Source organism: Phyllobates terribilis, unplaced genomic scaffold (genome assembly GCF_046119375.1).
Source record: "Phyllobates terribilis strain yellow unplaced genomic scaffold, ASM4611937v1 Scaffold_10__3_contigs__length_209671492, whole genome shotgun sequence".
NCBI classification, from domain to species: Eukaryota; Metazoa; Chordata; class Amphibia; order Anura; family Dendrobatidae; genus Phyllobates; species Phyllobates terribilis.
The window spans coordinates 58,274,609-59,428,041 of NW_027362770.1; the positions used below are offsets into that span (position 1 = coordinate 58,274,609).

The 1,153,433-nt window shown below is 44.9% G+C and overlaps 1 pseudogene; it reads right to left on the reverse strand.

Moving 5' to 3' along the window:
- Positions 1-375,673: 375,673 nt before the first annotated feature.
- Positions 375,674-376,571, reverse strand: LOC141164027 (uncharacterized; annotated as a pseudogene).
- Between the last annotated feature and the right edge of the window lie 776,862 nt (positions 376,572-1,153,433).

Below are 1,153,433 nucleotides of genomic sequence, written 5' to 3' on the forward strand. Positions count from 1 at the left end.
CAGCCCTAACCCTAGCGCAACCATAACCCTAGCACAACCCTATCCCTAGCATAAGGTAAATAAACAAAAAAGCAGCCTCACCATGTCCTATTTATATGACTCAGTCCATCTTACTATGTTCTGGGTCTCAAACCAGTAGCCGTGACTTACGGCTTCACATAAGAAAATTATTTTGGTGAGTCCCAAAAATAATTAAAATCCTCAATTTATTACAAAACAATTTAAAAGATCATACAGGTTGGGAATACATTTCAATGCGTTTCTGGCAAAAAGCCATCTCAGTGAATATGGGCTTTTTGCCAGAAATGCGTTGAGATGTATTCCCAACCTGTATGATCTTTTAAATTGATTTGAAATAAATTGAGGATTTTTAATTATTTTTGGGACTCACCAAAATTATTTTCCTATCCCTAGCATAACCCTAACATTACCACAACCCTAACCCTAGCATAACCCTAACCCTAGCACAACCCTAACCCTAACCCCAGCACAACCCTACCCCTAGAGTTTATTTTTTACGCCATTCCTCATGCAGCATAAGTGATTAGACAACTTTATTCTTTAGGTCGGTGCGATTACAGCGTTACCAGATTCATATCGGATTTTTATGATTGACAGCTGTCACACACTAAAAACGCTTATTTTTTTGCAAAGACTAGTTTTTGCATCACCATATTTTGAGAGCTATAATACTTCCATATTTCGGCCAACAGAGTCATGTGATGGTTTGTTTTTGCTGGACAAGTTGACATTTTTATTGGTACCATTTTCGGGTACATGACATTTTTTGCTAACTTTCTATTCCGATATTTGGGAGTCAGAATAAACAAAAACCAACAATTTCGGAATTGTTTTTTTTTTTTTTCTTATGCCGTTCTGCGTGTGGAAAAATTGATAAGGCAGCTTTATTCTTCGGGTCAGTACGTTTACAGTGGTACCACATTTATATTGTTTTTTATGTTTTGCCGCTTTTACACAATAAAAACTATTTTGTAGGAAAAATACTTTTTTTGTATCGCTTTATTCTGAGGGCTATAACTTTTTTATTTTTAGACTGATGGAGCTGTATGGTGACTTGTTTTTGTTGGACAAGGTGACATTTTCAGCATTACCATGTTTTTTTTACATTCCTCTTTTTGATCGCATTTTAATCCATTTTTTGTTTAGCGGTATGATGATAAAACATCATTTTTAGTTTTTTTTTTTTTGTTTTTTTTTTACCATGCTCACTAAAGGGGTTAACTAGTGGGATAGTTTCATAGGTCAGGTCGTTCCGGACTCGGCAATGCCAAATATGTGTACTTTTATTTTTTATTTTTTTCATAATAATATTTATTTATGAGTACAGTATATTTTTATTTTTTGGGGGTTATTTTTTTCATTTTTTTTTTATATTTTTACAATTTTTTTTTCACTTTCTGATACTTTTTTTCACTCTTACACTTTATCCCACTATGGTACTTTCAGCATCTCTATGCTATACAGTCTTTCAGTGCTGCACAGGTCGAAGTTACTTTGATCGCGCACTGCACATGATCAAAGCAACTTCCTGCTGTCTGGTGTCCCGGATGTCATCATGATGACATCGGGTCACCATGACAATTTCCGGGACCCCGCACAGACATCGCGGGAAGCCAGAGAGGAGGTAAGTAAGCGGCATGCTGTGATCTATTTCTATCCCAGAATTTTGGGGGTTAATATGCCGGGAGCAGTGCGGTACCACTCCTTGCACATAGTACCGGATGTCAGCTGTGACAATCAGCTGACACCTGGCGGCAATCGTGCCAGCACAGCCTCTGAGCGCAATCGACAGGGCATATTAATACTTGTCTGGCTCAATAGGCCCAGGGCACAGATACGTATTAATACTCCCCATGTCAGAAAGGGGTTAATTAAGGAAGTAATGACTTATTTTTTTTTACATAACAATCACATTTTATGGGCAGTTACATTCTTAGAATGTTGAATTATCTTGACAACCACACTCCAAAGAAAGCTATGAGAACTTGGGTAAAAAGCACATTAATAAGAGATTGGGAAACAGCAGTCCTACACCTATACAGTACAGCCAAAGAAAAAGCATTAGAAAGCAGCATGGGGCACCAAAAGACAAAGGGTGCCTCTACCACCACAGCTGATAGAGTCAGCCACACAGCTAGGCATTTGAGATCTGTTCTCCATTTACTTCTGCCACATGTCATCTGAGTACAAAGGCTAACTGAAAGAACTTGTTCTTATGAATTATCTTCCTTAGTCCATGGTGTGGTGTGAGTTAGGGACTGTGGGGCTGAATAGCTAGAGGTGTTATTGGCGGAATTGAAAGTCCAATATGTAAAAGATTAGCGTTTGGCAGTGGAGGGGTTTGACTGTACAGAACACTGACTCAAACTGACTATATCATTCAAATGTTTGGACACACATGTTTCTTGTTAGAATTTGCATATTGTGGATTCCGACTGAAGGCAGCAAAACCATGTCAGATCATATATGGAAACAAGTAGTGAGACATGAAAGTTATTAAATCTGGAAAATTACTAGAACCTTAAAAGTATCCTCAAATGCAGTCATAAAAACCATCAGTCACTATGATGAAATTGGCTCTTATGGGACCACCTAAGAAAAAGAAAACCAAGAATAAATTCTTCAGTATAAGATAAGTTCAACAAAGTTACATCTTCAGAAAATGCAAGTTAACAGCACCTCAGATTAAAGCCTTCAGAAATTATGAACAAACATCATGTAGCAGACACATCTGAACATCAACTGTCTAGAGGAGACTTTGTGAGGCAGGTCTTTATGAATAGCAAAGAAGAAACCATTATTGAAGACCGCAAGCAAGGAAAGACTTGTTTAGACCAAGCAACAAAAGGACTGGATTTTAAAGTGGACTTTAGATCAGTGGAAATCTGCACTGTGGTCGGATGAGTCAAAATTTAGGATATTTGTTAAAAACAGCCATGATACAATAAAAGATGAGCTGTTGGTTTCTACAATTTTGGTGTTCACTGTGTAATCTGGAGGAGGAAGTGTGATGGTGTGGTCTTGCTTTATTATTGACTTTTCATGATTTATTCCAAATTCAAGGAATAATTATTCAACATGGTTACCACAGCATTCTGTAACAACATGCCATCCTATCTAGTTTTCACTTAATGAGACCATCATTTGTGTTACAACATGACAATGACCCAAAACACACCTTCAGGAAATGTAAAGGGTATGTGACTAAGAAGGAGAGGAATGAAGAGTTGCATAAGATTAAATGGCATCCACAATCACCCAACCATCCATCGAAATGAGATAGTTTAGGATGAATTGGACCTCAGAGTGAAGGCAAAGTAGCCAACAAATGCTCTACACATCTGGAAATGCTTTTAAGACTAGTAAAAATTAGAAATGAGTGAACCATTTGAAAGTCAAATTTCATGAATTTTCCCAAGAGTTATAGAGAGAAAATCCCTACAAAGAAAATAGTCTTCAGCAGCATGTGAAATGGCGCCAAACATTGTATTTTGGCAAATTCTCACAAATCGAATCATAAGATGTAGCTGCGAATTTCAGGCAATTAGACTCAAAGTTTATCCTCTGTGGATCTATATGTTCATCTCTTGGAAAGTCATTTCATGTGACTATCTGATAATGCTATAAAACCCTAAAATTCCATGCATCATTTTTTATAGCGTTTGTAATAGTTTCTCCCCCAGCTCCATTAAAACTTTTGATGTGAAAGCTTCAAGGCATTATAAGGAAGACTGCACCTCGATGTGTAAAATTAATTGATTCAATTATCTCTAGAAAAGAATAAAAATATTTGATTTTATCATTTTTTCAATGAGAAAAATGATCCAATATCCATGTCTATGAATGGTGAAAGTATAAAAATTATCTGAAACTTTAGGATCAGTAGATCATTTAAAGGTTAAATTAAGGTGTTTTCAATCAATGGGATGACAATCAGGTGTGAGTCAGCAAACTATTTTATTTAAAGTCAGGGATAGATCAAAGTCTGATCTTCACAATATCATGCCATAAACAAAGTAGGTTTCTGAGGACCTTATTAAAAAGTGAAGGATGCTCAAAAGGCTGGAGAAGGTTAGAAAACTAAATCTAAAGACCTTAAACTCCAATAATGCACAGTCAGAGATTGTGTCCAACTGGAAGATATTCAAGACCTTTATCATACTCTTCAGGAATGGTTGATCAATAAAATTGCTCCAAGAGTAAAGTGTATTATAGTTCGGAATGTTTGATACGTAAGGTAACCATTAAGCAGTTTAAGACCTTTATCTCATTAGGTAATGTTAATGTACACGAGTCCACCATGCAGAGGACACTGAAGAACCAAGGAGTGAATGGTAGAATTGCAAGGAGAAAGCCACTGCTCTCCAAAAAGAACATTGCTGCCCTTTCACACTTTTCTAAAATTCACCTGGACAATTAAGAAGGCTACAGGAACAATGTTTTTGTGGACAGATGAGACCAAAAGCTTTAAATGAGAAATTTTATGATAGGAGAAAGAAAAACTGCATTAAAGCTCATGGCAGTGGTAGTGTCATGGTTTTGGCCTGTTTTACTGTACAGTCCTACTCCTCATTAACGGCACCCATGAAGTTTAAGTACATAATGTGGAAAATCTCCTGAAAAAATGAATCAAGTGAAACAGTTTTTTTGTATAGAGCCCTTGTGTTAAACACAAAAGAGCAAATGATAAATGACAATTTAAGTCAGAAAACAATGGGACGGAACATAGAAAAACATAAAGCTTGCTGTTACACTGGTATTGGCACCCTTTACATTAATTTAGTATGGAAACACATTTTGACTCGTCTGTAGTGTTGAGCGATACCTTCCGATATCGGGAAATATCGGATCGGATTGGATCGGACCGATACCGAAAAAGTATCGGATATCGCCGATTCCGATACCGGAAACCAATGAAAGTCAATGGGACAGAAATATCGGAATGAAAATAAACCCTTTCTTTCCTTATAGGTTAATTCTACATGAAGGAAAACAACTAAGAATAATGTAGAATGTATTGGGGGAGGTGGGGGAGACAATAAAGGCATAGAGGTTTAGGCCAATCAAATGGAATAGCAGGAATTAATATTTTTTTTAAGACGTTCTGAGTTACGGAAATATTGACTATGTTAAGTATTTTTATATTTTGTCAGATATTTATGTTTCACTACTTCCATGCTCTTCACCTTCTTTTTTACTTCTCCCACACTTTCTCCTTCATCATCATCAGCATCTTTTTCATCCACTTCTTCTTCACCTTCATCTTCTTCTTCTTCACTTTCTTCGTATTATTCTTTTTTTTTTTATTATTCTTCATATTCTACTTCTTCATCTTCTTCATATTCTTCTTCTTCATCATATTCTTATTTGTGGCAGGCATTCCTGTAGTTGTTATCTATAAAAGGTTGGACATTACCCCTTTCGTTCTGCCCGTCACAAAAGATTTACAACAGGATTTGTCCGCGTTCAGTTTGGCCTGCAGCAGCAGGTCTTTTCCAGGGGCACCACGAGGAGGAACGGACTCACCCCCATACACTGCTTAGTCATCTTCTGCTTATAATTTAGATATTATCTTTTGCTCTGATTTTTAGTCTTATGCTTAATGTTCTTCCGGTTTTTGTTCAGCAGCTTCTTGTATTTCTGCTTCTTGGTTTTCTGTCTCTTGTTCTTCTGTATCTTGGTGCTTGTCTTCTCTTCTTTGTCCTCTTGGTCAACTTCTTCAGGGTCATCTTCTTGGTCTTCTTCGGGGTGGTCTTCAGGGTCGTCGTCTTCGGGGGTCCTCGTCTTCGGGGTCCTCGTCTTCTTCGGGGTGGTCTTCAGGGTCCTCGTCTTCTTCGGGGTGGTCTTCAGGGTCCTCGTCTTCATGGTCGTCATCTTCGGGGTCCTCATCTTCTTCGGGTTGGTCTTCAGAGTCGTCGTCTTCAGGGTCCTCGTCAGGGAGATCCAGAGTGATTACCAAAAACCATTTCAAAAAGCTTGAACTTGGAAATGTAGCAGAAGGTACAAGAAGGCTGAGGAACTACCGAGGACCAGCTGACGGTACTGGAACCCGGATGGGTAGCAGAAGGCAGAAGAGCCAATGGAACTACCGAGGACCAGCTGATGGTACTGGAACTCGGTTACTAAGCAGGAGGTACCTGTGCCAGAAAGCACTACCATGGAAAAGCAGACGTTGGTGGAACTTGGATACCGAGAAGGAGGCACCTAATCCAAAGGCACTGCCGAGAACCAGCTGACTGTACTAGAACCCGGATGGGTAGCAGAAGGTACAAGAGCCAATGGAACTACCGAGGACCAGCTGATGATACTGGAACTCGGTTACTTAGCAGGAGGTACCTGTGCCAGAAAGCACTACCAAGGACCAGCAGACGTTGGTGGAACTTGGATACCGAGAAGGAGGCACCTAATCCAAAGGCACTGCCAAGAACCAGATGATGGTACTGGAACCCGGATGGGTAGCAGAAGGTACCGATGTTAAAAAAAGTTTCAAGGCCGCGAGCCGGCCGCAGTTACCAAAACCCACAGTCCTACAGGGGGTGCTTGTGCTATTGGCACTATGGAACCAGCATTCATTGCCAGATCCCGCAGCCCACATAGGAGTCACCTAAACTGCAGGCACCATAGAGTCGGCTAACCCGACCGCAACACGACAGGACAACGCATTGGAGGCAAAGTGACGTTGACACTACCCGGAAACAGCTGGCGTGCTGTAACCAGGCTGGGCAGGAGGGAGTACCCGTGCCAAAGACACTGCCGAGAACCAGGTGACGGTACTGGAACCCGGATGGGTAGTAGAAGGTACAAGAGCAAATGGAACTACCGAGGACCAGCTGACGGTACTGGAACCCGGATGGGTAGCAGAAGGTACCCTTGAAAAAAAAAGTTTCAAGGCCGTGAGCCGGCCGCAGTTACCAAAACCCACAGTCATACAGGGGGTGCTTGTCCTATTGGCACTATGGAGCCAGCCTTCATTGCCAGATCCCGCAGCCCACATAGGAGTCACCTAAACTGCAGGCACCATAGAGTCGGCTAACCCGACCGCAACACGACAGGACAACGCATTGGAGGCAAAGTGACGATGACACTGCCCGGAAACAGCTGGCGTGCTGGAACCAGGCTGGGCAGGAGGGAGTACCCGTGCCAAAGACACTGCCGAGAACCAGCTGACGGTACTGGAACCCGGATGGGTAGTAGAAGGTACAAGAGCAAATGGAACTACCGAGGACCAGCTGATGGTACTGGAACCCGGATGGGTAGCAGAAGGTACAAGAGCCAATGGAACTGCCGAAGACCAGCTGACGGTACTGGAACTCGGTTACTAAGCAGGAGGAACCTGTGGCAGAAAGCACTACCAAGGACCAGCAGACGTTGGTGGAACTTGGATACCGAGAAAGAGGCACCTAATCCAAAGGCACTGCCGAGAACCAGATGACGGTACTGGAACCTGGATGGGTAGCAGAAGGTACCCATGTAAAAAAAAGTTTCAAGGCCGCGAGCCGGCTGCAGTTTCCAAAACCCACAGTCCTACAGGGGGTGCTTGTCCTATTGGCACTATGGAGCCAGCCTACATTGCCAGATCCCGCAGCCCACATAGGAGTCACCTTAACTGCAGGCACCATAGAGTCGGCTAACCCGACCGCAACACGACAGGACAACGCATTGGAGGCAAAGTGACGTTGACACTGCCCGGAAACAGCTGGCGTGCTGGAACCAGGCTGGGCAGGAGGGAGTACCCGTGCCAAAGACACTGCCGAGAACCAGCTGATGTTACTGGAACCCGGATGGGTAGTAGAAGGTACAAGAGCAAATGGAACTACCGAGGACCAGCTGACGGTACTGGAACCCGGATGGGTAGCAGAATGTACAAGAGCCAATGGAACTGCCGAAGACCAGCTGACGGTACTGGAACTCGGTTACTAAGCAGGAGGTACCTGTGCCAGAAAGCACTACCATGGACCAGCAGACGTTGGTGGAACTTGGATACCGAGAAGGAGGCACCTAATCCAAAGGCACTGCCGAGAACCAGCTGACGGTACAGGAACCCGGATGGGTAGTAGAAGGTATAAGAGCAAATGGAACTACCGAGAAAAAGCTGACGGTACTGGAACCCGGATGGGTAGCAGAAGGTACCCATGTAAATAAAAGTTTCAAGGTCGTGAGCCGGATGCAGTTACCAAAACCCACAGTCCTACAGGGGGTGCTTGTCCTATTGGCACTATGGAACCAGCCTTCATTGCCAGATCCCGCAGCCCACATAGGAGTCACCTAAACTGTAGGCTCCATAGAGTCGGCTAACCCGACCGCAACACGACAGGACAACGCATTGGAGGCAAAGTGACCTTGACACTACCCGGAAACAGCTGGCGTGCTGGAACCAGGCTGGGCAGGAGGGAGTACCCGTGCCAAAGACACTGCCGAGAACCAGCTGACGGTACTGGAACCCGGATGGGTAGCAGAAGGTACAAGAGCCAATGGAACTGCCGAAGACCAGCTGACGGTACTGGAACTCGGTTACTAAGCAGGAGGAACCTGTGGCAGAAAGCACTACCAAGGACCAGCAGACGTTGGTGGAACTTGGATACCGAGAAAGAGGCACCTAATCCAAAGGCACTGCCGAGAACCAGATGACGGTACTGGAACCCGGATGGGTAGCAGAAGGTACCCATGTAAAAAAAAGTTTCAAGGCCGCGAGCCGGCTGCAGTTTCCAAAACCCACAGTCCTACAGGGGGTGCTTGTCCTATTGGCACTATGGAGCCAGCCTACATTGCCAGATCCCGCAGCCCACATAGGAGTCACCTTAACTGCAGGCACCATAGAGTCGGCTAACCCGACCGCAACACGACAGGACAACGCATTGGAGGCAAAGTGACGTTGACACTGCCCGGAAACAGCTGGCGTGCTGGAACCAGGCTGGGCAGGAGGGAGTACCCGTGCCAAAGACACTGCCGAGAACCAGCTGACGTTACTGGAACCCGGATGGGTAGTAGAAGGTACAAGAGCAAATGGAACTACCGAGGACCAGCTGACGGTGCTGGAACCCGGATGGGTAGCAGAATGTACAAGAGCCAATGGAACTGCCGAAGACCAGCTGACGGTACTGGAACTCGGTTACTAAGCAGGAGGTACCTGTGCCAGAAAGCACTACCATGGACCAGCAGACGTTGGTGGAACTTGGATACCGAGAAGGAGGCACCTAATCCAAAGGCACTGCCGAGAACCAGCTGACGGTACAGGAACCCGGATGGGTAGTAGAAGGTATAAGAGCAAATGGAACTACCGAGAAAAAGCTGACGGTACTGGAACCCGGATGGGTAGCAGAAGGTACCCATGTAAATAAAAGTTTCAAGGTCGCGAGCCGGATGCAGTTACCAAAACCCACAGTCCTACAGGGGGTGCTTGTCCTATTGGCACTATGGAACCAGCCTTCATTGCCAGATCCCGCAGCCCACATAGGAGTCACCTAAACTGTAGGCTCCATAGAGTCGGCTAACCCGACCGCAACACGACAGGACAACGCATTGGAGGCAAAGTGACCTTGACACTACCCGGAAACAGCTGGCGTGCTGGAACCAGGCTGGGCAGGAGGGAGTACCCGTGCCAAAGACACTGCCGAGAACCAGCTGACGGTACTGGAACCCGGATGGGTAGTAGAAGGTACAAGAGGAAATGGAACTACCGAGGACCAGCTGACGGTACTGGAACCCGGATGGGTAGCAGAAGGTACCCATGTAAAAAAAAGTTTCAAGGCCGCGAGCCGGCCGCAGTTACCAAAACCCACAGTCCTACAGGGGGTGCTTGTCCTATTGGCACTATGGAACCAGCCTTCATTGCCAGATCCCGCAGCCCACATAGGAGTCACCTAAACTGCAGGCACCATAGAGTCGGCTAACCCGACCGCAACACGACAGGACAACGCATTGGAGGCAAAGTGACGTTGACACTACCCGGAAACAGCTGGCGTGCTGGAACCAGGCTCGGTAGGAGGGAGTACCCGTGCCAAAGACACTGCCGAGAACCAGCTGACGGTACTGGAACCCGGATGGGTAGCAGAAGGTACAAGAGCCATTGGAACTGCCGAAGACCAGCTGACGGTACTGGAACTCGGTTACTAAGCAGGAGGTACCTGTGCCAGAAAGCACTACCAAGGACCAGCAGACGTGGGTGGAACATGGATATCGGGAAGGAGGCACCTAATCCAAAGGCACTGCTGAGAACCAGCTGACGGTACTGGAACTCGGATGGGTAGTAGAAGGTATAAGAGCAAATGGAACTACCGAGAACCAGCTGACAGTACTGGAACCAGGATGGGTAGCAGAAGGTACCCATGTAAAAAAAAAGTTTCAAGGCCGCGAGCCAGCCGCAGTTACCAAAACCCACAGTCCTACAGGGGGTGCTTGTCCTATTGGCACTATGGAACCAGCCTTCATTGCCAGATCCCGCAGCCTACGTAGGAGTCACCTAAACTGCAGGCACAATTGAGTTGGCTAGCCTGACCGCAACACGACAGGACAACGCATTGGAGGCAAAGTGACGTTGACACTACCCGGAAACAGCTGGCGTGCTGGAATCAGGCTGGGCAGGAGGGAGTACCCGTGCCAAAGGCACTGCTAGGAAACAGTTGGCGGTGCTGGAATGCAGGGTAAATACTAAAAACAGAGTGGAGCCAGAGGCGTAATTGGAGCAACTTTAAAATCTGTAGTAGTGTGAATGTGGACAGAGCAGGAGAATTTGCAGAACACACAGCTGGGGAACAGCTGATGTTACTGAACCCCAATAACACTGGAGCAAGCGTTGACTGTGCAGACGGCACTTCTGAGCAGCAACTAGCGGTATTGGAGCCCAGGGTAAATACTAAAAACAGAGGAACCAGAGGTGTAAATGGAGCAAGTTTTAAATCAGTAGTACAGTGGATGTGGACAAAGCAGGAGAATTTGCCGGACACACAGCTGGGGAACAGCTGACGTTACTGAACCCCAATAACACTGGAGTAAGCGTTGACTGTGCAGGCGGCACTTCTGAGCAGCAAGTAGCGGTATTGGAGCCCATGTTAAATACTAAAAACAGAGGAACCAGAGGTGTAAATGGAGCAAGTTTTAAATCAGTAGTACAGTGGATGTGGACAAAGCAGGAGAATTTGCCGGACACACAGCTGGGGAACAGCTGATGTTACTGAACCCCAATAACACTGGAGCAAGCGTTGACTGTGCAGACGGCACTTCTGAGCAGCAACTAGCGGTATTGGAGCCCAGGGTAAATACTAAAACAGAGGAACCAGAGGTGTAACTGGAGCAAGTTTTAAATCAGAAGTACAGTGGATGTGGACAAAGCAGGAGAATTTGCCGGACACACAGCTGGGGAACAGCTGACGTTACTGAACCCCAATAACACTGGAGCAAGCGTTGACTGTGCAAACGGCACTTCTGAGCAGCAACTAGCGGTATTGGAGCCCAGGGTAAATACTAAAACAGAGGAACCAGAGGTGTAACTGGAGCAAGTTTTAAATCAGAAGTACAGTGGATGTGGACAAAGCAGGAGAATTTGCTGGACACACTGCTGGGGAACAGCTGACGTTACTGAACCCCAATAACACTGGAGCAAGCGTTGACTGTGCAGACTGCACTTCTGAGCAGCAACTAGCGGTATTGGAGCCCAGGGTAAATACTAAAAACAGAGGAACCAGAGGTGTAATTGGAGCAAGTTTTAAATCAGTAGTACAGTGGATGTGGACAAAGCAGGAGAATTTGCCGGACACACAGCTGGGGAACAGCTGACGTTACTGTACCCCAATAACACTGGAGCAAGCGTTGAATGTGCAGACGGAACTTCTGAGCAGCAACTAGCGGTATTGGAGCCCGGGGTAAATACTAAAAACAGAGGAACCAGAGGTGTAATTGGATCAAGTTTTAAATCAGTAGTACAGTGGATGTGGACAAAGCAGGAGAATTTGCCGGACACACAGCTGGGGAACAGCTGACGTTACTGAACCCCAATAACACTGGAGCAAGCGTTGACTGTGCAGATGGCACTTCTGAGCAGCAACTAGCGGTATTGGAGCCCAGGGTAAATACTAAAAACAGAGGAACCAGAGGTGTAATTGGAGCAAGTTTTAAATCCGTAGTAGAGTGGATGTGGACAAAGCAGGAGAATTTGCCGGACACAAAGCTGGGGAACAGCTGACGTTACTGAACCCCAATAACACTGGAGCAAGCCTTGACTGTGCAAACGGCACTTCTGAGCAGCAACTAGCGGTATTGGAGCCCAGGGTAAATACTAAAAACAGAGGAGCCAGAGGTGTATTTGGAGGAGTTTTTAAATCCGTAGTAGAGTGGATGTGGACAAAGCAGGAGAATTTGCTGGACACACAGCTGGGGAACAGCTGACGTTACTGAACCCCAATAACACTGGAGCAAGCGTTGACTGTGCAGACGGCACATCTGAGCAGCAACTAGCGCTATTGGAGCCCATGGTAAATACTAAAAACAGAGGAACCAGAGGTGTATTTGGAGAAAGTTTTAAATCAGTAGTACAGTGGATGTGGACAAAGCAGGAGAATTTGATGGACATACAGCTGGGGAACAGCTGATTTTACTGAACCCTAATAACACGGCATCAAGTGTTGACTGTGCAGACAGCACTTCCGAGCGCCAACTGGCGGTGTTGGAGCTCAGGGATAATACTGAAAACAGAGGAGCCAGAGGTGTAATAAGAGCAACTTTTAAATCTGTAGTAGTGATAATGTGGACAGAGCAGGAGAAATTGCTGTCCGCACAGCAGGGGAACAGCTGACGTTACTGAACCCCAAAAACACGGCAGCGAGTGTTGACTGTGCAGACGGCACTTCCGAGCGCCAACTGGCGGTGTTGGAGCTCAGGGATAATACTGAAAACAGAGGAGCCAAAGGTGTAATTGGAGCAACTTTAAAATCTGTAGTAGTGAGAATGTGGACAGAGCAGGAGAAATTGCCGTCCGCACAGCAGGGGAACAGCTGACGTTACTGAACCCCAATAACACGGCAGCAAGTGTTGACTGTGCAGACGGCACTTCCGAGCGCCAACTGGCGGTGTTGGAGCTCAGGGATAATACTGAAAACAGAGGAGCCAGAGGTGTAATTGGAGCAACTTTAAAATCTGTAGTAGTGAGAATGTGGACTGAGCAGGAGAAATTGCCGTCCGCACAACAGGGGAACAGCTGACGTTACTGAACCCCAATAACACGGCAGCAAGTGTTGACTGTGCAGATGGCACTTCCGAGCGCCAACTGGCGGTGTTGGAACTCAGGGATAATACTGAAAACAGAGGAGCCAGAGGTGTAATTGGAGCAACTGTAAAATCTGTAGTAGTGAGAAAGTGGACAGAGCAGGAGAAATTGCCGACCGCGCAGCAGGGGAACAGCTGATGTTACTGAACCCCAATAACACGGCAGCAAGTGTTGACTGTGCAGACGGAACTTCCAAGCACCAACTGGCGGTGTTGGAGCTCAGGGATAATACTGAAAACAGAGGAGCCAGAGGTGTAATTGGAGCAACTTTAAAATCTGTAGTAGTGAGAATGTGGACAGAGCAGGAGAAATTTCCGTCTGCACAGCAGGGGAACAGCTGACGTTACTGAACCCCAATAACACGGCAGCAAGTGTTGACTGTGCAGACGGCACTTCCGAGCGCCAACTGGCAGTGTTGGAGCTCAGGGATAATACTGAAAACAGAGGAGCCAGAGGTGTAATTGGAGCAACTTTAAAATCTGTAGTAGTGAGAATGTGGACAGAGCAGGAGAAATTGCCGTCCGCACAGCAGGGGAACAGCTGACGTTACTGAGCCCCAATAACACGGCATTAAGTGTTGACTTTGCAGACGGCACTTCCGAGCGCCAACTGGCGGTGTTGGAGCTCAGGGATAATACTGAAAACAGAGGAGCCAGACGTGTAATTGGATCAACTTTAAAATCTGTAGTAGTGAGAATGTGTACAGAGCAGGAGAAATTGCCGTCCGCACAGCAGGGGAACAGCTGACGTTACTGAACCCCAATAACACGGCAGCAAGTGTTGACTGTGCAGACGGCACTTCCGAGCGCCAACTGGCAGTGTTGGAGCTCAGGGATAATACTGAAAACAGAGGAGCCAGAGGTGTAATTGGAGCAACTTTAAAATCTGTAGTAGTGAGAATGTGTACAGAGCAGGAGAAATTGCCGTCCGCGCACCAGGAGAACAGCTGACGTTACTGAACCCCAATAACACTGGAGCAAGCGTTGACTGTGCAAACGGCACTTCTGAGCAGCAACTAGCGGTATTGGAGCCCAGGGTAAATACTAAAACAGAGGAACCAGAGGTGTAACTGGAGCAAGTTTTAAATCAGAAGTACAGTGGATGTGGACAAAGCAGGAGAATTTGCTGGACACACTGCTGGGGAACAGCTGACGTTACTGAACCCCAATAACACTGGAGCAAGCGTTGACTGTGCAGACTGCACTTCTGAGCAGCAACTAGCGGTATTGGAGCCCAGGGTAAATACTAAAAACAGAGGAACCAGAGGTGTAATTGGAGCAAGTTTTAAATCAGTAGTACAGTGGATGTGGACAAAGCAGGAGAATTTGCCGGACACACAGCTGGGGAACAGCTGACGTTACTGTACCCCAATAACACTGGAGCAAGCGTTGACTGTGCAGATGGCACTTCTGAGCAGCAACTAGCGGTATTGGAGCCCAGGGTAAATACTAAAAACAGAGGAACCAGAGGTGTAATTGGAGCAAGTTTTAAATCCGTAGTAGAGTGGATGTGGACAAAGCAGGAGAATTTGCCGGACACAAAGCTGGGGAACAGCTGACGTTACTGAACCCCAATAACACTGGAGCAAGCGTTGACTGTGCAAACGGCACTTCTGAGCAGCAACTAGCGGTATTGGAGCCCAGGGTAAATACTAAAAACAGAGGAGCCAGAGGTGTATTTGGAGGAGTTTTTAAATCCGTAGTAGAGTGGATGTGGACAAAGCAGGAGAATTTGCTGGACACACAGCTGGGGAACAGCTGACGTTACTGAACCCCAATAACACTGGAGCAAGCGTTGACTGTGCAGACGGCACATCTGAGCAGCAACTAGCGCTATTGGAGCCCATGGTAAATACTAAAAACAGAGGAACCAGAGGTGTATTTGGAGAAAGTTTTAAATCAGTAGTACAGTGGATGTGGACAAAGCAGGAGAATTTGATGGACATACAGCTGGGGAACAGCTGATTTTACTGAACCCTAATAACACGGCATCAAGTGTTGACTGTGCAGACAGCACTTCCGAGCGCCAACTGGCGGTGTTGGAGCTCAGGGATAATACTGAAAACAGAGGAGCCAGAGATGTAATAAGAGCAACTTTTAAATCTGTAGTAGTGATAATGTGGACAGAGCAGGAGAAATTGCTGTCCGCACAGCAGGGGAACAGCTGACGTTACTGAACCCCAAAAACACGGCAGCGAGTGTTGACTGTGCAGACGGCACTTCCGAGCGCCAACTGGCGGTGTTGGAGCTCAGGGATAATACTGAAAACAGAGGAGCCAAAGGTGTAATTGGAGCAACTTTAAAATCTGTAGTAGTGAGAATGTGGACAGAGCAGGAGAAATTGCCGTCCGCACAGCAGGGGAACAGCTGACGTTACTGAACCCCAATAACACGGCAGCAAGTGTTGACTGTGCAGACGGCACTTCCGAGCGCCAACTGGCGGTGTTGGAGCTCAGGGATAATACTGAAAACAGAGGAGCCAGAGGTGTAATTGGAGCAACTTTAAAATCTGTAGTAGTGAGAATGTGGACTGAGCAGGAGAAATTGCCGTCCGCACAACAGGGGAACAGCTGACGTTACTGAACCCCAATAACACGGCAGCAAGTGTTGACTGTGCAGATGGCACTTCCGAGCGCCAACTGGCGGTGTTGGAACTCAGGGATAATACTGAAAACAGAGGAGCCAGAGGTGTAATTGGAGCAACTGTAAAATCTGTAGTAGTGAGAAAGTGGACAGAGCAGGAGAAATTGCCGACCGCGCAGCAGGGGAACAGCTGATGTTACTGAACCCCAATAACACGGCAGCAAGTGTTGACTGTGCAGACGGAACTTCCAAGCACCAACTGGCGGTGTTGGAGCTCAGGGATAATACTGAAAACAGAGGAGCCAGAGGTGTAATTGGAGCAACTTTAAAATCTGTAGTAGTGAGAATGTGGACAGAGCAGGAGAAATTTCCGTCTGCACAGCAGGGGAACAGCTGACGTTACTGAACCCCAATAACACGGCAGCAAGTGTTGACTGTGCAGACGGCACTTCCGAGCGCCAACTGGCAGTGTTGGAGCTCAGGGATAATACTGAAAACAGAGGAGCCAGAGGTGTAATTGGAGCAACTTTAAAATCTGTAGTAGTGAGAATGTGGACAGAGCAGGAGAAATTGCCGTCCGCACAGCAGGGGAACAGCTGACGTTACTGAGCCCCAATAACACGGCATTAAGTGTTGACTTTGCAGACGGCACTTCCGAGCGCCAACTGGCGGTGTTGGAGCTCAGGGATAATACTGAAAACAGAGGAGCCAGACGTGTAATTGGATCAACTTTAAAATCTGTAGTAGTGAGAATGTGTACAGAGCAGGAGAAATTGCCGTCCGCACAGCAGGGGAACAGCTGACGTTACTGAACCCCAATAACACGGCAGCAAGTGTTGACTGTGCAGACGGCACTTCCGAGCGCCAACTGACGGTGTTGGAGCTCAGGGATAATACTGAAAACAGAGGAGCCAGAGGTGTAATTGGAGCAACTTTAAAATCTGTAGTAGTGAGAATGTGTACAGAGCAGGAGAAATTGCCGTCCGCGCACCAGGAGAACAGCTGACGTTACTGAACCCCAATAACACTGGAGCAAGCGTTGACTGTGCAAACGGCACTTCTGAGCAGCAACTAGCGGTATTGGAGCCCAGGGTAAATACTAAAACAGAGGAACCAGAGGTGTAACTGGAGCAAGTTTTAAATCAGAAGTACAGTGGATGTGGACAAAGCAGGAGAATTTGCTGGACACACTGCTGGGGAACAGCTGACGTTACTGAACCCCAATAACACTGGAGCAAGCGTTGACTGTGCAGACTGCACTTCTGAGCAGCAACTAGCGGTATTGGAGCCCAGGGTAAATACTAAAAACAGAGGAACCAGAGGTGTAATTGGAGCAAGTTTTAAATCAGTAGTACAGTGGATGTGGACAAAGCAGGAGAATTTGCCGGACACACAGCTGGGGAACAGCTGACGTTACTGTACCCCAATAACACTGGAGCAAGCGTTGACTGTGCAGACGGAACTTCTGAGCAGCAACTAGCGGTATTGGAGCCCGGGGTAAATACTAAAAACAGAGGAACCAGAGGTGTAATTGGATCAAGTTTTAAATCAGTAGTACAGTGGATGTGGACAAAGCAGGAGAATTTGCCGGACACACAGCTGGGGAACAGCTGACGTTACTGAACCCCAATAACACTGGAGCAAGCGTTGACTGTGCAGATGGCACTTCTGAGCAGCAACTAGCGGTATTGGAGCCCAGGGTAAATACTAAAAACAGAGGAACCAGAGGTGTAATTGGAGCAAGTTTTAAATCCGTAGTAGAGTGGATGTGGACAAAGCAGGAGAATTTGCCGGACACAAAGCTGGGGAACAGCTGACGTTACTGAACCCCAATAACACTGGAGCAAGCGTTGACTGTGCAAACGGCACTTCTGAGCAGCAACTAGCGGTATTGGAGCCCAGGGTAAATACTAAAAACAGAGGAGCCAGAGGTGTATTTGGAGGAGTTTTTAAATCCGTAGTAGAGTGGATGTGGACAAAGCAGGAGAATTTGCTGGACACACAGCTGGGGAACAGCTGACGTTACTGAACCCCAATAACACTGGAGCAAGCGTTGACTGTGCAGACGGCACATCTGAGCAGCAACTAGCGCTATTGGAGCCCATGGTAAATACTAAAAACAGAGGAACCAGAGGTGTATTTGGAGAAAGTTTTAAATCAGTAGTACAGTGGATGTGGACAAAGCAGGAGAATTTGATGGACATACAGCTGGGGAACAGCTGATTTTACTGAACCCTAATAACACGGCATCAAGTGTTGACTGTGCAGACAGCACTTCCGAGCGCCAACTGGCGGTGTTGGAGCTCAGGGATAATACTGAAAACAGAGGAGCCAGAGGTGTAATAAGAGCAACTTTTAAATCTGTAGTAGTGATAATGTGGACAGAGCAGGAGAAATTGCTGTCAGCACAGCAGGGGAACAGCTGACGTTACTGAACCCCAAAAACACGGCAGCGAGTGTTGACTGTGCAGACGGCACTTCCGAGCGCCAACTGGCGGTGTTGGAGCTCAGGGATAATACTGAAAACAGAGGAGCCAAAGGTGTAATTGGAGCAACTTTAAAATCTGTAGTAGTGAGAATGTGGACAGAGCAGGAGAAATTGCCGTCCGCACAGCAGGGGAACAGCTGACGTTACTGAACCCCAATAACACGGCAGCAAGTGTTGACTGTGCAGACGGCACTTCCGAGCGCCAACTGGCGGTGTTGGAGCTCAGGGATAATACTGAAAACAGAGGAGCCAGAGGTGTAATTGGAGCAACTTTAAAATCTGTAGTAGTGAGAATGTGGACTGAGCAGGAGAAATTGCCGTCCGCACAACAGGGGAACAGCTGACGTTACTGAACCCCAATAACACGGCAGCAAGTGTTGACTGTGCAGACGGAACTTCCAAGCACCAACTGGCGGTGTTGGAGCTCAGGGATAATACTGAAAACAGAGGAGCCAGAGGTGTAATTGGAGCAACTTTAAAATCTGTAGTAGTGAGAATGTGGACAGAGCAGGAGAAATTGCCGTCCGCACAGCAGGGGAACAGCTGACGTTACTGAGCCCCAATAACACGGCATTAAGTGTTGACTTTGCAGACGGCACTTCCGAGCGCCAACTGGCGGTGTTGGAGCTCAGGGATAATACTGAAAACAGAGGAGCCAGACGTGTAATTGGATCAACTTTAAAATCTGTAGTAGTGAGAATGTGTACAGAGCAGGAGAAATTGCCGTCCGCACAGCAGGGGAACAGCTGACGTTACTGAACCCCAATAACACGGCAGCAAGTGTTGACTGTGCAGACGGCACTTCCGAGCGCCAACTGACGGTGTTGGAGCTCAGGGATAATACTGAAAACAGAGGAGCCAGAGGTGTAATTGGAGCAACTTTAAAATCTGTAGTAGTGAGAATGTGTACAGAGCAGGAGAAATTGCCGTCCGCGCACCAGGAGAACAGCTGACGTTACTGAACCCCAATAACACTGGAGCAAGCGTTGACTGTGCAAACGGCACTTCTGAGCAGCAACTAGCGGTATTGGAGCCCAGGGTAAATACTAAAACAGAGGAACCAGAGGTGTAACTGGAGCAAGTTTTAATTCAGAAGTACAGTGGATGTGGACAAAGCAGGAGAATTTGCTGGACACACTGCTGGGGAACAGCTGACGTTACTGAACCCCAATAACACTGGAGCAAGCGTTGACTGTGCAGACTGCAGTTCTGAGCAGCAACTAGCGGTATTGGAGCCCAGGGTAAATACTAAAAACAGAGGAACCAGAGGTGTAATTGGAGCAAGTTTTAAATCAGTAGTACAGTGGATGTGGACAAAGCAGGAGAATTTGCCGGACACACAGCTGGGGAACAGCTGACGTTACTGTACCCCAATAACACTGGAGCAAGCGTTGACTTTGCAGACGGAACTTCTGAGCAGCAACTAGCGGTATTGGAGCCCGGGGTAAATACTAAAAACAGAGGAACCAGAGGTGTAATTGGATCAAGTTTTAAATCAGTAGTACAGTGGATGTGGACAAAGCAGGAGAATTTGCCGGACACACAGCTGGGGAACAGCTGACGTTACTGAACCCCAATAACACTGGAGCAAGCGTTGACTGTGCAGATGGCACTTCTGAGCAGCAACTAGCGGTATTGGAGCCCAGGGTAAATACTAAAAACAGAGGAACCAGAGGTGTAATTGGAGCAAGCTTTAAATCCGTAGTAGAGTGGATGTGGACAAAGCAGGAGAATTTGCCGGACACAAAGCTGGGGAACAGCTGACGTTACTGAACCCCAATAACACTGGAGCAAGCGTTGACTGTGCAAACGGCACTTCAGAGCAGCAACTAGCGGTATTGGAGCCCAGGGTAAATACTAAAAACAGAGGAGCCAGAGGTGTATTTGGAGGAGTTTTTAAATCCGTAGTAGAGTGGATGTGGACAAAGCAGGAGAATTTGCTGGACACACAGCTGGGGAACAGCTGACGTTACTGAACCCCAATAACACTGGAGCAAGCGTTGACTGTGCAGACGGCACATCTGAGCAGCAACTAGCGCTATTGGAGCCCATGGTAAATACTAAAAACAGAGGAACCAGAGGTGTATTTGGAGAAAGTTTTAAATCAGTAGTACAGTGGATGTGGACAAAGCAGGAGAATTTGATGGACATACAGCTGGGGAACAGCTGATTTTACTGAACCCTAATAACACGGCATCAAGTGTTGACTGTGCAGACAGCACTTCCGAGCGCCAACTGGCGGTGTTGGAGCTCAGGGATAATACTGAAAACAGAGGAGCCAGAGGTGTAATAAGAGCAACTTTTAAATCTGTAGTAGTGATAATGTGGACAGAGCAGGAGAAATTGCTGTCCGCACAGCAGGGGAACAGCTGACGTTACTGAACCCCAAAAACACGGCAGCGAGTGTTGACTGTGCAGACGGCACTTCCGAGCGCCAACTGGCGGTGTTGGAGCTCAGGGATAATACTGAAAACAGAGGAGCCAAAGGTGTAATTGGAGCAACTTTAAAATCTGTAGTAGTGAGAATGTGGACAGAGCAGGAGAAATTGCCGTCCGCACAGCAGGGGAACAGCTGACGTTACTGAACCAAAATAACACGGCAGCAAGTGTTGACTGTGCAGACGGCACTTCCGAGCGCCAACTGGCGGTGTTGGAGCTCAGGGATAATACTGAAAACAGAGGAGCCAGAGGTGTAATTGGAGCAACTTTAAAATCTGTAGTAGTGAGAATGTGGACTGAGCAGGAGAAATTGCCGTCCGCACAACAGGGGAACAGCTGACGTTACTGAACCCCAATAACACGGCAGCAAGTGTTGACTGTGCAGATGGCACTTCCGAGCGCCAACTGGCGGTGTTGGAACTCAGGGATAATACTGAAAACAGAGGAGCCAGAGGTGTAATTGGAGCAACTGTAAAATCTGTAGTAGTGAGAAAGTGGACAGAGCAGGAGAAATTGCGGACCGCGCAGCAGGGGAACAGCTGATGTTACTGAACCCCAATAACACGGCAGCAAGTGTTGACTGTGCAGACGGAACTTCCAAGCACCAACTGGCGGTGTTGGAGCTCAGGGATAATACTGAAAACAGAGGAGCTAGAGGTGTAATTGGAGCAACTTTAAAATCTGTAGTAGTGAGAATGTGGACAGAGCAGGAGAAATTTCCGTCTGCACAGCAGGGGAACAGCTGACGTTACTGAACCCCAATAACACGGCAGCAAGTGTTGACTGTGCAGACGGCACTTCCGAGCGCCAACTGGCAGTGTTGGAGCTCAGGGATAATACTGAAAACAGAGGAGCCAGAGGTGTAATTGGAGCAACTTTAAAATCTGTAGTAGTGAGAATGTGGACAGAGCAGGAGAAATTGCCGTCCGCACAGCAGGGGAACAGCTGACGTTACTGAGCCCCAATAACACGGCATTAAGTGTTGACTTTGCAGACGGCACTTCCGAGCGCCAACTGGCGGTGTTGGAGCTCAGGGATAATACTGAAAACAGAGGAGCCAGACGTGTAATTGGATCAACTTTAAAATCTGTAGTAGTGAGAATGTGTACAGAGCAGGAGAAATTGCCGTCCGCACAGCAGGGGAACAGCTGACGTTACTGAACCCCAATAACACGGCAGCAAGTGTTGACTGTGCAGACGGCACTTCCGAGCGCCAACTGACGGTGTTGGAGCTCAGGGATAATACTGAAAACAGAGGAGCCAGAGGTGTAATTGGAGCAACTTTAAAATCTGTAGTAGTGAGAATGTGGACAGAGCAGGAGAAATTGCCGTCCGCACAGCAGGGGAACAGCTGACGTTACTGAACCCCAATAACACGGCAGCAAGTGTTGACTGTGCAGACGGCACTTCCGAGCACCATTTGGCGGTGTTGGAGCTCAGGGATAATACTGAAAACAGAGGAGCCAGAGGTGTAATTGGAGCAACTGTAGAATCTGTAGTATTGAGAATGTGGACAGAGCAGGAGAAATTGCCGTCCGCGCACCAGGAGAACAGCTGACGTTACTGAACCCCAATAACACTGGAGCAAGCGTTGACTGTGCAAACGGCACTTCTGAGCAGCAACTAGCGGTATTGGAGCCCAGGGTAAATACTAAAACAGAGGAACCAGAGGTGTAATTGGAGCAAGTTTTAAATCAGTGGTACAGTGGATGTGGACAAAGCAGGAGAATTTGCCGGACACATAGCTGGGGAACAGCTGACATTACTGAACCCCAATAACACTGGAGCAAGCGTTGACTGTGCAGACGGCACTTCTGAGCAGCAACTAGCGGTATTGGAGCCCAGGGTAAATACTAAAAACAGAGGAGCCAGAGGTGTATTTGGAGGAGTTTTTAAATCCGTAGTAGAGTGGATGTGGACAAAGCAGGAGAATTTGCTGGACACACAGCTGGGGAACAGCTGACGTTACTGAACCCCAATAACACTGGAGCAAGCGTTGACTGTGCAGACGGCACATCTGAGCAGCAACTAGCGCTATTGGAGCCCATGGTAAATACTAAAAACAGAGGAACCAGAGGTGTATTTGGAGAAAGTTTTAAATCAGTAGTACAGTGGATGTGGAAAAAGCAGGAGAATTTGATGGATATACAGCTGGGGAACAGCTGATTTTACTGAACCCTAATAACACGGTATCAAGTGTTGACTGTGCAGACAGCACTTCCGAGCGCCAACTGGCGGTGTTGGAGCTCAGGGATAATACTGAAAACAGAGGAGCCAGAGGTGTAATAAGAGCAACTTTTAAATCTGTAGTAGTGATAATGTGGACAGAGCAGGAGAAATTGCCGTCCGCACAGCAGGGGAACAGCTGACGTTACTGAACCCCAAAAACACGGCAGCGAGTGTTGACTGTGCAGACGGCACTTCCGAGCGCCAACTGGCGGTGTTGGAGCTCAGGGATAATACTGAAAACAGAGGAGAAAAGGTGTAATTGGAGCAACTTTAAAATCTGTAGTAGTGAGAATGTGGACAGAGCAGGAGAAATTGCCGTCCGCACAGCAGGGGAACAGCTGACGTTACTGAACCCCAATAACACGGCAGCAAGTGTTGACTGTGCAGACGGCACTTCCGAGCGCCAACTGGCGGTGTTGGAGCTCAGGGATAATACTGAAAACAGAGGAGCCAGAGGTGTAATTGGAGCAAGTTTAAAATCTGTAGTAGTGAGAATGTGGACTGAGCAGGAGAAATTGCCGTCCGCACAACAGGGGAATAGCTGACGTTACTGAACCCCAATAACACGGCAGCAAGTGTTGACTGTGCAGATGGCACTTCCGAGCGCCAACTGGCAGTGTTGGAGCTCAGGGATAATACTGAAAACAGAGGAGCCAGAGGTGTAATTGGAGCAACTGTAAAATCTGTAGTAGTGAGAAAGTGGACAGAGCAGGAGAAATTGCCGTCCGCGCAGCAGGGGAACAGCTGATGTTACTGAACCCCAATAACACGGCAGCAAGTGTTGACTGTGCAGACGGCACTTCCAAGCACCAACTGGCGGTGTTGGAGCTCAGGGATAATACTGAAAACAGAGGAGCCAGAGGTGTAATTGGAGCAACTTTAAAATCTGTAGTAGTGAGAATGTGGACAGAGCAGGAGAAATATCCGTCTGCACAGCAGGGGAACAGCTGACGTTACTGAACCCCAATAACACGGCAGCAAGTGTTGACTGTGCAGACGGCACTTCCGAGCGCCAACTGGCAGTGTTGGAGCTCAGGGATAATACTGAAAACAGAGGAGCCAGAGGTGTAATTGGAGCAACTTTAAAATCTGTAGTAGTGAGAATGTGGACAGAGCAGGAGAAATTGCCGTCCGCACAGCAGGGGAACAGCTGACGTTACTGAGCCCCAATAACACGGCATTAAGTGTTGACTTTGCAGACGGCACTTCCGAGCGCCAACTGGCGGTGTTGGAGCTCAGGGATAATACTGAAAACAGAGGAGCCAGACGTGTAATTGGATCAACTTTAAAATCTGTAGTAGTGAGAATGTGTACAGAGCAGGAGAAATTGCCGTCCGCACAGCAGGGGAACAGCTGACGTTACTGAACCCCAATAACACGGCAGCAAGTGTTGACTGTGCAGACGGCACTTCCGAGCGCCAACTGACGGTGTTGGAGCTCAGGGATAATACTGAAAACAGAGGAGCCAGAGGTGTAATTGGAGCAACTTTAAAATCTGTAGTAGTGAGAATGTGGACAGAGCAGGAGAAATTGCCGTCCGCACAGCAGGGGAACAGCTGACGTTACTGAACCCCAATAACACGGCAGCAAGTGTTGACTGTGCAGACGGCACTTCCGAGCACCATTTGGCGGTGTTGGAGCTCAGGGATAATACTGAAAACAGAGGAGCCAGACGTGTAATTGGAGCAACTTTAAAATCTGTAGTAGTGAGAATGTGGACAGAGCAGGAGAAATTGCCGTCCGCACAACAGGGGAACAGCTGACGTTACTGAACCCCAATAACACGGCAGCAAGTGTTGACTGTGCAGACGGCACTTCCGAGCGCCAACAGGCGGTGTTGGAGCTCAGGGATAATACTGAAAACAGAGGAGCCAGAGGTGTAATTGGAGCAACTGTAAAATCTGTAGTAGTGAGAATGTGGACAGAGCAGGAGAAATTGCCGTCCGCGCACCAGGAGAACAGCTGATGTTACTGAACCCCAATAACACGGCAGCAAGTGTTGACAGTGCAGACGGCACTTCCGAGCGCCAACAGGCGGTGTTGGAGCTCATGGATATTACTGAAAACAGAGGAGCCAGAGGTGTAATTGGAGCAACTGTAAAATCTGTAGTAGTGAGAATGTGGACAGAGCAGGAGAAATTGCCATCCGCGCAGCAGGGGAACAGCTGATGTTACTGAACCCCAATAACACGGCAGCAAGTGTTGACTGTGCAGACGGCACTTCCAAGCACCAACTGGCGGTGTTGGAGCTCAGGGATAATACTGAAAACAGAGGAGCCAGAGGTGTAATTGGAGCAACTGTAAAATCTGTAGTAGTGAGAATGTGGACAGAGCAGGAGAAATTTCCGTCCGCACAGCAGGGAAACAGCTGACGTTACTGAACCCCAATAACACGGCAGCAAGTGTTGACTGTGCAGACGGCACTTCTGAGCGCCAACTGGCAGTGTTGGAGCTCAGGGATAATACTGAAAACAGAGGAGCCAGAGGTGTAATTGGAGCAACTTTAAAATCTGTAGTAGTGAGAATGTGGACAGAGCAGGAGAAATTGCCGTCCGCACAGCAGGGGAACAGCTGACGTTACTGAACCCCAATAACACAGCAGCAAGTGTTGACTGTGCAGACGGCACTTCCGAGCGCCAACTGGCGGTGTTGGAGCTCAGGGATAATACTGAAAACAGAGGAGCCAAAGGTTTAATTGGAGCAACTTTAAAATCTGTAGTAGTGAGAATGTGGACAGAGCAGGAGAAATTGCCGTCCGCACAGCAGGGGAACAGCTGACGTTACTGAACCCCAATAACACGGCAGCAAGTGTTGACTGTGCAGACGGCACTTCCGAGCGCCAACTGGCGGTGTTGGAGCTCAGGGATAATACTGAAAACAGAGGAGCCAGAGGTGTAATTGGAGAAACTTTAAAATCTGTAGTAGTGAGAATGTGGACTGAGCAGGAGAAATTGCCGTCCGCACAACAGGGGAACAGCTGACGTTACTGAACCCCAATAACACGGCAGCAAGTGTTGACTGTGCAGATGGCACTTCCGAGCGCCAACTGGCGGTGTTGGAGCTCAGGGATAATACTGAAAACAGAGGAGCCAGAGGTGTAATTGGAGCAACTGTAAAATCTGTAGTAGTGAGAAAGTGGACAGAGCAGGAGAAATTGCCATCCGCGCAGCAGGGGAACAGCTGATGTTACTGAACCCCAATAACACGGCAGCAAGTGTTGACTGTGCAGACGGCACTTCCAATCACCAACTGGCGGTGTTGGAGCTCAGGGATAATACTGAAAACAGAGGAGCCAGAGGTATAATTGGAGCAACTTTAAAATCTGTAGTAGTGAGAATGTGGACAGAGCAGGAGAAATTGCCGTCCGCACAGCAGGGGAACAGCTGACGTTACTGAACCCCAATAACACGGCAGCAAGTGTTGACTGTGCAGACGGCACTTCCGAGCACCATTTGGCGGTGTTGGAGCTCAGGGATAATACTGAAAACAGAGGAGCCAGACGTGTAATTGGAGCAACTTTAAAATCTGTAGTAGTGAGAATGTGGACAGAGCAGGAGAAATTGCCGTCCGCACAACAGGGGAACAGCTGACGTTACTGAACCCCAATAACACGGCAGCAAGTGTTGACTGTGCAGACGGCACTTCCGAGCGCCAACAGGCGGTGTTGGAGCTCAGGGATAATACTGAAAACAGAGGAGCCAGAGGTGTAATTGGAGCAACTGTAAAATCTGTAGTAGTGAGAATGTGGACAGAGCAGGAGAAATTGCCGTCCGCGCACCAGGAGAACAGCTGATGTTACTGAACCCCAATAACACGGCAGCAAGTGTTGACAGTGCAGACGGCACTTCCGAGCGCCAACAGGCGGTGTTGGAGCTCATGGATATTACTGAAAACAGAGGAGCCAGAGGTGTAATTGGAGCAACTGTAAAATCTGTAGTAGTGAGAATGTGGACAGAGCAGGAGAAATTGCCATCCGCGCAGCAGGGGAACAGCTGATGTTACTGAACCCCAATAACACGGCAGCAAGTGTTGACTGTGCAGACGGCACTTCCAAGCACCAACTGGCGGTGTTGGAGCTCAGGGATAATACTGAAAACAGAGGAGCCAGAGGTGTAATTGGAGCAACTGTAAAATCTGTAGTAGTGAGAATGTGGACAGAGCAGGAGAAATTTCCGTCCGCACAGCAGGGAAACAGCTGACGTTACTGAACCCCAATAACACGGCAGCAAGTGTTGACTGTGCAGACGGCACTTCTGAGCGCCAACTGGCAGTGTTGGAGCTCAGGGATAATACTGAAAACAGAGGAGCCAGAGGTGTAATTGGAGCAACTTTAAAATCTGTAGTAGTGAGAATGTGGACAGAGCAGGAGAAATTGCCGTCCGCACAGCAGGGGAACAGCTGACGTTACTGAACCCCAATAACACAGCAGCAAGTGTTGACTGTGCAGACGGCACTTCCGAGCGCCAACTGGCGGTGTTGGAGCTCAGGGATAATACTGAAAACAGAGGAGCCAAAGGTTTAATTGGAGCAACTTTAAAATCTGTAGTAGTGAGAATGTGGACAGAGCAGGAGAAATTGCCGTCCGCACAGCAGGGGAACAGCTGACGTTACTGAACCCCAATAACACGGCAGCAAGTGTTGACTGTGCAGACGGCACTTCCGAGCGCCAACTGGCGGTGTTGGAGCTCAGGGATAATACTGAAAACAGAGGAGCCAGAGGTGTAATTGGAGAAACTTTAAAATCTGTAGTAGTGAGAATGTGGACTGAGCAGGAGAAATTGCCGTCCGCACAACAGGGGAACAGCTGACGTTACTGAACCCCAATAACACGGCAGCAAGTGTTGACTGTGCAGATGGCACTTCCGAGCGCCAACTGGCGGTGTTGGAGCTCAGGGATAATACTGAAAACAGAGGAGCCAGAGGTGTAATTGGAGCAACTGTAAAATCTGTAGTAGTGAGAAAGTGGACAGAGCAGGAGAAATTGCCATCCGCGCAGCAGGGGAACAGCTGATGTTACTGAACCCCAATAACACGGCAGCAAGTGTTGACTGTGCAGACGGCACTTCCAATCACCAACTGGCGGTGTTGGAGCTCAGGGATAATACTGAAAACAGAGGAGCCAGAGGTATAATTGGAGCAACTTTAAAATCTGTAGTAGTGAGAATGTGGACAGAGCAGGAGAAATTTCCGTCTGCACAGCAGGGGAACAGCAGACGTTACTGAACACCAATAACACGGCAGCAAGTGTTGACTGTGCAGACGGCACTTCCGAGCGCCCACTGGCAGTGTTGGAGCTCAGGGATAATACTGAAAACAGAGGAGCCAGAGGTGTAATTGGAGCAACTTTAAAATCTGTAGTAGTGAGAATGTGGACAGAGCAGGAGAAATTGCCGTCCGCACAGCAGGGGAACAGCTGACGTTACTGAACCCCAATAACACGGCAGCAAGTGTTGACTGTGCAGACGGCACTTCCGAGCGCCAACTGGCGGTGTTGGAGCTCAGGGATAATACTGAAAACAGAGGAGCCAGACGTGTAATTGGATCAACTTTAAAATCTGTAGTAGTGAGAATGTGTACAGAGCAGGAGAAATTGCCGTCCGCACAGCAGGGGAACAGCTGACGTTACTGAACCCCAATAACACGGCAGCAAGTGTTGACTGTGCAGACGGCACTTCCGAGCGCCAACTGGCGGTGTTGGAGCTCAGGGATAATACTGAAAACAGAGGAGCCAGAGGTGTAATTGGAGCAACTCTAAAATCTGTAGTAGTGAGAATGTGGACAGAGCAGGAGAAATTGCCGTCCGCACAGCAGGGGAACAGCTGACGTTACTGAACCCCAATAACACGGCAGCAAGTGTTGACTGTGCAGACGGCACTTCCGAGCACCATTTGGCGGTGTTGGAGCTCAGGGATAATACTGAAAACAGAGGAGCCAGACGTGTAATTGGAGCAACTTTAAAATCTGTAGTAGTGAGAATGTGGACAGAGCAGGAGAAATTGCCGTCCGCACAACAGGGGAACAGCTGACGTTACTGAACCCCAATAACACGGCAGCAAGTGTTGACTGTGCAGACGGCACTTCCGAGCGCCAACAGGCGGTGTTGGAGCTCAGGGATAATACTGAAAACAGAGGAGCCAGAGGTGTAATTGGAGCAACTGTAAAATCTGTAGTAGTGAGAATGTGGACAGAGAAGGAGAAATTGCCGTCCGCGCACCAGGAGAACAGCTGATGTTACTGAACCCCAATAACACGGCAGCAAGTGTTGACTGTGCAGACGGCACTTCCGAGCGCCAACAGGCGGTGTTGGAGCTCATGGATAATACTGAAAACAGAGGAGCCAGAGATGTAATTGGAGCAACTGTAAAATCTGTAGTAGTGAGAATGTGGACAGAGCAGGAGAAATTGCCGTCCGCGCAGCAGGGGAACAGCTGATGTTACTGAACCCCAATAACATGGCAACAAGTGTTGACTGTGCAGACGGCACTTCCAAGCACCAACTGGCGGTGTTGGAGCTCAGGGATAATACTGAAAACAGAGGAGCCAGAGGTGTAATTGGAGCAACTGTAAAATCTGTAGTAGTGAGAATGTGGACAGAGCAGGAGAAATTTCCGTCCGCACAGCAGGGGAACAGCTGACGTTACTGAACCCCAATAACACGGCAGCAAGTGTTGACTGTGCAGACGGCACTTCTGAGCGCCAACTGGCAGTGTTGGAGCTCAGGGATAATACTGAAAACAGAGGAGCCAGAGGTGTAATTGGAGCAACTTTAAAATCTGTAGTAGTGAGAATGTGGACAGAGCAGGAGAAATTGCCGTCCGCACAGCAGGGGAACAGCTGACGTTACTGAGCCCCAATAGCACGGCATTAAGTGTTGACTTTGCAGACGGCACTTCCGAGCGCCAACTAGCGGTGTTGGAGCTCAGTGATAATACTGAAAACAGAGGAGCCAGAGGTGTAAATGGAGCAACTATAAAATCTGTAGTAGTGAGAATGTGGACAGAGCAGTAGAAATTGCCGTCCGCGCAGCAGGGGAACAGGTGATGTTACTGAACCCCAATAACACGGCAGCAAGTGTTGACTGTGCAGACGGCACTTCCAAGCACCAACTGGCGGTGTTGGAGCTCAGGGATAATACTGAAAACAGAGGAGCCAGAGGTGTAATTGGAGCAACTTTAAAATCTGTAGTAGTGAGAATGTGGACAAAGCAGGAGAAATTGCCGTCCGCACAGCAGGGGAACAGCTGACGTTACTGAACCCCAATAACACGGCAGCAAGTGTTGACTGTGCAGACGGCACTTCCGAGCGCCAACTGGCGGTGTTGGAGCTCAGGGATAATACTGAAAACAGAGGAGCCAGAGGTGTAATTGGAGCAACTTTAAAATCTGTAGTAGTGAGAATGTGGACAGAGCAGGAGAAATTGCCGTCCGCACAGCAGGGGAACAGCTGACGTTACTGAACCCCAATAACACAGCAGCAAGTGTTGACTGTGCAGACGGCACTTCCGAGCACCATTTGGCGGTGTTGGAGCTCAGGGATAATACTGAAAACAGAGGAGCCAGACGTGTAATTGGAGCAACTTTAAAATCTGTAGTAGTGAGAATGTGGACAGAGCAGGAGAAATTGCCGTCCGCACAACAGGGGAACAGCTGACGTTACTGAACCCCAATAACACGGCAGCAAGTGTTAACTGTGCAGACGGCACTTCCGAGCGCCAACAGGCGGTGTTGGAGCTCAGGGATAATACTGAAAACAGAGGAGCCAGAGGTGTAATTGGAGCAACTGTAAAATCTGTAGTAGTGAGAATGTGGACAGAGCAGGAGAAATTGCCGTCCGCGCACCAGGAGAACAGCTGATGTTACTGAACCCCAATAACACGGCAGCAAGTGTTGACTGTGCAGACGGCACTTCCGAGCGCCAACAGGCGGTGTTGGAGCTCATGGATAATACTGAAAACAGAGGAGCCAGAGGTGTAATTGGAGCAACTGTAAAATCTGTAGTAGTGAGAATGTGGACAGAGCAGGAGAAATTGCCGTCCGCGCAGCAGGGGAACAGCTGATGTTACTGAACCCCAATAACACGGCAGCAAGTGTTGACTGTGCAGACGGCACTTCCAATCACCAACTGGCGGTGTTGGAGCTCAGGGATAATACTGAAAACAGAGGAGCCAGAGGTGTAATTGGAGCAACTTTAAAATCTGTAGTAGTGAGAATGTGGACAGAGCAGGAGAAATTTCCGTCTGCACAGCAGGGGAACAGCAGACGTTACTGAACCCCAATAACACGGCAGCAAGTGTTGACTGTGCAGACGGCACTTCCGAGCGCCCACTGGCAGTGTTGGAGCTCAGGGATAATACTGAAAACAGAGGAGCCAGAGGTGTAATTGGAGCAACTTTAAAATCTGTAGTAGTGAGAATGTGGACAGAGCAGGAGAAATTGCCGTCCGCACAGCAGGGGAACAGCTGACGTTACTGAACCCCAATAACACGGCAGCAAGTGTTGACTGTGCAGACGGCACTTCCGAGCGCCAACTGGCGGTGTTGGAGCTCAGGGATAATACTGAAAACAGAGGAGCCAGAGGTGTAATTGGAGCAACTGTAAAATCTGTAGTAGTGAGAATGTGGACAGAGCAGGAGAAATTGCCGTCCGCGCACCAGGAGAACAGCTGATGTTACTGAACCCCAATAACACGGCAGCAAGTGTTGACTGTGCAGACGGCACTTCCGAGCGCCAACAGGCGGTGTTGGAGCTCATGGATATTACTGAAAACAGAGGAGCCAGAGGTGTAATTGGAGCAACTGTAAAATCTGTAGTAGTGAGAATGTGGACAGAGCAGGAGAAATTGCCGTCCGCGCAGCAGGGGAACAGCTGATGTTACTGAACCCCAATAACACGGCAACAAGTGTTGACTGTGCAGACGGCACTTCCAAGCACCAACTGGCGGTGTTGGAGCTCAGGGATAATACTGAAAACAGAGGAGCCAGAGGTGTAATTGGAGCAACTGTAAAATCTGTAGTAGTGAGAATGTGGACAGAGCAGGAGAAATTTCCGTCCGCACAGCAGGGGAACAGCTGACGTTACTGAACCCCAATAACACGGCAGCAAGTGTTGACTGTGCAGACGGCACTTCTGAGCGCCAACTGGCAGTGTTGGAGCTCAGGGATAATACTGAAAACAGAGGAGCCAGAGGTGTAATTGGAGCAACTTTAAAATCTGTAGTAGTGAGAATGTGGACAGAGCAGGAGAAATTGCCGTCCGCACAGCAGGGGAACAGCTGACGTTACTGAGCCCCAATAGCACGGCATTAAGTGTTAACTTTGCAGACGGCACTTCCGAGCGCCAACTGGCGGTGTTGGAGCTCAGGGATAATACTGAAAACAGAGGAGCCAGAGGTGTAAATGGAGCAACTATAAAATCTGTAGTAGTGAGAATGTGGACAGAGCAGTAGAAATTGCCGTCCGCGCAGCAGGGGAACAGGTGATGTTACTGAACCCCAATAACACGGCAGCAAGTGTTGACTGTGCAGACGGCACTTCCAAGCACCAACTGGCGGTGTTGGAGCTCAGGGATAATACTGAAAACAGAGGAGCCAGAGGTGTAATTGGAGCAACTTTAAAATCTGTAGTAGTGAGAATGTGGACAAAGCAGGAGAAATTGCCGTCCGCACAGCAGGGGAACAGCTGACGTTACTGAACCCCAATAACACGGCAGCAAGTGTTGACTGTGCAGACGGCACTTCCGAGCGCCAACTGGCGGTGTTGGAGCTCAGGGATAATACTGAAAACAGAGGAGCCAGAGGTGTAATTGGAGCAACTTTAAAATCTGTAGTAGTGAGAATGTGGACAGAGCAGGAGAAATTTCCGTCCGCACAGCAGGGGAACAGCTGACGTTACTGAACCCCAATAACACGGCAGCAAGTGTTGACTGTGCAGACGGCACTTCCGAGCGCCAACTGGCGGTGTTGGAGCTCAGGGATTACAGTTCAGGTGGTAGAAACATGAACACAACAGGAGACCTGGATACTGTTGCCAACCAATTATTTATTCTGGAAGAGGACTGGCAAATTCATGAGAGATCCAGGCCTTGTTCATTTTGAGAAAAGTAAGCCGGTCAACGTTATCGGAGGATAGTCGCATGCGACGGTCTGTTAGTTCACCACCTGCGGCACTAAAGACGCGTTCCGATAATACACTAGCAGCAGGGCAAGCTAGCACCTCCAATGCATACTGACTAAGCTCTGGCCATGTATCCAGCTTACAGACCCAAAACTTGAAGGGAGAAGAGCCGTCTGGGAGTACACTAAGAGGGCAAGACATGTAGTCTGTCACCATCTGACAGAAACGTTGCCTCCTGCTGACTGGAGCTGTCTGTGACGGTGTAGACATTTGTGGCGGCGGGGACACAAAACTTTGCCACATTTCGGCCATACTGGTCTTGCCTTGTGCTGAGGCGCTGCTTCTGCTCCCTCTTGGTGCAGAGCTTCCTCCACTGCCTCGACGCACTGAGCTGCTTTGTAAAGCACTAGCAGCACTGCTCTCGGTAGGAATAGAGAACATCATGGAATGCACCAGTGCGTTTTGGTACTCCCGCATTTTATGCTCCCGGTTCAACGGTGTTATGAGGCTTTGTAAGTTGTCCCAGTAGCGAGGATCTAGGAGGGTGGACACCCAATAATCAGCCGTGTTGAGAATGTGGGTGATGCGGCGGTCGTTTCTCCGGCACTGCAGCATGAAATCAACCATGTGCTGCAGACTGCCAACTGGCCAAGAAACGCTGTCTCCTGATTGAGGCGTGATCTCTGCCTGCTCTGCATCACCCCACCCTCGCTCTAGATACTGACTACTAGAGCATTGTGTACCTCCCTCCTCTGGACAGATGTCTTCCTCATCCATTGACTCCTCCTCATCCTCCTCACAAAGTGTCCCCTGCCTAGGCCTTTGTGAGGAACCACGTTGCGCAGACTGTAGAGAAGCAGATGGCATTTGTGACTCCTCATCCTCCACCTCTTCCAAAACCTCGTCCCTTAGTGCTTGCAGTGTTTTTTCAAGCAGGCAGATAAGGGGGATAGTGATGCTGACTAGTGCATCATCTGCACTCGCCATCCGCGTGGAATAATCGAAGGCACGCAAAACGTGGCAAATGTCCTTCATAGAGGCCCACTCAGTGGTGGTGAAGTGTGAACGGCGCGCACTGCGACTTGTTTGCGCCTGCTGCAGCTGGTACTCCATTACTGCTGCCTGCTGCTCACACAACCTCTCCAACATATGTAACGTTGAATTCCACCTGGTGGGTAGGTCACATATGATGCGATGTTCCGGAAGACGTAATCGGCGCTGCAGAGCTGCAATGCGTGATCTTGTGTTGCTGGAACGCCGCAAGTGAGCGCACTCTATGCGGACCTTGTGAAGCAGTGCATCAAGATCAGGATAGTCCCTCAAAAAACTCTGCACGACCAAGTTGAGCACATGTGCCAGACATGGGATGTGAGTGAGGTTGCCTAGGCCCAGAGCTGCCACCAGATTTCGGCCATTGTCACACACTACCATGCCTGGCTGGAGATTGGCTGTCACAAACCACAAGTCGCTCTGCTGCTTGATGGCATTCTAGAGCTCCTGTGCTGTGTGGCTTCGATTCCCCAAAGAAATTAATTTTAATACAGCCTGTTGACGTTTGGCCACGGCTGTGCTCATATCGGTCATCATAACAGGTAACCGTTCACGGGTCGATGTGGAGGTAGACCGTGACGGCTCCTGCAGCGCTGATTCAGAGGAACTGGAGTATGAGGAGAAGTCAATGTGTACAGACTGGATTCCTGCAATCCTTAGAGTTGGCAGAACACGTACAGCGCCACTCTCAAGATCTGTACCCGGCTCCACAACATTTACCCAATGGGCAGTGAGGGAAAGGTATCGACCCTGTCCATGCTTACTGGTCCACGCATCGGTGGTCAGTTGGACCTTGCTACTGACGGCGTTTTGTAGCGCATGTTTAATTTTTCCCTCCACATGATGATGCAGGGCAGGGACGGCTTGCCTGCTGAAATAAAAGCGGCTGGGCACGTTGTATTGTGGGAATGCAAGTGCCATAAAGTTACGGAATGTGTCAGTCTCCACCAGCCTGAATGATAGCATTTCAAGGGCCAGTAGTTTAGCAATGCCAGCATTCAAAGCTAGAGATGAGCGTTGTTCTACTCGAACTGTTCGCCAATCTCAAATCCGAGCTGTTTTGGGCGGTGTTCGAGCCGTTCGGCGAACACGAACAATTTGAGAAAAATTCGGCTGTTCGAGGTTATGTTCGATAACTGTTCGTGCACCAAAATCATAACTGGATTTTTTCTCAGTAATGATGAAAATTAATGTTAATACGCAGTTTGAGTGTACAGCGGGGCGGGGGGAGGGGCAGGGGATGGATCTCTGCAGGAACAATGAAGATCTCCATTTTTTTTTTCTCTTTCCCGCATTTACAGTGGGGAGGTGCAATCTGTCAGCCTATCAGCAGCGCACACACGGAGCGAAGTGCTTTTTTTCACACAAGCAAGGGCATGTGTCATTGGCAGTGTATGTCACATGTCCTTGCCCTATAAGACCAAGCCATTTTCCCCGTCGCCACCATTTTCTCACTGCTGCAGCTGCGTGTTAGACGGCACCGCTGTTGCTGTGTGCGCTATGCCTTGTTAATTTCAAGCCAATTTTCGCACAAATCTACAGATAGTTTGGGAGTAGGGAATAGTTGTGATTGCAGTCCTTTTAAGGACTAGGTTACAGCATTTCCTACGACTTTTATCAGGCAGGTCTGTGCTCTTAAATAGATAGATTGTGGGAGTAAAGACTAATTGTAATTGGAGTCCTTTTCAGGACTAGGTTACATCAGTTCCTATCAGTTTTTGCCAGGCAGGTCTGTGCCAGTGCTGTGCAAGTTTTTTTCACAGCATTTGGCTGAATCTAGCAAAGCTAATCCTTTTTGGCCTATTGCAGAGTGTGTTAGTCAGTGGAGTAGCCTATCTGTGTTGCAAGATATACCACCTGTGTATAGAATACCAATTTTTTTACTGCACCTAGTGAAGTAAAATCTTTTGGGCATAGCATCATTCTATTAGTCCATCTATACTGACCTCCATCAGGTTGCAAATTGAATATAATTTTTTTCTGCATCTAGCTCTGAAAAAATATTGGGCTTCTAGCTGTGTGTGGGACTTGTTGTATTAGTCCATCTATACTGACCTCCATCAGGTTGCAAACTGAATATATTTTTTTCTGCATCTACCTCTGAAAAAATATTGGGCTTCTAGCTGTGTGTGGGACTTGTTCTATTAATCCATCTATACAGACCTCCATCAGGTTGCAAACTGAATATATTTTTTTCTGCATCTACCTCTGAAAAAATATTGGGCTTCTAGCTGTGTGTGGGACTTGTTGTATTAGTCCATCTATACTGACCTCCATCAGGTTGCAAACTGAATATATTTTTTTCTGCATCTACCTCTGAAAAAATATTGGGCTTCTAGCTGTGTGTGGGACTTGTTCTATTAATCCATCTATACAGACCTCCATCAGGTTGCAAACTGGTTATATTTTTTTCTGCATCTACCTCTGAAAAAATATGTGGCCTTCTAGCAGTGTGTGGGACTTTTTCTATTAGTCCATCTATACTGACCTCCATCAGGTTGCAAACTGAATATATTTTTTTCTGCATCTACCTCTGAAAAAATATTGGGCTTCTAGCTGTGTGTGGGACTTGTTCTATTAATCCATCTATACAGACCTCCATCAGGTTGCAAACTGGATATATTTTTTTCTGCATCTACCTCTGAAAAAATATGTGGCCTTCTAGCAGTGTGTGGGACTTTTTCTATTAGTCCATCTATACTGACCTCCATCAGGTTGCAAACTGAATATATTTTTTTTCTGCATCTACCTCTGAAAAAATATTTGGCCTTCTAGCAGTGTGTGGGACTTGTTCTATTAGTCCACCTATACTGACCTCCATCAGGTTGCAAATTCAAAATAATTTTTTGTCTGCATCTAGCACTGAAAAAATATTTGGCCTTCTAGCAGTTTGTGGGACTTTCTCTATTAGTCCATCTATACTGACCTCCATCAGGTTGCAAACTGAATATATTTTTTTTCTGCATCTACCTCTGAAAAAATATTTGGCCTTCTATCAGTGTGTGGGACATTCTCTATTAGTCCATCTATACTGACATCCATCAGGTTGCAAATTAAAAATAATTTTTATCTGCATCTACAGTACCTCTGAAAAAATATTTGGGCTTCTAGCTGTGTGTGGGACTTGTTCTATTAGTCCATCTATACTGACCTCCATCAGGTTGGAAATTGAATATAATTTTTATCTGCATCTAGCTCTGAAAAAATATTTGGCCTTCTAGCAGTGTGTGGGACTTTCTCTATTAGTCCATCTATACTGACCTCCATCAGGTTGCAAATTGAATATAATTTTTATCTGCATCTAGCTCTGAAAAAATATTTGGCCTTCTAGCAGTGTGTGGGACTTTCTCTATTAGTCCATCTATACTGACCTCCATCAGGTTGCAAATTAAAAATAATTTTTATCTGCATCTACCTCTGAATAAATATTTGGGCTTCTAGCTGAGTGTGGGACTTGTTCTATTACTCCATCTATACTGACCTCCATCAGGTTGCAAACTGAATATATTTTTTTCTGCATCTACCTCTGAAAAAATATTGGGCTTCTAGCTGTGTGTGGGACTTGTTGTATTAGTCCATCTATACTGACCTCCATCAGGTTGCAAATTAAAAATAATTTTTATCTGCATCTACAGTACCTCTGAAAAAATATTTGGGCTTCTAGCTGTGTGTGGGACTTGTTCTATTAGTCCATCTATACTGACCTCCATCAGGTTGCAAATTGAATATAATTTTTATCTGCATCTAGCTCTGAAAAAATATTTGGCCTTCAAGCAGTGTGTGGGACTTTCTCTATTAGTCCATCTATACTGACCTCCATCAGGTTGCAAATTAAAAATAATTTTTATCTGCATCTACCTCTGAAAAAATATTTGGGCTTCTAGCTGTGTGTGGGACTTGTTCTATTAATCCATCTATACAGACCTCCATCAGGTTGCAAACTAAATATAATTTTTTTCTGCATCTAGCTCTGAAAAAATATTTGGCCTTCTAGCAGTGTGTGGGACTTGTTCCATTAGTCCACCTATACTGACCTCCATCAGGTTGCAAATACAAAATATTTTTTTGTCTGCATCTAGCTCTGAAAAAATATTTGGCCTTCTAGCAGTGTGTGGGACTTTCTCTATTAGTCCATCTATACTGACCTCCATCAGGTTGCAAACTGAATATATTTTTTTTCTGCATCTACCTCTGAAAAATATTGGGCTTGTAGCTGTGTGTGGGACTTGTTCTATTAATCCATCTATACAGACCTCCATCAGGTTGCAAACTGAATAAAAAAAATTTCTGCATCTACCTCTGAAAAAATATTTGGGCTTCTAGCTGTGTGTGGGACTTGTTCTATTAGTCCATCTATACTGACCTCCATCAGGTTGCAAATTGAATATAATTTTTTTCTGCATCTAACCCAGCCAATAGTTTTGGCCTAATACCACAGTTTGGCCACTCAGCTCTGCTCGGTTCCCATCCATTGTTTTTTTGTGCAAACAACTCCAGAGTTGTGAATTAGTTAACCACCAAAATGAGTGGAAAAAGGCCTGCTGCTGGTGCAAAGGGGAATAGGCGTGTTGGGAAGGGGAAAAAAGGTTGTGTCCGTGGGGTAGGTGTTAAAGCAACAGTAACATCTGCAGAAGAAAGACCATCTTCCAGCCAAACTAAAATGTCTACTTCTTTTAGCGGACAATGTGATAAGATCCCTTTCTTACGGCCACGCCAATCGCTACAAATTCCAGGCGAGGCACAAAAACAGCAGGTGCTTCAACGGATATCAAGTGCTCCTTTAAGTGGGCTCTCCTCCACATCAACTTCAACATCACAAATACTCCAGTCCTCAAAGGTGTCACCCCAATCGCACTTGCTTCCTCACAGCTCCCAAATCTCCAGCTGCCCGTCTGAGTATGAGGTAGAACAGATGGTTGAGTCTGCAGAGCTGTTTACTCATACTATAGCCTGGGAATCAGAGGTCGACTTCAGCGCTTCTGTGAATCCAGACGAGGAAATGATCTGCACTGATGCCCAGAATCTTTATGAGTCGGATCCAGGACCAGACGCAGAAGGTTCTGACCATAATGTAGACTCTCATTCCCAAACTGTAACTCCTGTTGGTGGAGACAATGAGGAAGACGATGATAAGACTCAAATACCTGATTGGAGCGACAACTTTAGTTTTTTGTCAGGGCAGGAACAGGTTGGCTCTGAGGACGACGGGTGTGATAACGCACAGGGTGATGATGATGAGGTTGGAGATCCCACTTACTGTCAACCCACAGTCAGCCAAGAGATGAGGTCAGCAGAGGAGGTGGAGGAAGATGCTAGTGACGACGAGGTCAGGTTGCGCCTTCCTGGACAGAGACGTAGTACTGGAAGCACGTCAACAACTGCATCCTCAAACACAACTCTGCCTCTCACCACAAGTCGTGGTGGCTCTTCAGGTCGCATGGGTGCTAAGCCTTGCATAGCCTGGGCATTTTTTCAGATCGATAAAGATGACCCAACTCGTGTTATCTGTAACATTTGTCAGCAAAAGCTAAGTAGAGGCCAAAAAATACATAGTTTGAGTACTTCATGCATGAACCGGCACATGGACATGAAGCATAAGTTGCAGTGGGAAGCTCAGTGTGCTACAATGCGGCCTAGCCAGCCGGGCCAATCACCGTCTGCCATATCTTGTGCATCCGCGGCCTCTTCATCCTCTGTGACTGGGGGGACAGCAGTCACACCTGTTTTGGGGCGCAGACCTGCCACCTCTTTACCCGCAACAGCCAGCGTGATTGGCAGGTCATCATTTTCTTTGGAGGTGGTAACACCAGCTGGTGTTGAGCGCTGTCCGACATCGATAGCACCACCTTTGGATCAAGGCAACCTAACATGTCCGCCTGCATCTTCCTCACAGACCGGCAGTTTGCCGGGGACACCCTTATCAACCCCGTCTAAGCACAATAGCCAGCCCTCGGTCCCTCAGATGTGGACAAGTAAAAGACCATTTCCTCCTAGCCATGAGAAAGCTAAGAGGTTGAATTTCACCATCTGCAAGCTCTTGGCTACAGAAATGCTGCCTTTCCGCCTGGTGGACACAGAGGATTTTCGAGACCTTATGTCCGTCGCAGTTCCCCAGTACCAGATGCCCAGTCGGCACTACTTCTCAAAGAAAGGTGTGCCTGCGCTCCACCAGCATGTCGCACACAACATCACCGCTTCTTTGAGAAACTCTGTGTGTGACAGGGTGCATTTCACCACAGACACTTGGACGAGTAGGCATGGACAGGGGCGTTACATGTCGCTGACTGGGCACTGGGTAACTATGGTGACAGCAGGACAAGGGGCTGCTGTCCAAGTCTTGCCGTCCCCACGAGTTGTGCGTCAATCCTCTTTATGTCAAAGTTCCTCCACTGCTTCTGCCTCCTCAACCTCCTCTCGGTCTTCCACCTGCACCCAAATCCTGTCTGGTCATGCCACAAGCTTTCTAACTGCGCAGAAGGGATCCTGCACACCTTCTTACTATGCTGGCAGTAGGGCTCAACGTCATCAGGTGGTTTTTACATTGAAATGTCTGGGAAATGTGAGTCACACAGCTGAGGAGTTGTGGTCAGCTCTGGAGAACCAATTTCATGAATGGTTGTCTCCACTGGACCTGAAACCAGGGAAGGCCGTGTGCGACAATGCTGCAAACCTGGGTGCGGCCCTTCGCCGGGGCAATGTCACACACGTGCCTTGTATGGCTCACGTGTTGAACCTGGTTGTCCAGCAATTTTTAGCCCACTATCCCAGACTAGATGGCCTTCTGCAGAGGGCACGGTCGCTGTGTGCTCACTTCCGCCGTTTGCATCCCGCAGCTCAGCGACTTACATCTCTACAGAAGTCATTGGGCCTGCCACTTCACCGGCTAAAATGCGATGTGCCTACCCGGTGGAATTCAACTCTGCACATGTTGCAGCGACAGTGGCAGCACCGACAAGCCCTGGTGCAATACGTTCTGACGTATAGCCTGGGCCAACGAGATCCAGAGGTGGGGCAAATCACGCTGGAGGAGTGGTCTCAGATCAGGGACCTATGCACCCTTCTGCACAGTTTTGAAATGGCGACGAAGATGTTTAGTGCTGACGATGCCATTATCAGCATGACTATTCTGGTGATTTACATGATGGAGCACATGTTAAACAGAATTCGGAGTCAGGTGGTGGCACAAGAGGAGGTGGAGGAAGTAGAGGAGGAGGAGTTGTATGCGGAAGGGCTAACATCTGCAAGGTCCAGACGGTCGGCAGCACCAAGGCGGCAGGCATGTGAGGGTGGGGGAGATGGTTTTACCAGGGCGCATGGTAGCAGCCAAACTAGTGAGGAAGGTGCATGAGCCCAGGAAGAAGTGGAGGACGAACTGATGGAAGACTCATCAGATGAGGGAGACCTTGATCACATTTCTGTTGTGCGAGGTTGGGGGGAGAGGACAGAGGAAGGAAGCATGATTGTTACCTCGCCACCAACACAACAGGGACTTGGTGCTCCTGGATGCGCAACACACATGAGTGCCTTCTTGCTGCACTACCTGCAACATAACCCTCGAATTGTGAGAATTAGAAATAATCCTGACTACTGGGTTGCCACACTGTTAGATCCCCGGTACAAAAGTAAATTTGCAGAAATTATTCCTGCCATAGAAAGGGATGCACACATGCAGGAGTATCAGCAGAGACTGTTGCAGAATCTTACATGTGCTTTTCCACAAAATACTAGTGGTGCACGTAGTGAATCTCACAGTTCCAACTTGCCAACCGTGGGACCGTCAAGTGTTCAGCACTCAAACCGTAACAGAACCACAGTATCTGCTGGTAACATCAATTTTGCGGAATCATTTCACCACTTTTTTAGCCCATCCTTTGCAAGGCCACAGGAGACAAGAAGTCTGACACATAGTCAACGCCTAGAGACGATGGTACAGGAGTATCTCCAAGTAAACATTGAAGCCATGACTGTGTCACTGGACCCTTGCTCTTTTTGGGCTTCAAATCTGGATAAATGGCCGGAGCTAGCCACTTACGCCTTGGAGATCTTGTCATGCCCTGCAGCCAGCGTTCTGTCTGAACGTGTGTTCAGCGCTGCTGGTGGTGTGCTGACAGATAAGCGCACACGGCTCTCCACTGATAATGTAGACAGACTCACGTTCATAAAAATGAACAAATCATGGATCCGAAACGACTTTTCTACCCCTGTGTCATCCTGGGGAGAGTAAAAGCTTGATGATTGGTTAAAATCACCCTACCAACCGTTTTAAGCTTTCAAATTACTAATCATGTTTATCTGTATCTTGGCTGGAAAATAATTTGGGCTTTGTAGCAGTGTGCAGCACTGATTCTATTAGGCCATCTATAATAAGCTCCACCAGATTTAAAATTACTAATCATGTTTATCTGTATCTTGACTGGAAAATAATTTGGGCTTTGTAGCAGTGTGCAGCACTGATCCTATTAGGCCATCTATACTAAAGCTTCACCAGATTTAAAATTAATAATAATTTTTAGCTGCATCTAGCCCGGAAAATAATTTTGGGGCTCCGAGATGCGCAAGACACATAAGTGCCTTCTTGCTGCACTACCTGCAGCATGACCCTCATATTGTCAGAATTCGAAGTAATCATGACTCCTGGGTTGCCACACTCTTAGATCCCCCAAACTTTTCGATCAACCTTTTCATTTTAATAAAGACCAAAAAAATGGTCATTTTTGAAATTATATGCATTAGCAGGTTGTTAGAAACTGAAATCAAACAGTTTTCAACTCAAAACTTTATTCTAGGTGATGTTACATTTTCACATAGGACCCCTTGTTCGAAAGGAGCTTCTGAACTCTCTCGTCCATTGAATTTGTCAGGTTTTGGATGGTTTCTGCTTCAATTGTTTTGCATGAGGACAGAATACCCTCCCAGAGCTGTTGCTTAGATGTGAACTGCCTCCCGCCATCATAGACACTCCTTTTAATGATGCTCCAAAGGTTCTGAATGGGGTAGAGGTCTTGGGAGCATGGGGGTCACACCATAAGTTTGTCCCCTTTTATGCCCATATCAGCCAGAGATGCAGATGTTTTATGTGCAGCATGAGATGGTGCATTATCATGCAAAAAAATGATTTTGCTGTGAAATACACGGTTCTTCTTCTTGAACCATGGCAGGAAGTGCTGTTTGAGAAAATCCACATACATTATGGAGTTCATCTTTAGCGCCTTCAGGGATCCTAAAGGGGCCGACAATCTCTCTCCCCATGATTCCAGCCCAAAACATTACTCCACCTCCTCCTTGTTGGCGCTGTAGCCGTGTTTGCGTGGGGTGTCCATCAACCAGCCATCCTCCACTCCATCCATCTGGACCATCGAGCGCTGCACGGCACTCATTCGTTAACAAAACAGTTTTGAAATCAGTCTTCATGTAATGTTTGGCCCACTGGAGCCGTTTCTGCTTGTGTGAAGTGGATAGAGGAGGTCGACAGGATGGCGTATGCACAGCTGCAAACCTCTGAAGGACCCTGCATCTTGTTGTTCGGGGGACGTTGGAGGCACCAGCAGCTTCAAAAACTTGTCTGCTGCTATGACAAGGCTTTTTTGCAGCTGCTCTTTCAACCTGACGTAATTGCCTGTAGGAAAGAGTCCTCAATTTGCCCTTATCATCACGCACACGTGTGTACTGTGAATCAGCTACATACTTCTTGATTGCCAAGACACTTCATCCTGATCATCGCACAATGTTGATTGTAGTCATGCCTTGACCTAAACACTCCACAATTTGTTGCTTCTCAGCAGCCGACACATCCTTTTTCTTTCCCATTTTGGCAGAAAATGTAGGCTGCTTAATAATGTGAGACAGCCTTCTTAAGTAGTCTTGCCTTTCATTGGACACACCTGCCAAACTAATTAGCACAGGTGTCTGCAATTGCTTACAGTGATATAAAGAGCCCTGACACACATCACCATCAATGAGTTTAACTGACAAACAAACAAATTCTTCCCTTATCACTCCTAAACACTTTTTGCATAATAATTTGGAACACAGTGTACATGTGCTTTTCCACAAAACACCAGTGTTTCACGTAGTGAATCTTACAGTTCTAACTTGCCAACTGTGGTCTGTATGGAGTTGTTCAATAAAGGGCCCAAAATTAAGATAACATAGATGGGAGAGGTCTCTATGAATAGGAATTCCTAAGTATTTGATACCCTGTGAGGGCCAGGCAAAGGGAAAGTTGGACTGGATGGAATCCTATATGGATTTGGGGAGGGAGACATCGAGGGCCTCAGACTTCGCTGCATTGATTTTAAAATTTGACCATGTAACAAAGTGATCTATTTCAGCCATAACAGCATGGATAGATATATGTGATTGAGTGATATATACTAGGACATCATCAGCAAATAGAGAGCACTTGTACTCGGTGCCTCCCACCTCAATCCACCTAATATTGGGGTTATGGCGAATTGATGAGAGCAGGTGCTCCGTCACTAGGATGTATAAGAGAGGGGACAGAGAACATCCCTGCCTTGTCCCATTGGTGATTGTGAAAGGTGATGAAAATGTTCTGACGCGCCCCCTGGGCCTTGGGACACCCGGAGCCGGACCCTTTTTGGTGGATGCTGGTGGTTGTAGTCTCCCTGGCGGCGACCCGGTTCCGTGGCTCAGGGCGGTCAAACCAGTGGCGGAACTATTTATGTGGTTTTGATGTTTAAATGTCCGACTACGCCACCCGTGGATTGCGGTCAGAGTGAACCGCCGCTCCAGGGCAGACCGCTGAGGCTGGTGTTGTGGGTGCAGCAGAGCGTAGCATAACTCCCCACGGGAGGAGTATAGCCTCAGGGCAGTGTATGCGGAGGATGGGGGTGATGGTGCAGGGCAGCAGCAGTAACGACACGGAGTCAGTGATGCAGTCCAGGGCCTTTACTCACAGTTCTTATTATCCAGACCACGTCTGCAGGTAACGGCTGACCACGTCATACTGTGCTCACCAGGTGAGGGGCTCAGACAACTCCCAGATAACTTTGGAGCGCTTCACAGGACCCCCTTTGTGTGTCCTTTGTCTGGCCTTTCTTACCAACCCTTCTGTCCGGCTGCCTCTGGCCTCCTCATGGTAAACTTGGCGCCAGTTTCCCTGACCCTATGTGGTGCCTTCCTAGCAGGTGTAGCGAGGGGCTGCGCCACATAAAATGTCACAGCCTCCTGTTTCTAGCTGAGGGTCGTTTCCTGCCTCCACTAGTTTCGGGGACCGGTCTCCCCCTTTGGCCTGACCCCTCCACGCAGGTGGATTCGGGCGTGCGGTGGCGACTCGCCCGTCCGCACCCCTGGGATCCCTTCATTCCTCGTTCCTGGAGCCTTCTCCGCTCCTCTTCCTTCCTTCTCCCTCTTCCAGGCCTGGGCCTCTGTTACTAGGCCCGCCTCCGTAGCAGAGCTCATGCAGAGCCCCTGCTCCCTGCCACTTCTGCTCAGACTTCTCTGCACTGAACTAAGATGGTGCCCACCTTTTATACTCCCTTCTCAATGCACCCAGGAACTGCTTCCTCCCTGCTCCTGCACTACAGGGTTCCCCTTCCTCAGTGTTCCCTCCCCCCACTCCAGCCAGGGACAGGGACTGTCGTGTCCATCTCAGGGGCATATTGGTCGCCCTGCCCCACGGCAATGTGGTGTAATGCATGCAGGTGTCGGGTCCTGATCCACACTACATCCTTACCTGAGAGTGAGATATCACACCTCTGGGTGAGGTGCAATACCTCTGTAGCAACCGAGCCCTCAGGGTGCTACAGTTCCATTTATCTTCAGCCTAGGTGACGTATTGCGATACAGGGCCGTGATTTTGTCTATAAAAGGGTCCCCTAGACCCCTACCTCAAGCTTTTTAAGAGAATCATATATGGCGTGCCAGGAGACTCTATGGAATGCTTTCTCAGCATCCAACGAGAGTATCTAATTACAAATTTTTAACTGCATCTAGCCCAGGACATAATTTGTGCCTAGTAGCAGTGTCTGCTAGTCAGCGGATTATCCCGGCTGTTAAGCAAGCTACACCTCCTGTAGTTTGGACACTTAATTTTTTCAAAGGAAATGCTTCGGGACCACGGGATACTCAGTGAAGAGCATCAGGAGGCACCCCAAGGCATAGGGGCTTGGACTGGCAGTAGGATGCCTTGCGGTGGACAGCCGAGCTCGATCCTTATAAAAGCTTTTTAACTACAGCAGCTTTAGTGGACGCTACTGGAGCTGGAATTACGCGGCTGCTGGGATGAGACTTGCCCTCCAATAGATCCTTGTAAATGGATTTAAAGTGTATTCATTCAAATTAGAGAGACAATTTAAATTAAAAAGCTTAGAGCTGCCTCCACCACAGGGGGGCTCGCTCGACCCACCAGCGGACAGGCACCAGTATTGGGAGAGGGGGGCTGGCCGTCAGGGTTCACCGCGGCTCTGGCACAAACCCGGCGACGCGGAGGTGGCACGGGCAGGAGCGGACTGAACGTGTCGGCTTCTCACTTTTTGGATTTTAAAAGGGCATGACATGCCTATATCTGTGTCTCCCCCTCCTTTTACTCCTCCACCTCTTTTCTTTTCGCATGACTATATGTACTTGTCACTTTTCCATGTGTTAGTTGTGTCTTCTGAGCAGTTTGTCAGCTTTTGGACATCTTTGAAGGTGTTTTCTATGTGTTTCTATGTGTTTTTGTTTGCCTGCCATTGGTTTTAACGATGTTAGAAGGTGTTCGACGAACAGTTCGACGAACAGTTCGGCGAACACACGGGTGTTCGACGAACCGAACCGAACTCGAACACTACGGGGGTGGCTCAACACTATTCAGAGCCTGGGCTCGTGGGTGGTTTGCCGAGTATGGGCGCCTTTTCTCCCATGCCTGTGCTAACGATGGCTGTAGACTGGCCTGGTAGTGTGAGGATGACTGGGAAAGTGGTGCTGTGGGTGGAATTACACTGTGTCTCTGTACAACAGTGCCAGAGATTCTTCCATGGCGATCCTGTGAGGAAGCCGAACCAGCTGTGTGTGAGCTGGAGGAAGAGGCTACAACACAAGCTGAAGAGGTGGTAGGTGGCGCTGTAGGTTGGCCGAGGTCTTCAGTGTGTTTTTGTAACTCCACCACATGCTTGGTCCGCACATGTTTCCACATATTTGTGGTATTGAGGTTGCTGACACATTTCCCTCTTTTCACCTTCTGATTACACAGCTTGCATTTGACAAAGCAAATATCATCTGCAACTGTGTCAAAAAAGGACCAGGCACTGCAAGTCTTGGGAGCGCCCGCTTTGAATTTTGGAAGAGCCATGCTCCTAATGGGTGCCGAAGTGGAGGCTACAGGCAACAAAGTCTGCCCCCTCCCTCTCCCTCGTTTTTGGGCTGTTCGGGGAAACTCTTTCTCAGAGCTGCTCCCACCATCTTCCTGTCCCTCACGCCATGATGGGTCAAGGACCTCATCATCTACACCACCCTCTTCAAACAACTGCTTCTCCTGGGTAGTCTCGACAGCACAGTACGCACCAGAAAGTGACACCTGAGTCTCATCATCAGATGCGTACTGAGGTGTGCTGCTGACCATAGCCACTGGCTCACCCGCCTCTTCAGATTCAGAGAGACAAAACGGTTGCGCATCACTGCATACTACCTCTTCTTCAAATTCTCGAATTCTGCTTGGCTGGCCCCCTCTTTCCAAGCCAAGAGATTCAGAGAACAGAAGTAGAGATGGCTCCTGTCCAGGGCTCTCTGACTGCCTGGGCAATTTGGCAGGTGGTGAAGAGACAGATGGGTGCTCTTCAGTGCTCAGGACCTGAGAGGATCTGGAACTAATTGAAGTCAATGCGTTAGCTGGCATCCATCCGACAACGGCTTCAATTTGGTCCTCCCGCAGCAGTGGGGTACGGCTAGCTCCTACAAAGCTGCGCATAAAGGACTGTTCCCTGGTAAAACTGGGGGAAGCTGAGTCACTGGTGACCGCAGCAGGCACAGAATCCTCACGTCCTCTCCCTGCAGAAACTCCACGCCCACGCCCACGACCACATGCCTTACTCCCTGCCTTCTTCATCTTGGTAGACTGATAAAGATAGGCAGAAAAGTACTAAGGGCTTAGTGTGCTTATTCCTGAACAGCTGCTAACAGGTATAAGAAACACTAATTTTATAAAGTGTGGACTAGACTTTAATATGAGCTAATGTGGCCTACACAACTGTAAAGTGGAGTGTTTGGTGAACTTTATTTAGGTTTTTCTTGTCACAAAAAGACACTGGATGTGCCTAAAGATGTAATACCGATAGTATCACAAACTTTTTGTAGCTATTACAATGTAGGAAGGTAACCTACAATGCAATAGATGAGGCTACAAAAAATAGGCTAATACTAATCTGGCTGGGGCTGCAGGGCCCAATGCTGCAGAAAGGCTTCTCTAACTACTCCTATATAGTGTGTTTGGAACCAATTTAGCTGAATATGGATGGAACCACCACACTAATAGGAGAAATCAGGAAAAATTATGAATTGGCAAAAAAGGACAATGTATGAGGCAGTGACACACACTGAGTGCACTACAACCAGACGTGGCTGAAGCACACACTACAAAGTGAGCTGCACTCACACACACAGACCATGCAGAAAGCGGTGAACAGCACAGAGAACTTTGCACTAGCGCTGCAAGGCACAGCGATTTATAAAGTAGCTTGGGTAAACCATGATAGACCAAAAAGGTAGCTAAAACTGTCCCTCAGAACAACAGCGTCCTATCCCTAACTGAATTCACAGCAGAGTGAGCTCAAAATGGCGGCGGCGGCTTTTATAGTGCATCATGACATAATTTCAGCAGCCAATCACAGCCATGCCATTAGTTAAGATGCCTACATGCCTAACAGGATGTGCCCACACTTCTTAGGATCCTCAATGGCTGAATAAAATGAAAATGGCTCATTGCATTATGGGAACTTCCGATTCCGGTATACGATATTGCAAAAGTATCGGAATTCCGATACCGCGAATATCGGCCGATACCCGATATTTCAGTATCGGAATGCTCAACACTACTCGTCTGTGGTAAATCACAAAAGAGATTCACCTGTAGTTACTTGTTGGTGCCCATGTGAAAGGAATTAGCCAATGAATGATGACTTCAGTGTTTTAAAAAGCCACATGGTAGGCCCTGTTCCTTTGTCACGATTGTGAAGACAAAGGAGCTGACTGAGGACATCAGAACTGCTATTATTAGCAAACACAAGACTTCCAAATGGTATAAGGCCATCTCCAAAGACCTTGGTATCCCAGTTTCAACAGTGCGCAATGTTATTAAGAAGCAATGTTATTTGCTAAGCATGGGACTATCAAGAACCTCCCTGCATGTGGGGCAGAGAAGAAAATTGATAAAAGATGTAATGAAAGGTTGGTGTGAATGGTGAAAAACTCACCATGTCAAACATCCAAAGACCTGAAGACCAACCTGGAACAGTCTGGGATCATGGATAGTGATGAGCGAATTTGTTTGAAATCCGATCTTACAACTTAAATTCGACACGAATATGGCACATTCGGTTTCGTGATTGGTAATGCGAGCAAAATTTCTTAAATTTGGGAAAATCGGCAACGTTCGGCGAATAAATGCGGGAACATAATTGCAGGGCAACTACAGCATTTTTAACAGCTTGGCTAGCATAGTGCCTGTTTATGATGAGCGGGGGGACGTGTTAGATGAGTGGAGGGGCTGGGGAAAGCTCAGAACAGGTCAGATCAGTGGCACGCTTGTAATCTTTTTTTTCCTGTAGGCTATAACTTTGAGTCAGCACAGCGCGGCTAGCCAATAAGGGTGCAGAAAGCATCCACACTGTCCAGACACAAGGGCTTCTTCCATTGGCTGCTGAAATCACATGTCCTCTCTATATAAAGAGCAGATATGTTCCCTCAACACCATTTTGTGCATTTCTCTGCTGCCAGACAGTCCTGCTCACTGTGCCCCTATGCACTGAGACATTTTAGCTAGATAGATGGGCGCTTGTGTGGAAGTCAGATAGCGTAGATAAGTCTTGTGCTGTGTACCTGTGAAATCGATGTTGCAGCACATTTTTTTTCTTGTGTAATTACTGAGATTCTGACAGAAAGAGCAGGGCCCATGCCATAGAATTGTGTTGCGCACCGGTTGTATTGTGCTCCATGCACAAGTATGCCTTAAATCAATTTTTTCACATGCTAATGTGATAAACCAAGCAAGCAAGCCCTTGCAGCCCATCTTTTGATATTGTGAGGTTGAAATTCAGCTGTATGCAGTCTCTGCAGCACTTCTCAGTGCAGAGCACACAGACCTTTTTTTTTTTCCATTGCTAATGTGATAGTGCATGCTATAGCAGCCCACTTTGTCATTTTTGGTGGGTGAAATTCAGCTGTAAAAAAATATATTTTTTCTCTTGCTAGCAAAAGTCCACCAAAGATTGTTTTACTTCGCCAATATGATACACTCCGCTAAAAGTCAACTACTATTTTAGTGGCGTTGAAATTCAGCTGTTTTCAGAGTAAAAAAATATATATATTTTCTCTTGATAAGCAGAGCCCAAAAAATATTTTTTTGTGTGGCAAACGTGATACTCTCTCCTATAAGTCAGCTACTACGTTAGTGGCGGTAAACTTCAGCTGTTTTCAGAGTAAAAAAATTGATTTTTTTCTCTTCCTAGGCAGAGTCCAAAAAAAAAGTTTTTGTGTGGCAAATGTGATACACTCTGCTATAAGTCAGCTACTATGTTAGTGGCGGTAAACTTCAGCTGTTTTCAGAGTAAAAAAATTGATTTTTTTTTCTCTCACTAGCCAGAGTCCACAAAAGATTTTTTGGTGTGGCAAACAAGATACTCTCTGCTAAAAGCCACCTACTATTTTAGTGGCATTGAAGTTCGGCTGTTTTCAGAGTAAAAAAAATATTTTTCTGTTGCTAGGCAGAGTCCAAAAAATCTTTTTTTCTGTCGCAAGCGTGTTACACTCTGCTATAAGTCACCTAGTCCTTTAGTGGCGGTGAAATTCAGGAGTATGCAGAGCTTATGCAGCATAAAAAAATCTAGTTTTTGCTGTTCCTAACGTGATGCAGCAGGCTAGATCTGAATTTGAAATAGTTTGGAGAATATCTTGTATGTTAAACAGGCCTCATCCACACTAAAAAAATATTTTGCTCCGTTTCTAAAATTATACAGCAGGGACATTTCAGTTTGAAATCGTTTGGAGAATATTTCGTATGTTATACAGGCCTCATCCACACTAAAAAATACTTTGTTTGGCTTCTAACATTATACAGCAGGGACATTTCAGTTTCAAATAGTTTGGAAAATATTTTGTATGTTATACATGCCTCAGCCGCACTAAAAAAATTCTTTCTTCTGTTAGTAAGCCATATCTTACCTAGTCATTTAGTGCTGCTGAAGTTCAGGTGTGTGCAGAGCTGTTGCAGAGGAAAAAATCGAGGAGGTTACCTTCCGCCTTACGGTGCAGTCGCAGAGTGATGCAAGCACGAGGAGCACTGCATCCTTTGTGACAACTGTGGCCAGCAGCGGCCGCAGGTCTGCAGCTTGCAGGGGAGGCAAGTGTCGCCTAGCCTCGGACCTTTTTGTCAACACAAAGGATGAACCAACTAATGTTATCTGCAAACCTTGCAATAAAAAACTCAGTAGAGGGAAAAACTGCAATAATTTGACTACTACATGCATGAACGTTCACATGCGCAAACAACATGCGTTACGCTGGGAATCTCACCGTGCTGAAATGTGGACCAGCGGATCTGAACAACCATCAGCTGCCCCAACAACCGCATCCACTACTTCTTCCTCCTTCTCTGTTACCATCCCAAGTATTGTCATGCCGGTCTCCCACAGCAGAACCTCCGGTTCTCTACCCGCTCCAGTCAGGCTGAGAGAGAGCCCGTCAGCTGTAACAGAAGCGTACATACCTGCTATGTTTGTTTCTCCGAGCACACCACATCTTTCTCAAATTGCCGTCCGCACAGCAGGGGAACAGCTGACGTTACTGAACCCCAATGACACGGCAGCAAGTGTTGACTGTGCAGACGGCACTTCCAAGCACCAACTGGCGGTGTTGGAGCTCAGGGATAATACTGAAAACAGAGGAGCCAGAGGTGTAATTGGAGCAACTTTAAAATCTGTAGTAGTGAGAATTTGGACAGAGCAGGATAAATTTCCGTCCGCACAGCAGGGGAACAGCTGTCGTTACTGAACCCCAATAACACGGCAGCAAGTGTTGACTGTGCAGACGGCACTTCCGAGCGCCAACTGGCGGTGTTGGAGCTCAGGGATAATACTGAAAACAGAGGAGCCAGAGGTGTAATTGGAGCAACTTTAAAATCTGTAGTAGTGAGAATGTGGACAGAGCAGGAGAAATTGCCGTCCGCACAGCAGGGGAACAGCTGACGTTACTGAACCCCAATAACACGACAGCAAGTGTTGACTGTGCAGACGGCACTTCCGAGCGCCAACTGGTGGTGTTGGAGCTCAGGGATAATACTGAAAACAGAGGAGCCAGAGGTGTAATTGGAGCAACTTTAAAATCTGTAGTAGTGAGAATGTGGACAGAGCAGGAGAAATTGCCGTCCGCACAGCAGGGGAACAGCTGACGTTACTGAACCCCAATAACACGGCAGCAAGTGTTGACTGTGCAGACGGCACTTCCGAGCGCCAACTGGCGGTGTTGGAGCTCAGGGATAATACTGAAAACAGAGGAGCCAGAGGTGTAATTGGAGCAACTTTAAAATCTGTAGTAGTGAGAATGTGGACAGAGCAGGAGAAATTGCCGTCCGCACAGCAGGGGAACAGCTGACGTTACTGAACCCCAATAACACGGCAGCAAGTGTTGACTGTGCAGACGGCACTTCCGAGCGCCAACTGGCGGTGTTGGAGATCAGGGATAATACTGAAAACAGAGAAGCCAGAGGTGTAATTGGAGCAACTTTAAAATCTGTAGTAGTGAGAATGTGGACAGAGCAGGAGAAATTGCCGTCCGCACAGCAGGGAACAGCTGACGTTACTGAACCCCAATAACACGGCAGCAAGTGTTGACTGTGCAGACGGCACTTCCGAGCGCCAACTGGCGGTGTTGGAGCTCAGGGATAATACTGAAAACAGAGGAGCCAGAGGTGTAATTGGAGCAACTTTAAAATCTGTAGTAGTGAGAATGTGGACAGAGCAGGAGAAATTGCCGTCCGCACAGCAGGGGAACAGCTGACGTTACTGAACCCCAATAACACGGCAGCAAGTGTTGACTGTGCAGACGGCACTTCCGAGCGCCAACTGGCGGTGTTGGAGCTCAGGGATAATACTGAAAACAGAGGCGCCAGAGGTGTAATTGGAGCAACTTTAAAATCTGTAGTAGTGAGAATGTGGACAGAGCAGGAGAAATTTCCATCCGCACAGCAGGGGAACAGCTGACGTTACTGAACCCCAATAACACGGCAGCAAGTGTTGACTTTGCAGACGGCACTTCCGAGCGCCAACTGGCGGTGTTGGAGCTCAGGGATTACAGTTCAGGTGGTAGAAACATGAACACAACAGGAGACCTGGATACTGTTGCCAACCAATTATTTATTCTGGAAGAGGACTGGCAAATTCATGAGAGATCCAGGCCTTGTTCATTTTGAGAAAAGTAAGCCAGTCAACATTATCGGAGGATAGTCGCATGCGACGGTCTGTTAGTACACCACCTGCGGCACTAAAGACGCGTTCCGATAATACACTAGCAGCAGGGCAAGCTAGCACCTCCAATGCATACTGACTAAGCTCTGGCCATGTATCCAGCTTACAGACCCAAAACTTGAAGGGAGAAGAGCCGTCTGGGAGTACACTAAGAGGGCAAGACATGTAGTCTGTCACCATCTGACGGAAACGTTGCCTCCTGCTGACTGGAGCCGTCTGTGATGGTGTAGACATTTGTGGCGGCGGGGACACAAAACTTTGCCACATTTCGGCCATACTGGTCTTGCCTTGTGCTGAGGCGCTGCTTCTGCTCCCTCTTGGTGCAGAGCTTCCTCCACTGCCTCGACGCACTGAGCTGCTTTGTAAAGCACTAGCAGCACTGCTCTCGGTAGGAATGGAGAACATGATGGAATGCACCAGTGCGTCTTGGTACTCCCGCATTTTATGCTCCCGGTTCAACGGTGTTATGAGGCTTTGTAAGTTGTCCCGGTAGCGAGGATCTAGGAGGGTGGACACCCAATAATCAGCCGTGTTGAGAATGTGGGCGATGCGGCGGTCGTTTCTCAGGCACTGCAGCATGAAATCAACCATGTGCTGCAGACTGCCAACTGGCCAAGAAACGCTGTCTCCTGCTTGAGGCGTGATCTCTGCCTGCTCTGCATCACCCCACCCTCGCTCTAGATACTGACTACTAGAGCATTGTGTACCTCCCTCCTCTGGACAGATGTCTTCCTCATCCATTGACTCCTCCTCATCCTCCTCACAAAGTGTCCCCTGCATAGGCCTTTGTGAGGAACCACGTTGCGCAGACTGTAGAGAAGCAGATGTCATTTGTGACTCCTCCACCTCTTCCAAAACCTCATCCCTTAGTGCTTGCAGTGTTTTTTCATGCAGGCAGATAAGGGGGATAGTCATGCTGACTAGTGCATCATCTGCACTCGCCATCCGCGTGGAATAATCGAAGGCACGCAAAACGTGGCAAATGTCCTTCATAGAGGCCCACTCAGTGGTGGTGAAGTGTGAACGGCGCGCACTGCGACTTGTTTGCGCCTGCTGCAGCTGGTACTCCATTACTGCTGCCTGCTGCTCACACAACCTCTCCAACATATGTAACGTTGAATTCCACCTGGTGGGTAGGTCACATATGATGCGATGTTCCGGAAGACGTAATCGGCGCTGCAGAGCTGCAATGCGTGATCTTGCATTGCTGGAATGCCGCAAGTGAGTGCACTCTATGCGGACCTTGTGAAGCAGTGCATCAAGATCAGGATAGTCCCTCAAAAAACTCTGCACGACCAAGTTGAGCACATGTGCCAGACATGGGATGTGAGTGAGGTTGCCTAGGCCCAGAGCTGCCACCAGATTTCGGCCATTGTCACACACTACCATGCCTGGCTGGAGATTCGCTGGCACAAACCACACGTCGCTCTGCTGCTTGATGGCATTCCAGAGCTCCTGCGCTGTGTGGCTTCGATTCCCCAAAGAAATTAATTTTAATACGGCCTGTTGACGTTTGGCCACAGCTGTGCTCATATCGGTCATCATAACAGGTAACCGTTCACGGGTCGATGTGGAGGTAGACCGTGACGGCTCCTGCAGCGCTGATTCAGAGGAACTGGAGTATGAGGAGAAGTCAATGTGTACAGACTGGATTCCTGCAATCCTTGGAGTTGGCAGAACACGTACAGCGCCACTCTCAAGATCTGTACCCGGCTCCACAACATTTACCCAATGGGCAGTGAGGGAAAGGTATCGACCCTGTCCATGCTTACTGGTCCACGCATCGGTGGTCAGGTGGACCTTGCTACTGACGGCGTTTTGTAGCGCATGTTTAATTTTTCCCTCCACATGATGTTGCAGGGCAGGGACGGCTTGCCTGCTGAAATAAAAGCGGCTGGGCACGTTGTATTGTGGGACTGCAAGTGCCATAAAGTTACGGAATGTGTCAGTCTCCACCAGCCTGAATGATAGCATTTCAAGGGCCAGTAGTTTAGCAATGCCAGCATTCAGAGCCTGTGCTCGGGGGTGGTTTGCCGAGTATGGGCACCTTTTCTTCCATGCCTGTGCTAACGATGGCTGTAGACTGGCCTGGCAGTGTGAGGATGACTGGGAAAGTGGTGCTGTGGGTGGAATTACACTGTGTCTCTGTACAACAGTGCCAGAGATTCTTCCATGGTGATCCTGTGAGGAAGCCGAACCAGCTGTGTGTGAGCTGGAGGAAGAGGCTACAACACAAGCTGAAGAGGAGGTAGGTGGCTCTGTAGGTTGGCCGAGGTCTTCAGTGTGTTTTTGTAACTCCACCACGTGCTTGGTCCGCACATGTTTCCACATATTTGTGGCATTGAGGTTGCTGACACTTTTCCCTCTTTTCACCTTCTGATTACACAGCTTGCATTTGACAAAGCAAATATCATCTGCAACTGTGTCAAAAAAGGACCAGGCACTGCAAGTCTTGGGAGCGCCCGCTTTGGATTTTGGAAGAGCCATGCTCCTAATGGGTGCCGAAGTGGAGGCTACAGGCAACCAAGTCTGCCCCCTCCCTCTCCCTCCTTTTTGGGCTGTTCGGGGAATCTCTTTCTCAGAGCTGCTCCCACCACCTTCCTGTCCCTCACGCCATGATGGGTCAAGGACCTCATCATCTACACCACACACTTCAAACAACTGCTTCTCCTGGGTAGTCTCGACAGCACAGTACGCACCAGAAAGTGGCACCTGAGTCTCATCATCAGATGCATACTGAGGTGTGCTGCTGACCATAGGCACTGGCCCACCCGCCTCTTCAGATTCAGAGAGACAAAACGGTTGCGCATCACTGCATACTACCTCTTCTTCAAATTCTCGAATTCTGCTTGGCTGGCCCCCTCTTTCCAAGCCAAGAGATTCAGAGAACAGAAGTAGAGATGGCTCCTGTCCAGGGCTCTCTGACTGCCTGGGCAATTTGGCAGGTGGTGAAGAGACAGATGGGTGCTCTTCAGTGCTCAGGACCTGAGAGGATCTGGAACTAATTGATGTCGATGCATTAGCTGGCATCCATCCGACAACGGCTTCAATTTGGTCCTCCCGCAGCAGTGGGGTACGGCTAGCTCCTACAAAGCTGCGCATAAAGGACTGTTCCCTGGTAAAACTGGGGGAAGCTGAGTCACTGGTGCCTGCAGCAGGCACAGAATCCCCACGTCCTCTCCCTGCAGGCACAGAATCCTCACGTCCTCTCCCTGCAGAAACTCCACGCCCACGCCCACGACCACATGCCTTACTCCCTGCCTTCTTCATCTTGGTAGACTGATAAAGATAGGCAGAAAAGTACTAAGGGCTTAGTGTGCTTATTCCTGAACAGCTGCTAACAGGTATAAGAAACACTAATTTTATAAAGTGTGGACTAGACTTTAATATGAGCTAATGTGGCCTGCACAACTGTAAAGTGGAGTGTTTGGTGAACTTTATTTAGGTTTTTTTTGTCACAAAAAGACACTGGATGTGCCTAAAGATGTAATACCGATAGTATCACAAACTTTTTGTAGCTATTACAATGTAGGAAGGTAACCTACAATGCAATAGATGAGGCTACAAAAAATAGGCTAATACTAATCTGGCTGGGGCTGCAGGGCCCAATGCTGCAGAAAGGCTTCTCTAACTACTCCTATATAGTATGTTTGGAACCAATTTAGCTGAATACGGATGGAACCACCACAATAATAGGAGAAATCAGGAAAAATTATGAATTGGCAAAAAAGGACAATGTATGAGGCAGTGACACACACTGAGTGCACTACAACCAGATGTGGCTGAAGCACACACTACAGGGTGAGCTGCACTCACACACACAGACCTTGCAGACAGCGGTGAAGATTACAGATGCAGAGCACTGTGCACTAGCGCTGCAAGACCAAAAATTTCTCTATCTACTCCTATATAGTGTGTTTGGAACCAATTTAGCTGAATACGGATGGAACCACCACACTAATAGGAGATATCAGGAAAAATTATGAATTGGCAAAAAAGGACAATTTATGAGGCAGTGACACACACTGAGTGCACTACAACAAGATGTGGCAGAAGTACACACTACAGGGTGAGCTGCACTCACACACACAGACCTTGCAGACAGTGGTAAACAGTACAGATGCAGAGCACTGTGCACTAGCGCTGCAAGACCAAAAAAATTTCTCTATCTACTCCTATATAGTGTGTTTGGAACCAATTTAGCTGAATACGGATGGAACCACCACACTGATAGGAGATATCAGGAAAAATTATGAATTGGCAAAAAAGGACAATGTATGAGGCAGTGACACACACTGAGTGCACTACAACCAGACGTGGCTGAAGCACACACTACAGGGTGAGCTGCACTCACACACACAGACCATGCAGAAAGCGGTGAACAGCACAGAGAACTTTGCACTAGCGCTGCAAGGCACAGCGATTTATAAAGTAGCTTGGGTAAACCAGAATAGACCAAACAGGTAGCTAAAACTGTCCCTCAGAACAACAGCGTCCTATCCCTAACTGAATTCACAGCAGAGTGAGCTCAAAATGGCGGCGGCGGCTTTTATAGTGCATCATGACATAATTTCAGCAGCCAATCACAGCCATGCCATTAGTTAAGATGCCTACATGCCTAACAGGATGTGCCCACACTTCTTAGGATCCTCAATGGCTGAATAAAATGAAAATGGCTCATTGCATTATGGGAACTTCCGATTCCGGTATACGATATTGCAAAAGTATCGGAATTAAGTATCGGAATTCCGATACCGCGAATATCGGCCAATACCCGATATTTCAGTATCGGAATGCTCAACACTACTCGTCTGTGGTAAATCACAAAAGAGATTCACCTGTAGTTACTTGTTGGTGCCCATGTGAAAGGAATTAGCCAATGAATGATGACTTCAGTGTTTTAAAAAGCCACATGGTAGGCCCTGTTCCTTTGTCACGATTGTGAAGACAAAGGAGCTGACTGAGGACATCAGAACTGCTATTATTAGCAAACACAAGACTTCCAAATGGTATAAGGCCATCTCCAAAGACCTTGGTATCCCAGTTTCAACAGTGCGCAATGTTATTAAGAAGCAATGTTATTTGCTAAGCATGGGACTATCAAGAACCTCCCTGCATGTGGGGCAGAGAAGAAAATTGATAAAAGATGTAATGAAAGGTTGGTGTGAATGGTGAAAAACTCACCATGTCAAACATCCAAAGACCTGAAGACCAACCTGGAACAGTCTGGGATCATGGATAGTGTTGAGCGAATTTGTTTGAAATCCGATCTTACAACTTAAATTCGTCGCGAATATGGCACATTCGGTTTCGTGATTGGTAATGCGAGCAAAATTTCTTAAATTTGGGAAAATCGGCAACGTTCGGCGAATAAATGCGGGAACATAATTGCAGGGCAACTACAGCATTTTTAAAAGCTTGGCTAGCATAGTGCCTGTTTATGATGAGCGGGGGGACGTTTTAGATGAGTGGAGGGGCTGGGGAAAGCTCAGAACAGGTCAGATCAGTGGCACGCTTGTAATCTTTTTTTTCCTGAAGGCTATAACTTTGAGTCAGCACAGCGCGGCTAGCCAATAAGGGTGCAGAAAGCATCCACACTGTCCAGACACAAGGGCTTCTTCCATTGGCTACTGAAATCACATGTCCTCTCTATATAAAGAGCAGATATGTTCCCTCAACACCATTTTGTGCATTTCTCTGCTGCCAGACAGTCCTGCTCACTGTGCCCCTATGCACTGAGACATTTTATCTAGATAGATGGGCGCTTGTGTGGAAGTCAGATAGCGTAGATAAGTCCTGTGCTGTGTACCTGTGAAATCGATGTTGCAGCACATTTTTTTTCTTGTGTAATTACTGAGATTCTGACAGAAAGAGCAGGGCCCATGCCATAGAATTGTGTTGCGCACCGGTTGTATTGTGCTCCATGCACAAGTATGCCTTAAATCAATTTTTTCACATGCTAATGTGATAAACCAAGCAAGCAGGCCCTTGCAGCCCATCTTTTGATTTTGTGAGGTTGAAATTCAGCTGTATGCAGACTCTGCAGCGCTTCTCAGTGAAGAGCACACAGACCTTTTTTTTTCCATTGCTAATGTGATAGTGCATGCTATAGCAGCCCACTTTGTCATTTTTGGTGGGTGAAATTCAGCTGTAAAAAAATATATTTTTTCTCTTGCTAGCAAAAGTCCACCAAAGATTGTTTTACTGCGCAAATATGATACACTCCGCTAAAAGTCAACTACTATTTTAGTGGCGTTGAAATTCAGCTGTTTTCAGAGTAAAAAAAAATATATATTTTCTCTTGATAAGCAGAGCCCAAAAAATTATTTTTTGTGTGGCAAACGTGATACACTCTCCTATAAGTCAGCTACTACGTTAGTGGCGGTAAACCTCAGCTGTTTTCAGAGTAAAAAAATTGATTTTTTTCTCTTGCTAGGCAGAGTCCAAAAAAAAAATTTTTGTGTGGCAAATGTGATACACTCTGCTATAAGTCAGCTACTATGTTAGTGGCGGTGAACTTCAGCTGTTTTCAGAGTAAAAAAATTGATTTTTTTTTCTCTCACTAGCCAGAGTCCACAAAAGATTTTTTGGTGTGGCAAACATGATACTCTCTGCTAAAAGCCACCTACTATTTTAGTGGCATTGAAGTTCGGCTGTTTTCAGAGTAAAAAAAATATTTTTCTGTTGCTAGGCAGAGTCCAAAAAATCTTTTTTTCTGTCGCAAGCGTGTTACACTCTGCTATAAGTCACCTAGTCCTTTAGTGGCGGTGAAATTCAGGAGTATGCAGAGCTTATGCAGCATAAAAAAATCTAGTTTTTGCTGTTCCTAACGTGATGCAGCAGGCTAGATCTGAATTTGAAATAGTTTGGAGAATATCTTGTATGTTAAACAGGCCTCATCCACACTAAAAAAATATTTTGCTCCGTTTCTAAAATTATACAGCAGGGACATTTCAGTTTGAAATCGTTTGGAGAATATTTCGTATGTTATACAGGCCTCATCCACACTAAAAAATACTTTGTTTGGCTTCTAACGTTATACAGCAGGGACATTTCAGTTTCAAATAGTTTGGAAAATATTTTGTATGTTATACATGCCTCAGCCGCACTAAAAAAATTCTTTTGTTCTGTTAGTAACATTATACAGCAAGCCATATCTTACCTAGTCATTTAGTGCTGCTGAAATTCAGGTGTGTGCAGAGCTGTTGCAGAGGAAAAAATCGAGGAGGTTACCTTCCGCCTTACGGTGCAGTCACAGAGTGATGCAAGCACGAGGAGCACTGCATCCTTTGTGACAACTGTGGCCAGCAGCGGCCGCAGGTCTGCAGCTTGCAGGGGAGGCAAGTGTCGCCTAGCCTCGGACCTTTTTGTCAACACAAAGGATGAACCAACTAATGTTATCTGCAAACCTTGCAATAAAAAACTCAGTAGAGGGAAAAACTGCAATAATTTGACTACTACATGCATGAACGTTCACATGCGCAAACAACATGCGTTACGCTGGGAATCTCACTGCGCTGAAATGTGGACCAGCGGATCTGAACAACCATCAGCTGCCCCAACAACCGCATCCACTACTTCTTCCTCCTTCTCTGTTACCATCCCAAGTATTGTCATGCCGGTCTCCCACAGCAGAACCTCCGGTTCTCTACCCGCTCCAGTCAGGCTGAGAGAGAGCCCGTCAGCTGTAACAGAAGCGTACATACCTGCTATGTTTGTTTCTCCGAGCACACCACATCTTTCTCAATCAACCGTAACATCTCCGCCTTCACCTCACCATTGGTCCAGCAGTTTGTCCGTTTCAACATACTCCGCCCTTTCTTTGCACTGCAGTCAGCCCTAGGTCCCGCAGATGTGGTCACGTAAAAGATTATTTCCTCCTACACAAGAAAAAGCTAAGAGGTTGAACTCCACCATGTCCAATCTGTTGGCCACGGAAATGGTGGTGTTAGGCCCTAATTTTTTTAAATGTAAACACATCTGATTGTGTTTCCATCAGCTGGGTTGGCTGTAATGGAAAAGGTGTCGGTCCCCATTATAATACTTATACTCAATTTAAATTAATTGTTTGATGCAGATATTGTTCACACAGGAGAACACATGATAAAATAGAAATTGATTTTCTTTCTACCGTGGTATATAAAGCAGGCCACATCTCAGCTTAAAATTCTTTTGAGCAGATAATTTTCTCCACACAGGGGTACACAGACATGATAAACTCTAAATTGATATATAAAGCAGACTACATCTCCACTTAAAATTGTTTGGGGCATATACAGTATTCTTCTCCACACAGGAGTACACAGACATAATAAACTCAAAATTGGTATATAAAGCAGGCTATATCTCCGCTTATAATTTTTTGGGGCAGATATTCTTCTCCACACAGGGGTACACAGAACTGCTAAACTAAAAAATGGTATATAAAGAAGGCTACATCTCCGCTTAAAATTTTTTGGATCAGATAATCTTCTCCACACAAGAGTACCCAGACATGATAAACTCAAAATTGGTGTATAAACCAGGCTACATCTCCACTTAAAATTGTTTGGGGCAGATATTCTTGTCTATACGGGGGGAAAAAAAAGATAGGTCTTAGCAGCTTCCTGACGCTCTACTGTACTGTGCAGTAAGGGCTAAAAGAGGAGGAGGGTGTCTCTGAGGGCGAGGAATAAAATAACACATTGGATGATGATAATGTTGTACATCCAACTTGTGCTGAACCCAGAGACACGAAGCTGAGGAGCTCATCTGAGGAGGTGAAGGTGGAGGAAGATGAGGAGGTTTCGTTGCATCGTATGGTGCAGACACGGAGTGATGGAAGAACGAGGAGCACTGCATCCTTACCCAAAACCGTGGCAGTGACCAGCAGCAGTCGCAGGTCTGCAGCTTGCAGGGGCGGAAAGGATTGCCTTGCCCGGGCCTTTTTTGAGACTTTTCTGCAAACTTTGCGATAAAAAACTCAGTAGAGGGAAAAACTGCAATAATTTGACTAGTACAAGCAAGAACCTTCACATGCGCAATCAACATGCATTACTCTGGCAATCTCACTGCGATAAAATGTGGACCGCAAAAATGATCAGCTGCCTCATCAACCACATCTGCTGCTTCTTCCTCCTCCTCTGTTACCGTCCCAAGAATTGTCATGCAGGTCTCCCACCACAGAACTTCCTGTTCTCTACTCGCTCCAGTCTGGTCGAGTGAGAGCCCATCATCTGTAATGGAAGCAGACATACAATACAGATGAAAAGTTTTGGCACACCTTCTCATTTAAAGATTTTTCAGTATTTTCATGACTTTGAAAATTGTACATTCACACTGAAGGCATCAAAACTATGAATTAACACATGTGGAATTATATACTTAACAAAAAGTTGTGAAACAACTGAAAATATGCTTTACACACTCTTGGCATTCTCTTGATGAGTTTCAAGAGGTAGTCACCGGAAATGGTTTTCACTTCACAGGTGTGCCCTGTCAGGTTTAATAAGTGGGATTTCTTGCCTTTTAAATGGGGTTGGGACCATCAGTTGTGTTGTGCAAAAGTCAGGTGGATACACAGCTGATAGTCCTACTGAATAGACTGTTAGAATTTGTATTACGTCAAGAAAAAGCAGCTAAGTAAATAAAAACGAGTGCCCATCATTACTTTAAGAAATTAAGGTCAGTCAGTGCGAAAAATTGGGAAAACTTTGAAAGTGTCCCCAAGTACAGTTGCAAAAACCATCAAGGGCTACAAAGAAACTGGCTCACATGAGGACCGCCAAAGGAAAAGAAGACCAAGAGTCACCTCTGCTTCTGAGGATATGTTTATCCGAGTCACCAGCCTCAGAAATCGCAGGTTACCAGCAGCTCAGATTAGAGACCAGGTCAATGCCACACAGAGTTTTGGCAGCAGACACATCTCTTCAACAACTGTTAAGAGGAGACTTTGTGCAGCAGGCCTTCATGGTAAAATAGCTGCTAGGAAACCACTGCTAAGGACAGGCAACAAACAGAAGAGACTTGTTTGGCTAAAGAACACAAGGAATGGACATTAGACCAGTGGAAATCTGTGCTTTGGTCTGATGAGTCCAAATTTGACATCTTTGGTACCAACCACCGTGTCTCTGTGCGACGCAGAAAAGGTGAACGGATGGACTCTACATGCCTGGTTCCCACCGTGAAGCATGGAGGAGGAGGTATGATGGTGTGTGGGTGCTTTGCTGATGACACTGTTGGGGATTTATACAAAATTGAAGGCATACTGAACAAGCATGGCTACCACAGCATCTTGCAGCGGCATGCTATTCCATCTGGTTTGCGTTTAGTTGGACCATCATTTATTTTTCAACAGGACAATGATCCCAAACACACCTCCAGGCTGTGTAAGGGCTATTTGACCAAGAAGGAGAGTGATGGGGTGCTACGCCAAATGACCTGGTCTCCACAGTCACCATACCTGAACCCAATCGAGATGGTTTGGGGTGAGCTGGACCGCAGAGTGAAGGCAAAAGGGCCAACAAGTGCTAAGCATCTCTGGGAACTACTTCAAGATTGTTGGAAGACCATTTCCGGTGACTACCTCTTGAAGCTCATCAAGAGAATGCCAAGAGTGCACAAAACAGTCATAAAGGAAAAGGTGGCTACTTTGAAGAATCTGGAATAAAAAACACATTTTCAGTTGTTTCACACTTTTTTGTTAAGTATATAATTCCACATGTGTTAATTCATAGTTTTGATGCCTTCAGTGTGAATGTACAATTTTCATAGTCATGAAAATACAGAAAAATCTTTAAATGAGAAGGTGTGTCCAAACTTTTGGTCTGTACTGTGTATACTGTATATTTTGTATGCCATTTATTGCACATGGTTATTCTGTGCAGCATATGTAGAGTCTGTATCATTTACATACATTTTAGACCTTCTGCGCTTTGTTAATGCTGTATGCAATACAACTTATTATGAGACACATATTCACTTGGCCTTGTCACAATTGGCCCGTGAGGGTTTTGTCTGTCTGATTTTCCCATATTTTAACTTCGGTATCCATTTACTTACCTTGTTGATCGTGTCCTGAATTTGGCCCTCAGTAAAAATGGCCACCGCTAGTTGCGCATGCTTGGTGTATTGCTGCTCTGTCTGTGTCATGTAAGGCATCCACACGGCGGTAGTGCTGGGTTTTGATGTAATGGGGACACTTTTTCCCACCCACACTATCGCTGGGATATGGCCGGACATGACTCGGTGGACAAGTACAGTACAGACCAAAAGTTTGGACACACCTTCTCATATAAAGATTTTTCAGTATTTTCTTGACTATGAAAATTGTACATTCACACTGAAGGCATCAAAACTATGAATTAACACATGTGGAATTATATATTTAACAAAAAGTGTGAAACAACTCAAAATATGTCTTATATTCTAGGTTCTTCAAAGTAGCCACCTTTTGCTTTGATGACTTTGATGATTGCTTTGCACACTCTTGGCATTCTCTTGATGAGCTTCAAGAGGTAGCCGCTGCAAATGGTCTTCCAACAATTTTGAAGGAGTTCCCAGAGATGCTTAGCACTTGTTGGCCCTTTGGCCTTCACTCTGCGGTCCAGCTCACCCTAAACCGTCTCGATTGGGTTCAGGTCTGGTGACTGTGGAGGCCAGGTCATATGGCGTAGCACCCCATCACTCTCCTTCTTGGTCAAATAGCCCTTACACAGCCTGGAGGTGTGTTTGGGGTCATCGTTCTGTTGAAAAATAAATGATGGTCCAATTAAACGCAAACCGGATGGAATAGCATGCCGCTGTAAGATGCTGTGGTAGCCATGCTGGTTCAGTATGCCTTCAATTTTGAATAAATCCCCAACAGTGTCACCAGCAAAGCACCCCCACACCATCACACCTCCTCCTCCATGCTTCATGTTGGGAACCAGGCATGTAGAGTCCATCCGTTCACCTTTTCTGCATCGCTCAAAGACACGGTGGCTGGAACCAAAGATCTCAAATTTGGACTCATCAGACCAAAGCACAGAATTCCACTGGTCTAATGTCCATTCCTTGTGTTCTTTAGCCCAAACAAGTCTCTTCTGCTTGTTGCCTGTCCTTAGCAGTGGTTTCCTAGCAGCTATTTTACCATGAAGGCCTGCTGCACAAAGTCTCCTCTTAACAGTTGTTGAAGAGATGTGTCTGCTGCTAGAACTCTGTGTGGCATTGACCTGGTCTCTAATCTGAGCTGCTCTTAACCTGCGATTTCTGAGGCTGGTGACTCGGATAAACTTATCCTCAGAAGCAGAGGTGACTCTTGGTCTTACTTTCCTGGGCGGTCCTCATGTGAGCCAGTTTCTTTGTAGTGCTTGATGGTTTTTGCAACTGCTCTTGGGGACACTTTCAAAGTTTTCCCAATTTTTCAGACTGACTGACCTTCATTTCTTAAAGTTATGATGGCCTCTCGTTTTCTTTACTTAGCGACTTTTTTCTTGCTATAATACAAATTCTAACAGTCTATTCAGGAGGACTATCAGCTGTGTATCCACCAGACTTCTGCACAACCCAACTGATAGTTCCAACCCATTTATAAGGCAAGAAATCCCACTTATTAAACCTGACAGGGCACACCTGTGAAGTGAAAACCATTTCCGGTGACTACCTCTTGAAGCTCATCAAGAGAATGCCAAGAGTGTGCAAAGCAGTCATCAAAGCAAAAGGTGGCTACTTTGAAGAACCTAGAATATAAGACATATTTTCAGTTGTTTCACACTTTTTTGTTACGTATATAATTCCACATGTATTAATTCATAGTTATGATGCCTTCAGTGTGAATGTACAATTTTCATAGTTATGAAAATTCAGAAAAATCTTTATATGAGAGGGTGTGTCCAAACTTTTGGTCTGTACTGTACATGCACACATGCACCTCAATGATGGCGAATATCCAGAACACCTGTGAGCTGTACATTTAAAGATACCTTTCCACACACATCACCACAACGACCCTCGAGGAAGGTCACGCGAAACGCACGTTGGGGCTTGATTGAAACACCAGTTCTGACAGCAATGGGTGAGTCATGATCCACCTTCATGCAGTATCACTTTCCTTCTTTAGGCGGTGTCAGTATATTGCTGGATACCACTGGAGATTGTAGGACTCCATCCATGCTGAATAGGGAGTTCTTATTATGTGATGCTAGGTTAAGAACGCATTTACGTTTTTTCATTGTGCTTGTAGTCCATGTAATTTATTTATTCTCTGAGTGGACTTATTGTCACTTCCTTCCATGCTCCCTATTGAGGATTTAATTGGTTGCCCTCCTGTTTTGTGAAGTGTTCACCTATGACCCACTATTTTATTGTCTATTTTCTATTTAGGAGTGTTTGTCTGACCTCCTTTTTATATTTTATAACCAATAAAATAGTTTTTTTATCTTGAATCATGATAATGTTGCTATGACTCTCTATGGGGCTTTAGTTTCTTCATTTTCTTTGTAGGTTGTAGATCTCACTTGGTGTGAACCCAGAGGCATACAGCTGATTAGCTCAACCGAGGCGGTGGAGGAGAAGGAAGATGAGGAGGAAGACGAGGAAGTTACGTTGTGGCTTCCCACACAGACACAGAGTTATGCAACCAGGACAAGCACTGCATCCTCAGCCCCAAATCTGGCAGTGGCCAGAAGCATTTGCGGGTCTTAAGTTGCCCAGCCTGGGTCTTTTTTGAGACCTCAAAAAATGACACAACTCACGTTATCTTTAAACTTTCTTAATAACGACAGTAAAAAGAAATGCAATAATTTGACTGCTGCATGCATGAACTGGCACATGCGCGATCAACATGCATTACTCTGGAAATCTCACTGTGCTAAAATGCAGACCAGCGGGCCTCACCAACCACTGGCCATCCCACCAACTGCATCTTCTGCTTCTTCCTCCTCCACCGCCGTGACAAGTGTTCTCACACAGGTCTGTGACCGCAGAACCTAAACTTGTTTACCTGCTAAAGTCGGGGGAGTGAGAGCCCGTCAGCTGTTACGGAAGTGGACATGCCTGCTGTTTTTGACTGATCTCAGACACCGAGCACACCCTATCTTTCTCAATCCACTGTAACATCTTTTTCTGCACCTTTCTCACAGTCCAGTAGCTTGTCGGGTTCACCCTACTCCACCCTCTCTTAGCACAGCTGCCAGCCCTCAATCCTGCAGTTGTGGTTGCATAAGAGATTGTTTCCTCCTAAACATGACAAAGCAAAGAGCTTGAACGTCACCATCTCCAATCTGTTGGACACGGCAATGCTGCCTTTCTGCCTGGTGGATGCAGACTGTTTCCGAAATCTGATGGCCATGGCAGTCCCCCAGTACCAGTGCCCACTTTCCATTACTTCTCTAAGAAAGCTGTTCCTGCACTACACCAGCATGTTGCAGTCAACATCACCTGTTCCTTGTAAAAATCTATGTCTGACAGGGTGCATTTCACCACTTATACCTGGACAAGCAAGCATGACCAGAGGCCTCACATCTCGCTGACTGTGTACAGGGTGACTCTGGTGGCTGTGGGGGCAGGCAGGGAATGGGCTGCTCCCCAAGTCTTGGAACCCCCAAGGCTTGCAGGGAGCTTGGGAATGGAGAACTAAACCACTACCCACCAGAAGATGGAGAACTAAACTACTAGACAACAAGGTTTTGAGAACTAACCTGATAAAAAGCTAGAGTTGGGGAATGAAACAAATATACATCAGAAGAGGGAGAACTAAGCTAATAGACAACAGGGGTTGAAAAACTAAACTACTAAACAGCTAGGGTTGGAGTACTAAACTGCTACACACCAGGGGATGGAGAACTAAACCACTAGACACCAAGATGTCACTAGACAGCAAGTCTCGGAATCCCCAGGGCTGCGGGACAAACTTCTGGATTTAACACTTCTTCCAGTGCTTCTGCCACCTCCACCTCCTCTAGGACCTCCACCTGCACCCTCAACCTCTGCCTTAATGAGACACACATTCCAATAGTGCAGATAGAATCCCTTCACCTCCGTACTGCGCAGCTAGCGCTTACTGCAATCAGGCAGTGTTTTAAATAATACGCCTTGGATATCACAGTCAAACCAATCAAGAGTTGTGGCCAGCTATCCATGATGAGTTTGAGCAATGGCTGTCTCCACTGAACCTGGAGCAAGGGAAGGCCAGGTGCAATAACAGTGCAAACCTGGTGGTGGCCCTACACTATGGCAACCTCACACACGTGCCTTGCATGGCTCGCATCCTCAACCTGATGGTACTGCAATTTCTCCGCCACTATCACGGTCTAGATGCACTGCTGAAGAAACCACAGTCTCTGTGTACTCACTTAAAACTATAAAAACACAGCAGGATCTTTAGTATAAAAATCAGACTCGCCAATGTAACCTCTTAATCTTTATGTCACGACTCTGTTGTCGGGTATCCTGGGGCCAGGGGCTCCTTCCCTGTCCCTAATGCTAAGGGCGCCCTAGCTGGCCCTGTTCCTCGGATTACTTCTGAAGGTGAAGACTCCAGGGCCTCATACCTTGTCTGAGCTCCTCAATCCGCCGTCAGTTTGTTCCCTTCCCCCACCCAGAGAAGAGGGGAGTAGTAGTGTATGGCAGTACACCAAGCAGACTAACAAGGTAATACAAACAGAGCAAAAGGAATATACCAATGATACAAATATATGCACACAAACAACAGATGTTAACATGGGGGAGTGGAGGATGGGGAAAAACCAAATAGGAGAAGAAAAAGATTACACATATCCTAAACCACACAACAGTCTTAGTATTAATCTTCCAAACTCTTTCTCAAACAACTCTCCTCCATACTCCTAGCACCATGCAGCCTAAGCTAGCTCTAGCAATGATAGCCTGCCAAAGCCCAGTATATATAAGAGCAGCGAGTAGCTAACACTGGACAGCTGAGAGCCTAAATGAAGGAAAGCTTCCAGGAGCTCATAACTGAGTAGATTAATCCCTGCACTGCTAAAAGAAACTTGCATCAATTAACATGAAGGTGAAGACTTCCGGTTCCCGCCCTGGCCACAGCAGTGGTGTAGGAGAGCAGCTCCCCCAAACCCTGCCAATACAGCGACTATTTCAGAGCCGTCAAGTGTGCCCGAGGTCCAGAATACTCACCGGAGCGGAGGGGAAAGTACACGGCATGGAGACGTATTTGCTGTGGAGTGAGTAGACCGGAGACGGCCCCGGGCACCGTGAAGATGAATTGCTCCCCCAGGAGAGTGTCATGGTGTGGCGGCGAGGACTCCCCACCTCCCTAGGAAAGATGCTGGAGAATAGAGAGGAACAAGGCAGGAAGGGAGAGAGACAGACAGCGAGCAAAAGTGACAGAGAGGAGATAAAGGGGAACCCCTGGACACAGCACGGGAGACATGCACAGCAGCAGGAGGCAGCCTTGCAGAGGGCACCATGGAAGATTATGAGGGAGATACCAACGTGGCTTTCGGTGCAGAGTGGGGGGAGGAGCAGGCCCCTCATGCAGAATCTGCCTGGCTGGGAGAATGCAGCCAGAACACTTCTGATTAAGCCATGGCAGCCTGGGCAGAAGGAGGTACAGAGCATAGAATGGCCACCACTGAGCCCAGAGGGAAACACAGGGGCATTAGCCACAAAGTCAACATTGTGAACAAGCCCCATGAGTGCATCATAGACTATGACAGAATGGCCAGTGAAGTCGCAGCACGTATTTCACAGGACATTAAGCAGACTATAACCTCAGCAATACAGGCCTCACTGTCCAAGATGGAGGCAAGGCTTGAGACGCAGGACAATAGGCTGTGAGAGGCCGAACAGCGAATAGCAGATTCGGAGGATGTGATAATGTCTATGTCAAACCAAATAAGGACACTGACCAAACTAACAGACACACTCAGAACCAAGATGGTTGACCTGGAAAACGGCTTCAGGGGGAGCAATTTGAGAATTGTGGGCCTCCCAAAAACAATACCGGTGTGGCAGTTATATAACATCTTCGAGGTTGAGCTACCCCAGCCGCTAGGTATCAAACACAATTGTTGGGTAGAGAGAGCACACCGCGTAGGCCTTCTGAGAGATCAGGATGGAATGAGGGACAATATTAACCCCAATAAGAGACAATTGCCACCTCCAAGATCCAGACAGGTCATTGCCAAGTACCTGGATAACAAACATAAGAAAGAGATTCTAAAAGCATTCAGGGAAAGGCGCCGCCTGCTACAAATCAATGGGCACAAGCTTCTGGTCTTTGGAGACTACTCGGTGGAGGTGACAAAGAAAAGAAAGGCCTCCAGCAGGGTCTGCACGGCTCTGTATCACAAAAATATATCTTTTCAACTTCTATACCCTGCTACACTGAAGATGAAGGGGCCAGATTGCACCTTCAAGTTCTATAAGGATCACACAGAAGCAGAAAAACTGTATCTATGGGAGAGAGAGAAAGTCATGGAGACACGGAGAAGAGGGAATGACGCCAGTTCGCGAGAGATAAGGAATAGATCGCAGGCTGAGAGATAAGCAGACGGAGGCAGATCTGGGGAACAACGTTTTTACTCAGAGAGGGGAATTTTCATAGGATACTGAAGGAATGGTGGGTGGAATATGCAAAAACAAACAGAGAGCATGAATTAAATGTCCAACTGTACTGGGAGACAGCTAAAGCGGTTTTGAGGGGACGCCTAGTCGGATATGCGACCATGTTCAACAAAAAAAACAACTGAGCAATATACTAAGACCAGCAGACTTCTGAGGGAAGCGTACTCAGCATTTTTGGCGGATCACTCCACCCTGGCAAGAGAGAGATGGATAACAGCAAAAAAAGAGTTTGAGCTTTGGGCGGAGAGAAAAGAACAAATTACACGAGCACAACAAGAGGTAGATTTAAATAGGTTCGGTTGCAAGGCAGGGAAGATGCTAGCTAATCTCGCAAGGGACGTAGACCCTTGACATCAATTCCTAGCCTGAATAAGAGAACAGGAGGCACCACCTCAGATCCTGGGGAGATAAGTAATATTCTGGGAGATTACTATAGAAAACTGTATGATGCAAAGCAAGAAGAGGGGGGAGGAGGGGAGGAATGATTAAAGAAGGCACACATGCAAAGTTTTACAGAGCAGGAATTAGAGCTCTTGAATGCGGAGATCTCGGTGGAGGAGGTTAGAATAGTGATAGGTAATGGCAAGGCTCCGGGACCTGACAAATTTGGAGGAGAATTTTATAAGGCCCTAGGAGAACAAGTATCGCCAGTGCTGATGGCTTGGTTCAACGCAATAATGGGAGGAGAGGTGATATCACAGTATGCCAATATAGCCTGCATCAAGCTACGGCCAAAAAATGTTAAAGACTTGGGAGATCCCTCCAATTACCGACCAATCTCGCTTATTATCCAAGACCTGTAAATGTTGTCTAAGATCATGGCTGACCGGTTAGCAGTGGTTTTGCCTAGAATAATTGCGCCTCACGAAGTAGGTTTGTTGAAGGGGCGGTCCGCCGTATCGAATATTAGGAAGGCCATGTTGATTATGGATACGGTGAGAGGAGGGCAGGTAGGGGGCCTTCCAGCCATGGTCACACTAGATGCTGAAAAATCATTTGATAACACACGGTGGCCGTGGCTGGACCAGTTCCTGGAGGGGATAGGATTGAGAGGTGCAATGCGTACCTTCATTCGGGTTCTCTACTCCAACCTCCAGACAAGAATATCCACTCCAGAGTTCCTGTCGACCATTTTTCCTTTGAAGAAGGGGACACGTCAGGGATGCCGGCTGTCGCCTCTATTATTCAACCTGGCTATCGAACCACTTTCGAGAGTCTTAAATGGTGGGGCAGCTTTGAGGGTATACTGATAGGGGGTAGGGTGATAAAGTCAGCACTGTTTGCCGACGACATTATCTTATTCATGAAGGACCCAAGAAAGGATTTAGGGTGTACGCTAACTTTAATGGAGAAATTTGGAGATTGTGCAGACTTTAAAATTAATAAAAAGAAATGCCAAATTCTGTTACTTAGCGATGAAAGGAAAAGGGAGCAGCGAGCTGACATGTGTGGGATCCCGGTGCTGAAACCATCCATTAAGTATCTATGGGTTCAACTGGGTCACACTGTGGATACAGTATATAACTTAAACTATTCGCCCCTAATCTCCAAAATGGAGAAGCAGTTGCAGTGCTGGAGTTGTCTGCCACTACTCTTGTTGGCAAGAAATCATATAATTAAAACGATGTGCTTTCCGAGATTGCTGAAGCAGTTTCTCAGGTCCTCCATCTTGGTTCTGAGTGTATCTGTTAGTTTGGTCAGTGCCCTTAATGTCTATGTCAAACCAAATATGGATTGCTATATCCCATACAGACGATTCCTTTACTGCTTAAACGTGGAGATATTCATAGATTGCATAAAGCGTTCACATCTTTCTTGAGGAGGGGAAAGAAAATTAGGATTAGCTTGAACACTCTAATGCAGGCACGTGAGCGGGGAGGACTAAACACTCCTAATGTTAGAGCATACAACTTAGTTTGCCTCACCAGACACGCAATAGATTGGCTTAGGGGGTCGGAGAGACATTGGGACACCAAATTAGAGGGCGAGTTTTGCAGTCCCTGGGCCCTGGTTTCATTGTTGCATTCCCCTATATCGTGTATTAGCCCGAAATTTCGAAATTCCATGGTGTGCCATGACACGCTGGTAACTTGGAAAGCGGTCCGGAAAAAGATGGGTCTTTTGTGGAAAGTGTCCAAATACCTAGAACCCAGGGCGCATCTGATTTTCAAGATGGGGAGGGAAAATAAACGCTTCAAGGAATGGAAGGAGAAAGGGGTGGAACGGATGAAAGATGTCATGAATTTGACGGAAAAGAGATGGATGACAGAGAGAGAAGTGGTGGAACGATTTAATCTTAGTCCCTTTCAAAGTATACAATACTCACAGCTTAAAGGATTGATTATGAAAGAACTGTGTGCAATTGAGCAGGAGCTGTGTAAAAATATTATAGACAAATTGCTGGAGTGTGATCTGTATACCCTGAATGTGTCAAGAATTTACGGCGCATTGAGAGAAACGATATCCCCGACAGGCGAGCAGACAATTTTCAAGGGTTGGGTGAAGCAGCTAAATGACCCAGACATAGCCGAAAAGATTCTACAAGACAGGACAATAATAAAAAAAACCTAATTAATGAGACTTGGAGAGATACCCAATTTATGATTATTCATAGGGCTATCTATGGGTTCAACGTCCCGATTCAAGGAAAGGGTGGGGGGCAACGGAGGAACTGCCCTAAATGCCAAGAAGACTGCACTGACTTGTTTCACAGGTTATGGAAATGTAAAATAATCCAAATCTTTTGAAAGAGTGTCAGAAGCCTTGTCAAGGGCATCTGGGGGGGGCATTGGGCATTGGAGCCATACTCCACAATTTCCACCTCAGGAATTTTATTTGGTATACTGGCTGCCTAAAAATTAGTTTCTCACAAAGGAGCTGAAGACACTGAGTGGCAGTAGGTGCAAGTTTCTACAGCATGACCTGTTTTTTAGTGTCATGCTAGGTATGGGGAGAACCCAGTGTATAATGACAGAAACAGAGGAGGGAGTCCTACAACTAGGGAAAGGGAGAGTGGAGACCCCTAAGCAGATATAACAACACCCTGACTCATGTATTGACCCTATATAGGTTCCACACCTATCGCCGAGCAGGATACCTTAGCCCTAGCTGACCTTAGATCTAGGCCCTAGGTAGGGAGAGGAAGGGGTGAGCACTAGTGAGCCCCACTACAAACAAAAGTACAAACCAGGGAAACATACAAGGGAATAAACTTTGCTTTAAGATGACACAGGGGAGAACGTGGCTACAATCCACAAAGGAACTCCAAGGAAATTCTAGCCGACTACTAGAATTCCAGGCCTGAATAGTGAGGAAACTCTATCACCAGCAACTCTCTGGAGAAACTGAGTGTATTTAAGTATCCAGCAATGGTGTGGTAATTAGCAGCAGAAGGACAGTATAACAGCTGGGTCATAAAAGTGTAATCCCCAAGCAAGGTGAAGCTCACTGCTGGGTACTAGAGACAGAGGGATAATGAAAGGATGAGGAAGATGTTTGCAAGACCAAAGGCAGCGACCTTCTACATCTGGATCTGTCGGTCTGTCAAACCTGACACACTCGTGACAGTTAGATATCAGAGGGAGAACAGAATTGGGCTTTTACAAGGTGCCAGATTGCATTTTAAGTAGTATAGATTGCTGGAGCCAGTCCACAGTAAAAAGCAGCCATAGAGTGTAAAGGAACCTTCACTCAGACTTTTCTTAGACAGGGCGGCTTCTCAGTAAGAGTTGTATTTCACCACACTCATATTCTTTAGCTCGGTGAAAGGACTGGCATAGAGGGAAACCGTATCAACTCCGGCCGTCACTTCACCCATGAAGTCCTCTAATGTAGCTTGTTCCATAAGCAATGGCAGCCCATTCAACATCAGCTCACACCTCTCGGTGCTGCTTCAACAAACAAAGATATTTACAACTTGAATTTCATGACTACAGAGTTGGGCAATGGTCTGATCTGCAATACATTTTAATAAATAACGTGCATAAGCAAAGCCACAGTTTAGGTCACAGAAGGTCATCATTAAGCGAAACTCATACAGCTTTCCCACAGAGTGAAAGAGGGGTATCAGGACTTCCAAGACAGCTAAGACTTCCCTGTCCTCACCAAGAGGACAACTGTCCATGTTCTCCTCCTCATCCTCCACCTCCTCATTATCATCCAATTTGTGTTGAGGCGAGATGAGGCTGGGCTGTATAATTCCGTGCTCCGCCTGCAATGCCTCCTCTTTAATTGTGAGCAGCGTACATTTTAGTAGACAGAGAAGCGGGATGATGATTCTACTTATGGCGTCATCGCCTCTCACCATTTTGGTGGGGTCCTCAAAGTTTTGGAGCATGGCACAGATGTTAGACATCCATACCCACTCATGAGCTCTTATGTGCGGAGGCTGTCTTGAATTCCAATGGGCGTATTGAAGCTGGTACTCAACAACTGCCCTCTGCTGCTCACAAATCCTTCTCAACATCTGTATTGTTGATTTCCAACGTGTGGTGACATTGCCACCAGATGGTGAACTGAAAGCTGCAAACGCTGCTGAAGCACTGCCAGGCTGGTGGAAGTTGTAGCTGACCTTCTGAAATGGGCACCCACGTGGCATACTTTCACAAGCAGATCTGGGTAGGTTTTGAGAAACCGCTGAACCATTAAGTTGAGCACATTTAGCTCTTGCTCATCACTAATGTATTTCCCTGTATGGAGGAGAATATCAACATCAAAGAATTAAAATATTAAATGTTGCTTGCTTTATAAACCACCGTAGTAAGAAAACCAATTTTGATTTTATCACGGGTACTCCTGTGTGGAGAACAATATCTGCACCAAAAATAAAAAAATGAAATGTAGCCTACTTTACATACCATGGTAGTAAGGAAATCAATTTCGATTTTATCATGTGTACCTATGTGTGGAAAACAATATCTGCACCAAAGAATTAAAAGATAAGATGTAGCATGCATAATATTCCACGGTAGTAAGAAAACCAATTTTGATTTTATCATGTGTATCCTTGTGTGGAGAACAATATCTGCACCAAAGAATTTAAAGATGAAATGTAGCGTGCTTTATATACCACGACAGTAAGAAAACCAATCTTGATTTTATCATGTGCACCCCTGTGTGGAGAACAAAATCTGCACCAAAGAATTTAAAGCTGAGATGCAGCCTGCTTTAAACCACAGTAGTAAGAAAACCAATTTTGATTTTATCATGTGTACCCCTGTGTGGAGAACAATATCTGCAAAAAAGAATTAATTTCACTAGAGTATAACTATTAGAATGGGGACCGACACCTCTTCCACTACAGCCAACCCAGGAGACCCAACCAGGGGTGTTTACATTTCCAAAAATTAATGCTAACATCTACAGCAGCAGCAACAGCAGGCACAGAAGCCACACTAAAGATATCATAGACAGCAAGTACGCGAGATCAGTGCAGCACTCTTAAAACTACAGCATTGTCTAGTCTGTGCAGACTGTGATTGTGGTGCAACAGTCCTTGGAGATCCATGACTTGTTCATCTTGATGAAAGTTAGTCGGTCTACACTTTCAGAGGACAGCTGGATGCATTTATTCATCAGAACACCACCAGCAGTGCTGAAGACACGTTCTGAGAGAACTCTTGCTGCCAGGCATGATAAAACCTCCAAAGCGTGACAGGCAAGCTTAGGCCACTCATCCATTTTTGAAGACCAAAATGTCAAAGGGTCCAAACCCTCCCTGATGGTATAGATATTGAGTTCTAGTTACTCCTGCGCCATTCTCTCCAGTCTTTCTCCATGTGTCAGACTTGTACTTTGTTGTGCTGGTGCATGAACTGGTCTAAAAAATGTGTGAAAGGTCTCACAGAAATTGCTTCTGCCACTTACGCTGCTGCTTCTAATATTTTGGCATTGAGGAATTGACGTGCCGGAAGTTGGAAGTGTAGAGCTGCAATGAACACTGTGTGCCTCACTGCTGTATTGGAGAAAACCTTTCTTAAGATTGTGTAAAAGCGTGTTTCGATACTCCAGCCTTCGGGGGTCACTTTTCGGGGCGGGAAGCATCTGGCAAAATTTTCTTTTTATAATGTAGATCTAACAGAGTGGCAACCCAGTAGTCAGCAATATTTCAAATCATAACTATACGGGGATCATGTTGCAGATAATGCAGCAAGAAGGCACTCATATGTTGAGCTCTTCCATGAGGTCCAAGCCCATGCCCTGTTGGTGGCTGAGTAAAATTCATGCTTGTTTCCTCTGTCCCCTTCCGCCAACCATGAATAACAGAGAGGGGATGATTATCCCTTTCAACTCCTGACAGCTCGCCCTTCCTTTCTTCTTCCTCCATTTGTTCGTCGGCTCTTGCACCTTCACTAACAGTTTGTCTAGTATCACCAGCCCCCCTCGATTGAAGTAATACAATCTCCCTTGGCACCCTGAGATGTCCCTTTCTGTATCAGTTTAATAAGAGAAGAAAGTATTTTTTAGTGTGGGTGAGACCTGTATAACATAGAAGATATGCTCCAAACTATTTCAAACTGACATCTCCCCTACTATATCACATTAGTAACAAAGAAAGTATTTTTTTTTACTGTGGATAAGGCCTACATACAATAGAATATATGCTCCAAGAAATTTAAAAATCAGATGTAGCCTCCTGTATCACATAAGTCACAGAAAAAAATAGATTTTTTCTACTGTGCATGAGCTCTGCATACTGCTGAATTTCACCACCACAAAATGACAAGGTGACATATGGTGTATTGTATCACGTTTGTCACAGAAAAAAAAATATTTTTTTACTCTTGTTAGCACCGGAAAAAAAGATTTTTTTACTCTGCACACAGCTGAATTTCAACACTACAAAATGACAAGGTAACTTGTTGTGTATTGTATCACTTTTGTCACAGAAAAAAATATATTTTTTTACTCTTGTTATAAACTGAAAAAAATATTTTTTTTTACTTGGTACAAAGCTGAATTTCACACCCACAAAATGACAAGGTGGGCTGCTATGGCTTGCTGTATCACGTTAGCAACTGAAACTAGATTTTTGTAGGTGTACTCCTGCATGGAGCACAATAAAAGCAGTGTACAATAGACTTCTATGAAATGTGCCCTGCTGTCTTTGAGTGGGCCTCAGTAATGGCACAAGAAAAAAAAATCAGCTGGAAGGTCGATTTCACTGCCACACAGGACACTAGATACCTAAACTATCTGACTTAGAAGCAACCACCTAGATAAGAATCTAAAATCTTTAATGAGGAGCAGCGTCAGCAGCAGCCTCAGTGACTTGTTCTAATGACATGTTCTAATGACAAAATGGCGCTAAAACATCATGTCGGCTCTTTATATAGAGAGGGACGTGATTTCAGCAGCCAATGGCACAAGTCCTTGCGTCTGGACATTATGGATGTTTCCTGAGCGCTGATTGGCTAGCTGCATTTTGCACACAGAAAATAAAAAAAAAAGATGACAAGCACGCCGTTGCTCTGAGCTCCTCTGAGGTCTCCCCAAGCCACTCCCCTCATCAAACACCACAATCATCCTAGCCAAATTCATAGAAATAAGAATAAATGCTTGTGTTTCCGATCACGAATCCGAATGTGCCATATTTGTGCCGAATTTGAAATTGGCAATCGTTTTTCAAACATATTTGCTCATCGCTACTGTTGAGGGGATTCTCAAACCTCCTCACAAACCAAAGGGGAGGACATGAAAGGAAAGTGTGAGGAGAAATGTGAGAGACCAAGTTGAGAAACTAAGACACATTCAAAAAATGGGGAGGGGTGAAGGTTTTTATCGAGTCCCAAAAATAAAGGAACAAGAAAGTCATCCAAAGAACCTAACAGTGGTAAAAGGAAAATGTGCTGGGAGGGAAAGCAAACCAACTTACAGCAAGAATGCAACTGGAGCTTACACAGCAAGGTAAATCTCTAAGGCCCCCTTTTACACATGTGCAGAAAAACACGCCCATGTGGGAAATTCCATTTTGACCATCCATGTGTTTTTTTTTTAACATCCATGTGAACATTTTTTCAATTCATGTGTCATCTATTTACTATCCATGTGTATGTGTGGGTCATCCATTTGCCGTCCGTGTGACTCGTACCAGAATATGATGCATTCATAAAATTACAAATTTTTAAGTGTTAAAGATGTGCAATTATAATAGATGGATACCTTGTAGTGCTTTTTATTAAGCCAAATAAATATATAATTAAGTGAAAACAACTATGTGGGGTTCCCGCTATTTTTTTAAACCAGCAAAGGTAAAGCAGACATCTGTAAGCTGGTGTTATTAGGCTGGGAAGGTCCCTCGTTATTGGGCCCTTCCCAGCATAAAAATATAAGCCCATGGATGCCCCAGAAGAAGACCATCACATGAGATGCTCCAAATCTGGCGCTTCACCTTGGCTCTTCCCAAATGAACTGGTGCTTTGACAATCAGAGTAATGTTTTTTGTGCGGACCCCACATCATTTTTCATTTAATTATTCATTTGGCTTAATAGAAAGCACTACAAGCTATCTATCTATTCTTGCACATCACTTAAAAATCAGTAATTTCTTGAATGCATTATATTCTGGTACGTGTCACATTGATGTCACACGGATGTCATATGGATTTTACCTCACTTACTGTATCCTCACCCATCCCTTGTACCAGTCGCTGACTTGTTTTTGCTCAAATTATTGTACTTGTTGTTTGCTTGTTTGCATTCTTAGTGCTCTTTAAAGAGCCAATGAACATGCAGGGCTTGTCTGCCACTCACTGTGATGTTGTAGCCATCTTAATTGTGGCATTACAGTTATTGGTTGGCCGCATAGCGTCATCAGTAGTGTTGAGCGATACCTTCCGATATCGGGAAATATCGGATCGGATTCGATCGGACCGATAACCAAAAAGTATCGGATATCGCCGATTCCGATACCGGAAACCAATGCAAGTCAATGGGACACAAATATTGGAATAAAAATAAACCCTTTCTTTCCTTGTAGGTTAATTCTACATGAAGGAAAACAACTAAGAATAATGTAGAATGACATGAAAAGCCGGCAATTCATCAGCGGCATACACCGGTACCCGACAATTTAGAACAGAAAGAATAGAACATCACACATAGATTAGATAGATAGAAACATGTCAGTCACATATATATGAAGTACAGTGACAGTGTTGCTTACTGTACATGTCATTTAGTGTAAAGGATTTATTAAAAAAAATAACAGTGTTTTCATGCACCGTCTCTTTAAAAAAGCCGGCCGGCAATTCAGCAGCGGTACCCGAAAATTTAGAATAGAAAGAATAGAGAATCACACATAGATTAGATACATAGAAACATGTCAGTCACATATATAATAAGTACAGTGACAGTGTTGATTACTGTACTTGTCATTTAGTGTTAAAATAAAGGATTTATTTAAAAAAAAATTTGCGTGGGGTTCCCAGTAATTTTAGGCTCTAGCGGAGGTTAAGCAGACAGCTGGGGCAGAAGTTTGAAGCCTGGGAAGGGGGTAATACCCACGGGGGTTCCCAGGCTACTAATATCAGCCTCCAGCTGAATACCTAGCCTTTACTAGCTATTAAAATGGGGGACCCCCAAAAAAATGACGTGGGGTCCCCCCTATTTTAATAGCTAGTAAAGGCTAGGAAGACAGCTGGGGGCTGATATTAATAGCCAAGGAAGGGTGCCATGAATATTGGCCCCCTCCAAGGCTAGAAACACCAGCCTTCAGGCACCCCAGAAATTCCGCATCCATAGGATGCGCCAATTCTGGCACTTAGCCTTGCTCTTCCTACTGCCCTGTAGCGGTGGCAGTGGGGTAATAGGGTTGGGGTTGATGTCAGCTTATAATGCCAGCTGACATCAAGCCCAGGTTAGTAATGGAGAGGCGTCTATAAGACACCCCCATTACTAACCCCATAGTCAAAGTTAAAAAAAAACACAAACACCCAGAATAAAGTCCATTAATTGAAATAAAGACACAATTCTTTATTGTTCTACATTAAACCATAATTACCATCATGCCCATTCCAGCTGAAGCCAACGATCTCGTGCAATAAAAGTAAAATAATAAAGCAACTTTATCCTTACATTTCCAAGGTTCCCACGACGGCTCCAGCTCTGCTGCATTCACATGACAGGCTGGATCGCAGCCGAAAGCTGCCATCCAGCTTGCCATGCCGCAGACACTGAGAAGCGCAGGCATGCTTGCGCTCCTCAGTGTCTCACTGTGACGGCATCCAGATGAGCCGAGTTCATGTCCAATGAACCCAGCTCACCTCATGCACGTCACTGACAGTGTGGGAAAATTCTCCTGCACTCAGCGCTTGAGCAGGAGAATTCTCCCACGCTGTCAGTGACGTGCATGAGGTGAGCTCATGTCCAGTGAACTCAGCTCACCTCATGCACGTCACTGACAGCGTGAGAAAATTCTCCTGCGCTCAGCGCTTGAGCAGTAGAATTTTCCCTTGCTGTCAGTGACATGCATGAGGTGAGCTCATGTCCAATGAACTCAGCTCACCTCATGCACGTCACTGACAGCGTGGGGAAATTCTCCTGTGCTCAGCGTTTGAGCAGGCGAAGTTTCCCACGTTGTCAGTGACGTGCATGAGGTGAGCTGAGTTCATTGGACATGACCTCGGCTCATCTTTACGCTGTCACAGCGAGACACTGAGGAGCGCAAGCATGCCTGCACCTCTCAGTCTCTGCGGCATGGCAAGCTGGATGGCAGCGTTCTGTTGCGATCCAGCCTGTCATGTCAATGTAGCAGAGCTGAAGCTGTCGTGGGAACAATGGAAAGGTAAGAATGATGTTGCTATATTATTTTACTTTTATTGCAGAAGACATTGGCTTCAGCTGGAATGGGCGTGATGGTAAGTATAGTTTAATTTTGAACATTAAAAGATTGCGTGTTTATTTCAATTAAAGGACTTTATTCTGGGTGTTTGTGTTTTTTTTTTTTTACTTTGACTATGGGGTTAGTAATGGGGGCGTCTTATAGACTCCTCTCCATTACTAACCTGGGCTTGATGTCTGCTGGCTTTATAAGCTGACATCAACCCCAGCCCTATTACCCCACTGCCACCGCTACAGGGCAGTGGGAAGAGCGAGGCTAAGTGCCAGAATTGGCGCATCCTATGGATGCGCCATTTCTGGGGCGGCTGACGGCTGGTGTTTCTAGCCTGGGAGGGGGCCAATATTCATGGCACCCTTCCTGGGCTATTAATATCAGCCCCCAGCTGTCTTCCTATCCTTTGCTAGCTATTAAAATAGGGGGGACCCCACGTCATTTTTTGGGGGGGTCCCCCATTTTAATAGCTGGTAAAGGCTAGGTATTCAGCTGGGGGCTGATATTAGTAGCCTGGGGAGCTCCGTGGGTATTACCCCCTTCCCAGGCTTCAAACATCTGCCCCAGCCGTCTGCTTAACCTCGTCTAGAGACGAATAGTATTAGTAAATTATAGGCCTGCTATTTAAAACCGTGGTTCTCTGTCAGACATAACACCTATATGAGTGTTCCAAAATCAGACATTTCTTCCATTTTCATTCTGTTGCAGTATGGCGGTCAAGCTATTCACACTAGGTGTCAGGGAAGAATAGTATTAGAAAATTACAGGCGTGCTATTTAAAATTGTGGTTCTGTGCCAGACCTATCACATATAACTTCGTTCAAAAATCAGCAATTTTTCGTTAACTTGGAAAAAATTGTCCTCCATTAAAATGGGCAAGGTACGTGGCAAGGGACGGAAAAGTGGACGTGATGATGATTGTGCATGCACAGTCCGAGGCCGAGGACGTGGCCTTGGGCAAGCTGAAATTGTGCCACAACAAACACCCACATCTTGTCGCTCGACCTTCCTGTCCCAATTAATAAGGGGCCGCAGAACACCACTATTGAATACAGAGCAGTGTGAAAAGGTTATTGGTTGGATAGCAGATAATGCTTCCAGTCACTTAGCCACCACCACCACCACCACCCTGTCTTCCACACAGTTAAGTCTCAGTAGCCATGAGTCTGGACAGCATATTCCTCACCCTGATCCTTCTTCCTTCCACCAAGCCGAGTGCCGGGTGACAACTGATTCCACACTTGGACACTCCGAAGAGCTGTTCACTTTTCCATTTATATATTGGGGCCTCTCGCCCGGCCAGCTTCAAGCAAGTCAAGAGGAATATGCATGTAGCAATGCCCAATTAGTGGAGCAGCCACGATAACACAAAGGTGACGGTGGGAAAGTACAATTACTGTCGCAAGAGGTGGATGATGATGATGATGAGACACAATTGCAAGAAAGTCAGGAGGAGGACCAGGGTGAGGAAGTGGAAGACGAGGTGGTAGATGATATAGAAACTGACCCATCCTGTCAGGGGGACATACAGAGCGAGGACAGCAGCACAGAGGGGGAGGGAGACGTAGCACCAGAACAGGCAGGGAGAAGCAGTGTGGTGGCCGCAGACACAAGGCGGGAAAGTGATCCTCGTAATGCCAACACGACGGAAGTTGCCAGTACAACTGCTAGGTCTTCCCGAGTTTGGTTATTTTTTAAAGACTCTGCAGATAACCCCAAAAAGGCCATTTTCTCCACCTTCCAGGTCAGCATCAGCAGGGGTAGCAAAACTAGCATCCTGACCACCACCAGCATGATCAGGCACATAGCATCAAAGCACCCGACTAGGTGGGCAGAATGCCAGGGTCCAAAAACCATGTCTGCAGATGACACCACTGCTTGATCCACTGTTGTGAGTGCACAACAATTCCCTGTCCATGGCGAATGCGAAGATGCCTCCCACCCTGCACCTGTCATTGCAGACTCGCAACTACCACCATCAACAACCACGTCCACGTCCTTGTCCCAGCGCAGCATTCAGTTGTCCCTATCCCAGTCCTTGGAATGCAAGCAAATATATGCAGCTAACGTCCCACTGCCAAAGTACTAAACTTACCCATTTCGTGAATGCTTGCGCTCAAAATGTTGCCTATGGAGACAGAAGTTTTCCGCAACCTGATGCTGGCGGCCGTCCCTTGGTACTCAGTCCCCAGTGGCCACTATTTCTCCTGATGTGCCGTCCCTGCATTACACAAGCATGTGTCCCACAATATTAGCCGTGCCCTCAACAACACAGTTACTGGGAAGGTCCACCTAACCACAAACACGTGGCAAGTGCTTGATGGCAGGGATGGTACATCGCTGACAGCACACTGGGTTAATATAGTGCAAGTCAAGACCCAGTTAGACCTTGTAACGGAGCATGTCCTGCCGACTCCGAGGATTGCAGGCCTTGGGTCAATCAGGGTTGCCCCCACATTCTACAGCTCCTGCACCTCCCCCTCCTCCACTTCAGCCTCCATCTCCAAAATGATCACATCATTCGGAAGCTGGAAGCACTGCATCACTGCCTCGGCCAAGCAGCAATAGGCTGTGCTGAAGATAATATGTTTAGGTGACAGACCGCACACTGCTGAAGAATTGTTGACAGTAGTGATGGGCAAGCACTAAAATACTTGGGTATTCGTTGCTCGAGTCAAGCAAATTGGAATGCTCGACCCGAGCAATGATCCCAATGTAAGTCTATGGGAAACTCAAGTATTTTTACGGCGGCACCCCAAAGGTCTGCAGGGGGCTTAAAAATTGCCAAAATCGAACAGTGCTCATGTGACATGGGAACAGCATGGGGAAGACCCCTGGAAGCATCTCTGCCTCCCAGGTCTCGGCCTTAGACTGTGGCCATCAGATGTGATCTTACATTACTCCTAGTGTTGAGCCACCCCCGTAGTGTTCGAGTTCGGTTCGGTTCGTTGAACACCCGTATGTTCGCCGAACTGTTCGTCGAACTGTTCGTCGAACACCATCGAACACCCTTTAAAACCAATGGCAGGAAACAAAAACACATAGAAACACATAGAAAACACCTTCAAAGGTGTCCAAAAGCTGACAAACTGCTCAGAAGACACAACTAACACATGGAAAAGTGACAAGTACATATAGTCATGCGAAAAGAAAAGAGGTGGAGGAGTAAAAGGAGGGGGAGACACAGATATAGGCATGGCATGCCCTTCTATAACCAAAAAAGTGCGAAGCCGACATGGCCAGTCCGTTCCTGCCCGTGCGACCTCCGTGTCGTCGGGCTTGTACCAGAGCCGCGGTGGACCCTGACGGTCAGCCCCCCTCTCCCAATACTGGTGCCTGTCCGCTGGTGGGTCGAGCGAGCCCCCCTGCGGTGGAGGCAGGTCTAATCTTTTTAATTTAAATTGTCTCTCTAATTTGAATGAGTACACTTTAAATCCTTTTACAAGGATCTATTGGAGGGCAAGTCTCATACCAGCAGCCGCAGTAATTCCAGCTCCAGTAGAGTCCACTAAAGCTGCTGCAGTTAAAAAGCTTTTATAAGGATCGAGCTTGGTGGTCCACCGCAAGGCGTCCTACCGCCAGTCCCAGCCCTGTGCCTTTGGGTGTCTCCCCGATGCTCTTCACTGAGTGTCCCGGGGGACCGAACCATTTCCTTTGAAAAAATTAAGTGTCCAAACTACAGGTGGTGTAGCTTGCTTAACAGCTGGGATAATCTGCTGACTAGCAGACACTGCTACTAGGCACAAAGTATTTCCTGGGCTAGATGCAGTTAAAAATTTGTAATTAGATAATCTCATTGGATGCTGAGAAAGCATTCCATAGAGTCTCCTGGCACGCCATATATTATTCTCTTAAATTGCTTGGGGTAGGGGTCTAGGGGACCCTTTTATAGCCAAAATCATGGCCCTGTATCGCAACACGTCACCTAGGCTGAAGATAAATGGAACATTTTCATCACCTTTCATAATCACCAATGGGACAAGGCAGGGATGTCCTCTGTCCCCTTTCTTATACATCCTAGTGACGGAGCACCTGCTCTCATGAGTTCGCCATAACCCCAATATTAGGTGGATTGAGGTGGGAGGCACTGAGTACAAGTGCTCTGCATTTGCTGATGATGTCCTAGTATATATCACTCAATCACATATATCCATCCCTGCTGTTATGGCTTAAATAGATCACTTTGTTACATGGTCAAATTTTATAATCAATGCAGTGAAGTCTGAGGCTCTTGATGTCTCCCTCCCCAAATCCATACAGGATTCCATCCAGTCCATCTATCCCTTTGCCTGGCCCTCACAGGGTATCAAATACTTAGGAATTCGTATTCATAGAGATGTCTCCCGTCTATGTTATCTTAATTTTGGTCCCTTCATTGAACAACTCCATACAGACCACAGTTGGCAAATTAGAACTGTAAGATTCACTATGTGAACCACTGGTGTTTTGTGGAAAAGCACATGTACACTGTGTTCCAAATTATTATGCAAAAAGTGTTTAGGAGTGATAAGGTAAGAATTTTTTGGTTTGTCAATTAAACTCATTGATGGTGATGTGTGTCAGGGCTCTTTATATCACTGTAAGCAAATGCAGACACCTGTGCTAATTAGTTTGGCCGGTGTGTCCAATGAAAGGCAAGACTACTTAAGAAGGCTGTCCCACATTATTAAGCAGCCTACATTTTATGCCAAAATGGGAAAGAAAAAGGATATGTCGGCTGCTGAGAAGCAACTAATTGTGGAGTGTTTAGGTCAAGGCATGACTACAATCAACATTGCCAAGACACTTCATCCTGGTCATCGCACAATCAAGAAGTATAAAGCTGATTCACAGTACACACGAATGCGTGCTGATAAGGGAAAATTGAGGACTCTTTCCTACAGGCAATTACGTCAGGTTAAAAGAGCAGCGGCAAAAAAGCCTTGTCATAGCAGCAGATAAGTTTATGAAGCTGCTGGTGCCTCCAACGTCCCCCGAACAACAGGATGCAGGGTCCTTTAGAGGTTTGCAGCTGTGCGTAAGCCATCCTGTCGACCTCCTCTATCCACTGCACACAAGCAGAAATGGCTCCAATGGGCCAAACAATACATGAAAACTGACTTCAAAACTGTTTTGTTTACCGACGAGTGCCGTGCAACGCTCGATGGTCCAGATGGATGGAGCGGAGGATGGCTGGTTGATGGACACCCCATGCAGACACGGATACGGCGCCAACAAGGAGGAGGTGGAGTAATGTTTTGGGCTGGAATCATGGGGAGAGAGATTGTCGGCCCCTTTAGGATCCCTGAAGGGGTAAAGATGAACTCCTTAATGTTTGTGGAGTTTCTCAAACAGCACTTCCTGACATGGTTCAAGAAGAAGAACTGTGTATTCCGCAGCAAAATAATTTTCATGCATGATAATGCACCGTCTCATGCTGCACATAACACATCTGCATCTCTGGCTGACATGGGCATAAAAGGGGACAAACTTATGGTGTGACCCCCATGCTCCCCTTACCTCAACACCATTGAGAACCTCTGTAGCATCATCAAAAGGAGTATCTATGATGGCGGGAGGCAGTTCACATCTAAGCAACAGCTCTGGGAGGGTATTCTGTCCTCATGCAATACAATTGAAGCAGAAACCATCCAAAACCTGACAAATTCAATGGACGAGAGAGTTCAGTAGCTCCTTTCGAACAAGGGGTCCTATGTGCAAATGTAACATCACCTAGAATAAAGTTTTGAGTTAAAAACTGTTTGATTTCAGTTTGTAATAACCTGCTAATGCTTATAATTTCAAAAATGACCATTTTTTGTTCTTTATTAAAATGAAAAGGTTGTTTGAAGAGTGTGGGGGATCTAAGAGTGTGGCAACCCCGTAGTCAGGATTATTTCGAATTCTGAAAATCTGAGGGTCATGTTGCAGGTAGTGCAGCAAGAAGGCACTCATGTGTCTTGCGCATCTAGGAGCCCCAAAATTATTTTCCGGGCTAGATGCAGCTAAAAATTATTATTAATTTGAAAGTTGGTGGAGCTTAGTATAGATGGCCTAATAGAATCAGTACTGCACACTGCTACAAGGCCCAAATTATTTTCCAGCCAAGATACAGATAAACATGATTAGCAATTTTAAATCGGGTGGAGTTTAGTATAGATGGCCTAATAGAATCAGTACTTCACACTGCTACAAGGCACAAATTATTTTCCAGCCAAAATACAGATAAACATGATTAGTAATTTGAAAGCTTAAAACTGTTGGTGATGTGATTTTAACAAATCATCAAGCTTTTACTCTCCCCAGGATGACACAGGGGTAGAAAAGTCGTTTCAGATCCATGATTTGTTCATCTTTATGAACGTGAGTCAATCTACATTATCAGTGGAGAGCCGCATGCACTTATCTGTCAGCACACCACCAGCAGCGCTGAACACACGTCCAGACAGAACGCTGGCTGCGGGGCATGACAAGATCTCCAAGGCGTAAGTGGCGAGCTCTGGCCATTTATCCAGATTCTCAGCCCAAAAAGAGCAAGGGTCCAGTGACACAGTCATGGCTTCAATGTTTACTTGGAGATACTCCTGTACCATCATCTCTAGGCTTTGACTATGTGTCAGACTTCTTGTCTCCTTTGGCATTGCAAAGGATGGGCTAAAAAAGTGGTGAAATGATTCCGCAAAATTGATGTTACCAGCAGATACTGTGTTTCTGTTAGGTTTTGAATGCTGAACACTCGACGGTCCCACGGTTGGCAAGTTCGAACTGTGAGATTCACTACATGCACCACTAGTGTTTTGGGGAAAAGCACATGTAAGATTCTGCAACAGTCTCTGATGATACTCCTGCATGCGTGCATCTCTTTCTATGGCAGGAAAAATTTCTGCAAATTTACTTTTGTATCGGGTATCTAACAGTGTGGCAAACAGTAGTCAGGATTATTTCTAATTCTCACAATTCAAGGGTCATGTTGCAGATAGTGCAGCAAGCAGGCACTCATGTGTCTTGCGCATCCAGGAGCACCAAGTCCCTGTTGTGTTGGTGGCGAGGTAACAATCATGCTTCCTTCCTCTACCCTCTCCCCCCAACCTCGTACAACAGAAATGTGATCAAAGTCTCCCTCATCTGATGAGTCTTCCATCAGTTTGTCCTCCTCTTCTTCCTGGGCTCCTGGACCTTCCTCACTAGTTTGGCTGCTACCATGCTCCCTGGTAAAACAATCTCCCCCACCCTCACTTGCCTGCCGCCTTGGTGCTGCCGACTGTCTGGACCTTGCAGATGTTAGCCCTTCCGCATACAACTCCTCCTCCTCTACTTCCTCCACCTCCTCTTGTGCAACCACCTGACTCCGAATTCTGTTTAAGATGTGCTCCAGCATGTAAATCACCGGAATAGTCATGCTGATAATGGCAGCATCAGTAGAGATGAGCGGTGTTTGACTCGAATTGTTCGCCAATCTCAAATTCGAGCTGTTTTGGGCGGTGTTCGAGCCGTTCGGCGAACACGAATGATTTGAAAAAAATCATAGCTGGATTTTTTCTCAGTAATGCTGAAAATTAATGTTAATACGCCGTGTGAGTGTACAGCGGGGCGGGGGGAGGGGCAGGGGATGTATCTCTGCAGAAATAATGAAGATCTCCATTTTTTTTTCTCTTTCCCGCATTTACAGTGGGGAGGTGCAATCTGTCAGCCTATCAGCAGCGCACACAATGAGCGAACTGCTTTTTTTCACACAAGCAAGGGCATGTGTCATTGGCAGTGTATGCCACATGTCCTTGCCCTATAAGACCCAGCCATTTTCCCCGTCGCCACCATTTTCTCACTGCTGCAGCTGCGTGTTAGACGGCACCGCTGTTGCTGTGTGCGCTATACTTTGCTAATTTCAAGCCAATTTTCGCACAAATGTACAGATAGCTTGGGAGTAGGGAATAGTTGTGATTGCAGTCCTTTTAAGGACTAGGTTACATCATTTCCTACGACTTTTATCAGGCAGGTCTGGGCTCTTAAATAGATAGGTTGGGAGTAAAGACTAATTGTAATTGCAGTCCTTTTCTGGGCTAGGTTACATCAGTTCTTATCACTTTTATCAGGCAGGTCTGTGCTCTTAAATAGATAGGTTGGGAGTAAAGACTTATTGTAATTGCAGTCCTTTTAAGGGCTAGGTTACATCAGTTCCTATCACTTTTTGCCAGGCAGGTCTGTGCCAGTGCTGTGCAAGTTTTTTTAACAGCATTTCCCTAAATCTAGCAAAGCAAATCCTTTTGTTCCTCTTGCAGTGTGTGTTAGTCAGTGGAGTAGCCTATCTGTGTTGCAAGCTACACCACATGTGTATAGAATACAATTTTTTTTACTTCACCTAGTGAAGTAAAACCTTTTGGGCATAGCATCATTCTATTAGTCCATCTATACTAACCTCCACCAGGTTGCAAATTCAAAATAATTTTTATCTGCATCTAGCTCTGAAAAAATATTTTGGCTTGTAGCAGTGTGTGGGACTTGTTCTATTAGTCCATCTATACTAACCTCCACCAGGTTGCAAATTCAAAATAATTTTTATCTGCATCTAGCTCTGAAAAAATATTTCGGCTTGTAGCAGTGTGTGGGACTTGTTCTATTAGTCCATCTATACTAACCTCCACCAGGTTGCAAATTCAATAAAAAAAATTTCTGCATCTAGCTCTGAAAAAATATTTCGGCTTGTAGCAGTGTGTGGGACTTGTTCTATTAGTCCATCTATACTAACCTACATCAGGTTGAAAATTCAAATTAATTTTTATCTGCATCTAGCTCTGAAAGAATATTTTGGCTTGTAGCAATGTGTGGGACTTGTTCTATTAGTCCATCTATGCTAACCTCCACCAGGTTGAAAATTCAAATTAATTTTTATCTGCATCTAGCTCTGAAAAAATATTTCGGCTTGTAGCAGTGTGTGGGACTTGTTCTATTAGTCCATCTATACTAACCTCCACCAGGTTGCAAATTCAATAAAAAAAATTTCTGCATCTAGCTCTGAAAAAATATTTCGGCTTGTAGCAGTGTGTGGGACTTGTTCTATTAGTCCATCTATACTAACCTACATCAGGTTGAAAATTCAAATTAATTTTTATCTGCATCTAGCTCTGAAAGAATATTTTGGCTTGTAGCAATGTGTGGGACTTGTTCTATTAGTCCATCTATGCTAACCTCCACCAGGTTGAAAATTCAAATTAATTTTTATCTGCATCTAGCTCTGAAAAAATATTTCGGCTTGTAGCAGTGTGTGGGACTTTTTCTATTAGTCCGTCTATAATAACCTCCACCAGGTTGCAAATTCAAAATAATTTTTATCTGCATCTAGCTCTGAAAAAATATTTCGGCTTGTTGCAGTGTGTGGGACTTGTTCTATTTGTCCATCTATACTAACCTCCACCAGGTTGCAAATTCAAAATATTTTTTTTCTGCATCTAGCTCTGAAAAAATATTTCAGCTTCTAGCAGTATGTGGGACTTGTTCTATTAGTCCATCTATACTAACCTCCACCACGTTGCAAATTCAATATAATTTTTTTCTGCATCTAGCTCTGAAAAAATATTTCAGCTTGTAGCAGTGTGTGGGACTTGTTCTATTAGTCCATCTATACTAACCTCCACCAAGTTGCAAATTCAAAATATTTTTTATCTGCATCTAGCTCTGAAAAAATATTTTGGCTTGTAGCAGTCTGTGGTACTTGTTCTATTAGTCCATCTATACTAACCTCCACCAGGTTGCAAATTCAAAATAATTTTTATCTGCATCTAGCTCTGAAAAAATATTTCGGCTTGTAGCAGTGTGTTGGACTTGTTCTAGTAGTCCATCCATACTAACCTCCACCCGGTTGCAAATTCAAAATAATTTTTATTTGCAGTTACCCCAGCCAATACTTTTGGGCTAATACCACAGTTTGGCCACTCAGATCTGCTCGGTTCCCATCCATTGTTTTTTGTGCAAACAACTCTAGAGTTGTGAATTAGTCAACCACCAATATGAGTGGAAAAGGCCTGCAGCTGATGGAAAGTGGAATAGGCGTGTTGGGAAGGGAAAAAAAGGTTGTGTCCGTGGGGTAGGTGTTAAAGCAACAGTAACATCTGCAGAATAAAGACCATCTTCCATCCAACTAATATGTCTACTTCTTTTAGCGGACAATGTGATAAGATCCCTTTCTTACGGCCACGCCAATCGCTACAAATTCCAGATGAGGCACAAAAACAGCAGGTGCTTCAACGGATATCAAGTGCTCCTTTAAGTGGGCTCTCCTCCACATCAACTTCAACATCACAAATACTCCAGTCCTCAAAGGTGTCACCCCAATCGCACTTGCTTCCTCACAGCTTCCAAATCTCCAGCTGCCCGTCTGAGTATGGGGTAGAACAGATGGTTGAGTCTGCAGAGATGTTTACTCATACTATAGCCTGGGAATCAGAGGAGCTTCTGTGAATCCAGACGAGGAAATGATCTGCACTGATGCCCAGAATCTTTATGAGTCGGATCCAGGACCAGACGCAGAAGGTTCTGACCATAATGTAGACCCTCGTTCCCAAACTGTAACTCCTGTTGGTGGAGACAATGAGGAAGACGATGATGAGACTCAAATACCTGATTGGAGCGACAACTTGAGTTTTTTGTCAGGGCAGGAAGAGGTTGGCTCTGAGGACGATGGGTGTGATAACACACAGGGTGATGATGACGAGGTTGGAGATCCCACTTACTGTCAACCCACAGTCAGTCAGTCGATGAGGTCAGCAGAGGAGGTGGAGGAGGATGCTAGTGACGACGAGGTCAGGTTGTGCCTTCCTGGACAGAGACGTAGTACTGGAAGCACGTCAACAACTGCATCCTCAAACACAACTCTGCCTCTGACCACAAGTCCTGGTGGCTCTTCAGGTCGCATGGGTGCTAAGCCTTGCATAGCCTGGGCATTTTTTAAGATCGATAAGGATGACCCAACTTGTGTTATCTGTAACATTTGTCAGCAAAAGCTAAGTAGAGGCCAAAAAATACATAGTTTGAGTACTTCATGCATGAACCGGCACATGGAAATGAAGCATAAGTTGCAGTGGGAAGCTCACTTTGCTACAATGCAGCCTAGCCGGCCGGACCAACCACCGTCTGCCACATCTTGTGCATCCGCGGCCTCTTCATCCTCTGTGACTGGGGGGACAGCAGTCACACCTGTTTTGGGACGCAGACCTGCCACCTCTTTACCCGCAACAGCCAGCATGATTGGCAGGTCATCATTTTCTTTGGAGTTGGAAACACCAGCTGGTGTTCAGCGCTGTCCGACATCGATAGCACCACCTTTGGATCAAGGCAACCTAACATGTCCGCCTGCATCCTCCTCACAGACTGGCAGTTTGCCGGGGACACCCTTCTCAACCCCGTCTAAGCACAACAGCCAGCCCTCAGTCCCTCAGTTGTGGACAAGTAAAAGACCATTTCCTCCTAGCCATGAGAAAGTTAAGAGGTTGAATTTCACCATCTGCAAGCTCTTGGCTACAGAAATGCTACCTTTGCGCCTGGTGGACACAGAGGATTTTCGAGACCTTATGTTCATCTCAGTGCCCAGTACCAGATGCCCAGTTGGCACTACTTCTCAAAGAAAGGTGTGCCTGCGCTCCACCAGCATGTCGCACACAACATCACCGCTTTTTTGAGAAACTCTGTGTGTGACAGGGTGCATTTCACCACAGACACTTGGACAAGTAGGCATGGACAGGGGTGTTACATGTCGCTGACTGGGCACTGGGTAACTATGTTGACAGCAGGACAAGGGGCTGCTGTCCAAGTATTGCCGTCCCCACGAGTTGTGCGTCAATCCTCTTTATCTCGAAGTTCCTCCACTGCTTCTGCCTCCTCAACCTCCTCTCGGTCCTCCACCTGCACCCAAAGCCTGTCTGGCCAAGCCACAAGCTTTCTAACTGCGCAGAAGGGATCCTGCACACCTCCTTACTATGCTGGCAGCTGGGCTCACTGTCATCTGGCAGTTTTTACTTTGAAATGTCTGCCAAATGTGAGTCACACAGCTGAGGAGTTGTGGTCAGCTCTGGAGAACCAGTTTCATGAATGGTTGTCTCCACTGGACCTGAAACCAGGGAAGACCTTGTGCGACAATGCTGCAAACCTGGGTGCTGCCCTTCGCCAGGGCAATGTCACACACGTGCCTTGTATGGCTCACGTGTTAACCTGGTTGTCCAGCAATTTTTAGCCCACTATCCCGGACTAGATGGCCTTCTGCAGAGGGCATGGTCGCTGTGTGCTCACTTCCGCCATTCGTATCCCGCTGCTCAGCGACTTACATCTCTACAGAAGTCGTTGGGCCTGCCTCTTCACCGGCTAAAATGCGATGTGCCTACCTGGTGGAATTCAACTCTGCACATGTTGCAGCGACTGTGGCAGCACCGACAAGCCCTGGTGCAATACGTTCTGACTTATAGCCTGGGCCAACGAGATCCAGAGGTAGGGCAAATCACGCTGGATGAGTGGACTCAGATCAGGGACCTATGCACCCTTCTGCACAGTTTTGAAATGACGACGAAGATGTTTAGTGCTGACGATGCCATTATCAGCATGACTATTCCGGTGATTTACATGCTGGAGCACATGTTAAACAGAATTCGGAGTCAGGTGGTCGCACAAGAGGAGGTGGAGGAAGTAGAGGAGGAGGAGTTGTATGCGGAAGGGCTAACATCTGCAAGGTCCAGGCGGTCGGCAGCATCAAGGCGGCAGCCATGTGAGGTGGGGGAGATGGTTTTACCAGGGCACGTGTTAGGAGCCAAACTAGTGAGGAAGGTCCAGGAGCCCAGGAAGAAGTGGAGGACGAACAGATGGAAGACTGATCAGATGAGGGAGACCTTGATCACATTTCTGTTGTGCGAGGTTGGGGGGAGAGGGCAGAGGAAGTAAGCATGATTGTTATCTCGCCACCAACACAACAGGGACTTGGTGCTCCTGGATGCGTAAAACACATGAGTGCCTTCTTGCTGCACTACCTGCAACATGACCCTCGAATTGTGAGAATTAGAAATAATCCTGACTACTGGGTTGCCACACTGTTGGATCCCCAGTACAAAAGTAAATTTGCAGAAATTATTCCTGCCATAGAGAGAGATGCACGCATGCAGGAGTATCAGCAGAGACTGTTGCAGAATCTTACATTTGCTTTTCCACAAAACACTAGTGGTGCACGTAGTGAATCTCACAGTTCCAGCTTGCCAACTGTGGGACCGTCAAGTGTTCAGCGCTCAAAACGTAACAGAAACACAGTATCTGCTGGTAACATCAATTTTGCGGAATCATTTCACCACTTTTTTAGCCCATTCTTTGCAATGCCACAGGAGACAAGAAGTCTGACACATAGTCAACGCCTAGAGACTATGGTACAGGAGTATCTCCAAGTAAACATTGAAGCCATGACTGTGTCACTGGACCCTTGCTCTATTTGGGCTTCCAATCTGTATAAATGGCCGGAGCTCACCATTTACGCCTTGGAGATCTTGTCATGCCCCGAAGCCAGCTTTCTGTCTGAACGTGTGTTCAGCGCTGCTGGTGATGCGCTGACAGATAAGCGCATGCTGCTCTCCACTGATAATGTAGACAGACTCACATTCATAAAGATGAACAAATCATGTATCCGAAATGACTTTTCTACCCCTGTGTCATCCTGGGGAGAGTAAAAGCTTGATGATTTGTTAATGTCACCTCACCAACCATTTTAAGCTTTCAAATTACTAATCATGTTTATCTGTATCTTGGCTGGAAAATAATTTGGGCCTTGTAGCAGTGTGCAGTACGGATTCTATTAGGCCATCTATACTAAACTCCACCAGATTTAAAATTACTAACCATGTTTATCTGTATCTTGGCTGGAAAATAATTTGGTCCTTGTAGCAGTTTGCAGTACTGATTTTATTAGGCCATCTATACTAAACTCCACCAGATTTAAAATTACCAATCATGTTTATCTGTATCTTGGCTGGAAAATAATTTGGGCCTTGTAGCAGTTTGCAGTACTGATTCTATTAGGCCATCTATACAAAACTCCACCAGATTTAAAATTACTAATCATGTTTATCTGTATCTTGGCTGGAAAATAATTTGGGCCTTGTACCAGTTTGCAGTACTGATTCTATTAGGCCATCTATACTAAGTTCCACCAGCTTTCAAATTAATAATAATTTTTAGCTGCATCTAGCCCGGGAAAATAATTTTGGGGCTCCTAGATGCGCAAGACACATGAGTGCCTTCTTGCTGCACTACCTGCAACAAGACCCTCAGATTGTCAGAATTCGAAATAATCCTAACTACTGGGTTGCTACACTCTTAGATCCCCCACACTCTTCGATCAACCTTTTCATTTTAATAAAGAACAAAACAATGGTAATTTTTGAAATTCTAAGCTTTAGCAGGTTATTACAAACTGAAATCAAACAGTTTTCAACTCAAAATTTTATTCTATGTGATGTTACATTTGCACATAGGACCCCTTGTTCGAAAGGAGCTTCTGAACTCTCTCGTCCATTGAATTTGTCAGGTTTCGGAAGGTTTCTGCTTCAATTGTATTGCATGAGGACAGAATACCCTCGCAGAGCTGTTGCTTAGATGTGAACTGCCTCCCGCCATCATAGACACTCCTTTTGATGATGCTCCAGAGGTTCTCAATGGGGTTGAGGTAAGGGGAGCATGGGGGTCACACCATAAGTTTGTCCCCTTTTATGCCCATATCAGCCAGAGATGCAGATGTGTTATGTGCAGCATGAGACGGTGCATTATCATGCATGAAAATGATCTTGCTGCGGAATACACGGTTCTTCTTCTTGAACCATGGCAGGAAGTGCTGTTTGAGAAACTCCACATACATTATGGAGTTCATCTTTACCACTTCAGGGATCCTAAAGGGGCCGACAATCTCTCTCCCCATGATTCCAGCCCAAAACATTACTCCACCTCCTCCTTGTTGGCGCCGTAGCCGTGTTTGCATGGGGTGTCCATCAACCAGCCATCCTCCACTCCATCCATCTGGACCATCGAGCGTTGCACGGCACTCATCCGTGAATAAAACAGTTTTGAAGTCAGTCTTCATGTATTGTTTGGCCCACTGGAGCCGTTTCTGCTTGTGTACAGTGGATAGAGAAGGTCGACAGGATGGATTACGCACAGCTGCAAACCTCTCAAGGACCCCGTATCTTGTTGATCGGGGGACATTGGAGGCACCAGCAGCTTCAAAAACTTGTCTGCTGCTATGACAAAGCTTTTTTGCCGCTGCTCTTTTAACCTGACGTAATTGCCTCTAGGAAAGTGTCCTCAATTTTCCCCTATCAACATGCACACGTGTGTACTGTGAATCAGCCACATACTTCTTGATTGTGCGATGATCAGGATGAAGTGTCTTGGCAATGTTGATTGTAGTCATGCCTTGACCTAAACACTCCACAATTTGTTGCTTCTCAGCAGCTGACACATCCTTTTTATTTCCCATTTTGTCAGAAAATGTAGGCTGCTTAATAATGTGGAACAGCCTTCATAATTAGTCTTGCCTTTCATTGAACACACCTGCTAAACTAATTAGCACAGGTTTCTGCAATTGCTTACAGTGATATAAGGAGCCCTGACACACATCTCCAACAATGAGTTTAACTGACAAAACAAAAAAATTCTTACCTTATCACTCCTAAACACTTTTTGCATAATAATTTGGAACACAGTGTACATTTGCTTTTCCACAAAACACCAGTCGTTCACATAGTGAATCTTACAGTTCTAACGTGCCAACCGTGGTCTGTATGGAGTTGTTCAAAAAAGGGCCCAAAATTAAGATAACATAGACGTGAGAGGTCTCTATGAATACGAATTCCTAAGTATTTGATACCCTGTGAGGGCCAGGGAAAGGGAAAGTTGGACTGGATGGAATCCTATATGGATTTGGGGAGGGAGACATCGAGGGCCTCAGACTTCGCCGCATTGATTTTAAAATTTGACCATGTAACAAAGTGATCTATTTCAGCCATAACAGTAGGGATGGATATATGTGATTGAGTGATACATACTAGGACATCATCAGCAAATGCAGAGCACTTGTACTCGGTGCCTCCCACCTCAATCCACCTAATATTGGGGTTATGGCGAATTGATGAGAGCAGGTGCTCCGTCGCTTGGATGTATAAGAGAGGGGACAGAGGACATCCCTACCTTGTCCCTTTGGTGATTATGAAAGGTGATGAAAATGTTCCATTTATCTTCAGGCTAGGTGACGTATTGCGATACAGGGCCATGATTTTGGCTATAAAAGGGTCCCCTAGACCCCTACCCCAAGCTTTTTAAGAGAATAATATATGGCGTGCCAGGAGACTCTATGAAATGCTTTCTCAACATCCAACGAGAGTATCTAATTACAAATTTTTAACTGCATCTAGCCCAGGAAATACTTTGTGCCTAGTAGCAGTGTCTGCTAGTCAGCGGATTATACCAGCTGTCAAGCAAGCTAGACCACCTGCAGTCTGGACACTTAATTTTTTCAAAGGAAATGCTTCAGGCCCCCGGGACACTCAGTGAAGAGCATCGGGGAGGCACCCCAAGGCACAGGGGCTGGGACTGGCGGTAGGAAGCCTTGCGGTGGACCGCCAAGCTCGATCCTTATAAAAGCTTTTTAACTGCAGCAGCTTTAGTGGACGCTACTGGAGCTGGAATTACCGTGGCTGCTGGCATGAGACTTGCCCTTCAATAGATCCTTGTAAAAGGATTGAAAGTGTACTCATTCAATTTAGAGAGACAATTTAAATTAAAAAGATTAGACCTGCCTCCACTGCAGGGGGTCTCGCTCGACCCACCAGCTGACAGGCACCAGTATTGGGAGAGGGGGGCTGGCCGTCAGGGTCCACCGCGTCTCTGGCACAAAACCGGCGACACGGAGGTCGCACGGGCAGGAACGGACTGGCCGTGTCAGCTTCGCACTTTTTTTGTTTTAGAAGGGCAAGACATGCCTATATCTGTGTCTCCCCCTCCTTTTACTCCTCCAACTCTTTTCTTTTCGCATGACTATATGTACTTGTCACTTTTCCATGTGTTAGTTGCGTCTTCTGAGCAGTTTGTCAGGTTTTGGACATCTTTGAAGGTGTTTTCTATGTGTTTCTATGTGTTTTAGTTTGCCTGCCAGTGGTTTTAATGATGTTCAAAGTTGTTCGACGAACAGTTCGACGAACAGTTCGGCAAACATACGGGTGTTCGACGAAATGAACCGAACTCGAACACTACGGGGGTGGCTCAACACTAATCGTCAGCACAAAACATCTTCGTCGCCATTTCAAAACTGTGCAGAAGGGTGCATAGGTCCCTGATCTGAGACCACGCCTCCAGCGTGATTTGCCCCACCTCTGGTCTCGTTGGCCCAGGCTTTACGTCAGAACGTATTGCACCAGGGCTTGTTGGTGCTTCCACAGTCGCTGCAACATGTGCAGAGTTGAATTCCACCGGGTATTCACATCGCATTTTAGCCGGTGAAGTGGCAGGCCCAACAACTTCTGTAGAGATGTAAGTCGCTGAGCAGTGGGATGCGAACGGCGGAAGTGAGAACACAGTGACCGTGCCCTCTGCAGAAGGCCATCTAGTCCGGGATAGTGGGCTAAAAATTGCTGGACAACCAGGTCCAACACGTGAGCCACACAAGGCACGTGTGTGACAATGCCCCGGCGAAGGGCCGCACCCAGGTTTGCAGCATTGTCGCACGCGGCCTTCCCTGGTTTCCGGTCCAGTGGAGACAACCATTCATGGAAATGGTTCTCCAGAGCTGACCACAACTCCTCAGCTGTGTGACTCACATTTCCCAGACATTTCAAAGTAAAAACTGCCTGATGACGTTGAGCCCTGCTGCCAGCATAGTACGGAGGTGTGCAGGATCCCTTAGAAAGCGTGTGGCATGACCAGACAGGATTTGGGTGCAGGTGGAGGACTGCGAGGAGGTTCAGGAGGCAGAAGCAGTGGAGGAACTTCGAGATAAAGAGGATTGACGCACAACTCGTGGGGACGGCAAGACTTGGACAGCAGCCCCTTGTCCTGCTGTCACCATAGCTACCCAGTGACCAGTTAGCTACATGTAACGCCCCTGTCCATGCCTACTCGTCCAAGTGTCTGTGGTGAAATGCACCCTGTCACACACAGAGTTTCTCAAAGAAGATATGATGATGTTGTGTGCGACATGCTGGTGGAGCGCAGGCACACCTTTCTTTTAGAAGTAGTGCCGAATGGGCATCGGGAACTGGGGCACTGCGACGGACATAAGGTCTCCAAAATCCTCTGTGTCCACCAGGCGGAAAGGCAGCATTTCTGTAGCCAAGAGCTTGCAGATGGTGAAATTCAACCTCTTAGCTTTCTCATGGCTAGGAGGAAATGGTGTTTTACTTGTCCAAATCTGAGGGACCGAGGGCTGGCTGTTGTGCTTAGATGGGGTTGAGAAGGGTGTCCCCGGCAAACTGCCGGTCTGTGAGGAAGATGCTGGCGGACATGTAAGGTTGCCTTGATCCAAAGGTGGTGCTATCGATGTCAGACAGCGCTGAACACCAGCTGGTGTTTCCACCTCCAAAGAAAATGATGACCTGCCAATCACGCTGGCTGTTGCGGGTAAAGAGGTGGCAGGTCTGCGTCTGAAAACAGGTGTGACTGCTGTCCCCCCCAGTCACAGAGGATGAAGAGGCCGCGGATGCACAAGATGTGGCAGACGGTGGTTGGCCCGGCCGGCTAGGCCGCATTGTAGCACAGTGAGCTTCCCACTTATGCTTCATATCCATGTGCCGGTTCATGCATGAAGTACTCAAACTATGTATTTTTTGGCCTCTACTTAGCTTTTGCTGACAAATGTTACAGATAACATGAGTTGGGTCATCCTTATCGATCTGAAAAATGCCCAGGCTATGCAAGGCTTAGCACCCATGCGACCTGAAGAGCCTCCACGACTTGTGGTCAGAGGCAGAGTTGTGTTTGAGGATGCAGTTGTTGACGTGCTTCCAGTACTACGTCTCTGTCCAGGAAGGCGCAACCTGACCTCGTCGTCATTAGTATCCTCCTCCAACTCCTTTGCTGACCTCATAGACTGGCTGACTGTGGGTTGACAGTAAGTGGGATCTCCAACCTCGTCATCATCACCCTGTGTGTTATCACACCCGTCGTCCTCAGAGCCAACCTCTTCCTGCCCTGACAAAAAACTCAAGTTGTCGCTCCAATCAGGTATTTGAGTCTCATCATCGTCTTCCTCATTGTCTCCACCAGTTACAGTTTGGAAACGAGGGTCTACACTATGGTCAGAACCTTCTGCGTCTGGTCCTGAATCTGACTCATAAAGATTCTGGGCATCAGTGCAGATCATTTCCTCATCTGGATTCACAGAAGCTCTGGAGTCGTCCTCTGATTCCCAGGCTATAGTATGAGTAAACAGCTCTGCAGACTCAACCATCTGTTCTACTCCATACTCAGACAGGCAGCTGGAGACTTGGGAGCTGTGAGGAAGCAAGTGCGATTGGGGTGACACCTCGGAGGAATGGAGTATTTGTGATGTTGAAGTTGAGGTGAAGTAGAGCCCACTTAAAGGAGCACTTGATATCCATTGAAGCACCTGCTGTTTTTGTGCCTCATCTTGAATTTGTAGCGATTGGCGTGGCAGTAAGAAAGGGATCTTATCACATTGTCCGCTAAAAGAAGCAGACATCTTAGTTTGGCTGGAAGATGGTCTATCTTCGGCAGATGTTACTGTTGCTTTAACACCTACACCACGGACACAATCTATTTTTCCCTTCCCAACACGCCTATTCCCCTTTACACCATCAGCAGGCCTTTATCCACTCAGTTTGGTGGTTAACTAATTGACAACTCTGGAGTTGTTTGCACAAATAACAATGGATGGGAACCGAGCAGAGCTGAGTGGCCAAACTGTGGTATTAGCCCAAAAGAATTGGTTTGGTTAGATGCAGAAAAAAATTATTTTGAATTTGCAACCTGGTGGAGGTTATTATAGATGGACTAATAGAACAAGTTCCACACACTGCTACAAGCCGAAAAAAAATTTGAGAGCTAGATGCAGAAAAAAATTATATTGAATTTGCCACCTGGCTGAGGTTAGTATAGATGGACTAAAAGAACAGGTCTCACACACTGCTACAAGCCAAAATATTTTTTCAGAGCTAGATGCAGATAAAAATTATATTGAATTTGCAACCTGGTGGAGGTTAGTATAGATGGACTAATAGAACAAGTCCCATACACTGCTACAAGCTGAAATATTTTTTCAGAGCTACATGCAGATAAAAATTATATTGAATTTGAAACCTTGTGGAGGTTAGTATAGATGGACTAATAGAACAAGTCACACAATGCTACAAACCGAAATATTTTTTCAGAGCTAGATGCAGAAAAAAATTATATTGAATTTGCAACATGGTGGAGGTTAGTATAGGTGGACTAATAGAACAAGTCCCACACACTGCTACAAGCCGAAATATTTTTTCAGAGCTAGATGCAGAAATTTTTTTTATTGAATTTGCAACCTGGTGGAGGTTAGTATAGATGGACTAATAGAACAAGTCCCACACACTGCTACAGGCTGAAATATTTTTTCAGAGCTAAATTTAGAAAAAAATTATATTGAATTTCCAACCTGGTGGAGGTTCGTATAGATGGACTAATAGAACAAGTACCACACACTGCTACAAGCTGAAATATTTTTTCAGTGCTAGATGCAGAAAAAAATTATATTGAATTTGCAACCTGGTGGAGGTTAGTATAGATGGACTAATAAAACAAGTCCCACACACTGCTACAAGCCAAAATATTTTTTCAGAGCTGGATGCAGATAAAAATTATATTGAATTTGCAACCTGGTGGAGGTTAGTATAGATGGACTAATAGAACAAGTCCCACACACTGCTACTAGCCGAAATATTTTTTCAGAGCTAGATGCAGAAATTTTTTTTATTGAATTTGCAACCTGGTGGAGGTTTGTATAGGTGGAATAATAGAACAAGTCTCACACACTGCTACAAGCCGAAATTTTTTTTCAGAGCTAGATGCAGATAAAAATTATATTGAATTTGCAACCTGGTGGAGGTTAGTATAGATGGAGTAATAGAACAAGTCCCATACACTGCTACAAGCTGAAATATTTTTTCAGAGCTAGATGCATATAAAAATTATATTGAATTTGCAACCTGGTGGAGGTTAGTACAGATGGACTAATAGAACAAGTCCCACACACTGCAACAAGCCGAAATATTTTTTCATAGCTAGGTGCAGAAAAAAATTATATTGAATTTGCAACCTGGTGGAGGTTAGTATAGATGGACTAATAGAACAAGTCCCACACACTGCTGCAAGCCGAAATATTTTTTCAGAGCTAGATGCAGATAAAAATTATATTGAATTTGCAACCTGGTGGCGGTTAGTATAGATTGACTTATAGAACAAGTCCCACACACTGCTACAAGCTGAAATATTTTTTCCGAGCTAAATGTAGAAAAAAATTATATTGAATTTGCAACCTAGTGGAGGTTCGTATAGATGGACTAATAGAACAAGTTCCACACACTGCTACAAGCCGAAATATTTTTTCAGAGCTAGATGCAGAAAAAAATTATATTGAATTTGCAACTTGGTGGAGGTTAGTATAGATGGACTAATAGAACAAGTCCCACACACTGCTACAAGCCGAAATATTTTTTCAGTGCTAGATGCAGACAAAAATTATATTGAATTTGCAACCTGCTGGAGGTTAGCATAGATGGGCTAATAGAATGATGCTATGCCGAAAAGGTTTTACTTCACTAGGTGAAGTAAAAAAAATTGTATTCTATACACAGGTGGTGTAGCTTGCAACACACATAGGCTACTCCACTGACAAACACACACTGCAAGAGGCCAAAAAGAATTTGCTTTGCTAGATTTAGCCAAATGCTGTGAAAAAAAATTGCACAGCACTAGCACAGACCTGCCTAGCAAAAAGTGATAGGAACTGATGTAACCTAGCCCTCAAAAGGACTGCAATTTCAATTAGTCTTTACTTCCAACCTATCTATTTAAGTGCACAGACCTGCCTGATAAAAGTGATAGGAACTGATGTAACCTAGCCCTGAAAAGGACTGCAATTACAATTAGTCTTTACTCCCAACCTATCTATTTAAGAGCACAGACCTGTCTGATAAAAGTCGTAGGAAATGATGTAACCTAGAACTCAAAAGGACTGCAATCACAACTATTCCCTACTCCCAAGCTATCTGTAGATTTGTGCGAAAATTGGCTTGAAATAACAAATGGTGGCGATGGGGAAAATGGCTGGGTCTTATAGGGCAAGGACATGTGACATATACTGCCAATGACACATGCCCTTGCTTTTGTGAGAAAAAGCAGTTCGCACCGTGTGTGCGCTGCTGATAGGCTGACAGATTGCACCTCCCCACTGTAAATGCGGGAAAGAGAAAAAAAAATGGAGATCTTCATTATTTCTGCAGAGATCCATCCCCTGCCCCTCCCCCCGCCCCGCTGTACACTCAAACTGCATATTAACAATAATTTTCAGCATTACTGAGAAAAAATCCAGTTATGATTTTGGTGCATGAACAGTTATCGAACATAACCTCGAACAGCCGAATTTTTTTTCAAATTGTTCGCGCTCACCGAACGGCTCGAACACCGCCCAAAACAGCTCGAATTTGAGATTGGCGAACAGTTCTAGTCGAACACCACTCATCTCTAATTACAACAGTAATAATACAGACAGTTTGTGCAATGTGACAAATATCAAACTCCATTTAAAATGGGAAATGTGTGGCAATAGACGGGGAAGTGAATGTTATGGTGATAGTGCATGCAGAGGCCGAGTCTGTGGGCAATATGAAACTGTGCCTGCTTAGGAAGCACAACAAACACTTACATCATGTTGAACTACCTTCCTGTCCCAATTTCTAGGGGGCCGTGGAACACCACCATTGAAGCCAGAGCAGTGAGAAAACGTTGTTGGTTGGATAGCAGATGATGCTTCCAGTCAGTTTGCCACCACAACCACCCTGTCTTCCACATGGTCCAGTCTCAGTAGCTGTGAGTCTGGACCACATTATTATTATTACTTTAGCGCCATTTATTCCATGGCGCTTTACATGTGAAAAAGGGGTATACATCGCAAAAACAATAATCTTGAACAAAAATGTGACAGCGACTGCTACAGGAGAGGACCCTGCCCACAAGGGCTCACAGTCTACAAGGGGGTTGGGTGAGGATACAGTAGGTGATCTGGTCGTGCAGCGGTATTGTGGAGAGAGGTTTCCTGCAGGTTTTATGCTTGTTGGAAGAGGTGGATCTTCAGGTGCCTTTTGAAGGTTTCAACAGTAGGCGAAAGTCAGAAATGTTGGAGTAGAGAGTTCCAGAAGAGGGGGGATACACGGGAGAAATCTTGTATGCGAATGTGGGAAGAGGAGATAAGAGGGGAGTAGAGAAGGAGATCTTGTGAGGATCGGAGGTTGCATGGAGGTAAGTACTGGGAGACTGGGTCACAAATGTGTGGAGGAGACAGATTGTGGATGGCTTTGCATGCCAAGGTTAGGGTTATGAACTGGAGTCAATGGGGAGCCAGTGAAGGAATTGACAGAAAGGAAATGCCAGGGAATAGAGAGGAGACAGGAGGATTAGTCAGGAAACGGAGTTTAGGATAAATTGGATGGGTGCAAGAGTGTTAGAAGGGAGGCTACAGAGCAGGAGGTTGCAGTAGTCGAGGCAGGAGAAGATGAGGACGTGCACTACTGTTTTTGTAGATTCGTGGTTGAGGAATGTGCAGATCCGGGATATTTTTTTTATTTGGAATCGGCATATTCCTCACCCTGATCCTCTTTCCTCCCACCATTTCAAGTGCTCTAAGATGACTGATCCCACACTTGGAAACTCCATAAAGCTGTTTTGTTCATCTTTCCATTTAAAGATTCTGGCATCTCGCTCGATCCGCTTAGAAGTGGAAAGAGCTTGGATATGTGGTTTGAAAGAGAGATTAGAGTCCAGGGTTACCCAAAGAGCTGTTCACTTTTCCATTTATAGATTTGGACTTCTCGCCCAGCCTGCTTCAAGCAGGGCAACAGAAGATTTCATGTAGTGAAGCCCAAATATTTCAGCAGCCATGGTCAAAGGTGACAGCGAGAATTTGCAATTACTGTCTCAAGAGGTGGATGATGATGAGACACAATGGACAGAAAGTCAGGAGGAGGACCAGGGAGCGGAAGTGTAAGACAAGGTGGTGAACGATGAAGTCGATGAGCTGAAAGCCAGGGTCCAGAAAAAGTGTCTGCGGGTGACACCACTGCCTCTTCCCCTGTTGTTCATGCACACCAAGCCTCCGTCCATGATGCAGGTGAAAATATTTCCCAAAAAAACCCCAAAATTAAAAAAACCCTCTAAAATCATTGTTTATTATTAAATATATTGAAATATGAAAAAACACACACATAAATGAATGCCAGTACAGGGGAGTGACTGAACTAGATGGTCCCTGATACGGCCCTGTCAATGCCTCTGCCTGACACGGGAGTTAGCACCCTAATAAATAGTCAAGAGTGGTGCCCCCGCTCTGCATTGGCGGACTCTGTTGGTCCCTATTTTCCCCTATAGAATTCTGTGGACCCAAGCAGTAATAGAGTGATGGTGTCACGTACTAATGGGGTAGTCAATTCTCAAAGTAAAGTAAAGAGACGAATCAATAAAAATTGTGGCCTAAAATTTGTCCTTCCACTGACCCTACCTGACAGTGGAGTGAAACCCCACTGCATACTGGTACCCCCGCACAGCGTCTACTGAGCCTTTCAATCCCTACCCAGACCTTGCAGTGTTTGAGAATGACAATAATCAAGGGGACAGAACAAAGGGCGAAAATGATACCCTATACTGCCTGTGTGTAACACCAAACTTGTAAGATATACAAGACAACATCCTTTTATATAGACTAGAAAAGGATGTACTTAACGTACTGGTTTCTCCAGAAAACTCCCGATGTATTTCCCCCCTTTTTCTCCAATTCGGGGTTCATCAGGGGCTAGATGTGGGAGAGATGGGCACATTAATCTGTACCCCAATAGTTGTCACGGGGGCTGGAGGTGCCTCAATGTACACCTCAGTGGCCGCCACAGATCCCAGTGGAATGCATGCTTCCCACCCTGCATCTGTCGATGCTCTCTTGCAGCCATCACCATCAGCAACCATGTCCACGTCCTGTCCCAGCGCAGAATTCAGTTGTCCCTACCCCTTTCCTTGGAATGCAAGCACAAATACACAGCCAACCACCCACAGGCCACACTATTAAACTGCCACATTTATCGACTGCTTGCACTAGAAATTTAGCCTTTTAGGCTCATGGAATTGGCCAGCGTGACGGTGTAATCTTTCATTGCACTAGCAATAGTAGTGAACATTAACAAGAAGAAATTTAAGGGTCAGCAGCCATCAAAATGTAGCTATCGGCCCTAGCATTGTGCTCCCAAAAATCTTCCCTGGGGCCAAAAAAAAGGCCTAAGATGCCCCAACCATGATCTAAATGAACAGCAAGTGTCTTAGACTTGTCCAGGGACTGTGGCAAGGAGCTGTAGAAAAGCATATCTTTAATCTGATCCGAAAGTCCCTGGCAGATCTGACTCCGAAGACCAGGATTGTTCCAGGAGATCTCCACTACCCAGTGTCTACACTCTGAGCAGTAGTCTTCAGCTTTACGGCCTCCCTGAACCAACTTACGGCTCTTGGATATAGCCACGGTGATTTTTTCAGGGTCTTCATAAATTAGGTCAAGAGCAGAGAAAAATGTCTCTACAGAGGAAAACACAGAGGAATCCTCAATCAAAGAAAATACCCAAGACTGTGGCTCTCCACGAAGTAAAGACAAAAAAATGCTTACTTGTTGACTCTCAGATCCAGTGGATATAGGACATAGGCGAAAGTAAAATTTACATGAGGCAGAAGAAACGGAAAACTTACTTCTGCCCCCGTCAAAGCAATCTGACAAATTTATCTGGGTCTCAACCATGATGCTCTGCAGGCCTAAGTCCTTTGTAACAGCAGGAAGTGGAAATTAAACAGCAGCACAGCCGGTAAGGTGCTCCAGTAGGGTCCAACGCCAGTAGATATATGAAGTAAAACTGGGCACTCAGAACGGAAGAATTTCATCAGTTTTAATAGCAGCTTAGGCACAACAAATTGTATATGTTTCTGTCAAAACAGACCTTCCTCAGTATGTGCTGTGATTCAAAATAACAAACACTACAGATATAAGATCAAATACAAATAATAAAAAAACAGAAAACAAAAAACATATGCCAAAAGTCTATGTTATAGAGGGAAAATAACGCTCTCAAATCTGTCAGCATTAGGAAACTCAAATAGAAAAGGTAGAGGCTGGACCTACCAGACTGCGTGAGGGGGATATATGCAGGCAGTGAGGACAGACTCTATGTCTGGATTGACTCTGTGGAGACAAAACACCAGACCTAAGAAACCAGTAAGGCACGATGTGCAGAAGCAGGCACCAAGATATAGACAGAGGGAAGCTATCCTGTGATGAGATTGAAGGGCTGAAGGCAACAGACGTGGTATCCACTCCTCATCGTGTTGGCTGCCATGTTAGGAGTGGTGCGGAGGTGTAAACTATAAAGCCTAGAGGCGGGACCAACATGGCGTCAAAGGCAAATCATAGCACAGGCTGGGCTGGCTGTATCCAATCTGTGGCCGGACGGTGAAGGAGGAAGTGCCCCTGTATCTGTGCTGTCACAGGAAGGGACGTTGAAGGAGGCGGCGTCCAGCAGAATTCCCGGACGCGTGATGTCATGAGAAACCACTCTATCTGACATACAGAGTGGCAGTGTGGGGCATATCGAGGGTGGTGTGAGCAGTGCCTGTATCGAGCTACGGTTCCAGATTATCGAACACGTGCGTCCTCTCAGACGGGGGGGCGATTGGGTGAGCATGCTGAAAAAGCAAGAAGCATTGTAGATTCAAGAACTGCAGACCCTTACCCCTAAGGGTCAAAACAGGGATTAGGATTTATTATACTTTTTATAGTGCGGTAATGTAATAATGATGAGACACAGGCGAAGATTGAGCTGTTTATTTTACTGTCCTTACATATATCCATATAGGATTAATATGCCTTTTTTACCCTGTGGACACACTCCTCGTCACCCTATCTGGACTGTGGCCAACACCACCACAGGAAGCTGGTTCCCTTTGCTCCACTCTCCTCCTGGCCCTGGAACACAAGCACTGGCATTTCCTATCCCCTGTGGACTGCAGGCACTGCCCACACCTTCCTGGATACAGGCACTGCCCACACCGCCCTGGATACGCCCATACTGCCTCTATGTATGCCAGATAGAGCAGGTTCACGAGATGTCACTTCCTGTGATGTCACACGTCCTGGACTTTCACTCTGCGCTGCCTCCTTCAACTTCCCTTCCTGTGACAACACAGATAAAGGGGCACTTCCTCCCTCACCCTACGGCCACAGATTCGATACGGCCAGCCGGTCCCAGCCTGTGCTATGATTGGCCTTTGACGCCATGTTGGTCAAAGGAATACTCCTTGAACATTTTTGTTCAGATCCACATCCGGCAAACATATCTTTGTCATTCCTGTATGCTCAGTTACGAGATACTCTAATTTTAAGGCAATCAAATATCTTTTTTGAATAGTAGGTAAAAGATATGAAAAGTCTGGAATTGTATCTGTAGATCAGCAATAAATGAGAGATGGTATGAGTTTAAACTGACCCATAAAGCAATCTGTGGTTTTCATATTCCTCCTAACCACCTTAATGCACCAGACACATTGATGGCATCTCCTAAATGCAATCAACCTAAAACTGATTTGATCCAAGGGATTTGGAGTTGCTCTGACACAAAGGCAATTTTGGACAAAAATGACCAACTGATTCAAAATCAGTGGGCTGTTATTATTACGGTAGAACCTCAGCCAATGCTATTTTATTATCTGACTAATCTAACTATGGCATCAGATGTTATACACATTTAATTTTAACTGCTTAAAGATGTCTTTCTGGATAAATGGTAGAATTTAAGTATCCTTGCTATAGCTGACATTAGTTTTACAATGAAATTCTACCTCTTTATGGTCAGGCTAGACAGTGATCTCAGAAAAGAAACTCAGACAAAAGTATTTTTTAAGAGATGGAGTCCTTTTATTTAATAATTTGTGGGTGATACGGGAATTTGATAACTCATAATTAGTGTTGAGCGATACCTTCCGATATCGGGAAATATCGGATCGGATTGGATCGGACCGATACCGAAAAAGTATCGGATATCGCCGATTCCGATACCGGAAACCAATGCAAGTCAATGGGACAGAAATATCAGAATGAAAATAAACCCTTTCTTTCCTTGTAGGTTAATTCTACATGAAGGAAAACAACTAAGAATAATGTAGAATGTATTGGGGGAGATGGGGGAGACAATAAAAGCATAGAGGTTTAGCCCAATCAAATGGAATAGCAGGAATTAATATATTTTTTTAAGACGTTCTGAGTTACGGAAATATTGACTATGTTAAGTATTTTTATATTTTGTCAGATATTTATGTTTCACTACTTCCATGCTCTTCACCTTCTTTTTTACTTCTCCCACACTTTCTCCTTCATCATCCTCAGCATCTTTTTCATCCACTTCTTCTTCACCTTCTTCATCTTCTTCTTTTTCACCTTCTTCGTATTATTCTTTTTTTTTACATTCTTCATATTCTACTTCTTCATCTTCTTCTTCTTCATCATATTCTTATTTGTGGCAGGCATTCCTGTAGTTATCTATAAAAGGTTGGACATTACACCTTTCGTTCTGCCCATCACAAAAGATTTACAACAGGATTTGTCCGCGTTCAGTTTGGCCTGCAGCAGCAGGTCTTTTCCAGGGGCACCACGAGGAGGAACGGACTCACCCCCATACACTGCTTAGTCATCTTCTGCTTATAATTTAGATATTATCTTTTGCTCTGATTTTTAGTCTTATGCTTAATGTTCTTCCGCTTTTTGTTCTGCAGCTTCTTGTATTTCTGCTTCTTGGTTTCCTGTCTCTTGTTCTTCTGTATCTTGGTGCTTGTCTTCTCTTCTTTGTCCTCTTGGTCAGCTTCTTCAGGGTCATCTTCTTGGTCTTCTTCGGGGTGGTCTTCAGGGTCGTCGTCTTCGGGGGTCCTCGTCTTCGGGGTCCTCGTCTTCTTCGGGTTGGTCTTCTGGGTCCTCGTCTTCGGGGTCCTCGTCTTCTTCGGGGTGGCCTTCAGGGTACTCGTCTTCTTCGGGGTGGTCTTCAGGGTCCTCATCTTCTTCGGGGTGGTCTTCAGGGTCCTCGTCTTCAGGGTCCTCATCAGGGAGATCTAGAGTGATTACCAAGAACCATTTCAAAAAGCTTGAACTTGCAAATGTAGCAGAAGGTACAAGAAAGCTGAGGAACTACCGAGGACCAGCTGACGGTACTGGAACCCGGATGGGTAGCAGAAGGTACAGGAGCCAATGGAACTGCCGAAGACCAGCTGACGGTACTGGAACTCGGTTACTAAGCAGGAGGTACCTGTGCCAGAAAGCACTACCAAGGACCAGCAGACGTTGGTGGAACTTGGATACCGAGAAGAAGGCACCTAATCCAAAGGCACTGCCGAGAACCAGCTGACGGTACTGGAATCCGGATGGGTAGCAGAAGGTACCCATGTAAAAAAAAGCTCAAGGCCGCGAGCCGGCCGCAGTTACCAAAACCCACAGTCCTACAGGGGGTGCTTGTCCTATTGGCACTATGGAACCAGCCTTCATTGCCAGATCCCGCAGCCCACATAGGAGTCACCTAAACTGCAGGCACCATAGAGTCGGATAACCCGACCGCAACACGACAGGACAACGCATTGGAGGCAAAGTGACGTTGACACTACCCGGAAACAGCTGGCGTGCTTGAACCAGGCTGGGCAGGAGGGAGTACCCGTGCCAAAGTTACTGCCGAGAACCAGCTGACGGTAATAGAACCCGGATGGGTAGTAGAAGGTACAAGAGCAAATGGAACTACCGAGGACCAGCTAACGGTACTGGAACCCGGAAGGGTAGCAGAAGGTACAAGAGCCAATGGAACTGCCGAAGACCAGCTGACGGTACTGGAACTCGGTTACTAAGCAGGAGGTACCTGTGCCAGAAAGCACTACCAAGGACCAGCAGACGTTGGTGGAACTTGGATACCGAGAAGGAGGCACCCTAATTCAAAGGCACTGCCGAGAACCAGCTGACGGTACTGGAACCCGCATGGGTAGCAGAAGGTACCCATGTAAAAAAAGTTCAAGGCCGCGAGCCGGCCGCAGTTACCAAAACCCACAGTCCTACAGGGGGTGCTTGTCCTATTGGCACTATGGAACCAGCCTTCATTGCCAGATCCCGCAGCCCACATAGGAATCACCTAAACTGCAGGCACCATAGAGTCGGCTAACCCGACCGCAACACGACAGGACAATGCATTGGAGGCAAAGTGACGTTGACACTACCCGGAAACTGCTGGCGTACTGGAACCAGGCTGGGCAGGAGGGAGTACCCGTGCCAAAGTCACTGCCGAGAACCAGCTGACGGTACTGGAACCCGGATGGGTAGTAGAAGGTACAAGAGCAAATGGAACTACCGAGGACCAGCTGACGGTACTGGAACCCGGATGGGTAGCAGAAGGTACAAGAGCCAATGGAACTGCCGAAGACCAGCTGACGGTACTGGAACTCGGTTACTAAGCAGGAGGTACCTGTGCCAGAAAGCACTACCAAGGACCAGCAGACGTTGGTGGAACTTGGATACCGAGAAGGAGGCACCTAATCCAAAGGCACTGCCGAGAACCAGCTGACGGTACTGGAACCCGGATGGGTAGCAGAAGGCACCCATGTAAAAAAAAGTTCAAGGCCGCGAGCCGGCCACAGTTACCAAAACCCACAGTACTACAGGGGGTGCTTGTCCTATTGGCACTATGGAACCAGCCTTCATTGCCAGATCCCGCAGCCCACATAGGAGTCACCTAAACTGCAGGCACCATAGAGTCGGCTAACCCGACGGCAACACGACAGGACAACGCATTGGAGGCAAAGTGACATTGACACTACCCGGAAACAGCTGGCGTGCTGGAACCAGGCTGGGCAGGAGGGAGTACCCGTGCCAAAGTCACTGCCGAGAACCAGTTGACGGTACTGGAACCCGGATGGGTAGTAGAAGGTACAAGAGCAAATGGAACTACCGAGAACCAGCTGGCGGTGCTGGAACCCAGGGTAAATACTAAAAACAGAGTGGAGCCAGAGGTGTAATTGAGCAAGTTTTAAATCCGTAGTACAGTGGATGTGGACAAAGCAGGAGAATTTGCCGGACACACAGCTGGGGATCAGCTGACGTTACTGAACCCCAATAACACTGGAGCAAGCGTTGACTGTGCAGACGGCACTTCTGAGCAGCAACTAGCGGTATTGGAGCCCAGGGTAAATACTAAAAACAGAGGAGCCAGAGGTGTATTTGGAAGAGGTTTTAAATCCGTAGTACAGTGGATGTGAACAAAGCAGGAGAATTTGCCGGACACACAGCTGGGGATCAGCTGACGTTACTGAACCCCAATAACACTGGAGCAAGCATTGACTGTGCAGATGGCACTTCTGAGCAGCAACTAGCGGTATTGGAGCCCAGGGTAAATATTAAAAACAGAGGAGCCAGAGGTGTATTTGGAGGAGGTTTTAAATCCGTAGTACAGTGGATGTGGACAAAGCAGGAGAATTTGCCGGACACACAGCTGGGGATCAGCTGACGTTACTGAACCCCAATAACACGGCAGCAAGTGTTGACTGTGCAGACGGCACTTCCGAGCGCCAACTGGCGGTGTTGGAGCTCAGGGATAATACTGAAAACAGAGGAGCCAGAGGTGTAATTGGAGCAACTTTAAAATCTGTAGTAGTGAGAATGTGGACAGAGCAGGAGAAATTGCCGTCCGCACAGCAGGGGAACAGCTGACGTTACTGAACCCCAATAACACGGCAGCAAGTGTTGACTGTGCAGACGGCACTTGCGAGCGCCAACTGGCGGTGTTGGAGCTCAGGGATAATACTGAAAACAGAGGAGCCAGAGGTGTAATTGGAGCAACTTTAAAATCTTTAGTAGTGAGAATGTGGACAGAGCAGGAGAAATTGCCGTCCGCACAGCAGGGGAACAGCTGACGTTACTGAACCCCAATAACACGGCAGCAAGTGTTGACTGTGCAGACGGCACTTCCGAGCGCCAACTGGCGGTGTTGGAGCTCAGGGATAATACTGAAAACAGAGGAGCCAGAGGTGTAATTGGAGCAACTTTAAAATCTGTAGTAGTGAGAATGTGGACAGAGCAGGAGAAATTGCCGTCCGCACAGCAGGGGAACAGCTGACGTTACTGAACCCCAATACCACGGCAGAAAGTGTTGACTGTGCAGACGGCACTTCCGAGCGCCAACTGGTGGTGTTGGAGCTGAGGGATAATCCTGAAAACAGAGGAGCCAGAGGTGTAATTGGAGCAACTTTAAAATCTGTAGTAGTGACAATGTGGACAGAGCAGGAGAAATTGCCGTCCGCACAGCAGGGGAACAGCTGACGTTACTGAACCCCAATAACACGGCAGCAAGTGTTGACTGTGCAGACGGCACTTGCGAGCGCCAACTGGCGGTGTTGGAGCTCAGGGATAATACTGAAAACATAGGAGCCAGAGGTGTAATTGGAGCAACTTTAAAATCTGTAGTAGTGAGAATGTGGACAGAGTAGGAGAAATTGCCGTCTGCACAGCAGGGGAACAGCTGACGTTACTGAACCCCAATAACATGGCAGCAAGTGTTGACTGTGCAGACGGCACTTCCAAGCGCCAACTGGCAGTGTTGGAGCTCAGGGATAATATTGAAAACAGAGGAGCCAGAGGTGTAATTGGAGCAACTTTAAAATCTGTAGTAGTGAGAATGTGGACAGAGCAGGAGAAATTGCCGTCCGCACAGCAGGGGAACAGCTGACGTTACTGAACCCCAATAACATGGCAGCAAGTGCTGACTGTGCAGACGGCACTTCCAAGCGCCAACTGGCGGTGTTGGAGCTCAGGGATAATACTGAAAACAGAGGAGCCAGAGGTGTAATTGGAGCAACTTTAAAATCTGTAGTAGTGAGAATGTGGACAGAGTAGGAGAAATTGCCGTCTGCACAGCAGGGGAACAGCTGACGTTACTGAACCCCAATAACATGGCAGCAAGTGTTGACTGTGCAGACGGCACTTCCAAGCGCCAACTGGCAGTGTTGGAGCTCAGGGATAATATTGAAAACAGAGGAGCCAGAGGTGTAATTGGAGCAACTTTAAAATCTGTAGTAGTGAGAATGTGGACAGAGCAGGAGAAATTGCCGTCCGCACAGCAGGGGAACAGCTGACGTTACTGAACCCCAATAACATGGCAGCAAGTGCTGACTGTGCAGACGGCACTTCCAAGCGCCAACTGGCGGTGTTGGAGCTCAGGGATAATACTGAAAACAGAGGAGCCAGAGGTGTAATTGGAGCAACTTTAAAATCTGTAGTAGTGAGAATGTGGACAGAGCAGGAGAAATTGCCGTCCGCACAGCAGGGGAACAGCTGACGTTACTGAACCCCAATAACATGGCAGCAAGTGTTGACTGTGCAGACGGCACTTCCGAGCGCCAACTGGCGGTGTTGGAGCTCAGGGATAATACTGAAAACAGAGGAGCCAGAGGTGTAATTGGAGCAACTTTAAAATCTTTAGTAGTGAGAATGTGGACAGAGCAGGAGAAATTGCCGTCCGCACAGCAGGGGAACAGCTGACGTTACTGAACCCCAATAACATGGCAGCAAGTGTTGACTGTGCAGACGGCACTTCCGAGCGCCAACTGGCGGTGTTGGAGCTCAGGGATAATACTGAAAACAGAGGAGCCAGAGGTGTAATTGGAGCAACTTTAAAATCTGTAGTAGTGAGAATGTGGACAGAGCAGGAGAAATTGCCGTCCGCACAGCAGGGGAACAGCTGACGTTACTGAACCCCAATAACACGGCAGCAAGTGTTGACTGTGCAGACGGCACTTCCAAGCGCCAACTGGCGGTGTTGGAGCTCAGGGAATACAGTTCAGGTGGTAGAAACATGAACACAACAGGAGACCTGGATACTGTTGCCAACCAATTATTTATTCTGGAAGAGGACTGGCAAATTCATGAGAGATCCAGGCCTTGTTCATTTTGAGAAAAGTAAGCCGGTCAACGTTATCGGAGGATAGTCGCATGCGACGGTCTGTTAGTACACCACCTGCGCCACTAAAGACGCGTTCCGATAATACACTAGCAGCAGGGCAAGCTAGCACCTCCAATGCATACTGACTAAGCTCTGGCCATGTATCCAGCTTACAGACCCAAAACTTGAAGGGAGAAGAGCCGTCTGGGAGTACACTAAGAGGGCAAGACATGTAGTCTGTCACCATCTGACGGAAACGTTGCCTCCTGCTGACTGGAGCCGTCTGTGATGGTGTAGACATTTGTGGCGGCGGGGACACAAAACTTTGCCACATTTCGGCCATACTGGTCTTGCCTTGTGCTGAGGCGCTGCTTCTGCTCCCTTTTTGTGCAGAGCTTCCTCCACTGCCTCGACGCACTGAGCTGCTTTGTAAAGCACTAGCAGCACTGCTCTCGGTTGGAATGGAGAACATGATGGAATGCACCAGTGCGTCTTGGTACTCCCGCATTTTACGCTCCCGGTTCAACGGTGTTATGAGGCATTGTAAGTTGTCCCGGTAGCGAGGATCTAGGAGGGTGGACACCCAATAATCAGCCGTGTTGAGAATGTGGGCGATGCGGCGGTCGTTTCTCAGGCACTGCAGCATGAAATCAACCATGTGCTGCAGACTGCCAACTGGCCAAGAAACGCTGTCCCCTGCTTGAGGCGTGATCTCTGCCTGCTCTGCATCACCCCACCCTCGCTCTAGATACTGACTACTAGAGCATTGTGTACCTCCCTCCTCTGGACAGATGTCTTCCTCATCCATTGACTCCTCCTCATCCTCCTCACAAAGTGTCCCCTGCATAGGCCTTTGTGAGGAACCACGTTGCGCAGACTGTAGAGAAGCAGATGGCATTTGTGACTCCTCATCCTCCACCTCTTCCAAAACCTCGTCCCTTAGTGCTTGCAGTGTTTTTTCAAGCAGGCAGATAAGGGGGATAGTCATGCTGACTAGTGCATCATCTGCACTCGCCATCCGCGTGGAATAATCGAAGGCACGCAAAACGTGGCAAATGTCCTTCATAGAGGCCCACTCAGTGGTGGTGAAGTGTGAACGGCGCGCACTGCGACTTGTTTGCGCCTGCTGCAGCTGGTACTCCATTACTGCTGCCTGCTGTTCACACAACCTCTCCAACATATGTAACGTTGAATTCCACCTGGTGGGTAGGTCACATATGATGCGATGTTCCGGAAGACGTAATCGGCGCTGCAGAGCTGCAATGCGTGATCTTGCATTGCTGGAACGCCGCAAGTGAGCGCACTCTATGCGGACCTTGTGAAGCAGTGCATCAAGATCCGGATAGTCCCTCAAAAAACTCTGCACGACCAAGTTGAGCACATGTGCCAGACATGGGATGTGAGTGAGGTTGCCTAGGCCCAGAGCTGCCACCAGATTTCGGCCATTGTCACACACTACCATGCCTGGCTGGAGATTCGCTGGCACAAACCACAGGTCGCTCTGCTGCTTGATGGCATTCCAGAGCTCCTGCGCTGTGTGGCTTCGATTCCCCAAAGAAATTAATTTTAATACGGCCTGTTGACGTTTGGCCACGGCTGTGCTCATATTGGTCACCATAACAGGTAACCATTCACGGGTCGATGTGGAGGTAGACCGTGACGGCTCCTGCAGCGCTGATTCAGAGGAACTGGAGTATGAGGAGGAGTCAATGTGTACAGACTGGATTCCTGCAATCCTTGGAGTTGGCAGAACACGTACAGCGCCACTCTCAAGATCTGTACCCGGCTCCACAACATTTACCCAATGGGCAGTGAGGGAAAGGTATCGTCCCTGTCCATGCTAACTGGTCCACGCATCGGTGGTCAGGTGGACCTTGCTACTGACGGCGTTTTGTAGCGCATGTTTAATTTTTCCCTCCACATGATGTTGCAGGGCAGGGACGGCTTGCCTGCTGAAATAAAATCGGCTGGGCACGTTGTATTGTGGGACTGCCAATTAGTGTTGAGCCACCCCCGTAGTGTTCGAGTTCGGTTCGGTTCGTCGAACACCCGTGTGTTCGCCGAACTGTTCGTCGAACTGTTCGTCGAACACCTTCGAACACCGTTAAAACCAATGGCAGGCAAACAAAAACACATAGAAACACATAGAAAACACCTTCAAAGGTGTCCAAAAGCTGACAAACTGCTCAGAAGACATAACTAACACATGGAAAAGTGACAAGTACATATAGTCATGCGAAAATAAAAGAGGTGGAGGAGTAAAAGGAGGGGGAGACACAGATATAGGCATGTCATGCCCTTCTAAAATCCAAAAAGTGAGAAGCCGACACGGCCAGTCCGCTCCTGCCCGTGCCACCTCCGTGTCGCCGGGTTTGTGCCAGAGCCGCGGTGAACCCTGACGGCCAGCCCCCCTCTCCCAATACTGGTGCCTGTCCGCTGGTGGATCGAGCGAGCCCCCCTGTGGTGGAGGCAGCTCTAAGCTTTTTAATTTAAATTGTCTCTCTAATTTGAATGAATACACTTTAAATCCATTTACAAGGATCTATTGGAGGGCAAGTCTCATGCCAGCAGCCGCGGTAATTCCAGCTCCAGTAGCGTCCACTAAAGCTGCTGCAGTTAAAAAGCTTTTATAAGGATCGAGCTCGGCTGTCCACCGCAAGGCATCCTACTGCCAGTCCCAGCCCCTATGCCTTGGGGTGCCTCCTGATGCTCTTCACTAATTATCCCATGGTCCCGAAGCATTTCCTTTGAAAAAATTAAGTGTCTAAACTACAGGTGGTGCAGCTTGCTTAACAGCCGGGATAATCCGCTCACTAGCAGACACTGCTACTAGGCACAAAGTATTTCCTGGGCTAGATGCAGTTAAAAATTTGTAATTAGATACTCTCGTTGGATGCTGAGAAAGCATTCCATAGAGTCTCCTGGCACGCCATATATGATTCTCTTAAAAAGCTTGGGGTAGGGTTCTAGGGGACCCTTTTATAGCCAAAATCACGGCCCTGTATCGCAATACGTCACCTAGGCTGAAGATAAATGGAACTGTAGCACCCTGAGGGCTCGGTTGCTACAGACGTATTGCACCTCACCCAGAGGTGTGATATCTCACTCTCAGGTAAGGATGGAGTGTGGATCAGGACCCGACACCTGCATGCATTACACCACATTGCCGTGGGGCAGGGCGACCAATATGCCCCTGAGATGGGCACGACAGTCCCTGTCCCTGGCTGGAGTGGGGGGAGGGAACACTGAGGAAAGGGGAACCCTGTAGTGCAGGAGCAGGGAGGAAGCAGTTCCTGGGTGCATTGAGAAGGGAGTATAAAAGGTGGGCACCATCTTAGTTCAGTGCAGAGAAGTCTGAGCAGAAGTGGCAGGGAGCAGGGGCTCTGCATGAGCTCTGCTCCGGAGGCGGGCCTAGTAACAGAGGCCCAGGCCTGGAAGAGGGAGAAGGAAGGAAGAGGAGCGGAGAAGGCTCCAGGAACGAGGAATGAAGGGATCCCAGGGGTGCGGACGGGCGAGTCGCCATCGCACGCCCGAATCCACCTGCGTGGAGGGGTCAGGCCAAAGGGGGAGACCGGTCCCCGAACTAGTGGAGGCAGGAAACGACCCTCAGCTAGAAACCGGAGGCTCTGACATTTTATGTGGCGCAGCCCCTCGCTACACCCGCTAGGAAGGCACCACATAGGGTCAGGGAAACTGGCGCCAAGTTTACCAAGAGGATGCCCGAGGCAGCCGGACAGAAGTGTTGGTAAGAAAGGCCAGACAAAGGACACACAAAGGGGGTCCTGTGAAGTGCTCCAAAGTTATCTGGGAGTTGTCTGAGCCCCTCACCTGGTGAGCACAGTACGACATGGGCAGCCGTTACCTGCAGACGTGGTCTGGATAATAAGAACTGTGAGTAAAGGCCCTGAACTGCATCACTGACTCCGTGTCGTTACTGCTGCTGCCCTGCACGATCACCCCCATCCTCCGCATACACTGCCCTGAGGCTATACTCCTACCGTGGGGAGTTATGCTACGCTCTGCTGCACCCACAACACCAGCCTCAGTGGTCTGCCCTGTAGCGGCGGTTCACTCTGACCGCAATCCACGGGTGGCGTAGTCGGACATTTAAACATGAAAACCACATAAATAGTTCCGCCACTGGTTTGACCGCCCTGAGCCACGGAACCGGGTCGCCGCCACGAAGACTACAACCACCAGCATCCACCAAAAAGGGTCCGGCTCCGGGTGTCCCAAGGCCCAGGGGGTGCGTCAGAACATTTTCATCACCTTTCACAATCACCAATGGGACAAGGCAGTGATGTTCTCTGTCCCCTCTCTTATACATCCTAGTGACGGAGCACCTGCTCTCATCAATTCGCCATAACCCCAATATTAGGTGGATTGAGGTGGGAGGCACCGAGTACAAGTGCTCTCTATTTGCTGATGATGTCCTATTATATATCACTCAATCACATATATCCATCCATGCTGTTATGGCTGAAATAGATCACTTTGTTACATGGTAAAATTTTAAAATCAATGCAGCGAAGTCTGAGGCCCTCGATGTCTCCCTCCCCAAATCCATATAGGATTCCATCCAGTCCAACTTTCCCTTTGCCTGGCCCTCACAGGGTATCAAATACTTAGGAATTCCTATTCATAGAGACCTCTCCCATCTATGTTATCTTAATTTTGGGCCCTTTATTGAACAACTCCATACAGACCACGGTTGGCAAGTTAGAACTGTAAGATTCACTACGTGAACCACTGGTTTTTTGTGGAAAAGCACATGTACACTGCGTTCCAAATTATTATACAAAAAGTGTTTAGGAGTGATAAGGGAAGAATTTGTTTGTTTGTCAGTTAAACTCATTGATGGTGATGTGTGTCAGGGCTCTTTATATCACTGTAAGCAATTGCAGACACCTGTGCTAATTAGTTTGGCAGGTGTGTCCAATGAAAGGCAAGACTACTTAAGAAGGCTCTCTCACATTATTAAGCAGCCTACATTTTCTGCCAAAATGGGAAAGAAAAAGGATGTGTCGGCTGCTGAGAAGCAACAAATTGTGGAGTGTTTAGGTCAAGGCATGACTACAATCAACATTGTGCGATGATCAGGATGAAGTGTCTTGGCAATCAAGAAGTATGTAGCTGATTCACAGTACACACGTGTGCGTGCTGATAAGGGCAAATTGAGGACTCTTTCCTACAGGCAATTACGTCAGGTTGAAAGAGCAGCGGCAAAAAAGCCTTGTCATAGCAGCAGACAAGTTTTTGAAGCTGCTTGTGCCTCCAACGTCCCCCGAACAACAAGATGCAGGGTCCTTCAGAAGTTTGCAGCTGTGCATGCGCCATCCTGTCGACCTCCTCTATCCACTTCACACAAGCAGAAACGGCTCCAGTGGGCCAAACTTTACATGAAGACTGATTTCAAAACTGTTTTGTTCACGGATGAGTGCCGTGCAGCGCTCGATGGTCCAAATGGATGGAGTGGAGGATGGCTGGTTGATGGACACCCACGCAAACACGGCTACAGCGCCAACAAGGAGGAGGTGGAGTAATGTTTTGGGCTGGAATCATGGGGAGAGAGATTGTCGGCCCCTTTAGGATCCCTGAAGGCGCTAAAGATGAACTCCATAATGTATGTGGATTTTCTCAAACAGCACTTCCTGCCATGGTTCAAGAAGAAGAACCGTGTATTTCACAGCAAGATCATTTTTCTGCATGATAATGCACCATCTCATGCTGCACATAAAACATCTGCATCTCTGGCTGATATGGGCATAAAAGGGGACAAACTTATGGTGTGACCCCCATGCTCCCCTGACCTCTACCCCATTCAGAACCTTTGGAGCATCATTAAAAGGAGTGTCTATGATGGCGGGAGGCAGTTCACATCTAAGCAACAGCTCTGGGAGGGTATTCTGTCCTCATGCAAAACAATTGAAGCAGAAACCATCCAAAACCTGACAAATTCAATGGACGAGAGAGTTCAGAAGCTCCTTTCGAACAAGGGGTCCTATGTGAAAATGTAACATCACCTAGAATAAAGTTTTGAGTTGAAAACTGTTTGATTTCAGTTTCTAACAACCTGCTAATGCTTATAATTTCAAAAATGACCATTTTTTTGGTCTTTATTAAAATGAAAAGGTTGATCGAAAAGTTTGGGGGATCTAAGAGTGTGGCAACCCAGTAGTCATGATTACTTCGAATTCTGACAATATGAGGGTCATGCTGCAGGTAGTGCAGCAAGAAGGCACTTATGTGCCTTGCGCATCTCGGAGCCCCAAAATTATTTTCCGGGCTAGATGCAGCTAAAAATTATTTTTAATTTTAAATCTGGTGAAGCTTTAGTATAGATGGCCTAATAGAATCAGTGCTGCACACTGCTACAAAGCCCAAATTATTTTCCAGTCAAGATACAGATAAACATGATTAGTAATTCGAAAGCTTAAAACGGTTGGTAGGGTGATTTTAACCAATCATCAAGCTTTTACTCTCCCCAGGATGACACAGGGGTAGAAAAGTCGTTTCGGATCCATGATTTGTTCATCTTTATGAACGTGAGTCTGTCTACATTATCAGTGGAGAGCCGCGTGCGCTTATCTGTCAGCACACCACCAGCAGCGCTGAACACACGTTCAGACAGAACGCTGGCTGCGGGGCATGACAAGATCTCCAAGGCGTAAGTGGCTAGCTCCGGCCATTTATCCAGATTGGAAGCCCAAAAAGAGCAAGGGTCCAGTGACACAGTCGTGGCTTCAATGTTTACTTGGAGATACTCCTGTACCATCGTCTCTAGGCGTTGACTATGTGTCAGACTTCTTGTCTCCTGTGGCCTTGCAAAGGATGGGCTAAAAAAGTGGTGAAATGATTCCGCAAAATTGATGTTACCAGCAGATATTGTGGTTCTGTTACGGTTTGAGTGCTGAACACTTGACGGTCCCACGGTTGGCAAGTTGGAACTGTGAGATTCACTACGTGCACCACTGGTATTTTGTGGAAAAGCACATGTAAGATTCTGCAACAGTCTCTGCTGATACTCCTGCATGCGTGCATCCCTTTCTATGGCAGGAATAATTTCTGCAAATTTACTTTTGTACCGGGGATCTAACAGTGTGGCAACCCAGTAGTCAGGATTATTTCTAATTCTCACAATTTGAGGGTCATGTTGCAGGTAGTGCAGCAAGAAGGCACTCATGTGTGTTGCGCATCCAGGAGCACCAAGTCCCTGTTGTGTTGGCGGCGAGGTAACAATCATGCTTCCTTCCTCTGTCCTCTCCCCCCAACCTCGCACAACAGAAATGTGATCAAGGTCTCCCTCATCTGATGAGTCTTCCATCAGTTCGTCCTCCACTTCTTCCTGGGCTCCTGCACCTTCCTCACTAGTTTGGCTGCTACCATGCGCCCTGGTAAAACCATCTCCCCCACCCTCACATGCCTGCCGCCTTGGTGCTGCCGACCGTCTGGACCTTGCAGATGTTAGCACTTCCGCATACAACTCCTCCTCCTCTACTTCCTCCACCTCCTCTTGTGCCACCACCTGACTCCGAATTCTGTTTAACATGTGCTCCAGCATGTAAATCACCGGAATAGTCATGCTGATAATGGCATCGTCAGCACTAAACATCTTCGTCGCCATTTCAAAACTGTGCAGAAGGGTGCATAGCTCCCTGATCTGAGACCACTCCTCCAGCGTGATTTACCCCACCTCTGAATCTCGTTGGCCCAGGCTATACGTCAGAACGTATTGCACCAGGGCTTGTCGGTGCTGCCACAGTCGCTGCAACATGTGCAGAGTTGAATTCCACCGGGTAGGCACATCGCATTTTAGCCGGTGAAGTGGCAGGCCCAACGACTTCTGTAGAGATGTAAGTTGCTGAGCTGCGGGATGCGAACGGCGGAAGTGAGCACACAGCGACCGTGCCCTCTGCAGAAGGCCATCTAGTCTGGGATAGTGGGCTAAAAATTGCTGGACAACCAGGTTCAACACGTGAGCCATACAAGGCACGTGTGTGACATTGCCCCGGCGAAGGGCCGCACCCAGGTTTGCAGCATTGTCGCACACGGCCTTCCCTGGTTTCAGGTCCAGTGGAGACAACCATTCATGAAATTGGTTCTCCAGAGCTGACCACAACTCCTCAGCTGTGTGACTCACATTTCCCAGACATTTCAATGTAAAAACCGCCTGATGACGTTGAGCCCTACTGCCAGCATAGTAAGGAGGTGTGCAGGATCCCTTCTGCACAGTTAGAAAGCTTGTGGCATGACCAGACAGGCTTTGGGTGCAGGTGGAAGACCGAGAGGAGGTTGAGGAGGCAGAAGCAGTGGAGGAACTTTGACATAAAGAGGATTGACGCGTGGGGACGGCAAGACTTGGACAGCAGCCCCTTGTCCTGCTGTCACCATAGTTACCCAGTGCCCAGTCAGCGACATGTAACGCCCCTGTCCATGCCTACTCGTCCAAGTGTCTGTGGTGAAATGCACCCTGTCACACACAGAGTTTCTCAAAGAAGCGGTGATGTTGTGTGCGACATGCTGGTGGAGCGCAGGCACACCTTTCTTTGAGAAGTAGTGCCGACTGGGCATCTGGTACTGGGGCACTGCGACGAACATAAGGTCTCGAAAATCCTCTGTGTCCACCAGGCGGAAAGGCAGCATTTCTGTAGCCAAGAGCTTGCAGATGGTGAAATTCAACCTCTTAGCTTTCTCATGGCTAGGAGGAAATGGTCTTTTACTTGTCCACATCTGAGGGACCGAGGGCTGGCTATTGTGCTTAGACGGGGTTGATAAGGGTGTCCCCGGCAAACTGCCGGTCTGTGAGGAAGATGCAGGCGGACATGTTAGGTTGCCTTGATCCAAAGGTGGTGCTATCGATGTCGGACAGCGCTCAACACCAGCTGGTGTTACCATCTCCAAAGAAAATGATGACCTGCCAATCACGCTGGCTGTTGCGGGTAAAGAGGTGGCAGGTCTGCGCCCCAAAACAGGTGTGACTGCTGTCCCCCCAGTCACAGAGGATGAAGAGGCCGCGGATGCACAAGATATGGCAGACGGTGATTGGCCCGGCCGGCTAGGCCGCATTGTAGCACACTGAGCTTCCCACTGCAACTTATGCTTCATGTCCATGTGCCGGTTCATGCATGAAGTACTCAAACTATGTATTTTTTGGCCTCTACTTAGCTTTTGCTGACAAATGTTACAGATAACACGAGTTGGGTCATCTTTATCGATCTGAAAAAATGCCCAGGCTATGCAAGGCTTAGCACCCATGCGACCTGAAGAGCCACCACGACTTGTGGTGAGAGGCAGAGTTGTGTTTGAGGATGCAGTTGTTGACGTGCTTCCAGTACTACGTCTCTGTCCAGGAAGGCGCAACCTGACCTCGTCGTCACTAGCATCTTCCTCCACCTCCTCTGCTGACCTCATCTCTTGGCTGACTGTGGGTTGACAGTAAGTGGGATCTCCGACCTCATCATCATCACCCTGTGCGTTATCACACCCGTCGTCCTCAGAGCCAACCTGTTCCTGCCCTGACAAAAAACTAAAGTTGTCGCTCCAATCAGGTATTTGAGTCTTATCATCGTCTTCCTCATTGTCTCCACCAACAGGAGTTACAGTTTGGGAATGAGGGTCTACATTATGGTCAGAACCTTCTGCGTCTGGTCCTGGATCCGACTCATAAAGATTCTGGGCATCAGTGCAGATCATTTCCTCGTCTGGATTCACAGAAGCGCTGGAGTCGACCTCTGATTCCCAGGCTATAGTATGAGTAAACAGCTCTGCAGACTCAACCATCTGTTCTACCTCATACTCAGACGGGCAGCTGGAGATTTGGGAGCTGTGAGGAAGCAAGTGCGATTTGGGTGACACCTTTGAGGACTGGAGTATTTGTGATGTTGAAGTTGATGTGGAGGAGAGCCCACTTAAAGGAGCACTTGATATCTGTTGAAGCACCTGCTGTTTTTGTGCCTCATCTGGAATTTGTAGCGATTGGCGTGGCCGTAAGAAAGGGATCTTATCACATTGTCCGCTAAAAGAAGAAGACATTTTAGTTTGGCTGGAAGATGGTCTTTCTTCTGCAGATGTTATTGTTGCTTTAACACCTACCCCACGGACACAACCTTTTTTCCCCTTCCCAACACGCCTATTCCCCTTTCCACCAGCAGCAGGCCTTTTACCACTCATTTTGGTGGTTAACTAATTCACAACTCTGGAGTTGTTTGCACAAAAAAACAATGGATGGTAACCGAGCAGAGCTGAGTGGCCAAACTGTGGTATTAGGCCAAAACTATTGGCTGGGTTAGATGCAGAAAAAAATTATTTTGAATTTGCAACCTGATGGAGGTCAGTATAGATGGACTAATACAAATAGTCCCACACACAGCTAGAAGCCCAAATATTTTTTCAGAGGTACTGTAGATGCAGATAAAAATTAGTTTTAATTTGCAACCTGATGGAGGTCAGTATAGATGGACTAATAGAGAAAGTCCGACACACTACTAGAAGGCCAAATATTTTTTCAGAGGTAGATGCAGAAAAAAATATATTCAGTTTGCAACCTGATGGAGGTCAGTATAGATGGACTAATACAAATAGTCCCACACACAGCTAGAAGCCCAAATATTTTTTCAGAGGTACTGTAGATGCAGATAAAAATTATTTTTAATTTGCAACCAGATGAAGGTCAGTATAGATGGACTAATAGACCAAGTCCCACACACTGCTAGAAGCCCAAATATTTTTTCAGAGCTAGATGCAGAAAAAAATTATTTTTAATTTGCAACCTGATGGAGGTCAGTATAGATGGACTAATAGACCAAGTCCCACACACCGCTAGAAGCCCAACTATTTTTTCAGAGCTAGATGCAGAAAAAATTATATTCAATTTGCAACCTGCTGGAGGTCAGTATAGAAGGACTAATAGAACAAGTCCCACACACTGCTAGAAGCCCAAATATTTTTTCAGAGCTAAATGAAGAAAAAAATTATTTTTAATTTGCAACCTGGTGGAGGTCAGTATAGATGGACTAATAGACCAAGTTCCACACACCGCTAGAAGCCCAAATATTTTTTCAGAGCTAGATGCAGAAAAAAATTATTTTTAATTTGCAACCTGATGGAGGTCAGTATAGATGGACTAATAGACCAAGTCCCACACACTGCTAGAAGCCCAAATATTTTTTCAGAGCTAGATGCAGAAAAAAATTATTTTTAATTTGCAACCTGATGGAGGTCAGTATAGATGGACTAATAGACCAAGTCCCACACACCGCTAGAAGCCCAACTATTTTTTCAGAGCTAGATGCAGAAAAAAATTATATTCAATTTGCAACCTGCTGGAGGTCAGTATACAAGGACTAATAGAACAAGTCCCACACACTGCTAGAAGCCCAAATATTTTTTCAGAGCTAAATGAAGAAAAAAATTATTTTTAATTTGCAACCTGATGGAGGTCAGTATAGATGGACTAATAGACCAAGTCCCACACACTGCTAGAAGCCCAAATATTTTTTCAGAGCTAGATGCAGAAAAAAATTATATTCAGTTTGCAACCTGATGGAGGTCAGTATAGATGGACTAATAGAATGATGCTATGCCCAAAAGATTTTACTTCACTAGGTGCAGTAAAAAAATTGGTATTCTATACACAGGTGTTATATCTTGCAACACAGATAGGCTACTCCACTGACTAACACACTCTGCAATAGGCCAAAAAGGATTAGCTTTGCTAGATTCAGCCAAATGCTGTGAAAAAAACTTGCACAGAACTGGCACAGACCTGCCTGGCAAAAACTGATAGGAACTCATGTAACCTAGTCCTGAAAAGGACTCCAATTACAATTAGTCTTTACTCCCACAACCTATCTATTTAAAAGCACAGACCTCCCTGATAAAAGTCGTAGGAAATGCTGTAACCTAGTCCTTAAAAGGACTGCAATCACAACTATTCCCTACTCCCAAGCTATCTGTATATTTGTGCGAAAATTGGCTTGAAATTAACAAGGTATAGCGCACACAGCAACAGCGGTGCCGTCTAACACGCAGCTGCAGCAGTGAGAAAATGGTGGCGACGGGGAAAATGGCTTGGTCTTATAGGGCAAGGACATGTGACATACACTGCCAATGACACATGCCCTTGCTTGTGTGAAAAAAAGCACTTCGCTCCGTGTGTGCGCTGCTGATAGGCTGACAGATTGCACCTCCCCACTGCAAATGCGGGAAAGAGAAAAAAAAATGGAGATCTTCATTGTTCCTGCAGAGATCCATCCCCTGCCCCTCCCCCCAACCCGCTGTACACTCAAACTGCGTATTAACATTAATTTTCATCATTACTGAGAAAAAATCCAGTTATGATTTTGGTGCACGAACAGTTATCGAACATAACCTCGAACAGCCGAATTTTTCTCAAATTGTTCGTGTTCGCCGAACGGCTCGAACACCGCCCAAAACAGCTCGAATTTGAGATTGGCGAACAGTTCGAGTAGAACAACGCTCATCTCTACTGCCAATGCCATAAAGTTACGGAATGTGTCCGTCTCCACCAGCCTGAATGATAGCATTTCAAGGGCTAGTAGTTTAGCAATGCCAGCATTCAGAGCCTGTGCTCGGGGGTGGTTTCCCGAGTTTGGGCGCCTTTTCTCCCATGCCTGTGCTAACGATGGCTGTAGACTGGCCTGGGAGTGTGAGGATGACTGGGAAAGTGGTGCTGTGGGTGGAATTACACTGTGTCTCTGTACAACAGTGCCAGAGATTCTTCCATGGCGATCCTGTGAGGAAGCCGAACCAGCTGTGTGTGAGCTGGAGGAAGAGGCTACAACACGAGCTGAAGAGGTGGTAGGTAACGCTGTAGGTTGGCCTAGGTCTTCAGTGTGTTTTTGTAACTCCACCACGTGCTTGGTCCGCACATGTTTCCACATATTTGTGGTATTGAGGTTGCTGACACTTTTCCCTCTTTTCACCTTCTGATTACACAGCTTGCATTTGACAAAGCAAATGTCATCTGCAACTGTGTCAAAAAAGGACCAGGCATTGCAAGTCTTGGGAGCGCCCGCTTTGGATTTTGGAAGAGCCATGCTCCTAATGGGTGCCGAAGTGGAGGCTACAGGCAAACAAGTCTGCCCCCTCACTCTCCCTCCTTTTTGGGCTGTTCGGGGAATCTCTTCCTCAGAGCTGCTCCCACCACCTTCCTGTCCCTCACGCCATGATGGGTCAAGGACCTCATCATCTACACCACACACTTCAAACAACTGCTTCTCCTGGGTAGTCTCGACAGCACAGTACGCACCAGAAAGTGGCACCTGAGTCTCATCATCAGATGCGTACTGAGGTGTGCTGCTTACCAGAGGCACTGGCCCACCCGCCTCTTCAGATTCAGAGAGCCAAAACGGTTGCGCATCACTGCATATTACCTCTTCTTCAAATTCTCGAATTCTGCTTGGCTGGCCCCCTCTTTCCAAGCCAAGAGATTCAGAGAACAGAAGTAGAGATGGCTCCTGTCCAGGGCTCTCTGACTGCCTGGGCAATTTGGCAGGTGGTGAAGAGACAGATGGGTGCTCTTCAGTGCTCAGGACCTGAGAGGATCTGGAACTAATTGAAGTCGATGCGTTAGCTGCCATCCATCCGACAATGGCTTCAATTTGGTCCTCGCGCAGCAGTGGGGTACGGCTAGCTCCTACAAAGCTGCGCATAAAGGACTGTTCCCTGGTAAAACTGGGGGATGCTGAGTCACTGGTGCCCGCAGCAGGCACAGAATCCCCACGTCCTCTCCCTGCAGGCACAGAATCCTCACGTCCTCTCCCTGCAGATACTCCACGCCCACGCCCAAGACCACATGCCTTACTCCCTGCCTTATTCATCTTGGTAGACTGATAAAGATAGGCAGAAAACTACTAAGGGCTTAGTGTGCTTATTCCTGAACAGCTGTTAACAGGTATAAGAAACACTAATTTTATAAAGTGTGGACTAGACTTTAATATGAGCTAATGTGGCCTACACAACTGTAAAGTGGAGTGTTTGGTGAACTTTATTTAGGTTTTTTTTGTCACAAAAAGACACTGGATGTGCCTAAAGATGTAATAACGATAGTATCACAAACTTTTTGTAGCTATTACAATGTAGGAAGGTAACCTACAATGCAATAGATGAGGCTGCAAAAAATAGGCTAATACTAATCTGGCTGGGGCTGCAGGGCCCAATGCTGCAGAAAGGCTCCTCTAACTACTCCTATATAGTGTGTTTGGAACCAATTTAGCTGAATACGGATGGAACCACCACACTAATAGGAGATATCAGGAAAAATTATGAATTGGCAAAAAAGGACAATGTATGAGGCAGTGACACACACTGAGTGCACTACAACCAGACGTGTTTGAATCACACACTACAGGTTGAGCTGCACTCACACACCAGACCTTGCAGACAGCGGTGAACAGTACAGATGCAGAGCACTGTGCACTAGCGCTGCAAGACCAAAAAAATTTCTCTATCTACTCCTATATAGTGTGTTTGGAACCAATTTAGCTGAATATGGATGGAACCACCACACTAATAGGAGAGATCAGGAAAAATTATGAATTGGCAAAAAAGGACAATGTATGAGGCAGTGACACACACTGAGTGCACTACAACCAGACGTGGTTGAAGCACACACTACAGGGTGAGCTGCACTCACACACAGAGACCTTGCAGAAAGCGGTGAACAGCACAGAGAACTGTGCACTAGCACTGCAAGGCACAACGATTTATAAAGTAGCTTGGGTAAAGCAGAATAGACCAAATAGGTAGCTAAAACTGTCCCTCAGAACAACAGCATCCTATCCCTAACTGAATTCACAGCAGAGTGAGCTCAAAATGGCGGCGGCGGCTTTTATAGTGCATCATGACATCATTTCAGCAGCCAATCACAGTCATGCCATTAGTTAAGATGCCTACATGCCTAACAGGATGTGCCCACACTTCTTAGGATCCTCATTGGCTGAATAAAATGAAAATGGCTCATTGCATTATGGGAACTTCCGATTCCGGTATACGATATTGCAAAAGTATCGGAATTAAGTATCGGAATTCCGATACCGCGAATATCGGCCGATACCCGATATTTCAGTATTGGAATGCTCAACACTACTCATAATACCTTTTCAGTGTACAGAATGATATGCCAAGGAAAATCTAGTTGGGTCCCTGGGTAGGCTTTGGATTCTGGATTAGACATTAATTAATTATCCTTTTATTATATATCTGCCATTAATCAATCTATATAACAAAATAATCATGGGCTCTTTGGGAAGCAAAAAATATTTTACATACTGCCAGACCTTACAACAGACCTGGAGGAGCTGTTTGTCTGCTCCTTTCAACAACTTTTTACTTTTTCTGTTCTGAAAACATACATCATACATAGGTTATAGTAGAATATGCTCAGATTTATTCAGAAAGTCTTGTTTAGAAGTTGTGGATATTCTAAGCTGATGCATTCAAGTAAAATGTACTTGGAAAGCTCATATAGACTAATCCAAAGTGACTTACAGTTGTAATTACTGCAAAAAGAGGCTCTACAAAGCACTGAGTTTAGAGGGGTAAATAGTTATGCACACTGAAGTTTTCAGTTATTTTGTCCTATTTGTTGTCTGCTTCAAAATAAAAAGAAAACCAAGTATTTACAGTTGTAGGCATGTTTTTTACATGAACTGATGCAAGCACTCAAAAAAATAGTGAAATTACAGGTTGAGGTAGCAAAAGGCAAAAAATGCCAAATGGGGTGAATACTTTTGTAAGCCACTGTAGATAGATAGTATTTACATATAGCGCTTAGCATAAATGAAAACACACCCTTGGAAAAATAATATTTTATTCAATACCCCACATCAGAAAAAAAATCAAAATTTTGGCAAAACTGAGTTTTATTTGTTCATTTTATTAACGCTTAAAATTAAAATGATATTAATAATGACTTTCTTAACAAAATCTTCAGTTTTACTCTTACCACATAAAACTACTACATCTAGTACTTTGTATTGACCAATATGATTTTTATGGACAGCTTTTGAGGGGTCGTTCTTCGTGTAGCTCGAGAGAACAGTGATGGGTACACCATTTTCCCCATCCTATGCCAACCTGTTCCTGGGGTTTTGGGAGAAGGACCTCTTCCTGTCGGATTGGATGTCTTCGATGGACCGTGTCCTCTTTTGGGCGCGGTACATCGACAACATCTTTATGATCTGGCATGGTACCCCTGATTCTTTGGTTTCTTTTATGACCGAACTCAAAAACAATGATTTTAATATGTGTGACACATCATGCCGAACCATTGAGTTTTTGAATGTTAGTATTAGAGATGAGCGTTGTTCTACTCGAACTGTTCGCCAATCTCAAATTCGAGCTGTTTTGGGCGGTGTTCGAGCCGTTCGGCGAACACGAACAATTTGAGAAAAATTCGGCTGTTCGAGGTTATGTTCGATAACTGTTCGTGCACCAAAATCATAACTGGATTTTTTCTCAGTAATGATGAAAATTAATGTTAATACGCAGTTTGAGTGTACAGCGGGGTGGGGGGAGGGGCAGGGGATGGATCTCTGCAGGAACAATGAAGATCTCCATTTTTTTTTCTCTTTCCCGCATTTACAGTGGGGAGGTGCAATCTGTCAGCCTATCAGCAGCGCACACACGGAGCGAAGTGCTTTTTTTCACACAAGCAAGGGCATGTGTCATTGGCAGTGTATGTCACATGTCCTTGCCCTATAAGACCAAGCCATTTTCCCCGTTGCCACCATTTTCTCACTGCTGCAGCTGCGTGTTAGACAGCACCGCTGTTGCTGTGTGCGCTATACCTTGTTAATTTCAAGCCAATTTTCGCACAAATATACAGATAGCTTGGGAGTAGGGAATAGTTGTGATTGCAGTCCTTTTAAGGACTAGGTTACAGCATTTCCTACGACTTTTATCAGGGAGGTCTGTGCTCTTAAATAGATAGGTTGTGGGAGTAAAGACTAATTGTAATTGGAGTCCTTTTCAGGACTAGGTTACATGAGTTCCTATCAGTTTTTGCCAGGCAGGTCTGTGCCAGTGCTGTGCAAGTTTTTTTCACAGCATTTGGCTGAATCTAGCAAAGCTAATCCTTTTTGGCCTATTGCAGAGTGTGTTAGTCAGTGGAGTAGCCTATCTGTGTTGCAAGATATACCACCTGTGTATAGAATACCAATTTTTTTACTGCACCTAGTGAAGTAAAATCTTTTGGGCATAGCATCATTCTATTAGTCCATCTATACTGACCTCCATCAGGTTGCAAATTAAAACTAATTTTTATCTGCATCTACAGTACCTCTGAAAAAATATTTGGGCTTCTAGCAGAGTGTGGGACTTGTTCTATTAGTCCATCTATACTGACCTTCATCAGGTTGCAAACTGAATATATTTTTTTCTGCATCTACCTCTGAAAAAATATTGGGCTTCTAGCTGTGTGTGGGTCTTGTTCTATTAATCCATCTATACTGACCTCCATCAGGTTGCAAACTGAATATAATTTTTTTCTGCATCTAGCTCTGAAAAAATATTTGGCCTTCTAGTAGTGTGTCGGACTTTCTCTATTAGTCCATCTATACTGACGTCCATCAGCTTGCAAATTAAAAATAATTTTTATCTGCATCTACAGTACCTCTGAAAAAATATTTGGGCTTCTAGCTGTGTGCGGGACTTGTTGTATTAGTCCATCTATACTGACCTCCATTAGGTTGCAAACTGAATATATTTTTTTCTTCATCTACCTCTGAAAAAATATTTGGCCTTCTAGTAGTGTGTCGGACTTTCTCTATTAGTCCATGTATACTGACCTCCATCAGGTTGCAAACTGAATATATTTTTTTCTGCATCTACCTCTGAAAAAATATTGGGCTTCTAGCTGTGTGTGGGTCTTGTTCTATTAATCCATCTATACTGACCTCCATCAGGTTGCAAACTGAATATATTTTTTTCTGCATCTACCTCTGAAAAAATATTTGGCCTTCTAGTAGTGTGTCGGACTTTCTCTATTAGTCCATCTATACTGACCTCCATCAGGTTGCAAATTAAAACTAATTTTTATCTGCATCTACAGTACCTCTGAAAAAATATTTGGGCTTCTAGCAGTGTGTGGGACTTGTTCTATTAGTCCATCTATACTGACCTCCATCAGGTTGCAAACTGAATATAGTTTTTTCTGCATCTACCTCTGAAAAAATATTGGGCTTCTAGCTGTGTGTGGGTCTTGTTCTATTAATCCATCTATACTGACCTCCATCAGGTTGCAAACTGAATATATTTTTTTCTGCATCTACCTCTGAAAAAATATTGGGCTTCTAGCTGTGTGTGGGTCTTCTTCTATTAATCCATCTATACTGACCTTCATCAGGTTGCAAACTGAATATATTTTTTTCTGCATCTACCTCTGAAAAAATATTTGGCCTTCTAGTAGTGTGTCGGACTTTCTCTATTAGTCCATCTATACTGACCTCCATCAGGTTGCAAACTGAATATATTTTTTTCTGCATCTACCTCTGAAAAAATATTGGGCTTCTAGCTGTGTGTGGGTCTTGTTCTATTAATCCATCTATACTGACCTCCATCAGGTTGCAAACTGAATATATTTTTTTCTGCATCTACCTCTGAAAAAATATTTGGCCTTCTAGTAGTGTGTCGGACTTTCTCTATTAGTCCATCTATACTGACCTCCATCAGGTTGCAAATTAAAACTAATTTTTATCTGCATCTACAGTACCTCTGAAAAAATATTTGGGCTTCTAGCAGTGTGTGGGACTTGTTCTATTAGTCCATCTATACTGACCTCCATCAGGTTGCAAACTGAATATATTTTTTTCTGCATCTACCTCTGAAAAAATATTTGGCCTTCTAGTAGTGTGTCGGACTTTCTCTATTAGTCCATCTATACTGACCTCCATCAGGTTGCAAACTGAATATAATTTTTTTCTGCATCTAGCTCTGAAAAAATATTTGGCCTTCTAGTAGTGTGTCGGACCTTCTCTATTAGTCCATCTATACTGACCTCCATCAGGTTGCAAATTAAAAATAATTTTTATCTGCATCTACAGTACCTCTGAAAAAATATTTGGGCTTCTAGCAGTGTGTGGGACTTGTTCTATTAGTCCATCTATACTGACCTCCATCAGGTTGCAAACTGAATATAGTTATTTCTGCATCTACCTCTGAAAAAATATTGGGCTTCTAGCTGTGTGTGGGTCTTGTTCTATTAATCCATCTATACTGACCTCCATCAGGTTGCAAACTGAATATATTTTTTTCTGCATCTACCTCTGAAAAAATATTTGGCCTTCTAGTAGTGTGTCGGACTTTCTCTATTAGTCCATCTATACTGACCTCAATCAGGTTGCAAACTGAATATAATTTTTTTCTGCATCTAGCTCTGAAAAAATATTTGGCCTTCTAGTAGTGTGTCGGACTTTCTCTATTAGTCCATCTATACTGACCTCCATCAGGTTGCAAATAAAACTAATTTTTATCTGCATCTACAGTACCTCTGAAAAAATATTTGGGCTTCTAGCTGTGTGTGGGACTTGTTGTATTAGTCCATCTATACTGACCTCCATCAGGTTGCAAATTCAAAATAATTTTTTTCTGCATCTAACCCAGCCAATAGTTTTGGCCTAATACCACAGTTTGGCCACTCAGCTCTGCTCGGTTACCATCCATTGTTTTTTTGTGCAAACAACTCCAGAGTTGTGAATTAGTTAACCACCAAAATGAGTGGGAAAAGGCCTGCTGCTGGTGGAAAGGGGAATAGGCGTGTTGGGAAGGGGAAAAAAGGTTGTGTCCGTGGGGTAGGTGTTAAAGCAACAGTAACATCTGCAGAAGAAAGACCATCTTTCAGCCAAACTAAAATGTCTACTTCTTTTAGCGGACAATGTGATAAGATCCCTTTCTTACGGCCACGCCAATCGCTACAAATTCCAGATGAGGCACAAAAACAGCAGGTGCTTCAACGGATATCAAGTGCTCCTTTAAGTGGGCTCTCCTCCACATCAACTTCAACATCACAAATACTCCAGTCCTCAAAGGTGTCACCCAAATCGCACTTGCTTCCTCACAGCTCCCAAATCTCCAGCTGCCCGTCTGAGTATGAGGTAGAACAGATGGTTGAGTCTGCAGAGCTGTTTACTCATACTATAGCCTGGGAATCAGAGGTCGACTCCAGCGCTTCTGTGAATCCAGACGAGGAAATGATCTGCACTGATGCCCAGAATCTTTATGAGTCGGATCCAGGACCAGACGCAGAAGGTTCTGACCATAATGTAGACCCTCATTCCCAAACTGTAACTCCTGTTGGTGGAGACAATGAGGAAGACGATGATAAGACTCAAATACCTGATTGGAGCGACAACTTTAGTTTTTTGTCAGGGCAGGAACAGGTTGGCTCTGAGGACGACGGGTGTGATAACGCACAGGGTGATGATGATGAGGTCGGAGATCCCACTTACTGTCAACCCACAGTCAGCCAAGAGATGAGGTCAGCAGAGGAGGTGGAGGAAGATGCTAGTGACGACGAGGTCAGGTTGCGCCTTCCTGGACAGAGACGTAGTACTGGAAGCACGTCAACAACTGCATCCTCAAACACAACTCTGCCTCTCACCACAAGTCGTGGTGGCTCTTCAGGTCGCATGGGTGCTAAGCCTTGCATAGCCTGGGCATTTTTTCAGATCGATAAAGATGACCCAACTCGTGTTATCTGTAACATTTGTCAGCAAAAGCTAAGTAGAGGCCAAAAAATACATAGTTTGAGTACTTCATGCATGAACCGTCACATGGACATGAAGCATAAGTTGCAGTGGGAAGCTCAGTGTGCTACAATGCGGCCTAGCCGGCCGGGCCAACCACCGTCTGCCATATCTTGTGCATCCGCGGCCTCTTCATCCTCTGTGACTGGGGGGACAGCAGTCACACCTGTTTTGGGGCACAGACCTGCCACCTCTTTACCCGCAACAGCCAGCGTGATTGGCAGGTCATCATTTTCTTTGGAGGTGGTAACACCAGCTGGTGTTGAGCACTGTCCGACATCGATAGCACCACCTTTGGATCAAGGCAACCTAACATGTCCGCCTGCATCTTCCTCACAGACCGGCAGTTTGCCGGGGACACCCTTATCAACCCCGTCTAAGCACAATAGCCAGCCCTCGGTCCCTCAGATGTGGACAAGTAAAAGACCATTTCCTCCTAGCCATGAGAAAGCTAAGAGGTTGAATTTCACCATCTGCAAGCTCTTGGCTACAGAAATGCTGCCTTTCCGCCTGGTGGACACAGAGGATTTTCGAGACCTTATGTCCGTCGCAGTGCCCCAGTACCAGATGCCCAGTCGGCACTACTTCTCAAAGAAAGGTGTGCCTGCGCTCCACCGGCATGTCGCACACAACATCACCGCTTCTTTGAGAAACTCTGTGTGTGACAGGGTGCATTTCACCACAGACACTTGGACGAGTAGGCATGGACAGGGGCGTTACATGTCGCTGACTGGGCACTGGGTAACTATGGTGACAGCAGGACAAGGGGCTGCTGTCCAAGTCTTGCCGTCCCCACGAGTTGTGCGTCAATCCTCTTTATGTCAAAGTTCCTCCACTGCTTCTGCCTCCTCAACCTCCTCTCGGTCTTCCACCTGCACCCAAAGCCTGTCTGGTCATGCCACAAGCTTTCTAACTGCGCAGAAGGGATCCTGCACACCTCCTTACTATGCTGGCAGTAGGGCTCAACGTCATCAGGCGGTTTTTACATTGAAATGTCTGGGAAATGTGAGTCACACAGCTGAGGAGTTGTGGTCAGCTCTGGAGAACCAATTTCATGAATGGTTGTCTCCACTGGACCTGAAACCAGGGAAGGCCGTGTGCAACAATGCTGCAAACCTGGGTGCGGCCCTTCGCCGGGGCAATGTCACACACGTGCCTTGTATGGCTCACGTGTTGAACCTGGTTGTCCAGCAATTTTTAGCCCACTATCCCAGACTAGATGGCCTTCTGCAGAGGGCACGGTCGCTGTGTGCTCACTTCCGCCGTTCGCATCCCGCAGCTCAGCGACTTACATCTCTACAGAAGTCGTTGGTCCTGCCACTTCACCGGCTAAAATGCGATGTGCCTACCCGGTGGAATTCAACTCTGCACATGTTGAAGCGACTGTGGCAGCACCGACAAGCCCTGGTGCAATACGTTCTGACGTATAGCCTGGGCCAACGAGATTCAGAGGTGGGGCAAATCACGCTGGAGGAGTGGTCTCAGATCAGGGACCTATGCACCCTTCTGCACAGTTTTGAAATGGCGACGAAGATGTTTAGTGCTGACGATGCCATTATCAGCATGACTATTCCGGTGATTTACATGCTGGAGCACATGTTAAACAGAATTCGGAGTCAGGTGGTGGCACAAGAGGAGGTGGAGGAAGTAGAGGAGGAGGAGTTGTATGCGGAAGGGCTAACATCTGAAAGGTCCAGACGGTCGGCAGCACCAAGGCGGCAGGCATGTGAGGGTGGGGGAGATGGTTTTACCAGGGTGCATGGTAGCAGCCAAACTAGTGAGGAAGGTGCAGGAGCCCAGGAAGAAGTGGAGGACGAACTGATGGAAGACTCATCAGATGAGGGAGACCTTGATCACATTTCTGTTGTGCGAGGTTGGGGGGAGAGGACAGAGGAAGGAAGCATGATTGTTACCTCGCCACCAACACAACAGGGACTTGGTGCTCCTGGATGCGCAACACACATGAGTGCCTTCTTGCTGCACTACCTGCAACATGACCCTCGAATTGTGAGAATTAGAAATAATCCTGACTACTGGGTTGCCACACTGTTAGATCCCCGGTACAAAAGTAAATTTGCAGAAATTATTCCTGCCATAGAAAGGGATGCACGCATGCAGGAGTATCAGCAGAGACTGTTGCAGAATCTTACATGTGCTTTTCCACAAAATACCAGTGGTGCACGTAGTGAATCTCACAGTTCCAACTTGCCAACCGTGGGACCGTCAAGTGTTCAGCACTCAAACCGTAACAGAACCACAGTATCTGCTGGTAACATCAATTTTGCGGAATCATTTCACCACTTTTTTAGCCCATCCTTTGCAAGGCCACAGGAGACAAGAAGTCTGACACATAGTCAACGCCTAGAGACGATGGTACAGGAGTATCTCCAAGTAAACATTGAAGCCACGACTGTGTCACTGGACCCTTGCTCTTTTTGGGCTTCCAATCTGGATAAATGGCCGGAGCTAGCCACTTACGCCTTGGAGATCTTGTCATGCCCCGCAGCCAGCGTTCTGTCTGAACGTGTGTTCAGCGCTGCTGGTGGTGTGCTGACAGATAAGCGCACGCGGCTCTCCACTGATAATGTAGACAGACTCACGTTCATAAAGATGAACAAATCATGGATCCGAAACGACTTTTCTACCCCTGTGTCATCCTGGGGAGAGTAAAAGCTTGATGTTTGGTAAAATCACCCTACCAACCGTTTTAAGCTTTCAAATTACTAATCATGTTTATCTGTATCTTGACTGGAAAATAATTTGGGCTTTGTAGCAGTGTGCAGCACTGATCCTATTAGGCCATCTATACTAAAGCTTCACCAGATTTAAAATTAAAAATAATTTTTAGCTGCATCTAGCCCAGAAAATAATTTTGGGGCTCCGAGATGCGCAAGACACATAAGTGCCTTCTTGCTGCACTACCTGCAGCATGACCCTCATATTGTCAGAATTCGAAGTAATCATGACTACTGGGTTGCCACACTCTTAGATCCCCCAAACTTTTCGATCAACCTTTTCATTTTAATAAAGACCAAAAAATGGTCATTTTTGAAATTATAAGCATTAGCAAGTTGTTAGAAACTGAAATCAAACAGTTTTCAACTCAAAACTTTATTCTAGGTGATGTTACATTTTCACATAGGACCCCTTGTTCGAAAGGAGCTTCTGAACTCTCTCGTCCATTGAATTTGTCAGGTTTTGGATGGTTTCTGCTTCAATTGTTTTGCATGAGGACAGAATACCCTCCCAGAGCTGTTGCTTAGATGTGAACTGCCTCCCGCCATCATAGACACTCCTTTTAATGATGCTCCAAAGGTTCTGAATGGGGTAGAGGTCAGGGGAGCATGGGGGTCACACCATAAGTTTGTCCCCTTTTATGCCCATATCAGCCAGAGATGCAGATGTTTTATGTGCAGCATGAGATGGTACATTATCATGCAGAAAAATGATCTTGCTGTGAAATACACGGTTCTTCTTCTTGAACCATGGCAGGAAGTGCTGTTTGAGAAAATCCACATACATTATGGAGTTCATCTTTAGCGCCTTCAGGGATCCTAAAGGGGCCGACAATCTCTCTCCCCATGATTCCAGCCCAAAACATTACTCCACCTCCTCCTTGTTGGCGCTGTAGCCGTGTTTGCGTGGGGTGTCCATCAACCAGCCATCCTCCACTCCATCCATCTGGACCATCGAGCGCTGCAAAACTGTTTTGAAATCAGTCTTCATGTAATGTTTGGCCCACTGGAGCCGTTTCTGCTTGTGTGAAGTGGATAGAGGAGGTCGACAGGATGGCATATGCACAGCTGCAAACCTCTGAAGGACCCTGCATCTTGTTGTTCGGGGGACGTTGGAGGCACAAGCAGCTTCAAAAACTTGTCTGCTGCTATGACAAGGCTTTTTTGCCGCTGCTCTTTCAACCTGACGTAATTGCCTGTAGGAAAGAGTCCTCAATTTGCCCTTATCAGCACGCACACGTGTGTACTGTGAATCAGCTACATACTTCTTGATTGCCAAGACACTTCATCCTGATCATCGCACAATGTTGATTGTAGTCATGCCTTGACCTAAACACTCCACAATTTGTTGCTTCTCAGCAGCCGACACATCTTTTTTCTTTCCCATTTTGGCAGAAAATGTAGGCTGCTTAATAATGTGAGAGAGCCTTCTTAAGTAGTCTTGCCTTTCATTGGACACACCTGCCAAACTAATTAGCACAGGTGTCTGCAATTGCTTACAGTGATATAAAGAGCCCTGACACACATCACCATCAATGAGTTTAACTGACAAACAAACAAATTCTTCCCTTATCACTCCTAAACACTTTTTGCATAATAATTTGGAAAGCGGTGTACATGTGCTTTTCTACAAAACACCAGCGGTTCACGTAGTGAATCTTACAGTTCTAACTTGCCAACCGTGGTCTGTATGGAGTTGTTCAATAAAGGGCCCAAAATTAAGATAACATAGATGGGAGAGGTCTCTATGAATAGGAATTCCTAAGTATTTGATACCCTGTGAGGGACAGGCAAAGGGAAAGTTGGACTGGATGGAATCCTATATGGATTTGGGGAGGGAGACATCGAGGGCCTCAGACTTCGCTGCATTGATTTTAAAATTTGACCATGTAACAAAGTGATCTATTTCAGCCATAACAGCAGGGATGGATATATGTGATTGAGTGATATATACTAGGACATCATCAGCAAATAGAGAGCACTTGTACTCGGTGCCTCCCACCTCAATCCACCTAATATTGGGGTTATGGCGAATTGATGAGAGCAGGTGCTCCGTCACTAGGATGTATAAGAGAGGGGACAGAGGACATCCCTGCCTTGTCCCATTGGTGATTGTGAAAGGTGATGAAAATGTTCTGACGCACCCCCTGGGCCTTGGGACACCCGGAGCCGGACCCTTTTTGGTGGATGCTGGTGGTTGTAGTCTTCGTGGCGGCGACCCGGTTCCGTGGCTCAGGGCGGTCAAACCAGTGGCGGAACTATTTATGTGGTTTTGATGTTTAAATGTCCGACTACGCCACCCGTGGATTGCGGTCAGAGTGAACCGCCGCTACAGGGCAGACCGCTGAGGCTGGTGTTGGAGTATAGCCTCAGGGCAGTGTATGCGGAGGATTGGGGTGATGGTGCAGGGCAGCAGCAGTAACGACACGGAGTCAGTGATGCAGTCCAGGGCCTTTACTCACAGTTCTTATTATCCAGACCACGTCTGCAGGTAACGGCTGCCCACGTCGTACTGTGCTCACCAGGTGAGGGGCTCAGACAACTCCCAGATAACTTTGGAGCACTTCACAGGACCCCCTTTGTGTGTCCTTTGTCTGGCCTTTCTTACCAACACTTCTGTCCGGCTGCCTCGGGCCTCCTCTTGGTAAACTTGGCGCCAGTTTCCCTGACCCTATGTGGTGCCTTCCTAGCGGGTGTAGCGAGGGGCTGCGTCACATAAAATGTCAGAGCCTCCGGTTTCTATCTGAGGGTCGTTTCCTGCCTCCACTAGTTCGGGGACCGGTCTCCCCCTTTGGCCTGACCCCTCCACGCAGGTAGATTCGGGCGTGCGGTGGCGACTCGCCCGTCCGCACCCCTGGGATCCCTTCATTCCTCGTTCCTGGAGCCTTCTCCGCTCCTCTTCCTTCCTTCTCCCTCTTCCAGGCCTGGGCCTCTGTTACTAGGCCTGCCTCCGGAGCAGAGCTCATGCAGAGCCCCTGCTCCCTGCCACTTCTGCTCAGACTTCTCTGCACTGAACTAAGATGGTGCCCACCTTTTATACTCCCTTCTCAATGCACCCAGGAACTGCTTCCTCCCTGCTCCTGCACTACAGGGTTCCCCTTCCTCAGTGTTCCCTCCCCCCACTCCAGCCAGGGACAGGGACTGTCGTGCCCATCTCAGGGGCATATTGGTCGCCCTGCCCCACGGCAATGTGGTGTAATGCATGCAGGTGTCGGGTCCTGATCCACACTCCATCCTTACCTGAGAGTGAGATATCACACCTCTGGGTGAGGTGCAATACGTCTGTAGCAACCGAGCCCTCAGGGTGCTACAGTTCCATTTATCTTCAGCCTAGGTGACGTATTGCGATACAGGGCCGTGATTTTGGCTATAAAAGGGTCCCCTAGACGCCTACCCCAAGCTTTTTAAGAGAATCATATGTGGCGTGCCAGGAGACTCTATGGAATGCTTTCTCAGCATCCAACGAGAGTATCTAATTACAAATTTTTAACTGCATCTAGCCCATGAAATACTTTGTGCCTAGTAGCAGTGTCTGCTAGTCAGCGGATTATCCCGGCTGTTAAGCAAGCTACACCACCTGCAGTTTAGACACTTAATTTTTTCAAAGGAAATGCTTCGGGACCATGGGATACTCAGTGAAGAGCATCAGGAGGCACCCCAAGGCATAGGGGCTGGGACTGGCAGTAGGATGCCTTGCGGTGGACAGTCGAGCTCGATCCTTATAAAAGCTTTTTAACTGCAGCAGCTTTAGTGGACGCTACTGGAGCTGGAATTACGTGGCTGCTGGCATGAGACTTGCCCTCCAATAGATCCTTGTAAATGGATTTAAAGTGTATTCATTCAAATTAGAGAGACAATTTAAATTAAAAAGCTTAGAGCTGCCTCCACCACAGGGGGGCTCGCTCGACCCACCAGCGGACAGGCACCAGTATTGGGAGAGGGGGGCTGGCCATCAGGGTTCACCGCGGCTCTGGCACAAACCCGGCGACACGGAGGTGGCACGGGCAGGAGCGGACTGGCCGTGTCGGCTTCTCACTTTTTGGATTTTAGAAGGGCATGACATGCCTATATCTGTGTCTCCCCCTCCTTTTACTCCTCCACCTCTTTTATTTTCGCATGACTATATGTACTTGTCACTTTTCCATGTGTTAGTTGTGTCTTCTGAGCAGTTTGTCAGCTTTTGGACACCTTTGAAGGTGTTTTCTATGTGTTTCTATGTGTTTTTGTTTGCCTGCCATTGGTTTTAACGGTGTTCGAAGGTGTTCGACGAACAGTTCGACGAACAGTTCGGCGAACACACGGGTGTTCGACGAACCGAACCGAACTCGAACACTACGGGGGTGGCTCAACACTAGTTAGTATAATACGAGATGAGACAAATTTATTGCAGAGTACGATTCACCGCAAACCCTCTGCAGTGAATTAGTTACTGCATGCATCGTCAGCACATCCGACACATATGATTAATGCTATTCCCGTGGGCCAATACCTGAGACGGAAACTAATTTTATGACACAAGCAAAAGACCTTAAGGCTAGATTTAGGGAAAAAGGGTACAGCCATTGCTCTATTAAAAAAGCTTTTCATGGAGCCAAATATACCAGTTGCCACGAGTCCTTATACACCGTTAAACTAGCCAAAGATACGAATACATTACATTTCATTGCAGAATTTCACTCTCAAGTGACTGTGATGCAAGATTGTCTAAACAAATCTTTGCCCATATTGAGGGCTGACCCCATATTGGCAAAATATTTGCCAGAGAGACAGCAAATTACATTCAGGAGAGCTAAAAATCTTCGAGATCAACTCATTAGCAGCCATAACCATCCGGATACTCCTCCCAGTTTTTTGGATAGATCACCTCCTGCTAATGGATGTACACCATGTTGCAGATGGGTGGCATGCCCCAACGTGGAGCATGCTAATTCTTTTACAGATTCTCATGATTCTAGGACATATCATATTACCAAATCAATAACCTGTACCTCAAAAGCTGTAGTGTACTATGTCACATGTCCTTGTCCTAAAATTTATATAGTGCTCATTACAAGACAATTCAAGGTACGAATACGAGAACATGTTCTAGGTATCAAAGCGGCTGCAAATGAAACTGACATCACTGTGTTAAAAACTATTCCCGAGGATTTTAGAATACACCACAGCTGTGATCCATCCTTGTTGAAGGTACGGGGCATTGATAAAATCATCAGTAACATTAGGGGAGGAAGAGTCAGCCAACTATTGGCACAAAAAGAGAGTAGATGGATAAGGACATTAAAAACAATCCATCCACTAGGCTTGAATGAAAATATTAGCTATGCCCCATTTCTCTGATCGCCCATTTTCATTTGTCCTTTTATTCGCTTTTTTTTTTTTATGTTCGTGTTTTATGATATTTATTATTTATGTAATCTATTGCAGGATTGTTTGATTTTATTTTAACAGTCTCTCTTTTCATTTCTTCAGAGTCCTCTTATGTGATATTTTTCTCTTCTTCCATCAAGCATATTGAAGACTTATACATGACGATTGATTGTGTGTGTCATCGGTGATGACATCCTACTGTATTCTCAGATATGGCAACCGCTCTACCATTGGGGCCATCTATTTTATATCCGGAGGAGGCCCTAAATTCTTGAAGTTGTATATAAGTCATATCAGGATGCTTTCTTTGCGTCAGACTATGTCTCTCTGTATATTCTGAAGGAATTCTTTTACATACATTTATATACTCTGCTCATCAATGGAAATCAAATTTATTAACCAATGGAGGCCTGTATTTGGAGTCACTCCCAAAATTAAAGTGAATAATGTCCTTAAAACAAGTCAAAATGTGGCTCAGTATTGTGTGTGGCCTCCACGTGCCTGTATGACCTCCCTACAATCCTTGGGCATGCTATTGATGAGCTTGTGGATGGTCTCCTGTGGGATCTCCTCCAAGACCTGGTCTAAAGCATCCGCCAACTCTTGGACAGTCTGTGGTGCAACGTGACATTGGTGGATGGAGCAAGACATGATGTCCCAGATGTGTTCAATAGGATTCAGGCCTGGGGAACAAGCGGGCCAGTCCATAGCTTAAATGCCTTCATCTTGAAGGAACTGCTGACACACTCCAGCCACATGAGGTCTGGCGGTGTCCCATTTTTGTTCCAGTCCTTAGTTCTTTTAGGGACCCCTCCCCTTATGCTATAGGTCTTCGTTCAGACTAGCCGAGGACTAAGGCGGGTCTGTTCACTAGGAACAGGCAGCCCGATGCATCGTAGGGATTCATCTTAGTCTTTCTGCAGAGATAGTTTTCCCCTCTCTTTCCTTAGTACTTGTTGCAGATCATAGCAGTAAGTCCAGCCCAAAAAAACTAAAAGGAAAGAAATTCAGGGACCAGTATGGTTTCTGTCCAGGATTTGGCTCAACGCTTGCAGGGATTGTCTCTGGAGGTGGCCGAGCTCCAGCAACATGTGAGTAGCTGTTCTGGAGCGCATTTTGTGGAACCCAAGGTAGGACTGCCTGATGTTTTTTATGGTAAACAGCAAGATTTTTTTCCTTTAAAAATCTTTGTTTGTTATATTTTTGTTTGAGACAAAGGTCCTCTGGGAATGAATCACAGTGCATTGGTTTTATTATGTAACTTTTGTGCAATGTACCACAGGGGTGGGCCTTTTCTCTCCAACCTAATAATTCATGCTTATGGTCGGTAGAATAATTTTCTTCTGCTATGGGGCTATTTTATGATGATCCTGATCGAATCTCATCTGCTAAGGCAGAACTCAGGCATTTGAATCAGTGGTCAGGTGATGTTTATAATTATTGCACACACTTCAGAAGATGGGCTTCAGAAGTCAAATGGAATGATCCTGCTCTGAAATGTTTATTTCTTGCTGGTCTGAGTGAAGGGTTAAGGATTTGCTAATTGCATTCCCCGCACCTGAGACTCTGCAGGATGCCATGCTGTTCGTGTGGACAGGAGGCTGTGGTCCAGGCTGAATGAGGTAAAGACTCCTGTAATTTCAGGTCCTAGTCCCCAGAAAATCTGCTCAGACGGCGGAGAACCATTGGAGGTTGGGGCGATGTCACTCCGCTCTCAGGAAAGAGACCGGAGGTTCGCTGAGGGATTGAGTCTTTATTGTGGTAAAGCAGACCATTTTATTAAGTATTGTGAGCTTCGTTTAAGCAAAGAAAAAAAAAAGAGGTCAAGTACGCCGGTATTGCTTGTTTACGCTCTGCAGGAGTATTTATTTCTGGGAGTACTACTTTGCAGGAAGATTTGATTGAATTTCAGGTATTTGTGGATTGTGGTTCAACATTTAATGTGATTGATAAAGGGTTTTTTGAAAAACTTAAATTGAAATCCAAGCCTTTGTCATCACCTATTTCTGTGATTGCAATTTATAACACTCCCTTGAAATGTATTACTCACAAGGTGGCTGCATTTCTACTCACTATTAATGGAGTTCACCAAGAAATTTTTGACTTGGTTGTATTGGATAATTTACCCTCTCCGGTCATTCTAGGTTTGCCTTGGTTAAAACAGCACAATCCTTTACTGGACTGGTCTACTAATGTGATTAAGTCTTGGAGTCCGAAGTGCTATGATAAATGTTGTAATGGTCGCATTGCGGCTGTGGAAAAAGGGTAATTACCGGTACCTATTCAAGATTTTTGGACGTTTTTTTCGGAGGAATCGCAAGTTTTACCTCCTCATTATGATTGCGCCATTGAGTTTGTTCCGGGAGCTACTCTTCCCAAGAGTCGCTTGTTTAATCTGACTATCCCTGAAAGAAAGGTCTTGGAGTAATACATACAGACTATCCTGGCTGCTGGTCACATTAGCCCTTCGAAGTCGCCTGTGACAGTTGGATTTTTCTTTGATAAAAAAAAGGACGGGGGTTTACGTCCTTCTCTGGATTTTCATGAAATTAATAAGATTACCGAACGCAATTCCTACCCATTGCCGTTAATTCCTGACTTGTTTAACCAGTTAGTGGGGGCCAAGTGGTTCTCTAAAATTATGAGTTACGAGTGAAGGAGGGTGATGAATGGAAAACTTCTTTTAACACTCCGGTAGGTCATTTTGAGAATCTGGTAATGCCTTTTGGTCTTACCAATGCACCTGCATTTTTTCAGAACCTTATTAATGACATCATGAGACCTATGATTGGTAAAATGTGGTTGTGTATTTGGATGGCATTTTGATTTATTCACCAGATCTAGAGTCCCATTGGCAGAGTGTACATGAAGTTTTGCAGTTATTGAGTGATAATTCACTCTTTGCTAAGCTGGAGAAATGTGAGTTCGCTGTGCAGAAAATTAGTTTTTTGGACTACATTGTCTCCAGCGAGGGCTTTAAGAAGGACCCTGTGAAGGTTTGAAATCTATACAGAGATTTTTGGGTTTTGCCAATTATTACAGGAAATTCATTAAGAATTTTTCTGTAATTGTTAAGCCTCTAACCAATCTCACCAAGAAAGGTGCGAATACGGTCCAGTGGACTACTGAGGCCATTGAAGCGTTTAAGTATCTCAAAGAGAGGTTCAGTTCTGCCGCTATCCTTATGCAGCCTGATGAGACCAAGCGTTTTTGGTCGAGGTTGATGCTTCATCGGTGGGGGTTGGAGCAGTTTTGTCTCAGGAGAACAGGGATGGAGTAGATCCTTGTGCCTTCTTTTCGAAAAAAAATTCAGAAACCGAACTAAATTATGATGATGGAAATCGGGAGTTGCTGGCTATTAAACTCGTGTTTGAACATTGGCGTCATTTTTTGGAAGGCGATATATTTCCTATTCAGGTTTTCACAGATCATAAGAATTTGATCTATCTGGATGCTGCCAAGCGCTTGAATGCCCATCAAGCTAGGTGGGTACTTTTTTTTTCTCAGTTTCATTTTTCTGTTACCTATATCCCTGGTACTAAGAATGCTAAAGCCGATGCTTTATCTTGCAGCTTCTCTTCTACGGTCGGTGCCTAGGAGAAGGAGAGCATTTTTCAGAAAGGAGTTGTAGTGGCGGCATTGGACTCCGTTTTGGAGAAAAGGATTCTGAAAGCTCAAGATGATGCCCCATCTAACACTCCCCATGGGAGGTTGTTCGTGGCTAGAACCTTTAGTAGAGATTTGTTTGTGGAGTGTCATGAGTCTCGGCTGGCAGGTCATCCTGGAATTTCTGAGACTAAGAGACTTATCAGTCGCAGTTTTTGGTGGCCTGGATGGCAGAAAGAAGTCATCAAGTAGGTGCGTCAATGTACTGTGTGTGCTAGGTCAAAGGCTTCACATACTCCTGCTGCGGGGTTGCTTTGCCCTCTGGAGGTTCCTAGTGCGCCTTGGACACATCTCACAATGGATTTTATTTCTTATCTTCCTGTGTCTGAGGGTTTTACTGTCATCTGGGTGGTCGTGGACTGTTTTAGTAAGATGTGTCAATTGGTTCAATTCATTAAGTTGCCCTGCGCCAAAACACTCACTAAGGCGTTTGCTAAGGAGATTGTCAAGCTCCATGGCGTTCCCACAGATATTGGTTCTGATAGAGGACCTTAGTTTGTGGCTCGCTTTTGGCATGCTTTTTGTGACAGGGTGCGAGTCGATTTGTCATTTTCGTCTGGGTATCATCCTGAGTCTAATGGACAGACTGAAAGAAAGAACCAGGATGTAGAACAGTTTTTTGCATTGTTTTGTGGCAGACAATCAAGAGGTGTGGTCTGAGTTTCTGCCTCTCACGGAATTTTCTCTTAACAACCATACATCCTCTTCTGCTGGGTGTTCTCCATTTTTTTGTTGTACTGGGAGACATCCGTCTTTTGGTTCGTTCTCCAATTTGGGGTTGGCGGTGCCGGAGGAGGAGAATTTTTCCTTTGATTTGGAGAGAGTTTGGACTAAGGTACGTTGCAACCTTCAAGAGGCTAACAAGTAGTCCAAGAAACGTAAAGAGGTTTGGTTTACTATGGGTGACATGGTTTGGTTGTCCTCAAAGAACCTGCGGTTGAGGATTTCCTCTAAAAAACTGGGTTCTAAGTTTGTGGGTCCAGTTAAAGTGCTTCCGGTTGTTAACCCATCTGCTGTTAGGTTGGATGTCCCTACTTCCTTGAAGATTAATCCTGTGTTTCATGTTTTCTTGTCGAAACAGGCTGATGTATCAGATAGGGATGCCACTGTCACAGTTCCTCCTGTGGTGGAAGACGGCGAATATGAAATTTCTTGTATCTTGAATTCTAGATGGCATAGAGGGAGATTACAGTATCTTGTCTCCTGGAAAGGTTTCGGTCCCGAAGATAACTCCTGGGTAAGGACGGATGATGTCTCTGCTCCTCGGCTTGCTATAGCTTTCCACAAGAGGTTTCTGGATAGGCCTAGGCATGGAGGATCTGGAGGTTCCTCATAAAATAGGGGGAACAGTGAGAACCCTCCTGTTTGTTTTTTCCATCTTGTGTTTTGCGGTCACGTGACCATCTGCCTTTATATTCCAGCTCTGCCCTTTTGGCTGTGCTGGACTTCAGTGTTGTTCGACTGTTTCTCTAGCCAGGTGCTTCGGTGCCTATCTCTGTCAGTTCGCTTGGTCCTTCTGGGACCTCTAGCACCTTTTTTTCAGTTTCTCTTTTTGTGTTCTGCAACAACTTCTCTGTTAAGGAGGTGTCCCATTTTTGTTCTAGTTGACGCGCCCAGGGGATGGGGACAACTCGGCAACCGGGCCTTGTTGCCTGGTCTTGGGGATGTCGCGGTAGTCGGCTCCCGGGCCCGTACCCTGGGCTTCTATTTAAAAGGGTGGACAATTATATGAAAGTTCGTGACGCCACCTGTGGTGTCTGGTGAGGATCACCAGTGCTGTGGCAGCCCACTGAGGCCGGTGTTAAGGCAGCTTGGGTGGTATAGCTCCCCACAGGTGGAGCTAGGCCTCAGGGCAGCATGGATGAAGGGATGCAGGACAGGGGAAACCCAGCTGGGACTGAAGAAGGATAGGCAAACATACACAGTTCACTTTAGTACCTTTTACTGATGGAAGTCCAGACATATTCCGGAGCACTGTAGGGTGAAAGGTGCATATCAGGATTCTCCCCAGTGAGCGGGTATAGGGCCTCCTGTTTCTTGCCTTTGTGTAGTAAGTTTCTGACCTGCCTGTAGCTAGGCCTAACTTTGTCTCTGTCCTGCACCGGCTGACTTTGTGGTAGGGCCTTCTCTTGGAGCACATGCTTCCAGCTTGCGGGGCCTCCGTGACTCCTGGCTCTGGTACGTATCAGATCTTGGGTGCTCCTGGGACCTGAAGTCTTCCAGGGGTCTCCGGTTGTCTCTACAGTGGGATATACGACCCTGTAGATGCGGACCCAGTGTCCAGTATATGTTTTCTTTGGTGAGCTTGTATAGCTCCTCTGCCCCCAATGCTACTCGCTCCTCTAGCCTTCGGCCTCACTCGAGACCCTAACTAGGCTATACACACTAGTGGCAGCTTGCGGCGCTTCACCGCTCTTATGGCGTCGGCACGCCTTGGGCTCTAACTGAGCTCCCTGAGTCTAGTTTGCAGGAGCCTCGTGCTCCACTGCTGAACCATTAGCTGAGTTCTCTAGAATAGACTAACTGCCTAGCTCCACCTTCCCTATTTATCTCCATAACGGGCTCCCTCTGGTGGTCTGAGGTGGAAGGTGGAGGTGTGTGTATGCTGTGGGGGCCTCTTGTGGAGAAAACCTTCCATGCACCCCTCTAGGATCTGTGGCACTCATGTGCAGCAGGGGCGCCACATTCCCCCCTAGCAAAGCTCAGCACTCCCGGGCTGAAGTACATTTTGAAACAACAATATAGCATGAACAATAACAATATTCACTTTATGGGAGGCACATTCTTAAACGTTGCATATAACATTAATAAGTAATAAATAGATATATGTATTGGAATAAGCAACCTAGAAGTCCAAGTCTCTTCCGGAGAGGTTGCTCAATGGGGGCACTCCAAGGAGTGCAAATATTCACAAAGAAAAGTCTTTGGGCTGCACATAGTCCTCAGCCACAGAGTTCTTAGGCACCCATACGGGTAATGAAAAGTAAATTGGTAAAGTGTCCATATCACTTGAATTGTCTATTAATGTGGGCAAAAATATAAGTTAAATGCATATAAAAGGCAATGAATACATGGCAATATACAAGATAGTACAATAATATACAATACTATGCTGTATAATACCCCAGGGGTAACTATTTACACTGTCTGAAGTTTAACTATTTTACTCTCTGTATCTGACAGGGGGTTGACCTAGTGTACTACGTGTAGACCTATGTGGTACTGGGATGTGTGAGGCACTAGTATTTGCGCTACCTCCCATTCTGTCAGTTCTTAGTGTTGGGGAACTGCAGGGTTGCCTTAACCTCTCTACAGGACTGGCAAGTATACCATTGGCTGGGCCTTCTTGCCCTGCTCCAACCGGGGATCCTTCTTCCGGGGATTCTTCTTGAGCAGGCTCTTCTGAAGCACTTACAGGCTCTACTTGCTGTGGAGGGTCTTCTGGCTGTTGAAAGAAGTGGATCACAGGTATTATTACTGCTCCTCCTAGTGAAGGCCAATCTGCCGGGAAGTCTCCTAAGTCAGTATGGATTACTGCTTCTTTAGGTTCCCCCGGGATAATGAGAGGCACTTCTTCTTGGGGCTTTAGCCGGTCTGGACACAACTTCAAATGGTCTCTAGATACCGTTGCAGTCGTTATTCCTCCTTCTTTACTAATTAAGCAGGTTTTCTTATTATCAAATATTGAATTCAACACAGTGTAGGGTTCTCTTTCCCACTGGTCATCAAGTTTGTGGTTTCTTCTCTTCCTTTTTAACACTACTGCACCAGGTTTGAAGGGTTCTGCTGGGGCACCTCTGTTGTATTGAGCTTCCTGCTTGTCCCTCACCCGAGTGAGACTGTCTTCGACACAGGCTTGTACTCTTCTGTACTGCTCCTTTCTGGTCATGTCCCAGTCCTCAGTGGTCAAATCTGCTTCTGGTTCTACAACATCGAGCTCCAGGTCCATGGGCAACTTTCCTGGTCTTGCTCGCATGAGATATGCTGGAGTGCAATTGGTGGAACTTACAGGTATGTGATTGTACAGATCTACCAGGTCAGGTAGTAGGTCTGGCCACTGGTTCCTCTCCTCAAGTGGTAAGGTCTTCAGAAGGTCGATGATGATGTTATTCATCTTTTCACAGATACCGTTGGTTTGGGGGTGGTACGGTGTAGTCTGGATCTTTTTACACCCGTACAAATGGCAGAACTCCTTGAACAGTTTGGCTTCAAAAGCTGGGCCTTGATCCGTCAGCACCTGCTCAGGGTATCCATGGGGTCTGCAGAAATACGCTTGGAATATCTTTGCTGCTGTCTCTGCCGTCAGGTCTTTGATGAGGGCGACCACCAGGAAACGTGAGTAGTGATCCACCATGGTCAGGGCATAGAAATATCCTGACCTGCTGGGTGACAGCTTGACATGATCCAGGGCCACGATCTCCAAAGGTCGAGTTGTCTTGATGGGTTGCAGGGGTGCCTTCTGGCTGCTGTAGTCTTTTCTTCTAAGGCTACAGGGTCCACAGTTTCGGCACCACCTCTCAATGGAGCTGCCCATTCCTACCCAGTAGAATTGACACTTCAGCAGGGTCTCTAGCTTCTTCCAGCCAAAGTGCCCAGCCTGATCGTGGTAGGCCTCCAACACCATTTGGATGTCTGTCTTGGGGACCACTATCTGCCATACCATCTCATGGGTTTTAGGATTGACGTAATTCCGGCACAGCTTCTCACGGTAGATAAACAGCCGGCTTCTCTCATTCCACAGCTGCTTTGCTTGCAGAGACGCTTCATTCTCCAGGGAGGAACCTTCTTGGGTTATCAGCTCCTTGATACGGCTGACAACCGGGTCACTGTCCTGGGTCTCCTTCCAACTGTGGTGAGGCAAAGAGTTTAACGTCTTCCCACGCTGCCTCCTTGAGGCTCGTTGCTCGTGTATCATCCCATTCCGGTAAAAGGCAGGTAGCTAAATCTCTTCCAGGTCATCCACTTCTTCTTCTGTGTCTGACTGGTGAGGCATCCTGGACAGGGCATCGGCGTTGGCGTTCTTGCGGCTCACCCAGTATTTAACTGTGAATTGGTAGTTTGACAGCCGATCCATCCATCGCTGCTCCATGGCTCCTAGCTTGGCTGTTTCAAGATGGGTCAAGGGGTTATGGACAGTGTAGGCAGTTAACTTGCTGGAGGCAAGGTAGTCCTTGAGGTTCTTCGGCTCTGGACATTTCTGGATGGCAGTGACCTTCTCCGGGTCTGGTGCTACCCCTTCTGGACTGACAATATGCCCCAGGTACTGTACCTTTCTCTTGAGCAGGTGGCACTTTGAGGGCTTCAGCTTCATCCCATACCGGGATAGTGACTCAAATACCTCCGCCATGTGCTTCCAGTGATCCTAATTAGTGTTGAGCCACCCCCGTAGTGTTCGAGTTCGGTTCGGTTCGTCGAACACCCGTGTGTTCGCCGAACTGTTCGTCGAACTGTTCGTCGAACACCTTCGAACACCGTTAAAACCAATGGCAGACAAACAAAAACACAGAGAAACACATAGAAAACACCTTCAAAGGTGTCCAAAAGCTGACAAACTGCTCTGAAGACACAACTAACACATGGAAAAGTGACAAGTACATATAGTCATGCGAAAAGAAAAGAGGTGGAGGAGTAAAAGGAGGGGGAGACACAGATATTGGCATGTCATGCCCTTCTAAAATCCAAAAAGTGAGAAGCCGACACGTTCAGTCCGCTCCTGCCCGTGCCACCTCCGTGTCGCCGGGTTTGTGCCAGAGCCGCGGTGAACCCTGACGGCCAGCCCCCCTCTCCCAATACTGGTGCCTGTCCGCTGGTGGGTCGAGCGAGCCCCCCTGTGGTGGAGGCAGCTCTAAGCTTTTTAATTTAAATTGTCTCTCTAATTTGAATGAATACACTTTAAATCCATTTACAAGGATCTATTGGAGGGCAAGTCTCATGCCAGCAGCCGCGTAATTCCAGCTCCAGTAGCGTCCACTAAAGCTGCTGCAGTTAAAAAGCTTTTATAAGGATCGAGCTCGGCTGTCCACCGCAAGGCATCCTACTGCCAGTCCCAGCACCTATGCCTTGGGGTGCCTCCTGATGCTCTTTACTGAGTATCCCGTGGTCCCGAAGCATTTCCTTTGAAAAAATTAAGTGTCAAAACTACAGGTGGTGTAGCTTGCTTAACAGCCGGGATAATCCGCTGACTAGCAGACACTGCTACTAGGCACAAAGTATTTCCTGGGCTAGATGCAGTTAAAAATTTGTAATTAGATACTCTCGTTGGATGCTGAGAAAGTATTCCATAGAGTCTCCTGGCACGCCATATATGATTCTCTTAAAAAGCTTGGGGTAGGGGTCTAGGGGACCCTTTTATAGCCAAAATCACGGCCCTGTATCGCAATACGTCACCTAGGCTGAAGATAAATGGAACTGTATTACCCTGAAGGCTCGGTTGCTACAGAGGTATTGCACCTCACCCAGAGGTGTGATATCTCACTCTCAGGAAAAGATGGAGTGTGGATCAGGACCCGACACCTGCATGCATTATACCACATTGCCGTGGGGCAGGGCGACCAATATGCCCCTGAGATGGGCACGACAGTCCCTGTCCCTGGCTGGAGTGGGGGGAGGGAACACTGAGGAAGGGGAACCCTGTAGTGCAGGAGCAGGGAGGAAGCAGTTCCTGGGTGCATTGAGAAGGGAGTATAAAAGGTGGGCACTATCTTAGTTCAGTGCAGAGAAGTCTGAGCAGAAGTGGCAGGGAGCAGGGGCTCTGCATGAGCTCTGCTCCGGAGGCGGGCCTAGTAACAGAGGCCCAGGCCTGGAAGAGGGAGAAGCAAGGAAGAGGAGCGGAGAAGGCTCCAGGAACGAGGAATGAAGGGATCCCAGGGGTGCGGACGGGCGAGTCGCCACCGCACGCCCGAATCCACCTGCGTGGAGGGGTCAGGCCAAAGGGGGAGACCGGTCCCCGAAACTAGTGGAGGCAGGAAACGACCCTCAGCTAGAAACCGGAGGCTGTGACATTTTATGTGGCGCAGCCCCTTGCTACACCCGCTAGGAAGGCACCACATAGGGTCAGGGAAACTGGCGCCAAGTTTACCAAGAGGAGGCCCGAGGCAGCAGGACAGAAGGGTTGGTAAGAAAGGCCAGACAAAGGACACACAAAGGGGGTCCTGTGAAGCGCTCCAAAGTTATCTGGGAGTTGTCTGAGCCCCTTACCTGGTGAGCACAGTACGACGTGGGCACCCGTTACCTGCAGACGTGGTCTGGATAATAAGAACTGTGAGTAAAGGCCCTGGACTGCATCACTGACTCCGTGTTGTTACTGCTGCTGCCCTGCACCATCACCCCCATCCTCCGCATACACTGCCCTGAGGCTATACTCCTCCCGTGGGGAGTTATGCTGCGCTGTGCTGCACCCACAACACCAGCCTCAGCGGTCTGCCCTGGAGCGGCGGTTCACTCTGACCGCAATCCACGGGTGGCGTAGTCGGACATTTAAACATCAAAAACACATAAATAGTTCCGCCACTGGTTTGACCGCCCTGAGCCACGGAACCGGGTCGCCGCCACGGAGACTACAACCACCAGCATCCACCAAAAAGGGTCCGGCTCCGGGTGTCCCAAGGCCCAGGGGGCGCGTTAGAACATTTTCATCACCTTTCACAATCACCAATGGGACAAGGCAGGGATGTTCTCTGTCCCCTCTCTTATACATCCTAGTGACGGAGCACCTGCTCTCATCAATTCGCCATAACCCCAATATTAGGTGGATTGAGGTGGGAGGCACCGAGTACAAGTGCTCTCTATTTGCTGATGATGTCCTAGTATATATCACTCAATCACATATATCCATCCATGCTGTTATGGCTGAAATAGATCACTTTGTTACATGGTCAAATTTTAAAATCAATGCAGCCAAGTCTGAGTCCCTCGATGTCTCCCTCCCTAAATCCATATAGGATTCCATCCAGTCCAACTTTCCCTTTGCCTGGCCCTCACAGGGTATCAAATACTTAGGAATTCCTATTCATAGAGACCTCTCCCATCTATGTTATCTTAATTTTGGGCCCTTTATTGAACAACTCCATACAGACCACGGTTGGCAAGTTAGAACTGTAAGATTCACTACGTGAACCACTGGTGTTTTGTGGAAAAGCACATGTACACTGTGTTCCAAATTATTATGCAAAAAGTGTTTAGGAGTGATAAGGGAAGAATTTGTTTGTTTGTCAGTTAAACTCATTGATGGTGATGTGTGTCAGGGCTCTTTATATCACTGTAAGCAATTGCAGACACCTGTGCTAATTAGTTTGGCAGGTGTGTCCAATGAAAGGCAAGACTACTTAAGAAGGCTGTCTCACATTATTAAGCAGCCTACATTTTCTGCCAAAATGGGAAAGAAAAAGGATGTGTCGGCTGCTGAGAAGCAACAAATTGTGGAGTGTTTAGGTCAAGGCATGACTACAATCAACATTGTGCGATGATCAGGATGAAGTGTCTTGGCAATCAAGAAGTATGTAGCTGATTCACAGTACACACGTGTGCGTGTTGATAAGGGCAATTTGAGGACTCTTTCCTACAAGCAATTACGTCAGGTTAAAAGAGCAGCGGCAAAAAAGCCTTGTCATAGCAGCAGACAAGTTTTTGAAGCTGCTGGTGCCTCCAACGTCCCCCGAACAACAAGATGCAGGGTCCTTCAGAGGTTTGCAGCTGTGCATACGCCATCCTGTCGACCTCCTCTATCCACTTCACACAAGCAGAAACGGCTCCAGTGGGCCAAACATTACATGAAGACTGATTTCAAAACTGTTTTGTTCACGGATGAGTGCCGTGCAGCGCTCGATGGTCCAGATGGATGGAGTGGAGGATGGCTGGTTGATGGACACCCCACGTAAACACAGCTACAGCGCCAACAAGGAGGAGGTGGAGTAATGTTTTGGGCTGGAATCATGGGGAGAGAGATTGTCGGCCCCTTTAGGATCCCTGAAGGTGCTAAAGATGAACTCCATAATGTATGTGGATTTTCTCAAACAGCACTTCCTGCCATGGTTCAAGAAGAAGAACCGTGTATTTCACAGCAAGATCATTTTTTTGCATGATAATGCACCATCTCATGCTGCACATAAAACATCTGCATCTCTGGCTGATATGGGCATAAAAGGGGACAAACTTATGGTGTGACCCCCATGCTCCCCTGACCTCTACCCCATTCAGAACCTCTGGAGCATCATCAAAAGGAGTGTCTATGATGGCGGGAGGCAGTTCACATCTAATCAACAGCTCTGGGAGGGTATTCTGTCCTCATGCAAAACAATTGAAGCAGAAACCATCCAAAACCTGACAAATTCAATGGACGAGAGAGTTCAGAAGCTCCTTTCGAACAAGGGGTCCTATGTGAAAATGTAACATCACCTAGAATAAAGTTTTGAGTTGAAAACTGTTTGATTTCAGTTTCTAATAACCTGCTAATGCTTATAATTTCAAAAATGACCATTTTTTTGGTCTTTATTAAAATGAAAAGGTTGATCGAAAAGTTTGGCGGATCTAAGAGTGTGGCAACCCAGTAGTCATGATTACTTCGAATTCTGACAATATGAGGGTCATGTTGCAGGTAGTGCAGCAAGAAGGCACTTATGTGTCTTGCGCATCTCGGAGCCCCAAAATTATTTTCCGGGCTAGATGCAGCTAAAAATTATTATTAATTTTAAATCTGGTGGAGCTTAGTATAGATGGCCTAATAGGATCAGTGCTGCACACTGCTACAAAGCCCAAATTATTTTCCAGCCAAGATACAGATAAACATGATTAGTAATTTGAAAGCTTAAAACGGTTGGTAGGGTGATTTTAACCAATCATCCATCTTTTACTCTCCCCAGGATGACACAGGGGTAGAAAAGTCGTTTCGGATCCATGATTTGTTCATTTTTATGAACGTGAGTCTGTCTACATTATCAGTGGAGAGCCGCGTGCGCTTATCTGTCAGCACACCACCAGCAGCGCTGAACACACGTTCAGACAGAACGCTGGCTGCGGGGCATGACAAGATCTCCAAGGCGTAAGTGGCTAGCTCCGGCCATTTATCCAGATTGGAAGCCCAAAAAGAGCAAGGGTCCAGTGACACAGTCATGGCTTCAATGTTTACTTGGAGATACTCCTGTACCATCGTCTCTAGGCGTTGACTATGTGTCAGACTTCTTGTCTCCTGTGGCCTTGCAAAGGATGGGCTAAAAAAGTGGTGAAATGATTGCGCAAAATTGATGTTACCAGCAGATACTGTGGTTCTGTTATGGTTTGAGTGCTGAACACTTGACGGTCCCACGGTTGGAAAGTTGGAACTGTGAGATTCACTACGTGCACCACTGGTGTTTTGTGGAAAAGCACATGTAAGATTCTGCAACAGTCTCTGCTGATACTCCTGCATGCGTGCATCCCTTTCTATGGCAGGAATAATTTCTGCAAATTTACTTTTGTACCGGGGATCTAACAGTGTGGCAACCCAGTAGTCAGGATTATTTCTAATTCTCACAATTCGAGGGTCATGTTGCAGGTAGTGCAGCAAGAAGGCACTCATGTGTGTTGCACATCCAGGACCACCAAGTCCCTGTTGTGTTGGTGGCGAGGTAACAATCATGCTTCCTTCCTCTGTCCTCTCCCCCCAACCTCGCACAACAGAAATGTGATCAAGGTCTCCCTCATCTGATGAGTCTTCCATCAGTTCGTCCTCCACTTCTTCCTGGGCTCCTGCACCTTCCTCACTAGTTTGGCTGCTACCATGCGCCCTGGTAAAACCATCTCCCCCACCCTCACATGCCTGCCGCCTTGGTGCTGCCGACCGTCTGGACCTTGCAGATGTTAGCCCTTCCGCATACAACTCCTCCTCCTCTACTTCCTCCACCTCCTCTTGTGCCACCACCTGACTCCGAATTCTGTTTAACATGTGCTCCAGCATGTAAATCACCGGAATAGTCATGCTGATAATGGCATCGTCAGCACTAAACATCTTCGTCGCCATTTCAAAACTGTGCAGAAGGGTGCATAGGTCCCTGATCTGAGACCACTCCTCCAGCGTGATTTGCCCCACGTCTGGATCTCGTTGGCCCAGGCTATACGTCAGAACGTATTGCACCAGGGCTTGTCGGTGCTGCCACAGTCGCTGCAACATGTGCAGAGTTGAATTCCACCGGGTAGGCACATCGCATTTTAGCCGGTGAAGTGGCAGGCCCAACGACTTCTGTAGAGATGTAAGTAACTGAGCTGCGGGATGCGAACGGCGGAAGTGAGCACACAGCGACCGTGCCCTCTGCAGAATGCCATCTAGTCTGGGATAGTGGGCTAAAAATTGCTGGACAACCAGGTTCAACACGTGAGCCATACAAGGCACGTGTGTGACATTGTCCCGGCGAAGGGCCGCACCCAGGTTTGCAGCATTGTCGAACACGGCCTTCCCTGGTTTCAGGTCCAGTGGAGACAACCATTCATGAAATTGGTTCTCCAGAGCTGACCACAACTCCTCAGCTGTGTGACTCACATTTCCCAGACATTTCAAAGTAAAAACCGCCTGATGACGTTAAGCCCTACTGCCAGCATAGTAAGGAGGTGTGCAGGATCCCTTCTGCGCAGTTAGAAAGCTTGTGGCATGACCAGACAGGCTTTGGGTGCAGGTGGAAGACCGAGAGGAGGTTGAGGAGGCAGAAGCAGTGGAGGAACTTTGACATAAAGAGGATTGACGCACAACTCGTGGGGACGGCAAGACTTGGACAGCAGCCCCTTTGCCTTCTGTCACCATAGTTACCCAGTGCCCAGTCAGCGACATGTAACGCCCCTGTCCATGCCTACTCGTCCAAGTGTCTGTGGTGAAATGCACCCTGTCACACACAGAGTTTCTCAAAGAAGCGGTGATGTTGTGTGCGACATGCTGGTGGAGCGCAGGCACACCTTTCTTTGAGAAGTAGTGCAGACTGGGCATCTGGTACTGGGGCACTGCGACGGACATAAGGTCTCGAAAATCCTCTGTGTCCACCAGGTGGAAAGGCATCATTTCTGTAGCCAAGAGCTTGCAGATGGTGAAATTCAACCTCTTAGCTTTCTCATGGCTAGGAGGAAATGGTATTTTACTTGTCCACATCTGAGGGACCGAGGGCTGGCTATTGTGCTTAGACGGGGTTGATAAGGGTGTCCCCGGCAAACTGCCGGTCTGTGAGGAAGATGCAGGCGGACATGTTAGGTTGCCTTGATCCAAACTTGGTGCTATCGATGTCGGACAGCGCTCAACACCAGCTGGTGTTACCACCTCCAAAGAAAATGATGACCTGCCAATCACGCTGGCTGTTGCGGGTAAAGAGGTGGCAGGTCCGCGCCCCAAAACAGGTGTGACTGCTGTCCCCCCAGTCACAGAGGATGAAGAGGCCGCGGATGCACAAGATATGGCAGACGGAGGTTGGCCCGGCCGGCTAGGCCACATTGTAGCACACTGAGCTTCCCACTGCAACTTATGCTTCATGTCCATGTGCCGGTTCATGCATGAAGTACTCAAACTATGTATTTTTTGGCCTCTACTTAGCTTTTGCTGACAAATGTTACAGATAACACGAGTTGGGTCATCTTTATCGATCTGAAAAAATGCCCAGGCTATGCAAGGCTTAGCACCCATGCGACCTGAAGAGCCACCACGACTTGTGGTGAGAGGCAGAGTTGTGTTTGAGGATGCAGTTGTTGACGTGCTTCCAGTACTACGTCTCTGTCCAGGAAGGCGCAACCTGACCTCGTCGTCACTAGCATCTTCCTCCACCTCCTCTGCTGACCTCATCTCTTTTCTGACTGTGGGTTGACAGTAAGTGGGATCTCCAACCTCATCATCATCACCCTGTGCGTTATCACACCCGTCGTCCTCAGAGCCAACCTGTTCCTGCCCTGACAAAAAACTAAAGTTGTATTTGAGTCTCATCATCGTCTTCCTCATTGTCTCCACCAACAGGAGTTACAGTTTGGGAATGAGGGTCTACATTATGGTCAGAACCTTCTTCGTCTGGTCCTGGATCCGACTCATAAAGATTCTGGGCATCAGTGCAGATCATTTCCTCGTCTGGATTCACAGAAGCGCTGGAGTCGACCTCTGATTCCCAGGCTATAGTATGAGTAAACAGCTCTGCAGACTCAACCATCTGTTCTACCTCATACTCAGACGGGCAGCTGGAGATTTGGGAGCTGTGAGGAAGCAAGTGCGATTGGGGTGACACCTTTGAGGACTGGAGTATTCGTGATGTTGAAGTTGATGTGGAGGAGAGCCCACTTAAAGGAGCACTTGATATCCGTTGAAGCACCTGCTGTTTTTGTGCCTCATCTGGAATTTGTAGAGATTGGCGTGGCCGTAAGAAAGGGATCTTATCACATTGTCCGCTAAAAGAAGTAGACATTTTAGTTTGGCTGGAAGATGGTCTTTCTTCTGCAGATGTTACTGTTGCTTTAACACCTACCCCACGGACACAACCTTTTATTCCCCTTCCCAACATGCCTATTCCCCTTTCCACCAGCAGCAGGCCTTTTTCCACTCATTTTGGTGGTTAACTAATTCACAACTCTGGAGTTGTTTGCACAAAAAAACAATGGATGGGAACCGAGCAGAGCTGAGTGGCCAAACTGTGGTATTAGGCCAAAATTATTGGCTGGGTTAGATGCAGAGAAAAATTATATTCAATTTGCAACCTGATGGAGGTCAGTATAGATGGACTAATAGAACAAGTCCCACACACAGCTAGAAGCCCAAATATTTTTTCAGAGGTAGATGCAGAAAAAAAAATTTTCAGGTTGCAACCTGATGGAGGTCAGTATAGATGGACTAATAGAGAAAGTCCCACACACTGCTAGAAGGCCAAATATTTTTTCAGAGCTAGATGCAGACAAAAAATTATTTTGAATTTGCAACCTGATGGAGGTCAGTATAGGTGGACAAATAGAACAAGTCCCACACACTGCTAAAAGGCCAAATATTTTTTCAGAGCTAGATGCAGAAAAAAATTATATTCAGTTTGCAACCTGATGGAGGTCAGTATAGATGGACTAATAGAGAAAGTCCCACACACTGCTAGAAGGCCAAATATTTTTTCAGAGCTAGATGCAGAAAAAAATTATATTCAGTTAGCAACCTGATGGAGGTCAGTATAGATGGACTAATAGAGAAAGTCCCACACACTGCTAGAAGGCCAAATATTTTTTCAGAGCTAGATGCAGAAAAAAATTATATTCAGTTTGAAACCTGATGGAGGTCTGTATAGATTGATTAATAGAACAAGTCCCACACACAGCTAGAAGCCCAATATTTTTTCAGAGGTAGATGCAGAAAAAAATATATTCAGTTTGCAACCTGATGGAGGTCAGTATAGATGGACTAATACAACAAGTCCCACACACAGCTAGAAGCCCAATATTTTTTCAGAGCTAGATGCAGAAAAAAATTATATTCAATTTGAAACCTGATGGAGGTCAGTATAGATGGAGTAATAGAACAAGTCCCACACACAGCTAGAAGCCCAAATATTTTTTCAGAGGTAGATGCAGATAAAAATTATTTTTAATTTGCAACCTGATGGAGGTCAGTATAGATGGACTAATAGAGAAAGTCCCACACACTGCTAGAAGGCCAAATTTTTTTTCAGAGCTAGATGCAGAAAAAATTATATTCAGTTTGCAACCTGATGGAGGTCTGTATAGATGGATTAATAGAACAAGTCCCACACACAGCTAGAAGCCCAATATTTTTTCAGAGGTAGATGCAGAAAAAAATAAATTCAGTTTGCAACCTGATGGAGGTCAGTATAGATGGACTAATACAACAAGTCCCACACACAGCTAGAAGCCCAATATTTTTTCAGAGCTAGATGCAGAAAAAAATTATATTCAATTTGCAACCTGGTGGAGGTCAGTATAGATGGAGTAATAGAACAAGTCCCACACACAGCTAGAAGCCCAAATATTTTTTCAGAGCTAGATGCAGATAAAAATTATTTTTATTTTGCAACCTGATGGAGGTCAGTATAGATGGACTAATAGAGAAAGTCCCACACACTGCTAGAAGGCCAAATATTTTTTCAGAGCTAGATGCAGAAAAAAATTATATTCAGTTTGCAACCTGATGGAGGTCAGTATAGATGGACTAATAGAGAAAGTCCCACACACTGCTAGAAGGCCAAATATTTTTTCAGAGCTAAATGCAGAAAAAAATTATATTCAATTTGCAACCTGATGGAGGTCAGTATAGATGGACTGATAGAATGATGCTATGCCCAAAAGATTTTACTTCACTAGGTGCAGTAAAATAATTGGTATTCTATACACAGGTGTTATATCTTGCAACACAGATAGGCTACTCCACTGACTAACACACTCTGCAATAGGCCAAAAAGGATTAGCTTTGCTAGATTCAGCCAAATGCTGTGAAAAAAACTTGCACAGCACTGGCACAGACCTGCCTGGCAAAAACTGATAGGAACTCATGTAACCTAGTCCTGAAAAGGACTCCAATTACAATTAGTCTTTACTCCCACAACCTATATATTTAAGAGAACAGACCTGCCTGATAAAAGTCGTAGGAAATGCTGTAACCTAGTCCTTAAAAGGACTGCAATCACAACTATTCCCTACTCCCAAGCTATCTGTAGATTTGAGCGAAAATTGGCTTGAAATTAACAAGGTATAGCGCACACAGCAACAGCGGTGCCGTCTAACACGCAGCTGCAGCAGTGAGAAAATGGTGGCGACGGGGAAAATGGCTTGGTCTTATAGGGCAAGGACATGTGACATACACTGCCAATGACACATGCCCTTGCTTGTGTGAAAAAAAAGCACTTCGCTCCGTGTGTGCGCTGCTGATAGGCTGACAGATTGCACCTCCCCACTGTAAATGCGGGAAAGAGAAAAAAAAATGGAGATCTTCATTTTTCCTGCAGAGATCCATCCCCTGCCCCTCCCCCCACCCCGCTGTACACTCAAACTGCGTATTAACATTAATTTTCATCATTACTGAGAAAAAATCCAGTTATGATTTTGGTGCACGAACAGTTATCGAACATAACTTCGAACAGCCGAATTTTTCTCAAATCGTTCGTGTTCGCCGAACGGCTCAAACACCGCCCAAAACAGCTCGAATTTGAGATTGGCGAACAGTTCGAGTAGAACAACGCTCATCTCTAATCCTAATATGTCTTAGAGTACACTATCACGTCGTCAAGGTATAGTAACAGAGTCTCGAAGTTGCGGTGTCCCAGTCAGCACTCCATCAATCTCTGGAACATTCCGGGGGCATTGCAGAGTCCAAAAGGCATACTGTTGAACTTGCAGAGTCCCATCGTGGTGGTGAAGGCCGTCTTCTTCCGATCCTCCTCAGCCACAGCTACTTGCCAGTACTCACTAGTGAGGTCAATGGTGGAAAAGTAATTTGCAGACTTTAAGGCAGCCAGGGATTCCTCAATACGTGGTAAAGGGTATGCATCTTTATGTGTAATGCGATTTACTTGTCTGTAATCTACACACATTCTCATGCTTCCATCCTTTTTCCTGACTAGCCTTAGGGGAGCTGCCCACGGACTACAACTATCCCTTACTACCCCTGCCTTCTTCATGTCATGCAACATCTCCTTGGCTTTCGGGTAGTGTGCTGTTGGTATAGGCCTGTAACGTTCTTTGATGGGTGGATGATCACCTGTGGGGATGTGATGTTGTACCACCTTAACCCTCCCAAAGTCAAGTGGGTGCTTGCTGAATACTTCCTGAACCACCCGGTGTATACCCTGCTTTTGGTGGGCAGGAGTGGTGTCTGTCCCAACATGGAGCTGTTGACACCAATCCTCCACCTGGGTTGCCGGGTCATTATCCTCCACTTCGTCTGGTGAGGTTAAGGACTCCGCCATGTGAATGGAGTTGTTATTTACAGCATGTAACTTGGCAAGAGTGGCATAGCGTGGTAACCTGACCTCATCTTCCCCATAGCTGAGAAGGCGGACGGGCATCCTCCCTTTGCCTACATCCACTACCCCTCTGGCAGTTAAGAGTGTAGGTCTGTGCTCTGAGCTGAGGGGTTCTCCTGCTGCCTGGTAGCTCTGTCCTTTAAGACCTATTGCTGCTCTTCACCAGATAAGCAATTCACTCATTGGGGGGATCACAATGGGTATGGGGTCTGTTACCCGCACAATAACAATCTCACCACCGGATAGCTTTACTTGCTGCTGGTAAATCAGAGCTCGAATCTCCTTCTTGATAGCTCTTCTCTGCCCCGGTATGGCGGCGTTAGCGAGCTGCTGGAGCAAAAACACCACTTCCTCCAAACAGTTACCAACAATGTTAGTGCCTAGTACCATATTCAGTCCTGAGTCATCAGAGACAGTCTCTACTACAATGAGTCCTTGGTCTTTCAGCTCCATTCTCCCCACCTTTACCGTCACATCCTTAACCCCGACTAGGTTAAGAGGGAGGCCGTTAGAGACATATACTGAAAAATCCGGGTTCGGGGGTTGGAGACTGTCCATGGACCAGTATCTCTTGTAAAGGACATCAGGCATAATTGTTACCTGAGATCCAGTGTCCAGAAGGGCAGGTATTGCAATGCCGTCCAGAATTATGGACTGGAAAGGTCTTCCTCCCACGTACTTGCTGTGCCAGTCTGAGGGGCCTGCTGAGTCTATTCCTGGGTGTTGGCCCTCGGACCCAGGGTTTTCTCGTTTAAAGGACAGCTCTGGATGGTGTGACCTGACTTGTTGCTGCGGTGGCAGACAGGGTCCTTCGGTGGACGGCGTTGGTCGCTGATCCTCCCAGGGGGTGGCGTTGTCTTCTTTCTCCTTCTCATCCAGGGGACATCCTCAGGGCTGTCGGCTAGCAGGATCCTTCCTTCCTCCTCGGGCTCCGTCCGCAGCTGCAGGGCACTCAGTACAGTGGTCAGGGTTTTGCTCAACTGACGCACTTAAGAGCGCAGCCTATCCAGCTCACTAGGGGATGTTGCTAAAACCTTAGGCTCAGCAGCCACCGGGGAAAAGGTTAATGCTGCAGGTACTGGGGTGGCCCAACCCTGGTAACATTGGATAGCAGTTGTTTCAAGGGGCTGCAGTCCTTTTATAGCCATGTCCTTAAGGGTGTCATAGGTGGCATCTGGATTATCCAGGGACCAGTAACGCACAGTCCTGCTCTCCTCTTGGGACCTCAGTCCCCGGACAAACTGTTCCTTCAGCATTTTATTTTCATTATTGATGCTGGTTGGAATAACCTGTTTCAGAGCCCGCAGAGCCGCTTGTAAACGCCAGGCATAGTCCCGAACACTGTCCTCCGGTTGCTGAGAGCAGTTGTAGAACTTCATCCGGAGGTCTGTCTCAGCACGATTTTCAAAAACAGTCTGTAACTTTTTAAAGATTGTGGACACTGACTTCTGGTCTGCGGCTGACCAGGTTTCTACTTCTCGCTCCGCAGCACCAGTCAGTTGTCCTAATACAACAGCGGCTCTCTGCTTGCCAGTCATAGAGTACATGTCCAGTACACCGCATATTTTCCGTTTAAATCCAGACAGGGTATCTGATTTGCCGCTGGACTGGGGGAGCCACTTCGCTCCAGTGATGTAAGGTAGGGCCATGGGTATGACAGGGGTTACAGGCCCTGCTGGTGGAGCGGCTGCTTCCGCCTGCTTGGCGTAGGGCGCGGGTTGAGCATCAGGGTGGTTAACCGGTATTCCGGAGTTGTGCTGTTCCTCGGACATCATGTCGCCCCCCTAGCGAACTGTGGCCTACCTTCTTTTCTTCCGGTAGGTCGCAGCTCCGCAGGTGCCGGTCTTCTTCAGGACCTTGCGTCGCTTGAGTCCTACATCAGAGCGTTCAACGGCGCTCCTTCCAGGATCTGGTGCTTCCTGGTTTGACCTCGAGGCATGGGGCATGTCCGGGGCTTTGCACGCTTTGGCAGGTACGCCTCTCAGTTTCCCGCGGTTACGCCCTTCTTCCCGCTAGGCGGCCCAACAATGGCGGCTATCTTCGCCACAGTTAAACACACAGTTTCTGATTAAAGGCGCACAGTACCCAGTAGAACGGGTACAACACTCCTTCATTGCAGCGGGCACAGGATCCTGTTCGTGACGCCAGGAAAGAGATGACGCGCCAAGGGGATGGGGACCACTCGGCGCCCGGGCCTTGTTGCCTGGTCTTGGGGATGTCGCGGTAGTCGGCTCCCGGGCCCGTACATTGGGCCTCTCTTTAAAAGGGTGGACAATTATATGAAAGTTTGTGACGCCACCTGTGGTGTCTGGTGAGGATCACCAGCGCTGTGGCAGCCCACTGAGGCCAACGTTAAGTCAGCTTGGGAGGTATAGCTCCCCACAGGTGGATCTAGGCCTTAGGGCAGCGTGGATGAAGCGATGCAGGACAGGGGAAACCCAGCTTGGAATGAAGAAGGATAGGCAAACACACACAGTTCACTTCAGTACCTTTTACTGATGGAAGTCAAGGCACATTCCGGAGCACTGTAGGGTGAAGGGTGCATATCAGGATTCTCCCCAGTGAGCGGGTAAAGGGAATCCTGTTTCTTGCCTTTGTGTAGTAAGTTTCTGACCTGCCTGTAGCTTGGCCTAACTTTGTCTCTGTCCTGCACAGGCTGACTTTGTGGTAGGGACTTCTCTTGGAGCACACGCTCCCAGCTTGCGGGGCCTCCGTGACTCCTGGCTCTGGTACGTATCAGCTCTTGGGTGCTCCTGGGACCTGAAGTCTTCCAGGGGTCTCTGGTTGTCTCTACAGGGGGATATACGACCCTGTAGATGCTGACCCGGTGTCCGGTATATGTTTTCTGGGGTGAGCTTGTACAGCTCCTCTACCCCCAATGCTACTCACTCCTCTAGCCTAGGCTATACACACTAGCGGCAGCTTGCCGCGCTTCACCGCTCTTAAGGCGTCGGCCCGCCTGGGGCTCTAACTGAGCTCCCTGAGTCTAGTTTACAGGAGCCTCGTGCTCCACTGCTGAACCATTAGCTGAGTTCTCTACACTAGACTAACTGCCTAGCTCCACCTTCCCTATTTATCTCCCTAATGGGCTCCCTCTGGTTGGCTGAGGTGGAAGGTGGAGGTGTGTGTATTCTGTGGGGGACTCTTGTGGATAAAACCGTCCATGCACCCCTCTAGGATCTGTGGCACTCATGCGCAGCAGGGGCTCCACACAGTCCTTAGTTCTTTTAGGGACCCCTCCCCTTATGCTATAGGTGTTAGAACTCTCCAGTTAGGTTTTTTCTATTATGCTGGTCACATGACCGTTTTTGCCTATTTAATCCTGCTCTGCCCTTCTGGCCTTGCTGGACTTCATTGTAATTTCTACTCTTAAGCTAGCCAGGTGCTTTGTCACCTTTCTCAGTCAGTTTAGCTAGGTCTTTTGACCTCTATGTTCTATGTTGTTTGTTTGTCTTTTTACTGCTGCAATTTCTGCTAGGAGGTGTCCATCTTTCTCCCAGTCCCTAGTTCTTGCAGGGATCCCTCCCTCACATCTATATGTCTTCGTTCAGACTAGCTGAGGACTTTAGCGGGTCTGATCGCAGGATCAGGTTCCCCGTTACATCGTAGGGATCTAGCTTAGTTCTATTGTAGGGACAGATCTCCTGTCTTTCCTTAGTGCTTGTAGCAGATCATAACAGTAAGTCCAGCCTAAAAAATTTCTCTAAGGAAAGACCTCCAGTTTCCATCATGGTGTCGGTTCAGGATTTGGCTCAACGCCTGCAGGGACTGTCTCTGGAGGTGGCCGAGCTCCAACAACACGTGAGTAGCTGTTCTGGAGCGCATTTTGTGGAGCCAAAGGTACGATTGCCTGATTTTTTTTTTGGTGAACAACAAGATTTTTTTTCCTTTAAAAATGCTTGTTTATTGTATTTTCGTTTGAGACCCAGATCCTCTGGTGATGAATCACAGCGCATAGGGTTCATAATGTCACTTTTGCGCAAAGAACCTCAGGGATGGGCCTTTTCTCTCCAGCCTAGTGATCCGTGCTTTAGATCAATGGATAGTTTTTTTTCTGCTTTGGGGTTGTTGTATGATGATCCTGATCGTGTCTCATCAGCTGAGACGGAATTGAGACATTTGAGGTAGGGATCAGGTAATGTGGAAAATTATTGTACTCACTTCCGTCGGTGGTCTGCTCAGGTGGGGTGGAACGATTCAGCTCTGAAAAGTTTGTTTCTTGCTGGGCTAGGTGAAAGGGTTAAGGATCTGCTGATTGCTTATCCTACACCTGGAAACTTGCAGGAGGCAATGCAATTAGCTATACGGGTGTACAGGAGACTGCGTGCAAGGGTTAATGAGAGTAAATCCTCTGCCATGTCAGCTCCAAGTCTTGAGAGGGTCTGTACTGACACTGGAGAGACGATGGAGATTGGTGCGATGTCACCCCGCTCTCAGGAAAATGACCGCAGGTTTTCTGAAGGTTTGTGCTTTTATTGCGGCAAATCTGACCATTTCATTAAGAACTGTGTGCTTCGTATGAACAAAGAAAAAAAAAAGGTCAGTTTTGCCCGTATAGCCTGTTTAAACACTAAGGGTGTATTTCTTTCTGCTACTACCGCAGCTCAGGAAGAATTAATTGAATTTCGGGTATTTGTGGATTGTGGTTCAACTCTGAATGTGATTGATGGGAGATTCTTGGAAAAACTTAATTTAAAACCCAAACCTTTGTCATCCCCTATTGCCGTGGTTTCAGTCGATGGCTCTCCCTTGAAATGTGTTACTCACAAGGTTTATGAATTTCCCCTCACTATTAATGGTGATCACCAACAAAATTTGGATTTGGTGTTATTAAATAATTTGCCTTCTCCAGTAGTTTTGGGGTTGCCCTGGTTAAAATTGCACAATCCTGTACTGGATTGGTCTACCAATGAAATTAAGTCCTGGAGCCCTAAGTGCTATGACAAGTGTTGTAACGGGTGCATTGGTGCTGTGGATAAAGGGGAATTACCTGTACCTATTCAGGATTTTTGGAAAGTTTTTTCTGAGGAGGAGTCGCAAATTTTGCCTCCCCATAGAGACTACGATTGTACCATTGAATTTGTCCCTGGAGCGACTCTTCCTAAAAGTCGTTTATTTAATCTGACTATTCCTGAGAGAAAGGCTTTGGAGGAATACATACAGACGAGCTTGGCCACCGGTCATATCAGACCCTCTAAGTCACCTGTGGCTGTTGGATTTTTTTTTGTTAAAAAAAAGGACGGCGGTTTACATCCTTGTTTGGACTTTCGCGAGATTAATAAAATTACTGTGCGCAATCCCTACCCACTGCCATTGATTCATGATTTGTTTAACCAGTTAGTGGGGGCCAAGTGGTTCTCTAAAATTGATCTCCGGGGGGCATACAATTTGTTGCGCATGAAGGAGGGTGATGAATGGAAGACTGCTTTTAACACTCCTGTGGGTCATTTTGAGAATTTGGTTATGCCTTTTGGTCTTACCAATGCACCAGCATTTTTTCAGAATCTTATTAATGACATCCTTAGACCTTTGATCCTTTGATCGGCAAAAATGTGGTTGTGTATTTGGATGACGTTTTGATTTATTCGCCTGACCTGGAGTCTCATTGGCGGAGCGTACGTGAGGTATTGCAGTTATTGATTGACAATTCGCTTTTTGCTAAGCTGGAGAAATGTGAGTTCGCTGTACAGAGAATTAGTTTTTTGGGCTACATTATCTCCAGCGAGGGCTTTGAGATGGACCCGGTGAAAGTTCAAGCTGTGCTGGAATGGCCTAGGCCTATTGGTTTGAAATCGATACAGAGGTTTTTGGGTTTCGCCAATTATTACAGAAAATTCATTAAAAAATTTTCTATTATTGTTAAACCACTGACCGATCTCACCAGGAAAGGTTCTAATACGGTTCAGTGGACTACTGAGGCCATTGAAGCTTTTGTATTTCTAAAGGAGAGGTTCAGCTCTGCCCCCATCCTTATGCAGCCTGATGTGACTAAGCCATTTTAGGTTGAGGTTGATGCTTCTTATGTGGGGGTCGGTGCGGTGTTGTCTCATGAAAACAAGGATGGAGTACATCCCTGTGCCTTTTTTTCAAAAAAATTTTCTGAGACTGAACTTAATTACGATTTTGGTAATCGGGAATTGCTGGCTATTAAACTCGCATTTGAACACTGGCGTCATCTCTTGGAAGGTGCTGATTTTCCCATTCAGGTTTTCACTGATCATAAAAATCTGATCTATCTTGATGCTGCCAAGCGCTTGAATGCCCGTCAGGCTAGGTGGGCACTTTTTTTTTCACGGTTTAATTTTTCCGTTACTTACATCCCGGGTACCAAGAATGTTAAAGCTGATGCTTTGTCTTGCAGCTTTTCTCCCATGGTCGGTGCTGAGGAGGAAGAGAGCATTTTACATGAAGGTCTTGTGATTGCTGCATTGGACTCCGTTTTGGAAGATGAGATTCTTAAAGCACAGGAGAATGCCCCATCTAACACTCCCCATGGGAGGTTGTTTGTGCCTAAGACCTTTAGGAGAGATTTGTTTGTTGAGTGTCATGAGTCTCGGTTGGCAGGTCATCCTGGAATTTCTGAGACCAAGAGACTTGTGGGTCGCAGTTTTTTGTGGCCTGGATGGCAGAAGGAGGTCATTAAGTGGGTGCGTCAATGTACTGTGTGGGCTAGATCTAAGTCTTCACATACTTTTGCTGCGGGGTTGCTTTGCGCTCTGGAGGTTCCTAGTGCACCTTGGACACATCTGGCTATGGACTTTATTACTGACCTACCCCCCTCTGAGGGTTTCACGGTCATCTGGGTGGTCGTGGACCGTTTTAGAAAGATGTGTTACTTGGTTCCCTTCATCAAACTGCCCTGCGCTAAGACACTCGCTAAGGCCTTTGTCAAGGAGATAGTCAGACTCCATGGTGTTCCTACTGACATTGTTTCTGATAGGGGACCTTAGTTCGTGGCTCGTTTTTGGTGTGCCTTTTGTGACAGGTTGGGAGTTCATTTGTCATTTTCATCTGGATTTCATCCTGAGTCTAATGGCCAGACAGAAAGGAAGAACCAGGATGTTGAGCAGTTCTTGTGTTGTTTTGTGGCAGACAATCAAGAGGGGTGGTCTGAGTTTCTGCCGTTTGCTGAATTTGCTCTTAACAACCATACATCCTCTTCTGCTGGGTATTCGCCTTTTTTTTGTTGCTCTGGGAGACATCCGTCTTTTGGGTCATTCTCCAAATTGATATCGGCTGTGCCTGAGGAGGAGAGTTTTTCCGGTGATTTGGAAAGAGTTTGGACGGATGTGTGTGGTAATCTTCAGGAGGCTAACAAAAAATCTAAGAGGTACTTTGACAGGAAACGTCAAGAGGTTTTGTTTACGGTTGGTGACATGGTTTGGTTGTCCTCTAAGTATCTGCGGTTGAGGATTCCTTCTAAAAAATTGGGTCCCAAGTTTGTAGGGCCCTTTAAGGTGCTTCAGGTTGTTAACCAATCTGCTATTAGGTTGGAGGTTCCTACCTCCTGGAAGATTAATCCGGTGTTTCATGTTTCTCTATTGAAAAAAGCTTATGTATCAGATAGAGACGCCACTGCCACTGTTCCTCCGGTGGTGGAGGACGGGGAATATGAAATTTCCCGCATCCTTAATTCTAGACGGTATAGAGGGAGTTTGCAGTATCTCGTCGCTTGGAAGGGTTTCGGTCCGGAGGATAACTCATGGGTGAGGGCAGATGATGTTTCTGCTTCCAGACTTGTCAGAGCGTTTCACAAGAGGTTTCCTGATAAGCCTGGGCCTAGGGGATCCGGAGGATCCTCATAGAAGAGGGGGTACTGTTAGAACTCTCCTGTTAGGTTTTTTCTATTATGCTGGTCACATGACCATTTTTGCCTATTTAATCCTGCTCCGCCCTTCTGGCCTTGCTGGACTTCATTGTAATTTCTACTCTTTGTCACCTTTCTCAGTCAGTTTAGCTAGGTCTTTTGACCTCTATGTTCTATGTTGTTTGTTTGTCTTTTTATTGCTACAATTTCTGCTAGGAGGTGTCCATCTTTCTCCCAGTCCCTAGTTCTTGTAGGGATCCCTCCCTCACATCTATAGGTCTTCGTTCAGACTAGTTGAGGACTTTAGCGGGTCTGATCGCAGTATCAGGTTCCCCGTTACATCGCAGGGATCTAGCTTAGTTCTATTGTAGGGACAGATCTCCTGTCTTTCCTTAGTGCTTGTAGCAGATCATAACAATAGGTCTTCGTTCAGACTAGCCAAGGACTAAGGCGGGTCTGTTCGCTAGGAACAGAAGAAGCAGCCCACTACATCGTAGGGATTTATCCTAGTCTTACTGCAGGGATAGCTTTCCCCTCTCTTTCCTTAGTACTTGCTGCAGATCATAACACTACCTCTGGCGAGCACATGGAGGGCTGTGCCGCACTTCAAAGAAATTCCACCTCACACCATTACTGACCCACTGCCAAACCGGTCATGCTGAAGGATGTTGCAGATAGCAGATAGCTCTCCACGGCGTCTCCAGACTCTGTCACTTCTGTCACGTGTTCAGTGTGAACCTGCTTTCATCTGTTAAGAGCACAGGGCAGCAGTGGCGACTTTGCCAATTCTGGTGTACTGTGGCAAATGCCAAGCATCCTGCACGATGTTGGGCTGTGAGCACAACCCCCATCTGTGGACGTTGGGAGCTCATACCATCCTCATGGAGTCGGTTTCCAACCATTTGTGCAGATACATGCACATTTGTGGCCTGCTGAAGGTAATTTTCAGGGCTCTGGCAGTGATCCTCCGGTTTCTCCTTGCACAAAGGCAGAGGTAGCGGTCCTGCTGCTGGGTTGTTTCCCTCCTACGGCCCCCTCCACATCTCCTGGTGTACTGGCCTGTCTCCTGGTAGCGCCTCCAGCCTCAGGACCCTATGCTGACAGACACAGCAAACCTTCTTGCCACAGCTCGCTTTGATGTGCCAACCTGCATGAGCTGCACTACCCGAGCAACTTCTGTGGGTTGTAGAGTCCGTCTCATGCTACCACGAGTGTGAAATCACAACCAACATTCAAAAGTGACCAAAACATTAGCCAGAAAGCATTGGCACTGAGATGTGGTCTGTGGTCCCCACCTGCAGAACCACTCCTTTATTGAGTGGGTCTTGATAATTGCCAATAATTTCCATCTATTGTCTATTCCACTTGCACAACAGCATGTGAAATTGATTGTCAATCAGTGTTACTTCCTAAGTAAACAGTTTGTCATATGCATTTGCCTTGTCATATGCATTATCATTGTCACGATGTGTTCATTGGTTTATATAGAATATATGCATGTCTATTTATGTGCATATGTATGCTCTTTTCACTTTTTTATGTATCTTACATACATGTACTCATTTCACTGTTACACACACTGTTTTTTTTTATTTATATATCAATCACCCCTCTTTTTATATACCATTTCATTTGTGATTGCTATCAAACCAGGGGAGGAGTCCTGAGGAGATAATTTGCATATTCCCACTGCATTTTGGGGTAAGTGAAGAGTCTCCGCGAGCTCAAAGAACACTGGATTTTGGCTGTTGGAGCTGAAAAGAGGACATCGGTAAACCAGGGGAGGAGTCCTGAGGAGATAATTTGCATATTCCCACTGCATTTTGGAGTAAGTGGAGAGTCTCCGCGAGCTCAAAGAACACTGGATTTTGGCTGTTGGAGCTGAAAAGAGGACATCGGTAAACCAGGGGAGGAGTCCTGAGGAGATAATTTGCATATTCCCACTGCATTTTGGGGTAAGTGAAGAGTCTCCGCGAGCTCAAAGAACACTGGATTTTGGCTGTTGGAGCTGAAAAGAGGACATCGGTAAACCAGGGGAGGAGTCCTGAGGAGATAATTTGCATATTCCCACTGCATTTTGGGGTAAGTGGAGAGTCTCCGCGAGCTCAAAGAACACTGGATTTTGGCTGTTGGAGCTGAAAAGAGGACATCGGTAAACCAGGGGAGGAGTCCTGAGTAGTGTAGAGCCACCCCCGTAGTGTTCGAGTTCGGTTCGGTTCGTCGAACACCCGTGTGTTCGCCGAACTGTTCGTCGAACACCTTCGAACACCGTTAAAACCAATGGCAGGCAAACAAAAACACATAGAAACACATAGAAAACACCTTCAAAGGTGTCCAAAAGCTGACAAACTGCTCAGAAGACATAACTAACACATGGAAAAGTGACAAGTACATATAGTCATGCGAAAATAAAAGAGGTGGAGGAGTAAAAGGAGGGGGAGACACAGATATAGGCATGTCATGCCCTTCTAAAATCCAAAAAGTGAGAAGCCGACACGGCCAGTCCGCTCCTGCCCGTGCCACCTCCGTGTCGCCGGGTTTGTGCCAGAGCCGCGGTGAACCCTGACGGCCAGCCCCCCTCTCCCAATACTGGTGCCTGTCCGCTGGTGGGTTGAGCGAGCCCCCCTGTGGTGGAGGCAGCTCTAAGCTTTTTAATTTAAATTGTCTCTCTAATTTGAATGAATACACTTTAAATCCATTTACAAGGATCTATTGGAGGGCAAGTCTCATGCCAGCAGCCGCGGTAATTCCAGCTCCAGTAGCGTCCACTAAAGCTGCTGCAGTTAAAAAGATTTTATAAGGATCGAGCTCGGCTGTCCACCGCAAGGCATCCTACTGCCAGTCCCAGCCCCTATGCCTTGGGGTGCCTCCTGATGCTCTTCACTAAGTATCCCATGGTCCCGAAGCATTTCCTTTGAAAAAATTAAGTGTCTAAACTACAGGTGGTGCAGCTTGCTTAACAGCCGGGATAATCCGCTTACTAGCAGACACTGCTACTAGGCACAAAGTATTTCCTGGGCTAGATGCAGTTAAAAATTTGTAATTAGATACTCTCGTTGGATGCTGAGAAAGCATTCCATAGAGTCTCCTGGCACGCCATATATGATTCTCTTAAAAAGCTTGGGGTAGGGGTCTAGGGGACCCTTTTATAGCCAAAATCACGGCCCTATATCGCAATACGTCACCTAGGCTGAAGATAAATGGAACTGTAGCACCCTGAGGGCTCGGTTGCTAAAGACGTATTGCACCTCACCCAGAGGTGTGATATCTCACTCTCAGGTAAGGATGGAGTGTGGATCAGGACCCGACACCTGCATGCATTACACCACATTGCCGTGGGGCAGGGCGACCAATATGCCCCTGAGATGGGCACGACAGTCCCTGTCCCTGGCTGGAGTGGGGGGAGGGAACACTGAGGAAGGGGAACCCTGTAGTGCAGGAGCAGGGAGGAAGCAGTTCCTCGGTGCATTGAGAAGGGAGTATAAAAGGTGGGCACCATCTTAGTTCAGTGCAGAGAAGTCTGAGCAGAAGTGGCAGGGAGCAGGGGCTCTGCATGAGCTCTGCTCCGGAGGCGGGCCTAGTAACAGAGGCCCAGGCCTGGAAGAGGGAGAAGGAAGGAAGAGGAGCGGAGAAGGCTCCAGGAACGAGGAATGAAGGGATACCAGGGGTGCGGACGGGCGAGTCGCCACCGCACGCCCGAATCCACCTGCGTGGAGGGGTCAGGCCAAAGGGGGAGACCGGTCCCCGAACTAGTGGAGGCAGGAAACGACCCTCAGCTAGAAACCGGAGGCTCTGACATTTTATGTGGCGCAGCCCCTCGCTACACCCGCTAGGAAGGCACCACATAGGGTCAGGGAAACTGGCGCCAAGTTTACCAAGAGGAGGCCCGAGGCAGCCGGACAGAAGTGTTGGTAAGAAAGGCCAGACAAAGGACACACAAAGGGGGTCCTGTGAAGTGCTCCAAAGTTATCTGGGAGTTGTCTGAGCCCCTCACCTGGTGAGCACAGTACAACGTGGGCAGCCGTTACCTGCAGACGTGGTCTGGATAATAAGAACTGTGAGTAAAGGCCCTGAACTGCATCACTGACTCCGTGTCGTTACTGCTGCTGCCCTGCACCATCACCCCCATCCTCTGCATACACTGCCCTGAGGCTATACTCCTCCCGTGGGGAGTTATGCTACGCTCTGCTGCACCCACAACACCAGCCTCAGTGGTCTGCCCTGTAGCGGCGGTTCACTCTGACCGCAATCCACGGGTGGCGTAGTCGGACATTTAAACATGAAAACCACATAAATAGTTCCTCCACTGGTTTGACCGCCCTGAGCCACGGAACTGGGTCGCCGCCACGAAGACTACAACCACCAGCATCCACCAAAAAGGGTCCGGCTCCGGGTGTCCCAAGGCCCAGGGGGTGCGTCAGAACATTTTCATCACCTTTCACAATCACCAATGGGACAAGGCAGTGATGTCCTCTGTCCCCTCTCTTATACATCCTAGTGACGGAGCACCTGCTCTCATCAATTCGCCATAACCCCAATATTAGGTGGATTGAGGTGGGAGGCACCGAGTACAAGTGCTCTCTATTTGCTGATGATGTCCTAGTATATATCACTCAATCACATATATCCATCCATGCTGTTATGGCTGAAATAGATCACTTTGTTACATGGTAAAATTTTAAAATCAATGCTGCGAAGTCTGAGGCCCTCGATGTCTCCCTCCCCAAATCCATATAGGATTCCATCCAGTCCAACTTTCCCTTTGCCTGGCCCTCACAGGGTATCAAATACTTAGGAATTCCTATTCATAGAGACCTCTCCCATCTATGTTATCTTAATTTTGGGCCCTTTATTGAACAACTCCATACAGACCACGGTTGGCAAGTTAGAACTGTAAGATTCACTACGTGAACCACTAGTGTTTTGTGGAAAAGCACATGTACACTGCGTTCCAAATTATTATACAAAAAGTGTTTAGGAGTGATAAGGGAAGAATTTGTTTGTTTGTCAGTTAAACTCATTGATGGTGATGTGTGTCAGGGCTCTTTATATCACTGTAAGCAATTGCAGACACCTGTGCTAATTAGTTTGGCAGGTGTGTCCAATGAAAGGCAAGACTACTTAAGAAGGCTCTCTCACATTATTAAGCAGCCTACATTTTCTGCCAAAATGGGAAAGAAAAAGGATGTGTCGGCTGCTGAGAAGCAACAAATTGTGGAGTGTTTAGGTCAAGGCATGACTACAATCAACATTGTGCGATGATCAGGATGAAGTGTCCTGGCAATCAAGAAGTATGTAGCTGATTCACAGTACACACGTGTGCGTGCTGATAAGGGCAAATTGAGGACTCTTTCCTACAGGCAATTACGTCAGGTTGAAAGAGCAGCGGCAAAAAAGCCTTGTCATAGCAGCAGACAAGTTTTTGAAGCTGCTTGTGCCTCCAACGTCCCCCGAACAACAAGATGCAGGGTCCTTCAGAGGTTTGCAGCTGTGCATGCGCCATCCTGTCGACCTCCTCTATCCACTTCACACAAGCAGAAACGGCTCCAGTGGGCCAAACATTACATGAAGACTGATTTCAAAACTGTTTTGTTCACGGATGAGTGCCGTGCAGCACTCGATGGTCCAGATGGATGGAGTGGAGGATGGCTGGTTGATGGACACCCCACGCAAACACGGCTACAGCGCCAACAAGGAGGAGGTGGAGTAATGTTTTGGGCTGGAATCATGGGGAGAGAGATTGTCGGCCCCTTTAGGATCCCTGAAGGCGCTAAATATGAACTCCATAATGTATGTGGATTTTCTCAAACAGCACTTCCTGCCATGGTTCAAGAAGAAGAACCGTGTATTTCACAGCAAGATCATTTTTCTGCATGATAATGCACCATCTCATGCTGCACATAAAACATCTGCATCTCTGGCTGATATGGGCATAAAAGGGGACAAACTTATGGTGTGACCCCCATGCTCCCCTGACCTCTACCCCATTCAGAACCTTTGGAGCATCATTAAAAGGAGTGTCTATGATGGCGGGAGGCAGTTCACATCTAAGCAACAGCTCTGGGAGGGTATTCTGTCCTCATGCAAAACAATTGAAGCAGAAACCATCCAAAACCTGACAAATTCAATGGACAAGAGAGTTCAGAAGCTCCTTTCGAACAAGGGGTCCTATGTGAAAATGTAACATCACCTAGAATAAAGTTTTGAGTTGAAAACTGTTTGATTTCAGTTTCTAACAACCTGCTAAAGCTTATAATTTCAAAAATGACCATTTTTTTGGTCTTTATTAAAATGAAAAGGTTGATCGAAAAGTTTGGGGGATCTAAGAGTGTGGCAACTCAGTAGTCATGATTACTTCGAATTCTGACAATATGAGGGTCATGCTGCAGGTAGTGCAGCAAGAAGGCACTTATGTGCCTTGCGCATCTCGGAGCCCCAAAATTATTTTCTGGGCTAGATGCAGCTAAAAATTATTTTTAATTTTAAATCTGGTGAAGCTTTAGTATAGATGGCCTAATAGGATCAGTGCTGCACACTGCTACAAAGCCCAAATTATTTTCCAGTCAAGATACAGATAAACATGATTAGTAATTTGAAAGCTTAAAACGGTTGGTAGGGTGATTTTAACCAATCATCAAGCTTTTACTCTCCCCAGGATGACACAGGGGTAGAAAAGTCGTTTCGGATCCATGATTTGTTCATCTTTATGAACGTGAGTCTGTCTACATTATCAGTGGAGAGCCGCGTGCGCTTATCTGTCAGCACACCACCAGCAGCGCTGAACACACGTTCAGACAGAACGCTGGCTGCGGGGCATGACAAGATCTCCAAGGCGTAAGTGGCTAGCTCCGGCCATTTATCCAGATTGGAAGCCCAAAAAGAGCAAGGGTCCAGTGACACAGTCGTGGCTTCAATGTTTACTTGGAGATACTCCTGTACCATTGTCTCTAGGCGTTGACTATGTGTCAGACTTCTTGTCTCCTGTGGCCTTGCAAAGGATGGGCTAAAAAAGTGGTGAAATGATTCCGCAAAATTGATGTTACCAGTAGATACTGTGGTTCTGTTACGGTTTGAGTGCTGAACACTTGACGGTCCCACGGTTGGCAAGTTGGAACTGTGAGATTCACTACGTGCACCACTGGTATTTTGTGGAAAAGCACATGTAAGATTCTGCAACAGTCTCTGCTGATACTCCTGCATGCGTGCATCCCTTTCTATGGCAGGAATAATTTCTGCAAATTTACTTTTGTACCGGGGATCTAACAGTGTGGCAACCCAGTAGTCAGGATTATTTCTAATTCTCACAATTCGAGGGTCATGTTGCAGGTAGTGCAGCAAGAAGGCACTCATGTGTGTTGCGCATCCAGGAGCACCAAATCCCTGTTGTGTTGGTGGCGAGGTTACAATCATGCTTCCTTCCTCTGTCCTCTCCCCCCAACCTCGCACAACAGAAATGTGATCAAGGTCTCCCTCATCTGATGAGTCTTCCATCAGTTCGTCCTCCACTTCTTCCTGGGCTCCTGCACCTTCCTCACTAGTTTGGCTGCTACCATGCGCCCTGGTAAAACCATCTCCCCCACCCTCACATGCCTGCCGCCTTGGTGCTGCCGACCGTCTGGACCTTGCAGATGTTAGCCCTTCCGCATACAACTCCTCCTCCTCTACTTCCTCCACCTCCTCTTGTGCCACCACCTGACTCCGAATTCTGTTTAACATGTGCTCCAGCATGTAAATCACCGGAATAGTCATGCTGATAATGGCATCGTCAGCACTAAACATCTTCGTCGCCATTTCAAAACTGTGCAGAAGGGTGCATAGGTCCCTGATCTGAGACCACTCCTCCAGCGTGATTTGCCCCACCTCTGAATCTCGTTGGCCCAGGCTATACGTCAGAACGTATTGCACCAGGGCTTGTCGGTGCTGCCACAGTCGCTGCAACATGTGCAGAGTTGAATTCCACCGGGTAGGCACATCGCATTTTAGCCGGTGAAGTGGCAGGCCCAACGACTTCTGTATAGATGTAAGTCGCTGAGCTGCGGGATGCGAACGGCGGAAGTGAGCACACAGCGACTGTGCCCTCTGCAGAAGGCCATCTAGTCTGGGATAGTGGGCTAAAAATTGCTGGACAACCAGCTTCAACACGTGAGCCATACAAGGCACGTGTGTGACATTGCCCCGGCGAAGGGCCGCACCCAGGTTTGCAGCATTGTCGCACACGGCCTTCCCTGGTTTCAGGTCCAGTGGAGACAACCATTCATGAAATTGGTTCTCCAGAGCTGACCACAACTCCTCAGCTGTGTGACTCACATTTCCCAGACATTTCAATGTAAAAACCGCCTGATGACGTTGAGCCCTACTGCCAGCATAGTAAGGAGGTGTGCAGGATCCCTTCTGCGCAGTTAGAAAGCTTGTGGCATGACCAGACAGGCTTTGGGTGCAGGTGGAAGACCGAGAGGAGGTTGAGGAGGCAGAAGCAGTGGAGGAACTTTGACATAAAGAGGATTGACGCACAACTCGTGGGGACGGCAAGACTTGGACAGCAGCCCCTTGTCCTGCTGTCACCATAGTTACCCAGTGCCCAGTCAGCGACATGTAACGCCCCTGTCCATGCCTACTCGTCCAAGTGTCTGTGGTGAAATGCACCCTGTCACACACAGAGTTTCTCAAAGAAGCGGTGATGTTGTGTGCGACATGCTGGTGGAGCGCAGGCACACCTTTCTTTGAGAAGTAGTGCCGACTGGGCATCTGGTACTGGGGCACTGCGACGGACATAAGGTCTCGAAAATCCTCTGTGTCCACCAGGCGGAAAGGCAGCATTTCTGTAGCCAAGAGCTTGCAGATGGTGAAATTCAACCTCTTAGCTTTCTCATGGCTAGGAGGAAATGGTCTTTTACTTGTCCACATCTGAGGGACCGAGGGCTGGCTATTGTGCTTAGACGGGGTTGATAAGGGTGTCCCCGGCAAACTGCCGGTCTGTGAGGAAGATGCAGGCGGACATGTTAGGTTGCCTTGATCCAAAGGTGGTGCTATCGATGTCGGACAGCGCTCAACACCAGCTGGTGTTACCACCTCCAAAGAAAATGATGACCTGCCAATCACGCTGGCTGTTGCGGGTAAAGAGGTGGCAGGTCTGCGCCCCAAAACAGGTGTGACTGCTGTCCCCCCAGTCACAGAGGATGAAGAGGCCGCGGATGCACAAGATATGGCAGACGGTGATTGGCCCGGCCGGCTAGGCCGCATTGTAGCACACTGAGCTTCCCACTGCAACTTATGCTTCATGTCCATGTGCCGGTTCATGCATGAAGTACTCAAACTATGTATTTTTTGGCCTCTACTTAGCTTTTGCTGACAAATGTTACAGATAACACGAGTTGGGTCATCTTTATCGATCTGAAAAAATGCCCAGGCTATGCAAGGCTTAGCACCCATGCGACCTGAAGAGCCACCACGACTTGTGGTGAGAGGCAGAGTTGTGTTTGAGGATGCAGTTGTTGACGTGCTTCCAGTACTACGTCTCTGTCCAGGAAGGCGCAACCTGACCTCGTCGTCACTAGCATCTTCCTCCACCTCCTCTGCTGACCTCATCTCTTGGCTGACTGTGGGTTGACAGTAAGTGGGATCTCCGACCTCATCATCATCACCCTGTGCGTTATCACACCCGTCGTCCTCAGAGCCAACCTGTTCCTGCCCTGACAAAAAACTAAAGTTGTCGCTCCAATCAGGTATTTGAGTCTTATCATCGTCTTCCTCATTGTCTCCACCAACAGGAGTTACAGTTTGGGAATGAGGGTCTACATTATGGTCAGAACCTTCTGCGTCTGGTCCTGGATCCGACTCATAAAGATTCTGGGCATCAGTGCAGATCATTTCCTCGTCTGGATTCACAGAAGCGCTGGAGTCGACCTCTGATTCCCAGGCTATAGTATGAGTAAACAGCTCTGCAGACTCAACCATCTGTTCTACCTCACACTCAGACGGGCAGCTGGAGATTTGGGAGCTGTGAGGAAGCAAGTGCGATTTGGGTGACACCTTTGAGGACTGGAGTATTTGTGATGTTGAAGTTGATGTGGAGGAGAGCCCACTTAAAGGAGCACTTGATATCCGTTGAAGCACCTGCTGTTTTTGTGCCTCATCTGGAATTTGTAGCGATTGGCGTGGCCGTAAGAAAGGGATCTTATCACATTGTCCGCTAAAAGAAGTAGACATTTTAGTTTGGCTGGAAGATGGTCTTTCTTCTGCACCTACCCCGCGGACACAACCTTTTTTCCCCTTCCCAACACGCCTATTCCCCTTTCCACCAGCAGCAGGCCTTTTTCCACTCATTTTGGTGGTTAACTAATTCACAACTCTGGAGTTGTTTGCACAAAAAAACAATGGATGGTAACCGAGCAGAGCTGAGTGGCCAAATTGTGGTATTAGGCCAGAACTATTGGCTGGGTTAGATGCAGAAAAAAATTATTTTTAATTTGCAACCTGATGGAGGTCAGTATAGATGGACTAATAGACCAAGTCCCACACACCGCTAGAAGCCCAAATATTTTTTCAGAGCTAGATGCAGAAAATTTTTTTATTCAATTTGCAACCTGATGGAGGTAAGTATAGATGGACTAATAGACCAAGTCCCACACACTGCTAGAAGCCCAAATATTTTTTCAGAGCTAGATGCAGAAAAAAAATATTTTTAATTTGCAACCTGATGGAGGTCAGTATAGATGGACTAATAGACCAAGTCCCACACACTGCTAGAAGCCCAAATATTTTTTCAGAGCTAGATGCAGAAAAAAATTATTTTTAATTTGCAACCTGATGTAGGTCAGTATAGATGGACTAATAGACCAAGTCCCACACACTGCTAGAAGCCCAAATATTTTTTCAGAGCTAGATGCAGAAAAAAATTATTTTTAATTTGCAACCTGATGGAGGTCAGTATAGATGGACTAATAGACCAAGTCCCACACACCGCTAGAAGCCCAAATATTTTTTCAGAGCTAGATGCAGAAAAAAATTATTTTTAATTTGCAACCTGATGGAGGTCAGTATAGATGTAATAATAGACCAAGACCCACACACCGCTAGAAGCCCAAATATTTTTTCAGAGCTAGATGCAGAAAAAAATTATATTCAGTTTGCAACCTGATGGAGGTCAGTATAGATGGACTAATAGAATGATGCTATGCCCAAAAGATTTTACTTCACTAGGTGCAGTAAAAAAATCGGTATTCTATACACAGGTGTTATATCTTGCAACACAGATAGGCTACTCCACTGACTAACACACTCTGCAATAGGCCAAAAAGGATTAGCTTTGCTAGATTCAGCCAAATGCTGTGAAAAAAACTTGCACAGCACTGGCACAGACCTGCCTGGCAAAAACTCATAGGAACTCATGTAACCTAGTCCTGAAAAGGACTCCAATTACAATTAGTCTTTACTCCCACAACCTATCTATTTAAGAGCACAGACCTCCCTGATAAAAGTCGTAGGAAATGCTGTAACCTAGTCCTTAAAAGGACTGCAATCACAACTATTCCCTACTCCCAAGCTATCTGTATATTTGTGCGAAAATTGGCTTGAAATTAACAAGGTATAGCGCACACAGCAACAGCGGTGCCGTCTAACACGCAGCTGCAGCAGTGAGAAAATGGTGGCGACGGGGAAAATGGCTTGGTCTTATAGGGCAAGGACATGTGACATACACTGCCAATCACACATGCCCTTGCTTGTGTGAAAAAAAACACTTCGCTCCGTGTGTGCGCTGCTGATAGGCTGACAGATTGCACCTCCCCACTGCAAATGCGGGAAAGAGAAAAAACAATGGAGATCTTCATTGTTCCTGCAGAGATCCATCCCCTGCCCCTCCCCCCGCCCCGCTGTACACTCAAACTGCGTATTAACATTAATTTTCATCATTACTGAGAAAAAATCCAGTTATGATTTTGGTGCACGAACAGTTATCGAACATAACCTCGAACAGCCGAATTTTTCTCAAATTGTTCGTGTTCGCCGACCGGCTCGAACACCGCCCAAAACAGCTCGAATTTGAGATTGGCGAACAGTTCGAGTAGAACAACGCTCATCTCTAGTCCTGAGGAGATAATTTGCATATTCCCACTGCATTTTGGGGTAAGTGAAGAGTCTCCGCGAGCTCAAAGAACACTGGATTTTAGCTGTTGGAGCTGAAAAGAGGACATCGGTAAACCAGGGGAGGAGTCCTGAGGAGATAATTTGTATATTCCCACTGCATTTTGGGGTAAGTGAAGAGTCTCCGCGAGCTCAAAGAACACTGGATTTTGGCTGTTGGAGCTGAAAAGAGGACATCGGTAAACCAGGGGAGGAGTCCTGAGGAGATAATTTGCATATTCCCACTGCATTTTGGGGTAAGTGAAGAGTCTCCGCGAGCTCAAAGAACACTGGATTTTGCCTGTTGGAGCTGAAAAGAGGACATTGGTAAACCAGGGGAGGAGTCCTGAGGAGATAATTTGCATATTCCCACTGCATTTTGGGGTAAGTGAAGAGTCTCCGCGAGCTCAAAGAACACTGGATTTTGGCTGTTGGAGCTGCAAAGAGGACAGCGGTAAACCAGGGGAGGAGTCCTGAGGAGATAATTTGCATATTCCCACTGCATTTTGGGGTAAGTGAAGAGTCTCCGTGAGCTCAAAGAACACTGGATTTTGGCTGTTGGAGCTGAAAAGAGGACAGCGGTAAACCAGGGGAGGAGTCCTGAGGAGATAATTTGCATATTCCCACTGCATTTTGGGGTAAGTGAAGAGTCTCCGCGAGTTCAAAGAACACTGGATTTTGGCTGTTGGAGCTGAAAAGAGGACATCGGTAAACCAGGGGAGGAGTCCTGAGGAGATAATTTGCATATTCCCACTGCATTTTGGGGTAAGTGAAGAGTCTCCGCGAGCTCAAAGAACACTGGATTTTGGCTGTTGGAGCTGAAAAGAGGACATCGGTAAACCAGGGGAGGAGTCCTGAGGAGATAATTTGCATATTCCCACTGCATTTTGGGGTAAGTGAAGAGTCTCCGCGAGCTCAAAGAACACTGGATTTTGGCTGTTGGAGCTGAAAAGAGGACATCGGTAAACCAGGGGAGGAGTCCTGAGGAGATAATTTGCATATTCCCACTGCATTTTGGGGTAAGTGAAGAGTCTCCGCGAGCTCAAAGAACACTGGATTTTGGCTGTTGGAGCTGAAAAGAGGACAGCGGAAAACCAGGGGAGGAGTCCTGAGGAGATAATTTGCATATTCCCACTGCATTTTGGGGTAAGTGAAGAGTCTCCGCGAGCTCAAAGAACACTGGATTTTGGCTGTTGGAGCTGAAAAGAGGACATCGGTAAACCAGGGGAGTAGTCCTGAGGAGATAATTTGCATATTCCCACTGCATTTTGGGGTAAGTGAAGAGTCTCCGCGAGCTCAAAGAACACTGGATTTTGGCTGTTGGAGCTGAAAAGAGGACATCGGTAAACCAGGGGAGGAGTCCTGAGGAGATAATTTGCATATTCCCACTGCATTTTGGGGTAAGTGAAGAGTCTCCGCGAGCTCAAAGAACACTGGATTTTGGCTGTTGGAGCTGAAAAGAGGACATCGGTAAACCAGGGGAGTAGTCCTGAGGAGATAATTTGCATATTCCCACTGCATTTTGGGGTAAGTGAAGAGTCTCCGCGAGCTCAAAGAACACTGGATTTTGGCTGTTGGAGCTGAAAAGAGGACATTGGTAAACCAGGGGAGGAGTCGTGAGGAGATAATTTGCATATTCCCACTGCATTTTGGGGTAAGTGAAGAGTCTCCGCGAGCTCAAAGAACACTGGATTTTGGCTGTTGGAGCTGAAAAGAGGACATCGGTAAACCAGGGGAGGAGTCCTGAGGAGATAATTTGCATATTCCCACTGCATTTTGGGGTAAGTGAAGAGTCTCCGCGAGCTCAAAGAACACTGGATTTTGGCTGTTGGAGCTGAAAAGAGGACATCGGTAAACCGCGCGCCTACCGGCATGCGCATTTTGAAGCTTTTTTTTTAAGCTTTTTTCACTGTTTTCAGAACATTAACAATAAGAACATGGAAGAGTCCAGGAGCCATTTGGTGAGCTGCATATCCTGCTACATATTCACAGACTTGCCAGTGGAAAAGCCAAACTTCACATGCCAGAAATGCAAGCTTGTGTCCCTGTTGGAGGAAAAGTTGCGAAATCTAGAAGAGAGGTTAACTACCTTGAAAATCATTAAGGAAGGTGAAGAGTTCTTAGACAGAGCAGAATTATCTCTTCATGATTCAGAAAGAGAAGAAATTCAAACTGCACCTGACGAAACAGAGGAATGGAAGCATGTGACCCACAGAAGCAGGAGGATCGAGAGGCAGTCAGCACCCATACTGCTCAGGAACCAGTACCAGGCTTTCAAGCAGGAGAACCATGAAGAAATACAGCAAAATAAGACTTTGCCAGCAATGAATAACCTTGTAAGCCCTCAGAATCCTCCTGGATGGAGAAAGAAGAATGTTGTGAAGAAAAAACGGAGAGTGGTGGTCATGGGGGATTCCCTGTTAAGAGGAACAGAGGCCGCTATCTGCAGACCAGACATAACCTCAAGAGAAATGTGCTGTCTTCCAGGAGCAAAAATTAAAGATGTGTCTGACAGGATATCAAGACTCTTCAGACCTACAGATCACTACCCATTCCTGCTAATACATGTCGGGACAAATGACACCTCAAGAAAGGACCTGGAAACCATCTGCAGTGACTTTGAAGACTTAGGCAAGAAAGTGAAAGAATTGGGAGCGCAGGTGGTCTTCTCATCCATCCTCCCAGTGGATGGCCATGGAACAATGAGGTGGAATAAGATTCTACAGGTGAACAACTGGCTACGTCGATGGTGCCGTCAACAAGGATTTGGATATCTGGATCACGGAATGAATTACCTATACGATGGACTACTTGCTAGAGATGGGGTGCACCTTACGAAGACTGGAAAATATGTATTTGGAAGTCGCCTTGCTACACTCATCAGAAGAGCTTTAAACTAGAACAATGTGGGAAGGGAAGCAAAAGGCCAGAAAAAGCAATACAGCTGACAAATACTATTGAGATCTCTGCTACTGGAAGTGGAAAGGAAGAACAAAGACAAAACAATTTAAATAATAAAAATATGGGAGGAAGAGAAACCAATCACAAACTAAAATGTGTTTATACAAATGCACAAAGCATGAGCAACAAACAAGGAGAATTGGAACTACTAATGCAGGAAAAGGAATATGATGTCATTGGAATCACTGAAACTTGGTGGGACGATACACATGATTGGAATAAAAGGCTAAAAGGATACAACTTATTTGCAAGAAACAGACTTGATAACCGAGGAGGAGGTGTTGCATTGTATGTTAGAAAAGCGTATATCTGCACAGACATTGAAGCTTCAGAGACTGGGAGTTCTGTGGAAACTGTTTGGGTAAGAATACAAGGAGAGAACAACGGAAAGGACACCATTGTAGGCATTTACTACAGGCCACCTGGGCAAGCTGAAGATATGGATGAACTCTTTATGTATCAAATGACCAAGTTCTCCAAAAAATACGACGTAGTGGTCATGGGAGATTTCAACTATCCAAACATTTGTTGGGAATCTCTCTCAAGTAAAACTAACAGGTCAAGCAAATTCTTATCCTCTCTTGCTGACAATTTTATCTTCCAAAAGGTAGGGGAGAAAACAAGGGGATCTGCTACTTTGGATCTAATCCTTATAAACAGGGAGGAAATGGTTGAGGAGGTAAAGGTGGCTGGGACCCTAGGAGGCAGCGATCATGCTATTATAGAATTTTGGATAACTAGAGGAGGAAGACATGTGAAGACTCAAACTTCAAGGTTACATTTTAGAAAGGCAGATTTTAAGAGACTCAGAAAGAGAATAGGAGGGATCCAATGGCTGGATGTCCTTAAAGACAAAAATGTCCAGGAAGGATGGGAAATTTTTAAAAATGAGATTCTCAAAGCACAATCGTTAACAATCCCGAAAAGTAGGAAGAATGGGAAGCATTTAAGGAAACCAGGATGGATGAACACAGAACTTAAACACATGCTAAAAAGAAAGAAAGAAATGTTTATTAAATGGAAAGAGGGAGGCATATCTAAAGAAGATTATAATGCAGTCTGCAGATCCTGCAGGGCACGTATCAGGTTAGCTAAAGCTGACAATGAATTAAGGCTTGCAAGAGATGTCAAAAGCAATAAAAAGGGATTTTGGGGGTATGTCAAAAGTAAAAGAAAAGTCAAAGATGCTATAGGATTTTTACAGGATGAAAATGGAGAAATGGTAAGAGAGGATGTTGAGAAGGCCAAACTTTTTAATTCCTATTTTGCATCTGTTTTCTCTCAGAAAGAAAATGTAACATCAACTGATCTTCACTGTCCTTTTAAAGGAATAGAGGAATCCAAGTTATCTGTAAACAGAAAGATTGTGAGGGAATATTTAGCTAACATAAATGAGTTCAAGTCTCCAGGTCCAGATGAATTACACCCCAGAGTACTGAAGGAGATCGTAGAAGAAATTTTAGAACCACTCTCCATAATCTTTGAAAATTCTTGGAGAACAGGAGAAGTCACAGAAGACTGGAGAAGAGCAAATGTTGTTCCTATCTTCAAAAAGGGGAAGAAGGTGGACCCAGGGAACTATAGGCCGGTGAGTCTGACTTCTATACCAGGAAAGATCTTTGAACAAATTATTAAACAACATGTATGTAAGTACATGGATAAGAATGAAGTGATTAACCAGAGTCAGCATGGGTTTGTAACTAACAAGTCATGTCAGACTAACTTAATTTCCTTCTATGACAGAATCACTGACTGGGTGGATCAGGGAAATGCTGTAGATATAGTATATCTTGACTTCAGCAAAGCATTTGACAAAGTATCTCACACCATCCTTATTGAAAAAATGACCAAGTATGCAATGGACCAGGCAACTGTTAGGTGGATTCATAACTGGCTTAGTGATCGGACTCAAAGGGTGGTTGTACATGGCTTCACATCCAGCTGGATGAATGTCTCAAGTAGGGTACCACAGGGCTCCGTCCTGGGACCTGTATTGTTCAACATCTTTATCAATGATTTAGATGAAGGAATTGAGGGTAAACTGATTAAATTTGCTGATGACACAAAGCTAGGAGGGATAGCTAATACTAGAGAAGAGAGAGAGAGGATTCAAAAAGACCTAAATAAACTGGAGCAGTGGGCGGCAACCAACAGAATGGTTTTTAACAGGGAAAAATGCAAAGTACTACATCTGGGCAATAAAAATGAAAAAAGCATATACAGAATGGGAGGAATAGAGCTAAGCAACAGTACATGTGAAAAAGACTTAGGTATACTAATAGATCATAGACTGAACATGAGTCAACAGTGTGATGCAGCAGCAAAAAAGGCAAATACAATTCTGGGATGTATTAACAGAAGCATACAGTCTAGATCATGTGAAGTCATTATCGGTCTTTACTCCTCTTTGGTCAGACCTCATCTGGAATACTGTGTACAGTTTTGGGCACCACATTTTAAAAAAGACATAGACAAACTGGAGCAAGTTCAGAGAAGAGCGACCAGAATGGTGACTGGTCTGCAAACCATGTCCTATGAGGAACGGTTGCAGGATTTGGGAATGTTTAGCTTACAAAAAAGAAGACTGAGAGGAGACTTAATAGCTGTCTACAAATATGTCAAGGGCTGTCACATTGTAGAAGGATCATCTTTATTCTCATTTGCACAAGGAAAGACTAGAAGCAATGGGATGAAACTAAATGGGAGGAGACACAGATTAGATATTAGAAAAAACTTTTTGACAGTTAGGGTGATTAATGAGTGGAACAGGCTGCCACGAGAGGTGGTGAGTTCCCCTTCAATGGACGTCTTCAAACAGAGGCTGGACAGACATCTGTCTGAGATGATCTAGTGAATCCTGCTTTGAGCAGGGGGTTGGACCAGATGACCCAGGAGGTCCCTTCCAACTCTACCATTCTATGATTCTATGATTCTATGATCCCCCCTCTTCTTCTTTTTCTTTGCTTCTCTTTTTTTCTTCCTCTCTTCATTTAAACTTAATTTTATAATTACATTGATATCATATTACCATATTATTTCTTTATTATCAATGCTCCTTGTTCACACTGAACCGCACATGCTTGTTGGATGGGCGGTACAAACACATGGCTGCACTGTTCTCTGCGGTGTGCTCGCTGGCTGTATCTCTGTGCCCTGTGACACCAGATCACGTGATATCCCACATGCTCGCAGTTTCATGGGTCACATGACACGGTCATTGTGGATGCAGTTTGGTGACGGCGTTTATCATATGTCACGCCACGCTTCTCCCTCACTCATTGATGGAGAGGTTACACACCTCCACTCCTATTGGCTCTAAGACCTTTTTTAAACCCTGTCTTTTTTCAATGACGCCACCCACTTATGAAGGCAGCCATGCCAAAACGTGCGTCGGGGTGAGCGCCATTGAGAAGTGTGACAGCATGTGTAGTAGATGTAAGTACATGTCACGTAGTCTATATAATGAGGTATTAGTCATTTGCTTGAGGTTTCTTATGCCAGTGATTTGTCTAGATGTAATCTTTATGCGTTAGCGTGCAGCAGTGAGCATCAATAATAACTTTTCTCAGTATTTTAATGGCATTCAGACATCTATTGCGTCCATAGAACCTTCTACATATCTATACAGTATACCTCATGTTGATTTAAGTCATTGGCATTATTATGCATACTCTCAGGTATCACGACTAAATTATTTACAGTGGCAGTTTCGACACATATCTTAAGGCACTTGCACTTTAATAATCACTATATTTTTTTGATACATTAATCTGTGTAAATAATGGTATTTAAGATATCAATTGATATTTGACCAATTATGTTATTTTTTTGTCATTTACTATTGTATCACATACTCCTTTTTGGTGCCCCTCTATCATAATGTTTTAAACTTATCCCTGTATCTTTGATTCCCACCCATCCTTGTAATAATAAAAAATTGTAACTTTCATTAATTAATTGGACCTTGGCTCGAAGTGTGTTCCACTTGTTTTCTATTATTTGAATATTGAGCAGTATGTCAGTGAATTCATGATACAATCAAAGAATTAATACTCCCTGACACCCAAAAAAGGACACTGCCACCACCATGTTTCACTGTAGACATCATGCATTTCTCTTTATACTATTTACTTTTGCAATGCCATACAGTTTTGAAGCCATCAGTTTCCAAAACATATATCTTGGTCTTATCACTCCAGAGTATAACCTCTCAGTCTCCATATTTTTTATCTTGGGCCATGGCAAATTGTTGGTCGGCTTGTTTGTACATGGGCTTTATGTGTGGATTCCTTTGTGGACAGCACCCATGCATGCAATTCCGCTGTAGAGCTTGCCGCATTATGTCAGGGAAAACACTGCTGTTTTGGTTTATATTTTTTAGATAATTGAAGTAAACTTTCATGTTAATTTTCTTAAAGCCTTCTCATCAGAAGATGCTGTAATTTAGGAATGAGCTTCCACGATCTACCTGAACGTCTCTGTGAGATGACTGTAATTCCATTTTTTTATCACTTTTGCAGCAATAGTTTGACTGACAAGTAAAGCATTGCTGATTATCTTGTATCCTTCACATTTCTTGTGTAAAGAAATTATTTTTTTCCTCAAGTCTTGAGAGATTTCTCTTCCATGTGATGCCCTTTTGTAATCAGCTGTCTGTTTTATAACTGTTTAATAAATAATAAGATAGACTTGTGATTGAATTCTGTAGCTTGAATTTTAGCTTTGCTCCTAAGTCTTTTATTGGGTTGTACTGACTTTTGCAATAGGGTCTTAAATTAATTTGTTAGGTAAATTACTTTTATGGGTGTGCAAATAACAAATATTGTTTGCAATCAATGATCCATATTGATCAATGTCCCACATCTTAAAAGGAAACTAAAGGTTTTCTGATGACAAAATTTGTTGGAGTGTACTCATGTATGCTACGCACTTTATTTATATACTTCAGTGTACAATTGTCTTTCATACCTTGGAAAAAGATGCAAAAATTTCCTAAGATGCAGTATTTTTGTCTAGCCATTTTATCTTTCTCATGTAAGGCTATACTTTTCAAAGACAATATGGACTTGGTTATCAGTAAGAGTATAGAGACTAGAGACTGTTGATCTATTCAGCAAAAAAATATCCTTCTGTTTAATAAAATTATTTAAATATTTGTTTTTGCTTAATTTGCTAATGATTTTTAACAGTTTGAAGGAAGCTTGAATTCTGGCAAATTACCAAAAAAATCCCTTAACTCCTTCCAAACATGAAAAGCAGGTATATGAAGCAAGCTCAGAGACTGATACCCAGCAGATAATGTCTCTTTTTGTCCCAGACAAGATATACCTCTACCTCTAGCTACCCATAACTACTCTTGAGACTATTAGCCTGTTAAATGTCCAGTTAACCTCTGACATCAGCATTAACAGTATGATGGAATAAGGACACAAAAATCTATTCTGCGCCACCATATGACCACAGGGCACCTGCCATCACGGAGCTCCTTTGAAACCCAGCCTGTGTCTGGACTTCGAGGGAGTGTAGAGATTCATGCTCTCAGGTAGGCATTAGTCAGCATTCAAACAGGTACTGGATTCTTGTGTCAAAACAATGTGATGCTTATATCCTCAGGTTGCACAGCAACAAAAAACAAAAACCATAAACACAAGATCCTTAGCCTTTTCCAGGCGCTTACTAAACAAAATAGCCCCTGGCTACTCATACACGGCTGAGCTAGTCTGGGTTCAGTTAAATAAAAAGGCTATTGTCCATAGCAACCACTGATTCTTGCAGACGTGGTCTGCGCAGTCTCTTCTCGGAGAGATATTCTGGCTTGTCTCTCTCTACAACTCCAATGCAATCCATTCTGGTCAGCTTCCCTCAGCTGACTGACAAAGGTGAACACATAGCCTGGTTATATGTAGAGCTAGCAAGGTACACCTAATCAGTAGAGCTAGGATTTAACTGTAGCCTACCTTGATTTGCTACAGGAGACTTTTATTTACACTATATACAGCAATTCTGAAGTACAATTCCAGGTTCAAGTCCACTAAGGAAATTAGCAAATACAGTAAAAAGTAAACAAAATTCCCCATTTCCATAAAAGTTGGATGTATTCTCTCCTTCACACTCTCAAATTCTCATCCACCCCAGCACACTCCTACCTATCACACATTCAGAAATATACAAGCCATTAACCATCATAAAGTACAGACTCCCTACACTCTTCGCTGTCCCCAATCTCCTCCTTTTCCTGTCCTGATCTGGCTGTATTTCACTACAATGACACTCTCTGAAGCACCTTGGACCAAGTAGCACTCCTCACCCTCAGAACCGCCAAACACAGAGTAAAACAGCCCTGGCTCACACCGCCAACTCGATTTCTCCAGCGATGCTCTCGAAGTGCCGAACGCATATGGAGGAAAACTCGCACACCAGAAAATTTTATCCACTGTAAATTTATGTTAAGAACCTAATATGAAAAATGCCTCTTCAGAGAAAAAAGAGGACTGAGGTCTAAGGGGTAGCATTTCGCCTTATGGAGAGTGACACACCAGCTCTGGCACGTCAAGGTAAGGAGGCTTATTCGCCATGCAATGTAATATGCAAATTGCCTCTTCAGAGAAAAACAGCACTTGTACTCTAAAGTGCCACCTATTGGAAGTAGCAATCCTACAAGTCACAATCAACCCTTTAACGAGTCGTGCAATATGACTTAGGATAAAAGCCAAATCAGAATCTCAATTTTCAGACACGGTGTTTCGGGCTGTTGGCCCTCGTCAGTGCAAAGTATGAGAACTGATTTGGCTAGGTGAGAGGCTCGGGGCTGAACCTATAACTCTGCCCTTCACCTTGCCAAGCAGACCTACTTCTCCACCCTGATCTCCTGACTATCCAACAACTCCAAAAAACTCTTCAACACCTTTAACTCCCTCCTCAGTCCTAAAGTGCAGGCCCTTATCGCAGACATTCATGCTGAGAATCTGGCCTCCTACTTTAGAGAAAATAGAAAATATCTATCAGGAAATCAGCTCCCAACCACCAAGTGCCTTGACTACCATCCCTCCACACATCTCCTCTTGATCACTCACCACATTTGACCCAGTCACAGAAGAAGTCTTTAGACTCCTCTCTTCTTCTTATACTGCTACATGCACTACTGACCCCATTTCCTCACACCTACTCCAGTCTCTCTCCAGTCATCACTACTCACCTAACTAAAATCTTCAATCTCTCTCTCTCGCTTCTGGTATCTTCCCTTCCTCCTTCAAACACTCATCAATCAATTAATCAATCATCATATCAATCATTACTCCATTATTAAAAAAATGCTCTCTTGACCTATCCTGCACAAATAACTACAGACCAGCCTCCAATCTCACCTTCATCTCTAAAGTCTTGGAGCACCTTGTCTACTCTCGCATTACCCATTACCTCTCCACTCACTCTCTTCTATATCAATCACAGTCTGGCTTCTGCCCCCTACATTCTACAAAAACTGCACTCATTAAAGTGACCAATGACCTTCTGACAGGAAAATGTAATGGTGACTACTCTCTGCTTATTCTTCTTGATCTGTCTGCAGCTTTCGACACTGTTGACCACTATCTCCTACTCTCTATGCTCCACTCAATCAGCATAAAGAACACTGCTCTCTGCTTGTTCTCCTCTTATCTTTCTGACCACTCCTTCAGTGTATCGTCTTCTGGCTCCACTTATTCTCCTCTTCTTATCACTATTGGAGTCCCTCAGGGATCAGTCCTTGGCCGTCTTCTCTTCTCTCTCTAAACGGCCCCAATAGGACATAACATTAGAAAATTTGGCTTTCACTACCATCTTTATGCTGATGACACACAACTACACACTTCATCCCCTGACCTCACCCTCGCTGTATTACAGAACACCAGTGACTGTCTGTCAGCAGTTTCCAACATAATGTCAGCTATCTATCTGAAACTCAACCTTTCCAAAACTTAACTTCTTCTGCTCCCACTGTCTACTTACCTCCTTAAATCTGAAAGCTCCCTCTCCATGTGTGGCACCACAATAATGCCAAGCCAGCAGGCTCACTGTCTGGGTGTTATGTTTGACACCAATCTTTCCTTTATCTCCCACATACAAGAGCTTGATCGCTCTGGTCACTTGCACCTGAAGAACATCTCTAGAATCCGCCCCTTTCTCACCATGGAAACAACAAAAAACCCCACTGTTGCTCTGATCCACTCCCACATTGACTACTGTAGCTCTCTATTAATTGGCTTCTTGTCACTCGACTTTTAAAGTAGGATCCAATTTAAATTGCTTGTTCTCACCCACAAATCTCTCCACAGTGCGGAGCCCCTTACATCTCCTCCCTCATTTCTGTTTATCTGCCTACCCATTCTCTACACTCCTCAAGCAATCTTCAACTAACCTTTGCACTAATCCATACCTCCCACTTCCGGCTCCAAGACTTCTCCCAAGTTGCACCTACTCTTTGGAATGCTCTACCCCAAGAAATTAGGATGAACCACAAATGACAAATATTTAGGTGCTCCCTAAAAACACATCTTTTTAGGGCGGCCTATCACGTTCGCTAATCGAAGTCCCTTTATATAAAGCCCATCCACTAGCTCTCTGAACACAATTCTCCATCAAACTCCACTGCACCCAAAAACAATACAAATATTGGCTGGTGACTAGCTCATGCAGCCTTTATCTATCCCCCATTTCCTCAACATGGCTGGACCATCATTGTAAATAAGCACATGTACTTTGTGTCACCCCCAACTTATTGTAGATTGTAAGCTCTTATGAGAAGGGTCGTCATTATTGTTTCTTTAATTATTGTATTAACTGTACCTATTATTTATGACTGTTGTATATGAACCTCTGAATTATAAAGCGCTGTGGAATATGTTGGCACTATATAAATAAAGATTATTATTATTATAAAATTAAATAACTTGATTGGTACACCATAACAGACAAAAAATTAAAAATTCCAAAATTGTGGTATTTTGGACCCTGCAACACCACATTAAAATGACATATCTATCCAAAAATGGCACCAATAAAAACATAAGTTTACTCTAGGAAAATACATGGACAACAACCGAAAAATGAAAGCAATACATGTCTGACAATGTGGCAACACAACAAAAAAATATTTTCACAAATTGCCGATTTATTTTTCACCATTAAAATAACAAAAAAAAGACCAAGTTTGGTGTTGCCATATTCATAGTGATGAGAAGACTCATTATTCCAGGTCATTTTTACTACACAATATAGGCTGTATATTTTTGCAATTTCACTGCACTTCTTTTCCTGTTTTCCATTATAAGATGTGGCAAAATAAATGGTGTCATATAAAAGTATATTTGTCGTGCAGAAAAAAACCCCTATAAGCCCATGTGGACAGAAAAGTAAAAAAAAATATGTCCCTTAGAAGGGAAGGAAAAAAATGAAAATGCAGAAACAGAAATTGTTCATATTGAGAAAGGGGTTAAAAAGTCCTGACTTAGGTCCCCTTCACACATCTTGATTGTACCGGTACTAGAAAAAAAAATGAATGCAGAACCGAAATTACAGATTTTTAGTTTTTTTTTTTTTTTCTTTTTATTACTGAGTTAGAAATGGGGGCTGTCTGATAGACAACTCTCCATTACTAACACCAGGCCTTGATGTCAGCTGTGTTTTTTTGACAATTCACAGCTGACATCAATCCCAAGCCCCATATGTTATGTTCTGCAACTTAGAACTAAGGAATAGAAGGGAAAAGCTGTCCCTGCACTGAGACTCAGCTGTACCCTACGCTGGGGTGGGTGCCCTAATCCTTATGAATAGCCCCATCGAAACTCCTGCACTAAACTCAAATGAAGACCTGTAGTACAGGATTCCTAAAAGATCTAAGGATTGGGAGCAAAAGCAGGAGACCTCCTAACAGAAAAGTTAGTTGCAGAAACGAAAATGAAAGGAAGCAAAACTGGTGGAACAAGAAGTCCCAGGATAACAATAGTCCAAAGCAAGAAGAACTAAACAAGGCTACTTAGCCAGAGCATGAGCGTTACAACATTGATGTCCAGCAGGGAATGGGAGCCTGGTGCTGAGTAATAAAGAGTGCAGAGAACACATGACTAAGAAACCCAGCACCAGAGGAAAAGACTAGTAACCAGCAAATCACAGCAAGATGGCTGATAGTAAAACAACATAGATTCTAACACCATAACCGCAATTGCCACGGCACTAGAGCCAGAGCCAAGGCAAAGCACCAGAATTGGCACATCTAAGGTGATGCGCCACGTCTGGGGCAGCTGCGGACTGGTATTTTTAGGCTGAGGATGGGCTAATAACCATTGACCTTCCCAGCCTTATATTATTAGCTCACATCTGTCAGCTTTACCTTTGCTGGTTTCCAAAAATAGGATGGGGTACACCCCACGTCATTTTTTTCATATATTTATTTATTAGGTAAATCTATGTACAGTAAACTGCACACACAAGGCACTAATTATATATCTCACCGATATCTATCTATTTCTATTTTTGAAAATGTTTAACACCTAAATATCTGTAATTTTAATTTTAATTTGCATGCTACTCTGGTACGTCATATGGACAGCACACAGATCTCACACTTTATATCATCCATGTGCAAGTGTGCGGTACGTATTGTCTGGAAAAAAAGGAAATGTGGGTCACTTGGACACACAGTCTGTGTGAAAACATGGACATATGCGCAGCACCTAAACTTTTAATGGGTGTGCATGTGTACATGTCTCCGGTACATGTGAAAATGGACACCATACTTACCAGAAAAACAGACTTGTGAAGGGGGCCTTAGAATAGGGAAAAGATTTTCTTGTCTTTTTCCAACGCACAATTATTACTAGTCAATTTTTCTATTTTTCTTCATCTTTTTGCTGTAACCACACTTGTAAATAAATAGCTATTTTGCTTTTCTACCTGAGACTGAGATTATTTGCACATATTCATGTTAGTATACACTGGGGAAAATATGTATTTGATACCCTTCCGATTATGCAAGTTTTCCCACCTACAAAAAAATGGAGAGGTCTGTAATTTTTATTGTAGGTACAGTACAGACCAAAAGTTTGGACACACCTCATTTAAAGATTTTTCTGTATTTTCATGACTATGAAAATTGTACATTCACACTGAAGGCATCAAAACTATGAATTAACACATGTGGAATTATATAATTAACAAAGAAATGTGAATCAACTGAAAATACAGTATGTGTTATATTCTAGGTTCTTCAAAGTAGCCACCTTTTGCTTTGATGACTGCTTTGCACACTCTTGGCATTCTCTTGATGAGCTTCAAGAGGTAGTCACCAGAAATGATTTTCACTTCACAGGTGTGCCCTGTCAGGTTTAATAATTGGGATTTCTTGCCTTATAAATGGGGCTGGGACCATCAGTTGTGTTGTGCAGAAGTAAGGTGGATACACAGCTGATAGTCCTACTGAATAGACTGTTAGAATTTGTATTATGGCAAGAAAAAAGCAGCTAAGTAAAGAAAAACGAGTGGCCATCATTACTTTAAGAAATGAAGGTCAGTCAGTCCGAAAAATTGGGCAAACTTTGAAAGTGTCCCCAATTGCAGTTGCAAAAACCATCAAGCGCTACAAAGAAACTGGCTCACATGAGGACCCCCCCAGGAAAGGAAGACCAAGAGTCACCTCTGCTTCTGAGGATAAGTTTATCCGAGTCACCAGCCTCAGAAATTGCAGGTTAACAGCAGCTCAGATTAGATACCAGGTCAATGCCACACAGAGTTCTAGCAGCAGACACATCTCTACAACAGCTGTTAAGAGGAGACTTTGTGCAGCAAGCCTTCATGGTTAAATAGCTGCTAGGAAACCACTGCTAAGGACAGGCAACATGCAGAAGAGACTTGTTTGGGCTAAAGAACACAAGGAATGGACATTAGACCAGTGGAAATCTGTGCTTTGGTCTGATGAGTCCAAATTTGAGATCTTTGGTTCCAACCACCGTGTCTTTGTGCGAAGCAGAAAAGATGAACGGATGGACTCTACATGCCTTGTTCCCACCGTGAAGCATGGAGGAGGAGGTGTGATGGTGTGGGGGTGCTTTGTTGGTGACACTGTTGGGGATTTATTCAAAATGGAAGGCATACTGAACCAGCATTGCTACCACAGCATCTTGCAGCGGCATGCTATTCCATCTGGTTTGCGTTTAGTTGGACCATCATTTATTTTTCAACAGGACAATGACCCCAAACACACCTCCAGGCTGTGTAAGTGCTTTTTGACCAAGAAGGAGAGTGATGGGGTGCTACGCCAGATGACCTGGCCTCTACAGTCACCAGACCTGAACCCAATCGAGATGGTTTGGGGTGAACTGGACAGCAGGGTGAAGGCAAAAGGGCCAACAAGTGATAAGAATCTCTGGGAACTCCTTCAAGATTGTTGGAAGACATTTTCCGGTGACTACCTCTTGATGCTCATCAAGAGAATGCCAAGAGTGTGCAAAGTAGTCATCAAAGCAAAAGGTGGCTACTTTGAAGAATCTGGAATATAAAACATATTTTCAGTTGTTTCACAATTTTTTGTTAAGTATATAATCCCACATGTGTTAATTCATAGTTTTGATTCCTTCAGTGTGAATGTACAATTTTCATAGTCATGAAAATACAGAAAAATCTTTAAATGAGAAGGTGTGTCCAAACTTTTTGTCTGTACTGTTTTTATTAACCTGAGAGAGACAGAATCTAAAAATAAAAACCAGAAAATCACATTGGATGATTTTTAAATAGTTTTATTGCATGAAATAAGTATTTGATCACCTAACAACCAGCATGAATTCTGGTACTCATAGACCTATCAGTTTTTTCTTTAAGAAACCCTCTTACACTGTACTCATTAACTTTATTAATTGCACTGGTTAAAATTGTATAAAAGACACCTGTCCACACACTCATTCAATCAAACTCCAACCTCTTCACCGTGGCCAAGACCAAAGAGTTGTCTATGGACACCACGGTCAAAATTGTAGAACGGCACAAGGCTTTGGATGGACTACAGGACAATAGGCAAACAGATTGTTGAGAAGGCAACAGTTGTTGGGACAATTATTCGAAAATGGAAGAAACACAAGATGACTGTTAATATTCCTCAGTCTGAGGCTCCAAGCAAGATCTTGCCTCATGGATAAGGCTGATTCTGAGAAAGGTCAGGAATCAGCCCAGAACTACAAGAGAGGACCCGAAGAGAGCTGGAACCACAGTCTCAAACATTACTGTTAGTAACACACTACGCCATCATGGATTAAAATCCTGTAGGGAATGCAAGGTCCCCCTGCTCATGCCAGCATATGTCCAGGCCCATTTAAAGTTTGCCAATGACCATCTGGATGATCCATAGGAGGCATGGGAGAAGGTCATGTGGTCAGATGACACCAAAACAGAACTTTTTGGTATCAACTTCACTCGCCATGTTTGGAGGAAGAAGAAGGATGAGTACAATCCCAAAAACACCATCCCAACCATGAAGCATGGTGGGGGAAACATCATAATTTGGGGCTGCCTTTCTGCAAATGGGACAGGACGATTGCATCACATTAAAAGGAGGATGGATGGGGTCATGTATCACGAGATTTTGGCCAACAACCTCCTTCTCTCAGTAAGAGCATTGAAGATAGGTCTTGCTGGGTCTTCCAGCATGACAATGACTCAAAACACACAGCCAGGGCAACTAGAGAGTGGCTGTATAAGAAGCATTTCAAGGTTCTGGAGTGGCCTAGCCAGTCTCCAGACTTGAACCCAATAGAAAACCTTTGGAGGGAGCTGAAACTCAATGTTGCCAAGCAACAGCCCTGGAACCTAATAGATCTGGAGAAGATCTGTATGGATTAGTGGGCCAAAATCCATGCTGCCGTGTGTGAAAACTTGCTCAAGAACTACAGGAAACATCTGACCTCTGTAATTTCAAACAATGGTTTCTGTACCAAATATTAAGTGCTGTTTTTCCTATTGTATCACATAATTATTCCATGCAATAAAATGCAAATTAATTATGTAAAAATTACACAATGTGATTTTCTGTTATTTCTTTTCATATCCTGTCTCTCACGGTTGAATTGTACCTACGATAAAAATTACAGACTTTTCCTTTCTTTGTAGGTGGGAAAACTTGAAAAATCGGCATTGTATCAAATACTTATTTTCCCCACTCTTTGTATATATATATATATATATATATATATATATATATACATATATATATATATATATATATATATATATATATATATATATATACAGTCATGGCCAAAAGTATTGAGAATGAGACAAATAGTAATTTTTCCAAAGTTTACTGCTTCATTTTTTGTAATGGCAATTTGCATATACTCCTGAATGTCAAAGAGTGATCAGCTTAACAGCAATTACTGTACTTGCAAAGTCAATATTTGCCCAGAAAATTAACTTTAACCCCCAAAACACATTTCAACATCATTGCAGCCCTGCCTTAAAAGGAGCAGCTAACATCGTTTTAGTGATTGATCCATTAACACAGGTGTGGGTGTTGATGAGGACAGGGCTGGCGATCAATCAGTCATGATTAAGTAAGAATGACATCACTGGACACTTTAAAAGGAGGCTGGTTCTTGGTATCATTGTTTCTCTTCTGTTAACCATGGTTATCTCTAAAGAAACACGTGCAGCCATCATTGCACTGCACAAAAATGGCCTAACAGGGAAGAGTATCGCAGCTACAAAGATTGCACCTCAGTCAACAATCTATCGCATCATCAAGAACTTCAAGGAGAGAGCTTCCGTTGTTGTCAAAAAGGCTCCAGGGCGCCCAAGAAAGACCAGCAAGCGCCAGGACCGTATCTTAAAACTGTTTCAGCTGCGGGATCGGACTACCAGCAGTGCCGAGCTTGCTCAGGAATGGCAGCAGGCTGGTCTGAGTGCTTCTGCACGCACTGTGAGGCGGAGACTCTTTGAGCAAGGGCTGGTTTCAAGGAGGGCAGCAAAGAAGCCACTTCTCTCCAGAAAAAACATCAGGGACCGACTGATATTCTGCAAAAGGTACAGGGAGTGGACTGCTGAGGACTGGGGCAAAGTCATTTTCTCTGATGAATCCCCTTTTCGATTGTTTGGGACATCTGGAAAACAGCTTATTCGGAGAAGAAGAGGTGAGCGTTACCACCAGTCTTGTCTCATGCCAACTGTAAAGCATCCTGAAACCATTCATGTGTGGGGTTGCTTCTCAGCCAAGGGAATCGGCTCACTCACAGTCTTGCCTAAAAACACAGCAATGAATAAAGAATGGTACCAGAATGTCCTCCAAGAGCAACTTCTCCCAACCGTCCAAGAGAAGTTTGGCGCCCAAAAATGCCTTTTCCAGCATGATGGAGCACCTTGCCATAAAGCAAAGGTGATAACTAAATGGCTCATGGAACAAAACATAGAGATTTTGGGTCCATGGCCTGGAAACTCCCCAGATCTTAATCCCATTGAGAACTTGTGGTCAATCATCAAGAGACGGGTGGACAAACAAAAACCAACAAATTCTGGCAAAATGCAAGCATTGATTATGCAAGAATGGACTGCTATCAGTCAGGATTTGGTCCAAAAGTTGATTGAGAGCATGCCAGGGAGAATTACAGAGGTCTTGAAGAAGAAGGGGCAACACTGCAAATATTTACTTGCTGCATTAACTCATTCTAACTGTCAATATAACCTATTGGTACTCATAATATGATTGCAATTATATTTCTGAATGTGATATAAACATCAGACAAACACTAATAAAAACCAGAGGCCAGCAGATCATGTGAAAATATAATTTTGGTGTCATTCTCAAAACGTTTGGCCATGACTGTAGATATATATATATCTATATACATATATACAGAATATAGCAGTGTTCTCATAATGTCATAATCTAGGGTGACTTTTTGTGTGAATTCATAAAAAGTTAAAGCATATGTAACTCTTTTAGGATGCATCAGAATCATACAAATGGGATAAAAGTACCGTAAATTACTTTTCTGTGATTATTTTTTTTTATTGAAATTAAAAGTGATGCTAAGCATAAATGTGAAGATTTATCTAAATAGTGTAAAACATAATCCTGAGAGAATTATAGAAATTGTCAATTGCATTTATATTAGAGTCTTAAAAAAGAATTGTTTTTTCAACAAACTTTGCATTAATCAAAAGTACAAGAAAATGCACTCCTCAATGTTGAAATTGCAAAATCAAGAAGGAAAAATCATGGAATTATGGAAATCATAGGATCGATAAACATGTTAATAATATGCAAATGTTAAAAAAATAGAAACCTTTTTTTTAAAATATCTTGATTTATTCAGTATGGAGAATGAGCACAATGCACTATTAACCCCTTCACGCTATGTGCCGCACATGTAAGGTGCAAGTCGGAAGCAGCAGGTAATGGCTTTGTGTTAAATCCAGGACCTCCCTCTAATAATCGAGGGTGGAGTGGAGCTCCTTAAGCTACTGTTAACCTGTCAAACTCTTTATATATTTTCCCATTCCTATTAAGCATCACTCTTTCTTCTTTCCATTTAGCATTACTCGTTCTTCCTTTTTTGTCTTTTCTTTCTGACTTTCATTTCCATACAAAAATCAACATTTTTTATCTCTTTTCTTTTTCGACACCCATTTACTGTATTCTCCTTGTGGCTCAGACTGAGTGAGACCAGCCAATCTGCTATTTCAAAGACAGGGAAAGCACCTTCTAATGTTCTAATGTTAGTTCAAAGACCGGGAATCCCACATAGAGAGAGTTCATGTGGGGGGCTCTGCTTTCTCATGGAGTCCATTCATTCATTTTTTAAAATACGTGATGTAGATTTTAAATAATATTTAAAATTAACAAAATGTAGTGAATTAATAATCGCTGTTGAATTCCAGAGACACATATTTTTTCAGAGTAAATGTTTATCACTCACTCGCTCGTGTCACCTGTACCTTAAAACATCTCCAGAATCCGACCTTTTCTCACCGTTGAAACTGCAAAAATTCTTACTGTCGCTCTTATTCACTCTTGTCTGGACTACTGCAACTCTCTTCTGATCGGTCTCTTTCTAACCAAACTCTCTCCTCTCCAATCCATCCTGAATGTGTAATGTATGCAACACTCGAGTAGTAGGGCCAGGAGGCACTATTAGGCCCAGACGTAGGTGTCGAGCATTGGTATGACTTTTCTTGGGATGTCACGGTGCTCCTACCTGGTCCCTGGCACTCTAGAACCATCCACAGGGTACATATAGATTTTGTGGAGGTAGGTAGGAAGAAGGCAGACCAAACCTTGGTATAAACAGTTCAAATGGTTTACTGGATCACAGATTAAGGAATCACAGCTTCTCCAGCATTTAGTTGCAACACTGGCTTTCCATAAAGGTCCTGGCTGGATGGCAACGGGACTGACACCCTGTTATGGGAAAAGGTTTGGCCTTGCTGCAGTGGGCTCTAAAAAGATTGTCTGGCAACATACTTAATCCTAGAAGCCTTTGTACCCTGCGCCTCACCTCTAGTCGTGCTTGACTCTCTCCAATTACCTACTTCCAACTGTCAGTTCCCCCTGGTCACCATAGTGACCATACTATAGAGGATGTTGATCAGACATCTTCCTATACAGTCTTTGCTGACCCTTATACCGCCACCTGATGGTTTCCAGTGGTATTACCGAGCAATAATTTACATTTAATTTAATAGAATGACACCAGGCAATACATCAAAGCATAAATTATTCCACATACTCTTATGAATGCAGAAATGTTTGTAATGGCCCCTTTTGGGTCAATACAAATTCAGGAGCCATGATCGTAATTTTCTCAGGCCGCTTCACCCGCACCTGTACTCTGTGCCAGTCATTGCATTGGTTATGCATTCGTTAAAAAATACAATACAAACTCATCTCTTTCATCCACATAGCTCCCCACAGTTCTGCATCGTCTCATCCCTCATTTCTGTCTATCACCCTACATGTGCTCTCCATTCTGCAACTGATCTAAGACTAACATCCTCCTTATTCCAAACCTAACACCTCCGTCTCCAAGACTTCTCTCATGCTGCGCCAGTTTTCTGTAATGCACTACATCAAACAATCTGACTAATACCTTGCCCCCATGTTTTTAAGCAAGCATTAAAAACACATCTCTTTAGACAAGCCTATCACCTCAACTCAGTAACCTAACTTTCCCCTGTTCCCTCCTAAATGTTAATCTTAATTTGCTCCTGCCTATTCACCTGTCTCCACATCCTCCATGCACGCAATAGCTCACGGCAGCTGCACTTAGACAGATCCTGGGGTCCCATATACGAATATCTTTTATATCTCTTTGATCATACATTTTATGCTAAATAAATTTTCATTTTATTCAAATTACCTATGAAGAACAAATCTCTGGTGGATATTTTCCATATCAATATAATGATTGATCCCAAATGGTGATGTTTCGGTTCATAGAACCTTTTTCAAACTTGAAAAAGGTTCTATGAACCGAAATGTCACCATTTGGGCTCAAAAAGTCAATTTTTTTCAAAGAACTTTTTTTTTCTTAGAATGCTGCCTACTATTATATTATCTACATAAAATAAACAGATAAAAAGATGTCAATGACATATATAATTAGTGCAGTGCGTGTGTAGTTTGTTGTACATGTATTTTACCAATAAAATAATAAATTCATGAAAAAAATGCTGTGGGGTTCACCATAATTTTATTAACCAGCAGAGGAAAAACAAACAGCTGGGGGAAGATGTTTATAGCCTGGAAGGGGTAATACCCATGGGGCTTCCCAGGTTATTAATATAAGCTCACAGCTGTATACTTATCCTTTACTGGTTATTAAAATTGAGGATCCCAAGAAAAAAATCGGTGGGTTCCCCCTATTTTAAAAACCAGCAAAGGCTAGGCAGACAGCTGGGGGCTGATATTAATAGTCTAGGAGGGCCATGGTTATTGGCCCCCTCCCAGACTACAAACAGCAGCTTTCTTGTGCCCAATTCTGGTGCTTACCCTTTCGCTCTTCCCACTTGCCTTGTTGTACTGGAAAGTGCGCTAATAGTTGAGGGGTTGATGTTAGCTTTGTATTGGCAGCTGACATCAAGCCCAGGTTAATAATGGAGAGGCGTCAACAAGACACCCCCATTACTAACCCCATTATGAAATGGTGAAATAAAACACCAACAACCAGAATAAAATAATTTATTTGAAATAACCCCACAGACTCATTTAATAAATCTAAATTAAACTTAAAGCCATATACTTACCATAACGCTGATTCCATTTAAGCCCATGCCACCTGCAATAAAAATAAAATGAAAAAACAACATAATACTCACCAGTTTCCAATGTGAAGATAATCCTCCAGATGCCGTTGTCCCTGTAAAAGAGTTTAAAAAAATAAACAACTATATTCCTCACTAGTGTTGAGCCACCCCCGTAGTGTTCGAGTTCGGTTCGGTTCGTCGAACACCCGTGTGTTCGCCGAACAGTTCGTCGAACTGTTCGTCGAACACCTTCGAACACCGTTAAAACCAATGGCAGGCAAACAAAAACACATAGAAACACATAGAAAACACCTTCAAAGGTGTCCAAAAGCTGACAAACTGCTCAGAAGACACAACTAACACATGGAAAAGTGACAAGTACATATAGTCATGCGAAAAGAAAAGAGGTGGAGGAGTAAAAGGAGGGGGAGACACAGATATAGGCATGTCATGCCCTTCTAAAATCCAAAAAGTGAGAAGCCGAGACGGCCAGTCCGCTCCTGCCCGTGCCACCTCCGTGTCGCCGGGTTTGTGCCAGAGCCGCGGTGAACCCTGACGGCCAGCCCCCCTCTCCCAATACTGGTGCCTGTCCGCTGGTGGGTCGAGAGAGCCCCCCTGTGGTGGAGGCAGCTCTAAGCTTTTTAATTTAAATTGTCCCTCTAATTTGAATGAATACACTTTAAATCCATTTACAAGGATCTATTGGAGGGCAAGTCTCATGCCAGCAGCCGCGTAATTCCAGCTCCAGTAGCGTCCACTAAAGCTGCTGCAGTTAAAAAGCTTTTATAAGGATCGAGCTCGGCTGTCCACCGCAAGGCATCCTAGTGCCAGTCCCAGCCCCTATGCCTTGGGGTGCCTCCTGATGCTCTTCACTAAGTATCCCGTGGTCCCGAAGCATTTCCTTTGAAAAAATTAAGTGTCCAAACTACAGGTGGTGTAGCTTGCTTAACAGCCGGGATAATCCACTGACTAGCAGACACTGCTACTAGGCACAAAGTATTTCCTGGGCTAGATGCAGTTAAAAATTTGTAAGTAGATACTTTCGTTGGATGCTGAGAAAGCATTCCATAGAGTCTCCTGGCACGCCATATATGATTCTCTTAAAAAGCTTGGGGTAGGGGTCTAGGGGACCCTTTTATAGCCAAAATCACGGCCCTGTATCACAATACGTCACCTAGGCTGAAGATAAATGGAACTGTAGCACCGAGGGCTCGGTTGCTACAGACGTATTGCACCTCACCCAGAGGTGTGATATCTCACTCTCAGATAAGGATGGAGTGTGGATCAGGACCCGACACCTGCATGCATTACACCACATTGCCGTGGGGCAGGGCGACCAATATGCCCCTGAGATGGGCACGACAGTCCCTGTCCCTGGCTGGAGTGGGGGTAGGGAACACTGAGGAAGGGGAACCCTGCAGTGCAGGAGCAGGGAGGAAGCAGTTCCTGGGTGCATTGAGAATCGAGTATAAAAGGTGGGCACCATCTTAGTTCAGTGCAGAGAAGTCTGAGCAGAAGTGGCAGGGAGCAGGGGCTCTGCATGAGCTCTGCTCCGGAGGCGGGCCTAGTAACAGAGGCCCAGGCCTGCAAGAGGGAGAAGGAAGGAAGAGGAGCGGAGAAGGCTCCAGGAACGAGGAATGAAGGGATCCCAGGGGTGCGGACGGGCGAGTCGCCACCGCACGCCCGAATCCACCTGCGTGGAGGGGTCAGGCCAAAGGGGGAGACCGGTCCCCGAACTAGTGGAGGCAGGAAACGACCCTCAGCTAGAAACCGGAGGCTCTGACATTTTATGTGGCGCAGCCCCTTGCTCCACCCGCTAGGAAGGCACCACATAGGGTCAGGGAAACTGGCGCCAAGTTTACCAAGAGGAGGCCCGAGGCAGCCGGACAGAAGTGTTGGTAAGAAAGGCCAGACAAAGGACACACAAAGGGGGTCCTGTGAAGCGCTCCAAAGTTATCTGGGAGTTGTCTGAGCCCCTCACCTGGTGAGCACAGTACGACGTGGGCAGCCGTTACCTGCAGACGTGGTCTGGATAATAAGAACTGTGAGTAAAGGCCCTGAACTGCATCACTGACTCCGTGTCGTTACTGCTGCTGCCCTGCACCATCACCCCCATCCTCCGCATACACTGCCCTGAGGCTATACTCCTCCCGTGGGGAGTTATGCTGCGCTCTGCTGCACCCATAACACCAGCCTTAGCGGTCTGCCCTGTAGCGGCGGTTCACTCTGACCGCAATCCACGGGTGGCGTAGTCGGACATTTAAACATCAAAACCACATAAATAGTTCCGCCACTGGTTTGACCGCCCTGAGCCACGGAACCGGATCGCCGCCACGAAGCCTACAACCACCAGCATCCACCAAAAAGGGTCCGGCTCCGGGTGTCCCAAGGCCCAGGGGGTGCGTCAGAACATTTTCATCACCTTTCACAATCACCAATGGGACAAGGCAGGGATGTCCTCTGTCCCCTCTCTTATACATCCTAGTGACGGAGCACCTGCTCTCATCAATTCGCCATAACCCCAATATTAGGTGGATTGAGGTGGGAGGCACCGAGTACAAGTGCTCTCTATTTGCTGATGATGTCCTAGTATATATCACTCAATCACATATATCCATCCCTGCTGTTATGGCTGAAATAGATCACTTTGTTACATGGTAAAATTTTAAAATCAATGCAGCGAAGTCTGAGGCCCTCGATGTCTCCCTCCCTAAATCCATATAGGATTCCATCCAGTCCAACTTTCCCTTTGCCTGGCCCTCACAGGGTATCAAATACTTAGGAATTCCTATTCATAGAGACCTCTCCCATCTATGTTATCTTAATTTTGGGCCCTTTATTGAACAATTCCATACAGACCACGGTTGGCAAGTTAGAACTGTAAGATTCACTACGTGAACCACTGGTGTTTTGTGGAAAAGCACATGTACACCGCGTTCCAAATTATTATGCAAAAAGTGTTTAGGAGTGATAAGGGAAGAATTTGTTTGTTTGTCAGTTAAACTCATTGATGGTGATGTGTGTCAGGGCTCTTTATATCACTGTAAGCAATTGCAGACACCTGTGCTAATTAGTTTGGCAGGTGTGTCCAATAAAGGCAAGACTACTTAAGAAGGCTCTCTCACATTATTAAGCAGCCTACATTTTCTGCCAAAATGGGAAAGAAAAAGGATGTGTCGGCTGCTGAGAAGCAACAAATTGTGGAGTGTTTAGGTCAAGGCATGACTACAATCAACATTGTGCGATGATCAGGATGAAGTGTCTTGGCAATCAAGAAGTATGTAGCTGATTCACAGTACACACGTGTGCGTGCTGATAAGGGCAAATTGAGGACTCTTTCCTACAGGCAATTACGTCAGGTTGAAAGAGCAGCGGCAAAAAAGCCTTGTCATAGCAGCAGACAAGTTTTTGAAGCTGCTTGTGCCTCCAACGTCCCCCGAACAACAAGATGCAGGGTCCTTCAGATGTTTGCAGCTGTGCATACGCCATCCTGTCGACCTCCTCTATCCACTTCACACAAGCAGAAACGGCTCCAGTGGGCCAAACATTACATGAAGACTGATTTCAAAACTGTTTTGTTCACGGATGAGTGCCGTGCAGCGCTCGATGGTCCAGATGAATGGAGTGGAGGATGGCTGGTTGATGGACACCCCACGCAAACACGGCTACAGCGCCAACAAGGAGGAGGTGGAGTAATGTTTTGGGCTGGAATCATGGGGAGAGAGATTGTCGGCCCCTTTAGGATCCCTGAAGGCGCTAAAGATGAACTCCATAATGTATGTGGATTTTCTCAAACAGCACTTCCTGCCATGGTTCAAGAAGAAGAACCGTGTATTTCACAGCAAGATCATTTTTCTGCATGATAATGCACCATCTCATGCTGCACATAAAACATCTGCATCTCTGGCTGATATGGGCATAAAAGGGGACAAACTTATGGTGTGACCCCCATGCTCCCCTGACCTCTACCCCATTCAGAACCTTTGGAGCATCATTAAAAGGAGTGTCTATGATGGCGGGAGGCAGTTCACATCTAAGCAACAGCTCTGGGAGGGTATTCTGTCCTCATGCAAAACAATTGAAGCAGAAACCATCCAAAACCTGACAAATTCAATGGACGAGAGAGTTCAGAAGCTCCTTTCGAACAAGGGGTCCTATGTGAAAATGTAACATCACCTAGAATAAAGTTTTGAGTTGAAAACTGTTTGATTTCAGTTTCTAACAACCTGCTAATGCTTATAATTTCAAAAATGACCATTTTTTTGGTCTTTATTAAAATGAAAAGGTTGATCGAAAAGTTTGGGGGATCTAAGAGTGTGGCAACCCAGTAGTCATGATTACTTCGAATTCTGACAATATGAGGGTCATGCTGCAGGTAGTGCAGCAAGAAGGCACTTATGTGTCTTGCGCATCTCGGAGCCCCAAAATTATTTTCCGGGCTAGATGCAGCTAAAAATTATTTTTAATTTTAAATCTGGTGAAGCTTATTATAGATGGCCTAATAGGATCAGTGCTGCACACTGCTACAAAGCCCAAATTATTTTCCAGTCAAGATACAGATAAACATGATTAGTAATTTGAAAGCTTAAAACGGTTGGTAGGGTGATTTTAACCAATCATCAAGCTTTTACTCTCCCCAGGATGACACAGGGGTAGAAAAGTCGTTTCGGATCCATGATTTGTTCATCTTTATGAACGTGAGTCTGTCTACATTATCAGTGGAGAGCCGCGTGCGCTTATCTGTCAGCACACCACCAGCAGCGCTGAACACACGTTCAGACAGAACGCTGGCTGCGGGGCATGACAAGATCTCCAAGGCGTAAGTGGCTAGCTCCGGCCATTTATCCAGATTGGAAGCCCAAAAAGAGCAAGGGTCCAGTGACACAGTCGTGGCTTCAATGTTTACTTGGAGATACTCCTGTACCATCGTCTCTAGGCGTTGACTATGTGTCAGACTTCTTGTCTCCTGTGGCCTTGCAAAGGATGGGCTAAAAAAGTTGTGAAATGATTCCGCAAAATTGATGTTACCAGCAGATACTGTGGTTCTGTTACGGTTTGAGTGCTGAACACTTGACGGTCCCACGGTTGGCAAGTTGGAACTGTGAGATTCACTACGTGCACCACTGGTATTTTGTGGAAAAGCACATGTAAGATTCTGCAACAGTCTCTGCTGATACTCCTGCATGCGTGCATCCCTTTCTATGGCAGGAATAATTTCTGCAAATTTACTTTTGTACCGGGGATCTAACAGTGTGGCAACCCAGTAGTCAGGATTATTTCTAATTCTCACAATTCGAGGGTCATGTTGCAGGTAGTGCAGCAAGAAGGCACTCATGTGTGTTGCGCATCCAGGAGCACCAAGTCCCTGTTGTGTTGGTGGCGAGGTAACAATCATGCTTCCTTCCTCTGTCCTCTCCCCCCAACCTCGCACAACAGAAATGTGATCAAGGTCTCCCTCATCTGATGAGTCTTCCATCAGTTCGTCCTCCACTTCTTCCTGGGCTCCTGCACCTTCCTCACTAGTTTGGCTGCTACCATGCGCCCTGGTTAAACCATCTCCCCCACCCTCACATGCCTGCCGCCTTGGTGCTGCCGACCGTCTGGACCTTGCAGATGTTAGCCCTTCCGCATACAACTCCTCCTCCTCTACTTCCTCCACCTCCTCTTGTGCCACCACCTGACTCCGAATTCTGTTTAACATGTGCTCCAGCATGTAAATCACCGGAATAGTCATGCTGATAATGGCATCGTCAGCACTAAACATCTTCGTCGCCATTTCAAAACTGTGCAGAAGGGTGCATAGGTCCCTGATCTGAGACCACTCCTCCAGCGTGATTTGCCCCACCTCTGAATCTCGTTGGCCCAGGCTATACGTCAGAACGTATTGCACCAGGGCTTGTCGGTGCTGCCACAGTCGCTGCAACATGTGCAGAGTTGAATTCCACCGGGTAGGCACATCGCATTTTAGCCGGTGAAGTGGCAGGCCCAACGACTTCTGTAGAGATGTAAGTCGCTGAGCTGCGGGATGCGAACGGCGGAAGTGAGCACACAGCGACCGTGCCCTCTGCAGAAGGCCATCTAGTCTGGGATAGTGGGCTAAAAATTGCTGGACAACCAGGTTCAACACGTGAGCCATACAAGGCACGTGTGTGACATTGCCCCGGCGAAGGGCCGCACCCAGGTTTGCAGCATTGTCGCACACGGCCTTCCCTGGTTTCAGGTCCAGTGGAGACAACCATTCATGAAATTGGTTCTCCAGAGCTTACCACAACTCCTCAGCTGTGTGACTCACATTTCCCAGACATTTCAATGTAAAAACCGCCTGATGACGTTGAGCCCTACAGCCAGCATAGTAAGGAGGTGTGCAGGATCCCTTCTGCGCAGTTAGAAAGCTTGTGGCATGACCAGACAGGCTTTGGGTGCAGGTGGAAGACCGAGAGGAGGTTGAGGAGGCAGAAGCAGTGGAGGAAAAATGACATAAAGAGGATTGACGCACAACTCGTGGGGACGGCAAGACTTGGACAGCAGCCCCTTGTCCTGCTGTCACCATAGTTACCCAGTGCCCAGTCAGCGACATGTAACGCCCCTGTCCATGCCTACTCGTCCAAGTGTCTGTGGTGAAATGCACCCTGTCACACACAGAGTTTCTCAAAGAAGCGGTGATGTTGTGTGCGACATGCTGGTGGAGCGCAGGCACACCTTTCTTTGAGAAGTAGTGCCGACTGGGCATCTGGTACTGGGGCACTGCGACGGACATAAGGTCTCGAAAATCCTCTGTGTCCACCAGGCGGAAAGGCAGCATTTCTGTAGCCAAGAGCTTGCAGATGGTGAAATTCAACCTCTTAGCTTTCTCATGGCTAGGAGGAAATGGTCTTTTACTTGTCCACATCTGAGGGACCGAGGGCTGGCTATTGTGCTTAGACGGGGTTGATAAGGGTGTCCCCGGCAAACTGCCGGTCTGTGAGGAAGATGCAGGCGGACATGTTAGGTTGCCTTGATCCAAAGGTGGTGCTATCGATGTCGGACAGCGCTCAAGACCAGCTGGTGTTACCACCTCCAAAGAAAATGATGACCTGCCAATCACGCTGGCTGTTGCGGGTAAAGAGGTGGCAGGTCTGCGCCCCAAAACAGGTGTGACTGCTGTCCCCCCAGTCACAGAGGATGAAGAGGCCGCGGATGCACAAGATATGGCAGACGGTGGTTGGCCCGGCCAGCTAGACCGCATTGTAGCACACTGAGCTTCCCACTGCAACTTATGCTTCATGTCCATGTGCCGGTTCATGCATGAAGTACTCAAACTATGTATTTTTTGGCCTCTACTTAGCTTTTGCTGACAAATGTTACAGATAACACGAGTTGGGTCATCTTTATCGATCTGAAAACATGCCCAGGCTATGCAAGGCTTAGCACCCATGCGACCTGAAGAGCCACCACGACTTGTGGTGAGAGGCAGAGTTGTGTTTGAGGATGCAGTTGTTGACGTGCTTCCAGTACTACGTCTCTGTCCAGGAAGGCGCAACCTGACCTCGTCGTCACTATCATCTTCCTCCACCTCCTCTGCTGACCTCATCTCTTGGCTGACTGTGTGTTGACAGTAAGTGGGATCTCCGACCTCATCATCATCACCCTGTGCGTTATCACACCCGTCGTCCTCAGAGCCAACCTGTTCTTGCCCTGACAAAAAACTAAAGTTGTCGCTCCAATCAGGTATTTGAGTCTTATCATCGTCTTCCTCATTGTCTCCACCAACAGGAGTTACAGTTTGGGAATGAGGGTCTATATTATGGTCAGAACCTTCTGCGTCTGGTCCTGGATCCGACTCATAAAGATTCTGGGCATCAGTGCAGATCATTTCCTCGTCTGGATTCACAGAAGCGCTAGAGTCGACCTCTGATTCCCAGGCTATAGTATGAGTAAACAGCTCTGCAGACTCAACCATCTGTTCTACCTCATACTCAGACGGGCAGCTGGAGATTTGGGAGCTGTGAGGAAGCAAGTGCGATTTGGGTGACACCTTTGAGGACTGGAGTATTTGTGATGTTGAAGTTGATGTGGAGGAGAGCCCACTTAAAGGAGCACTTGATATCCGTTGAAGCACCTGCTGTTTTTGTGCCTCATCTGGAATTTGTAGCGATTGGCGTGGCCATAAGAAAGGGATCTTATCACATTGTCCGCTAAAAGAAGTAGACATTTTAGTTTGGCTGGAAGATGGTCTTTCTTCTGCACCTACCACACGGACACAACCTTTTTTCCCCTTCCCAACACGCCTATTCCCCTTTCCACCAGCAGCAGGCCTTTTTCCACTCATTTTGGTGGTTAACTAATTCACAACTCTGGAGTTGTTTGCACAAAAAAACAATGGATGGTAACCGAGCAGAGCTGAGTGGCCAAACTGTGGTATTAGGCCAAAACTATTGGCTGGGTTAGATGCAGAAAAAAATTATTTTTAATTTGCAACCTGATGGAGGTCAGTATAGATGGACTAATAGACCAAGTCCCACACACCGCTAGAAGCCCAAATATTTTTTCAGAGCTAGATGCAGAAATTTTTTTTATTCAATTTGCAACCTGATGGAGGTCAGTATAGATGGACTAATAGACCAAGTCCCACACAATGCTAGAAGCCCAAATATTTTTTCAGAGCTAGATGCAGAAAAAAATTATTTTTAATTTGCAACCTGATGGAGGTCAGTATAGATGGACTAATAGACCAAGTCCCACACACTGCTAGAAGCCCAAATATTTTTTCAGAGCTAGATGCAGAAAAAAATTATTTTTAATTTGCAACCTGATGGAGGTCAGTATAGATGGACTAATAGACCAAGTCCCACACACTGCTAGAAGCCCAAATATTTTTTCAGAGCTAGATGCAGAAAAAAATTATTTTTAATTTGCAACCTGATGGAGGTCAGTATAGATGGACTAATAGACCAAGTCCCACACACCGCTAGAAGCCCAAATATTTTTTCAGAGCTAGATGCAGAAAAAAATTATATTCAATTTGCAACCTGCTGGACGTCAGTATAGAAGGACTAATAGAACAAGTCCCACACACTGCTAGAAGCCCAAATATTTTTTCAGAGCTAAATGAAGAAAAAAATTATTTTTAATTTGCAACCTGATGGAGGTCAGTATAGATGGACTAATAGACCAAGTCCCACACACTGCTAGAAGCCCAAATATTTTTTCAGAGCTAGATGCAGAAAAAAATTATTTTTAATTTGCAACCTGATGGAGGTCAGTATAGATGGACTAATAGACCAAGTCCCACACACCGCTAGAAGCCCAAATATTTTTTCAGAGCTAGATGCAGAAATTTTTTTTATTCAATTTGCAACCTGATGGAGGTCAGTATAGATGGACTAATAGACCAAGTCCCACACACTGCTAGAAGCCCAAATATTTTTTCAGAGCTAGATGCAGAAAAAAATTATTTTTAATTTGCAACCTGATGGAGGTCAGTATAGATGGACTAATAGACCAAGTCCCACACACCGCTAGAAGCCCAAATATTTTTTCAGAGCTAGATGCAGAAAAAAATTATATTCAATTTGCAACCTGCTGGACGTCAGTATAGAAGGACTAATAGAACAAGTCCCACACACTGCTAGAAGCCCAAATATTTTTTCAGAGCTAAATGAAGAAAAAAATTATTTTTAATTTGCAACCTGATGGAGGTCAGTATAGATGGACTAATAGACCAAGTCCCACACACTGCTAGAAGCCCAAATATTTTTTCAGATCTAGATGCAGAAAAAAATTATTTTTAATTTGCAACCTGATGGAGGTCAGTATAGATGGACTAATAGACCAAGTCCCACACACCGCTAGAAGCCCAAATATTTTTTCAGAGCTAGATGCAGAAAATTTTTTTATTCAATTTGCAACCTGATGGAGGTCTGTATAGATGGACTAATAGACCAAGTCCCACACACTGCTAGAAGCCCAAATATTTTTTCAGAGCTAGATGCAGAAAAAAATTATTTTTAATTTGCAACCTGATGGAGGTCAGTATAGATGGACTAATAGACCAAGTCCCACACACTGCTAGAAGCCCAAATATTTTTTCAGAGCTAGATGCAGAAAAAAATTATTTTTAATTTGCAACCTGATGGAGGTCAGTATAGATGGACTAATAGAACAAGTCCCACACGCTGCTAGAAGCCCAAATATTTTTTCAGAGATAAATGAAGAAAAAAATTATTTTTAATTTGCAACCTGATGGAGGTCAGTATAGATGGACTAATAGACCAAGTCCCACACACTGCTAGAAGCCCAAATATTTTTTCAGAGCTAGATGCAGAAAAAAATTATTTTTAATTTGCAACCTGATGGAGGTCAGTATAGATGGACTAATAGACCAAGTCCCACACACTGCTAGAAGCCCAAATATTTTTTCATAGCTAGATGCAGAAAAAAATTATTTTTAATTTGCAACCTGATGGAGGTCAGTATAGATGGACTAATAGAACAAGTCCCACACGCTGCTAGAAGCCCAAATATTTTTTCAGAGATAAATGAAGAAAAAAAATATTTTTAATTTGCAACCTGATGGAGGTCAGTATAGATGGACTAATAGACCAAGTCCCACACACTGCTAGAAGCCCAAATATTTTTTCAGAGCTAGATGCAGAAAAAAATTATATTCAATTTGCAACCTGCTGGACGTCAGTATAGAAGGACTAATAGAACAAGTCCCACACACTGCTAGAAGCCCAAATATTTTTTCAGAGCTAAATGAAGAAAAAAATTATTTTTAATTTGCAACCTGATGGAGGTCAGTATAGATGGACTAATAGACCAAGTCCCACACACTGCTAGAAGCCCAAATATTTTTTCAGAGCTAGATGCAGAAAAAAATTATTTTTAATTTGCAACCTGATGGAGGTCAGTATAGATGGACTAATAGACCAAGTCCCACACACCGCTAGAAGCCCAAATATTTTTTCAGAGCTAGATGCAGAAATTTTTTTTATTCAATTTGCAACCTGATGGAGGTCAGTATAGATGGACTAATAGACCAAGTCCCACACACTGCTAGAAGCCCAAATATTTTTTCAGAGCTAGATGCAGAAAAAAATTATTTTTAATTTGCAACCTGATGGAGGTCAGTATAGATGGACTAATAGACCAAGTCCCACACACCGCTAGAAGCCCAAATATTTTTTCAGAGCTAGATGCAGAAAAAAATTATATTCAATTTGCAACCTGCTGGACGTCAGTATAGAAGGACTAATAGAACAAGTCCCACACACTGCTAGAAGCCCAAATATTTTTTCAGAGCTAAATGAAGAAAAAAATTATTTTTAATTTGCAACCTGATGGAGGTCAGTATAGATGGACTAATAGACCAAGTCCCACACACTGCTAGAAGCCCAAATATTTTTTCAGATCTAGATGCAGAAAAAAATTATTTTTAATTTGCAACCTGATGGAGGTCAGTATAGATGGACTAATAGACCAAGTCCCACACACCGCTAGAAGCCCAAATATTTTTTCAGAGCTAGATGCAGAAAATTTTTTTATTCAATTTGCAACCTGATGGAGGTCTGTATAGATGGACTAATAGACCAAGTCCCACACACTGCTAGAAGCCCAAATATTTTTTCAGAGCTAGATGCAGAAAAAAATTATTTTTAATTTGCAACCTGATGGAGGTCAGTATAGATGGACTAATAGACCAAGTCCCACACACTGCTAGAAGCCCAAATATTTTTTCAGAGCTAGATGCAGAAAAAAATTATTTTTAATTTGCAACCTGATGGAGGTCAGTATAGATGGACTAATAGAACAAGTCCCACACGCTGCTAGAAGCCCAAATATTTTTTCAGAGATAAATGAAGAAAAAAATTATTTTTAATTTGCAACCTGATGGAGGTCAGTATAGATGGACTAATAGACCAAGTCCCACACACTGCTAGAAGCCCAAATATTTTTTCAGAGCTAGATGCAGAAAAAAATTATTTTTAATTTGCAACCTGATGGAGGTCAGTATAGATGGACTAATAGACCAAGTCCCACACACTGCTAGAAGCCCAAATATTTTTTCATAGCTAGATGCAGAAAAAAATTATTTTTAATTTGCAACCTGATGGAGGTCAGTATAGATGGACTAATAGAACAAGTCCCACACGCTGCTAGAAGCCCAAATATTTTTTCAGAGATAAATGAAGAAAAAAAATATTTTTAATTTGCAACCTGATGGAGGTCAGTATAGATGGACTAATAGACCAAGTCCCACACACTGCTAGAAGCCCAAATATTTTTTCAGAGCTAGATGCAGAAAAAAATTATTTTTAATTTGCAACCTGATGGAGGTCAGTATAGATGGACTAATAGACCAAGTCCCACACACCGCTAGAAGCCCAAATATTTTTTCAGAGCTAGATGCAGAAAAAAATTATATTCAGTTTGCAACCTGATGGAGGTCAGTATAGATGGACTAATAGAATGATGCTATGCCCAAAAGATTTTACTTCACTAGGTGCAGTAAAAAAATTGGTATTCTATACACAGGTGGTATATCTTGCAACACAGATAGGCTACTCCACTGACTAACACACTCTGCAATAGGCCAAAAAGGATTAGCTTTGCTAGATTCAGCCAAATGCTGTGAAAAAAACTTGCACAGCACTGGCACAGACCTGCCTGGCAAAAACTGATAGGAACTGATGTAACCTAGTCCTGAAAAGGACTCCAATTACAATTAGTCTTTACTCCCACAATCTATCTATTTAAGAGCACAGACCTGCCTGATAAAAGTCGTAGGAAATGCTGTAACCTAGTCCTTAAAAGGACTGCAATCACAACTATTCCCTACTCCCAAGCTATCTGTATATTTGTGCGAAAATTGGCTTGAAATTAACAAGGTATAGCGCACACAGCAACAGCGGTGCCGTCTAACACGCAGCTGCAGCAGTGAGAAAATGGTGGCGACGGGGAAAATGGCTTGGTCTTATAGGGCAAGGACATGTGACATACACTGCCAATCACACATGCCCTTGCTTGTGTGAAAAAAAGCACTTCGCTCCGTGTGTGCGCTGCTGATAGGCTGACAGATTGCACCTCCCCACTGCAAATGCGGGAAAGAGAAAAAAAAATGGAGATCTTCATTGTTCCTGCAGAGATCCATCCCCTGCCCCTCCCCCCGCCCCGCTGTACACTCAAACTGCGTATTAACATTAATTTTCATCATTACTGAGAAAAAATCCAGTTATGATTTTGGTACACGAACAGTTATCGAACATAACCTCGAACAGCCGAATTTTTCTCAAATTGTTCGTGTTCGCCGACCGGCTCGAACACCGCCCAAAACAGCTCGAATTTGAGATTGGCGAACAGTTCGAGTAGAACAACGCTCATCTCTATTCCTCACCTCTCCGATGTGCTGATATTAATCCATTTGTTCTGTGGCGCATTCAGCTCTGCTACATCTGCTTGGCAGGCTAAACGATGGCATGATGCTAATGCTCAGCCTGTCAGGCAGCAGAGACATTGAGCTGTGGATGCTAGCACAGCTCAGTGCCTTGCGGTGCCGTCAATTGCATGAGCGGAGTTCATAACCGATGAACACTGTTCACCTCAATGACGTCACCATGAGTGCAGTAAGAACTTTCCCACAGTGCACGCAGTGACGTCATTGAGGTGAACGGAATTCCGCGTTCAGTCTGCCAATCAGATAGCAGAGCAGGACGTGCTGTGGGACAAATGGATTAATATCAGCACATTGAAAAGGTGAGGAATATGGTTGTTTAATTTTTTCAACTCTTACAGGGGACAAGGGTATCAGGAGGATTATATTCACGTCGGGGACAGGTGAGGATTATGTTTTTTTTTTATTTTATTTTAATTGCAGATGACATGGGCTTCAATGAAATGGGCATTCAGATGAGTATACTTGTTTTTTTATTTTTAAATAAAGGAGTCTGTGCAATTATTTAAAGTAAAGGACTTTTTTCTGAGTGTGTTTTTTCATTTACAATATGACTATGGGGTTAGTAATGGGGGCATCTTATAGATGCCTTTCCATTACTAATCCCTGGGCTTGATGTCAGCTGCCAATACAGAATTGATATCAACCCCACAACTATTTCCCCACTTGCCACCGCACCAGGGCAAGTGGGAAGAGTGGAGGCAAAGTGCCAGAATTGGTGCATTTTATGGATGCGCCATTTCTGGGGTGGCTGAAAGCTGATGTTTGACGTCTGGGAGGAGGCCAATATCCATGGCCCCTTTCTGGCTATTAATATCAATTCCCAGCTGTCTGCCTATCCTTTGCTGGTTGTTAAAATAAGGGGACCGCACGTCAATTTTTTGGGGGTCCCCCATTTTAATAACTAGTAAATGCTAAGTATACAGCTGTGAGCTGATATTAAACCCTTTACCCCCCGATGGTGGTTTACATGTTAATGACCAGGCCAATTTTTACAATTCTGACCACTGTCACTTTATGAGGTAAAAACTCTGGAATGCTTCAACAGATCCCACTGATTCTGAGGATTTTTAGTGACATATTGTACTTCATGATAGTGGCAACATTTCTTTGATATGACTTGCATTTATTTGTGAAAAAATCTTAAATTTGGCAAAAATGTTGATAATTTAGCAATTTTCATGATTTAATTTTTCATACCCTTAAACCAGAGAGATATGTCATACAAAATAGTTAATAAATAACATTTCCCACATGTCTACTTTATATCAGCAAAAATTTAGGAACCATTTTTTTTTTAATAGGAAGTTATAAGGGTTAAAAGTTGACCAGCGATTTCTCATTTTTCCAACAAAATTGACAAAACCATTTGTTTAGGGACCGCATCACATTTAAAGTGACTTTGAGGCGGCTTTATGACAGAAATACCCAAAAGTGACACCTTTATAAAAACTACACCCCTCAAGGAGCTCAAAATCACATTCAAGAAGTTTATCAACCCTTCAAGTGCTTCACAGGAGTTTTTGGAATGTGTAAGAAGAAAATTAACATTTAACTTTTTTTCACAAAAATGTTATTTTAGACCCAATTTTTTTTATATTTGCAAAGTTAACAGGAAAAAATGGACCCCAAAATTTGTTGTGCAATTTCTCCTGAGCACACCAATACCCCATATGTGAGGAAAAAACAATGTTTGGGCACATGGCAGGGTTCAGAAGGGAAGGAGCGCCATTTGACTTTTTGAATGCAAAATTTGATTGAATAATTTGCAGATGCCATGTTGCGTTTGGGGAGCTTCTGATGTGCCTAAACAGTGGAAATCCCCCACATTTGACACTATTTTAGAAACTAGACCCCTCAGGGAACTTATCTAGATGTGTGGTGAGCAACTTGAACCCCCAGGTGCTTCAGAGAAGCTTATAAAATTGAGATGTAAAAATAAAATTTTTACATTTTTCCCACAAAAATGTTTTTCAACCCCCAATTTTGCATTTTTATAAGGGTAACAGGAGAAATTGTATCATGCAATTTGTTGTGCAATTTCTCCTGAGTAAGCCAATATCCAATATGTGGGGGAAAACCACTGTTTGGGCACAGGACAGGGTTCAGAAGGGAAGGAGCGCCATTTAACTTTTTGAATGTAAAATTTGCTTAAATAATTAGTGGACGCCATGTCGCGTTTGGAGAGCCCCTGATGTCCCTAAACAATGGAAACTGCCCACAACTGATCCAATTTTGGAAACTAGACCCATCAAGGAACTTCTCTAGATTGTGGTGAGGACCCTAAACCCCCAGGTGCTTCACAAAAGTTTATAATGTAGAGCAGTGAAAATAAAAACAAATATTTTATTTCACAAAAATGATCTTTCAGCCCCAATTTTTTTATTTTCACAAGGGTAAGAGGAGAAAATGGACCCGAAAAACTGCTGTGAAATTTCTCCTGAGTATGCCGATGCCCCATATGTGGGGAAAATACACTGTTTGCATGCATGGAAGGGTTCAGAAGGAAAGGAGCACAGTGTGATATTTTGAACGCAAAATTGGCAGGAATCGAGAGAGGACGCCATGTCGCATTAGGAGAGCCCATGCTGCACATACACAGTGGAAATCCCCCACAAGTCATCCCATTTTGAAAACCAGACCCCTTAAATATTTTATCAAGTCTTGGGCGTAAGTGCTCTCTACTTGAGTTTGCATCGGGTACTCGGGTATGCACCATGTATTGCAGGTGCTCGATTGACATGCTCGAGTCCCCGCCCCACATGTTTCATGGTTGTTAGACACTCAAAAAAATCAGGCATCGGTCGTGCATGGCAGGCAATCCCTGCAAGGTCTTTTTGGCTGTAAAACAGCCGTGAAATATATGGGTCAGAGACTCAAGCATGTCACTCGAGCACCTGCGATACTTGGTGCATACCCGAGCACCCGATGCAAACTCAAGTAGCGAGCACTTGTGCTCAACACTAGTCACCACATCGTCATCATTTTTTTTCTTTACTTTTGAAAAAATCCTAACCCCAACACCACCCTGACCCTAACCTAGCACAACCCTAACCCTAGCACAACCATAGCACAACCCTAACCCTAGAGTTTATTTTTTACACCGTTCCTCATGCGGTATAGGTAATTAGATGACTTTATTCTTCGGGTAGGTGCGATTAAAGAAATACCAGATTCATATCGGGTTTTTATGCTTGGCAGCTGCCACACACTAAAAGACGCTTTTTTCTGCAGAGACTAGTTTTTGCAATAATTTTTCCATATTTTGGCTGACAGAGTCATGTAAGGGCTTGTATTTCGCTTGATGAGCTTTTATTGGTATCATTTTTGGGCAAATGACGTTTTTTGATCGCTTTCTATTACAAATTTTGGGAGGCAGAATAAACAAAAACCAACAATTCAGGAATTTTTTTTTTGTTTGTTTTTTATGCCGTTCCACGTGTGGTAAAATTGATAAGGCAGCTTTATTCTTCGGGTCAGTATGTTTACTGCGATACTACATTTATATATTTTTATGTTTTGGCGCTTTTACACAATAAGAACTATTTTATAGAAAAAAACATTTTTTTGTATCGCTTTATTCTGAGAGCTATATCTTTTTTATTTTTTGGCAGATGGAGCTGTATAGCAGCTTGTTTTCTGCAGGACAAGATGATGTTTTCAGCTGTATCATTTTTTTTTACATTTGTCTTTTTGATCACGTTTTATTTCTTTTTTTGTTTAGATACATGATGATAAAGCTTTGTTTTTGCTTCATTTTTTTGCTTATTTTTTACAGTGTTCACTAAAGGGGATTACTAGTAGGACAGTTTTATAGGTCAGGTCGTTCCGAACGTGGTAATACCAAATATGTGTACTTTTATGTTTATTTTTTCATAATTTAATTATGGAGTCAGTATATTTTTATTTTTTTGGATTATTTTTTCCTTTTTTTATATTTAAAAAAAAATGTTTCATTTTTTCACTTTCTGGCACTGTTTTTGACCTTTATACTTTGTTCCAGTATGGGACTTTGATTTTTTGTAGGCTGATCGCTTGCATGGCATAGAGATGCAGCAGTAGCATCTCTATGCTATGCAGACTGTTAGCCCTGCAGACAGAAGTTACTTTGATTGTTCAGTGCGCATGATCCAAGAAACTTCCTGATGCCTGGTGACCCGGATGTCGTTATGATGACATTGGGTCAATATGGCACTGATCAGGACTAGAGATGAGCTGTGTTCGAATCGAACTGTTCGCCAATTTCAAATTCGAGCTGTTTTGGGCGGTGTTCGAGCCGTTAGACGAACACGAACAATTTTAAAAAAATCCGTCTGTTCGAGGTTATGTTCGATAACTGTTCGTGCACCAAAATCGCAACTGGATTTTTTCACAGTAATGCTGATAATCAATGTTAATACACAGTTTGAGTGTACAGCGGGGCGGGGGGAGGGGCATGGGAAGTGCTTTTTTTCACACAAGCAAGGGCATGTGTCATTGGCTGTGTATGTCACATGTCCTTGCCCAATAAAACCCAGCCATTTTCCCTGTTGCCACCATTTTCTCACTGCTGCAGCTGAGAGTTAGACGGCACAGCTGCTGCTGTTAGCGCTATATTGTATAACTGAATTGCAAGCAAATTTTCTCTTAAATAGACAGAAAGGTTTAGGGAGTAGGGACTAGTTTATAATTGCAGCCCTTTTGAGGGCTAAATTACAGCTGTTCCTAGCACTTTTAGCAGACAGCTCTGTGCTCTTAAACAGACAGATAGGTTGGGAGTAGTAAATAGTTTTAATTCCAGCCCTTTTGAGGGCTAGGTTACATCAGTTCCTATCACTTTTTGCCAGGTTGGCCTGTTTTAGTGCTGTGCAAGTGTTTTTCACAGTCTTTGGCTAAATCTTGCTAAGCAAATCCTTTTGGGCCTCTTGCAGTGTGTTAGTCAGTGGAGTAGCGTATCTGTGTTGCAAGCTATACCACCTGTGTATGTAATACAAATTTTTTACTGCACCTAGCCAAGTAAAACCTTTTGGGCATAGTAGCAGTGTGTGGTACCCATTGTATTAGGCCATCTATACCAAGCTCCACCAGCTTTGAAATTAATAATAATTTTTAGCTGCATCTAGCCGGGAAAATAATTTTTGGCATAGTAGCAGTGTGTGGTACTCATTGTATTAGGCCATCTATACCACGCTCCACCAGCTTTGAAATTAATAATAATTTGAAGCTGCATCTTGTCTGTATAATAATTTTGGGCATAGTAGCAGTGTGTGGTACTCATTGTATTAGGCCATCTATACCAAGCTCCACCAGCTTTGAAATTAATAATAATTTTTAGCTGCATCTTGCCTGTAAAATAATTTTGGGCCTGTAGCAGTGTGTGGTTCTCATTCTATTAGGCTATCTATACTAAGCTCCACCAGCTTACAAATTACTAATTATTTTTAGCTGCATCTTGCCTGGAAAATAATTTTGGGCATAGTAGCACTGTGTGGTACTCATTATATTAGGCCATCTATACCAAGCTCCACAGCTTTGAAATTAATAATAATTTTTAGCTGCATCTAGCCCAGAAAATAATTTTGGGCATAGTAGCAATGTGTAGTACTCATTGTATTAGGCCATCTATACCAAGCTCCACCATCTTTGAAATTAATAATAATTTTTAGCTGCATCTAGCCCGGAAAATAATTTTTGGCATAGTAGCAGTGTGTGGTACTCATTGTATTAGGCCATCTATACCAAGCTCCACCAGCTTAGAAATTAATAATAATTTTTAGCTGCATATTGCCAGTAAAATAATTTTGGGCATATTAGCAGTGTGCGGTACTCATTCTATTAGGCCATCTATACTAAGCTCCACCAGCTTTGAAATTACTAATAATTTTTAGCTGCATCTTGCCTGGAATATAATTTTGGGCATAGTAGCAGTGTGTGGTACTCATTGTATTAGGCCATCTATACAAAGCTCCACCAGCTTTGAAATTAATAATAGTTTTTAGCTGCATCTAGCCCGGAAAATAATTTTGGGCTTAGCAGCAGTTTGTGGTACTCATTGTATTAGGCCATCTATACTAAGCTCCACCAGCTATGAAATTAATAATAATTTTTAGCTGCATCTAGCCGGAAAATAATTTTGGGCTTAGAAGCAGTGTGTGGTACTCATTGAATTAGGCCATCTATACCAAGCTCCATCAGCTTTGAAATTAATAATAATTTTTAGCTGCATCTTGCCTGTAAAATAATTTTGGGCATATTAGCAGTGTGTGGTACTCATTCTATTAGGCCATCTATACTAAGCTCCACCCGCTTTGAAATTAATAATAATTTTTAGCTGCATCTAGCCCAGAAAATAATTTTGGGCATAGTAGCAGTGCGTGGTACTCATTGTATTATGCCATCTATACCAAGCTCCACCTGCTTTGAAATTAAGAATAATTTTTTTCTGCATCTTGCCTGTAAAATAATTTTGGGCATATTAGCAGTGTGTGGTACTCATTTGATTAGGTCATCTATACTAAGCTCCACCCGCTTTTAAATTACTAATAATTTTTAGCTGCATCTTGCCTGGAAAATAATTTTGGGCCTGTAGCAGTGATTGGTACTCATTCTATTAGGCCATCTATACCAAGCTCCACCACCTGTGTATCTAATAAAATTGTTTTACTGCTTCTAACCCAGCAAATCCTTTTGGGCTAGTACCACAATTTGGCCACTCAGCTCTGCTCGGTTTCCATCCATCGTTTTTTGTGCAAACAGCTCCAGAGTTGTCAATTAGTTAACCACCAAAATGAGTTGCAAAAAGCCTGCTGCTGGTGGAAAGGGGAATAGGTGAGTTGAGAAGGGAAAAAAAGGTTGAGTCCATGGGGTAGGTGTTAAAGCAACAGTAGCATCTGCAGAAGAAAGACCATCTTCAAGCCAAACTAAGATGTCTACTTCTTTTAGTGGACAATGTGATGCGATCCCTTTCTTACGGCCACGCCAATCACTACAAATTCCAGATGAGGCACAAAAACAGCAGGTGCTTCAACGGATATCAAGTGCTCCTTTAAGTGGGCTCTCCTCCACCTCAACTTCAACATCACAAATACTCCAGTCCTCAGAGGTGTCACCCCAATCGCACTTGCTTCCTCACAGCTCCCAAGTCTCCAGCTGCCCGTCTGAGTATGGGGTAGAACAGATGGTTGAGTCTGCAGAAGCTGTTTACTCATACTATAGCCTGGGAATCAGAGGTCAGCTCCAGAGCTTCTGTGAATCCAGACGAGGAAATGATCTGCACTGATGCCCAGAATCTTTATGAGTCAGATCCAGGACCAGAGGAAGAAGGTTCTGAGCATAATGTAGACCCTCGTTCCCAAACTGTAACTCCTGTTGGTGGAGACAATGAGGAAGACGATGATGAGACTCAAATACCTGATTGGAGCGACAACTTGAGTTTTTTGTCAGGGCAGGAAGAGGTTGGCTCTGAGGACGACGGGTGTGAGAACACACAGGGTGATGATGACGATGTTGCAGATCCCACTTACTGTCAACCCACAGTCAGCCAGTCGATGAGGTCAGCAGAGGAGGTGGAGGAGGATGCTTGTGATGACGAGGTCAGGTTGCGCCTTCCTGGACAGGGACGTAGTACTGGAAGTGCGTCAACAACTGCATCCTCAAACACAACTCTAGCTCTGACCACAAGTCGTGGTGGCTCTTCAGGTCGCATGGGTGCTAAGCCTTGCATAGTATGGGCATTTTTTCAGATCGATAAGGTTGACCCAACTCATGTTATCTGTAACATTTGTCACCAAAAGCTAAGTAGAGGCCAAAAAATTCATAGTTTGAGTACTTCATGCATGAACCGTCACATGGATATGAAGCATAAGTTGCAGTGGGAAGCTAACTGTGATACAATGCGGCCTAGCCGGCCGGGCCAACCACCGTCTGCCACATCTTGTGCATACACGGCCTCTTCATCCCCTGTGACTGGGGGACAGCAGTCACACCGGTTTTGAGACGCAGACCTGCCACCTCTTTACCCGCAACAGCCAGTGTGATTGGCAGGTTATCATTTCATTTGGAAGTGTTAACACCAGCTGGTGTTGAGAGCTCTCCGACATCGAGAGCACCACCTTTGGATCAAGGCAACCTAACTTTTCTGCCTGCATCTTCCTCACAGACCGTCAGTTTGCCGGGGACACCCTACTCAACCCCTTCTAAGCACAACAGCCAGCCCTCGGTCCCACAGATGTGGACAAGTGAAAGACCATTTCCTCCTAGCCATGAGAAAGCTAAGAGGTTGAATTTCACCATCTGCAAGCTCTTGGCTACAGAAATGCTGCCTTTCCGCCTGGTGGACACAGAGGATTTTCGAGACCTTCTGTCCGTCGCAGTGCCCCAGTACCAGATGCCCAGTCGGCACTACTTCTCAAAGAGAGGTGTGCCTGCGCTCCACCAGCATGTCGCACACAACATCACCGCTTCTTTGAGAAACTCTGTGTGTGACAGGGTGCATTTCACCACAGACCCTTGGACGAGTAGGCATGGACAGGGGCGTTACATGTCGCTGACTGGGCACTGGGTAACTATGGTGACAGCAGGATAAGGGGCTGCTGTCCAAGTCTTGCCATCCCCACTAGTTGTGCGTCAATCCTCTTTATCTCAAAGTTCCTCCACTGCTTCTGCCTTCTCAACCTCCTCTCAGTCCTCCACCTGCACCCAAAGCCTGTCTGGTCATGCCACACGCTTTCTACCTGCGCAGAAGGGATCCTGCACACCTCCTTACCATGCAGGCAGCAGGGCTCAATGCCATCAGGCGGTTCTTACTTTGAAATGTCTGGGAAATGTGTGTCACACAGCTGAGGATTTGTGGTCAGCTCTGGAGAATCAGTTTCATGAATGGTTGCCTCCACTGGACCTGCAACCCGAGAAGGCGGTGTGGCAATGCTGCAGACCTGGGTGCGGCCCTTCGCCGGGGCAATTTCACACACGTGCCTTGTATGGCTCACGGGTTGAACCTGGTTGTCCAGCAATTTTTAGCCCACTATCCCGGACTAAATGTCCTTCTGCAGAGGACACGGTCGCTGTGTTCTCACTTCCGCCGTTCGCATCCGGCAGCTCAGCGACTTACATCTCTACAGAAGTCGTTGGGCCAGCCATTTCACCGGCTAAAATGCCATGTGCCAACACGGTGGAATTCAACTCTGCAGATGTTGCAGCGACTGTGGCAGCACCGACAAGCCCTGGTGCAATACGTTCTGACTTATAGCCTGGGCCAACGAGATCCAGAGGTGGGGCAAATCACACTGGAGGAGTGGTCTCATATCAGGGACCTATGCACCCTTCTGCACAGTTTTGAAATGGCGACGAAGATGTTTAGTGCTGACGCTGCCATTATAAGCATGACAATTCCGGTGATTTACATGCTGGAGCACATGTTAAACAGAATTCGGAGTCAGGTGGTGGGACAAGAGGAGGTGGAGGAAGTAGAGGAGGAGGAGTTGTATGCGGAAGCGCTAACATCTGCAAAGTCCAGACGGTCGGCAGCACCAAGGCGGCAGGCATGGGAGGGTGGGGGAGAGGGATTAAACAGGGCGCATGGTAGCAGCCAAACTAGTGAGGAAGGTGCAGGAGCCCTGGAAGAAGTGGAGGACGAACTGGCGATGGGCATGGAAGACTCATCAGATGAGGGAGACCTTGATCACATTTCTGTTAGGCGAGGTTGGGGGGAGAGGGCAGAGGAAGGAAGCATGATTCTTACCTCGCCACCAACACAACAGGGACTTGGTGCTCCAGGATGCGCAAGATACATGAGTGCCTTCTTGCTGCACTACCTGCAACATGACCCTCGAATTGTCAGAATTCAAAATAATCCTGACTACTGGGTAGCCACACTCTTAGATCCACTGTACAAAAGTAATTTTGCCGAAATAATACCTGCCATAGAAAGGGATTCACTCATGCAGAAGTATCAGCACAGACTGTTGCAGAATCTTACTTGTGCTTTTCCACAAAACACCAGTGGTGCACGTAGTGAATCTCACAGTTCTAACAGAAACACAGTATCTGCTGGTAGCAGCAATTTTGCGGAATTCTTTCACCACTTTTTTAGCCCATCCTTTGCAAGGCCACGGGAGACAAGAAGTCAGACACATAGTCAACGCCTAGAGACGATGGTACAGGAGTATTTCCAAGTGAGCATCGAAGCCATGACTGTGTCACTGGACCCTTTCTCTTTTTGGGCTTCCAATCTGGATAAATGGCCGGAGCTCTCCACTCACGCCTTGGAGATCTTGTCATGCCCGCATCCAGCGTTCTCTCTGAACGTGTGTTCAGCGCTGCTGGTGGTGTGCTGACAGATAAGCGTACGCGGCTGTCCACTGACAATGTAGACAGACTCATGTTCATAAAGATGAACAAATCATAGATCCGCAAGGTCTTTTCTACCCCTGTGTCATCCTGGGGAGAGTAAAAGCTTGAGGATTTGTTAAAATCACCTCACCAACCATTTTAAGCTTTCAAATTAATAATAATTTTTAGCTGCCTCTAGCCCGGAAATTAATTTTGGGCCTGTAGCAGTGTGTGGTACTCATTCTATTATGCCATCTATACTAAGCTCCACCAGCTTTCAAGTTACTAATAATCTTTAGCTGCATCTTGCCTGGAAAATAATTTTGGGCCTGTAGCAGTGTGTGGTACTCATTCTATAAGGCCATCTATACTAAGCTCCACCAGCTTTCAAATTAATAATAATTTTTAGCTGCATCTTGTCGGGAAAATAATTTTGGCCATAGTAGCAGTGTGTGGTACTCATTCTTTTAGGCCATCTATACTAAGCTCCACCTGCTTTCAAATTAATAATAATTTTTGTTCTATCTGAACGTGTGTTCAGCGCTGCTGGTGCTGTGCTTACAGATAAGCGCACCCGGCTGTCCACTGACAATGTAGACAGACTCACGTTCATAAAGATGAACAAATCATGGATCCACAAGGACTTTTCTACCCCTGTGTCATGCTGGGGAGAGTAAAAGCTTGAAGATTTGTTAAAAGCACCTCACCAACCGTTTTAAGCAACTCTGGGGCAATTGATGCCACTTAAGTGGTGTGTGTGCCCCAAATATTTTGAAAAAATGGAGACTCTTTTTGGAGTCCCCTTGCTGTGTTTTACGTGACGTTGGCATCGTCAATTACAGGTGGGTTGGGTCCCCCCCCCCCTTTTTAACCATAAGAAACTACATACACTATGGCTTGGGGTAACACAGATGGTTGAGTCTGAAGAGCTGTTTACTCAGAGGTCTGCTCCAAAGCTTCAGTGTCTGCTAGTCAGCGTAGTAACCCAGCTGCGAAGCAAGCTGCACTGCCTGTGTATCTAATAATAATTTTTAACTGCATCTAGCCTAGTCAGACTGTGGTGACCTCCAACAAAACCCAGACACTCAGCCCCCTACCGCCCCCCTTTCATTGACAATACAATCATGTAACTCTTACAACTGGATGGGTGAGGATCGGTCACAGCTTTATTAACTATTTATACTCATTACATTAGAAAGGCATTTTATTTCTAAAATAATTCAGCTTGTTGCAGCATGCCCTGTGTCTCCAGTCTCTACAACGGCAAGTTGGCCAATAAGTGTAACTCTCTAAAATGTCCTTTCTATTTCCAGGCCACGAAGGATCCTGCGTACTCGTATGCAGGACTCTGACCCCAATCCATCACTCGTAACGCTTGTTCCACTCCGTCCTGGAGTCCTGACAAGAATATGTCCAGTCCAATATCCATTAAGTGAACACAGTCGGGCCGTATGAGGCCTGCTTTATCTCCTTCCAGTTGTCCGCCTATGTCTCTTATATATTTTGGCATCCAAATATTTATTAGCCGCCTTGTCTGTTCGATGGCCGTGATGTCTCGGACACCTTGCCATACCGCGCTCGGCACAATCTCTGACTATTTTTGTGAAAAATTCTCTGAAGCGCTCAGTGTCTAGTTTCATTATTGCCATTAGTTATGCGCTCTTGTGATAACCTAGGTCGTTTCCCCCGACCTGTATAACTAAGATGACCGGACCTCTTGCCTCTCTCCTTACCTTGATTACCTCCATTAGTACCTGTGGCCATTGCAGGCCTCTAATACCTCTCCAGTTGAAATATTTATTATGAAACTCTAATTTCCTCCCGCCTGGGCGGACTTTCACCCTTTTTTCTGCCCAATATATATACGAGTGGCCTATCACCCATACTGTTGGCTTAGCGTCACCAGTAAAAGAAACAAACCACGTTAGGATAACAAGTCCGGTCTTATGTATCTCGCCAAACATGTGGATCGCCATCTCCCTATCCTCTGAACTTCCATTTGTGACAGTACAGCTCTTGCTGCTTCCGTGGCCGCACCTATGCGGAATGAGTGTGTCCCATAATCTTTGGGGTGGTTCCCTGCCGATGTTATGCATTTATTAAATATAGCTTGGAACTGGTATCTTGATAATGGCGCTCCATCAATGTGTGATAGGAAGAAATTGCTTTGTGATCTGATTATTATAAATGTTTTTACTATTGTTACCCGACTCAGCGTACCATTTGTGGGTTGTAGAAGTACCCAAGTGCCCCTGCCCGCTGGAACCGTTTTTGATTTGCGTATGCATAGACGTATTGCATTATTGGCTATGACTACGTCCTGGTGTAATAAGCCTCCACTGGTGTTAATTTTGGATTGAGGGACTAATTCGCTTATGCATAGCGCCCCGAAGAAGGCGATCGCAAATACAGTAGACAGTAGTGTTGCTTTAAATTGTGAGTATCATGTTAATGGTGTTAGGGATATGATGTGAGAAATCAGTTTTAGTGACACGGGACGGGACGTCTACACTCCTGACTTGGCTGACCCCTTTTCCACCCTTTTATGGATTGTCTGATGATGAATCTCTTTGTCACATGTCCCCAATTCAGTAGTTGGAAGTGAAATGCTACTCCGGTCAGCCACCGCTGCGCTGATGCCCCTGATATGCCCCTCATCATTAGTTGGTGGAGAAATTCTATGGTGACTTGTAATCTGGCTTGTTCACATTGGTCAACCCGTCTGCCTGCTACTATTGTCCACTGTTCCCATGCCTTACTGTATGCTTGCCACATCAACGGGGCAACTGACGCTCTGATTAATGGCATCAACTATTCTCCACTAGATCCCATAGGGAGGCTGGGCAACTGTTGCCCGATGGGTGGGCGTTGGGGAGGAGCTCTGTGAAAATCTGCCAATTGAATTGTGATAAAGCATTAGCAGCAGCGTTAGACCCCTCAGCATCGTGGCTAGCGCGGACCCATACATTGTGTTTTAGGCACAGGAATGCTAGCTGGCATAGTAGGCCTAGCATTGGGAGAGACGATGATGCCATATTATTAATGAAGTGCGCTAGGCTGGTGTTTTTTGTTATGAAGAGTATATTTTTGTTAGCCAGGCGCTCGCCCCATATTTCTATTGCTACCACTATTGGAAACAGTTCCAGGACTTTCTGTTTTTTTGTCAGCACTTGTTCTGCCCAATACCGAGGCCATAAGCTTGTGCACCATTGGTTATTTAGTATCGCTGCATATCCGCCTGATTCTGCCGCCCCGGTGAATAGTCTTAGTTGAATGTTGGACTGTTCTGCTGACATAAATAACGTGTGACCGTTGAATGATTATAAGAAGGTTTTCCACACCTCTAAGTCCGCCCGTAGCTGTCTGCTGATTCTGATTGTATGACTCGGTTTAGATGCCCCTTTTGTTGCGGGCGATAAATGAAGAGAAAAAACCCTTCCGACTGGCATCACCCGGCTCGCAATCACGAGGAGACCTAGTAATACTTGCATCTGCTGTAGTGTTACTTTCCATACTGCGCAAAAAAACTAGATCAGGTGTAATGTTTTGGTATTTTTTCCCAAGGGAGGCGGAACAACCTTGCTGTGGTGTCGATTTCGATGCCTAAGAAAGATTTTCTTTTAGTTGTGGGGCCTATGTTTTTGGTTGGGCATAATGGGACTCCGAACCGACGGGAGATGTTTGTGAATTTGTTGAGTAAGGGGCAGCAAAAGTGGATGACCAATCGCCACAAGGCAGAAAAAAAAAGGAAAAAATCAGCTCACCCACCTAGAAGACGAACATGAGGAACCAGGATGATCCAGCTGAACAAATCTTCTAAAATCCACTTTTTATTGGGTCATACAAAAAATATTTTAAAAGTCCACCTTGGAGAAGAACAGCAAACGCATTTCGAACTAAAGGTTCTTAATCATTACATAGCAAAAAAACAGCAAGGAAGTGGTATTTATATGTCATGTCCTACTATGCACCTGTTCAAGGCTGAGTTAATCAGAAATTTAAACACACATACCATGTTAAAATCGTATAGCATAGAAACAATGCATATAAATGTAAATAATCCAGAAGAAAAAGAAAAGAAGAAAAAAGGAACATATATATAATAATAATCTATAAATTATCATTCATAATGATACATCAAATCATGTCTGATTTTTAAACCCGCTGGTACACGTGTATTTAAAGTATAAATCCACCAACTTTCTCTTTTAAGGAGCTTTCTCCTATAATCATCCACCAAATCTCCACCAATCGCCACAGCCCACGGAGGGGACACCACAGTCAGTGAATCCTTCCTTATTCAGTATAGAGTCTACCAATACTTTGGGCGTATTAGCCCAGCTGCGAAGCAAGCTGCACCGCCTGTGTATCTAATAATAATTTTTAACTGCATCTAGCCTAGGCAGACTGTGGGGACCCCCAACCAAACCCAGACGCTCTGCATCAAACTCAGCCAATCATTTGACAGTATTGCTAGTAGCAGAGTCGCATGGGCTCTAAACCTTGCATTGCCTGTGCATTTTTTCAGATCGATAAGGATGACCCAACTCGTGTTATCTGTAACATTTGTCACTAAAAGCTAAGTAGAGGCCAAAAAATCCATAGTTTGAGTACTTCATGCATGAACCGTCACACGGATATGAAGCATAAGTTGCAGTGCGAAGCTCACTGTGCTACAATGCGGCCTAGCGGGCCGGGACAACCACCATCTGCCCCACCTGTGTCATTCTGGGGAGACTAAAAGCTTGAGGATTTTGGAAAATCACCTCACCAACCATTTTAAGCAAGTCTGGGATAATTGATGCCACTTTTTGGAAAAAATGGAGACTCTTTTTGGAGTCCCCTTGCTGTGTTTTACATGACGTTGCCATAGTCAATTCCAGGTGGGTCGGGTCTCTCCCCCCCTATTAACCGTAAGAAACTACATACACTATGGCTTGGGGTAACAGATGGTTGAGTCTGAAGAGCTGTTTACTCATACTATAGCCTGGGAATCAGAGGTCTGCTCCAAAGCTTCAGTGTCTGCTAGTCAGGGAGTAGCCACCGCCTGTAGATCTAATTACAATTTTTTTTTTCAAATTCAAGTTTTTTTTTATTTTTGTGTTGAAAATGTACAAGAAAATACAATATACATAGTAAAATGGGTAGTATAACTATAAATCTATGCATAACGACAGTACATTGGGGGGTACAGGGAGGGTTTTCCATCAATATCCAGATCAAGCATGTATTTTTCCATATGAAAGATAGAGAGAGAGGGAGCGGACCACGGCAGACCAGCAATCAATAGAGTGCGATTATGATCATTGTTGTGCCGACATCGCGGATAACTTTAGTTGGGGCTAGATGGTAGGCGTCAAGAGTTTTGCAAATCAATCCAATCCCTCCAAATCACACAGTATCTATCAACATCAGCCGGTGAGATGGCAATCAAATGCTCCGTCCTATAAGGAGGGAGACCTCCGACATCCATTCCTCCACAGTGGGTGGGTCTCTGCTTTTCCAGTGTCGTGGAATGACATTCTTAGCCGCCTGTATTAGGTAGCCTATTGATGACCTTTTATAGCTACGTTTACTTATTGGTAACATTGATAAAAGGAGGGCTTCTGGCGTATTAGGGATAGTCAAACCAGTTATTTTCTCAATCATGGGAACCACCTGTGCCCAAAATGCATTTATTATAGGGCATGCCCACCATATGTGTGACATTGTCCCTTCTCCCTCCCCACATCTCCAACATCTATCTGAGACCACTGGATACCATCTATGAAGGATTGCTGGTACCCGGTACCATCTAGAGATAATCTTGAAGGAGGTTTCCTGAGCTTTGGACCCTATTGAGGTTTTATGTGTTAGGAAGAAACATTTATCCCATTGTGAGTCAGAGAAGGACTTCCCCAGTTCCCTATTCCATGCACCGCAGAATCCTGGCCTATTGTCAGTTACCTGGGCAATGAGGAGATTATACAGTAGGGAGATGGAGTGTGTAGGGGGTGACAATGATAGGCTCAGTTTTTCAAAGTTTGTGAGATCTCTATGAAGATGTGTGCGCTTCTTCACAGTTGAATAGAAGTGTTGTAACTGGCTATATTCAAAATTAGACTTCGGGAAAGTGGCTCTTCCCTGTAACAAGTCATTGAGGGGGAGCAGCGAAGTATTGGAGATGACATGAGAAAATAATATCGGATGGGATTTATTTGAACCGAGAAATCTATTTGCAGATAGTCCTGGTGGGAAATCTGGATTATCTGAAATCAGGAGCAAGGGGCCCTGGGGGTCGATTGAGGATAAGCTTTTTTTGCGGATCTCAAAGCCAAAGCAGTGGCATAAGTACTATATGACATAAGGCCAAGAGAGGGGACAATTAAATGGGCGCACCATGGGAGAGTGGTAAGAGCTTTAGAACAAATGGATTGAGCTATTTTGACCCACAATTTCCCCTCCGAATGATGGAAGAAGTCCAGGATTCTAGCGTGTACTGCTGCCATGTAATACCTTCTACAATCCGGAAGGCTAAGGCCCCCCTTTTGTTTGTGTCTAATCAGAATGTCCCCACGAATGCATGGACGCCCACTTGCCCAGATAAATCAGCAAAAGCTACTGCGTAGTCTTTTCCAAAAATTTGAGGGAATTACTACAGGAATGGTTTGGAAGAGGTATAAGAGTTTACGTAGGACGTTCATTTTTACTATATTTAGTCAGCCGAACCAGGAAAAATCCTTCACCGGCCAAGAAGTAAGATCGCTATGGAGTTGATCAATAAAGGGCCCAAAATTAAGATAAAATAGACGGGAGAGGTCTCTATGAATACGAATTCCTAAGTATTTGATACCCTGTGAGGGCCAGGCAAAGGGAAAGTTGGACTGGATGGAATCCTGTATGGATTTGGGGAGGGAGACATCGAGGGCCTCAGACTTCGCAGCATTGATTTTAAAATTTGACCATGTACCAAAGTGATCTATTTCAGCCATAACAGCAGTGATTGATATATGTGGTTGAGTGATATATACTAGGACATCATCAGCAAATGCAGAGCACTTGTACTCGGTGCCTCCCACCTCAATCCCACTAATATTGAGGTAATCGTGAATTGATGAGAGCAGGTGCTCCATCAATGGGATGTATAAGAGAGGGGACAGAGGACATCCCTAGCTGATGGATTGTGATACAGGGCCATTATTTTGGCTATAAAAGGGTCGCCTACCCCAAGCTTTTTAAGAGAATAATATATGGCGTGCCAAGAAACTCTATGGAATGCTTTCTCAGCATCCAACGAGAGTATCTAATTACAAATTTTTAACTGCATCTAGCCCAAGCAATACTTTGGGCCTAGTAGCAGTGTCTGCTAGTCAGCGGATTAACCCAGCTGTTAAGCAAGCTACACCACCTGTAGCTTGGACACTTAATTTTTTCAAAGGAAATGGTTCGGGCCCCCGGGACACTCAGTGAAGAGCATCGGGGAGGCACCCCAAGGCACAGGGGCTGGAACTGGCGGTAGGACGCCTTGCGGTGGACCGCCAAGTTCACTCATTATAAAAGCTTTTTAACTGCAGCAGCTTTAGTGGACGCTACTTGAGCTGGAATTACTGCGGCTGCTGGCATGAGACTTGCCCTCCAATAGATCCTTGTAAAAGGATTTAAAGTGTACTCATTCAAATTAGAGAGACTCCAAACACAACCCAAACACACCTCCAGGCTGTGTAAGGGCTATTTCACCAAGAAGGAGAGTGATAGGGTGCTACGCCAGATGACCTGGCCTCCACAGTCACCAGACCTGAACCCAATCGAGATGGTTTGGGGTGAGCTGGACTGCAGAGTGAAGGCAAAAGGGCCAACAAGTGCTAAGCATCTCTGGGAACTCCTTCAAGATTGTTGGAAGACTACTTCCAGTGACTACCTCTTGAAGCTCATCAAGAGAATGCCAAGAGTGTGCAAAGCAGTCATCAAAGCAAAAGGTGGCTTCTTTGAAGAACCTAGAATATAAGACATATTTTCAGTTGTTTCACACTTTTTGTTAAGTATATAATTCCACATATGTTAATTCATAGTTTTGATGCCTTCAGTGTGAATGTACAATTTTCAAAGTCATGAAAATACAGAAAAATCTTTAAATGAGAAGGTGTGTCCAAACTTTTGGTCTGTACTATATATACACTGCTCAAAAAAATAAAGGGAACACTTAAACAACAAAATATAACTCCAAGTAAATCAAAGTTCTGTGAAAACTGTCCACTTAGGAAGCAACACTGATTGACTATCAATTTCACATGCTGTTGTGCAAATGGAATAGACAATAGATGGAAATTATTGGCAATTATCAAAACACCCTCAATAAAGCAGTGGTTCTGCAGGTGGGGACCACAGACCACATCTCAGTACCAATACTTTCTGGCTGATGTTTTGGTAACTTTTGAATGTTGGTTGTGCTTTCACACTCGTGGTAGAATGAGACGGACTCTACAACCCACAGAAGTTGCTCAGGAAGTACAGCTCATCCAGGATGGCACATCAATGCGAGCTGTGGCAAGAAGATTTGCTGTGCTGTCAGCGTAGGGTCCAGAGACTGGGGGAACCACCAGGAGACAGGCCAGTACACCACAAGACATAGAGGGGGGCCGTAGGCGGGCAACAACCCAGCAGCATAACTGCTACCTTTGCCTTAGAGCAAGGAGGAACAGAGGAGCACTGCCAGAGCCCTGCAAAATGACCTCCAGCAGGCCACAAATGTGTATGTGTATACACAAACAGTTAGAAACCGACTCCATGAGGGTGGTATGAGGGCCCAACGTCCACAGATGGGGGTTGTGCTCACAGCCCAACACCATGCAGGATGCTTGGCATTTGCCACAGAACACCAGGATTGGCAAATTCGCCACTGGTGCCCTGTGCTCTTCACAGATGAAAGCAGGTTCACACTGAACACATGTGACAGAGTCTGGAAACAACGTGGAGAGTGATCTTGTGCCTGCAACATCCTTGGCAGTGGGTCAATAATGATGTGGGGTTGCATTTCTTTGGAGGTCCGCACAGCCCTCCATGTGCTCGCCAGAAGTAGCCTGACTGCCATTAGGTACCGAGATGAGATCCTCAGACCCCTTGTATGACCATATGCTATTGTGGTTGGCCCTGGGTTCCTCCTAATTCAGGACAATGCCAGACCTCATGTGGCTGGAGTGTGTCAGCAGCTCCTGCAAGATGAAGGCATTGAAGCTATGGACTGGCCCGCCCGTTCCCCAGACTTGAATCCGATAGAGCACATCTGGGACATCATGTCTCGCTCCATCCACCAATGTCACATTGCACCACAGATAGTCCAGGAGTTGGCGGATACTTTAGTCCATGTCTGGGAGGAGATCCAACAGGAGACCATCCGCAACCTCATCAGGAGCATGCCCAGGCGTTGTAGGGAGGTCATACAGGCACATGGAGGCCACACACAATACTGAGCCTCATTTTGACTTGTTTTAAGGACATTACATCAAAGTTGGATCAGTCTGTAGTGTGTTTTTCCACTTTAATTTTAAGGGTGACTTCAAATCCAGGCCTCCATTGGTTAATAAATTTGATTTCCATTTATTATTTTTGTGTGATTTTGTTGTCAGCACATTCAACTTTTTACAGAACAAAGTATTCAATGAGAATATTTCATTCATTCAGATCTAGGATGTGTTATTTGAGTGTTCCCTTTATTTTTTTGAGCAGTGTATATAGTTAGTGAAGAATATTTCCTTGGAAAACTATGGGTAAATGACATAGAGAATTCCTCTATGTTAAAATTGCATTGTAATCAAATCGCAATCACATGAGAATCAGCTGTAAATTGGATACTAGTAGTGATGAGCGAGCATGCTCGCTACTGCTCGGTGCTCGCCCGAGCATCTCACTGCTCGAAATGCTCAGCGCTCGCCGAGTATTTCCGGGGTTGCTCAGCGGGAGCTCGGGTCCCCTCCCTGCATGTTTGGTACTCTTTAAAGTGTCAATCAACATGCAGGGATTGCCTGCCACACATTGTAATGCTGCAGTCATGTTGGTTGTGGCATTACAGTGATTGGCTAGCCGTACAGCGTTATCAGGTCTATATCAGACCTGGCGCAGCCATGCTCGTCACTCAGGAATCAGACAGTGTAAGGAGAGCTGCTGCTGAGCTATGGAGAGATTTTCTTGTTTCTAGTTAGTATACGTATGCCTGACTATATTAGAGACACAGATCCATCTCAACTAACAGTCCTTCTGAGGACTAATCCAGCTGTAGAGATATCAGTGCTAGGCAGACAGGCAGGGTATATAGCAGACTGAAGTGCACATAGCAAAAGGGTCCATTCCAGTTCTGTCTGCTGCAGCTCTAGACAGGAAGAGGAGGCGGAGGCTGCCGTGTGCTGTGTGTGCCATTTGGAGAGAGCTCCTGGGAAGGGAGGTAATTTTTCATCTGGGACTTTTTGTCTGCCCCCTTCACATGGAAGAAGGCTCATGGTGGGACTGGCCTCCGGGACTGGGCCCACGGCTCCCGGCCCCCGTCCAAGTCGGCAAGGGGTGGGAGGATTAACAACCCAGCTAGGACAACAAGATTAGGCCAGGGATCAGGCAAGGGATCCAGCATGAGGACCCGAAGGACTCCCAAGGCCATGGCCTTGATGACTCCTCACCCCGGAGGTAGGTCGAGTACGAGCAGGGGTGCTGCAGCGGTGCCCCTTTATTGGGGCACCAAGTTGACGAAGGAGTCAACCGTCAGCTACGGCTCCCGCATCCATGCGCACCTCTGCGAGTATGAGGACGCTTCAAGGAAGCTAAGATCCTTCTGAGGGGAGTGGAGGGTAGCTCAGGAGAGGTCCGACAGTGCCTCTAGCATTAAGAAGGCTGAGCTATCCGCCGTGGTCAGGAAGATCAAGAGAGCCATACAGGAACTTGAGAGCCGGCGATGTGACATCTTGGCCGGCAGCGGGCTCTTCCGAGAGAAGTTGGAAAATGATGACCGGTTAAGAGCCATGGCCAGTGGGGCTCTGGATGGAGGAGTCATGGAGCTCCAGTCAGGTAGTAGGGGATGAGGAGGAGGAGGAAGAGTAATGCGAGGAGGAGGTCGCGCCCTACCCACCGCCTGGTGGCCTGCTAAGAGATCTCCTGGCGTCGCACAGTGGGATAGCACCTGAGCAAATGGCTCTTCCGTCTGATTTTGGCCCTTCAGAGGACAGTGGGAGCGAGAGGGAGGATGAGGAGGGTGGTAGTAGTAGCAGTGAGGGGGGCTGCCTCGTCATGCAGCAGACCCGGCAGATCGAATCCCCGGCACGTTTCAACCAGCTAACGTTCAGGGATGAGATCTCCGAGGACGAGGCAACCGGGAGGGGGATGAAGAGGAAAAATAAGGCAAAAAAGAAGGCATAGAGAGAATCATCTGTAATGCATTAGTTTGTGTTTTTCCCCCTCTCTGGGGCCCCCCGGTCCCGTTGTGCAGCACCCGCTACCCACCCCGGCTCAGGCTATGTTGTGGGTCTGCAGCAAGGGAGTGGGGAGACAATAGGCCATGGCACGCAGAGCGCCGCCTCTGTTTGTGGTAATGGAGGCAGTGTGTCAGATGTGTCTGATATGGAGCATGGCGCGGAGGGCGGTTCGGCAGAGGGTGAGAACTGTGATGGTGCTCAGGCTAAGTACCCTGTGAGAGAAGGAGCTGGACTGGCACCTGATGTGCCTGCTGGCGTGCAGGGGGCGGTGAGCGTATCTTCCGCTGCCTCCTGCACTGCTAGCGGTGCACCAACAGCCAGGGCCGCATCTCCGGCGGCATGTGCTCGGGTGTCTGGGTCCCCCACTCATGTATCCGCTAAGACTGGATCACTATTGAGGACCCAGGCACCTGGTCAGGCACCTGGTAAGGTGAAGGTGTGGCGACTGCGGCTCCGGCAATGCCAGCTCATAAAAAGTCCGCGGCGAGGTCGGGGCCCCCCTACATAGGGACCCAGTAGTGGGTTAGCGCTGGGGGCTCTGCCGCCGATGGACACCGAAGGGGAGTTGCCTAACCTGGGGCCGGCAGCCGGAGTTGCTGCGGCCAAACTTTTCGTGGCCAAGGGTGTGACATTAGGGGGTGCTGTGCCCCAGGGAGCTGGTGCCGCTGCACCTGGGACTCCTGAGAGTAGACCCGGCTCCGGGTTAGCTTTGGGGGTCCTGGTGCGGGCCTCCCTGGCTTCCACGGCCCATGTGTGAGTGGCCTCAGAAGGCCTTACTGTGCTGCCGGGTGCGGGGGCATGGCTTCCCGGTTGGGCCCCCTCACGTGGGCACGGCTCCGGTCAGGGGACAGGGCTTAGCGCCGGCGGCGGCTGCCCAGTGTACAGCTGTCAGTATGAGTGCAGGGTCCACAGCTGCGGCTGATGGGGGTGCCTGCCTGTCGGGGGCCCCTCAGTCTGGGGGCTTACCTGGGGCAGGGGCTCTGGCAGTGCAGGCACCCAAAGGCAATTCAGCAGCAGGGCTGGTTGTAGTTGGGGGCGGAAGTGCTACTGGCTCCCTTCCTGCCTGTAGGACTGGAAGCTCTGTGAGTGATGTGAGTTCAGAGGCTGCACTGCTTAAACCTTGCAGCGTGGTCCTTAAAGGGCCAGCAGCACTCGGCTCATTTAACACCCCAGCAGGGAAGACACCAGCAGGTGGCAGTAATAGCAATAAAAGTGACGAAAACAATGTTGGAAATAAAACTGGAAATAAAAAAATGCACCTGGAAACAAAAAAACTGTGACCCCAGTGTGCATTGGAGTGGGAGCAGGGCGAGTGGGGTGATTGTTGACATGGATGTGGATGGTGTGGGTATGGATATGTCTGTGGTTGGGGATGCAAATGGTGGTGTGTCTGCGGCAGGGTGCATGAATGGAGTGTCTGATGGTAGCGGGGGGCATGGGGAGGTGGCTGGTCAATCTGCCCCCCTGGCTGCGAGTCCCCGGAGTTTTTTGGGGGTAGTAGCCAGGGCCTCAGAGTCTTCTCGGGGGATTTCCTCGCCTCTGGACCTCAGGAATGGTGACTTGTGATGCCGTTTCCTGGAGACCCTCAAGAAGGGAGAACGGATGATTGAGGTAGAGGGAAGAGAGGTGGACTTGGCCTTTTGGCTGGACAGACACGGCCAGGCTGTCTTCCAAGATAAAAAAGAGGGAGAAACAGTATGGTCCCTCCCGACAGCCGGGGAGGGGGTGGCAAGGAGGAATGTGGTCCATCTTCGGTGGAGGGGCAGTGAAGCGTGCCTGCCAAGAGCGAGGGTCATGGAGCTCCTACTGAAGATGGACTTCAGGGCGACTGACATCTTTGCCCTGATCCATCCTTTTGGTATCTCCATCTTCGACATCAGTTTTGTTCGGCCGGAGGGCTTAGAGCTCATCTGGTTGAAGTTTGAACTGGTGAAGGGGGAGCCCGGCTGACGAGACTTTGCCGTGAAGCCGGTGTCTCGCCAAAACGGCGTAAAGAGGGTGACCGTTCTTACAAATAACGAGTTGCTCTCTGGAGTTGATATCATGATGTGGCTTTCCCGCTATGAGGAAGTCACGGAGGTCCCAAAAAAGAACAGGGACGAGCTTGGCATTTGGTCAGGGGGCTGGACCTTCATGATGAAGTTGAAGGTTTTAGGTGATACTGTCACCCACATCCCCTCCTCAGCATTCCTGGGGAGGGACAGGATCCTGATCTTCTACCAGGGGCAACTAAAGGTCTGCAACAGGTGCGGTGATCCCTGCAACTTCAGCGCGGACTGCAAGGTGCAGAAATGTGCCTTGTGTGGCGGGGTAGGTCATCTTGCCGCGGCCTGTGGTGACATTAGGTGTCACCTGTGTGGTGATCTATGCTACCCATATAGCAGTTGCCCATTTTCCAACACCATCTATGGCAAGGCGGGTGAGAGCTGTGGGGGGGTTCCCAGCGGTGCATCCTCTGCTGGAACTGGAGATGGTGGCGGGATGGGAGCTGAGGGGTCAGTGAGGAAAAGTGAGGCTAGTACATCTGCCACCAGTGGCAACAGGTGAGGTGCTGTAGGGACAGGGGGCAGGATAAGCCTGAGGCAACTGGGGTGATGACTGTCCCCTCCCTGGAGGCAGAAACTGGAGCCTCTGAGGCCCTGGGGGAGAAGGCGGTGAGGGAGGAGATCAGGAGGATGGAGAGGGAGGAGGCTGCTTCCAATGACTTCTCCCAGTATGAAAGTCTGGATGAGGAGGTGGTGGAGCAGCCTAAAAAATGGGTGACAATAGTACCGGTAAGAGTCGGATGAAGTTTAACAGGGCAAAAAAATCTGCCCCCCCGGCCGCTAAGGTGCCTACGGAAGGGCTCACCGGCTCCCCTCAAATCCCCCTCTCTGACTGGTTCCCAGCCCTCGATGACTCGATGGCTGTGTTGGAGGTCGGGGGTGAGGGATCGGAGGTAACATCTGAAGTGCCTTCAGAGAGCGGCGGGGTCCGTCCTCTGTGGGACTCACATTTCTCTGGGGGGGACTGCCCTGGGGTCCAGAGGTGAGGAATCTAGTACTGGAAAGGAGGTGTCCGATGCTTTAAGCATGGGCATGGACACCTTTGTGTCGCTAAAGAGGAGTAGTGAGTCGGGCTTCTCCTCAGAAGGTGAGAGAAAATCGGAGGATATGGTTAAAAAGAAGGCCGTCTAACTCAATCACCCATGATGGCAGAACCTATCCCGTTGACTCTGGCGTTGATTAATGTCACCACCATAATGTCAGATGCGGCCAGATTTACAGCCTTTGATATTTTCACCCGAGTTGAGGCTGAAATTTTGTTTTTGCAGGAGACCAGACTAATGGACATGGGGGTCATTTACAAAGCAAAGAGGGAGTGGAGGTGTGGGCTCTCATACTGGTCTCTTGCGGCCGAGCTGTTTAGCCGGGTAGCGGTAATTTTTAAGGCCGCTTCGGTGGAATGCTGACGGGTGATTGACGTAGAAATGGGGAGGTGCTTGGTCCTTGACATCTTCATGAGGGGACAAGAGCTCCGGCTCATTAATATCTATGTCCCGCAGTCTAAGTGGGACCGTAAATGTCTCTTCCTGAAGATCAAGCCCTATCTTTTTACAAGCCAGCAGGTGGTCTTCGGTTGGGATTTTAATACTATAACTAGATCCCGTGATAGGGGAGGCCTCGGAAACCGGCTGGCTTATGATAGTAATACTCTTAATAGCATAGTAAGCGAAGCTCGCCTAGTGGATGTCCACATCCGGCACACCCCAGGTCACGGTAGTTTCACCTTTCATTTTTTAGGGGTAGCAGTAGGTCTAGGATAGATAGTTTTTTTTAAAGGAGGAAGCCGTCTCTTTTGCAGTGTCCGCTGTTGAGGTAGTGTTCTCCGACCACTGTTTCATTTTCTTTTCCTTGAATGTTACAGAGACTCCCCGGATGGGGAGAGGCCTATGGAGGCTGAATTCGTCCCTGTTGGAAGAAGCAGATGTAAGATAATCCTTTGAGGAATTTCTTCAGAGCCAGGTACCTTTCTTGGGTCTCTGTAGCAATAAGTCTGAGTGGTGGGAGATCTTCAAAAGAAGGGTTGCAAGGTTCTTCTGTCAGCTCTCGAGCCTCAGAGACCTGAACAGGTACCACCTGAATCAGGATCTGGGGAGGAAACGCGAACAGCTCGTCTCGACTGGAGGGGACCATGAGGAAATCTCCAGGGTGAAGACCTTGCTCAAGGGGGGCCAGTATGATAGCCACACATCCTTAGTTTTTGAGAGGGATTTTGGGAGGTACAGCTCGCCCAACCCTTACAGGAACTGCAGGATGTCAGTGAGTTGTAAGGTGGTAGCAGGATTGATCGAGAGTGCGGGGTCCCTGAACAGATCCCAATAAGGGATCCTGGAGGTGGTCCGATCCTTCAACTCGCACCTCTTGGGGAAAAGGGATCCTGATCGGGATGAGATGTCAGCTTTCCTGGCTGAAACCATCCCTGAGCCGGGGGATGACCCCTCTCTTCCTGTTTTTGCAGAAGCAATCAGGGAAGAGGAAGTGAGAAGCACTATTGATGGGGCATCCAAGTTTTACAAGACTTTTAGGGACTCTTTGGCCCCCCTCTTGACTGAGGTGTTTAATGAATGTCTCTCCTCGGACATTCTGACCAGTTCAATGAGGAAGTCAGCCCTGGTTATCCTGTCAAAGTTTAAAAATTCATCCCGTACTGAGAATTGGCATCCCATAGCGCTTCTCAATATGGACCGAAAGGTTCTGGCAAAGGTTCTATTTAATCGGTTGGTGAAATTTGCGCCCTGGCTCCTTTCGGGGACCCAGCACTGCTCTGTTCCAGGCCACAGTACATTTAGTGCTGTGCTCGGTGTCTGAGAGGCAGTGGAGTAGAGCAGGGCAGGTCACTGGAAGGGGTACTTGCTGTCCTTAAACCAGGCAAAGGTCTTTTACCGGGTTAACCATTAGTACCTCTGGTCCATCTTTCTGAGGTAAGGTCTGCCCGGGAGGTTTGTTGATTGTTTGAGAGTTTTATACAATGGGGCAAAGACTTTTCCACTTGTGAACAGTTGGGTCGGACACCCTTCTGAGGTGAAGTCTGGTGTCCGCCAGGGCTGTCCTCTGAGCCCACTGTTATACGTGTTCGCGATCGACCCCCTTCTAAGGAGGGTGTAGCATGGACCGTTGGTGGGAGTCGGGATGGACCGGGCGGAGCAAGCACCGAACTTGGGTCTGATTTTGGTTCAGGGTGGAGGGGGGAAGGGTTTTGGAGGAATGGACATCCTGCGGGATGCCAAAGGAAGGCAAAAGAGGACCTTTTTGTGTGGAAAAAAAGAAGAGTGATAGGCCACAATCTCTAATGGGACCTTGGTTTGATAAGGCCACAAACTTTTGTGGGATCTTGGGTGTTGGTTGTGGGTATAGCTTAGGAATAATAATAAAAACAAAATTCTGCTTGTATAGCCAGGTGGCCTAATTCTTCACTTTGGGCAATGGGCCAGATTTTAGTTTCCTTTGTTAGGGGGTTAGGTATGAATGTGTGGGCATGGATGTGTGCGGATGTTGGAAAGGGTTTTTTTCTGGAAAGGCATATTGAAAAGAGGTCTTCCCTTGCTGGGGGGGTTTTGGAAAAAAAAGGACATTTTTGTTTCGTTATCCATTATCTTGCATAAACTTGCTGGACTTTGAAAAACTTGGACTTCTTGGGGTTTTATGGGTTGTGTTTTACTGGGGATTAGTTTTCTTTGCATAATGTTTGTATTTATGGCTTGTTTTGTTTTTTATAATAATAAAGAGTTCCAGTTCTGTTTGCTGGTGCTTTTACAGATATCTGTAGAAATAGGCCCAGGTATCAGGGGCCAGGAATATTTTTTTCTTATCTTAACCCTCATTATTTGCTTAAAAAGCAATCCATAGAACACCGTTTATCTGCGCCATTTGCTTGTTTGCACTTGCAGAATACAGCCAGGGCCTTTCCATATTACAGTGCTGAAAATCCAGCTTTTTAAAACTGTGGTTTGTCCGTCACAAGGATCACATATATTTGCGCTGAAAATATTGTCATTTCTGGGCTCCACTGAAATTTTGTTGCAGTGTGTCAGTGAAGCTATTGACATCAGTTTGCAGTTAAAAATAGTTACTTACAGACCAACTATTTAAAACTGTAGTTTGTCCATCACACGGATCATAAATAATTGCGCTGAAAATATTGCGATTTTTGGCTTCCATTAAAATTTTGTTTCAGTGTGTCTGTGAACTGATTGACACGAGGTCGGCGCTGTTAAAAATAGTTACCTACAGGCCAGCTATTTAAAACTGTGGTTTGTCCGTCACACGGATCACATATAATTGCGCTGAAAATATTGCCATTTCTGGCCACCATTAAAATTTTGTTTCAGTGTGTCAGTGAAGTTATTGACACTGGTTTGCTGTTACAAAGAGTTACCTACAGGCCATCTATTTAAAATTGTGGTTTGTCCGTCACACGGATCACATATAATTTCCCTCAAAATTCAGCCACTTGTAGTGAGTGTGGAAAAAATTGTCCTCCATTTAAAATGGGCATTGCACAGGGCAAGGGATGGGGAACTGAACGTGATGGTGATGGTGCATGCAGAGGCCGAGACCGTGGGCAAGCTGAAATTGTGGCACAGCAAACACCCACATCTTCTCGCTTGACCTTCCTGTCCCAATTAATAGGGGACCGCAGAACACCACTATTGAACCCAGAGCAGTGTGAAAAGGTTATTGGTTGGATAGCAGAAAATTCTTCCAGTCACTTAGCCACCACCACCACCACCCTGTCTACCACACGGTCAAGTCTCAGTAGTCGTGAGTCTGGACCGCATATTCCTGACCCTGATCCTCCTTCCTCCCACCATACCGAGTGCCCAGAGACAACTGATCCCACACTTGGACACTCCAAAGAGCTGTTTACTTTTCCATTTATAAATTCGGGCCTCTCGCCTGGTCCACTTGAAGCAGGGCAAGAGGAGATTGTATGTAGCAATGCCCAAAAATTTGAGCAGTCACGGTCATACGAAGGCGACTGTGGGAAAGTGTCACAAAAGGAGGGCGATGATGAGACAAAATTGCCAGAAAGTCAGGAGGAGGACCAAAGTGCGGAAGTGGAAGACGAGGTGGTGGATGATATAGTATCTGACCCAACCTGGCAGGAGGACATGCAGAGCAAGGACAGCAGCACACAGGGGGGGAGGCAGAGCACCCCAACAGGCAGAAAGAAGCAGTGTGGTGGCCGCAGACAGAAGGCGGGCAACCGCTTCCCGTAACACCAACACAACGGAAGTTGCCAGTACAAATGTTAAGTCTTCCCGAGTCTGGCTGTTTTTTAAAGACTTTACCGATAAACCTGAAAAAGCCATTTGCATCACCTGCCAGGCCAGCAACAGCAGGGGTAGCAAATCTACCAGCCTGACCACCACCAGCAGAATGAAGCCCATGGCAGCAAAGCACATGACTTTGTAGGCAGAACCCCAGGTTCCAGGAACAGTGTTTGCGAGAGACACCACTGCTTCTTCCGCTGTAGTGCATGCAAGCTAATCCCCTGTCACTAATGCATGCGAAGATGCCTCCTGCCCTGCACCTGTTGTTGCACACTCTCAACTAGCACCATCAGCAAGCACATATTTGTCCCAGTGCAGCATTCAGTTGTCCATTCCCCAGTCCTTGGAACGCAAGCGCAAATACGCAGCCAACGCCCCACAGGCAACACTACTAAATTCCCACATTTCGCGGCTACTTGAGCTAAAAATTTTGCCTTTTAGGCTCACGGAGATGGAAGCTTTCCAAAACTTGATGGCGGCAGCCGTCCCTCGGTACTCAGTCCCCAGCCACCATTATTTCTCCCGGTGTGCCGTCCCTGCATTACACAAGCACGTGTCCCACAACATTAGCCGTGCCTTCAACAATGCAGTTACAGGGAAAGTCCACCTAACCATGGAAACATGGACAAGTGCTTGCGGGCAGGGATGGTACATCTCGCTGACTGTACACTGGGTTAACACAGTTTAAGCCGGGACCCAGTCGGACCTTGGGACCGAACATGCCCTTCCGACGCCGAGGATTGCAGGCTCTAGGTCAATCAGGGTTGCCCCCACAGTCTACAGCTCCTACACCTCATCCTCCTCAGTCTCCTCCTCCTCTTCAGCCTCCATCTTCAAAATGACCACATCAGTCACAAGTTGGAAGCACTGCAGCACTGCCACGGCCAAGCGGCAACAGGCTGTGCTGAAGCTAGTATGCTTAGGTGACAAATGCTGAAGAGTTGAGGACAGCTCTGAAAGAGCAGGCAGATCTGCGGCTGACATTGCTGAACCTACAGCCAGGCATGCTCATGTGTGACAATGGCTGGAACCTGGTGGCGGCTCTGAGGCAAGGCGAGCTCACACACGTACCATGCTTGGCCCATGTGCTCAACCTCGTGGTTCAGTGGTTTCTCAAATGATACCCGGAGCTCCACGATCTGCTTGTCAAAGTAAGCCGCCTGTGTGCCCATTTTAGAAAGTCAGCTACATCTTCCGCCGCCCTTGCTGTGCTTCTGGTGTGTGATGTCCCCACGCGTTGGAACGCTACACTGCATATGTTGGGAATAGTGTTGATCGAGCACTAAAATGCTCGGGTGCTCGAAGCTCAGGCCGAGCTCACCGTGATACTCGGGGGCTCGACCCGGGCAACGAGCCCAATGTTAGTCTATGGGAGACCCGAGCATTTTTGCGGCGGCACCCCCGGCAGTCTGTAGAAAGCCTAAAAAGTGCCCAAATCGATAGTGACAGTGCTCAAATGACATGGGGACAGCATGGGGATCGCCCCAGGAAGCATTTCTGACCCCCAGGTCACTGCTGTCACTGAAACTGTTTTCCTGTGAAATACAGTTAGGTCCATATATATTTGGACAGAGACAACATTTTTCTACTTTTGGTTCTAGACATTACCACAATGAATTTTAAACAAAACCATTCAGATGCAGTTGAAGTTCAGACTTTCAGCTTTCATTTGAGGGTATCCACATTAAAATTGGATGAAGGGTTTAAGAGTTTCAGCTCCTTAACATGTGCCACCCTGTTTTTAAAGGGAACAAAAGTAATTGGACAATTGACTCCAAGGCTATTTCATGGACAGGTGTGGGCAATCCCTTCGTTATGTCATTCTCAATTAAGCAGATAAAAGGCCTGGAGTTCATTTGAGGTGTGGTGCTTGCATTTGGAAGGTTTTGCTGCAAAGTAAACAAGCGGTCAAAGGAGCTCTCCATGCAGGTGAAACAAGCCATCCTTAACCTGCAAAAACAGAAAAAAAACATCCGAGAAATTGCTACAATATTAGGAGTGGCAAAATCTACAGTTTGGTACATCCTGAGAAATAAAGAATACACTGGTGAACTCATCATTGCAAAAATACCTAGGCGCCCACGGAAGACAACAGTGGTGGATGACTGCAGAATAATCTCCATGGTGAAGAGAAACCCCTTCACAACAGGCAACCAAGTGAACAACACTCTCCAGGAGGTAGGCGTATCAATATCCAAATCTACCATAAAGAGAAGACTGTATGAAAGTAAATACAGAGGGTTCAATGCACGGTGCAAGCCACTCATAAGCATCAAGAATAAAAAGGCTAGACTGGACTTTGCTAAAAAAACATCTAAGAAAGCCAGCACAGTACTGGAAGAACATTCTTTGGACAGATGAAACCAAGATCAACCTCTACCAGAATAATGGAAAGAGAAAAGTATGGCGAAGGCGTGGTACAGCTCATGATCCAAAGCATACCACATCATCTGTAAAACACGGTAGAGGCAGTGTCATGGCTTGGGCATGCATTGCTGTCAGTGGCACTGGGTCACTAGTGTTTATTGATGATGTGACACAAGACAGAAGCAGCCGAATGAAAACTGATGTTTTCAGAGCCATACTGTGTGCTCAGATCCAGCCAAATGCAGCCAAACTGATTGGTCGTCGTTTCATACTACAAATGGAGAATGACCCTAAACATAAAGCCAAAGCAACCCAGGAGTGTATTAAAGCAAAGAAGTGGAACATTCTTTAATGGCCATGTCAGTCACCTAATCTCAACCCAATTGAGCATGCATTTCAATTGTTAAAGACTAAACTTCAGACAGAAAGGCGCACAAACAAACAGCAACTGAAAACCACCACAGTGAAGGCCTGGCAGAGCATCTAAAAGGAGGAAACACAGCTTCTGGTGATGTCTTTGAGTTCAAGACTTCAGGCAGTCATTGCCAACAAAGGGTTTTCAATAGTGTTGAGCCACCCCCGTAGTGTTCGGGTTCGGTTCGGTTCGTCGAACACCGGGATGTTCGAGGAACTGTTCGTCGAACTGTTCGTCGAACACCTTAGAACACCGTCGAACACCGTTAAAACCAATGGCAGGCAAACAAAAACACATAGAAACACATAGAAAACACCTGCAAAGGTGTCCAAAAGCTGACAAACTGCTCAGAAGACACTCTCTTTAAAAAAGCCGGCCGGCAAATTCAGCAGCGGCATACACCGGTACCCGACAATTTAGACAAGAAGGAATAGAGCATCACACATAGATTAGATAGATAGAAACATGTCAGTCACATATATATGAAGTACAGTGACAGTGTTGCTTACTGTACTTGTCATTTAGTGTAAAGGATTTATTAAAAAAAATATTAGTGTTTTCATGCACCGTCTCTTTAAAAAAGCCGGCCGGCAATTCAGCATCTGTACCCGACAATTTAGAACAGAAAGAATAGAGCTTCACACATAGATTAGATAGATAGAAACATGTCAGTCACATATATAATAAGTACAGTGATAGTGTTGCTTACTGTACTTGTCATTTAGTGTAAAGGATTTATTTAAAAAAATAATAGTGTTTTCATGCACTGTCTCTTTAAAAAAGCCGGCCGGCAATTCAGCAGCGGTACCCGACAATTTAGAACAGAAAGATAGAGCATCACACATAGATTAGATAGATAGAAACATGTCAGTCACATATATATGAAGTACAGTGATAGTGTTGGTTACTGTACTTGTCATTTAGTATTAAAATAAAGGATTTATTATTAAAAAAATTGGCGTGGGGTTCCCCTTAATTTTAGGCTCTAGCGGAGGTTAAGCAGACGGCTGGGGCAGATGTTTGAAGCCTGGGAAGGGGGTAATACCCACGGAGCTTCCCAGGCTACTAATATCAGCCCCCAGCTGAATACCTAGCCTTTACTAGCTATTAAAATGGGGGACCCCCCCAAAAAAAATAACGTGGGGTCCCCCCTAATTTAATAGCTAGCAAAGGCTAGGCAGACAGCTGGGGGCTGATATTAATAGCCCAGGAAGGGAGCCATGAATATTGGCCCCCTCCCAGGCTAGAAACACCAGCCGTCAGCCGCCCCAGAAATGGCGCATTCATAGGATGCGCCAATTCTGGCACTTAGCCTCGCTCTTCCACGCTGCCCTGGTGCGGTGGCAGGGGGTAATAGGGTTGGGGTTGATGTCAGCTTATAATGCCAGCTGACATCAAGCCCAGGTTAGTAATGGAGAGGCGTCTATAAGACACCCCCATTACTAACCCCATAGTCAAAGTTAAAAAAAACACAAACACCCAGAATAAAGTCCTTTAATTGAAATAAAGACACAATCCTTTATTGTTCTAAATTAAACCATACTTACCATCACGCCCATTCCAGCTGAAGCCAACGATCTCCTGCAATAAAAGAAAAATAATAAAGCAACCTCATCCTTACCTTTCCATGGTTCCCACGACAGCTTCAGCTCTGCTACATCGAGATGACAGGCTGGACCGCAGCAGAACGCTGCCATCCAGCCTGTCATCCCGCAGACACTGAGAAGCGCAGGCTTGCTTGCGCTGCTCAGCGTCTCTCTGTGACGACATCCAGATGAGCCGAGTTCATGTCCAATGAACTCGGCTCACCTCATGCACGTCACTGACAGCGTGGGAAAATTCTCACGCTGAAGCGCTGATTGCAGGAGAATTTTCCCACGCTGTCAGTGACGTGCATGAGGTGAGCCGAGTTCATTGGACATGAACTCGGCTCATCTGGATGTCGTCACAGAGAGACGCTGAGCAGCGCAAGCAAGCCTGCGCTTCTCAGTGTCTGCGGGATGAGAGGCTGGATGGCAGCGTTCTGCTGCGGTCCAGCCTGTCATCTCGATGTAGCAGAGCTGAAGCTGTCGTGGGAACCATGGAAAGGTAGCTAGCTATTAAATTAGGGGGGACCCCACGTCATTTTTTTTGGGGTGTCCCCCATTTTAATAGCTAGTAAAGGCTATGTATTCAGCTGGGGGCTGATATTAGTAGCCTGGAAGCTCCGTGGGTATTACCCCCTTCCCAGGCTTCAAACATCTGCCCCAGCCGTCTGCTTAACCTCCGCTAGAGCCTAAAATTAAGGGGAACCCCACGCCAATTTTTTTAATAATAAATCCTTTATTTTAATACTAAATGACAAGTACAGTAACCAACACTATCACTGTACTTCATATATATGTGACTGACATGTTTCTATCTATCTAATCTATGTGTGAAGCTCTATTCTGTCTGTTATAAATTGTCGGGTACCGCTGCTGAATTGCTGGCCGGCTTTTTTAAAGAGACAGTGCATGAAAACACTATTATTTTTTTTGATAAATCCTTTACGCTAAATGACAAGTACAGTAAGCAACACTGTCACTGTACTTCGTATATATGTGGCTGACATGTTTCTATCTATCTAATCTATGTGTGAAGCTCTATTCTGTCTGTTATAAATTGTCGGGTACAGATGCTGAATTGCCGGCCGGCTTTTTTAAAGAGACGGTGCATGAAAACACTATTATTTTTTTTGATAAATCCTTTACGCTAAATGACAAGTACAGTAAGCAGCACTTTCACTGTACTTCGTATATATGTGGCTGACATGTTTATATCTATCTAATCTATGTGTGAAGCTCTATTCTTTCGGTTCTAAATTGTCGGGTACCGGTGTATGCCGCTGCTGAATTGCCGGCTTTTCATGTTTCACTGTTGGCACTGTTCCCATCGATTTGGGCAATCACTGTAATGCCACAACCACCATGGCTGTGGCATTACAGTGAGTGGCAGACAATCCCTGCATGATTGGTGCTCTAAATAGCTCCAGACATGCAGGACACGCTTTTGGTGCACGAACAGTTATCGAACATAACCTCGAACAGCCGAATTTTTTGCAAATCGTTCGGGTTCGTCGAACAACTCGAACACCGCCCAAAACAGCTCGAATTTGAGATTGGCGAACAGTTCTAGTCGAACACCGCTCATCTCTAGTTTTCAACCAAGTAGTAGAAATGAACATTTTATTTACAATTATTTAATCTGTCCTTAAAAACAGGGTGGCACATGTTAAGGAGATGAAACTCCTAAACCCAATTTTAATGTGGATACCCTCAAATGAAATCTGAAAGTCTGAACTTCAACTGCATCTGAATTGTTTTGTTTAAAATTCATTGTGGTAATGTCTAGAACCAAAATTAGAAAAATGTTGTCTCTGTCCAAATACATATGGACGTAACTGTATGTTAAGGAACATCCTTTCCAGGGTAAAGACTTGTATATAAGGTAAAATAAATAACCAAAAACAAAAATACACCTCCACACCTTGGGCTATGTTCACAAGTAGCATTTTTATGTGTTTTTGCACTTTTGTATTGCTTTCAGCCGTGACAAATGCATTCACCGGGAAATGTAATTTTAACATTTTACAACCTTATCTGGCCATGAGCTGTGTGACACATGCATACAGTGCTGAAAAGACATGGGAACAGCATGGGGAAGACCCCTGGAAGCATCTCTGACACCCAGGTCACTGCCTAAAAGTGTGCCCATCAGAAGTCATCCTTGCCGCATCAGAAGATGCAGACTTGCAACTATCCCCGTGCAAGTCCTTGTCCCAGGGCAGTGTTCAATTGTACCTCCCCCATTCCTTGCAATGCAAGCGCAAGTATGCAGCCTGCCACCCACCCACCCCCAGGCTGCAATATCATACTGCTTGCTTGCTTGCCCTTGAAATTGGGCCTTTTAGGCATGTTGAGGCATAATCTGGCAACAACGTCATGGCTGCGTCGGGGACCTGGTATCCATACTCAGTCCCCAGCCGCCCGGCGGCCGGGTGTCCTCGTTTGGTCCTCAGCCGCCAGGGGGTGGCCGGGTGTCCATACTCGGCCCCTATTTGTCCCGGTGCGCCTTATACACAAGCGCGCATACCAAAACATTACCTGTGCCCTCCCCAGTGCATTTAGTGGGAAGGACAGCCTAATCACAAACACGTGGACAAGTGAATATGGCCACGGATGGTCCATCTCATTGACGCCTTCTCACTGGGTTAATATTGTGGAAGCCGGGACACAGTTGGACACTGGGATGCAACACGTCCTCCAGACATAGAGGATTGCGGGTCCTCGGTCAATCAGGCTTCAACACAAAGTTCATAAGGTAGACAGTAGCAGGGATCGGCCTCCTACATAATGAGTAAATTATTTATGATCATGAGGCCATCCATCTCCTTAGCTTTCTGTTCCTTGGAATGCAAGCGCATGTATGTAGTAGCGGCAAGGCCTGAGGTGGTCAGCGATTTGGCGCATATCCTACCTCCTCCGAGGATTGCTGGATGTTTTCCTGCTACTATCCCAGTTCTATGACTCCCATTAAAACAAAGCTTCAGGTGATGAATGATGGATGAGGTGGAGGCAAAGGAGAAAGAGCAGGAGGAACAGGGACCATTCACATCAATATCAGGCCAGTCAACCACACATGTCATGTAGGATATGTTTCTGTAACAAAAGGAGCGGTTCGGCTACACAGTTATAGGGCATACAGTGAGTGTAATGCCTACCAAAAGTTTCGAGGCACTCAAATGCCCCTTGGAAGTAACATGGAGGTCAGAGGGCCTTAACTAAACCGTTTTTTCCATTTATAGCAACTGGGTCTCCTGTACACTGTTTGCATAAGCAGTGAATGGAAGGCTTTCCAAAAAATTATGAGGAACTGCAATGCCCCTTGAAACAGACGTGGATTACAACGTACTAAAAACCTTCTACTCATTATTGGGTAGTGGGTCTCCCTTAGTATTCGCCTATTCATTGAAAATTAAAAGCTGACTAAAATTAGGAGGAAATTCAATGCTCGCTGGAAAAGTCATGGAGGTTAGAGGTAATTAAAAACAACATTTCAATGCCCCTTGGAAGAGCTGTGGAGTTCAGAGTGGTTTAACAAGACGGTTTTAATGCCCCTTGGAAGAGACGTGGATGTCACAGTAGCATAACAAGACAGTTTTAAAGCCTCTTGGAAAAGACGTGGAGTTCAGAGTGGTTTAACAAGACGGTATTAATGCCCCTTGGAAGAGACGTGGAGGTCACAGTAGCTTAACAAGACGATTTTAATGCCCCTTGGAAGAGACGTGGAGTTCAGAGTGGTTTAACAAGACAGTTATAATGCCCCTTTAAAGAGACGTGGAGTTCAGAGTGGTTTAACAAGACGGTTTTAATGCCCCTTGGAAGAGACGTGGAGGTCACAGTAGCTTAAAAAGACGGTTTAAATATCCCTTGGAAGAGACGTGGAGTTCAGAGTGGTTTAACAAGACGGTTTTAATGCCCCTTGGCAGCAACGTGGAGGTCCCAGTGGAATAAAAAGACAATATCAATGCCCCTTTGAAGAGTGGTGGAGGTCCCAGTGGAATAAAAAGACAATATCAATGCCCCTTGGAAGAGTGGTGGAGGTTACAGTGGAATAAAAACACAATATCAATGACCCTTGGAAGAGACATGGAGGTCACAGCAGCTTAACAAGACGATTTTAATGCCCCCTACAAGAGCCATGCATTACACCATATTAAAAACATTATTTCCATTATTGGGGAGTCGGTCTCCCATAGTCTTTGCCTATGCCTTCCAAGCAAAAGCTGCCAAAAATTAGGTCAGAGGAACTTGTAATGCCCCTTACAGGAGCCATGCAGTACAGCATATTAAAAACATTATTCCCATTATTGGGGAGTGGATCTCCCATAGACTTTGCCTATGCCTTCCAAGCAAATCTGCCAAAAATTAGGACGGAGGAACTTGCAATGCCCCTTACAAGAGCCATGCAGTACAGCATATTAAAAACATTATTCCCATTATTGGGGAGTGGGTCACCCATAGTCTGTGCCTATGCCTTCCAAGCAAAAGCTGCCAAAAATTAGGACAGAGGAACTTGCAATGCTGGCAACACGGACCACGGTCACCCTGGTGGTATAGTGGTGGTGGAGGCTGAGGATAAGGAGAATAGCTAAAAACAGCCGAAATGAGGAAGCGTATCCCATGTGTGGGTGTGAAGCGGTGCATGGGAATACACCTCCCGAAATAACACAGTGGATTTGACTTTATGTTACTCTGCTGTCATTTGTTGGTGATGAGAAGTCTGGCGCAATCCAGCCCTTGTTCATTTTGATAAGGGTCAGCTTGTCAGCATTGTCAGATGACAGGCGAGTGCGCTTATCAGTTATAATTCCCCCAGCGGCACTAAAAACACACTCCAATAACACGCTAGCGACAGGGCAGGCCAGGACCTCCAAGGCGTACAGAGCGAGTTCATTCCAAGTGTCCAGCTTGGATACCTAATAATTACGGTCGGAAAGGTACTCCCTTACCATCTTTTGAAACTTTCTACTCCTTGTGAGAGTACCCCGCGCCTCAGGGCCTGTAAGCTGGGCGGGTGTCAGAAAACTGTCCCAGAATGTTGACAGTGATCCCCTGCCTCTGCTGGATTGGAGTTGCGTCTCTCTCGCCAGCACGCCTTGGTTGGGCAACGATCTGTGACCCCTTCCGCTAGCGTGTTCAGATGGGAATTTTTTTTAAGAGTTCTGCAGCAAGGGTCTTCTGGTACTGCCCCATTTTTGGAGACCTCTCCACCTCAGGAATAAGAGATTGAAAGTTCTCCTTGTAGCGGTGGTCTAAAAGTGTCACCAACCAGTAATGACTGTCACCCAACATTTTGACAATGCGAGGGTCACGGTTAAGGCAGCGTAACATAAAAGTCAGCCATGCGTGCCAGACTGGTAAAGGGAAAGACTTCCGTGTCCTCACCATGATGACGACTGACCATGCTTTCCTCCTCCTTTTCCTCCTCCTCCTCCTCCTCCCCCCTGTCCTCAGGCCACCCAATCTGAACTAATGGTATGACAGTTGTACAGGTACTACCGTCTACAGCGCATGATACCAGCTCCTGTTCTTCCTCCTCCTCCTCTCCCTCATTGTCCCCCAATGCACGTTGGGATGAGATGAGGCTGGGCTGTGTGTAATCACCCGCTACGGCTACTTGATCCATCTCATCAAACTCTGGCTACAATGCCTCCTCTTTAATTCTCTGCAGAGAGCGTTGCAAAAGACAGACAAGTGGGATGCTGACGCTAAGGATGGTGTCATCTCCATTCACCATCTTGGTGGTCTCCTCAAAGTTTGTCAGGATGGTACATATGTCAGACTTCCAGGTCCACTCCTGAGGTCTTATGTGTGGAGTCTAACCTGAATATCGACGGCCTTGTTGCAGCTGGTACTCCACAACTGCTCTCTTCTGCTCACAAATCCTTTCCAACAAGTGGAGAATAGAGTTCCAATGTGTGGGGACATCACACACCAGTCGGTGTGCCAGAAGCTGCAAACGCTGCTGCAACACAGCAAGAGCGGTGGAAGCTGTAGCCGACTTCAGAAAATGAGCTGACAGGCGGCATACTTTGACGAGCAGATCTGGCAACTCGGGGTACGATTTAAGAAACCGCTGAACCATGAGCTTAAGCACATGAGCCAGGCATGGCACGTGTGTGATCTCGCCTCGCCTCAGAGCAGCCACCAGGTTATGGCCATTGTCACACACAACCATGCCTGAATGTATGTTCAGCGGTCTCAGCCACAGATCTGCCTGCTCTTTCACAGCTGTCCACAACTCACAAGCAGTGTTAGGTTTATCACCTAAGCTTATGAGTTTCAGCACAGCCTGTTCCTTCTTGGCTGAGTCAGTACTGCAGTGCTTCCAGCTTGTTACTAATGTGATGATATTTGAGATGGAGGCTGAACATGAGGAGGAGGAGGAGGATGATGCGCAGGAGCTGTACACTGTGGGGGAAACTCTGACTGACATAGGGCCGCAATCCTCGGTGTGGGGAGGATGAATTCCATCCCAAAGTCCGACTGGGTCCCGGCTTCCACTATGTTTACCCAGTGTGCCGTCAGGGAGCTCTACCATCCCTGGCCACAAGCACTTGTCCACGTGTCCGTTGTCAGTTGGACTTTCCCAGTAACTGCGTTGTTGAGGGCACGGCAGATGTTTTGGGATGCATGCTTGTTTAGGGCGGTGATTGCACACCGGGCAAAATAGTGTTGGCTGGGTAATGAGTACTGAAGGTTGCGGAATGATTCCGTCTCCACCAGCCTAAAAGGCAGCATTTCCAATGCAAGCAGTCGTGAAATGTGCGAATTTAGGACTGTGGCCTGAGGGGCGTTGGCTGCGAATTTGTGCTTTCATTCAAAGGTCTGGGAAATGGACATGGACGTTGATGCTGTTTCTTGAGAAACTGCCATAACAAGTGAAGACTGAGAGGAGGGGGCATCTTTGCATGCAGTATGGACAGGGGATTGCCTTGCACGCGCATCAGGGGGTTCTCTTACACGAACAACAGCGGAAGAAGCAGTGGTGACTCCCTCTGACAATAGCCGTGGACCCTGGGGTTCGCCCCACAAAGTCGGGTGCTTTGCTGCCATGTGCCTGATCATGCTGGTGGTGGTCAGGCTGGTAGTTTTGTCACCCCTGCTGATGCTGGCTTGGCGGGTGGTACAAATGGCCTTTTTGGGGTTATCAGCAGAGTCTTTAAAAAAAATCCAGCTCTGGAAGACCTACCGGTTGTACTGGCAACGTCCCTCGTGTTGGTGTTACGGGGAACAGTTGCCCGCCTTCTGTGTGCGGCCACCACACTGCTTCTTCCTGCCTGTTGGGGTACTCTGCCTCCCTCCTCCTGTGTGCTGCTGGCTTCGCTCTGCGTGTCCTCCTGCCACGTTGGGTCAGTAACTAGATCATCCACCACCTCCTCCTCTTCCACTTCTGCACCACGGTCCTCCTCCTCACTTCGTGGCAATTGTGTCTCGTCATCGTCCAACTCTTGTGACAAATTGCTAGCGTCGCCTTCCTGTGGCCATGGCTGTTCAAATATTTGGGCATCGCTACATGGGATCTCCTCTTCCACCACTTCCAGCGGAGCAGGCAAGGGGCCTAAATATGCAAATGGACCTGTGAACAGCTCTTCAGAGTCTCCAACTGTGGGATCAGTTGCTGTCTGACGACACTCGGCATGGTGTGAGGAAGGAGCATCAGCGTAAGGAGGAGTATGCTGTCGAGACTCATGGCTACTAACACTTGACCGTGTGGAAGACAGACCAGAGGTGGTGGTGCCCAGGTGACTGGAAGTATTATCTGCTATCCAATTAATAACCTGTTCACACTGATCTGTTTACAATAGTGGTGCTGTTGTGTGCTTCCCTAGTAATTCGGTCAAGAAGTGGGAGCGAGAAGATGTGGCTGTTGGTAGTGGTACATTTTCACCTTGGCCACGGCCCCGTCCTCTACACGCACCATCACCAGAACGTCCAGTTCCACCTCCCTTGCCACGTGCCTTGCCCATTGTAAAGGAAGTAAAATAGCTTACACTCGCACTATCAATGGCAAAAGGGTAACAAAAAGGAGATTTGAACTGTGGAAGAGGAAAACCACAGTTCTAGTTCTCTGGCCTACACCCGAATCTTTTAAACAGATTTATTTGTGTCTGAACAGTCAGCGAGACACTCAAACTGGTTTTTTTTGTGCAAAAAGGTGGATTACACCCAGATTTGAACCGTGGAAGAGGAAAACCACCGTTCTTGTTCTCTGGCCTACACCAGAATCTTTTAAACAGATATATTTGTGTCTGAACAGTCAGCGAGACACTAAAACTGTTTTTTCATGCAAAAAGGTGGAATACACTCAGATTCTAACCGTGGAACACGAAAACCACAGTTCTAGTTCTGTGGCCTACACCAGAATCTTTTAAACAGATATATTTGAGTCTGAACAGTCAGCGAGACACTGAAACTGTTTTTTTTATGCAAAAAGGTGGATTATACCCAGATTTGAACCATGGAAGAGGAAAACCACAGTTCTAGTTCTCTGGCCTACACCAGAATCTTTTAAACAGATATATTTGTGTCTGAACAGTCAGCGAGACACTCAAACTGTTTTTTTTTATGGAAAAAAGGCAAAAAAGTGGATAATACAGAGATTTGAACCATGGAACTGCAAAACCACAGTTCAAGTTATCTGGCCTACACCAAACTCTTTTAAGCAGATATATTTGAGTCTGAACACTCACAGACACACTCATTTTTTTTTTTGGGGGGTGGAGAAATACCAAAAGGTTAATAAGATGGGTATTTGTACAGTCTGACTGAGGGAAAAAAAAAGAGGATTTAGATGAAAAAAAAGATTTTTCCTCGCCCCTGAGACCTGGGGCTAAGTCTAGCAATTTGAAAAGCAGCACACAGGACTGTAATGCAGTGTTTGTTGGTATAACCACTGCGTCTCCTATACAGCCTGCCTGCCTGCCTGATATCTGGGATGGATATTAGTCCTGAGAAGGACTGCTTGTTTGATTTTGCATGCTTTAGAGACCCTACACTACCTATTTTGCAATATAAATCTCCCCCTAGCTCAGCAGCACTCTCTCTACACCGTCTGATCCGGAGCGACTGTGTCCAAGATGGCGGCGCCCGGTTTTAAATACTCGAGGTGACGCTGTGCGGCCAGCCAATCACTGTAATGCCCACAACCAACATGGCTGCGGCATTACAGTGACAGGGGAACATTTATAAGATTATCTCAGCACAGAAATATTATTTTGTAACACATCTAATTGTGGAACTTATTTTTATTCCAAGATAGTAACATAACATAGTAACATTGTTTGTAAAGCCGAATAAAGACTTGCGTCCATCAAGTTCAACCTGTTAGTTCTGTAATTGCTAAAGTTGATCCAGAGGAGGGCAAAAACCCCAAATGATTTGGCCAATCTTCACCTGAGGAAAAATTCCCTCCCGACTCTGAAACCAGCAGTCAGAATAAATCCCTGTATCAACCTACTATTTTATTTTATTTTTAAGTATATGCTGAAATCTGCCTGGTATCTAGAAATGCATCCAGTCCCCGCTTGAACTGGTGTAGTGAATCCGACATTACCGTCTCCTCACTCAGTGAATTCCATATTCTCACTGCTCTTACCGTAAAGAACCCCTTCCTATGCTGGTGCTGAAACCTTTTCTCTTCTATTGATCTATTGATTAAAATGTACTTTGTTTGTTGGAAACCTCTTTAATGGAATTCCAAGAAATGTTTTACTAAGCTTTAATAATGTTTTCCTACACCCTGCTCCGTAGAGGATCCCAAACATGCGCAGGGTCCTACCAGGATAAGTCACCCAATTAATTTCCTTAAAAAAAAATCAGATTTACACTGAAAATGTGTTGAGAAGCATTTAAAGAATAGAGATAAGTATATCGTTCAGTGGAGGACCAAATTGTAATTGAATTTCGTGAAAGCTAATAGGGTCAGGTTAAGCAGTGTGGGCTTCTCACTTCTAATCATGCCATGCAGCAACTTGATCATATAGTGTAGCACAGCCAATCAAGGCGACTATCACAAACCATATACGACATAGGAGACAGCCAAAAATAGCATTTTATGCTTGTACTGTAAAGGGATAGGAGTACTCAGTGCACACAGGATAGAGTAAAAAATAGCCAGCTTCAATTGTGGTGTACTACTTCACTGCTTATGCATCAGACTAAAAATAGTAGTGTAACAAAATATTCCAATAACTTATTGTTTGTGGGCACATGGATCCGTCAGGACCTTTTGTGCACCACTGCAAACAAGCAACTCCAAAAACACATAGAAAAAACAGAAACCACGGAGTCTATCAAGATATATATAAAGATAAATATAACTTTATTGATTTATACATTTTATCAACACATATAAGTAAAGAAAGGGAGGGGGAAAAGACATGGACAGGAGGGATATGGAAATTAGCAGCAAGGGTGCAGACACTACCAGGGAAATATGTAAGCCTGCAATGGATTAACGGCAGGGGAAAGCTCAGGCTCAAGCTTCATATAAAGCTAGGCAACCTATCATAGCCTAATGGTCAATGACCGGTGTATTTAGCATTAATTGGCCATAGTGGGAATACAAAAATAGAGCCTAGAGTGGAAAACCGGATCAGCGCAAGTAACTCCAAACAATGTAAATGAATAGCAGCATTGCTTACCCTGACTAAGTGCGGCACCCCAGATATCCAGTAACTGATAACCACTTCCCGACGCCCGTTTCGCGTGGAATCTGTGTGGCTTTTTCAAGGGAAGGTAGGTGTAGTGTGTACAAGGACCTTGAAGTACCCAGGTGACCCAATGGCATTACACGTAAGACGCATGTGCACGGAGCGAGACGGACCCAGCACAAGCCACCCGGCGGTCACATCCCGGAGTGCACGGCTGTGAGCTGTGCAGTCACGGACGAAAATAACGCCGGGCACCGAGGCCAGGAACGCAATCATGCCGGGTGCATGTGCACAGAATACCAAGGCAGGCGAATATACAAAGGTAATGATAGATATGCCAATACAGTATAAACAGACAGAACAAATTCATAAGAGATAGCATGGATAAATATCCCTGGTAGTCTCTGCACCCTTGCTGCTAATTTCCATATCCCTCCAGTCCATGTCTTTCCCCCCCTTCCTTTCTTTACTTATATGTGTTGATAAAATATATGAATCAATAAAGTTATATTTATCTTTATATATATCTTGAAAGACTCTGTGGTTTCTGTTTATTCTAAAAATAGTAGTGATAGTCTCAGTCTGTAAATATAAATCCAAGACTCAAGTGAAATACAGTGAACTGTTGTAGCGTCTTACCATCACCACACAGTATATGATGAATACATCTGTGATAAAAAGCAGCAACAGCAACTTAATCAATTTACGACCATTGATATTCTTTTTCACGGCAGCCATTAGAGGGCCTTATTCATCAGCAACGCTTCTTCATAACGCTAAGGAGTAAGAGCGTAATGTCCTCCAGCAGGCAAAAACTGTTATGTTCTGCAACTTAGAACTAAGGAATAGGAGGGAAAAGCTGTCCCTGCACTGAGACTCAGCTTTACCCTACGCTGGGGTGGGTGCCCTATTCCTTATGAATAGCTCCACCGAAACTCCTGCACTGACACAAACGAAGACCTGTAGGAAGGGAAAAGGGGTCCCTAAAAGATCTAAGGACTGGGAGCAAAAATAGGAGACCTCCTAACAGAAAAGTTAGTTGCATCAGCAAAAATCAAAGGAAACAAAACTGGTGGAACTATAAGTCCCAGGATAACAATAGTCCAAAGCAAGAAGAACTAAACAAGGCTAATTAGCCAGAGCACGAGCGTTACAACACTGATGTCCAGCGGGGAATGAAAGTCAGGTGCTGAGTAAAAAAGGGTGCCGAGATCATGTGACCAAGAATCCCAGCACCAGAGGAAGAGACTAGAAGCCAGCAAACCACAACAAGATGGCCAATAGTAAAACAACATAGATTCTAACCTCCCCTTTTACGAGGATCCTCTGGATGCTCTAGGCCGAACCTTACCAGGAAATCTCCTGTGAAAAGCCTTAAATAGCCTTAAGGCCAAGACGTCCTCGGCCATCACCCAGGAGTTATCCTCGGGGACGAAACCTCTCCAGGACACAAGATACTGTAATCTTCCTCTATGCCACCTGGAATCCAAAATGCGAGAAATCTCAAAATCACCATCCTCATTAACAGGAGGAACAGTAGGCTTCGCCTGCTTATCAGGCGTGTCCACCTTCTTAAGTAACGACACATGAAACACAGAATTAATCATCCAGGACGAGGGAATGCCCAACCTCATCACTGCCGAGTTGACAATTTGAACCACTTTGAAAGGACCAACAAATTTAGGCCCCAGTTTTTTAGAAGGAATTTTGAAAGAGGACAACCAAACCATGTCCCCAACAGCAAACAAGGACTCCTTTCTTTTTTTGTCAAAATACCCTTTTGATCTCCTGTTAGCCTCTTTAAGGTTCAGACGTACACTGGTCCAAACCCTCTCCAAATCACCAGAAAAATTGTCCTTCTCCGGTACAGCAGCCCCAACTTGGGACAATGGACCAAAAGATGGATACCTGCCGGTACAACAAAAAAAAGGAGAACAACGAGTCAAGGAAGAAGTATGATTATTAAGGGCAAACTCAGCAAGTGGTAGAACTTCTGACTACATTTCCTGATTGTCTGCCACAAAACATCTCAAAAACTGCTCGACATCCTGGTTCTTCCTGTCAGTCTGTCCATTGGACTCTGGATGATACCCTGAGGAGAATGACAAATTAATTTTCAATCTGTCACAAAAAGCACTCTAAAAGCGAGCCACAAACTGTGTTCCTCTATCAGAAACAATGCCCGTGGGAACACCATGGAGCCTAACAATCTCCTTCACAAAAGCTTTAGCAAGAGTCTTGGCGCAAGGTAACTTGTTGAACGGAACCAGATGACACATTTTACTAAACCGGTCCACAACAACCCAGACGACAGAAAAACCCTCCAATAAAGGCAGATCGGTGATAGAATCCATGGCAAGGTGCGTCCATGGCGAACTTCCAAGGGGCATAGCAACCCCGCAGCCGGAGCGTGAGAGGCCTTCGACCTAGCGCACACAGAACAATGACGCACCTACTTGATGACTTCCCTTCACCACCCTGGCCACCAGAAACTCCGACCGATAGACTTCCTAGTTTCTGAAATTCCTGGTTGACCTGCCAACCGAGACTCATGACATTCAACAAACAACGCTCTCCTCAAGGCTCTAGGCACAAACAATTTACCCCTCGGAGTGTTAGTTGGTTCCGCACTCTGAGCTCCAAGGATGATATTCTCCAGCTTAAAATCCAAAGCCGCCACCACCACCCCTCTCTGCAAAATACACGCCTCCCTCTCAGCATTCACCGCTGGAGAGAAACTTCGAGACTAAGCGTCAGACTTAACATTCCTTGTTCCTGGGACAAAGGTTACGGAAAAATTGAACTGGGCAAAAGCAGTGCCCACCTAGACTGACGGGCATTCAAACGTTTAGCTGCGTCCAGATGAATCAAATTCTTATGATCAGTGAAAACCTGTAGAGGATGTCGAGCCCCCTCCAAAAATTGTCGCCAATGCTCGAACACGAGTTTAATAGCCAACAACTCACAATTCCCAACATCATAGTTAAGCTCTGCCTCGGAATTTTTTTTTTAAAAGAAAGCACATGGATGCACCCCATCCTCACCCTCATGGGACAGAACTGCCCCTACACCTATAGATGAGGCATCCATCTCAACCAAAAATGGCTTTGTCTCATCCATCTGGATAAGAACAGGAGTTGAGCTGAACCTCTCATTGAGATACTCAGAAGCTTCAATAGCCTCAGTGGACCATTGGACTGTATTAGCACCCTTCTTGATGAGATCAGTAATGGGTTTAGCGATAACAGAGAAATTCTTTATGAATTTCCTATAATAATTTGCAAACCCGAAAAGTCTCTGAATGGACTTCAAACCCTCAGGCCTCAGCCACTCCAGCACAGCCTAAACTTTCACAGTGTCCATCTCAAACCCATCACAAGAGACAAAGTAACCCAAAAAACTAATTTTCTGGAAAGCAAGCTGACACTTCTCCAATTTAGCGAAGAGTGTGTTATCTCTCAGAATCTGAAGAACTTCACGGACTCTCTGCCAATGAGACTCAAGATCAGATGAATAAATCAAAATGTCATCCAGATAAACAATAACACTCCTACTGATCAAGGGTCTCAGAATGTCATTGATGAAATTTTGAAAAAATGCAGGAGCGTTAGTGAGCCCAAATGGCATCACCAAATACTAGTGTTGAGCAAGCACTAAAATGCTTGGGTGCTTGAAGCTCGGGCCGAGCTCACCGTGATACTTGGGTGCTCGACCCGAGCAATGAGCCCAATGTTAGTCTATGGGTGACCCGAGCATTTTTGCGGCGGCACGCCCGGCAGTCTTTTAAAAGCCTAACAAGTGCCCAAAACGATAGTGATAGTGCTCAAATGACATGGGGACAGCATGCGGATCGCCCCAGGAAGCATTTCTGACCCCCAGGTCACTGCTGTCAACAACGTGGTCAGAGGTATTAAGCCACTTTTAAGGGCTCACAATAAAAATTTCAAAAACAAAACTGAAACTGCTTTCCTGTGAAATATGTTAAGGAAGTTCCTTTCCAGGATAAAACTTGTGTATAAGGTAAAATAAATAACCAAAAAGCGAGGTATCCATACTCAGTCTCCAGCCGCCAGGGGGCTGCCGGGTGTCCACACACAGTCCCCAGTCGCATGGGGGCGGCCGGGTGTCAATAAACGGTCCCCAGCCGCCCCTATTTATCCTGTAACCTTCCCACACACTTTTCTTAGCATGGCCTGCTTTATGGCAGCATTGGACGAGCCCACCAGAGAACCAGACTCCTCTGGTTGGCCCTGGCTTCTCCATCAGGGGAGTTTAGAGTGCCAAGGTGAAGAGCAAGATGATGGTGATAGAAGTTAGCATCTGCTTTGTTTTCTTGGAATGCAAGCGTAAGTGTGCAGCCTGCCACCCACCCACCCCCAGACAGCAATACAATACTGCTAGCTTGAACTTGAAATGGGGCCTTTTAGTTTGGAGAAGGCCAAAGCTGGGCACTACCTCATGGCTGCTTCGGCAGCGAGGTATCCATACTCAGTCCCCAGCTGCCCCTATTTGTCCCGGTGTGCCTTATACATAAGATTAAAAGCGCAAACCAAAACATTACCTGTGCCCTCTCCTGTGCATTTAGTGGGAAGGACAGCCTATTCCGCTGTAGTGTGAGCATGCCAAACCACTGTTCATGGTACATGCGAAGATGCCCCCCACCCTGCACCTGTCGTTGCAGGCTTGCAACTATCCCCGTTCAAGTCCTTGTCCCAGGGCAGTGTTCAATTGTACCTCTCCCATTCCTTGCAATGCAAGTGCAACTATGCAGCTTGCCACCCACCCACCCGCAGGCTGCAATACCATACTTCTTGCTTGCACTTGAAATTGGGCCTTTTAGGCATGTGGAGGCAGAATCTGGGCACCACATCATGGCTGTGTTGGCGGCCTGGTATCCATACTCAGTCCCCAGGTGCCCGGCGGCCGGGTGTCCACACTCGGTCCCCAGCCACCAGGGTGTGGCCAGGTGTCCAAACTCGGTCCCCAGCCGCCCCACGGCCGGGTATCCACACATGGTCCCCAGCCGCCTGGGGGCAGCCAGGTGTCCATAAATGGTCCCCAGCCGCCCCTATTTCTCCTGTCAACTGCCCCCCACACACTTTTCTTAGCCCGGCCTGCTTTAGGGCAGCATTGGACGAGCCCACCAGAGAACCAGACTCCTCCGGTCGGCCCTGGCTTCTCCATCAGGGGAGTTGAGAGTGCCAAGGTGAGGAGCATGATGATGATGATAGCAGTTAGCATCTGCTTTGTTTTCTTGGAATGCAAGCGCATGTATGTAGTAGCGGCTATGCCTGAGGTGGTCAACGTTTTGGCGCATATCCTACCTCCTCCGAGGATTGCTGGATGTTTTCCTGCTACTATCCCAGTTCTATGACTCCCGTTAAAACAAAGCTTCAGGTGATAAATGATGGATGAGGTCATGGCAAAGGAGAAAGAGCAGGAGGAACAGGGACCATTCACATCAATATCAGGCTAGTCAACCACATATGTCTTGTAGGATATGTTTCTGTAACAAAAGGAGCGGTTCGGCTACACAGTTATAGGGCATACATTGAGTGCAATGCCTACCAAAAATTTCGAGGTACTCCAATGCCCCTTGGAAATGACATGGAGGTCAGAGGGCTTAACTAACCCGTTTTTTCCATTTATAGCAACTGGGTCTCCTGTACACTGTTGGCCTAAGCAGTGAATGGAAGGCTTTCCAAAAATTATGAGGAACTGCAATGCCCCTTGAAACAGACGTGGATTACAGCATACTAAAAACCTTCTACCCATTATTGGGGAGTGGGTCTTCCTTAGTTTTCGCCTTTGCATTGAAAAGCAAAAGCTGACTAAAATTAGGAGGAAATGCAATGCCCGTTGGAAGAGTCGTGGAGGCTAGAGGTAATTAAAAACAACATTTAAATGCCACTTGTAAGAGCTGTGGAGTTCAGAGTGGCTTAAGAAGACCCTTTTAATGCCCCTTTGAAGAGACGTGGAGGTCACAGTAGCTTAACAAGACGGTTTTTATGCCCCTCGGAAGAGACATGGAGGTCGCAGTAGCTTAACAAGACGGTTTTAATGCCCCTTACAAGAGTCATACAGTACAGCATCTTAAAAACATTATTCCCATTATTGGGGAGTGGGTCTCCCATAGTCATTGCTTATGCCTTCCAAGCAAAAACTGCCAAAAATTAGGACGGAGGAACTTGCAATGCCCCTTACAAGAGTCATGCAGTACAGCATATTACAAACATTATTCCCATTATTGGGGAGTGGGTCTCCCATAGTCTTTGCTTATGCCTTCCAAGAAAAAGCTGCAAAAAATAAGGACAGAGGAACTTGCAATGCCCCTTACAAGAGCCATGCAGTACAGCATATTACAAACATTATTCCCATTATTGGGGAGTGGGTCTCCCATAGTCTTTGCTTATGCCTTCCAAGCAAAAGCTGCCAAAAATTAGGAGGAAATCCAATGGCCGTTCGAAGAGTCGTGGAGGTTAGAGTTAATTAAAAACAACATTTCAATGCCCCTTTGAAGAGCTGTGGAGTTCAGAGTGGTTTAACAAGACCCTTTTAATGCCCCTCAGAAGAGACGTGGAGGTCCCAGTAGCTTAACAAGACGGTTTTAATGCCCCTTGGAAAAGTGGTGGAGGTCACAGTAGCTTAACAAGACGGTTTTAATGCCCCTCGGAAGAGACGTGGAGGTCCCAGTAGCTTAACAAGACGGTTTTAATGCCCCTTGGAAAAGTGGTGGAGGTCCCAGTAGCTTAACAAGACGGTTTTAATGCCCCTCGGAAGAGACGTGGAGGTCCCAGTAGCTTAACAAGACGGTTTTAATGCCCCTCGGAAAAGTGGTGGAGGTCACAGTAGCTTAACAAGATGGTTTTAATGCCCCTCGGAAAAGTTTTGGAGGTCGCAGTAGCTTAACAAGACGGTTTGAATGCCCCTTGGAAAAGTGGTTGACCTCGCAGTAGCTTAACAAGACGGTTTGAATGCCCCTTGGAAGAGACGTGGAGGTCCCAGTAGCTTAACAAGACGGATTTAATGCCCCTCGAAAGAGACGTGGATGTCACAGTATCTAAACAAGAAGGTTTTAATGCCCCTCGGAAATGTGGTGGAGGTCGCAGTAGCTTACCAAGGCGGTTTTAATGCCCTTAGAATAGTGGTGGAGGTCGCAGTGGCTCAACGAGATTGTTTGAATGCCCCTTGGAAGAGACGTGGAGCTCCCAGTAGCTTATGAAGAGGGTTTTAATAAGAGATGAGCGTTGTTCTACTCGAACTGTTCGCCAATCTCAAATTCGAGCTGTTTTGGGCGGTGTTCGAGCCGTTCGGCGAACACGAACAATTTGAGAAAAATTCGGCTGTTCGAGGTTATGTTCGATAACTGTTCGTGCACCAAAATCATAACTGGATTTTTTCTCAGTAATGATGAAAATTAATGTTAATACGCAGTTTGAGTGTACAGCGGGGTGGGGAGAGGGGCAGGGGATGGATCTCTGCAGGAACAATGAAGATCTCCATTTTTTTTTCTCTTTCCCGCATTTACAGTGGGGAGGTGCAATCTGTCAGCCTATCAGCAGCGCACACACGGAGAGAAGTGCTTTTTTTCACACAAGCAAGGGCATGTGTCATTGGCAGTGTATGCCACATGTCCTTGCCCTATGAGACCAAGCCATTTTCCCCGTCGCCACCATTTTCTCACTGCTGCAGCTGCGTGTTAGACGGCACCGCTGTTGCTGTGTGCGCTATACCTTGTTAATTTCAAGCCAATTTTCGCACAAATATACAGATAGCTTGGGAGTAGGGAATAGTTGTGATTGCAGTCCTTTTAAGGACTAGGTTACAGCATTTCCTACGACTTTTATCAGGCAGGTCTGTGCTCTTAAATAGATAGGTTGTGGGAGTAAAGACTAATTGTAATTGGAGTCCTTTTCAGGACTAGGTTACATCAGTTCCTATCAGTTTTTGCCAGGCAGGTCTGTGCCAGTGCTGTGCAAGTTTTTTTCACAGCATTTGGCTGAATCTAGCAAAGCTAATCCTTTTTGGCCTATTGCAGAGTGTGTTAGTCAGTGGAGTAGCCTATCTGTGTTGCAAGATATACCACCTGTGTATAGAATACCAATTTTTTTACTGCACCTATTGAAGTAAAATCTTTTGGGCATAGCATCATTCTATTAGTCCATCTATACTGACCTCCATCAGGTTGCAAACTGAATATAATTTTTTTCTGCATCTAGCTCTGAAAAAATATTGGGCTTCTAGCTGTGTGTGGGTCTTGTTCTATTAATCCATCTATACTGACCTCCATCAGGTTGCAAACTGAATATAATTTTTTTCTGCATCTAGCTCTGAAAAAATATTGGGCTTCTAGCTGTGTGTGGGTCTTGTTCTAGTAATCCATCTATACTGACCTCCATCAGGTTGCAAACTGAATATAATTTTTTTCTGCATCTACCTCTGAAAAAATATTGGGCTTCTAGCTGTGTGTGGGTCTTGTTCTATTAATCCATCTATACTGACCTCCATCAGGTTGCAAACTGAATATAATTTTTTTCTGCATCTAGCTCTGAAAAAATATTTGGCCTTCTAGCAGTGTGTGGGACTTGTTCTATTAGTCCACCTATACTGACCTCCATCAGGTTGCAAACTGAATATATTTTTTTCTGCATCTACCTCTGAAAAAATATTGGGCTTCTTGCTGTGTGTGGGACTTGTTGTATTAGTCCATCTATACTGACCTCCATCAGGTTGCAAACTGAATATATTTTTTTCTGCATCTACCTCTGAAAAAATATTGGGCTTCTATCTGTGTGTGGGTCTTGTTCTATTAATCCATCTATACAGACCTCCATCAGGTTGCAAACTGAATATAATTTTTTTCTGCATCTAGCTCTGAAAAAATATTTGGCCTTCTAGTAGTGTGTGGGACTTTCTCTTTTAGTCCATCTATACTGACCTCCATCAGGTTGCAAACTGAATATATTTTTTTCTGCATCTACCTCTGAAAAAATATTGGGCTTCTAGCTGTGTGTGGGTCTTGTTCTATTAATCCATCTATACTGACCTCCATCAGGTTGCAAACTGAATATAATTTTTTTCTGCATCTAGCTCTGAAAAAATATTTGGCCTTCTAGTAGTGTGTCGGACTTTCTCTATTAGTCCATCTATACTGACCTCCATCAGGTTGAAAATTAAAAATAATTTTTATCTGCATCTACAGTACCTCTGAAAAAATATTTGGGCTTCTAGCTGTGTGTGGGACTTGTTGTATTAGTCCATCTATACTGACCTCCATCAGGTTGCAAACTGAATATATTTTTTTCTGCATCTACCTCTGAAAAAATATTGGGCTTCTAGCTGTGTGTGGGACTTGTTGTATTAGTCCATCTATACTGACCTCCATCAGGTTGCAAACTGAATATATTTTTTTCTGCATCTACCTCTGAAAAAATATTGGGCTTCTAGCTGTGTGTGGGTCTTGTTCTATTAATCCATCTATACAGACCTCCATCAGGTTGCAAACTGAATATAATTTTTTTCTGCATCTAGCTCTGAAAAAATATTTGGCCTTCTAGTAGTGTGTGGGACTTTCTCTGTTAGTCCATCTATACTGACCTCCATCAGGTTGCAAACTGAATATATTTTTTTCTGCATCTACCTCTGAAAAAATATTGGGTTTCTAGCTGTGTGTGGGTCTTGTTCTATTAATCCATCTATACTGACCTCCATCAGGTTGCAAACTGAATATAATTTTTTTCTGCATCTAGCTCTGAAAAAATATTTGGCCTTCTAGTAGTGTGTGGGACTTTCTCTGTTAGTCCATCTATACTGACCTCCATCAGGTTGCAAACTGAATATAATTTTTTTCTGCATCTACCTCTGAAAAAATATTGGGCTTCTAGCTGTGTGTGGGTCTTGTTCTATGAATCCATCTATACTGACCTCCATCAGGTTGCAAACTGAATATAATTTTTTTCTGCATCTAGCTCTGAAAAAATATTTGGCCTTCTAGTAGTGTGTCGGACTTTCTCTATTAGTCCATCTATACTGACCTCCATCAGGTTGCAAATTAAAAATAATTTTTATCTGCATCTACAGTACCTCTGAAAAAATATTTGGGCTTCTAGCTGTGTGTGGGACTTGTTGTATTAGTCCATCTATACTGACCTCCATCAGGTTGCAAACTGAATATATTTTTTTCTGCATCTACCTCTGAAAAAATATTGGGCTTCTAGCTGTGTGTTTGACTTGTTGTATTAGTCCATCTATACTGACCTCCATCAGGTTGCAAACTGAATATAATTTTTTTCTGCATCTAGCTCTGAAAAAATATTTGGCCTTCTAGTAGTGTGTGGGACTTTCTCTGTTAGTCCATCTATACTGACCTCCATCAGGTTGCAAACTGAATATATTTTTTTCTGCATCTACCTCTGAAAAAATATTGGGCTTCTAGCTGTGTGTGGGACTTGTTGTATTAGTCCATCTATACTGACCTCCATCAGGTTGCAAATTGAATATAATTTTTTTCTGCATCTAACCCAGCCAATAGTTTTGGCCTAATACCACAGTTTGGCCACTCAGCTCTGCTCGGTTACCATCCATTGTTTTTTTGTGCAAACAACTCCAGAGTTGTGAATTAGTTAACCACCAAAATGAGTGGAAAAAGGCCTGCTGCTGGTGGAAAGGGGAATAGGCGTGTTGGGAAGGGGAAAAAAGGTTGTGTCCGTGGGGTAGGTGCAGAAGAAAGACCATCTTCCAGCCAAACTAAAATGTCTTCTTCTTTTAGCGGACAATGTGATAAGATCCCTTTCTTACGGCCACGCCAATCGCTACAAATTCCAGATGAGGCACAAAAACAGCAGGTGCTTCAACGGATATCAAGTGCTCCTTTAAGTGGGCTCTCCTCCACATCAACTTCAACATCACAAATACTCCAGTCCTCAAAGGTGTCACCCAAATCGCACTTGCTTCCTCACAGCTCCCAAATCTCCAGCTGCCCGTCTGAGTATGAGGTAGAACAGATGGTTGAGTCTGCAGAGCTGTTTACTCATACTATAGCCTGGGAATCAGAGGTCGACTCCAGCGCTTCTGTGAATCCCGACGAGGAAATGATCTGCACTGATGCCCAGAATCTTTATGAGTCGGATCCAGGACCAGACGCAGAAGGTTCTGACCATAATGTAGACCCTCATTCCCAAACTGTAACTCCTGTTGGTGGAGACAATGAGGAAGACGATGATAAGACTCAAATACCTGATTGGAGCGACAACTTTAGTTTTTTGTCAGGGCAGGAACAGGTTGGCTCTGAGGACGACGGGTGTGATAACACACAGGGTGATGATGATGAGGTTGGAGATCCCACTTACTGTCAACCCACAGTCAGCCAAGAGATGAGGTCAGCAGAGGAGGTGGAGGAAGATGCTAGTGACGACGAGGTCAGGTTGCGCTTTCCTGGACAGAGACGTAGTACTGGAAGCACGTCAACAACTGCATCCTCAAACACAACTCTGCCTCTCACCACAAGTCGTGGTGGCTCTTCAGGTCGCATGTGTGCTAAGCCTTGCATAGCCTGGGCATTTTTTCAGATCGATAAAGATGACCCAACTCGTGTTATCTGTAACATTTGTCAGCAAAAGCTAAGTAGAGGCCAAAAAATACATAGATTGAGTACTTCATGCATGAACCGGCACATGGACATGAAGCATAAGTTGCAGTGGGAAGCTCAGTGTGCTACAATGCGGCCTAGCCGGCCGGGCCAACCACCGTCTGCCATATCTTGTGCATCCGCGGCCTCTTCATCCTCTGTGACTGGGGGGACAGCAGTCACACCTGTTTTGGGGCGCAGACCTGCCACCTCTTTACCCGCAAGAGCCAGCGTGATTGGCAGGTCATCATTTTCTTTGGAGGTGGGAACACCAGCTGGTGTTGAGCACTGTCCGACATCGATAGCACCACCTTTGGATCAAGGCAACCTAACATGTCCGCCTGCATCTTCCTCACAGACCGGCAGTTTGCCGGGGACACCCTTATCAATCCCGTCTAAGCACAATAGCCAGCCCTCGGTCCCTCAGATGTGGACAAGGAAAAGACCATTTCCTCCTAGCCATGAGAAAGCTAAGAGGTTGAATTTCACCATCTGCAAGCTCTTGGCTACAGAAATGCTGCCTTTCCGCCTGGTGGACACAGAGGATTTTCGAGACCTTATGTCCGTCGCAGTGCCCCAGTACCAGATGCCCAGTCGGCACTACTTCTCAAAGAAAGGTGTGCCTGCGCTCCACCAGCATGTCGCACACAACATCACCGCTTCTTTGAGAAACTCTGTGTGTGACAGGGTGCATTTCACCACAGACACTTGGACGAGTAGGCATGGACAGGGGCGTTACATGTCGCTGACTGGGCACTGGGTAACTATGGTGACAGCAGGACAAGGGGCTGTGGTCCAAGTCTTGCCGTCCCCACGAGTTGTGCGTCAATCCTCTTTATGTCAAAGTTCCTCCACTGCTTCTGCCTCCTCAACCTCCTCTCGGTCTTCCACCTGCACCCAAAGCCTGTCTGGTCATGCCACAAGCTTTCTAACTGCGCAGAAGGGATCCTGCACACCTCCTTACTATGCTGGCAGTAGGGCTCAACGTCATCAGGCGGTTTTTACATTGAAATGTCTGGGAAATGTGAGTCACACAGCTGAGGAGTTGTGGTCAGCTCTGGAGAACCAATTTCATGAATGGTTGTCTCCACTGGACCTGAAACCAGGGAAGGCCGTGTGCGACAAAGCTGCAAACCTGGGTGCGGCCCTTCGCCGGGGCAATGTAACACACGTGCCTTGTATGGCTCACGTGTTGAACCTGGTTGTCCAGCAATTTTTAGCCCACTATCCCAGACTAGATGGCCTTCTGCAGAGGGCACGGTCGCTGTGTGCTCACTTCCGCCGTTCGCATCCCGCAGCTCAGCGACTTACATCTCTACAGAAGTCGTTGGGCCTGCCACTTCACCGGCTAAAATGCGATGTGCCTACCCGGTGGAATTCAACTCTGCACATGTTGCAGCGACTGTGGCAGCACCGACAAGCCCTGGTGCAATACGTTCTGACGCATAGCCTGGGCCAACGAGATTCAGAGGTGGGGCAAATCACGCTGGATCAGGGACCTATGCACCCTTCTGCACAGTTTTGAAATGGCGACGAAGATGTTTAGTGCTGACGATGCCATTATCAGCATGACTATTCCGGTGATATACATGCTGGAGCACATGTTAAACAGAATTCGGAGTCAGGTGGTGGCACAAGAGGAGGTGGAGGAAGTAGAGGAGGAGGAGTTGTATGCGGAAGGGCTAACATCTGCAAGGTCCAGACGGTCGGCAGCACCAAGGCGGCAGGCATGTGAGGGTGGGGGAGATGGTTTTACCAGGGCGCATGGTAGCAGCCAAACTAGTGAGGAAGGTGCAGGAGCCCAGGAAGAAGTGGAGGACGAACTGATGGAAGACTCATCAGATGAGGGAGACCTTGATCACATTTCTGTTGTGCGAGGTTGGGGGGAGAGGACAGAGGAAGGAAGCATGATTGTTACCTCGCCACCAACACAACAGGGACTTGGTGCTCCTGGATGCACAACACACATGAGTGCCTTCTTGCTGCACTACCTGCAACATGACCCTCGAATTGTGAGAGTTAGAAATAATCCTGACTACTGGGTTGCCACACTGTTAGATCCCCGGTACAAAAGTAAATTTGCAGAAATTATTCCTGCCATAGAAAGGGATGCACGCATGCAGGAGTATCAGCAGAGACTGTTGCAGAATCTTACATGTGCTTTTCCACAAAATACTAGTGGTGCACGTAGTGAATCTCACAGTTCCAACTTGCCAACCGTGGGACCGTCAAGTGTTCAGCACTCAAACCGTAACAGAACCACAGTATCTGCTGGTAACATCAATTTTGCGGAATCATTTCACCACTTTTTTAGCCCATCCTTTGCAAGGCCACAGGAGACAAGAAGTCTGACACATAGTCAACGCCTAGAGACGATGGTACAGGAGTATCTCCAAGTAAACATTGAAGCCACGACTGTGTCACTGGACCCTTGCTCTTTTTGGGCTTCCAATCTGGATAAATGGCCGGAGCTAGCCACTTACGCCTTGGAGATCTTGTCATGCCCCGCAGCCAGCGTTCTGTCTGAACGTGTGTTCAGCGCTGCTGGTGGTGTGCTGACAGATAAGCGCACGCGGCTCTCCACTGATAATGTAGACAGACTCACGTTCATAAAGATGAACAAATCATGGATCCGAAACGACTTTTCTACCCCTGTGTCATCCTGGGGAGAGTAAAAGCTTGATGATTGGATAAAATCACCCTACCAACCGTTTTAAGCTTTCAAATTACTCATCATGTTTATCTGTCTCTTGACTGGAAAATAATTTGGGCTTTGTAGCAGAGTGCAGCACTGATCCTATTAGGCCATCTATACTAAAGCTTCACCAGATTGAAAATTAAAAATAATTTTTAGCTGCATCTAGCCCGGAAAATAATTTTGGGGCTCCGAGATGCGCAAGACACATAAGTGCCTTCTTGCTGCACTACCTGCAGCATGACCCTCATATTGTCAGAATTCGAAGTAATCATGACTACTGGGTTGCCACACTCTTGTTGTTCGGGGGACGTTGGAGGCACAAGCAGCTTCAAAAACTTGTCTGCTGCTATGACAAGGCTTTTTTGCCGCTGCTCTTTCAACCTGACGTAATTGCCTGTAGGAAAGAGTCCTCAATTTGCCCTTATCAGCACGCACACGTGTGTACTGTGAATCAGCTACATACTTCTTGATTGCCAAGACACTTCATCCTGATCATCGCACAATGTTGATTGTAGTCATGCCTTGACCTAAACACTCCACAATTTGTTGCTTCTCAGCAGCCGACACATCCTTTTTCTTTCCCATTTTGGCAGAAAATGTAGGCTGCTTAATAATGTGAGAGAGCCTTCTTAAGTAGTCTTGCCTTTCATTGGACACACCTGCCAAACTAATTAGCACAGGTGTCTGCAATTGCTTACAGTGATATAAAGAGCCCTGACACACATCACCATCAATGAGTTTAACTGACAAACAAACAAATTCTTCCCTTATCACTCCTAAACACTTTTTGCATAATAATTTGGAACGCAGTGTACATGTGCTTTTCCACAAAACACCAGCGGTTCACGTAGTGAATCTTACAGTTCTAACTTGCCAACCGTGGTCTGTATGGAGTTGTTCAATAAAGGGCCCAAAATTAAGATAACATAGATGGGAGAGGTCTCTATGAATAGGAATTCCTAAGTATTTGATGCCCTGTGAGGGACAGGCAAAGGGAAAGTTGGACTGGATGGAATCCTATATGGATTTGGGGAGGGAGACATCGAGGGCCTCAGACTTCGCTGCATTGATTTTAAAATTTGACCATGTAACAAAGTGATCTATTTCAGCCATAACAGCATGGATGGATATATGTGATTGAGTGATATATACTAGGACATCATCAGCAAATAGAGAGCACTTGTACTCGGTGCCTCCCAACTCAATCCACCTAATATTGGGGTTATGGCGAATTGATGAGAGCAGGTGCTACGTCACTAGGATGTATAAGAGAGGGGACAGAGGACATCCCTGCCTTGTCCCATTGGTGATTGTGAAAGGTGATGAAAATGTTCTGACGCACCCCCTGGGCCTTGGGACACCTGGAGCCGGACCCTTTTTGGTGGATGCTGGTGGTTGTAGTCTTCGTGGCGGCGACCCGGTTCCGTGGCTCAGGGCGGTCAAACCAGTGGCGGAACTATTTATGTGGTTTTGATGTTTAAATGTACGACTACGCCACCCGTGGATTGCGGTCAGAGTGAACCGCCGCTACAGGGCAGACCGCTGAGGCTGGTGTTGTGGGTGCAGCAGAGCGTAGCATAACTCCCCACGGGAGGAGTATAGCCTCAGGGCAGTGTATGCGGAGGATGGGGGTGATGGTGCAGGGCAGCAGCAGTAACGACATGGAGTCAGTGATGCAGTTCAGGGCCTTTACTCACAGTTCTTATTATCCAGACCACGTCTGCAGGTAACGGCTGCCCACGTCGTACTGTGCTCACCAGGTGAGGGGCTCAGACAACTCCCAGATAACTTTGGAGCACTTCACAGGACCCCCTTTGTGTGTCCTTTGTCTGGCCTTTCTTACCAACACTTCTGTCCGGCTGCCTCGGGCCTCCTCTTGGTAAACTTGGCGCCAGTTTCCCTGACCCTATGTGGTGCATTCCTAGCGGGTGTAGCGAGGGGCTGCGCCACATAAAATGTCAGAGCCTCCGGTTTCTAGCTGAGGGTCATTTCCTGCCTCCACTAGTTCGGGGACCGGTCTCCCCCTTTGGCCTGACCCCTCCACGCAGGTGGATTCGGGCGTGCGGTGGCGACTCGCCCGTCCGCACCCCTGGGATCCCTTCATTCCTCGTTCCTGGAGCCTTCTCCGCTCCTCTTCCTTCCTTCCTTCTCCCTCTTCCAGGCCTGGGCCTCTGTTACTAGGCCCGCCTCCGGAGCAGAGCTCATGCAGAGCCCCTGCTCCCTGCCACTTCTGCTCAGACTTCTCTGCACTGAACTAAGATGGTGCCCACCTTTTATACTCCCTTCTCAACGCACCCAGGAACTGCTTCCTCCCTGCTCCTGCACTACCGGGTACCCCTTCCTCAGTGTTCCCTCCCCCCACTCCAGCCAGGGACAGGGACTGTCGTGCCCATCTCAGGGGCATATTGGTCGCCCTGCCCCACGGCAATGTGGTGTAATGCATGCAGGTGTCGGGTCCTGATCCACACTCCATCCTTACCTGAGAGTGAGATATCACACCTCTGGGTGAGGTGCAATACGTCTGTAGCAACCGAGCCCTCAGGGTGCTACAGTTCCATTTATCTTCAGCCTAGGTGACGTATTGCGATACAGGGCCGTGATTTTGGCTATAAAAGGGTCCCCTAGACCCCTACCCCAAGCTTTTTAAGAGAATCATATATGGCGTGCCAGGAGACTCTATGGAATGCTTTCTCAGCATCCAACGAGAGTATCTAATTACAAATTTTTAACTGCATCTAGCCCAGGAAATACTTTGTGCCTAGTAGCAGTGTCTGCTAGTCAGCGGATTATCCCGGCTGTTAAGCAAGCTACACCACCTGTAGTTTAGACACTTAATTTTTTCAAAGGAAATGCTTCGGGACCATGGGATACTTAGTGAAGAGCATCAGGAGGCACCCCAAGGCATAGGGGCTGGGACTGGCAGTAGGATGCCTTGCGGTGGACAGCTGAGCTCGATCCTTATAAAAGCTTTTTAACTGCAGCAGCTTTAGTGGACGCTACTGGAGCTGGAATTACGCGGCTGCTGGCATGAGACTTTCGCTCCAATAGATCCTTGTAAATGGATTTAAAGTGTATTCATTCAAATTAGAGAGACAATTTAAATTAAAAAGCTTAGAGCTGCCTCCACCACAGGGGGGCTCGCTCGACCCACCAGCGGACAGGCACCAGTATTGGGAGAGGGGGGCTGGCCATCAGGGTTCACCGCGGCTCTGGCACAAACCCGGCGACACGGAGGTGGCACGGGCAGGAGCGGACTGGCCGTGTCGGCTTCTCACTTTTTGGATTTTAGAAGGGCATGACATGCCTATATCTGTGTCTCCCCCTCCTTTTACTCCTCCACCTCTTTTCTTTTCGCATGACTTTATGTACTTGTCACTTATCCATGTGTTAGTTATGTCTTCTGAGCAGTTTGTCAGCTTTTGGACACCTTTGAAGGTGTTTTCTATGTGTTTCTATGTGATTTTGTTTGCCTGCCATTGGTTTTAACGATGTTCGAAGGTGTTCGACGAACAGTTCGACGAACAGTTCGGCGAACACACGGGTGTTCGACGAACCGAACCGAACTCGAACACTACGGGAGTGGCTCAACACTAGTTTTAATTAGTGTTGAGCCACCCCCGTAGTGTTCGGGTTCGGTTCGGTTCGTCGAACACCGGGATGTTCGAGGAACTGTTCGTTGAACTGTTCGTCGAACACCTTAGAACACCGTCGAACACCGTTAAAACCAATGGCAGGCAAACAAAAACACATAGAAACACATAGAAAACACCTTCAAAGGTGTCCAAAAGCTGACAAACTGCTCAGAAGACGCTTTCTTTAAAAAAGCCGGCCGGCAATTCAGCAGCGGCATACACCGGTACCCGACAATTTAGACAAGAAGGAATAGAGAATCACACATAGATTAGATAGATAGAAACATGTCAGTCACACATATAAGAAGCACAGTGACAGTGTTGGTTACTGCACTTGTCATTTAGTGTAAAGGATTTATCAAAAAAAATATTAGTGTTTTCATGCACCGTCTCTTTAAAAAAGCCGGCCGGCAATTCGGCATCTGTACCCGACAATTTAGAATAGAAGGAATAGAGAATCACACATAGATTAGATAGATAGAAACATGTCAGTCACATATATATGAAGTACAGTGACAGTGTTGCTTACTGTACTTGTCATTTAGTGTAAAGGATTTATTAAAAAATATAATAGTGTTTTCATGCACTGTCTCTTTAAAAAAGCCGGCCGGCAATTCAGCATCGGTACCCGACAATTTATAACAGACAGAATAGAGCTTTACACATAGATTAGATAGATAGAAACATGTCAGTCACATATATATGAAGTACAGTGATAGTGTTGGTTACTGTACTTGTCATTTCGTATAAAAATAAAGGATTTATTATTAAAAAAAATTGTCGTGGGGTTCCCCTTAATTTTAGTCTCTAGCGGAGGTTAAGCAGACAGCTGGGGCAGATGTTTGAAGCCTGGGAAGGGGGTAATACCCACAGAGCTTCCCAGGCTACTAATATGAGCCCCCAGCTGAATACATAGCCTTTACTAGCTATTAAAATGGGGGACCCCCCCAAAAAAATGACGTGGGGTCCCCCCTAATTTAATAGCTAGCAAAGGCTAGGCAGACAGCTGGGGGCTGATATTAATAGCCCAGGAAGGGAGCCATGAATATTGGCCCCATCCCAGGCTAGAAACACCAGCCGTCAGCCGCCCCAGAAATGGCGCATTCATAGGATGCGCCAATTCTGGCACTTAGCCTCGCTCTTCCACGCTGCCCTGTAGCGGTGGCAGGGGGTAATAGGGCTGGGGTCGATGTCAGCTTATAATGCCAGCTGACATCAAGCCCAGGTTAGTAATGGAGAGGCGTCTATAAGACACCCAGATTACTAACCCCATAGTCAAAGTTAAAAGAAAACACAAACACCCAGAATAAAGTCCTTTAATTGAAATAAAGACACAATTCTTTATTGTTCTAAATTAAACCATACTCACCATCACGCCCATTCCAGCTGAAGCCAACGATCTCCTGCAATAAAAGAAAAATAATAAAGCAACCTCATCCTTACCTTTCCATGGTTCCCACGACAGCTCCAGCTCTGCTACATCGAGATGACAGGCTGGACCGCAGCAGAACGCTGCCATCCAGCCTGTCATCCCGCGGACACTGAGAAGAGCAGGCATGCTTGTGCTCCTCAGTGTCTGGCTGTGACGGCATAAAGATGAGACGAGTTCATGTCCAATGAACTCGGCGCACCTCATGCACGTCACTGACAGCGTGGGAAAATTCTCACGCTGAAGCGCTTAGTGCAGGAGAATTCTCCCACGCTGTCAGTTACGTGCATAAGGTGAGCTCATGTCCAATGAACTCAGCTCACCTCCTGCACGTCATTGACAGCGTGGGAGAATTCTCCTGCACTCAGCGCTTCAGCGTGAGAATTCTCCCACGCTGAAGCGCTGAGTGCAGGAGAATTTTCCCACGCTGTCAGTGACGTGCATAAGGTGAGCTCATGTCCAATGAACTCAGCTCACCTCCTGCACGTCACTGACAGCGTGGGAGAATTCTCCTGCAATCAGCGCTTCAGCGTGAGAATTCTCCCACGCTGAAGCGCTGAGTGCAGGAGAATTTTCCCACGCTGTCAGTGACGTGCATGAGGTGAGCCGAGTTCATTGGACATGAACTCGGCTCATCTGGATGCCATCACAGAGAGACACTGTGGAGCGCAAGCATGCCTGCGCTTCTCAGTGTCTGCGGGATGACAGGCTGGATGGCGGCGTTCTGCTGCGGTCCAGCCTGTCATCTCGATGTAGCAGAGCTGAAGCTGTCGTGGGAACCATGGAAAGGTAAGGATGATGTTGCTTTAATATTTTTGTTTTATTTCAGGAGATCGTTGGCTTCAGCTGGAATGGGCGTGACGGTAAGTATCGTTTAATTTAGAACAATATAGAATTGTGTGTTTATTTCAATTAAAGGACTTTTTTCTGGGTGTTGTGTTTTTTTTAAATACTTTACTAGAAATTCATGGTGGTCATGTCTAATATTGGCGTGACCCCATGAATTTTGGGCTTAGGGCCAGCTGATAATGCCAAGCTGGCCCTAACCCCTTTATTACCCAGTGAGCCACCGCATCAGGGCCCTGGATGAGTTGGGTACAGCGCCAGAAGATGGCGCTTCTATGAACGCGCCATTTTCCGGGGTGACTGCGGACTGCAATTTGCAGCGGGGGTGGCCCAGAAAGCTTGGGCCTCCCTGCGCTGCGGATTCCAGCCTCCAGCTGCCTAGTTGTACCTGGCTGGACACAAAAACAGGGAGAAGCCCCACGTCAATTTTCTTTAAATTATTTCTCCTCAGTGTCTCGCTGTGATGGCATCCAGATGAGCCGAGGTCATGTCCAATGAACTCAGCTCACCTCATGCACCTCACTGACAGCGTGGGAAAATTCTCCTGCACTCAGCGCTTCAGCGTGAGAATTCTCCCACGCTGTAAGTGACGTGCATGAGGTGAGCTCATGTCCAATGAACTCAGCTCACCTCATGCACCTCACTGACAGCGTGGGAAAATTCTCCTGCACTCAGCGCTTCAGCGTGAGAATTCTCCCACGCTGTAAGTGACGTGCATGAGGTGAGCCGAGTTCATTGGACATGACCTCGGCTCATCTTTATGCCGTCACAGAGAGACAATGTGGAGCGCAAGCAAGCCTGCTCTTCTCAGTGTCTGCGGGATGACAGGCTGGATGGCAGTGTTCTGCTGCGGTCCAGCCTGTCATCTCGATGTAGCAGAGCTGAAGCTGTCGTGGGAAGCATGGAAAGGTAAGGATGAGGTTGCTTTATTATTTTATTTTTATTACAGGAGATCGTTGGCTTCAGCTGGAATGGGCGTGACGGTAAGTATGGTTTAATTTAGAACAATAAAGAATTGTGTCTTTATTTCAATTAAAGGACTTTATTCTGGGTGTTTGCGTTTTTTTGTAACTTTGACTATGGGGTTAGTAATGGGGGTGTCTTATAGACGCCTCTCCATTACTAACCTGGGCTTGATGTCAGCTGGCATTATAAGCTGACATCAACCCCACCCCTATTACCCCCTGCCACCGCACCAGGGAAGAGCGAGGCTAAGTGCCAGAATTGGCGCATCCTATGGATGCGCCATTTCTGGGGCGGCTGACGGCTGGTGTTTCTAGCCTGGGAGGGGGCCAATATTCATGGCTCCCTTCCTGGGCTATTAATATCAGCCCCCAGCTGTCTGCCTAGCCTTTGCTAGCTATTAAATTAGGGGGGACCCCACGTCATTTTTTTTGGGGGGTCCCCCATTTTAATAGCTAGTAAAGGCTATGTATTCAGCTGGGGGCTGATATTAGTAGCCTGGGAAGCTCCGTGGGTATTACCCCCTTCCCAGGCTTCAAACATCTGCCCGAGCTGTCTGCTTAACCTCCGCTAGAGACTAAAATTAAGCGGAACCCCACGCCAATTTTTTTAATAATAAATCCTTTATTTTAATACTAAATGACAAGTACAGTAACCAACACTATCACTGTACTTCATATATATGTGACTGACATGTTTCTATCTATCTAATCTATGTGTGAAGCTCTATTCTGTCTGTTATAAATTGTCGGGTACCGCTGCTGAATTGCCGGCCGGCTTTCTTAAAGAGACGGTGCATGAAAACACTATTATTTTTTTTGATAAATCCTTTACACTAAATGACAAGTACAGTAATCAACACTGTCACTGTACTTCATATATATGTGACTGACATGTTTCTATCTATCTAATCTATGTGTGATTCTCTATTCCTTCTATTCTAAATTGTCGCGTACTGCTGCTGAATTGCCGGCCGGCTTTTTTAAAGAGACGGTGCATGAAAACACTATCATTTTTTTTGATAAATCCTTTACGCTAAATGACAAGTACAGTAAGCAGCACTTTCACTGTACTTCGTATATATGTGGCTGACATGTTTATATCTATCTAATCTATGTGTGAAGCTCTATTCTTTCGGTTCTAAATTGTCGGGTACCGGTGTATGCCGCTGCTGAATTGCCGGCTTTTCATGTTTCACTGTTGGCACTGTTCCCATCGATTTGGGCAATCACTGTAATGCCACAACCACCATGGCTGTGGCATTACAGTGAGTGGCAGACAATCCCTGCATGATTGGTGCTCTAAATAGCACCAGACATGCCGGACACGCTTTTGGTGCACGAACAGTTATCGAACATAACCTCGAACAGCCGAATTTTTTGCAAATCGTTCGGGTTCGTCGAACAACTCGAACACCGCCCAAAACAGCTCGAATTTGAGATTGGCGAACAGTTCTAGTCGAACACCGCTCATCTCTAGTTTTAATGCCCCTTGGAAAAGTTGTGGAGGTCACAGTAGCTTAACAAGACTATTTTAATGCCGCTTGGAAAAGTGGTGGAGGTCACAGTAGCTTAGCAAGACGGTTTTAATGCCCCTTGAAAAAGTGGTGGCGGTCACGTTATCTTAACAAGACGGTTTTAATGCCCCACACAAGAGCCATACAGTACAGCATCTTAAAAATATTATTCCCATTATTGGGGAGTGGGTCTCCCACAGTCTTTGCTTATGCCTTCCAAGCAAAAGCTGACAAAAATAAGGAAGGAGGAACTTTCAATAATGACAACACGGACCACGGTCAACCTGGTGGTATAGTGGTGGTGGAGGCTGAGGATAAGGAGAAGAACATAAAACAGCCGAAATGAGGAAGCGTATACCCATGTGTGGGTGTGAAGCGGTGCATGTGAATACACCTCCAAAAATAAACAGTGGATTTGACTTTATGCTACTCTCCTGTCATTTGGTGGTGATGAGAAGTCTTGCCCAATCCAGCCCTTCTTCATTTTGATAAGGGTCAGCTTGTCAGCATTGTCAGTTGACAGGCGAGTGCGCTGATCAGTTATAATTCCCCCAGCGGCACTAAAAACACGCTCCGATAACACGATAGCGGCAAAGCCGGCCAGGACCTCCAAGGCGTACAGAGCGAGTTCATTCCAAGTGTCCAGCTTGGATTCCCAATAATTAAAAGGCACAGAGGAATAACGGAGGATGCTGGTACAGTCATCAAGGTACTCCCTCACCATCTTTTGAAACTTTCCACTCCTTGTGAGAATACCCCGCTCCTCAGGGTCTGTCCGAAGGGAGGGTCTGAGAAAACTGTCCCAGAACGATGACAGTGTTCCCCTGCCTCTGCTGATTGGGATTCAGTCTCTCTCGCTTGAAAGACTTGGTTGGGCAATGAACTGTGAGCTCTGCCGCTAGTGTGTTCAGATGGGAATTTTTTTAACAGTTCTGCAGCAAGAACCTTCTGGTACTGCCCCATTTTTGTAGACCTCTCCACGTCAGGAATAAGAGAGTGAAAGTTCTCCTTGTAGAGGGGGTCTAAAAGTGTCACCAACCAGTAATGACTGTCACCCAACATTTTGACAACGCGAGGGTCACGATTAAGGCAGCGTAACATAAAGTCAGCCATGCGTGCCAAACTGGTAACGGGCAAGACTTCCTTGTCCTCACCAAGATGACGACTGACCATGCTCTCCTCCTCCTCCTCCTCCTCCCCGCTGTCTTCAGGTCACCCACGCTGAACCGACGGTATGACAGTTGTACAGGTACTACCGTCTACAGTGCATGATGCAAGCTCCTGTTCTTCCACCTCCTCCTCCTCCTCCTCTCCCTCATTGTCCCCCAATGCATGTTGGGATGAGATGAGGCTGGGCTGTGTGTAATCGACCGCTACGGCTTCTTGATCCATCTCATCATACTCTGGCTGCAATGCCTCCTCTTTAATTCTCTGCAGAGAGCGTTGCAAAAGACAGACAAGTGGAATGCTGATGCTAATGATGGCGTCATCGCCACTCACCATCTTGGTGGACTCCTCAAAGTTTGTCAAGATGGTACAGATGTCAGACATTCAGGTCCACTCCTGAGGTCTTATGTGTGGAGTCTTACCTGAATATCGACAGCCTTGTTGCAGCTGGTACTCCACAACTGCTCTTTTCTGCTCACAAATCCTTTGCAACATGTGGAGGGTAGAGTTCCAACGTGTGGGGACATCACACACCAGTCGGTGTGATGGAAGCTGCAAACGCTGCTGCAACATAGCAAGGGCGGCGGAAGCTGTAGCCTACTTGCGAAAATGAGCTGACAGGTGGCGTAATTTGACGAGCAGATCTGATAACTCAAGGTACGATTTAAGAAACCGCTGAACCACGAGGTTTAGAGCCAGGCATGGTACGTGTGTGATCTCTCCTCGCCTCAGAGCCACCAGGTTATGGCCATTGTCATACACGACCATGCCTGGATGTAGGTTCAGCGGTGTCAGCCACAGATCTGCCTGCTCTTTCACAGCTGACCACAACTCACAAGCAGTGTGATGTTTCTCACCTAAGGTTAAGAGTTTCAGCACAGACTGTTGCCTCTTGACGGAGGCAGTACTGCAGTGCTTCCAGCTTGTAACTGATGTGGTGATATCTGAGATGGAGGATGAACATGAGGAGAAGGAGGAGGATGATGCGCAGGAGCTGTACACTGTGGGGGCAACTCTGACTGACATAGGGCCCGCAATCCTCGGTGTGGGGAGGATGTGTTCCGTCCCAAGGTCCGACCTGGTCCCGGCTTCCACTATGTTTACCCACTGTGCCGTCAGGGAGATGTACCGTCCCTGGCCTCAAGCACTTGTCCGAGTGTCCGTTGTCAGGTGGACTCTCCCAGTAACTGCATTGTTGAGGGCATGGCAGATGTTTTCGGACACGTGCTTGTGTCGTGCGGGGATGGCACACCGGGCAAAATAGTGTCGGCTGGGGACCGAGTACCGAGGGACGGCCACCGTCATAAGGTTGCGGAAGGATTCCATCTCCACCAGCCGAAAAGGCAGCATTTCCAACGCAAGCTGTCGTGAAATGTGCGAATTTAGGACTGTGGCCTGTGGGGCGTTAGCTGCGAATTTCCGCTTTCGTTCAAAGGTCTGGGATATGGACAATTGAACGCTGCAGTGGGACTTGGACGTTGATGCTGTTTCTTGAGAAACTGCCATAACAAGTGAAGACTGAGAGGAGGGGGCATCTTTGCATTCAATATGGACAGGGGATTGCCTTGCACACACAACAGGGGGTTCTAGTGCACACACAACAGTGGAAGAAGGAGTGTTGACACCCGCTGACACTGGTCGTGGACCCTGGGGCACGCCCAACAAAGTCAGGAGCTTTGCTGCCATGTGCCTGATCATGCTGGTGGTGGTCAGGCTGGTAGTTTTGTCACCCCTGCTGATGCTGGCATGGCATGTGGTACAAATGGCCTTTTTGGGGTTATCAGCAGAGTCTTTAAAAAAATTCCAGACTCTGGAAGACCTACAGGTTGTACTGGCAACTTCCCTCGTGTTGGTGTTACTGGGAACTGTTGCCCGCCTTCTGTGTGCGGCCACCACACTGCTTCTTCCTGCCAGTTGGGGTACTCTGCCTCCCTCACCCTGTGTGCAGATAGCCTCGCTCAGCATGTCCTCCTGCCACGTTGGGTCAGTTACTAGATCATACACCACCTCCTCCTCTGCCACTTGCGCACCACGATCCTCCTCCTCACTTCCTTTCAATTGTGTCTCGTCATCGTCCACCTCTTGTGACAAATTGCCAGCGTTGACTTCCTGTGGCCGTGGCTGTTCAAATATTTTTGCATCGCTACATGCGATCTCCTCTTCCACCACTTCAAGCTGAGCAGGCGAGGGGCACAAATCTGGAAATGGACCAGTGAACAGCTCTTCAGAGTGTCCAAGTGTGGGATCAGTTGCTGTCTGACGACACTCGGCATGGTGGGAGGAAGGAGCATCAGGGTGAGGATGAGTATGCGGTCGAGACTCACAGCTACTAAGAGTGTGGAAGCCAGACCGGAGGTGGTGGTGCCCAGGTAACTGGAAGTATTATCTGCTATCCAATTAATAACCTGTTCACACTGATCAGTTCGCAATACTGGTGTTGTTCTGTGCTTCCCTAGTAATTCGGTCAAGAAGTGGGAGTGAGAAGATGTGGCTGTTGGTTGTGGCTTATTTTCACCTTGGCCACGGCCCTGTCCTCTGCACGCACCATCACCAGAACGTCCACTTCCACGTCCCTTGCCACGCGCCTTGCCCATTGTAAAGGAAGTAAAATAGCTTACACTCGCACTATCAATGGAAAAAGGGTAATAGATTAGAACCGTGGAAGAGGAAAACCACAGTTCTATTTCTCTGGCCGACACCTGACTCTATTAAACAATCTGAAAAATCAGGGAGACACTATTAGTTTTTTTTTTTGCAGCAAAAAATGCCAAAAGCAGGATAATAGAGATTTTTTACCGTGGAACAGTAAAACCACAGTTATAATTTACTAGTGTATATCAGACTTTTTAAAATATATATATTTGCGGATGAACAGTGAGCGACACACTCAAACTGTTTTTTTTTTAGATTCAAATGGCCCAAAAGTGGATAATACAGAGGTTTGAACCGTGGAACTGCAAAACGCACTTCTGTTTCTCTGGCCTACACCAGACTATTTTCAACAGATATATTTGTGTCTGAAAAATCAGTGAGACACTATTTGTTTTTTTTTATGGCAAAAAATGCCAAAAGCAGGATAATAGAGATTTTTTACTGTGGAACAGCAAAACCACAATTATAATTTAATGGTGTATACCAGACTTTTTTAAATATATACATTTGCAGCTGAAAACTGAGCGACACACTCAAACAGTTTTTTTTTAGATACAAATGGCCCAAAAGTGGATAATACAGAGGTTTGAACCGTGGAACTGCAAAACCACACTTCTGTTTCTCTAGCCTACACACCAGACTATTTTCAACAGATATATTTGTGTCTGAAAAATCAGAGACACACTTTTTTTTGGTGGGGGGGGGGGGGGGCACCAAAAGGTTAATAAGATGGGTATTTGTACAGTGTGAAGGAGAAAAAAAAAAGAGGATTTAGAAGAAAAAAAAGGATTTTTCCTGGCCCCCGAGACCTGGAGTAAGTCCAGCAATTTCAGCAACAGGAGCACACAGGACTGTAATGCAGCATTTTCTGGTATAACCACTGTGTCTCCTATTCAGCCTGCCCGCCTGCCTGCTTGCCTGATATCTGGGATGGATATTAGTCATGAGAAGGACTGTTTGTGTGATCTGGCAGCCTTTACAGACCCTACACTAACTATTTTACAGTATATATCTCTCCCTAAATCAGCAGCGCTGTCCCTACACTGTCTGATCCCAGCCGTCTGTGTCCAAGATGGAGACGCCCGGTTTTAAATACTCGAGGTGACGCTGTGCAGCCAGCCAATCAATGTAATGCCCACAACCAACATGGATGCGGCATTACAGTGACTAGCTGGCGATCCCTGCATGTTCATTGGCTCTGTAAAGAGCGCCAAACATGCAGGGCGGAGACCCGAGCTCCCGCCCAAGTAACCCGGAAATGCTCGGTGCTCGCCGAACATCCCGAGTTGCGTGATGCTCGGGCGAGTACCGAGCAGTGTCAAGCATGTTCGCTCAACACTACCAAACACTCAAAATGTCCTTCCGGGGTGTTAAAAGCTGTCTTCCATTCATCTCCGTCCTTCACCCACAGCAAATTATATGCCCCACGAAGGTCAATCTTAGAAGACTATTTAGCTCCGGTCAATTGGTTAAACAAATCCGGAATAAGTGGTAACAAGTAAGGATTGCGCACAGTGATCTTATTAATCTCATGAAAATCCAGACATGGCCTAAAATCCCCATCCTTCTTTTTGACAAAAAAGAACCCAACCGCCACAGGAGCCTTAGATGGTCTCATATGACCTGCAGCTAAACTACTCTGAAGGTACTCCTCCAAAGCCTCCCTCTCGGGAATTGTCAGGTTAAACAACCGACTCTTAGGGAGCTTAGCTTTAGGGATGAAGTCAATAGCGCAATCGTAATCTCTATGAGGTGGTAAAGCTTTAGACTCCACATCTGAAAAAACCCTCCAAAAACCCTTCACAACAGCCGCAATGTGAACATTACTACCCTTACCATAACACCCCTGACCCCAGGATCTTAGGGAACCAAACGACCACTCCAGCAAAGGATTATGCACTTTTAACCAGGGCAACCCCAGGGTGACCAAAGAAGGCAATTTAGCAAGTACAAATAAGTCAATCTGCTCCTGATGTTCCATATACATAGTAAGCGGAAACACAGTGACCTTTCGAAGAATGATCCCATGCTCCAAGGGAGTATTATCAATCGCCACCACAGGAAAAGGAGACGACAAAGATTCAGAAGAAAGCTTATACCTTTCAAGAAATTGTTGATCAATCAAATTAAGTGCAGAACCACAATCCAACATAACCTAAAACTCAATCAAACGACCCTGACAGGTGGTATTACCAGGAAAAAACACCCCAGCAGAACGTAAAAATGCAATGCAAACAGGAGTGTTATTTCTACTGATCAGCCTTACCGCAATACAAGCAAAGTCCCTCAGAGAACCTCCTGTCCCTCTCCCTGGAACGGGATGACATTGCCTCGACCTGCATAAGTTCCCCAGTGTCGGTTGGAATATCGTGAGAAACAGAATCCAGCAATACAGGAAACTTCTCCTCATTCTGTCTAGCCCTCAACCTTCTATCCACATGGATAGCTAACTGCATGGCAACTTGCAAAGTATCAGGTGCAAGGAATGCAATGAGCAAATCTTTAACCCTTTCACTCAAACATGCCAGAAACTGAAACTTGAGTGCAGGGTCGTTGCACCTGACCTCTGCAGTCCATCGTCTGAACAGGGTGCAATAACTCTCAGCATCAAGAGAACCCTGTTTGAGACGTCTGAGCTATGCCTCAGCTGATGTAACCCAATCAGGATCATCATATAGCAAACCCATGGCATCAAAAAATGCCTCCACGGAACTCAAACAATGATCATCAGGAGACAAGGAAAACGCCCAGATTTGAGGTTCCTTACGCAATAGAGACATAATAATTCCTACACGCTGAAGTTCACTATCAGAAGATCTAGGTCTGAGCCAAAAATACAACAAACAAGCATTTTTAAATGAAAAAATATCCTATAGTTTCCCCGAGAAACACTCAGGTAATCCTACCTTAGGGTCTTCATAGCATTCTGCAGGGTGTTTACTCACGTACTGCTGAAGATCGGCAACCTCCAGAGTCAACCCTCCTGGATGGTAACCATCCTAAAGAAAATCCAGGAAGAGGAGTGGAGAAGAAAATAAAACAAAGAAAAAACCCTTTTTTCTTTTTTTTCTTTTTTTTGTGTTTAAACACGGCTGGACATACTTTACCCTACGCTGGGGTGGGTGCCCTATTCCTTATGAATAGCTCCACCGAAACTCCTGCACTGAACTCAAACGAAGACCTGTAGGAAGGGAAAAGGGGTCCCTAAAAAATCTAAGGACTGGGAGCAAAAGCAGGAGACCTCCTAACAGAAAAGTTAGTTGCAGAAATGAAAATCAAAGGAAACAAAACTAGTGGAACTAGAAGTCCCAGGATAACAATAGTCCAAAGCAAGAAGAACTAAACAATGCTACTTAGCCAGAGCACGAGCCTTACAACACTGATGTCCAGTGGGGAATAAGAGCCAGGTGCTGAGTAATAAAGGGTTTCTGAGATCACGTGACCAAGGAACCCAGCACCAGAGGAAAAGACTAGAAGCCAGCAAACCACAACAAGATGGCCGATAGTAAAGCAGCATAGATTCTAACAAAAATCTCATGAGTGTCAGCTTTATGTGACAGCTTTCACCCTACAGCAATGGCTCTGCCCAGTTTTGGGATTGATTGGGGCCAATAAGGCTCTTAAATGCCACTATCCATCATGACAGTGACATCTAACAAGTTAAAAGAGGGAAGGGACTCCCCCTTCAACACTATTGGCTTCCTGCAATGGTAATCATGGATACTGATAGTTACCATTGCATCCCAAGGTCATCTGGTGAACTCAGAGCATTATAGCCTGTTAAACCTTGCTCTAAGCAGTGCAAGCAGTGCGGAACAGACATGTCTCATGAACTGCAGTACTCGAGTATATAAGGCCATCAATCAAAGTGAAAAATATTCATTTCTCACAGTGAAAATAAGTTTAAAAAAGTTAAATAAAATGTTTAAAAAAAACACAAACTATAGCACAAAAAACACAAGAGGCTGTTTTGCCACTAATGCACAGCTTTTGTGTAAAACTAAAATAAACCAAAAAACGTGTACATAATTGGAATCACCGAATCCAGAAAGACCTAAACTATAAAACTGTTACATTACGTATTCCATTAATTGATAAAAAGACACACCAACAATGTTACTTTTTCATCATACAGACACACAAAAAAATGTAATAAAAAGCAATAAAAAAAGTAATATATAAAAAAATGGCATAAAGGAAAACGTCTAAATAGTCCCATAAAAATAAGCCCTAATAAGATTCTTTTAATAAAAATAAATTAAAATATTACAGCTCTTTTTTTGTAAAATACTAGTTTTAGTGTGCAAAATTAAATTAGCAAAGCATAAAAAAAATAGAAATGATGAATCACTACAATTGCACTGATCAAAAGCTTAGGTTTTGGAGGAGGAAAATAGGAAAAAAAATGTAAGCAAAAAATGTGGTCATGATGCCCCGTTAAGGGGAGGGGGTCTGCTGCGGACACTGTTATAGGGGTAGTGTCCCCCAATTCTGTTAATATCCTTCATCCTGGAAAATATGGGCCCCTCCTTCCAGTTATATGTGGCCCTCATCCCATCCTGATATGCATAGCACCCCTCATCCCCATCCTGTTATGCATGGCCCCCCTCATCCCTGTTCCTGGTATGTATTGCACCCTTCAACATTCATCCTGGTATGTATGGCCCCCTCATCCCCATCCTGGTATGTATGGCATCCTTCATCCCTCATCCTGATATGTATGGCTCCCCGCATCCCTCTTCCTTGTATGTATGGCACCCCTCATCCCTCTTCCTGGTATTTATGGCACCCCTCATCCCTCTTCTTGATATGTATGGCACCCTTCATCCCTCATCCTGGTATGTATGGCCTCCCTCATCCCTCTTCCTGGTATGTATGGCACCCTTCATCCCGCAACCTGGTATATATGACATCTTTCATTCCTTTATCTGGTATGCTTGGCACACCCTGATCGAATCACACTGCACGCAAAAAATAAACAATTATACTCACTTCCTCTCTCCTCGAGCACTGTGTCCTGCTCTGCTGCCAACATGGATCTCACTGTGTGAGCCGCACATGGCGTAACTGCCATGCGCCCATACACTGTCAGATGGTCTATGGGAATAGTCACTGCTTCCCATGCCGTGACTGTGTGCATGGGGAGCAGTGACCATTCACTCTCCTTAATAGCGCACACTCTACCCACAGCGTGCCTCCTGCTGTCGCTCCTTCTGTTGTCTGCACCTGCAGTTCCACTCTGCTCTGCTCTGCTTGTCCTCCATGCCTGCTGTTCTGCTCTGCTCTGCTCCGCTTGTCCTCCGCGCCTGCGGTTCCTCTCTGCTCTGCTCCACTTGTCCTCCACGCCTGCGGTTCCACTCTGCTCCACTTGACCTCTGCGCCTGCGGTTCCGCTCTGCTCTGCTTGACCTCTGCGCCTGCGGTTCCGCTCTGCTCCACTTGTCCTCCGTGCCTGCGGTTCCACTCTGCTTGTCCTCCGCACCTGTGGCTCTGCTCTGCTTGTCCACCGCACCTGTGGCTCTTTTCCTGTATCCCAGTCTGTACTGGTCCCTATCCAACCTGCTTTCCTACCTGCCAGTACCCGCCTGTCTGCAAACCTGCCGTGACTGCCAGTAACCGCCTGTCTGCATACCAGTTGTGCCTGCCAGTACCCGCCTGTCTGCATACCAGCCGTGCCTGCCTGTACCCACCTGTCCGCATACCAGCCGTGCCTGCCAGTACCCACCTGTCTGCACACCAGCCCTGCCTGCCAGTACCCACCTGTCTGCATACCAGCCTAACCTGCCCGTTCCTGCATTCCACGGTGTGGGTCAACAGCTGTGACCCGGCTCTGACCTGGAGTAGCACCTGAGCCACCTCCCATGTTCCTCCTCGGACCACGGAGTAGATTAAGCTGCCGTGTGTTCGTGGTTGGATCTGGAGAGGCTCCTAGTAACGCCCTTCCAGGCACTCCTCGGTTCATGGCCCAGTGGGTTATAGGTTCTAAGCTTTTATTTACATAACATGGCAAAGCGACATAACTTCTGTCAGAGAGTGTATTTATATTGGACTATAAGACGCATCCCCCACTTTCCTCCAAAATTTTGGAGGAAAAAAGTGCGTCTTAAAGCCGAAAAATACGGTATTTAAAAATAAAACTGAATTTTGTAGTCTTTGTTCATTTTGTTTCTGAAAAAATCGGAACTAAAAGTGATCAAACATGTTCAACTCATCCCGCAAAAAATAAGCCCTCATACAGCTTTGTTTGTCATATAATAAAAAAAAGGTATAGCTCTTGGAATATGGCCAATCAGCTCTCCTTCCCATCCAATCTCTGCCATTTGCCCAATAGAGTACAACCACATAAGGGGTACTGCCATGTAAGGTAAAAATTGCATAACAAATTGTTCAGTTTTTTCTTCCTCTAACCCCTTGTGTAAAGGAAACTTTGAAGCGAAAATTTTGGCAGAAAAACCCTACATTTTTTATTTTTACGGTCCAAACTTATAAAACTCTGTGATGGGTTAAAAATGCTAATCCACCCCTAGATGAAATCTTTCAGGAGACAAGTTTCCAAAATCTGGTCACTTGTGGGGGATTTCTGCTGTTTTGACGTCAGGAGCTCTGAAAATGTGACATGGCATTCACAATATATTCCAGCCAAATTTACGCTGCAAAAATCAAATAGGACTCTTTCCTTTCTGAGCGCTATTATGTACCCAAGCAGCAGTTTTTGACCACATATATGGTTTCATTATGTTCAGGAGAAATTGTGTAAAAACTTATGGGGTCCTCTTCCTCCTGTTACCCCTCTTGAAAATTACAAACTTGGGGCTAAAATAAACTTTAACGGGAAAAAATACATTTTTTCATTATCACACTCAAATGTTATAAAGTTTTGTGAAGCAATTATCACCATACCCCTAGATGAATTGCTGAATGCTGGAAAAACAGGCATTCCTCACATGTATTAAATCTGTCAAACAGTCGCAAATCATGTTCACGGAGCGACAAAATCTTAAAGCCCGAGAACACTATAAATACTCGGTGCTCGGCCGAGTATACTCGGCAAAAGGGTTAACAAAACATTCTCGCTCATCACTAGTCATTAATAGTGATGAGCAAGCATGCTCACTACTGCTCGGTGCTCGTCCGCATCTGCTCGCCCGCTCTTTAGAGAGCCAATGAACATGCAAGGATTTCCTGCCATGCACTGTAATGCCATAGCTATGTTGGTTGTGGGCATTACAGTGATTGGCTGGCCGCACAGCGTCATCAGGTCTATATCAGACCTGGTGCTGTCATGCTCATCACAGTCACTCTGGACAGTATAGAGAGAGCTGCTGCTGTGTTAGGGAGAGATTTGATTGTGTATTAGGTAGTGTATGGAGAAAAAACGTACATTACACATATCCATCTTAACAAACAGTCCTTCCGAGGACTAATCCATCTGCAGAGATATCAGGCATGCAGGCTGTGTAATCAGGCTGTGTATATAGCAGACTGCAGTGCATATACAGTTATATGAAAAAGTTTGGGCACCCCTATTAATCTTAAGCTTAATGTTTTATAAAAATTGGTGTTTTTGCAACAGCTATTACAGTTTGATATATGTAATAACTGTTGGACACAGAAATGTTTCTGCCTTGAAATGAGGTTTGTGGTACTAACAGAAAATGTGCAATCTGCATTCAAACAAAATTTGACAGGTACATAAGTATGGGCACCTCACCAGAAAAGTGATATTAATATTTTATATATCCTCCTTTTGCAAAAACAACAGCCTCTAGTCGCTTCCTGTAGCTTTTAATGAGTTCCTGGATTCTGGATGATGGTATTTTTGAACATTCCTCTTTACAAAACAATTCCAGTTCAGCTAAGTTTGATGGTCGCCTAGCATGGACAGCCCTCTTCAAATGATCCCACAGATGTTCAATGATATTCTGGTCTGGGGACTGGGATGGCCATTCCAGAACATTGCAATTGTTCCTCTGCATGAATGACTGAGTAGATTTGGAGCGGTGTTTTGGATCATTGTCTTGCTGAAAGATCCATCCCCTGCGTAACTTCAACTTTATCACTGATTCATGAACATAATTGCCAAGAATCTGCTGATACTGAGTGGAATGCATGCGTCCCTCAACTATAACAAGATTCCCGGTGCCGGCATTGGCCACACAGCCCCAAAGCATGATGGCACCTCCACCAAATTTTACTGTGGGTAGCAAGTGTTTTTCTTGGAACGCTGTGGTTTTTTGCCGCCATGCATAACGCCTTTTTGTATGACCAAACAACTCAATCTTGGTTTCATCAGTCCACAGGACCTTCTTCCAAAAAGAAATTGGCTTCTCCAAATGTGCTTTTGCATACCTCAGTCGACTCTGCAGAAACTTACTTCGTTCGCATCACTCTGCCATACAGCATCTCCTTGTGCAAAGTGCGTTGTATAGTTGACCGATGCACAGTGACACAATCTGCATCAAGTTGATGCTGCAGCTCTCTGGAGGTGGTCTGAGGATTGTCCTTGACAGATCTCACCATTCTTCTTCTCTGCCTTTCTGATGTTTTTCTTGGCCTGCCACTTCTGGCCTTAACAAGAACTGTCCCTGTGTTCTTCCATTTCCTTACTATGTTCCTCACAGCGGAAACTGACAGGTTAAATCTCTGAGCCAGCTTTTTGTATCCTTCCCCTGAACAACTATGCTGAATAATCTTTGCTTTCAGATCATTTGACAGTTGTTTTGAGGAGCCCGTGATGCCACTCTTCAGAGGAGATTCAAACAGGAGAACAACTTGCAAGTGGCCACTTTAAGTAGCTTTTCTCATGATTGCATACACCTGGCTATGAAGTTCAAAGCTCAATGAGGTTACAAACCCAAAAAAGTGCTTTAGTAAGTCAGTAAAAAGTAGGTAGGAGTATTAAAAACAAGAAAATGATAAGGACGCCCATACTTATGCACCTGTCAAATTTTGTTTGAATGCAGATTGCACATTTTCTGTTAGTACAATAAACCTCATTTCAAGGCAGAAACATTACTGTGTCCAACAGTTATTACATATATCAAACTGAAATAGCTGTTGCAAAAACACCAATTTTTATAAAACATTAAGCTTAAGATTAATAGTGGTGCCCAAACTGTTTCATATAACTGTAGCACAAGAGGCTCCATTCCAATTCTGCCTTCTGCTGCTGTTAGATATTTATATACAAAGACCCAGGTCTCAGGGGCCAGGAATACTTTTCTTTGGATCTTAATCCTCATTATTTGCTTAAAAAGCAATCCAGAGAACACCGTTTTTTCTGCGTCATTTGCTTGTTGGTACTGCAGAATACAGCCAGGTCCTTTCCATATTAGAGGGCTAGAAATCCAGCTATTTAGAACTATGTTTTCTCCGTCAAACGGATCACATATACGTTGTCAGAAAACACTGCCATTTCTGGCCTCCATTAAAAATTTCCTTTAGTGTGTCAGTGAAGCAATTCACCGCAGTTTGCTGTTCAAACTACTTACCTACAGGCCAGATATTTAAAACTGTGTTTTCTCCGTCAAACAGATCACATATACATTGTCAGAAAATTCTGCCATTTCTGGCCTCCATTGAAAATTTCCTTTAGTGTGTCAGTGAGGCAATTCACCGCAGTTTGCTGTTCAAACTACTTACCTACAGGCCAGGTATTTAAAACTCTGTTTTCTCCGTCACACAGATCACATATAAACTGTCAGAAAATACTGCCATTTCTGGCCTCCATTGAAAATTTCTTTCAGTGTGTCAGTGAAGCAATTCACCGCAGTTTGCTGGTCAAACTACTTACCTACAGGCCAGGTATTAAAAACTCTGTTTTCTCCATCACACGGATCACATATAAGTTCGCTCCAAACTCAGTCATTTGTAGTGAGCGTGGAAGATACTGTCCTCCATTTAAAATGGGCAAGGCACGTGGCAAGGGCCAGGGAACTGGAAGTAATGGTAATGGTGCATGTAGAGGCCGAGGACAAGGCCATGGACCAGCAGAAATTGTGCCACAACAAACACCCACATCTTCTCACCTGACCATCCTGTCCCAATTTCTAGCGGACCGCAGCACACCACTTTTGAACACAGAACAGTGTCAAAAGGTTGTTGGTTGGATAGCGGATAATGCTTCCAGTCACTTAGCCATCACCACCATCACCCTGTCTTCCACACAGTCAAGTCTCAGTAGCCGTGAGTATGGACCGCATATTCCTCACCCTGAAGCTCCTTCCTCCTACCATGCCGAGTACCCAGAGACAACTGATCCCACACTTGGACACTGTGAAGAGCTGTTCACTTTTCCATTTATAGATTCGGACCTCTCGCCCGGTCCACTTGAAATGGGGCAAGAGGAGATAGCATGTAGCGATGCCCAAATATTTGAGCAGCCGCGGTCACATGAAGGCGACAGTGGGAAAGTGTCACAAGAGGTGGATGATAATGAGACACAATTGCCAGAAAGTCAGGTGCAGGACCAGGCTGCGGAAGTGGAAGACGAGGTGGTGGATGATATAGTAACTGACCCAACCAGGCAGGAGAAAATGCAGAGGGAGGACAGCAGCACAAAGGGGGAGGGATGCAGAGCACCCCGACAGGCAGGAAGAAGCAGTGTGGTGGCCGCAGACAGAAGGCGGGCAATCGTTCCCCGCAACACTAAAACGAAGGAAGTTGCCAGTACAAATGTTAGGTCTTCCTGAGTCTGGTTATTTTATAAAGACTCTGCCGATAACCCCAAAAAGGCCATTTGCACCACTTGCCAGGCCAGCATTAGCGGTGGTGGCAAAACGACCAGCCTGACCACCACCAGCATGATCAGGCACATGGCAGCAAAGTACTCGACTTTGTGGCCGAACCCCAGGGTCCAGGAATAAACTCTGCGTGTGGCACCATTACTTCTTCCACTGTTGTGTATGCAAGCCAATCCCCTGTCCATGGTGCATGCGAAGATGCCTCCTGCCCTGCACCTGTCATTGCACATTCTCAAGTAGCAGCATCAGGAAGCACGTCCATGTCCTTGTCCCAGAGCAGTGTTAAGTTGTCCATACCCCAGTCCTTGGAACGCAAGCGCAAACATGCAGCCAACGCCCCACAGGCCACACTACTAAATTCTCACATTTCACTACTGCTTGCGCTCGAAATGTTTCCTTTTAGGCTCGTGGAAACAGAATCATTCTGCAACCTGATGGCGACGGCCGTCCCTTGGTACTCGGTCCCCAGCCGCCACTATTTCTCCTTGTGTGCCGTCCCATCATTACTCAAGCACGTGTCTCAAAACATTAGCCGTGCCCTCAACAACGCAGTTACTGGGAAAGTCCACCTAACCACGGACATGTGGACAAGTGCTTGTGGGCAGGGATGGTACATCTCGCTGATGGCACACTGAGTTAACATAGTGGAAGCCGGGACCCAGTCGGACCTTGGGACGGAACACGTCCTCCCAACGTCAAGGATTGCGGGCCCTAGGTCAATGAGGGTTGCCTCCAGTGTCTACAGATCCTGCACCTCATCCTCCTCAGCCTCCTCCTCCTCTTTAGCCTCCATCTCCGAAATGACCACATCAGTCACAAGCTGGAAGCACTGCAGCACTGCCTCGGCCAAGCGTCAACAGGAAGCTAATATTCTTAGGTGACAAACTGTACAATGGTTCAGAGTTGTGGACAGCTCTGAAAGAGCAGGCAGATCTGTGACTCACACCTCTGAACCTACAGCCAGGCATGGTCGTGTGTGACAATAGCCGGAACCTGGTGGCGGCTCTGAGGCGAGGCGAGCTCACAAACGTACCATGCCTGGCCCATGTGCTTTACCTCGTGGTTCAGCGGTTACTCAAATCCTACCTGGAGCTGCCGGATCTGCTTTTTAAAGTACGCCGCCTGTGTGCCCATTTTAGAAAGTCAGCTACAGCTTCCGCTGCCCTTGCCGTGTTTCAGCAGCATTTGCAGCTTCCGGCTCACAGACTGGTGTGTGATGTCCCCACGTGTTGGAACTCTACACTGCAGATGTTGGGACAGATTTGTGAGCAGAAGAGGGCAGTTGTTGAGTACCAGCCCTCAGGAGTATACATGGATGTCAGACATATGTACCATCCACCAAAACTTTGAGGACTCCACCAAGATGGTGAGCGGCGATGACGTCATAATTAGCATCACCATTCCGCTTCTCCGTCTTCTGAAGCGCTCTCTGCTCACAATCAAAGAGGATGCATTGCAGTCGGAGCACAATGAGATGGAGCAAGGAACCATACAGGGTGATTACACACAGCCAAGCCTCATCTCATCTCAATGTGGTTTGGGTGACAATGAGGAAGAGGAGGAGGAGGAGGAAGGACAGGAGCTTTTTTCATGCACTATAGACAGTACTACCTGCACAACTGTCATACCGTCTGTTCAGCGTGGATGGCCAGAGGACAGAGAGGAGGAGGAGGAGAGCATGGTCAGTTATCCTCTTGGTGAGGACACGGAAGTCTTGCCTGTTAGTAAAGATGAGCAGTGTTCGACTCGAACTGTTCACCAATCTCAAATTCGAGCTATTTTGGGCGGTGTTCGAGCCGTTCGGCGAACATGAACAATTTGAAAAAAATTTGGCTGTTCGAGGTTATGTTCGATAACTGTTCGTGCTCCAAAATCATAACTGGATTTTTTCTCAGTAATGCTGAAAATTAATGTTAATACACAGTTTGAGTGTACAGTGGGGCGGGGGGAGGGGCAGGGGATGGATCTCTGCAGAAATAATGAAGATCTCCATTTTTTTTCTCTTTCCCGCATTTAGAGTGGGGAGGTGCAATCTGTCAGCCTATCAGCAGCGCACACACGGAGCGAACAGCTTTTTTTCACACGAGCAAGTGCATGTGTCATTGGCAATGTATGTCACATGTCCTTGCCTTATAAGATCCAGCCATTTTACACGTAGCCACCATTTTTTCTCACTGCTGCAGCTGCGTGTTAGACGGCACTGCTGTTGCTGTGTGCTCTATACTTTGAGTGTTAATTTCAAGCCAATTTTCGCACAAATCTACAGATAGCTTGTGAGTAGGGAATAGTTGTGATTGCAGTCCTTTTGAGGACTAGGATACATCATTTCCTATGACTTTTATCAGGCAGGTCTGTGCTCTTAACTAGATAGGTTGGGAGTAAAGACTAATTGTAATTGCAGTCCTTTTGAGGGCTAGGTTACATCAGTTCCTATCACTTTTATCAGGCAGGTCTATGCTCCTAAATAGATAGGTTGGGAGTAAAGACTAATTGTAATTGCAGTCAGGTCTGTGCCTGTGCTGTGCAAGTTTTTTTCACAGCATTTGGCTAAATCTAGCTAAGCAAACCCTTTTTGGCCTCTTGCAGTGTGTGTTAGTCAGTGGAGTAGCCTATCTGTGTTGCAAGCTACATCACCTGTGTATAGAATACAATTTTTTTTACTGCACCTAGCCAAGTAAAACCTTTTGGGCATAGCATCATTCTCTTAGTCCATCTATACTAACCTCCACCAGGTTTCAAATTCAAAATAATTTTTATCTGCATCTAGCTCTGAAAAAATATTTGGGCTTGTAGCAGTGTGTGGAACTTGTTCTATTAGTCCATCTATACTAACCTCCACCAGGTTGAAAATTCAAAATAATTTTTATCTGCATCTAGCTCTGAAAAAAAATTTGGGCTTGGGCTTGTAGCAGTGTGTAGAAGTGGGTGGGACTTCTTCTATTAGTCCATCTATACTAACCTTCACCAGGTTGAAAATTAAAAATAATTTTTATCTGCATCTAGCTCTGAAAAAATATTTGGGTTTTTAGCAGGGTGTGGGACTTGTTCTATTAGTCCATCTATACTAACCTCCACCAGGTTGCAAATTCAAAATAATTTTTATCTGCATCTAGCTCTGAAAAAATATTTGGGCTTGTGCTCGTAGCAGTGTGTGGGAATTGTTCTATTAGTCCATCTATACTAACCTCCACCAGGTTGCAAATTAAAAATAATTTTTATCTGCATCTAGCTCTGAAAAAATATTTGGGCTTGGGCTTGTAGCAGTGTGTGGGACTTGTTCTATTAGACCATCTATACTAACCTCCACCAGGTTGCAAATTCAAAATAATTTTTATCTGCATCTAGCTCTGAAAAAATATTTGGGCTTGGGCTTGAAGCAGTGTGTGGGACTTGTTCTATTAGTCCATCTATACTAACCTCCACCAGGTTGAAAATTAAAAATAATTTTTATCTGCATCTAGCTCTGAAAAAATATTTGGGCTTGGGCTTGTAGCAGTGTGTGGGACTTGTTCTATTAGTCCATCTATACTAACCTCCACCAGGTTGCAAATTCAAAATAATTTTTATCTGCATCTAGCTCTGAAAAAATATTTGGGCTTGGGCTTGTAGCAGTGTGTTGGACTTCATCTATTAGTCCAGCTATACTAACCTCCACCAGGTTGCAAATTAAAAATAATTTTTATCTGCATCTAGCTCTGAAAAAATATTTGGGCTTGGGCTTGTAGCAGTGTGTGGGACTTCTTCTATTAGGCCAGCTGTACTAACCTACACTAGGTTGCAAATGCAAAATAATTTTTATCTGCATCTAGCTCTGAAAAAATATTTGGGCTTGGGCTTGAAGCAGTTTGTGGGACTTCTTCTATTAGTCCATCTATACTAACCTCCACCAGGTTGCAAATTCAAAATAATTTTTATCTGCATCTAGCTCTGAAAAAATATTTGGGCTTGGGCTTGTAGCAGTGTGTGGGACTTGTTCTATTAGTCCATCTATACTAACCTCCACCAGGTTGCAAATTCAAAATAATTTTTATTTGCATCTAGCTCTGAAAACATATTTGGGCTTGGGCATGTAGCAATGTGTGGGACTTGTTCTATTAGTCCATCTATACTAACCTCCACCAGGTTGCAAATTAAAATTAATTGTAATCTGCATCTAGCTCTGAAAAAATATTTGGGCTTGGGCTTGTAGCAGTCTGTAGGAATTGTTCTATTAGTCCATGTATACTAACCTCCACCAGGTTGCAAATTAAAAATAATTTTTATCTGCATCTAGCTCTGAAAAAATATTTGGGCTTGGGCTCGTAGCAGTGTGTGGGACTTGTTCTATTAGTCCATCTATACTAACCTCCACCAGGTTGCAAATTCAAAATAATTTTTATCTGCATCTAGCTCTGAAAAAATATTTGGGCATGGGCTTGTAGCAGTGTGTGGGACTTCTTCTATTAGTCCAGCTATACTAACCTCCACCAGGTTGCAAATTAAAAATAATTTTTATCTGCATCTAGCTCTGAAAAAATATTTGGGCTTTGGATTGTAGCAGTATGTGGGTCTTCTTCTATTAGTCCATCTATACTAACCTCCACCAGGTTGCAAATTCAAAATAATTTTTGTCTGCATCTAGCTCTGAAAATATATTTGGGCTTGGGCTTGTAGCAGTGTGTGGGACTTGTTCTATTCGTCCATGTATACTAAGCTCCACCAGGTTGCAAATTCAAAATAATTTTTACTTGCATCTCGCTCTGAAAACATATTTGGGCTTGGGCATGTAGCAGTGTGTGGGACTTGTTCTATTAGTCCATCTATAGTAACCTCCACCAGGTTGCAAATTAAAAATAATTTTTATCTGCATCTAGCTCTGAAAAAATATTTGGGCTTGGGATTGTAGCTGTGTGTGGGACTTGTTCTATTAGTCCATCTATACTAACCTCCACCAGGTTGCAAATTCAAAATAATTTTTATCTGCATCAAGCTCTGAAAAAATATTTGGGCTTGGGCTTGTAGCAGTGTGTGGGACTTATTCTATTAGTCCATGTATATTAACCTCCACCAGGTTGCAAATTAAAAATAATTTTTATCTGCATCTAGCTCTGAAAAAATATTTGGGCTTGTAGCAGTGTGTGGGACTTGTTCTATTAGTCCATCTATACTAACCTCCACCAGGTTGCAAATTCAAAATAATTTTTATCTGCATCCAGCTCAGAAAAAATATTTGCGCTTGGGCTTGTAGCAGTGTGTGGGACTTGTTCTATTAGTCCATCTATACTAACCTCCACCCGGTTGCAAATTCAAAATAATTTTTATCTGCATGTAGCTCTGAAAAAATATTTGTGCTTGGGCTTGTAGCAGTGTGTGGGACTTGATCTATTAGTCCATCTATACTAACCTCAACCAGGTTGCAAATTAAAAATAATTTTTATCTGCATCTAGCTCTGAAAAAATATTTGGGCTTGGGCTTGTAGCAGTGTGTGGGACTTGTTCTATTAGTCCATCTATACTAACGTCCACCAGGTTGCAAATTCAAAATAATTTTTATCTGCATCTAGCTCTGAAAAAATATTTGGGCTTGTAGCAGTGTGTGGGACTTGTTCTATTTGTCCATCTATACTAACCTCCACCACCTGTGTATGTAATAAAAAATTTTTTACTGCATCTAACCCAGCCAATACTTTTGGGCTAAGGCCACAGATTGGCCACTCAGCTCTGCTCGGTTCCCATCCATTGTTTTTTGTGCAACATCTCCAGAGTTGTCAATTAGTTAACCACCAAAAAGAGTGGAAAAAGGCCTGCTGCTGGTGGAAAGGGGAATAGGCGTGTTGGGAAGGGAATAAAAGGTTGGGTCCGTGGGGTAGGTGTTAAAGTAACAGTAACATCTGCAGAAGAAAGACCATCTTCCAGCCAAACTAAGATGTCTACTTCTTTTAGCAGACCATGTGATAAGATCCCTTTCTTACGGCAACGCCAATCACTACAAATTCCAGATGAGGCACAAAAACAGCAGGTGCTTCAACAGATATCAAGTGCTTCTTTAAGTGGGCTCTCCTCCACCTCAACTTCAACATCACAAATACTCCAAGTCCTCAGAGGTGTCACCCCAATCGCACTTGCTTCCTCACAGCTCCCAAATCTCCAGCTGCCCATCTGAGTATGAGGTAGAACAGATGGTTGAGTCTGCAGAGCTGTTTACTCATACTATAGCCTGGGAATCAGAGGTCAGCTCCAGCGCTTCTGTGAATCCAGACGAGGAAATGATGTGCACTGATGCCCAGAATCTTTATGAGTCAGATCCAGGACCAGACGCAGAAGGTTCTGACCATAATGTAGACCCTCATTCCCAAACTGTAACTCCTGTTGGTGGAGACAATGAGGAAGACGATAATGAGACTCAAATACCTGATTGGAGCGCCAACTTGAGTTTTTTGTCAGGGCAGGAAGAGGTTGACACTGAGGACGACGGGTATGATAACACACAGGGTGATTATGACAAGGTTGGAGATCCCACTTACTGTCAACCCTCAGTCAGCCAGTCGATGAGGTCAGCAGAGGAGGTGGAGGAGGATTCTAGTGACGACAAGGTCAGGTTGAGCCTTCCTGGACAGAAACGTAGTACTGGAAACACGTCAACAACAGCATCATAAAGCACAACTCTGCCTCTGACCACAAGTCGTGGTGGCTCTTCAGGTCGCATGGGTGCTAAGCCTTGCATAGCCTGGGCACTTTTTCAGATCGATAAGGATGACCCAACTTGTGTTATCTGTAACATTTGTCAGCAAAAGCTAAGTAGAGGCCAAAAAATTCATAGTTTGAGTACTTCATGCATGAACCGGCACATGGATATGAAGCATAAGTTGCAGTGGGAAGCTCACTGTGCTACAATGCGGCCTAGCGGGCCGGGCCAACCACCGTCTGCCACATCTTGTGCATCCGCGGCCTCTTCATCCTCTGTGACTGGGGGGACAGCAGTAACACCTGTTTTGGGACGCAGACCTGCCACCTCTTTACCCGCAACAGCCAGCATGATTGGCAGGTCATCATTTTCTTTGGAGGTGGAAACACCAGCTGGTGTTCAGCACTGTCCGACATCGATAGCACCACCTTTGGATCAAGGCAACCTAACATGTCCGCCTGCATCCTACTCACAGACCGGCAGTTTGCCGGGGACACCCTTTTCAACCCCATCTAAGCACAACTGCCAGCCCTCGGTCCCTCAGATGTGGACAAGTAAAAGACCATTTCCTGCTAGCCATGAGAAAGCTAAGAGGTTGAATTTCACCATCTGCAAGCTCTTGACTACAGAAATGCTGCCTTTCTGCCTGGTGGACACAGGGGATCTTCGAGACCTTATGTCCGTCACAGTGCCCTAGTACCAGATGCCCTCTCGGCACTACTTCTCAAAGAAAGGTGTGCCTGTGCTCCACCAGCATGTCGCACACAACATCACCGCTTCTTTGAGAAACTCTGTGTGTGACAGGGTGCATTTCACCACAGACACTTGGACGAGTAGGCATGGACAGGGGCATTACATGTCGCTGACTGGGCACTGGGTAACTATGGTGACAGCAGGACAAGGGGCTGTGGTCCATGTCATGCTGTCCCCACGAGTTGTGCGTCAATCCTCTTTATCTCGAAGTTCCTCCACTGCTTCTGCCTCCTCAACCTCCTCTCGGTCCTCCACCTGCACCCAAAGCCTGTCTTGTCATGCCACAAGCTTTCTAACTGCGCAGAAGGGATTCTGCACACCTCCTTACTTTGCTGGAAGCAGGGCTCAACGTCATCAGGCGGTTTTTACTTTCAAATGTGTGGGAAATGTGAGTCACACAGCTGAGGAGTTGTGGTCAGCTGTCGAGAACCAGTTTCATGAATGGTTGTCTCCTTTGGACCTGAAACCAGGGAAGGCCGTGTGCAACAATGCTGCAAACCTGGGTGCGGCCCTTCGCCGGGGCAATGTCACACATGTGCCTTGTATGGCTCAGGAGTTGAACCTGGCTGTCCAGCAATTTTTAGCCCTCTTTCCGGACAAGATGGCCTTCTGCAGAGGGCACGGTCGCTGTGTGCTCACTTCCGCCGTTCGCATCCCGCAGCTCAGCGACTTACATCTCTACAGAAGTCTTTGGGCCTGCCACTTCACCGGCTAAAATGCGATGTGCCTACCAGTGGAATTCAACTCTGCACATGTTGCAGCGACTGTGGCAGCACCGACAAGCCCTGCTGAAATACGTTCTGACGTGCAGCCTGGGCCAACGAGATCCAGAGGTGGGGCAAATCATGCTGGAGGAGTGGTCTCAGATCAGGGACCTATGCACCCTACTGAACAGTTTTGAAATGGCGATGAAGATGTTCAGTGCTGATGATGCCATTATTAGCATGACTATTCCGGTGATGTACATGCTGGGGCACATGTTAAGCAGAATTCGGAGTCAGGTGGTGGCACAAGAGGAGGTGGAGGAAGTAGAGGAGGAGGAGTTGTATACGGAAGGGCTAAAATCTTCAAGGTCCAGACGGTCGGCAGCATCAAGGCGGCAGGAATGTGAGGGTGGGGGAGATGGTTTTACCAGGGCGCATGGTAGCAGCCAAACTAGTGAGGAAGGTGCAGGAGCCCAGGAAGAAGTGGAGGACGAACTGATGGAAGACTCATCAGATGAGGGAGACCTTGATCACATTTCTGTTGTGCGAGGTTGGGGGGAGAGGACAGAGGAAGGAAGCATGATTGTTACCTCGCCACCAACACAGCAAGGACTTGGTGCTCCTGAATGCGCAACACACATGAGTGCCTTCTTGCTGCACTACCTGCAACATAACCCTCGAATTGTGAGAATTAGAAATAATCCTGGCTACTGGGTTGCCACACTGTTAGATCCCCGGTACAAAAGTAAATTTGCAGAAATTATTCCTGCCATAGAAAGAGATGCATGCATGCAGGAGTATCAGCAGAGACTGTGGCAGAATCTTACTTGTGCTTTTCCACAAAACTCTAGTGGTGCACTTAATGAATCTCACAGTTCCAACTTGCCAACCGTGGGTCCGTCGAGTGTTCAGCACTCAAAACGTAACAGAAACACAGCATCTGCTGGTAACATCAATTTTGCGGAATCATTTCACCACTTTTTTAGCCCATCCTTTGCAAGGCCACAGGAGACAAGAAGTCTGACACATATTCAACTCCTAGAGATGATGGTACAGGAGTATCTCCAAGTAAACATTGAAGCCATGACTGTGTCACTGGACCCTTGCTCTTTTTGGGCTTCCAATCTGGATTAATGGCCGGAGCTCGCCACTTACGCCTTGGAGATCTTGTCATGCCCCGCAGCCAGCGTTCTGTCTGAACGTGTGTTCAGCGCTGCTGGTGGTGTGCTGACAGATAAGTGCACGTGGCTCTCCACTGATAATGTAGACAGACTCACGTTCATAAAGATGAACAAATCATGGATCCGAAATGACTTTTCTACCCCTGTGTCAAGAGTAAAAGCTTGATGATTTGTTAAAATCACCTCACCAACCGTTTTAAGCTTTCAAATTACTAATCATGTTTATCTGTATCTTGGCTGGAAAATAATTTGGGCCTTGTAGCAGTGTGCAGTTCTGATTCTATTAGGCCATCTATACTAAACTCCACCAGATTTAAAATTACTAATCATGTTTATCTATATTTTGGCTGGAAAATAATTTGGGCCTTGTAGCAGTTTGCAGTACTGATTCTATTAGGCCATCTATACTAAGCTACACCAGCTTTCAAATTAATAATAATTTTTAGCTTCATCTAACTCGGAAAATAATTTTGGGGCTCCTAGATGCGCAAGACACATGAGTGCCTTCATGCTGCACTACCTACAACATGACCCTCAGATTGTCAGAATTCAAAATAATCCTGACTACTGGGTTGCCACACCCTTAGATCCCCTACACTCTTCGATCAACCTTTTCATTTTAATAAAGAACAAAAAAATGGACATTTTTGAAATTATAAGCATTAGCAGGTTATTACAGACTGAAATCAAACAGTTTTCAACTCAAAACTTTATTCTAAACTTGACAATTGCACATAGGACCCCTTGTTCGAAAGGAGCTTCTGAACTTTCTCATCTATTGAATTTGTCAGGTTTTGGATGGTTTCTGCTTCAATTGTTTTGAATGAGGACAGAATACCCACCCAGAGCTGTTGCTTAGATGTGAACTGCCTTCCGCCATCATAGACACTCCTTTTGATGATGCTCCAGAGGTTCTCAATTGGGTTGAGGTCAGGGGAGCATGGGGGTCACACCATAAGTTTGTCCCCTTTCATGCCCATATCAGCCAGAGTTGCAGATGTGTTATGTGCAGCATGAGACGGTGCATTATCATGCATGAAAATGATCTTGCTGCGGAATACACGGTTCTTCTTCTTGAACCATGGAAGGAAGTGCTGTTTGAGAAGCTCTACATACATTATGGAGTTCATCTTTACCCCTTCAGGGATCCTAAAGGGGCCGACAATCTCTCTCCCCATGATTCCAGCCCAAAACATTACTCCACTTCCTCCTTGTTGGCGCCGTAGCCGTGTTTGCATGGGGTGTCCATCAACCAGCCATCCTCCACTCCATCCATCTGGACCATCGAGCGTTGCATGTCACTCATCCGTGAACAAAACAGATTTGAAGTCAGTCTTCATGTATTGTTTGGCCCACTGGAGCCGTTTCTGCTTGTGTACAGTGGATAGAGGAGGTCGACAGGATGGCTTACGCACAGCGGTAAACCTCTGAAGGACCCTGCATCTTGTTGTTCGGGGGACGTTGGAGGCAGCAGCAGCTTCAAAAATTTGTCTGCTGCTATGACAAGGCTTTTTTGCGGCTGCTCATTTAACCTGACGTAATTGCCTGTAGGAAAGAGTCCTCAATTTTCCCTTATCAGCACGCACACGTGTGTACTGTGAATCAGCTACATACTTCTTGATTGTGCGATGATCAGGATGAAGTGTCTTGGCAATGTTGATTGTAGTCATGCCTTGACCTAAACAATTTGTTGCTTCTCAGCAGGCGACACATCCTTTTTCTCTCCCATTTTGGCAGAAAATGTAGGCTGCTTAATAATGTGGGACAGCCTTCTTAAGTAGTCTTGCCTTTCATTGGACACACCTGCCAAACTAATTAGCACAGGTGTCTGCAATTGCTTACAGTGATATAAAGAGCCCTGACACACATCACCATTAATGAGTTTAACTGACAAACAAAAAAATTCTTACCTTATCACTCCTAAACACTTTTTGCATAATAATTTGGAACACAGTGTACATGTGCTTTTCCACAAAACACCAGTGGTTCACGAAGTGAATCTTACAGTTCTAATTTGCCAACCGTGGTCTGTATGGAGTTGTTCAATAAAGGGCCAAAAATTAAGATAACATAGACGGGAGAGGTCTCTATGAATAGGAATTCCTAAGTATTTGATACCCTGTGAGGGCCAGGCAAAGGGAAAGTTGGACTGGATGGAATCCTGTATGGATTTGGGGAGGGAGACATCGAGGGCCTCAGACTTCGCTGCATTGATTTTAAAATTTGACCATGTAACAAAGTGATCTATTTCAGCCATAATAGCAGGGTTGGATATATGTGATTGAGTGATATATACTAGGACATCATCAGCAAATGCAGAGCACTTGAACTCGGTGCCTCCCACCTCAATCCCCCTAATATTGGGGATATGGCGAATTGATGAGAGCAGGTGCTCCGTCACTAGGATGTATAAGAGAGGGGACAGCGGACATCCCTGCCTTGTCCCATTGGTGATTATGAAAGGTGATGAAAATGTTCCATTTATCTTCAGACTATGTGACGTATTGCAATACAGGGCTGCGATTTTGCCTATAAAAGGGTCCCCTAGACCCCTACCCCAAGATTTTTAAGAGAATAATATATGGCATGCCAGGAGACTCTATGGAATGCTTTCTCAGCATCCAACGAGAGTATCTAATTACAAATTTTTAACTGCATCTAGCCCAGGACATAATTTGTGCCTAGTAGCAGTGTCTGCTAGTCAGCGGATTATCCCAGCTGTTAAGCCAGCTACACCACCTGTTGTTTGGACACTTCATTTTTTCAAAGGAAATGGTTCGGGCCCCCGGGACACTCAGTAAAGAGCATCGGGGAGGCACTTCAAGGCACAGGGGCTGGGACTGGCGGTAGGACGCCTTGCAGTGGAGCGCCAAGCTCGATCCTTATTAAAGCTTTTTAACTGCAGCAGCTTTAGTGGACGCTACTGGAGCTGGAATTACTGTGGCTGATGGCATGAGATTTGCCCTCCAATAGATCCTTGTAAAAGGATTTAAAGTGGACTCATTCAAATTAGAGAGACAATTTAAATTAAAAAGATTAGACCTGCCTCCACCGCAGGGGGGCTCGTTCGACCCACCAGCGGACAGGCACCAGTATTGGGAGAGGGGGGCTGGCCGTCAGGGTCCACCGCGGCTCTGGCACAAACCCAGCGACACGGAGGTCGCACGGGCAGGAACTGACTGGACGTGTAGGCTTCGCACTTTTTTGGTTTTAGAAGGGCATGACATGCCTATATCTGTGTCTCCCCCTCCTTTTACTCCTCTACCTCTTTTCTTTTCGCATGACTATACGTACTTGTCATTTTTCCATGTGTTAGTTGTGTCTTCTGAGCAGTTTGTCAGCTTTTGGACACCTTTGAAGTGTTTTCTCTGTGTTTTCTATGTGTTTCTATGTGATTTTGTTTGCCTGCCATTGGTTTTAACAGTGTTCGGAGGTGTTCGACAAATAGTTCGACAAACAGTTCGACGAATATACGGGTATTCGACGAACAGAACCGGACTCGAACACTACGGGGGTGGCTCCTCAATACCTGTTAGTATTCTGGCACGCATGTTTGAGTTTATGGTACGCTGCCTTTCCCATGACGCTTGCGTTCTCAAAATTTTGGGTGACATTCATTACTGGTTGGTGACACTTCTAGACCCACGCTACAAGTAGAACTTTCTATCTCTTATTCCTGAGGCAGACAGGTCTACAAAAATGGGGCAGAACCTGAAGGCCCTTGTTGCGGAACTATTAAAAAAATTCCCATCTGAAAACGCTGGCGGCAGAGGGCAAACTTCGTTGGACAACCAAGGAGTACAGGCAAAGAGAGACACAACTACAATCCAGCAGAGGTAGGTGAACACTGTCAAAGTTCTGGGATAGTTTTCTCATACCCTCACATCGCACAGACCTTGAGGCGCGGGGTACTCTTACAAGGAGTGCAAAGATTGGGAAGATGCTGAGGGAGTACCTTGCCGACCGTGCCAACGTCCTCCGTGATTCCTCTGTGCCTTATAATTATTGGGTATCCAAACTGGATACGCAGAATGAATTGACTCTCTATGCCTTGGAGGTCCTGGCCTGCCCTGCCGCCAGCGTTTAATCAGAGCAGGTTTTTAGTGCCGCTGGTGGAATTATAACTGATAAGCGCATCCGCTTGTCAACTGAAAATGCTGACTGGCTGACTGTTATAAAAATGAACAAGGGCTGGATTGGGCCAGACTTCTCAACACCACCGAATGATAGCAGCGTAACATAAACTCAAATCCAGTGTTTTTTCTTGGGAGGTGTATTCCCATGCACCTATTCACACCCACACATGTGTAAACTCTTCCTGATTTTGGCTATTTGCTCTTGTCATCCTCCTTCTCCTCATCCTCCACCACCATTTCACCAGGGTGACTGTGGTCCGTGATACAACACCCACATAATTTTTTTAAAGGGTGTTTATGATGCCCTTAAAAAAATATTTTTATACAGCATGTTCATGTATACCCCCATGGGTAAATGTTTGTCAGCCCATACACTTAGTGCATGGGCATTAAAAGTATAGGAGGCCCGCTCCTTTCTAATGGGAACATTTTTTTATGAGGCCCTCCTCCACGTCTCTTCCAAGGGGCATTGAAGTGCCTCCAAATTTTTGGCAGCCCTTGCAGTCCTATAACTGTATAGCAGACTCTCTCCTTTCTAATGGCAACATGTCGTACCTTGCTACTGTGGCCCTACTCTGTGTGTCTTTAAATTCTTAGTGTGGTTTTTCCTAAAATTGGTCATTCGGTGGACTCACTGCATACCCTATAACTGTATAGCAGACTCTCTCCTTTCTTATGGGAATTGGTCGTTACTGTGGCCCTGCTCTGTGTGTCTTTAAATTCTTAGTGGGGTTTTTCCTAAAATTGGTCAGCCGTTGGACTAACTGCATACCCTATAACTGTATAGCAGACCCTCTCCTTTCTAATGGGAACATGTCATACCTTGTTACTGTGGCCCTGCTCTGTGTGTCTTTAAATTCTTATTGGGGTTTTTCCTAAAATTGGTCAGCAGTTGGACTCACTGCATACTCTATAACTGTATAGCAGACTCTATCCTTTCTAATGGGAACATGTCGTACCTTGCTACTGTGGCCCTGCTCTATGTGTCTTTAAATTCTTAGTGGGGTTTTTCCCAAATTTTGGCAGCCCTTGCAGTCACAACATGGGAATTACCACTATAGGAGACCTGCTACGTTATATTGGGAACATTTCTTTTATTGAGACTCTCCTATATGTCTCTTCAAAGGAGTATTGGGTTGCGTCCAAATTTTTGGCAGCCCTTGCAATCACTAGATATGCAATAACAGTATAGGAGACCCACTTGTTAATAATGGGAACAACAAAGCATAGCTGGCTGATGGCTCTCTAACAATAGCTAGGGCCGACTGCTGGCCTTTTAAGAATAGTAAGGGCCATCTGATGTCCCTATAAAAATAGGCTTTAGAACTTTCAGAGTCCCTCCATCATGAATAAAACAGGATGTGTCTGATGATGTGCCACATTGCCAGATAAGGTTATAAAATGTTGAAATTACATTTCCCGGTGAATGCATTTGTCTTAAAAAAATAACGTAAAAAAACAAAACAATAGGATCTTTCTTTATTATAAAAAACAGCATCACCAAATTAGCAACAATGTAATCACATTGTTCAGCTCATGTACCTCCTCCTCCATCTCCGAAATGACCACATCAGTCACAAGCTGAAAGCACTGCAGCACTGCCTTGGCCAAGCGGCAACAGGCTGTGCTGAAGATAACATGTTTAATGCTTAACTTACAAACTGCCCAGCGCTGCAGAGTTGTTGAAAGCTGTAACACAGCAGCTTGATCTGTGGCTCTCACCGCTAAACATACAGCAAGGCATGGTTATGTGTGACAATGGACGGAACCTGGTGATGGAGAAATGACAGCCAGGGTAGATACCATTTCCCTCTATGCCAGTCCTTTCACCGAGCTAAAGAATGTGGCTGTGATGAAATACAACTCCCACTGAGAAGCTGTTTCAGATTGAAAAACATTGTGCCCACCAGAGGATTTGATTCTGAGGGGTAAACCTTCTCACCCGCTCAAGAGCCCCATAACAGCTGCAAAGTTAGCACTATCATGAACTCTCCTGAGGTAGAAGCCAAGGCACACCAGAGGATTCTTGGGTGGGACCGTCACACCCTGCCGAGAAGTAGTCCTGGCTAAGAAAAGTGTGTGGGAAGGTTTCCGGACACACTATGGCTGCTTTTTTACTGAGGAGTAAACACACGCAAACATGGGGAGAACATACAAAGCCCTTGCAGATGTTGTCCTTGCTGGTGTTATGATCTGCAACATGTACTAAGGAAGACAGGGAAAGCTGTCCCTACAGTAAGACTAAGCTGAATCCCTACGATGTAGCGGGCTGCCTGTTCCTAGTGAACAGACCCGCCTTAGTCCTCGGCTAGTCTGAAGGAAGACCTATAGAATTAAGGGAGGGGTCCCTAAAAGAACTAAGGACTGGGACAAAAAAGGGACACCTCCTAAACAGAAGTTTTTGAAGAACATAAAAAGACAAACTGACAAAAAGTACTAGAGGTCCCAGTGGACCAAGCAAACTTGACAGAGAAAGGCACAGACGCACCAGGCTAGAGAGACAGTAGAACACTGAAGTCCAGCACAGCCAGAAGGGCGGAGCTGGAATATAAAGGTAGATGGTCACATGACCGCAAACCACAAGATAGAAAAAACAAACAGGAGGGTTCTAACAGTACCCCCTCTTTTATGAGGATCCTCCGGATCCTCCTGGCCCAGACCTATCCGGAAACCTCTTGTGGAAAGCTTTAACAAGTCTAGGAGCAGAGACATCATCCGTCCTTACCCAGGAGTTGTCTTCGGGACCGAAATCCTTCCAGGAGACAAGATACTGTAATCTCCCTCTATGCCATCTAGAATTCAAGATACGAGAAATTTCATATTCGCCATCTTCCACCACCGGAGGAGCTGTGACAGTGGCGTCCCTATCAGATATGTCAGCCTTTTTCAACAAGGAAACATGAAACACAGGATTAATCTTCCAGGAAGCAGGGACATCCAACCTAACAGCAGACGGGTTAACAACCTGAAGCACTTTAAATGGACCCACAAACTTAGGACCCAGTTTTTTATAGGGAATCCTCAACCGCAGGTTCTTCGAGGACAAACAAACCATGTCACCCACAGTAAACAAAATCTCCTTATGTTTCCTGTCAAAATACTTCTTGGACTTTTTGTTAGCCTCTTGAAGGTTACAACGTACATTAGTCCAAACTCTCTCCAAATCACTGGAAAAATTCTCCTCCTCCAGCACCGCCGACCCAATTTGGAGAACGAACCAAAAGACGGATGTCTCCCAGTACAACAATAAAAAGGAGAACACCCAGCAGAGGAGGATGTATGATTGTTAAGAGCAAATTCTGCGAGAGGCAGAAAATCAGACCACATCTCTTGATTGTTCACCACAAAACAACGCAAAAACTGTTCAACATCCTGGTTCTTTCTTTCAGTCGGTCCATTAGACTCAGGATGATAACCAGACGAAAATGACTAATGGACTCCCAACCTGTCACAAAAAGCAGGCCAAAAGCGAGCTACAAACTGAGGTCCTCTATCAGAAGCAATATCCGTGTGAACGCCATGGAGCTTGACAATCTCCTTAACAAATGCCTTAGCGAGTGTCTTGGCGCAGGGCAACTTAATGAGTGGAGCCAAATGACACATCTTACTAAAACGGTCCACGACCACCCAGATGACAGTAAAACCCTCGGACACAGGAAGATCAGTAATAAAATCCATAGTGAGATGCGTCCAAGGCGCACTAGGAACCTTCAGAGGTCAAAGCAACCCCGCAGCAGGAGTATGTGAAGCCTTTGACCTAGCACACACAGTACAATGACGCACCAATTTGACGACTTCCTTCTGCCATCCAGGCCACCAAAAACTGCGACTGGTAAGTCTCTTAGTCTCCGAAATTCCTGGAAGACCTGCCAACAGAGACTCATGACACTCCACAAACAAATTTCTCCTAAAGGCTCTAGGCACGAACAACCTCCCATGGGGAGTGTTAGATGAAGCATCATCTTGAGCTTTCAGAATCCCATTCTCCAAAACGGAATCCAAAGCCGCCACCACAACTCCTTTCTGTAAAATGCTCTCATCCTCCTCGGCACCGACCGTAGGAGAGAAGCTGTGAGATAAAGAATTGGCTTTAACATTCTTAGTACCAGGGATATAGGTAACAGAAAAATAAAACCGAGAAAAAAAAAGTGCCCACCTAGCTTGACGGGCATTCAAGCGCTTGGCAGCATCCAGATAGATAAAATTCTTATGAACTGTGAAAACCTGAATAGGAAATCTAGCGCCTTCCAAAAAAGGACGCCAATGTAAAAACGTGAGTTTAATAGCCAGCAAGTCCCGATTTCTAACATCATAATTCAGTTTGGTTTCCGAAATTTTTTTCGAAAAGAAGGAACAAGGATGTACTCCACCCTTGTTTTCCTGAGACAAAACTGCTCTGACCCCCACAGATGAAGCATCGACCTCGACCAAAAAAAGACTTGGTCTCATCAGGCTGCATAAGGATATGGGCAGAACTGAACCTCTCTTTGAGATACTCAAATGCTTCAATGGCCTCAGTAGTCCACTGGGCCGTATTCGCACCTTTTCTGGTGAGATCGGTTAGAGGTTTAACAATTACAGAAAAATTCTTAATGAATTTCCTTTAATAATTGGCAAAACCCAAAAATCTCTGTATAGATTTCAAATCAACAGGCCTAGGTCATTCCTGCACAGCCTGAACCTTCACTGGGTCCATCTCAAAGCCCTCGCTGGAGACAATGTAGCCCAAAAAACTAATTCTCTGCACAGTGAACTCACATTTCTCCAGCTTAGCAAAGAGTGAATTATCACTCAATAACTGCAAAACTTCACGTACACTCTGCCAATGGGACTCTAGATCTGGTGAATAAATAAAAATGTCATCCAAATACACAACCACATTCTTACCAATCAAAGGTCTCAGGATGTCATTAATAAGGTTCTGAAAAAATGCAGGTGCATTGGTAAGACCAAAAGGCATCACCAGATTCTCAAAATGACCAACCGGAGTGTTAAAAGCAGTTTTCCATTCATCACCCTCCTTCACACGTAACAAATTGTATGCCCCCCGGAGATCAATTTTGGAGAAACACTTGGCTCCCACTAACTGGTTAAACAAGTCAGGAATTAACGGTAATGGGTAGGAATTGCGTACGGTAATCTTATTAATTTCACGAAAATCCAGACATGGACGTAAACCGCCATCCTTTTTTTTAACAAAGGAGAATCCAACTTCCACAGGCGACTTAGAAGGTCTAATGTGACCAGCAGCCAGGCTAGTCTGTATGTACTCCTCCAAGGCCTTTCTTTCAGGGATAGTCAGATTAAACAAGTGACTTTTGGGAAGAGTAGCACCCGGAACAAACTCAATGGCGCAATCATAATCCCTATGAGTAGGTAAAACTTGCGACTCCTCCTCCGAAAAACCCTCCAAAAATCTTGATAGGTACCGGTAATTCCCCTTTTTCCACAGCCACAATGCGACCATTACAACATGTATCATAGCACTTCGGACTCCAAGACATAATCACATTAGTAGACCAGTGCAATAAACGGTTGTGCAGCCTTAACCAAGGCAATCCTAGAACAACTGGAGAGGGCAAATTATCCAAAACAACCAAGTCCAAAATTTCTTGGTGAACTCCATTGATAGTGAGAGGAAATGCAGTAGTCTTGTGAGTAATACATTTCAAAGGAGTGTTATCAATTGCAACCACAGAAATAGGTGATGACAAAGGTTTGGATTTCAATTTAAGGTTTTCCACAAACCCTTTATCAATCACATTAAGTGTTGAACCGCAATGCACAAATACCTGAAATTCAATCAAATTTACCTGCAGATTAGTACTCCCAGAAAGAAACACTCCTGAAGAGAGTAAACAAGCTATACGGGCGTAAATTACCTTTTTTTTTTTCTTTACTTAAACGACGCTCACGATAATTAATCAAATGGTCAACTTTTCCACAATAAAGACACAATCCCTCGGCGAATCCCTGCAGGCATTGAGCCAAATCCTGGATGGAAACTATACTGATCCCCGAGTTTCTTTAGTTTTAGTTTTTTTTGGGCTGGACTTACTGTTATGATCTGCAACATGTACTAAGGAAAGAAAGGGGAAAGCTGTCCCTACAGTAAGACTAAGCTGAATCCCTACGATGAAGCGGGCTGCCTGTTCCTAGTGAACAGACACGCCTTAGTCATCGGCTAGTCTGAACGAAGACCTATAGTGAGGGGTCCCTAAAAGAACTAAGGACTGGGACAAAAAAGGGACACCTCCTAAACAGATGTTTTTGCAGAACATAAAAAGACAAACTAACAAAAAGTACTAGAGGTCCCAGAGGACAAAGAGAACTTGACAGAGTAAGGCACTGAAGCACCAGGCTAGAGAGACAGTAGAACACTGAAGTCCAGCACTGCCAGAAGGGTGGAGCTGGAACATAAAGGCAGATGGTCACATGACCGCAAACCACAAGATGGAAAAAACAAAAAGGAGGGTTCTAACAGCTGGGATTTGAACCCAGAATCCCAGCGCTGCAAGGCTTCAGTGCTAACCACTGATCCAATGTGCTGCCGTTCACCCTCTAATATCTAACAGGCTGGAGAAACTTGCACATACTGCCACTCTATCTTCAGCTCCTTTGTGAGAAAATGTATTTGGGCAGCCACTCAGTCTACCAAATAAAATTCCTGAGAAGGAAATTGGGGATGGCTTCTCTACTGGTACTGGGGGCAGTGCTAATACCATGGCGTCGTACCATAGTTTGATGGAAATATTCCAGGCTGATAGGAGGCAAGCAAATTCCCACAGAAAAGTACCAGCAGTAATGTTCAGGCCACATTTCAAGTGCAAGCAGCTTTAGAGGACTTCCTGGGAGAAATGACACTCAGGGTAGATACGGTTTCCCTCTATGCCACTACTTTCACCAAGCTAAATACAACTCTCAGCAAAAAAAGTTGTGGACTGGCTCTGTACCATGCCTGGCCACATTCACCTGTCCACGTGTTTGTGGTTAGGCGGTCCTTCCCATTAAGTGCACTGAGGAGGGCATGGGTAATGTTGTGAGACCCATGCTTGTGGAAGGCGGAGGCGATACCGGGAAATATAGTGGCGGCTGCGGACTGAGTTTGGACTCCCGGCCGCTGCCGGCATGATGTGGTCAAAAGCTTCCGCCTACAACGAGCTTAAAAGACCATATTTCAAGTGCAAAGAGCTGCCCAGAAATCTGGCAGTTTAGTGTTGCGGCCTGTGGGTAGGTGGGTGTCTGGCTGCATTCCAAGTAACAGAAAACTAAGCAGATGGTGGCCTCTATCATCATCATGGCCTCACCTTGGCACTATGAACTCTCCTGAAGGAGAAGCCAGGGCCGCCGGAGGAGTCTACGGTTCTCTGGTGGGCCTGTCCAACCCTGCTGAAAAGCAGCTCTGGCAAAGAAAAGTGTGGGGGAAGGTTCCCGGACACTCTATGGCTGCTTTTTTAATGTGGATCGGCCATGCTTATGCATGTTATTTCTCAAAATGCATTACAGATCAGGCCATTGTCCAACTCTGTATTCAAGAAATTAAATGCGCAAAGAAAGATGTGTGTGTGTGTCAAAGCACCACAGACAAGTGCCAGTAGATCTTGGACAGGCTGCCATTGCTTCTGCAACAAGCACAATTACAGGAGTTCCTGGGAGAAATGACACGCAGGGTAGATACGGTTTCCCTCGATGCCAGTCCTTTCACCGAACAAAATGCAACTCTCAGCAAAAAAAATTTGGCAGTATAGTATTGCAGCCTCTGGGTGGGTGGGTGGCTGCCTGCATACTTGCGCTTGCATTCCAAGGAATGGGGTAGGGACAACTGAACGCTGCAGTGGGACAAGGACGTGGACGATGATTGTTGCAAGTCTGCAATGACAGGTGCATGGCGGGAGGCATCTTCGCTTGGCCCAAGGATCACTTATCACGGGCACACTTTTAGGAAGTGACCTGGGAGTCAGAGATGCTTCCAGAGGTCTTCCCCATGCTGTCCCCATGTCTTTTCAGCACTGTATGCATGTGTCTGGTGATGTATCACACACCACATGGCCAGATAAGGTTGTAAAATATTAAATGACATTTCCTGGTGAATGCATTTGTCTTGGTTGAAAGAAATGCAAAAGTGCAAAATCGCATCAAAAACGCTACGTGTGAACTAGCCCAAGGTGTGGAGGAGTATTTTGGTTTTTGGTTATTTAATTTGCCTTATATACAAAATAACATATTTCCCAGGAAAATCCATTTTCGTTTTGTTTTTGTATGTTTTATTGTGAGTCCGTAAAAGTGGCGTAATACTCTGACCACGTTGTTGACAGCAGTGACCTGGGAGTAATAGATGCTTCCAGGGTTCTTCCCCATGCTGTTCCCATGAAATTTGAGCACTGTTTCCCATAGACTTACATTGGGCTCGTTGCTCGGTTCGAGCACCCGAGTATTCCAATTTGCTCGACCCGAGCAACGAGTTCCCGAGCATTTTAGCAATCGCTCATCACTAATGATGAGCGAGCACTAAAATGCTCGGGTGCTCGATGCTCGGGTTGAGCACATTGGAATACTCGGGTGCTCGACCCGAGCAACGAGCCCAATGTAAGTCTATGGAAAACTCGAGCATTTTTCTGCTGGTCCCCCCCGGCGGTCTGCAGAAAGTCAAAAATTGACCAAATCGATGGGAACAGTGCTCAATTAAATGTCAGGCAGGCAGAATATATAGGCAGACAGGCAGTCAGGGTATATAGGAGGGTGCATGAAAAACATAGCAGGGCACTTGGAACACACTAGTGCCCTCCAAATTTCATGCACCCATCTCTTTAAAAGAGCCGGCAATTCATCAGCGGCCTACACCGGTACCCGACAAATTAGAACAGAAAGAATAGAGCATCACACATAGATTAGATAGATAAAAACATGTCAGTCACATATATAATAAGTACAGTGACAGTGTTGGTTACTGTACTTGTTATTTAGTGCTAAAATAAAGGATTTATTAAAAAAAATAAATAATAGTGTTTTTGTCTCTTTAAAAAAGCCGGCCGGCAATTCATCAGCGGCATACACCGGTACCAGACAATTTAGAACAGAAAGAATAGAGCATCACACATAGATTAGATAGATAGAAACATGTCAGTCACATATATAATAAGTACAGTGACAGTGTTGATTACTGTACTTGTCATTTAGTGTTAAAATAAAGGATTTATTAAAAAACAAATTGGCGTGGGGTTCCCCGTAATTTTAGTCTCTAGCAGAGGTTAAGCAGACGACTGGGGCAGATGTTTGAAGCCTGGGAAGGGGGTAATACCCACGGAGCTTCCCAGGCTACTAATATCAGCCCCCAGCTGAATACCTAGCCTTTACCAGCTATTAAAATGGGGGACCCACCAAATAAATGACGTGGGGTCCCCCCTATTTTAATAGCAAGCAAAGGCTATGCAGATTGCTGGGGGCTGATATTAATAGCCTAGGAAGGGTGCCATGAATATTGGCCCCCTCCCAGGCTAGAAACACCAGCCGTCAGCCGCCCCAGAAATGGCGCATCCATAGGATGCGTCAATTCTGGCACTTGGCCTCGCTCTTCCCACTGCCCTGTAGCGGTGGCAGTGGGGTAATTGGGTTGGGGTTGATGTCAGCTTATAATGCCAGCTGACATCAAGCCCAGGTTAGTAATGGAGAGGCGTCTATAAGACTCCCCAATTACTAACCCCATAGTCAAAGTTAAAAAAAAAACACAAACACCCAGAATAAAGTCCTTTAATTGAAATAAACTCACAATTCTTTAATGTTCTAAATTAAACCATTCTTACCATCACGCCCATTCCAGCTGAAGCCAACGATCTCCTGCAATAAAAATAAAATAGTAAACCAACCTCATCCTTACTTTTCCATGGTTCCCAGGACAGCTCCAGCTCTGCTACATTCACATGACAGGCTGGATCGCAGCCAAAAGCTGCCATCCTGCTTGCCATGCCGCAGACACTGAGAAGCACAGGCATGCTTGCACTCCTCAGTGTCTGGCTGTGACGGCATCCAGATGAGCAGAGTTCATGTCCAATGAACTCAGCTCACCTCATGCACGTCACTGACAGCGTGGGAGAATTCTCCTGCGCTCAGCGCTTGAGCAGGAGAATTCTCCCATGCTGGGATGGCATTAAGGTGACAGGCTGGATCGCAGCTGAGCGCTGCCATCCAGCATGCCATCCTTCATAGACACTGCAGAGACAGGCATGCTGAGTACTGAGATGCTCGGACGAGTACCGAGCAGTCGCCCATCACTACTCATCACGAGTCATTAACTTTCTTTTCATTTTGATTGAATGTCATAAAAAAAAAATAAATAAGAGATGAAGGTTTTGCAACTGTTTGACAAGTTGCATTTAACAATCCTAAGTGTCAAAATAATAGTTTTTTTGTCAAGGGTGGGAGAATTTAAAACAAAAATTGGTTAAGTTTGTTCAGAAACAAATTTAATGTAATACTTTTCTCCAAAATTTATGCTAATCCCAAACATGGTATAGACAAAGGACATGGAAGGGAAATAGAAAAATATAGCTAACTAGCTATTGAACCCATTCTACGCCCAGGTGGCGAGCTTTTATATTGGTATATGGCCTCCATCTTGTCATGTGCTGCTTCCATCCTGCGCCCTAATCTTGTCATGTGCTGCTCCCATCCTGCGCCCCCATACTGGTATGTGCTGCTCCCATCCTACGCCCCAATCCTGTCATGTGCTGCTCCCATCCTGCACCCCCATCCTGTCATGTGCTGCTCCAATCCTGCGCCCCCATCCTGTCATGTGGTGCTCCCATCCTGCGCCCCCATCCTGTCATCTGGTGCTCCCATCCTGCGCCCCCATTCTGTCGTGTGCTGCTGCCATCCTGCTCCCCCATCCTGGTGTGTGCTGCTCTGCTCCAAAATTCTGTAACATAGTAACATAGTAACATAGTTTGTAAAGCCGAATAAAGACTTGTGTCCATCAAGTTCGACCTGTTAGTTCTGTAATTGCTAAAGTTGATCCAGAGGAGGGCAAAAACCCCAAATGATTTAGCCAATCTTCACCTGAGGAAAAATTCCCTCCCGACTCTGAAACCAGCAGTCAGAATAAATCCCTGTATCAACCTACTATTTTATTTTATTTTAAGTATATGCTGAAATCTGCCTGGTATCTAGAAATGCATCCAGTCCCCGCTTGAACTGGTGTAGTGAATCCGACATTACCGTCTCCTCACTCAGTGAATTCCATATTCTCACTGCTCTTACCGTAAAGAACCCCTTCCTATGCTGGTGCTGAAACCTTTTCACTTCCAGTCTTAGTGAATGCCCTCTTGTTACCGTAATATCCCTCCTTTTGAACAAATCCCGGGCAAGATCTCTATACTGTCCCCTAACATATTTGTACACATTTATTAAGTCCCCCCTCAACCTTCTCTTTTCCAGGCTGAATAGTCCTAGTTTTGCCAACCTCTCTGGGTATTGCAGTCCCTCCATTCCCTTTATTAATTTTGTTGCCCTCCTTTGTACCTTTTCAAGCTCATTTATATCCTTTCTATATATTGGGGCCCATAACTGAGCACAGTATTCCAAGTGTGGTCTGACCAGTGCTTTGTACAGTGGAAGAACAATGTTCTCATCTTTTGCAGCTATACCTCTTCTGATACATCCCATTACCCTGTTTGCCCTTACAGCAGCGGCCTGACTTTGGGCACTCCAATTTAGTTTGCTATCAATCAAGATGCCCAAGTCCTTCTCCATCTCTGAATTCCCCAATGATTTCCCATTCAGTGAGTACTGGTGACTTCCATTTTTCCTTCCCATATGTATGACCTTACATTTCTCCTCATTAAACCTCATTTGCCATTTAATGCTCCACCTACCCAGCTTATCCAAATCCCTCTGTAGGTCTGCACTGTCCTCTTTTGTATTAATTGTTTTACATAACTTTGTGTCATCTGCAAATATTGACATTTTACTATTTATCCCGTTGACTATGTCGTTAATAAAGATATTAAATAACCTTGGGCCTAGTACTGATCCCTGTGGTACCCCACTAGTGACGCTTACCCAATCTGAGTATATTCCATTTATAACCACCCTCTGCCTTCTATCCTTTAGCCAGTTAGCTACCCACTTGCAGACATTTTCCCCCAGCCCCATCATTCTCATTTTGTATACCAACCTATTATGTGGCACGCTATCGAACGCTTTTGAGAAGTCGAGATACACGACATCCACTGGTTCCCCCTGATCTACTTGAGAGCTAACCTCCTCGTAGAAGTCAATCAGGTTTGTTTGGCAGGAGCGATTCCTCATGAATCCATGTTGGTTCGGGATTAAAAGATTATTAGCATCAAGATGCTCCGTAATTGCCTCTTTAATGAAGCTTTCAAAAATTTTGCCCACAACGGACGTCAGACTCACCGGCCGATAGTTTCCGGCGTCACTTTTCGCTCCCTTTTTGAATATTGGCACTACATTCGCCTGTCGCCAATCAAGTGGTACAGACCCAGTCTCAACAGAGTCCTTAAATATAAGATATAACGGTCTGTCTATCACATTACTTAGTTCCCTTAGTACCCGTGGGTGTATGCCATCAGGTCCTGGTGATTTGTTTATTTTAATGTTACTGAGGCGTTTCTGTACCTCAACTTGGGTTAGATTTGTCATACTTAGTGGAGGATTAAGCTTGTCACTTCTCATTTCTCCTGTTAGTTCTATTTCCTTTGTGAAAGTTGTCGAAAAAAAATTATTTAATAGATTAGCTTTATCCTCATCTTTCTCTATGATTTGCCTTCCTCACTTTTTATCGGTCCAATATTATCCAATTTAATCCTTTTACTATTTATATACGTAAAGAACAGTTTGGGATTTGATCTACTTTCCCTAGCAATACGTCTCTCTGTTTCCTCCTTCGCTATTTTTATTTGTTTTTTACAGGTTCTCGTTTTTTCCTTGTAACACTTTAGTGCCTCCTTACTGTTTTCCTGTCTTAATCTCTTGAATGCCTCTTTTTTGCTATTTAACGCCCCTTTTACGTTCTTGTTCAACCATATTGGTTTCCTCTTATTTCTGGCCCTTTTATTCCCATACGGTATATACCTCTCGCACTGAGTATTCAGAATTCTTTTGAAGGTTTCCCATTTACTATTCGTATTCCATTGATTAAGTACTTTGTCTCAGTCAATAAGTTGAAGGTTTTCTATCAGCTGATCAAACTTCGCCCTTTCTTGTTCCCTTATTGATAACCCTACTGAAGGGCATTTTGAAGTCGATAATATTATGATCGCTATTACCTAGGTGCCCCCCTATCTGTACCTCAGTTCTTCTATCAGGCCTATTAGTCAATATTAAGTCCAACACGGCCTTCCCTCTCGTTGGTTCCTGCACTAGTTGGGAGAGATAATTATCCTTAATATTTGTCAAGAACCTTTTTCCTTTCTGAGATCTACAGGTTTCTGTTTCCCAGTCAATATCCGGGTAGTTAAAATCCCCCATTACAATCACTTCATTATGTTTTTCTACTTTGTCTATTTGTCCTAATAGCAGATTCTCATTCTCCTCTGTTATATTTGGTGGCTTATAGCAGACCCCCAGTAATATTTTATTATTATTTTTTGCCCCCTCTATCTCTACCCACATGGACTCGACCCCCTCTTCTCCCTCTCCTATATCTTCCCTTAGTCTGGGTTTTAGACATGACTTTACATATAAGCAGACTCCTCCGCCTTTCCCCTGTTCCCGGTCCCTTCTAAATAAACTGTAATCTAATAAATTTACCGCCCAGTCGTAGCTATCGTCTAGCCAAGTCTCTGTTATACCTACAATGTCATACCTCTCCTCCGATATAAGCGCCCGCAGCTCATCCGCCTTATTGGTCAGGCTTCTTGCGTTGGTCAGCATGCAAGATAAAACTTTGGGGTTATTTAGCATCCTATTCTTCTCTAACGATCTAACTGTACTATCCCCACCCCCCTCTCCACCCTCATTATATTCACTTCTCCCCTTCCCCCTTGCTTGCCTCACATCCCACCTATTTCCTTGGTTTCCCCCCCCATCTCTAGTTTAAAAACTACTCCAACCTATTAGCCATCTTCTTCCCCAGCACCGCTGCACCCTCCCCATTGAGGTGCAGCCCGTCCCTACGGTAGAGCCTGTAGCCGACCGCGAAGTCGGCCCAGTTCTCCATGAACCCAAACCCTTCTGCCTTGCACCAACTCTTTAGCCCCTTATTCACCTCCCTAACTTCCCGTTGGCGCTCCTGTGTGGCTCGCGGGATTGGTAGTATTTCTGAGAAAACTACCTTGGAGGTCCTTGCCCTAAGCTTCCTACCTAGGTCCCTGAAATCATTTTTAAGGACCCTCCATCTACCACTCACTTTGTCATTGGTGCCGATGTGGACCATGACCGCTGGGTCTTCGTCAGCCCCACCTAGTAACCTGTCAACCCGATCCGCGATGTGACGGACTCGAGCGCCAGGGAGGCAGCACACCGTTCGGCGGTCCCGGTCTTTGTGACAGATTGCCCTATCTGTCCCCCTAATAATAGAGTCACCCACTACCAGAACCTGTCTTGCCTGCCCTACACTTCCCCCCTCCCCCTCATTACTGGAGCATACACTCCCCCGGCGGTCAGAGGATCTGTCGTGCTCCAATCTGTCATGTGGCGCTCCCATCCTGCCCCCCATCCTGTCATGTGCTGCTCCCATCCTGCGCCCCTATCCTATCATGTGCTGCTCCCATCCTGGTCCCCTATCCTGTCATGTGCTGCTCCCATCCTGCGCCCCCATCCTGTGCCCCTATCCTGTCATGTCCTGCTCCCATCCTGCGCCCCTATCCTGTCATGTGCTGCTCCCATCCTGGTCCCCTATCCTGTCATGTGCTGCTCCCATCCTGCGCCCCTATCCTATCATGTGCTGCTCCCATCCTGGTCCCCTATCCTGTCATGTGCTGCTCCCATCCTGCGCCCACATCCTATCCTGTGCTGCTTCCATCCTGTCATTTGCTTCTCCCATCCTGTGCCCCTATCCTGTCATATGCTGCTCCCATCCTGCGCCCCCATTCTGTAATGTGCTGCTCCCATCCTGTGCCCCCATTCTGTCTTGTGCTGCTCCCATCCTGCGCCCCCACTCTGCCATGTGCTGCTCCCATCCTGCGCCCCCATTCTAGTATGTGCTGCTCCCATCCTGCGACCCCATTCTGTAATTTTCTCACATCCTGCGCCCGCATTATGTCATGTGCTGCTCCCATCCTGCGCCCCCATTCTGTAATGTGCTGCTCACATCCTGCCATCCTGCTCCCCCATTCTGGTATGTGCTGCTCCCATCCTGCGCCCCCGTCCTGTCATGTGCTGCTCCCATGCTGCGCCCCCATCCTGTCATGTGCTTACCCCATCCAGTCAAGTGCTGCTGCCATCCTGCACTCCCATTCTGTAATGTGGTTCTCCCATCCTGTGGCCCCATCCTGTAAAGTGCTGCTGCCATCCTGCGCCCCCATCCTGTCAAGTGCTGCTGCCATCCTGCACCCCCATCCTGTCATGTGCTGCTCCCATCCTGTGACCCTATCCTGTCATGTGCTGCTCCCATCCTGGTATGTGCTTACCCCATCCTGTCATGTGCTGCTCCCATCCTGTCATGTGGTGCTCCCATCCTGCTCTCCCATTCTGGTATGTGCTGCTCCCATCCTGTCATGTGCTGCTCCCATCCTTCACCCTCTTCCTGTCAAGTGCTGCTGCCATCCTGCGCCCCCATCCTGTCATGTGCTGCTCCCATCCTGCGCCCCCACCCTGGTATGTGCTTACCCCATCCTGTGAAATGCTGCTGTCATCCTGCGCCCCCATTCTGTAATGTGGTGCTCCCATCCTGCGCCCCCATCCTGTCATGTGCTGCTCCCATCCTGGTATGTGCTTACCCCATCCTGTCATGTGCTGCTCCCATCCTGTAATGTGCTGCTCCCATCCTGCTCCCCCATTCAGGTATGTGCTGCTCCCATCCTGGTATGTGCTTACCTCATCCTGTCATGTGCTGCTCCCTTACTGTCATGTGTTGCTCCCATCCTGCTCCCCCATTCTGGTATGTGCTGCTCCCATCCTGTCATGTAGGGCTCCCGTCCTGCGTCCTCATCCTGTCAAGTGCTGCTGCCATCCTGCGCCCCCATTCTGTAATATGGTGCTCCCATCCTGCACCCCCATCCTGTCATGTGCTGCTCCCATAAAATAGTGCCTGAGTCAACGTATGCGCATCTCACAATATCTGGCGCCATTTTCTTGAAGACACTGTGTCTGGGAATTTGCACACACAGTGTCTTCACTAAAATGGCATTGTAGTGCAGTATGCACACGCTCTGACTCAGGCACCACACTGCACAGGCGCCACCCATTTTGGCTTTGAACAGAAAGACACATTCACTGTTATATATAACATTTTACATTTTATTTAACTATTAGCTGGAAAAAAAAATTATTGTGCAAAATCTTCTCTGTAAACAACATTTTTGGTGTAAACTCTGTTGTCTTTCTTTAAGTTGCCTTGTTGATCAGTAGCAAAAACTTTGACTTTGACTTGTTGGAAGGATTTTGTCCTTGAAATGGCGACATAAAGTTGGCCATGGGTGAAGGCTGGAGATGGCAAATATATGCCAACTGAATCCAGTGTTTGCCCTTGACTTTTGTTGATGGTCATAGCATAAGCAAGTCTTAAGGGAAACTGTTTTCCTTTTAAAGTAAACGGAAGATCAGGATCGCTTGGTGCCAGAATAACTCTGGGAATGAAAACCCTTGTACCTTTAAATGATCCGGTGAGGATTTCACAGTCAATGACTTTTGACATCATTTGCTTCACAACCATTCTGGTGCCATTGCAAAGACCTCTGGTTGAGTTAAGGTTTCTTAATAGCATGACTACTGCTCCAACTTTCAAATGTAATCTATGAGGAGGCATACCACCAGGCGTTAAGCTGTTTAAGAACTCCATTGGATAGTTTGCTGCTTCCTCAGCATTTGCAGTATCTTGCTGAATCAATACTGGTGTAGCATTTCAATTCAGACTGAATTGGTCTAAGAAAATTTTCATTCAGTTCATGTGAATGTTGTTTTTCTGGAGAAAGGATTGCACGGTTTGTAATGCTTTCATCTTCTGGTTGTATGATTTGAGGAAAGACAGCATCAACAATACATCCATTTTCAATGCAGACAGAAGGAATTTCAAAGATACCTTCCTCTCGTCCTGTTTCTTGAAGTTTTCCATCTCCAAGGTTTAAAAACCATTGAGAAAAGCCTTGATGTTCTTGGGGGACATTGTCCTCATTGGTACGCATGTTTTGGTTCAATTTGAGGACTTCAATATTCCTCCAACAATTGCTGTTCTTCATGCATGCTGAAATTATTTTGGTTCTGCTGCCATGTGGTACAACAGGAAGGATTTGTCAAAAATCTCCACCAAAAACAAACACCACACCTCAGAACGTTTTTTTGGAGGGAACTTTTGGATCTTCAGCCATGAGTTCTTTGTAGAAGGTGTCAACAGCATTTACAGCATGAGCTGGAGCCATAGAAACTTCGTCCCAGATTATGAGTTTGGCATTTTTCAACTCATTGGCAGTATTGCTGCCATGACGAATATTGCACGTTGACGTTTCATTAATTGGTATAGGCAGTTTGAACAGATTATGGGAAGTTCGGCTTCCTTCCAGCAAAGTAGCAACAATGCCTGTAAATGTACATGGCAAGACTAATTCATTTTTTTCCGAACGTAATGCATGATTGTATTATACAGGAATGTTTTGCCACATCCACCAGGTCCATCAATGAAAAATAGACGTTTTTCCAAGTTGGGATTCTCAAAAGCTTCTCTGATTTTTTTGAAAGACTTTTGTTGTCCTGGGTTTAACATTTGTAATTTCTCCTCAAACAAAGCCTTTTCCGCAACAGGGTCGTAATATTTGCCAGAATTGATTGGATCATCGTACTTGGCAACAGGAAGTTGTAGGTCAAAATCTTGTAAAGACTTTCCATGTGTCCGTAACACAGACTCAATTTCATGTAATGTCATATAGAGGGCCTTTTCTACATGAGGGAAACATCTGGTATAGTCTTCCATGAGATTTTTATTGTGCCTTTGAAACAATGCTGCAGCATTAGACGGCTCACACATGATGCAAATAAATGCAAACAATTGTCTAAGTTGTATTGGCATTTGATAAGTGGCAGCTTCTGTTAGTCAAGTATCCCATTCAGAGTCATCATCAATTAACCCTCTTGCAATACAGGCTTCTTGGAAAGTAGCAAAACGGTTTCCTTCAGTTGTTCTGAGATCCTCAAAAGATGTTGCTCCTCTAACATTGAGAAGGAGAATTCGGAGAAAGTATTTTTCTCTGTCTAATGGACTAACGTTAAGCATTCTGCCAATTGTGGTTTTATGACATTTGCAACGTGCTTTCCATTTAACATTTTTTTCATCCCAAGTGTAATGTTCAGGGATTTCAATGTATAAATATTGTTGGGCATTAGGATCTTCTAAACCAAGCAAGAAGTTTAGACTTGGTGTTTGTCTGTTGCACAGATTCAGCTTCTTTACCTGGTATAAATCATATTCACAAAAAGGAAAGCCAGCTCACCCAGTACTTATAATCCAGCTTGCAATGAACCAGGTGGATGCACACCAGAATATGCTAAAAAAGGGATAGTTGTTCCAGAGTCTGGTAAAATAATTCTTTCTTTTTTGTCCATTAAAAACTTGCAAAAATTACAAAGGTTGCATAGACAGGGTAGGGGAGCAAGACGGGTTTTGAACGCTCACTTGCGTTCTTTATCACTGCATAGCTACTAGTGTTGAGCCACCCCCGTAGTGTTCGAGTTTGGTTCGGTTCGTCGAACACCCGTGTGTTCGCCAAACTGTTCGTCGAACTGTTCGTCGAACACCTTCGAACACCGTTAAAACCAATGGCAGGCAAACAAAAACACATAGAAACACATAGAAAACATCTTCAAAGGTGTGCAAAAGCTGACAAACTGCTCAGAAGACACAACTAACACATGGAAAAGTGACAAGTACATATAGTCATGCGAAAAGAAAAGAGGTGGAGGAGTAAAAGGAGGGGGAGACACAGATATAGGCATGTCATACCCTTCTAAAATCCAAAAAGTGAGAAGCCGACACGGCCAGTCCGCTCCTGCCCGTGTCACCTCCGTGTCGCCGGGTTTGTGCCAGAGCCGCGGTGAACCCTGACGGCCAGCCCCCCTCTCCCAATACTGGTGCCTGTCCGCTGGTGGGTCAAGCGAGCCCCCCTGTGGTGGAGGCAGCTCTAAGCTTTTTAATTTAAATTGTCTCTCTAATTTGAATGAATACACTTTAAATCCATTTACAAGGATCTATTGGAGGGCAAGTCTCATGCCAGCAGCCGCGTAATTCCAGCTCCAGTAGCGTCCACTAAAGCTGCTGCAGTTAAAAAGCTTTTATAAGGATCGAGCTCGGCTGTCCACCGCAAGGCATCCTACAGCCAGTCCCAGCCCCTATGCCTTGGGGTGCCTCCTGATGCTCTTCACTGAGTATCCCGTGGTCCCGAAGCATTTCCTTTGAAAAAATTAAGTGTCCAAACTACAGGTGGTGTAGCTTGCTTAACAGCCGGGATAATCCGCTGACTAGCAGACACTGCTACTAGGCACAAAGTATTTCCTGGGCTAGATGCAGTTAAAAATTTGTAATTAGATACTCTCGTTGGATGCTGAGAAAGCATACCATAGAGTCTCCTGGCACGCCATATATGATTCTCTTAAAAAGCTTGGGGTAGGGGTCTAGGGGACCCTTTTATAGCCAAAATCACGGCCCTGTATCACAATACGTCACCTAGGCTGAAGATAAATGGAACTGTAGCACCCTGAGGGCTTGGTTGCTACAGAGGTATTGCACCTCACCCAGAGGTGTGATATCTCACTCTCAGGTAAGGATGGAGTGTGGATCAGGACCCGACACCTGCATGCATTACACCACATTGCGGTTGGGCAGGGCAACCAATATGCCCCTGAGATGGGCACGACAGTCCCTGTCCCTTGCTGGAGTGGGGGGAGGGAACAATGAGGAAGGGGAACCCTGTAGTGCAGGAGCAGGGAGGAAGCAGTTCCTGGTTGCATTGAGAAGGGAGTATAAAAGGTGGGCACCATTTTAGTTCAGTGCAGAGAAGTCTGAGCAGAAGTGACAGGGAGCAGGGGCTCTGCATGAGCTCTGCTCCGGAGGCGGGCCTTCTAACAGAGGCCCAGGCCTGGAAGAGGGAGAAGGAAGGAAGAGGAGCGGAGAAGGCTCCAGGAACGAGGAACGAAGGGATCCCAGGGGTGCGGACGGGCGAGTCGCCACCGCACGCCCGAATCCACCTGCGTGGAGGGGTCAGGCCAAAGGGGGAGACCGGTCCCCGAAACTAGTGGAGGCAGGAAATGACCCTCAGCTAGAAACCGGAGGCTGTGAAATTTTATGTGGCGCAGCCCCTCGCTACACCCGCTAGGAAGGCACCACATAGGGTCAGGGAAACTGGTGCCAAGTTTACCAAGAGGAGGCCCGAGGCAGCCGGACAGAAGGGTTGGTAAGAAAGGCAAGACAAAGGACACACAAAGGGGGTCCTGTGAAGCGCTCCAAAGTTATCTGGGAGTTGTCTGAGCCCCTAACCTGGTGAGCACAGTACGACGTGGGCAGCCGTTACCTGCAGACGTGGTCTGGATAATAAGAACTGTGAGTAAAGGCCCTGGACTGCATCACTGACTCCGTGTCGTTACTGCTGCTGCCCTGCACCATCACCCCCATCCAACGCATACATTGCCCTGAGGCTATACTCCTCCCGTGGGGAGTTATGCTACGCTCTGCTGCACCCACAACACCAGCCTCAGCGGTCTGCCCTGCAGCGGCGGTTCACTCTGACCGCAATCCACGGGTGGCGTAGTCGGACATTTAAACATCAAAACCACATAAACAGTTCCGCTACTGGTTTGACCGCCCTGAGCCACGGAACCGAGTCGCCGCCACGGAGACTACAACCACCAGCATCCACCAAAAAGGGTCCGGCTCCGGGTGTCCCAAGGCCCAGGGGGTGCATCAGAACATTTTCATCACCTTTCACAATCACCAATGGGATAAGGCAGGGATGTCCTCTGTCCCCTCTCTTATACATCCTAGTGACGGAGCACCTGCTCTCATCAATTCACCATAACCCCAATATTAGGTGGATTGAGGTGGGAGGCACCGAGTACAAGTGCTCTCTATTTGCTGATGATGTCCTAGTATATATCACTCAATCACATATATCCATCCATGCTGTTATGGCTGAAATAGATCACTTTGTTACATGGTCAAATTTTAAAATCAATGCAGCGAAGTCTGAGGCCCTCGATGTCTCCCTCCCCAAATCCATACAGGATTCCATCCAGTCCAACTTTCCCTTTGCCTGGCCCTCACAGGGTATCAAATACTTAGGAATTCCTATTCATAGAGACCTCTCCCATCTATGTTATCTTAATTTTGGGCCCTTTATTGAACAACTCCATACAGAACACCGTTGGAAAGTTATAACTGTAAGATTCACTACGTGAACCACTGGTGTTTTGTGGAAAAGCACATGTACACTGTGTTCCAAATTACTATGCAAAAAGTGTTTAGGAGTGATAAGGGAAGAATTTGTTTGTTTGTCAGTTAAACTCATGGATGGTGATGTGTGTCAGGGCTCTTTATATCACTGTAAGCAATTGAAGTCACCTATGCTAATTAGTTTGGCAGGTGTGTCCAATGAAAGGCAAGACTACTTAAGAAGGCTGTCCCACATTATTAAGCAGCCTACATTTTCTGCCAAAATGGGAAAGAAAAAGGGTGTGTCGGCTGCTGAGAAGCAACAAATTGTGGAGTGTTTAGGTCAAGGCATGACTACAATCAACATTGTGCGATGATCAGGATGAAGTGTCTTGGCAATCAAGAAGTATGTAGCTGATTCACAGTACACACGTGTGCGTGCTGATAAGGGCAAATTGAGGACTCTTTCCTACAGGCAATTACGTCAGGTTAAAAGAGCAGCGGCAAAAAAGCCTTGTCATAGCAGCAGACAAGTTTTTGAAGCTGCTGGTGCCTCCAACGTCCCCTGAACAACAAGATGCAGGGTCCTTCAGAGGTTTCCAGCTGTGCATACGCCATCCTGTCGACCTCCTCTATCCACTTCACACAAGCAGAGACGGCTCCAGTGGGCCAAACATTACATGAAGACTGATTTCAAAACTGTTTTGTTCACAGATGAGTGCCGTGCAACGCTCGATGGTCCAGATGGATGGAGTGGAGGATGGCTGGTTGATGGACACCCCACGCAAACACGGCTACAGCGCCAACAAGGAGGAGGTGGAGTAATGTTTGGGCTGGAATCATGGGGAGAGAGTGTGTCTGCCCCTTTAGGATCCCTGAAGGGGTTAAGATGAACTCCATAATGTATGTGGAGTTTCTCAAACAGCACTTCCTGCCATGGTTCAAGAAGAAGAACCGTGTATTCCACAGCAAGATCATTTTTATGCATGATAATGCACCATCTCATGCTGCACATAAAACATCTGCTTCTCTGGCTGATATGGGCATAAAAGGGGACAAACTTATGGTGTGACCCCCATGCTCCCCTGACCTCTACCCCATTCAGAACCTCTGGAGCATCATCAAAAGGATTGTCTATGATGGCGGGAGGCAGTTCACATCTAAGCAACAGCTCTGGGAGGGTATTCTGTCCTCATGCAAAACAATTGAAGCAGAAACCATCCAAAACCTGACAAATTCAATGGACGAGAGAGTTCAGAAGCTCCTTTCGAACAAGGGGTCCTATGTGAAAATGTAACATCACCTAGAATAAAGTTTTGAGTTGAAAACTGTTTGATTTCAGTTTCTAATAACCTGCTAATGCTTATAATTTCAAAAATGACCATTTTTTTGGTCTTTATTAAAATGAAAAGGTTGATCGAAAAGTTTGGGGGATTCTAAGAGTGTGGCAACCCAGTAGTCAGGATTACTTTGAATTCTGACAATATGAGGGTCATGTTGCAGGTAGTGCAGCAAGAAGGCACTTATGTGTCTTGCGCATCTCGGAGCCCCAAAATTATTTTCCGGGCTAGATGCAGCTAAAAATTATTATTCATTTTAAATATGGTGGAGCTTAGTATAGATGGCCTAATAGAATCAGTGCTGCACACTGCTACAAAGCCCAAATTATTTTCCAGCCAAGGTACAGATAAACATGATTAGTAATTTTAAATCTGGTGGAGCTTAGTATAGATGGCCTAATAGAATCAGTGCTGCCCACTGCTACAAAGCCCAAATTATTTTCCAGCCAAGATACAGATAAACATGATTAGTAATTTTAAATCTAGTGGAGCTTATTATAGATGGCCTAATAGAATCAGTGCTGCACACTGCTACAAAGCCCAAATTATTTTCCAGCCAAGATACAGATAAACATGATTAGTAATTTGAAAGCTTAAAACGGTTGGTGAGGTGATTTTAACCAATCATCAAGCTTTTACTCTCCCCAGGATGACACAGGGGTAGAAAAGTCGTTTCGGATCCATGAATTGTTCATCTTTATGAACGTGAGTCTGTCTACATTATCAGTGGAGAGCCGCGTGCGCTTATCTGTAAGCACACCACCAGCAGCGCTGAACACACGTTCAGACAGAACGCTGGCTGCGGGGCATGACAAGATCTCCAAGGCGTAAGGAGCTAGCTCCGGCCATTTATCCAGATTGGAAGCCCAAAAAGAGCAAGGGTCCAGTGACACAGTCATGGCTTCAATGTTTACTTGGAGATACTCCTGTAACATCGTCTCTAGGCGTTGACTATGTGTCAGACTTCTTGTCTCCTGTGGCCTTGCAAAGGATGGGCTAAAAAAGTGGTGAAATGATTCCGCAAAATTGATGTTACCAGCAGATACTGTGGTTCTGTTACGGTTTGAGTGCTGTACACTCGACGGTCCCACGGTTGGCAAGTTGGAACTGTGAGATTCACTACGTGCACCACTGGTGTTTTGTGGAAAAGCACATGTAAGATTCTGCAACAGTCTCTGCTGATACTCCTGCATGCGTGCATCCCTTTCTATGGCAGGAATAATTTCTGCAAATTTACTTTTGTACTGGGGATCTAACAGTGTGGCAACCCAGTAGTCAGGATTATTTCTAACTCTCACAATTCGAGGGTCATGTTGCAGGTAGTGCAGCAAGAAGGCACTCATGTGTGTTGCGCATCCAGGAGCACCAAGTCCCTGTTGTGTTGGTGGCGAGGTAACAATCATGCTTCCTTCCTCTGTCCTCTCCCCCCAACCTCGCACAACAGAAATGTGATCAAGGTCTCCCTCATCTGATGAGTCTTCCATCAGTTCGTCCTCCACTTCTTCCTTGGCTCCTGCACCTTCCTCACTAGTTTGGCTGCTACCATGCGCCCTGGTAAAACCATCTCCCCCACCCTCACATGCCTGCCGCCTTGGTGCTGGCGACCGTCTGGACCTTGCAGATGTTAGCCCTTCCGCATACAACTCCTCCTCCTCTACTTCCTCCACCTCCTCTTGTGCCACCACCTGACTCTGAATTCTGTTTAACATGTGCTCCAGCATGTAAATCACCGGAATAGTCATGCTGATAATGGCATCATCAGCACTAAACATCTTCGTCGCCATTTCAAAACTGTGCAGAAGGGTGCATAGGTCCCTGATCTGAGACCACTCCTCCAGCGTGATTTGTCCCACCTCTGGATCTCATTGGCTCAGGCTATACGTCAGAACCTGTTGCACCAGGGCTTGTCGGTGCTGCCACAGTCGCTGCAACATGTGCAGAGTTGAATTCCACCGGGTAGGCACATCGCATTTTAGCCGGTGAAGTGGCAGGCCCACCGACTTCTGTAGAGATGTAAGTCGCTGAGCTGCGGGATGCGAATGGCGGAAGTGAGCACACAGCGACCATGCCCTCTGCAGAAGGCCATCTACCTTCAACCAGGGGAGGAGTCCTGAGGAGATAATTTGCATATTCCCACTGCATTTTGGGGTAAGTGAAGAGTCTCCGCGAGCTCAAAGAACACTGGATTTTGGCTGTTGGAGCTGAAAAGAGGACATCGGTAAACTAGGGGAGGAGTCCTGAGGAGATAATTTGCATATTCCCACTGCATTTTGGGGTAAGTGAAGAGTCTCCGCGAGCTCAAAGAGCACTGGATTTTGGCTGTTGGAGCTGAAAAGAGGACATCGGTAAACCAGGGTAGGAGTCCTGAGGAGATAATTTGCATATTCCCACTGCATTTTGGGGTAAGTGAAGAGTCTCCGCGAGCTCAAAGAATACTGGATTTTGGCTGTTGGAGCTGAAAAGAGGACATCGGTAAACTGCGCGCCTACGGGCGCGCGCATTTTAAGGCTTTTTTTTTAAGCTTTTTTCACTGTTTTCAGAACATTAACAATAAGAACATGGAAGAGTCCAGGAGCCATTTGGTGAGCTGCATATCCTGCTACATGTTCACAGACTTGCCAGTGGAAAAGCCAAACTTCACATGCCAGAAATGCAAGCTTGTGTCCCTGTTGGAGGAAAAGTTGCGAAATCTAGAAGAGAGGTTAACTACCTTGAAAATCATTAAGGTAGGTGAAGAGTTCTTAGACAGAGCAGAATTATCTCTTCATGATTCAGAAAGAGAAGAAATTCGAACTGCACCTGACGAAGCAGAGGAATGGAAGCATGTGACCCACAGAAGCAGGAGGATCGAGAGGCAGTCAGCACCCATACTGCTCAGGAACCAGTACCAGGCTCTCACGCAGGAGAACCATGAAGAAATACAGCAAAATAACCTTGTAAGCCCTCAGAATCCTCCTGGATGGAGAAAGAAAAATGTTGTGAAGAAAAAACGGAGAGTGGTGGTCATGGGTGATTCCCTGTTAAGAGGAACAGAGGCTGCTATCTGCAGACCAGACATAACCTCAAGAGAAATGTGCTGTCTTCCAGGAGCAAAAATTAAAGATGTGTCTGACAGGATATCAAGACTAGTGTTGAGCCACCCCCGTAGTGTTCGAGTTCGGTTCGGTTCGTCGAACACCCGTGTGTTCGCCGAACTGTTCGTCGAACTGTTCGTCGAACACCTTCGAACACCGTTAAAACCAATGGCAGGCAAACAAAAACACATAGAAACACATAGAAAACACCTTCAAAGGTGTCCAAAAGCTGACAAACTGCTCAGAAGACACAACTAACACATGGAAAAGTGACAAGTACATATAGTCATGCGAAAAGAAAAGAGGTGGAGGAGTAAAAGGAGGGGGAGACACAGATATAGGCATGTCATGCCCTTCTAAAATCCAAAAAGTGAGAAGCCGACACGTTCAGTCCGCTCCTGCCCGTGCCACCTCCGTGTCGCCGGGTTTGTGCCAGAGCCGCGGTGAACCCTGACGGCCAGCCCCACTCTCCCAATACTGGTGCCTGTCCGCTGGTGGGTCGAGCGAGCCCACCTGTGGTGGAGGCAGCTCTAAGCTTTTTAATTTAAATTGTCTCTCTAATTTGAATGAATACACTTTAAATCCATTTACAAGGATCTATTGGAGGGCAAGTCTCATGCCAGCAGCCGCGCAATTCCAGCTCCAGTAGCGTCCACTAAAGCTGCTGCAGTTAAAAAGCTTTTATAAGGATCGAGCTCGGCTGTCCACCGCAAGGCATCCTACTGCCAGCCCCTATGCCTTGGGGTGCCTCCTGATGCTCTTCACTGAGTATCCCATGGTCCCGAAGCATTTCCTTTGAAAAAATTAAGTGTCTAAACTACAGGTGGTGTAGCTTGCTTAACAGCCGGGATAATCCGCTGACTAGCAGACACTGCTACTAGGCACAAAGTATTTCCTGGGCTAGATGCAGTTAAAAATTTGTAATTAGATACTCTCGTTGGATGCTGAGAAAGCATTCCATAGAGTCTCCTGGCACGCCATATATGATTCTCTTAAAAAGCTTGGGGTAGGGGTCTAGGGGACCCTTTTATAGCCAAAATCACGGCCCTGTATCACAATACGTCACCTAGGCTGAAGATAAATGGAACTGTAGCACCCTGAGGGCTCGGTTGCTACAGAGGTATTGCACCTCACCCAGAGGTGTGATATCTCACTCTCAGGTAAGGATGGAGTGTGGATCAGGACCCGACACCTGCATGCATTACACCACATTGCCGTGGGGCAGGGCGACCAATATGCCTCTGAGATGGGCACGACAGTCCCTGTCCCTGGCTGGAGTGGAGGGAGGGAACACTGAGGAAGGGGAACCCTGTAGTGCAGGAGCAGGGAGGAAGCAGTTCCTGGGTGCATTGAGAAGGGAGTATAAAAGGTGGGCACCATCTTAGTTCAGTGCAGAGAAGTCTGAGCAGAAGTGGCAGGGAGCAGGGGCTCTGCATGAGCTCTGCTCCGGAGGCGGGCCTAGTAACAGAGGCCCAGGCCTGGAAGAGGGAGAAGGAAGGAAGAGGAGCGGAGAAGGCTCCAGGAACGAGGAATGAACTGATCCCAGGGGTGCGGACGGGCGAGTCGCCACCGCACGCCCGAATCCACCTGCGTGGAGGGGTCAGGCCAAAGGGGGAGACCGGTCCCCGAAACTAGTGGAGGCAGGAAACGACCCTCAGCTAGAAACCGGAGGCTGTGACATTTTATGTGGCGCAGCCCCTCGCTACACCCGCTAGGAAGGCACCACAGGGAAACTGGCGCCAAGTTTACCAAGAGGAGGCCCGAGGCAGCCGGACAGAAGGGTTGGTAAGAAAGGCCAGACAAATGACACACAAAGGGGGTCCTGTGAAGCGCTCCAAAGTTATCTGGGAGTTGTCTGAGCCCCTCACCTGGTGAGCACAGTACGACGTGGGCAGCCGTTACCTGCAGACGTGGTCTGGATAATAAGAATTGTGAGTAAAGGCCCTGGACTGCATCACTGACTCCGTGTCGTTACTGCTGCTGCCCTGCACCATCACCCCCATCCTCCGCATACACTGCCCTGAGGCTATACTCCTCCCATGGGGAGTTATGCTAGGCTCTGCTGCACCCACAACACCAGACTCAGCGGTCTGCCCTGCAGCGGCGGTTCACTCTGACCGCAATCCACAGGTGGCGTAGTCGGACATTTAAACATCAAAACCACATAAATAGTTCCGCCACTGGTTTGATCACCCTGAGCCACGGAACCGGGTCGCCGCCACGAAGACTACAACCACCAGCATCCACCAAAAAGGGTCCGGCTCCAGGTGTCCCAAGGCCCAGGGGGCGCGTCAGAACATTTTCATCACCTTTCACAATCACCAATGGGACAAGGCAGGGATGTTCTCTGTCCCCTCTCTTATACATCCTAGTGACGGAGCACCTGCTCTCATCAATTCGCCATAACCCCAATATTAGGTGGATTGAGGTGGGAGGCACCGAGTACAAGTGCTCTCTATTTGCTGATGATGTCCTAGTATATATCACTCAATCACATATATCCATCCATGCTGTTATGGCTGAAATAGATCACTTTGTTACATGGTCAAATTTTAAAATCAATGCAGCGAAGTCTGAGGCCCTCGATGTCTCCCTCCCCAAATCCATATAGGATTCCATCCAGTCCAACTTTCCCTTTGCCTGGCCCTCACAGGGTATCAAATACTTATGAATTCCTATTCATAGAGACCTCTCCCATCTATGTTATCTTAATTTTGGGCCCTTTATTGAACAACTCCATACAGACCACGGTTGGCAAGTTAGAACTGTAAGATTCACTACGTGAACCACTGGTGTTTTGTGGAAAAGCACATGTACACTGCGTTCCAAATTATTATGCAAAAAGTGTTTAGGAGTGATAAGGGAAGAATTTGTTTGTTTGTCAGTTAAACTCATTGATGGTGATGTGTGTCAGGGCTCTTTATATCACTGTAAGCAATTGCAGACACCTGTGCTAATTAGTTTGGCAGGTGTGTCCAATGAAAGGCAAGACTACTTAAGAAGGCTGTCTCACATTATTAAGCAGCCTACATTTTCTGCCAAAATGGGAAAGAAAAAGGATGTGTCGACTGCTGAGAAGCAACAAATTGTGGAGTGTTTAGGTCAAGGCATGACTACAATCAACATTGTGCGATGATCAGGATGAAGTGTCTTGGCAATCAAGAAGTATGTAGCTGATTCACAGTACACACGTGTGCGTGCTGATAAGGGCAAATTGAGGACTCTTTCCTACAGGCAATTACGTCAGGTTGAAAGAGCAGCGGCAAAAAAGCCTTGTCATAGCAGCAGACAAGTTTTTGAAGCTGCTTGTGCCTCCAACGTCCCCCGAACAACAAGATGCAGGGTCCTTCAGAGGTTTGCAGCTGTGCATACGCCATCATGTCGACCTCCTCTATCCACTTCACACAAGCAGAAACGGCTCCAGTGGGCCAAACATTACATGAAGACTGATTTCAAAACTGTTTTGTTCACGGATGAGTGCCGTGCAGCGCTCGATGGTCCAGATGGATGGAGTGGAGGATGGCTGGTTGATGGACACCCCACGCAAACACGGCTACAGCGCCAACAAGGAGGAGGTGGAGTAATGTTTTGGGCTGGAATCATGGGGAGAGAGATTGTCGGCCCCTTTAGGATCCCTGAAGGCGCTAAAGATGAACTCCATAATGTATGTGGATTTTCTCAAACAGCACTTCCTGCCATGGTTCAAGAAGAAGAACCGTGTATTTCACAGCAAGATCATTTTTCTGCATGATAATGCACCATCTCATGCTGCACATAAAACATCTGCATCTCTGGCTGATATGGGCATAAAAGGGGACAAACTTATGGTGTGACCCCCATGCTCCCCTGACCTCTACCCCATTCAGAACCTTTGGAGCATCATTAAAAGGAGTGTCTATGATGGCGGGAGGCAGTTCACATCTAAGCAACAGCTCTGGGAGGGTATTCTGTCCTCATGCAAAACAATTGAAGCAGAAACCATCCAAAACCTGACAAATTCAATGGATGAGAGAGTTCAGAAGCTCCTTTCGAACAAGGGGTCCTATGTGAAAATGTAACATCACCTAGAATAAAGTTTTGAGTTGAAAACTGTTTGATTTCAGTTTCTAACAACCTGCTAATGCTTATAATTTCAAAAATGACCATTTTTTTGGTCTTTATTAAAATGAAAAGGTTGATCGAAAAGTTTGGGGGATCTAAGAGTGTGGCAACCCAGTAGTCATGATTACTTCGAATTCTGACAATATTAGGGTCATGCTGCAGGTAGTGCAGCAAGAAGGCACTTATGTGTCTTGCGCATCTCGGAGCCCCAAAATTATTTTCCGGGCTAGATGCAGCTAAAAATTATTATTAATTTTAAATCTGGTGAAGCTTTAGTATAGATGGCCTAATAGGATCAGTGCTGCACACTGCTACAAAGCCCAAATTATTTTCCAGTCAAGATACAGATAAACATGATTAGTAATTTTAAATCTGGTGGAGCTTATTATAGATGGCCTAATAGAATCAGTGCTGCACACTGCTACAAAGCCCAAATTATTTTCCAGCCAAGATACAGATAAACATGATTAGTAATTTGAAAGCTTAAAACGGTTGGTAGGGTGATTTTAACCAATCATCAAGCTTTTACTCTCCCCAGGATGACACAGGGGTAGAAAAGTCGTTTCGGATCCATGATTTGTTCATCTTTATGAACGTGAGTCTGTCTACATTATCAGTGGAGAGCCGCGTGCGCTTATCTGTCAGCACACCACCAGCAGCGCTGAACACACGTTCAGACAGAACGCTGGCTGCGGGGCATGACAAGATCTCCAAGGCGTAAGTGGCTAGCTCCGGACATTTATCCAGATTGGAAGCCCAAAAAGAGCAAGGGTCCAGTGACACAGTCGTGGCTTCAATGTTTACTTGGAGATACTCCTGTACCATCGTCTCTAGGCGTTGACTATGTGTCAGACTTCTTGTCTCCTGTGACCTTGCAAAGGATGGGCTAAAAAAGTGGTGAAATGATTCCGCAAAATTGATGTTACCAGCAGATACTGTGGTTCTGTTACGGTTTGAGTGCTGAACACTTGACGGTCCCACGGTTGGCAAGTTGGAACTGTGAGATTCACTACGTGCACCACTGGTATTTTGTGGAAAAGCACATGTAAGATTCTGCAACAGTCTCTGCTGATACTCCTGCATGCGTGCATCCCTTTCCATGGCAGGAATAATTTCTGCAAATTTACTTTTGTACCGGGGATCTAACAGTGTGGCAACCCAGTAGTCAGGATTATTTCTAATTCTCACAATTCGAGGGTCATGTTGCAGGTAGTGCAGCAAGAAGGCACTCATGTGTGTTGCGCATCCAGGAGCACCAAGTCCCTGTTGTGTTGGTGGCGAGGTAACAATCATGCTTCCTTCCTCTGTCCTCTCCCCCCAACCTCGCACAACAGAAATGTGATCAAGGTCTCCCTCATCTGATGAGTCTTCCATCAGTTCGTCCTCCACTTCTTCCTGGGCTCCCGCACCTTCCTCACTAGTTTGGCTGCTACCATGCGCCCTGGTAAAACCATCTCCCCCACCCTCACATGCCTGCCGCTTTGGTGCTGCCGACCGTCTGGACCTTGCAGATGTTAGCCCTTCCGCATACAACTCCTCCTCCTCTACTTCCTCCACCTCCTCTTGTGCCACCACCTGACTCCGAATTCTGTTTAACATGTGCTCCAGCATGTAAATCACCGGAATAGTCATGCTAATAATGGCATCGTCAGCACTAAACATCTTCGTCGCCATTTCAAAACTGTGCAGAAGGGTGCATAGGTCCCTGATCTGAGACCACTCCTCCAGCGTGATTTGCCCCACCTCTGAATCTCGTTGGCCCAGGCTATACGTCAGAACGTATTGCACCAGGGCTTGTCGGTGCTGCCACAGTCGCTGCAACATGTGCAGAGTTGAATTCCACCGGGTAGGCACATCGCATTTTAGCCGGTGAAGTGGCAGGCCCAACGACTTCTGTAGAGATGTAAGTCGCTGAGCTGCGGGATGCGAACGGCGGAAGTGAGCACACAGCGACCGTGCCCTCTGCAGAAGGCCATCTAGTCTGGGATGGTGGGCTAAAAATTGCTGGACAGCCAGGTTCAACTCGTGAGCCATACAAGGCACGTGTGTGACATTGCCCCGGCGAAGGGCCGCACCCAGGTTTGCAGCATTGTCGCACACGGCCTTCCCTGGTTTCAGGTCCAGTGGAGACAACCATTCATGAAATTGGTTCTCCAGAGCTGACCACAACTCCTCAGCTGTGTGACTCACATTTCCCAGACATTTCAATGTAAAAACCGCCTGATGACGTTGAGCCCTACTGCCAGCATAGTAAGGAGGTGTGCAGGATCCCTTCTGCGCAGTTAGAAAGCTTGTGGCATGACCAGACAGGCTTTGGGTGCAGGTGGAAGACCGAGAGGAGGTTGAGGAGGCAGAAGCAGTGGAGGAACTTTGACATAAAGAGGATTGACGCACAACTCGTGGGGACGGCAAGACTTGGACAGCAGCCCCTTGTCCTGCTGTCACCATAGTTACCCAGTGCCCAGTCAGCGACATGTAACGCCCCTGTCCATGCCTACTCGTCCAAGTGTCTGTGGTGAAATGCACCCTGTCACACACAGAGTTTCTCAAAGAAGCGGTGATGTTGTGTGCGACATGCTGGTGGAGCGCAGGCACACCTTTCTTTGAGAAGTAGTGCCGACTGGGCATCTGGTACTGGGGCACTGCGACGGACATAAGGTCTCGAAAATCCTCTGTGTCCACCAGGCGGAAAGGCAGCATTTCTGTAGCCAAGAGCTTGCAGATGGTGAAATTCAACCTCTTAGATTTCTCATGGCTAGGAGGAAATGGTCTTTTACTTGTCCACATCTGAGGGACCGAGGGCTGTCTATTGTGCTTAGACGGGGTTGATAAGGGTGTCCCCGGCAAACTGCCGGTCTGTGAGGAAGATGCAGGCGGACATGTTGGGTTGCCTTGATCCAAAGGTGGTGCTATCGATGTCGGACAGCGCTCAACAGCAGCTGGTGTTACCACCTCCAAAGAAAATGATGACCTGCCAATCACGCTGGCTGTTGCGGGTAAAGAGGTGGCAGGTCTGCGCCCCAAAACAGGTGTGACTGCTGTCCCCCCAGTCACAGAGGATGAAGAGGCCGCGGATGCACAAGATATGGCAGACGGTGGTTGGCCCGGCCGGCTAGGCCGCATTGTAGCACAGTGAGCTTCCCACTGCAACTTATGCGTCATGTCCATGTGCCGGTTCATGCATGAAGTACTCAAACTATGTATTTTTTGGCCTCTACTTAGCTTTTACTGACAAATATTACAGATAACACGAGTTGGGTCATCTTTATCGATCTGAAAAAATGCCCAGGCTATGCAAGGCTTAGCACCCATGTGACCTGAAGAGCCACCACGACTTGTGGTGAGAGGCAGAGTTGTGTTTGAGGATGCAGTTGTTTACGTGCTTCCAGTACTACGTCTCTGTCCAGGAAGGCGCAACCTGACCTCGTCGTCACTAGCATCTTCCTCCACCTCCTCTGCTGACCTCATCTCTTGGCTGACTGTGGGTTGACAGTAAGTGGGATCTCCAACCTCATCATCATCACCCTGTGCGTTATCACACCCGTCGTCCTCAGAGCCAACCTGTTCCTGGCCTGACAAAAAACTAAAGTTGTCGCTCCAATCAGGTATTTGAGTCTTATCATCGTCTTCCTCATTGTCTCCACCAACAGGAGTTACAGTTTGGGAATGAGGGTCTACATTATGGTCAGAACCTTCTGCGTCTGGTCCTGGATCCGACTCATAAAGATTCTGGGCATCAGTGCAGATCATTTCCTCGTCTGGATTCACAGAAGCGCTGGAGTCGACCTCTGATTCCCAGGCTATAGTATGAGTAAACAGCTCTGCAGACTCAACCATCTGTTCTACCTCATACTCAGACGGGCAGTTGGAGATTTGGGAGCTGTGAGGAAGCAAGTGCGATTTGGGTGACACCTTTGAGGACTGGAGTATTTGTGATGTTGAAGTTGATGTGGAGGAGAGCCCACTTAAAGGAGCACTTGATATCCGTTGAAGCACCTGCTGTTTTTGTGCCTCATCTGGAATTTGTAGCGATTGGCGTGGCCGTAAGAAAGGGATCTTATCACATTGTCCGCTAAAAGAAGTAGACATTTTAGTTTGGCTGGAAGATGGTCTTTCTTCTGCAGATGTTACTGTTGCTTTAACACCTACCCCAAGGACACAACCTTTTTTCCCCTTCCCAACACGCCTATTCCCCTTTCTACCAGCAGCAGGCCTTTTTCCACTCATTTTGGTGGTTAACTAATTCACTCTGGAGTTGTTTGCACAAAAAAACAATGGATGGGAACCGAGCAGAGCTGAGTGGCCAAACTGTGGTATTAGGCCAAAACTATTGGCTGGGTTAGATGCAGAAAAAAATTATATTCAATTTGCAACCTGATGGAGGTCTGTATAGATGGATTAATAGAACAAGTCCCACACACAGCTAGAAGCCCAATATTTTTTCAGAGGTAGATGCAGAAAAAAATATATTCAGTTTGCAACCTGATGGAGGTCAGTATAGATGGACTAATACAACAAGTCCCACACACAGCTAGAAGCCCAATATTTTTTCAGAGGTAGATGCAGAAAAAAATATATTCAGTTTGCAACCTGATGGAGGTCTGTATAGATGGATTAATACAACAAGTCCCACACACAGCTAGAAGCCCAATATTTTTTCAGAGGTAGATGCAGAAAAAAATATATTCAGTTTGCAACCTGATGGAGGTCTGTATAGATGGATTAATAGAACAAGTCCCACACACAGCTAGAAGCCCAATTTTTTTTCAGAGGTAGATGCAGAAAAAAATATATTCAGTTTGCAACCTGATGGAGGTCTGTATAGATGGATTAATAGAACAAGTCCCACACACAGCTAGAAGCCCAATATTTTTTCAGAGGTAGGTGCAGAAAAAAATATATTCAGTTTGCAACCTGATGGACGTCTGTATAGATGGATTAATAGAACAAGTCCCACACACAGCTAGAAGCCCAATATTTTTTCAGAGGTAGATACAGAAAAAAATATATTCAGTTTGCAACCTGATGGAGGTCAGTATAGATGGATTAATACAACAAGTCCCACACACAGCTAGAAGCCCAATATTTTTTCAGAGGTAGATGCAGAAAAAAATATATTCAGTTTGCAACCTGATGGAGGTCAGTATAGATGGACTAATACAACAAGTCCCACACACAGCTAGAAGCCCAATATTTTTTCAGAGGTAGATGCAGAAAAAAATATATTCAGTTTGCAACCTGATGGACGTCTGTATAGATGGATTAATAGAACAAGTCCCACACACAGCTAGAAGCCCAATATTTTTTCAGAGGTAGATACAGAAAAAAATATATTCAGTTTGCAACCTGATGGAGGTCAGTATAGATGGATTAATACAACAAGTCCCACACACAGCTAGAAGCCCAATATTTTTTCAGAGGTAGATGCAGAAAAAAATATATTCAGTTTGCAACCTGATGGAGGTCTGTATAGATGGATTAATAGAACAAGTCCGACACACAGCTAGAAGCCCAATATTTTTTCAGAGGTAGATGCAGAAAAAAATATATTCAGTTTGCAACCTGATGGAGGTCTGTATAGATGGATTAATAGAATAAGTCCCACACACAGCTAGAAGCCCAATTTTTTTTCAGAGGTAGATGCAGAAAAAAATATATTCAGTTTGCAACCTGATGGAGGTCTGTATAGATGGATTAATAGAACAAGTCCCACACACAGCTAGAAGCCCAATATTTTTTCAGAGGTAGGTGCAGAAAAAAATATATTCAGTTTGCAACCTGATGGAGGTCTGTATAGATGGATTAATAGAACAAGTCCCACACACAGCTAGAAGCCCAATATTTTTTCAGAGGTAGATACAGAAAAAAATATATTCAGTTTGCAACCTGATGGAGGTCAGTATAGATGGATTAATACAACAAGTCCCACACACAGCTAGAAGCCCAATATTTTTTCAGAGGTAGATGCAGAAAAAAATATATTCAGTTTGCAACCTGATGGAGGTCAGTATAGATGGACTAATACAACAAGTCCCACACACAGCTAGAAGCCCAATATTTTTTCAGAGGTAGATGCAGAAAAAAATATATTCAGTTTGCAACCTGATGGAGGTCTGTATAGATGGATTAATAGAACAAGTCCCACACACAGCTAGAAGCCCAATATTTTTTCAGAGGTAGATGCAGAAAAAAATATATTCAGTTTGCAACCTGATGGAGGTCTGTATAGATGGATTAATAGAACAAGTCCCACACACAGCTAGAAGCCCAATATTTTTTCAGAGGTAGATGCAGAAAAAAATATATTCAGTTTGCAACCTGATGGAGGTCTGTATAGATGGATTAATAGAACAAGTCCCACACACAGCTAGAAGCCCAATATTTTTTCAGAGGTAGATGCAGAAAAAAATATATTCAGTTTGCAACCTGATGGAGGTCTGTATAGATGGATTAATAGAACAAGTCCCACACACAGCTAGAAGCCCAATATTTTTTCAGAGGTAGATGCAGAAAAAAATATATTCAGTTTGCAACCTGATGGAGGTCTGTATAGATGGATTAATAGAACAAGTCCCACACACAGCTAGAAGCCCAATATTTTTTCAGAGGTAGATACAGAAAAAAATATATTCAGTTTGCAACCTGATGGAGGTCAGTATAGATGGACTAATACAACAAGTCCCACACACAGCTAGAAGCCCAATATTTTTTCAGAGGTAGATGCAGAAAAAAATATATTCAGTTTGCAACCTGATGGAGGTCAGTATAGATGGACTAATACAAAAAGTCCCAAACACAGCTAGAAGCCCAATGTTTTTTCAGAGGTAGATGCAGAAAAAAATATATTCAGTTTGCAACCTGATGGAGGTCTGTATAGATCGATTAATAGAACAAGTCCCCCACACAGCTAGATGCCCAATATTTTTTCAGAGGTAGATGCAGAAAAAAATATATTCAGTTTGCAACCTGATGGAGGTCTGTATAGATGGATTAATAGAACAAGTCCCACACACAGCTAGAAGCCCAATATTTTTTCGGAGGTAGATGCAGAAAAAAATATATTCAGTTTGCAACCTGATGGAGGTCTGTATAGATGGATTAATAGAACAAGTCCCACACACAGCTAGAAGCCCAATTTTTTTTCAGAGGTAGATGCAGAAAAAAATATATTCAGTTTGCAACCTGATGAAGGTCTGTATAGATGGATTAATAGAACAAGTCCCACACACAGCTAGAAGCCCAATATTTTTTCAGAGGTAGATGCAGAAAAAAATATATTCAGTTTGCAACCTGATGGAGGTCTGTATAGATGGATTAATAGAACAAGTCCCACACACAGCTAGAAGCCCAATATTTTTTCAGAGGTAGATGCAGAAAAAAATATATTCAGTTTGCAACCTGATGGAGGTCAGTATAGATGGACTAATACAACAAGTCCCACACACAGCTAGAAGCCCAATATTTTTTCAGAGGTAGATGCAGAAAAAAATATATTCAGTTTGCAACCTGATGGAGGTCTGTATAGATGGATTAATAGAACAAGTCCCACACACAGCTAGAAGCCCAATATTTTTTCAAAGGTAGATGCAGAAAAAAATATATTCAGTTTGCAACCTGATGGAGGTCTGTATAGATGGATTAATAGAACAAGTCCCACACACAGCTAGAAGCCCAATATTTTTTCAGAGCTAGATGCAGAAAAAAATTATATTCAATTTGCAACCTGATGGAGGTCAGTATAGATGGACTAATAGAATGATGCTATGCCCAAAAGATTTTACTTCACTAGGTGCAGTAAAAAAATTGGTATTCTATACACAGGTGATATATCTTGCAACACAGATAGGCTACTCCACTGACTAACACACTCTGCAATAGGCCAAAAAGGATTAGCTTTGCTAGATTCAGCCAAATGCTGTGAAAAAAACTTGCACAGCACTGGCACAGACCTGCCTGGCAAAAACTGATAGGAACTGGTGTAACCTAGTCCTGAAAAGGACTCCAATTACAATTAGTCTTTACTCCCACAATCTATCTATTTAAGAGCACAGACCTGCCTGATAAAAGTCGTAGGAAATGCTGTAACCTAGTCCTTAAAAGGACTGCAATCACAACTATTCCCTACTCCCAAGCTATCTGTAGATTTGTGCGAAAATTGGCTTGAAATTAACAAGGTATAGCGCACACAGCAACAGCGGTGCCGTCTAACACGCAGCTGCAGCAGTGAGAAAATGGTGGCGACGGGGAAAATGGCTTGGTCTTATAGGGCAAGGACATGTGACATACACTGCCAATGACACATGCCCTTGCTTGTGTGAAAAAAAGCACTTCGCTCCGTGTGTGCGCTGCTGATAGGCTGACAGATTGCACCTCCCCACTGCAAATGCGGGAAAGAGAAAAAAAAAATGGAGATCTTCATTGTTCCTGCAGAGATCCATCCCCTGCCCCTCCCCCCACCCCGCTGTACACTCAAACTGCGTATTAACATTAATTTTCATCATTACTGAGAAAAAATCCAGTTATGATTTTGGTGCACGAACAGTTATCGAACATAACCTCGAACAGCCGAATTTTTCTCAAATTGTTTGTGTTCGCCGAACGGCTCGAACACCACCCAAAACAGCTCGAATTTGAGACTGGCAAACAGTTCGAGTAGAACAACGCTCATCTCTAATCAAGACTCTTCAGACCTACAGATCACTACCCATTCCTGCTAATACATGTGGGGACAAATGACACCGCAAGAAAGGGCCTGGAAACCATCTGCGGTGACTTTGAAGACTTAGGCAAGAAAGTGAAAGAATTGGGAGCGCAGGTGGTCTTCTCATCCATCCTCCCAGTGGATGGCCATGGAACAATGACGTGGAATAAGATTCTACAGGTGAACAACTGGCTACGTCGATGGTGCCGTCAACAAGGATTTGGATTTCTGGATCACGGAATGAATTACCTATACGATGGACTACTTGCTAGAGATGGGGTGCACCTTACGAAGACTGGAAAACATGTATTTGGAAGTCGCCTTGCTACACTCATTAGAAGAGCTTTAAACTAGAACAATGTGGGAAGGGAAGCAAAAGGCCAGAAAAAGCCATACAGCTGACAAATACTATTGAGATCTCTGCTACTGGAAGTGGAAAGGAAGAACAAAGACAAAACAATTTAAATAATAAAAATATGGGAGGAAGAGAAACCAATCACAAACTAAAATGTTTTTATACAAATGCACAAAGCATGGGCAACAAACAAGGAGAATTGGAACTACTAATGCAGGAAAAGGAATATGATGTCATTGGAATCACTGAAACTTGGTGGGACGATACACATGATTGGAATAAAAGGCTAAAAGGATACAACTTATTTGCAAGAAACAGACTTGATAAACGAGGAGGAGGTGTTGCATTGTATGTTAGAAAAGCGTATATCTGCACAGAGATTGAATCTTCAGAGACTGGGAGTTCTGTGGAAACTGTTTGGGTAAGAATACAAGGAGAGAACAACGGAAAGGACACCATTGTAGGCATTTACTACAGGCCACCTGGGCAAGCTGAAGATATGGATGAACTCTTTATGTATCAAATGACCAAGTTCTCCAAAAAATATGACGTAGTGGTCATGGGAGATTTCAACTATCCAGACATTTGTTGGGAATCTCTCTCAAGTAAAACTAACAGGTCAAGCAAATTCTTATCCTCTCTTGCTGACAACTTTATCTTCCAAAAGGTAGGGGAGAAAACAAGGGGATCTGCTACTTTGGATCTAATCCTTATAAACAGGGAGGAAATGGTTGAGGAGGTAAAGGTGGCTGGGACCCTAGGAGGCAGCGATCATGCTATTATAGAATTTTGGATAACTAGAGGAGGAAGACATGTGAAGACTCAAACTTCAAGGTTAGATTTTAGAAAGGCAGATTTTAAGAGACTCAGAAAGAGAATAGGAGGGATCCAATGGCTGGATGTCCTTAAAGACAAAAATGTCCAGGAAGGATGGGAAATTTTTAAAAATGAGATTCTCAAAGCACAATTGTTAACAATCCCGAAAAGTAGGAAGAATGGGAAGCATTTAAGGAAACCAGGATGGATGAACACAGAACTTAAACACATGCTAAAAAGAAAGAAAGAAATGTTTATTAAATGGAAAGAGGGAGGCATATCTAAAGAAGATTATAATGCAGTCTGCAGATCCTGTAGGGCACGTATCAGGTTAGCTAAAGCTGACAATGAATTAAGGCTTGCAAGAGATGTCAAAAGCAATAAAAAAGGATTTTGGGGGTATGTCAAAAGTAAAAGAAAAGTCAAAGATGCTATAGGATTTTTACAGGATGAAAATGGAGAAATGGTAAGAGAGGATGTTGAGAAGGCCGAACTTTTTAATTCCTATTTTGCATCTGTTTTCTCTCAGAAAGAAAATGTAACATCAACTGATCTTCACTGTCCTTTTAAAGGAATAGAGGAATCCAAGTTATCTGTAAACAGAAAGATTGTGAGGGAATATTTAGCTAACATAAATGAGTTCAAGTCTCCAGGTCCAGATGAATTACACCCCAGAGTACTCAAGGAGATCGTAGAAGAAATTTTAGAACCACTCTCCATAATCTTTGAAAATTCTTGGAGAACAGGAGAAGTCCCAGAAGACTGGAGAAGAGCAAATGTTGTTCCTATCTTCAAAAAGGGGAAGAAGGTGGACCCAGGGAACTATAGGCCGGTGAGTCTGACTTCTATACCAGGAAAGATCTTTGAACAAATTATTAAACAACATGTATGTAAGTACATGGATAAGAATGAAATGATTAACCAGAGTCAGCATGGGTTTGTAACTAACAAGTCATGTCAGACTAACTTAATTTTCATCTATGACAGAATCACTGACTGGGTGGATCAGGGAAATGCTGTAGATATAGTATATCTTGACTTCAGCAAAGCATTTGACAAAGTATCTGACACCATCCTTATTGAAAAAATGACCAAGTATGCAATGGACCAGGCAACTGTTAGGTGGATTCATAACTGGCTTAGTGATCGGTCTCAAAGGGTGGTTGTAAATGGCTTTACAACCAGCTGGATGAATGTCTCAAGTGGGGTACCACAGGGCTCCGTCCTGGGACCTGTATTGTTCAACATCTTTATCAATGATTTAGATGAAGGAATTGAGGGTAAACTGATTAAATTTGCTGATGACACAAAGCTAGGAGGGATAGCTAATACTAGAGAAGAGAGAGAGAGGATTCAAAAAGACCTAAATAAACTGGAGCAGTGGGCAGCAACCAACAGAATGGTTTTTAACAGGGAAAAATGCAAAGTACTACATCTGGGCAATAAAAATGAAAAAAGCATATACAGAATGTGAGGAATAGAGCTAAGCAACAGTACATGTGAAAAAGATTTAGGTATACTAATAGATCATAGACTGAACATGAGTCAACAGTGTGATGCAGCAGCAAAAAAGGCAAATACAATTCTGGGATGTATTAACAGAAGCATACAGTCTAGATCACGTGAAGTCATTATCGGTCTTTACTCCTCTTTGGTCAGACCTCATCTGGAATACTGTGTACAGTTTTGAGCACCACATTTTAAAAAAGACATAGACAAACTGGAGCAAGTTCAGAGAAGAGCGACCAGAATGGTGACTGGTCTGCAAACCATGTCCTATGAGGAACGGTTGCAGGATTTGGGAATGTTTAGCTTGCAAAAAAGAAGACTGAGAGGAGACTTAATAGCTGTCTACAAATATGTCAAGGGCTGTCACATTGTAGAAGGATCATCTTTATTCTCATTTGCACAAGGAAAGACTAGAAGCAATGGGATGAAACTAAATGGGAGGAGACACAGATTAGATATTAGAAAAAACTTTTTGACAGTTAGGGTGATTAATGAGTGGAACAGGCTGCCACGAGAGGTGGTGAGTTCCCCTTCAATGGACGTCTTCAAACAGAGGCTGGACAGACATCTGTCTGAGATGATCTAGTGAATCCTGCTTTGAGCAGGGGGTTGGACCAGATGACCCAGGAGGTCCCTTCCAACTCTACCATTCTATGATTCTATGATTCTATGATCTTGTCCGGGATAGTGGGCTAAAAATTGCTGGACAACCAGGTTCAACACGTGAGCCATACAAGGCACGTGTGTGACATTGCCCCGGCGAAGGGACGCACCCAGGTTTGGAGCATTGTCGTACACGGCCTTCCCTGGTTTCAGGTCCAGTGGAGACAACCATTCATGAAATTGGTTCTCCAGAGCTGACCACAACTCCTCAGCTGTGTGACTCACATTTCCCAGACATTTCAAAGTAAAAACCGCCTGATGACGTTGAGCCCTACTGCCAGCATAGTAAGGAGGTGTGCAGGATCCCTTCTGCGCAGTTAGAAAGCTTGTGGCATGACCAGACAGGCTTTGGGTGCAGGTGGAGGACCGAGAGGAGGTTGAGGAGGCAGAAGCAGTGGAGGAACTTTGAGATAAAGAGGATTGACGCACAACTCGTGGGGACGGCAAGACTTGGACAGCAGCCCCTTGTCATGCTGTCACCATAGTTACCCAGTGCCCAGTCAGCGACATGTAACGCCCCTGTCCATGCCTACTCGTCCAAGTGTCTGTGGTGAAATGCACCCTGTCACACACACAGTTTCTCAAAGAAGCGGTGATGTTGTGTGCGACATGCTGGTGGAGCGCAGGCACACCTTTCTTTGAGAAGTAGTGCCGACTGGGCATCTGGTACTGGGGCACTGTGACGGACATAAGGTCTCGAAAATCCTCTGTGTCCACCAGGCGGAAAGGCAGCATTTCTGTAGCCAAGAGCTTGCAGATGGTGAAATTCAACCTCTTAGCTTTCTCATGGCTAGGAGGAAATGGTCTTTTACTTGTCCACATCTGAGGGACCGAGGGCTGGCTATTGTGCTTAGACGGGGTTGATAAGGGTGTCCCCGGCAAACTGCCGGTCTGTGAGGAAGATGCAGGCGGACATGTTAGGTTGCCTTGATCCAAAGGTGGTGCTATCGATGTCGGACAGCGCTCAACACCAGCTGGTGTTACCACCTCCAAAGAAAATGATGACCTGCCAATCACGCTGGCTTTTGCGGGTAAAGAGGTGGCAGGTCTGCGCCCCAAAACAGGTGTGACTGCTGTCCCCCCAGTCACAGAGGATGAAGAGGCCGCGGATGCACAAGATATGGCAGACGGTTTTTGGCCCGGCCGGCTAGGCCGCATTGTAGCACAGTGAGCTTCCCACTGCAACTTATGCTTCATGTCCATGTGCCGGTTCATGCATGAAGTACTCAAACTATGTATTTTTTGGCCTCTACTTAGCTTTTGCTGACAAATGTTACAGATAACACGAGTTGGGTCATCTTTATCGATCTGAAAAAATGCCCAGGCTATGCTAAGTTTAGCACCCATGCGACCTGAAGAGCCACCACGACTTGTTGTGAGAGGCAGAGTTGTGTTTGAGGATCCATTTGTTGACGTGCTTCCAGTACCACGTCGCTGTCCAGGAAGGCGCAACCTGACCTCGTCGTCACTAACATCCTCCTCCACCTCCTCTGCTGACCTCATCTCTTGGCTGACTGTGGGTTGACAGTAAGTGGGATCTCCAACCTCATCATCATCACCCTGTGCGTTATCACACCCGTCGTCCTCAGAGCCAACTTGTTCCTGCCTTGACAAAAAACTAAAATTGTCGCTCCAATCAGGTATTTGAGTCTCATCATCGTCTTCCTCATTGTCTCCACCAACAGGAGTTACAGTTTGGGAATGAGGGTCTACATTATGGTCAGAACCTTCTGCGTCTGGTCCTGGATCCGACTCATAAAGATTCTGGGCATCACTGCAGATGATTTCCTCGTCTGGATTCACAGAAGCGCTGGAGTCGACCTCTGATTCCCAGGCTATAGTATGAGTAAACAGCTCTGCAGACTCAACCATCTGTTCTACCTCATACTCAGACGGGCAGCTGGAGATTTGGGAGCTGTGAGGAAGCAAGTGCGATTTTGGTGACACCTTTGAGGACTGGAGTATTTGTGATGTTGAAGTTGATGTGGAGGAGAGCCCACTTAAAGGAACAATTGATATCCATTGAAGCACCTGCTGTTTTTGTGCCTCATCTGGAATTTGTAGCGATTGGCATGGCCGTAAGAAAGGGATCTTATCACATTGTCCGCTAAAAGAAGTAGACATTTTAGTTTGGCTGGAACATGGTCTTTCTTCTTCAGATGTTACTGTTGCTTTAACACCTACCCCACGGACACAACCTTTTTTCCCCTTCCCAACATGCCTATTCCCCTTTCCACCAGCAGCAGGCCTTTTTCCACTCATTTTGGTGGTTAACTAATTCACAACTCTGGAGTTGTTTGCACAAAAAAACAATGGATGGGAACCGAGTAGAGCTGAGTGGCCAAACTGTGGTACTAGGCCAAAACTATTGGCTGGCTTAGATGCAGAAAAAAATTATATTCAATTTGCAACCTGATGGAGGTCAGTATAGATGGACTAATAGAACAAGTCCCACACACAGCTAGAAGCCCAAATATTTTGTCAGAGGAAGATGCAGAAAAAAATTGTATTCAGTTTGCAACCTGATGGAGGTCAGTATAGATGGACTAAGAGAACATGTCCCACACACAGCTAGAAGCCCAAATATTTTTTCAGAGGTAGATGCAGAAAAAAATTATATTCAGTTTGCAACCTGATGGAGGTCAGTATAGATGGACTAATGGAACAAGTCCCACACACAGCTAGAAGCCCAAATATTTTTTCAGAGGTAGATGCAGAAAAAAAATATATTCAGTTTGCAACCTGATGGAGGTCAGTATAGATGGACTAATAGAGAAAGTCCCACACACTGCTAGAAGGCCAAATATTTTTTCAGAGCTAGATGCAGACAAAAAATTATTTTTAATTTGCAACCTGATGGAGGTCAGTATAGATGGACTAATAGAGAAAGTCCCACACACTTCTAGAAGGCCAAATATTTTTTCAGAGCTAGATGCAGATAAAAATTATTTTTAATTTGCAACCTGATGGAGGTCAGTATAGATGGACTAATAGAGAAAGTCCCACACACTGCTAGAAGGCCAAATATTTTTTCAGAGCTAGATGCAGACCAAAAATTATTTTGAATTTGCAACGTGATGGAGGTCAGTATAGATGGACTAATAGAACAAGTCCCACACACTGCTAGAAGGCCAAATATTTTTTCAGAGCTAGATGCAGAAAAAAATTATATTCAGTTTGCAACCTGATGGAGGTCAGTATAGATGGACTAATAGAACAAGTCCCACACACAGCTAGAAGGCCAAATATTTTTTCAGAGCTAGATGCAGAAAAAAATTATATTCAATTTGCAACCTGATGGAGGTCAGTATAGATGGACTAATAGAACAAGTCCCACACACTGCTAGAAGGCCAAATATTTTTTCAGAGCTAGATGCAGAATAAAATTATATTCAGTTTGCAACCTGATGGAGGTCAGTATAGATGGACTAATAGAACAAGTCCCACACACAGCTAGAAGCCCAAATATTTTTTCAGAGGTAGATGCAGAAAAAAAATATATTCAGTTTGTAACTTGATGGAGGTCAGTATAGATGGACTAATAGAGAAAGTCCCACACACTGCTAGAAGGCCAAATATTTTTTCAGAGGTAGATGCAGAAAAAAATAGTATTCAGTTTGCAACCTGATGGAGGTCAGTATAGATGGACTAATAGAACAAGTCCCACAAACAGCTAGAAGCCCAAATATTTTTTCAGAGGTATATGCAGAAAAAAATTATATTCAGTTTGCAACCTGATGGAGGTCAGTATAGATGGACTAATAGAACAAGTCCCACACACAGCTAGAAGCCCAAATATTTTTTCAGAGGTAGATGCAGAAAAAAATTATATTCAGTTTGCAACCTCATGGAGGTCAGTATAGATGTACTAATAGAACAAGTCCAACACAGAGCTAGAAGCCCAAATATTTTTTCAGAGCTTGATGCAGATAAAAATTATATTTAATTTGCAACCTGATGGAGGTCAGTATAGATGGACTAATAGAACAAGTCACACACACAGCTAGAAGCCCAAATATTTTTTCAGAGGTAAATGCAGAAAAAAAATATATTCAGTTTGCAACCTGATGGAGGTCAGTATAGATGGACTAATAGAGAAAGTCCTACACACTGCTAGAAGGCCAAATATTTTTTCAGAGCTAGATGCAGACAAAAAATTATTTTTAATTTGCAACCTGATGGAGGTCAGTATAGATGGACTAATAGAGGAAGTCCTACACACTGCTAGAAGGCCAAATATTTTTTCAGAGCTAGATGCAGACAAAAAATTATTTTTAATTTGCAACCTGATGGAGGTCAGTATAGATGGACTAATAGAGAAAGTCCCACACACTGCTAGAAGCCCAAATATTTTTTCAGAGGTAGATGCAGAAAAAAAATATATTCAGTTTGCAACCTGATGGAGGTCAGTATAGATGGACTAATAGAGAAAGTCCCACACACTGCTAGAAGGCCAAATATTTTTTCAGAGCTAGATGCAGACAAAAAATTATTTTTAATTTGCAACCTGATGGAGGTCAGCATAGATGGACTAATAGAGAAAGTCCCACACACTTCTAGAAGGCCAAATATTTTTTCAGAGCTAGATGCAGATAAAAATTATTTTTAATTTGCAACCTGATGGAGGTCAGTATAGATGGACTAATAGAGAAAGTCCCACACACTGCTAGAAGGCCAAATATTTTTTCAGAGCTAGATGCAGACCAAAAATTATTTTGAATTTGCAACGTGATGGAGGTCAGTATAGATGGACTAATAGAACAAGTCCCACACACTGCTAGAAGGCCAAATATTTTTTCAGAGCTAGATGCAGAAAAAAATTATATTCAGTTTGCAACCTGATGGAGGTCAGTATAGATGGACTAATAGAACAAGTCCCACACACAGCTAGAAGGCCAAATATTTTTTCAGAGCTAGATGCAGAAAAAAATTATATTCAATTTGCAACCTGATGGAGGTTAGTATAGATGGACTAATAGAACAAGTCCCACACACTGCTAGAAGGCCAAATATTTTTTCAGAGCTAGATGCAGAATAAAATTATATTCAGTTTGCAACCTGATGGAGGTCAGTATAGATGGACTAATAGAACAAGTCCCACACACAGCTAGAAGCCCAAATATTTTTTCAGAGGTAGATGCAGAAAAAAAATATATTCAGTTTGTAACCTGATGGAGGTCAGTATAGATGGACTAATAGAGAAAGTCCCACACACTGCTAGAAGGCCAAATATTTTTTCAGAGGTAGATGCAGAAAAAAATAGTATTCAGTTTGCAACCTGATGGAGGTCAGTATAGATGGACTAATGGAACAAGTCCCACAAACAGCTAGAAGCCCAAATATTTTTTCAGAGGTATATGCAGAAAAAAATTATATTCAGTTTGCAACCTGATGGAGGTCAGTATAGATGGACTAATAGAACAAGTCCCACACACAGCTAGAAGCCCAAATATTTTTTCAGAGGTAGATGCAGAAAAAAATTATATTCAGTTTGCAACCTCATGGAGGTCAGTATAGATGTACTAATAGAACAAGTCCAACACAGAGCTAGAAGCCCAAATATTTTTTCAGAGCTTGATGCAGATAAAAATTATATTTAATTTGCAACCTGATGGAGGTCAGTATAGATGGACTAATAGAACAAGTCACACACACAGCTAGAAGCCCAAATATTTTTTCAGAGGTAAATGCAGAAAAAAAATATATTCAGTTTGCAACCTGATGGAGGTCAGTATAGATGGACTAATAGAGAAAGTCCTACACACTGCTAGAAGGCCAAATATTTTTTCAGAGCTAGATGCAGACAAAAAATTATTTTTAATTTGCAACCTGATGGAGGTCAGTATAGATGGACTAATAGAGGAAGTCCTACACACTGCTAGAAGGCCAAATATTTTTTCAGAGCTAGATGCAGACAAAAAATTATTTTTAATTTGCAACCTGATGGAGGTCAGTATAGATGGACTAATAGAGAAAGTCCCACACACTGCTAGAAGGCCAAATATTTTTTCAGAGCTAGATGCAGACAAAAAATTATTTTGAATTTGCAACGTGATGGAGGTCAGTATTGATGGACTAATAGAACAAGTCCCACACACTGCTAGAAGGCCAAATATTTTTTCAGAGCTAGATGCAGAAAAAAATTATATTCAGTTTGCAACCTGATGGAGGTCAGTATAGATGGACTAATAGAACAAGTCCCACACACTGCTAGAAGCCCAAATATTTTTTCAGAGTGAGATGCAGAAAAAAAATATATTCAGTTTGCAACCTGATGGAGGTCAGTATAGATGGACTAATAGAACAAGTCCCACACACAGCTAGAAGCCCAAATATTTTTTCAGAGGTAGATGCAGAAAAAAATTATATTCAGTTTGCAACCTGATGGAGGTCAGTATAGATGGACAAATAGAGAAAGTCCCACACACTGCTAGAAGCCCAAATATTTTTTCAGAGCTAGATGCAGAAAAAAATTATATTCAATTTGCAACCTGATGGAGGTCAGTATAGATGGACTGATAGAATGATGCTATGCCCAAAAGATTTTACTTCACTAGGTGCAGTAAAAAAATTGGTATTCTATACACAGGTGGTATATCTTGCAACACAGATAGGCTATTCCACTGACTAACACACTCTGCAATAGGCCAAAAAGGATTAGCTTTGCTAGATTCAGCCAAATGCTGTGAAAAAAACTTGCACAGCACTGTCACAGACCTGCCTGGCAAAAACTGATAGGAATTGATGTAACCTAGTCCTGAAAAGGACTGCAATTACAATTAGTCTTTACTCTCACAATCTATCTATTTAAGAGCACAGACCTGCCTGATAAAAGTCAATCACAACTATTCCCTACTCCCAAGCTATCTGTAGATTTGTGCGAAAATTGACTTGAAATTAACAAGGTATAGCGCACACAGCCACAGCGGTGTCGTCTAACACGCAGCTGCAGCAGTGAGAAAATGGTGGCGACGGGGAAAATGGCTGGGTCTTATAGGGCAAGGACATGTGACATACACTGCCAATGACACATGCCCTTGCTTGTGTGAAAAAAAGCACTTCGCTCCGTGTGTGCGCTGCTGATAGGCTGACAGATTGCACCTCCCCACTGTAAATGCGGGAAAGAGAAAAAAAAATGGAGATCTTCATTGTTCCTGCAGAGATCCATCCCCTGCCCCTCCCCCCGCCCCGCTGTACACTCAAACTGCGTATTAACATTAATTTTCATCATTACTGAGAAAAAATCCAGTTATGATTTTGGTGCATGAACAGTTATCGAACATAACCTCGAACAGCCGAATTTTTCTCAAATCGTTCGTGTTAGCCGAACGGCTCGAACACCGCCCAAAACAGCTCGAATTTGAGATTGGCGAACAGTTCGAGTCGAACAACGCTCATCTCTAATAGCTACACAATGAAAAGGATTTTCTAAAATACTAAAATTGTGCCAATGAAAACAGTTGGAACAAATCACATGACATAATTACCACATTAAGCAACAGGTGCATGAAAACTGTCAATAGCGATACATGGTTTCTCTCTTCAGATTAAAACCCTTTGGGCTTCTTGAATCCAGATTAAATATCCATTACTCTTCTTTTGTCAATAATTTTCGCTTTATATCTCCACCTCTTGCATGTGGAAAAAGTTTTTCAATACCTAAAACTTGCAAAGAAGACATGTCACGATTGTGCTCAATAATAAAATGCTTTGCAATAGGAGAGACATTTCTACTGGTGTTATTTGAATTAAGTATGTCATTATAATGTTCATTAAACCTAGTTTTTAATTTATGTGTAGTACAACCTATATAAAATTTATCGCATATAGTACAATTCATTTTGTATACCACGTTCTCTGAATCACAATTAATATACTGTTTGATTTTATATTCATTTGAATGATCAGAATCATGAAAAACAGGACTGCACAGTGAGTATGAACACATGCGACATTTCAGTGAACCCCATTTAAACTGCCCTTTTTGCTTCAACCAAGTGCTTTTTTTTATGTGTGGATCAGAAAAAAAATGTTGGAGAAAGTGAGTCACCTAATGAAGATGCCTTTTATGCCACAACATTACAGCCTTTTTTCAAAATGCATGCTAATGTAGGTGACTTCACAATAATTGTCAGAAAATGCTCTGATCCCATAGTTGCTGAAAATGAAGTGATATCAACCTCAAAAAGATTAAGACAACGGGGTTATCCCCAATGGGTATTGGACAGGGATAAAAAAAATAATTTCTGACAAAAAACTGATCTATTGCGTCCTAAAACAAAAGTAAAAAATGATTTTTTGAAAAGTAAACTTGTCATCTCGCTGCAATATAGTGCACAATTTTCAGAAATAAAAAAATTGTTTACTAAACCTCTACCAATACTTTTTGAAGATGAAACATTAGCATGCATTTTGAAAAAAGGCTGTAATGTTGTGGCAAAAAAGGCACCTTCATTAGGTGACTCACTTTCTCCAACATTTTTTTCTGATTCACACATGAAAAAAGCACTTGGTTGAAGCAAAAGAAGGACATTTAATCTTTCCACATGATCAGTTTGATCGTGCATTTTGTATTCCCTGAGTCTCCAGCATGCTTCAGGTGCACTTACATATCGAGTTTCAAAGTAATTTTTTACTTCATCCCATTCAATCGTGGCTTCTTGTTCTGTGGCAGCAATAACAAACTGGATATTAGAGATGAGCGGTGTTCGACTCGAACTGTTCGCCAATCTCAAATTCGAGCTGTTTTGGGCGGTGTTTGAGCCGTTCGGCGAACACAAACGATTTGAAGGTTATGTTCGATAACTGTTCGTGCACCAAAATCATAACTGGATTTTTTCACAGTAATGCTGATAATCAATGTTAATACGCAGTTTGAGTGTACAGCGGGGCGGAGGGAGGGGCAGGGGATTGATCTCTGCAGAAATAATGAAGATCTCCATTTTTTTTTTCTCTTTCCCGCATTTGCAGTGGGGAGGTGCAATCTGTCAGCCTATCAGCAGCGCACACATGGAGCGAACTGCATTTTTTCACACAAGCAAGGGCATGTGTCATTGGCAGTGTATGTCACATGTCCTAGCCCTATAAGACCCAGTCATTTTCCCCGTTGCCACCATTCTCTCACTGCTGCAGCTGCGTGTTAGACGGCACCGCTGTTGCTGTGTGCGCTATACCTTGTTAATTTCAAGCCAATTTTCTCAGAAATATACAGAGAGCTTAGGAGTATGGAATAGTTGTGATTGCAGTCCTTTTGAGGACTAAGTTACAGCATTTCCTACGACTTTTAGCAGGCAGGTCTGTGCTCTTAAATAGATAGGTTGGGAGTAGGGTCTACTTGTAATTGCAGTCCTTTTGAGGATTAGGTTCTAGCATTTCCTATGACTTTTAGCAGGCAGGTCTGTGCTCTTAAATAGACAGCTTGGGAGTAGGGACTAGTTGTAATTGCAGTCCTTTTGAGGACTAGGTTACAGCATTTACTAGGACTTTTTGCCAGGCAGGTCTGTGCCAGTGCTGTGCAAGTGTTTTCACAGCATTTGGCTAAATCTAGCTAAGCAAATCCTTTTTGGCCTCTTGCAGTGTGTGTTAGTCAGTGGAGTATCGTATCTGTTTTGCAAGCTACACCACCTGTGTATAGAATACAATTTTCTTTACTGCACCTAGCCAAGTAAAACCTTTTGGGCATAGAATCATTCTATTAGGCCATCTATACTAAGCTCCACCTGCTTGCAAATTACTAATAATTTTTATCTGCATCTAGCTCGGAAAATAATTTTGGGCTTGTAGCAGTGTGTGGGACTTATTCTATTAGTCCATCTATACTAAGCTCCACCAACTGTGTATGTAATAAAATTGTTTTACTGCATCTAACCCAGCCAATCCTTTTGGGCTAATACCACAGTTTGGCCACTCAGCTCTGCTCGGTTCCCATCCATCGCTTTTTGTGCAAACAACTCCAGAGTTGTCAATTAGTTAACCACCAAAATGAGTGGAAAAAGGCCTGCTGCTGGTGGAAAGGGGAATAGGCATGTTGGGAAGGGAAAAAAAGGTTGTGTCCGTGGGGTAGGTGTTAAAGCAACAGTAACATCTGCAGAAGAAAGACCATCTTCTAGCCAAACTAAGATGTCTACTTCTTTTAGCGGACAATGTGATACGATCCCTTTCTTACGGCCACGCCAATCGCTACAAATTCCAGATGAGGCACAAAAACAGCAGGTGCTTCAACGGATATCAAGTGCTCCTTCAAGTGGGCTCTCCTCCACCTCAACTTCAACATCACAAATACTCCAGTCCTCAGAGGTGTCACCCCAATCGCACTTGCTTCCTCACAGCTCCCAAGTCTCCAGCTGCCATCTGAGTATGGGGTAGAACAGATGGTTGAGTTTGCAGAGCTGTTTACTCATACTATAGCCTGGGAATCAGAGGTCGGCTCCAGAGCTTATGTGAATCCAGACGAGGAAATTATCTGCACTGATGCCCAGATTCTTTATGAGTCGGATTCAGGACCAGACGCAGAAGGTTCTGACCATAATGTAGACCCTCGTTCCCAAACTGTAACTCCTGTTGGTGGAGACAATGAGGAAGATGATGAAGAGACTCAAATACCTGATTGGAGCGACAACTTGAGTTTTTTGTCAGGGCAGGAAGAGGTCGGCTCTGAGGACAACGGGTGTGAGAACAAACAGGGTGATGATGACGAGGTTGCAGATCCCACTTACTGTCAACCCACAGTCAGCCAGTCGATGAGGTCAGCAGAGGAAGTGGAGGAGGATGCTAGTGACGACGAGGTCAGGTTGCTCCTTAGTGGACAGAGACGTAGTACTGGAAGCACGTCAACAACTGCAGCCTCAAACACAACTCTGCCTCTGACCACAAGTCGTGGTGGCTCTTCAGGTCGCATGGGTGCTAAGCCTTGCATAGCCTGGGCAATTTTTCAGATCAATAAGGATGACCCAACTCATGTTATCTGTAACATTTGTCACCAAAAGCTAAGTAGAGGCCAAAAAATTCATAGTTTGAGTTTTTCATGCATGAACCGGCACATGGAAATGAAGCATAAGTTGCAGTGGGAAGCTCACTGTGCTACAATGCGGCCTAGCGGGCCGGGCCAACCACCGTCTGCCCCATCTTGTGAACCCACGGCCTCTTCATCCTCTGTGACTGGGGTGACAGCAGTCACACCTATTTTGGGACGCAGACCTGCCAACTCTTTACCTGCAACAGCCAGCGTGATTGGCAGGTCATCATTTTCATTGGAGGTGGAAACACCAGCTGGTGTTGAGCGCTCTCCGACATCGAGAGCACCACCTTTGGATCATGGCAACCTAACATGTCCGCCTGCATCTTCCTCACAGACCGGCAGTTTGCCGAGGACACCCTTCTCAACCCCGTCTAAGCACAACAGCCAGCCCTCGGTCCCTCAGATGTGGACAAGTAAAAGACCATTTCCTCCTAGACATGAGAAAGCTAAGAGGTTGTATTTCACCATCTGCAAGCTCTTGGCTACAGAAATGCTGCCTTTCCGCCTGGTGGACACAGAGGATTTTCGAGACCTTATGTCCGTCGCAGTGCCCCAGTACCAGATGCCCAGTCGGCACTACTTCTCAAAGAAAGGTGTGCCTGCGCTCCACCAGCATGTCATACAAAACATCACCGCTCCTTTGCGAAACTCTGTGTGTGACAGGGTGCATTTCACCACAGACACTTGGACGAGTAGGCATGGACAGGGGCATTACATGTCGCTGACTGGGCACTGGGTAACTTAGATGACAGCAGGACAAGGGGCTGCTGTCCAAGTCTTGCCGTCCCCACGAGTTGTGCGTCAATCCTCTTTGTCTCGAAGTTCCTCCACTGCTTCTGCCTCCTCAACCTCCTCTCGGTCCTCCACCTGCACCCAAACAATGTCTGGTTATGCCACACACTTTCTAACTGTGCAGAAGGGATCTTGCACACCTCCTTACTATGCTGGCAGCAGAGCTCAATGTCATCAGGCAGTTTTTACTTTGAAATGTCTGGGAAATGTTTCAGTTTCATGTATGGTTGTTTCCACTGGACCTGAAACCAGGGAAGGCCGCGTGCGACAATGCTGCAAACCTTCGTGTGGCCCTTCGCCGGGGCAATGTCACACTCATGCCTTGTATGGCTCACGTGTTGAACCTGGTTGTCCAGCAATTTTTAGGCCACTATACCGGACTAGATGGCCTTCTGCAGAGGGAACGGACACTGTGTGCTCACTTCCGCCGTTCGAATCCCGCAGCTCAGCGACTTACATCTCTACAGAAGTCGTTGGGCCTGCCACTTCACTGGCTAAAGTGCGATGTGCCTACCCGGTGGAATTCAACTCTGCACATGTTGCAGCGACTGTGGCAGCACCGACAAGCCCTGTTGCAATACGTTCTGATGTATAGCCTGGGCCAATGAGATCGAGAGGTGGGGCAAATCACGCTGGAGGAGTGGTCTCAGATCAGGGACCTATGCACCCTTCTGCACAGTTTTGAAATGGCGACGAAGATGTTTAGTGCTGACGATGCCATTATCAGCATGACTATTCCAGTGAATTACATGCTGGAGCACATGTTAAACAGAATTCGGAGTCAGGTGGTGCGACAAGAGGAGGTGGAGGAAGTAGAGGAGGAGGAGTTGTATGCGGAAGGGCTAACATCTGCAAGGTTTAGACGGTCGGCAGCACCAAGGCAGCAGGCATGTGAGGGTGGGGGAGATGGATTTACCAGGGCGCATGGTAGCAGCCAAACTAGTGAGGAAGGTGCAGGAGCCCAGGAAGAAGTGGAGGACGAACTGATGGAAGACTCATCAGATGAGGGAGACCTTGATCACATTTCTGTTGTGCGAGATTAGGGGGAGAGGGCAGAGGAAGGATGCATGATTGTTACCTCGCCACCAACACAACAGGGACTTGGTGCTCCTGGATGCGCAAGACACATGAGTGCCTTCTTGCTGCACTCCCTGCAACATGACCCTCGAATTGTCAGAATTCGAAGTAATCCTGACTATTGGGTTGCCACACTCTTAGATCCCTGGTACAAAAGTAAATTTGCCGAAATAATTCCTGCCATAGAAAGGGATGCACGCATGCAGGAGTATCAGCAGAGACTGTTGCAGAATCTTACATGTGCTTTTCCACAAAACACCAGTGGTGCACGTAGTGAAACTCCCAGTTCTAACTTGCCAACCATGGGACTGTCGAGAGTTCAGCACTCAAATCGTAAAAGAAACACAGTATCTGCTGGTAACAGCAATTTTGCGGAATCATTTCACAGCTTTTTTAGCCCATCCTTTGCAAGTCCACAGGAGACAAGAAGTCTGACACATAGTCAACGCCTAGAGACTATGGTACAGGAGTATCTCCAATTGAACATCGAAGCCATGACTGTGTCACTGGACCCTTGCTCTTTTTGGGCTTCCAATCTGGATAAATGGCCGGAGCTCGCCACTTACGCCTTGGAGATCTTGTCATGCCCCGCAGCCAGCGTTCTCTCTGAACGTGTGTTCAGCGCTGCTGGTGGTGTGCTGACATATAAGCGCATGCGGCTGTCCACTGAGAATGTAGACAGACTCACGTTCATAAAGATGAACAAATCATGGATCCGCAAGGACTTTTCTATCCCTGTGTCATCCTCGGGAGAGTAAAAGCTTGAGGATTTCGGAAAATCACCTCACCAACCGCTTTAAGCTTTCAAATTACTAATAATTTTGAGCTGCATCTTGTCTGGAAAATAATTTTGGGCCTGTAGCAGTGTGCGGTACTCATTCTATTATGTCATCTATACTAAGCTCCACCACCTTGCAAATTACTAAGAATTTTTTGCTGCATCTTGTCTGGAAAATAATTTTGGGCATAGCAGCAGTGTGTGGTACTCATTCTAACCAACCGTTTTAAGCAACTCTGGGGCAATTGATGCCACTTAAGAGGTGTCTGTGCCACAAATTTTTGGAGAAAATGGAGACTCTTTTTGGAGTCCCCTTGCTTTGTTTTACGTGACGTTGCCATCTTCAATTAGAGGTGGGTTGGGTCTCCCCCCCCTTTTAACCGTAAGAAAATACATACACTATGGCTTGTGGTAACACAGATGGTTGTGTCTGAAGAGCTATCCACTCAGAGGTCTGCTCCAAAGCTTCAGTGTCTGCTAGTCAGCGTAGTAACCCATCTGCGAAGCAAGCTGCACCGCCTGTGTATCTAATAATGATTTTTAAATGCATCTAGCCTAGGCAGACTGTGGGGACCCCTAACCAAACCCAGACATTCAGCCCCCTAACGCCCCCCTTTCATTGACAATACAATCATGTAACTCTTACAACTGGATGGGTGAGGATCGGTCACAGCTTTATTAACTGTTTATACTCATTCCATTAGAAAGGCATTTTATTTCTAAAATAATTCAGCTTGTTGCAGCATGCCCTGTGTCTCCAGTCTCCACAACGGCAAGTTGGCCAACAAGTGTAACTCTCCAACATGTCCTTTCTATTTCCAGGCCACGGAGGATCCTGCGTACCCGTATGCAGGACTCTGACCCCCATCCATCACTCTTAACGCTTGTTCCACTCCATCCTGGAGTCCTGACAGTAATATGTCCTGTCCAATATCCATTAAGTGAACACCGTCGGGCTGTATGAGGCCTGCGTTATCTCCTCTCCAGTTCAAATATGTGTTATGAAACTCCAATTTCCTCCCGCCTAGGCGGACTTTCACCCTTCTTTCTGCACAATATATATACGAGTTCTTAATCATTGCATATCAAAAAAACAGCAAGGAAGTGGTATTTATATGTCATGTCCTGCTATGCACCTGTTCAAGGCTGAGTTAATCAGAAATTTAAACACAGATACCATGTTAAAATAGTAAAGCATAGAACCGATGCATATAAATGTAAATAATCAAAAAGAAAAGAAGAAAAAAGGAACATATATATAATAATAATCTATAAATGATCACTTATAATGATACATCAAATCATGTCTGATGTTTAAACCCGCTGGTACACGTGTATTTAAAGTATAAATCCACCAACTTTCTCTATTAAGGAGCTTTCTCCTATAATCATCCACCAAATCTCCACCAATCGCCATGGCCCATGGAGGGGCCACCACAGTCAGTGAATCCTTCCTTATTTAGTATAGAGTCTACCAATACTTTGGGGGTATTAGCCCAGCTGCGAAACAAGCTGCACCGCCTGTGTATCTAATGAGAATTTTTAACTGCATCTAGCCTAGGCAGACTGTGGGGACCCCCACCCAAACCCAGATGCTTTGCATCTAACCCAGCCAATCATTTAATAGTATTGCTAGTAGCACAGTAGCATGGGCTCTAAACCTTGCATTGCCTGTGCATTTTTTCAGATCGCTAAGGATGACCCAACTCGTGTTATCTGTAACATTTGTCACGAAAAGCTAAGTAGAGGCCAAAAAATACATAGTTTGAGTACTTCATGCATGAACTGTCACATGGATATGAAGCATAAGTTGCAGTGGGAAGCTCACTGTGCTTCAATGCGGCCTAGCGGGCCAGGACAACCACCATCTGCCCCACCTGAGTCATCCTGGGGAGACTAAAAGCTACTGCGTAGTCTTTTCCAAAAATTTGAGGGAATTACCACGGGGATTGTTTGGAAAAGGTATAAGAGTTTAGGTAGGATGTTCATTTTTAGTATACTTATTCTGCCGAACCAGGAAAAATCCTTCACAGTCCAAGAAGTAAGATCTTTATAGAGTTGTTCAATAAAGGGCCCAAAATTAAGATAAAATAGACGGGAGAGGTCTCTATGAATACGAATTCCTAAGTATTTGATACCCTGTGAGGGCCAGGCAAAGGGAAAGATGGCCTGGATGGAATCCTGTATGGATTTGGGGAGGGAGACATCGAGGGCCTCAGACTTCGCTGCATTGATTTTAAAATTTGACCATGTAACAAAAGTGATCTATTTCAGCCATAACAGCAGGGATGGATATATGTGATTGAGTGATATATACTAGGACATCATCAGCAAATGCAGAGCACTTGTACTCGGTGCCTCCCACCTTAATCCACCTAATATTGGGGTTATCACGAATTGATGAGAGCAGGTGCTCCATCACTAGGATGTATAAGAGAGGGGACAGAGGACATCCCTGCCTTGTCTCATTGGTGATTATGAAAGTTGATGAAAATGTTCCATTTATCTTCAGCCTAGCTGACGGATTGCGATACAGGGCAATGATTTTGGCTTTAAAAGGGTCCCCTAGACCCCTACCCCAAGCTTTTTAAGAGAATAATATATGGCGTGCCAGGAGACTCTATGGAATGCTTTCTCTGCATCCAACGAGAGAATCTAATTACAAATTTTTAACTGCATCTAGCCCAGGCAATGCTTTGGGCCTAGTAGCAGTGTCTGCTAGTCAGCGGAGTAGCCACCGCCTGTAGATCTAATTACAAATTTTTAACTGCATCTAGCCCAGGAAATACTTTGGACCTAGTAGCAGTGTCTGCTAGTCAGCGGATTATCCCACCTGTTAAGCAAGCTGCACCACCTGCAGTTTGGACACTTAATTTTTTCAAAGGAAATGCTTCGGGCCCCCGGGACACTCAGTGAAGAGCATCGGGGAGGCACCCCAAGGCACAGGGGCTCGGACTGGCAGTAGGACGCTTTGCGGTGGATCGCCAAGCTCGATCCTTATAAAAGCTTTTTAACTGCAGCAGCTTTAGTGGACGCTACTGGAGCTGGAATTCCCACGGCTGCTGGCATCAGACTTGCCCTCCAATAGATTCTTGTAAAAGGATTTAAAGTGTGCTCATTCAAATTACAAAGACAATTTAAATTAAAAAGCTTAGACCTGCCTCCTCCGCAGGGGGGCTCGCTCGACCCACCAGCGGACAGGCACCAGTATTGGGAGAGGGAGGCTGGCCGTCAGGGTCCACCGCAGCTCGGGCACAAACCCGGCGACACGGAGGTCGCATGGGCAGGAATGGACAGGCCGTGTCAGCTTTGCACTTTTTTGGTTTTAGAAGGGCATGACATGCCTATATCTGTGTCTCCCCCTCCTTTTACTCCTCCACCTCTTTTCTTTTCGTCAGACTATTTGTACTTGTCACTTTTCCATGTGTTAGTTGTGTCTTCTGAGCAGTTTGTCAGGTTTTGGACACCTTTGAAGGTGTTTTCCATGTGTTTCTATGTGTTTTTGTTTGCCTGCCATTGGTTTTAATGGTGTTCGACGAACAGTCCGACGAACAGTTCGGCGAACATACGGGTGTTCGACGAACCGAACTCGAACACTACGTGGGTGGCTCAACTCTACTGAATATTTGCACAATCATCCCCTTTGTAAACGTATTTGAACAAATATTTTACTCTTTGTATAGAACTGCAAATCTCAACGTTTATGTGGGCATTGTATTTTAAGGAAAGATACAACCCATCTATTATCAACCCTGTTTTCACCAAGTTCAACAAAGTTGTTATGATCCCGGCATTGATATTTAGGGTATCCATTTACATTACTATTAGTTTCAGAACAGAAATCCTTGGGAAAACCTTTAGTACAGTTCCCATTGTCCATACATGGTGCATTTGGATTAAGTGGACCACATGGACCGTGTATCATGCAAGATTTTACAGTTTCATAAAGCTTCGGATGAGCGTCTTTGTGCGGGAGCTCTGCACAAACAATTTTGTCAATTCTTTCTTTTTACCAGGCTTTGTATTGCGGGGCCATAAATGCAAATATGTGTCCATGAGGGAGCCCTCTTTTTTGGAACTCAATTACATACACCATACCATTAACACGTCCAAATCTGTGGTATTTGGTTAGGTCTCCAAGTAGCAATTTTAGTTTCATGTTAAATACTCAAGCTACTAAATCGGGCCTGTCGCATGGTTGCTGACTGGGAAGTAAGTTTTCCCTGATTTCCCTCCATTTTGGATTGCATGTTACTGTTACAAATAGGTCTGGTTTGCCATATTTCCTGACCATTGCCATGGCATCTTGGTAGTTTTGTGACATATTTCTTGGACTTCCTTGGCAAGTTGATGGCAATATGACTTTTTTTCCAGGTAGGATATTTATGTTCATGAAACGGTGGTTGGTCACGAATTGTTGAAGGACGTCATATTCTTCAGCTCTTACAGTACTTGGATTTTTGCGCACCCAATTCAAATGGTTTGCCTCAGTTTTGCAATAGGCATCAACCATAAATTGGTGTGTCAGCTTTCCTGCATTAAGTAACTGGTTAAAAGTACCATCATGAATGGCAAAGTGGTATGAATACCATTGAAGTTGAGTCACATTTCCTCAACCAACTGTTTTTTTTAGTTCTGTAGTCCACCCAGAGTCCCCATAAGGGAAAAGCAAAGGGTAGCACATTGGGTCACAAAGTCTACTCAGAATAGATATATTTTGTAAAATCCCACTTTTTGGATGAATGGTAATGTCACGGTTTTCTGGTTGTGCACCATCTGTGCTGTGGAAAATGGCCGCAATTTCCCCTCTGGCAGTTGGAGCATTGATTCTGCCGGGGTGCATAGTATTTACTTATTCTCTCACGAAACTCATGCTATATTCAATTGGCATTCGGTTTTCTAGATTTGCTTTTAGCATTTCTTCTTGTTCAAATTGCAACATATTTTTGAATTCTCTGGAGAAAGATTGATATCTTTGAGAATTCTTTGTAGATTTTCCATAAGATTACAAATGCATCCACTGTTGGCTGGATTGTGCATTCTTTCATTCAAGGCTTGAGCTGAATCCAGAATATATAACTGGGTGTACAGTATGTTGGTGATTCACCTTGGTTAGAGTGCAACGCAGATGTTGCATGGTAAATTTTTACCATAGATTCTGTAACAGAAAGGACCTGATCGCCTGTTAATTGATTAGTCAATTTGTCCACCCATTGATGCAAAAGAGTTTGCACTATTGTATGATCTTATGTTTTCCATAAAAATCTTGGAGTTTGGTTCCGATTAGTGTTGAGCGAGTATGTTCTGTTAACCCTTTTGCCGAGTATGCTCGGGCCGAGCTCCGAGTATTAACAGCTGCTCGGTGATATGCTTGAATCCCTCCCGTGTGCATGATTTGCGACTGTTTGACAGTATTATTACATGGGAGGAATGTCTGCTTCTTACACATTTCTCACATGAAATAAAGCTGTCAAACAGTGGCAAATCATGCACACGGGAGCGATTCAAGCATATCACCGAGCAGCTGTAAATACTCGGAGCTCGGCCCGAGCGTACTCGGACAGAACATACTCGCTCAACACTAGTTCCGATCTCTTCATGCAATTAGTAATATAGGGATGCATTCGTACTTCTTCCAGTTTAATGGTTCCACTATGACAACAGTTTGTTGAAATTTCATTTTGGAAATGGTTGGGATTACAAAATGAGCATTTGTTGTTCATTGGGCCAAGATAGCATGCCTCAATGTCGTCTTCATTGAAGTTTTAAGCAAGCAAAGCAGTGTTGCGAAATCTTACGTTCTTCCCCCAGCGGGCAGGATATTTAGTGCAGGCTCCTCTGTGTCTCTCAGCATTGGCTTTGCGATGCTGCTGAAGCTCACCGTCTGTCATAATCTCTGGGGCAGACCTATGCCTCTCAGCATCAGCTTTGCGCATCTGTTGACGCTTTTTTTGGGTGAGATTATGACGGTCAGCCCTTCTTCTGACAGTATTGTTTTCACGCTGCAATTTAAGGTGCTGTTTTTTACCCCTACTTCTACGAAACTTTTGAGCTTCAGCCCTTTTTGATTTTTTTGCCTGAGTTTCCTCCTCAGAAAGAACTTGCTGGCGTTTGGGGGCCATTATTATGGAATTACGGAATCAATAAGGTTGTAAACTTTAATTAAAATATTTAGCTCTGCTGACGTTTGATATTGTCAAAAAAGTGGCTGGATTGCTCTGCTGACGTATTTTAAATATATATTCAGTAGAAAGTAGCTGGATTGCTCTGCTGACGTATTATATATATGTGGCACCCCAGAGGGTCTGGTTGCCACAGTGGTAGTAATGCCATGTCTGAGAGCAAACAGGGGTTTCCTTGTCAGGAACACAGTACATGCAACACATCCTGGCTCCAGACCAGAAAGGGGAGGATCCTGCCCTTTATAACTGGGTCTGGAGGCGGGGTTAGAGGAGTCCAGAGTTGCAGTTCAGTGTGAGGAGTTGAGTTTAGGACATCAAGGAGTAAGGAGCTGAGGACTGGAGCTGGAGTTAGCTCGTCCTAGCCGGAGCATACACAAAGAACCGGACACCGGAGTCCGAGGCTGTCGGGGATTCCAGACCCAGCAGCAGATACCATAGTGCAGGAGATTGCAGGTCTCCTGGCCCCCATCAGACGCCCGGAGGCTCAGCAGCACCGAGGGACCAGTACCACCAAGGAGGAGCGAGGTATCCACAAGGCCCGAGCTGCCAGCCATACGGGTGAGCACAGCACGTTACACTCAGGGACGTGGGCTACAACACAACTATAAGCAGAGAAGCCAAAAGAGTATAGTAAGAATGGCAGACCTACAACTCCACCTGGCCAGGAGGACTCTATGCTTGCTCCCAGAATGACCAGGCCCTCATCACAAGCCAGTACTCCCATTGGGGCCTGTATAATTGCCACCAGCAAAGGCCCTGGGACTGCACTATACGGAATCTGTGATTATTTCTGCACCGCGACACCCTGCACAACCACCATCATCCACACGCTGCCCTGAAGCTACACTCTTCCTGTGGGGAGTAATACTACCCTTACTGCCAAACATCAGCTTCAGAGGACTGTTCGGCAGTGGCGGTTCCTACTGACTGCATTCCACAGGTGGCGTAGTCGGACATTAACACTTGTACACAAATACTATCCTTTGGTTTGACCACCTGGGTCACGGACCGTGTCACAGCTACTGTGACTACAACCCCCAGCACCTACCGGCTCGGCTTCGGGTACCCCACGGCCCAGGGGGCGCGTCATATATATATATATTCAGTATAAAGTGGCTGGATTGCTCTGCTGACGTATTATATATATATTCAGTAGAAATTGGCTGGATTGCTCCGCTGATGTATTATATACAGTGCCTACAAGTAGTATTCAACCCCCTGCAGATTTAGCTGGTTGACACATGCGGAATTAACTTGGCATTGTGACATTTGTACTGTAGATCAGCCTGGAAGTGGGAAATGCACTGCAGCAAATTTTTGTTTTTGCTTTTTTTTTTTTTTTTTTTTTTTAAAAACGTTAAAAGTTAATTCAGAGTGTCATTTATTATTCAACCCCTCAAACCACAAGAATTCTGTTTGGTCCCCCTAAAGTATTAAGAAGTAGTTCAGGCACCAAGAATAATGAGCTTCACATGTGTGGATTAAAGATCTCTTTTGCCAGCCTTTTCTGACTATTTAAGACCCTCCCCAAACTTGTGAACAGCACTCAGACATGGTCAACATGGGAAAGACAAAGGAGCATTCCAAGGCCATCAGAGACAAGATCGTGGAGGGTCACAAGGCTGGCAAGGGGTACAAAACCCTTTCCAAGGAGTTGGGCCTACCTGTCTCCACTGTTGGGAGCATCATCCGTAAGTGGAAGGCTTATGGAACTACTGTTAGACTTCCATGGCCAGGACAGCCTTTGAAAGTGTCCTCCCGTGCCGAGGCCAGGCTTGTCCGAAGAGTCAAGGCTAACCCAAGGACAACAAGGAAGGAGCTCCGGGAAGATCTCATGGCAGTGGGGACATTGGTTTCAGTCAATACCATAAGTAACGTACTCCACCGCAATGGTCTCCGTTCCAGACGAGCCCGTAAGGTACCTTTACTTTCAAAGCGTCATGTCAAGGCTCGTCTACAGTTTGCTCATGATCACTTGGAGGACTCTGAGACAGACTGGTTCAAGGTTCTATGGTCTGATGAGACCAAGATCGAGATCTTTGGTGCCAACCACACACGTGACGTTTGGAGACTGCATGGCACTGCATACGACCCCAAGAATACCATCCCTACAGTCAAGCATGGTGGTGGCAGCATCATGCTGTGGGGCTGTTTCTCTGCCAAGGGGTATGGCCATCTGGTCCGCATCCATGGGAAGATGGATAGCACGGCCTACCTGGAGATTTTGGCCAAGAACCTCCGCTCCTCCATCAAGGATCTTAAGATGGGTCGTAATTTCATCTTCCAACAAGACAATGACCCAAAGCACACAGCCAAGAAAACCAAGGCCTTGTTCAAGAGGGAAAAAGTCAAGGTGTTGGAGTGGCCTAGTCAGTCTCCTGACCTTAACCTAATTGAAAACTTGTGGAAGGAGCTCAAGAATAAAGTCCACATGAGACACCCAAAGAACCTAGATAACTTGGAGAAGATCTGAATGGAGGAGTGGGCCAAGATAACTCCACAGACCTGTGCCAGCCTGATCAGGTCTTATAAAAGACGATTATTAGCTGTAATTGCAAACAAAGGTTATTCCACAAAATATTAAACATAGGGGTTGAATAATAATTGACCCACACTTTTATGTTTAAAATTTAATAAAATTCAACTGAGCAGCATAACTTTTTGGTTTGTAAGATTTATGGTTCGGTTCATAAAACCTACTCTCGTTTGCAGTTTGAAGGCTCTAACTTATTTGCATCTTATCAAACCAGCTAAATCTGCAGGGGGTTGAATACTACTTGTAGGCACTGTATATATATATATATATATATATATATATATATATATATTCAGTAGAAAGTAGCTGGATTGCTCTGCTGACGTATTATATATATATTTAGTGTAAAGTGGATGGATTGCTCCGCTGACGAATTTTATATATATATATATATATATATATATATATATATATATACAGTTATATGAAAAAGTTTGGGCACCCCTATTAATCTTAAGCTTAATGTTTTATAAAAATTGGTGTTTTTGCAACAGCTATTTCATTTTGATATACGTAATAACTTTTGGACACAGTAATGTTTCTGCCTTTAAATGAGGTTTATTGTACTAACAGAAAATGTGCAATCTGCATTCAAACTAAATTTGACAGGTGCATAAGTATGGGCACCTCACCAGAAAAGTGACATTAATATTTAGTAGATCCTCCTTTTGCAAAAATAACAGCCTCCAGTCGCTTCCTGTAGCTTTTAATGATTTCCTTGATCCTGGATGAAGGTATTTTTGACCATTCCTCTTTACAAAACAATTCCAGTTCAGTTAAGTTTGATGGTCGCCGAGCATGGACAGCCCTGTTCAAATGATCCCACAGATGTTCAATGATATTCAGGTCTGGGGACTGGGATAGCCATTCCAGGACATTGTAATTGTTCCTCTGCATGAATGCCTGAGTAGATTTGGAGTGGTGTTTTGGATCATTGTCTTGCTGAAAGATCCATCCCCTGCGTAACTTCAACTTTGTCACTGATTCTTGAACATTATTGTCAAGAATCTGCTGATACTGAGTGGAATCCATGCATCCCTCAACTTTAACAAGATTCCCAATGCCGGCATTGGCCACACAGCCCCAAAGCATGATGGAACCTTCACCAAATTTTACTGTGGGCAGCAAGTGTTTTTCTTCGAATGCTGTTTTTTTTTGCCGCCATTCATAACGCCTTTTTGTATGGCCAAACAACTCAATCTTGGTTTCATCAGTCCACAGGACCTTCTTCCAAAAAGAAATTGGCTTCTCCAAATGTGCTTTTGCATACCTCAGCCGACTCTGTTTGTGGCGTGCTTGCAGAAACGGCTTCTTTCGCATCACTCTCCCATACAGCTTCTCCTTGTGCAAAGTGTGTTGTACAGTTGACCGATGCACAGTGACACCATCTGCAGCAAGTTGATGCTGCAGCTCTCTGGAGGTGGTCGGAGGATTGTCCTTGACTGATCTCACCATTCTTCTTCTCTGCCTTTCTGATGTTTTTCTTGGCCTGCCACTTCTGGCCTTAACAAGAACTGTCCCTGTGTTCTTCCATTTCCTTACTATGTTCCTCACAGTGGAAACTGACAGGTTAAATCTCTGAGACAGCATTTTGTATCCTTCCCCTGAACAACTATGTTGAATAATCATTGTTTTCAGATCATTTGACAGTTGTTTTGAGGAGCCCATGATGCCACTCTTCAGAGGAGATTCAAACAGGAGAACAACTTGCAAGTGGCCACTTTAAGTAGCTTTTCTCATGATTTCATACACCAGGCTATGAAGTTCAAAGCTCAATGAGGTTACAGAACCCAAAAAAGTGCTTTAGTAAGTCAGTAAAAAGTAGGTAGGAGTATTTAAAACAAGAAAATGATAAGGGTGCCCAGACTTATGCACCTGTCAAATTTTGTTTGAATGCAGATTGCACATTTTCTGTAAGTACAATAAACCTCATTTCAAGGCAGAAACATTACTGTGTCCAACAGTCATTACACATATCAAACTGAAATAGTTGTTGCAAAAACACCAATTTTTATAAAACATTAAGCTTAAGATTAATAGGGGTGCCCAAACTTTTTCATATAACTGTATATATATATTCAGTAGAAAGTGGCTGGATTGCTCCGCTGATGAATAAAAAATATATATACAGTATATTCAGTAGAAAGTGGCTGGATTGCTTCGCTGATGTATTTTATATATATATTCAGTAGAAAGTGGCTGGATTGCTCCGCTGATGAATTTTATATATATATTCAGTAGAAAGTGGCTGGATTGCTCAGCTGATGTATTATATATATATATATATGTGTATATATATATATATATATATATATATACATATATATTCAGTAGAAAGTGGCTGGATTGCTCCGCTGACGTATTATATATATATTTCAGTAGAAAGTGGCTGGATTGCTCTGCTGACGTATTTTATATATATATTCAGTAGAAAGTGGCTGGATTGCTCTGCTTACGTATTATATATATATTTCAATAGAAAGTGGCTGGATTGCTCTGCTGACATATTATATATATATTTCAGTAGAAAGTGGCTGGATTGCTCTGCTGACTTATTTTACATATATATTCCGTAGAAAGTGGCTGGATTGCTCCGCTGACGTTTTTTTTGCGGGTTTGCTCCACTGATGTATTTTGTGCGGGAATGCTTTGCTGACGTATTTTATATATACAGTTATATGAAAAAGTTTGGGCACCCCTATTAATCTTAAGCTTAATGTTTTATAAAAATTGGTGTTTTTGCAACAGCTATTTCAGTTTGATATATGTAATAACTGTTGGACACAGTAATGTTTCTGCCTTGAAATGAGGTTTATTGTTCTAACAGAAAATGTGCAATCTGCATTCAAACAAAATTTGACAGGTGCATAAGTATGGGCACCTCACCAGAAAAGTGACATTAATATTTAGTAGATCCTCCTTTTGCAAAAATAACAGCCTCTAGTCACTTCCTGTAGCTTTTAATGATTTCCTGGATCCTGGATGAAGGTATTTTTGACCATTCCTCTTTACAAAACAATTCCAGTTCAGTTAAGTTTGATGGTCGCCGAGCATGGACAGCCCTCTTCAAATGATCCCACAGATGTTCAATGATATTCTGGTCTGGGGACTGGGATGGCCATTCCAGAACATTGTAATTGTTCCTCTGCATGAATCCCTGAGTAGATTTGGAGCGGTGTTTTGGATCATTGTCTTGCTGAAAGATCCATCCCCTGCGTAACTTCAACTTTGTCACTGATTCTTGAACATTATTGTCAAGAATCTTCTGATACTGAGTGGAATCCATGCGTCCCTCAACTTTATCAAGTTTCCTGGTGCCGGCATTGGCTGTGTTTTTTTTGCCACCATGCATAATGCCTTTTTGTATGACCAAACAACTCAATCATGGTTTCATCAGTCCGCAGGACCTTCTTTCAAAAAGAAATTGGCTTCTCCAAATGTGCTTTTGCATACCTCAGCCGACTCTGTTTGTGGCGTGCTTGCAGAAACAGCTTCTTTCGCATCACTCTCCCATACAGCTTCTCCTTGTGCAAAGTGCGTTGTATAGTTGACCGATGCACAGTGACACCATCTGCAGCAAGTTGATGCTCCAGCTCTCTGGAGGTGGTCTGAGGATTGTCCTTGACTGATCTCACCATTCTTCTCTGCCTTTCTGATGTTTTTCTTGGCCTGCCACTTCTGACCTTAACAAGAACTGTCCCTGTGTTCTTCCATTTCCTTACAATGTTCCTCACAGTGGAAACTGACAGGTTAAATCTCTGAGACAGCTTTTTGTATCCTTCCCCTGAACAACTATGTTGAATAATCTTTGTTTTCAGATCATTTGACAGTTGTTTTGAGGAGCCCATAATGCCACTCTTCAGAGGAGATTCAAACAGGAGAACAACTTGCAAGTGGCCACTTTAAGTAGCTTTTCTCATGATTGCATACACCTGGCTATGAAGTTAAAAGCTCAATGAGGTTACAAATCCAAAAAAAAAGTGCTTCAGTAAGTCAGTAAAAAGTTGGTAGGAGTATTTAAAACAAGAAAATGATAAGGGTACCCATACTTATGCACCTGTCAAATTTAGTTTGAATGCAGATTGCACATTTTCTGTTAGTACAATAAACCTCATTTCAAGGCAGAAACATTACTGTGTCCAACAGTTATTACATATATCAAACTGAAATAGCTGTTGCAAAAACACCAATTTTTATAAAACATTAAGCTTAAGATTAATAGGGGTGCCCAAACTTTTTCATATAACTGTATATATTCAGTAGAAAGTGGCTGTATTGCTCCGCTGACGTTTTTTGTGCGGGATTGCTCCGCTGACGTATTTTGTGCAGGATTGCTCCGCTAACATTTTTTGTGCGGGATTGCTCCGCTGACGTATTTTGTGCAGGATTGCTACGCTGACTGTGTTGGAGTTCTCTGATGACTATTCTATATAGTAGATATATATATGTATATTTGTATATAGTATCTTCTTTAGGTATATATAGATATATGTGTAATTTATATATCTATATATATTACAAAATGGTTTTTTTTAAGATAGAGACCGGAGGCACTGTGTGACGCAGAAATCTTCTGTCTTTAAAATGGTGGCGAATTGTGGTGGTACATTACATATTTAAATTATTAGTGATGTCAGTAGAGGGCGGGGGAGGGCGGGGGAGAAATGTGACGCCGGATCAGCGCCTGCGCAGACCGCTCTTTCCCGCGCCATTTTGTTGAAAACTAAAGAAAAGAATGCTCAGCCCCTATCACAAATTTAGGGTGCGTCATGCTGTACCAAAACATTTAAACCAAAACCAAGAGAAACAGGAAGGTACATATGTAGAAATGCGCACACCTCAATACAAAATAAGTAAAAAAATATACAAGCTTTATTATACACTTTTAAAAACACTAAAACACAACACACATGATTAACAACACCCAAACACCACAATGCATGATTGGCAGTATATAGAATATAGATATAATAAATAATTTAAATTCATATAATAATCACATATCACAGTACTCCAATATTACTCAATATATAATGTAAGCCCTCATTATATATCAGCCCAAACCGTGGACAAACCTTGCATATAGCAATTGCATGAATCTGTGTCCCTTAAGTATAGTCCAAATAAACAATACCACAGTCAAATCAAATGCATATAAGTAATTATATCACTGCCCAATAACCAGATGAGGGTGGATTGGTAAAACCAATCATTGCATATACATAGCCATATCACCACTTATGGATCATGTGTGGTCTGCCACAAGCATGGAAAACATTGGATCCAGTTGGATGAACATGTGGGCGGGTTGCGTTGCTGGAGTAAATCAATTCTTCAGAAATGATGATGAGAATAATGTGTTTTTATTCAGAAAGTGTTTCAACAACATACTAGTGTCTTTATCAAGTGAAACACCTTCTCCTAAATCAAAAATTTTGAAAATGGATTAAATCCTAAATTGTAGAACTAATCTTTTGTACATCTATCATTCAATATACACATAAGTTCATAAAAAGTTAATAATGTACATTCAGGTCCATATTGTTTTCCCCAAGATCTACCAAACCTTTAGTAGTTCAGATTTCTACTACCACTTTCCATATCATGAGAGTTAGACATGATTTTCATTTTGAGATTGGTTTGTTTATAATTGATCTTTTGAATTTTGTTTTAAAATAGATACATAAGTTTCCACATTCAGTATATCATGATTCTCATTTCATTTCATATGTCGCTTCTCTATCAATACTTAGGGTTTTAGTGCCATAATTTTACTTTGTGACATTTTTCATTGTATTGCAACTACTGTTCACATGCAGAATATTTTTTCTTACAGTTCACCATCTTGTATTTTTTAATGAAGTGTTTCTTCCAGAAAATTACTGCATTTACACATATTTACAATGCTCAAAAAAATAAAGGGAACACTCAAATAACACATCCTAGATCTGAATGAAATATTCTCATTGAATACTTTGTTCTGTACAAAGTTGAATGTGCTGACAACAAAATCACACAAAAATCAACAGCAGGCACAGAAGCTAAGACAAAGGTGCCAAAGACTGCAATAACGCGAGATCAATGCAGCACACTAAAACTACACTATCGCCTAGTCTGCCCAGTCTGCAACTGAGGTGCAAAAGTCCTTGGAGACCCATGACTTGTTCATCTTGATGAAAGTTAGGCCGTCTCTACTTTCAGGGGACAGCCGGATGCGCTTATCAGGACACCACCAGGAGCACTGAGGACATGTTCTGAGAGAACGTTGGCTGCCGGGCATGACAATACCTTCAAGGCGTAAAAGGCGAGCTCAGGCCACTATGCCATTTTTGAAGATCACTATGAAAAAGGGCCCCACCCCCCCCAATGGCATCGATATTGAGCTCGAGATACTCCTGCACCATCCTTTCCAGTCGTTCACTATGTGTCAGACTTGTGTTCTGCTGGTGCACAGGCTGGTGTGAGATTTTGCTTCTGCCACTTACACTGCTGCTAATGTTTTTTTATTGAAGACTCGATGTTCCTGGGGTTGGAAATCTACAACTGTGATGCACACTGTGTGCCTCACTGCTGTCTTGGGGAAAACCAATCTTAAGATTGTCTACAAGCGTGTTCCAATACTAAAGCATGGGCGCATCCCTTTCCAGGGTGGGAAGCATCGGGCAAAATGTACTCTTGTACCGTGGATCTAGCAGAGTGGCAACCCAATAGTTAGCACTATTTCTAATCCTAACAATAAGGGCATCATGTTGTAAATAGTGCAGCAAGAAGGCACTCATGTGTTGGGCTCTTCCATGAGGTCCAAGTCCTTGGTGTGTTGGTGGCAGGGTAACATTTGAGCTTGCTTTCTCTGTCCCCTCTCACCAACCACGGACAACAGAGAGGGGATCATTATTAGTGTTGAGCGAGCACTAAAATGCTCGGGTGCTCGAAGCTCGGGCCGAGCTCACCATGATACTCGGGTGCTTGACCCGAGCAACGAGCCCAATGTAAGTCAATGGGAGACTCGAGCATTTTTGCGGCTGCACCCCCGGCAGTCTGTAGAAAGCCTAAAAAGTGCCCAAAATGATAGTGACAGTGCTCAAAAGACATGGGGACAGCATGGGTATCGCCCCAGGAAGCATTTCTGACCCCCAGGTCACTGCTGTCAACAACGTGGTCAGAGGTATTAAGCCACTTTTACGGGCTCACAATAAAACATTTAAAAACTAAACTGAAAAGGTTTTCCTGTGAAATATGTTAAGGAACTTCCTTTCCAGGGTAAAGACTTGTGTATAAGGTAAAATAAATAACCAAAAGCAAAAATAATCCTCCACATCTTGAGCCATGTTCACAAGTAGCATTTTTTATGCGTTTTTGCACTTTTGTATTGCTTTCAACCGTGACAAATGCATTCACCGGGAAATGTCATTTTAACATTTTACAATCTTATCTGGCCATGTGCTGTGTGAAACATGCATACAGTGCTGAAAAGACATGGGAACAGCATGGGGAAGACCCCTGGATGCATCTCTGACACCCAGGTCACTGCCTAAAAGTGTGCCCATCAGAAGTGATCCTTGCCGCATCAGAAGATGCAGACTTGCAACTATCCCCGTGCAAGTCCTTGTCCCAGGGCAGTGTTCAATTGTACCTCCCCCATTCCTTGCAATGCAAGCGCAAGTATGTAGCCTGCCACCCACCCACCCCCAGGCTGCAATACCATACTGCTAGCTTGCACTTGAAATGGGGCCATTTAGTTTGGAGGAGGCCGAAGCTGGCCACTACCTCATGGCTTCTTTGGCAGCGAGGTATTCATACTCGGTCCCCAGCCACCCCGCGGCCAGGAGTCCACACACGGTCCCCAGCCACATGGGGGCGGCCGGGTGTCCATAAACGGTCCCCAGCCACCCCTATTTCTCCTTGGAAGTTCCACCCACACTTTTCTTAGCCCGCCTGCTTTAGGGCAGCATTGGACGAGCCCACCAGAGAACCAGACTCCTCCGGTGGGCCCTGGCTTCTCCATCAGGGGAGTTGAGAGTGCCAAGGTGAGGAGCATGATGATGATGATAGAAGTTAGCATCTGCTTTGTTTTCTTGGAATGCAAGCGCAAGTGGGCAACCTGCCACCCACCCAACCCCAGGCTGCAATACCATACTGCTAGCTTGCACTTGAAATGGGGCCTTTTAGTTTGGAGGAGGATAAAGCAGGCTAATACCTCATGGCTGCTTTGGCAGCGAGGTATCCATACTCAGTCCCCAGCCGCCCGGCGGCCAGGTGTCCACGCTCGGTCCCCAGCCGCCCCACGGCCGGGTGTCCACACACGGTCCCCAGCCGGGTGTTTTCTTGAAATGCAAGTGCATGTATGTAGTAGCGGCTAGGCCTGAGGTGGTCAGCGTTTTGGCGCATATCCTACCTCCTCCGAGGATTGCTGGATGTTTTCCTGCTACTATCCCAATTCTTTGACTCCCGTTAAAACAAAGCTTCAGATGATGAATGATGGATGAGGTGGTGGCAAAGGAGAAAGAGCTGGAGGAAGAGGGACCATTCACATCAATATCAGGCTAGTCAACCACACATGTCTTGTAGGATATGTTTCTGTACCAAAAGGAGCGGTTCAGCTACACAGTTATAGGGCATGCAGTGAGTGCAATGACTACAACAAATTTTGAGGCACTCCAATGCCCCTTGGAAGTAACATGGAGGTCAGAGGGCCTTAACTAAACCGTTTTTTCCATTTATAGCAACTGGGTCTCCTGTGCACTGTTGGCCTAAGCAGTGAATGGAATGCTTTCCAAAAATTATGAGGAACTGCAATTTCCCTTGAAAAAGACGTGGATTACAGCATACTAAAAACCTTCTACCCATTATTGGGCAGTGGGTCTCCCTTAGTGTTCGCCTATGCATTGAAAAGCAAAAGCTGACTAAAATTAGGAGGAAATGCAATGCCCATTGGAAGAATGGTGGAGGTCGCAGTGGAATAAAAAGACAATATCAATGTTGCTTGGAAAAGTGGTGGAGGACGCAGTAGCTTAACAAGATGGTTTTAATTCCCCTGGGAAAAGTGGTGGAGGTCGTAGTAGCTTACCAAGATGGTTTTAATGCCCATTGGAAGAATGGTGGAGGTCGCAGTAGCTTAACAAGACGGTTTTAATGCCCCTGGGAAAAGTGATGGAGGTCGCAGTAGCTTAACAAGATGGTTTTAATGCCCCTGGGAAAAGTGGTGAAGGTCGCAGTAGCTTAACAAGATGGTTTTAATGCCCCTTGGAAGAGACGTGGAGGTCGCAGTAGCTTAAAAAGACGGTTTTAATGCCCCTTTGAAGAGACGTGGAGGTTGCAGTGGAATAAAAAGACAATATCAATGCCCCTGGGAAAAGTGGTGGAGGTCGCAGTAGCTTAACAAGATGGTTTTAATGCCCCTTGGAAGAATGGTGGAGGTCACAGTAGCTTAACAAGACGGTTTTAATGCCACTGGGAAAAGTGGTGGAGGTCGCAGTAGCTTAACAAGAGAGTTTTCATGCCCCTTACAAGAGCCATGCAGTACAGCATATTAAAAACATTATTGCCATTATTGGGGAGTGGGTCTCCCTTAGTCTTTGCCTATGCCTTCCAAGCAAAAGCTGCCAAAAATTAGGAAGGAGGAACTTGCAATGCTGGCAGCACAGACCACGGTCACCCTGGTGGTATAGTGGTGGTGGAGGCTGAGGATAAGGAGAAAAGCAAAATACAGCCGAAATGAGGAAGCGTATACCCATGTGTGGGTGTGAAGCGGTGCATGGGAATACACCTCCCGAAATAACACAGTGGATTTGACTTTATGTTACTCTGCTGTCATTTCGTGGTGATGAGAAGTCTGGCCCAATCCAGCCCTTGTTCATTTTGATAAGGGTCAGCTTGTCAGCATTGTCAGTTGACAGGCGAGTGCGCTTATCAGTTATAATTCCCCCAGCGGCACTAAAAACACGCTCCAATAACACGCTAGCGGCAGGGCAGGCCAGGACCTCCAAGGCGTACAGAGCGAATTCATTCCAAGTGTCCAGCTTGGATACCCAATAATTAAAAGGCACAGAGGAATCACGGAGGACGCTGGTACGGTCGGCAAGGTACTCCCTCACCATCTTTTGAAACTTTCCACTCCTTGTCAGACTACCCCGTGCCTCAGGGCCTGTAAGCTGGGCGGGTCTCAGAAAACTGTCCCAGAATGTTGACAGTGTTCCCCTGCCTCTGCTGGATTGGAATTGCGTCTCTCTCACCTGTAAGCCTTGGTTGGTCAACAAACAGTGACCTCTGCCGCTAGCGTGTTCAGATGGGAATTATTTTAACAGTTCTGCAGCAAGTGCCTTCTGGTACTGCACCATTTTTGTAGACCTCTCCACCTCAGGAAGAGAGTGAAAGTTCTCCTTGTATCGGGGGTCTAAAAGTGTCACCAACCACTAATGACTGTCACCCACCATTTTGACAATGCGAGGGTCATAGTTAAGGCAGCATAACATAAAGTCAGCCATGCGTACCAGACTGGTAACGGGCAAGACTTCCGTGTCCTCACCAAGATGATGACTGACCATGCGCTCCTCTTCCTCCTCCTCCTCCTCCCCCCTGTCCTCAGGCCACCCATGCTGAACCGACTGTATGAAAGTTGTACAGGTACTACAGTCTACAGCGCATGATAGCAGCTCCTGTTCTTCCTCCTCCTCCTCCTCCTCTCCCTCATTGTCCCCCAATGCACGTTGGGATGAGATGAGGCTGGGCTGTGTGTCATCGCCCGCTATGGCTTCTTGATCCATCTCATCATACTCTGGCTGCAATGCCTCCTCTTTAATTCTCTGCAGAGAGCGTTGCAAAAGACAGACAAGTTGGATGCTGCCGCTAATGATGGCGTCATCGCCACTCACCATCTTGGTGGACTCCTCAAAGTTTGTCAGGATGGTACATATGTCAGACATCCAGGTCCACTCCTGAGGTCTTATGTGTGGAGTCTGACTTGAATATCGATGGCCTTGTTGCAGCTGGTACTACACAACTGCTCTCTTCTGCTCACAAATCCTTTGCAACATGTGGAGGGTAGAGTTCCAAACATGTGGGGCATCACACACCAGTCGGTGTGCTGGAAGCTGCAAACGCTGCTGCAACACAGCAAGGGCGGCGGAAGCTGTAGCCGACTTCCGAAATTGTATTATTTATTCTATTTAGTATATCAAGGCTGCATTATACAATATATGTTCATTCTACCTTTTGTGTCTCCCCCATTTCCTCATAGACTGTAAGCTTGTGAGCAGAGCCCTCACTCCTTTCGATATGAAATATGCTTATTTTGTATTGTCTGTATAAGTCCCCCCTAAAATTTGTAAAGTTCTGCGGAATATGATGGCGCTATAAAAATAAAAAAATTATTATTATTATATAATGAGCTGACAGGCAGAGTACTTTGACAAGCAGACTTGGCAACACGGGGTACGATTTAAGTAACTGCTGAACCACGAGGTTAAACACATGAACCAGGCATGGTACGTGGTGATCTCACCTCGCCTCAGAGCCGCCACCAGGTTACAGCCATTGTCACACACGACCATGCCTGGATGTAGGTTCAGCGGTGCAGCCACAGATCTGCCTGCTCTTTCACAGCTGTCCACAACTTTTCAGCGTTGTGAGGTTTATCACCAAAGCTTATGAGTTTCAGCACAGCCTGTTGCCGCTTGGCTGAGGCAGTACTGCAGTGCTTCCAGCTTGTAACTGATGTGGTGATATCTGAGATGGAGGCTGAACATGAGGAGGAGGAAGAGGAAGATGCGCAGGAGCTGTACACTGTGGGGGCAACTCTGACTGACATAGGGCCTGCAATCCTCGGTGTGGGGAGGATGTGTTCCGTCCCAAGGTCCGACTGGGTCCCGGCTTCCACTATGTTTACCCAGTGTGCCGTCAGGGAGATGTAGCGTCCCTGGCCACAAGCACTTGTCCACGTGTCCGTTGTCAGGTGGACTCTCCCAGTAACTGCGTTGTTGAGGGCACGGCAGATGTTTTGGGACACGTGCTTGTGTAGTGCGAGGATGGCACACCGGGCAAAATAGTGTCAGTTGGGGACCGAGTACCGAGGGACGGCCACCGCCATAAGGTTGCGGAAGGATTCCGTCTCCACCAGCCTAAAAGACAGCATTTCCAATGCAAACAGTCGTGAAATGTGCGAATTTAGGACTGTGGCCTGTGGTGCGTTGGCTGCGAATTTGCGCTTTCGTTCAAAGGTCTGGGATATGAACAATTGAACACTGCGGTGGGACGTGAACGTTGATGCTGTTTCTAGAGAAACTGCCATAACAAGTGAAGACTGAGAGGAGGGGGCATCTTTGCATGCAGTATGGACAGGGGATTGCCTTGCATGCACAACAGGGGGTTCTATTACTTGCACAACAGCGGAAGAAGCAGTGGTGACACCTGCTGACAATGGTCGTGGACCCTGGGGTTCGCCCCACAAAGTCGGGTGCTTTGCTGACATGTGCCTGATCATGCTGGTGGTGGTCAGGCTGGTAGTTTTGTCACCCCTGCTGATGCTGGCATGGCAGGTGGTACAAATAGCCTTTTTGGGGTTATCAACAGAGTCTTTATAAAAATTCCAGACTCTGGAAGACCTACCGGTTGTACTGGCAACGTCCCTCATGTTGGTGTTATGGGGAACTGTTGCCCGCCTTCTGGCCTTCTGTGTGTGGGCACCACACTACTTCTCCCTGCCAGTTGGGGTTCTCTGCCTCCCACCCCCTGTGTGCTGCTGGCCTCGCTCTGCGTGTCCTCCTGTCACGCTGGGTCAGTTACTAGATCATCCACCACCTCCTCCTCTTCCACTTGCGCACCCCGATCCTCCTCCTCACTTTGTGGCAATTGTGTTTCGTCATCGTCCACCTCTTGTGACACATTGCCTGCGTCGAATTCCTGTGGCCGTGGCTGTTCAAATATTTGGGCATCGCTTCTCTTCCACCTCTTCAAGCGGAGCAGGCGAGGGGCACAAATATGGAAATGGACCAGTGAACAGCTCTTCAGAGTGTCCAACTGTGGGAGCAGTTGCTGTCTTACGACACTCGGCATGGTGGGAGGAAGGAGCATCAGGGTGAGGAGGAGTATGTGGTCGAGACTCACGGCTATTAAAACTTGACCGTGTGGAAGACAGACCGGAGGTGGTGGTGCCCAGGTAACTGGAAGTATTTTCTGCTATCCAATTAATAACCTGTTCACACTGATCAGTTCGCAATACTGGTGTTGTAGTGTGCTTCCCTAGTATTTCGGTTAAGAAGTGTGAGCGAGAAGATGTGGCTGTTGGTTGTGGTACATTTTCACCTTGGCCACGGCCTCGTCCTCTACACGCACCATCACCAGAACGTCCAGTTCCACCTCCCTTGCAACGCGCCTTGCCCATTGTGAATGAAGAAAAATAGCTTACACTCGCACTATCAATGGAAAAAGGGTAATAAAAAGGAGATTAGAACCGTGGAAGAGGAAAACCACAGTTCTATTTGTCTGTCCTTAATCTGAATCTATTAAACAGATTTATTTGTGACTGAACAGACAGGGAGACACTACTACTGTTTTTTTTTACGTAAAACAGGCCAAAAGCAGGATAATACAGAGATTTGACCCGTGGAACTGCAAGACCACAGTTCTATTTCTTTGGCCTACAGCAGACTCTTTTAAACAGATATATAGGTGTTTGACCAGTCAAAGAGACACTACTACAGTTTTTTTTTACCGCAAAAAATGACAAAAGAAGGATAATACAGGGATTTGATTCGTGGAACTGCAAAACCACAGTTATATTTCTCTGGCCTCCACCAGACTCTTTTAAACAGATATATTGGTGTCTGACCAGTCAGGGAGACACTATTACTGTTGTTTTATGGCAAAAAATGATAAAAACAGGATAATACAGAGATTTGACCGGTGGAATTGCAGAACCACAGTTATAGTTATGTGGTGTACACCAGAATCTTTTAAACAGATATGTTGGTGTCTGACCAGTCAGGGAGACACTATTACAGTTTTTTTTTTACGGCAAAAAATGCCAAAAGCAAGATAATACAGAGATTTGACCCGTAGAACTGCAAAACCACAGTTCTATTTCTCTGGCTTACACCAGACACTTTTAAACAGATATATTCGTGTCTGACAAGTCAGGGAGACACTATTACAGGTTTTGTTAATGGCAAAAAATGCCAAAAGCAGGATAATACAGAGATTTGACCCGTGGAACTGCAAAACCACAGTTCTATTTCTCTGGCCTACACCAGACTCATTTAAACAGATATATTGGTGTCTGACCAGTAAGGGAGACACTATTACAGGTTTTTTTAACGGCAAAAAATGCCCAAAACAGGATAATACAGAGATTTGACCCGTGGAACTGCAAAACCACAGTTATAGTTATGTGGCATACACCAGAATATTTTAAACAGATATATTGATGTCTGACCAGTCAGGGAGACACTATTACAGTTTTTTTTTACTGCAAAAAATGCCAAAAGCAGGATAATACAGAGATTTCACGCGTGGAATTGCAGAACCACAGTTATAGTTATGTGGCGTACACCAGAATCTTTTAAACAGATATCTTGTTGTCTGACCAGTCAGGTAGACACTATTACTGTTTTTTTTAAGGCAAAAAATGCCAAAAGCAAGATAATACAGAGATTTGACCCGTGGAACTGCAAAACCATAGTTCTATTTCTCTGGCCTACACCAGACTCTTTTAAACAGATATATTGGTGTCTGACCACTCAGGGAGACACTATTACAAGTTTTTTTTACGGCAAAAAATGCCAAAAGCAGGATAATACAGAGATTTGACCAGTGGAACTGCAAAACCACAGTTATATTTATGTGGCGTACACCAGAATCTTTTAAACAGATATATTGATGTCTGACCAGTCAGGGAGACACTATTACAGTTTTTTTTTATGGCAAAAAATGGCAAAAGCAGGATAATACAGAGATTTGACCCGTGGAATTGCAGAACCACAGTCATAGTTATGTGGCGTTCACCAGAATCTTTTGAACAGATATATTGGTGTCTGACCAGTCAGGGATACAGTATTACAGGTTTTTTTTACAGCAAAAAATGCCAAAAGCAGGATAATACAGAGATTTGACCCATGGAACTGCAAAACCACAGTTCTATTTTTCTGGCCTACACCAGACTCTTTTAAACAGATATATTGGTGTCTGACAAGTCAGGGAGACACTATTACAGGTTTTGTTTATGGCAAAAAATGCCAAAAGCAGGATAATACAGAGATTTGACCCGTGGAACTGCAAAACCACAGTTCTATTTCTCTGGCCTACACCAGACTCATTTAAACAGATATATTGGTGTCTGATCAGTAAGGGAGACACTATTACAGGCTTTTTTAACGGCAAAAAATGCCCAAAACAGAATAATACAGAGATTTGACCCGTGGAACTGCAAAACCACAGTTATAGTTATGTGGCATACACCAGAATCTTTTAAACAGATATATTGATGTCTGACCAGTCAGGGAGACACTATTACAGTTTTTTTTTACTGCAAAAAATGCCAAAAGCAGGATAATACAGAGATTTGAACCGTGGAATTGCAGAACCATAGTTATAGTTATGTGGCGTACACCAGAATCTTTTGAACAGATATATTGGTGTCTGACCAGTCAGGGATACAGTATTACAGGTTTTTTTACAGCAAAAAATGCCAAAAGCAGGATAATACAGAGATTTGACACGTGGAATTGCAAAACCACAGTTATAGTTATGTGGCGTACACCAGAATCTTCTAAACAGATATCTTGGTGTCTGACCAGTCAGGGAGACACTATTACAGTTTTTTTTACGGCTAAAAATGCCAAAAGCAAGATAATACAGAGATTTGACCCGTGGAACTGCAAAACCACAGTTCTACTTCTCTGGCCTACACCAGACACTTTTAAACAGATATATTGGTGTCTGATTAGTCAGGGAGACAATATTACAGTTTTTTTTACGGCAAAAAATGCCAAAAGCAGTATAATACAGAGCTTTGACCCGTGGAACTGCAAAACCACAGTTATAGTTATGTGACATACACCAGAATCTTTTAAACAGATACATTGGTGTCTGACCAGTCAGGGAGACACTATTACTGTTTTTTTTTTACGGCAAAAAATGCCAAAAGCAGGGTAATACAGAGATTTGACCCGTGGAATTGCAGAACTACAGTTATAGTTATGTGGCATAAACTAGAATCTTTTAAACTGATATATTGTTGTCTGACCAGTCAGGGAGACACTATTACAGTTTTTTTTACGGCAAAAAATGCCAAAAGCAAGATAATACAGAGGTTTGACCGGTGGAACTGCAAAACCACAGTTCTATTTCTCTGGCCTACACCAGACTCTTTTAAACAGATATATTGGTGTCTGACCAGTCAGGGAGACACTATTACAGTTTTTTTTACGGCAAAAAATTCCAAAAGCAGTAAAATACAGAGCTTTGACCCGTGGAACTGCAAAACCACAGTTATAGTTATGTGACATACACCAGCATCTTTTAAACAGATATATTGGTGTCTGACCAGTCAGGGAGACACTATTACTGTTTTTTTTTACGGCAAAAAATGCCAAAAGCAGGATAGTACAGAGATTTGACCCATGGAATTGCAGAACCACAGTTATAGTTATGTGGCCTACACCAGACTCTTTTAAATAGATATATTCGTGTCTGACAAGTCATTGAGACACTATTACTGTTTTTTTTAAGGCAAAAAATGTCAAAAGCAGGATAATACAGAGATTTGACCCGTGGAACTACAAAACCATAGTTCTATTTCTCTGGCCTACACCAGACTCTTTTAAACAGATATATTGGTGTCTGAACAGTCAGGGAGACACTATTACAGGTTTTTTTTTACGGCAAAAAATGCCCAAAGCAGGATAATACAGAGATTTGACCTGTGGAACTGCAAAACCACAGTTATAGTTATGTGGCGTACACCAGACTCCTTTAAACCGATATATTGGTGTCTGACCTGTCAGGGAGACACTATTCCAGTTTTTTTTACGGCAAAAAATGGCAAAAGCAGGATAATACAGAGATTTGACCCGTGGAATTGCAGAACCACAGTCATAGTTATGTGGCGTTCACCAGAATCTTTTGAACAGATATATTGGTGTCTGACCAGTCAGGGATACAGTATTACAGGTTTTTTTTACAGCAAAATATGCCAAAAGCAGGATAATACAGAGATTTGACCCATGGAACTGCAAAACCACAGTTATATTTTTCTGGCCTACACCAGACTCTTTTAAACAGATATATTGGTGTCTGAACAGTCACAGACACACTGAATGTTTTTTTTGGGCGGGGGGAAATACCAAAAGGTTAACAAGACGCGTATTTGTACAGTCTGACTGAGGAAAAAAAAAAAAATAGGATTTAGATGAGAAAAAAAGGATTTTTCCTGGCCCCTGAGACCGCGGGATAAGTCTAGCAATTTGACCAACAGGAGCACACAGGACTGTAATGCAGCGTTTGCTGGTGTAACCACTGCGTTCCCTATACAGCCTGCCTGCCTGATATCTGGGATGGATATTAGTCCTGAGAAGGACTGTTGATTTGGCAGGCTTTAGAGACCCTACACTAACTATTTCGGAGTATAAATCTCTCCCTAGCTCAGCAGCACTGACCCTGCACTGGCTGATCCGGAGCGACTGTGTCCAAGATGGCGGCGCCCGGTTTTAAATACTCGAGGTGACGCTGTGCGGCCAGCCAATCACTGTAATGCCCACAAACAACATGGCTGTGGCATTACAGTGACTGGCTGGCAATCCCTGCATGTTCATTGGCTCTGTTAAGAGTGCCAAACGTGAAAGGTGGAGACCCGAGCTAACGCCCGAGTACCCCGGAAATGCTCAGTGCTCACCAAACATCCCGAGTAGTGAGATGCTCGGGCGAGTAACGAGCAGTGTCGAGCATGCTCGCTCAACACTAATCATTATGCTTTTCATCTTCTGACTATTGCGCACCCATCACCTATTCCTCCTCTTCTTGTTCCTTGGCTCCTGAACTTTCACTAACAGTTTGTCTGGTACCATGAGCCCCCTATGCTGTAATCCAGCCTCCATAGGCACCCGCCTGTGTGACGACAGTCTGGAACTTAGAGATATGGGTATCCTTTCCGCAACTCCACTGCTTCCTCCTCATCCTATGGGACCACCGCCTCCTCCCTCAGACTATTCAAAGTGTGCTCCAGCATATAGATGACGTGAGACATGCAAGGCACGTGTGTTAGGTTGCCCCAGCGAAGGGCCGCCACACGGGCTTCCCTGGCTCCATGTTCAGTGGAGACAGCCATTGCTCAAACTTGGCCTGGATAGCTGTCCACAACTCTTGAGCATTGTCACTGTGATCTCCAAGGCATATTAATTTAAACACTGCCTGATTGCGGTAAGCCCTGGCTGCAAAGTATGGAAGCGGGGGGATTCTCTACGCACTGCTGGAATGCATGTCTGATTAAGGCAGAGGTTGAAGGTGCAGGTGGAGGCCCTAAAAGAGGTGGAGGAAGGTGGAGATACAGAGGTTTGTCCCGCAAGCCTTGGGAATTCCAAGACTTGTGGAGCAACCCCTTCCACACTGGCCCCCACATCCACCAGCATCATCCAGTGCCCAGTCAGTGAGATGTAATTCCCCTTTCCATGCTTGCTCTTCCAGGTGTCAGTGATGAAATGCACCCTGGCAGACATAGATTTTCTCAAGGAACTGGTGATGTTGTCTAAAACATGCTGGTGTAGCGCAGGCACAGCTTTCTTAGAGAAGTAATGGCGACTGGGCAACTGGTACTGGGGGACTGCGACGGCCATCAGCTTTCGGAAACCGTTTGTATCCACCAGTCGTAATGACCGCATTTCTGTGGCCAATAGATTGGAGATAGTGGAGTTCAAGCTTTCTGCTTTGACATGTGAAGGAGGAAACAACCTTTTACATGACCACAACTGCAGGACCGAGAGCTGACTGCTGTTCTGAGAGAGGGTGGAGTAGGGTGAACATGACAAACTTCTGGACTTTGAGTGAGGTGCAGGTGGAGATGTTCTGGCGGTTTGAGAAAGATGTGGTGTGCTTGTTGAAACAAAATCAGCAGGCATGTACACTTCCATAACAGTTGATGGTCTCTAACTCATCCCGACTGTAGCGGGTAAACAAGTGGAGGTTCTGCGGCTGGAGACCTGTGTGAGAACACTAGCCACAGTGACGGAAGAGGAAAAGGCAGCAGATGCAATTGATGGATGGCGAAGCCCACTAGTCCGCATTTTAGCACAGTGAGATTCCCAGACTAACGCATGTTGATCTCGCATGTGCCGGTTCATGCATGCAGTAGTCAAATTATAGCAATTTTTGCCTCTACTGAGTGTTTTTTTACAAAGTTTGCAGATAACGTGAGTTGGGTCTTCCTTTGCGGTCTCAAAAAAGGCTCAAGCTAGACAACCTTTTCCGCCCCTGAAAACTGCAGACCTGCGACTGCTGCTAGCCACAGTTGTGGCTGAAGATGCAGTGCTCGTCGTGGTTGCATCACTCCGTATCTGTGCGGGAAGCCGCAACGTAACTTCGTCATCTTCCTCCACCTCCTCAGCTGATCTACTCACCTGCGTTCCTCTGGGTTCACACCAAGTGGCATCTACAACCTTACTGTCATCCTGTCTGCTCTCCCACTCCTCGCCCTTAGAGTCATCCTCCTCCTCTTCCTGCCCTGACAGCACAGTACAGTCCGCGTGGGCATCAATTATCTGAGACTCATCAGGATTAGGGATGAGCGAACATTTCAATGTTCGGTTCGGAAATGCTTGCCGAATATTTAAACATTCGCCAAATTTATTAGTCGATTGATTTGTAGCACCCTGAGGATTCGGCTGCTACAGGGGTATTGCACCTCAACCCAGAGGTGTGATATTCCACTCCCGGGTAAGGATGGAGTGTGGAACTGAGCTCAGATAGACTGCATGCACTACATACATCCCATTTCAGAGGAGCAGGCCGACGGTACTCCCACTTAGAAATGTGCAGGTACAACCGAGCCTGTTCCTGGCTGGAGTGGGAGGGGGGTGGTACATCCCATGTAGTGTAGGGGCAGATAGGGGGAGCAGTCTGGGTAGTGATAGGAGCTCATTGGGTGCTGGTCACCTGAGCTCACACATAGAGGGATATATAAGGAGGGCACCAACTTAGATCAGGGTCAGTCAGCTGCAGAGGACAAGTCAGATGCAGAGAGCAGGAAACAGCAGCCCTGGAGAGAGAGAGAGTGGAGCAGAGAAAGACCCAGAGGGGGAAGACTGAAGGGACCCAAGAACCCAAATTAGAACACCGGGTGAGGAGTCAGCATCAGGGTACCGGAACCCAAGCTGGTGGGGGCAAAAACAATCCCCAGCCAGAGACCGGAGATCGTGGGCAGCGTTTGCCACGGTCACCCACCACATTCACCCCGAAGGCAAACCACATGAAGGGTCAGGGAACCCAGGGCCAAGGGTGTCCCAAAAGAAGGCCCGAGGGAGCTGGACCTAGGTGAATCACTGGTGGGGACGGCTGAAGAAAGGACAGAGGGAGAGCTCAGGGCCACGCTCCGGACTTGTTTGGGGGTTGGCTGGATCCAGGACCTGGTGGACGCAGCACGGCTCGGGTGGTCACTAGCAGCTGGAGTGACCAGTACAACATCTGCAGTAAGTAAACACCCTTAACTGCACAACCCGAGTCTGTCTTCATTGCCGGCTGCACCGCACCACCACAACCCCCATCCTCTGCGCCTGTCCCCTCTGAGGCTATACCCCTCCCGTTGGGGGTTATCCCACCAAGCTGCGCACCCACCATCAGCCTCAGCGGACCCTGCTGCAGCGGCGGCCACAGTGACCGCATCCCAACGGGTGGCGTAGTCGACACAAAAGAACTTTAGTAACATCTGTAGAACTGCCACATCACACTGAGCTTGACGCCCTGGGCACGGGACCGGGTCACAGCCGCTCGGAGACTACAAACCCCCCCCATCTGATCCGGTGCCGGGTATTCCCCTCAAAAAGGAATATGTCCCAGGGGGCGCGTCAACTTTGGCGTAGTCGGCAGGATTACGTGCCCGCAACACCCGGGTACTGCGTGCCTGAAGAAAAGTGCAAGTTTACCTCAGAAAGAAGTCTCCCGCCGGTTCCGGAGGGTCCACGCCATCGGACTCCATCACCAGTCGTTTCCCGCCGATTGTCCGCCATTTCCAACTTGTTCCCGCCATCTGCAGAGTTTCCCGCCACTGGGCGACGCTTCCCGCCAAAACCGCAGATTTCCCGCCTTGGAAGAGCAGCGGACGCCATTATGGGCGTGCCAAAGGAGGGCAAGAGGCCACCTCCCATCGTGGGCCAGGACAGAAAATGGCGCCAAAAGTGGAAACCGCCCCCACCAACAGAGACTGTGATGCTGGAGGTGTCTGTCAGCGTGAAAGAACTCCCCCTGGAGCTGACAGTCACCGAGTTGCCCCGGGACCGCCCTCGAAGTGGGAGGAGACGAAAGAGAAGAAAAAAGATGGGTGTCGCTTGGAGCAGTCTGGAGCGAGCGCACCCGGAGGCAAGAGGTCTAACGAGGAGTAGCGAAGGAGCTCACCCGGAGATGGAGAGAAAGCAGAACAGCACCGGCCCTCTGGCCAGGAGTCTGCTAGAGACCGAGGAAGGAGGGCAGAGCAGCACCGGCCCGCTGGCCAGGAGCCTGCCGGAAGCAGAGCAGAGCAGCACCGACCCGATGGTCAGGAGCCTGCTAGAGTCCACAACCCCGCTAGGTCTAGCGGAGATCCTAGCGCAGCTCCCCCGAGACCGGGAGTGTGCACAGACTGCCCTGGAGGGCCTCGCAAGGAGGATGGCCCGGGTACAGCGCGAGATACTGGCGGAGTGGAGCCGGGAGATGGCCCAGCAAGCAGAGACCAGTCAACGGAGCACGCTACCCTGGAAGAGGAAACAGACCGCCTCTGAGGATGGCGCGGGAGGACCCAAGGCCGGAGACGGCGCCGAGGAGGGAGCCGAACGCATGGAGGCAGGTAAAGGGGACGCCTATACCCTAAGCCGTGACACCGCTTACCTGCCCCAGCTCCCCGTCGCAGAGCCCGAAAGTCCCCCTGCTGTGCCCGTAGCCGCCAGGTCACCGCCATGGACTAGGCCCCGACCGGAAGCCGCCGCCGCGACCCCTGTGACGTCACACGCACCGACCCGGAGCGTGACAAAGCAGGAATTACCACCAGCCTGGTCGCAAGGCCTAGTACCCCCGGGCGCCGCACCACCAACAGCGCCCCCTACCTCCGCGGAGCCTCCGGCCTGGCCGCAAGGCCAGGTAGCCCAGGGCGCCGCCGTCCTAACGGTGCCCTTCACCTTCCAGGTGCCCCAGGCCTGGCCGCAAGGCCTGGGCAACCCGGGCGCCATCACCACCGCGCCCGCGCCCGCAATACCAAGGGTGCCACACCTGGGGGAGGACCTCTTCAGCCAGCTCACATGGCCGGACGGGCGGCCCTTCATCTGGCCCGAAGGATACCATGAGCTGGAGCGGCAACAAAGACTAGGGCCCTTGTGTGAGCCCCTGATCCCGGCTCCGAAGCCCGTGACTCGGGTCTCGCCTCCTTTAGAAGAAGCCCAATTCGTGTGGGACCCCACGGGAGAAGATTTGATGGGGTTCACCGGAGAAACTCGGGCAGTCGCCGCTGAGCGTACTGAGTGTTGTCGTCAGCAGCTAGCAGAGTTTAAGAGAGAACGGGAGGAGAGGCGGGTCAGAGAACAACAGGCCCAAATCCGGAGCGCGGAGCAGAAGAGCCGGACTAGGAGGAACCCCCGTGCAGCGCATTGTCCCCGCACCATCGGGACAGTGATAAAGTTCAACCCGCAGCATGGGTGGGGCTTTATTCGGGACCGTAACAACCGCGGTGACGTTTTTGTGACTCGCAGAGACGTCGAGTCCCACCTGCCGGAAGGTCACAAAGGCCGTGACCTCTACGTCGGAGACGAGGTCACTTTCACCCGGCACAAGTGTGCCAAAGGACCTTACGCCCTCCACGTACACCGCTTGACGGAGGAGGAGTTGCGGTACGGAGAGGAGGAGCCAGAGGACCCGGACGGGTCTGAAGCAACACCATATCAAGAAAGAGCAGGAGGAAGACGCCGTTGAGTGCGGCCGAGAAGTGATGTAAATAGTTACCCAATCAGGGTATAAAGGAACTGAAACTGAAACTGGAACTGTTGCTGTTAAAATAGTCCCCGTTGGGACCAGTGAACTGTTACCCGTTAACCCCTTCATCCTACAGGCTGAGGACTGTGAGCAGCCATTCCCTTTCCCTCCTTACCTGGCCGAGGACTGAGAGCGGCCACTATCCCTGTATATAGTTGCGCGTCCTAAAGCGCCCCCTACCGGTTTTATAGAAAACCAGTTTTTTCTAAGAGACTGTCGCACTTTTCCCGGACATACGTTGCACAGTGTCCGGAGGAGGAACCAGAGACAAGAGAAGTCTACGAGAATGTTTATATAAAAAAGTTTTATATATATAATGTTTATATGTTTTATATGTTTATATGAAAATTTTGTATGTTTTTGGTGTTTTATGTCTTTACAGCCCGAGGACGTGCTGTGATTTACCAGGGGGGAATGTAGCACCCTGAGGATTCGGCTGCTACAGGGGTATTGCACCTCAACCCAGAGGTGTGATATTCCACTCCCGGGTAAGGATGGAGTGTGGAACTGAGCTCAGATAGACTGCATGCACTACATACATCCCATTTCAGAGGAGCAGGCCGACGGTACTCCCACTTAGAAATGTGCAGGTACAACCGAGCCTGTTCCTGGCTGGAGTGGGAGGGGGGTGGTACATCCCATGTAGTGTAGGGGCAGATAGGGGGAGCAGTCTGGGTAGTGATAGGAGCTCATTGGGTGCTGGTCACCTGAGCTCACACATAGAGGGATATATAAGGAGGGCACCAACTTAGATCAGGGTCAGTCAGCTGCAGAGGACAAGTCAGATGCAGAGAGCAGGAAACAGCAGCCCTGGAGAGAGAGAGAGTGGAGCAGAGAAAGACCCAGAGGGGGAAGACTGAAGGGACCCAAGAACCCAAATTAGAACACCGGGTGAGGAGTCAGCATCAGGGTACCGGAACCCAAGCTGGTGGGGGCAAAAACAATCCCCAGCCAGAGACCGGAGATCGTGGGCAGCGTTTGCCACGGTCACCCACCACATTCACCCCGAAGGCAAACCACATGAAGGGTCAGGGAACCCAGGGCCAAGGGTGTCCCAAAAGAAGGCCCGAGGGAGCTGGACCTAGGTGAATCACTGGTGGGGACGGCTGAAGAAAGGACAGAGGGAGAGCTCAGGGCCACGCTCCGGACTTGTTTGGGGGTTGGCTGGATCCAGGACCTGGTGGACGCAGCACGGCTCGGGTGGTCACTAGCAGCTGGAGTGACCAGTACAACATCTGCAGTAAGTAAACACCCTTAACTGCACAACCCGAGTCTGTCTTCATTGCCGGCTGCACCGCACCACCACAACCCCCATCCTCTGCGCCTGTCCCCTCTGAGGCTATACCCCTCCCGTTGGGGGTTATCCCACCAAGCTGCGCACCCACCATCAGCCTCAGCGGACCCTGCTGCAGCGGCGGCCACAGTGACCGCATCCCAACGGGTGGCGTAGTCGACACAAAAGAACTTTAGTAACATCTGTAGAACTGCCACATCACACTGAGCTTGACGCCCTGGGCACGGGACCGGGTCACAGCCGCTCGGAGACTACAAACCCCCCCCATCTGATCCGGTGCCGGGTATTCCCCTCAAAAAGGAATATGTCCCAGGGGGCGCGTCAGATTCATCGAACATTACCAAACGCCATAGGATTCACTGGGGGGGGGCAAAGAAAAGCATATACAAGCGGGTCCAAAAGCTGCCAAAACACATCAAATAAGGGATAGACACCAGGAAAGTGCCATCAATTGACCCAGAGTACAAGTATTATAATTATTATTACTATTAGAGCAACATTTATTCTGTGGCGCATTACATGTGAAAAGGGGTCACTGACTGGTATGAGAGGGGAGAAGACCCTGCTCATGAGGGCACACAAACAATGTTCAAGGGATGGGTGAGGGTACAGTAGGTCAGGGAACAGCTAGTCGTGCAGCGGTATGCTGGAGCGAGGCTTACCGCAGATTGTACGCTTGTCACAAGAAGTGGGCCTTCAGCATCCTTTTCAAGGTTTCCATGGTAGATGACAGTTTGATGTGTTGGGGTACAGCATTATCACAGTAGGGGAGATGCATGGGACTAATCTGCTGTGAACCTAAATCACGGTAAGCTTCCAGGAGCTCACAACTGAGCAGATTAACCACTGCACTGAATAATATGAAGGCAAAAGGCTTCTAATGACTGCAGGAGTGAGAGTAATAAGACACTGAGTTCATCTGACTCCTTTCTGTCATGGTAAACCGATGACACCATGCATGCTTCAACACAATGTTCACAAGGTAGACAGCAGCAGTGGTCAGTCTCCTTGGCAACAAGCTAACTCCTTTATGATGATAGAAGACAACATCTGCAAGTAGTTTTTATGTTCTCCCCATGTTTGCGGGGGTTTCCCCCACGATCTCCAGTTACCTCCTTAGTAAAAAAGCAGCCATACAGGAATGTTCACAGTTCAAAAAATTTGGGCCTGACACCACCATTTCCGTGGCCAACATATAGGAGATAGTGGATTTCCACCTCTTCGCTTTGTCATGCGTGGGAAGAAACAATCTTTCATGTGACCACAACTGTGGGACCGAGAGCTGGCTGCAGTGGTAAGAGAAGCCAGAGTATGGTGAAACATACAAACTGTTGGACCATGAGTGAGGAGCAGGGGGAGATGTTACGGTGGATTGAGAAACATGTTGTGTGCTCGGTGAAACAAACACAGCAGGTATGTCTGCTCCCATTACAGCTGACGGCCTTTCACTAAGCCTGACTGGAAAGGGTAGAGAATCAGAAGTTCTGCGGTGGGAGAACTGCGTGACAATCCGTAGCACGGTAACAGAGGAGGAGGAAAAAGCAGCAGATGCGGTTGATGGGGCGGCTGATGGTTGTTGAGGTCAGCATTGTATCGCAGTGAGATTGCCAGAGTAACGCATGTTGATTGTGCATGTGAAGGTTCATGCATGTACAGTAGTGTTGAGCGAACATGCTCGACACTGCTCGGTACTCGCCCGAGCATCACGCTACTCGGGATGTTCGGCGAGCACCGAACATTTCCGGGTTACTCGGGCGGGAGCTCGGGTCTCCGCCCTGCATGTTTGGCGCTCTTTACAGAGCCAATGAACATGCAGGGATTGCCAGCCAGTCACTGTAATGCCGCAGCCATGTTGTTTGTGGGCATTACAGTGATTGGCTGGCCGCACAGCGTCACCTCGAGTATTTAAAACCGGGCGCCGCCATCTTGGACACAGTCGCTCCGGATCAGACAGTGTAGGCACAGCGCTGCTGATTTAGGGAGAGATATATCCTGCAAAATAGTTAATGTAGGGTCTGTAAAGGCTGCCAGATCAAACAAACAGTCCTTCTCAGGACTAATATCCATCCCAGGTATATCAGGCAGGCAGGCAGGCTGGCTGTATCGGAGACGCAGTGGTTATACCAGCAAAAGCTGCATTACAGTCCTGTGTGCTGCTCCTGTTGCTGAAATTGCTGGACTTAGCTCCAGGTCCCGGGGGCCAGGAAAAATCCTTTTTTTTTTATCTAAATCCCCTTTTTTTTTTCCTCCTTCACAATGTACAATCTTATTAACCTTTTGGTGCCCTCCCCCCCCAAAAAAAAAAAGTGTGCCTCTGATTTTTCTGACACAAATATATCTGTTGAAAATAGTCTGGTGTAGGCCAGAGAAATAGAAGTGTGGTTTTGCAGTTCTATGGGCCATTTGTATCTAAAAAAAACAGTTTGAGTATGTCGCTCACTGTTCAGCCGCAAATATATATATATTTTAAAAAGCCTGGTATACACCAGTAAATTATTACTGTGGTTTTGATGTTCCACGGTAAAACATCTCTATTATCCTGTTTTTGGCATTTTTTGCTGTATAAAAATAATAATAGTGTCTCCCTGATTTTTCAGACACAAATATATCTGTTGATAATAGTCTGGCGTAGGCCAGAGAAACAGAAGTGTGCTTTTGCTGTTCCACTGTAAAAAATCTCTATTATCCTGCTTTTTGCATTTTTTGCTGTAAAAAAAAAAAAAATAGTGTCTCCCTGATTTTTCAGACACAAATATATCTGTTGAAAATAGTCTGGTGTAGGTCCGAGAAATACAAGTGTGGTTTTGCAGTTCCACTGTACAAACCTCTGTATTATCCACTTTTGGGCCATTTGTATCTAAAAAAAACAGTTTGCGTGTGTCGCTCACTGTTCAGCCGCAAATATATATATATTTTAAAAAGCCTGGTATACACCAGTAAATTATTGCTGTGGTTTTGATGTTCCACGGTAAAACATCTCTATTATCCTGTATTTGGCATTTTTTGCTGTATAAAAATAATAATAGTGTCTCCCTGATTTTTCAGACACAAATATATCTGTTGAAAATAGTCTGGTGTAGGCCAGAGAGACAGAAGTGTGCTTTTGCTGTTCCACGGAAAAAAATCTCTATTATCCTGCTTTTTGCATTTTTTGCTGTAAAAAAAAAACAAATAGTGTCTCCCTGATTTTTCAGATACAAATATATCTGTTGAAAATAGCCTGGTGTAGGCCCGAGAAATACAAGTGTGGTTTTGCAGTTCCACGGTACAAACCTCTGTATTATCCACTTTTGGGCCATTTGTATCTAAAAAAAAACAGTTTGAGTGTGTCGCTCACTGTACAGCCACAAATATATATATATTTTAAAAATCCTGGTATACACCAGTAAATTATAACTGTGGTTTTGCTGTTCCATGGTAAAATATCTCTATTATTCAGGTTTTGGTAGTTTTTTCCGTAAAGAAAAACAGTAGTGTCTCCTGACTGTTGTGACACAAAAATATATCTGTTGAAAATAGTCTTGTGTAGGCCCGACATCCCAGTGTGGTTTCGCTGTTCCATGGGTCAAATCGCTGTACTATCCAGTTTTGGGCCTTTGGTATCTAAAAAAAAAGCAGTTTGAGTGTGTCGCTCACTGTTCAGCCGCAAATATCTCTATTTAAAAAAGTGTGGTATACCCCAGTAAGCAATAACTGTGGTTTTCCTCTTCAACGGTTCTAATCTACTCTTTATTACCCTTTTTCCATTGATAGTGCAAGTGTAAGCTATTTTACTTCATTTACAATGGGCAAGGCGCGTGGCAAGGGACGTGGAAGTGGACGTTCTGGTGATGGTTCGTGCAGAGGACTGGGCCGTGGCCAAGGTGAAAATGTGCCACAACCAACAGCCACATCTTCTCGCTCCCACTTCTTGACCGAATTACTAGGGAAGCACAGAACAACACCAGTATTGAGAACTGATCAGTGTGAACAGGTTATTAATTGGATAGCAGACAATACTTCCAGTTACCTGGGCACCACCACCTCCGTTCTGTCTTCCACACGGTCAACTCTTAGTAGCCGTGAGTCTCGACCGCATACTCCTCCTCACCCTGATGCTCCTTCCTCCCACCATGCCGAGTGTCGTCAGACAGCAAGTGATCCCACACTTGGACACTCTGAAGAGCTGTTCACTGGTCCATTTCCATATTTGGGCCCCTCGCCTGATACGCTTGAAGTGGTGGAAGAGGAGATCCAATCTTGCGATGCCCAAATATTTGAACAGCCACGGCCACAGGAAGTCGACGTTGGCAATCTGTCACAAGAGGTGGACGATGACGAGACACAATTGCCAGGAAGTGAGGAGGAGGATCGTGGTGCGCAAGTGGAAGAGGAGGAGGTGGTGGATGATCTAGTAACTGATCCAACGTGGAAGGAGGACATGCAGAGTGAGGCCAGCAGCACACAGGGGGAGGGAGGCAGAGTATCCCAACAGGCAGGAAGAAGCAGTGTGGTGGCCGCAGACAGAAGGCAGGCATCCGTTCCCCCTAACACCAACACGAGGAACGTTGCCAGTACAAGCGGTAGGTCTTCCAGAGTCTGGAATTTTTTTAAAGTCTCTGCTGATAACCCCAAAAAGGCCATATGTTCCACCTGCCATGCCAGCATCAGCAGGGGTGACAAAACTACCAGCCTGACCACCACCAGCATGATCAGGCACATGGCAGCAAAGCACCCGACTTTGTGGGGCGAAACCCAGGGTCCACGACCAGTGTCAGCGGGTGTCACCACTGCTTCTTCCACTGTTGTGGGTGCAATAGAACCCCCTGTTGTGTGTGCAAGGCAATCCCCTGTCCATACTGCATGTAAAGATGCCCCCTCCTCTCAGTCTTCACTTGCTATGGCAGTTTCTCAAGAAACAGCATCAACGTCCACGTCCACGTCCCACCGCAGCGTTCAATTGTCCATATCTCAGACCTTTGAACGAAAGCGGAAATTCGCAGCTAACGCCCCACAGGCCACAGTCCTAAATTCGCACGTTTCACGACTGCTTGCATTGGAAATGCTGCCTTTTAGGCTGGTGGAGACGGAATCCTTCCGCAATCTTATGGCGGTGGCCGTCCCTCTGTACTCGGTCCCCAGCTGACACAATTTTGCCCGGTGTGCCATCCCCGCACTACACAAGCACGTGTCCCAAAGCATCTGCCGTGCCCTCAACAACGCAGTTACTGGGAGAGTCCACCTGACAACGGACACGTGGACAAGTGCTTGTGGCCAGGGATGGTACATCTCTCTGACGGCACACTGGGTAAACATAGTGGAAGCCAGGATCCAGTCGGACCTTGGGACGGAACACATTCTTCCCACACCGAGGATTGCGGGCCCTATGTCAGTCAGAGTTTCCCCCACAGTGTACAGCTCCTGCGCATCCTCCTCCTCCTCCTCCTCATGTTCAAGATCCATCTCAGATATCACCACATCAGTTACAAGCTGGAAGCATTGAAGTACTGCCTCCGCCAAGCGGCAACAGGCTGTGCTGAAACTCATAAGCTTAGGTGATAAACCTCACACTGCTTGTGAGTTGAGGACAGCTGTGAAAGAGCAGGCAGATCTGTGGCTGAGACCGCTGAACCTACATCCCGGCATGGTCATGTGTGACAATGGCCGTAACCTGGTGGCGGATCTGAGGCGAGGTGAGATCACACACGTACCATGCCTGGCTCATGTGCTTAACCTCGTGGTTCAGCGGTTTCTTAAATCGTACCCCGAGTTGCCAGATCTGCTCGTGAAAGTACGCCGCCTGTCAGCTCATTTTCGCAAGTCGGCTACAGCTTCCGCCACCCTTGCTGTGTTGCAGCAGCGTTTGCAGCTTCCGGCACACCGACTGATGTGTGATGTCCCCACACGGTGGAACTCTACCCTCCACATGTTGCAAAGGATCTGTGAGCAGAAGAGAGCAGTTGTGGAGTATCTGCTGCAACAAGGCCGTCGATATTCAGGTCAGACTCCACACATAAGACCTCAGGAGTGGACCTGGATGTCTGACATATGTACCATCCTGACAAACTTTGAGGAGGCCACCAAGATGGTGAGTGGCGATGACACCATCATTAGTGTCAGCATCCCACTTGTCTGTCTTTTGCAACGCTCTCTGCAGAGAATTAAAGAGGAGGCATTGCAGCCAGAGTATGATGAGATGGATCAAGAAGCCGTAGCGGGCGATTACACACAGCCCAGCCTCATCCCATCCCAACGTGCATTGGGGGACAATGAGGGAGAGGAGGAGGAGGAGGAGGAAGAACAGGAGCTGCTATCATGCGTTGTAGACGGTAGTACCTGTACAAGTGTCATACTGTCGGTTCAGTGTGTGTGGCCTGAGGACAGGGGGAGGAGGAAGAGGAGGAGGAGGAGAGCATGGTCAGTCGTCATCTTGGTGAGGACACGGAAATCTTGCCCGTTACCGGTCTGGCACGCATGGCTGACTTTATGTTACGCTGCCTTAACCGTGACCCTCGCATTGTCAAAATGTTGGGTGACAGTCATCACTGGTTGGTGACGCTTGTAAACCCCCGCTACAAGGAGAACTTTCACTCTCTTATTTCTGAGGTAGAGAGGTCTACAAAAATGGGGCAATACCAGAAGGCCCTTGCTGCAGAACTCTTAAAAAAATTCCCATCTGAACACGCTAGCGGCAGAGGTCACAGTTCGTTGCCCAACCAAGGCGTACAGGCGAGAGAGATGCAACTCCAATCCAGCAGAGGCAGGGGAACACTGTCAACGTTCTGGGACAGTTTTCTGACACCCGCCCAGCTTACAGGCCCTGAGGCGCGGGGTACTCTCACAAGGAGTGGAAAGTTTCAAAAGATGGTGAGGGAGTACCTTGCCGATCGTACCAGCGTCCACCGTGATTCCTCTGTGCCTTTTAATTATTGGGTTTCCAAGCTGGACACTTGGAATGAACTCGTTCTGTACGCCTTGGAGGTCCTGGCCTGCCCTGCCGCTAGCGTGTTATCGGAGCGTGTTTTTAGTGCCGCTGGGGGAATTATAACTGATAAGCGCACTCGCCTGTCAACTGACAATGCTGACAAGCTGACCCTTATCAAAATGAACAAGGGCTGGATTGGGCCAGACTTCTCATCACCACCAAATGACAGCAGAGTAACATAAAGTCAAATCCACTGTGTTATTTCGGGAGGTGTATTCACATGCACCGCTTCACACCCACACATGGGTATATGCTTCCTCGTTTCGGCTATTTAATCTTCTTCTCCTTATCCTCAGCCTCCACCACCACTATACCACCAGGGTGCCAGCATTGCAAGTTCCTCCGTCCTAATATTTGGCAGCTTTTGCAGGGAAAGCATAAGCAAATACCATGGGACACCCACTCCCCAATAATGGGACTTATGTTTGTAATATGCTGTACTGCATGGCTCTTGTAAGGGGCATTGCAAGTTGCTCCATCCAATTTTTTGGCAGCTTTTGCTGGGAAAGCATAAGCAAATACTATGGGAGACCCACTCCCCAATAATGGGACTTATGTTTGTAATATGCTGTACTGCATGGCTCTTGTAAGGGGCATTGCAAGTTGCTCCATCCTAATTTTTGGCAGCTTTTGCTGGGAAAGCATAAGCAAATACTATGGGAGACCCACTCCCAAATAATGGGACTTATGTTTGTAATATGCTGTACTGCATGGCTCTTGTAAGGGGCATTGCAAGTTGCTCCGTCCTAATTTTTGGCAGCTTTTGCTGGAAAGCATAAGCAAATACTATGGGAGACCCACTCCCCAATAATGGGACTTATGTTTGTAATATGCTGTACTGCATGGCTCTTGTAAGGGGCATTGCAAGTTGCTCCGTAAAAATTTTTGGCAGCTTTTGCTGGGAAAGCATAAGCAAATACTATGGGAGACCCACTCCCCAATAATGGGACTTATGTTTGCAATATGCTGTACTGCATGGCTCTTGTAAGGGGCATTGCAAGTTGCTCCGTCCTAATTTTTGGCAGCTTTTGCTTGCAAGGCATAACAAATACTATGGGACACCCGCTCCCCAATAATGGGACTTATGTTTGTAATATGCTGTACTGCATGTGACGCACCCCCTGGGCCGTGTGTACACGTGTGTGGGATACCCGGTGCCGGGTCTCTGGGGTCTGTAGTCTCCGTGGCGGTGACCCGGTCCCGTGGCTCAGGCTGGTCAAACAAGTGGCAATCTTTCTTAGGTTTTGAGGTTAATTGTCCGACTGCGCCACCCGTGGATTGCGGTCAGGGAGTACCACCGCTGCGAGGCAGACCGCTGAGGCTGGTGTTGTGTGCGCAGCCTGGTCAGTCTGTGAGCAAGCAGGAGTTCCCCTGGCCAGGTGGAGTTGTAGGCCTCCCCGTCTGTCTGCACTCTTCCTGGCTACCTTGCTGTAAGCGGGTAGAAGTAGCCCACGTCCCTGAGTGTACCGTGTAGTGCTCACCCGTATGGCTGGTGACTTGGGGCCTTCTGTTAGCCTCCGCTCCACGACGGCGGTGCTGGTCCCTTGCTTGTGACTAAGCCTCCGGGCTTCTATGGCCAGAGGACCTGAAATCCCCTGCCGGCTGGTTTCTGCTGCTGGATATATAAGTCCTCACAGCTTCGGACTCCTGTGTCCGGTTCCTATTGTCTTCTGCCAGGGCGAGCTCTGCTCAGCTTCCAGCCCCTCATCTTTAGCTCCTAGCTCCTACAGAGCTCCTTGCTGTTACTTTCCCTTACTCTCACTTTGACTCTGACTGTTCTCTGTTCTCTGACTCACTCAACCCCACCCCAGATCCAGTTTATAAGGGCAGAATTCTCCCCTCCCAGGACTGGGGCAGGAGGATGTTGCATGTTTAAGGGATCCTGACCAGCAAACCTCCCAATTGCTCTCCAACGTAATCTCTATTACTGTGGTGACCAGACCCCTGGGGTGCCACACATGGCTCTTGTAAGGGGCATTGCAGTACCTCATAATTTTTGGAAAGCATTCCATTCACTGCTTAGGCCAACAGTGCACAGGAGACCCAGTTGCTATAAATGGAAAAAAAGGTTTAGTTAACGCCCTCTGACCTCAATGTCATTTCCAAGGGGCATTGGAGTGCCTCGAAATTTTTGGTAGGCATTGCACTCACTGTATGCCATATAACTGTGTAGCCGAACCGCTCCTTTTGTTACAGAAACATATCCTACAAGACATATCTGGTTGACTGGCCTGATATTGATGTGAATGGTCCCTGTTCCTCCTGCTCTTTCTCCTTTGCCACTACCTCATCCATCATTTATCACCTGAAGCTTTGTTTTAACGGGAGTCATAGAACTTGGATAGTAGCAGGAAAACATCCAGCAATCCTCGGAGGAGGCAGGATATGCGCCAAAACGCTGACCTCCTCAGGCCTAGCCGCTACTACATACATGCGCTTTCATTACAACAAAACAAAGCAGATGCTAACTTCTATCATCCTCATCATGCTCCTCACCTTGGCACTCTCAACTCCCCTGATGGAGAAGCCAGGGCCCACCGGAGGAGTCTGATAGTCCGGTGGGCTCGGCCAATGATGCCCTAAAGCAGGCCAGGCTAAGAAAAGTGTGGGAAAGGTTACCGGTACAAATAGGGGTGGCTGGGGACCGAGTATGGACACCCGGCCACCCCCTGGAGGCTGGGGAGCAAGCGGGGATACCCGGCCACCAGGCGGCTGGGGACTGAGTATGGATACCAGGCCGCCGACACAGCCATGGTGTGGTGGCCAGATTCCGCCTCCACATGCCTAAAAGGCCCAATTTAAAGTGCAAGCAAGCAAGCAGTATGGTATTGCAGCCTGGGGCTGGGTGGGTGGCAGGCTGCATACTTGCGCTTTCATTGCAAGGAATGGGAGAGGTACAATTGAACACTGCCCTGGGACAAGGACTTGAATGGGGATAGTTGCAAGTCTGCAACGACAGGTGCATGGTGGGAGGCATCTTCACATGTACCATGAACAGGGGTTTGGCATGCACACACTACAGCGGAATAGGCTCTCCTTCACACTAAATGCACTGGGAAGGGCACAGGTAATGTTTTGGTATACGTGCTTAATCTTATGTATAAGGCACACCAGGACAAATAGGGGCGGCTGGGGACTGAGTATGGATACCTCGCTGCCGAAGAAGCCATGAGGTGGTGGCCAGCTTCGGCCTCCTCTAAACTAAAAGGCCCCATTTCAAGTGCAAGCTAGCAGTATGAATTGCAGTCTGGGGGTGGGTGGGTGGCAGGCTGCACACTTACACTTGCATTAAAAGAAAACATAGCAGATGCTAACTTCTGTCATCATCATGATGCTCCTCACCTTGGCACTCTCAACTCCACCGATGGAGAAGTCAGGGCCCACCGGAGGAGTCTGGTTCTCTGGTGGGCTCGTCCAATGCTGCCTAAAGCAGGCCGGGCTAAGAAAAGTGTGTGGGGGGATGTTCCATGGAGAAATGGGGGCGGCTGGGGACCATGTGGACACTCGGCCGCGGGGCGGCTGGGGACTGAGTATGGACACCTGGCCGCCAGGCGGCTGGGGACTGAGTATGGATTCCAGGCCGCCAACACAGCCATGATGTGGTGGCCAGATTCCGCCTCCACATGCCTAAAAGGCCCAATTTCAAGTTCAAGCAAGCTAGCAGTATGGTATTGCAGCCTGGGGGTGGGTGGGTGGCAGGCTGCATACTTGCGCTTGTATTGCAAGGAATGGGGGAGGTACAATTGAACACTGCCCTGGGACTAGAACTTGCACGGGGATAGTTGCAAGTCTGCATCTTCTGATGCGGCAAGGATCACTTATGATGGGCACACTTTTAGACAGTGACCTGGGAGTCAGAGATGCTTCCAGGGGTCTTCCCCATGCTGTTCCCATGTCTTTTCAGCACTTTATGCATGTGTCACACAGCACATGGCCAGATAAGGTTGTAAAATGTTAAAATGACATTTCCCGGTGAATGCATTTGTCATAGTTGAAAGCAATACAAAAGTGCAAAAACGCATAAAAAATGCTACTTGTGAACATAGCCGAAGGTGTGGAGGAGTATTTTTGTTTTTGGTCATTTATTTTAACTTATACACAAGTCTTTTCCCTGGAAAGGATGTTCCTTAACATATTTCACAGGAAAAAAGTTTCACTTTCGTTTTATTGTGAGCCTGTAAAAGTGGCTTAATACCTCTGACCACATTGTTGACAGCAGTGACCTGGGGGTCAGAAATGCTTCCTGAGGCGATCCCCATGCTGTCCCCATGTCATTTGAGCACTGTCACTATCGTTTTGGGCACTTGTTAGGCTTTTAAAAGACTGCCGGGGGTGCCACCGCAAAAATGCTCGAGTCTCCCATAGACTAACATTGGGCTCGTTGCTCGGGTCGAGCACCCGAGTATCACGGCGAGCTCGGCCCGAGCTTCGAGCACCCGAGCATTTTAGTGCTTGCTCAACACTAATGTACAGGAGTGTTCACATTTAAAAAAAATTAGGGCCTAACACCACCATTTCCGTGGCCAACAGATTGGAGATGGTAGAGTTCAACCTCTTAGCTTTGTCATGTGAAGGATGAAACAATCTTTTACGAGACCACAAATGCAAGACCAAGGGCTGACTGCAGTGCTGAGAGAGGGTGGAGTACAGTGAACCGGACAAACTGCTCGACCATGAGTGAGGTGCAGGGGGAGATGTTATGGTGGATTGAGAACCAGAAGCTCTGCGGTGGGAGACCTGCATGCCAATACTTGGCATGGTAACAGAGGAGGAGGAAGAAGCAGCGAATGTGGTTGATGGGGCGGCTGATGGTTATTGAGGTCTGCATTTCATTGCAGTGAGATTGCCAGAGTAACGCATGTTTATTGCGCATGTGAAGGTTCATGCATGCAGTAGTCAAATTATTGCTCTTTTTTCTTCTACAGAGTTTTTTAGCGCAAAGTTTGCAGATAACGTGAGCTGGTTCATCCTTAGCATTCTCAAAAAAGTCCAGGCTAGGCAACCCTTGCCGCCCCTGCAAGCTGCAGACCCACGACTGCTGCTGGTCACTGCCACGGTTGTCGCTAAGGATGCACTTCTCCTCATGCTTGCATCACTCCGTGTCTGAGCCATAGGACGCAACGTAACCTCCTCGTCTTCCTCCTCCATCTCCTCAGATGAGCTGCTCCCCTGCATACCTCTGGGTTCACACCAAGAAAAATATCTGCACCAAAAATTAATTTCACTAGAGTATAACTATTGTAAAGGAGACCAAAACCTAGTCCACTACCGCCAACCCAGCACATTGATACCCAATCAGGAGTGTTCACATTTCCCTAAATTAGGGCCTAAAACCACCGAAATGGCATAAATTTCACTACAGTTGAAATATTATAATTAGGACCGTCCCTTCTTCCCCTACAGCCAACCAAGTAGATGGAAACCCAATCAGGATTCCCCACATTTCCAAAAATTAGTGGCAGACACCAACAAAGTGGCATCAATTTCAGCACAGTAGAAATTGTAGAATTAGAAACGACACCTCTTCCCCTACAGCCAATCCAATAGATGGAGACCCCATCAGGAGTGTTAACATTTGAAAACATTTAGGCCTAAAACCACCAAAGTGGCATCAATTTCACTAGAGTATTTGTAGTATAATGGGGACCGACACTTCTTCCACTACAACCAACTCAATAGATGGAGATCCAATCAGGATCCCCCACATTTCCAAACATTAGTGGCAGACACAAGCAAAGTGGCATCAATTTGAGTACAGTAGAAATTGTTGATCTAGGAACGACACCTCTTCCACTACAGCCAACCCAATGGATTGAGAGACCAAATCTGTTTTCTCCACATTTCAAAAAATTAGGGCCTCACACCTGCGGCAAGCAGCAATAGCAAGCACTCAAGCCATATCACAGACTGCAATTCCGCAAGATCATTAAGCACACTAAAAACTACAACATTGCCTAGTCTGTACAGTCTGCAATTAGGATGCAAAAGTCCTTTGAGATCCATGACTTGTTTATCCTGGTGAAAGTTAGATGGTCAACACTTTCATGGGACACCACCAGCAGCGCTGAAGACACGTTCTGAGAGAACGCTGGCTGCCGGGCATGATAAATCCTCCGAGGCATGACAGGCGAGCTCAGGCCATTCATCCATTTTTGAAGACCAAAATATAAAAGGGTCAAAATCCTCCCTGATGATATTCATATTGAGCTATAGATACTTCTCCACCATCCTTTCCAGTCGTTCATCACGTGTCAGACTTGGTGCACGAGCTGGTGTAAAAAATTTGTGAAAGGACTCACAGAAATTGCTTTTGCCACTTACTCTGCTGCTGCAGATAATGTTTTAGCATTGATGAACTGACGTGCCGGAGGTTGAAAGACTACAGCTGCGATGCATACTGTGTGCCTCACTCCTATCCTGGGGAATAGCTCTATTAAGGTTGCTTAAAGGCTTGTTTCGATACTCAAACATTAGTGGGTCCCTTTCCAGGGCGGGAAGGATCTGGCAAAATTTATTCTTATAACGTGGATCTAACAGAGTGACAACCCAGTAGTCAGCATTTTTTAGAATCTTAACTATACGGGGATCATGTTGCAGATAGTGCAGCAAGAAGGAACTTATATGTTGGGCTCTTCCAGGTGGTCCAAAGCCAGGCTCTATTGTTGGCTCCGTAACACTGATGCTTGTTTTCTCGGTCCCTTCCTGCCAACCACGTTCAATAGAGGGGATGATTATCCTCTTCATCTTCTGACTGTTGCTCGCCCATCACCTCTTTCTCCTCCATTTGTTCCATGGCTCATGCACCTTCACTAACAGTATGTCTGGTGTCACCAAACACCCTCGATTGCCGGAATCCACCGTTACTTGGCATCTGCCTGTGTGACTACAGTCTTGAACTTTATAACATTGTTATGCCTTCCACATCCTCTCTTCTTCTGAGACAGCCACCTTGTCCCGCATTCTATTCAAAGTCTGCTCCAGCATGTAGATGCTGATGACAGCATCGTTCGTCACCGCTAACTATTTTAGTAGCCATTTCAAAACTCTTCAGAAGAGTGCAGAGGTCCTTAATCTGTTCCCTCTCTGTAAACATGATATGCCCCGCTTCCATACTGCGTTGACCCAGGCTACACGACATGACATACTACATCAGGGCTCTTTGCAGCTGACACAGTCACTGCAACATGTGCAGAATGGAATTCCACCGCATCAGCAGATTGCATATCAACCTGTTAACTGGCATGGAGAAATTCCTCTGTATCGATGCAAGTCAATGACATGAGAAGTGTGAACGGCGGAAGTGAGCACACAGTTTCCGTACTTTCTGAAGCAGCTCATCCAGGCTGGGATAGTGGCAGGGAAATCACTGTACCATCAGGTTGAGGACGTGAGCCATGCAAGGCACGTGTGTGAGCTTTCCTCGGCGTAGGGCCACCAACAGGTTTGCACCATTATCACCCACAGCCTTCCCTGGCTCCAGGTTCGGCGGAGACAGCTATTGCTCAAACAGAGCGTGGAGCGCTGTCCACAACTGTTCAGCTGTATGACTGCGATCTCCAAGGCCTTTTAATTTGACGACTGCCTGATTGATGTGAGCCCTGGCAGCGCAGTACGAAGGTGGTCTGGATTTACTCTGCACTGTTGGAACTCGTGTCTTGTTAAGACAGAGGTTGACTGTGCAGGTGGAGGCCTAGAGGAGGTGGAGGATGCAGAAGCAGTGGAGGAAGTGTGAAATACAGAGATGTCTTCTGCAAGCCTTGGGGACTCCAAGACTTGGCCATGCTTTCTCATCCAAGTGTCTGTGATGAAATGCACCCTGGCAGATACAGATTTAGTCAAGGAATGAGTGATGTTGTCTGCGACATGCTGGTGAAGCGCAGGCACAGCTTTCTTAAAGGAGTAATGGCGACTGGGCAACTGGTACTGGGGGACTGTGACGGCCATCAGTTTTTGGAAACCCTCTGTATCTACCAGCCAAAAAGGCAGCATTTCTGTGGCCAACAGAGATGGTGGAGTTCAGCCTCTTAGCTTTGTCACGTGTAGGATGAAACAATCTTTGCGAGACTGAGGGCTGGCTGCAGTGCTGAGAGAAGGCAGAGTTCGGTGAAAAGAACAAACTGCTGGACTGTGAGTGAGGTGCAGGTGCAGATGTTGTGGTGGATTGAGAAACATATGGTGTGCTCAGTGAAACAAACACAGAAGGCATATCCACTTCAGTTACAACTCACGGGCTATCACGCAGTCTGACTGGAGCTGGTAGAGAATCGGAAGTTATGGAGTGGGAGACCTGCATGCCAATACTTCACACGGTAACAGAGGAGGAGGAAGAAGCAGCGGATGTGGTTGATGGGGCAGCTGATGGTTGTTGAGGTCCGCTGGTCCGCATTTCAGTGCGGTGAGATTCCCAGAGTAATGCATGTTGTTTGCGCATGTGAACATTCATGCATGTAGTTGTTAAATTATTGCAGTTTTTCACTCTCCTGTTTTTTATTTCAAAGTTTGCAGATAACGTGAGTTGGCTCATCCTTTCCAGTGACAAAAAAGGCCCAGACTAGGCAACCGTTTCCGCCCCTGCGAGATGCAGACCTACGACTGCTGCTGGCCACAGCCACAGTTGTGGCTAACTATGCAGTGCTCCTCATGCTTGCATCACTCCAATGCAAAAGAAAGGGAGTGGAGTAGCCTGTCCACTAACAGAAGTTGTCAGTTTTCTTCAGATTGGACATCGCGGTGTTGGTTCACTAGTGCTTTCACTAACTTTACCACCTACCCCACGTATACTTTGAACACCAAGCCTATTCCCCTTCCACCATGACCTCTCTTTGTCCCACTCATGTGTCTCAGATACTGTGGTAAGAGCACGTTTTAGCAAAACAAAATTAGATTTTTTCCTCTGCAAGAGATCTGCACACACATGAATTTCAGCGGCACTAAATGACAAGGTAAGATATGGCTTGCCATATAATGTTAGGAACCGAACAACGGAATTTTTTTTGGTGTGGATGACGCCTGTATAACATAGGAGATATTCTCCAAACTATTACAAACTTAGATCTAGCCTTCTGTATCACTTTGGGAATATAAAAAAATAGATTTTTTTTTTACTCTGTATAAACTCTGAATACAGCTGAATTTCAAAGCCACTGAAAGGACATGGTGGCTTATGGCAGAAGGTAACACATTTGCGCTGGAAAAATTTTTTTTAGGACTCTAACTAGCAACAGAAAAAATCTTTTTTTTAACTCTGAAAACAGCTGAAGTTTACCGCCACTAACGTAGTAGCTGACGTTTAGCAGAGTGTATTACGTTAGCCACACAAAAAAACCTTGTGGACTCTGCCTGGTAATAGAAAAAAATGATTGTTTTACTGTGCATACAGCTGAAGTTCACCCACCAAAAAAATGACAAACTGGGCTAACACAGCTTTCAATATCACATTAGCAAATGAAAAAAAAAAGTTTTTGTTTGTGCTCTGCACTCAGAAGCTCTGCAGAGTGTGCAGATAGCTGAATTTCAACCCCACATATTCAAAAAGTGGTCTACAAGGACTTGCTTGCTTTTTCACATTAGCAAGTGCAAAACTAGATTGCAGGTATACTGTACTCCTGCATGGAGCACAATACAACCAGTGGACAACACTGTTCTATGGCATGGGCCCTGGTCTTTCAGTGAGAATCTCAGTAATTGCACAAGAAAAAATAATGTGCTGCAAGATTGATTGAACAGGTACACAGCACAGGATTTATCTACACTGTCTGACTTCCAAACAAGGGCCCATAAGCGCCCATCTATCTAGCTAATATTTCTCATTAGACAGGAGGAGCACACTGAGCAGCGTCTATCTCCAGCAGTGACATGCATGAAATGGCGCTTAGGGAACATGGCCAGTTTTTATATAGAGAGGACATTTGATTTCAGCAGCCAATTGCAGAAGCCCTTGTGTCTGGACTGTGTGGATGCTTCCTGCGCGCTGATTGGCTAGCCTCGCTTTCTTGACTTAAAGTTACCACCTACAGGAAGAAAAAAAAATTATGAGTGCGTCGCTGATATGACCTGTTCTAAGCCATCACCAGCCCCCACAAACATCTACCACATCCCCCGCTCATCATACACAAGCACTATGCTAGCAAAACAGTTCAAAACGCAGTAGTTGCCCTGCTATCACGTTCTCTCATTTATTCGCTGAATGTTACAGATTTTTGCTGAATTTAAGAAATTTTGCTCGCATTTTCGATCATGAATCCGAATATGCCATATTCATGTTGAATTTAAGTTGTTAGATCTTATTTCGAACAAATTCGCTAATCACTAATCAGGATCACCGCCAACCCCGGGGTTAACGTCTGGTAATGAGGGTCTGGATTCTGCTCGGTCCCTACTTCATCTGGCCGCGGATCCAACTGAAAAAAAATTTGGGCATTGGTTCAGATGCTTTCCTCAGCTTGAGTCTGTGAATCTTTGGAGTAGACCTGTGAAACCCATGGAATTGAATGTGTGAACAGCTCTGCAGAGTCGCCCATCTGAGGTTTCCCACAGTCAGTTTGGTGGTTGGAGAGTTGTAACGTGGAAGGGAAACAGGGGTAGTTGGGGAGACATCTCTCAGGATTGTACTGTGTGTCATGTTAAGATGAAGGAAGAGTAAGAGAGGCCAGTTGATGCAGTGCTTGCCATCCACTGGAGCACATGCTCTTTCTATCCCTCATCTAGAGGGAGTGGAGTAGCCCATCAAGTAAAATAAGTTTTCTTTAGATAGGATGAGATGGTGTTTGTTTAGTAGAGCTTTTAGTAACATTACCACCTACCCCACCTTGAACACCAAGCCTATTCCCCCTTCCATCATGACCTCACTTTTTCCCACTCATGTTGGATGTTCCCCTAACCTCTTTAAACCAGATGTTTCACAACCCTAGGCCCAGACCTGTCAGTCACCTGTCACGAAATGAACAATCAAGACTAGAAAAAAGGAAAAAATCTCACCGTACTATATCAACTCATGCCTGCTTCATCTCAGTGGAGTGCCGTACCCAAAACTGCTGACCCGCAGAGAAATCCATCAAAAGCATAAAGTGGGAAGGAACCTTCTGTTAAAACAATCTTCAAACTTTATTTCATAACAAAAAGAGAATAAAAATGTCCACATGTTGGCGGTAAAAACACTGACACTCTGTTAATCGAAAACAGGTCAAGCAACTGACAGAATCTATGGATGGAAGGCTGTTGAGTGTCATCATAAAGAAAGGTGGCTATATTGATCACTAATTTTTTTTGTTTTTGTTTTTGCATGTCAGAAATGTTTATTTCTAAATTTTGTGCACTGAAAATAAACAAGTGAGATGGGATTATATTTGGTTTTTATTAAGTTGCCTAATAATTCTGCGCAGTAATAGTTACCTGCACAAACAGATATCCTCCTAAGATAGCCAAATCTAAAAAAACCCCACTCCAACTTCCAAAAATATTAAACTTGGATATATATGAGTTTTTTGGGTTGATTGAGAACATAGTTGTTGATCAATAATAAAAATAACCCTCTAAAATACAACTTGCCTAATAATTCTGCACACAGTGTACACTCAAGAGGGTTGGAGGATTGGGGGTAAATCTCCCTATTCTTTACCTAGATTTCCTTCCCTGCCTGCCAGCTGAAATTGACACCATAGGGGACACAATTTGGCACTTCCGCTCCAGGGCGGCTGACCCTTACTATACCTGGTTTGCCATGGATTACCAGGGAAGATGTATAGTTACGTCCATATATATTTGGATAGAGAAACATTTTTCTAATTTTGGTTCAAGACATTACCACAATGAATTTTAAACAAAACAATTCAGATGCAGTTGAAGTTCAGACTTTCAGCTTTCATTTTAGGGTATCCATATTAAAATGTTTTTAAAGGGACCAAAAGTAATTGGACAGATTAAATAATTGTAAATAAAATGTTCATTTCTAGTACTTGGTTGAAAACCCTTTGTTGGCAATGACTGCCTGTAGTCTTGAACTCATGGACATCACCAGACGCCGTGTTTCCTCCTTCTTGATGCTCTGCCAGGCCTTCACTGTGGTGGTTTTCAGTTGCTGTTTGTTTGTGGGCCTTTCTGTCTGAAGTTTAGTCTTTAACAAGTGAAATGCATGCTCAATTGGGTTGAGATCAGGTGACTGACAGGGCCATTCAAGAATATTCCACTTCTTTGCTTTAATAAACTCCTGGGTTGCTTTGGTTTTATGTTTTGGGTCATTGTCCATCTGTAGTATGAAACGACGACCAATCAGTTTGGCTGCATTTGGCTGGATCTGAGAACACAGTATGGCTCTGAATACATCAGAATTCATTCGGCTGCTTCTATCCAGTGTCACATCATCAATAAACACTAGTGACCCAGTGCCACTGGCAGCCATGCATGCCCAAGCCATCACACTGCCTCCGCTGTGTTTTACTGATGATGTGGTATGCTTTGGATCATGAGCTGTACCACGCCTTCGCCATACTTTTCTCTTTCCATCATTCTGGTAGAGGTTGATCTTGGTTTCATCTGTCCAAAGAATGTTCTTCCTGAACTGTGCTGGCTTTTTTAGATGTTTTTAGGAAAGTCCAGTCCTAGCCTTTTAATTCCTGATGCTTATGAGTGGCTTGCACCGTGCAGTGAACTCTCTGTATTTACTTTCATGCAGTCTTCTCTTTGTGGATTTGGATATTGATACACCTACCTCCTGGAGAGTGTTGTTCACTTGGTTGGCTTTTGTGAAGGGGTTTCTCTTCACCATGAAGATTATTCTGCGATCATCCACCACTGTTGTCTTCCGTGGGCGCCCAGGTCATTTTGCATTGATGAGTTCACCAGTGCTTTCTTTCTTTCTCAGGATATACCAAACTGTAGATTTTGCCACTCCTAATATTGTAGCAATTTCTCGGATGGGTTTTTTCTGTTTTTGCAGCTTAAGGATGGCTTGTTTCACCTGCATGGAGAGCTCCTTTGACCGCATGTTTACTTCACACCAAAACCTTCCAAATTCAAGCACCACACCTCAAATCAACTCCAGGCCTTTTATCTGCTTAATTGAGAATGACATAACAAAGGGATTGCCCACACCTGTCCATGAAATAGCCTTGGAGTCAATTGTCCAATTACTTTTGGTCCCTTTAAAAACAGGGTGGCACATGTTAAGGAGCTGAAACTCCTAAACCCTTCATCCAATTTTAATGTGTATACCCTCAAATTAAAGCTGAAAGTCTGAACTTTAACTGCATCTGAATTGTTTTGTTTAAATATCATTGTGGTAATGTCTAGAACCAAAATTAGAAAAATGTTGTCTCTGTCCAAATACAGTCATATGAAAAAGTTTGGGCAGCCCTATTAATCTTAAGCTTAATGTTTTATAAAAATTGGTGTTTTTGCAACAGCTATTTCAGTTTGATATATGTAATAACTGTTGGATACAGTAATGTTTCTGCCTTGAAATGAGGTTTATTGTACTAACAGAAAATGTGCAATCTGCATTCAAACAAAATTTGACAGGTGCATAAGTATGGGCACCTCACCAGAAAAGTGACATTAATATTTAGTAGATCCTCCTTTTGCAAAAATAACAGCCTCTAGTCGCTTCCTGTAGCTTTTAATGAGTTCCTGGATCCTGGATGAAGGTATTTTTGACCATTCCTCTTTACAAAACAATTCCAGTTCAGTTAAGTTTGATGGTCGCCGAGCATGGACAGCCTCTTCAAATGATCCCACAGATGTTCAATGATATTCAGGTCTGGGGACTGGGATGGCCATTCCAGAACATTGTAATTGTTCCTCTGCATGAATTCCTGAGTAGATTTGGAGCGGTGTTTTGGATCATTGTCTTGCTGAAAGATCCATCCACTGCGTAACTTCAACTTTATCACTGATTCTTGAACACTATTGCCAAGAATCTGCTGATACTGAGTGGAATCCATGCGTTCCTCAACTTTAACAAGATTCCCAGTGCCGGCATTGACCACACAGCCCCAAAGCATGATGGAACCTCCACCAAATTTTACTGTGGGTAGCAAGTGTTTTTCTTGGAATGCTGTGTTTTTTTGCCACCATGCATAACGCCTTTTTGTATGACCAAACAACTCAATCTTGGTTTCATCAGTAGTGTTGAGCCACCCCCGTAGTGTTCGAGTTCGGTTCGGTTCGTCGAACACCCGTGTGTTCGCCGAACTGTTCGTCGAACTGTTCGTCGAACACCTTCGAACACCGTTAAAACCAATGGCAGGCAAACAAAAACACATAGAAACACATAGAAAACACCTTCAAAGGTGTCCAAAAGCTGACAAACTGCTCAGAAGACATAACTAACACATGGAAAAGTGACAAGTACATATAGTCATGCGAAAATAAAAGAGGTGGAGGAGTAAAAGGAGGGGGAGACACAGATATAGGCATGTCATGCCCTTCTAAAATCCAAAAAGGGAGAAGCCGACACGGCCAGTCCGCTCCTGCCCGTGCCACCTCCGTGTCGCCGGGTTTGTGCCAGAGCCGCGGTGAACCCTGACGGCCAGCCCCCCTCTCCCAATACTGGTGCTTGTCCGCTGGTGGGTCGAGCGAGCCCCCCTGTGGTGGAGGCAGCTCTAAGCTTTTTAATTTAAATTGTCTCTCTAATTTGAATGAATACACTTTAAATCCATTTACAAGGATCTATTGGAGGGCAAGTCTCATGCCAGCAGCCGCGGTAATTCCAGCTCCAGTAGCGTCCACTAAAGCTGCTGCAGTTAAAAAGCTTTTATAAGGATCGAGCTCGGCTGTCCACCGCAAGGCATCCTACTGCCAGTCCCAGCCCCTATGCCTTGGGGTGCCTCCTGATGCTCTTCACTAAGTATCCCATGGTCCCGAAGCATTTCCTTTGAAAAAATTAAGTGTCTAAACTACAGGTGGTGCAGCTTGCTTAACAGCAGGGATAATCCGCTGACTAGCAGACACTGCTACTAGGCACAAAGTATTCCTGGGCTAGATGCAGTTAAAAATTTGTAATTAGATACTCTCGTTGGATGCTGAGAAAGCATTCCATAGAGTCTCCTGGCACGCCATATATGATTCTCTTAAAAAGCTTGGGGTAGGGGTCTAGGGGACCCTTTTATAGCCAAAATCACGGCCCTGTATCGCAATACGTCACCTAGGCTGAAGATAAATGGAACTGTAGCACCCTGAGGGCTTGGTGGCTACAGACGTATTGCACCTCACCCAGAGGTGTGATATCTCACTCTCAGGTTAGGATGGAGTGTGGATCAGGACCCGACACCTGCATGCATTACACCACATTGCCGTGGGGCAGGGCGACCAATATGCCCCTGAGATGGGCACGACAGTCCCTGTCCCTGGCTGGAGTGGGGGGAGGGAACACTGAGGAAGGGGAACCCTGTAGTGCAGGAGCAGGGAGGAAGCAGTTCCTGGGTGCATTGAGAAGGGAGTATAAAAGGTGGGCACCATCTTAGTTCAGTGCAGAGAAGTCTGAGCAGAAGTGGCAGGGAGCAGGGGCTCTGCATGAGCTCTGCTCCGGAGGCGGGCCTAGTAACAGAGGCCCAGGCCTGGAAGAGGGAGAAGGAAGGAAGAGGAGCGGAGAAGGCTCCAGGAACGAGGAATGAAGGGATCCCAGGGGTGCGGACGGGCGAGTCGCCACCGCACGCCCGAATCCACCTGCGTGGAGGGGTCAGGCCAAAGGGGGAGACCGGTCCCCGAACTAGTGGAGGCAGGAAACAACCCTCAGCTAGAAACCGGAGGCTCTGACATTTTATGTGGCGCAGCCCCTCGCTACACCCGCTAGGAAGGCACCACATAGGGTCAGGGAAACTGGCGCCAAGTTTACCAAGAGGAGGCCCGAGGCAGCCGGACAGAAGTGTTGGTAAGAAAGGCCAGACAAAGGACACACAAAGGGGGTCCGGTGAAGTGCTCCAAAGTTATCTGGGAGTTGTCTGAGCCCCTCACCTGGTGAGCACAGTACGACGTGGGCAGCCGTTACCTGCAGACGTGGTCTGGATAATAAGGACTGTGAGTAAAGGCCCTGGACTGCATCACTGACTCCGTGTCGTTACTGCTGCTGCCCTGCACCATCACCCCCATCCTCCGCATACACTGCCCTGAGGCTATACTCCTCCCGTGGGGAGTTATGCTACGCTCTGCTGCACCCACAACACCAGCCTCAGCGGTCTGCCCTGTAGCGGCGGTTCACTCTGACCGCAATCCACGGTTGGCGTAGTCGGACATTTAAACATCAAAACCACATAAATAGTTCCGCCACTGGTTTGACCGCCCTGAGCCACGGAACCGGGTCGCCGCCACGAAGACTACAACCACCAGCATCCACCAAAAAGGGTCCGGCTCCGGGTGTCCCAAGGCCCAGGGGGTGCGTCAGAACATTTTCATCACCTTTCACAATCACCAATGGGACAAGGCAGGGATGTCCTCTGTCCCCTCTCTTATACATCCTAGTGACGGAGCACCTGCTCTCATCAATTCGCCATAACCCCAATATTAGGTGGATTGAGGTGGGAGGCACCGAGTACAAGTGCTCTCTATTTGCTGATGATGTCCTAGTATATATCACTCAATCACATATATCCATCCCTGCTGTTATGGCTGAAATAGATCACTTTGTTACATGGTAAAATTTTAAAATCAATGCAGCGAAGTCTGAGGCCCTCCATGTCTCCCTCCCCAAATCCATATAGGATTCCATCCAGTCCAACTTTCCCTTTGCCTGGCCCTCACAGGGTATCAAATACTTAGGAATTCCTATTCATAGAGACCTCTCCCATCTATGTTATCTTAATTTTGGGCCCTTTATTGAACAATTCCATACAGACAACGGTTGGCAAGTTAGAACTGTAAGATTCACTACGTGAACCACTGGTGTTTTGTGGAAAAGCACATGTACACTGCGTTCCAAATTATTATGCAAAAAGTGTTTAGGAGTGATAAGGGAAGAATTTGTTTGTTTGTCAGTTAAACTCATTGATGGTGATGTGTGTCAGGGCTCTTTATATCACTGTAAGCAATTGCAGACACCTGTGCTAATTAGTTTGGCAGGTGTGTCCAATGAAAGGCAAGACTACTTAAGAAGGCTCTCTCACATTATTAAGCAGCCTACATTTTCTGCCAAAATGGGAAAGAAAAAGGATGTGTCGGCTGCTGAGAAGCAACAAATTGTGGAGTGTTTAGGTCAAGGCATGACTACAATCAACATTGTGCGATGATCAGGATGAAGTGTCTTGGCAATCAAGAAGTATGTAGTAGTGTTGAGCCACCCCCGTAGTGTTCGAGTTCGGTTCGGTTCGTCGAACACCCGTGTGTTCGCCGAACTGTTCGTCGAACTGTTCGTCGAACACCTTCGAACACCGCTAAAACCAATGGCAGGCAAACAAAAACACATAGAAACACATAGAAAACACCTTCAAAGGTGTCCAAAAGCTGACAAACTGCTCAGAAGACACAACTAACACATGGAAAAGTGACAAGTACATATAGTCATGCGAAAAGAAAAGAGGTGGAGGAGTAAAAGGAGGGGGAGACACAGATATAGGCATGTCATGCCCTTCTAAAATCCAAAAAGTGAGAAGCCGAGACGGCCAGTCCGCTCCTGCCCGTGCCACCTCCAAGTCGCCGGGTTTGTGCCAGAGCCGCGGTGAACCCTGACGGCCAGCCCCCCTCTCCCAATACTGGTGCCTGTCCGCTGGTGGGTCAAGAGAGCCCCCCTGTGGTGGAGGCAGCTCTAAGCTTTTTAATTTAAATTGTCCCTCTAATTTGAATGAATACACTTTAAATCCATTTACAAGGATCTATTGGAGGGCAAGTCTCATGCCAGCAACCGCGTAATTCCAGCTCCAGTAGCGTCCACTAAAGCTGCTGCAGTTAAAAAGCTTTTATAAGGATCGAGCTCGGCTGTCCACCGCAAGGCATCCTAGTGCCAGTCCCAGCCCCTATGCCTTGGGGTGCCTCCTGATGCTCTTCACTGAGTATCCCGTGGTCCCGAAGCATTTCCTTTGAAAAAATTAAGTGTCCAAACTACAGGTGGTGTAGCTTGCTTAACAGCCGGGATAATCCGCTGACTAGCATACACTGCTACTAGGCACAAAGTATTTCCTGGGCTAGATGCAGTTAAAAATTTGTAAGTAGATACTCTCGTTGGATGCTGAGAAAGCATTCCATAGAGTCTCCTGGCACGCCATATATGATTCTCTTAAAAAGCTTGGGGTAGGGGTCTAGGGGACCCTTTTATAGCCAAAATCATGGCACTGTATCACAATACGTCACCTAGGCTGAAGATAAATGGAACTGTAGCACCGAGGGCTCGGTTGCTACAGACGTATTGCACCTCACCCAGAGGTGTGATATCTCACTCTCAGATAAGGATGGAGTGTGGATCAGGACCCGACACCTGCATGCATTACACCACATTGCCGTGGGGCAGGGCGACCAATATGCCCCTGAGATGGGCACGACAGTCCCTGTCCCTGGCTGGAGTGGGGGGAGGGAACACTGAGGAAGGGGAACCCTGCAGTGCAGGAGCAGGGAGGAAGCAGTTCCTGAGTGCATTGAGAAGGGAGTATAAAAGGTGGGCACCATCTTAGTTCAGTGCAGAGAAGTCTGAGCAGAAGTGGCAGGGAGCAGGGGCTCTGCATGAGCTCTGCTCCGGAGGCGGGCCTAGTAACAGAGGCCCAGGCCTGCAAGAGGGAGAAGGAAGGAAGAGGAGCGGAGAAGGCTCCAGGAACGAGGAATGAAGGGATCCCAGGGGTGCGGATGGGCGAGTCGCCACCGCACGCCTGAATCCACCTGCGTGGAGGGGTCAGGCCAAAGGGGGAGACCGGTCCCCGATCTAGTGGAGGCAGGAAACGACCCTCAGCTAGAAACCGGAGGCTCTGACATTTTATGTGGCGCAGCCCCTTGCTCCACCCGCTAGGAAGGCACCACATAGGGTCAGGGAAACTGGCGCCAAGTTTACCAAGAGGAGGCCCGAGGCAGCCGGACAGAAGTGTTGGTAAGAAAGGCCAGACAAAGGACACACAAAGGGGGTCCTGTGAAGCGCTCCAAAGTTATCTGGGAGTTGTCTGAGCCCCTCACCTGGTGAGCACAGTACGACGTGGGCAGCCGTTACCTGCAGACGTGGTCTGGATAATAAGAACTGTGAGTAAAGGCCCTGAACTGCATCACTGACTCCGTGTCGTTACTGCTGCTGCCCTGCACCATCACCCCCATCCTCCGCATACACTGCCCTGAGGCTATACTCCTCCCGTGGGGAGTTATGCTACGCACTGCTGCACCCACAACACCAGCCTTAGCGGTCTGCCCTGTAGCGGCGGTTCACTCTGACCGCAATCCACGGGTGGCGTAGTCGGACATTTAAACATCAAAACCACATAAATAGTTCCGCCATTGGTTTGACCACCCTGAGCCACGGAACCGGATCGCCGCCACGAAGACTACAACCACCAGCATCCACCAAAAAGGGTCCGGCTCCGGGTGTCCCAAGGCCCAGGGGGTGCGTCAGAACATTTTCATCACCTTTCACAATCACCAATGGGACAAGGCAGGGATGTCCTCTGTCCCCTCTCTTATACATCCTAGTGACGGAGCACCTGCTCTCATCAATTCGCCATAACCCCAATATTAGGTGGATTGAGGTGGGAGGCACCGAGTACAAGTGCTCTCTATTTGCTGATGATGTCCTAGTATATATCACTCAATCACATATATCCATCCCTGCTGTTATGGCTGAAATAGATCACTTTGTTACATGGTAAAATTTTAAAATCAATGCAGCGAAGTCTGAGGCCCTCGATGTCTCCCTCCCTAAATCCATATAGGATTCCATCCAGTCCAACTTTCCCTTTGCCTGGCCCTCACAGGGTATCAAATACTTAGGAATTCCTATTCATAGAGACCTCTCCCATCTATGTTATCTTAATTTTGGGCCCTTTATTGAACAATTCCATACAGACCACGGTTGGCAAGTTAGAACTGTAAGATTCACTACGTGAACCACTGGTGTTTTGTGGAAAAGCACATGTACACCGCGTTCCAAATTATTATGTAAAAAGTGTTTAGGAGTGATAAGGGAAGAATTTGTTTGTTTGTCAGTTAAACTCATTGATGGTGATGTGTGTCAGGGCTCTTTATATCACTGTAAGCAATTGCAGACACCTGTGCTAATTAGTTTGGCAGGTGTGTCCAATGAAAGGCAAGACTACTTAAGAAGGCTCTCTCACATTATTAAGCAGCCTACATTTTCTGCCAAAATGGGAAAGAAAAAGGATGTGTCGGCTGCTGAGAAGCAACAAATTGTGGAGTGTTTAGGTCAAGGCATGACTACAATCAACATTGTGCGATGATCAGGATGAAGTGTCTTGGCAATCAAGAAGTATGTAGCTGATTCACAGTACACACGTGTGCGTGCTGATAAGGGCAAATTGAGGACTCTTTCCTACAGGCAATTACGTCAGGTTGAAAGAGCAGCGGCAAAAAAGCCTTGTCATAGCAGCAGACAAGTTTTTGAAGCTGCTTGTGCCTCCAACGTCCCCCGAACAACAAGATGCAGGGTCCTTCAGAGGTTTGCAGCTGTGCATACGCCATCCTGTAGACCTCCTCTATACACTTCACACAAGCAGAAACGGCTCCAGTGGGCCAAACATTACATGAAGACTGATTTCAAAACTGTTTTGTTCACGGATGAGTGCCGTGCAGCGCTCGATGGTCCAGATGAATGGAGTGGAGGATGGCTGGTTGATGGACACCCCACGCAAACACGGCTACAGCGCCAACAAGGAGGAGGTGGAGTAATGTTTTGGGCTGGAATCATGGGGAGAGAGATTGTCGGCCCCTTTAGGATCCCTGAAGGCGCTAAAGATGAACTCCATAATGTATGTGGATTTTCTCAAACAGCACTTCCTGCCATGGTTCAAGAAGAAGAACCGTGTATTTCACAGCAAGATCATTTTTCTGCATGATAATGCACCATCTCATGCTGCACATAAAACATCTGCATCTCTGGCTGATATGGGCATAAAAGGGGACAAACTTATGGTGTGACCCCCATGCTCCCCTGACCTGTACCCCATTCAGAACCTTTGGAGCATCATTAAAAGGAGTGTCTATGATGGCGGGAGGCAGTTCACATCTAAGCAACAGCTCTGGGAGGGTATTCTGTCCTCATGCAAAACAATTGAAGCAGAAACCATCCAAAACCTGACAAATTCAATGGACGAGAGAGTTCAGAAGCTCCTTTCGAACAAGGGGTCCTATGTGAAAATGTAACATCACCTAGAATAAAGTTTTGAGTTGAAAACTGTTTGATTTCAGTTTCTAACAACCTGCTAATGCTTATAATTTCAAAAATGACCATTTTTTTGGTCTTTATTAAAATGAAAAGGTTGATCGAAAAGTTTGGGGGATCTAAGAGTGTGGCAACCCAGTAGTCATGATTACTTCGAATTCTGACAATATGAGGGTCATGCTGCAGGTAGTGCAGCAAGAAGGCACTTATGTGTCTTGCGCATCTCGGAGCCCCAAAATTATTTTCCGGGCTAGATGCAGCTAAAAATTATTTTTAATTTTAAATCTGGTGAAGCTTATTATAGATGGCCTAATAGGATCAGTGCTGCACACTGCTACAAAGCCCAAATTATTTTCCAGTCAAGATACAGATAAACATGATTAGTAATTTGAAAGCTTAAAATGGTTGGTAGGGTGATTTTAACCAATCATCAAGCTTTTACTCTCCCCAGGATGACACAGGGGTAGAAAAGTCGTTTCGGATCCATGATTTGTTCATCTTTATGAACGTGAGTCTGTCTACATTATCAGTGGAGAGCCGCGTGCGCTTATCTGTCAGCACACCACCAGCAGCGCTGAACACACGTTCAGACAGAACGCTGGCTGCGGGGCATGACAAGATCTCCAAGGCGTAAGTGGCTAGCTCCGGCCATTTATCCAGATTGGAAGCCCAAAAAGAGCAAGGGTCCTGTGACACAGTCGTGGCTTCAATGTTTACTTGGAGATACTCCTGTACCATCGTCTCTAGGCGTTGACTATGTGTCAGACTTCTTGTCTCCTGTGGCCTTGCAAAGGATGGGCTAAAAAAGTGGTGAAATGATTCCGCAAAATTGATGTTACCAGCAGATACTGTGGTTCTGTTACGGTTTGAGTGCTGAACACTTGACGGTCCCACGGTTGGCAAGTTGGAACTGTGAGATTCACTACGTGCACCACTGGTATTTTGTGGAAAAGCACATGTAAGATTCTGCAACAGTCTCTGCTGATACTCCTGCATGCGTGCATCCCTTTCTATGGCAGGAATAATTTCTGCAAATTTACTTTTGTACCGGGGATCTAACAGTGTGGCAACCCAGTAGTCAGGATTATTTCTAATTCTCACAATTCGAGGGTCATGTTGCAGGTAGTGCAGCAAGAAGGCACTCATGTGTGTTGCGCATCCAGGAGCACCAAGTCCCTGTTGTGTTGGTGGCGAGGTAACAATCATGCTTCCTTCCTCTGTCCTCTCCCCCCAACCTCGCACAACAGAAATGTGATCAAGGTCTCCCTCATCTGATGAGTCTTCCATCAGTTCGTCCTCCACTTCTTCCTGGGCTCCTGCACCTTCCTCACTAGTTTGGCTGCTACCATGCGCCCTGGTAAAATCATCTCCCCCACCCTCACATGCCTGCCGCCTTGGTGCTGCCGACCATCTGGACCTTGCAGATGTTAGCCCTTCCGCATACAACTCCTCCTCCTCTACTTCCTCCACCTCCTCTTGTGCCACCACCTGACTCCGAATTCTGTTTAACATGTGCTCCAGCATGTAAATCACCGGAATAGTCATGCTGATAATGGCATCGTCAGCACTAAACATCTTCGTCGCCATTTCAAAACTGTGCAGAAGGGTGCATAGGTCCCTGATCTGAGACCACTCCTCCAGCGTGATTTGCCCCACCTCTGAATCTCGTTGGCCCAGGCTATACGTCAGAACGTATTGCACCAGGGCTTGTCGGTGCTGCCACAGTCGCTGCAACATGTGCAGAGTTGAATTCCACCGGGTAGGCACATCGCATTTTAGCCGGTGAAGTGGCAGGCCCAACGACTTCTGTAGAGATGTAAGTCGCTGAGCTGCGGGATGCGAACGGCGGAAGTGAGCACACAGCGACCGTGCCCTCTGCAGAAGGCCATCTAGTCTGGGATAGTGGGCTAAAAATTGCTGGACAACCAGGTTCAACACGTGAGCCATACAAGGCACGTGTGTGACATTGCCCCGGCGAAGGGCCGCACCCAGGTTTGCAGCATTGTCGCACACGGCCTTCCCTGGTTTCAGGTCCAGTGGAGACAACCATTCATGAAATTGGTTCTCCAGAGCTGACCACAACTCCTCAGCTGTGTGACTCACATTTCCCAGACATTTCAATGTAAAAACCGCCTGATGACGTTGAGCCCTACTGCCAGCATAGTAAGGAGGTGTGCAGGATCCCTTCTGCGCAGTTAGAAAGCTTGTGGCATGACCAGACAGGCTTTGGGTGCAGGTGGAAGACCGAGAGGAGGTTGAGGAGGCAGAAGCAGTGGAGGAACTTTGACATAAAGAGGATTGACGCACAACTCGTGGGGACGGCAAGACTTGGACAGCAGCCCCTTGTCCTGCTGTCACCATAGTTACCCAGTGCCCAGTCAGCGACATGTAACGCCCCTGTCCATGCCTACTCGTCCAAGTGTCTGTGGTGAAATGCACCCTGTCACACACAGAGTTTCTCAAAGAAGCGGTGATGTTGTGTGCGACATGCTGGTGGAGCGCAGGCACACCTTTCTTTGAGAAGTAGTGCCGACTGGGCATCTGGTACTGGGGCACTGCGACGGACATAAGGTCTCAAAAATCCTCTGTGTCCACCAGGCGGAAAGGCAGCATTTCTGTAGCCAAGAGCTTGCAGATGGTGAAATTCAACCTCTTAGCTTTCTCATGGCTAGGAGGAAATGGTCTTTTACTTGTCCACATCTGAGGGACCGAGGGCTGGCTATTGTGCTTAGACGGGGTTGATAAGGGTGTCCCCGGCAAACTGCCGGTCTGTGAGGAAGATGCAGGCAGACATGTTAGGTTGCCTTGATCCAAAGGTGGTGCTATCGATGTCGGACAGCGCTCAAGACCAGCTGGTGTTACCACCTCCAAAGAAAATGATGACCTGCCAATCACGCTGGCTGTTGCGGGTAAAGAGGTGGCAGGTCTGCGCCCCAAAACAGGTGTGACTGCTGTCCCCCCAGTCACAGAGGATGAAGAGGCCGTGGATGCACAAGATATGGCAGACGGTGGTTGGCCCGGCCGGCTAGGCCGCATTGTAGCACACTGAGCTTCCCACTGCAACTTATGCTTCATGTCCATGTGCTGGTTCATGCATGAAGTACTCAAACTATGTATTTTTTGGCCTCTACTTAGCTTTTGCTGACAAATGTTACAGATAACACGAGTTGGGTCATCTTTATCGATCTGAAAAAATGCCCAGGCTATGCAAGGCTTAGCACCCATGCGACCTGAAGAGCCACCACGACTTGTGGTGAGAGGCAGAGTTGTGTTTGAGGATGCAGTTGTTGACGTGCTTCCAGTACTACGTCTCTGTCCAGGAAGGCGCAACCTGACCTCGTCGTCACTAGCATCTTCCTCCACCTCCTCTGCTGACCTCATCTCTTGGCTGACTGTGGGTTGACAGTAAGTGGGATCTCCGACCTCATCATCATCACCCTGTGCGTTATCACACCCGTCGTCCTCAGAGCCAACCTGTTCCTGCCCTGACAAAAAACTAAAGTTGTCGCTCCAATCAGGTATTTGAGTCTTATCATCGTCTTCCTCATTGTCTCCACCAACAGGAGTTAAAGTTTGGGAATGAGGGTCTACATTATGGTCAGAACCTTCTGCGTCTGGTCCTGGATCCGACTCATAAAGATTCTGGGCATCAGTGCAGATCATTTCCTCGTCTGGATTCACAGAAGCGCTGGAGTCGACCTCTGATTCCCAGGCTATAGTATGAGTAAACAGCTCTGCAGACTCAACCATCTGTTCTACCTCATACTCAGACGGGCAGCTGGAGATTTGGGAGCTGTGAGGAAGCAAGTGCGATTTGGGTGACACCTTTGAGGACTGGAGTATTTGTGATGTTGAAGTTGATGTGGAGGAGAGCCCACTTAAAGGAGCACTTGATATCCGTTGAAGCACCTGCTGTTTTTGTGCCTCATCTTGAATTTGTAGCGATTGGCGTGGCCGTAAGAAAGGGATCTTATCACATTGTCCGCTAAAAGAAGTAGACATTTTAGTTTGGCTGGAAGATGGTCTTTCTTCTGCACCTACCCCACGGACACAACCTTTTTTCCCCATCCCAACACGCCTATTCCCCTTTCCACCAGCAGCAGGCCTTTTTCCACTCATTTTGGTGGTTAACTAATTCACAACTCTGGAGTTGTTTGCACAAAAAAACAATGGATGGTAACCGAGCAGAGCTGAGTGGCCAAACTGTGGTATTAGGCCAAAACTATTGGCTGGGTTAGATGCAGAAAAAAATTATTTTTAATTTGCAAACTGATGGAGGTCAGTATAGATGAACTAATAGACCAAGTCCCACACACCGCTAGAAGCCCAAATATTTTTTCAGAGCTAGATGCAGAAAAAAATTATATTCAATTTGCAACCTGCTGGAGGTCAGTATAGAAGGACTAATAGAACAAGTCCCACACACTGCTAGAAGCCCAAATATTTTTTCAGAGCTAGATGCAGAAATTTTTTTTATTCAATTTGCAACCTGATGGAGGTCAGTATAGATGGACTAATAGACGAAGTCCCACACACTGCTAGAAGCCCAAATATTTTTTCAGAGCTAGATGCAGAAAAAAAAAATTTTTAATTTGCAACCTGATGGAGGTCAGTATAGATGGACTAATAGACCAAGTCCCACACACTGCTAGAAGCCCAAATATTTTTTCAGAGCTAGATGCAGAAAAAAATTATTTTTAATTTGCAACCTGATGGAGGTCAGTATAGATGGACTAATAGAACAAGTCCCACACGCTGCTAGAAGCCCAAATATTTTTTCAGAGATAAATGAAGAAAAAAATTATTTTTAATTTGCAACCTGATGGAGGTCAGTATAGATGGACTAATAGACCAAGTCCCACACACTGCTAGAAGCCCAAATATTTTTTCAGAGCTAGATGCAGAAAAAAATTATTTTTAATTTGCAACCTGATGGAGGTCAGTATAGATGGACTAATAGACCAAGTCCCACACACCGCTAGAAGCCCAAATATTTTTTCAGAGCTAGATGCAGAAAAAAATTATATTCAATTTGCAACCTGCTGGAGGTCAGTATAGAAGGACTAATAGAACAAGTCCCACACACTGCTAGAAGCCCAAATATTTTTTCAGAGCTAAATGAAGAAAAAAATTATTTTTAATTTGCAACCTGATGGAGGTCAGTATAGATGGACTAATAGACCAAGTCCCACACACTGCTAGAAGCCCAAATATTTTTTCAGAGCTAGATGCAGAAAAAAATTATATTCAGTTTGCAACCTGATGGAGGTCAGTATAGATGGACTAATAGAATGATGCTATGCCCAAAAGATTTTACTTCACTAGGTGCAGTAAAAAAATTGGTATTCTATACACAGGTGGTATATCTTGCAACACAGATAGGCTACTCCACTGACTAACACACTCTGCAATAGGCCAAAAAGGATTAGCTTTGCTAGATTCAGCCAAATGCTGTGAAAAAAACTTGCACAGCACTGGCACAGAACTGCCTGGCAAAAACTGATAGGAACTGATGTAACCTAGTCCTGAAAAGGACTCCAATTACAATTAGTCTTTACTCCCACAATCTATCTATTTAAGAGCACAGACCTGCTTGATAAAAGTCGTAGGAAATGCTGTAACCTAGTCCTTAAAAGGACTGCAATCACAACTATTCCCTACTCCCAAGCTATCTGTATATTTGTGCGAAAATTGGCTTGAAATTAACAAGGTATAGCGCACACAGCAACAGCGGTGCCGTCTAACACGCAGCTGCAGCAGTGAGAAAATGGTGGCGACGGGGAAAATGGCTTGGTCTTATAGGGCAAGGACATGTGACATACACTGCCAATCACACATGCCCTTGCTTGTGTGAAAAAAAGCACTTCGCTCCGTGTGTGCGCTGCTGATAGGCTGACAGATTGCACCTCCCCACTGCAAATGCGGGAAAGAGAAAAAAAAATGGAGATCTTCATTGTTCCTGCAGAGATCCATCCCCTGCCCCTCCCCCCGCCCCGCTGTACACTCAAACTGCGTATTAACATTAATTTTCATCATTACTGAGAAAAAATCCAGTTATGATTTTGGTGCACGAACAGTTATCGAACATAACCTCGAACAGCTGAATTTTTCTCAAATTGTTCGTGTTCGCCGACCGGCTCGAACACCGCCCAAAACAGCTCGAATTTGAGATTGGCGAACAGTTCGAGTAGAACAACGCTCATCTCTAGTATGTAGCTGATTCACAGTACACACGTGTGCGTGCTGATAAGGGCAAATTGAGGACTCTTTCCTACAGGCAATTACGTCATTTTGAAAGAGCAGCGGCCAAAAAGCCTTGTCATAGCAGCAGACAAGTTTTTGAAGCTGCTTGTGCCTCCAACGTCCCCCGAACAACAAGATGCAGGGTCCTTCAGAGGTTTGCAGCTGTGCATACGCCATCCTGTCGACCTCCTCTATCCACTTCACACAAGCAGAAACGGCTCCAGTGGGCCAAACATTACATGAAGACTGATTTCAAAACAGTTTTGTTCACGGACGAGTGCCGTGCAGCGCTCGATGGTCCAGATGGATGGAGTGGAGGATGACTGGTTGATGGACACCCCACGCAAACACGGCTACAGCGCCAACAAGGAGGAGGTGGAGTAATGTTTTGGGCTGGAATCATGGGGAGAGAGATTGTCGGCCCCTTTAGGATCCCTGAAGGCGCTAAAGATGAACTCCATAATGTATGTGGATTTTCTCAAACAGCACTTCCTGCCATGGTTCAAGAAGAAGAACCGTGTATTTCACAGCAAGATCATTTTTCTGCATGATAATGCACCATCTTATGCTGCACATAAAACATCTGCATCTCTGGCTGATATGGGCATAAAAGGGGACAAACTTATGGTGTGACCCCCATGCTCCCCTGACCTCTACCCCATTCAGAACCTTTGGAGCATCATTAAAAGGAGTGTCTATGATGGCGGGAGGCAGTTCACATCTAAGCAACAGCTCTGGGAGGGTATTCTGTCCTCATGCAAAACAATTGAAGCAGAAACCATCCAAATCCTGACAAATTCAATGGACGAGAGAGTTCAGAAGCTCCTTTCGAACAAGGGGTCCTATGTGAAAATGTAACATCACCTAGAATAAAGTTTTGAGTTGAAAACTGTTTGATTTCAGTTTCTAACAACCTGCTAATGCTTATAATTTCAAAAATGACCATTTTTTTGGTCTTTATTAAAATGAAAAGGTTGATCGAAAAGTTTGGGGGATCTAAGAGTGTGGCAACCCAGTAGTCATGATTACTTCGAATTCTGACAATATGAGGGTCATGCTGCACGTAGTGCAGCAAGAAGGCACTTATGTGTCTTGCGCATCTCGGAGCCCCAAAATTATTTTCCGGGCTAGATACAGCTAAAAATTATTTTTAATTTTAAATCTGGTGAAGCTTTAGTATAGATGGCCTAATAGGATCAGTGCTGCACACTGCTACAAAGCCCAAATTATTTTCCAGTCAAGATACAGATAAACATGATTAGTAATTTGAAAGCTTAAAACGGTTGGTAGGGTGATTTTAACCAATCATCAAGCTTTTACTCTCCCCAGGATGACACAGGGGTAGAAAAGTCGTTTCGGATCCATGATTTGTTCATCTTTATGAATGTGAGTCTGTCTACATTATCAGTGGAGAGCCGCGTGCGCTTATCTGTCAGCACACCACCAGCAGCGCTGAACACACGTTCAGACAGAACGCTGGCTGCGGGGCATGACAAGATCTCCAAGGCGTAAGTGGCTAGCTCCGGCCATTTATCCAGATTGGAAGCCCAAAAAGAGCAAGGGTCCAGTGACACAGTCGTGGCTTCAATGTTTACTTGGAGATACTCCTGTACCATCGTCTCTAGGCGTTGACTATGTGTCAGACTTCTTGTCTCCTGTGGCCTTGCAAAGGATGGGCTAAAAAAGTGGTGAAATGATTCCGCAAAATTGATGTTACCAGCAGATACTGTGGTTCTGTTACGGTTTGAGTGCTGAACACTTGACGGTCCCACGGTTGGCAAGTTGGAACTGTGAGATTCACTACGTGCACCACTGGTATTTTGTGGAAAAGCACATGTAAGATTCTGCAACAGTCTCTGCTGATACTCCTGCATGCGTGCATCCCTTTCTATGGCAGGAATAATTTCTGCAAATTTACTTTTGTACCGGGGATCTAACAGTGTGGCAACCCAGTAGTCAGGATTATTTCTAATTCTCACAATTCGAGGGTCATGTTGCAGGTAGTGCAGCAAGAAGGCACTCATGTGTGTTGCGCATCCAGGAGCACCACGTCCCTGTTGTGTTGGTGGCGAGGTAACAATCATGCTTCCTTCCTCTGTCCTCTCCCCCCAACCTCGCACAACAGAAATGTGATCAAGGTCTCCCTCATCTGATGAGTCTTCCATCAGTTCGTCCTCCACTTCTTCCTGGGCTCCTGCACCTTCCTCACTAGTTTGGCTGCTACCATGCGCCCTGGTAAAACCATCTCCGTCACCCTCACATGCCTGCCGCCTTGGTGCTGCCGACCGTCTGGACCTTGCAGATGTTAGCCCTTCCGCATACAACTCCTCCTCCTCTACTTCCTCCACCTCCTCTTGTGCCACCACCTGACTCCGAATTCTGTTTAACATGTGCTCCAGCATGTAAATCACCGGAATAGTCATGCTGATAATGGCATCGTCAGCACTAAACATCTTCGTCGCCATTTCAAAACTGTGCAGAAGGGTGCATAGGTCCCTGATCTGAGACCACTCCTCCAGCGTGATTTGCCCCACCTCTGAATCTCGTTGGCCCAGGCTATACGTCAGAACGTATTGCACCAGGGCTTGTCGGTGCTGCCACAGTCGCTGCAACATGTGCAGAGTTGAATTCCACCGGGTAGGCACATCGCATTTTAGCCGGTGAAGTGGCAGGCCCAACGACTTCTGTAGAGATGTAAGTCGCTGAGCTGCGGGATGAGAACGGCGGAAGTGAGCACACAGCGACCGTGCCCTCTGCAGAAGGCCATCTAGTCTGGGATAGTGGGCTAAAAATTGCTGGACAACCAGGTTCAACACGTGAGCCATACAAGGCACGTGTGTGACATTGCCCCGGCGAAGGGCCGCACCCAGGTTTGCAGCATTGTCGCACACGGCCTTCCCTGGTTTCAGGTCCAGTGGAGACAACCATTCATGAAATTGGTTCTCCAGAGCTGACCACAACTCCTCAGCTGTGTGACTCACATTTCCCAGACATTTCAATGTAAAAACCGCCTGATGACGTTGAGCCCTACTGCCAGTATAGTAAGGAGGTGTGCAGGATCCCTTCTGCGCAGTTAGAAAGCTTGTGGCATGACCAGACAGGCTTTGGGTGCAGGTGGAAGACCGAGAGGAGGTTGAGGAGGCAGAAGCAGTGGAGGAACTTTGACATAAAGAGGATTGACGCACAACTCGTGGGGACGGCAAGACTTGGACAGCAGCCCCTTGTCCTGCTGTCACCATAGTTACCCAGTGCCCAGTCAGCGACATGTAACGCCCCTGTCCATGCCTACTCGTCCAAGTGTCTGTGGTGAAATGCACCCTGTCACACACAGAGTTTCTCAAAGAAGCGGTGATGTTATGTGCGACATGCTGGTGGAGCGCAGGCACACCTTTCTTTGAGAAGTAGTGCCGACTGGGCATCTGGTACTGGGGCACTGCGACGGACATAAGGTCTCGAAAATCCTCTGTGTCCACCAGGCGGAAAGGCAGCATTTCTGTAGCCAAGAGCTTGCAGATGGTGAAATTCAACCTCTTAGCTTTCTCATGGCTAGGAGGAAATGGTCTTTTACTTGTCCACATCTGAGGGACCGAGGGCTGGCTATTGTGCTTAGACGGGGTTGATAAGGGTGTCCCCGGCAAACTGCCGGTCTGTGAGGAAGATGCAGGCGGACATGTTAGGTTGCCTTGATCCAAAGGTGGTGCTATCGATGTCGGACAGCGCTCAACACCAGCTGGTGTTACCACCTCCAAAGAAAATGATGACCTGCCAATCACGCTGGCTGTTGCGGGTAAAGAGGTGGCAGGTCTGCGCCCCAAAACACGTGTGACTGCTGTCCCCCCAGTCACAGAGGATGAAGAGGCCGCGGATGCACAAGATATGGCAGACGGTGGTTGGCCCGGCTGGCTAGGCCGCATTGTAGCACACTGAGCTTCCCACTGCAACTTATGCTTCATGTCCATGTGCCGGTTCATGCATGAAGTACTCAAACTCTGTATTTTTTGGCCTCTACTTAGCTTTTGCTGACAAATGTTACAGATAACACGAGTTGGGTCATCTTTATCGATCTGAAAAAATGCCCAGGCTATGCAAGGCTTAGCACCCATGCGACCTGAAGAGCCACCACGACTTGTGGTGAGAGGCAGAGTTGTGTTTGAGGATGCAGTTGTTGACGTGCTTCCAGTACTACGTCTCTGTACAGGAAGGCGCAACCTGACCTCGTCGTCACTAGCATCTTCCTCCACCTCCTCTGCTGACCTCATCTCTTGGCTGACTGTGGGTTGACAGTAAGTGGGATCTCCAACCTCATCATCATCACCCTGTGTGTTATCACACCCGTCGTCCTCAGAGCCAACCTGTTCCTGCCCTGACAAAAAACTAAAGTTGTCGCTCCAATCAGGTATTTGAGTCTTCTCATCGTCTTCCTCATTGTCTCCACCAACAGGAGTTACAGTTTGGGAATGAGGGTCTACATTATGGTCAGAACCTTCTGCGTCTGGTCCTGGATCCGACTCATAAAGATTCTGGGCATCAGTGCAGATCATTTCCTCGTCTGGATTCACAGAAGCGATGGAGTCGACCTCTGATTCCCAGGCTATAGTATGAGTAAACAGCTCTGCAGACTCAACCATCTGTTCTACCTCATACTCAGACGGGCAGCTGGAGATTTGGGAGCTGTGAGGAAGCAAGTGCGATTTGGGTGACACCTTTGAGGACTGGAGTATTTGTGATGTTGAAGTTGATGTGGAGGAGAGCCCAATTAAAGGAGCACTTGATATCCGTTGAAGCACCTGCTGTTTTTGTGCCTCATCTGGAATTTGTAGCGATTGGCGTGGCCGTAAGAAAGGGATCTTATCACATTGTCCGCTAAAAGAAGTAGACATTTTAGTTTGGCTGGAAGATGGTCTTTCTTCTGCAGATGTTACTGTTGCTTTAACACCTACCCCACGGACACAACCTTTTTTCCCCTTCCCAACACGCCTATTCACCTTTCCACCAGCAGCAGGCCTTTTTCCACTCATTTTGGTGGTTAACTAATTCACAACTCTGGAGTTGTTTGCACAAAAAAACAATGGATGGTAACCGAGCAGAGCTGAGTGGCCAAACTGTGGTATTAGGCCAAAACTATTGGCTGGGTTAGATGCAGAAAAAAATTATATTCAATTTGCAACCTGATGGAGGTCAGTATAGATGGACTAATACAACAAGTCCCACACACAGCTAGAAGCCCAATATTTTTTCAGAGGTAGATGCAGAAAAAATTATATTCAGTTTGCAACCTGATGGAGGTCAGTATAGATGGATTAATAGAACAAGACCCACACACAGCTAGAAGCCCAATATTTTTTCAGAGGTAGATGCAGAAAAAAATATATTCAGTTTGCATCCTGATGGAGGTCAGTATAGGTGGACTAATAGAACAAGTCCCACACACTGCTAGAAGGCCAATATTTTTTCAGAGCTAGATGCAGAAAAAAATTATATTCAGTTTGCAACCTGATGGAGGTCAGTATAGATGGACTAATACAACAAGTCCCACACACAGCTAGAAGCCCAATATTTTTTCAGAGGTAGATGCAGAAAAAAATATATTCAGTTTGCAACCTGATGGAGGTCAGTATAGGTGGACTAATAGAACAAGTCCCACACACTGCTAGAAGGCCCAATATTTTTTCAGAGCTAGATGCAGAAAAAAATTATATTCAGTTTGCAACCTGATGGAGGTCAGTATAGATGGATTAATAGAACAAGACCCACACACAGCTAGAAGCCCAATATTTTTTCAGAGCTAGATGCAGAAAAAAATTATATTCAGTTTGCAACCTGATGGAGGTCAGTATAGATGGATTAATAGAACAAGACCCACACACAGCTAGAAGCCCAATATTTTTTCAGAGCTAGGTGCAGAAACAAATTAGATTCAGTTTGCAACCTGATGGAGGTCAGTATAGATGGACTAATACAACAAGTCCCACACACAGCTAGAAGCCCAATATTTTTTCAGAGGTAGATGCAGAAAAAAATATATTCAGTTTGCAACCTGATGGAGGTCAGTATAGGTGGACTAATAGAACAAGTCCCACACACTGCTAGAAGGCCCAATATTTTTTCAGAGCTAGATGCAGAAAAAAATTATATTCAGTTTGCAACCTGATGGAGGTCAGTATAGATGGATTAATAGAACAAGACCCACACACAGCTAGAAGCCCAATATTTTTTCAGAGCTAGATGCAGAAAAAATTATATTCAGTTTGCAACCTGATGGAGGTCAGTATAGATGGATTAATAGAACAAGACCCACACACAGCTAGAAGCCCAATTTTTTTTCAGAGCTAGATGCAGAAAAAAATTATATTCAGTTTGCAACCTGATGGAGGTGAGTATAGATGGACTAATACAAGAAGTCCCACAAACAGCTAGAAGCCCAATATTTTTTCAGAGGTAGATGCAGAAAAAAATATATTCAGTTTGCAACCTGATGGAGGTCAGTATAGGTGGACTAATAGAACAAGTCCCACACACTGCTAGAAGGCCAAATATTTTTTCAGAGCTAGATGCAGAAAAAAATTATATTCAGTTTGCAACCTGATGGAGGTCAGTATAGATGGATTAATAGAACAAGACCCACACACAGCTAGAAGCCCACTATTTTTTCAGAGCTAGATGCAGAAAAAAATTATATTCAGTTTGCAACCTGATGGAGGTCAGTATAGATGGATTAATAGAACAAGACCCACACACAGCTAGAAGCCCAATATTTTTTCAGAGCTAGATGCAGAAAAAAATTATATTCAGTTTGCAACCTGATGGAGGTCAGTATAGATGGACTAATACAACAAGTCCCACACACAGCTAGAAGCCCAATATTTTTTCAGAGGTAGATGCAGAAAAAAATATATTCAGTTTGCAACCTGATGGAGGTCAGTATAGGTGGACTAATAGAACAAGTCCCACACACTGCTAGAAGGACCAATATTTTTTCAGAGCTAGATGCAGAAAAAAATTATATTCAGTTTGCAACCTGATGGAGGTCAGTATAGATGGATTAATAGAACAAGACCCACACACAGCTAGAAGCCCAATATTTTTTCAGAGCTAGATGCAGAAAAAAATTATATTCAGTTTGCAACCTGATGGAGGTCAGTATAGATGGATTAATAGAACAAGACCCACACACAGCTAGAAGCCCAATATTTTTTCAGAGCTAGATGCAGAAAAAAATTATATTCAGTTTGCAACCTGATGGAGGTCAGTATAGATGGACTAATACAACAAGTCCCACACACAGCTAGAAGCCCAATATTTTTTCAGAGCTAGATGCAGAAAAAAATTATATTCAGTTTGCAACCTGATGGAGGTCAGTATAGATGGATTAATAGAACAAGACCCACACACAGCTAGAAGCCCAATATTTTTTCAGAGCTAGATGCAGAAAAAAATTATATTCAGTTTGCAACCTGATGGAGGTCAGTATAGATGGATTAATAGAACAAGACCCACACACAGCTAGAAGCCCAATATTTTTTCAGAGCTAGATGCAGAAAAAAATTATATTCAGTTTGCAACCTGATGGAGGTCAGTATAGATGGACTAATAGAATGATGCTATGCCCAAAAGATTTTACTTCACTAGGTGCAGTAAAAAAATTGGTATTCTATACACAGGTGGTATATCTTGCAACACAGATAGGCTACTCCACTGACTAACACACTCTGCAATAGGCCAAAAAGGATTAGCTTTGCTAGATTCAGCCAAATGCTGTGAAAAAAACTTGCACAGCACTGGCACAGACCTGCCTGGCAAAAACTGATAGGAACTGATGTAACCTAGTCCTGAAAAGGACTCCAATTACAATTAGTCTTTACTCCCACAACCTATCTATTTAAGAGCACAGACCTGCCTGATAAAAGTCGTAGGAAATGCTGTAACCTAGTCCTTAAAAGGACTGCAATCACAACTATTCCCTACTCCCAAGCTATCTGTATATTTGTGCGAAAATTGGCTTGAAATTAACAAGGTATAGCGCACACAGCAACAGCGGTGCCGTCTAACACGCAGCTGCAGCAGTGAGAAAATGGTGGCGACAGGGAAAATGGCTTGGTCTTATAGGGCAAGGACATGTGACATACACTGCCAATCACACATGCCCTTGCTTGTGTGAAAAAAAGCACTTCGCTCCGTGTGTGCGCTGCTGATAGGCTGACAGATTGCACCTCCCCACTGTAAATGCGGGAAAGAGAAAAAAAAATGGAGATCTTCATTGTTCCTGCAGAGATCCATCCCCTGCCCCTCCCCCCACCCCGCTGTACACTCAAACTGCGTATTAACATTAATTTTCATCATTACTGAGAAAAAATCCAGTTATGATTTTGGTGCACGAACAGTTATCGAACATAACCTCGAACTGCCGAATTTTTCTCAAATTGTTCGTGTTCGCCGAACGGCTCGAACACCGCCCAAAACAGCTCGAATTTGAGATTGGCGAACAGTTCGAGTAGAACAACGCTCATCTCTATTCATCAGTCCACAGGACCTTCTTCCAAAAAGAAATAGGCTTCTTCAAATGTGCTTTTGCATACCTCAGCCGACTCTGTTTGTGCGTACTTGCAGAAACGGATTCTTTCGCATCACTCTCCCATACAGCTTCTCCTTGTGCAAAGTGCGTTGTATAGTTGACCGATGCACAGTGTCACCATCTGCAGCAAGTTGATGCTGCAGCTCTCTGGAGGTGGTCTGAGGATTGTCCTTGACTGATCTCACCATTCTTCTTCTCTGCCTTTCTGATGTTTTTCTTGTCCTGACACTTCTGGCCTTAACAAGAACTGTCCCTATGTTCTTCCATTTCCTTACTATGTTCCTCACAGTGGAAACTGACAGGTTAAATCTCTGAGACAGCTTTTTGTATCCTTCCCCTGAACAACTATGTTGAATAATCTTTGTTTTCAGATCATTTGACAGTTGTTTTGAGGAGCCCATGATGCCACTCTTCAGAGGAGATTCAAACAGGAGAACAACTTGCAAGTGGCCACTTTAAGTAGCTTTTCTCATGATTGCATACACCTGGCTATAAAGTTCAAAGCTCAATGAGGTTACAAAACCAAAAAAAGTGCTTTAGTAAGTCAGTAAAAAGTAGGCAGGAGTATTTAAAACAAGAAAATGATAAGGGTGCCCATACTTATGCACCGGTCAAATTTTGTTTGAATGCAGATTGCACATTTTCTGTTAGCACAATAAACCTCATTTCAAGGCAGAAACATTACTGTGTCCAACAGTTATTACATATATCAAACTGAAATAGCTGTTGCAAAAACACCAATTTTTATAAAACATTAAGCTTAAGATTAATAGGGGTGCCCAAACTTTTTCATATGACTGTATATATGGACCTAACTGTAAGTATATATCAGTATATTTGTCATTGCATTGGATCCAAAAAATCATATGTAAATACAGTACATTGGTCAAAGCATTGAACTGAAAAATTCTATCAAGTATCAGGGTCTAAAGGTGTAGAAGGAAGGGGGGGTGAAGGAATAGATTAGGACCCCAATCTTAATAAAATATGATATAATTATACACAATTAACATCAGGCAGATGACTAATAGTTTATATGCCAAAGTTTATACATGATAAGGATAATACCTGATAATTTATATGCAGAGAATAATATATTATATACAAACAGCCATACTCAGATGTTGTCAATTATCTTAGATCAGTAAGTCACAGTCACAGATGTTTGATCCTGCCTTAATCCTCCCTCTATGCATTTTCCCCCATTTCATCAGATGACTAAGCATGATGTCTCTGATGTATTTCCAAATTTTCGTCACTCTCCAATAATCCCCCCAGCCCCTATACCCTCTTGAGTGTATACATACATTGAATCAGTGACATCCAGAGTTTGGGATAGGGTATCTCGCCCTTATGGGTGATTATACTGCCCCATAGATATTTTTTTCGTGGGAATCTTGTCTACGAATCAGTGCCTATACGTATGAATAAGTGGCACTAAGGTTGCCTAAAGATCTTATTTACCTTATGAATAGCTTAGTTCATTTATGAATTAAACTGTGATATAGAACCATTATATGTCCCCAACTTATAGGGTAATCTAGAGGCAGTGAAGGTGAGCCGCCGTGGAACCAGGGTGCCAATTCGTGTCCCTTAGGGTGCCAACCTCCGCTGGAGCTATAGTTTACAATAGGGAAAGTGTCCCTCCATTTATATGCAATTATCTTTAATAAGGTAATTTTTTAAAAATATCTTTGTAAAAAATGTTTATACATCACATGTTTATTTGGTTTATTTTTGGATTTTAAGTATATTAATAAAAGTTAATTGTTAAGGGTAAATTGATTTTGTTAGATGTACCTAGCACAACCCTACTATATATGATTTTGTAAGAGCAAAATTATTACCAGCACAAAATATTTATATGCAGAAATGTGGTCTTGCTTCAGGACCACACCGTTAACACAAAGAATTTAGATTTTCAAATGTGGAATCCAGGCTGGAGCACAATATTAGCAGCACAAAAGAGTTACTGTATATGTTAAAATGTGGTCTGGTGTCTCTGGACCACACAAATTGCAAAAATGATTGATCTGCTGGAAGGTTGATTTCACAGCCACACATGATCCTATCTATCTAAACTAGCTGACTGACAATTAACCGCCTAGAAAACTATTTCTCAATCCAGTAGCAGGAGCAGCCTCTCTACGCTTTTACACTGACAAAATGGCACCAAAACAACATGTCCGCTCTTTAGATGGAGAGGAACATGTGATTTTGGCAGTCAATGACAGAAGCCCTTGTGTCTGCACGCTGCTGATGGTTTCTGCGCCCTTATTGAAATCTCCACACATTAAGTTAAGAAAAAAAAATTAAGAATAACAGTCCGCTGCTCCTCTGACCTCCTCCCCTCATCAAACAGTCCCCTTTCCCCACGCTCATCATACAGCACCATTATCGTAGCCAAAGTCCTAACAAAAGCATTAGTAGAAATGAGATAATTTAACAAACTTTGGCCGAATTTTGAGGAAAATGCTCGGGGGGGCGAACACGAATCTGAATATGCAGTGTTTGTGCTGACTTTGAGATTGGCGAATGTTTTCCAAAGAAGTTTGCTCATCTCTAATTGAGATGTACGATAAGGAAATGAGTGTCTGAGAGACAGCCAAATATTGCTAGGCACTGAGAAAGGCTAGCATGTAGATATTAACCAAGCATACGTATCAGAGCATATAGTAAAACATAGTTACCACAGTACACAGCCATACATAGACACCAAGGTAAGCCTCTCAATCAAGCACCATGCAAAGGAAAATCAAACATGAGGTCAGAAGCACCCAAACACATGTGATGATATAGCATTAGTAAGATAATCAACCATAGACCCTATGCTCAAACCCACGGTCTATAGTTTAGTATTTTAATAATGCTATTTCATCACATGTGCTTGTGTTTTTCATGTCCTCATGTTTGGTCTTCCTTTGCATGGTGCTTAATTGAGAGATATGTAATTTCTTGTTGTTATTTGTATCTCTATTATGATATAGGGACACTGTCAATTTAGATACTGAGTAACCATTGTCATGTAACCATATGTACATTTTTAAATCCTTTTGTGGTTTTTCTCCCTTGCTCTTTTCAATATTTATCATACTTATCATTAGTGGTCCTTGAATATTTTGGGGTCATGTATCTTGTTTGTAGGTTTCAGAGCTCATGAATATGCTTAACTACTTTGCAGGAGCTTTACTGGTAATCTAAGGATGATCTTCTGCTGATAAAATTGTGATTTTAGCAAAACTTTGCTAAGCATCCCAGTGACACATCGCAGGAACCAGGGTTTCTGTCTCTACATTATGCTGCTCTCAGAATAGATGGCAAAAAATCTAGTGACAGATTCCCATTACTAAAAAAAATCTTTGCAAAAAACTAAATGCAAAAAAAAGTCATGTGAACTTGGTAAGAAACAGAAGGAAACAGTTTGAAAACTATCAACATTAATCCAAAAGTACACTAAGAATAGTATATAAAGGCACAAAGGTGTGCATTACATTCCTTGCTTTGAAATGTTCTAAGGCTTACATCAGGCAGATTTCAGTGGATTTCAGTTCAATCACACGAACCGAGCATCACAGGTTCCTATATTTCTATGAGGCTGTCACGCTTGGGTCGGTAGACTCGAGACCAGTCCGTGCATTAGCAGTCTGCACTCGGTCTGATTGGCGAAGATGTCTGCATCAGCCCGTGCAGTAATAAGTCAGTAGTGTGTTGGTAGTCATATCAGTGAAGCCATACAATGATGGCACTGAGCACAACAGTTATGGAGAAAACTGATAATTTAAATATGCAAATAAGTTGGCTGAAAAAAACCCACATAGATTTAATTTTAATATCTATGGTTTTTTTAGATCAATATGTGTGCTCTTTGAAAGCAGACAGTGTAAATGGTGCTAAGAATTATACCATTACTTTTCATAATAAAGGATTGTATTCAGATAAAAGAAACTAATCTTAATATCTCACGAGTAAAACTGTAATGCCTCTTGTAATAATGTTTTCTTTTATGATCACACAAGGGATACAAAGCACATCAAATAGCCAAGGAATAAAGCCATGGGTGACGGGAGATTTATCTAGCTATTCCTTACATGCTTTATCCAAGTTTAATTATTTTGACTGGAACCCACTGGCAGACCAGAAATGATATTGCGCAGAAGTATGAGCAGAATTATCTGTTCTCTTTTTATTTAATCTTTGATATCTGTGAAACAGTTGTCTATATAGTGATTCTACATTTCACATAATGTAAGCTGGTTAAGTGTGTGTGTATGTGTGTGTGTGTGTGTGTGCATTTGGGGGGGTGTATATCCAGGCCCATATTTGCCACTAGGCATTTTAGGTCAGAGGTCAAGTGTCTAGGGAACAGGGTGTAAAAACAGCCCCAGGAAAATAGTTTTTTCTTAAATATCTCCTAACATCTGCCAGATAACATTTCAAAGCCAGAGTCCATGCGGAAGGAGATAGAAGTTCATTTGTATTCAACCTAAGTGTGACGGCAGTTCCAGGGTAAGAGGCATTCCAAACATCGGCCAGATTTGCAGCAACATGCACATGCTGCTGACGTTTCTAGAACATGATGTTGTCACCTCATCATGCTGAAGACATCACTATAGTGCATGGGGGCTTATTATAGAAAAAGAATATCATAGGGGGCTCAGTGTGGAGAGAAGGCAGCATGGGGGCTCATTATGGAGGAGGGGAAGACTACGAGACTCAATATGGAGAAAGACAAGCATGAATGGCCAGCATGAGGGGCACATTATGGAGTAGGAGTAGCATGGTGGATCAGCATCGAGAAGGGGCAACATGGGAGGCTCAGTATGGAGAGTCGGGCATTATTGGTGCTCAGTATGGAGAGTTATGCAGCATGGATGACTTAGTATGGAGAAAAGGCAGCATGGGTTTATCTGTTTGGAAAGAGTGCAACATAGATGCAATAGTTGCAAAAATGGGCTCAGTATGGATAGGGGAAGCATGGGAGACAGTGTAAAAAAGGGGTTAAGTATTGATAAGGGCAGTGTGAAGAGCAGGTTTAGTATGGATTGGGGCATCATGAGGGGGATAGTGTAAAGAGTGGAGAACACAGTTGATAAGTGAGGAAGATGTGGTGGGAATGATTTACAAGGGTGGAATGTTTGGCTGTTGAAGTTTATAAGGGGTGAGAGTGGCAGTCATTGTTCACAAGGGAGGACAGTATGATGGTCATAGTATATTAGGAGGATGATATGAATGTCATATTTTATATGTCACTGGGAATATGAATATTTTTCTCATGCATCAGATGATTGACAGACTATTTAGATAGGCTGATATTCGGTTCTAAATAATCATTCAGTGTAAATGCACATTAAAGTAACTAAAGGTTAACAAGCTTTTTTTAAAATTATTTTATGTACAGGGTGGGCCATTTATATGGATAGACCTAAATTAAATGGGAATGGTTGGTGACATCAACCTCCTGTTTGTGGCACATTAGTATATAGGAGGGGGAAAACTTTTCCAGATGGATGGTGGCCATGGCGGCCATTTTGAAGTCCGCCATTTTGGATTCAACTTTTTTTTTTTTTTAAAGGAAAGAAGGTCATGTGACACATCAAACTTATTGAGAATTTCATAAGAAAAGCAATGGTGTGCTTGGTTTTACCGTAACTTTATTCTTTCATGAGTTTTTGCAAGTTTATGACCACTTATAAAATGTGTTCAAAGTGCTACTCATTGTGTTGGATTGTCAATGCAACCCTCTTCTCCCACTCTTGACACACTGATAGCAATACCGCAGAAGAAATGCTAGCACAGGCTTCCAGTATCCGTTGTTTCAGATGCTGCAGATCTCGTATCTTGATGGTATGGTGTGGTATTTGGGGTACAAAGATAGTGGGGCCATTCTTCATCAATGGAAACTTCAATGCCACTGGATATCTGAAATTGCTACATGATGATGTGTTGCCCTCTTTATGCACTGGAGATGGCACGTTCCCTGAGTTTTTCCTACAAGATGGTGCACCACCGGGTGTCAGGTCCGAGCATTCCTACATGAACAGTTTCTTGGAAAGTGGATTGGTCATCATGGGCCAGTTGAATGGTCACCAAGGTCTCCCGATCTGACCTCCTTAGACTTTTATATTTGGGGTCATCTGAAGGATACTGGAAGCCTGTGCTAGCATTTCTTCTGCAGTGTTACTATCAGTGTGTCAAGAGTGGGAGAAGAGGGTTGCATTGGCAATCCAACACAATGAGTAGCACTTTGAGTGCATTTTATAAGTGGTCATAAACTTGTAAAAAACTCATGAAAGATTAAAGTTATGTTAAAATCAAGCACACCATTGTTTTTATTATGAAATTCTCAATAAGTTTGATGTGTCACATGACCCTCTTCCCATTGAAAAAAAATAAAGTTGGATCCAAAATGGCCGACTTCAAAATGGCCACCATGGCCACCATAAATATGGAAAAGTTTCCCCCCTCCCATATACTAATGTGCCACAAATAGGAAGTTGATATCACCAACCATTCCCATTTAATTTAGGTGTATCCCTATAAATGGCCCACCTTGCAGAATATTAACTGTCTTATCTGAAATTCTTTTACGGGTGAGGTATCGCAGTATGGATAGCGTATTACATTGATCCAGCCAGGTATTATTGCCTTATACTGTGTGCTGCTGGTGCTGCCCAAAAAATGTTAAAATCTATTCTATTCCCTATCGATAGCGCTGTTAGATGCATTTACAATAGGGACAGGTGCTGCTAGGTAGTATCATCAGCTCCAGATGAGTGCTCAATCTGGTCTCATAACTGTCTTCCACAGTCCATAACTTTCTTTTTTAGTATTTCTTTGGCCTTATATACAAGTCATTACCCTGGAAAGAATGTTTCTTAACATTTTTTTCCAGTTTAGTTTGTTTTTTGTATGTTTTTTTTGTAAGTCGGTAAACATGGCGTTTGACAAACTCTGACAATATTGTTCACAAATATGCTATTTTTCAGCGACCAACTATGAATAGGTTTGAACCCACAACTGCAATACTTTAAATGGAGTGTAATATTTGACAGGCTCACAAAAATTGCTGGATTATTAGGGCAGTCATATGGAATCACGTCTGATGGCCACTGTTTCAGGCAGTCGTCTAATAGTAAGGTATTTGTCAGCGACCCAGTGTCAATTGGTTTAAAAAACACAGCTGTCTGACTTTAACTGGAGTGGAATATTTGACATGCTTCACAAAATTTCTGTATTATTACTAGTGATGAGCGAATATGTTCAAAATCCGATCTCCAAACTTAAGTTCGACATGAATGTGGCACATTCGGATTCATGACCGGAAAAGCAAGCAAAATTTGTTAAATTCGGGAAAATCGGTAACGTTCGGCGAATTTCCATGGTTACGTGATTGCGGGGCGATGGGCCCCACACAGCACTCCACACAGAGCGATGGGCCCCACATAGCACTCCAAACAGGGCTCCACACAACGATGGGCCCAACACAGGGCGATGGGCTCCTCACAGGGCGATGGGCCCCACACAGGGCGATTGGCCCCACACAGTGCTCCACACAGGGCGATGGGCCCCACACAGTGCTCCACACAGGGCGATGGGCCCCACACAACAATTCACACAGTTCAATGGGCCCCACACAGTGCTCCACATAGGGCGATGGGCCCCACACAGCGTTCCACACAGGGCTCCACATGGCGATGGTCTCCACATATGGCAATGGGCCCCACACAGGGCTCCACACAAGGAGATGGGCCCCACACAGGGTGATTGGCCCCACCCAGTGCTCCACACAGAGTGATGGGCCCCACATAGCACTCCACACAGGACAATGGGCCCCACTCAATGCTCCACATAGGGCGATTGACCCCACAAAGCTCTCCACACAGGGCTATGGGCCTCACACAGTGCTCCACATAGGGCGAAGGGACCCACACAGCGCTCCAAACAGGGCGATGGGCCCCACATTGGGCTCCACACAGGACGATGGGCCCCACACAGGGCGATTGGCCCCACACAGTGCTCCACACAGGACGATGAGCCCCACACAGCTCTCCACACAGGGCGATGGGCCCCACACAACAATCCACACAGGGCGATGGGCCCCACACAGCGCTCCACACAGTGCTCCACACGTCGATAGGGCCCACAAAGGGCGATGAGCCTCACACAGGTCGATGGGCCCCGCACAGTGCTCCACACAGGGCAATGGGCCCCACACAGGGCGATGGGCCCGACACAGCGCTCCACACAGGGTGATGGGCTCCACACAGGGCTCCACACAGGGCGATGGACCCCACACCACACAGTGTAATATGGTTCCACGCAGTATAATGGTCCCAGATAAAAATAATAATAAATCCTCACCTCTGCCCGTTTCAACTCTGATCTCGGCACCTATCGGCCACGCCCCTGGCACCCATCAGGCCGCGGCTCTAATGAGAGGGAGATGTTGCGAGCTGAGGAGAGTGATGGCGGTGAAAGTGCTGAGGAAATGGTGCGCATGGCCACCGGGAAGGCTCTGCGTCCCCTCTCTGGCATGCGTGGAATAGGTTTGCCACCACTGTTCTATGTTTTAAAGGCCTCATCCATGGTCAAAAATTATTTTCTTCGATTCCTAACATTATACTGCAGGGGATATCTCAGTTTCAATTAGTTTGGAGAATATCTCGTATGTTATACAGGCCTCATCCACAATAACAAAATACTTTCTTCTGTTACTAATGTGATACAGTAGGGGACATCTCAGTTTGATATTGTTCGTAGTATATCTCCTATATTATGCAGGCCTCATCCACACTAAAAAAAATACTTTCTTCTGTTACTAACGTCATACACTAGGGACATCTCAGGGTGCCAAGGGAGGGTGATTCACTGCGATCTAGGGGTTTGGTGATACCAGAAAAACTGTTTGTGAAGGTGTTAGTGAAGGTGAGGAACAAATGAAAGAGGAAGAGGTGATGGGTGAGCAACAGTCAGAACATGAAAAGGTTAATCATCCCCTCTCTGCTGGTGTTTGGCTTGGTGGGAAGGGATCGAAGAAACAAGCATCAGAATTACCCAGCCACCAACACAGCATGGGCTTGAACCTCAGGAAAGAGGCCGGCATATGAGTGTGTTCTAGATGCACTATTTGCAACATGATCCCCGTATAGTTATGATTCAAAATAGTGCTGAGGACTGGGTTGCCACTCTGTTAGATCCACGTTATAAGAGTAAATATAAGAATAAATTTTGCCAGCTTCTTCCTGCCCTGGAAAATGACTCGGTAAAGTTGGAGTATCAAAACACAGTTTTACACAACCGTAACATAGGTTTTCTCCAAGCCAGCAGTGAGGCACACAGAGTTCATCGCAGCTCTAAACTTCCAACCTCCGGCACGTCAATTGGTTTTGGTTCTTAATTCTACAATTTCTACTTTAGTGAAATTAATGCCACTTTGCTTGTGTCTACCACTAATTTTTAGAAATGTGGGGAATCCTGATTGTGTCTCCATTTATTGGGTTTGGCTGTAGTGGAAGAGGTTTCTGTCTCCATTAAACCACTTCTTCTCCGGTGAAATTGATGCCACTTTGCTTGTGTCTGCCACTAATTTTTGGAAATGAGGAGAATCCTAATTGGGTCTCCATCTATTGGGTTTGGCTGTAGTGGAAGAGGTTTCTATCTCCATTAAACTACTTCTACTCTAGTGAAATTGATGCCACTTTGGTGGTGTTAGGCACTAATTTAGAGAAATGTAAACACTTCTGGTTGAGTCTCTATCTACTGGGTTGACTTTAGGGGAAGACGTGTCATTCCTAATTCTACAATTTCTACTGTACTGAAATTTATGCCACTTTGCTGGTGTCTGACACTAATTATTAGAAATGTGGGGAATATTGATTGGGTCTCCATCTACTGGGTTTTGCTGTAGTGGAAGCAGTGTCAGTCCCCATTAAACTACTTAAAATCTAGTGAAATTGATGCCACTTTGGTGGTTTTAGGCCCTCATTTTTTAAATGTGAACACGCTTGATTGTGCCTCCATTTATTGGGTTGGCTGTAGTGGAAGAGGTTTCTGTCTCCATTAAACCACTTCTACTCCGGTGAAATTGATGCCACTTTGCTTGTGTCTGCCACTAATCTTTGGAAATGAGGAGAATCCTAATTGGGTCTCCATCTATTGGGTTTGGCTGTAGTGGAAGAGGTTTCTATCTCCATTAAACTACTTCTACTCTAGTGAAATTGATGCCACTTTGGTGGTGTTAGGCACTAATTTAGAGAAATGTAAACACTTCTGGTTGAGTCTCTATCTACTGGGTTGACTTTAGGGGAAGACGTGTCATTCCTAATTCTACAATTTCTACTGTACTGAAATTTATGCCACTTTGCTGGTGTCTGACACTAATTATTAGAAATGTGGGGAATATTGATTGGGTCTCCATCTACTGGGTTTGGCTGTAGTGGAAGCAGTGTCAGTCCCCATTATACTACTTAAAATCTAGTGAAATTGATGCCACTTTGGTGGTTTTAGGCCCTTATTTTTTAAATGTGAACACGCTTGATTGTGCCTCCATTTATTGGGTTGGCTGTAGTGGAAGAGGTTTCAGTCTCCATTAAACTACTACTATTCTAGTAAAATTGATGCCACTTCAGTGGTGTCAGGTTCTAATTTTTTTAATGTGAACACTCCTGGTTGGGTCACTAGTTGCTGGGTTGGCAGTAGTGGAAGTGGTTTTGCTCTCCATTATAATAGTTATACTCTAGTGAATTTTTTTTTGGTGAAGATATTGTTCTCAACACAAGGGTACACAAACATGATAAACTCAAAATTTGTTTTCAATAAACAACCATCAGCCGCCCCATCATATGCATCTGCTGCTTCTTCCTCCTCCTCTGTTACCATGCCAAGTATTGTCATGCAGGTCTCCCACCACAGAACCTCCGGTTGTATACCTGCTCCAGTCAGCCTGAGCGAGATCCTGTCAGCTCTAATAGAAGTGGACATGCCTGGTGTGTTTGTTTCACCCAGCAGACTACACATTTCTCAATACACTGTAACATCTCCACCTGCACCTCACTCACGGTTCAGCAGTTTGTCCACTTCACTATACTCCGCCTTCTCTCAGCACTGCAGTCAGCCCTCGGTACCACAGTTGTGGTCACATAAAATATTGTTTCCTCCTACACATGACAAAGCTAAGAAGTTGAACTCCATCATCTCCAATCTGTTGGCCACGGAAATGGTGGTCTTAGGCCCTAATTTTTTTTAAATGTGCGCAGTTCTGATTGTGTCTCCATCTGCTGGGTTGGCTATAGTGGAAGAGGTGTCAGTCCCCCTCATACTACTTAAACTGTAGTGAAATTGATGCCACTTTGGTAGTTTTAGGCCCTCATTAATTAAAATGTGAACACTCCTGAATGGGTCTCCACCTATTGGCTTGGCTGTAGTGGAAGGGGTTTCAGTCTCCATTAAACTACTTCTACTCTGGTGAAATTGATGCCAGATTGGTGGTGTTAGGCCCTAATTTAGGGAAATCTAAACACTTCTGATTGAGTCTCCATCTACTGGGTTGGCTTTAATGGAAGAGGTGTCATTCCTAATTATACAATTTCTACTGTACTGAAATTAATGCCACTTTACTTGTGTCTGCGACTAATTTTTAGAAATGTGGGGAATCCTGATGGGGTCTAAAACTGTTGGGTTTGGCTGTAGTGGAAGAATTGACAGTCACCATTATACTAGTTCTACTCTAGTGAAATTAATTCTTTGGTGCAGATATTTTTGTCACAGGGGTACACAAGATATAATCAAAATTCTTTTTCTTAGTATTGTGGTTTATAAAGCAGGCTATGTTTCATCTTTTAATTTATCGGTGCTGATATTGTTCTCCATTCAGGGGTACACATTAGTAATGAGAGAGCACTAAATGTGTTCAACTTAGTGGTTCAGATGTTTCTCAAAACCCACCCAGATCTGCCAGAGCTGCTTGTGAAAGTACAACGCATGTGTGCCCATTTCAACAACTTAGACACAGCTTCCACCACCCTAGCAGTGCTTCAGAAGCATATGCAGCTTCCAGCTCACCGACTTTTGTGCGATGTCAGCATGTGTTGGGAAGGATTTGTGAGCAGCAGAATGCAGTTGTTGAGTACCAGCTTCAACACGCCCATCGGCATTCAGGTCAGCCTGCGCACATAAGAACTGATGAGTGGGCATGGATTTCTGACATCTTTGCCGTCCTCCAAAACTTTAAAGACTCCACCAAGATGGTAAACGGCGATGATGTCATAATTAGCATCATCCTCCTGCTTCTGTCTACTGAAACGCTTGCTGCTCATAGATAAAGAGGAGGCATTGCAGGCGGAGCAAGGAACTATGCAGTCCAGTCTCATCTCATCTCAATGCGGATTGGGTGATAATGAGGAGAAGGAGGGGGATGAGGAGGAGATTGTGGACAGCCATTCTCTTGGGGAGGAGCGGGAAGTCTTGGCTGTCTTGGAAGTCTTGATACCTCTCTTTCAGTCTGTGGGAAAACTGTATGAAATTTGCTTAATGACCTTCAGTGGCCTAAACCGTGGTTTTGCTTATGCATGTGATTTCTCAAAACGCATTGCAGATCAAGCCATTGTCCAACTCAGTAGTGCTTAAATTCAAGGCGTAAAGAAAGATCTTTGTCAGTGACTAAGAAGTGTGAGCTGATGTTGGATGGGCTGCCATTGCTTATGCAACAAGCTGCATTAGAGGACTTCCTGGGAGAAATGACACCCGGAGTAGATATGGTTTCCCTCTATGCAAGTCCTTTCACCGAGCTAAAGAATATGGCTGTGGTGAAATACTGCACTCACTGAGAAGCAGTGTCAGACTGAAGAAGATTGGACCCACCAGAGGATTTGATTTTGAGGGACCACCTTTCTCCCCCACTAAAGAGCCCCATAGCAGCTGCAAAGTTTGCGCTATAATCTCTCCTGAAGAAGAAGCCAGGGCCCACCAGAAGATTCTCCTGTTCTCTGATTGGCCCGTCCAACCCGGAAGAGAAGCATTTCTGGCTAAGAAAAGTGTGTGGCTGTTGTTTTACTCTGGACTGGATCCGTACCGTCCCTGGCCACATTCATTTGTACACGTGTTTGTGGGTTAGGCAGACCTTCCCAGTAAGTGCACTGGGGAGGGGACGGCTAAGGTTCAGGGACCCGTGCTTGTGGAAGATGGGGATGACACCGGAAGAAATAGTGGCGACTGAGGACCGAGTATGGAGGCCCAGTCGCCACTGGCATGATGTTGTGAAAAGCTTCTGCCTCCATGAGCCTAAAAGGCAACATTTAATATGCAAGCAGCTGTCCAGAAATGTGCCAGTTTTGTATTGTGGCCTGTGGGTGGGTGGGTGGCTGGATGCATACTTGCGCTTGCATTCCAAGTAACAGAAAACTAAGGAGATGGATTGCCTCATCATCATAACAACCTCCAAGGTTTGCGCTATGAATTCTCCTGATGGAAAAGCCAGGGCCCACTGGAGGATTCTCCGGTTCTCTGGTGGGCCAGTTCAACCCTGCCGAGAAGCATCCCTGGGTAAGAAAAGTGTGTGGGAAGGTACCCGGACACTCTATGGCGGCTTTTTTACTGTTGACTGGCTCCAGATATCCATAGGATTGCAATCGATAAGATCCCTTCACTGGCACCCAATTGCCCAGCATATCCAGCATAACACTGATGTACAAAGCTATCCATAAACTTTCTTCTCCTTACATCTCTGAAGTAATATCCCGATATATTCCCTTACATAATTTCTGGTCCTCCCAAGACCTCCTTCTTTCCACACTTATTTTTTCCTCACCTCCAATACTTCTACCAAATATCCCCCATCCTCTGTAATTCTGTGCCTCAAAACGTCTGATTAGCGACCACATTCGGATCCTTCAGACATAACCGGAAAACCTGTGTCTTCAAGAAAGCCTACAGCCTGCCATTGCCTTGCTTCCACCTCACCTCAACACCACCGGAGCTAATGCAACTCCACGACCTGCTGTCTCCTTCCCCACCATCTTGAAGAATGTATGGTCGCAAGTGTAGGGTCTATAAGACTTTAGATGCAATATGGCACCTTGGCAAAGCCCAATTACTGTATGTTCTCCCTCTGATATCTAACAATAACAAACAGGTCATGCTGGAGAAAATGCTCCTACTGCCACTCAGTGTGAGAAACTAATGTTTGCTCAGCCAGTATACCAAATAAAATTCCTGAGGTATGGAAATTGTGGATGGCTTTGCTTCTGGTACTGGGTGCTAATACCAAACTGTGGCGTGCCATTTACTAGATGTTCCTGGCTGATTGGAGACAATCTCATTCCCACAGAAAAGTACCAGCAAGCTAAGGAGATGGTGGCCAGTATCATCATGAAGGAGTTTGCTCGTCTAGTAGTCTGGCTTTTATACTAAAGATCTTGCTCATTTTTATAGTTTTAAGAGAGCACGTAGAGACTGTGGTTTCTGCAGCAGCGCATCCAGGCTGAGATAGTGGCGGAGAAATTGCTGTACCATCAGGTTGAGGATGCGAGCCATGCAATGCACGTGTCTGAGGTTGCCCCAGCGTAGGGCTGCCACTGGGTTTGCACCGCTATCGCACATGGCCTTCCCTTGCTCCAGGTTCAGTGGAGGCAGCCATTGCTCAAACTCGGCCTGGAGAGCTGTCCACAACTCTTCAGCTGTATGGCTGCAATCTCCAAGGCATATTAATTTTATCACTGCCTGATTGCGGTGAGACCTGGCTGCACAGTATGGAGGTGGGAGGGGTTTTCTCTGCACTGTTGGAACGTGTTTCTCATTAAGACAGGGGTTGAGGGTGAAATTGGAGGCCCTAGAGGAGGTGGAGGATGCAGAAGCACTGGAGGAAGTGTTAGATACAGAGGTTTGTCCCCCAAGCCTTGGGGATTCCAACAATTGCTGTGTAGTGACACCTTGGTGTCTAGTGGTTTAGTTCTCCATCCCCTGGTGTGCAGTGGTTTATTTCTCCAACCCTAGATGTTTAGTAGGTTAGTTTTCCAACCCCTGTTGTCTTATTAGTTTAGTTCTCCAATCCCTGTTTTCTATTAGTTTCTCCAAGTTCTGGTGTGTATTTATATCTTTCTCCAAGCCATCCATGCCCACCCCCAGGAATTAACGTCTGGTGACAAGGGTTTGGATTCTTCTTGGACCCTACTTCATTCGGGCCTGGACCAAATGAAAAAAATTTTGGGCATCGCTACACATGCTTTCCCTCTCTTGAGTCTGTGAAGCTTTGGTCAGACCTCTGATGCCTCGGAATAGAATGTGTGAACAGCTCTGTAAACTCGCCCATCTGTGCTTCCCCATAGTTGGCCAGTTGGAGAGTTGTGACATGGGTTAAAACAAGGGTAATTAGGGTAGCACCTCTGAGGACTGTACTGTTTGTGATATTAAGGTGGAGGAAGAGGAGCAGAGGCCACTTGATCCAGCGCTTGTCATCTACTGGTGCACATGTTCTTCCTTCCCCTCATCTACAAGGTGTACTGCTGTGGGACTGCCAAAGAAAGGGAGTAGAGTCCAGTAACAGAAGTTTTAAAAATGCTGCACAATTGCTCACTGCAGCAAAACAAACCTACTTCTCATCTCTCATATCATACGTGTCTCACAACCCTAAACAGCTATTCAGTACTTTCAAGTCCCTCCTCTGTCAACCATCTTTCCTTCACGATTCAAACATACCTTGATCACACCCATCCTCCAAAAGCCCTCCCTTGACCCATCCTATGTTTAGCTATCACCCCATCTCACTTTTCCCCTATGCCTCCAAACTACTACTTACAATAAAGCTTCCGAACTCACCATTCCACTGAACCTGCCATATGGGGTATCGTCTGATGGCCACGGTTTCAGGCAGCCACCTAATAGTATGGTATTTATCAGCAACCAAGTTTCAATTGGTTCAACAAAACACAGCTGGCTGACCTTAAATGGAGTGGAATATTTGTCACGTTCAGCAAAATTTCTGCATTATTACGGCAGTCATATGGGATCACGTCTGATCATTGAAAAAAAATTTCTATGCTTCCATAATACAGTAATGTGAATGAAATAAAAAAAAATCTGCCTGCATTCTGTGAACAAGCAAATGGAGCAGTAAAATGGTGTACTCTAAATTGCTTTTTAAGCAAATAATAAGGATTAACATAAAAAAAAATAAGCCTGGCCCCTGATATCTGGGGCTATGTCTACGGATATCTGTAACAGCAAGAGCAGACAGAACGTGCAATGGACCCTCTTGTGCTGTATACACTGCCATAAACCCTGCCTGCCTGCCTAACTCCTGCTATCAGGATTAATAAATGCAGCTGGATTAGTCCTCAGAAGGACTGTTAGTTCAGATGGATATATATATACTCTGGGACTACCACTACCTCTATCTAACTATTAGACCATCAATACTGTCCCTCACATACAGGTGCATCTCTCTAAATTGGAATATCATCAAAAACTAAATTTATTTCAGTTCTTCAATACAAAAAGTGAAACTAATATATTATACAAAGTCATTACAAACAGAGTGATCTATTTCCAGTGTTTATTTCTGTTAATGTTGATGATTATGGCTTACAGCCAATGAAAACACAAAAGTCATTATCTAAGTAAATTAGAATACTTTATAACAACAGCTTGCAAAATGTTTTTAAATTCCGAAATGTTGGCCTACTGATTTGTATGTCCAGTAAATGCACTCAGTACTTGGTCGGGGCTCCTTTTGCATTTATTACTGCATCAATGCGGTATGTCATGGAGGCAATCAGCCTGGTGCACTGCTGAGGTATATGGAAGCCCAGGCTGCTTTGATAGGTATAGCAGCACCCCTCCCTACTCTGCCTTTTTCTGGGACAGATGTGACGAGCCTAGCGTCACCAGGTCTTATATAGACCCAATGAATCTATGCGGCCAGCCAATCACAGTAATGCCCACAACCAACATGGCTGCGGCATTACAGTGCGTGGCAGACAATCCCTGCATGTTCAATGGCTCTCTAAATAGCGCCAAACATGTGCGGCTGTGTTTTGACAAGTATTTAAAGGGCTCGGATACGGCTTTAAAGAAGGTGATTCATTTTTATTCTAATTAAATGATTACAGAAATGATTACAGAAAATAGGAAATAGTGTGATATTGCGTACACTTTTGTATAGCATAAATCACAAAGGTAAAGTACTTACACTGTACACTATACAGGAAGAAATAACTTTACCAGGAACCGTACACATCATCTGTCCGGGAACATCAGCTGTGAGAAGCAAACAGCGAACACAGAGAGATTCCTGGGATATCCACACTGTAGACCCACATGGGCGTTGTTACGCAAACGCCCGGACAGACTGGTGTGAGCATGATTAGTGATCCCACCGGACCATGAACCGAGGAGTGTCTGGAGGGGCGTAACTAAGTATCATCTCGGTCCGACCAAGGTCACACGGCGGCTCTGTCGACTCGATGAACCAGGAAGGAACCGAGCAGAGGGACCAGGTGCTACTCCAGGTGAGGCCCCGGTCACAGTTGTTGACCAACACCGGGGAATGGAGAAACAGGCAGGTTAGGCTGGCATACAGACAGGTGGATACTGGCTGGCACGGCTGGTATGATGACAGGTGGGTATTGGCAGGCACGGCTGGTATGCAGACAGGAGGAGACTGGCAGGCACGGCTGGCATGCAGACAGGAGGGCACTGGCAGGCACGGCTGGCATGCAGACAGGCGGGTACTGGCAGGTAGGAACGCGGGCAGGATTTGGACTAGTACAGACTGGGATACAGGAACGGAGCCGCAGGTGCGGTGGACAGCAGGGCAGAGTGAAACCACAGATGCGGTGAACAAGCAGAGCAGAGCAAAACCGCCGGTGCGGTGAACAAGCAGAGCAGAACGGCCGGAGCGGTGAACAAACAGAGCAGGGCGAAACCGCAGATGCGGAGAACAAGCAGAGCGGAGCAAAACCGCAGGTGCGATGAACAAGCAGAGTGGAGCAAAAATGCAGGTGCGTTGAACAAGCAGAGCGGAGCGGCGCAAAACCGCAGGTGCGGTGAACAAGCAGAGCGGAGCAAAACCGCAGGTGCGGCAAACAAGCAGAGCAGAGCAAAACCGCAGGTGCGGTGAACAAGCAGAGCGGAGCAAAACCGCAGGTGCGGCAAACAAGCAGAGCAGAGCAAAACCGCAGGTGCAGTGAACAAGCAGAGCAGAGCAAAACCGCAGGTGCGGTGAACAAGCAGAGCGGAACCGCAGGTGCAGTGAACAATCAGAGCAGAGCGGAACCGAAGGTGCGGTGAACAAGCAGGGCAGAACAGAGCAGAAGGTGCAGGTAGACCGGACAGGGCTCTGTTCACATGGAACAGACTGGAAAATACAGGAAGATGGATAGAGCACAGGAGGTAGATACGGAGGAAGGGAAAGGGGACAAGCAGAAGCAGATACACACAAGGTACTTACAATGAAGTAGCGAGTGGACACAAAACTCACAAACAGAAGTACAGAGACAACGAGTTGGAGTTAGGTGCAGGTTCAGACACTGCAGGAAAAGGGAAGGTTCCGACATAGAGACAGACAGGTAACGGGCTAGGACACTGTTCAGACAGGAACTGAACCGGGAACAAGATACAAGAACAAGCCTGGGTACTCAGCCCCCAGCGTGGCGGAAACAGACTAGAAGTCAGAGATACAGGTAGCGGCCCTGGGTACTCAGGCCCCAGGGTGGTGGAAACAGACTAGAAGTCACAGGTACAGGTAGAGACCCTGGGTACTCAGCCCCCAGGGAGGTGGAAACAGACTAGAGTCAGGACAGGGCCTGGCAACTCACAGTTGCACAGAACAGACTGTAAGAAAGTGTTGCTCAGGCACCTCCTACTGGGTGGAGGGGGTTTAAGTATCCAGTGACTCACAGCAATAGGCTGGGGATGCATTAGGACTGCGCACACTATAGCTTTAAGAATCAGAAAGCAACAGCGCTGATGCCCTAAGCCAGCAGACAAGAGACATACAAACAGCAGGTACTGGAGCAAAAGCGTGCAGCCTGGCCTGAAAGGTAAGATTGCGGTCTTGCATGGTGTGAGATGGTAAGCCATGCAAGCACACTGCTAGGGATGTTACAGGCGTCCCCTCCAGTCCACAGGTTAACAGACTTCTGAATTAGCTGAAAACTTCACTAGCTTATATCTTATTTGAAAACAAATACTTTCGTAACCAAATGTTACACAGATTCTGATAGGTTCCATTTGTTCAATGTAGCATCTTCCTTCTGAGTGGCCAGCTCTTCAGATGTCAATTAACACAGAACAAATATATCAAATATATCACCGGAGATGAAGCATGCCAAAAGCTCCTGGTACCAGATATTCTACCATTCCATAAACATGTCATTTCTCACCAAACATGGATACCGAAACTATGCAGTAGTTGGCCTAATATAAACATGCACTTTCCCACTAAACATTGCTACTTTCTCACTAAATGTTGATAATAGAGCTATGCGGCCCAGGTGCTGGGGAAACTACAGAAAATTCAAAGCTAGTATAAACAAAGTTATTACTGTCTAATATAACTGTTACTGTGAATTATCTTAAAGACAGGCTACCAATATGGATTCCTGATGGCCATTAACATCTTATCACTAAAATCCACCCTTGGCCATCTGGAAGCCACATATTTATATGCAATACCATATCCCAAGGGAATAGCTTCAGCAGATGAGCGACACATCGCTAGCATAAGGCAATACAGGCACAGATTATAGCAAAAATTATTCCTAAAATATAGCGTAAATAACCAAATCAGGCAACCAAGAAAATAACCAATTCCACCTTTTATCATTACTCTGTGTGATATGATCAATGTCATCATGTAACTGATCTATCTGTGATTGCAAATACTGACTATGATCTGACAAATTAAAATGACATATACCTCCAAACTTTTGACATCCATGGTGGTGAATTAATAACAAATAATCTATAGTTGCTCTAATCTGCAAGATAGCTTTTCGGAAACTTTGTATAGATAATAATTAGTGTTGAGCGAGCACTAAAATGCTCGGGTGCTCGAAGCTCGGGCCGAGCTCACCGTGATACTCGGGTGCTTGACCCGAGCAATGAGTCCAATGTTAGTCTATGGGAGACCCGAGCATTTTTGCGGTGGCACCCCCGGCAGTCTGTAGAAAGCCTAAAAAGTGCCCAAAACGATAGTGATAGTGCTCAAAAGACATGGGGACAGCATGGGCATCGCCCCAGGAAGCATTTCTGACCCCCAGGTCACTGCTGTCAACAACGTGGTCAGAGGTATTAAGCCACTTTTGCGGACTCACAATAAAGCGTTCAAAAACGAAACCGAAACGGTTTTCCTGTGAAATATGTTAAGGAACTTCCTTTCCAGGGTAAAGACTTGTGTATAAGGTAAAATAAATAACCAAAAACAAAAATACTCCTCCACACCTTGGGCTATGTTCACAAGTAGCATTTTATATGTGTTTTTGCACTTTTGTATTGCTTTCAACCGTGACAAATGCATTCACCGGGAAATGTCATTTTAACATTTTACAATCTTATCTGGCCATGTGCTGTGTGACACATACATACAGTGCTGAAAAGACATGGGAACATCAAGGGGAAGACCCCTGGAAGCATCTCTGATACCCAGGTCACTGCCTAAAAGTGTGCCCATCAGAAGTGATCTTTTCCGCATCAGAAGATGCAGACTTGCAACTATCCCCGTGCAAGTCGTTGTCCCAGGGTAGTGTTCAATTGTACCTCCCCCATTCCTTGCAATGCAAGCGCAAGTATGCAGCCTGCCACCCACCCACCCCCAGGCTGCAATACCATAATGCTAGCTTGCACTTGAAATGGAGCCTTTTACTTTGGAGGAGGCTGAAGCTGGCCACTACCTCAGGGCTGCTTCGGCAGCGAGGTATCCATACTCAGTCCCCAGCCGCCCGGCGGCCGGGTGTCCATACTCGGTCCCCAGCCGCCTCGCGGCCGGGTGTCCACACACGGTCCCAAGCCACCTGGGGGCGGCCTGGTGTCCATAAACGGTCCCCAGCCACCCCTATTTCTCCTTGAAAGTTCCCCCACACTTTTCTTAACCTGGCCTGCTTTTGGACAGCATTGGACGAGCCACCAGATAACAAGAATCCTCTGGTGGGCCCTGGCTTCTCCATCAGGGGAGTTGAGAGTACCACTCGGTCCCCAGCCACCAGGGTTTGGCCAGGTGTCCAAACTCGGTCCCCAGCCGCCCCAGGGTCGGGTGTCCACACACGGTCCCCAGCCACCTGGGGGCAGCCAGGTGTCCATAAATGGTCCCCAGCCGCCCCTATTTCTCCTGTCAACTGCCCCCCGGTCAGCCCTGGCTTCTCCATCAGGGGAGTTGAGAGTGCCAAGGTGAGGAGCATGATGATGATGATAGCAGTTAGCATCTGCTTTGTTTTCTTGGAATGCAAGCGCATGTATGTAGTAGCGGCTAGGCCTGAGGTGGTCAGCGTTTTGGCGCATATCCTACCTCCTCCGAGGATTGCTGGATGTTTTCCTGCTACTATCCCAGTTCTATTACTCCCGTTAAAACAAAGCTTCAGGTGATAAATGATGGATGAGGTGGTGGCAAAGGAGAAAGAGCAGGAGGAACAGGGACCATTCACATCAATATCAGGCTAGTCAACCACATATGTCTTGTAGGATATGTTTCTGTAACAAAAGGAGCAGTTCGGCTACACAGTTATATGGCATACCTTGAGTGCAATGCCTACCAAAAATTTCGAGGCACTCCAATGCCCCTTGGAAATGACATGGAGGTCAGAGGGCCTTAACTAATCCATTTTTTCCATTTATAGCAACTGGGTCTCCTGTGCACTGTTGGCCTAAGCAGTGAATGGAAGGCTTTCCAATAATTCTGAGGAACTGCAACGGCCCTTGAAACAGACGTGGATTACAGCATAATAAAAACCTTCTACCAATTATTGTGGAGTGGGTCTCCCTTAGTGTTCGCCTATGCATTGAAAAGCAAAAGCTGACTAAAATTAGGAGGAAATGCAATGCCCATTGGAAGAATGGTGTAGGTCGCAGTGGAATAAAAAGACAATATCAATGCCCCTTGGAAAAGTGGTGGAGGTTGTAGTAGCTTAGCAAGATGGTTTTAATGCCCCTTGGAAGAGACGTGGAGGTTGCAGTAGCTTAACAAGATGGTTTTATTGCTCCTTGGAAGAGACGTGGAAGTTGCAGTAGCTTAACAAGATGGTTTTAATGCCCCTTGGAAGAATTGTGGAGGTCGCAGTAGCTTAACAAGACGGTTTTAATGGCCCTGGGGAAAGTGGTGGAGGTCGCAGTAGCTTAACAAGACTGTTTTAATGCCCCTTGGAAGAACGTGGAGGTTGCAGTAGCTTAACAAGACAGTTTTAATGCCCCTTGAAAGAGACGTGGAGGTCACAGTAGCTTAACAAGATGGTTTAAATGCCCCTTAGAAGAGCCATGGAGTACAGCATCTTAACATTTTTCCCATTATTGGGAAGTGGGTCTCCCATAGTCTTTGCCTATGCCTTCCAAGCAAAAGCTGCCAAAAATTAGGTCAGAGGAACTTGCAATGCTGGCAACACTGACCAAGGTCACTCTGGTGGTATAGTGGTGGTGGAGGCTGAGGATAAGGAGAAGAGAAAAATACAGCCGAAATGAGGAAGCGTATACCCATGTGTGGGTGTGAAGCGGTGCATGGGAATACACCTCCCGAAATAACACAGTGGATTTGACTTTATGTTACTGTGCTGTCATTTGGTGGTGATGAGAAGTCTGGCCCAAACCAGCCCTTGTTCATTTTGATAAGGGTCAGCTTGTCAGCTTTGTCAGTTGACAGGCGAGTGCACTTATCTGTTATAATTCCCCCAGCGGCACTAAAAACACGCTCCGATAACACGCTAGCGGCAGGGCAGGCCAGGACCTCCAAGGCGTACAGAGCGAGTTAATTCCAAGTGTCCAGCTTGGATACCCAATAATTAAAAGGCACAGAGGAATCACGAAGGATGCTGGTACGGTCGGCAAGGTACTCCCTCACCATCTTTTGAAACTTTCCACTCCTTGTGAGAGTACCCCGCGCCTCAGGGCCTGTAAGCTGGGCGGGTCTCAGAAAACTGTCCCAGAACATTGACAGTGTTCCTCTGCCTCTGCTGGATTGGAGTTGCGTCTCTCTCGCCTGTACGCCTTGGTTGGGCAACAAACTGTGACCTCTGTTACGCTGCCTTAACCGTGACCCTCGCGTTGTCAAAATGTTGGGTGACAGTCATTACTGGTTGGTGACACTTTTAGACCCCCGCTACAAAGAAAACTTTCACTCTTATTCCTGAGGTTTAAAATGGGGCCGTACCAGAAGGCCCTTGCTGCAGAACTGCTAAAAAAATTCCCATCTTAACACTCTATATTGGTGTCTGACCAGTCAAAGAGACACTATTACTGTTTTTTTTTTACGGCAAAAAATGCCAGAAACAGGATAATACAGAGATTTGACCCGTGGAACTGCAAAACCGCAGTTATAGTTATGTGGCATACACCAGACTCTTTTAAACAGATATATTGGTGTCTGACCAGTCAGGGAGACACTATTACAGTGTTTTTTTATGGCAAAAAATGATAAAAACAGGATAATACAGAGCATTGACCCGTAGAACTGCAAAACCACAGTTCTATTTTTCTGGCCTACACCAGACTTTTTTAAACAGATATATTGGTGTCTGAACAGTCAGGGAGACACTATTACTGTTTTTTTTTTACGGCAAAAAATGCAAAAAGCAGGATAATACAGAGATTTGACCCGTGGAACTGCAAAACCACAGTTATAGTGATGTGTCGTACACCAGAGTCTTTTAAACAGATATATTGGTGTGTGACCAGTCAGGGAGACACTATTACTGTCTTTTTTTAACCCGTGGAACTGCAAAACCACAGTTCTATTTTTCTGGCCTACACCAGACTCTTTTAAACAGATATATTGTTGTCTGAACAGTCACAGACATACTCAATTTTTTTTTTTGGCGGGGGGGGGAAGTACCAAAAGCTTAATTAGACGCGTATTTGGACAGTCTGACAGAGGAAAAAAAAAAAATACAGGATTTAGATGAAAAAAATAATAATTTTTCCTCACCCCTAAGACCGGGGTGATAAGTCCAGCAATTTGACCAACAGGAGCACACAGGACTGTAATGCAGTGTTTGCTGGTATAACCACTGCGTCTCCTATATAGCCTGCCTGCCTGATATCTGGGATCGATATTAGTCCTGAGAAGGACTGTTTGTTTGATTTGGCAGGCTTTAGAGACCCTTCACTACCTATTTCACACTATATATCTTTCCCTAACTCAACAGCACCCTCTCTACACTGTCTGATCAGGAGCGACTGTGTCCAAGATGCCGGCTCCCGGTTTTAAATACTCAAGGTGATGCTGTGCGGCCAGCCAATCACTTTAATGCCCACAAACAACATGGCTGCGGAATTACAGTGACTAGTTAGTAATCCCTGCATGTTCATAGGCTCTGTAAAGAGCACCAAACGTACAGGGCAGAGACCCGAGCTCCCGCCCGAGTAACCCGGAAATGCTCGGTGCTCGCCGAACATCCCGAGTAGCGTGATGCTCGGGCAAGTATCAAGCAGTGTCGATCATGCTCGCTCAACACTAATAATAATATATCTTCTAAGGCTCTACTGGTAGTGTTTAATGATCTAGCTACACGACTATATAATCTCCCTGCAGTCATAGCAGCATATGGGGCTATGGCAGGAGATCCTACAATCATAAAAAATAACCCTAGAATTACTGATTCAGTTAAAAGCTTTACATTATACTTACAATCTTCAGCTAAACGGGAAAATCCCCTTTTTGGACGTATTGCTTTCTGGGATGGAAACAAAGGATACATCACTAGGGCTAATCTAGAAATAACACATGCCCACCTGTTATGTTAGCTAGAATATAATTAAAATTGGTACTCCCACAAGAAAACATGAACCACTTGGGCAATTTTACATGTTGTATATGTGAGGGAGAGATTACTGTTTTGTTACACTTCATGTTTTTTCCCTCCCTCATTCTCTTGCAATTTTTATCTGAATGTTAACCGCACATGATATTATCTTCATTGTGCCTTTTGTTACCTTCTATTTTTATTTGCTAACATTTACCTTTTTTATTTTGATTACAAGTAGTGATGAGCGAGCACTAAAACACTCGGGTGCTCGATGCTTGGGTCGAGCACAATGGAATACTCGGGAGCTCGACCCTATCAACGAGCCCAATGTAAGTCTATGGGAAACTCAAGCATTTTTCAGGCGGCTCCCCCCGGCGGTCTGCAGAGGGCCTGAAAATTGCCCAAATCTATTGGAACAGTGCTCAAATGACATGGGGACAGCATGGGGAAGACCCCTGGAAGCATTTCAGACTCCCAGGTCACTTCTATCAACAACGTTGTCAGAGGTATTACGCCACATTTACGGACTCACAATAAAACATACCAAAACGAAACCAAAATGGATTTTCATGGAAAATATGTTAAGGAACATCCTTTCCAGGGTAATGACTTATATATAAAGCAAATAAATAACCAAAAACAAAAATTCTCCTCCACACCTTGGGCTATGTTCACACGTACCTTTTTGATGCGTTTTTTCACTTTTGCATTGCTTTCAACCGTGACAAATGCATTCACCAGGAAATGTCATTTTAATATTTTACAACCTTGTCTAGCCATGTGGTGTGTGAGATATAATCAGACACATCATGTTTCATTTATGAAGGAGAGATTCTGAAAGTCACAAAGCATATTTTTATAGGGCCATATGGCGGCCTTTACTATTCTTAAAGGGCCAGCAGTCGGCATTCACTATTCTTAGAGAGCCATCAGCCGGCTATGTTTTATTGTTCCCATTACTAAAGAGTGGGTCTCCAATATTGTTATTGCATATGCAGTGAGTGGCAGGGCTGCCCAAAATTTGGACGCACCCCAATTCCACTTTGAAAATTTGGATGCACCCCAATATCCCTTTGAAGAGACTTAGAGGAGGGAATCCTGAAAACAATGTTCCAATTATTAGGAAGTAGGTCTACCATTGTGTTTGCCTATGCAGCGAATGCAAGGGTTGCCAAAAATCTGGAGGCACTCAAATGCCCCTTGGAAGAGATGTGGAGGTCAGAGGGCCTCCTGAAAACAATGTTCCCATTATTAGGAAGTGGGTCTCCCATTATGTTTGCCTATGCAGTGAATGCAAGGGTTACCAAAAATTTGGAGGCACTCCAATGCCCCTTGGAGGAGACATGGAGGTCAGAGGGCCTCCTGAAAACAATGTTCCCATTATTAATAAATGGGGCTCCCAATGTGTTTGCCGATGCAATCAATGCAAGGGCTGCAAAAATTAGGAGGCACTTCAATGCCCCTTGGAAGAGACGTGGAGGAGGGCATCATAAAAAAATCTTCCCATTAGAAAGGAGCGGGCCTCTTATACTTGTAATGCCTATGCACTAAGTGTAGGGTCTGACAAACATTTATCCCTGGGGGGTAAACATGAGCATACTGTATAATTTTTTTTTTACTGGCATCATAAATACCCTTTAAAAAAAATATGTGGGTGTTGCATCACAGACCACGGTCACCCTGGTGATATGGTGGTGGAGGATGAGGAGAAGGAGGAGGACAAGAGCAAATAGCCAAAATCAGGAAGCGTATACCCATGAAAGGGTGTGAAAAGGTGCATGGGAATACACCTTCCAAGAAAAGACACTGGATTTGAGTTTATGTTACGCTGCTATCATTCGGTGGTGTTGAGAAGTCTGGCCCAATCCAGCGCTTGTTCATTTTTATAAGAGTCAGCCTGTCAGCATTTTCAGTTGACAGGCGGATGCGCTTATCAGTTATAATTCCACCAGCGGCACTAAAAACCCACTCTGATAAAATGCTGGCGGCAGGGCAGGCTAGGACCTCCAGGGCAAAGAGAGCCAGTTCATTCCACATATCCAGCTTGGATACCCAATAATTATAAGGCACAGAGGAATCACGGAGGACGTTGGTACAGTCGGCAAGGTACTCCCTCAGCATCTTCCCAAACTTTGCACTCCTCGTGAGAGTACCCTGCGCCTCAGGTCTTGTGCGATGGGAGGGGCTGAGAAAATTCTCCCAGAACTTTTGGAGCTGTACTCCTTGGTTGTCCAATGAACTGTGACCTCTGCTGCCAGCGATTTCAGATGGGAATTCTTTTAATAGTTTTGCATCCAGGGCCTTCTTGTACAGCCCAATTTTTGTAGACCAGTACGCCTTAGGAATAAGAGATATAAAGTTCTCCTTGTAGCGAGGGTCTGGAAGTGTCACCAACCAGTAATGACTTTCACCCAAAATTTTGAGAATGCGAGTGTCATGGGAAAGGCAGCGTGACATAAAGTCAGCCATCCGTGCCAGACTACTAACAGGCAAGACCAAGAGTATGACTGACCATGCTCTCCTCCTCCTCCTCTCTGTCCTCTGGCCATCCACGCTGAACAAACGGTATGACAGCTGTGCAGGTTGTACCATCTATAGTGCATGAAACTAGCTCCTGTTCTTCCTCCTCCTCCTCTTACTCATTGTCCAGCAATCCACATTGGAATGAGATGAGACTGGGCTGTGTGTAATTATCCTGTATGGTTCCTTGCTCCATCTCATCATGCTTCGCCTGCAATGCATCCTTTTTGATTTTGAGCAGAGAGCATTTCAGAAGACAGAGAAGTGGGATGGTGATGCTAATTAAGGCGCCATCGCCGCTCACCATCTTGGTGGAGTCCTCAACGTTTTGGTGGATGGTAGATATGTCTGACATCCATGTATACTCCTGAGGTCTTATGTGTGGAGTCTGAACTGAATACCGACGGCCTTGTTGATGCTGGTACTCAACAACTGCCCTCTTCTGCTCACAAATCCTTTCCAACATCTGCAATGTAAAGTTACAACATGTGGGGACATCACACACCAGTCTGTGAGCCGGAAGCTGCAAATGCTGCTGAAACACGGCAAGGGCGGCGGAAGCTGTAGGTGACTTTCTAAGATGGGCACACAGGCGGCATACTTTAACAAGCAGATCCGGCAGCTCTGGGTAGGATTTGAGAAACTGCTGAACCACTTGGTTAAGCACATGGGCCTGGCATGGTACGTGTTTGAGCTCGCCTCATCTCAGAGCCGCCACCAGGTTCCGGCCATTGTCACACACGACCATGCCTGGCTGTAGGCTCAGCGGTGTGAGCCACTGATCTGCCTGCTCTTTCAGAGCTGTCCACAACTTTTCAGTGTTGTGTGGTTTGTCACTTAAGCATATTAGCCTCAGCACAGCCTGCTGCCGCTTGGCCGAGGCAGTGCTGCAGTGCTTCTAGCTTGTGACTGATGTGGTCATTTCGGAGATGGAGGTTGAAGAGGAGGAGGAGGCTGAGGAGGATGGGGTGCAGGAGCTGTAGATCAAGGGGGCAACCCTGATTGACCTAGCGCCCGCATTCCTTGGCGTCGGGAGGATGTGCTCCATCTCAAGGTTCGACTGGGTGCCGGCTTCCACTATGTTAACCCAGTGTTCCGTAAGCATGATGTACCATCCCTGCCCACAAGCACTTGTCCATGTGTCCATGGTTAGGTGGACTTTCCCTGCATTGTTGAGGGCACGGCTAATGTTTTGGGACACGTGCTTGTGTAATGCAGGGACGGCACACCGGGAGAAATAGTGGCGGCTGGGGACCGAGTACCAAGGGATGGCCACCGCCATCAGGTTGTGGAATGCTTCCATCTCCACGAGCCTAAAAGGCCACATTTTGAGCGCAAGAAGTCGTGAAATGTGAGAATTTAGTAGTGTGGCCTGTGGGGCATTGGCTGTGTATTTGCTCTTGCGTTCCACGGACTGGGGTATGGACAACTTAACGCTGCGCTGGGACAAGGACGTGGACGTGCTTCCTGATGCTGCTACATGAGAGTGTGCAATGACAGGTGCAGGGCAGGAGGCATCTTTGCATGCACCATGGACAAGGGACTGGCTTGTATGCACAACAGCGGAAGAAGCAATGGTGCCACCCGAAAAATCACTGTTCCTGGACCCTGGGGTTTGGCCCACAAAGTCGGGTGCTTTGCTGCCATGTGCCTGATCATGCTGGTGGTGGTCAGGCTGGTCGTTTTGCCATCCCTGCTGATGCTGGTCTGTCAAGTAGTGCGAATGGCCTTTTTGGGGTTATCGGCAGAGTCTTTATAAAACAACCATATTCGGGAAGACCTAACAGTTGTACTAGAAACTTCCTTCGTGTCGGTTTTACGGGGAACGGTTGCCTGCCTTCTGTCTGCGGCCACCACACTGCTTCTATCTGCCTGTTGGGGTGCTCTGCCTCCCTCCCCCTGTGTACTGCTCTCCTTGCTCTGCATGTACTCCTGTCAGGTTGGGTCAGTTACTATATCATCCACCACCTCGTCTTCCACTTTCGCATGCTGGTCCTCCTCCTGACTTTCTGGCAATTGTGTCTCATCATCGTCCACCTCTTGTGACACTTTCCCACCGTCGCCTTTGTGTGACCGTTGCTGCTCAAATATTTTGGCATTGCTACATGCGATCTCCTCTTGCCTCGCTTCAAGTGGACCAGGCGAGAGGCCCGAATCTATAAATGGAAAAGTGAACAGCTCTTCAGAGTGTCCAAGTGTGGGATCATTTGTCTCCGGGCACTCGGCATGGTAGGAGGAAGGAGGATCAGGGTGAGGAATATGCGGTCCAGACTCATGGCTACTGAGACTTGACCGTGTGGATGACAGGGTGGTGGTGGTGGTAGCTAAGTGACTGGAAGCATTATCCGCTATCCAACCAGCAAACTTTTGACACTGCTCTGGGTTCAATAGTGGTGTGCTGCAGTCACCTAGGAATTGGGACAGGATGGTAGGGTGAGAAGATGTGGGTGTTTGTTGTAGCACAATTTCAGCTTGCCCACGGCCTTGGCCTTGGCCTCTGCATCCACCATCACCATCATGTCCAGTTCCCCGTCCCTTGCCACGTGCCTTGCCCATTTTAAATGGAGGACAATATCTTCCACTACAAATGACTGAATTTAGAGCGAACTTATATGTGATGCCTTTGACAGACAAATCACAGTTTTAAATACCTGTCCTGTAGGTAACTATTTTGAACAGCAATCTGGTGTCAATTGCTTCATTGACACACTGAAACAAATTTTTAATGGAGGTCAGAAATGGCAGTATTTTTTGAAAACGTATATGTGATCCGTGTGACGGAGAAAACACAGTTTTAAATACCTGGCCTGTAGGGAACTATTTTGAACAGCAAACCATTGTCAAATACTTTGCTGACACAGTGAAAAAAATTTTGAATGGAGGCCAAAAATGGCAGTATTTTCTGAAAACGTATATGTGAGCCGTGTGACGGAGAAAATACAGTTTTAAATACCTGGCCTTTAGGTAACTATTTTGAACAGTAATCTAGTGTCAATTGCTTTACTGACATACTGGAACAAATTTTTAATGGAGATCAGAAATGGCAGTATTTTCTGAAAACGTATATGTGATCCGTGTGATGGAGAAAACACAATTTTAAATACCTGGCCTGTAGGTAACTATTTTGAACAGCAAACTGGTGTCAAAAACTTCGCTGACACAGTGAAAAAACATTTGAATGGAGGCCAAAAATGGCAGTATTTTCTGAAAACGTATATATGATCCGTGTGACGGAGAAACTACAGTTTTAAATAGCTGGATTTTTAGCGCTGTAATATGGAAAGGACCTGGCTGTATTCTGCAGTGCCAACAAGCAAATGGCGTAGAAAAACGGTGTTCTCTGGATTGCTTTTTAAGCAAATAATGAGGATTAAGTTCCCCCAAAAATTATTCATGGCCCCTGAGACCTGGGCCTTTGTCTAGAAATTGTAACATCCCTGGCGGAGTGCTGGCATGTCTTACCATCTCCCACCATGGAAGACCGCCAACTTACCTCTCAGTCCAGGCTGCACACTTTTCTCCATTACTTGCTGTGTGCATGTCTGTTGTCTGATTGCTTAGGGCGGCAGCCCTGTTACTTCCTGATTCTTAAAGTTACAGTGTGTGCAGTCCTAATGCATCCCCAGCCTATTGCTGTGAGTCACTGGATACTTAAACCCCCACCACCCAGTAGGAGGTGCCTGAGCATCACTTTCTTTCAGTGTATTCTGTGTAACTTAGTTGCCAGGCCCTGTCCTGTATCTCATCTGTTTCCGCCACCCTGAGGGCTGAGTACCCCGGCCCGTTACCTGTATCTGTGACTTCTCGTCTGTTTCCGCCACCTCTGGGGGCTGAGTACCCAGGCTCGTTCCGGTATCTTGTTCCAGGTTCAGTTCCTGTCTGAATTGTGTCCTAGCCCGTTACCAGTTTGTCTCTATGTCCGATCCTTCCCTTTTCCTGCAGTGTATGAACCTGCACCTAACTCCAACTCGTTGTCTCTGTACTTCTGTTTGTGAGTCTTCTGTCCACTCTCTACTTCATTGCAAGTACCCTGTGTGTGTCTGGTTCTGCTTGTCCCATTTCCCTGACGCCGTATCTACCTCCTGTGTTCTAGCTATCTTCCTGTGTTTCCCAGTCTGTTCCATGTGAACAGAGCCCTATCCTGTCTGCCTACACCTGCGGCTCTGCTCCTCTTGCCCTATGCACCTGCAGCTTAACTCTGCTCTTCTTCATTTTTCCCCTGCGCAGGTGGTTCCTCTCTGCTCTGCTCCACTTGTCCTCTGCACCTGCGGCTCTGCTCCTCTTGCCCTCTGCACCTGCAGATTAACTCTGTTCTGCTCTGCTTGTCCTCCACACCTGCAGCTTAACTCTGCTTTGCTCCGCTTGTCCTCCGCGTCTGCAGTTCTGCTGTGTTCCGCTTGTCCTCCGTGTGTGCAGTTCTGCTCTGCTTTGCTCCGCTTGTCCTCCGCATCTGCTGTTCTACTCTACTTTTCTCTTCTTGTCCTCTCCGTCTGCGGTTCTGCTCTTCTCTGATCCGCTTGTCCTCCACGTCTGGGGTTCTGCTCAGCTCCGCTTGTCCTCCGCGTCTGGGGTTCTGCTCTGCTCTGCTCCATTTGTCCTCTGCATCTGCGGTTCTGCTCTGCTCCACTTGTCCACCGCACCTGCGGCTCTGTTCCTGTATCCCAGTCTGTACTGGTCCCTATCCAGCCTGTTTCCCTACCTGCCAGTACCCGCCTGTCTGCATTATCGGCCTGTCTGCATACCAGCCATGCCTGCCAGTACCCACCTGTCTGCCGGTACCTGCCTGCCTGCATACCAGCCGTTCCTGCGGGTACCCACCTCCCTGCATACCAGCCGTGCCTGCCAGTACCCACCTGTCTGCATACCAGTCGTGCCTGCCAGCAACAGCCTGTCTGCATACCAGCCAAAACTGCCTGTTCCTGGATTCCCCGGTGTGGGTCAACAGCTGTGACCGATGTCTGACCTGGAGTAGCACCTGGGCCACCAACCATGTCCCTCCTCAGACCACGTAGTAGATTAAGCCGTTGTGTGTTCGTGGTCGGATCTGGCGAGGCCCCTAGTCACGCCCCTCCAGGCACTCCTCAGTTCGTGGCCCAGTGGGACCACTAACCACGCTCACGCCAGTCAGTCCGGGCGTGAGCGTAACAGAAATATCTAACAGCAGCAGAAGGCAGAACTGGAATGGAGCCTTTTGAGCCTTTTGTGCTATATGCACTGCAGTATGCTATATACACTGCCTGCCTGCCTATATACACTGCCTGCCTGATATCTCTGAAGATGGATTAGTCCTCAGAAGGACTGTTTGCTGAGATTGATATGTGTAATGTACTTGTTTTCTCCCTACACTACCTAATACACAATCAAATCTCTCCCTAGCTCAGAAGCACCTCTCCCTACTCTGCCTGATTCCGGAGTGACTGTGATGAGCACAGTGGTGCCAGGTCTGATATAGACATGATGACGCTGTGCAGTCAGCCAATCACTGTAATGCCACAACCGCCATGGCTGCTACATTACAATGAGTGGCAGGCAATCCCTGCACATTGATTGGCGCTCTAAAGAGTGCAAAATATGCAGGGAGGGAACCCGAGCATCCGCCCGAGCATCTCGCAAGTACTCGGTGAGCTCTGAGCATCTCGAGTACTGAGATGCTCGGGCGAGTACCAAGTACTTGCGAGTATGCTCGCTCTTCACTAATTACAAGTCATTTGATAACATAACTCAGCAGATGTAATATTTTGAGTCTTTATAGTTATCATGTCTTCAGTAAGCGAGTCCTCTAAAGTACAGTTTATACAAGCATAATATGGGTTGTATGTATAATTCTGGATCACATCTCCTTCTTCAATCTCCTCATCTTGGAAAAAAAACCCTATCAATTTTGTCCATAGTTGTATGGGGGTTGGTATAGCTGCCATACAAGTCTCTAGTATATTGGTAGCGGTAGCAGTTTTTGTCATACAAAAATGGCTAATGTTCCTCAATTGTGCCAAGTAACTCCATAGGGTCTGTTTAATTTTCCACCATGCCACATTTTCTTTGACTGGCACTTCTTCTCTTTGTTGATACAACGGTTGGGTTGTGACAGAGACCAAAAGGACCATGCCTGTAACACCGATCAGCCATCATCTTCAATTTTGATTTGGACAACTAAAAGGAAAGAACAGACTTATTTTCTGAGATAACACCTATCTGTTAGAACATGTTCTCACTTTTCTTGTACTAGTTTCATCACTATCAACATATTGTCTGCCCCTGTAGCAATCAACTCTGCAGGCTCTGGGGGACCTTTATCCCCAGCTTGTTTTACCCAAATTTTTGCACCATTATTTAAAGAATGAGTGGAACCAAAACCTTAATCCCTTCTGACAGTTATTACTGTAGGACTGTTCCATTCATCACATCTAACCTCAGGGGCACTCCTCTGGTTTGTGCCCACTGGTAAGTAGCTTTTTCTCCCAGATGTCCACATTTCTGATGTGCCCATTCAGCCAATCCAAGTAGCTTCTCAACTGAGTCAGGTTTTTCACTGGCATCAGCACTTGCTGACCTAATGCTTGCATTTTTTGCAACAGCGGAATACGCTCTTCATGCTGCATCCTATAAGCATGTAACAAGATCCAACCTCTTCCGCTCTCTGCATTCAACTTTCACCCTTTGCAAACAAGCCACCACATCAGCTGGATCAGCCTCTTTCATACACTCATCCCATGATTATCTCAATCCAAAACATTGCGACCACTCAGTGGCCAAAACACAATAGGGAGCCTGCTCCCAGCCTGGAATATCAACAGATATATCTGCAACCTCTTTTTTTTCTTAAAGAGAGACATGCTTTAAGCAATTTCACTCACTTTTCCAGACTATTGGAATTTTGTCTCAAAATTCTGGATTATCGGAATTTAGCTAAAATTTACGTATTAAGCCTTCTGCGTATCCCAATTCTGACACCAAATGTTTTGCCAAGTATTTAAAGGGCTCGGACAATCATAACAGGTAACCCATACAAAAACCAAACCTACCAAGAATCGATACCCTAAGTACCGTATTACCACACCATACTACTATACCGTAACACGGTTCCTCTTTCACCAGGTCCACCCTTCTGCCTACCAAGTATCGACTACCTCAAGACTCTATGGAAAGCCGTTCTATCCATTAATCCAGAACCATATTTATTTATTTATATTTATTTACTCATTTTTACCAACCTCTTATATTGTCTATTTTAGCTTTTTAGAAAAAATCTTTTTAAACACCTGTATCAATAAAGTACATTTTAGTTATTTATTCTCTCGAAGTCCTTCATTCACTACCACTAGCGCGAATTTTAAACCATAGGTTATTTTATCTGTGGAGAGATCTTAAGATTGCTGTTGGGAGAAGGCACCCTTCAAATATAAAAAACCTGAAGCAGTCAAACATTCCAATTAAGAGGAGTAAGAAGCTCATTGATGGTTATGGGAAGTGAATTATTGCAGTTATTTATTCCAATTGGTGTGCAACCAAATGTGAAGTTGAGGGTGCCAACAATTTTTTCTGGCCCATTTTTGGAGTTTTGTATGAAATTATGTCCAATTTGCCTTTTTTCTCAGATGTTTTTTGTGTTGTTCCAATACACACAAAGGAAATTAACATAAGTAATTGTATCATTTTCTGAGAGAAGTACTGAATTTTCTGGAACAATTTCAAGGGTGCGAACACTTTTGGCCATGACTGTACACATGTGATATGTCCATCTCTGTTTCTAATAAGTGTGAATGCCGTGAAAACCTTAGGCCATATATTGTGTACTACACCAAATTTGAGTTTGTCAGAGTCTGTGACCATCATTTTCTAAAACTGGAATTACACCATCATTTTTATATTTTTATTTTTGGACAGAATTCTACTTTCATAGTAAAAAGTTGTTTAAAAAAATCTTTATTATCATCTACAGCAGGATCTTATTCTTTTTCACTCAATTAAATTTTACTACTTGGCAGAATTTCTCTCCTAATAACCAAAACAGCATAAAAAATATTGTGCCATATTGTTAATAAGACCAATTAAAGAATATGCCATTTATGAGTCCTATGTATTATCGAGGAGATTATTCCACCAACCTCTGCACAGGGATTGATGGACTGGTGTGTAATGTAGGGATTCATTCACTCTTGGCAGCAGTTGATATACGCACAGGCATGAAGTGTCTTATTCACACATGAAGGTTTAGTAAACAAAAAATCCATAACATTTCCAGCAAAAGAACATAAACAGCCCTTCTTTGGCATAAATGGAAATCATATAAGAAGACACAGTGATGGCAACACTGACAGAGTCCTTCATAGACAATCCAGACACCTTTTGTGCTTAGCTGAAACTCCCTAGCATACCAGAGGTGTTTCTGACGCGCCCCCTGGGCCGTGTGTGGGGGAGTACCCGGAGCCGGGTCTCTGTGTAATGCTAGGGGTTGTAGTCTCCGTGGCGGCGACCCGGTCCTGTGGCTCAGGGTGGTTAAACCAGTGGTGGATCTGTTTATTTGGTTTTTAATGTTTAAATGTCCGACTACGCCACCCGTGAATTGCGGTCACTGAGAACTGCCGCTGCGGGGCAGACCGCTGAGGCTGATGTTGGGTGCGCAGCAGAGGGTAGTATAACTCCCCCCATGTAGATGGTGAGGGTTGTGGTGCATGGGCGCAGCAGAAATGACTCAGAGTCCGTGCAGTGCAGTTCAGGGACTTTACTGTTGGTAATGAAGAAGGCCCTGCCGGGAGTACTGGCTAACATTAGAGGCCTGGTCAGTCTGTAAGCGAACAAGAGTCCCCCTGGCTAGGTGGAGGTGTAGGCCTTCCCGTCTGACTGCACTCTTCCTGGCTACCCTGCTGTAGTCATGTAGTAGCCCACGTCCCTGAGTGTACCGTGTGGTGCTCACCCGTATGGCTGGTGATTTGGGGCCTTTGGTACCTTCCGCTCCTCGATGGCGGTGCCGATCCCTTGTGTGTGACTGAGCCTCCAGGCTTTCTATGGCCAGAGGACCTGAAATCCCCTGTCAGGTGGTTTCTGCTGCTGGATGTGGATATCCTCACAGCCTCGGACTCCGGTGTCCGGTTCTCTGCGTCTTCTGCCAGGATGAGCTCTATAAGCTCCAATCCCTGGCTCTCTGCTCCTGTGTTGCCTCCAGAGCTCCTTGCTCTGCAGCTCTGTCCCTGTCCCTGGAACTGGATCTACTTGACTCGACTCACTAACCCCGCCCCAGATCCAGTTTATAGAGGGCAGGTTCCTCCCCTCCCTGGACTGGGACAGGAGGCATTGCATGCAACAGTGCTCCTGACCAGGAAAACCCATGCTCGCTCTCAGACATGGTATTTCTACCACTGTGGCAACCAGACCCCTGGGGTGCCACATTCCCCCCTAAATTTTAGTACTCCGGGACTAAACACATTTTATGAAAACATACATAACAGGGTATAAGCAATAACACATCAACATATGTACAAGGAGTTCAGTCTTTATAGGTCAGGGCGCTTCCGTAACCAGGTGTCCATGTCACCCAAGATGTACTTTGAGGGACCCGTCCCAAACCCTCCACGTAGGCCCTGGGGTGGCTACAGGGCATCGATGATCCGGAGTTGGACCACGTCTTCAGCCACCTCCACGGGTTTTTGTTCTGTGGTCTGGCACAAAAGGGGGCACTTAACAGGTGCAACTATTTACAAGGTACAGTTCCGGCTATTCATTGTCCATAATGTGTCAGTCCATAGACCCTGTCGGGTAACTTGAGAAACATAATTATTATTCATGCAACAAACATAAAACCTTTCAACATTTGCAATATACTGGTATATATCATTTTTTTTAGATTCTCCAGAGAGCGGACTTCTGACCTCTACAGCTCCTGGTGGACCTGGTGGTGTTCTTTCTGTGTCTCCTGTTTCTACCCCTTGTGTAGTGGGCTCGCTAGTGTCTGCACTACAGGTGTTTGGAGATGTTATGGGTAGGTTGGGCAGCTTTCTGCGTACTCTTTGTCTTACCACGGGCACTGCAGGCTCACTACTAGCAGAGGGTTGATTCTCCTGGGCTGCTGGTATGTAATCTTCTGCCTCCGGGGCCGGTTGCTCTTCCAACACTACTTGCTCTTCTGTAGGCCCTTGAGGGGCTGGCTGGAGAAAGGTAAGGATGGGTACCACAATAGCGTTGTAAATTTGTGTCCAGGACCGGGGAAATTCTCCGAGTACTGTACTGACCATTTCTTCCCTTTCCTCTGTGGGTTGAGGGCTATCTTGGTCTTCATCGGTGCTTTGCAGCTGCTCAGGACTCTTCTTCAGGTGGTCTCTGGAGACAGTGGCTGTAGTCTCTCCTCCATCCTTACTGATAATGCATACTTTCGGATTTTCATGGCTTGAGGGCAGTACTGTGTACGGGTCTTGCTCCCACTGGTCATCCAACTTATGTAGCCGCCTCTTCCTCTTCAAGACCTGCTCTCCCGGTGCCAGGGGAACCATGGGAGCATGCTGGTTGTAAGTCCTCTCTTGCCTTTCTCTTGCTTGAGACAGACTTCTCTCAACACTCTCCTGCACTTTCCGGTACTGCTGCTGCCGTTCTGTATCCCAGTCTGCCTCTGGCAATGTGTCCTCAGGTGTCAGGACTCCCATATCCAGGTCAATAGGCAGCTTACCAGGTCTTGCTCTCATTAGGTAAGCCGGGGTGCAGTTGATGGAATTTACTGGGATGTGGTTATAAAAGTCCACCAGATCAGGCAGTTTTTCCGGCCACAGACTGCATTCTTCCAGGGGCAATGTTTTCAGCAAGTCTATCACCACCTCGTTCATCTTCTCACACAATCCGTTGGTTTGGGGGTGATAGGGCATTGTCCTTATCTTCTTGCAGCCATACAGGTTGCAGAACTCCTGGAAGACCTCCGCTTCAAAGGCTGGACCTTGGTCAGTCAACACTTGCTCCAGATACCCGTGTGGACGGCAGAAGTGCTGCTGGAAGGCTCTAGCTGCTATCTGAGCCACTAAGTCCTTGACAGGGACCACCACCAGGAACCGGGAGCAGTGGTCTACGATGGGGAGGGCGTAGACATACCCTGACCTACTCGGAGCCAGCTTCACATGGTCCAGGGCTACCAGTTCTAGTGGCTGCTTGGTGATGATGGGCTGCAAGGGAGTCTTCTGGCTGGCACGGTCCTATCTTCTCAGGTTGCACGGGCCACAGTCTCTGCACCATCTCTCAATGGCTCCTCTCATGCCTACCCAAAAGAACCATTCACGCAACAGGAACTCCAACTTCTTCCATCCAAAGTGCCCTGCTCCGTCGTGGTATGCCTCCAGGACCATAGCCGCTTCTCGTCTCGGGACCACTACCTGCCAGGTCAGCTCATGTGTCCGGGAGTTGACAATTCTCTGGCACAGCTTCCCATTGTAGAGAAACAGTTTACTCTTCTCCTTCTACAGCTATTTAGTCTCTTCCGGAGCGTCTGGGTCAAGGCGGGCATCAGCCTGTGTCAGCATCTCTTTTACCAGGCGGACGGCTGGGTCACTGTCTTGCGTCTCCGCCCAGCTGTAGTGGGGTAAGGGATTGAACGTGGCAGAGTGCTTGTCCCTTACACAGTGGGAACACTGGGTAATCCCATGACGGTGGAACGCAGGGAGTTCAATCTCTTCCAGTTCTTCTGGATCTTCCCCTCCATCCGGCAAGTTCGGCATCCTTGACAGGGCGTTTGGCATTTGTGCGTCCCGCCCGGTATTTGATGGTGAACTCATAGTTGGACAGCCGGGCCATCCATCTTTGCTCCAGGGCACCAAGTCTTGCAGTGTCCAGGTGTGTCAACGGGTTGTTGTCCGTGTACACAGTGAACTTGGCAGAGGCAAGATAATGTTTGAAACGTTCCGTCACTGCCCACACCACTGCCAGGAACTCTATCTTGAAGGAGCTATAATTCTCAGGGTTTCTCTCTGTCTGCCGTAGTTTTCAGCTGGCGTAAGCAATTCCCCGCTCTCTGCCCCGCTGGATCTGGGATAGTACAGCTCCCAGCCCCACGTTACTGGCGTCTGTGTGGAGGATAAAAGGCTTGCCCTAATCAGGGTAAGCCAGGATCTCATCCCCCGTGAGGGCCATCTTCAGCTGGCAGAAAGACTCCTCTTCCAGCTTGTCCCACCTGAAGGGCGGCTTCTGATTCTTGGTCTTTGATTGACCTAACAGGAGGTCTTGCATAGGGGCTGCCACTTTGGTGAACCCGTGGATGAATCTTCGGTAGTAGCCTACCAACCCGAGGAACTGCGACACTTCCTTTATGCTGGAGGGTCTTGGCCAGTCCTTAATCACTGTGATCTTATCAGGGTCTGGAGCTACTCCGTCAGCACTCACCACGTGTCCAAGGTACTGTATCTTTGGTTTCAGTAGATGACACTTAGAGGGTTTCACCTTTAGGCCGTAGCCTGCCAGGGCGTCAAACACCCCTGCCAGGTGTTTCAGATGGTCCTCATATGTCTTGGAATACACGATGACATTGTCCAGGTATAGCAGGACCGTCTCAAAATTCCTGTGCCCCAGGCAGCACTCCATCAACCGCTGGAAGGTTCCGGGTGCGTTGCAGAGCCCGAACGGCATAGAGTTGAATTCGCTGTCTGCCTCTGCTACAGGAACCTGCCAGTACCCGCTAGTAAGATCCAAAGTGGAGAAGAAGTTAGCAGACTTTAATGCAGCTAAAGATTCCTCTATCCTAGGTAACGGGTACGCATCTTTGTGTGTGATACGGTTGACCTTTCTGTAATCTACACACATTCTCATGGTGCCACCTTTCTTTTTCACAAGAACTAGTGGAGCTGCCCAGTGGCTACAGCTGTCCCTGATTACCCCAGCCTCCTTCATTTTTCGCAACATTCCCTTGGCATTCTGATAGTGTGCAGGGGGTACAGGTCGGTATCTTTCCTTTATGGGTGGATGGTCTCCTGTGGGGATGTGGTGTTCTACCCCCTTTACTTGCCCAAAGTCTAGCGGGTGTTTGCTAAAACTCTTTCGTACTCCTGCACCACCCGGTAGACTCCCTGTTTTTGGTGTGAGGGAGTGGAGTCGGTGTCCACATGCAGCTTCTGATACTAGTCCTCGATCCTGACACTAAACTCTGCAGGGTAATCAATACAGAGGAGGACAATTTTATATTACAGGAGGATCTATGTAAACTAGAAGCTTGGGCTGATAAATGGCAAATGAGCTTTAATGGGGTTAAATGTAAGGTAATGCACTTGGGAAGAGGAAATAAAATGCATAATTATATGCTTAATTGTAAAACACTGGGCAAAACTGTAACTGAAAAAGCCCTGGGTATATTAGTGGACGACAAGCTCACGTTTAGTGGCCAGTGTCAGGCTGCTGCTGCAAAGGCAAATAAAATAATGGGATGCATTAAAAGAGGCATAGAAGCTCATGAGGAGAACATAATTTTACCTCTATACAAGTCATTAGTGCGACCACACTTAGAACACTGTGTACAGTTCTGGTCTCCGGTGTATAAGAAAGACATAGCTGAACTAGAGCGGGTGCAGAGAAGAGCGACCAAGGTTATTAGAGGACTGGGGGGTCTGCAATACCAAGACTGGTTATTACACTTGGGGTTATTTACTGTGGAAAAAAGAAGGCTTAGGGGTGATCTTCTTACTATGTACAAGTATATGAGGGGACAGTACAAAGACCTTTCTACTGATCTTTTTACTCTGAGGCCTGAGACAGGGACAAGGGGGCATCTTCTATGTCTGGAGGAAAGAAGGTTTAATCATAATCACAGACGGGGATTCTTTACTGTAAGAGCAGTGAGACTATGGAACTCTCTGCCGCATGATGTTGTGTTGAGTGATTCACTGTTAAAATTTAAGAAGGGCATGGATGCCTTTCTTGAAAAGTATAATATTACAGGTTATAAATACTAGATTCCTTGATAGGGCGTTGATCCAGGGAACTAGTCTGATTGTCGTATGGAGTCGGGAAGGAATTTTTTTCCCCAATGTGGAGCTTAGTGTTTGCCACATGTTTTTTTTTTGCCATCCTCTGAATCAACAAGTTAGGCTATGGGTTGAACTAGATGGACTTAGTCTTCCTTCAACCTTAAAAACTATGTTACTATGTTACTATGTTATTTGTTTCTTGGAGCCGTTACCCTCCTCTGGTTGAGATGGATGCAAGGGTTCCACGGCCTTTACAGAGTTTTGGTTAACCGTGAACAATTTGGCTAGAGTGGCATACCTGGGCAAGTATACTTCTCTTTCCCCAATGTTTAGGATGCGGACGGGTATCCTCCCATGGCATACATCGACCACCCCCCGTGCTGTCAAAATGGTGGGCCTACTGTCTGAGTAGACGGGTTCTACCATGGCTTGGTAGTCCCTTCCTCTTAATGCGATTGCAGTCCGGCACCAGATCATCATCTCACTTTTTGGGGGCATGGCCATAGGGAACGGGTCACTCATCCTAACACTACCAATCTCACCACCAGACAGTTATACCTGTTGTCTTTTCATCAGGGCTCTGATCTCTTTTTGTAGGACACCCTGCTGGCTGGAGCTGGCGTTCACCGCAACCTGCTGTAATATGACAATTATCTCTGCAATATGTAAAGAGAGGAGAGAACAAGGCGCAATGGGTGACTCAGTATTGCAATTGTAGGAGGGGTGTGGGGATGGCTACTAACCTTATGAAGTTGTGCACCTCTGCACAACCCCAGTGTAAATGTTATGTTCTGCTACCAGAGCTAAGGAAAGAGAGGAGATCTGTCCCTACGATAGAACTCAGCTGAATCCCTACGATGTAACAGGGAACCTGATCCTGCGATCAGACCTGCTAAAGTCCTAAGCTAGTCTGTACGGAGACCTATAGATGTGGGGAAGGAATCCCTACAAGTACTAAGGACTGGGAGGAAAATGGGACACCTCCTAACAGAAATAGTAGCAGACAGACGAACAAACAAAATATATAGAACATAGAGGTCCGTAGACCAAGCAAACTAACAGAGTTAGATACAGAGCACAGGCTAGCTAGAAAGTAGTTATACAATGAAGTCCAGCAAAGCCAGAAGGGCGGAGCAGGATTAAATAGGCCAACAAGGTCATGTGACCAGCAAAGGAAAAAACCTAAGAGCAAGGTTCTAACAGTAAAGCTCCACAAGCTCCGTTCTGTTGGTGGCTGTCATCTAATTCCAGCGGCGTTCACAGATCCTGATCTCTCGGTGGTGGATCACGTGGTCAGGTTATTTGCATGTAACGCCGAGATGGACGCCAGCTTCACCAACACCCCCGGCAGCGCTCCGGAGGGGTTAGGGCAGCGCAGCTTGGAAAACCAGGGTAGTAATTCTAATTAAATTCCTCCCACAGGTTAAAGAACAATCAATTAAAGGCAGCTCAACCGCACCCCAACAGGGGGAAAGGGACAATCAGTGAATATGAATAGCGGTACCAGAGCGCCAATAACAGGGCAAAAATATTAAAAGGACTGATTTATTAATGCACACAAAGCGTTTCGGTGGACACAGCCGCCTTCATCAGGTGTGACAAGCAGCAAACAATTGATCCTTATATACATTTGACTAGGTATACAATTACTTCAAAGGGGCGGGGCCAGATACAGAGTAATACCTCTATATTAACCCCTTGAGTTTATATATGCTCAATAGAGTAAAAAAGATTGTTATAAATTAATACCCAATGAAGCATATAGGGTTCTTATAAAAAGGATTCGCAGTATCCTATAATCATAATACTTAATAGGATATATTGTTATCTACCACCCTATATTTTATATTATAAAAAAAAAATAATAATAATTTTTACATACAACAAAAAACAATGTATAAATATAAAGTTATAAAATTACAATCAGTTTCTATCATTATAATTAGGGAAACATAGTAGACGAAGAAAGGAAAGAGAAGAAAAAAAAAAAAATTATAAAAAAAAATAAAAAATTATTCTTCCAAAATTTAATTCATATTCACTAATTATCTCTGCAAGACAATTTTCAATAACATTAGTACCCAAGGTTATCTTAGGGTGGCTTTTACGACGGTCAATGTCCACAATAATCAATCCTTGTGCTGGCAGTTCAACTTTACCAATTTTGATGGTCACCTCCTTGAATCCCACCGGCGGTACGGGCTGACCATTGCTGGCAATGATGCTCAAATCGCTATCTGGGTAGCGGTTAATATCTGAGTCATTCCAGTACCGCTTAAAAAGCACATAGGGGATGGTGGTTACCTGTGACCCGGTGTCCAGTAGTGCACTTATAGGAATGCCATCCAGCACCACAGGCAAGACCGGTCATCCCCCTACGTACTTATCACGCCAGCTCGATGGCCCTGATGGTCTTATGCCTTGGGGTCGGCCCTCTGCCCCAGGTTGGGCCCGTTTAAATGACAGTACCTTGCCATATGTCCTGGTTGGTTGCAGCGGCGGCAGATGGGTTGTCCGTCCTGGTCGTAGCGGTCGCTGGGCCTTCCTCTGGACAATGGGATCCTCCTCTGTCGGTGCCAAGGGACGTCCTCCGGACTGGAAGCCAGCTGGATCTTTCCTGGAGGGGACACTTGTAAAGACTGCACAGTTCTGGTTAGCGCGGCAACGCTTTTGGTCAGCTCTTGGACCTGATGGTGCATGTCTGCAGCCGGGGCTTGGTCCAAAGCCTGTGCATCAGCTCCCACAGGCTCTGTAGACAAGGGCGCCGCCTCCTGGTGATAGGTGATAGCAGGGCGCCTGTGGGTTACAGCGCCACCTGATGCCGGTTCTCGGAGCACCCGGATGGCCCTGTCTTTAAACTGCGCAAATCAGGGTTCTGCCAGGCCATTACACGCAACTGGGTTTGGTGGGCGCTGGACTGTAGACCCTCAATGAACTGTTCAGTCAACAGCTTATCCTCATTCCACACACTGTCAGGGTCTGCCTGCTTAATGGCTCTTAGGGCCTCCTGCAAATTCAAAGCATAGTCCCGTATACCGTCTTGTGCCCGCTGTTTGCATCCATAAAATCTTAGCTTGATCTCTGCTGAGGTGCGAGTATAAAAAGTGTCCTTTAGACGGGCCAGTATTTCCTTTACAGTCCCCTTTTCCCTGGCTGACCAGGACTTCACTTCTCTTTGGGCTGCTCCGATTAACTGGCCTATCAGGATGCTCACTTTTTGTTCCTCGGACAGGGGGTATACTTTGAATAGGCTATACAGTCTTTCTTTAAAGTCACTCAGGGTATGCGACTCCCCTGAGTACTGGGGTAACCATGCCGCTCCCGGGATATACGGCATCGTGAACGACATCACTGCGGCAGCAGCCGCACTGGCAGTGGGAGCTCCCTCCATTCCTGGTGTCTTCCTCCCCCCTAGTTAACCGTGGCCTACTTTCCATTGCTTCTCCTCCGTAGGCCGCGGTTCCGCAGGCGATCGTCGGGGTCGAGGACCTTGCGTCGCGCGCCGGTGACGTCGGTGCCCACTGGGCTCCTTCCAGGACCTTGCGCAGCGTCAGTACGTAAGGCGGGGCTTAAGCTCTCGTGCGCTTTTGGCATCCACGCCCCTCTTTTTCCAAAACAGCTGCAGATGGCGGGAAAATGGCTGCGGATGGCGGGAAACTTCACCACGGTAAGTATCACAGTCTTTCTTCAGGCACGCAGTACCCGGTGGTTGCGGGCACGAAATCCTGCCGACTGCGCCAAAGTTGACGCGCCCCCTGGGCCGTGTGTGGGGGAGTACCTGGAGCCGGGTCTCTGTGTAATGCTAGGGGTTGTAATCTCCGTGGCAGCGACCCGGTCCCGTGGCTCAGGGTGGACAAACCAGTGGCGGATCTGTTTATTTGGTTTTTAATGTTTAAATGTCCGACTACGCCACCCGTGGATTGCGGTCACTGAGTACTGCCGCTGCGGGGCAGACCGCTGAGGCTGATGTTGGGTGCGCAGCAGAGGGTAGTATAACTCCCCACGGGAGGAGTATAGCCTCAGGGCAGCGTGTGTAGATGGTGAGGGTTGTGGTGCATGGGCGCAGCAGAAATGAGTCAGAGTCCGTGCAGTGAAGATCAAGGTCTTTACTGTTGGTAATGAAGAAGGCCCTGCTGGGAGTACAGGCTAACATTAGAGGCCTGGTCTGTCTGTGAGCGAACAAGAGTCCCCCTGGCCAGGTGGAGGTGTAGGCCTTCCCGTCTGACTGCACTCTTCCTGGATACCCTGCTGTAGTCGTGTAGTAGCCCACGTCCCTGAGTGTACTGTGTGGTGCTCACCCATATGGCTGGTGACTTGGGGCCTTTGGTACCTTCCGCTCCTCGATGGCGGTGCCGGTCCCTTGCAAGTGACTGAGCCTACAGGTTTTCTATGGCCCTGTCAGGTGGTTTCTGCTGTTGGATGTGGATATCCTCACAGCCTTGGACTCTGGTGTCCGGTTCTCTGCGTCTTCTGCCAGGATAAGCTCTATCAGCTCCAATCCCTGGCTCTCTGCTCCTGTGTTGCCTCCAGAGATCCTTGCTCTGCTGCTCTATCCCTGTCTCTGGAACTACTCGACTCGACTCACTAACCCCGCCCCAGATCCAGTTTATAAAGGCAGGTTCCTCCCCTCCCTGGACTGGGACAGGAGGCGTTGCTTGCAACAGTGCTCCTGACCAGGAAAACCCATGCTCGCTCTCAGACATGGTATTTCTACCACTGTGGCAAACAGACCCCTGGGGTGCCACATTTCCACCTCTACTCCCAGTCAACTATGGAGCAATTCAGTTGCCCTCTTACATCAGCAGCTAGGCCTAGATTGGAGAAATGGGAGCAGCCAGTCCAATCAGGTTCTCCCAGCTGCTCCCAAAATCTGGGCCCATTAAATAAACATCTCAGCACTATTAGTGCTGGAGCCTTCTCCCCTGGTTTCACATTGCTGAGGCTAGGCAACTCGGTGACACATATACTCCATCAAAGACTTGTCCGATTGCCATTTTACATTGTGCAGAGGTGTACAGAGGGGTGGACATCGCTCCACTCATGATTATAATTTTCGGTATTCTGTATTTTTTTATTGCTCCTAAAAGCCAAAGAGCCCAAAACTTTTTTGTAGTTTTGCTTAATAAGACAGTCCCCATATCAAACTGCTCTTTTACTGGGGAGACAGTCTGAGGACACATCCACTTTTAGAATTTCTCTGCACCATATGTGAAAAAAAGAGACTTACAATAAATTAAATTAAACTAAATATATACAGTACTAAGCAGACCAAAATTTTACTTTCTGTTGCAACTGACAATCATATTCTCAGTAACAAATTTGGCTGTCAGCTCTCTTCTAAATTGCAGCTAATCTGAGGAATTACTGCATATTTTTATTGTAAAATAACTTTAATTGGGAAGCATCCACAACTAGGGACTTGTCATTTTATATATACCCTACTAAATAAGTCACATCCTCCATAAAACTTTTCCCCAGGTATAAATAAGACTTTTTCTATTTATGACTTAAAAATACACTGACAGATTCAGTTCAAACCTCTGTGTTAGCTCTCCTTGTGAAATAGGGCAAATCATTTTATCTTCCAGCACCAAAGGGACAAAATTAGATTTAAGATCTATATCAGTGATTTCAAATTTAGTCCTGAGATAACCTCCAACAAGTAAGCGATAATATATCTGTATTAGAAGGGCCCACACAATGCATCAATGTGCCAAAATATATTGAACCTATCCTAAACAAAGACAAATTAGAGGACTAGAGGGAAGCCACGATTTAAAAGAAATTTTTATACAGATATGATCAAAATGCATCCTGCGCTATACATCTATATAATTGATTTTGGTTTGATTTTTACAATATCTGCTGTCAGAACGGATTTTTATAAATCATCATATCTGTTAGAACCAGGGTGATCTGGTTAACTCCTTCACGAATGATGATGTACATTTATGTCAAAGGTCATGTCCTTCACTTTGATGTGGGTTCGCACACAGAGCCCACATCTTTCCCTGCACATGAAGGCTGATTTAATCTCTGGGATTTCACATGCTCTGACCGGAAGTACGTCATTCATCCCGCTCATCAGTAAGTCCAAGAAATGATCACGCGCTGATGGGTTGTCATTACAGTTGGGGTCTGCTGATGACCCCTGTGCTTGTCATTACGATCTTCCTGTGAACGTCGGCCCGAAGTCGGCATTCATAGAAGATTGTGATTTATACTATATATAGCAGCACTGAAGCAATGCTATGTATAGCACAAGCGCTCAGGCAATCGGAGGTTCAAGTTCCCTAAGGGGACTATTCAATACATTAAAAAGTGAGAAAAAAATATGAAAAATTAAAAAAACCCACAAAAGTTTAAATCATCTTTTGTGGTGATCTTTTGCCCCAATAAAAATATAACAATTAAAAAAATATACATATTTGGCATAGATGCATTCATAAAAGTCTGATCTTTCAAAATATAAAATAAATTAATCCAATCAGGAAACTGCATAATGAGAAAAAAATCGAAATGCCAGAATTACTTTTTTTTTTGTCATCACAACATAGCAATAAAATGCAATAAGAGGCGATCAGAAAATTGCATCTACCCAAAATGGTATCAATAAAAATGTCAGCTCAGGGTGCAAAAAAAAACACATCACACAGCCACAGATCTCAGAAACTGAAAACGTTACAGGTCTCGGAAAATGTCGACATTAGCGAAACTATTTTTCTTACAAATTTCACCACTTTAATAAAAAAAAAACTATAAATGTTTTGTACCTACGTACTTGTACTGACCTGGAGAACCTGGAGAATCATATTGACAGGTCAGTTTTACCATACAGTGAACTTGGTAAATTAAAAAAAAAACAAAACAAAAAAAAACAATTGTGGAATTGCATGTTTTTTGCAATTTCAATGCACTTAGATTTTTTTCTCTCTTTCCAGTGCATCCATGATAAAATGAATGGTGTTATTCAAAATGACAACTCTTCACGCAAAAAACAAGCCCTCATACTGCTAAATTGATGGAAAAAAAAATAAGTCGTAGCTCTTGGAAGAAGGAGAGGAAAAAAAAAAAAAAGAGCAAAAACAAAATATCACAAGGTCAAGAAGGGGTTGAACTCATCAATTTCATCAATGTAAAATGTTTTTTTTTAAGCTTTAAAAAATTGAAATAGGTTAGTTACAGTTATATGAAAAAGTTTGGGCACCCCTATTAATCTTAAGCTTAATGTTTTATAAAAATTGGTGTTTTTGCAACAGCTATTTCAGTTTGATATATGTAATAACTGTTGGACACAGTGATGTTTCTGCCTTGAAATGAGGTTTATTGTACTAACAGAAAATGTGCAATCTGCATTCAAACAAAATTTAACAGGTGCATAAGTATGGGCACCCTTATCATTTTCTTGTTTTAAATACTCCTACCTACTTTTTACTGACTTATTAAAGCACTTTTTTTTGGTTTTGTAACCTCATTGAGATTTGAACTTCATAGCAAGGTGTATGCAATTATGAGAAAAGCTACTTAAAGTGGCCACTTGCAAGTTGTTCTCCTGTTTGAATCTCCTCTGAAGAGTGGCATCATGAGCTCCTCAAAACAACTGTCAAATGATCTGAAAGCAAAGATTATTCAACATAGTTGTTCAGGGGAAGGATACAAAAAGTTGTCTCAGAGATTTAACCTGTCAGTTTCCACTGTGAGGAACATAGTAAGGAAATGGAAGAACACAGGGACAGTTCTTGTTAAGGCAAGAAGTGGCAGGCCAAGAAAAACATCAGAAAGGCAGAGAAGAAGAATGGTGAGATCAGTCAAGGACAATCCTCAGACCACCTTCAGAGAGCTGCAGCATCAACTTGCTGCAGATGGTGTCACTGTGCATCGGTCAACTATACAACGCACTTTGCACAAGGAGAAGCTGTATGGGAGAGTGATGCGAAAGAAGCCGTTTCTGCAAGCACGCCACACAAACAGAGTAGGCTGAGGTATGCAAAAGCACATTTGGAGAAGCCAATTTCTTTTTGGAAGAAGGTCCTGTGGACTGATGAAACCAAGATTGAGTTGCTTGGTCATACAAAAAGGCGTTATGCATGGCGGCAAAAAATCACAGCATTCCAAGAAAAACACTTGCTACCCACAGTAAATTTGGTGGAGGTTCCATCATGCTTTGGGGCTTTGTGGCCAATGCCGGCACCGGGAAGCTTGTTAAAGTTGAGGGACGCATGGATTCCACTCAGTATCAGCAGATTCTTGACAATAATGTTCAAGAAACAGTGACAAAGTTGAAGTTACGCAGGGAATGGATCTTTCAGCAAGGCAATGATCCAAAACACCGCTCCAAATCTACTCAGGCATTCATGCAGAAGAACAATTACAATGTTCTGGAATGGCCATCCCATTCCCCAGACCTGAATATCATTGAACATCTGTGGGATCATTTGAAGAGGGCTGTCCATGCTCGGCGACCATCAAACTTAACTGAACTGGAATTGTTTTGTAAAGAGGAATGGTCAAAAATACCATCATCCAGGATCCAGGAAATCATTAAAAGCTACAGGAAGCAACTAGAGGCTGTTATTTTGGCAAAAGGAGGATCTACTAAATATTAATGTCACTTTTCTGGTGAGGTGCCAATACTTATGCACCTGTCAAATTTTGTTTGAATGCAGATTGCACATTTTCTGTTAGTACATTAAACCTCATTTCAAGGCAGAAACATTACTGTGTCCAACAGTTATTACATATATTAAACTGAAATAGCTGTTGCAAAAACACCAATTTTTATAAAACAGTAAGCTTACCATTAATAGGAGTGCCCAAACTTTTTCATATAACTGTATCAAACGGGTTATTGAACCTCCACTATAAACTTACACCTAAAGTGGTACTCCCATCTCAGGGTTTATCTAATCACATCAAAGTGCCGCTTTCTAAAATGGGCATCCTCTTATTAAAAGACCCGGTAAGATCTCAGCAGCAAATTGCTTTTGTGTGTCACCTGGAAAAGTGGATGCTCAAAGCCCTAAATCCAGAAAAGCAGTTGGAATGCAGCACAGAAAGATGATGTGGGTGCAGCAGGGCAGTCCAGTTGAAACTTAAGAATGGTTACTGGTGAAAAGAGATGGGCAAACTTGTTCGGAAAAGGTTCGCCAATCTCAAAGTCGGTGCGAAGATTGCACATTCGGATTCGTGTTCGGATTCCCGAGCATTTTCCTCAAAATCTGCAAAATTCGGCCAAAGTTGGGAAAATGATCAAGTTTCCACAGCTGCTTTTGTTAGGACTTTGGCTAGGATAGTGGTAAGAAGAGCAGAGAGGATGTGTTTGAGGAAGAGAGGGGTTGAGGACAGGTAAGAGGACAGGCAGAGTGTTATTCTTTATTTTAATTTATTTTTTTTATTAACTTAATGTGTGGAGATTCCGGCAGCCAATCAGGAAGCAGAAACTATCCACAATGTTCAGACACAAGGGCTTGTGTCATTGGCTACCGAAGTCACATGTCCCTCTCCATATAAAAAGCGGACATGTCGTTTTGGTGTCATTTTGTAAGTGGAAAAGAGCAGAGAGACTGCTACTGCTGCTGCTGCAAGTTGTCAGATAGTTATCTAGGTGGTTTATTGTCAGCAAGTTCAGATAAATTGGATTCCGTGTGAAATTGACCATCAAGCAGTTCAATCCATTCTTTTATTAGTGTGGTCCAGCAAGGAGTCCACATTTCAGAATGTAAATCCTTTCTGCTAATAGTGTGGTCCAGGAAGGAGTCCACATTTCAGACTCTAAATGCTTTCTGCTAATAGTCTGGTCCAGACACCAGGCAACATTTTAGAATCTAATCATTTTTGCTGATAGCATGGTCCAAACATCTGGCCACATTGAAGAATCTAAATCCTTTCTGCTAATACTGTGGTCGAGCCAGGAGGCCACTTTTCAGAATCAAAATCCTTTCTGCTAATAGTATGCTCCAGACACCAGGCAACATTTCAAAATCTAAATCCTTTGTGCTAATTGCGTTGCCCAGACACCAGGCCATATTTCAAAATCTTAATCCTTTCTCCTAATAGTGTGGTCGAGACACAAGGGAACATTTCAGAATTTAAATTCTTTATGCTAATAGTGTGGTCCAGACAATAGCCACATTTCAGAATCTAAATATTTTCTACTAATAGTGTGGTCCAGACGCCAAGTCACATATCAGATTCTAAATCATTTCTGCTAATATTGTGTTCCAGACACCAGGCCCTATTTTAGAATCTAAATCCTTTCTGTTAATAGTGTCGTCCAGCCAGGAGTCCACAATTCAGATTCAATATCCCTTATGCTAATAGTGTGGTCCAGACACTGGGCTACGCTTCAGAATCTAAATCCTTTCTGCTAATAATGTGGTCCAATCAGCAGTCCACATTTCAGAATCTAAATCCCTTCTGTTAATAGTGTGTTTCAGACACCATGCCACATTTCAGAATTTAAATGCTTTCTGCTAAAACTGTGGTCCAATTACCAGGCCACATTTCAAAATATAAATCCTTTCTACTAATAGTGTGGTCCAGACACCAAGTCACATTTCAGAATCTAAAACCTTTCTGCAATTTGTGTGGTTAAACTAGGAGTCCACATTTCTGAATCTAAATCCTTTCTACTAATTGTGTGGTCCAGACTAGTGTTGAGCCACCCCCGTAGTGTTCGAGTTCGGTTCGGTTCGTCGAACACCCGTGTGTTCGCCGAACTGTTCGTCGAACACCCGTGTGTTCGCCGAACTGTTCGTCGAACTGTTCGTCGAACACCTTCGAACACCGTTAAAACCAATGGCAGGCAAACAAAAACACATAGAAACACATAGAAAACACCTTCAAAGGTGTCCAAAAGCTGACAAACTGCTCAGAAGACATAACTAACACATGGAAAAGTGACAAGTACATATAGTCATGCGAAAATAAAAGAGGTGGAGGAGTAAAAGGAGGGGGAGACACAGATATAGGCATATCATGCCCTTCTAAAATCCAAAAAGTGAGAAGCCGACACGGCCAGTCCGCTCCTGCCCGTGCCACCTCCGTGTCGCCGGGTTTGTGCCAGAGCCGCGGTGAACCCTGACGGCCAGCCCCCCTCTCCCAATACTGGTGCCTGTCCGCTGGTGGGTCGAGAGAGCCCCCCTGTGGTGGAGGCAGCTCTAAGCTTTTTAATTTAAATTGTCTCTCTAATTTGAATGAATACACTTTAAATCCATTTACAAGGATCTATTGGAGGGCAAGTCTCATGCCAGCAGCCGCGGTAATTCCAGCTCCAGTAGCGTCCACTAAAGCTGCTGCAGTTAAAAAGCTTTTATAAGGATCGAGCTCGGCTGTCCACCGCAAGGCATCCTACTGCCAGTCCCAGCCCCTATGCCTTGGGGTGCCTCCTGATGCTCTTCACTAAGTATCCCATGGTCCCGAAGCATTTCCTTTGAAAAAATTAAGTGTCTAAACTACAAGTGGTGCAGCTTGCTTAACAGCCGGGATAATCCGCTCACTAGCAGACACTGCTACTAGGCACAAAGTATTTCCTGGGCTAGATGCAGTTAAAAATTTGTAATTAGATACTCTCGTTGGATGCTGAGAAAGCATTCCATAGAGTCTCCTGGCACGCCATATATGATTCTCTTAAAAAGCTTGGGGTAGGGGTATAGGGGACCCTTTTATAGCCAAAATCACGGCCCTGTATCGCAATACGTCACCTAGGCTGAAGATAAATGGAACTGTAGCACCCTGAGGGCTCGGTTGCTACAGACGTATTGCACCTCACCCAGAGGTGTGATATCTCACTCTCAGGTAAGGATGGAGTGTGGATCAGGACCCGACACCTGCATGCATTACACCACATTGCCGTGGGGCAGGGCGACCAATATGCCCCTGAGATGGGCACGACAGTCCCTGTCCCTGGCTGGAGTGGGGGGAGGGAACACTGAGGAAGGGGAACCCTGTAGTGCAGGAGCAGGGAGGAAGCAGTTCCTGGGTGCATTGAGAAGGGAGTATAAAAGGTGGGCACCATCTTAGTTCAGTGCAGAGAAGTCTGAGCAGAAGTGGCAGGGAGCAGGGGCTCTGCATGAGCTCTGCTCCGGAGGCGGGCCTAGTAACAGAGGCCCAGGCCTGGAAGAGGGAGAAGGAAGGAAGAGGAGCGGAGAAGGCTCCAGGAACGAGGAATGAAGGGATCCCAGGGGTGCGGACGGGCGAGTCGCCACCGCACGCCCGAATCCACCTGCGTGGAGGGGTCAGGCCAAAGGGGGAGACCGGTCCCCGAACTAGTGGAGGCAGGAAACGACCCTCAGCTAGAAACCGGAGGCTCTGACATTTTATGTGGCGCAGCCCCTCGCTACACCCGCTAGGAAGGCACCACATAGGGTCAGGGAAACTGGCGCCAAGTTTACCAAGAGGAGGCCCGAGGCAGCCGGACAGAAGTGTTGGTAAGAAAGGCCAGACAAAGGACACACAAAGGGGGTCCTGTGAAGTGCTCCAAAGTTATCTGGGAGTTGTCTGAGCCCCTCACCTGGTGAGCACAGTACGACGTGGGCAGCCGTTACCTGCAGACGTGGTCTGGATAAAAAGAACTGTGAGTAAAGGCCCTGAACTGCATCACTGACTCCGTGTCGTTACTGCTGCTGCCCTGCACCATCACCCCCATCCTCCGCATACACTGCCCTGAGGCTATACTCCTCCCGTGGGGAGTTATGCTACGCTCTGCTGCACCCACAACACCAGCCTCAGTGGTCTGCCCTGTAGCGGCGGTTCACTCTGACCGCAATCCACGGGTGGCGTAGTCGGACATTTAAACATGAAAACCACATAAATAGTTCCGCCACTGGTTTGACCGCCCTGAGCCACGGAACCGGGTCGCCGCCACGAAGACTACAACCACCAGCATCCACCAAAAAGGGTCCGGGTGTCCCAAGGCCCAGGGGGTGCGTCAGAACATTTTCATCACCTTTCACAATCACCAATGGGACAAGGCAGTGATGTCCTCTGTCCCCTCTCTTATACATCCTAGTGACGGAGCACCTGCTCTCATCAATTCGCCATAACCCCAATATTAGGTGGATTGAGGTGGGAGGCACCGAGTACAAGTGCTCTCTATTTGCTGATGATGTCCTAGTATATATCACTCAATCACATATATCCATCCATGCTGTTATGGCTGAAATAGATCACTTTGTTACATGGTAAAATTTTAAAATCAATGCAGCGAAGTCTGAGGCCCTCTATGTCTCCCTCCCCAAATCCATATAGGATTCCATCCAGTCCAACTTTCCCTTTGCCTGGCCCTCACAGGGTATCAAATACTTAGGAATTCCTATTCATAGAGACCTCTCCCATCTATGTTATCTTAATTTTGGGCCCTTTATTGAACAACTCCATACAGACCACGGTTGGCAAGTTAGAACTGTAAGATTCACTACGTGAACCACTGGTGTTTTGTGGAAAAGCACATGTACACTGCGTTCCAAATTATTATACAAAAAGTGTTTAGGAGTGATAAGGGAAGAATTTGTTTGTTTGTCAGTTAAACTCATTGATGGTGATGTGTGTCAGGGCTCTTTATCACTGTAAGCAATTGCAGACACCTGTGCTAATTAGTTTGGCAGGTGTGTCCAATGAAAGGCAAGACTACTTAAGAAGGCTCTCTCACATTATTAAGCAGCCTACATTTTCTGCCAAAATGGGAAAGAAAAAGGATGTGTCGGCTGCTGAGAAGCAACAAATTGTGGAGTGTTTAGGTCAAGGCATGACTACAATCAACATTGTGCGATGATCAGGATGAAGTGTCTTGGCAATCAAGAAGTATGTAGCTGATTCACAGTACACACGTGTGCGTGCTGATAAGGGCGAATTGAGGACTCTTTCCTACAGGCAATTACGTCAGGTTGAAAGAGCAGCGGCAAAAAAGCCTTGTCATAGCAGCAGACAAGTTTTTGAAGCTGCTTGTGCCTCCAACGTCCCCCGAACAACAAGATGCAGGGTCCTTCAGAGGTTTGCAGCTGTGCATGCGCCATCCTGTCGACCTCCTCTATCCACTTCACACAAGCAGAAACGGCTCCAGTGGGCCAAACATTACATGAAGACTGATTTCAAAACTGTTTTGTTCACGGATGAGTGCCGTGCAGCGCTCGATGGTCCAGATGGATGGAGTGGAGGATGGCTGGTTGATGGACACCCCACGCAAACACGGCTACAGCGCCAACAAGGAGGAGGTGGAGTAATGTTTTGGGCTGGAATCATGGGGAGAGAGATTGTCGGCCCCTTTAGGATCCCTGAAGGCGCTAAAGATGAACTCCATAATGTATGTGGATTTTCTCAAACAGCACTTCCTGCCATGGTTCAAGAAGAAGAACCGTGTATTTCACAGCAAGATCATTTTTCTGCATGATAATGCACCATCTCATGCTGCACATAAGACATCTGCATCTCTGGCTGATATGGGCATAAAAGGGCACAAACTTATGGTGTGACCCCCATGCTCCCCTGACCTCTACCCCATTCAGAACCTTTGGAGCATCATTAAAAGGAGTGTCTATGATGGCGGGAGGCAGTTCACATCTAAGCAACAGCTCTGGGAGGGTATTCTGTCCTCATGCAAAACAATTGAAGCAGAAACCATCCAAAACCTGACAAATTCAATGGACGAGAGAGTTCAGAAGCTCCTTTCGAACAAGGGGTCCTATGTGAAAATGTAACATCACCTAGAATAAAGTTTTGAGGTGAAAACTGTTTGATTTCAGTTTCTAACAACCTGCTAATGCTTATAATTTCAAAAATGACCATTTTTTTGGTCTTTATTAAAATGAAAAGGTTGATCGAAAAGTTTGGGGGATCTAAGAGTGTGGCAACCCAGTAGTCATGATTACTTCGAATTCTGACAATATGAGGGTCATGCTGCAGGTAGTGCAGCAAGAAGGCACTTATGTGCCTTGCGCATCTCGTAGCCCCAAAATTATTTTCCGGGCTAGATGCAGCTAAAAATTATTTTTAATTTTAAATCTGGTGAAGCTTTAGTATAGATGGCCTAATAGGATCAGTGCTGCACACTGCTACAAAGCCCAAATTATTTTCCAGTCAAGATACAGATAAACATGATTAGTAATTTGAAAGCTTAAAACGGTTGGTAGGGTGATTTTAACCAATCATCAAGCTTTTACTCTCCCCAGGATGACACAGGGGTAGAAAAGTCGTTTCGGATCCATGATTTGTTCATCTTTATGAACGTGAGTCTGTCTACATTATCAGTGGAGAGCCGCGTGCGCTTATCTGTCAGCACACCACCAGCAGCGCTGAACACACGTTCAGACAGAACGCTGGCTGTGGGGCATGACAAGATCTCCAAGGCGTAAGTGGCTAGCTCCGGCCATTTATCCAGATTGGAAGCCCAAAAAGAGCAAGGGTCCAGTGACACAGTCGTGGCTTCAATGTTTACTTGGAGATACTCCTGTACCATCGTCTCTAGGCGTTGACTATGTGTCAGACTTCTTGTCTCCTGTGGCCTTGCAAAGGATGGGCTAAAAAAGTGGTGAAATGATTCCGCAAAATTGATGTTACCAGCAGATACTGTGGTTCTGTTACGGTTTGAGTGCTGAACACTTGACAGTCCCACGGTTGGCAAGTTGGAACTGTGAGATTCACTACGTGCACCACTGGTATTTTGTGGAAAAGCACATGTAAGATTCTGCAACAGTCTCTGCTGATACTCCTGCATGCGTGCATCCCTTTCTATGGCAGGAATAATTTCTGCAAATTTACTTTTGTACCGGGGATCTAACAGTGTGGCAACCCAGTAGTCAGGATTATTTCTAATTCTCACAATTCGAGGGTCATGTTGCAGGTAGTGCAGCAAGAAGGCACTCATGTGTGTTGCGCATCCAGGAGCACCAAGTCCCTGTTGTGTTGGTGGCGAGGTAACAATCATGCTTCCTTCCTCTGTCCTCTCCCCCCAACCTTGCACAACAGAAATGTGATCAAGGTCTCCCTCATCTGATGAGTCTTCCATCAGTTCGTCCTCCACTTCTTCCTGGGCTCCTGCACCTTCCTCACTAGTTTGGCTGCTACCATGCGCCCTGGTAAAACCATCTCCCCCACCCTCACATGCCTGCCGCTTTGGTGCTGCCGACCGTCTGGACCTTGCAGATGTTAGCCCTTCCGCATACAACTCCTCCTCCTCTACTTCCTCCACCTCCTCTTGTGCCACCACCTGACTCCGAATTCTGTTTAACATGTGCTCCAGCATGTAAATCACCGGAATAGTCATGCTGATAATGGCATCGTCAGCACTAAACATCTTCGTCGCCATTTCAAAACTGTGCAGAAGGGTGCATAGGTCCCTGATCTGAGACCACTCCTCCAGCGTGATTTGCCCCACCTCTGAATCTCGTTGGCCCAGGCTATACGTCAGAACGTATTGCACCAGGGCTTGTCGGTGCTGCCACAGTCGCTGCAACATGTGCAGAGTTGAATTCCACCGGGTAGGCACATCGCATTTTAGCCGGTGAAGTGGCAGGCCCAATGACTTCTGTAGAGATGTAAGTCGCTGAGCTGCGGGATGCGAACGGCGGAAGTGAGCACACAGCGACCGTGCCCTCTGCAGAAGGCCATCTAGTCTGGGATAGTGGGCTAAAAATTGCTGGACAACCAGGTTCAACACGTGAGCCATACAAGGCACGTGTTTGACATTGCCCCGGCGAAGGGCCGCACCCAGGTTTGCAGCATTGTCGCACACGGCCTTCCCTGGTTTCAGGTCCAGTGGAGACAACCATTCATGAAATTGGTTCTCCAGAGCTGACCACAACTCCTCAGCTGTGTGACTCACATTTCCCAGACATTTCAATGTAAAAACCGCCTGATGACGTTGAGCCCTACTGCCAGCATAGTAGGAGGTGTGCAGGATCCCTTCTGCGCAGTTAGAAAGCTTGTGGCATGACCAGACAGGCTTTGGGTGCAGGTGGAAGACCGAGAGGAGGTTGAGGAGGCAGAAGCAGTGGAGGAACTTTGACATAAAGAGGATTGACGCACAACTCGTGGGGACGGCAAGACTTGGACAGCAGCCCCTTGTCCTGCTGTCACCATAGTTACCCAGTGCCCAGTCAGCGACATGTAACGCCCCTGTCCATGCCTACTCGTCCAAGTGTCTGTGGTGAAATGCATCCTGTCACACACAGAGTTTCTCAAAGAAGCGGTGATGTTGTGTGCGACATGCTGGTGGAGCGCAGGCACACCTTTCTTTGAGAAGTAGTGCCGACTGGGCATCTGGTACTGGGGCACTGCGACGGACATAAGGTCTCGAAAATCCTCTGTGTCCACCGGGCGGAAAGGCAGCATTTCTGTAGCCAAGAGCTTGCAGATGGTGAAATTCAACCTCTTAGCTTTCTCATGGCTAGGAGGAAATGGTCTTTTACTTGTCCACATCTGAGGGACCGAGGGCTGGCTATTGTGCTTAGACGGGGTTGATAAGGGTGTCCCCGGCAAACTGCCGGTCTGTGAGGAAGATGCAGGCGGACATGTTAGGTTGCCTTGATCCAAAGGTGGTGCTATCGATGTCGGACAGCGCTCAACACCAGCTGGTGTTACCACCTCCAAAGAAAATGATGACCTGCCAATCACGCTGGCTGTTGCGGGTAAAGAGGTGGCAGGTCTGCGCCCCAAAACAGGTGTGATTGCTGTCCCCCCAGTCACAGAGGATGAAGAGGCCGCGGATGCACAAGATATGGCAGACGGTGATTGGCCCGGCCGGCTAGGCCGCATTGTAGCACACTGAGCTTCCCACTGCAACTTATGCTTCATGTCCATGTGCCGGTTCATGCATGAAGTACTCAAACTATGTATTTTTTGGCCTCTACTTAGCTTTTGCTGACAAATGTTACAGATAACACGAGTTGGGTCGTCTTTATCGATCTGAAAAAATGCCCAGGCTATGCAAGGCTTAGCACCCATGCGACCTGAAGAGCCACCACGACTTGTGGTGAGAGGCAGAGTTGTGTTTGAGGATGCAGTTGTTGACGTGCTTCCAGTACTACGTCTCTGTCCAGGAAGGCGCAACCTGACCTCGTCGTCACTAGCATCTTCCTCCACCTCCTCTGCTGACCTCATCTCTTGGCTGACTGTGGGTTGACAGTAAGTGGGATCTCCGACCTCATCATCATCACCCTGTGCGTTATCACACCCGTCGTCCTCAGAGCCAACCTGTTCCTGCCCTGACAAAAAACTAAAGTTGTCGCTCCAATCAGGTATTTGAGTCTTATCATCGTCTTCCTCATTGTCTCCACCAACAGGAGTTACAGTTTGGGAATGAGGGTCTACATTATGGTCAGAACCTTCTGCGTCTGGTCCTGGATCCGACTCATAAAGATTCTGGGCATCAGTGCAGATCATTTCCTCGTCTGGATTCACAGAAGCGCTGGAGTCGACCTCTGATTCCCAGGCTATAGTATGAGTAAACAGCTCTGCAGACTCAACCATCTGTTCTACCTCATACTCAGACGGGCAGCTGGAGATTTGGGAGCTGTGAGGAAGCAAGTGCGATTTGGGTGACACCTTTGAGGACTGGAGTATTTGTGATGTTGAAGTTGATGTGGAGGAGAGCCCACTTAAAGGAGCACTTGATATCCGTTGAAGCACCTGCTGTTTTTGTGCCTCATCTGGAATTTGTAGCGATTGGCGTGGCCGTAAGAAAGGGATCTTATCACATTGTCCGCTAAAAGAAGTAGACATTTTAGTTTGGCTGGAAGATGGTCTTTCTTCTGCAGATGTTACTGTTGCTTTAACACCTACCCCACGGACACAACCTTTTTTCCCCTTCACAACACGCCTATTCCCCTTTCCACCAGCAGCAGGCCTTTTTCCACTCATTTTGGTGGTTAACTAATTCACAACTCTGGAGTTGTTTGCACAAAAAAACAATGGATGGTAACTGAGCAGAGCTGAGTGGCCAAACTGTGGTATTAGGCCAAAACTATTGGCTGGGTTAGATGCAGAAAAAAATTATTTTGAATTTGCAACCTGATGGAGGTCAGTATAGATGGACTAATACAAATAGTCCCACACACAGCTAGAAGCCCAAATATTTTTTCAGAGGTACTGTAGATGCAGATAAAAATTAGTTTTAATTTGCAACCTGATGGAGGTCAGTATAGATGGACTAATAGAGAAAGTCCGACACACTACTAGAAGGCCAAATATTTTTTCAGAGGTAGATGCAGAAAAAAATATATTCAGTTTGCAACCTGATGGAGGTCAGTATAGATGGACTAATACAAATAGTCCCACACACAGCTAGAAGCCCAAATATTTTTTCAGAGGTACTGTAGATGCAGATAAAAATTATTTTTAATTTGCAACCTGATGGAGGTCAGTATAGATGGACTAATAGACCAAGTCCCACACACTGCTAGAAGCTCAAATATTTTTTCAGAGCTAGATGCAGAAAAAAATTATTTTTAATTTGCAACCTGATGGAGGTCAGTATAGATGGACTAATAGACCAAGTCCCACACACCGCTAGAAGCCCAACTATTTTTTCAGAGCTAGATGCAGAAAAAAATTATATTCAATTTGCAACCTGCTGGAGGTCAGTATAGAAGGACTAATAGAACAAGTCCCACACACTGCTAGAAGCCCAAATATTTTTTCAGAGCTAAATGAAGAAAAAAATTATTTTTAATTTGCAACCTGATGGAGGTCAGTATAGATGGACTAATAGACCAAGTCCCACACACTGCTAGAAGCCCAAATATTTTTTCAGAGCTAGATGCAGAAAAAAATTATTTTTAATTTGCAACCTGATGGAGGTCAGTATAGATGGACTAATAGACCAAGTCCCACACACCGCTAGAAGCCCAAATATTTTTTCAGAGCTAGATGCAGAAAAAAATTATTTTTAATTTGCAACCTGATGGAGGTCAGTATAGATGGACTAATAGACCAAGTCCCACACACCGCTAGAAGCCGAAATATTTTTTCAGAGCTAGATGCAGAAAAAAATTATTTTTAATTTGCAACCTGATGGAGGTCAGTATAGATGGACTATTAGACCAAGTCCCACACACCGCTAGAAGCCCAAATATTTTTTCAGAGCTAGATGCAGAAAAAAATTATTTTTAATTTGCAACCTGATGGAGGTCAGTATAGATGGACTAATAGACCAAGTCCCACACACCGCTAGAAGCCCAACTATTTTTTCAGAGCTAGATGCAGAAAAAAATGATATTCAATTTGCAACCTGCTGGAGGTCAGTATAGAAGGACTAATAGAACAAGTCCCACACACTGCTAGAAGCCCAAATATTTTTTCAGAGCTAAATGAAGAAAAAAATTATTTTTAATTTGCAACCTGACGGAGGTCAGTATAGATGGACTAATAGACCAAGTCCCACACACTGATAGAAGCTCAAATATTTTTTCAGAGCTAGATGCAGAAAAAAATTATTTTTAATTTGCAACCTGATGGAGGTCAGTATAGATGGACTAATAGACCAAGTCCCACACACTGCTAGAAGCCCAAATATTTTTTCAGAGCTAGATGCAGAAAAAAATTATTTTTAATTTGCAACCTGATGGAGGTCAGTATAGATGGACTAATAGACCAAGTCCAACACACTGCTAGAAGCCCAAATATTTTTTCAGAGCTAGATGCAGAAAAAAAATATTTTTAATTTGCAACCTGATGGAGGTCAGTATAGATGGACTAATAGACCAAGTCCCACACACCGCTAGAAGCCCAACTATTTTTTCAGAGCTAGATGCAGAAAAAAATTATATTCAATTTGCAACCTGCTGGAGGTCAGTATAGAAGGACTAATAGAACAAGTCCCACACACTGCTAGAAGCCCAAATATTTTTTCAGAGCTAGATGCAGAAAAAAATTATTTTTAATTTGCAACCTGATGGAGGTCAGTATAGATGGACTAATAGACCAAGTCCCACACACTGCTAGAAGCCCAAATATTTTTTCAGAGCTAGATGCAGAAAAAAATTATTTTTAATTTGCAACCTGATGGAGGTCAGTATAGATGGACTAATAGACCAAGTCCCACACACTGCTAGAAGCCCAAATATTTTTTCAGAGCTAGATGCAGAAAAAAAATATTTTTAATTTGCAACCTGATGGAGGTCAGTATAGATGGACTAATAGACCAAGTCCCACACACCGCTAGAAGCCCAACTATTTTTTCAGAGCTAGATGCAGAAAAAAATTATATTCAATTTGCAACCTGCTGGAGGTCAGAATAGAAGGACTAATAGAACAAGTCCCACACACTGCTAGAAGCCCAAATATTTTTTCAGAGCTAAATGAAGAAAAAAATTATTTTTAATTTGCAACCTGATGGAGGTCAGTATAGATGGACTAATAGACCAAGTCCCACACACTGCTAGAAGCCCAAATATTTTTTCAGAGCTAGATGCAGAAAAAAATTATATTCAGTTTGCAACCTGATGGAGGTCAGTATAGATGGACTAATAAAATGATGCTATGCCCAAAAGATTTTACTTCACTAGGTGCAGTAAAAAAATTGGTATTCTATACACAGGTGTTATATCTTGCAACACAGATAGGCTACTCCACTGACTAACACACTCTGCAATAGGCCAAAAAGGATTAGCTTTGCTAGATTCAGCCAAATGCTGTGAATAAAACTTGCACAGCACTGGCACAGACCTGCCTGGCAAAAACTGATAGGAACTCATGTTACCTAGTCCTGAAAAGGACTCCAATTACAATTAGTCTTTACTCCCACAACCTATCTATTTAAGAGCACAGACCTCCCTGATAAAAGTCGTAGGAAATGCTGTAACCTAGTCCTTAAAAGGACTGCAATCACAACTATTCCCTACTCCCAAGCTATCTGTATATTTGTGCGAAAATTGGCTTGAAATTAACAAGGTATAGCGCACACAGCAACAGCGGTGCCGTCTAACACGCAGCTGCAGCAGTGAGAAAATGGTGGCGACGGGGAAAATGGCTTGGTCTTATAGGGCAAGGACATGTGACATACACTGCCAATGACACATGCCCTTGCTTGTGTGAAAAAAAGCACTTCGCTCCGTGTGTGCGCTGCTGATAGGCTGACAGATTGCACCTCCCCACTGCAAATGCGGGAAAGAGAAAAAAAAATGGAGATCTTCATTGTTCCTGCTGAGATCCATCCCCTGCCCCTCCCCCCACCCCGCTGTACACTCAAACTGCGTATTAACATTAATTTTCATCATTACTGAGAAAAAATCCAGTTATGATTTTGGTGCACGAACAGTTATCGAACATAACCTCGAACAGCCGAATTTTTCTCAAATTGTTCGTGTTCGCCGAACGGCTCGAACAACGCCCAAAACAGCTCGAATTTGAGATTGGCGAACAGTTCGAGTAGAACAACGCTCATCTCTAGTCCAGACACAAGGTCACATTTCAGAATCAAAATTCTTTCTGAAAATAGTGTGTTCCAGTAAGGAGTCCACATTTCAGAATCTAAATCATTTCTGCTAATAGTGTGGTCCAGACACCAAGTCACATTTCACAATCTAAATCCTTTCTGTTAATAGTGTGGTCCACACATCAACCACATTTCAGAATATAAATACATTCTGCTAATAGTCTGGTGCAGACAGCAGGCCACATTTCAAAATCAAAATCCCTTTTGCTAATACTGTGATCCAGACACAGGGTTACGCTTCAGAATCTAATTCCTTTCTGCTAATAATGTGATCCAGCCAGGAGTCCACAATTCAGAACCTCAAACCTTTCTGCTAATAGTGTGTTCCATACACCAGGCCACATTTCATAATCTAAATCCCTTCTGTTAATTGTGTGTTCCAGACACGAGGCCACATTTCAGAATCTCAAACCTTTCTGTTAATAGCTTTGTTCTGAAACCAGGCCACATTTCAGAATCTAAATAATTTCTACTAATACTATGATCCAGACACCAGGCCATGTTTCAGAATCTAAATCCTTTCTTCTAATACTGTGTTCCAGCAAGGAGTCCACATTTCAGAATCTAAATCCTTTCTTCTAAAAGTGGGGTCCAAACGCCAGGCCACATTTCACATTGTAAATCCTATCTGCTAATAGTGTGGTCCACACATCAAGCTACATTTCAGAATCTAAACACTTTCTATTAGTAGTCTGGTAAAGACACCAGACCACATTTCAGAATCTAAATCCTTTCTGCTATTAGTGTGGTCCCGACACCAGGCCACATTTCAGAATCTAAATATTTTCTGCTAATAATGTGGTCCAGACAGGAGGCCACTGTTCAAAATTGAAGTCCTTTCTGCTAAAAGTGTGCTCAAGACACAAGGCCACATTTCAGAATCAAAATACTTTCTGCTAATTGCGTTGTCCAGACACCAGGCCATATTTCAGAATCTTTATCTTTTCTTCTAAAAGTGTGGTCCAGCCAGGAGTCCACATTTCACAATCTAAATCCTTTCTGTTAATAGTGCTGTCCAGCCAGGAGTCCACATTTCAGAATCAAAATCCCTTATGTTAATAGTGTGGTCCAGACACAAGGCCACATTTCAGAATCTCAATCCTTTCTGTATATAGCTTTGTTTTGAAACCAGGCTACATTTCAGAATCTAAATCATTTCTACTAATAGTGTGTTCCAGACACAATGCCACATTTCAGAATTTCAGTCCTGTCTGTTAGTAGTGTTGTCCAGACACCAGGCAACATTTCAGAATCTCAATCCATTCTGTTAATAGCTTTATTCCAAAAGCAGGCCACATTTCAGAATCTAAACTAATCGTGTGTTCCAGCAAGGAGTCAACATTTCACATTCTAAATCCATTCTACAAAGAGTATTGTCCAGACACCAGGCCACATTACACTTTCTAAATCCTATATCTGCTAATAGTGTGGTCCACACATCAAGACACCATTCAGAATCGAAACTCTTTCTGCTAATAGTCTGGTCAAGATTCCAGACCACATTTCAGAATCTAAATTCTTTCTGTTAATAGTGTGGTCCTGACACCAGGCCACATTTCAGAATCTAAATCTTTTCTGCTAATAGTGTGGTCCAAACACCAGACCACATTTTAGAATCTCAATTCTTTCTGCTAATAGCATGGTCCAGACACCAGACCCCATTTCAGAATATAAATCCTTTCTGATAATAGTGTGGTCCTGACACCAAGCCACATTTCAGAATCTAAATCCTTTCTGTTAATAGTGTGGTCCAGACAAAGCCCACATTTCAAAATCAAAATATTTTCTGCTAATAGTCTGGTCCAGACACCAGGCAACCTAGTGTGGTCCAGCCAGGAGGCCACATTTCAGATTCTAAATCCTTTCTGATAATAAAGTGGTCCAACCAGAAGTCCACATTTCAGAATCTAAATTCTTTTTGCTATTAGTGTGGTAAAACCACCAAGCTACATTTCAGTATCTAAATCTTCACTGCTAAAAGTGAGGTCCAGACACCAGGCCACATTTCAGAATCTCAATCCTTTTTGTTAATTGTACGGTCCAGACACCAGCCAACATTTCAGAATCTCAATCCTTCCTCCAAATAGTATGGTCCAGAAACCAGGCTACATTTCAGAACCTAAATCCTTTCTGCTAATAGTGTGGTCCAGACCCAGGCCACATTTTAGAATCAAAATATTTTCTGCTAATAGTCTGGTCCAGACTAGTGTTGAGCCACCCCCGTAGTGTTCGAGTTCGGTTCGGTTCGTCGAACACCCGTGTGTTCGCCGAACTGTTCGTCGAACTGTTCGTCGAACACCTTCGAACACCGTTAAAACCAATGGCAGGCAAACAAAAACACATAGAAACACATAGAAAACACCTTCAAAGGTGTCCAAAAGCTGACAAACTGCTCAGAAGACATAACTAACACATGGAAAAGTGACAAGTACATATAGTCATGCGAAAATAAAAGAGGTGGAGGAGTAAAAGGAGGGGGAGACACAGATATAGGCATGTCATGCCCTTCTAAAATCCAAAAAGTGAGAAGCCGACACGGCCAGTCCGCTCCTGCCCGTGCCACCTCCGTGTCGCCGGGTTTGTGCCAGAGCCGAGGTGAACCATGATGGCCAGCCCCCCTCTCCCAATACTGGTGCCTGTCCGCTGGTGGGTCGAGCGAGCCCCCCTGTGGTGGAGGCAGCTCTAAGCTTTTTAATTTAAATTGTCTCTCTAATTTGAATGAATACACTTTAAATCCATTTACAAGGATCTATTGGAGGGCAAGTCTCATGCCAGCAGCCGCGTAATTCCAGCTCCAGTAGCGTCCACTAAAGCTGCTGCAGTTAAAAAGCTTTTATAAGGATCGAGCTCGGCTGTCCACCGCAAGGCATCCTACTGCCAGTCCCAGCCCCTATGCCTTGGGGTGCCTCCTGATGCTCTTCACTAAGTATCCCATGGTCCCGAAGCATTTAATTTGAAAAAATTAAGTGTCTAAACTACAGGTGGTGTAGCTTGCTTAACAGCCGGGATAATCCGCTGACTAGCAGACACTGCTACTAGGCACAAAGTATTTCCTGGGCTAGATGCAGTTAAAAATTTGTAATTAGATACTCTCGTTGGTTGCTGAGAAAGCATTCCATAGAGTCTCCTGGCACGCCATATATGATTCTCTTAAAAAGCTTGGGGTAGGGGTCTAGGGGACCCTTTTATAGCCAAAATCACGGCCCTGTATCACAATACGTCACCTAGGCTGAAGATAAATGGAACTGTAGCACCCTGAGGGCTCGGTTGCTACAGACGTATTGCACCTCACCCAGAGGTGTGATATCTCACTCTCAGGTAAGGATGGAGTGTGGATCAGGACCCGACACCTGCATGCATTACACCACATTGCCGTGGGGCAGGGCGACCAATATGCCCCTGAGATGGGCACGACAGTCCCTGTCCCTGGCTGGAGTGGGGGGAGGGAACACTGAGGAAGGGGAACCCGGTAGTGCAGGAGCAGGGAGGAAGCAGTTCCTGGGTGCATTGAGAAGGGAGTATAAAAGGTGGGCACCATCTTAGTTCAGTGCAGAGAAGTCTGAGCAGAAGTGGCAGGGAGCAGGGGCTCTGCATGAGCTCTGCTCCGGAGGCGGGCCTAGTAACAGAGGCCCAGGCCTGGAAGAGGGAGAAGGAAGGAAGAGGAGCGGAGAAGGCTCCAGGAACGAGGAATGAAGGGATCCCAGGGGTGCGGACGGGCGAGTCGCCACCGCACGCCCGAATCCACCTGCGTGGAGGGGTCAGGCCAAAGGGGGAGACCGGTCCCCGAACTAGTGGAGGCAGGAAACGACCCTCAGCTAGAAACCGGAGGCTCTGACATTTTATGTGGCGCAGCCCCTCGCTACACCCGCTAGGAAGGCACCACATAGGGTCAGGGAAACTGGCGCCAAGTTTACCAAGAGGAGGCCCGAGGCAGCCGGACAGAAGTGTTGGTAAGAAAGGCCAGACAAAGGACACACAAAGGGGGTCCTGTGAAGTGCTCCAAAGTTATCTGGGAGTTGTCTGAGCCCCTCACCTGGTGAGCACAGTACGACGTGGGCAGCCGTTACCTGCAGACGTGGTCTGGATAATAAGAACTGTGAGTAAAGGCCCTGAACTGCATCACTGACTCCGTGTCGTTACTGCTGCTGCCCTGCACCATCACCCCCATCCTCCGCATACACTGCCCTGAGGCTATACTCCTCCCGTGGGGAGTTATGCTACGCTCTGCTGCACCCACAACACCAGCCTCAGCGGTCTGCCCTGTAGCGGCGGTTCACTCTGACCGCAATCCACGGGTGGCGTAGTCGTACATTTAAACATCAAAACCACATAAATAGTTCCGCCACTGGTTTGACCGCCCTGAGCCACGGAACCGGGTAGCCGCCACGAAGACTACAACCACCAGCATCCACCAAAAAGGGTCCGGCTCCGGGTGTCCCAAGGCCCAGGGGGTGCGTCAGAACATTTTCATCACCTTTCACAATCACCAATGGGACAAGGCAGGGATGTCCTCTGTCCCCTCTCTTATACATCCTAGTGACGGAGCACCTGCTCTCATCAATTTGCCATAACCCCAATATTAGGTGGATTGAGGTGGGAGGCACCGAGTACAAGTGCTCTCTATTTGCTGATGATTTCCTAGTATATATCACTCAATCACATATATCCATCCATGCTGTTATGGCTGAAATAGATCACTTTGTTACATGGTCAAATTTTAAAATCAATGCAGCGAAGTCTGAGGCCCTCGATGTCTCCCTCCCCAAATCCATATAGGATTCCATCCAGTCCAACTTTCCCTTTGCCTGTCCCTCACAGGGTATCAAATACTTAGGAATTCCTATTCATAGAGACCTCTCCCATCTATGTTATCTTCATTTTGGGCCCTTTATTGAACAACTCCATACAGACCACGGTTGGCAAGTTAGAACTGTAAGATTCACTACGTGAACCGCTGGTGTTTTGTGGAAAAGCACATGTACACTGCGTTCCAAATTATTATGCCAAAAGTGTTTAGGAGTGATAAGGGAAGAATTTGTTTGTTTGTCAGTTAAACTCATTGATGGTGATGTGTGTCAGGGCTCTTTATATCACTGTAAGCAATTGCAGACACCTGTGCTAATTAGTTTGGCAGGTGTGTCCAATGAAAGGCAAGACTACTTAAGAAGGCTCTCTCACATTATTAAGCAGCCTACATTTTCTGCCAAAATGGGAAAGAAAAAGGATGTGTCGGCTGCTGAGAAGCAACAAATTGTGGAGTGTTTAGGTCAAGGCATGACTACAATCAACATTGTGCGATGATCAGGATGAAGTGTCTTGGCAATCAAGAAGTATGTAGCTGATTCACAGTACACACGTGTGCGTGCTGATAAGGGCAAATTGAGGACTCTTTCCTACAGGCAATTACGTCAGGTTGAAAGAGCAGCGGCAAAAAAGCCTTGTCATAGCAGCAGACAAGTTTTTGAAGCTGCTTGTGCCTCCAACGTCCCCCGAACAACCAGATGCAGGGTCCTTCAGAGGTTTGCAGCTGTGCATACGCCATCCTGTCGACCTCCTCTATCCACTTCACACAAGCAGAAATGGCTTCAGTGGGCCAAACATTACATGAAGACTGATTTCAAAACTGTTTTGTTCACGGATGAGTGCCGTGCAGCGCTCGATGGTCCAGATGGATGGAGTGGAGGATGGCTGGTTGATGGACACCCCACGCAAACACGGCTACAGCGCCAACAAGGAGGAGGTGGAGTAATGTTTTGGGCTGGAATCATGGGGAGAGAGATTGTCGGCCCCTTTAGGATCCCTGAAGGCGCTAAAGATGAACTCCATAATGTATGTGGATTTTCTCAAACAGCACTTCCTGCCATGGTTCAAGAAGAAGAACCGTGTATTTCACAGCAAGATCATTTTTCTGCATGATAATGCACCATCTCATGCTGCACATAAAACATCTGCATCTCTGGCTGATATGGGCATAAAAGGGGACAAACTTATGGTGTGACCCCCATGCTCCCCTGACCTCTACCCCATTCAGAACCTTTGGAGCATCATTAAAAGGAGTGTCTATGATGGCGGGAGGCAGTTCACATCTAAGCAACAGCTCTGGGAGGGTATTCTGTCCTCCTGCAAAACAATTGAAGCAGAAACCATCCAAAACCTGACAAATTCAATGGACGAGAGAGTTCAGAAGCTCCTTTCGAACAAGGGGTCCTATGTGAAAATGTAATATCACCTAGAATAAAGTTTTGAGTTGAAAACTGTTTGATTTCAGTTTCTAACAAACTGCCAATGCTTACAATTTCAAAAATGACCATTTTTTTGGTCTTTATTAAAATGAAAAGGTTGATCGAAAAGTTTGGGGGATCTAAGAGTGTGGCAACCCAGTAGTCATGATTACTTCGAATTCTGACAATATGAGGGTCATGAGAAAGGTAGTGCAGCAAGAAGGCACTTATGTGTCTTGCGCATCTCGGAGCCCCAAAATTATTTTCCGGGCTAGATGCAGCAAAAAATTATTTTTAATTTTAAATCTGGTGAAGCTTTAGTATAGATGGCCTAATAGGATCAGTGCTGCACACTGCTACAAAGCCCAAATTATTTTCCAGTCAAGATACAGATAAACATGATTAGTAATTTGAAAGCTTAAAACGGTTGGTAGGGTGATTTTAACCAATCATCAAGCTTTTACTCTCCCCAGGATGACACAGGTGTAGAAAAGTCGTTTCGGATCCATGATTTGTTAATCTTTATGAACGTGAGTCTGTCTACATTATCAGTGGAGAGCCGCGTGCGCTTATCTGTCAGCACACCACCAGCAGCGCTGAACACACGTTCAGACAGAACGCTGGCTGCGGGGCATGACAAGATCTCCAAGGCGTAAGTGGCTAGCTCCGGCCATTTATCCAGATTGGAAGCCCAAAAAGAGCAAGGGTCCAGTGACACAGTCGTGGCTTCAATGTTTACTTGGAGATACTCCTGTACCATCGTCTCTAGGCGTTGACTATGTGTCAGACTTCTTGTCTCCTGTGGCCTTGCAAAGGATGGGCTAAAAAAGTGGTGAAATGATTCCGCAAAATTGATGTTACCAGCAGATACTGTGGTTCTGTTACGGTTTGAGTGCTGAACACTTGACGGTCCCACGGTTGGCAAGTTGGAACTGTGAGTTTCACTACGTGCACCACTGGTATTTTGTGGAAAAGCACATGTAAGATTCTGCAACAGTCTCTGCTGATACTCCTGCATGCGTGCATCCCTTTCTATGGCAGGAATAATTTCTGCAAATTTACTTTTGTACCGGGGATCTAACAGTGTGGCAACCCAGTAGTCAAGATTATTTCTAATTCTCACAATTCGAGGGTCATGTTGCAGGTAGTGCAGCAAGAAGGCACTCATGTGTGTTGCGCATCCAGGAGCACCAAGTCCCTGTTGTGTTGGTGGCGAGGTAACAATCATGCTTCCTTCCTCTGTCCTCTCCCCCCAACCTCGCACAACAGAAATGTGATCAAGGTCTCCCTCATCTGATGAGTCTTCCATCAGTTCGTCCTCCACTTCTTCCTTGGCTCCTGCACCTTCCTCACTAGTTTGGCTGCTACCATGCGCCCTGGTAAAACCATCTCCCCCACCCTCACATGCCTGCCGCCTTGGTGCTGCCGACCGTCTGGACCTTGCAGATGTTAGCCCTTCCGCATACAACTCCTCCTCCTCTACTTCCTCCACCTCCTCTTGTGCCACCACCTGACTCCGAATTCTGTTTAACATGTGCTCCAGCATGTAAATCACCGGAATAGTCATGCTGATAATGGCATCGTCAGCACTAAACATCTTCGTCGCCATTTCAAAACTGTGCAGAAGGGTGCATAGGTCCCTGATCTGAGACCACTCCTCCAGCAAGATTTGCCCCACCTCTGAATCTTGTTGGCCCAGGCTATACGTCAGAACGTATTGCACCAGGGCTTGTCGGTGCTGCCACAGTCGCTGCAACATGTGCAGAGTTGAATTCCACCGGGTAGGCACATCGCATTTTAGCTGGTGAAGTGGCAGGCCCAACGACTTCTGTAGAGATGTAAGTCGCTGAGCTGCGGGATGCGAACGGCGGAAGTGAGCACACAGCGACCGTGCCCTCTGCAGAAGGCCATCTAGTCTGGGATAGTGGGCTAAAAATTGCTGGACAACCAGGTTCAACACGAGAGCCATACAAGGCACGTGTGTGACATTGCCCCGGCGAAGGGCCACACCCAGGTTTGCAGCATTGTTGCACACGGCCTTCCCTGGTTTCAGGTCCAGTGGAGACAACCATTCATGAAATTGGTTCTCCAGAGCTGACCACAACTCCTCAGCTGTGTGACTCACATTTCCCAGACATTTCAATGTAAAAACCGCCTGATGACGTTGAGCCCTACTGCCAGCATAGTAAGGAGGTGTGCAGGATCCCTTCTTCGCAGTTAGAAAGCTTGTGGCATGACCAGACAGGCTTTGGGTGCAGGTGGAAGACCGAGAGGAGGTTGAGGAGGCAGAAGCAGTGGAGGAACTTTGACATAAAGAGGATTGACGCACAACTCGTGGGGACGGCAAGACTTGGACAGCAGCCCCTTGTCCTGCTGTCACCATAGTTACCCAGTGCCCAGTCAGCGACATGTAACGCCCCTGTCCATGCCTACTCGTCCAGGTGTCTGTGGTGAAATGCACCCTGTCACACACAGAGTTTCTCAAAGAAGCGGTGATGTTGTGTGCGACATGCTGGTGGAGCGCAGGCACACCTTTCTTTGAGAAGTAGTGCCGACTGGGCATCTGGTACTGGGGCACTGCGACGGACATAAGGTCTCAAAAATCCTCTGTGTCCACCAGGCGGAAAGGCAGCATTTCTGTAGCCAAGAGCTTGCAGATGGTGAAATTCAACCTCTTAGCTTTCTCATGGCTAGGAGGAAATGGTCTTTTACTTGTCCACATCTGAGGGACCGAGGGCTGGCTATTGTGCTTAGACGGGGTTGATAATGGTGTCCCCGGCAAACTGCCGGTCTGTGAGGAAGATGCAGGCGGACATGTTAGGTTGCCTTGATCCAAAGGTGGTGCTATCGATGTCGGACAGCGCTCAACACCAGCTGGTGTTACCACCTCCAAAGAAAATGATGACCTGCCAATCACGCTGGCTGTTGTGGGTAAAGAGGTGGCAGGTCTGCGCCCCAAAACAGGTGTGACTGCTGTCCCCCCAGTCACAGAGGATAAAAGGCCGCGGATGCACAAGATATTGCAGACGGTGGTTGGCCCGGCCGGCTAGGCCGCATTGTAGCACACTGAGCTTCCCAATGCAAATTATGCTTCATGTCCATGTGCCGGTTCATGCATGAAGTACTCAAACTATGTATTTTTTGGCCTCTACTTAGCTTTTGCTGACAAATGTTACAGATAACACGAGTTGGGTCATCTTTATCAATCTGAAAAAATGCCCAGGCTATGCAAGGCTTAGCACCCATGCGACCTGAAGAGCCACCACAACTTGTGGTGAGAGGCAGAGTTGTGTTTGAGGATGCAGTTGTTGACGTGCTTCCAGTACTACGTCTCTGTCCAGGAAGGCGCAACCTGACCTCGTCGTCACTAGCATCTTCCTCCACCTCCTCTGCTGACCTCATCTCTTGGCTGACTGTGGGTTGACAGTAAGTGGGATCTCCAACCTCATCATCATCACCCTGTGCGTTATCACACCCGTCGTCCTCAGAGCCAACCTGTTCCTGCCCTGACATAAAACTAAAGTTGTCGCTCCAATCAGGTATTTGAGTCTTATCATCGTCTTCCTCATTGTCTCCACCAACAGGAGTTACAGTTTGGGAATGAGGGTCTACATTATGGTCAGAACCTTCTGCGTCTGGTCCTGGATCCGACTCATAAAGATTCTGGGCATCAGTGCAGATCATTTCCTCGTCTGGATTCACAGAAGCGCTGGAGTCGACCTCTGATTCCCAGGCTATAGTATGAGTAAACAGCTCTGCAGACTCAACCATCTGTTCTACCTCATACTCAGACGGGCAGCTGGAGATTTGGGAGCTGTGAGGAAGCAAGTGCGATTGGGGTGACACCTTTGAGGACTGGAGTATTTGTGATGTTGAAGTTGATGTGGAGGAGAGCCCACTTAAAGGAGCACTTGATATCCGTTGAAGCACCTGCTGTTTTTGTGCCTCATCTGGAATTTGTAGCGATTGGCGTGGCCGTAAGAAAGGGATCTTATCACATTGTCCGCTAAAAGAAGTAGACATTTTAGTTTGGCTGGAAGATGGTCTTTCTTCTGCAGATGTTACTGTTGCTTTAACACCTACCCCACGGACACAACCTTTTTTCCCCTTCCCAACACGTCTATTCCCCTTTCCACCAGCAGCAGGCCTTTTTCCACTCATTTTGGTGGTTAACTAATTCACAACTCTGGAGTTGTTTGCACAAAAAAACAATGGATGGTAACCGAGCAGAGCTGAGTGGCCAAACTGTGGTATTAGGCCAAAACTATTGGCTGGGTTAGATGCAGAAAAAAATTATATTCAATTTGCAACCTGATGGAGGTCAGTATAGATGGACTAATACAACAAGTCCCACACACAGCTAGAAGCCCAATATTTTTTCAGAGGTAGATGCAGAAAAAAATATATTCAGTTTGCAACCTGATGGAGGTCAGTATAGGTGGACTAATAGAACAAGTCCCACACACTGCTAGAAGGCCAAATTTTTTTTCAGAGCTAGATGCAGAAAAAAATTATATTCAGTTTGCAACCTGATGGAGGTCTGTATAGATGGATTAATAGAACAAGACCCACACACAGCTAGAAGCCCAATATTTTTTCAGAGGTAGATGCAGAAAAAAATATATTCAGTTTGCAACCTGATGGAGGTCAGTATAGATGGACTAATACAACAAGTCCCACACACAGCTAGAAGCCCAAATATTTTTTCAGAGGTACTGTAGATGCAGATAAAAATTATTTTTAATTTGCAACCTGATGGAGGTCAGTATAGATGGACTAATAGAGAAAGTCCGACACACTACTAGAAGGCCAAATATTTTTTCAGAGCTAGATGCAGAAAAAAATTATATTCAGTTTGCAACCTGATGGAGGTCAGTATAGATGGATTAATAGAACAAGACCCACACACAGCTAGAAGCCCAATATTTTTTCAGAGGTAGATGCAGAAAAAAATATATTCAGTTTGCAACCTGATGGAGGTCAGTATAGATGGACTAATACAACAAGTCCCACACACAGCTAGAAGCCCAAATATTTTTTCAGAGGTACTGTAGATGCAGATAAAAATTATTTTTAATTTGCAACCTGATGGAGGTCAGTATAGATGGACTAATAGAGAAAGTCCGACACACTACTAGAAGGCCAAATATTTTTTCAGAGCTAGATGCAGAAAAACATTATATTCAGTTTGCAACCTGATAGAGGTCAGTATAGATGGATTAATAGAACAAGACCCACACACAGCTAGAAGCCCAATATTTTTTCAGAGGTAGATGCAGAAAAAAATATATTCAGTTTGCAACCTGATGGAGGTCAGTATAGATGGACTAACAGAGAAAGTCCCACGCACTACTAGAAGGCCAAATATTTTTTCAGAGCTAGATGCAGAAAAAAATTATATTCAGTTTGCAACCTGATGGAGGTCTGTATAGATGGATTAATAGAACAAGACCCACACACAGCTAGAAGCCCAATATTTTTTCAGAGGTAGATGCAGAAAAAAATATATTCAGTTTGCAACCTGATGGAGGTCAGTATAGATGGACTAATACAACAAGTCCCACACACAGCTAGAAGCCCAAATATTTTTTCAGAGGTACTGTAGATGCAGATAAAAATTATTTTTAATTTGCAACCTGATGGAGGTCAGTATAGATGGACTAATAGAGAAAGTCCGACACACTACTAGAAGGCCAAATATTTTTTCAGAGCTAGATGCAGAAAAAAATTATATTCAGTTTGCAACCTGATGGAGGTCAGTATAGATGGATTAATAGAACAAGACCCACACACAGCTAGAAGCCCAATATTTTTTCAGAGGTAGATGCAGAAAAAAATATATTCAGTTTGCAACCTGATGGAGGTCAGTATAGATGGACTAACAGAGAAAGTCCCACACACTACTAGAAGGCCAAATATTTTTTCAGAGCTAGATGCAGAAAAAAATTATATTCAGTTTGCAACCTGATGGAGGTCTGTATAGATGGATTAATAGAACAAGACCCACACACAGCTAGAAGCCCAATATTTTTTCAGAGGAAGATGCAGAAAAAAATATATTCAGTTTGCAACCTGATGGAGGTCAGTATAGATGGACTAATACAACAAATCCCACACACAGCTAGAAGCCCAATATTTTTTCAGAGGTAGATGCAGAAAAAAATATATTCAGTTTGCAACCTGATGGAGGTCAGTATAGATGGACTAATACAACAAGTCCCACACACAGCTAGAAGCCCAAATATTTTTTCAGATTTACTGTAGATGCAGATAAAAATTATTTTTAATTTGCAACCTGATGGAGGTCGGTATAGATGGACTAATAGAATGATGCTATGCCCAAAAGATTTTACTTCACTAGGTGCAGTAAAAAAATTGGTATTCTATACACAGGTGGTATATCTTGCAACACAGATAGGCTACTCCACTGACTAACACACTCTGCAATAGGCCAAAAAGGATTAGCTTTGCTAGATTCAGCCAAATGCTGTGAAAAAAACTTGCACAGCACTGGCACAGACCTGCCTGGCAAAAACTGATAGGAACTGATGTAACCTAGTCCTGAAAAGGACTCCAATTACAATTAGTCTTTACTCCCACAACCTATCTATTTAAGAGCACAGACCTGCCTGATAAAAGTCTTAGGAAATGCTGTAACCTAGTCCTTAAAAGGACTGCAATCACAACTATTCCCTACTCCCAAGCTATCTGTATATTTGTGCGAAAATTGGCTTGAAATTAACAAGGTATAGCGCACACAGCAACAGCGGTGCCGTCTAACACGCAGCTGCAGCAGTGAGAAAATGGTGGCGACGGGGAAAATGGCTTGGTCTTATAGGGCAAGGACATGTGACATACACTGCCAATGACACATGCCCTTGCTTGTGTGAAAAAAAGCACTTCGCTCCGTGTGTGCGCTGCTGATAGGCTGACAGATTGCACCTCCCCACTGTAAATGCGGGAAAGAGAAAAAAAAATGGAGATCTTCATTGTTCCTGCAGAGATCCATCCCCTGCCCCTCCCCCCACCCCGCTGTACACTCAAACTGCGTATTAACATTAATTTTCATCATTACTGAGAAAAAATCCAGTTATGATTTTGGTGCACGAACAGTTATCGAACATAACCTCGAACAGCCGAATTTTTCTCAAATTGTTCGTGTTCGCCGAACGGCTCGAACACCGCCCAAAACAGCTCAAATTTGAGATTGGCGAACAGTTCGAGTAGAACAATGCTCATCTCTAGTCCAGACACGAGGCAACATTTTAGAGTCTAATCCTTTCTGCTAATAGCGTGATCCAGACATCTGGCCACATTAAAAAATCTAAATACTTTCTGCCAATAGTGTGGTTCAGCCAGGAGTCCACATTTTACAATCTAAATATTTTCTGCTAATTGTGTGGTCCAGATAGGAGGCCACATTTAAGAATCAAAATATTTTCAGCTAATAGTCTGGTGCAGACACCAGGCAACATTTTAGAGTCTAATCCTTTCTGCTAATAGCATGGTCCAGACAACTGGCCACATTTAAAAATCGAAATACTTTCTGCCAACACTGTGGTCCAGCAAGGAGTCCACATTTCAGAATTTAAATATTTTCTGCTAATAGTGTGGTCCAGACAGGTGGTCACTTTTCAGAATCAAAATCCTTTCTGCTAATAGTGTGCTCCAGACACAAGGCAACATTTCAGAATCTAAATCCTTTCTGTTAATTGCGTTGTCCAGACTCCAGACCATATTTCAGAATCTTAATCCTTTCTGCTAATAATGTGATCCAGCCAGGAGATCACATTTCACAATCTGAATCTTTTCTGTTAATTGTGTGGTCCAGTCAGGAGTCCACATTTTAGAATAGAAATCCCTTATGCTAATAGTGTGGTACAGACACTGGGCTACGCTTCAGAATATAAATCCTTTCTGCTAATAATATGGTCCAGTGAGGAGTTAACAATTCAGAATCCAAATCTCTTTTGTTAATAGTGTGTTCCAGACACCAAGCCACATTTCAGAATCTAAAATCTTTCTGCTAATACTGTGATCCAGACACCAGGCCACATTTCAGAATCTAAATCAATTCATGCTAATATTGTAGTCTACACACCAAGTCTCATTTCAGAATCTAAATCCTTTCTGCTAATTGTGTGCTCGAAACACCAGGCCACATTTCAGAATTAAATCATTTCTGCAATTTTTGTGGTTCAGCTAGGATTGCACATTTCAGAATCAAAATCCTTTTTGCAAATAGTGTGTTCCAGACACCAGGCCACATTTCAGAATCTAAATCCTTTCTGCTAATATTGTGGTCTAGACACCAAGTCACATTTTAGAATCTAAATCCATTCTGCTAATTGTGTGCTCGAAACAACAGGCCACATTTCAGAATCGGAATCCTTTCTGCAATTTTTGTGGTTCAGCTAGGATTCCACATTTCAGAATAAAAACCCGTTCTGCTAATAGTGTGGTCCAGCCAGGAGATCACATTTCACAATCTGAATCCTTTCTGTTAATAGTGTGGTCCAGTCAGGAGTCCACAATTCAGAATAAAATCCCTTATGCTAATAGTGTTGTCCAGTCACCGGGCTATGCTTCTGAATCTATATCCTTTCTGCTAATAAGATGGTCCAGCCAGGAGTCCCCATTTCAGAATCTAAATCTCGTTTGATAATAGTGTGTTCCAGACACCAGGTCACATTTCAGAATCTAAATCCTTTCTGCTAATAGTGTGGTCCAGACACCAGTCACTTTTCAGAATCTAAATATTTTCTGCTAATAATCTGGTGCAGACACCAGGCAACATTTTAGAAACTAATCCTTTCTGCTAATAGCATAATTCGGACATCTGGCCTCATTTAAGAATACAAATACTTTCTGCTAATAGAGTGGTCCAGCCAGGAGTCCACATTTCAGATTCTAAATACTTTCTGCTAATAATGTAGTCAAGACACCAGGACACATTTCAGAATCTTAATATTTTCTGCTAATAGTGTGGTCCAGACAGGAGGCCACTGTTCAGAATCAAAATTCTTTCTGCTAATAGTGTGCTCCAGACACCAGACCACATTTCAGAATCGAAATCCTTGCTGCTAATTGTGATATGCAGATATCAGGCCATATTTCAGAATCTTAATCCTTTCTACTAAAAATGGGGCGCAGCCAGGAGATCACATTTCACAATCTAAATCCTTTCTGTTAATAGTGTGGTCCAGCCAGGAGTCCAAATTTCAGAATCAAAATCCGTTATGATAATAGTGTGGTCCAGACACTGGGCTGCACTTCAGAATCTAATTCCTTTCTGCTAATAATGTGGTTCAGCCAGGAGTCCACATTTCAGAATCTAAATCCCTTCTTTTAATAGTGTGATCAAGACACCATACCACATTTCAGAATCTCAATCCTTTCTGTTAATAGTATGGTCCAGACACCAGGCCACCTTTCAGAATCTCAATCCTTTCTGCTAATAGTGTGTTCCAGTGAGGAGAACACATTTCACAATCTAAATCCTTTGTATAAAGAGTGTGGTCCAGACACCAGGCCACATTTCACATTGTAAATCCTATCTGCTAATAGAGTGGTCCAGACACCAGACCATATTTCAGAATCTAAATCCTTTCTGCTAATAATGTGGTCCCAACAGCAAGCCACATTTCAGAATCTAAATCTTGTCTACTAATAGTGTGGTCCAGTCACCAGGCCACAATTCATAATCAAAATCAATTTCCTAATTGTATGGTCCAGACACCAGGCAATATTTCAGATTCTAAATCATTTCTGCTAATTGTGTGGTCCAGGAACCAGGACACATTTCAGAATCTTAATTTTTTCTACTACTAGTGTGGTCCAGACACCTTGCCACATTTTAGAATCTAATTCTTTCTGCTAATAGCATGGTCCTGACATCTAGCCATATTTCAGAATCTAAATCCTTTCTGCTAATGTGAGGTCAAGCCAGGAGTTCAAATTTCAGATTCTAAATATTTTCGGCTAATAGTGTGGTCAAGACAACCGGCCACATTTCAGAATCTAAATATTTTCTGCTAAGTGTGGTCCAGACAGGAGGTTACTTTTCAGAATCAAAATCCTTTCTGCTAATATTGTGCTCCAGACACCAGGCCACATTCCAGAATCCAAATCCTTTCTGCTAACTGTGTTATCCAGACACCAGACCATATTTCAGAATCTTAATCCTTTCTGCTAATAATGTGGTCCAGCCAGGAGATCACATTTCACAATCTAAATCCTTTCTGTTAAGAGTGTGGTCCAGCCAGGAGTCCACATTTCAGAATAGAAATCCCTTTTGCTAATAGTGTATTCCAGACACCAAGCGACATTTCAGAATCTAAAACCTTGCTGCTAATAATATGGTCCAGCGAGGAGTTCACAATTCAGAATCTAAATCTCTTTTGTTAACAGTGTGTTTCAGACACCAAGCCACATTTCAGAATCTGAAACCTTACTGCTAATACTGTGGTCCAGACACCAGGCCACATTTCAGAATCTAAATCTTTTCTGCTAATATTGTAGTCTAGACACCAAATCACATTTCAGAATCTAAATCCTTTCTGCTATATGTGTGCTTGAAACACCAGGCCACTTTTCAGAATCTAAATCATTTCTGCAATTTTTGTGGTTCAGCTAGGATTGCACATTTCAGAATCAAAATCTTTTCTGCAAATAGTGTGTTCCAGACTCCAGGCCACATTTCAGAATCTAAATCCTTTCTGCTAATATTGTGGTCTAGACACCAAGTCACAATTTAAAATCTAACTCCTTTCTGCTAATTGTGTGCTCGAGACAACAGGCCACATTTCAAAATATAAATCCTTTCTGCGATTTTTGTGGTTCAGCTAGGATTCCACATTTCAGAATAAAAATCCGTTCTGCTAATAATGTGGTCCAGCCAGGAGTTCACATTTCAGAATCTAAATCCTTTCTGCTAACTGTGTTATCCAGACACCAGGCCATATTTCAGAATCTTAATCCTTTCTGCTAATAATGTGGTCCAGCCAGGAGATCACATTTCACAATCTAAATCATTTCTGTTAAGAGTGTGGTCCAGCCAGGAGTCCACATTTCAGAATAGAAATCCCTTTTGCTAATAGTGAGGTCCAGACACTGGGCTACGCTTCAGTATCTAAATCCTTTCTGCTAATAATATGGTCCAGCGAGGAGTTGACAATTCAGAATCTAAATCTCTTTTGTTAATAGTTTGTTCCAGACACCAAGCCACATTTCAGAATCTAAAACCTTACTGCAAATACTGTGGTCCAGACACCAGGCCACATTTCAGAATCTAAATCCTTTCTGTTAATATTGTAGTCTAGACACCAAGTCACATTTCAGAATCTAAATCTTTTCTGCTAATAGTGTGGTCCAGACACCAGGCCACATTCAGAATCTCAATCCTTTCTGATAATAGAGTGGTCCAGACACCAGGCAACATTTTAGAATCTTAATCCTTTCTTCTAATAGTGTGGTCCAGCCAGGAGTCGACATTTCAGAATCCAAATACTTTCTGCTAATAGTGTGGTCCAGCCAGGAGTTCACATTTCAAAATCTAATTCTATTCTGATAAAATTCTGTTCCAAACACCAGGCTACGTTTCAGAATCTAAATTCTTTCTGCAAATATTGTGGTCCAGACACTGGCCACATTTCAGAATCAAAATCCTTTCTGCTAATAGTGTGGTCAAGCCAGGAGTCTACATTTCAGATTCAAAATTTTTTCTGATAATAGTGTGGTCCAGACACCAGGCCACATTTCAGAATCTAAATCCTTTCTGCTAATATAATAGTAAGGTCCAGACACTAGACCGCATTTCTCAATATAAATCCTTACTGCTAATAGTATGTTCCAGACATCTGGCCACATTTCAGATTCTAAATCCTTTCTTCTAATAGTTTGGTCCAGACACCAAGCCACATTTCAGAATCTAAATCCTGTCTGCTAATAATGTGGTCGGTCCAGACACAAGTTCATATTTCAGAATCTAAATCCTTTCTGCTAAAAGTCTCTTCCAAACACCAGGCCACATTTTTGAATCTAAATCCTTTCTACTAATAGTGTGGTCCAGACACTAGGCCACATTTCATAATCTAAATATTTTCTGCTTATATTGTGGTCCAGCCAGGAGTCCACATTTCAGAATCTAAATCCTTTCTGCTAATAGTGTGGTCCAGCCAGAAGTTCACATCTCAGAATCTAAATCTTTTCTGCTAAAATTCTTTTCCAAACACCAAGCTACACTTCAGAATCTAAATCCTTTCTACAAATAGTATGGTCTAGACACTGGCCACATTTCAGAATCTTTATCCTTTCTGCTAATAGTGTGGTCGAGCCAGGAGTCTACATTTCAGATTCTAAATATTTTCTGATCATAGTGTGGTCCAAACACCAGGCCACATTTCAGAATGTAAATCTTTCTGATAATAGTGTGACCCAGACACCGGCCACATTTCAGAATCTAAATATTTTCTGCTAATAGTGAGGTCCAGCCAGTAGACCACATTTCAGAATCTAAATCTTTTCTGCTAATAGTGTGGTCCAGCCAGGAGTCCACATTTCAGAATCTAAATCCTGTCTGCTTATCGTGTGGTCCAGACACATGGCCACATTTCAGACTCTCGTCATCAGATGTTAACCCTCGGGATGGAGGTGATCCTGATGAGACTCAGATACCTGAGGCGCAAGCAGACTGTATTGTGCTAACAGGGCAGGAAGAGTGTGACTCTCAGAGTGAGGAGTGGGAGAACAGAGGAATGACGTTGAGGTTGTAGATCCCACTTGCTGTGAGCCTAGAGGCACACAGCTGAGTAGCTCAGCAGAGGTGGTGGAGGAGGAGGAAGATGAGAAGGTTATGTTGCAGCTTGCCGCACCGCAAAAACACGGAGTGATGCAAGCACGACAAGCACTGCATTCTGTGCCACAACTCTGGGTGTGGCCAAAAGTGGTTGCGGGTCTGCAGTTCACAGAGGAGGCAAGTGTTGACTAGCCTCAACCTTTTTTGAGACTGCAAAGGATGACTCATGTTATCTGCTAACTTTATAAAAAACGAATTTGACTACAAAATGCATGAACCAGCACATTCGTGATCAACTTGCTTTTGTTTGGGAATCTCACTATGCTAAAATGCTGACTAATGGGCCTTGCCAATCACCGGCCACCCCATAAAACTCATCTGCTGGCTCTTCCTCCTCCATCTCCATGGCAAGTGTTCTCACAAAGGTCTCCGGTGGCAGGACCTCCACTTGTTTACCTGTTACAGTCGAGGTGAGTGAGAGCCTGTCAGCTGTTATGGAGGTGGACATGCCTGCTGATTTTGACCGATCTCAGACACCGAGTACACCACATCATTCTTAATCCACCATAATATCTCCGCCTGCACCTCACTCACAGTCCAGCAGTTTGTCGTATTCACCCTACACCACCCTCTACCAGCACAGCAGCCAGTCCTCGTTCTCAGAGCTTGAACTTTACCATCTCCAATCTGTTAGCCGTGGAAATTCTGTCTTTCCACCTGGTGGAAACAGTTGGTTTCCAAAAGCTGATGGCTGTTGCAGTCCCTCAGTACCAGTTGCCCTGTCTCCATTACTTCTCTAAGAAAGCTGTGCCTGCGCTACAGTAGAATGTTTCAGACAACATCACCTATTCCTTGAAAAATTCTATGTATGCCAGGGTGCATTTCACCACTGACACTTGGACGAGCAAGCATGGCCAGGGGCATTACATCTCTCTGACTGGGCACTGGGTGACTCTGGTGGCTGTGGAGGCAGGCGGGGAAGGGGCTGCTCCACAAGTCTTGGAATCCTTGCGGGACAAACCTCTGTATCTAACAATTCCACCACTGCTTTGTCCTCCTCCACCTCTTCTAGGGCCACCACCTGTGCCCTCAACCTCTCCCTTAATGAGACACACCTTCCAACAGTGCAGAGAGAATCCCCAAACCTCCGTATTGCACAACCAGGGCTCACTGCACTCAGGCAGAGTTTAAATTAATATACCTTGGAGATCGCAGACACAGCTCAAGAGTTGCAGACAGCTATCGAGGCCAAGTTGGAGCAATGGCTGTCTCCACTGAACCTTCAGCTAGAGAAGGTTATGTGCCATAATGGTGCAAATCTAGTGGTGGCCCTACTCCAGGGCAACCTCACACATGTGCCTTGCATGACTAACATCCTCAACCTGGTGGTAAAGCAATTTCTCTGTCATTATCCCAGCCTTTTTGCGCTGCTGCAGAAAGCCGGTCGCTATGTGCTTACTTCCATCGTTCACACCCCGTGGGTCATTGACTTGCATCGCTACAGAGGTCTTTTGGCCTACCAGTTAACCAGTTGATATATGATGTGCTGACATAGTAGAATTCCACTCTGCACACGTTGCAGCGACTGTGGCAGCAATGATGAGACCTGATGCAGTATGTTATTTTGCATAGCCTGTGCCAATGCAGTACATACGTAGTGCAAATGTTTTCAAAGTGGGCACACATGAAGGACCTCTACAACCTTTTGCACAGTTTCAAAATGACTACTAAGATGGTTAGCGCTGACTATGCCGTCATCAGCATCATTATTCCGGTCATCTACATGCTGCAGCACACTTTAAAGGAGGTGGTGGTCCCAGAGGAAGAAGAGGAAGCAGAGAAGGATGCAGAATGGATAACAATATCTCTAATTTCCAAACTGTCGTCACACAGGCGGGTGCCATTGGAGTTTGGATTACAGTGATCGACCGGGGCTCATGGTACCAGAAAAACTGGTAGTGAAGGTGCAGGAGCTGAAGAACAAATGGAGAAGGATGATGACAAAGAGGTGATGGATGCGCAACAGTCAGGAGATGAAGAGAAAAAATATGCCCTGTCTGATGAACATGGTTGACGGGAGGGAACGGAGGAAGCAAGCTTGAGTGTTACCCCGCCACCAACACACAATGGATTTGGACCGCATGGAAGCACCCGACACATGAGTGCCTTCTTGCTTCACTATCTGCAACATGATACCCGTATTGTTGGGGTTAGAAATACTGCTGACTACTGGATTGCCACTCAGTTATATCCACCGTTTAAGAGTACATTTTGCCAGATGCTTCCCCCCTGGAAAGTGAGGCACGCATGCTGAAGTATTGAAACATGCTTATAGACAATCTTAAGACGCGGCCAAAATAATAGTCGAGGCTATAAAGCAATACATCGCCACGCATCCAAGTAAATTGAGAGAGATAAGACTCTTGGCCGTCGAATGGGATCTCGTTGATTATGCTCAACTAGTCAAACCCAATATCTGTTCTCCCCCAGTGTTCCCCTACCTCCAAGATCTCCCAACAATCAGTACTCATGCTGATTTCCCTCCACCTCCACCCCCTCTCACAAAGATGGAGGAAATGGAGGAAGCGGACCAGAATACCAGCCCACCCAAATATACCCCGCTTACCCCAGCACAGACGGATAGTCTGTGTAACCGTCTCCTGGATTCCGAACATTCCCCCGTGGCTTTTTACAGGAGCATGGCTGCAAATAGAGAGATATATTCAACAACAAGGCAAGATCTTTTACACCTGCTCCGTGTAAAAGCCGGTGAAGGATATTATCTCATGGTAGAGGCTGCTATCCCATATAATAGAGCATTAGACGCCAATATGTATGAGAGTGGGGTTGACTTTTGTCAAGCCCTTAAAATATGGGCTCAGGATAAGTTGGCTGATCAATCCACTACCCTCACAGACGTCATTCAAGAGAAGGGGGAGTTGGCTGAGAAGTTTTATGGGCGCCTTATGCAGGTCTATAAGGAACTTGGGTTCTCCTTACATACTAAAACTCATTGCCAGCTGTTGGTATCCACCTTTATCCAGGGGTTACGGACTGAGATCAAGGATGCGATATTAGCTGTATGACCAGATGTTGAGTCAGCCACCCCAGGAGATGCCCTAAAGGTAGCAAAAAGCTTCCAGAAAAGTGTCGTCCGGACAGCTTCAGCGGTTAAGCCTAAATCCAAACCCACTGCAGTGGCAGTTGTGGCACCCACAGTACCTGCAACACAGTATACTCCCTTACAGCCGCACTATTACCCCATGGTGGTACCTGATCAGTGAGTAATGTATCATGGGAAAAGACCAGTAGTGAATTCCTGTCTTCAGTTTTGGAGGTGTGGCCGGACAGGATATTTCCAAAGGGACTGTCACACCCCTGCTAGCCAGTGCACCACCCAAAACCCCCTATCTAGAAATAGGACGCCTGACCCACGAGAAAATGTCACCCAAGACTGTCCATTCTGAAATGGAGGAAACCAGAGTCTGCCATCGTGATGCCCGTAACCACCCCCGGGCTCTGTTCATCTGTAGTTCTCCCAGTAGGAGGGAATCCGCTAAAGTTCATGGTAGACACTGGGGCGGCCAACTCCATTTTAAAATCCACTGAACTGCCCCAGGGTCTCCCAGTAAAATTTTCTAACGACAATCTAATATTGATCGGTGTAGATGGCAGACCTAACAAACACACTCTCACCAAACCTATTCCGATTGGCCCATTTCCAGAAGTAATGGCACAATTTGTCATATCCCCGACCTGCCCGGTAAATCTTTTAGGAGCAGACCTCTTGTCTAAATTCCGATCCCGAATTCAATACCAGGATAATGGTCAGAAGATCCTTACTTTAAAGGTTCCAAACTCTGATGCACACATAGAGGAGGTCTGCATCTTACGGGCGCTAACCACGGTGATGATTAACATATCAGATACGAATGGAAATCTCCCAAAAGATCTCAGGTTAGCCCCATACACAGAGGAAATCCCTTCTCATCTGTGTTCACAAGGCCCAGATGACATTAGGGGATTGCCGGTAGAACCAATACAGGTGTAGCTCAAGCCCGGAGCGCCCTTTCCCAAGGTTCGCCAGTACCCGCTCACACATGCACAAGAACAAGGTCTACACCAGCAAATTCAGACCTTGTTAGAGAAAGGGGCACTAATCCCCTGTGTCTCCCCGTGCAATACGCCGTTGTTTCCCGTAAAGAAAAAAATCCCAACCGGGGCAGCCGTCCGCTTATCGATTGGTGCAGGATTTGAGGGCAGTAAATGCAGTGACAGTCTTGGAAACTCCGGTGGTGCCTAACCCACATACACTTCTCTCACAAATACCATCTACCGCAGCCTGGTTTACAGTAATTGATTTAGCAAATGCCTTTTTCATCATTCCACTACATAAAGACTGTCAGTTTCTGTTTGCATTTACATATCAGGGCAGGCTATTGACTTGGACGGTGATGCCGCAGGGAGCGCAGAATAGCCCTGATCAGTTTGCAAAGAACATGTCTAGCTGTCTGCTGCCATGGCAGCTGGACAACTCTGAGGTAGTACTATTACAATACGTTGATGATCTTCTTTTCTGTGCCCCCACGGAGCAAGTGTCCATCAGGGCCAGTGTTAGGCTGCGTGCACACGATGCGTTTTTGATGCGTTTCTGCTGCGGAATTTCCGCAGCTGAAAAGCATAAAAAACGCATGGTAATCCGCACCCCGTGGTCCCCAATGGCATTCCGCAATGTCAATGCACATGCTGCGTTTCTGCAGCGCTCATAAATCTGCAGCATGTTCATTAATTTTGCGGAAGCGCAGCAGAATTGCCGCCATTGACTTGCATTGAGACGCTTATAATCCGTGTCTGTACATTAGTATAAGCGGATAATATGCGTTTCAATGTGCGGATGGTACCCAGTTCTGGAGGAGAGAAGACTCTCATCTAGACCTGAGTACCATTGTACCTGTAAAAAAAAGAATAAAATAAAAAATAAAGTTTAGATTCACCTGTCCGGCGGCCCCTGCAGCGCTTCTCCTTCCAGGACCTGAGATGACGTTGCGGTCATGTGACCGCAGGCAGTCTCGCGAGATGCCGGCAAGCCAGGAAGGAACCAGGAAGGAGCGCGACAGCACACGCGGCGGGGCATTGGAGGTAAGTATAGCATTATTTTTTTATTTTTACGGTCACACTGTATAAATCCATGCCGTTTGCATGGATTTATACAGTGTGACCTAGTTGTCAAGCTGTTTCCTAGTGATGTTATCGCCTGGAAAGTGCTTGTCAGTCCGCATGTGGAAACACATGCGTTAACGCATGTGGATACGCATGTGAATCCGCATGTATTCTGCAGGAAAAACGCATGCACAATCTGCATGCGTTTGTTCTGCCAGGGAGATGCAGAAATTCTGCAGAAATTTTCTGCTTCATTTCTGCATCATGGGCACATAGCCTTAGCCTCCTCAAGCATCTAGCAAAACTGAATTGTCGAGTCTCAGCCTCGAAACTTCAGTTTTGCCTCAGTCAAGTTGTTTTCTTAGGCCACTGCCTTACTCAGGGTGCCAGACATCTCACAGAAGAAAGAAAAATGGCCATCTATCTACTACCATTCCCAAAGGATTCCATAGAGCTGCAACGGTTCCTCGGACTATATACATATTGCAGACAATGGATCCCAGACGCCTCACGTCTGATGCAACCCCTATATGATGCACTAAAAGAAGACACTCTGGCTGATGTAAACAACAAGGACCACCAAGAACTGCTGTAACAAGCCTTTGAGGAACTAAAATCAAGGATAATGAGAGCCCCTGCACTTGGAAACCTGGATTATGCTCAACCTTTCCATTTGTATGTCTCCGAGACAGGAGGGCATGCAGCCGGGGTACTCACGCAGAGACACTGTACAAAGCAGCACCCGGTCGGTTATTACTCAGTGCGTCTGGACCCGGTAGCCAGGGCCTCCTCCAGCTGTCTACGAGCGATTCACGCCACAAAACAGTTACTTGAAAAAACGACGGCTATCACCCTTGGACATGAGACTCACATTTATGCTCCACACGATATTGTGGTTGTTTTAGCTTTACAGAAACCTAAACATCTGTCCACACAGAGACACCTGCGGCTGCAGTGTTCGTTGATTTTACCAGAAAATGTGAAATTACACCGGTGCACCACCATCAACCCGGCCACCCTGCTGCCAGCACCTGAAGGAGAGGGGTAAGAGGCTCCACCACATGATTGTCTGGAACGAATTACTGCAGAGTCAACTCCACTTGTTTTAGTGGGGGAAGTACCCTTGGATGACCCAGAACTCACGTTATATACGGATGGATCCAGATATGCTGATACCTCTGGCAGGTTTCATACTGGATATGATGTCACAACTGAAGATTAGAGATGAGCGGTGTTCGACTAGAACTGTTCGCCAATCTCAAATTCGAGCTGTTTTGGGCGGTGTTCGAGTTGTTCGACGAACCCGAACGATTTGCAAAAAATTCGGCTGTTCGAGGTTATGTTCGATAACTGTTCGTGCACCAAAAGCGTGTCCTGCATGTCTGGCGCTATTTAGAGCACCAATCATGCAGGGATTGTCTGCCACTCACTGTAATGCCACAGCCATGGTGGTTGTGGCATTACAGTGATTGCCCAAATCGATGGGAACAGTGCCAACAGTGAAACATGAAAAGCCGGCAATTCAGCAGCGGCATACACCAGTACCCGACAATTTAGAACCGAAAGAATAGAGCTTCACACATAGATTAGATAGATATAAACATGTCAGCCACATATATAAGAAGTACAGTGAAAGTGCTGCTTACTGTACTTGTCATTTAGCGTAAAGGCTTTATCAAAAAAAATAATAGTGTTTTCATGCACCGTCTCTTTAAAAAAGCCGGCCGGCAATTCAGCAGCGGTACCCGACAATTTAGAATAGAAGGAATAGAGAATCACACATAGATTAGATAGATAGAAACATGTCAGTCACATATATATGAAGTACAGTGACAGTGTTGCTTACTGTACTTGTCATTTAGTGTAAAGGATTTATTAAAAAAAATAATAGTGTTTTCATGCACCGTCTCTTTAAGAAAGCCGGCCGGCAATTCAGCATCTGTACCCGACAATTTATAACAGACAGAATAGAGCTTCACACATAGATTAGATAGATAGAAACATGTCAGTCACATATATATGAAGTACAGTGATAGTGTTGGTTACTGTACTTGTCATTTAGTGTAAAGGATTTATTAAAAAAAATAATAGTGTTTTCATGCACCGTCTCTTTAAGAAAGCCGGCCGGCAATTCAGCATCTGTACCCGACAATTTATAACAGACAGAATAGAGCTTCACACATAGATTAGATAGATAGAAACATGTCAGTCACATATATATGAAGTACAGTGATAGTGTTGGTTACTGTACTTGTCATTTAGTATTAAAATAAAGGATTTATTATTAAATAAATTGGCGTGGGGTTCCCCTTAATTTTAGGCTCTAGCGGAGGTTAAGCAGACGGCTGGGGCAGATGTTTGAAGCCTGGGAAGGGGGTAATACCCACGGAGCTTCCCAGGCTACTAATATCAGCCCCCAGCTGAATACCTAGCCTTTACTAGCTATTAAAATGGGGGACCCCCCCAAAAAAATTACGTGGGGTCCCCCCTAATTTAATAGCTAGCAAAGGCTAGGCAGACAGCTGGGGGCTGATATTAATAGCCCAGGAAGGGAGCCATGAATATTGGCCCCCTCCCAGGCTAGAAACACCAGCCGTCAGCCGCCCCAGAAATGGCGCATTCATAGGATGCGCCAATTCTGGCACTTAGCCTCGCTCTTCCACGCTGCCCTGGTGCGGTGGCAGGGGGTAATAGGGCTGGGGTTGATGTCAGCTTATAATGCCAGCTGACATCAAGCCCAGGTTAGTAATGGAGAGGCGTCTATAAGACACCCCCATTACTAACCCCATAGTCAAAGTTAAAAGAAAACACAAACACCCAGAATAAAGTCCTTTAATTGAAATAAAGACACAATAATTTATTGTTCTAAATTAAACCATACTTACCATCACGCCCATTCCAGCTGAAGCCAACGATCTCCTGTAATAAAAATAAAATAATAAAGCAACCTCATCCTTACCTTTCCATGGTTCCCACGACAGCTTCAGCTCTGCTACATCGAGATGACAGGCTGGACCGCAGCAGAACGCCGCCATCCAGCCTGTCATCCCGCAGACACTGAGAAGAGCAGGCTTGCTTGCGCTCCACATTGTCTCTCTGTGACGGCATAAAGATGAGCCGAGGTCATGTCCAATGAACTCGGCTCACCTCATGCACGTCACTTACAGCGTGGGAGAATTCTCACGCTGAAGCGCTGAGTGCAGGAGAATTTTCCCACGCTGTCAGTGAGGTGCATGAGGTGAGCTGAGTTCATTGGACATGAGCTCACCTCATGCACGTCACTGACAGCGTGGGAGAATTCTCCTGCACTCAGCACTTCAGCGTGAGAATTTTCCCACGCTGTCAGTGACGTGCATGAGGTGAGCCGAGTTCATTGGACATGACCTCGGCTCATCTGGATGCCGTCACAGCGAGACACTGAGGAGCGCAAGCAAGCCTGCTCTTCTCAGTGTCTGCGGCATGACAGGCTGGATGGCAGCGTTCTGCTGCGGTCCAGCCTGTCATCTCGATGTAGCAGAGCTGAAGCTGTCGTGGGAACCATGGAAAGGTAAGGATGAGGTTGCTTTATTATTTTATTTTTATTACAGGAGATCGTTGGCTTCAGCTGGAATGGGCGTGATGGTAAGTATGGTTTAATTTAGAACAATAAAGGATTGTGTCTTTATTTCAATTAAAGGACTTTATTCTGGGTGTTGTTTTTTTTTTAAATACTTTACTAGAAATTCATGGCGGTCATGTCTAATACTGGCGTGACCCCATGAATTTTGGGCTTGGGGCCAGCTGATAATACCAAGCTGGCCCTAACCCCTTTATTACCCAGTGAGCCACCGCACCAGGGCCCTGGATGAGTTGGGTACAGCGCCAGAAGATGGCGCTTCTATGAACGCGCCATTTTCCGGAGTGGCTGCGGACTGCAATTTGCAGCGGGGGGGGCCCAGAAAGCTTGGGCCTCCCTGCACTGCAGATTCCAGCCCCCAGCTGCCTAGTTGTACCTGGCTGGACACAAAAATAGGGCGAAGCCCCAAGTATTTTTTTTTTAATTATTTCATGAAATTCATGAAATAATTAAGAAAACAAGGCCTTCCCTATATTGTTGTGTCCGGCCAGGTACAAATAGTCAGCTGGTGGTTGGGGGCAGCCCGTTCCTGCCTGCTGTACCTGGCTGGACACAAATATAGTGCGAAGCCCCACTTCAATTTTTTTAAATTATTTCAGGAAATTCATGAAATAATTAAAAAAAAATTGACGTGGGGCTTCGCACTATATTTGTGTCCAGTCAGGTGCAGCAGGCAGGAACGGGCTGCCCCCAACCACCAGCTGCCTATTTGTACCTCGCCGGACACAACAATATAGGGAAGCCCTTTTTTTCTTAATTATTTCATGAAATAATTTAAAGAAAATTGACGTGGGGCTTCGCCCTGTTTTTGTGTCCAGCCAGGTACAACTAGGCAGCTGGGGGCTGGAATCCGCAGCGCAGGGAGGCCAAAGCTTTCTGGGCCACCCCCGCTGCAAATTGCAGTCCGCAGCCACGCCGGAAAATGGCGCGTTCATAGAAGCGCCATCTTCTGGCGCTGTACCCAACTCATCCAGGGCCCTGATGCGGTGGCTCACTGGGTAATAAAGGGGTTAGGGCCAGCTTGGCATTATCAGCTGGCCCTAAGCCCAAAATTCATGGGGTCATGCCAATATTAGACATGACCACCATGAATTTCTAGTAAAGTATTTAAAAAAAACACAACACCCAGAAAAAAGTCCTTTAATTGAAATAAACACACAATTCTTTATTGTTCTAAATTAAACCATACTTACCGTCACGCCCATTCCAGCTGAAGCCAACGATCTCCTGAAATAAAAGAAAAATAATAAAGCAACATCATCCTTACCTTTCCATGGTTCCCATGACAGCTTCAGCTCTGCTACATCGAGATGACAGGCTGGACCGCAGCAGAACGCTGCCATCCAGCCTGTCATCCCGCAGACACTGAGAAGCGCAGGCTTGCTTGCGCTCCACAGTGTCTCTCTGTGAGGGCATCCAGATGAGCCGAGTTCATGTCCAATGAACTCGGTTCACCTCATGCACGTCACTGACAGCGTGGGAAAATTCTCCTGCACTCAGCGCTTCAGCGTGGGAGAATTCTCACACTGAAGCGCTGAGTGCAGGAGAATTCTCCCACGCTGTCAGTGACGTGCAGGAGGTGAGCTGAGTTCATTGGACATGAGATCACCTTATGCACGTCACTGACAGCGTGGGAAAATTCTCCTGCACTCAGCGCTTCAGCGTGGGAGAATTCTCACGCTGAAGCGCTGAGTGCAGGAGAATTCTCCCACGCTGTCAGTGACGTGCAGGAGGTGAGCTGAGTTCATTGGACATGAGCTCACCTTATGCACGTCACTGACAGCGTGGGAGAATTCTCCTGCACTCAGCGCTTCAGCGTGAGAATTTTCCCACGCTGTCAGTGACGTGCATGAGGTGCGCCGAGTTCATTGGACATGAACTCGTCTCATCTTTATGCCGTCACAGCCAGACACTGCAGAGCGCAAGCATGCCTGCGGGATGACAGGCTGGATGGCAGCGTTCTGCTGCGGTCCAGCCTGTCATCTCGATGTAGCAGAGCTGAAGCTGTCGTGGGAACCATGGAAAGGTAAGGATGATGTTGCTTTATTATTTTTCTTTTATTGCAGGAGATCGTTGGCTTCAGCTGGAATGGGCGTGATGGTAAGTATGGTTTAATTTAGAACAATAAAGGATTGTGTCTTTATTTCAATTAAAGGACTTTATTCTGGGTGTTTGTGTTTTCTTTTAGCTTTGACTATGGGGTTAGTAATGGGGGTGTCTTATAGACGCCTCTCCATTACTAACCTGGGCTTGATGTCAGCTGGCATTATAAGCTGACATCAACCCCAGCCCTATTACCCCCTGCCACCGCACCAGGGCAGCGTGGAAGAGCGAGGCTAAGTGCCAGAATTGGCGCATCCTATGAATGCGCCATTTCTGGGGCGGCTGACGGCTGGTGTTTCTAGCCTGGGAGGGGGCCAATATTCATGGCTCCCTTCCTGGGCTATTAATATCAGCCCCCAGCTGTCTGCCTAGCCTTTGCTAGCTATTAAATTAGGGGGGACCCCACGTCATTTTTTTTGGGGGGTCCCCCATTTTAATAGCTAGTAAAGGCTATGTATTCAGCTGGGGGCTGATATTAGTAGCCTGGGAAGCTCCGTGGGTATTACCCCCTTCCCAGGCTTCAAACATCTGCCCCAGCTGTCTGCTTAACCTCCGCTAGACACTAAAATTAAGGGGAACCCAACGCCAATTTTTTTTAATAATAAATCCTTTATTTTAATACTAAATGACAAGTACAGTAACCAACACTATCACTGTACTTCATATATATGTGACTGACATGTTTCTATCTATCTAATCTATGTGTGAAGCTCTATCCTGTCTGTTATAAATTGTTGGGTACAGATGCTGAATTGCCGGCCGGCTTTTTTAAAGAGACGGTGCATGAAAACACTATTATTATTTTTAATAAATCCTTTACACTAAATGACAAGTACAGTAAGCAACATTGTCACTGTACTTCATATATATGTGACTGACATGTTTCTATCTATCTAATCTATGTGTGAAGCTCTATTCTGTCTGTTATAAATTGTCGGGTACAGATGCTGAATTGCCGGCCGGCTTTTTTAAAGAGACAGTGCATGAAAACACTATTATATTTTTTAATAAATCCTTTACACTAAATGACAAGTACAGTAAGCAACACTGTCATTGTACTTCATATATATGTGACTGACATGTTTCTATCTATCTAATCTATGTGTGAGGCTCTATTCCTTCTTGTCTAAATTGTCGGGTACCGGTGTATGCCGCTGCTGAATTGCCGGCCGGCTTTTTTAAAGAAAGCGTCTTCTGAGCAGTTTGTCAGCTTTTGGACACCTTTGAAGGTGTTTTCTATGTGTTTCTATGTGTTTTTGTTTGCCTGCCATTGGTTTTAACGGTGTTCGACGGTGTTCTAAGGTGTTCGACGAACAGTTCGACGAACAGTTCCTCGAACATCCCGGTGTTCGACGAACCGAACCGAACCCGAACACTAGGGGGGTGGCTCAACACTACTGAAGATACATTGGTAGAGGCTGCAGCCTTACCTCCCAGTATGTCAGCTCAGGAAGCAGAGCTCAAAGCTCTGATTGCTGCTTGTCAACAGGCCAAAGAAAAACGTGTGAATATATTTACCGACTCAAGATACGCCTTCTGGATTGCACATAACTTTGGGGAGATCTGGGCAAAGAGAGGCTTTGTCACGACTGCAGGTTCTCCAGTAAAAAATGCTGAAAGCGTCAGACAATTAATGGAAGCGGTACAACTACCAAGACAGTTGGCTGTTGTAAAGGTAAAAGATCATACCCGACCAGATGCAAGAGGTAATGCACTTGCTGATCTCCATGCTTAGCAAGCAGCTCTTCTTCCGACATCCATGTCTATGGCTGCTACGCGACAGCAGACCAAACAGCTAAATTCCGTGCAAACCCAGGATCAACCTGCAGAAAATCATCAACCGGTCCCTCCAATCACAAAACTACGCTCCACACAGCAGAAAGTCTCTAAAGAGGAACACCAGTCATGGAAGGAAGCAGGTGATAGGTGGGCTATGGAAAAAGGAACAACTATATTGTTTGCCTCGACTCATATATCCTGCCGTTGCAGCCTGGGCCCATGGACCGGTGCATCGAGGGAAAAACCAAGCTTTGCTACTGGTACAGAAACTTTATTGGGCCACAGGAATTTCCACTGTGTTGAGCGCACAAAACAAAGGTTGCACAATATGCCAAACCTGCAACCCTGGCAGATTACTGAATGTACCGACAAAACACCTTGCTAAACCAGAGTATCCATTCCGATTGCAAAGAAATCTTACTGCCACCAGTAGACACCTACAATTTCGTGCCCTTAAAGGAAACAAATGGGTGCCCAGAAACAAGTTTTCCTTGACTAATTTAGGCTTCATACCAACTGAAGGTCTACAAATCAGTTTTAATGCTACCTCTAGTACGGCAGATGCTTTTAAACCATCATTGTTGGAAAGATACATTCATAATCACTCATGGGTACATGCAAATCTATTTATAAAAGGTATCAATGACACATGTTATAAAATATCTGGTAAAATCCTTTGCAATGAATCTTCTGAATATAAGCCTAGTGATCCAACATGTGGCACTCCGGATGTTGGATATTGTAGCCCCCTGGGACAAATGCCTTCATGATGTATGTTATCAAATAACACCGTTTTTATCGTATTGGTACATAAATTAGTATTACAGCACTCTGATTTATGGGATCTGCCATCAGCCACATATTGGGTCTGTGGGAATAATGCGTATAAATGTCTAACACCAGCCACGTATCTTATTCCCCATAGTGAAGTAGATATGAGAGCCATCCCTTTTCATACCATCTATAAATGTGCCAAGGACAACACTCCACGCCCATCAGGAAGACCTCATTTAGTACAAATGAGTATACCCAATAAGATAGCCAGTACCGTATTCCTCTACCCTATGGTAACACAAATCTGGGACAAATTAGTGGAAGTCACTGACTACTTAGATGACCAGATTTGGAGTGTATTGAAAGTAATTAATACTACTGTCGCGGTGCAGAATCAACTTATTATAGTTGCCTGCAACATACTTTAGTGCTGGACTATTTGACAGCAGCTCAAGGAGTGATGTGTCAGGTTATAGGCCCAGCCTGTTGTCACTATATTGACCCCGATTCTACCATAAGGTTAAAGACTAAAATGGAAGACATTAGGAAACTCAGGGAAGAATATAACAAACATAACGAATTGACCAAAGACAATTGGTGGTCTGATACATTCTCCTTTTTAAATCCTGCTAATTGTTTTAAAGGGATTGGTGAATGGATTGCTGGAATATTACAAGGAGTGTTGCATATTGCTGCTTGCATCTTGTTAATGTATGTCTTACTAAAACTAGGTTTTTTTGTATCTACTTTGCATGAGGAAAACCTGCCAGTCATCAGAGAGCAAGGAGAACGCTGTCAACCAACATCCAGTGCTACTATACACGGACCTCCCAGATGTAACCAGCTTTGAGGACCTGGACGGCAAGGGAATAATGACCTTCACCCGCATGCCCCGAGCAACCTCATGTCAGAAGATCAGAGCTTTATGATTATATCAACGGACAAGGGGGATGGACATGCCGCGACGGCCTCAATTGGTAACAAGGGCATTAATTGAGTGAAGACCAATGTCCCTCAGGCTCAAACCATGACCCTGGGAAAGCACCTCTATTGTTGATAATAACTAGTGTTGAGCGAGCACAAAAATGCTTGGGTGCTCGAAGCTCGGGCCGAGCTCACCGTGATACTCGGGTGCTCGACCCGAGCAACGAGCCCAATGTTAGTCTATGGGAGACTCGAGCATTTTTGCGGTGCCACCCCCGGCAGTCTTTTAAAAGCCTAACAAGTGCCCAAAACGTAAGTGACAGTGCTCAAATGACATGGGGACAGCATGGGGATCGCCCCAGGAAGCATTTCTGACCCCCAGGTCACTGCTGTCAACAACGTGGTCAGAGGTATTAAGCCACTTTTACAGGCTCACAATAAAACGAAAGTGAAACTTTTTTCCTGTGAAATATGTTAAGGAACATCCTTTCCAGGGAAAAGACTTGTGTATAAGTTAAAATAAATGACCAAAAACAAAAATACTCCTCCACACCTTCGGCTATGTTCACAAGTTGCATTTTTTATGCGTTTTTGCACTTTTGTATTGCTTTCAACTATGACAAATGCATTCACCGGGAAATGTCATTTTAACATTTTACAACCTTATCTGGCCATGTGCTGTGTGACACATGCATAAAGTGCTGAAAAGACATGGGAACAGCATGGGGAAGACCCCTGGAAGCATCTCTGACTCCCAGGTCACTGTCTAAAAGTGTGCCCATCATAAGTGATCCTTGCCGCATCAGAAGATGCAGACTTGCAACTATCCCCATGCAAGTTCTAGTCCCAGGGCAGTGTTCAATTGTACCTCCCCCATTCCTTGCAATACAAGTGCAAGTATGCAGCCTGCCACCCACCCACCCCAAGGCTGCAATACCATACTGCTTGCTTGTTTGAACTTGAAATTGGGCCTTTTAGGCATGTGGAGGCGGAATCTGGCCACCACGTCAAGGCTGTGTTGGCGGCCTGGAATCCATACTCAGTCCCCAGCCGCCCGGCGGCCGGGTGTCCATACTCAGTCCCCAGCCGCCCCGCGGCCGAGTGTCCACACGGTCCCCAGCCGCCTGGGGGCAGTCTGGTGTCCATAAACGGTCCACAGCCGCCCCCATTTCTCCTTGGAACATCCCCCCACACACTTTTCTTAGCCCGGCCTGCTTTAGGCAGCATTGGACGAGACCACCAGAGAACCAGACTCCTCCGGTGGGCCCTGACTTCTCCATCGGTGGAGTTGAGAGTGCCAAGGTGAGGAGCATGATGATTAGAGATGAGCGGTGTTCGACTAGAACTGTTTGCCAATCTCAAATTCGAGCTGTTTTGGGCGGTGTTCGAGTTGTTCGACGAACCCGAACGATTTGCAAAAAATTCGGCTGTTCGAGGTTATGTTCGATAACTGTTCGTGCACCAAAAGCATGTCCTGCATGTCTGGCGCTATTTAGAGCACCAATCATGCAGGGATTGTCTGCCACTCACTGTAATGCCACAGCCATGGTGGTTGTGGAATTACAGTGATTGCCCAAATCGATGGGAACAGTGCCAACAGTGAAACATGAAAAGCCGGCAATTCAGCAGCGGCATACACCTGTACCCGACAATTTAGAACCGAAAGAATAGAGCTTCACACATAGATTAGATAGATAGAAACATGTCAGTCACATATATATGAAGTACAGTGACAGTGTTGCTTACTGTACTTGTCATTTAGCGTAAAGGATTTATCAAAAAAAATAATAGTGTTTTCATGCACCGTCTCTTTAAAAAAGCCGGCCGGCAATTCAGCATCTGTACCCAACAATTTATAACAGAAAGAATAGAGCATCACACATAGATTAGATAGATAGAAACATGTCAGTCACATATATATGAAGTACAGTGATAGTGTTGGTTACTGTACTTGTCATTTAGTATTAAAATAAAGGATTTATTATTAAAAAAATTGGCGTGGGGTTCCCCTTAATTTTAGTCTCTAGCGGAGGTTGAGCAGACGGCTGGGGCAGATGTTTGAAGCCTGGGAAGGGGGTAATACCCACGGAGCTTCCCAGGCTACTAATATCAGCCCCCAGCTGAATGCATAGCCTTTACTAGCTATTAAAGTGGGGGACCCCCCCCAAAAAAATGACGTGGGGTCCCCCCTAATTTAATAGCTAGCAAAGGCTAGGCAGACAGCTGGGGGCTGATATTAATAGCCCAGGAAGGGAGCCATGAATATTGGCCCCCTCCCAGGCTAGAAACACCAGCCGTCAGCCGCCCCAGAAATGGCGCATTCATAGGATGCGCCAATTCTGGCACTTAGCCTCGCTCTTCCACGCTGCCCTGGTGCGGTGGCAGGGGGTAATAGGGTTGGGGTTGATGTCAGCTTATAATGCCAGCTGACATCAAGCCCAGATTAGTAATGGAGAGGCGTCTATAAGACACCCACATTACTAACCCCATAGTCAAAGTTAAAAAAAACACAAACACCCAGAATAAAGTCCTTTAATTGAAATAAAGACACAATCCTTTATTGTTCTAAATTAAACCATACTTACCGTCACGCCCATTCCAGCTGAAGCCAACGATCTCCTGCAATAAAAGAAAAATAATAAAGCAACCTCATCCTTACCTTTCCATGGTTCCCACGACAGCTTCAGCTCTGCTACATCGAGATGACAGGCTGGACCGCAGCAGAACGCTGCCATCCAGCCTGTCATCCCGCAGACACTGAGAAGCGCAGGCTTGCTTGCGCTGCTCAGCGTCTCTCTGTGACGACATCCAGATGAGCCGAGTTCATGTCCAATGAACTCGGCTCACCTCATGCACGTCACTGACAGCGTGGGAAAATTCTCACGCTGAAGCGGTGAGTGCAGGAGAATTCTCCCACGCTGTCAGTGACGTGCATAAGGTGAGCTCATGTCCAATGAACTCAGCTCACCTCCTGCACGTCACTGACAGCGTGGGAGAATTCTCCTGCACTCAGCGCTTCAGCGTGAGAATTCTCCCACGCTGAAGCGCTGAGTGCAGGAGAATTTTCCCACGCTGTCAGTGACGTGCATAAGGTGAGCTCATGTCCAATGAACTCAGCTCACCTCCTGCACGTCACTGACAGCGTGGGAGAATTCTCCTGCACTCAGCGCTTCAGTGTGAGAATTCTCCCAGGGCTGAAGCGCTGAGTGCAGGAGAATTTTCCCACGCTGTCAGCGACGTGCATGAGGTGAGCCGAGTTCATTGGACATTAACTCGGCTCATCTGGATGCCCTCACAGAGAGACACTGTGGAGCGCAAGTAAGCCTGCGCTTCTCAGTGTCTGCGGGATGAGAGGCTGGATGGCAGCGTTCTGCTGCGGTCCAGCCTGTCATCTCGATGTAGCAGAGCTGAAGCTGTCATGGGAACCATGGAAAGGTAAGGATGATGTTGCTTTATTATTTTTCTTTTATTTCAGGAGATCGTTGGCTTCAGCTGGAATGGGCGTGATGGTAAGTATGGTTTAATTTAGAACAATAAAGAATTGTGTGTTTATTTCAATTAAAGGACTTTTTTCTGGGTGTTGTGTTTTTTTTAAATACTTTACTAGAAATTCATGGTGGTCATGTCTAATATTGGCGTGACCCCATGAATTTCGGGCTTAGGGCCAGCTGATAATGCCAAGCTGGCCCTAACCCCTTTATTACCCAGTGAGCCACCGCATCAGGGCCCTGGATGAGTTGGGTACAGCGCCAGAAGATGGCGCTTCTATGAACGCGCCATTTTCCGGGGTGGCTGCGGACTGCAATTTGCAGCGGGGGTGGCCCAGAAAGCTTGGGCCTCCCTGCGCTGCGGATTCCAGCCCCCAGCTGCCTAGTTGTACCTGGCTGGACACAAAAACAGGGCGAAGCCCCACGTCAATTTTCTTTAAATTATTTCATGAAATAATTAAGAAAAAAAGGGCTTCCCTATATTGTTGTGTCCGGCTAGGTACAAATAGGCAGCTGGTGGTTGGGGGCAGCCCGTTCCTGCCTGCTGTACCTGGCTGGACACAAATATAGTGCGAAGCCCCACGTCAATTTTTTTTAAATTATTTCATGAATTTCCTGAAATAATTTAAAAAAATTGAAGTGGGGCTTCGCACTATATTTGTGTCCAGCCAGGTACAGCAGGCAGGAACGGGCTGCCCCCATCCACCAGCTGCCTATTTGTACCTGGCTGGACACAACAATATAGGGAAGCCCTTTTTTTCTTAATTATTTCATGAATTTCATGAAATAATTAAAAAAAATTGAAGTGGGGCTTCGCACTATATTTGTGTCCAGCCAGGTACAGCAGGCAGGAACGGGCTGCCCCCAACCACCAGCTGCCTATTTGTACATGGCCGGACACAACAATATAGGGAAGGCCTTTTTTTCTTAATTATTTCATGAATTTCATGAAATAATTAAAAAAAAAATACGTGGGGCTTCGCCCTATTTTTGTGTCCAGCCAGGTACAACTAGGCAGCTGGGTGCTGGAATCTGCAGCGCAGGGAGGCCCAAGCTTTCTGGGCCCCCCCCCCGCTACAAATTGCAGTCCGCAGCCACCCCGGAAAATGGCGCGTTCATAGAAGCGCCATCTTCTGGCGCTGTACCCAACTCATCCAGGGCCCTGGTGCGGTGGCTCACTGGGTAATAAAGGGGTTAGGGCCAGCTTGGTATTATCAGCTGGCCCCAAGCCCAAAATTCATGGGGTCACGCCAGTATTAGACATGACCGCCATGAATTTCTAGTAAAGTATTTAAAAAAAACACAACACCCAGAATAAAGTCCTTTAATTGAAATAAAGACACAATTCTTTATTGTTCTAAATTAAACCATACTTACCATCACACCCATTCCAGCTGAAGCCAACGATCTCCTGCAATAAAAGAAAAATAATAAACCAACCTCATCCTTACCTTTCCATGGTTCCCACGACAGCTTCAGCTCTGCTACATCGAGATGACTGGCTGGACCGCAGCAGAACGCTGCCATCCAGTCTGTCATCCCGCAGACACTGAGAAGCGCAGGCATGCTTGCGCTCCTGACTGTCTCGCTGTGACGGCATCCAGATGAGCCGAGGTCATGTCCAATGAACTCGGCTCACCTCATGCACGTCACTGACAGCGTGGGAAAATTCTCACGCTGAAGTGCTGAGTGCAGGAGAATTCTCCCACGCTGTCAGTGATGTGCATGAGGTGAGCTCATGTCCAATGAACTCAGCTCACCTCCTGCACGTCACTGACAGCGTGGGAAAATTCTCCTGCAATCAGCGCTTCAGCGTGAGAATTTTCCCACGCTGTCAGTGACGTGCATGAGGTGAGCCGAGTTCATTGGACATGAACTCGGCTCATCTGGATGTCGTCACAGGGAGACGCTGAGCAGCGCAAGCATGCCTGCGCTTCTCAGTGTCTGCGGGATGACAGGCTGGATGGCAGCGTTCTGCTGCGGTCCAGCCTGTCATCTCGATGTAGCAGAGCTGAAGCTGTCGTGGGAACCATGGAAAGGTAAGGATGAGGTTGCTTTATTATTTTTCTTTTATTGCAGGAGATCGTTGGCTTCAGCTGGAATGGGTGTGATGGTAAGTATGGTTTAATTTAGAACAATAAAGGATTGTGTCTTTATTTCAATTAAAGGACTTTATTCTGGGTGTTTGTGTTTTTTTTAACTTTGACTATGGGGTTAGTAATGGGGGTGTCTTATAGACGCCTCTCCATTACTAACCTGGGCTTGATGTCAGCTGGCATTATAAGCTGACATCAACCCCAGCCCTATTACCCCCTGCCACCGCACCAGGGCAGCGTGGAAGAGCGAGGCTAAGTGCCAGAATTGGCGCATCCTATGAATGCGCCATTTCTGGGGCGGCTGACGGCTGGTGTTTCTAGCCTGGGAGGGGGCCAATATTCATGGCTCCCTTCCTGGGCTATTAATATCAGCCCCCAGCTGTCTGCCTAGCCTTTGCTAGCTATTAAATTAGGGGGACCCCACGTCATTTTTTTTGAGGGGGTCCCCCATTTTAATAGCTAGTAAAGGCTATGCATTCAGCTGGGGGCTGATATTAGTAGCCTGGGAAGCTCCGTGGGTATTACCCCCTTCCCAGGCTTCAAACATCTGCCCCAGCCGTCTGCTTAACCTCCGCTAGAGTCTAAAATTAAGGGGAACCCCACGCCAATTTTTTTAATAATAAATCCTTTATTTTAATACTAAATGACAAGTACAGTAACCAACACTATCACTGTACTTCATATATATGTGACTGACATGTTTCTATCTATCTAATCTATGTGTGATGCTCTATCTTTCTGTTCTAAATTGTCGGGTACCGCTGCTGAATTGCCGGCCGGCTTTTTTAAAGAGACAGTGCATGAAAACACTATTATTTTTTTAAATAAATCCTTTACACTAAATGACAAGTACAGTAAGCAACACTATCACTGTACTTATTATATATGTGACTGACATGTTTCTATCTGTCTAATCTATGTGTGAAGCTCTATTCTTTCTGTTCTAAATTGTCGGGTACAGATGCTGAATTGCCGGCCGGCTTTTTTAAAGAGACGGTGCATGAAAACACTAATATTTTTTTTAATAAATCCTTTACACTAAATGACAAGTGCAGTAACCAACACTGTCACTGTGCTTCTTATATGTGTGACTGACATGTTTCTATCTATCTAATCTATGTGTGATGCTCTATTCCTTCTTGTCTAAATTGTCGGGTACCGGTGTATGCCGCTGCTGAATTTGACGGCCGGCTTTTTTAAAGAGAGTGTCTTCTGAGCAGTTTGTCAGCTTTTGGACACCTTTGCAGGTGTTTTCTATGTGTTTCTATGTGTTTTTGTTTGCCTGCCATTGGTTTTAACGGTGTTCGACGGTGTTCTAAGGTGTTCGACGAACAGTTCGACGAACAGTTCCTCGAACATCCCGGTGTTCGACGAACCGAACCGAACCCGAACACTACGGGGGTGGCTCAACACTAATGATGATGATGACAGAAGTTAGCATCTGCTATGTTTTCTTTTAATGCAAGTGTAAGTGTGCAGCCTGCCACCCACCCACCCCCAGACTGCAATTCATACTGCTAGCTTGCACTTGAAATGGGGCCTTTTAGTTTAGAGGAGGCCGAAGCTGGCCACTACCTCATGGCTGCTTCGGCAGTGACGTATCCATACTCAGTCCCCAGCCGCCCCTATTTGTCCTGGTGTGCCTTATACATAAGATTAAGCGCGTATACCAAAACATTACCTGTGCCCTCCCCAGTGCATTTAGTGGGAAGGAGAGCCTATTCCGCTGTAGTGTGTGCATGCCAAACCCCTGTTCATGGTACATGCGAAGATGCCTCCCACCTTGCACCTGTCGTTGCAGACTTGCAACTATCCTCATTCAAGTCCTTGTCCCAGGGCAGTGTTCAATTGTACCTCTCCCATTCCTTGCAATGCAAGCGCAAGTATGCAGCCTGCCACCCACCCACCCCCAGGCTGCAATACCATACTGCTTGCTTGCTTGCACTTTAAATTGGGCCTTTTAGGCATGTGGAGGCGGAATCTGGCCACCACACCATGGCTGTGTCGGCGGCCTGGTATCCATACTCAGTCCCCAGCCGCCTGGTGGCCGGGTGTCCCCGCTTGCTCCCCAGCCTCCAGGGGGTGGCCGGGTGTCCATACTCGGTCCCCAGCCACCCCTATTTGTACCGGTAACCTTTCCACACTTTTCTTAGCCTGGCCTGCTTTAGGGCAGCATTGGCCGAGCCCACCGGACTATCAGACTCCTCCGGTGGGACCTGGCTTCTCCATCAGGGGAGTTGAGAGTGCCAAGGTGAGGAGCATGATGAGGATGATAGAAGTTAGCATCTGCTTTGTTTTATTGTAATGCAAGCGCATGTATGTAGTAGCGGCTAGGCCTGAGGAGGTCAGCGTTTTGGCGCATATCCTACCTCCTCCGAGGATTGCTGGATGTTTTCCTGCTACTATCCAAGTTCTATGACTCCCGTTAAAACAAAGCTTCAGGTGATAAATGATAGATGAGGTAGTGGCAAAGGAGAAAGAGCAGGAGGAACAGGGACCATTCACATCAATATCAGGCCAGTCAACCAGATATGTCTTGTAGGATATATTTCTGTAACAAAAGGAGCGGTTTGGCTACACAGTTATAGGGCATACAGTGAGTGCAATGCCTACCAAAAATTTCGAGGCACTCCAATGACCCTTGGAAATGACATTGAGGTCAGAGGGCGTTAACTAAACCTTTTTTTCTATTTATAGCAACTGGGTCTCCTGTGCACTGTTGGCCTAAGCAGTGAATGGAATGCTTTCCAAAAATTATGAGGTACTGCAATGCCCCTTACAAGAGACATGTGTGGCACCCCAGGGGTCTGGTCACCACAGTAATAGAGATTACATCAGAGAGCAAGTGGGAGGTTTCCTGGTCTGGATCCCTTAAACATGCAACATCCTCCTGCCCCAGTCCTGGGAGGGGAGAATTCTGCCCTTATAAACTGGATCTGGGGTGGGGTTGAGTGAGTCAAAGAACAGAGAACAGTCAGAGTCAGAGTGAGAGCAAGGGAAAGTAACAGCAAGGAGCTCTGTAGGAGCTAGGAGCTAAAGACGAGGGGCTGGAAGCTGAGCAGAGCTCGCCCTGGCAGAAGACAATAGGAACCGGACACAGGAGTCTGAAGCTGTGAGGACTTATATATCCAGCAGCAGAAACCAGCCGGCAGGGGATTTCAGGTCCTCTGGCCATAGAAGCCCGGAGGCTCAGTCACAAGCAAGGGACCAGCACCGCCGTCGTGGAGCGGAGGCTAACAGAAGGCCCCAAGTCACCAGCCATACGGGTGAGCACTACACGGTACACTCAGGGACGTGGGCTAATTCTACCCGCTTACAGCAAGGTAGCCAGGAAGAGTGCAGACAGACGGGGAGGCCTACAACTCCACCTGGCCAGGGGAACTCCTGCTTGCTCACAGACTGACCAGGCCTCTTATGCTAGCCAGTTCTCCCGGGAGGGTCTACCTTATAATCATCAGTAAAGACCCTGAACTGCACTGCAAAGACTCTGAGTCATTCCTGCTGCGCTCGTGCACCATCACCCCCATCATCCACACTCACTGCCCTGAGGCTATACTCCTCCCGAGGGGAGTTATCCCATTTTATGCTGCACACACAACACCAGCCTCAGCGGTCTGCCTCGCAGTGGTGGTACTCCCTGACCGCAATCCACGGGTGGCGCAGTCGGACAATTAACCTCAAAACCTAAGAAAGATTGCCACTGGTTTGACCAGCCTGAGCCACGGGACCGGGTCACCGCCACGGAGACTACAGACCCCAGAGACCCGGCACCGGGTATCCCACACACGTGTACACACGGCCCAGGGGGCGCATCACATGCAGTACAGCATATTACAAACATAAGTCCCATTATTGGGGAGTGGGTGTCACATAGTATTTGCTTATGCCTTGCAAGCAAAAGCTGCCAAAAATTAGGACGGAGCAACTTGCATTGCCCCTTACAAGAGCCATGCAGTACAGCATATAACAAACATAAGTCCCATTATTGGGGAGTGGGTCTCCCATAGTATTTGCTTATGCTTTCCCAGCAAAAGCTGCCAAAAATTAGGACGGAGCAACTTGCAATTAGAGATGAGCGTTGTTCTACTCGAACTGTTCGCCAATCTCAAATTCGAGCTGTTTTGGGCGGTGTTCGAGCCGTTCGGCGAACACGAACAATTTGAGAAAAATTCGGCTGTTCGAGGTTATGTTCGATAACTGTTCGTGCACCAAAATCAAAACTGGATTTTTCCTCAGTAATGATGAAAATTAATGTTAATACGCAGTTTGAGTGTACAGCGGGGTGGGGGGAGGGGCAGGGGATGGATCTCTGCAGGAACAATGAAGATCTCCATTTTTTTTTTCTCTTTCCCGCATTTACAGTGGGGAGGTGCAATCTGTCAGCCTATCAGCAGCGCACACACGGAGCGAAGTGCTTTTTTTCACACAAGCAAGGGCATGTGTCATTGGCAGTGTATGTCACATGTCCTTGCCCTATAAGACCAAGCCATTTTCCCCGTCGCCACCATTTTCTCACTGCTGCAGCTGCGTGTTAGACGGCACCGCTGTTGCTGTGTGCGCTATACCTTGTTAATTTCAAGCCAATTTTCGCACAAATCTACAGATAGCTTGGGAGTAGGGAATAGTTGTGATTGCAGTCCTTTTATGGACTAGGTTACAGCATTTCCTACGACTTTTATCAGGCAGGTCTGTGCTCTTAAATAGATAGATTGTGGGAGTAAAGACTAATTGTAATTGGAGTCCTTTTCAGGACTAGGTTACATCAGTTCCTATCAGTTTTTGCCAGGCAGGTCTGTGCCAGTGCTGTGCTAGTTTTTTTCACAGCATTTGGCTGAATCTAGCAAAGCTAATCCTTTTTGGTCTATTGCAGAGTGTGTTAGTCAGTGGAGTAGCCTATCTGTGTTGCAAGATATCCCACCTGTGTATAGAATACCAATTTTTTTACTGCACCTAGTGAAGTAAAATCTTTTGGGCATAGCATCATTCTATTAGTCCATCTATACTGACCTCCATCAGGTTGCAAATTGAATATAATTTCTTTCTGCATCTAGCTCTGAAAAAATATTGGGCTTCTAGCTGTGTGTGGCACTGGTTGTATTAGTCCATCTATACTGACCTCCATCAGGTTGCAAACTGCATATATTTTTTTCTTCATCTACCTCTGAAAAAATATTGGGCTTCTAGCTGTGTGTGGTACTTGTTCTATTAATCCATCTATACAGACCTCCATCAGGTTGCAAACTGAATATATTTTTTTCTGCATCTACCTCTGAAAACATATTGGGCTTCTAGCTGTGTGTGGGACTTGTTGTATTAGTCCATCTATACTGACCTCCATCAGGTTGCAAACTGAATATATTTTTTTCTGCATCTACCTCTGAAAAAATATTGGGCTTCTAGCTGTGTGTGGGACTTATTGTATTAGTCCATCTATACAGACCTCCATCAGGTTGAAAACTGAATATATTTTTTTCTGCATCTACCTCTGAAAAAATATTGGGCTTCTAGCTGTGTGTGGGACTTGTTGTATTAGTCCATCTATACTGACCTCCATCAGGTTGCAAACTGAATATATTTTTTTCTGCATCTACCTCTGAAAAAATATTGGGCTTCTAGCTGTGTGTGGGACTTGTTCTATTAATCCATCTATACAGACCTCCATCAGGTTGCAAACTGAATATATTTTTTTCTGCATCTACCTCTGAAAAAATATTGGGCTTCTAGCTGTGTATGGGACTTGTTGTATTAGTCCATCTATACTGACCTCCATCAGGTTGCAAACTGAATATATTTTTTTCTGCATCTACCTCTGAAAAAATATTGGGCTTCTAGCTGTGTGTGGGACTTGTTCTATTAATCCATCTATACAGACCTCCATCAGGTTGCAAACTGAATATATTTTTTTCTGCATCTACCTCTGAAAAAATATTGGGCTTCTAGCTGTGTGTGGGACTTGTTGTATTAGTCCATCTATACTGACCTCCATCAGGTTGCAAACTGAATATATTTTTTTCTGCATCTACCTCTGAAAAAATATTGGGCTTCTAGCTGTGTGTGGGACTTGTTCAATTAATCCTTCTATACAGACCTCCATCAGGTTGCAAACTGAATATATTTTTTTCTGCATCTACCTCTGAAAAAATATTGGGCTTCTAGCTGTGTGTGGGACTTGTTGTATTAGTTCATCTATACTGACCTCCATCAGGTTGCAAACTGAATATATTTTTTTCTGCATCTACCTCTGAAAAAAAAATTGGGCTTCTAGCTGTGTGTGGGACTTGTTCTATTAATCCATCTATACAGACCTCCATCAGGTTGCAAACTGAATATATTTTTTTCTGCATCTACCTCTGAAAAAATATTGGGCTTCTAGCTGTGTGTGGGACTTGTTGTATTAGTCCATCTATACTGACCTCCATCAGGTTGCAAACTGAATATATTTTTTTCTGCATCTACCTCTGAAAAAATATTGGGCTTCGAGCTGTGTGTGGGACTTGTTCTATTAATCCATCTATACAGACCTCCATCAGGTTGCAAACTGAATATATTTTTTTCTGCATCTACCTCTGAAAAAATATTTGGCCTTCTAGCAGTGTGTGGGACTTTCTCTATTAGTCCATCTATACTGACCTCCATCAGGTTGCAAATTAAAAATAATTTTTATCTGCATCTAGCTCTGAAAAAATATTTGGCCTTCTAGCAGTGTGTGGGACTTTCTCTATTAGTCTATCTATACTGACCTCCATCAGGTAGCAAATTAAAAATAATTTTTATCTGCATCTAGCTCTGAAAAAATATTTGGCCTTCTAGCAGTGTGTGGGACTTTCTCTATTAGTCCATCTATACTGACCTCCATCAGGTTGCAAATTGAATATAATTTTTTTCTGCATCTAACCCAGCCAATAGTTTTGGCCTAATACCACAGTTTGGCCACTCAACTCTGCTCGGTTCCCATCCATTGTTTTTTTGTGCAAATAACTCCAGAGTTGTTAATTAGTTAACCACCAAAATGAGTGGAAAAAGGCCTGCTGCTGGTGGAAAGGGGAATAGGCGTGTTGGGAAGGGGAAAAAAGGTTGTGTCCGTGGGGTAGGTGTTAAAGCAACAGTAACATCTGCAGAAGAAAGACCATCTTCCAGCCAAACTAAAATGTCTACTTCTTTTAGCGGACAATGTGATAAGATCCCTTTCTTACGGCCACGCCAATCGCTACAAATTCCAGATGAGGCACAAAAACAGCAGGTGCTTCAACGGATATCAAGTGCTCCTTTAAGTGGGCTCTCCTCCACATCAACTTCAACATCACAAATACTCCAGTCCTCAAAGGTGTCACCCCAATCGCACTTGCTTCCTCACAGCTCCCAAATCTCCAGCTGCCCGTCTGAGTATGAGGTAGAACAGATGGTTGAGTCTGCAGAGCTGTTTACTCATACTATAGCCTGGGAATCAGAGGTCGACTCCAGCGCTTCTGTGAATCCAGACGAGGAAATGATCTGCACTGATGCCCAGAATCTTTATGAGTCGGATCCAGGACCAGACGCAGAAGGTTCTGACCATAATGTAGACCATCATTCCCAAACTGTAACTCCTGTTGGTGGAGACAATGAGGAAGACGATGATAAGACTCAAATACCTGATTGGAGCGACAACTTTAGTTTTTTGTCATGGCAGGAACAGGTTGGCTCTGAGGACGACGGGTGTGATAACGCACAGGGTGATGATGATGAGGCTGGAGATCCCACTTACTGTCAACCCACAGTCAGCCAAGAAATGAGGTCAGCAGAGGAGGTGGAGGAAGATGCTAGTGACGACGAGGTCAGGTTGCGCCTTCCTGGACAGAGACGTAGTACTGGAAGCACGTCAACAACTGCATCCTCAAACACAACTCTGCCTCTCACCACAAGTCGTGGTGGCTCTTCAGGTCGCATGGGTGCTAAGCCTTGCATAGCCTGGGCATTTTTTCAGATCGATAAAGATGACCCAACTCGTGTTATCTGTAACATTTGTCAGCAAAAGCTAAGTAGAGGCCAAAAAATACATAGTTTGAGTACTTCATGCATGAACCGGCACATGGACATGAAGCATAAGTTGCAGTGGGAAGCTCAGTGTGCTACAATGCGGCCTAGCCGGCCGGGCCAACCACCGTCTGCCATATCTTGTGCATCCGCGGCCTCTTCATCCTCTGTGACTGGGGGGACAGCAGTCACACCTGTTTTGGGGCGCAGACCTGCCACCTCTTTACTCGCAACAGCCAGCGTGATTGGCAGGTCATCATTTTCTTTGGAGGTGGTAACACCAGCTGGTGTTGAGCGCTGTCCGACATCGATAGCACCACCTTTGGATCAAGGCAACCTAACATGTCCGCCTGCATCTTCCTCACAGACCGGCAGTTTGCCGGGGACACCCTTATCAACCCCGTCTAAGCACAATAGCCAGCCCTCGGTCCCTCAGATGTGGACAAGTAAAAGACCATTTCCTCCTAGCCATGAGAAAGCTAAGAGGTTGAATTTCACCATCTGCAATTTCTTGGCTACAGAAATGCTGCCTTTCCGCCTGGTGGACACAGAGGATTTTCGAGACCTTATGTCCGTCGCAGTGCCCCAGTACCAGATGCCCAGTCGGCACTACTTCTCAAAGAAAGGTGTGCCTGCGCTCCACCAGCATGTCGCACACAACATCACCGCTTCTTTGAGAAACTCTGTGTGTGACAGGGTGCATTTCACCACAGACACTTGGACGAGTAGGCATGGACAGGGGCGTTACATGTCGCTGACTGGGCACTGGGTAACTATGGTGACAGCAGGACAAGGGGCTGCTGTGCAAGTCTTGCCGTCCCCACGAGTTGTGCGTCAATCCTCTTTATGTCAAAGTTCCTCCACTGCTTCTGCCTCCTCAACCTCCTCTCGGTCTTCCCCCTGCACCCAAAGCCTGTCTGGTCATGCCACAAGCTTTCTAACTGCGCAGAAGGGATCCTGCACACCTCCTTACTATGCTGGCAGTAGGGCTCAACGTCATCAGGCGGTTTTTACATTGAAATGTCTGGGAAATGTGAGTCACACAGCTGAGGAGTTGTGGTCAGCTCTGGAGAACCAATTTCATGAATGGTTGTCTCCACTGGACCTGAAACCAGGGAAGGCCGTGTGCGACAATGCTGCAAACCTGGGTGCGGCCCTTCGCCGGGGCAATGTCACACACGTGCCTTGTATGGCTCACGTGTTGAACCTGGTTGTCCAGCAATTTTTAGCCCACTATCCCAGACTAGATGGCCTTCTGCAGAGGGCACGGTCGCTGTGTGCTCACTTTCGCCGTTCGCATCCCACAGCTCAGCGACTTACATCTCTACAGAAGTCGTTGGGCCTGCCACTTCACCAGCTAAAATGCGATGTGCCTACCCGGTGGAATTCAACTCTGCACATGTTGCAGCGACTGTGGCAGCACCGACAAGCCCTGGTGCAATACGTTCTGACGTATAGCCTGGGCCAACGAGATCCACAGGTGGGGCAAATCACGCTGGAGGAGTGGTCTCAGATCAGGGACCTATGCACCCTTCTGCACAGTTTTGAAATGGCGACGAAGATGTTTAGTGCTGACGATGCCATTATCAGCATGACTATTCCGGTGATTTACATGCTGGAGCACATGTTAAACAGAATTCGGAGTCAGCTGGTGGCACAAGAGGAGGTGGAGGAAGTAGAGGAGGAGGAGTTGTATGCGGAAGGGCTAACATCTGCAAGGTCCAGACGGTCGGCAGCACCAAGGCGGCAGGCATGTGAGGGTGGGGGAGATGGTTTTACCAGGGCGCATGGTAGCAGCCAAACTAGTGAGGAAGGTGCAGGAGCCCAGGAAGAAGTGGAGGACGAACTGATGGAAGACTCATCAGATGAGGGAGACCTTGATCACATTTCTGTTGTGCGAGGTTGGGGGGAGAGGACAGAGGAAGGAAGCATGATTGTTACCTCGCCACCAACACAACAGGGACTTGGTGCTCCTGGATGCGCAACACACATGAGTGCCTTCTTGCTGCACTACCTGCAACATGACCCTCGAATTGTGAGAATTAGAAATAATCCTGACTACTGGGTTGCCACACTGTTAGATCCCCGGTACAAAAGTAAATTTGCAGAAATTATTCCTGCCATAGAAAGGGATGCACGCATGCAGGAGTATCAGCAGAGACTGTTGCAGAATCTTCCATGTGCTTTTCCACAAAATACCAGTGGTGCACGTAATGAATCTCACAGTTCCAACTTGCCAACCGTGGGACCGTCAAGTGTTCAGCACTCAAACCGTAACAGAACCACAGTATCTGCTGGTAACATCAATTTTGCGGAATCATTTCACCACTTTTTAAGCGCATCCTTTGCAAGGCCACAGGAGACAAGAAGTCTGACACATAGTCAACGCCTAGAGACGATGGTACAGGAGTATCTCCAAGTAAACATTGAAGTCACGACTGTGTCACTGGACCCTTGCTCTTTTTGGGCTTCCAATCTGGATAAATGGCCGGAGCTAGCCACTTACGCCTTGGAGATCTTGTCATACCCCGCAGCCAGCGTTCTGTCTGAACGTGTGTTCAGCGCTGCTGGTGGTCTGCTGACAGATAAGCGCACGCGGCTCTCCACTGATAATGTATACAGACTCACAACAAATCATGGATCCGAAATGACTTTTCTACCCCTGTGTGGAGAGTAAAAGCTTGATGATTGGTTAAAATCACCCTACCAACCGTTTTAAGCTTTCAAATTACTAATCATGTTTATCTGTATCTTGGCTGGAAAATAATTTGGGCTTTGTAGCAGTGTGCAGCACTGATTCTATTAGGCCATCTATAATAAGCTCCACCAGATTTAATATTACTAATCATGTTTATCTGTATCTTGACTGGAAAATAATTTGGGCTTTGTAGCAGTATGCAGCACTGATCCTATTAGGCCATCTATACTAAAGCTTCACCAGATTTAAAATTAATAATAATTTTTAGCTGCATCTAGCCCGGAAAATAATTTTGGGGCTCCGAGATGCGCAAGACACATAAGTGCCTTCTTGCTGCACTACCTGCAGCATGACCCTCATATTGTCAGAATTCGAAGTAATCATGACTACTGGGTTGCCACACTCTTAGATCCCCCAAACTTTTCGATCAACCTTTTCATTTTAATAAAGACCAAAAAAATGGTCATTTTTGAAATTATAAGCATTAGCAGGTTGTTAGAAACTGAAATCAAACAGTTTTCAACTCAAAACTTTATTCTAGGTGATGTTACATTTTCACATAGGACCCCTTGTTCGAAAGGAGCTTCTGAACTCTCTCGTCCATTGAATTTGTCAGGTTTTGGATGGTTTCTGCTTCAATTGTTTTGCATGAGGACAGAATACCCTCCCAGAGCTGTTGCTTAGATGTGAACTGCCTCCCGCCATCATAGACACTCCTTTTAATGATGCTCCAAAGGTTCTGAATGGGGTACAGGTCAGGGGAGCATGGGGGTCACACCATAAGTTTGTCCCCTTTTATGCCCATATCAGCCAGAGATGCAGATGTTTTATGTGCAGCATGAGATGGTGCATTATCATGCAGAAAAATGATCTTGCTGTGAAATACACGGTTCTTCTTCTTGAACCATGGCAGGAAGTGCTGTTTGAGAAAATCCACATACATTATGGAGTTCATCTTTAGCGCCTTCAGGGATCCTAAAGGGGCCGACAATCTCTCTCCCCATGATTCCAGCCCAAAACATTACTCCACCTCCTCCTTGTTGGCGCTGTAGCCGTGTTTGCGTGGGGTGTCCATCAACCAGCCATCCTCCACTCCATCCATCTGGACCATCGAGCGCTGCACGGCACTCATCCGTGAACAAAACAGTTTTGAAATCAGTCTTCATGTAATGTTTGGCCCACTGGAGCCGTTTCTGCTTGTGTGAAGTGGATAGAGGAGGTCGACAGGATGGCGTATGCACAGCTGCAAACCTCTGAAGGACCCTGCATCTTGTTGTTCGGGGGACGTTGGAGGCACAAGCAGCTTCAAAAACTTGTCTGCTGCTATGACAAGGCTTTTTTGCCGCTGCTCTTTCAACCTGACGTAATTGCCTGTAGGAAAGAGTCCTCAATTTGCCCTTATCAGCACGCACACGTGTGTACTGTGAATCAGCTACATACTTCTTGATTGCCAAGACACTTCATCCTGATCATCACACAATGTTGATTGTAGTCATGCCTTGACCTAAACACTCCACAATTTGTTGCTTCTCAGCAGCCGACACATCCTTTTTCTTTCCCATTTTGGCAGAAAATGTAGGCTGCTTAATAACGTGAGACAGCCTTCTTAAGTAGTCTTGCCTTTCATTGGACACACCTGCCAAACTAATTAGCACAGGTGTCTGCAATTGCTTACAGTGATATAAAGAGCCCTGACACACATCACCATCAATGAGTTTAACTGACAAACAAACAAATTCTTCCCTTATCACTCCTAAACACTTTTTGCATAATAATTTGGAACACAGTGTACATGTGCTTTTCCACAAAACACCAGTGGTTCACGTAGTGAATCTTACAGTTCTAACTTGCCAACCGTGGTCTGTATGGAGTTGTTCAATAAAGGGCCCAAAATTAAGATAACATAGATGGGAGAGGTCTCTATGAATAGGAATTCCTAAGTATTTGATACCCTGTGAGGGCCAGGCAAAGGGAAAGTTGGACTGGATGGAATCCTATATGGATTTGGGGAGGGAGACATCGAGGGCCTCAGACTTTGCTGCATTGATTTTAAAATTTGACCATGTAACAAAGTGATCTATTTCAGCCATAACAGCATGGATGGATATATGTGATTGAGTGATATATACTAGGACATCATCAGCAAATAGAGAGCACTTGTACTCGGTGCCTCCCACCTCAATCCACCTAATATTGGGGTTATGGCGAATTGATGAGAGCAGGTGCTCCGTCACTAGGATGTATAAGAGAGGGGACAGAGAACATCCCTGCCTTGTCCCATTGGTGATTGTGAAAGGTGATGAAAATGTTCTGACGCGCCCCCTGGGCCTTGGGACACCCAAAGCCAGACCCTTTTTGGTGGATGCTGGTGGTTGTAGTCTCCGTGGCGGCAACCCGGTTCCGTGGCTCAGGGCGGTCAAACCAGTGGCGGAACTATTTATGTGGTTTTGATGTTTAAATGTCCGACTACGCCACCCGTGGATTGCGGTCAGAGTGAACCGCCGCTCCAGGGCAGACCGCTGAGGCTGGTGTTGTGGGTGCAGCAGAGCGTAGCATAACTCCCCACGGGAGGAGTATAGCCTCAGGGCAGTGTATGCGGAGGATGGGGGTGATGGTGCAGGGCAGCAGCAGTAATGACACGGAGTCAGTGATGCAGTCCAGGGCCTTTACTCACAGTTCTTATTATCCAGACCACGTCTGCAGGTAACGGCTGCCCACGTCGTACTGTGCTCACCAGGTGAGGGGCTCAGACAACTCCCAGATAACTTTGGAGTGCTTCACAGGACCCCCTTTGTGTGTCCTTTGTCTGGCCTTTCTTACCAACCCTTCTGTCCGGCTGCCTCGGGCCTCCTCTTGGTAAACTTGGCGCCAGTTTCCCTGACCCTATGTGGTGCCTTCCTAGTGGGTGTAGCGAGGGGCTGCGCCACATAAAATGTCACAGCCTCCTGTTTCTAGCTGAGGGTCGTTTCCTGCCTCCACTAGTTTCGGGGACCGGTCTCCCCCTTTGGCCTGACCCCTCCACGCAGGTGGATTCGGGCGTGCGGTGGCGACTCGCCCGTCCGCACCCCTGAGATACCTTCGTTCCTCGTTCCTGGAGCCTTCTCCGCTCCTCTTCCTTCCTTCTCCCTCTTCCAGGCCTGGGCCTCTGTTACTAGGCCCGCCTCCGGAGCAAAGCTCATGCAGAGCCCCTGCTCCCTGCCACTTCTGCTCAGACTTCTCTGCACTGAACTAAAATGGTGCCCACCTTTTATACTCCCTTCTCAATGCACCCAGGAACTGCTTCCTCCCTGCTCCTGCACTACAGAGTTCCCCTTCCTCAGTGTTCCCTCCCCCCACTCCAGCCAGGGACAGGGACTGTCGTGCCCATCTCAGGGGCATATTAGTCGCCCTGCCCCACGGCAATGTGGTGTAATGCATGCAGGTGTTGGGTCCTGATCCACACTACATCCTTACCTGAGAGTGAGATATCACACCTCTGGGTGAGGTGCAATACCTCTGTAGCAACCGAGCCCACAGGGTGCTACAGTTCCATTTATCTTCAGCCTAGGTGACGTATTGCGATACAGGGCCGTGATTTTGGCTATAAAAGGGTCCCCTAGACCCCTACCCCAAGCTTTTTAAGAGAATCATATATGGCGTGCCAGGAGACTCTATGGAATGCTTTCTCAGCATCCAACGAGAGTATCTAATTACAAATTTTTAACTGCATCTAGCCCAGGAAATACTTTGTGCCTAGTTGCAGGGTCTGCTAGTCAGCGGATTATCCCGGCTGTTAAGCAAGCTACACCACCTGTAGTTTGGACACTTCATTTTTTCAAAGGAAATGCTTCGGGACCACGGGATACTCAGTGAAGAGCATCAGGAGGCACCCCAAGGCATAGGGGCTCGGACTGGCAGTAGGATGCCTTGCGGTGGACAGCCGAGCACGATCCTTATAAAAGCTTTTTAACTGCAGCAGCTTTAGTGGACGCTACTGGAGCTGGAATTACGCGGCTGCTGGCATGAGACTTGCCCTCCAATAGATCCTTGTAAATGGATTTAAAGTGTATTCATTCAAATTAGAGGGACAATTTAAATTAAAAAGCTTAGAGCTGGCCATCAGGGTTCACCGCGGCTCTGGCACAAACCCGGCGACATGGAGGTGACATGGGCAGGAGCGGACTGAACGTGTCGGCTTCTCACTTTTTGGATTTTAGAAGGGCATGACATGCCTATATCTGTGTCTCCCCCTCCTTTTACTCCTCCACCTCTTTTCTTTTCGCATGACTATATGTACTTGTCACTTTTCCATGTGTTAGTTGTGTCTTCTGAGCAGTTTGTCAGCTTTTGGACACCTTTGAAGGTGTTTTCTATGTGTTTCTATGTGTTTTTGTTTGCCTGCCATTGGTTTTAACGGTGTTCGAAGGTGTTCGACGAACAGTTCGACGAACAGTTCGGCGAACACACGGGTGTTCGACGAACCGAACCGAACTCGAACACTACGTGGGTGGCTCAACACTACTTGCAATGCCCCTTACAAGAGCCATGCAGTACAGCATATTACAAACATAAGTCCCATTATTGGGGAGTGGGTCTCCCATAGTATTTGCTTATGCTTTCCCAGCAAAAGCTGCCAAAAATTAGGACGGAGCAACTTGCAATGCCCCTTACAAGAGCCATGCAGTACAGCATATTACAAACATAAGTCCCATTACTGGGTAGTGGGTCTCCCATAGTATTTGCTTATGCTTTCCCAGCAAAAGCTGCCAAAAATTAGGAAGGAGCAACTTGCAATGCCCCTTACAAGAGCCATGCAGTACAGCATATTACAAACATAAGTCCCATTATTGGGGAGTGGGTCTCCCATAGTATTTGCTTATGCTTTCCCAGCAAAAGCTGCCAAAAATTAGGACGGAGCAACTTGCAATGCCCCTTACATACGCCATGCAGTACAGCATATTACAAACATAAGTCCCATTATTGGGGAGTGGGTGTACCATGGTATTTGCTTATGCTTTCCCAGCAAAAGCTGCCAAAAATTAGGACGGAGGAACTTGCAATGCTGGCACCCTCGTGGTATAGTGGTTATGGAGGCTGAGGATAAGGAGAAGAAGATTAAACAGCCGAAACGAGGAAGCGTATACTCATGTGTGGGTGTGAAGCGGTGCATGTGAATACACCTCCCGAAATAACACAGTTTATTTGACTTTATGTTACTCTGCTGTCATTTGGTGGTGATGAGAAGTCTGGCCCAATCCAGCCTTTGTTCATTTTGATAAGGGTCAGCTTGTCAGCATTGTCAGTTGACAGGCGAGTGCGCTTATCAGTTATAATTCCCCCAGCGGCACAAAAAACACGCTCCGATAACACGCTAGCGGCAGGGCAGGCCAGGACCTCCAAGGCGTACAGAGCGAGTTCATTCCAAGTGTCCAGCTTGGATACCCAATAATTAAAAGGCACAGAGGAATCACGGAGGACGCTGGTACGGTCGGCAAGGTACTCCCTCACCATCTTTTGAAACTTTCCACTCCCTGTGAGAGTACCCCGCGCCTCAGGGCCTGTAAGCTGGGCGGGTGTCAGAAAACTGTCCCAGAACGTTGACAGTGTTCCCCTGCCTCTGCTGGATTGGAGTTGCATCTCTCTCGCCTGTACGCCTTGGTTGGGCAACGAACTGTGACCTCTGCCGCTAGCGTGTTCAGATGGGAATTTTTTTAAGAGTTCTGCAGCAAGGGCCTTCTGGTATTGCGCCATTTTTGTAGACCTCTCCACCTCAGGAATAAGAGAGTGAAAGTACTCCTTGTAGCGGGGGTCTACAAGTGTCACCAACCAGTAATGACTGTCACCCAACATTTTGACAACGCGAGGGTCACGGTTAAGGCAGCGTAACCTAAAGTCAGCCATGCGTGCCAGACTGGTAACGGGCAAGATTTCCGTGTCCTCACCAAGATGACGACTGACCATGCTCTCCTCCTCCTCCTTCTCCTCCTCTTCCTCCTCCCCCCTGTTCTCAGGTCACCCACACTGAACCGACGGTATGACACTTGTACAGGTACTACCGTCTACAACGCATGATAGCAGCTCCTGTTCTTCCTCCTGCTCCTCCTCCTCCACCTCTCCCTCATTGTCCCCCAATGCACGTTGGAATGAGATGAGGCTGGGCTGTGTGTAATCGCCCGCTACGGCTTCTTGATCCATCTCATCATACTCTGGCTGCAAGGAGGGGGCATCTTTACATGCAGTATGGACAGGGGATTGCCTTGCACACACAACAGGGGATTCTATTGCACGCACAACAGTGGAAGAAGCAGTGGTGACACCCGCTGACACTGGTCGTGGACCCTGGGTTTCGCCCCACAAAGTCGGTTGCTTTGCTGCCATGTGCCTGATCATGCTGGTGGTGGTCAGTCTGGTAGTTTTGTCACCCCTGCTGATGCTGGCATGGCAGGTGGAACATATGGCCTTTTTGGGGTTATCAGCAGAGTCTTTAAAAAAATTGCAGACTCTGGAAGACCTACCGCTTGTACTGGCAACGTCCCTCGTGTTGGTGTTACGGGGAACGGTTGCCTGCCTTCTGTCTGCGGCCACCACACTGCTTCTTCCTGCCTGTTGGGGTACTCTGCCTCCCTCCCCCTGTGTCCTGCTGGCCTCACTCTGCATGTCCTCCTTCCACGTTGGGTCAGTTACTAGATCATCCACCACCTCCTCCTCTTCCACTTGCGCACCACGATCCTCCTCCTCACTTCCTGGCAATTGTGTCTCGTCATCGTCCACCTCTTGTGACAGATTGCCAACGTCGACTTCCTGTGGCCGTGGCTGTTCAAATATTTGGGCATCGCAACATGGGATCTCCTCTTCCACCACTTCAAGCGTATCAGGCGAGGGGCCCAAATATGGAAATGGACCAGTGAACAGCTCTTCAGAGTGTCCAAGTGTGGGATCACTTTCTGTCTGACGACACTCGGCGTGGTGGGAGGAAGGAGCATCAGGGTGAGGAATAGTATGCGGTCGAGACTCACGGCTACTAAGAGTTGACCGTGTGGAAGACAGACCGGAGGTGGTGGTGCCCAGGTAACTGGAAGTATTGTCTGCTATCCAATTAATATCCTGTTCACACTGATCAGTTCTCAATACTGGTGTTGTTCTGTGCTTCCCTAGTAATTCGGTCAAGAAGTGGGAGCGAGAAGATGTGGCTGTTGGTTGTGGCACCATTTCACCTTGGCCACGGCCCCGTCCTCTGCACGAACCATGACCAGAACGTCCACTTCCACGTCCCTTGCCACGCGCCTTGCCCATTGTAAATGAAGTAAAATTGCTTACACTTGCACTATCAATGGAAAAAGGGTAATAAAGAGTAGATTAGAACCGTGGAAGAGGAAAACCACAGTTATTGTTTACTGGGGTATACCACACTTTTTTAAATAGAGATATTTGTGGCTGAACAGTGAGCGACACACTCAAACTGCTTTTTTTTTAGATACCAAAGGCCCAAAACTGGATAGTACAGCGATTTGACCCGTGGAACTGCGAAACCACACTGGGATGTCGGGCCTACACAAGACTATTTTCAACAGACATATTTTTGTGTCACAACAGTCAGGAGACACTACTGTTTTTCTTTACGGAAAAAACTACCAAAACCTGAATAATAGAGATTTTTTACCGTGGAACAGCAAAACCACAGTTATAATTTACTGGTGTATACCAGGCTTTTTAAAATATATATATATTTGCGGCTGAACAGTGAGCGACACACTCAAACTGTTTTTTTTAGATACAAATGGCCCAAAAGTGGATACTGCAGAGGTTTGTACCGTGGAACTGTAAAACCACACTGGTATTTCTCGGGCCTACACCAGACTATTTTCAACAGATATAATTGTGTCTGAAAAATCAGGGAGACACTATTTTTTTTTTTTTTATAACAAAAAATGCAAAAAGCAGGATAATAGAGATTTTTTACCGTGGAACAGCAAAAGCACACTTCTGTCTCTCTGGCCTACACCAGACTATTTTCAACAGATATATTTGTGTCTGAAAAATCAGGGTGACACTATTATTATTTTAATACAGCAAAAAATGCCAAAAACAGGATAATAGAGATGTTTTACCGTGGAACATCAAAACCACAGTAATAATTTACTGGTGTATACCAGGCTTTTTAAAATATATATATATTTGCGGCTGAACAGTGAGCGACACACTCAAACTGTTTTTTTTAGATACAAATGGCCCAAAAGTGGATAATACAGAGGTTTGTAACGTGGAACTGCAAAACCATACTTGTATTTCTCGAGCCTACAGAAGACTATTTTCAACAGATATATTTGTGTCTGAAAAATCAGGGAGACACTATTTTTTTTTTTTTTTACAGCAAAAAATGCAAAAAGCAGGATAATAGAGATTTTTTACCGTGGAACAGCAAAAGCACACTTCTGTCTCTCTGGCCTACACCAGACTATTTTCAACAAATATATTTGTGTATGAAAAATCAGGGAGACACTATTATTATTTTTATACAGCAAAAAATGCCAAAAACACCATAATAGAGATGTTTTACCGTGGAACATCAAAACCACAGTAATAATTTACTGGTGTATACCAGGCTTTTTAAAATATATATATATTTGCGGCTGAACAGTGAGCGACACACTCAAACTGTTTTTTTTAGATACAAATGGCCCAAAAGTGGATAATACAGAGGTTTGTACCATGGAACTGTAAAACCACAAATGTATTTCTCGGGCCTACACCAGACAATTTTCAACAGATATATTTGTGTCTGAAAAATCAGGGAGACACTATTTTTTTTTTTTTTACAACAAAAAATGCAAAAAGCAGGATAATAGAGATTTTTTACCGTGGAACAGCAAAAGCACACTTCTGTCTCTCTGGCCTACACCAGACTATTTTCAACAGATATATTTGTGTCTGAAAAATCAGGGAGAAACTATTATTATTTTTATACAGCAAAAAATGTCAAAAACAGGATAATAGAGATGTTTTACCGTGGAACATCAAAACCACAGTAATAATTTACTGGTATATACCAGACTTTTTAAAATATATATATATTTGCGGCTGAACAGTGAGCGACACACTCAAACTGTTTTTTTTAGATACAAATGGCCCAAAAGTGGATAATACAGAGGTTTGTACCGTGGAACTGCAAAACCACACTAGTATTTCTCGGGCCAACACCAGACTATTTTCAACAGATATATTTGTGTCTGAAAAATCAGGGAGACACTATTTTTTTTTTTTTACAGCAAAAAATGCAAAAAGCAGGATAATAGAGATTTTTTACCGTGGAAAAGCAAAAGCACACTTCTGTCTCTCTGGCCTACACCAGACTATTTTCAACAGATATATTTGTGTCTGAAAAATCAGGGAGACACTATTATTATTTTTATACAGCAAAAAATGTCAAAAACAGGATAATAGAGATGTTTTACCGTGGAACATCAAAATCCAACAGTAATAATTTACTGGTGTATACCAGGCTTTTTAAAATATATATATATTTGCGGCTGAACAGTGAGCGACACACTCAAACTGTTTTTTTTAGATACAAATGGCCCAAAAGAGGATAATACAGAGGTTTGTACCGTGGAACTGCAAAACCACACTTGTATTTCTCGGGCCTACACCAGACTATTTTCAACAGATACATTTGTGTCTGAAAAATCAGGGAGACACTATTTTTTTTTTTTTTTACAACAAAAAATGCAAAAAGCAGGATAATAGAGATTTTTTACCGTGGAACAGCAAAAGCACACTTCTGTCTCTCTGGCCTACACCAGATTATTTTCAACAGATATATTTGTGTCTGAAAAATCAGGGAGACACTATTATTATTTTTATACAGCAAAAAATGCCAAAAACAGGATAATAGAGATGTATGTTTTACCGTGGAACATCAAAACCACAGTAATAATTTACTGGTGTATACCAGGCTTTTTAAAATATATATATATTTGCGGCTGAACAGTAAGCGACACAATCAAACTGTGTTTTTTTTGGATACAAATGGCCCAAAAGCGGATAATACAGAGGTTTGTACCGTGGAACTGCAAAACCACACTTGTATTTCTCGGGCCTACACCAGACTATTTTCAACAGATATATTTGTGTCTGAAAAATCAGGGAGACACTATTTTTTTTTTTTTACAGCAAAAAATGCAAAAAGCCGGATAATAGAGATTTTTTACCGTGGAACAGCAAAAGCACACTTCTGTCTCTCTGGCCTACACCAGACTATTTTCAACAGATATATTTGTGTCTGAAAAATCAGGGTGACACTATTATTATTTTAATACAGCAAAAAATGCCAAAAACAGGATAATAGAGATGTTTTACCGTGGAACATCAAAACCACAGTAATAATTTACTGGTGTATACCAGGCTTTTTAAAATATATATATATTTGCGGCTGAACAGTGAGCGACACACTCAAACTGTTTTTTTTAGATACAAATGGCCCAAAAGTGGATAATACAGAAGTTTGTACCGTGGAACTGCAAAACCATACTTGTATTTCTCGAGCCTACAGAAGACTATTTTCAACAGATATATTTGTGTCTGAAAAATCAGGGAGACACTATTTTTTTTTTTTTACAGCAAAAAATGCAAAAAGCAGGATAATAGAGATTTTTTACCATGGAACAGCAAAAGCACACTTCTGTCTCTCTGGCCTACACCAGACTATTTTCAACAGATATATTTGTGTCTGAAAAATCAGGGAGACACTATTATTATTTTTATACAGCAAAAAATGGAAAAAACAGGATTATAGAGATGTTTTACCGTGGAACATCAAAACCACAGTAATAATTTACTGGTGTATACCACGCTTTTTAAAATATATATATATTTGCGGCTGAACAGTGAGAGACACACTCAAACTGTTTTTTTTTTATACAAATGGCCCAAAAGTGGATAATACAGAGGTTTGTACCGTGGAACTGCAAAACCACACTTGTATTTCTCGGGCCTACACCAGACTATTTTCAACAGATATATTTGTGTCTGAAAAATCAGGGAGACCCTATTTTTTTTTTTTTTTTACAGCAAAAAATGCAAAAAGCAGGATAATAGAGATTTTTTACCGTGGAACAGCAAAAGCACACTTCTGTCTCTCTGGCCTACACCAGACTATTTTCAACAAATATATTTGTGTCTGAAAAATCAGGGAGACACTATTATTATTTTTATACAGCAAAAAATGCCAAAAACACCATAATAGAGATGTTTTACCATGGAACATCAAAACCACAGTAATAATTTACTGGTATATACCAGACTTTTTAAAATATATATATATTTACGGCTGAACAGTGAGCGACACACTCAAACTGTTTTTTTTAGATACAAATGGCCCAAAAGTGGATAATACAGAGGTTTGTACCGTGGAACTGCAAAACCACACTAGTATTTCTCGGGCCAACACCAGACTATTTTCAACAGATATATTTGTGTCTGAAAAATCAGGGAGACACTATTTTTTTTTTTTTACAGCAAAAAATGCAAAAAGCAGGATAATAGAGATTTTTTACCGTGGAACAGCAAAAGCACACTTCTGTCTCTCTGGCCTACACCAGACTATTTTCAACAGATATATTTGTGTCTGAAAAATCAGGGAGACACTATTATTATTTTTATACAGCAAAAAATGTCAAAAACAGGATAATAGAGATGTTTTACCGTGGAACATCAAAATCCAACAGTAATAATTTACTGGTGTATACCAGGCTTTTTAAAATATATATATATTTGTGGCTGAACAGTGAGCGACACACTCAAACTGTTTTTCTTAGATACAAATGGCCCAAAAGAGGATAATACAGAGGTTTGTACCGTGGAACTGCGAAACCACACTTGTATTTCTCGGGCCTACACCAGACTATTTTCAACAGATATATTTTTGTCTGAAAAATCAGGGAGACACTATTTTTTTTTTTTTTACAACAAAAAATGCAAAAAGCAGGATAATAGAGATTTTTTACCGTGGAACAGCAAAAGCACACTTCTGTCTCTCTGGCCTACACCAGATTATTTTCAACAGATATATTTGTGTCTGAAAAATCAGGGAGACACTATTATTATTTTTATACAGCAAAAAATGCCAAAAACAGGATAATAGAGATGTTTTACCGTGGAACATCAAAACCACAGTAATATTTTACTGGTGTATACCAGGCTTTTTAAAAATATATTTATATTTGCGGCTGAACAGTGAGCGACACACTCAAACAGTTTTTTTTAGATACAAATGGCCCAAAAGTGGATAATAAAGAGGTTTGTACCGTGGAACTGCAAAACCACACTTCTATTTCTCGGGCCTACACCAGACTATTTTCAACAGATATATTTGTGTCTGAAAAATCAAGGAGACACTATTTATTTTTTTTACAGCAAAAAATGCAAAAAGCATTACAATAGAGATTTTTTACGGTGGAACAGCAAAAGCACACTTCTGTCTCTCTGGCCTACACCATACTATTTTCAACAGATATATTTGTGTCTGAAAAATCAGGGAGACACTATTTTTTTTTTTTTTACAGCAAAAAATGCAAAAAGCAGGATAATAGAGATTTTTTACCGTGGAACATCAAAACCACAGTAATAATTTACTGGTGTATACCAGGCTTTTTAAAATATATATATATTTGCGGCTGAACAGTGAGCGACACACTCAAACTGTTTTTTTTTAGATACACATGGCCCAAAAGTGGATAATACAGAGGTTTGTACCGTGGAACTGCAAAACCACACTTGTATTTCTCGGGCCTACACCAGACTATTTTCAACAGATATATTTGTGTCTGAAAAATCAGGGAGACACTATTTTTTTTTTTTTTACAGCAAAAAATGCAAAAAGCAGGATAATAGAGATTTTTTACCGTGGAACAGCAAAAGCACACTTCTGTCTCTCTGGCCTACACCAGTCTATTTTCAACAGATATATTTGTGTCTGAAAAATCAGGGAGACACTATTATTATTTTTATACAGCAAAAAATGTCAAAAACAGGATAATAGAGATGTTTTACCGTGGAACATCAAAATCCAACAGTAATAATTTACTGGTGTATACCAGGCTTTTTAAAATATATATATATTTGCGGCTGAACAGTGAGCGACACACTCAAACTGTTTTTCTTAGATACAAATGGCCCAAAAGAGGATAATACAGAGGTTTGTACCGTGGAACTGCGAAACCACACTTGTATTTCTCGGGCCTACACCAGACTATTTTCAACAGATATATTTGTGTCTGAAAAATCAGGGAGACACTATTTTTTTTTTTTTTACAACAAAAAATGCAAAAAGCAGGATAATAGAGATTTTTTACCGTGGAACAGCAAAAGCACACTTCTGTCTCTCTGGCCTACACCAGATTATTTTCAACAGATATATTTGTGTCAGAAAAATCAGGGAGACACTATTATTATTTTTATACAGCAAAAAATGCCAAAAACAGGATAATAGAGATGTTTTACCGTGGAACATCAAAACCACAGTAATAATTTACTGGTGTATACCAGGCTTTTTAAAATATATATATATTTGCGGCTGAACAGTGAGCGACACACTCAAACTGTTTTTTTTAGATACAAATGGCCCAAAAGTGGATAATACAGAGGTTTGTACCGTGGAACGGCAAAACCACACTTGTATTTCTCGGGCCTACAGCAGACTATTTTCAACAGGTATATTTGTGTCTGAAAAATCAAGGAGACACTATTTATTTTTTTTACAGCAAAAAATGCAAAAAGCAGGATAATAGAGATTTTTTACCGTGGAACAGCAAAAGCACACTTCTGTCTCTCAGGCCTACACCAGACTATTTTCGACAGATATATTTGTGTCTGAAAAATAAGGGAGACACTATTATTATTTTTATACAGCAAAAAATGCCAAAAACAGGATAATAGAGATGTTTTACCGTGGAACATCAAAATCCAACAGTAATAATTTACTGGTATATACCAGGCTTTTTAAAATATATATATATTTGCGGCTGAACAGTGAGCGACACACTCAAACTGTTTTTCTTAGATACAAATGGCCCAAAAGAGGATAATACAGAGGTTTGTACCGTGGAACTGCGAAACCACACTTGTATTTCTCGGGCCTACACCAGACTATTTTCAACAGATATATTTGTGTCTGAAAAATCAGGGAGACACTATTATTATTTTTATACAGCAAAAAATGCCAAAAACAGGATAATAGAGATGTTTTACCGTGGAACATCAAAACCACAGTAATATTTTACTGGTGTATACCAGGCTTTTTAAAAATATATTTATATTTGCGGCTGAACAGTGAGCGACACACTCAAACAGTTTTTTTTAGATACAAATGGCCCAAAAGTGGATAATAAAGAGGTTTGTACCGTGGAACTGCAAAACCACACTTCTATTTCTCGGGCCTACACCAGACTATTTTCAACAGATATATTTGTGTCTGAAAAATCAAGGAGACACTATTTATTTTTTTTACAGCAAAAAATGCAAAAAGCATTACAATAGAGATTTTTTACCGTGGAACAGCAAAAGCACACTTCTGTCTCTCTGGCCTACACCATACTATTTTCAACAGATATATTTGTGTCTGAAAAATCAGGGAGACACTATTTTTTTTTTTTTACAGCAAAAAATGCCAAAAACAGGATAATAGAGATGTTTTACCGTGGAACATCAAAACCACAGTAATAATTTACTGGTGTATACCAGGCTTTTTAAAATATATATATATTTGCAGCTGAACAGTGAGCGACACACTCAAACTGTTTTTTTTAGATACAAATGGCCCAAAAGTGGATAATACAGAGGTTTGTACCGTGGAACGGCAAAACCACACTTGTATTTCTCGGGCCTACAGCAGACTATTTTCAACAGGTATATTTGTGTCTGAAAAATCAAGGAGACACTATTTATTTTTTTTACAGCAAAAAATGCAAAAAGCATTACAATAGAGATTTTTTACCGTGGAACAGCAAAAGCACACTTCTGTCTCTCTGGCCTACACCAGACTATTTTCAACAGATATATTTGTGTCTGAAAAATCAGGGAGACACTATTTTTTTTTTTTTTTACAGCAAAAAATGCAAAAAGCAGGATAATAGAGATTTTTTACCGTGGAACAGCAAAAGCACACTTCTGTCTCTCAGGCCTACACCAGACTATTTTCGACAGATATATTTGTGTCTGAAAAATAAGGGAGACACTATTATTCATACAGCAAAAAATGCCAAAAACAGGATAATAGAGATGTTTTACCGTGGAACATCAAAATCCAACAGTAATAATTTACTGGTGTATACCAGGCTTTTTAAAATATATATATATTTGCGGCTGAACAGTGAGCGACACACTCAAACTGTTTTTCTTAGATACAAATGGCCCAAAAGAGGATAATACAGAGGTTTGTACCGTGGAACTGCGAAACCACACTTGTATTTCTCGGGCCTACACCAGACTATTTTCAACAGATATATTTGTGTCTGAAAAATCAGGGAGACACTATTTTTTTTTTTTTTACAACAAAAAATGCAAAAAGCAGGATAATAGAGATTTTTTACCGTGGAACAGCAAAAGCACACTTCTGTCTCTCTGGCCTACACCAGATTATTTTCAACAGATATATTTGTGTCAGAAAAATCAGGGAGACACTATTATTATTTTTATACAGCAAAAAATGCCAAAAACAGGATAATAGAGATGTTTTACCGTGGAACATCAAAACCACAGTAATAATTTACTGGTGTATACCAGGCTTTTTAAAATTTATATATATTTGCGGCTGAACAGTGAGCGACACACTCAAACTGTTTTTTTTAGATACAAATGGCCCAAAAGTGGATAATACAGAGGTTTGTACCGTGGAACGGCAAAACCACACTTGTATTTCTCGGGCCTACAGCAGACTATTTTCAACAGGTATATTTGTGTCTGAAAAATCAAGGAGACACTATTTATTTTTTTTACAGCAAAAAATGCAAAAAGCATTACAATAGAGATTTTTTACCGTGGAACAGCAAAAGCACACTTCTGTCTCTCTGGCCTACACCAGACTATTTTCAACAGATATATTTGTGTCTGAAAAATCAGGGAGACACTATTTTTTTTTTTTTTTTTACAGCAAAAAATGCAAAAAGCAGGATAATAGAGATTTTTTACCGTGGAACAGCAAAAGCACACTTCTGTCTCTCAGGCCTACACCAGACTATTTTCGACAGATATATTTGTGTCTGAAAAATAAGGGAGACACTATTATTATTTTTATACAGCAAAAAATGCCAAAAACAGGATAATAGAGATGTTTTACTGTGGAACATCAAAACCACAGTAATAATTTACTGGCGTATACCAGGCTTTTTAAAATATATATATATTTGCGGCTGAACAGTGAGCGACACACTCAAACTGTTTTTTTTAGATACAAATGGCCCAAAAGAGGATAATACAGAGGTTTGTACCGTGGAACTGCAAAACCACACTTGTATTTCTCGGGCCTACACCAGACAATTTTCAACAGATATATTTGTGTCTGAAAAATCAGGGAGACACTATTTTTTTATTTTTTACAACAAAAAATGCAAAAAGAAGGATAATAGAGATTTTTTACCGTGGAACAGCAAAAGCACACTTCTGTCTCTCTGGCCTACACCAGATTATTTTCAACAGATATATTTGTGTCTGAAAAATCAGGGAGACACTATTATTATTTTTATACAGCAAAAAAATGCCAAAAACAGGATAATAGAGATGTTTTACCGTGGAACATCAAAACCACAGTAATAATTTACTGGTGTATACCAGGCTTTTTAAAATATATATATATTTGCGGCTGAACAGTGAGCGACACACTCAAACTGTTTTTTTTAGATACAAATGGCCCAAAAGTGGATAATACAGAGGTTTGTACCGTGGAACTGCAAAACCACACTTGTATTTCTCGGGCCTACACCAGACTATTTTCAACAGATATATTTGTGTCTGAAAAATCAAGGAGACACTATTTTTTTTTTTTTACAGCAAAAAATGCAAAAAGCATTACAATACAGATTTTTACCGTGGAACAGCAAAAGCACACTTCTGTCTCTCTGGCCTACACCAGACTATTTTCAACAGATATATTTGTGTCTGAAAAATCAGGGAGACACTATTTTTTTTTTACAGCAAAAAATGCAAAAAGCAGGATATTAGAGATTTTTTACCGTGGAACAGCAAAAGCACACTTCTGTCTCTCTTACCTACACCAGACTATTTTCAACAAATATATTTGTGTCTGAAAAATCAGGGAGACACTATTATTATTTTTATACAGCAAAAAATGCCAAAAACACCATAATAGAGATGTTTTACCGTGGAACATCAAAACCACAGTAATAATTTACTGGTGTATACCAGGCTTTTTAAAATATATATATATTTGCGGCTGAACAGTGAGCGACACACTCAAACTGTTTTTTTTAGATACAAATGGCCCAAAAGTGGATAATACAGAGGTTTGTACCATGGAACTGTAAAACCACAAATGTATTTCTCGGGCCTACACCAGACTATTTTCAACAGATATATTTGTGTCTGAAAAATCAGGGAGACACTATTATTATTTTTATACAGCAAAAAATGCCAAAAACAGGATAATAGAGATGTTTTACCGTGGAACATCAAAACCAAAGTAATAATAAATTGGTGTATACCAGGCTTTTTAAAATATATATATATTTGCGGCTGAACAGTGAGCGACACACTCAAACTGTTTTTTTTTAGATACAAATGGCCCAAAAGTGGATAATACAGAGGTTTGTAACGTGGAACTGCAAAACCACACTTGTATTTCTCAGGCCTACACCAGACTATTTTCAACAGATATATTTGTGTCTGAAAAATCAAGGAGACACTATTTTTTTTTTTTTACAGCAAAAAATGCAAAAAGCATTACAATACAGATTTTTACCATGGAACAGCAAAAGCACACTTCTGTCTCTCTGGCCTACACCAGATTATTTTCAACAGATATATTTGTGTCTGAAAAATCAGGGAGACACTATTGTTTTTTTACAGCAAAAAATGCAAAAAGCAGGATATTAGAGATTTTTACCGTGGAACAGCAAAAGCACACTTCTGTCTCTCTTGCCTACACCAGACTATTTTCAACAAATATATTTGTGTCTGAAAAATCAGGGAGACACTATTATTATTTTTATACAGCAAAAAATGCCAAAAACACCATAATAGAGATTTTTTACCGTGGAACATCAAAACCACAGTAATAATTTACTGGTGCATACCAGGCTTTTTAAAATATATATATATTTGCGGCTGAACAGTGAGCGACACACTCAAACTGTTTTTTCTAGATACAAATGGCCCAAAAGTGGATAATACAGAGGTTTGTACCGTGGAACTGCAAAACCACACTTGTATTTCTCGGGCCTACACCAGACTATTTTCAACAGATATATTTGTGTCTGAAAAATCAAGGAGACACTATTTTTTTTTTTTACAACAAAAAATGCAAAAGGCATTACAATAGAGATTTTTTACCGTGGAACAGCAAAATCACACTTCTGTCTCTCTGGCCTACACCAGACTATTTTCAACAGATATATTTGTGTCTGAAAAATCAGGGAGACACTATTATTATTTTTATACAGCAAAAAATGTCAAAAACAGGATAATAGAGATGTTTTACCATGGAACATCAAAATCCAACAGTAATAATTTACTGGTGTATACCAATCTTTTTAAAATATATATATATTTGCGGCTGAACAGTGAGCGACACACTCAAACTGTTTTTTTTAGATACAAATGGCCCAAAAGAGGATAATACAGAGGTTTGTACCGTGGAACTGCAAAACCACACTTGTATTTCTCGGGCCTACACCAGACTATTTTCAACAGATATATTTGTGTCTGAAAAATCAGGGAGACACTATTTTTTTTTTTTTACAACAAAAAATGCAAAAAGCAGGATAATAGAGATTTTTTACCGTGGAACAGCAAAAGCACACTTCTGTCTCTCTTGCCTACACCAGATTATTTTCAACAGATATATTTGTGTCTGAAAAATCAGGGAGACACTATTATTATTTTTATACAGCAAAAAATGCCAAAAACAGGATAATAGAGATGTTTTACCGTGGAACATCAAAACCACAGTAATAATTTACTGGTGTATACCAGTCTTTTTAAAATATATATATATTTGCGGCTGAACAGTGAGCGACACACTCAAACTGTTTTTTTTTAGATACAAATGGCCCAAAAGTGGATAATACAGAGGTTTGTACCGTGGAACTGCAAAACCACACTTGTATTTCTCGGGCCTACACCAGACTATTTTCAACAGATATATTTGTGTCTGAAAAATCAAGGAGACACTATTTTTTTTTTTTTACAGCAAAAAATGCAAAAAGCATTACAATTGAGATTTTTTTACCGTGGAACAGCAAAAGCACACTTCTGTCTCTCTGGCCTACACCAGACTATATTCAACAGATATATTTGTGTCTGAAAAATCAGGGAGACACTATTTTTTTTTTTTTTTTACAGCAAAAAATGCAAAAAGCAGGATAATAGAGATTTTTTACCGTGGAACATCAAAACCACAGTAATAATTTACTGGTGTATACCAGGCTTTTTAAAATATATATATATTTGCGGCTGAACAGTGAGCGACACACTCAAACTGCTTTTTTTAGATACAAATGGCCCAAAAGTGGATAATACAGAGGTTTGTACCGTGGAACTGCAAAACCACACTTGTATTTCTCGGGCCTACACCAGACTATTTTCAACAGATATATTTGTGTCTGAAAAATCAGGGAGACACTATTTTTTTTTTTTACAGCAAAAAATGCAAAAAGCAGGATAATAGAGATTTTTTTCCGTGGAACAGCAAAAGCACACTTCTGTCTCTCTGGCCTACACCAGACTATTTTCGACAGATATATTTGTGTCTGAAAAATCAGGGAGACACTATTTTTTTTTTTTTTTTACAGCAAAAAATGCAAAAAGCAGGATAATAGAGATTTTTTTCCGTGGAACATCAAAACCACAGTAATAATTTACTGGTGTATACCAGGCTTTTTAAAATATATATATATTTGCGGCTGAACAGTGAGCGACACAGTCAAACTGTTTTTTTTAGATACAAATGGCCCAAAAGTGGATAATACAGAGGTTTGTACCGTGGAACTGCAAAACCACACTTGTATTTCTCGGGCCTACACCAGACTATTTTCAACAGATATATTTGTGTCTGAAAAATCAGGGAGACACTATTTTTTTTTTTTACAGCAAAAAATGCAAAAAGCAGGATAATAGAGATTTTTTACCGTGGAACAGCAAAAGCACACTTCTGTCTCTCTGGCCTACACCAGACTATTTTCGACAGATATATTTGTGTCTGAAAAATCAGGGAGACACTATTATTATTTTTATACAGCAAAAAATGCCAAAAACAGGATAATAGAGATGTTTTACCGTGGAACATCAAAACCACAGTAATAATTTACTGGTGTATACCAGGCTTTTTAAAATATATATATATTTGCGGCTGAACAGTGAGCGACACACTCAAACTGTTTTTTTTAGATACAAATGGCCCAAAAGTGGATAATACAGAGGTTTGTACCGTGGAACTGCAAAACCACACTTGCATTTCTCGGGCCTACACCAGACTATTTTCAACAGATATATTTGTGTCTGAAAAATCAAGGAGACACTATTTTTTTTTTTTACAGCAAAAAATGCAAAAAGCATTACAATAGAGATTTTTTACCGTGGAACAGCAAAAGCACACTTCTGTCTCTCTGGCCTACACCAGACTATTTTCAACAGATATATTTGTGTCTGAAAAATCAGGGAGACACTATTATTATTTTTATACAGCAAAAAATGTCAAAAACAGGATAATAGAGATGTTTTACCATGGAACATCAAAATCCAACAGTAATAATTTACTGGTGTATACCAATCTTTTTAAAATATATATATATTTGCGGCTGAACAGTGAGCGACACACTCAAACTGTTTTTTTTAGATACAAATGGCCCAAAAGAGGATAATACAGAGGTTTGTACCGTGGAACTGCAAAGCCACACTTGTATTTCTCGGGCCTACACCAGACTATTTTCAACAGATATATTTGTGTCTGAAAAATCAGGGAGACACTATTTTTTTTTTTTTTACAACAAAAAATGCAAAAAGCAGGATAATAGAGATTTTTTTCCGTGGAACATCAAAACCACAGTAATAATATACTGGTGTATACCAGGCTTTTTAAAATATATATATATCTGCGGCTGAACAGTGAGCGACACAGTCAAACTGTTTTTTTTAGATACAATGGCCCAAAAGTGGATAATACAGAGGTTTGTACCGTGGAACTGCAAAACCACACTTGTATTTCTCGGGCCTACACCAGACTATTTTCAACAGATATATTTGTGTCTGAAAAATCAGGGAGACACTATTTTTTTTTTTTACAGCAAAAAATGCAAAAAGCATGATAATAGAGATTTTTTACCGTGGAACAGCAAAAGCACACTTCTGTCTCTCTGGCCTACACCAGACTATTTTCGACAGATATATTTGTGTCTGAAAAATCTGGGAGACACTATTATTATTTTTATACAGCAAAAAATGCCAAAAACAGGATAATAGAGATGGTTTACCGTGGAACATCAAAACCACAGTAATAATTTACTGGCGTATACCAGGCTTTTTAAAATATATATATATTTGCGGCTGAACAGTGAGCGACACACTCAAACTGTTTTTTTTAGATACAAATGGCCCAAAAGAGGATAATACAGAGGTTTTTACCGTGGAACTGAAAAACCACACTTGTATTTCTCGGGCCTACACCAGACTATTTTCAACAGATATATTTGTTTCTGAAAAATCGAGGAGACACTATTTTTTTTTTTTACAGCAAAAAATGCAAAAAGCATTACAATAGAGATTTTTTACCGTGGAACAGCCAAAGCACACTTCTGTCTCTCTGGCCTACACCAGACTATTTTCAACAGATATATTTGTGTCAGAAAAATCAGGGAGACACTATTTTTTTTTTTTTTTTTTTTTTAAAAGCAAAAAATGCAAAAAGCAGGATAATAGAGATTTTTTACTGTGGAACAGCAAAAGCACACTTCTGTCTCTCTGGCCTACACCAGATTATTTTCAACAAATATATTTGTGTCTGAAAAATCAGGGAGACACTATTATTATTTTTATACAGCAAAAAATGCCAAAAACATCATAATAGAGATGTTTTACCGTGGAACATCAAAACCACAGTAATAATTTACTGGTGTATACCAGGCTTTTTAAAATATATATATATTTGCGGCTGAACAGTGAGCGACACACTCAAACTGTTTTTTTTAGATACAAATGACCCAAAAGTGGATAATACAGAGGTTTGTACCGTGGAACTGCAAAACCACACTAGTATTTCTCGGGCCTACACCAGACTATTTTCAACAGATATATTTGTGTCTGAAAAATCAGGGAGACACTATTCTTTTTTTTTTTTTTTACAGCAAAAAATGCAAAAAGCAGGATAATAGAGATTTTTTACCGTGGAACATCAAAACCACAGTAATAATTTACTGGTGTATACCAGGCTTTTTAAAATATATATATATTTGCGGCTGAACAGTGAGCGACACACTTAAACTGTTTTTTTTAGATACAAATAGCCCAAAAGTGGATAATACAGAGGTTTGTACCGTGGAACTGCAAAACCACACTTGTATTTCTCGGGCCTACACCAGACTATTTTCAACAGATATATTTGTGTCTGAAAGATCAGGGAGACACTATTTTTTTTTTTTACAGCAAAAAATGCAAAAAGCAGGATAATAGAGATTTTTTACCGTGGAACAGCAAAAGCACACTTCTGTCTCTCTGGCCTACACCAGATTATTTTCGACAGATATATTTGTGTCTGAAAAATCAGGGAGACACTATTATTATTTTTATACAGCAAAAAATGCCAAAAACAGGATAATAGAGATGTTTTACCGTGGAACATCAAAACCACAGTAATAATTTACTGGCGTATACCAGGCTTTTTAAAATATATATATATTTGCGGCTGAACAGTGAGCGACACACTCAAACTGTTTTTTTTAGATACAAATGGCCCAAAAGAGGATAATACAGAGGTTTGTACCGTGGAACTGCAAAACCACACTTGTATTTCTCGGGCCTACACCAGACTATTTTCAACAGATATATTTGTGTCTGAAAAATCAGGGAGACACTATTTTTTTTTTTTTACAACAAAAAATGCAAAAAGCAGGATAATAGAGATTTTTTACCGTGGAACAGCAAAAGCACACTTCTGTCTCTCTGGCCTACACCAGATTATTTTCAACAGATATATTTGTGTCTGAAAAATCAGGGAGACACTATTATTATTTTTATACAGCAAAAAATGCCAAAAACAGGATAATAGAGATGTTTTACCGTGGAACATCAAAACCACAGTAATAATTTACTGGCGTATACCAGGCTTTTTAAAATATATATATATTTGCGGCTGAACAGTGAGCGACACACTCAAACTGTTTTTTTTTTAGATACAAATGGCCCAAAAGAGGATAATACAGAGGTTTGTACCGTGGAACTGCAAAACCACACTTGTATTTCTCGGGCCTACACCAGACTATTTTCAACAGATATATTTGTGTCTGAAAAATCAGGGAGACACTATTTTTTTTTTTTTTTTTACAGCAAAAAATGCAAAAAGCAGGATAATAGAGATTTTTTACCGTGGAACAGCAAAAGCACACTTCTGTCTCTCTGGCCTACACCAGACTATTTTCAACAAATATATTTGTGTCTGAAAAATCAGAGAGACACTATTATTATTTTTATACAGCAAAAAATGCCAAAAACACCATAATAGAGATGTTTTACCGTGGAACATCAAAACCACAGTAATAATTTACTGGTGTATACCAGGCTTTTTAAAATATATATATATTTGCGGCTGAACAGTGAGCGACACACTCAAACTGTTTTTTTTAGATACAAATGGCCCAAAAGTGGATAATACAGAGGTTTGTACCGTGGAACTGCAAAACCACACTAGTATTTCTTGGGCCTACACCAGACTATTTTCAAAAGATATATTTGTGTCTGAAAAATCAGGGAGACACTATTTTTTTTTTTTTACAGCAAAAAATGCAAAAAGCAGGATAATAGAGATTTTTTACCATGGAACAGGAAAAGCACACTTCTGTCTCTCTGGCCTACACCAGACTATTTTCAACAGATATATTTGTTTCTGAAAAATCAGGGAGACACTATTATTATTTTTATACAGCAAAAAATGGCAAAAACAGGATTATAGAGATGTTTTACCGTGGAACATCAAAACCACAGTAATAATTTACTGGTGTATACCAGGCTTTTTAAAATATGTATATATTTGCGGCTGAACAGTGAGAGACACACTCAAACTGTTTTTTTTAGATACAAATGGCCCAAAAGTGGATAATACAGAGGTTTGTACCGTGGAACTGCAAAACCACACTTGTATTTCTCGGGCCTACACCAGACTATTTTCAACAGATATATTTGTGTCTGAAAAATCAGGGAGACACTATTTTTTTTTTTTTACAGCAAAAAATGCAAAAAGCAGGATAATAGAGATTTTTTACCATGGAACAGCAAAAGCACACTTCTGTCTCTCTGGCCTACACCAGACTATTTTCAACAGATATATTTGTGTCTGAAAAATCAGGGAGACACTATTATTATTTTTATACAGCAAAAAATGTCAAAAACAGGATAATAGAGATGTTTTACCATGGAACATCAAAATCCAACATTAATAATTTACTGGTGTATACCAGGCTTTTTAAAATATATATATATTTGCGGCTGAACAGTGAGCGACACACTCAAACTGTTTTTTTTAGATACAAATGGCCCAAAAGTGGATAATACAGAGGTTTGTACCGTGGAACTGCAAAACCACACTTGCATTTCTCGGGCCTACACCAGACTATTTTCAACAGATATATTTGTGTCTGAAAAATCAAGGAGACACTATTTTTTTTTTTTACAGCAAAAAATGCAAAAAGCATTACAATAGGGATTTTTTACCGTGGAACAGCAAAAGCACACTTCTGTCTCTCTGGCCTACACCAGATTATTTTCGACAGATATATTTGTGTCTGAAAAATCAGGGAGACACTATTATTATTTTTATACAGCAAAAAATGCCAAAAACAGGATAATAGAGATGTTTTACCGTGGAACATCAAAACCACAGTAATAATTTACTGGCGTATACCAGGCTTTTTAAAATATATATATATTTGCGGCTGAACAGTGAGCGACACACTCAAACTGTTTTTTTTAGATACAAATGGCCCAAAAGAGGATAATACAGAGGTTTGTACCGTGGAACTGCAAAACCACACTTGTATTTCTCGGGCCTACACCAGACTATTTTCAAAAGATATATTTGTGTCTGAAAAATCAGGGAGACACTATTTTTTTTTTTTTACAACAAAAAATGCAAAAAGCAGGATAATAGAGATTTTTTACCGTGGAACAGCAAAAGCACACTTCTGTCTCTCTGGCCTACACCAGATTATTTTCAACAGATATATTTGTGTCTGAAAAATCAGGGAGACACTATTATTATTTTTATACAGCAAAAAATGCCAAAAACAGGATAATAAAGATGTTTTACCGTGGAACATCAAAACCACAGTAATAATTTACTGGCGTATACCAGGCTTTTTAAAATATATATATATTTGCGGCTGAACAGTGAGCGACACACTCAAACTGTTTTTTTTTTAGATACAAATGGCCCAAAAGAGGATAATACAGAGGTTTGTACCGTGGAACTGCAAAACCACACTTGTATTTCTCGGGCCTACACCAGACTATTTTCAACAGATATATTTGTGTCTGAAAAATCAGGGAGACACTATTTTTTTTTTTTTTTTTTACAGCAAAAAATGCAAAAAGCAGGATAATAGAGATTTTTTACCGTGGAACAGCAAAAGCACACTTCTGTCTCTCTGGCCTACACCAGACTATTTTCAACAAATATATTTGTGTCTGAAAAATCAGGGAGACACTATTATTATTTTTATACAGCAAAAAATGCCAAAAACACCATAATAGAGATGTTTTACCGTGGAACATCAAAACCACAGTAATAATTTACTGGTGTATACCAGGCTTTTTAAAATATATATATATTTGCGGCTGAACAGTGAGCGACACACTCAAACTGTTTTTTTTAGATACAAATGGCCCAAAAGTGGATAATACAGAGGTTTGTACCGTGGAACTGCAAAACCACACTAGTATTTCTAGGGCCTACACCAGACTATTTTCAAAAGATATATTTGTGTCTGAAAAATCAGGGAGACACTATTTTTTTTTTTTTACAGCAAAAAATGCAAAAAGCAGGATAATAGAGATTTTTTACCATGGAACAGGAAAAGCACACTTCTGTCTCTCTGGCCTACACCAGACTATTTTCAACAGATATATTTGTTTCTGAAAAATCAGGGAGACACTATTATTATTTTTATACAGCAAAAAATGGCAAAAACAGGATTATAGAGATGTTTTACCGTGGAACATCAAAACCACAGTAATAATTTACTGGTGTATACCAGGCTTTTTAAAATATATATATATTTGCGGCTGAACAGTGAGAGACACACTCAAACTGTTTTTTTTAGATACAAATGGCCCAAAAGTGGATAATACAGAGGTTTGTACCGTGGAACTGCAAAACCACACTTGTATTTCTCGGGCCTACACCAGACTATTTTCAACAGATATATTTGTGTCTGAAAAATCAGGGAGACACTATTTTTTTTTTTTTACAGCAAAAAATGCAAAAAGCAGGATAATAGAGATTTTTTACCGTGGAACAGCAAAAGCACACTTCTGTCTCTCTGGCCTACACCAGACTATTTTCAACAGATATATTTGTGTCTGAAAAATCAGGGAGACACTATTATTATTTTTATACAGCAAAAAATGTCAAAAACAGGATAATAGAGATGTTTTACCATGGAACATCAAAATCCAACATTAATAATTTACTGGTGTATACCAGGCTTTTTAAAATATATATATATTTGCGGCTGAACAGTGAGCGACACACTCAAACTGTTTTCTTTAGATACAAATGGCCCAAAAGAGGATAATACAGAGGTTTGTACCGTGGAACTGCAAAACCACACTTGTATTTCTCGGGCCTACACCAGACTATTTTCAACAGATATATTTGTGTCTGAAAAATAAGGGAGACACTATTTTTTTTTTTTTTACAACAAAAAATGCAAAAAGCAGGATAATAGAGATTTTTTACCGTGGAACAGCAAAAGCACACTTCTGTCTCTCTGGCCTACACCAGATTATTTTCAACAGATATATTTGTGTCTGAAAAATCAGGGAGACACTATTATTATTTTTATACAGCAAAAAATGCCAAAAACAGGATAATAGAGATGTTTTACCGTGGAACATCAAAACCACAGTAATAATTTACTGGTGTATACCAGTCTTTTTAAAATATATATATATTTGCGGCTGAACAGTGAGCGACACACTCAAACTGTTTTTTTTAGATACAAATGGCCCAAAAGTGGATAATACAGAGGTTTGTACCGTGGAACTGCAAAACCACACTTGTATTTCTCGGGCCTACACCAGACTATTTTCAACAGATATATTTGTGTCTGAAAAATCAAGGAGACACTATTTTTTTTTTTTTACAGCAAAAAATGCAAAAAGCATTACAATTGAGATTTTTTTACCGTGGAACAGCAAAAGCACACTTCTGTCTCTCTGGCCTACACCAGACTATATTCAACAGATATATTTGTGTCTGAAAAATCAGGGAGACACTATTTTTTTTTTTTACAGCAAAAAATGCAAAAAGCAGGATAATAGAGATTTTTTACCGTGGAACAGCAAAAGCACACTTCTGTCTCTCTGGCCTACACCAGACTATTTTCGACAGATATATTTGTGTCTGAAAAATCAGGGAGACACTATTTTTTTTTTTTTTTTTACAGCAAAAAATGCAAAAAGCAGGATAATAGAGATTTTTTACCGTGGAACATCAAAACCACAGTAATAATTTACTGGTGTATACCAGGCTTTTTAAAATATATAGATATTTGCGGCTGAACAGTGAGCGACACACTCAAACTGTTTTTTTTAGATACAAATGGCCCAAAAGTGGATAATACAGAGGTTTGTACCGTGGAACTGCAAAACCACACTTGTATTTCTCGGGCCTACACCAGACTATTTTCAACAGATATATTTGTGTCTGAAAAATCAGGGAGACACTATTTTTTTTTTTTACAGCAAAAAATGCAAAAAGCAGGATAATAGAGATTTTTTACCGTGGAACAGCAAAAGCACACTTCTGTCTCTCTGGCCTACACCAGACTATTTTCGACAGATATATTTGTGTCTGAAAAATCAGGGAGACACTATTATTATTTTTATACAGCAAAAAATGCCAAAAACAGGATAATAGAGATGTTTTACCGTGGAACATCAAAACCACAGTAATAATTTACTGGCGTATACCAGACTTTTTAAAATATATATATATTTGCGGCTGAACAGTGAGCGACACACTCAAACTTTTTTTTTTATATACAAATGGCCCAAAAGAGGATAATACAGAGGTTTGTACCATGGAACTGAAAAACCACACTTGTATTTCTCGGGCCTACACCAGACTATTTTCAACAGATATATTTGTGTCTGAAAAATCAGGGAGACACTCTTTTTTTTTTTTACAGCAAAAAATGCAAAAAGCAGGATAATAGAGATTTTTTACCGTGGAACAGCAAAAGCACACTTCTGTCTCTCTGGCCTACACCAGACTATTTTCGACAGATATATTTGTGTCTGAAAAATCAGGGAGACACTATTATTATTTTTATACAGCAAAAAATGCCAAAAACAGGATAATAGAGATGTTTTACCGTGGAACATCAAAACCACAGTAATAATTTACTGGCGTATACCAGGCTTTTTAAAATATATATATATTTGTGGCTGAACAGTGAGAGACACACTCAAACTGTTTTTTTTAGATACAAATGGCCCAAAAGAGGATAATACAGAGGTTTGTACCGTGGAACTGAAAAACCACACTTGTATTTCTCGGGCCTACACCAGACTATTTTCAACAGATATATTTGTGTCTGAAAAATCAGGGAGACACTATTTTTTTTTTTTTACAACAAAAAATGCAAAAAGCAGGATAATAGAGATTTTTTACCGTGGAACAGCAAAAGCACACTTCTGTCTCTCTGGCCTACACCAGATTATTTTCAACAGATATATTTGTGTATGAAAAATCAGGGAGACACTATTATTATTTTTATACAGCAAAAAATGCCAAAAACAGGATAATAGAGATGTTTTACCGTGGAACATCAAAACCACAGTAATAATTTACTGGTGTATACCAGGCTTTTTAAAATATATATATATTTGCGGCTGAACAGTGGGCGACACACTCAAACTGTTTTTTTTAGATACAAATGGCCCAAAAGTGGATAATACAGAGGTTTGTACCGTGGAACTGCAAAACCACACTTGTATTTCTCGGGCCTACACCAGACTATTTTCAACAGATATATTTGTGTCTGAAAAATCAAGGAGACACTATTTTTTTTTTTTTACAGCAAAAAATGCAAAAAGCATTACAATAGAGATTTTTTACCGTGGAACAGCAAAAGCACACTTCTGTCTCTCTGGCCTACACCAGACTATTTTCAACAGATATATTTGTGTCTGAAAAATCAGGGAGACACTATTTTTTTTTTTTTTTACAGCAAAAAATGCAAAAAGCAGGATAATAGAGATTTTTTAACGTGGAACAGCAAAAGCACACTTCTGTCTCTCTGGCCTACACCAGATTATTTTCAACAAATATATTTGTGTCTGAAAAATCAGGGAGACACTATTATTATTTTTATACAGCAAAAAATGCCAAAAACATCATAATAGAGATGTTTTACCGTGGAACATCAAAACCACAGTAATAATTTACTGGTGTATACCAGGCTTTTTAAAATATATATATATTTGCGGCTGAACAGTGAGCGACACACTCAAACTGTTTTTTTTAGATACAAATGGCCCAAAAGTGGATAATATAGAGGTTTGTACCGTGGTACTGCAAAACCACACTTGTATTTCTCGGGCCTACACCAGACTATTTTCAACAGATATATTTGTGTCTGAAAAATCAGGGAGACACTATTTTTTTTTTTTTTACAACAAAAAATGCAAAAAGCAGGATAATAGAGATTTTTTACCGTGGAACAGCAAAAGCACACTTCTGTCTCTCTGGCCTACACCAGATTATTTTCAACAGATATATTTGTGTCTGAAAAATCAGGGAGACACTATTATTATTTTTATACAGCAAAAAATGCCAAAAACAGGATAATAGAGATGTTTTACCGTGGAACATCAAAACCACAGTAATAATTTACTGGTGTATACCAGTCTTTTTAAAATATATATATATTTGCGGCTGAACAGTGAGCGACAGACTCAAACTGTTTTTTTTAGATACAAATGGCCCAAAAGTGGATAATACAGAGGTTTGTACCGTGGAACTGCAAAACCACACTTGTATTTCTCGGGCCTACACCAGACTATTTTCAACAGATATATTTGTGTCTGAAAAATCAAGGAGACACTATTTTTTTTTTTTTACAGCAAAAAATGCAAAAAGCATTACAATTGAGATTTTTTTACCGTGGAACAGCAAAAGCACACTTCTGTCTCTCTGGCCTACACCAGACTATATTCAACAGATATATTTGTGTCTGAAAAATCAGGGAGACACTATTTTTTTTTTTTACAGCAAAAAATGCAAAAAGCAGGATAATAGAGATTTTTTACCGTGGAACAGCAAAAGCACACTTCTGTCTCTCTGGCCTACACCAGACTATTTTCGACAGATATATTTGTGTCTGAAAAATCAGGGAGACACTATTTTTTTTTTTTTTTTTACAGCAAAAAATGCAAAAAGCAGGATAATAGAGATTTTTTACCGTGGAACATCAAAACCACAGTAATAATTTACTGGTGTATACCAGGCTTCTTAAAATATATATATATTTGCGGCTGAACAGTGAGCGACACACTCAAACTGTTTTTTTTAGATACAAATGGCCCAAAAGTGGATAATACAGAGGTTTGTACCGTGGAACTGCAAAACCACACTTGTATTTCTCGGGCCTACACCAGACTATTTTCAACAGATATATTTGTGTCTGAAAAATCAGGGAGACACTATTTTTTTTTTTTACAGCAAAAAATGCAAAAAGCAGGATAATAGAGATTTTTTACCGTGGAACAGCAAAAGCACACTTCTGTCTCTCTGGCCTACACCAGACTATTTTCGACAGATATATTTGTGTCTGAAAAATCAGGGAGACACTATTATTATTTTTATACAGCAAAAAATGCCAAAAACAGGATAATAGAGATGTTTTACCGTGGAACATCAAAACCACAGTAATAATTTACTGGCGTATACCAGACTTTTTAAAATATATATATATTTGCGGCTGAACAGTGAGCGACACACTCAAACTTTTTTTTTTATATACAAATGGCCCAAAAGAGGATAATACAGAGGTTTGTACCATGGAACTGAAAAACCACACTTGTATTTCTCGGGCCTACACCAGACTATTTTCAACAGATATATTTGTGTCTGAAAAATCAGGGAGACACTATTTTTTTTTTTTACAGCAAAAAATGCAAAAAGCAGGATAATAGAGATTTTTTACCGTGGAACAGCAAAAGCACACTTCTGTCTCTCTGGCCTACACCAGACTATTTTCGACAGATATATTTGTGTCTGAAAAATCAGGGAGACACTATTATTATTTTTATACAGCAAAAAATGGCAAAAACAGGATTATAGAGATGTTTTACCGTGGAACATCAAAACCACAGTAATAATTTACTGGTGTATACCAGGCTTTTTAAAATATATATATATTTGCGGCTGAACAGTGAGAGACACACTCAAACTGTTTTTTTTAGATACAAATGGCCCAAAAGTGGATAATACAGAGGTTTGTACCGTGGAACTGCAAAACCACACTTGTATTTCTCGGGCCTACACCAGACTATTTTCAACAGATATATTTGTGTCTGAAAAATCAGGGAGACACTATTTTTTTTTTTTTACAGCAAAAAATGCAAAAAGCAGGATAATAGAGATTTTTTACCGTGGAACAGCAAAAGCACACTTCTGTCTCTCTGGCCTACACCAGACTATTTTCAACAGATATATTTGTGTCTGAAAAATCAGGGAGACACTATTATTATTTTTATACAGCAAAAAATGTCAAAAACAGGATAATAGAGATGTTTTACCATGGAACATCAAAATCCAACATTAATAATTTACTGGTGTATACCAGGCTTTTTAAAATATATATATATTTGCGGCTGAACAGTGAGCGACACACTCAAACTGTTTTCTTTAGATACAAATGGCCCAAAAGAGGATAATACAGAGGTTTGTACCGTGGAACTGCAAAACCACACTTGTATTTCTCGGGCCTACACCAGACTATTTTCAACAGATATATTTGTGTCTGAAAAATAAGGGAGACACTATTTTTTTTTTTTTTACAACAAAAAATGCAAAAAGCAGGATAATAGAGATTTTTTACCGTGGAACAGCAAAAGCACACTTCTGTCTCTCTGGCCTACACCAGATTATTTTCAACAGATATATTTGTGTCTGAAAAATCAGGGAGACACTATTATTATTTTTATACAGCAAAAAATGCCAAAAACAGGATAATAGAGATGTTTTACCGTGGAACATCAAAACCACAGTAATAATTTACTGGCGTATACCAGACTTTTTAAAATATATATATATTTGCGGCTGAACAGTGAGCGACACACTCAAACTTTTTTTTTTATATACAAATGGCCCAAAAGAGGATAATACAGAGGTTTGTACCATGGAACTGAAAAACCACACTTGTATTTCTCGGGCCTACACCAGACTATTTTCAACAGATATATTTGTGTCTGAAAAATCAGGGAGACACTCTTTTTTTTTTTTACAGCAAAAAATGCAAAAAGCAGGATAATAGAGATTTTTTACCGTGGAACAGCAAAAGCACACTTCTGTCTCTCTGGCCTACACCAGACTATTTTCGACAGATATATTTGTGTCTGAAAAATCAGGGAGACACTATTATTATTTTTATACAGCAAAAAATGCCAAAAACAGGATAATAGAGATGTTTTACCGTGGAACATCAAAACCACAGTAATAATTTACTGGCGTATACCAGGCTTTTTAAAATATATATATATTTGTGGCTGAACAGTGAGAGACACACTCAAACTGTTTTTTTTAGATACAAATGGCCCAAAAGAGGATAATACAGAGGTTTGTACCGTGGAACTGAAAAACCACACTTGTATTTCTCGGGCCTACACCAGACTATTTTCAACAGATATATTTGTGTCTGAAAAATCAGGGAGACACTATTTTTTTTTTTTTACAACAAAAAATGCAAAAAGCAGGATAATAGAGATTTTTTACCGTGGAACAGCAAAAGCACACTTCTGTCTCTCTGGCCTACACCAGATTATTTTCAACAGATATATTTGTGTATGAAAAATCAGGGAGACACTATTATTATTTTTATACAGCAAAAAATGCCAAAAACAGGATAATAGAGATGTTTTACCGTGGAACATCAAAACCACAGTAATAATTTACTGGTGTATACCAGGCTTTTTAAAATATATATATATTTGCGGCTGAACAGTGGGCGACACACTCAAACTGTTTTTTTTAGATACAAATGGCCCAAAAGTGGATAATACAGAGGTTTGTACCGTGGAACTGCAAAACCACACTTGTATTTCTCGGGCCTACACCAGACTATTTTCAACAGATATATTTGTGTCTGAAAAATCAAGGAGACACTATTTTTTTTTTTTTACAGCAAAAAATGCAAAAAGCATTACAATAGAGATTTTTTACCGTGGAACAGCAAAAGCACACTTCTGTCTCTCTGGCCTACACCAGACTATTTTCAACAGATATATTTGTGTCTGAAAAATCAGGGAGACACTATTTTTTTTTTTTTTTACAGCAAAAAATGCAAAAAGCAGGATAATAGAGATTTTTTAACGTGGAACAGCAAAAGCACACTTCTGTCTCTCTGGCCTACACCAGATTATTTTCAACAAATATATTTGTGTCTGAAAAATCAGGGAGACACTATTATTATTTTTATACAGCAAAAAATGCCAAAAACATCATAATAGAGATGTTTTACCGTGGAACATCAAAACCACAGTAATAATTTACTGGTGTATACCAGGCTTTTTAAAATATATATATATTTGCGGCTGAACAGTGAGCGACACACTCAAACTGTTTTTTTTAGATACAAATGGCCCAAAAGTGGATAATATAGAGGTTTGTACCGTGGTACTGCAAAACCACACTTGTATTTCTCGGGCCTACACCAGACTATTTTCAACAGATATATTTGTGTCTGAAAAATCAGGGAGACACTATTTTTTTTTTTTTTACAACAAAAAATGCAAAAAGCAGGATAATAGAGATTTTTTACCGTGGAACAGCAAAAGCACACTTCTGTCTCTCTGGCCTACACCAGATTATTTTCAACAGATATATTTGTGTCTGAAAAATCAGGGAGACACTATTATTATTTTTATACAGCAAAAAATGCCAAAAACAGGATAATAGAGATGTTTTACCGTGGAACATCAAAACCACAGTAATAATTTACTGGTGTATACCAGTCTTTTTAAAATATATATATATTTGCGGCTGAACAGTGAGCGACAGACTCAAACTGTTTTTTTTAGATACAAATGGCCCAAAAGTGGATAATACAGAGGTTTGTACCGTGGAACTGCAAAACCACACTTGTATTTCTCGGGCCTACACCAGACTATTTTCAACAGATATATTTGTGTCTGAAAAATCAAGGAGACACTATTTTTTTTTTTTTACAGCAAAAAATGCAAAAAGCATTACAATTGAGATTTTTTTACCGTGGAACAGCAAAAGCACACTTCTGTCTCTCTGGCCTACACCAGACTATATTCAACAGATATATTTGTGTCTGAAAAATCAGGGAGACACTATTTTTTTTTTTTACAGCAAAAAATGCAAAAAGCAGGATAATAGAGATTTTTTACCGTGGAACAGCAAAAGCACACTTCTGTCTCTCTGGCCTACACCAGACTATTTTCGACAGATATATTTGTGTCTGAAAAATCAGGGAGACACTATTTTTTTTTTTTTTTTTACAGCAAAAAATGCAAAAAGCAGGATAATAGAGATTTTTTACCGTGGAACATCAAAACCACAGTAATAATTTACTGGTGTATACCAGGCTTCTTAAAATATATATATATTTGCGGCTGAACAGTGAGCGACACACTCAAACTGTTTTTTTTAGATACAAATGGCCCAAAAGTGGATAATACAGAGGTTTGTACCGTGGAACTGCAAAACCACACTTGTATTTCTCGGGCCTACACCAGACTATTTTCAACAGATATATTTGTGTCTGAAAAATCAGGGAGACACTATTTTTTTTTTTTACAGCAAAAAATGCAAAAAGCAGGATAATAGAGATTTTTTACCGTGGAACAGCAAAAGCACACTTCTGTCTCTCTGGCCTACACCAGACTATTTTCGACAGATATATTTGTGTCTGAAAAATCAGGGAGACACTATTATTATTTTTATACAGCAAAAAATGCCAAAAACAGGATAATAGAGATGTTTTACCGTGGAACATCAAAACCACAGTAATAATTTACTGGCGTATACCAGACTTTTTAAAATATATATATATTTGCGGCTGAACAGTGAGCGACACACTCAAACTTTTTTTTTTATATACAAATGGCCCAAAAGAGGATAATACAGAGGTTTGTACCATGGAACTGAAAAACCACACTTGTATTTCTCGGGCCTACACCAGACTATTTTCAACAGATATATTTGTGTCTGAAAAATCAGGGAGACACTATTTTTTTTTTTTACAGCAAAAAATGCAAAAAGCAGGATAATAGAGATTTTTTACCGTGGAACAGCAAAAGCACACTTCTGTCTCTCTGGCCTACACCAGACTATTTTCGACAGATATATTTGTGTCTGAAAAATCAGGGAGACACTATTATTATTTTTATACAGCAAAAAATGCCAAAAACAGGATAATAGAGATGTTTTACCATGGAACATCAAAACCACAGTAATAATTTACTGGCGTATACCAGGCTTTTTAAAATATATATATATTTGCGGCTGAACAGTGAGCGACACACTCAAACTGTTTTTTTTAGATACAAATGGCCCAAAAGAGGATAATACAGAGGTTTGTACCGTGGAACTGAAAAACCACACTTGTATTTCTCGGGCCTACACCAGACTATTTTCAACAGATATATTTGTGTCTGAAAAATCAGGGAGACACTATTTTTTTTTTTTTACAACAAAAAATGCAAAAAGCAGGATAATAGAGATTTTTTACCGTGGAACAGCAAAAGCACACTTCTGTCTCTCTGGCCTACACCAGATTATTTTCAACAGATATATTTGTGTATGAAAAATCAGGGAGACACTATTATTATTTTTATACAGCAAAAAATGCCAAAAACAGGATAATAGAGATGTTTTACCGTGGAACATCAAAACCACAGTAATAATTTACTGGTGTATACCAGGCTTTTTAAAATATATATATATTTGCGGCTGAACAGTGGGCGACACACTCAAACTGTTTTTTTTAGATACAAATGGCCCAAAAGTGGATAATACAGAGGTTTGTACCGTGGAACTGCAAAACCACACTTGTATTTCTCGGGCCTACACCAGACTATTTTCAACAGATATATTTGTGTCTGAAAAATCAAGGAGACACTATTTTTTTTTTTTTACAGCAAAAAATGCAAAAAGCATTACAATAGAGATTTTTTACCGTGGAACAGCAAAAGCACTCTTCTGTCTCTCTGGCCTACACCAGACTATTTTCAACAGATACATTTGTGTCTGAAAAATCAGGGAGACACTATTTTTTTTTTTTTTTACAGCAAAAAATGCAAAAAGCAGGATAATAGAGATTTTTTAACGTGGAACAGCAAAAGCACACTTCTGTCTCTCTGGCCTACACCAGATTATTTTCAACAAATATATTTGTGTCTGAAAAATCAGGGAGACACTATTATTATTTTTATACAGCAAAAAATGCCAAAAACATCATAATAGAGATGTTTTACCGTGGAACATCAAAACCACAGTAATAATTTACTGGTGTATACCAGGCTTTTTAAAATATATATATATTTGCGGCTGAACAGTGAGCGACACACTCAAACTGTTTTTTTTAGATACAAATGGCCCAAAAGAGGATAATACAGAGGTTTGTACCGTGGAACTGCAAAACCACACTAGTATTTCTCGGGCCTACACCAGACTATTTTCAACAGATATATTTGTGTCTGAAAAATCAGGGAGACACTATTCTTTTTTTGTTTTACAACAAAAAATGCAAAAAGCAGGATAATAGAGATTTTTTACCGTGGAACAGCAAAAGCACACTTCTGTCTCTCTGGCCTACACCAGATTATTTTCAACAGATATATTTGTGTCTGAAAAATCAGGGAGACACTATTATTATTTTTATACAGCAAAAAATGCCAAAAACAGGATAATAGAGATGTTTTACCGTGGAACATCAAAACCACAGTAATAATTTACTGGTGTATACCAGTCTTTTTAAAATATATATATATTTGCGGCTGAACAGTGAGCGACACACTCAAACTGTTTTTTTTAGATACAAATGGCCCAAAAGTGGATAATACAGAGGTTTGTACCGTGGAACTGCAAAACCACACTTGTATTTCTCGGGCCTACACCAGACTATTTTCAACAGATATATTTGTGTCTGAAAAATCAAGGAGACACTATTTTTTTTTTTTTACAGCAAAAAATGCAAAAAGCATTACAATTGAGATTTTTTTACCGTGGAACAGCAAAAGCACACTTCTGTCTCTCTGGCCTACACCAGACTATATTCAACAGATATATTTGTGTCTGAAAAATCAGGGAGACACTATTTTTTTTTTTTACAGCAAAAAATGCAAAAAGCAGGATAATAGAGATTTTTTACCGTGGAACAGCAAAAGCACACTTCTGTCTCTCTGGCCTACACCAGACTATTTTCGACAGATATATTTGTGTCTGAAAAATCAGGGAGACACTATTTTTTTTTTTTTTTTTACAGCAAAAAATGCAAAAAGCAGGATAATAGAGATTTTTTACCGTGGAACATCAAAACCACAGTAATAATTTACTGGTGTATACCAGGCTTTTTAAAATATATAGATATTTGCGGCTGAACAGTGAGCGACACACTCAAACTGTTTTTTTTAGATACAAATGGCCCAAAAGTGGATAATACAGAGGTTTGTACCGTGGAACTGCAAAACCACACTTGTATTTCTCGGGCCTACACCAGACTATTTTCAACAGATATATTTGTGTCTGAAAAATCAGGGAGACACTATTTTTTTTTTTTACAGCAAAAAATGCAAAAAGCAGGATAATAGAGATTTTTTACCGTGGAACAGCAAAAGCACACTTCTGTCTCTCTGGCCTACACCAGACTATTTTCGACAGATATATTTGTGTCTGAAAAATCAGGGAGACACTATTATTATTTTTATACAGCAAAAAATGCCAAAAACAGGATAATAGAGATGTTTTACCGTGGAACATCAAAACCACAGTAATAATTTACTGGCGTATACCAGACTTTTTAAAATATATATATATTTGCGGCTGAACAGTGAGCGACACACTCAAACTTTTTTTTTTATATACAAATGGCCCAAAAGAGGATAATACAGAGGTTTGTACCATGGAACTGAAAAACCACACTTGTATTTCTCGGGCCTACACCAGACTATTTTCAACAGATATATTTGTGTCTGAAAAATCAGGGAGACACTCTTTTTTTTTTTTACAGCAAAAAATGCAAAAAGCAGGATAATAGAGATTTTTTACCGTGGAACAGCAAAAGCACACTTCTGTCTCTCTGGCCTACACCAGACTATTTTCGACAGATATATTTGTGTCTGAAAAATCAGGGAGACACTATTATTATTTTTATACAGCAAAAAATGCCAAAAACAGGATAATAGAGATGTTTTACCGTGGAACATCAAAACCACAGTAATAATTTACTGGCGTATACCAGGCTTTTTAAAATATATATATATTTGTGGCTGAACAGTGAGCGACACACTCAAACTGTTTTTTTTAGATACAAATGGCCCAAAAGAGGATAATACAGAGGTTTGTACCGTGGAACTGAAAAACCACACTTGTATTTCTCGGGCCTACACCAGACTATTTTCAACAGATATATTTGTGTCTGAAAAATCAGGGAGACACTATTTTTTTTTTTTTACAACAAAAAATGCAAAAAGCAGGATAATAGAGATTTTTTACCGTGGAACAGCAAAAGCACACTTCTGTCTCTCTGGCCTACACCAGATTATTTTCAACAGATATATTTGTGTATGAAAAATCAGGGAGACACTATTATTATTTTTATACAGCAAAAAATGCCAAAAACAGGATAATAGAGATGTTTTACCGTGGAACATCAAAACCACAGTAATAATTTACTGGTGTATACCAGGCTTTTTAAAATATATATATATTTGCGGCTGAACAGTGGGCGACACACTCAAACTGTTTTTTTTAGATACAAATGGCCCAAAAGTGGATAATACAGAGGTTTGTACCGTGGAACTGCAAAACCACACTTGTATTTCTCGGGCCTACACCAGACTATTTTCAACAGATATATTTGTGTCTGAAAAATCAAGGAGACACTATTTTTTTTTTTTTACAGCAAAAAATGCAAAAAGCATTACAATAGAGATTTTTTACCGTGGAACAGCAAAAGCACACTTCTGTCTCTCTGGCCTACACCAGACTATTTTCAACAGATATATTTGTGTCTGAAAAATCAGGGAGACACTATTTTTTTTTTTTTTTACAGCAAAAAATGCAAAAAGCAGGATAATAGAGATTTTTTAACGTGGAACAGCAAAAGCACACTTCTGTCTCTCTGGCCTACACCAGATTATTTTCAACAAATATATTTGTGTCTGAAAAATCAGGGAGACACTATTATTATTTTTATACAGCAAAAAATGCCAAAAACATCATAATAGAGATGTTTTACCGTGGAACATCAAAACCACAGTAATAATTTACTGGTGTATACCAGGCTTTTTAAAATATATATATATTTGCGGCTGAACAGTGAGCGACACACTCAAACTGTTTTTTTTAGATACAAATGGCCCAAAAGTGGATAATATAGAGGTTTGTACCGTGGTACTGCAAAACCACACTTGTATTTCTCGGGCCTACACCAGACTATTTTCAACAGATATATTTGTGTCTGAAAAATCAGGGAGACACTATTTTTTTTTTTTTTACAACAAAAAATGCAAAAAGCAGGATAATAGAGATTTTTTACCGTGGAACAGCAAAAGCACACTTCTGTCTCTCTGGCCTACACCAGATTATTTTCAACAGATATATTTGTGTCTGAAAAATCAGGGAGACACTATTATTATTTTTATACAGCAAAAAATGCCAAAAACAGGATAATAGAGATGTTTTACCGTGGAACATCAAAACCACAGTAATAATTTACTGGTGTATACCAGTCTTTTTAAAATATATATATATTTGCGGCTGAACAGTGAGCGACAGACTCAAACTGTTTTTTTTAGATACAAATGGCCCAAAAGTGGATAATACAGAGGTTTGTACCGTGGAACTGCAAAACCACACTTGTATTTCTCGGGCCTACACCAGACTATTTTCAACAGATATATTTGTGTCTGAAAAATCAAGGAGACACTATTTTTTTTTTTTTACAGCAAAAAATGCAAAAAGCATTACAATTGAGATTTTTTTACCGTGGAACAGCAAAAGCACACTTCTGTCTCTCTGGCCTACACCAGACTATATTCAACAGATATATTTGTGTCTGAAAAATCAGGGAGACACTATTTTTTTTTTTTACAGCAAAAAATGCAAAAAGCAGGATAATAGAGATTTTTTACCGTGGAACAGCAAAAGCACACTTCTGTCTCTCTGGCCTACACCAGACTATTTTCGACAGATATATTTGTGTCTGAAAAATCAGGGAGACACTATTTTTTTTTTTTTTTTTACAGCAAAAAATGCAAAAAGCAGGATAATAGAGATTTTTTACCGTGGAACATCAAAACCACAGTAATAATTTACTGGTGTATACCAGGCTTCTTAAAATATATATATATTTGCGGCTGAACAGTGAGCGACACACTCAAACTGTTTTTTTTAGATACAAATGGCCCAAAAGTGGATAATACAGAGGTTTGTACCGTGGAACTGCAAAACCACACTTGTATTTCTCGGGCCTACACCAGACTATTTTCAACAGATATATTTGTGTCTGAAAAATCAGGGAGACACTATTTTTTTTTTTTACAGCAAAAAATGCAAAAAGCAGGATAATAGAGATTTTTTACCGTGGAACAGCAAAAGCACACTTCTGTCTCTCTGGCCTACACCAGACTATTTTCGACAGATATATTTGTGTCTGAAAAATCAGGGAGACACTATTATTATTTTTATACAGCAAAAAATGCCAAAAACAGGATAATAGAGATGTTTTACCGTGGAACATCAAAACCACAGTAATAATTTACTGGCGTATACCAGACTTTTTAAAATATATATATATTTGCGGCTGAACAGTGAGCGACACACTCAAACTTTTTTTTTTATATACAAATGGCCCAAAAGAGGATAATACAGAGGTTTGTACCATGGAACTGAAAAACCACACTTGTATTTCTCGGGCCTACACCAGACTATTTTCAACAGATATATTTGTGTCTGAAAAATCAGGGAGACACTATTTTTTTTTTTTACAGCAAAAAATGCAAAAAGCAGGATAATAGAGATTTTTTACCGTGGAACAGCAAAAGCACACTTCTGTCTCTCTGGCCTACACCAGACTATTTTCGACAGATATATTTGTGTCTGAAAAATCAGGGAGACACTATTATTATTTTTATACAGCAAAAAATGCCAAAAACAGGATAATAGAGATGTTTTACCATGGAACATCAAAACCACAGTAATAATTTACTGGCGTATACCAGGCTTTTTAAAATATATATATATTTGCGGCTGAACAGTGAGCGACACACTCAAACTGTTTTTTTTAGATACAAATGGCCCAAAAGAGGATAATACAGAGGTTTGTACCGTGGAACTGAAAAACCACACTTGTATTTCTCGGGCCTACACCAGACTATTTTCAACAGATATATTTGTGTCTGAAAAATCAGGGAGACACTATTTTTTTTTTTTTACAACAAAAAATGCAAAAAGCAGGATAATAGAGATTTTTTACCGTGGAACAGCAAAAGCACACTTCTGTCTCTCTGGCCTACACCAGATTATTTTCAACAGATATATTTGTGTATGAAAAATCAGGGAGACACTATTATTATTTTTATACAGCAAAAAATGCCAAAAACAGGATAATAGAGATGTTTTACCGTGGAACATCAAAACCACAGTAATAATTTACTGGTGTATACCAGGCTTTTTAAAATATATATATATTTGCGGCTGAACAGTGGGCGACACACTCAAACTGTTTTTTTTAGATACAAATGGCCCAAAAGTGGATAATACAGAGGTTTGTACCGTGGAACTGCAAAACCACACTTGTATTTCTCGGGCCTACACCAGACTATTTTCAACAGATATATTTGTGTCTGAAAAATCAAGGAGACACTATTTTTTTTTTTTTACAGCAAAAAATGCAAAAAGCATTACAATAGAGATTTTTTACCGTGGAACAGCAAAAGCACTCTTCTGTCTCTCTGGCCTACACCAGACTATTTTCAACAGATACATTTGTGTCTGAAAAATCAGGGAGACACTATTTTTTTTTTTTTTTACAGCAAAAAATGCAAAAAGCAGGATAATAGAGATTTTTTAACGTGGAACAGCAAAAGCACACTTCTGTCTCTCTGGCCTACACCAGATTATTTTCAACAAATATATTTGTGTCTGAAAAATCAGGGAGACACTATTATTATTTTTATACAGCAAAAAATGCCAAAAACATCATAATAGAGATGTTTTACCGTGGAACATCAAAACCACAGTAATAATTTACTGGTGTATACCAGGCTTTTTAAAATATATATATATTTGCGGCTGAACAGTGAGCGACACACTCAAACTGTTTTTTTTAGATACAAATGGCCCAAAAGTGGATAATACAGAGGTTTGTACCGTGGAACTGCAAAACCACACTAGTATTTCTCGGGCCTACACCAGACTATTTTCAACAGATATATTTGTGTCTGAAAAATCAGGGAGACACTATTCTTTTTTTTTTTTTTTACAGCAAAAAATGCAAAAAGCAGGATAATAGAGATTTTTTACCGTGGAACATCAAAACCACAGTAATGATTTACTGGTGTATACCAGGCTTTTTAAAATATATATATATTTGCGGATGAACAGTGAGCGACACACTCAAACTGTTTTTTTTAGATACAAATGGCCCAAAAGTGGATAATACAGAGGTTTGTGCCGTGGAACTGCAAAACCACACTTGTATTTCTCGGGCCTACACCAGACTATTTTCAACAGATATATTTGTGTCTGAAAAATCAGGGAGACACTATTTTTTTTTTTTACAGCAAAAAATGCAAAAAGCAGGATAATAGAGATTTTTTACCGTGGAACAGCAAAAGCACACTTCTGTCTCTCTGGCCTACACCAAATTATTTTCGACAGATATATTTGTGTCTGAAAAATCAGGGAGACACTATTATTATTTTTATACAGCAAAAAATGCCAAAAACAGGATAATAGAGATGTTTTACCGTGGAACATCAAAATCACAGTAATAATTTACTGGTGTATACCAGGCTTTTTAAAATATATATATATTTGCGGCTGAACAGTGAGCGACACACTCAAACTGTTTTTTTTAGATACAAATGGCCCAAAAGTGGATAATACAGAGGTTTGTACCGTGGAACTGCAAAACCACACTTGTATTTCTCGGGCATACACCAGACTATTTTCAACAGATATATTTGTGTCTGAAAAATCAAGGAGACACAATTTTTTATTTTTACAGCAAAAAATGCAAAAAGCATTACAATAGAGATTTTTTACCGTGGAACAGCAAAAGCACACTTCTGTCTCTCTGGCCTACACCAGACTATTTTCAACAGATATATTTGTGTCTGAAAAATCAGGGAGACACTATTATTATTTTTATACAGCAAAAAATGTCAAAAACAGGATAATAGAGATGTTTTACCGTGGAACATCAAAACCACAGTAATAATTTACTGGTGTATACCAGGCTTTTTAAAATATATATATATTTGCGGCTGAACAGTGAGAGACACACTCAAACTGTTTTTTTTAGATACAAATGGCCCAAAAGTGGATAATACAGAGGTTTGTACCGTGGAACTGCAAAACCACACTTGTATTTCTCGGGCCAACACCAGACTATTTTCAACAGATATAGCTGTGTCTGAAAAATCAGGGAGACACTATTTTTTTTTTTTTTACAGCAAAAAATGCAAAAAGCAGGATAATAGAGATTTTTTACCGTGGAACAGCAAAAGCACACTTCTGTCTCTCTGGCCTACACCAAATTATTTTCGACAGATATATTTGTGTCTGAAAAATCAGGGAGACACTATTATTATTTTTATACAGCAAAAAATGCCAAAAACAGGATAATAGAGATGTTTTACCGTGGAACATCAAAACCACAGTAATAATTTACTGGTGTATACCAGGCTTTTTAAAATATATATATATTTGCGGCTGAACAGTGAGAGACACACTCAAACTGTTTTTTTTAGATACAAATGGCCCAAAAGTGGATAATACAGAGGTTTGTACCGTGGAACTGCAAAACCACACTTGTATTTCTCGGGCCAACACCAGACTATTTTCAACAGATATAGCTGTGTCTGAAAAATCAGGGAGACACTATTTTTTTTTTTTTTACAGCAAAAAATGCAAAAAGCAGGATAATAGAGATTTTTTACCGTGGAACAGCAAAAGCACACTTCTGTCTCTCTGGCCTACACCAGACTATTTTCAACAGATATATTTGTGTCTGAAAAATCAGGGAGACACTATTATTATTTTTATACAGCAAAAAATGTCAAAAACAGGATAATAGAGATGTTTTACCGTGGAACATCAAAACCACAGTAATAATTTACTGGTGTATACCAGGCTTTTTAAAATATATATATATTTGCGGCTGAACAGTGAGAGACACACTCAAACTGTTTTTTTTAGATACAAATGGCCCAAAAGTGGATAATACAGAGGTTTGTACCGTGGAACTGCAAAACCACACTTGTATTTCTCGGGCCAACACCAGACTATTTTCAACAGATATAGCTGTGTCTGAAAAATCAGGGAGACACTATTTTTTTTTTATTTACAGCAAAAAATGCAAAAAGCAGGATAATAGAGATTTTTTACCATGGAACAGCAAAAGCACACTTCTGTCTCTCTGGCCTACACCAGACTATTTTCAACAGATATATTTGTGTCTGAAAAATCAGGGAGACACTATTTTTTTTTTTTACAGCAAAAAATGCAAAAAGCAGGATAATAGAGATTTTTTACCGTGGAACAGCAAAAGCACACTTCTGTCTCTCTGGCCTACACCAAATTATTTTCGACAGATATATTTGTGTCTGAAAAATCAGGGAGACACTATTATTATTTTTATACAGCAAAAAATGCCAAAAACAGGATAATAGAGATGTTTTACCGTGGAACATCAAAATCACAGTAATAATTTACTGGTGTATACCAGGCTTTTTAAAATATATATATATTTGCGGCTGAACAGTGAGCGACACACTCAAACTGTTTTTTTTAGATACAAATGGCCCAAAAGTGAATAATACAGAGGTTTGTACCGTGGAACTGCAAAACCACACTTGTATTTCTCGGGCCTACACCAGACTATTTTCAACAGATATATTTGTGTCTGAAAAATCAAGGAGACACAATTTTTTATTTTTACAGCAAAAAATGCAAAAAGCATTACAATAGAGATTTTTTACCGTGGAACAGCAAAAGCACACTTCTGTCTCTCTGGCCTACACCAGACTATTTTCAACAGATATATTTGTGTCTGAAAAATCAGGGAGACACTATTATTATTTTTATACAGCAAAAAATGTCAAAAACAGGATAATAGAGATGTTTTACCGTGGAACATCAAAACCACAGTAATAATTTACTGGTGTATACCAGGCTTTTTAAAATATATATATATTTGCGGCTGAACAGTGAGAGACACACTCAAACTGTTTTTTTTAGATACAAATGGCCCAAAAGTGGATAATACAGAGGTTTGTACCGTGGAACTGCAAAACCACACTTGTATTTCTCGGGCCAACACCAGACTATTTTCAACAGATATAGCTGTGTCTGAAAAATCAGGGAGACACTATTTTTTTTTTTTTTACAGCAAAAAATGCAAAAAGCAGGATAATAGAGATTTTTTACCGTGGAACAGCAAAAGCACACTTCTGTCTCTCTGGCCTACACCAAATTATTTTCGACAGATATATTTGTGTCTGAAAAATCAGGGAGACACTATTATTATTTTTATACAGCAAAAAATGCCAAAAACAGGATAATAGAGATGTTTTACCGTGGAACATCAAAACCACAGTAATAATTTACTGGTGTATACCAGGCTTCTTAAAATATATATATATTTGCGGCTGAACAGTGAGAGACACACTCAAACTGTTTTTTTTAGATACAAATGGCCCAAAAGTGGATAATACAGAGGTTTGTACCGTGGAACTGCAAAACCACACTTGTATTTCTCGGGCCAACACCAGACTATTTTCAACAGATATAGCTGTGTCTGAAAAATCAGGGAGACACTATTTTTTTTTTTTTTACAGCAAAAAATGCAAAAAGCAGGATAATAGAGATTTTTTACCGTGGAACAGCAAAAGCACACTTCTGTCTCTCTGGCCTACACCAGACTATTTTCAACAGATATATTTGTGTCTGAAAAATCAGGGAGACACTATTATTATTTTTATACAGCAAAAAATGTCAAAAACAGGATAATAGAGATGTTTTACCGTGGAACATCAAAACCACAGTAATAATTTACTGGTGTATACCAGGCTTTTTAAAATATATATATATTTGCGGCTGAACAGTGAGAGACACACTCAAACTGTTTTTTTTAGATACAAATGGCCCAAAAGTGGATAATACAGAGGTTTGTACCGTGGAACTGCAAAACCACACTTGTATTTCTCGGGCCAACACCAGACTATTTTCAACAGATATAGCTGTGTCTGAAAAATCAGGGAGACACTATTTTTTTTTTATTTACAGCAAAAAATGCAAAAAGCAGGATAATAGAGATTTTTTACCGTGGAACAGCAAAAGCACACTTCTGTCTCTCTGGCCTACACCAGACTATTTTCAACAGATATATTTGTGTCTGAAAAATCAGGGAGACACTATTATTATTTTTATACAGCAAAAAATGTCAAAAACAGGATAATAGAGATGTTTTACCGTGGAACATCAAAACCACAGTAATAATTTACTGGTGTATACCAGGCTTTTTAAAATATATATATATTTGCGGCTGAACAGTGAGAGACACACTCAAACTGTTTTTTTTAGATACAAATGGCCCAAAAGTGGATAATACAGAGGTTTGTACCGTGGAACTGCAAAACCACACTTGTATTTCTCGGGCCAACACCAGACTATTTTCAACAGATATAGCTGTGTCTGAAAAATCAGGGAGACACTATTTTTTTTTTTTTTACAGCAAAAAATGCAAAAAGCAGGATAATAGAGATTTTTTACCGTGGAACAGCAAAAGCACACTTCTGTCTCTCTGGCCTACACCAGACTATTTTCAACAGATATATTTGTGTATGAAAAATCAGGGAGACACTATTATTATTTTTATACAGCAAAAAATGTCAAAAACAGGATAATAGAGATGTTTTACCGTGGAACATCAAAACCACAGTAATAATTTACTGGTGTATACCAGGCTTTTTAAAATATATATATATTTGCGGCTGAACAGTGAGAGACACACTCAAACTGTTTTTTTTAGATACAAATGGCCCAAAAGTGGATAATACAGAGGTTTGTACCGTGGAACTGCAAAACCACACTTGTATTTCTCGGGCCAACACCAGACTATTTTCAACAGATATAGCTGTGTCTGAAAAATCAGGGAGACACTATTTTTTTTTTTTTTACAGCAAAAAATGCAAAAAGCAGGATAATAGAGATTTTTTACCGTGGAACAGCAAAAGCACACTTCTGTCTCTCTGGCCTACACCAGACTATTTTCAACAGATATATTTGTGTCTGAAAAATCAGGGAGACACTATTATTATTTTTATGCAGCAAAAAATGTCAAAAACAGGATAATAGAGATGTTTTACCGTGGAACATCAAAACCACAGTAATAATTTACTGGTGTATACCAGGCTTTTTAAAATATATATATATTTGCGGCTGAACAGTGAGAGACACACTCAAACTGTTTTTTTTAGATACAAATGGCCCAAAAGTGGATAATACAGAGGTTTGTACCGTGGAACTGCAAAACCACACTTGTATTTCTCGGGCCAACACCAGACTATTTTCAACAGATATAGCTGTGTCTGAAAAATCAGGGAGACACTATTTTTTTTTTTTTTACAGCAAAAAATGCAAAAAGCAGGATAATAGAGATTTTTTACCGTGGAACAGCAAAAGCACACTTCTGTCTCTCTGGCCTACACCAGACTATTTTCAACAGATATATTTGTGTCTGAAAAATCAGGGAGACACTATTATTATTTTTATACAGCAAAAAATGTCAAAAACAGGATAATAGAGATGTTTTACCGTGGAACATCAAAACCACAGTAATAATTTACTGGTGTATACCAGGCTTTTTAAAATATATATATATTTGCGGCTGAACAGTGAGAGACACACTCAAACTGTTTTTTTTAGATACAAATGGCCCAAAAGTGGATAATACAGAGGTTTGTACCGTGGAACTGCAAAACCACACTTGTATTTCTCGGGCCAACACCAGACTATTTTCAACAGATATAGCTGTGTCTGAAAAATCAGGGAGACACTATTTTTTTTTTTTTTACAGCAAAAAATGCAAAAAGCAGGATAATAGAGATTTTTTACTGTGGAACAGCAAAAGCACACTTCTGTCTCTCTGGCCTACACCAGACTATTTTCAACAGATATATTTGTGTCTGAAAAATCAGGGAGACACTATTATTATTTTTATACAGCAAAAAATGTCAAAAACAGGATAATAGAGATGTTTTACCGTGGAACATCAAAATCCAACAGTAATAATTTACTGGTGCATACCAGGCTTTTTAAAATATATATATATTTGCGGCTGAACAGTGAGAGACACACTCAAACTGTTTTTTTTAGATACAAATGGCCCAAAAGAGGATAATACAGAGGTTTGTACCGTGGAACTGCAAAACCACACTTCTATTTCTCGGGCCTACACCAAACTATTTTCAACAGATATATTTGTGTCTGAAAAATCAGGGAGACACTATTTTTTTTTTACAACAAAAAATGCAAAAAGCAGGATAATAGAGATTTTTTACCGTGGAACAGCAAAAGCACACTTCTGTCTCTCTGGCCTACACCAGATTATTTTCAACAGATATATTTGTGTCTGAAAAATCAGTGAGACACTATTATTATTTTTATACAGCAAAAAATGCCAAAAACAGGATAATAGAGATGTTTTACCGTGGAACATCAAAACCACAGTAATAATTTACTGGTGTATACCAGGCTTTTTAAAATATATATATATTTGCGGCTGAACAGTGAGCGACACACTCAAACTGTTTTTTTTAGATACAAATGGCCCAAAAGTGGATAATACAGAGGTTTGTACCGTGGAACTGCAAAACCACACTTGTATTTCTCGGGCCTACACCAGACTATTTTCAACAGATATATTTGTGTCTGAAAAATCAAGGAGACACTATTTTTTTTTTTTACAGCAAAAAATGCAAAAAGCATTACAATAGAGATTTTTTACCGTGGAACAGCAAAAGCACACTTCTGTCTCTCTGGCCTACACCAGACTGTATTCAACAGATATATTTGTGTCTGAAAAATCAGGGAGACACTATTTTTTTTTTTTTTTTACAGCAAAAAATGCAAAAAGCAGGATAATAGAGATTTTTTACCATGGAACATCAAAACCACAGTAATAATTTACTGGTGTATACCAGGCTTTTTAAAATATATATATATTTGCGGCTGAACAGTGAGCGACACACTCAAACTGTTTTTTTTAGATACAAATGGCCCAAAAGTGGATAATACAGAGGTTTGTATTGTGGAACTGCAAAACCACACTTGTATTTCTCGGGCCTACACCAGACTATTTTCAACAGATATATTTGTGTCTGAAAAATCAGGGAGACACTATTTTTTTTTTTTACAGCAAAAAATGCAAAAAGCAGGATAATAGAGATTTTTTACTGTGGAACAGCAAAAGCACACATCTGTCTCTCTGGCCTACACCAGATTATTTTCAACAGATATATTTGTGTCTGAAAAATCAGGGAGACACTATTATTATTTTTATACAGCAAAAAATGCCAAAAACAGGATAATAGAGATGTTTTACCATGGAACATCAAAACCACAGTAATAATTTACTGGTGTATACCAGGCTTTTTATAATATATATATATTTGCGGCTGAACAGTGAGCGACACACTCAAACTGTTTTTTTTAGATACAAATGGCCCAAAAGTGGATAATACAGAGGTTTGTACCGTGGAACTGCAAAACCACACTTGTATTTCTTGGGCCTACACCAGACTATTTTCAACAGATATATTTGTGTCTGAAAAATCAAGGAGACACTATTTATTATTTTACAGCAAAAAATGCAAAAAGCATTACAATAGAGATTTTTTACCGTGTAACAGCAAAAGCACACTTCTGTCTCTCTGGTCTACACCAGACTATTTTCAACAGATATATTTGTGTCTGAAAAATCAGGGAGACACTATTTTTTTTTTTACAGCAAAAAATGCAAAAAGCAGGATAATAGAGATTTTTTACCGTGGAACAGCAAAAGCACACTTCTGTCTCTCTGGCCTACACCAGACTATTTTCGACAGATATATTTGTGTCTGAAAAATCAGGGAGACACTATTATTATTTTTATACAGCAAAAAATGCCAAAAACAGGATAATAGAGATGTTTTACCGTGGAACATCAAAACCACAGTAATAATTTACTGGCGTATACCAGGCTTTTTAAAATATATATATATTTGCGGCTGAACAGTGAGCGACACACTCAAACTGTTTTTTTTAGATACAAATGGCACAAAAGAGGATAATACAGAGGTTTGTACCGTGGAACTGCAAAACCACAGTTGTATTTCGCGGGCCTACACCAGACTATTTTCATCAGATATATTTGTGTCTGAAAAATCAGGGAGACACTATTTTTTTTTTTTTTACAACAAAAAATGCAAAAAGCAGGATAATAGAGATTTTTTACCGTGGAACAGCAAAAGCACACTTCTGTCTCTCTGGCCTACACCAGATTATTTTCAACAGATATATTTGTGTCTGAAAAGTCAGGGAGACACTATTATTATTTTTATACAGCAAAAAATGCCAAAAACAGGATAATAGAGATGTTTTACCGTGGAACATCAAAACCACAGTAATAATTTACTGGTGTATACCAGGCTTTTTAAAATATATATATATTTGCGGCTGAACAGTGAGCGACACACTCAAACTGTTTTTTTTAGATACAAATGGCCCAAAAGTGGATAATACAGAAGTTTGTACCGTGGAACTGCAAAACCACACTTGTATTTCTCGGGCCTACACCAGACTATTTTCAACAGATATATTTGTGTCTGAAAAATCAAGGAGACACTATTTTTTTTTTTTTTTACAGCAAAAAATGCAAAAAGCATTACAATAGAGATTTTTTACCGTGGAACAGCAAAAGCACACTTCTGTCTCTCTGGCCTACACCAGACTATTTTCAACAGATATATTTGTGTCTGAAAAATCAGGGAGACACTATTATTATTTTTATACAGCAAAAAATGCCAAAAACACCATAATAGAGATGTTTTACCATGGAACATCAAAACCACAGTAATAATTTACTGGTGTATACCAGGCTTTTTAAAATATATATATATTTGCGGCTGAACAGTGAGCGACACACTCACACTGTTTTTTTTAGATACAAATGGCCCAAATGTGGATAATACAAAGGTTTGTACCATGGAACTGTAAAACCACAAATGAATTTCTCGGGCCTACACCAGACTATTTTCAACAGATATATTTGTGTCTGAAAAATCAGGGAGACACTATTTTTTTTTTTTTTACAACAAAAAATGCAAAAAGCAGGATAATAGAGATTTTTTACCGTGGAACAGCAAAAGCACACTTCTGTCTCTCTGGCCTACACCAGACTATTTTCAACAGATATATTTGTGTCTGAAAAATCAGGGAGACACTATTATTATTTTTATACAGCAAAAAATGTCAAAAACAGGATAATAGAGATGTTTTACCGTGGAACATCAAAACCACAGTAATAATTTACTGGTGTATACCAGACTTTTTAAAATATATATATATATTTGTGGCTGAACAGTGAGCGACACACTCAAACTGTTTTTTTTAGATACAAATGGCCAAAAGTGGATAATACAGAGGTTTGTACCGTGGAACTCCAAAACCACACTTGTATTTCTCGGGCCTACACCAGACTATTCTCAACAGATATATTTGTGTCTGAAAAATCAGGGAGACACTATTTTTTTTTTTTTTACAGCAAAAAATGCAAAAAGCAGGATAATAGAGATTTTTTACCGTGGAACAGCAAAGGCACACTTCTGTCTCTCTGGCCTACACCAGACTATTTTCAACAGATATATTTGTGTCTGAAAAATCAGGGAGACACTGTTATTATTTTTATACAGCAAAAAATGTCAAAAACAGGATAATAGAGATGTTTTGCCGTGGAACATCAAAACCACAGTAATAATTTACTGGTGTATACCAGGCTTTTTAAAATATATATATATTTGCGGCTGAACAGTGAGCGACACACTCAAATTGTTTTTTTTAGATACAAATGGCCCAAAAGTGGATAATACAGAGGTTTGTACCGTGGAACTGCAAAACCACACTAGTATTTCTCGGGCCTACACCAGACTATTTTCAACAGATATATTTGTGTCTGAAAAATCAGGGAGACACTATTTTTTTTTTTTACAGCAAAAAATGCAAAAAGCAGGATAATAGAGATTTTTTACCGTGGAACAGCAAAAGCACACTTCTGTCTCTCTAGCCTACACCAGACTATTTTCAACAGATATATTTGTGTCTGAAAAATTAGGGAGACACTATTATTATTTTTATACAGCAAAAAATGTCAAAAACAGGATTATAGAGATGTTTTACCGTGGAACATCAAAACCACGGTAATAATTTACTGGTGTATACCAGGCTTTTTAAAATATATATATATTTGCGGCTGAACAGTGAGAGACACACTCAAACTGTTTTTTTTAGATACAAATGGCCCAAAAGTGGATAATACAGAGGTTTGTACCGTGGAACTGCAAAACCACACTTGTATTTCTCGGGCCTACACCAGACTATTTTCAACAGATATATTTGTGTCTGAAAAATCAGGAAGACACTATTTTTTTTTTTTTTTTTTACAGCAAAAAATGCAAAAAGCAGGATAATAGAGATTTTTTACCGTGGAACAGCAAAAGCACACTTCTGTCTCTCTGGCCTACACCACACTATTTTCAACAAATATATTTGTGTCTGAAAAATCAGGGAGACACTATTATTATTTTTATACAGAAAAAAATGCCAAAAACACCATAATAGAGATGTTTTACCGTGGAACATCAAAAACAGAGTAATAATTTACTGGTGTATACCAGGCTTTTTAAAATATATATATATTTGCGGCTGAACAGTGAGCGACACACTCAAACTGTTTTTTTAGATACAAATGGCCCAAAAGTGGATAATACAGAGGTTTGTACCGTGGAACTGCAAAACCACACTTGTATTTCACGGGCCTACACCAGACTATTTTCAACAGATATATTTGTGTCTGAAAAATCAAGGAGACACTATTTTTTTGATTTACAGCAAAAAATGCAAAAAGCATTACAATAGAGATTTTTTACCGTGGAACAGCAAAAGCACACTTCTGTCTCTCTGGCCTACACCAGACTATTTTCAACAGATACATTTGTGTCTGAAAAATCAGGGAGACACTATTTTTTTTTTTTTATTACAGCAAAAAATGCAAAAAGCAGGATAATAGAGATTTTTTACCGTGGAACATCAAAACCACAGTAATAATTTACTGGTGTATACCAGGCTTTTTAAAATATATATATATTTGCGTCTGAACAGTGAGCAACACACTCAAACTGTTTTTTTTAGATACAAATGGCCCAAAAGTGGATAATACAGAGGTTTGTACCGTGGAACTGCAAAACCACACTTGTATTTCTCGGGCCTACACCAGACTATTTTCAACAGATATATTTGTGTCTGAAAAATCAGGGAGACACAATTTTTTTTTTTTACAGCAAAAAATGCAAAAAGCAGGATAATAGAGATTTTTTTACCGTGGAACAGCAAAAGCACACTCCTGTCTCTCTGGCCTACACCAGACTATTTTCGACAGATATATTTGTGTCTGAAAAATCAGGGAGACACTATTATTATTTTTATACAGCAAAAAATGCCAAAAACACCATAATAGAGATGTTTACCGTGGAACATCAAAACCACAGTAATAATTTACTGGTGTATACCAGGCTTTTTAAAATATATATATATTTGCGGCTGAACAGTGAGCCCCACACTCACACTGTTTTTTTTAGATACAAATGGCCCAAAAGTGGATAATACAGAGGTTTGTACCATGGAACTGTAAAACCACAAATGTATTTCTCGGGCCTACACCAGACTATTTTCAACAGATATATTTGTGTCTGAAAAATCAGGGAGACACTATTTTTTTTTTTTTACAACAAAAAATGCAAAAAGCAGGATAATAGAGATTTTTTACCGTGGAACAGCAAAAGCACACTTCTGTCTCTCTGGACTACACCAGATTATTTTCAACAGATATATTTGTGTCTGAAAAATCAGGGAGACACTATTATTATTTTTATACAGCAAAAAATGCCAAAAACAGGATAATAGAGATGTTTTACCGTGGAACATCAAAACCACAGTAATAATTTACTGGTGTATACCAGGCTTTTTAAAATATATATATATTTGCGGCTGAACAGTGAGCGACACACTCAAACTGTTATTTTTAGATACAAATGGCCCAAAAGTGGATAATACAGAGGTTTGTACTGTGGAACTGCAAAACCACACTTGTATTTCTCGGGCCTACACCAGACTATTTTCAACAGATATATTTGTGTCTGAAAAATCAAGGAGACACAATTTTTTTTTTTTTACAGCAAAAAATGCAAAAAGCATTACAATAGAGATTTTTTACCGTGGAACAGCAAAAGCACACTACTGTCTCTCTGGCCTACACCAGACTATTTTCAACAAATATATTTGTGTCTGAAAAATCAGGGAGACACTATTATTATTTTTATACAGCAAAAAATGCCAAAAACACCATAATAGAGATGTTTTGCCGTGGAACATCAAAACCACAGTAATAATTTACTGGTGTATACCAGGCTTTTTAAAATATATATATATTTGCGGCTGAACAGTGAGCCCCACACTCACACTGTTTTTTTTAGATACAAATGGCCCAAAAGTGGATAATACAGAGGTTTGTACCATGGAACTGTAAAACCACAAATGTATTTTTGGGGCCTACACCAGACTATTTTCAACAGATATATTTGTGTCTGAAAAATCAGGGAGACACTATTTTTTTTTTTTTTTACAACAAAAAATGCAAAAAGCAGGATAATAGAGATTTTTTACCGTGGAACAGCAAAAGCACACTTCTGTCTCTCTGGCCTACACCAGACTATTTTCAACAGATATATTTGTGTCTGAAAAATCAGGGAGACACTATTATTATTTTTATACAGCAAAAAATGTCAAAAACAGGATAATAAGATGTTTTACCGTGGAACATCAAAACCACAGTAACAATTTACTGGTGTATATCAGACTTTTTAAAATATATATATATTTGTGGCTGAACAGTGAGCGACACACTCAAACTGTTTTTTTTAGATACAAATGGCCCAAAAGTGGATAATACAGAGGTTTGTACCGTGGAACTGCAAAACCACACTAGTATTTCTCGGGCCTACACCAGACTATTTTCAACAGATATATTTGTGTCTGAAAAATCAGGGAGACACTATTATTATTTTTATACAGCAAAAAATGTCAAAAACAGGATTATAGAGATGTTTTACCGTGGAACATCAAAAGCACACTTCTGTCTCTCTGGCCTACACCACACTATTTTCAACAAATATATTTGTGTCTGAAAAATGAGTTAGACACTATTATTATTTTTATACAGAAAAAAATGCCAAAAACACCATAATAGAGATGTTTACCGTGGAACATCAAAACCACAGTAATAATTTACTGGTGTATACCAGGCTTTTTAAAATATATATATATTTGCAGCTGAACATTGAGCGACACACTCAAACTGTTTTTCGAGATACAAATGGCCCAAAAGAGGATAATACAGAGGTTTGTACCGTGGAACTGCAAAACCACACTAGTATTTCTCGGGCCTACACCAGACTATTTTCAACAGATATATTTGTGTCTGAAAAATCAGGGAGACACTATTTTTTTTTTTTACAGCAAAAAATGCAAAAAGCAGGATAATAGAGATTTTTTACCGTGGAACAGCAAAAGCACACTTCTGTCTCTCTAGCCTACACCAGACTATTTTCAACAGATATATTTGTGTCTGAAAAATTAGGGAGACACTATTATTATTTTTATACAGCAAAAAATGTCAAAAACAGGATTATAGAGATGTTTTACTGTGGAACATCAAAACCACGGTAATAATTTACTGGTGTATACCAGGCTTTTTAAAATATATATATATTTGCGGCTGAACAGTGAGAGACACACTCAAACTGTTTTTTTTAGACACAAATGGCCCAAAAGTGGATAATACAGAGGTTTGTACCGTGGAACTGCAAAACCACACTTGTATTTCTCGGGCCTACACCAGACTATTTTCAACAGATATATTTGTGTCTGAAAAATCAGGAAGACACTATTTTTTTTTTTTTTTTTACAGCAAAAAATGCAAAAAGCAGGATAATAGAGATTTTTTACCGTGGAACAGCAAAAGCACACTTCTGTCTCTCTGGCCTACACCACACTATTTTCAACAAATATATTTGTGTCTGAAAAATCAGGGAGACACTATTATTATTTTTATACAGAAAAAAATGCCAAAAACACCATAATAGAGATGTTTTACCGTGGAACATCAAAAACAGAGTAATAATTTACTGGTGTATACCAGGCTTTTTAAAATATATATATATTTGCGGCTGAACAGTGAGCGACACACTCAAACTGTTTTTTTAGATACAAATGGCCCAAAAGTGGATAATACAGAGGTTTGTACCGTGGAACTGCAAAACCACACTTGTATTTCTCGGGCCTACACCAGACTATTTTCAACAGATATATTTGTGTCTGAAAAATCAAGGAGACACTATTTTTTTTTTTTACAGCAAAAAATGCAAAAATCATTACAATAGAGATTTTTTACCGTGGAACAGCAAAAGCACACATCTGTCTCTCTGGCCTACACCAGACTATTTTCAACAGATACATTTGTGTCTGAAAAATCAGGGAGACACTATTTTTTTTTTTTTATTACAGCAAAAAATGCAAAAAGCAGGATAATAGAGATTTTTTACCGTGGAACATCAAAACCACAGTAATAATTTACTGGTGTATACCAGGCTTTTTAAAATATTTATATATTTGCGTCTGAACAGTGAGCAACACACTCAAACTGTTTTTTTTAGATACAAATGGCCCAAAAGTGGATAATACAGAGGTTTGTACCGTGGTACTGCAAAACCACACTTGTATTTCTCGGGCCTACACCAGACTATTTTCAACAGATATATTTGTGTCTGAAAAATCAGGGAGACACTATTTTTTTTTTTTACAGCAAAAAATGCAAAAAGCAGGATAATAGAGATTTTTTACCGTGGAACAGCAAAAGCACACTCCTGTCTCTCTGGCCTACACCAGACTATTTTCGACAGATATATTTGTGTCTGAAAAATCAGGGAGACACTATTATTATTTTTATACAGCAAAAAATGCCAAAAACACCATAATAGAGATGTTTACCGTGGAACATCAAAACCACAGTAATAATTTACTGGTGTATACCAGGCTTTTTAAAATATATATATATTTGTGGCTGAACAGTGAGCCCCACACTCACACTGTTTTTTTTAGATACAAATGGCTCAAAAGTGGATAATACAGAGGTTTGTACCATGGAACTGTAAAACCACAAATGTATTTCTCGGGCCTACACCAGACTATTTTCAACAGATATATTTGTGTCTGAAAAATCAGGGAGACACTATTTTTTTTTTTTTTACAACAAAAAATGCAAAAAGCAGGATAATAGAGATTTTTTACCGTGGAACAGCAAAAGCACACTTCTGTCTCTCTGGACTACAACAGATTATTTTCAACAGATATATTTGTGTCTGAAAAATCAGGGAGACACTATTATTATTTTTATACAGCAAAAAATGCCAAAAACAGGATAATAGAGATGTTTTACCGTGGAACATCAAAACCACAGTAATAATTTACTGGTGTATACCAGGCTTTTTAAAATATATATATATTTGCGGCTGAACAGTGAGCGACACACTCAAACTGTTATTTTTAGATACAAATGGCCCAAAAGTGGATAATACAGAGGTTTGTACTGTGGAACTGCAAAACCACACTTGTATTTCTCGGGCCTACACCAGACTATTTTCAACAGATATATTTGTGTCTGAAAAATCAAGGAGACACAATTTTTTTTTTTTTACAGCAAAAAATGCAAAAAGCATTACAATAGAGATTTTTTACCGTGGAACAGCAAAAGCACACTACTGTCTCTCTGGCCTACACCAGACTATTTTCAACAAATATATTTGTGTCTGAAAAATCAGGGAGACACTATTATTATTTTTATACAGCAAAAAATGCCAAAAACACCATAATAGAGATGTTTTACCGTGGAACATCAAAACCACAGTAATAATTTACTGGTGTATACCAGGCTTTTTAAAATATATATATATTTGCGGCTGAACAGTGAGCCCCACACTCACACTGTTTTTTTTAGATACAAATGGCCCAAAAGTGGATAATACAGAGGTTTGTACCATGGAACTGTAAAACCACAAATGTATTTTTGGGGCCTACACCAGACTATTTTCAACAGATATATTTGTGTCTGAAAAATCAGGGAGACACTATTTTTTTTTTTTTTTACAACAAAAAATGCAAAAAGCAGGATAATAGAGATTTTTTACCGTGGAACAGCAAAAGCACACTTCTGTCTCTCTGGCCTACACCAGACTATTTTCAACAGATATATTTGTGTCTGAAAAATCAGGGAGACACTATTATTATTTTTATACAGCAAAAAATGTCAAAAACAGGATAATAAGATGTTTTACCGTGGAACATCAAAACCACAGTAACAATTTACTGGTGTATATCAGACTTTTTAAAATATATATATATTTGTGGCTGAACAGTGAGCGACACACTCAAACTGTTTTTTTTAGATACAAATGGCCCAAAAGTGGATAATACAGAGGTTTGTACCGTGGAACTGCAAAACCACACTAGTATTTCTCGGGCCTACACCAGACTATTTTCAACAGATATATTTGTGTCTGAAAAATCAGGGAGACACTATTATTATTTTTATACAGCAAAAAATGTCAAAAACAGGATTATAGAGATGTTTTACCGTGGAACATCAAAAGCACACTTCTGTCTCTCTGGCCTACACCACACTATTTTCAACAAATATATTTGTGTCTGAAAAATCAGTTAGACACTATTATTATTTTTATACAGAAAAAAATGCCAAAAACACCATAATAGAGATGTTTACCGTGGAACATCAAAACCACAGTAATAATTTACTGGTGTATACCAGGCTTTTTAAAATATATATATATTTGCAGCTGAACATTGAGCGACACACTCAAACTGTTTTTCTAGATACAAATGGCCCAAAAGAGGATAATACAGAGGTTTGTACCGTGGAACTAAAAAACCACACTTGTATTTCTCGGGCCTACACCAGACTATTTTCAACAGATATATTTGTGTCTGAAAAATCAGGGAGACACTATTTTTTTTTTTTTTACAACAAAAAATGCAAAAAGCAGGATAATAGAGATTTTTTACAGTGGAACAGCAAAAGCACACTTCTGTCTCTCTGGCCTACAACAGGCTATTTTCAACAGATATATTTGTGTCTGAAAAATCAGGGAGACACTATTATTATTTTTATACAGCAAAAAATGCCAAAAACAGGATAATAGAGATGTTTTGCCGTGGAACATCAAAACCACAGTAATAATTTAGTGGTGTATACCAGGCTTTTTAAAATATATATATATTTGCGGCTGAACAGTGAGCGACACACTCAAACTGTTTTTTTTAGATACAAATGGCCCAAAAGTGGATAATACAGAGGTTTGTACCGTGGAACTGCAAAACCACACTAGTATTTCTCGGGCCTACACCAAACTATTTTCAACAGATATATTTGTGTCTGAAAAATGAGGGAGACACCATTTTTTTTTTTTTACAGCAAAAAAAGCAAAAAGCAGGATAATAGAGATTTTTTACCGTGGAACAGAAAAAGCACACTTCTGTCTCTCTGGCCTACACCAGACTATTTTCAACAGATATATTTGTGTCTGAAAAATTAGGGAGACACTATTATTATTTTTATACAGCAAAAAATGCCAAAAACAGGATAATAGAGATGTTTTACCGTGGAACATCAAAACCACAGTAATAATTTCTGGTGTATACCAGGCTTTTTAAAATATATATATATTTGCGGCTGAACAGTGAGCGACACACTCAAACTGTTTTTTTTAGATACAAATGGCCCAAAAGTGGATAATACAGAGGTTTGTACCGTGGAACTGCAAAACCACACTTGTATTTCTCGGGCCTACACCAGACTATTTTCAACAGATATATTTGTGTCTGAAAAATCAGGGAGACACTATTTTTTTTTTTACAGCAAAAAATGCAAAAAGCAGGATAATAGAGATTTTTTACCGTGGAACAGCAAAAGCACACTTCTGTCTCTCTGGCCTACACCAGACTATTTTCAACAGATATATTTGTGTCTGAAAAATCAGGGAGACACTATTATTATTTTTATACAGCAAAAAATGCCAAAAACAGGATAATAGAGATGTTTTACCGTGGAACATCAATACCACAGTAATAATTTCTGGTGTATACCAGGCTTTTTAAAATATATATATATTTGTGGCTGAACAGTGAGCGACACACTCAAACTGTTTTTTTTAGATACAAATGGCCCAAAAGTGGATAATACAGAGGTTTGTACTGTGGAACTGCGAAACCACACTTGTATTTCTCGGGCCTACACCAGACTATTTTCAACAGATATATTTGTGTTTGAAAAATCAGGGAGACACTATTTTTTTTTTTTACAGCAAAAAATGCAAAAAGCAGGATAGTAGAGATTTTTTACCGTGGAACAGCAAAAGCACACTTCTGTCTCTCTGGCCTACACCAGGCTATTTTCAACAGATATATTTGTGTCTGAAAAATCAGGGAGACACTATTATTTTTTTTATACAGCAAAAAATGCCAAAAACAGGATAATAGAGATGTTTTACCGTGGAACATCAAAACCACAGTAATAATTTACTGGTGTATACCAGGCTTTTTAAAATATATATATATTTGCGGCTGAACAGTGAGCGACACACTCAAACTGTTTTTTTAGATACAAATGGCCCAAAAGTGGATAATACAGAGGTTTGTACCGAGGAACTGCAAAACCACACTTGTATTTCTCGGGCCTACACCAGATTATTTTCAACAGATATATTTGTGTCTGAAAAATCAGGGAGACACTATTTTTTTTTTTTTTACAGCAAAAAATGCAAAAAGCAGGATAATAGAGATTTTTTACCATGGAACAGCAAAAGCACACTTCTGTCTCTCGGTCCTACACCAGACTATTTTCAACAGATATATTTGTGTCTGAAAAATCAGGGAGACACTATTTTTTTTTTTTTTACAGCAAAAAATGCAAAAAGCAGGATAATAGAGATTTTTTACCGTGGAACAGCAAAAGCACACTTCTGTCTCTCTGGCCTACACCAGACTATTTTCAACAGATATATTTGTGTCTGAAAAATCAGGGAGACACTATTATTATTTTTATACAGCAAAAAATGCCAAAAACAGGATAATAGAGATGTTTTACCGTGGAACATCAAAACCACAGTAATAATTTACTGGTGTATACCATGCTTTTTAAAATATATATATATTTGCGGCTGAACAGTGAGCGACACACTCAAACTGTTTTTTTTAGATACAAATGGCCCAAAACTGGATAATACAGAGGTTTGTACCATGGAACTGCAAAACCACACTTGTATTTCTCGGGCCTACACCAGACTATTTTCAACAGATATATTTGTGTCTGAAAAATCAGGGAGACACTATTTTTTTTTTTTTACAGCAAAAAATGCAAAAAGCAGGATAATAGAGATTTTTTACCGTGGAACAGAAAAAGCACACTTCTGTCTCTCTGGCCTACACCAGACTATTTTCAACAGATATATTTGTGTCTGAAAAATTAGGGAGACACTATTATTAATTTTATACAGCAAAAAATGCCAAAAACAGGATAATAGAGATGTTTTACCGTGGAACATCAAAACCACAGTAATAATTTCTGGTGTATACCAGGCTTTTTAAAATATATATATATTTGCGGCTGAACAGTGAGCGACACACTCAAACTGTTTTTTTTAGATACAAATGGCCCAAAAGTGGATAATACAGAGGTTTGTACCGTGGAACTGCAAAACCACACTTGTATTTCTCGGGCCTACACCAGACTGTTTTCAACAGATATATTTGTGTCTGAAAAATCAGGGAGACACTATTTTTTTTTTTTACAGCAAAAAATGCAAAAAGCAGGATAATAGAGATTTTTTACCGTGGAACAGCAAAAGCACACTTCTGTCTCTCTGGTCTACACCACACTATTTTCAACAGATATATTTGTGTCTGAAAAATCAGGGAGACACTATTATTATTTTTATACAGCAAAAAATGCCAAAAACAGGATAATAGAGATGTTTTACCGTGGAACATCAAAACCACAGTAATAATTTACTGGTGTATACCAGGCTTTTTAAAATATATATATATTTGCGGCTGAACAGTGAGCGACACAATCAAACTGTTTTTTTTTAGATACAAATGGCCCAAAAGTGGATAATACAGAGGTTTGTACCATGGAACTGCAAAACCACACTTGTATTTCTCGGGCCTACACCAGATTATTTTCAACAGATATATTTGTGTCTGAAAAATCAGGGAGACACTATTTTTTTTTTTTTACAGCAAAAAATGCAAAAAGCAGGATAATAGAGATTTTTTACCGTGGAACAGCAAAAGCACACTTCTGTCTCTCTGGCCTACACCAGACTATTTTCAACAGATATATTTGTGTCTTAAAAAATCAGGGAGACACTTATTATTTTTATACAGCAAAAAATGCCATGAACAGGATTATAGAGATGTTTTACCGTGGAACATCAAAACCACAGTAATAATTTACTGGTGTATACCAGGCTTTTTAAAATATATATATATTTGCGGCTGAACAGTGAGTGATGCACTCAAACTGTTTTTTTTTAGATACAAATGGCCCATAGAACTGCAAAGCCACACTTCTATTTCTCTGGCCTACACCAGACTATTTTCAACAGATATATTTGTGTCTGAAAAATCAGAGGCACACTTTTTTTTTTTGGGGGGGGGGGGGCACCAAAAGGTTAATAAGATGTGTATTTGTACATTGTGAAGGAGGAAAAAAAAAAGAGGATTTAGATAAAAAAAAGTATTTTTCCTGGCCCCCGGGACCTGGAGCTAAGTCCAGCAATTTCAGCAACAGGAGCAGCACACAGGACTGTAATGCAGCGTTTGCTGGTATAACCACTACGTCTACTATACAGCCTGCCCGCCTGCCTGCCTGCCTGATATACCTGGGATGGATATTAGTCCTGAGAAGGACTGTTTGTTTGATCTGGCAGCCTTTACAGACCCTGCACTAACTATTTTGCAGGATATATCTCTCCCTAAATCAGCAGCGCTGTCCCTACACTGTCTGACCCAGAGCGACTGTGTCCAAGATGGCGGCGCCCGGTTTTAAATACTTGAGGTGACGCTGTGCGGCCAGCCAATCACTGTAATGCCCACAAGCAACATGGCGGAGGCATTACAGTGACTGGCTTGCAATCCCTGCATGTTCATTGGCTCTGTAAAGAGCGCCAAACATGCAGGGCGGAGACCTGAGCTCCTGCCCGAGTAACCGGGAAATGCTCGGTGCTCGCCGAACATCCCGAGTAGCGTGATGCTTGGGCAAGTACCGAGCAGTGTCGAGCATGTTCGCTCAACACTAATAATAACTAGTGTTGAGCCACCCCCGTAGTGTTCGAGTTCGGTTCGGTTCGTCGAACACCCGTGTGTTCGCCGAACTGTTCGTCGAACTGTTCGTCGAACACCTTCGAACACCGTTAAAACCAATGGCAGGCAAACAAAAACACATAGAAACACATAGAAAACACCTTCAAAGGTGTCCAAAAGCTGACAAACTGCTCAGAAGACATGACTAACACATGGAAAAGTGACAAGTACATATAGTCATGCGAAAATAAAAGAGGTGGAGGAGTAAAAGGAGGGGGAGACACAGATATAGGCATGTCATGCACTTCTAAATTCCAAAAAGTGAGAAGCCGACACGGCCAGTCCGCTCCTGCCCGTGCCACCTCCGTGTCGCCGGGTTTGTGCCAGAGCCGCGGTGAACCCTGATGGCCAGCCCCCCTCTCCCAATACTGGTGCCTGTCCGCTGGTGGGTCGAGCGAGCCCCCCTGTGGTGGAGGCAGCTCTAAGCTTTTTAATTTAAATTGTCTCTCTAATTTGAATGAATACACTTTAAATCCATTTACAAGGATCTATTGGAGGGCAAGTCTCATGCCAGCAGCCGCGTAATTCCAGCTCCAGTAGCGTCCACTAAAGCTGCTGCAGTTAAAAAGCTTTTATAAGGATCGAGCTCGGCTGTCCACCGCAAGGCATCCTACTGCCAGTCCCAGCCCCTATGCCTTGGGGTGCCTCCTGATGCTCTTCACTGAGTATCCCATGGTCCTGAAGCATTTCCTTTGAAAAAATTAAGTGTCTAAACTACAGGTGGTGTAGCTTGCTTAACAGCCGGGATAATCCGCTGACTAGCAGACACTGCTACTAGGCACAAAGTATTTCCTGGGCTAGATGCAGTTAAAAATTTGTAATTAGATACTCTCGTTGGATGCTGAGAAAGCATTCCATAGAGTCTCCTGGCACGCCATATATGATTCTCTTAAAAAGCTTGGGGTAGGGGTCTAGGGGACCCTTTTATAGCCAAAATCACGGCCCTGTATCACAATACGTCACCTAGGCTGAAGATAAATGGAACTGTAGCACCCTGAGGGCTCGGTTGCTACAGAGGTATTGCACCTCACCCAGAGGTGTGATATCTCACTCTCAGGTAAGGATGGAGTGTGGATCAGGACTCGACACCTGCATGCATTACACCACATTGCCGTGGGGCAGGGCGACCAATATGCCTCTGAGATGGGCACGACAGTCCCTGTCCCTGGCTGGAGTGGGGGGAGGGAACACTGAGGAAGGGGAACCCTGTAGTGCAGGAGCAGGGAGGAAGCAGTTCCTGGTTGCATTGAGAAGGGAGTATAAAAGGTGGGCACCATCTTAGTTCAGTGCAGAGAAGTCTGAGCAGAAGTGGCAGGGAGCAGGGGCTCTGCATGAGCTCTGCTCCGGAGGCGGGCCTAGTAACAGAGGCCCAGGCCTGGAAGAGGGAGAAGGAAGGAAGAGGAGCGGAGAAGGCTCCAGGAACGAGGAATGAAGGGATCCCAGGGGTGCGGACGGGCGAGTCGCCACCGCACGCCCGAATCCACCTGCGTGGAGGGGTCAGGCCAAAGGGGTAGACCGGTCCCCGAAACTAGTGGAGGCAGGAAACGACCCTCAGCTAGAAACCGGAGGCTGTGACATTTTATGTGGCGCAGCCCCTCGCTACACCCGCTAGGAAGGCACCACATAGGGTCAGGGAAACTGGCACCAAGTTTACCAAGAGGAGGCCCGAGGCAGCCGGACAGAAGGGTTGGTAAGAAAGGCCAGACAAAGGACACACAAAGGGGGTCCTGTGAAGCGCTCCAAAGTTATCTGGGAGTTGTCTGAGCCCCTCACCTGGTGAGCACAGTACGACGTGGGCAGCCGTTACCTGCAGACGTGGTCTGGATAATAAGAACTGTGAGTAAAGGCCCTGGACTGCATCACTGACTCCGTGTCGTTACTGCTGCTGCCCTGCACCATCACCCCCATACTCTGCATACACTGCCCTGAGGCTATACTCCTCCCGTGGGGAGTTATGCTACGCTCTGCTGCACCCACAACACCAGCCTCAGCGGTCTGCCCTGCAGCGGCGGTTCACTCTGACCGCAATCCACGGGTGGCGTAGTCGGACATTTAAACATCAAAACCACATAAATAGTTCCGCCACTGGTTTGACCACCCTGAGCCACGGAACCGGGTCGCCGCCACGAAGACTACAACCACCAGCATCCAACAAAAAGGGTCCGGCTCCGGGTGTCCCAAGGCCCAGGGGGTGCATCAGAACATTTTCATCACCTTTCACAATCACCAATGGGACAAGGCAGGGATGTCCTCTGTCCCCTCTCTTATACATCCTAGTGACGGAGCACCTGCTCTCATCAATTCGCCATAACCCCAATATTAGGTGGATTGAGGTGGGAGGCACCGAGTACAAGTGCTCTCTATTTGCTGATGATGTCCTAGTATATATCACTCAATCACATATATCCATCCATGCTGTTATGGCTGAAATAGATCACTTTGTTACATGGTCAAATTTTAAAATCAATGCAGCGAAGTCTGAGGCCCTCGATGTCTCCCTCCCCAAATCCATATAGGATTCCATCCAGTCCAACTTTCCCTTTGCCTGGCCCTCACAGGGTATCAAATACTTAGGAATTCCTATTCATAGAGACCTCTCCCATCTATGTTATCTTAATTTTGGGCCCTTTATTGAATAACTCCATACAGACCACGGTTGGCAAGTTAGAACTGTAAGATTCACTACGTGAACCACTTTTGTGGAAAAGCACATGTACACTGCGTTCCAAATTATTATGCAAAAAGTGTTTAGGAGTGATAAGGGAAGAATTTGTTTGTTTGTCAGTTAAACTCATTGATGGTGATGTGTGTCAGGGCTCTTTATATCACTGTAAGCAATTGCAGACACCTGTGCTAATTAGTTTGGCAGGTGTGTCCAATGAAAGACAAGACTACTTAAGAAGGCTGTCTCACATTATTAAGCAGCCTACATTTTCTGCCAAAATGGGAAAGAAAAAGGATGTGTCGGCTGCTGAGAAGCAACAAATTGTGGAGTGTTTAGGTCAAGGCATGACTACAATCAACATTGTGCGATGATCAGGATGAAGTGTCTTGGCAATCAAGAAGTATGTAGCTGATTCACAGTACACACGTGTGCGTGCTGATAAGGGCAAATTGAGGACTCTTTCCTACAGGCAATTACGTCAGGTTGAAAGAGCAGCGGCAAAAAAGCCTTGTCATAGCAGCAGACAAGTTTTTGAAGCTGCTTGTGCCTCCAACGTCCCCCGAACAACAAGATGCAGGGTCCTTCAGAGGTTTGCAGCTGTGCATACGCCATCCTGTCGACCTCCTCTATCCACTTCACACAAGCAGAAACGGCTCCAGTGGGCCAAACATTACATGAAGACTGATTTCAAAACTGTTTTGTTCACGGATGAGTGCCGTGCAGCGCTCGATGGTCCAGATGGATGGAGTGGAGGATGGCTGGTTGATGGACACCCCACGCAAACACGGCTACAGCGCCAACAAGGAGGAGGTGGAGTAATGTTTTGGGCTGGAATCATGGGGAGAGAGATTGTCGGCCCCTTTAGGATCCCTGAAGGCGCTAAAGATGAACTCCATAATGTATGTGGATTTTCTCAAACAGCACTTCCTGCCATGGTTCAAGAAGAAGAACCGTGTATTTCACAGCAAGATCATTTTTCTGCATGATAATGCACCATCTCATGCTGCACATAAAACATCTGCATCTCTGGCTGATATGGGCATAAAAGGGGACAAACTTATGGTGTGACCCCCATGCTCCCCTGACCTCTACCCCATTCAGAACCTTTGGAGCATCATTAAAAGGAGTGTCTATGATGGCGGGAGGCAGTTCACATCTAAGCAACAGCTCTGGGAGGGTATTCTGTCCTCATGCAAAACAATTGAAGCAGAAACCATCCAAAACCTGACAAATTCAATGGACGAGAGAGTTCAGAAGCTCCTTTCGAACAAGGGGTCCTATGTGAAAATGTAACATCACCTAGAATAAAGTTTTGAGTTGAAAACTGTTTGATTTCAGTTTCTAACAACCTGCTAATGCTTATAATTTCAAAAATGACCATTTTTTTGGTCTTTATTAAAATGAAAAGGTTGATCGAAAAGTTTGGGGGATCTAAGAGTGTGGCAACCCAGTAGTCATGATTACTTCGAATTCTGACAATATGAGGGTCATGCTGCAGGTAGTGCAGCAAGAAGGCACTTATGTGTCTTGCGCATCTCGGAGCCCCAAAATTATTTTCCGGGCTAGATGCAGCTAAAAATTATTATTAATTTTAAATCTGGTGAAGCTTTAGTATAGATGGCCTAATAGGATCATTGCTGCACACTGCTACAAAGCCCAAATTATTTTCCAGTCAAGATACAGATAAACATGATTAGTAATTTTAAATCTGGTGGAGCTTATTATAGATGGCCTAATAGAATCAGTGCTGCACACTGCTACAAAGCCCAAATTATTTTCCAGCCAAGATACAGATAAACATGATTAGTAATTTGAAAGCTTAAAACGGTTGGTAGGGTGATTTTAACCAATCATCAAGCTTTTACTCTCCCCAGGATGACACAGGGGTAGAAAAGTCGTTTCGGATCCATGATTTGTTCATCTTTATGAACGTGAGTCTGTCTACATTATCAGTGGAGAGCCGCGTGCGCTTATCTGTCAGCACACCACCAGCAGCGCTGAACACACGTTCAGACAGAACGCTGGCTGCGGGGCATGACAAGATCTCCAAGGCGTAAGTGGCTAGCTCCGGCCATTTATCCAGATTGGAAGCCCAAAAAGAGCAAGGGTCCAGTGACACAGTCGTGGCTTCAATGTTTACTTGGAGATACTCCTGTACCATCGTCTCTAGGCGTTGACTATGTGTCAGACTTCTTGTCTCCTGTGGCCTTGCAAAGGATGGGCTAAAAAAGTGGTGAAATGATTCCGCAACATTGATGTTACCAGCAGATACTGTGGTTCTGTTACGGTTTGAGTGCTGAACACTTGACGGTCCCATGGTTGGCAAGTTGGAACTGTGAGATTCACTACGTGCACCACTGGTATTTTGTGGAAAAGCACATGTAAGATTCTGCAACAGTCTCTGCTGATACTCCTGCATGCGTGCATCCCTTTCTATGGCAGGAATAATTTCTGCAAATTTACTTTTGTACCGGGGATCTAACAGTGTGGCAACCCAGTAGTCGTGATTATTTCTAATTCTCACAATTCGAGGGTCATGTTGCAGGTAGTGCAGCAAGAAGGCACTCATGTGTGTTGCGCATCCAGGAGCACCAAGTCCCTGTTGTGTTGGTGGCCAGGTAACAATCATGCTTCCTTCCTCTGTCCTCTCCCCCCAACCTCGCACAACAGAAATGTGATCAAGGTCTCCCTCATCTGATGAGTCTTCCATCAGTTCGTCCTCCACTTCTTCCTGGGCTCCTGCACCTTCCTCACTAGTTTGGATGCTACCATGCGCCCTGGTAAAATCATCTCCCCCACCCTCACATGCCTGCCGCCTTGGTGCTGCCGACCGTCTGGACCTTGCAGATGTTAGCACTTCCGCATACAACTCCTCCTCCTCTACTTCCTCCACCTCCTCTTGTGCCACCACCTGACTCCGAATTCTGTTTAACATGTGCTCCAGCATGTAAATCACCGGAATAGTCATGCTGAAAATGGCATCGTCAGCACTAAACATCTTCGTCGCCATTTCAAAACTGTGCAGAAGGGTGCATAGGTCCCTGATCTGAGACCACTCCTCCAGCGTGATTTGCCCCACCTCTGAATCTCGTTGGCCCAGGCTATACGTCAGAACGTATTGCACCAGGGCTTGTCGGTGCTGCCACAGTCGCTGCAACATGTGCAGAGTTGAATTCCACCGGGTAGGCACATCGCATTTTAGCCGGTGAAGTGGCAGGCCCAACGACTTCTGTAGAGATGTAAGTCGCTGAGCTGCGGGATGCGAACGGCGGAAGTGAGCACACAGCGACCGTGCCCTCTGCAGAAGGCCATCTAGTCTGGGATAGTGGGCTAAAAATTGCTGGACAACCAGGTTCAACACGTGAGCCATACAAGGCACGTGTGTGACATTGCCCCGGCGAAGGGCCGCACCCAGGTTTGCAGCATTGTCGCACATGGCCTTCCCTGGTTTCAGGTCCAGTGGAGACATTCATTCATGAAATTGGTTCTCCAGAGCTGACCACAACTCCTCAGCTGTGTGACTCACATTTCCCAGACATTTCAATGTAAAAACCGCCTGATGACGTTGAGCCCTACTGCCAGCATAGTAAGGAGGTGTGCAGGATCCCTTCTGCACAGTTAGAAAACTTGTGGCATGACCAGACAGGCTTTGGGTGCAGGTGGAAGACCGAGAGGAGGTTGAGGAGGCAGAAGCAGTGGAGGAACTTTGACATAAAGAGGATTGACGCACAACTCGTGGGGACGGCAAGGCTTGGACAGCAGCCCCTTGTCCTGCTGTCACCATAGTTACCCAGTGCCCAGTCAGCGACATGTAACGCCCCTGTCCATGCCTACTCGTCCAAGTGTCTGTGGTGAAATGCACCCTGTCACACACAGAGTTTCTCAAAGAAGCGGTGATGTTGTGTGCGACATGCTGGTGGAGCGCAGGCACACCTTTCTTTGAGAAGTAGTGCCGACTGGGCATCTGGTACTGGGGCACTGCGACGGACATAAGGTCTCGAAAATCCTCTGTGTCCATCATGCGGAAAGGCAGCATTTCTGTAGCCAAGAGATTGCAGATGGTGAAATTCAACCTCTTAGCTTTCTCATGGCTAGGAGGAAATGGTCTTTTACTTGTCCACATCTGAGGGACCGAGGGCTGGCTATTGTGCTTAGACGGGGTTGATAAGGGTGTCCCCAGCAAACTGCCGGTCTGTGAGGAAGATGCAGGCGGACATGTTAGGTTGCCTTGATCCAAAGGTGGTGCTATCGATGTCGGACAGCGCTCAACACCAGCTGGTGTTACCACCTCCAAAGAAAATGATGACCTGCCAATCACGCTGGCTGTTGCGGGTAAAGAGGTGGCAGGTCTGCGCCCCAAAACAGGTGTGACTGCTGTCCCCCCAGTCACAGAGGATGAAGAGGCCGCGGATGCACAAGATATGGCAGACGGTGGTTGGCCCGGCCGGCTAGGCCGCATTGTAGCACACTGAGCTTCCCACTGCAACTTATGCTTCATGTCCATGTGCCGGTTCATGCATGAAGTACTCAAACTATGTATTTTTTGGCCTCTACTTAGCTTTTGCTGACAAATGTTACAGATAACACGAGTTGGGTCATCTTTATCGATCTGAAAAAATGCCCAGGCTATGCAAGGCTTAGCACCCATGCGACCTGAAGAGCCACCACGACTTGTGGTGTGAGGCAGAGTTGTGTTTGAGGATGCAGTTGTTGACGTGCTTCCAGTACTACGTCTCTGTCCAGGAAGGCGCAACCTGACCTCGTCGTCACTAGCATCTTCCTCCACCTCCTCTGCTGACCTAATCTCTTGGCTGACTGTGGGTTGACAGTAAGTGGGATCTCCAACCTCATCATCATCACCCTGTGCGTTATCACACCCGTCGTCCTCAGAGCCAACCTGTTCCTGCCCTGACATAAAACTAAAGTTGTCGCTCCAATCAGGTATTTGAGTCTTATCATCGTCTTCCTCATTGTCTCCACCAACAGGAGTTACAGTTTGGGAATGAGGGTCTACATTATGGTCAGAACCTTCTGCGTCTGGTCCTGGATCCGACTCATAAAGATTCTGGGCATCAGTGCAGATCATTTCCTCGTCTGGATTCACAGAAGCGCTGGAGTCGACCTCTGATTCCCAGGCTATAGTATGAGTAAACAGCTCTGCAGACATCTGTTCTACCTCATACTCAGACGGGCAGCTGGAGATTTGGGAGCTGTGAGGAAGCAAGTGCGATTGGGGTGACACCTTTGAGGACTGGAGTATTTGTGATGTTGAAGTTGATGTGGAGGAGAGCCCACTTAAAGGAGCACTTGATATCCGTTGAAGCACCTGCTGTTTTTGTGCCTCATCTGGAATTTGTAGCGATTGGCGTGGCCATAAGAAAGGGATCTTATCACATTGTCCGCTAAAAGAAGTAGACATTTTAGTTTGGCTGGAAGATGGTCTTTCTTCTGCAGATGTTACTGTTGCTTTAACACCTATACCACGGACACAACCTTTTTTCCCCTTCCCAACACGCCTATTCCCCTTTCCACCAGCAGCAGGCCTTTTTCCACTCATTTTGGTGGTTAACTAATTCAGAACTCTGGAGTTGTTTGCACAAAAAAACAATGGATGGGAACCGAGCAGAGCTGAGTGGCCAAACTGTGGTATTAGGCCAAAACTATTGGCTGGGTTAGATGCAGAAAAAAATTATATTCAATTTGCAACCTGATGGAGGTCTGTATAGATGGATTAATAGAACAAGTCCCACACACAGCTAGAAGCCCAATATTTTTTCAGAGGTAGATGCAGAAAAAAATATATTCAGTTTGCAACCTGATGGAGGTCTGTATAGATGGATTAATAGAACAAGTCCCACACACAGCTAGAAGCCCAATATTTTTTCAGAGGTAGATGCAGAAAAAAATATATTCAGTTTGCAACCTGATGGAGGTCTGTATAGATGGATTAATAGAACAAGTCCCACACACAGCTAGAAGCCCAATATTTTTTCAGAGGTAGATGCAGAAAAAAATATATTCAGTTTGCAACCTGATGGAGGTCTGTATAGATGGATTAATAGAACAAGTCCCACACACAGCTAGAAGCCCAATATTTTTTCAGAGGTAGATGCAGAAAAAATTATATTCAGTTTGCAACCTGATGGAGGTCTGTATAGATGGATTAATAGAACAAGTCCCACACACAGCTAGAAGCCCAATATTTTTTCAGAGGTAGATGCAGAAAAAAATATATTCAGTTTGCAACCTGATGGAGGTCTGTATAGATGGATTAATAGAACAAGTCCCACACACAGCTAGAAGCCCAATATTTTTTCAGAGGTAGATGCAGAAAAAAATATATTCAGTTTGCAACCTGATGGAGGTCAGTATAGATGGACTAATACAACAAGTCCCACACACAGCTAGAAGCCCAATATTTTTTCAGAGGTAGATGCAGAAAAAAATATATTCAGTTTGCAACCTGATGGAGGTCAGTATAGATGGACTAATAGAACAAGTCCCACACACAGCTAGATGCCCAATATTTTTTCAGAGGTAGATGCAGAAAAAAATATATTCAGTTTGCAACCTGATGGAGGTCTGTATAGATGGATTAATAGAACAAGTCCCACACACAGCTAGAAGCCCAATATTTTTTCAGAGCTAGATGCAGAAAAAAAAAAAAACACAGATAGGCTACTCCACTGACTAACACACTCTGCAATAGGCCAAAAAGGATTAGCTTTGCTAGATTCAGCCAAATGCTGTGAAAAAAACTTGCACAGCACTGGCACAAACCTGCCTGGCAAAAACTGATAGGAACTGATGTAACCTAGTCCTGAAAAGGACTCCAATTACAATTAGTCTTTACTCCCGCAATCTATCTATTTAAGAGCACAGACCTGCCTGATTAAAGTCGTAGGAAATGCTGTAACCTAGTCCTTAAAAGGACTGCAATCACAACTATTCCCTACTCCCAAGCTATCTGTAGATTTGTGCGAAAATTGGCTTGAAATTAACAAGGTATAGCGCACACAGCAACAGTGGTGCCGTCTAACACGCAGCTGCAGCAGTGAGAAAATGGTGGCGACGGGGAAAATGGCTTGGTCTTATAGGGCAAGGACATGTGACATACACTGCCAATGACACATGCCCTTGCTTGTGTGAAAAAAAGCACTTTGCTCCGTGTGTGCGCTGCTGATAGGCTGACAGATTGCACCTCCCCACTGAAAATGCGGGAAAGAGAAAAAAAAATGGAGATCTTCATTGTTCCTGCAGAGATCCATCCCCTGCCCCTCCCCCCACCCCGCTGTACACTCAAACTGCGTATTAACATTAATTTTCATCATTACTGAGAAAAAATCCAGTTATGATTTTGGTGCACGAACAGTTATCAAACATAACCTCCAACAGCCGAATTTTTCTCAAATTCTTCGTGTTCGCCGAACGGCTCGAACACCGCCCAAAACAGCACGAATTTGAGATTGGCGAACAGTTCGAGTAGAACAATGCTCATCTCTAATAATAACATCATTTTTAGGGGGGAAATGTAAGGAACATATCGATATTCATGCTATAGTTACTGTTATAATTACTTCATTTTTTGATTGTGTGCTTCTAAAATCATGTTATTATTACTCCTTGCATAGCATACATTCTTTTATTCTTTTCTCATGCTTCACATGCAATTTTCTCGCAAGAACCTTTTCTCTCAAGAACATTCTATGAAATATACTTCTCCTGTTATCTAACTAGTCTGAGCCGGGATGTATAACCTTGTAACTTTTCATCATGTGCCGAACTAACAATAATATGACCATATGTGTGCTTCCGTAATTATTGTACTAACATTGGTTTAAGCCTGTAGTATGGCTGTAGGTGATTAGCTATTGATATACTCAAAGCAATATATAATGCTAAGTAAAATAAACGGGATTAGAGATTCTCCCAATCCTCCCATACAGAGCTCTGTCTCCGCTTGGTTCCCTGATTGCAATCAACCATGTAACATAATAATTTGACACACATTTGGTCAACCGTGAAGGGTCATTGCAGCCCTACCTCAACAGTATTCCCCATGACATCAGTGAGGTACACAGTGTGCATCGCAGTTCTAGACTTTCAATCCCAGGAACGTCGAGTTGTCAACGCAAAAACCTTAGCAACAGCAGCGTAAGTGTCAGAAGCAATTTCTGTGAGTCGTTTCACACTTTTTTTTAGACGAACCCATGCACCGGCAGAACATAGTACAAGCCTGACACATAGTGAACAACTAGAGAGGATAGTGAGCGAGTATCACAAGCTCAATATTTCACATGTAAAGTGCGATGGAATGAATGGCGCTATAATAATAAATAATAATAATATCAATGCCATCAGGGGGAGTTTGGATCCTTTTGCATTTTTATCTTCAAAAATGGAAGAGTGGCCTAAGCTTGCATGTCATGTCTTGGAGGTTTTGTCATGACGGGCAGCCAGCGCTCTCTCAGAGCGTGTCTTCAGTGCTGCTGGTGGTGTCCTGATGGATAAGTGTATCCTGCTGTCCCCAGAAAGTGTAGACTGCCTAACTGCAGACTGTGCAGACTAGACAATGGTGTAGTTTTTAGTGTGCTGCATTGATCTCACATTATTGCACTCTGTGACACCTTTGTCATGGCTTCTGTGCCTGTTGTTGCTAGTTCTGCTGATGTTACTAACAATTTTTTGAAATGTGGAGACTCCAAGTTGGGTCTCCATCTGGTGGGTTGCCTGTAATGGAAGGGGTGTCAGAGCCCCATTAAACTATTTCTACTCAGGGCAAATTGATGCCACTTTTAATGGTGTGTGGCAATAATTTTTGGAATTGTGAAAACTCCAATTTGAATCTCCATCTGGTGGGTTGCCTGTAGTGGAAGGGAAGGGTGTAGTGGTGTGTGGCAATAATTTTTTTAATTGTTTGAACTCAAAGTTGGGTCTCCTTCATGTGTGTTGCATGTAGCAGTAGGGCTCCCAGATCGGCAGGCCTGCACCTGCTTTCAGTCAACTACCTTTGTTACTATCCTTAAATTTTTCTAACATTAGTAGTCAACCAAGCTGATATGTGTGCCATCTGAGTCTGGCTGAGCAGAAAAGCAGTTTGAACTGTTGCAGGGGGTATCAGGGCTCCCAGCATAGCAGGCCTACACCAGTCCCTCACCCACCTCATCTTAATTTGAGCTTCAAGGGGTTTTTCCATGAGCAAAAGTATATTTTAATCAACACATCTTGGAATAATAACTTCTATGATTGGATGTGTTTAATTGAAATGTCCCTGTGCTGAGATAATCTTATACAGTAAATGTGCCCCTGCTGTGTACTGTGTAATGGCTGTGTCTGACCATGAAGGAACACGGTCTGATCATACCACAGCTCCTGGGAAGGGGAGGAAGCAAAAGAGTATGCGGACATTACAGCAGGGGATCACAGTTGATTCTTTCTTTGAGGTAAAATATTGTTTAAAAAAAGGCAGGGAAATGTTTTACCTCACAAAAGAATCAGCTACAATTCTATGCTGTCCTGTTTGTATATATTCTCTTTTGCTTCCAATCAACCCGGGAGCTGTGGTATGATGAGACCATGTTCCTGCATGGTCAGACACAGCCATTACACAGTACACAGCAGGGGAACATTTATAAGATTATCTCGGCACAGGAACATGCTATTTAAACACATCCAATTGTGGAAGTTATTATTATTCCAAGATGTATTGATTAAAATATACTTTTTGCTTGTGGGACAACCTCTTTAAATTCATAGCTGTAAATGCTGTCCCAGACCCTGATATCTCATGCATGGCCCATGCCGGACTGCTGCTCTGCCATTATAAAATTTTTACTGTGGGTCAATTGATCAGTCAACTACCTGTGTTACCATCCTGACATTTTTCTACCAATAGTAGTCTATGAAACTGATGTTTGTGCCACCTGAATGGGGCTAATCAGAAAAGCAGTTGAGCTGTTGCATGGAGGTATTAGGGCTCCCAGCACAGCAGACCTACACCGATCCGTCACCCACCTCATCTTAATTTGAACTTAAAATCAAAGCTGTAAATGCAGGTCCAGACCCTGATACCTCATGCATTGCCTATGCCTGATTGCTGCTGTGCCATTATAAAATTTCTACTGTCAATTGATGCCACTTTTATTGGTGTCTGCCCCTAATTTCTCGAAATGTTTGGACTCCAAGTTGAGTCTCCTTCATGTGTGTTGCCTGAATTTGGCAGGGCTCTCAGAGAACCAGGCCTACACCTGTCACTCATTTACATGTAACTGATCAACGTTTCATCTAGTAATGCTGGTCTAAGCCCTGTCCCAGGCCCTGTCCCATGTATCCATGCAGCACAATTATACTATGTGTACTCTGGGTCAATTGATGCCACTTTTCCTGGTGTCTGCCCCTTATTTGAGCTGTTTTGGCAGCTTTTGGGCCCCCTTGAAGGTGCTGTCTATGAGTTTGGTTTTGCCTTTCATTGAATTTAATCGGGTTCGGATATGTTCGGCGAACATCATGACATTCGCCGATCAGAATTAAACCTTGAGAGGTTTGGTCATCTTTACTGGTGAAGTAGCAGTAGTTTCAATACAGAGTAGATCAGGTTTCTCACAGAAGTGATGTAGCAGAGTCCAAAGATGTAGTTGAGTTAAATAGGTTAGAAGACTCACTCTACCAATGTGGCACAGTTAAGTGGATATAAAGCCATATTTTAGTAATATAGCAGAGTTGAGAATATCCAAAGTCACACTATAGTGATGTAGCAGCCACAAAGTCATATAGCAGAATTTATTCTGTCAGTAGGCAAGTTGTGGCAGTGAATCAGACTCCAACGATGAGTACCGTTGGGTATTTCAGAAGGCACATAGAGTCAGTGTAGCAGATCCTAGTGGCAAAGCAGAGCAAAGTGAGTATTTAGCAGAGATGAGCATGTGAGGAGGAGGAATTGTGCAGAAACCAGTTATGTTGTAGTGGAGGTAGAAGTTTCAAGAGGCTAAAAGGGCTATATAGCAAAGTTGAGAATGTCTGATAACACAGCTTAGCGGTGTAGGGTGGTGACGTCTAAGTAGTGGCAGACTTCAACTATCTGAACTCTCAGGTGGCATCTTGCCACGTGTGCCTGTCTACATGGCCCAAGTGAGTGATGACAAAAGAGCGTGCTGGATTGCCATTGCAACCCGGTGTGCATAGGAGCAGAGAAAGTCTATGGCACAGAAGGAGAATAAAGCACTCAGGGCTAGTCCAGGAGAGGTGAATAACATGTACGGTGTGCACCTGTCTTCTGCAGTGCTGTTCTCTTTCTCCTCTTACACATAGATAAGTATGTGGAACATACAATAAGATGGTTGTGGACTCGACAGGTTATGTACCTTTATTGAAAGGAAATGAAAGCAGAAAACCCCCAAGGAACAGTGAGACAGTGAAACATGCAGACCGCGGGCCGCATGCGGCCCTTCAGGCTACTTCATGCGGCCTGCAGGCACCATAGAACCCGATCTTGGCCCGGTCCAGGAGCTGCCAACAGCTGCGTTTTAGTTCAGTGTATTACCACGCAAAGACCGGCTCTCTGCACAGCAATACTAATGCCAGCTGCCGGCCTATCAGAGGCCAGCAGCTGACATATGTGTCCCAGCACAGCGGCGTGTGACGTTACTGCGCAAATGTCAGCTGCTGGACTCTGATAGACCGGCGTTTGGCATTGGTATTGCTGTGCAGAGAGCCGGTCTCTGCGCGGCAATACACTGAACTAAAGCGCTACTGTTGGCAGCTCCTGGACCGGGCCACGATCGTCAAGGCGTCTATGGTGCCTGCGGACCGCATGTACAGAAAGGAAATGGAGGACTGGTGAGAAGAATATTTTTTTTTCTCTTATATGAGTATGGGGACCTGGATGGGGACATTCCTACAATATGGGGACCTGGATGGGGGACATTCCTACAAAATGGGGACCTGGATGGGGGACATTCCTACAAGATTCGAACATTGCGACAAGATGGGGTTTGGATGGGGGACATTACGACAAGATGGGAACCTGGATGGGGGACATTACGACAAGATGGCGACCAGGTTGGGGCATTACTTCAAGATGTGGACTTGGATGAGGTCATATCCACAATATGGGGACCTGGAAGGGGGACCTGGATGGGGTTCATTACGACAAGATGGGGACCAGGATAGGGCATTACTACAAGATAAGGACGTGGATGAGGACATATCTACAATATGCGGACCTGGATGGGGGACATTCCTACAATATGGGGACCTGGATGAGGGACATTACGACAAGATGTGGACCAGGATGGGGCATTACTACAAGATGAGGACCTGGATGAGGACATATTTACAATGTGGGGACCTTGGAGGGGGACCTGGATGGGGGACATTATGACAAGATGGGGACCAGGATGGGGCATTACTACAAAATGAGGACCTGGATGAGGACATATCTACAATATGGGGACCTGGATGAGGGACATTACGACTAGAGGGGGACCTGGATGGGGACATTACAACAAGATGGGGACCAAGATGGGGCACATTACGATAATATAGGGACCTGGATGAGGCACATTACCTCAAGATGGGGACAAGATGAGGGACATTACAACAAGATGAAAACCAGGATGGCGCATTACTACAAGATGGGTACCAGGAAGGGTGACATTGAGACAGATGCGGACCAGGATGGGGCACATTACTACAAGATGTTTGCCAGAATTACTATCTGGTGCTAATTATAAGACAAAGTTACAGTATGTGGCCAATTGAGGGAAACAAAATTGTAAAAATGAAAAAAAAAAAAAACTAAAATTCAAAATAAAGCATGAAAAAATATTATGCCACTAAAAATGCTGATTTATATATAAACTAAAGTAAACAAAAAAAGTGCACGTTTGTTATTGCCACATCAACGACTCAAGCTATAAAAAATACAATAAAACACAGCAAAAATGTTAAAAAGGTGTATAGAAAAAATTGGTATCACTAAAAATGTCACTTTGTCCTGCAAAGAATGCTGCCCCCCAAATTAATTTTTTTTCCATGTGCGGCCCATATACCCAGCCGAGTTTGAGACCCCTGGTCTAGGCAATAACAGTATGGGAGACTCACTTCCTAATAATGGGAACAATTGTTTCATAAGGCCCTCCTGTACATCTCTTCAAAGGGGCATTGGAGTGCGTCCAAATATTTGGCAGCCCTTGCATTCACTGCATAGGCAATAACAGTATGGGAGACTAACTTCCTAATAATGGGAACAATTTTTTCATGAGGCCCTACTCTACATCTCTTCCAAGGGGCATTGCCGTGCCTCCAAATTTTTGGCAGACTTTGCTTTTACTGCATACGCAATAATAGTATGGGAAACCCACTTCCTAATAATTGGAACATTGCTTTCATGAGACTCTCCTCTCTGTCTCCTGCAAGGGGCATTGGAGTGGATCCAAATTTTTGGTAGCCCTTGCATTCACTGCATAGGCAATAACAGTATGGGAGACTCACTTCCTAATAATGGGGACAATTTTTTCATGAGGCCCTCTATGTCTCTTGCAAGGGGAATTGGAGTGCCTCCAAAATTTTGGCAGCCATTGCAGTCACTGTATATGCAAGAACAGTATGGGAGACCCTTCGTTTCTAATGGGAACATATTGTTACTAAGGCCCACCTCTATATGTCTTCAAATTGGTATTGGGGTATTTCACAAATTTAGGCAGCCCTTGCAGTCACTGCATGGTCATTACCACTATAGGAAACCAACTCCTTTATAAAGGGAACATTGTTTTAATAAGACCCTCCTTATGTCTCTTGCAAGGGGCATTAGAGAGCGTCCTAATTTTTGGCAGCCCTTGTATTCACTGCATAGGCAATAATAGTATGGGGGACCCAATTCCTAATAATGGGAACATTTTTTTCATGAAGCCCTCCTCTACATCTCTTCCAAGGGGCATTGGAGTGCCTCCAAATTTTTGGCAGCCCTTGCATTCACTGCATAGGCAATAACAGTATGGGAGACTCACTTCCTAATAATGGTAACATTGTTTTCATAAGGCCCTCCTCTACATCTCTTGGAAGGGGCATTGAAGTGCGTCCAAATTTTTGTCAGTCCTTGCATTCACTACATAGGCAATAACAGTATGGGAGATCCACTTCCTAATAATGGAAACATTTTTTTTTATGAGGTCCTCCTCTATGTCTCTTGCAAGGGGCATTGGATTGCGTCCTAATTTTTGGCAGCCTTTGCATTTACTGCATAGGCAATAACAGTATGGGAGACCCTCTTCCTAATAATAGGAACATTTTTTTCATGAGGCCCTTCTCAACAACTGTTGCAAGGGGCATTGGATTGTATCTAAATTTTTGGCAGCCCTTGCATTTACTGCATAGGCAGTAACAGTATGGGAGGCCCACTTCCTAATAATGGGAACATATTTTCATGAGGCCCTCCTCTATGTCTCTTGCAAGGAGCATTGGAGTGCGTCCAAATTTATGGCAGCCTTGCAGTCACTGCATACGCAAGAACAGTCTCCTTTCTCCTTTCTAATGGGAACATCTTGTTTCTGAGGCCCACCTCTAGGTGTCTTCAAATTGGTATTGGGGTATTTCACAAATTTAGGCAGCCCTTGCAGTCACTGCATGGGCATTACTACTACAGGAAACCCACTCCTTTATAATGGGAACATTTTTTTAATGAGACCCTCCACTATGTCTCTTCAAACAGGTATTTGGGTGCATCCAAATTTTTGGCAGCCCTTGCAGTCACTGCATACGCAATACCAGTATCGGAGCCCCACTCTTTAATAATGGGAACAACAAAGAATAGTCGGCTGATGGCTCTCTAACATTAGTGAGGGCCGACTGCTGGGCCTTTAAGAATATTAAGGGCTGCCTGATGGCCCTATAAAAATAGGCTTTGTTACTTTCGGAATCCATAAATGAAAAAGAATGTGTCTGATCATGTCTCACACACAACATGGCCAAATAAGGTAGTAAAATGTTAAAATTACATTTAATGGTGAATGTATTGTTCACTATTGAAAGCAATACAGAAGTGCAAAAATGCATCAAAAACACTAGCTGTGAACATAGCCCAAGGTGTGGAGGAGCACTTTGTTTTTGGTTATTTATTTTGCCTTATTTACAAGTCATTACCCTGTTAAGGATGTTCCTTAACATTTTTCCCAGGAAAATCTATTTTGGTTTCGTTTTTGTATGTTCTATTGTGAGTCCATAAAAGTGGTGTAATATTCTGACAACATTGATCACAGCAGTTACCTGGGAGTCAGAGATGCTTCCAGGATTCTTCCCCATGCTGTTCCCATGTCATTTTACCAATGTTCCCATCGATTTCGGCAATTTTTAGGCCCTCTGCAAACTTCCGGTGGGAGTCCGCTGGAAAAATGCTAGAGTTTCCCATAGACTTACATTGGGCTCGTTGCTCGGGTCGAGCACTTGAGCATTCCAGTTTGCTCGACTCGAGCAACGAGCACCCGAGCATTTTAGTGATCTCTCATCAATACTAATGCTCCTTCGCATTCTGGCAGTGTGGCAGTCTGGCAGTGAACCAGTATGGGGAGAGGTGGAAGAACGCATGCAGTTAGAGGGTGCCTCTGCATCGTACATTTCCCCGGAGATTCGCAAAAAGAAGGACATGTTTGTTTTGTGAAAAAAGGGACATTTTATTGGGGCCTGTCCTTTGATTCCTAAGCTAAAGGAAACTCGATTAACCCTTGGCAGTCTGGAGTTGGATAAGCAAGGGGTGCATTTATCGTCAACCTGCAGTTCCCAGTTTGTCCTGACAGCAGAGGTGGTGCTAGAGAGCAAAACCGAGAAAATTTCTGTGCTTGTTTACAGTGGAGCTGGAGTCAGCTTGATGGATGCTGAGTTTGTGAAAACTCATGGTCTTGCTTGCTGTACTTTAGCTAAGCCCATTCCCATCTTCACCATCGACTCAGTACCACTTGCACAGAGAGCTTTGACTCAGATTGTACATGGTGTAAAACTGAGGGTGGGGTCAGTCCATTGTGAGATAATTCCTTGCTATGTCCTGGATGGTCTTCCCACCCCAATTGTTTTGGGTCTACCCTGGTTGGTGAAACATAATCCATTGGTGTATTGTCAATCCAGGGAGATAATTGAGTGGGGAGATTACTGCCATGACAATTGTTTAAATATTTCCCTTTCTACAGTCTCTACAGAGACCTTACCTGCATTTTTGTCGGGTTTTGAGGACTTTTTTTCTTAGAGGGGGTGTCAGGATTTGTCTCTTCATCATGCATATGACTGTCCTATTAACTTTACCTCCAGAGCTAAACTACCAAAGTCCAAACTGTACAATCTTTCTGGCCCTGAGACACAAGCCATGAAGGATTTCATTGCTGAAAGTCTGGAGAAGGGACATATCAGACCCTTATCTTCGCTCGTGGCGGCAGGTTCTTCTTTCTGAAGAAAAAAGATGGCGGTCTATGTCCCTGTTTTGATTTCCAGGATTTAAATCAATTTACCATCAGGGCTGCATACCCTCTTCCTCTGATTCCAAATTTGTTCATCCAGGTTGTGAGAGCTAAGGTATTCTCCAAGTTAGATTTAACACTAGGACTACTGGACTCGTGACCCCGCCTAGAACTACTGAAAGGAGTCATTTTGACTCCTTGCTTGTTTTCGTTTATTTTTAGAGTTTCATTTGTGGTTATTTATTAATAATTATATTTTTTGTAATGTATTATTATTGTGAGATCCAACAGTAATGCTTTTGATTGTTTTTTTTCTGCTTTTCTTATTTTTCTACAGAAAATAACAATAATTATAATAGACGTTTTTCAAACATTTTTTTTTATTCAAGTGCACACATATAAACAACAACTGAAGAACAAAAAGCAGAGAAAATGTAGGTGGAGGAGCATAAAAATGAAAATATGGCGCAGAATTCACCTTCTAAACATTTGGTGTTTCGCATTTTAGGCATTGCCTTTGATTTATGGCAGTACATTGCCCACACAAAGACTTACCAGAAGTCTTACAATTTCCGACAGATCTATTTTTCTTGCACTTTTCTTTGATCTGGCAAAATTTTGTTTGAACCATCACTTCTGAGCATGTAGAAACTTGGGACGTGGAACCCTTTTCCCTATCTGTGACATAAGGACCACTCAACTCTCTCACAAGCGTTTGCAAAAATGCCTTGCGTGACATTTTTTGGTGGGTAATCTCCTTGAATATTATCCATGCATTTATACCCGCAAAGTCTAAGGCATTTTCAAATGCATGAACAGGCCATCTCCTTGTGCATGTTCGTGTGGTATATTTTCGTGCCATCTGATCCACTACATCTACTCCATATTTTGTTTCAATGTAAAACTTTACCGTTTCTGGAGTTTTTTTAGCGGAATCAGACGCAACAACAACATCTGGATGGACGGAACTCAAAATGACAACATTTTTGTTGGGCTTTCCTTGATATACTGTAAGTGTAAAATTGTCTTCATTTCTAAACACTTTAGTGTTGTACATTTCCTCTTTCATGGATTTTATTTCTTTAGGCACTTCTCGCCTTATCTTGTTCAGTGTTCCCACGATGGTTGTTCCTTTGCTTTTTAGCTGTTTAGCTAATTTTACTGAAGTAAAATAATTATCGGTTGTAACATTGCGACCTTTTTTCAAAAACGGGTCCAATAACTTCATTACCACATGGTCAGCTAAACGGTCCTCAGCACGGCGTGTGTCATCTTTGCCTAGATAAGGGAAGCCATTTGCCAGATATTTGCTCCTCTTATCAACAGCTAGCCAAAATTTGTGGCCATATTTATCTGGTTTGGAAGGCATGTACTGCGTGAATGGACACCTAGTTTTGCTTGGGAAAAGTTGCTCATCCACCGTTATGTATGGGCCAGGTTTGTAACACGCAATACAATTTTCAATAAACCTGTCCCACACAGTAGAAAATAGAGCAAACTTGTCCGTTTGCAGTCTCTCCGATCGAGTAGATTTCTCATCAAATCTGAGAAACCTCATAATTTCAACAAAGCGGTCCCTAGACATTGTCGCTTTGCAAAACGGTATTCTCCAGTCATTACACCAAATACTGCTAATCGAGTGACAGTTCGTGCCAGATATTCCACGAGCATAGAATATCGCAATGAATGCATCTAGCTCCTCATCAGATAGAGTAAACTGTAAATTATTGTTCCTGCATGCTTCTGCAAGCGTACAGTTCTTTATATGTGTCAATATATATGAATCAAAAAATAAACGCCATGCGCTCAAAGGACTATCGATAATGATATTTCTTCTGGCGTATCCTGTAGGGCCAGGTGCTTCTCGAAGAATATTTTGGCTGTCACGCCTACCAGGCAAGTGTTCTCCAATTTCAACAGGTTTCCATTGAATACCATCCGCTGAAACTAGTATTCCTTCAGATTCGCCTTCTCTGGTGTTTGTTGTTGCATTACCTTCGCCGCCATCGTTATCTGTTGTTCTTTCATTTCTGGGACGTTTTGCTGATTTTTTCTGTCCACGACCAGGAGGATGGTCACGAGGCAACATAACTGCATGAGCCCGATCCCCAGTTGATGTGCTTGGAATATCTGTAAAAAAGTTGATGAATATTTAGAATTTTTGTTTTGTAAGGGTCCGTGCACACTGGCTGGATTAGCGGCGGAATATCCGACCGGATATTCTCACCACAATCCGGCCCGTACCTGCCCGCTCAGGTACAGAGCGGAGTTTCATACCTGAAGCTCCGCTCCGAACCCCGGGCTGGAGCCGCTGTCTGGGACGGAGCCGTGCTCGCGCGTAAGCAAGCGCTGCTCTGTCCCTGACAGCGGCTCCAGCCCGGGGTTCGGAGCGGAGCTTCAGGCATGAGCGGGCAGGTACGGCCTGTATTGCGGCAAGAATATCCAGATGGCTATTCAGCCAGAATTCTGCTAGTGTGCACAGGCCCTAACTCAGTGTGTGGAAGAACAAATAAATACACATAACTACTTACCTTCTGGATTTGTTCCTTCTGAGTCTTCAGATTCACTTGATATGTTCTGAGGAATGAAATCTTCATCACTGTCAGAATCAAATACATGTTCCTGCAATTCGGATTCCGATTCATCCTCCGGTATGGATTGCAAAGTAGCCAGAATATCCTGAGGCTTTATCAAACGTCTTCTCTCCATATTCCTCACAAATTCCATAATTCTATATAGTTCCCTGCTGAAAAATAGAAATGAAATGAAAACTAAAAGAAATAATAACTGTTCTGCCACCTTCAAAAGTAGGTGGGCTGAATCAGTTGACAGACAGCTAAACAATTTCATAACAATTCATACCTGTATGAGTCTTCAGAGCTCGTATGTCTGCGTCTGTTCTCTTTGTCTCTTCAGCTGAACTGAAAGTAAAGTTGCTATCCAGAATACTGTCTCCTGCTAGGACCTTAGAAAAACACCACCCTTCATTAGCATAAGATAAGAGCCTAGAGTAAACAAGCTATTTTGTTCAGCATTACACAGTAATACAAGCAGGTAAAACACAAGGAAAATGTGAAAAGTTGACATGTAAATTGAACTACATCTATATGAACATCAGGGTAAATAAGACAGAGTGAAAAAATTATGCACAAAACTTTATAGCAACATTTAGTGACAAAAGGACCTCAAAATATAGTAGGGAGTCAAAATGACTCCCTTCAGTAGTTCTTGGTAAATTTTGAAAAAAACGCGCAAATTTTTCACCAAAATTATTTATTCTCACAAAATCTTTTTTCACATCATATTTGAGGAAAAGTCACCGAGTTTCAAGCCGGAATTCTGAAAAATGTAGTCACAGAAGAGAAATAAAAAACGAAAGGAGTCAAAATGACTCCATCAGTAGTTCTAGTGTTAATTCTGGTTAGAATCAGAAAGGGGATGAATGGAAAACCGCGTTCAATACCCCTCAAGGGCATTCGAGAGTCTGGTTATACCTTTCGGTCTCACCAAAGCTCCTGCAGTGTTCCAGCATACTTCATTAATGATATTTTCATCCTCATCTGGTGGGCAGGTTTGTGGTAGTCTATTTGGATGATATTTTGGCTTACTCACCTGATTTTGAGACACATCAGGGGCATGTTAGACAAGTGCTTTAGATATTAAGGGATAACAAACTATATGCCAAATTAGAAAAATGTGTTTTCATCTTTGGGTTTTCGGATGGATCCGTGCTGTCCTTGATTGGGACCATCCTGAGAACCTGAAGGCTCCACAACGTTTTCTGGGCTTTACTGATTTTTACCGTAAATTTATAGAAAATTATTCAGTAATTGTGAAACCCCTTACTGACATGACAAGAAAGGGGTCTGATTTTTGAAAATGACCGGATGCCACCCTGCAGGCTTTTTCCTCCCTAAAGAGCTGTTTTGCCACGGCACCTATACTCAGTCAACCCAATGTTTCCCAATCCTTTATTGTGGAAGTTGATATGTTGGGACTGGGGGTTGGGGCTGTGTTGTTTCAGAGTTCTTCCCCTGGTAAATGGCATCCATGCGCTTTCTTTTCTAATAAATTATCTTCAACTGAGAGAAATCATGATGTGGGTAATAGGGAGCTTTTGGTGATTCAATTGGCGTTGGAAGAATGGTGACATTGGTTGGAGGGGGCTGTCCATCCTATTACTGTTATCACTGACCTTAAGAACCTGTCATATCTTCAATCGTCTAAATGTCTCAACCCTAGGCAAGCTTAATGATCCCTGTTTTTTACTAGGTTCAATTTTGTTGTTCATTTCCGTCCAGGGATCAGAAATGTCAAGGCTGATGCTGTGTCCCGGAGCTTCCCTTGTGGTGGTGACCATGAGAACCATGCTCCGATTTTACAGAAGGGAGTAGTCATTTTGGCATTGTATCCTGAACTGGAGGGTGAGGTGTTGGAGGCCCAGAGGGACGCCCCTGCCTCCTGCCCTTATGGAAGGTTATAGGTACCATCTAATCTGCGCCGCAAAGTAATTATGGAACATCACAACTCTGTGCTTGATGGTCATCCAAAAGGTAAGGCAACTGCGGACCTCCTTTCTCGTCGTTTTTGGTGGACAGGGTTGCAACTAGATCTGATTGAACATGTATCTGCTTGTAGTATTTGCACACATTCTACAGTATCACATACCCATCCGTTTGGTACTCTTCTTCTGCTACCTAATCCTAGCAGTCCATGGACACACTTGTTCATGGATTTTATTACGGACTAGTGTTGAGCCACCCCCGTAGCGTTCGGGTTCGGTTCGGTTCGCCGAACACCGGGATGTTCGAGGAACTGTTCGTCGAACTGTTCGTGGAACACCTTAGAACACTGTCGAACACCGTTAAAACCAATGGCAGGCAAACAAAAACACATAGAAACACATAGAAAACACCTTCAAAGGTGTCTAAAAGCTGACAAACTGCTCAGAAGACGCTCTCTTTAAAAAAGCTGGCCGGCAATTCAGCAGCGGCATACACCGGTACCCAACAATTTAGACAAGAAGGAATAGAGCATTACACATAGATTAGATAGATAGAAACATGTCAGTCACATATATAAGAAGTACAGTGACAGTGTTGGTTACTGTACTTGTCATTTAGTGTAAAGGATTTATTCAAAAAAATATTAGTGTTTTCATGCAACGTCTCTTTAAAAAAGCCGGCCGGCAATTCAGCAGTGGTACCCGACAATTTAGAACAGAAAGAATAGAGCTTCACACATAGATTAGATAGATAGAAACATGTCAGTCACATATATAATAAGTACAGTGACAGTGTTGCTTACTGTACTTGTCATTTAGTGTAAAGGATTTATTTAAAAAAATAATAGAGTTTTCATGCACCGTCTCTTTAAAGAAGCCGGCCGGCAATTCAGCAGCGGTACCGGCCAATTTAGAACAGAAAGAGCATCATACATAGATTAGATAGATTGAAACATGTCAGTCACATATATAATAAGTACAGTGATAGTGTTGATTACTGTACTTGTCATTTAGTGTTAAAATAAAGGATTTATTTAAAAAAAAATTGGCGTGGGGTTCCCCGTAATTTTAGTCTCTAGCGGAGGTTAAGCAGATGGCTGGGGCAGATGTTTGAAGCCTGGGAAGGGGGTAATACCCATGGAGGTTCCCAGGCTACTAATATCAGCCCCCAGCTGAATACCAAGCCTTTACTAGCTATTAAAATGGAGGACCCCCCCAAAAAAAATGACGTGGGGCCCCCCCTATTTTAATAGCTAGCAAAGGCTAGGCAGACAGCGGGGGGCTGATAATAATAGCCCAGGAAGGGTGCCATGAATATTGGCCCCCTCCCATGCTAGAAACACCAGCCGTCAGCCGTGCCAGAAATGGCGCATCCATAGGATGCGCCAATTCTGGCACTTAGCCTCGCTCTTCCCACTGCCCTGTAGCGGTGGCAGTGGGGTAATAGGGTTGGGGTTGATGTCAGCTTAAATTGCCAGCTGACATCAAGCCCAGGTTAGTAATGGAGAGGAGTCTATATGACACCCCCATTACTAACCCCATAGTCAAAGTAAAAAAAAAACACAAACACCCAGAATAAAGTCCTTTAATTGAAATAAACACACAATTCTTTATTGTTCTAAATTAAACCATACTTACCATCACGCCCATTCCAGCTGAAGCCAATGATCTCCTGCAATGAAAGAAAAATAATAAAGCAACATCATCCTTACCTTTCGATGGTTCCCAGGACAGCTCCAGCTCTGCTACATCGAGATGACAGGCTGGACCGCAGCAGAACGCTGCCATCCAGCCTGTCATCCCGCAGACACTGAGAAGCGCAGGCATGCTTGCGCTCCTCAATGTCTGGCTGTGACGGCATCCAGATGAGCCGACAATGAACTCAGCCCACCTCAGGCACGTCACTGACAGCGTGGGAGAATTCTCCTGCTGAAGCGCTGAGCACAGGAGAATTTTCCCACGCTGTCAGTTATGTGCATGAGGTGAGCTGAGTTCATTGGACATGACCTCGGCTCATCTGGATGCCGTCACAGCGAGTCACTGAGGAGCGCAAGCAAGCCTGCGCTTCACAGTGTGTGCGGCATGGCAAGCTGGATGGCAGCGTTCAGCTGCGATCCAGCCTGTCATGTGAATGTAGCAGAGCTGGAGCCATTGTGGGAACCATGGAAAGGTAAGGATGATGTTGCTTTATTATTTTATTTTTATTGCAGAAGACATTGGCTTTAGTGGGAATGGGCGTGATGGTAAGTATGGTTTAAGTTAGAACAATAAAGAATTGTGTCTTTATTTCAATTAAAGGACTTTATTCTGGGTGTTTGTATTTTTTTAACTTTAACTATGGGGTTAGTAATGGGGGTGTCTTATAGACGCCTCTCCATTACTAACCTGTGCTTGATGTCAGTTGGGAATATAAGCTGACATCAACCCCAGCCGTATTACCCCACTGCCACCGCTACAGGGCAGTGGGAAGAGCGAGGCTAAGTGCCAGAATTGGCACATCCTATGGATGAGCCATTTCTGGGGCGGCTGACGGCTGGTGTTTCTAGCATGGGAGGGGGCCAATATTCATGGCACCCTTCCTGGGCTATTAATATCAGCCCCCAGCTGTCTGCCTAGCCTTTGCTAGCTATTAAAATAAGGGGGACCCCACGTCATTTTTTTGGGGGGGTCCCCCATTTTAATAGCTTGTAAAGCTAGGTATTCAGCTGGGGCCTGATATTAGTAGCTTGGGAAGCTCCGTGTGTATTGCCCCCTTCCCAGGCTTCAAACATCTGCCCCAGCCATCTGCTTAACCACCGCTAGAGCCTATAATTATGGGGAACCCCACGCCAATTTTTTTTTAAATAAATTCTTTATTTTAACACTAAATGATAAGTACAGTAATCAACACTGTCACTGTACTTCATATATATGTGACTGACATGTTTCTATCTGTCTAATCTATGTGTGATTCTCTATTTCTTCTATTCTAAATTGTCGGGTACCGCTGCTGAAATGCCGGCCGGCTTTTTTAAAGAGACGGTGCATGAAAACACTGTTGTTATTTTTTTTAATAAATCCTTTACACTAAATGACAAGTACAGAAACCAACACTGTCACTGTACTTCATATATATGTGACTGACATGTTTCTATCTAATCTATGTGTGATTCTCTATTCTTTCTGTTCTAAATTGTCGGGTACCGGTGTATGCCGCTGATGTATTGCCGGCTTTTCATGTTTCACTGTGAGCACTGTTCCCATCGATTTGGACAATCACTGTAATGCCACAACCACCATGGCTGTGGCATTACAGTGAGTGGCAGACAATCCCTGCATGATTGGTGCTCTAAATAGTGCCAGACATGCAGGACATGCTTTTGGTGCACGAACAGTTATCGATCATAACCTCGAACAGCCGAATTTTTTGCAAATCGTTCGGGTTCGTCGAACAACTTGAACACCACACAAAGCAGCTCGAATTTGAGATTGGCGAACAGTTCTAGTCGAACACCGCTCATCTCTATTACTGACCTACCGGTACCTGCAGGCAAAACTGTGGTTTTGGTGGTTGTAGATAGGTTCAGTAAAATGGTTCACTTTGTCGCAATACCGGCACTTCCGAATAACAAGACTCTTGCTCAGGTGTGTATAAGTGAGATTGTGGGTTCCCTCCTATGTTGTGTCAGATCAGGGGACCCAGTTTGTTTCCAAGTTCTGGAAAGTGTTCTGTTCTCGACTGGGGGAGCAGCTGTCCTTTTCCTCTGAAAGCTGTTGTTTCAGCTGTTCCTTTTCCTCAAATGGGCAGACCGAACACCTTAATCAGATTTTGGAGACTTACCTCAGGTGTTTTGTCTCCGAAAATCTGGAGGATTGGGCATCCTACTTACCACTGGCAGAATTTGCTATTATTAATCATCGTCAACAATCTACCGGCAGGTCATCCTTCTTTGGTGCATAAGGTTACCACTCACAGTTTGTTACTTCTAGTGGGGGGAGGGGCTCCGGGAGTTCCTGAGGAGAAAATTTTTTCTTCGTTGCTCTCCTCGGTGTTGTTGGGAGTTCTGAGTAATTAGAAGATCATGAGAGACAGGTAGAAACTAGTGTTGAGCGAGCATGCTCGACACTGCTTGGTACTCGCCTGAGCATCTCACTACTCGGGATGTTCGGCGAGCACCGAGCATTTCCGGGTTACTCGGGCGGGAGCTTGGTTCTCTGCCCTGCACGTTTGGCGCTCTTTACAGAGCCAATGAACATGCAGGGATTGCCAGCCAGTCACTGTAATGCCTCAGCCATGTTGGTTGTGGGCATTACAGTGATTGGCTGGCCGCACAGCATCACCTCGAGTATTTAAAACCGGGTGCCGCCATCTTGGACACAGTCGCCCGGGATCAGACAGTGTAGGGTCAGTTCTGCTGAGTTAGGGAGAGATATATAGTGCGAAATAGGTAGTATAGGGTCTCTAAAGCCTGCCAGATCAAACAGACAGTCCTTCTCAGGACTAATATCCATCCCAAATATCAGGCAGGCTGTATAGGAGACGCAGTGGTTATACCAACAAATGCTACATTACAGTCCTGTGTACTCCTGCTGGTCAAACTGCTAGACTTATCCCCCGGTCTCAGGGGCAAGGAAAAATCCTTTTTTTTTTTCATCTAAATCCTGAATTTTTTTTTTTCCTCAGTCAGAGTGTACAAATACGCGTCTTATTAACCTTTTGGTATTTCCCCCCCCCAAAAAAAATATTTAGTGTGTCTGTGACTGTTCAGACACAAATATATCTGTTTAAAAGAGTCTGGTGTAGGCCAGATAACTAGAACTTTGGTTTTGCAGTTCCACGGTTCAAATCTCTGTATTATCCAGCCTTTGGACGTTTTTCCGTAAAAAAAAGCAGTAATAGTGTCTCGCTGACTGTTCAGACACAAATATATCTGTTAAAAAGATTATGGTGTAGGCCAGATAACTAGAACTGTGGTTTTGCAGTTCCACGGGTCAAATCTCTGTATTATCCTGCTTTTGGCATTTTATAAGTAAAAAAAAAAAAGTAATAGTGTCTCCCTGACTGTTCAGACACAAATATATCTGTTTAAAAGATTCTGGTGTAGGCCAGATAACTAGAACTGTGGTTTTTCAGTTCCACGGTTCAAATCTCTGTATTATCCAGCTTTTGGTATTATTTCCATTAAAAAAACAGTAATAGTGTCTCCCTGACTGCAGTTCCACGGTACAAATCTCTGTCTTATCCAGCTTTTGGCCGTTTTTCCGTAAAAAAAAAAACAGTAATAGTGTCTCGCTGACCGTTCAGACACAAATATATCTGTTTAAAAGATTCTGGTGTAGGCCAGATAACTAGAAATGTGGTTTTGCAGTTCCACGGTTCAAATCTCTGTATTATCCTGCATTTTGCCTTTTTTACATAAAAAATAAAAAAAATGAGTGTCTCGCTCAGTGTTCAGACACAAATATATCTGTTTAAAAGATTCTGGTGTAGGCCAGAGAAATAGATCTGTGGTTTTCCTCTTCCACGGTTCTAATCTCCTTTTTATTACCCTTTTTCCATTGATAGTGCGAGTGTAAGCTATTTTACTTCATTTACAATGGGCAAGGCACGTGGCAAGGGACGTGGAACTGGATGTTCTGTTGATGGTGCGTGTAGAGGACGGAGCAGTGGCCAAGGCGAAAATGTGCCACAACCAACAGCCACATCTTCTCACTCCCACTTCATGACCGAATTACTAGGGAAGCACACTACAACACCAGTATTGCGAACTGATCAGTGTGAACAGGTTATTAATAGTGTTGAGCCACCCCCGTAGTGTTCGAGTTCGGTTCGGTTCGTCGAACACCCGTGTGTTCGCCGAACTGTTCGTCGAACTGTTCGTCGAACACCTTCGAACACCGTTAAAACCAATGGCAGGCAAACAAAAACACATAGAAAACACCTTCAAAGGTGTCCAAAAGCTGACAAACTGCTCAGAAGACATAACTAACACATGGAAAAGTGACAAGTACATATAGTCATGCGAAAATAAAAGAGGTGGAGGAGTAAAAGGAGGGGGAGACACAGATATAGGCATGTCATGCCCTTCTAAAATCCAAAAAGTGAGAAGCCGACACGGCCAGTCCGCTCCTGCCTGTGCCACCTCCGTGTCGCCGGGTTTGTGCCAGAGCCGCGGTGAACCCTGACGGCCAGCCCCCCTCTCCCAATACTGGTGCCTGTCCGCTGGTGGGTCGAGCGAGCCCCCCTGTGGTGGAGGCAGCTCTAAGCTTTTTAATTTAAATTGTCTCTCTAATTTGAATGAATACACTTTAAATCCATTTACAAGGATCTATTGGAGGGCAAGTCTCATGCTAGCAGCCGCGGTAATTCCAGCTCCAGTAGCGTCCACTAAAGCTGCTGCAGTTAAAAAGCTTTTATAAGGATCGAGCTCGGCTGTCCACCGCAAGGCATCCTACTGCCAGTCCCAGCCCCTATGCCTTGGGGTGCCTCCTGAAGCTCTTCACTAAGTATCCCATGGTCCCGAAGCATTTCCTTTGAAAAAATTAAGTGTCTAAACTACAGGTGGTGTAGCTTGCTTAACAGCCGGGATAATCCGCTGACTAGCAGACACTGCTACTAGGCACAAAGTATTTCCTGGGCTAGATGCAGTTAAAAATTTGTAATTAGATACTCTCGTTGGATGCTGAGAAAGCATTCCATAGAGTCTCCTGGCACGCCATATATGATTCTCTTAAAAAGCTTGGGGTAGGGGTCTAGGGGACCCTTTTATAGCCAAAATCACGGCCCTGTATTGCAATACGTCACCTAGGCTGAAGATAAATGGAACTGTAGCACCCTGAGGGCTCGGTTGCTACAGACGTATTGCACCTCACCTATAGGTGTGATATCTCACTCTCAGGTAAGGATGGAGTGTGGATCAGGACCCGACACCTGCATGCATTACACCACATTGCCGTGGGGCAGGGCGACCAATATGCCCCTGAGATGGGCACGACAGTCCCTGTCCCTGGCTGGAGTGGGGGGAGGGAACACTGAGGAAGGGGAACCCTGTAGTGCAGGAGCAGGGAGGAAGCAGTTCCTGGGTGCATTGAGAAGGGAGTATAAAAGGTGGGCACCATCTTAGTTCAGTGCAGAGAAGTCTGAGCAGAAGTGGCAGGGAGCAGGGGCTCTGCATGAGCTCTGCTCCGGAGGCGGGCCTAGTAACAGAGGCCCAGGCCTGGAAGAGGGAGAAGGAAGGAAGAGGAGCGGAGAAGGCTCCAGGAACGAGGAATGAAGGGATCCCAGGGGTGCGGACGGGCGAGTCGCCACCGCACGCCCGAATCCACCTGCGTGGAGGGGTCAGGCCAAAGGGGGAGACCGGTCCCCGAACTAGTGGAGGCAGGAAACGACCCTCAGCTAGAAACCGGAGGCTCTGACATTTTATGTGGCGCAGCCCCTCGCTACACCCGCTAGGAAGGCACCACATAGGGTCAGGGAAACTGGCGCCAAGTTTACCAAGAGGAGGCCCGAGGCAGCCGGACAGAAGTGTTGGTAAGAAAGGCCAGACAAAGGACACACAAAGGGGGTCCTGTGAAGTGCTCCAAAGTTATCTGGGAGTTGTTTGAGCCCCTCACCTGGTGAGCACAGTACGACGTGGGCAGCCGTTACCTGCAGACGTGGTCTGGATAATAAGAACTGTGAGTAAAGGCCCTGGACTGCATCACTGACTCCGTGTCGTTACTGCTGCTGCCCTGCACCATCACCCCCATCCTCCGCATACACTGCCCTGAGGCTATACTCCTCCCGTGGGGAGTTATGCTACGCTCTGCTGCACCCACAACACCAGCCTCAGCGGTCTGCCCTGTAGCGGCGGTTCACTCTGACCGCAATCCACGGGTGGCGTAGTCGGACATTTAAACATCAAAACCACATAAATAGTTCCGCCACTGGTTTGACCGCCCTGAGCCACGGAACCGGGTCGCCGCCACGAAGACTACAACCACCAGCATCCACCAAAAAGGGTCCGGCTCCGGGTGTCCCAAGGCCCAGGGGGTGCGTCAGAACATTTTCATCACCTTTCACAATCACCATGGGACAAGACAGGGATGTCCTCTGTCCCCTCTCTTATACATCCTAGTGACGGAGCACCTGCTCTCATCAATTCGCCATAACCCCAATATTAGGTGGATTGAGGTGGGAGGCACCGAGTACAAGTGCTCTCTATTTGCTGATGATGTCCTAGTATATATCACTCAATCACATATATCCATCCCTGCTGTTATGGCTGAAATAGATCACTTTGTTACATGGTAAAATTTTAAAATCAATGCAGCGAAGTCTGAGGCCCTCGATGTCTCCCTCCCCAAATCCATATAGGATTCCATCCAGTCCAACTTTCCCTTTGCCTGGCCCTCACAGGGTATCAAATACTTAGGAATTCCTATTCATAGAGACCTCTCCCATCTATGTTATCTTAATTTTGGGCCCTTTATTGAACAATTCCATACAGACCACGGTTGGCAAGTTAGAACTGTAAGATTCACTACGTGAACCACTGATGTTTTGTGGAAAAGCACATGTACACTGCGTTCCAAATTATTATGCAAAAAGTGTTTAGGAGTGATAAGGGAAGAATTTGTTTGTTTGTCAGTTAAACTCATTGATGGTGATGTGTGTCAGGGCTCTTTATATCACTGTAAGCAATTGCAGACACCTGTGCTAATTAGTTTGGCAGGTGTGTCCAATGAAAGGCAAGACTACTTAAGAAGGCTCTCTCACATTATTAAGCAGCCTACATTTTCTGCCAAAATGGGAAAGAAAAAGGATGTGTCGGCTGCTGAGAAGCAACAAATTGTGGAGTGTTTAGGTCAAGGCATGACTACAATCAACATTGTGCGATGATCAGGATGAAGTGTCTTGGCAATCAAGAAGTATGTAGCTGATTCACAGTACACACGTGTGCGTGCTGATAAGGGCAAATTGAGGACTCTTTCCTACAGGCAATTACGTCAGGTTGAAAGAGCAGCGGCAAAAAAGCCTTGTCATAGCAGCAGACAAGTTTTTGAAGCTGCTGGTGCCTCCAACGTCCCCCGAACAACAAGATGCAGGGTCCTTCAGAGGTTTGCAGCTGTGCATACGCCATCCTGTCGACCTCCTCTATCCACTTCACACAAGCAGAAACGGCTCCAGTGGGCCAAACATTACATGAAGACTGATTTCAAAACTGTTTTGTTCAAGGATGAGTGCCGTGCAGCGCTCGATGGTCCAGATGGATGGAGTGGAGGATGGCTGGTTGATGGACACCCCACGCAAACACGGCTACAGCGCCAACAAGGAGGAGGTGGAGTAATGTTTTGGGCTGGAATCATGGGGAGAGAGATTGTCGGCCCCTTTAGGATCCCTGAAGGCGCTAAAGATGAACTCCATAATGTATGTGGATTTTCTCAAACAGCACTTCCTGCCATGGTTCAAGAAGAAGAACCGTGTATTTCACAGCAAGATCATTTTTCTGCATGATAATGCACCATCTCATGCTGCACATAAAACATCTGCATCTCTGGCTGATATGGGCATAAAAGGGGACAAACTTATGGTGTGACCCCCATGCTCCCCTGACCTCTACCCCATTCAGAACCTTTGGAGCATCATTAAAAGGAGTGTCTATGATGGCGGGAGGCAGTTCACATCTAAGCAACAGCTCTGGGAGGGTATTCTGTCCTCATGCAAAACAATTGAAGCAGAAACCATCCAAAACCTGACAAATTCAATGGACGAGAGAGTTCAGAAGCTCCTTTCGAACAAGGGGTCCTATGTGAAAATGTAACATCACCTAGAATAAAGTTTTGAGTTGAAAACTGTTTGATTTCAGTTTCTAACAACCTGCTAATGCTTATAATTTCAAAAATGACCATTTTTTTGGTCTTTATTAAAATGAAAAGGTTGATCGAAAAGTTTGGGGGATCTAAGAGTGTGGCAACCCAGTAGTCATGATTACTTCGAATTCTGACAATATGAGGGTCATGCTGCAGGTAGTGCAGCAAGAAGGCACTTATGTGTCTTGCGCATCTCGGAGCCCCAAAATTATTTTCCGGGCTAGATGCAGCTAAAAATTATTTTTAATTTTAAATCTGGTGGAGCTTATTATAGATGGCCTAATAGGATCAGTGCTGCACACTGCTACAAAGCCCAAATTATTTTCCAGTCAAGATACAGATAAACATGATTAGTAATTTGAAAGCTTAAAACAGTTGGTAGGGTGATTTTAACCAATCATCAAGCTTTTACTCTCCCCAGGATGACACAGGGTTAGAAAAGTTGTTTCGGATCCATGATTTGTTCATCTTTATGAACGTGAGTCTGTCTACATTATCAGTGGAGAGCCGCGTGCGCTTATCTGTCAGCACACCACCAGCAGCGCTGAACACACGTTCAGACAGAACGCTGGCTACGGGGCATGACAAGATCTCCAAGGCGTAAGTGGCTAGCTCCGGCCATTTATCCAGATTGGAAGCCCAAAAAGAGCAAGGGTCCAGTGACACAGTCGTGGCTTCAATGTTTACTTGGAGATACTCCTGTACCATCGTCTCTAGGCGTTGACTATGTGTCAGACTTCTTGTCTCCTGTGGCCTTGCAAAGGATGGGCTAAAAAAGTGGTGAAATGATTCCGCAAAATTGATGTTACCAGCAGATACTGTGGTTCTGTTACGGTTTGAGTGCTGAACACTTGACGGTCCCACGGTTGGCAAGTTGGAACTGTGAGATTCACTACGTGCACCACTGGTGTTTTGTGGAAAAGCACATGTAAGATTCTGCAACAGTCTCTGCTGATACTCCTGCATGCGTGCATCCCTTTATATGGCAGGAATAATTTCGGCAAATTTACTTTTGTACCGGGGATCTAACAGTGTGGCAACCCAGTAGTCAGAATTATTTCTAATTCTCACAATTCGAGGGTCATGTTGCAGGTAGTGCAGCAAGAAGGCACTCATGTGTGTTGCGCATCCAGGAGCACCAAGTCCCTGTTGTGTTGGTGGCAAGGTAACAATCATGCTTCCTTCCTCTGTCCTCTCCCCCCAACCTCGCACAACAGAAATGTGATCAAGGTCTCCCTCATCTGATGAGTCTTCCATCAGTTCGTCCTCCACTTCTTCCTGGGCTCCTGCACCTTCCTCACTAGTTTGGCTGCTACCATGCGCCCTGGTAAAACCATCTCCCCCACCCTCACATGCCTGCCGCCTTGGTGCTGCCGACCGTCTGGACCTTGCAGATGTTAGCCCTTCCGCATTCAACTCCTCCTCCTCTACTTCCTCCACCTCCTCTTGTGCCACCACCTGACTCCGAATTCTGTTTAACATGTGCTCCAGCATGTAAATCAGCGGAATAGTCTTGCTGATAATGGCATCATCAGCACTAAACATCTTCGTCGCCATTTCAAAACTGTGCAGAAGGGTGCATAGGTCCCTGATCTGAGACCACTCCTCCAGCGTGATTTGCCCCACCTCTGGATCTCGTTGGCCCAGGCTATACGTCAGAATGTATTGCACCAGGGCTTGTCGGTGCTGCCACAGTCGCTGCAACATGTGCAGAGTTGAATTCCACCGGGTAGGCACATCGCATTTTAGCCGGTGAAGTGGCAGGCCCAACGACTTCTGTAGAGATGTAAGTCGCTGAGCTGCGGGATGCGAATGGCGGAAGTGAGCACACAGCGACCGTGCCCTCTGCAGAAGGCCATCTAGTCTGGGATAGTGGGCTAAAAATTGCTGGACAACCAGGTTCAACACGTGAGCCATACAAGGCACGTGTGTGACATTGCCCCGGCGAAGGGCCGCACCCAGGTTTGCAGCATTGTCGCACACGGCCTTCCCTGGTTTCAGGTCCAGTGGAGACAGCCATTCATGAAATTGGTTCTCCAGAGCTGACCACAACTCCTCAGCTGTGTGACTCACATTTCCCAGACATTTCAAAGTAAAAACCGCCTGATGACGTTGAGCCCTACTGCCAGCATAGTAAGGAGGTGTGCAGGATCCCTTCTGCGCAGTTAGAAAGCTTGTGGCATGACCAGACAGGCTTTGGGTGCAGGTGGAAGACCGAGAGGAGGTTGAGGAGGCAGAAGCAGTGCAGGAACTTTGACATAAAGAGGATTGACGCACAACTCGTGGGGACGGCAAGACTTGGACAGCAGCCCCTTGTCCTGCTGTCACCATAGTTACCCAGTGCCCAGTCAGCGACATGTAACGCCCCTGTCCATGCCTACTCGTCCAAGTGTCTGTGGTGAAATGCACCCTGTCACACACAGAGTTTCTCAAAGAAGCGGTGATGTTGTGTGCGACATGCTGGTGGAGCGCAGGCACACCTTTCTTTGAGAAGTAGTGCCGACTGGGCATCTGGTACTGGGGCACTGCGACGGACATAAGGTCTCGAAAATCCTCTGTGTCCACCATGCGGAAAGGCAGCATTTCTGTAGCCAAGAGCTTGCAGATGGTGAAATTCAACCTCTTAGCTTTCTCATGGCTAGGAGGAAATGGTCTTTTACTTGTCCACATCTGAGGGACCGAGGGCTGGCTATTGTGCTTAGACGGGGTTGATAAGGGTGTCCCCGGCAAACTGCCGGTCTTTGAGGAAGATGCAGGCGGACATGTTAGGTTGCCTTGATCCAAAGGTGGTGCTATCGATGTCGGACAGCGCTCAACACCAGCTGGTGTTACCACCTCCAAAGAAAATGATGACCTGCCAATCACGCTGGCTGTTGCGGGTAAAGAGGTGGCAGGTCTGCGCCCCAAAACAGGTGTGACTGCTGTCCCCCCAGTCACAGAGGATGAAGAGGCCGCGGATGCACAAGATATGGCAGACGGTGGTTGGCCCGGCCGGCTAGGCCGCATTGTAGCACACTGAGCTTCCCACTGCAACTTATGCTTCATGTCCATGTGCCGGTTCATGCATGAAGTACTCAAACTATGTATTTTTTGGCCTCTACTTAGCTTTTGCTGACAAATGTTACAGATAACACGAGTTGGGTCATCTTTATCGATCTGAAAAAATGCCCAGGCTATGCAAGGCTTAGCACCATGTGACCTGAAGAGCCACCACGACTTGTTGTGAGAGGCAGAGTTGTGTTTGAGGATGCAGTTGTTGACGTGCTTCCAGTACTACGTCTCTGTCCAGGAAGGCGCAACCTGACCTCGTCGTCACTAGCATCTTCCTCCACCTCCTCTGCTGACCTCATCTCTTGGCTGACTTTGGGTTGACAGTAAGTGGGATCTCCAACCTCATCATCATCACCCTGTGTGTTATCACACCCGTCGTCCTCAGAGCCAACCTGTTCCTGCACTGACAAAAAACTAAAGTTGTCGCTCCAATCAGGTATTTGAGTCTTATCATCGTCTTCCTCATTGTCTCCACCAACAGGAGTTACAGTTTGGGAATGAGGGTCTACATTATGGTCAGAACCTTCTGCATCTGGTCCTGGATCCGACTCATAAAGATTCTGGGCATCAGTGCAGATCATTTCCTCGTCTGGATTCACAGAAGCGCTGGAGTCGACCTCTGATTCCCAGGCTATAGTATGAGTAAACAGCTCGGCAGACTCAACCATCTGTTCTACCTCATACTCAGACGGGCAGCTGGAGATTTGGGAGCTGTGAGGAAGCAAGTGCGATTTGGGTGACACCTTTGAGGACTGGAGTATTTGTGATGTTGAAGTTGATGTGGAGGAGAGCCCACTTAAAGGAGCACTTGATATCCGTTGAAGCACCTGCTGTTTTTGTGCCTCATCTGGAATTTGTACCGATTGGCATGGCCGTAAGAAAGGGATCTTATCACATTGTCCGCTAAAAGAAGTAGACATTTTAGTTTGGCTGGAAGATGGTCTTTCTTCTGCAGATGTTACTGTTGCTTTAACACCTACCCCACGGACACAACCTTTTTTCCCCTTCCCAACATGCCTATTCCCCTTTCCACCAGCAGCAGGCCTTTTTCCACTCATTTTGGTGGTTAACTAATTCACAACTCTGGTGTTGTTTGCACAAAAAAACAATGGATGGTAACCGAGCAGAGCTGAGTGGCCAAACTGTGGTATTAGGCCAAAACTATTGGCTGGGTTAGATGCAGAAAAAAATTATATTCAATTTGCAACCTGATGGAGGTCAGTATAGATGGACTAATACAACAAGTCCCACACACAGCTAGAAGCCCAAATATTTTTTCAGAGGTACTGTAGATGCAGATAAAAAATATTTTTAATTTGCAACCTGATGGAGGTCAGTATAGATGGACTAATAGAGAAAGTCCGACACAATACTAGAAGGCCAAATATTTTTTCAGAACTAGATGCAGAAAAAAATTATATTCAGTTTGCAACCTGAAGGAGGTCAGTATAGATGCATTAATAGAACAAGACCCACACACAGCTAGAAGCCCAATATTTTTTCAGAGGTAGATGCAGAAAAAAATATATTCAGTTTGCAACCTGATGGAGGTCAGTATAGTTGGACTAACAGAGAAAGTCCCACACACTACTAGAAGGCCAAATATTTTTTCAGAGCTAGATGCAGAAAAAAATTCTATTCAGTTTGCAACCTGATGGAGGTCAGTATAGATGGATTAATAGAACAAGACCCACACACAGCTAGAAGCCCAATATTTTTTCAGAGGTAGATGCAGAAAAAAATATATTCAGTTTGCAACCTGATGGAGGTCAGTATAGATGGACTAACAGAGAAAGTCCCACACACTACTAGAAGGCCAAATATTTTTTCAGAGCTAGATGCAGAAAAAAATTATATTCAGTTTGCAACCTGATGGAGGTCTGTATAGATGGATTAATAGAACAAGACCCACACACAGCTAGAAGCCCAATATTTTTTCAGAGGTAGATGCAGAAAAAAATATATTCAGTTTGCAACCTGATGGAGGTCAGTATAGATGGGCTAATACAACAAGTCCCACACACAGCTAGAAGCCCAATATTTTTTCAGAGGTAGATGCAGAAAAAAATATATTCAGTTTGCAACCTGATGGAGGTCAGTATAGATGGATTAATAGAACAAGACCCACACACAGCTAGAAGCCCAATATTTTTTCAGAGGTAGATGCAGAAAAAAATATATTCAGTTTGCAACCTGATGAAGGTCAGTATAGATGGACTAACAGAGAAAGTCCCACACACTACTAGAAGGCCAAATATTTTTCGAGAGCTAGATGCAGAAAAAAATTATATTCAGTTTGCAACCTGATGGAGGTCTGTATAGATGGATTAATAGAACGAGACCCACACACAGCTAGAAGCCCAATATTTTTTCAGAGGTACTGTAGATGCAGATAAAAATTATTTTTTATTTGCAACCTGATGGAGGTCAGTATAGATGGACTAATACAACAAGTCCCACACACAGCTAGAAGCCCAATATTTTTTCAGAGGTAGATGCAGAAAAAAATATATTCAGTTTGCAACCTGATGGAGGTCAGTATAGATGGAGTAATACAACAAGTCCCACACACAGCTAGAAGCCCAAATATTTTTTCAGAGGTACTGTAGATGCAGATAAAAATTATTTTTTATTTGCAACCTGATGGAGGTCAGTATAGATGGACTAATAGAGAAAGTCCGACACACTACTAGAAGGCCAAATATTTTTTCAGAGCTAGATGCAGAAAACAAATTATATTCAGTTTGCAACCTGATGGAGGTTAGTATAGATGGGCTAACAGAGAAAGTCCCACACACTACTAGAAGGCCAAATATTTTTTCAGAGCTAGATGCAGAAAAAAATTATATTCAGTTTGCAACCTGATGGAGGTCTGTATAGATGGATTAATAGAACAAGACCGACACACAGCTAGAAGCCCAATATTTTTTCAGAGGTAGATGCAGAAAAAAATATATTCAGTGTGCAACCTGATGGAGGTCAGTATAGATGGACTAATACAACAAGTCCCACACACAGCTAGAAGCCCAAATATTTTTTCAGAGGTACTGTAGATGCAGATAAAAATTATTTTTAATTTGCAACCTGATGGAGGTCAGTATAGATGGACTAATAGAGAAAGTCCGACACACTACTAGAAGGCCAAAAATTTTTTCAGAGCTAGATGCAGAAAAAAATTATATTCAGTTTGCAACCTGATGGAGGTCAGTATAGATGGATTAATAGAACAAGACCCACACACAGCTAGAAGCCCAATATTTTTTCAGAGGTAGATGCAGAAAAAAATATATTCAGTTTGCAACCTGATGGAGGTCAGTATAGATGGACTAATACAACAAGTCCCACACACAGCTAGAAGCCCAATATTTTTTCAGAGGTAGATGCAGAAAAAAATATATTCAGTTTGCAACCTGATGGAGGTCAGTATAGGTGGACTAATAGAACAAGTCCCACACACTGCTAGAAGGCCAAATATTTTTTCAGAGCTAGATGCAGAAAAAAATTATATTCAGTTTGCAACCTGATGGAGGTCAGTATAGATGGATTAATAGAACAAGACCCACACACAGCTAGAAGCCCAATATTTTTTCAGAGGTAGATGCAGAAAAAAATTATATTCAGTTTGCAACCTGATGGAGGTCAGTATAGATGGATTAATAGAACAAGACCCACACACAGCTAGAAGCCCAATATTTTTTCAGAGGTAGATGCAGAAAAAAATTATATTCAGTTTGCAACCTGATGGAGGTCAGTATAGATGGATTAATAGAACAAGACCCACACACAGCTAGAAGCCCAATAATTTTTCAGAGCTAGATGCAGAAAAAAATTATATTCAGTTTGCAACCTGATGGAGGTCAGTATAGATGGATTAATAGAACAAGACCCACACACAGCTAGAAGCCCAATATTTTTTCAGAGCTAGATGCAGAAAAAAATATATTCAGTTTGCAACCTGATGGAGGTCAGTATAGATGGACTAACAGAGAAAGTCCCACACACTACTAGAAGGCCAAATATTTTTTCAGAGCTAGATGCAGAAAAAAATTATATTCAGTTTGCAACCTGATGGAGGTCAGTATAGATGGATTAATAGAACAAGACCCACACACAGCTAGAAGCCCAATATTTTTTCAGAGGTAGATGCAGAAAAAAATATATTCAGTTTGCAACCTGATGGAGGTCAGTATAGATGGACTAACAGAGAAAGTCCCACACACTACTAGAAGGCCAAATATTTTTTCAGAGCTAGATGCAGAAAAAAATTATATTCAGTTTGCAACCTGATGGAAGTCTGTATAGATGGATTAATAGAACAAGACCCACACACAGCTAGAAGCCCAATATTTTTTCAGAGGTAGATGCAGAAAAAAATATATTCAGTTTGCAACCTGATGGAGGTCAGTATAGATGGACTAATACAACAAGTCCCACACACAGCTAGAAACCCAAATATTTTTTCAGAGGTACTGTAGATGCAGATAAAAATTATTTTTAATTTGCAACCTGATGGAGGTCAGTATAGATGGACTAATAGAGAAAGTCCGACACACTACTAGAAGGTCAAATATTTTTTCAGAGCTAGATGCAGAAAAAAATTATATTCAGTTTGCAACCTGATGGAGGTCAGTATAGATGGATTAATAGAACAAGACCCACACACAGCTAGAAGACCAATATTTTTTCAGAGGTAGATGCAGAAAAAAATATATTCAGTTTGCAACCTGATGGAGGTCAGTATAGATGGACTAACAGAGAAAGTCCCACACACTACTAGAAGGCCAAATATTTTTTCAGAGCTAGATGCAGAAAAAAATTATATTCAGTTTGCAACCTGATGGAGGTCTGTATAGATGGATTAATAGAACAAGACCCACACACAGCTAGAAGCCCAATATTTTTTCAGAGGTAGATGCAGAAAAAAATATATTCAGTTTGCAACCTGATGGAGGTCAGTATAGATGGACTAATACAACAAGTCCCACACACAGCTAGAAGCCCAATATTTTTTCAGAGGTAGATGCAGAAAAAAATATATTCAGTTTGCAACCTGATGGAGGTCAGTATAGGTGGACTAATAGAACAAGTCCCACACACTGCTAGAAGGCCAAATATTTTTTCAGAGCTAGATGCAGAAAAAAATTATATTCAGTTTGCAACCTGATGGAGGTCAGTATAGATGGATTAATAGAACAAGACCCACACACAGCTAGAAGCCCAATATTTTTTCAGAGGTAGATGCAGAAAAAAATTATATTCAGTTTGCAACCTGATGGAGGTCAGTATAGATGGATTAATAGAACAAGACCCACACACAGCTAGAAGCCCAATAATTTTTCAGAGCTAGATGCAGAAAAAAATTATATTCAGTTTGCAACCTGATGGAGGTCAGTATAGATGGATTAATAGAACAAGACCCACACACAGCTAGAAGCCCAATATTTTTTCAGAGCTATATGCAGAAAAAAATATATTCAGTTTGCAACCTGATGGAGGTCAGTATAGATGGACTAACAGAGAAAGTCCCACACACTACTAGAAGGCCAAATATTTTTTCACAGCTAGATGCAGAAAAAAAATATATTCAGTGTGCAACCTGATGGAGGTCAGTATAGATGGACTAATACAACAAGTCCCACACACAGCTAGAAGCCCAAATATTTTTTCAGAGGTACTGTAGTTGCAGATAAAAATTATTTTTAATTTGCAACCTGATGGAGGTCAGTATAGATGGACTAATAGAGAAAGTCCGACACACTACTAGAAGGCCAAAAATTTTTTCAGAGCTAGATGCAGAAAAAAATTATATTCAGTTTGCAACCTGATGGAGGTCAGTATAGATGGATTAATAGAACAAGACCCACACACAGCTAGAAGCCCAATATTTTTTCAGAGGTAGATGCAGAAAAAAATATATTCAGTTTGCAACCTGATGGAGGTCAGTATAGATGGACTAATACAACAAGTCCCACACACAGCTAGAAGCCCAATATTTTTTCAGAGGTAGATGCAGAAAAAAATATATTCAGTTTGCAACCTGATGGAGGTCAGTATAGGTGGACTAATAGAACAAGTCCCACACACTGCTAGAAGGCCAAATATTTTTTCAGAGCTAGATGCAGAAAAAAATTATATTCAGTTTGCAACCTGATGGAGGTCAGTATAGATGGATTAATAGAACAAGACCCACACACAGCTAGAAGCCCAATATTTTTTCAGAGGTAGATGCAGAAAAAAATTATATTCAGTTTGCAACCTGATGGAGGTCAGTATAGATGGATTAATAGAACAAGACCCACACACAGCTAGAAGCCCAATATTTTTTCAGAGGTAGATGCAGAAAAAAATTATATTCAGTTTGCAACCTGATGGAGGTCAGTATAGATGGATTAATAGAACAAGACCCACACACAGCTAGAAGCCCAATAATTTTTCAGAGCTAGATGCAGAAAAAAATTATATTCAGTTTGCAACCTGATGGAGGTCAGTATAGATGGATTAATAGAAAAAGACCCACACACAGCTAGAAGCCCAATATTTTTTCAGAGCTAGATGCAGAAAAAAATATATTCAGTTTGCAACCTGATGGAGGTCAGTATAGATGGACTAACAGAGAAAGTCCCACACACTACTAGAAGGCCAAATATTTTTTCAGAGCTAGATGCAGAAAAAAATTATATTCAGTTTGCAACCTGATGGAGGTCAGTATAGATGGATTAATAGAACAAGACCCACACACAGCTAGAAGCCCAATATTTTTTCAGAGGTAGATGCAGAAAAAAATATATTCAGTTTGCAACCTGATGGAGGTCAGTATAGATGGACTAACAGAGAAAGTCCCACACACTACTAGAAGGCCAAATATTTTTTCAGAGCTAGATGCAGAAAAAAATTATATTCAGTTTGCAACCTGATGGAAGTCTGTATAGATGGATTAATAGAACAAGACCCACACACAGCTAGAAGCCCAATATTTTTTCAGAGGTAGATGCAGAAAAAAATATATTCAGTTTGCAACCTGATGGAGGTCAGTATAGATGGACTAATACAACAAGTCCCACACACAGCTAGAAACCCAAATATTTTTTCAGAGGTACTGTAGATGCAGATAAAAATTATTTTTAATTTGCAACCTGATGGAGGTCAGTATAGATGGACTAATAGAGAAAGTCCGACACACTACTAGAAGGTCAAATATTTTTTCAGAGCTAGATGCAGAAAAAAATTATATTCAGTTTGCAACCTGATGGAGGTCAGTATAGATGGATTAATAGAACAAGACCCACACACAGCTAGAAGACCAATATTTTTTCAGAGGTAGATGCAGAAAAAAATATATTCAGTTTGCAACCTGATGGAGGTCAGTATAGATGGACTAACAGAGAAAGTCCCACACACTACTAGAAGGCCAAATATTTTTTCAGAGCTAGATGCAGAAAAAAATTATATTCAGTTTGCAACCTGATGGAGGTCTGTATAGATGGAATAATAGAACAAGACCCACACACAGCTAGAAGCCCAATATTTTTTCAGAGGTAGATGCAGAAAAAAATATATTCAGTTTGCAACCTGATGGAGGTCAGTATAGATGGACTAATACAACAGGTCCCACACACAGCTAGAAGCCCAATATTTTTTCAGAGGTAGATGCAGAAAAAAATATATTCAGTTTGCAACCTGATGGAGGTCAGTATAGGTGGACTAATAGAACAAGTCCCACACACTGCTAGAAGGCCAAATATTTTTTCAGAGCTAGATGCAGAAAAAAATTATATTCAGTTTGCAACCTGATGGAGGTCAGTATAGATGGATTAATAGAACAAGACCCACACACAGCTAGAAGCCCAATATTTTTTCAGAGGTAGATGCAGAAAAAAATTATATTCAGTTTGCAACCTGATGGAGGTCAGTATAGATGGATTAATAGAACAAGACCCACACACAGCTAGAAGCCCAATAATTTTTCAGAGCTAGATGCAGAAAAAAATTATATTCAGTTTGCAACCTGATGGAGGTCAGTATAGATGGATTAATAGAACAAGACCCACACACAGCTAGAAGCCCAATATTTTTTCAGAGCTATATGCAGAAAAAAATATATTCAGTTTGCAACCTGATGGAGGTCAGTATAGATGGACTAACAGAGAAAGTCCCACACACTACTAGAAGGCCAAATATTTTTTCACAGCTAGATGCAGAAAAAAATTATATTCAGTTTGCAACCTGATGGAGGTCAGTATAGATGGATTAATAGAACAAGACCCACACACAGCTAGAAGCCCAATATTTTTTCAGAGGTAGATGCAGAAAAAAATATATTCAGTTTGCAACCTGATGGAGGTCAGTATAGATGGACTAACATAGAAAGTCCCACACACTACTAGAAGGCCAAATATTTTTTCAGAGCTAGATGCAGAAAAAAATTATATTCAGTTTGCAACCTGATGGAGGTCAGTATAGATGGATTAATAGAACAAGACCCACACACAGCTAGAAGCCCAATATTTTTTCAGAGGTAGATGCAGAAAAAAATATATTCAGTTTGCAACCTGATGGAGGTCAGTATAGATGGACTAACAGAGAAAGTCCCACACACTACTAGAAGGCCAAATATTTTTTCAGAGCTAGATGCAGAAAAAAATTATATTCAGTTTGCAACCTGATGGAGGTCTGTATAGATGGATTAATAGAACAAGACCCACACACAGCTAGAAGCCCAATATTTATTCAGAGGTAGATGCAGAAAAAATATATTCAGTTTGCAACCTGATGGAGGTCAGTATAGATGGACTAATACAACAAGTCCCACACACAGCTAGAAGCCCAAATATTTTTTCAGAGGTACTGTAGATGCAGATAAAAATTATTTTTAATTTGCAACCTGATGGAGGTCAGTATAGATGGACTAATAGAGAAAGTCCGACACACTACTAGAAGGCCAAATATTTTTTCAGAGCTAGATGCAGAAAAAAATTATATTCAGTTTGCAACCTGATGGAGGTCAGTATAGATGGATTAATAGAACAAGACCCACACACAGCTAGAAGCCCAATATTTTTTCAGAGGTAGATGCAGAAAAAAATATATTCAGTTTGCAACCTGATGGAGGTCAGTATAGATGGACTAACAGAGAAAGTCCCACACACTACTAGAAGGCCAAATATTTTTTCAGAGCTAGATGCAGAAAAAAATTATATTCAGTTTGCAACCTGATGGAGGTCTGTATAGATGGATTAATAGAACAAGACCCACACACAGCTAGAAGCCCAATATTTTTTCAGAGGTAGATGCAGAAAAAAATATATTCAGTTTGCAACCTGATGGAGGTCAGTATAGATGGACTAATACAACAAGTCCCACACACAGCTAGAAGCCCAATATTTTTTCAGAGGTAGATGCAGAAAAAAATATATTCAGTTTGCAACCTGATGGAGGTCAGTATAGGTGGACTAATAGAACAAGTCCCACACACTGCTAGAAGGCCAAATATTTTTTCAGAGCTAGATGCAGAAAAAAATTATATTCAGTTTGCAACCTGATGGAGGTCAGTATAGATGGATTAATAGAACAAGACCCACACACAGCTAGAAGCCCAATATTTTTTCAGAGGTAGATGCAGAAAAAAATTATATTCAGTTTGCAACCTGATGGAGGTCAGTATAGATGGATTAATAGAACAAGACCCACACACAGCTAGAAGCCCAATAATTTTTCAGAGCTAGATGCAGAAAAAAATTATATTCAGTTTGCAACCTGATGGAGGTCAGTATAGATGGATTAATAGAACAAGACCCACACACAGCTAGAAGCCCAATATTTTTTCAGAGCTAGATGCAGAAAAAAATATATTCAGTTTGCAACCTGATGGAGGTCAGTATAGATGGAATAACAGAGAAAGTCCCACACACTACTAGAAGGCCAAATATTTTTTCAGAGCTAGATGCAGAAAAAAATTATATTCAGTTTGCAACCTGATGGATGTCAGTATAGATGGATTAATAGAACAAGACCCACACACAGCTAGAAGCCCAATATTTTTTCAGAGGTAGATGCAGAAAAAAATATATTCAGTTTGCAACCTGATGGAGGTCAGTATAGATGGACTAACAGAGAAAGTCCCACACACTACTAGAAGGCCAAATATTTTTTCAGAGCTAGATGCAGAAAAAAATTATATTCAGTTTGCAACCTGATGGAGGTCAGTATAGATGGATTAATAGAACAAGACCCACACACAGCTAGAAGCCCAATATTTTTTCAGAGGTAGATGCAGAAAAAAATATATTCAGTTTGCAACCTGATGGAGGTCAGTATAGATGGACTAACAGAGAAAGTCCCACACACTACTAGAAGGCCAAATATTTTTTCAGAGCTAGGTGCAGAAAAAAATTATATTCAGTTTGCAACCTGATGGAGGTCTGTATAGATGGATTAATAGAACAAGACCCACACACAGCTAGAAGCCCAATATTTTTTCAGAGGTAGATGCAGAAAAAAATATATTCAGTTTGCAACCTGATGGAGGTCAGTATAGATGGACTAATACAACAAGTCCCACACACAGCTAGAAGCCCAAATATTTTTTCAGAGGTACTGTAGATGCAGATAAAAATTATTTTTAATTTGCAACCTGATGGAGGTCAGTATAGATGGACTAATAGAGAAAGTCCGACACACTACTAGAAGGCCAAATATTTTTTCAGAGCTAGAGGCAGAAAAAAATTATATTCAGTTTGCAACCTGATGGAGGTCAGTATAGATGGATTAATAGAACAAGACCCACACACAGCTAGAAGCCCAATATTTTTTCAGAGGTAGATGCAGAAAAAAATATATTCAGTTTGCAACCTGATGGAGGTCAGTATAGATGGAATAACAGAGAAAGTCCCACACACTACTAGAAGGCCAAATATTTTTTCAGAGCTAGATGCAGAAAAAAATTATATTCAGTTTGCAACCTGATGGATGTCAGTATAGATGGATTAATAGAACAAGACCCACACACAGCTAGAAGCCCAATATTTTTTCAGAGGTAGATGCAGAAAAAAATATATTCAGTTTGCAACCTGATGGAGGTCAGTATAGATGGACTAACAGAGAAAGTCCCACACACTACTAGAAGGCCAAATATTTTTTCAGAGCTAGATGCAGAAAAAAATTATATTCAGTTTGCAACCTGATGGAGGTCAGTATAGATGGATTAATAGAACAAGACCCACACACAGCTAGAAGCCCAATAATTTTTCAGAGCTAGATGCAGAAAAAAATTATATTCAGTTTGCAACCTGATGGAGGTCAGTATAGATGGATTAATAGAACAAGACCCACACACAGCTAGAAGCCCAATATTTTTTCAGAGCTAGATGCAGAAAAAAATATATTCAGTTTGCAACCTGATGGAGGTCAGTATAGATGGACTAACAGAGAAAGTCCCACACACTACTAGAAGGCCAAATATTTTTTCAGAGCTAGATGCAGAAAAAAATTATATTCAGTTTGCAACCTGATGGAGGTCAGTATAGATGGATTAATAGAACAAGACCCACACACAGCTAGAAGCCCAATATTTTTTCAGAGGTAGATGCAGAAAAAAATATATTCAGTTTGCAACCTGATGGAGGTCAGTATAGATGGACTAACAGAGAAAGTCCCACACACTACTAGAAGGCCAAATATTTTTTCAGAGCTAGATGCAGAAAAAAATTATATTCAGTTTGCAACCTGATGGAAGTCTGTATAGATGGATTAATAGAACAAGACCCACACACAGCTAGAAGCCCAATATTTTTTCAGAGGTAGATGCAGAAAAAAATATATTCAGTTTGCAACCTGATGGAGGTCAGTATAGATGGACTAATACAACAAGTCCCACACACAGCTAGAAGCCCAAATATTTTTTCAGAGGTACTGTAGATGCAGATAAAAATTATTTTTAATTTGCAACCTGATGGAGGTCAGTATAGATGGACTAATACAACAAGTCCCACACACAGCTAGAAGCCCAATATTTTTTCAGAGGTAGATGCAGAAAAAAATATATTCAGTTTGCAACCTGATGGAGGTCAGTATAGGTGGACTAATAGAACAAGTCCCACACACTGCTAGAAGGCCAAATATTTTTTCAGAGCTAGATGCAGAAAAAAATTATATTCAGTTTGCAACCTGATGGAGGTCAGTATAGATGGATTAATAGAACAAGACCCACACACAGCTAGAAGCCCAATATTTTTTCAGAGCTATATGCAGAAAAAAATATATTCAGTTTGCAACCTGATGGAGGTCAGTATAGATGGACTAACAGAGAAAGTCCCACACATTACTAGAAGGCCAAATATTTTTTCACAGCTAGATGCAGAAAAAAATTATATTCAGTTTGCAACCTGATGGAGGTCAGTATAGATGGATTAATAGAACAAGACCCACACACAGCTAGAAGCCCAATATTTTGTCAGAGGTAGATGCAGAAAAAAATATATTCAGTTTGCAACCTGATGGAGGTCAGTATAGATGGACTAACAGAGAAAGTCCCACACACTACTAGAAGGCCAAATATTTTTTCAGAGCTAGATGCAGAAAAAAATTATATTCAGTTTGCAACCTGATGGAGGTCAGTATAGATGGATTAATAGAACAAGACCCACACACAGCTAGAAGCCCAATATTTTTTCAGAGGTAGATGCAGAAAAAAATATATTCAGTTTGCAACCTGATGGAGGTCAGTATAGATGGACTAACAGAGAAAGTCCCACACACTACTAGAAGGCCAAATATTTTTTCAGAGCTAGATGCAGAAAAAAATTATATTCAGTTTGCAACCTGATGGAGGTCTGTATAGATGGATTAATAGAACAAGACCCACACACAGCTAGAAGCCCAATATTTTTTCAGAGGTAGATGCAGAAAAAATATATTCAGTTTGCAACCTGATGGAGGTCAGTATAGATGGACTAATACAACAAGTCCCACACACAGCTAGAAGCCCAAATATTTTTTCAGAGGTACTGTAGATGCAGATAAAAATTATTTTTAATTTGCAACCTGATGGAGGTCAGTATAGATGGACTAATAGAGAAAGTCCGACACACTACTAGAAGGCCAAATATTTTTTCAGAGCTAGATGCAGAAAAAAATTATATTCAGTTTGCAACCTGATGGAGGTCAGTGTAGATGGATTAATAGAACAAGACCCACACACAGCTAGAAGCCCAATATTTTTACAGAGGTAGATGCAGAAAAAAATATATTCAGTTTGCAACCTGATGGAGGTCAGTATAGATGGACTAACAGAGAAAGTCCCACACACTACTAGAAGGCCAAATATTTTTTCAGAGCTAGATGCAGAAAAAAATTATATTCAGTTTGCAACCTGATGGAGGTCTGTATAGATGGATTAATAGAACAAGACCCACACACAGCTAGAAGCCCAATATTTTTTCAGAGGTAGATGCAGAAAAAAATATATTCAGTTTGCAACCTGATGGAGGTCAGTATAGATGGACTAATACAACAAGTCCCACACACAGCTAGAAGCCCAATATTTTTTCAGAGGTAGATGCAGAAAAAAATATATTCAGTTTGCAACCTGATGGAGGTCAGTATAGGTGGACTAATAGAACAAGTCCCACACACTGCTAGAAGGCCAAATATTTTTTCAGAGCTAGATGCAGAAAAAAATTATATTCAGTTTGCAACCTGATGGAGGTCAGTATAGATGGATTAATAGAACAAGACCCACACACAGCTAGAAGCCCAATATTTTTTCAGAGGTAGATGCAGAAAAAAATTATATTCAGTTTGCAACCTGATGGAGGTCAGTATAGATGGATTAATAGAACAAGACCCACACACAGCTAGAAGCCCAATAATTTTTCAGAGCTAGATGCAGAAAAAAATTATATTCAGTTTGCAACCTGATGGAGGTCAGTATAGATGGATTAATAGAACAAGACCCACACACAGCTAGAAGCCCAATATTTTTTCAGAGCTAGATGCAGAAAAAAATATATTCAGTTTGCAACCTGATGGAGGTCAGTATAGATGGACTAACAGAGAAAGTCCCACACACTACTAGAAGGCCAAATATTTTTTCAGAGCTAGATGCAGAAAAAAATTATATTCAGTTTGCAACCTGATGGAGGTCAGTATAGATGGATTAATAGAACAAGACCCACACACAGCTAGAAGCCCAATATTTTTTCAGAGGTAGATGCAGAAAAAAATATATTCAGTTTGCAACCTGATGGAGGTCAGTATAGATGGACTAACAGAGAAAGTCCCACACACTACTAGAAGGCCAAATATTTTTTCAGAGCTAGATGCAGAAAAAAATTATATTCAGTTTGCAACCTGATGGAGGTCAGTATAGATGGATTAATAGAACAAGACCCACACACAGCTAGAAGCCCAATATTTTTTCAGAGGTAGATGCAGAAAAAAATATATTCAGTTTGCAACCTGATGGAGGTCAGTATAGATGGACTAACAGAGAAAGTCCCACACACTACTAGAAGGCCAAATATTTTTTCAGAGCTAGATGCAGAAAAAAATTATATTCAGTTTGCAACCTGATGGAGGTCTGTATAGATGGATTAATAGAACAAGACCCACACACAGCTAGAAGCCCAATATTTTTTCAGAGGTAGATGCAGAAAAAAATATATTCAGTTTGCAACCTGATGGAGGTCAGTATAGATGGACTAATACAACAAGTCCCACACACAGCTAGAAGCCCAAATATTTTTTCAGAGGTACTGTAGATGCAGATAAAAATTATTTTTAATTTGCAACCTGATGGAGGTCAGTATAGATGGACTAATAGAGAAAGTCCGACACACTACTAGAAGGCCAAATATTTTTTCAGAGCTAGATGCAGAAAAAAATTATATTCAGTTTGCAACCTGATGGAGGTCAGTATAGATGGATTAATAGAACAAGACCCACACACAGCTAGAAGCCCAATATTTTTTCAGAGGTAGATGCAGAAAAAAATATATTCAGTTTGCAACCTGATGGAGGTCAGTATAGATGGATTAATAGAACAAGACCCACACACAGCTAGAAGCCCAATATTTTTTCAGAGCTAGATGCAGAAAAAAATATATTCAGTTTGCAACCTGATGGAGGTCAGTATAGATGGACTAACAGAGAAAGTCCCACACACTACTAGAAGGCCAAATATTTTTTCAGAGCTAGATGCAGAAAAAAATTATATTCAGTTTGCAACCTGATGGATGTCAGTATAGATGGATTAATAGAACAAGACCCACACACAGCTAGAAGCCCAATATTTTTTCAGAGGTAGATGCAGAAAAAAATATATTCAGTTTGCAACCTGATGGAGGTCAGTATAGATGGACTAACAGAGAAAGTCCCACACACTACTAGAAGGCCAAATATTTTTTCAGAGCTAGATGCAGAAAAAAATTATATTCAGTTTGCAACCTGATGGAGGTCAGTATAGATGGATTAATAGAACAAGACCCACACACAGCTAGAAGCCCAATATTTTTTCAGAGGTAGATGCAGAAAAAAATATATTCAGTTTGCAACCTGATGGAGGTCAGTATAGATGGACTAACAGAGAAAGTCCCACACACTACTAGAAGGCCAAATATTTTTTCAGAGCTAGATGCAGAAAAAAATTATATTCAGTTTGCAACCTGATGGAGGTCTGTATAGATGGATTAATAGAACAAGACCCACACACAGCTAGAAGCCCAATATTTTTTCAGAGGTAGATGCAGAAAAAAATATATTCAGTTTGCAACCTGATGGAGGTCAGTATAGATGGACTAATACAACAAGTCCCACACACAGCTAGAAGCCCAAATATTTTATCAGAGGTACTGTAGATGCAGATAAAAATTATTTTTAATTTGCAACCTGATGGAGGTCAGTATAGATGGACTAATAGAGAAAGTCCGACACACTACTAGAAGGCCAAATATTTTTTCAGAGCTAGATGCAGAAAAAAATTATATTCAGTTTGCAACCTGATGGAGGTCAGTATAGATGGATTAATAGAACAAGACCCACACACAGCTAGAAGCCCAATATTTTTTCAGAGGTAGATGCAGAAAAAAATATATTCAGTTTGCAACCTGATGGAGGTCAGTATAGATGGACTAACAGAGAAAGTCCCACACACTACTAGAAGGCCAAATATTTTTTCAGAGCTAGATGCAGAAAAAAATTATATTCAGTTTGCAACCTGATGGAGGTCTGTATAGATGGATTAATAGAACAAGACCCACACACAGCTAGAAGCCCAATATTTTTTCAGAGGTAGATGCAGAAAAAAATATATTCAGTTTGCAACCTGATAGAGGTCAGTATAGATGGACTAATACAACAAGTCCCACACACAGCTAGAAGCCCAATATTTTTTCAGAGGTAGATGCAGAAAAAAATATATTCAGTTTGCAACCTGATGGAGGTCAGTATAGGTGGACTAATAGAACAAGTCCCACACACTGCTAGAAGGCCCAATATTTTTTCAGAGCTAGATGCAGAAAAAAATTATATTCAGTTTGCAACCTGATGGAGGTCAGTATAGATGGATTAATAGAACAAGACCCACACACAGCTAGAAGCCCAATATTTTTTCAGAGGTAGATGCAGAAAAAAATTATATTCAGTTTGCAACCTGATGGAGGTCAGTATAGATGGATTAATAGAACAAGACCCACACACAGCTAGAAGCCCAATAATTTTTCAGAGCTAGATGCAGAAAAAAAATATATTCAGTTTGCAACCTGATGGAGGTCAGTATAGATGGACTAATACAACAAGTCCCACACACAGCTAGAAGCCCAAATATTTTTTCAGAGGTACTGTAGATGCAGATAAAAATTATTTTTAATTTGCAACCTGATGGAGGTCAGTAAAGATGGACTAATAGAGAAAGTCCGACACACTACTAGAAGGCCAAATATTTTTTCAGAGCTAGATGCAGAAAAAAAATATATTCAGTTTGCAACCTGATGGAGGTCAGTATAGATGGACTAATACAACAAGTCCCACACACAGCTAGAAGCCCAAATATTTTTTCAGAGGTACTGTAGATGCAGATAAAAATTATTTTTAATTTGCAACCTGATGGAGGTCAGTATAGATGGACTAATAGAGAAAGTCCGACACACTACTAGAAGGCCAAATATTTTTTCAGAGCTAGATGCAGAAAAAAATTATATTCAGTTTGCAACCTGATGGAGGTCAGTATAGATGGATTAATAGAACAAGACCCACACACAGCTAGAAGCCCAACATTTTTTCAGAGGTAGATGCAGAAAAAATTATATTCAGTTTGCAACCTGATGGAGGTCAGTATAGATGGACTAACAGAGAAAGCCCCACACACTACTAGAAGGCCAAATATTTTTTCAGAGCCAGATGCAGATAAAAATTATATTCAGTTTGCAACCTGATGGAGGTCTGTATAGATGGATTAATAGAACAAGACCCACACACAGCTAGAAGCCCAATATTTTTTCAGAGGTAGATGCAGAAAAAAATATATTCAGTTTGCAACCTGATGGAGGTCAGTATAGATGGACTAATACAACAAGTCCCACACACAGCTAGAAGCCAAATATTTTTTCAGAGGTAGATGCAGAAAAAAATATATTCAGTTTGCAACCTGATGGAGGTCAGTATAGATGGACTAATACAACAAGTCCCACACACAGCTAGAAGCCCAAATATTTTTTCAGAGGTACTGTAGATGCAGATAAAAATAATTTTTAATTTGCAACCTGATGGAGGTCAGTATAGGTGGACTAATAGAACAAGTCCCACACACTGCTAGAAGGCCAAATATTTTTCAGAGCTAGATGCAGAAAAAAATTATATTCAGTTTGCAACCTGATGGAGGTCAGTATAGATGGATTAATAGAACAAGACCCACACACAGCTAGAAGCCCAATATTTTTTCAGAGCTAGATGCAGAAAAAAATATATTCAGTTTGCAACCTGATGGAGGTCAGTATAGATGGACTAATACAACAAGTCCCACACACAGCTAGAAGCCCAAATATTTTTTCAGAGGTACTGTAGATGCAGATAAAAATTATTTTTAATTTGCAACCTGATGGAGGTCAGTATAGATGGATTAATAGAACAAGACCCACACACAGCTAGAAGCCCAATATTTTTTCAGAGCTAGATGCAGAAAAAAATATATTCAGTTTGCAACCTGATGGAGGTCAGTATAGATGGACTAATAGAGAAAGTCCGACAAACTACTAGAAGGCCAAATATTTTTTCAGAGCTAGATGCAGAAAAAAATTATATTCAGTTTGCAACCTGATGGAGGTCAGTATAGATGGATTAATAGAACAAGACCCACACACAGCTAGAAGCCCAATATTTTTTCAGAGGTAGATGCAGAAAAAAATATATTCAGTTTGCAACCTGATGGAGGTCAGTATAGATGGATTAATAGAACAAGACCCACACACAGCTAGAAGCCCAATATTTTTTCAGAGCTAGATGCAGAAAAAAATTATATTCAGTTTGCAACCTGATGGAGGTCAGTATAGATGGATTAATAGAACAAGACCCACACACAGCTAGAAGCCCAATATTTTTTCAGAGCTAGATGCAGAAAAAAATATATTCAGTTTGCAACCTGATGGAGGTCAGTATAGATGGACTAATAGAGAAAGTCCGACACACTACTAGAAGGCCAAATATTTTTTCAGAGCTAGATGCAGAAAAAAATTATATTCAGTTTGCAACCTGATGGAGGTCAGTATAGATGGATTAATAGAACAAGACCCACACACAGCTAGAAGCCCAATATTTTTTCAGAGCTAGATGCAGAAAAAAATATATTCAGTTTGCAACCTGATGGAGGTCAGTATAGATGGACTAATAGAGAAAGTCCGACACACTACTAGAAGGCCAAATATTTTTTCAGAGCTAGATGCAGAAAAAAATTATATTCAGTTTGCAACCTGATGGAGGTCAGTATAGATGGATTAATAGAACAAGACCCACACACAGCTAGAAGCCCAATATTTTTTCAGAGGTAGATGCAGAAAAAAATATATTCAGTTTGCAACCTGATGGAGGTCAGTATAGATGGACTAACAGAGAAAGTCCCACACACTACTAGAAGGCCAAATATTTTTTCAGAGCTAGATGCAGAAAAAAATTATATTCAGTTTGCAACCTGATGGAGGTCTGTATAGATGGATTAATAGAACAAGACCCACACACAGCTAGAAGCCCAATATTTTTTCAGAGGTAGATGCAGAAAAAAATATATTCAGTTTGCAACCTGATGGAGGTCAGTATAGATGGACTAATACAACAAGTCCCACACACAGCTAGAAGCCCAATATTTTTTCAGAGGTAGATGCAGAAAAAATATATTCAGTTTGCAACCTGATGGAGGTCAGTATAGGTGGACTAATAGAACAAGTCCCACACACTGCTAGAAGGCCAAATATTTTTTCAGAGCTAGATGCAGAAAAAAATTATATTCAGTTTGCAACCTGATGGAAGTCTGTATAGATGGATTAATAGAACAAGACCCACACACAGCTAGAAGCCCAATATTTTTTCAGAGGTAGATGCAGAAAAAAATATATTCAGTTTGCAACCTGATGGAGGTCAGTATAGATGGACTAATACAACAAGTCCCACACACAGCTAGAAGCCCAAATATTTTTTCAGAGGTACTGTAGATGCAGATAAAAATTATTTTTAATTTGCAACCTGATGGAGGTCAGTGTAGATGGACTAATAGAGAAAGTCCGACACACTACTAGAAGGCCAAATATTTTTTCAGAGCTAGATGCAGAAAAAAATTATATTCAGTTTGCAACCTGATGGAGGTCAGTATAGATGGATTAATAGAACAAGACCCACACACAGCTAGAAGACCAATATTTTTTCAGAGGTAGATGCAGAAAAAAATATATTCAGTTTGCAACCTGATGGAGGTCAGTATAGATGGACTAACAGAGAAAGTCCCACACACTACTAGAAGGCCAAATATTTTTTCAGAGCTAGATGCAGAAAAAAATTATATTCAGTTTGCAACCTGATGGAGGTCTGTATAGATGGATTAATAGAACAAGACCCACACACAGCTAGAAGCCCAATATTTTTTCAGAGGTAGATGCAGAAAAAAATATATTCAGTTTGCAACCTGATGGAGGTCAGTATAGATGGACTAATACAACAAGTCCCACACACAGCTAGAAGCCCAATATTTTTTCAGAGGTAGATGCAGAAAAAAATATATTCAGTTTGCAACCTGATGGAGGTCAGTATAGGTGGACTAATAGAACAAGTCCCACACACTGCTAGAAGGCCAAATATTTTTTCAGAGCTAGATGCAGAAAAAAATTATATTCAGTTTGCAACCTGATGGAGGTCAGTATAGATGGATTAATAGAACAAGACCCACACACAGCTAGAAGCCCAATATTTTTTCAGAGCTATATGCAGAAAAAAATATATTCAGTTTGCAACCTGATGGAGGTCAGTATAGATGGACTAACAGAGAAAGTCCCACACACTAATAGAAGGCCAAATATTTTTTCACAGCTAGATGCAGAAAAAAATTATATTCAGTTTGCAACCTGATGGAGGTCAGTATAGATGGATTAATAGAACAAGACCCACACACAGCTAGAAGCCCAATATTTTGTCAGAGGTAGATGCAGAAAAAAATATATTCAGTTTGCAACCTGATGGAGGTCAGTATAGATGGACTAACAGAGAAAGTCCCACACACTACTAGAAGGCCAAATATTTTTTCAGAGCTAGATGCAGAAAAAAATTATATTCAGTTTGCAACCTGATGGAGGTCTGTATAGATGGATTAATAGAACAAGACCCACACACAGCTAGAAGCCCAATATTTTTTCAGAGGTAGATGCAGAAAAAAATATATTCAGTTTGCAACCTGATGGAGGTCAGTATAGATGGACTAATACAACAAGTCCCACACACAGCTAGAAGCCCAATATTTTTTCAGAGGTAGATGCAGAAAAAAATATATTCAGTTTGCAACCTGATGGAGGTCAGTATAGGTGGACTAATAGAACAAGTCCCACACACTGCTAGAAGGCCAAATATTTTTTCAGAGCTAGATGCAGAAAAAAATTATATTCAGTTTGCAACCTGATGGAGGTCAGTATAGATGGATTAATAGAACAAGACCCACACACAGCTAGAAGCCCAATATTTTTTCAGAGCTATATGCAGAAAAAAATATATTCAGTTTGCAACCTGATGGAGGTCAGTATAGATGGACTAACAGAGAAAGTCCCACACACTAATAGAAGGCCAAATATTTTTTCACAGCTAGATGCAGAAAAAAATTATATTCAGTTTGCAACCTGATGGAGGTCAGTATAGATGGATTAATAGAACAAGACCCACACACAGCTAGAAGCCCAATATTTTGTCAGAGGTAGATGCAGAAAAAAATATATTCAGTTTGCAACCTGATGGAGGTCAGTATAGATGGACTAACAGAGAAAGTCCCACACACTACTAGAAGGCCAAATATTTTTTCAGAGCTAGATGCAGAAAAAAATTATATTCAGTTTGCAACCTGATGGAGGTCAGTATAGATGGATTAATAGAACAAGACCCACACACAGCTAGAAGCCCAATATTTTTTCAGAGGTAGATGCAGAAAAAAATATATTCAGTTTGCAACCTGATGGAGGTCAGTATAGATGGACTAACAGAGAAAGTCCCACACACTACTAGAAGGCCAAATATTTTTTCAGAGCTAGATGCAGAAAAAAATTATATTCAGTTTGCAACCTGATGGAGGTCTGTATAGATGGATTAATAGAACAAGACCCACACACAGCTAGAAGCCCAATATTTTTTCAGAGGTAGATGCAGAAAAAATATATTCAGTTTGCAACCTGATGGAGGTCAGTATAGATGGACTAATACAACAAGTCCCACACACAGCTAGAAGCCCAAATATTTTTTCAGAGGTACTGTAGATGCAGATAAAAATTATTTTTAATTTGCAACCTGATGGAGGTCAGTATAGATGGACTAATAGAGAAAGTCCGACACACTAGTAGAAGGCCAAATATTTTTTCAGAGCTAGATGCAGAAAAAAATTATATTCAGTTTGCAACCTGATGGAGGTCAGTATAGATGGATTAATAGAACAAGACCCACACACAGCTAGAAGCCCAATATTTTTTCAGAGGTAGATGCAGAAAAAAATATATTCAGTTTGCAACCTGATGGAGGTCAGTATAGATGGACTAACAGAGAAAGTCCCACACACTACTAGAAGGCCAAATATTTTTTCAGAGCTAGATGCAGAAAAAAATTATATTCAGTTTGCAACCTGATGGAGGTCTGTATAGATGGATTAATAGAACAAGACCCACACACAGCTAGAAGCCCAATATTTTTTCAGAGGTAGATGCAGAAAAAAATATATTCAGTTTGCAACCTGATGGAGGTCAGTATAGATGGACTAATACAACAAGTCCCACACACAGCTAGAAGCCCAATATTTTTTCAGAGGTAGATGCAGAAAAAAATATATTCAGTTTGCAACCTGATGGAGGTCAGTATAGGTGGACTAATAGAACAAGTCCCACACACTGCTAGAAGGCCAAATATTTTTTCAGAGCTAGATGCAGAAAAAAATTATATTCAGTTTGCAACCTGATGGAGGTCAGTATAGATGGATTAATAGAACAAGACCCACACACAGCTAGAAGCCCAATATTTTTTCAGAGGTAGATGCAGAAAAAAATTATATTCAGTTTGCAACCTGATGGAGGTCAGTATAGATGGATTAATAGAACAAGACCCACACACAGCTAGAAGCCCAATAATTTTTCAGAGCTAGATGCAGAAAAAAATTATATTCAGTTTGCAACCTGATGGAGGTCAGTATAGATGGATTAATAGAACAAGACCCACACACAGCTAGAAGCCCAATATTTTTTCAGAGCTAGATGCAGAAAAAAATATATTCAGTTTGCAACCTGATGGAGGTCAGTATAGATGGACTAACAGAGAAAGTCCCACACACTACTAGAAGGCCAAATATTTTTTCAGAGCTAGATGCAGAAAAAAATTATATTCAGTTTGCAACCTGATGGATGTCAGTATAGATGGATTAATAGAACAAGACCCACACACAGCTAGAAGCCCAATATTTTTTCAGAGGTAGATGCAGAAAAAAATATATTCAGTTTGCAACCTGATGGAGGTCAGTATAGATGGACTAACAGAGAAAGTCCCACACACTACTAGAAGGCCAAATATTTTTTCAGAGCTAGATGCAGAAAAAAATTATATTCAGTTTGCAACCTGATGGAGGTCAGTATAGATGGATTAATAGAACAAGACCCACACACAGCTAGAAGCCCAATATTTTTTCAGAGGTAGATGCAGAAAAAAATATATTCAGTTTGCAACCTGATGGAGGTCAGTATAGATGGACTAACAGAGAAAGTCCCACACACTACTAGAAGGCCAAATATTTTTTCAGAGCTAGATGCAGAAAAAAATTATATTCAGTTTGCAACCTGATGGAGGTCTGTATAGATGGATTAATAGAACAAGACCCACACACAGCTAGAAGCCCAATATTTTTTCAGAGGTAGATGCAGAAAAAAATATATTCAGTTTGCAACCTGATGGAGGTCAGTATAGATGGACTAATACAACAAGTCCCACACACAGCTAGAAGCCCAAATATTTTTTCAGAGGTACTGTAGATGCAGATAAAAATTATTTTTAATTTGCAACCTGATGGAGGTCAGTATAGATGGACTAATAGAGAAAGTCCGACACACTACTAGAAGGCCAAATATTTTTTCAGAGCTAGATGCAGAAAAAAATTATATTCAGTTTGCAACCTGATGGAGGTCAGTATAGATGGATTAATAGAACAAGACCCACACACAGCTAGAAGCCCAATATTTTTTCAGAGGTAGATGCAGAAAAAAATATATTCAGTTTGCAACCTGATGGAGGTCAGTATAGATGGACTAACAGAGAAAGTCCCACACACTACTAGAAGGCCAAATATTTTTTCAGAGCTAGATGCAGAAAAAAATTATATTCAGTTTGCAACCTGATGGAGGTCTGTATAGATGGATTAATAGAACAAGACCCACACACAGCTAGAAGCCCAATATTTTTTCAGAGGTAGATGCAGAAAAAAATATATTCAGTTTGCAACCTGATGGAGGTCAGTATAGATGGACTAATACAACAAGTCCCACACACATCTAGAAGCCCAATATTTTTTCAGAGGTAGATGCAGAAAAAAATATATTCAGTTTGCAACCTGATGGAGGTCAGTATAGGTGGACTAATAGAACAAGTCCCACACACTGCTAGAAGGCCCAATATTTTTTCAGAGCTAGATGCAGAAAAAAATTATATTCAGTTTGCAACCTGATGGAGGTCAGTATAGATGGATTAATAGAACAAGACCCACACACAGCTAGAAGCCCAATATTTTTTCAGAGGTAGATGCAGAAAAAAATTATATTCAGTTTGCAACCTGATGGAGGTCAGTATAGATGGATTAATAGAACAAGACCCACACACAGCTAGAAGCCCAATAATTTTTCAGAGCTAGATGCAGAAAAAAAATATATTCAGTTTGCAACCTGATGGAGGTCAGTATAGATGGACTAATACAACAAGTCCCACACACAGCTAGAAGCCCAAATATTTTTTCAGAGGTACTGTAGATGCAGATAAAAATTATTTTTAATTTGCAACCTGATGGAGGTCAGTATAGATGGACTAATAGAGAAAGTCCGACACACTACTAGAAGGCCAAATATTTTTTCAGAGCTAGATGCAGAAAAAAAATATATTCAGTTTGCAACCTGATGGAGGTCAGTATAGATGGACTAATACAACAAGTCCCACACACAGCTAGAAGCCCAAATATTTTTTCAGAGGTACTGTAGATGCAGATAAAAATTATTTTTAATTTGCAACCTGATGGAGGTCAGTATAGATGGACTAATAGAGAAAGTCCGACACACTACTAGAAGGCCAAATATTTTTTCAGAGCTAGATGCAGAAAAAAATTATATTCAGTTTGCAACCTGATGGAGGTCAGTATAGATGGATTAATAGAACAAGACCCACACACAGCTAGAAGCCCAAAATTTTTTCAGAGGTAGATGCAGAAAAAATTATATTCAGTTTGCAACCTGATGGAGGTCAGTATAGATGGACTAATACAACAAGTCCCACACACAGCTAGAAGCCAAATATTTTTTCAGAGGTAGATGCAGAAAAAAATATATTCAGTTTGCAACCTGATGGAGGTCAGTATAGATGGACTAATACAACAAGTCCCACACACAGCTAGAAGCCCAAATATTTTTTCAGAGGTACTGTAGATGCAGATAAAAATAATTTTTAATTTGCAACCTGATGGAGGTCAGTATAGGTGGACTAATAGAACAAGTCCCACACACTGCTAGAAGGCCAAATATTTTTCAGAGCTAGATGCAGAAAAAAATTATATTCAGTTTGCAACCTGATGGAGGTCAGTATAGATGGATTAATAGAACAAGACCCACACACAGCTAGAAGCCCAATATTTTTTCAGAGCTAGATGCAGAAAAAAATATATTCAGTTTGCAACCTGATGGAGGTCAGTATAGATGGACTAATACAACAAGTCCCACACACAGCTAGAAGCCCAAATATTTTTTCAGAGGTACTGTAGATGCAGATAAAAATTATTTTTAATTTGCAACCTGATGGAGGTCAGTATAGATGGATTAATAGAACAAGACCCACACACAGCTATAAGCCCAATATTTTTTCAGAGCTAGATGCAGAAAAAAATATATTCAGTTTGCAACCTGATGGAGGTCAGTATAGATGGATTAATAGAACAAGACCCACACACAGCTAGAAGCCCAATATTTTTTCAGAGGTAGATGCAGAAAAAAATATATTCAGTTTGCAACCTGATGGAGGTCAGTATAGATGGATTAATAGAACAAGACCCACACACAGCTAGAAGCCCAATATTTTTTCAGAGCTAGATGCAGAAAAAAATTATATTCAGTTTGCAACCTGATGGAGGTCAGTATAGATGGATTAATAGAACAAGACCCACACACAGCTAGAAGCCCAATATTTTTTCAGAGCTAGATGCAGAAAAAAATATATTCAGTTTGCAACCTGATGGAGGTCAGTATAGATGGACTAATAGAGAAAGTCCGACACACTACTAGAAGGCCAAATATTTTTTCAGAGCTAGATGCAGAAAAAAATTATATTCAGTTTGCAACCTGATGGAGGTCAGTATAGATGGATTAATAGAACAAGACCCACACACAGCTAGAAGCCCAATATTTTTTCAGAGCTAGATGCAGAAAAAATTATATTCAGTTTGCAACCTGATGGAGGTCAGTATAGATGGACTAATAGAGAAAGTCCGACACACTACTAGAAGGCCAAATATTTTTTCAGAGCTAGATGCAGAAAAAAATTATATTCAGTTTGCAACCTGATGGAGGTCAGTATAGATGGATTAATAGAACAAGACCCACACACAGCTAGAAGCCCAATATTTTTTCAGAGGTAGATGCAGAAAAAAATATATTCAGTTTGCAACCTGATGGAGGTCAGTATAGATGGACAAACAGAGAAAGTCCCACACACTACTAGAAGGCCAAATATTTTTTCAGAGCTAGATGCAGAAAAAAATTATATTCAGTTTGCAACCTGATGGAGGTCTGTATAGATGGATTAATAGAACAAGACCCACACACAGCTAGAAGCCCAATATTTTTTCAGAGGTAGATGCAGAAAAAAATATATTCAGTTTGCAACCTGATGGAGGTCAGTATAGATGGACTAATACAACAAGTCCCACACACAGCTAGAAGCCCAATATTTTTTCAGAGGTAGATGCAGAAAAAATATATTCAGTTTGCAACCTGATGGAGGTCAGTATAGGTGGACTAATAGAACAAGTCCCACACACTGCTAGAAGGCCAAATATTTTTTCAGAGCTAGATGCAGAAAAAAATTATATTCAGTTTGCAACCTGATGGAGGTCAGTATAGATGGATTAATAGAACAAGACCCACACACAGCTAGAAGCCCAATATTTTTTCAGAGGTAGATGCAGATAAAAATTATATTCAGTTTGCAACCTGTTTGAGGTCAGTATAGATGGATTAATAGAACAAGACCCAAACACAGCTAGAAGCCCAATATTTCTTCAGAGCTAGATGCAGAAAAAAATTATATTCAGTTTGCAACCTGATGGAGGTCAGTATAGATGGACTAATACATCAAGTCCCACACACAGCTAGAAGCCCAATATTTTTTCAGAGGTAGATGCAGAAAAAAATATATTCAGTTTGCAACCTGATGGAGGTCAGTATTGATGGATTAATAGAACAAGACCCACACACAGCTAGAAGCCCAATATTTTTTCAGAGGTAGATGCAGAAAAAAATTATATTCAGTTTGCAACCTGATGGAGGTCAGTATAGATGGATTAATAGAACAAGAACCACACACAGCTAGAAGCCCAATATTTTTTCAGAGGTAGATGCAGAAAAAAATATATTCAGTTTGCAACCTGATGGAGGTCAGTATAGATGGACTAATACAACAAGTCCCACACACAGCTAGAAGCCCAAATATTTTTTCAGAGGTACTGTAGATGCAGATAAAAATTATTTTTAATTTGCAACCTGATGGAGGTCAGTATAGATGGATTAATAAACAAGACCCACACACAGCTAGAAGCCCAATATTTTTTCAGAGCTAGATGCAGAAAAAAATATATTCAGTTTGCAACCTGATGGAGGTCAGTATAGATGGACTAATAGAGAAAGTCCGACACACTACTAGAAGGCCAAATATTTTTTCAGAGCTAGATGCAGAAAAAAATTATATTCAGTTTGCAACCTGATGGAGGTCAGTATAGATGGATTAATAGAACAAGACCCACACACAGCTAGAAGCCCAATATTTTTTCAGAGGTAGATGCAGAAAAAAATATATTCAGTTTGCAACCTGATGGAGGTCAGTATAGATGGACTAACAGAGAAAGTCCCACACACTACTAGAAGGCCAAATATTTTTTCAGAGCTAGATGCAGAAAAAAATTATATTCAGTTTGCAACCTGATGGAGGTCTGTATAGATGGATTAATAGAACTAGACCCACACACAGTTAGAAGCCCCATATTTTTTCAGAGGTAGATGCAGAAAAAAATATATTCAGTTTGCAACCTGATGGAGGTCAGTATAGATGGACTAATACAACAAGTCCCACACACAGCTAGAAGCCCAATATTTTTTCAGAGGTAGATGCAGAAAAAAATATATTCAGTTTGCAACCTGATGGAGGTCAGTATAGGTGGACTAATAGAACAAGTCCCACACACTGCTAGAAGGCCAAATATTTTTTCAGAGCTAGATGCAGAAAAAAATTATATTCAGTTTGCAACCTGATGGAGGTCAGTATAGATGGATTAATAGAACAAGACCCACACACAGCTAGAAGCCCAATATTTTTTCAGAGGTAGATGCAGAAAAAAATTATATTCAGTTTGCAACCTGATGGAGGTCAGTATAGATGTATTAATAGAACAAGACCCACACACAGCTAGAAGCCCAATATTTTTTCAGAGCTAGATGCAGAAAAAAATTATATTCAGTTTGCAACCTGATGGAGGTCAGTATAGATGGATTAATAGAACAAGACCCACACACAGCTAGAAGCCCAATATTTTTTCAGAGCTAGATGCAGAAAAAAATATATTCAGTTTGCAACCTGATGGAGGTCAGTATAGATGGACTAATAGAGAAAGTCCGACACACTACTAGAAGGCCAAATATTTTTTCAGAGCTAGATGCAGAAAAAAATTATATTCAGTTTGCAACCTGATGGAGGTCAGTATAGATGGATTAATAGAACAAGACCCACACACAGCTAGAAGCCCAATATTTTTTCAGAGGTAGATGCAGAAAAAAATCTATTCAGTTTGCAACCTGATGGAGGTCAGTATAGATGGACTAACAGAGAAAGTCCCACACACTACTAGAAGGCCAAATATTTTTTCAGAGCTAGATGCAGAAAAAAATTATATTCAGTTTGCAACCTGATGGAGGTCTGTATAGATGGATTAATAGAACAAGACCCACACACAGCTAGAAGCCCAATATTTTTTCAGAGGTAGATGCAGAAAAAAATATATTCAGTTTGCAACCTGATGGAGGTCAGTATAGATGGACTAATACAACAAGTCCCACACACAGCTAGAAGCCCAATATTTTTTCAGAGGTAGATGCAGAAAAAAATATATTCAGTTTGCAACCTGATGGAGGTCAGTATAGGTGGACTAATAGAACAAGTCCCACACACTGCTAGAAGGCCAAATATTTTTTCAGAGCTAGATGCAGAAAAAAATTATATTCAGTTTGCAACCTGATGGAGGTCAGTATAGATGGATTAATAGAACAAGACCCACACACAGCTAGAAGCCCAATATTTTTTCAGAGGTAGATGCAGAAAAAAATTATATTCAGTTTGCAACCTGATGGAGGTCAGTATAGATGGATTAATAGAACAAGACCCACACACAGCTAGAAGCCCAATATTTTTTTAGAGCTAGATGCAGAAAAAAATTATATTCAGTTTGCAACCTGATGGAGGTCAGTATAGAAGGATTAATAGAACAAGACCCACACACAGCTAGAAGCCCAATATTTTTTCAGAGCTAGATGCAGAAAAAAATATATTCAGTTTGCAACCTGATGGAGGTCAGTATAGATGGACTAACAGAGAAAGTCCCACACACTACTAGAAGGCCAAATATTTTTTCAGAGCTAGATGCAGAAAAAAATTATATTCAGTTTGCAACCTGATGGAGGTCAGTATAGATGGATTAATAGAACAAGACCCACACACAGCTAGAAGCCCAATATTTTTTCAGAGGTAGATGCAGAAAAAAATATATTCAGTTTGCAACCTGATGGAGGTCAGTATAGATGGACTAACAGAGAAAGTCCCACACACTACTAGAAGGCCAAATATTTTTTCAGAGCTAGATGCAGAAAAAAATTATATTCAGTTTGCAACCTGATGGAGGTCTGTATAGATGGATTAATAGAACAAGACCCACACACAGCTAGAAGCCCAATATTTTTTCAGAGGTAGATGCAGAAAAAAATATATTCAGTTTGCAACCTGATGGAGGTCAGTATAGATGGACTAATACATCAAGTCCCACACACAGCTAGAAGCCCAATATTTTTTCAGAGGTAGATGCAGAAAAAAATATATTCAGTTTGCAACCTGATGGAGGTCAGTATAGATGGATTAATAGAACAAGACCCACACACAGCTAGAAGCCCAATATTTTTTCAGAGGTAGATGCAGAAAAAAATTATATTCAGTTTGCAACCTGATGGAGGTCAGTATAGATGGATTAATAGAACAAGACCCACACACAGCTAGAAGCCCAATATTTTTTCAGAGCTAGATGCAGAAAAAAATATATTCAGTTTGCAACCTGATGGAGGTCAGTATAGATGGACTAATACAACAAGTCCCACACACAGCTAGAAGCCCAAATATTTTTTCAGAGGTACTGTAGATGCAGATAAAAATTATTTTTAATTTGCAACCTGATGGAGGTCAGTATAGATGGACTAATAGAGAAAGTCCGACACACTACTAGAAGGCCAAATATTTTATCAGAGCTAGATGCAGAAAAAAATTATTTTCAGTTTGCAACCTGATGGAGGTCAGTATAGATGGATTAATAGAACAAGACCCACACACAGCTAGAAGCCCAATATTTTTTCAGAGGTAGATGCAGAAAAAAATATATTCAGTTTGCAACCTGATGGAGGTCAGTATAGATGGACTAACAGAGAAAGTCCCACACACTACTAGAAGGCCAAATATTTTTTCAGAGCTAGATGCAGAAAAAAATTATATTCAGTTTGCAACCTGATGGAGGTCTGTATCGATGGATTAATAGAACAAGACCCACACACAGCTAGAAGCCCAATATTTTTTCAGAGGTAGATGCAGAAAAAAATATATTCAGTTTGCAACCTGATGGAGGTCAGTATAGATGGACTAATACAACAAGTCCCACACACAGCTAGAAGCCCAATATTTTTTCAGAGGTAGATGCAGAAAAAAATATATTCAGTTTGCAACCTGATGGAGGTCAGTATAGATGGACTAATAAAACAAGTCCCACACACAGCTAGAAGCCCAAATATTTTTTCAGAGGTACTGTAGATGCAGATAAAAATTATTTTTAATTTGCAACCTGATGGAGGTCAGTATAGATGGACTAATAGAGAAAGTCCGACACACTACTAGAAGGCCAAATATTTTTTCAGAGCTAGCTGCGGAAAAAAATTATATTCAGTTTGCAACCTGATGGAGGTCTGTATAGATGGATTAATAGAACAAGACCCACACACAGCTAGAAGCCCAATATTTTTTCAGAGGTAGATGCAGAAAAAAATATATTCAATTTGCAACCTGATGGAGGTCAGTATAGATGGACTAATACAACAAGTCCCACACACAGCTAGAAGCCCAATATTTTTTCAGAGGTAGATGCAGAAAAAAATATATTCAGTTTGCAACCTGATGGAGGTCAGTATAGGTGGACTAATAGAACAAGTCCCACACACTGCTAGAAGGCCAAATATTTTTTCAGAGCTAGATGCAGAAAAAAATTATATTCAGTTTGCAACCTGATGGAGGTCCGTATAGATGGACTAATAGAACAAGACCCACACACAGCTAGAAGCCCAATATTTTTTCAGAGGTAGATGCAGAAAAAAATTATATTCAGTTTGCAACCTGATGGAGGTCAGTATAGATGGATTAATAGAACAAGACCCACACACAGCTAGAAGCCCAATATTTTTTCAGAGCTAGATGCAGAAAAAAATTATATTCAGTTTGCAACCTGATGGAGGTCAGTATAGATGGATTAATAGAACAAGACCCACACACAGCTAGAAGCCCAATATTTTTTCAGAGCTAGATGCAGAAAAAAATATATTCAGTTTGCAACCTGATGGAGGTCAGTATAGATGGACTAACAGAGAAAGTCCCACACACTACTAGAAGGCCAAATATTTTTTCAGAGCTAGATGCAGAAAAAAATTATATTCAGTTTGCAACCTGATGGAGGTCAGTATAGATGGATTAATAGAACAAGACCCACACACAGCTAGAAGCCCAATATTTTTTCAGAGGTAGATGCAGAAAATAATATATTCAGTTTGCAACCTGATGGAGGTCAGTATAGATGGACTAACAGAGAAAGTCCCACACACTACTAGAAGGCCAAATATTTTTTCAGAGCTAGATGCAGAAAAAAATTATATTCAGTTTGCAACCTGATGGAGGTCTGTATAGATGGATTAATAGAACAAGACCCACACACAGCTAGAAGCCCAATATTTTTTCAGAGGTAGATGCAGAAAAAAATATATTCAGTTTGCAACCTGATGGAGGTCAGTATAGATGGACTAATACAACAAGTCCCACACACAGCTAGAAGCCCAATATTTTTTCAGAGGTAGATGCAGAAAAAAATATATTCAGTTTGCAACCTGATGGAGGTCAGTATAGATGGACTAATACAACAAGTCCCACACACAGCTAGAAGCCCAAATATTTTTTCAGAGGTACTGTAGATGCAGATAAAAATTATTTTTTATTTGCAACCTGATGGAGGTCAGTATAGATGGACTAATAGAGAAAGTCCGACACACAACTAGAAGGCCAAATATTTTTTCAGAGCTAGATGCAGAAAAAAATTATATTCAGTTTGCAACCTGATGGAGGTCAGTATAGATGGATTAATAGAACAAGACCCACACACAGCTAGAAGCCCAATATTTTTTCAGAGCTAGATGCAGAAAAAAATATATTCAGTTTGCAACCTGATGGAGGTCAGTATAGATGGACTAACAGAGAAAGTCCCACACACTACTAGAAGGCCAAATATTTTTTCAGAGCTAGATGCAGAAAAAAATTATATTCAGTTTGCAACCTGATGGAGGTCTGTATAGATGGATTAATAGAACAAGACCCACACACAGCTAGAAGCCCAATATTTTTTCAGAGGTAGATGCAGAAAAAAATATATTCAGTTTGCAACCTGATGGAGGTCAGTATAGATGGACTAATACAACAAGTCCCACACACAGCTAGAAGCCCAATATTTTTTCAGAGGTAGATGCAGAAATAAATATATTCAGTTTGCAACCTGATGGAGGTCAGTATAGGTGGAGTAATAGAACAAGTCCCACACACTGCTAGAAGGCCAAATATTTTTTCAGAGCTAGATGCAGAAAAAAATATATTCAGTTTGCAACCTGATGGAGGTCAGTATAGATGGATTAATAGAACAAGACCCACACACAGCAAGAAGCCCAATATTTTTTCAGAGGTAGATGCAGAAAAAAATTATATTCAGTTTGCAACCTGATGGAGGTCAGTATAGATGGATTAATAGAATAAGATCCACACACAGCTAGTATCCCAATATTTTTTCAGAGCTAGATGCAGAAAAAAATTATATTCAGTTTGCAACCTGATGGAGGTCAGTATAGATGGATTAATAGAACAAGACCCACACACAGCTAGAAGCCCAATATTTTTTCAGAGCTAGATGCAGAAAAAAATTATATTCAGTTTGCAACCTGATGGAGGTCAGTATAGATGGATTAATAGAACAAGACCCACACACAGCTAGAAGCCCAATATTTTTTCAGAGCTAGATGCAGAAAAAAATTAGATTCAGTTTGCAACCTGATGGATGTCAGTATAGATGGACTAATAGAATGATGCTATGCCCAAAAGATTTTACTTTACTAGGTGCAGTAAAAAAATTGGTATTCTATACACAGGTGGTATATCTTGCAACACAGATAGGCTACTCCACTGACTAACACACTCTGCAATAGGCCAAAAAGGATTAGCTTTGCTAGATTCAGCCAAATGCTGTGAAAAAAACTTGCACAGCACTGGCACAGACCTGCCTGGCAAAAACTGAGAGGAACTGATGTAACCTAGTCCTGAAAAGGACTCCAATTACAATTAGTCTTTACTCCCACAACCTATCTATTTAAGAGCACAGACCTGCCTGATAAAAGTCGTAGGAAATTCTGTAACCTAGTCCTTAAAAGGACTGCAATCACAACTATTCCCTACTCCCAAGCTATCTGTATATTTGTGCGAAAATTGGCTTGAAATTAACAAGGTATAGCGCACTCAGCAACAGCGGTGCCGTCTAACACGCAGCTGCAGCAGTGAGAAAATGGTGGCGACGGGGAAAATGGCTTGGTCTTATAGGGCAAGGACATGTGACATACACTGCCAATGACACATGCCCTTGCTTGTGTGAAAAAAAGCACTTCGCTCCGTGTGTGCGCTGCTGATAGGCTGACAGATTGCACCTCCCCACTGTAAATGCGGGAAAGAGAAAACAAAATGGAGATCTTCATTGTTCCTGCAGAGATCCATCCCCTGCCCCTCCCCCCACCCCGCTGTACACTCAAACTGCGTATTAACATTAATTTTCATCATTACTGAGAAAAAATCCAGTTATGATTTTGGTGCACGAACAGTTATCGAACATAACCTCGAACAGCCGAATTTTTCTCAAATTGTTCGTGTTCGCCGAACGGCTCGAACACCGCCCAAAACAGCTCGAATTTGAGATTGGCGAACAGTTCGAGTAGAACAACGCTCATCTCTAGTTATTAATTGGATAGCAGATAATACTTCCAGTTACCTGAGCACCACCAACTCCGGTCTGTCTTCCACACTGTCAAGTTTTAGTAGCCGTGAGTCTCGACCGCATACTCCTCCTCACCCTGATGCTCCTTCCTCCCATCATGCCGAGTGTCGTCAGACAGCAACTGATCCCACACTTGGACACTCTGAAGAGCTGTTCACTGGTCCATTTCCATATTTGTGCCCCTCACCTGCTTCGCTTGAAGTGGTGGAAGAGGAGATCCCATGTAGCGATGCCCAAATATTTGAACAGCCACGGTCACAGGAAGGCGACGCTGGCAATTTGTCACAAGAGGTGGACGATGATGAGACACAATTGCCAGGAAGTGAGGAGGAGGATTGTGGTGCGCAAGTGGAAGAGGAGGAGGTGGTGGATGATCTAGTAACTGACCCAACGTGGCAGGAGGACACGCAGAGCTAGGCCAGCAGCACAGGGTGAGGGAGGCAGAGTACCCCAACAGGCAGGAAGAAGCAGTGTGGTGGCCGCACACAGAAGGCGGGCAACAGTTCCCCGTAACACCAACACGAGGGACGTTGCCAGTACAACCGGTAGGTCTTCCAGAGTCTGGAATTTTTTTAAAGACTCTGCTGATAACCCCAAAAAGGCCATTTGTACCACCTGCCATGCCAGCATCAGCAGGGGTGACAAAACTACCAGCCTGACCACCACCAGCATCATCAGGCACATGGCAGCAAAGCACCCGACTTTGTGGGGCGAACCCCCGGGTCCACGACCAGTGTCAGCGGGTGTCACCACTGCTTCTTCCACTGTTGTGCGTGCAATAGAACCCCCTGTTGTGTGTGCAAGGCAATCCGCTGTCCATACTGCATGTTATGATGCCCCCTCCTCTCAGTCTTCACTTGTTATGGCAGTTTCTCAAGAAACAGCATCAACGTCCACGTCCACGTCCCACCGCAGCGTTCAATTGTCCATATCCTAGACCTTTGAATGAAATTCGCAGCCAACGCCCCACAGGCCACAGTCCTAAATTCGCACATTTCACGACTGCTTGCGTTGGAAAAGCTGCCTTTAAGGCTGGTGGAGACGGAATCCTTCCGCAACCTTATGGCGGTGGCCGTCCCTCGGTACTCGGTCCCCAGCCGACACTATTTTGCCCGGTGTGCCATCCCCGCACTACACAAGCACGTGTCCCAAAACATCTGCCGTGCCCTCAACAACGCAGTTACTGGGAGAGTCCTCCTGACAACGGACACGTGGACAAGTGATTGTGGCCAGGAACGGTACATCTCCCTGACGGCACACTAGGTAAACATAGTTGAAGTCGGACCTTGGGACGGAACACATCCTCCCCACACCGAGGATTGCGGGCCCTATGTCAGTCAGAGTTGCCCCTACAGTGTACAGCTCCTGCGCATCTTCCTCTTCCTCATGTTCAGCCTCCATCTCAGATATCACCACATCAGTTACAAGCTGGAAGCACTGCAGTACTGCCTCAGCCAAGCGGCAACAGGCTGTGCTGAAACTTATAAGCTTAGGGGATAAACCTCACACTGCTTGTGAGTTGTGGACAGCTGTGAAAGAGCAGGCAGATCTGTGGCTGAGACCGCTGAACCTACATCCAGGCATGTTCGTGTGTGACAATGGCCGTAAAACGGTGGTGGCTCTGAGGCGAGGAGAGATCACACACGTACCATGCCTGGCTCATGAGCTTAACCTCGTGGTTCAGTGGTTTCTTAAATCGTACCCTGAGTTGCCAGATCTGCTAGTAAAAGTACACTGCCTGTCAGCTCATTTTCGGAAGTCGGCTCCAAATTCTGCCGCCCTTGCTGTGTTGCAGCAGCGTTTGAGGCTTCCGGCACACTGACTGGTGTGTGATGTCCCCACACGTTGGAACTCTACCCGCCACATGTTGCAAAGGATTTGTGAGCAGAAGAGAGCAGTTGTGGAGTACCAGCTGCAACAAGGCCGTCGATATTCAGGTCAGACTCCACACATAAGACCTCAGGAGTGGACCTGGCTGTCTGACATATGTACCATCCTGACAAACTTTGAGGAGTCCACCAAGATGGTGAATTGTAATGACGCCATCATTAGCAGCAGCATCCCACTTGTCTGTCCTTTGCAACGCTCTCTGCAGAGAATTAAAGAGGAGGCATTGCAGCCAGAGTATGATGAGTTGGATCAAGAACCCATAATTGGCGATTACACACAGCCCAGCCTCATCTCATCCCAACATGCATTGGGGGACAATGAGGGAGAGGAGGAGGAGGAGGAGAAAGAACAGGAGCTGGTATCATGCGCTGTAGACAGTAGTACCTGCTGTGCAACTGTAATACCGTCGGTTAAGCGTGGGTGGCCTGAGGACAGGGGGGAGGAGGAGAAGGAGGAGGAGAGCTTGGTCAGTCGTGAGGACACAGAAGTCATGCTCGTTACCAGTCTGGCACGCATGGCTGACTTTATGTTACGCTGCCTTAACCGTGACCCTCGCGTTGTCAAAATGTTGGGTGACAGTCATTAGTGGCTCGTGACACTTTTAGACCCCCGCTACAAGGAGAACTTTCACTCTATTATTCCTGAGGTGGTGAGATCTACAAAAATGGGGCAGTACCAGAAGGCCCTTGCTGCAGAACTGTTAAAAAATTCTCCATCTGAACACGCTAGCGGCATAGGTCATAGTTCCTTGACCAACCAAGGCGTACAGGCGAGAGAGACGTAACTCCAATCTAGCAGAGGCAGGGGAACACTGTCAACATTCTGGGACAGTTTTCTGAGACCCGCCCAGCTTACAGGCCCTGGGGCGCGGTGTACTCTCACAAGGAGTGGAACGTTTCAAAAGATGGTGAGGGAGTACCTTGCCGACCGTACCAGCATCCTTCGTGATTCCTCTGTGCCTTTCAAGCTGGACACTTGGAATGAACTCGCTCTGTACGCCTTGGAGGTCCGGGCATTCCCTGCCGCTAGCGTGTTATCGGAGCGTGTTTTTAGTGCCGCTGGGGAAATTATAACTGATAAGCGCACTCACCTGTTAACTGACAATGCGGACAAGCTGACCCTTATCAAAATGAACAAGGGCTGGATTGGGCCAGACTTCTCATCACCACTAAATGACAGCAGAGTAACCTAAAGTCAAATCCACTGTGTTATTTTGGGAGGTGTATTCCCATGCACCGCTTCACACCCACACATGGGTATACGCTTCCTCATTTCAGCTGCATTTTGCTCTTCTCCTTATCCTCAGCGTCCACCACCACTTTGCCACCAGGGTGACCATGGTCCTTGTTGCCAGCATTGCAAGTTCCTCCATCCTAATTTTTGGCAGCTTTTGCTAGGAAGGCATAGGCAAAGACTATGGGATACCCACTCCCCAATAATGGGAATAATGTTTTTAATATGCTGTTCTGCATGGCTCTTGTTTGCCAGCATTGCAAGTTCCTCCGTCTTAAGTTTTTGCCTGCTTTTGCTTAGAACGCATAGGCAAAGACTATGGGAGACCCACTCCCCAATAATGGGAATAATGTTTTTAATATGCTGTTGTGCATGGCTCTTGTAAGGGGCATTTAAACCGTCTTGTTGAACCATTCTGAACTCCACAGCCCTTCAAATGGGCATTAAAACCGTCTTGTTAAGCTACTGTGACCTCTTCCACTCTTCCAAGGGGCATTGATATTGTCTTTTTATTCCACTGCGACCTCCACCACTCTCCCAAGGGGCATTAAAATCATCATGTTAAGCTACTGTGACCTCCACGTCTCTTCGAAGGGGCATTAAAACTGTCTTGTTTAGCTGTTGTGACCTCCACGTCTCTTCCAAGGGCATTAAAACCGTCTTGTTAAACTACTGTGACCTCTACCACTCTTCCAAGGGGCATTGATATTGTCTTTTTATTCCACTGCGACCTCCACCACTCTTTCAAGGGGTATTAAAACCATCTTGTTAATCTACTGTGACCTCCACCACTCTTCAAAGGGGCATTAAAACCGTCTTGTTAAGCTACTGTGACCTCCACGTCTCTTCCAAGGGGCATTAAAATCGTCCTGTTAATCTACTGTGACCTCCACCACTCTTCCAGGGGGCATTAAAACCGTCTTGTTAAGCTACTGTGATCTCCACCACTCTTCCAAAGGGCATTAAAACCATCTTGTTAAGCTACTGTGACCTCCACCACTCTTCCAAGGGGCGTTGATATTGTCTTTTTATTCCACTGCGAACTCCACCACTCTTCCAAGGGGCATTAAAACTGTCTTGTTAAGCTACTGTGACCTCCACCACTCTTCCAAGGGGCGTTAAAACCGTCTTATTAAACCACCCTGAACTCCACCACTCTTGCAAGGGGCATTAAAAATGTCTTTTTAAGCTACTGTGACCTCTACCACTCTTCCAAGGGGCATTGATATTGTCTTTTTATTCCACTGCGACCTCCACCACTCTTCCCAGGTGCATTAAAACTGTCTTGTTAAGCTACTGTGACCTCCACGTCTCTTCCAAGGGGCATTAAAACCATCTTGTTAAGCTACTGGGACCTCCACCACTCTTCCAAGGGGCATTGATATTGTCTTTTTATTCCACTGCGACCTCCACCACTCTTCCAAGGGGCATTAAAACCGTCTTGTTAAGCTACTGTGACGTCCACCACTCTTCCAAGGGGCAATGATATTGTCTTTTTATTCTTCTGCGACCTCCACCACTCTTCCAAGGGGCATAAAAACTGTCTTGTTAAGCTACTGTGACCTCCACCACTCTTACGAGGGGCATTACAACAGTCTTGTTAAACCACTCTGGACTCCACAGCTCTTCCAAGGAGCATTAAAACCATCTTGTTAAGCTACTGTGACCTCTACCACTCTTCCAAGGGGCATTGATATTGTCTTTTTATTCCACTGTGACCTCCACCACTCTTCCAACGGGCATTAAAACCGTCTTGTTAAGCTACTGTGACCTCCACGTCTCTTCCAAGGGGCATTAAAACCGTCTTTTTAAGCTACTGTGACCTCTAACACTCTTCCAAGGGGCATTGATATTGTCTTTTTATTCCACTGCGACCTCCACCACTCTTCCAAGGGGCATTAAAACTGTCTTGCTAAGCTACTGTGACCTCCACCACTCTTCCAAGTGGCATTGAAATTGTCTTTTTTATTCCACTGCGACCTCCACCACTCTTCCAAGGGGCATTAAACTGTCTTGTTAAGCTACTGTGACCTTCACATCTCTTCCAAGGGGCATTAAAACCGTCTTGTTAAGCTTCTGTGACCTCCACCACTCTTCCAAGGGGCATTAAAACCGTCTTGTTTAGCTACTGTGACCTCCACCACTCTTCCAAGGGGCATTGATATTGTCTTTTTAATCCACTGCGACCTCCACCACTCTTCCAAGGGGCATTAAAACCGTCTCGTTATGCTACTGTGACCTCCACCACTCTTCCAAGGGGCATTAAAACAGTCTTGTTTAACTACTGTGGCCTCCACCACTCTTCCAAGGGGCATTGATATTGTCTTTTAATTCCACTGCAACCTCCACCACTCATCCAAGGGGCATTAAAACCGTCTTGTTAAGCTACTGTGACCTCCATCACTCTTCCAAGTTGCATTGATATTGTCTTTTTATTCCACTGCGATCTCCACCACTCTTCCAAGGGGCATTAAAACTGTCTTCTTAAGCTACTGTGACCTCCACCACTCTTCCAAGGGGCATTAAAACCATCTTGTTAAACCACTCTGAACTCCACAGCTCTTCCAATGAGCATTAAAACCATCTACTGTGACCTCCAACACTCTTCCAAGGGGCATTAAAACTGTCTTGTTATACCACTCTGAACTCCACAGCTCTTCCAAGGGGCGTTGAAATGTTGCTTTTAATTACCTCTAACCTCCACGACTCTTCCAACAGGCATTGCATATACTCCTAATTTTAGTCAGCTTTTGCTTTTCAATGCATAGGCGAACATTAAGGGAGACCCACTCCCCAATTATGGGTGGAAGGCTTTTAGTACGCTGTAATCCACGTCTGTTTCAAGGGGCATTGCAGTTCCTCATAATTTTTGGGAAGCCTTCCATTCACTGCTTAGGCCAACAGTGTACAAGAGACACAGTTGCTATAAATGGAAAAAAACGGTTTAGTTAAGGTCCTCTGACCTCCATGTCACTTCCAAGGGGCATTGGAGTGCCTCAAAATTTTTGGTATGCATTGCACTCACTGTATGCCCTATAACTGTGTAGCCAAACCACTCCTTTTGGTACAGAAACATATCCTACAAGACATGTGTGGTTGACTGGCCTGATACTGATGTGAATGGTCCCTGTTCCTCCTGCTCTTTCTCCTTTGCCACCACCTCATCCATCATTCATCACCTGAAGCTTTGTGTTAATGGGAGTCATAGAACTGGGATAGTAGCAGGAAAACATCCAGCAATCCTCGGAGTTGGTAGGATATGCGTCAAAACACTGACCACCTCAGGCCTAGCCGCTACTACATACAGTGGATGGCCTCATGATCATGAATAATTTACTCATTGTGTAGGAGGCTGACCACTGCTGCTGTTTACCTTCTGAACTTTGTGTTGAAGCCTGATTGACCCAGGACCCGCAATCCTCTATGTCTGGAGGATGTGTTGCATCCCAGTGTCCATCTGTGTCCCGGCTTCCACAATATTAACCCAGTGTGACGGCGTCAGTCAGATGGACCATCCCTGGCCACATTCACTTGTCCACGTGTTTGTGGTTAGGCTGTCCTTCAAATAGGGGCGGCTGGGGATTATTTATGGACACCCGGCCGCCCCCAGGCGGCTGGGGACCGTGTGAGGGCACCCGGCCGCGGGGCAGCTGGTGACCGAGTATGGACACCCTGCCGCCCCCTGGTGGCTGGGGACCAAGCGTGGACACCCGGCCGCCGGCTGCTGGGGACTGAGTATGGATACCAGGCCGCTGACACAGCCATGACGTGGTTACCAGATTCCGCCTCCACATGCCTAAATGGCCAAATTTCAAATGCAAGCAAGCAGTATGGTATTGCAGCCTCGGGGTGCGTGGGTGGCAGGCTGCATACTTGCGCTTGCATTGCAAGGAATGGTGAAGGTACAATTGAACACTGCCAAGGGACAAGGACTTGCACGGGGATAGTCGCAAGTCTGCATCTTCTGATGCAGAAAGGATCACTTCTGATGGGCACACTTTTAGGCAGTGACCTGGGTGTCAGAGATGCTTCCAGGGGTCTCCCCCATGCTGTTCCCATGTCTTTTCAGCACTGTATGCATGTGTCACACAGCACATGGCCAGATAAGGTTGTAAAATGTTAAAATGACCTTTCCCTGTGAATGCATTTGTCATGATTGAAAGCAATACAAAAGTGCAAAAACGCATAAAAAATGCTATTTGTGAACATAGCCCAAGGAGTGGAGGAGTATTTTTGTTTTTGGTTATTTATTTTACCTTATACAGAAGTCTTTACCATGGAAAGGATGTTCCTTAACATATTTCACAGGAAAGCATTTTAAGTTTTGTTTTTGAACGTTTTATTGTGAGCCCATAAAAGTGGCTTAATACCTCTTACCATGTTGTTGACAGCAGTGACCTGGGGGTCAGAAATGCTTCCTGGGGCGATCCCCATGCTGTCCCCATGTCATTTTGAGCACTGTCACTATCGTTTTGGGCAGTTTTTAGGCTTTCTACTGACTGCCGGGGGTGCCACCTCAAAAATGCTCGGGTCTCCCATAGACTAACATTGGGCTCGTTGCTTGAGTCGAGCACCCGAGTATCACGGTGATCTCGGCCCGAGCTTCGAGCACCCGAGCATTTTAGTGCTCGCTCAACACTAGTAGAAACGTGTGGCTGATAGAAAACGCTTGCCAGGTCCTGACCTGAATGTGAATGACTTTGTGTGGTTGTCTACCAGGAATATCAAGTTGAAGTTTCCTTCTTGGAAGCTGTGACCTAAATTTATTGGTCTCTATAAAATAACTGCCGTCATAAACCCAGCAGCGTTTCGTCTTGAGCTACCTCAGGCCCTTAAGATCCACAAAGTCTTCCACATGTCTCTGCTCAAGAAATATGTGGAACCTCTTGAGTCCTCACCTCTACCGCCGCCCCCAATAATGATTAATTATTATCTGGAGTTTCAGATTTCGAGGATTGTAGATTCTCGTCTCCAACATCGTTCCGTACATTACTTGGTGCACTGTAAGGGTTATGGTCCAGAGGAAAGGATGTGGGTTTCAGCATCAGAGATGAATGCTCCCAGGTTGGTTTGTTGAAGAATAATATGTCATGAAAAAGTGGGATCCATTGAAGCGTTCCAGAGTTATTACCTCATAAAGTGACACTGGTCAAAATTGTAAAAATTAGCCTGGTCATTTATGTGCAAACAGCTTTCGTGGGTAAAGGGGTTAAACATACAGTACTAGCTATTGAACCCATTCTACGCCCGGGTGGCGAGCATTTTTATTGGTATATTTTTAATTTTATTAAATTATCCTGCGCCATTTGGTTTAAAGATGTCTGAGAATTTGCATATATAGTGTTTTCAATAAAATGGTGCCGCAGTGTGGTATGCACATGTGCTGACTCCGGTGCCTCACTGCGCAGGCGCCACCCATCCCATCCAGCATATATAAGATATACTGAGAATACAGGGGGTGTACTCACTTATGCTGAACACTGTATATAACGTACTGAGAATTCAGGGGGTGTACTCACTTATGCTGAACACTGTATATAACGTACTGAGAATTCAGGGGGTGTACTCACTTATGCTGATCGCTGTATATATAATGTACTGAGAAAACAGGGGGTGTACTCTCGCTGAGTACTGTATATATAATGTGCTGAGAATACAGAGTGTGTACTCACTTATGCTGAGCGCTGTATATATAATGTCCTTAGAATAAAGGGGGGTGTACTCACTTACGCTGAACGCTGTATATATAACAGTGAGAATACGGGGGGGTGTACTCACTTACGCTGAATGCTGAATATATCATGTACTGAGAATACAGAGGGGTGTACTCACTTAAGCTGAGCGCTATATGTATAACATACTGAGAAGACAGAGGATGTACTCACTTATGCTGAGTACTGTATGTATAACGTACTGAGAATGCAGAGGGTGTACTCACTTACGCTGAGCGTTGAATGTATAATGTACTGAGAATACAGAGGGGTGTACTCACTTACGCTGAGCTTTGTATGTATAACGTACTGAGAATACAGAGGGGTGTACTCACTTTTGTTGAGCGCTGTATGTATAGCGTACTAAGGATACAGGGGGGTGTACTCACTTACGCTGAGGGCTGTATGTTTAACGTACTGAGAATACAGGGAGGTGTACTCACTTATGCTGAGCGCTGTATGTATAACCTACTGAGAATACCGGGGGTGTACTCACTTATGCTGAGCCCTGTATGTATAACGTACTGAGAATACAGGGGGGTGTACTCACTTATGCTGAGAGTTGTATGTATAACGTACTGAGAATACAGAGGGTGTACTCACTTATGCTGAGCCCTGTATGTATAACGTACTGAGAATACAGGGGGGTGTACTCACTTACGCTGAGCGCTGTATGTTTAACTTACTGAGAATACAGGGGGGTGTACTCACTTATGCTGAGCGCTGTATGTATAACGTACTGAGAATACAGGGGGGTGTACTCACTTTTGCTGAGCACTGTAGGTATAATGTACTGAGAATACAGGGGGGTTAACTCACTTTTGCTGAGCACTGTATGTATAATGTACTGAGAATACAGGGGGGTATACTCACTTATGCTGAGCGCTGTATGTATAACGTACTGAGAATAAACGGGGTGTAGTCACGTATGCTGAGCACTGTATGTATAACGTACTGAGAATACAGGGGGGTGTACTCACTTATGCTGAACGGTGTATGCATAACGTACTGAGAATACAGAGGGTGTACTCACTTATGCTGAGCCCTGTATGTATAACGCACTGAGAATATAGAGGGGTGTACTCACTTACGCTGAGCGCTGTATGTTTAACGTACTGAGAATACAGGGGGGTGTACTCACTTATGCTGAGCGCTGTATATATAATGTCCTTAGAATAAAGGGGGGTGTACTCACTTACGCTGAACGCTGTATATATAACAGTGAGAATACGGGGGGTGTACTCACTTATGCTGAGCACTGTATGTATAACATACTGAGAATACAGGGGGGTGTACTCACTTATGCTGAGCGTTGTATGTAAAACGTACTGAGAATACAGGGGGGTATACTCACTTATGCTGAGCGCTGTACATATAACGTACTGACGATACTGGGTGTGTGCTCACTTATGCTGAGCGCTGTATGTATAACGTACTGAAAATACAGGGGGGTGTACTCACTTGCGCTGAGTGCTGTATGTATAACGTACTGAGAATACAGGGGGGTGTACTCACTTATGCTGAGCGCTGTATGTATAATGTATTGAGGATACAGAGGGGTGTACTCACTTATGCTGAGCGCTGTATGTATAACGTACTGAGGATACAGGGGGGTGTGCTCACTTATGCTGAGTGCTGTATGTATAACGTACTGAGAATACAGAGGGTGTACTCACTTATGCTGAGCGTTGTATGTATAACGTACTGAGGATACAGGGGGGTGTGCTCACTTATGCTGAGCACTGTATGTATAACGTACTGACGATACTGGGGTGTGTGCTCACTTATGCTGAGTGCTGTATGTATAACTTACTGAAAATACAGGGGGGTGTACTCACTTGCGCTGAGTGCTGTATGTATAATGTACTGAGAATACAGGGGGGTGTACTCACTTTTGCTGAGCGCTGTATGTATAACGTACTGAGAATACAGGGGGGTGTACACACTTATGCTGAGCACTGTATGTATAATGTACTGATAATATAGGAGTGTACTCACGAATGTGTCTCTCTCTTCCTCTCTCTCTTGTCCTGGACATATTGTCGTCATGGTGCCGCACTGAGCATGCTCAGTCTATCGAGGATTCAGACAGAGGGACGCATTCCCGGTTATATTATAGATATGTCTGGAAGCTTCAGTGATGTCACTGCTCATATATGGATAGTCACATCACTGTAGCTCCCTGTGGAACCCGTGGATATTGCAATACTCAACACTGTGTAAGGGGAGCTTATTTATTCATTTTTAAAACTTAATTAAACTACAAGGCTGTGTTCACACATTGCAGTTTTGCTGCATTTTTTTCAGTGCAGAGTTGACACAAAACCTGAAGGGTTTCCTGATGCCAACAAAGTGAATGAGAATCCTGAAGTCTCCAGCATACTTTGCTTATTTCTGACTTGCAGATTCTGTGCAGATTTAAATCCTCAACAAGTCAATTCTTTCAGCATTTTTTCTGCAGACTTCACCCATAGTAATGAGTGCGGAAAAATCTGCACCAAAAGTGCAACTAAAAAAGGCAGCAAAAAAATTGTGTTTTGCAGGTGTGTTTTTCCTGCCAAGAGATGCAGAAATGGTACAGAAATTTCTGCACCAAATACTTTACTTGTGCACATACCCGTTTTTGACACGTTTTGGGAAGTTTTTGCTGAGTTTTTAACTTAGGTTTTTGATGCAGATTTTTCCCCACTCATTAGTATGGGTGAAATCTGCAGCAAAATTGCTGAAAGAATTGTCATGTTGCAGATTTACATCTGCACCAAATCTGCAAGTGACAAATAAGCAACGTGTGCATGACACTTCAGGATTCTCATTCATTTTTTCTAGTGTCAGGAAACCTCTTCAGGTTTTGTGGCAAATCTGCACAGAAAAAAACCCAGCAAAAATAGTGCTAAAACGCAAGGTGTGCACACCACCTTAAAGGCAACTTGTCAGTCAATTTATGCTTCCCAAACCACAGGCAGCATGAATCAGAGCCTGGTTGCATGATTGTAGCCAGTTATGTGTACAATTGCTCCATTATTAAACATATGTATGGATATTATATAGCTCTGAGCTCCCTCTAATTGTGACTATCCATGAGTTTCATTATTAGATTTCTACCAACAGCCATACACTAACATACAGCAGTTTTTAATACTGCCATAATATTTAACCATAGTAAACTCATTCCTAGAAACTCTCTTATTCTAACATTATAGCACTTTATATTTTCCAGAAGCATAAAATCATTATTGATTAGAGCTATTATAATTCTAAATAAATTGGTAGCTGTGTATCTAGAATAAATATACTGATTCTTACTGTCTATGATTTTTTTTCAACAAATAATAAAATATCACCAAAGTTTACTTCTCTAATATTGCAGTGCTAAAGGTTCTCTTCTAATGTTTTTGTCTGTTATACCTCTTAGCATTTTAAATACAAACATATTTTATTCAAGAATATTAATATTTTCTTGATCTGGGGAACATAAGCCTTTGTCTGAAAAATAACACAGTTTACGTACAGAAATACATCTTACAGACTTCTGAAATAACATTATAAAGTATATTTTGGAAGCAGAGCAGCATAGCATTTACATTTCAGACATAACCATATTTTCATCCATGGAATACATCATGTTGAATACAAAAAATTTAGTAAACTGCTATAAACCTGGACAGTTATTTGCGAGATGTCACTGGATCTTGCAATAAAGTTTTGTGGAAAGCCGAGAACCTTCTTATAAAGCAGAATACATATTCCTTCCCAATCTCTGGCTATTTGCAAAAGATCCAGAGGGAAAAATAGCAGATGCTGCTGAACAAAATGAAGCCTCATTGTACCTTTCTGTGAAGAAAGCAAATCCTTTCTTATCCATGGTAATACTATCTGGCATTGCACAACAGCCTTTCTTTACATAATTTACTTGTTTTTTTTGGGGGGGTTTTGCTGTTAGAATTTGGACAGATTTTTATTCCTACTTTTCAGAGCAGTAAAAAATGTGTGCTCAAAGTGTTCCTAGAGAATTGCTAAAATATCATACTGTTTACAGTAAAAAATAATTATTATTATTGAAAAACGATTACATTTACCAAAAAGAACAGTTCTTTCGAAGGAAATATTATATGTTGACATTTAAGAAACATGGATGTCTCATAACTGGAGATGAAGGAATTTTTTGAAATTCAAATTCACGAGCTTCATAGAATGGATTAAAAAATGAGACATGTACTATATGATTGTGTGATGACTGTATAACACCTCTTTTAGGCTCTGAAATACAAACAAAGGCTTTGTAATGTTAACATGGCCTAAACACATATGGCTATGAGCTAGGCTGCGTGCCCACTATGCATTTTTCAAGCGTTTTTGCCGCGGAATTTCCGCAGCTAAAACGCTTAAAAAACGCTTGGTAATAGGTGCCCCATGGTCCCCAATGATAATCCGCATGTGCTGTGCACATGCTGCGGAAATTTCCGCTGTGGATTATCATTGCGGAAAAATACGCTACATGTCCATTAATTTTGCGGACACGCAGCGTATTCGCCGCCATTAACTTGCATTGGACCGCATGACATCCACATCACTGCATCTGCACATGCGGATATCACATGGTTCAATGTGCGGATGGTACCCAGGTCTGGAGGAGAGGAGACTCTCATCCAGACCTGGGTACCATGGTATCTGTTAAAAAAAGAATTTAAAATAAAAAATAAATATTATACTCACCTTCTGACGTCCTCCCGGTGTTTTCTCCCCTCCCTCTCGTTTGCTGTATGGGTCGCGGTGTTGTGAAGGACCTGCCATGACATCATTGAGTCATGTGACCTGACACATGACTGAATGACATCACCACAGGTCCTTCACACCACCACGAGCAGTGCAAGAGACCGGACGGAGCGGAGAAAACATCTGGAGGACATCAGAAGGTGAGTATACTCTTTATTTTTTTTTTTTTACCATTCTTATTCTTTTTTTTTTAACTAACTAGGTCACATTACTCTAAATCCATGCCGGTTGCATGGATTTATATAGTATGAACAAGATGTCAAGCACTTTTCCAAGCGATGCTAAAATCACTTGGAAAAGCGCTTGATAACCCGCATGCAGAAATGCATGCAAAAACGCTTGACTCATGCTTCTACCTGGAGGGAAAAACGCATGTGTTAACCAATGTAAACCAGTGTTCCTCAGACAGTAATCTTCACTGTTGTGCTGCCACATACTCTTTGTACAGTTTTTTCAGTCTTATAAGGCTATAATGTTCAATGGACATAATTCTACTGACTATTGACTTTCTTCAGAAGGAAATAACTAACCTCCACACAAGGATTATCTCTACGGAAGAACAATTGAGTAACACAATCTCATCCGAAGAATTTACAACACTGAAAAATAAAGTGGATAAAACTATCTCAGAGTACCTTAACAAACTCCAGGTAAGGAAAAAGTCCAAGTTCCTCCGTGACGCTGAGGATTATCTTAACAATCAAGTGTATAGATGGCGTTCCTCAGACCAGGGCAGAAGCTGCAGATCATACAGGCGAGGATACAACTCCTCTCCAGGCCGCAGCTCCTCTACGGACAGCGAACGAGGCACCTACCAATCAAACTATTTTTTGGACCAACGCAGAAATTGTCCACCCAAAATAAGACGAGGAGGGGGGAAATGTTGTATTGATGTCACTGATAATGAGACCGAATTATATGCCAGAAGTCATAGTAGCAAATAAAGAGGTGGAAGACAAATGTATAATAATAATAGGTATTACTAACCCCTGAGTGCTGACCGGATCCAACGCGCGTTGGATCCATCATTGTTGGTGTCCACAATACAACATTTCCCTAATATTCATTACACTAAGGATAGTGCAGAGTAGGGTATCATGCACTAAGCACTTTACATTTATATTTACTCTCTACACATCTTATTATTTATTAACTTAGTTATGAAATGATGTATTTATTGGGTATTGTTATATCTTAATACATAGCACTCATCTCATCAGAGGTCAATATGTGAGTGGCATCTCTGGAATGTATAGTTATGCTTATATGCCTATATCCTCTAGTCTGACCCTCATTCTGTTGTGTGTCTCTCTTCCCTTTAGAGACATTTTATGTGATTTTTTTCGATTCTGATAATAAATGCTACGTTTTATAATACCATTGTTCTCATGTCATATTTATAGGAGTTAAGTTAATATGGTGGACAGATGAACACTGTAATTGTTTCTTTTACTAATATTGTTTTCAAGAGGAGATTGCATGTAGCGATGCCCAAATATTTGAGCAGAAACAGTCATACGAAGGAGACGGTGGGAAAGTGTCACAAGAGTTAAAAGATGATGAGACACAATTGCCAGAAAGTCAGGAGGAGGACAAGGGTGCGGAAGTGGAAGACGAGGTGGTGGATGATATAGTAACTGACCCAACCAGGCAGGAGGACATGCAGATCGAGGACAGCAGCACACAGGGGGAGGGAGGCAGAGCATCCCAACAGGAATGAAGAAGCAGTGTGGTGGCCGCAGACAGAAGGTGGGCAACTGTTCCCCGTAACACCAACACGACCAACACGATGATAGTTGCAAGAACAACTGTTAGGTTTTCCCAAGTCTGGTTGTTTTTTAAAGACACTGTCGATAACCCCGAAAAGGCCATTGCACCAATTGCCAGGACAGCATCAGCAGGGGTAGCAAACCTACCAGCCTGACCACTACCAGCATGATCAGGCACATGGCAGCAAAGCACCCGACTTTGTGGGCCGAATCAAAGGGTCCAGGAACTGTGTAAGAGGGTGACACCACTGCTTCGTCCACTGTTGTGCGTGAAAGCCAATCACCTGTCCATAGTGCATGCGAAGATGCCTCCTGCCCTGCATCTGTCTTTGCACACTCTCAACTAGCACCATTAGCAAGCACGTACTTCTCCCAGCAAAGCGTTCAGTTGTCCATACCTCAGTCCTTGGAATGCAAACGCAAATACGCAGCCAACACCCCACAGGCCACACTATTAATTCCCTCATTTTGCGACTGATTTCGTTCGAAATGTTGCCTTTTAGGCTCGTGGACACGGAAGCTTTCCGCAGCCTGATGGCGGCGACCATCCCTCGGTACTCAACACTCATCAGGAGGGCGTTAAACTAGAAGAAGAGGGGATGGGAAGAAAAATGCCGGACACGAACATGCAACCAGAGAACATACTAATGAAAGATATGAAGTGCGACATAGAAGGTCCAAGACAAGATACTTGGAAGGGAGGTAAGAAAATTTCTAATACAATCCACAGGGAGAAGATTGGAACAAAACAAAATCGTGTAAACTGCATGCTAGCAAATGCCAGGAGCCTGACAAACAAGATGGATGAACTGGAAGCAGAAATATCTACAGGTAACTATGACATAGTGGGAATAACCGAGACATGGTTAAATGAAAGCTATGACTGGGCAGTTAACTTACAGGGTTACAGTCTGTTTAGAAGGGATCGAAGAAGTCGGAAAGGGGGTGGAGTCTGTCTATATGTAAAGACGTGTCTAAAGCCTACAATACGGGAGGATGTATGGGAGGGAAATGAGGAGGTCGAGTCCTTATGGGTGGAGATACATGGGGCAAAAAACAATAATAAAATTATCATAGTAGTCTGTTATAAACCACCAAATATAGCTGAAGCCACGGAAAGTCTCTTAATGAGACAAATAGACGAAGTAGCAAAAAATAACGAGGTGATTATTATGGGGGACTTCAACTACCCCGATATAGACTGGGAAACCGAAAGCTGTAGATCTCAGAAAGGAAACAGGTTTCTGTCAATTATCAAAGACAATTATTTGTCACAACTTGTGCAGGAACCAACTAGAGGGACGGTCCTTTTAGACTTAATATTAACTGACAGGCCAGACAGAATAACTGAGGTGCAGGTCGGGGGGCACCTGGGAAATAGTGACCACAACATTATACAATTCCACATGTGCTTCAGTAGGGTGCCCAGCAAGGGAGTCACAAACACACTGAACTTCAGGAGGGCAAAGTTTGATCAGCAAAGAGATGCCCTTCACCATATAGACTGGGATAGTATCTTTAGTAATAGGAGCACGGATAGAAAATGGGAAATTTTCAAAACAGTCCTACATAGTCACTGTAGAAGGTACATGCCTTATGGGAATAAAAGGGCTAGGAATAGGAGGAAGCCAATGTGGCTAAATAAGGAAGTCAAGAGGGCAATGAAAAACAAAAAAAGGGCTTTCGGCAAACTTAAACAAGAAGGCAGCGAGGAAGCGCTAATATCTTATAGGGAAAAAAACAAAATCTGTAAGAAACAAATAAGAAGAGCAAAAGAGGAGACAGAGAGACTAATTGCCAAGGAAAGTAAAACGAATCCCAAACTGTTCTTTAACTATATAAACAGTAAAAGGATTAAAACTGATGGAGTTGGCCCATTGAAAAATAACCTGGGTAAAATCATAGAGGGCGATGAGGGTAAAGCAAACCTACTCAATAGCTTCTTCTCCACTGTTTTCACAAAAGAAAACAATTTATCGGAGGAAATGCAGAGTGATAAAGTAAACCCTCCGCTAAATATCACCCACCTAACCCAGGAGGAAGTTCAGAAACGCCTAAATAATATCAAAATAGACAAGTCACCAGGCCCAGATGGCATACACCCCGGGGTACTAAAAGAATTAAGTAATTTGATAGACAGACCGCTGTATCTTATATTCAAGCACTCTTTATGGACAGGGACTGTCCCACTAGAGTGGCGCCAAGCAAATGTGGTACCAATATTCAAAAAGGGGTCTAAAAGTGACCCTGGGAACTATAGACCAGTAAGCTTAACGTCTGTTGTGGGTAAATTGTTTGAAGGATTTCTTAGAGATGCTATTGTAGAATATCTTAATTAGAGATGAGCGTTGTTCTACTCGAACTGTTCGCCAATCTCAAATTCGAGCTGTTTTGGGCGGTGTTCGAGCCGGTCGGCGAACACGAACAATTTGAGAAAAATTCGGCTGTTCGAGGTTATGTTCGATAACTGTTCGTGCACCAAAATCATAACTGGATTTTTTCTCAGTAATGATGAAAATTAATGTTAATACGCAGTTTGAGTGTACAGCGGGGCGGGGGGAGGGGCAGGGGATGGATCTCTGCAGGAACAATGAAGATCTCCATTTTTTTTTCTCTTTCCCGCATTTGCAGTGGGGAGGTGCAATCTGTCAGCCTATCAGCAGCGCACACACGGAGCGAAGTGCTTTTTTTCACACAAGCAAGGGCATGTGTGATTGGCAGTGTATGTCACATGTCCTTGCCCTATAAGACCAAGCCATTTTCCCCGTCGCCACCATTTTCTCACTGCTGCAGCTGCGTGTTAGACAGCACCGCTGTTGCTGTGTGCGCTGTACCTTGTTAATTTCAAGCCAATTTTCGCACAAATATACAGATAGCTTGGTAGTAGGGAATAGTTGTGATTGCAGTCCTTTTAAGGACTAGGTTACAGCATTTCCTACGACTTTTATCAAGCAGGTCTGTGCTCTTAAATAGATAGATTGTGGGAGTAAAGACTAATTGTAATTGGAGTCCTTTTCAGGACTAGGTTACATCAGTTCCTATCAGTTTTTGCCAGGCAAGTCTGTGCCAGTGCTGTGTAAGTTTTTTTCACAGCATTTGGCTGAATCTAGCAAAGCTAATCCTTTTTGGCCTATTGCAGAGTGTGTTAGTCAGTGGAGTAGCCTATCTGTGTTGCAAGATATACCACCTGTGTATAGAATACCAATTTTTTTACTACACCTAGTGAAGTAAAATCTTTTGGGTATAGCATCATTCTATTAGTCCATCTATACTGACCTCCATCAGGTTGCAAACTGAATATAATTTTTTTCTGCATCTAGCTCTGAAAAAATATTTGGGCTTCTAGCAGTGTGTGGGACTTGGTCTATTAGTCCATCTATACTGACCTCCATCAGGTTGCAAATTAAAAATAATTTTTTTCTTCATTTAGCTCTGAAAAAATATTTGGGCTTCTAGCAGTGTGTGGGACTTGTTCTATTAGTCCTTCTATACTGACCTCCAGCAGGTTGCAAATAGAGATGAGCGTTGTTCTACTCGAACTGTTCGCCAATCTCAAATTCGAGCTGTTTTGGGCGGTGTTCGAGCCGGTCGGCGAACACGAACAATTTGAGAAAAATTCGGCTGTTCGAGGTTATGTTCGATAACTGTTCGTGCACCAAAATCATAACTGGATTTTTTCTCAGTAATGATGAAAATTAATGTTAATACGCAGTTTGAGTGTACAGCGGGGTGGGGGGAGGGGCAGGGGATGGATCTCTGCAGGAACAATGAAGATCTCCATTTTTTTTTCTCTTTCCCGCATTTGCAGTGGGGAGGTGCAATCTGTCAGCCTATCAGCAGCGCACACACGGAGCGAAGTGCTTTTTTTCACACAAGCAAGGGCATGTGTGATTGGCAGTGTATGTCACATGTCCTTGCCCTATAAGACCAAGCCATTTTCCCCGTCGCCACCATTTTCTCACTGCTGCAGCTGCGTGTTAGACGGCACCGCTGTTGCTGTGTGTGCTATACCTTGTTAATTTAAAGCCAATTTTCGCACAAATATACAGATAGCTTGGGAGTAGGGAATAGTTGTGATTGCATTCCTTTTAAGGACTAGGTTACAGCATTTCCTACGACTTTTATCAGGCAGGTCTGTGCTCTTAAATAGATAGATTGTGGGAGTAAAGACTAATTGTAATTGGAGTCCTTTTCAGGACTAGGTTACATGAGTTCCTATCAGTTTTTGCCAGGCAGGTCTGTGCCAGTGCTGTGCAAGTTTTTTTCACAGCATTTGGCTGAATCTAGCAAAGCTAATCCTTTTTGGCCTATTGCAGAGTGTGTTAGTCAGTGGAGTAGCCTATCTGTGTTGCAAGATATACCACCTGTGTATAGAATACCAATTTTTTTACTGCACCTAGTGAAGTAAAATCTTTTGGGCATAGCATCATTCTATTAGTCCATCTATACTGACCTCCATCAGGTTGCAAACTGAATATAATTTTTTTCTGCATCTAGCTCTGAAAAAATATTTGGGCTTCTAGCAGTGTGTGGGACTTGGTCTATTAGTCCATCTATACTGACCTCCATCAGGTTGCAAATTAAAAATAATTTTTTTCTTCATTTAGCTCTGAAAAAATATTTGGGCTTCTAGCAGTGTGTGGGACTTGTTCTATTAGTCCTTCTATACTGACCTCCAGCAGGTTGCAAATTGAATATAATTTTTTTCTGCATCTAGCTCTGAAAAAATATTTGGGCTTCTAGCGGTGTGTGGGACTTGGTCTATTAGTCCATCTATACTGACCTCCATCAGGTTGCAAATTAAAAATAATTTTTTTCTGCATCTAGCTCTGAAAAAATATTTTGGCTTCTAGCAGTGTGTGGGACTTGGTCTATTAGTCCATCTATACTGACCTCCATCAGGTTGCAAATTAAAAATAATTTTTTTCTTCATTTATCTCTGAAAAAATATTTGGGCTTCTAGCAGCGTGTGGGACTTGGTCTATTAGTCCATCTATACTGACCTCCATCAGGTTGCAAATTAAAAATAATTTTTTTCTGCATCTAGCTCTGAAAAAATATTTGGGCTTCTAGCAGTGTGTGGGACTTGGTCTATTAGTCCATCTATACTGACCTCCATCAGGTTGCAAATTAAAAATAATTTTTTTCTGCATCTAGCTCTGAAAAAATATTTGGGCTTCTAGCAGTGTGTGGGACTTGGTCTATTAGTCCATCTATACTGACCTCCATCAGGTTGCAAATTAAAAATAATTTTTTTCTTCATTTATCTCTGAAAAAATATTTGGGCTTCTAGCAGCGTGTTGGACTTGTTCTATTAGTCCATCTATACTGACCTCCATCAGGTTGCAAATTAAAAATAATTTTTTTCTGCATCTAGCTCTGAAAAATTATTTGGGCTTCTAGCAGTGTGTGGGACTTGGTCTATTAGTCCATCTATACTGACCTCCATCAGGTTGCAAATTAAAAATAATTTTTTTCTGCATCTAGCTCTGAAAAAATATTTGGGCTTCTAGCAGTGTGTGGGACTTGGTCTATTAGTCCATCTATACTGACCTCCATCAGGTTGCAAATTGAATAAAAAAATTTTCTGCATCTAGCTCTGAAAAAATATTTGGGCTTCTAGCGGTGTGTGGGACTTGGTCTATTAGTCCATCTATACTGACCTCCATCAGGTTGCAAATTAAAAATAATTTTTTTCTGCATCTAACCCAGCCAATAGTTTTGGCCTAATACCACAGTTTGGCCACTCAGCTCTGCTCGGTTACCATCCATTGTTTTTTTGTGCAAACAACTCCAGAGTTGTGAATTAGTTAACCACCAAAATGAGTGGAAAAAGGCCTGCTGCTGGTGGAAAGGGGAATAGGCGTGTTGGGAAGGGGAAAAAAGGTTGTGTCCGTGGGGTAGGTGCAGAAGAAAGACCATCTTCCAGCCAAACTAAAATGTCTACTTCTTTTAGCGGACAATGTGATAAGATCCCTTTCTTACGGCCACGCCAATCGCTACAAATTCCAGATGAGGCACAAAAACAGCAGGTGCTTCAACGGATATCAAGTGCTCCTTTAAGTGGGCTCTCCTCCACATCAACTTCAACATCATAAATACTCCAGTCCTCAAAGGTGTCACCCAAATCGCACTTGCTTCCTCACAGCTCCCAAATCTCCAGCTGCCCGTCTGAGTATGAGGTAGAACAGATGGTTGAGTCTGCAGAGCTGTTTACTCATACTATAGCCTGGGAATCAGAGGTCGACTCCAGCGCTTCTGTGAATCCAGACGAGGAAATGATCTGCACTGATGCCCAGAATCTTTATGAGTCGGATCCAGGACCAGACGCAGAAGGTTCTGACCATAATGTAGACCCTCATTCCCAAACTGTAACTCCTGTTGGTGGAGACAATGAGGAAGACGATGATAAGACTCAAATACCTGATTGGAGCGACAACTTTAGTTTTTTGTCAGGGCAGGAACAGGTTGGCTCTGAGGACGATGGGTGTGATAACGCACAGGGTGATGATGATGAGGTCGGAGATCCCACTTACTGTCAACCCACAGTCAGCCAAGAGATGAGGTCAGCAGAGGAGGTGGAGGAAGATGCTAGTGACGACGAGGTCAGGTTGCGCCTTCCTGGACAGAGACGTAGTACTGGAAGCACGTCAACAACTGCATCCTCAAACACAACTCTGCCTCTCACCACAAGTCGTGGTGGCTCTTCAGGTCGCATGGGTGCTAAGCCTTGCATAGCCTGGGCATTTTTTCAGATCGATAAAGATGACCCAACTCGTGTTATCTGTAACATTTGTCAGCAAAAGCTAAGTAGAGGCCAAAAAATACATAGTTTGAGTACTTCATGCATGAACCGGCACATGGACATGAAGCATAAGTTGCAGTGGGAAGCTCAGTGTGCTACAATGCGGTCTAGCCGGCCGGGCCAACCACCGTCTGCCATATCTTGTGCATCCGCGGCCTCTTCATCCTCTGTGACTGGGGGGACAGCAGTCACACCTGTTTTGGGGCGCAGACCTGCCACCTCTTTACCCGCAACAGCCAGCGTGATTGGCAGGTCATCATTTTCTTTGGAGGTGGTAACACCAGCTGGTCTTGAGCGCTGTCCGACATCGATAGCACCACCTTTGGATCAAGGCAACCTAACATGTCCGCCTGCATCTTCCTCACAGACCGGCAGTTTGCCGGGGACACCCTTATCAACCCCGTCTAAGCACAATAGCCAGCCCTCGGTCCCTCAGATGTGGACAAGTAAAAGACCATTTCCTCCTAGCCATGAGAAAGCTAAGAGGTTGAATTTCACCATCTGCAAGCTCTTGGCTACAGAAATGCTGCCTTTCCGCCTGGTGGACACAGAGGATTTTCGAGACCTTATGTCCGTCGCAGTGCCCCAGTACCAGATGCCCAGTCGGCACTACTTCTCAAAGAAAGGTGTGCCTGCGCTCCAAAAGCATGTCGCACACAACATCACCGCTTCTTTGAGAAACTCTGTGTGTGACAGGGTGCATTTCACCACAGACACTTGAACGAGTAGGCATGGACAGGGGCGTTACATGTCGCTGACTGGGCACTGGGTAACTATGGTGACAGCAGGACAAGGGGCTGCTGTCCAAGTCTTGCCGTCCCCATGAGTTGTGCGTCAATCCTCTTTATGTCAAAGTTCCACCACTGCTTCTGCCTCCTCAACCTCCTCTCGGTCTTCCACCTGCACCCAAAGCCTGTCTGGTCATGCCACAAGCTTTCTAACTGCGCAGAAGGGATCCTGCACACCTCCTTACTATGCTGGCAGTAGGGCTCAACGTCATCAGGCGGTTTTTACATTGAAATGTCTGGGAAATGTGAGTCACACAGCTGAGGAGTTGTGGTCAGCTCTGGAGAACCAATTTCATGAATGGTTGTCTCCACTGGACCTGAAACCAGGGAAGGCCGTGTGCGACAATGCTGCAAACCTGGGTGCGGCCCTTCGCCGGGGCAATGTCACACACGTGCCTTGTATGGCTCACGTGTTGAACCTGGTTGTCCAGCAATTTTTAGCCCACTATCCCAGACTAGATGGCCTTCTGCAGAGGGCACGGTCGCTGTGTGCTCACTTCGGCCGTTCGCATCCCGCAGCTCAGCGACTTACATCTCTACAGAAGTCGTTGGGCCTGCCACTTCACCGGCTAAAATGCGATGTGCCTACCCGGTGGAATTCAACTCTGCACATGTTGCAGCGACTGTGACAGCACCAACAAGCCCTGGTGCAATACGTTATGACGTATAGCCTGGGCCAACGAGATTCAGAGGTGGGGCAAATCACGCTGGAGGAGTGGTCTCAGATCAGGGACCTATGCACCCTTCTGCACAGTTTTGAAATGGCGACGAAGATGTTTAGTGCTGACGATGCCATTATCAGCATGACTATTCCGGTGATTTACATGCTGGAGCACATGTTAAACAGAATTCGGAGTCAGGTGGTGGCACAAGAGGAGGTGGAGGAAGTAGAGGAGGAGGAGTTGTATGCGGAAGGGCTAACATCTGCAAGGTCCAGACGGTCGGCAGCACCAAGGCGGCAGGCATGTGAGGGTGGGGGAGATGGTTTTACCAGGGCGCATGGTAGCAGCCAAACTAGTGAGGAAGGTGCAGGAGCCCAGGAAGAAGTGGAGGACGAACTGATGGAAGACTCATCAGATGAGGGAGACCTTGATCACATTTCTGTTGTGCGAGGTTGGGGGGAGAGGACAGAGGAAGGAAGCATGATTGTTACCTCGCCACCAACACAACAGGGACTTGGTGCTCCTGGATGCGCAACACACATGAGTGCCTTCTTGCTGCACTACCTGCAACATGACCCTCGAATTGTGAGAATTAGAAATAATCCTGACTACTGGGTTGCCACACTGTTAGATCCCCGGTACAAAAGTAAATTTGCAGAAATTATTCCTGCCATAGAAAGGGATGCACGCATGCAGGAGTATCAGCAGAGACTGTTGCAGAATCTTACATGTGCTTTTCCACAAAATACCAGTGGTGCCCGTAGTGAATCTCACAGTTCCAACTTGCCAACCGTGGGACCGTCAAGTGTTCAGCACTCAAACCGTGACAGAACCACAGTATCTGCTGGTAACATCAATTTTGCGGAATCATTTCACCACTTTTTTAGCCCATCCTTTGCAAGGCCACAGGAGACAAGAAGTCTGACACATAGTCAACGCCTAGAGACGATGGTACAGGAGTATCTCCAAGTAAACATTGAAGCCACGACTGTGTCACTGGACCCTTGCTCTTTTTGGGCTTCCAATCTGGATAAATGGCCGGAGCTAGCCACTTACGCCTTGGAGATCTTGTCATGCCCCGCAGCCAGCGTTCTGTCTGAACGTGTGCTCAGCGCTGCTGGTGGTGTGCTGACAGATAAGCGCACGCGGCTCTCCACTGATAATGTAGACAGACTCACGTTCATAAAGATGAACAAATCATGGATCCGAAACGACTTTTCTACCCCTGTGTCATCCTGGGGAGAGTAAAAGCTTGATGATTGGTTAAAATCACCCTACCAACCGTTTTAAGCTTTCAAATTACTAATCATGTTTATCTGTATCTTGACTGGAAATTAATTTGGGCTTTGTAGCAGTGTGCAGCACTGATCCTATTAGGCCATCTATACTAAAGCTTCACCAGATTTAAAATTAAAAATAATTTTTAGCTGCATCTAGCCCGGAAAATAATTTTGGGGCTCCGAGATGCGCAAGGCACATAAGTGCCTTCTTGCTGCACTACCTGCAGCATGACCCTCATATTGTCAGAATTCGAAGTAATCATGACTACTGGGTTGCCACACTCTTAGATCCCCCAAACTTTTCGATCAACCTTTTCATTTTAATAAAGACCAAAAAAATGGTCATTTTTGAAATTATAAGCATTAGCAGGTTGTTAGAAACTGAAATCAAACAGTTTTCAACTCAAAACTTTATTCTAGGTGATGTTACATTTTCACATAGGACTCCTTGTTCGAAAGGAGCTTCTGAACTCTCTCGTCCATTGAATTTGTCAGGTTTTGGATGGTTTCTGCTTCAATTGTTTTGCATGAGGACAGAATACCCTCCCAGAGCTGTTGCTTAGATGTGAACTGCCTCCCGCCATCATAGACACTCCTTTTAATGATGCTCCAAAGGTTCTGAATGGGGTAGAGGTCAGGGGAGCATGGGGGTCACACCATAAGTTTGTCCCCTTTTATGCCCATATCAGCCAGAGATGCAGATGTTTTATGTGCAGCATGAGATGGTGCATTATCATGCAGAAAAATGATCTTGCTGTGAAATACACGGTTCTTCTTCTTGAACCATGGCAGGAAGTGCTGTTTGAGAAAATCCACATACATTATGGAGTTCATCTTTAGCGCCTTCAGGGATCCTAAAGGGGCCGACAATCTCTCTCCCCATGATTCCAGCCCAAAACATTACTCCACCTCCTCCTTGTTGGCGCTGTAGCCGTGTTTGCGTGAGGTGTCCATCAACCAGCCATCCTCCACTCCATCCATCTGGACCATCGAGCGCTGCACGGCACTCATCCGTGAACAAAACAGTTTTGAAATCAGTCTTCATGTAATGTTTGGCCCACTGGAGCCGTTTCTGCTTGTGTGAAGTGGATAGAGGAGGTCGACAGGATGGCGCATGCACAGCTGCAAACCTCTGAAGGACCCTGCATCTTGTTGTTCGGGGGACGTTGGAGGCACAAGCAGCTTCAAAAACTTGTCTGCTGCTATGACAAGGCTTTTTTGCCGCTGCTCTTTCAACCTGACGTAATTGCCTGTAGGAAAGAGTCCTCAATTTGCCCTTATCAGCACGCACACGTGTGTACTGTGAATCAGCTACATACTTCTTGATTGCCAAGACACTTCATCCTGATCATCGCACAATGTTGATTGTAGTCATGCCTTGACCTAAACACTCCACAATTTGTTGCTTCTCAGCAGCCGACACATCCTTTTTCTTTCCCATTTTGGCAGAAAATGTAGGCTGCTTAATAATGTGAGAGAGCCTTCTTAAGTAGTCTTGCCTTTCATTGGACACACCTGCCAAACTAATTAGCACAGGTGTCTGCAATTGCTTACAGTGATATAAAGAGCCCTGACACACATCACCATCAATTAGTTTAACTGACAAACAAACAAATTCTTCCCTTATCACTCCTAAACACTTTTTGTATAATAATTTGGAACGCAGTGTACATGTGCTTTTCCACAAAACACCAGTGGTTCACGTAGTGAATCTTACAGTTCTAACTTGCCAACCGTGGTCTGTCTGGAGTTGTTCAATAAAGGGCCCAAAATTAAGATAACATAGATGGGAGAGGTCTCTATAAATAGGAATTCCTAAGTATTTGATACCCTGTGAGGGCCAGGCAAAGGGAAAGTTGGACTGGATGGAATCCTATATGGATTTGGGGAGGGAGACATCGAGGGCCTCAGACTTCGCTGCATTGATTTTAAAATTTTACCATGTAACAAAGTGATCTATTTCAGCCATAACAGCATGGATGGATATATGTGATTGAGTGATATATACTAGGACATCATCAGCAAATAGAGAGCACTTGTACTCGGTGCCTCCCACCTCAATCCACCTAATATTGGGGTTATGGCGAATTGATGAGAGCAGGTGCTCCGTCACTAGGATGTATAAGAGAGGGGACAGAGGACATCACTGCCTTGTCCCATTGGTGATTGTGAAAGGTGATGAAAATGTTCTGACGCACCCCCTGGGCCTTGGGACACCCGGAGCCGGACCCTTTTTGGTGGATGCTGGTGGTTGTAGTCTTCGTGGCGGCGACCCAGTTCCGTGGCTCAGGGCGGTCAAACCAGTGGCGGAACTATTTATGTGGTTTTCATGTTTAAATGTCCGACTACGCCAACCGTGGATTGCGGTCAGAGTGAACCGCCGCTACAGGGCAGACCACTGAGGCTGGTGTTGTGGGTGCAGCAGAGCGTAGCATAACTCCCCACGGGAGGAGTATAGCCTCAGGGCAGTGTATGCGGAGGATGGGGGTGATGGTGCAGGGCAGCAGCAGTAACGACACGGAGTCAGTGATGCAGTTCAGGGCCTTTACTCACAGTTCTTATTATCCAGACCACGTCTGCAGGTAACGGCTGCCCACGTCATACTGTGCTCACCAGGTGAGGGGCTCAGACAACTCCCAGATAACTTTGGAGCACTTCACAGGACCCCCTTTGTGTGTCCTTTGTCTGGCCTTTCTTACCAACACTTCTGTCCGGCTGCCTCGGGCCTCCTCTTGGTAAACTTGGCGCCAGTTTCCCTGACCCTATGTGGTGCCTTCCTAGCGGGTGTAGCGAGGGGCTGCGCCACATAAAATGTCAGAGCCTCTGGTTTCTAGCTGAGGGTCGTTTCCTGCCTCCACTAGTTCGGGGACCGGTCTCCCCCTTTGGCCTGACCCCTCCACGCAGGTGGATTCGGGCGTGCGGTGGCGACTCGCCCGTCCGCACCCCTGGGATCCCTTCATTCCTCGTTCCTGGAGCCTTCTCCGCTCCTCTTCCTTCCTTCTCCCTCTTCCAGGCCTGGGCCTCTGTTACTAGGCCCGCCTCCGGAGCAGAGCTCATGCAGAGCCCCTGCTCCCTGCCACTTCTGCTCAGACTTCTCTGCACTGAACTAAGATGGTGCCCACCTTTTATACTCCCTTCTCAATGCACCCAGGAACTGCTTCCTCCCTGCTCCTGCACTACAGGGTTCCCCTTCCTCAGTGTTCCCTCCCCCCACTCCAGCCAGGGACAGGGACTGTCGTGCCCATCTCAGGGGCATATTGGTCGCCCTGCCCCACGGCAATGTGGTGTAATGCATGCAGGTGTCGGGTCCTGATCCACACTCCATCCTTACCTGAGAGTGAGATATCACACCTCTGGGTGAGGTGCAATACGTCTTTAGCAACCGAGCCCTCAGGGTGCTACAGTTCCATTTATCTTCAGCCTAGGTGACGTATTGCGATACAGGGCCGTAATTTTGGCTATAAAAGGGTCCCCTAGACCCCTACCCCAAGCTTTTTAAGAGAATCATATATGGCGTGCCAGGAGACTCTATGGAATGCTTTCTCAGCATCCAACGAGAGTATCTAATTACAAATTTTTAACTGCATCTAGCCCAGGAAATACTTTGTGCCTAGTAGCAGTGTCTGCTAGTAAGCGGATTATCCCGGCTGTTAAGCAAGCTGCACCACCTGTAGTTTAGACACTTAATTTTTTCAAAGGAAATGCTTCGGGACCATGGGATACTTAGTGAAGAGCATCAGGAGGCACCCCAAGGCATAGGGGCTGGGACTGGCAGTAGGATGCCTTGCGGTGGACAGCCGAGCTCGATCCTTATAAAAGCTTTTTAACTGCAGCAGCTTTAGTGGACGCTACTGGAGCTGGAATTACCGCGGCTGCTGGCATGAGACTTGCCCTCCAATAGATCATTGTAAATGGATTTAAAGTGTATTCATTCAAATTAGAGAGACAATTTAAATTAAAAAGCTTAGAGCTGCCTCCACCACAGGGGGGCTCGCTCGACCCACCAGCGGACAGGCACCAGTATTGGGAGAGGGGGGCTGGCCGTCAGGGTTCACCGCGGCTCTGGCACAAACCCGGCGACACGGAGGTGGCACGGGCAGGAGCGGACTGGCCGTGTCGGCTTCTCACTTTTTGGATTTTAGAAGGGCATGACATGCCTATATCTGTGTCTCCCCCTCCTTTTACTCCTCCACCTCTTTTATTTTCGCATGACTATATGTACTTGTCACTTTTCCATGTGTTAGTTATGTCTTCTGAGCAGTTTGTCAGCTTTTGGACACCTTTGAAGGTGTTTTCTATGTGTTTCTATGTGTTTTTGTTTGCCTGCCATTGGTTTTAACGGTGTTCGAAGGTGTTCGACGAACAGTTCGACGAACAGTTCGGCGAACACACGGGTGTTCGACGAACCGAACCGAACTCGAACACTACGGGGGTGGCTCAACACTAGTTGCAAATTGAATATAATTTTTTTCTGCATCTAGCTCTGAAAAAATATTTGGGCTTCTAGCGGTGTGTGGGACTTGGTCTATTAGTCCATCTATACTGACCTCCATCAGGTTGCAAATTAAAAATAATTTTTTTCTGCATCTAGCTCTGAAAAAATATTTGGGCTTCTAGCAGTATGTGGGACTTGTTCTATTAGTCCTTCTATACTGACCTCCAGCAGGTTGCAAATTGAATATAATTTTTTTCTGCATCTAGCTCTGAAAAAATATTTGGGCTTCTAGCGGTGTGTGGGACTTGGTCTATTAGTCCATCTATACTGGCCTCCATCAGGTTGCAAATTAAAAATAATTTTTTTCTGCATCTAGCTCTGAAAAAATATTTGGGCTTCTAGCAGTGTGTGGGACTTGTTCTATTAGTACTTCTATACTGACCTCCAGCAGGTTGCAAATTGAATATAATTTTTTTCTGCATCTAGCTCTGAAAAAATATTTGGGCTTCTAGCGGTGTGTGGGACTTGGTCTATTAGTCCATCTATACTGACCTCCATCAGGTTGCAAATTAAAAATAATTTTTTTCTGCATCTAGCTCTGAAAAAATATTTGGGCTTCTAGCAGTGTGTGGGACTTGGTCTATTAGTCCATCTATACTGACCTCCATCAGGTTGCAAATTAAAAATAATTTTTTTCTTCATTTATCTCTGAAAAAATATTTGGGCTTCTAGCAGCGTGTGGGACTTGTTCTATTAGTCCATCTATACTGACCTCCATCAGGTTGCAAATTAAAAATATTTTTTTTCTGCATCTAGCTCTGAAAAAATATTTGGGCTTCTAGCAGTGTGTGGGACTTGGTCTATTAGTCCATCTATACTGACCTCCATCAGGTTGCAAATTAAAAATAATTTTTTTCTGCATCTAGCTCTGAAAAAATATTTGGGCTTCTAGCAGTGTGTGGGACTTGGTCTATTAGTCCATCTATACTGACCTCCATCAGGTTGCAAATTGAATAAAAAAAATTTCTGCATCTAGCTCTGAAAAAATATTTGGGCTTCTAGCGGTGTGTGGGACTTGGTCTATTAGTCTATCTATACTGACCTCCATCAGGTTGCAAATTAAAAATAATTTTTTTCTGCATCTAGCTCTGAAAAAATATTTGGGCTTCTAGCAGTGTGTGGGACTTGGTCTATTAGTCCATCTATACTGACCTCCATCAGGTTGCAAATTAAAAATAATTTTTTTCTTCATTTAGCTCTGAAAAAATATTTGGGCTTCTAGCAGTGTGTGGGACTTGTTCTATTAGTCCTTCTATACTGACCTCCAGCAGGTTGCAAATTGAATATAATTTTTTTCTGCATCTAGCTCTGAAAAAATATTTGGGCTTCTAGCAGTGTGTGGGACTTGGTCTATTAGTCCATCTATACTGACCTCCATCAGGTTGCAAATTGAATAAAAAAATTTTCTGCATCTAGCTCTGAAAAAATATTTGGGCTTCTAGCGGTGTGTGGGACTTGGTCTATTAGTCCATCTATACTGACCTCCATCAGGTTGCAAATTAAAAATAATTTTTTTCTGCATCTAACCCAGCCAATAGTTTTGGCCTAATACCACAGTTTGGCCACTCAGCTCTGCTCGGTTACCATCCATTGTTTTTTTGTGCAAACAACTCCAGAGTTGTGAATTAGTTAACCACCAAAATGAGTGGAAAAAGGCCTGCTGCTGGTGGAAAGGGGAATAGGCGTGTTGGGAAGGGGAAAAAAGGTTGTGTCCGTGGGGTAGGTGCAGAAGAAAGACCATCTTCCAGCCAAACTAAAATGTCTACTTCTTTTAGCGGACAATGTGATAAGATCCCTTTCTTACGGCCACGCCAATCGCTACAAATTCCAGATGAGGCACAAAAACAGCAGGTGCTTCAACGGATATCAAGTGCTCCTTTAAGTGGGCTCTCCTCCACATCAACTTCAACATCACAAATACTCCAGTCCTCAAAGGTGTCACCCAAATCGCACTTGCTTCCTCACAGCTCCCAAATCTCCAGCTGCCCGTCTGAGTATGAGGTAGAACAGATGGTTGAGTCTGCAGAGCTGTTTACTCATACTATAGCCTGGGAATCAGAGGTCGACTCCAGCGCTTCTGTGAATCCAGACGAGGAAATGATCTGCACTGATGCCCAGAATCTTTATGAGTCGGATCCAGGACCAGACGCAGAAGGTTCTGACCATAATGTAGACCCTCATTCCCAAACTGTAACTCCTGTTGGTGGAGACAATGAGGAAGACGATGATAAGACTCAAATACCTGATTGGAGCGACAACTTTAGTTTTTTGTCAGGGCAGGAACAGGTTGGCTCTGAGGACGACGGGTGTGATAACGCACAGGGTGATGATGATGAGGTCGGAGATCCCACTTACTGTCAACCCACAGTCAGCCAAGAGATGAGGTCAGCAGAGGAGGTGGAGGAAGATGCTAGTGATGACGAGGTCAGGTTGCGCCTTCCTGGACAGAGACGTAGTACTGGAAGCACGTGAACAACTGCATCCTCAAACACAACTCTGCCTCTCACCACAAGTCGTGGTGGCTCTTCAGGTCGCATGGGTGCTAAGCCTTGCATAGCCTGGGCATTTTTTCAGATCGATAAAGATGACCCAACTCGTGTTATCTGTAACATTTGTCAGCAAAAGCTAAGTAGAGGCCAAAAAATACATAGTTTGAGTACTTCATGCATGAACCGGCACATGGACATGAAGCATAAGTTGCAGTGGGAAGCTCAGTGTGCTACAATGCGGCCTAGCCGGCCAGGCCAACCACCGTCTGCCATATCTTGTGCATCCGCGGCCTCTTCATCCTCTGTGACTGGGGGGACAGCAGTCACACCTGTTTTGGGGCGCAGACCTGCCACCTCTTTACCCGCAACAGCCAGCGTGATTGGCAGGTCATCATTTTCTTTGGAGGTGGTAACACCAGCTGGTCTTGAGCGCTGTCCGACATCGATAGCACCACCTTTGGATCAAGGCAACCTAACATGTCCGCCTGCATCTTCCTCACAGACCGGCAGTTTGCCGGGGACACCCTTATCAACCCCGTCTAAGCACAATAGCCAGCCCTCGGTCCCTCAGATGTGGACAAGTAAAAGACCATTTCCTCCTAGCCATGAGAAAGCTAAGAGGTTGAATTTCACCATCTGCAAGCTCTTGGCTACAGAAATGCTGCCTTTCCGCCTGGTGGACACAGAGGATTTTCGAGACCTTATGTCCGTCCCAGTGCCCCAGTACCAGATGCCCAGTCGGCACTACTTCTCAAAGAAAGGTGTGCCTGCGCTCCACCAGCATGTCACACACAACATCACCGCTTCTTTGAGAAACTCTGTGTGTGACAGGGTGCATTTCACCACAGACACTTGGACGAGTAGGCATGGACAGGGGCGTTACATGTCGCTGACTGGGCACTGGGTAACTATGGTGACAGCAGGACAAGGGGCTGCTGTCCAAGTCTTGCCGTCCCCACGAGTTGTGCGTCAATCCTCTTTATGTCAAAGTTCCTCCACTGCTTCTGCCTCCTCAACCTCCTCTCGGTCTTCCACCTGCACCCAAAGCCTGTCTGGTCATGCCACAAGCTTTCTAACTGCGCAGAAGGGATCCTGCACACCTCCTTACTATGCTGGCAGTAGGGCTCAACGTCATCAGGCGGTTTTTACATTGAAATGTCTGGGAAATGTGAGTCACACAGCTGAGGAGTTGTGGTCAGCTCTGGAGAACCAATTTCATGAATGGTTGTCTCCACTGGACCTGAAACCAGGGAAGGCCGTGTGCGACAATGCTGCAAACCTGGGTGCGGCCCTTCGCCGGGGCAATGTCACACACGTGCCTTGTATGGCTCACGTGTTGAACCTGGTTGTCCAGCAATTTTTAGCCCACTATCCCAGACTAGACGGCCTTCTGCAGAGGGCACGGTCGCTGTGTGCTCACTTCTGCCGTTCGCATCCCGCAGCTCAGCGACTTACATCTCTACAGAAGTCGTTGGGCCTGCCACTTCACCAGCAAAAATGCGATGTGCCTACCCGGTGGAATTCAACTCTGCACATGTTGCAGCGACTGTGGCAGCACCGACAAGCCCTGGTGCAATACGTTCTGACGTATAGCCTGGGCCAACGAGATTCAGAGGTGGGGCAAATCACGCTGGAGGAGTGGTCTCAGATCAGGGACCTATGCACCCTTCTGCACAGTTTTGAAATGGCGACGAAGATGTTTAGTGCTGACGATGCCATTATCATCATGACTATTCCGGTGATTTACATGCTGGAGCACATGTTAAACAGAATTCGGAGTCAGGTGGTGGCACAAGAGGAGGTGGAGGAAGTAGAGGAGGAGGAGTTGTATGCGGAAGGGCTAACATCTGCAAGGTCCAGACGGTCGGCAGCACCAAGGCGGCAGGCATGTGAGGGTGGGGGAGATGATTTTACCAGGGCGCATGGTAGCAGCCAAACTAGTGAGGAAGGTGCAGGAGCCCAGGAAGAAGTGGAGGACGAACTGATGGAAGACTCATCAGATGAGGGAGACCTTGATCACATTTCTGTTGTGCGAGGCTGGGGGGAGAGGACAGAGGAAGGAAGCATGATTGTTACCTCGCCACCAACACAACAGGGACTTGGTGCTCCTGGATGCGCAACACACATGAGTGCCTTCTTGCTGCACTACCTGCAACATGACCCTCGAATTGTGAGAATTAGAAATAATCCTGACTACTGGGTTGCCACACTGTTAGATCCCCGGTACAAAAGTAAATTTGCAGAAATTATTCCTGCCATAGAAAGGGATGCACGCATGCAGGAGTATCAGCAGAGACTGTTGCAGAATCTTACATGTGCTTTTCCACAAAATACCAGTGGTGCACGTTGTGAATCTCACAGTTCCAACTTGCCAACCGTGGGACCGTCAAGTGTTCAGCACTCAAACCGTAACAGAACCACAGTATCTGCTGGTAACATCAATTTTGCGGAATCATTTCACCACTTTTTTAGCCCATCCTTTGCAAGGCCACAGGAGACAAGAAGTCTGACACATAGTCAACGCCTAGAGACGATGGTACAGGAGTATCTCCAAGTAAACATTGAAGCCACGACTGTGTCACTGGACCCTTGCTCTTTTTGGGCTTCCAATCTGGATAAATGGCCGGAGCTAGCCACTTACGCCTTGGAGATCTTGTCATGCCCCGCAGCCAGCGTTCTGTCTGAACGTGTGTTCAGCGCTGCTGGTGGTGTGCTGACAGATAAGCGCACGCGGCTCTCCACTGATAATGTAGACAGACTCACGTTCATAAAGATGAACAAATCATGGATCCGAAACGACTTTTCTACCCCTGTGTCATCCTGGGGAGAGTAAAAGCTTGATGATTGGTTAAAATCACCCTACCAACCGTTTTAAGCTTTCAAATTACTAATCATGTTTATCTGTATCTTGACTGGAAAATAATTTGGGCTTTGTAGCAGTGTGCAGCACTGATCCTATTAGGCCATCTATAATAAGCTTCACCAGATTTAAAATTAAAAATAATTTTTAGCTGCATCTAGCCCGGAAAATAATTTTGGGGCTCCGAGATGCGCAAGACACATAAGTGCCTTCTTGCTGCACTACCTGCAGCATGACCCTCATATTGTCAGAATTCGAAGTAATCATGACTACTGGGTTGCCACACTCTTAGATCCCCCAAACTTTTCGATCAACCTTTTCATTTTAATAAAGACCAAAAAAATGGTCATTTTTGAAATTATAAGCATTAGCAGGTTGTTAGAAACTGAAATCAAACAGTTTTCAACTCAAAACTTTATTCTAGGTGATGTTACATTTTCACATAGGACCCCTTGTTCGAAAGGAGCTTCTGAACTCTCTCGTCCATTGAATTTGTCAGGTTTTGGATGGTTTCTGCTTCAATTGTTTTGCATGAGGACAGAATACCCTCCCAGAGCTGTTGCTTAGATGTGAACTGCCTCCCGCCATCATAGACACTCCTTTTAATGATGCTCCAAAGGTTCTGAATGGGGTAGAGGTCAGGGGAGCATGGGGGTCACACCATAAGTTTGTCCCCTTTTATGCCCATATCAGCCAGAGATGCAGATGTTTTATGTGCAGCATGAGATGGTGCATTATCATGCAGAAAAATGATCTTGCTGTGAAATACACGGTTCTTCTTCTTGAACCATGGCAGGAAGTGCTGTTTGAGAAAATCCACATACATTATGGAGTTCATCTTTAGCGCCTTCAGGGATCCTAAAGGGGCCGACAATCTCTCTCCCCATGATTCCAGCCCAAAACATTACTCCACCTCCTCCTTGTTGGCGCTGTAGCCGTGTTTGCGTGGGGTGTCCATCAACCAGCCATCCTCCACTCCATTCATCTGGACCATCGAGCGCTGCACGGCACTCATCCGTGAACAAAACAGTTTTGAAATCAGTCTTCATGTAATGTTTGGCCCACTGGAGCCGTTTCTGCTTGTGTGAAGTGGATAGAGGAGGTCGACAGGATGGCGTATGCACAGCTGCAAACCTCTGAAGGACCCTGCATCTTGTTGTTCGGGGGACGTTGGAGGCACAAGCAGCTTCAAAAACTTGTCTGCTGCTATGACAAGGCTTTTTTGCCGCTGCTCTTTCAACCTGACGTAATTGCCTGTAGGAAAGAGTCCTCAATTTGCCCTTATCAGCACGCACACGTGTGTACTGTGAATCAGCTACATACTTCTTGATTGCCAAGACACTTCATCCTGATCATCGCACAATGTTGATTGTAGTCATGCCTTGACCTAAACACTCCACAATTTGTTGCTTCTCAGCAGCCGACACATCCTTTTTCTTTCCCATTTTGGCAGAAATTGTAGGCTGCTTAATAATGTGAGAGAGCCTTCTTAAGTAGTCTTGCCTTTCATTGGACACACCTGCCAAACTAATTAGCACAGGTGTCTGCAATTGCTTACAGTGATATAAAGAGCCCTGACACACATCACCATCAATGAGTTTAACTGACAAACAAACAAATTCTTCCCTTATCACTCCTAAACACTTTTTGCATAATAATTTGGAACGCGGTGTACATGTGCTTTTCCACAAAACACCAGTGGTTCACGTAGTGAATCTTACAGTTCTAACTTGCCAACCGTGGTCTGTATGGAATTGTTCAATAAAGGGCCCAAAATTAAGATAACATAGATGTGAGAGGTCTCTATGAATAGGAATTCTTAAGTATTTGATACCCTGTGAGGGCCAGGCAAAGGGAAAGTTGGACTGGATGGAATCCTATATGGATTTAGGGAGGGAGACATCGAGGGCCTCAGACTTCGCTGCATTGATTTTAAAATTTTACCATGTAACAAAGTGATCTATTTCAGCCATAACAGCAGGGATGGATATATGTGATTGAGTGATATATACTAGGACATCATCAGCAAATAGAGAGCACTTGTACTCGGTGCCTCCCACCTCAATCCACCTAATATTGGGGTTATGGCGAATTGATGAGAGCAGGTGCTCCGTCACTAGGATGTATAAGAGAGGGGACAGAGGACATCCCTGCCTTGTCCCATTGGTGATTGTGAAAGGTGATGAAAATGTTCTGACGCACCCCCTGGGCCTTGGGACACCCGGAGCCGGACCCTTTTTAGTGGATGCTGGTGGTTGTAGTCTTCGTGGCGGCGATCCGGTTCCGTGGCTCAGGGCGGTCAAACCAGTGGCGGAACTATTTATGTGGTTTTGATGTTTAATTGTCCGACTACGCCACCCGTGGATTGCGGTCAGACTGAAGCGCCGCTACAGGGCAGACCGCTAAGGCTGGTGTTGTGGGTGCAGCAGAGCGTAGCATAACTCCCCACGGGAGGAGTATAGCCTCAGGGCAGTGTATGCGGAGGATGGGGGTGATGGTGCAGGGCAGCAGCAGTAACGACACGGAGTCAGTGATGCAGTTCAGGGCCTTTACTCACAGTTCTTATTATCCAGACCACGTCTGCAGGTAACGGCTGCCCACGTCGTACTGTGCTCACCAGGTGAGGGGCTCAGACAACTCCCAGATAACTTTGGAGCGCTTCACAGGACCCCCTTTGTGTGTCCTTTGTCTGGCCTTTCTTACCAACACTTCTGTCCGGCTGCCTCGGGCCTCCTCTTGGTAAACTTGGCGCCAGTTTCCCTGACCCTATGTGGTGCCTTCCTAGCGGGTGGAGCAAGGGGCTGCGCCACATAAAATGTCAGAGCCTCCGGTTTCTAGCTGAGGGTCGTTTCCTGCCTCCACTAGTTCGGGGACCGGTCTCCCCCTTTGGCCTGACCCCTCCACGCAGGTGGATTCGGGCGTGCGGTGGCGACTCGCCCGTCCGCACCCCTGGGATCCCTTCATTCCTCGTTCCTGGAGCCTTCTCCGCTCCTCTTCCTTCCTTCTCCCTCTTGCAGGCCTGGGCCTCTGTTACTAGGCCCGCCTCCGGAGCAGAGCTCATGCAGAGCCCCTGCTCCCTGCCACTTCTGCTCAGACTTCTCTGCACTGAACTAAGATGGTGCCCACCTTTTATACTCCCTTCTCAATGCACCCAGGAACTGCTTCCTCCCTGCTCCTGCACTGCAGGGTTCCCCTTCCTCAGTGTTCCCTCCCCCCACTCCAGCCAGGGACAGGGACTGTCGTGCCCATCTCAGGGGCATATTGGTCGCCCTGCCCCACGGCAATGTGGTGTAATGCATGCAGGTGTCGGGTCCTGATCCACACTCCATCCTTATGTGAGAGTGAGATATCACACCTCTGGGTGAGGGGCAATACGTCTGTAGCAACCGAGCCCTCGGTGCTACAGTTCCATTTATCTTCAGCCTAGGTGACGTATTGTGATACAGGGCCGTGATTTTGGCTATAAATGGGTCCCCTAGACCCCTACCCCAAGCTTTTTAAGAGAATCATATATGGCGTGCCAGGAGACTCTATGGAATGCTTTCTCAGCATCCAACGAGAGTATCTACTTACAAATTTTTAACTGCATCTAGCCCAGGAAATACTTTGTGCCTAGTAGCAGTGTCTGCTAGTCAGCGGATTATCCCGGCTGTTAAGCAAGCTACACCACCTGTAGTTTGGACACTTAATATTTTCAAAGGAAATGCTTCGGGACCACGGGATACTCAGTGAAGAGCATCAGGAGGCACCCCAAGGCATAGGGGCTGGGACTGGCACTAGGATGCCTTGCGGTGGACAGCCGAGCTCGATCCTTATAAAAGCTTTTTAACTGCAGCAGCTTTAGTGGACGCTACTGGAGCTGGAATTACGCGGCTGCTGGCATGAGACTTGCCCTCCAATAGATCCTTGTAAATGGATTTAAAGTGTATTCATTCAAATTAGAGGGACAATTTAAATTAAAAAGCTTAGAGCTGCCTCCACCACAGGGGGGCTCTCTCGACCCACCAGCGGACAGGCACCAGTATTGGGAGAGGGGGGCTGGCCGTCAGGGTTCACCTCGGCTCTGGCACAAACCCGGCGACACGGAGGTGGCACGGGCAGGAGCGGACTGGCCGTCTCGGCTTCTCACTTTTTGGATTTTAGAAGGGCATGACATGCCTATATCTGTGTCTCCCCCTCCTTTTACTCCTCCACCTCTTTTCTTTTCGCATGACTATATGTACTTGTCACTTTTCCATGTGTTAGTTGTGTCTTCTGAGCAGTTTGTCAGCTTTTGGACACCTTTGAAGGTGTTTTCTATGTGTTTCTATGTGTTTTTGTTTGCCTGCCATTGGTTTTAACGGTGTTCGAAGGTGTTCGACGAACAGTTCGACGAACAGTTCGGCGAACACACGGGTGTTCGACGAACCGAACCGAACTCGAACACTACGGGGGTGGCTCAACACTAATGTTAATGATAATAACTGTCTAACTCCATATCAACATGGATTCATGAGGGATCGCTCCTGCCAAACAAACCTGATCGCCTTCTACGAGGAGGTGAGCTCGCAGCTGGACATGGGAGAGTCAGTGGATGTTCTATACCTTGACTTCTCCAAAGCGTTTGATACCGTGCCACACAAAAGGTTGGTATATAAAATGAGAATGCTTGGTCTGGGGGATAATGTGTGCAAGTGGGTAAATAGCTGGCTGAGTGATAGAAAGCAGAGGGTGGTTATCAATGGAGTAAGCTCAGGGTGTGTCAGGGTTACTAGCGGGGTGCCTCAAGGGTCTGTCTTGGGCCCTATATTATTTAATATATTTATTAATGATCTAGTGGAAGGGTTGCATAGTAAAATAGCAATATTTGCAGATGATACTAAACTTTGTAAAGTAGTTAATACAGATGAGGATAGGGCACAGCTGCAGGAGGATTTAGATAAATTGGGGAGTTGGGCCAAAAAATGGCAAATGGGGTTCAATGCCGATAAATGTAAGGTCATGCACATGGGAAAGAAAAACAGCAGTCACCCATACATATTAAATGGGAAACCGTTGGGGAAATCTGACATGGAGAAGGACCTGGGCGTCTTGGTTAACAGCAAATTAAATTGGAGTGCCCAGTGTCAGGCAGCAGCTGCAAAGGCAAATAGAGTCATGGCATGCATCAGAAGAGGAATAGGGGCATATCATGAGAACATTGTTCTTCCTCTGTATAAAGCGCTGGTAAGGCCACACTTAGAATATTGTGCACAGTTCTGGTCTCCGGTGCTCAGGATAGACATATTGGAGCTAGAGAGGGTACAAAGGAGGGCGACTAAGGTAATAAAGGGAATGGAGGGACTAGAATACCCAGAGAGGTTGTCAAAATTAGGCCTATTTACGTTGGAAAAGAGAAGGCTTAGGGGAGACCTCATAAACATGTATAAATACATCAGGGGGCAGTACAGAGATCTCTCCCATGACCTGTTTATACCAAGGATGGTGACAAAGACGAGGGGGCACACTATGCATCTGGAGGAAAGGAGGTTCCTGCACCAGCATAGAAGGGGATTCTTTACGGTCAGAGCCGTGAGACTCTGGAACTCTCTGGGAGAGGAAGTGGTGATGTCCAACTCACTTAATGAGTTCAAGAGAGGCCTGGACGCCTTTCTTGAGAACAATAAAATTACATCTTATGCTTAGTGATAGTTAATTAATCCAGGGATTTAATCTGACTGCCAGATTGGTGTCGGGAAGTGAATTTTTCCTCAATGATGTAAATTGGCCTATACCGCATAGGGTTTTTTTTGCCTTCCCCTGGATCAACGCTGCGGAATAGCTGCAGTGCACAAGAAATAGGCTGAACTGGATGGACGCTTGTCTTTTTTCGGCCTTATAAACTATGTAACTATGTAACTATGTACTCGGTCTGCAACCGCCACTATTTCTCATGGTGTGCCATCCCCACATTACACAAGCAAGTGTCCCACAACATTAGCTGTGCCCTCAACAATGCAGTTACTGGGAAAGTCTACCTAACCATGGACACGTGGACAAGTGCTTGTGGGCAGGGACGGTACATTTTGCTGACGGCACACTGGGTTAACACTGGGAGAAGGATTTTTGAGCAGAAGAGGGCAGTTGTTGACTACCAGCATCAACAAGGCCGTCGGTATTCAATTCAGACTCCACACAAAAGACCTCAGGAGTAAACATGGATGTCAGATATCTGTACCATCCTCCAAAACTTTGAGGACTCCACCAAAATTGTGAGTGGCGATGACGCCATAATTAGCGTCACCATCCCGCTTCTCTGTTTTCTGAAATGCTCTCTGCTCACAATCAAAGAGGATGCATTGCAAGCGGAGCACAATGAGATGGAGCAAGGAACCATACAGGGTGATTACACACAGCCCAGCCTCATCTCATCCCAATGTGGATTGGGTGACAATGAGGGAGAGGAGGAGGAAGGACAGGGGATAGTTTCATGCGCTATAGATGGTACTACCTGCAATTGGATTTCACAGCCACACAGGACCCTATCTAAACTTTCTGACTTAGAAGCAACCGCCTAGCTAACTAGCTAAAATTTCTCAGTATCCACCAGGACCAATATCTTCTCTGACCTGTCATACTCACAAAATGGGGCTAAAAGAACATGGCTGCTCTTTATATAGAGAGGGGCATGTGATTTCAGCAGCCAATGGCACAAGCCTTTGTGTCTGAACATTGTGGGTGGTTTCTGCGCCCTGATTGTCTAGCTGCAATTTACACACCTAAAGTTAGGGGAAAAAAAGACTGCAAGCACACCGCTCCTTAGAGTTTTCCCCACACCCTCCCCTCATCAAACACGTCCCCCCCCCCGCTCATCATACACCACCAATATCTTAGCAAAAGTGCTAAAACTACTTTAGTGGCAACGCAATAAATTCCCGCACTTTTACTGATTTTTTACCGAATTTTGCCGATTTTATGAAAAAATGCTCATATTCTGATCACGAATACGAATGTGCTATATTCATGATGAATTTTAAATTGGTGATTGTTTTTCAAACATATTCGCTCATCTCTAATCTTTAGTCACCTGGCAGGTAGATTTGTGGTGATCTATCTTGATGACAATAATTTATTCGCCTGACCTTGAGTCACACCAGGTACATGTCAGGTGGGTCCTTCACATACTCAGAGACAATAAATTATTTGTCAAACCAGATAAGTGCATGTTCTCGGTTGAGAAGATCCCTTTTCTGGGCTATATTTTATCACACAGGTTCTCGCATGGATTCGGCGAAAGTCCGGGAGATCTTGGATTGAGATCATCCTGAGGATTTAAAGTCGTTACAAAGATTTCTGGGTTTCGCCAACTACTACCGCAATTTTATCAAAATCTTTTCGGTAGTGGCCAACCCTCTGATGGATATAACCAGGAAAGGGACGGACTTTTCCAAACTGTCCAGTCTGGTCAGGGAGGCATTTAATACCTTGAAGGAGTGTTTTGCATCTGTGCAATTCTCAAACAGTCTGAAGCCACTCAGCCATTCATTGTAGAAATTGAATCGTCTGAAGTGAGGGTGGGGGCTGTTTTGTCGCAGGGTGCATCTCCTGGTAAATGGCGTCCACGTGCATACTTTTCTAAAAATCTGTCACCTGCCGAAATAAGATATGACATTGGTAAAGAGGAACTTTTAGCAATCAAGTGGGCTTTTTACAAGTGGCTTTCTTTTCTGGAGGGGACAGTTCATCCGGTTATAGTAATCATGGATCATAACAATCTGGTATATCTAGAGTCTGCAAAATCTCTAACGCCTAGACAGGCAAGATTGGCGTTATTCTTCACCAGGTTTAACTTTTTCGTTACATATAGGCCGGGGAATAAGAACATTAAGGCGGATGCATTATCTCATTGTTTTCCTGTAGGTGGAGATAATTGTGAACCGGTTTCTATACTTCAAAAAAGGGTGGTTGTTAGTGATGAGCAAGCACTAAAATGCTCGGGTACTCATTACTCGAGTCAAGTAAATTGTAATGCTCGGGTGCGCGACCCGAGTAGCGAGCCCAATGTAAGTCAGTAGGAAACCCAAACATTTTTTAGGCTGCCCCCCGGAGGCCTGGAGGGGACCTAAAAATTGGTCAATTCGATGGGAACAGTGCTGAAATGACATGGAACCAACATGGGAAGACCCCTGGAAGCATCTCTGAATCCCAGATCACTGCTGTGAACAAAGTTGTCAGAGTATTATGCCACTTTAATGGACTCACAATAAAACATACAAAAAAAAGCTGAAATGGATTTTCAATAAGCAGCACCTGGTGGACGCAGCACGGCTCGGGCGGTCACTGCTGACAGAAGTGACCCGGAACAAACAAACTGTGAGTAAAGACCCTGGACTGTAACTTGTTGTCTGTAACATTCCCCCCCTGTAAACCACAGCATGTCCTCAGGCTGGAAAAGAGCAAAAACAGTTAAGTACAGGACATGCAAACTTTTTCAAAACTTTTCACATCAAGAAACAAGCAACACGGTTCATTTGCCTTTATGGGAAACACTTTTCTTTTCTTGTTACACTATTATAAAACACATACTAATACTTCTGGAACTCTTTTGTCATTTGTCATGTAAAACGTTTTCAGGGTTATGCAAAACATTTCCTAGCAGCATATTATACTTCTTCATATAAAACACATTTAAGTAAACATATTCTTGGATCTTCGCCGCGATGCAACTGGCAACCAGGTATTCATTCTTCTTTTAAGTGCAAAATCTTCAGTAAACTTTTAAACGTGAGGGACTCTCTGTCCCGAGGTAGACGTTGCAGTCTTTTTCTATAAAACCAGTAGGGGGCGCTTTAGGAAGCGCAACTATTTACAGGGGATTGGCCGTTCTCAGTCCTCGGTAGGGATGTAGGGGGGGGGTAACTCTCACACAGTCAACAGTTCCGTAACAGTCCCAACGGGGACCACACTTTAATCTGGAAACAGTTCCTTTAACAGTCCTTATACCCTGATGGGTAACTATATACACAGGTACTCTGCCACTTACTAGTAGCGGTGTCCTCCAGATGCTCCTTCCTCCTCATCTTGATCTTCAGACCCGTCCGGGCCCTCTTGGCTCTCCTCATAGCCGTAGTGCTGCAGCTCCTCCTCGGTGAGCCGATGGACATGTAGGGCATACGGTCCTTTTGCGCCCTCGTGTCGGGTAAAGGTGACCACATCACCAGGGTATAGGTCACGTCCACGGTGTCCCTCCGGTAGGTGGTTTTCAACGTCTCTGTGGGTCACAAAGACGTCGCCTGCCATTTCCGGGCCCCTGATGAAACTCCAGCCATTTTCCATGTGGAATTTAATTATGGTCCCGGTAATGCGGGGACTGCGGGCGGTTCGGGGATCTTGCCGGGCCTTACGTTTCTGTTCAGCACTCCGGGTCTGGAGCCGCTCCTGTCTGACACGCCTCTCTCGCCGTTCCCGTTTAAAGGTCACAAGCTGTTGTTGGCAGGCCTCCAGACGACAGACTGCGTCTGCCCGGGTCTCCTGAGTGAACCCCATTAAGTTCTCACCAGCCGGGTCCCACTCGAATTGGGCGTCCTCTAGTGGGGGCAGGGTGACTTCTACGGGCTCCGGAGCAGGTATCAGGGGCTCGCGCGGGGGCTGGGTCTTCCATGGTTGACCGCTGGTCAGTTCGGCCGGCCACTCCAACGGCAGTCCATCCGGACCGGTGTGCTGGGCAAACAGGTCTGCGCCCAGCGGTGGTATAGCGGAGGACCTCGATTTGGGAGCAGCGCCCGGGGGCACTCGGCCTTGCGACCAGGCCGGGGGTCTGCTGGTTGTGCCCAATGGTGGCCCAGTCCGGGAAGGGGGTGCTGGTTGGGTAACGGCACCCGGGTTAACTAGGCCTTGCGACCAGGCCGGTGACGCTTCCCTCTTTACGGTGCCCGGGGTCAAGGGGCGTGGTGCCGTGCGGGGCGTGGCCGCGGCGCTCGCCGCTTGAGGCCTAGCTGGGAGCAGTGGTGGCGCGGCAACAGGTGCGGTGAGTGGGGCTTCGGGTTCTGCTAAGGGAGGCTGGGGCAGGCTTGTAGCTGCTGGGCCTGGGGTGGTAACGTCTCCTGTACCTGCCTCGGTCCTCGTGGCTCCCTCCGCGATGCTGTCTCCGGCCTTCACTCCTCCTGCTCCACCCTCAGAGGCAGGCGGACTCCGGGGTGCGGGTGATACCTGCCGCTGGCGGGTTTCAGCCTGTCGGGCCAGTTCCTCCCTCCACTCGATGAGCGCACCCCGCTGCGCCCGGACCATCCTCCGCTCCAGGTCCTCCAGCACAGCTTGCGCATGCTCCGGATCTCTAGGGAGCTGCGCTAGGATCTCTGCCAGGCTGCAGGGTGGTTCAGTCTGCAGCAGGCTCCGGGCTAAGAGGTTGGTGTTGCTGAACGCGTCCATTCCCGGGTGCGGTCTGTCTAGACTGATCCAGACCGCGCCCTGCCCCACAGTTTTCTTCTCTTCCCACCCCCATGGGGGTTGGTCCTGGGGCATCCTGATGACAATCACTTTCAGGGGCAGCCCCCCCACCTTGATGGACATCTCCACAGCCGCACTCATGGCTCCTTGGGGGTGGGCTCCTTCTTTGGCGCCATTCTGGGACCCGGCCCACGATGGGAGGCGGCCTCCGGTGGTCTTTTGGCGCGCACATTATGGCGCTCGTTCTTCTGGGGCGGGCGCCATTTTCAACACGGTCAATCTCAATAAAACAGTCTCTTTTCAGGCGCGCAATACCGGTTTGTGGCGGGTTGGTCACGATCCTGCCGACTACGCCAAATCTGACTCGCCCCCTGGGCCGTGGGGCACTCGGAGCCGGGCAGTCGGGAAACGATAGGGGTAGTAGTGGCAACCCGGTTCCGTGGCTCAGGGTGGTCAGACCATTGGTAGTCTGCGACGCGCTGTTGATAATGTCCGACTACGCCACCCGTGGATTGCGGTTATTATGAACCGCCGCTGCAAGGCTGACCGCTGGGGCCGATAGTGTATGCAGCTGGGATGGTGCGACTCCCCACGGGAAGAGTGCAGCCCCAGGGCAGTGTAATAAATGGGGGGGGAGTGATGGTGGTGAGAGTCCCAGTACCGGTAGTGCTGGAGGCGCAAAGGAGCACACAGACAACAAGTTACAGTCCAGGGTCTTTACTCACAGTTCATTTGTTCCGGGTCACTTCTGTCAGCAGTGACCGCCCGAGCCATGCTGTGTCCACCAGGTGCGGGGCTCGGTCAACTCCCAGACAGTTCAAGAGCATGGCCCAGGACCCCCTTAAATCCTTTCTCAGGCCTGCCTCACCAGTGACCCACTTTTGTCCAGCTCCCGCGGACTTGTGCGGTTAAACGTGGGCCCCGTTCCCTGCTGTCCTTTATGGTGCCTTCCTAGCAGGTTTGATGAGGTGCCGCACCAATAAATGGTCACAGCCTCCAGTCTTTGGCTGAGGGTTGTTTCTCCTCCACCAACTAGGGATCCGGTACCCTTAATCTGCCTGACCCTTCACCCGGTATTCTCGCGGGTTCTTAGGGTCCCTTCCACCTTCTTGTTCCTAAGCCTCTCTGTTCCTCTGTATCTTCTTCTCCTTTTCTGTTCCTCCTTCTTCTCCTTTCTCGTGGAGCTGGGCTGAGAAGGAACCACGGCTCCCCTTCACCTCTCCTCTCTCTCCACTCCACTCTTCTCCTCGACCTCTCACTAGGCCCACTCCTGAGTAGAGCTCCTACAGAGCCTCTACTCCCTGTCTTCTCCTCTCACTGAACAGACCCTGTTCTCCGATGGTGCCCACCTTTTATACCTCCCTCTAGCCATGAGCCCAGGTGACCAGCAACCAATGGGCTCCTTCCTATGCTCAGAAACCAACCCCTATCTGCTCCTACACCACTGGGTATTCCTCCCCCCTCCCCACTCCAGCCAGGGACATGGTCGGTCGTGCCTGCATTTCTGTCTAATGGGAGCACCATTGAACTGTCCCTCGGAAATGGGGTGAGTGTGCTGTATGCAGCTATCTGAGACCTGGTCTATATTCCATCCTTACCTGGGAGTGGAATATCACACCTCTGGCAGAGGTGCAATACCCCTGTAGCGGCCGAACCCTCGGGGTGCAACACATGCAGAGGCCGAGGCTGAGGCCTTGGGCAAGCTGAAATTGTGCCACAACAAACACCCACATGTTCTCGCCTGACCTTCCTGTCCCAATTACTCGGAGACCGCAGCACACCCACACCACTATTGAACCCATAGCAGTGTCAAAAGGTTGTTGGATGGATAGCGGATAATGCTTCCAGTCACTTTTCCACCATCACAACCACCCTGTCTTCCACACGGTCAAGTCTCAGTAGCCATGAGTCTGGACTGCATATTCCTCACCCTGATCCTCCTTCCTCCCACCATGCCGAGTGCCTGGAGACAACTGATCCCACACTTGGACACTCTGAAGAGCTGTTCACTTTTCCATTTATAGATTCGGGCCTCTCGCCCGGTCCACTTGAAGCGGGGCAAGAGGAGATCGCATGTAGCAATAGCCAAATATTTGAGCAGCCACGGTCACACAAAGGTGACGGTGGGAAAGTGTCACAAGAGGTGGACCATGATGAGACACAATTGCCAGAAAGTCAGGAGGAGGACCAGGGTGCGGAAGTGGAAGATGAGGTGGTAGATGATATAGTAACTCACCCAATCAGAGCAAGGACAGCAGCACAAAGAGGAGGGAGATGTAGCACCACAACAGGCAGGAAGGAGCAGCGTGGTGGCCACAGGCACAAGGTGGGAAAGTGTTCCTTGCAACACCAACACAACGCCAGTACAACTGTTAGGTCTTCCCGAGTCTGGTATTTCTTTAAGACTCTGCAGATAACCCCAAAAAAGGCCATTGCACCAGCTGCCAGGCCAGCATCATCAAGGGTAGCAAAACTAGAAACCTGACTACCACCAGCAGGCACATGGCAGCAAAGCACCCGACTAAGTGGGCCAAACCCAAGTATCCAATAACAGTGTCTGTGGGTGACACCACTTCTTGTTCTGCTGTTATGCAAGCACGCCAATCTTCTGTTCATGGAGCATGCCAAGACACCTCCCGCCCTGCACCTGTCATTGCACACTCTCAGCTAGCAACATCAGCAAGCACGTCCATGTCCTTGTCCCAGCCCAGCGTTCAGTTGTCCCTACCCCAGTCCTTGGAAAGCAAGTGCAAATACGCAGCCAATGCCCAACAGGCTACAGTACTAAATTCACACATTTCGTGAATGTTTGCGCTCAAATTGTTGCCTTTTAGGCTTGTTGATATGGAAGCTTTCCGTAACCTGATGGCGGGGGCCATTCTTCGGTACTTGGTCTCCAGCTGCCACTATTTCTCCCGGTGTGCCGTCTCCGCATCACACGATCACATGTCCCAGAACATTAGCCGTGCCATCAACAACACAGTTACTGGGAAAGTCCACCTAACCACGGACACATGGACAAGTGCTTGTGGGCATCTCACTGGATTAATATAGTGGAAGCCAGGGCCTTGTCGGACCTTTGGACGGAACACGTCTTCCCGACTCGGAGAGGGGCCCTTGGTCAATCAGGGTTGCCCCCACATTCTACAGCTCCTGCACCTCCTCCTCTTCAGACTCCATCTCCGAAATGACCACATAAGTCAAAATGTGAAAGAACTGCAGCACTGCCTTGGCCAAGCGGCAATATGCTGTGCTAAAGCTAATATGCTTAGGTGACAAACCGCACAACGCTGAAAAGTTGTGGACAGCTCTGAAAGAGCAGGCAGATCTGTGGCTCACACCGCTGAACCTAAAGTCAGGCATGGTCGTGTGTGACAATGGCCGGAACCTGGTGGCGGCTCAGAGGCGAGGCGAGCTCACACACGTACCATGCCTGGCCAGTGTGCTTAACCTCGTGGTTCAGTAGTTTCTCAAAACTTACCCGGATCAGTCGGATCTGCTTGTCAAAGTACGCCACTTGTGTGCCCATTTTAGAAAGTCAGCTTCAGCTTCCGCCGCCCTTGCCGTGCTTCAGCAGCGTTTGCAGCTTCCAGCTCATATACTGATGTGCAATCTCCCCACGCGTTGGAACTCTACATTGCAGATGTTGGGAAGGATTTGTGAGCAGATGAGGGCAGTTGTTGACTGCCCGCATCAAAAAGGCCATTGGTATTCAGGTCAGACGCCACAAATAAAACCTCAGGAGTGGACATGGATGTCAGAAATTTGTACCAGCCTCCAAAACTTTGATAACTGACGCCATAATTAGCATCACCATCCAGCTTCTCTGTCTTCTGAAGCGCTCTCTGCTCACAATTAAAGAGGATGCATTGCAGGCGGAGCACGATGAGATGGAGCAAGGAACCATACAGGGTGATTACACAGCCTAACCTCATCTCATCCCAATGTGGATTGGGTGACATTGAGGAAAAGGAGGAGGAGGAAGAACAGGAGCTAGTTTCCTGCGCTATAGACGGTACTACCTGCACAATTGTCATACCATCTGTTCAGCGTGGATGGCCCACTCCACCTCTATGCCGCAGGTGGTTTTAATTGCAGCAGGATCTTAGTTTCCCACATATAAGCAGACGGATGTCGTTAGAGAGGTATTCACATTGTAAGGGTCCTGACATCGAGAAACGCCTTACCGCGGCTGTCAGGTACACATGAATTGGCCAATTAATGCGCTAAGATTTCTCATTTATTTCTATTTTCTACAGCAGCAATGCTATTGATATTTCATACTTCATATTTACATACTCAGCGTTGCAGAGTGCTACTTTATTTGTTAATTGTGCATGGAGGCAGCTTCTCCTAGTAAGCACCTTATTAACACCTATTTCTTATATTGGAAATGTCGTCAGTTTTTTCTGTTTCTATGTCTAAGCTTTGACTGAGCACTTCACCTCTATGCTTCAGGTGATTTTAATTGCAGTAGGATCTTACTTTCCCACATATAAGCAGACGGATGTCCCTTAGAGAGGTATTCACATTGAAAGGGTCCTGACATTGAGAAACTCCATACCGCGGCTGTCAGGTACACATGAATTGGCCAATTTATGCGCTAATATTTCTCATTTATTTCTATTTTCTACAGCAGTAATGCTATTCATATTTCATACTTCATATTTGCATACTCAGCGTTGCAGAGTGCTACTTTATTTGTTAATTGTATATGGAGGTAGCTTCTCCTAGTAAGCACCTTGTTTACACCTATTTCTTATATTGGAAGTGCCATCAGTTTTTTCTGTAACCAAGGAGTACAGGCAAGAGAGACACAAATGCAATCCAGCAGAGGCTGGGGAGCACTGTCAAAGCTCTGGAACAGTTTTCTCAGACCCTCAAATCGCACAGGCCCTGAGGCGTGGGGTATTCTCCCAAGGAAGGAAAAGTTTTGGAAGATGGTGAGGGAGTACCTTGCAAACCGTACGAACGTCCTCCGTGATTCCGCTGTGCCTTCTAATTATTGGGTATCCAAGCTGGACACGTGGCATGAACTGGCTCTCTACGCCATGGAGGTCCTGGCCTGCCCTGCCGCTAGCTTTTTGCCAGAGCGGGTTTTTAGTGCCTCTAGTGGAATTATAACCAATAGGCGCATCTGCCTGTGAACTGAAAATGCTGACAGGCTGACTCTTATAAAACTGAACAAGAGCTGGATTGGGCCAGACTTCTCAACAAAACCGAATGACAGCAGCGTTACATAAACTCAAATACAGTGTTTTTTGGGGGGAGGTCTAACTCTATTCCCATGCACCTCTGTCTTCACACCCAGACATGTGTATAAGCTTCCTGATTTTGTCTATTTGCTCTTGTCCTCCTCCTTCTCCGCATCCTTACCCTCCACCACCATATCACCATCATATGAGCCATATCAACATATCTACGACTCTTGCTAGGGGCATTGAAGTTGCTTCACTGCATAGGCAAACGGTATGGGAGACACCCTTCCTAATAATGGGAGCATTTTTCGCAGGAGGCCCTCCGACCTCTACGTCTCTTGCAAGGGGCATTGGAGTTCCTCCAAATTTTTGGCAGCCGTTACTTCACTGCATAAGCAAACAGTATGGAAGACACACTTCCTAATAATGGGAACATTGTTTTCAGGAGGCCCTCTGACTTCAACATCTCTTGCAAGGGGCATTAAAGTCCCTCCAAATTTTTGGCAGCCCTTGTTTCACTGCATAGTCAAAGAGTATGGAAGACACACTTCATAATAATGGAGCATTTTTTGCAGGAGGCCCTCTGACCTCTACGTCTCTTGCAAGGGGCATTGGAGTTCCTCCAAATTTTTGGCAGCCATTGCTTCACTGCATAAGCAAACACTATGGGAGACACACTTCCTAATAACGGGTGCATTTTTTTGCAGGAGGCCCTCCGACCTCTACATCTCTTGCAAGGAGCAGTGGCATTCCTCCAAATGTTTGGTTACAGGAGGCCCTCCGATCTCTACGTCTCTTGCAAGGGGCATTGGAGTACCTCCAAACTTTTGGCAGCCATTGCAGTCACTGCATACTCAATAACAGTATAGGAGACCCACTCGTTATGGGAACAACAAAGCATAGCCGACTGCTGGCCCTTTAAGAATAGTATGGGCCCTCTGATGGTCCTATAAAAATAGTCTTTGTGACTTTCAGATGTATATTAGTTAAGTTCTCCATGTTCTGATGTGTATTTATTTCTTTCTCCAACCCATCCATGCCCACCCTCAGGGGTTAACATCTCGTGACGAGGGTTTGGATTCTTCTTGTACCCTACTTTGACAGGGCCCGGATCAACTTATAAAAATTTTGGGCATCGCTACACATGATTTTCCCCTCTTGAGTCTGTGAAGCTTTGTATCAGACCTCTGTTGCCCCAGAATAGAATGTGTGAACAGCTCTGCAGATTCGCCCATCTGTGCTTCCCCACAGTCAGTTGGCCGGTTGGAGAGTTGTGAAGTGGATGAAAGCAAGGGTAATTGGGGTGCCACCTCTGAAGACTGTACTATGTGTGATTTTAAGGTGCAGGAAGAGGAGCAGAGGCCACTTGATGCAGCGCTTGTCATCTACTGGACCACAAGTTCTTCCTTCTCATCTACAAGACGTACCACTATTCGACTGCCGAAGAAAGAGAGTGGAGTCCAGTATCAGAAGTTTTCAAAATGCTACACAATTGCTCACTGTAGCAAAACAAACATACTTCTCATCTCTCATATCATCCGTGTCTCACAACTCTAAACAGTTATTCAGTACTTTCAAGTCCCTCCTCTGTCCAAAAGCTCCCCCTTTCTCCCCTCTCCTCTCATCTCAGCTGAAGACATATCCTCATTCTTCAAGCAGAAGATTGACAACATAGGGCAAAGCTTTTGCTTAAAGTCCCAACAGCCCCTTCTCATAATGACTCAACTCTCTTCCTCCAAAACCAGCTTCTCCGCCATCGAGAAAGTCATCTTTACTCTCCAAATCACATCTCACCACCTGTGAACTTGACACAATACCTTCCCACCTCATTGCAAACCCTACCACATTATTCATCTTAAGCCTTACCCTCCTCTTCAACCTGTAACTAACAACTGGCATATTTCCTTCATGATTCAAACGTACCTCGATCCATCTCACTTCTCCCCTATGCCTCCAAACTACTGGACCAACATGTCTATTTTGAACTGTCCTCCCACCTTTTCTCCTGCTCCCTCCTTGACCGCTTAAAATCTGGCTTCCGACCTCACCATTCCACTGAAACTGCCCTGACAAAAGTCACCAATGACCTACTAACTGGCAAATCCAAGCAAGACTACTCTGTCCTCCTCCTCCTCCTTGACCTGTCATCTGCCTTCGACACAGTAGACCATACCCTCTTATTACAGACTGTCATCTATCGGCATCACAGACTTGGCCCTGTCTTGGATCTTTTCATACCTAACTGACTGGACATTTAGTGTCTCCCACTCCCATACCACCTCCTCATCTCACTTCCTATTTGTCGGTGTCCCCCAAAGTTCAGTTCTAGGACCCAGGCTCTTCTCCATCTACAACTTCAGCCTGGGACAGATCATATTTTCATGGCTTTCAGTATCAACTCTATACTGATGACACACAGATCTAATAAATAATAATAATCTTTTTATTCATAAAGTGCCAACATATTCCGCAGCTCTTTACAATTCAGACAATTTACAGAAATTATTGGCACTGTCCCCATTGGGGCTCACAATCTACATTCCCTATCAGTATGTCTTTGGAGTGTGGGAGGAAACCGTTGAACCCGGAGGAAACCCACGCAAACACAGGGAGAACTTACAAACTCCTTGCAGATGTTGTCCTTGGTGGGATTTGAACCCAGGACCTCAGCAGCTGACTCCAACTCCAAAGTAACTCTGGGATCCGCACATTCCTCAACCATGAATCTAGAAAATCACCAGTGCATGCTCTCATCAGCTCTTGCCTCGACTACTATGAGCTCCTGATCTGTGGCCTTGCTTTTATCACTCTCGCACCCCTCCAATCTATCCTAAACTGTGCTTTCCGATTAATGCACCTGTCAACCCGCTATTCCCAGGCTTCTCCCCTCTGTCAATCTCTGCGTTGGCTCCCTGTTGCCCAGAGACTCCAGTTGAAAAGCCTAACTTTGGCATACCAAGCCATTGAAAACCTGTCTCCTCCATACATATGTGACATAGTCTCCCTGTACTAGTTACCTGCACGCAACCTCCCATCCTTCCAAGATATCCTTCACTACTTCCCTCTTATTTCTTCTTGTCACAATCACATTCATGATTTTTCCCGTGCATTTGATCTACTGTGTAACGCTGTACCCCAACATATCATACTGCTGCCTACCATGAAAACCTTGAAAAGGAAGCTGAAGACTCACTTCTTGTGACAAGCATACAATCTGTAGTAAGCCTCACTCCATCATACTGCTGCACGACTAGCTGCTCCCTGACCTACTGTATCCTCACCCATACCTTACATTGTTTTTTTCCCCATTTCGGGCAGGGTCCTCTCTCCTCTTGTACCAGTCAGTGACCCCTTTTCACATGTAACGCGCCACAGAATAAATGTCACTGTAATAATAATAATAATAATAATAATTATAGTACTTTTACTCTGCATCAATTAATGGCACTTTCCTGGTGTCTACCCCTAATTTGTTGTGGTTTGGCAGCTTTTGGGCCCGCTTGAAGGTGTTGTATATGCTTCTTTTTTGTCCCCCCATTCAATCCTATGGTGTTTAGAAATGTTCGTTGAATGTTCGACGAATAAAATCGGCGAATGTCTAAATATTTGGCGAACATTTCAAAACCGAATATTGAAATTTTCGCTCATCTCTAATTACGAGTAGTAAGTATATGCATCTGAATTAGTCATTAGAAGGACTGTTAGTTTAGATGCATATTGCTGTGGAATACCTGAATAAATCAACCGCCAATTCTCTCCCTCACTCAGCTGCAGCTCTCCCCACTCTGACTGTCTGAAGGGTAGACTGTGCAGCTCTCGCTGCTCTGAATGTCTGAAGGGTAGACTGTGACGAGCATAGGGTCTGATATAGACTCGATGACGCTATGCGGCCAGTCAATCACTATAATGCCAACACCAAGATGGCTGCGGCATTACAGTGAGTGGCAGGCAATCCACGCATGTTTATTCAATGTTAAAACAGCGCCAAACATGCGGGGTGGGAACTCGAGCTCGAGCAGTGAGATGCTCGAGAAAGCACCGAGCTGTTGCAAGCTCACTCGCTCATCACTACTATTTATATAAGCAGGAAGCTGGCCAGTACTGTAGGTAAAGTTTCCGGTATATTTGTACATTTAAGGTTAGTTCCACTGCATTATTCTAGAAATGTGCTTTCCACTTTAAAAATGTTCACCCCTTTTTGTAGAGTGGAGAAGTATTCTACTAGAGAGTTGTATGCTTGTGTTAATGACAACACTATTTTCTACCAAATCAGTTCTTAACATAGTTTCCTCCACTTTATTATTTAAAGAGGATAATTGGGATAAGAAATCTTGCTGCATTGGTATTTTAAATGCCATAAGGAGTTATTTAAGATATTCCTGTTTAACCATGTGAGATGATGATTGTACCTTGAGAAGTGGGTCAGCATTGCCTTCCACTGGAGTTGCTGTGTAAGTAGCTAAGTTATCAGTCTGCCTTCTTTCTTGGTTTTTGCTTTTGTGGGCTATTATATGAGGGTAGAGAAGTTAGAGCTATTGGTGGTACAGCAGTATTCGATTTCTGTTAGCTCACTAAAGAAGCTTTGGAGCCCTTCCTCTTGTTCCTCTCTATGGTAGCTGCACTCTGAGATGAGTCTGGCAGGGTTACCAGTAACACCACTGGAGAAGATATCTCTGTTGCGGGCAACATTTTCCTAAGGGAGCTGAAGAGGGGAATTCTTGAACATTCATCCTGCCAGACACATGTGGGTAAGCTCCTGGAAGTCGCTATTTGCTTGTGACCATCTACCTTGGAAACGAACTTAGCCAGGTGTCGCAATTTGTCTTCATATCTTCCCAGTTTGGACATCATTGGATAGTGGGAGATGTCCGAAAACTGCTGAGTGTGTGATAGAGCCCATATGAAGCTGGTAACAATGCCAGGGAGGCTGTAACCCAAAGTGCTGTGCACCTCATGTTCTTTTCATGCTACAAAACTCCTACTTTCCTCCATCCCATCCCCTGTGGTATTTTACTGTTTTAACACCTTTTGCCGTCAATTTGTTTATTATGTTTTAAGTTCATAAGACCTGCGGGGATAGGAAATTTCATTTTTAGTGGCAATCAGTGCACATTCAATTCTGATCACATTAATTAATTTTATATTGAATGTTAAGGCTGAATTTGAGCAAATCTGCCAAATTCACTCATCTCCGCAGCTTAACAATGATGGCATAACTTTAAAGAAGTGTGACCTTAGAAACCAGATAACCCATATATTAAAGAAGGAAAATGATCTGGTAACTAGTTTTTAGCTTGAGAAATATATGCATGGCTTGCATGTGCAAATGAGCTGAACTAACCTAAAGCGTATAGACTTAAAACGAAATGTTTACGTGACTATGACACTGTGCTGTTTGGTTATATTGAAATTTTTCAGCTGATGAATATTCTTAAACTGTTTCTTCTTCCTCTTCCTGCTAGTAAGTTTACAATGTGATATAATTTTTTTTTAAATGGGAAAATTATCCAATTATGAGAAACAGTCAAGATCTACTATATTAACTTTGATAAACAGGTGTTGAACTTTATTCAATTTTCTCACTTTGAAACATAAAATTTAATATATAATTTACTCAACTTGAATATGGATTGGTGGCTTCAAAGGACAGAAAAAGCAAGATTAGTTTCAAAGCATCACTCAGTGTGATACAGTTGAATAAATACATCATCACTGGAGGGTTCTTTATGTTCTCAGTATGCTTAGCTAAAAACTACAAACATGGAGATAAAAAGTGTCATAATAAAAGTTAAGTGCTGTCATCCATGTACTAGTAATTGGAAATGTAAACAGCTATGGTAGCTACGGTATGCATGTTTTTAAAAATGAATGAAAATATATATATATATATACAGTACAGACCAAAAGTTTGGACACACCTTCTCATTTAAAGATTTTTCTGTATTTTCATAACTATGAAAATTGTACATTCTCACTGAAGGCATCAAAACTATGAATTAACACATGTGGAATTATATACTTAACAAAAAAGTGTGAAACAACTGAAAATATGTCTTATATTCTAGGTTCTTCAAAGTAGCCACCTTTTGCTTTGATGACTGCTTTGCACACTCTTGGCATTCTCTTGATGAGCTTCAAGAGGTAGTCACCGGAAATGGTCTTCCAACAATTTTGAAGGAGTTCCCAGAGATGCTTAGCACTTGTTTGCCCTTTTGCCTTCACTCTGCCGTCCAGCTCACCCCAAACCATCTCGATTGGGTTCAGGTCTGGTGACTGTGGAGGCCAGGTCATCTGGCGTAGCACCCCATCACTCTCCCTCTTGGTCAAATAGCCCTTACACAGCCTGGAGGTGTGTTTGGGATCATTGTCCTGTTGAAAAATGCATGATGGTCCAACTAGATGCAAACCTGATGGAATAGCATGCCGCTGCAAGATGCTGTGGTAGCCATGTTGGTTCGGTATGCCTTCAATTTTGAATAAATCCCCAACAGTGTCACCAGCAAAGCACCCCCACACCATCACACCTCCTCCTCCATGCGTCACGGTGGGAACCAGGCATGTAGAGTCCATCCGTTCACCTTTTCTGCGTCGCACAAAGACACGGTGGTTGGAACCAAAGATCTCAAATTTGGACTCATCAGACCAAAGCACAGATTTTGACTGGTCTAATGTCCATTCCTTGTGTTCTTTAGCCCAAACAAGTCTCTTCTGCTTGTTGCCTGTCCTTAGCAGTGGTTTCCTAGCAGCTATTTTACCATGAAGGCCTGCTGAACAAAGTCTCCTCTTAACTGTTGTTGTAGAGATGTGTCTGCTGCTAGAACTCTGTGTGCCATTGACCTGGCCTCTAATCTGAGCTGCTGTTAACCTGCGATTTCTGAGGCTGGTGTCTCGGATAAACTTATCCTCAGAAGCAGAGGTGACTCTTGGTCTTCCTTTCCTGGGGTGGTCCTCATGTGAGCCAGTTGCTTTGTAGCACTTGATGGTTTTTGCAACTGCACTTGGGGACACTTTCAAAGTTTTCCCAATTTTTCGCAATGACTGACCTTCATTTCTTAAAGTAATGATGGCCACTCGTTTTTCTTTACTTAGCTGCTTTTTTCTTGCCATAATACAAATTCTAACAGTCTATTCAGTAGGACTATCAACTGTGTATGCACCAGACTTCTGCACAACACAACTGATGGTCCCAACCCCATTTCTAAGGCTAGAAATCCCACTTATTAAGCCTGACAGGGCACACCTGTGAAGTGAAAACCATTTCCGGTGACTACCTTTTGAAGCTCATCAAGAGAATGCCAAGAGTGTGCAAAGCAGTCATCAAAGCAAAAGGTGGCTACTTTGAAGAACCTAGAATATAAGACATATTTTCAGTTGTTTCACACTTTTTTGTTAAGTATATAATTCCACATGTGTTAATTCATAGTTTTGATGCCTTCAGTGTGAATGTACAATTTCCATAGTCATGAAAATACAGAAAAATCTTTAAATGAGAAGATGTGTCCAAACTTTTGGTCTGTACTGTATATGAAATACTGAAAAATTGCATCTTCTTAAATTTTTATTTTTTTTGTGTTATTTTGAAATATTTACTAGATTGATTTATTTGCAGCTTTCATCTTGTTCATTTTGACGGTGTCTGTATGTTTATCTACATTTTGCAATAAATTGCCGTTTTTTCCTTATATTTTAACTATAGCCTAAAAACACATGAATTTGTTTTATTGTTTAAAAAACTTTATTAAATTATTTTAACAATATAAGGGTAGGGAAATAGGAGCTTTCAATCTTTATAGAATATATAATACAAATAGAAAATGAATAAAAGAACAGATATATTAAGATTATATTTTAGGGACTAAAAATTACTTGAGCTTAAATCACACAAAACATAAGAAAAGGAAAAGGAAAAAAAGGGGGGAGGGGAAAAAGGACTTAAGAGAGGGGGGTGAGAGGAGAAAGAGGGGGGTAAATATTAAAGGAAAGAAAAAGGGAAGGGGAGGAATCAGGGAAAAGATGGGTGGGAAACTAAAGGGGAAGAAAAATAGAAAAGTCTTCTGAGAGTTATTTCTCATGGATGTTACACAATTATTGACAAATATTCAATAAAATCAACTTGTAAAAATTATTAAATAACTAAATATGCTGGTGATATGTAGATTTGTCTTATAAGACTAACTCTACTCTGGAGAGGAAATGTGAATTCCATATTGACCATTTAGAGTTATATTTAACATAGGAATTGTTTTTGAGGGCAAATGCCAGCTCAAAAGTGTTGTGCTCAGAAACTCTGTCCAAAAAGTTGTTTATAGATGGAACATCTTCCGTTTTCTATCTAGTAGCAATACGTAATCTAACTACTGCGAAAATGTGTAGAATAATTTGTTTAATTTCTTTGGGGAGTTTATCTGATTCTAGTGAAAATAGAGAAAGCTGAGGAGACAGTTGAACTCTATGTTTCCCGAAATCATAAATGAAATAGTAAAACTTTTTCCATAATGTGCTGTTTTTTGGACAGGTCCAGAAAACATTAAAAATATTTCCTTTGAGTCCACAATTCCTCCAACATGAATCAGAATGGGATGGAAATATTTTTTTAAGTCTAATGGGGGTTAAATATCACTGAAAGAAGATCTTGAAAGAATTTTCTTGTAAGTTTGCATTAACCAGGAATTTAGATGTAGATTTTAAGGCTTTCTGCCATTCTATATCAGAAATTTTTTATTTAGGTCCGTTTCCCATTTCAGGATGTGAATTGATTTAGTAAATTCATTAATATTTTTTTTTATACAAGGAATTATTTTATAACTTTTATTTTTTTAGTGCTTTGTTGTATATCCACTAGTGTTGAGCGAGCACTAAAATGCTCGGGTGCTCGAAGCTCGGGCCAAGCTCGCCATGGTACTCGGGTGCTCGACCCTAGCAACGAGCCCAATGTTATTCTATGGGAGACCCGAGCATTTTTGCGGCAGCACCCCACGGCAGTCTGTAGAAAGCTTAAAAAGTGCCCAAAACGATAGTGACAGTGCTCAAAAGACATGGGGACATCATGGGCATCGCCCCAGGAAGCATTTCTGACACCCAGGTCCCTGCTGTCAACAACGTGGTCAGAGGTATTAAGCCACTTTAACGGGCTCACAATAAAACGTTCAAAAATAAAATTGAAACGGTTTTCCTGTGAAATATGTTAAGGAACTTCCTTTCCAGGGTAAAGACTTGTGTATAAGGTAAAATAAATAACCAAAAACAAAAATACTCCTTCACACCTTGGGCTATGTTGAAAAAGTAGCATTTTTTACGTGTTTTTGCACTATTGTATTGCTTTCAACCGTGAAAAATGCATTCACCGGGAAATGTCATTTTAACATTTTACAATCTTATCTGGCCATGTGCTGTGTGACACATGCATACAGTGCTGAAAAGACATGGGAACAGCATGGGGAAGACCCCTGGAAGCATCTCTGACACCCAGGTCACTGCCTAAAAGTGTGCCCATTAGAAGTGATCCTATGCACATCAGAAGATGCAGACTTGCAACTATCCCCATGCAAGTCCTTGTCCCAGGGCAGTGTTCAATTGTACCTCCCCCATTCCTTGCAATGCAAGCGCAAGTATGCAGCCTCCCACCCACCCACCCCCAGGCTGCAATACCATACTGCTAGCTTGCTTGCAATTGAAATGAGGCCTTTTAGTTTGGAGGAGGCCGAAGCTAGCCACTACCACATGGCTGCTTCAGCAGCGAGGTATTCATACTCGGTCCCCAGCCGCAAGGGCGTGGCCGGGTATCCATACTCGGTCCCCAGCCGCCCCTATTTCTCCTTGAAACTTCCCCCACACTTTTCTTAACCTGGCCTGCTTTAGGGCAGCATTGCACGAGCCCACCAGAGAACCAGACTCCTCCGGTGGGCCCTGGCTTCTCCATCAGGGGAGTTGAGAGTGCCAAGGTGAGGAGCATGATGATGATGATAGAAGTTAGCATCTGCTTTGTTTTCTTGGAATGCAGGCGTAAGTGTGCAACCTGCCACCCACCCATCCCCCAGGCTGCAATACCATACTGCTAGCTTGCACTTGAAATGGGGCCTTTTAGTTTGGAGGAGGCCGAAGCTGGCCACTACCTCATGGCTGCTTCGGCAGTGAGGTATCCAAACTTAATCCCCAACCGCCCGGCGGCCGTGTGTCCACGCTCGGTCCCCAGCTGCCAGGGGGCGGCCGGGTGTCCATACTCGGTCCCCAGCCGCCCCGCGGCCGGGTGTCCACACATGGTCTCCAGCCACCTGGGGTGGCCGGGTGTCCATAAATGGTCCCCAGCTGCCCCTATTTCTCCTTGAAACTTCCCCTACACTTTCCTTAGCCTGGCCTGCTTTAGGGCAGCATTGTACGAGCCCACCAGAGAACCAGACTCCTCCGGTGGGCCCTTGCTTCTCCATCAGGGGAGTTGAGAGTGCCAAGGTGAGGAGCATGATGATGATGATAGAAGTTAGCGTCAGTTGGATGTTTTCCTGCTACTATCCCAGTTCTATGACACCCGTTAAAACAAAGCTTCAGGTGATGAATAATGGATGAGGTCGTGGCAAAGGAGAAAGAGCAGGAGGAACAGGGACCATTCACATCAATATCATGCCAGTCAACCACACATGTCTTGTACGATATGTTTCTGTACCAAAAGGAGCGGTTCGGCTAAACAGTTATAGGGCATACAGTGAGTGCAATGCCTACCAAAAATTTCGAGGCACTCCAATGCCCCTTGGAAGTGACATGGAGGCAAGAGGGCCTTAACTAAACCATTTTTTCCATTTATAGCTACTGGGTCTCCTGTGCACTGTTGGCCTAAGCAGTGAATGGAAGGCTTTCCAAAAATTATGAGGAACTGCAATGCCCCTTGAAACAGACGTGGTTTACAGCATACTAAAAACCTTCTACCCATTATTGGGGAGTGGGTCTCTCTTAGTGTTCGCCTATGCATTGAAAAGCAAAAGCTGACTAAAATTAGGAGGAAATGCAATGCCCGTTGGAAGAATGGTGGAGGTCGCAGTGGAATAAAAACACAATATCAATGCCCCTTGAAAAAGTGGTGGAGGTCGCAGTAGCTTAACAAGATGATTTTAATGCCCCTTGGAAAAATGGTGGAGGTCGCAGTAGCTTAACAAGATGGTTTTAATGCCCCTGGGGAAAGTGGTGGAGGTCGCAGTAGCTTAAAAAGATAATTTTAATGCCCCTTGGCAGAGACGTGGAGGTTGCAGTAGCTTAACAAGAAAATTTTAATGCCCCTTGGAAGAGACGTGGAGGTTGCAGTAGCTTAACAAGATGGTTTAATGCCCCTTGGAAGAATGGTGTAGGTCACAGTAGCTTAACAAGACAGTTTTAATGCCCCTGGGGAAAGTGGTGGAGGTCGCAGTAGCTTAACAAGACGGTTTTAATGCCCCTTGGAAGAGACGTGGAGGTTGCAGTAGCTTAACAAGATGGTTTTAATGCCCCTTGGAAGAGACGTGGAGGTTGCAGTACCTTAACAAGACGGTTTTAATGCCCCTTGGAAGAATGGTGGAGGTCGCAGTAGCTTAACAAGACGGTTTTAATGCCCCTGGGGAAAGTGGTGGAGGTCACAGTAGCTTAACAAGATGGTTTTTATGCCCCTTGGAAGAGACGTGGAGGTTGCAGTAGCTTAACAAGACCGTTTTAATGCCCCTTGGAAGGGACCTGGAGGTTGCAGTAGCTTAACAGGACGTTTTTAATGCCCCTTTGAAGAGACGTGGAGGTTGCAGTAGCTTAACAAGACGGATTAAATGCCACTTAGAAGAGCCATGCAGTACAGCATCTTACAAACATTATTCCCATTATTGTGGAGTGGGTCTCCCATAGTCTTTGCCTATGCCTTCCAAGCAAAAGCTGTCAAAAATTAGGACGGAGGAACATGCAATGCTGGCAACACGGACAAAGGTCACTCTGGTGTGGTGAGAAGCGGTGCATGTGAATACACCTCCCGAAATAACACAGTGGATTTGACTTTATGTTACTCTGCTGTCATTTGGTGGTGATTAGAAGTCTGGCTCAATCCAGCCCTTGTTCATTTTGAATAATGGTCATCTTGTCAGCACTGTCAGTTGACAGGCGAGTGCACTTATCAGTTATAATTCCCCCAGCGGCACTAAAAACACGCTCCGATAACACGCTAGCGGCAGGGCAGGCCAGGACCTCCAAGGCGTACAGAGCGAGTTCATTCCAAGTGTCCAGCTTGGATACCCAATAATTAACAGGCACAGAGGAATCACGGAGGACGCGGGTACGGTCGACAAGGTACTCCCTCACCATCTTTTGAAACTTTCCACTCATTGTGAGGGAACCCCGCGCCTCAGGGCCTGTAAGCTGGGCAGGTCTCAGAAAACTGTCCCAGAACGTTGACAGTGTTCCCCTGCCTCTGTTGGATTGGAGTTGCGTCTCTCTTGCCTGTACGCCTTGGTTGGGCAACGAACTGTGACCTCTGCCGCTAGCGTGTTCAGATGGGAATTTTTTTAACAGTTCTGCAGCAAGGGCCTTCTGGTACTGCCCCAATTTTGTAGACCTCTAAACCTCAGGAATAAGAGAGTGAAAGTTCTCCTTGTAGCGGGGGTCTAAAAGTGTCACCAACCAGTAATGACTGTCTCCCAACATTTTGACAACGCGAGGGTCACGGTTAAGGCAGCGTAACATAAAGTCAGCCATGCGTGCCAGACTGGTAACGGGCAAGACTTCTGTGTCCTCACCAAGATGACGACTGACCATGCTCTCCTCCTCCTCCTCCTCTTCCCCTCTGTCCTCAGGCCACCCACGCTGAACCGACGGTATGACAGTTGTACAGGTACTACCGTCTACAGTGCATGATACCAGCTCCTGTTCTTCCTCCTCCTCCTCCTCTTCCTCCTCTCCCTCATTGTCCCCCAATGCACATTGAGATGAGATGAGGCTGGGCTGTGTGTAATCGCCCGCTATGGCTTCTTGATCCATCTCATCATACTCTGGCTGCAATACCTCCTCTTTAATTCTCTGCAGAGAACGTTGCAAAAGACAGACAAGTGGGATGCTGATGCTAATGATGGCGTCATCGCCACTCACCAACTTGGTGGACTCCTCAAAGTTTGTCAGGATGGTACATATGTCAGACATCCAGGTCCACTCCTGAGGTCTTATGTGTGGAGTCTGACCTAAATATTGATGGCCTTGTTGCAGCTGGTACTCCACAACTGCTCTCTTCTGCAAACAAATCCTTTGCAACATGTGGAGGGTAGAGTTCCAACATGTGGGGACATCACACACCAGTCGGTGTGCCGGAAGCTGCAAACGCTGCTGCGACACAGCAAGGGTGGGGGAAGCTGTAGCTGACTTGCAAAAATGAGCTGACAGGTGGCGTACTTTGACGAGCAGATCTGGCAACTTGGGGTACGATTTAAGAAACCGCTGAACCACGAGGTTAAGCAAATGAGCCAGGCATGGTACGTGTGTGATCTTGCTTCGCCTCAGAGCTGCCACCAGGATGTAGGTTCAGCGGTCTTAGCCACAGATCTGCCTGCTCTTTCACAGCTGTCCACAACTCACAAGCAGTGTGAAGTTTATCACCTAAGCTTATGAGTTTTAGCACAGCCTGTTGCCGCTTGGCTGAGGCAGTACTGCAGTTCTTCCAGCTTGTAACTGATGTGGTGATATCTGAGATGGAGGCTGAACATGAGGAGGAAGAGGAGGATGATGCACAGGAGCTGTACACTGTGGGGCAACTCTGACTGACATAGGGCCTGCAATCCTCGGTGTGGGGAGGATGTGTTCCGTCCCAAGTTCCGACTGGGTCCCGGCTTCCACTAGGTTTACCCAGTGTGCTATCAGGGAGATGTATCATCCCTGGCCACAAGCACTTGTCCACTGTCCGTTGTCAGGTGGACTCTCCCAGTAACTGCATTGTTGAGGGCACGGCAGATGTTTTGGGACACGTGCTTGTGTAGTGCGGGGATGGCACACCAGGCACAATAGTGTCGGCTGGGGACCGAGTACCGAGGGATGGCAACCGTCATAAGGTTGCGGAAGGATTCCCTCTCCACCTGCCTAAAAGGCAGCATATCCAACGCAAGCAGTCGTGAAATGTGCGAATTTAGGACTGTGGCCTGTGGGGCGTTGGCTGCAAATTTGCTCTTTCGTTCCAAGCTCTGAGACTGAGATATGGACAATTGAACGCTGCGGTGGGACGTGGACATGGACGTTGATGCTGTTTCTTGAGAAACTGCCATAACAAGTGAAGACTGAGAAGAGGGGGCATCTTTGAATGCAGTATGGACAGGGGATTGCCTTGCACGCACAACAGGGGGTTCTATCACATGCCAACAGCGGAAGAAGCAGTGTTGACACCCGCTGACACTGGTCGTGGACCCTGGGGTTCGCCCTACAAAGTTGGGTGCTTTGCTGCCATGTGCCTGATCACGTTTGTGGTGGTCAGGCTGGTAGTTTTGTCACCCCTGCTGATGCTGGTATGGCAGGCGGTACAAATGGCCTTTTTGGGGTTGTTAGCAGAGTCTTTAAAAAAAATTCCAGACTCTGGAAGACCTACCGGTTGTACAGGCAACGTTGGTGTTACGGGGAGCTGTGGCCCGCCTTCTGTGTGCGGCCACCACAGTGCTTCCTCCAACCTGTTGGGGTACTCTGCCTCCCTCCCCTGTGTGCTGTTGGCCTAGCTCTGCGTGTCCTCCTGCCACATTGGGTCAGTTACTAGATCATCCACCACCTCCTCCTCTTCCACTTGCGCACCACGATCCTCCTCCTCACTTCGTGGCAATTGTGTCTCGTCATCGTCCACCTCTTGTGACAAATTGCCAGCATCGACTTCCTATAGCCATGGCTGTTCAAATATTTTGGCATCGCTACATGGTATCTCCTCTTCCACCACTTCAAGGGGAGCAGGCGAGGGGCACAAATATGGAAATGGACCAGTGAACAGCTCTTCAGAGTGTCCAAGGGTGGGATCAGTTGCTGTCTGACGACACTCGGCATGGTGGGAGAAAGGAGCATTAGGGTGAGGAAGAGTATGTGGTTGAGACTCACGGCTACTAAAACTTCACCGTGTGGAAGACAGACCGGAGGTGTTGGTGCCCATGTAACTGGAAGTATCTGCTATCCAATTAATAACCTGTTCACACTGATCAGTTCGCAATACTGGTGTTGTAGTGTGCTTCCCTAGTAATTCGGTCAAGAAGTGGGAGCGAGAAGTTGTGGCTGTTGGTTGTGGCACATTTTCAATTGGCCACGGCCCCATCCCCTACACGCACCATCACCAGAACGTCTAGTTCCACGTCCCTTGCCACGTGCCTTGCCCATTGCAAATGAAGTAAAAGAGCTTACACTCGCACTATCAATGGAAAAAGGGTAATAAAAAGGAGATCAGAACCGTGGATGAGGAAAACCACAGTTCTATTTGTCTGGCCTACACCAGAATCTTTTAAACAGATATATTTGTGACTGAACAGACAGGGAGACAGTATTACTGTTTTTTTTTACGTAAAACAGGCCAAAAGCTGGATAATACAGAGATTTGAACCGTGGAACTGCAAAACCACAGGTCTAATTTACTGGCGTATACCAGACTTTTTTAAATAGATATATTTGGGGCTGAACAGTCAGCGACACACTCAAACTGTTTTTTTTATATAAAAAAAAGACCCAAAAGTGGATAATACAGAGATTTGACCCATGGAACTGCAAAACCACAGTTATAGTCATGTGGCGTACACCAGAATCTTTCAAACAGATATATTTGTGTCTGAACAGTCAGGGAGACACTAGTAAAGTTTTATTTTACGGCAAAAAATGCCAAAAGGAGGATAATACAGATATTTGACCTGTGGAACTGCAAAATCACAATTCTATTTTTCTGACCTCCACCAGACTCTTTTAAACAGATATATTGGTATCTGAACAGTCAGGGAGACACTATTACATTTTTTTTTTACGGCAAAAAATGCCAAAAGCAGGATAATGTTACGGATCTGGGAGGTGGAACCCCTGTGCTGCGGTGCAAGAAGGGACCCAGAGGGGGGTAACTAAGTATCAACTCGGACCGACCCTGGTCGTACGGCGGCTAATGACTCCGTAACCAGGGAGGGACCGAGCAGAGGGACCAGGTGCTACTCTGGGGATGACCTTGTAAGGGAGCAGGTGACTCCCACGGGTCAGATGGCTGAGACTGACCGATACTGCAGATGGGCACAGCAGGCAGGCTGACGAGAGGTCCGGGTAGATGAACTGGCAGAGACAACAGGCGACAGGCAGAAGTCTCTAGGTAGCCTGACAGGTGGTCACGGCAAGTGACATGCAGGAGCCTCTAGGTAGGCTGTCAGGTGGTCACGGCATGTGACGGGCAGGAGCCTCCGGGTAGGCAGACAGGTGGTCACGGCAAGTGACTGGCAGGAGCCTCTGGGTAGGCAGACAGGTGGTCACGGCAAGTGATGGGCAGGAGCCTCCAGGTAGGCAGACAGGTGATTACGACAAGTGACAGGCAGGAGCCTCCAGGTAGGCTAACAGGTAACAGGCAGGTGCTTCCAGGTAAGAAGATGGGTGAAGCCCATAGACAGACTGGCGGACAGAATGGAAGACAGACTGTCAGGCTGGAGAGTAGTCAGGCTGGTGGACTGGACTGATATTCAGGCTGGCGGGCAGGAATAGTAGTCAGGCTAGCAGCGGGACCTGAGGGCTGAAGCAGAGGTTAGAACACTGTGCATCAACTGTTGCTCAGGCATCTCCACTTTGGAGGAGGTGCCTTATATATGGGAGGACCTCCGGCAATTGGCTGGGGACTCCTTAGGGTGGCGCTCGCGGCCCCTTTAAGAGGAAGGGAGCGCGCGCGTGCCCTATGCACAGTGCCCGGGAAGCTGCGCGTGCCGGCAGCAGAAGCAGGAAGAGCAGCGCTGGAGGGCGCCGAGCAGGGAGCACGGTGGTGAGAGGGACGGCATCTCTGCCTGGCAGAAGGCAGAGACGCCGATGCTACAGTATCCCCTCCCTTACGCCCCCTCTTTTTTAGGCCAGAAAGAAATTTTTCAAGAAAAAGCGGGGCATGAATGTTCTCCCTGGGTTCCCAAGTTCTCTCCTCTGTGCCAAATCCCTTCCAATCCACCAGAATAAAATTTTTTCCTCTTACCCTCTTGGTGGCCAGAATGTTCTCTTCCTCAAAAACGTCCTCAGCGGAAACCGGAGCAGGGGGAGTACCTGGATTGTTGGAAAAAGAATTAAACACAACTGATTTGAGGAGAGATACGTTGAAGGAGTTGGGAATCCGTAAGGTGGCTGGGAGTTTTAACTTGAAGGCCACTGTTTTGATTTGTTTGAGGATTTCAAATGAACTGAGGACCCAACTTCTAGGAAGGTATTTTGAGCCGAACATGTTTGGAGGAGAGCCAAACCATGTCTCCTGGACGGAATTAAGGCGGATCCAGACGTCTCTTGTCAGCATATCTCTTCATCCACTCGGAGGACTGAAGAAGTGCGGATCTAGTGTTCTCCCAAATGGTGGAAAATTCACTGACCAGAGACTCCGAGGCAGGGTTGTCCACAGAAGCAGAGACGGGAAACGGAATCCGGGGATGTTGACCATAGACTAGAAAGAACGGGGAGTTGGAAGTCGATTCGCTGTCATGGTTGTTGTAGGAGAATTCGGCCCATGGTAGGAGGTCCACCCAATCAGTATGGTGAGCATTAACAAAGTGCCGGAGGTAGCTGGTAAGGATCTAGTTGATACGCTCCACTTGGCCATTGGACTGTGGATGGGAAGCAGAGGAGAAATCCAGGGTGACATCCAGAAGCTTACACGTAGCTCTCCAGAAGCGTGAGGTGTACTGGACCCCTCGATCTGACACAATGTGGAGGGGTAGGCCATGGAGACGGAAAATGTGAAGGAAGAAGTCCTTAGCCAGCTCAGAAGCAGACGGGAGGCCAGGCAGAGGGATGAAGTGGGCCATTTTAGAAAAGCGGTCGGCGACCACCCAAATGACTTTACAGCCGGCAGAAACAGGAAGATCTGTAATAAAGTCCATAGCAATGTGTTGCCAAGGGGCAGCAGGTACGGGAAGAGGTAGGCGGTGGAAGGCTGGAAGATGTCTGGGAACTTTGTTGCGGGCACAAGACGAAGAGGCCGAGACGAAGTCTACAACATCCTTGCGCAGGGTGGGCCACCAGTAATGCCGGGTAATGAGCAGGAAAGTTTTCTTCTGACCGGCATGGCCGGCTAGTTTAGATGAATGACCCCAGTGAAGAATCTTCTCCCGATCTGGAATTGCTACAAACGTCCTACAGGGTGGGAGACGAGTCAGATCTAAGGGGGCCATACTCATTACTTTGGAGGGGTCGATGATGTGCGTAGGCCCCTCCTCAAGATTGGAGGAGATGAAGGATCGGGACAAGGCGTCAGCTTTAACATTCTTGTCCGCCGGGCGGAAATGTAGGATAAAGTCGAAGCGAGCGAAGAACAAAGACCACCGGGCCTGACGTGGATTGAGTCTTTGGGCATTCTGGAGATATGCAAGATTTTTGTGATCAGTATAGATGATCACTGGGTATAGAGCCCCTTTAAGCAGGCAACACCACTCCTCCAGAGCCAATTTGATGGCTAGCAGTTCTCGGTCTCCTATGGAGTAATTGCGCTCAGACGAGGAGAAGAGTTTGGAGAAGAAGCAGCAGGTTACCATTCTTCCTGATGAAGTTTTTTGGGTGAGCACCGCTCGGGCTCCTGAGTAGGAAGCAACCTCCAGAAAGAACTGTTTGTTGCAGTCCGGACGGTGCAGCACTGGGGCAGAGGAGAAGGCTTGCTTTAAGGAAAGGAAGGCCTCCTCAGCTTCGGGCGGCCATACCTTGGGATTTGCTCCCTTACGGGTGAGCGCAGAGATGGGAGCAGTCCGAGAAGAGAAGTGCGAGATGAAGAGACGGTAGTAGTTGGCGAAGCCCAGGAATCGCTGAATCGCCTTCAACCCCTCCAGACAGGGCCATTTTAAGGTGGCAGAGAGCTTCTCAGGGTCCATTCATAGACTTGTCTGGGAGATAATAAAACCCAGGAACGGAAGGGAGGTCTGCTCGAAAAGGCACTTCTCAAATTTGGCAGAGAGGTGATTCTGCCTGAGCCTAAACAGGACCTGACAAACATCCCTCTGGTGTGTGGGAAGGTCCGGAGAGAAGACCAAGATGTCGTCCAGATACACCACCACGCAGGAATATAGAAGATCACGGAAGATGTCATTGACTAATTCTTGGAAGACTGCGGGAGCATTGCAGAGACCAAAGGGCTTTACACGGTATTCATAGTGACAGTCCCGGGTATTGAATGCAGTCTTCCACTCGTCTCCTTGACGGATCCGGACCAGGTTATATGCCCCACGTAGATCCAGCTTGGAAAAGATCCTAGTGCCCTTGAGGCGGTCAAACAACTCGGAGATGAGTGGCAGAGTGTATTTGTTTTTGACCGTGATTTGGTTAAGTCCTTGATCGTCTATACAGGGACGTAGTGAACCATCCTTCTTCTTGACAAAGAAGAATCCGGCTCCAGCTGGGGAGGTAGATTTCCGGATGAATCCCCTAGCCAGATTCTCCTTAATGGGTTTCGGCCGACGACAACAGGTAAATACGCCCACGGGGTGGAATGGCACCGGGTACCAGGTCGATCGGGCAATCATATGGCCTATGAGGTGGCAGTGTCTCTGCTTCCTTTTTGTTGAAGACATCTGCATAGGACCAGTAAGGTTCAGGTAAACCGGGTAGATTAGCCGGGGTGAGGGGCGGACGAACCGGGAGGACCGGGACCAGGCAGGTCTCATGGCAATCCTGCCCCCAACGGAGAAATTCACCAGATTGCCAGTTCAGCACAGGTTCATGTCTCTGAAGCCAGGGTATACCTAGCAATAGCGAGTGAGAGAGACCGGAAAGCACATGGAAGGAGATTCTCTCAGAGTGCAGCATTCCCACCTGCAGGGTTATAGGTTCTGTGCCGAGCAGGATGGTCACCGGAAGCAGTCTTCCATCCCGGAGGTGACTGCCAATGGTTCAGCCAGAGGTTTGGTGGGAATGTGATATTTCTCTACCAGGGACAGGGAAATGAGGTTCCCAGCTGCTCCCTAATCTAGGTGTGCAATTTCAAAGTAGCGGTTCTCTCCCCAGTGGATGGAGACAGACAAAGTCAAGGAAGGAGAGGGTTTTTCTTTTGCCTAGGACGACCTCTCCGAGCGGTCCTAGGTACTGGCATTTCCCGGCTTCACCAGGCAGGAACGGATGAAGTGCTCCTTACTGCCACAATAGAAACAGCTCCCCTCGGCTCGACGTGACTCTTGGCGAGATTTGACCATTTTGGTCTGATCAACTTGTATAGGTTCGGGCTAGCGTGCCTGGGGAGTAGCTAATTGAGAGACAGGTCTCTGGAAAGTCGGAGCAAGGAGAGGAAATCTTCGCTCCCGGGTAGTCTCTTTATCATGTTCCAGGAAACGGATGTCGATCCGGGTAGCTAGCGACATCAGGTCATCCAGAGTGGTAGGAATGTCCCGGCCGGCCAACTCATCCTTAATCCGGCCGGAAAGGCCCTCCCAGAAGATGGACCGTAGGGCCTCGTTGTCCCAGGCAAGCTCAGAAGCGAGGGTATGGAACTGTATGGCATAATGGCCCACGGTGAGACTCCCTTGGTGGAGACGGAGCAAAGAGGAGGCAGTAGAGGATTTTCGTCCTGGTTCATCGAAGACTTTAAGGAAAGCAGTGAGGAAAGACGATAGATCGGACACCAGGGGATCCCCTCTCTCCCACAGGGGATTAAGCCATGCGAGTACTTCCCCAGTGAGGTGAGGCATGATGAACGCCACCTTGGCCCGGTCGGAGGGAAACTGATGTGCCAAAAGTTCAAAGTACAGGGTGCACTGGTTTATGAAACCCCGAGCTAGAGCGGGGTCGTTTCCAAAACGAGTAGGTGCAGAAAGCCGGGGACCTGGGTTGGATGCCATGGCATTGGTGGGCAGCGGCGCTGCCGGAGCGGGAGTCGCACGACTCGAGGCGGACACAGGTGAAACAGGCAGCGTGTCCAGGTGGGAGTTGACACTCCGCAGGAAGTTCAGGATGGTTTCCTGTTGGGATCTCTGACGAGAAACCTCCTGGTACAGGTCAGAGAGCGAGGGGGTTTGGGGGCCACCGGGTTCCGTGGCCCGAGCAAATTGTTACGGATCCGGGTGGTGGAACCTCTGTGCTGCGGTGCAAGGAGGGACCCAGAGGGGCATAACTAAGTATCATCTCGGACTGACCCTGGTCATATGGCGGCTAACGACTCCGTGACCAGGGAGGGACCGAACAGAGGGACCAGGTGCTACTCTGGGGACGACATTGTAAGGGAGCTGGTGACTCCCACGGGTCAGATGGCTGAGACTGATCGATACTGCAGATGGGCACAGCAGGCAGGCTGACGAGAGGTCCGGGTAGATGAACTGGCAGAAACAGCAGGCGACAGGCAGAAGTCTCTAGGTAGGCTGACAGGTGGTCACGGCAAGTGACAGACGGGAGCCTCTAGGTAGGCTGTCAGGTGGTCACAGCAAGTGATGGGCAGGAGCCTCCGGGTAGGCAGACAGGTGGTCATGGCAAGTGACGGGCAGGAGCCTCCAGGTAGGCTGACAGGTAACAGGCAGGTGCTTCAAGTTAAGCAGACGGGTGAAGACCATAGACAGACTGGCGGATTGAATTGAAGACAGACTGTCGAGCTGTAGAGTAGTCAGGCTGGCGGACTGGACTGATGGTCAGGCTGGCGGGCAGGACTAGTAGTCAGGCTAGCAGCAGGACCTGAGGGCTGAAGCAGAGGTTAGAACATTGTGCATCAACTGTTTCTCGGGCACCTCCATTTTGCAGGAGGTGCCTTATATAAGGCCGGGGACTCCTTAGGGCGGTGCGCGCGGCCCCTTTAAGACAAAGGAAGCCCGAAGCACTGGAGGATGCCGGGCAGGGAGCGCGGCGGTGAGAAGCTACAGACAATACAGAGATTTGACCCGTGGAACTGCAAAACCACAGTTCTATTTTTCTGGCCTACACCAGACTCTTTTAAACAGATATATTGGTGTCTGAACAGTCAGGAAGACACTATTACTGGGTTTTTTTTTACAGCAAAAAATGTCAAAAGCAGGATAATACAGAGATTTGACCCGTGGAACTGCAAAACCACAGTTATAGTAATGTGGCGTACACCAGACCCTTTTAAACAGATATATTGGAGTCTGACAAGTCAGGGAGACACTATTACAGTATTTTTACGGCACAAAATGCCAAAAACAGGATAATACAGAGATTTGACCCGTGGAACTGCAAAACCACAGTGATAGTTATGTGGTGTACACCAGACTCTTTTAAACAGATATATTGGTGTCTGCCCAGTCAGGGAGACACTATAACAGTTTTTTTTTTACGGCAAAAAATGCCAAAAACAGGATAATATAGATATTTGACCCGTGGAACTGCAAAACCACAGTTCTATTTTTCTGGACTACACCAGACTCTTTTAAACAGATATATTGGTGTCTGAACAGTCAGGAAGAAGCTATTACTGTATTTTTTAATGGCAAAAAAATGCAAAAAAGCAGGATAATGCAGAGATTTGACCCGTGGAACTGCAAAACCACATTTATAGTTATGTGGCGTACACCAGACTCTTTTAAACAGATAAATTGATGTCTGCCCAGTCAGGGAGACACTATTACAGGTTTTTTGTTACGGCAAAAAATGCCAAAAGCAGGATAATGCAGAGATTTGACCCGTGGAACTGCAAAACCACAGTTGTAGTTATGTGGCGTACACCAGACTCTTTTAAACAGATAAATTGGTGTCTGCCCAGTCAGGGAGACACTATTACAGGTTTTTTTTACGGCAAAAAATTCCAATAGCAGGATAATACAGAGATTTGACCCGTGGAACTGCAAAACCACAGTTATAGTTATGTGGCATACACCAGAATCTTTTAAACAGATATATTGGTGTCTGACCAGTCAGGAAGACACTATTACAGTTTTTTTTTACGGCAAAAAATGCCAAAAACAGGATAATACAGAGATTTGACCCGTGGAACTGCAAAACCTTAGTTCTATTTTTCTGACCTACACCAGACTCTTCTAAACAGATATATTGGTGTCTGAGCAGTCACATACACACTCAATTTTTTTTTTTTGGGGGGGGGATACCAAAAGGTTAATAAGATGCGTACTTGAACAGTCTGACTGAGGAAAAAAAAAATACAGGAATTATTTGAAAAAAAAAATTTTTTACTGGCCCTTGAGACCGCGGTGATAAGTCGAGCAATTTGACCAACAGGAGTACACAGGACTGTGATGCAGCGTTTGCTGGTATAACCACTACGTCTCCTATACAGCCTGCCTGCCTGCCAGATATCTGGGATGGATATTAGTCCTGAGAAGAACTGTTTGCTTGATTTGGCAGGCTTCAGAGACCCTACACTACCTATTTCGCACTATATATCTCTCCCTAACTCAGCAGCACTGATTCTACACTGTCTGATCCGGAGCGACTGTGTCCAAGACGGCAGCGCCCGGTTTTAAATCCTCGAGGTGACGCTGTGCGGCCAGCCAATCACTGTATGGCCCACAAACAACATGGCTGTGGCATTACAGTGACTGGTTGGCAATCCCTGCATGTTCATTGCCTCTGTAAATAGCGCCAAACGTGCAGGGCGGAGACCCGAGCTCCCACCCTAGTAACCCGGAAATGCTCGGTGCTCGCCAAACATCCCGATTAGCATGATGCTTGGGCGAGTAACGAGCAGTGTCGAGCATGCTCGCTCAACACTAGTGTTGAGCCACCCCCGTAGTGTTCGAGTTCGGTTTGGTTCATCGAACACCCGTATGTTCGCCAAACTGTTCCAGATTTAAAATTACAAATCATGTTTATCTGTATCTTGGCTGGAAAATATTTTGGGCCATGTAGCAGTTTGCAGTACTGATTCTATTAGGCCATCTATACTAAGCTCCCCCAGCTTTCAAATTAATAATAATTTTTAACTGCATCTAGCCCGGAAAATAATTTTGGGGCTCCTAGATGCACAAGACACATGAGTGCCTTCTTGCTGCACTACCTGCAACATGACCCTCAGATTGTCAGAATTCAAAATAATCCTGACTACTGGGTTGCCACACTCTTAGATACCCCACACTCTTCGATCAACCTTTTCATTTTAATAAAGAACCAAAAAATGGTCATTTTTGAAATTATAAGCATTAGCAGGATATTACAAACTGAAATCAAACAGTTTTCAACTCAAAACTTTATTCAAGGTGATGTTACATTTGCACATAGGACCCCTTGTTCGAAAGGAGCTTCTGAACTCTCTCGTCCATTGAATTTGTCAGGTTTTGGATGGTTTCTGCTTCAATTGTTTTGCATGAGGACAGAATACCCTCCCAGAGCTGTTGCTTAGATGTGAACTGCCTCCTGCCATCATAGACACTCCTTTTGATGATGCTCCAGAGGTTCTCAATGGGTTGAGTTCAGGGGAGCATGGGTTTCACACCATAAGTTTGTCCCCTTTTATGCCCATAGCAGCCAGAGATGCAGATGTGTTATGTGCAGCATGAGACGGTGCATTATCATGCATGAAAATGATCTTGCTGCGGAATACACGGTTCTTCTTCTTGAACCATGGCAGGAAGTGCTGTTTGAGAAACTCCACATACATTATGAATTTCGTCTTTACCCCTTCAAGTATCCTAAAGGGGCCGACAATCTCTCTCCCCATGATTCCAGCCCAAAACATTACTCCACCTCCTCCTTGTTGGCGTCGTAGCTGTGTTTGCATGAGGTGTCCATCAACCAGCCATCCTCCACTCCATCCATCTGGACCATCGAGCGTTGCACGGCACTCATCGGTGAACAAAACAGTTTTGAAGTCAGTCTTCATGTATTGTTTGGCCCACTGGAGCCGTTTCTGCTTGTGTACAGTGGATAGAGGAGGTCAACAGGATGGCTTACGCACAGCTGCAAACCTCTGAAGGACCCTGCATCTTGTTGTTCGGGGGACGTTGGAGGCACCAGCAGCTGCAAAAACTTGTCTGCTGCTATGACAAAGCTTTTTTGCCGCTGCTCTTTTAACCTGATGTAATTGCCTGTAGGAAAGAGTCCTCAATTTTCCCTTATCAGCACGCACATGTGTGTACTGTGAATCAGCTACATACTTCTTGATTGTGCGATGATCAGGATGAAGTGTCTTGGCAATGTTGATTGTAGTCATGCCTTGACCTAAACACTCCACAATTTGTTGCTTCTCAGCAGCCGACACATCCTTTTTCTTTCCCATTTTGGCAGAAAATGTAGGCTGCTTAATAATGTGGGACAGCCTTCTTAAGTAGTCTTGCCTTTCATTGGACACACCTGCCAAACTAATTAGCACAGGTGTCTGCAATTGCTTACAGTGATATAAAGAGCCCTGACACACATCACCATCAATGCGTTTAACTGACAAACAAACAAATTCTTCCCTTATCACTCCTAAACACTTTTTGCATAATAATTTGGAACACAGTGTACATGTGCTTTTCCACAAAACACCAGTGGTTCACGTAGTGAATCTTACAGTTCTAAATTGCCAACCGTGGTCTGTATGGAGTTGTTCAATAAAGGGCCCAAAATTAAGATAACATAGATGGGAGAGGTCTCTATGAATACGAATTCCTAAGTATTTGATACCCTGTGAGGGCCAGGCAAAGGGAAAGTTGGACTGGATGGAATCCTGTATGGATTTGGGGAGGGAGACATCGAGGGCCTCAGACATCGCTGCATTGATTTTAAAATTTGACCATGTAACAAAGTGATCTATTTCATCCATAACAGCAGGGATGGATATATGTGATTGAGTGATATATACTAGGACATCATCAGCAAATGCAGAGCACTTGTACTCGGTGCCTCCCACCTCAATCCACCTAATATTGGGGTTATGGCAAATAGATGAGAGCAGGTGCTCCATCACTAGGATGTATAAGAGAGGGGACAGAGGACATCCCTGCCTTGTCCCATTGGTGATTATGAAAGGTGATAAAAATGTTCCATTTATCTTCAGCCTAGGTGACGTATTGCGATACAGGGCCGTGATTTTGCCTTTAAAAGGGTCCCCTAGACCCCTACCTAAGCTTTTTAAGAGAATAATATATGGCGTGCCAAGAGACTCTATGGAATGCTTTCTCAGCATCCAACGAGAGTATCTAATTACAAATTTTTAACTGCATCTAGCCCAGGAACTACTTTGTGCCTAGTAGCAGTGTCTGCTAGTCAGCGGATTATCCCAGCTGTTAAGCTAGCTACACGACCTGTAGTATGGACACTAAATTTTTTCAAAGGAAATGGTTCGGGCCCGTGGGACTCTCAGTGAAGAGCATCGGGATGGCATTTAGATGACAGGCTGGATCACAGCGGAGAGCTGCCATCCAGCTTGTCATCCTTCAGAGACCCTGCAGAGCGCAAGCATGCCTGCGCTCTGCAGTGTCTATGAATGATGGCATGCTGGATGGCAGCGCTCAGCTGTGATCCAGCCTGTCCTCTCAATGCCATCCCAGCGTGGGAGAATTCTCCTGCTCTTGCGCCGAGCGCTGAGAATTTTCCCACGCTGTCAGTGACGTGCATGAGGTGAGCCGAGTTCATTGGACATGAGCTCACCTCATGCACGTCACTGACAGCGTGGGAAAATTCTTCTGCACTCACCGCATGCACAGGAGAATTTTCCCATGCTGTCAGTGACGTGCATGAGGTGAGCTGAGTTCATTGGATGCCGTCACAGCCAGACACTGAGGAGCGCAAGCATGACTGCGCTTCTCAGTGTCTGCCGCATGGCAAGCTGGATGGCAGCGTTCTGCTGCGGTCCAGCCTGTCATGTGAATGTAGCAGAGCTGAAGCTGTCGTGGGAGCCATGGAAAGGTAAGGATGAGATTGCTTTATTATTTTACATTTATTGCAGGAGATCGTTGGCTTCAGCTAGAATGGGCGTGATGGTAAGTATGGTTTAATTTTGAACAATAAAGAATTGTGTCTTTATTTCAATTAAAGGACTTTATTCTGGGTGTTTGTGTTTTTTTGTAACTTTGACTATGGGGTTAGTAATGGGGGTGTCTTATAGATGCCTCTCCATTACTAACCTGGGCTTGATGTCAGCTGGCATTATAAGCTGACATCAACCTGAACCGTATTACCCCGCTGCCACCGCTACAGGACAGTGGGAAGAGCGAGGCTAAGCACCAGAATTGGCGCATCCTATGGATGCGCCATTTCTGGGGCGGCTGATGGCTGGTGTTTCTAGCCTGGGAGGGGGCCAATATTCATGACACCCATCCTGGACCATTAATATCAGCCCCCAGCTGTCTGCCTAGCCTTTGCTAGCTATTGAAATAGGGGGGGACCCCACGTCATTTTTTGGTGGTCCCCCATTTTAATAGCTAGTAAAGGCTAGGTATTCAGCTGGGGGCTGATATTAGTAGCCTGGGAAGCTCCGTGGGTATTACCCCCTTCCCAGGCTTCAAACATCTGCCTCAGCCGTCTGCCTTCAGGACCCAGCCTATTTTGACCCTAAAGACCTTGGCATTTTTGTCAATTCTGACCAGTGTCCCTTTACGAAGTAAAAGCTCTGGAACTCTTCAACGGATCCTAGCGATTCTGAGACTGTTTTTTGTGACATATTGGGCTTCATGTTTGTATTAAATTTAGGTCGATAATATTTGCGTTTATTTGTGAAAAAATCAAAAATATTGGAAAAATTTTGAAAATTTCACAATTTTCAAATTTTTAATTTTTATTCTGCTAAACCAGAGAGTGATGTGACACAAAATAGTTAATAAATAACATTTCCCACATGTTTACTTTACATCTGCACAATTTTGGAAAAAAAAAAAAATTTTGGTAGGAAGTTTGAAGGGTTCAAAGTTCATCAGCAATTTATCTTTTTTCCAGCAAAATTTACAAAACCATTATTTTTAGTGACCACATCACATTTGAAGTCCCTTTGAGGGGTGTACATGATAGAAAACACCCAAAAGTGACACCATTCCAAAAACTGCACCCCTCAAGCTACTCAAACCTACATTCAAGAAGATTATTAACCCTTCAGGTGTATCACAGGAACTAAAGCAACATGGAAGAAAAAAATGAACATTTTAATTTTTCTAACAAAAATTTTCTTTTAGCCTAAATTTTTTAATTTTCACATGGGTAACAGGATAAAATGCATCCTAAAGTTTGTTGGTCAATTTCTCCTGAGTACATCGATACCTCATATGTGGTCATAAACCACTGTTTGGGCACACGGCAGGGCTCAGAAGGGAAGGAGCGCCATTTCACTTTTTGAATGGAAAATTAGCTCCAAAAGTCAAATTGCGCTCCTTCCCTTCTGAGCCCTGCCATGCGCCCAAACAGTGGTTTATGACCACATATGAGGTATCAGTGTACTCAGGAGAAATTGACAAACAAACTTTTGGATGCATTTTATCCTGCTACCCATGTGAAAATTAAAAAATTTAGGCTAAAAGAAAATTTTTGTGAAAAAAAAAGTACTTTTTTGTTTTCACAGATCAATTTGTGAAGCACATTGGGGTTCCAAGTGCTCACTATGCATCTAGATAGGTGCCTTGGGGGGTCTAGTTTCCAAAATGGGGTCAATTGTGGGGGAGCTCCAATGTTTAGGCACATTAGGGGCTCTCCAAACACAACATGGTGTCCGCTAACAATTTGAGCCGATTTTCCATTCAATTTGTTAACGGACACCATGTCGCGTTTGGAGAGCCTCTGTGTGCCCAAACATTGGAGATCCCCCACAAGTGACCCCATTTTGGAAACTAGACCCCCCAAGGCACCTATCTAGATGCATAGTTAGCACTTGGAACCCCCAGGTGCTTCACAAATTGATTCATGAAAATGAAAAAGTGTTTTTTTTTTACTTTTTCATTTTTACGAATCAATTTGTGAAGCACCTGGGGGTTCCAAGTGCTCACTATGCATCTATATAGGTGCCTTGGGGGGTCTAGTCTCCAAAATGGGGTTACTTGTGGGGGAGCTCCAATGTTTGGACACACAGGGACTCTCCAAATGCAACATGGTGTCCGCTAACAAATTGTCAGCTCAAATTGTTAGAAGACACCATGTTGCGTTTTGAGAGCCCCTGGTTCCAATTTGTTAGCGGACACCATTGTGTAGTGTATGTCAGGTTGGTGTGCGGTGTGGTATAGGGTAGTGTATACACCACACACACACAGCCTCACATACAATACAACACACACCAACCTGACATAGCCTCCTCAGCTGAGTACGCCCTAAACTGGGATGAGCGGGACAGGCGGGACATTTTGTGTGCTGTTTGCGTGTGCAAAAAATAAATAAATAAATAAAATAAAAAAAAAAATCAAAACTTTATTATATTGTGATTGTACGTGTGTGTGAGTGCTTGGTGTAACCTTCTGCAGTCATGTGTGGGGGATGTCAGGCATAGGGGGCTGTCAGGCGTAGGGGGTGTGCTCAGGAACACGGGGCGCATGAGGGGGTGGTCAGGCGTAGGAGGGGGCTGAGGAGATGGAGGAGCCAGCAGCAGCAGCAAGGGGGGTGATCACTGGGGCAGGAGCCGGCATCAGCAAGGGGGGTAGGAGGCCGGCAGCATCAGGGGGGTGATTACTGGAGCAGAAAGGGGAGCAGGAGCCGGCAGCAGCAGGGGGGTGATCACTGGGTTTGCGGGGGGGGGGATGATCACTGGGACGAGGGGGTGAACACTGGGGACGGGGGCTGAACACTGGGGACAGGGGGGGTGAACACTGGGGACAGGGGGGGTGAACACTGGGGACAGGGGGGAGAGAACACTGGGGACAGGGGGGTGAATACTGGGGACGGGGGGGTGAACACTGGGGACAGGGGGGGTGAACACTGGGGGGGTGAACACTGGGGACGGGGGGGTGATCATTGGGAGGTGGGGGGTGATTATTGGGAGGTGGGGGGTGATCACTGGGGGGAGGGGGTAATTATTGGGAGGGGGGATGGTGGGTGAGATAACTGGGACTGGAGGATGGTGGGTGTGATCACAGGAGCAGGGCATTTACACTGAGCCTGCTGCTGCCTGTGATCACAGCCCACCGGCTGTCAGAAGGAGAGCAGCAGCCGGTGGATGAAGACGTGGGAGAGGGAGCAGAGGGAGCGGAGGTCGGGGTGCAGGTATGAAAGTGGAGGGGGGGGTCGGGGGGGAGTGGGGGCAATACTACCTGCTGCGGATCAGCGGCGGCGGACCAGAGGCGGCGGAAGACGGTCCATGGCGGCGGCAGCAGAGGATCCACGGGGAAGCCGGCAGCAGAAGATCCACGAGGGCAGCAGCAGAGGATCCACGGCGGCAGCAGACGATCCAGGGACGGGAAGGAGCTGGGGAGTTTCAGCCATCGTGAACAACTCCCTCCATATCTGATTGGGGCGAGTATCCATGTGACGCTAGCCCCCCAATCAGATCTGGGGGGAGGGGGGGAAAGAGGTGACACTCCCCCCAGCCAATGGCTGATGCTTTAAGCATCAGGCCATGCCCAGATTTAAATATTTCACCAATTTTCATTGGGGAAATATTTAATTCATTACGATTGGCAGTTTCACTAAAAGTGAAAATGATACTGCCAATCGGAAGGGTCCCAGGCACGGGGGGGTTAATCCACCCCCCGTGGGGTCAACCTCAGGATGTCCAGTTGCAGTAGCAACTGTGACACCTGAGCGACCCCGCTCGCAGGTGCGCGATCCCTGCATGTCACAGACGCTGTGACACGGGGCGGGAACGAACTGATTTCCATGTCACAGACGCTGTGACACAGGTCAGGAAGGGGATAACCTCCGCTAGAGACTAAAATTACGGGGAACCCAACGCCAATTTTTTTTTTAATAAATCCTTTATTTTAACACTAAATGACAAGTACAGTAATTAACACTATCACTGTACTTCTTATATATGTGACTGACATGTTTCTATCTATCTAATCTATGTGTGATGCTCTATTAAAATTGTCGGGTACCGATGCTGAATTGCCGGCCGGCTTTTTTAAAGAGACGGTGCATGAAAACACTTATATTTTTTTTAATAAATCCTTTACACTAAATGACAAGTACAGTAACCAACACTGTCACTGTACTTCTTATATATGTGACTGACATGTTTCTATCTATCTAATCTATGTGTGATACTCTATTCTTTTGGTTCTAAATTGTTGGGTACTGGTGTATGCCGCTGCTGAATTGCCAGCTTTTCATGTTTCACTGTGAGCACTGTTCCCATCGATTTGGGCAACCACTGTAATGCCACAACCACCATGGCTGTGGCATTACAGTGAGTGGCAGACAATCCCTGCATGATTGGTGCTCTAAATAGCGCCAGACATGCAGGACACGCTTTTGGTGCACGAACAGTTATCGAACATAACCTTGAACAGCCAAATTTTTTGCAAATCGTTCGTGTTCGTCGAACGGCTCGAACACCGCCCAAAACAGCTCGAATTTGAGATTTGCGAACAGTTCTAGTCGAACACCGCTCATCTCTAGTAGTAAGTTTCTGACCTGCCTGGAGCTAGGCCTAACTTTGTCTCTGTTCTGCGCTGGCTGACCTTGTGGTAGGGCCTTGTCTTGGAGTTCACGCTCCCAGTATGCGGGGCCTAAGCATCTCCTGGGTCTGTTACGTATCAGCACCTTTGCGATCCTGGGACTTGTAGTTCTCCAGGGATTCATGTTATGCCTTACTGGGTCATAGAGATCCCGGTAAGCTCGGATCCGGTGTCCAGTAAATGCTTCGGGGTGAGCTGGTTAAGCTCCTCTGCCCCCTATGTACTAACTCTCCACTCGCCTTCGGCCTTCTCGGGCCCTCACTAGGCTATACACACGAACGGCAACTTTCCGCGCTTCACCGATCTTATGGCGCCGGCACACCTTGAGCTCTAACTGGGCTCCCTGAAACTAGCTAACAGGAGCCTCGTGCTCCACTGCTGAACTATTAACTGAGTTCTCTAGACTAGACTGAGCTCCACTGCAGACTGACCTCCCTTAGGCTTCTCTACTGCAGGAACTCTTCAGAGGAACTGAACTGCCTAGCTCCACCTTCCCTATTTATATCCCTAACGGACTCCCTCTGCTGGTCTCAGGTGGAAGGTGGAGATGTGTGAATGTTTATGGGGGCCTCTTGTGGAGGATTCCATCAATACACTCTTCTAGGATCTGTGATACCAAGCGCAGCTGGGCGTCACAGATGCTATTGACGACGAAGTTAGGTTGCGCCTTCCTGGACAGAGAAGGAGCACTGGAAGCACGTCAACAACTGCATCCTCAACCACAACTCTGCCTCTGACCACAAGTCGTGGTGGCTCTTCAGGTCGCATGGACTCTAAGCCTTGCATAGCCTGGGTATTTTTTCAGATCGATAAGGATGACCCAACTTGTGTTATCTGTAATATTTGTCACCAAAAGCTAAGTAGAGGCCAAAAAATCCATAGTTTGAGTACTTCATGCATGAACCGTCACATGGATATGAAGCATATGTTGCAGTGGGAAGCTCACTGTGCTACAATGCGGCCTAGCGGGCCGTGCCAACCACCGTCTGCCCCATCTTGTGCATCTGCGGCCTCTTCATCCTCTGTGACTGGGGGGACAGCAGTCACACATGTTTTTTGACGCAGACCAGCCACCTCTTTACCCGCAACAGCCAGTGTGATTGGCAGGTCATCATTTCATTTGGCAGTGGAAGCACCAGATGGTGTTGAGCTCTCTCCGACATCGAGAGCACCACCTTTGGATCAAGACAGCCTAACTTTTCCACCTGCATCTTCCTCACAGACCGGCAAGTTTGCCGGGGACACCCTACTCACCCCCATCTAAGCACAACAGCCAGCCCTCGGTCTCTCAGATGTGGACAAGTAAAAGACCATTTCCTCCTAGCCATGACAAAGCTAAGAGGTTGAATTTCATCATCTGCAAGCTGTTGTCTACAGAAATGCTGCCTTTCCACCTGGTGGACACAGAGGATTTTCGAGACCTTATGTCCGTTGCAGTGCCCCAGTACCAGATGCCCAGTTGGCACTACTTCTCAAAGAAAGGTGTGCCTGCGCGCCACCAGCATGTCGCACACAACATCACCGCTTCTTTGAGAATTTCTGTGTGTCACAGGGTGCATTTCACCACAGACACTTGGACGAGTAGGCATGGACAGGGGCGTTACATGTCGCTGACTGGGCACTGGGTAACTATGGTGACAGCAGGACAAAGGGCTGCTGTCCAAGTCTTGCCGTCCCCACGAGTTGTACATCAATCCTCTTTATCTAGAAGTTCCTCCACTGCTTCTGCCTCCTCAACCTCCTCTCAGTCCTCCACCTGCACCAAAAGCCTTTCTGGTAATGCCACCCGCTTTCTAACTGCGCAGAAGGAATCCTGCACACCTCCTTACTATGCTGGCAGCAGGTCTCTACGGCATCAGGCGGTGATTACTTTGAAATGTCTGGGAAATGTGAGTCACACAGCTGAGAAGTTGTGGTCAGCTCTGGAGACCCAGTTTCATGAATGGTTGTCTCCACTGGACCTGAAACCAGGGAAGGCCGTGTGCGACAATGCTGCAAACCTGGGTGCGGCCCTTCGCCGGGGCAATGTCATACAGGCGCCTTGTATGGCTCACGTGTTGAACCTGGTTGTCCAGCAATTTTTAGCCCACTATCCCGGACTAGATGGCCTTCTGCAGAGGGCACAGTCGCTGTGTGCTCACTTCCGCCGTTCGCATCCCGCAGATCAACGACTTACATCTCTACAGAAGTCATTGGGCCAGCCAGTTCACCGGCTGAAATGCGATGTGCCGACACGGTGGAATTCAACTCTGCAGATGTTGCAGCGACTGTGGCAGCACCGACAAGCCCTGGTGCAATACGTTCGGACGTATAGCCTGGGCCAACGAGATCCAGAGGTGGGGCAAATCACGCTGCAGGAGTGGTCTCAGATCAGGGATCTATGAAGTTGACGCGCCCCCTGGGCCGTGGGGTACCAAGAGCCGGGCCGGTAGATGCTGGGGGTTGTAGTCACTGTGGCTGCGACCCAGTCCGTGACCCAAGGCGGTCAATCCAAAGGTAATTTGTATATATGGGTTTTATAATGTCCGACTACGCAACCTGTGGAGTGCGGCCAAAGGTGCCGCCTCTGCGGAACAGTCCTCTGAAGCTGGTGGTTTTGCAGCAATGGTATTATTACTCCCCACAGGAAGAGTGTAGCTTCAGGGCAGTGTGGGTGGATGATGGTGGTTGTAGTGCAGGGAGTCAGTAATGAACACAGAGTCCGTGTGATGCAGTCCGAAGATCTTTACTCACAGTTGTTGCAGTCCAGATTACAGGTACCAGAGCAATCTCCCCCGTCATACTGTGCGTACTCAGTGAGGGGCTCAGTCCACCCAAAGATAGCTCCGGAGTACTTAGCAGGACCCCCTTCTGTGTGACCTTTCTCTGGCCTGCACCTCACACCCAGTGACACTTCTATCCGGTATCCTCGGGCCTTGGCGGGCGACGTGTTTTCCGTCCCCTGGGTCCTATGTGGCTACCTTCTTAGTGAGACTGGTGTGGACTTTGGCCTGCAGTACATGAAATGCTGCAGCCTCCAGTTTCTAGTTGAGCCTTGCTGTTTCTCCGCTAGTTGAGGGACCGGTTCCCCTTATCTGGCCTGACCCCTCTACCTCCTGGTAGCAGCGGGCGTACGGGTGGCCTTCTGCACGGCCCGTACCCCTAGGATCCCTTCAGTTCCTGGAGCCTTCCTGCTCCCACTCCTCTCTTCTCTCCTTCAGTCCCAGGCCCGCCTCCGGAGCAGAACTCATGCAGAGCCTCTGCTCCTGTCACTTCTCCTCCTGTGACTGGATTGCTCTTTTTAAGATGGCTTCCTATTTATACTCTCCCTGTCATGTGCTCCCCTAAGCTGCTTTCTCCACCCACACCCACTTCATAGGACCCTCCCACCAGCTAGGGACCTGGGACTGTGCTCTCCCTTAGGAGCAATCTCGCCCTACCCCCACTGCGTGTATGTGTTGGATGCAGGTGTTAGGGTCCCGAGCCATACTCCTTCCTTACCGGAGGGTGAGAGATACCACATCTCTGGGTGAGATGCAGTACCTCTGTGGCGACTGAACCCTCAGGGGCGCCACACACCCTTCTGCACAGTTTTGAAATGGCGACGAAGATGTTTAGTGCTGATAACGATGCCATTATCAGCATGACTATTCCAGTGATTTACATGCTGGAGCACACGCTAAACAGAATTCAGAGTCAGGTGGTGGGACAAGACGAGGTGGAGGAAGTAGAGGAGGATTCGTATGCGGAAGGGATAACATCTCCAAGGTCCAGACGGTCGTCAGCACCAAGGCGGCAGGCATGGGAGGGAGGGGGAGAGGGATTAACAAGGGCGCATGGTAGCAGCCAAACTGTTGAGGAAGGTGCAGTAGCCGAGGAAGAAGTAGAGGACGAACTGGCGATGGGCATGTAAGACTCATCAGATGAGGGAGACCTTGATCACATTTCTGTTGTGCGAGGTTGGGGGGAGAGGGCAGAGGAAGGAAGCATGATTCTTACCTCGCTACCAACACAACAAGGACTTGGTCCTCCTGGATGCGCAAGACACAAGAGTGCCTTCTTGCTGCACTACCTGCAACATGACCCTCAGATTGCAGAATTCGAAGTAATCCCGACTACTGGGTTGCCACACTCTTAGATCCCCGGTACAAAAGTAAATTTGCCGAAATAATTCCTGCCATAGAAAGGGATTCACGCATGCAGGAGTATCTGCAGAGGCTGTTGCAGAATCTTACATGTGCTTTTCCACAAAACACCAGTGGTGCACGTAGTGAATCTCGCAGTTTTAATTTGCAAACCGTGGGACTGTTGAGTCTTCATCACTCAAACCATAACAGTAACACAGTATCTGCTGGTAACAGCAATTTTGTGGAATCGTTTCACCACTTTTTTAGACCATCATTTGCAAGGCCACAGGAGACAAGAAGTCTGACACATAGTCAACGCCTAGAGAGGACGGTACAGGAGTATCTCCAAGTGAACATCGAAGCTATGACAGTGTCACTGGACCCTTGCTCATTTTGGGTTCCAATCTGGAAAAATGTCCGGAGCTCGCCACTCACGCCTTGGAGATCTTGTCATGCCCTGCAGCCAGCGTTCTCTCTGAACATGTGTTCAGCGCTGCTGGTGGTGTGCTGACAGATAAGCGCACGCGGCTGTCCACTGAGAATGTAGACAGACTCACGTTCATAAAGATGAACAAATCATGGATCCGCAAGGACTTTTCTACCCCTGTGTCATCCTGGGGAGACTAAAAGCTTGAGGATTTGGTAAAATCACCTCACCAACCGTTTTAAGCAACTCTGGGGCAATTGATGCCACTTAAGTTGTGTCTGTGCCACAATTTTTGGAAAAAATGGAGACTCTTTTTGGAGTCCCCTTCCTGTGTTTTACGTGACGTTGGCATCAGCAATTCCAGGTGGGTTGGGTCGCTCCCACCCCCTTTTAACTGTAAGAAACTACTTATACTATGGCTTGGGGTAACACAGATGGTTGAGTCTGAAGATCTGTTTACTCAGAGGTCTGCTCCAAAGCTTCAGTGTCTGCTTGTCAGCGTAGAATTTTTAACTGCATCTAGCCTAGGCAATACTTTGGGCGTAGGAGCCCAGCTGCGAAGCAAGCTGCACCGCCTGTGTATCTAATAAGAATTTTTAAATGCATCTAGCCTAGGCAGACTGTGGGGACCCCCAACCAAACCCAGATGCTCAGCCCCCCTACCGCCCCCCTTTCCTTGACAATACAATAATGTAACTCTTACAACTGGATGAGTGAGGATCGGTCACAGCTTTATTAACTCTTTATACTCATTCCAATAGAAAGGCATTTTATTTCTAAAATAATTCAGCTTGTTGCAGCATGCCCTGGGTCTCCACACCGGCAAGTTGGCCAACAAGTGTAACTCTCCAACATGTCCTTTCTATTTCCAGGCCACGGAGGATCCTGCGTACTCGTATGCAGGAGTCTGACCCCCATCCATCACTCTTAACGCTTGTTCCATTCCGTCCTGGAGTCCTGACAGGAATATGTCCAGTCCAATATCCATTAAGTGAACACCGTCGGGCCGTATGAGGCCTGCTTTATCTCCTTCCAGTTGTCGGTGTTGTATCACTACACCGCCTCTGTCTCTTCTAAATTTTGCCATCCGAATATTTATTACCCGCCTTGTCCGTTCGATGGCCGTGATGTCTCGCGCACCTTGCCATACCGCTATTGGCACAATCTCTGACCATACTATAGTTAGTTTTGTGAAAAATTCTCTGAAGCGCTCAGTGTCTAGTTTCATTATTGCCATTAGTTATGCGCTCTTGTGATGACCTAGGTCATTTCCCCGGGCCTGCATAACTAAGATGACCGGACCTCTTGCCTCTCTCCCTACCTTGATTACCTCCATTACTACCTGTGGCCATAGCAGGCCTCTAATTCCTCTCCAGTTGAAATATGTGTTATGAACCTCTAATTTCCTCCCGCCTGGGCGGACTTTCGCCCTTTTTTCAGCCCAATATATATGCGAGTGGCCTATCACCCACACTGTTGGCTTAGCGTCACCTGTAAAAGAAACAAACCTCGTTAGGATAACAAGTCCGGTCTTATGTATCTCGCCAAACACGTGGATCGCCATCTCCCTATCCTCTGAACTTCCGTTTCTGACAGACCTGCTCTTGCTGCTTCTGTGGCCGACCTATGCGGAATGAGTGTGTCCCGTAATCTTTGGGGTGGTTACCTGCCGATGTTATGCATTTATTAAATATAGCTTGGAACTGGTATCTTGATAAATTACTTTGTGATCTGATGGTTATATATGTTTTTACAATTGTTACCCGACTCAGTGTACCGTTTGTGGGTTGTAGAAGTACCCAAGTGCCCCTGCTCGCTGGAACCGTTTTCGATTGGCGTATGCATAGTCGTATTGCATTATTGGCTATGACTACGACCTGGTGTAATAAGCCTCCACTGGTGGTAATTTTGGATTGAGGGACTAATTCGCTTATGCATAGTGCCCCGAAGAAGGCGATCGCAAATGCAGTAGACAGTAGTGTTGCTTCCAATTGTGAGTGTCATGTTAATGGTGTTAGGGATATGATGTGAGAAATCAGTGTTAGTGACACAGGACGGGACGTCTACACTTCTGACTTGGCTGACCCCTTTTCCACCCTTTTATGGATTGTCTGATGATGAATCTCTTTGTCACATCTCCCCAATTCAGTGGTTGGAAGTGAAATGCTACTCCGGTCAGACACCGCTGCGCTGACGCCCCCGATATGCCCCTCATCATTAGCTGGTGGAGAAATTCTATGGTGACTTGTAATCTGGCTTGTTCACATTGGTCAACCCGTCTGCCTTCTACTAGTCGTGTCCACTCTTCCCATGCCTTACCGTATGCTTGCCACGTCGTCGGGGTAACTGACACTCTGATTAATGGCATCAACTATTCGCCACTAGATTCCATAGGGAGGATGGGCAACTGTTGCCCGATGGGTGGGCGTTGGGGAGGAGCTCTGTGAAAATCTGCCAATTGAATTGTGATAAAGCGTTAGCAGCAGCTTTTGACCCCTCAGCATCGTGGCTAGCGCGGACCCATGCATTGTGTTTTAGGCACAGGAATGCTAGCCGGCGAAGACGAGAGAGACGATGATGCCATCTTATTAATGCAGTGCGTTAGGCTGGTGTTTTTTGTTATGAAGTGTATATTTTTGTTAGCCAGGAGCGTGCCCCATATTTCTATTGCTACCACTATTGGGAAGAAAAATTTTTTTCCGGGCTAGATGCAGCTAAAAATTATTATTGATTTCAAAGCTGGTGGAGCTTGGTATAGATGGCCTAATACAATGAGTACCACACACTGCTACTATGCCCAAAATTATTTTCCAGGCAAGATGCAGCTAAAAATTATTAGTAATTTGAAAGCTGGTGGAGCTTAGTAAAGATGGCCTAATAGAATGAGTACCACACACAGCTACTATGCCCAAAATTAGTTTGCTGGCAAGATGCAGCTAAAAATTATTTTGAATTTGCAACCTGGTGGAGGTTAGTATAGATGGACTAATAGAACAAGTCCCACACACTGCTACTAGCCGAAGCCCAAATATTTTTTCAGAGCTAGATGCAGATAAAAATTATTTTGAATTTTCAACCTGGTGGAGGTTAGTATAGATGGACTAATAGAACAAGTCCCACACACTGCTACAAGCTGAAGCCCGAATATTTTTTCAGAGCTAGATGCCGATAAAAATTATTTTAAATTTGCAACCTGGTGGAGGTTAGTATAGATGGACTAATAGAACAAGTCCCACACACTGCTAGAGGCTGGAGCCTGAATATTTTTTCAGAGCTAGATGCAGATAAAAATTATTTTAAATTTGCAACCTGGTGGAGGTTAGTATAGATGGACTAATAGAACAAGTCCCACACACTGCTACAAGCCGAAACCCAAATATTTTTTCAGAGCTGGATGCAGATAAAATTATTTTGAATTTGCAACCTGGTGGAGGTTAGTATAGATGAACTAATAGAACAAGTCCCACACACTGCTACAAGCCCAAGCCCAAATATTTTTTCAGAGCTAGATGCAGATAAAAATTATTTTGAATTTTCAACCTTGTGGAGGTTAGTATAGATGGACTAATAGAACAAGTCCCACACTCTGCTACAAGCTGAAGCCCGAATATTTTTTCAGAGCTAGATGCCGATAAAAATTATTTTAAATTTGCAACCTGGTGGAGGTTAGTATAGATGGACTAATAGAACAAGTCCCACACACTGCTAGAGGCTGGAGCCTGAATATTTTTTCAGAGCTAGATGCAGATAAAAATTATTTTAAATTTGCAACCTGGTGGAGGTTAGTATAGATGGACTAATAGAACAAGTCCCACACACTGCTACAAGCCGAAACCCAAATATTTTTTCAGAGCTGGATGCAGATAAAATTATTTTGAATTTGCAACCTGGTGGAGGTTAGTATAGATGAACTAATAGAACAAGTCCCACACACTGCTACAAGCCCAAGCCCAAATATTTTTTCAGAGCTAGATGCAGATAAAAATTATTTTGAATTTTCAACCTTGTGGAGGTTAGTATAGATGGACTAATAGAACAAGTCCCACACACTGCTACAAGCCGAAGTCCAAATATTTTTTCAGAGCTAGATGCAGATAAAAATTATTTTGAATTTGCAACCTGGTGGAGGTTAGTATAGATGGACTAATAGAACAAGTCCCACACACTGCTACAAGCTGAAGCCCGAATATTTTTTCAGAGCTAGATGCCGATAAAAATTATTTTAAATTTGCAACCTGGTGGAGGTTAGTATAGATGGGCTAATAGAACAAGTCCCACACACTGCTACAAGCCAAAGCCCAAATATTTTTTCAGAGCTGATGCAGATAAAAATTGTTTTGAATTTGCAACCTGGTGGAGGTTAGTATAGATGGACTAATAGAACAAGCCCCACACACTGCTAGAGGCTGGAGCCCGAATTTTTTTTCAGAGCTAGATGCAGATAAAAATTATTTTAAATTTGCAACCTGGTGGAGGTTAGTATAGATGGACTAATAGAACAAGTCCCACACACTGCTACAAGCCGAAACCCAAATATTTTTTCAGAGCTGGATGAAGATAAAATTATTTTGAATTTGCAACCTGGTGGAGGTTAGTATAGATGAACTAATAGAACAAGTCCCACACACTGCTACAAGCCCAAGCCCAAATATTTTTTCAGAGCTAGATGCAGATAAAAATTATTTTGAATTTTCAACCTTGTGGAGGTTAGTATAGATGGACTAATAGAACAAGTCCCACACACTGCTACAAGCCCAAGCGCAAATATTTTTTCAGAGCTAGATGCAGATAAAAATAATTTTGAATTTGCAACCTGGTGGAGGTTAGTATAGATGGACTAATAGAACAAGTCCCACACACTGCTACAAGCCAAAATATTTTTTCAGAGCTCTATTCAGATAAAAATTATTTTGAATTTGCAACCTGGTGGAGGTTAGTGTAGATGGACTAATAGAATGATTCTATGCCCAAAAGGTTTTACTTCTCTAGGTGCAGTAAAAAAATTTGTATTCTATACACAGGTGGTGTAGCTTGCAACACAGATAGGCTACTCCACTGACTAACACACACTGCAAGAGGCCAGAAAGGATTTGCTTTGCTAGATTTAGCCAAATGCTGTGAAAAAAACTTGCACATCACTAAAACAGACCTGCCTGGCAAAAAGTGATAGGAACTGATGTAACCTAGCCCTCAAAAGGACTGCAATTACAATTAGTCTTTACTCCCAACCTATCTATTTAAGAGCACAGACCTGCCTGATAAAAGTAATAGGAACTGATGTAACCTAGCCCTGAAAAGGACTGCAATTACAATTAGTCTTTACTCCCAACCTATCTATTTAAGAGCACAGACCTGCCTGATAAAAGTCGTAGGAAATTATGTAACCTAGTCCTTAAAAGAACTGCAATCACAACTATTCCCTACTCCCAAGCTGTCTGTAGATTTGTGCGAAAATTGGCTTGAAATTATCAAAGTATAGCGCACACAGCAACAGCGGTGCCGTCTAACACAAAGCTGCAGCAGTGAGAAAATGGTGGCGACAGGGAAAATGGCTGGGTCATATAGGGCAAGGACATGTGACATACACTGCCAATGACACATGCCCTTGCTTGTGTGAAAAAAAGCAGTTCGCTCCGTGTGTGCGCTGCTGATAGGCTGACAGATTGCACCTCCCCACTGTAAATGCGGGAAAGAGAAAAAAAATGGAGATCTTCATTATTTATGCAGAGATCCATCCCCTGCCCCTCCCCCCGCCCCGCTGTACACTCAAACTGCGTATTAACATGAATTTTCAGCATTACTGAGAAAAAAATCCAGTTATGATTTTGGTGCACGAACAGTTATCGAACATAACCTCGAACAGCCGATTTTTTTTCAAATTGTTCGTGTTCGCCGAACGGCTCGAACACGGCCCAAAACAGCTTGAATTTGAGATTGGCGAACAGTTCGAGTCGAACACCGCTCATCTCTACTCAACACTAGACAACACCCAACCCACTGTCTGAGGCATCAGTCTGCACCAGGAATCTCTTGGTGTAATCGACTTCAGCCAGCACGGGGGCTCCGCCAGGGCTTGTTTAAGCTGCACAAAAGCCTGTTCACATGGTTCAGTCCATTCTATCTGTCTTCGGAATTTCTTTGTCGTCAGGTCAGTCAGAGGCTATGCTATAGTACTGTACCCCGCAATTAATTTTCGGTAATACCCGTTGCTACCCAAGAAGGCTTGCACTTTCTTTTGGTTGCGTGGTCGGGGCCACTGAGTTATTGCTTCCACTTTGGCTGGGTCAGGCTTTATAATACCACCCCCTACTCGATGTCCTAGGTACTGGACCTCAGCCATCCCCATTTAGCACTTGTCTGCCCGGCTGGTTAACCCAGCCTGCTGAATGCGCTGGAGTATCTCCCTCACATGCTGCAGGTGCTCCTCCCTGGTCTTACTGAATATGGCAATATCATCCAGATAAGCCTGGGAGAACTCCTGACAGCCTGCAAGCAAGACATCCACCATTTGTTGAAAGGTATCTGGTGCATTCTTCATCCCAAATGGCATTACCGTAAATTGGAACAAACCAAAGGGAGTGAGGAAAGCTGAACGCTCCTGGGCGTCTGGTGACAAAGGGATCAGCCAGTATCCTTTGCTGAGATCTAAGGTGGACACAAATGTCGCTCCCCCCATTTGATCTAACAGATTATCTATTCGGGGCATGGGGTAGGCATCAGTGATGGTTATCTCGTTCAGCCTCCTGTAGTCTATGCAGAACCTTGGGCTCTGGTCCTTTTTCGGAACAAGGACTGCGCTGGCCGCCCAGGGACTGCGCAAGGGAACCACCACTCCCAACTTTAACATTTCTTCCACTTCCCTCCGAATCATCTGCTGAACCTCGGGTGCCACTCGGTACAGCTGCTGTCGAATCGGCCTTGCTGTCCCAGTGTCCACTCAATGCTGAGTCAGAGTGGTCTGGCCAGGCTGGTTAGAGAAGAGCCCACAATACTGGTCTAATAACTCCCGTAGTTGGCTGGATTGGGCAGGGGAGAGATGATCCCGTAAGGTGACTTGCTCCACCCCTCCCTTTTCTTTGGTGTGCTGTAATAAGTCAAGCAGGGGATCAGGTTCTGAGGCATCTGGAGGGGGACAGCATATAGCTATCGCACATGTATCTCTGGCCTGGTACGCTTTTAATCGGCTAACATGAATAACCTTGGTTTGGGTGTGGTGTGTGTCGAATGCTACCCGATAGGTGACTGCACCCTTTCTGTCAACTATGGTATAAGGACCCTCCAAGTTGGCCTGTAACTTGTCATGGCAGACGGGAGATAGTACCAGCACTTGCTGGCCTACTGTGAATTCTCGGGGCTTGGTGCCTCTATCATAGTAGGTTTTCTGTTGCTCTTGTACCTCCCCTAGATGTACCCATGCAAGACGCCCAAGGTGCTGTATCCTCTCTCGCAACTGCCTCACATAGCGGAGCACTGGCATCCCCCCAGTATTGGATCGGTATTCCCAGTGTTCTCGCACCAAGTCTAGCGGGCCCCGAGGCTGCCTGCCATATAAGAGTTCGAATGGTGTAGGCAAACTCTCTGTAGGCAAACAGGAGATGGGACACAGCTTCTTCCCAGTCCCCCCCCTCTGCCTCTAATTATGCGCAGATCAACCGTTTCAGAGTCCCATTGATCCTCTGACAGAGTCCATTTGTTTGTGGGTGGTATGCAGAGGTGAACACTGGTCGGACCCCGGACCGACTCCACAGGGTACGCAATACCTCACCCGTGAATTGGGTTCCCTGATCCGAAACAACCTCCTTCGGGAAACTCACCCTGCTAAATATTCCAACTAATGCGTGGGCCACCCTTTTTGCATCTATTCCTCGGAGAGCTACCGCCTCAGGGTATCGGGTGGCATAATCTACAACTGTTAATATATATCTCTTCCCTGAGTGACTGGGTCAAGGCAGGGGACCTATCAAATCCACCCCTACCCGTTGAAAAGGTTCTGCTATTAATGGCATGGGTTGTAAAGGAGCTCTGCGCGGGCGGCCTCCCACTCTTTGACAAGTCTCACAGGAGCTTACAAATTTTTTTACTTCAAGGGTCACCCCGGGCCAGAAGAACCTGCTCATCACCCTGCGTTGGGTCTTCCTCACTCCCAAGTGTCCCCCTAATGGACCTTCGTGGGCTAAGGACTAGAGATGAGCGTTGTTCGACTCGAACTATTCGCCAATCTCAAATTCGAGCTGTTTTGGGCGGTGTTCGAGCCGTTCGGCGAACACGAACGATTTGAGAAAAATTCGGCTGTTCGAGGTTATGTTCAATAACTGTTCATGCTCCAAAATCATAACTGGATTTTTTCTCAGTAATGATGAAAATTAATGTTAATACGCAGTTTGAGTGTACAGCGGGGTGGGGGGAGGGGCAGGGGATGGATCTCTGCAGGAATAATGAAGATCTCCATTTTTTTTCTCTTTCCCGAATTTACAGTGGGGAGGTGCAATCTGTCAGCCTATCAGCAGCGCACACACGGAGCGAAGTGCTTTTTTTCACACAAGCAAGGGCATGTGTCATTGGCAGTGTATGTCACATGTCCTTGCCCTATAAGACCAAGCCATTTTCCCCGTCGCCACCATTTTCTCACTGCTGCAGCTGTGTGTTAGACGGCACCGCTGTTGCTGTGTGCGCTATACCTTGTTAATTTCAAGCCAATTTTCGCACAAATCTACAGATAGCTTGGGAGTAGGGAATAGTTGTGATTGCAGTCCTTTTAAGGACTAGGATACAGCATTTCCTACGACTTTTATCAGGCAGGTCTGTGCTCTTAAATAGATAGATTGTGGGAGTAAAGACTAATTGTAATTGCAGTCCTTTTCAGGACTAGGTTACATCAGTTCCTATCAGTTTTTGCCAGGCAGGTCTGTGCCAGTGCTGTGCAAGTTTTTTTCACAACATTTGGCTGAATCTAGCAAAGCTAATCCTTTTTGGCCTATTGCAGAGTGTGTTTTTCAGTGGAGTAGCCTATCTGTGTTGCAAGATATACCACCTGTGTATAGAATACCAATTTTTTTACTGCACCTAGTGAAGTAAAATCTTTTGGGCATAGCATCATTCTATTAGTCCATCTATACTGACCTCCATCAGGTTGCAAATTGAATATAATTTTTTTCTGCATCTAGCTTTGAAAAAATATTTGGCCTTCTAGCAGTGTGTGGGACTTGTTCTATTAGTCCATCTATACTGACCTCCATCATGCTGCAAATTCAAAATAATTTTTTGCCTGCACCTAGCTCTGAAAAAATATTTGGCCTTCTAGCAGTGTGTGGGACTTTCTCTATTAGTCCATCTATACTAACCTCCATCAGGTTGCAAATTAAAAATAATTTTTATCTGCATCTACCTCTGAAAAATATTTGGGCTTCTAGGTGTGTGTGGGACTTGTTCTATTAGTCCATCTATACTGACCTCCATCAGGTTGCAAACTGAATATAATTTTTTTCTGCATCTAGCTCTGAAAAAATATTTGGCCTTCTAGCAGTGTGTGGGACTTTCTCTATTAGTCCATCTATACTGACCTCCATCAGGTTGCAAATTAAAAATAATTTTTATCCGCATCTAGCTCTGAAAAAATATTTGGCCTTCTAGCAGTGTGTGGGACTTTCTCTATTAGTCCATCTATACTGACCTCCATCAGGTTGCAAATTAAAAATAATTTTTTGTCTGCATCTAGCTCTGAAAAAATATTTGGCCTTCTAGCAGTGTGTGGGACTTTCTCTATTAGTCCATCTATACTGACCTCCATCAGGTTGCAAACTGAATATATTTTTTTTCTGCATCTACCTCTGAAAAAATATTTGGGCTTCTAGCTGTGTGTAGGACTTTTTCTATTAGTCCATCTATACTGACCTCCATCAGGTTGCAAACTGAATACAATTTTTTTCTTCATCTACCTCTGAAAAAATATTTGGGCTTCTAGCTGTGTGTGGGACTTGTTCTATTAGTCCATCTATACTGACCTCCATCAGGTTGCAAATTGAATATAATTTTTTTCTGCATCTAACCCAGCCAATAGTTTTGGCCTAATACCACAGTTTGGCCACTCAGCTCTGCTCGGTTCCCATCCATTGTTTTTTTGTGCAAACAACTCCAGAGTTGTGAATTAGTTAACCACTAAAATGAGTGGAAAAAGGCCTGCTGCTGGTGGAAAGGGGAATAGGCGTGTTGGGAAGGGGAAAAAAGGTTGTGTCCGTGGGGTAGGTGTTAAAGCAACAGTAACATCTGCAGAAGAAAGACCATCTTCCAGCCAAACTAAAATGTCTACTTCTTTTAGCGGACAATGTGATAAGATCCCTTTCTTACGGCCACGCCAATCGCTACAAATTCCAGATTAGGCACAAAAACAGCAGGTGCTTCAACGGATATCAAGTGCTCCTTTAAGTGGGCTCTCCTCCACATCAACTTCAACATCACAAATACTCCAGTCCTCAAAGGTGTCACCCCAAACGCACTTGCTTCCTCACAGCTCCCAAATCTCCAGCTGCCCGTCTGAGTATGAGGTAGAACAGATGGTTGAGTCTGCAGAGCTGTTTAATCATACTATAGCCTGGGAATCAGAAGTTGACTCCAGCGCTTCTGTGAATCCAGACGAGGAAATGATCTGCACTGATGCCCAGAATCTTTATGAGTCAGATCCAGGACCAGACGCAGAAGGTTCTGACCATAATGTATACCCTCATTCCCAAACTGTAACTCCTGTTGGTGGAGACAATGAGGAAGACGATGATGAGACTCAAATACCTGTTTGGAGCGACAACTTTAGTTTTTTGTCAGGGCAGGAACAGGTTGGCTCTGAGGACGACGGGTGTGATAACGCACAGGGTGATGATGATGAGGTTGGAGATCCCACTTACTGTCAACCCACAGTCAGCCAAGAGATGAGGTCAGCAGAGGAGGTGGAGGAAGATGCTAGTGACGAAGAGGTCAGGTTGCGCCTTCCTGGACAGAGACGTAGTACTGGAAACACGTCAACAACTGCATCCTCAAACACAACTCTGCCTCTCACCACAAGTCGTGGTGGCTCTTCAGGTCGCATGGGTGCTAAGCCTTGCATAGCCTGGGCATTTTTTCAGATCGATAAAGATGACCCAACTCGTGTTATCTGTAACATTTGTCAGCAAAAGCTAAGTAGAGGCCAAAAAATACATAGTTTGAGTACTTCATGCATGAACCGACACATGGACATGAAGCATAAGTTGCAGTGGGAAGCTCAGTGTGCTACAATGCGGCCTAGCCGGCCGGGCCAAACACTGTCTGCCATATCTTGTGCATCCGCGGCCTCTTCATCCTCTGTGACTGGGGGGACAGCAGTCACACCTGTTTTGGGGCGCAGACCTGCCACCTCTTTACCCGCAACAGCCAGCGTGATTGGCAGGTCATCATTTTCTTTGGAGGTGGTAACACCAGCTGGTGTTGAACGCTGTCCGACATCGATAGCACCACCTTTGGATCAAGGCAACCTAACATGTCTGCCTGCATCTTCCTCACAGACCGGCAGTTTGCCGGGGACACCCTTATCAACCCCGTCTAAGCACAATAGCCAGCCCTCGGTCCCTCAGATGTGGACATGTAAAAGACCATTTCCTCCTAGCCATGAGAAAGCTAAGAGGTTGAATTTCACCATCTGCAAGCTCTTGGCTACGGAAATGCTGCCTTTCCGCCTGGTGGACACAGAGGATTTTCGAGACCTTATGTCCGTCGCAGTGCCCCAGTACCAGATGCCCAGTCGGCACTACTTCTCAAAGAAAGGTGTGCCTGCGCTCCACCAGCATGTCGCACACAACATCACTGCTTCTTTGAGAAACTCTGTGTGTGACAGGGTGCATTTCACCACAGACACTTGGACAAGTAGGCATGGACAGGGGCGTTACATGTCGCTGACTGGGCACTGGGTAACTATGGTGACAGCAGGATAAGGGGCTGCTGTCCAAGTCTTGCCGTCCCCACGAGTTGTGCGTCAATCCTCTTTATCTCAAAGTTCCTCCACTGCTTCTGCCTCCTCAACCTCCTCTCGGTCTTCCACCTGCACCCAAAGCCTGTCTGGTCATGCCACAAGCTTTCTAACTGCGCAGAAGGGATCCTGCACACCTCCTTACTATGCTGGCAGTAGGGCTCAACGTCATCAGGCGGTTTTTACTTTGAAATGTCTGGGAAATGTGAGTCACACAGCTGAGGAGTTGTGGTCAGCTCTGGAGAACCAATTTCATGAATGGTTGTCTCCACTGGACCTGAAACCAGGGAAGGCCGTGTGCGACAATGCTGCAAACCTGGGTGCGGCCCTTCGCCGGGGCAATGTCACACACGTGCCTTGTATGGCTCACGTGTTGAACCTGGTTGTCCAGCAATTTTTAGCCCACTATCCCAGACTAGATGGCCTTCTGCAGAGGGCACGGTCGCTGTGTGCTCACTTCCGCCGTTCGCATCCCGCAGCTCAGCGACTTACATCTCTACAGAAGTCGTTGGGCCTGCCACTTCACCGGCTAAAATGCGATGTGCCTACGCGGTGGAATTCAACTCTGCACATGTTGCAGCGACTGTGGCAGCACCGACAAGCCCTGGTGCAATACGTTCTGACGTATAGCCTGGGCCAACGAGATCCAGAGGTGGGGCAAATCACGCTGGAGGAGTGGTCTCAGATCAGGGACCTATGCACCCTTCTGCACAGTTATGAAATGGCGACGAAGATGTTTAGTGCTGACGATGCCATTATCAGCATGACTATTCCGGTGATTTACATGCTGGAGCACATGTTAAACAGAATTCGGAGTCAGGTGGTGGCACAAGAGGAGGTGGAGGAAGTAGAGGAGGAGGAGTTGTATGCGGAAGGGCTAACATCTGCAAGGTCCAGACGGTCGGCAGCACCAAGGCGGCAGGCATGTGAGGGTGGGGGAGATGGTTTTACCAGGGCGCATGGTAGCAGCCAAACTAGTGAGGAAGGTGCAGGAGCCCAGGAAGAAGTGGAGGACGAACTGATGGAAGACTCATCAGATGAGGGAGACCTTGATCACATTTCTGTTGTGCGAGGTTGGGGGGAGAGGACAGAGGAAGGAAGCATGATTGTTACCTCGCCACCAACACAACAGGGACTTGGTGCTCTTGGATGCGCAACACACATGAGTGCCTTCTTGCTGCACTACCTGCAACATGACCCTCGAATTGTGAGAATTAGAAATAATCCTGACTACTGGGTTGCCACACTGTTAGATCCCCGGTACAAAAGTAAATTTGCAGAAATTATTCCTGCCATAGAAAGGGATGCACGCATGCAGGAGTATCAGCAGAGACTGTTGCAGAAACTTACATGTGCTTTTCCACAAAACACCAGTGGTGCACGTAGTGAATCTCACAGTTCCAACTTGCCAACCGTGGGACCGTCAAGTGTTCAGCACTCAAACCGTAACAGAACCACAGTATCTGCTGGTAACATCAATTTTGCGCAATCATTTCACCACTTTTTTAGCCCATCCTTTGCAAGGCCACAGGAGACAAGAAGTCTGACACATAGTCAACGCCTAGAGACGATGGTACAGGAGTATCTCCAAGTAAACATTGAAGCCATGACTGTGTCACTGGACCCTTGCTCTTTTTGGGCTTCCAATCTGGATAAATGGCCGGAGCTAGCCACTTACGCCTTGGAGATCTTGTCATGCCCCGCAGCCAGCGTTCTGTCTGAACGTGTGTTCAGCGCTGCTGGTGGTGTGCTGACAGATAAGCGCACGCGGCTCTCCACTGATAATGTAGACAGACTCACGTTCATAAAGATGAACAAATCATGGATCCGAAACGACTTTTCTACCCCTGTGTTATCCTGGGGAGAGTAAAAGCTTGATGATTGGTTAAAATCACCCTACCAACCGTTTTAAGCTTTCAAATTACTAATCATGTTTATCTGTATCTTGGCTGGAAAATAATTTGGGCTTTGTAGCAATGTGCAGCACTGATTCTATTAGGCCATCTATAATAAGCTCCACCAGATTTAAAATTACTAATCATGTTTATCTGTATCTTGACTGGAAAATAATTTGGACTTTGTAGCAGTGTGCAGCACTGATCCTATTAGGCCATCTATACTAAGCTCCACCAGATTTAAAATTATTAATAATTTTTAGCTGCATCTAGCCCGGAAAATAATTTTGGGGCTCCGAGATGCGCAAGACACATAAGTGCCTTCTTGCTGCACTACCTGCAACATGACCCTCATATTGTCAGAATTCGAAGTAATCATGACTACTGGGTTGCCACATTCTTAGATCCCCCAAACTTTTCGATCAACCTTTTCATTTTAATAAAGACCAAAAAAATGGTCATTTTTGAAATTATAAGCATTAGCAGGTTATTAGAAACTGAAATCAAACAGTTTTCAACTCAAAACTTTATTCTAGGTGATGTTACATTTTCACATAGGACCCCTTGTTCGAAAGGAGCTTCTGAACTCTCTCGTCCATTGAATTTGTCAGGTTTTGGATGGTTTCTGCTTCAATTGTTTTGCATGAGGACAGAATACCCTCCCAGAGCTGTTGCTTAGATGAGAACTGCCTCCCGCCATCATAGACACTCCTTTTGATGATGCTCCAGAGGTTCTGAATGGGGTAGAGGTCAGGGGAGCATGGGGGTCACACCATAAGTTTGTCCCCTTTTATGCCCATATCAGCCAGAGATGCAGATGTTTTATGTGCAGCATTAGATTGTGCATTATCATGCAAAAAAATGATCTTGCTGTGAAATACACGGTTCTTCTTCTTGAACCATGGCAGGAAGTGCTGTTTGAGAAAATCCACATACATTATGGAGTTCATCTTTAGCGCCTTCAGGGATCCTAAAGGGGCCGACAATCTCTCTCCCCATGATTCCAGCCCAAAACATTACTCCACCTCCTCCTTGTTGGCGCTGTAGCCGTGTTTGCGTGGGGTGTCCATCAACCAGCCATCCTCCACTCCATCCATCTGGACCATCGAGCGCTGCACGGCACTCATCCGTGAACAAAACAGTTTTGAAATCAGTCTTCATATAATGTTTGGCCCACTGGAGCCGTTTCTGCTTGTGTGAAGTGGATAGAGGAGGTCGACAGGATGGCGTATGCACAGCTGCAAACCTCTGAAGGACCCTGCATCTTGTTGTTCGGGGGACGTTGGAGGCACCAGCAGCTTCAAAAACTTGTCTGCTGCTATGACAAGGCTTTTTTGCAGCTGCTCTTTTAACCTGACGTAATTGCCTGTAGGAAAGAGTCCTCAATTTGCCCTTATCAGCACGCACATGTGTGTACTGTGAATCAGCTACATACTTCTTGATTGCCAAGACACTTCATCCTGATCATCGCACAATGTTGATTATAGTCATGCCTTGACCTAAACACTCCACAATTTGTTGCTTCTCAGCAGCCGACACATCCTTTTTCTTTCCCATTTTGGCAGAAAATGTAGGCTGCTTAATAATGTGAGACAGCCTTCTTAAGTAGTCTTGCCTTCATTGGACACACCTGCCAAACTAATTAGCACAGGTGTCTGCAATTGCTTACAGTGATATAAAGAGCCCTGACACACATCACCATCAATGAGTTTAACTGACAAACAAACAAATTCTTCCCTTATCACTCCTAAACACTTTTTGCATAATAATTTGGAACACAGTGTACATGTGCTTTTCCACAAAACACCAGTGGTTCACGTAGTGAATCTTACAGTTCTAAATTGCCAACCGTGGTCTGTATGGAGTTGTTCAATAAAGGGCCCAAAATTAAGATAACATAGATGGGAGAGGTCTCTATGAATAGGAATTCCTAAGTATTTGATACTCTGTGAGGGCCAGGCAAAGGGAAAGTTGGACTGGATGGAATCCTATATGGATTTGGGGAGGGAGACATCGAGGGCCTCAGACTTCGCTGCATTGATTTTAAAATTTGACCATGTAACAAAGTGATCTATTTCAGCCATAACAGCATGGATGGATATATGTGATTGAGTGATATATACTAGGACATCATCAGCAAATAGAGAGCACTTGTACTCAGTGCCTCCCACCTCAATCCACCTAATATTGGGGTTATGGCGAATTGATGAGAGCAGGTGCTCCGTCACTAGGATGTATAAGAGAGGGGACAGAGGACATCCCTGCCTTGTCCCATTGGTGATTGTGAAAGGTGATGAAAATGTTCTGATGCACCCCCTGGGCCTTGGGACACCCGGAGCAGTACCCTTTTTGGTGGATGCTGGTGGTTGTAGTCTTCGTGGCGGCGACCCGGTTCCGTGGCTCAGGGTGGTCAAACCAGTAGCGGAACTATTTATGTGGTTTTGATGTTTAAATGTCCGACTACGCCACCCGTGGATTGCGGTCAGAGTGAACCGCCGCTGCAGGGCAGACCGCTGAGGCTGGTGTTGTGGGTGCAGCAGAGCGTAGCATAACTTCCCACGGGAGGAGTATAGCCTCAGGGCAGTGTATGTGGAGGATGGGGGTGATGGTGCAGGGCAGCAGCAGTAACGACACGGAGTCAGTGATGCAGTCCAGGGCCTTTACTCACAGTTCTTATTATCCAGACCACGTCTGCAGGTAACGGCTGCCCACATCGTACTGTGCTCATCAGGTGAGGGGCTCAGACAACTCCCAGATAACTTTGGAGCGCTTCACAGGACCCCCTTTGTGTGTCCTTTGTCTGGCCTTTCTTACCAACCCTTCTGTCCGGCTGCCTCGGGCCTCCTCTTGGTAAACTTGGCGCCAGTTTCCCTGACCCTATGTGGTGCCTTCCTAGCGGGTGTAGCGAGGGGCTACGCCACATAAAATGTCACAGCCTCCGGTTTCTAGCTGAGGGTCGTTTCCTGCCTCCACTAGTTTCGGGGACCGGTCTCCCCCTTTGGCCTGACCCCTCCACGCAGGTGGATTCGGGCGTGCGGTGGCGACTCGCCCGTCCGCACCCCTGGAATCCCTTCATTCCTCGTTCCTGGAGCCTTCTCCGCTCCTCTTCCTTCCTTCTCCCTCTTCCAGGCCTGGGCCTCTGTTACTAGGCCCGCCTCCGGAGCAGAGCTCATACAGAGCCCCTGCTCCCTGCCACTTCTGCTCAGACTTCTCTGCACTGAACTAAGATGGTGCCCACCTTTTATACTCCCTTCTCAATGCACCCAGGAACTGCTTCCTCCCTGCTCCTGCACTACAGGGTTCCCCTTCCTCAGTGTTCCCTCCCCCCACTCCAGCCAGGGACAGGGACTGTCCTTCCCATCTCAGAGGCATATTGGTCACCCTGCCCCACGGCAATGTGGTGTAATGCATGCAGGTGTCGGGTCCTGATCCACACTCCATCCTTACCTGAGAGTGAGATATCACACCTCTGGGTGAGGTGCAATACCTCTGTAGCAACCGAGCCCTCAGGGTGCTACAGTTCCATTTATCTTCAGCCTAGGTGACGTATTGTGATACAGGGCCGTGATTTTGGCTATAAAAGGGTCCCCTAGACCCCTACCCCAAGCTTTTTAAAAGAATCATATATGGCGTGCCAGGAGACTCTATGGAATGCTTTCTCAGCATCCAAAGAGAGTATCTAATTACAAATTTTTAACTGCATCTGGCCCAGGAAATACTTTGTGCCTAGTAGCAGTGTCTGCTAGTCAGCGGATTATCCCGGCTGTTAAGCAAGCTACACCACCTGTAGTTTGGACACTTAATTTTTTCAAAGGAAATGCTTCGGGACCACGGGATACTCAGTGAAGAGCATCAGGAGGCACCCCAAGGTATAGGGGTTTGGACTGGCAGTAGGATGCCTTGCAGTGGACAGCCGAGCTCGATCCTTATAAAAGCTTTTTAACTGCAGCAGCTTTAGTGGACGCTACTGGAGCTGGAATTACGCGGCTGCTGGCATGAGACTTGCCCTCCAATAGATCCTTGTAAATGGATTTAAAGTGTATTCATTCAAATTAGAGAGACAATTTAAATTAAAAAGCTTAGAGCTGCCTCCACCACAGGGGGGCTCGCTCGACCCACCAGCGGACAGGCACCAGTATTGGGAGAGGGGGGCTGGCCGTCAGGGTTCACCGTGGCTCTGGCACAAACCCGGCGACACGGAGGTGGCACGGGCAGGAGCGGACTGAACGTGTCGGCTTCTCACTTTTTGGATTTTAGAAGGGCATGACATGTCTATATCTGTGTCTCCCCCTCCTTTTACTGCTCCACCTCTTTTCTTTTCGCATGACTATATGTACTTGTCACTTTTCCATGTGTTAGTTGTGTCTTCTGAGCAGTTTGTCAGCTTTTGGACACCTTTGAAGGTGTTTTCTATGTGTTTCTATGTGTTTTTGTTTGCCTGCCATTGGTTTTAATGGTGTTCGAAGGTGTTCGACGAACAGTTCGACGAACAGTTCGGCGAACACACGGGTGTTCGACGAACCGAACTCGAACACTACGGGGGTGGCTCAACACTACTAAGGACAGAATCTCCCTTCTGTATTTTTCCCGCACCACCAACTGCTTGTTATCTCGCCCCGATACATCAACCCTCTTTCCCATATAATGCGGACCCCCTCTTCTTCCGACCCTTCAGCAGCCGTTGCAGTCCTCAATCCTGCTGGGGATGGATCTCCCTATAACTCCTCCCTGATGTCATTTACTTCCCCCAGGTCACATTCTGTCGCGCTAACAGGCGTTGTATTTTGTGCATTACTCACCACTGGCAGGGGGGTTGTCAGCATGTCGAGATCACTCTGTTCCCTCTCGGCTGATGCAGTGTGAACTGGTCCTTGACTTCGGGTTGCAACATGGGCCCAGTGGCAAACCAAACCTGCTCCTGGGTTGTTTCCCAGCAACACATCTACTGGTAGGTGCCGAACTACTCCTACATCCACTATTCCATGACTGTGACCCCAGTCTAAATGTAGTCGGGCCCTTCAAATGTTCAGAGATTCTCCCCCAGCTACATGGACTAACATCCGGCTGCCGGGGACAATACATTGGTCTGGTACTAAATGGTCTTTGATCAATGTGACTGAGACTCCAGAGTCACGGAGCCCCACAGCCTCCACGCCCTCTACCCAGACCGGCTGCAGATGCTGGTTCAAGGACACTGAGGTGTCCCATCTAGTCCGAGACACTTGTCCTTGTACCACATATGCCTCTTCTTCTTCCGGTCAGGGTAGTGGAGTCCTCTTTCCCTCAGTATTCCAGCCCCATTGCTGTACAGTGTTCACTTGTTGGGGACGTGGATGATGTGAGCTAGAAAGTTCCCGGCATTCCCTCGCAAAGTGTCCCATGCGTCCACAGTTATGACAACTTAACCCTCGTCGACCTGATGTGGGTCGTACTTGGGGGCTTGGGAAACCTCCCCCTCTTTGTGAAGTACAAAATCCCTGCAGTGCCTCCTCTCTGTGGTCCATGGGTCTCACTGGCCTCCGTGTAAGCCCTGGTTCCCAACTCAATGCGGCTGTACTTCCACGTTGCCTGGGTCGATTGGCAGACCAATCATCAGCCAATCTGGCAGCCTCATCCAGGCTGAGTGGTTTTCTATCTGCCACCCATTCTTCTAAATTACCTGGGAGCTTTGACATAAATTGTTCCAGCATGATTATGTCCATTACATGTTCTGCTTCCCGAGCCCCCAGTCCTTCTATCCACCAAGTGCATGCCGTCCGTAGCATGTTGGCAAACTCCCGATGTGTGTGTGCAGTGGGCTTGTCAGTCTTCCGAAACTTCCTCCGGTAGGTTTCCGGCGTGACGGCATACATCTCTAGCAATGCACTGCGAATGGTAGAGTAACATCTCTGATCCACCGAAGACAAGTTATAAAAAGCTTCTCTTGCTTTTCCAGTCAGGCTAATGCTCAAAAATCTGGGCCAGTCACGGTCTGACACCTCATGCAGCAGGCAGAGGTTCTCAAATAACCGGAGATGTTCATGAATAGCTGAGGTGTCCCCATTAAACTGTGGTATATCTTGGTACCTTAAAGATGTAGGCCCCTCTCTCCTGTTATCCATTGTCCTCTGCACTGGGTCGGGTGGCGGTATCGCTACATGCACCCCCAGATATTTGCTTAGCACTGCCGCACGCTCCATCTCCGTGGACCGCTCTCCTATCGCGTCCAGCTCAGTTGGTTGAACCTCTGCAATCTGGATGACAGTCCTGGGCTGTGGTCCCTGCAGGGAGAGGCCCTCCTCCACATCTGAACTGACCTGCTCCTGTGTCTGTTCACGGTCCCAATCGTCCAAGCGTTGTATTAGGGTCACACGGTTATCCTCTGGCAACCACTCTAGCTCTCTCCCAGAGCAAAGAGTTCTCAGCTCCTCCTTTTTGAGCCTCTTGTAGATAGATCTCTTCTGTCAAGTCACTGCTCAGTAACTTTCCCTGGTAAGCTGTCCAGAGTAGTGTTGAGCCACCCCCGTAGTGTTCGAGTTCGGTTCGGTTCGGTTCGTCGAACACCCGTGTGTTCGCCGAACTGTTCGTCGTACTGTTCGTCGAACACCTTCGAACACCGTTAAAACCAATGGCAGGCAAAGAAAAACACATAGAAACACATAGAAAACACCTTCAAAGGTGTCCAAAAGCTGACAAACTGCTCAGAAGACACAACTAACACATGGAAAAGTGACAAGTACATATAGTCATGCAAAAAGAAAAGAGGTGGAAGAGTAAAAGGAGAGGGAGACACAAATATAGGCATGTCATGCCCTTCTAAAATCCAAAAAGTGAGAAGCCGACACGTTCAGTCCGCTCCTGCCCGTGCCACCTCCGTGTCGCCGGGTTTGTGCCAGAGCCGCGGTGAACCCTGACGGCCAGCCCCCCTCTCCCAATACTGGTGCTTGTCCGCTGGTGGGTCGAGCGAGCCCCACTGTGGTGGAGGCAGCTCTAAGCTTTTTAATTTAAATTGTCTCTCTAATTTGAATGAATACACTTTAAATCCATTTACAAGGATCTATTGGAGGGCAAGTCTCATGCCAGCAGCCGCGGTAATTCCAGCTCCAGTAGCGTCCACTAAAGCTGCTGCAGTTAAAAAGCTTTTATAAGGATCGAGCTCGGCTGTCCACCGCAAGGCATCCTACTGCCAGTCCCAGCCCCTATACCTTGGGGTGCCTCCTGATGCTCTTCACTAAGTATCCCATGGTCCCGAAGCATTTCCTTTGAAAAAATTAAGTGTCCAAACTACAGGTGGTGTAGCTTGCTTAACAGCCGGGATAATCCGCTGACTAGCAGACACAGCTACTAGGCACAAAGTATTTCCTGGGCTAGATGCAGTTAAAAATTTGTAATTAGATACTCTCGTTGGATGCTGAGAAAGCATTCCATAGAGTCTCCTGGCACGCCATATATGATTCTCTTAAAAAGCTTGGGGTAGGGGTCTAGGGGAACCTTTTATAGCCAAAATCACGGCCCTGTATCGCAATACGTCACCTAGGCTGAAGATAAATGGAACTGTAGCACCCTGAGGGCTCGGTTGCTACAGACGTATTGCACCTCACCCAGAGGTGTGATATCTCACTCTCAGGTAAGGATGGAGTGTGGATCAGGACCCGACACCTGCATGCATTACACCACATTGCCGTGGGGCAGGGCGACCAATGTGCCCCTGAGATGGGCACGACAGTCCCTGTCCCTGGCTGGAGAGGGGGGAGGAAACACTGAGGAAGGGGAACCCTGTAGTGCAGGAGCAGGGAGGAAGCAGTTCCTGGGTGCATTGAGAAGGGAGTATAAAAGGTGGGCACCATCTTAGTTCAGTGCAGAGAAGTCTGAGCAGAAGTGGCAGGGAGCAGGGGCTCTGCATGAGCTCTGCTCCGGAGGCGGGCCTAGTAACAGAGGCCCAGGCCTGGAAGAGGGAGAAGGAAGGAAGAGGAGCGGAGAAGGCTCCAGGAACGAGGAATGAAGGGATCCCAGGGGTGCAGACGGGCGAGTCGCCACCGCACGCCCGAATCCACCTGCGTGGAGGGGTCAGGCCAAAGGGGGAGACCGGTCCCCGAACTAGTGGAGGCAGGAAACGACCCTCAGCTAGAAACCGGAGGCTCTGACATTTTATGTGGCGCAGCCCCTCGCTACACCCGCTAGGAAGGCACCACATAGGGTCAGGGAAACTGGCGCCAAGTTTACCAAGAGGAGGCCCGAGGCAGCCGGACAGAAGTGTTGGTAAGAAAGGCCAGACAAAGGACACACAAAGGGGGTCCTGTGAAGTGCTCCAAAGTTATCTGGGAGTTGTCTGAGCCCCTCACCTGGTGAGCACAGTATGACGTGGGCAGCCATTACCTGCAGACGTGGTCTGGATAATAAGAACTGTGAGTAAAGGCGCTGGACTGCATCACTGACTCCGTGTCGTTACTGCTGCTGCCCTGCACCATCACCCCCATCCTCCGCATACACTGCCCTGAGGCTATACTCCTCCCGTGGGGAGTTATGCTACGCTCTGCTGCACCCATAACACCAGCCTCAGCGGTCTGCCCTGTAGCGGCGGTTCACTCTGACCGCAATCCACGGGTGGCGTGGTTTGACCGCCCTGAGCCACGGAACCGGGTCGCCGCCACGAAGACTACAACCACCAGCATCCACCAAAAAGGGTCCGGCTCTGGGTGTCCCAAGGCCCAGGGGGTGCGTCAGAACATTTTCATCACCTTTCACAATCACCAATGGGACAAGGCAGGGATGTCCTCTGTCCCCTCTCTTATACATCCTAGTGACGGAGCACCTGCTCTCATCAATTCGCCATAACCCCAATATTAGGTGGATTGAGGTGGGAGGCACCGAGTACAAGTGCTCTCTATTTGCTGATGATGTCCTAGTATATATCACTCAATCACATATATCCATCCCTGCTGCTATGGCTGAAATAGATCACTTTGTTACATGGTAAAATTTTAAAATCAATGCAGCGAAGTCTGAGGCCCTCGATGTCTCCCTCCCCAAATCCATATAGGATTCCATCCAGTCCAACTTTCCCTTTGCCTGGCCCTCACAGGGTATCAAATACTTAGGAATTCCTATCCATAGAGACCTCTCCCATCTATGTTATCTTAATTTTGGGCCCTTTATTGAACAATTCCATACAGACCACGGTTGGCAAGTTAGAACTGTAAGATTCACTACGTGAACCACTGGTGTTTTGTGGAAAAGCACATGTACACTGCGTTCCAAATTATTATGCAAAAAGTGTTTAGGAGTGATAAGGGAAGAATTTGTTTGTTTGTCAGTTAAACTCATTGATGGTGATGTGTGTCAGGGCTCTTTATATCACTGTAAGCAATTGCAGACACCTGTGCTAATTAGTTTGGCAGGTGTGTCCAATGAAAGGCAAGACTACTTAAGAAGGCTCTCTCACATTATTAAGCAGCCTACATTTTCTGCCAAAATGGGAAAGAAAAAGGATGTGTCGGCTGCTGAGAAGCAACAAATTGTGGAGTGTTTAGGTCAAGGCATGACTACAATCAACATTGTGCGATGATCAGGATGAAGTGTCTTGGCAACCAAGAAGTATGTAGCTGATTCACAGTACACACGTGTGCGTGCTGATAAGGGCAAATTGAGGACTCTTTCCTACAGGCAATTACGTCAGGTTGAAAGAGCAGCGGCAAAAAAGCCTTGTCATAGCAGCAGACAAGTTTTTGAAGCTGCTTGTGCCTCCAACGTCCCCCGAACAACAAGATGCAGGGTCCTTCAGAGGTTTGCAGCTGTGCATACGCCATCCTGTCGACCTCCTCTATCCACTTCACACAAGCAGAAACGGCTCCAGTGGGCCAAACATTACATGAAGACTGATTTCAAAACTGTTTTGTTCACGGATGAGTGCCGTGCAGCGCTTGATGGTCCAGATGGATGGAGTGGAGGATGGCTGGTTGATGGACACCCCACGCAAACACGGCTATAGCGCCAACAAGGAGGAGGTGGAGTAATGTTTTGGGCTGGAATCATGGGGAGAGAGATTGTCGGCCCCTTTAGGATCCCTGAAGGCGCTAAAGATGAACTCCATAATGTATGTGGATTTTCTCAAGCAGCACTTCCTGCCATGGTTCAAGAAGAACCGTGTATTTCACAGCAAGATCATTTTTCTGCATGATAATGCACCATCTCATGCTGCACATAAAACATCTGCATCTCTGGCTGATATGGGCATAAAACGGGACAAACTTATGGTGTGACACCCATGCTCCCCTGACCTCTACCCCATTCAGAACCTTTGGAGCATCATTAAAAGGAGTGTCTATGATGGCGGGAGGCAGTTCACATCTAAGCAACAGCTCTGGGAGGGTATTCTGTCCTCATGCAAAACAATTGAAGCAGAAACCATCCAAAACCTGACAAATTCAATGGACGAGAGAGTTCAGAAGCTCCTTTCGAACAAGGGGTCCTATGTGAAAATGTAACATCACCTAGAATAAAGTTTTGAGTTGAAAACTGTTTGATTTCAGTTTCTAACAACCTGCTAATGCTTATAATTTCAAAAATGACCATTTTTTTGGTCTTTATTAAAATGAAAAGGTTGATCGAAAAGTTTGGGGGATCTAAGAGTGTGGCAACCCAGTAGTCATGATTACTTCGAATTCTGACAATATGAGGGTCATGATGCAGGTAGTGCAACAAGAAGGCACTTATGTGTCTTGCGCATCTCGGAGCCCCAAAATTATTTTCCGGGCTAGATGCAGCTAAAAATTATTTTTAATTTTAAATCTGGTGGAGCTTATTATAGATGGCCTAATAGGATCAGTGCTGCACACTGCTACAAAGCCCAAATTATTTTCCAGTCAAGATACAGATAAACATGATTAGTAATTTGAAAGCTTAAAATGGTTGGTAGGGTGATTTTAACCAATCATCAAGCTTTTACTCTCCCCAGGATGACACAGGGGTAGAAAAGTCGTTTCGGATCCATGATTTGTTCATCTTTATGAACGTGAGTCTGTCTACATTATCAGTGGAGAGCCGCGTGCGCTTATCTGTCAGCACACCACCAGCAGCGCTGAACACACGTTCAGACAGAACGCTGGCTGCGGGGCATGACAAGATCTCCAAGGCGTAAGTGGCTAGCTCCAGGCCATTTATCCAGATTGAAAGCCCAAAAAGAGCAAGGGTCCAGTGACACAGTCGTGGCTTCAATGTTTACTTTGAGATACTCCTGTACCATCGTCTCTAGGCGTTGACTATGTGTAAGACTTCTTGTCTCCTGTGGCCTTGCAAAGGATGGGCTAAAAAAGTGGTGAAATGATTCTGCAAAATTGATGTTACCAGCAGATACTGTGGTTCTGTTACGGTTTGAGTGCTGAACACTTGACGGTCCCACGGTTGGCAAGTTGGAACTGTGAGATTCACTACGTGCACCACTGGTGTTTTGTGGAAAAGCACATGTAAGTTTCTGCAACAGTCTCTGCTGATACTCCTGCATGCGTGCATCCCTTTCTATGGCAGGAATAATTTCTGCAAATTTACTTTTGTACCGGGGATCTAACAGTGTGGCAACCCAGTAGTCAGGATTATTTCTAATTCTCACAATTCGAGGGTCATGTTGCAGTTAGTGCAGCAAGAAGGCACTCATGTGTGTTGCGCATCCAGGAGCACCAAGTCCCTGTTGTGTTGGTGGCGAGGTAACAATCATGCTTCCTTCCTCTGTCCTCTCCCCCCAACCTCGCACAACAGAAATGTGATCAAGGTCTCCCTCATCTGATGAGTCTTCCATCAGTTCGTCCTCCACTTCTTCCTGGGCTCCTGCACCTTCCTCACTAGTTTGGCTGCTACCATGCGCCCTGGTAAAACCATCTCCCCCACCCTCACATGCCTGCCGCCTTGGTGCTGCCAACCGTCTGGACCTTGCAGATGTTAGCCCTTCCGCATACAACTCCTCCTCCTCTACTTCCTCCACCTCCTCTTGTGCCACCACCTGACTCCGAATTCTGTTTAACATGTGCTCCAGCATGTAAATCACCGGAATAGTCATGCTGATAATGGCATCATCAGCACTAAACATCTTCGTCGCCATTTCAAAACTGTGCAGAAGGGTGCATAGGTCCCTGATCTGAGACCACTCCTCCAGCGTGATTTGCCCCACCTCTGGATCTCGTTGGCCCAGGCTATACGTCAGAACGTATTGCACCAGGGCTTGTCGGTGCTGCCACAGTCGCTGCAATATGTGCAGAGTTGAATTCCACCGGGAAGGCACATCGCATTTTAGCCGGTGAAGTGGCAGGCCCAACGACTTCTGTAGAGATGTAAGTCGCTGAGCTGCGGGATGCGAACGGCGGAAGTGAGCACACAGCGACCGTGCCCTCTGCAGAAGGCCATCTAGTCTGGGATAGTGGGCTAAAAATTGCTGGACAACCAGGTTCAACACGTGAGCCATACAAGGCACGTGTGTGACATTGCCCCGGCGAAGGGCCGCACCCAGGTTTGCAGCATTGTCGCACACGGCCTTCCCTGGTTTCAGGTCCAGTGGAGACAGCCATTCATGAAATTGGTTCTCCAGAGCTGACCACAACTCCTCAGCTGTGTGACTCACATTTCCCAGACATTTCAAAGTAAAAACCGCCTGATGACGTTGAGCCCTACTGCCAGCATAGTAAGGAGGTGTGCAGGATCCCTTCTGCGCAGTTAGAAAGCTTGTGGCATGACCAGACAGGCTTTGGGTGCAGGTGGAAGACCAAGAGGAGGTTGAGGAGGCAGAAGCAGTGGAGGAACTTTGACATAAAGAGGATTGAAGCACAACTCGTGGGGACGGCAAGACTTGGACAGCAGCCCCTTGTCCTGCTGTCACCATAGTTACCCAGTGCCCAGTCAGCGACATGTAACGCCCCTGTCCATGCCTACTCGTAAAAGTGTCTGTGGTGAAATGCACCCTGTCACACACAGAGTTTCTCAAAGAAGCGGTGATGTTGTGTGCGACATGCTGGTGGAGCCCAGGCACACCTTTCTTTGAGAAGTAGTGCCGACTGGGCATCTGGTACTGGGGCACTGCGACGGACATAAGGTCTCGAAAATCCTCTGTGTCCACCAGGCGGAAAGGCAGCATTTCTGTAGCCAAGAGCTTGCAGATGGTGAAATTCAACCTCTTAGCTTTCTCATGGCTAGAAGGAAATGGTCTTTTACTTGTCCACATCTGAGGGACCGAGGGCTGGCTATTGTGCTTAGACGGGGTTGATAAGGGTGTCCCCGGCAAACTGCCGGTCTGTGAGGAAGATGCAGGCGGACATGTTAGGTTGCCTTGATCCAAAGGTGGTGCTATCGATGTCGGACAGCGCTAAACACCAGCTGGTGTTACCACCTCCAAAGAAAATGATGACCTGCCAATCACGCTGGCTGTTGCGGGTAAAGAGGTGGCAGGTCTGCGCCCCAAAACAGGTGTGACTGCTGTCCCCCCAGTCACAGAGGATGAAGAGGCCGCGGATGCACAAGATATGGCAGACAGTGGTTGGCCCGGCCGGCTAGGCCGCATTGTAGCACACTGAGCTTCCCACTGCAACTTATGCTTCATGTCCATGTGCCGGTTCATGCATGAAGTACTCAAACTATGTATTTTTTGGCCTCTACTTAGCTTTTGCTGACAAATGTTACAGATAACACGAGTTGGGTCATCTTTATCGATCTGAAAAAATGCCCAGGCTATGCAAGGCTTAGCACCCATGCGACCTGAAGAGCCACCACGACTTGTGGTGAGAGGCAGAGTTGTGTTTGAGGATGCAGTTGTTGACGTGCTTCCAGTACTACGTCTCTGTCCAGGAAGGCGCAACCTGACCTCGTCGTCACTAGCATCTTCCTCCACCTCCTCTGCTGACCTCATCTCTTGGCTGACTGTGGGTTTACAGTAAGTGGGATCTCCAACCTCATCATCATCACCCTGTGTGTTATCACACCCGTCGTCCTCAGAGCCAACCTGTTCCTGCCCTGACAAAAAACTAAAGTTGTCGCTCCAATCAGGTATTTGAGTCTTATCATCGTCTTCCTCATTGTCTCCACCAACAGGAGTTACAGTTTGGGAATGAGGGTCTACATTATGGTCAGAACCTTCTGCGTCTGGTCCTGGATCCGACTCATAAAGATTCTGGGCATCAGTGCAGATCATTTCCTCGTCTGGATTCACAGAAGCACTGGAGTCGACCTCTGATTCCCTGGCTATAGTATGAGTAAACAGCTCTGCAGACTCAGCCATCTGTTCTACCTCATACTCAGACGGGCAGCTGGAGATTTGGGAGCTGTGAGGAAGCAAGTGCGATTTGGGTGACACCTTTGAGGACTGGAGTATTTGTGATGTTGAAGTTGATGTGGAGGAGAGCCCACTTAAAGGAGCACTTGATATCCGTTGAAGCACCTGCTGTTTTTGTGCCTCATCTGGAATTTGTAGCGATTGGCGTGGCCGTAAGAAAGGAATCTTATCACATTGTCCGCTAAAAGAAGTAGACATTTTAGTTTGGCTGGAAGATGGTCTTTCTTCTGCAGATGTTACTATTGCTTTAACACCTACCCCACGGACACAACCTTTTTTCCCCTTCCCAACACGCCTATTCCCCTTTCCACCAGCATCAGGCCTTTTTCCACTCATTTTGGTGGTTAACTAATTCACAACTCTGGAGTTGTTTGCACAAAAAAACAATGGATGGTAACCGAGCAGAGCTGAGTGGCCAAACTGTGGTATTAGGCCAAAACTATTGGCTGGGTTAGATGCAGAAAAAAATTATATTCAATTTGCAACCTGATGGAGGTCAGTATAGATTTACTAATAGAGAAAGTCCGACACACTGCTAGAAGGCCAAATATTTTTTCAGAGCTAGATGCAGAAAAAAATTAGATTCAGTTTGCAACCTGATGGAGGTCAGTATAGATGGACTAACAGAGAAAGTCCCACACACTGCTAGAAGGCCAAATATTTTTTCAGAGCTAGATGCATACAAAAAATTATTTTGAATTTGCAACCTGATGGAGGTCAGTATAGGTGGACTAATAGAACAAGTCCCACACACTGCTAGAAGGCCAAATATTTTTTCAGAGCCAAATGCAGAAAAAAATTATATTCAGTTTGCAACCTGATGGAGGTCTGTATAGATGGATTAATAGAACAAGACCCACACACAGCTAGAAGCCCAATATTTTTTCAGAGGTAGATGCAGAAAAAAATATATTCAGTTTGCAACCTGATGGAGGTCAGTATAGATGGACTAATACAACAAGTCCCACACACAGCTAGAAGCCCAATATTTTTTCAGAGGTAGATGCAGAAAAAAATATATTCAGTTTGCAACCTGATGGAGGTCAGTATAGATGGACTAATACAACAAGTCCCACACACAGCTAGAAGCCCAAATATTTTTTCAGAGGTACTGTAGATGCAGATAAAAATTATTTTTAATTTGCAACCTGATGGAGGTCAGTATAGATGGACTAATAGAGAAAGTCCGACACACTGCTAGAAGGCCAAATATTTTTTCAGAGCTAGATGCAGAAAAAAATTATATTCAGTTTGCAACCTGATGGAGGTCTGTATAGATGGATTAATAGAACAAGACCCACACACAGCTAGAAGCCCAATATTTTTTCAGAGGTAGATGCAGAAAAAAATATATTCAGTTTGCAACCTGATGGAGGTCAGTATAGATGGACTAATACAACAAGTCCCACACACAGCTAGAAGCCCAATATTTTTTCAGAGGTAGATGCAGAAAAAAATATATTCAGTTTGCAACCTGATGGAGGTCAGTATAGATGGACTAATACAACAAGTCCCACACACAGCTAGAAGCCCAAATATTTTTTCAGAGGTACTGTAGATGCAGATAAAAATTATTTTTAATTTGCAACCTGATGGAGGTCAGTATAGATGGACTAATAGAGAAAGTCCGACACACTACTAGAAGGCCAAATATTTTTTCAGAGCTAGATGCAGAAAAAAATTATATTCAGTTTGCAACCTGATGGAGGTCAGTATAGATGGATTAATAGAACAAGACCCACACACAGCTAGAAGCCCAATATTTTTTCAGAGGTAGATGCAGAAAAAAATATATTCAGTTTGCAACCTGATGGAGGTCAGTATAGATGGACTAACAGAGAAAGTCCCACACACTAATAGAAGGCCAAATATTTTTTCAGAGCTAGATGCAGAAAAAAATTATATTCAGTTTGCAACCTGATGGAGGTCTGTATAGATGGATTAATAGAACAAGACCCACACACAGCTAGAAGCCCAATATTTTTTCAGAGGTAGATGCAGAAAAAAATATATTCAGTTTGCAACCTGATGGAGGTCAGTATAGATGGACTAATACAACAAGTCCCACACACAGCTAGAAGCCCAATATTTTTTCAGAGGTAGATGCAGAAAAAAATATATTCAGTTTGCAACCTGATGGAGGTCAGTATAGATGGACTAATACAACAAGTCCCACACACAGCTAGAAGCCCAAATATTTTTTCAGAGGTACTGTAGATGCAGATAAAAATTATTTTTAATTTGCAACCTGATGGAGGTCAGTATAGATGGACTAATAGAGAAAGTCCGACACACTACTAGAAGGCCAAATATTTTTTCAGAGCTAGATGCAGAAAAAAATTATATTCAGTTTGCAACCTGATGGAGGTCAGTATTGATGGATTAATAGAACAAGACCCACACACAGCTAGAAGCCAAATATTTTTTCAGAGCTAGATGCAGAAAAAAATTAGATTCAGTTTGCAACCTGATGGAGGTCAGTATAGATGGATTAATAGAACAAGACCCACACACAGCTAGAAGCCAAATATTTTTTCAGAGCTAGATGCAGAAAAAAATTAGATTCAGTTTGCAACCTGATGGAGGTCAGTATAGATGGACTAATAGAATGATGCTATGCCCAAAAGATTTTACTTCTCTAGGTGCAGTAAAAAAATTGGTATTCTATAACAGGTGGTATATCTTGCAACACAGATAGGCTACTCCACTGACTAACACACTCTGCAATAGGCCAAAAAGGATTAGCTTTGCTAGATTCAGCCAAATGCTGTGAAAAAAACTTGCACAGCACTGGCACAGACCTGCCTGGCAAAAACTGATAGGAACTGATGTAACCTAGTCCTGAAAAGGACTCCAATTACAATTAGTCTTTACTCCCACAACCTATCTATTTAAGAGCACAGACCTGCCTGATAAAAGTCGTAGGAAATGCTGTAACCTAGTCCTTAAAAGGACTGCAATCACAACTATTCCCTACTCCCAAGCTATCTGTAGATTTGTGCGAAAATTGGCTTGAAATTAACAAGGTATAGCGCACACAGCAACAGCGGTGCCGTCTAACACGCAGCTGCAGCAGTGAGAAAATGGTGGCGACGGGGAAAATGGCTTGGTCTTATAGGGCAAGGACATGTGACATACACTGCCAATGACACATGCCCTTGCTTGTGTGAAAAAAAGCACTTCGCTCCGTGTGTGCGCTGCTGATAGGCTGACAGATTGCACCTCCCCACTGTAAATGCGGGAAAGAGAAAAAAAAATGGAGATCTTCATTGTTCCTGCAGAGATCCATCCCCTGCCCCTACCCCCACCCCGCTGTACACTCAAACTGCGTATTAACATTAATTTTCATCATTACTGAGAAAAAATCCAGTTATGATTTTGGTGCACGAACAGTTATCGAACATAACCTCGAACAGCCGAATTTTTCTCAAATTGTTCGTGTTCGCCGAACGGCTCGAACACCGCCCAAAACAGCTCGAATTTGAGATTGGCGAACAGTTCGAGTAGAACAACGCTCATCTCTAGTCCAGAGATAGGTGATCCCACCGCTGCCACCACTTGTAAAGATGTGCGGTTGTGGATTTTAATAATCATCTAGGCAGGTTATCGATGCAATTAGTTTTATTCCTTCCGACCACGGTCAACAGCAATTCCAGGTAAATGTCCAACAGGCAATTCTCTTAGTCCTTGAGTTTCCCACCTGGGATCAGTAGTTCCACTGCCCTGTACCAGGTGATACCCACTGTCCCAGAACTTTTGGTTGGCCCACAGCTTTTTGTATCTCCCGCCGGTATATTGGCAGTCACAGCATATGCTCCTTCGGATGATGGATATCATGACCGCAACCCGTGATGCAACTTAGCTCTCAGTCCAACTAGCAATCAATCTACCCTTTCTCCTTCACAAGGTTCAGCCTCCTGAATCGGCAGAAGAGCTCACCCTTCCCTCCCCCAGCTAATTGTGCCTTAGTGGAGATATTTTCCTAGGTGGAACCCATCCCCTGGGTTAGCATGTAAGACTACCTGTGGTGACGGAGAAAACAATGGCCCAAGGTCTCGGAGATATGGTCACTGAATGGAATAGATACCTGAAGTTGAACTGATGAGCAAACAAATCACTAACAAAACACAGCAAGCAAATTTCTAACAAAACACAAAATTAAGATTGAGGAAAGGGGTGCTCAGTGCTGGAAAAGTATTTAGAAAGTGGCCAGGTCCTCACAGTCACACACCTTTTCATGTTGTCTCAGGAGAGATAAACTCATGCTCACCACTGCTCATTCACTCAATACCACTTCCCATTCAATCAACACCGCTGCAGTTTTCTATCTTAACTGTGGTCCCCACTCAGGTAGGCAAATTATCTTAGTCTCTGGAAAGACTCAGCATTTCTTGGTTAGTTCACAGTAATACATCCTCTTGAAACTTGGCTATTGTAGCGCCGGCATGCCTGCCTCCTGCCGGGCAGAGACGCCGTGGTCCTGGTCCGGCGTCCTCCAGCTCCAGCTTCCCGGGCACTGTGCTTAGGGCACGCGAGTACTCCCTCTTAAAGGGGCCATGCGCGCCGTCCTAAAGAGTCCCCGGACAATGGCCGGAGGACCACTCCTATTTAAAGCACCTCCTCCAAAATGGAGGTGCCTGTGCAAGGTTGTTGTTTTTGTGCTAACACTCTCCTCAGCGCTCAAGTTCCAGTGCCCACCAGCCATGCCTGCCAGCCTGTCTTTCAGCCGTGCCTGCCTGCCTGTCTATTAGCCGTGCCCGTCAGCCTGTCAACCTGCTGTGCCCGCCTGCTTGTCTACCCGGATCACCTGTCTGGCTACCTGTCGCACCCGCCTGCTTGCCTACCCGGATCACCCATCAGGCTACGTTCCATGCTCTTCCGCTGTACCTGGCAGCCTCAGCCACCTGACCCATGGGAGTCACCTGCTCTCACACAAGGTCGGTCCCAGAGTGGCACCTGGCTCACCTGCCCGGTCCCTCCTTGGCTCATGGAGTTGATTAAGCCGCCATGTGGCCAGGGTCGGTCCGAGTTGGCACTTATTTACGCCCCTCTGGTCCCTCCTTGCATCTCAGGACAGAGGTTCCACCACCTGGACCCGTAACTGTTTACACAGGCAATGGAACCCGGTGGCTCCCAGGCACTTTCGCTCTCAGACCTGTACCAAGAGGTCTCTCACCAGAGATCCCAACAGGATACTATCCTGTCCTATTTGCGGACAGTCTAATCCCGCTTGGACACGCTGTCCACCCCGACTGTGTCTGTCTCTAACCGAGTGGCACCCGCTACGGCGGCACCTCAACCCAGTGGCGCTGTGGCACCCGGCTTTCGACCCCTGCTTTCTGCACCTCCATGTTTTGGTGGTGACCCCGTCCTATGTCGGGGCTTATAATTCAGTGCACGCTGCACTTTGAACTCCTGGTACACCAGTTCACCTCCAACCGGGTCAAGGTGGCATTCACCATGTCTCACCTCACTGGAGAGGTGTTTGCGTGGCTTAACCATCTGTGAGAGAGAGGGGATCCTCTGGTGTCCGATCTCCAGGCTTTCCTCACGGATTTCCATAAGGTGCTCAATGAGCCTGGACGAAAACCTTCTACTGCCTCCTCACTTCTCCGACTCCGCCAAGGGAGTCTCTATGTGGGCCAGTATGCCGTGCGTTTCCGAACCCTCGCATCTGAACTTGCCTGGAACAATGAGGCCCTGGTGTCCACTTTTTGGGAGGACCTTTCCAGATGGATCAAGGATGAGCTAGCCGGTCGTGAAATACCTTTCTCCCTTGATGATCTGGTGTCATTAGCTACCCGGATTGACATCCGCTTTCTGGAACGTGCTAAGGAGATGACGCGTGAGAGTCAAACAGGAGGCAGGTTCTCTTAGATGTCCACAGCGGTTTATTAAACTTCATAAACCATCCTAAGTAAAAAGTGCAAATAAACAGCCTTTAGTGCAGGCAAAACAAAGGGGAACAGTACTTTGAGTACAAAGTCTCTGGTACAGCGCACAGCTCCATCTGGAAACAACACACTGGAGGCCTTCTCCCTCCAAACACAGACCCTGTGCCAAACAAACAGCCTCAATTTTATAGGCTGTTAACCACACCCAGAGTTGAGGTATGTGGATTGTTGGACTCACCCATCTCTCCTAGCAACCCGTACCCCGGCTCCCAGGTGCACCAATTAATCCTCTTAGTGCATGTGTGCACTAGAGAAAATACACCGGGTTACATCCCATAGACCAGCCATCTCTGGGATACATACCTCCCATCGATTACAAGACCATTAGCCGCCTTACAGTTGATACATTGCTATGAGAAATGATATATATATATTGTTTTGTTGACATACATATTGATAATCTACTTTCTCACGTTGCAGCTTTTTTGCCACAAATTGAAAATTGTGGCAAGACAGTGCATTTTTGCCCCAATTGAGGCAAAAACACATTGTGATTGCATTTAATAAATTGACAGCTGGATGTTACAATTCCCTTGTTAAAAGCCGTATTCCTGTGTCCACCAAACAATATATATATGGCACTTCTTAGACAATGATAAGGTCCAATCATTCAATCTGTAAGGCCTTATTGAGATGTTAGTGTTTTTTTCACATCTGTGAAAATGGTACGAGTGTCATTAGTGTGTTAGACGTTCATCGGTGTTTGATGTGTGTGACAGTTTCATCCATTAGTGTTTCATCAGTGATTTTCACATATGGAAAAATAAAAAGATATATCCCCAAATTTCTCCTATCCTTTGCAATGTTAATCAAGGACACCATACGGACTGTGCACAGATGCCATTTGTGTACTATCCTTGATTTTCACGGCCCATAGACTAATATTTGTACTTTTTATCCATGTATGCAGTAAAAAAATGGATATGCCGTTTTGATTTTTGCAAAAAAACACTGATATTGGGAATGTTACTACCTGCTAAAATTACACATGGAATGCATATGTGAAACAAAGACAACTGAATGAGACCTTAAGAAGAGGAATAGTAGCAGCCAGTTATCAATTAGGCAATGGCTATACGAGACTTTGGCTGAACTTCTACAAAACTGTTGAAGGATACCGTAATACCCAACTATAACAAACCAATATAGCGAGTGGTAAATCCTCTATAATTCTGTACATGATATACAGTTTGTGCATGAAAGTCAATTAAAGAACCGCTGTTCTATGTTAACAATAACGATAGGCATCATTCTCATTATTACACATAAATTAATCTATGGATATCTATGGTTTGATTTAATTGCCTGCGTGGATTGGATGGGTTGTTAATAACATCTGGTGAGAAATTCATGTCAATAGCACCTTATAAAAAATATATTCACTTAGAAAATGGTGACGTGTTCAACACTTATTACACCAGCTAAATGTGTATGTACAGTATTTTAGGGTTTCTATTCACTCGGTTGAGTCTTGAGGTAGCCATGGGAAGCGGTTTCAGTAAAACCTCTATGCTGGCTTATTGAGACTCCATAAACCACTCAGAATAGCAAAACCAAAACACCCTTTTCCAGCTCAAAGTGAAAAAAGTAAATAGTCCATACAGTAGTACGGGTTCACCCACTCTGGTTAGTGCCCAGATCTTTCGTCTTTAGCAAAGAAAATAACACTGGAAGTCTGCACACCTCCACTCACAGAACTTAAATTAGACAATTCATCTTCTTTTTTTCTGCTGTACAATACCCTGGGTGGGCCGGTCCCACCCACGGTGGGCTAGTCCCACCCATCTCTCTGACTGATCATAAACCCGGCCCTGACATGCCCTATTAACTCTCTCAGCCCTATACATTCTGGATCCTGCATTTCCAGTCTTTCATCACCGAGGCTACCAACCTCGATGATACATATCTCCCCTCAAGGACCTGAATACTTTCAAAATAGAAGTGTTAATAATTTAATTTTTATCAATTAACAAAAAATGCGAAGTGGAGGAACAAAAACAATATTTGGTGCCATCATCCTTTGCTTCCAGAACAGCATCAAAGTGCCAATATTTCCAGATACAACTGCATACATTTTTTTTATGTCAGGGAGGTTGTTACAAACATCTTGGAGAATTAACCACTGATCTTTTGTGCATGTAAACTTGCGCAAATTATTCTATCTTTCATATAACTCCAGAATGACTTTATGAAGTTATAGGACTCTCTGGGGGCCATACAATAACTTTCAGGACTCCTTGTTCTTCTTTAGAAGATTTTTTTTTATGACATTGGCAGTATGTTTAGGGCTGTTATCTTGCTACAGATGTCTCCCTTATAGTACTGCAAGATAGATCGATATCTGTCTGTATGTATCAGTATTGAGGACACCATTATCCTTGCCAAATCCCCAACATTATTTGCTGGCACCAAACTTGCAAAGAACCTCAACTATGTTTCACTGTTGTTTGCAGACATTCAGAAGATCTGCGTGTCTTCTGTGGAAGAATTTAGCTACCGAGTTCCGTGTGCAAGTGTTTCTACGTCATTACATCAAATGATGGATTTGATTTATGATTTCAATATCTCTTTTATTCATTTAAAATTAATTTTGTTAATTGATAAAAATAAACTATTAAGACTTCTTACATTGCAAACTTGCAGCCATTTTTTTCAATGGCTGCCTTTAATCTTCGTATAATATTGATATGTATATACTATATACCCTCTCGAGCAGAGATGGACAAACTGCAGCCCGTGGGCCACATCCATCCCTTTGGCAGTTCAGTCCGGCCAGACGATGGAGACAGACGAAGGGCAGAAATAGGCCCTCTCCAGCCGCCCGTCCATCACAGTCCGCTGTCATCGCTATCTGCATCCTGAAGATGCAGATATTGATAAATACATTGGTGGAGGATGGAGCCCAATGAGCCAGCAGACGCGATAAAGTCACTTCATCATTTAAGATGTCTGTGCAGAGGAAACCGGAGGAGAGCGCGGAAGGAACAGGAGCGAGGAGAGTATATGTTGCTTTTCTTATATGTATATGGGATGTTTGGATGTCATTCTGTATTTTTGAGGCTATGTGGGAGCTCATACTTGTAACATACCTGGCGGCGTCCTTGCATGGTGGTCCATCTCCCACTGTGCAAGAGAGCGCACTTGATCTCCTGTCCAGAGTGTCTCTCTGGCTTCCCTCCATGCTGTCTGTTTGTGTCTGTCTCTGCTGCTTAAGGGCGGCGCCCGATCACTTCCTGCTTTTTGTACCTGCTGTGGGTCACACCTCTTGTGCGTCCTCAGCCTATTGCTGTCTGACACTTGGTATATAGCTCAGCAGCTCCCTTCTATTCCTGCCTGAGCATAAGTGTTTCTTTCAGTGTGTGCTTGCACTCTGAAGGTGCCAGGTCCCGTTCTGTGTTCTCTTGTCTGCCTATCCTGGAGGCTGTATTTCCAGGCCTGTCTGAACACGCTCCTAGCCTGTTCCTCCTGCCTTCTAGGGGCCGATTACCTAGACCTGTTCCTGTATCTTGTCTGATCTGTCTGAACACGCTCCTTGCCTGTTCATCCTGCCTCTCTGGGGGCCGTATTCCCAGACCCGCTCCTGTATCCCGCTGCAGTGTCGGTCTCCTCCGTACACTCAGTTCCAGTCTGAACTCTCTCCTATCCTTTACCTGTTTTTCCTCTATGTCCGTTCCCTTCCTTTTTCTGCAGAGTCTGAACTCGTACCTAACTCCTGCTTGTTGTCTCTGTTCTCCCGTTTGTGAGTTTGTGGTCCACTCGCTACTTCACTGCAAGTACCCTGTGGGTGTCTGGCTCTGCCTTTCCCTTCCTGTCTGTTCCGTGTGAACAGAGCCCTGTCCCCCCTACTCAGCCTAGCCTGCTCTGACTCCTCTGGCCGCTGCTCCGGCAGTCCTGTCCTGCCCTGCTTCTGCCCGCTGCTCCGGCAGTCCTGTCCTGCCCTGCTTCTGCCCGCTGCTCCGGCAGTCCTGTCCTGCCCTGCTTCTGCCCGCTGCTCCGGCAGTCCTGTCCTGCCCTGCTTCTGCCCGCTGCTCCGGCAGTCCTGTCCTGCCCTGCTTCTGCCCGCTGCTCCGGCAGTCCTGTCCTGCCCTGCTTCTGCCCGCTGCTCCGGCAGTCCTGTCCTGCCCTGCTTCTGCCCGCTGCTCCGGCAGTCCTGTCCTGCCCTGCTTCTGCCCGCTGCTCCGGCAGTCCTGTCCTGCCCTGCTTCTGCCCGCTGCTCCGGCAGTCCTGTCCTGCCCTGCTTCTGCCCGCTGCTCCGGCAGTCCTGTCCTGCCCTGCTTGTGCTCGCTGCTCCGGCAGTCCTGTCCTGCCCTGCTTGTGCTCGCTGCTCCTGCAGCCCCGTCCTGCTCTGTTCTTGCCCACCGCTTCGGGCGTTCCCTCTCTGCTGTGGTTGTCTACCGCATCTGCGGTTCTGTGACCCAGTCTGTACTGGGTCTTAACCTTTCTGTGCTCCAGCCCGTCCTTTCGGCCAGTACCTCCCTGCCTGCATACTCGCCTGTATCCACCCATCTGCATACCAGCCGTGTTTGCTTATATCCACCAGTCTGTGCCAGCCTAACCTGCCTGTTCCTGAGTCCCAGTGTGTACTGGGTCCTATCCCGCCTGTGTTCCTACCTGCTAGTGCCTCCCTGTCTGCACTCTAGCTGCGCTTGCCTTTACCCGCCTGCCTGCATACCAGTCGTGCCTGCCTATACCCTCCAGTCTGTGTGCCAGCCTACCAGCCTGTTCCTGTATTCCCCTGTGTGGGTCAACAGCCGTGTCCGGGGTCTGTCCTGGAGTAGCACCTGGTCCCTCTGCTCGGTTCCTCCTTGGTGCACTGGCGTCGTATGCCGTCGTGCGACCCTGGTCGGATCGGGTGAATACTTAGTCACGCCCCTCCAGGCATTCACTCTCCGGCACGGTCCAGTGGAATCACTACTATCACACGCACACGCCGCTCAGCCCGGGCGTGTGCATAACAGCATGCTCAGGCCATGGTTCCCGTTGAGCCCCACGGCCTTCGCCCTCTGAGAAGTTTTCCAGCGAATATATGCATTAAAATAAATAAATACATTTTTTTTCTCTTAGCTGAGTTCCAGGCGAAATTACGCACCGTCCAGATGGATCTATCAGCTCTCGTTCCTGCGGATCCGCCACGTTACTATGGGGATCCAAGACAGTGTCGTGCATTTGTGGAGCAATGCATGCTACACTTTAAGGCCTACCCTCTCTACTTTCCTTCCGATTGGGCTAAAGTGGCCTTTATGATGTCTTACCTGGCGGGTGATGCCTTGGAATGGATCAACCCCCTATATGAAACACAGGATCCGATCCTCCGGGACCTAATGGCCTTCCTGGTGGCCTTTCTAATGGTCTTCGATGATCCTAACCCGGAGGCTCCTACTGAAGCTTCATCTCCCTGTATCCCGGAGAAACCCCAATGGGTAATGTGCGTGGGTAGTGCACCAGTTCTCCTGCCCGAAGAGACTTCTGCCCATCCAGACTCCACACAGGAGAACTTCCTGCACCCGGCGTCAGATGCTTCTCTCTCTTTAACCGGTGTGCATGTCCAAGGATGCTCCAAAGCTGTGGTTACCTCTGAGTCTGTGCACCTCTACTACCTGGCGGAGGATCCCCTGTTGCCTCCTGAATCCTCCGGGATACCACTCGATGACAAATGGAGAGAGACTTCTCTACACCCGGTACTCAATACTTTGTCCGCTTCGTCCTGTGAGCCTGACAATGGGTACCCCAAAGTGGTAGTTACCTCCGAGTCTCTACACCCCTCCGACCAGGCGGAGGATCTCCAGTTGTCTCCTGAACCCTTCGGGGTGCTACCTGGTAACGAAAGGACAGAGACTCTCCTATACTCTGTACCTGATACCTCGCTCGCTTCGTCCAGTGAGTCCAACCTAGTGTACTCCGAAGCAGAAGTTACTCCCGAGTCTCTACACCCCTCCGACCAGGCGGAGGACCTCCAGTTGTGTTCAGAACCCTTCGGGGTGCCACCTGGTGGTGAATGGACAGAGACTTTCCTATACTCGGTACCCGATACCTCGCCTGCTTCCTCCAGTGAGTCCAACCTAGTGTACTCCGAAGCAGAGGTTACTCCCGAGTCTCTACACCCCTCCGACCAGGCGGAGGACCTCCAGTTGTGTTCAGAACCCTTTGGGGTGCCACCTGGTGGTGAAAGGACAGAGACTCTCCTATACTCTGTACCTGATACCTCGCTCGCTTCGTCCAGTGAGTCCAACCTAGTGTACTCCGAAGCAGAGGTTACTCCCGAGTCTCTACACCCCTCCGACCAGGCGGAGGACCTCCAGTTGTGTTCAGAACCCTTCGGGGTGCCACCTGGTGGTGAATGGACAGAGACTTTCCTATACTCGGTACCCGATACCTCGCCTGCTTCCTCCAGTGAGTCCGACCTAGTGTACTCTGAAGCAGTTGTTTTCTCTGAGCCTCTGCACTCTTCTGACCCGGCGGAGGACCTCCAGTTGTTTCCTGAATCCTCCGGGGTACCACCAGATAACAAAGAGACAGTGACTTTTCCTCATTATGTACCTGATAACCCGTCTATTTTTTCCTGTGAGCTTGACAAGATGTACCTCGAAGCAGAGATTACCCTCAAGTCTCTGTCCCCCTCCAACCCAGTGAACGACTGGTCCTCGAATTCCCTGCGGAAGATTCTGGCAGGCCTGAAGAAGAGGGGGCGTAAGGGGGGAGGTACTGTAACATACCTGGCGGCGTCCTTGCATGGTGGTCCATCTCCCACTGTGCAAGAGAGCGCACTTGATCTCCTGTCCAGAGTGTCTCTCTGGCTTCCCTCCATGCTGTCTGTTTGTGTCTGTCTCTGCTGCTTAAGGGCGGCGCCCGATCACTTCCTGCTTTTTGTACCTGCTGTGGGTCACACCTCTTGTGCGTCCTCAGCCTATTGCTGTCTGACACTTGGTATATAGCTCAGCAGCTCCCTTCTATTCCTGCCTGAGCATAAGTGTTTCTTTCAGTGTGTGCTTGCACTCTGAAGGTGCCAGGTCCCGTTCTGTGTTCTCTTGTCTGCCTATCCTGGAGGCTGTATTTCCAGGCCTGTCTGAACACGCTCCTAGCCTGTTCCTCCTGCCTTCTAGGGGCCGATTACCTAGACCTGTTCCTGTATCTTGTCTGATCTGTCTGAACACGCTCCTTGCCTGTTCATCCTGCCTCTCTGGGGGCCGTATTCCCAGACCCGCTCCTGTATCCCGCTGCAGTGTCGGTCTCCTCCGTACACTCAGTTCCAGTCTGAACTCTCTCCTATCCTTTACCTGTTTTTCCTCTATGTCCGTTCCCTTCCTTTTTCTGCAGAGTCTGAACTCGTACCTAACTCCTGCTTGTTGTCTCTGTTCTCCCGTTTGTGAGTTTGTGGTCCACTCGCTACTTCACTGCAAGTACCCTGTGGGTGTCTGGCTCTGCCTTTCCCTTCCTGTCTGTTCCGTGTGAACAGAGCCCTGTCCCCCCTACTCAGCCTAGCCTGCTCTGACTCCTCTGGCCGCTGCTCCGGCAGTCCTGTCCTGCCCTGCTTCTGCCCGCTGCTCCGGCAGTCCTGTCCTGCCCTGCTTCTGCCCGCTGCTCCGGCAGTCCTGTCCTGCCCTGCTTCTGCCCGCTGCTCCGGCAGTCCTGTCCTGCCCTGCTTCTGCCCGCTGCTCCGGCAGTCCTGTCCTGCCCTGCTTCTGCCCGCTGCTCCGGCAGTCCTGTCCTGCCCTGCTTCTGCCCGCTGCTCCGGCAGTCCTGTCCTGCCCTGCTTCTGCCCGCTGCTCCGGCAGTCCTGTCCTGCCCTGCTTCTGCCCGCTGCTCCGGCAGTCCTGTCCTGCCCTGCTTCTGCCCGCTGCTCCGGCAGTCCTGTCCTGCCCTGCTTCTGCCCGCTGCTCCGGCAGTCCTGTCCTGCCCTGCTTGTGCTCGCTGCTCCGGCAGTCCTGTCCTGCCCTGCTTGTGCTCGCTGCTCCTGCAGCCCCGTCCTGCTCTGTTCTTGCCCACCGCTTCGGGCGTTCCCTCTCTGCTGTGGTTGTCTACCGCATCTGCGGTTCTGTGACCCAGTCTGTACTGGGTCTTAACCTTTCTGTGCTCCAGCCCGTCCTTTCGGCCAGTACCTCCCTGCCTGCATACTCGCCTGTATCCACCCATCTGCATACCAGCCGTGTTTGCTTATATCCACCAGTCTGTGCCAGCCTAACCTGCCTGTTCCTGAGTCCCAGTGTGTACTGGGTCCTATCCCGCCTGTGTTCCTACCTGCTAGTGCCTCCCTGTCTGCACTCTAGCTGCGCTTGCCTTTACCCGCCTGCCTGCATACCAGTCGTGCCTGCCTATACCCTCCAGTCTGTGTGCCAGCCTACCAGCCTGTTCCTGTATTCCCCTGTGTGGGTCAACAGCCGTGTCCGGGGTCTGTCCTGGAGTAGCACCTGGTCCCTCTGCTCGGTTCCTCCTTGGTGCACTGGCGTCGTATGCCGTCGTGCGACCCTGGTCGGATCGGGTGAATACTTAGTCACGCCCCTCCAGGCATTCACTCTCCGGCACGGTCCAGTGGAATCACTACTATCACACGCACACGCCGCTCAGCCCGGGCGTGTGCATAACAATACTGTATATAGGAGGTCATGTGGGGGCTTATACTGTATTTAGGAGGCTATGTGAGTGCTCATACTGTATATAAAGGGGTTATGTGGGGGCTTATACTGTATTTAGAGGGGCTGTGTGGGGGCTCTTACGGTATATGGAAAACTATGTGTGTGCTCATACTCATAAAGTATAGGGGGATGTCAGCATACTTCATTTTTCTCAATATTAAGTGATACAATTAATATAAAATAACTATAATTAATATGTTTATAATATTGAGCAGAATTAATTTCAACTTATTGGTTCATCCCTCCACAGCAGTTACGGTCTCTCATATGGCCCCTAGGAAAAATTCATTGCCCACACCTACTCTTGACGCTTACTATGTCATACTCCAAAGTAAAATTTCACGTATATTATATTCAGACCTGTGCATCATGCTGGGCATTTTATGATGTTTAGAAAGTCTTCACTTGAACTTTCACAAACTTTTTTTCATAAAGGGCAAGGAAAGTAGTGTGCTGTGCTTAACGACCTCTTTCTGTATTTTATTACAGGTTGCAGAATGATAGTTAGCAAAACCTGTGCTTACCTGCTTCTTCATTCAGAAATAAAAAATACATCAAGAGAGCTTTCAAAGTGGTGTGCAGCTTTTGGGGAACAGTAATAGACAAATATTTTTTGAGGGAAACTAATCATGCTGCCACTGAAATGACTGAAAAATTTAGATTGTAAATTATTTAAGAAATAACAATCTAAAAGCACTTTATGTCATATAACAAAGCTAAACAATAGTGGGTTTTTGGAAGGAGAAAAATGCTTTTGGAAATAAGAATCTCCTTTGTTATAGTATATGCATGTCACTTCACTTGATTCGTTATTCAATTCAATAATTTACAATGTATCTGTTCATTTATTCCCTTCATAAATGATGTATTTTTTAGGCTTTAGTTTTGTCTTTACCTTCTTCCAAGGCCCATAACACTTTTATTTCTCCATATATCGGCTTGTTTTATGCGGAATTGTGATTTCTAAATTGTAATTTTTAATGATAGCATTCATTTTAGCATACATGATTTGGGTTTTGTATTTACGTTGTTCATTGTGAGGTAAAAATGACCTGAAAGCACAATTCTTTAGGTCAGTACAACAATGACATTAATAGTTGTTCACTTCAACAAATATCTAGGTTTGCAGGTATCAGCTAAAGTTAAAGATTTTATTGACCTGAATATCCTTCCTTTACTTAACAAAATTAGCAAAAAAGCAAAGTTGTGGAAAAAGTTACCACTATCAGTGGCTAGCATACTGGCATTAATGAAAATGTGCCTATTGCCACTTGATCTATGTATAATCACTACTCTCTGGTATGGATTCTTCAGTGTTTTTTTATTAAATCTTTGATGAGCGAATTGAAGAGTTCACATGGAATGAACACCACATAGGTTGGAGCTTACAGTCATGGTTAAAATTGTTGGCACCTTTGAAATTGTTCCTTAAAATTAAGCATTTCACCGAGAAAAATATTTCAATGACATGTTTTGTTATATACATGTTTATTTTCTTTGTGTGCATTGGAACAACACAAAAAATAAGAGAAAAGAAAGGCAAATTGGACATGATTTAATACAAAACCCCCAAAATGGGCTGGACAAAATTGCTGGCACCCTCATCTTAATTTGTGGCTGCACACCCTTTGGAATAAATATCTGCAATCAATCACTTCCTATACCCATCAACAAGCTTCTTACACCTTTAAACTGAAGTTTTGGACCAATCTTTTTTTGCAAACTGCTCCAGGTCACTCATATTTGAAGGGTGCCTTCTTCCAACAGTAATTTAATTTTTTTTTCCACAGGTGTTCAATGGGATTTAGATCCAGACTCATTGTTGGACACTTCAGAACTCTCCAGCACTTTGTTTCTGTCCATTTCTGGGTGCTACTTCAAATACAGTACAGACCAAAAGTTTGGACACACCTTCACATTTAAAGATTTTTCTGTATTTTCTTGACTATGAAAATTGCACATTCACACTGAAGGCATCAAAACTGTGTGCCCTGTATTAAACCTGACAGGGCACACCTGTGAAGTGAAAACCATTTCCGGTGACTACCTCTTGAACCCATCAAGAGAATGCCTAGAGTGTGCAAAGCAGTCATCAAAGCAAAAGGTCGCTACTTTGAAGAACCTAGAATATAAGACATATTTTCAGTTGTTTCACACTTTTTTGTTAAGTATATAATTCCACATATGTTAATTCATAGTTTTGATGCCTTCGGTGTGAATGTACAATTTTCATAGTCAAGAAAATACAGAAAAATCTTTAAATGAGAAGGTGTGTCCAAACTTTTGGTCTGTACTGTATGTCTGGGGTCACAAATTGCCCTGCTATAAGACCCATGACTAGGATGCAAGCCCAGCTTTTTGACACTGGACACTACATTGCGACTGAAAATCCTTTGGTAATCTTCAGATTTCATGATGCCTTGCACATAGTCAAGGAAACCAGTGCCAGAGACAGAAAAACATCCCAAAACATCTAAGAACCTCCACCATATTTGACTGTAGGTACTGTGTTCTTTTCTTTGTAGGCCTCATTCCATTTTCAGTTAACTGTAGAATAATGTGCTTTACCAAAAAACTCTATCTTGGTCTTATCTGTCGACAAGACACTTTCCCAGAAGGATTTTGACTTAATCATGTCCATTTTGCCAAACTGCAGTCTAGCTATTTTTTTTCTCTGTGTCAGCAGTGGGGTCCTCTTGGATCTCCTGCCATAGAGTTTAATTTCAGTCAAATATCGATGGATAGTTTATGCTGACACTGGTGCATCCTGAGCCTGCAGGTCAGCTAGAACTTCTTTGGTACTTGATTGGGGCAGCTTATTCACCATCCAGACTATCCTGCTTTGTAACCTTTCATCAATTTTTTTATACTGTCCATGTTCCGGGAGATTAGCTGCAGTGCCATGGGTTGTAAACTTCCCAATTATGTTGCGCACCGTTGACAAAGGAACATCAAGATCTCTGGAGATGGACTTAATATTGTTGATACTTCTCACCAGTTTTGGATCTCAAGTCCTCAGACAGTTCTCTACTCTTCTTTCTGTTCTTTCTGTTTTCCATGCTTAGTGTGTCACACACAGACACTCAATGCAAAGATTGAGTCAATTTCTCCTCTTTTTATTTGGTTTCAGGTGTGATTTTCATATTGCCCATACCTGATACTTGCCACAGGTGAAATTGAATGAGCATCACATTCTTGAAACAAAGTTGTTTAACCACATTTTTTGAATGGTGTTAACAATTTTGTCTGGCCCATGTTTGGAATTTTGTGTGAAATGATGTCCAATTTGTTTTTTTTCCCTGTTTTTTTTGTTTAGTTCCAATAAACAAAAAGGAAATAAACAAGTGAATTGCAAAACATGTGTAATTGTAATAATTTCTAGGAGAAATATTTCATTTTCTGGAACAATTTCAAGGGTGCTAACTATTGATGAGTGAGCGTGCTCACAACTGCTAGGTACTCACCTGAGCATCTCACTATTCGAGATGCTCAGTAGTCGGCGAGTACTTCCTGGATGTTCGGACGGAAGCACGAGTCCCCACCCCTCATGTTTGGCGATGTTTCAACAGTGAATAAATATGCAGAGATTGCCTGCCACTCATTGCAATGCCGCAACAATGTTGGTTGTGGCATTACAGTAAATGGCTGACCGCATAGCGTAATCTGGTCTATATCAGATCAGTCTACCCTTCAGAGAGGCAGAGTAGGGAGTGCTGCCCACCTAGGGAGAGAATTGGTGGTTCATTAGTGAAGTATTAGGTATTCCACAGCTATATATACACATCTGAACTAACAGTCCTCCTAAGGACTAATCCAGCTGCAAATATTACTGGTGATAGCAGGAGATGGCAGGCAGAGTTTGTGAACCCTGTGTACAACAGAATATGTTCCATTGCATGTTGTGTCTGCTGCTTTTACAGATATTCATAGCCTTTGATATCAGGGCTAATTTTTTTTTTTTGCTCTTAATCCTGATTTTTTATATCTATAACGTCACTGCCTAAAACCGCGATCATCACATGTGATCCGATATTACTGCGATAATAACCGTGCCAAATATTACACTCGAGTTAAAGCCTGCCAGTTGTGTGTTGTTCAACCTATTCACACTTGGTCGCTGACCGACACCATATCTCTAACACCACTACCTAAAACCGTGGTCATCACACGTGATCCCATTTTACTGAAGTAATAATAGTGAAATTTTTTGGAGCGTGCCAAATATTACACTCCAGTTAAAGTCTGCCAGTTGTGTGTTGTTCTATATATTCACACTTAGTCGCTGACCAAGACCACATCTATAAGGCCACTGCCTAAAACCGTGGTCATCAGACATGATCCAATATTACTGCCATAATAATCGTCATATTTTTTGGAGCATGCCATATCTTACACTCCATTTAAAATGGGCAAGGCACGTGGCAAGGGACAGGGATATGAACATGATGCTGACAGTGCACGCATAGGCCGAGGCCATAGGCTAGATGAAATTGTGCCTGCTGAGGGAGCACAACAAACATCCACATCATGTCGAACTACCTTCCTGTCCCAATTTCTAGGGGGCCGCGGAACACCACTTTTGAAGCCAGAGCAGTGTGAAAAGGTTGTTGGTTGAATAACAGATAATGCTTCCAGTTAATTTGCCTCCACTACCACCACCCTGTGTTACACATGGTCCAGTCTCAGTAGCCATGAGTCTGGACCACATATTCCTCACCCTGATCCTCCTTCCTCCCACCATGCCGAGTGCCCAGAGACAAGTGATCCCACACTTGGACACTCCAAAGAGTTGTTCACTTTTCCATTTATAGATTCAGGACTCTCACCCGGCCCGCTTCAAGCAGGGCAAGAGGAAATCGCATGTAGCGATGCCCAAATATTTGAGCAGCCATGGTCAAATGAAGGCAATGGTGGGAAAGTGCAATTACTGACGCAAGAAGTGAATGATGATGATGAGACACAATTTCCAGCAAGTCAGGAAGAGGACCAGGGTTCGTACATGGAAGAAGAGATATGGACGATGAAGTCAATGACACAACTTGGCAAAGAGACATGCATAGCAAGGACCGAAGCACCACAAGAGGCAGGAACAAGTAGTGGGGTGGACACAGTGGGGTGGCCACAGACTCAAAGCGGTCAACTGTTTCCCAGAACACCTGTCACACAAGTTATGGGAAAGGCTTAATGGAACACAAAGGGAAAAGGGAAAGGAAGCCCAGACTCTAGGGAAAGGGGCTAGGTTGATCTAGCATCACCCTGTCACTCCTAACGTCCCTGTATTGGCTCTTAACCAATCGCCGCATGAGTACCTCACCTTGTCTTTACCTGGCATTTGTGTGGTGCCCCTGGGGGTTCGATCGCCACAGAGGTACTGCATCTCACCCAGAGGTGTGGTACCCCACTCTCAGGTAAGGAGGGAGAACTACCTGGGACCCACACACCCGCATCCAACACACTCCACTACAGTAGGGAAGGGCGAGATTGCTCCTGTGGGAGAGCACAGTCCCTGGTCCCTAGCTGGAGGGTGGAACCATGTAGTGGGTGTGGGTGGAGGAAGTAGATCAGGGGAGCACCGTCAGGAAGAGTATAAGAAGGAGGGGAACCACCTAGAAGGAGTTCAGTAGAGTTCAGTTGAGGGGCGAGTCCTGCTCAGGAGAGCAGTGTAGGAGGGTTCAGGCTCCTGGCTCCAGTGCTTGGAGCAGGAGTTGAGTGGAGAGAGAAGAGCCGGGACTGGTAAGAGAGGCCCAGGAGAGAGAGTCAGAGAGGACGGGAGCAGAGGAAAGGCTCCAGAGACAGAGGGGATACCAGGGGCACGGTGAGTGCAGGAAGCCACCCGTGCGCCCGAATCTACACTGACATGAAGGGATCAGGCCGCAGAGGGGACCGGCCCCTAACTAGTGGAGAACAACCAGGCTCAGATAGATAGCCGGAGGCTGCGGTATTTGCAAGGTGCAGCAGCCAACCACCACAATTACATCGCCGAAAAGGTGGCCGCATAGGGTCCAGGGGATTGCAAGTCACCCGACAAGACCTGAGACTACCGGCTTGGGACACTGATTATGAGGCACAGGGCATGAGGGTGAGAGCCAGCGCAGGGAAGATGACTGGGAAAGGCACATAGGATGGGGTCCCATTTAAGTACTCCTGAGAGACTTGAGAGTTGCTGTACCTCTTCCCTGGAAGACACTGGACGACATGGGCGGTTACACACTGGAACTGGTAACCTGGAGTCTTGAATAACTGTGAGTAAAGCCTGAAGACTGCACCCCACTGTGTCCTGGAATTATAGCTGCACCATCACCTGCCCTGCACTAAACAGCACCAGCAACAACTACCTCATAACTAGAGATGAGCGGTGTTAGAATCGAACTGTTCGCCAATCTCAAATTCGAGCTGTTTTGGGTGGTGCTCGAGCCGTTCGGCGAACACGAACAATTTGAAAAAAATTCGGCTGTTCGAGGCTATGTTCGATAACTGTTCGTGCACCAAAATTATAACTGGATTTTTTCTCAGTAATGCTGAAAATTAATGTTAATACGCAGTTTGAGTGTACAGCGGGGCGGGGGAAAAGGCAGGGGATGGATCTCTGCATAAATAATGAAGATCTCCATTTTTTTTTCTCTTTCCCGCATTTACAGTGGGGAGGTGCAATCTGTCAGCCTATCAGCAGTGCACACACGGAGCGAACTGCTTTTTTTCACACAGGCAAGGGCATGTGTCATTGGCAGTGTATGTCACATGTCCTTGCCCTATAAGACCAAGCCATTTTCCCTGTCGCCACCATTTTTTCACTGCTGCAGCTGCATGTTAGACGGCACTGCTGTTGCTGTGCGTGCTATACTTTTTTAATTTCAAGCCAATTTTCGCACAAATCTACAGATAACTTGGGAGTAGGGAATAGTTGTGATTGCAGTCCTTTTAAGGACTAGCTTACATAATTTCCTATGACTTTTATCAGGCAGGTCTGTGCTCTTAAATAGATAGGTTGGGAGTAAAGACTAATTGTAATTGCAGTCCTTTTCAGGGCTAGGTTACATCAGGTCCTATCACTTTTATCAGGCAGGTCTGTGCTCTTGAATAGAAAGGTTGGGAGTAAAGAATAATTGTAATTGCAGTCCTTTTGAGGGCTAGGTTACATCAGTCCCTATCACTTTTTGCCAGGCAGGTCTGTTTTAGTGCTGTGCAAGTTTTTTTCACAGCATTTGGCTAAATCTAGCAAAGAAAATCCTTTTTGGCCTCTTGCAGTGTGTGTTAGTCAGTGGAGTAGACTATCTCTGTTGCAAGCTACACCACCTGTGCATAGAATACCAATTTTTTACTGCACCTAGTGAAGTAAAACCTTTTGGGCATAACATCTTTCCATTAGTCCATCTATACTAACCTCCACCAGGTTGCAAATTCAAAATAATTTTTATCTGCATTTAGCTCTGAAAAAATATTTGGGCTTGGGCTTGGGCTTGAAGCAGTGTGTGGGACTTATTCTATTAGTCCATCTATACTAACCTCCACCAGGTTGCAAATTCAAAATAATTTTTATCTGCATCTAGCTCTGAAAAAATATTTCGGCTTCGGCTTGTAGCAGTGTGTGGGTCTTGTTCTATTAGTCGATCTATACAAACCTCCACCAGGTTGCAAATTCAAAATAATTTTTATCTGCATCTAGCTCTGAAAAAATATTTCGGCTTCGGCTTGTAGCAGTGTGTGGGTCTTGTTCTATTAGTCGATCTATACAAACCTCCACCAGGTTGCAAATTCAAAATAATTTTTATCTGCATCTAGCTCTGAAAAAATATTTGGGCTTTGGCTTGTAGCAGTGTGTGGGACTTGTTCTATTAGTCCATTTATACTAACCTCCACCAGGTTGCAAATTCAAAATAATTTTTATCTGCATCTAGCTCTGAAAAATAATTGGGCTTCGGCTTGTAGCAGTGTGTGGGACTTGTTCTATTAGTCCATCTATTCTAACCTCCACCAGGTTGCAAATTCAAAATAATTTTTATCTGCATCTAGCTCTGAAAAAATATTTGGGCTTCGGCTTGTAGCAGTGTGTGGGACTTGTTCTATTAGTCCATCTATACTAACCTCCACCAGGTTGCAAATTCAAAATAATTTTTATCTGCATCTAGCTCTGAAAAAATATTTGAGCTTTGGCTTGTAGCAGTGTGTGGGACTTGCTCTATTAGTCCATCTATACTAACCTCCACCAGGTTGCAAATTCAAAATAATTTTTAGCTGCATCTTGCCTGTTATCTAATTTTGGGCATATTAGCTGTGTGTGGTACTCATTCTATTAGGCCATCTATACCAAGCTCCACCAGCTTTGAAATTAATAATAATTTTTAGCTGCATCTAGCCCGGAAAAAAATTTTTCTTCCCAATAGTGGTAGCAATAGAAATATGGGGAGCGCTCCTGACTAACAAAAATATACGCTTCATAACAAAGAACACCAGCCTAGCACACTGCATTAATAAGATGGCATCATCGTCTCTCTCGTCTACGCCGGCTAGCATTCCTGTGCCTAAAACACAATGCATGGGTCCGCGCTAGCCACGATGCTGAGGGGTCTAACGCTGCTGCTAACGCTTTAATACAATTCAATTGGCAGATTTTCACGGAGCTCCTCCCCAACGCCCACCCATCGGGCAACAGTTGCCCACCCTCCCTAAGGGATCTAGTGGCGAATAGTTGATGCCATTAATCAGAGCGTCAGTTGCCCCGTCGACGTGGCAAGCATATGGTAAGGCATGGGAAGAGTGGACACGACTAGTAGCAGGCAGACGGTTTGACCAATGTGAACAAGCCAGATTACAAGTCACCATAGAATTTCTCCACCAGCTAATGTTGAGGGGCATATCAGGGGCGTCAGTGCAGCGGTGTCTGACCGGAGTAGCGTTTCACTTCCAACTACTGAATTGGGGAGATGTGACAAAGAGATTCATCATCAGACAATCCATAAAAGGGTGGAAAAGGGGTCAGCCAAGTCAGGAGTGTAGACGTCCCATCCCGTGTCACTAAAACTGATTTCTCACATCATATCCCTAACACCATTAACATGACACTCACAATTTGAAGCAACACTACTGTCTACTGCATTTGCGATCGCCTTCTTCGTGGCGCTACGCATAAGCGAATTTGTCCCTCAATCAAAAATTACCACCAGTGGAGGCTTATTACACCAGGACGTAGTCATAGCCAATAATGCAATACGTCTACGCATACGCCAATCGAAAACGGTTCCAGCGGGCAGGGGCACTTGGGTACTTCTACAACCCACAAATGGTACACTGAGTCGGGTAACAATAGTAAAAACATATATAACCATCAGATCACAAAGTAATTTCTTCCTATCACACATTGAGGGAACGCCATTATCAATATACCAGTTCCAAGCTATATTTAATAAATGCATAACATCGGCAGGGAACCACCCCAAAGATTACGGGACACACTCATTCCGGAATGGCCATGGCCACGGAAGCAGCAAGAGCAGGTCTGTCAGAAACGGAAGTTTAGAGGATAGGGAGATGGCGATCCACATGTTTGGCGAGATACATAAGACCGGACTTGTTATCCTAATGTGATTTGTTTCTTTTACAGGTGACGCTAAGCCAACAGTGTGGGTGAGAGGCCACTCGCATTTATATTGGGCAGAAAAAAGGGTGAAAGTCTGACCAGGCAGGAGGAAATTAGAGTTTCATAACACATATTTCAACTGGAGAGGTATTAGAGGCCTGCTATGGCCACAGGTACTAATGGAGGTAATCAAGGTAGGGAGAGAGGCAAGAGGTCCGGTCATCTTAGTTATACAGGCCCGGGGAAACGACCTAGGTCATCACAAGAGCGCATAACTAATGGCAATAATGAAACTAGACACTGAGCGCTTCAGAGAATTTTTCGCAAAACTAACTATAGTATGGTCAGAAAAACTGATTAATAGCCTATAGTGGGAGAGAGAGAAACTTTAAATAAAAGGGGACACGTCTCCCCTATAAATTATATCTCAATCAACATATTAGTAGACCCCAAAATGACATGAGAGGGATTTAAATCCAAAATATATCAAATTTTATTAGAAGATATAAAAGTTACATAGCAATATATCAAAGGGAAGGAAAAGAGGTGGTAGGACAACTTTAGAAACAGGGTCAAACCCTGCAAGGAGACAAACATCCCTGGACCAGCATTAAAGGTAAACCAGGTGTACGTATGAGCTGCCAATCAATAAATAGTTAAAGTAAAAGCAAACATAAATAATATCAAACTGTGTCTTCACTGATAATAATCTTCATGTCAGAATACAAAGTATGAAGTACAACAATCAAGATAGCAATCTCAGTATGTGAACACATAATAACATGACAGAATGTAAGACAACAGAGCATATAGCAGAGACACATAAATGCACAAATGGATAGATGGCGCTAAACAGGTAGCATAATGCTGATAACACTAGGGTACATGACAGTGATGCACAAATCTTACTAAGTTGGTAGCGCTAAGTAAGTAGCATTACTATTTAATCATGAGCAGCGGCTCCGTAGTATGTTATTTACCTTGTGCCATATAAGGAACGGTAAAGGCAGCGTGTCCTGGAATGCTGGGGGGATGTGTGGCAGCCTCGATGCGCGTTTCGCCCTGGGAGTGGCTTCGTCAGGAGGCGTGGCTGTCATGTGGTAAGGGGACACCCTTTATATAACGAGTAGCCAATCAGAATCACTCGCGTAAAGTAAGCTCCGCCCCTAGTTATGACGCAATCGGGCATGTGTGCTGCACACAGCTAATGAGAGGAAATCCTCTCTGTTGCTGTGGCAGCACGCCCTGCACTGGACGCCGCTGGGGTGGAGGTTCACGCAGGAGTGATAGATGATGATGGATGGAGGTGTGTGAAAGACAGGATAGTGTGAAGATCTAAAGCTGCTATGTATAGTGCAGCGCTACATGGACACATTGAGTGGCCATCTCACTGTGCCACGGGGCGCTGCAGGTACAAAAAGCAGGGAAACATGATTCTAATGAATGACTAGGTATGGAAGACATGAGGTGAAAAATGGGAAAGAGAAGTTAATGATATATACCATATAATATGTGTAAGTATGCATCTTACATAAGCAAGATAATTGTGTAAGTTATAAGTGTCCTATTAAAGACACACAAAAGTATCCAGTATTATATATACATAGGTGCTCATAATGGGCAGTTATATAGACAATGCGTACGTGCATGTATACCGAGCAGGAACACAGATAAGTGGCCAGAGAAATAAAAAATATAAAATATAAAGGGAGGGAGTAAAAAAGAGGAGGAATGGGAATAAAGAAGGGGGGTCGGGGGGGAAGGGGGGGGAGGAAAGAAAAAAGGGGAAAAGAAAAGAGGAAAAGAAAGGAGAAGAAAGGGAAAGGGAGGGGGAAGGGGGGAAGAAAAAAAGGGAAGAGGGAGGGGGGATGGAGAATGGGAGGGGGGTGGGAAAGGGGGGGAGGGGGGAAAGACAAGGACGGTCACACCAAACAAATAAGGCTAGTGTATAATTGCAAAATATATAAAAGATTTTTAACATTATAACACTTGCAGGAGACCGAAAGGGACCAATAAAAGTACATAATGATAAGTTTGCCTTCACAGTCAGTAGTTTCAATCAAGCGTCTCAAAGTGCTGAAAGTCATCCATGAACTGGACGGATTCTAGGCTTATTCTGGAGGAGTAGATAGGCCAAATTGATTGTTGAGCGTGATTTCTCCCCGGATCATGGATCCCGCTAAATGAGCATGCCAGCGTGTTTCAATGCAATAACAGCAAAGCAGATCTGAATAGAATAAATAGTCACAAAAGAAAAAGTGAGATAAAAATATAAGGCTAAGGAGTAAACCGCACCATGGGAAGATTAAAAAATGAGAGAAAGGGTGTCCTGTTAAAAAACAGCGCAACATTTATTATAGAAAAGACTTGAAACTGACCATATCGTTCAATCCTTTAGGGGAAATAGTATCTAGTGTAATGATCCAACGAGTCTCTCTCTGGAGTAGTTTCTTTTTTATATTACCTCCTCTGATGCCCATGTGTATATGGTCAATGCCCCGAACGGTTAGGCCTCGTGGATTGCCTTTGTGTTTTTCCAGGAAATGTCTGGGTATTGTTTTAAGGGATGCAGGGTCGGTACACATCAGGGCGTTATTGATGTCTCTGATGTGTTCCTGAATCCGTATTTTAAGGGCTCTAGTGGTCATGCCTATATAAATTAGGTCACACGGGCAGGTAAGATAATAGACAACTGCTTCAGTATTACATGTGATATGATGGACAATACGAAATGACTTTTCACCGCTAGAATTAAAGAAGTGTGACACTTTAGGGACAAATTTGCATATAGAGCATCTGCCACAAGAAGAGCTTCCCCATGGGGGGCCTTTTGATTCAGTAAAGAAATTTTTATTTTTAGGTGGTATGTAGTGACTGTTAGTTAGTAGGTCGCCTAGTGTATTTGACTTTCGCCAGGTTATAGCTGGGCGAATAGGAAGCTGACTTTTTAAATCTTTATCGGTCAATAATATTGGCCAATGTTTGGTAAGTATGTTCTTAATATCGTTCCAGTTGTTATTAAACGTACTAATAAATCTAGGATATGTAGTTTCTAACGATTTATTTTTCTTGTTAGAATTTTTGGTCAAGAGGCTCTGTCGATTCGAGTTTTTTGCTCTCATATAAGCCCTATTGATGTCGTTGATTTTATAGCCTCTATTAAGAAATCTTTTGGAGAGGTCTTGTGCCTGGAAATCAAAACAAACTTCGCTCGAACAAATACGGAGAGCTCTTAAATACTGTCCAATGGGGATAGAGCTTTTAAGTTTGGGAGGGTGGGATGACGAGAAATGTAATAAGGAATTTGTGGAGGTTTCTTTACAGAAAAAGTCTGTACCTATTCTGCCACTCTCTGTTCTAGTGATGGATAGGTCCAAGAAGTCTATGTGGGACTGACTATATTTATAGGTTAATTTGATATTAAGTTTGTTGTCATTGAGATGATAGAGGAATTTGTCATGTTGCGACGTGGAGCCCTGCCAGATGAAAAGAACGTCATCTATGTAACGTGACCAAAGAATGACTGATTCAAAACCGGGTGTTTCAAAGACCGTATCCCTTTCCCGCAGCCCCAGGAAGAGATTAGCGTATGAAGGCGCACAAGACGCCCCCATCACTGTTCCCTGGAGCTGTAGGTAGGGGCGGTCTTTGAACACAAAAAAATTATGTGTTAAAATAAATTCAAGAAGTCTCAAAATAAATTTGGTAAATGCTGGTTCAAGATTAGTCATTTCCAGAAAGAATCTGGCGGCTGTAATGCCGTCGGAGTGTTGTATAGAAGTATACAGGGACTCCACGTCGCAAGTTACGAACCACATATCAGCGTCTAAAATAATCCCATCTAGTTTCCTAAGGACATCAGTAGTATCTTGTACAAATGATGGGATAGTCTTAACGCATTGTTTGAGAAAGAAATCAATAAATTGACATATAGGTTCACAAAGACCCCCCACGCCGGAGACTATAGGTCTCCCCGGCGGACAAAGGGGGTCCTTGTGAACCTTAGGGAGCAGGTAAAAAGTGGGAACCACTGGAAATTCAGGCAACAAAGCCCCCCTCATTTTTTCAGATATAGCAGTTGACTCTACTCCGTCATCCAGTAAGTTGGTCAATTCTCTCTGGAAAGTCAGGAGGGGAATGCTATCTAGTTTTTTATAGCAAGTTTTATTGTTGAGTTGTTTAAAGGCCTCTTTTTCATAATCTTGTGAAGGCCAGATCACTACATTGCCTCCTTTGTCCGCTCTTTTTATGACCACGTCCTTAAGTTGGCGTAGTTCTCATAAAGCTTTTCTTTGTAGATGAGATAAATTATCTCTTGTTTTTATCCCCTCAAGATATGAGAGGTCTTGTTTAACTAATTTGACGAAAATCTCAACCTGTGGACTGGCGGACAAAGGAGGGAATGCAGTAGATCGTGGGTATAGATGTTTGGGCATAGTCAATGGCTGAGTAATTTCGCTCTCCTGTGCAAGATCTTCCAGGTCTTGCAAGGCTTGTTTTTCAGTGGCTGAAAGGAATTGTTCAGATGAGGGTTTGAAATATTTTTTAAAAATTAATTTACGAGCAAACAATTCTAGATCTTTGACAGTGGTAAAGTGATCATATTTATCAACAGGAGAGAAAGAAAGTCCTTTAGAAAGAACTTCCTTTTGAGGGTTAGACAAAGTGTGATGTGACAAATTAATTACCTTTAAATTTTCTTTAGTTTGGCCGTTTTCGTCCTGAAATTGTATGGGTAATGTTTTCTTTTTGTAGTTTGTGTTTGTATGATCTGAAATGGACCAGTTGATATGCCCTCTTCGGCCCCCATGGCTTGCTTGCCTAAAAAAGACCCTCCACATTCTTCTTCAGAAGCAGTAGAGAGGCTGGAGACTGATTGTGAACGAGGTCTGTGTTTGTTGGTCTTAATGTGCCAGCGATATACTTTATTATTTTGATAGTCACTAAGATCTCTCACATATTTTTTCGTTTTTGTTGTCTGTATATCGAATTCCCACTTCGTCAATTCCTGCTCCAAAGATGAGTCAAAAGCTTTGTACTCATCCGGTGTCAGGATGTTAGATATTTTCTCACGTGTTAGGTCGATCTCTTTCCTTTTATCTGTACCTATTAATAATTCTAATAGAGTACGAGAGCATTTCGTCAAAGTCTCCTCCCACTTTGCGATAAAAGTCTGATCGTCGGACTCGAGTGTTGGAAACAATTGAATACGAAGTCCCCTTGGAATAATTTCTTTATGTAGATAATTTTCCAAGGCGGCCTTATTCCACCATACTTTTATTCGTTTTTTGATTAGTTCTTTGATGTTCAGTTTCAAGTCTTTTATGTTACTGGTCTCCTTATCATTAGTCGGCCTCTCACCAAAAACCGTCCCTAGTTGTGTGACACGGGTTTTGTCACTCTTCCTAAAATCCATGAATCCTCTTAGGGGATCTGTAATCAATGGTACAGTTAGAATAAAAAGACCTACAAATTAACCATGTAATATATGGTCAATAATCCCTAGAAAACTAGAAAAACTGATTAATAGCCTATAGTGGGGGAGAGAGAAACTTTAAATAAAAGGGGACACGTCTCCCCTATAAGTTATATCTCAATCCACATATTAGTAGACCCCAAAATGACATGAGAGGGATTTAAATCCAAAATATATCAAATTTTATTAGAAGATATAAAAGTTACATAGCAATATATCAAAGGGAAGGAAAAGAGGTGGTAGGACAACTATAGAAACAGGGTCAAACCCTGCAAGGAGACAAACATCCCTGGACCAGCATTAAAGGTAAACCAGGTGTACGTATGAGCTGCCAATCAATAAATAGTTAAAGTAAAAGCAAACATAAATAATATCAAACTGTGTCTTCACTGATAATAATCTTCATGTCAGAATACAAAGTATGAAGTACAACAATCAAGATAGCAATCTCAGTATGTGAACTCATAATAACATGACAGAATGTAAGACAACAGAGCATATAGCAGAGACGCATAAATGCACAAATGGATAGATGGCGCTAAACAGGTAGCATAATGCTGATAACACTAGGGTACATGACAGTGATCCACAAATCTTACTAAGTTGGTAGCGCTAAGTAAGTAGCATTACTATTTAATCATGAGCAGCGGCTCCGTAGTATATTACTTTCCTTGTGTCATATAAGGAATGGTAAAGGCAGCGTGTCCTGGAATGCTGGAGGGATGTGTGGCAGCCTCGATGCGCGTTTCGCCCTGGGAGTGGCTTCGTCAGGAGGCGTGGCTGTCATGTGGTAAGGGGACACCCTTTATATAACGAGTAGCCAATCAAAATCACTCGTGTAAAGTAAGCTCCGCCCCTAGTTATGACGCAATCGGGCATGTGTGCTGCACACAGCTAATGAGAGGAAATCAGTCTGGTCAGAGCTTGTGCCGATAGCGGTATGGCAAGGTGCGAGAGACATCACGGCCATCGAACAGACAAGGCGGGTAATAAATATTTGGATGGCAAAATTTAGAAGAGACAGAGGTGGTGTAGTGATACAACACCGACAACTGGAAGGAGATACAGCAGGCCTCATACGGCCCGACAGTGTTCACTTAATGGATATTGGACTGGACATATTCTTTTCAGGACTCCAGGACGGAGTGGATGAAGCGTTAAGACTGATGGATGGTGGTCAGAGTCCTGCATACGAGTACGGCCTGGAAATAGAAAGGACATGTTGGAGAGTTACACTTGTTGACCAACTTGCCGGTGTGGAGACCAAGGGCATGCTGCAACAAGCTGAATTATTTTAGAAATAAAATACCTTTCTAATGGATTGAGTATAAAGAGTTAATAAAGCTGTGACCCATCCTCACCCATCCAGTTGTAAGAGTTACATTATTGTATTGTCAAGAAAAGGGGGGAGGTAGGGGGGCTGAGCGTCTGGGTTTGGTTGGGGGTCCCCACAGTCTGCCTAGGCTAGACGCATTTAAAAATTCTTATTAGATACACAGGCGGTGCAGCTTGCTTCGCAGCTGGGCTACTACACCCAAAGTATTGCCTAGGCTAGATGCAGTTAAAATTTCTACACTGACTAGCAGACACTGAAGCTTTGGAGCAGACCTCTGAATAAACAGCTCTTCACACTCAACCATCTGTGTTACCCCAAGCCATAGTGCATGTAGTTTCTTACAGTTAAAAGGGGGGGGTGTGACCCAACCCACCTGGAATTGACGATGCCAACGTCACGTAAAACACAGCAACGGGACTCCAAAAAGAGTCTCCAATTTTTCCAAAAATTGTGGCACAGACACCACGTAAGTGACATCAATTGCCCCAGAGTTGCTTAAAACGGTTGGTGAGGTGACTTTACCAAATCCTCAAGCCTTTAGTCTCCCCAGGATGACACAGAGGTAGAAAAGTCCTTGCGGTTCCATGATTTGTTCTTCTTTATGAACGTGAGTCTGTCTACATTCTCAGTGGACAGCCGCATGCGCTTATCTGTCAGCAGACCACCAGCAGCGCAGAACACACGTTCAGATAGAACGCTGGCTGCAGGGCATGACAAGATCTCCAAGGTGTGAGTGGCGAGCTAAGGCCATTTTTCCAGATTAGAAGCCCAAAATGAGCAAGGGTCAAGTCACACAGTCATAGCTTCGATGTTCACTTGGAGATACTCCTGTACCATCCTCTCTAGGCGTTGACTATGTGTCAGACTTCTTGTCTCCTGTGGCCTTGCAAAGGATGGTCTAAAAAAGTGGTGAAACGATTCCACAAAATTGCTTTTACCAGCAGATACTTTGTTACTGTTACGGTTTGAGTGATGAAGACTCGACAGTCCCACGGTTTGCAAGTTAGAACTGTGAGATTCACTACGTGCACCACTGGTGTTTTGTGGAAAAGCACATGTAAGATTCTGCAACTGCCTCTGCAGATAATCCTGCATGCGTGAATCCTTTCTATGGCAGGAATTATTTCGGCAAATTTACTTTTGTACCGGGGATCTAAGAGTGTGGCAACCCAGTAGTCGGGATTACTTCGAATTCTGACAATCCGAGGGTCATGTTGCAGGTAGTGCAGCAAGTAGGCAATCATGTGTCTTGCGCATCCAGGAGGACCAAGCCCTTGTTGTGTTGGTAGTGAGGTAAGAATCATGCTTCCTTCCTCTGCCCTCTCCCCCCAACCTCGCACAACAGAAATGTGATCAAGGTCTCCCTCATCTGATGAGTCTTACATGCTGTAATGCAGCGACTTGCTGGCATTACGGTAATGGTCCAGGATGTGTTTTATCTGACCATGTACCTTCCCTCTCAGGTGACTGGTCACTTGACTGTGACATAGCACAGGTCCTGCGCGCACAGAATGTCTGTCTGATTACATGACTGTGACATCAGCAAGGTCCTGCCGGTATGTGTGTGTGTGCACGGGATGCATAAATAAACCCTGCTTGATGGGAGACAGGTGTGTTCTGTGAGAGAGGCGTAAGGCCTGTTCCTGTGTGTGTGGGACACCGACTGTGTGAGGCCTAGTGAAGCCGAGTGAAGCCTGGTGCCTGAAAGCCAAAGCCTGGATCCTGTGTGGATGCTAGTGGCCTTAGGAGGCAGAGGTTTGCGGAAGAGTCCTGAAAGTTGCAGGCTGGATGTGAGTGAAGACTTACCAGTAGCCTTCGAGGAACGACGGCTGGAGACCCCTACCTGGGAAGCCGCAAAGCCACAGTGGTGGCGGAGTAATGGACTGAGACAGCTAAACCCGGCAAAGGTAATACCCTGTGTTATATGGACATTGCTATCTGATTACCTTGCTGAAGGCTGTACCTGGAGCAATTGGGCCGGTCTGCCACTAGGCTCATGAACATTTTATATATATGTGTGTCGGCGTGCCACTGAGTTGGACCCGGTGAACTGTGGTTTATGAAGTGCAATAAACCCCAGCATTGTGAAATACCGGAAGGACATTGCTGTCCTTGTGTGCTTTGATTTACCCGGTGCAGCGAGTATCCCCCATTATGATGTCTAGCGCTGCCTTACAATGCCCATCGCCAGTTCGTCCTTCACTTCTTCCTTGGCTACTGCACCTTCCTCCACAGTTTGGCTGCTACCATGCGCCCTGGTTAAACCCTCTCCCCCACCCTCCCATGCCTGCCGCCTTGGAGCTGCCGACCGTCTGGACCTTGGAGATGTTATCCCTTCTGCATAAAACTCCTCCTCTACTTCCTCCACCTCCTCTTGTCCCACCACCTGACTCTGAATTCTGTTTAACGTGTGCTCCAGCATGTATAGTCACAAGAATAGTCATGCTGATAATGGCATCGTTGTCAGCACTAAACATCTTCGTCGCCATTTCAAAACTGTGCAGAAGGGTGTGTGGCGCCCCTGAGGGTTCAGTCGCCACAGAGGTACTGCATCTCACCCAGAGGTGTGGTATCTCGCCCCCAGGTAAGGAAGGCGTATGGCTCGGGACCCTAACACCTGCATCCAACACATACCAGCGGTGGGGGTAGGGCGAGATTGCTCCTAAGGGAGAGCACAGTCCCAGGTCCCTAGCTGGTGTGAGGGTCCTATATAGTGTGTGTGGGTGGAGAAGTGACAGGAGCAGAGGCTCTGCATGAGCTCTGCTCCGGAGGCGGGCCTAGCCTGGGAGGCCCAGGACTGAAGGAGAGAAGAGAGGAGTGGGAGCAGGAAGGCTCCAGGAACTGAAGGGACCCTAGGGGTACGGGCCATGCAGAAGGCCACCCGTTCGCCCGCTGCTACCGGGAGGTAGAGGGGTCAGGCCAGATAAGGGGAACCGGTCCCTCAACTAGCGGAGAAACAGCAAGGCTCAACTAGAAACTGGAGGCTGCAACATTTCATGTACTGCAGGCCAAAGTTCACACGAGTCTCTCTATGAAGGTAGCCACATAGGACCCAGGGGACGGAACACACGTCACCCGCCAAGGCCCGAGGATAACGGATAGAAGTGTCACTGGGTGTAAGGTGCAGGGAGAAGGCCAGAGAAAGGACACACAGAAGGGGGTCCTGCTAAGTACTCCTGAGCTATCTGGGGGTAGACTGAGCCCCTCACTGAGTACGCACAGCACGACGGGGGAGATTGCTCTGGTACCTGTAATCTGGACTGCAACAACTGTGAGTAAAGATCTTCGGACTGCATCACACGGACTCTGTGTTCATTACTGACTCCCTGCACTACAACCACCATCATCCACCCACACTGCCCTGAAGCTACACTCTTCCTGTGGGGAGTAATATTACCATTGCTGCAAAACCATCAGCTTCAGAGGACTGTTCCGCAGCGGCGGCCCCTTTGGCCGCACTACACAGGTGGTGAAGTCGGACATTATAAAACCCATATATATAAATTACTCTTGGATTGACCGCCCAGGGTCACGGACCGGATCGCCGCCACAGTGACTACAACCCCCAGCGTCTACCGGTCCGGCTCCGGGTACCCCACGGCCCAGGGGCCGAGTCAACTTCATAGGTCTCTGATCTGAGACCACTCCTGCAGCGTGATTTGCCCCACCTCTGGATCTCGTTGGCCCAGGCTATACGTCAGAACGCATTGCACCAGGGCTTGTCGGTGCTGCCACAGTCGCTGCAACATGTGCAGAGTTGAATTCCACCATGTCGGCACATGGCATTTCAGCCGGTGAACTGGAAGGCCCAATGACTTCTGCTGAGATGTAAGTCGTTGAGCTGTGGGATGCGAACGGCGGAAGTGAGCACACAGCGACCGTGCCCTCTGCAGAAGGCCATCTAGTCCGGGATAGTGGGCTAAAAATTGCTGGAAAACAAGGTTCAACACGTGAGCCATACAAGGCACGTGTGTGACATAGCCCCGGTGAAGGGCCGCACCCAGGTTAGCAGCATTGTCGCACACGGCCTTCCCTGGTTTCAGGTCCAGTGGAGACAACCATTCATGAAATTGGTTCTCCAGAGCTGACCACAACTTCTCAGCTGTGTGACTCACCTTTCCCAGACAATTCAAAGTAAACACCGCCTGATGCCGTTGAGCCCTGCTGCAAGCATAATAAGGAGGTGTGCAGGATTCCTTCTGCGCAGTTAGAAAGCCGATGGCATTACCAGACAGGCTTTGGGTGCAGGTGGAGGACCAAGAGGAGGTTGAGAAGGCAGAAGCAGTGGAGGAACTTCTAGATAAAGAGGATTGACGTACAACTCATGGGGACAGCAAGACTTGGACAGCAGCCCCTTGTCCTGCTGTCACCATAGTTACCCAGTGCCCAGTCAGTGACATGTAACGCCCCGGTCCATGCTTACTCGCCCAAGTGTCTGTGGTGAAATGCACCCTGTCACACACAGAGTTTCAAATTCAACCTCTTAGCTTTGTCATGGCTAGGTGGAAATGAGCTTTTACTTGTCCATATCTGAGGGACTGAGGGCTGGCTGTTGTGTTTAGATGTGGTTAAGTAGGGTGTGCCCGGCAAACTTGCCGGTCTGTGAGGAATATGCAGGCGGAAAAGTTAGGTTGCCTTGATCCAAAGTTGGTGCTCTCGATGTCGGAGAGCGCTCAACACCAGCTGGTGTTTCCACTTCCAAATGAAATGATGACCTGCCAATCACACTGGCTGTTGCGGGTAAAGAGGTGTCAGGTCTGCGTCCAAAAACATGTGTGACTGCTGTCCCCCCAGTCACAGAGGATGAAGAGGCCGCGGATGCACAAGATGGGGCAGACGGTGGTTGGCACGGCCCGCTAGGCCGCATTGTAGCACAGTGTGCTTCCCACTGCAACTTATGCTTCATATCCATGTGACGGTTCATGCATGAAGTACTCAAACTATGGATTTTTTGGCCTCTACTTAGCTTTTGGTGACAAATATTACAGATAACACGAGTTGGGTCATCCTTATCGATCTGAAAAAATACCCAGGCTATGCAAGGCTTAGAGCCCATGCGACCTGAAGAGCCACTACGACTTGTGGTCAGAGGCAGAGTTGTGGTTGAGGATGCAGTTGTTTATGTGCTTCCAGTACTCCGTCTCTGTCCAGGAAGGCGCAACCTAACCTCGTCGTCAATAGCATCTGTGACGCCCAGCTGCGCTTGGTATCACAGATCCTAGAAGAGTGCATTGATGGAATCCTCCACAAGAGGCCCCCATAAACATTCTCACATCTCCACCTTCCACCTCAGACCAGCAGAGGGAGCCCGTTAGGGATGTAAATAGGGAAGGTGGAGCTAGGCAGTTCAGTTCCTCTGAAGAGTTCCTGCAGTAGAGAAGCCTAAGAGAGGTCAGTCAGCAGAGGAGCTCATTCTAGTCTAGAGAACTCAGTTAATAGTTCAGTAGTGGAGCACGAGGCTCCTGTTAGCTAGATTCAGGGAGCCCAGTTAGAGCTTAAGGAGTGCCGGCGCCATAAGATTGGTGAAGCGCGGCAAGCTGCCGTTAGTGTGTATAGCCTGGTGAGGGCCCGAGTAGGCCGAAGGTGAGTGGAGAGTTAGTACATAGGGGGCAGAGGAGCTTAACCAGTTCACCCCGAAGCATTTACCGGACACCGGATCCGAGCTTACCGGGATCTCTATGACCCAGTAAGGCATAACCGGAAACCCTGGAGAACTACAAGACCCAGGATGGCTAAGGTGCTGATACGTAACAGAGAAAGGAGACGCTTAGGCCCCGCATACTGGGAGTGTGAACTCCAAGACAAGGCCCTACCACAAGGTCAGCCAGCGCAGGACAGAGACAAAGTTAGGCCTAGCTCCAGGCAGGTCAGAAACTTACTACGCAGAGGCAAGAAACAGGAGGCCCTACACCCGCTCATTGGGGAGGATCCTGATATGCACCCTTCACCCTACAGTGCTCTGGGATGTGCCTGAATTTCCAGCAGTAAAAGGTACTGAAGTGACTACCGTGTCCATTCCCGTTCTTGCTCTGACCCAGCTGGGTCTCGCCTGTCCTGCATTCCCCCTGCATACGCTTTTCTGAGCCCTAGCTCATCCTGTGGGGAGCTATACCATCGAGCTGCCTTATCACTGGCCTCAGTGGACTGCTGCAGCGCTGGTGCTTCTCACCAGATACCACAGGTGGCGTCACGAACTCTTATAAAATTAACAATTATCCACCCTTATAAAGACTGACCCCAGGGTACGGGCCCAGGAGCCGACCACCGCGACATCCCAAAGGCCAGGCAAAGGCCCGCGTACCGAGTCATCCCCATCCCCTGGGCTAGTCACATCCTCCTCCACCTCTTCTGCTGACCTCATCGACTGGCTGACTTTGGGTTGACAGTAAGTGGGATCTCCAACCTCGTCATCATCACCCATTGTGTTCTCACACCCGTCGTCCTCAGAGCCAACCTCTTCCTGCCCTGACCGAAAAGTCAAGTTGTTGCTCCAGTCAGGTATTTGAGTCTCATCATCATCTTCATCATTGTCTCCACCAACAGGAGTTACAGTTTGGGAACGAGGGTCTACATTATGCTCAGAACCTTCTTCATCTGGTCCTGGATCCGACTCATAAAGATTCTGGGCATCAGTGCAGATCATTTCCTCGTCTGGATTAACAGAAGCTCTGGAGCAGACCTCCGTTTCCCAGGCTATAGTATGAGTAAACAGCTGTGCAGACTCAACCATCTGTGTTACCCCATACTCAGACGGGCAGCTGGAGACTTGGGAGCTGTGAGGAAGCAAGTGCGATTGGGGTGACACCTCTGAGGACTGGAGTATTTGTGATGTTGAAGTTGAGGAGGAGGAGAGCCCACTTGAAGGAGCACTTGATATCCGTTGAAGCACCGGCTGTTTTTGTGCCTCATCTGGAATTTGTAGCGATGGGCGTGTCCGTAAGAAAGGGATCATATCACATTGTCCACGAAAAGAAGTAGACATCATAGTTTGGCTGGAAGATGGTCTTTCTTCTGCAGATGTTACCCCCCCCCACCTAGGGGGGGCTCGACCCACCAGCGGACAGGCACCAGTATTGGGAGAGGGGGGCAGGCCGTCAGGGTCCACCGCGGCTCTGGCACAAACCCGACGACACGGAGGTCGCATGGGCAGGAACGGACTGGCCATGTCGGCTTCGCACTCCAGCGTAGTCTCTCTGCCCGCTCGCGCCCGTAACCTCAAATGGATGCGCAAGCGGCTTTTCTTCCCAGCGCTTTTCTCCGCCCAGCAGGAATGTGGGGGAGCTCAGGTCGACCTTCCACTGTACTCCCTTACCTCCCTCGCCCTCTTTCCTTCTTCAGTTCTCCATCTAACCCCTCGGCTCTGTGGTGTCCACTCTCCCTCCAGCTCTCTCCTTCTCACAGGTGGACTACCACGTGTGTTCACACTGTGGCAAATCTTTTGGGCCCAGGCATAAGAAGTTATCGAGGTAATGGATAATATGTGCCCCCTTAGAAACATCCATTACAACCCATTCGAGGAAGCAACTAAAGGCCTCAAATAGAGAGCAGGATCTGGACCACCCCATGGGCAAACAGCAATCTATAATGTATGCTCCTTCCCAGAAGCAGCCCAATAGGTGGACACTTTTCGGAGGCACAGGTAGTAAGTAACCGGAACGCCGCATCAATGTCTCTTTTGGCCATTAGGGTGACCCTTCCCAACTTCTTGATCTGCTTGATTGCCTTGTCAAAAGATGTACAGTATATACTACTGTACTTGCTTCCGCATCAATGTTGTCGTTTACTGACCTGCCCCTTGGATATGACAAATTGTGGATTAGTCCGAATATATTGGTTTCCGTTTTGGGCACAACTCTCAACGGGGATACCACTATGTCTTGTAAGGAAAGTGTTCTGAATGGAACCGCCATTCTGTCTAAAGATATTTCTTTTTTTAATTTTCTTGTCACGACATCTGGGTGTTGGTAGGCTGATCTTAGATTTTTACTCCAGCCTTTCTTGATTTTAGAAGTGCATGACATGCCTATATCTGTGTCTCCACCTCCTTTTACTCCTCCACCTCTTTTCTTTTCGCATGACTTTATGTACTTGTCACTTTTCCATGTGTTAGTTGTGTCTTCTGAGCAGTTTCTCAGCTTTTGGACTCCTTTGAAGGTGTTTTCTATGTGCTTCTATGTGTTTTTGTTTGCCTGCCAGTGGTTTTAACGGTGTTCGACGGTTTTCGACGAACAGTTCAACGAACAGTTCGGCGAACACACCGGTGTTCGACGAACTGTGCCCGAACACTACGGGGGTGGCTTAACTCTAGTCATAAATATGAAAATCCTTTTGACTTGATAGTATTCAGCTTAGTTTGCACTGTGTAATTCTAATAAGAAAATCTGTTCAATTTTTTTTGGTAATCACAGGTCTTGATTAGTGATGATTGAATATGTTCGAAATCCAATCTCCAAACTTAAGTTCAACACGAATGTGGTACATTCAGATTCATGATCAGAAAGGGGAGCATTTTTTCTTAAATTTGGGAAAATTTGCACTGTTCAGCAAATAAGTGCAGGAACGTGATTGCGGGGCAACTACAGCATTTTTAACAGATTTGCCAGCATAGTGCTTGTGTATGATGAGTGGGGGGATGTGTTAGATGAGTGGGGGGCTTGTGATAGCTCATAACAGGTCAGATCAGCGGCATACTTGTAATCTTATTTTTTTTCCCCTGTAACTTTAAGTGAGGAAAGCTCGGCTAGCCAATCACAGCGCAGAAAGCATTCATACTGTCCATACAAAAGGGCTTCTGCCATTGGCTGCTGAAATAACATGTCCCCTCTATATAAAAAGTGGCCATGTTCACTTAGCGCCATTTTATCCATGTCACTGTTGGTGATAGACGCTGCTGCTCAGTGTGCTCCTGTGTAATGAGAGATATTAGCTAGATAGATGGGCGCTTGTTTGGAAGTCAGATAGTGTAGATAAGTCCTATGCTGTGTACCTGTTCAATGGACCTGGCAAGATATTTTTTTATTCTTGTGCAATTACTGAGATTCAGACAGAAACAGCAGGGCCCATGCTATAGAACTGTGTTATGCACCGGTTGTATTGTGATGTATGTATTAGTATACCTTCAAGCTATTTTTGCACTTGCTAATGTGATAAAGCAAGCAAACCCTTGTAGCCCACCTTTTGATTTTGTGCAGTTGGAATTCAGCTGTCTGAAGATTCTGCAGAGCTTCTCACTGCAGAGCACAACAAATTTTTTTTTCATTTGCTAATGTGGGAGCCCACTTCGTCATTTTTTGGTGGGTGAAATTCAGTTGTATGCACAGCAAAAAATATAGTTTTTTTCTGTTGCCAGGCACAAAAGATTTTTTTGTGTTGCAAACGTTATACACTCTGCTAGAAGCCACATACATTTTTAGTGGCAGTGAGCTGTTTTTATCTTGTTGACCGACCTTTCTGTCGCAATTGCTAGGGAATTGCAGCACACCACTTATTGAACCAAGAGCAATGTCAAAAGGATGCTGGTTGGATAGCAGATAATGCTTCCAGTCACTTTGCCACCACCACTACCACCCTGTCTTCCACATGGTCAAGTCTCAGAAGCCATGAATCTGGACTACCTGTACCACGTGCCATGCCAGAGAGGTAACGGGAGATTAGGGAGATAAATAAGTGGCTCAAGAACTGGTGTAGAAAGGAGGGATTTGGGTTCCTGGAGAACTGGGCCGACTTCTCAGTTGGATACAGACTCTACGCTAGGGACCGGCTGCACCTCAATGGGGAGGGTCCAGATGTGTTGGGGGATAAAATAGCTAGAAGGTTGGAGAAGTGTTTAAACTAGGGATTGGGGGGGAGGGTATTCATTTTATAGGTGGTTAAGATAGTGTAGATAGTGACTTGGGCACAAATAAAGAAATTGGAGGTGGGCTTAGAACAGTCAATAAAGTAAAGAGGAATAGAGGTACAGAGAGATACATAAAATGCATGTACAGAAGCCTCTCCAACAAAATGGAGGAATTAGAATTAATTTTGTTGGAAAATAATTATGACATGGTGGGGATATCTGAGACATCGCTGGACGAGAGCCATGACTGGGCAGCTAATTTACAGGGCTATAGTCAGTTCAGAAATGATCATAAAAACAAACGAGGGGGAGTGTGTGTTTATTTGTAAAATCATCCTTAAAACCCATCTTGCGGGAGGATATATGTGAATCTATTGAAAATGTAGAGTCCCTGTGGGTGGAGATAAGGGGAGGGGGAAAAAATAATAAATTACTGATAGGGGTTTGTTATAAGTCTCAAAAAATAATGGAAGCAGCGGAGAATATCCTCGTAAAGCAAATAGATGAAGCAGCGACTCAAGGAGAAGTCATTATTATAAGGGACTTCAACTACCCTGAAATACATTGGGGGACAGAAACCTGTAGTTCAAGCAAAGGTAATAGGTTTTCTACGACTATGACAGACAATTACCTTTCACAACTGGTTCAGGACCCAACAAGAAGGGGGGCACTGCTAGACCTAATATTAACCAACAGGCCAGACCGCATAGCAAACAAATGAGTTGGGGGTCACTTGGGTAATAGTGATCACAAAATAATAAGTTTTCATGTAACCTTTAATAAGATGTGTAGTAGAGGGGTTACAAGGACACTAAACTTCAGGAAGGCAAATTTCCAATGGTTGAGAGATGACATTAGTGCAATAAACTGGGACGATATCCTGAGACATAAAGCTGCACAAAGCAAATGGGAGAAATATTTTAGCATCCTGAATAGGACCTGTGCGCAATATTTACCCTATGAGAATAAACATGCTAGAAATAGGAGGAAACCCCTATGACTAAATAGAGCTGTAAGGGGCGTAATAAGTGACAAAAAGAAAGCATTTAGAAAACTAAAGCAAGTAGGTAGTGATGAGGCATTAAATAAATATAGAAAATTAAATAAATTCTGTAAAAAACAAATCAAGGGAGAAAATATTGAGACAGAGAGAATCATTGCCAAAGAAAGTAAAAATAATCCCCAAATATTCTTTAACTACATAAAAAACAAAAAAAATGATAGTGCTGGCCCCCTTAAAAATAGTCTGGTTGAAATGGTGGATGAGGATGAGGAAAAAGCCAATGTGCTAAATGATTTTTTTCAACCATATTTACACAAGAAAATCCCTTGACAGAAAACATGATTAGTGATAACAAAAATTCTCCATTAAATGTCACTTGCTTACCCCAGCAGGAAGTACGACTGCGTCTAAAAATCACTAAAGGTGACAAATCCCCGTGCCCAGTTGGGATACACCCGCGAGTACTGCAGGAATTAAGTAACGTCATAGATAGACCATTATTTTTAATCTTTAAAGATTCCATAATAACAGGGTCTGTACCACATGACTGGCGTATAGCAAATGTGATGCCAATATTCAATAAGGGGACAAAAACTGAACTTGGAAATTATAGGCCAGTAAGCTTAACATCTACTGTGGGTAAAATCCTGGAGGGTTTCCTAAGAGATGCTATACTAGAGTATCTGAAGAAGAATAACCTCATGACCCAATATCAACATGGGTTTATGAGGGACCGTTCCTGTCAAACTAATATGATCAGTTTTTATGAGGAGGCAAGTTCCGGACTGGACCAAGGAAATGCAGTGGATGTTGTGTATATGGAGTTTTCAAAAGCTTTTGATACGGTTCCGCACAAAAGGTTGATACATAAAATGAGAACAATGGGGAAAGGGGAAAATATATGTATGTGGGTTAAGAATTGGCTCAGTGATAGGAAACAAAGGGTGGTTATTAATAGAAAACACTCAGACTGGGTCTCAGTTAACATTGGGGTACCACAGGGGTCAGTATTGGCCCCCCTTCTTTTTAACATATTTATTAATGACCTTGTAGGGCGCATACAGAGTAATATTTCAATATTTGCAGATGACACTAAAATCTGCAGGGTAATCAATACAGAGGAGGACACTATTATATTACAGGAGGATCTATGTAAACTAGAAGCTTGGGCTGATTAATGGCAAATGAGCTGTAATGGGGATAAATGTAAGGTAATGCACTTGGGCAGAGGAAATAAAATGTATAATTATATGCTTAATTGTAAAACACTGGACGATAAGCTCAAGTTTGGTGGCTAGTGTCTGGCAGATGCTGCAAAGGCAAATAAAATAATGGGATGCATGTAAAGAGGCATAGATGCTCATGAGGAGAACATAATTTTACCTCTATGCAAGTCACTATTGCAACCACACTGTCAATACTGTGTACAGTTCTGGTCTCCGGTATATAAGAAAGACAAAGCTGAACTAGAGAAGGTGCAGAGAAGAGCGACCAAGGTTATTAGTGGACCGGGGGGTCTGCAATAACAAGACAGGTTATTACTAGTATTGATCGAGCACTAAAATGCTCGGGTGCTCGAAGCTTGGGCCGAGCTCGCCGTGATACTCGGGTGCTCGACCCGAGCAACGAGCTCAATGTTAGTCTATGGGAGACCCGAGCATTTTTGGTGCGGCACCCCCAGCAGTCTTTTAAAAGCCTAGCAAGTGCCCAAAACGATAGTGACAGTGCTCAAATGAAATGGGGACAGCATGGGGATTGCCCAAGGAAGCATTTCTGATGCCCAGGTCACTGCTGTCAACAACATGGTCAGAGGTATTAAGCCACATTTAAGGGCTCACAATAAAACGTTAAAAAAGAAACTGAAACTGCTTTCCTGTGAAATATGTTAAGGAACTTCCTTTCCGGGGTAAATACTTGTGTATAAGGTAAAATAAATAACCCCCCCCCCAAAAAAATACTCCTCCACACCTGGGGCTATGTTAACAAGTAGCATTTTTTTATGCGTTTTTGCACTTTTGTATTGCTTTCAACCGTGACAAATGCATTCACCGGGAAATGTCATTTTAACATTTTACAACCTTATCTGGCTATGTGCTGTGTGACACATGCATACAGTGCTGAAAAGACATGGGAACAGCATGGGGAAGACCCCTGGAAGCATCTCTGACACCCAGGTCACTGCCTAAAAGTGTGCCCATCAGAAGTCATCCTTGATGCTTCAGAAGATGCAGACTTGCAACTATCCCCGTGCAAGTTCTTGTCCCAGGGCACTGTTCAATTGTACCTCCCCCATTCCTTGCAATGCAAGCGCAAGTATGCAGCCTGCCACCCACCCACCCCCAGGCTGCAATACCATACTGCTTGCTTGCTTGCACTTGAAATTGGGCCTTTTAGGCATGTGGAGATGGAATCTGGCCACCACGTCATGGATGCGTTGGCGGCCTGGAATCCACACTCAGTCCCCAGCCGCCCGGTGGCCGAGTGTCCACACTCGGTCCCCAGCTGCCAGGGGGCGGCCGGGTATCCATACACGGTCACCAGCCGCCCCTATTTCTCCTTGAAACTTCCCCCCACACACTTTTCTTAGCCCGGCCTGCTTTAGGGCAGCATTGGACGAGACCACCAGAGAACCAGACTCCTCTGGTGGGCACTGGCTTCTCCATCAGGGGAGTTGAGAGTGCCAAGGTGAGGAGCATGATGATGAAGATAGAAGTTAGCATCTGCTTTGTTTTCTTTTAGTGCAAGCATAAGTGTGCAGCCTGCCACCCACCCACCCCCAGGCTGCAATGGCATACTGCTAGCTTGCACTTGAAATGGGGCCTTTTAGTTTGAAGGAGGCCGAAGCTGGCCACTACCTCATGGCTGCATCGGCAGCGAGGTATCCATACTCAGTCCCCAGCCACCCCTATTTGTCCCGGTGTGCCTTATACATAAGATTATGCGCGTATACCAAAACATTACCTGTGCCCTCCTTAGTGCATTTAGTGGGAAGGACAGCCTATTCTGCTGTATTGTGTGCATGCCAAACCCCTGTTCATGGTACATGCGAAGATGCCTCCCTCCCTGCACCTGTCGTTGCGGACTTGCAACTATCCCCGTTCAAGTCCTTGTCCCAGGGCAGTGTTCAATTGTACCTCTCCCATTCCTTGCAATGCAAGCGCAAGTATGCAGCCTGCCACCCACCCACCCCCAGGCTGCAGTACCATACAGCTTGCTTGCTTGCACTTGAAATTGGGCCTTTTAGGCATGTGGAGGCGGAATCTGGCCACCACGTCATGGCTGTGTTGGCGGCCTGGAATCCATACTCAGTCCCCAGCCGCCCGGCGGCCGGGTGTCCATTCTCGGTCCCCAGCCGCCCCGCGGCCAGGTGTCCATACACGATCCCCAGCCACCTGGGGGCAGCCGGGTGTCCATAAACGGTCCCCAGCCGCCCCTATTTCTCCTTGAAACTTTAGGGCAGCATTGGACGAGACCAGAAGAGAACCAGACTCCTCTGGTGGGCCCTGGCTTCTCCATCAGGGGAGTTGAGAGTGCCAAGGTGAGGACCATGATGATGATGATACAAGTTAGCATCTGCTTTGCTTTCTTGGAATGCAAGCGCATGTATGTAGTAACGGCTAGGCCTGAGGTGGTCAGCGTTTTGGCGCATATCCTACCTCCTGCGAGGATTGCTTGATGTTTTCTTGCTACTATCCCAGTTCTATGACTCCAGTTAAAACAAAGCTACAGGTGATAAATGATGGATGAGGTAGTGGCAAAGGAGAAAGAGCAGGAGGAACAGGGACCATTCAGATCAATATCACGCCAGTCAACCACATATGTCTTGTAGGATATGTTTCTGTAACAAAAGGAGCGGTTCGGCTACACAGTTATAGGGCATACAGTGAGTGCAATGCCTACCAAAAATTTTGAGGCACTCCAATGCCTTTGCAAATGACATGGAGGTCAGAGGGCCTTAACTAAATCGTTTTTTCCATTTATACCAACTTGGTCTCCTGTACACTGTTAGCCTAAGCAGTGAATGGAAGACTTTCCAAAAATTATGAGGAACTTGCAATGCCCCTTACAAGAGCCATGCAGTACAGCATATTACAAACAAAAGTCCCATTATTGGGGAGTGGGTCTCCCATAGTATTTGCTTATGCCTTCCAAGCAAAAGCTTCCAAAAATTAGGACGGACCAACTTGCAATGACCCTTACAAGAGACATGCAGTATAGAATATTACAAACATAAGTCCCATTATTGGGGAGTGGGTCTTCTATAGTATTTGCTTATGCCTTCCAAGCAAAAGCTTCCAAAAATTAGGACGGACCAACTCGCAATGCCCCTTACAAGAGCCATGCAGTACAGCATATTACAAACATAAGTCCCATTATTGGGGAGTGGGTCTCCCATAGAATTTGCTTATGACTTCCAAGCAAAAGCTTCCAAAAATTAGGACGGACCAACTTGCAATGCCCCTTACAAGAGCCATGCAGTACAGCATATTAAAAACATAAGTCCCATTATTGGGGAGTGGGTCTCCCATAGTATTTGCTTATGCCTTCCAAGCAAATGCTTCAAAAAATTAGGAGGAAATTCAGTGCACGTTCGAAGACTCGTGGAGGTCCCAGTAGCTTAACAAGACAGTTTTAATGCCCCTTACAAGAGACGTGGAGGTCAGAGTGGTATAACAAGACGCTTTTAATGCCCCTCAGAAGAGACGTGGAGGTCACAGTGGTATAACAAGATGCTTTTAATGCCCCTCAGAAGAGACGTGGAGGTCAGAGTGGTATAACAAGATGCTTTTAATGCCCCTCAGGAGAGACATGGAGGTCAGAGTGATATAACAAGACGCTTTTAATGCCCCTTACAAAAGACGTGGAGGTCAGAGTGGTATAACAAGAACCTTTCAATTCCCCTTACAAGAGCCATACAGTAAAGCATCTTAAAAATATTATTCCCTTTATTGGGGAGTCGGTCTCCCACAGTCTTTGCTTATGCCTTCCAAGCAAAAGCTGACAAAAATAAGGATGGAGGAACTTTCAATAATGGCAACATGGACCACGGTCACCCTGGTGGTATAGTGGTGGTGGAGGCTGAAGTTAAGGAGAAGAACATAAACAGCCGAAATGAGGAAGCGTATACCCATGTGTGGGTGTGAAGCGGTGCATGGGAATACACCTCCCAAAATAACACAGTGGATTTGACACTATGTTACTCTTCTGTCATTTGGTGGTGATGAGAAGTCTGGCCCAATCCAGCCCTTGTTCATTTTGATAAGCGTCAGCTTGTCAGCATTGTCAGTTGACAGGCGAGTGCGCTTGTCAGTTATAATTCCCCCAGCGGTACTAAAGACACGCTCCGATAACACGATAGCGGCAGGGCAGGCCAGGACCTCCAAGGTGTACAGAGCGAGTTCATTCCAAGTGTCCAGCTTGGATACCCAATAATTAAAAGGCACAGAGGAATCACGGAGGATGCTGGTACGGTCGGCAAGGTACTCCCTCACCATCTTTTGAAACTTTCCACTCCTTGTGAGAGTACCGCGCACCTCAGGGTCTGTCCGAAGGGAGGGACTGAGAAAACTGTCCCAGAACGTTGACAGTGTTCCCCTGCCTCTGCTGGATTGGAGTTGCCTCTCTCTCGCTTGTACGCTTTGGTTGGTCAACGAACTGTGACCTCTGCCGCTAACGTGTTCAGATGGGAATTTTTTTAACAGTTCTGCAGAAAGGGCCTTCTGGTACTGGCCTATTTTTGTAGACCTCTCCACCTCAGGAAAAAGAGAGTGAAAGTTCTCCTTGTAGCGGGGGTCTACAAGTGTCAACAACCACTAATGACTGTCACCCATCATTTTGACAAGGCGAGGGTCACGGTTAAGGCAGCGTAACATAAAGTCAGCCATGTGTGCTAGACTGGTAACGGGCATGATTTCCGTGTCCTCACCAAGATGACGACTGACCATGCTCTCCTCCTCCTCCTCCTCCCCCCTGTCCTCATGCCACCCACGCTGAACCGACGGTATGACACTTGTACAGGTACTACCGTCTACAGGGCATGATAACAGCTCCTGTTCTTCCTCCTCCTCCTCCTGTCCCTCATTGTCCCTCAATGCACGTTGGGATGAGCTGAGGCTGGGCTGTGTGTAATCGCCCACTATGGCTTCTTGATCCATATCATCATACTCTGGCTGCAATGCCTCCTCTTTAATTTTCTGCAGAGAGCGTTGCAAAAGACAGACAAGTGGGATGCTGACACTAATGATGGCATCATCGCCACTCACCATCTTGGTGGCCTCCTCAAAGTTTGTTAGGATGGTACATATGTCAGACATCCAGGTCCACTCATGAGGTCTTATGTGTGCAGTCTGACCTGAATAACGATGGCCTTGTTGCTGCTGGTACTCCACAACTGCTCTCTTCTGCTCACAAATCCTTTGCAACATGTGCAGGGTAGAGTTCCAACGTGTGGGGACATCACACACCAGTCGGTGTGCCGGATGATGCAAACGCTGCTGCAACACAGCAAGGGCGGCGGAAGCTGTAGCCGACTTGCGAAAATGAGCTGACAGGCGGCGTACTTTGACGAGCAGATCTGGCAACTCGGGGTACGATTTAAGAAACCGCTGAACCACAAGGTTAAGCACATGAGCCAGGCATGGTACGTGTGTGATCTCGCCTCGCGTCAGAGCCGCCACCAGGTTACGGCCATTGTCACACACGGCCATGCCTGGATGTAGGTTCAGCGGTCTCAGCCACAGATCTGCCTGCTCTTTCACAGCTGTCCACAACTCACAAGCAGTGTGAGGTTTATCACCAAAGCTTATGAGTTTCAGCACAGCCCGTTGCCGCTTGGCGGAGGCAGCACTGCATTGCTTCCAGCTTGTAACTGATGTGGTGATATCTGAGATGGAGGCTGAACATGAGGAGGAGGAGGATGATGCGCAAGAGCTGTACATTGTGGGGGCAACTCTGACTGACATAGGGCCCGCAATCCTCGGTGTGGGGAGGATATGTTCCGTCCCAAGGTCCAACTGGGTCCCAGCTTCCACTATGTTTACCCAGTGTGCTGTCAGGGAGATGTACCGTCCCTGGCCACAATCACTTGTCCACGTGTCCATTGTCAGGTGGAATCTCCCAGTAACTGTGTTGTTGAGGGCATGGCAGATGTTTTGGGACACGTGCTTGTGTAGTGCGGGGATGGCACACCGGGTAAAATAGTGTCGGCTGGGGACCGAGTACAGAGGGATGGCCACCGCCATAAGGTTGCGGAAGGATTCCGTCTCCACCAGCCTAAAAGGCAGCATTTCCAACGCAAGCAGTCGTGAAATGTGCGAATGTAAGACTGCGGCCTGTGGGGCGTTAGCTGAGAATTTACGCTTTCGTTCAAAGGTCTGGGATATGGACAATTGAACACTGCGGTGGGATTTGGACGTGGACGTTGATGCTGTTTCTTGAGAAACTGCCATAACAAGTGAAGACTGAGAGGAGGGGGCATATTTACAGGCAGTATGGACAGGGGATTGCCTTGCACACACAACAGGGGGTTCTTTGCATGCACAACAGCGTAAGAAGCAGTGGTGACACCCGCTGACACAGGTCGTGGACCCTGGGGTTCACCCCACAAAGTCGGGTGCTTTGCTGCCATGTGCCTGATCATGCTGGTGGTGGTTAGGCTGGTAGTTTTGTCACCCCTGCTGATGCTGGCATGGCAGGTGGTACAAATGGCCTTTTTGGGGTTATCAGCAGAGTCTTTAAAAAAATTGCAGACTCTGGAAGACCTACCGCATGCACTGGCAACGTCCCTCGTGTTGGTGTTACAGGGAACCGTTGCCCGCCTTCTGTCTGCGGTCACCACACTGCTTCTTCCTGCCTGTTGAGGTACTCTGCCTCCCTCCCCCCTGTGTGCTGATGGCCTCACTCTGCATGTTCTCCTGCCATGTTGGGTTTGTTACTAGATCATCCACCACCTCCTCCACTTCCACTTGCGCACCACGATGCTCCTCCTCACTTCCTGGCAATTGTGTCTCGTCATCATCCACCTCTTGAGACAAATTGCCAGCGTCGACTTCCTGTGGCCATGGCTGTTCAAATATTTGGGCATCTCTACATGGGATCTCCTCTTCCACCACTTCAAGCGTAGCAGGCGAGGGGCACAAATATGGAAATGGACCAGTGAACAGCTCTTCAGAGTATCCAAGTGTGGGATCAATTGCTGTCTGATGACTCTCGGCATGGTGGGAGGAAGGAGAATCAGGGTGAGGAGGAGTATGCGGTCGAGATTCACGGCTACTAAGAGTTGACCATGTGGAAGACAGACCGGAGGTGGTGGTGCCCACGTAACTGGAAGTATTATCTGCTATCCAATTAATAACCTGTTCACACTAATCAGTTCGCAATACTGGTGTTGTAGTGTGCTTCCCTAGTAATTCGGTCAAGAAGTGGGAGAGAGAAGATGTGGCTGTTAGTTGTGGCACATTTTCACCTTGGCCACGGCCCCGTCCTCTGCATGCACCATCACCAGAACGTCCTGTTCCACGTCCCTTGCCACGCGCCTTGCCCATTGTAAAGGAAGTAAAATAGCTTACACTCGCACTATCAATGGAAAAAGCGTAATAAAAAGTAGATTTGAACTGTGGAAGAGGAAAACCACAGTTCTATTTCTCTGGCCTACACCCGACTCTTTTAAACAATCAGAGAGAAACTATTACTGTTTATCCTTACGGAAAAAATACCAAAGCCTGAATAATAGAGATTTTTTACCGTGGAATGGCAAAACCACAGTTATTGATTAGTGGTGTATACCAGACTTTTTAAAATATATAGATTTGCGGCTGAACAGTGAGCGACACACTCAAACTGTTTTTTTTTTAGATACCAAAGGCTCAAAACTGGATACTACACAGATTTTACCCGTTGAACTGCAAAACCACACTGGGATTTGTCAGGCATACACCAGACTATTTTCAACAGATATATTTTTGTGTCAGAACACTCAGGAGACACTACTGTTTTTTTTTACTGCAAAAAATGCAAAAAGAAGGATAATAGAGATTTTTTACCGTGGAACAGCAAAACCACAGTTTTAATTTACTGGTGTATACCAGACTTTTTAAAATATATAGATTTGCGGCTGAACAGTGAGCGACACACTCAAACTGTTTTTTTTTAGATACCAAAGGCCCAAAACTGGATACTACACAGATTTTACCTGTTGAACTGCAAAACCACACTGGGATTTGTCAGGCGTACACCAGACTATTTTCAACAGATATATTTTTGTGTCAGAACACTCAGGAGACACTACTGTTTTTTTTTACTCCAAAAAATGCAAAAAGCAGGATAATAGAGATTTTTTACCATGGAACAGCAAAACCACAGTTTTAATTTACTGGTGCATACCAGACTTTTTAAAATATATAGATTTGCGGCTGAACAGTGAGCGACATACTCCAACTGTTTTTTTTTTTAGATACCAAAGGCCCAAAACTGGATACAACACAGATTTTACTCATTGAACTGCAAATCCACACTGGCATTTGTCAGGCGTACACCAGACTATTTTCAACAGATATATTTTTGTGTCAGAACACTCAGGAGACACTACTGTTTTTTTTACTACAAAAAATGCAAAAAGCAGGATAATAGAGATTTTTTACCATGGAACAGCAAAACCACAGTTTTAATTTACTGGTGTATACCAGACTTTTTAAAATATATAGATTTGCGGCTGAACAGTGAGCGACACACTCCAACTGTTTTTTTTTTAGATACCAAAAGCCAAAAACGGATACTACACAGATTTTACCCGTTGAACTGCAAAACCTCACTTCTGTTTCTGTGGCCTATACCAGACTCTTTTCAACAGATATATTTGTGTCTGAAAAATCAGAGACACACTTTTTTTTGGGGGGGGGTGGGACGACACCAATAGGTTAATAAAACGGGTATTTGTACAGTGTGTAGGAGGAAAAAAAAAGAGGATTTAGATGAAAAAAAGGATTTTTACTGGCCCCCGAGACCTGCAGATAAGTCCAGAAATTTCAGAAACAGGAGCACACAGGACTGTAATGCAGCATTTGCTGGTATAACCCCACTGCGTCTCCTATACAGCCTACCTGCATGCCTGATATCTGGGATGGATATTAGTCCTGAGAAGGATTGTTTGTTTGTTATGGCAGCCTTTACAGACCCTACACTAACTATTTTGCAGCAAAAATCTCTCCCTAGCTCAGCAGCGCTGTCCCTACACTGTCTGATCCGGAGCGTCTGTGTCCAAGATGGCGGCGCCTGGTTTTAAATACTCGAGCTGACGCTGTGTGGCCAGCCAATCAATGTAATGCCCACAAACAACATGGCTGCGGCATTACAGTTACTGGCTGGCAATCCCTGCATGTTATTACACTTGGGGTTATTTACTGTGGAAAAACGAAGGCTAATGGTCCCGTCTCACATAGCGATATCACTAGCGATATCGCTGCTGAGTCACGGTTTTGGTGACTCACCAGCGACCTCACCAGCGATGTCGCTGTGTGTGACACTTTGCAACGATCAGGCCCCTGCTGTGAGGTCGCTGATCGTTGCAAAGTGTCCTGGACCATTTTTTGGTCGTTGGCCTCCCGCTGGCCAGCACACATCGCTGTGTGTGACCAGCGGGACCAACGATCTGGCTGGTAACTATGGTAAACATTGGGTTACTAGGGGCACGCGCGCACTTAGTAACCCGCTGTTTACCATGGATACCACTCTGCTACGGTGCGCGGAGGCTCCCGCGCACCGTAGCAGAGTGGTATCCATGGTAAACAGCGGGTTACTAGGGGCACACGCGCACTTAGTAACCCGATGTTTACCATAGTTACCAGCCTGCTCCTGCTTGCAGCAGGCTGGTAACAGGAGCAGGACATCGCGGAACGATTCTTTCCACGATATCGCTGCTCCCCTGATCGCTGGTGAGCCTGCCTGTTTGACAGCTCACCAGCGATGTATTAGCGATGCAGCAACGATCCCTGACAGGTCGTATCGTTGTCGGGATCGCTGCTGCATCGCTTAGTGTGACGGGGCCCTTAGGGGTGATCTTATTACTATGTACAAGCATATGAGGGGGCAGTACAAAGACCTTTCTACTGATCTTTTTATTCTGAGGCCTGAGACGGGGGACAAGGGGGCATCTTCTACGTCTGGAGGAAAGAAGGTTTAATCATAATCACAGACCGGGATTCTTACTGTAAGAGCAGTGAGACTATGGAACTCTCTGCCGCATGATGCTGTAATGAGTGATTCACTATTAAAATTTAAGAAGGGCATGGATGCCTTTCTTGAAAAGTGTAATATTACAGGTTATATATACTAGATTCCTTGATAGGGCGTTGATCCCGGGAACTAGTCTGATTGTCGTATGGAGTCGGGGAGTAATTTTTTTCCCCAATGTGGAGCTTAGCGTTTGCCACATGGGTTTTTTTTTGCCTTCCTCTGGATCAGCATGTTAGGCTATGGGTTGAACTAGATGGACTTACTCTTCCTTCAACCTTAAAAACTATAAAACTATGTTACTACCACCCTGTCTTCCACATGGTCAAGTCTCAGAAGTCATGAATCTTTACCGCATGTTCTTCACCCTGATCCTCCTTACTCCCACCATGCCGAGTGCCAAGAGACAACTGAAACCACACTTGGACACTCAGAAGAGCTGTTCACTTTTCCATTTGTAGATTCGGGCCACCTTCAAGCGAGTCAAGACGAGAATGCGAGTAGCATTGCCCAAATATTTGAGCAGCCACAGTCACACAAAGCCAATGATGGGAAAGTGCATATGCTGTCGCAAGAGGTGGATGATGATGATGATGGGACACAATTGCCAGAAAGTCAGAAGCAGGACCAGGGAGCGGAAGTGGAAGATGAGGTGGTGAATGATATAGTAACTTACCCAACCTGGCAGAGGGAGGACAGCAGCACACAGGGGGAGGGAGGCGTAGCAGCACAGCAGGCAGGTAGAAGCAGTATGGTGGCCGCAGACACAAGGTGGGAAAGCGTTTTCTGTAATATCAACACTACGGAAGTTGCCAGTAAAACTGTTAGGTCTTCCTGAGTCTGGTTGTTTTTTAAAGACTCTGCAGAAAACCCCAAAAAGGTGATTTTCACCACCTGCCAGGCCAGAATCAGCAGGGGTAGCAAAACTATCAGCCTGACCACCACCAGCATGATCAGGTACATGGCAGCAAAGCACCCTACTAAGTGGCTGAACCCCAGGGTCCAGAAACAGTGTCTGTGGGTGATACCACTGCTTCTTCCGCTATTGTGCTTGCATGCCAATCCCCTGTCCATGGCGCATGCGAAGATGCCTCCTGCCCTGCATGTGTCATTGCACACTCTCAACTAGCACCATCAGCAAGCACATCCAGGTCCTTGTCCCAGCGCAGCGTTCTGTTTTCCCTACCCCAGTTCTTGGAACACATGCGCAAACATACAGCCAATGCCTCACATGCCACACTACTAAATCCACACATTTCGAGGCTGCTTGCGCTTGAAATGTTGCCTTTTAGTCTCATGGAGACGGAAGCTTTCTGCAACCTGATGGCGGCGGCCGTCCCTCGGTACTCAGTCCCCAGCCGCCACTATTTCTCTTGTGTGCCATCCCGACATTACACGAGCACATGTCCCACAACATTAGCCATGCCCTTAACAACGCAGTTACTGGGAATTCCACCTAACCACAGACATGTGGACACGTGCATGTGGGCAGGGAAGGTTCATCTCGCTAACGGCACACTGGGTTAACATAGTGGAAGCCAGGACACAGTCGGACCTTGGGACAGAGCAAATCTTCCCGACCCCGAGGATTGTGATCCCTGAGTCAATCAGGGTTGCCCCCACTTTCTACAGCTCCTCCACCTCCTCCTCTTGAGCCTCTATCTCCGAAATGAGCACATCAGTCAGAAGCTGGAAGCACTGCAGCACTGCCTTGGCCAAGCAGCAACAGGCTGTGCTGAAGCTAATATGCTTAGGTGAAAAACCGCACACCACTGAAGAGTTGTGAACAGCTCTGAAAGAGCAGGCAGATCTTTGGCTGACACTGATGAACCTACAGCCAGGCATGGTCGTGTCTGACAACGGCCGGAACCTGGTGGTGGCTCTAAAGTGAGGCGAGCTCACACACGTACCATGCCTGGCCTATGTGCTTAACCTTGTTGTTCAGCGGTTTCTCAAACCCTACCCAGGTCTGTTGCATCTGCTTGTCAAAGTACGACGCATGTGTGCCCATTTTACAAAGTCGCCTACAGCTTCCACCGCCTTTGCCGTGCTTCAGCAGCGTTTGCAGCTTCCAGCTCACCCACCGGTGTGCGATGTCCCCACACATTGGAACTCTACATTACAGATGTTGGGAAGGATTTGTGAGCAGAAGAGGGCAGTTGTTGAATACCAGCATCAACATGGCCATCGATATTCAGGTCAGACTCTACACATAGGACCTCAGGAGTGGACATGGATGCCAGACATCTATACCATACTCCAAAACTTTGAGGACTCCACCAAGATGGTGAGCGGCGATGACACCATAATTAGAGCCCCCATCCCACTTCTCTGTCTTCTGAAACACTGTCTGCTCACAAATAAAGAGGATGCTTTGCAGGCGGAGCACAACGAGATGGATCAAGGAACTATGCAAGGTGATTACACACAGCCCAGCCTCATCTGATCCCAACGTGGATTGGGTGACAATGAGGAGTAGGAATTACAGGAGCTAATTTCCTGCACTATAGATGGTATTACCTGCACAACTGTCATACCGTCTGTTCACCGTGGATGGATTGAGGACAGGGAGGAGAAGGAGGAGGAGGAGAGCATGGTCAGTCTTCCTCTTGAGGACATGGAAGTCTTGCCTCTTTGCAGTCTGGCACACAATGCTGGGTTTAAGTTATACTGCCTTTCCCATGACCCTCGCATTGTCCAAATTTTGGGTCACAGTCATTACTTGTTGGTGACACTTCTAGACCCATGCTTCAAGGAAAACTTTTTGTCTCCTATTCCCTTGCCAGACAGGCATAATAAAATGGGGCAGTACCAGAATACCCTTGTCGCGGAACTATTAAAAAAAATCCCATCTGAAAACGCTGGCGGCAGAGGTCACAGTTCGTTCAAAAACAAAGGAGTACAGATGAGAGAGACACAAATGCAATCCAGCAAAGGCAGAGGAACACTGTCAAAGTTCTGCGACAGTTTTCTCAGAACGTCCAATCGCACAGTCTCTGAGGCGTGGGGTACTCTCCCATGGAGGGAAAAGTTTTGGAAGATGGTGAGGGAGTACCTTGCCAACTGTACCAATGTCCTCTGTGATTCCTCTGTGCCTTATAATTATTGGGTATCCAAGCTGGACATGTGACGCTCACCGCCCTACCCTGAGAGATGGGGGTACTCGGAGCTGGGTCAGATGTATTGTGGGTTGTAGCCGTGGCGTGGACCCGTTCCATGCCCAGGGCGGTCACATTAAAAGGGTGTAATGGGCTTTAAGAGTTGGTGTTAATCGAGTGGTTGCATTGACTATGCCACCTGTGGTTTCTGGTGATTCTCCACCAGTGCTGCGTTCAGTCCTCTGAGGCTTGATGTAGTGGCAGCAGCAGATGGTACTACTCCCCTCAGGCGGAGCAGGGCCTCAGGGCAGAGGAGACAGGAGGATGGGAATTGTAGTGGGAGATGTGGTGCGGTGTCGTGCGGTGCTGCGTTGCAATAAGAAACCGGAGGCCATAGGGGTAGTCTTCCAAGCTTTACTCACGGTAGAATGCACAGCTGCAAAGCTTCTCCTTGCTCCTCATGGCATGCTGCGGCCACCAGGACAACCTCCGGGTAGTTCAGGTGCTTTGGTCAGGACCCCGCAACAAAGTGTTCATAGACTTTCCCACTAGGTCCTTTCCTGTCCATGTGTGGTGCATGTACTAAGGCCGGGTCTCCCTCTGGACTATGCACAGAACAAGGGTACGGGTGGCGATTCCGCTCCGTTACCCGGTGGGATTCACTGAGCCTCCGGGCTTTTCTGACTAAGACTTGAAGTGACAGAGTCAGATATCGGGGGCCGGTACACCTCTTGCAGCAGGAATCCCTCTGACTAGGCTAGAATAGCGAGAACAGGTGGCGTTAACCGCTCACTCTGCATCCCCATGGGATCCTTTTTCCTGTGGAGCTTTTCTCCTCCGCTCCCCTCAAGGCCTTCTTGGGTAAGGACCTTGACCGGGTAGAGACACCCGTTAACTCTTGCCCGCTCCTCGACTCAAAGCCAGAGTACGAGGACCGTGTCCCCATCAACTGCAGGCTCACACAGAAAGCCACGTTCAGTGATGAAGATCACAATCAAAGACCATAAGCCCAAGATGGCTGGTTATTAAATATGAATTCTTGTTGCGTAACCTAAATATGCGTCCTCCACCCTCACCCACTACTAGGTTCCCCTTTGCTTTGGTTCCCCTATCTCCACTTATCCCGGCTGGGGCAGCACCCTGGTGCCTATAAGCCCCCCTCAGGTGGGAGAGGTGTAGTGTTGGATGCAGAGGTGGGGTCCTGACAGCTGCACCATCCTTACCTCGAAGGGGAAATACCACACCTAATTAAAGAGATGCAATGCCCCTGTGGCGACAGAACCCTCAGGGGCGCCACAGACACATGGCATGAACTGGATCTCTATACCTTGGAGGTCCTGCCCTGCCCTTCCGCTAGCGATTTGTCAGAATGGCTTTTTAGTGCCACTGGTGGTATTATAACTGATAGGCGCATCCGCCTGTCAACTGAAAATGCTGACAGGCTGAATCTTATAAAAATGAACAAGTGCTGGATTGGGCCAGACTTCTCAACACCACCAAATGATAGCAGCGTAGCATAAACTCAAATACAGTGTCTTTTTTTTTGGAGGTTTATCTCTATTTGCATGCACTTCTGTTTTCACACCCAGACATGGGTATAAGCTTCCTGATTTTGTCTATTGGCTCTTGTCCTTCTCCTTCTCCTCATCCTTCTCCTCCTCTACCATATCACCACCATATATACTATATCACCATAGCTACGTCTCTTGCAAGGGATATTGCAGTTCCTCCAAATTTTTGGAAGCTGTTGCATTCACTGCATAGGCAAACAGTATGGGAGATCCACTTCCTAATGATGGGAACATTATTTTCATGAGGCCCTCCTACCTCTACTTTTCTTGCAAGGGACATTGTAATTCCTCCAAATTTTTGGCAGCTGTTACATTCACTGCATAGGCAAACAGTTTGGGAGACCCACTTCCTAATAATGGGAACATTGTTTTCAGGAGGCCCTCCGACCTATACGTCTCTTGCAAGGGACATTGGAGTTCCTCCAAATTTTTGGCAGCTATTGCATTCACTGCATAATCAAACAGTATGGGAGACCCGCTCCTTTCTAATAGGAACATGTTGCTACTATGGCCCAGCTCTATGTGTCTTTAAATTGATATTGGGGTTTTTCCCAAATTTTGACAGCCCTTGCAGTCACTGAATGGGCATTACCACTATAGGAGACCCACTCCTTTATAATGGGAACATTTTTTTCACTGAGACCCTCTACTTTGTCTCTTCAAAGGGGTATTTGGGTGCGTCCATTTTTTTGGCAGCCTTTGCAATCACTGCATACGCAATCACAGTTTAGGAGACCCACTCTTTAATAATAGGAACAACAAAGCCAACTGCTGGAACTTTAGAATAGTAAGGGCCTCTTGAAGGCCTTATAAAAATAGTGTTTGTGACTTTCAGAGTCCCTCCTTCATAAATGAAACAGGGTGTGCATGATGATGTCTCACACACCACATGGTCAGATAAGGCAGTAAAATGTTAAAATAACATTTCCGAGTAAAAGCATTTTTCACCGTTGAAAGCAATGCAAAAGTGCAAAAACGCATCAAAAACACTGCGTGTGAACATAGCCCAAGGTGTGGAGAAGCATGTTTGTTTTGGTAATTTATTTTGCCTTATGTACAAGTGATTACCCTGGAAAAGATGTTTCTTAGTATTTTTCCCAGGAAAATCCATTTTGGCTTAGTTTTTGTATGTTTTATTGTGAGTTCGTAAAAGTGGCGCAATACCTCTGAAAACGTTGTTGAAAGCAGTGACCTGGGAGTCAGAGATGCTTCCAGGGGTCTTCCCCATGCTGTTCCAATGTCATTTGAAAACTGTTCACATTGATTCGGGCACTTTTTAAGCCCTCTGAAGACCGTCGGGGGGGTGTGGGGCACAGGAAAAATGCTCGAGTTTCCAATAGAATTACATTGGGCTCGTTACTCGGACCGAGAACTCGAGCATTCCAATTTGCTCGACCCAAGCAACGAGTACCCGAGCATTTAGTGCTCGCTCATCACTAATCCCCTTAGTTAATGCAAGAATGAGGCATGTGAAAAAACATATAGAAACATGTCAATATGCTAAGAAACTAAGCTAAGAAATCATAAAATTGTATACCTTACATAGAGCGCATTTATAAAAGTAGGTGATGCTACAGTAATTAGGATTAAGTCTTCAGAGCAGAGTTGGTGTTTTTAGATTGGTCACCCTACGATGATAGAATGCTGTAGGCTCAATAGACTTAATAGATGATGTAATAGACTAGCAACTAACAATACAATAATGATGATGAAATGATAAAGATGCGATTTTACTATAAGCTTGCATGGAAGGTATCATAAGTAATAGCAAACTCCTGTGGATCTTAAAACTTAGAGCCAATTAGCAAATTTAAGCATCATATTCGTTTTCAGCAACACACAATTAGTTAAATGCAATTGATTTTGTCTCTGAACCAGTTTAACTGTAGAACAGTGAAATATGATAAATCTCAAGGCAGTAAACATTCCATAGATCTGTAAGGTAAGTACATATTACAATGTACAACTGCTACAATATTTACTGCCATGGCTGTGTTCTTCTGCTACACGTCACTTGTCTTATTTACTGCAATATTCTATGTTCTGTTGTGTATAAATATGGGACTCTTCAGATTTTGTCTTATACTATGTCTGATATTTGTTATCATCTTTTCAGTTAGCCATTTAAATGTATCAACCACCGAGGTCTCTCAGATTTTAATATTTTTCGATCTACTGGCTAATGTGGTACAAAGATTTCTTTTTCATGTATAGAGGGGAGGAGTCCTGAGGAGATAATTTGCATATTCCCACTGCATTTTGGGGTAAGTGAAGAGTCTCCGCGAGCTCAAAGAACACTGGATTTTGGCTGTTGGAGCTGAAAAGAGGACATCAGTAAACCAGGGGAGGAGTCCTGAGGAGATAATTTGCATATTCCCACTGCATTTTGGGGTAAGTGAAGAGTCTCCGTGAGCTCAAAGAACACTGAATTTTGGCTGTTGGAGCTGAAAAGAGGACATCGGTAAACCAGGGGAGGAGTCCTGAGGAGATAATTTGCATATTCCCACTGCATTTTGGGGTAAGTGAAGAGTCTCTGCGAGCTCAAAGAACACTGGATTTTGGCTGTTGGAGCTGAAAAGAGGACATCGGTAAACCAGAGGAGGAGTCCTGAGGAGATAATTTGCATATTCCCACTGCATTTTGGGGTAAGTGAAGAGTCTCCGCGAGCTCAAAGATCACTGGATTTTGGCTGTTGGAGCTGAAAAGAGGACATCGGTAAACCAGAGGAGGAGTCCTGAGGAGATAATTTGCATATTCCCACTGCATTTTGGGGTAAGTGAAGAGTCTCCGCGAGCTCAAAGATCACTGGATTTTGGCTGTTGGAGCTGAAAAGAGGACATCGGTAAACCAGAGGAGGAGTCCTGAGGAGATAATTTGCATATTCCCACTGCATTTTGGGGTAAGTGAAGAGTCTCCGCGAGCTCAAAGATCACTGGATTTTGGCTGTTGGAGCTGAAAAGAGGACATCGGTAAACCAGAGGAGGAGTCCTGAGGAGATAATTTGCATATTCCCACTGCATTTTGGGGTAAGTGAAGAGTCTCCGCGAGCTCAAAGATCACTGGATTTTGGCTGTTGGAGCTGAAAAGAGGACATTGGTAAACCAGAGGAGGATTCCTGAGGAGATAATTTGCATATTCCCACTGCATTTTGGGGTAAGTGAAGAGTCTCCGCGAGCTCAAAGATCACTGGATTTTGGCTGTTGGAGCTGAAAAGAGGACATCGGTAAACCAGAGGAGGATTCCTGAGGAGATAATTTGCATATTCCCACTGCATTTTGGGGTAAGTGAAGAGTCTCCGCGAGCTCAAAGATCACTGGATTTTGGCTGTTGGAGCTGAAAAGAGGACATCGGTAAACCGCGCGCCGCATTTTGAAGCTTTTTTTTTAAGCTTTTTTCACTGTTTTCAGAACATGGAAGAGTCCAGGAGCCATTTGGTGAGCTGCATATCCTGCTACATGTTCACAGACTTGCCAGTGGAAAAGCCAAACTTCACATGCCAGAAATGCAAGCTTGTGTCCCTGTTGGAGGAAAAGTTGCGAAATCTAGAAGAGAGGTTAACTACCTTGAAAATCATTAAGGAAGGTGAAGAGTTCTTAGACAGAGCAGAATTATCTCTTCATGATTCAGAAAGAGAAGAAATTCGAACTGCACCTGACGAAACCGAGGAATGGAAGCATGTGACCCACAGAAGCAGGAGGATCGAGAGGCAGTCAGCACCCATACTGCTCAGGAACCAGTACCAGGCTCTCACGCAGGAGAACCATGAAGAAATACAGCAAAATAAGACTTTGCCAGCAATGAATAACCTTGTAAGCCCTCAGAATCCTCCTGGATGGAGAAAGAAGAATGTTGTGAAGAAAAAACGGAGAGTGGTGGTTATGGGGGATTCCCTGTTAAGAGGAACAGAGGCCGCTATCTGCAGACCAGACATAACCTCAAGAGAAATGTGCTGTCTTCCAGGAGCAAAAATTAAAGATGTGTCTGACAGGATATCAAGACTCTTCAGACCTACAGATCACTACCCATTCCTGCTAATACATGTGGGGACAAATGACACCGCAAGAAAGGACCTGGAAACCATCTGCAGTGACTTTGAAGACTTAGGCAAGAAAGTGAAAGAATTGGGAGCGCAGGTGGTCTTCTCATCCATCCCCTTAGTGGATGGCCATGGAACAATGAGGTGGAATAAGATTCTACAGGTGAACAACTGGCTACGTCGATGGTGCCGTCAACAAGGATTTGGATTTCTGGATCACGGAATGAATTACCTATACGATGGACTACTTGCTAGAGATGGGGTGCACCTTACGAAGACTGGAAAACATGTATTTGGAAGTCGCCTTGCTACACTCATCAGAAGAGCTTTAAACTAGAACAATGTGGGAAGGGAGGCAAAAGGCCAGAAAAAGCCATACAGCTGACAAATACTATTGAGATCTCTGCTACTGGAAGTGGAAAAGAAGAACAAAGACAAAACAATTTAAATAATAAAAATATGGGAGGAAGAGAAACCAATCACAAACTAAAATGTTTTTATACAAATGCACAAAGCATGGGCAACAAACAAGGAGAATTGGAACTACTAATGCAGGAAAAGGAATATGATGTCATTGGAATCACTGAAACTTGGTGGGACGATACACATGATTGGAATAAAAGGCTAAAAGGATACAACTTATTTGCCAGAAACAGACTTGATAAAAGAGGAGGAGGTGTCGCATTGTATGTTAGAAAAGCGTATATCTGCACAGAGACTGAAGCTTCAGAGACTGGGAGTTCTGTGGAAACTGTTTGGGTAAGAATACAAGGAGAGAACAATGGAAAGGACACCATTGTAGGCATTTACTACAGGCCACCTGGCCAAGCTGAAGATATGGATGAACTCTTTATGTATCAAATGACCAAGTTCTCCAAAAAATATGACGTAGTGGTCATGGGAGATTTCAACTATCCAGACATTTGTTGGGAATCTCTCTCAAGTAAAACTAACAGGTCAAGCAAATTCTTATCCTCTCTTGCTGACAACTTTATCTTCCAAAAGGTAGGGGAGAAAACAAGGGGATCTGCTACTTTGGATCTAATCCTTATAAACAGGGAGGAAATGGTTGAGGAGGTAAAGGTGGCTGGGACCCTAGGAGGCAGCGATCATGCTATTATAGAATTTTGGATAACTAGAGGAGGAAGACATGTGAAGACTCCAACTTCAAGGTTAGATTTTAGAAAGGCAGATTTTAAGAGACTCAGAAAGAGAATAGGAGGGATCCAATGGCTGGATGTCCTTAAGGACAAAAATGTCCAGGAAGGATGGGAAATTTTTAAAAATGAGATTCTCAAAGCACAATCGTTAACAATCCCGAAAAGTAGGAAGAATGGGAAGCATTTAAGGAAACCAGGATGGATGAACACAGAACTTAAACACATGCTAAAAAGAAAGAAAGAAATGTTTATTAAATGGAAAGAGGGAGGCATATCTAAAGAAGATTATAATGCAGTCTGCAGATCCTGCAGGGCACGTATCAGGTTAGCTAAAGCTGACAATGAATTAAGGCTTGCAAGAGATGTCAAAAGCAATAAAAAAGGATTTTGGGGGTATGTCAAAAGTAAAAGAAAAGTCAAAGATGCTATAGGATTTTTACAGGATGAAAATGGAGAAATGGTAAGAGAGGATGTTGAGAAGGCTGAACTTTTTAATTCCTATTTTGCATCTGTTTTCTCTCAGAAAGAAAATGTAACATCAACTGATCTTCACTGTCCTTTTAAAGGAATAGAGGAATCCAAGTTATCTGTAAACAGAAAGATTGTGAGGGAATATTTAGCTAACATAAATGAGTTCAAGTCTCCAGGTCCAGATGAATTACACCCCAGAGTACTGAAGGAGATCGTAGAAGAAATTTTAGAACCACTCTCCATAATCTTTGAAAATTCTTGGAGAACAGGAGAAGTCCCAGAAGACTGGAGAAGAGCAAATGTTGTTCCTATCTTCAAAAAGGGGAAGAAGGTGGACCCAGGGAACTATAGGCCGGTGAGTCTGACTTCTATACCAGGAAAGATCTTTGAAAAAATTATTAAACAACATGTATGTAAGTACATGGATAAGAATGAAGTGATTAACCAGAGTCAGCATGGGTTTGTAACTAACAAGTCATGTCAGACTAACTTAATTTCCTTCTATGACAGAATCACTGACTGGGTGGATCAGGGAAATGCTGTAGATATAGTATATCTTGACTTCAGCAAAGCATTTGACAAAGTATCTCACACCATCCTTATTGAAAAAATGACCAAGTATGCAACGGACCAGGCAACTGTTAGGTGGATTCATAACTGGCTTAGTGATCGGACTCAAAGGGTGGTTGTAAATGGCTTCACATCCAGCTGGATGAATGTCTCAAGTGGGGTACCACAGGGCTCCGTCCTGGGACCTGTATTGTTCAACATCTTTATCAATGATTTAGATGAAGGAATTGAGGGTAAGCTGATTAAATTTGCTGATGACACAAAGCTAGGAGGGATAGCTAATACTAGAGAAGAGAGAGAGAGGATTCAAAAAGACCTAAATAAACTGGAGCAGTGGGCAGCAACCAACAGAATGGTTTTTAACAGGGAAAAATGCAAAGTACTACATCTGGGCAATAAAAATGAAAAAAGCACATACAGAATGGGAGGAATAGAGCTAAGCAACAGTACATGTGAAAAAGACTTAGGTATACTAATAGATCATAGACTGAACATGAGTCAACAGTGTGATGCAGCAGCAAAAAAGGCAAATACAATTCTGGGATGTATTAACAGAAGCATACAGTCTAGATCACGTGAAGTCATTATCGGTCTTTACTCTTCTTTGGTCAGACCTCATCTGGAATACTGTGTACAGTTTTGGGCACCACATTTTAAAAAAGACATAGACAAACTGGAGCAAGTTCAGAGAAGAGCGACCAGAATGGTGACTGGTCTGCAAACCATGTCCTATGAGGAACGGTTGCAGGATTTGAGAATGTTTAGCTTGCAAAAAAGAAGACTGAGAGGAGACTTAATAGCTGTCTACAAATATGTCAAGGGCTGTCACATTGTAGAAGGATCATCTTTATTCTCATTTGCACAAGGAAAGACTAGAAGCAATGGGATGAAACTAAATGGGAGGAGACACAGATTAGATATTAGAAAAAACTTTTTGACAGTTAGGGTGATTAATGAGTGGAACAGGCTGCCACGAGAGGTGGTGAGTTCCCCTTCAATGGACGTCTTCAAACAGAGGCTGGACAGACATCTGTCTGAGATGATCTAGTGAATCCTGCTTTGAGCAGGGGGTTGGACCAGATGACCCAGGAGGTCCCTTCCAACTCTACCATTCTATGATTCTATGATTCTATGATTCTACCTGTAAAGAAAACTGTAAAGAATCAATAAAGAAGGAGATTGTCAAATCTGAGTTGCCGGGTAAGGTGTAGTGAGTAGAGGATCACCTTAAATGGAGTAGTCATAATGAAAATGAGGCTGAGTATGCGCAGGATGAAGAAGAGTGTGCGTAAGGTCATGACGGCAGGAAGTACTATGATGGCCGTACTGGACAAAGGCATGTGGTCAGATGGAGGAGCAGGAGAGTGCTAGGGAGAAAAAAGTAAAGAGGGGAAATCTTCTACAACTTGTGGCAAATCTACACCCTGAGATAAAGTCAAATGCTTCTAAAATGTTTCAACAATTTGTTGCAGTGGAACAACTTTAGACACAGGTCCTGGTTTAACCCTTTCTGCAGTCCATGACAAAGCAGCTTCCTAAATGGCTTTTTTTATTATGTAATATCCTATCTTTTACAGTGTTTTTATCGCAGTTACCTCTGATTGAGAATTTTCCAATTGCTGAACAGTTTTCTCTCGCTTCCTAACACAGCCATGTTGTTTTAGGCTTTTCTTTTACAGGTATAACGTGGATTGTTATTTTTTTTTGCTCGACATGCCTTCTAACACGTACAGTTCATCCATAGTTGCAGCGGTTGAAACAGAAGGGAGTCCGTAGACCGTGTATCAGACACTAGCTGAATGATTTCACTCAGGTATGTTTGACTCTGAAATACTGCAGCATTTCAGAAAACAACATACTTTAAAAGCCGCCATGTACCAAACCTAGTCAAACAGTTGGGTTTCCGGTGTCTTCTCCCCATCCGCTACCTTTAAGTGACATTCATCCTAGGCCTCTTAAATGCTGGGACAGTGGCCTGTGTGCCCTGCAGATTATATGTTGGAGAGATAGCTGCCAGCAGAATAGCAGATCTTACCAGGCTCCTCAGTGGGAAAGACTCAGTGATATATACACTCCTCAAAAGAGATGAGCAATTCAAATTTGCAGGCTTTGCCGACTTTTACCACAAAATCTAATTTGTGATGAATACACTAGGGCAAATTGTCTGATTATAAAGCCTCTAAGTATGTGCATAACACTGAGTTCCCACTGGAGTCAATTGAATTTGTTTTGAGCTTTGTAATGATGTTAACACAACTTATTAATGTCCAAATTACTTCAACCTATCTGGTTAGGGGAAAACAATGGTAACCAGAGGTAACCAACAGCATAATTACCAACACGCTGCAATATTATACAAATTAGGCTATTTAAATTATAAAATGTTCTAAAAATCATCCCTTTTATGTTAGCAGCTGCATGTACTTTTGTTGTTTATGGACAGGCGGTGCAAATGGAAGGAGCTGTGGTATTTTCACATGCGGTCAATAATTATTCCTGTCTTGGAATGAGTAAAGAACGTTGCACTTTGATAAATGAAGAAGCCATATCTTTTTAATCAAAAAGTATCACTTTAGTTAGGGAGAGAAAACAGGTGTACTGTACTGTTTTACATGTATAGTAGTAATGGCCCCTCAGCTAGAAGTGAAAAAAACTATCACTTTTTGGTGTACACAACTAGTTTGCTAATCACAAAATGATTAGATTATTGCAAAACCTTTTATCAAGTCTTCCCAAAATTATCCCCTTTGTTCAGGAGACAAATCAAGATTACTGTTTTGAACATGAAGAAGTTATGGCTTGTTGTCACTTAGTGGCTAACATGTAACCTCAGATTAAAAAACCTTTGATCAGAAAAATCTCTTTAAAAAGCGGACCAACATACATATTATTGTGAAAAAAAACCACACTAGAGGTACTGGACTTTATTGGTTTATCCCACAGAGCCCTATTGGCAAAAAGAAAGGGGTATCTCACACTGCTAGTATACCATTTATCATAATCAAGTAATCCCTTTCTTTATACAAGTAGAAAGGATTAAATAGAATCATATAGCGAATCTTTCAGCACCTCACAAGGATAAGTGCAACCCAGTGAACAAAGTGATTGTAGGGCATAATTAAAACAAACAAGTAGGATCACTCCTCCATAAACCTCTACACTGAATGGATCCACGGGTCTATGGAGGAGTGATCCTACTTGTTTGTTTTAATTATGCACTACAATCACTTTGTTCACTGGGTTGCACTTATCCTTGTGAGGTGCTGAAAGATTCGCTATATGATTCTATTTAATCCTTTCTACTTGTATAAAGAAAGGGATTACTTGATTATGATAAATGGTATACTAGCAGTGTGAGATACCCCCTTCTTTTTGCCAATAGGGCTCTGTGGAATAAACCAATAGAGTCCAATACCTCTAGTGTGGCTTTTAAACAATAATATGTATGCTGGTCCGCTTATTAAAGAGATTTTTCTGATTAAAGATTTTTTATTCTGAGGTTACATGTTAGCCACGTTATTTCCTCAGAACAGTTGTATTATAATATAAAAATTACTTGTTGTCACTTTCCAAAAAAAAGGCCTATATTCAGAGCTATTTCTTCAGGATACAAAAACATAGTTTGTTTCCCATGCATCAGTACTACTGCCTAGCACTATAAAACACAGTAGGCAGCCAGGAGATCCAATGGCAATGGTAGGATCAGCATAGTAGAAAGTAAGGATGGGGTAGGCAAGAAGAAGCTTGGCACTTTAGGACCAGCAATGGTAGGCCCTGCAGCAGATGTCTAGCATTATGAAACAGAGTGGACAGCCAGATGTTACTGGTATGGCTGTGAAGTGGTTGCAGAAGGAGCAGCACGGCAGAGAGTTAAGATAGAGCAGACAAGGAAATGCTTGGCTGTTTAGGATCGGCAATGGCAGCCTCGGCAGCAGCATTACTACATTATTGATGAAATGATGGACAGTGAGTAGATGCCCAACAGAGTGTAGTCCATTAGAATGTGGTCCCAGCAAAGTGTGGTCCATTTGAATGGTGTAATCGACAGTCAATGGACAGTCAGTCAGGCTGATAGTATGGCTGATTTAATCATTGGCATCAGATGCCTGTGCTTGAAAATCTGCACAGATCCATGGTTTATTTATTTTGATAAAAGTTAGATTTCTCACAGTTGTGGCAGACAGTCTGCTCCTCCTTGGTGTGACAAATTCACCGGCTGCTCTGAATACCCTCTCTGACATGACACTGAAGACTGGACATGACAGTATTCCCATTGCCAATTGGGCCAATTCTTGCCACTGTTTCAGTTTGATAACAGAGAAATCTATGAGATCTGTGCTCAGTGTATCTGAGAACGGACACAGTCCAGGTACGACTGAAACTGACTGTTTGGATAGTGTGTCTGTGTTTGTTGAAGTGAGCCAGAATTTCGAAATTGCAGAAAAAAACATTTGGTCCACAGTGTCAAATGTACTGTAGGTGTTACTGCTTTTAACCTGGTTACTTGTTAGAGTCCTAAGGCTGGCACAGGTGGGGGAACGTTGTGGTTGTATGGATTGCAGAGCAATCTGTGGTTTAGTCCTGTGGGCAGCATGTGTTTGCATTGTGAAAACTTTGCAGAGCAATTAACTGAGCTTATTCTGGAAATAAGCCAATTTAGATTTACTTTCAAAAGCTGGAAAAAAAATCACCTATTTTGCTTTTGTAGTGAGGGTCTAAATCCAGACACAGGGCTGAGCAGGTGAAAATTGGTGTTCTTCCTCGTTCCCCTCGTGCATGCTAATGAGTGCTTTTTCCAGGATAAAAGCAAAATGACATCACTGATTCTACATGTGTCCCTGCTGTCAAATTTGTCTAAGAAAGGACACAGTCTAGGTAGGTAGGTTTGTTGAAATGGGCCAGAAAAAAAATGGCAGAAAAAAAAGCATCTTGTCCATCATGTCAAATATACTGTAGGTGTTAATACTGTTACTGCAGCTAATTCGGCTACTTGTTGTTGCCATAACTTTAGCACAGGCGAGCGTACAATGTGGATCACAAAGGAGTATGCTAGTCAGTCATGCTGGCAGTGGGTGTTTGCCCGGCAAAAGAATGGCAGAGCTTATCCTGGAAATAAAGAAATTTAGGCTCAATGTTTGAAAGCTGGAAAAAATTAATCCATTTTGCTTATGCGTTGAACAGGTGCAAATTAGTGTTCTTCCTCCATCCCCTTGTCCATGCTAGTGAGTGTTTCTCCCATGATTAGGCCATGTTCACTCGTTCTGGATTTGGTCAGTATTTTACATCAATTTTGCCAAGTCCCGGTTTTGTAAGCCAAAACCAGGACTGTGTGAAAAATCCAGAAGTGGTGCACCTGTTACTTTTATACTTTTCCCTTGATTGTTTCACTCCTGATTTTGACTTACAAATACTGATGTGAAATACTGACCAAATACTGAACGTGTGAATGTGGCCTAAGGCTATGGCCCCACTATCAGTATTTTTTTCTCAGGTGTGGTAGCCAAACCTTAGGTGGGGAACAATCAGAGAAAAGGTATCACAGAAACAAGTCACCAATTCTGCATTTATCACCCACTCCAGGTTTTGGCTCCCACTCCTAAGAAAATATACCTACCGAATACTGACCAAATACTGATAGTGGGGCCGTGGCCTTAAAGTGAGAATACACTGTTGATTCTACACGTGTCACTACTGACAAATTTTGTCACTTTTTCAGGGTAGTTCATTAGGTGAAGCATACCTCATTAGCTGCCAATATTGGATCTCAAAGTAACCCATATTCCAGTTTGATTGCTATATGATATAGTATGTCAACAGTTTTCACTGTTTCCAAAAATATACAGTATCGAATTCCAGCAAGATGCAACATTACAAATCTGGAGGTGGTCTAGCAGCTCATTTTCTTTTTTTCTAAACCAGGAGGTGTATGATTTGCCACACTAGACCTAATGAAATGGGTTGATACTTTTCTGGCCACAGCCACCACATTTTTCAAGCATGTATATTTGTGAAATAAATCTTGCATTATTAAGTTCAGGATGTTGGCTATGCGTGTAGCATTAGTTATTTGGCATGACTAGAAGACAGCCAGAATGTTCCTGAGCATTGTTTCTCATGACAATTCTAAATTGCAGTTTATGGGGAGTCAGCGTGTGAGTTGCCTTTGGATATACATGAGCAACTCTCTCGCTGTGTGGTCTGCAAGCTGTAAATCTGCTTGGCAGCTTTTTTGTGTTGCATGAATAAGGATCCTGAATGGAATCAATGATGTTCCCTGAGTTTGTTTAAGATGAGGTCATGTCAGTTATACAGGATCTGGAGATGGTACAAAAGGAGATAGATATTAATCGCTGTCTAGCGGTAAAGTAATAGACATAGCTCCCAGCCTCAGAAGAGGTGTTATATTGTTGCCGCAGAAAAAATTCACCCAATGAGCTGTGAAACTCATGTTTTGATCCTGGCCATAGTTGCTGCTACAGGTATCTATAATTCAGTGCACTTTGGAGCTCAAACAAAAAGTTCAGAGAGAGGCCTACGTTCTTGTGCACGTCAAAACATAGAGGTAAAAATCCCTCTTTGAAAGAATTAATGGTGGCTTGGAACTTTCCCTATCATTTCTCAAAAGGCAGCAGAATCCACAAACTGGTAATGCAGCGAATGAACCACCAGCAACTTGAGAAGATGTGGATTTAATTGACAAACCAGGCGATGACTGGGATCATACGGTTGATTACTTGACACACAATCAGTGATACAATTCACTGCACACGCCTTCCGATATGCAAACAGTTTATTTCATAAGTAGTGATTCAAGACATAGACATTGACATGAAAAAGATGCAGGGACATGCGACATCAGAAAATTTAATGTTTCGACCCTGTCAGGGTCTTATTTATATTGTCGCTTAAGTGGCGTTTTGGATGGCAGGGTCAAAACATTAAATTTTCTCATGTTGCATGTCCCTGCACCAGTTCCATGTCAATGCCTATGTCTGGAATAACTACTTGTGAAATTAACTGTTTGCATATCATAGGGAGTGTGCGGTGGATCATTTTCTACAGTTGATTGGGTTATATCCCTCTTCACCAGCATCCAGAATTCTATATCTGAGTGCACGCCAAACTTTTCTTCTTTTACCCAATCAGTGATAGATATTTCCATTTTTTGAGGGAGAAAGAGGAGTAGAATTTGGAGTATTACACACATTAAAGGAAGATGATGATGATGGTGACAATGACACCAAACAGGTTTTACCTAAGGGTGAGAGAAAGATGGCTTAGCTGAGAGAAAGATGAGAGTCGTGAGAAGGGGTAGGAGAATAACCTGTAGTTTGCTCTGATTGATGGTCGGCTTGACTTTGTCACATGAGCAGGTGTTGGCACTTGTGCTGATGGAGAACATCAGGATTTTGTTAATAAATGTCAGGACATCCACAGCTTATTTTTATTTTGCTGGGTCCTGCAGAGGGCCAAAGAATTATCTGGCAGAAACCTCCAAAAGAGCGCCAACACATGATGGTCTGATTGAGAGTGAATAGCATGAACTAAAAAGCAAAAGTTCATCTTGATGCTGGATATATTCAGATGTGTAAATGGGATCAATATGTCCAGTGTTGCATATATTTTCCCTATCCTCATCTATATATTAGTGCTTGTGTTCATCTTCTAGTTTTTGGGCATTACCTTCAATTACATATCAGCCTGTTATGTGAATAAGGTAGTTAACATGGTTACAGGCTCCCCATAGGGAGAGGGTTTTTTTGTGGGTGTACAACAGCATAATAGGGGCAAGGTGTTTGCCCACACTCAGACTCTCCTGGCTGACTTCATCACTTCCGCCCTCCAGCCGCTGACGTCATTTCCGGTCCGGTCGAGATGATGTCGGCAGAGGAAACACACCAGTATGCTATTAGCTTATTTAACCATGATATAAAGATAAGCCAGGAACCAGTGGATGCTATTCCCCTGACGAAGCTGTGCGGAGATGCGTCGATACGCTTAGCGCATGGGGTTCAAGTCCTTCATCCTTTCCACATGACTGGTATACTTTAGCACTAGCCACACTGACGGGGTACACCCGTCTACATCTCATTCTGCCGGGCATTACATTCTGTATATGCGGATGTGTTATATCTAGATATATGTAGACGGGTCGGATCAAGTGATATACTTACCTTACGCTGAATATTGGCTATAGATAGTATTTATTTTGGATATTTATCCCTGTATATTGATAATAAGAGACCTTTTGCATTATTGAGATTTTATATAAGAATATCTTGTCAGACTATTGTGCTATTTTGCAGGAGCATTAAGGATTTGATATTACCCATGTATTCATATTAGACATTGGGCTCTTATATTGCTCAAACCTTGATGATTAGGTGGCAAAAAAATCACGTTTTGGCTATTGTTTTTTCTGGTTTATCCTTTACAGTGTTCATGGACTCTCTTGTGTAAATTCTTTCTGTGTATTTTGATATGTTATATACGCATGTATTTATTGCATGATATACAGAGCATTGTTTATTTATTGCACTATCTGTATTGGTGACCATCTATTAACTTGAGCAATCATGAGAGCCAGACTCCTTTGTGTCTATATACTTTTAAATGTTTTCAAATGTTTTGTCTACAAAGTTTCTGGAATAAAATTATACCATTTATATATAGAAGTGTGCTGTTCCGTGCATGTGGTTCTTTTCTCTTTCATTTGAATTCTTGGTTATAACACATGGGTTAACACTAGTGTTGAGTGAGCATGCTTGACAGTGCTCGGTACTCGTCCGAGCATCAAGCTACTCGGGATGTTCGGCGAGCACCGAGCATTTCCGGGTTACTCGGGCGGGAGTTCGGGTCTCCGCCCTGCATGCTTGGCACTCTTTACAGAGCCAATGAACATGCAGGGATTGCCAGCCAGTCACTGTAATGCCGCAGCCATGTTGTTTGTGGGCATTACAGTGATTGGCTGGCCGCACAGCGTCACCTCGAGTATTTAAAACCGGCGCCGCCATCTTTGACACAGACGCTCCGGATCAGACAGTGTAGGGACAGCGCTGCTGAGCTAGGGAGAGATTTTTGCTGCGAAATAGTTAGTGTAGGGTCTGTAAAGGCTGCCAGAACAAACAAACAGTCCTTCTCAGGACTAATATCCATCCCAGATATCAGGCAGGCAGGCAGGCTGTATAGGAGATGCAGTGGGGTTATACCAGAAAATGCTGCATTACAGTACTGTGTACTCCTGTTTCTGAAATTTCTGGACTTAGCTGCAGATCTCGGGGGCCAGTAAAAGTCCTTTTTTTTCATCTAAATCATCTTTTTTTTTCCCCCCTACACACTGTACTAATACCCGTCTTATTAACCTATTGGTGCCCCCCCCACCAAAAAAAAAAAAGAAGTGTGTCTCTGATTTTTCAGACACAAATATATTTGTTGAAAAGAGTCTGGTATAGGCCACAGAAACAGAAGTGTGGTTTTGCAGTTCAACGGGTAAAATCTGTGTAGTATCCAGTTTTGGGCCTTTGGTTTCTAAAAAAAAAACAGTTTGAGTGTGTCGCTCACTGTTCAGCCGCAAATCTGTATATTTTAAAAAGTCTGGTATAGACCAGTAAATTAAAACTGTGGTTTTGCTGTTCCACGGTAAAAAATCTCTATTAAACTGCTTTTTGCATTTTTTGCAGTAAAAAAAACAGTAGTGTCTCCTGAGTGTTCTGACACAAAAACATATCTGTTGAAAATAGTCTGGTGTATGCCTGACAAATCCCAGTGTGGTTTTGCAGTTCAACGGGTAAAATCTGTGTAGTATCCTGTTTTTGGCCTTTGGTATCTAAAATAATAAACAGTTTGAGTGTGTCGCTCACTGTTCAGCCGCAAATCTATATATTTTAAAATGTCTGGTATACACCAGTAAATTAAAACTGTGGTTTTGCTGTTCCACGGCAAAAAATCTCTATTATCCTGCTTTTTGCATTTTTTGCAGTAAAAAAAAACAGTAGTGTCTCCTGAGTGTTCTGACACAAAAATATATCTGTTGAAAATAGTCTGGTGTACGCCTGACAAATCCCAGTGTGGTTTTGCAGTTCAACGGGTAAAATCTGTGTAGTATCCTGTTTTGGGCCTTTGGTATCTAAAAAAAAACAGTTTGAGTGTGTTGCTCACTGTTCAGCCGCAAATCTATATATTTTAAAAAGTCTGGTATACACCAGTAAATTAAAACTGTGGTTTTGCTGTTCCTCGGTAAAAAATCACTATTATCCTGCTTTTTGCATTTTTTTGAGTAAAAAAAACCAGTAGTGTCTCCTGAGTGTTCTGACACAAAAATATATCTGTTGAAAATAGTCTGGTGTATGCCTGACAAATCCTAGTGTGGTTTTGCAGTTCAATGGGTAAAATCTGTGTAGTATCCAGTTTTGGGCCTTTGGTATCTAAAAAAAAAACAGTTTGAGTGTGTCGCGCACTGTTCAGCCGCAAATCTATGTATTTTAAAAAGTCTGGTATACACCATTAAATTAAAACTGTGGTTTTGCTGTTCCACGGTAAAAAATCTCTATTATCCTGCTTTTTGCATTTTTTGCAGTAAAAAAAAACAGTAGTGTCTCCTGAGTGTTCTGACACAAAAATATATCTGTTGAAAATAGTCTGGTGTACGCCTGACAAATCCCAGTGTGGTTTTGCAGTTCAATGGGTAAAATCTGTGTAGTATCCAGCTTTGGGCCATTTTTACCTAAAAAAAACCAGTTTGATTGTGTTGCTCATTGTTGAGCCACAAATATATCTATTTAAAATTTTCTGGTATACCCCAGTAAACAATAACTGTGGTTTTGCCATTCCACGGTAAAAAATCTCTATTATTCAACTTTTGGTATTTTTTCCGTAAAGAAAAACAGCAATAGTATCTCCCTGATTGTTCAGATTGTTTAAAAGAGTCGGGTGTAGGCCAGAAAAATAGAACTGTGGTTTTCCTCTTCCACAGTTCTAATCTACTTTTTATTACCCTTTTTCCATTGTTAGTGCGAGTGTAAGCTATTTTACTTCCTTTACAATGGGCAAGGCGCGTGGCAAGGGACGTGTATGTGGACTTTCCGGTGATGGTGCATGCAGAGGATGGGGCCGTGGCCAAGGTGAAAATGTGCCACAACCAACAGCCACATCTTCTCGCTCCCACTTCTTGACCGAATTTCTAGGGAAGCACAGAACAACACCAGTATTGCGAACTGACCAGTGAGAACAGGATATTAATTGGATAGCAGATAATACTTCCAGTTACCTGGGCACCACCACCTCCGGTCTGATTTCCACACGGTCAACTCTTAGTAGCCGTGAGTCTCGACCGCATACTCCTCCTCACCCTGAAGCTCCTTCCTCCCACCATGCTGAGTGTCATCAGACAGCAACTGATCCCACACTTGGACACTCTGAAGAGCTGTTCACTGGTCCATTTCCATATTGTGCCCCTCGCCTGCTACGCTTGAAGTGGTGGAAGAGGAGATCCCATGTAGCGATGCCCAAATATTTGAACAGCCACGGCCACAGGAATGCGACGCTGGCAATTTGTCACAAGAGGTGGACGATGACGAGATACAATTGCCAGGAAGTGAGGAGGAGCATCGTGGTGCGCAAGTGCAAGTGGAGGAGGTGGTGGATGATCTAGTAACTGACCTAACTTGGCAGGAGGACATGCAGAGTGAGGCCAGCAGCACACAGGGGGAAGGAGGCAGAGTACCCCAACAGGCAGGAAGAAGCAGTGTGGTGGCCGCAGACTGAAGGCGGGCAACCGTTCCCCCGTAACACCAACACGAGGGACGTTGCCAGTACAAGTGGGAGGTCTTCCAGAGACTGGAATTTTTTTAAAGACTCTGCTGATAACCCCAAACAGGCCATTTGTACCACCTGCCATGCCAGCATCAGCAGGGGTGACAAAACTACCAGCCTGACCACCACCAGCATGATCAGGCACATGGCAGCAAAGCACCTGACATTGTGGGGCGAACCCCAGTGTCCACGACCAGTGTCAGCGGGTGTCACCACTGCTTCTTCCGCTGTTGTGCGTACAATAGAACCCCCTGTTGTGTGTGCAATCCCCTGTCCATACTGCATGTAAATATGCTCCCTCCTCTCAGTCTTCACTTGTTATGGCAGTTTCTCAAGAAACAGCATCAACGTCCACGTCCCACCGCAACGTTCAATTGTCTATATCCCAGGCCTTTGAACATAAGCGGAAATTCGCAGCCCACAGTCCTAAATTCGCACATTTCACGACTGCTTGCGTTGGAAATACTGCCTTTTAGGCTGGTACAGACGGAATCCTTCCGCAACCTAATGGCGTTGGCCGTACCTCAGTACTCGGTCCCCAGCCGACACTATTTTGCCCGGTGTGCCATCCCCACACTACACAAGCATGTGTCCCAAAACATATGCCATGCCCTCAACAACGCAGTTACCGGGAGAGTCAACCTGACAACGGACACGTGGACAAGTGCTTGTGGCGAGGGACGATACATCTCCCTGACGGCACACTGGGTAAACATAGTGGAAGCCAGTACCCAGTTGGACCTTGGGACGGAACACATCCTCCCCACACCGAGGATTGCGGCCACTATGTCAGTCAGAGTTGCCCCCACAGTGTACAGCTCCTGGGCATCATCCTTCTCTTCCTCCTCCTCATGTTCAGCCTCCATCACAGATATCACCACACCAGTTACAAGCTGGAAGCACTGCAGTACTGCCTCCGCCAAGCGGCAACAGGTTGTGCTGAAACTCATATGCTTAGGTCATAAACCTCACACTGCTTGTGAGTTGTGGACAGCTGTGAAAGAGCAGTCAGTTCTGTGGCTGAGACCGCTGAACCTACATCCAGGTATGGTCGTGTGTGACAATGGCCATAACCTGGTGGCGGCTCTGAGGCGAGGCGAGATCACACACGTACCATGCCTGGTTTATGTTCTTAACCTCGTAATACAGCGGTTTCTTAATTTGTACCCCAAGTTGCCAGATCTGCTCGTGAAAGTACGCCACCTGTCAGCTCATTTTCACAAGTCGGCTACAGCTTCCGCCGCCCTTGCTGTGTTGCAGCAGCGTTTGCAGCTTCCAGCACACAGACTGGTGTGTGATGTCCCCACACATTGGACCTCTACCCTCCACATGTTGCAAAGGATTTGTGAGCAGAAGAGAGCAGTTGTGGAGTACCAGCTGCAACAAGGCCGTCGATATTCAGGTCAGACTCCACACATAAGACCTCATGAGTGGACTTGGATGTCTGACATATGTACCATCCTGACTAACTTTGAGGAGGCCACCAAGATGGTGAGTGGTGATGACGCCATCATTATTGTCAGCATCCCACTTGTCTGTCTTTTGCAACGCTCTCTGCGGAGAATTAAAGAGGAGGTATTGCAGCCAAAGTATGATGAGATGGATAAAGAAGCCGTAGTTGAAGATTACAGACAGCCCAGCCTCATCTCATCCCAACGTGCATTGGGGGACAATGAGGGAGAGGAGGAGAAGGAGGAGGAAGAATAGGAGCTGTTATAATGCGCTGTAGACGGTAGTACCTGTACAAGTGTCATACCGTCGGTTCAGCATGGGTGGCCTGAGGACAGGGAGGAGGAGGAGGAGGAGAGCATGGTCAGTCGTCATCTTGGTGAGGACACGGAAATCTTGCCCGTTACCAGTCTAACACGCATTGCTGACTTTATGTTACGCTGCCTTAACCGGGACCCTCACGTTGTCAAAATGTTGGGTGACAGTCATTACTGGTTGGTGACACTTGTAGACCCCCGCTACAAGGAGAACTTTCACTCTCTTATTCCTGAGGTGGAGAGGTCTACAAAAATGGGCAAGTACCAGAAGGCCCTTGCTGCAGCACTGTTAAAAAAATTCCCATCTGAACACGCTAGCTGCAAAGGTCACAGTTCGTTGACCAACCAAAGCGTACAAGCGAGAGAGAGGCAACTCCAATCCAGCAGAGGCTGGGGAACACTGTCAACGTTCTGGGACAGTTTTCTTAGACCCTCCCTTTGGACAGACCCTGAGGCACGGGGTACTCTCACAAGGAGTGGAAAGTTTCAAAAGATGGTGAGGGAGTACCTTGCCAACCGTACCAGCGTCCTCTGTGATTCCTCTGTGCCTTTTAATTATTGGGTATCCAAGCTGGACATTTGGAATGAACTCGCTCGGTACGCCTTGGAGGTCCTGGCCTGCCCTGCCGCTACCGTGTTATCGTAGCGTGTTTTTAGTGCCGCTGGGGGAATTATAACTGATAAGCGCACTCGCCTGTCAACTGACAATGCTGACAAGCTGACCCTTACCAAAATGAACAAGGGCTGGATTGGGCCAGTCTTCTCATCACCACCAAATGACAGCAGAGTAACATAAAGTCAAATCCACTGTGTTATTTCGGGAGGTGTATTCCCATGCACCGCTTCACACCCACACATGGGTATACACTTCCTCATTTCGGCTGCTTTATGTTCTTCTCCATATCCTCAGCCTCCACCACCACTATACCACCAGGGTGACCGTGGTCCGTGTTGCCATTATTGAATGTTCCTCCATCCTTATTTTTGTCATCTTTTGCTTGGAAGGCATAAACAAAGACTGTGGGAGACCCACTCCCCAATAATGAGAATAATATTTTTAAGATGCTGTACTGCATGGCTCTTGTAAGGTATATAGAGAACGAAGGCTGTGCTCAACCGATAAGACATCCGACGGCAGAATCACCTGGTGCGGCACCTAAGTTGTCATCCTATGCCCTGCACTTACCTTTCACTTATAATTCCAAAGTCCTTGCATTACGGATCCCATGTGTGTGGTATTGATCTTCCTCCCCTCTTCCTCTTATTGGGTTCTCCCTGTGCAAACATCACTTTGGGAAGAAGATTCTTCTATGTATACTACTGGGTGATTCTATTTCTCTATATAACATTAGGACCCGGGTTGCGGGTTACTGAGCCACGACACTGGCATCCTATTCAATAGATTTGATTTGAGATCCCAGTCCCTGATGAAAATCAAACTGATTGAAACGATCGTCGGATTTTTTGAGGATCTGTCATATCAATAAACATACTTTTATTTGCATCAAACTTTCTGCCTTTTCATATGTGTGCCGGGAATATACCTTTATTATATACTGGCTCTTGTAAGGGGCATTAAAAGTGTCTTGTTATACCACTCTGACCTACACGTCTCTTGTAAGGGGCATTAAAAGCATCTTGTTATACCACTCTGACCTCCACGTCTCTTCTGAGGGGCATTAATAGCGTCTTGTTATACCACTCGGACCTCCACGTCTCTTCTGAGGGGCATTAAAAGCGTCTTGTTATACCACTCTGACCTCCACATCTCTTGTAAGGGGCATTAAAAGCATCTTGTTATACCACTCTGACCTCCATGTCTCTTCTGAGGGGCATTAAAAGTGTCTTGTTATGCAAGAAAAAGTTTCCAGTTTGTCAGGGAGCGCTTCCAGGTGATTCATTACTTACTCCAAATCTTTCAGGAATAATCCAGTTTATTTTTATATAAACAACGTGTTTCGGCTATACATAACATTAGCCTTCATCAGGTAAAATCATAGTTGTCTTTAAAGAATACATTTATATAGCATAAAAAGAGGAGGAGGAACTAATCCAACCCCTCAATCAATTTTCATCAATTTAAAACACATGTGCACTTCTAAAAGGTATTAAGCACTTAATTAAAAGTGAACTCTATATGGATTTAGAAAAAGGGGAGGGGGAAACAAAAAAAAAAAAAAAAAAAAAAAAAATTTAAAAAAATAAAATAAAAATAAAAATCACCACTATATATTGTTTTTTCCTATTCAATAAATTGTATTTATTTATTTTTTTTTCTCTATAAAATAAAATTATTTGTCATATGACTCCATTTACTATCCTATTTTCTACTTCACTGATAGGGGAGAAATATTTTTCCCGATTCTAGAATATAACGATGTCATCAATATTAAGAACTCCATTCTTTATCTTATCTACTACATCACCAATAAGGGAAAAATATTTCTCCCAATTCTAAGGTATAGCGAATTTATCACCAATATATGAACCAGTATCTGCCGGGATTGGAACTCATACATTTAGATTCCCCATATCTACAATATTTGCGTATTTACTCCATTGAGCCACTCACAGTTATAGTCTCTGGGTGCTTAATTTTTCTTTTTATTCTCTTTAGCTTTTCTCCCTCTACCTCATTTACGAGGTTTGCAGACTTCGATTTTTAACCCCCAAAAATTTAGCGGTATTATATGTTCTCTAGTTTATCATTGAGGCCGTCTGGGTACAGAGTCCTCAATCTGTATATCCAGAAGGCCTCTTTTTTATTTAACTGTTGTATCCCATTGGAAAAGAGGCCTTCTGGATATACAGAAATAAAAATCGAAGTCTGCAAACCTCGTAAATGAGGTAGAGGGAGAAAAGCTAAAGAGAAAAAAAAAAAATAAGCACCCAGAGACTATAACTGTGAGTGGCTCAATGGAGTAAATACGCAACTATTGTAGATATGGGGAATCTAAATGTATGAGATCCAATCCTGGCAGATACTGGTTCATATATTGGTGATAAATTCGGTATACCTTAGAATTTGGAGAAATATTTTTCCCTTATTGGTGATGTAGTAGATAAGATAAAAAATGGAGTTCTTAATATTGATGACATCGTTATATTCTAGAATCGGGAAAAATATTTCTCCCCTATCAGTGAAGTTGAAAATAGGATAGTAAATGGAGTCATATGACAAATAATTTTATTTTATAGAGAAAAAAAAAAATTTATTGAATAGGAAAAAACAATATATAGTGGTGTTTTTTATTTTTATTTCATTTTTTTAAATTTTTTTTTTTTTTTTTTTTTTTGTTTCCCCCTCCCCCCTTTCTAAATCCATATAGAGTTCACTTTTAATTAACTGCTTAATACCTTTTAGAAGTGCACATGTGTTTTAAATTGATGAAAATTGATTGAGGGGTTGGATTAGTTCCTCCTCCTCTTTTTATGCTATATAAATGTATTCTTTAAAGACAACTATGATTTTACCTGATGAAGGCTAATGTTATGTATAGCCGAAACGCGTTGTTTATATAAAAATAAACTGGATTATTCCTGAAAGATTTGGAGTAAGTAATGAATCACCTGGAAGCGCTCCCTGACAAACTGGAAACTTTTTCTTGCACTTTCTGATGAGTCTCCTGCAAAGGAGCTCGTTTTACCTGTTTTTGAGCTGCAGGCCAGCAGATCCAGACAACTACTCCACTCCCTAAAGACAGGGATACATGCTGGATAACAAGACACCACAAAGGTGAGAGCAATTTTTAATTCTAATTCGATATTGTTAAAATATTACACTTAGATCTGCGCCCCCCTTTCTTTTCTCCTTTTCCCTTTTTTTTATTCATCCAAGCGTCTTGTTATACCGCTCTGACCTCCACGTCTCTTCTGAGGGGCATTAAAACCATCTTGTTATACCACTCTGACCTCCACGTTTCTTGCAAGGGGCATTAAAACCGTCTTGTTAAGCTACTGGGACCTCCACGAGTCTTCGAACGGGCACTGCATTTCCTCCTAATTTTTTGAAGCATTTGCTGGAAGGCATAAGCAAATACTATGGGAGACACACTCCCCAATAATGGGACTTATGTTTGTAATATGCTGTACTGCATGGCACTTGTAAAGGGCTTTGCAAGTTTGTCCGTCCTAATTTTTGGAAGCTTTTGCTTGCAAGGCATAAGAAAATACTATGGGAGTCCCACTCCCCAATAATGGGACTTATGTTTGTAATATGCTGTACTGCATGGCTCTTGTAAGGGGCATTGCAAGTTGGTCCGTCCTAATTTTTGGAAGCTTTTGCTTGGAAGGCATAAGCAAATACTATGGGAGACCCACTCCCCAATAATGGGACTTATGTTTGTAATATGCTGTAATGCATGGCTATTATAAGGGGCATTGCAAGTTCCTCATAATTTTTGGAAAGCCTTCCATTCACTGCTTAGGCTACCAGTGTACAGGAGACCCAGTTGGTATAAATGGAAAAAACGGTTTAGTTAAGGCCCCCTGACCTCCATGTCATTTTCCACGGGCATTGGAGTGCCTCAAAATTTTTGGTAGGCATTGCACTCACTGTATGCCCTATAACTGTGTAGCCGAACTGTTCCTTTTGTTACAGAAACATATCCTACAAGACATATGTGGTTGACTGGCCTGACATTGATGTGAATGGTCCCTGTTCCTCCTGCTCTTTCTCCTTTGCCACTACCTCATCCATCATTTATCACCTGAAGCTTTGTTTTAACGGGAGTCATAGAACTGGGATAGTAGCAGGAAAACATCCAGCAATCCTCGGAGGAGGTAGGATATGTGCCAAAACGCTGACCACCTCAGGCCTAACCGCTACTACATACATGCGCTTGCATTCCAAGAAAACAAAGCAGATGCTAACTTGTATCATCATCATCATGGTCCTCACCTTGACACTCTCAACTCGCCTGATGGAGAAGCCAGGGCCCACCGAGGAGTCTGGTTCTCTGGTGGTCTCGTCCAATGCTGCCCTAAAGCAGGCCGGGCTAAGAGAAGTGTGTGGGGGGAACTTGAAAGGAGAAATAGAGGCGGTTGGGGACCGTTTATGGACACCCGGCTGCCCCCAGGCAGCTGAGAACCGTCTGTGGACACCCGGCCGCGGGGCGGCTGGGGACCGAGTATGGTATTGCAGCCTGGGGGTGGGTGGGTGGCAGGCTGCAAACTTGCGCTTGCATTGCAAGGAATGGGGGAGGTACAATTGAACAGTGCCCTGGGACAAGAGCTTGAACAGGGATAGTTGCCAGTCTTCTTATGCGGCAAGGATGACTTCTGATGGGCACACTTTTAGGCAGTGACCTGGGTGTCAGAGATGCTTCCAAGGGTCTTTCCCATGGTGTTCCCATGTCTTTTCAGCACTGTATGCATGTGTCACACAGCACATGGCCAGATAAGGTTGTAAAATGTTAAAATGACATTGCCCGGTGAATGCATTTGTCACGGTTGAAAGCAATACAAAAGTGCAAAAATGCATAAAAAATGCTACTTGTTAACATAGCCCAAGGTGTCGAGGAGTATTTTTCGGGGGGGGGGGGGTTATTTATTTTACCTTCTACACAAGTCTTTACCCTGGAAAGGAAGTTCCTTAACATATTTCACAGGAAAACCGTTTCAGTTTCGTTTTTGAACGTTTTATTGTGAGCCCTTAAAAGTGGCTTAATACCTCTGACCACGTTGTTGATAGCAGTGACCAGGGCATCAGAAATGCTTCCTGGGGCGATCTCCATGCTGTCCCCATGTCATTTGAGCACTGTCATTTTCGTTTTGGGCACTTGTTAGGCTTTTAAAAGACTGCCGGGGGTGCCGCGCCAAAAATGCTCGGGTCTCCCATAGACTAACATTGGGCTCGTTGCTTTGGTCGAGCACCCGAGTATCACGGCGAGCTCGGCATGAGCTTCGAGCACCCGAGCATTTTAGTGCTCGATCAACACTATTTAGCACCTTCTTTAATATTATTGCACTCCATATTTACTGTGTACTCCTGTATCTATATATATATATACCAACACGTGAGAAACTTGCACATATGACTAGCCATCATCATAACCAGACCATTCTGGTGCTGTAGACCCTTCTCCGATAACAGCACATTCTGCTGCTGTAGAGCTGATTGCAGAAAATGCTAATTTGGCTCCAGATGATATTTTTGACGCATGTCGCCTGTGCATCACTGATGCCAGCAACTTTCTACTCTGATGACCTTAACTCCTTGTCACATCTGTTTGGTTACCTGGATTTTATCAACAGAATCATTTTCATCATCTTTATCATTATCCATAATTTGGTCGACAATTGCATCTGTGTGTGAAATGGCCAGCTCTTCTTGCCATCCCATCTGATTTCAACCTCGAATTCTGCCCTGGCTCAGAATGCTACTATCAAGGACAGTGCCTATTCCTCCTCAGCTCGCAAAACCTGCAGCATAAGTTGGCAATATCATGTTGTCCATCTCCACCGGGTTCAATGTTTTCCAAGAATAAAGGCTGACTGTTCTTGTCTTCCAGAATATTGCCAGCACTACCGGTGGGGTTACAGTTGCTGCTAGCAGAAACCACATTTGTGATATGTTTTTATCTATGGTCCTGCCACATCTGTCGCCCATGCCATGTTTGGATTAGGATGCGTTTTGGACAAAACTTTAATATTTAATTTGTTTATAAATGTTGTTAACAAAACAGTCAATTTTTGATTTACAATTTTCTCAACCTTTTCAAAAAAAATTGTAAAATGACTTAAAAAAATGCAATTTGCCTTTGAAGAATAGGATAGGACCACAGAATATAGGTAGATACACATGTCAATAGCAAGCGCTTGCAACTCGCAGCCCTATTCAGGTGCCATGTTTACACGTCTAATATTGGACTATTGGAGCAAGGAAGTGAGCTCAATAAATATTTTAAGCAATGCACACACTTTGGTAGGAAAACAATGGTGTGTAAGTTTCAGGATTAGGGAAAGTTCTCTTTAAAAATAATGGCTTGTCTGAAAACATAGAAATCACACTTTAAGTTACAAACAGATTCACGCCTTGAATTCAGAATTTGGATTTAGTAGAAAAATATGCAATAAGTTGTTTAAAACTACCTTTGCTTGCTGGCACTGTGTGAAAACAAAACAGCTGTTAAGCTGCCATTGCTGCAGTTCATTATGTACCACTGGAATCTTGGATTTCTATTTGCAGATTTAGACTATCTCTCCCATTTTCAATCTGGTACATCTCACTGAAATAGTACACCAGAATCACATTACACCTTTTTTAATCCTTATGCTGTCTGCTTTGCATACATGGTACAAACATTCCTTGCTCGGCCCCTATCTTTCATACTGCCTGTGATAGACCTCCTGAATGGCTGTGAAACATCATGTGATTGCATTTCTGCAGGGCATTATGGTGAAGCCCACTCTGCCATGTCTGATGACATTAGCCCGCTCACTCAGTGTGCAACATGTGTAAAATGGTGATGAGAATTTTAATGTTTTTTGACGATCTTAACAGATCGTTCAAATTCGCAGAATGGCGGATTTCAGAAAACTCTACTAGATCTACTCATTTCTACTCCTCAACATTGAAATTGCAACACCCTAAACATGGAAAAATGGGAATCACTGGATCAATAGACTTGTTATTGATATGCAAATAATAAAAAATGGGATGGAGTAATGAAAAATGGAATGAATGTCTATTATCTTCAACAATAAGTCCAGCTTTTGTCTTATAGCCATAATTTGATCTGGTCACCATGTGGGCAATGCCACAAAGTCACATCACACTAATCCTACTTCCACGATTAATGTGTGGGGCAGCTTGCTGTATGTTAGTTGAAAACCTCTACTACCTCTTGTGTTCAATCCAGCTTGACATTGCATTGATTTATCATGGAACCAGTAGTACTGCTTTTTTCTAAGGTGTCTCAGGAGCCATTTTTCAATACAACACCCTGCTGCATGTTACTTGTGTTACTTTTAGCAGCCTGTATGGCCTAAAAGAGCTTTCATGAACTACAGAGTCTTTGTACTTGTTTATCAAATAGTCAACATAAAATGTTTTTGGTTGGCAATGGCAATGGAGCTGCCATTTGTGGATCTTGATGATTTGAGTGCCCAAGGGCATTAACTGTGGCAGAACATTCCTTAGATAACCATTAGTTACCTCATGGATAGCATGTCAAGGTGTGTTATTGCGTGTTTCAGCTGTGTGTGGTACTCATACTTGATACTAACTAAATGAAAATGTTTTGAAATTGTTATTTCCAAGCTCTTAATATGTCCATATCATTACCTTGTCTATCCATCTTGTGATTGCCATAATTACAGGATTTTTCCTACTTGGTGTTTAAATTTCAATGTTGAGGTGTATATATGCACTGATGAGCAAAAGGTAACAATGTTTTGAACTCTTGACTTTCAGGCTCCATACCTCACAATCAACTACTGCTTCAATCATGAGACAACCTTTACTTAATAGACAATCATCTTGGCTGCATAATTTGACTTGCAAATATTTAGCATATGATTAGTTATGCAGATTCTTGTCATATCACTGCATTGTTGCTCTTAAAAATCAAAATTTTAATTTGTATTATTTTGTAAATCCACCATTGGCTTTCAACAATGCCTGAATCCTTCTGGGAATACTCTTGATCAGATTTAAGCATGTCTCAACCAAAATCTGATCCCAGGTCTCTTCTGCATGTTCCCAAAGTTGGTGCATACTGGTTGACTCACTTGGGTATGTACCGTACAGACCAAAGGTTTGGACATACCTTCTCATTTAAAGATTTTTCTGTATTTTCATGACTATGAAAATTGTACATTCACACTGAAGGCATCAAAACTATGAAATAACAAATGTGGAATTATATACTTTACAACTGAAAATATGTCTTATATTCTAGGTTCTAGGCAAAGCAGTCATCAAAGCAAAAGGTGGCTACTTTAAAGAACCTAGAATATAAAATATATTTTCAGTTGTTTCACACTTTTTTGTTAAGTATATAATTCCACATGTGTTAATTCATAGTTCTGATGCCTTCAGTGTGAATGTACAATTTTCAAAGTCATGAAAATACAGTAAAATCTTTAAATGAGAAGGTGTGTCCAAACTTTTGGTCTGTACTGTATATGGCCCCCTCATCCCCATCCTGGTATGTATGGCTCCTGATATGCTGCACACATAAAAAAATAAACAATTCTACTCACCTTCCTTTCCTTTGCTCCAGCGCTTCATCCTGTTCTGCTGCCAGCAGCTGATCTCACCATGTAAGCAGCGCATTGTGTCACTGCCATGTACCTTCACATGCTGAGGTCAGTTGTCGGTATATTCACTGCTCTCCTCACTGGGACTATGGACTGGGACTATTAACAACAGTTAATATTCATTTTCTTTAATAGCGGGTATTGTGTTAGCCGCAGCCGCCGGCTCCTGCAGCTTTGAGCCCGCTGTTAAAGAAAATGGATATTCACTCCTCTCCATGCCCATGTGAGTGAAGAGCAGTGAATATTCATTCTTCATAACAGTGGACACACGTGAACTCCGAGCAGTTGCAGGAGCCAGCTACTGCGGCTAACACCATGCCCACTATTAAAGAAAATGAATATTCACTGCTCTCCACTCCCATGGGCACATTGTTATATGCTGCAGAAGGCTCCTGCTTGTGACCTGCTCCTCCACCGCTGCTGCCCCCCCCCAGCCACAGCCACAACCAAAAGGTACATCCGGACGATAAGACGCACCCCCCACTTTCCTCCAAAATTTTGGAGGAAAAAAGTGTGTCTTATAGTCTGAAAAATACGGAAATTAGAAAACCATGTATTTACTTACACTTTACTTTACTATATTTCACAAATACTTGTTACTTTGGAAAATGGAATGGACACCTATCTTCTTCAGCGATGAGTCCAGCTTTTGCCTGGAACACAATGATAGCCATAGTTTTATCTGGTGACCATATAAATTTAGAATATAAAATCCCTTTAAAAACATTTAAGTTTGTGGGTGTAGCGTGAAAAATTGTGGAAAAGTTCATGGGGTATGAATACTTTTTTTAGGGCACTGTATATACAGTGAAGAGTGGATCTGGTACAGAGCATAATCTTTTATTTTTAACCCATTCATGGCCCTTTGTTTATTATCCTTTGAGTTCTGGAGAGACATTAGAGTGTAATAAGTTTGTTTTCAGGGCAATTTTGATCATGTACTGTACTTTAATCAGAGCAAAACAAATCTGCAGGCTGATTTAAGAGAATCTGCCCAAAACTAATTTTGGCAGATTAGTTCATCTATAGTCATGAAAGCTCTTTTAGGTATAATCTATAAGTGTCCCATTACTTTTATTAATTTTGTCCATATGTTCCATGGTACAGTATAATGCAGATTCCGCTCACTGGCTACAAGACATTTCCTTTAAACTTGGTTTGTCACTAAGTTTTTCATTTAAAAAAAGTGTCCTATTTCATTTTTAAAAATGAAAAATGTCAACTACTTGACTTAAAATGCTCATCTTCCGAGGAAATATACAGTAACATATAACTCATTGAAGTAACCTTTCAATTATTTGTGGAGTAAAAAGAGTAATACTGTTGTGCTGTGTGATCCCATTGAACTTAGCCTGATTGTGTCAATTTAAATCATGGCTGACACAAAAAAAACAAGTTCTTCATCTGTTATGTGCATTCATTTAAATACTGGAGCTGAAATGTGAACCAGCAAAACACATGTTCACAGCAGAATATTATTAGGCCACAAAGGACTAGAATATCAACAATAGCAAATGACGATAATATAGGTAAATAATAGCATATGTTTTAGCTCAGATGATGAATTAGAATTTTATCTAATGTTTAGTAAAATAGACATTGAAATATTATTTGAGCCTAAGCCAAGAGATAGAATATCGTAAATCTTCATGACAGTTATATTGTTTCCTAGGTGAGATGCTTCGCATTACAGAAGCTATTAACTAATGTTTCCATACATTTGGCGCTAACCCAAAACATTTCATACAAGGGTTATGGATTATGGGATCTTTCGCTGTTAAAATTAGATTTTTGAAGATGTTTATAAATTAATATTATCAAAAATAAGGAAAATTATATAGATTTAAAATCCAGATATTAAAGATGATCTTATCCTTTTCTGTAAAAATCGAATTATCCAGGTTTGACAAATTTGCCCCCCAAAAAATTGATTTGCAGCAAATCAATGTGCTACAGATCACCAGTAATCCTTTAATTGCTCAGAAAAGATGTGTAACACTCTGAGGTCTCCTAGGACTGAACTCTTTTCTAGCTTTTTAAAGGGAATCTATCAGTAGGATAAATCCTCCTAAGCCATCTACATGGGCATGTAGGTAATAGGAAGTTGAAATAAATGATACTTTAATATCTGCGATACAATGTCTTATTTCAGGGAAATTTATGTTTTTCTTATATGCGAATGATATTATATGCATGATAATGCATGATAATATGCATGATAATCTGCCACCTGAGCTTATATTAAATGAAAGGTGGCGCTACTAGTGTGAACCAAGTAATAATTGACACTTTACTCTCAATCACACACAGCTCTGCAGTGTCATCAGAGTTAACACTGTACAGCAGAGGTAACACAGTGCAGACGAAGTGAAGTTTATCTCATTGCAAAAACATTTCCAGCTGCAGCCCTCTCACAATGCTTTAGCTTTCAACTCCCAGGCAGTCAGTGTTTGGTAAGAGCAGTACAACACAGCTGACAGCACTGTGAAAATACAATGTACTTGCTGCGTTTGTAATTAGACAAAATTCAACTCTGCTGTACTGTGTTAGCTATTATCAGACACAGCTCTGCAGCAGGGATGACAGCACTATGACAACTTTTGCCACTGCAAATGTTTGTAATGAGACAAATTCCTGTCCTTTTATACTGTGTTCGCTCTGCTGTACAGTGTTGGCTTTGCTGTACTGTGATATTTCCGATCTCAGTGCATATCTGTGTGTTTATGAGAGTAAAGTGTCAGTAATTACTTGTTTTACACTGGTAATGCCCCCTCTTATCTAAAATAAGCTCTGGAGGCAATCAGATCTGTGTCCGGCACATAGATCGTAACAGCTTATTTACATATAAGAAAAATATATTTCTCTGGAATAAGACATCAGATCGCAGATATAAAGATATAATTTTATTCAACTTTTAGACCTGAATGCCCTTATTGAAGGCTTAGGGTGATTGATGCAACTGACAGATTCCCTTTAACGAAAACACAGCCTTAAATATGTCAATGTGAACTCATCATATATATGGATAGTAACTGATGGTAAACAACAGTCTGTTTAACACCACATAGCACTTGCAGACTTTTTAGGCTATTTTAATTTTAAAGATAGTATTTTAAAGATAGTACAAATGTTATCCCTTTCTAAAGGCAGATGTCTGGCTTGCAGGTTTTTATTCATTGAAGTTTTGCAATCTGCAAAATGAACAAACAATGGCATCTTCTCAAGCCATGTGTAGGGCAGCGCTATTCATCACGCTGGGGGTACTCGCTTCACTGGATCAAATAAAGCACACATGCAACGTCTTTCCGGTATTTCACAGTCCAGCAGTTTATTACACCTCATAAACTGCACATAACATACTCCATCTCAGTGGCTTGCCGACATCTTACACATATAATGTCCAAGAGCTTTTCCAGTGACAGATACAGTACAGACCAAAAGTTTGAACACACCTTCTCATTTAAAGATTTTTCTGTATTTTCATAACTATGAAAATTGTACATTCACACTGAAGCCATCAAAACTATGAATTAACACATGTGGAATTATATACTTAACAAAAAAGTGTGAAACAACTGAAAATATGTCTTATATTCTAGGTTCTTCAAAGTAGCCACCCTTTGCTTTGATGACTGCTTTGCACACTCTTGGCATTCTCTTGATGAGCTTCAAGAGGTAGTCACCGGAAATGGTCTTCCAACAATCTTGAAGGAGTTCCCAGAGATAATTAGCACTTGTTGGCCGTTTTGCCTTCACTCTGCAGTCCAGCTCACCCCAAACCATTTTGATTGGGTTCAGGTCTGGTGACTGTGGAGGCAAGGTCATCTGGCGTAGCACCCCATCACTCTCCTTCTTGGTCAAATAGCCCTTACACAGCCTGTAGGTGTGTTTGGGGTCATTGTCCTGTTGAAAAATAAATGATGGTCCACCTAAACGCAAACCGGATTGAATAGCATGCCACTGCAAGATGCTGTGGTAGCCATGCAGTTTCAGTATGCCTTCAAATTTGATTAAATCCCCAACAGTGTCACCAGCAAAGCACCCCCACACCATCACACCTCCTCCTCCATGCTTCACGGTGGGAACCAGGAATGTAGAGTCCTTCCATCCACCATTTCTGCGTCGCACAAAGACTCGGTGGTTGGAACCAAAGATCTCAAATTTGGACTCATCAGACCAAAGCACAGATTTCCACTGGTCTAATGCCCATTCCTTGTGTTCTTTAGCCCAAAAAGTCACTTCTGCTTGTTGCCTGTCCTTAGCAGTGCTTTACCATGAAAGCCTGCTGAACAAAGTCTCCACTTAACAGTTGTTGTAGAGATGTGTCTGCTGCTAGAACTCTGTGTGGCATTGACCTGGTCTCCAATCTGAGCTGCTGTTAACCTGTGATTTCTGAGGCTGGTGAGTCGGATAAACTTATCCTCAGAAGCAGAGGTGACTCTTGGTCTTCCTTTCCTGGGACGGTCCTCATGTGAGCCAGTTTCTTTGTAGCGCTTGATGGTTTTTGCAACTGCACTTGGGGACACTTTCAAAGTTTTCCCAATTTGTCGGACTGACTGACCTTCATTTCTTAAAATAATGTTGGCCACACGTTTTTCTTTACTTAGCTGCTTTTTTCTTGCCATATTACATATTCTAACAGTCTATTCAGTAGGACTAACAACTGTGTATCCATCAGACTTCTGCACAACACAACTGATGGTCCCAACCCCATTTATAAGGCAAGAAATCCCACTTATTAAACCTGACAGGGCACACCTGTGAAGTGAAAACCATTTCCGGTGACTACCTCTTGAAGATCATCAAGAGAATGCCAAGAGTGTGCAAAGCAGTCATCAAAGCAAAAGGTGGCTACTTTGAAGAACCTAGAATATAAGACATTTTCAGTTGTTTCACACAATTTTGTTAAGTATATAATTCTACATGTGTTAATTCATAGTTTTGATGCCTTCAGTGTGAATGTACAATTTTCATAGTCATGAAAATACAGAAAAATCTTTAAATGAGATGGTGTGTCCAAACTTTTGCTCTGCTCTGTACCGTATGTCCACTTGGCTCCCGATACAGCCTTCAGCAAGGTAACAATATCAATGTCCACATCAAGCAGCTTTTTTACCTTTGCTTGGTTTTAGCTGCTTCTCTCAGCTCAGTTCTGCCACTGCAGGGGCTTTAAGGCTTCCCAGGCGTAGTCTCCAAGCCACGTGCCTTCAAAAGGCTACTGGTATCCTAGATCAAGCCTCTGCCTTCCAGACTTCACCAAGCCTCAACAGGCCTCTCTCTTCCAGCCTCTCCAGGCTAATGGTGTCCCACACACAGGGATCAGGCCTCACGCCTTTCAAACATGTCTCAAATCTACCAGGGTTTATATATCCTCTAGTACACACACAGGACCTGTGCTGATGTCACAGTCATGTGATCAGACCTTCTGTGTGTACAGGACCTGTGCGATGTCACAGTCATGTGACCAGTCCCCTGGGGGAGGTACATGGTCGGCTAAAACACACCCTGGACCATTACGGTAATGCCGCAAGCCGCTGCATTACATATTCTCCCCCTCTGTTCAAACTTGTGGGGTTGAACACATAATATACACAATCACCTTATAACCCGCAGTTCACACAGAGATCATGTATTTGACAATTGCACTGCTCAGCCCCTGGAACATTAGTCATTGACATTAACCCATTCCTTAGGGACCTACCATCTGTCATTGTCACTGACTTCCTCAAGTCACCTTTCCGGGTCGTAACCTTGTCAGACCTCCCATGCTCCCAGCGGTCCATACCGCAGTGTGACTCAAACGCCCTGGTATCTAAGGTCCGGTTAGACTCCGTACTGTCCCGTACTCTATTGGGTCGTTTGTCTCAGCCTCTCAAATCTGAGTTACTGGAGGTCTCACTACCTCTAAACCCACGTCCACTACTCTCAGGACATCTTGAAAGGTCCCTAATTTCAGCTGTAGCTGTTCTGTTATTTAGGGGGCCCTTTCTCTATCTGGTCTCACAATTTCTAGACTGCTGCCATCTTCTGCTGCTCAGGTGATGCTGTATTTTCACTCGTAGTCTAGCGAGATTCAACTGTTCTGTCTCTTGCAGGTAGGTCACTCGGTACTCCATCAGCATACGTATATATGCAAGACTTTCTTCCGTTCTTACAGCGGAGAATGACACCATGCGGTCTTCATCTGGTATCCAGTCCTGACTATCATGTGGACTGCTTACTTTCATCACACCAGACTTCTTTACCATCATATGCATGGCTCGGCCATTTCTCTCAATGAGCTTTCTTACCAGAGCCTGAGGCACCCAGATAACCTCTTCCCGCAGACTGTGAGCTTTTCTCATAAGCTCCAGTTGTCTAACGGCTTGTTCCATCTTCAACCGGAGAAACCGCTTCATGCGAATACATCGCCAGTGCATGTCACATAGGATAACCACCCTCTTCACTGTGACTTCGGTCGTGGACAGGACCACCAGCTGTTTAGCTTCTGAGGTCGAGTACACCTTACAGGCTCCCAATGCCTTCTTAAACTCTTCATGCACGGACTCACTGGTGCATTTTTCTCTCAAATCCTCGGGTACATCTATGAGGCACTTGTACCGAAAGGTTTCTGTCTCACCAGTGGTTTCCAGACGATCAACCGGCTCAGGTTTCAGGGACAACTGACTTTCAGCTTCTTCACCCAGTATATTTCCCCTGAGCTGACTCACCGCTATGAACTCCAGAATTTTCCTCAGGTCCACCTTCACATGGTATAAAGGATTAAGCGCAACTTGTTTGCCCCTTTCCTTCTCCAAGGAGGCCTCTTTCACTGATTGGTACTTTGCCAGGCAACCTTTGAGCTCAGCAATTTCTTCCTCTAGTTCAGCTACTCGCCTCTCAGCAGCCCATCTCTGAAGCTCTTCCTGATTCAACTGCTCCTTTAACAGGAGAGTTCTCTCGGACCTCTCTGTCTCCAATTCGCCCACTCGGCTCTCGACAGCCAGTCTTTCAAGATTCTCTTGCTTCAAATGGGCTTGTAGCTTCTCCTTGGGCTCCTTGATCTGGGCTCTTACATCCGCCGAATCATCCGAGCTCGCATTATTCGAGGAGGTATTTGCTTTATACCTCCCATCTCCAGTGGCCAACTCTTTGCCCTGGTCTAGGGCTTCTCCAATAGACTCCTCCATCTTTTTCTGCTCAGCTTCCATCTTTCTGATTCTTTCCTTAAGGCACGTTTCTGCCCTCTGGAGATTATCACAGAATGTCTGCAGCTCTTTCACCTGAGCTTCCAGACCTAGGGTCTTTCAGCGGAGATCATCATTTTCATCATGGGTGTCCTGCAGAGTGGTCGCAACCACTTAGCGCATGTGGTCTGCATTCGCCTTATCATCCTCTAGTTTTTCCTTAACTTTGAGGAGATCCTCATAGTCTCTCTTAATTTGTTGCAGTTCCCCACTGAGTTCACCATACTCCTTCTTGGATTCACACAGCTCTTTCTTCACTTGGTACAGCTCTAACTGTACCAGGGTGAAACGATCTTTCACCTCGCACAACTCATCTTCACACTCCGCTTTGCCAATCTCCAATTGAAAAACCTCCTCCTTGGTTTTGCGGCGGTCCTCCTTAATTTCCTGGAACATTTCCTTCCATTCTTTAACTTCCTCGCTGCTTTCTTCCAGTTCTCGCTGCAAGTTCCTTACAACCTGGTTTATTTTCTGCCGTTCAGACTTCAGACTCCCCTGGTCTGAGGACCCATTCTCCAGGTTATTCCTTAGTTGCTGTAAGTCACTCTGATACTGCTGCCTGATAGGCTCCAGCTCTTGGTCATGACTGGCCACCTCCTCTTTCAGGGCTGTCGGTTCCTGATCCTTCTGTCCCAGTAGATCATCCTGCTTGTAACGAATCTGCAGAACTGCATCCAACTCTTCATAGTTGTCTGATACTTTACCGGAGGCTGCTACTGGCAACGTCACCTCCTCTTCTGCTTCTAAAGAAGGATCCACACTCGGAATAAATGCACCCAGTACTACATTTTCTTTATTTTCACTTTCAGCAATGACTACAGGAGCAACCTTTTTGTGGCCCTTGCGCCGTCGACGACGAGAGGGGGACTCTCTCCCCTCGACTAGCCCCTCCTGACTGGACTCTCTTTCTACTTTCATAGTGTCACCACCAGTTGTGGGGTCTGTGTCACTCCCCATGATTTTGTGGACTAATAGGTCACCTCCCACTTTGATGTCAACCCCTTCTACTGGAACAACCCAGTTATTAACGGTCAAATTGTCATTTATATGGCGGTACCAACCCACAACCAGCAACAAATTTTGGTTTTCTATACTCCATGCTCTTATGAAAATCCGCCCCCTTTTGGACACCCAAACCTGTAGGGGGATTTTTACAAAAAAAATCAGCAATAGTCTTAGGACCCAGTTCACAACATCTCTTACCACCTCCCCGGGCACTCGGGGATAGTACCGGTGCCACAGGAGAACTCAAGGAATGGTCCGCTGCCGCCTTTCTGTAATGGGCCAACAGCTCCTGCCCTTCCTGCACCACGACCTGTTGTCGTTTCTCCAATACCTGCTGTTGTTTCTCAAATTCCTGCTGCTGCGATTTTAACAGGCACTTTAATCGCTCAATAGCTTCAGACTCATTTGCTGCTCTCTTCACAGCCATCTTTATCTGCTCCTGCATTTCTTCAGGACACTCTATTTTTCTGCAGGACATTTGCAGCCGGTCATCTAACCCCTTCTCCATTCCGTCTGGAGATACTGCACCATTCATGGCCATCGCGGTACACTATTCACACTAGACACTTCACACCGCTCTTCCCGGAAAAAATTTGTGGCCCCGCCGAGCCACAGAAAACCAGGTTTGAGCGCGAGGACAATTTTTGTAACCCCGCCGAGTTACAGCCAGATGCTTTAATTTTCGTGACCCCGCCGAGCCGCAGCAAACCAGGTTTGTTTGCGAGGACAATTTACGTAACCCCATCAAGTTACAGCAAGATGCTTTTAATCTTCATGACCCCGCCGAGCCACAGCAAGATGCTTGTATCCACACTCGTCGTCCTGTGCCATTACCCCTAGCAACTAGGCTGCAGTTGCCCCTAGCAACCGGGCTGCAGTTGCCCCTAGCAATCGGGCTGCAGTTGCCCCTAGCAACCGGGCTGCAGTTGCCCGCATTCTTCACCACATGTAAGGCAGCGCTATTCATCACGCTGGGGGTACTCTCTTCACCGGATCAATTAAAGCACATATGCAACGTCTTTCTGGTATTTCACAGTCCAGCAGTTTATTACACCTCATAAACTGCACATAACATATCCATCTCAGTGGCTCACCGACATATTACACATATAATGTCCAAGAGCTTTTCCAGTGACAGATATGTCCACTTGGCTCCCTATACAGCCTTCATCAAGGTAACAATATCAATGTCCACATCAAGCAGCGTTTTTACCTTTGCCGGGTTTTAGCTGTTTCTCTCAGCTTGGTTCTGCCACTGCAGGGGCTTTAAGGCTTCCCAGGCGTAGTCTCCAAGCCACGTGCCTTCAAAAGGCTACTGGTATCCTAGATCCAGCCTCTGCCTTCCAGGCTTCACCAGACCTCACCAGGCCTCTCTCTTCCAGCCTCTCAAGGCTAATGGTGTCCCACACACAGGGATCAGGCCTCACGCCTTTCACACCTGTCTCAAATCTACCAGGGTTTATATATCCTCTAGTGCACACACAGGACCTGTGCTGATGTTACAGTCATGTGATCAGACCTTCTGTGTGCACAGGACCTGTTCGATGTCACAGTCATGTGACCAGTTACCTGGGGTGGTACATGGTTGGCCAAAACACACCCTGGACCATTTCGGTAATGCCGCAAGCCGCTGCATTACACATGCAAAAGTTATCCCTTAATTTAAGAAGTAAAATCAAGTGAAGATGTAACTGCTTCTCGACAAGGAGTGAAAAATGTTTTCTTCTTTGGGATCTGCAATGGTTTGCCATTTAAAAAATTAATAAACAATTATATTGGCTTTTTATCAAGATGTCAAAAAATTATTCCCTTTTTTCAGGAAGCAAGAATAAACAGCCATTTTCAAAGGGAATAAGCAATAACTTCACAAAAAGCTATGAAAAATATGATCTTTATTTTAGGAGCAGTTACATGTTTGTGTAGTTGTGTGTTTGTGTAAGTGGGTATGTTTCTTTGGAGTTTTACAGTACAGCTATAAAATGCACTGGACATACACAGGATATGTGTGTGGGTGTCTAATGGCAGTAGCAGTAGAAGTGGCAGACGCAGAAACCATGCAGTTTAGAGTATGACAAAGGAAACATGGAGATATCTGACAGTATAGAGCCAGCTCTGCAGTTATTGCAGCATCAGTACAGGATAGCAATTTAAAGCAGTGGGCAGGTAAGAGATGTGTGGTTGGCATGGCCATCTAGCTGCGTTGGCAGCAACATAAGCCAAGCAGTATAGAAAAATGATGTGTCTGCCTAATTGCCAAGTTTTTTAGTTGGATTTTTTTTGTGTGTTTTTTTATATGATATGTCTGTTTGTTATGTAATAAGCCTCAACATAAATTTCATGGATATATAGATGTTCCTATTTGAATCATGAGCTTGCAGTTGCTATGTATTAACCCCTTTACCCCCAAGGTTGGTTTGCATGTTAATGAACAGGCCAATTTTTACAATTCTGAACAATGTCACTTTATGAAGTAATAACTCTGAAACGCTTCAACAGATCCCACAGATTCTGAGATTGTTTTTTCATGACACATTGTACTTCATGATAGTGGTAACATTTCTTCAATATGGCTTGAGTTTATTTGTGAAAAAATTGGAAATTTGTGAAAATTTAGAAAATTTCACAATTTTCAAACTTTGAATTTTCATGTCCTTAAATCAGAGAGATATGTCACACAAAATAGTTAATAAATAACATTTTCGCATGTCTACTTTACATCAGCACAATTTTGGAGCCAAATTTTTTTTTTGTTAGGAAGTTCTAAGGGTTAAAAGTTGACCAGCGATTTCAAATTTTTCCAACAAAATATACAAAACCATTTTTTTAGGGACCACATCTTATTTGAAGTGACTTTGAGTAGCCTTTATGACAGAAAATACCCAAAAGTGACACCATTCTAATAACTGCACCCCTCAAGGTGCTCAAAACCACATTCAAGACGTTTATTAACCCTTCCGGTGCTTCACAGGAATTTTTGGAATGTGTAAGAAGAAAAAGGAACATTAAACTTATTTCACAAAAATGTTACTTTAGACCCCAATTTTTTATTTTCACAAGGGTAACAGGAAAAAATGGACCCCAAAATTTGTTGTGCAATTTCTCCTGAGCAATACCTCAGAATAACTGAGGTGCAGGTCGGGGGGCACCTGGGAAATAGTGACCACAACATTATACAATTCCACATGTGCTTCAGTAGGGTGCCCAGCAAGTGAGTCACAAAAACACTGAACTTTAGGAGGGCAAAGTTTGATCAGCTAAGAGATGCCCTTCACCTTATAGACTGGGATAGTATCTTTAGTAATAGGAGCACGGATAGAAAATGGGAAATTTTCAAAACAGTCCTACATAGTCACTGTAGAAGGTACATACCTTATGGGAATAAAAGGGCTAGGAATAGGAGGAAGCCAATGTGGCTAAATAAGGAAGTCAAGAGGGCAATGAAAAACAAAAAAAGGGCTTTCAGTAAACTTAAACAAGAAGGCAGCGAGGAAGTGCTAATATCTTATAGGGAAAAAAACTAAATCTGTAAGAAACAAATAAGAATAGCAAAAGAGGAGACAGAGAGACTAATTGCCAAGGAAAGTAAAACGAATCCCAAACTGTTCTTTAACTATATAAACAGTAAAAGCATTAAAACTGATGTAGTTGGCCCATTGAAAAATAACCTGGGTAAAATCATAGAGGGCGATGAGGGTAAAGCAAACCTACTCAATAGCTTCTTCTCCACTGTTTTCACAAAAGAAAACAATTTATCGGAGGAAATGCAGAGTGATAAAGTAAACCCTCCGCTAAATATCACCCACCTAACCCAGGAGGAAGATCAGAAACGCCTAAATAATATCAAAATATACAAGTCACCAGGCCCAGATGGCATACACCCCGGGGTACTAAAAGAATTAAGTAATGTGATAGACAGACCGCTGTATCTTATATTCAAGCACTCTTTATGGACAGGGACTGTCCCACTAGACTGGCGCCAAGCAAATGTGGTACCAATATTCAAAAAGGGGTCTAAAAGTGACCCTGGGAACTATAGACCAGTAAGCTTAACGTCTGTTGTGGGTAAATTGTTTGAAGGATTTCTTAGAGATGCTATTGTAGAATATCTTAATGATAATAACTGTCTAACTCCATATCAACATGGATCCATGAGGGATCGCTCCTGCCAAACAAACCTGATCGCCTTCTACGAGGAGGTGAGCTCACAGCTGGACCGGGGAGAGTCAGTGGATGTTGTATACCTTGACTTCTCCAAAGCGTTTGATACCGTGCCACACAAAAGGTTGGTATATAAAATGAGAATGCTTGGTCTGGGGGATAATGTGTGCAAGTCGGTAAATAGCTGGCTGAGTGATAGAAAGCAGAGGGTGGTTATCAATGGAGTAAGCTCAGGGTGTGTCAGGGTTACTAGCGGGGTGCCTCAAGGGTCTGTCTTGGGCCCTATATTATTTAATATATTTATTAATGATCTAGTGGAAGGGTTGCATAGTAAAATAGCAATATTTGCAGATGATACTAAACTTTGTAAAGTAGTTAATACAGATGAGGATAGGGCACAGCTACAGGAGGATTTAGATAAATTGGGGAGTTGGGCCAAAAAATGGCAAATGGGGTTCAATGCCGCTAAATGTAAGGTCATGCACATGGGAAAGAAAAACAGCAGTCACCCATACAAATTAAATGGGAAACCGTTGGGGAAATCTGACATGGAGAAGGACCTGGGCGTCTTGGTTAATAGCAAATTAAATTGGAGTGCCCAGTGTCAGGCAGCAGCTGCGAAGGCAAATAGAGTCATGGCATGCATCAGAAGAGGAATAGGGGCATATGATGAGAACATTGTTCTTCCTCTATATAAAGAGCTGGTAAGGCCGCACTTAGAAAATTGTGCACAGTTCTGGGCTCCGGTGCTCAGGAAAGACATATTGGAGCTAGAGAGGGTACAAAGGAGGGCGACTAAGGTAATAAAGGGAATGGAGGGACTAGAATACCCAGAGTGGTTGTCAAAATTAGGCCTATTTACGTTGGAAAAGAGAAGGCTTAGGGGAGACCTCATAAACATGTATAAATACATCAGGGGGCAGTACAGAGATCTCTCCCATGACCTGTTTATACCAAGGATGGTGACAAAGACGAGGGGGCACACTATGCGTCTGGAGGAAAGGAGGTTCCTGCACCAGCATAGAAGGGGATTCTTTACGGTCAGAGCCGTGAGACTCTGGAACTCTCTCGGAGAGGAAGTGGTGATGTCCAACTCACTTAATGAGTTCAAGAGAGGCCTGGACGCCTTTCTTGAGAACAATAAAATTACATCCTATGCTTAGTTAATTAATCCAAGGATTTAATCTGACTGCCAGATTGGTGTCGGGAAGTGAATTTTTCCTCAATGATGTAAATTGGCCTATACCGTATGTTTTTTTTTTTTTTGCCTTCCCTGGATCAACGCTGCGGAATAGCTGCAGTGCACAAGAAATAGGCTGAACTGGATGGACACTTGTCTTTTTTAGGCCTTATAAACTATGTAACTATGTAACTATGTGGGGGCAAACCCCTGTTTGGGTGCACAGCAGGGCTCGGAAGGGAAGGAGCGCCATTTGACTTTTTGAATACAAAATTTGCTTGAATAATAAGCGGATGCCATGTTGCACTTGGAGAGCCCTTGATGTGCCTAAACAGTGGAAAATCCCAACAAGTGACACCATTTTGGAAACTAGACCCCTCAGTGAACTTATCTAAATGTGTGGTGAGCATCCTGAACCCTCAGGTGCTTCACAGAAGTTTATAACATGGAGCCATGAAAATAAAAAAATCAAACTTTTTCCACAAAAATGATGTTTTAGCATCAAATTTTTTATTTTCACAATGGTAAGAAGAGAAAATGGACCCCAAAAACTTTTGTGCAATTTATCCTGAGTACGACGATACCCCATATGTGTAGAAAATACACTGTTTGGGCGCACAGCAGGGTTCAGAAGGGAAGGAGCACTGTGTGACTTTTTGAACGCAAAATTGGCTGGAATTGAGAGAGGATGCAATGTCACGTTTGGCATGCCCATGATGTGCTTAAATAGCGAAAACCCCCCACAAGTGACCCTATTTGGGAAACTAGAGCCCCTGAAGGATTTTATCAAGGGGTATAGTGAACATTTTGAACCCAGAGGTACGACACAGAATTTGATAACATTAGGTCATCATATTGAATAAGTTGTCATTAGTCTTGAGTGCAAGTGCTCGCTACATGAGTTTGCATTGGCTACTCAGGTATGCACCATGTATCGCACGTGCTCGAGTGACATGCTTGAATCCCCGCCCCCCATGTTTCACGGTTGTTAGATACCCAAAAAAAAACATGCGGGGATTGCTTGTGCATGGCAGGCAATCCCCGCAAGTTTTTTTGGGCCGCAAAGCATATGGGGCGGAGACTCGAGCATGTCAGTCGAGCACCCGCGATACTCGCTGCAAACCAGAGCACCTGATGCAAACTCAAGTAGCGAGCACTTGCTGTCAACACTAGTCGCCATATTGTCATCATTTTTTTTCTTTACTTTTGAAAAAATCCCAGCCCCAACACAACCCTAATCCTAACACAACCCTAACCCTAGCACAACCCTACCTCTAGCATAACCCTAACCCTAGTACAATCCTAACCCTAACCCTAGTACAACCATAACCCTAACCCTAAGGTACAACCCTAACCCTAGCACAACCCTAACCCTAGCACAACCCTAACCCTAGCACAACCCTAACCCTAACCCTAGCACAAACTCAACCCTAACCCTTGCACAAATCTAACCCTAGCACAACCCAAACCCTAGCACAACCCTAACCGTAACCCTAGCACAACCCTAACCCTAATCCTAGCACAACCCTAACCCTAACACAACCCTAACCCTAGTTCAACCCTAACCCTAGCATAAACTCAACCCTAACCCTTGCACAAATCTAACCTTAGCACAACCTTAACCCTAGCACAACCCTAACCCTAACCCAAGCACAACCCTAACCGTAACCCTAGCACAACCCTAACCGTAACCCTAGCACAACCCTAACACTAGCACAACCCTAACCCTAACCCTAGCACAACCCTAACACTAGAGTTTATTTTTTTACGCCGTTTCTCGTATAAGTGATTAGATGACTTTATTCTTCGGGTCGGTGCGAATACAGTGATGCCAGATTCATATCAGATTTTTATGATTGACAGCTGTCACACACTTAAAGATGCTTTTATTATTTGCAAAGACTAGTTTTTGCATCGCCATATTTTGAGAGCTATAATTTTTGCATATTTCGGCCGGCAGAGTCATGTGATGGCTTATTTTTTGCGGGATGAGTTAACGTTTTTATTTGTGCCATTTTCAGGGACGTGACATTTTTTGATCGTTTTTAGTGTTGAGCGAGTTTGTTCTGTTCCGAGTATGCTCGGGAGAGCACCGAGTAGTTACAGCTGCTCGGTGATATGTTTGAATCACTCCCGTGTGCATGATTTGCGACTGTTTGACAGCTTTATTGCATGTGAGGAATGTGTAAGAAATAGACATTCCTCCCATGTATTAAAACTGTCAAACAGTTGCAAATCATGCACATGGGAGCGATTCAAACATATCACCGAGCAGCTGTAAATACTCGGAGCTCAGCCCGAGCATACTCGGCGAAAGGGTTAACAGAACATACTCGCTCAACACTAATCGTTTTCTATTCTGATTTTTGGGAGGCAGAATAAGCAAAAACCAACAATTCAGGAATTGTTTTTTGGGCGTTTTTTTATGCCATTCCACGTATGGTAAAATTGATAGGGTAGCTTTATTTTTGGGGTTAGTACGTTTACAGCGGTATCACATTTATATAGTTTTTTTATGTTTTGGCACTTTTATACAATAAAAACTATTTTATAGAAAAAATTATTTTTTTTGCATCGCTTTATTCTGAGAGCTATAACTTTTTTAATTTTCTGCTGAAGGAGCTGTATGGCGGCTTGTTTTTTTGTGGGACAAGATGATGTTTTCAGCGGTACCAATTTTATTTACATTCGTCTTTTTTATCGCGTTTTATTCCATTTTTACTTTTGTGGTATGATGAAAGCATCTTTATTTGCTTAGTTTTTTATTTATTTATTTTTTGCCACGTTCACTAAAGGGGTTAACTTGCAGGACAGTTTTATAGGTCCGGTCGTTCCGGAAGCGACGATACCAATTATATGTACTTTTATTGTTTTTTTAATTTTTTTCAGAATATTTACTCAAGGGTACAATATATTTTTATTTATTTGGGATTATATTTTTAATTTTTTTTAATATGTTTACAATTATTTAGTTTTTTCACTTTCTGACACTTTTTTAACTTTTACACTTTGTCCCACTATGGTACTTTCACTTTTTGTAGTCTGATCGGTTATACAGCCTGTCAGTGCTGCACAGGGAGAAGTTACTTTGTTCGCGCACTGATCAAAGTAACATCTTGTTGTCTGGTGACCCGGATGTCGTCATGACATCCGGGTCACCATGATCACCATGATAACCATCAGGACCCGGCATAGACGGTGCGGGATGCCGGAAAAGAGGTAAGTAACAGCGCTTACCTCCCCTTGATCCCGGAATTCTGCGATCGACTTCGATCGCAGCATTTCGAGGGTTAATGTGTTGGGAGCGGTGCGGGACCGCTCCTAGCACATAGCACCAGATGTCAGCTGTGACAATCAGCTGACACCAGGCAGCGATCACACCGGCACAGAGGCTCACCAGGGCGTATTATTACGTATCTGGTCCAATGGGCCCACGGCACAGATTCGTATTAATGCGCCCCATGTCAGAAAGGGGTTAATGTGAAGCAGCTAAATTCCCCGTCTAAAAGATCTATGGCTTGGAAAGAAATTATGAGAGATAAATGTGTATACAGGAATCGCATTTATTAGAGAATGATAATTCAAGGCTGAAGCATTAAACATGTATGTTTTTTGCAATTATGTCTGTGGGAAAAGAATGGTGACAGTTTGTATTTTTATCAAAGATTCCATTGTGTTTAAACAAATTAAGGTATTTAGTGACCCTGAGGGTAGATTTATTATTTTAGTATGTTGTATAGATAATGCAATATACACGATTGCTGCTTTATATGCCCCAAATACCTCTAAAATATAATTTTTTTCTACATTTTTACAAAAGTTTATATAAATTGCTCTTCATTAAGAGCTTACCAGGAAAGAGCTTGGTCCATTAATTATGGAATAACACTTGCATGATATATGAAGATATTTACATGCCAGTGAAAAGGATTATTCCTTTTTTTTTCACCTAAACACCATTCATATAGCAGAATTGATTATTTTCTAGTTGACAGTAAAATGTTAGGAAACTGTTAAGGATTAGTGATGAGCAAGCATGCTCTTTACTCGAGATTTACAAGCATGCTTGGGTGTTTTCCGAGTATATTCAACATGTTCTAGTGTTATGTTTCAGTCACTCTGTGCTCATGATTTGCGACTGTTTGACAGCTTTAATACATGTTAGGAATGCTTGTTTCTTAGACATTCCTCACATGTATTAAAGCTGTCAAACAGTCGCTAATCATGAGCATGAAGTGACCGAAACACAACACCCAAGCATGCTGAAGATACTCCGCGAGCACCCGAGCATGCTCGCTGAAAGGGCTAACAGAACATACTTGGTCATAACTAATAAGGATCGCCTAACAAACAGGCAATCCCTACATGTGTCGCAGCTAACAGCCGTGACACATGCAGCCACAGCGGATCAAATATGATGCCAAGAACATTGCAAATACTCAGCGAATACCTGAGTGTGCTCGATTAAAGGCTTAAATGAGCTCGCTCGCTCAACATTAATATTATGATTTCCATGCTTTTGTGGATAAGAATTGGGGTTCAGAGAATTTTCTGGAAAAAAGGACACAGTCTAGGTACGACTGAATTGGATGTTAAGCTTCTGCATCTCTGCTGAAGTGCATTCGTTTGATGTAGTGGCAGACATCTGGCCCATCGTGCCAAATATACTATATTCACTGCTGCAATTGCTTAGGCTACATATTCTCTCCATAGCACTAGCACAGCAAGGGAGCATTCACTCTTTGTGGAAAAGAAAGGGGTTTGCGTGTCAGCCATCCATTCATTTGATGTCAACTAAGTGAAAGCTTTGCCAACAAGGATGCACAGCTTTTTCGATCAGTTTACCAATTTGTATTCCCTTTCGGAAGCTGAAAAAAAATTCTCCATTTTTCTATTATAGCAAAGGTCTAAAGGCACGTCTATCCAACAGCCATCTCTGTGTTTGATGGTATTGTTAAACCTCTCATCCCACAAGCATTCTTGCATACCACCCCATTGGTTCACTTTCCAGACCTCAAGGCAATGATTGGTCATCATGGTCATTTTCACTCTGTTAGCCTCAATCTTTGCCTGTGCCTGGGATAAGTCAATAAGTTAATGTACCCTACATATCCTCCTACTGTTGCTCCTCTTCCTCCCCCTACTCTACATACTGCTGCATGTAACATAGACCATAAATGTCTCAAACAGCCCTTTCTTGCTATTCTTCCTCCATCCTCTGTTGCATCTTGGTGAGTGTTTCTTTCCAAAATAAATAGGAGAAGGATGACATTATTGATGCTACAGTAATCCATACTAACAAATTGAGTAGCGTCTTCAAAGTGCTTATCGCCCACCAAACATGGATCTCAAAGTGGCCTATTTTCCAGTTTTGCCGCTGCACAATTTAGTCCGTCATATGCACAGTTGAAATGCAGTGGGTTGGAACATTGTAAATCATGCAGGATTCTGGCAAACCTTTCTGCTTTTGTAAAGTGAGGACAATGTACTACACAACATAAGAATGATTTAAATGACCAGACACATTCCTAGAAAGAATAAAAATATCCAGACTGGCAGTGTGTATACGGCACATGGGCTGTTGTCTCAGTAGAGTCTCTTACTTGGCGGGTAAATCCTAAAAGGTTACTCTCATTAATAATCAGTATTCGTAGGTTTTTTATAGATAATTTAATGCTTCCTCAAGTGAGTATGATTTTTTAAGAAATGTTTCACAATTAAATGGAAGATGTGTGTCATGGGTAAGTTACATCAAAAATATAGAAATGAATAATCAGATAAAAACATGAAACCACTAAAAACATTAACCCAGTGAGCAGTGAATCTCATGAATTATTCTTTTCCTTAGTTTCTGCTATAGAAATATGCAGTGCAGTGCATTTTGACGCTCAAATACAGATGGGAGTTTAGTTAGCACACAAGTGGTTGGAAGCTGGAAGCTATGCCTGTTTTCTCAATACTAGTGTTGAGCGAGTATGTTCTATTAACCCTTTCGCTGAGTATGCTCGGGCCGAGCTCCGAGTATTTATAGCTGCTCGGTGATATGGTTGAATCGCTTCCATATGCATGATTTGCGACTGTTTGACAGTTTTACTAAATGGGAGGAATGTCTATTTCTTACACATTCCTCACATGTAATAAAGCTGAAGCGCTGAGTGCAGGAGAATCCTCCCACGCTGTCAGTGACGTGCAGGAGGTGAGCTGAGTTCATTGGACATGAACTCGCCTCATCTTTATGCCGTCACAGCCAGACACTGCAGAGCGAAAGCATGCCTGCGCTTCTCAGTGTCTGCGGGATGACAGGCTGGATGGCGACGTTCTGCTGCGGTCCAGCCTGTCATCTCGATGTAGCAGAGCTGAAGCTGTCGTGGGAACCATGGAAAGGTAAGGATGAGGTTGCTTTATTATTTTTCTTTTATTGCAGGAGATCGTTGGCTTCAGCTGGAATGGGCGTGATGGTAAGTATAGTTTAATTTAGAACAATAAAGGATTGTGTCTTTATTTCAATTAAAGGACTTTATTCTGGGTGTTTGTGTTTTCTTTTAACTTTGACTATGGGGTTAGTAATGGGGGTGTCTTATAGACGCCTCTCCATTACTAACCTGGGCTTGATGTCAGCTGGCATTATAAGCTGACATCAACCCCAGCCCTATTACCCCCTGCCACCGCTACAGGGCAGCGTGGAAGAGCGAGGCTAAGTGCCAGAATTGGCACATCCTATGAATGCGCCATTTCTGGGGCGGCTGACGGCTGGTGTTTCTAGCCTGGGAGGGGGCCAATATTCATGGCTCCCTTCCTGGGCTATTAATAGCAGCCCCCAGCTGTCTGCCTAGCCTTTGCTAGCTATTAAATTAGGGGGGACCCCACGTCATTTTTTTGGGGGGGTCCCCCATTTTAATAGCTAGTAAAGGCTATGTATTCAGCTGGGGGCTCATATTAGTAGCCTGGGAAGCTCCGTGGGTATTACCCCCTTCCCAGGCTTCAAACATCTGCCCCAGCTGTCTGCTTAGCCTCCGCTAGAGACTAAAATTAAGGGGAACCCCACGCCAATTTTTTTTAATAATAAATCCTTTATTTTAATACTAAATGACAAGTACAGTAACCAACACTATCACTGTACTTCATATATATGTGACTGACATGTTTCTATCTATCTAATCTATGTGTGAAGCTCTATTCTGTCTGTTATAAATTGTCGGGTACAGATGCTGAATTGCCGACCAGCTTTTTTAAAGAGACAGTGCATGAAAACACTATTATATTTTTTAATAAATCCTTTACACTAAATGACAAGTACAGTAAGCAACACTGTCACTGTACTTCATATATATGTGACTGACATGTTTCTATCTATCTAATCTATGTGTGATTCTCTATTCCTTCTTGTCTAAATTGTCGGGTACCGGTGTATGCCGCTGCTGAATTGCCGGCCGGCTTTTTTAAAGAAAGCGTCTTCTGAGCAGTTTGTCAGCTTTTGGACACCTTTGAAGGTGTTTTCTATGTGTTTCTATGTGTTTTTGTTTGCCTGCCATTGGTTTTAACGGTGTTCGACGGTGTTCTAAGGTGTTCGACGAACCGAACCGAACCCGAACACTACGGGGGTGGCTCAACACTATTAGATACTCTTGTTGGATGCTGAGAAAGCACTCCATAGAGTCTCCAGGCACGCCATATATTATTCCCTTAAAAAGCTTGGGGTAGGGGTCTAGGGGATCCTTTTATAGGCAAAATCACGGCCATGTATCGCAATAAGTCACCTAGGCTGAAGATAAATGGAACATTTTCATCGCCTTTCATAATCACCAATGGGACAAGGCAGGGATGTCCTCTGTCCCCTCTCTTATACATTCTAGTGACGGTGCACCTGCTCTCATCAATTCGCCATAACCCCAATATTAGGTGGATTGAGGTGGGAGGTACCGAGTACAAGTGCTCTACATTTGCTGATGATGTCCTAGTATATATCACTCAATCACATATATCCATCATCCCTGCTGTTATGGCTGAAATAGATCACTTTGGTACATGGTCAAATTTTAAAATCAATGCAGCAAAGTCTGAGGCCCTCGATGTCTCCCTCCCCAAATCCATACAGGATTCCATCCAGTCCAACTTTCCCTTTGCCTGGCCCTCACAGGGTATCAAATACTTAGGAATTCATATTCATAGAGACCTTTCCCGCCTATGTTATCTTAATTTTGGGCCCTTTATTGAACAACTCCATACAGACCATGGTTGGCAAGTTAGAACTGTAAGATTCACTACGTGAACCACTGGTGTTTTGTGGAAAAGCACATGTACACTGTGTTTCAAATTATTATGCAAAAAGTGTTTAGGAGTGATAAGGGAAGAATTTTTTTGTTTGTCAGTTAAACTCATTGATGGTGATGTGTGTCAGGGCTCTTTATATCACTGTAAGTAATTGCAGACACCTGTGCTAATTAGTTTGGCAGGTGTGTCCAATGAAAGGCAAGACTACTTAAGAAGGCTGTCCCACATTATTAAGCAGCCTACATTTTCTGCCAAAATGGGAAAGAAAAAGGATGTGTCGGCTGCTGAGAAGCAACAAATTGTGGAGTGTTTAGGTCAAGGCATGACTACAATCAACATTGCCAAGACACTTCATCCTGATCATCGTATAATCAAGAAGCATGTAGCTGATTCACAGTACACACATGTGCGTGCTGATAAGGGGAAATTGAGGACTCTTTCCTACAGGCAATTACGTCAGGTTAAAAGAGCAACGGCAAAAAAGCCTTGTCATAGCAGCAGACAAGTTTTTGAAGAAGCTGGTGCCTCCAACGTCCCCCAAACAACAAGATGCAGAGTCCTTCAGAGGTTTGCAGCTGTGCGTAAGCCATCCTGTCGACTTCCTCTATCCACTGCACACAAGCAAAAACGGCTCAAGTGGGCCAAACAATACATGAAGACTGACATCAAAACTGTTTTGTTCACCGATGAGTGCTGTGCAACGCTCGATGGTCCAGATGGATGGAGTGGAGGGTGGCTGGTTGATGGACACCCCACGCAAACACGGCTACAGCGCCAACAAGGAGGAAGTGGAGTAATGTTTTAGGCTGGAATCATGAGGAGAGAGATTGTCGGCCCCTTTGGGATCCCTGAAGGGGTAAAGATGAACTCCATAATGTATGTGGAGTTTCTCAAACAGCACTTCCTGCCATGGTTCAAGAAGAAGAACCATGTATTCCACAGCAAGATCATTTTCATGCATGATAATGCACCGTCTCATGCTGCACATAACACATCTGCTTCTCTGGTTGATATGGGCATAAAAGGGGACAAACTGATGGTGAGCATCATCAAAAGGAGTGTCTATGATGGCGGGAGGCAGTTCACATCTAAGCAACAGCTCTGGGAGGGTATTCTGTCCTCATGCAAAACAATTGAAGCAGGAACAATCCAAAACCTGACAAATTCAATGGACGAGAGAGTTCAGAAGCTCCTATCGAACAAGGCGTCCTATGTGCAAATGTAACATCACCTAGAATAAAGTTTTGAGCTGAAAACTGTTTGATTTCAGTTTCTAATAACCTGCTAATGCTTATAATTTCAAAAATGACCATTTTTTTGTTCTTTATTAAAATGTAAAGGTTGATCGAAGAGTGTGGGGGATCTAAGAGTGTGGCAACCCAGTAGTCTGGATTACTTCGAATTCTGACAATCTGAGGGTCATGTTGCAGGTAGTGCAGCAAGAAGGCACTCATGTGTCTTGCGCATCTAGGAGCCCCAAAATTATTTTCCGGGCTAGATGCAGCTAAAAATTATTATTAATTTGAAAGCTGGTGGAGCTTAGTATAGATGGCCTAATAGAATCAGTACTGCAAAGTGCTACAAAGCCCAAATTATTTTCCAGCCAAGATACAGATAAACATGATTAGTAATTTTAAATCTGGTGGAGTTTAGTATAGATGGCCTAATAGAATCAGTACTGCACACTGCTACAAGGCCCAAATTATTTTCCAGCCAATATACAGATAAACATGATTAGTAATTTTAAATCTGGTGGAGCTTAGTATAGATGGCCTAATAGAATCAGTACTGCACACTGCTACAAGGCCCAAATTATTTCCCAGCCAAGATACAGATAAACATGATAAGTAATTTTAAAGCTTAAAACGGTTGGTGAGGTGATTTTAACAAATTATCAAGCTTTTACTCTCCCCAGGATGACACAGGGGTAGAAAAGTCGTTTCGGACCCATGATTTGTTCATCTTTATGAATGTGAGTCTGTCTACATTATCAGTGGAGAGCCATGTGCGCTTATCTGTCAGCACACCACCAGCAGCGCTGAACACACGTTCAGACAGAACGCTGGCTGCGGGGCATGACAAGATCTCCAAGGCGTAAGTGGCGAGCTCCGGCCATTTATCCAGATTGGAAGCCCAAAAAGAGCAAGGGTCCAGTGACACAGTCATGGCTTCAATGTTTACTTGGAAATACTCCTGTACCATCGTCTCTAGGCGTTGACTATGTGTCAGACTTCTTGTCTCCTGTGGCCTTGCAAAGGATGGGCTAAAAAGGTGGTGAAATGATTCCGCAAAATTGATGTTACCAGCAGATACTGTGTTTCTGTTACGTTTTGAGAGCTGAACACTCGACGGTCCCACGGTTGGCAAGATGGAACTGTGAGATTCACTACGTGCACCACTAGTGTTTTGGGGAAAAGCACATGTAAGATTCTGCAATAGTCTCTGCTGATACTCCTGCATGCGTGCATCTTTCTATGGCAGGAATAATTTCTGCAAATTTACTTTTGTACTGGGGATCTAACAGTGTGGCAACCCAGTAGTCAGGATTATTTCTAATTCTCACAATTCGAGGGTCATGTTGCAGGTAGTGCAGCAAGAAGGCACTCATGTGTCTTGCGCATCCCGGAGCACCAAGTCCCTGCTGTGTTGGTGGCGAGGTAACAATCATGCTTCCTTCCTCTGCCCTCTCCCCCCAACCTTGCACAACAGAAATGTGATCAAGATCTCCCTCATCTGATGAGTCTTCCATCAGTTCGTCCTCCACTCCTTCCTGGCCTCCTGCACCTTCCTCACTAGTTTGGCTGCTACCATGCGCCCTGGTAAAACCATCTCCCCCATCCTCACATGCCTGCCGCCTTGGTGCTGCCGACCGTCTGGACCTTGCAGATGTTAGCCCTTCCGCATACAACTCCTCCTCCTCTACTTCCTCCACTTTCTCTTGTGCCACCACCTGACTCCGAATTCTGTTTATCATGTGCCCAAGCATGTAAACCACCGGAATAGTCATGCTGATAATGGCATCGTCAGCACTAAACATCTTCATCGCCATTTCAAAACTGTGCAGAAGGGTGCATAGGTCCCTGATCTGAGACCACTCCTCCAGCGTGATTTGCCCCACCTCTGGATCTCGTTGGCCGAGGCTATACGCCACAGCGTATTGCACCAGGGCTTGTCGGTGCTGCCACAGTCGCTGCAACATGTGCAGAGTTGAATTCCACTGGGTAGGCACATCTCATTTTAGCCGGTGAAGTGGCAGGCCCAACGACTTCTGTAGACATGTTAGTCACTGAGCTGCGGGATGCGAACGGCGGAAGTGATCACACAGCGACCGTGCCCTCTGCAGAAGGCCATTTAGTCCGGGATAGTGGGCTAAAAATTGCTGGACAACCAGGTTCAACACGTGAGCCATGCAAGGCACGTGTGTGACATTGCCCCGGCGAAGGGCCGCACCCAGGTTTGCAGCATTGTCACACATGGCTTTCCCTGGTTTCAGGTCCAGTGGAGACAACCATTCATGAAACTGGTTCTCCAGAGCTGACCACAACTCCTCAGCTGTGTGACTCACATTTCCCAGACATTTCAAAATAAAAACCGCCTGATGACGTTGAGCCCTGCTGCCAGCATAGTAAGGAGGTGTGCAGGATCCCTTCTGCGCAGTTAGAAAGCTTGTGGCATGACCAGACAGGCTTTGGGTGCAGGTGGAGGACCGAGAGGAGGTTGAGGAGGCAGAAGCAGTGGAGGAACTTTGAGATAAAGAGGATTGACGCACAACTCGTGGGGACGGCAAGACTTGGACAGCAGCCCCTTGTACTGCTGTCACCATAGTTACCCAGTGCCCAGTCAGCGACATGTAACGCCCCTGTCCATGCCTACTCGTCCAAGTGTCTGTGGTGAAATGCACCCTGTCACACACAGAGTTTCTCAAAGAATCGGTGATGTTGTGTGCGACATGCTGGTGGAGCTCAGGCACACCTTTCTTTGAGAAGTAGTGCCGACTGGGCATCTGGTACTGGGGCACTGCGACGGACATAAGGTCTCGAAAATCCTCTGTGTCCACCAGGCAGAAAGGAAGCATTTCTGTAGCAAAGAGCTTGCAGATGGTGAAATTCAACCTCTTAGTTTTCTCATGGCTTGGAGGAAATGGTCTTTTACTTGTCCACATCTGAGGGACCGAGGACTAGCTGTTGTGATTAGACGGGTTTGAGAAGGGTGTCCCCGGCAAACTGCCGGTCTGTGAGGAAGAAGCAGGCGGACATGTTCGGTTGCCTTGATCCAAAGGTGGTGCTATCGATGTCGGACAGCGCTGAACACCAGCTGGTGTTTCCACCTCCAAAGAAAATGATGACCTGCTAATCACGCTGGCTGTTGCGGGTAAAGATGTGGCAGGTCTGCATCCCAAAACAGGTGTGACTGCTGTCCCCCCAGTCACAGAGGATGAAGAGGCCGTGGATGCACAATATGTGGCAGACGGTGGTTGGCCCGGTCGGCTAGGCCGCATTGTAGCACAGTGAGCTTCCCACTGCAATTTTTGCTTCATATCCATGTGCCGGTTCATGCTCATTTCTCAAACTATGTATTTTTTGTCCTTTACTTAGCTTTTGCTGACAAATGTTACAGATAACACGAGTTGGGTCATCTTTATCGATCTGAAAAAATTCCCAGGCTATGCAAGGCTTAGCACCCATGCAACCTGAAGAGCCACCACGACTTGTGGTCAGAGGCAGAGTTGTGTTTGAGGATGCAGTTGTTGACGTGCTTCCAGTACTACGTCTCTGTCCAGGAAGGCGCAACCTAACCTCGTCGTCACTAGCATCCTCCTCCACCTCCTCTGCTGACCTCATATCTTGGCTGACTGTGGGTTGACAGTAAGTGGGATCTCCAACCTCGTCATCATCACCCTGTGTTATCACACCCGTCGTCCTCAGAGCCAACCTCTTCCTGCCCTGTCAAAAAACTAAAGTTGTCTCTCCAATCAGGTATTTGAGTCTCATCACCATCTTCCTCATTGTCTCCACCAACAGGAGTTACAGTTTGGGAACGAGGGTCTACATTATGGTCAGAACCTTCTGCGTCTGGTCCTGGATCCGACTCATAAAGATTCTGGGCATCAGTGCAGATTATTTCCTCGTCTGGATTCACAGAAGCTCTGGAGCCGACCTCTGGTTCCCAGGCTAAAGTATGAGTAAACAGCTTTGCAGACTCAACCATCTGTTCTACCCCATACTCAGACGGGCAGCTGGAGACTTGGGAGCTGTGAGGAAGCAAGTGCGATTGGGGTGACACCTCTGAGGACTGGAGTATTTGTGATGTTGAAGTTGATGTGGAGGAGAGCCCACTTAAAGGAGCACTTGATATCCGTTGAAGCACCTGCTGTTTTTGTGCCTCATCTGGAATTTGTAGCGATTGGTGTGGCCGTAAGGAAGGGATCTTATCACATTGTCCGCTAAAAGAAGTAGACATCTTAGTTTGGCTGGAAGATGGTCTTTCTTCTGCAGATGTTATTGTTGCTTTAACACCTACCCCATGGACACAACCTTTTTTTCCCTTCCCAGCACGCCAATTCCCCTTTCCACCAGCAGCAGGCCTTTTTCCACTCATTTTGGTGGTTAACTAATTCACAACTCTGGAGTTGTTTGCACAAAAAACAATGGATGGGAACCGAGCAGAGCTGAGTGGCCAAACTGTGGAATTAGCCCAAAAGTATTGGCTGGGTTAGATGCAGAAAAAAATTATTTTGAATTTGCAAACTGCTGGAGGTTAGTATAGATGGACTAATAGAACAAGTCCCACACACTGCTACAAGCCAAAATATTTTTTTAGAGCTAGATGCAGAAAAAAATTATATTGAATTTGCAACCTGATGGAGGTTAGTATAGCTGGACTAATAGAACAAGTCCCACACAGTGCTAGAAGCCGAAATATTTTTACAGAGCTAGATGCAGAAAAAAATTATATTGAATTTGCAACCTGATGGAGGTTAATATAGATGGACTAATAGAACAAGTCCCACACACTGCTAGAAGCCGAAATATTTTTTCAGAGCTAGATGCAGAAAAAAATTATATTGAATTTGCAACCTGATGGAGGTTAGTATAGATGGAATAATAGAACAAGTCCCACACACTGCTAGAAGCCAAAATATTTTTTCAGAGCTAGATGCAGAAAAAAATTATATTGAATTTGCAACCTGATGGAGGTTAGTATAGATGGACTAATAGAACAAGTCCCACACACTGCTAGAAGCCGAAATATTTTTTCAGAGCTAGATGCAGAAAAATATTATATTGAATTTGCAACCTGATGGAGGTTAATATAGATGGACTAATAGAACAAGTCCCACACACTGCTACAAGCCGAAATAGTTTTTCAGAGCTAGATGCAGAAAAAAATTATATTTAATTTGCAAACTGATGGAGGTTAGCATAGATGGACTAATAGAACAAGTCCCACACATTGCTAGAAGCCGAAATATTTTTTCAGAGATAGATGCAGAAAAAAATTATTTTGAATTTGCAACCTGATGGAGGTTAGTATAGATGGACTAATAGAACAAGTCCCACACACTGCTACAAGCCAAAATAGTTTTTCAGAGCTAGATGCAGAAAAAAATTATATTGAATTTGCAACCTGATGGAGGTTAGTATAGATGGACTAATAGAACAAGTCCCACACACTGCTAGAAGCCGAAATATTTTTTCAGAGCTAGATGCAGAAAAAAATTATATTGAATTTGCAACCTGATGGAGGTTAGGATAGATGGACTAATAGAAGAAGTCCCACACACTGCTAGAAGCCAAAATAGTTTTTCAGAGCTAGATGCACAAAAAAATTATATTAAATTTGCAACCTGATGGAGGTTAGTATAGATGGACTAATAGAACAAGTCCCACACACTGCTAGAAGCCGAAATATTTTTTCAGAGATAGATGCAGAAAAAAATTATTTTGAATTTGCAACCTGGTGGAGGTTAGTATAGATGGACTAATAGACCGAGTCCCACACACTGCAACAAGCCGAAATAGTTTTTCAGAGCTAGATGCAGAAAAAATTATATTGAAATTGCAACCTGGTGGAGGTTAGTATAGATGGACTAATAGACCTAGTCCCACACACTGCTAGAAGCCGAAATATTTTTTCAGAGCTAGATGCAGAAAAAAATTATATTGAATTTGCAACCTGATGGAGTTTAGTATAGATGGACTAATAGAATGATGCGATGCCCAAAAGGTTTTACTTCACTAGGTGCAGTAAAAAAAATTGTATTCTATACACAGGTGGTGCAGCTTGCAACACAGATAGGCTTCTCCACTGACTAACACACACTGCAAGAGCACAAAAAGGATTTGCTTTGCTAGATTTAGCCAAATGCTGTCAAAAGAAATTGCACAGCACTGTCACAGACCTGCCTGGCAAAAAGTGATAGGAACTGATGTAACCTAGCCCTGAAAAGGACTGCAATTACAATTAGTCTTTACTCCCAACCTATCTATTAAAGAGCACAGACCTGCCTGATAAAAGTCGTAGGAAATGATGTAACCTAGTCCTACTCCCAAGCTATCTGTAGATTTGTGCGAAAATTGACTTGAAATTAACAAAGTATAGCGCACACAGCAACAGCGGTGCCGTCTAACACGCAGCTGCAGCAGTGAGAAAATGGTGGCGATGGGGAAAATGGCTGGGTCTTATAGGGCAAGGACATGTGACACACACTGCCAATGACACATGCTCTTGCTTGTGTGAAAAAAAGCAGTTCGCTCCGTGTGTGTGCTGCTGATAGGCTGACAGATTGCACCTCCCCACTGTAAATGCGGGAAAGAGAAAAAAAATGGAGATCTTCATTATTTCTGCAGAGATCCATCCCCTGCCCCTCGCCCCGCTGTACACTCAAACTGCGTATTAACATTAGTTTTCAGCATTACTGAGAAAAAATCCAGTTATGATTTTGGTGCACGAACAGTTATCGAACATTTCCTCGAACAGCCGAATTTTTTTCAAATCGTTCGTGTTCGCCGAATGGCTCGAACACCGCCCAAAACAGCTCGAATTTGAGATTGGTGAACAGTTCGAGTCGAACACCGCTCATCTCTATTGTTGAGTCTCCTCTACCAACAACATGTGCTTTATGCATGCTCCCTAGCCACTGCCCAAGTAGCTTTTCTCCCAAAAGATCTTTTACCCACACATCATCTCCAATGTATATGGGCATTACCAAAATATTCACCTCCTCAGCATCCCTTTCTGGTTCCCAGATATTGTCCACCACAGAATCATGATTGTTGTCATCCCTGATTCATCTGATTCAATCTCAAATTTTGCCCTTGCTCAAATTTCCACAACCACTGCCAGTGCCACTTCTACCTCAGCTCACAGAGCCAGTAGCAAAGCAAGGCTTTTGAATATTCTTCCCATCTCTTTTGGCTCCATGTCATCCAAGTACAAAGGTTGACTGATTTTTTCTCTTCTAATAGACCAACTGAAAAACCTTACTCTGGTGAAATATCATCTTTAACCCTTGGGGTGCTGTGTGTTAGGGGCTAAGGGACAAAACAGACACAGGTGGTTTATGGTCTTTAAGTTTTGCTATACATAACAGTATATGTTATGGAAGTGGGGAAGGTTGACCAAGCACATGAGGTTACATTATACTGTTGCAACTGAGGCGAGTAATGTAACATATGTTTAATTACTCCCTACACTTCCCTCCCACTAATATGCTTGCTGGAGGTAAAGGAGGACAATTGTAACCTGCTTTTTGTATTACTACTGCTGGGATAACTAGCAGTGCTGTTGGCAGTTCTTAATTTTTTTGCCATAGTATGAGGGCTTTGTCTCACACTACCATATCCATTGCCAGTGCCACTTTTTTTGCCTAACATACATTTTGCTAACAAATATAAAGTTTACAAAAATATGTAACCACACTCTTTCAAACCTAAAAAATATAGAATCAACTGTTATGCTAGGCAGGGTGCATGTGACTGCCCAAATGCCTATTGCAACAAAAGCACACCTATAGGTTTGAAAGGGTGTGTACTTGTCTCCATTTGGCATATTTTAATATGTATGGTAAAAGAGACCGAAAAGTTAAATTTCTCGCTTTAGTGTAATTTTTATTTTAGGTATTTAATAAAGTAATTTAAATTCCTCTTACCAAAAGTAGTTACATAACTTCCAAATAAAGGCATTAGCTCGCAGTATTGCTGCTACTGGTGTACAGTTGCTAAACTGGACTTCTATGATGGTTATTTAAAAATGTAAAGTTGTATTAATTTTTCTAGATTTGTTTCAATCTTAAACACTATTCACCATTGCCCCCTGACAAAAAAATCGTAAAAAAGAATGCTTCATTGGTAGGTAGTTGCGAGTACGAAAAAGGATGATGCAGCAACAGCCTGCAATATTGTTGTGTTGTTAGTAGGGTTGAGTGAGTATGTTCTGTCCGAGTATGCTCGGGCCGAGCTCCGAGTATTTACAGCTGCTCTGTGATATGGTTGAATCGCTCCCGTGTGCATGATTTGCAACTGTTTGACAGTTTTATTACATGTGAGGAATGTGTAAGAAATAGACATTCTTCACATGTAATAAAACTGTCACACAGTTGCAAATCATGCACACGGGAACAATTCAACTATATCACCGAGCAGCTGTAAATACTCGGAGCTCGGCCCGAGCATACTCGGCGAAAGGGTTAATAGAACATACTCGCTCAACACTAGTTGTGAGCAGTTGTGAAATTGTGAAACTTATACCATATGCAAAATATTCTTTGTTATTTATTTATTTTTTCACACCCTTCATAAAAATATCCATACCCAAAAAAAAGCTACTTTGCTAGGTAGGTACACTCTTGGAAAGGAACATGTGGCAACAGAATGCAGTATTATCTTGGGGTGTATGGTTGATGAATTGGACTAGTGAAACAGGTATTTAAAAAGTATAATGTGTTTTTTTAGCATAATATATATATTTTTTAAAAATAACATACTCATTTCCCAAAAAGGATAGGAAAAGAAAGTCTAGGTTGATACAAGTCCCAAAAGCCAGCATCTGCAACACGCCACAATGTTCATGTGGTGTGTAATATTAGACTATTAAAACAAGCGTGTAAAAGAAAGTAAAACTTTTTTAAAACAAAAATTTCTAGAATGTTGGAATTTTCTTTTGTCACTTTCTTTAGTTGACAAATCAGTTCTTAAGGGAATTAAAATGCTTTCCTTTTTTGTAGTGTGTTAAGAATAAAAAGAATTGGTGTTATTAAAAGGAATTTGTCTGCAGGTTTTTGCTCTGTAATCTTAGAGCAGCATAATGTAGGAGCTGAGAACCTGATTACAGTGATGAGTCACTTATTAGGTTGTGGGCTGTGGTTTCAATATAATCAGTGTTTAATCAGTAGGAGATTATAACTAAAGGACTACATCTCACAGGCAGACCAGACAGGCTAATTTGTGTAACTCTGCCCCCATCACTGAATGGCAACTTGCTGACAATTCACAGTGTGCACAGGAAGTTGTCAATCAGTGGTGTGGGCAGGGTTATACACAGCCCAAAAGTCTTAACTTTGCTACATCTACATCAGACAATTCAATATTATCAAAACTGCATCAATCAGTCCAGTAAATGATACACCCAAGAATAACGCTCTCTGACCCTAGATTATGCTGCTATCAGATTGAATAGCAAAAACTTGCTGACAGATTCATTGTTAAGGCCATGGCCCACTATCAGTATTTCGTCAGTATCCAGTCAGTATAGAGTAGAGTAGAGTAGAGTAGGAACCAAAACCAGGAACAATCAGAGAAAAAGTATAATAGAAACAATTGCACCAATTCTGCATTTATCACCCACTCCTGGTATTGGCTCCTACTCCTGAGAAAAAATACTGACCGAATACTGACAAAATACTAATAGTGGGGCTGTGGCCTAAGGTGCTGTTCTGCAGTATATCTCAGATCAGTTAATTCAAAATTGTAAATACTTTGCAGGACCTCAACTTGCTTATGACTTGAATCTATATGTTACAATTCAGAAACTGAGGCTATCACTTCTATTTTCTATGCTCTTCAGTGCTGCATTAGTTTACCACACTTTGTTTGAAGTCTTTAAATCCCCATCTCTAATGATAAGTGGTGCGCTCTGACCTCTTAACCCTAGGTTGTAGAACTTTAAGAGAGTGGAAGAATTATCAGCACCACCTGAAGATCACATAACAATTGTATTGTCTTGTTATTTATCAGTTGCTGCATTAATTTGTGTGTCCTGTGAAAGCTATTGCTTTCTGGAGTTTTAGAAAGGAAAGGGTTACTAATAGTGATGAGAGATCGTGCTCGCCACTGCTCGGTACCTGCCCAAGCATCTCCCTGCTCGATATGCTCGGCGTGTATTTCCGGGTTGCTTGGGCGGGAGCTTGGTTTCCCGCCCTGCATGTTTGCTGCTCTTTAGAGAGCTAATGGCTGGGATTTTCTGCCATGCACTGTAGTGCCGTAGCCATGTTGGTTGTGGACATTACAGTGATTGGCTGGCCACATAGCATCATCGGGTCTATATAAGACCTGGTGACCCTATAACCGTCACAGTCTAACCTGGAAACAGGCAGAGTAGGGAGAAGTGCTGCTGAGAGGGACAGAATTGGTGATGTAATCGTTAGATATAGGTAGTGGCACTCCACGAGTACATATATACTCATCTGAACTAACAGTCCTTCTGAGGACTAATCCAGCTGCATATATTCAGTGGTGATAGCAGGAGTTAGGCAAGCAGGCAGAGATTGTGGCAGTGTATACAGCACAAGAGGGTCCATTGCACATTCTGTGTACTCCTGCTGTTACAGATATCCATAGACATAGCCCCAGATATCAGGGTCCAGGGCTAATTTTTTTTTTATCTTAATCCTTATTATTTGCTTAAAAAACAATCCAGAGTACACCATTTTACTGCTTCATTTGCTTGTTAGCACTGCAGAATACAGCCAGATCTTTTTCATTATCAGACGTGATCCCATATTACAGCCATAAAAATGAAGAAATTTGTAGTGAACGTAGAAAATATTATCCTTCATTTTCAGTTTGTAGAAGTGTGTCTGTGAAGCTATTCACATGTGGTCGCTGTGAATAATAGGAAACTACAAGCCCACTATTTAAAACCGTGGGTGTCCGTTAGATGTATCACATATAACTGCAGTTCAAAACTAGCCATTTGTAGCGACCGTGGAAAATAATGTCTTCCATTTACAGTTTGTAGCAGTGTGTCTGTGAAGCTATTCACATGTGATCACTGTAAATAATAGGAAACTACAAGCCCGTTATTTAAAACCATGGGCGTCTGTCAGATGACTGAGGTACAAATACAGCTATTTGTAGCGAACATGGAAAACATTGTCTTCCATTTACAGTTATTCACATGTGGTTGCTAAGAATAATAGGAAACTACAAGCCTACTATTTAAAACTGTGGGCGTCCTTCAGACGTATCAAAAATAACTGCGGTTCAAATCCAGCCATTTGTAGCAACTCTGGAAAATATTGTCCTCCATTTAAAATGGCAAGGTGCGTGGCAAGGGACGGGAAAGTGGATGTGATGCTGATGGTGCATGTAGAGGCCGAGGCCGTGGGCAAGCTTAAATTCTGCCACAACAAACACCCACATCTTGTCGCTCGACCTTCCTATTCCAATTGTTAGGGGACCGCAGCACACCACTATTGAACCCCGAGCAGTGTCAAAAGGTTTTTGGTCGGATAGCAGATAATGCTTCCAGTCATGTTGCCACCAACACCACCCTGTCTTCCACATGGTCAAGTCTCAGAAGCCGTGAGTCTGAACCGCATATTCCTCACTCTGATCCTCCTTCCCATCATGCTGAGTGCCCGGAGACAACTGATCCCACACTTGGACACTTCAAATAGCTGTTCACTTTTCCATTTATATATTTGGGACTCTCGCCTTGACAGCTTCAAGCAGGGCAAAAGGAGAACGCGTGTAGCGATGACCAGATATTTCAGCAGACACGGTCACACGAAGGTGATGGTGGGAATGTGCAATTACTGTCGCAAAAGGTGGATGATGATGATGAGACACAATTGGCAGAAAGTTGGGAGGAGGACCAGGATGTGGAAGTGGAAGACTAGGTGGTGGACGATGAAGTCACTGATCCAACCTAGCAAGATGACATCGACATGCAGAACGAGGACAGCAGCACACATGGGGAGGGAGGCATAGCACCACAACAGGCAGGAACAAGCAGTGTCGTGGCCGCATACACAAGGCGGGCAACCACTCCCTGGAACACCAACATGACGGAAGTTTCCAGTACAACTAGTAGGTCTTCCTGAGTCTGGTTCTGTTTTAAAGACTCTGAAGATAACCCCAAAAAGGCCATTTGCACCATCCACCAGGCCAGCATCAGCAGTTGTAGCAAAACTAGCTGTTTGACCACCACAAGCATGATCAGGCACATGGCAGCAAAGCACCCGACTTTGTGGGCCAAACGCCAGGGTCAAGAAACAGTGTCTGTGGGTGACACCACTGCTTCTTCTGCTGTTGTGCGTGCATGCCAATTCCCTCTACATGTTGCATGCAAAGATGCCTCCTGCCCTGCACCTGTCATTGCACACTCTCAACAAGCATCATCAGCAACCACGTTCACGTCTTTGTCCCAGCACAGCGTTCAGTTATTCCTACCCCAGTCCTTGGAATGCAAGTGCAAATATGCAGCCAATGACCCACTACTAATTTCACATATTTAACTAATGCTTGCACTTGAAATGTTGCCTTTTTGGCTCATGGAGACTGAAGTTTTCGTCAACCTGATGGCGGCGGCCATCTTTCGGTACTCGGTCCCCAGCCATCACTATTTCTCCCAGTGTGCCGTCCATCAGCTGTGCCCTCAACAACGCAGTTACTGGGAAGGTCCACCTAACCATGGCCACATGGACGAGTGCTTGTGGGCAGGGATGGTGCATCTCGCTGATGGCACACTGGGTTTTTATAGTGGAAGCAGGGATCCAGTCGGACCTTGGGATGGAACACGTCCTCTCGACTCCGAGAATTGCAGGCTCTTGGTCAATCAGGGTTGCCCCCACATTCTACAACTACTGCACATCCTCCTCCTTCCCCTATTCAGCCTCCATCTCTGAAATGCCCACATCAGTCAGAAGATGGAAGCACTGCAGCACTGCCTTGGCCAAGCGGCAACAGGCTGTGCTGAAGCTAATAAGCTTAGGTGAAAAACCGCACACAGCTTAAAAGTTGTGGACAGCTCTGAAAGAGCATACAGATCTGTGGCTGTCACTGCTGAACCTACAGCCAGGCATGGTGGTGTGCAACAATTGCCGTAACATGGTGGCGGCCCTGAAGCGAGGCAACCTCACACAGGTACTATGCCTGGCCCATGTGCTTAACCTTGTGGTTCAGCGGTTTCTCTAAACCTACCCAGATCTGATGGATCTGCTTGTCAAAGTATGCCGCGTGTACCTTTGCCGTGCTTCAATAACTTATGTAGCTTCCAGCTCACCGACTGGTGTGCGATGTCCCCACCTTTTGAAGCGCAACCTTACAAATCTTGAGAAGGATTTGTGAGCAGCATAGGGCAGTTGTTGAGTACAGCTTCAAAACGTCCGACGGTATTCAGGTTAGCCTCTGTATATACAGTGGTGGCCAAAAATATTGGCACCCCTGCAATTCTGTCAGATAATACTCAGTTTCTTCATGAAAATGATTGCAATCACAAATTCTTTGGTATTATTATCTTCATTTAATTTGTCTTCAATGAAAAAAACACAGAAAGAATTGTCCTAAAGCCAAATTGGATATAATTCCACACTAAACCTAAAAAAGGGGGTGGACAAAAGTATTGGCACTGTTTGAAAAATCATGTGATGCTTCTCTAATTCGTGTAATAAACAGCACCTGTAACTTACCTGTGGCACCTAACAGGTGTTGGCAATAACTAAATCACACTTGCAGCCAGTTAACATGGATTAAAGTTGACTCAACCTCTGTCCTGTGTCCTTGTGTGTACCACATTGAGCATGGAGAAAAGAAAGAAGACCAAAGAACTGTCTGAGGACTTGAGAAACCAAATTGTGAGGAAGCATGAGCAATCTCAAGGCTACAAGTCCATCTCCAGAGACCTGAATGTTCCTGTGTTTTCCGTGCGCAGTGTCATCAAGAAGTTTAAAGCCCATGGCACTGTGGCTAACCTCCCTAGATGTGGACGGAAAAGAAAAATTGACGAGAGATTTCAACACAAGATTGTGCGGATGGTGGATAAAGTACCTCGACTAACATCCAAACAAGTTCAAGCTGCCCTACAGTCCGAGTGTACAACAGTGTCAACCCGTACTATCCGTCGGCGTCTGAATGAAAAGGGACTGTATGGTAGGATACCCAGGAAGACCCCACTTCTTACACCGAGATATAAAAAAGCCAGGCTGGAGTTTGCCAAAACTTACCTGAGAAAGCCTAAAACGTTTTGGAAGAATGTTCTCTGGTCAGATGAGACAAAAGTAGAGCTTTTTGGGAAAAAGCATCAAAATAGAGTGTACAGGAAAAAAAAGAGGCATTAAAAGAAAAGAACACGGTCTCTACAGTTAAACATGGTGGAGGTTCCCTGATGTTTTGGGGTTGCTGTGCTGCCTCTTGCACTGGACTGCTTGACCGTGTGCATGGCATTATGAAGTCTGAAGACTACCAACAAATTTTGCAGCATAATGTAGGGCCCAGTGTGAGAAAGCTGGGTCTCCCTCAGAGGTCATGGGTCTTCCAGCAGGACAATGACCCAAAACACACTTCCAAAAGCACTATAAAATTGTTTGAGAGAAAGCACTGGAGACTTCTAAGGTGGCCAGCAATGAGTCCAGACCTGAATCCCATAGAACACCTGTGGAGAGATCTCAAAATTGCAGTTTGGAGAAGGCACCCTTAAAATATCAGGGACCTGGAGGAGTTTGCAAAAGAAGAATGGTCTACAATTCCAGCAGAGCATTGTAAGAAACTCATTGATGGTTACCGGAAGCGGTTGTTCGCAGTTATTTTGGGTAAAGGTTGTGCCGCCAAGTATTAGGCTGAGGGTGCCAATACTTTTGTCCGGCCCTTTTTTGGAGTTTTGTGTGAAATGATCAATGATTTGATTTTTGCTTCATTCTCTTTTGTGTTTTTTCCTTGCAAGCAAATTAAATGAAGAGAATAATACCAAAGAATTTGTGATTGCAATCATTTTCAGGAAGAAACTGAGTATTATCTGACAGAATTGCAGGGGTGCCAATACTTTTGGCAAGCATTGTAAGAGCTCAGGAGTGAGCATGGATGTCAGACATCTATGCGATCTTTCAAAACTTTGAGGACTCCACCAAAATGGCGAGCGGCAATGATGCCATAATTAGCATCACCATCCCGCTTCTCTGTCTTCTGAAACGATCGCTGCTCACAATTGAAGATGAGGCTATGCAGGCGGATTACGATGAGATGGAGCAAGGAACCATACAGGGTGATTCGACACATCCCTGACTCATCTCATCCCAATGTGGATTAAGTGACAATGAGGAGGAGGAAGAACAGGAGCTAGATTCCTGCACTATAGACAGTACTACCCGCACAACTGTCATACCGTCTGTTCAGCATGGATGGCCAGAGGAGAGGGAGCAAGAAGAGGATGGGAAGGAGAGCATGGTCAGTTTTCCTCTATGTGAGGACACAGAAGTCTTGCCTGTTAGCAGTCTGGCACACATGGCTGACTTTACGCTGTATTTCCCGTGACCCACACATTCTCCAAATGTTGGGTGACAGTCATTACTGGTTGGTGACACTTCTAGACCTACGCTACAAGGAGAACTTTCTATCTCTTATTCCCACGCCGAACAGGTCTACTAAAATAGGGCAATACCAGAAGGCCCTTTGTTGAGGAATTATTAAAAAAATTCTGAAAACGCTGGCAGCAGAGGTCACAGTTCGTTGGACAACCAAGGAGTACAAGTGAGAGAGACACGAATATGATCCAGCAGGGGCAGAGGGAACTCTGTCAAAGTTATGGGAGAGTTGTCTCAGACCCTCCCATCGCACAGGCCCTGATGCATGGGGTATTCAGGAGGGATAATTTTACAAATATGCTGAAGGAGTAAATTGCCAACCGTGCCATCATCCTCCGTGATTCCTCTGTGCCTTATAATTATTTGGTATCCAAGCTGGCTCTCTACGCCTTGGAGGTCCTGGCCTGCCCTGCCGCTAGCATTTTGTCAGAGTGGGTTTTTAGTGCCGCTGGTGGAATTATAACTGATAAGCGCATCTGCCTGTCAACTGAAAATACTGACAGGCTGACTCTTATAAAAATGAACAAGGGCTAGATTAGGCCTGACTTCTCAACACCACTGAATGATAGCAGCGTAACATAAACTCAAATTCAATGTTTTTTTTTGGGAGGTCTATTATCATGCACCTCTTCACACCCAGAAATGGGTATACGCTACCTGATTTTGTCTATTTGCTTTTATCCTCCTCTTTCTCCTCATCCTCACCCTCCACCACCATATTACCACCATATCTACTATATCAACATATCTATGTCTCTTCCAAGGGACATTGGAGTGCTGCCAAATTTTTGGCAGCCTTTGTATTCACTGCATAGACAATAACAATATGGGAGACACAGTTCCTAATAATGGGAACATTTTTTCATGAGACCCTCCTGTACATCTCTTCAAAGGGGCATTGGAGTGCTTCCAAATTTTTGGCAGCCATTGCAGTCACTGCATACTCAAGAACAGTATAAGAGACCTGCTCCTTTAAAATGGGAACATTTTGTTACTGAGGCCCACCTCTATGTGTCTTTAAATTGGTATTGGGGCATTTCCCAAATTTAGGCAGCCGTTGTAGCCACTGCAAACGCAATAACAGTATAGCAGAACCGCTCCTTTCTAATGGGAACTTGTTGATACAGAGGCCCTCCTCTATGTGTCTTTAAATTGGTATTGGGGTTTTTCCTACATTTAGACAGCCGTTGCAGTCACTGCATACGCAATAACTATGTACACTCCATGAGAGAAGTGATGTTGCTTATCCATGTTTTGTAAATAAAAGCTTATAACCTGACGTTAAATTCATCCATTGGTTTTATAAATTACTCTTATGAAAGCTGAAACCCTCCCAAATTTGGTTTAGGTTAAGAAAATAAATTGGCATCAATGCTGAAATATTGATCATTTAATGAACACAGAATAGTCAGATTTATGCAAGACAAATGTTTTGTCGCCCACAGAAAGTAATGTGATATTCAAACAAATAATTATCTTAAAATACAAATATATGTTGCATAAGTTGAAGTTGTGGTGCTATTAGAGTCATATTTAATATTCTGTGTGACTGCCATGAGCTTGAAGGATTGCATCCATGCGGTTCAACAATGATTCATACAATTTATTAATGAAGTCATCAGGAATAGTAAAGAATGCAGTCTTACATGCCTCCCAGAGTTCATCTAGATTCTTTGGTTTTGTCTTCCAAGCTTCCTCTTTCATCCTACCCTAAACATGCTCAATGATGTTCATGTCTGGTGACTGGGCTGGCCAGTACTTGAGCACCTTGATCTTTTTTGCCTGGAGGAACTTTGTTTCAGAGATGGATGGATGAGATGGAGCAGCATCCTGCTGCAGAATTTGATCACTTTTATGATTTGGAATGTAAGAGGTAGCTAATACTTCTTAATATTTTAGGCTATTGATATTGCCTTCCACCTTGCAAATGTTTCGCACACCCTCATACTGAATGTAACCCCAGACAATGATCTTTCCACCACCAAATTTAACTGTTTTCTGGGTGTATTTTGGATCCATACGGGCTCCAGTAGGTCTCCTGCAGTATTTGCGGCGGCTGTAGTGTAATTATACTGAAGATTCATCAGAGAAATCCTCCTTCTGCCACTTTTTCAGCATCCATCTGTTTAGCAGGCTGTGGGACTTTGCAAATGCCACACGTTTTTTTATTTGCCTTTTGTTTAGTGCTGGCTTCTGGGCACTGATTCGACCATGGAGGCCATTTCTAGACAGAATCCTACAAACTGTTCTAGTTGACACAGGGACTTGAGGTGACCAGGCCTGTTGGAGCTCTGCTGCAGTGGAAGAGGGGCTTGCTTTGGATTTTCAAACCAAATCATGTTCATCCTGAGCAGTTGTCTTGCGGGGTTGGCCAGACCTGGGCTTGTCAAACATATCTCTGGTCTCTTCAAATATTTTTTTAATTCTTTGTACTTGACGATGAGACTCATTAAAGGTGCCAGCCACCTCTGCAGTTGATCTGGTCTTCAGCCTCTTGATAATCAAGGCTTTAGTCACAGGGTGGATTTTTGGCATGTTGTCAGAGCTCAAGTTGCAGTTCAAGTGAAGGTCTGGGGTGCTGGGTTTCTTTTTATACACATCCACTAATTAACCAATCATTTACTGAACACTGGTGAGGATGTAAACTAGGATTGGTTGCATTTTATGACCAGGCGACAAAACTTTTGTCTTGACAAAATCTGAACATTCTGTGTTCATTAAATGATAAATATTTCAGCATTGATGCCAATTTATTTTCTTAACCTAAACCAAATTTGGGAGGGTTTCAGCTTTCAAAAAAGTAATTTATAAAACCAATGGATGAATTTAACGTCAGGTTATAAGCTTTTATTTACATAACATGGATAAGCGACATAACTTCTGTCAGGGAGTGTATGTAAAAAGACATTTCCAGGGTAATGACTTGTATATAAGGCAAAATAAATAACCAAAAACAAAAATACTCCTCTACACCATAGGCTATGTTTACATGTAGCGTTTTTGATGTGTTTTTGCACTTTTGTATTGCTTTCAACCGTGACTAATGCATTTACCAGGAAATGTAATTTTAGCATTTTACAACCTTATCTGGCCATGTGGTGTGTGAGACATAATCAGACACATTCCTGTCTCATTTATGAAGGAGGGACTCTGAAAGTCACAAAGCCTATTTTTATAGGGCCTTCAAGTGGCATTTACTATTCTTAAAGGGATAGCAGTTGGCCATCACTATTCTTAGAGAGCAATCAGCCGGCTATGCTTTGTTGTTCCCATTACAAAAGAGTGGGTCTCCTATACTGTTATTGTGTATGCAGTGAGTGGCAGGGCTGCCCAAAATTTGGACGCTTCCAAATAACCCTTTGAAAATTTGGACGCACCCCAAAACCCCTTTGAAGAGAAGTAGAGGAGGGCCTCCTGAAATAAAATGTTTACTTTATTAGGAAGTGGGTCTCCCATTGTGTTTGCATATGCAGTGAACACAAGGGTTGCCAAAAATTTGGAGGCACTCCATTGCCCCTTGGAAGAGATGTGGAGGTCAGAATGCCTCCTAAAAACAATGTTCCCATTATTAAGAAGTGGGTCTCCCATTATGTTTGCCTATGCAGTGAATGCAAGGGTTGCCAAAAATTTGGAGGCACTCCAATGCCCGTTGGAAGAGACGTGGAGGTCAGAGAGCCTCCTGAAAACAATGTTCCCATTATTAGAAAGTGGGTTTTCCATTGTGTTAGCCTATGCAGTGAATGCAAAGGTTGCCAAAAATTTGGCGACACTTCAATGCCCTTTGATGAGACGTGGAGGTCAGAGGTCCTACTGAAAATAATGTTCCCATTATTAGGAAGTGGGTCTCCCATTGTGTATGTCTATGCAGTGAATGCGAGGGTTGCCAAAAATTGGGAAGCACTCCAATGCCCCTTGGAAGAGACGTGGAGGACAGAGGGCCTCCTTAAAACAATGTTCCCATTATTAGGAAGTGGGTCTCACATTGTTTTTGCCTATGCAGTGAATGCAAGGACTGCCAAGAATTGGGATTCACTCCAATGCCCCTTGGAAGAGACGTGGAGGAGGGCCTCATAAAAAAATGTTCCCAATTAAAAAGGAGTGGGTCTCCGATGCTTGTATTGCCCATGCACTAAGTGTATGGGCTGACAAACATTTACCCCTGGGGGATATACATGAACATACTGTATAAACATTTTTTTTTTTACGGGCATCATAATCACCCTTTAAAAAAATTATGTGGGTGTTGCATCATGGACTACGGTCACCCTGGTGATATGGTAGTGGAGGATGAGGATGAGGAGAAGGAGGAAGACAAGAGCAAATAGCCAAAATTACGAAGCGTATACCCATGTGTCGGTGTGAAAAGGTGCATGGGAATACACCTTCCAAAAAAGACACTGGATTTGAGTTTATGTTACGCTGCTATCATTCAGTGGTGTTGAGAAGTCTGGCCCAGTCCAGCCCTTGTTAATTTTTATAAGAGTCAGCCTGTCAGAATGTTCAGTTGACAGGCAGATGTGCTTATCAGTTTAAATTCAACCAGCGGCACCAAAAACACGCTCTGATAAAACGCTAGCGGCAGAGTAGGTCAGGAACTTCAAGGCATAGAGAGCCTGTTCATTCCACGTATCCAGCTTGGATACCCAATAGTTATAAGGCACAGAGGAATCACAGAGGACGTTGGTACGGTCGGTAAGGTACTCCCTCAGCATCCTCCCAAACTTTGCACTCCTTGTGAGAGTACACAATGCCTCAGGGCCTGTGCAATGGGAGGCGCTGAGAAAATTCTCCCAGAACTTTGACAGTGTTCCCCTGCCTCTGCTGGATTGGAATTGTGTCTCTCTCGCCTGTAGTCCTTGGTTGTCCAATGAACTATGACCTTTTTTTAATTTTTTTTTTAATAGTTCCGTAACAAGGGCCTTCAGGTTCTGCCCCATTTTTGTAGACCTCTCCACCTCAGGAATAAGAGATATAAAGTTCTCCTTGTAGCATGATTCTGGAAGTGTCACCAACCAGTAATAGCTGTCACCGAAAATTTTGAGAATGCGAGGGTAATTGGAAAGGCAGCGTAACATAAACTCAGCCATGCATGCCAGACTGCTAACAGGCAAGACTTCTGTGTCCTCACCATGAGGATGATTGACCATGCTCTCCTCCTCATCCTCTTCTTGCTCCCTCTCCTCAGGCCATCCATGCTAAAACGCTGAACAGATGGTATGACAGTTGTGCAGTTAGTACCATCTAAAGCGCAGGAAACTAGCTATTGTTCTTCCTCCTCTTCCTCTTCCTCATTGTTACCTAATCCACTTTGGGATGAGATGAGGCTGGGCTGTGTGTAACCACATGTATGGTTCCTTAATCCATCTCATCGTCGTCTGCCTGCAATGCATCCTCTTTGATTGTGAGTAGAGAGCATTTCATTAGACAGAGAAGCGGGATGGTGATGCTAATTATGGCGTCATCACCGCTCACCATCTTGGTGGAGTCCTCAAAGTTTTGGAGGATGGTACATATGTTTGACATCCATGTCCACTCCTGAGGTCTTATGTGTGGAGTCTGAACTGAATACCGATGGCCTTGTTGATACTGATACTCAACAACTGCCCTCTTCTGCTTACAAATCCTTCCCAACATCTGCAGTGTAGAGTTGCAACGCGTGGGGACATCACACATCAGTCTGTGATCCGCAAGCTGCAAACACTGCTGAAACACGGCACGGGCGACGGAAGCTGTAGGTGAATTTCTAAAATGGACACACAGGTGGCATACTTTAACAAGCAGATCTGGCAGCTCCAGGTAGGATTTTAGAAACCGCTAAACCACGAGGTTAAGCACATGGGCCAGGCATGTTACGTGTGTGAGCTCACCTTGCCTCAGAGCCACCACCAGGTTCTGGCCATTGTCACACACAACCATGCTTGTCTGTAGGTTCAGCGGTGTGAGTAACAGATCTGCCTGCTTTTTCAGGGCTGCCCTAAACTCTTCAGCATTGCATGGTTTGTCACCTAAGCATATTAGCTTCAGCACAGCCTGTTGCCACTTGGCCAAGGCAGTGCTGCAGTGCTTCCAGCTTGTGACTGATGTAGTAATTTTGGAGATAGAAGCTAAAGAAGAGGAGGAGGCTGAAGAGGATGAGGTAAGAGTTGTAGACTGTGATGGCAAGCCTGATTGACCTTAGGCCGGCAATCCTTAGTGTCGGGAGGATGTGTTCCGTCTTAAGGTCCGACTGGATCCCTGCTTCCACTACGTTAACTCAGTGTGCCATCAGCGAGATGTACCATCCCTTCCCACAAGCACTTGTTCACATGTCCGTGGTTAGGTGGACTTTCCCGGTAACTGCTTTGTTGAGGGCACAGCTAATATTTTGGGACACGTGCTTGTGTACTGTGGGGACGGCTCACCAGGAGAAAGAGTGGTGGCTGGGGACCAAGTACCGAGGGACTGCCTCCGCCATCAGGTTGCGGAATACTTCCATCTACACGAGCCTAAAAGACAACATTTAGAGCGCAAGTGGTCGCGAAATGTGTGTATTTAGTACTGTGGCCTGTGGGGCGTTGGCTGCGTATTTGCGCTTGAGTTCAAAGGACTGGGGTATGGACAACTGAACGCTGCGCTAGGACAAGGATGAGGACATGCTTCCTGATGCTGCTACTTGAGAGTGTGCAACGACAGGTGCAGGGCAGGAGGCATATTCGCATTCACCAAGGACAGGGGATTGGCTTGCATGCACAACAGCTGAAGAAGCAGTGTTGCCACCCACAGACACTGTTCCTGGACCCTGGGGTTCGGCCCACAAAGTCAGATGCTTTGCTGCCATGTGCCTGATCATGCTGGTGATGTTCAAACTAGTAGTTTTGCCAGCCCTGCTGATGCTGGCCTGGCAGGTGCTGCAAATGGCCTTTTTGTGGTTATCGGCAGAGTCTTTAAAAAACAACCAGACTCGGGAAGACCTAACAGTTGTACTTCTAACTTTCTTCGTGTTGGTGTTACGGGGAACAGTTGCCTGCCTTCTTTCTGCGGCCACCACACTGCTTTTTCCTGTCTGTTGGGGTGATCTGCCTCCCTTCCCCTGTGTGCTGGTGTCCTCGCTCTGCATGTCCTCTGCATGTCCTACTGCCAGGTTGGGTCAGTTGCAATATCATCCACCACCTCCTCTTCCACGTCCACACCCTGGTCCTCCTCCTGACTTTCTGGCAATTGTGTCTCATAATCGTCCACCTCTTGTAACACTTTCCCACAGTCGACTTCGTGTGACCATGGCTGCTCAAATATTTGGGCATCACTACATGCGATCTCCTCTTTCCCCGCTTTAAGTGGACTGGGCGAGAGGCCCGGATCTCTAATTGGAAAAGTGAACAGCTCTTTGGATTGTCCAAGTGTGGGATCAGTTGTCTCCGGGCACTCGACATGGTGGGAGGAGGGATGATCAGGGTGAGGAATATGCAGTCCAGACTCACAGCTACTGAGACTTGACCGTATGTGTTATGATCTGCTACAAGAACTAAGGAAAGATAGGAAAACTGTCTCTACAATAGGACTAAGCTGATTCCCTACGATGCAGCGGGCAACCTGTTCCTTGTGAACAGACCTGCCTTCGTTCTCAGCTAGTCTGAACGCAGACCTATAGATATAAGGGAGTGGTCCCTAAAAGTACTAAGGACTGGGAAAAATTGGACACCTTCTAGCAGAAGTTGTAGCGGAGCAAAAAGACAAACAGACAAAAATACTTAGAGGTCCAAGGACCAAGCAAACTATAGATATAGGTACAAAGCAACTGGCTAGATTAAGAGTCAAAGTAACACTGAAGTCCAGCAAAGCCAGAAGGGCGGAGCTGGAATAAATAGGCAGCAGGTCACGCGACCACAAAATTGAAAAAAAAAAAAAAAAGAGGGTTCTAACAGTACCCCCTCTTCTATGAGGATCCTCCGGATCCTCCAGGCCCAGGCCTATCAGGAAACCTCCTGTGAAACGCTCTGATAAGTCTAGGAGCAGAGACATCTTCTGCCCTTACCCAGGAGTTATCCTCAGGACCAAAACCTTTCCAAGCGACGAGATACTGCAATTTCCCTCTATGCCTTCTGGAATTCAGGATACGAGAAATTCCACCACCGGAGGAACTGTGACAGTGGCATCCCTATCCGATACATCAGCTTTTTTCAACAAGGAAACATGAAACACTGGATAAATCTTCCAGGAGGAGGGAACCTCCAACCTAACACCAGACTGGTTAACCACCTGAAGCACCTTAAATGGTCCCACAAACTTCGGACCCAATTTCTTAGAAGGAATCCTCAACCGCAGATTCTTTGAGGACAACGAAACCATGTCACCAACCGTAAAAAAAAACTCTTGACGTTTCCTGTTAAAATACTACTTAGACTTTTTGTTAGCCTCTTGAAAGTTACAACGTACATCAGTCCAAACTCTCTCCAAATCACCGGAAAAATTCTCCTCCTCCAGTACCGCCGACACCAATTTGGAGAACGAACCAAACGACGGATGTCTCCCAGTACAACAAAAAAACTTTGAACACCCAGCAGAAGAGGATGTATGGTTGTTTAGAGCAAATTCAGCAAGTCGCAGAAACTCAGACCACCCCTCTTGATTCTCTGCCACAAAACAACGCAAAAACTGCTCAACATCCTGTTTTTTTCTTTCCGTCTTTCCATTAGACTCAGGATGATACCCAGATGAAAATGACAAATGGACTCCCAACCTGTCACAAAAGGCACGCCAAAAACGAGCCACAAACTGAGGTCCCCTATCAGAAACAATGTCTGTGGGAACGCCATGGAGTCTGACAATTTCCTTGACAAAAGACTTAGCGAGTGTCTAAGCGCAGGGTAGTTTAATGAAAGGAACCAAGTGCCACATCTTGCTAAAACGGTCCACGACCACCCAGATGACAGTGAAACCCTCGGACACAGGAAGGTCAGTAATAAAATCCATTGCAAGATGCGTCCAAGGTGCACTAGGAACCTCCAGAGGGCAAAGCAACCCCGCAGCAGGAGCATGTGAAGCCTTTGATCTAGCACACACCATACATTGACGCACCCATTTAATGATTTCCTTCTGCCACCCAGGCCACCAAAAACTGCGACCTACCAGTCTCTTAGTCTCAGAAATTCCTGGATGACCTGCCAACTGAGACTCATGATGCTCCACAAGCAACTCTCTCCTAAAGGTTCTAGGTACAAACAACCTCCCATGGGGAGTGTTAGATGGGGCATCCTCCTGGGCTTTCAGAATCCCATCTTCCAAAACTGAGTCCAATGCAGCTATCACAACTCCTTCCTGTAAAATGCTCTCCTCCTCCTCGGTACCAACCATGGGAGAAAAGCTGCAAGATAAAGCATCAGGTTTAACATTCTTAGTACCCGGGATGTAAGTAACAGAAAAATGAAACCGCGAAAAAAAATGTGCCCACCTAGCCTGACGGGCATTCAAGTGCTTGGCAGCATCTAGATAGATCAGATTCTTATGATCAGTGAAAACCTGAATGGGTAATTTAGCACCTTCCAAGAAATGAGGCCAATGTTCAAATGCGAGTTTGATAGCCAGCAATTCCCGATTACCAACATCGTGATTAAGTTCGGTTTCAGATAATTTTTTCGAAAAAAAAAAGCACAGGGATGAACCCCATCCTTGTTCTCCTGAGACAAAACCGCACCGACCCCCACCAAAGAAGCATCAACCTCGACCAAAAAAGGCTTGGTCTCATCAGGCTGCATAAGGATGGGGGCAGAACTGAACCTCTCCTTGAGATACACAAAAGCTTCAATGGCCTCAGTAGTCCACTGGACCGTATTCGCACCTTTCCTGGTGAGATCGGTCAGCAGCTTAACAATTATAGAAAAATTCTTAATGAATTTTCTGTAATAATTGGCGAAACCCAAAAATCTCTGTATAGATTTTAAACCAATAGACCTAGGCCATTCCTGCACAGCCTCAACCTTCACCGGGTTCATCTCAAAGCTCTCGCTGGAGATAATGTAGCCCAAAAAACTAATTCTCTGCACAGCGAACTCGCATTTCTCCAGCTTAGCAAAAAGTGAATTGTCACTCAATAACTGCAATACCTCACGTACGCTCTGCCAATGAGACTCCAGATCTGGCGAATAAATCAAAATGTCATCCAAATACACAACCACATTCTTACCAATCAAAGGTCTCAGGATGTCATTAATAAGGTTCTGAAAAAACGCTGGTGCATTGGTAATACCAACAGGCATAACCAGATTCTCAAAATGACCCACCGGAGTGTTAAAAGCAGTCTTCCATTCATCACCCTCCTTCATTCGCTAAAAATTGTATGCCCCCACAGAGATCAATTTTAGAGAACCACTTGGCCCCCACTAACTGGTTAAACAAGTCAGGAATTAACGGAAATGGGTAGGAATTGCGTACGGTAATTTTATTAATTTCGCGAAAGTCCAGACATGGACGTAAACCGCCGTCTTCTTTTTTTACAAAAAAAAAAACAACAGCCACAGGTGACTTAGAACGTCTAATGAGACCAGCAGCCAAGCTCGTCTGTATGTATTCCTCCAAGGCTTTTCTTTCAGGAATAGTAAGATTAAATAAGAGACTCTTTGGAAGTGTAGCTCCAGGAACAAACTCAATGGTGCAATCATAGTCCCTATGAGGAGGAAGAATTTGCGACTCCTCCTCTCTAAAAACCTTCCAAAAATCCTGAATAGGTACAGGTAATTCCCCTCTTTCCACAGCAGCAATGCGAACGTTACAACATTTATCATAATACTTAGGACTTCAAGATTTAATCTCACTAGTAGACCAGTCCAGTAAAGGATTGTGCTGTTTTAGACAAGGCAAACCTATCACTACTGGAGAACGTAAATTATTTAATACCACTAAATCCAAATTCTCTTGGTGAATACCATTAATAGTGAGGGGAAATTCAAAAACCTTGTGAGTAACACATTCCCAAGGAGTGTTATCAACAGCAACCACAGAAATTGGAGATGACAAAGGTTTAGGTTCCAATTTAAGTTTTTCCAAAAATCCCTTATCAATCACATTCAGTGTAGAACCACAATCCGCAAATACCTGAAATTCAATCAACTCCTCCTTCAATGAGGTACTCCCTGAAAGAAATACTCCCTTAGTGTTTAAACAAGCAATACGGGCGTAACTGACCTTTTTTTTTTCTTTGTTTAACAGAAGCTCACAGTTCTTAACAAAATGGTCAGATTTACCACAATAAAAACACAATCCCTTGGAAAACCTGCGTTCTTTTTCCTGAGAGCGGAGTGACATCGCCCCAATCTCCATCGGTTCTCCGTCATCCGAGCAGACCTTTTGATGACTAGGAGCTGCCATAGCAGGAGTTTTCTCTTCATTAACCCTGGCACGCAGTCTCCTGTCCACCCGTATAGCTAATTGCATGGCTTCTTGCAATTTTTCAGGTGCAGGGAAAGCAATCAGCAGATCCTTAACCCTTTCACTTAGACAAGCAAGAAACAAACATTTTAACGCCGAATCATTCCATCTCACTTCAGAAGACCACCTTCTGAAGTGTGTACAATAATTTTCAACATCACCTGACCCCTGCTTTAAACGTCTCAGTTGTGTCTCAGCAGAAGAGACTCGATCAGGATCGTCATACAACAACCCCATAGCAGAAAAAAAATCTTCCACTGATCTAAAACACGGATCATTAGGTTGGAGAGAAAAGGCCCATCACTGTGGTTCCTTGCGCAAAAGTGACATGATAAACCCAATGCGCTGTGATTCATTCCCAGAGGACCTAGGTCTCAAATGAAAATATAATAAACAAGCATTTTTAAAGGAAAAAAAATCTTGCTGTTTACCATAAAAAAAATCAGACTGTCCTACCTTCGGTTCAACAAAATGCGCTCCAGGACAGCTACTCACGTGTTGCTGGAGCTCGGCCACCTCAAGAGACAATCCCTGTAGGCGTTGAGCCAATTCCTGAACAGACACCATTCTGATCTCCGGATCTCGTTCCCCAAGATTTTTTCCTTTTTCCTTTGATTTTGGGCTGGACTTACTGCTATGATCTGCTACAAGAACTAAGGAAAGATAGGAAAACTGTCCCTACAATAGGACTAAGCTGATTCCCTACGATGCAGCGGGCAACCTGTTCCTTGTGAACAGACCCGCCTTCATCGTCAGCTAGTCTGAATGCAGACATATAGATATAAGGGAGGGGTCCCTAAAAGTACTAAGGACTGGGACAAAATTGGACACCTCCTAGCAGAAGTTGTAGCGGAGCAAAAAGACAAACAGACAATAATACTTAGAGGTCCAAGGACCAAGCAAACTATAGAGATAGGTACAAAGCACCTGGTTAGATTAAGAGTCAAAGTAACACTGAAGTCCAGCAAAGCCAGAAGGGCGGAGCTGGAATAAATAGGCAGCAGGTCACGTGACCACAAACTAGAAAAAAAACTAACAGGAGGGTTCTAACAGTATGGAAGACAGGGTGGTGGTTGTGGTGGCAAAGTGACCCTCTCCACGGGTAGAGCTAGGCCCCAGGGCAGTAAAAGAGATGATCTTTGATGTTAGTGCTGTAGTGCAAGGCAGGTTACACAGCAATTAAGTCAAGGACACAGCTGAGTGCAGTCTTCAAGTGTTTACTCATAGTTTTTACGGTGTTCCAGATTAGAATGGCTAGCCAGGTTATAACAGCTCACCGAGTCCTGTGTCCTCCAGGAAAGTGATCCAGCCAACTCTCAGATAACTTGGGTGCACTCGATCGGGACTCCCTTCTTGTGTGCCTTCCTAGGTCGTCTCTCTGCGCTGGCTCTCGCCCTCCTGCCCTGCGCTTCACACACATTGTCCCGAGCAGGTGGCCCCGGGACTTGTCGGGCGACGTCCTCTCTGTTCCCTTGGTCCTATATGGCCACCTTTTCAGCGAATGTGTGTGGTTTTTGGCTATGGCACTTAGAGATACCACAGCCTCTGGTTTGCTAGCTGAGTCTTGCAGTCTTCCACTAGTCTGGGGCCGGTCCCCTACTGCCACCTGATCCCTTCACGGTCAGCGTGAACTCGGGCGCACGGGTGGAGTTCGCACTTCCCGTGCCCCTAGGAATCTTTTTCTCTCTGGAGCCCTTCTCACTGCTCCGGTCTTCTCTCTTCACTCCCTGTGACAGACTCCTGTCACCAACTGCTCTGAGAGACTAACTCTCTCTTCCACGGTCCTCACTCAATACGTTCTTGCTCCTGGGACCTAGGACACTGGATCCCTTCTAGATCTTTCTACCCTTCCTTTTATACTCTCACTCATGTGACCCACGTCACTAACTGTGACTCTATGTGGTCCCTTCTACCTTCAGTCCTTCCTTTAGTGCTCCCCTAAACTACTTCCTCCACCTACCTCCTCTATTTAGTTCCATCCTCCAGACAGGGACCGGGTCTGTGCTCTCCCTCAGGAGCAATCTTGCCCTTCCCTAATGGAGTGGTGTAGTGTTAGATGTGAGTGTGTGGGTCCCGGGTAATGCTCTCTCCTTACCTGAGAGTGGAGTACCACACCTCTGGGTGAGATGCAGTACCTCTGTGGCAACTGGACCCGCAGGGGCGCCACAGAAGCATTATCAGCTATCCAACCAACAACCTTTTCACACTGCTCTGGGCTCAATAGTGGTGTTCTGCGGTCCCCTAGGAATTGGGACAGGAAGATCGGCCGAGAAGATATGGGTGTTTGTTGTGGCACAATTTCAACTTGCCCACGGCCTCGACCTCTGCATGCACCTTCACCATCATGTCCAGTTCCCTGTCCCTTGCCACGCGCCTTGCCCATTTTAAATGGAGGACAATATCTTCCACATTCACTACAAATGGCTGAATTTGGAGCGAATATGTGATCCATGTGACAGAGAAACCACAGTTTTAAATACCTGGCCTGTAGGTAACTATTTTGAACAGCAAACCGGTGTCAAAAACTTCGCTGACACACTGAAACCAATTTTTAATGGAGGCCAGAAATGGTAGTAATTTCTGAAGATGTATATGTGATCCGTGTGATGGAGAAACCACAGTTTTAAATACCTGGCCTGTAGGTAACTACTTTGAGCAGCAAACCGGTATCAAAAACTTCACTGACACACTGAAAAATGTTTTTAATGGAGGCCAGAAAAGCCAGTATTTTCTGAAAACGTATATGTGATCCATGTGACGGAGAAACCACAGTTCTAAATTGCTTGATTTGTAGCACTTTAATATGGAAAGGACCTGGCTGAATTCTGCAGTGCCAACAAGCAGAAAAACAATGTTATCTGGATTGCTTTTTAAGCAAATAATGAGGATTAAGATCCCCCAAAAAATTATTCCTGGCCCCTGAGAGCAGGGCCAATGTCTAGAAATATACGTAAAAAGATATATGTTCCAGAAATACATTCCTAGTTTTATTTTCAAAAAGGGGCAAGTGCCCTATGTTGTAGCTAAACAACTCATGATAGATTTAAAAAAAGAGAGGAACGCTGAGTTAAAGCTGATATAAAAAAACTATTTTTATTGGATCAATTAATAAAATATTGCATGCATGATATTAGCACCACGCCCCCTGAGGAAGCTTTACGGCGAAAGAGCACGTTTGGGGTTTGGGCTGGAGACCTGCCACAGCACTTCACCATGGGTATGATTTGCTTTTTCATTTTATTGGATTTGTATTATTAACGGTGCGATTTTCCTTTACTATGTGTGCTCCTCTGAAACCCACGGATTTGTGTGGATGTCCTATAGCTATATCTATGGTGATTTGATTCTTAGGGGACTATAGGACCTGTGATGGACATAAATTTCATGTTTGACACTGTGCAATAATTATGGTACAACCATGCCACCACTTGTTCCTTAACTAACTACTCTTGGTCCATCTCATTTTGGGCAGTCTATGCACCCTTGTGTACACTCTGCCCCCATTCACTGATTCCCTATGATCAAGCTGACTTTAGCTATACTTTTGTATCTAGTGGGTGGGTGCTCCAGCCTTACACTGGGTTTTTCTATGATTTCACCTCATGATTTGTGCTAATATCATGTATGCAATATTTTATTAATTGATCCAATAAAAATTGTTTTTTTTATATCAGCTTTAAATCAGCATTCTCCTCTTCTATATCTAGAAATTTCTAACAGCAGCAGCAGACAGAACTGGAATGGAGCCTCTTGTGCTATATGCACTGCAGTCTACTATATACACTGCCTGCCTATATACACTGCCTGCCTGATATCTCTGAAGATGGATTAGTCCTCAGAAGGACTGTTTGTTGAGATGGATGTTTGTAATATACTTCTGTTCTACCTACACTACCTAATATACAAGCAAATCTCTCCCTAGCTCAGCAGCACCTCTCCCTAAACTGTCAGATTGCGGAGTAGACTGACGAGCACAGCGGCGCCAGGTCTGATATAGACCTGATGACGCTGTGATGCCAGCCAATCACTGTAATGCCATAACTAACATGGCTGCGGCATTGCAATGAGTGACAGGCAATCCCTGTATGTTCAATGGCTCTGTAAAGAGCGCCAAACATGCAGGGAGGTGACCCGAGCATCCGCCCGAGCATCTCGCAAGTACTCGGTGAGCTCCGAGCATCTCGAGTACTGAGATGCTTGGGCGAGTACCAAGTACTTTCGAGTATGCGCGCTCATCACTAGTCAGAATTTGATTTGTCTGATGGCGTTTCATACCTTAATCGACTGAAATGAAAGGGAGTATATCTTCCAGTTCTAACTTTTCTAATAGTCCTTGAATAGGTAACTGGTTCACCCCATGATTCATCCTCATAGTAGGGTGAGGTATTGTTTGTGCTTGAGTGTCTCTGTCAGGTCTCCTAAAGTCTGTCCTGCGATATGACCAACGCACAGTGATAAGCAAAGGATTTCTACACTTCATTTTAGAATGTGAACAGTTAGGAATTCTCCTGGAGTCGAACATAGTCTGAAAACGAAGTCCATATATGTTCTTTCGATGACTTTCGTAAAATCTCCTTTAAATTACAAGTAAACCTTAGATTTTCCATGTGAAGAGTGTTCTGAGTAAGATCATCTAACACTGTTCTGTTACCAGAGAAGACTTGGTTCATGTCAGACCTAGAAATCTCTTTGCGGGTTGTTCTTGTAGCACATTCAGGGTCTTTAATAATTCTAGTTAGAGTAACATTTCCATGATTTGTCTGGCTGTTGTGTAACACAGGTGAGGGAATGCAATGCACAGAGACACAAGGCGGGAACAGTCAGGGATTGATAAAACCACTTTATATGTATAACAACTATTATGCAAGAGGGTTAGTAACAGGGATAATAAACATCAGCTTAGAATAACAATAAAAAATAGTTTCAGTGAATAACGGTAAAGTTCTTTGCAAAAGTGTGATGGGAGTCACCACGTGAGTTATCTTTGAATGGCCCTAGCGGGGGTCACCGGTTCTTACCGCTAGGCCGCAAGTCTCTTCCAGATAAAGTCTATCAGATCCTGTTTAGCCTCCCATGCACCAATCGGCCCCCACACAACCTGAAATTCTAATCCCAATTGTCCTCGGTACCGTACGTGAGAGTTGGAAGTGAAGGCCCTGTTCAATTGCACGATTCCTCCACTGTTGCTGGCGCATCTCTCCTGTCGCAGTCCTCTCTCAGGTCTTCTCGGCTTGTCCATTGATGGTCGTTTCTCACACTTAGGGTAAGGGGATCTAGACTTCGTCTCTTGACAGGCAACGTCAGGTCCTGGGAACTTACTCAGTGTGGGGTGCAGGTCCTGACTCTGACCAACATGCGCAGGGATCAGGGCGCTTCTGTGAGGAGTGCGGAGCCACTCAGGTGGTGTCCGACTCTGGTGCAGCGCAGGCCTCCAGCTGAGACCTGTCGCACTGGGCTCTGTGGTCCAACTGGAGCACTTCTGCTCCACTCTGCAGCCTGGTGCCAAATCTGTCTGTGTCTTGGCACGCTTTTATATCTAGGAAATACTTCCTGGGGGTCATCTGAATAGGTCAAGCATTTGAATTTGCTCCCCCTTCAACTCTTCTAGCACAACTTGGTTCCCCTTGATTTTGCCTGGCCAGCAGATGGCTATCTTATCTCATCTCTGGCACATCCTGCAAAAATTTTCATGATGGTTCATGGCCCTCTACTACAATTGTACTCACGATCCTTTAAATGCTGTGACATATTTTCTTCAGATTCACATAGACCACTATTTGAACCAGAGTGCTTTCTAAAGGACTTTTTTGCCCTATTTGCGGGAGTCAGTTCCTGAAGATGTTTCACTTCCTCTGGTAATAATCTGGGAGGCTCAGGAATATCTTCCAGGAAATATTTTTGATGTGAGAGAGGTTCTGCATATGAATGTTTATATTCCAAAGCGTCATCAGATGTTTCAGACCAGCTAACATACTGTTCTTCTTACTTATACTTCCTGTATTTACTATAAAGCAAATATCAGGAAGCTTTGGAGATGTCAGATACATCTTCAAAAGACGGCGATATTAAGTGGTTATCTTGAGGAGGCATCACTTCTTCAAGGATCTTTGATTCAACAATGTTTACATTTATCAATTCTTCTGATGATGAACTATCTATTATAAGTTCTTCTGATATTACATCGCAATTCTTCATTATAGTTTCTTCTGCTACTACAGCAGCACTATTCTCCAGTGTAAATTCTTCAGGCTCAAAATTGTAATTGTTCATTGTAGATTCTTCAGCCTCAACATTGTTGAGATTCTTCTGCTTCAACAATGCAATTCTCCACTGCAGGTTCTTCAGCATTGCAATTTTCCACTGCAGGTTCTTTAGCAATTAGCTGCAATACTGGTTTTCCATACAGGTGCCAGGTGGATGGCAACAGAACTGATACTCTGATATGGGAAAAGGTTTGTCCTTGCTGTGCTGGGAAAGATTTTCTGACAAGATACTTAATCCTCGCAGCCCTTGTATCCTACGCCTCATCTGTAGAGATGAGCGGTGTTCGACTAGAACTGTTCGCCAATCTCAAATTCGAGCTGTTTTGGGCAGTGTTCGAGTCATTCGATGAACTCGAACAATTTGCAAAAAATCTGGCTGTTCGGGGTTATGTTCGATAACTGTTTGTGCACCAAAAGCGTGTCCTGCATGTCTGGCGCTAATTAGAGCTCCAATCATGCAGGGATTGTCTGCCACTCATTGTAATGCCACAGCCATGGTGGTTGTGGCATTACAGTGGTTGCACAAATCGATGGGAACAGTGCTCACAGTGAAACATGAAAAGCCGGCAATTCAGCAGCGGCATACACCGGTACCCGACAATTTAGAACAGAAAGAAAAGAGTATCACACATAGATTAGATAGATAGAAACATGTCAGTCACATATATAAGAAGTACAGTGACAGTGTTGGTCATTCTACTTGTCATTTAGTGTTAAAGGATTTATTAAAAAATACATTAGTGTTTTCAAGCACCGTCTCTTTAAAAAAGCCGGCCGGCAATTCAGCATCGGTACCCGACAATTTATAGCAGAAAGAATAGAGCATCACACTTTGCCTGCCATTGGTTTTAACGGTGTTCGACGGTGTTCGACGGTGTTCTAAGGTGTTCGACGAACAGTTCCACGAACATCCCGGTGTTCGACGAACCAAACCGATCCCGAACACTACCGGGGTGGCTCAACACTACTCATCTGTAGACAGTTCCTTAAATGCGCTGACTACTCAGCGTCTGCGCAATAGAACCCTTAGGCGCAGTGCACAGGCAGATGGGGCCGGGAGGGAACAAAGTGCGCTCTCTGTGAGTGGCGCTTTGTTCATGCCCGGGAAGTGAAGGAGACCAGTACATGTCACAGGACCCTGTGATGTGCAGGGGAGGAGGGGAATATGATACATAAGCACATGGGTGGGGATTTCAGGGATATCTTGGTGTCCCCCGGACGCCAAGCCTGTGCAAAGCAGAGTTGATAAAAACAGATTTCTCTGCAATCAAACCTCTACTATGGGACATACAGATATGTATACATTTACTTTTCTGCAACCTGTATGCCTATAGTAGAGATCTGATATATCCCAGGGGGTGTCAGATTCCCTTTAAGCTGTGAGTCACAGTGTCTGATGATTTAACTTGGAGAATTTTGTAAACTTGAAGCTGCATTGCAGCCACCAGAGATACATACAGAAATAGATCCGTACCTAGCAGTGTATTTCTATGTCCCTGTATACTAAAGGGAGAATAAAAAAAAGATTTATTTCATCCCATAAGCTACTAAAAAATAAAGAAAAACAATTACAATGATGCCATTTGTCATTTCCCTTTGTAAAAAATAATTAACATCACAAATCAGCAACTAACATTGACATATTTGGTGTCTCTGTAACCGTAATAACTCGCACTACACAGCAATCAGAATATTTGTGGTAAAATTGGTGAAAAAATGGCATGATTAATTTTTTTTTCTTTTAAAAAATGTAATAAAAATGTAGCGCTTGAGTCGTGTTCACTCTTAACGTAAAAGCTGCGTTTTTTCTACTGCTTTTTTCTGCACGTTTTCTCTAGGTGTCCGCACCACACAACACAATAACAATCTTCTCTCGTTATTGCGTGTTTGCTGCATTTCTTTTATGCATTGTTCCCCCTTATTTGATGCATTTTTGGTGCTGATATTAAGCAGCAGTTTTAATGCTTTTTAATAATACAGAAAAGCTTTGATTCTTTTTATATATGAATTATTTTCAAGCTCCACATAGAAGCCTATAGAGAAAAAAAAAGCACCAAAACCATACAATTCAGCAGCGCCTTTAGACACACAGTAGGTGGAGTTTTCATAAAATCATGTACACTTTGCTGGAAATTTAGGCTGAGTTCACATGTAGTGTAAATGCTGCATTTTTTCTGCTGCTTATTTTTGCACACTAATTCTGCTGTGTTTAACTCTCCAAGCCAAGTGGGTGTAATTTCATGAAAACTGCACCCCTGTGGTCTAAAAACGCTGCAGAACAGTGCAGTTTTGGTGCATGTTTTCTCTATAGGCTTATATGTGGAGCCTAAAAAAATGTATGTAAAAAACAGGTTTTCTGTATTATAAAAACTACATTAAAATACTGTTTCACATCTGCACCAAATACATATCAAATAAGCGGGTAAAGGCACAAAAAAAGCAGAAATGCAATAACTAAATAAGATTGTTATTGCGTAGCTTGATGCGGACAGCTGCAGAAAATAAAAAACACAATATACATGCAATGTGTGACCATGGTCTTAAAAACACCAAAAAGCCAGATGTCATATAGTGAAGTAACTTAAAGAAGAGAAATTTCTGGCTGATACAACTATGAATGAATGAACAAAAAATGAATCCATAAGTCCCAACTAGAGATGAGCAAGACATACAGATTTTGCAGCACTATCCCTGGATAATTAGAAGCCATGCAGGGGATGCTGAAAGTTAAGAGATTCGCAGCATCCTGACCAGCCGCCAGGTACCACTGATCCGGACGCTGGACCGGAGTCACATGAATCAATCCACTCATCTCTAGTCCCAAATGTCCCGGATGCAGTGGGACACTCCCAGATGCAGTGGAGCAGTCCCGGGTTTGGGTCTAAGCCCTACAGTCCCAGATGTCTGCTGAATGTCCCTTATTGACACCGACCCATCTGACATCTCCTCCTGTCAGGTAGAAGAAATGGCAAATGGGTGTGGCCAGATACGCGTCACATGATTTCTCCATCTTTCTGTTTTTTTTGAAAGTTGGGAGCTATGAAGCTGTCATCTTGAACATGGTGTCTGATCAGCAGGAGGCACTTTGTACAGCTAGGAGCTAAGCAGAATGATATATAGTTTTGTGAAAAGGGGGTATTTTATTTGCATTTTATTTATTCAACTTCTTTTGCTGTTCTTAGGGGTTTACTAAGTGGCACTATTCAGATTAATTAATTTTATATTTTGATAGATCAGACATTTCTGAACGCAACAATACCAAATATTTGTATTTTGTTTTATTTTCAATGAGGCAAAAGGGGTGTGATTTGATCTTTTGTGGGGGGGTTTTCATATTTTTTACATTTTTTTTTACTTTTTACTGTGTTCTATAGTCCCTTTAGGAGACTTGAAACTGTGATCTCCCGATCGCCTGTGCTAGACATAGCAGTGCTTCAGCACTTCTATGTATAGGAAAAATCATGATCTCCCATGAACGCCGGCCACGAGCTGGCATTCACAGGAGAGTCACAATGACAGGTATGGGGGTATTCTGCAGACCCCCAGCTGTCATGACAATCCATCGGGACGAGGAAAGGCAAGTATAATTTTTATTTATTTGTCAAACGATGTGAACGACCACAGAGCATAATATGGCATATTCAATTTGCATAAAATAAATTTCTTTGTCGAATTAGAGCACATCTGCCATATTAAAATTTCATCAGATAAAGTTATCCTTAGTTTTATTGATTAATTTGACATTCACACAATAATCAATGATCTCCTAAAATACTTAAAAATAGTGGAAGGTATCAGCATTCAGAATTTTATCACTCTATGACAGTGTGCACATGTTGAGTATTTGGTCAGTATTTTACCTCTGTATTTGTAAGCCAAAACCAGGAGAGGAACAATCAGAGGAAAAGTATAATAGAAACACGTCACCACTTCTGGATTTATCACCCACTCCTGTTGTAAAATACTGACTAAATACTGAACATGTGAATTTTTTTTTCGTTCATAAATAAATAGTACACGTGATAGTAAGAAAATCTGTAATATGATTTCTTAGAGAAATCAACTTCTTTCTCCTCCTGAACTCATCATTCAAGCTTAAAGATATTAACCCTAGAATTCATGGGCAACATCTGTTTTCAATGAATGAATCTCAATGAATACATTTTGTGAGATAACAGATGACGATTGGTGCTTATAAAGTTGTATGGAGAATTTGCAGCGGAATGTCTATTTCTGTCTGTACCTCCTCCCTTCTGAAAATGTAAAAATCACCAACTGCCATCTCCTATCTCAGTAATGGCAAAATGTGTCTTCACTGAATACAGATTTTACCTCTGAATTGAGAGTAAAAGATCAATCCAAGAGGAGAAAGAAGTACATTTCTCTGATAAGATATATTACAAAGTTGCTTATTTTCATAGGCGTTATTGATTTATGAAATGTAAATTAATAATAATCGTTAAAATATATGAAAAAATGTATGAGCATAGATATCATCATCAGAACTTTACATTGCTGAAATGAATATATTTAAAAGTTTCTTAATTGATACTGGAGAATGTCAGCAAAGCTACCCACAATGTCTATCACTTTAAAGGGACTCTGTCAGCACAGAATGGCTGTTGAAACCAAATAAAGGCGCTCGGTGCTCAATGGCGGGGCCAATCATTTGTATATATCTTCCCACCTGCTTTTTATCTATCTCTGCCCTTCTCTGGCTCTATAAAGCTGTCAATCAAACAAGAGGATGCGATGGAGATAGAGGGAAAACAAGCAGATGGGAAGGTGTGGTTAAATGTGTGCACCGAGCAGCGGGGCTTGGTTTGAACAGTCATTCTGTGCTGACAGAGTCCCTTTAAGTGTTCCACTACCTACTATATCCATGTATGACATTTTGCTAATTATTATAGCTATGTGAGTGTAGTTAATAAGCCACACTTACCTTAAAAACATCATTAACCCTTACAAAGTTTGAAAGTTAGAAATACAATTTAGATAAATCACACTATTCAAAAGCACATTATAATTTATAGAGTTTCTGTGAATAAGTAACAGTAAATTTCTAATTTGCTGATTGATACTCGCAACCCCAATACTAAGGTACAAGTTGTTGAATAGTTTGCACAAGTGCCAACAAGCCTCACTATTTATCACACACTGGCATGTAGTCTCTAGGTAGTTTTCTGTTAATTTGTCCATAGACTCCTAAGAAATGAAGAGTCTAAAAGGGACTGTTAAAAAGGTTAATTGGTTTTGTCGGCCATCTGTTTGTACTGAGAATGAGTGCTAAGAATAATGTGTAATAAATGACACATACAAGGATTAAATAAATCAGTCCCAAGGATTAGATTTAACCTATGGATTGTGTTAATGGAGAAGATGTCTGCTCTCAAAGTTTTTTTTTGTCATTTAACCTAAGGGAATACAAATCTCAAGGTGATGTTAAAAGAAAATATATTGCGTTAACAAACAGGTTATAAATGTGGCCACTGAACGTACAACTGTTCCCTTTATTATATTTGCAGTATATCTTTACTCAAATAGAAGTAGAATTTTATTGTGAAATTACCTAAAATTATAAAATAGTCAGCAACAGCATTAAAGAAGCACACCCATAAATACTATTTTTATCATTAAACGCGGGTACTTGTGTATGTACTGTAGCGAGTGTGATAATATAGTCACCTAACGCTGCTCTCTTTGGGATCCAACACCGTTCTGCTCCTTTTCTTAGTGATATCACCGCAATATCAACTATCCGGCTCACTCTATGCTGTATGTATGAGCCAAAAGTCTATGTTCAAGAAAAGCCCATGGAGCCTTGTTCTGACACTCCGTAGGCTTACACTATAAGGGCTCCACACATACCGGAGACACTGACACACACATTCAAATGAATGGGTCTGTGCACATCTCACTGTGTTTCCATGGACCTTATGTCCGTGTGCTCCACACTGAGACATGTCCATTTTTGGATGACAGCACGGATCACATGGATGAATTCAAGTCAATTGGTTCATGTAAACACGTGCCGCACAAGAATGCAATCCGTGTGACACGTACCGGCACTTGGGAATCAGTGCTACAGTTAGCACTGTCCTCAAGCGCCGGGTGCTGAACACTGCCCTCATCATGATTCCCTGCCGGTGCAGTAATCAGCACCAGCAGGAACAGTGATGAGGGTAATAGTGTCGGGTACTGCAATGTCCACCTGTGTAAAAATAAGAATAAAATAAAAAATCCATATACTCACCTGTCTTGAGCGTCCCCCACTGTAATCCATGCGACTGATCAGCAGAGGAGCAAAGGACAATGAAGTGCTGCAGCGAGCGGGCTCCGGAGCTGCGCTCAGTGAGTGACAGGACACCGCTCCTGAGCTGCAGCTCAGGAGCTGCTCGCTGGAGCGGCTCATTCTCCCCGGCTCCTCTGTGTAAGTGGCATTGGGTCGTCATTGGGTTGTCATGACAACATCTGGGAGAGACCGCAGACATCGCTGGATGCTGGAGAGGAGGTGAGTACATGCGCTTACCTCCCTCCTTGCACCCGCAATGCGACGATCGACTTCGATCGCAGCATTGTGGGGATTAATTTGCCAGGAACAATGCGGGACCACTCCTGGCACATAGCATCGGGTGTCAGCTGTGACAATCAGCTGATACCAGGCGGCGATCGCCCCGCACCGCTTGTGTGCGGGCGCGATCGCATTATGCGTAATAGTACGTAGCTGGTCCATAAGTCCCAGGGCACAGCTACGTACTATTACTGACTTGGTCAGAAAGGGGTTAAAGAAGTTTTTATTAACAATTTTTTACATAAATGGGGTAAAGAAAAAGGGGGAAACATATTATAAATACACAGTAATATAGAAGCAAACAAGAACAAAATAAAACCAAAAAGGCAAAATTTAAAGGGATGAAAGATATAGGTAAACTATAGGGTGGAAAGAGTTAATGATGAGAAGGGGGAAGGGAAAAAATGGTATATTAGGGAAAATGAGGAAAAAGAAAATATTAAAGGGATAGAAGGAAAGTAAAAAAAATTGGTATGTACAGTATAGGCAAGGGAAAGGGGTTACGATTAGTGTTGAGCCACCCCCGTAGTGTTCGAGTTCGGTTCGGTTCGTCGAACACCCGTGTGTTCGCCGAACTATTCGTCGAACTGTTCGTCGAACACCTTCGAACACCGTTAAAACCAATGGCAGGCAAACAAAAACACATAGAAACACATAGAAAACACCTTCAAAGGTGTCCAAAAGCTGACAAACTGCTCTGAAGACACAACTAACACATGGAAAAGTGACAAGTACATATAGTCATGCGAAAAGAAAAGAGGTGGAGGAGTAAAAGGAGGGGGAGACACAGATATAGGCATGTCATGCCCTTCTAAAATCCAAATGTGAGAAGCCGACACGTTCAGTCCGCTCCTGCCCGTGCCACCTCCGTGTCGCCGGGTTTGTGCCAGAGCCGCGGTGAACCCTGACGGCCAGCCCCCCTCTCCCAATACTGGTGCCTGTCCGCTGGTGGGTCGAGCGAGCCCCCCTGTGGTGGAGGCAGCTCTAAGCTTTTTAATTTAAATTGTCTCTCTAATTTGAATGAATACACTTTAAATCCATTTACAAGGATCTATTGGAGGGCAAGTCTCATGCCAGCAGCTGCGTAATTCCAGCTCCAGTAGCGTCCACTAAAGCTGCTGCAGTTAAAAAGCTGTCCACCGCAAGGCATCCTACTGCCAGTCCCAGCCCCTATGCCTTGGGGTGCCTCCTGATGCTCTTCACTGAGTATCCCGTGGTCCCGAAACATTTCCTTTGAAAAAATTAAGTGTCAAAACTACAGGTGGTGTAGTTTGCTTAACAGCCGGGATAATCCGCTGACTAGCAGACACTGCTACTAGGCACAAAGTATTTCCTGGGCTAGATGCAGTTAAAAATTGTAATTAGATACTCTCGTTGGATGCTGAGAAAGCATTCCATAGAGTCTCCTGGCACGCCATATATGATTCTCTTAAAAAGCTTGGGGTAGGGGTCTAGGGGACCCTTTTATAGCCAAAATCATGGCCCTGTATCGCAATACGTCACCTAGGCTGAAGATAAATGGAACTGTATTACCCTGAGGGCTCGGTTGCTACAGAGGTATTGCACCTCACCCAGAGGTGTGATATCTCACTCTCAGGTAAGGATGAAGTGTGGATCAGGACCCGACACCTGCATGCATTACACCACATTGCCGTGGGGCAGGGCGACCAATATGCCCCTGAGATGGGCACGACAGTCCCTGTCCCTGGCTGGAGTGGGGGGAGGGAACACTGAGGAAGGAGAACCCTGTAGTGCAGGAGCAGGGAGGAAGCAGTTCCTGGGTGCATTGAGAAGGAGTATAAAAGGTGGGCACCATCTTAGTTCAGTGCAGAGAAGTCTGAGCAGAAGTGGCAGGTAGCAGGGGCTCTGCATGAGCTCTGCTCCGGAGGCGGGCCTAGTAACAGATGCCCAGGCCTGGAAGAGGGAGAAGGAAGGAAGAGGAGCAGAGAAGGCTCCAGGAATGAGGAATGAAGGGATCCCAGGGGTGCGAACGGGCGAGTCGCCACCGCACGCCCGAATCCACCTGCGTGGAGAGGTCAGGCCAAAGGGGGAGACCGGTCCCCGAAACTAGTGGAGGCAGGAAACTACCCTCAGCTAGAAACCGGAGGCTGTGAAATTTTATGTGGCGCAGCCCCTCGCTACACCCGCTAGGAAGGCACCACATAGGGTCAGGGAAACTGGCGCCAAGTTTACCAAGAGGAGGCCCGAGGCAGCCGGACAGAAGGGTTGGTAAGAAAGGCCAGACAAAGGACACACAAAGGGGGTCCTGTGAAGCGCTCCAAAGTTATCTGGGAGTTGTCTGAGCCCCTCAACTGGTGAGCACAGTACGATGTGGGCAGCCGTTACCTGCAGACGTGGTCTAGATAATAAGAACTGTGAGTAAAGGCCCTGGACTGCATCACTGACTCCGTGTCGTTACTGCTGCTGCCCTGCACCATCACCCCCATCCTCCGCATACACTGCCCTGAGGCTATACTCCTCCCGTGGGGAGTTATGCTACGCTCTGCTGCACCCACAACACCAGCCTCAGCGGTCTGCCCTGGAGCGGCGGTTCACTCTGACCGCAATCCACGGGTGGCGTAGTCGGACATTTAAACATCAAAACCACATAAATAGTTCCGCCACTGGTTTGACCGCCCTGAGCCACGGAACCGGGTCGCCGCCACGGAGACTACAACCACCAGCATCCACCAAGAAGGGTCCGGCTCCGGGTGTCCCAAGGCCCAGGGGGCGCGTCAGAACATTTTCATCACCTTTCACAATCACCAATGGGACAAGGCAGGGATGTTCTCTGTCCCCTCTCTTATATATCCTAGTGACGGAGCACTGCTCTCATCAATTCGCCATAACCCCAATATTAGGTGGATTGAGGTGGGAGGCACCGAGTACAAGTGCTCTCTATTTGCTGATGATGTCCTAGTATATATCACTCAATCACATATATCCATCCATGCTGTTATGGCTGAAATAGATCACTTTGTTACATGGTTAAATTTTAAAATCAATGCAGCGAAGTCTGAGGCCCTCGATGTCTCCCTCCCCAAATCCATATAAGATTCCATCCAGTCCAACTTTCTCTTTGCCTGGCCTTCACAGGGTATCAAATACTTAGGAATTCCTATTCATAGAGACCTCTCCCATCTATGTTATCTTAATTTTGGGCCCTTTATTGAACAACTCCATACAGACCACGGTTGGCAAGTTAGAACTGTAAGATTCACTACGTGAACCACTGGTGTTTTGTGGAAAAGCACATGTACACTGTGTTCCAAATTATTATGCAAAAAGTGTTTAGGAGTGATAAGGGAAGAATTTGTTTGTTTGTCAGTTAAACTCATTGATGGTGATGTGTGTCAGGGCTCTTTATATCACTGTAAGCAATTGCAGACACCTGTGCTAATTAGTTTGGCAGGTGTGTCCAATGAAAGGCAAGACTACTTAAGAAGGCTGTCTCACCTTATTAAGCAGCCTACATTTTCTGCCAAAATGGGAAAGAAAAAGGATGTGTCGGCTGCTGAGGAGCAACAAATTGTGGAGTGTTTAGGTCAAGGCATGACTACAATCAACATTGTGCGATGATCAGGATGAAGTGTCTTGGCAATCAAGAAGTATGTAGCTGATTCACAGTACACACGTGTGCGTGCTGATAAGGGCAAATTGAGGACTCTTTCCTACAAGCAATTACGTCAGGTTAAAAGAGCAGCGGCAAAAAAGCCTTGTCATAGCAGCAGACAAGTTTTTGAAGCTGCTGGTGCCTCTAACGTCCCCCGAACAACAAGATGCAGGGTCCTTCAGAGGTTTGCAGCTGTGCATACGCCATCCTGTCGACCTCCTCTATCCACTTCACACAAGCAGAAACGGCTCCAGTGGGCCAAACATTACATGAAGACTGAATTCAAAACTGTTTTCTTCACGGATGAGTGCCATGCAGCGCTCGATGCTCCAGATGGATGGAGTGGAGGATGGCTGGTTGATGGACACCCCACGCAAACACGGCTACAGCGCCAACAAGGAGGAGGTGGAGTAATGTTTTTGGCTGGAATCATGGGGAGAGAGATTGTCAGCCCCTTTAGGATCCCTGAAGGCGCTAAAGATGAACTCCATAATGTATGTGGATTTTCTCAAACAGCACTTCCTGCCATGGTTCAAGAAGAAGAACCGTGTATTTCACAGCAAGATCATTTTTTTGCATGATAATGCACCATCTCATGCTGCACATAAAACATCTGCATCTCTGGCTGATATGGGCATAAAAGGGGACAAACTTATGGTGTGACCCCCATGCTCCCCTGACCTCTACCCCATTCAGAACCTCTGGAGCATCATCAAAAGGAGTGTCTATGATGGCGGGAGGCAGTTCACATCTAAGCAACAGCTCTGGGAGGGCATTCTGTCCTCATGCAAAACAATTGAAGCAGAAACCATCCAAAACCTGACAAATTCAATGGACGAGAGAGTTCAGAAGCTCCTTTCGAACAAGGGGTCCTATGTGAAAATGTAACATCACCTAGAATAAAGTTTTGAGTTGAAAACAGTTTGATTTCAGTTTCTAATAACCTGCTAATGCTTATAATTTCAAAAATGACCATTTTTTTGGTCTTTATTAAAATGAAAAGGTTGATCGAAAAGTTTGGTGGATCTAAGAGTGTGGCAACCCAGTAGTCATGATTACTTCGAATTCTGACAATATGAGGGTCATGTTGCAGGTAGTGCAACAAGAAGGCACTTATGTGTCTTGCGCATCTCGGAGCCCCAAAATTATTTTCCGGGCTAGATGCAGCTAAAAATTATTATTAATTTTAAATCTGGTGGAGCTTAGTATAGATGGCCTAATAGGATCAGTGCTGCACACTGCTACAAAGCCCAAATTATTTTCCAGCCAAGATACAGATAAACATGATTAGTAATTTTAAATCTGGTGCAGCTTATTATAGATGGCCTAATAGAATCAGTGCTGCACACTGCTACAAAGCCCAAATTATTTTCCAGCCAAGATACAGATAAACATGATTAGTAATTTGAAAGCTTAAAACGGTTGGTAGGGTGATTTTAACCAATCATCAAGCTTTTACTCTCCCCAGGATGACACAGGGGTAGAAAAGTCGTTTCGGATCCATGATTTGTTCATCTTTATGAACGTGAGTCTGTCTACATTATCAGTGGAGAGCCGCGTGCGCTTATCTGTCAGCACACCACCAGCAGCGCTGAACACACGTTCAGACAGAACGCTGGCTGCGGGGCATGACAAGATCTCCAAGGCATAAGTGGCTAGCTCAGGCCATTTATCCAGATTGGAAGCCCAAAAAGAGCAAGGGTCCAGTGACACAGTCATGGCTTCAATGTTTACTTGGAGATACTCCTGTACCATCGTCTCTAGGCGTTGACTATGTGTCAGACTTCTTGTCTCCTGTGGCCTTGCAAAGGATGGGCTAAAAAAGTGGTGAAATGATTGCGCAAAATTGATGTTACCAGCAGATACTGTGGTTCTGTTATGGTTTGAGTGCTGAACACTTGACGGTCCCACGGTTGGCAAGTTGGAACTGTGAGATTCACTACGTGCACCACTGGTGTTTTGTGGAAAAGCACATGTAAGATTCTGCAACAGTCTCTGCTGATACTCCTGCATGCGTGCATCCCTTTCTATGGCAGGAATAATTTCTGCAAATTTACTTTTGTACCAGGGATCTAACAGTGTGGCAACCCAGTAGTCAGGATTATTTCTAATTCTCCCAATTCGAGGGTCATGTTGCAGGTAGTGCAGCAAGAAGGCACTCATGTGTGTTGCGCATCCAGGAGCACCAAGTCCCTGTTGTGTTGGTGGCGAGGTAACAATCATGCTTCCTTTCTCTGTCCTCTCCCCCCAACCTCGCACAACAGAAATGTGATCAAGGTCTCCCTCATCTGATGAGTCTTCCATCAGTTCGTCCTCCACTTCTTCCTGGGCTCCTGCACCTTCCTCACTAGTTTGGCTGCTACCATGCGCCCTGGTAAAACCATCTCCCCCACCCTCACATGCCTGCCGCCTTGGTGCTGCCGACCGTCTGGACCTTGGAGATGTTAGCCCTTCCGCATACAACTCCTCCTCCTCTACTTCTTCCACCTCCTCTTGTGCCACCACCTGACTCCGAATTCTGTTTAACATGTGCTCCAGCATGTAAATCACCGGAATAGTCATGCTGATAATGGCATCGTCAGCACTAAACATCTTCGTCGCCATTTCAAAACTGTGCAGAAGGGTGCATAGGTCCCTGATCTGAGACCAGTCCTCCAGCGTGATTTGCCCCACGTCTGGATCTCGTTGGCCCAGGCTATACGTCAGAACGTATTGCACCAGGGCTTGTCGGTGCTGCCACAGTCGCTGCAACATGTGCAGAGTTGAATTCCACCGGGTAGGCACATCGCATTTTAGCCGGTGAAGTGGCAGGCCCAACGACTTCTGTAGAGATGTAAGTCGCTGAGCTGCGGGATGCGAACGACGGAAGTGAGCACACAGCGACCGTGCCCTCTGCCGAAGGCCATCTAGTCTGGGATAGTGTGCTCAAAATTGCTGGACAACCAGGTTCAACACGTGAGCCATACAAGGCACGTGTGTGACATTGCCCCGGCGAAGGGCCGCACCCAGGTTTGCAGCATTGTCGCACACGGCCTTCCCTGGTTTCAGGTCCAGTGGAGACAACCATTCATGAAATTGGTTCTCCAGAGCTGACCACAACTCCTCAGCTGTGTGACTCACATTTCCCAGACATTTCAAAGTAAAAACCGCCTGATGACGTTGAGCCCTACTGCCAGTATAGTAAGGAGGTGTGCAGGATCCCTTCTGCGCAGTTAGAAAGCTTGTGGCATGACCAGACAGCCTTTGGGTGCAGGTGGAAGACCGAGAGGAGGTTGAGGAGGCAGAAGCAGTGGAGGAACTTTGACATAAAGAGGATTGACGCACAACTCGTGGGGACGGCAAGACTTGGACAGCAGCCCCTTGTCCTGCTGTCACCATAGTTACCCAGTGCCCAGTCAGCGACATGTAACGCCCCTGTCCATGCCTACTCGTCCAAGTGTCTGTGGTGAAATGCACCCTGTCACACTCAGAGTTTCTCAAAGAAGCGGTGATGTTGTGTGCGACATGCTGGTGGAGCGCAGGCACACCTTTATTTGAGAAGTAGTGCCGACTGGGCATCTGGTACTGGGGCACTGCGACGGACATAAGGTCTCGAAAATCCTCTGTGTCCACCAGGCGGAAAGGCAGCATTTCTGTAGCCAAGAGCTTGCAGATGGTGAAATTCAACCTCTTAGCTTTCTCATGGCTAGGAGGAAATGGTCTTTTACTTGTCCACATCTGAGGGACCGAGGGCTGGCTATTGTGCTTAGACGGGGTTGATAAGGGTGTCCCCGGCAAACTGCTGGTCTGTGAGGAAGATGCAGGCGGACATGTTAGGTTGCCTTGATCCAAAGGTGGTGCTATCGATGTCGGACAGCGCTCAACACCAGCTGGTGTTACCACCTCCAAAGAAAATGATGATCTGCCAATCACGCTGGCTGTTGCGGGTAAAGAGGTGGCAGGTCTGCGCCCCAAAACAGGTGTGACTGCTGTCCCCCCAGTCACAGAGGATGAAGAGGCCGCGGATGCACAATATATGGCAGACGGTGGTTGGCCCAGCCAGCTAGGCCGCATTGTAGCACACTGAGCTTCCCACTGCAACTTATGCTTCATGTCCATGTGCCGGCTCATGCATGAACTACTCAAACTCTGTATTTTTTGGCCTCTACTTAGCTTTTGCTGACAAATGTTACAGATAACACGAGTTAGGTCATCTTTATCGATCTGAAAAAATGCCCAGGCTATGCAAGGCTTAGCACCCATGCGACCTGAAGAGCCACCACGACTTGTGGTGAGAGGCAGAGTTGTGTTTGAGGATGCAGTTGTTGACGTGCTTCCAGTACTACGTCTCTGTCCAGGAAGGCGCAACCTGACCTCGTCGTCACTAGCATCTTCCTCCACCTCCTCTGCTGACCTCATCTCTTGGCTGACTGTGTGTTGACAGTAAGTGGGATCTCCAACCTCATCATCATCACCCTGTGCGTTTTCACACCCGTCGTCCTCAGAGCCAACCTGTTCCTGCCCTGACAAAAAACTAAAGTTGTCGCTCCAGTCAGGTATTTGAGTCTCATCATCGTCTTCCTCATTGTCTCCACCAACAGGAGTTACAGTTTGGAAATAAGGGCCTACATTATGGTCAGAACCTTCTGCGTCTGGTCCTGGATCCGACTCATAAAGATTCTGGGCATCAGTGCAGATCATTTCCTCGTCTGGATTCACAGAAGCGCTGGAGTCGACCTCTGATTCCCAGGCTATAGTATGAGTAAACAGCTCTGCAGACTCAACCATCTGTTCTACCTCATACTCAGACGGGCAGCTGGAGATTTGGGAGCTGTGAGGAAGCAAGTGCGATTGGGGTGACACCTTTGAGGACTGGAGTATTTGTGATGTTGAAGTTGATGTGGAGGAGAGCCCACTTAAAGGAGAACTTGATATCCGTTGAAGCACCTGCTGTTTTTGTGCCTCATCTGGAATTTGTAGCGATTGGCGTGGCCGTAAGAAAGGGATCTTATCACATTGTCCGCTAAAAGAAGTAGACATTTTAGTTTGGCTGGAAGATGGTCTTTCTTCTGCAGATGTTACTGTTGCTTTAACACCTACCCCACGGACACAACCTTTTTTCCCCTTCCCAACACGCCTATTCCCCTTTCCACCAGCAGCAGGCCTTTTTCCACTCATTTTCGTGGTTAACTAATTCACAACTCTGGAGTTGTTTGCACAAAAAAACAATGGATGGAAACCGAGCAGAGCTGAGTGGCCAAACTGTGGTATTAGGCCAAAACTATTGGCTGGGTTAGATGCAGAAAAAAATTATATTCAATTTGCAACCTGATGGAGGTCAGTATAGATGGACTAATAGAACAAGTCCCACACACAGCTAGAAGCCCAAATATTTTTTCAGAGGTAGATGCAGAAAAAAAAATATTCAGTTTGCAACCTGATGGAGGTCAGTATTAGAGATGAGCGTTGTTCTACTCGAACAATTTGAGAAAAATTCGGCTGTTCGAGGTTATGTTCGATAACTGTTCGTGCACCAAAATCATAACTGGATTTTTTCTCAGTAATGATGAAAATTAATGTTAATACGCAGTTTGAGTGTACAGCGGGGCGGGGGGAGGGGCAGGGGATGGATCTCTGCAGGAACAATGAAGATCTCCATTTTTTTTTCTCTTTCCCGCATTTGCAGTGGGGAGGTGCAATCTGTCAGCCTATCAGCAGCGCACACACGGAGCGAAGTGCTTTTTTTCACACAAGCAAGGGCATGTGTGATTGGCAGTGTATGTCACATGTCCTTGCCCTATAAGACCAAGCCATTTTACCCGTCGCCACCATTTTCTCACTGCTGCAGCTGCGTGTTAGACGGCACCGCTGTTGCTGTGTGCGCTATACCTTGTTAATTTCAAGCCAATTTTCGCACAAATATACAGATAGCTTGGGAGTAGGAAATAGTTGTGATTGCAGTCCTTTTAAGGACTAGGTTACAGCATTTCCTACGACTTTTATCAGGCAGGTCTGTGCTCTTAAATAGATAGATTGTGGGAGTAAAGACTAATTGTAATTGGAGTCCTTTTCAGGACTAGGTTACATCAGTTCCTATCAGTTTTTGCCAGGCAGGTCTGTGCCAGTGCTGTGCAAGTTTTTTCACAGCATTTGGCTGAATCTAGCAAAGCTAATCCTTTTTGGCCTATTGCAGAGTGTGTTATTCAGTTGAGTAGCCTATCTGTGTTGCAAGATATACCACCTGTGTATAGAATACCAATTTTTTTACTGCACCTAGTGAAGTAAAATCTTTTGGGCATAGCATCATTCTATTAGTCCATCTATACTGACCTCCATCAGGTTGCAAACTGAATATAATTTTTTTCTGCATCTAGCTCTGAAAAAACATTTGGGCTTCTAGCGGTGTGTGGGACTTGGTCTATTAGTCCATCTATACTGACCTCCATCAGGTTGCAAATTAAAAATAATTTTTTTCTGCATCTAGCTCTGAAAAAATATTTGGGCTTCTAGCAGTGTGTGGGACTTGGTCTATTAGTCCATCTATACTGAACTCCATCAGGTTGCAAACTGAATATAATTTTTTTCTGCATCTAGCTCTGAAAAAATATTTGGGCTTCTAGCGGTGTGTGGGACTTGGTCTATTAGTCCATCTATACTGACCTCCATCAGGTTGCAAATTAAAAATAATTTTTTTCTGCATCTAGCTCTGAAAAAATATTTGGGCTTCTAGCAGTGTGTGGGACTTGGTCTATTAGTCCATCTATACTGACCTCCATCAGGTTGCAAATTAAAAATAATTTTTTTCTGCATCTAGCTCTGAAAAAATATTTGGGCTTCTAGCAGTGTGTGGGACTTGGTCTATTAGTCCATCTATACTGACCTCCATCAGGTTGCAAATTAAAAATAATTTTTTTCTTCATTTATCTCTGAAAAAATATTTGGGCTTCTAGCAGCGTGTGGGACTTGTTCTATTAGTCCATCTATACTGACCTCCATCAGGTTGCAAATTAAAAATAATTTTTTTCTGCATCTAGCTCTGAAAAAATATTTGGGCTTCTAGCAGTGTGTGGGACTTGGTCTATTAGTCCATCTATACTGACCTCCATCAGGTTGCAAATTAAAAATAATTTTTTTCTGCATCTAGCTCTGAAAAAATATTTGGGCTTCTAGCAGTGTGTGGGACTTGGTCTATTAGTCCATCTATACTGACCTCCATCAGGTTGCAAATTAAAAATAATTTTTTTCTTCATTTATCTCTGAAAAAATATTTGGGCTTCTAGCAGCGTGTGGGACTTGTTCTATTAGTCCATCTATACTGACCTCCATCAGGTTGCAAATTAAAAATATTTTTTTTCTGCATCTAGCTCTGAAAAAATATTTGGGCTTCTAGCAGTGTGTGGGACTTGGTCTATTAAGATAAGATAAGATAAGATAAGATATACTTTATTTTATCCCGGAGGAAATTGCGGTATCACAGCAGCAGAACACAGATCTCGAACATGACACATATATTAACAAAACATTTGGAATGCTTTAGACATTGCTTTTCAGACATTTGTTAAACACCCCCATAGCTGTTGGAACAAACGATCTCCTGTATTTTTCCTTTTTACACCTTAGTTGTATTAGGCGATTGCTGAATGTGCTCTTCTGTTTCGCAAACAGTTCATAAAGCGGGTGTGTGTTGTTGCCCATTATAGCTCTGCACTTCTTCTTAATCCTATCCTCTACCACCTCTTCAAAAGTCCCAAGCTGTAGGCCCACCGTCGCGCTAGCCTTCTTTATAAGTTTGTTGAGCTTGTTGGCGTCAGCAACACGCACACTGTTACCCCAGCAAATTATTGCCGCAAAGGTGGCACTAGCCACAATGGATTGGTAGAACACCTCAAGCATTTTGCCACACACATTAAAAGACCTTAACTTCCTTAGGAAGTACAATCTACTCATCCCCTTCTTGTAGACCTTCTCCATGTGGCACTTCCAGTCTAGCTTGCTATCCAGGTAAACCCCCAAATATTTGAAACTGTCCACCATCTCCACATCCTGACCGTCAATGGTAACAGGTAGGCATACCTTCTTGCACCTTCCATAGCTCATCACCAACTCCCTGGTTTTCTTAACATTTAGTTCTAGATGGTTAGCCTGGCACCATACTACAAAGTCCGCAACCACCCTTCTATATTCCTCTTCGTCCTGGTCCTTCCCAATACCGCCAACTATCACAGAGTCATCCGAGTACTTCTGGAGGTGACAACGGTCTGATTTATACTGAAAGTCAGCTGTGTACAATGTAAAGAGGAATGGCGACAGCACTGTTCCCTGCGGGGCTCCGACACTGCTCAGTACACTATCTGATGTAGCCGTCCCCCACCTAACAAACTGTGGCCTATCCGACAGGTAGTCAATTATCCAATTCACAAGTCCCTCATCCACCGCCATTTTAATCAACTTTCCTCGCAGTAAGAGTGGCTGTAATGTGTTGAACGCACTAGAGAAATCAAAGAACAAAGCACGCACTGTGGTTCCATCATTGTCCAAAAAGGAATGTACTGTTTGTAGCAGAGACTCTACAGCATCGTCCACACCCAGTCCCTGCCGGTACGCAAACTGAAGAGCAACAGTATGCGCCATCACCCTCGGACACAAGTGAGCAAGTACTATTCTCTCCAAGGACTTCATCGCATGCGATATTAAGGCCACCGGTCTATAGTCCCCCGGGGAAGCCGGGAAGGTAGTCTTGGGAATCGGCACCAGGCAGGAAGTCTTCCATAGCACTGGTACTCTCTTTGATTGTAAGCTCTGGTTAAAGAGATGCTGGAAGACAGTACATAACTCATTTGCACACACTCTGAGGACACGTGGACTGAGACCGTCAGGCCCTGCTGCTTTGCCAATGGCCAGCTTACTAAACTGGTCCCTCACGTCATTTTTGGAGACCGAGAAATGATCTATTTCACCCCCTGTTAATTTAGCTAGTTGTTCCCCGGCCTCCTCCCCCTTCCCTGCTGCTACCGCACCTTTATTGCTGAATCTATTGAAGAACTGATTCATTTCATTAGCCATTGTAAGTCCACCACCCCCCTGCTCCGACCTTGCCTTAAACCCAGTCACTAGCTTCATTCCAGCCCACACCTCTCTGGAGCTTTTTTGTGCAAATTGATTTTCTAATTTAACTCTGAATGCCTCACGGGCAATCTTAATTTTCCCCTTTAGGTCTCGCTGTATAATTTTCAATGCCTCCTTGTCCTTCCTTTTAAAAGCCAGTTTTTTCATGTTTAGTAAATGTTTCAACTCTTTTGTAATCCATGGCTTATTGTTTGCATAACACCGAATCTCTTGAACAGGTACTACAATGTCCATACAGAAGTTGATGTAATCAGTAACTCTGCCAGTAATCTCATTAACATTACATTTCTCTTTCATGGTACACAACACCTCCCAGTCTGTACAGTCAAAGCAGTCTTGTAACGCCTCCTCTGCTGCTGGACACCACTTCCTTATCTTTTTAATTGTCACTGGTTGTTTGCGGACGTCTGGTTGGTAAGCAGGAGACAATAGTATGAGGTTGTGGTCAGATTTCCCCAGGGGGGGTAATGCAGCCGATGAATAAGCATTCTTAACATTAGCAAAGAGGAGATCCAGTGTGATGTTGTCCCGTGTAGGACATTTGACATATTGATAGAACTTTGGTATTGCAGATGAGATCTTTACTCGATTGAAATCCCCAGAAATTACAGTTAGAGAGTTTGGGTGTTTAGTCTGAAGCCGGGCCATCACCCCTGACAACACATCCCCAGCAGCCTCTGGGTTCGCAGATGGTGGTATATACATCACAACTACAATAACAAGAGTGAATTCTCTAGGCAGATAGTAAGGCCTGAGGCCCACTGCTAACAGTTCAATATTTGGACAGCAATGTTTCTCCTTAACAGTTACATGCCCCTGATTGCACCATCTGTTGTTAATGTAGAGTATCACTCCTCCACCTTTTTTCTTGCCGCATCTAACTCTCTCTCTATCAGCCCGAACCATTTGAAACCCTGGTACCGAGACACATGAATCTGGGACCTCCTCATGCAGCCAGGTTTCTGTAAAGCACATGAGACTGCATTCCCTAAACTCCTTCTGGGTCTTACTCAGAGCCAGCAGTTCATCCGACTTATTTCCCAGCGATCGTACGTTACCCATGATAATGGATGGGACCACTGGTTTAAACCTTCTCCTCCAGGACTTGATCTTCTTGCCTGCTCTGCAGCCTCTGAAAGGTCTCCTTATTTCCCGTGGAACATTCAGTATTGCCACTGCTGGAGAAGACTTTATCCTGCGCAGTTCCAGAAGACGATCCCTAGAATACACTGCTCGTTTAGCAACAGACCTAGGGTCCACCATCCCGTCATTATTCCCACCCGTCACACCAGTCCTCTCCATGGCAAATCGTATACAGTGACCTCCACCGCTCACATATGGCTGTATCCCTGTCACAGGCTGTGGGTAGCAGCATGCATCCTTCAGTAGCATTAGCTGAGCTGGTCCGTATTGCTTGCCCCAGAGTGTCTGTACCTGCAGGAGACTTGTAAGTGGTGGAAGAAGATCCAGGTGCAGATCTCGTGCTGTGTGCCCAGCAGCAGTTGATAGTGTGGGAAGTGTTGTATCTTCCATCCCCAATAGACGAGTATACAGGAACGTTGCAATCCAGAGAAGGTAATAAAATAAAATAACTGTAACAAAACTGTAACTAAAATAAAGTAGAAGCTTCTGCTGCTGAAATGGGCTGCCAGTAGTCCGGCGCCGTATTGTCTCCACAATCTAGCAGAGAGGCAGACAGGCATGTCCACACCCTCCGGAGTCAGAAAGTGAAAGTCCATCTATACTGACCTCCATCAGGTTGCAAATTAAAAATAATTTTTTTCTTCATTTATCTCTGAAAAAATATTTGGGCTTCTAGCAGCGTGTGGGACTTGTTCTATTAGTCCATCTATACTGACCTCCATCAGGTTGCAAATTAAAAATAATTTTTTTCTGCATCTAGCTCTGAAAAAATATTTGGGCTTCTAGCAGTGTGTGGGACTTGGTCTAGTAGTCCATCTATACTGACCTCCATCAGGTTGCAAATTAAAAATAATTTTTTTCTTCATTTATCTCTGAAAAAATATTTGGGCTTCTAGCAGCGTGTGGGACTTGTTCTATTAGTCCATCTATACTGACCTCCATCAGGTTGCAAATTAAAAATAATTTTTTTCTGCATCTAGCTCTGAAAAAATATTTGGGCTTCTAGCAGTGTGTGGGACTTGGTCTATTAGTCCATCTATACTGACCTCCATCAGGTTGCAAATTAAAAATAATTTTTTTCTTCATTTATCTCTGAAAAAATATTTGGGCTTCTAGCAGCGTGTGGGACTTGTTCTATTAGTCCATCTATACTGACCTCCATCAGGTTGCAAATTAAAAATAATTTTTTTCTGCATCTAGCTCTGAAAAAATATTTGGGCTTCTAGCAGTGTGTGGGACTTGGTCTATTAGTCCATCTATACTGACCTCCATCAGGTTGCAAATTAAAAATAATTTTTTTCTGCATCTAGCTCTGAAAAAATATTTGGGCTTCTAGCGGTGTGTGGGACTTGGTCTATTAGTCCATCTATACTGACCTCCATCAGGTTGCAAATTAAAAATAATTTTTTTCTGCATCTAGCTCTGAAAAAATATTTGGGCTTCTAGCAGTGTGTGGGACTTGGTCTATTAGTCCATCTATACTGACCTCCATCAGGTTGCAAATTAAAAATAATTTTTTTCTGCATCTAGCTCTGAAAAAATATTTGGGCTTCTAGCAGTGTGTGGGACTTGGTCTATTAGTCCATCTATACTGACCTCCATCAGGTTGCAAATTAAAAATAATTTTTTTCTTCATTTGTCTCTGAAAAAATATTTGGGCTTCTAGCAGCGTGTGGGACTTGTTCTATTAGTCCATCTATACTGACCTCCATCAGGTTGCAAATTAAAAATAATTTTTTTCTGCATCTAGCTCTGAAAAAATATTTGGGCTTCTAGCAGTGTGTGGGACTTGGTCTATTAGTCCATCTATACTAACCTCCATCAGGTTGCAAATTAAAAATAATTTTTTTCTTCATTTATCTCTGAAAAAATATTTGGGCTTCTAGCAGCGTGTGGGACTTGTTCTATTAGTCCATCTATACTGACCTCCATCAGGTTGCAAATTAAAAATAATTTTTTTCTGCATCTAGCTCTGAAAAAATATTTGGGCTTCTAGCAGTGTGTGGGACTTGGTCTATTAGTCCATCTATACTGACCTCCATCAGGTTGCAAATTAAAAATAATTTTTTTCTTCATTTATCTCTGAAAAAATATTTGGGCTTCTAGCAGCGTGTGGGACTTGTTCTATTAGTCCATCTATACTGACCTCCATCAGGTTGCAAATTAAAAATAATTTTTTTCTGCATCTAGCCCAGCCAATAGTTTTGGCCTAATACCACAGTTTGGCCACTCAGCTCTGCTCGGTTACCATCCATTGTTTTTTTGTGCAAACAACTCCAGAGTTGTGAATTAGTTAACCACCAAAATGAGTGGAAAAAGGCCTGCTGCTGGTGGAAAGGGGAATAGGCGTGTTGGGAAGGGGAAAAAAGGTTGTGTCCGTGGGGTAGGTGCAGAAGAAAGACCATCTTCCAGCCAAACTAAAATGTCTACTTCTTTTAGCGGACAATGTGATAAGATCCCTTTCTTACGGCCACGCCAATCGCTACAAATTCCAGATGAGGCACAAAAACAGCAGGTGCTTCAACGGATATCAAGTGCTCCTTTAAGTGGGCTCTCCTCCACATCAACTTCAACATCACAAATACTCCAGTCCTCAAAGGTGTCACCCAAATCGCACTTGCTTCCTCACAGCTCCTAAATCTCCAGCTGCCCGTCTGAGTATGAGGTAGAACAGATGGTTGAGTCTGCAGAGCTGTTTACTCATACTATAGCCTGGGAATCAGAGGTCGACTCCAGCGCTTCTGTGAATCCAGACGAGGAAATGATCTGCACTGATGCCCAGAATCTTTATGAGTCGGATCCAGGACCAGACGCAGAAGGTTCTGACCATAATGTAGACCCTCATTCCCAAACTGTAACTCCTGTTGGTGGAGACAATGAGGAAGACGATGATAAGACTCAAATACCTGATTGGAGCGACAACTTTAGTTTTTTGTCAGGGCAGGAACAGGTTGGCTCTGAGGACGACAGGTGTGATAACGCACAGGGTGATGATGATGAGGTCGGAGATCCCACTTACTGTCAACCCACAGTCAGCCAAGAGATGAGGTCAGCAGAGGACGTGGAGGAAGATGCTAGTGACGACGAGGTCAGGTTGCGCCTTCCTGGACAGAGACGTAGTACTGGAAGCACGTCAACAACTGCATCCTCAAACACAACTCTGCCTCTCACCACAAGTCGTGGTGGCTCTTCAGGTCGCATGGGTGCTAAGCCTTGCATAGCCTGGGCATTTTTTCAGATCGATAAAGATGACCCAACTCGTGTTATCTGTAACATTTGTCAGCAAAAGCTAAGTAGAGGCCAAAAAATACATAGTTTGAGTACTTCATGCATGAACCGGCACATGGACATGAAGCATAAGTTGCAGTGGGAAGCTCAGTGTGCTACAATGCGGCCTAGCCGGCTGGGCCAATCACCGTCTGCCATATCTTGTGCATCCGCGGCCTCTTCATCCTCTGTGACTGGGGGGACAGCAGTCACACCTGTTTTGGGGCGCAGACCTGCCACCTCTTTACCCGCAACAGCCAGCGTGATTGGCAGGTCATCATTTTCTTTGGAGGTGGTAACACCAGCTGGTGTTGAGCGCTGTCCGACATCGATAGCACCACCTTTGGATCAAGGCAACCTAACATGTCCGCCTGCATCTTCCTCACAGACCGGCAGTTTGCCGGGGACACCCTTATCAACCCCGTCTAAGCACAATAGCCAGCCCTCGGTCCCTCAGATGTGGACAAGTAAAAGACCATTTCCTCCTAGCCATGAGAAAGCTAAGAGGTTGAATTTCACCATCTGCAAGCTCTTGGCTACAGAAATGCTGCCTTTCCGCCTGGTGGACACAGAGGATTTTCGAGACCTTATGTCCGTCGCAGTGCCCCAGTACCAGATGCCCAGTCGGCACTACTTCTCAAAGAAAGGTGTGCCTGCGCTCCACCAGCATGTCGCACACAACATCACCGCTTCTTTGAGAAACTCTGTGTGTGACAGGGTGCATTTCACCACAGACACTTGGACGAGTAGGCATGGACAGGGGCGTTACATGTCGCTGACTGGGCACTGGGTAACTATGGTGACAGCAGGACAAGGGGCTGCTGTCCAAGTCTTGCCGTCTCCACGAGTTGTGCGTCAATCCTCTTTATGTCAAAGTTCCTCCACTGCTTCTGCCTCCTCAACCTCCTCTCGGTCTTCCACCTGCACCCAAAGCCTGTCTGGTCATGCCACAAGCTTTCTAACTGCGCAGAAGGGATCCTGCACACCTCCTTACTATGCTGGCAGTAGGGCTCAATGTCATCAGGCGGTTTTTACATTGAAATGTCTGGGAAATGTGAGTCACACAGCTGAGGAGTTGTGGTCAGCTCTGGAGAACCAATTTCATGAATGGTTGTCTCCACTGGACCTGAAACCAGGGAAGGCCGTGTGCGACAATGCTGCAAACCTGGGTGCGGCCCTTCGCCGGGGCAATGTCACACACGTGCCTTGTATGGATCACGTGTTGAACCTGGTTGTCCAGCAATTTTTAGCCCACTATCCCAGACTAGATGGCCTTCTGCAGAGGGCACGGTCGCTGTGTGCTCACTTCCGCCGTTCGCATCCCGCAGCTCAGCGACTTACATCTCTACAGAAGTCGTTGGGCCTGCCACTTCACCGGCTAAAATGTGATGTGCCTACCCGGTGGAATTCAACTCTGCACATGTTGCAGCGACTGTGGCAGCACTGACAAGCCCTGGTGCAATACGTTCTGACGTATAGCCTGGGCCAACGAGATTCAGAGGTGGGGCAAATCACGCTGGAGGAGTGGTCTCAGATCAGGAACCTATGCACCCTTCTGCACAGTTTTGAAATGGCGACGAAGATGTTTAGTGCTGACGATGCCATTATCAGCATGACTATTCCGGTGATTTACATGCTGGAGCCCATGTTAAACAGAATTCGGAGTCAGGTGGTGGCACAAGAGGAGGTGGAGGAAGTAGAGGAGGAGGAGTTGTATGCGGAAGGGCTAACATCTGCAAGGTCCAGACGGTCGGCAGCACCAAGGCGGCAGGCATGTGAGGGTGGGGGAGATGGTTTTACCAGGGCGCATGGTAGCAGCCAAACTAGTGAGGAAGGTGCAGGAGCCCAGGAAGAAGTGGAGGACGAACTGATGGAAGACTCATCAGATGAGGGAGACCTTGATCACATTTCTGTTGTGAGAGGTTGGGGGGAGAGGACAGAGGAAGGAAGCATGATTGTTACCTCGCCACCAACACAACAGGGACTTGGTGCTCCTGGATGCGCAGCACACATGAGTGCCTTCTTGCTGCACTACCTGCAACATGACCCTCGAATTGTGAGAATTAGAAATAATCCTGACTACTGGGTTGCCACACTGTTAGATCCCCGGTACAAAAGTAAATTTGCAGAAATTATTCCTGCCATAGAAAGGGATGCACGCATGCAGGAGTATCAGCAGAGACTGTTGCAGAATCTTACATGTGCTTTTCCACAAAATACCAGTGGTGCACGTAGTGAATCTCACAGTTCCAACTTTCCAACCGTGGGACCGTCAAGTGTTCAGCACTCAAACCGTAACAGAACCACAGTATCTGCTGGTAACATCAATTTTGCGGAATCATTTCACCACTTTTTTAGCCCATCCTTTGCAAGGCCACAGGAGACAAGAAGTCTGACACATAGTCAACGCCTAGAGACGATGGTACAGGAGTATCTCCAAGTAAACATTGAAGCCACGACTGTGTCACTGGACCCTTGCTCTTTTTGGGCTTCCAATCTGGATAAATGGCCGGAGCTAGCCACTTACGCCTTGGAGATCTTGTCATGCCCCGCAGCCAGCGTTCTGTCTGAACGTGTGTTCAGCGCTGCTGGTGGTGTGCTGACAGATAAGCGCACGCGGCTCTCCACTGATAATGTAGACAGACTCACGTTCATAAAGATGAACAAATCATGGATCCGAAACGACTTTTCTACCCCTGTGTCATCCTGGGGAGAGTAAAAGCTTGATGATTGGTTAAAATCACCCTACCAACCGTTTTAAGCTTTCAAATTACTAATCATGTTTATCTGTATCTTGACTGGAAAATAATTTGGGCTTTGTAGCAGTGTGCAGCACTGATCCTATTAGGCCATCTATAATAAGCTTCACCAGATTTAAAATTAAAAATAATTTTTAGCTGCATCTAGCCTGGAAAATAATTTTGGGGCTCCGAGATGCGCAAGACACATAAGTGCCTTCTTGCTGCACTACCTGCAGCATGACCCTCATATTGTCAGAATTCGAAGTAATCATGACTACTGGGTTGCCACACTCTTAGATCCCCCAAACTTTTCGATCAACCTTTTCATTTTAATAAAGACCAAAAAAATGGTCATTTTTGAAATTATAAGCATTAGCAGGTTGTTAGAAACTGAAATCAAACAGTTTTCAACTCAAAACTTTATTCTAGGTGATGTTACATTTTCACATAGGACCCCTTGTTCGAAAGGAGCTTCTGAACTCTCTCGTCCATTAAATTTGTCAGGTTTTGGATGGTTTCTGCTTCAATTGTTTTGCATGAGGACAGAATACCCTCCCAGAGCTGTTGCTTAGATGTGAACTGCCTCCCGCCATCATAGACACTCCTTTTAATGATGCTCCAAAGGTTCTGAATGGGGTAGAGGTCAGGGGAGCATGGGGGTCACACCATAAGTTTGTCCCCTTTTATGCCCATATCAGCCAGAGATGCAGATGTTTTATGTGCAGCATGAGATGGTGCATTATCATGCAGAAAAATGATCTTGCTGTGAAATACACGGTTCTTCTTCTTGAACCATGGCAGGAAGTGCTGTTTGAGAAAATCCACATACATTATGGAGTTCATCTTTAGCGCCTTCAGGGATCCTAAAGGGGCCGACAATCTCTCTCCCCATGATTCCAGCCCAAAACATTACTCCACCTCCTCCTTGTTGGCGCTGTAGCCGTGTTTGCGTGGGGTGTCCATCAACCAGCCATCCTCCACTCCATTCATCTGGACCATCGAGCGCTGCACGGCACTCATCCGTGAAGAAAACAGTTTTGAAATCAGTCTTCATGTAATGTTTGGCCCACTGGAGCCGTTTCTGCTTGTGTGAAGTGGATAGAGGAGGTCGACAGGATGGCATATGCACAGCTGCAAACCTCTGAAGGACCCTGCATCTTGTTGTTCGGGGGACGTTGGAGGCACAAGCAGCTTCAAAAACTTGTCTGCTGCTATGACAAGGCTTTTTTGCCGCTGCTGTTTCAACCTGACGTAATTGCCTGTAGGAAAGAGTCCTCAATTTGCCCTTATCAGCACGCACACGTGTGTACTGTGAATCAGCTACATACTTCTTGATTGCCAAGACACTTCATCCTGATAATCGCACAATGTTGATTGTAGTCATGCCTTGACCTAAACACTCCACAATTTGTTGCTTCTCAGCAGCCGACACATCCTTTTTCTTTCCCATTTTGGCAGAAAATGTAGGCTGCTTAATAATGTGAGAGAGCCTTCTTAAGTAGTCTTGCCTTTCATTGGACACACCTGCCAAACTAATTAGCACAGGTGTCTGCAATTGCTTACAGTGATATAAAGAGCCCTGACACACATCACCATCAATGAGTTTAACTGACAAACAAACAAATTCTTCCCTTATCACTCCTAAACACTTTTTGCATAATAATTTGGAACGCGGTGTACATGTGCTTTTCCACAAAACACCAGTGGTTCACGTAGTGAATCTTACAGTTCTAACTTGCCAACCGTGGTCTGTATGGAATTGTTCAATAAAGGGCCCAAAATTAAGATAACATAGATGGGAGAGGTCTCTATGAATAGGAATTCCTAAGTATTTGATACCCTGTGAGGGCCAGGCAAAGGGAAAGTTGGACTGGATGGAATCCTATATGGATTTAGGGAGGGAGACATCGAGGGCCTCAGACTTCGCTGCATTGATTTTAAAATTTTACCATGTAACAAAGTGATCTATTTCAGCCATAACAGCAGGGATGGATATATGTGATTGAGTGATATATACTAGGACATTATCAGCAAATAGAGAGCACTTGTACTCGGTGCCTCCCACCTCAATCCACCTAATATTGGGGTTATGGCGAATTGATGAGAGCAGGTGCTCCGTCACTAGGATGTATAAGAGAGGGGACAGAGGACATCCATGCCTTGTCCCATTGGTGATTGTGAAAGGTGATGAAAATGTTCTGACGCACCCCCTGGGCCTTGGGACACCCGGAGCCGGACACTTTTTGGTGGATGCTGGTGGTTGTAGTCTTCGTGGCGGTGATCCGGTTCCGTGGCTCAGGGCGGTCAAACCAGTGGCGGAACTATTTATGTGGTTTTGATGTTTAAATGTCCGACTACGCCACCCGTGGATTGCGGTCAGAGTAAACCGCCGCTACAGGGCAGACCGCTAAGGCTGGTGTTGTGGGTGCAGCAGAGCGTAGCATAACTCCCCACGGGAGGAGTATAGCCTCAGGGCAGTGTATGCGGAGGATGGGGGTGATGGTGCAGGGCAGCAGCAGTAACGACACGGAGTCAGTGATGCAGTTCAGGGCCTTTACTCACAGTTCTTATTATCCAGACCACGTCTGCAGGTAACGGCTGCCCACGTCGTACTGTGCTCACCAGGTGAGGGGCACAGACAACTCCCAGATAACTTTGGAGCGCTTCACAGGACCCCCTTTGTGTGTCCTTTGTCTGGCCTTTCTTACCAACACTTCTGTCCGGCTGCCTCGGGCCTCCTCTTGGTAAACTTGGCGCCAGTTTCCCTGACCCTATGTGGTGCCTTCCTAGCGGGTGGAGCAAGGGGCTGCGCCACATAAAATGTCAGAGCCTCCGGTTTCTAGCTGAGGGTCGTTTCCTGCCTCCACTAGTTCGGGGACCGGTCTCCCCCTTTGGCCTGACCCCTCCACGCAGGTGGATTCGGGCGTGCGGTGGCGACTCGCCCGTCCGCACCCCTGGGATCCCTTCATTCCTCGTTCCTGGAGCCTTCTCCGCTCCTCTTCCTTCCTTCTCCCTCTTGCAGGCCTGGGCCTCTGTTACTAGGCCTGCCTCCGGAGCAGAGCTCATGCAGAGCCCCTGCTCCCTGCCACTTCTGCTCAGACTTCTCTGCACTGAACTAAGATGGTGCCCACCTTTTATACTCCCTTCTCAATGCACCCAGGAACTGCTTCCTCCCTGCTCCTGCACTGCAGGGTTCCCCTTCCTCAGTGTTCCCTCCCCCCACTCCAGCCAGGGACAGGGACTGTCGTGCCCATCTCAGGGGCATATTGGTCACCCTGCCCCACGGCAATGTGGTGTAATGCATGCAGGTGTCAGGTCCTGATCCACACTCCATCCTTATCTGAGAGTGAGATATCACACCTCTGGGTGAGGTGCAATACGTCTGTAGCAACCGAGCCCTCGGTGCTACAGTTCCATTTATCTTCAGCCTAGGTGACGTATTGTGATACAGGGCCGTGATTTTGGCTATAAAAGGGTCCCCTAGACCCCTACCCCAAGCTTTTTAAGAGAATCATATATGGCGTGCCAGGAGACTCTATGGAATGCTTTCTCAGCATCCAACGAGAGTATCTACTTACAAATTTTTAACTGCATCTAGCCCAGGAAACACTTTGTGCCTAGTAGCAGTGTCTGCTAGTCAGCGGATTATCCCGGCTGTTAAGCAAGCTACACCACCTGTAGTTTGGACACTTAATTTTTTCAAAGGAAATACTTCGGGACCACGGGATACTTAGTGAAGAGCATCAGGAGGCACCCCAAGGCATAGGGGCTGGGACTGGCACTAGGATGCCTTGCGGTGGACAGCCGAGCTCGATCCTTATAAAAGCTTTTTAACTGCAGCAGCTTTAGTGGACGCTACTGGAGCTGGAATTACGCGGCTGCTGGCATGAGACTTGCCCTCCAATAGATCCTTGTAAATGGATTTAAAGTGTATTCATTCAAATTAGAGGGACAATTTAAATTAAAAAGCTTAGAGCTGCCTCCACCACAGGGGGGCTCTCTCGACCCACCAGCGGACAGGCACCAGTATTGGGAGAGGGGGGCTGGCCGTCAGGGTTCACCGCGGCTCTGGCACAAACCCGGCGACACGGAGGTGGCACGGGCAGGAGCGGACTGGCCGTCTCGGCTTCTCACTTTTTGGATTTTAGAAGGGCATGACATGCCTATATCTGTGTCTCCCCCTCCTTTTACTCCTCCACCTCTTTTCTTTTCGCATGACTATATGTACTTGTCACTTTTCCATGTGTTAGTTGTGTCTTCTGAGCAGTTTGTCAGCTTTTGGACACCTTTGAAGGTGTTTTCTATGTGTTTCTATGTGTTTTTGTTTGCCTGCCATTGGTTTTAACGGTGTTCGAAGGTGTTCGACGAACAGTTTGACGAACAGTTCGGCGAACACACGGGTGTTCGACGAACCGAACCGAACTCGAACACTACGGGGGTGGCTCAACACTAGTCAGTATAGATGGACTAATAGAGAAAGTCCCACACACTGCTAGAAGGCCAAATATTTTTTCAGAGCTAGATGCAGACAAAAAATTATTTTGAATTTGCAACCTGATGGAGGTCAGTATAGGTGGACTAATAGAACAAGTCCCACACACTGCTAGAAGGCCAAATATTTTTTCAGAGCTAGATGCAGAAAAAAATTATATTCAGTTTGCAACCTGATGGAGGTCTGTATAGATCGATTAATAGAACAAGTCCCACACACAGCTAGAAGCCCAATATTTTTTCAGAGGTAGATGCAGAAAAAATATATTCAGTTTGCAACCTGATGGAGGTCAGTATAGATGGAGTAATAGAACAAGTCCCACACACAGCTAGAAGCCCTAAATTTTTTCAGAGGTAGATGCAGATAAAAATTATTTTTAATTTGCAACCTGATGGAGGTCAGTATAGATGGACTAATAGAGAAAGTCCCACATACTGCTAGAAGGTAAAATATTGTTTCAGAGCTAGATGCAGAAAAAAATTATATTCAGTTTGCAACCTGATGGAGGTCAGTATAGATGGACTAATAGAGAAAGTCCCACACACTGCTAGAAGGCCAAATATTTTTTCAGAGCTAGATGCAGAAAAAATTATATTCAGTTTGCAACCTGATGGAGGTCAGTATAGATTGACTAATACAACAAGTCCCACACACAGCTAGAAGCCCAATATTTTTCCAGAGCTAGATGCAGAAAAAAATTATATTCAATTTGCAACCTGATGGAGGTCTGTATAGATGGATTAATAGAACAAGTCCCACACACAGCTAGAAGCCCAAATATTTTTTCAGAGGTAGATGCAGATAAAAATTATTTTTAATTTGCAACCTGATGGAGGTCAGTATAGATGGACTAATAGAGAAAGTCCCACACACTGCTAGAAGGCCAAATATTTTTTCAGAGCTAGATGCAGAAAAAAATTATATTCAGTTTGCAACCTGATGGAGGTCTGTATAGATGGATTAATAGAACAAGTCCCACACACAGCTAGAAGCCCAATATTTTTTCAGAGGTAGATGCAGAAAAAAATATATTCAGTTTGCAACCTGATGGAGGTCAGTATAGATGGACTAATACAACAAGTCCCACACACAGCTAGAAGCCCAAAATTTTTTCAGAGCTAGATGCAGAAAAAAATTATATTCAATTTGCAACCTGATGGAGGTCAGTATAGATGGAGTAATAGAACAAGTCCCACACACAGCTAGAAGCCCAAATATTTTTTCAGAGCTAGATGCAGATAAAAATTATTTTTAATTTGCAACCTGATGGAGGTCAGTATAGATGGACTAATAGAGAAAGTCCCACACACTGCTAGAAGGCCAAATATTTTTTCAGAGCTAGATGCAGAAAAAAATTATATACAGTTTGCAACCTGATGGAGGTCTGTATAGATGGATTAATAGAACAAGTCCCACACACAGCTAGAAGCCCCATATTTTTTCAGAGGTAGATGCAGAAAAAAATATATTCAGTTTGCAACCTGATGTAGGTCAGTATAGATGGACTAATACAACAAGTCCCACACACAGCTAGAAGCCCAATATTTTTTCAGAGCTAGATGCAGAAAAAAATTATATTCAATTTGCAACCTGATGGAGGTCAGTATAGATGGAGTAATAGAACAAGTCCCACACACAGCTAGAAGCCCAAATATTTTTTCAGAGCTAGATGCAGATAAAAATTATTTTTAATTTGCAACCTGATGGAGGTCAGTATAGATGGACTAATAGAGAATGTCCCACACACTGCTAGAAGGCCAAATATTTTTTCAGAGGTAGATGCAGAAAAAAATTATATTTAGCTTGCAACCTGATGGAGGTCTGTATAGATGGATTAATAGAACAAGTCCCACACACAGCTAGAAGCCCAATATTTTTTCAGAGGTAGATGCAGAAAAAAATATATTCAGTTTGCAACCTGATGGAGGTCAGTATAGATGGACTAATACAACAAGTCCCACACACAGCTAGAAGCCCAATATTTTTTCAGAGCTAGATGCAGAAAAAAATTATATTCAATTTGCAACCTGATGGAGGTCAGTATAGATGGAGTAATAGAACAAGTCCCACCCACAGCTAGAAGCCCAAATATTTTTTCAGAGATAGATGCAGAAAAAAATTATATTCAGTTTGCAACCTGATGGAGGTCTGTATAGATGGATTAATAGAACAAGTCCCACACACAGCTACAAGCCCAATATTTTTTCAGAGGTAGATGCAGAAAAAAATATATTCAGGTTGCAACCTGATGGAGGTCAGTATAGATGGACTAAAAGAGCAAGTCCCACACACTGCTAGAAGGCCAAATATTTTTTCAGAGCTAGATGCAGAAAAAAATTATATTCAATTTGCAACCTGATGGAGGTCAGTTTAGATGGACTAATAGAATGATGCTATGCCCAAAAGATTTTACTTCACTAGGTGCAGTAAAAAAATTGGTATTCTATACACAGGTGGTATATCTTGCCACACAGATAGGCTACTCCACTGACTAACACACTCTGCAATAGTCCAAAAAGGATTAGCTTTGCTAGATTCAGCCAAATGCTGTGAAAAAAACTTGCACAGCACTGGCACAGACCTGCCTGGCAAAAACTGATAGGAACTGATGTAACCTAGTCCTGAAAAGGACTCCAATTACAATTAGTATTTACTCCCACAACATATCTATTTAAGAGCACAGACCTGCCTGATAAAAGTCGTAGGAAATGCTGTAACCTAGTCCTTAAAAGGACTGCAATCACAACTATTCCCTACTCCCAAGCTATCTGTAGATTTGTGCGAAAATTGGCTTGAAATTAACAAGGTATAGCGCACACAGCAACAGCGGTGCCGTCTAACACGCAGCTGCAGCAGTGAGAATATGGTGGCGATGGGGAAAATGGCTTGGTCTTATAGGGCAAGGACATGTGACATACACTGCCAATGACACATGCCCTTGCTTGTGTGAAAAAAAGCACTTCGCTCCGTGTGTGCGCTGCTGATAGGCTGACAGATTGCACCTCCCCACTGTAAATGCAGGAAAGAGAAAAAAAAATGGAGATCTTCATTATTCCTGCAGAGATCCATCCCCTGCCCCTCCCCCCACCCCGCTGTACACTCAAACTGCGTATTAACATTAATTTTCATCATTACTGAGAAAAAATCCAGTTATGATTTTGGTGCACGAACAGTTATCGAACATAACCTCGAACAGCCGAATTTTTCTCAAATTGTTCGTGTTCGCCGAACGGCTCGAACACCGCCCAAAACAGCTCGAATTTGAGATTGGCGAACAGTTCGAGTAGAACAACGCTCATCTCTAGTTACGATACTCATATAAGATACCTTATGTATAAAACATTTAAGGGGGAAGGGGAAGAAAAGGAATGGGAAAGGCAGAGAAAGAAAAGGGAAAGGAACAACACCGGTAAAAACAGGTGGAGAGAGAAGCATATAGATAAATACTAGCTTTTAAATAATATAACACACTTGTTTGTTGAATTCTAATAGCGGGTGCAGTTCTCATGAAATCACATCCACTATGCTTGGACAGTTAAACACAGCAGAACTTTTATGCAAAGAAAGCAGCAGAAAATAAGCAGCATTTATACTGCATGGGAACAGGACCTAAATGTCCGAGCAAATTGGATGTGATCCCGTGAAATCTCCACTCTCTGTTGTCTGAAGACTCTGCTGAACTCTGGTTTTTGTGTATTTTTTCTCTTTGGGTTCGTGTGAAAAAAAGTATGAAGAAAAAAAACGCTGTTGCATTTTTAAGCGCAGAATCAAAGTTTTTCTGTACTATTAAAAAAGCGTCAAAAACTCTGCTTCATATCTGCACCGAAAATTCTTCAAATAAGTGGAAAAATGCATAAAATAAATGCAGCAAATGCGCAATAATCAGAGATGATTGTTACTGTGTAGTGTAATGCAGACACCTGCAGAAAAAAGCAGCATTTACACTACGTGTGAATACAGCCTCACCATTACCGTTTTATAACATTTTTATGGGTTTAATAGAGAAAATATCAATCAAGTCAATTTTGCACATCATTTACCAAGCCCCGTATATAATCTGAACACTGTGTTGTGCAGGTCATTACGATTACAGAGACACCAAATATGTCTGTGTTATTTGCTGATTTTTATTATTTAAAAAAAAACGCATTAAAAATTACATTAATTTATTCATTATCAAGTGTTTTTCATTATTATTTTTTAAAAATTTTAAAGGATGACAAAAACTCTTATTCTCCCTCTAGAATACAAATACATACATTGTACACATCAGTGTATTTCTATCAGTATATTCTGCCTGTCGTCAGATCATGCAATTCAGATCAAGTACATGAAATTCTGCCAGTAACATCACTAAAGTTTGTGTCTCAGTAGCTTAAAGCACCTAGTCTGTAATGTAAAAGTTGTGTGTTCAAGACTGGGAGACTCACAGAAGATAAGTTCTGTAATTGCTTATAATTTTTAATACTTCTATAGGAAAAAAAATATTTTTCTTCACCTCATTACACAGGAACCATAAAAATACAGTGTTATATACAATATATTTCTATGGACATGTATAATCTGCTTATGTGTGTATTGCCTGCAATAGAGGTCAACATAACAAAATTCTTCTATCTCCAGCATTGTGGGCTATGGCTCATTGGTAGAACAACAGCCTACAAACACTGAGATGAGAGTTCAAGTTCTGGGGAGGCCCCATCAAGAAGTAATGAATATGTAATTTAATTTATGCACTCACCAGAGAGAAGTACCCCGCCCCCTGAGAAGTAAGAGCTACGGGAACGATGATAAATGTTGGAGAGGTAAGTATACATGTCGGGGGAGCACCTGAGAAGTGACGGGATGGTTGGGAGCTATGGCATAAGATAGCTGCATCCTGGTACACAAAATGCAATAACCATTACACACTGGTAACAGCTGGTAATATAAAGACATTTGTGCTAAAAAATAACTGAATATTCTGTTGTTCCCTGCTTGGGGTATAACATATTCGCCCATCTTAGAAATATGCATATCCTGATACATGAATGACATCTGGAAACCAAGGAGAAAAAGGACGTAGCACAACTAAAACCATTAATAACAACCAACATTATTGAAGACAATTTCCATGTCCTTTGAGTCTCTTGGAGCATATAAGACAATTGAAAGGACTATGTGGGGAACTATCAGTGAATATGAATAGCGGTAACAGGGCAAAAATATTAAAAGGACTGATTTATTAATACACACACAACGCATTTCGGTGGACACAGCCACCTTCATCAGACACAGCCACCTTCATCAGGTGTCACCTGATGAAGGTGGCTGTGTCCACCGAAACGCGTTGTGTGTGTATTAATAAATCAGTCCTTTTAATATTTTTGCCCTGTTATTGGCGCTCTGGTACCGCTATTCATATTCACTGATTGTCCTTTTCCCCCTGTTGGGGTGCGGTACAGCTGCCTTTAATCTATTGTTTTTTCACCTGTCGGAGCAATTTAATTAAAATTACTACCCTGGTTTTCCAAGCTGCGCTGCCTTAACCCCTCCGGAGCGCTGCCTGGGGTGTTGGTGAAGCTGGGCGTCTATCTCGGCATTACATGCTACTAACCTGACCACGTGATATACCACCAAGAGATCAGGATCTGTGAACGCCGCTGGAAATAGATGACAGCCACCAACAGAGCGGAGCTTGTGGAGCTTTACACTGGGGTTGTGCAGAGGTGCACAACTTCATAAGGTTAGTAGCCATCCCCACACCACTCTACAAATTGCAATACTGAGTCACCCATTGCGCCTTGTTCTCTCCTCTCTTTACATATGTGGGGAACTATAGCCCTGGAGTCCATTTGGTAATAGGTGAACAGACTGCTTAGGCTCCGCAATCAGCAGTTAATTCTTTCTCAGCATAGACCAAATACAAGTGCTTCTCACTAAATTAGAATAGAATTAGAATATCATCAAAAAGTTTATTTATTTCTGTTCTTCAATGCAAAAAGTGAAACTCATATATTAGATAGAGTCATTACAAACAGAGTGATCTATTTCAAGCGTTTATTTCTGTTAATGTTGATGATTATTGCTTACAGCCAATGAAAACACAAGAGTCATTATCTCAGTAAATTAGAATAATTAACAGAAACACCTGCAAAGGCTTGCTAAGCATTTAAAAAGGTCCCTTAGTCTGTTTCAGAAGGCTCCACAACCATGGGGAAGACTGCTGACTTGACAGATGTCCAGAAGGCAGTCATTGTCACACTCCACAAGGAGGGTAAGCACTTGTATGTTACAAGTTGAGAACTTAGTAAAAAAATCTAGCAGAAATGTGACTGTCGATAGCCCTCTCAGACGTTCCCATGGAATCACTAGGAGCAACTGGTTGTCAATCACTGGGTATCTCAATATTAGGTGAATTGTCAATAAGTTCATCTGAGGATGACTGAGGGGCAATAGAATTACTCTGTTGAGGGAAAATATGTGGGATGGTTATTCTCCACCAAGGACCAAAAAGTCAGCCTAATGGTAACATCTTACCGAAGTGTTCTTTTCCTTCAGAGGACATTTTGTATGGAGTGACGACTTCTTTAGAATCTAATTCAGACTCTTCTCTGACTTATTTTTCAGCATCAGCATTGAATGGGACTTGCTGTCAAACAGAGTTTCAGTTGGCTGCGGTTTACCATATTGGTGTTTCTTTCTGCTTCTTTAACAATCTCATACATGTCTGTTAAAAGTCGAGGAAGAGCTTGGACAGTATATGGTTCAGATTCCCATTTTTCATCTAACTTGCTGATCCATTGATTCTTTTTCAACCAACCACGGTCTCCAATGTTCAAAGGTCTAGCTCTGGCATCATTTTTATAGTTCTATTCTTGCCTTTGACGTACTACCTTCATGCGGACAATAGCATTGGCTTCGTTCAGGCATCGCTGATGCTCTATAAGCCAATTGGAAAGTGGAAGAGGGTTGACAGTCTCTCTGACATGGACTTGCATAGTATTGTCAGATTGTAGTCTTCCTTGACAGCTGAACATTAGAAAATAAGAAGTGTATCCTGTAGAGCAGAGGATGGTATTGTACATGTACATCAATTCTGACAAGAAAACTGACCAATCTGCTTTCTGATGGGAAGATACAGTGTGTAGCATCTCAGTTAAAGTTTGGTTCATCTGCTTACAATGTCTATTGCACTGTGGATGATATGAAGTTGTTATCAACTTCATGCATCTGTGGCGCCCCTGCGGGTCCAGTTGCCACAGAGGTACTGTATCTCAGCCAGAGGTGTGGTACCCCACTCTCAGATAAGGAGGGAGTACTACCCGGGACCCACACACCTACATCCTACACTACAGCACTCCAGACCATCAGGCGGGGCAAGATGCACTTGTTCACTGCTGAGCCCTGTCCCTGGCTGGAAGGGGGAAATCAAGAGAGAGGGAACCATATAGTGGGTGTGGGTGGAGGAAGAAGTTCAGTGGAGCACAGAGGGTAGGAGTATAAAAAGAAGGGTAGAAAGTTCTAGAAGGTGTTCTGCTCAGGGGAGCAGTGGAGTCTGTTGGCAGCTGGGAGCTCAGGAGGAGCTCTGCTCAGGAGAGCAAGGAAGGAGTGAGAAAGGAGTCAGGCCTAGTGAGAGAGGCTCAGGAGGAAAGTGAGGAAAGAAGACAGGAGCAGTGAGGAGGGCTCCAGAGAGATAGAAGGGATCTCAGGGGCACAGCGAGTGCAGGATGCCACCCGTGCGCCCGAATTCACGCTGACGTGGAGGGATCAGGCCGCAGTAGGGGACCGGCCCCAGCCTAGACGAGTACTTTAGGTCTCAGCTAGCAAACCGGAGGTTGCAGCATTTCAGGTGCTGTAGCTACACTCCACACTTAATCGCTGAAAATGTGGCCATAGAGGACCAAGGGGACTCAGAGGACGTCGCCTGATAAGGCCTGCAACCACTGGCTGGGGACACTGGGTGTGAGGCGCAGGGAAGGAGGGCGAGAGCCAGCGCAGAGAGACGACCTGGTGAGGTACACAGAAAGGGGTCCCGTTCATGTGCTTCCAAGATACCTGAGAGTTGGCTGGATCCCTTCCCCGGAGGACACATGATGGCATGGGCGGTTATAACCTGTCCATTGTAACTTGGAGCAGCTTAACAACTGTAAGTAAAGCCTAAAGACTGCACCCCACTGTGTCCTTGACTAATTACTGAGTGATCAGCCCTGCATTACACCACATCAACAACATCTGCCTCCACAATTCATTATATACTGCCGTGGAGCTTAGCTCTGCCTGTGGAGAGCTGAACCAACTCTGCTGCGTCACCATCAGCTCCAGTGGATCTACACTTCAGCGGCGGCCCCATATAGCCGCATATCACGGGTGGCGTCATAAACATTATTCCAAAAACTTTATTCCCCTTTTCTTTAATTATTTGACCCCCCGGGGCCACAGAGAGGGTCACCGCCACCGTGACATCCCCAGCACTGACCGGTCCAGCTACCGAGTACCCCACGGCCCCAGGGGGCGCATCACATCCATTAAGGAACAAAGTTCTTGAAACAGTTGGACTCAAATGCAGATCCTCTATCAATCAGAATCATTCCTATATATCAGGGCTGGACAGATCTTCCAGAAAACTTCAGCCGTGGTTTAAGTTGTTAAATCTCTCTCAGGCACAGCTAAAGGAAAACTTGGTATTGTGATCGACGATGATCAAGGCATAAATAACTCCAGTTTTGCTGGAATGTAGTTTTACATGATCAAGGGTAACTTGCTCCAATGGCTTGTGACTGATGATGGGATGCAGTGGAGCTTTTTGATCAGGACATGCACCTCGATTCAAAGTACTTGCAGTACATTCGCTGCACCATATTTCAATGTAATTTTGCATGCTGATATAGAAAAATATTTTTTTTATGATATCATCAGACTTCTGAAATCCAAAGTGACCTGATTGGTCATGAAAGGCCTCCAATATTATGCTGGCATCCTGACTGGACACTACTACCTGGACCACACTGTCATGGGTAATACGGTCTATGGTATGTCAAACTAGCTTCAAAAAATTGATTAATTCAGGGTCCGCTCTTTTGCGCAGGTCTCTATCAAGTTCTCTTCTTGATCCAAGAAGAATCTTCAAGTTTCACTATAATTTACTATCTCTCTGAATTTGTACTTTATCTGTCTGTAGGTTTTGTTCTGTTTGTGCAGGTGGAGAGTTGACATCTCTTCTGGTTGTGAGAGCATTTTGGCTGGTGACACGCAAGTAGAAGGCAGGCATATCCACTTTTTCTCAGTTGTGCTCGTCTCTGTTAGTTACTTCCTTAATTGGTAGTCGAGACAGTATATCTGTATTTTTGTTAGATTCTCCAGTTCAGTACTTGATGGTCATTTGGAAGTTAACAAGATGGGATCTTTATTCCATGGCACCCAACCTAGCAGTATTCAGATGAGAAAGCAGGTTTTTATCGATAAAGACTAAAAAAGACAAATTTTTCAGTGACAGCCCACGTCATTGCTAGGAATTCTAACTTGAAGGAGCTGTAATTCTTGTAATTTCTGTCTGTTGGTGCTTGACTTGCATAGGCAATCACTCTTTTCCCTCCTGTAGTTGGGCAAGTACTGTTCCAGGTCTTCTTTTGCTGGCATCAGTATACAGATGAAAAGGACAGTTGTATTTGTGGTAGGCTAACAGAGGTGCTTCAGTCAACATTTTCTTCATTTGTGTAAATTCATCTTCCTGGATCTCACTTCAGTGAATGGGTACATTCTTGGATGACTTACTACAAGGTTGACCCTGTAGTAGCTCTTGTAAAAGTGCTGCAATTTTGGCATAGTCTTTAATGAAGCAGTGGCAACATCCAGCAAATCTAAGGAATCTTCTAAGTTGGAACACACCAATCCTTAACCACAGATACTTTTTCTGAATTAGGTATGATACCTTCAGTGCTGCCCACATGACCAAGGTACTGCACTCTTGGCTTGGGTAACTGACATTTGGAGGGCTTTACCTTGAGACCATGCTTAATCATGATGTTGAGTACTTCTCCAGCTGTTTTAGGTGTTCTTTGTAGGTCTTGGAGTAGATAATGACATTGTTCAAGTACAGTCTCAAAACAGTACTCCATCAATCACTCAAATGTTCCTGGGGCATTGCACAGACTGAATGGCATATAGTTAAACTCAATCAAACCGATTGGTATGAAAAAAGGCTAACTTCTCTAGGTCCTCTGCAGCCATAGGTACCCACTTACCAGGTCTGTCGTAGAAAAGAATGCTGTCTCATTTTGTGCTGTGAAGGATTTTTCAATCCTGGGCAAAGGATAAGTGTCCATGTAGGTAATGTTATTCATCCTCCAGTAATCAACGCAGAAGCTGATATTGCCATCCTTTTTCGTGACAAGAATCAGTAGTGCAGCCCAAGGACTGTGGTTATCTTGGATAACATTTGTGCCCTTAATGTTTCAAATAAGTTGTTTAACAGGCTGGTACAAGGATGGTTTTGTAGGAAAATATATCTCTCTTACTGGAGGGTGTGTGTTACTATTTGAGATTGTGTGTTGTATGACGTCCGCTCTTCTAAAACCCATAGAGTACTTACTGAAAGCCTAACAGTGTTCTCCGACAACCTTTAGGACTCCTTCCTTGTGTACAGATTGAGTATTCTGACTACCCACATGGACCTCTTCCCACCATGATGTTTTTTGAGAGTTTATGGGACTGACTTCTCTCTGGATTGTTCACCATGAGACTGTAACTTATTTGTTTAGGACATCTTGAAATGATATTTGGATTAGCTTGGCTATTGTCTGTTGTTTCAACAAGTTGACAACCTGGTCACCAATATTCAGCACACAGATGGAGACTCTACCCTGGACCACTTCGGTAAGACTTTTTACTGCCATTACAGATGCAGTGTTCTCTAATTATACAGGCTCAAGCATTGCTTTATAGCTTCTTCCCATTGTTTCAGTACGTGGCTGTAGTGCTATATATTGTGAGTCCACCACTCGGGCCTTCCCAATTTCTCCATGTGGCCTTTGCGAACCTATGGTGTCTATGCAGTGGGCGAATAGTTCATTGGATTGCGTGTCTTTCTTTCAAGATAGCTGTACTAATTTCTTGTTTCAGTGCCATCATCATTTCTTCAAAACTGTTTTGTAGGACGTTCATCCTTAGAACAACTGGTGGAAAGCCGTCATGCACACTAACAACAATTCAACCTTGTTGTGGGTGTACTTTCAGTCCAACTTCAATAGTGGGTTCCTAGTAACGTTGATAAAGAACAGTCTGTCTGTTGCTGGCAATCACTTTGATCCAAGTTGGAGGAAGTTGCATCAGTTGGTCAAGCTTCTGATAGCGCTCATAATTGCTATCATAAATACTTGAATAGTAGCAGCTTCTAAGCCACTGTCTAGCAATGCAGCAAAAGGAATTCCATTTCTCTTAATGGTGATCACAGGACAGCGACCTATGTATTTTTGGATTCATTCTGATTGGTCTGGACTTAGAAATCTTCTTTCTAAGGGTTAATCCTTGCACTTGGGAGATTCCCATTTAAATGTTTTCACTCCTGGTTAAATATGACCACTCCTTTGGCATTGCCTACAGATATTTCTTACTTGGGAGTTCAAATAATTAGTAGATGTTCATCCTGGATTTGTGTGACTATTCCGGCAGTAACTGTAGTTTGGCCTATCCCTTGATTTCCGGAAGTCTCCATCTTTCCTTTGTTGCTGTTTTAGGTTCTTCATCTCTTGGCACATAGCCATCATTTCTTTAGACACATCAGCAACTTGGTGATGACTCGAATCACTACAGAAATAACAGTCTCAGAAGAGGAGAGAAGAGACTAATGTTGCTGAAAGAAATATCTTGTAAGTGCTACTTACTGGATACATAGAGGGAGGTCAAACAATCCAAGTCCAGGAAAATTGCGCAGTACAAAGGGAGCAGACAAAAGAGTGGTCAGATAACAGGCAAATGGTCAAAATCCAGGTAAGGGAAAATAGTCAGGCTGGGTCAGGCACAAAGCACAGAGAGATCAGTCCTACACAGGCAACAGCAAGTGTACAATTGACACTGGGTGAAGCAGCTAGCATGCTTAAGTAGAAGACTAATCAAGGGAAGTGAACACAGATGATTGCAGAAACGACCCAACAATACCAAAACAGATTGACAGCCTCCACACAATAGTAACATAACAGACAAGGAAAGTGTGGAGACCGTGACATTGGTCTTTCAGTTCTTGAACCACGTCTTGTGCTTGAGATTCGGCAAAGTGGAAGTCAATCTCTGTCAGACTTGGAGCTGGTGCAAGATTTGGACTCGGGAGACTGCTTCTCTGGCTTGTAGGTGTCATCAGCTGCCATCCAGCGCTCAGCTGCCATCCAGCCTGTCATCTCAATGCCATCCCAGCGTGGGAGAATTCTTCTGCTGAAGCGCTGAGCGCTGAGAATTTTCTCACGCTGTCAGTGACGTGCATGAGGTGAGCTGAGTTCATTGGACATGAGCTCACCTCATGCACGTCACTGACAGCGTGGGAAAATTCTCCTGCACTCACCGCATGCGCAGGAGAATTTTCCCACGCTGTCAGTGACGTGCATGAGGTGAGCTGAGTTCATTGGACATGACCTCGGCTCATCTTTATGCCATCACAGAGAGACACTGAGGAGCGCAAGCATGCCTGCGCTTCTCAGTGTCTGCCACATGGCAAGCTGGATGGCAGCGTTCTGCTGCGGTCCAGACTGTCATGTGAATGTAGCAGAGCTGAAGCTGTCGTGGGAACCATGGAACGGTAAGGATGATGTTGCTTTAATATTTTACTTTAATTGCAGGAGATCGTTGGCTTCAGCTGGAAAGGGCGTGATGGTAAGTATGGTTTAATTTTGAACAATACAGAATTGTGTGTTTATTTCAATTAAAGGACTTTATTCTGGGTGTTTGTGGTTTTTTTTAACTTTGACTATGGGGTTAGTAATGGGGGTGTATTATAGGCGCCTCTCCATTACTAACCTGGGCTTGATGTCAGCTGGCATTATAAGCTGACATCAACCCCAGCCCTATTACCTCACTGCCACCGCTACAGGGCAGTGGGAAGAGCGAGGCTAAGTGCCAGAATTGGCGCATCCTATGGATGCGCCATTTCTGGGTCGGCTAACAGCTGGTGTTTGTAGCCTGGGAGGGGGCCAATATTCATGGCACCCTTCCTGTGCTATTAATATCAGCCCCCAGCTGTCTGCCTAGCCTTTGCTAGCTATTAAAATAGGGTGGACCCCACGTCATTTTTTTGGGGTCCTCCATTTTAATAGCTAGTAAAGGCAAGTTATTCAGCTAGGGGCTGATATTAGTAGCCTGGGAAGCTCCGTGGGTATCACTGTACTTATTATATATGTGACTGACATGTTTCTATCCATCTAATCTATGTGTGATGCTCTATTCTTTCAGTTATAAATTGTCGGGTACCGCTGCTGAATTGCCGGCCGGCTTTTTTAAAGATGCGGTGCATGAAAACACAAATATTTTTTTTAATAAATCCTTTAACACTAAATGACAAGTACAGAAACCAACACTGTCACTGTACTTATTATATATGTGACTGACATGTTTCTATCTATCTAATCTATGTGTGATACTCTATTGTTTCTATTCTAAATTGTCAGGTACCGGTGTATGCCGCTGCTGAATTGCCGGCTTTTCATGTTTCACTGTGAGCACTGTTCCCATCGATTTGGGCAATCACTGTAAAGCCACAACCACCATGGCTGTGGCATTACAGTGAGTGGCAGACAATCCCTGCATGATTGGTGCTCTAAATAGCGCCAGACATGCAGGACACACTTTTGGTGCACGAACAGTTATCGAACATAACCTCGAACAGCCGAATTTTTTGCAAATCGTTCGCGTTTGTCGAACGACACGAACACCGCCGAAAACAGCTCGAATTTGAGATTGGCGAACAGTTCTAGTCAAACACCGCTCATCTCTAATACTGACTCACCTCCCAAGACTCTAATGGCCATTTCAGAAACGCATTTACAGTTCAGAAACAGTTCTTGTGTCAAAGGTCATGCTCAGTTTCTGAAAGATTTGAATAACAGTCCATGTTTGTGTTCTATGTTTTTAATATTAATAATAAAGAAATTTGAATTATACAGCGTTATTTTCTGACTAATTTTTTAAAAATATATTTTATAGTTTATATTCTGGTACAGTATATTTGTAGGCTTTCACATTTTTGAATTTTTGGTTTTTCCTTGTTTTGTAGGTTTGCGCAATAGCACTACTAACCTGCTCAACGCCCACATTTACCCGAACGCTGCAGTGAGAAAATGAACTTTATTCCTCCGGCAGTGTCCTGATTTCAGTCACGGGGTCGGCCCCCTTACTGGTTCTGTCAGTCAGGGCCAGGGGGCACGGTTAAAGAGCAGTGACTGAACTAGCGCCAGTGCCGTCCCCTTGACTGAAAGCGGGACGCTGTCAGGGACGGTTAAGTGGATTTTCTCCCCTCAGCGTGTAACTAAATGCGGGCGACTGCTAGGTTAGTAACGCTATTAACTTGTATATTAACCCCATATCTGCAGGTTAAAAAGCATTATTTCTGGTGACAGGTTCCTTTTAAGCAGAAAGGTCTACATGTGATGAGCTGATATGGTTTTTATATGCTGTTTGTTTCTAGAAGTTTCCTCCAAACACCATCTCACTTGGCCACTCTCCAAAACATTGATTTAACAAAGTCAATGTTTTGGAGAGTCCATCACAAAGCCCTGATCTCAATCCTATTGAAAATTTATTGGCAAAACTGAAAAGACAGGTGCAAGCAAGGCGACCTACAAACCAGGATCAGTTACACCAGTTTTGCCATGAGAAATGGGCTCAAATTCTGACCAACTATTGTGAGAAGCTTGTGGAAGGATATCCCAAACGTTTGACCCAAGTCATTCAGTTTAAGGGCAATAGTACCAAATACTAATGAAATGCATGTAAACTTTTGACTCTGCGGTAAGTAATAAAAATGCCTTAAAACATTCTCTCTCTCAAATTTTTCTGGCATTTGGCAAATTGTTAAAAATTATGGAAATCCTAATTGACATAAAACGGGAAAGATTTATTCTGATTTCATGTCAGATATTGAGAAAAACATGTAAATGTGTCTTTTTATATAGTTTATGTAAACTTCTGGTTTTAACTGTATATGGTGCTAATTGTAAGACAATATTACTGTATGTGACCAATTGGTGGAAACAAAATTGAAAAAACTAAAAAAAAAATTAAAACAAAGCATGAAAAAATATTTTCCCACTAAAAATGCTGTTTTATAAATAAACTAAAGTAAAAAAAAGTGCATGTTTGTTATCGCCACATCCATAACAACCTAAGCTATAAAAAAACAAAATAAACACAAAAATGGTATCACTAAAAATGTCACTTTGTCCTGCAAAGAATGCGGCCCCCAAAATTAATTTTTTTTCCATGTGCGGCTCATATACCCAGCTGAGTTTGAGACCCCTGGTCTAACATATTATTAACCCAGTATTATCCTGAGCATATTAATGCAAACATGAGTCTCTGTTGCATACAATATCTGCATACTGGTACATAAACTGCATTAACTATTACACACTGTAATAACTGGTTATTTTAAGACATTTGTGCTAAACGATTACTATGAATATTCTGTTGTACCCTGCTTTGGGGTAATACACACATGAATAGGCATGGTAGGTAATCTTCATCAAGCAACATCATACCGCTTCAATTGAAGTGGAATAGCAGATCAGCTTGTGCGTAATTACATTGGTTAACCTTTTTTTTACGAGCGTTGTTACAACAGTCACATGCCACATTGTTTAAAAATGGAGTAAAATGAAGGTCTAAAACACCATAACAATGATTAGACTAACATCATACGTCACAAACATTCGTGACTATAGGATTTGTTATAGGAATTGAGGCAAAGTGTGAGCAGAGCAAGGAAACAGACTTATTTAGCAATTGGCAACTAGAAAGAAACATTATGTATTGCTTACATACCTCAGAGTGAGCAGAAGACGCTCCTTGGCATAAAATACATCTGCACATTTTGGTATTTTTGAAGGTAAGATCAGGTCGTAGTTCCTCCAACAGACGGTCTAATGTCTGCAGGCTCATGCGGCAGTATGCCTTAAACTTGTCTGATTGTCCATTGCCTGATTAGTGTATGTGTCTAGATTCAGAGCTGCCTCCTCGGATCTCCGATTACTGGGTAATGCTCAACAAACCGTCGAGACAACACCCGGCGAAACAGAACTCACTCAGTCTGTTTGAATGTTAATGGAAAATGGAAAGACATATTTGATACCCAATCAAAGGAAAGCAGACCAAAGGATAACATTGTAGGGGATATAATGTGGATATGCTCCCAAAGTGGAGCCTTGTGGGGTGTGTTTTTATATGGTTAGAATCTAACAGGCCCTTTAAGGTAATAGTGTATTTGATTGAAAGCACATGTTCAAAATCTCATTGCATATGGATGTTATATTGATTGCAGATAGCATGCGAGAAAGTAATCACATACTCAGATTGCACTTGCATTACACTCGGACTACCATATGAATTTCACTCAACCAACTCTCCAGTATGAATATCAGACCAATTTTTCATACGCTTGTGTGATCCCAGCCTTAGATCTGCTAAAATTTACATTAGACATTCTATCAAAACTACACAAAGTAGTCAAGTAAGTGTTCGCTATACTATGCTGCTCTCAGATTATACAACAAAAACCTGCTGACAGATTCACTTTAAGAAAAGTTATTAAACAGGATTAAATATACTACATATTATAAATAAAACTAAATATTACGCCTCTCAAACCACAAACAATACATAAACTTTCAAATAGTCATAAACAATATATGCTCTTCCTGACAACAGAATTTTTGTCGCTTGTAAAATGTGGATCCACCAATTATCACTCATCTAGTTAAAAATTTTCTGCAGAAATTGCTCAAAAGATTCCTTTTGTCAGCGAACGTGAAAACTTTTTAAATTACAACACTCTAAAATAAAAGTAAAGGATAAGGGAAGATCATGCATTCAATGTATACTGTGGAATATTTAGCTACAAAGGCAGATTTGATCACGTAGACTTTTTTTGGGGATCATAGATGACATCCTTTCTGGTATTATTTCAAATAGTTGAATAACTGTCTTATTCACAATACAACCTCGGATAAAAGGACTGAATGATCTTTCAGTGCAGGGGTAGGGAACTTCAGGTCTGCGTTCTATTTACGGCCCTCAATTAACTTTTCTCCCGCCCCCAAGCAGATTCCTGGGGACCACAGTGTTTGGGTCAGCAGCTGTGTTTTCATGACCACCAGCCTTTTAATTTCTTCTTGCAATGAAAGATTATGTCCTGACACCAGTGCCAGCATCAGGATGTACTTTGTGTGCGGAGATAGCGCACTTAAGATGGTATAAATATCCAAATGGCCCTTTGCAGAAAGAAGGTTCCTCACCCCTGCTGTACTGAGTCCTTGGGGAGCATCCACTTAGAAAATTCCCACTGTAGGACCTTTTAAATTCCCACTATTGACTCTTTAAGATGAGGCCCAGAAACAGTATGCAATATACTGTATAATAGCATTTATCTGAAAAGCTTAAAAGTGTTGTATTGTAAGAACATGAGATACTTTAGGAATGCTGGAATTGGTCCATCGATCCACGAGGCCAGGAGCAAAGAAACTGTACTTACAGCCCAGCAAGGGAAATTCCGGAGATATCTCATAAAACAGGGTCACTTAGATTTATTATAGTTATTAATCACCCTATGGCAGACCCCTTATGTATACATTTTCTCTTCTGTTTCAGCTCTACAGGGAGTTCAGTGTCCTTTTTATGAAGTGTTACAACATTTTCAGGATTCCACATGCCTTTTCCTGGGGCAGCAGTGCGCCTTCCTGACTCAATGATAAATTTATGGAAAATAACACTTCCATGGTTGAAAAATGTATTTTAATTTAATTTACATAAAACATTGTTTTCAAATTTTTATCCAAAGCACTATATTTTCAATTTTTAGAAAATACAATTAGAAATGAACATTGACATAAAAAAAAAATTTGAGTCTTATTTAAGCTTATGGAATATTTTTCTGCAATAAAATTGCTTTAACTTTCTTCTTCTGTTGGTCAGATATATCCCAAAGAGGAGTCCTTAACCCCTTCACCCCCTTGCAATTTTCCATTTTTGCGTTTTCGTTTTTTCCTCCCCTTCTTCCCAGAGCCATAACTTTTTTATTTTTAGTCAAGTATGTCCTTATGAGGACTTGTTTTTTTGCAGGATGAGATGTACTTTTGAATGACACCATTGATTGAACCACATAGTGCACTGGAAAACAAGAAAAAAAATCCAGGTGCGGTGAAGCTGCAAAGAAAAAGTGCAATTCCACAGTTGTTTTTTTTTTTTTTTTTTACCATGTTCACTAAATGCTAAAACTTATCTGCCAATATGATTTTCCAGGTCAGTACGAGAATACAGATACCAAATATGTATAGGTTCTTTTTTTTTAAGTGGTGACAAAAAAAATTCAAAGTTTGTAAAAAATTTTTTTTGCCACTTTCCAAGATCCGTAGTGTCTCCATTTTTCAGAAAATAAGGATGTGTGAGGGCTTATATTTTGCGTGTCGAGCTGACATTTTTATTCAGACCATTTTGTTGCAGATACAATGTTTTGATCGCCTCTTATTGCATTTTATTGCAATGTTGTGGCAGCCAAAAACCCATCATTTTTTCAGGCAGTTTGATTTTTTTTCTCATTTTCTCATTGAACTTATCGAATGTATTAATTTACTTGTTATTTTGATAGATCGGACATTTCTGAACGCAGCGATATCAAAATGCGTAATTTTTTTTTAGTTGTTTTATTTTGAATAGGGCAAAACGGGGGTGATTTGAACTTGTTTTTTAATTTATTAATATGTATATATTTTTTTTAGAAATATATTTTATTGGCTTCAGTAGTTCCCTTAGGAGACTTGAAGCTACTATTATCTGATCGCCTGTACTACACATAGCACGCCAGTCACGTGTCGGCGTTTATAAATTTACAATGATAAGCACAACAGTTTTTTGTAGACCTCCGGCTGTCATGACAACCCATCGGCACCCCATGATCACGTGACAGAGGCACCGATGGGCATTTTAAATGCCGCTGTCAGATATTGACAGAGGCATTTAATCAGATCAGATCAGCTGTGCAGGGAAAGATGTTGGCTCAGCACTGAAGCCTGCATCAAAGGCAGGGAGACGACCTTTACCTCCAAGCTAGTTAAGTGGTTAAAATGTGTGTTTGCTCTAAACAGTATACTTTTGTCTCATTTGTATTCAAAAGATATGTCATCAACTTTTGTCAATACAAATGTATAAAAAAATAAATATATATATATATATATATATATATATATATACACGTGTATATGTATATATTTATAAGTGTATATATAAAAGTACATCACATATGTATACACATATATTTTCATTGGAAGTAAATTCAAGATGTTTGCATCTCTATGGCCCCAATTCATTAGGAGAGGTATTTTGTACCCGAGTCTTAATGATAAATAAGTAAATTTACCCTGGGTAAATAATACTACTCAGACAACACAGGGTAAGAGTAAAACAGTGTTGCAATATTTTGTTAAACCACCAAACAGACAATAAACATATAGAAAAGCCCCAGCAAATACCGAAGATGGTGCAAAATTAAACAGTCTCACCCTTCCGCTGGCCCGCCGGGAATAGATAAGCTGAGACTTTGGGACTTCCAGGGCCAATAACCTCCACCAGTTTCACTCCGCTTTGAGTGGGCACCCACAGAGGGAATGTAGCGGCAAGCTTAGGAAGCTGACAGTCCATTGAAGTACAAGGCCAGGAGACCCAAGGGTTCCAAACTGGCCTCTCCGAACAACTACATGGGTTCCAGTTGACCGCATTGTCCCAATCTGGCTTTCTCCGAGTGTTTCCATGTGTTCCAGGTGACCATATGGTCCCAACCTGACAGTCTCAAACAACATTTCCATGGGGCCAAGTGACCTCATTGTCCCAACCTGGTTTCCCCAAATGTATCCATGGGTTCTCTAATAGTCAATGGAGCAGATCTATATCCTTCCAGCCAGGGCCATGTACCCTTAGGTTGGAATCCTGTAGAATCCAAATCTGTGTCTCGATGGAGCCATGCTGCCAAACTACTGTCCTGAAGAGTCTCTCTGATTCTCTTATTCTCTTTGCGCAGGATAGAAAAGCCTTTTTATATTTACATATGCAGCTAAGGTCATCATTCACAGGTCAGGGGGAAAGGTGCAGGATTCAGGTCTCATTGTTTGAACATTTCATCAATTTAAATAGTTTGATCCCCCTGCTCTGTAAATCAACAACTAGCTGGCTTAGTACAATATGTAATTAGCATTTTAACAAACACTATTGTTCTACCCTAAGTCACTGTCCTTCTTGACTAGCCAAAGAAACACATACATTCAAAAGTCAACACAAACCCATTAGTGTATTTCTCTAGGCCTAACAAATCCAGACATCTGGCTAATTAAGATTAGAAGCTGTATCGTCACAATAATGATGATGGTCGAGCAGGAATATGATGTATCTAATTCATTAAGAGGAACATGGCACTTAATGAATATGGCCCATCTTAGCAAGGGAAAGCTCCTCGTGTGCCTTGCCAGAAATATTACAACATTAGTAAACTTTCTGGCATAAGACAAGTTTTAATTAATTTATTGGGTGAGCATTGCCACTCCTCATCCCACTCCAGATCCTCCTCAGTTATGGCCATTTTGAAAGCTTGCCGAAAATGCCATTAAAATGGCAAAACTCACAAAACAAATTTGTGTTGAGCTAAAATTTTGCAACTTTTCAGGTTTTTTTCACTCCACAATTGTGACATAAGCAATTAATGTATTGGAGCCATTATATCTAATTTGTGATATTATAATTTTTAGAGGGACATTCATTCACCTTTCAAATACTTTACGGCCTTGGATATACTGGGTAAGTCCTGGTGATTTTGCAAGCACAGAAGCTGTGCGTGAGTGATTGCCGCTGGGTATTCAACTGATATCAAAGCTGACACTCGGCTCTCACTGCCATCAGCGGTGCCAACACTGCTCCAAGCAGTTTAACCCCTAAAATGCTGCGTCAATATTGATCACAGAATTAAGAAGACAGAGAGAGGGAGGCACTACCTTCTGATCGACACACCTGCAAAGTCATTCTGAGGACCCGATCAATGTTATGGTGACCCGACATCATCATGACAAAATCTGGGTCATCAGGCTTTAGCAAGCTTGTTAAAACATGCTGAGAGCTTCATGCAGAGGCTACCTTGTCGTGGTTGATGGGCATACATGAATTGGCCAATTTATGCTCTAAAAGCCTTCATTTTTTGTAAGTACATTTTATTTAGCAATAATGCAGTTGAGCTCTTATGTTCTCAATGTCTGCATATGTATTGGCCCTTGCAGTGTGCTGCTGTGCTTTGTTATTGTATGTTATGCAGTCATTACAGCATGCACCTATTCACACTATATGGAGGTGCTGGTCAGGTTTTTTGTTCCTTGCAGTTTATTATGGAGGTTTTGACTGCCTCCTTTTCTGACTCTGCACTCCACCCATCAGCCCAAGGGTGCTTTAAATTAGTGTTGGTTTCTACCTGCCCACTTAAATCTGTAAGCTTCTAGCCCAAGAGAGGCATGTTTCCACATTTATATTGTAGTCTTATAGCCCAAGAGATCTGAAGTATGTAAAGACCAGGCTCAACTATACAAGATAGGTGCCAGGAACACAACGTAATCCGAATAGCACAAAGAGGTTCAGGCACTCAAAGGATGATACAAACAGTCAATGGTTGCAATTTTCAAATCAAATTTCTTTTAAGGGTTCTCCAGTGTGTAATTGCCCAACGTTTCAACCCCACTGGGGTTTTCATCATGGGCTTAAAATAAACTAATACAGAATCATTAAAACAAAAAGAAAAAAAGGTGATATTAATGCTAGTTACATTGACATCATAGTGGCTGGAAAACCACCAATATGTGTACAATTTGACATTAAATGGTATATATTTACTAACATAATAACAAAGAAACTAAAGGAAATGTTGAACGAATCAAACTCGTACCAGACGAGTATTGAACAAAGAGAAAAAGTGCTATATGGTACATTAAGGAACAATAACAATAAACTCGTGAAAAATGTGCTTTAAATGTATGTCTTCTATACAGGACCCCAAATTAAAACAATAAGAAAAAAATAAAAGAATAAAAAAATGATAATGAAAAGCAAGAAACAGAAGAAAAAAAGTTATAAATATAAATACCCAAGATTTGTTGGTTGTGGACCATTAAAGATGGAGAATCATCCGGGAATGCCCAGGCAGCTGAAACTGTTGCTAATGAAAATAGCATAAACAAGACCCATGTGAAAAAGTAAGATGGATATAAAACTCAATGGGGCTCCATGTAAATATACATACCAATTGGTTTAAGGATCAGGTAGGTAACCAAAAATGGGTGCTTATGGTTTTACTACCAGGGACTGTAAAGGAAATATGCTGCCGATCTACAAATAAAATAGATTCTATAAGAGAGATGGTCCAGTAATGTATTAATCATGGAAACCTTGCCATATAAATAAATCATACCTGTGTGTTTTGTGAGGCGTCAGTGGTGTGTTGTTAGTGCGGCTGTCTGGCATTAAATAGCGCTTTACCGTGCGCTATGGTTCCTGTTTCCGGTGTTGTGGAATGCAAGTTCCGGTTTGGTGGAACCCACCTTCGCGCATGCGAGGGATGCGTACTTCCTGACCAGATATATCGATGGAACGCAAGCTGTGCGTTCCACTGCATAGCTCGAAACTAGAATTGGTAAATAGTGTAATCTAGCTAAATCCTAAAAGCAGAGAGTATCTATTTGCCGATATCTGTAAACCTAGCAAGGGGCACAAATTGGAGATAAAGTTAGGGGAAAAAAGAAGAAGAAAAGGGGGGGGGGAAAGGGGGGAGAAAGGAAGTGGGAGGAAATGCTACGGAATAAACATGACATATACTATATGCTAAACTAAATTAAGTGACACGTTAAGAGTCTTAAAAGGATGCATATGCAAATAATACATTTTTTAGTATGATAAAGGATATATGGTATCATGTTTATTGATAACCAATGAGCAATAGATGCAGTCTATACATGGAGGGTCTGAAAGAGAAAAAAATACCATTAGTGTAATGTCATGGGTACAGTAAATGGCAGAAATTAGTGGAGAAAATAATAAAGAAGATTGTTTAGAATGAGAATAGAAGAGAAAACTAGTACAAAGGATCTCTTTAATGAGAAGATGAAAATGGTAGAGAAAACTAGTGTGAAGCATCTATCTCATAGTACTCTTGAAAAGAGGATAATTAAATATGAATCTTATACTCTCTATTCAGACCATGGGGTTCGAGTGTTTTCAAGGTAAAGATCCAATAAGTTTCTCTACCCTTGAGTCTCTGTATCCTATTGCCCCCTCTCCTGCTTACCGGAACATGATCAATAATTTGAAAACGGAGCTGTGCAACAGAATGGTGTGTGGAAAAATTATTTGGAATAGGTAGCAAATTGTATTTACATCGGATGGTGGATTTATGTTTGCTAATGCGGTCTCGGATATGTTGGGTGGTTTCTCCAACATATCCAAAACCGCATGGACATTTAATCAAATAAACAACAAATGAGGACTCGCATGTGAAATAACCCTTGATAGGAAATCTCTTGCCCGATGATGGATGGGTAAAAAAATTGCCCTTTGTCATATTGGAACACTGACGACATCCCAGGCATGGGAAATAGCCCATGCGAGGCGTCGTCAATGTGATCTGTCGTATACCAGTACGTAGAATGCCAATGTCCGCCCTCACAAATTTGTCCCTTAAGTTGGGTGATCTTTTACTGCATACTAACATTGGTTGTTGAAAGTCCATTATACTAGGATAGGATCTACCCAATATTGACCAGTGATCCTTAAGAATATCTTGGATTAATGTCTGATATGGATGATAGGTATTCACAAAGATCATTCTATTTTATATAGATTTGCGTTGCCTATATTCAAGTGGCAGAAATGAGATGGAAGGTGGGTAGCCTCTATTGATAAATTTTTGTCCCATCTCCTCGTGACGTCTAATTTTGAGGGACAAATCTGACACTATTCTACCAACTGTAGTATGTTGAGAGATTGGTAGAGATTTTTTTTCATGTTTAGGGTGACAACTGGTATAATGTAGTAGGGCATTACGATCTGTCGATTTAACAAACAGGTAAGTGGTTTAATGTCCCCTGTCATCCATGATGACCATGATGTCGAGAAAATTAATACGACATCTGTCATAGTTCAGGGTAAATGAGATACCTGGCATACAGCCATTAAGGTATTGAAAGAATTCATTTAAATTTGTTTCGTCTTTATCCCAGATGACAAAGACACCGTCTATGTATCATTTCCATAGTCTGATGCCTGGATATGTACCTGTATCTGGTGTTACATATTTCTCTTCGAAGTGTGCCATAAAAATGTTGGCATAAGGGGGTTCCATGTTGTAACTCATGGCTGTTCCTCACTTCTGTATGTAAAATCGGTCACCAAATAGAAAAAAGTTGTTGTACAGAATAATGTCAGACAAGTCCCTACAGAGGTCTTTACGGGGCTGAGAACAGTTACTATATTTATTCAAGAACCATGTGAGTGCCTCCAGGCCTAAATCATGGTTGCTGGATGTGTACAAACTGTTCATGTCTAATGTAACTAGAATGGATCCAGGAGGTATCGTGTCAAGTTGGTGAAGATGTAACAGAAAATCCGATGAATCTTTGATATACGATGGAATAACTGGCAAAAGTGGTGTTAGAATTTTCTGAACTGTTTTCGCAAGCAGGGAGAGTAAGGAATCTGTGGATGCGACAATCGGTCGTCCAGTTGGTTGCTGTAAATTATTGTGGATTTTGGGGACGTGTAAAAAACGGGAGTGATGGGATGTTTATTTATCAGATAATCAGACAATTTCTGATCTATGAATCCTACGTTGGATAGTGTCTCTACCTTGGTGCGAATAAGCTGACTGATCTGGGATGTGGGGTTATTTGGAACCGTGGTATATTTATCTGGGTCACTTAGTTGCTCTTCAATCTCTCTGATATAATAAGAGCGATCCGTGACTAATATCGCGCACCCTTTGTCCGCCGGTTTGATGATGATTTGATTGTTCATAGTTAATGAGTATAGGGCCTGTTTATCCTCCTTTTTAAGATTCATATGGAGGGGAAACATGCCACTGAAGACCTTAGTCTTAAGTTGTTCAATGTCTCTTCTAACCAATGTGATATATGTCTCCACCGGATGAAAAGTTTTGGGAGGATTAAATTGGGATGGTATTCTAAGGCCCAATTCATTTAATGAAAGTTGTTCTGTCCGGTGCTCTCGTAAGGGATGACTAGAAGAGTCCTCACTATAAGAAAAATGAACCTTAAGCCTGAGGTTACGAAAAAAATGCCTGAGTTCCAAATCTAGGGTGAATGCGTCAAAGGATGGGGTGGGACAAAAGGATAATCCCTTTTGTAATATTTTTGTCTCAGTGGGGGTGAGAACCTGTGATGAAATGTTGTAGACGAGAGTGTCGGGCCTTCCTGTGACCGGAGTGTCATTCTGTCGGTCTGCACCTGTGAGGGAATAGGAGGTGGTAAGGTTATATTCTTGTTGGGCTCTATGACGTGACCCCATACTGCCCCGCCGCATTGTGCAGGATTCAGGTCTCATTGTTTGAACATTTCATCAATTTAAATAGTTTGATCCCCCTGCTCTGTAAATCAACAACTAGCTGGCTTAGTAGAATATGTAATTAGCATTTTAACAAACACTATTGTTCTACCCTAAGTCACTGTCCTTCTTGACTAGCCAAAGAAACACATACATTCAAAAGTCAACACAAACACATTAGTGTATTTCTCTAGGCCTAACAAATCCAGACATCTGGCTAACTAAGATTAGAAGCTGTATCGTCACAATAGTGATGATGGTTGAGCAGGAATATGATGTATCTAATTCGTTAAGAGGAACATGGCACTTAATGAATATGGCCCATCTTAGCAAGGGAAAGCTCCTCGTGTGCCTTGCCAGAAATATTACAACATTAGTAAACTTTCTGGCATAAGACAAGTTTTAATTAATTTATTGGGTGAACATTGCCACTCCTCATCCCACTCCAGATCCTCCTCAGTTATGGCCATTTTGAAAGCTTGCGGAAAATGCCATTAAAATGGCAAAACTCACAAAACAAATTTGTGTTGAGCTAAAATTTTGCAACTTTTCATGTTTTTTTCACTCCACAATTGTGACATAAGCAATTAATGTATTGGAGCCATTATATCTAATTTGTGATATTATAATTTTTAGAGGGACATTCATTCACCTTTCAAATTCTTCACGGCCTTGGATATACTGGGTAAGTCCTGGTGATTTTGCAGGCACAGAAGCTGTGCGTGAGTGATTGCCGCTGGGTATTCAACTAATATCAAAGCTGACATTCGGCTCTCACTGCCATCAGCGGTGCCTACACTGCTCCAAGCAGTTTAACCCCTAAAATGCTGCATCAATATTGATCACAGAATTAAGAAGACAGGGAGAGGGAGGCACTACCCTCTGATCGGCACCCCTGCAAAGTCATTCTGAGGACCCGATCAATGATATGGTGACCCGACATCATCATGACAAAATCTGGGTCATCAGGCTTTAGCAAGCTTGTTAAAACATGCTGAGAGCATCATGCAGAGGCTACCTTGTCGTGGTTGATGGGCATACATGAATTGGCCAATTTATGCTCTAAGAGCCTTCATTTTTTGTAAGTACATTTTTTTTAGCAATAATGCAGTTTAGCTCTTATGTTCTCAATGTCTGCATATGTATTGGCCCTAGCAGTGTGCTGCTGTGCTTTGTTATTGTATGTTATGCAGTCATTACAGCATGCACCTATTCACACTATATGGAGGTGCTGGTCAGGTTTTTTGTTCCTTGCAGTTTACTTTGGAGGTTTTGACTGCCTCCTTTTCTGACTCTGCACTCCACCCATCAGCCCAAGGGTGCTTTAAATTAGTGTTGGTTTCTACCTGCCCACTTAAATTTGTAAGCTTCTAGCCCAAGAGAGGCATGTTTCCCCATTTATATTGTAGGCTTATAGCCCAAGAGATCTGAAGTATGTAAAGACCAGGCTCAACTATACAAGATAGGTGCCAGGAACACAACGTAATACAAATAGCACAAAGAGGTTCTGGCACTCAATGGATGATACAAACAGTCAATGGTTGCAATTTTCAAAACAAATTTCTTTTAATGGCTCTCCAGTGTGTAATTGGCCAACGTTTCAACCCCACTGGGGTTTTCATCATGGGCTTAAAATAAACCAATACAGAATCATTTAAACAAAAAGAAAAAAAGGTGATATTAATGCTAGTTACATTGACATCATAGTGGCAGGAAAACCACCAATATGTGTACAATTTGACATTAAATGGTATATATTTACTAACATAATAACAAAGAAACTAAAGGAAATGTTGAACGAATCAAACTCGTACCAGACGAGTTTTGAACAAAGAGAAAAAGTGCTATATGGTACATTAAGGAATAGTGTTGAGCGAGCACTAAAATGCTCGGGTGCTCGAAGCTCGGGCCGAGCTCACTGTGATACTCGGGTGCTCGACCCGAGCAACGAGCCCAATGTTAGTCTATGGGAGACCCGAACATTTTTGCGGCGGCTCCCCCGGCAGTCTGTAGAAAGCCTAAAAAGTGCCCAAAACGATAGTGACAGTGCTCAAATGACATGGGGACAGCATGGGGATTGCCCCTGGAAGCATTTCTGACCCCCAGGTCACTGCTGTCAACAACGTGGTCAGAGGTAATAAGCCACTTTTAGAGGCTCACAATAAAACGTTCAAAAATGAAAGTGAAAGTGCTTTCCTGTGAAATATGTTAACCCCTTAACGATCATGGGTCTTTCTGTTTTTGTGTTTTCCTTTTTTGCTCCCCTTTTTCCAGAGCCAGAACTTTTATAATTTTCGTTCAATTTGGCCATGTGAGGGCTTATTTTTTGCAGGACGAGTTGTACTTTTAAACACCATCACTGGTTTTACCATATCTTGTGCTGGAAAATGGGAAAAAAATTCCAAGTGCAGTGAAACTGCAAAAAAAATGCAATTCCACAGTTGTTTTTTGGGTCCTTTTTTTACCACATTCACAGATTGCTAAAACTGACCTGCCATCATTATTTTCCAGGTCATTACGAGTTCATAGACACCAAACATGTATAGGTTCTTTTTTATTTAAGTGGTGAAAAAAAAATCCAAAGCTTGCTAAAAAAACAAAAAAAAAATGACGCCATTTTCCGAGACCCTTAGCTTCTCCATTTTTCAGGATCTGGGGCCAGGTGAGGGCTTATTTTTTGCGTGCCGGGCTGACGTTTTTATTGATACCATTTTGGGGTAGATCCGATGTTTTGATCGCCCGTTATTGCATTTTATTGCAAAGTTGTAGCGACCAAAAAAACTTAATTCTGGCGTTTAAAATTTTTTTCTCGTTACGCCGTTTACTGATTGTATTAATTCTTCTTTTATATTGATAGATCGGGCGATTCTGAACGCGGCGATACCAAATATGTGTATGTGTTTTTTTTTTTTATATATATATATATTTTATTTTGAATGGGGCGAAAGGGGGGTGACTTAAACTTTTATATATTTTTTATTTTTTTTATTTTTTTAAAAACTTTTTTTTTACACTTTCTGCTTGCTTCTATAGTCTCCAGAGGAGACTAGAAGCAGCAGTTGTCTGATTGCTTCTACTGCATACAAGCGATGAGCAGATCGCTTGTATGCAGGAGAAATGCTCTCTTGCTATGAGCGCTGACCACTAGGTGGCGCTCATAGCAATTGAGACATGACAACCACAGTCGCCTGCTGCAGACCCTGAGTTGTCATGCCCACCCATTGGTGACCCGCGATCACGTGACGGGGTCACTGATGGGCGGGGCTTAGGACTCCCGGAAGCGCGAGTTAAATGCCACTGTCAGAGATTTAACATGTTAACAGCCGCGGGTGGATTGCGATTCCAATAATCAGCTGACATGTGCTCGCTTAAGTGCGGGCTCACCGCCGGAGCCCCCGCTGAACCGGCCTTCCCGACCTGGTGCGTACTATTACTGACCAGGTCGGAAAGGGGTTAATGAACATCCTTTCCAGGTTAAAGACTTGTGTATAAGGTAAAATAAATAACCAAAAAACAAAAATACTCCTCCACACCTTGGGCTATGTTCACAAGTAGCATTTTTTATGCGTTTTTGCACGTTTGTATTGCTTTCAACCGTGACAAATGCATTCACCGGGAAATGTCATTTTAACATTTTACAACCTTATCTGGCCATGTGCTGTGTGACACATGCATACAGTGCTAAAAAGACATGGGAACAGCATGGGGAAGACCCCTGGAAGCATCTCTGACACCCAGGTCACTGCCTAAAAGTGTGCCCATCAGAAGTGATCCTTGCCGCATCAGAAGATGCAGACTTGCAACTATCCCTGTGCAAGTCCTTGTCCCAGGGCAGTGTTCAATTGTACCTCCCCCATAACTTGCAATACAAGCGCAAGTATGCAGCCTGCCACCCACCCACCCCCAGTCTGCAATACCATACTGCTAGCTTGCTTGCACTTGAAATTGGGCCTTTTAGGCATGTGGAGGTGGAATCTGGCCACCACGTCATGGCTGCGTCGGTAGCCTGGAATTGATACTCAGTCCCCAGCCGCCCGGCGGCCGGGTGTCCACGCTTGGTCCCCAGCCGCCAGGGGGCGGCCGGGTGTCCATACTCAGTCCCCAGCCGCCCCGCGGCCGGGTGCCCACACACAGTCCCCAGCCGCGTGGGGGTGGCCGGGTGTCCATAAACGGTCCCCAGCCGCCACTATTTGTCCCTGTGCACCTATACACAAGCGCGCATACCAAAACATTACCTGTGCCCTCCCCAGTGCATTTAGTGGGAAGGACAGCCTAACCACAAACACGTGGACAAGTGAATGTGGCCAGGAATGGTCCATCTCACTGACGCCATCACACTGGGTTAATATTGTGGAAGCCGGGACACAGTTGGACACTGGGATGCAACACGTCCTCCAGACATAGAGGATTGCGGGTCCTGGGTCAATCAGGCTTCAACACAAAGTTCAGAAGGTAGACAGCAGCAGTGGTTGGCCTCCTACACAACGAGTAAATTATTCATGATCATGAGGCCATCCACCTCCTTAGCTTTCTGTTCCTTGGAATGCAAGCGCATGTATGTAGTAGCAGCTAGGCCTGAGGTGGTCAGCGTTTTGGCGCATACTCTACCTCCTTCGAGGATTGCTGGATGTTTTCCTGCTACTATCCCAGTTCTATGACTCCCATTAAAACAAAGCTTCAGGTGATGAATGATGGATGAGGTGGTGGCAAAGGAGAAAGAGCAGGAGGAACAGGGACCATTCACATCAATATCAGGCCAGCCAACCACACATGTCTTGTAGGATATGTTTCTTTACCAAAAGGAGCAGTTCAGCTACACAGTTATAAGGCATACAGTGAATGCAATACCTACCAAAAATTTCGAGGCACTCCAATGCCCCTTGGAAGTGACATGGAGGTCAGAGGGCCTTAACTAAACCGTTTTTTCCATTTATAGCAACTGGGTCTCCTGTACACTGTTGGCCTAAGCAGGGAATGGAAGGCTTTCCAAAAATTATTAGGCACTGCAATGCCCCTTGAAACAGACGTGGATTACAGCGTATTAAAAACCTTCTACCCATTATTGGGGAGTGGGTCTCCCTTAGTGTTCGCCTATGCATTGAAAAGCAAAAGCTGACAAAAATTAGGAGGAAATGCAATGCCCGTTGCAAGAGTCGTGGAGGTTAGAGGTAATTAAAAACAACATGTCAATGCCCTTTGGAAGAGCTGTGGAGTTCAGAGTGGTTTAACAAGACGGTTTTAATGCCCCTTAGAAGAGACGTGGAGTTCAGAGTGGTTTAACAAGACAGTTTTAATGCCCCTTGGAAGAGATGTGCAGGTCACAGTAGCTTAACAAGATGGTTTTAATGCCCCTTGGAAGAGACGTGGAGTTCAGAGTGGTTTAACAAGACAGTTTTAATGCCCCTTGGAAGAGTGGTGGAGGTTACAGTGGAATAAAAAGACAATATCAATGCCCCGTGGAAGAGACGTGGAGGTCACAGTAGCATAACAAGACGGTTTTAATGCCCTTTGGAAGAGTGGTGGAGGTCGCAGTGGAATAAAAAGACAATATCAATGCTCCTTGGAAGAGTGGTGGAGGTTACAGTGGAATAAAAAGACAATATCAACGCCCTGTGGAAGAGACGTGGAGGTCACAGTAGCTTAACAAGACGCTTTTAATGCCCCTTGGAAGAGTGGTGGAGGTCGTAGTGGAAAAAAAAGACAATATTAACGACCCTTGGAAGAGACGTGGAGGTCACAGTAGCTTAACAAGACGATTTTAATGCCCCTTACAAGAGCCTTGCAGTACAGCATATTAAAAACATTATTCCCCTTATTGGGGAGTGGGTCTCCCATAGTCTTTGCCTATGCCTTCCAAGCAAAAGCTGCCAAAAATTAGGAAGGGGGAACTTGCAATGTCCCTTACAAGAGCCATGCAGTACAGCATATTAAAAACATTATTCCCATTATTGGGGAGTTGGTCTCCCATAGTCTTTGCCTATGCCTTCCAAGCAAAAGCTGACAAAAAATTAGGACAGAGGAACTTGCAATGCTGGCAACATGGACCACGGTCACCCTGGTGGTATAGTGGTCGTGGAGGCTGAGGATAAGGAGAAGAAGATTAAACAGCCGAAACGAGGAAGCGTATACCCATGTGTGGGTGTGAAGCGATGCATGTGAATACACCTCCCGAAATAACACAGTGGATTTGACTTTATGTTACTCTGCTGTCATTTGGTGGTGATGAGAAGTCTGGCCCAATCCAGCCCTTGTTCATTTTGATAAGGGTCAGCTTGTCAGCATTGTCAGTTGACAGGCGAGTGCGCTTATCAGTTATAATTCCCCCATCGGCACTAAAAACACGCTCCGATAACACGCTAGCGGCAGGGCAGGCCAGGACTTCCAAGGCGTACAGAGCGAGTTCATTCCAAGTGTCCAGCTTGGATACCCAATAATTAAAAGGCACAGAGGAATTATGGAGGACACTGGTACGATGGGCAAGGTACTCCCTCAACATCTTTTGAAACTTTCCACTCCTTGTGAGAGTACCCCGCGCCTCAGGGCCTGTAAGCTGGGCGGGTGTCAGAAAACTGTCCCAGAACGTTGACAGTGTTCCCCTGCCTCTGCTGGATTGGAGTTGCATCTCTCTCGCCTGTACGCCTTGGTTGGGCAACGAACTGTGACCTCTGCCGCTAGCGTGTTCAGATGGGAATTTTTTTAAGAGTTCTGCAGCAAGGGCCTTCTGGTATTGCCCCATTTTTGTAGTCCTCTCCACCTCAGGAATAAGAGAGTGAAAGTTCTCCTTGTAGCGGGGATCTACAAGTGTCACCAACCAGTAATGACTGTCACCCAACATTTTGACAACGCGAGGGTCACGGTTAAGGCAGCGTAATATAAAGTCAGCCATGCGTGCCAGACTGGTAACGGGCAAGATTTCCGTGTCCTCACCAAGATGACGACTGAACATGCCCTCCTCCTCCTCCTCCTCTTCCTCCTCCCCCCTGTCCTCAGGCCACCCACGCTGAACCGACGGTATGACACTTGTACAGGTACTACCGTCTACAACGCATGATAGCATCTCCTGTTCTTGCTCCTCCTCCTCCTCCTCTCCCTCATTGTCCCCCAATGCATGTTGGGATGAGATGAGGCTTGGCTGTGTGTAATCGCCTGCTTCGGCTACTTGATCCATCTCATCATACTCTGGCTGCAATGCCTCCTCTTTAATTCTCTGCAGAGAGAGTTGCAAAAGACAGACAAGTGGGATGCTGACACTAATGATGGCGTCATCGCCACTCACTATCTTGGTGGCCTCCTCAAAGTTTGTCAGGATGGTACATATGTCAGACATCCAGGTCCACTCCTGAGGTCTTATGTGTGGAGTCTGACCTGAATATCGACGGCCTTGTTGCAGCTGGTACTCCACAACTGCTCTCTTCTGCTCACAAATCATTTGCAACATGTGGAGGGTAGAGTTCCAACGTGTGGGGACATCACACACCAGTCGGTGTGCCGGAAGCTGCAAACGCTGCTGCAGCACAGCAAGGGCTGCGGAAGCTGTAGCCGACTTGCGAAAATGAGCTGACAGGCTGCGTACTTTCACGAGCAGATCTGGCAACTCGGGGTACAATTTAAGAAACCGCTGAACCCCGAGGTTAAGCACATGAGCCAGGCATGGTACGTGTGTGATCTCACCTCGCCTCAGAGCCGTCACCAGGTTACGGCCATTGTCACACACGACCATGCCGAGATGTAGGTTCAGCGGTCTCAGCCACAGATCTGCCTGCTCTTTCACAGCTGTCCACAACTCACAAGCAGTGTGAGATTTATCTCCTAAGCTTATGAGTTTCAGCACAGCCTGTTGCCGCTTGGCGGAGGCACTACTGCAGTGCTTCCAGCTTGTAACTGATGTGGTGATATCTGAGATGGAGGCTGAACATGAGGAGGAGGAGGAGGATGCGCAGGAGCTGTACACTGTGTGGGCAACTCTGACTGACTTAGGGCCCGCAATCCTCGGTGTGGGGAGGATGTGTTCCGTCCCAAGGTCCGACTGGGTCCCGGCTTCCACTATGTTTACCAAGTGTGCCGTCAGAGAGATGTACTGTCCCTGGCCACAAGCACTTGTCCACGTGTCCGTTGTCGGGTGGACTCTCCCAGTAACTGCGTTGTTGAGGGCACGGCAGAAGCTTTGGGACACGTGCTTGTGTAGTGCGGGGATGGCACACCGGGCAAAATAGTGTCAGTTGGGGACCGAGTACCGAGGGACGGCCACCGCCATAAGATTGCGGAAGGATTCCGTCTCCGCCAGCCTTAAAGGCAGCATTTCCAATGCAAGCAGTCGTGAAATGTGCGAATTTAGGACTGTGGCCTGTGGGGCGTTAGCTGCGAATTTCCGCTTTCATTCAAAGGTCTGGGATATGGACAATTGAACGCTGCGGTGGGACGTGGACGTGGACGTTGATGCTGTTTCTTGAGAAACTGCCATAACAAGTGAAGACTGAGAGGAGGGGGCATCTTTACATGCAGTATGGACAGGGGATTGCCTTGCACACACAACAGGGGGTTCTATTGCATGCACAACAGTGGAAGAAGCAGTGGTGACACCCGCTGACACTGGTCGTGGACCCTGGGTTTCGCCCCACAAAGTCGGGTGCTTTGCTGCCATGTGCCTGATCATGCTGGTGGTGGTCAGGCTGGTAGTTTTGTCACCCCTGCTGATGCTGGCATGGCAGGTGGAACATATGGCCTTTTTGGGGTTATCAGCACAGTCTTTAAAAAAATTCCAGACTCTGGAAGACCTACCGCTTGTACTGGCAACGTCCCTCGTGTTGGTGTTACGGGGAATGGTTGCCTGCCTTCTGTCTGCGGCCACCACACTGCTTCTTCCTGCCTGTTGGGGTACTCTACCTCCCTCCCCCTGTGTGCTGCTGGCCTCACTCTGCATGTCCTCCTTCCACGTTGGGTCAGTTACTAGATCATCCACCACCTCCTCCTCTTCCACTTGCGCACCACGATCCTCCTCCTCACTTCCTGGCAATTGTGTCTCGTCATCGTCCACCTCTTGTGACAGATTGCCAACGTCGACTTCCTGTGGCCGTGGCTGTTCAAATATTTGGGCATCGCAACATGGGATCTCCTCTTCCACCACTTCAAGCGTATCAGGCGAGGGGCCCAAATATGGAAATGGACCAGTGAACAGCTCTTCAGAGTGTCCAAGTGTGGGATCACTTGCTGTCTGACGACACTCGGCATGGTGGGAGGAAGGAGATTCAGGGTGAGGAGGAGTATGCGGTCGAGACTCACGGCTACTAAGAGTTGACCGTGTGGAAGACAGACCGGAGGTGGTGGTGCCCAGGTAACTGGAAGTATTGTCTGCTATCCAATTAATAACCTGTTCACACTGATCAGTTCTCAATACTGGTGTTGTTCTCTGCTTCCCTAGTAATTCGGTCAAGAAGTGGGAGCGAGAAGATGTGGCTGTTGGTTGTGGCACATTTTCACCTTGGCCACGGCCCCGTCCTCTGCACGAACCATCACCAGAACGTCCACTTCCACGTCCCTTGCCACGCGCCTTGCCCATTGTAAAAGAAGTAAAATAGCTTACACTTGCACTATCAATGGATAAAGGGTAATAAAGAGTAGATTAGAACCGTGGAAGAGGAAAACCACAGTTATTGTTTACTGGGGTATACCACACTTTTTTAAATAGAGATATTTGCGGCAGAACAGTGAGCGACACACTCAAACTGCTTTTTTTTTAGATACCAAAGGCCCAAAACTGGATAGTACAGCGATTTGACCTGTGGAACTGCGAAACCACACTGGGATGTCGGGCCTACACAAGACTATTTTCAACAGATATATTTTTGTGTCACAACAGTCAGGAGACACTACTCTTTTTCTTTACTGAAAAAAACTACCAAAACCTGAATAATAGAGATTTTTTACCGTGGAACAGCAAAACCACAGTTATAATTTACTGGTGTATACCAGGCTTTTTAAAATATATATATATTTGCGGCTGAACAGTGAGCGACACACTCAAACTGTTTTTTTTAGATACAAATGGCCCAAAAGTGGATAATACAGAGGTTTGTACCGTGGAAGTGCAAAACCACACTTGTATTTCTCGGGCCTACACCAGACTATTTTCAACAGATATATTTGTGTCTGAAAAATCAGGGACACACTACTTATTTTTTTTTTACAGCAAAAAATGAAAAAAGCAGGATAATAGAGATTTTTTACCGTGGAACAGCAAAAGCACACTTCTGTCTCTCTGGCCTACACCAGACTATTTTCAACAGATATATTTGTGTCTGAAAAATCAGGGAGACACTATTTTTTTTTTTTTTTACAGCTAAAAATGCAAAAAGCAGGATAATACAGATTTTTTACCGTGGAACAGCAAAAGCACACTTCTGTCTCTCTGGCCTACACCAGACTATTTTCAACAGATATATTTGTGTCTGAAAAATCAGGGAGACACTATTATTATTTTTATACAGCAAAAATTGCCAAAAACAGGATAAAAGAGATGTTTTACCGTGGAACATCAAAACCACAGTAATAATTTACTGGTGTATACCAGGCTTTTTAAAATATATATATATTTGCGGCTGAACAGTGAGCAACACACTCAAACTGTTTTTTTTAGATATAAATGGCCCAAAAGTGGATAATACAGAGGTTTGTACCGTGGAACTGCAAAACCACCCTTGTATTTCTCGGGCCTACACCAGACTATTTTCAACAGATATATTTGTGTCTGAAAAATCAGGGAGACACTATTTTTTTTTTTTTACAGCAAAAAATGCAAAAAGCAGGATAATAGAGATTTTTTACCGTGGAACAGCAAAAGCACACTTCTGTCTCTCTGGCCTACACCAGACTATTTTCAACAGATATATTTGTGTCTGAAATATCAGGGAGACACTATTATTATTTTTATACAGCAAAAAATGCCAAAAACAGGATAATAGAGATGTTTTACCGTGGAACATCAAAACCACAGTAATAATTTTCTGGTGTCTACCAGGCTTTTTAAAATATATATATATTTGCGGCTGAACAGTGAGCGACACACTCAAACTGTTTTTTTTAGATACAAATGGCCCAAAAGTGGATAATACAGAGGTTTGTACTGTGGAACTGCAAAACCACACTTGTATTTCTCGGGCCTACACCAGACTATTTTCAACAGATATATTTGTGTCTGAAAAATCAGGGAGACACTATTTTTTTTTTTTTACAGCAAAAAATGCAAAAAGCAGGATAATACAGATTTTTTACCGTGGAACAGCAAAAGCACACTTCTGTCTCTCTGGCCTACACCAGACTATTTTCAACAGATATATTTGTGTCTGAAAAATCAGGGAGACACTTATTATTTTTATACAGCAAAAAATGCCAAAAACAGGATAATAGAGATGTTTTACCGTGGAACATCAAAACCACAGTAATAATTAACTTGTGTATACCAGGCTTTTTAAAATATATATATATTTGCGGCTGAACAGTGAGCGACACACTCAAACTGTTTTTTTTAGATACAAATATTAGTCCTGAGAAGGACTGTTTGTTTGATCTGGCAGCCTTTACAGACCCTACACTAACTATTTTGCAGGATATATCTCTCCCTAAATCAGCAGCGCTGTCCCTAAACTGTCTGATCCGGAGCGACTGTGTCCAAGATGGCAGCGCCCGGTTTTAAATACTCGAGGTGACGCTGTGCGGCAAGCCAATCACTGTAATGCCCACAAACATTATGGCTGCGGCATTACAGTGACTGGCTGGCAATCCTTGCATGTTCATTGGCTCTGTAAAGAGCGCCAAACATGTAGGGCGGAGACCCGAGCTCCCGCCCGAGTAACCCGGAAATGCTCGGTGCTCGCCGAAAATCCCGAGTAGTGTGATGCTCGGGCGAGTACCGAGCAGTATCGAGCATGTTCGCTCAACACTATTAAGGAACAATAACAATAAACTCGTGAAGCATATGCTTTAAATGTATGTCTTCTATACAGGACCCCAAATTAAAACAATAAGAAAAAAATCAGAAAAAAATCAGAAAAAAAATAAAAGAATAAAAAAAGGATAATGAAAAGCAAGAAGCAGAAGAAAAAAAGTTATAATTATAAATACCCAAGATTTGTTGGTTGTGGACCATTAAAGATGGAGAATCTTCCGGGAATGCCCAGGCAGCTGAAACTGTTGCTAATAAAAATAGCATAAACGAGACCCATGTGAAAAAGTAAGATGGATATAAAACTCAATGGGGCTCCATGTAAATATACATACCAATTGGTTTAAGGATCAGGTAGGTAACCAAAAATGGGTGTTTATGGTGTTACTACCAGGGACTGTAAAGGAAATATGCTGCCGATCTACAAATAAAATAGGTTCTATAAGAGAGATGGTCCAGTAATGTATTAATCATAGAAACCTTGCCATATAAATAAATCATACCTGTGTGTTTTGTGGGGCGGCCGTGGTGTGTTGTTAGTGCGGCTGTCTGGCATTAAATACCGCTTTATCGTGCGCTATGGTCCGTGTTTCCAGTGTTGTGGAACGCAAGTTCCGGTTTGGTGGAACGCACATCCGCGCATGCGAGGGATGCGTACTTCCTGACCAGATATATCAATGGAACGCAAGCTGTGCGTTCCACTGCATAGCTCGAAACTAGAATTGGTAAATAGTGTAATCTAGCTAAATCCTAAAAGCAGAGAGTATCTATTTGCCAATATCTGTAAACCTAGTAAGGGGCACAAATTGGAGATAAAGTTAGGGGAAAAAAGAAGAAGAAAAGGGGGGGGAAGGGGGTGAGGAAAAAGGGGGGAGAAAGAAAGAGGGAGGAAATGCTGCGGAACCAACATGACATATACTATATGCTAAACTAAATTAAGTGACACGTTAAGAGTCTTAAAAGGATGCATATGCAAATAATACAGTTTTTAGTATGATAAAGGATATATGGTATCATGTTTATTGATAACCAATGAGCAATAGATCCTGTCTATACATGGAGAGTCTGAAAGAGAAAAAAATACCATTAGTGTAATGTCATGTGAACAGTAAATGGCAGAAATTAGTGGAGAAAATAATAAAGAAGATTGTTTAGAATGAGAATAGAAGAAAAAACTAGTACAAAGGATCTCTTTAATGAGAAGATGAAAATGGTAGAGAAAACTGGTGTGAAGCATCTATCTCATAGTACGCTTGAAAAGAGGATAATTAAATATGAATTTTATACTCTCTATTCAGAAGATGGGTTCGAGTGTTTTCAAGGTAAAGATCCAATAAGATTCTCTATCCTTGAGTCTCTGTATCCTATTGCCCCCTCTCCTGCTTACCAGAACGTGATCAATAATTTGAAAACGGAGCTGTGCAACAGAATGGTGTTGTGTGGAAAAATGATTTGGAATAGGTAGCAAATTGTATTTACATCTGATGGTGGATTTATGTTTGCTAATGCGGTCTCGGATATGTTGGGTGGTTTCTCCAACATATCCGAAACCACATGGACATTTAATCAAATAAACAACAAATGAGGACTCGCATGTGAAATAACCCTTGATAGGAAATCTCTTGCCCGATGATGGATGGGTAAAAAAATTGCCCTTTGTCATATTGGAACACTGACGACATCCCCGGCATGGGAAATTGCCCATGCGAGGCGTCGTCAATGTGATCTGTCGTATACCAGTACGTAGACTGCCAATGTCCGCCCTCACCAATTTGTCCCTTAAATTGGGTGATCTTTTACTGCATACCAACATTGGTTGTTGAAAGTCCATTATACTAGGGTAGGATCTACCCAATATTGACCAGTGATCCTTAAGAATATCTTGGATCAATGTCTGATATGAGGTGAAGGGTGCATTGCTGGAAAAGGGAAAAAAAACTCTTTAAATCTCTTAGTTTGCGAGTGTGAACAAGCTGAGTGTGTCCGGAGTGTAAGTGCGAATGAAAGTAAGTGCGTGACTTGTTTTTTCAGTGACTTTGGGTTCAGGGAGTTTGGAAGGGAGGACTTTGGACTGAATTGCTGTCTGTATTTCATTAATTCTTTACTTTTCTTTTTACTTAACATTCTGTCTATCGCAATCCCCATTAGTAAATGAGCTCCATTATTGACAATGCTATCCAGTGTACATCTTGCCACATGTATGTATTCCTTGAACAGTCGGTCGGGGTTGCTTACTGCTGCGCGAGATGTGCGCACGTTGTGCGTTTGGAAGCCCAGATACTGGATCTAAATGAGCAGCTGGCAACACTGAGATCCATTGACAACATGGAAAGGAGTCTGCTGCTCACTGAGCAGCAGCTCACTGGGGTAGATGTGGGGGAGGGTGGTAGTCGGGAGCTGCCGGACACTGAGGTCGCTAGTTGGGTGACAGTTAGAAGGGGTGGTAGAGGGAAGAGTGCCAGGGAGGCTAGTCCTGATCTGGCACACCCCAATAAGTTTGTAAAGTTGGCAGATGAGGGGAGTGACGTTACAGGGGCAGCAAGCATGTCCCCTGAAAGCCGGAGGAGTGTCAGCTCCAGTAAAGAGGGAAATAGGAGAGTAGGGCAGGTCAGGCAGGTGCTGGTAGTGGGGGTCTCAATTATTAGGGGAACAGATAGGGCAATCTGTCACAAAGACAGGGATCGTCGAACAGTGTGCTGCCTACCTGGCGCTCGAGTTCGGCACATCGCTGATCGGGTTGACAGATTACTGGGAGGGGCTGGTGAGGACCCAGCGGTCATTGTGCACATTGGCACAAATGACAAAGTTAGAGGTAGGTGGAAGGTCCTTAAAGATGATTTCAGGGAATTAGGCTGCAAGCTGAAAGCAAGGACCTCCAAGGTGGTATTCTCTGAAATACTACCGGTACTACGTGCCACGCCAGAGAGGCAATGGGAGATTAGGGAGATAAATAAGTGGCTCAAGAACTGGTGTAGGAAGGAGGGATTTGGGTTCCTGGAGAACTGGGCCAACTTCTCAGTTGGCTACAGACTCTACGCTAGGGACCGGCTGCACCATAATGGGGAGGGTGCAGCTGTGCTGGGGGAGAAAATGGCTAGAAGGTTGGAGGAGTGTTTAAACTAGGGATTGGGGGGAAGGGTATTCATTTTATAGGTGGGGAAGATAGTGCAGATAGTGACCTGGGCACAAATAAAGAAATTGGGGGTGGGGTTAGAACAGTCAATAAAGTAAGAAGGAATAGAGGTACAGAGAGATACATAAAATGCATGTACACTAATGCCAGAAGCCTCACCAACAAAATGGAGGAATTAGAATTAATTTTGTTGGAAAATAATTATGACATGGTAGGGATATCTGAGTCGTGGCTGGACGAGACCCATGACTGGGCAGATAATTTACAGGGCACTAGTCTGTTCAGAAATGACCTTACAAACATGCGAGGGGGGGCGGTGTTTATATGTAAAATCATCCTTAAAACCTGTCTTGCGGGAGGATATATGTGAATCTAATGAAAATTTAGAGTCCCTGTGGGTGGAGATAAGGGGAGGGGGAAAAAATAATAAATTACTGATAGGGGTTTGTTATAAGTCTCCAAAAATAATGGAAGTAGCGGAAAATATCCTCGTAAAGCAAATAGATGAAGCAGCGACTAAAGGAGAAGTTATTATTATGGGAGACTTCAACTACCCTGAAATACATTGGGGGACAGAAACATGTAGTTCAAGCAAAGGTAATAGGTTTTTGACAACTATGAGAGACAATTACCTTTCACAACTGGTTCAGGACCCAACAAGAAGGGGGGCACTGCTAGACCTAATATTAACCAACAGGCCAGACCGCATATCAAATATCCGAGTTGGGGGTCACTTGGGTAATAGTGATCACAAAATAATACGTTTTCATGTAACCTTTAATAAGATGTGTAGTAGAGGGGTTACAAGGACACTAAACTTCAGGAAGGCAAATTCAGGAAGAGATGATCTTAGTGCAATAAACTGGAACAATATCCTGAGACATAAAGCTACACAAAACAAATGGGAGACATTTATTAACATCCTGAATAGGACCTGTGCACAATATATACCCTTTGAGAATAAACATGCTAGAAATAGGAGGAAACCACTATGGCTAAATAGAGCTGTAAGGAGCGCAATAAGTGACAAAACGAAAGCATTTAGAGAACTAAAGCAAGGAGGTAGTGATGAGGCATTAAATAAATATAGAAAATTAAATAAATTATGTAAAAAACAAATCAAGGCAGCAAAGATTGAGGCAGAGAGAATCATTGCCAGAGAAAGTAAAAATAACCTCAAAATATTCTTTAACTACATAAATAGTAAAAAACTAAAAAATGATAGTGTTGGCCCCCTTAAAAATAGTCTGGGTGAAATGGTGGATGAGGATGAGTAAAAAGCCAATATGCTAAATGATTTTTTTTCAACCGTATTTACACAAGAAAATCGCATGACAGAAAACATGATTAGTGATAACAAAAATTCTCAATTAAATGTCACTTGCTTAACCCAGCAGGAAGTACGGCGGCGTTTAAAAATCACTAAAGTTGAAAAATCCCCGGGCCCGGATTGGATACACCCGTGAGTACTGCAGGAATTAAGTAATGTCATAGATAGACCATTATTTTTAATCTTTAAAGATTCCATAATAACAGGGTCTGTACCACAGGACTGGCGTATAGCAAATGTGGTGCCAATATTAAAAAGGGGACAAAAACTGAACTTGAAAATTATTGGCCGGTAAGCTTAACCTCTACTGCGGGTAAAATCCTGGAGGGTTTCCAAAGAGATGCTATAATAGAGTATCTGAAGAAGAATAACCTCATGACTAGTGTTGAGCATTCCGATACTGAAATATCGGGTATCGGCTGATATTCGCAGTATCGGAATTCCGATACTTAATTCCGATACTTTTGCAATATTGTATACCGGAATCGGAAGTTCCCATAATGCAATGAGCCATTTTCATTTTATTCAGCCAATGAGGATCCTAAGAAGTGTGGGCACATCCTGTTAGGCATGTAGGCATCTTAACTAATGGCATGGCTGGGATTGGCTGCTGAAATGATGTCATGATGCACAATAAAAGCCGCCGCCGCCATTTTGAGCTCATTCTGCTGTGAATTCAGTTAGGGATAGGACGCTGTTGTTCTGAGGGACAGTTTTAGCTACCTATTTGGTCTATTCTGCTTTACCCAAGCTACTTTATAAATCGCTGTGCCTTGCAGTGCTAGTGCACAGTTCTCTGTGCTGTTCACCGCTTTCTGCAAGGTCTCTGTGTGTGAGTGCAGCTCACCCTGTAGTGTGTGCTTCAACCACGTCTGGTTGTAGTGCACTCAGTGCGTGTCACTGCCTCATACATTGTCCTTTTTTGCCAATTCATAATTTTTCCTGATATCTCCTATTAGTGTGGTGGTTCCATCCGTATTCAGCTAAATTGGTTCCAAACACACTATATAGGAGTAGATAGAGAAATTTTTTTGCTCTTGCAGCGCTAGTGCACAGTGCTCTGCATCTGTACTGTTCACCGCTGTCTGCAAGGTCTGGTGTGTGAGTGAAGCTCACCCTGTAGTGTGTGCTTCAACCCCGTCTGGTTGTAGTGCACTCAGTGTGTGTCACTGCCTCATACATTGTCCTTTATTGCCAATTCATAATTTTTCCTGATATCTCCTATTAGTGTGGTGGTTCCATCCGTATTCAGCTAAATTGGTTCCAAACACACTATATAGGAGTAGATAGAGAAATTTTTTTGCTCTTGCAGCGCTAGTGCACAGTGCTCTGCTTCTGTACTGTTCGCCGCTGTCTGCAAGGTCTGGTGTGTGAGTGCAGCTCACCCTGTAGTGTGTGCTTCAACCCCGTCTGGTTGTAGTGCACTCAGTGTGTGTCACTGCCTCATACATTGTCCTTTATTGCCAATTCATAATTTTTCCTGATATCTCCTATTAGTGTGGTGGTTCCATCCGTATTCAGCTAAATTGGTTCCAAACACACTATATAGGAGTAGATAGAGAAATTTTTTTGGTCTTGCAGCGCTAGTGCACAGTGCTCTGCATCTGTACTCTTCACCGCTGTCTGCAAGGTCTGGTGTGTGAGTGCACCTCACCCTGTAGTGTGTGCTTCAACCCCGTCTGGTTGTAGTCCACTCAGTGTGTGTCACTGCCTCATACATTGTCCTTTATTGCCAATTCATAATTTTTCCTGATATCTCCTATTAGTGTGGTGGTTCCATCCGTATTCAGCTAAATTGGTTCCAAACAAACTATATAGGAGTAGATAGAGAAATTTTTTTGGTCTTGCAGCGCTAGTGCACAGTGCTCTGCATCTCTACTGTTCACCGCTGTCTGCAAGGTCTGGTGTGTGAGTGCAGCTCACCCTGTAGTGTGTGCTTCAACCCCGTCTGGTTGTAGTGCACTCAGTGTGTGTCACTGCCTCATACATTGTCCTTTATTGCCAATTCATAATTTTTCCTGATATCTCCTATTAGTGTGGTGGTTCCATCCGTATTCAGCTAAATTGGTTCCAAACACACTATATAGGAGTAGATAGAGAATTTTTTTTGGTCTTGCAGCGCTAGTGCACAGTGCTCTGCATCTCTACTGTTCACCGCTGTCTGCAAGGTCTGGTGTGTGAGTGCAGCTCACCCTGTAGTGTGTGCTTCAACCCCGTCTGGTTGTAGTGCACTCAGTGTGTGTCACTGCCTCATACATTGTCCTTTATTGCCAATTCATAATTTTTCCTGATATCTCCTATTAGTGTGGTGGTTCCATCCGTATTCAGCTAAATTGGTTCCAAACACACTATATAGGAGTAGATAGAGAAATTTTTTTGCTCTTGCAGCGCTAGTGCACAGTGCTCTGCATCTGTACTGTTCACCGCTGTCTGCAAGGTCTGGTGTGTGAGTGCAGCTCACCCTGTAGTGTGTGCTTCAACCCCGTCTGGTTGTAGTGCACTCAGTGTGTGTTACTGCCTCATACATTGTCCTTTATTGCCAATTCATAATTTTTCCTGATATCTCCTATTAGTGTGGTGGTTCCATCCGTATTCAGCTAAATTGGTTCCAAACACACTATATAGGAGTAGATAGAGGAGCCTTTCTGCAGCATTGGGCCCTGCAGCCCCAGCCAGATTAGTATTAACCTATTTTTTGCAGCCTCATCTATTGCATTGTAGGTTACCTTCCTACATTGTAATAGCTACAAAAAGTTTGTGATACTATCGTTATTACATCTTTATGCACATCCAGTGTCTTTTTGTGACAAAAAAAACCTAAATAAAGTTCACCAAACACTCCACTTTACAGTTGTGTAGGCCACATTAGCTCATATTAAAGTCTAGTCCACACTTTATAAAATTAGTGTTTCTTATACCTGTTAGCAGCTGTTCAGGAATAAGCACACTAAGCCCTTAGTACTTTTCTGCCTATCTTTATCAGTCTACCAAGATGAAGAAGGCAGGGAGTAAGGCATGTGGTCGTGGGCGTGGGCGTGGGCGTGGAGTTTCTGCAGGGAGAGGACGTGAGGATTCTGTGCCTGCAGGGAGAGGACGTGGGGATTCTGTGCCTGCTGCGGGCACCAGTGACTCAGCATCCCCCAGTTTTACCAGGGAACAGTCCTTTATGCGCAGCTTTGTAGGAGCTAGCCGTACCCCACTGCTGCGCGAGGACCAAATTGAAGCCGTTGTCGGATGGATGGCAGCTAACGCATCGACTTCAATTAGTTCCAGATCCTCTCAGGTCCTGAGCACTGAAGAGCACCCATCTGTCTCTTCACCACCTGCCAAATTGCCCAGGCAGTCAGAGAGCCCTGGACAGGAGCCATCTCTACTTCTGTTCTCTGAATCTCTTGGCTTGGAAAGAGGGGGCCAGCCAAGCAGAATTCTAGAATTTGAAGAAGAGGTAGCATGCAGTGATGCGCAACCGTTTTGTCTCTCTGAATCTGAAGAGGCGGGTGGGCCAGTGCCTATGGTCAGCAGCACACCTCAGTACGCATCTGATGATGAGACTCAGGTGCCACTTTCTGGTGCGTACTGTGCTGTCGAGACTACCCAGGAGAAGCAGTTGTTTGAAGAGGGTGGTGTAGATGATGAGGTCCTTGACCCATCATGGCGTGAGGGACAGGAAGGTGATGGGAGCAGCTCTGAGGAAGAGATTCCCCGAACGGCCCAAAAAGGAGGGAGAGGGAGGGGGCAGACTTGGTTGCCTCTAGCCTCCACTTCGGCACCCATTAGGAGCATGGCTCTTCCAAAATCCAAAGCGGGCGCTCCCAAGACTTGCAGTGCCTGGTCCTTTTTTGACACAGTTGCAGATGACATTTGCTTTGTCAAATGCAAGCTGTGTAATCAGAAGGTGAAAAGAGGGAAAAGTGTCAGCAACCTCAATACCACAAATATGTGGAAACATGTGCGGACCAAGCACGTGGTGGAGTTACAAAAACACACTGAAGACCTAGGCCAACCTACAGCGCCACCTACCACCTCTTCAGCTCGTGTTGTAGCCTCTTCCTCCAGCTCACACACAGCTGGTTCAGCTTCCTCACAGGATCGCCATGGAAGAATCTCTGGCACTGTTGTACAGAGACACAGTGTAATTCCACCCACAGCACCACTTTCCCAGTCATCCTCACACTCCCAGGCCAGTCTTCAGCCATCGTTAGCACAGGCATGGGAGAAAAGGCGCCCATACTCGGCAAACCACCCCCGAGCACAGGCTCTGAATGCTGGCATTGCTAAACTACTGGCCCTTGAAATGCTATCATTCAGGCTGGTGGAGACTGACACATTCCGTAACTTTATGGCATTGGCAGTCCCACAATACAACGTGCCCAGCCGCTTTTATTTCAGCAGGCAAGCCGTCCCTGCCCTGCAACATCATGTGGAGGGAAAAATTAAACATGCGCTACAAAACGCCGTCAGTAGCAAGGTCCACCTGACCACCGATGCGTGGACCAGTAAGCATGGACAGGGACGATACCTTTCCCTCACTGCCCATTGGGTAAATGTTGTGGAGCCGGGTACAAATCTTGAGATTGGCGCTGTACGTGTTCTGCCAACTCCAAGGATTGCAGGAATCCAGTCTGTACACATTGACTCCTCCTCATACTCCAGTTCCTCTGAATCAGCGCTGCAGGAGCCGTCACGGTCTATCTCCACATCGACCGTGAACGGTTACCTGTTATGGTGACCAATATGAGCACAGCCGTGGCCAAATGTCAACAGGCCGTATTAAAATTAATTTCTTTGGGGAATCGAAGCCACACAGCGCAGGAGCTGTGGAATGCCATCAAGCAGCAGAGCGACGTGTGGTTTGTGCCAGCGAATCTCCAGCCAGGCATGGTAGTGTGTGACAATGGCCGAAATCTGGTGGCAGCTCTGGGCCTAGGCAACCTCACTCACATCCCATGTCTGGCACATGTGCTCAACTTGGTCGTGCAGAGTTTTTTGAGGGACTATCCGGATCTTGATGCACTGCTTCACAAGGTCCGCATAGAGTGCACTCACTTGCGGCGTTCCAGCAATGCAAGATCACGCATTGCAGCTCTGCAGCGCCGATTACGTCTTCCGGAACATCGCATCATATGTGACCTACCCACCAGGTGGAATTCAACGTTACATATGTTGGAGAGGTTGTGTGAGCAGCAGGCAGCAGTAATGGAGTACCAGCTGCAGCAGGCGCAAACAAGTCGCAGTGCGCGCCGTTCACACTTCACCACCATTGAGTGGGCCTCTATGAAGGACATTTGCCACGTTTTGTGTGCCTTCGATTATTCCACGCGGATGGCGAGTGCAGATGATGCACTAGTCAGCATGACTATCCCCCTTATCTGCCTGCTTGAAGAAACACTGCAAGCACTAACGGACGAGGTTTTGGAAGAGGTGGAGGATGAGGAGTCACAAATGCCATCTGCTTCTCTACAGTCTGCGCAACGTGGTTCCTCACAAAGGCCTAGGCAGGGGACACTTTGTGAGGAGGACGAGGAGGAGTCAATGGATGAGGAAGACATCTGTCCAGAGGAGGGAGGTACACAATGCTCTAGTAGTCAGTATCTAAAGCGAGGGTGGGGTGATGCAGAGCAGGCAGAGATCACGCCTCAAGCAGGGGACAGTGTTTCTTGGCCAGTTGGCAGTCTGCAGCACATGGTTGATTTCATGCTGCAGTGCCTGAGAAACGACCGCCGCATCGCCCACATTCTCAACACGGCTGATTATTGGGTGTCCACCCTCCTAGATCCTCGCTACCGGGACAACTTACAAAGCCTCATAACACCGTTGAACCGGGAGCGTAAAATGCGGGAGTACCAAGACGCACTGGTGCATTCCATCATGTTCTCCATTCCAACCGAGAGCAGTGCTGCTAGTGCTTTACAAAGCAGCTCAGTGCGTCGAGGCAGTGGAGGAAGCTCTGCACAAAGAGGGAGCAGAAGCAGCGCCTCAGCACAAGGCAAGACCAGTATGGCCGAAATGTGGCAAAGTTTTGTGTCCCCGCCGCCACAAATGTCTACACCATCACAGACGGCTCCAGTCAGCAGGAGGCAACGTTTCCGTCAGATGGTGACAGACTACATGTCTTGCCCTCTTAGTGTACTCCCAGACGGCTCTTCTCCCTTCAAGTTTTGGGTCTGTAAGCTGGATACATGGCCAGAGCTTAGTCAGTATGCATTGGAGATGCTAGCTTGCCATGCTGCTAGTGTATTATCGGAACGCGTCTTTAGTGCCGCAGGTGGTGTACTAACAGACCGTCGCATGCGACTATCCTCCGATAACGTTGACCGGCTTACTTTTCACAAAATGAACAAGGCCTGGATCTCTCATGAATTTGCCAGTCCTCTTCCAGAATAAATAATTGGTTGGCAACAGTATCCAGGTCTCCTGTTCTGTTCATGTTTCTACCACCTGAACTGTAATCCCTGAGCTCCAACACCGCCAGTTGGCGCTCGGAAGTGCCGTCTGCACAGTCAACACTTGCTGCCGTGTTATTGGGGTTCAGTAACGTCAGCTGTTCCCCTGCTGTGCGGACGGCAATTTCTCCTGCTCTGTCCACATTCTCACTACTACAGATTTGAAAGTTTCTCCAATTACACCTCTGGCTCCTCTGTTTTCAGTATTATCCCTGAGCTCCAACACCGCCAGTTGGCGCTCGGAAGTGCCGTCTGCACAGTCAACAATTGCTGCCGTGTTATTGGGGTTCAGTAACGTCAGCTGTTCCCCTGCTGTGCGGATGGCAATTTCTCCTGCTCTGTCCACATTCTCACTACTACAGATTTGAAAGTTTCTCCAATTACACCTCTGGCTCCTCTGTTTTCAGTATTATCCCTGAGCTCCAACACCGCCAGTTGGTGCTCGGAAGTGCCGCCTGCACAGTAAACACTTGCTACCGTGTTATTGGGGTTCAGTAACGTCAGCTGTTCCCCTGCTGTGCGGACGCCAATTTCTCCTGCTCTGTCCACATTCTCACTACTACAGATTTGAAAGTTTCTCCAATTACACCTCTGGCTCCTCTGTTTTCAGTATTATCCCTGAGCTCCAACACCGCCAGTTGGTGCTCGGAAGTGCCGTCTGCACAGTCAACACTTGCTGCCGTGTTATTGGGGTTCAGTAACGTCAGCTGATCCCCAGCTGTGTGTCCGGCAAATTCTCCTGCTTTGTCCACATCCACTGTACTACGGATTTAAAACTTGCTCCAATTACACCTCTGGCTCCTCCATTTTTAGTATTCACCCTGGGTTCCAGCACCGCCAGCTGGTTCTCAGCAGTTCCATTTGCTCTTGTACCTTCTACTACCCATCCGGGTTCCAGTACCGTCAGCTGGTTCTCGGCAGTGCCTTTGGATTAGGTGCCTCCTTCTCGGTATCCAAGTTCCACCAACGTCTGCTGGTCCTTGGTAGTGGTTTCTGGCACAGGTACCTCCTGCTTAGTAACCGAGTTCCAGTACCGTCAGCTGGTGTTCGGCAGTTCCATTGGCTCTTATACCTTCTGCTACCCATCCGGGTTCCAGTACCATCAGCTGGTCCTCGGTAGTTCCATTTGCTCTTGTACCTTCTACTACCCATCCGGGTTCCAGTACCGTCAGCTGGTTCTCGGCAGTGACTTTGGCACGGGTACTCCCTCCTGCCCAGCCTGGTTCCAGCACGCCAGCTGTTTCCGGGTACTGTCAATGTCACTTTGCCTCCAATGTGTTGTCCTGTCGTGTTGCGGTCGGGTTAGCCGACTCTATGGTGCCTGCAGTTTAGGTGAATCCTATGTGGGCTGCGGGATCTGGCAATGAAGGCTGGTTCCATAGTGCCAATAGGACAAGCACCCCCTGTAGGACTGTGGGTTTTGGTAACTGCGGCCGGCTCGCGGCCTTGAACTTTTTTTTACATGGGTACCTTCTGCTACCCATCCGGGTTCCAGTACCGTCAGCTGGTTCTCGGCAGTGCCTTTGGATTAGGTGCCTCCTTCTCGGTATCCAAGTTCCACCAACGTCTGCTGGTCCTTGGTAGTGCTTTCTGGCACAGGTACCTCCTGCTTAGTAACCGAGTTCCAGTACCGTCAGCTGGTCTTCGGCAGTTCCATTGGCTCTTGTACCTTCTGCTACCCATCCGGGTTCCAGTACCGTCAGCTCGTCCTCGGTAGTTCCTCAGCTTTCTTGTACCTTCTGCTACATTTCCAAGTTCAAGCTTTTTGAAATGGTTCTTGGTAATCACTCTAGATCTCCCTGACGAGGACCCTGAAGACGAGGACCCTGAAGACCAACCCTAAGAAGATGAGGACCCCGAAGACGAGGACCCTGAAGACGAGGACCCTGAAGACCACCCCGAAGAAGACGAGTACCCTGAATACCACACTGAAGAAGACGAGGACCCTGAAGACCACCCCGAAGAAGACGAGGACCCCGAAGACGAGGACCCAGAAGACCAACCCGAAGAAGACGAGGACCCCGAAGACAAGGACCCCCGAAGACGAGGACCCTGAAGACCACCCCGAAGAAGACCAAGAAGATGAACCTGAAGAAGTTGACCAAGAGGACAAAGAAGAGAAGACAATCACCAAGATGCAGAAGAACAAGAGACAGAAAACCAAGAAGCAGAAATACAAGAAGCTGCAGAACAAAAAGCGGAAAAACATTAAGCATAAGACTAAAAATCAGAGCAAAAGATAATATCTAAATTATAAGCAGAAGATGACTAAGCAGTGTATGGGGGTGAGTCCGTTCCTCCTCGTGGTGCCCCTGGAAAAGACCTGCTGCTGCAGGCCAAACTGAACGCGGACAAATCCTGTGGTAAATCTTTTGTGACGGGCAGAACGAAAGGTGTAATGTCCAACCTTTTAGAGATAACAACTACAGGAATGCCTGCCACAAATAAGAATATGATGAAGAAGAAGAAGATGAAGAAGATGAAGAAGTAGAATATGAAGAATGTAAAAAAAAAGAATAATACGAAGAAGGTGAAGAAGAAGAAGAAGATGAAGAAGTGGATGAAAAAGATGCTGATGCTGAGGATGATGAAGGAGAAAGTGTGGGAGAAGTAAAAAAGAAGGTGAAGAGCATGGAAGTAGTGAAACATAAATATCTGACAAAATATAAAAATACTTAACATAGTCAATATTTCCGTAACTCAGAACGTCTTAAAAAAAATATTAATTCCTGCTATTCCATTTGATTGGGCTAAACCTCTATGCCTTTATTGTCTCCCCCACCTCCCCCAATACATTCTACATTATTCTTAGTTGTTTTCCTTCATGTAGAATTAACCTACAAGGAAAGAAAGGGTTCATTTTCATTCCGATATTTCTGTCCCATTGACTTGCATTGGTTTCCGGTATCGGAATCGGCGATATCCGATACTTTTTCGGTATCGGTCCGATCCAATCCGATCCGATATTTCCCGATATCGGAAGGTATCGCTCAACACTACTCATGACCCAATATCAACATGGGTTTACGAGGGACCGTTCCTGTCAAACTAATCTGATCAGTTTTTATGAGGAGGCAAGTTCTGGACTGGACCAAGGTAATGCAGTGGATGTTGTGTATATGGACTTTTCAAAAGCTTTTGACACGGTTCCACACAAAAGGTTGATACATAATATGAGAACAATGGGGATAGGGGAAAATATTGTATGTGGGTTATGAATAGGCTCAGTGATAGGAAACAAAGGGTGGTTATTAATGGAAAACACTCAGGCTGGGTCTCAGTTAACAGTGGGGTACCACAGGGGTCAGTATTGGGCCCCCTTCTTTTTAACATATTTATTAATGACCTTGTAGGGGACATACAGAGTATTATTTCAATATTTGCAGATTACACTAAACTCTGCAGGGTAATCAATACAGAGGAGGACAATTTTATATTACAGGAGGATCTATGTAAACTAGAAGCTTGGGCTGATAAATGGCAAATGAGCTTTAATGGGGATAAATGTAAGGTAATGCACTTGGACAGAGGAAATAAAATGTATAATTATATGCTTAATTGTAAAACACTGGGCAAAACTGTAACTGAAAAAGACCTGGGTGTATTGGTGGACGACAAGCTCACGTTTAGTGGCCAGTGTCATGCTGCTGCTACAAAGGCAAATAAAATAATGGGATGCATTAAAAGAGGCATAGATGCTCATGAGGAGAACATAATTTTACCTCTATACAAGTCATTAGTGCGACCACACTTAGAATACTGTGTACAGTTCTGATCTCCGGTGTATAAGAAAGACATAGCTGAACTAGAGCGGGTGCAGAGAAGAGCGACCAAGGTTATTAGAGGACTGGGAGGTCTGCAATTCCAAGACAGGTTATTACACTTGGGGTTATTTACTGTGGAAAAAAGAAGGCTTAGGGGTGATCTTATTACTATGTACAAGTATATGAGGGGACAGTACAAAGACCTTTCTACTGATCTTTTTACTCTGAGGCCTGAGACGGGGACAAGGGGGCATCTTCTACGTCTGGAGGAAAGAAGGTTTAATCATAATCACAGACGGGGATTCTTTACTGTAAGAGCAGTGAGACTATGGAACTCCCTGCCGCATGATGTTGTAATGAGTGATTCACTGTTAAAATTTAAGAAGGGCATGGATGCCTTTCTTGAAAAGTATATTATTACAGGTTATAAATACTAGATTCCTTGATAGGGCGTTGATCCAGGGAACTAGTCTGATTGTCGTATGGAGTCGGGAAGGAATTTTTTTCCCCAATGTGGAGCTTAGTGTTTTCCACATGGGTTGTTTTTGCCTGCCTCTTGATCAACATGTTAGGCTATGGGTTGAACTAGAAGGACTTAGTCTTCCTTCAACCTTAAAAACTATGTTACTATGTTACTATGATATGGATGATAGGTATTCACAATGATCATTCTATTTGATATAGGTTTACGTTGCCTATATTCAAGTGGCGGAAATGAGATGGAAGGTGGGTAGCCTCTATTGATAAATTTTTGTCCCATCTCCTCGTGACGTCTAATTTTGAGGGACAAGTCGGGCACTATTCTACCAACTCTAGTATGTTGAGAGATTGGAAGAGATTTTTTTACATGTTTAGTGTGACAACTGGTATAATGTAGTAGGGCATTCCAATCTGTAGATTTAACAAACAGGTCAGTGGTTTGATGTCCCCTGTCATCCATGATGACTATTATGTCGAGAAAATTAATACGACATCTGTCATAGTTCAGGGTAAATGAGATACCTGGCATACAGCCATTAAGGTATTGAAAGAATTCATTTAAATTTGTTTTGTCTTTATCAAAGATGACAAAGACATCGTCTATGTATCGTTTCCATAGTCTGATGCCTGGATATGTACCTGTATCTGGTGTTAAATATTTCTCTTCGAAGTGTGCCATAAAAATGTTGGCATAAGGGGGTTCCATGTTGGAACTCATAGCTGTTCCTCGCTTCTGTATGTAAAATCGGTCACCAAAAAGAAAAAAGTTGTTGTGTAGAATAATGTCAGACAAGTCCCTACAGAGGTCTTTACGGGGCTGAGAACAGTTACTATATTTATTCAAGAACCATGTGAGTGCCTCCAGGCCTAAATCATGGTTGCTGGACGTGTACAAACTGTTCTCGTCTAATGTAACTAGAATGGATCCTGGAGGTATCGTGTCAAGTTGGTGAAGATGTAACAGAAAATCCGATGAATCTTTGATATACGATGGAATAACTGGCAAAAGTGGTGCTAGAATTTTCTGAACTGTTTTCGCAAGCGGGGAGAGTAAGGAATCTGTGGATGTGACAATCGGTCGTTCAGGTGGTTACTGTAAATTATTGTGGATTTTGGGGACGTGTAAAAAGCGGGAGTGATGGGATGTTTATTTATCAGATAATCAGACAATTTCTGATCTATGACTCCTAAGTTGGATAGTGTCTCTACCTTGGTGCGAATAAGCTGACTGATCTGGGATGTGGGGTTATTTGGAACCGTGGTATATTTATCTGTGTCACTTAGTTGCTCTTCAATCTCTCTGATATAATAAGAGCGATCCATGACTAATATCGCTCCCCCTTTGTCCGCCGGTTTGATGATGATTTGATCGTTCTTAGTTAATGAGTATAGGGCCTGTTTCTCCTCCTTATTAAGATTCATACGGAGGAGAAACATGCCACTGAAGACCTTAGTCTTAAGTTGTTCAATGTTTCTTCTAACCAATGTGATATATGTCTCCACCGGATGATAAGTTTTGGGAGGATTAAATTGGGATGGTATTCTAAGGCCCAATTCATTTAATGAAATTTGTTCTGTCCGGTGCTCTAGTAAGGGATGACTAGAAGAGTCCTCACTATTAGGAAAATGAACCTTAAGCCTGAGGTTATGAAAAAAACGCCTGAGTTCCAAATCTAGGGTGAATGGGTCAAAGGATGGGGTGGGACAATAGGATAATCCCTTTTGTAATATTTTTGTCTCAGTGGGGTGATAGCCTGTGATGAAATGTTGTAGACGAAAGTGTCGGGCCTACCTGTGACCGGAGTGTCATTCTGTCGGTCTGCACCTGTGAGGGAAGAGGAGGCGGTAAGGTTATATTCTTGTTGGGCTCTATGACGTGACCCCATACTGCCCCACCGCGTTTTGCAGGATTCAGATCTCATTGTTTGAACATTTAATCAATTTAAATAGTTTGATCCCCCTGCTCTGTAAATCAACAACTAGCTGGCTTAGTACAATATGTAATTAGCATTTTAACAAACACTATTGTTCTACCCTGAGTCACTGTCCTTATTGACCAGCCAAAGAAACACATACATTCAAAAGTCAACACAAACACATTAGTGTATTTCTCTAGGCCTAACAAATCCAGACATCTGACTAATTAAGATTAGAAGCTGTATCGTCACAATAATGCTGATGGTCAAGCAAGAATATGATGCATCTAATTCATTAAGAGGAACATGGCACTTAATGAATATGGCCCATCTTAGCAAGGGAAAGCTCCTCGTGTGCCTTGCCAGAAATTTTACAACATTAGTAAACTTTCTGGCATAAGACAAGTTTTAATTAATTTATTGGGTAAGCATTGCCACTCCTCATCCCACTCCAGATCCTCCTCAGTTATGGCCATTTTGAAAGCTTGCCGAAAATGCCATTAAAATGGCAAAACTCACAAAACAAATTTGTGTTGAGCTAAAATTTTGCAACTTTTCATGTTTTTTTCGCTCCACAATTGTGACATAAGCAATTAATGTACTGGAGCCATTATATCTAATTTGTGATATTATAATTTTTAGAGGGACATTCATTCACCTTTCAAATTCTTCACGGCCTTGGATAAACTGGGTATGTCCAGGTGATTTTGCAAGCACAGAAGCTATGCCCGAGTGATTGTCGCTGGGTATTCAACTAATATCAAAGCTGACACTCGACTCTCACTGCCATCAGCGGTGCCTACACTGCTCCAAGCAGTTTAACCCCCAAAATGCTGCGTCAATATCGATCACAGAATTAAGAAGACAGAGAAAGGGAGGCACTGCCCTCTGAGCGTCACATCTGCAAAGTCATTCTGAGGACCCGATCCATGATATGGTGACCCGACATCATCATGACAAAATCTGTGTCATCAGGCTTCAGCAAGCTTGTTAGAACATGCTGAGAGCATCATGCAGAGGCTACCTTGTCATGGTTGATGGGCATATATGAATTGGCCAATTTATGCTCTAAGAGCCTTCATTTTTTGTAAGTACATTTTATTTAGCAATAATGCAGTTTAGCTCTTATGTTCTCAATGTCTGCATATGTATTGGCCCTTGCAGTGTGCTGCTGTGCTTTCTTATTGTATGTTATGCAGTCATTACAGCGTACACCTATTCACACTATATGGAGGTGCTGGTCAGGTTTTTTGTTCCTTGCAGTTTACTATGGAGGTTTTGACTGCCTCCTTTTCTGACTCTGCACTCCACCCATCAGCCAAAGGTTGCTTTAAATTAGTGTTGGTTTCTACCTGCCCACTTAAATTTGTAGGCTTCTAGCCCAAGAAAGGCATATTTCCACATTTATATTGTAGGCTTATAGCCCAAGAGAGACATGTTTAGGAGGTTAGTTACCCATCATGCGGAGGCTACCTTGTCGTGGTTGATGGGCATACATGAATTGGTCAATTTATGCGCTAAGAGCCTTCATTTTTTGTAAGTACATTTTAGTTAGCAATAATGCAGTTTAGGTCTTATGTTCTCAGTGTATGCATATGTATTGGCCCTTGCAGTGTGCTGCTGTGCTTTCTTATTGTATGTTATGCAGTCATTGCAGCGTGCACCTGTTCACACTATATAGAGGTGCTGGTCAGTTTTTTTGTTCTTTGCATGCTGAGAGCATGGTCTATGAAAGCAGAACTGACAGTTAGAATGCAGTGATCAGACGGCTGAAAGTGAAAGTCCCATAAAGGGACTACGTAAAAAAAGTAACAAAAAGGAAATAAAATTGTAAATAGTGATGGGCGAACAAGAACACTAAAGTTCAGGGTTCGTGTAGAACACCTACTGTTTGGGCACGGACCTCAAACACGGACGTCCTCAGGAAGTCCATGTTAATATTCGGGTTTGGGTGTTTCCCTCGCTGTTACTTGCTTGACAGTGCAGTAAACGCAGGCTATTATTGGCGGTAATAACATTACCGAGGTCAGAGCACTGTGGCATCATGCTGACAGTTGTCAGCATGATGCCACAGCTGTGACAGTGACCAGAGGTAAAAAGCTTAACGAGGGTCATAGGCGCCGGCTGGTGGTACTACTACCACCATCAGCCGGCGCCTACTGCCATAGGAGACAGCAAGCTCAGGCACTGCTGGATGGGAGCAGCAGTCTCCCATCTGCCGGCGTCTGTGCTCTGCTGAGCGTAAAAAAAATGTTAAAATTAATTTAAAAAAATTAAAATAAAAATAAAACACATTATACTCACCTACACCTAGTCCCGGATGTTCTCCGCCCCTGCAAAAAATAAAAAATAAAAACACACCATATACTGACCTTACAGCTAATCCCCAAGGCCCATGATCACCTGTAGTGATGAGCGAACGTGCTCGCCGCTGCTCAGTACTCGCCCGAGCAGCACAGTGCTTGACAAGCTCGACGAGTATTTCCGTGTTGCTTGGGCAGGAACTTTGTTCCTCGCCTTGCATTTTTGGCACTCTTTAGAGAGCCAATGAACATGCAGGGATTGCCTGCCATGCACTGTAATGCCGTAGCCAGGTTGGTTGTGGGCATTACAGTGATTGGCTGGCCGCAAATCATCATCAGGGCTACATAAGACCTGGAGCCGCTATGCTCATCGCAGTCTACCACGGAACCAGGCAGAATAGGGAGAGCTTTGATTGCTTATAGTTAGTAGAGGTATTCCACAATATGTATATGTGTATATATATATATATATATATATATATATATATATATATATATATATATATATACAGGTTTTTTGAGCAGTGTATATATATATATATATATATATATATATATATATATATATATATACAGTACAGACCAAAAGTTTGGACACACCTTCTCATTTAAAGATTTTTCTGTATTTTCATAACTTTGAAAATTGTACATTCACACATGTGGAATTATATACTTAACAAAAAAGTGTGAAACAACTGAAAATATGTCTTAAATTCTAGGTACTTCAAAGTAGCCACCTTTTGCTTTGATGACTGCTTTGCACACTCTTGGCATTCTCTTGATGAGCTTCAAGAGGTAGTCACCGGAAATGATTTTTACTTCACAGGTGTGCCCTGTCAGGTTTAATAAGTGAGATTTCTTGCCTTATAAATGGGGTTGGGACCATCAGTTGTGTTGTGAAGAAGTCAGGTGGATACACAGCTGATAGTCCTACTGAATAGACTGTTGGAATTTGTATTATGGCAAGAAAAAAGCAGCTAAGTAAAGAAAAATGAGTGGCCATCATTACTTTAAGAAATGAAGGTCAGTCAGTGCGAATAATTGGGCAAACTTTGAAAGTGTCCCCAAGAGCAGTTGCAAAAACCATCAAGCGCTACAAAGAAACTGGCTCACATGAGGACCGCCCCAGGAAAGGAAGACCAAGAGTCACCTCTGCTTCTGAGGATAAGTTGATCCGAGTCAACAGTGTAGCGTCGGCGTCCCTGCCTCCCGCTAGGCAGCGACGCTGTTCTCCTCACCTCTACGCTCCGTGCCCGGCATCTTCCTCCCGCTCTGCTGGCAGCGCGCTCTCCTCCCCAGTCACTGTGCTTAGGGCGCGCGCGTGCTCCCCCTCTCTTAAAGGGGCCGCGCACGCCGTCCTAAGGAGTCCCCGGCCAATGGCCGGAGGATCTCTCCATATATAAGGCACCTCCTCCAAAATGGAGGTGCCCGAGCAATGTTGTAGCATAGTTCATCACTCTGCTTCAGCCCTCAGGTCCCGTTTCCAGTTACCTCCCAGTTACCTGCCAGCTACCTGCCAGTTTCCTGTCTGATACCTGCCTGACTCGTGTCTATCTGCTGTTATTCCTGCGGTCCGACAGTCTGCCTACCAGCCCTGCCAGTCTGTCTATGGATCCCTCTGCCCACTCACCTGGGAGCGCTCACCTGCTACCTGCCTGCTAGCCTAACTGGAGGCTCTGCCATCACGTGCTGTGACCACCTGCCCGTCCAGTGTCTCTTGCCCGCTCACCTGGGAGCGCTCACCTGTTACCTGCCTGCTAGCCTACCTGGAGGCTCTGCCGTCACATGCTGTGACCACCTGCCTGTCCAGAGACTCTTACCCGCTCACCTGGGAGCGTCCACCTGTTACTTGCCTGTTAGCCTACATGGAGGCTCTGCCGTCACTTGCTGTGACCACCCGCTTGTCCAGAGTTTCTCGCCTGCTCACCTGGGAGTGTTCACCTGCTACCTGCCTGCTTGCCTACCTGGAGGCTCAGCCGTCACTTGCTGTGACCACCCGCTTGTCCAGAGACTCTCGCCCGCTCACCTGGGAGCGTCCACCTGCTACCTGCCTGCTGGCCTACCTGGAGGCTTAGCCATCACTTGCCGTGACTACCCGCCTGTCAAGAGACTGTCCCCGTCACTTGCCGTGACCTCCTGCCCTCTTACCCAGAGACTGTCCCCGTCACTTGCCGTGACCTTCTGCCCTCTTACCCAGAGACTGTCCCCGTCACTAGCCGTGACTGCCTGCCTGCCTTCCCTGGGTGTCACCTGCTTCCTTACAAGGACTGCCCCTTTGTATAGTTGCTCTGTGGTTCCACCTCCCAGACCCGTTACAGTTTGCTCCGGCCATGGAACCCGGTGGCACCCAAGCTCCCTCGCTCTCGGACCTATGTCATGAACTGTCCCGGCAGAGGTCCCAACAGGAGTCCATCCTGAGTCACCTGCGGAATGTCAACTCTCGCCTGGACACTCTGACTGCTCCACCAGCAACCGCCACTAGTGTCATGATTCGCAACCCTGCAGCGCCGCTGCCCACCAATACCATGGTATCCTGCCCCGAACCCCGGCTTTCTGCACCTCCTCACTTCGGAGGCGATCCCGCTCAAGCCCGGGGCTTCATAAACCAGTGCACCCTGCACTTTGAACTCCAGTCCCACCAGTTTATCTCTGACCGGGCCAAAGTAGCCTTCATTATGTCCCATCTCAAGGGGGAGGCACTGGCTTGGCTAAATCCTCTGTGGGAGAGAGGAGACCCCCTGGTGTCCAACCTGCCAGCCTTTCTCACGGCTTTCCGGAAAGTCTTCGACGAACCCGGACGGAAGACCTCATCCGTATCATCTCTGCTACGCCTCCATCAAGGAAATCTCACCGTGGGCCAATATGCCATACGGTTCCGTACCCTTGCTTCGGAGCTGGCCTGGGATAACGACGCCCTGGTGTCTGTCTTTTGGGAGGGTCTGTCCAGCCGTATTAAAGATGAACTCGCCGGTCGGGACATTCCTACCACTCTCGACGACTTAATAACTCTTGCCACCCGGATTGACATCCGGTTCCAGGAGCGCACCAAAGAGGTCACCCGTGAGAGGAGGTTTCCATGTCTAGCCCCTACCTTTCAGAAACCCGTCTCTTCTCCCGCTACTCTCCAGGCGCACTCACTCGAACCTATGCAGGTCGACCAGACCAAGATGGTCAAAACCCGTCAAGAGTTAAGCCGAGCTGAGGGGAGCTGCTTCTACTGTGGCAGTAAGGAGCACCGGATCCGTACCTGCCTGGAGAGGTCGGGAAACGCCTGTGTCTAGGATCGCTCAGAGAGGTCGTCCTAGACAAGAATAAACCCTCTCCATCTCTGCTGCTGTCGGTCTCTATCATCTGCGGGGAGAACCGTTATTTTGAACTAGCCCAACTTGACTCTGGAGCTGCCGGGAATCTCATTTCTCAGTCCCTGGTAGAAAAATACCGCATTCCCACCAAACCTCTGGCTGTACCCTTATCTGTCGCCGCCGTGGATGGGGGCCTCTTACCACGTCCCATCCAACTCATCACCGAATCCATTACTCTGCAGGTGGGAATGCTGCACTCTGAGAGCATCTTCTTTCATGTTCTGCCTGGACTCTCTCACGCCCTCTTTCTAGGCCTACCTTGGCTTCAGAGACATGCACCCGTGCTTTATTGGCAGACCGGAGAAGTCCTTCGCTGGGGACAGGACTGCCATAAGACTTGTTTAGTTCCGGTCCATCCTGTCCGTCCTTCTCCTACCCCAGCTAATCTACCTGGACTTCCGATTCCTTATTGGTCTTATGCGGACATCTTTAATAAAAAGGAGGCAGAGACATTACCCCCTCATAGACCATACGACTGCCCAATCGACCTGTTACCCGGCACTACTCCTCCCCGTGGGCGTATTTACCCATTGTCCGCTGCTGAGACCCGGTCTATGTCTGAAAATATTGAGGAGAATCTCGCCCGGGGATTTATCCAGAAATCTACCTCCCCGGCGGGAGCAGGCTTCTTCTTCGTTAAAAAGAAGGACGGCTGTCTCCGTCCCTGTATAGACTATAGAGGCCTTAACCAGATCACGATGAAGAATAAATACCCCCTTCCGCTCATTCCGGATTTATTTGACCGTCTGAGGGGGGCTAGAATCTTCACCAAGCTGGACCTCCGTGGGGCCTATAACCTGGTCCGTATCCGACAGGGGGATGAATGGAAGACGGCATTCAACACCCGGGACGGCCACTATGAATATCTTGCAATGCCCTTTTGTCTCTGTAATGCTCCCGCCGTCTTTCAAGAGTTGGTCAATGACATCTTCCGGGACCTTCTCTACTCCTGCGTAGTGGTGTACCTGGACGACATCTTGGTCTTCTCTCCGGATCTCCAGACTCACCGGAGGGACGTTCGTCAGGTCCTGCTCAGGCTCAGGCAGAACCACCTCTACGCCAAATATGAGAAGTGCCTCTTTGAGCAGACCTCGCTTCCGTTTTTGGGCTACATAATTTCTCAGACCGGCCTACGAATGGATCCTGAGAAACTGTCTGCCATCGAGAAGTCGCCTCGACCAGAGGGGTTGAAGGCTATTCAGCGGTTCCTGGGCTTCGCCAACTACTACCGCCTCTTCATACCGCACTTCTCTTCCCGGACTGCCCCAATCTCTGCGCTCACCCGTAAGGGCACTAATCCCAGAGAATGGCCGCCCGAAGCATAGGAAGCCTTTCTTTCCTTAAAACAGGCTTTCTCTTCCGCCCCAGTGCTGCATCGCAACAAGCAATTCTTCCTGGAAGTTGACGCCTCCTCCTCTGGAGCCGGAGCGGTACTTACCCAAAAATCGTCTTCCGGGAGAATGGTAACTTGCGGCTTCTTCTCCAAACTCTTCTCCTCTTCTGAGCGCAACTATTCTATAGGAGATCGAGAGTTATTGGCCATTAAGCTGGCATTGGAGGAGTGACGTTACCTGCTCGAGGGGGCTCTTCACCCGGTAATAATTTACACGGACCACAAGAACTTGGCTTACCTCCAGAGTGCCCAGAGACTTAACCCGTGCCAAGCCCGGTGGTCCTTGTTTTTTGCTCGCTTTGATTTTGTTCTTCATTTTCGCCCGGCTGACAAAAACATCAAAGCTGACGCCTTGTCCCGATCCTTCCTGGTGTCTGATCTTGAGGAGGAACCTAAACACATCATCGATCCCGCCAGAGTAATGCAGGTGGCCCACGTGAGTCTAAATCGTCTCCCTCCCGGTAAGACGTTCGTAATGGTACCTGATCGGGAGAAGATCCTACACTGGGGTCAATCGTCTAAGCTAGCTGGCCACGCCGGTCAGAAAAAGACCCTCCAGCTTATCACCCGGCACTACTGGTGGCCTACCCTGCACAAGGACGTAATAGACTTTGTTTCTGCCTGTGTGTCCTGCGCCTGCAACAAGGTTCCGAGACACCTGCCAGCCGGTCGCCTCCGTCCTTTTCCAGTACCTGCTGCCCCCTGGCAGCATATAGCTATGGACTTCATAACAGATCTCCCTGTCTCTGCCAGTTGTACGGTCATTTGGGTGGTCGCTGACCGCTTTTCCAAAAGGGCTCATTTCATTCTCCTGCCAGGCCTCCCGTCTGCACCCTAGCTGGCTAAAGACTTTATCCGCCACATCTTCCGTCTTCATGGCCTGCCCCTCCACATCGTGTCGGATCGTGGGGTTCAGTTCACCTTACGCTTCTGGAGAGCCACATGTAAGCTGCTAGACGTCACCCTGGACTTCTCCTCCGCTTACCACCCACAGTCCAATGGTCAAGTGGAGCGGATCAATCAGATCCTGACCAGTTACCTGCGGTACTTCGTTAATGCCCACCATTCAGACTGGGTGGATCTCCTGCCTTGGGCCGAATTCTCTTACAATAATCACGAGAGCGAATCTTCCTCCAAATCCCCGTTTTTTGTAGTCTTCGGTCAGCATCCTCGGATCCCATTTCCCGTCTCCAACCCGGTGGACAATCCGGCTGCGGAATCTCTCATTAGCAAATTTTCCTCCATTTGGGAGAGTACCCGATCCGCACTCCTTCAGTCGTCCGAGCGGATGAAAAAACACGCTGACAAAAAACGCCTGGATCCTCCACAATTCCGTCCTGGAGATAAAGTCTGGCTCTCGTCCAAGTATGTCTGGCTCAAGGTTCCTTCCTACAAGTTAGGGCCTTGGTTCATCGGCCCACTGGAGGTTATCAAACAGATCAACCCGGTGGCCTATAAATTGAAACTCCCGGCCAACTTGCGGATCCCTAATTCCTTCCATGTATCTCTCCTCAAACCCGTGTTACTTAACTCTTTATCCAAGTCTACAGGTACGCCTCCTGCTCCGGTTTCCGCTGAAAACTAGTTTGAGGCAGAGAACATTCTGGCCACCAAAAGGGTAAAAGGAAAGACCTTTTTTCCAGTAGATTGGAAGGGGTTTGGTCATGAGGAAAGAACGTGGGAGCCCCGGGAGAACATCCATGCCCCTCTCATCCTTGGTAAATTTCTGTCTGGCCTAAAAAAGGGGGGTCTAAAGGGGGGGGAACTGTAGCGTCGGCGTTCCTGCCTCCTGCTAGGCAGGGACGCTGTTCTCCTCACCTCTCCGCTCCTTGCCTAGCGTCTTCCTCCCGCTCCTAAGGAGTCCCCGGCCAATGGCCGGAGGATCTCTCCATATATAAGGCACCTCCTCCAAAATGGAGGTGCCCGAGCAATGTTGTAGCATAGTTCATCACTCTGCTTCAGCCCTCAGGTCCTGTTTCCAGTTACCTGCCAGTTACCTGCCAGCTACCTGCCAGTTTCCTGTCTGATACCTGCCTGACTCGTGTCTATCTGCTGTTATTCCTGCGGTCCGACAGTCTGCCTACCAGCCCTGCCAGTCTGTCTATGGATCCGTCTGCCCGCTCACCTGGGAGCGCTCACCTGCTACCTGCCTGCTAGCCTTCCTGGAGCCTCTGCCGTCACATGCTGTGACCACCTGCCCGTCCAGTGTCTCTTGCCCACTCACCTGGGAGCGCTCACCTGTTACCTGCCTGCAAGCCTACCTGGAGGCTCTGCCGTCACGTGCTGTGACCACCTGCCCGTCCAGAGACTCTTACCCGCTCACCTGGGAGCATCCACCTGTTACCTGCCTGTTAGCCTACCTGGAGGCTCTGCCGTCACTTGCTGTGACCACCCGCTTGTCCAGAGACTCTCGCCCACTCACCTGGGAGCGTTCACCTGCTACCTGCCTGCTTGCCTACCTGGAGGCTCAGCCGTCACTTGCTGTGACAACTCGCTTGTCCAGAGACTCTCGCCCGCTCACCTGGGAGCGTCCTCCTGCTTGCTGCCTGCTGGCCTACCTGGAGGCTTAGCCATCACTTGCCGTGACCACCCGCCTGTCAAGAGACTGTCCCCGTCACTTGCCGTGACCTCCTGCCCTCTTACCCAGAGACTGTCCCCGTCACTTGCCGTGACCTCCTGCCCTCTTACCCAGAGACTGTCCCCGTCACTAGCCGTGACTGCCTGCCTGCCTTCCCTGGGTGTCACCCGCTTCCTTACAAGGACTGCCCCTTTGTATAGTTGCTCTGTGGTTCCACCTCCCAGACCAGTTACAACCAGCCTCAGAAATTGCAGGTTAACAGCAGTTCAGATTAGAGACCAGGTCAATGCCACACAGAGTTCTAGCAGCAGACACATCTCTTCAACAACTGTTAAGAGGAGACTTTGTGCAGCAAATAGGTGCTAGGAAACCACTGCTAAGGACAGGCAACCAGCAGAAGTGACTTGTTTGGGCTAAAGAACACAAGGAATGGACATTAGACCAGTGGAAATCTGTGCTTTGGTCTAATGAGTCCAAATTTGAGATCTTTGGTCTCAACCACCGTGTCTTTGTGCGACGCAGAAAAGGTGAACGGATGGACTCTACATGCCTTGTTCCCACCGTGAAGCATGGAGGAGGTGTGATGGTGTGGGGTGCTTTGCTGGTGACACTGTTGGGGATTTTATCAAAATTGAAGGCATACTGAACCAGCATGGCTACAACAGCATCTTGCAGCGGTATGCTATTCCAGCCGGTTTGCGTTTAGTTGGACCATCATTTATTTTTTCAACAGGACAATGACCCCAAACACACCTCCAGGCTGTGTAAGGGCTATTTGACCTAGATGGAGAGTGATGGGGTGCTACGCCAGATGACCTGGCCTCCACAGTCACCAGACCTGAACCCAATCGAGATGGTTTGGGGTGAGCTGGACCGCAGAGTGAAGGCAAAAGGGCCAACAAGTGCTAAGTATCTCTGGGAACTCCTTCAAGATGGTTGGAAGACCATTTCCGGTGACTACCTCTTGAAGCTCATCAAGAAAATGCCAAGAGTGTGCAAAGCAGTCATCAAAGCAAAAGGTGGCTACTTTGAAGAACCTAGAATATAAGACATATTTTCAGTTGTTTCACACTTTTTTGTTAAGTATATAATTCCACATGTGTTAATTCATAGTTTTGATGCCTTCAGTGTGAATGCATAATTTTCAAAGTCATAAAAATACAGAAAAATCGTTAAATGAGAAGGTGTGTCCAAACTTTTGGTCTGTACTGTATATATATACATTAGATGGTGGCCCGATTCTAACGCATCGGGTATTCTAGAATATGTATGCGGCCGACCGGGCGCAATCAGCAGAGCGGTGTTTAAATTTGGCACCAAAATCGCTGATTGGTCGCGGCCAGCGTTCGCAACCAATCAGCAGAGCGGTGTTTACATTTGGCGCCAATATTGCTGATTGCTGCCGGTCGGGGTACTTCTACTGCGAGCAGCCGTGAGACGACCGGCTAGCGTTGGTCATCTCCCGGCTGCATCGCCGCTGACCTCCGTGCGGCAGATGAGCCGCTAAAAGCCGCCATCTTTTTCTGAAATCCCGCGTCACTGAATGGCCGCGGCAGGACCAATCAGTGGCGCAGGATTTCCTGGACAGAAGGACAGACATACGGGATAAGACGATTATATATATTAGATACACTGCTCAAAAAAATAAAGGGATCACTCAAATAACACATCCTAGATCTGAATGAATGAAATATTCTCATTGAAGACTTTGTTCTGTACAAAGTTGAATGTGCTGACAACAAAATCACACAAAAATCATCAATGGAAATCAAATTTATTAACCAATAGAGGCCTGGATTTGGAGTCACCCCCAAAATTAAAGTGGAAAAACACACTACAGGCTAATCCAACTTTGATGTAATGTCTTAAAAACAAGTCAAAATCAGGCTCAGTATTGTGTGTGGCCACCACGTGCCTGTATGCCTTCCCTACAATGCCTAGGTATGCTCCTGATGAGGTTGCAGATGGTCTCCTGTGGGATCTCCTCCCAGACTGGACTAAAGCATTAGCCAACTCCTGGACAGTCTGTGGTGCAACGTGACGCTGGTGGATGGAGCGACACATGATGTCCCAGATGTACTCAATCGGATTCAGGTCTGGGGAACGGGCGGGCCAGTCCATAGCTTCAATGCTTTCATCTTGCAGGAACTGCTGACACACTCCAGCCATATGAGGTCTGGCGTTGTCCTGCATTAGGAAGAACCCAGGGCCAACTGCACTAGCATATGGTCTCACCAGGGGTCTGAGGATCTTATCTTGGTACCTAATGACAGTTAGGCTACCTCTGGCGAGCACATGGAGGGCTGTGCGGCCCTCCAAAGAAATGCCACCCCACACCATTACTAACCCACTGCCAAACCGGTCATGCTGAAGGATGTTGCAGGCAGCAGATCGCTCTCCACGGCGTCTCCAGACTCTGTCACGTCTGTCACATATGCTCAGTGTGAACCTGCTTTCATTTGTGAAGAGCAGAGGGCGCCAATGGCGACTTTGCCAATCCTGGTGTTCTGTGAAAAATTCCAAGCGTCCTGCACGGTGCTGTGCTATGAGCACAACCCCCATCTATGGAAGTCGGGCCCTCATACCACCCTCATGGAGTCGGTTTCTAACCATTTGTGCAGACACATGGCCTGCTGGAGGTCATTTTGCAGTGCTTTGGCAGTGCTCCACCTGTTCCTCCTTGCACAAAGGCAGAGGTAGCGGTCCTGCTGCTTGGTTGTTGCCCTCCTACGGCCCCCTCCATGTCTCCTGGAGTACTGGCCTGTCTCCTGGTAGCGCCTGCAGCCTCTGTACACTACGCTGAAGTTACCCACAGAAGTTGCTCAGGTAGTGCAGCTCAGCCAGGATAGCACATCAATGCGAGCTGTGGCAAGAAGGTTTGCTGTGTCTGTAGTGTCCAAAGTCTGGAGGTGCTACCAGGAGACAGGCCAGTACACCAGGAGACATGGAGGGGCTGTAGGAGGGCAACAACCCAGCAGCAGGACCGCTACCTCTGCCTTTGTGAAAGGAGGAACAGGAGGAGCACTGCCAGAGCCCTGCAAAATGACCTCCAGCAGGCCACAAATGTGCATGTGTCTGATGCCTTCAGTGTGAATGTACAATTTTCATAGTCATGAAAATACAGAAAAGTCTTTAAATGAGAAAGTGTGTCCAAACTTTTGGTCTGTACTGTACCTGTATGGCCCATAGCAGAGGTCTGATTGCAGAGAAATCTGGTTTTATAAAGTCTGTTTTTCATAGGCTTGGTATCTGGGGGACGGGAAGAAATCCCCACCTATCTGCTTATTATTCCCCTAAATTGCCACCTCTGTGCTAAATTACCACATTCTCCCTCTCCCCTGAACATCACAGGGCCCTGTGACAGGCCCTGTGATGTGCCCTGCTCTGCCTCCACTCCCGAACATGTGCAAAGCCCCGCTCCCATGGAGTGCACTTTGTTTCCCTCCGGGCCCCATTTGGCTGCATAAAGCACCACAGCCTTGTATTGTGCAACAGACGGTGAGTCACTGAGACTTCCGCTCCGCTGGCAGTATGCAGCCAAATGGGGCCGGAGGGAAACAAAGCTCGTTCCATGGAAGCGGCGCTTTGCGCATGCGCGGGAGGGGAGGCGGAGCAGGGCACATCACAGGGCCTGTCACAGGGCCCTGTGATGAGGAGGGGGAATATGGTAATTTAGCACAGAGGTGGCAACTTCGGGTTATAGTAATCAGATAGGAGGGGTTTGCTTGGTAGCGCTTTCTCTGCAATCAGACCTCTGCTATGGGCCATACAGGTAAGTATAGATTTACTTTTCTATCACCTGTATGCCCATAGTAAAGGTCTGATATCGCAAAGGGGGTGACAGATTCCCTTTAAATTGTTAGTGGGGTTTTTCCTAAATTTTGGCATCCATTGGTCTCACTGCATACCCTATAACTGTATAACACACCCTCTCCTATCTAATGGGAACATGTCGTAACGGTGGCCATGCTCTATGTGTGTTTAAATTTTTAGTGGAGTTTTTCCCAAATTTTGGCAGCACTTGCAGTCACAGCATGGGCATTATCACTATAGGAGACCCACTCCTTTATAATGGGAACTTTTTTTTTACAGAGACCCTCCTCTATGTCTCTTCAATGGGGTATTGGGTTGCGTCCAAATTTTTGGAAGCCCTTGCTGTCACTGCATACTCTATAGCACTATAGTAGACTCAATCTTTAATAATGGGAACAACAAAGCATAGACGACTGCTGGCCCTTTAAGAATAGTAAGGCTGTAAAAATAAAAAAAGTGTTTGTGACTTTTACAATCCCTCCTTCATAAATGAAACAGGATGTGTCTGATGATGTTTCACACACCACATGGCCAGATAAGGTTGCAAAATGTTAAAATGACATTTCCAGGTGAATGCATTTGTCTTGGTTGAAAGCAATTCAAAAGTGCAAAAATGCATCAAAACGCTAAGTGTGAACATAGCCCAAGGTGTGGAGGAGCATTTTTGTTTTTGGTTATTTATTTTTCCTTATATACAAGTCATTACCCTGGAAAGGAAGTCACTTAACATATTTCCCAGGAAAATCTATTTTGTTTTTGTTTTTGTATGTTTTATTGTGATCCCGTAAAAGTGGTGTAATACCTCTGACAATGTTGTTGACAACATTGACCTGGGAGTCAGAAATGCTTCAAGGGGTCTTCCCCATGCTGTTCCCATGTCATTTAAGTACTGTTCCCATCGATTTGGGCAGTTTTTGGCCCCCTGCAGACCTGGGGCCACCAGAAAATGCTCGAGTTTCTCATAGACTTACATTGAGCTCGTTACTCAGACTGAGCACTCGAGCATTCCAAGTTGCTCGAACGAGCAATGAGTACCCGAGCATTTTAGTGCTCGCTCATCACTAATTATAACCCATGGAAAAGTTTTCCTTGCTCATTCACTTGGCCAGAGAGTTAAATACTTTAAATGGTAGAAAACATTTTAGGTCTAGATAAGCTGATCATTTGCTCTGGATTCAGAGGATCTCCCACTGAAGGTATCTGACATCATTTGGCCCCACTTTACCATCGGGATGGTAACTGTTAGCGAGCCTAGTTGACACATTGCTTTCCTTATACAGATTTCTTCTCTTTGGAAGCAAAATTGATGAGTCAAGTCTATATGACGCGCCCCCCGGGGCCTGTGCTGTGCAGGGGGATACCCGGAGCCGGATCGCTGGGGGTTGTAGTCTCAGTGTGGTGGTGACCTGGTCCGTGCCAAGGGCGGTCAAACCAGTGGCAGTCTTATGTAATAACAATGTCCGACTACGCCACCCGTGGATTGCGGTCAGTGGGGACCGCCGCTGCTCTACCGACCGCTGAGGCTGATGTTGTTTGCGCAGCCGAGAATGGGATAACTCCCCACGGGAGAAGTATTGCCTCAGGGCAGCTAGTGTGGATGATGGGAGTGATGGTGTGAGCATCCCAGTAGTAATGGTGCTGGTGCGGCGATGAAACACAGAGACGTGTGGTGCAGTTCAGGGTCTTTACTGATGGTATAACGCAGACCCTCCCGGGAGTACTGGTTAGCAGTAGGGGCCTGGTCAGTCTGTGAGCAAGCAGGATCTCCCCTGGCCAGGTGGAGTTGTAGGCCTCCCCGACTATCTGCACTCTTTCCTGGCTACCTTGCTCTATGCGGGTAGAAGTAGCCCACGTCCCTGAGTATACCGTGTGGTGCTCACCCGTATGGCCGGTGACTTGGAGCCTTCCGTTAGCCTCCGCTTCACAATGGCGGTGCTGGTCCCTTGCTTGTGACCATGCCTCTGGGCTTCTAAGGCCAGAGGACATGGAATCCCCTGCCGGTTGGATTCTGCTGCTGGACCTGGATGTCCCCACAGCCTCGGACTCCGTGTCCGGGTTTAGTGTCTTCAGCCAAGGCGAGCTTTCTAGCTTCCAGCCTCTGGCACTCGCTCCTGCTCCTACAGAACTCCTGTTGTAACTCTCCCTGTGTCTGGAACTTCACTCCAGGCTCTGACTAACCTAATCCCGCCCCAGACCCAGTTTATAAGGGCAGATTCCTCCCCTCCCAGGTCTGGGTGGGCCGTGTTGCATGCTTAGGGCTCCTGACCAGAGAAACCTCCCACTTGCTCTCAGACATAATATTTCTATTACTTTGGTAACCAGACCCCTGGGGTGCCACATTCACCCCTAGTAAATTTTAGTACTCCGGGACTGAACACATTTTTAAAGAAACATAAATGCAGGGTATAAACAATAATACGATAACATATTTACAAGTAGCTTTAGTTCTTTAAAGGTCACGGCGTGTCCGCAACCGGGTGTCCATATCACCCAAGGTGAAGTTTTAAGCGAAGTAGGGGACCTGTCCAAAGCAAACCCCTTGCGTTGGCCCTGGGCGTGGCTGCAAGGCTGGAGCTAGCTACTTTGGGCCGCAAGTAGGCCACGCCAGACAGGTTTTCTTTTCCGCGGCCGTCTTCGCAAGAGGCACCAAGGTGCAACTATCTACAAGAATTGTTCCGGTTATCCAGTGTCCATAACCTGTTAGTCCAAAGAAATCTGCAGGGTAACTGAGAAACATAATTAATAACAGGCAACAAACATAAACCATAAACATTTTCAAGAAACAGGTAAATTCACAGTGCATTAGTTTAGATTCTCCAGCGAGTGGGCATTTGACCTCTAGTGACTCTAGTGGACCTACGGAGCTCACTAACTGGTCCTGCACTACAGGGTGTAGGAGGTGTTATGGGCAAGCTGGGCAGCTGTCTGCGCACTCTTTGGCTCACTAGGGGCACGGCAGGCTCACTACTAGCAGAGGGTTGATTCTCCTGGGCTGCTGGTATGGATTCTTCTGCCTCCTGGGCCGGCTGCTCTTCCAGCTCTACCTGGTCTTCTGTAGGCACTTGAGGGGCTGGCTGGAGAAAGGTGAGGATGGGCACCACGATAGCGTTGTTTACTTGTGTCCAGGACCGGGGAAAGTCTCCGAGTACGGTGCTGATCATTTCCTCCTTTTCCTCTACGGGTTGAGGGTCTTCCTGATCTTCATCCGTGCTTTGCAACTTCTCGGGGCACTTTTTCAGGTGGTCTCTGGAGACAGTGCCTGTGGTCTCTCCTCCATCCTTACTGATGATGTACACCTTTGGATTATTGTGGCTTGAGGGCAGTACGGTGTACGGGTCCTTCTCCCACTGGTCATCCAACTTATGGAGCCGCCTTTTTCTTTTCAAGACCTGCTCTCCAGGTACCAGGGGAACAGCGGGAGCATGTTGGTTGTAAGTCCTCTCCTGCCTTTCTCTTGATTGACAGAGACTTCGCTCGACGCTCTCCTGTACTTTCCGGTACTGTTGCTGCCGTTCTGTATCCCAGTCTGTCTCTGGCGAGGTGTCCTCGGGTGTCAGGACTCCCATATCCAGGTCAACAGGCAGCTTACCAGGTCTTGCTCGCATTAGGTAAGCCGGGGTACAGTTGGTGGAACCTACCGGGATGTGGTTATACAGGTCCACCAGATCGGGCAGTTTCTCAGGCCACATGCTGCGTTCTTCTAGGGGCAATGTTTTTAGCAGATCTATCACCACCTGGTTCATCTTCTCGCAGAGTCCATTGGTTTGGGGGTGATAGAGCGTTGTTCTTATCTTCTTGCAGCCATACAGGTTGCAGAACTCCTGGAAGACCTCCGCTTCGAAGGCTGGTCCTTGTTCCGTCAGCACTTGGTCCAGGTACCCGTGTGGGTGGCAGAAGTGCAGCTGGAAGGCTCTGGCTGCTGTCTGAGCCGTCAGGTCTTTGACAGGGACCACCACCAGGAACCGGGAGTAGTGATCCACGATCGTTAGGGCGTAGACATACCCGCTTCTGCTTGGAGCCAGTTTAACATGGTCCAGAGCGACCAGTTCCAGCGGCTGCCTGGTGATGATGGGCTGCAGGGGAGTCCTCTGGCTGGCACGGTCCCTTCTTCTTAGATTGCACGGGCCACAGTCTCGACACCACCTCTCAATGGCTCCTCTCATGCCTATCCAGTAGAACCGTTCACGCAGCAGGAACTCCAGCTTCTTCCATCCGAAGTGCCCTGCCCCATTGTGGTAGGCCTCCAGCACCATAGCTGCGTCCTGTCTCGGTACCACCACCTGCCAGATCAGTTCATGTGTCCGGGAATTGACCAGCACAACTTCTCCTTGTAGAGAAACAGTCTGCTCTTTTCCGTCCACAGTTGCTTGGTCTCTTCCGGAGCGTCTGGGTCCAGGCGGGCGTCAGCCTGGGTCAGCATCTCCTTCACCAGACGGACTGCGGGGTCACTGTCTTGCGTCTCCGCCCAGTTGTAGTGGGGTAAGGGGTTGAACGTAGCGGATCGCTGGCCCCTCACACAGTGGGAATACTGGGTAATCCCATGACGGTGAAACGCAGGGAGTTCGATCTCTTCCAATTCTTCTGGATCCTCCCCTTAGTCCGGTAGGTTTGGCATCCTGGACAGGGTGTCCACGTTGGTATTGGAGCGTCCTGCCCGGTACTTGATTGTGAACTCAAAATTGGACAGGCGGGCCATCCATCTCTGCTCCAGGGCACCCAGTCTTGCAGTGTCCAGGTGTGTCAACGGGTTGTTGTCCGTGTACACGGTGAACCTGGAAGAGGCAAGGTAATGCTTGAAACGTTCGGTTACTGCCCACACCACTGCCAGGAACTCTAGCTTGAACGAGCTGTAATTCTCAGGGTTTCTTTCCGTGGGTCGCAGTTTTCGGCTGGCGTAAGCAATTACCCGTTCTCTCCCCTGCTGGATCTGGGACAGTACGGCACCTAGCCCGATGTTGCTGGCATCCGTGTGGAGGATAAAGGGCTGGCTGTAATCAGGGTACGCCAGGATTTCATCCCCCGTGAGGGCCATATTCAGCTGGCGGAAGGACTCCTCTTCGAGCTTTTCCCATTTGAAGGGTGGCTTCTGGTTTTTGGCCTTCCTGGACTGGCCTATCAGGAGATCCTGCATAGGAGCTGCCTTCTTGGTAAAACTGGGAATGAATCTTCGGTAGTAGCCTACCAACCCGAGGAACTGACGCACTTCCTTTATGCTGGATGGTCTTGGCCAGTCCATAATCACGGTGATCTTGTCAGGGTCGGGGGCCACTCCGTCAGCACTCACCACGTGTCCCAGGTACTGTACCTTTGGCTTCAGTAGATGACACTTTGAGGGTTTTACCTTTAGGCCATAGCTTGCCAGGGCTTCAAACACTTCTGCCAGGTGTTCCAGATGGTCCTCATAGGTCTTGGAATAGACGATGACATCGTCCAGGTATAATAGGACCGTCTCGAAGTTCCGGTGTCCCAGACAGCATTCCATCAACCGTTGGAAGGTTCCTGGTGCGTTGCAGAGCCCGAACGTCATACAGTTAAATTCGCTGAGTCCCATCGGGGTGGTGAATGCGGTCTTCTCCGGTCCGCTTCTGCTACAGGAATCTGCCAGTACCCGCTAGTGAGATCCAAAGTAGAGAAGAAGTTAGCAGATTTTAATGCAGCTAAGGACTCTTCTATCCTTGGTAACGGGTACGCATCTTTGTGTGTGATACGGTTGACCTTCCTGTAGTCTACACACATTCTCATGGTGTTGTCTTTCTTTTTCACTAAGACTAGTGGAGCTGCCCAGGGGCTACAGCTGTCCCTAATTACCCCAGCCTCCTTCATGTCTTTTAGCATCCCCTTGGCGTGTTGATAGTGTGCAGGGGGTACGGGTCGGTATCTCTCCTTTATGGGAGGATGGTCTCCCGTGGGGATGTGATGTTCTACCCCCTTTACTCGCCCGAAGTCTAGCGGGTGTTTACTAAACACTCTTTCGTACTCCTGAACCACCCGGTAGACTCCCTGTTTTTGGTGTGAGGGAGTGGAGTCAGTACCCAAATGCAGTTGCTGACACCAGTCCTCCATTGGTTTCTTAGAGCCGTTACCTTCCTCTGGTTGAGATGGAGGCAACTGTCCCACGGCCTGTACAGAGTTCTGGTTGATGGTGAACAATTTGGCTAGCGTGGCATACCGGGGCAGGTATACTTCTCTCTCCCTGATATTTATGATGCGGACGGGCACCCTCCCATGGCGTACATCGACCACCCCCCGGGCAGTCAAAATGGTGGGCCTACTGTCTGAGTAGACGGGTTCTACCATTGCTTGGTAGTCTCTACCTCTCAGACCAATAGCTGCCCGGCACCAAATCATCATCTCACTTTTTGGGGGCATGGCAATAGGGAACGGGTCATACATTCTCACGCTACCTATCTCACCACCAGATAGTTCCACTTGTTGCCGCTTCATCAGTGCCCGGATCTCTTTTTGGAGCACACGCTGCTGGCTGGAACTGGCGTTCTTGGCAACCTGTTGCAAAATAAGAATCACCTCTGCAAGACAGTTTTCGATTACATTAGTACCTAGGGTTATTTTTGGGTGACTCTCGCGACGGTCAATGTCCACAATGATAAGTCCTTGTGCCGGCAGTTCAACTTTACCGACCTTGATGGTCACTTCCTTAAATCCTATCTGTGGCATGGGCTGACCATTGCTGGCTGTAATGCTCAGGTTGTCATCTGGGTAGCGGGTTATGTCCGAGTTATTCCAGTACCGCTTGAAGAGCACGTACGGGATGGTAGTCACCTGTGACCCGGTGTCTAGTAGGGCACTCATAGGAATGCCATCCAGTACCACAGGCAAGACGGGACATCCCCCTACATATTTGTCACGCCAGTTTGATGGGTCTGATGATCTTATGCCTGGGGGTTGGCCCTCTACCCCAGGTTGTGCCCATTTAAATGACAGTACCTTGCCATATGTCCGGGTTGATTGCAGCAGCGGCAGATGGGTCGTCCGTCCTCGTTGTATCTGTCTCTGGGTCTTCCTCTGGCCGGTGGGGTCCTCCTCAGTCGGCGCCACGGGACGTCCTCCGGTCCGGATGCCAGCTGGATCTTTCCTGGAGAAGAGACCTGTAAAGACTGCACAGTTCTGGTTAGCGCGGCAACACTCTTAGTCAGCTCTTGGACCTGATGGTGTCCGACATCCCCTCGGTGTCCGACATCCTCCTTCCCCCCTAGTGGACCGTGGCCTACCTTGCGATGCTCTTCTTCCGTAGGCCGCGGCTCCGCAGTCAATCGTCGGGGTAGAGGACCTGGCGTCGCGCTCCGATGTCATCAGCGTCGCTTTTCTTCCCTTCCAGGACCTTACGCAGCGTCAGAGCGTGGGGCGGAGCTTCGGATCTCGCGCGCTTTCGGCGTCCACGCCCCTCTTCTTCCCGCGCGGTGTCCCGAAGATGGCGTCCGAAGGCGGGAAGCAGCTGTGGATAGCGGGAAGAAGGCAGAAGAAGGCGGGAAACGGTCCAAGATGGCGTCCGATGGCGGGAAAGAACTCCGGACGGCGGGAAACTTCGCCACAGGTAAGTTCAAAAGTCTTTTTCAGGCATGCAGTACCCGGTGGTTGCGGGCACGAAATCCTGCCGACTACGCCAAAGTTGACGCGCCCCCTGGGCCTGTGCTGTGCTGAGCCGGATCGCTGGGGGTTGTAGTCTCAGTGAGGCGGTGACTCGGTCCGTGCCCAGGGCGGTCAAACCAGTGGCAGTCTTAAGTAATAACAATGTCCGACTACGCCACCCGTGGATTGCGGTCAGTGAGGACCGCCGCTGCGCTGCTGACCGCTGAGGCTGATGTTGTTTGCGCAGCCGAGTATGGGATAACTCCCCACGGGAGAAGTATTGCCTCAGGGCAGCTAGTGTGGATGATGGGAGTGATGGTGTGAGCGTCCCAGAAGAAATGGTGCTGGTGCGGCGATGAAACACAGAGACGTGTGGTGCAGTTCAGGGTCTTTACTGATGGTATAACGCAGACCCTCCCGGGAGTACTGGTTAGCAGTAGGGGCCTGGTCAGTCTGTGAGCAAGCAGGATCTCCCCTGGCCAGGTCGAGTTGTAGGCCTCCCCGACTATCTACACTCTTTCCTGGCTACCTTGCTCTATGCGGGTAGATGTAGCCCCCTTCACTGAGTATACCGTGTGGTGTTCACCCGTACGGCCGGTGACTTGGGGCCTTCCGTTAGCCTCCGCTTCACGATGGCAGTGCTGGTCCCTTGCTTGTGACCGTGCCTCCGGGCTTCTAAGGCCAGAGGACATGGAATCCCCTGCCGGTTGGATTCTGCTGCTGGACCTGGATGTCCCCACAGCCTCGGACTCCGTGTCCGGGTTTAGTGTCTTCAGCCAAGGCGAGCTTTCTAGCTTCCAGCCTCTGGCACTCGCTCCTGCTCCTACAGAGCTCTTGTTGTAACTCTCCCTGTGTCTGGAACTTCACTCCAGGCTCTGACTAACCTAATCCCGCCCCAGACCCAGTTTATAAGGGCAGATTCCTCCCCTCCCAGGTCTGGGTGGGCCGAGTTGCATGTGACTCGCCCCCAAGCCGTGGGGCACTCGGATCCGGGCAATTAGGGAAACGGTGGGAGTAGTAGTGGCAACCCGGTTCCATGGCTCAGGGTGGTCAGGCCAGTGGTAGTCCGTTATGTGCTGATGATTATGTCCGACTACGCCACCCGTGGATTTGCGGTCATTAGGAACCGCCGCTGCAGGGCAGACTGCTGGGGCTGATGATATATGCAGCTGGGATGGTGTGACTCCCCACGGGAAGAGTGCGGCCCAAGGGCAGTATAGTGGATGGTGGGAGTGATGTAGTGAGAGTCCCAGTGCTGATAGTGCTGGAGGAGCATGGAGCACACAGACAACAGGTTGCAGTCCAGGGTCTTTACTAAACAGGTAAACTGACCCACAAACAGTCCCAGCTAGGAGGGGACCTGGATGTCTGAGAGCAACGGGGAAATTGGCCCTGGTCAGGGTGAGGGTGTAGGCCTACCATGCTTTCTGCGCTCCTTCTGGCTATCTCCTCGTTATAGGGTAACAGCCCACGTTTCCGAGCTTTCCGTGTATTCTCGCCTGTATGGCCTGCGACGTGGGTTCCTTTCTGCTCTCAGCCTTGTACGGATTTACTGGTCCCTTCGGTTGTGGCAGGGCCTCCAGGCTTCTTAGGCCAAGGAATATACAGTCCCTTGCGAACTGGTTCTCTGCTGGAGGATGTAGAATCCTCCCAGCCTCAGACACCAAAGTCTGGTAAAGTCAGTCTCTTATCTGCCAAGACAGGCTTGCTTCGCCTCTTGTCTCTGGCTTGTGGCTCTCCTCCTGCCACACTTCCTCTTAGGTGCAGTGCAACTGTCTGTCCCTGCTCTGCTCTGGGACAAGTCTCAGTGCTGAGACAGGCCATCAAGTTCTCTCTAACCCTGCCCCCAGCACCAGCTTTTATAGGGGCAGCCTGCTCCCCCTACTGGCCTGAGACAGGAGGTACTGCATGCTAATATTCCCCTGACTAGAGAACCTCCCCCTTGCTCTCAGACACAGCTTTAATATATTTTGTGGCATCCAGGCCAGGGTGACACATTCCCCCCTAGTAAAATTTAGTACTCCGGGACTAAACAATAAACAAAGACAATATGCATGACTATAAAACATTAATAGATAAACAACGCACAGCTTGAGTTCTTAAGGTCACAGTGTGGCCTGTGACCGGGTGTCCATATCACCAATACAACGGGGAGCCTTAACCAGGTGGGGGTCTGTCCTACCCCAAGTCCTTTACAGTCTTAGTTCATTCCTTGGTCAGGCTCCGAACGCAGCCCATACAAGGTCCCGGTTATAAAAAGTCCATAACCTGTGAGTCCTTACGGTAGCTGCAAGAAACTGAAACACAGAATTACCAAACATGCATGTAACTTTGCAAGCAATTCAACATTTGGCAACAGGGTTATTTACAATCTTAGTGCATCCTATATTTTCCAGCGAGTGGGTATCTGCCCCTTTGTGCTCCTGGTTGACCTACGTAGCCCACTGTCTGGTGGTGGACCAACCTGGCTTTCCCCACTAGCGTTAGGGGTACAGCTACCAGCTGGGTGTACAGGTAGGGCAGGCAGCTGTCTGCGGGTCCTTTGGCTTACCGCAGGCATTGCAGGCTCACTGTCAGCAGAGGGTTGACTCTCCTGGGCTGCTGGTACAGGCTCTTCTGCCTCTGGAACTGCTCGCTCCTCTTCACCTTCCAGCTCTGATGTTGGTTGTTGCTGTGCCGGTTGCAGGAAATGCAGGACAGGTACCACTATGGCATCATTTATGCGAGTCCAGGACTGAGGGAACTCTCCGAGAACGGTGCTGATCATTTCTTCCTTGTCCTCTGCGGGTTCAAGGTCACTCTGATCCTCTTCTGCACTACGGAGTTGCTCGGGGCACCTTTTGAGGTGGTCTCTGGAGACGACACTAGTGGTTTCTCCTCCGTCCTTGGTGATTACGCACACCTTTGGGTTGTCGTGGTCAGACTGCAGTACGGTGTAGGGTTCCCTTTCCCACTGGTCGTCCAACTTATGTAGCCTTCTTTTTCTCTTTAGGACTTGCTCACCAGGTTCTAGGGGACCAGCAGGGGCATGTTGGTTGAAGAGTCTTTCTTGCCTTTCTCTCACCTGGGCCAAGCTCCTCTTCACACTCTCCTGTACCTTCTTGTACTGCAGTTGCCTTTCCGTATCCCAGTCCGCATCCGGGGAGGTGTCCTCAGGTATTAGGACTCCCATCTCCAGGTCTACGGGCAGCTTACCTGGTCTGGCTCGCATCAGGTAAGCAGGGGTGCAGTTTGTAGCATTCACCGGGATATTGTTGTATAGGTCTATCAGGTCCGGCAGTTTTTCTGGCCACAGGCTGCGTTCCTCCAGGGGCAACGTCTTCAGGAGATCAATGACTATATTGTTCATCTTCTCACACATCCCGTTGGTTTGGGGGTGGTAAGGCGTTGTACGAATCTTCTTACAGCCATAGAGGTTGCAGAACTCCTGGAAGATTTCAGCCTCGAACGCTGGACCCTGGTCTGTCAGGACCTGTTCCGGATACCTGTGTGGACGGCAGAAGTATTGCTGGAAGGCTCTGGCCGCTGTTTGGGCTGTCAAGTCCTTTACCGGGACCACCACTAGAAAACGGGAATAGTGGTCCACGATTGTCAGGGCATAGATGTATCCTGACCGGCTGGGAGCCAACTTGACATGGTCCAGAGCTACCAGCTCAAGAGGCTGCGTGGTGACGATGGGCCTCAAGGGTGTCTTCTGGCTGGCACGGTCCTTCCTCCTTAGGTGACAAGGGCCACAGTCTCTGCACCATTTTTCTACAGCTCCTCTCATGCCGACCCAAAAGAACCTTCCTCTTAGTAGGAACTCCAGTTTCTTCCAACCGTAGTGTCCCGCTCTGTCATGGTAAGCCCCCAGGACCAAAGCTGCATCCCGCCTTGGGACCACGACTTGCCAGGTCAGCTCATGCGTCCGGTGGTTGACAATCCTTCTGCACAACTTGCCTTCATAGAGGAACAGCTTGCTCTTCTCCTTCCATAGCTGCTTGACTTCCTCTGGGGCATCTGTATCTAAGCGGGCGTCTTCCCGGGTCAGCATATCTTTCACCAGGCGGACTGCAGGGTCACTATCTTGGGTCTCGGCCCAGCTGTGGTGAGGTAGGGGATTGATCATCACGGTTGTTAGATCCTCCTCCTTCACGCGGTGGGAGTATTGAGCAGCTCCATACCGGTGAAACGCGGGGAGTTCTACCCCTTCCAGCTCTTCTGGGTCTTCATCACCTTCAGGTAAGTGAGGCATCCTTGATAGGGCGTCCGCGTTGGCGTTGGTTTTGCCTGCCCGGTACTTGATCACGAAGTCGTAGTTCGAGAGTCGTGCCATCCACCGCTGTTCCAGGGCACCCAGTTTTGCATTGTCCAGGTGTGTCAACGGGTAGTTGTCCGTGTACACGGTGAACTTTGCAGAGGCCAGGTAATGCTTGAAGCGTTCCGTCACGGCCCACACCACGGCCAAGAATTCTAGCTTGAAGGAGCTGTAATTCTCCGGGTTCCTCTCGGTGGGCCTCAGCTTCCGGCTGGCGTACGCGATCACCCGTTCTCTGCCCTGTTGGTTTTGGGACAGTATGGCTCCCAGTCCCACATTACTGGCGTCTGTGTGGAGAATGAAAGGCTGGCCATAATCATCAGGGCAGGCCAGGATCTCGTCCCCTGTGAGGGCCATCTTTAGCTGGCGGAAGGACTCCTCTTCCGGTTTATCCCACTTGAAGGGCGGCTTTTAGCTCCTGGACTTAGACTGTCCGATCAGGAGGTCCTGCATAGGAGCTGCCATCTTAGTGAACCCGGGGATGAACCTTCGGTAGTAGCCTACCAACCCGAGAAACTGTCTCACCTCTTTGATGTTCGAGGGGCTTGGCCAGCTCTTGATTGTCGTGACCTTGTCAGGGTCGGGGGCCACTCCTTCCGCGCTTACCACGTGCCCTAGGTACTGGACCTTTGGTTTCAGCAGGTGACACTTCGATGGTTTCACCTTCAGGCCGTAGCCTGCCAGGGCTTCGAACACCTCGGCCAGGTGCTTTAGATGGTCCTCGTAGGTCTTCGAATAGACGATCACGTCGTCTAGGTAAAGGAGGACCGTCTCGAAGTTTCGGTGCCCTAGACAGCATTCCATCAGCCGCTGGAAGGTCCCTGGTGCGTTGCAGAGCCCGAAGGGCATACAGTTGAACTCACTCAGTCCCATCGGGGTGGTGAAGGCGGTCTTCTCCTTGTCAGCCTCTGCCACAGGAACCTGCCAGTACCCGCTAGTAAGGTCCAAAGTAGAAAAGAAGTTAGCTGATTTTAGTGCGGCTAAAGACTCCTCTATTCTAGGCAGCGGATATGCATCTTTGTGGGTGATACGGTTGATTTGTCTATAGTCGACGCACATTCTCATGGTGCCGTCTTTCTTTTTCACCAGAACCAAGGGGGCTGCCCAGGGGCTACAGCTGTCTCTAATGACCCCAGCTTCCTTCATTTCTCTTAGCATGCCCTTGGCGTTCTGATAATGTGCAGGGGGTACAAGTCTGTGTCTCTCTTTTATTGGTGGGTGGCTCCCTGTGGGGATGTGGTGTTCTATCCCCTTTACTCTGCCGAAGTCTAGCGGGTGCTTACTAAAGACTCTCTCGTACTCCTGTACCACCCGGTAGACTCCTTGTATTTGGTGCAGGGGAGTGGAGTCAGCACCCACGTGGAGTTTCTGGCACCAGTCCTCCTTTTGTTTCTGGGAGCCATTACCCTCCGCCTGTGGAGATGGAGGCAAGGGTTCCACGGCCCTGATAGCTTTGCGTTCGACAACAAACAGTTTGGCGACTGTAGCGTACCTGGCTAAGTGTACCTCCCACTCCCCAATGTTGAGGATACGGACGGGCACCCTCCCATGACGGACATCAACCACCCCCCGGGCTGTCAAAATGGTGGGCCTGCTGTCTGAGTACACGGGTTCTACCATGGTTTGGTAGTCTCTACCTCTCAACCCGAATGCAGTCCGACACCAGATCATCATTTCACTTTTGGGAGGCATGGAAATGGGGAATGGGTCACTCAGTCTTACGCTACCGATCTCACCACCAGACAGTTCTACCTGCTGCCGTCTCATCAGGGCTTTTATCTCCTTGTTGAGGACTCTCTGTTGGCTGGAACTAGCATTCACCGCCACCTGTTGTAGAATTACAATTACCTCTGAAAGACAATTTTCAATTATGTTAGTACCCACAGTTATTTTAGGGTGACTTTCACGTCGGTCAATGTCCACAATAATTACTCCCTGTGCCGGTAGTTCAACTTTACCAATCTTAATGGTCATCTCCTTGAACCCCATCTGCGGCACGGGTAAGCCATTACTGGCGATGATGCTCAAGTTACTGTCTGCATACCGTGTGATATCAGCATCAGTCCAATACTGCTTAAAAAGTACATAAGGGATAGTGGTTACTTGTGACCCAGTATCCAGCAAGGCGCTCATGGGGATACCGTCCAGCACCACGGGTAAAACCGGGCGCCCCCCAACGTACTTATTACGCCAATTGTAAGGGCCTGGTGATCTTATGCCTGGGGGTTGGCCCTCTGCCCCAGGTTGGACCCGTTTAAATTACAGTTCCTGGAAATGTGTCCAGGCTGGTTGCATCGACGGCAAATGGGCTGTCCATCCTCTGCGTAGCGGTCTGTGGGCCTCCCTCGGAACGACGGGATCCTCCTCTGTCGATGCCACGGGACATCCTCCGGGCTTGAAGCCAGCTCGATGGGTCTTGACGGGTCCACTTGCAACGCCTGGACGGTCCTGGTCAATGCCGCGACGCTCCTGGTCAGCTCCTGGACTTGGTGGTGCAGGTCTTTCGCCAGGGCTTGGTTCAGGGCCTGTGCATCAGCCCCCAAGAGGTCCATAGAGGAGGGCGCCGCCTCCTGGTGGTAGGTGATAGCAGGGCGCCGGGGGTTTATAGCGCCACTGGTTGCAGATTCACGGAGCACCCTTATGGCCCTGTCCATAAATTGGGCAAAGGTCAGGTCGGGGTTCTGAAAGAACATGAGGCGCAGCTGGGCCCTGTGGGCGCTAGACAGCAGACCTTCTATGAATTGTTCTGTTAGCAGCTTATCCGTTTCCTGCACACTGCCAGGGTCAGTTTGTTGAATAGCCCTCAAGGCTTCCTGCAGATTGAGGGCATAGTCTCTGATGCTGTCCTGTGCCCGCTGCTTACATCCATAGAACCTCATTTTAATTTCAGGAGAGGTACGTGTGTCAAAGGTACCCCGCAGCCGGGCCAGAATACCCTTCACAGTCCTTTTCTCCTCAGTGGGCCATGATTTTACCTCCCTCTGGGCTGCGCCAGTTAACTGCCCTGTTAATATGCTGACCTTCTGTTCCTCTGTCAGGGGGTAAACCTGGAACAAACTGTACAGCCTTTCCTTAAAGTCAGTTAGGGCATGGGGCTCCCCTGAGTACTTGGGCAGCCAGGCCGCTCCAGGGATGTAGGCCAGGGAAAAGGGCATCACCGCTGCTGCAGCTGCGTTGGTGGTAGTGGGCGCCTCTGTGTCCGACATCTTCCTCCCCCCTAGTTAAGCGTGGCCTACCTTCCGACGATCCTCTTCTGTAGGTCGCGGCTCCGCTGCTGCTGCTATGGACGAGGACTTGGCGTCGCATCCTGATGACGTCAGCGTCGCTCTCTCTCCCTTCCAGGACCTTGCGCAGCATCGGTGCGTGGGGCGGAGCTTCAGATCTCGCGCGGTTTTGACGTCCACGCCCCTCTTCTTCCCGCGCGGCGTCCTGAAGATGGCGTCCGATGGCGGGAAGCAGCTGCGAATGGCGGGAAGACGGCAGAAGACGGCGGGAAACGGTCCAAGATGGCGTCTGATGGCGGGAATCGGCTCCGGATGGCGGGAAACGACTTCGGACGGCGGGAAACTTCGCCACAGGTAAGTTACAAAAGTCTTTTTCAGGCACGCAGTACCCGATGGTTGCGGGCACGAAATCCTGCCGACTACGCCAAAGCTGACTCGCCCCCAGGGCCGTGGGGCACTCGGATCCGGGCAATTAGGGAAACGGTGGGAATAGTAGTGGCAACCCGGTTCTGTGGCTCAGGGTGGTCAGGCCAGTGGTAGTCCGTTATGTGCTGATGATTATGTCCGACTACGCCACCCGTGGATTTGCGGTCATTAGGAACTGCCGCTGCAGGGCAGACTGCTGGGGCTGATGATATATGCAGCTGGGATGGTGTGACTCCCCACGGGAAGAGTGCGGCCCCAGGGCAGTATAGTGGATGGTGGGAGTGATGTAGTGAGAGTCCCAGTGCTGATAGTGCTGGAGGAGCATGGAGCACACAGACAACAGGTTGCAGTCCAGGGTCTTTACTAAACAGGTAAACTGACCCACAAACAGTCCCAGCTAGGAGGGGACCTGGATGTCTGAGAGCAACGGGGAAATTGGCCCTGGTCAGGGTGAGGGTGTAGGCCTACCATGCTTTCTGCGCTCCTTCTGGCTATCTCCTCGTTATAGGGTAACAGCCCACGTTTCCGAGCTTTCCGTGTATTCTCGCCTGTATGCCCTGCGACGTGGGTTCCTTTCTGCTCCCAGCCTTGTACGGCTTTACTGGTCCCTTCGGTTGTGGCAGGGCCTCCAGGCTTCTTAGGCCAAGGAATATACAGTCCCTTGTGAACTGGTTCTCTGCTGGAGGATGTAGAATCCTCCCAGCCTCAGACACCAACGTCTGGTAAAGTCAGTCTCTTATCTGCCAAGACAGGCTTGCTTCGCCTCTTGTCTCTGGCTTGTGGCTCTCCTCCTGCCACACTTCCTCTTAGGTGCAGTGCAACTGTCTGTCCCTGCTCTGCTCTGGGACAAGTCTCAGTGCTGAGACAGGCCATCAAGTTCTCTCTAACCCTGCCCCCAGCACCAGCTTTTATAGGGGCAGCCTGCTCCCCCTACTGGCCTGAGACAGGAGGTACTGCATGCTAATGTTCCCCTGACTAGAGAACCTCCCCCTTGCTCTCAGACACAGCTTTAATTTATTTTGTGGCATCCAGGCCAGAGTGACACACATGCTTAGGACTCCTGACCAGAGAAACCTCCCACTTGCTCTCAGACATAATATTTCTATTACTGTGGTAACCAGACCCCTGGGGTGCCACATATACAGATCCCAAGAAAAATCTCAGACGGTAGAGGTTTTATTTTTGATCTTTCCCTGTTGATAATCCATCCTGGGTCGGAAAGGATAAATAGGAATTGATCGACCGCTATTGTGCAATTTTCTTCTGTTTCTTACAGTAAGAAAGTTGCCTAAATAGGGTATAATTCAAATGCCTTTTTACCTTATGTAGGATGACACTTCTGCAATAATTTTCATTAAAATTCAGAACCTCTGGGAAATATTAGTAGGTAGGAATTGATTTTGAAGGAGAAGAAACTCTCTCTTGATTTTTTTTTACTGCAAATCTTAGATATTTTTGGGTGGATTAAGACCTGATAATAGCACCATTAATTCCACAGCGCTTTACAGACATTATGGGCACTGTCCCCATTGGGGCTCAAAATCTAAGTTCCCTATCAGTATGTCTTTGGAATGTGGGAGGAAACCCACGCAAACATGGGGAAAACATACAAACCCCTTGCAGATGTTATTCTTGTTAGAAACAAGGAGAGAAATAAACGATCAAAAAGCCATAGATATATAAATGTATCAAAAATTTATTAAACACATAGTAGCAAAAAGGGGTAAAATACAAATACCATGGACAAAAACCACAATCCACTTGTTAAGTATATCATTGTATAGTTACAAAATTGCAAAATAGATAGTCACTATCACAGCCCCATATTCAAAAGTACAATCAGTAGGTGTCTATTAGAAAGTAATCATGTGCCCTTAGACATAACAATAGTATTATTCATGTAGTAATCTCATATACAGCCACAGAAGCCCCACTATACATACCAATGGAAAGTAAGGGGAGATCTGTGAGCAGACAGTCAGGGCACAGGGGCAGAGGACAGGCTACACACGTGGAGCAGGAGCCCCGACGCGCGTTTCGGATGTCCCTTCGTCAGGGGGCTTGAAGACATGTGTGGAGGATCCACTTTATATCGGCATACCGCAGTGCCGAAAACCGGGAGTGACCGGAAGTGACGCATGCGTCACCATGGAGATCGCGACGCCAAACGGCGTCCGCGTCACATGACAAACGGCGGCAGGCCACACGTGACCCGACGCCGGAAGGCACCAGAGACGCGGAGAGCCGGTCAGCGTCTAGAGTCCATAGTGCGCATGCGTGCAAGGTCAGTTCACAGAATATATACAGGAATAAAGCAACACATATATATGCTATGATTTGGGACAATATGAAAACAAGTATCTATCAGAACATATAAATTACATTAGACCGCACATCCACAGCATGACCATAAAAGGATATACATGGTATGGTATGGTAGCATAAAGTCACTGTAGTGGCCCCAAGGAGTTGGAACACAGAATAGTATTACCAATTATAGCATAGAGGGAGGACATCAACCTAATAGATCTACATCAATTTATATATATATTTTCCTTAGTGATGGCTATATATCATCCACAGATTACAGAATATCACATACCACAGATATACATCTATATAAAGATCATGCAGGATCCATATTTTATGTCATGGAATAAAATACATGACTAATTGATATATTAAGACAACAAAATAGACAGCATTATCCCAAGTGAGCGGTTAGCATCTCATAGCCGTAGGTTTTCACGCTCTGTATTGTGTAGTTAATTCGATCCACTGAGACTGTCCCAATTCATAGTGTGAAAAAGCATACAAAAACAAAGCAAGATCCTAGACAACACAAAAAACATAGATTAAAACCATATAAAAGAATAATAATAAACAAAGAATATCCATAGAACCTGTTAGGACGGTATAATCATGGTCACATATAGCAAAGTAATGTGATAAGCAGGTGCAGAAGGCAGACGATCAGAGAAAAGGTGCATAGCTAATATTTTCATTCAGTCCTACTGGGTGGAGGGTATTCAAGGTCCAGATCCAACGGGACTCAAGTTGGGCCAACTTCTGTCCGATTTTTCCCCCTCGTATATTGGGTATAATTGAATCAATCCCCCTAATCCTAAAAACCGAGGCATCACAATTGTGGTAGATTTTGAAATGGCGCGGTATAGTCTTAAGGGTGGATACATCCGTGTGGTCGGCAGCAGCAATAATCCCCAACACATGTTCGCGAACCCGAATCTTGAATTGCCGGGTAGTCATCCCTACATATAGTAATCCACATGGGCATGTAGCCGAATATATCACATATTTGGTGGTACATGTGATAAATTTTTTGATCTTGTAGATTTTGGACCCATCTGATCCCAAGAACGTATCGCAACGTTCAACATTTGGGCATGCCACACACCGACCACACGGAGCACACCCAGATCTCCCGGGCTGTCCGTCCAAAAATGTGCCACCCCCAGAGCCCTCATAATGTGACCGTACTAGATAATCACGAAGATTCCTAGACCGTCTAGTGGTGATTGATGGTTTGTCCGAGATAAACCTCGAGATAATCGGATCAGCCTTCAAGATATGCCATGATTTAGATAGTATTCCTCTAAGACAAGGGAATTGGGAGTTAAAACTCGTGACAAATCTAACTTGCCCGGAGATGCATCTCCTATTTTTGTTGTCATATAGTAAACTATTTCGGGAAGTATGCTTGGCCCTATTATACGCCCTTTTAATCATACGTCGGCTGTATCCTCGAGCGAAAAACCTATCACTCAACTCCAACGCCTGTCTCTCGAAGTCATCATCCGTGGAGCAGATCCTCCGAATGCGGAGAAACTGACCCACGGGTACCGACCGAATAACATGTCCAGGGTGTGAGGAAGAGGCATGCAATAGCATATTAGTAGATGTGGGTTTACGGTATACAGAAGTTTGTATGCAGTTATTATCATCTCTCTTTAAGGACACATCAAGGAATTCAATCTGATGGTAATCAAATTGATATGTTAAGTGGATATTACGGTTATTCTCATTTAGGTGTTTCATGAATGCATCCAATGAAGCTATATTCCCCTGCCAGATCAGAAGGACATCATCGATGTACCGCGTCCATAGAAGGACGCCGCCCATCGATTCACCAAGATCTGACAGGCTGAGGTCCCTTTCCCACAGCCCCAGGAACAGGCAGGCGTAGGCCGGAGCAAGGGCCGCGCCCATGGCTGTCCCCTGGAGCTGCAGGAAAAAGGACCCCTTAAAAACAAGAAAGTTATGATGAAGGGCAAATTGAAGGAGTTCGAGGATAAGATCCCTAAGTGGGCTTGGTAAAGTTGATGCACCCAAAAAGAATCTTACGGCTGCAAGTCCGTCCACGTGTCTAATGTTGGTGTACAATGACTCAACATCCGCAGCCACCAGTACAGTGTCATTCTCAATATGTAAGCAATCCACTCTCCTCAATAGTTCACCTGTATCTTTCAAAAAGGATGGCAGACTCTCCACCAGCGGCTGCAGATGTGAGTCAATCCACCTACCAACATTCTCCAAGAAGTTCCCCTCTCCTGAAATAATAGGGCGACCTGGGGGGGCAACAGCATCTTTATGAATTTTCGGTAGTAGATACAATGTAGAGATTGTTGGCTCAGATACAATCAGAGCGGCAGCCAATTCCTTCGTGATAGTACCCTCATCTACTGCCCTGTAGACAATAGATTTAAGTTCCGTCATATATGATGTTAAGGGATTGTATGTAAGTTTTTTATAGCATAATTTGTTATTTAGCTGACGATATGCCTCTTTCTCATACATTGACTTTGGCCAGATAACAATATTGCCCCCCTTATCCGCCGGTTTTATCAATATGTCAGGTATTTTCTGTAATGCACTAAGTCTTACACGTTCGTCTCTTGTCAAATTGTCGCGGTGGGCCCCATAACGGGACAAAGCCCTGAGCCCATGTGGATTACTATATGTAGGGATGACTACCCGGCAATTCAAGATTCGGGTTCGCGAACATGTGTTGGGGATTATTGCTGCTGCCGACCACACGGATGTATCCACCCTTAAGACTATACCGCGCCATTTCAAAATCTACCACAATTGTGATGCCTCGGTTTTTAGGATTAGGGGGATTGATTCAATTATACCCAATATACGAGGGGGAAAAATCGGACAGAAGTTGGCCCAACTTGAGTCCCGTTGGATCTGGACCTTGAATTCCCTCCACCCAGTAGGACTGAATGAAAATATTAGCTATGCACCTTTTCTCTGATCGTCTGCCTTCTGCACCTGCTTATCACATTACTTTGCTATATGTGACCATGATTATACCGTCCTAACAGGTTCTATGGATATTCTTTGTTTATTATTATTCTTTTATATGGTTTTAATCTATGTTTTTTGTGTTGTCTAGGATCTTGCTTTGTTTTTGTATGCTTTTTCACACTATGAATTGGGACAGTCTCAGTGGATCGAATTAACTACACAATACAGAGCGTGAAAACCTACGGCTATGAGATGCTAACCGCTCACTTGGGATAATGCTGTCTATTTTGTTGTCTTAATATATCAATTAGTCATGTATTTTATTCCATGACATAAAATATGGATCCTGCATGATCTTTATATAGATGTATATCTGTGGTATGTGATATTCTGTAATCTGTGAATGATATATGGCCATCACTAAGGAAAATATATATATAAATTGATGTAGATCTATTAGGTTGATGTCCTCCCTCTATGCTATAATTGGTAATACTATTCTGTGTTCCAACTCCTTGGGGCCACTACAGTGACTTTATGCTACCATACCATACCATGTATATCCTTTTATGGTCATGCTGTGGATGTGCGGTCTAATGTAATTTATATGTTCTGATAGATACTTGTTTTCATATTGTCCCAAATCATAGCATATATATGTGTTGCTTTATTCCTGTATATATTCTGTGAACTGACCTTGCACGCATGCGCACTATGGACTCTAGACGCTGACCGGCTCTCCGCGTCTCTGGTGCCTTCCGGCGTCGGGTCACGTGTGGCCTGCCGCCGTTTGTCATGTGACGCGGACGCCGTTTGGCGTCGCGATCTCCATGGTGACGCATGCGTCACTTCCGGTCACTTCCGGTTTTCGGCACTGCGGTATGCCGATATAAAGTGGATCCTCCACACATGTCTTCAAGCCCCCTGACGAAGGGACATCCGAAACGCGCGTCGGGGCTCCTGCTCCACGTGTGTAGCCTGTCCTCTGCCCCTGTGCCCTGACTGTCTGCTCACAGATCTCCCCTTACTTTCCATTGGTATGTATAGTGGGGCTTCTGTGGCTGTATATGAGATTACTACATGAATAATACTATTGTTATGTCTAAGGGCACATGATTACTTTCTAATAGACACCTACTGATTGTACTTTTGAATATGGGGCTGTGATAGTGACTATCTATTTTGCAATTTTGTAACTATACAATGATATACTTAACACGTGGATTGTGGTTTTTGTCCATGGTATTTGTATTTTACCCCTTTTTGCTACTATGTGTTTAATAAATTTTTGATACATTTATATATCTATGGCTTTTTGATCGTTTATTTCTCTCCTTGTTTCTAACATATGTTTTGCTTACGATTTAGCCTATTATATGTCCACATCCTAGTAGTCCTGGATATGAAAATACTTATTGAGCATAATATTGATGACTCCCATATGGGACATAAACTACTGCTACGTCCATGAACTGTATGTATTATCTAACGTTTGCTGTGTTCTGCACAGGTGCTCTTTGTTCTGGTATTATGGATTACAGGGCTAAGGAAAAGTCCTGGCTGTCCCAATTTGAGCAAGCATTTGGGGGTGATGTGACGGTTGTGCAGGAGGCAGATGATCGGGGATGGGAAGATAAATCTATAATGATTCAAAATCTACTAATCAAAAGAACTAAACTGTGGTGGAATAGGGCATTCTTGGGAAAATATATTGGTCGACAGATGATCCCAAGAGGACTGCGGATCCGGGTTACTCCCACATTTCCGGTGGATGATGAACTTTTTATTAATAAATGGGAGGAGACATGCACTAAATGCTCCATGTCCCTCTTGCAGCTCCTAATAGACTTAAACGCTAGATCCATCTTGGAATTAGATGGACAAATTGATATGGCCCAGGCTGATATTAGATCCTGCTATCCATCTGAGAAGATTGCCAACTTTGATTCTCAGATTGACAAAATCCTAGATTCTACAGTTAAAAAGATACATGATTTACAGATATCTAAATTTAATAGAGATCTGAAGGACTACCACCAGAAGAAGATATATTTTTGGCGTAAGACTGGAGTGCAGATACCTAACTCTCTGCGGAAATTTTCGAATTCTTCCGCTACATCGATAAGTGGGTGTTCTGAGACTTCCTCTTCATCTATGCTGACAAGGTCCGGGACCTCCAATAAAAGGCTGCGGGATGTCAGCTTCCATCCATACAAACGTCATGACTCTAAATCTCCTGATTATAAGAGGAATAATACTAAGGTAATTAACCTCAGTAACTATATACTGACTCAGTCGGATCACTCCTTATTGAGTAGGGGGCTATCTTTTGCACCGGTTGCACAATTTGATATATTTTCCACAATAAAAGACTTGCATATTTTTGCTCGATCTTTGATCTTTAAGAAACACTTCTTTGATGGTGGTCTCAATGATCTTTTCCCAACAGAGGAGGAACAGGCAGCGCTGAGGACACTGGAGGAATTATCTTCTGAACATAATACTCCTATAGGAGGTAAGATCCCTGAGTCTATACGTCCCCGCTCCAGGAAGTTCCCCCCCATGGCGACCTGTGCCAACGTGGATCTCTTTGTTCGGATTGTCTCGGGGGAACTCAGGGCTTTGTCCCGTTATGGGGCCCGCCGCGACAATTTGACAAGAGACGAACGTGTAAGACTTAGTGCATTACAGAAAATACCTGACATATTGATAAAACCGGCGGATAAGGGGGGCAATATTGTTATCTGGCCAAAGTCAATGTATGAGAAAGAGGCTTATCGTCAGCTAAATAACAAATTATGCTATAAAAAACTTACATACAATCCCTTAACATCATATATGACGGAACTTAAATCTATTGTCTACAGGGCAGTAGATGAGGGTACTATCACGAAGGAATTGGCTGCCGCTCTGATTGTATCTGAGCCAACAATCTCTACATTGTATCTACTACCGAAAATTCATAAAGATGCTGTTGCCCCCCCAGGTCGCCCTATTATTTCAGGAGAGGGGAACTTCTTGGAGAATGTTGGTAGGTGGATTGACTCACATCTGCAGCCGCTGGTGGAGAGTCTGCCATCCTTTTTGAAAGATACAGGTGAACTATTGAGGAGAGTGGATTGCTTACATATTGAGAATGACACTGTACTGGTGGCTGCGGATGTTGAGTCATTGTACACCAACATTAGACACGTGGACGGACTTGCAGCCGTAAGATTCTTTTTGGGTACATCAACTTTACCAAGCCCACTTAGGGATCTTATCCTCGAACTCCTTCAATTTGCCCTTCATCATAACTTTTTTGTTTTTAAGGGGTCCTTTTTCCTGCAGCTCCAGGGGACAGCCATGGGCGCGGCCTTTGCTCCGGCCTACGCCTGCCTGTTCCTGGGGCTGTGGGAAAGGGACCTCAGCCTGTCAGATCTTGGTGAATCGATGGGCGGCGTCCTTCTATGGACGCGGTACATCGATGATGTCCTTCTGATCTGGCAGGGGAATATAGCTTCATTGGATGCATTCATGAAACACCTAAATGAGAATAACCGTAATATCCACTTAACATATCAATTTGATTACCATCAGATTGAATTCCTTGATGTGTCCTTAAAGAGAGATGATAATAACTGCATACAAACTTCTGTATACCGTAAACCCACATCTACTAATATGCTATTGCATGCCTCTTCCTCACACCCTGGACATGTTATTCGGTCGGTACCCGTGGGTCAGTTTCTCCGCATTCGGAGGATCTGCTCCACGGATGATGACTTCGAGAGACAGGCGTTGGAGTTGAGTGATAGGTTTTTCGCTCGAGGATACAGCCGACGTATGATTAAAAGGGCGTATAATAGGGCCAAGCATACTTCCCGAAATAGTTTACTATATGACAACAAAAATAGGAGATGCAACTCCGGGCAAGTTAGATTTGTCACGAGTTTTAACTCCCAATTCCCTTGTCTTAGAGGAATACTATCTAAATCATGGCATATCTTGAAGGCTGATCCGATTATCTCGAGGTTTATCTCGGACAAACCATCAATCACCACTAGACGGTCTAGGAATCTTCGTGATTATCTAGTACGGTCACATTATGAGGGCTCTGGGGGTGGCACATTTTTGGACGGACAGCCCGGGAGATCTGGGTGTGCTCCGTGTGGTCGGTGTGTGGCATGCCCAAATGTTGAACGTTGCGATACGTTCTTGGGATCAGATGGGTCCAAAATCTACAAGATCAAAAAATTTATCACATGTACCACCAAATATGTGATATATTCGGCTACATGCCCATGTGGATTACTATATGTAGGGATGACTACCCGGCAATTCAAGATTCGGGTTCGCGAACATGTGTTGGGGATTATTGCTGCTGCCGACCACACGGATGTATCCACCCTTAAGACTATACCGCGCCATTTCAAAATCTACCACAATTGTGATGCCTCGGTTTTTAGGATTAGGGGGATTGATTCAATTATACCCAATATACGAGGGGGAAAAATCGGACAGAAGTTGGCCCAACTTGAGTCCCGTTGGATCTGGACCTTGAATACCCTCCACCCAGTAGGACTGAATGAAAATATTAGCTATGCACCTTTTCTCTGATCGTCTGCCTTCTGCACCTGCTTATCACATTACTTTGCTATATGTGACCATGATTATACCGTCCTAACAGGTTCTATGGATATTCTTTGTTTATTATTATTCTTTTATATGGTTTTAATCTATGTTTTTTGTGTTGTCTAGGATCTTGCTTTGTTTTTGTATGCTTTTTCACACTATGAATTGGGACAGTCTCAGTGGATCGAATTAACTACACAATACAGAGCGTGAAAACCTACGGCTATGAGATGCTAACCGCTCACTTGGGATAATGCTGTCTATTTTGTTGTCTTAATATATCAATTAGTCATGTATTTTATTCCATGACATAAAATATGGATCCTGCATGATCTTTATATAGATGTATATCTGTGGTATGTGATATTCTGTAATCTGTGGATGATATATGGCCATCACTAAGGAAAATATATATATAAATTGATGTAGATCTATTAGGTTGATGTCCTCCCTCTATGCTATAATTGGTAATACTATTCTGTGTTCCAACTCCTTGGGGCCACGACAGTGACTTTATGCTACCATACCATACCATGTATATCCTTTTATGGTCATGCTGTGGATGTGCGGTCTAATGTAATTTATATGTTCTGATAGATACTTGTTTTCATATTGTCCCAAATCATAGCATATATATGTGTTGCTTTATTCCTGTATATATTCTGTGAACTGACCTTGCACGCATGCGCACTATGGACTCTAGACGCTGACCGGCTCTCCGCGTCTCTGGTGCCTTCCGGCGTCGGGTCACGTGTGGCCTGCCGCCGTTTGTCATGTGACGCGGACGCCGTTTGGCGTCGCGATCTCCATGGTGACGCATGCGTCACTTCCGGTCACTTCCGGTTTTCGGCACTGCGGTATGCCGATATAAAGTGGATCCTCCACACATGTCTTCAAGCCCCCTGACGAAGGGACATCCGAAACGCGCGTCGGGGCTCCTGCTCCACGTGTGTAGCCTGTCCTCTGCCCCTGTGCCCTGACTGTCTGCTCACAGATCTCCCCTTACTTTCCATTGGTATGTATAGTGGGGCTTCTGTGGCTGTATATGAGATTACTACATGAATAATACTATTGTTATGTCTAAGGGCACATGATTACTTTCTAATAGACACCTACTGATTGTACTTTTGAATATGGGGCTGTGATAGTGACTATCTATTTTGCAATTTTGTAACTATACAATGATATACTTAACACGTGGATTGTGGTTTTTGTCCATGGTATTTGTATTTTACCCCTTTTTGCTACTATGTGTTTAATAAATTTTTGATACATTTATATATCTATGGCTTTTTGATCGTTTATTTCTCTCCTTGTTTCTAACATATGTTTTGCTTACGATTTAGCCTATTATATGTCCACATCCTAGTAGTCCTGGATATGAAAATACTTATTGAGCATAATATTGATGACTCCCATATGGGACATAAACTACTGCTACGTCCATGAACTGTATGTATTAGATGTTATTCTTGGTGGGATTTGAACGCAGGACCCCAGTGCTGCAAGGCTGCAGTGCTAACTACTGAGCCACCGTGCTGCCCATGCTGCCCTACAATATTGGTATAGCGGCTTTATGGTAGATTTTAGCATCTCCATTTTAACGTTTGTAGCTATTACATGCAAGTTTAGGGTGTTTAAGTTGTTAATTGTCCTGAAAGAACCTTCTTGCTTTCTGACTAGAAAGGTTGCTGTATAATCCCCACCCGATTTTTGATTCTGACACTCTGACCAGTACTTGATTTTCCAACAATTCTAAAACTTCTTTCTTTAAAACTTCTTTCTTAAGAAAATTTAGTTCTTTGTCCCAACTCTTGTTTCTCTTATATTTTTGGAGGAATAGTAGAAAATGCTATTCTGAGTCCCTGACCATCCTTCTCTACCACCCACTGACTTGCCAACAACAAGACCTGCTGATCTGTAAAGAAGCTCAGCCTTCCTCCTTGCTTGTACCCTGCGTCATAACTTCTTGGGCTTACTCCTTTCCATATCTGGGTTAGGTTTATTAAAGAAGCACTCCCATCAAAGTTTTTATCCTCTTAATATATTGCAATCATCATGTTATATAGCTCTGTGTACTTACAATTGTTCATTTTGCCTTTCTACCTAGTTTATTCTTCTCTTTCCCATTAAGACTATGGCATCACATGTTTAAAAACAGACTAGCCCACAACCTTGGCCAGGTTGTGGGCTGGTCTCAGCCCTTTATAATTTTATGAGATCCCAAACTTTAGTGATGACTCCTCTCTGGATGATTGCAGAAGTTGGAGATTAATGCCATATTTTTTATCGAGATTTTATCTTTACATAGAGAACAAGCATGGCATAGCTGTTGTCAGTAATCTGGTTAATGTGGATTTATGGCACATAGGCAGGTGCTACAGATATGAAAACATATGTATATTCTTCTCCACCCTGCCCCAGCGATGAAAATGTATATCCCATCTCTTTCGGGTTGATAGTAACTACAATATTCTATATTTTCTTTCGGTGCCTTAGTGTCCAGCAAATATGTGTGAATGAAAGGAATGCGCACCTGTGAAGGACAACAGCTATTTCTAAAGAGTGTGAGTTAATCCCTTTTATCCTTAACAAGTCTTTTCCTATCTATATCATCTGTACTCTTTGTCTATGCACATCCTCGTTCAATCACCTGGTCAATACCGTACAGACCAAAAGTTTGGACACACCTTCTCATTTAAAGATTTTTCTGTATTTTTATGACTATGAAAATTGTACATTTACACTGAAGGCATCAAATTCTAACAGTCTATTCAGTAGGACTATCAGCTGTGTATCCACCTGACTTCTGCACAACACAACTGATGGTCCCAACTCCATTTATAAGGCAAGAAATCCCACTTATTAAACCTGACAGGGCACACCTGTGAAGTGAAAACCATTTCCGGTGACTACCTCTTGAAGCTCATCAAGAGAATGCCAAGAGTGTGCAAAGCAGTCATCAAAGCAAAAGGTGGCTACTTTGAAGAACCTAGAATATAAGACATATTTTCAGTTGTTTCACACTTTTTTGTTAAGTATATAATTCCACATGTGTTAATTCACAGTTTTGATGCCTTCAGTGTGAATGTACAATTTTCATAGTCAAGAAAATACAGAAAAATCTTTAAATGAGAAGGTGTGTCCAAACTTTTGGTCCGTACTGTATGTTAAATTGTGTAATTCACTACACTGTAAGTTCACGCATGTTAATTAAGCTGGTTCACTATTCAATTTCCTACTTGTATTCTATTGTACAATCCCACATCTAAGTGTCAGCTCAGCTTGCAAATGGCAGAAGGAAGGAAGGAGGGGGGAGTGACTTCAAAAAATGTTATATTTTCTATGACATCCTCCCTGACAGGAAATAAAACAAAGTTTATTCTTGGATTGAAAATCTGCTGACCAGTTTTTAAGCCAAAGAGCCCTACTTGTTACATTTGATAGGGTGCAAGAGTGGGCAGAACTTCGCTGTTATCAAACTCCTCATCATCCTTATTCAGATAAGATATTATGTTTGTTCGGAGACATTGACATGGATGTGTCACATTTCATTCTTTATAATATTTCTTACTTAATCTTAAATTAGGGTCTTAATCGCCTAAAAAAGGATGGATACTTTTCTAATACAGTCTTCTCAATACATAAAAATTGTCCAATTTCCCTCTACACAAGGCGCATTCCTTGTATTTACTTTTGATAAAGCCTTCTTGGGCCAATCCTAAAGGACATATCAATTAAAAACCGAATCAGCAAGCACATGATTGTATTGTATTCACCCCATTGTATTTGGTAAAACTAAAAAGAGGGTTAGGGTCAGCTGCCAGGTCACCACCAGAAATCCTTGGTCCATCGATCCTTTTGAAATACAGCCAAGTGAAAAATTGTTGTCCCAGGTTGACTCCGAGTGGCACTCTATCTAATGAAGCCAGCGATGTTCCTTTAATGCCAGCAATGTTCTCACTAATCCAACCAGGAGTAAACCTCTAAAAAGGGTGACCTGTTGTTTATTCACGCACGTGCCAGCCTGTGGTGTCACATCCAGTCCCACCTTGTGAATTCAAAAGTGGCCTGCAACCCACAGATACAGAGAACCTCCCAGAAAAGTCAAGGTTGGAAAATAAGAAGCCTCGAGACAACTCCACGTACTTCATCACCAGAGAACGCCTCCTGCCTAATCCCTAGAGAAACTTCCCCAGGTAAGAAAAATCAGCAAGAGAAATACCTGTGATTTCACCCTCCAATGCAGGGCTGTAGGTCTCTCTTTGGAACTGGTTTCCTCTTCCTGGGGTCAGATCCTGTCTCTGCAGTGCTGTCTGGGTGCAGGGAAAAATAACATCAAATATCTGAATGAGAACATTTTTTAGAGCCGTTAAAAGCACATATATGATAAAACCCCAAAATGGTTCAATGGTGAATTTATTTTTAAATAGCTTATATCTCAAAGACAAGACAACAGATGTTAGAGCTACTGTTGCCTACTGAGCATGTGTAGTGATTTTGGAGCCATTAATATTTTTCTGGAATCATATTGAGGACACTCAGGAATCATTCTATTATAATATATTTTTATCAGGTTTTTTTGTTATTACATCTCCACACTTAAAAGGGACCTGGCATTTCAGTAACTGGCAAATATTGGTCATTGAAAGGCAAATACCCTTATAGACTTTACGATTATCATTCTGAGAAAAGAATGTCCTTTTACCAGATATTTCCAAGTCATATATCACAGTTAATCAAGTCGCTGCCAGCCTTCTATGTCTCTTCAGAGAGCTGTTGCCATTCTCATTCATCAAATAGTCTTAGCAAAGCAGGCCATCCATCTGATCTGTGGCCTTAAAGCCTCTAATGTGATATTTCATGTGGTACAAGTCTGATTTGACCTTATTATTTTAAAATGTGAAGAAAAGGACATTGGGACATAGAATTCTGTCAAATAAAGCTTCAGTGGGTGGTAACACTTGTCCGTTCCATTTACAAGCATGTTTATCAGAGTAATGAGAAAGCATGGAAACTTTTTGTTCTATGAACTTTCAAGTTCATTTCTGCGTCTTAAGATTTCTCTTTTTGTACATTCTGTCTGCAATTTGACATAGTGACATGCCGAGAAATATTTACATGTCCTCATTACAATTCGCACAGAGGTTGAGTTTTCCCACTTTTGTTTTTTTTTTTTTTTTTTACAGAATACCTTATTCTTTTGTGATAAGGGCATGCACAGATTGATGTAATACATCAGGGAAAATTATCTTGCCTTCTGTTTGATGAATCCAGGCACAATATCCTATAAAGCTAAGTTTTAAGAAGGTTTTTCATTTCATCTCTTGGAATGTCCCCTCCGCGAGCTAAAGTAGAAAGCTCATAAGTAAGAGCAATTCCTGCTCTGGCAGACCTGGCCTATATGTGTTTTATATAGTTGACCATTGCTAAATTGCCCGTATGTAATGTAAACTTTCTCCTGCAAAGATAATTACAGCTTATTGCAGAAAGTTTTAGGAGAAAGACCTAAGGATAAGAGTTATTACAGTGATCATCAGTAGAGATGAGCGTTGTTCTACTCGAACTGTTCGCCAATCTCAAATTCGAACTGTTTTGGGCGGTGTTCGAACCGTTCGGCGAACACGAACAATTTGAGAAAAATTCGGCTGTTCGAGGTTATGTTCGATAACTGTTCGTGCACCAAAATCATAACTGGATTTTTTCTCAGTAATGATGAAAATTAATGTTAATACGCAGTTTGAGTGTACAGCGGGGTGGGGGGAGGGGCAGAGGATGGATCTCTGCAGGAACAATGAAGATCTCCATTTTTTTTTTCTCTTTCCCGCATTTACAGTGGGGAGGTGCAATCTGTCAGCCTATCAGCAGCGCACACACGGAGCGAAGTGCTTTTTTTCACACAAGCAAGGGCATGTGTCATTGGCAGTGTATGTACATGTCCTTGCCCTATAAGACCAAACCATTTTCCCCGTCGCCACCATTTTCTCACTGCTGCAGCTGCGTGTTAGACGGCATCGCTGTTGCTGTGTGCGCTATACCTTGTTAATTTCAAGCCAATTTTCGCACAAATCTACAGATAGCTTGGGAGTAGGGAATAGTTGTGATTGCAGTCCTTTTAAGGACTAGGTTACAGCATTTCCTAGGACTTTTATCAGGCAGGTCTGTGCTCTTAAATAGATAGATTGTGGGAGTAAAGACTAATTGTAATTGGAGTCCTTTTCAGGACTAGGTTACATCAGTTCCTATCAGTTTTTGCCAGGCAGGTCTGTGCCAGTGCTGTGCAAGTTTTTTTCACAGCATTTGGCTGAATCTAGCAAAGCTAATCCTTTTTGGCCTATTGCAGAGTGTGTTAGTCTGTGGAGTAGCCTATCTGTGTTGCAAGATATACCACCTGTGTATAGAATATCAATTTTTTTACTGCACCTAGTGAAGTAAAATCTTTTGGGCATAGCATCATTCTATTAGTCCATCTATACTGACCTCCATCAGGTTGCAAATTGAATATAATTTTTTTCTGCATCTAGCTCTGAAAAAATATTGGGCTTCTGGCTGTGTGTGGGACTTGTTGTATTAGTCCATCTATACTGACCTCCATCAGGTTGCAAACTGAAAATATTTTTTTCTGCATCTACCTCTGAAAAAATATTGGGCTTCTAGCTGTGTGTGGGACTTGTTCTATTAATCCATCTATACAGACCTCCATCAGGTTGCAAACGGAATATATTTTTTTCTGCATCTACCTCTGAAAAAATATTGGGCTTCTAGCTGTGTGTGGGACTTGTTGTATTAGTCCATCTATACTGACCTCCATCAGGTTGCAAACTGAATATATTTTTTTCTGCATCTACCTCTGAAAAAATATTGGGCTTCTAGCTGTGTGTGGGACTTGTTCTATTAATCCATCTATACAGACCTCCATCAGGTTGCAAACTGAATATATTTTTTTCTGCATCTACCTCTGAAAAAATATTGGGCTTCTAGCTGTGTGTGGGACTTGTTGTATTAGTCCATCTATACTGACCTCCATCAGGTTGCAAACTGAATATATTTTTTTCTGCATCTACCTCTGAAAAAATATTGGGCTTCTAGCTGTGTGTGGGACTTGTTCGATTAATCCATCTATACAGACCTCCATCAGGTTGCAAACTGAATATATTTTTTTCTGCATCAACCTCTGAAAAAATATGTGGCCTTCTAGCAGTGTGTGGGACTTTCTCTATTAGTCCGTCTATACTGACCTCCATCAGGTTGCAAATTAAAAATAATTTTTTTCTGCATCTAGCTCTGAAATAATATTTGGCCTTCTAGCAGTGTGTGGGACTTTCTCTATTAGTCCATCTATACTGACCTCCATCAGGTTGCAAATTAAAAATAATTTTTATCTGCATCTACAGTACCTCTGAAAAAATATTTGGGCTTCTAGCTGTGTGTGGGACTTGTTCTATTAGTCCATCTATACTGACCTCCATCAGGTTGCAAATTGAATATAATTTTTATCTGCATCTAGCTCTGAAAAAATATTTGGCCTTCTAGCAGTGTGTGGGACTTTCTCTATTAGTCCATCTATACTGACCTCCATCAGGTTGCAAATTGAATATAATTTTTATCTGCATCTAGCTCTGAAAAAATATTTGGCCTTCTAGCAGTGTGTGGGACTTTCTCTATTAGTCCATCTATACTGACCTCCATCAGGTTGCAAATTAAAAATAATTTTTATCTGCATCTACAGTACCTCTGAAAAAATATTTGGGCTTCTAGCTGTGTGTGGGACTTGTTCTTTTAGTCCATCTATACTGACCTCCATCAGGTTGCAAATTAAAAATAATTTTTATCTGCATCTAGCTCTGAAAAAATATTTGGCCTTCTAGCAGTGTGTGGGACTTTCTCTATTAGTCCATCTATACAGACCTCCATCAGGTTGCAAACTGAAAATATTTTTTTCTGCATCTACTTCTGAAAAAATATTGGGCTTCTAGCTGTGTGTGGGACTTGTTCTATTAATCCATCTATACAGACCTCCATCAGGTTGCAAACGGAATATATTTTTTTCTGCATCTACCTCTGAAAAAATATTGGACTTCTAGCTGTGTGTGGGACTTGTTGTATTAGTCCATCTATACTGACCTCCATCAGGTTGCAAACTGAATATATTTTTTTCTGCATCTACCTCTGAAAAAATATTGGGCTTCTAGCTGTGTGTGGGACTTGTTCTATTAATCCATCTATACAGACCTCCATCAGGTTGCAAACTGAATATATTTTTTTCTGCATCTACCTCTGAAAAAATATTGGGCTTCTAGCTGTGTGTGGGACTTGTTGTATTAGTCCATCTATACTGACCTCCATCAGGTTGCAAACTGAATATATTTTTTTCTGCATCTACCTCTGAAAAAATATTGGGCTTCTAGCTGTGTGTGGGACTTGTTCTATTAATCCATCTATACAGACCTCCATCAGGTTGCAAACTGAATATATTTTTTTCTGCATCAACCTCTGAAAAAATATGTGGCCTTCTAGCAGTGTGTGGGACTTTCTCTATTAGTCCGTCTATACTGACCTCCATCAGGTTGCAAACTGAATATAATTTTTTTCTGCATCTAGCTCTGAAATAATATTTGGCCTTCTAGCAGTGTGTGGGACTTTCTCTATTAGTCCATCTATACTGACCTCCATCAGGTTGCAAATTAAAAATAATTTTTATCTGCATCTACAGTACCTCTGAAAAAATATTTGGGCTTCTAGTTGTGTGTGGGACTTGTTGTATTAGTCCATCTATACTGACCTCCATCAGGTTGCAAATTGAATATAATTTTTATCTGCATCTAGCTCTGAAAAAATATTTGGCCTTTTAGCAGTGTGTGGGACTTTCTCTATTAGTCCGTCTATACTGACCTCCATCAGGTTGCAAACTGAATATAATTTTTTTCTGCATCTAGCTCTGAAATAATATTTGGCCTTCTAGCAGTGTGTGGGACTTTCTCTATTAGACCATCTATACTGACCTCCATCAGGTTGCAAATTAAAAATAATTTTTATCTGCATCTACAGTACCTCTGAAAAAATATTTGGGCTTCTAGTTGTGTGTGGGACTTGTTGTATTAGTCCATCTATACTGACCTCCATCAGGTTGCAAATTGAATATAATTTTTATCTGCATCTAGCTCTGAAAAAATATTTGGCCTTCTAGCAGTGTGTGGGACTTTCTCTATTAGTCCATCTATACTGACCTCCATCAGGTTGCAAATTGAATATAATTTTTATCTGCATCTAGCTCTGAAAAAATATTTGGCCTTCTAGCAGTGTGTGGGACTTTCTCTATTAGTCCATCTATACTGACCTCCATCAGGTTGCAAATTAAAAAATATTTTTTATCTGCATCTACAGTACCTCTGAAAAAATATTTGGGCTTCTAGCTGTGTGTGGGACTTGTTCTTTTAGTCCATCTATACTGACCTCCATCAGGTTGCAAATTAAAAATAATTTTTATCTGCATCTAGCTCTGAAAAAATATTTGGCCTTCTAGCAGTGTGTGGGACTTTCTCTATTAGTCCATCTATACTGACCTCCATCAGGTTGCAAACTGAATATATTTTTTTTCTGCATCTACCTCTGAAAAAATATTGGGCTTGTAGCTGTGTGTGGGACTTGTTCTATTAATCCATCTATACAGACCTCCATCAGGTTGCAAACTGAATAAAAAATTTTTCTGCATCTACCTCTGAAAAAATATTTGGGCTTCTAGCTGTGTGTGGGACTTGTTCTATTAGTCCATCTATACTGACCTCCATCAGGTTGCAAATTGAATATAATTTTTTTCTGCATCTAATCCAGCCAATAGTTTTGGCCTAATACCACAGTTTGGCCACTCAGCTCTGCTCGGTTCCCATCCATTGTTTTTTTGTGCAAACAACTCCAGAGTTGTCAATTAGTTAACCACCAAAATAAGTGGAAAAAGGCCTGCTGCTGGTGGAAAGGGGAATAGGCGTGTTGGGAAGGGGAAAAAAGGTTGTGTCCGTGGGGTAGGTGTTAAAGCAACAGTAACATCTGCAGAAGAAAGACCATCTTCCAGCCAAACTAAAATGTCTACTTCTTTCAGCGGACAATGTGATAAGATCCCTTTCTTACGGCCACGCCAATCGCTACAAATTCCAGATGATGCACAAAAACAGCAGGTGCTTCAACGGATATCAAGTGCTCCTTTAAGTGGGCTCTCCTTCACATCAACTTCAACATCACAAATACTCCAGTCCTCAAAGGTGTCACCCCAATCGCACTTGCTTCCTCACAGCTCCCAAATCTCCAGCTGCCCGTCTGAGTATGAGGTAGAACATATGGTTGAGTCTGCAGAGCTGTTTACTCATACTATAGCCTGGGAATCAGAGGTCGACTCCAGCGCTTCTGTGAATCCAGACGAGGAAATGATCTGCACTGATGCCCAGAATCTTTATGAGTCGGATCCAGGACCAAACCCAGAAGGTTCTGACCATAATGTAGACCCTCATTCCCAAACTGTAACTCCTGTTGGTGGAGACAATGAGGAAGACGATGATAAGACTCAAATACCTGATTGGAGCGACAACTTTAGTTTTTTGTCAGGGCAGGAACAGGTTGGCTCTGAGGACGACGGGTGTGATAACGCACAGGGTGATGATGATGAGGTTGGAGATCCCACTTACTGTCAACCCACAGTCAGCCAAGAGATGAGGTCAGCAGAGGAGGTGGAGGAAGATGCTAGTGACGATGAGGTCAGGTTGCGCCTTCCTGGACAGAGATGTAGTACTGGAAGCACGTCAACAACTGCATCCTCAAACACAACTCTGCCTCTCACCACAAGTCGTGGTGGCTCTTCAGGTCGCATGGGTGCTAAGCCTTGCATAGCCTGGGCATTTTATCAGATCGATAAAGATGACCCAACTCGTGTTATCTGAAACATTTGTCAGCAAAAGCTAAGTAGAGGCCAAAAAATACATAGTTTGAGTACTTCATGCATGAACCGGCACATGGACATGAAGCATAAGTTGCAGTGGGAAGCTCAGTGTGCTACAATGCGGCCTAGCCGGCCGGGCCAACCACCGTCTGCCATATCTTGTGCATCCGCGGCCTCTTCATCCTCTGTGACTGGAGGGACAGCAGTCACACCTGTTTTGGGGCGCAGACCTGCCACCTCTTTACCCGCAACAGCCAGCGTAATTGGCAGGTCATCATTTTCTTTGGAGGTGGTAACACCAGCTGGTGTTGAGCGCTGTCCGACATCGATAGCACCACCTTTGGATCAAGGCAACCTAACATGTCCGCCTGCATCTTCCTCACAGACCGGCAGTTTACCGGGGACACCCTTATCAACCCCGTCTAAGCACAATAGCCAGCCCTCGGTCCCTCAGATGTGGACAAGTAAAAGACCATTTCCTCCTAGCCATGAGAAAGCATAGAGGTTGAATTTCACCATCTGCAAGTTCTTGGCTACAGAAATGCTGCCTTTCCGCCTGGTGGACACAGAGGATTTTCGAGACCTTATGTCCGTCGCAGTGCCCCAGTACCAGATGCCCAGTCGGCACTACTTCTCAAAGAAAGGTGTGCCTGCGCTCCACCAGCATGTCGCACACAACATCACCGCTTCTTTGAGAAACTCTGTGTGTGACAGGGTGCATTTCACCACAGACACTTGGACGAGTAGGCATGGACAGGGGCGTTACATGTCGCTGACTGGGCACTGGGTAACTATGGTGACAGCAGGACAAGGGGCTGCTGTCCAAGTCTTGCCGTCCCCACGAGTTGTGCGTCAATCCTCTTTATGTCAAAGTTCCTCCACTGCTTCTGCCTCCTCAACCTCCTCTCGGTCTTCCACCTGCACCCAAAGCCTGTCTGGTCATGCCACAAGCTTTCTAACTGCGCAGAAGGGATCCTGCACACCTCCTTACTATGCTGACAGTAGGGCTCAACGTCATCAGGCGGTTTTTACATTGAAATGTCTGGGAAATGTGAGTCACACAGCTGAGGAGTTGTGGTCAGCTCTGGAGAACCAATTTCATGAATGGTTGTCTCCACTGGACCTGAAACCAGGGAAGGCCGTGTGCGACAATGCTGCAAACCTGGGTGCGGCCCTTCGCCGGGGCAATGTCACACACGTGCCTTGTATGGCTCACGTGTTGAACCTGGTTGTCCAGCAATTTTTAGCCCACTATCCCAGACTAGATGGCCTTCTGCAGAGGGCACGGTCGCTGTGTGCTCACTTCCGCCGTTCGCATCCCGCAGCTCAGCGACTTACATCTCTACAGAAGTCGTTGGGCCTGCCACTTCACCGGCTAAAATGCGATGTGCCTACCCGGTGGAATTCAACTCTGCACATGTTGAAGCGACTGTGGCAGCACCGACAAGCCCTGGTGCAATACGTTCTGACGTATAGCCTGGGCCAATGAGATCCAGACGTGGGGCAAATCACGCTGGAGGAGTGGTCTCAGATCAGGGACCTATGCACCCTTCTGCACAGTTTTTAAATGGCGACGAAGATGTTTAGTGCTGACGATGCCATTATCAGCATGACTATTCCGGTGATTTACATGCTGGAGCACATGTTAAACAGAATTCAGAGTCAGGTGGTGGCACAAGAGGAGGTGGAGGAAGTAGAGAAGGAGGAGTTGTATGCGGAAGGGCTAACATCTGCAAGGTCCAGACGGTCGGCAGCACCAAGGCGGCAGGCATGTGAGGGTGGGGGAGATGGTTTTACCAGGGCGCATGGTAGCAGCCAAACTAGTGAGGAAGGTGCAGGAGCCCAGGAAGAAGTGGAGGACGAACTGATGGAAGACTCATCAGATGAGGGAGACCTTGATCACATTTCTGTTGTGCGAGGTTGGGGGGAGAGGACAGAGGAAGGAAGAATGATTGTTACCTCGCCACCAACACAACAGGGACTTGGTGCTCCTGGATGCGCAACACACATGAGTGCCTTCTTGCTGCACTACCTGCAACATGACCCTCGAATTGTGAGAATTAGAAATAATCCTGACTACTGGGTTGCCACACTGTTAGATCCCCGGTACAAAAGTAAATTTGCAGAAATTATTCCTGCCATTGAAAGGGATGCACGCATGCAGGAGTATCAGCAGAGACTGTTGCAGAATCTTACATGTGCTTTTCCACAAAATACCAGTGGTGCACGTAGTGAATCTCACAGTTCCAACTTGCCAACCGTGGGACCGTCAAGTGTTCAGCACTCAAAACGTAACAGAACCACAGTATCTGCTGGTAACATCAATTTTGCGGAATCATTTCACCACTTTTTTAGCCCATCCTTTGCAAGGCCACAGGAGACAAGAAGTCTGACACATAGTCAACGCCTAGAGACGATGGTACAGGAGTATCTCCAAGTAAACATTGAAGCCATGACTGTGTCACTGGACCCTTGCTCTTTTTGGGCTTCCAATCTGGATAAATGGCTGGAGCTAGCCACTTACGCCTTGGAGATCTTGTCATGCCCCGCAGCCAGCGTTCTGTCTGAACGTGTGTTCAGCGCTGCTGGTGGTGTGCTGACAGATAAGCGCACGCGGCTCTCCACTGATAATGTAGACAGACTCACGTTCATAAAGATGAACAAATCATGGATCCGAAACGACTTTTCTACCCCTGTGTCATCCTGGGGAGAGTAAAAGCTTGATGATTGGTTAAAATCACCCTACCAACCGTTTTAAGCTTTCAAATTACTAATCATGTTTATCTGTATCTTGGCTGGAAAATAATTTGGGCTTTGTAGCAGTGTGCAGCACTGATTCTATTAGGCCATCTATAATAAGCTCCACCAGATTTAAAATTACTAATCATGTTTATCTGTATCTTGTCTGGAAAATAATTTGGGCTTTGTAGCAGTGTGCAGCACTGATCCTATTAGGCCATCTATACTAAAGCTTCACCAGATTTAAAATTAATAATAATTTTTAGCTGCATCTAGCCCGGAAAATAATTTTGGGGCTCCGAGATGCGCAAGACACATAAGTGCCTTCTTGCTGCACTACCTGCAGCATGACCCTCATATTGTCAGAATTCGAAGTAATCATGACTACTGGGTTGCCACACTCTTAGATCCCCCAAACTTTTCGATCAACCTTTTCATTTTAATAAAGAACAAAAAAATGGTCATTTTTGAAATTATAAGCATTAGCAGGTTGTTAGAAACTGAAATCAAACAGTTTTCAACTCAAAACTTTATTCTAGGTGATGTTACATTTTCACATAGGACCCCTTGTTCGAAAGGAGCTTCTGAACTCTCTCGTCCATTGAATTTGTCAGGTTTTGGATGGTTTCTGCTTCAATTGTTTTGCATGAGGACAGAATACCCTCCCAGAGCTGTTGCTTAGATGTGAACTGCCTCCCGCCATCATAGACACTCCTTTTAATGATGCTCCAAAGGTTCTGAATGGGGTAGAGGTCAGGGGAGCATGGGGGTCACACCATAAGTTTGTCCCCTTTTATGCCCATATCAGCCAGAGATGCAGATGTTTTATGTGCAGCATGAGATGGTGCATTATCATGCAAAAAAATGATCTTGCTGTGAAATACACGGTTCTTCTTCTTGAACCATGGCAGGAAGTGCTGTTTGAGAAAATCCACATACATTATGGAGTTCATCTTTAGCACCTTCAGGGATCCTAAAGGGGCCGACAATCTCTCTCCCCATGATTCCAGCCCAAAACATTACTCCACCTCCTCCTTGTTGGCGCTGTAGCCGTGTTTGCGTGGGGTGTCCATCAACCAGCCATCCTCCACTCCATCCATCTGGACCATCGAGCGCTGCACGGCACTCATCCGTGAACAAAACAGTTTTGAAATCAGTCTTCATGTAATGTTTGGCCCACTGGAGCCGTTTCTGCTTGTGTGAAGTGGATAGAGGAGGTCGACAGGATGGCGTATGCACAGCTGCAAACCTCTGAAGGACCCTGCATCTTGTTGTTCGGGGGACGTTGGAGGCACCAGCAGCTTCAAAAACTTGTCTGCTGCTATGACAAGGCTTTTTTGCCACTGCTCTTTCAACCTGACGTAATTGCCTGTAGGAAAGAGTCCTCAATTTGCCCTTATCAGCACGCACACGTGTGTACTGTGAATCAGCTACATACTTCTTGATTGCCAAGACACTTCATCCTGATCATCGCACAATGTTGATTGTAGTCATGCCTTGACCTAAACACTCCACAATTTGTTTCTTCTCAGCAGCCGACACATCCTTTTTCTTTCCCATTTTGGCAGAAAATGTAGGCTGCTTAATAATGTGAGACAGCCTTCTTAAGTAGTCTTGCCTTTCATTGGACACACCTGCCAAACTAATTAGCACAGGTGTCTTCAATTGCTTACAGTGATATAAAGAGCCCTGATACACATCACCATCAATGAGTTTAACTGACAAACAAACAAATTCTTCCCTTATCACTCCTAAACACTTTTTGCATAATAATTTGGAACACAGTGTACATGTGCTTTTCCACAAAACACCAGTGGTTCACGTAGTGAATCTTACAGTTCTAACTTGCCAACCGTGGTCTGTATGGAGTTGTTCAATAAAGGGCCCAAAATTAAGATAACATAGATGGGAGAGGTCTCTATGAATAGGAATTCCTAAGTATTTGATACCCTGTGAGGGCCAGGCAAAGGGAAAGTTGGACTGGATGGAATCCTATATGGATTTGGGGAGGGAGACATCGAGGGCCTCAGACTTCGCTGCATTGATTTTAAAATTTGACCATGTAACAAAGTGATCTATTTCAGCCATAACAGCATGGATGGATATATGTGATTGAGTGATATATACTAGGACATCATCAGCAAATAGAGAGCACTTGTACTCGGTGCCTCCCACCTCAATCCACCTAATATTGGGGTTATGGCGAATTGATGAGAGCAGGTGCTCCGTCACTAGGATGTATAAGAGAGGGGACAGAGAACATCCCTGCCTTGTCCCATTGGTGATTGTGAAAGGTGATGAAAATGTTCTGACGCGCCCCCTGGGCCTTGGGACACCCGGAGCCGGACCCTTTTTGGTGGATGCTGGTGGTTGTAGTCTCCGTGGCGGCGACCTGGTTCCGTGGCTCAGGGCGGTCAAACCAGTGGCGGAACTATTTATGTCGTTTTGATGTTTAAATGTCCGACTACGCCACCCGTGGATTGCGGTCAGAGTGAACCGCCGCTCCAGGGCAGACCGCTGAGGCTGGTGTTGTGGGTGCAGCAGAGCGTAGCATAACTCCCCACGGGAGGAGTATAGCCTCAGGGCAGCGTATGCGGAGGATGGGGGTGATGGTGCAGGGCAGCAGCAGTAACGACACTGAGTCAGTGATGCAGTCCAGGGCCTTTACTCACAGTTCTTATTATCCATACCACGTCTGCTGGTAACTGCTGCCCACGTCATACTGTGCTCACCAGGTGAGGGGCTCAGACAACTCCCAGATAACTTTGGAGCGCTTCACAGGACCCCCTTTGTGTGTCCTTTGTCTGGCCTTTCTTACCAACCCTTCTGTCCGGCTGCCTCGGGCCTCCTCTTGGTAAACTTGGCGCCAGTTTCCCTGACCCTATGTGGTGGCTTCCTAGCGGGTGTAGCGAGGGGCTTCGCCACATAAAATGTCACAGCCTCCTGTTTCTAGCTGAGGGTCGTTTCCTGCCTCCACTAGTTTCGGGGACCGGTCTCCCCCTTTGGCCTGACCCCTCCACGCAGGTGGATTCGGGCGTGCGGTGGCGACTCGCCCGTCCGCACCCCTGGGATCCCTTCGTTCCTCGTTCCTGGAGCCTTCTCCGCTCCTCTTCCTTCCTTCTCCCTCTTCCAGGCCTGGGCCTCTGTTACTAGGCCCGCCTCCGGAGCAGAGCTCATGCAGAGCCCCTGCTCCCTGCCACTTCTGCTCAGACTTCTCTGCACTGAACTAAGATGGTGCCCACCTTTTATACTCCCTTCTCAATGCACCCAGGAACTGCTTCCTCCCTGCTCCTGCACTACAGGGTTCCCCTTCCTCAGTGTTCCCTCCCCCCACTCCAGCCAGGGACAGGGACTGTCATGCCCATCTCAGGGGCATATTGGTCGCCCTGCCCCACGGCAATGTGGTGTAATGCATGCAGGTGTCGGATCCTGATCCACACTACATCCTTACCTGAGAGTGAGATATCACACCTCTGGGTGAGGTGCAATACCTCTGTAGCAACCGAGCCCTCAGGGTGCTACAGTTCCATTTATCTTCAGCCTAGGTGACGTATTGCGATACAGGGCCGTGATTTTGGCTATAAAAGGGTCCCCTAGACCCCTACCCCAAGCTTTTTAAGAGAATCATATATGGCGTGCCAGGAGACTCTATGGAATGCTTTCTCAGCATCCAACGAGAGTATCTAATTACAAATTTTTAACTGCATCTAGCCCAGGAAATACTTTGTGCCTAGTAGCAGTGTCTGCTAGTCAGCGGATTATCCCGGCTGTTAAGCAAGCTACACCACCTGTAGTTTGGACACTTAATTTTTTCAAAGGAAATGCTTCGGGACCACGGGATACTCAGTGAAGAGCATCAGGAGGCACCCCAAGGCATAGGGGCTGGGACTGGCAGTAGGATGCCTTGCGGTGGACAGCTGAGCTCGATCCTTATAAAAGCTTTTTAACTGCAGCAGCTTTAGTGGACGCTACTGGAGCTGGAATTACGCGGCTGCTGGCATGAGACTTGCCCTCCAATAGATCCTTGTAAATGGATTTAAAGTGTATTCATTCAATTTAGAGAGACAATTTAAATTAAAAAGCTTAGAGCTGCCTGCACCACAGGGGGGCTCGCTCGACCCACCAGCGGACAGGCACCAGTATTGGGAGAGGGGGGCTGGCCGTCAGGGTTCACCGCGGCTCTGGCACAAACCCGGCGACGCGGAGGTGGCACGGGCAGGAGCGGACTGAACGTGTCGGCTTCTCACTTTTTGGATTTTAGAAGGGCATGACATGCCTATATCTGTGTCTCCCCCTGCTTTTACTCCTCCACCACTTTTCTTTTCGCATGACTATATGTACTTGTCACTTTTCCATGTGTTAGTTGTGTCTTCTGAGCAGTTTGTCAGCTTTTGGACACCTTTGAAGGTGTTTTCTATGTGTTTCTATGTGTTTTTGTTTGCCTGCCATTGGTTTTAACGGTGTTCGAAGGTGTTCGACGAACAGTTCGGCGAACACACGGGTGTTCGACGAACCGAACCGAACTCGAACACTACGGGGGTGGCTCAACACTAATCATCAGTTTTCTTCATAATATGGCTGCTTTTACTTACTTCAAATAAAACCATGCAAATAATTTATGCAGTCTTAAAGTGGTTGTGTGGGATTTTAATATTCATGGTCTGTCTTTAGGATAGGTCATCAATGTCTGATCTGTGGGGGTGCGACACCCGACGACCCCTCTGATCATCAGCTCTTGAAGTTGATGGCGGCCAAAACTGTTCAGTTGCTGCACAGCTCCATCGACTGTATAGTGGCCACGGTGGGTACTGCACATTTGCCATCTATTCAAATCAGTAGCGGTTGGATGTGCAGTAACTGGCCTCGGCCACCATTCTGTCTACATAGCTGTGCTGTGGAGTGCCGTAACTGAGCAGACACCGGGAGCAGAATTTTAAAACAAAACAAGGCAACATTGGAAAATACTTAAAAATAAAATAAGACATTATTTACCCATTACCCACACACCCCTTCTAAAATGTACCTAATATTTTACTTATAAAATTCAAAAAAATTAAGATAGCACTCCTTCCAAAATCCAGTGATTTATTCGTTCATAGAACTTAAGGCAACGTTTTGACTCTGTGTTTGAGCCTTTCTCAAGCAATGTGACATGTGACAAGGTAAGGTATTTAAAAATACATCGATTTAAAATACAATTATACAAATAAAGTGCAATTTGTGCTGTGCAAAACTTTTAAATAGGATACCGTACACATGGTTAAGTAAAATAGCTTCTGGAGCTCCTAATGCTCCTCACAGTTAATCTCATACATAATCCATAATTCCATGATAATATACTGTATAATAACGTTAATTGATTAAAAAAATACAGGTGTCCATAATTATTAAGATAGCGCTCACCATATTAAATCATCAGATTTCCGATTTTGAATTCAATATACTGCGCATATTAGAAGGGCAAGTCAAAAACTTTAGTTCCGGAAGACCGGAAGTATCAGTCACGCCATCTTGGAATAGGTATGAAGTATGTGCCTATACTGCGCAGTCATCATCGACGTCACAGGCATCAGGCGCCATCTTGGCTATGATACAAGTCACTTTTCCAATGTGCATGTGTTAGTGATGTTATACATAGCGGTGCCATCTTTCTCAAGGTATAGCCTCACATCCAGAAAGGGCACTGACACATCATAAGATATTAAAAATAGCAAAGTGTAAAAAGATATTATATTACAGAGTAAGTATTAAGAGCCTGGGAATTAGCCCATTGTACATTGTACTTGGGAAGTTATTCCAGATATATACTGGACATAATAAGATATAGCATATAAGAAAGGGAGGAGAGTATAGTACCAGTAATTTTTTACTTAGTTAACACTTTGTAATGACCAACATATATTTATCTATAATTATTATATTGATCAATAATTTAAAAAAATATTTTACAGGAAATTAGCTGTAATATACCTGGCGGCTGTATCGTCAGCGTCCCTGCCTCCTGCTAGGCAGGGACGCCGTTCCCCTCACCTCTCCGCTCCGTGCCCGGCATCTTCCTCCCGCTCTGCTGGCAGCGCCCGCTGCTTCCCGGCCTCTGTGCTTAGGGTGCGCGCGCGCTCTCCCTCTCTTAAGGGGGCGCGCACGTCGTCCTAAGGAGTCCCCGGCCCATGGCCGGAGGACCTCACCATATATAAGGCACCTCCTCCAAAATGGAGGTGCCCGAGCAATGTTGTTGCAAAGCCTTTCAACTCTGCTTCAGCCCTCAGGTCCCGTTACCAGATACCTGCCAGTTACCTGCTAGATCTCTGCTTGATACCTACCTGATTCCTGTCTATCTGCTTGCATTCCTGCGGTCCGACAGTCTGCCTTCCAACAACTGTCAGTCTGTCTATGGATCTGCCCGCCCGCTCACCTGGGAGCGCTCACCTGCTACCTGCCTGCTAGTCTACCTGGAGGCATTGCCGTCACTTGCCGTGACCACCTGCCTGTCCAGAGTCTCTTGCCCGCTCACCTGGGAGCGCCCACCTGCTACCTGTCTGCTAGCCTACCTGGAGGCTCTACCGTCACTTGCCATGACCACCTGCCTGTCCAGAGACTCTTGCCCGCTCACCTGGGAGCGCCTACCTGCTACCTGCCTGCTAGCCTACCTGGAGGCTCAGCCGTCACCTGGCATGACTACCTGCCAGTCTAGATACTCTTACCCTGCTGTCACTTGCCGTGACCATCCGCCTGTCAAGAGACTGTCCCCGTCACTTGCAGTGACCTCCTGCCCTTCTACCCAGAGACTGTCCCCGTCACTTGCCGTGACCTCCTGCCCTTCTACCCAGAGACTGTCCCTGTCACTTGCCGCTTCCTTACAAGGACAGCCCCTTTGTATAGTTGCTCTGAGTTTCCACCTCCCAGACCCGTTACAGTTTGCTCGGGCCATGGAACCCGGTGGCACCCAAGCTCCCTCGCTCTCGGACCCATGTCATGAACTTTCCTGTCAGAGGTCCCAACAGGAGTCCATCCTGAGCCACCTGCGTAGTGTTAACTCCCGCCTGGACACACTGACTACCTCTTCGGGACCTGCTTCCAGGCGCACGACTCCTACCCCGGCAGTGTCGCTGCCCATCAATTCCATGGCAACTCTTCCCGGTCCTCGCCTCACCGCCCCGCCTCGTTTTGGCAGAGATCCCGGACAGGCACGGGGCTTCATTAACCTGTGCACTCTGCACTTCGAACTGTTGGCACACCAGTTTTCCACCGACCGAGCCAAAGTAGCCTTCATCATGTCCCATCTCACGGGAGAGGCGCTGGCTTGGTTAAATCCTCTATGGGAGAGAGGAGACCCCCTGGTGTCCAACCTGCCATCCTTTCTCACGACTTTCCGGAAGGTCTTCAACGAACCAGGACGGAGGACCTCATCCGCCTCATCTCTGCTATGCCTCCGCCAAGGAAGTCTCACCGTGGGTCAATGTGCCATACGGTTCCGTACCCTTGCTTCGGAGCTTGCTTTGGATAACGACGCCCTGGTGTCTGTCTTCTGGGAGGGTCTGTCCGGCCGTATTAAAGATAAACTCGCCGGTCGGGACATTCCTACCACTCTCGACGACTTAATTACACTTGCCACCCGGATTGACATCCGATTCCAGGAGCGCACCAAAGAGGCCACCCGTGAGAGGAGGTTTCCACGCCTTGCCCCTACCTTCCAGAGACCCGTCACTTCCTCCGTTACTCCCCCGGCACACTTACCCGAGCCTATGCAGGTCGACCAGACCAAGATGGTCAAGTCCCGTCAAGAATTACGCCGTGCCGAGGGGAGCTGCTTCTACTGTGGCAGTAAGGACCGTTCCTGCCTGGAGAGGTCGGGAAACGCCTGTGTCTAGGGTCGCTCAGAGAGGTCGCCCTAGACAGAAATAAACTGGCTCCATCTCTAATGCTGTCGGTCTCTACCATCTGCGGGGAGAACCGTTTTTTGAACTGGCTCAACTTGACTCTGGAGCTGCCGGAAATCTCATTTCTGAGTCCCTGGTAGAGAAGTACCGCATTCCCACCAAACCTCTGGCTGTACCCTTATCTGTCGCCACCGTGGATGGAGGCCTCTTACCTCATCCCATCCAACTCATCACCGAATTCATAACTTTGCAGGTGGGAATGCTGCACTCTGAGAGCATCTTCTTTCATGTTCTGCCTGGACTCTCTCACGCCCTCTTGCTAGGCCTACCTTGGCTCCAGAAACACGCACCTGTGCTTGATTGGCTGACCGGAGAATTTCTTCGCTGGGGTCAGGACTGCCATAAGACTTGTTTAGTTCCCGTTCATCCTGCCCGTCCTTCTCCTACCCCAGCCAATCTACCCGGCCTACCGGTTCCCTATTGGTCTTTTTGCGGACGTTTTTAATAAAAAAGAAGCAGAGACATTACCCCCTCATAGACCATACGACTGCCCAATTGACCTGATGCCCGGCGCTACTCCTCCCCGTGGGCGTATTTACCCTTTGTCCGCTGCTGAGACCCGGTCCATGTCTGAATATATTGAGGAGAATCTGCCCCGAGGATTTATCCAGAAATCTACCTCCCCGGCGGGAGCAGGCTTCTTCTTCGTCAAAAAGAAGGACGGCTCACTCCGTCCCTGTATAGACTATAGAGGCCTTAACCAGATCACAGTGAAGAATAAATACCCCCTTCCGCTCATTCCTGAATTATTTGACCGTCTGAGGGGGGCTAGAATCTTCACCAAGCTGGACCTCCGTGGGGCGTATAATCTGGTCTGTATCCGTCAGGGGGATGAATGGAAGACGGCATTCAACACCCGGGACGGCCACTATGAATACCTTGTAATGCCCTTCGGTCTCTGTAATGCTCCCGCCGTCTTTCAAGAGTTGGTCAATGACATCTTCCGTGACCTTCTCTACTCCTGCGTGGTGGTGTACCTGGATGACATCTTGGTCTTCTCTCCGGATCTTCTCACTCACCGGAGGGACGTTCGTCAGGTCCTGCTCAGGCTCAGGCAGAACCACCTCTACACTAAATATGAGAAGTGCCTCTTTGAGCAGACCTCGCTTCCGTTTCTGGGCTACATAATCTCTCAGACCGGCCTACAAATGGACCCTGAGAAACTGTCTGCCATCCAGAAGTGGCCCCGACCAGAGGGGTTGAAGGCTATTCAGCGGTTCCTGGGCTTCGCCAACTACTACCCCCTCTTCATTCCGCACTTCTCTTCCCAGACTGCCCCTATCTCGGCGCTCACCCGTAAGGGCGCTAATCCCAGAGAATGGCCGCCCGAAGCAGAGGAGGCCTTCCTTTCCTTAAAACGAGCTTTTTCCTCCGCCCCTGTGCTGCATCGTCCGGACGGCAACAAACAATTCTTTCTAGAAGTCGACACTTCCTCCTCCGGAGCCGGAGCAGTACTTACCCAAAAGTCATCTTCCGGAAGAATGGTAACCTGCGGCTTCTTCTCCAAACTCTTCTCCTCTTCGGAGTGCAATTATTCTATAGGAGACCGAGAATTGTTGGCCATTAAGCAGGCACTGGAGGAGTGGCGTTACCTGCTCGAGGGGGCTCCTCACCCGGTAATAATTTACATGAACCACAAGAACTTGGCTTACCTCCAGAGTGCCCAGAGACTTATCCCCCGCCATGCCCGGTGGTCCTTGTTCTTCGCCCGCTTTAATTTCATTCTTCATTTTCGTCCGGCTGACAAAAACATCAAAGCTGATGCTTTATCCCGATCCTTTTTGGTCTCTGATCTTGAGGAGGAGCCTAAACACATTATCGACCCCGCCAAAGTAATGCAGGTGGCCCCCGTGAATCTAAATCGTCTTCCACCCGGTAAGACGTTCGTATCTGTTCCTGATCGTGAGAAGGTTCTACACTGGGGAAACTCGTCCAAGCTAGCTGGCCACGCTGGTCAGAAAAAGACCCTTCAGCTTATTTCCCGGCATTACTGGTGGCCTACCCTGCACAAGGACGTAATAGACTTTGTTTCAGCCTGTGTGTCCTGCGCCCGCAACAAGGTTCCGAGACATCGGCCAGCCAGCCGTCTCCTTCCTCTTCCTGTACCTGCTGCCCCCTGGCAGCATATAGCTATGGACTTTATTACGGACCTCCCTGTCTCTGCCGGTTGTACGGTCATATGGGTGGTCGCTGATCGCTTTTCCAAAATGGCTCACTTTATTCCCCTGTCGGGTCTCCCGTCTGCATCAGAGTTAGCTAAAGACTTTATTCATCATGTCTTCCATCTTCATGGTCTTCCTCTCCACATCGAATCCGACCGAGGGGTTCAGTTCACCTCTCGTTTTTGGCGAGCCATGTGTAAAATGCTGGGGGTCACCTTGGACTTTTCTTCTGCTTATCACCCACAGTCCAATGGCCAAGTAGAATGGATCAACCAAATTTTAACCAGTTACCTACGGCACTTTGTTAATGCTCACCATTCCAACAGGGTGGATCTTTTACCGTGGGCCGAATTTTCTTACAATAATCACGAGAGCGAATCTTCCTCCAAATCCCCATTTTTTGTAGTCTTCGGTCAGCATCCTCGGATCCCGTTTCCCGTCTCCGCCTCGGTGGACAATCCGGCTGCGGAATCTCTCGTTAACGAATTTTCCTCCATTTGGGAAAGTACCAGATCCACACTAGAGATGAGCGTTGTTCTACTCGAACTGTTCGCCAATCTCAAATTCGAGCTGTTTGGGGCGGTGTTCGAGCCGTTCGGCGAACACGAACAATTTGAGAAAAATTCGGCTGTTCGAGGTTATGTTCGATAACTGTTCGTGCACCAAAATCATAACTGGATTTTTTCTCAGTAATGATGAAAATTAATGTTAATACGCAGTTTGAGTGTACAGCGGGGTGGGGGGAGGGGCAGGGGATGGATCTCTGCAGGAACAATGAAGATCTCCATTTTTTTTTCTCTTTCCCGCATTTGCAGTGGGGAGGTGCAATCTGTCAGCCTATCAGCAGCGCACACACAGAGCGAAGTGCTTTTTTTCACACGAGCAAGGGCATGTGTCATTGGCAGTGTATGTCACATGTCCTTGCCCTATAAGACCAAGCCATTTTCCCCGTCGCCACCATTTTCTCACTGCTGCAGCTGCGTGTTAGACGGCACCGCTGTTGCTGTGTGCGCTATACCTTGTTAATTTCAAGCCAATTTTCGCACAAATATACAGATAGCTTGGGAGTAGGGAATAGTTGTGATTGCAGTCCTTTTAAGGACTAGGTTACAGCATTTCCTACGACTTTTATCAGGGAGGTCTGTGCTCTTAAATAGGTTGTGGGAGTAAAGACTAATTGTAATTGGAGTCCTTTTCAGGACTAGGTTACATGAGTTCCTATCAGTTTTTGCCAAGCAGGTCTGTGCCAGTGCTGTGCAAGTTTTTTTCACAGCATTTGGCTGAATCTAGCAAAGCTAATCCTTTTTGGCCTATTGCAGAGTGTGTTAGTCAGTGGAGTAGCCTATCTGTGTTGCAAGATATAACACCTGTGTATAGAATACCAATTTTTTTACTGCACCTAGTGAAGTAAAATCTTTTGGGCATAGCATCATTCTATTAGTCCATCTATACTGACCTCCATCAGGTTGCAAACTGAATATAATTTTTTTCTGCATCTAGCTCTGAAAAAATATTTGGGCTTCTAGCAGTGTGTGGGACTTGGTCTATTAGTCCATCTATACTGACCTCCATCAGGTTGCAAATTAAAAATAATTTTTTTCTTCATTTAGCTCTGAAAAAATATTTGGGCTTCTAGCAGTGTGTGGGACTTGTTCTATTAGTCCTTCTATACTGACCTTCAGCAGGTTGCAAATTGAATATAATTTTTTTCTGCATCTAGCTCTGAAAAAATAGTTGGGCTTCTAGCGGTGTGTGGGACTTGGTCTATTAGTCCATCTATACTGACCTCCATCAGGTTGCAAATTAAAAATAATTTTTTTCTGCATCTAGCTCTGAAAAAATATTTGGGCTTCTAGCAGTGTGTGAGATTTGGTCTATTAGTCCATCTATACTGACCTCCATCAGGTTGCAAATTAAAAATAATTTTTTTCTGCATCTAGCTCTGAAAAAATGTTTGGGCTTCTAGCGGTGTGTGGGACTTGGTCTATTAGTCCATCTATACTGACCTCCATCAGGTTGCAAATTAAAAATAATTTTTTTCTGCATCTAGCTCTGAAAAAATATTTGGGCTTCTAGCAGTGTGTGGGACTTGGTCTATTAGTCCATCTATACTGACCTCCATCAGGTTGCAAATTAAAAATAATTTTTTTCTGCATCTAGCTCTGAAAAAATATTTGGGCTTCTAGCTGTGTGTGGGACTTGGTCTATTAGTCCATCTATACTGACCTCCATCAGGTTGCAAATTAAAAATAATTTTTTTCTGCATCTAGCTCTGAAAAAATATTTGGGCTTCTAGCAGTGTGTGGGACTTGGTCCATTAGTCCATCTATACTGACCTCCATCAGGTTGCAAATTAAAAATAATTTTTTTCTTCATTTAGCTCTGAAAAAATATTTGGACTTCTAGCAGTGTGTGGGACTTGTTCTATTAGTCCTTCTATACTGACCTCCAGCAGGTTGCAAATTGAATATAATTTTTTTCTGCATCTAGCTCTGAAAAAATAGTTGGGCTTCTAGCGGTGTGTGGGACTTGGTCTATTAGTCCATCTATACTGACCTCCATCAGGTTGCAAATTAAAAAGAATTTTTTTCTGCATCTAGCTCTGAAAAAATATTTGGGCTTCTAGCAGTGTGTGGGACTTGGTCTATTAGTCCATCTATACTGACCTCCATCAGGTTGCAAATTAAAAATATTTTTTTTCTGCATCTAGCTCTGAAAAAATATTTGGGCTTCTAGCGGTGTGTGGGACTTGGTCTATTAGTCCATCTATACTGACCTCCATCAGGTTGCAAATTAAAAATAATTTTTTTCCGCATCTAGCTCTGAAAAAATATTTGGGCTTCTAGCAGTGTGTGGGACTTGGTCTATTAGTCCATCTATACTGACCTCCATCAGGTTGCAAATTAAAAATAATTTTTTTCTGCATCTAGCTCTGAAAAAATATTTGGGCTTCTAGCGGTGTGTGGGACTTGGTCTATTAGTCCATCTATACTGACCTCCATCAGGTTGCAAATTAAAAATAATTTTTTTCTGCATCTAGCTCTGAAAAAATATTTGGGCTTCTAGCAGTGTGTGGGACTTGGTCTATTAGTCCATCTATACTGACCTCCATCAGGTTGCAAATTAAAAATAATTTTTTTCTTCATTTAGCTCTGAAAAAATATTTGGGCTTCTAGCAGTGTGTGGGACTTGTTCTATTAGTCCTTCTATACTGACCTCCAGCAGGTTGCAAATTGAATATAATTTTTTTCTGCATCTAGCTCTGAAAAAATAGTTGGGCTTCTAGCGGTGTGTGGGACTTGGGCTATTAGTCCATCTATACTGACCTCCATCAGGTTGCAAATTAAAAATAATTTTTTTCTGCATCTAGCTCTGAAAAAATATTTGGGCTTCTAGCAGTGTGTGGGACTTGGTCTATTAGTCCATCTATACTGACCTCCATCAGGTTGCAAATTAAAAATAATTTTTATCTGCATCTACAGTACCTCTGAAAAAATATTTGGGCTTCTAGCATTGTGTGGGACTATTTGTATTAGTCCATCTATACTGACCTCCATCAGGTTGCAAATTCAAAATAATTTTTTTCTGCATCTAACCCAGCCAATAGTTTTGGCCTAATACCACAGTTTGGCCACTCAGCTCTGCTCGGTTACCATCCATTGTTTTTTTGTGCAAACAACTCCAGAGTTGTGAATTAGTTAACCACCAAAATGAGTGGAAAAAGGCCTGCTGCTGGTGGAAAGGGGAATAGGCGTGTTGGGAAGGGGAAAAAAGGTTGTGTCCGTGGGGTAGGTGTTAAAGCAACAGTAACATCTGCAGAAGAAAGACCATCTTCCAGCCAAACTAAAATGTCTACTTCTTTTAGCGGACAATGTGATAAGATCCCTTTCTTACGGCCACGCCAATCGCTACAAATTCCAGATGAGGCACAAAAACAGCAGGTGCTTCAACGGATATCAAGTGCTCCTTTAAGTGGGCTCTCCTCCACATCAACTTCAACATCACAAATACTCCAGTCCTCAAAGGTGTCACCCAAATCGCACTTGCTTCCTCACAGCTCCCAAATCTCCAGCTGCCCGTCTGAGTATGAGGTAGAACAGATGGTTGAGTCTGCAGAGCTGTTTACTCATACTATAGCCTGGGAATCAGAGGTCGACTCCAGCGCTTCTGTGAATCCAGACGAGGAAATGATCTGCACTGATGCCCAGAATCTTTATGAGTCGGATCCAGGACCAGACGCAGAAGGCTCTGACCATAATGTAGACCCTCATTCCCAAACTGTAACTCCTGTTGGTGGAGACAATGAGGAAGACGATGATAAGACTCAAATACCTGATTGGAGCGACAACTTTAGTTTTTTGTCAGGGCAGGAACAGGTTGGCTCTGAGGACGACGGGAGTGATAGCGCACAGGGTGATGATGATGAGGTCGGAGATCCCACTTACTGTCAACCCACAGTCAGCCAAGAGATGAGGTCAGCAGAGGAGGTGGAGGAAGATGCTAGTGACGACGAGGTCAGGTTGCGCCTTCCTGGACAGAGACGTAGTACTGGAAGCACGTCAACAACTGCATCCTCAAACACAACTCTGCCTCTCACCACAAGTCGTGGTGGCTCTTCAGGTCGCATGGGTGCTAAGCCTTGCATAGCCTGGGCATTTTTTCAGATCGATAAAGATGACCCAACTCGTGTTATCTGTAACATTTGTCAGCAAAAGCTAAGTAGAGGCCAAAAAATACATAGTTTGAGTACTTCGTGCATGAACCGGCACATGGACATGAAGCATAAGTTGCAGTGGGAAGCTCAGTGTGCTACAATGCGGCCTAGCCGGCCGGGCCAACCACCGTCTGCCATATCTTGTGCATCCGCGGCCTCTTCATCCTCTGTGACTGGGGGGACAGCAGTCACACCTGTTTTGGGACGCAGACCTGCCACCTCTTTACCCGCAACAGCCAGCGTGATTGGCAGGTCATCATTTTCTTTGGAGATGGTAACACCAGCTGGTGTTGAGCGCTGTCCGACATCGATAGCACCACCTTTGGATCAAGGCAACCTAACATGTCCGCCTGCATCTTCCTCACAGACCGGCAGTTTGCCGGGGACACCCTTATCAACCCCGTCTAAGCACAATAGCCAGCCCTCGGTCCCTCAGATGTGGACAAGTAAAAGACCATTTCCTCCTAGCCATGAGAAAGCTAAGAGGTTGAATTTCACCATCTGCAAGCTCTTGGCTACAGAAATGCTGCCTTTCCGCCTGGTGGACACAGAGGATTTTCGAGACCTTATGTCCGTCGCAGTGCCCCAGTACCAGATGCCCAGTCGGCACTACTTCTCAAAGAAAGGTGTGCCTGCGCTCCACCAGCATGTCGCACACAACATCACCGCTTCTTTGAGAAACTCTGTGTGTGACAGTGTGCATTTCACCACAGACACTTGGACGAGTAGGCATGGACAGGGGCGTTACATGTCGCTGACTGGGCACTGGGTAACTATGGTGACAGCAGGACAAGGGGCTGCTGTCCAAGTCTTGCCGTCCCCACGAGTTGTGCGTCAATCCTCTTTATGTCAAAGTTCCTCCACTGCTTCTGCCTCCTCAACCTCCTCTCGGTCTTCCACCTGCACCCAAAGCCTGTCTGGTCATGCCACAAGCTTTCTAACTGCGCAGAAGGGATCCTGCACACCTCCTTACTATGCTGGCAGTAGGGCTCAACGTCATCAGGCGGTTTTTACATTGAAATGTCTGGGAAATGTGAGTCACACAGCTGAGGAGTTGTGGTCAGCTCTGGAGAACCAATTTCATGAATGGTTGTCTCCACTGGACCTGAAACCAGGGAAGGCCGTGTGCGACAATGCTGCAAACCTGGGTGCGGCCCTTCGCCGGGGCAATGTCACACACGTGCCTTGTATGGCTCACGTGTTGAACCTGGTTGTCCAGCAATTTTTAGCCCACTATCCCAGACTAGATGGCCTTCTGCAGAGGGCACGGTCGCTGTGTGCTCACTTCCGCCGTTCGCATCCCGCAGCTCAGCGACTTACATCTCTACAGAAGTCGTTGGGCCTGCCACTTCACCAGCTAAAATGCGATGTGCCTACCCGGTGGAATTCAACTCTGCACATGTTGCAGCGACTGTGGCAGCACCGACAAGCCCTGGTGCAATACGTTCTGACGTATAGCCTGGGCCAACGAGATTCAGAGGTGGGGCAAATCACGCTGGAGGAGTGGTCTCAGATCAGGGACCTATGCACCCTTCTGCACAGTTTTGAAATGGCGACGAAGATGTTTAGTGCTGACGATGCCATTATCAGCATGACTATTCCGGTGATTTACATGCTGGAGCACATGTTAAACAGAATTCGGAGTCAGGTGGTGGCACAAGAGGAGGTGGAGGAAGTAGAGGAGGAGGAGTTGTATGCGGAAGGGCTAACATCTGCAAGGTCCAGACGGTCGGCAGCACCAAGGCGGCAGGCATGTGAGGGTGGGGGAGATGGTTTTACCAGGGCGCATGGTAGCAGCCAAACTAGTGAGGAAGGTGCAGGAGCCCAGGAAGAAGTGGAGGACGAACTGATGGAAGACTCATCAGATGAGGGAGACCTTGATCACATTTCTGTTGTGCGAGGTTGGGGGGAGAGGACAGAGGAAGGAAGCATGATTGTTACCTCGCCACCAACACAACAGGGACTTGGTGCTCCTGGATGCGCAACACACATGAGTGCCTTCTTGCTGCACTACCTGCAACATGACCCTCGAATTGTGAGAATTAGAAATAATCCTGACTACTGGGTTGCCACACTGTTAGATCCCCGGTACAAAAGTAAATTTGCAGAAATTATTCCTGCCATAGAAAGGGATGCACGCATGCAGGAGTATCAGCAGAGACTGTTGCAGAATCTTACATGTGCTTTTCCACAAAATACCAGTGGTGCACGTAGTGAATCTCACAGTTCCAACTTGCCAACCGTGGGACCGTCAAGTGTTCAGCACTCAAACCGTAACAGAACCACAGTATCTGCTGGTAACATCAATTTTGCGGAATCATTTCACCACTTTTTTAGCCCATCCTTTGCAAGGCCACAGGAGACAAGAAGTCTGACACATAGTCAACGCCTAGAGACGATGGTACAGGAGTATCTCCAAGTAAACATTGAAGCCACGACTGTGTCACTGGACCCTTGCTCTTTTTGGGCTTCCAATCTGGATAAAAGGCCGGAGCTAGCCACTTACGCCTTGGAGATCTTGTCATGCCCCGCAGCCAGCGTTCTGTCTGAACGTGTGTTCAGCGCTGCTGGTGGTGTGCTGACAGATAAGCGCACGCGGCTCTCCACTGATAATGTAGACAGACTCACGTTCATAAAGATGAACAAATCATGGATCCGAAACGACTTTTCTACCCCTGTGTCATCCTGGGGAGAGTAAAAGCTTGATGATTGGTTAAAATCACCCTACCAACCGTTTTAAGCTTTCAAATTACTAATCATGTTTATCTGTATCTTGACTGGAAAATAATTTGGGCTTTGTAGCAGTGTGCAGCACTGATCCTATTAGGCCATCTATACTAAAGCTTCACCAGATTTAAAATTAAAAATAATTTTTAGCTGCATCTAGCCCGGAAAATAATTTTGGGGCTCCGAGATGCGCAAGGCACATAAGTGCCTTCTTGCTGCACTACCTGCAGCATGACCCTCATATTGTCAGAATTCGAAGTAATCATGACTACTGGGTTGCCACACTCTTAGATCCCCCAAACTTTTCGATCAACCTTTTCATTTTAATAAAGACCAAAAAAATGGTCATTTTTGAAATTATAAGCATTAGCAGGTTGTTAGAAACTGAAATCAAACAGTTTTCAACTCAAAACTTTATTCTAGGTGATGTTACATTTTCACATAGGACCCCTTGTTCGAAAGGAGCTTCTGAACTCTCTCGTCCATTGAATTTGTCAGGTTTTGGATGGTTTCTGCTTCAATTGTTTTGCATGAGGACAGAATACCCTCCCAGAGCTGTTGCTTAGATGTGAACTGCCTCCCGCCATTATAGACACTCCTTTTAATGATGCTCCAAAGGTTCTGAATGGGGTAGAGGTCAGGGGAGCATGGGGGTCACACCATAAGTTTGTCCCCTTTTATGCCCATATCAGCCAGAGATGCAGATGTTTTATGTGCAGCATGAGATGGTGCATTATCATGCAGAAAAATGATCTTGCTGTGAAATACACGGTTCTTCTTCTTGAACCATGGCAGGAAGTGCTGTTTGAGAAAATCCACATACATTATGGAGTTCATCTTTAGCGCCTTCAGGGATCCTAAAGGGGCCGACAATCTCTCTCCCCTTGATTCCAGCCCAAAACATTACTCCACCTCCTCCTTGTTGGCGCTGTAGCCGTGTTTGCGTGGGGTGACCATCAACCAGCCATCCTCCACTCCATCCATCTGGACCATCGAGCGCTGCACGGCACTCATCCGTGAACAAAACAGTTTTGAAATCAGTCTTCATGCAATGTTTGGCCCACTGGAGCCGTTTCTGCTTGTGTGAAGTGGATAGAGGAGGTCGACAGGATGGCGCATGCACAGCTGCAAACCTCTGAAGGACCCTGCATCTTGTTGTTCGGGGGACGTTGGAGGCACAAGCAGCTTCAAAAACTTGTCTGCTGCTATGACAAGGCTTTTTTGCCGCTGCTCTTTCAACCTGACGTAATTGCCTGTAGGAAAGAGTCCTCAATTTGCCCTTATCAGCACGCACACGTGTGTACTGTGAATCAGCTACATACTTCTTGATTGCCAAGACACTTCATCCTGATCATCGCACAATGTTGATTGTAGTCATGCCTTGACCTAAACACTCCACAATTTGTTGCTTCTCAGCAGCCGACACATCCTTTTTCTTTCCCATTTTGGCAGAAAATGTAGGCTGCTTAATAATGTGAGAGAGCCTTCTTAAGTAGTCTTGCCTTTCATTGGACACACCTGCCAAACTAATTAGCACAGGTGTCTGCAATTGCTTACAGTGATATAAAGAGCCCTGACACACATCACCATCAATGAGTTTAACTGACAAACAAACAAATTCTTCCCTTATCACTCCTAAACACTTTTTGTATAATAATTTGGAACGCAGTGTACATGTGCTTTTCCACAAAACACCAGTGGTTCACGTAGTGAATCTTACAGTTCTAAATTGCCAACCGTGGTCTGTATGGAGTTGTTCAATAAAGGGCCCAAAATTAAGATAACATAGATGGGAGAGGTCTCTATGAATAGGAATTCCTAAGTATTTGATACCCTGTGAGGGCCAGGCAAAGGGAAAGTTGGACTGGATGGAATCCTATATGGATTTGGGGAGGGAGACATCGAGGGCCTCAGACTTCGCTGCATTGATTTTAAAATTTTACCATGTAACAAAGTGATCTATTTCAGCCATAACAGCATGGATGGATATATGTGATTGAGTGATATATACTAGGACATCATCAGCAAATAGAGAGCACTTGTACTCGGTGCCTCCCACCTCAATCCACCTAATATTGGGGTTATGGCGAATTGATGAGAGCAGGTGCTCCGTCACTAGGATGTATAAGAGAGGGGACAGAGGACATCACTGCCTTGTCCCATTGGTGATTGTGAAAGGTGATGAAAATGTTCTGACGCACCCCCTGGGCCTTGGGACACCCGGAGCCGGACCCTTTTTGGTGGATGCTGGTGGTTGTAGTCTTCGTGGCGGCAACCCAGTTCCGTGGCTCAGGGCGGTCAAACCAGTGGCGGAACTATTTATGTGGTTTTCATGTTTAAATGTCCGACTACGCCACCCGTGGATTGCGGTCAGAGTGAACCGCCGCTACAGGGCAGACCACTGAGGCTGGTGTTGTGGGTGCAGCAGAGCGTAGCATAACTCCCCACGGGAGGAGTATAGCCTCAGGGCAGTGTATGCGGAGGATGGGGGTGATGGTGCAGGGCAGCAGCAGTAACGACACGGAGTCAGTGATGCAGTTCAGGGCCTTTACTCACAGTTCTTATTATCCAGACCACGTCTGCAGGTAACGGCTGCCCACGTCGTACTGTGCTCACCAGGTGAGGGGCTCAGACAACTCCCAGATAACTTTGGAGCACTTCACAGGACACCCTTTGTGTGTCCTTTCTTACCAACACTTCTGTCCGGCTGCCTCGGGCCTCCTCTTGGTAAACTTGGCGCCAGTTTCCCTGACCCTATATGGTGCCTTCCTAGCGGGTGTAGCGAGGGGCTGCGCCACATAAAATGTCAGATCCTCCGGTTTCTAGCTGAGGGTCGTTTCCTGCCTCCACTAGTTCGGGGACCGGTCTCCCCCTTTGGCCTGACCCCTCCACGCAGGTGGATTCGGGCGTGCGGTGGCGACTCGCCCGTCCGCACCCCTGGGATCCCTTCATTCCTCGTTCCTGGAGCCTTCTCCGCTCCTCTTCCTTCCTTCTCCCTCTTCCAGGCCTGGGCCTCTGTTACTAGGCCCGCCTCCGGAGAAGAGCTCATGCAGAGCCCCTGCTCCCTGCCCCTTCTGCTCAGACTTCTCTGCACTGAACTAAGATGGTGCCCACCTTTTATACTCCCTTCTCAATGCACCCAGGAACTGCTTCCTCCCTGCTCCTGCACTACAGGGTTTCCCTTCCTCAGTGTTCCCTCCCCCCACTCCAGCCAGGGACAGGGACTGTCGTGCCCATCTCAGGGGCATATTGGTCGCCCTGCCCCACGGCAATGTGGTGTATTGCATGCAGGTGTCGGGTCCTGATCCACACTCCATCCTTACCTGAGAGTGAGATATCACACCTCTGGGTGAGGTGCAATACGTCTGTAGCAACCGAGCCCTCAGGGTGCTACAGTTCCATTTATCTTCAGCCTAGGTGACGTATTGCGATACAGGGCCGTGATTTTGGCTATAAAAGGGTCCCCTAGACCCCTACCCCAAGCTTTTTAAGAGAATAATATATGGCGTGCCAGGAGACTCTATGGAATGCTTTCTCAGCATCCAACGAGAGTATCTAATTACAAATTTTTAACTGCATCTAGCCCAGGAAATACTTTGTGCCTAGTAGCAGTGTCTGCTAGTGAGCGGATTATCCCGGCTGTTAAGCAAGCTGCACCACCTGTAGTTTAGACACTTAATTTTTTCAAAGGAAATGCTTCGGGACCATGGGATACTTAGTGAAGAGCATCAGGAGGCACCCCAAGGCATAGGGGCTGGGACTGGCAGTAGGATGCCTTGCGGTGGACAGCCGAGCTCGATCCTTATAAAAGCTTTTTAACTGCAGCAGCTTTAGTGGACGCTACTGGAGCTGGAATTACCGCGGCTGCTGGCATGAGACTTGCCCTCCAATAGATCCTTGTAAATGGATTTAAAGTGTATTCATTCAAATTAGAGAGACAATTTAAATTAAAAAGCTTAGAGCTGCCTCCACCACAGGGGGGCTCGCTCGACCCATCAGCGGACAGGCACCAGTATTGGGAGAGGGGGGCTGGCCGTCAGGGTTCACCGCGGCTCTGGCACAAACCCGGCGACACGGAGGTGGCACGGGCAGGAGCGGACTGGCCGTGTCGGCTTCTCACTTTTTGGATTTTAGAAGGGCATGACATGCCTATATCTGTGTCTCCCCCTCCTTTTACTCCTCCACCTCTTTTATTTTCGCATGACTATATGTACTTGTCACTTTTCCATGTGTTAGTTATGTCTTCTGAGCAGTTTGTCAGCTTTTGGACACCTTTGAAGGTGTTTTCTATGTGTTTCTATGTGTTTTTGTTTGCCTGCCATTGGTTTTAACGGTGTTCGAAGGTGTTCGACGAACAGTTCGACGAACAGTTCGGCGAACACATGGGTGTTCGACGAACCGAACCGAACTCGAACACTACGGGGGTGGCTCAACACTAATCCGCACTTCTTCAGTCATCCGAGTGGATGAAAAAACAGGCTGACAAAAGACATCTGGATCCACCACAATTCTGTCGTGGAGATAAGGTCTGGCTCTCGTCCAAATATGTCCGGCTCAAGATTCCTTCCAACAAGTTAGGGCCTCGGTTTATCGGTCCACTGGAAGTTATCAAACAGATCAATCCGGTAGCCTATAAATTGAAACTCCCGGCCAATTTGCGGATTCCTAACTCCTTCCATGTATCTCTACTCAAACCCGTGGTACTTAACTCTTTTTCCAAGTCTACAGGTAAGCCTCCTGCTTCGGTTTCCGCTGAAAACGAGTTTGAGGTAGAGAACATTCTGGCCACCAAAAGTGTAAGAGGAAAGAACTTTTTTCCAGTAGATTGGAAGGGGTTTGGTCCTGAGGAGAGAACACGGGAGCCCCGGGAGAACATCCATGCCCCTCTCATCCTTGATAAATTTCTCTCCGGCCTTAAAAAGGGGGGCTTAAAGGGGGGGTACTGTAGCGTTGGCGTCCCTGCCTCCTGCTAGGCAGGGACACCGTTCCCCTCACCTCTCCGCTCCGTGCCCGGCGTCTTCCTCCCACTCTGCTGGCAGCGCGCACTGCTTCCCAGCCTCTGTGCTTAGGGCGCGCGCGCGCTCCCCCTCTCTTAAAGGGGCCGCGCGCGTCGTGCTAAGGAGTCCCTGACCAATGGCCGGAGGACCTCACCATATATAAGGCACCTCCTCCAAAATGGAGGTGCCCGAGCAATGTTGTTGCAAAGCCTTTCAACTCTGCTTCAGCCCTCAGGTCCCGTTGCCAGATACCTGCCAGTTACCTGCCAGATCTCTGCTTGATACCTACCTGATTCCTGTCTATCTGCTTGCATTCCTGCGGTCCGACAGTCTGCCTTCCAACACCTGTCAGTCTGTCTATGGATCTGCCCGCCCGCTCACCTGGGAGCGCTCACCTGCCTGCTAGCCTACCTGGAGGCTCTGCCGTCACTTGCCGTCACCATCTGCCTGTCCAGAGACTCTTGCCCGCTCACCTGGGAGCGCCCACCTGCTACCTGTCTGCTAGCCTACCTGGAGGCTCTGCCGTCTCTTGCCGTGACCACCTGCCTGTCCAGAGACTCTTGCCCGCTCACCTGGGAGCGCCTACCTGCTACGTGCCTGCTAGACGACCTGGAGGCTCAGCCGTCACCTGCCGTGACCACCTGCTAGTCTAGAGACTCTTACCCTGCTGTCACTTGCCGTGACCATCCGCCTGTCAAGAGACTGTCCCCGTCACTTGCCGTGACCTGCTGCCCTTCTACCCAGAGACTGTCCCCGTCACTTGCCGTGACCTCCTGCCCTTCTACCCAGAGACTGTCCATGTCACTTGCCGTGACTACCTGCCCGCCTTCCCTGGGAGCCACCCGCTTCCTTTCAAGGACTGCCCCTTTGTATAGTTGCTCTGAGGTTCCCCCTCCCAGACCCGTTACAGAGGCGTCCTTGCATAGTGGTCCATTTCCCACTGTGCAAGAGCGCACACTTGATCTCCAATCCAGAATGTCGCTCTGGCTTCCCTCCATGCTGTCTGTTTGATTCTGTTTCTGCTGCTAAAGGGCGGCGCCCGACCACTTCCTGCTTTTTGTACCTGCTGCAGGCACACCCCTTGTGCATCCTCAGCCTATTGCTGTCTGTCACCTGGTATTTAAACCAGCTGCTCCAATTAACCCATGCCTGAGCATTGTGTTTCATTCAGTGTGCTCTCTCACTCTGAATGTGCCAGGTCCCCTTCTGTGTTTGCTTGCCTGCCCTTCCTGGAGGCTGTATTTCCAGGCCTGTCTGAACACGCTCCTTGCCTGTTCGTTCCGCCTTCTAGTGGCCGCATACCTAGACCCGCTCCTGTATCTTGTCTGTCCTGTCTGAACACGCTCCTAGCCTGTTCCTCCCGCCTTCTAGGGGCTGCATACCTAGACCCGCTCCTGTATCTTGCTACTGTGTCTGTTCTTGTCTGTATACTCTTCTAGCCTGTTTCCTGTGTCTGTACCTTTCCTTTTTCTGCAGAGTCTGGACTCGTACCTTACTCCTGCTCGTTGTCACTGTACTTCCGTTTGTGAGTTTGTGGTCCACTCACTACTTCACTGTAAGTACCCTGTGGGTATCTGGTTCTGCCTTTCCCATCCTGCCTATTCCGTGTATACAGAGCCCTGTCCCCTCTGCTCTGCCTTTGCTCACTGCTCCGGCGGTTCTAGCCTGCTCTGCCTTGCTCACCGATCCGGTGGTTATGGCCTGCTCTGACCCTTTGCTCACTGCTCCGGCAGTCTTGCTCCGCTCTGACCCTTTGCTCACTGCTCCGGCAGTCTTGCTCCGCTCTGACCCTTTGCTCACTGCTCCGGCAGACTCACTCTGCTCTTTCTACTCTTGCTCACCGCTCCAGGCGGCCTCGTCCTGCTCTACTTTTGTTCACCGCTCCAGGTGGCCTCGTCCTGCTCTACTCTTGCTCACCGCTCCAGATGGCCTCGTCCTGCTCTACTCTTGCTCACCGCTCCACGCGGCCTCGTCCTGTTCTACTCTTGCTCACCGCTCCAGGCGTCCTGGTCCTGCTCTACTCTTGCTCACCGCTCCAGCCGGCCTCGTCCTGCTCTACTCTTGCTCACCGCTCCAGGCGGCCTCGTCCTGCTCTACTCTTGCTCACCGCTCCAGGCGGCCTCGTCCTGCTCTACTCTCGCTCACCGCTCTAGGCAGCCTCATCCTGCTCTACTCTCGCTCACCGCTCTAGGCGGTCTCGTCTTGCCCTGCTCTCGCTCACCACTCTGGGTGGCCTTACTCTGCTGTGTTTGTCCGCCACATCTGTGGTTCTGTTCCTGAGTCCCAGTGTGTACTGGGTCCTATCCCGTCTGTGTTCCTACCTGCTATTGCCTCCCTGTCTGTACTCTAGCCGTGCTTGCCTGTACCCCCCTGCCTGCATACCCGCCTGCCTGCATACCAGTCGTGCCTGCCTATACCCACCAGTCTGTGTGCCAGCTTAACCTGTCTTTTCCTGTATTCCCCTGTGTGGGTCAACAGCCGTGTCCGGGGTCTGTCCTGGAGTAGCACCTGGTCCCTCTGCTCAGTTCCTCCTTGGTGCACTGGCGTCGTATGCCGTCGTGCGACCCTAGTTGGATCGAGTGAATACTTAGTTACGCCCCTCCAGGCATTCACTCTCCGGCACGTCCAGTGGAATCACACGCACACGCCGCTCAGCCCGGGCGTGTGCATTACAGCATGCTCAGGCCATGGTTCCCGTTGAGCCCCACGGCCTTCGCTCTCTGAGACGTTTTCCAGCGAATACGTGCATTAAAAATAAATAAAAGAAAATATTTATTTATTTTTTTCTTTAGCTGAGTTCCAGGCGAATTACGCACCCGTCCAGATGGATCTTTCTGCACTCGTTCCTGCGGATCCGCCACGGTATTATGGGGATCCAAGACAGAGTCGTGTATTTGTGGAGCAATGCATGCTACACTTCAAGTTCTGCCCTCTTTGTTTTCCCACCGATCGGGCTAAGGTGGGATTCATGATGTCTTACCTAGCGGGTGATGCCTTGAAATGGATCACCCCCCTATGGGACGCACAGGATCCTATCGTCCTTGACATAATGGCCTTCCTGGTGGCCTTTCTAATGGTCTTCGATGATCCTAACCCGGAGGCTCCTGCTGAAGCTTCACTTCCCAATATCCCAGAGCAGCCCCGATGGGTAATGTGTGTGGGTAGCGCACTAGTCCTCCTGCCCGAAGAGACTACTGCCCATCCAGAATCCACACAGGATGACTACGCTCTTCGGAATACTTCTCCCAACCTCAAGAGGCAGTCCAGACGTGCTAGGCGTAGAGGCAAGCCGTCACGCCTGGGTCTGTCCTCCCAAAGACCTCCTGATCCCAACCTTGAAGTCCCTGCTGAAGCTTCATTTCCCTGTATCCCGGAGCAGCCCCTACTGGTAATATGCGTGGGTAGCGCACCTGTTCTCCTGCCCGAAGAGACTTCTGCCCACCTAGAATCCTCCGGGATACCACCTGATGACAAATGGAGAGAGACTTCCCTACACCCGGTACCCGATACTTCGTCCGCTCCGTCCTGTGAGCCTGACAATGGGTACCTCAAAGCGGTAGTTAACCCCGAGTCTCTACACCCCTCCGACCAGGCGGAGGACCTTCAGTTGTCTCCAGAACCCTTTGGGGTGCTACCTGGTAGCAAATGGACAGAGTCTTCCCTAAACTCTGTACCTGATACCTCGCCCGCTTCGTCCAGTGAGTCCAACCTAGTGTACTCCGAAGCAGAGGTTATCCCCAAGTCTCTACACCCTTCCGACCAGGCAGAGGACCTCCAGTTGTCTCCTGAACCCTTCGGGGTGCTACCTGATAGCGAATGGACAGAGAGTCTCCTATACTCGGTACCTGATACCTCGCCCGCTTCTTCCAGTGAGTCCGACCTAGTGTACTCCGAAGCAGAGGTTACCCCCGAGTCTCTGCACTCTTCCGACCCGGCGGAGGACCCCCAGTTGCTTCCTGAATCCACCGGGGTACCACCTGATAACAAAGAGACAGTGACTTTTCTACACCTTGTACCTGATACCTCGCCCATTTCATCCTGTGAGCTTGACAAGTTGTACCCCGAAGCAGAGGTTACCCCTGAGTCTCTGCACCCCTCCAACCCGGCGGAGGGCTTCCAGTTGTCTCCTGAACCCTCTGGGGTGCTACCTGATAATAAGTGGAGAGAGACTTCCTTGTGTGCTGTTCCTGGTACTCCACCCGTTTCATCTGTTGCTGAGAATGGCTGGATAGGAGGTAGCATCCTAGCTACCCAGAGGAGACCAGTTTTTCCAGTGGACAGTGGAAGTGATCTCCTTGAAGTGAAGGATTGGCCCTCGAATTCCCTGCGGAAGATTCTGGCAGGCCTGAAGAAGAGGGGGCGTAAGGGGGGGGTACTGTAATATACCTGGCGGCGTCCTTGCATAGTGGTCCATCTCCCACTGTGCAAGAGTGCGCACTTGATCTCCAATCCAGAATGTCTCTCTGGCTTCCCTCCATGCTGTCTGTTTGATTCTGTTTCTGCTGCTTAAGAGTGGCGCCCGATCACTTCCTGCTTTTTGTACCTGCTGCAGGCACACCCCTTGTGCGTCCTCAGCCTATTGCTGTCTGTCACCTGGTATTTAAACCAGCTGCTCCAATTAACCCATGCCTGAGCATTGTGTTTCATTCAGTGTGCTCTCTCACTCTGAATGTGCCAGGTCCCCTTCTGTGTTTGCTTGCCTGCCCTTCCTGGAGGCTGTATTTCCAGGCCTGTCTGAACACGCTCCTTGCCTGTTCGTTCCGCCTTCTAGGGACCACATACCTAGACTCGCTCCTGTATCTTGTCTGTCCTGTCTGAACACGCTCCTAGCCTGTTCCTCCCGCCTTCTAGGGGCTGCATACCTAGACCCGCTCCTGTATCTTGCTACTGTGTCTGTTCTTGTCTGTATACTCTTCAAGCCTGTTTCCTGTGTCTGTACCTTTCCTTTTTCAGCAGAGTTTGAACTCGTACCTTACTCCTGCTCGTTGTCACTGTACTTCCGTTTGTGAGTTTGTGGTCCACTCGCTACTTCACTGTAAGTATCCTGTGGGTATCTGGTTCTGCCTTTCCCTTCCTGCCTGTTCGGTGTGTACAGAGCCCTGTCCCCTCTGCTCTTCCTTTGCTCACTGCTCCGGCGGTTCTAGCCTGCTCTGCCTTGCTCACCGCTCTGGCAGTTCTAGCCTGCTCTGCCTTGCTCACTGCTCTGGCGGTTCTAGCCTGCTCTGCCTTGCTCACCGCTCCGGCAGTTCTAGCCTGCTCTGCCTTGCTCACCGCTCCAATGGTTCTAGCCTGCTCTGCCTTTGCTCACCGCTCCGGCGGTTCTGGCCTTCTCTGACCCTTTGCTCACTGCTCCGGCAGTCTTGCTCCGCTCTGACCCTTTGCTGACTGCTCCGGCAGTCTTGCTCCGCTCTGACCCTTTGCTCACTGCTCCGGCAGTCTTGCTCCGCTCTGACCCTTTGCTGACTGCTCCGGCAGTCTTGCTCCACTCTGACCCTTTGCTCACTGCTCCGGCAGTCTCGCTCCACTCTGACCCTTTGCTCACTTCTCCGGCAGTCTCGCTCTGCTGTGACCCTTTGCTCACTGCTCCGGCAGACTCGCTCTGCTCTGACTACTCTTGCTCACCGCTCCAGGCGGCCTCGTCCTGCTCTACTCTTGCTCACCGCTCCAGGCTGCCTCATCCTGCTCTACTCTTGCTCACCACTCCAGGCGGCCTCGTCCTGCTCTACTCTTGCTCACCACTCTGGGCGGCCTTACTCTGCTGTGTTTGTCCGCCACATCTGTGGTTCTGTTCCTGAGTCCCAGTGTGTACTGGGTCCTATCCCGCCTGTGTTCCTACCTGCTAGTGCCTCCCTGTCTGTACTCTAGCCATGCTTGCCTGTACCCCCCTGCCTGCATATCCGCCTGCCTGCATACCAGTCGTGCCTGCCTATACCCACCAGTCTGTGTGCCAGCCTAACCTGTCTGTTCCTGTATTCCCCTGTGTGGGTCAACAGCCGTGTCCGGGGTCTGCCCTTGAGTAGCACCTGGTCCCTCTGCTCAGTTCCTCCTTGGTGCACTGGCGTCGTATGCCGTCGTGCGACCCTGGTCGGATCGGGTGAATACCTAGTTACGCCCCTCCAGGCATTCTCTCTCCGGCACGGTCCAGTGGAATCACATGCACACGCCGCTCAGCCCGGGCGTGTGCATTACAAAAGCATTACAAAAATGAAAACAATGACAGTGATAGTTTAACATGAATTTCTGAAAGTTTTCATTGGTGATGTCAGGAGCTGTCCACTTACTAAAGAATATGAGACTTTTCCATCACAGAACTAAGTTTTCATCAATATTATTAATGTGTTTTATTAGAGATTTGCTTGCTGTGTTTTATTAATGTTCTGCTTGCTCGTCAGTTTATGTACACTCATTTTACTTGTAAAGTGTTCAGCTTCAAGAATCAATGTTTTCATTCAGTGACAGAAAGCAGAGGAAGTCATGCTGGCTGGAACTTATGTATACATAACGCCTGAGAAGAGATTGCCAAAGGAAAATGTAAATTCTGTTTATCTCGTTAATATCTCAAGGACCTTAAACCATTGTTCAAACAGCAACTAGGCCCATTGTATGAGTGTTGAATGTAGATCCAGAGGAGCCGTCACCACAGGGAGTCTCACATGCAGACAAAGGTGATGGGGTCCACCTGAGAAAAAATACCTCCAATAATACACACTTAGCTTTGGGGGTGAGGTTGAGAGCAGTTCTGCTCATTAAAGGGGCTGATCCCAGTGAAGGAGAAAAGATGCCACATGTTTAGTGGGCAGATGGTCAAAGGACGTCAAATGGATAGGATCTATGGCTGTGGACATGGAGCTGATGGATGGATGGCTTACAGAGTGGTGGAGATCAGAACCGACTAAGCTGGATAAATGTGCTACAGTTATGGATATGTCATTTGGATTTAAACTTTCTTAAAGGATTGCTGCTCCTTGATACCTGTGCTTTCATCGTTTTACCTGAGCAAAATACATCCACTAATACACACTTAGCTTTGGGGGGAGGGTGAGAGCAGTTTTCCTGTTCAGGGGCCTGATCCCATTGAAGGAGAAAAGAAGCCACATATTTAGTGGGCAGTTGGTCAAAAGTTGAAAAAGGGTTGAGATCTATTTCTGTGGACATGGAGCAGAGTGTTGGAGATCAGAACCGACTAAGCTGGATAAATGTGCTACAGTTATGGATATATCATTTGGATTTAAACTTTCTTAAAGAATTGTTGCCACTGGATACCTGTGCTTCCATCATTTTACCTGAACAAAATACATCCACTAATACACACTTAGCTTTGGGGGGAGGGTGAGAGCAGTTTTCCCATTCAGGGGGCTGATCCCAGTGAAGGAGAAAAGAAGCCACATCTTTAGTGGGCAGTTGGTCAAAAGTGGCCAAAAGGATATGATCTATGGCTGTGGACATGGAGCCGATGGATGGATGGCTTACAGAGTGTTGGAGATCAGTATCGACTAAGCTGGATAAACATGCACTGTTGTGGATGTCATTTGGATTTTAACTTTCTTAAATGATTGTTGCTACTGGATACTTGTGCTTCCATCTTTTTATCTGTCATCTGGAGGATTGGGGACTGTAACTACAGACTATATTGGAATAAAGGCAGTGGAACTACCTTCCCGGGAAGGAGATCTTGTGGACTGAGACAATTGTATTCTGGAAATTTACCTGGAATTGCTATGTTACCATGGATGTAAGGAATAAAATATTGTTCCATCGTTAACCTGCCTAGGTGATTATTAAAACCCCACAATCTTAGATCTTCACAGGTGACATAGCTATTACTCTATGAAGTGCTGAAAGAAACTGTATCAAGGTGTTCTGCTGAAGTTCTACTTGACGTCAACGATAACAGAGTATCAAGTGCTGGTCTTACCATCTAAAGCACTAAAACATATATTGAAACCTTATGGACCCTGTGTTAAGATGATAACATTAATATGGATACTAAGCGCGCATTTAAAAAATGATACGTCACATTGATTATTCATAGCCTATAGAGACCCAATGTCATAACGTGTTAGAAAAGCCCTAGTGAGGGTTCTCAGGATTACAACTGTGTTGGCCAGACCTTAGGATAGGCCATTAATACATTAATATTAGGCAGCGATAACTCTCTAAGTACAGATATACTGTATGTTAGCTGAAGTCCTATGTAACACCACAGATATTAGTGATTCATCTCTGAGGACAGATAATGTAGTAGCTGATACCTGCATTTCAATGTATAACCCCACACACCCTGACACCCCTGGGTAATATCATTACATACATTCTTACATTAAATTTTAATTATCATTATCCTCACTCAGTGTAATGACACATACCCCTTACCATATGATGATTCCAATTTCCACAGCCTGCCCCACTCAGAATAATTAGATATGCCCTTTAAAATATAATCATCCAGTCTTCCCATTCCTGCAGTTACTATATACACCCTTTATATTATAATCACCCCCATCATCCATCCTGCCTTTTAGAATAATCATTCACACACCTTTCACTAAAATCATTCCACAAGTCCTCCCCTCATGTAACTAGACTTTCCATTTATGATATAATCAAGCCCTACCATCAGTTTATTGGAAATATTGTTCATGTGCACAGAGACATAAGCTACAAGTGGTCCAATGCTCACATGGACAGCACACTGACGTAAAAACATGGTTGTGAGACTGTAGCCTTAGATGTTGTGTTTCTTGAAGATTTTAGGTGTAAATCCCACACCAAAAATGTGTGAATAACTTCCATAACAATGGCAGTAAATGGGATTTTAAAGAACCCATTTACAATATGTAGAACTTAAATTTGCAGGTACAGCATTTGGCCATGTCACATGTAACATCTGTAATATGTGTTTTCAAGTCCCAGGCTGCACTGAGGACACCAGCGAGGGACAGCAACGCGGTATACAGTGAGGTGAAGTGGTGTGATCGCCAGTGAATCAAAGCAGTGGAAACAGTGAAGTATCTATCAGCCTCAAACAACTTCCTGGCCTGCGGCCCAGGTTGCCTCTAGTCTGCGCCCACTAATCGGCTGGCATGGCGCATTGCTTATTAGCACCACAGTACCCGATTGTGTAAAATAATCTTTATTGGCGAAGCATTTGTGTAACGTGAGTGGGGTGTTTGATGGGTGATCTCCTTACTATCACGTACACTCTGTTTTTACCCATATTTTTGGGCTCTTTCTGTGGGTTCTGGATTCTTTACCTTCATTATTATACAATTTATTACTTTGCCTTCATGTTAATACTATTTATTTTTGAGGGTCTCTTGATTTTTTGGGGGTTTCCACAAGGCTCACCCACCAATCTTGTTTTCTGTCTCTATGTTAGGACTTGGTTTGTATGTCCTTTTTAATAACTTCTACCTAATAAAGTTTAAATATTCTATACTTATTTTTTATATCATTTCAGTCCTTCTTCAAACCTTCAGTGCCATTTGGGACTTCTTACCCTATTCTGGGTTTAAAATTTTCGGTATCCTAAAATAATCTTTAATTAAAAATGTGAGTACACTAGAAATTTGAGACAGTGTACTTGAGATTCGGGGTGCAGAACCTGAATCAAAGTGCTTAGTAACATCATTGGTTTCTATGATGTATCAATCAGAGTTTTTGATACTGTTGGACATGGTAAACATTTGTACAGGGTAACCTAAGCAAGAATTGCTTTAATTAGTTCTTGCTTGTTAATTAATAAAGCACAGCATAATTCTGCACACAAGGAATTTTCAGAGGAAATTAATTTTAATAACTGTTCAGTAAAAAAAAAAGTATTTCTAAATCAAAGATTAACTGTAGCAAAAATAGCAAAACTCGTAACAAACAAAAGGTACCAACAGATTGCTGCTAAAACCTTTGTACATGTTGCATAGTAACCTCCAACTTTCATTTCCTGCTATATAAACATCCCAGAACAAGCAATGAATCAGTGTATAAGTACAAAATGATAAACTTAATAGCTATCTCAAATCATTCTCTGTGGTACATTTAATTGTTTCAGTATGGTGAGAAGATAAATTATGATGGCTATTCATTAGCTGAACTATTCACTGTCGTTATGTTAGTGAAATATGCTTTACTTCAGTGGTATATTTGTGATGCCATTATGCCATTGAGGAAAGTTTAATTAACATAATAATTAACTGTTTCATTTGCTGACTGTCCTTGGCTGACTTTTAACTGGGCACAGTTATGAGACTACATTTGTCTGTTTTATATTCGCACAGCATAATGCAGATTTTACTTGTGTATGGAGTTGGTATACTCAACAGCAGAATAGTAACTTTTTAATATTTTTTTAGATTTCAAATGGATTTTTTTCAAATGTTACATGACTGACATATGTGTTAATTAAGGTAAAAAAAAATGTTGTAAACATGAATTACGGTAATAAGCTACTTTTTTTTCATAATAATGCTTCCGATAGGGAGATTCTTGCTGGCATTGCCAGTCCTTTACTTTTCCACCACATCTTCAGATTACAGGACACATTTATCTACCCAATGAGAGCTTCTGTGGAATTTTTTCATATACTGAAGAAGACACGGCTTGAATCGCTACAAAATGAAATGGCTTATCTGAACTTCTGACTAGCACTCACTGTTTAAAAAAAAGCAAAAAGTAAAAAGAAAAAAACTGCTTTGGAACTTCAAAAGTTTATGCTGTATAAGTCGTATTTCAAGAATACTAAGATCACAACTAAAACTAGACCCCCTTCATTTGAAGATCCTAAAAATGCCTATAATACAAACCAGCTTTCAAAGCTTTCTTCATCTTAATATTACATATTATTGAAAGGTCATGAAAAGAAGTTGAATGGATCAACCTTGATGTTGCTTCACTTGAACCTCAAGTGATCTCAACCATTTTGGACAATCAGGAGAACACATTCTTCCCTAACTCAAGGAATGTAACCATGTTTGTGATGATAAAAAGAAAGAGAACTCAAACTGTGATACTATTGATTGAGGTAACAAAGCTAATAATTCAGCTTAAAACATAAGGCACTGTGCAGACATCACATCTGGAGCCAGTCAGAATTTAATAAAGTTTCTGCAGAATCTCAGAACCACCTCTCTCAAATTAAGAAGACAAGACAAGATGTGTTGGAAAGTGTTATCAGAAATCTGAGTCAACAGAAACCTTCTTAGGCCATATTCACATGCCCAGTATTTGGTCAGTATTTTACATCAGTATTTGTAAGCCAAAACCAGGAGTGAAACAATCTGTGATCCAGCTACTCCGATTAGCGGTAACTTTACTGATGTCACTGCTCTTCAGAGCCGCCGGTTCCCACAAAACACAGCATGAGCCAGGAGTGGTTGCTGCTCAAAGCCTATAGAGCCTCAGAACGAGTCTTCATAGGCTTTGATAGATGGAATCGAGGAACGTCGTGGGAAGCGCTGGACTACGTTGGACCTGCGTAGGACTTATTTTTTCTAATAAATTGGTGAAACAAGAACAGTCTTTTGTTTCTATTTCTCTCTTTTTATGTTTTTCAGGTTCCCATTTGTGGACTACGTTGGATTCCTTGGACTACACTGGACCTGCCTGCTTTTTTTTCAAATAAATCGGTGAACCAGTGAAAGTGTTGGGAAGTGTTTTTTTTAAATAAAGTATTTTTGTGTGTGTTTTTTACTTTTTATAACTTGGTGTCACGCAAGGTGTGGGAAGGACTAAGTGTAACACAAAGGGATGAGGGGAAGGGAGCCTAGACACTAGGGAAAGGGTGAGTGGAGACCTTCTAGGCTGATCTGATATCACCCTGTCTTCCCCATCATCTCTACACTGTGTTCCAAATTATTATGCAAATAATATTTTCTCAGATTTTCCCAAATTACCTATATGAATTGCAGTGATTTTAGTTTTCCAGTCAAATAACTATTAGAGTACAATTAAAAGGTTTTTGTACAAACTACCTATGATAACAGTATATTTTTAAAATAATAAAAAACTCAAACTGCACTCAAAATGCATGTTTCAAATTATTATGCACAGCAGAGTTCTCAAACTTTTCATTTTAATAAAGAACAAAAAAATTGTCATTTTTGAAATTATAAGCATTAGCAGATTAGTACAAACCGAAATCAGTTTTCAACTCAAAACTTTATTCTAGGTGATGTTACTTTTGCACATAGGACCGCTTGTTCGAAAGGAGCTTCTGAACTCTCTCGTCCATTGAATTTGTCAGGTTTTGGATGGTTTCTGCTTCAGTTGTTTTGCATGAGGACAGAATACCCTCCCAGAGCTGTTGCTTAGATGTGAACTGCCTCCTGCCATCATAGACACTCCTTTTGATGATGCTCCAGAGGTTCTCAATGTGGTTGAGGTCAGGGGAGCATGGATGCCACACAATAAGTTTGTCCCCTTTTATGCCCATAGCAGCCAGAGATGCAGATGTGTTATGTGCAGCATGAGGCGGGGCATTATCATGCATGAAAATGATCTAGCTGCGGAATACACGGTTCTTCTTCTTGAACCATGGAAGGAAGTGCTGTTTGAGAAACTCAAAACATACATTATGGAGTTCATCTTTACCCCTTCAGGGATCCTAAAAGGGCTGACAATCTCTCTCCCCAATGATTCCAGCCCAAAACATTACTCCACCTCCTCCTTGTTAGCGCCGTAGCCGTGTTTGCATGGGGTGTCCATCAACCAGCCATCTTCCACTCCATCCATCTGGACCATCGAGATCATTTCATGCATGATAATGCCCCGTCTCATGCTGCACATAACACATCTGCATCTCTGGCTGCTATGGGCATAAAAGGGGACAAACTTATGGTGTGGCACCCATGCTCCCCTGACCTCAACCCCATTGAGAACCTCTGGAGCATTATCAAAAGGAGTGTCTAAGATGGCGGGAGGCAGTTCACATCTAAGCAACAGCTCTGAGAGGGTATTCTGTCCTCATGCAAAACAATTAAAGCAGAAACCATCCAAAACCTGACAAATTCAATGGACGAGAGAGTTCAGAAGCTCGTTTCGAACAAGGGGTCATTTGTGCAAATGTAACATCACCTAGAATAAAGTTTTGAGTTGAAAACTGTTTGATTTCAGTTTGTAATAACCTGCTAATGCTTATAATTTAAAAAATGACCATTTTTTTGTTCTTTATTAAAATGAAAAGGTTGAAGACTCTGCTGTGCATAATAATTTGGAACATGCATTTTGAGTGCAGTTTGAGTTTTTTATTTTTTAAAAATATACTGTTATCATAGGCAGTTTGTACAAAAACCTTTCAATTGTACTCTAATAGTAATTTGACTGGAAAATTACAATGACTGCAATTCATATAGGTAATTTGGGAAAATCTGAGAAAAAATTATTTGCATAATAATTTGGAACACAGTTTATATTGGTTCCGCACCAATTGCTGCAAGGGAACCTAAAACCCTGTGTATCTCTAGAGCTTGGCCCTGGATAGGGGTGTATATCGCAAAAACAATTACAATAATCTTGAACAAAAATGTGACAGCACCTAGTACAGGAGCGGAGAGGACCCTGCTCGCGAGGTCTCTGTCTACAAGGCATGGGTGAGGATACTGTAGGTTAGGATAGAGCTGGTCTTGCAGCGGTAAGGTGGAGCGAGGGTTTCTGCAGGTTGCACGCATGTCGCAAGAGGTAGGTCGTCAGCTTCCTTTTAAAGGTTTCAACAGTAGGCGAGAGTCAGAAATAGTGGGGTAGAGAGTTCCAGGGAAGGGGGGACGCATGGGAGAAATCTTGTATGTGATTGTGGGAAGAGGAGATAAGAGGGGAGTAGAGAAGGAGATCTTGTGAGGATCGGAAATTATTTGCAGGTAAGTACTGGGAGACTAGGTCACAGTTGTATGAAGGAGGCAAGTTGTGGAAAGATTTGCATTCCAAGGTTAGGGTTTTGAACTGGAGTCTCTGGGTAATGGGGAGCCAGTGAAGGGAATGACAGAGAGGAGAGGCCAGGGAATAGCGAGGAGACTGGTGGATTAGTCAGGCAACAGAGTTTAGGATAGATTGAAGGAATGCGAGTGTGTTAGAAGGGAGGCCACAGAGCAGGAGGTTGCAGTTGTCGAGAAGGTAGCTGATGAGCGCATGCACTAGTGTTTTTGTAGATTTGTGGTTGAGGAATGTGCGGATCCGGGAGATTTTTTTTACTTGGAGTCAGCATCTTCCTCACCCTGATCCTCCTTCCTTCCACCATTCCGAGTGCTCTGAGACAACTGATCCCACACTTGGACACTTCGAAGAGCTGTTTTTTTCATCTTTCCATTTATAGATTCTGTCATCTTGCTCGGTCTGCTCGGAAGAGGAAAGAGCTTGAACATGTGGTTTGAAGGAGAGATTAGAGTCCAGGGTTACCCCAAGAGCTGTTCACTTTTCCATCGATAAATTTGGACCTCTTGACCAGCCAGCTTCGAGCAGGGAAACAGAAAATCACATGTAGCGATTTGAGGAGCCATGGTCACCCAAAGGTGATCGTGGGAAAGTGCAAATACTGTCTCAAGAGGTGGATAATGATGAGACACAATGGACAGAAAGTAAGGAGGAGGACCAGGGTGCGCAAGTGGAAAGCAAAGCGGTGGACGATGAAGTCACTAACCAACCTGGCAAGGGACGTGTAGAGTGAGGACAGCAGTACACAAGTGGAGGGAGGCATAGCACCTCAACAGGCAGGAACAAGTAGTGTGGTGGCCAAAGACACAAGGCGGGCAATTGCTCCCCGGAACACCAAAATGACGGAAGTTGCCAGTACAACTGTTAGGTCTTCCCGAGTCTGGTTCTTTTTTACAGACTCTTTAGAAAACCCCAAAAAGGCCATTTACAACATCTTCCAGGCCAGCATCAGCAAGAGCACCAAAACTACCAGCCTGACTACCACCAGCATGCTCAGGCACATGACATCAAAGCAGCCAACAAGCTGAGTCAAACACTAAGGTCTAGAAATAGTGTCTGCAGGTGACACCACTGCCTCTTCCGCAGTGGTGCGTGCACACCAATCCCCTGTCCATGGAGCATGCGAAGATGCCTCCCACCCTGCACCTGTCATTGCAGACTTGCAACCATCACTGCCCACATCCTTGTTCCTTTGCAGCGTTCAGTTGTCCCTACCACAGTTCTTGCAATGCAAGCGCAAGTATGCAGCCACCCGCCCACAGGCTGCAATACTAAACTGCCACATTTCTGGACTATTTGCACTTGAAATGTTGCCTTTTAGGCTCGTTGAGGTTGAGGCAGCCGGATGTCCATACTCGGTCCCCAGCCGCCACTATTTCTTCCTGTATTGTCTCCGCCTTCCACAAGCGCGGGTCCCAGAAAATTACCCGTGCCCTTCAGAGGGCACTTAAGTGGGAAGGACCGCCTAACCACAAACACGTGGACAAGTGAATGTGGACAGGGATGGTACATCTCACTGACGCATGTTACTGGGTTAATATTGTACTCTATCTCCTAGACAGTGACCAAATTATTCATGATGGTTGGCTCATCCATCCCCTTAGCTTTGTGTTACTTGGAATACAAGTGCAAGTATGCAGTCAACCATCCACCCACCCACCCACAGACTGCAATACTAATCTGCCACATTTCTGGACTGCTTGCTTGCACTTGAAATGTTGCCTTTAATGCTCGTGGAGGTGGAAGTTTTCACAATCTCATGCCGGTGGCAGCCTGGTGTACATACTCGATCCCCAGCCGCCACTATTTCTCCCGCTATTGACTCCGCCTTCCACTAGCGTGGGTCCCAGAAAATTACCCGTGCCCTCCCCAGTGCACTTACTGGGAAGGACCGCCTAACCACAAACACATGGACAGGTGAATGTGGCCAGAGACGATACGGAGCCAGTCAACACTAAAAAAAAAAACAGCCATAGAGTGTCCGATAAACTTCCAACACACTTTTCTTAGCCAGGGCTGCTTCTCGGCAGGATTAGACGGGCCCACCAGAGAACCAGAGACTCCTCCGGTGGGCTCTGGCTTCTCCATCAGGAGAGTTCCTAGTGCCAAGGTGAGGTCGTGATGATGATAGAGGCCACCATCTCCTTAGCTTGCTGCTGGTACTTTTCTGTGGGAATTAGCTTGGCTCCAACCAGCCTGGAATATTTCCAGTGGTTTGGTATTGGCACCCAGTACCAGAAGCGAAGCCATCCACAATTTCCTTCTCAGGAATTTTATTTAGTAGACTGAGTGGCTGCCCAAATACATTAGTTTCTCACAAAGGAGCTGAAGATACTGAGTGGCAATAGGTGCAAGTTTGTCCAGAATGTTAGATATCAGAGGGAGAACAAAGAGGGCAGCACAGTGTCTCAGTGATTAGCACTGAAGCCTTGCAGCGCTGGGGTCCAGGGTTAAAATGCCACCAAGGACAACATCTCAAAGGATTTTGTATGTTCTCCCCATGTTTGCGTGGGTTTCCCACTCAGTAAAAAGAAGCCATAGAGTGTCCGGGAACCTTCCCACACACTTTTCTTAGCCAGGGCTGCTTCTCGGCAGGGTTGGACAGGCCCACCAGAGACCAGAGAATCCTTGGGTGGGCCCTGGCTTTTTCTTCAGGAGAGTTCATAGTGCTGAGATGAGGTCATTATCATAATAGAGGACACCATCTGCTTAGTTTTCTGTTACTTGGAATGCAAGCGCAAGTATGCAGCCAGCCACCCACCCGCCCACAGGCTGCAATACTAAACTGCCACATTTCTGGACAGTTGCTTGCACTTGAAATGTTGCATTTTAGGCTCATGGAGGCTGGAGCTTTCCACAACCTCATGTCGTTGGTGGCCGGGTGTCCATACTCGGTTCCCAGGCACCACTATTTCTCCCGTATCGTCTCGGCCTTCCACAAGCGCGAGTCCCAGAACATTTCCTGTGACCTCCACAGTGCACTTAAGGGGAAGAACCGCCTAACCACAAAGACATGGACAAGTGAATGTGGCCAGGGACGGTTCATCTCACTGACGCATTCAATTGGGTTTATATTGTTGTAGCCAGGACCCAGTGAGACCCTGGGACGGAACACGTCCTCCTGACGCAGAGGATTGCGGGCCCTGGGTCAATCAGGGTTACCCCTACATTCTACCGCTCCTGCACCACCTTCTCCTCCTTCTCTTCAGCCTCCATCTCCATCAATTGATTAATTTTTCAGAATATATTCCAGATTATTTACTTAAACTTCATGTGTGGCAATAACAATAAGCTTAGGCGACAAACCGCACAATGTTGCAGAGTTGTTGAAAGCTGAATCAGAGAACCTGGTGGCAGCTTTGAAGCTAGGCAAGCTCACACATGTACCATGCCTGGCCCATGTGCTCAACTTAGTAGTTGTGTAATTTCTCAAAATCTACACGGATGTGCCAAAGCTGCTTGTGAAATTACGCCGCGTGTGTGCCAATTTCAGAAAGTCAGCTGCATCTTCCGCCGCCCTGGCAGGGCTTCAGCAAAGTTTGCAGATTCCAGCTCACCGACTGGTGTGCGATGTGACCACACGTTGGAAATCAATGTTGTAGATGTTTGGAATGATATTCTTTAACTCAGTCAAAAGACTGGCATAGAGGGAAACCGTATCTACTCCGGCTGTCATTTCTCCGCCCATTGTCACACATGACCATTAGAGATGAGCGTTGTTCTACTCGAACTGTTCGCCAATCTCAAATTCGAGCTGTTTTGGGCGGTGTTCGAGCCGTTCGGCGAACACGAACAATTTGAGAAAAATTCGGCTGTTCGAGGTTATGTTCGATAACTGTTCGTGCACCAAAATCATAACTGGATTTTTTCTCAGTAATGATGAAAATTAATGTTAATACGCAGTTTGAGTGTACAGCGGGGTGGGGGGAGGGGCAGGGGATGGATCTCTGCAGGAATAATGAAGATCTCCATTTTTTTTTCTCTTTCCCGCATTTGCAGTGGGGAGGTGCAATCTGTCAGCCTATCAGCAGCCACACACGGAGCGAAGTGCTTTTTTTCACACAAGCAAGGGCATGTGTCATTGGCAGTGTATGTCACATGTCCTTGCCCTATAAGACCAAGCCATTTTCCCCGTCGCCACCATTTTCTCACTGCTGCAGCTGCGTGTTAGACGGCACCGCTGTTGCTGTGTGCGCTATACCTTGTTAATTTAAAGCCAATTTTCGCACAAATATACAGATAGCTTGGGAGTAGGGAATAGTTGTGATTGCAGTCCTTTTAAGGACTAGGTTACAGCATTTCCTACGACTTTTATCAGGGAGGTCTGTGCTCTTAAATAGATAGGTTGTGGGAGTAAAGACTAATTGTAATTGGAGTCCTTTTCAGGACTAGGTTACATCAGTTCCTATCAGTTTTTGCCAGGCAGGTCTGTGCCAGTGCTGTGCAAGTTTTTTTCACAGCATTTGGCTGAATCTAGCAAAGCTAATCCTTTTTGGCCTATTGCAGAGTGTGTTAGTCAGTGGAGTAGCCTATCTGTGTTGCAAGATATACCACCTGTGTATAGAATACCAATTTTTTTACTGCACCTAGTGAAGTAAAATCTTTTGGGCATAGCATCATTCTATTAGTCCATCTATACTGACCTCCATCAGGTTGCAAATTAAAACTAATTTTTATCTGCATCTACAGTACCTCTGAAAAAATATTTGGGCTTCTACCTGTGTGTGGGACTTGTTGTATTAGTCCATCTATACTGACCTCCATCAGGTTGCAAACTGAATATATTTTTTTCCTGCATCTACCTCTGAAAAAATATTGGGCTTCTAGCTGTGTGTGGGTCTTGTTCTATTAATCCATCTATACTGACCTCCATCAGGTTGCAAACTGAATATAATTTTTTTCTGCATCTAGCTCTGAAAAAATATTTGGCCTTCTAGTAGTGTGTCGGACTTTCTCTATTAGTCCATCTATACTGACCTCCATCAGGTTGCAAACTGAATATAATTTTTTTCTGCATCTAGCTCTGAAAAAATATTTGGCCTTCTAGTAGTGTGTCGGACTTTCTCTATTAGTCCATCTATACTGACCTCCATCAGGTTGCAAATTAAAACTAATTTTTATCTGCATCAACAGTACCTCTGAAAAAATATTTGGGCTTCTACCTGTGTGTGGGACTTGTTGTATTAGTCCATCTATACTGACCTCCATCAGGTTGCAAACTGAATATATTTTTTTCCTGCATCTACCTCTGAAAAAATATTGGGCTTCTAGCTGTGTGTGGGTCTTGTTCTATTAATCCATCTATACTGACCTCCATCAGGTTGCAAACTGAATATAATTTTTTTCTGCATCTAGCTCTGAAAAAATATTTGGCCTTCTAGTAGTGTGTCGGACTTTCTCTATTAGTCCATCTATACTGACCTCCATCAGGTTGCAAACTGAATATAATTTTTTTCTGCATCTAGCTCTGAAAAAATATTTGGCCTTCTAGTAGTGTGTCGGACTTTCTCTATTAGTCCATCTATACTGACCTCCATCAGGTTGCAAATTAAAACTAATTTTTATCTGCATCTACAGTACCTCTGAAAAAATATTTGGGCTTCTAGCTGTGTGTGGGACTTGTTGTATTAGTCCATCTATACTGACCTCCATCAGGTTGCAAACTGAATATATTTTTTTCTGCATCTACCTCTGAAAAAAAATTGGGCTTCTAGCTGTGTGTGGGACTTGTTGTATTAGTCCATCTATACTGACCTCCATCAGGTTGCAAACTGAATATATTTTTTTCTGCATCTACCTCTGAAAAAATATTGGGCTTCTAGCTGTGTGTGGGTCTTGTTCTATTAATCCATCTATACTGACCTCCATCAGGTTGCAAACTGAATATATTTTTTTCTGCATCTAGCTCTGAAAAAATATTTGGCCTTCTAGTAGTGTGTCGGACTTTCTCTATTAGTCCATCTATACTGACCTCCATCAGGTTGCAAATTAAAACTAATTTTTATCTGCATCTACAGTACCTCTGAAAAAATATTTGGGCTTCTAGCTGTGTGTGGGACTTGTTGTATTAGTCCATCTATACTGACCTCCATCAGGTTGCAAACTGAATATATTTTTTTCTGCATCTACCTCTGAAAAAATATTGGGCTTCTAGCTGTGTGTGGGACTTGTTGTATTAGTCCATCTATACTGACCTCCATCAGGTTGCAAACTGAATATATTTTTTTCTGCATCTACCTCTGAAAAAATATTGGGCTTCTAGCTGTGTGTGGGTCTTGTTCTATTAATCCATCTATACTGACCTCCATCAGGTTGCAAACTGAATATATTTTTTTCTGCATCTAGCTCTGAAAAAATATTTGGCCTTCTAGTAGTGTGTCGGACTTTCTCTATTAGTCCATCTATACTGACCTCCATCAGGTTGCAAATTAAAACTAATTTTTATCTGCATCTACAGTACCTCTGAAAAAATATTTGGGCTTCTAGCTGTGTGTGGGACTTGTTGTATTAGTCCATCTATACTGACCTCCATCAGGTTGCAAACTGAATATATTTTTTTCTGCATCTACCTCTGAAAAAATATTGGGCTTTTAGCTGTGTGTGGGACTTGTTGTATTAGTCCATCTATACTGACCTCCATCAGGTTGCAAACTGAATATATTTTTTTCTGCATCTACCTCTGAAAAAATATTGGGCTTCTAGCTGTGTGTGGGTCTTGTTCTATTAATCCATCTATACTGACCTCCATCAGGTTGCAAACTGAATATATTTTTTTCTGCATCTAGCTCTGAAAAAATATTTGGCCTTCTAGTAGTGTGTCGGACTTTCTCTATTAGTCCATCTATACTGACCTCCATCAGGTTGCAAATTAAAACTAATTTTTATCTGCATCTACAGTACCTCTGAAAAAATATTTGGGCTTCTAGCTGTGTGTGGGACTTGTTGTATTAGTCCATCTATACTGACCTCCATCAGGTTGCAAACTGAATATATTTTTTTCTGCATCTACCTCTGAAAAAATATTGGGCTTCTAGCTGTGTGTGGGTCTTGTTCTATTAATCCGTCTACAGTGCCTACAAATAGTATTTAACCCCCTGCAGATTTAGCTGGTTGACACATGCGGAATTAACTTGGCATTGTGACATTTGTACTGTAGATCAGCCTGGAAGTGGGAAATGCACTGCAGCAAATTTTGGTTTTGTTTTTTTTTTTTTTTTTTTTTTAAACGTTAAAAGTTAATTCAGAGTGTCATTTATTATTCAACCCCTCAAACCACAAGAATTCTGTTTGGTCCCCCTAAAGTATTAAGAAGTAGTTCAGGCACCAAGAATAATGAGCTTCACATGTGTGGATTAAAGATCTCTTTTGCCAGCCTTTTCTGACAATTTAAGACCCTCCCCAAACTTGTGAACAGCACTCAGACATGGTCAACATGGGAAAGACAAAGGAGCATTCCAAGGCCATCAGAGACAAGATCGTGGAGGGTCACAAGGCTGTCAAGGGGTACAAAACCCTTTCCAAGGAGTTGGGCCTACCTGTCTCCACTGTTGGGAGCATCATCCATAAGTGGAAGGCTTATGGAACTACTGTTAGCCTTCCACGGCCTGGACAGCCTTTGAAAGTGTCCTCCCGTGCCGAGGCCAGGCTTGTCCGAAGAGTCAAGGCTAACCCAAGGCCAACAAGGAAGGAGCTCCGGGAAGATCTCATGGCAGTGGGGACATTGGTTTCAGTCAATACCATAAGTAACGTACTCCACCGCAATGGTCTCCGTTCCAGACGAGCCTGTATGGTACCTTTACTTTCAAAGCGTCATGTCAAGGCTCGTCTACAGTTTGCTCATGATCACTTGGAGGACTCTGAGACAGACTGGTTCAAGGTTCTATGATCTGATAAGACCAAGATCGAGATCTTTGGTGCCAACCACACACGTGACGTTTGGAGACTGGATGGCACTGCATACGACCCCAAGAATACCATCCCTACAGTCAAGCATGGTGGTGGCAGCATCATGCTGTGGGGCTGTTTCTCAGCCAATGGGCCTGGCCATCTGGTCCGCATCCATGGGAAGATGGATAGCACAGCCTACCTGGAGATTTTGGCCAAGAACCTCCGCTCCTCCATCAAGGATCTTAAGATGGGTCGTAATTTCATCTTCCAACAAGACAACGACCCAAAGCACACAGCCAAGAAAACCAAGGCCTGGTTCAAGAGGGACAAAGTCAAGGTGTTGGAGTGGCCTAGTCAGTCTCCTGACCTTAACCCAATTGAAAACTTGTGGAAGGAGCTCAAGAATAAAGTCCACATGAGACACCCAAAGAACCTAGATAACTTGGAGAAGATCTGCATGGAGGAGTGGGCCAAGATAACTCCACAGACCTGTGCCGGCCTGATCAGGTCTTATAAAAGTCGATTATCAGCTGTAATTGCAAACAAGGGTTATTCCACAAAATATTAAACATAGGGGTTGTATAATAATTGACCCACACTTTTATGTTTAAAATTTAATAAAATTCAACTGAGCAGCATAACTTTTTGGTTTGTAAGATTTATGCTTCTGTTCATAAAACCTACTCTCGTTTGCAGTTTGAAGGCTCTAACTTATTTGCATCTTATCAAACCAGCTAAATCTGCAGGGGGTTGAATACTACTTGTAGGAACTGTATACTGACCTCCATCAGGTTGCAAATTGAATATAATTTTTTTCTGCATCTAGCTCTGAAAAAATATTTGGCCTTCTAGTAGTGTGTCGGACTTTCTCTATTAGTCCATCTATACTGACCTCCATCAGGTTGCAAATTAAAACTAATTTTTATCTGCATCTACAGTACCTCTGAAAAAATATTTGGGCTTCTAGCTGTGTGTGGGACTTGTTGTATTAGTCCATCTATACTGACCTCCATCAGGTTGCAAACTGAATATATTTTTTTCTGCATCTACCTCTGAAAAAATATTGGGCTTCTAGCTGTGTGTGGGACTTGTTGTATTAGTCCATCTATACTGACCTCCATCAGGTTGCAAATTCAAAATAATTTTTTTCTGCATCTAACCCAGCCAATAGTTTTGGCCTAATACCACAGTTTGGCCACTCAGCTCTGCTCGGTTACCATCCATTGTTTTTTTGTGCAAACAACTCCAGAGTTGTGAATTAGTTAACCACCAAAAATGAGTGGAAAAAGGCCTGCTGCTGGTGGAAAGGGGAATAGGCGTGTTGGGAAGGGGAAAAAAGGTTGTGTCCGTGGGGTAGGTGTTAAAGCAACAGTAACATCTGCAGAAGAAAGACCATCTTCCAGCCAAACTAAAATGTCTACTTCTTTTAGCGGACAATGTGATAAGATCCCTTTCTTACGGCCACGCCAATCGCTACAAATTCCAGATGAGGCACAAAAACAGCAGGTGCTTCAACGGATATCAAGTGCTCCTTTAAGTGGGCTCTCCTCCACATTAACTTCAACATCACAAATACTCCAGTCCTCAAAGGTGTCACCCAAATCGCACTTGCTTCCTCACAGCTCCCAAATCTCCAGCTGCCCGTCTGAGTATGAGGTAGAACAGATGGTTGAGTCTGCAGAGCTGTTTACTCATACTATAGCCTGGGAATCAGAGGTCGACTCCAGCGCTTCTGTGAATCCAGACGAGGAAATGATCTGCACTGATGCCCAGAATCTTTATGAGTCGGATCCAGGACCAGACGCAGAAGGTTCTGACCATAATGTAGACCCTCATTCCCAAACTGTAACTCCTGTTGGTGGAGACAATGAGGAAGACGATGATAAGACTCAAATACCTGATTGGAGCGACAACTTTAGTTTTTTGTCAGGGCAGGAACAGGTTGGCTCTGAGGACGACGGGTGTGATAACGCACAGGGTGATGATGATGAGGTCGGAGATCGCACTTACTGTCAACCCACAGTCAGCCAAGAGATGAGGTCAGCAGAGGAGGTGGAGGAAGATGCTAGTGACGACGAGGTCAGGTTGCGCCTTCCTGGACAGAGACGTAGTACTGGAAGCACGTCAACAACTGCATCCTCAAACACAACTCTGCCTCTCACCACAAGTCGTGGTGGCTCTTCAGGTCGCATGGGTGCTAAGCCTTGCATAGCCTGGGCATTTTTTCAGATCGATAAAGATGACCCAACTCGTGTTATCTGTAACATTTGTCAGCAAAAGCTAAGTAGAGGCCAAAAAATACATAGTTTGAGTACTTCATGCATGAACCGGCACATGGACATGAAGCATAAGTTGCAGTGGGAAGCTCAGTGTGCTACAATGCGGCCTAGCCGGCCGGGCCAACCACCGTCTGCCATATCTTGTGCATCCTCGGCCTCTTCATCCTCTGTGACTGGGGGGACAGCAGTCACACCTGTTTTGGGGCGCAGACCTGCCACCTCTTTACCCGCAACAGCCAGCGTGATTGGCAGGTCATCATTTTCTTTGGAGGTGGTAACACCAGCTGGTGAGCGCTGTCCGACATCGATAGCACCACCTTTGGATCAAGGCAACCTAACATGTCCGCCTGCATCTTCCTCACAGACTGGCAGTTTGCCGGGGACACCCTTATCAACCCCGTCTAAGCACAATAGCCAGCCCTCGGTCCCTCAGATGTGGACAAGTAAAAGACCATTTCCTCCTAGCCATGAGAAAGCTAAGAGGTTGAATTTCACCATCTGCAAGCTCTTGGCTACAGAAATGCTGCCTTTCCGCCTGGTGGACACAGAGGATTTTCGAGACCTTATGTCCGTCGCAGTGCCCCAGTACCAGATGCCCAGTCGGCACTACTTCTCAAAGAAAGGTGTGCCTGCGCTCCACCAGCATGTCGCACATAACATCACCGCTTCTTTGAGAAACTCTGTGTGTGACAGGGTGCATTTCACCACAGACACTTGGACGAGTAGGCATGGACAGGGGCGTTACATGTCGCTGACTGGGCACTGGGTAACTATGGTGACAGCAGGACAAGGGGCTGCTGTCCAAGTCTTGCCGTCCCCACGAGTTGTGCGTCAATCCTCTTTATGTCAAAGTTCCTCCACTGCTTCTGCCTCCTCAACCTCCTCTCGGTCTTCCACCTGCACCCAAAGCCTGTCTGGTCATGCCACAAGCTTTCTAACTGCGCAGAAGGGATCCTGCACACCTCCTTACTATGCTGGCAGTAGGGCTCAACGTCATCAGGCGGTTTTTACATTGAAATGTCTGGGAAATGTGAGTCACACAGCTGAGGAGTTGTGGTCAGCTCTGGAGAACCAATTTCATGAATGGTTGTCTCCACTGGACCTGAAACCAGGGAAGGCCGTGTGCGACAATGCTGCAAACCTGGGTGCGGCCCTTCGCCGGGGCAATGTCACACACGTGCCTTGTATGGCTCATGTGTTGAACCTGGTTGTCCAGCAATTTTTAGCCCACTATCCCAGACTAGATGGCCTTCTGCAGAGGGCACGGTCGCTGTGTGCTCACTTCCGCCGTTCGCATCCCGCAGCTCAGTGACTTACATCTCTACAGAAGTCGTTGGGCCTGCCACTTCACCGGCTAAAATGCGATGTGCCTACCCGGTGGAATTCAACTCTGCACATGTTGCAGCGACTTTGGCAACACCGACAAGCCCTGGTGCAATACGTTCTGACGTATAGCCTGGGCCAACGAGATTCAGAGGTGGGGCAAATCACGCTGGAGGAGTGGTCTCAGATCAGGGACCTATGCACCCTTCTGCACAGTTTTGAAATGGCGACGAAGATATTTAGTGCTGACGATGCCATTATCAGCATGACTATTCCGGTGATTTACATGCTGGAGCACATGTTAAACAGAATTCGGAATCAGGTGGTGGCACAAGAGGAGGTGGAGGAAGTAGAGGAGGAGGAGTTGTATGCGGAAGGGCTAACATCTGCAAGGTCCAGACGGTCGGCAGCACCAAGGCGGCAGGCATGTGAGGGTGGGGGAGATGGTTTTACCAGGGCGCATGGTAGCAGCCAAACTAGTGAGGAAGGTGCAGGAGCCCAGGAAGAAGTGGAGGACGAACTGATGGAAGACTCATCAGATGAGGGAGACCTTGATCACATTTCTGTTGTGCGAGGTTGGGGGGAGAGGACAGAGGAAGGAAGCATGATTGTTACCTCGCCACCAACACAACAGGGACTTGGTGCTCCTGGATGCGCAACACACATGAGTGACTTCTTGCTGCACTACCTGCAACATGACCCTCGAATTATGAGAATTAGAAATAATCCTGACTACTGGGTTGCCACACTGTTAGATCCCCGGTACAAAAGTAAATTTGCAGAAATTATTCCTGCCATAGAAAGGGATGCACGCATGCAGGAGTATCAGCAGAGACTGTTGCAGAATCTTACATGTGCTTTTCCACAAAATACCAGTGGTGCACATAGTGAATCTCACAGTTCCAACTTGCCAACCGTGGGACCGTCAAGTGTTCAGCACTCAAACCGTAACAGAACCACAGTATCTGCTGGTAACATCAATTTTGCGGAATCATTTCACCACTTTTTTAGCCCATCCTTTGCAAGGCCACAGGAGACAAGAAGTCTGACACATAGTCAACGCCTAGAGACGATGGTACAGGAGTATCTCCAAGTAAACATTGAAGCCACGACTGTGTCACTGGACCCTTGCTCTTTTTGGGATTCCAATCTGGATAAATGGCCGGAGCTAGCCACTTACGCCTTGGAGATCTTGTCATGCCCCTCAGCCAGCGTTCTGTCTGAACGTGTGTTCAGCGCTGCTGGTGGTGTGCTGACAGATAAGCGCACGCGGCTCTCCACTGATAATGTAGACAGACTCACGTTCATAAAGATGAACAAATCATGGATCCGAAACGACTTTTCTACCCCTGTGTCATCCTGGGGAGAGTAAAAGCTTGATGATTGGTTAAAATCACCCTACCAACCGTTTTAAGCTTTCAAATTACTAATCATGTTTATCTGTATCTTGACTGGAAAATAATTTGGGCTTTGTAGCAGTGTGCAGCACTGATCCTATTAGGCCATCTATACTAAAGCTTCACCAGATTTAAACTTAAAAATAATTTTTAGCTGCATCTAGCCCGGAAAATAATTTTGGGGCTCCGAGATGCGCAAGGCACATAAGTGCCTTCTTGCTGCACTACCTGCAGCATGACCCTCATATTGTCAGAATTCGAAGTAATCATGACTACTGGGTTGCCACACTCTTAGATCCCCCAAACTTTTCGATCAACCTTTTCATTTTAATAAAGACCAAAAAAATGGTCATTTTTGAAATTATAAGCATTAGCAGGTTGTTAGAAACTGAAATCAAACAGTTTTCAACTCAAAACTTTATTCTAGGTGATGTTACATTTTCACATAGGACCCCTTGTTCGAAAGGAGCTTCTGAACTCTCTCGTCCATTGAATTTGTCAGGTTTTGGATGGATTCTGCTTCAATTGTTTTGCATGAGGACAGAATACCCTCCCAGAGCTGTTGCTTAGATGTGAACTGCCTCCCGCCATCATAGACACTCCTTTTAATGATGCTCCAAAGGTTCTGAATGGGGTAGAGGTCAGGGGAGCATGGGGGTCACACCATAAGTTTGTCCCCTTTTATGCCCATATCAGCCAGAGATGCAGATGTTTTATGTGCAGCATGAGATGGTGCATTATCATGCAGAAAAATGATCTTGCTGTGAAATACACGGTTCTTCTTCTTGAACCATGGCAGGAAGTGCTGTTTGAGAAAATCCACATACATTATGGAGTTCATCTTTAGCGCCTTCAGGGATCCTAAAGGGGCCGACAATCTCTCTCCACATGATTCCAGCCCAAAACATTACTCCACCTCCTCCTTGTTGGCGCTGTAGCCGTGTTTGCGTGGGGTGTCCATCAACCAGCCATCCTCCACTCCATCCATCTGGACCATCGAGCGCTGCACGGCACTCATCCGTGAACAAAACAGTTTTGAAATCAGTCTTCATGTAATGTTTGGCCCACTGGAGCCGTTTCTGCTTGTGTGAAGTGGATGGAGGAGGTCGACAGGATGGCGCATGCACAGCTGCAAACCTCTGAAGGACCCTGCATCTTGTTGTTCGGGGGACGTTGGAGGCACAAGCAGCTTCAAAAACTTGTCTGCTGCTATGACAAGGCTTTTTTGCCGCTGCTCTTTCAACCTGACGTAATTGCCTGTAGGAAAGAGTCCTCAATTTGCCCTTATCAGCACGCACACGTGTGTACTGTGAATCAGCTACATACTTCTTGATTGCCAAGACACTTCATCCTGATCATCGCACAATGTTGATTGTAGTCATGCCTTGACCTAAACACTCCACAATTTGTTGCTTCTCAGCAGCCGACACATCCTTTTTCTTTCCCATTTTGGCAGAAAATGTAGGCTGCTTAATAATGTGAGAGAGCCTTCTTAAGTAGTCTTGCCTTTCATTGGACACACCTGCCAAACTAATTAGCACAGGTGTCTGCAATTGCTTACAGTGATATAAAGAGCCCTGACACACATCACCATCAATGAGTTTAACTGACAAACAAACAAATTCTTCCCTTATCACTCCTAAACACTTTTTGCATAATAATTTGGAACGCAGTGTACATGTGCTTTTCCACAAAACACCAGTGGTTCACGTAGTGAATCTTACAGTTCTAACTTGCCAACCGTGGTCTGTATGGAGTTGTTCAATAAAGGGCCCAAAATTAAGATAACATAGATGGGAGAGGTCTCCATGAATAGGAATTCCTAAGTGTTTGATACCCTGTGAGGGCCAGGCAAAGGGAAAGTTGGACTGGATGGAATCCTATATGGATTTGGGGAGGGAGACATCGAGGGCCTCAGACTTCGCTGCATTGATTTTAAAATTTTACCATGTAACAAAGTGATCTATTTCAGCCATAACAGCATGGATGGATATATGTGATTGAGTGATATATACTAGGACATCATCAGCAAATAGAGAGCACTTGTACTCGGTGCCTCCCACCTCAATCCACCTAATATTGGGGTTATGGCGAATTGATGAGAGCAGGTGCTCCGTCACTAGGATGTATAAGAGAGGGGACAGAGGACATCACTGCCTTGTCCCATTGGTGATTGTGAAAGGTGATGAAAATGTTCTGACGCACCCCCTGGGCCTTGGGACACCCGGAGCCGGACCCTTTTTGGTGGATGTTGGTGGTTGTAGTCTTCGTGGCGGCGATCCGGTTCCGTGGCTCAGGGCGGTCAAACCAGTGGCGGAACTATTTATGTGGTTTTGATGTTTAAATGTCCGACTACGCCACCCGTGGATTGCGGTCAGAGTGAACCGCCGCTACAGGGCAGACCGCTGAGGCTGGTGTTGTGGGTGCAGCAGAGCGTAGCATAACTCCCCACGGGAGGAGTATAGCCTCAGGGCAGTGTATGCGGAGGATGGGGGTGATGGTGCAGGGCAGCAGCATTAATGACACGGAGTCAGTGATGCAGTTCAGGGCCTTTACTCAGAGTTCTTATTATCCAGACCACGTCTGCAGGTAACGGCTGCCCACGTCGTACTGTGCTCACCAGGTGAGGGGCTCAGACAACTCCCAGATAACTTTGGAGCACTTCACAGGACCCCCTTTGTGTGTCCTTTGTCTGGCCTTTCTTACCAACACTTCTGTCCGGCTGCCTCGGGCCTCCTCTTGGTAAACTTGGCGCCAGTTTCCCTGACCCTATGTGGTGCCTTCCTAGCGGGTGTAGCGAGGGGCTGCGCGACATAAAATGTCAGAGCCTCCGGTTTCTAGCTGAGGGTCGTTTCCTGCCTCCACTAGTTCGGGGACCGGTCTCCCCCTTTGGCCTGACCCCTCCACGCAGGTGGATTCGGGCGTGCGGTGGCGACTCGCCCGTACGCACCCCTGGGATCCCTTCATTCCTCGTGCCTGGAGCCTTCTCCGCTCCTCTTCCTTCCTTCTCCCTCTTCCAGGCCTGGGCCTCTGTTACTAGGCCCGCCTCCGGAGCAGAGCTCATGCAGAGCCCCTGATCCCTGCCACTTCTGCTCAGACTTCTCTGCACTGAACTAAGATGGTGCCCACCTTTTATACTCCCTTCTCAATGCACCCAGGAACTGCTTCCTCCCTGCTCCTGCACTACAGGGTTCCCCTTCCTCAGTGTTCCCTCCCCCCACTCCAGCCAGGGACAGGGACTGTCGTGCCCATCTCAGGGGCATATTGGTCGCCCTGCCCCACGGCAATGTGGTGTAATGCATGCAGGTGTCGGGTCCTGATCCACACTCCATCCTTACCTGAGAGTGAGATATCACACCTCTGGGTGAGGTGCAATACGTCTGTAGCAACCGAGCCCTCAGGGTGCTACAGTTCCATTTATCTTCAGCCTAGGTGACGTATTGCGATACAGGGCCGTGATTTTGGCTATAAAAGGGTCCCCTATACCCCTACCCCAAGCTTTTTAAGAGAATCATATATGGCGTGCCAGGAGACTCTATGGAATGCTTTCTCAGCATCCAACGAGAGTATCTAATTACAAATTTTTAACTGCATCTAGCCCAGGAAATACTTTGTGCCTAGTAGCAGTGTCTGCTAGTCAGCGGATTATCCCGGCTGTTAAGCAAGCTGCACCACCTGTAGTTTAGACACTTAATTTTTTCAAAGGAAATGCTTCGGGACCATGGGATACTTAGTGAAGAGCATCAGGAGGCACCCCAAGGCATAGGGGCTGGGACTGGCAGTAGGATGCCTTGCGGTGGACAGCCGAGCTCGATCCTTATAAAAGCTTTTTAACTGCAGCAGCTTTAGTGGACGCTACTGGAGCTGGAATTACCGCGGCTGCTGGCATGAGACTTGCCCTCCAATAGATCCTTGTAAATGGATTTAAAGTGTATTCATTCAAATTAGAGAGACAATTTAAATTAAAAAGCTTAGAGCTGCCTCCACCACAGGGGGGCTCGCTCGACCCATCAGCGGACAGGCACCAGTATTGGGAGAGGGGGGCTGGCCGTCAGGGTTCACCGCGGCTCTGGCACAAACCCGGCGACACGGAGGTGGCACGGGCAGGAGCGGACTGGCCGTGTCGGCTTCTCACTTTTTGGATTTTAGAAGGGCATGACATGCCTATATCTGTGTCTCCCCCTCCTTTTACTCCTCCACCTCTTTTATTTTCGCATGACTATATGTACTTGTCACTTTTCCATGTGTTAGTTATGTCTTCTGAGCAGTTTGTCAGCTTTTGGACACCTTTGAAGGTGTTTTCTATGTGTTTCTATGTGTTTTTGTTTGCCTGCCATTGGTTTTAACGGTGTTCGAAGGTGTTCGACGAACAGTTCGACGAACAGTTCGGCGAACACACGGGTGTTCGACGAACCGAACCGAACTCGAACACTAATGACCATGCCTGGCTGTATGTTCAGTGGTGAGAGCCACAGATCTGGCTGCTGTGTTACAGCTTTCAACAACTCTGCAGTGGTGGGCGGTTTGTCACCTAAGAATTAAGCATATTATCTTCAGCACAGCCTGTTGCCGCTTGGCCAAGGCAGTGCTGCAGTGCTTCCAGCTTGTGACTGATGTGGTTATTTTGGAGATGGAGGCCGAACTGGAGGAGGAGGTGCAGGAGCTGAACAATGTGATTACATTGAGGTTACATTGGTGAGTCTGGTTTTTATACTAAAGAAAGATCCTACTGTGTTTTTATTTTTTTAATTTTATTTTTTTTTTACGTCTCTTCAAATGTGTACTGGAGTGCGTCCTAATTTTTGGCAGGCCTTGAAATTGTTGCATATGCAAAAACAGTATAGGAGACACCCTTCTTAATAATGGGAAGGACAATTCAAATATATTCTATGTTCTAGAATATTAACTGTCGTATCTGAAATTCATATATGGGTGAGGTATCGCAGTATAGATGGCGTATTACACCGATCCAGCCAGGTATTATTGCCTTATACTGCGTCTTGCTGGTGCTGCCCAAAAAAAATTTAAATCTATTCTATTCCCTATCGATAACGCTGTTAGATGCATTTATTATAGGAACAGGTGCTTCTAGGTGGTATCATCACCAGCTACACATGAGTGTTCATTCTGGTCGCATAAATGTATTCCAGAGTCCATAACTTTATTTTTTTTTCATTTCTTTGGACTTATATACAAGTCATTACCCTAGAAAGAATGTTTCTTAACATTTTTTCCATTTTAGCCTGTTTTTTGTATGTTTTTTTATCAATCCGCAAAAGTGGCGTAATACTTTAACAACATTGTTCACAGATATGCTATTTGTTAGCGCCCAACTGGGAATAGGTTTGAACCCTCAACTGCAATACTTTAAATGGAATGTAATATTTGACACGCTCACAATAATTGCTGGATTATTAGGGCAGTCATATGGGATAACGTCTGATGGCCACAGCTTCAGGCAGTTGCCTAATAGTATGTATTGGTCAGCGACCAAGTGTCAATTGGTTCAACAAAAGACAGATGGTTGACTTTAAATGGAGTGGAATATTTGGTGTGCTGCACAAAATTTCTGCATTATTACGGCAGTCATATGGATCATGTGCGTCTGATCATTGAAAAAGGTTCCTCTGCTTCCACAATACTGTAATATGAATAAAATGAAAAAAATCTGTCTCTTTTCCACGTTCACTACAAGTGGCTGGATTTGAACCACAGTTACAAGATATACGTCTGACAGAGAACCATGGTTTTAAATTTCAGGCCTGTAATTAACTAATATTATTCTACACAGAGACCTTGTGTGAATAACTTGACCGACACACTGCAACGAAATGAAAATGGAAGAAATGTCTGATTTTGGAACTCTCTTATAGGTGATATGTCTGAGAACCACGGTTTTAAATAACAGGCCTGTAATTTACTAATACTATTCTGCACAGACACATAGTGTGAATAGCTTGACCGACACACTGCAACAGAATGGAAAAGGAGGCCAATATTTTCCACGTTCAATTTAAATTTCTGGATTTTTATCGCTGAAATATGGAACAGATCTGGCTTTGTCCTGCAGTGAGAACAAGCAAATGGAGTAGAAAAATGGTGGACTCTGGAATGCTTTTTGAGCAAATAACCAGGATTAAGATAAAAAAAATTGCCTTGGCCCCTGATATCCCTGATATCAGGGGCTGCGTCTACAAATATATTTAATTATTACAGCAGCAGACAGGACGTTCAATGAACACTCTTTTGTTGTGTCCTACACTACAGTGTGCCACATACACTGCCTGCCTGCCTAGTACTGATTATATGCAGCTGGATTAGTGCTCAGAAGGACTGCTAGTTCAGTTGGATATTTATATATATATATATATATATGTTGTGGAATACCTATACTAACAGGACGTTCCATGGACCCACTTGTGCTGCATCAGGCACTGCAGTCTGCCACATACCCTGCCTGCCTGCCTAACTCCTGCTATCACCATGGAATATATGCATCTCAAATATTCCTCAGAAGGACTGTTAATTCAGTTATAAACTATATATATATATATATATATATATATATATATATGTTGTGGAATACCTATACTAACTATAAACAAGCAAATCTCTCACTGACGCAGCAGCACCTCTCCCTACTCTGCCTGATTCCGTGTTAGACTGTGGCGAGCATAGCGGCGCCAGGTCTTATATAGACCTGATGATGCTGTGCGGCCAACCAATCACTGTAATGCCCACAACCAACATGGCTATGGCATTACAGTGTGTGGCAGGCAATCCCTGAATGGTCATTGGCTCTCTAAAGAGTGCCAAACATGCAGGGAGGGGACCCGAGTTCCCGCCCAAGCAATGTGGAAATACTCGTGAGCTTGTCGAGCACAGTGATGCTCGGGCGAGTACAGAGCAGTGGCAAGCACGTTCGCTCATCACTAGTAAGAAGCTATTTAACCATTATTCCTACTATTCTATGGAGAAGGAAGAGGAGAGTAGGAGAAAGACAGACACTCTGCTGAATGTTCTCCTGAAACGACAGCTACACTTTAACTTGTCATGATACCAATTCAGTAGATTTGGAATATGTTTTTTTTATAATTTAAAGGAATCCATCAGAAGCTTTATGCCTCATTCAAATGTCTTTTTTACGTACATGTTCTAGCTGTATTTTTCACTAAAAGAACATTTATTGATTATAGCCTATTGCACTTTCCACATATTTGTGTTTTTTTGTGGACTGTGTGTATGCAAAAATATCAGGGAGACATGTCCATTTTTTATCAAAGTCATGGATCAAAATTACCAATACAAGTCTGTGGATATGTAAAAATCATGGTCAGCCTATGGATGGCATCCATTTAATATCTGTGTGCTGTGTGTGATTGTAATGTAATTAAAAGGAGAAGCTTTGCAATTTATTTTTCTCATACATATAAACTACTGATTAAAAACTGATGGTAAAACTGGAGCACTTACAAAACACTGATGAAACTCGGATCCAAAACACTTGATGTAATTCGAACAGTTTTGTAGCATCGCTGAAAAAACACTGACGTTTGAAAGTAAATTATGTGTACTCGACATCTTTTTTCAGGCATATTCTGCTTGTAACCTGCCTGAAAAAGTGGGAAAAAAATAGAAAAAGGCAAAATTAAACATAACATCAAAGCTGCAAATGAATATTCCATTGCTGAGATAATTACCTTTGAACATTTATGTAAGTGAGGCCGCAAATGTGCATCATAGACATTTCCATTCACAACAACTGCTCTGATACTACACATTATATAACTCATGCTTTATTTTCATAAATCAGATTTTCTCAATGATGGAATATACAGATGTAGTCATTAAAGGGGTTGTCCGGTCCAAATTGATAAGGCTGCTGTCACTCTGTGTGACTACAGACTTATGAATCCCCCAGTGAACTGTGCACTGAAGACATTCGTCAGTTTCTGAGCCGGGACTGGATGGTATGTGTGCAATATAAATACTCCTGGCCAGAGCCCGTCCAGTGGGCGCTGCCTAGCTCCATACACTTGCATAGAGTGAGGCCACGCCAACTAGTTGGCCATGCCCACTGGATGAATAGAAGGCGTGGCCTCACTCCATGCAAGTTTCCACTGGATGGGCTCTGGCTTGGAGTATCCATAACACATACATACCCTCCGGTCCTGAATCAGAAACCTGCAAATCCCAGCAGCGCCAAGTGCGTACCCTGGGGGGATTCATATATCTGCAGTAAATATACATCTAGATATTCTATCATCGAGAAAATCTGATTTATGTAAATAAAGCATGAGCATTATAATGTGTAGTATCAGGCACAAATCCTGATACAAAAGATGTTTTTTTTTTAAAAGTGAATTTTCTTGGGAAAAAGTAGAGTAGAACACTAAAAAAAAACTAAAAAAAGTTATAAGTTGGATATCAACGTTATTGTATTGACCCACAGAATAATATTAACATGTCAATAATACTGCACGCTGAACTCTGTGAAAAACATTGTTTTATGTTCATGCCCACTACAAAATGTAGCAAAAAATGTTACAAAATGTGGTACCAGTAAAAAATACAAGCACTGAAATAGCTCTATCTACTGAAAGTTACAAATGTTATAGGTGTCAGAATATAGTGACCAAAAAAAAGATTTTAAAAGGTAATTTTTTTGTCCAAAAGTAATAATTTCTCTTGCAGAAAATAAGACCTCATACAGCTCCGCTGATATTAAATTGTCAAACATCTTACTCTCTGGAAATGGTGACCCAAAAAAGAATTATTGTTTTTTATTTTTGTTTTTAATTCTATAAAAGAAATAACAAATGAATATTAAACTATATAAGTTTGGTATCTCCATATTTGTACTGAACCCCAAAATAAAGATAACACTTTAATTGTGCAGCATGGCAAAGTGTGTAAAATTTAAACTGCAAAAAAACAGAGGCAGAATTGTTCTTTTTTCTTTCTATTCCTTCCCATAAGTGCTACGAACCCCAAAATGAAGCTATGCAGAAATTCAACTCATTCTGGAAAAAGCAAGCCCTCATATGGCTTCATCAGCAAAAAATAAAAAAGTTATGACTCCTGGAACGCTGCAATAAAATTGTGAAAACAAAAAGGTTCTGGCAGAAAGACCATAACTGGCTGTGATGCCAAGGGGATATGGAAACATTTCTCTTGTTTCATGACCATCTCTAACCCTTTCTAAATAAATATTTTAATAGGTTACTAATAAAGAACTGGGCCTTAAGCATAAATATAAGTGAAGCAGTGCTGCCCGAGTAAATGCAACAATTCATCAATTACAACAAACATTTTATATAATTTAGGCTTTGATAAAGACTTGATGAATGAATGGAGAAGTGCTGGGTACATCTGAATTGTGTCCAATCTGAACATAAACTGGCACAAAAAAGAGGTAAATTATGAAATTCATTAAGTCAATAATTAAACAGTTCAGTTATGTTATCCTTGGAAGCCGTCCAATATTGGACATGGTTTACATTAAGGTGACACAATTCTTTTAAAAATCTGCCTACCTCCTGCGTTCATGAATTGTTTGTGTTCTTGCTTCCATTCTTCAGAACCGTGCAGAACATTCTGTAATCGAGTGATGTGTACGAGTTTATTTATAATCATGAGCAACGATATCATGAATTGCAATAGCAAAATGCTTTAAACTAATGATTTGTGTATATTAAATCCCTGTTTTAGGCAATCATGCATTAATATAATCATCTATTAAGCTGCAAACAGGAACAAATTCTAGAAAGTAATGAGAGTAATACAAGTACAAAACAATCTTCTTGGAGATAATGATGT